Source organism: Phaenicophaeus curvirostris, chromosome 2 (genome assembly GCF_032191515.1).
Source record: "Phaenicophaeus curvirostris isolate KB17595 chromosome 2, BPBGC_Pcur_1.0, whole genome shotgun sequence".
Classification (NCBI taxonomy): Eukaryota; Metazoa; Chordata; class Aves; order Cuculiformes; family Cuculidae; genus Phaenicophaeus; species Phaenicophaeus curvirostris.
Window position 1 is genome coordinate 97378613 of NC_091393.1, and position 1125317 is coordinate 98503929.

Here is a 1125317-nt window from a genome sequence, read left to right on the forward strand (position 1 = left end):
TAGCCATGCTTGTGCTCTGGTTGCCATCCCACCAAATCAAGCTATTATCTATCCTGTGGGAGCAAGAGGACAAGGAGAATGATTCCTGCCTTGCAGTGCTGAAACTGGAAGGCCAGGCAGCCCAGAGGGAATGTAGATGCCTGAGCAGATCTTTGCTTTCACACTGAGATCAAGGTGCCTAAAAACTGATCCTGGAGGCACCCATGCCGCCATGCAGATGAGCCCATAGGTCCCGTCCTTTGCATTTGACCAGGTGCAAAGATGGATATGGCTTTGCCTTGCTTGAGCATAGGGAGCATTCGCAGGAGCACTGTCTGCAAGGGAGCAGCTGATGAATGAACACAGAGAGGCATGCAAAGATAAATGAGCTCCATACCCCTTGGCTTTGCCCACTCTTCTAGTCTTTAATAACATCCCAGATGAGGTTAATCTGCATCAAATGCCTCCAGCAGCAACCTGAGCGTGCTGAGACAGCCTATTGCATAGGCTTTTAGCACACATCCTTGCAGTTTTTTTTCCTGTCACAAGGCTATTTAAGCTTGATGTCTGGCAATTAGCTGCCAATCTGCTGCCTGGAGAACCGGTTCAAAACAGGACATTGGGTTGGTGACTGAAAGTCTTTTTTTATATGTATATAGGTGTATATATATAGGTATAAATATGTAAACTAAATACAGCCTTACCCTCTCCCAGGAGCTAGATCTCTCCAGCCATCTTCTGCCTCGAAGTGCTTGCAAGTCTCTCCCAGTGTTACCAAATACCCAAAAAGGCATATTTCCTCCAAAGAGAATTTATAAAGAGCAATAATCCATGACTAAACTGTAGCAGGAGCCTGTCTGGGGACACTCAGCAAAGCCAGCAGAGAACACCACAGCCTGAGCTGTCTGTGGACTCCTTCTGCCTTCGGCTTCACAGCAGAAACTTCCAGTCTTCCCTAGATTGTACCTGTGCCTGTGAGAAGATACGGAAAGGGAAAAGGAAAAGTAGGAAACAAAAGGACAAAAGGCTTTTGCCTGTTTTGGTCTGATTTTAATTGCTGACATGTCAAAAATTGAAACACTCCAATTACCTCCCGGCAGCATGCTGGAGATTTCTAGTGGCTCCTGTTGGTATTTAAATGTGCATCAGGGTGGTGGGGGATCTAATTATGGGCTGTCTAATTGTGATGATCTTGTTTCAAGAAGCAGTGGTCTCTTGGAGACCACAGGTAAGCAAAGACAGAGAGAGAGAGATTTACCATTGGAAAGGGGCTGCCTTCACTCCCTGAGATGAAAGAGATTAAATTAGACTATCCTTCATTTCAAAGTGGGATTCCTTCACCCACAGGTTACCAGGACCAAGCCTGAAAGCGGTGAGCAGTGAAGATGGGTGATGATGAGAGGATGGAAACTTCCAAATGTTTCTTTCATCATAATGGCTTGAAAATCCTGTGAAGCTGTGAAAGCTTTTTTCTGACTGATTTGGACTTCAAACCGGCATTTTCTAAGAGTTTTTTTTTTAACATGATTCTCCTCTCTTTCACCCCCACCCCTTTTTTTTTCTGTCTGTCTCTCTCCCCTCCTCCATAACCTCTCTCCACTGCCTGCTTAATCAACCAGCACACTATATTTCCCCCACCACACACTGCCTGCAAGGCAACTGGAAGGAGAGAGCACAAGTCTTTTTGTGGGCAGGAGTTGCCAGGTATTGTCCACTGGCAGGACCAGACCTCTCTGTCTGTCCCTCTGGAGACCATCATGAGCATGTTCCAAAGCTACCAGGGCACAGTGCCTGCCAAGGCTGGAGGAAATCATACAAAGTCAAATGAGATTCAGTTTTGCACCCCTCCTTCTGTTGTAGGTCCACTAGCCTTTCCCAAACCCTAAAACCTAAACTGCCATAGACAAAAGCAAAGTGTAAAAACGCTACTCTGGAGTGTGGCAGGTGGACCTGATCTGGACTTTCTCCTTGTGATCTTTCTGATCCTGATGTTTTTGGTAAGAGTTAAATCATCTAAATTCCCTAGTGGTTTTGTTTGCATCTATTGATTCCCAGAGAGGCACGAGGTTTAAACTGGAGTGATTGATCGGTGCAGTGTTCGCTCTGATCAATATGGCACCTTTAAATGAATACAGTCTTCTTGCACTTAATTAGAGATGACTTGGTTATTTCACTGAGCATTCCATGTCAGCTCAGGTATCAGAGGTAGCTCACGGCAAGGGGAAATGTGGCCAGAGGGTGGCTCTGGTTTGCCCGTAGATGTATAAAAGCAGATAAACAAAGAGCAATAGGAATTTGGAAGGGGAAGGCATTAGCCTAGCACTTGCTGCTTTTGCTGAGAGATGGCAAAAATAGAAAGCAAACTAACTTCTGTGCAAGTAACTTGTGTGTGCAGTGGTGAGGTGGAACACTGCATCCCTGCTTCGTGCCGTGATGAACATTCAAGTGTCCACAGCAGAAGAGCCGCTCCAGCGGCAGATGATGTAGCTTGGCCCCCAGAACCCTCTAGGACATAGCAGAGGACCTTCAGCAGGAGAGGAGAGTGGGATTGAGAAAGGTACTGGACCACAGCCACTGTGCTGCAATCAGTTAGCAGGGTAATTGCCAAGCTGCAGTGCCATGCTGAGCGAACATCTGCCTAATTTGTCATGGCAAACAGCTGCAAAACAAGAGGGTGAATTTCTCAATGAAATAAAAATTAATTTGACCCATAGAAGAATCTTTTTTTAAGTGGAAAAAAAACAAAACTAGAAAAAAATCAACAAACAGGCATCTTTTATTTTATTTTATTTCCACTTAATCTATTTGACAGCATTTATGAATGTTCCAGTTATTCATCCATGTGCTCTAAGGATTATGTATGTCAGGGCAATAAGTCTATGAACTGCACACCAACATACAGCTGGATTTCACCAGCACTCTGAAACAGCGCAGTCCCTGAGGCAGGGAGTTATAGGGGACAGGGATCCCTCTCCATTCCTATTCCAGCACAGGCATCTGCCAGTTTTCGCTTCCAGAGGGCCTTCCTGGGTGCTAGCATCGCTTGTGCTGGGGATTTGCACCAGAAGATGAGAAGAAAGGCCAGGTCTTAGCCCAGTGCCTGGGTCTACCTGGAGTTGGTTTAATTCCTGCGCCACTCAGCACTGGATGTTTTGTCACAGATTCCTCAGTTACATGCAGGCAAAGTACAGCTGAGTGCTCATCAGGCCTCATTATTAAAATTTTATTATGTACATTAACCGCATACATAAGCACTCGCACAGCACACTCCAGTGCAGACTCAGAAAATGCCTGTGACTTCTCTGGATTTCTGCAGTTTGAAAATATTTTCTTTCCCTTCCAGAAGCACCAAAGCACACAAATGTTTTTTTTCTTGCCTTGGGACAAGGAGATAAATCATCCAGCACAGAAAAACAGCATCCAGCGTAAGAAAGGAAGGATGCAACTGTGCACAGAGTTCCTCCGTGCTGCAGCACTGAGTACCACCACACCCTTGCATCGCCAGCATGCTTTCCGAGGCATATTCCCCAATTTCAGTGCAAATAGCTAAAGGTTTCTGCAGATCCCCACTGTTTCCGAACAAATACTCTGTGTAGCTTGGCTGTGCTTATTAATGTTAAAATGTTTCTTTCCTCCTCACTCCATTTGCTTGTGCCATTGGTCTTCAGGTACCAACACCCTCTTGGTAGGTGTTTGCTTGGGAGGTGTTTGCTGGCACTGGTCTGGCAGCTTTTCTTCCTCCTGAACCACACGTTGGCTCAATCTCAATATCTGCTAGACTGAAAACTTCTCAGAAAGTTCCAGAGCATCTTTTCCTCTGCAGATGTAATCCTACGGTGAGTAGAATTGGAGTCTGACCATGCCACAGTGTCTTCCATGTAATGTTGCTTTGATGTTAATTTAACACCCTGGGAGACTTTTGCAATCATGGGGACATGCGATGATGCAGACCCTCTAGTGCAGCAACTCTAACCTGTCTGTATCTTCCTTGTGCTCCGTGTCAAAAAAATTAACTAAGCATTCCTCATCAGATCGTGGAATTAAGGAAGATTGCATTTGCTAAGCTGATTTATTAAAATAAAATAAAATAAAATAAAATAAAATAAAATAAAATAAAATAAAATAAAATAAGATACTGGGTGCAGACAGCAAGCCTGGGTACTGAGGAATTGGTGCTTACAGTTTGGGAATGAGCCCCTGGGTGGGTTCTGCCACAAAGGGCTGGAGATAGGAAATGATGGGCCTGTGTCTGCTGAGGAACCAGTTGTTTGATAAATTACCATGTAAATTAAAACAATTAAGCTATGCTTCCTATCAGCTTCTTTCAGTAATGAGCTTTGACATTAACAGAATCAGTCACTCAACTTTTTCCTGCCCTGTCCTGGAGGAAAAGCTGTGGGAAGACACAAGGAGCAAACCAGGGTGAAAACCGACTCTCTGCACATCTTCATCCCATGTCATCAAATTCCCCTCTCAGTGTTTTGGGGTGGTATTTTATTTTTTTTTTTTCAAGCAGACCTGTTTTGTGTCCCCCCTCAACCTCATCCATGCACAACACAGACACAACAACAAAAATAAGGGCCATGTGCTCCTTGTCCATTTGGAATTTGGGATTTGGGAAAACTGGGATAAATGCAAGCATGTGTCTGATGCAGTGGGGTTGGAGACATCTATCAAAGCCACTTAGCTCTTTACTGGTGACTTTGTGGTGAGGTAGATGGTGAACTGGAGCAAGATGTGTTTCCTCAGCAGTGTATTCCTTCTTAATGCCATCCAGGTTCCTCCGTGCTCCTGGAGAAAATGAAAAAGTTAACTGAAAATCAAAAGATTAAAAAAAATTTCAAAGCATGTCAAGAGCCAAGCAATAAATAAACCACCAGGTCGTGCATTGCTCCCAGGAGTCAGCTCATGTATGCAGGGATGTGGAAATCTGCCTGCACCACTCCTTACACACCCTCGGCCTTCAAGGTCAATTATTCCCTGCTTGATGTATGAAATACTCAGACACACACACGCATGAGTAATGTTTTTCTAACTTTTCCCCTATATCATATGCCCACACATCAGTAATGTATAGAACCTGTCAGCTTTCAAAAGTAACAGGTTTTGCCCTAACAGGAGAGGAAAGATTGGGATCCTCATGAATAAGGAGTTGCTTGCTGTCCTGGGTCAGTAATTTTGGGTGCGCTTCCTGAAGAACCCAAGTCCTCCACATACTTTTCTGTCCCATAAACCGAAGTCCCCCTTGACAGCAAAATCTGAGTCAAAGGGTAGATTTAACCACCCTCTCTGATGCACTGGCATCTGGCGGCCCATGTCCTGGAGGGGACCAGAGGAGGTTTAGCTGCAGGTGGAAGCTAGTTTGAACCAAGGGGGCCCAAAACAGAGAAAGGCAGATGCTCCTGGGCTGGGGGCACTGCACTGGACATTGGCTCTGCCATGTAGCCACAGGTGACCTGAAGCTGCCTATGGGTGGAGGCCTGGTGTAGTGACTCCTGGGTCAAAGCACAAATCAAGCAAATATTAAGTAAGAAACTGCCTGGAAGGAGTTCCTTTCAGCATATAAGAAACAAAGCATTTGGGATTTCTTTGCAGAAGGTAACAAAAAGAGTTTCTTATTGAAACTATTTGATTTCGGATAAGTATTGTTTTTAATTCTATAGACATACTTTAAAGTGTTCAGTGTGAGACCGGGAAATCACTAGGGGAAGAGGGAGGCGTGAGTAGGAGAGGCAGCTGGGAACACTGTGAGGACATGAGGTCTGTCTTTGGGAGGAGAAAACTGTCTCTTCACCCTCATGAGTAACCCTACAGTAGCATCACCACCACGGCTCCCCTGCACGTGTCACCGTGGGTTAAGTAAGCAGCAGATGAGTTCTAACAGAGGTTAGAGTCAAGAGGATTTTTCCAATATGCCTTTTTTTTTTAATCTCCTTCTAAGCAGACTCTCTCAAAGAAAGCTGTAATTATTTTAATCTCTCTTTTTTTTTTTCCTCTTCCAACACAACAAATGCACTTGGCTTTGTAAGTCCTCAGAGGTGATTTTATGGAAGAAAACAAGTAGAATTTTTAATATTTAGTTTAGAGACATTCCTTACAAAGTACTTGCCAGGGAACAGGGGGGTTATTTTTTTTCTTATAGGAGGTAAGAACGCCACCACAGGCCATTAGAGATCAATGAGATCTCGTGCATCAGTAAGTGTGGCAGGTATGATTTTGACCACACCCCCAACGCTCAGCTCTGTGCACCCCTGTCTACCCTTGGCCCCACACAATGGCCATCTGAACTGAGATCCACATCCATCAGTCCTGTCTCCCTCCTACCTCACTCCTTTGTCGACAGTGGCTCCATCACCTCCCTGTAGCTACAGATCAAGCCGTACTACGGGGCAGCAGGGATATGACACAGGGTGTCCTCAAGGATGGCAAGGCAGGATTTACTTTGAGGTTTGCACCAAAGAAATGACAATAAACACTTCCTTTGTGCTTGGGTTTTGGGGTTTTTTTTTCAAATTTTATTTTATTTGTCCTTCATTTAGTTAGAGGTCAAACTTTCAGCCCCATCCTCAGGTGGATACCCTTGCATTAAGGCCTAGAAGAGGGTTTCCTCAAAGCTCCTGCAGGAGTTCTTGCTCTTCCCAGAGCAACATATTTGTGGAGGAGCCTGATATCTCACCGTGCTGAAGGAGGCACTTGCAGCACGTGCAGCCAGAGGAGTTTGCAGCAAATTTTCCCAGCTGCTGTGGAATAATACCATAAAGGGAAGAGCTGCCTCCCAGAATGAATAAAAAAAAAAAAAATAGACCACCAAACGCACATTTTGGCTGGGAGAACTCATGCCCCACAGGTACAACAGGTCCCCCAAACAAGGTAGAACCTAGCAAGGCAAGGTGAGGCCCTACGACCATAGCTGAGGGAGATATAGCACCAGCATGCATTGCAACTCTGACACCTTTAAAAGGCAAATCAAAATACAAGGCTGGGTCTTACTTCAGTGTAAGGTGCTGCAGCATCACTGAAAGTGACAGATTTTCGTTCAAACTGACAGTAGACAGCAAGCATTAAGTAGTGTCAACAGAGTGTCTGCAAGACAGACTATTTTTTTTTCCATGCTGGCTTAAACAAGACCCATCTCCACCCTCTCCACCCCCACCCCCAACAAATTCAAGCTGAGGAAGAGAGACTCACAGTAGCTCAGCATCTCGGCATATTTGCAAGTAGCTTTGGGACATCATCTCACCTAAACAGGTCTTTGGGGCTAGGTCATTTGAGTGAGGGAAGGGGGGGCTGCTCTGTACCACCTCTGGACCAAAACTGGCCTTCGCTGCCTTCAGCCCCTTCCCAGCTCTCCTTGGGAGCTGCTGAAATCTTCTGCTTTCCTGTGACACTACTGTTTTTTCAAGACACTTTTGTAAGTCCATGGGGCCAGAACTTAATTAAGCATTTTTGCGTACATGTGAAATAATCCAATACAAGTTGGTGAAAGATGTACAGCTCCCAGAATTCTGGCTGTAGTTTTGGGGCTAGTTGTGGTAAACTAGCAGCTGCTGTTGGGGAAGGGCACAGGAGTCCTTGCTATTTTGGTTAGGCTGGAGTCACCCACAGCTCAGGCACCAATCCTGGAAACATAACCCATCTTTAAGCCTTCCTTTCCCAGGTGGTTCAGCGATGGAAGTTGAAGTTTTAGTAAAAATAATTTCGATTATGGTGTTGCCCTTGCCTGACATGAGAGGTCAGCCATTCCAGGAAGGGACTTGAATGTTGTCTTCACCAGCAGGTGAAATTGCTGGTGAGCTGGGCACTTTGTAGGAAAGGAAGAAATGATTCATCGCTCCTATTTTCTCCAGCCACACAGAGGCTAAAACAGCAGGAGGCATTTTCATTGCTCGCAGATCCAAATCTCTTTTCTGTTAATAGTTAGTGAAAAGCACACTGCTTTTTCTTGGAGGCATGCTGCTGGGTCTGCTGTGTGATCTCCAAGGCTGGCTCGCTGTACCTGTCTGATGCTGTTGTGATTCCACCGTTCCCTCTCCTTCCCAGGCATGCAGGCATCTGCATCTGCCTCCTACTCAAATTCTCCAGCCTCCTGATGTGCCTCTGGCCTGAATTCTGGGCAACGGCTGCTGTCTCAAGAGCCCTTGGATCTGTGATGGATTTAGAGTCTGACTGTCTCGGGCTCAAGGACTGTTATGGTGCCCACCAGCCTAAATAATTTTTTCTGTCCCCAAGCCTAACTGTGCCTTATCTAACACAGCCTGGGGTGTAGTGGGGAATGACTCCAAGGCTTCCCCTTTGCAGCAGGAGGAGAAAAAATTTTGCAGGTTTTGTTATACTTACTCTGTATGACAAAGCAAAAACAGAGGGGAGTCCAGCCTTTTCTTTTTTTTTGGCTATTTTGGTTTCAAATTAAACCGTACTTTTACCTTGTTCACTTGTCAGTAGGTTTGACTGGCAAAACAACGATAGAAATATTGCACTAAATAAATGGTTCTTGTTATTGTATATATATTTTTTAAAACTCCAGTTTCTGTCCTTAGATCATGATACAAATTATCTTCACTGCACAGAGGCAGACCGCAATCTCATTTCCAGCGATCTTAAAAAACAAAATCCCATGCTTAGCTCAAATACCCGCTATTCAAGCTGTGGTGTAATGACCATCACCTAGGGACTGGATTTCATCTGCTGCCCAGCTTCAGCCAGAGCAGAGTGCTTGCAGGGCTGGCTGGGGCTCTAGAAGGACCATGGTGAGACACGAGGCAGCAGTGAGGAGTGACATTCAGAGATGATGTAGTGAGATTTGCAGCTTCAGGCAGGTCTTGCAAGTCAGGGGAGGAGAGATATGACACTGCAACAACCCCCTCCCTGTACTGCATGGCCAGTGGAGACTGGTGAAATACTGGGATACATAAGGATGGTTTTCTCTGGGCTGATGTGAGGCTGAGAAATAAGCTTCTTTTTGGTGGGCAGCACCAGCCTTGTTTACACCTTACCTGGTAGAAGATTTGCTGGACTCTGAAGCTTATTTCTGCATTTGGCTTTGGAGCAGCTGGACTGTATCATATTGGTCAAGTCTTGGTGTCTAGACAGTAAGGACCAAGTGCACTGAAAGGCTTGTCAAGAGTGGTCCCACAGATGCACTTGTGTGCATGCACATTCTCCAGCGTGTCCTTGATAATAATTGCAAGAACTTTACCATGGTGGTCAGGCAGTGTTGTCTGATGCATATATCTTACAGGTCAAATGGTGGTACAGGCACGTATGATGCCGTGTAATCTCTTGTCAGTCACTTCCTTTGATCATGGGGAACGTGCCAACTGAGCCGCTTTGGTAGAAGCCCTCAGCTTCCCCCCCTCTCAGCAGGGGGATCCCTTATGCTGCTTCCAAAAGCCCCTTGGCCTCGTTACCTTCTTCGTAGCATGCAGGACCAGGATGCCTTGTACTTGGCTCTCATCACCTGGCCTAGTCCTTGCCTCAGGGCACCTCATTCCAGGTGCACGCCTATCAACACTGACCATGCCACTTCTCTTTATTTTTTTTGCAGCAGGTGCTTCAATGCAAGAATTAAATAGAGCAGTTCTTGGCCATGGCAAGAGATTTCTCTCCCCATTCCAGGTAAGCCTGTGATGTGGACAAGCATCAATTCAGAGGTCGCTTTGTGTTGCCCGTTTCTCCAAGTGCTGTATGAAGAGGGTGCTGAAATGCAGAGCAGAGCCTTCCTTCAACTCCATTTTGTGTAAAGAACTGACTGTTGTGTTTGTAAGGTGGTTTGTTTCTTCTCCCCCTACGACAGTGGAATTGCTGTACGCTGCAGTTACATGAATCTTAGAATATTTATAGGATCATTTATCTTTCTGTCATTACCTTCTAACTATTCTACTCAGCACTGTCTTGCTTCTCCAAGTATTTTTTGTGCAGGTAGATAGAAAGGGAAGTTGTATATTCCTTGGAAGTGTCAGTGCATTCAGAAAGCCAGACCTACAAGAAGGAAAATGCTGTTGTGTCAAATTGTTGGAGCTTTTTGCTTTTGTTTTAGCAGTGATTTTTTTTTCCTTTATGTTTTTTATTATTTTTTAAGTAGGAAGTACTGCTGGGTAATGAAATCTTTGCTTTATGGAAATTTTGCTGAAGTGATAATGAAAAGTTAATCATGTTTGGCAGCTCATGCATTGTTTGACTTTGAAAAAATCCCTTACAATCATCCTGGGCTTTCCAGAGGAACTGAGCAGAGAGAGAGAGAGAGAGAGAGAGAGAGGATACACCACACGCAAGCTCCAGGGCTTCTGATAGGGGCAGGTTCCAGCACAGAAGAGACCTGTGGGATCCAGGCTCTCACCTCCTGACAGAGAAGCATGAACGAGTTGCCCTCAAACATCCAGAGCAGAGCTGGAGCAGGGATTTTGACATTGATTCTGTAACAGGTGGTTACATATGATGTTATGCTCCTCAGGTTTTTCCATTTATTTGAAACTGCTAATAAAAGATGATGAGAAGACATCCCTTCTAGAAGGAAACCTTGCTTTTATTGCAGTTTGCAGCCAGTATTGCAGAAATATTTCAGTAGTTGGATGTGGCAGGGGACAGGGGATCTGCCATATCTGCGACTCTGCAAAAGGGTACAATCAGTTGCTCCAAAATACTTGTAGTATTGTGTATTTCTTGAGTGATATGATGGAGTAGTTGTAAAAACAGGAAAATCTTTATTGCTAAAGTACTGGTTCAGCGTTTCACTGGTTCACCTCCCAGAGAGCAAACAACGTGAGAATACAACTAGGATGTCCAAACAAAGTGCCTTTGTATACCCCCACGTGGCTTGACTCTGCATCACCAGAAGAGATTCACTCAATAACATGATACAAGCTCTGGAGCAGGAATCTGTGCATAGAAGCCAAACAGTGAGATCCACTGTTCTGGTTGAGCCTCCTACCACAAGAACCCTCCACCTATGGATATAATTCAGTCCTAAGTTGATGTTTATGATGCCAATAAGTGTAATAATGAACAGTAAACCCATACAATGAAATATGGGCTTAATGTTTAGGAAGTTTTTTTTGGAAGACAGCTGTGAAAATAAAATACTAACAGATGGTAAATAGAAGGCAAGAGGAGATGGGGCAGGCATAGCCACAAATTCAAAGAGAGGTCATTCCCTTCACCAGCTTTGTTGCTCTTCTCTAGACATGCTTCAGAGCTTCAACATCCTTATTGTGGTGAGGGGCCCAGAACTGAACACGGTATTCGAGGTGCGGTCTCACCAGTGCCGAGTACAGAGGCAGAATAACCTCCCTGGACCTGCTGGTCACACCGTTTCTGATCCAAGCCAAGATGCCATTGGCCTTCTTGGCCACCTGGGCACACTGCTGGCTCATATTCAGTCGGCTGTCAACCAACACCCCCAGGTCCTTCTCCTCCAGGCAGCTTTCTAGACAGACTTCTCCTAGTCTGTAGCACTGCACAGGGTTGTTGTGCCCCAAGTGCAGGACCCGGCATTTGGCCTTGTTAAACCGCATGCCATTGGTCTCAGCCCAGCCTGTAAATTCCTTGCCATTCCCCATCATTCCCTTCCATTCCCTTAAATCCCTTGTATCCCCTGGCATTTCCTACCATTCCCTGCTATTCTGTTCCATTCCCTGCTAATTCCTTGCATCCCCACCATTCCTTTACCATTTCCTGCCATTCCCTTCCATGCTTCTCCCCCCCGCCACCACCATTAGAAAATAAAAGTGTTTCTCTTTTCCTTAATGTGAGACAGATGAGGAGGATAACAGGATATTCTTAGTGGTGTGGGAGAATAAGAATTTTGGTAACGTGTCCCCCCCAGCAACCTTCAGCGGAGGGTTGGGTCAGATCTATCTCCTTTGCCCCTAACTGAGGAGAGGGGATACGCAGTCTCTGGCACCTGTGCCACAAATGGATATGGGAGGCGACTCTGTCCCTAATCACAAAGGGGGCATGAGGTGTGCGCAGACAGCTACATCCTTTGTCATCACTCACCTAAACAGCCTGCGTCTCTTTATATATGTAAACATGCATACCCAGTGTGTATCTAGTAGGCGTACTGTATGTGCATACATACACACAGAATACTGTATTTATGTAGTATACGTGTCCATACAGCATAATGTATAGAGTGCATAAAGAATTATACCTAACCTGTATCTTCCATATGCACATTCTTCTCCCAAATCTCCCATAGGTGTGCATAGCATATGGATATGCCATGGTTGTATCCAGTATATGCAGAATGTATTTAGTACAGATCACAGGTATATATGTATAGTGCATACAAGCTATGTACAGTATGCACTACATATTCTATATGTGTAGTGTATGTCTGCTTTATATTACAGCCTTTACCTGTATTGTTCACAGACTGTAAAAACATGTTCAATCTAAAGTACATTTTTATTAGTGTACACAGTTTATCTCTTTGAATTAGATGCAGCATATGTACATAATATAATAATATATGCTATACCATCTAATATATATTAACTACACATCATCTAACTATAGTATACAGTAAATACAGAACATATACCACAACGTGTTTGATACATACTACTTAAACTCCATAGTATATATACACTACATCTAATACTCTGTATTAGAGTATATAATGTTTAAATAATGTGTTTTATGTGGACTGCCCTTTTCTAATGTGTGTGTATATATATATATGTATGAAAAAGAAGGCCAGCGGTGATGGCGTGGGCAGGAGGAGCCTCCTTGTCTCAACAGACTGGGGTCAATGCTGATGCCTGGGTTGTCCCCATACTCGGCCTGGAGCCTTCCCAGCCAGTCCCTGGTCACCCAGCCATGCATGAGTTCCCCTGCTGCTCTTCTCAGAGCAGCTGAACAGTCCCAAGGACCATGACAACACATTGCACTGCCTGTACTGGCACAGAGATACCTGGATTGCACACTGCTCAGGAGCTGAACTCCTCACCTGAATTGCTTTGGCTGTGGGAAAGCCATAATTGCCGTCTCCTCAGCACCACACCTCTTCATGTTCCCTTTTGGGTGCAAAAACATAAACACCTCTTTGGTTTGGAGACAATGATGTGACCCGCAGGGCATAGTATGGAGTTTGAGTTTCAGGATACCTTTTGGATTTCTACTTGGTTTGTAGATCTTACTGCTCATTTTGACTGTCTCGTGATTTGATCTTTCTGTGCTATGCTGTTCTCTGAAAATTGTTGCGCTTTTATTTAAAAACTGATTTCCTGGCTTGCGAAGGGTGGGGATAATAGAGAAAAAAAAAGTGAGTTTAGGCTTACATTTCCCATCCAGAAGGATGCTTCTAGCGATCAGGTGCTCAGAAGCTGATGTGAAATGAGCAGGTGTTAGAAGAAAACGGCACAGACCCAGCTGTCTCCTTGGACTCTGCAAAACTCAGCAGCAGTGGCAGCACTGCTTCCCAGACTTGTGCCAAAAAAATATTAATAAATTCTTGCTCTGTTCTCGCCCACTTTGCAACAGTTTGCAAGAGCGAGGTCACTCTCGCTGTGCTTGACTTCCTTGCCCTTTTCCACAAGGCTTCATGTTGAATACATACCATTTCTAAGGAGTGGGTGACAGCTCCTCTCAGTCTTTACTGAACACCATTTCTTTCTGATGAAAAAATAATCTGACCGCAATCCTGTCATCTTGGTAGTACCATTTCTTGTGAGAGGTGCCCAGCCACATCAGGACAGATTACAGAAACCTATAATGTAGGAGCATTTGGGCTGACTAAGCACTGTTTCCCCTGCCATCTCACAACGGTCGCAAGATCTTGAGCAATGCTTACCTGGCATCACCGACGTCCTGCAGAAGCTCCTCTAGCCGCACTCTCACCAAAAGCCTGTTGAAGTCATTGAGAAAAGGTTTTTTTCTGCTCAGAGCACAAATACAACTGCTGAGGGTGTGGACCACCCTTGTGGGAGGCAAGCTGGATGCAGAGCTGTATCAGGGTTTAGCACCCTATCACCCCCACCAGGTCAGTAACTAACCTGAGCAGCTTGAGTTCCAATTCTCCCCTCAGAGGAGAGGGAAAAGGGAAATGAAATAAAGTGAGGCTTGTGAGTTGGAAATTAAAACTAAAACAGCCTTAATGAAACAATAATATTAATAAGAAAATAATAAATTACATACAAGTATACAGAACCAATTCCAGCTTCATAGATGACGCTGCAGGACAGGCACAGGGAAAGTCCTAGACTGGAGTCAGGGGCAAGTGAGAGCTGGTCTTAGCAACTGGATTCAAGAACATGTTCAGGGGCAGACAGGCAAATAAGGTTCTCTCTGAATAAGAGGGGTAGCCCCTCCTGATCTCTGAGCTTTTATACAGAATATGACGTATATGGCGTGAAATATTTTGTTGGTCAGCTTTGGATCATCTGTTGTGTCTGTTCCTCCCAGCAGGTGTGACCCCTCCTTTGCCAACTCGAGGATGGTCTTGGTTTACACCGAAGTAGTTGTGAGCAATGGGCAATCTACAATACCAATGCCCTGTTACCTTAGTAATAACTATCAGGCTTATCACTTCTAGAGGCAGACTCTGTCTGAAAAAACCCTATGTTGGCAAGCTTCAGGAGCTGAAGTTTTGAAAGGTGCTTAGCTGAAAAGTCAAAGAATGTGTTCTGCTTTAGCCCAAACCAGAACAGAACAAGCCAGCTTCAGGTAACATATGTTTTCACGTCTGGAGCAAAGGGAATGTGAAAATGCTCAGCGGCAAACATTGACCCCGCTTCCCATCAACCAAGCACACATGCATATGCTCTTCCACTGAGGAGAGGGTGATGCTCGATAGATTTAAACCGAAGGAAACCCTCACCTGACTCATGCAATCAGAAGTGCCCCCCAAGTAACGATCCCTGAGCTGCCACCAGATGGAGCAGCCTCCCCGAGCACCTCCTCCACCAGCTGAGTTTGCATCAGGACTATTTTTTTTTTTCCCTACAAGAATTCATTACAATAAATGTTTTATCAGTGAATTCCGAAGGAATTAACAGTGATTTGCCACTTACTTTAAGGGGTTGCCAATAATTCTAATGGAACAAGAAATTACGGTATTTAAATAACTCCTGACACTTTTATTTCAAGACAAAAATAAAAAAAAAGCCCAACCCAAAACTGCAAGACTAATTTAAATCCCAAAGCACAATTTTCACCTTATAAGCTAGATCAAGGTCATAAAGACCCCTCTGGAAGCTTCTGTGCAGGAGGAAAGTGGGGCAGGGTGTCTAAGCCAATCTAAAGCGTGCACGGAGCCCTCTGAGGAGTGGCAGGTTTGCTTGGAAATCCTGAAAGACAACCCGATTCTGCTGGGAGAATCTCTCTGAGAAGGCTGAGCAGGAAAAGTGGTAACCAGGACTCTGTTTCTGCAAATTCAGAATGACTTCTGAAGTTATTAGCCCAGCAACAGACTTCCCCAAGTACAAATCTACCACTTTTCCAAACCAGATCTGGAAGAGGAGGTGTCAGTCTGGCCAGCAGCAACAGGAGTATAATTAAAGATAGTTTATTGCTCATTTCATCTTAGCCAACTCACTCTTTGCCTAAATCCACATCATCTGGACAAGCACCCAGCACTAGAAGGGTCTGAGCAGCCTCAAACTCGTGCCTTTCTTCAGCCTCCAAAACTACCGAGGTTTGCCTCTCAACCCTGTGCTATTCAAAAAGGGTGAGATGGACCAAACATGCTCCTAGATGAGAGATGATTTTTTTTCCCCTCTTTTTAAACATTGACACTTGCCACAGACAAAAATGTTGCCTTGCAGCAGAAAGAGTCTACAGCATGGAGAAAACAGCCTTCCTGGCTGTACAGTTCTTGAGATACAGTGAAAACAAATTTCTTGACAAACTGAATCCAACAAAATGCTGTGATACAGCTGCTGCTGGTATTTCTCTCTCACAAGTTACCTCACTGCTACTGATAACACCTGTGACAGTTGGGTGCTGCAAAAGGTGGGCACTCCCCACTCCCATGCATCTCCTGTTCCTTGTCCTCTTCCAGTCAGCTGTCAAAGGGTTGCAGGCAAGAAAAAGTAAAATTTCAGAGAGGGAGTCCAATCATCAGAGAGCTTTGAACTCTCAGAGCCAGCCCCCTAATTCTGGTTATCAACAATTAAGTTCTTGGCCTTGGATAAAAAGAGCAAGGCAGGGCTGGTACAAGCCAAAACATCTATACTTGTGCCATGGGAAGAAAAAAGCCACCTTCCCAATTTTTCCAATAACTTCTATCCCTTTGGTCTTGAAATAAATGATGGCAGAAAGGGCAGATAATATCCAACGTACACTGCATGTGGTCTATTATAGCTGTTGGTTGTATATATAGGGGAGGATTCTCTCAGAGATCATAGAAGCTGGGGATTTGGTACTGCTACAACTGCTGGAACTGTTTCTGTAATATCTCTGGTGGAGTGATGGGAGCTACCAAGTGACCTTTTCCCCTGTGAGCAGCAAGGTCCCTCTTACTACCTTTCGGTGATGCCATTCAAAAACCTCTCTGGTGTATCAGTATCTCAGAAGACTCCGCCATCAAGTGAATGATAAATTTAAACAACAACACAGCTGCATGTGCTGGTGGTCACATGTCCAAATGGAAACACCGATAACCAAAACAACTAACACACGATCAGCACAGTTAGGACGGAATAAATACACAAGCAACATCACCTTGTCTTCAGGACAAGCTTTATTAATGTTTTGCTTCAACAAACATCGTAGTATGAAGGCATCAGTTCTTTAAATTTTCCAACGCATGGCACAGACAAAAGGAAAACCAACAGATTTGGAGGCAAATTCAGCATGTAAATGACAGAGTAACAGAAGAGGTATGTGTTAACCGATACAGCTGCTAGACCATCTATTAGAAGACATTTTGCAAGCAACAGCCTACATTTCTTTGCATTGAAGTAAAAACATATTTTTGGATCAAGAAAACTGCCTTTTAAAATCTTCTAATTTTTAATTTTTTTTAAACCTTTCTTTATATCACAAATGTCAGGGTAAGGCAAATCCTGGATGAATCATATGATAAAAACCCCATTCCCCAAGAAAATAGATCCATGTACTCTGTTAAGATAGATTGTTATTTTAAATGCAAAGCCGGCATGCACTGCATATAGAGAAAAGGTTTTTTTATGTATATATTTTCAGTCAAGTGTCTAAAGCAGAACAGTGTTAATTCACAGAGAAGCTTTCTCAGTGTTTTATAGAAAGACTGACAATTAGCTGCAATGAATGTGTGACTCACTATTACAGACCACAGTCTCAAACATCCCCTTTGGATGTCCGTATGGAAGGAAATCCATTTGTCATTGGAGCAGTTACCAGTCTGAGGAACATTAGACCTTACGGTAGAGATGAGCACTTTAAGACATAGGAGAAACAATGATGAAGCAAAAACTAATACTTTGTATGCAAACCACAGCATCAAAGGGCTGAAATTCCCTTTACACCATCTACTGCAAACACATTTCAGGTTTAAACCAAAATCCTTGACATAAATCCCTGTGGGGTGATTCTTGGTCTGATGCTTGCTTTTCTACAAAACCAGCTCCCTGCACTTCCGCAGCTCCAGCAAAAGCAGCCAAGACTGTGTTGAGGGGCATGGGTCTAGCTTTGACTACTAATTCAGTTGAAGAATTCACGCTACCAGACTATACTCACTTTATGACTGATGAAAACCCACAACTCACACCAAAACCCACCCGAAGAAAGACAGATATAGATGCAAGTGCAAATAGTCCTGTAAGGACTTAACCCACTCCTACATTTCCCTGCTTTACACTTGCTACCAGGTTTTCACGCTTTTTTGCTGCATCCTTGGGTAAACGGTCCATGGTTTCAAGGACTCACTGCTGTTCAAGGACCAAGCTTAAATCAAAAGTGCAATGAAATTACTGTCAGGCATTAGAGAGTGTCGAATGAGATGAGTGGTTGGACTCGATGATCCGGTGGGTCTCTTCCAACCTGGTCATTCTATGATTCTATGAGTCTTGGCAGTTTTTTTGTTTTTTTTTTTCTTTTTTTAACTATTGGTCTGACTTCACAAGGAGTTTTAGGGGTCTTTGTCTCCTTGCTGAACTGTCAATATCTTGTCAGTGAGCCTCTTGTGAGGCTTTCCCTTTGGCTCCCTCACTAAAGCAAAGGCCAGTGATGGTGAGACGGAAAGCCAATATGCAGCTTATGGCAATCTACAGCTCCATTAATGTTACCCATGGGCCAGCATGACAGAAAGAAGAGCACAGCTAGACTGAGGGGACCGGTTAATCCATTGACTGAAGTTTTCTCAGCTCTGTGGAGCTCAGCTCACCTTGGTTCAGGACCTGGCCACCTCAGATCTCTTCAACATTTCATACAACTCAAAGCTGAACTTGCCAAGATCATCCCTGGCCCTGCAGGGTCAGTTACGTCAGTTACCTAGATGGTGGAAGCCCTTCAGTCCTGGTGTTTTCACAACAACCACACAAAAGCAAAATGGGTAGGAGAGACACTTAATATGTTGATCGCTCATTTATAGAGGTATTTATCCACTCCTCTCACATCTATCATGACAGCTGTTTCAACCAAAATCATCCCGTACAGAAACCATACAGAAACCTATAGGATGTGCACCATGCAGAGGTACCACCCACAAAATCTCCACTGCAAAACTGCAACCAGTGAAGGAACAGCAGGAAAAAAATAATCCATGTCTTAAAAGACATGTTCTGTCATGCACAATACCAGAAATGGGAAAGAAAAGCAGCAGACACATCTCAAAGGAACAAGGAGCCCCTTCAAGGGTGCTCTGAGAAGAAAAAATGCCCAGACGAGTGGTATCTAGCAAATTTAGGTGAACTTAGCAATATTATAAACCGAATTCATTGGCTTACATTGGCTCATTTACTCCTTCTGCAGTTGATTGAAATCAGAGTTATGCATCCTCTGATCTCCAGGACAAAAAGGTGACAAAGAAGCTCCTTGAGATCTCTGATGCGAGTGCCACCTGGGTTAGAAAAGCACAGGAGCTGGCACATGGAAACACTCTTCTCATCCCACCCCAAGCCACACACAGGGAGATAGGGGCCGTATATTTTAGGTGAAACTTGGGGCTTTTCTTGTTTTCCTTTCCAATCCTTGTTTGTCCTGACACCCTTCCAAATTAACCTGCAGCTGATGGCAGCCATCGACTGCCATAGCCAGTGCTAGGTAAATTAGGGCCACATTTGAGTCACTGTTATACCAGCAATTTATCACCAAATCTACTCTATCTGGGATAAACTCAGATAACCCCTTTTTTTTTGCCAGCTAATAAATAAATATTTTGGGATTCATGTATATTTGGGAGAAAAAAACCCCAAACCAGAATCAATTACTTTGCTTTAAATGATCAAATTATTATTAGCAGCATTTTAAAATATAATTTGTAGCATATCACACCCTGGACACAGGTTGCATGTTCTTCCATTGAGTGTATTGTCTATCAGTTTTGGTTACAGGACAGCTGGGAAATGTATGTGAAACCCTTTTGTTCCTTTTCTAAAAATTTCAGTGCAGCATTTGCTGGCAGAACAATTGACATATGGTGAGACATTCTTATCCAAATATCTGTTAATTGCTTTTTAAAAAAAAAACTAAAAAAAAAAGAAATCATGCATATGCAGTAAAAAATATAACGAGGGCTCACACAAGATACGGTGTGAAGTTGTTAAAGCTGGGAGCCATATTTAAAGATGCCTTGAATGCAGAGTGCTTGTTATTCTATGTCACTTGCAGGCTCGAGGAAATATCTGTTGCCTACCTGCACCTGAAGATGGTACATATGGCACTGATTGTGAGGTGCGTGGAGCTAACCAGAAAAGAGCAGGGTGATATGGGGTGCTGGCTGTTCGAGGCCACATGCATTATTCATGTGTAGGACCCACAGAAGGAGATGGCACAGTGTAGGCTGGTCGCAACTTAGCTTTCCTGTGCCAGAGGGAAAGGCGAAGGGCACAGCCATGGGCAATCCCAAGGTGTAGGGATGATAGAGTCAATGCACAAACTCTGCCTCTAGCATGGAATCAAGTGAATCTGGCCAGTGCCTCTTCTAAGCAGTCAGTGTTTGGATACGGCAACCAGCTGGTGGGTGCTGGGAGGAGCTGCCGATCGACGAGCCTGGAGGTAGGCAGCGTGCAGGGCTGTCTCTATCAATATTTCTGAGATCTTGGAGCATTTAGGCTTTCAAATCCCTAGCACACAGGGGGATTGTTTATCAGTGTGTGTGGATTATAATCCTTTGTGGCAGCTCACATTCTCGAAGAAAATCTCCATTTATATCCTAGGGAATAGGGTTCGATTTTTTTTGAAAAGGTTGTGGTGGTGGGGCCACGAAGAATAAACTGGCTCCCACAGGTTGCCTGCAGACAATACCATAACTAGGAAAGAAGATAAAGATGCTAGAAAAGAAGTGGGCCTGGAAACAGGCTACTGATGATACAATGCAGGAGGAAGAGAGACCCAATATAAGACAGGGACTCGCAGTTCAGAAGAAACTGTTGTAATTGCAGGGTTAATTGCAAAATATTGTTAGAACTGGGAAGTGATTTTTCTTTCCAGCAGGCATACAGAACAAAACACAATGAAGAACAAAGAGAAATTAAAGCAAAATGTCATTTCCCCAAAGCTCCCTCCCTCCCAACCCGCAGAGCATCTCTGCATGCTCTTTCTGCCAAGAATGATGCCGTAGGATGTCAGCGCCTGCCCATCAGGTTTCTCCCCTCCTGCATCCTTCCTTTGCTGCAGTGGGGGAGAGAAAAGAAAAAAAAATAAATTAAAATTTCAAATATCTCCACAGAACCCAATTCTCATCTTTCTAGCACAGATGCCTACAGTTCCTCTTTCCATCACATGTGCAGCATGTCTGTTTGTCACACAGTTTATATATAACAGCCACTATCATCTCTAAAGCAAATTGACTGTGCTCATTAGGGTTTCTTGGTTTTCCATAGCACCATGCTACCTACCTTGATATCAGAGACCTCCAGCTTTGGTGGGTGCTTTAGTGCCAGACCACAGAACATATGTTAAAAACAACACATTAAAATACCAAACACAGTAAAAAAAGGGATCTTCTCAGCTCTGAAAGACTCTAGAGAGACCCTTTGAAGTTTAACAGGCAGATCAATCCTCCCCAGGGACTCCCTTCTTGCAATTAGAACAGCAGCAACGGGGTTGGGAGGACTTCGACAGTGTGCTGCAGAAGATTCAACGCCAGCTTCAAATCCTGTGCATGCCATTAAAATGCTAGGCAAGACACAATGTGCCCTGGCTCAGATCTCTTTGCCTCAGAAAGTTGCTGGCAGAGCCAGGCCTTGCAGTGGAATTAAAGAGATTTATTAATTGAGTGCTAATTGTGATATTATTCCTGGTAACACTGCCTTGTAAAGCAAAACAACTCCAGCCCAAAACTTTCACAGAAATTTGTTTTCATGAGGAAAATGCAGCATGAAACAGACTTCCTACAAACTGCACGAAAGCAGTAATAACCATCAGATACATTTTTTAAACAAGGAAGGGTGCTAACATTTCCATGGACTTTTAAAAGTGAGAATTTCATTAGTTCTTCTTTTTCTGATTGAACAGAATATACAGCCAGTAGCTAGGGGAGAGGGGAAAAAAAGAGCTGTGGAAGCTGTGTTTTTAACGGCAAGGATGCCTTCTGGTTTTGCTTCAGTACTTTTTACCAGAGACCCCATCAGGCCTATTTCTCACTTCAGCAGTATGGCAGCATATCATCAATATGCTGACAAGGACAAAGGGCTATGCTCAGTAATAAGACCTTGCACTTTAAAGCTCTGTGAACAGCTGCCACCATTGTAAATCTCCTATATTTGGTGTTGAGCTACATAAAATCCCATTGCAAGCATAAATAACACATTTTGCTGTATACGATATTGTCATCTCACGATACCCTATGCCAAGAGAGCAGTACACTTTAATGATTAAAAAATACTTTAAAGTGAGAAATGGCAACCGTTTCTTGTAGTTGGGGATGAGCCTGAAAATACTGTCTTCCTACCAAATTATTCTTGGGACAAGGCTGCTTACGCCTATGATGCACTCTGTGGCAAAAACCAGCATCGCACGCTCCTGCCATTGAACTATCATTTAGTGTATAAAGCCATAAAAAGCTCCAAAAGGCAGCAGAGCTCCAGAAGGCAGCTCGCTGACTTTGTCTTGTTTTTCAGTGGTATTGCTGCAAGTGATGTTAGCCATCGGAGAGCCAAGGGCAATAAACCCCTCATGACGTGAACCTGTTTTTTCCAGAATACAGATTGTACAGAGCTGAACTTGGTTCCAACTGGTACAAATTGCCTGTCATTTTCCTAAGCAATGCCAAAAATTGTTCACTTGGTTACTCTTCCATTCCTTATCTCAGTGCTGTTTTGCCTCCTGATCATGTAAGACTGTGCACTGTCTAAATCCACTATAGTTGCAGACTGCTACTATAATATTTACTTGACAAATCAAGTCTACTGGATATTTTTATTTTTTTTATATAATACAGCCATATTAGACAATTTCTTTTCCTTTGTATTCTGTCTTCCTTATTTTTGTAAATTCTAACTTCAATTAAGGTCATTTTTAAAGCAAGTTTTAAAGTAGAAACTTAATGGGAAATGGGGAGAAAAAATAGCCATAAAGATCTTACCTGTTGCTTAACCTTCCTGCTCTGTTTCTGTAGGATCATTCATACTTTCAACTTGACTGTTCATTTCCACTGAAAACAAAACAAGACAGTCATCAATTTTTATTTGTGGTAGTTGCTAAGTTTATCATGTCAAGTAATAACTGCTTCTAACCCAAAGGGGACATTCGTTGCATTAAAAATTCTATGCCGTAAATCTACAAAAGGGTCTCTTAGGTCAGCTACCCTAATCTACGGTTCCACAGAAACTGCAACAACCAGTCCTGTCACAGCAGGCTTCAGCACTGCTACAAATCGCAGAATCACAGAATCACCAGGTTGGAAAAGACCCACAGGATCATCAAGTCTAACCATTCCTATCAATCACTAAACCATGCCCCTCAGCACCTCATCCACCCGTCCTTTAAACATCTCCAGGGAAGGTGACTCAACCATCTCCCTGGGCAGCCTGTTCCAGTGCCCAATGACCCTATCCATGAAAAATTTTCTCCTCATGTCAACCCTGAAAATACAAGCCTTGGATCTAGATTTTGGTCCACATCCATCCAGTTTGTCTTTGGTGCCCAATGGAGGTGCCCAGCTGAAGAGCACAAGGACCCTCCTCTGTCTCTGTAGGTGACAGGCAGGTGTCTCCAATGGGTGATTTAGAGTTCCTCTGGGCCACGTGTCTTGACCCTGTGATTTGAAAATCTGCATGTTTCTGACAAAGTCCCCAGCAGGACTTGGAGCTGAGCTGTGGGCTGAATACAGATCCATCTCCAATTACAGAGACGCTGCCACTGCCTCTGGGTGTCCTTGAACTGCAAATTGCTGAAGCCTAGGAGAAGATTCAGGTGCAGCACCATTACATAGACTAGTTTGCTCGTGTACTATCTTTTTACAAAATAAACCTCATTTTTTCATTTAAAATGACTGAAAAGTAATAATATAAATAGAAGGCTTAAACTCATTTCAGCGTAATCTTTGTAAAAAATGTCATCAACACTATAGTATGAGTGTTTTGGTCTCTCCAGGCTAAATACAAAAGGTTTACTTCAGCACGTGCATTTTCAAGATTAGTATTTAGCATTTGTTCTGCAATGAATTTGAATGAAGCCATTTATATTAAGAATTATTTTCTTTCTTTAACCTTGCATTATGTTGTGGTACCAGCTGTACATTATGGGTAATTTGATATGGCTGAAAGCAAACAACCTCAAACCTGAATGGGAGATTTGGAAACTAAGGAAATATGTGGGGGGCAGGAGGAGAAGGCCAAAAATCAATAGCCATGCTACTTCCAGCCTGGCAGTATGATCTCTTTCTGAGTCAATATCACGTCAATACACCTGTTAGGGTTTTGATGAATTATTTGTAAATTATTCATAATCCATATGCAGAACAGATACCGTAATGGCTTCCTGGATGTATGCAATGAATAATAAGAAAAGTATCCGCTCCTGATTACAGAGCTCTGATGCACATCGCATTTAGCAGTGTTCTGTTCTTTATGTACATTTGCATACGAAAGACAGGATGCTTAATAAAAAGATCATTAAGAGAAGGCTGCTGCACACTGATGACAGCAGCCTTTCTCAGCCTCATTATACCATCCAGTTTCACCAACTGGGTTTTCTGAAAATACTGTAAAACTTCACTCATGTTTTACAGAGATCTCTTGCAGAAATAAAGCTTGATTTGAAACCGAGGTTAGGCTCCATCAGCATCCCAGATGAATATGCCTCCTTCCCTTTCTTTTCTTATGGCTACACGCAGTTGATCCCCATCATACTGACAGCATGTAAGGTGTGTGGGAGTAAATTTCAAACTGCCAAGAAACACTTTAAGGGCAATGCAAGATTATCTCTGGTCTCTTGATGGAGACCTGGGACCTGAAGCTCCCACCAGTGGGAAAACAAGAGGAATCACTGAGTCTCACTCTTTAGCAGTGGAAATGGCAGCCAGGCATCCTGCATCATCAGTGCTAAAAGCATCTGCCATTCATGCCACAGCAGGGTGGTGGCTTGCAAATTCTAAGGCACTGGTGGGTTTAATTATTATTTTTTTCCTATGCATTTGTGACTAAGCTTGGCTCTCTGCATTAACACTGGTAGGGACACGAAGATCTAACTGAAGGGTAAGCTTCTGCAGACCACTGGGTGAGCCACAACAACAGACGTCACCAAGAAGCCACCTACACAATCCTCTATATTTAGCTGCAAAAGAACACATCAGTGAAGCACCTACTGCAAGAGCAGATGGAAGAGCTGCCACTGGGTATGGCAGATATGCGACTTACAGCCCTCGCTTGCCTCCCAGCACGAGTTAGTGTCAGAACAACGCCGTTAGCCCTAGGTGCACTACATCCAATCTCATCGCAAGCCAAAACTGTCTTTCTCCCAGCTAAATAATGTTTTTAGAGGTGTTAAACTGCTAACTTACGTTAGCAGTCTTTTTGCACCTACTGTGATATGCTACACCAGATAGCAGCTCAGTGAACCACCTGAAGTTCAAGGAAGCTGCACATCTCTTAAATTCAGTTTTACCCGCTCCCCCTTCTGCAGTTTTCTACAATGCTTTTTATACCAGAAATGGAAATTTCTGTGCAATGGAAATGGACATCCCTGTGCACTCTCCCTGTCTGTTTTCCCTTAAATTTTGGCCTTCTGGGGAGGACCCATCTAAACCTCCTACTGTAACCTGCGAGCTGTTTAGCAGCTCCCAAATTATGAGCAGGTAAAGATTTTCCTCCAAAAGCAAGCAAGTTCCCTGTAAGAGGAGAAGAAATAACCCAGCACGTAGCTCACATCCATCAAAGCACTGCAGTTGCTGCTGACCTGGTGGATGTGCATCGGCAGCAAGGCATTCCACCTCTCCCCTGCATGAAAGCTATGTGCTTAAAGGTCAGCTAGCCAGGAGTCACAGAGTAGCATCTAAGTAGAGAAGACAGGCAAACAGGAAACTGGAAAACCAAGTTTAGTTATCTGCCAGAGAGTGGGCACATTTCCCTCCCCAGGATATTAAGCTGTAGACCTAGATGGCTAATGAAAACAAAATACTACCATCTTCATTTAAACAGGAGCTTGGTCAGGCTCTTACTTGCAAGCATATCCTATTCCTTCAGCCACTTCCTAAATGTTTCCCCCTTGCATCTACATAACTTGGCTATAGCACGTTCAGCTATAATTCCAAACTGCCTAGAAAGAAAACCCTCTATTTTGAACTCAACCTGCTGTGCAGTGATGAAACACGTGCAACCTGTTCACTTGGTAGTTACTTGTTTCTTGGGTATTACACCAACACCATAAAAAGCACGAAGGTGTTAGTTGCTGAGATCTTGCTTTTACATTGCTTTGGTGAATCACATGAAGGTCAGGTTCCTGATGGCGCATTCATCAGCCTGCAAAAGCTTATAAAAAAATGGAAAATTTCAGGTTTGACACTGCCTTCATCTTTTTCGTTTCTCCTATTGTGTCAGCAAGTCAGGATGCAGCCTTCCACAGGCTTTAAATAAAAAAAGGGGAATGAGTAACCTGAGAGTTTGATCCGCCTAATACCAGCTGGAAACTAACATCTACCTTAGTGATCTTTAAAGCTTTAGTGGCATAAAAAGAATAAAGAAAGGCTGCTGGCAGGGAGACACCATCTAGGAAACCAATCACCAGAGGTGGCATTTGTCATCATTAAAACACACTAATCAGCAAATCTGTCCTGAGTACAAGAAATTCAATAGCCAAGAGTCTTCACTCTAGTGGCTGAAGGAATTGCCAGTAACAACCTGTACCTCTGTATACATGTTCCTACCCAGGCTTACGTGCATGCTTTCTGACTGCTTTCCTGATGGAGAATCACACCCAGCTTTCAAATAATTTTAATCTATGAAATCTATCACTGTTATGGCCCAGTCCACTAGATGAACCAATAGTGAGATCTGCCTAGGCTGTCTAACCTCTCTGTGTTTCTGCAGCACTTTTTGCTCTGACATGGTACACAAAATTAAAACATGAGCCCCAGGATGCCAAGGGGTACCTGGTGATATATGCTTGTGCTTTCAGCTGTGAAGTGATAAGCTCTCCTGAGGTGGAGGAAGGGGACTAGAGTAAAACCAAGCAATTTACGTAAAAAATTACTCTCAAAGGGAGTCTTCAATTATTTTTTTTAATCTCAACTAGTACCTAGTATTTTTAAAAATTTCGGATTTTTTTCCAGCAAAACCTAACCTTTCAGATAAAACAGAGCATGGGGAGTTTGATGCTCCCTCTGCTCTAATTTTTTAATATATGTAATATATCACCACAAGAGAAAAAAAAATGTAAAAAAATCCCAATAGCAACTTAAGCTATAAGGAAATTAAGACTTCCCTGAACAGTAGAGTACTTTTCTATAGCCTTAGCAAACACGCTTTTCCTGTCCTTACATGAAGCCTAGACAGTTCATAGGAAAGGAAGTTACAAGATGAGTTACATGTAGAAGACCTTACAAGATAAGCAAGATTTGAAACAAAGGAACCTATCAAGATCATAATTTCAGAAGCTGCTGGCTGGTCCAGCTATGCTGCACTATGGCACACATTACGAGAGCTATACGATCACTTTTCTTTCCAGCAGGAAATCCGTTAAGATGTTCTTTTAGTAGATTTGATTTTTTTTTTTCATTAAGTAGCCCAGACCATTCCAGAGATTTGAAACTCAAATATTTTAATGTGACTACAACTTCTTGGTTTGCTTGTTCAGTGGATGAAGAGAGAAGGTTGGTTAGGCTTTAGTCCACACACTTACTAGTAATAGCAAAATCTCTAGTGTTTTTAAAAAAAGAAATTACATTATACAGACTTTCTTATCCTGTGCTTCCAAGAACTTCCTCATAGGCCAGTGTCTAAATCAGCCACCAATTCAAACACTGTAACATAATCTGATATCAGAGAAAGGAAATCCACATTATATTCTTTATGTAACAATATCAAAAAGAATATGTCTTCCTTTGTCTTCGAGATGTAAAAAAGTATGACTTGAATTTATATTATATTAACTCAGTGCTGGAGAAGTTAAAGGAGAAGTTAAAAATCAGTTTTCACCACAGTGAAGAGTCTATGATAATAAAATGAAGATTGGAATCCCAATTCCAACTCACTGCTGTTTGGAGCAGAGGACTCTTAAACCAAGAAAACACTTAATGCAGCTCTGTTAAGCTATGAGTCAATCGCAAGGAGTACTAAAGGGTCTGCTTAACTAAAGCCTAAGCACTAGGATGCTGATCCCGCCTATTATTTCTTTACACAAAGGAAGAACCTAGAAAGACAAATTCATTTGTTAACAAAAATATTGCAGACTGCAGAGCTTGAGCAGCGTCCTGGTACTCAGACCTCACCAGGACAGTTGGGTCAATTGCTCATGAAGGTTAAAGTCAGGAGGTTAATGTCAAAAAAATATAATTTCCAGGACTGATAATGTCCACAAACATGACTGGAACCTCTGCTGGGTGACCAAATTATGTCAGTAAATGTTGTCAGAACTTGCACCTACTACCAGACTGAGCTATGCATAGACTCCAAAAGAGGAGGAGGAAGGGAAATCAGATCTGGGAGACCAACACACAAGTTTAGAGTTATACAGTCCCATGATGGAGTTTGGCACAAGCACAGACAGTTTCAGAATTATCTTCTGATCCTGTGTGAGACCACACACCTCTCAGCTAATTTGACATCCAGACTAAAATTACAGTGGGCCCTAGAATATTGCTTAGTTAAAAGGCAGGCAGATTTAATGTACCAATTGAACAGGCAAATCTAGTCAACTAGAAAGGAGAGCCGTGGCACTGAAAGGTGCTTGGGCTTCCAGGACAGTAGAGATTGTGTAAACTCTCAGGAAGAGTCATTTATGAGATTATAATTACACATCCTATTTTGGGGAGTGGGAAGTGTACAAACAAACCCGAAAAAGGCAGGCTACGTATCCCCTTCAGGATAGTTAAAGTTAGAATAACATACCATCCTTATTTGAAACATTTGTTTCTTCACATGTGAGGTCAACTTTCATAGGCTCCTCAGAAGTTTCCTGTTTCCCTTGCACCCCTGCAAGACAACCCAAAGAAGGAGAAAAATCAATACTTACAGTACCTTATTAACATATAATTCTCAGATTCCATATGCTTGATTATTTTTCTCATTCTTTTGGCACACCTTTATAGACTCTGATGCTGTACAGTGGCATCCATTAGAGAAAAGGGCAGAGGATATAGTGGGCAGAACATGGTTTGAAAATAATTGCTTGACTATTTGTAGTGATCTAGAACCTTCTCTAACTGAGATTGTTAAAATCACATCATGGTATGTGCTTCTGCTGCCCTGCCGTTCATTTCTCATCATTTTTTAAGAATCCCTTCTGCTCATAAAATGCAATATATGATGGGGACCTAATCACACTTACAAAATTTCTCTAGGTATCGGAATAAAAATAGATACAGTGAGAGTTCAAATATACTGGGTAGTCAGACATAAACTAGAATTTGAATTTAGGAAAACGCATTTCATCACTCTAACTCAACATTTTTATTTCCCTCTGCCTCAGAATAGTCTGGAAGCTTAGATTCATTCTCCTAATAAGATTTGAAACTGCCAAAAAAAAAAAAAAAAAGGTTTTGCTGTTTTGTACACAGTTTTCCTAATATTCTGCAATTTAGAATACTTGAGAAGGCAATTTTTAGTTAATTTCCATCACACACTTTTCTAATTTTGTGGCCAGTATAAAGCCTGTTGCCCCTAGCCTGTGGCTGAACTATAGGATGTCAGGCTACTGGTTGCTAAGCAATCCAGACATTTGGGTGATTATTATGAGACAGTAGAGTGTACTAAGGACTGAGAAATTTAAAAAACGGTTTACTCTTAAGTTGAAATAATTTACCTCTTCAGCAACAGAGATGAAATGTTCACCATTCCACAAATACCTCCTTTTCCTTTATGTGGAAGTCTAGAATAGTTTTTTTTAAGTACATTTGGGTGCACTACATCTATGTTGTCCATAAACACGTGTATACCACTGAAGTTTTCATCCGGTTTTCTGTCTAATTGTACCTGCAAGCCAATACATTGTCATGGAGATTCTAGTTTCCTCTCTGCTTGCTATACTGGCAATGCAATTCTCACAGACAACTTCCTACCTATATTGCTTCCAAGCATCAACATGCTAAAATAAGGACCCGGCACACACAGAAACCAATAAAAAAAATGCACCAGAAAGCCCAATTAGCCATCTCAGCAAGCGTAGCAGAAAGTATGATGGGTGACTCTACAGTGATGGAGATGTCATCCGTCTTTACTAGATCTTACTGCAGAAATCCTTCAGTGGATTGTCATATCACCAGCTTCACCTCTTCACCACTGGTTTAAAATCATCTCCCCATACAGACAAACAAAATGTCTCTAAACATCTGTGGTTGTGGACCCTGTATGTCAGCGAATGCCTGAGATGGCCCCTTTGTGGGTGCGTCAAATCCCTGATGCTTCTCTGGGGAATTCAGGAGAGCAAGCATAGTTTTCTCCTGAGGTTTCCTATGTATCAACAGACCTAAGCTTTCCCAGCGCTCACCCACAGCTCTTTTTGGCTCATGCAGAACTGTGCACACATGGCAGGAACTTGTCAAGTATAAGGCTGAAAAGGTATGTCAAAAATTTCTGCATGACTTCCAGCAAAATCAATATGAAATTTGGGTGACTATGTGAGAACACTGATTAATCAAGGAAGATACACTGAAATTCAAGTTTGCTACATTTTTATTAGCTAAGGCAAGCAGATCTATGAAAAGTAAAATTTTGGAAAATCAACTGTCCCACCACTAGTGCAGCCTGCAGTGTATGCAGCCTTTCCTACCAAGACACTCAGATGTCTGATGTAGGGGTTGGGGATCCCTGCTAAATAACAACCAACTCCAACTGCCAGCTGATGCCTCTGAGTCCACATTTGCGCCCTCTAAAATACCACCTATTTAAGCAGATAAAATGTAACAGGTTACATCTTGGCTCCCAGTTTCTCTAACAGCTAGAGATACCTAGTCACTCCGCTCTTGTCAGCTCCTAAAGATGCCTGTGTGAAGTTCCCAAGTCCTGTCCCAAGTTCTCCCATTAACTAGCCAGCACACTTGGCTTCACCACAGGTGAAGGGTCATAAACATTGTCAGAAGAGCCCTAATGTGTGTTCTGCTTTTTCACCTTCTCTCCAAGTCTGAATATGATTCGTCATTCCTTCTAGGAGGGGTTTATGGTGGTATCAGGTATCACCTTTTTTGTTTGTTTGTTTTTTTATGGTTTATCCTGATTATTGAAGTTGGATATTGTCAGCAAGAATACGATAGTGGGAAACAACATTCAGAGACAAACAAGGCAGAAGATATTTTAAACCTTAACAAGGCCAATCACCACTGCAAATGCTGGGAGGAGGCTTGCACATTATATCATCCAATTTTTGGGAAGACTTTCAAACTCAGTTAATATAAATCTTCATTTCTTTCCTTGATATTATTGTGGGTGGGGGATAGGAGCATTACTGCCATGACTGTGGAGAGAGTACGATACAAAAAGCTTCTTCCCTGTCGTCCAGTAAAACAGAGTGCCACACAGAAATGAGCCCATTTCACGTAAACAGCAGAACTCAATCAATACCAGAACCACCTTGACAACCAATTTACTCTAGAGGCCTCCCCTCACGCCCTTATTTTGACTGCTTCAGGTGAGAGCACAACCAAGCAAGGTATTTTGGGTCTCTGAGCAGGAGCTGAAAATTATTGAACGGGAGGGAGTCTGGGAGATACCACTTTCAATTTCAATTACCATTTCCAATTGCACTCCTGACAGAGCTCGTTACCTGAACCCTTTGCAGGCTGATTACACAACCAGTCTAGCATTGACTGACAACAGGCTTCTGGCATGCGCAAGGATGGCTCCCAGCCTTTTGAAACACCTAAGACAAATATATACCAGGAAGACAGAATTCTAGGTACTGTCAATTCATCCTTTTTTCTCCTTTAGAGTCACATCTGTCAATAGTTCCACATGGTTACAGCTGATAAATACAGTGTTCTTTCTCTAGAGAAACACAGCTCCAGAATCACGCATGATTCACAAGATTAATATGAAGACATGGTGGTTGTTGGTACATTTGCATTGATTTTAAAAGCAGAGGTCAGACATTTATTCTCCACACCCCTGATGAATCCTAATGAATAAAAAGTGTAACCTTCTTCTTCCTCCTCCCTTTGTATGAGGTTTGCATCTATTTCAAGTGATAAAAGCAGACAACTATGCAGGTTTAGAAGCCGTAAGACAGAGCAATCCATAAAACTCATTTTTACCTGGTCATCAGCAAGGCTTTGCTGCGTACTGAAAAGTGCCTTTGTAATCAGGAGAGAGAAACAGGCTCCTCTCCCAGGTAATTCAAAGCAAAATCCCAACATGAGTCTCCCAAGAATCACTAAATTATTCTTGGAAGGTGCCTGAACTGGGTTTCTGGTCTGAGCTGCCCACCTTAGCAGGTTTACTTCTCTTTGCAGACTATAAATGGAGCTGGGAGATGTGGCTCTCTTGGTGAGCCTGGCCTTAGAGACCAGCCTTGGCAGAGTCTTAGCCTGGGTCTTGGGTAAGTGTCTTATGGGCCCTGAATCAGGAATATGGATTTCTGCTACTAGCTCCTAGCTTGTTGTAAGGTTGTAGACTAACTTTAAGACAAACCTAAGAAGAGATTTCATGTATAAATGCGTTCTGCCAGTGTAATTATGCAACACTAAGATAACTTAAATCTTAAAAATTCCCCATAATTTTATAAGTCTTGTAACTAAGTTGAAAATTCTGGCCCCTAGGTTCATTCCGAATATTTAAGGAAGAAAAGGGTTATCAATAATAAAACAGCCCAGACAACTACTTCTATTTTTAAAGGCAAAATGGTAAAGTCATTACTCTGGAAACAATTCTGCCCAGCGATTTTGTGTGTTGCCACAGGAATTCCAATAAAATACTATCATTCCCATGGACAATTGGCAATGAGGGCAAGTTCATTACTGATAAATCATTTGTAGAGCTGTTGCTTCTACTTGTGTTATATACTTGGAAAAAAATCACCTCTGACATTATGCAATATAAAACCCACATTGCAACTATTCTGAATAATCCAGATTTTTCTGATTCATACTCACTGAATAGAATTTATTATTTTGAGTTTAGCTATAAATATGCTTCCCCTAACTGGGAGACTGAGAGATGGAGACTCGTTAAAATACAAATTCCTCTGGTTAAAATTTGAAAGCACCATTTTTCATCTGCAGCAACAAAAAAAGACAGACTTGCTGACCCAGAGCTGCATCATCTTATCTGTCAAAATCATTTCCATTTTTTTTGCTCTGCAAATAGCTAGAGCTGTTTTTCCTTTCTTCTCAGTCACTTTACTGCAGCTCTTTGCTAATGTGACTGTCAAGCCTTCATGTACTTTGTTTACTTCTGTATTTTAGCAGCATTATAAATGCTGCTTCATTTAGGAATGGAAGCTGTGCGTGATATGAGGGCTCAGTTTGACTCCTGTTCGACACCTCCATCTGGGATGACTGATCCTTTTAACCAGACCAGATTCTACCACATAAGAGATTTATGCTGTCTTTTTGTATGGTTCTACATGCAAAACACTGAACCTGATGCTCTCAGGGCTCTAAAACAAATATGATCCATCTTTATTTCATTATGTTTAAGTTGGTGGTCAGTTTTCCCCTTTGCTATAATTCCATGATGCATAGGTCAAGCAAGACAGCACTAAGTTTGCAGGAATGGAACTGCTGCAAAGGTGACTCTCACTATTCTGCCTAGCTTTGTTAACAAGCAATGTCTCCATCTTTTAAATAAGGTATATTCTACCTCCACCAAAAAAAATCCCACAAACCCAGAAAAAAAAAAACCACACCTCAAACCCCAGCAATTAGGCACAACAAAGAAGGATGCAGATTTCAGAGGAGAGCGTGCTGGCTGGGACACTAACTTTGCCAGGCTATTGAAGGCATCAGTTCCTAATGCCACATGTGGGCTGTCAGGATTCCTATTGTAGCCCCTTCATTGTTTAATGGAGTGTTTACCCTCCTCTTTGGCACTTCGTTTTGTCTCTTGGAGTAACCCAGTGCAACGAGGCTCCCCATACCTACAGTGTAGTGTGCATCACCTCAGCTCTCTGTGACTATGCACACCACTGTACCTAGAAGCATTACACTGCTTCCAGACACTGTTATTTGCAGCTAAAGCTGAACTGCAATTTTTCAAACACAATTTAAAAGTGTCTAAGATCTTCTTATTGCTATACCCTTCCAGCCCTTTATTAAATGTACTGTTAGGAAATCTCATTATGCCCCCTCTTCCCTAAAGGTGTAAGTGGGAGTGCAGTGAGGATTGTCTCTCAGCAAAATGGTCCATAAGACCCATACAAATTGGGCGTCTCTAAAATTGCTAATGCCCATCGGGAGCTCTTTGTATCTTTTGTCTCTCTGTAACAACAGGATAGACCTGCACACAGCAGGCTTTTGATGAATACAAGGGCATATCGTTTCAAGGAAAGCCCTTTTAAATTTTTTTTTTATTCTAACAAAGCCTTAGCTGTGTAAGAGGCCACATTGCGGTTTTCCAGATGCTCTTTCTGTAAGACCTCTCATCAGAGAAAATGCCTGCATTAGGGAATGTCTCAAATGGAGCACCCAGAAGCTTTCATTGCATTCCTCAACCACTGGCTGTTAACACAACTAAAATGTTGCATAGTTTTATTCAAACTGGTAGATCACCTGTCCCAAAGAGTTTCCAAAGCCCTTGTGCTCCATTTCCCTGCCTACAAATAAGGCAGATGGTGTGCTCGGCAGTATTATGAAAAGTGAAGAGTTTCTGAATGAATAGAAATGGCATGATTATTTACCTTTCTTTCCTGTTCTGTCACTTTCCCTGCCATTTCTGAAACCTGTAAGCAGTTTGTTCCAGCTCCTGATCACTAGTTTCTCATCCTAAAAAGCTGCAGAGGTGTGAGGAATTACTGCGCTGGAAGATCCTTTTGTATAAGCTGCAGGAAATCTCCAAGTCTCCTAAGGCTCAGCTTTCACCAGAGGGAATGATGTTGAGCATTCAGAAATGTTTTTCTAATTCTGCGGCCACAGGAGCAAGTCTGCTGAACAACCGCCAGCTGCCAGAATGATACTTGCACCTCCACTCCCATCACAACGTTATTTTCTCCAAACTCCCACCATGCTCATTACCCATGCACCTAGTCTTTCTCCAGCTGTCCGTGTATGGCAAGTTTAATTTCTCTTTCTCTTTGTACCACTAATCTAGGTGAAGACTTGGTTCTTAATTTTGAAGAACTGATCTGGGAGCTCAACGGCTATAGGCCTTGCTACTCCCTCCAACACGAACAACTTAACAGCTCATGCTGCCGCTGTATCTTCCATCAGCACACACTGTGTCCCTATTCCATTTCAATCTTGCATTCACTGTATTTTCTGAGCATTTCAAATGATCTTGAGGCAACTGCAGCACAGCAATAGACTGTGAAAGCAAAGAGGTACTGGATGTCCTAAGTAGGCCAGATTTGTCAGAATGTCACACTACTTATTTCAGAAAAGGGAAAGAAACTTTCCATTCCCTTCCAAATGAGCTGGTCCAAACAGAAGATGCTGTGTCAGCCCTCAGCCCTGAGCAGCTGCACAAGAACTAGGTAGGTGCTCAGAGCAGGCAGAAATAGTATCAATGAGAAAAAGAAATTGTAAGGAAAGTGTGGGGAGGAAAAGGATGAGAACCTGAGAGAACACAAACAGAAAATTGCCCAAGAACTGGAAATTGCAGAAATGTTCAAAAATTTTCAGACAAGTGCCTTCATCTTTCACAAAGTATCTGCTCCTTGGCTACAGTGGAGAGGATGATGGGGTGAAAAAGTGTGCCAACCACACAGGACAAAAGACGGCTTTGCTTGAGTTTCTGATAACGTAAAGGCAGGGCTGTTCACCCTTATGGTTGCAGACATTTATTTCTGGGGTCACTGCTTCTGAAAGAGATTACTGCTGAGTCAAAGAGAAGCCCTGGAAAATATACTGTTCAATTCCTTTTCAAGAAGACTATTGCCAAGTATATGAAGAATGAGCTTCAAAGTAGCATGGAACAGCAGCAGAAGGGTAAATAAAGAGGGTGTACAGATCTACTTGAAAGGCAGGAACAATATACAGTGTGAAAGAAAGGCTATTCCTTGTTATTTATCCAGAGACCCAAGGCTAAATTTTGCAGTTTAAAATAAAACAGAATATTCAAAACGAGGAGAGGGACATGAAGGTCAACAAAGTTCTGGTAACAGACGTGACCTTACAGGTCCACTGTAAGTCTCAAACAGTTTACAATACAAACATACAACAGCCAGCATGAAAGAAAACCAAACAAAATCTAACCTCAAGTAATAAAAAAACCTGGAACAACAAAAAAACCCAAGCCCCCGTAAAAACTTCGATAACCAGAAGCAGAGGATGCTACACACTTGGCTGAAATATCTTGCTCTTTGAAGGCTCTTCACCTCCTGACCAAGCACTCTGTTTTAATTTTTAGAAATCTGTTAGCTTCCTAAAACAAAGACAAACATAATGTGAAACTCATTTGCTTGAAAAGATGTGGTAATTGACAGCACTCAATAACAAAGAACTTACAGATACTTAACATATCCTTTTCTCCTACTGAGACACATGTACAATAACAATCATTTTTCAAAAACAATTATAAAAATGTAACCCCCTTTCTTTTTCAACTGAGCTCTACTCTGAGTCCTTCAAAGCTGAAATTTTACAGTCAGCTTTAACTATAACTATACAGTGATAAGCACAAATCCACTACAAAGGCCTAATTTTGTTACCGAGCTCCTCACTTGTTCCAGTTCTCAATGCTGTTGTTTCGGACCTTGAACAAAATATAACAGATGTTTAAATAAAACACACACAGAGGCACGCTTGTGTCTATATATTTACGTTCAAGGGCAGTAAGCAATTTTTCATAAATGAATGTCTGTGAGTTGTTTTCCCTCTGTAAAGAAGTGAATAGCTTAGTGATGGATGGCAGTGCTGGATGTATCACCCAAAGTGATGTTACCCATTCTGCTCAGGAAGCACCGTGTGCCCTGTGGAGAGAAGGCACCACTGAAATCTGGCTTTTGGAGATTCGTGTGACTGTCAGAGGATGACATTAATGTTGATTGCTGCTCCCACTTCTCTGGTGAAGGTCTGGCATCCTCCTCTACAGCAGTGAGTGAGCCAACACTAGCCAGCCTCAAAGGAACAAGAGGGAAAGCAAACACATTGCACGTGCTGCACTACAACCTAAGTGTGGATGTCTTTTTTAATGTCTGATGATAACTAGATGAATACAGGAGCAAAATTTTATGTGGAGTAAGTAAATAACAGAACTATGTCAGAGCAAAGGGTGGTCTAACCAGCTTCCCTAAGCCAGCAGGCAACAACCACATCCTCCTCTGAACACGGAGCACACAGAAACAAGCCATGAGGGGACCAAAATCCCCAAATCCCAGCTCTGCCAGAGGGAATTGCACGCCACCAACTCCCAGACCAAGACAAGCCTAGAAGAACAACCTAGCTACTGCTGCAGACGTCTCAGCTCTGTGATGGCACTCTCCACGCCTTTCAGCAGCTTTTACCACTGACATTTTGGGGAGCGAGGGAGGTGCAGAGCCAGATAACAGTAGTATAGCTGGTGTTTAACACTTAAAATACCCACCTGTCCTCCTGACACTCACCTCCTCCCACAAAGCCAGGAGTATTTCCAAAATACTGAAAAGCACAACAGAAAAGATTACTCCTGTGGGTTGCTTTTAGAAAAACATAATCTACCCTGCATGTTACCATCTGCACCTTCAAAATATATTGCCACATGATTGGCTTGGCTGGTGTTTCTTGGCAAGGCTAAAGACCACATTTTGACTACCAAATCAGTGAAGTTTATTTGTTCTATTTCTTGGAAGAAATTTTAAGGCCAAATTCAAAATTCATGGTTTGAGGTAGAAAACTTTTGCCCACAACAGACCTTCCAGAAAAGCAAATTGGCAGACTAAGAAAAAGCAAGTGTCAGCACTGGCAGTCATATGCTTGGTTCTCCTCCTTGAGGAGAGCCTTTATGCACTGTTTTCTAAAATTGTAAGTGTTCTTTCTGGCTCACAATGGGAAACGCTAATATGCATCACAGGGTGTGAGATAAAATGTGCAGAGCTATTGTTGCCTTTGATTTGTCTTCCATTTATATCAGCTCTCAGTAAGAATTACACAAAGACAGAGCTGCAGATTTTTCTTCTCAACTTTTCACATTTCATCCTTTGTTTGGTTCATAAATACTAGGGTCTAGCGAGGATGTTACATCAGAGACAGGAATTTACATTTAGATAACATAAGGCAACGAATACTAACAACCGTAATCCTCCCCCTTCCAAACAGCTCCAGAGTACTTCCCAACTGACCTCAGCTTTGTTAAACAGGGAACCGTCATATTTGCTTTAGGCTGAACATTTCTTTCTCTTTTTCCCATAACCTAACATTCAGGGCACTTAGTGATTTTTGGTTTTGCTGTTGGTTCATCTCCTCCCCCTCCTCTCCTCTCCTTTTCCCTCTTTTTATTGATTTTAGCATGTCTCAGTCCCTATGTTGTTCTGAATTAGCCTCTAGCTAGCTATGGAGATGGCACCAGTTTGTAGTCTGGAAATCTGGAAAAAAGAATGGGAAAAGACCCTTAGCATGGTGGGGGACTGTGAGAACTATAGGAGGAAGGCCACTTTCTTTCTAGTGAGTTACTTAGAAAATAGGTAGTAGACGCCTCCAAAGTCAGCTTTCTGACTGCAGGACAAGGAAGAAAGTCAACTTTTCTTCTTCAGGATCCTACACAAGGACTCAGTAGTTGTGGGCAAGCAAAAAGCCAGCATTGCACATTAAAGCCACAGTAAATCACTCTGGAGAAGCCCTCAGTCATGTTCATCAGGTCTGATATTTACCAATGTTGACACTCAGGTCCACTGATTTACTAGATTTGCAGCTCAGCCTAGGTGGAGGGGGCAAGTTCTGAGGGCTTTTTTTTTTGCCTTCCCAACAGCTTTATTCCTAATAACACTTCCTCCTATATAGGCTCATTTCCACTGTTTGAAGAGGCCCATGCTGCTGTTAGTGGTCAGTCTGGCAGCTAAGCAGCAGAACAAGGGCTCAGAAATTACTGTGACTTTCATACATATCAAAGTCTTCTTTGAATCAAAAGAAAGTAAATCCAAATGACAAGCTAGACCAAGGGTGGCTTATGACTAACCCATTACTCTTACGATGGGTATGTTGGGTAAAAACTAATTTGGAAAGCTTAAGCACATTTTTTCCTCAACTATCTTGCCTGTGCTCCATATTACTGAAGATTCCTCAAAGTTCTGTTATATCTCAAAGCACCAAACAGAAACTGGAGGCCACAAACACAAACCACAGAACACACAGTCTGAACAGAAGTCTTTAAGAAAAAAGGGACAGACAGAGAGAGAGAAGGAAACTTCCAGGTTTGTCTCAATATGCTTCTTACCAGACAATGTATTTTCAAAAAGACCAAGCTTTTTCCCTTTAGCACCAGAGATAGCATCCCCTCTCTCTATTGAATGTTCTTTTAACACAGAGGTTGTTCTAGATGCCAGCAGACACAGGACAGTATTTTCAGGAATAGGTGACTAACATTAGAAACAGTTTAAAACAGAGTTTAGATCCCAATTTTCAAAAGCCCCAAGCACCTAGCAGCTCCAGCTGGCTTCAAAGACTCCCCCCTTATAATGTGTTTTGGATGTGCTCAGCAGTTTTGAAAATCAGACCACCTGTTTGGGATCCTAAACACGGGCTAAAAGTTCAATGCCAATTCTCACTGCACTAGGAATGACACCACCTCTGTAACCCATGCTTAGAAAGCTCAGTAACATTACAACTAACAGCGTGTTTTTTGCCTTCTTTTTCCCACAACAGGATTTACAGAACTGCTAATAAACCTGATGTTTATCATAAAAACTGACAGACTCTTGAGTCTAACAAGATAACTATAATTTTCCTTGGAGCTATTGAACAAATTTATAACATCTCCCAAAATTCTTTTAATAACTGATGGATAACGAGGGTTCCTTACATTGAGGTGTCCTGAAGGTCAGACAGAATACAGCTGCCAGTGCATAAATACTCAGAAATGCCACATACCATATAAAAGAACTGAAACGCAGGCTGGCATACAGCAGTACTTGGCCCCATAATGCCTTCACCTTGCTATGGAGTGCCAGAAAATGCAAAGGCTCATACTTGGGATCTTAGCACCACAGTCAAGACCTCTACCAATTAAGCCAGAAGAGAATAATTGTATTGGCAGTTGATAGTGACAGACTTTTGTCCTGCTAAAGGAGGATAACATGCACACATTAAAAGCATTTCCTCAAGCTAAACTCCTTCAGATTGCTGAATTCGGACAACCTTTTATGATTTATTCATAACGAAGATCCTCCTAGGTCATGAAGTTGCAGATGCCCAAAGTCTTTTCATTATACGGCTTTTAACTATTTTGAGCTTTAAAAAAAATGAAATTGATACCATGATTCCACCTTTGGGTCAACCAGCAGCAACATCTCCCCTCTTCTCCTCCCCTTGAGTACACACAGCTGGAGGACAACATGGAGCTTTGGCCAGCACATAGAACAAGCATAGCACAAGGGTCAAAATTAGAGGCCTTAGATGTGCACTATGGACTAGGTCTGCAAGAATCTGTATGCTAGTATAAGGACTGCCACTACCCACAGTCTCCACAAATATTTTGGTGTCTGCTACTTTCATGGGAATTACTGAGGCTTTCAAAAGAATGCAAAAATCGCTAATCTCCTGGTGCAAGTGACTTTAGCCTTGACAGACATTTCCCCAGAGTTGCAGATAAAACTGAAGGATTCAGCCATAAAGGATTAGGAGTGGTGTCACCTAGAATTAAGTCACTGGCCTTGAACCATGTTTATGTTCAGCCCTGTCAACAGCAAATTTCACAATCTTAAAAAACAAAGTTTACTGAGTTTCTTTAAATATATATCTCTCAATTTCCTGAATAAGTTTAAAGGTCTAGACAATTCATGTTACACTGTTTTATAGTTTCCCATTTATACTACACTCCAGTGCACTAAAAACCATCGATCTGACAGTCTGAGGAGATTCAAACAACTTCTTTTCACAACTGTGCACAAGATGTTTCTTATGTATATAAAGAAAACAAGGGAACAACATAAACATCTTGCACAGCTCTCTTCACAGAGAATCTATTTTAAATACTGGAAACCCTAATAGAAGAGAGCCTGTTACATAGAAAATAGGTGGTCTTTGCAGAGAGAGTTTATACTTCACAGCAAATCTAAATAAATATCTTGCCTACTTAGCTACCCTGTTTTTCCGATGTAAGCACCTAAAAGAGAAAGAGGTCCCTACACGAGACGAGATTTAAATTTAAAGTCTATGGCCTTTCAGTTATCAGGTGTAGAGATTATTTGGGTGGTGGGGGAGAAAGAAACCTTATACCTTAAAGTTGGGGGTTTTTTTTCCAGTTCACACAGAATATCCATGACAATGCTGAGCCCTGACTGATAATCCTATGAAGGTCTTGGGCACAGAGTACCACTGATCCCCAAGCTGATAAATCCCGCTGATATTTGGGAATATTGTGCAAAGCCAACTTGGACTTAAGCACTGTGCAGAACAAGCAGGCAAGGAATTTGCACAATGGAGGCTAGCCTTACACACAATAGCCACAGGTTTTAGGTTTGCTCAAGGAATATGGTCTCGCAAAAATGCAACACTTGAATAAAAGGAAACCTTACCCAAACCACAAATATACCTCAAGCACGGGAAAGGAGGAGGAGAGGGAAACTGTCCATGTCATGCGGCACCTCACAGAGGGTTTGGCTGCTTTGGCTCCCACCATCAAAGCTTATGAAAGTGCCTGGCTCAGGCTGAAGAGCAGCCAGACGATCAGCAGCAGCCCCAACACTGTGCTAAAGCCACCACAGCTACTGCATCCCGCAGGCAGCGGGTGGTCCTGCTGCACAGGGATCCAGCTGGAAAGGCACATATGGAATTGATAAAAACATTTCTAACAAAACATTTTTCCGGAATCAAATTACTCCTTTTTTTTTTTCTTTTCTTCTCTTTTAAAAGAATAGATAATTTTATGGGAAATGTCACGTTTTCAGGGAGTCATACAAACACAGCCTGACAAGTCCAAGATTTCCAGAGAAATGTTGCTGGCTCTTGTCAAAACTATGAAGAAAAGCTACCAGATTTCTGTTAAAAAAATATAAAAAGAAGAAATAAACCTTCCAAATTTAAACGGAAATTAATACTTCTTGACTTTTGTAAAAAATGTTCATGCAGTGAGGAACAAGGAAGTGTTTCCAACTAGCTAGCAGGAAGCACCTATCAGTGTGTGTTTTGGGCATTCATGCAACAAGTATTTCTAGCAGAGCTAAGAGAGGTGTTCTTTAACCAGCAGAAGCTGGAGGAAGCCTGCTGGTCACAGATGATACATATAGAAGACAGTAGTAAAAGTGTGTTGGAAATCCATGAAACAGATTTTCCAAGTAGTCTGACAAGCATACAAAGCCATGAAACTAAGGCTGTGCTTTCCTTGGGTAGAGACAACGGAGTATGGCACCTTGTACAATATTACCAATTCAAGCTTAGGAACTGTGTTGCATGGCTGAATGGCAGTAATAATTAAAGATGACAGTAACAATACTAATGGTTAAAAAGATTCTGCGTGTTCCCTCGCAGCAAAATTCTTCACTTAAGTTTCTTTTCCTCAGTACAATAGTAATTCATGGCCCAAGAGACAACAAGCGTACCAATTAAGGTATAATAGACAGCATAATGAAAGTACACCCAAATTAAAGCTCAATAAATTCAATTTACCAACTTTTTACTCTCATGGCACGCTTGCTATAGCAAGCTTAAAAGTTCAGATTAATTTTATTTCTGCCTGTCTGTAGATTTACGAATTCTGAATTAATGCAGCTCTTTCTGCAGACCAAACACGAAAGAACACCGCAAACAGCTGAAAGAAATGATAAAGACTCCAGGAGACATAGATCACATACTGTACACAGAATTACCTTCCCCAGTGTAAGCCCATGTAGCAGCGTTTTGTGACATTCATCATTAAAGTTCAGTCCTTGGAGTGCTGCCATTGTGGTCATGAGCAGCCAGCTCTCTGCTAATAGAATGGAGCTTATAACCAAAGGCCATCCTTCCCGAGGGCAGCACAAAAGTGATTTGAATATCAGGTCTTGGGAAAGGTGTTTTTCTATTGTTAGCTGGTTTTATTTCAAACTGTCTTTCAAGGGCTACTAGTGGCCTAATCAATTTAAGTACGTGATGGTTTATAGCAACAGAACTATGAAGAAACTAGAAATTGGTGAAATGTGTAAAGAGGGTGGTCTTCTTGCCAAAACAAAATTCCTGGTGATATCCAGTGTTGGATGGAATATGAAGTATTTTGTAGAAACACAACTGAGCACAGCCAAGGCTGGACTGGCCTCCTGCTCTTCCTCCAGATTCCCTGCAGACACATCCTCCCAGCTCTGATTTACTCCCACGTGGGGACACACATCTCTAGCAGCAGGGCTGCTCAGTTTAAAGCTGGGGAGCCCCTGCTGCTCCAGGCAATGCCTCCCATGCAACTCCCAGCAGCAATGCAGTGAGAGGACAAGTGAGACAGCATTTGGGAAATGTGCCTGGCAATTTGTACCTGCTGCAGTCACTCTCAAAGGGTTAGAGCTCATCCCGTTATTTCCAAAGCCTACAACAGACCTGTCTGCTTCAAGCTATCAGACAGGACAGGGACACAGTAAAGCATGGAACAGCTTCAAGTGGTGTGATTTCACTCTGCATATGTATTCTTTGGGTCCTGGGGTTTTGTACCCGAAGACTCTTCTACCTCCCAGTCAATAAAGAGAAGGAGCAAAATACCAGAGAAACAGCATTTCCTAGCAATTGTTATAACCAAAGTATATAACCAGCTACTTCAAAAGCAGACTTTGAAATGCCACTAGCTCGCTTCGTTCTGAGCACATTCCCAGGGAGAATGTCAGGTCGCATAACTCATTTGTTATCTTTACACAGAGGAGCTCCGCTAAGCACCAGCCATCATAAAAATACTAACATTCCTTTTTGTCGAAAACAAATATAGAAGAAAAACACAGCATCTCTCTCTAAAAAAAAAAAAAAAAAGAGTTAGCACTTCAAAGATTACCACATGGTCTGTAAATAGCAATGTCAATACACCAGGGAGCTGCACTCTTTGTTTAACGACAGCCTGAGTTACTCAAATGGAGGTGGCAATGTTACAGGCCTTCCCTGTGACACAAAACTACATCGTGCATTCATTTAGACACACTCTTCACATTTTATTTCCCTTGATGGCTTAAAAAATACCAGGAATTTCAATAGCATAAGAACAGCATTTCAATCTAGCCTTATATAAAGCATTGTTCTCTGGGCAGTGCACGCCTGTCAACATCTGCTTTATACATAGTATGAAGGGGAGTGTCAGGGAGAAAACTGCAGTAACTGCAGTCTCCTCCTCCATGTTTGCAAAGAAACCCCATTCCACATTTTTCTGTCACCCATGGATTGTTTCACATATTTACAGCTAGCCATTTTAATTATATCTAAATATTTATCTTCAGAGTGGCTAAATTAGTAGGTGTTTAATTCTAGTGATACAAACATCTGATGGCTGGATGCTGTCATTTGCCTGTAAATGCAAAATACAAGCCACTGAATTCAATTACATGGCATGACCACAGGTACCTCTAAGGCATCCAAAGTTCCACACAAAATCTGTGCTTCACATGCTCAAAAAGCTCTCTCTCATGCTTTATAGGGAGGGAAGGAAGAAGGGAAAGAGTTGTGTGGGTTTTTTTTTAAATCTCATTTGCAATCGTGCAACTAAAGCTCAGAGATTAATAATAAAAGTGAGTATGTGACAATGCAGAAATAAATGCTATCCAATGTCAAACACAAAGCAAGATGCAAATTTATTTTTCAGTTAATTAACCAAGCTTTCATCTCAACTTCTCTAGTCTGAAAATAAAGCTCACAAGCTAGTTTCAAACAAGTCTGGGAATTACGCAAACAAAACAAAACCCCAAACCACTCTAACGTCAAATATCCCAACCCAATAGTCTCCTAACACCAATTAGCTAATTATGTTTGTCATTTTTTATTTACGGGAGCTAAACAGATTAAAACAGGTCAAAAGCAACATACTCTGGCGCTGGTCTAGCGGCGACAGCCCTCCTCTGAATAACACCAGCTATCAGATGTTGCCAAGCACTGCCAAGAACCAAGGGGCATGCCTGAATATTCTGAGAGATAAGAATGGGAAAGGAAAGATGGACAGAAGGATGAATGGGAGGACAGACAGACAGAAGGAAGGAAGGGAAGAAAGAAAGAACAATACTAGCAGTCCCCAACAGTAAATAACATTACATTCTCCTGCAGCTTTGCCTAGCCTCTAAGGATTTGCTTTCCAAGCTCTTTATTGAAATTGTTCAGGTCCTTAACTGATCTCCTGGGGGCCAAATCGGGTGGGGGGGTTGAAAAGCCTTAAGCTAATTAAGCATGGCTGAGACATGCTTGATGAGATGGGAAAAACACAAAGCTTTTGAAAGGGTGAAAAATCTCTGACCATCTGGTAGTGGCATTGCAGAGAGAAGAAAGAGGAAGGACAAAGGGGCAGCTCTCTGCAGCAGGGAGGTACAGCACTCCTTTAATTACTGGGTCACTGAGACCATTACTGCTCCAAATGCCTGTGAAAGCCCAGAAACAAGCTTAGGAAGCTCAGCAAAAACAACTGCTCTTAGCAAGAAAAGCATCTGCAAGAAAGCTGAATAGGAGTAGCTTTCTCCAAGATAAATCTGCTAATTAGAAGTGATAGGTAATAGATGGGGGCTGTGAGGCCCCTAGATGAGAACAAGACTTTTTTTTCCAGCACCCTCTCTACCTGTCTCCTCTGACCGCTGTTCTCCAAGGCCTTGCAGATGGTGCTCTCTTTAAATTAATGCCACCCTGCCAGCCAGAAGTAAGCTTCTGTTGTACTTGGCAATACAGGTGAACAGCCTGCATTTAGGTTTCAAAATGAATGCCCCAGGTGTTTCATCAATATGGCAACCAGCTGATGTGCTCCAGCCTCTTCAGGTCTGGTGAAGGTTCATCTGTGTTTTCCTGTCTCTAAGACTGGCTAGAGAAAATCACAGCGTTCAGAGGGCAAACTTCACACACCGGAGCAAAATCTGAGCTATCTTTGCACTAAACGGCTTTGTCAGCCATGAGCTATGAATGTGCCAGTGCTATCCAAATGAGGAGCCCTCCCTTGCCTTCTCCTCTCAAATCAGCTGGATACAGCTACGGCTGACTACAAGCACAGGCTAGCAAAAAGCAAGCTGGTTTTGACACTAGAAGCTGTGACCAAACTCCTGCCAGAAAGCAGCGCTGCATTAACTTTTGCTTCGGGATGTGAATACGTGCAACAGATTTCCTTCCCTCCAACACTCAGACTTCTCCAATTATTTCAGCTGTCTGCTGTGATCCAGTCAGATTCACATTCCTGTGCAAGAGCAGGCTATCCCATCCTTGGGTGGGAGATCTCATTAAAAGAAGGAAGCTGTATTGGTGATCTAATGTATTGCACCGTGCTGCTGCCTTCAGGATCGGACATAAAACTCAGGCCTTGACTGCCTATGGTTATTAAATATCCTGTAGCAGTTGTCATAAGAACAAATGGCATTAACCTTATTCTTCAGCCAAATCTCAACATGAATTCCTCTCCACTAAGCTCCCATTGTACGTTCATTTGGAAAAGGTTCCTGTGTCTTAAACTATCACACTTTTAATTCAGTACTGTTAAACATTGGCTGCATTTAATGCCAGAGGGAACAGTTTCACAAGCAGATTCAGTGATCTCTGTATATATCAGTTTCTAAGATAACTTGGTTTCCTTTAGATGAGTACTGGATATACATGTATTTCTTATCATCTGCTTTTCATGTGCACACACTTCAAGAGCCAGCTGGATCTGCAAGCGGAACTGCATCCAGAAAATCTATTTCCCTCCTCGTTCTATATAATGCTGAAAGCAGGCAATATTAGAAATCTTGTTTAAGGATTTCTTTTTTCTTTCTTTTCTTTTTTTTTAAGCAAACCTGCCTGTACTGCAAGGCCAGGAGATTCAAAGCCAAGCTAAAAAAGTATCAAAGCTGTTGGACACTTCCCTGAAAAGCAGCTTTGTTCCCGCTGGCCCTTGATGCTGTGGGGCTACTGAGTCATCTGGTGTGGACTATGCAGTTCAAGACTTACGTTTGTATGTGCAAGCGGATTTATGATGAGACAGGCATTAAAAAATTGACAATTGTATAAAAGGGACCAAAACAGCCACACTTCCTACACACTGGATAGGTACTGCTTTGGAACTTTTAGGAGACAAGACAAGAAAAACAAAACCACAGATCACGTCAGTTTTGCTGCTCCAAGACCAGTGTGGGAGTTGTTAGCTATGCTTCTTCAAGAGGAACTGTAAAAGATCTGCTGTTCCAAGGAGGAGGCCCCAGAAAATGAGTCAACTCTGGTCTCTCCGGCTTTGTAGACCAACATGACCACCAGAGAGGAGCAGCTGATATCCAAAAGAAGTACTGGGTGTGCTGGTAAGGACAAGGCCAAGGGACTTGTACAAGAGGACAGGCTGAGAGAGCTGGAGTTCTTCAACCTAGAAAAGAGAAGGCTCTAGGGAGACCTTATAGCAGCCTTCCAGTACTTAAAAAAGGCCTACAGGGAAGATGGGTAGGAGCTCTTTATCAGGGAGTGCAGTGATAGGACGAGTAGTAACAGTTTTACCCTGAAAGATGGTAGATTTAGATTAGATATTAGGAAGAAATTCTTTACTGTGAGGATGGTGAGGCACTGGAACAGGTTGCCCACAGAAGTTGGGGGTGCTCCATCCCTGGAGGTGTTTGAGGCCAGATTGGATCAGGCACTGAGCAACCCAATCTAGTGGAAGGTGTCTCTGCCCATGGCAGAGGGTGGAACTGCATTATCTTTAAGGTCCCTTCCTACCCAAACTGTTCTATGACTTGGTGAACATGTGAGGTGAGATGCCAAGAGGTAGGGTCAGGACTGAACTGAGACAAGACTGCAGCGGCCATGCAAAATTTGCAGCTTTAAGTATGCAAGCTCAAATGAAGGAGAGGGGCTATGCCAGTGCTTACCATTGGCCTTGTACCCTGCTCATCAGACAATACTGGAAATAAATTTCTATTTGAGTCTCTCTCCATGATGGGAGGATTCAAGCCCCAACCCTCATGTCCTAGAGGTCCTTGCAAGGCAGATGTCAGGGAAGGCCCTTTCCATCCATATTGAGCCATCATCAACGAAAAGACATGATCTACAGAGCTCTTTCAACACCAGAAAAGAGCAAAACAAAAGGCAGTGCAGTTGCTGTACACTCAAACCATAAAGTCATGCTCAGTTTTCTATCCTCTCTGGACCATCTGGGTCCTGGGCTAACAGAGGCATCTCACTCAATTACTGGCACCTCAAAGAGTAGAAGATGCAAGGACACAGCCCTGCTGACCATCTCCCTGTTTAGTCTGTAAGCTTTTCTGCTAATCTTCCCTGATATCCAGACAGCTGGAAGAATCAGCCAATTTAATTTTCTTAAATTTAGCTGCTGGAGTTAGCTACTGATTTTTCAGTACAGTGACATCTTATTTTGAAGCACCTGAGGTATCTCCGTGTGTGCTCATTTGATGCTTTTGTGCTACGTTTCAGGCTGACAGATCATACAAACACGTCCAGTGAATGCATTTTAACTGATGAAACACCTTGTAACCATGATAGGATTTGGCCACAAATTGGGGATCTCAATTCTTTCCATCCACTGAAACAGTCACTCTGCCACCTTGACCTCCTAACTGTATAGCATTGTTACATGTAACCAGAGGGCAATGAGGAAAAGATTATTGACTTTTACTTCTCAGAATCCTGAACATAGTTTAACTGATTTTCTATCCAGCTAAGAATGGTATAGCCTATAAGTGACTGCTTATTTCCTCCACAGAGAAAATGCTGAACTTGTAAACATGCCGTCTTTCAAGGGCTGTCAAGTAATGTAGGTATTGAGTGTTTTTTGACAGGATGCTGTAAATGGAATAAAAGCTTTTTGGCCTCTACAGTAGCTATGATTATTGGTGGAGCCCTATATGCCCTTCACACTAGAGACTGGGGGAACAAACGATGCTGCACATCTGCAAAGTCTCATCTGTAATGAGATAAAAGGCTTACATGGCCCAGCATTTCAGGGTAAAGGCCCTGCACCAGTGAAACAATAACTAAGGGCTGAAATTTGTCAGCTGCAGAAAGCTATGGATTTTAAAATTCAGGATAGAAGTCACAAGAAAATTCTGAACCTGGGAGAAAAATACTTACTAAACATTTGAGCAAATAAGTGTTAATTGGTTGTGGAGCAATTACACCACAAGCATCCCAGGAAGTATAAAGGACAATTGCCATTCCATACTCTTCATATTTCTCTTGGATCTCTCAAACAAAACCAGGTGTTTTTGCAGCTGCTCACAGACTAACTATACCTACAACTCAAAGTGCATCATCCAGAGCATCTGCTTTGCTGGACTGGATTAACTGCAGCTATGAACACATTCACAGCACACCAGATTGTTCCAGGAAAGGACCACCAGAACTCATACGAGACCCCAAAAAGGAGATGCTGAACTTCTTGTTAAGTAACAGGAACTCCCACAGAACTGCACTCCTGCATCGATACATTGTGATACCACAACTACATGATTAAGATACAGGTGCAGTCACAGATATGTAGGGGGCAAGATTAAACATCCCTCAACAACCCCAGGAGAAGTTCTAATATTGTCCAAGTGACCAAAACTATTCACTTGTGCGTTTTGAAAAAAATTCACTCCTTTCAAACACTCAGAGAATAAAACACAGGCTACAGAGCCTAATAAGAGACAATTATAGAAAAGTCACTACTCGTGAAAAACCCTGACTTGAGTATGCAGGTGAGTCAGGAAAGCTGATCATGCAACATGACTTATATATTTAAAATACCATACAATTAGAAGAGCCATAGAAAAAGGTGTGATTTTTCCTAAAAATAGTGATATTTGTGTAGGTCCTTCATCTCTGGCAGATCATTCGTGGTGACTAGTGCCAGGGTCAGATTGGCCTGTTAGACTAATACTATAGGCCAGGTATACTGGTGGTGACCCTGCATGCTCATCTGAAGGTGAAATGTGGTGAAAGCCAACTAAGCAGAGGAAAACTGTTCCAGACTGCAAGATCTGCTTGAGAGAACCCTCACCCATCAACTACATTAGGAAGAGGTGATGGGACAGAAAACCTGCTGCCAAAAATTTATGAGTAATGGGTAGAAAAAAAAGAAAGAGGTGATCCAGAGGTATGAGGAGAGGGTAATGCTTCAAAGATCTGAATGAGATTGTGTAGACGTTTTCCTGCTCTGGGTGTGTAGTAGTGAAAAGCAAATTTAATCTCACTTGGGGTCGTGCATTATCAAGGAAACCTCCACTTTCCAAGTTGTAGATACATCTTCACCTCCCTGTGTAATAGTCCCTCCTTGTATAGCACTAACCTTCCTTTCCAAGTACCAGGAGCAAGGGCACCTATGAAACCATGGCATACCTCCCCAGCAGAGCCAACACAGCAGGGATGTGCAGATCACACACTTTGGTGTGTGCCTCCTGACACACCTAATAGTATGCAGAGTGAGTAAATGCCACCCTTGTCATATGAGAACAAAGTTAACTACTCACCCATACCACTGGGCACAACTGCAGTACTAAAGCTACTGACAGAGAAACAACAGTGTTGTTCCCCCGCTTCCCCAAAAAGAAAATGTGAAGGAACCTTTTGATCTTAGGACATATGCTGCTTTCTTTGAATTAGTTTCTGTTCTGTACTTGAAATAAAAAAAAGAGTTTTCCTAAGTCATATCCACCCTACTCCAACTACTTATGCTTTTTTCCACACTTAGTCATGACTGCAATCCTCATTCCATTTCATGAAAACCACTGGCTAAGCACAGTTTCTTTCTCTGCTGCCCTAAAAGCGTGGCCATTTGCATTTATGAAACAGCAACAATATTTATGAAATAGTGCAACACTCTGGGAAGCGTGGTACATCTAACATAAAGCAAGAGGGAGCACAGAATTTCCAATTCTCAGAGCCAGCTCAGTTGGATCTGTGCATATTCCATCATAAACAAACTCTATTAAAGGAGGTAAGATTCCAAAATTAATCAGCGTGTAACAAAATGAAGCCTCCTTTTGCAGCAAACAGGACACAAGAACATAAAATTTGTCCATGAGGGATCGAATTCTTTCCTTGTGTAGCTCTCCACGCTCCATCAGTCTCCCGGACTTATTCTAATTTAAGACCAAAGTTCTTACTGTTGCAAACAGGAGTTAAAGCTCACTGTTCAAACAGACGCCTCTGTAGCTGTATAGTATATTTAAAAACAGTGCCATTTCTCTGGAGGTGCTAAAGCTGATTTCCAGATACACTGCTAACTACGATGCCATCTGTAATAGTGCAGTCCTTGGCCGGTGAGCCCTAATTTTTCAATATGTTATGGGAAGAATTTTCTAAGATGGCAGTCTCTCTCCAGATTCCTTTCACTTGTTCCTTGGGTGCTATTTGAGATGATTTGAAAGAGACACATGTTTTGCTCACTTAAAGCACTGCTGCCTCTCTGGACATTTGGGCAAATACCAAAGCCTAGCAGACTTGGACACTACCTCCTGAAATATGGATTCCATTATCTTTACAGTTTTCATATGCTAAAAGGGCACTGTCAGTATCTTAAAGTACTTTAAGCCTTGTAGCTCACATGTACAAAACGTACATCATGTAATACTATTATAAACATATGAAGACTCACAGTGACTTTATAGCATCTGCTTTTCAGTAGGATTTCATGACTTTCTATTTTTTGGCATTCCCATCATGGAAAATAAAAATGGAAATAGAACTTCAAAATATTCCATTAAAAATATCCAGTTTCTCCTCCAGCTTCTCAGAGGATTATTTTTTATTATTATTTCTTTTTCTGTTCTGGATACAGAAAAGAGTTCTAAAAAATATTTTACTGGATTTAATGCTCAGCGTGTTTCAATTCAGTACTGTAACATGAGTTAATTAAAATAAACAAAGGCTGCATTGTCAACATTTTTAGCAAGAACAAAGAGATGATATTTTTAAATGAAATAAAAATCTCCAATTTCTATTCTTCTTACTGAAAACAAGATGAAGAAAGCAATCAAACACACACAATAAAACTTAAACACTATCATTGTTAAAGTATTCCCTTTTCTTGTTTCTTTTTCTCTTTCCTTTTGGCTTTTTGTCTTGTACCCTACCATCAAGCCTGATAACATAAAGTGACTGTGACAGCAAGCAAAATGTTTAAGCTGAAAAAATTCTTATGCTTGCTACTTTTTATTAGAAAAGCACACAGACAAAATATATCATTTGTCATTGAAAGAGATGAAAAATAATTAAAACTTAAAACTGACCTTGCTCCACCTATTCTTTACATACATTCAGGCTAGGATCTGATATATGGAGAGTAATGAAAAGAAACAGATTCCTTCTGTGGCAGGAAAAAAATACAACTTTTTTCCCGCCAGGAGACTGAAATCAATATATGGGGCGGACTACTGATAGGATAATAACCACCCTGCCTTACCAATGCACAGTGCTGCTCAGCAGAGACCAGGCAGTACCCTCAGGGAAGGCCTGCAGGGGGTCTGTATCCCATTTGCCACGTCTCTCAGAGCAGGGGAGGAACAACGGTTTGGGCAGCATGTGCTGCCTGATGTGGTATGACTTCTGCACTGGCCCATGCTGAGAAAATGAATGAGCCCCATCACCTCCATTGTCCTGCTGGTGCACACCATTGGTCATGATAGCCCGCAATGGGACATGGATCAGCAAAGCTGGTCCACAGAAGTGATACTCCTTCTCCTAAGTAATCCTGATGATCCTTTGCCATCAGTGAGGTGACTGCTCATAGCAACTACACTTTGCTGACAGAAGAGCCTGGAGACCTCCAAGTTCAGAACTGACAAAGCCACCACAAATATAATCACGACACTGGGACCAAAAATCCCTCTCTTTTTCTGCAAGATGCAACATCCAAGTGGAGTACAGAGCATGTTTACACAGAGCCACCCACAGGCTAGTCAGCCTCACCTGTCTTCAGTGTTTAACAAAGCTATCCCGATCCCATACCTATCAGGATGCTTTAAGTTTGTTCATGAAATTCAACATATTATTTGTAAACTTGGGAAAACCTATCCTCTCCCCTTTCAAATGTAATCTTTTCTAGGTTAAAAGATTTCTTTTCCCTGCCTGCAGTTATGACCTTTGCTACCTCCACAAGGTGCAGAAATTACCTGGATATCCTTTTCTGCCACAGCTATGGTGCCCTCAGAAGAGCAAAGCACTTTGCACTGGGACATATAAACCAAACTGCCCTTGGGACCATCACAGATTGATCACAGCAGGACAGCAAGCAGAATGTAAGCTCCTCATGTGGCTGACAGTGCAACTGCAAAGTTCGCTTGAGTTTAATGAAGTTCTTGAGAAAATAAAGGCATGTAAAGTGAGGCTTCTTAAAACCTAAAGGTATTCTCTGGAAAAACGCACTTTTCTGGCTTTCCACTGATATTCTTATCACAGTGAATGCCCAACTACTTCTAGCTACTTGCTTTGCAATAGTCCACTTCTCTGCATAGCTTAGCTTTATACATGCAAGTTTAAGTACCAATTTGCAATTTTCTGATTCCACAGCACTTCCAGCATTTCTGTAAAAGGTCCAAAGGTACACCTTTTTTTTTTTCTTTGCCAAATATCAATACCTGTCAGAAGCAGATTTTAGTGACATATTTAAAATTTAGGGACAGACTATTCTGTAACAGCCCCCAAAATATCATCTGTATCTGATTTGGGATATTTATTCCTTACTTAGTTGGGCAACTTAATAAAAGAAGCAGGACCTTTTGCAGTAGTTCTTCAGAAGCCATAACACTGAGAAATAGCTATGTATACTTTTCTTTCCAAACTAAAAGAAAATATCTTGTAAAATATACACAAGGAAGAATTTAAAATATCTTTCTTTCGTTTTCCACCAAAAATGTCTCATCCTCATTCACCTACACTTGAAGCTGAAAAGAAGTTTGGTTAAGAAATAAAAGGTAGTTATAGTGGCCGTGACTGAAGAATAAAGATGTCATATTTATCCAAAAAGATTTTTCTCAAGAAGTATTTCATTTCCTATAACCACAATGTCATATCAAAGAAAAGCCATTATTTTGACTGTACCAAAGCATATAAAATCCTATAAATGCCTGAGACTGAAACTGTAAAAAATTGAGAGCTCTTTTGCTCCAGATTTTGGAATATTTAATTCTCTCCAAGACTATGCCATAAAATTATCTCTCTTGCTAAAGGACAGATGGGTAAATGACCTGAAAATCCTGCTGTTTAAGTGAAGAACAGACAAAATGATAGCCACAGAGTTACACAGCTTTTTCTGTAACAAGGACTGTTGAGCAAAGCTCAGAAATTAGGCAGAATTCATACTTAGAGTAAACAGGCATTGACCAGAAGACTATCATAAAAAGAAAACATGTATACTGTAAATTATTTTAAAAAATTAAATGTCCCTCAGACCATTTGAAAGCCTGCCTTAACACTTCATGGTTCATATGAAAAAATGATGGTCAATACAGTTTCCTAAACAGGGCATACAAACAGTCTAAGATGGAACTGCATAGAAACAGTAATTGGAAGGGCTGTGTCATGCTCTCAAGCTAAAGCCCTGGACACTTTAACATCCTTTTGCAGGCATTAACTATGGCATTTTACAACTTGACTGTGTTTCAGCAATAACCTGCTCCTGCATTTCTGCCTTGCCCGATGGAAAATAAATGTCTCCTTTGCCAGAGAGGATGCTACCCAATCACTCTAAAGTTGTTTTCTGTGTGGAGAAACATCCCAGGTCAAGCCTGAACCATGTCCCAAACAGCTCAATAAGACAAAACATTTTAACCCAAATACAGAAAAGAACCAAAAGAGAAATAACAGCTACTTCTGTTCATATTCCAGTCCTCTAACAGAAATCCTATCCTCCAAAGAGTTAAGCAATTTGCAGAGATGATCAGTGAGGCAAATCATCATATCTAATGTCTTGATGAAAGGACATATAAAGAAGTGGAAAATAAGAAGATGCAGGGGAGAACAGGCTTGGGGGAGGAAATGGCTACATATTCACACAAATAAACATGAGTTTCAATTCTGTGTGCTGCAGATTATGTTGTGGAAAAACTGAGCTGATTAAAAGCAAATGCTGAATGCATGGTCATTACAACATGGCAGGACTATTTCCGTGTGTACACATAAAGGGGCTGCCGAAAGGCCTATTAAAAGTGTTTACACTTACCTACTCAGCAAATAGGTCAGCGATCCCCACTTATTCTGTTTTTTAATAAAGGGATTTGAGAATATTCCCAAATCTTATAAGAAACACAGATTTTCATTATTTGCTTATGAACTAGAATGAGTGCATTATAGCAGCTTGAAAAAAAGTAAAAAGGCATCTTAATTTGTCTTTCTTCTTCAGTTGCTCCCTAGTAATATATAACTAAGTTACAGTAGGAAAAAAGGGAATAAACTGGCACATGTTATATTTTATTACTGATTTTGGAAAAGGCAACATCAGATTTTTATGAAACATACACTGCCTTACATTGTTGAACTCTTCAGGGTAACCTGGCTTGTTTCTTACTGCTGGCAATGGGAAACAGTAGCAAGATTGCCAAGACTTTGATTCTTCATTCCTCTGGGCTCCTGGCACCCCAGAACTTTGAGAGTGCCAGGATCCATGATTCCTTGGTAATACACACGATTCTGTGACCCAGGAGCTGTGAAGCCAAAATAACTATACAGAAAGGACCGTGCAACCCGTAAAATTCCCCCAAAACACATAGATGAACTGTTAGTAAAACTGGAACAATTAGATCAGAAGTTTTACCTACAATTTGCTAGAAGTTTGCAAAAACTGAGACACATCTTGAAACCAGCAAGAAACATTTTTCTATGGAAAACCAGATCACTGAAAAAATTCCTAGCATGCTTCAAAGCCACAATCAGTAAACTAAGCAGAAACGTAGCTTTAGGTCAGAAAAGGGGCTTTAATCTTTATTGGTCATTTAGTGGCTTCCACAGCTCTGGTGCTGGGGACAGCACAGGTCACAGATGACTCCCATTAATCTCATGACTCTGGGTGAGAGAGGGAAAGAGAGGCAGCTATGCGCTACTTTTTTCTCCAGGATGAGCTTTGTAACACTAAAGAAGTATCAGATGTAGAACAGAAAGACCAAGTAGCTTGCAGTTTAGTAGCCGCTATGTTTGGCAATGCACATAGATCTAACGCAGCTCAAAACCATTTAAGATCCATGTATTTCTTTTCAGTGGAAGTCCCACATTAGTTTTTTTTCCCACGTGTTCTTAGACAAGAATATGCCATTTTATTGTGTGTCAAAGGTACCATGGATGCTGCTAGAAAATTATTTACCTGAATTAATTTATGAGGTAGCACTTGGGTTACACAAAATACTGTTAAATAATAAATCTCTGTTTTATGCCAGGTAATATCTTCCCATTAAGAAGAGTCTCATTTTGGGGAATATTTCTCATTTTATCAGACTGAACTTCAGCCGATTTTCTTCTTTTAACCTCTCTTTGTCTGGATCCACCTTGCTTAGTGGTAAACTCTCAAAACTCATGTGGAGAGTATATGCCCACCAGAACTGAAAGCACTGAGCAAGATGAGCGCTGAAGATTCCCTACTTGTTGTTATACCCATAAGAATGAAACAAAGCAAGGGAAAGCCCTGATTTTCTTTCCTTCTCAAAACTCTGAAAAAGCACTCATTTATTTTCCCTGACTGAAAGACAGTATAAGAAGAACTCCCCTCAGGTAGGAACATGTTCCAAAATTTAGACTCTTTTACTTACTTAGTACTTGAACATTTTAAATCAGGGTCAGGAGAAAGTGCCAACAACAACCCTTTGCTGACATTACCTTCTTTTCCTTCTTAATGTTATCTATTTTAATAGTAGGTAGAACAGATGGTGAAATATAGTCTCTCCGCTGAGAACTAAATGACAGTCACTAGCTGCAGGGGACACTGAAGTATTAAAGAAAAGGAAATGTACAAATAATGAAAGTACATTTTGTCCAACTTGCTTTTGATGAGGCATAAAATAAAATGTAAATAATTTCTATTAGGAGGAAATTAACTTAACAACTTTGGTATTTGCAATCAGAGTGAGCTGGTATTATATAACCTGCATTTGCAACTGAGGTAGCATGATACCATTTACCTGGATTTGAAGATTTGAAGTAAGGACTTTATCAATTCTACTTTCACCATAACTAATAAAGCAAAAACCCAATACCATTAACATGACCGATAATAAAGAGATGTGATTAACCTCAATGTAGACAGGCAATCAGAAAAAAAAAAAAAGGATAGGAAGTGTTGTTTAGCTGTACATAAACAAAGAGGTTCTATTAACCTGGGTTTGCAGTGAAGAAAAGTGTCAATATTGCTAACACAGGTTTGCAATTAAGTTGGTGTCAATGTGTCTGGGAAAAGGACTTCATAATTAGGAGAACACAGTTAGTATTGACCTGAATTTTCAATAAAAATCATGTCTGTGTTTTAATTTGAAACTGTGAAATTCATCCCTGTGCTCTACAAATGACTATATAATTATTAACTCGCAGCTACTTTACTATATGAAAATTATTTACATAATGTTTATTTTTTATATAACCGTGTACCTGTAACAAATGGTGAGCTGAATGTACGGTTCCTAGAAGTGTTCAACACTTAAAATTAAACTTCTACAACTCTTTGCAAAACCATTCCTAAGGATTTAAATACTTTACTCCCAGAAAAAAATTACTGCTTCAGCAAGACTGTTCATGCTCCAAATATTGGGGTTTTTATTGGAATTACTCGTTTTAGTTAATTACTAGCTAAATCTCTATTAATGACCTCACAAATAATTATCATACTCATTTATTGTAAATAGTCTCAATGCTTCCAGTGAACATGATCAAGAAGGTACTTAAATAGATATATATATTGCTTGTTTAATCAGCCTTATGCAGGTTAACGCAGAAAACCAACAATGAGAGGAGTATTTTATTTTAACATCACTTTAGAATCTGAGTGTGCACTTTTTTGCACTTATTTTCTTATGTAAATCCAAGTCCAATATATCAAAACAACACTCAAGGATAGGTAAAAAAGGGTTTTTCTTAGTTAAAAAAAAAAGAACACTTTAATGTGCTCTTCCCATGTATCCTCAAAATAGAGAAGGAGAAAATGAGCCCAGCAGCATTCTCTGTCTCAATCTGTTTTATAGGTAGTCTCACCTCCTTCTTCTTCTTCTTTTCCTCCTTCTTCTTTTTCCTCTGCATCATGAATCAAAGGTATCTCAACTTCAGTCGTGTCTTCTTGGTTCAGCAATGGCTCTGAATAAATTTGAAAAAAAAAAGGAGATGAAAAGTAAAGCTTTTCAGAACGGACGTAAAAGGATTAACATGCACTAGAGAGATTACCATTAAAAACACTGCCAGGGAAAAGGATCCCTTTCCCCAAGAGTATAGATACAAAAGCCATCTCAGGGAAATCCAAGGGGTGGTTAGTTGAGAGCAAGGCCTTGATCCTCAAAGACGCTCAGCTTTCTGGGATTTAGCACAAAACCCCCACGTGCCTAGCCATGGGCCTTCACCAGACCTCATCACAAGCCCAGAGACACACATATTCAAGTGTTTTGCTGGTCTGGGGACAGAGCATTCAGTGCTCTGAATGTACAAGGCTAAAATGCTTATCAGGAATAAGAAATGCAACGTTCACTTCTTTCTTTAACAGTTGTGGTCATTAAAAACTCAGGTTTTATGACTGAGAATCCATAGATACTCCCCTGGTCAGGGCTGAATTTAGAGTTACCATAAAAAGATCTGGCTCCACATATTGTGCTCAGTAGGTGTGGAGAAACAAAGGGAACTTAAACACTACGGATAACTTCTGAGCAATAACTAGTGGTTTTGCCTGTTAATCTTGCTCTTTGCTTTCAAGGCATGTGCAGTACCTTCTATTTCCATGCAGGAGCTTTGGGAATCTGCCGCAGTTTTCATCTCCTCTGCAGAAACATCCTGTTGTCCTGCTAAATACCACAAATCGAAAATGACATCAGCATGACGGCTGGTGTTCAACAAAATTTCAGCAAAACCAGGACACAAACCTAACATGGTACTTCTCAGCCAAGTAAGTACAGTGGTTTTTTTATCTATTAAATGAACAATGTTGGACTTATTTTATAAATGAAAAAAATCACTTAAACTCTAAGCATAAAGTATGTAAGTGGCTGTTAATTAAACTAACTCTACATCACTTTTTTTGTTGTTCTTTTGTAGCTCAGCCTTGACACACTGTTTCTCACTGGAGCTGCTGCAAAGGGCTTATACTTGACAGCTCAACAGAAGTAATAGCATCACGCCACAGGATTTTAGAACAACAACAAAGAAAAGGACAGTAATAACAGTGCTATGCACCTGAGATAAATATGGTTAAACCCACATATTTAGAGACGCTTGTCTTTTCCAGCATTACCAGAGATTACTGAACCAGAACTGGTTGGTACACAACCTCTACTAGATGATGACATTTTCTTAAGGCAGCAGTGGCCAAGATTAAAACCACTGGATGCTGAAACTGGAGGAACTAAAGTTCCCAACTGGTTCATTATCTTTGTCTTAACGAATTTCAATACAAAACTTTACCTTCTGCTTGATCTTGTTCACATCCCACAGGATGCACTGGGTCACTCTCCTGTGTGCCTTTGGAATCTTTCAGGGAGTCTGAGGAAACAGCAAACAAAGAAACAAATCCTGCAGCGGGTTTCATGCTGAAAAAATCTGGCAGTTATTTCAGACAGAGGTAGCCCTTAGGTGCTAACTTCATATTTGGCATCCTGATACGCTGACAGATTCTCTGTTTAACCACAGTATTATGTACTACAAAAGTATACTCGTGGGTTTCAATTATTCAGATTGATTTCAGAACCTGTACAGTTACTGAGCAGATTTTGCCTGCAGTACAAAACTTAAACAAGGAAGGATACGTAAGAATGATCAGAAGCACTATGGAGAACTTTGTTTCTAACAAATAGAGTGCACAAAGCTATGAGAAGCAGCACAAACCACCTACTTGATAAATAAAGTGATTTCTTATCTATTTAGAACTAAACTTTTAATGGTTGGATTTCCACAAGCTTGACAACATTAAATGCTGTAAATCCCAGTGCAAATCCTAGGCTCATTTCACTTGATGACAGAAATACCAAGGTCATTATTGTGGCCAAAACTGCTTTTCCTTTTGGGGTAGGTGGTCAAAATGAACTGCCAAAAAGCCATACTTTGAACCACCGACACAGTAAGGTGTAAATTAGATGACAAAAGTCCAATTGCTGTGCTATCTGCAGCCGTCATAAACACAGGACATTATTTTGTTCTGTCAACAGAACATTTTCTGACAACAGCCGCTCCTTAGTTTTTACATGGGGATGGAGAAATGCATCATTTCATCGCAGTCAGGAAATCACAGCAGTAGAGCCACCCATTTTAGCTCTGCTCATCCACATAAGGCACAGCTTGCACTGGATAAAGAGCTCTCTTTGAGCCTCGTTAAAAAACACTGCTGATCTAACTGAACATTTCTGCAAACTACAAGGGTAAGCACACTTGAGGTCATAACAACAGTAACGGATAATCACTATTTGTGTTCCAGAGTGAAACACTTTCTAAAATGCTGCTAGATGGAAAACTTAAGTAACAGTGCCAAAAGATCTACGGTGCATGATAATAAATTACTCTATGACAGTCTTGTTATGGCTCTTCTTTTGGAAGGCGCCTTTCTACAATATAGCAGAGCAAATCTTAGGATATAGCAAAGAATGCTCCTGTAAAACTCTGTCCCTTAAACTTGCCGAGAATAAACTCTGATGGATAAGTGAGAAAGCTGCATTGCTAACATCTGATCCAAATTTAATAATCTGTAGAAAAGGTATGCACTGAAAGTGTGTGGCTTTAATTAACTGCAAATAATCCCCCAAGGCAAATATTTAATTACCTGCACAGCTTCTTACTTCTTTTGTGGCATGACAATAAGTTTATAAATCCAGGTTTGAAAGCAGAATATCTCACTGATGTATAATTTGCTAAAATTTGCCCTTGCTGCACTTTTTTTCACCCTATTGTGGGCTTAAACCTGTACTCACTGCTACCAGCTGGACCACTGCGTTGTACTTTCATACTAGGATGCCACATCCTGCTACGAGATACAAGGGATTACCCTATCAGCCTGAATCAGAACAAAAATAAATTAGAATTTCATCAAATTCCAATTCTAATCAAAAAGCAAATGGAAGGACTTCTTGCTATAAATGGGAATGACATTAAGAATCTGTAGGGATTTTTTCATGCAAACTTTACACTCATTGAGTGAAATTCTGGCTTTCTGAAGGTTTTGACAAAGCTTTCAGGATATCAAACAGACCAAGTCTTGTACCACTTGTAGCCCTATAGCTTAAACTAATATAACCTTTTCCTGTACCATTTAGTTGCATGTTTGTAAAAGGAACTTTACTGAAAAAACTGGAATCACACATCCTCTGCTCTAAGTACCATGCACAGCTCTTCAAGCAGCCAAAAGCTTTGATAAGGTGTGATATTTCCTGCTGTGGGTGGGAGAGATGCACGGAACTCTATCCCAGCAGACCTGTAGAGCTATCTTATCCTGCACCTATCGCAGTCCGCTTCATACTCCCAGACTTGTGCCTTTAATCTCAGTTCACAGGTGCCACCTTTTCTCCCAGAATGAGGAATGACTCCAATTTCATGCAAAAATCAATCTCCAGCATCAGAGGAACAATTACGCATTTTGGTCAATAATAACAAATGGAGTTTAAGGGGTCTTGTGCTTGGCTGATGTATGTGCCCCATCATGCTGCTGTTTGTGTGGAGCACTGCATAGCTTATGGCAAACTGCATTTGGCACAGAGTGTATGGGTAGTTGAAGCCAGTCCCACCCTTCGGCACAGCAGGAAGTCTGACTCTGCAGCTGCGCTGAGCATCAGCTTTATGCACTATGGCTAGAGACCACCTAAGCTATTTGGCACAACTTCACACATTCCCACAGCTGGGTCTGCATGTTTTATTCTTGCAGGATTATAATTATATGTTACAGTTTCTTTGTGATCATAAACAGTTTTCTAATTGTTCCAAGGTTCAAGAAAGAAATTGAATTTCATACAATTCCATATTATCCTAGGCAATATACAATGATAACTTTGCATAAGTTATTTTTTTCTGAAGCATGTTTCTGATAGGAATGGAACGTGGACAGGAGTTACTGCCTACCTGGAAGAGTCCACTGTTCTTGTTTCAGTAGTAACAATCAGACTTTGGATTAGTATGCAGATTCTGAGTTTCAAAATCTTTTAAGGTCAAGACCATGTCAAAGATTTCTTCTTTTCAAATGCAAATATCAGGTCAAATATTCAAGCTAAAAGGTCCAAAGACAGATTTACTTTTAGGATCAACAAGAATAAAATAAAGTAAAGGAATAAACTCAGATTTATGAAGAAAATCTGAGCCAAGCAGGAGTAACAGTGCAAGACCAAATGCACTGGTCAATAAAAGCTGTTTCTAAATTGGATATGAGGCAAGAGTGCCATGTCCATTTCAGTTGGCAAGCAGCAGTGGGAACCTCACAAATGCTGATGATATACTGCTTTCTGCATGCAAGTTTACAGTAGAGTAGCAGTATTCCTCTGGCTCAGCTCTGTGATTGCTTAGCCCTCTAGAGCCTTAGGCAAATGGGCATAAGCCGGCGTCATAGTCCTAAACGATTCCAGGGTCTACAAAAGCTCTGGCCATCCCTAAAGCCTTTGTTCATTTCTAATTGGCTAGGGAACTAACTTGGATGTTTTAAATGGCATAAAGCAGTGTTAGTCTTCTCCTAACATAGCTACTTAGTTGTTAAGTTGTACCAGAGAATCCAAGTCACAATACTATTTCACAACATGGTATGCTTAGTACTTCGATAACACACACTGGGCACTACTTACCTTAGGTAACTACAAATTGGGACTATAAGGGTTAACATTCCTCCAGGCAGGAGGCCGAAGCACGGTTTCTAACATCATCATTGATCACACATGAATGAACCAAACATGACATTTAATGACATAAATGAACTAAAGATAGGCCACTTTTATCTACTGCACATCAAGAATTGAAATGCTCATTGAAGTTTGAATATCTCCCAGTTCCTTCAAACCTGCTTTTACTTGGTGGCTGCAGTGACAGTACTCATATCAGAAGCACTTGGCTCTGCGTTCCTCCTCTGACCATCTCATAGGGCTGCCTAGTTGAACGAACCTGGGAATTTGCCCTAACCTTCAACAACTCATGAAGAAAATATCTGGACTTTGGGTAAGCCAATCAGAACACTCTCCAAGTATATTCATATTCACAGTTCCAATATATCGACTATATGTTGAATTGAGCTCCAAGAAAACCATGCAGCCCTCAGTAAGCTATTAATCCTACCCTTCCTGCCAAGAATCAGACACTGTTTTGTCTAAATACTGCATAAAACCCCAGCTTTTGTGCGCCATTCATATTTTTTTTTACTCCACAAAGCAACGCTGCTCCAACAAAATCTTGCAGATGTTAAGAAAGAGGAGAAATGGCAAGATCTGAATGTTAAGTGTTTTTAATGATCTTTTAAAATTCACTTCCCCAGCTACTTTCTGTATGGCTTATTTACTGACTCGTTTCTAATGTGGAACACACCTGGGTCCTGCATACAGCATAGATAAATCACCATGTTTTAGGGAGCTGTAGGAAGACTAAAGAGGGAAAAAGCTGGTCATTATGAAAGAAACAGGTTCAGTGCATTTTACTTTTTAAGCATAACACTGTGAGAAATGACTGGAATATTTCCAGAGTGAAAGAAATCAAGCAGGCGTCTAAAATTACAGGTAACGGTGTGCACAGAGGCTGCCACATGATTAGGGTATTCTTTTGCCTCATAAAACCGATGAAAATATGTTAAAATGAAGTACTATAAAATGGTGATTTATGAGAAGTTAGGGAGATATACTTGAGCTTTGACTTTAAAATGTTATTTTTATATCCACCAAGATTTTATTTTAATCTATCTTTATGACAGATTAGATTTATTGGAGACCAAGTTTATATGGTTTGGTAAAAGAGACCTTTTTAGGTGCAACAGCCTACAGGGATTCTTTTGCAGGTGTTTGCTTAATAGAGCAGGCAGTTCATCTACACAGGTGGGGTCCACCAAATAATGTTCCCACCCTCTTGTGCTTCGAGCTAACAGAAGGGCATCTCCTCTAACCTCACCTTCTGTCCACAAGAGAAATTTCAGGGGCAGCTGGTGTGATAATTGTGGGCATCCTGCTGCTGCTCTAAGGAGCAGGGTCTGTTGCACAGGGCTCTGGAAGGGAAAAAGCTGAGAAAAACCTGGCCGTCTCCGTTCGACTTTTTCCAGGAGAAGGTGCTGCACAGCTGAAGGTAAGGCTTGAGGTGGGGAGACAGAAGAAGTAGGCACTTGCATTGCACTGACAGGAGCACAGCTGGATGGCTCCAGGTCAGCTAATATTTAAAAATAAGTAGGATCTAAATAAACCAGCTAAGCAGATTAGTGCTAGCTGTTGCAGCTGCCTGTACTGGCGAAGGGCAGAGCAGAAATATTAATACCTCTTGAATAGTTTGTGTGCTGGACCCAGTCAGGACGTGCAATACTACAGATAGGTCAGACTAAAAGGAAAAGTAAATAGCTTACATTATGTGCAGCTCAAAGTAACAATTATGGAAGGTGTTAGGAAAACAGGCACTTGGTTGTGTTGTGATTGTTGTATACCTGGTTTTTAAAAAAAATCCAAACCACATCATCTAGCTTGCATTAGCCAATTTGCTTTCAGAGATATCCTTCTAACCAAGGGAGGGAAAATGTTACCCCTGTAGCCGGCCTGCAGAGCCACAGCTACGGCTGGGAGTGTTGAAACTCTTCCATTTAAAAGGTTCTTTTTCTGTTACCCATAATTGAAATTTTTCAGGCTGAATTTTTCCAGGTCTAATCATAGCCCAAGGGTGAAGTAAAAACATTTCATTGGTAGCTGCTGAGCTCTCAGCACTTCTGAAAATCAGGTCATTCATTTAGATGTCTTAATATATACTTAAGAGCTGATTTTAAACACCTCTTTTTTGAACGTATTGGCCTTTCAGTCAATCTCTTTCACCCACTTGTCAATGTCTAATTTACACCGATTTGCACAGCTCCCCTGCATTTGAAATGCTGTATCTTTCAGTTTATCCCCTCATCATTTATGTCTTTAGGACATCAAGATTTTTCCATGGTGAGAACTACAGGTGGCCAAACATGAATTTTATATCCATTATGTTTTACAGGCAGGACAGTTACAGGCTTTTGGGTTGCACCAAGTGAATTTTTAGGGCCAACCCGTAGCCAAGACATATACCTAATTCTGTTTCTGACACATAAGCCCTCCAGCTGACTGAATCCGACTCCATCTCAGAGAATGTAGAAAAATAGTGCCTTGCTTTAAATGGCACTCCCACAGGAGCACAGACATTGGTGAACACCTGGAAATACTTAATCATTACTTTATTTTTAAAATTAATTAGCATACAATTTAATTTAGTTGACCTTCAAATGAAAATTCAGTTCTTATTAAGTCCTAATGAATTAAAATCAGCCTATTGTGCATGGAAACTTTGCTATGATTGCATAATAGGGAGGTCAGTCTCCACCTGTACTAAATCTAGTTCCTTTTTTCATTTTTCTACCAGAAAGCCCGATCATTCAAGCAAGTTAAATATTAATTAGTAGGACAGATGACTGAGATGAAGGTGCAGAATCCTCTTCTCTCACACACACATATGCGCACACCCACATACTCTTTTTAAAAAAAATAATCACAGGTTCAAACCAATCCACAACTATGTACAACATGGGTCCATTCAAAATGAGTTTGTAGTCCCAATGTAACCTTGTATGGACAGGCATACCAGACTTAGTGCAGCCCGTCTGTTACTTGTTTTATCTGCTGCATAAACATTAATAACTTCAATCACTTTGTTCTGCCCTTACACTTCATAAAGAGAAACATCTCTAACTTGAAATATGCTGTGTATAAAGGATCTACTTCCATATGCACAGTAATGAAGCTCTATGAAGGTGATGCCTAGAGATGTCAGCTCTCCTCTCCAAGAGCTAATAGTTATGCATGCAAGTTTTCAAGGGTAAAATTGCAACATTTTCTTGCAGTATTTCCACACAGTGGAAATAGAAATTTGGCTTAGACTGGAGTAAGAGGATACCTCCACAGCATACCATCAAACATCTTGATATTCTTGGAATGTGACTGTTCTGCTCTTTTTTTTTTTTTTCCTCATGAGGACAGGCAGAGCACTCAAAATATTCAGTCCATTCAAAGACCACATGCAAACTGGGCCCATGTCAAGTTGGTTTTTTTTTCTGGACAATGTCTTTCCTATTGCGAACAGCAGAAGAGCTATACTTTCACATTAATATGAGATTTGTAATTTCACAGTAGGCTTTCATTTTAATTGGAGCCTCTCCAAACTTGATTCCTGTGCTGTTCCACGCACTTATCACAAAACATTTGTGTGCCTATCCTACCCTTTTTCCTTTAAAAAAAACTGATAAAGATGACCCAGGTAAGACAGAAATACTAGAATTTCAAGGTAGCATAGATGTATGTGCTCTGTTTTGAATATCACCACATTTGAGAGCAATAACTAACTATTTTGATGCATTTGCTATATTCTAATCCTAGAAATATGAGAAAAAACAAGTAGAAAAACTACGAGTCAAGTCTAATAGGAGTTAAAATACTTGTTTTGGTGCACTCACCAGAACTGACATTTGAAAGACTGTTATCCTTCCATAGTAGGCTTGGAAACCTCCTATTCTGAGTGGATTAAACTATGCATTTTGGGAACACAGAATTATTTGTGATATATCTCCTTTCATAGTAATGAGGTGGAAGGACTGGAAAAACATAATTTCTTTAAATGCTTTACATCCAGTTAATTTAGTTGAAGATAAACTACACAAATGAGTACATTCCAGAACCTAGCAGGTTTTAGCTGTGTTAACTCAGTGGGCAAACAATTTGAAGGCTGAAATATATTTTGGGAGCAGCAGGTGTTTTCAGAAATGCTAGGATTTTGTACAAGTGCCATTTCCCAAGCAGTAGCAAGTTTTCAGTGACACTAGCATTCCTTTTAAAACAACTCAACATCTAAAGTCTGAAAAGTTGAAAATCTGCTAATGAAAATATGGATTAAAAATATGGCCTGGTGGATGCAGTGGCCTCATCATTTAAAAGTTCTGGTTACATTTAAAAACTCACAAGCAAATCCTAAAACATGTTCTTCTCCTCCCCACCATTCCTTTTTTCGACTTGCATGACTTTACAAACAGAATATATGGAGGAGAATCTATCTCACTCCTTTTTCCTTACCAGGAGCTCTCTGTCTTTTGAGTAGAGCTAGGACACCAAAGAGGAACTACCCTTTGCATTTCTCAGGGCAGTTTTCTCTTAGCCTCTCAAGAGAATAGGGGAAAATGCTATATGCTTAGCATTTTCTAGGAAAAGTGAGACTCATAGCACCAAGATGGCTACTTTCCTGAGAAGAAACAACTAATGCAATGGGTGAAAAAAACTAGAGTGGTTACACATTGAGATGGTCACTGAAAAGGGTATCAGAAGACACTGGCTTCATTGTCAGGAACAAGCACTCAAAGCAATACTAAAATGTTGGGGTCTTCAGTAAAATGGCAGACAGCAAAAAAAAAAAAAAAAAGCCTCACCGAGACCCTCCCATTTTGAAATATAAAAATCACATCTGATGAGGCATCTTATAGATACAGCATGTATAAACAGGCCAAACATAAGCAAAAAAAAAGATAAATCAATGATAGGCAATCACCAACTGTGCTGGAGCTGAATCTATCACTATTTCTGCCTTTCACTAGCCTTGCCATGACCTTAACCTGTGAAGATTTCTAAAGCAAAAGTCAGTGGCCTGGCACAGGTTTTCATTTTTTTTCTCCCTGCAGGATCAATCAATCAGTTAAGAGAACATTTAAGTCAATCTGTCCATGGCTTTGAACTCATAATCAGGTAAGTATGTGGGATCTCTAGGACGTGTCTTTGGAACAAAAGGACAAGATCTTACACACCGTCACACTTATCTAGAAAAATGAGAAGAGAGTCAAGCAGCGACACTGAATTAAACATTAAATCTTTTAAAATAAATAAGTTAATGGGTGTTAATAATAATGTTACCTCAGTAAAATGCATTAAAATTTTCTATTAGTCTTTCTTGAAGGCTGGACTGATGGACCATATTTATTATAGATAACGTAACTCCTGTTTTGAATTACCAGTAGTGAACATTTTATAAATCATCCAGGCTTTTTCCTGACATACCGCCACAGAAATGCCAAAAATTGTAGACTGGCACAAGCAATTAATAGTGTGATATCATAAGAGTATCAAAAACAGTATGTCTGTGCACTGGCTCCTATCTGTAAAGCAACAACTCCACAGGAAAAATCTCAGCTTGAAACATTTAAATTAGATCATCCCTCTTTCTTCTTTCCTGAACTCCCTGTCATTTGGCCCCGTGACACTTTTAAATATTTATCACAAACTAAATGATCTGAGTGCCCAGCACAGCCTGCACAAGATAAACATTACTTTCTCCCTCTCAATTATGACTTCATCTCCTCCTGTCTCCTCTTGATGTGTTTATAGCTATTGTGTTTTTCTTTTTCCCCATCAGGGGAGCATGGAACAGGAAGCTAATATTGCTAGATAGATGCGTATGCTTAACTTTACACCTGTGAGTCACCCCAGCGAGCCCAAGCTTTGGGCTTATTTCTGATATGTCATGTAAGATATTTTAGTATTACCACTATAACAAGGGGACTTTGAAATTCACGGCATCTCTCCTGCCAGCACAACAGCTGGTGCCAAGTACTTCATTACAAAGATTTTTGTAAATGAAAATCCAAGCATTTGCCTATTCCTGTATTGTTTAACTGTGATTTTGGCAATTTCCAGAAACAAGAAAATAAGACTTTGTGAAATGTACTCTTGGGACTGGAAATTTTGAAACATAATTTACAATCTGTACCTTTATCCTCACTCAGCTCTGTTTCTTCCGATGATGACAGGCTGGCTTCAGCTGAAGTTTTCGTCTCATCTGTAATAACCAAGAGAAAGAAAGTTATTCATTAAATAGCAAACTGACAAACCACTTTACTCAAAAAGCATTACATCTTATCGAGGCAAGATACTAGACCTGAATTTGATTTTCTAGGCTTCCATCCATTCACATTGCATTTGCCAGCCATTACTGGTCTGACTGTCTTCCCTAAACCAGGGGTAAACTTAAAATACAATATTGCCAGATAAAGTCTACATTTCAATTCCTCATAACACATAGAGAGGAACAGCAAACAGCTTCATGGGTAGGCTGGTGTTGCTATTTACTTTGAGATTCCTTCTTCCATTTAATCCATCTATTTTGAGAAAAAAACAATTAAGCCATTCTTAACTTTAATCATGTCTATGAATCCCATTGGAATAAAAATAATTACATGCAAATGCTTTCCTGAAAATAGAAGCTTTCATGAATCAGGCCTAAAATTTAGTGAGTCCCTGAAAATCTGCAGCTTGTTCTGTCTTTAATGACAGAACATGCAGGTAAAACTAATGTAGTTAATAGATAACACTAGTATCTGGATTTAATAGATTTTTTTTACTTTCACTGTTGCTTTTCCTTGGCAATTTTTATAGTTCTAAATCCTGAAAAGCCTTTGTTTTCATTTCTGGTCTTTCATTTCTTTCAAAACACTTGCCTCTGATGATTCTGACAAAATTTTTTTCCTAATATAGTCATTGAGTTTTCAACAAGACTGAAACAAGAGCTCTGAACCACCTGCCATTTTTTTCCCCCACGTGTTCTGTGAAGTTCATTGATCATAAGACTGGAGGCCAGGCTTTAAAACAAACCCCACAGAAATAGCTGAAATATTTCAGGCCAGTCTTTGTATGCTATAACCGGCTTTTTCACTACAGTATAATAAGAATATATAAATCTTTATATAATGGGTTGGGTAAAAATGCAGTGTCTATTTTTAATTCTATATTTTCTTTCACAACATCAAAGTATATGATCTGTGATTTGTCACACTCAGATGAAGGTTATGCCTTTTGTTTTAGAAAACACAAATAAGACCTTTAAAGTGATCATTCATAGCAATTACAAACATTTTAGGCACACAACATCTTAGAAAACCAGGTCATTTCCTACTGCCAGGAAAGGGCACAGAAGCAGCAGTCTAAAAGTTCCTGATGATACTTTGTCTCCACAACGAGTAGAGTGGAAAGCAGCAGCAACTCATTAGCTGAATGTAACTAACTCAAGGTAATTGCGCACCTTTCTGTTCTTGTCACTATGTGAACCAACAGGGGTAAATGTTAAGCCAAATAATTATTTTCTCTAACACTGTGTGTCTATGGCTGAAGTGATTCATGGACTATGTGTAGGCACAATGCTATCTTTAGGCATGTACCTGAACTGTGTTCCTGAAGTATGACATTTTCTGTACCTGGGACCTAAAATGTCTGGATCTTTTCTTTGATGCTTTTCATGGCAGTAACAAAACATGACTACCAATACGAGATAGCAGAAGAATGTACATTGTGGCTCTGACAAACCAGCTCTGACAGCTCCTAACGTAACAAGTCATAATAATGGTTTTGGGAAAAACACAATGCATTTAAGATAACTCCAGTAGCAAAGTAATAATTTAGAGAGGTACGTATTCCTTAATTCTCTTAGGGAAAGTGAAATGCATCTCATTCAATCTATCTGTTTTGCAAATCAAAATACCAGGCAAATATGCACACTTCAGAGAGACTATAGCTGACAAAATGGGCTGTATCTGGCATCTGTAGACAGTAGAACAACTGGGTTTAACAGGAACCTCTGCAGTTAGACCTAGGAGCTCCTAGCAGTATTAGCTGTTAAGTCAGCTAGCAGCTGAGCAATACTTAATACAGTTAAAAGCTCAGAGTTGCTTGGGCAAAGATATCCTCCTGCCTAGTCAGATATTCAAAACAGTCTAGATTCTGACAGAGCAAGTCATTTCTTCCTTCTCTTCCTTCTCCCTGGTCTCCTTTGCCTGTTTAAAATACGACTAGAATACAAGTGAAAAACCCAGGAAAGGAGACATGGCTGTCCTCCAGCACTTACAAAATACCACTGCATGTTTATCTTGGGGAGGATAAAGGGCCTAGGTCCAAAGTTTGCTGAGGCCCATGGGAATCTTTTTTATTCTGTAATACCGTGTGCCTACGGCTTCACATCCCACTGCTTGCCCTGTACAAGGACATAAAGAAGAGGTGACAAAAAGGATATGAAACACAGCAGGACTTCAAGCATATGCAGACAGCATCAGCTATCAACACCTAGCTGCAGAAGACTGACCAGAAGGGTGTAGGGAGAAATGCTGCACTTCTGCATCTACAGCCCCCAATGCCTAGGACAAAAAGGAGCCTCATAAAACAAACTCCTCATCTGGAAACAGCTACAACGCAGTAAGCAAACCAGAGAAGTCAAGAATGTAGGCCTTCTACATTTTTTTTTTTCTGCATTTACTAGCAGGCCTACTTCAGCTCAGCCTTCCCTGTACTGAAAACAATCTGATTAAAAAAACCCAATTGCAGAAGAAAAGTGCTTTGTGCTCTCTGGATTAAGTATGTGTAGGCACAATATCCTCCTGCACTACAATGAGAAAAAAAGCCAAACAAACAAGAAAAGCTTTGTGTTATATGTAATACTACACTAAAAAGAAATCTTTAAGGAATAAGGGGATTTACAGACATTTTGAATGTCACTTCAGCTCTTTTGGTAAGTGATTAATTCTACGTGTCTTTAGCATTGAACAGAATTGGGTAGGATGAAAAATACAACTATCATCAGGAAAAAAATAACAGAAAATCTATTGTGAACAGAGTGACATTGCATTTTAAAATATTGAACTCCCTAGAATTTATAAGCATGCCATCTGCAAACCCCACTGCTTGTGAACTCTGACATTTATTCACAGTATAGGCAACATCTTTCTGTATGATTTTAAATCTTCATGACCCCTTGAGACTTGTGTAGACAATTTATTAAAACTTGAAAATACCCTTTAAAATCTTCAGAAGGACAACTTTCATCAAAGGAAGCTTGCTTCCTCCTCCTCCAAATGTCCTCTTCCCCCATTTCTATTCTGCTGCAGAGGGCTAATCTGTTGTAGACAGAGGGCAAACTATTTCTAGTTAGAGGATTAGCTAGAGGTAGTCCACCTTAGAGGGAGAATGTAGAGCTGGTAAACTAAAGAGGGAAGTCTGCATTCCTGCATTGCAATACATTCATTCATAATGAATGGACTTAAGGTCTCCAATGAGAGAACTGCTCAAGACCTGAGCTAATCTAGTGAAAATGTACAAACAGTCTCTGTCAATACCATTGACTATGGTTATTGTTCACCAAGGTGGATACAACCTAAGAAAGTCCTTTAAGAAACTCGGTACAAACCTGCTTCTCTGCTTTGGGTATTGGTTTCTTCAGTGTTTTGCTTCTCCTCTGTGCTGTTACCGCCTATTGAGGAAAACACATAAAAATTATTTATGATATATCTTTTTATTGGTAACAGCAGCAGCAATATTAATAATTGTAACCGATTCAGCACAAACTGCTAATTTACAGCAAGGTGCTGTGATAAAAGGGGAAAGATAGAAAGGTAAACTGAAAAAACCCTGCAAACATAACCAGATACATTTAAAACAGTCACATTTTCACATCTCAAGCTGAGGGGGCAGTGGGGGTGTTGATTAGAGATGTTATTTCAGTAGGCACACTGGAGATACCTGTATACCAAGTCAAAGTATGTTTCCCTAATCACTGTCTGCAACAGATGGAATTGCTGTTTGATCTTAGTCTGTGTATTTTATAAAGTTTTTCTCTCTCCAGCAACATTTCCACAAGATCCTTGAAGTAGCTGTGTTACTGACTTGCAGAACCTACTTTAATGCCAATGGAAAGTAAGAATAGAAGAGAGAGAATCACCTGAATTTTATTTTAAAGCAAAATGCTCAACACCAGTTAGGATGAAGTATAAAAATGCATCACAAATGACTGCAAAGCAGAGAATAAAATGAACCAAAGTAAGATTGCTTGGATTGAATGCATGTTTCTCCTTTATACATTCACATTCATTCTCAATTTTCTCTACTACGTTGCATTCACATTCATTATCCATTTTCTTCCCTTCATCTCCCTTTCAAAAGGTGGGTACCAAACAGCAAATTCCCACTGAAACAAAGGTAATACTCTGGGGAATGTCTATGGACATGAGATCAAGCTCTTAATCTTTGCTTGGCCCAATCAGAAATATATCGGGAAGTCTGTATTTTCAGTGATGGAGAAGTCTCTTTTAGCTTCATAATAATATTAGAGGCTGCAGTGCAGTATGCTGGATCAGATGCGAAGGCTACACTCCCTCTTTTTCAGCACAGCAAGTCAGACAGTGAGAGCAGCCGAGTACCAGCCTTAATGAGGCATTTGAAAAACTGACTGCTGAGCATATACACTGGGAGAAAAGAAATTCATTCCCAGGCCTGTAAATGGCTTGATAATGATACACATATTTTTTTTACTGTGATCTTTTCTGGCTCCTGGGTTTTTCTGATTACTGTTTCTTTAAAGCAACAGTTACAGTTCCTCGTGCCTCCACCTTGCTTTTACTTAACACACGGAGTCTGTTGAAGAAAACAGCAGTAGCCCACATGCAATTAGGTGGATGGAAGAAAAACAGAGAAAGTGAGTGTTTTTCAGAAGCCAATGCACATCTGGTGGCACACTGCATTCAGCTAATATTTAAAGGCTGTGGTATGATGCTCTCCCTCTTTCCAGCAGGCAATACATACTGGCATCCAGCAGATGGGACTAGTGGAGAAGTATTTCCAGGCTGACCCTGCAGAAAGCTGCTCTCAGGAGGAGATGAGATGGAACAGTTTGAAACCCTACCTGGGAGAGGAGTGGTGGGCAGGGAGCGGTTGATGGCCATCAGTGGGGACTTGGGCTTCTTGCCTGCTTTGTACCTTTTTGTATCGACTTTAACCAGCCTTAATGGATGACTAGTTATAGTGATTTTTTACACATTAGTGAGCTCTAACCTGTAAAAAATTGCATTACATGGATGAACAACATAGCTTGATAAAATCAGCTGTGTTTCTTCCTTCGCCTCCTTGAAATCAAAAAGGGCTCTTTTTGGCAGCAGCGTTCTGCCTGTACATGCACAATAGGAGAACTGCATGAAAAATAGGAAGTTAGCTGTACTAGCAGATAAACTTTTCTCTCCTCCTCTTCTTTTAAAATATGGTCTTGGGCTTTGCAAGCTTTGCAGCAAGCAAAAAATATTTTGCATGACCAAGATGTGTTTCAAAGGGATAAAGTCATCTAGCTCAGGAGTCACAAAAAAAACCAGTACCTTCAAGACAATCCTATAATACAAAAGCGCAGAGGCACTTCAAAAATCTTTACCATTCTGTCAGATCCAGAGAGAATATTGCATCACTGTAAAACAACCAGTGCCAGAACACAAAGGATTTCAATACGGCCAAGTGCATGTTTTGTTTTAAATAGAAGGACTTTACATTCAGAAAAAGCAGGTCAGGCATAAATGGTAACTACTGATATATCACTGAAAATCATTTCAGCAATTACTTCATTGCATTCACAATAGAAAACTACATTTCTGGACAATACTTGTTTCTACATCCATTATAACAAGCATGACAATAACCATGAGTTATTTGGCTAAAACCAGGTATTGCAAGGATTCGTTCGTGTTTATTACCAAGGGACTACATCTCTCGTTAAAGACATTTACTCAAAGCAGATTTAAACTATAAAAGAAAGATTAAATGATGACCTGGTTCATCAGATCGTCAGATAAAGCACTTATTCATCAGAACGTTTTCTCAGCCCTAGGTGTATTATGTCACTGGACATTCACTGTTTAAAACCAGTGTAACAGAACAATAATTACAGCACTATATATTGGACTCTCAACACGTATTCCATCTAGCACCTCATTTTGTCCCTTTAGAAGAAGAAAAAGTAAAAGATTTTAAGCAGAAGCTCCACCTCTTGTACTCTGACCCAGTCCAACAGACTGACTAGATTGCCACATGAAAATTAATCTCAATCGGTATATTGAAAGTATGTGTTGTGCCTGCCAAGTGAATTTGAAAGAATTAGAGAAAAGGAAATGCTAAAAAATTAAGAATGGACAAGTGATCCTCAAGTTAATGATGTGCAGAAGGAAGGGTTACGCTCTGTTTGGTCTGGAGAATCTCAGGAGAAAGGAAGGAAGGGTGGAGAAGTGACTAATCCCAAAGCATCTGCCAAACAGTTTTTACATTTTTTAAAAAAACCCTTCCAATAAGCCTCTCGCTGAGTGTCTTCTACTGATGAAGAGTCTTTCTGTAATTATTGCTTTCCACTGGAGCTGGGTGCAGAGCAAATGAAAAGGCTTTAAGTAGCACATGCTCAAGGCAAAGAGCTGGAAATATATTTTACAAGAGTAACAAGCCAGTTTTTCACTATATTTTTATTTACCTCTGGCTCTCCTTTTCTCCGGCCAGAAAAGCCAGACCCAGTGCATTTCCCTTGAGTCTTCCCCATGACATTATTAATAATAAAAGTGTCTATGGCTTCTACAGTATCTGCCATCCTTCTCTTTCCACTACTGCAGCAATTGGTGATTGCATTTCCTTCAGGTGAAAGCTGTTCTCACAATATCTGCTTTTCTATTATAGTAGTAATTGTACAGTAATCTGTCACTCACTCCAAAGCAGACAGGAAAAGTGCTGAATGACATGTCATGTCATTTTAGGCCAGCAAATGTAAATGATTTTGAACCACATCAAAAGACGAATGGAAACATCTGTTTCTTTTCCCCAGGATGGCTGTCAGATGAAAAAATAGGGGTTTGAGAATTACAGTAGCACCATACAAACAAAATAAGCACATCAAGCACTAAAATACTTACTTCTGGCCATATATTTTGCTTTCCTTTGCCTAGCTGCCTGATAGGCGTTTGCTTTCTCCTCTTGGCCTTTTTTCTTTGGGATCAGCAAGAAAATACATACCCTCACCCCACAAATAATATATCATCATTTATATTTGCTGGAAAACAGGCTAAATCATGATCAATCAGCACACTCAGCAAGCTGGCAAAGCAAGCAGCACTTCTAACTCAACTAGAAAACCGGATACTCTGTGAGTGACTGCCCACTTTATGTTAAGGATGCAGACTGATATGCCAGCTGCAGTAACAGCCCCAAAATGAAGGAGACGAGATGATAAATAATATGCCAGCAGTTAGATGGGGGAGTACTGGGACAAGATCTCTATGAAAGTCCAGAGGACAAACTCTCAGCAGCAGCACCAGAGTAGGTTTTAGAGTTCTTCCCATTTCCTCTGAAAGCCTGGAGGCTCATGGCTTTTTACATCTTTCACTGTCCTTGTGACAAATATGGCAAGTAAAAAATATTAATAGCCTGCTGCCCTCTTTGCTCTTCCCATTTCAGGGCTGAATAAGTGGCAGGTTCACTCATACACCTACCCCTCTTCAGCAGTACCTTTCTTCACAAGCAGTCAACGATGTACTTAGAGCTGAGGCTAAAGTCAGTGTCTCAAAAACTGGTTTGAAAAAGATGTTTTACAGTAGAAAACAAAATTGCAGATAACGTATTTTTAGTTAAAGGAAGAAATTATATAGCCAGTACAAATCAGCATACTTCTACCTCTCCAACATAGATGTTATTAATAATAAAATTGTTTTCACTACTGAGAAAGTGTACTGTACTTATATCATTCATAGTGTGTTATAAAATCAACATTCCTTCAAACAACCTCCTTTTTCCTGGAGTAGAAAGAAGAAAGACAGAGGGCCAATGCTTCAGGCTCACATTTTGTTTGTCTTGCATATCTGTGTACACACTACATTCCCGAGCACTGGTTTTGACCCTGTTAGATCCCCACAAAGCATTTGCTATGCAAGTCTGGGTGCATCCTCTGGTTCTCTGGGTCACTGGTGAGCACACATCTATCCCACGGTCTGGCCTGCTAATCTCTCTCCAAGCCTGACCATGCTTCTATGACAAATGCAAATGCAAGCCAAGATCTAGCAGATAAGGGATGCCAGTTTTGAATTATCTTTCTTTACAGCACAAAATATTTCCATGGTAATCATACTAATGATGTGAAGGTCCTTCTAGGATAACAGGGAAACTAATTAATGAGAAAATTAAAAATATAGTACTTGATCTTACAGCTGTTACATTATGCACACATGAATAAATATGCTGACTGCAGTGAAACTCCTAATATGCGAGAAGAAAGCACATGTATACCCATATATACACTCAAGATCATACAGCCTGCAACCATTTTCAGACGATACCAGTGGCAAAATGATATCAGACATAAAACAAAAAGCACATACACACAAAAGCCATTACTGTAGAACTACAAACGCATTAAAATGAATCATTAGGGTGGTGGCCTGAGGTTAGTGAACACTTTTCAGTTTGCATTTTAATTTCTTTTAATTAAATTATGATTTAGGTCAGTTTTAATCACTACTTATATATAACCCCTTTGGGGTAAATTTTAAGAAGAGTTAGTAGAGAGTTATCTGCAGTAATTGTTTTATGGAGTTACGAGACTTCTTCCCTCATTGCTGCTTCAACAATTCCCTCATTGCAGAGGCAGCCCTGAATGCACTGCTGTCAATGCACCCAGCCTAGCAGAGCCAGAGCATAATAAATAACAGGTTTTCATTTTCGTGCAGCATTTTGTCAAGAATAGTCAAGGAGTGTGGGAAAAGGATGAGAAAACTGTAGCTCCTGGGGATTATCTCAGAGGTTAAAAATAACATTATTGTATTTCAAGTATTTAACGTCTGGAGAAACACGGGAGCCTAACCTAAAGCCCACTGAAGCCACTAGGCCTGTTCCCCTAGCCTCACTCCTCTGTGGATCACAAAGTAAATAATTCAGCCCCATAATACCTTTCCTAGCCAGGGAAGAATCAGGGGACAACAGCTACAGCATCAAATTAGGTACTTGGAAGAAGCAAGCACTCAGATTTGTCCCAACCCACTTCATTCATAACGTTGCTAGGGATGTTGTGCTACGCAGGTTTTTCACTGGGTGTAATTCTTCTGTCTGACTCACAGCGTGACTCTGATTTTGCAATACAGGTGCCTGGCAAAAGACATCTAAAATTTCGTTGCCAAAGACACTGATCATCACTATTTCTGACAATATGCAACTGTGACTGCTCAAAACAAATAAAAGCAGACATCTCCTGGAAGCTTGAGTTGTCCAACATAACCAGAATATGGACATCATAACCTAGATGTCATACACAGCCTGTACAGAGGACAAACACATTCAACTGGCATATTGATGCAAAAAATACATATACTCTGCTGCACAAGTATTATCACTGTTATCATAGTATACAAAAGTGGACAGAAATTGTTTATATGAGTTGATGCATCTTGAAAAGCAGGCCAAGGCAGAGTTCAGAGAAGCCCTGACTGCTAGCCCTACAGGCAGTCCTATCTAAGAAGCAGAGAAAGAAAGGGAACCCATACGTGAATGTGCACAGTACAATCATAATTTTTATCGTTGCTATGTCAATTTATAATTAATTCATACATTCTTGGTGTGCCTAAGAGACTAGGTAACTGTGCACAGTGTTAAAGACTGTGGCACAACTTCTTTTCCAAGCCACAGTCAAAATAAAATGTGTTTTTTGCATACAAGTCATGAAATCATGTGGTGACGCAATGCAACAAAATGAAGAAATGGAAAGAGAAGCCACACAGTAGACCATACTTAAAACCAGCATAAATGATGAAATAAAACATTCACTATTTTGCATTAATATTTCAGAATTAAAGGACTATCTCTGTCTTCTACACTGGACCTGAAAATCATCATGGTTTACTGTTATTCACATCATGATTAGAAATGAGAAATGAATTCCTTGACAGATGAGTCCCCTGCAGGTTACGCTGCTTTGTCACTGTGTATAATTCTTTTCTGACAACATTACATTAGTCACTTTAGTAACTTAGTATTTTGCACCTTACCTCATCCCAGGAGAAAGAAAATCTACTCTGAATCATCTAGGATGAAAACAGGAATTGCAACTGTTTGCCTGGTGTGCTTTATGCACTTGTACATTTTGCTGCTAAAAGAAACCCAAACAGGTAAATGGTCAAAGCAATAGGACTCTGCATCACCTGCAGAGGCCAAAAAGAACTTCATTTTCATAGCTGTCTTGTGTGGCCACTACATGGCAATTTAATGAAACAGTAGAAGCCACTTCAGCAATGAAAAGAATCTTCTAAGAAGAGTTTGCTCAGAGAGCAAATATAAATAAAAATACAGATAATGTCCTGTATTTCCCTTGGCTAAGTGGAAAGTGATCACGCGATATTCTGAGAGCTGTAATCAGCCAAGAGAGATGGTGGACAGAAATGAAAAAAAGAAACTATCAACCAAAGTGGATAGGAGTTAACAGCATCACTTTAAATATAACCAATCTGAATGAAGGTGAAACATTTTACAGACATGTTTGATACACAAACTTCCCAGGGAATTTCTTCTGTAGTGCTTTATCTTAATTTAAAATTTTATTTAAGGATTTGGTTTGGTGGCAAAAAGAATACAGTCACTTCTAAGCTATCTTAATAAGAAGTAGCACTTTTAAGGCTGAATAAGAGAGAGTGTTTTTGAAGTATAATTGTGTCTAGATGTTCACTTTTAGTAGATTATGAGTGGAGCACAAATTTATTGAAGAATATTACCACCCTGTGGGATGCAAAGAAGAAATGCAGATACAATTTCTCAAATGATAGAAGAATTGCTTGCTATTAACCATGGAACATTTTAAAATTAATCAGAAGTTGAAATGAGTTAATATTAATCTGTACCTTAAAGAGAGAGACAATCAGGTCTATGGAGGACTAGAAGGCTGTCAGAAAAGAGGCTTTTAACATTGCTTTGTAATGGTAATACAGTAAAACACAAATACTGTTGTATGCACATGCACACACACTCACCGCACCCCTACCCCAGACCCAGGGAGGCTTAGGCCCATGTCACAGAAAAGCAGCACAAGCCAGGCACTGCTACTTTTTGCAGGTGCATATCCTATATCCCTCTCTGGATAGGGAGGGAGCTGCAAAAATTGTGGTTTATAGAGGAGAACCAAGAAGGGGAAGCCTTACATTAATCTCACAATTAAAGGACTGAGCTGTAAAATAAATTTTATTTTGTAGTTTCAGGACTATGAACTTTTCTGTCATTGGACAAAACCTTTTTGAGAGAAGGGATAAGGAGCCAGAGTGACTCCCTCTTAGTGAGGATCTTAACCTACTCGATAAACCAATGAGTTGACAAGATAAGATATGACTCCATTTTGCCCCATTTCTACTGTGTACTGCAATCTCTAGATTGACGTCTGTCTTTCATGGACAAACCGCCCACTGAGCAAGGCAGGAGCTTGTTGGTGAGCCTCAGACTCTTGACACTGCTGAGCAATGTTTCAGATGTTTGATGGCCCTTGAAAGCCAAGGGGTTGATAGAGTGATGGCCACATAAGGCAAAAGAACCAGCTATCTTAAAGGTGGTTTGTGTTTATTTTGACCTTCGTAGCTTGGCTGATCCATCAAACTGTTCTCCTTCCCACCAAGTGGAGAGAAAGCAGTCAAAGGTCATCCTAGATGAGCAATTCCAACAGACCGGCTCCCTGGACATACACTGAGCCTCAGCTAAGGTGATCGTGTGAGTCCAATAACCTATCAGGAAGAATAAAGTAATTCATTCTGGGAGAAGCTTATGAGAAAAGCTTGCAGGCCTCCAGTTCTGTCTTCACATCCCCTGAGGGAGCGGAAGGAGGATCCTGACCTCAAGAGGCACAAGAATGGCTTCTGTTGTACAGATTGATTATCTTTCTCCTGGAGGAAGAGAAAGATTAGGCATTTGTGCTGCTGTTATTAGCTATATTAGTCATCTTTGATACAATATTGATCACCTGCAGACCATAGTGGGAATGGAGGGAGCAGCTTTTGGGCAGTCTCTGTTTTCTGTCTCATTGAGAAATCCCATACGGAAAGAAAGGACAACCAATTTTGCTTCTCCTGCTATCAAGAAAATCTATTGCACACATCTCACTGTTTAGTACATGTAGAAGGACATTCTGGGAGGTAGTTAAGAGAGGTAGTAAAGAACATCCAAATTTTTGTTTTATCAGACTTCTGTAAAAATTGTTTGCTTTTGCTTGGTGACAGCCAGTAGGATCAGAACAGGTGATCTGTGGCATTTGTGCTAACTCGTGGCTGTTATTCTGTGACAAGTACTGCCATTTTGCATAGATACTTACATGAGGATTTCATTATGAAGCCACTGAACTAAGTTATGCTAAGGTTTTTTCAGTGCCAAACATTTTTCTCACCTGAGACTTTACAATAACTCGGTCACTGAGTGCACCTGACCAAAGGGAAAGGCAAAATAATTACTGTCTGATTTCACTATCCCAGGACCTGGGAATGTTGGGGTGGGAGGAATATAAAATTATACCACATGTTTACACATGTAAAACTTGAAAAACTGCAGGGAACTTGGGATTAAAGAATGTTTCTTTATGTATCCAGTCTATCCATTTCCACAGACAATGACCTGTGCTACAATGAAAAACTGACAAATACCACCATTGACAGGAGAATCTGCTATGCAGTTCGCACTTGCTTTTCTCTATCAATGATCTGAAGACAGAGAACAATATATCTAATAACATAATAACAGACGCTGTTAATACTTTAGAGGTTCAGTATAAAATTGCTTTCATTGACATGTCAAGTGTTTATTTTAGCTTACTGCAAAACAAGCTCCTTACATACAGCCACTTATTTGACTTTCCTTGATTGCAGAGAGGGTAATAATGAAGGAGCCTACTTTCTGTGATCTTCTGCGGAGACTTTTATATGCATTGAAAAGATACTGCTCCATTACTTCTAGCCAATGAACCAGCTTGGCGTGCTGGAGAAAAATATTACAGCAGAAAAATTACTGAACTCAGTGGAATAGATTTTACAAACTGCCACAAGGGCATGCATGAGGCTGTTAAAATGGCAAGTTGTATTCCTATCTTCAGTCTAAATGGACACTAACAATGAAGCAGAGATAAAAAATATCTGGTTCTTCCTGTGCCTCAGTGTATATTTATTAAATAATTTATATCTGGTCATGTTACCAAGGGGAAAATAATCTTATGTTAAATGCATGCATCTTTGGACTTGCTTTTATTGCTAAAAGCTATGGGTTGTGAGTTTTATTGTTTGCTGATTTTTGGTTGGTTGGTTTGTGGGGTTCTGGTTGTCTGTTGTTTTTCTTTTTTTTTTTCCAAAACTTGAGACACAAAGCATGTGACCTATCTCAAAGTTAAAACACGTTGAACACAAACCACTTCAGTTTTACTATGAGTAAAATTCAACAAAATTGACCTCAGGCCAAGTTTGTCTTTATTATTTTTTATTTGAGACTGTTATATCTATTAGCTACTTGAAAGTTGTTTTTTAAAAAAAAAAAGAGTTTTTCGAAAGTGAAGACAAACTCTTGCCTAAATAAAATTACTCATACATGTAGCTCTGGCTCATGTGACATATTGACAGCTTTCATAATCTTCAAGACTCCCCAGTAAAAATTCTTTTAATTAGTCAAACCCAACAACTAATAATTAGAACTGCAGAAACTAAATCCTACTGTCAGACAAATGTGTGCAAATCCAATTTACCTAAATGGAAATGGCTCACAGGTGTGTTACATTAGACTGCAGTCACTCAGCAACTTTATAGGAATTCAGTGTCTGGAGCCTAACTGCTTGACTCCTCTTCAAAACAGAAGCACAGGTAATGGCATAGAAATCTGATCCAGGTTTCTTCCCTAGCCCCCCTCAGCAAGCACTTTAATTACTTTTTTTTTCCCCATCACAGCCACCCTGAAGTCTAAATTTAGACTTTAAATCCTAAACATCACAGGTCTGGTTCCTGCCTAAGGAACCAGATAGATTAAATTTTGCAGCAGTGATTATGTGTTACAGGCCCCAATTCTGCATCAGCATCATCTACTGTACAGCATCAAATTCAAGGAGTTCAGGCACTTTGCAGCTCGAGGGTAATGCAATCATTCTATTGCCACAGTATTTCCTTCACCCTTCCAGTGCATTTGTTTGTGCTCCATAAAGTGAACTGTAGGTCACCAGGAAACACTGACAGGCATAGTAAACTAGGAAACTGTATCTCGTAAGCCACAAATAGTTAGTGGGAAAACATCACTTTTTTTTTCCAGTGGTAGTAAAATCTTCTGCTACACTTCTTTTTTTCTCCTCTTTTTGTTTTAAAGACACTGACACAAGGAAGCTTATAGCCCCACTCTGTATGAAAATATATCATAAAACCTATTATTGTTTCACCTATTTAAGAATATGGAAAATGACACCACAATACCACATGCCATTTAGCCGGCACAGAAATTGGCATGTGGTTTGTCATCACTGAATTCTTTAATGCAAATGTAAAATTGGTATTTTAATTTCAGCTGGGTCTAGTGCAGCACGAAAGGGAAGTCGACCAGCAGGATGAGATTTCTTGGGTCCCCCCACACCTTCCAGGCGATGACAGCTATTGCTTTAAGTACTTGCCATTAACAACCAGTCACAATGTTAGTGACAGGATGTTACTAGCAGTTACTTAAAGTGATAGATGTTAACATTTTTCTGTTCTTTATGACTCACACTATACCCCTGTCAGAATATTTTAGGAGCTGAATGCATAGCCCTAGGTCAAAATAATGAAGATGGTGGAGCCACTGGTTGAGGTGCAGAATAAAATGTGTCATTTGAGAAACATTAGGTCAAAGAGAATCCATGATAAGGAATTGTCATGGATAAAGATTAAGGTTCATCCTCCGAACTATTTCATGTAAGGGTAATTCTCCAGTAGTGGGGCATTTTGCTTTTCCAGACATACAAAAGCAATGCGAAGCTCTGCACTCTGAACATAAGTCTTTGATAACATAAGTTAACATCTTTTAACAACTCTCCTAATGAGATACAGATTAAAAAAAATTTACTTTGATCCAATTTTAGAACAATGTAGACCACATTCACGTCTGTAGAAGTGGACAAGCTGCCCTGTGAAGACTCAAGTGCAGGAAAGCACTCATGCAGGAACAACACTATGGGCATAATGTTAAGCATCTGTGACTTCTGACCATGGACGGATGTAATATACTGCACAAGGTCTAGAGCCATAAACACAGTAATTGGAGTGGAAAAGGATACAGCAAAAATTTCTTGTAGAGAAGGAAAGCAAGAATTTTATTGCTCTGTATTTTGCAGCAGCAGCTGATTTACCTTACAAACTTAACCCACCAGACTATAACCCAAGCCCTGTACAACATGCACTACATTTTGTATTATTAATTACATGAAGTCAGAATAAGCTAGAGATAAAACAGCAGGAATTTCACATTCAATATCAACAATAATCACTTGTCCACCAGATAAAAATAACATTTGTAATTCTGAATCTATCTTAATATGAAATACACTTCTGAAGAATTCTGAAGAATCTCATGATCTAGGCCAAAAGGAACTTTCTAAGTGTGGGCAAACAATCATTCTTAAATGAAAGTTTTCCAGTTATTTCCCAAGAATTCAGAGTAAATTTCCCCCCTAAACTGCAGAACTGACTAATAGATCTGAAAAACTGTCAGATCACCTACCTTCAGCATCATCTTGCAGGTCCTCAGGCTGCTCTGCTTTGCTCTTTGTAGGAGATGGCTGCTGGTCTTTTTGTTCCAATCCTTTTCAAACATAAAAAAAAATTACATATATTACTTTGAAATCTTTTTTTAATCAGATACGACTCTGCATGATACCACCACTGTGAGTACATTTTACCTTGGCATCCTATTCAGTGTCCAAACTCTATACTTCTACTATTAAAATTAATCACTTTATCATCTCTTATAAAAGTCATAATAGGTATCTTTAAGCTTGGACTCAACTTTCTCTAATTTTGAAATGACAGCAGTGAGGAAAGCCTGTACTAAAATTACATACCTCTTCACAAGCTCTTAATCTCTTCTGAAATAGAAAATTTATTAATGTTTTAATTACTAGTTTTTAACGTGATATAGACTATACTGTATTATGGAACTGTGGAGAAATACTCTGAACAAAATGATTTTTTCCCATCAGTTCAATTCTTCATTCAATGTTATAACACTGTAACGAATATTGACTGAAATTAGTAATGAAATGAAAGGTAGGGAAGCAAGTTTGATAGTAAAGTAAAGTTAAGGAAATGAAAGCTTTATGAGATAGAAATGTTCTGGTTGAAAACATCCATTCCAGCCTCTTAGTCAGAAAGCAAGAGGAAAATGGGAGGAAAAGGGAAACCTTCTAAGTAAAAACAGTAACTGAGGCCAGTTAAATTTAAGATGTCCTCTATTTCTAGGGACTGACGTTCACAGTGCTTAACATCAGTAAGATAAATTTTAAAAATTATGAATTTTTTCTAAAACATTTTCAAAATCTCCTTTCTACATAAATGAAGAAATCATGCTTGTTTGCTATGTTTGCTCACGGCACAAACTGGTAGCACAGAAAGCCCATGATGACAAAAAGGAGGCCAAGCTGGAAATTGACCATAAAAGGCATTTGTAAATTAAGACATCTAATGAAAGTAGGTTCTCTAATTAAAACATTCTTCAAATATTGTTGCTTAACCATGAAAGCAGAGAATGGGAGACAATTAAAACTCAATTCATTGCACCTATTGGATCTACTCAACCATGACGAGAAAATTACTTTCTGTCATTTGACTTTCAGTCAACTCTCCCATTCCCCTGTGGCCAATTGAGGGCTTAGGTGAAGGAGAAGCCTAAAGAAAACATAATTTTGTGTGTGCTGGAAAGAAATCTTGACCACTCGTAACCACAAAATTTAGGAAGACAAGTAACCTTGCTTAATTTACCCCTATTGCTGTGCTGTGAGAAAATAAGAATCATGGTATTAACTCAAATTGATTAGCTAATTGGCGACTGGGAAAACACTATCTACATGTGTACTATAAATTGCTAGAGTGTTCCAAAAACTCCCATTTCTTCTGCGGGCATACATAACCCATATAATCATCTACTCTGTATGTCGCTGGGTTTTTAAACGTCTTGCAGCAATCAGATTCCCAGTTCTCATAAAGGTCTTGGCTCTGGTGAGAGCTGTAGATACCATCCTTTTATCTTTTACCCTTTCTCAACTACATGTATCTCGAACCAAAATGCTGAAAGTTTCAAACAGGAGGTATGAAGGAAGTAAGTGAAGATGAGAAAGGGAAATTCCAGAGTCAAGGGGAATATTGTGTTCACTTAAGAGACAAAAAAGGAGTGAATCATTGGCTTTGCATGGAGCCCAGGAAACTCAGAAATGTTCTCTACATGCCCTCCTGGGAACCTGGTTATTATATAGTACTCACATCCAAAAAAACCTAAAGAAGAGCCACAGATTAGGAAGCTGGTAGGAAGTTACATGAAGCAATAGCTCCAAATGTCAACAAAAATTCCAAAATCAAGAATGGAGTAAGTATGTGAATAATTAAATTCCATCTCATTTGCATAATTTTAAGGAATAATCAGTACCCTAAAAAAGCCAAACTGGATATTGTTCTTGAAAACAATACTCTAGAACAGAATTTCCGTTTCATTATAAAATTTCGTATAACTCAGGGCACAGAGGGCACTTAGCAATCAGCTGGTTACTGCAAAGCAGAACATGCTTTGAAGTTTGGCTTCATATCAGGAGGTAGACCTTTCCCAACAGCACTTAACACAGGACGTCATGTGTCATGTCACCACATTTGCTCATCTGAATTTGAAATTCAGATATAATATTTTGAGGAAAACAAGAGTTTTTAAATACTAAGATGAATTTATTTCTGGAGTGGTAAGAATGTAGCAGTAACCACAAGAAATACTCTGGGGAAAATAAAGGTAAAAATTGCCAAATAAAGACACGCTTTGTTAACCATTTAATTGGGTTACTCAGGAGCAATGGGGACAGATTTCAACAAGAACTTCAATACAAAAGAGAAATCCTGAAAATAGCCAGGCTTTTAAAGATTGATTCCTGCCAACACTTCCCCATTCTTCTAAGAAGTAACTTGAATGTTCATAGTGGACTACATCAATATATGGCTTCTCTGGTTCTAATGCCACTCTGTACTACCTGCTATGTTCCCTTTTGGTAGATGGCAATTCACATTAGGGGACCAAATCAATAGGAGTATTTCAATCAACACTCACCCCTTTAATGATGAATTTTATCATCTAAACAATCTGTGAGAGTTCCTCCAGTCCCACAAGTCACATGTCAATCAAATTAAGTGCAAATGTCCAGCCAAGTCTTTCAGGAGTATCTGAATACATTAGATAATATAGCCAACATCTTAATTGACAGCACAAAGACAGAGAGGAAGGACGCTAACATTCAGAGAAGTCAGAACTGTTACTATCTCAAAAGAAATGATCTTTTGCACTCCATGAATAACCTTAAAATGCTCACAAAAGGATGAAGAGGCACTGTCCCAGGAGAACAAGATTTCATTCACTATTTCATTGCTTTTTAGCAGATTTTCCCTCATTCCAGAGACAGAAGAGAATTTGTTCAGGCTTCAAAACAATGGTTTTTTGTTATGGTCAAAATAAAACTCTTAACCTTTTCTGCTCTCCAACAGTATGTATGTCTTTCAGAACAGTTAGCCAAATATTACAGAAATTTTGCCTGAAAAGTTCTGTTTAAAACCAGCACATCTAGACAGGTGTCTGAACTGATCATATTAAAAGCTTTTCTAATCACGATCATCTGTACAAAAAGGTTTCTGAGCTCTAACACTGGGAGAAATTATTCTTCTTTATAGACTAATTCAGAGGGTCAACAAGCCACTTAAATCTCAAAGTCTGTCTCCAAGTAAGCTATTCCCAAAATCCCACACATCTTTCAACTCTCCCTGGTTACAAGTGATTGCTATTTTAATCTCAGGAAAAAATAGAAAGTCTTCCTCCACAAAAAGTGTCCAAATATAAGACTGTGCACACAGTGGAACATAAAACGAAAAGCTTTGTTTATAGAGCATTGTTTATAATAGGGCTTCTCTCACTAGCGTGAATGAGATCCTTCATCCTGCCACTCTAGCTTCTGAATTAAAGTATTGGTTAATTAGGATGCCCAGGATAGAAACTGGATAACCAGTAAGGCATTAATCACAAAAAACTACTAGATGCGAAATGAGAGATAGTAGTGCAATATCATTAGCTCAGATGTGGGCAAAAGGGCTTAGTACCTGGTGAAGAGTGAAGATGAACAGGTTGAGAGACAATACAGATCCAGAACTGAAACAGTTTTGTATGTGTAATTTGTTTTTTTTCAGTGATAAGAGAATTAACTTATGCCAATGCATAATAATGCAATGCTCTTGTGTAGGAATCTGGACCGTGCTTTGCATTATAGCACGTGCTTTGCATTATAGCACATGCTTCTATAATTTCCACATGCAATTACTGCAATTGCGCACACAATTATGGCAATATTAGGACTTATTTTGCACACTTCCATGCATAGATATGTGAATCTGTAACTATAAAAGCAAAGTCCTTCAGAAGTTAAAATTTAGTATAATCTTCCCCTAATGGAGCTTAAAACATTAAGCATCACTACTCTGCAATGTTAAATTACTGAAGTTAAAGGTATACAAGACTATTAGGTCACCTGGTCCTTCTCTTTGCTTGTGTAGGAAATAATTCAAAAAGCAAAGCTGAGATGTAGACCCATACAAGACCAAACTTGCTATATCTGGCCCTTTGACTCAAGCCATTTTAACATCAAGCTCTTTGACATATGAGAACATCAAAGCTCTGTGAATTAAATCACAGAATCACTGAATCACAGAATAACCAGGTTGGAAGAGACCCACCGGATCATCGAGTCCAACCATTCCTATCAAACACTAAACCATATTCCTCAGCACCTGGTCCACCTGTGCCTTAAACACCTCCAGGGAAGGTGAATCAACCACCTCCCTGGGCAGCCTGTTCCAGTGCCCAATGACCCTTTCTGTAAAGAATTTTTTCCTAACGTCCAGCCTAAACCTCCCTGGCGGAGCTTGAGGCCATTCCCTCTTGTCCTGTCCCCCGTCACTTGAGAGAAGAGGCCAGCACCCTCCTCTCTACAACGTCCTTTCAGGTAGTTGTAGAGAGCAATGAGGTCACCCCTCAGCCTCCTCTTCTCCAGGCAAATGGTGCCATTAAGACAGCAGCTGCTACAAGATACAACATTCAGAATAACAGACTCATGGATTAAAATCCCATGAGTCAAACACCATTAAAAGAGTGTTCATGAGTGTGTACGTCTAATAGGACTAGGTTATTTCTATTTTTAATTGTATTTCTCATTCTAGTACATCCAATATACACAGTGATGCTATGTGATTAACTCACAAAAAAGATCATTCATGCTTGTTGATTTTATAGTATTAATGTAGATATTAGTGGAGGTTAGCTGGCAGATGCAACTATGATATTCCCTTGTTTATTTTGATGAGAAATCATAGAAAGAAAGGCTTTTCTGCATGTAGTGAGGTATTTGCATTTCAGGGTGGCACAAACACAAGACAGATTACTTTCATAATGTATCCATCACTCAATAACACACACATTCTGTCATCTGTTATTCCTTATTCCTGGCTAATTCTCTAGCTGTTCCCAAGGCCTAGTCTGGTGTGCACTGAAATGGATACACACATCCCCACTGGTTTCAGCCGACATCATACCAGGATCAGGCAGTTTTACCTCTAACTCTTGCCACTAGGTTTAAATTAGGACAAAGTTTGTAAACTTCACCTCATTCTACTACATTCTTCAAACAGAAATTGATACAGATACAATGAGTCTACATGGCATTTGTGTCCCTGTACTTCTCCATGTTTTCTCTTGGTTTGATATTCGTTTTGAGAAACACCAAGCCAACAGGAAGTTGGAGGCACAGGAGTTTAGGTGAGATTTAGAGTATTTGAATCCCCGCCAAAGATCTATACACATGTGTAGCCTGTAACACATGGTCTTCAGAAAATCAATATTTCTTTCTTCTTTTTTTTTTTTTTTCTTTTCTTTTGTTTTCCTCCCTTTAAGCACAGGAATTGGAGAAATAACCTCGAAGCAGATTGGATATGGACACTGCAAAAAAACAGGGTTATCAATATTGGTGCCAACTACTGACTCCATCTGCTGGAGTCATAACCCATGAAATCAAGTGGAATGAAGAATGATTGATTAATATGTTGAAGTGGTTACTAGAAGTTGCTACTCTATTTTTCCCTTAGAACAGTGAAAAGAAGATATCCTGATAAAAACCTGAGTAGAAAAATGAAAGCTCCTCTCAATGCAGAAATTATTCATGTATTTACAGTCCCAACAATCATTAAAGAGTCCATATATCAATATGTCCAAAGGGCATAACCTTTGTCTATCTCCCCCACTATTGGAGCAGACATATAAAAGATACCTCTCTTTAGGCAGGTAGGTATTGATTGCTGCCAATCAATGCACTGATTCCCAAAATATCTTCACATGGTAAAGAAATAACCAAGTACGTGCTGTTGAAGCTTGTAGCACCCTACGGGCAGGGAAGTTATGATCTCGTCTTTCTCATATACACAAAGAAACAGTCAGGTAGAGAAATATCTTCCTCAAATGACTTAATTCAGTGATAATTTCCCAGAGCAGCTATGTAGCTTCACCTAAATTAATGAAGCTGAGAAGGATACAAGGCAAGAAATAAGAGATCAGCTATTAAGTGGAAATGTACTTCCTTTTAATTCTAATTTAAAATGCTTTTAAAAAAATTAATGTGATTTGCATAATCTCCATAAACATAACAAGACAAAATATGCAAATTAATTTGGCCTATAAAAATACACATACCATGATAACTGTAAAAAAATTAAATTGAAAATATTAGATGAATACTGAAAATTCAACTGTAGCATAATCTTTGGCAAATGTTTGCAGTATAATGACAGTCTTTATTTTTCTACTTTTATGTATATACAACTGTATCAATCACAGTAATTGTATTAAAATTTCTAAAAGTTCCTATCCAGCAATCTTGACACCAAAAAGCAATTATAATTATATGTAATAAAATCAACAGGCCAGAACAGCCATAAAAGAATGTGTTAATCTATCAGTGTAACACATATCTGTCTGCGTATATCCATGTTTTCGCATCTATGCATACAGACTACTCTTCAAATATTTCTAATTTCTAAGTTAATTAACTGGTTGTATAAATCATCATAATCTATTTGCCTCTAGGACAAATCCTGCCAATTTAAGCAGCTAACATACTGCTTCAAAAGCTTCTACCTCTGTTTTCTGGCTGGTATATCTCTGCCTTTCTCCATGTAGCTCCCCTTTCTCATCCTGTATCCTTCTGTAAAGAGAAGAACTGAAAGTTTCTGCATGGCCACCGGGCTATGGTGGGATCAGCGTCACAGAGACCTGTGGGACAGTGCACATGCCTAGTGCACTGCATGTATGGGTACTGGCTGGTTTGGAAGGAGAGGCAGAAAAAAAGAGTAGGGGAAGCTATAGTGCATATAAAAGGAGGTGCATCACTGCACAGAAGTTTCTTATGGAACAGGAGATGTCCCCCAAGAACCTCAAGGTGAAGGGCAGCTGCAAAAGTAACACAGGGTGCAGAAGAGGGCTGTTACAAGAAGCCTGATCAAGATTAAATGGATGAATCTCTCTTCAAAAAATTAGCAGTCTTCTGACTGGAAGCTTTTGTTGTCATGGGAGATAACTAACGCTATGTCCTCTCTTTTTCTTGTTCTTCAGGCCTTTTTTTCCTTTACACTTATCCATCATTTCCATTTCAAGTCTTTCTACATCCACACACCCTAAACATTGCCACTTGTTTTAAACAGCAAACTAGTAGGACCAAAAAGAGTCGTCTGAAATATTGTGCGATTGATTTCAATGTATTTAAGAATTTGAGGGAGAGTTTCGCTACCATTTTCACTGCAAACAAGTCATGGCCACTAATCAGAATTTCAAATGACTCAAGAATTGTTGTAGTCACACCTTTGACTGCTTATCACAACCAAGGCAATTCATTTAAAAAGTTCTTTCAGTTTGGTTGATGCTTCAGAGAAGTGATGTATTTTAGCATAAAATATTGTTTACTAACCTATCTCTTCACTCCGTTCAGTGCCTTCTTCATTAGCATCATCTGTCAAAAAAATTGTATAAAATTATTAATAAGAATACCAGGGAACATAAAAAATGAAATATTACATATTTCAAATTGCCCATATCTTAGTTTGCTTCCACCCATTTAACATTTTGCAGCAAGATCTAGAAGGGGAAAAGAATTGATATTGGACTGTTACTACCAGAAAAAGGAATTGCAGGGAATAAAATTCTGCATAATTTAAAGAATTTTGCGAATTATGACTTGTATGAAACGAAATTGCATTCTCTTGTCTAACAGAGTTCTCAGTTTACTTGCCAGTTTCAGTTTGCATTGTCTCCAAGGAACAGCTGGATATATTAGGAAGAGAACTAGTTATCCAGAAATCATACTGCATAAAGAAGTTATTATAAATTTGCCAGATGTGACTTTGGTTTAAGACCAGACTTGGGCTAGCTAAGAACTGAACACTTGCAGTTATTATGGTGATATATGAAGAAATCAGACTCCTTTTGTAAAAAGTTGCATTCAATAACAAAGATATTTCTTACTGCAAGTTATTTTGATGAAGAGAAAACATGATTAGCCCTAGTTAACATCTCAATAATTCAATATTCCAGAGTCTTAATCTTCTAATGGACAGCTCATTGACCACAGAGATTTATGTCAGCTATGTTTCCTAATTCACATAGGCTCCATTTATACCCTTTTAAATGTATTTGGGCACATAGAAATTCTTTAGCAAGCTTACGATTTCCATCTAAAGCTTAACATCTTTCAAACTTGCATATGTGCACATTACGATCACCATTTGAACCCAAAGGAGTTCTGCTATATAATGATCAGTAGTAACAGAAACTAACATTAATATCTAGAACTTAATTTACTGGGTCAGATCTTTACACTATAAACTCTGCTGAGATCCAGACAATGACACACACTACGAGGATTAGGCACCACTTTATTCAAGTTTTGAAGCCTGAAACTTTATTTTAAGTAGCATGAGAACAGAAAAAAATTGTTAATAATAGAGATCTTCACTGGCAATTCTGTTCACCATAAGCAATAAAATCACAAGTGTGAGAATTTTCATGGATGCTTGTGAGTCTATACTAGATGGTTCTGCATCCATGCTTCTCTTTCCATCTCATTCAGACATGATCTGGAGGGCAGGACTTTCAGAAGCCTCTAAATGACAACTGGTTACATTCCTCTTCAGTATGCTTTAGCCTGGTGCAAAGGATCAAGACTGAGAAGTCACCGCACATTTTACTTCCTTTCTCCTTATTCTGCAAGCAATTGTTTTGGAGATCATAAAGGCAAATGGATCCCTACTGTACAAATACAAATTTGTGCATATAAACTTTAAGGAGCTTTGAGAAATAATTTTTGACATAAGAAGATGAAAAATCTTGTTAAAGCCAATGGGAATTCTACCATTGACTTCAACAGACACAGGCTTTTCAACTGGACTCCTGACAAACCTCAAACCTTTTTCAAAAAACCTCTCAGAAAACATTTGGTTAATGGAAAGATTATTAATTATTCAGTTTCCAATAACACATTCTTTCCATGAAAGTGTTTATAATGAAAATAGCATGATAAAATTTCAAATTAATCTAAGATCTGCTACTATATCAGCAGAATATAATATCTTAACATACATATATCACCTGGTCTTCTGTGGAAGATCTTAATTATAGTTCCGTAAGTGACTTGGAAAATGCAATTCCCAAAGCAACAGAATAGTTTCTAAACTGGTGATAATGGACACAGGCAAGAAATCTGATGCTATTAAAAAGCGGTGAAGTCATTATGCAATATAATTATGAAGAGGTAAAGACTGATTTTGTGAACTGATTGTGAACTAAGGGATGGTTTTTTTCTGGGAAAAAGAACTTAAGTTTGCTGAAAGTTATTAAAGTCCTTACATCCTGGTGAACTGCTTGGTGACATGATCATGGTCCCTGTGATGCCTTTGAAAATTCTACCCCACCCTAGATCTGAATCTAGCACAGCACTCCCCAGCCACCTCACGTGTCTATAATCTTAATCTCACACTATTAATGCATCTGGTGAAAATGCTTCCCTGTTAAACATGAAGTGATCTCTTTCACTGATCTTACTGTGTCTGGCTGAAGCGATAAACATGTTTATTTGTCAGAGCTCTACGTCAAAACCAATTACTTGAGATAAAACCCAATGTTTTAGAAATCTATCCAAAATTCATTCACTTTCCCCTAAAAGAATGGTATTACAGGCAGTTTCTTGATTAATGGTTCTGAAGAAATAAAAGAAAATAAAAATATTTTTATTGACGCTCTATATGCCTAATATAAAGCAAAATCAGTGCCTAGATTTGTTTTTATGTTCCCCACAATTTTTTTACCCCATCTAGAGGAAACCTTCTAGAGGTTTGCTTTGGCTTGAAATATGCACCACAGCCAGTTCACCTCAAAGCAAAATTGAGTAAAACCACAGAAGAACCCAAGAGTGAATCTTTGATGCCAGTAAACATTTCCTTAAAGACATATCACCAATGTTTCTTGCCCAAACTCGCCCATTTGAAAGACTAGAGCTGAGGTCCTCTTTAACTGTCAACCTTACTCCAGAGCTCTTGAAAAATAATTGACTATGAAAACATGCTACAGTGTGCGCATGCAAGTACCACTCTTAGTCACTCTCCTTTCTGGAGAAGCAGAACAGTAACTTTTCATGTGGCTTCCCCATTAAAGCCCCGAATTTTGGAAAGCTCTGCCAAGATGAATTTACTGGAAAAGTAATGGCAGACCTTGCAGCCTGGAACAAGAGGAAAACTGACAGTGACTCTCTGCAAGGGTCAGCCCACCCCAAAGAAAAGTTGCATCAGTATTTAGAAGGCTTAGGATACAGGGAAGCCACCTAACCCAAAATGTACAATCCAGTTGAGAGTGCAGAATTTTCCTGGTTATAAGTTGGGCTACAGCATAAAAATTAAGGTATTAGATAGGTGATGTATGGGAGAACAGTTTCCAGTCAAGTATGAAATAATTTGCAGTTGAGAGGCAACCTATGATTGAAACTCTAACTCTCATGTTATCTGGAGTAACAATATTTCTGAGGATCACATAGCTTTGCATTTGGGAGAAAGCGGCTCAGAGCATACACATTTGTGTATGTCACAGGATCCCTGGTAGAGTCATGTACTAAGTGATGCCTGTTATTCTTTCATTCCCCTCTCCCTTGTTACCTGCTGAGCTCTGTGAAACAAAATGATTACATTGTACCTGCTCTTACTGACACAGGAGAAGAAGATGCCTTTTCTGTCACATAACTTATTTTTTTCTTTTGCCTTGCTGGTCAGGTTCTTTCTCTGTCTCACCAGTTGTTGCATACAGGCAAACACCAGCCAGATGGCTAAAATCATCAATCTGTGTTAAGATTTATGTTAGGAACAGTGAGGTGAAAGGCTCTAAATACCACTGCTAATCCCCAAAGCCATTAAACCTCCTCCTCCTTGTTGCTCACACTTCTATTTGCATTATTCTTCATGTTAGCATCCGGAGAGTCAACGCTGTACAAACACCTTTTATTTTTAACTGTGCATGCATTGAAAAGCTCTTACACAAGAGCCAGCTCCCCACTCAGGAGGCTGCTGCTTCATCTGCATTCAGGATTTGCATCTCGGGCTGCCAGCTCTCCCGTAACAGCACTGCATGCTGCCAGCTCCTCCCTGGTTTCCTTTAACCTCTCCTCAGCTGCCTCATCTCATCCTTCAGAATTTGTTCCTTTTCTCAGCACTTTCTTCTGCTTCCTGATTTCCAGATGTTTCCTTATTTTGAGCCAACCCATGTGTCTCAATCTGCTCCTCCTTGCAAGTGTGACTCCATGTACTGAACACAACAGGGGAGGGGCTGGGAGGACACTGTAAGACTGGATCAAACTCCCCTCTGCAGTCTGTGTACTGCACTGGCAAACAGAGCAAAGAGATGGACAGAGCTGTACAGGAGGCTGAAAGGACAAGTTGGTGATCACACTGCTCATGTCCGAAAAAAAAAAAACCCAAACCAAAACCAACACCATAAAATATTTCAGCACTGACAGCTGCAGCCATCCTGTTCACTTTGTTTGCTACACAAAAATAGGGATCCAGCTGAAAAGGTTCCTGCTGTCAAGCTTATGTCTATGAGGTATTCCATTATCTGCCTGTACAGTTTCCACTAAAATAACAGAGGATGAGTGGCACAACAGTCTCACAACACTTAGGAAAAAGAATCTCATCTTGCGTCAGTCTCACCTTGCTCAAAAGAAAAGCTTCTTGTATCCAGTCCTGGAATGCTCAGAAGTGTGGGCCAGGGTACCTGACTGATTTAAACTGTCTAAACCATGATAATATCAAATTTCCAGCAGCTGAAAAGATGAAGTGGGTTCTCACTCTCCATTTGTGTCTCTACCATACTTGCCTTTCCAAATATTTGTCTCATAGCTTCACCCATCAAAGTGAACATCCTAATATCCTTAGGAAGCTTTATAATCGCACATCTCATGTCTATTCTCAATCCTTAGTAATTGAAAAATACCTCTTTTTGATTGCTTATGACCACTGCTGCTACCCAACAGAAGATTCCGAATACTATACAGGCTCTATGACCATCTTGGCCTAAGAAAACCAACATTTTTGTAACATAGTAAGACACATGAGGATGGCCTAAGGTTTGATGAAGTCCGAATGTACACATAAGGCTTACAATAACCTATGAACTCACAAACTCTTTAGGTTGTTCTGGTTCCTCTAACTTATTTCTCTGCTGGGAAAATACAACTGACTGTCCAATAGCACAGAAAAAAAGGAATGTTTTCTTTGAGACAAAGCAGATTTGGAAATCTCTGCCAGATGAGATCAACTAAACCCAGGCCTAACTCTTTTCACATCGCCTTGTAAAAAATAACATTTTCCATAAAGCTTTCCCTCATCCTCAGTGCTCATAAGAGGAAGAAAAAAAAACACAAAAGAAAAAGGCAACAAAAAGATCCTTAAAAATGAAGCACATTTTTCTGCTTTGGAAGAAGAAGTAGGACTACTTCTGGTTCTGAACATTTGTATTCTTTACCTCGGCAACCTTGCATACAGAGCAATAGGCACTATATAAACCTCCACCTGACACTAAGCAAGTTTAATCAAATTTTTTAGTCTGATTATAAAAAAACTTCAACTGATACACTCTGTACATCCTGGCCTTACTGCAGCACCAGCGCAGTTTTTCTTCCTGTGTTGCTTAGTTACACCAGTCCCACAACACCAGTCTCACTGATTGTAAAATGTGCTTGTAGCTTTTGAATCCATATCAAATAGAAATCCTTAGTACCCAACTTCTGAGAAGTTAGGCACTGGGTATTTTTGTCACCACATAGATGGGTTTTATGTACTGTATCACTTGATCTGCTGTAAAATGCATATACACATACAAGCCTCAGCTGCATATAAAGGCTACACGGTATCTACCGTTTCCACTGCAAGTGAACTGGACAACATTGTTCCATTGCAGGAAATGGTGCTCACTACCAGGTTTGGCTTTGGATTTCTATTTCCCACATGCTTCTACCTTACACCACAGGAACGAGGTACTCCTTGGGAAAATGTACGCCAGTTTGTTGACAAGAACCTATTGCAAAACCTCCTCACTTCCTCCCTGTCCTAAAATACTGAAAACAACTGAATTTTGTTTATACAAGTGATCAAGTGGGTTTCTCACCCACATGTATGCTAATGTAGCAGTCACACACAAAATGTTATGTTTTGCATGTGGCAACACATTTCTAAATACAAGCTTCTAACAAAATCTCATCAGTAACTTAAGACAGAGGCAATCAAATGAGACAAACACAAATTCAACAGCATCCTCTGCAATTAGAAGCACTTGGGCACGTGAAGTGACTTGGAGAGCACAGGGTATTTTTGAGCATGACACAAAACACATTTGGAATGTTTCACATGCGAAACAACACTATGCAACGCAACAGGAAGGAAAGATCCCTGATGAAAGATGATTCATGTAAAGTAATTTACAGAAAAAGCTTCTGTTTGTTCACCTTCTGCTGCCAGGCATCTGTGTGCAAAGGACTGAGTACAGAACAGAACAGCAAAACACCTCCCTCCCCCTATGACTCTATCCCTGAGCCTACAGGGAACATATAGACTGTGGTGATTAATAGCTACTGCTGGACCAGTCCTCTGCTGGTCAAGCTAATCCTCTTTTTAACTCTATTTAAGACCTACAGTCTTCACAGCACCTGATAGCAAACATTCTTATACCCTAACTATGTGTTGGGTGAAAAACTACTTCCTTTGTTTTCCTTCTGATTCATAATTTCCTGTGACACCCTTCACTTCTTGTGTTACATGAGACTGTAAATAATCATTCCATATTCACCCTTTTAATTCCTGCACTCCTCATCTTCCCTGTGCCCTCCCTCACTGTTCATACATACAGCAGTCTGGTCCTTGCAACTGCATGATTCCTGTGCCTTCAAGGGCATCCTCATCACCTGCCACTTTGCTATTCCAATGCAGCCCTTATTCGAGTGTCTTCCAGAAGCTGGAGAGCTCAGGAATTTGTATAATACGTAAAACCAGCCATTTCCCTGACATCTGGATAGAATGTAGGCTCCATCATCAGTCTCACAAAAGGAGACAATGAAAATGTCTACAAGATGCTACTGGAGCAAAAGAGGAGGTTCCACTAGCAAAGCCAAAGCTCCTGACAACAATGCTTTAATAGGTCTTTCCATACTCTGCTCCAAGCAGTGCCAATGCTCTATTAGGAATGAGGAGACATTTTCTTCCTCACTATTCCAGGAAACAATTTTCCAGGCCATACAGCAGACAATATTACAAGCCTCCGTCAAACCATGTACAATCAGAGGACCCAAGCCCAAATTTTGATGTGATCAATACTTGCAAAACACCGCCACACTCTGTCAGCAGTCAGCCTGGAAACAATTCAGAAGGGATTGTACCAGGGAGTTTTATTATGATTCAAACTGAAGCGTGAAACTGCCCATTTACTTTTTATTAGCTACTGGAAACCCACTGCTATGTTAGAAGGTGCTAGGATCTCTTTCTTGGTTAGCATATCTCTTAAGATGCTGAAAACAGGATCCAAGCCATCAATTGCATACTCTGCCTCCCATGCACCATTTCTGAGCTGCTGCTTGTTCATCCTCTTGCACTACATTGAACCACTGGCAAAAGGGGCTAAAGACAAACAACCCCAACGAGTGGTAGTACTGGCACAGTCAGTGACATGGCAGATGAAGACAAAAGAATGTTTCACAGTTGTATGAACACCTCTAGCTTTTAGTTAGTTTTGGATTTTATGAGGTAAGTTGTTTCAGATACACTTGGAAATGGACAGATATTTCAAGCATTACGGCCATATCAAACTTCTGGATTGAGCACAATTTTTACAGTATCGTATTTTCGTTGTAGTGCACTTTATCAGGATCTGTAGGTGCTGTGAGGGAGAGCAGGAGCAAAGCCAACATCCTGTTCAGGTGCACAGGCTCCCCTAGCTCCCCCATAAGGGCAAAGCTTCCTTTGAAGCCTCTGCTACTGAGAGATGAGGAACCATCATGGGAAACAGCCGGGCTGTGCTGCTCCCCAGCTGGTTTGGATTATGTCCTTCATTGAGAGGTATTGCAGAAGACATCTGAGGATGACATCCTCAATATAAAGACAGCTGAAAAGCATATAGAGGGCATTTCATACCCATGTGAAATTGTCAGTGTGCCACAGCTTCCACAAAACTACTGCTGCCTTCCACCCACCAGAAAGTCCACCCTAGTTTCTTCCTGAACACAAGACTCCCTCCCCCTTTCCAGTCTGGGGGGACCATTAATGCTGGCATGGAGTCCAGAGCAGGCCAGATGGTTGTGAGTGTGTAAATACTGAGCGGTACCCTAGTACACTCTCAATGGCTTGATACATCACGCTGGAAAGGAAAGGGACCCAGCCCATCCACAGGGCCTTGAAAGCTCTGTGAGGGAAAGCAGTGAAGAAAGGGAGATGACAGTCTGAGTGCCTCCAGTTTAAACCTGTGAAAACACAGTTGGTTATCAGCCATGAAAGTGGCAACCTGAAAACTGTATGGAGCCAGAAAAAGTAGCTGCAACCAAAACCTTCGGGATGGCCCCCACTCATCAGCAGGAGAAGGCAAAGGGATTTCAAACGCCCCCACATCTTACTCTCTAATGTCCATGTCTGGGGGACTCCAAGCCCTGGAGGCCTTTGCACACCTGCCTGAGTGAGTCAGAAAAAACAGAGCCATGTGACTTATGAGGCAAATCACCACCCAGGTGAAATTTCAGATAAAGGATATCGGGTACTTCCAGTAAACCGTTTGGCATCTATCCACATAGTAAAATAAAGCCCATGAAAAATATTTTGTGGAATACATTCAGGTGATGAATTAAGGAAACGAATCGGCTCATGAACACTGCAAATGCAAAAAGAGAGGCTAAATTTATCAAACAAATTACCCATTTGATACAGGATCACTTACTAAGGGCTAATATATGATTCCTTTGCTCACACTGAGGATTGCTTCAGCCCCAGTAAAGTCTGCCATGTTAAGTGGAGAGGGCAGTGCTTCTCAATACTAATACAGAAATTACAATCACTGCTTAAGAGTTCACTCACGTATTAGTGCAGGGATCTGCCTTTTTAATACAAAGCCCTTCATTCAGCCATTTAGACAGTTTCCAATTTGATTCCAAGCCTGGCAGATCTCTTAACAATGAATTTCCTCTGCAATTGTAATATATTTGCACATTTATGCACAACAAGGATGCTGTGCATCCTCCTGAAGTAACAGAAGGATTAATATAAGACAGTAGCTTTTATCCATATGCTTTGGATAGAGGGGTGACAGTGTTTTCGTCAACCAGGATAAAAGCAGAAAATGCATTAAATATCACAACCTGGAATAGAGAGCAGAGGAAGTTTTTTCAAGATGAAGCAATTTCTCTCTCTTTTTTCTAACACCAACTGATATGGCTCAAAAGAAAAAAAAAAAAAGAACAAGCTCTTCAGCTCAGCATCCTTTCATTAGCTCTGAAAGGACACAGTTTCTAAAAGCTTGCATCTTCCATCTATCAATTGGTCTAATAAAAGTGCAAACCTGTCCTCTCTCCAACAATTTTAGCCATGCTTTAGTGAAGTAATTTTGTTACCCTGTTTAAAGTGGTAAGAATGTAATATAACCTTGAATGCTGCAGCTTCACAGTACGTACCCTTTATAACATTATTTTTGTCTAAAGAACATTTTCAGAAAAAATGATTGCCCTCTCCAATCCACTGATAATAGGTGATAGACCTAGAAATACTTTAAGCATTACAATTTAAGATAAACCTTTCAAAATATACAACATCCACCACAAAAAAATAAGCATTTGCCAAAGGTCCTTACAGGATTATCTATCTGACATTTAAGTAGCTAATTACACACAACATACAGGAGAGAAAAAAAAAAAGGTATATTTACCTCCAACTGCCTACTGTTTACAAATATTCCTAATTTTACTCCTATGAATAGCATCCTAGAAGTATGTATCACTGAAAGGTAAATGTTTGTAAATCTATCTTTTCAAGAGGGACTGTCATACCATTTCCTGGTCAGTCTTATAAATCCACATATTTAGTAACAAAAGCAATGCCTAGTATCTAGACTGCATTCTGTTAGAAGAAACAAAGAATTCCAGGAGAAAAAATGGCAGGAGTATCATCTCCTTTCCCAGAAAGCTTGCTCATAATACTAGTAGCAATGAATCCAGTTTGCATATCTTTCAGACAGCTAAAATATTCTTGCCTGCGGTTCTGGCTCAGATGTGTAGTAAATAAGCAACAAGACATTCTTTTGGATTAAGCAGAGAACATTTCCCAACACAGCTGAAGGAAGAACGGTAGGACTACCCCATTCCACTAGGAGGTAGGACTTAATATGTAAAAAGAATAAACCATCACTGTTTGTTGCACTTAATATGTTAGAACAGTGATCCATCTTAAGTACAGAAGGCTCGCTGTTCCACCAAAGCTGTCTTTCACCCTTGCTGTTTTTCTACCAGGACATACTAAAGCTTCTCATCAAAACCTCATGGGCTGAACAGAAAATTCTGCATGGACCAGGGCCCTTTACTTTCTAAACTAGTTAAAGATTAAGTGCACTCCCCCTTGAAGCACTCTGGTTTTCGCTCAGGATCTGTACAGGCTACTGATTACTGAGATTAATCAAAAACGATAAGACTGCGACAACTGGTCTGTTACTGAACAGCTTTGCTACACTCCTAAGATGTGAAATTACTTAGAAGTCTGTCTCTTCCCCCTATATATTTAAAGTTTGCAAATGACAAGGTTCTTGGCAGTTGTCTTAATATCAGTACTATCACTCGACTAATTTCTTTGGCATTCCACTTGCAAAACAGGCCTAATGATATGTTCAACTAATGGAACAATTTCCTTATATCTATGTTCCACTTACTCTAATGCAGTGAGGTGTAACTCTAGCTTCATTTCATTATCACTTGACTAGCTGAAGCACTTGGATGTCTTCTTGGATTTATTATTGCACCAGATTTAAAGTAACAACTATTTATGTATAGAATTTCATGAATATATTCTTCTTTCTAAGCATTTTTTGTCCATATCTATTAAAGTAGATATATTTCATAATGTTTCTGAATGCAAGACACAATTTAAAAATGTCTCAATGTTTTTTCTCTAAGCTTAAAGTAATATCTCAATGCTAGTCTCTCCTGTGAGTGTTCAGATAGTATCCTATCAATTTAAATATAGGGCAAGTCTATCCTTAAAGACTTTCATTTCTCTACATTAATAGATTCAGTTAAAAAAAAAAAAACAAACCGAAACCACTGGAGTTTTGATAATTCTTTTCACAGTCTAAATATCAGGAATTTATTGCCAAAGGTAGAGACAATTGCTAACTCCTCGACACACAGCTACGTTGATTAAGTCCTCTGTGCAAGAAAGCAGTCCCACAGAGAGATGGTCTGTCCCTACGGTAGGAGAGTCTGTGGATAACTCATCAAAATCTACTATGTTAAACACAGATGGCAGTTCACAAGAGACCAGAAAAAAGGAACAAACAGTAGGCATGATGGTCATCTAGTGATCACCATCCAGACTCTAAGCTGATGTTCTCCACAGCAGGCTATAGGCAATTTAGGATGGGGATGACTTCAGCTGACATCTGCAGAAGTGGCAGTACTCTGTAAAAAATGTCAATTCAAGATGGCAAAGAAAGCTTTAGATTCTATATTAACCATTAGGGCACTCCTCCAGGAGAGACTCAGAAACTGATCATTTCTCCAGGGGGACTAATGGAGAATCATTTAGGTAGCATGCATCTTTCCAGCCTCTCCCTATCTTCTCACAAGTTGAAGATCTAAGCGGTTCCTATAGCATATCAAATGTCCATGGTGATGCAAGACATTAAAATCAGATCTTCTGAATCACTGACTACTGATCCAGCCACAGGAAATCCTTCACTGAGTCAGAGATAGATGCTTTATGATGTTTAGATGCTAAATGGGTTCCTTTTAAAGCTCCACCTCACCAGCTAGTAGGTGCTCAGGTCCTTCTGGAAACCAGCATCATTAAGGCATATCAAATCTGGTAATCAGAATCACTAGTTATGAGAAAACAGCAGCAGGGAGTCTATGAAAATGGATCCTAAGATTTTTTAGCAATCTACATCAAACTATGGCTGCTGAGAACTGGAACATCTTTCTCTGGACAGCTGTCTGTGTAAGCACTGAATGAACTTTTTCGATAGTCACATACCTAAAAACCACTGGAATTCGCTGCACTATAGAGAGTCCCCACCACAATCACGTCTCTTTGGTCAGACATCAAATTCCCAGATTTAGATCAAGCAAAAATATTGTAAAAGTTTCCATGGCAATAGATGCATGGCAATAAACACACTTTTAAAACTATGATACAACTGATTATCTATACAGTGTGGCATAATGCAATTATAGTCTTTATAATAACATGACACCCACACAGATTCTCTGTAGACAGGAGTTCAACCACATCAGGTTTGGAAAATTTCAAAAAAGAAATCTCCCATATTCCTCTCTTTCCCCCTTTGGGCTTGCCATGCTTCAACTCTGAAGTATCTTCTTGTCTCTCAGGCTTTCAAACCCAAGTGGGTTTTAAATTTATAACAACACCATGAGGATTTAATCCACGATTGCAAAGACCATAATGGTGAAACTGAGCATTAATACTCTAATTTGTTGACAAATTGACACTGTAGTCTACTCTCACTTAATCTAAAGGGCAGGTAGAGAACCAGCAACAGCAGGCAGGGTACTGTCACTTTATCCTATGTGTTGGGGTACAGGTCCAAAAAAATAAAATCACACAATGAATGGATTAGACATGAACGTAGTCTTTGAAATGCATGTTCAATGTGCTCCAGACAAAAATATTATTAAGCAGTTAGAAACCATTTTCTGCTACCTGAATAATTCAATAGGTCTTTACATTTCAGCTGTCAGTCATTGCAAACTGTAGATTACAGTGTCATCTACAAAAAGCTTTGTTCTAGTTAGATGAGACAGAAATTACCATTTCCATACAGTCCTGTAGAATTAACGGAGATTCACAACACACCAAAGCTCTGCTTCCTATTACTCAAAGGCCCTTTCCACCAGATGAATAGTGTGGGGTGTATTTAAGTGACTGCCACTTCTGAAATGGGTGATAAAACAAAATACTAAAATCTGGATCTTGTCACATATAGTAGGACTGATGTCATAGAAAACAAAATCAAACAGGAGAAGGTTAGGGTTGATAAAAAACCTGAACAAAGATTTGTAATGATAAATGATAAAAATAAATCATAAGTGTATGGGGGCAAGGAGGATTGACAAATTTACTATCCACCAGATTTTCTTAAATTCTAGAAAGTAACCTCCTGTGTGAAATGTAAGATGAATGGCTAACATTTCCCAAGTGCTCCAGTGAGAGCCATCTTTCTCCCATTCATTCTTGCACAGGGACAGCTCAAGTTTAATGTTCTCGTTCAGACACAGTTGGGCTCTAACCCCTGCGGTATCTTTTCAGACCTAGAGAAACCCTACCAGCATTGTTAATGAAAGAGTAAAGTGTGTACAAAGTGCATGGAAAAGCAATATACACTAAGAGCTACATATATTAGTGCAAACCACTCTCTTCTCAGAGTCAAGAGACCCAGTGCCATGCACCAGGTTTCAGGAGGAGGTACAGATACAGCAGACAATTGAGAAATAAGCTGTACTGAGCATACAAGAGCAGGCCTTGATTTTGCAAAAGTAGTATCACAAGTTGTTTTACCGGTTCACAAATTTTAAATGTCTGCATTTGTCCAGGATCAGAGCCTCTATGTGCAGCTGATCTAATAGAAAGTTCACATTTTAATATTTGGCTTAGGCAGGGAAAGATGAAAGGACGCCAACTGTTGTCTTTTTGCTGTAGCACTTTTTAAAGTCAGATGGCACCCGGTTGCTATACCTACCTAGAGGGAAAAACTCGCCCATTTTCTTCTTGAAAATTTTGTAGTCAACCTCCAAAAAGACACAGAAGATGATGCGATCCACCTGCAAGAAACAAAATTATTCACAATGATCACAATAACAAACATGGGCGATAACAGTTAATAAAGGCAAAGAAACTTTTAAACCAACATGCTTTTATGCTCCAAGCAACCAAGTAAACATCACAGGGATGCATGTTTTGACTTTATTGTGCATCTGTGTTGTAATTTATAAATAACATTTGCAATCACATCTCACAACTGTATTCTTTGTTAACTGCCTCCTGTTTATGCAAACCACTCTTGAGCACCGTATAAATGACTTTCGGCATTCTAGATGAGTACTGGGATGCAATGTTTGATGGAAGAGTCACATGGGGGGCTTCTAATAAGCATACAAAAGAGCAAATGGGTAAGCAAAGAGCTCTTTCCAATCCTTGTCCGACAAACCTATTTGCAAAAGCATTTAGTATTTTAAAATGGCTTTAAAAGGTTTCATGTGGTTTTAATTTACATGAAACCCCTTACTCTTGCTATAATACAAGCAGAATGCAGCAAAACCAAAAGCTGATTAGATGACAGGTAGCACACAGGGTAAATAAAACATTTAATATGCCATCTACTTAGCAAGGCTGAGCATATCAATGAAACCACAGACCATAATGTATGCACCACCCACCAATGATTTCGAATAAATTGTTTGGGAGATCATTGTATGTGAAAGGCTTTTCTAAGAGAGACCAATAAAAAGCCAAACAAAATAAAAAACAAACAGAATTCCAAAGCCTTTAAGACTGAAAACCACCCACACTGGTCTTTACTTCAGCCTTGCAATTTCTTTGTTTCATCTGTTTGCATAGCCCAGCACAAACTGCCTCTGCAGCCAAAACCCAGCTCCAGGAAGGAGCTGTGGAAGTAAAAAAGACCCTCTCAAGGCTGAGCTGAGGGACCCACAACCCCATAAGCCAGTGTTTCTCTGAAGTGCATGAGAGCTTAAGCAGAAATGGATGAAGCCTAAGCAATAGGAAATTCATCATCTTGGCTTGCATTATGCTGTCCTCATGTTTTCATGGGCAATAAGCGGATCTGTTGCTGTTGAACTCCTCAAGAGTGCCCCTGCACATGCTAGAAAATGCACCAGCTTACCCCCCTGCAGGGAAATAGGTAGGAGGAACGCTCTCAAAAAAATGCCTTCTTTTCCTTATCTTCATTAGAAAATGCTGTCCTTATGCTAGAGTTCCTCTTTGAAGCAAAGTACAAGCCCTGGCTTCAAAGATACCACTTCACTGATCATCTCAGGATGTTATTTTAGAGCTCATTTCAGAGCAGCCTGGTAGAATACAGAAGGGAATGAGAACAGGCTAGAAAATGCTAGAAATTAGAAATTGCTAACAAGGATGTCTCTGAATCAAAGCTAACTCCAAAACCTGAGAGAGTAAACTAGGTAGGAAATATAAGACTGAAGGTAGAGGTTATGTGGGTGAGAAGGAAGAAGGAGACTTGTGAGTATAAGAGAGAGCAGCAGGACAGACAGCGCTTGCTGAGGAAGCATGTCAGCAGATTTGTGAGCAAGAAAACTGCCTGTTGCTGCCTGCTCATATGATGTTCACAGAAACAAGCTGTTTTGTGCCTCCCTCATAAACAAACCCGGCTGGACCATATCATCACCTGCTCTTCACAAGGGATATAATAAAGAACCCAAATACTGGCTACGTGCTCCAGTCAAAAAAACATACTCATCTGTGTACTCACAAATTTATTATGTAAAGCACCAGTGGAAAGAAGTGTCACATTTTACCTATACAAGAGTTTCCACCTCAGTAACATTGTGTGTTTTCAGGAGGGAAGCTTTAGACAGTGAATGCTTAAATTACATTTATTATGAAAATTGGTTTAGGATAGTACTGGGGTGATGTTAGATTGTCATCTTCTACCTTCACCCTCCTGAGCAGAGCAGATATTCACGCATTACAGTCATAGATCAAATAGGTGAACCAGAACAGACAAAAGAGCAAGCATGGAAACTTACAAACCAGAAGAGGAATGATATTCCCATGCAGGGAAGTCCTGAGTCATCTTACTTCCTATATAGTCTCATATACTCTGCTGTAAATACCACAGACATTTCCCTCATTTATATAGTTCAACTTCTCAAGGTGTTCCCTTTACTTTTATTTATTCTGTGAAGCTGACAATGATAAAGCTTCTACAATCCTGAGAATTTCTTCTACTTCTAATATAATTCCTTAATTTAAAGATAGGGAATCTCTCTAGAAACGGCAGACTATTTCAAAATTTCTAGCTTTCTGATTGTATACATCCTGTATATATAAACCTGTTCAATTTCTTCTTGGTGTGAGAAAAAGTGCTCTATTTTTAAGTATGCATAAGATATTGTGATGACAGCTGAAATCCTGTGTTTATCTGATTGAATGGCATGTGTTGGCAGATAGTAAATCTGAAATTAAACCATATTGTATCATCCTGCCAGTCACCGACTATTTTATCTAACATCCCCAGCTAAAGTAACTCGAAATTAGGTACAGAAAGTAACCCTTGTCCTCACTGTTCCCATTCTAGCTTCAATAAGGAAATGTTTAATCCAAGTGACTCCCAATCTACCTTGCCTGCTGGCTCACAAAAGCTCAGCAGTCCTTTTGGGATGCACACTTATGAAAGCTGCTCTGATTCAAAGAGGAAATCTCTCCTCCCATGTGGCTAGGAAATGCCAACTTGATTAGACATTTCATGCTGCCCCTTTACAGGGGGCAGGGAGTAGCCCCTAGGGACTCCCCCAAGCATGCCCAAGAAGCCCCCAGCACCTTTTGTAGATGCCCAGCTCCTCCACAGCTGACCAAGCACCACTCAACTGTAGCAGAACTTTAACAGAGCTGCAAGTTGAAGGTATTAAAGCTCAACCTTGATTGGCAGCTCTTTTTTGGAGGCCGGTATTAAAATCAACCATCCGCTGTCAGAGCCTGATTAAATTCTGCTTGCTTCACAGCAATGAATAGGTGGATCAAAGAACCCCAAAATTAAAAGTGCTGCAACACAGGAAGAAGGGAGTTAAATTGCATGAACTATTCACTTAGTAGGCAGCTTCACAGCTCAAGGCTGCGAGTACACTTTAATATTTTTTTTCAATATTTTTTTCTTGGGCCCTGTTCTCTTTATGAGGCTTCATTTAATTTTGAGGGGGATACCTGCCCAGTGGTTTTGCTAGCTGTGCCAGGTAAGGATCAGTAAACTTCTGGGGCTCTGCATGGCTCACAGGGCTCAAGTTGTTTTGCAGTGGAATGGACCTGGAGTCAGTCATTAATGCCAGGATTTTACAAGGATATAGCCAAATCTAATGAACTGAAAATCCCCTCCACTTGCTATAAAAGCATTGTTGGTCTTGATAGAAGCATTGTTGATCTTAATATAAAGAAGCTAGCAAAACTATTTCCTCCTGGTTTTTGTTCACTTGGGTTTTGTTTGATTTTGAAAGCACTTTGCATCTACTGCGTTTTAAGTTTGTTGGTGAGTTAATGCACCTTGGGTTAGTTCACTCATAGACCACTAATAGCCCAGAGGAGCTCCATGGGAGGCTGGGGTGGGCAGATGCATCATCATCGCAGCACAGGAACGATGAAAAGCTGCCAGCACAGCAGAGCTGGGAGCTGCACCCTTCCACAGCAGCCAAGCTCCACTGACACATAGCCACTGCCAACCCGAGACAGCTCTACCCACAGAAGCCAAACAGAGCAAGATGGACACGCACCGCTTGAAGAAATGACTGCAAGACTCACCACATTTGAGGCCACAATAAAACAAGTGTCTAGTGATGCATTCTGACAACTTTACACCCTTTTTTATGGATCCTTTGAGTAGGATAAAAGCCCTGTCTTCCTAGCAAAGCAAAAATACACAGCAGCTTTCCTAAAGGACCCTTCTTTTTACTGCAGTATAGGGGAGGACACTGCATTTGTACATGCACATCTGTGTGTACAGCCACTGACAGAGGAATTTATACACTACAGCTGTACCTATATGCATATCCCTCTGTGTTTATCTCAGCTCTTTTGCTGTGGCCTCTGGTACATTGTCCAATACCTCTGACTCAATTTCCTATCTGTTTTAGGGGACAGTAACAGTTGTGCACTTACACATCACTACAAAGAGGCATTGCCAAGCACAATCCACAGGACACGCCAAATGTTGCCATATGCAGAGCTGTATGGTATACTCAGGTGCCAAACTTTATATATCAAGCACAGATTCAAAGCAGAAAATGGATCAAAGCGCTTTCTAGACTATTTTATGGAATGAATGTTTCCATGTCATTGCCATCTTGTGTCCTAATAAAACAACAACTTGCAACAAAAATTCACCCAACTTCATTTCGGCACTCCCAAGTATTTCATGCATATCCCCAGTACTCAGATATTTACCCAGCAGGCAGTGACTGCTTTTTATTATACGCAACAAATTTTACCATAATTTACATCTTAACAGAAAATACATAATGGACAAACAATGGTTACTTGAAAAAAAAAAAGTTTCCCAATCCCAAATCAAATTAATTAATTAAACAAGCAACAAAGAGAATAAAGCAGCTTTCTATCTTTTGTATGTGTAGCAAATCCCTTTCGTGAAATGCCCCTGCCTGATTCCACCAGGACCTATTGTCATAAGGCGATGGTGAACACCAGGAGCTGCAGTAACGTTTTTAGTTTATCAGACATTCTGTGAACTTAATTCAAAACTCAGTGAAGCCAAACGGAGGCTTTTTATTGACTTCAGTGTGCTCGGATCAGTGCCCATACTCTGGAATGCCAGAAATAACATTCTCCTCCTTAAGACTTAAAGTTCTTCTGAAATTCTAATTTCATTACCCTAAACCTTCAGATACTTTCTGAAACATAACCTTAACAGTCACAGTTCAGAGCTGTCTGCACCCATTAAGTCTCCTTGACTACAGTGCCTGTAGGGAGGAAGCCCTGAACCTTCAGCCATGCCACTGTCCCTGATTTTTCCCTCTCTTCGGACTACGGCTGCTCATGCAGCCCTCTTGGCTTTCATTGCCTGACTGAGACCAGTGACAACAAAAGCACCTAAGTCAGGTTGCCAAGGCATGCTCTTGTGGAATTAAAATCTTAATTGTAGGAAGCAGAGAATGAGGAGGAAGAGATTTTTAATGCACCACAGGATCAGGCTGCAAGTGTCCTAGTTGCTCCCTGCACACTGTTTAAGATTTCTTCTATTTCTGTGGCAAAGACTCATTTTGCTGTTCAGAAGTCCACATCTCTCTCTTGCGCTTATCTTCAGGGACCTCATTTTCCATCTCTTTTTTCTGGTTTTCTGTCATAGTTCCTCCCTGCCTGGCACTGAGCTGAGACATTGAATTGACTACATGCAGAGGTATACTTCAAAGAGACCAACACCTGTTTCTGCCCCCTTAAAGTACTAGTATATGATGCTCTTGATGCTGACAGTCTCCCCTTCAGCCTACCCTCTGCCCAATCTGATCCTCTGTTAATCCTATTGCAACCAGCTAACAGATGGAAATACCAGCTTTGTAAAATAACACAGGCATCTGCCATATCCCTCGCAGCAGCTGTGATCCACTTCACCAGAGGCGCTGCCTTTCCCAAGCACCACACACATCTGGTCAGCTGTCCAGATAGCAGCCTGCCTGACTGAAAAGAAAGAGCAGAGAGGACTGCATCCCACTTGGAAACAAACCACGGACAAGGCCAGAAGTTTTCACTTCTTCCGAAGGTGAATGCTTCAGGCCCTATAAAATCCATTCAAATCACAGCTCCATAAATTAAAATTCAGCCTCCTGGTATTATTACTAATTTCACAGAAACCATTAAAGCATAGAGCCTAGCTGACTGTCTGCTGCTTTCTGCATGACATCATGGTCTATAATTGCAGAATTACTCTCAAAAAGAACTTCAGTCAAGTATTTATGGCAAATACAAAGCTTTGGTGCTGCTTCCATCCTCATAACAAAATTTAAGTAGGGCAGGTGTGTCTGACTGGTGATACAGTGAATTTGACAATCAACGATCTGTGTAATGATGTTCAAAAAGCAAGTTGCCTAGCCTTAAGATCTTTACACCTGGTCCAGCTTCAAATTCACTGCAGACCTGAGCCAAAACACGCCCCCTGCTTACTTGAACTTGCAGACACCCCAATGAGCCCAGTTCAGGTAAAGAGGCAATCTCTAGATCACCCTTCAGTTCTGCTAGTGGAGGGAGAAAGATGTACTCTCTCAGGATAAAGCTTTCTAATTTTCATATATTTGAGGTCTGAGATTCCCTGAATTCAAAGCAAAAATCTAAACAAAAATCCACATTACTATAAATCTTCTGCAAGTAATGAGGAGTTATATCACACCAAGAGCAAATACCCACTGAGGACTAGCTATGGGGAAGCAACTTTTACTTAAACCGTCATATTACTTAGGCAGTCGTTGAAAGAAAAAATAATAAAACCCACATGAATTATAAAATGATTTATGGAATGTTTTCTATGGTGGTCATGCTGAAGTTAAAAATAAGAAACAGAAAGTTATTATTAGTGCTTTAATATCCTACTTCATGACTGAAAGCATACTTTGCTTGAAGTGAAAGATAATTATAAGTCCAAAAGCAATTTAAAAACAAAGAAAAAAGACCCAACAGAAACTTATTACAAGTTTAAAATATTAATACAAAAAACATCCCAAAGGAATGTGATGCAAGGCTTTGCAGCAATCCTGTAAAACAAAATGTAGTACCCACCGCAGTACCCTCGTTTAGCAATGAAACCCAAGATAATTTTAAAACATGGTCAGGATGTCTCTCCCTGCCTATTGTGCCAATTCCTATGGCTCTGCTCACCTTCAGCCGATCACAGAATCACAGAATAACCAGGTTGGAAGAGACCCACCAGATCATCGAGTCCAACCGTTCCCATCAAACACGATGAGGGCAAATGACTGCCTGTATCACACGGGTGCCAGACAAACCACTGCAGTTATCACTATGGCCTAAGCCTATCTCCATAATACTGAAACACATTAAAAAACATAATTTTTCCAGTGCAGAAGCACTTTTACCCATGGATCTCACACACAGGTTAAGTATTCCAGCCTTGTGATACTTCTGATAGAAGTTTCTCTCTAGGTGGGGATTTAATGTGTCCAAGGTGAAAGAGAACAAAAGCAACAGAACTGGGCCAGGAGCCTGAGAATTTTTCTCCTGTTCTCTCTCAATAAAAAATGCTACAGAAAAAAAAGCCCTGTCAATGGTTACAAGCAAAGTTCACAAGTTTCACTGCACACAACCAGTTTTCCTCTGACATACCTTTTCAATGTACCCATGTGTTATGAGAATCAATAATGATAACTTTTTCCCTAATACTCATACATTGATTGTTTCTTAAAGGTCACTTATTCTCTTTTATAGAATCTACTCTTTGCTTCCAGTACCTTTTTAATACAGTGCATTATTCAAGGGCAGAGAGAGCTTTCCATTTTGGACCTGGTGACTCTGTGCTGAGCTGTTACTTTTTTGTATGAACTGGCAGACAAGTAGAGTGGCTGTCCTAAAGAAACTCTCTGGATCTAAAATAGGAAATTATGACAAAATTTTCTGAGGAATTTAGAAATGGTTAGCAACAAAATTGTATGCGTCCCAATTACTTACATATTGCATGATTATATGACAATTAAGACACGATAGTCCTGTAGTGCTAATAGAAACACAGGCAGGCTATAAAAAACCCCAATAGTTAATAGTTCATATGTGGGTTTTTTGCTCAGAAACTAAAAGCTTTTCAGTTTCCTAAAGGTGAAAAAACCTGTAAAACTAGCCTAGGATTTAAGGCAACGTCTCAGTATATTTCTTTTGATGGTCACTACAACTTGTCAGGAAAGGGGCAAGAGAGTAGTTTAAAAATGCATTTGTTTTTACCAAGATATCCATCAATCTGCACAATTCACTTTTATACCACACAAACATGATGACATAAAGCCCATTAATCTTTTCCAGCTTAATACCTACTGTCCTTTGAAGATACATGTTTGGAATATCTGAAGGCGACCTCCATTTTTCACAGTTACCAGTCATAGGGCAGCTGACACAGCCAAGATAATCCTGTATTCAGCGAAACCAGGGGAATGAATGGATTCTGATGAATGTAATTTGCTATCTCAGTGACAAATGGCAAATGTGAAGAGAGGGTATGCATGCAAATATAACTGCGTTAAATAAGGACTTGTGAAGGATAGTACTCTGAAAATATCTGATAGGCAGTTTTACAACAACCACGCGTTTTTGAGGAGATAAATCATCAGCTTACTTAAAGTTATCATTATAGCCTCTTTGTAGATCTCTGCTGAATAAGATGGTATTGTGTCATACAATCAAGCAGGGTGTTGTAATTCCACAGGCCACGTTTTTGCACCACATTTTACCTTACAAAATATTTTCTGGTGAATTTTTAGTACAGTTTAGACCTAAATACCCCAAGTTTCCAATAATTATGAGCATCCTAAGCCTATTTGGACAGCCAACCTGTGGCAGACTAATTCCAGAAGATACCATGTTGTACTAGCACCAAAAGCTCTTTGCTGGATCTTCCAAGGCTAAGGTGTCACTTTGGAAAATTCTTGTATTCCTTATGGTTTTACCAGTTTTGCTGTAGTACCACATAATATCTACTGATACGATTTCCAGTCCTTCCCAGGGTCAGCTAGATAATCAGCACTATTCTCTTAAAGTCTACCACTCAAGAATAAAAAACATGCTTCAAAACAGAAACACCATCTCCTCCTTGCCATCACCTTTGTGGCTGATGCAGGATTCTGAGTATGTAACAGTCCCAGGTTTTAAAAACACAGAGAGAGACTAAGTGATGGTACCTCCTACCCTTCAGAAAAGCAGGAGTAATTTAGGTATGGATTCTACAATGAGCATCAGGAGGAGGCAGAGCTGCCGGAGACTGGGGAACAGCACGGAAGAGCAATAGGGATTCATGCTCTGGATAGTAAAGGTCCCCACTGCTGCGCTGCTGAAGCAGAGGCCAGCAGTGACTCCCAGGCCCCTGAGCAGCGGGAACCATGTTTCTGTCAGTTCCCAACAACTCTGCCTCTCTGCTTTTCCCTGCCCCAGGAATAGGAGTGTTTTGGCATCTCCTGGCTGGGACAGAAACGTTTGTTTCTGGCTGTGCTGCTGAGAAGCCCTGAGAAGGCTCCTGAGGATGCACAATAAATGTTTGAGCTGCAGAAAAAGAGCAGGCAGAACAGTTCCTAGAAGCAGCAAATGATGGCTTAAGTAACTTTTAAGTGTGCAGTCACAGCCAGGGTAAATTTGCAGTCATGATAAACTTGGCAACAGTTTTCTCACTGAGGTCGAGCAAAGGTTTTACCTTGGGGGCTGGGGTACTTTACAAGTCTTGGCTGCTGTCACTCAGGCTTTTCACATTATTTTCTGAACTGACAGGGGAAAGCATTCTGGCTTTGAAAGCATTCTAATCTTAGAAAGCTGCTCTCAATTTCAACTTATTTAAGTATTTCCATCAGAAGAAGCTGGACGACCCCCATGTACAAAATTGTGCACACATCTAGAACCTAGAAGATTTCACCTTAAAAGGTTTCGCAAAATGTGTGATTTGGTATAGAAGTCTATCAAATCTAATGCAATTGAAAGCAGTCCCAAAAGGATGCTCACAACGGTTCTTTCCTCTGTTTGTATTGCTTCTTTAATCATTTTCAACTTAGTCCTACATTAATGTTCACGTTCATTGTTCTTTTTCAAAAGCCATTGACTTCAAAGGGGTTTTGGATCACTGCAGATAAGTCTTTCCCATCCTGCTGGGAAGACAGCAGTAGCACTTTGGACATTAGGTTGTTTGACTAAAGCTATGTTTCCAAAAATTCAACAAGTGTCAAAAACTGCATTTTAAAGGATGAAGAGTGCTCACTTAACCTGTATTAGCAGAACTACAACTGCAACCATCTGCAATGTATTGCAAGTTCTCCTCTCCAGCACCTCCATATATTCTCTATTCTTTATTCAAGGGAGAACATAGGTAGTGATAATACTGGTGTTGAAAGTTAATAATTACTCCCCATTGAGGGGATTAAACTCCTGCAGTGGAAAGAAAGTGAAGGAGTAACATACCTGCTACCCAGTTTATAAAGGAACAGTATACACAAAGTTTACAAAACTCTTATTTACGAAGTTTGTTGTAGATAAAAAAGAGCACTTCTAAAAACAATATTAAATTGCTTTACCAAGAATATAGACCACGTTGCATAACTTGGAACAGCTCTGAAACCACTGCTCTAAAATCATTGCTCTAAAACCTGGACTGAATCTCATTTATGTAAATATTACCTTATCTCTCTCCTTGAAGAAAATGTTTTATGATTAAGTTATCTGTCATTTACTGATCAAATTAAACTCATTAATGCAAGCTATTAAAGACCATTTTTAAAGGACAAAAGCTGATTTTCTCCAACACCATAATGTCTCTCATTCTAGTGCTAGAGATATTATTTTTGCCACCAGAAAAAGACAGAACCCAGGAGGAAGAGGAAGCTATTAAATTTCCAGTACTGCTAGAAAAAAACACTTCCACTGCAAGGATGCTCACTGCAGTGTCTCCTCAAAAAAGCAGACCAAGTCAGGATCATTTTATTACTGCACAGCAGACAGATGCCAGATAAAGTATATGTAATTGAAAAAAAACCAAAAAGTCTATTTATTTCCTTCTTACACAAAAGTTCTTTTTTCTCTTCGTAGAAAGTCACTTCTTACAGGCACAATTACACCCTATTCATGCCTGAAACACTTAGGCAGGTATGGCAAAATGATGTGTGTTTCTGTTAAACACGAATGACTGTAGAGTGATGAGTTATTTTCACAAGATTTTGCAATGGTTGTTTCCCAGCATCCTAAAAGAAACAAAGTCAGGAGTCTGTATGATCTAAATGCAATCTCTGTGTGTTTCTTGCTGCTCAGAAGGGGGAACGGGAGGAACGATGAGCAGCAAGACAAGAATATTTGACGTAAATCTGTATTACACAAGAACTCAAGAACTTGGGCTGGCACCTGGGTCAACTTGGTGAGTGGCTGCACTTCAGGAAATTTGCACCTGTGAGAGTCTGGGACCAGTAAGGAAGATCTATGCTTCAGAGTAGATGTGATTATAGATTCGGCATGTGAGCTCAGTCTGCAGTTCAACCAAAATGTCCTCATGTGAAAGGTCATTAAGCTAGCCTGATACAATTGACAAATGTCTTCCACAGAGGATATTGCAACTTTAATATAAGTTGTTTAGAAAAAAAATCCACTGGGATATAAATGTCAACCGTATGCCAACATTTTTCACAAGGATCGCACAGGGAAAAAAAGACTCATCTCTAAGGGTTCACTTTTAAATTAATTTTAATAGATGGAAATAAGCTGACTGTTCTCTGAAAATAGCCAGCAGATGTTCCAGCACTTTACCAATTCCTGATGTCTAACCTTGGGTATACCAATCCCACAAAATCCATCTTTTGGACAGAGCTGTTTCCACAGCTGAAATGCTAATGATGTCTCTTAGTGGTTTCTGACTTCTACCAGTGTGTTTATTTCTGCGGCAGATCACAGCACACAAGCCACAGAGGTGAGTAAGCACAGATTTGCATTTTATTAAAAAGGACAAGAAGATGCCTTATTTATAGTACGTTCCTATCTACAGATAACCTTCGCCCTATCTGCTCATCATAAAATAAAAAAAAAAAATCTAAATTACTAAGATGTTGCACAAATACAATTGAGGACATTAGAACAATTTATATGAGCTGCTCAAATGCACTGATGTGTATAAAGTCTCTAAGCCCATTTATTGTCAAAATGTCAATGCCAAATGCACAAAAATGTAACTTACTTTATGCCATTAATTAATATTTGCACAGCTCTTTGAAAATGTAAAAGCACTTTGAACACTGAGAGCTAAGCAGTATTATTTTTACTCATGTGGACTCACTGTATGAATCATACATAATCATCACCTCTTGTGGAAAGTATTTTTGGTCCATAGCCAAAGCCTAACCTAAGATTTGGCACTTCTGTTCAGTAAAATATCTGTAAATGGTCCCGTTCAAGTTTCATCTGGAAAATTTCTGCAACACATTCGTTACTGAGTTCTTCACAATCTCAGGTATAAGGTACCTTCACAGCTTTTTAAAGTAATATTGTATAGTGAGACAGAAAACATTTTATTGTATTCTCCTCATTTGCCCAAAACATTTGAGAATAGTGGCTCACTAGTGTTAGCTGTGACCTACCTCCTTCTCTTTGATCCATACAAGATGCAACAGGCTTAATGGATATAACACAGGACTGGGATACCCTTTCACCTTTGTAAAAGCTGTAGCTCTCAAATTATTTTGCGAACTCCTGCTGAAAAGCATTACATATGAACTAGACAGTATCATCATTATCTGTCCCCATGCTGTGATTTCCTCCCCTCTGATCACCCTCTGTCTGGGCTTTTTTTTCCCCCCACTTCTCCTTTGTAACTGAAGAGACACCATGACCGTAAGTTTGCCTTTCCAAGTGAGAGCAGAGAGAGCTTTCACAAGGTCACATTTTGTACCTACAAGCACATCTATTGTATCAGCCTTGAAAAAAATATGCTTGGCTATTCCACCCTTGCACAAAATTGCTTCTCCATGATCACATTCATGGGGGAAATCTAAGTCTAAAATAACCAGAAACTGACAAAGCTTCACCATTCTCCTGTTCTGATTAGTTAACAAGAATAGCGATGACTTACATCTGGCCCGAGTACCACCTGCAGTCAGGTTGGCCCCCTGTTTTCAGAGGTTTTGGCTTCCTGGCTGACCTGGTGGTGATATGCTCCATTGTTGTTATAACTCTCAAATCTGGAGATATTTTATGCATGACTCGTATTTGTTTAAACACATGTCTATCCATAATATATATCAGTCTGTGTGGGTTTAAACTAGCCAAGAACTTCTCTTTTACAAATCTGTCTGGATGTTCAGATTTAGAGTTTTAAAGAACTTTCTCTGCAGTACACTAAACCCATCTAGTAACAACTACCCTTGATAGTTGATAAGTATATTTATTCAGCATTATGTTTTATTCTTGAACTAATGAAAAAAGGAAAACAAGAGTGGGCAATATCTAATGTAGTTAAAATTGATCTACAAAGCTTGGACATATTTTTCTGCTTAAAATAGAGAAATTAATCTAGAGATTTTTAAAAAGAAAGAAAAGAAAAAAGGATATTTGAACCGGATGACTTTGAACAGATGAAACATTTTACAGCGTTTACAGTGTAAGTTTACAAACCACTCCTGGGGCAGTTACACTGCCTATCTTATCCATAAGGTAAACATAGCGAGATCATATACTGGCCCCCAGCATCGTGCAGCCTTGCAGGACTAGCACTCAATTTGGCACAGCTGCCAAGCTGTGCTCCAGAGGGGCTCTGTGCTCGAAAGTGGGGAGTGCACTGAGCCTGTTGTGATGGAGCTGACCTGCTGGAAACACTGCTCAGCACCTGCTCTTATTCTGCCTGGCTCTGCAGTGAACACTCAGTCTTTTCCAATCACAAAGCAACATCTTTATCTCATTTTTAGCTATGCAGAAAAAGGGAGAATGCAAAGAGGGCAGAGGAGAGTTGGCTGCTGTGAATGGAGCAAGTTGTCCCTGGTGTAACCCGGTGTAGCTGCCAGGGGGCTACAACAACTTACAGCAGTGAAGTTTCATCTGGCGCCTCACTGTCCTGCAGTTGCTCTCCAGGTTCAATAATTCTTGGTGTTAAAAATCTCTATGGTACAGTCAGGATTCCATATACATACATTATTAAATAATAATAAGCTACAGACTTATGTTATACTCTACTGCCTTTTAATCTGCTGTAGGTGGAGGGGGAACAAAAGCGCGTCTCACACAATTGTTGTAAATAAACCATTTCCACTCAAAAAACCTCTCCCATAACAGGCTTGAGTCTAAAAGGCACCTCTTTCTGATAAGTCCTGCTGATTCCTCATTCTCTGCAATCTCAAGTCAAGAGGACCAGGGTTCCTTGGTCTCATAGCTGGGCTAATTAGTGGTACTTCTCTCCATTGGACAGTCAGGCCCTGACTCTAACTACAGAAACTAGGGCTCCATTCAGATTCATCATTACTGACACAGCCTGCAAGTACTCATGAAGCACCTGCAAAGCTGATCTCAGAGATGACTTCAACTGATTTAGCTTTTGACTCCAATGCTCAGTAGGAGACGTGCTAAAATTCATATGATGTGTCCCTGTATTTGCATTACTCATGATTATCAAAAGTAAATTATTACTTGTTGTGGATCACATAATACCCACCCAAAGGTCCATATTCCTGTATCTGGTAACTTACCAGCAAATTTCACTTCTGTAAGTCTAATGTGCTGAGCGATAACTTGAACACGTCTAAATCTCTGAAAAGCTAAATCAATTTTCTCACATATTTTCTGTTACAAAAATATCTACTCCAGGGCTGTGATTTTTATGCCAAGTTTCAAAGCACAGTGACTGTATACAGTTGAATTACAACCCTCTAAAATGTGGATTTATAATACATATAATAGAAGTCCTATAACTGTAACATTTCAAATGTGATACTCTTACAAATGCCAGTTTTTAAGGAATGTTATACGATGGTTTGAACTGCTTCTTGATCCATGGCAAGATGATGCTTTCTTGGGGGAGGAAGACTTTAATTATTTTTGAATTACTGTACAGAATGAAGATGGCATCTCCCTCCTTATAAGGCAACTCTGCCTACTAATAGGAGATTCTGTTGGGAGTGATAGATGACTGAGCTTCTGTGGGACTAGTGCAGCTTTTGGTTCATACATGCCTCATTCTGTCAGCTGAACTGAAAACATACTGTTGCTGTAAACACTATATTTTACATCCTTAACCATCCAAAATCATGACAACAGCTTAAAACCCACAGCATTTCGCAAACTAATAATTGTGGGCATCTCTTCTACCTTGTCATTTCTGAGCTTTTAGGAACTCAGGTCACGTTTTCACCTGTGTTTTCCAACTACAAAGACTAAAACATATTAAAAGCACACACAAGCAGTATCTTAAAGAAAACTGTGTGTCTTGTATACCTTCAAAGCTCAAGCTTTGAGAAAAATATCAAATTTCATGAGAGTTGGCAAGAATATAGAATGTGCTATCAATTCTTCAGAAGTACAAGAACATGAGAAAACCATCAAAGTGGAGGCATGTGACCCAGCTGAAACTCCCTGATATGATGTGCAAGGTTGCTCTGCCTCTGACCTATTCATACTGAACTCAGTGGAGCTCCTTTGATTATAAGGGGACTTGGGTCAGGCTTTCTGTGATGTCCCTTGCACAGTTCTGCCTCCACAGAAGAGAACAACAGGTCATATTCCTTCTGCCATTGTCTGTACATAAATGTCTCTGCATGGATATTTTTCCCTTTGCTGGTCTGAAAAGGGAGGCGGCATTTTTTTTTTTCTCCCAGGGTGGATTGTTTTCTCCTAAAACACCCAAGAAGGGGCTCTGAGGATTTAAAGCAGCAGCACAAGGAACAGCTTTGGGAATAAACTTTGTATCTGCTGCACCTTTTCTTACCATGTGCCCCAGGACATCCTGCCACTTGGATCTGTATTTCTTCATTGCCCTACAGAGATCTTCCAGTGGGGCCTGAACCATGGCACTAACGAATAACGGCAATGATATGGAGGACCTGCTCCAGCAATGCTGCCAGACAGAGTGAGGAATGTAGCAGCAATCAGCTGTAGCTCACACCAAAATAATACTGAGAGGATCCTGCCCTTGGTCTTGGAAGCCTTCTATGGGACTTGCCATATAAGATTTCACCCTGACCTGTTAAGTGTGACTGGAAAGTTGTTGACCTCAATCATATCGTCTGTTGCAATCCCCTGTGAGCGCGTGCTGCTTGATTTGAGAGTCCATGATTTGAGGTGGTGAGTGAGGAAGTGCTGCAGACAGGATTCCTTCAGTGACTATCAGTACAACTTGAAAAGAAAATCACTCGCTTTATGGTAAACAGTTTGGCCACAGTCAGGTTTTAAAGCCTGCTACTAAACATGTTCTGGCAACTCAAAGTAGCTATTACAAATACTTTCAGTCAGAGGAATCAAGTATACAAATCACTGTTTTGGGGAGTTTTTATGCTTTTTACCCCGTCATAACATTCAGAACCCTCTACTTCCTTTTATTCATGTTATGTTTATTTAAAAGGTTCAATCTGCCTGAATTCAGGGCAATTTTGACTGCAAAATGGGGATTTTTGTCATTCTTTTATGTGCTATTCTTTTTTCTTTTTCTTTTCCTTTTTTTTTCCTTTCTCCTGTGAAACCAGGCTACAGCAGCTCATCAAAAGGAAGCAAGGCGGTCTGAATTTTATCTTACTGTTATTGTGATGTAGCTGCAGTGGGCAATCTGATCTCATCAAGAAACAATTGCAGTAAAGATATCTAAGTGGATGTCACAGCTCTGCTGAAAGATAATAAAGTGAAATGAACCAAAAAAACAATCTTTCCAATACAAATCACATAGTTAAGTTGTAGTCATTTGCAAGCAGAATATGAGTGCAGGAGGAGGGAGATATAGTCTGAAATGCCCAACTAACACTTTTAAATGATTTTTAACACATTTTGTGAGTGAATAATTAAGGGATTTACAACATTAAAACCTGGAGATGTTGTGCAGTACTATACTAAATGAGACGATCAGTAACAACGGAAAGGGTGAATTACACCACCTTCCACAGTAGTTTGAACTACCGTCTCCTAAGATAAACACTATTGATTGCTTTTAAGCCTCCTCTCTATTAGAAAGAGACTTCTAATTTTGGGAAATCAATAATAAAAGATAGCAGAAACCCCTAGATTCTCTCCACATAAGCCTGCAAACAAGAAAGGGCAGAACCTCACATTAAATTGGAAGATCATCCCTGATTTGCAGGGTGGAGTATTTGCCCCTCGGACCTGCATTCTTCCTGAGCGCTGAATCTGCATCAGCATCCCTAAGCTATTGTTTCAATTTCCTGGCAGAACAAAAATGTCTTGCCATACGTGTTTTAGCATTTTTTTTTTTAATGTCAACTCAGCTCTCAGTTCCTGAAAATAAACTCCCTAAGTAGTTTAACAAATATCTTTTCTTTTCCAAGCAAAGACTTTTGTTAGAGATCAAAATAGCATCAGCTTTCAAGCTGTGGGGTCCTTTCTACTTCCTTTGTCTATGTAGCAGTAAAGGAATGGCACAGTGGTATTGAATTACCAATGCGGAAGCATTGGGAGGCTGTTTGGTTCTCTGCTTTCTGGTGGGTTTTTTGGAGGGAGGGCTGTATTTAAAGGCACGTACTATATAAACCCAACAGACAATGCCAAATTGCTAAGAACAGATATACACAGAACACTTCATAAATCACATTTGGACAGACATCATGCTTTATATACCATGCAAGATGCCTAACGTGCCTTCCAAGAAAAACATCAACACTGACTGAACACAGGCCAAGGATTTTCTCATTAGCATGAATAGAGGTTATGCAGGCACACAGCGTTTCCCCCTTCTGTTTTCCATTTACGGAGGTGACCATTCCTAGTCATATTATACCTCATACACAGCTGGATCTTCTACAAAGAAATAGTTGTGGGTTTTGCTTGACTTTTGCTGCTAAACTCCTGTCTGCTTGGAATTCACATGATTTCCTGTGAAACTGGTGAGGTTTACCATAATATGGCACTGTTTTTCTCACAATCTAACAGGCAATGGTATTAAAGCAGCAATTTCACTGGTGACTCTCTTGTTAAAGCAATTACCTATGGCTATTATCTAAGTGCATCATTTAGTCTTTGATGGCAAATTGTTTAAACAAATAAGAGAGAACAGAAATAGCTAGCAAATACCAGGAGGCAACTGTGTGGTTAACCCTATAAATGACAGTCTTACAAGAATAGCAGAGGAATTTTTAATAAAGTAATCACAAACAGATTAATAGCTTGGAAAGAAACAAGGGAATTTCTCTTCTACAGCAATGGGAAATTCAGCAGGCCCAAAACAATTCTTGCCTAAGTAGACATGCGCTTATCTATATTGGTCTTCCCTGATCACCTCACTTCACACCACAAAGGGAAATCAATATGAGGACTTGTTATTCAGAAGAGTCTCAAGAGTCAGGCACTGTGGTTGCACCTCTAATCCTCCAGGAATCTATTTCCAACATCTACATTAAAACAAATGCAAAAGGCACATTGTTTACAGTTGCTTTGCAAAGCCTACAATATCGGGAAGCAAATCAAAACAGATATGGGGTACCCAAGCTGACCTCCTACCTCTGCTTCTGAATCTTAGTACCAAGAGCAGATGTATGGATTTCTCTTGCACTTGTTTGGCTGACCGACTAGGAAAACAAGGGCAGCATAAGGGTTAAACATTGATCTCTGGGTTCCCTTGACATGCTATGGAGCTGCTGCTAATAACACTGGTGGCAGTTTCCTGAGCTGTAACTCACAGCTTGATGAGAACAACTTCTGATCTGATGAAAATTCCTCCCTCGCTGCAGAAAAACACCCTATCATTTAAAAGTTTTGAATGTGCTAACAGCTAATTTATTAAAAGAACTCCTGCAGTGTCCATGTTTACAGGGCTCAGGCTGCACACAAAGGAAAGGCCTATTCGATGCACATAAGGGGAGCAGAATCAAGCTGTATTTTTGGAAAGGCAGCACAGTGTGCCAGAAGAAGGGCTGGACTGATGAAAGGAACAGCTATGATGTTGTGCTGAGACTCTTTTCAGCCTCGATTAAAAAGAGCACAACTATGGATTGGAAAAGAAGAACAAATAAGAATAAGCTGTATTTTACAAATGTTGAAATGAAGTGAAACGAGTGCAGGCCAGATTACAAATACTGAGAAATCTAAAACTTTACTTGATGTTCAGATATAGCAATGAGGGGAAACTTACATGATGGCAGACAGACATTTTAACTGATTTCTTGTTGTAGAGTGCCTTGCCTTTCTAGGAAGGTTTATACTTTTCTGTACTAATATCAAGTTAAAATTTCTCAACCCAAAAACTAGTCTCTGCCCCAAAACCAGGGCCATAAAAGGGATGGGGGGAGGAGGGGGGAGGAGAGGCTGCGTTTTTCAAAGACTTTTGCTTTTAACCAAGAAAATAAATAAAAAAATTTAAATGAGACAAATCTCCTATCTTCTGCACAAAAAAACCACTGTAACAGACATTTTCAGCCATCTCCAATAACAATCACATTCCAGATGTCTCTCTTTGACAAGCTGTTAGACTGCCAAAGCCTGAAAATGGAAGACGTCCAAGAAAGAATTAGATGTCCTCTACGTCTAGCAACATTATCTCATTACCTGCAAGTAAATATTAGGCGTAGCTTGAGTTCAGAAAATAAGGCTAAGTACGTGGAGCACCTGGTTAACAAGCTAATGGGCTAAATGATTCTGTATAATTTTCAGACACTAACACTTACGTGTTAGATTTCCTCCTCCCAGCAGTATCACTTTGCTGAGAAGTATTCATAAAATAATCTTAACAACTTTGCAGGATTCATTTAAATTAAATATATACACTTCAGCTTTCACTAAAATACTATTGTTGCAAGCCAACCACTTGATGTGCTGTCAAGTGACACTCTAATGAGTATGATTTTTTAATGGGCTTTAAGTAGCTGTGAGGAAAAAAAATAAAACCATGGATCAAACACCATGCTGAGGGTACGTTTGTCTGTTTGAGGTACTACATTGTCTCTCAGCCTCTGATGAATGCTGTATGAAAATACATGTTTCTATAATGAGTGTGCATAAATAAATAAGTTGACATTACCTTTTCCTTACTTCATTCAACCTATTTAAGTATCAACTTAAAATATATTCACAATATTTTTGGCTCTGTGAATAAATTTACATGCTAAGTAGCACTAATTATAAGAAACAATGTTCTGTTCCTTGCTATGAACAGTCCATATGATCTGTATATGTCTAGATTAACAACTTCCTTGCCTTGAAGGGGCTCCCCAAAAAAAAACATCATGTGGCATATGTATGATAGGCTGGCCTGGGCACAATTTCTTCCTCATTCAACTTTACCTTTTACCTATCCCTCATTATTTTTAGCCCCCCAAACCTTCTTAAGAGAAGAAACAATGTTCCTAAAACCTTTAGTGTTTACTATGTTTAACCCTTTCTAACTTAAAAGGAAGGTCTTCACAGCACAACTCCATACACTGAAGTCTTGTTAACTCCCCACTTGCCTGAGCTGTGGTCCTACCACTGTCTCATAGTTTTCCCGTCTCTTGAAGCAGTCAGGTTGCAGTGCATTGGCTAGTTTTTCTGTTAATATCTCACTTTACCTCAAAAAGTCATGTTGCATCTGTGATTTTCCTATGAACAACATATTTCCAAGCTTCTGTCCCAACCTGTTTCTCCACGCGTCTGGCTAGTTCTGCCTCACTTGCTCTATAAACAGATTTATATCCAAACTCTCCACCAAGGGCTCATTAATGTCCTGAAGCTGGTCAGCAGCCTTTTTAGTGTTTTTGCTTCCTGCACCAGAAAGGCACCTAAATAACATTTTCCACCACCGTTCTTCTCAGGGAGGCACAGTAGGAGAGTTTTAAGATGATCTTAATGCCCTGCTTTGGATATCCTACTTGCTAAGCTTCATTAGTGCCTGGCATGATCAGCCACAGGCAGATGTGGAGTTGCTGAAAAATAAATCAGGTACCAAAAAAAGAAACAAGAAAAAACTAGTCGAGGGAACATATAGAAAACCCAAAGAACAGGATTAAACCGTGGGGTTTAATCAGAAGGAGACTGGTACGCTTTTTACAGCCAGGGCTGTGAAGTAACCGGAGGAGTTATTTTGATGACAGTGGCTGCTCAGACTATGGATCAGAGGGCTTTTGCAGCTCAGGATTTGTAGATATCTCACACCTTGCCTGCACCTCATTCACTGTGATATTAGCCGGTAGTGCTGTTGGGCTCATCATCTCCTTTAGCCATCTCATTACTGTCTCTGTTAAAAAGCAGCCTATATCACCATTCTGAAGTTTCTTAGATTGCTCAAAATACTTCGCTTATAAGCAAGTCTGTGACATTTGACATGAAATCATCCATAACTATATGGTACTGAAAATACATTAAAAATAACCCAATATTTTTTTTTTTCATATATACTCTAGAAATGGTGATAACATGCATGCACTAGTCTGACAGGCCACAAATATTTCAATATCTATTTGTAAGCGGCCTGAAAACTTCCAATTTGAAGGTTAGGTATTTAATTAAATTAAGACAAATTCCTTATTTATGAATGATAGTCCCTTAAAAGCCACCACAGGGCCAGAGGAAGAGGGAAAAATATTTCATACATTACACTTCTGGAACATAACACGGGAAAAAGTCTTAATGTCAGAAAAGACAATTTCATTGCAGAGGTAACCACCCCATTGAAACACACAAGTCCAACCATGCAATCCTATCTGAGTTCCCTGTGGAGCACAGCAAGAGTGTCAGCATATGTTAAAATGACCCACAAGCTGCAAAATACAGAGGGGATATGAAGGTGCCCCAGTCCGAAAAGCATGTGGCAGGAGTGAGGCGTCCAAAACAGCTGTAGCATTTCAGAGCCATGGGTCTGGTTGTGGGAGCGAGCAGCACTTTGAGAGGCTATTGGAAGTTGGGGAAGTTTTCAAAGAGCACTACAGAAATTCTACTGTCCCCTTCTACTGCATCACCTCTGAGGACTACAGTAATTTTATCTGATAATGCATGCACCAATCTGAGATGTTCAAAAGAGTCTGCATTATTTCGAAGCACCTATCTGATGTGCTTTAGGAAGCTCTGGTACTAGCGAGCTGCTTCCTTCGATGCTTTTGATTATTTTTCCTCAGCTGCTGGAGATTTTGATGGCAGTCATGAACCAGATTCCACAACACATTTTAGTCCATAAAAACCAATTACGTGGAGAAAATCTCTCTCTACTTATTGGTAGTGCATTTCCCCGTTTGTCCCATATATTCCAGGAAATCCTGGTCATCATGTGGATCATAAAGGCTAAGCCATTCACTGTGGGAGGACATAGCCATCAGCCTCCAATGGCAATAAGGAGTCATAATATCGAAGCCAAATTGGTTAAAGGATGCTGCTGGAGTTTTCGGTTATTGGGTTTCTTTGTGCTGTTTCTGACCAAAAAAAGGAAAACTCCAGCAGAGATCAATTATTTCTAAAGGTGTATGTAAGTTCAAGATTCAAAGCACCAATTTTTGACAGTCTTAAAAAATGATGCTGCTGCATGATTTGCAAACAGAAACAGCAGAACAAATATCCAGGGCAGCATTTCTAAAGAGACATGTCAAATTTGCTCACTGTCTGAGTCCAGCAAATTCTGTCATCACTTGGTACCACAGAAATATCTGTTAGAAAACAAAGACAAGCCTTCTCCCAGCACTTAAATAATATTTAAAGATTTGTTACTTCTGCTCTCTCTAATCGTCTGCTCTGAGCCTGTGGCTGGGGAATAATTACAGTAACTACTGAAAAAACAAAATATATATTATGCTGTGTATTTTACTGAAAATATACTATAATGAAAATGAATTTCAGTGGGAGAAGGAAAAGAAGATATTTAAATCTCTTGGCAGAAATATGTATTTATGAAAATCAGCCCTGAGGATGAGGCAATGAGAAGAAAGCATTGGAACCTATATGCTAACAAGATTTCTGACATATGTACTCTGTAGGTCAAATAATAGACAAAAAAACCCCCTATCCTTGGGACTAAACTTGCCCTTTAACATTTAACGAATTGTAATCTAATTCCAACCTGACAAGTACAAACTGGACAGTGCAATTATTCTGAGAGAACAAACAGTAATTATGAAACTGAACGCTGCTTTAAAAGACCCATGTGCAGATGAGATAGGGGTTTCTAACATTTTCTCTGGGTTTTTTTCATTTCTTTTTCTCTTCCACAAATTAAAGGAGGACCAACTCCTCCCCATTCCTCTGTTTTCAGACAGCTATAGTTTTGTTCTGGTCAAGATCGAAGGAAGAGAACCTGTGATTCATAACATATCGTTGTCAAAATCTTTATGCCACACATGGCAGATGGCTCGATAAATAAACTAGGAACACCAATAAACACAGCAAAGACCTGTTCAGCAATGACCTGTTCTTTAAAGTGGAAAGCAGAGTCCCAGTCCTTGCTAATGTACACAGTGCAGCTCCGGCATATGCAGAGGACACCATGAGATGCACTTGCTTGCCCCACTCAGGAGCTTTGCTTGCTCATGGCTTCCTTTGCTTAGATCAGCCGAGCTGCTCCAAGTGGGAAAACACGCAGATCCCTGAAAGTGCCTTGCTTCAGAGGCTGGGAAATCACTGATGTGAGACAAACTGCCCCTTTTTCCCCAACTTAGGGGGTAGTTTCTCTGCAGTCATGGTGTCTATGCTTCTCATCCAGGCACCAAAACGGCCCCAACCTGTAATGCACATTGGCCATGCAAACTGGGGAAGGTTTCCCCAATCTCTGTGTCGAGCTGCACAGAAAGGAAGGAGAACCTGCTCCAGTGTCAGTCAGATGATAACGTGAAAAGCTCAGGCGATTCTAAAGTGAGGAATTACAAACAGAAAAGTCCCTCCTTTTGCCTTATACATCAGAGAAAAAGAAAACCTGAGAATAAAGAAGGAATCATTTCAGGTTTTCTGCATAGAAGGGCAAAAAGCAGCTTCAGCTACCAACTTCATTATTTTTGCAGTTTTATAACTTGCAGCTCAAACAAACTGCTCTCAGTTCTAACATTTGTTTCTGGTTTCAGACTAGTAGAAATCTAATTTCCTTCTCCCCAAGAGCAAATGTCAGCACAAGCGGGATCTGAAATTTGTTGCTTCACACCTGCAGCCAAAGAGCTAAATTGAGAGTAATATTTCAAAGAGGTACTTGGGAGGTATGTGCTTAAATCTGGTTAACAGAGAAGCAGGGCTGTGTATGTTCCGCCTCCATACTGCCTCTAAAATGTATCCCCCATTACCCTGGATTGACATAAGGTGGAAGAAAGGGAACTGCTAGAACCGCCCTGATCAGAAACATACAGGCCAAATTCAGCCTTTCAGAAAACTTCGTAAGTCTGGCTTCAGAAATGAGTATTATGATTTTACATATCTTAACACACAGGTCAAAAAAGCCTGCTAGCTTTTACACCATTTCCTGGGTTAGCAGTAAAAACAGTCTACAAATGAAATAAACAGGTGATAGATGAGAGTCAGGATAATTCCAGATTAAAATCCTGAAAGCTATATGCAGTCAAAATCAGTGTCTAGATTTCTGCACCATCATGGGTGATCTGCCTCTGAGTTTTGCAAGAAGAAATCAGCAGCCAGTACTGGCTCTGAGTTACTAACTGCAACACAAGGACTTCTGGAGAGTTTATGACAGTCAGCATCCTGTATATAGGCTTTCAGACATTCAGTAATGTATGATGTAGCAAATCAGCACATTTCCACAATGATATTTGCTGATATTTCTTCTAAATAATTTATAAAATGAACCATTCCAACACATTCCAACAGTACAGCATGTGAGCTACATGTAGTTTGGTAACTTACTCCAGGCTGAGAAAGCAGGCTAACTCCTATCTAGGTCTGAGTTCATGTAACAGAAGCTCACAAATTCATTATATTTTACTGCTTAAATGGTATGGCTGGTGTAATCTTTTTGGTACAATTGCTTGGCACAATTCCAAAATTGTCCAGTGCAGATTTCTCATTTTGGGAACGGGTCCCTGAGCTGGAAAATGATAATACTTTCAACTATACTGGCAACTTCTGTTTGAAGATGTCAAAGTTCATTTTCAGTTGTGACATCAGCCTGAATAGACACGTATGTTATGTACGAACAAACACACTCAGGACAACTGAGCCAGAGAAACGTAAGCAGGGAACCAGGTAATGTTAAAAATCAAATTGTCTGCCTTTTTGTCCTCTGCTATCAGCACAGGAGTAACAGAACGTATATGGCATTTCAACTTAATAGAGCATAAATGATGTAAATTAACACTGCTTCCACAATGCAAAAGAACAAAGCAAAACTGAAAGGATGTGACAGATTTTAAATTGGTCTAAATTGGCATAGCTCCATTAAAGTCATAGAGACCAAGGTTGTAATCCACTCATCTTCAATACAGAAATAGCAATATTTGGATAGGCTAACAGTTATTAGAAATTCCACTGGCATGGAGTTTCTTTAATCTTAAAATCAAGCGATGTGTCAAAGGCACTAACTGGAAGCTTGCCATTACTTTCAGCACCCTCTTCTAAAGCTGCTACAGAACCAATAATTAATGCAAAGGGCAGCTTATACACATGTAGTAGTACAAACATATTAAGAGTTCTGATTTAAGTAAGAAAAAAGATTGCCTGTAGCCTGCCACCCACAGGGACCATTCTACTATTTTTAAGTCAATTAGTTCAACTTCTCTCAAAAGTCAGCTCTCTCTATCCTCATTAGTGGTGACAAACACAGTTTACTGCACTTATTATTCCTTTAGCAGCTCATTAGGACTGGAATATATTAGTGCCAAAGGATCTAAAGGTCATTTATCATCAATTTCTTTAAATACAAAGCAAAAGTCAAAAGCCACCTAAAATCTCCTCAAAGATTGTGATTACTGTAAATAGGACGACTTAGAAAACCGAAACACAACCCCAGCAACATCTGTATTTGTTGATCATTACTCCAGAATGAAAGGAAAGTGAGAATCACTGTTCCCTAGCTCCTACTGAAAAAAAAAAAGCAATTATTATATTTTCTTAGCTTTCAAAACTGGGACCTCATTAAAAAACTAATAGGACAATTCTCAGATTCTGCATTTATGAGGAGCACTGATGTACAAGAGCAGGAAGAGTCTGACTGACTAATGCTGTGAAATACAATATCATCTTATAGGCGCCATATTCACCATAAAATCTGCTTGTTTTCCACGACAGCGACTGCACAGATCCAGCAAATGCCCACATAAACCACAAATTTCATTATTACTCACTTGTATCGGGCTTTTCTAGAAGTGTTGTATTATGATAAAAATAATCAGATGCATTCTAGGAAAAATAGTTGAGCTTTCCGCATGAAAAATTAATCATTATGTATAATTACAACATAATAATAGGAATTACCAGATAAATAGTCTCATCAATTCCTATAAGGAAAAATGCCTCTAGATGCCTTTAGCTGAAACTAATTGAGTTGAACAGGAAAATAGTCTGAAAAGTTGAAGAATTTATCAGAGAATGACAAGCTTTTTATATATTTCTGCACTATCTTATGATTACTATCCCATGGGCATAACACTTTGTGCTTCATTTTTCAGAACAACTTCTTCAGAAATATTATCATTACCTCTTAAATTTTACAGTAATTTTTCATAAGGGAAATACTTTTCATATTTGGGGAAATCTTTAGTACATAAAAAAGACATAATTGTATATGTACCAGCCTGGAAAAAACACAATGAAATGTGTTTAAAAACAGGACAACTAAACCAAATAGAAGCTCTTAAAGCATCAGTGCAACAAAAATCCTACCCAAAATGGAGCAAGGAAAATTGTTTATAGTCTACACCTGAAACGATAGAGTGTTTAAAATAGAGATAAAAATAAAGACTGGATAAAGATCCTTTTAGGTATCCATGCTGACTAGCTGTTGTGTGGCTTTGCATGATGAGTTCTGCTATGGTCAGAAATGAGAGCTGAGAAAGGAATGCCAAATACAACCCTAAAGAGCATCAAGCACCCTCTCCACTTGGTTAGCAGGAGCAGATGTTAGCTCAGGGTTCACAGCCAGAATGTGAAAAGCTGGCAGAGGGCTGAAATGAGGCAGAAAAATGTCTCTGAGGATCCGGGACCTTGGAGAGCATTGCTGTGTCCTGTTGAAAGCATCCTCTGCAAGCAGGAGGAGGTTGACAGGCAAGGGGTGATTTACTACCAAGTTACTTTCAGTCATAAAACATGATGCTTTTTGCTGAGGCTGGGATTTTACATTTGAAAATATAGGTTAGAAGCAAAGGAAGGTGATCAAGTTAATGCAAGTTAACAATTTACAGCTCCTCACCCAAGCACAGCAACCTATCGCTCCCAGCACTAGCCATTTATAAGAAAAACACTTTAACTTGCAGCACAATACTTTAACCCCATAACTTTAATTCAAATATACTTTTTAACTGGCATAAGACATTTACAATGAAGCATTACGGAAACACCCGCCATTTTTTCTATAGGGACAAATTAGAGCCATTGGCAGCAGGTTCTAATTTTACCCAGAACTATGCAGGTCAGAAAGACAGTTTTATAAAAGCATTAAAGCTTTAATGCTCTGAATTAATGTAAAGAAGCCCCAATTAGTCAAATTCTTTCCTCAAGGAGAATCTCTCCTCTCTATGTTTATTTCAATTAAATATCAAACAATGTCACTAAAACACATCCCTGGCACCACACAGGAAACAAGGTAGTTAATCTGATTTTTCCTCATTTTGAGGATACAAAGACAAATGCATTCAGAGAAAGGGGCAATTGCTTTTAAAATGCAGAACTGATATTCTCTACCTAGCATAATAAATTGGAAAACACAAATATATCCAACACACATTTATGACACAAAGCATTTAACTGCTCTATAATATACCACATAAGATCTATGCAGCTTATTCTGAAGGTGGTCTCGCATGAGTGCAAGAGCAAAGGTGTAGACACCACAGGTCAGGTGTCGGGTGCGAACCAACAAATCTCGCAGCTTGCTACAGAGTAATGATGAAGGATGGTGAAGGTCTCTGCATAGGCACTTCATCCTCACCCACATGCAGCTTCTCAGTGCTCAACTCCATATAGAGGTGAGACCATTGGTACATACAGTAACAGATACGCTATGTTCTGCTGGTTCTTATGCTAAGTAGTCCCTTTAAGTTCATAAAAATGGTGTTTGTTCTCAAAACCAGCATGAAAAGTCTACTTTTCAAGATAAGCAGTCCCAGACATTTTACAGAGCTCAAGTGTTCACCATTATTAATGTTCCATATGCTTTTCTATCATGTCATTGCTAAATAAAACATCGGCTGAATCCCTCTAAATATCTATAGATATATGAGGCAGTGGTTAGCTGTTTTTACACAGAATGTTTTTTCCTTGCTGCTATAAACTATTCTTACTGCGATAGATTCTGATTAAGCAATTCACTTCCAGGTGTAAAATTCATGCAAAAAGAAGAAAATCTGGTTTGTTGATTTCCTATGGAAACAATAGTGAAAATCATGCTCAATTAACTAAGGCATAAACATATTAATGTAGTTAGAGTGTACATCCTTACTTGATACGCAGTTGTACATGGTACTGGCCAAGGTAAGGAAAAAAAAAAATCTCTCTTTAAAATGAGTATAATTAGTAACAAGGGGTCCCCTGCAGCTAAGCCACAATTTCTGCAAGCGTTACAAAGACAACTTCCTCTTTTCCCTGTGCTCAGTCTGTCTGGACACCTCCTGTGCTCAGGGAAATGAAGACAATGCTTCCCTCCATGCCCAGGATACTCTGCAACAAACAGCAGCTTTTGCTGGAGGAAAGGGACAAATACACAGTGCTGGGGCTGGGGAACAGGTTACAGCTCCCATCTGGCCTGTGCTCTCTGTGAAAGGGCATCCAGGAAATATTTTCTTTCCTTTCCGCCTCCTTTCCCCAAAAGTACTAGTCACAGGGGGACAGAGATAAGGGTGCATCAAAATAAAATGCTTGCCACCCATTTCATAGGAGTGAGAGGGCCAAAAAGGCAAATAAATACAGATCAAAAGAGAGATGAAAAACACAGCTGTTGAAAGAACAGAAAAGAACAACTAAGATGGTAATGAGAAATATTACTTATCTATATATGGTTAAGAACATTTTCAATAGCTAATATAGAAAGCCATCCTGGGTTATGATCTCTCCTCTCCAAATATACGGGAGTCCAAGGGACTTCACATTGCATTTTCTGATCTGCCCAGCCAGCCAAAAGACTTTCTTCTCCCACCTTCTCCACTGTGCTGGACTGCTGGGGAATGGGGGAGAAGTTTTCTTTCTCTGATGGACTGCAGGTTTAGAATAGAGACTGAAGATAAGGGACAGTGTTGGTAAACACAAGATGGAAGGTGAGGTGCCATCAGCTAATAAATTCAGACTTAAAGCTTTTTCCTTGTTTCAGATCATACTTGCAGAGCTTTGTGCAGCAGGAAATCTCCCAAGACGCACCTAAATGTGCTTTTGCCATTAGGCATATGTGTTCAAGTCAACAGTACTGAAATCTCAAACTCTGAATACTTAAATGCCCTGATTTAAGTTCAAACCAATTCGTGAACTAAAGCACTTTAGCGTTTAGCAACAACATTGCTAATAGATGGCCATTGGCTATGGGCTCACATCCCAAGTATGTTAACTTCACTTCAGTTTTGAAACACAGGAACTGCTGTGTTACAACAGTCCGAGGGTCCAGTATCCTTGTCAGTGCCAGATGCTTCAGAACAAGTTAGATTAAATTTTGCTGCTAGCAAGATTAATTCACATGCTAATCAACTCAGCTGAAACCGAGACAGTGGTGAGCTCTAGACCAGATTTTGACCCTTACTGTACAATTTACAGCATGGGAAAAGAAGAAAGATTTCTTCTGACCACAATAGATGCTGCTCTGGGTCAAAGTGACTGATAAAAGATTGGCAAGCAGTGGTAATTTCATTTAAGCTAGTGTATGCAATTTGATATTTTGATCTTTGAGGATAATGTTACAGGATAACATTTTCAGAAGTGCTCAAGCAACCTTAGCCCTTAGGCTCCACTTGCTTTCAGTGAGGTGTATACACTAAATCACCCAGGAACATTTTAAAAGTTTGCCAATACACTCAAAACTCTAGCCATCAAGAAGCAGCCAGGATTTGCACTGAGAGCTCCACGGGACTGTTTTTTTGAGGGAGCAAAAGTGGCCTCTCTTTGCATCCCTTGTTCTCATCACCTTTTTTACAGTCAGCAGAGAAGCAATTGTCACACCTTCACAGCTTTGCCCTACTACATCACAAGAAACATGGGTAATGTCAGTCCTTTCTCTGGGAGATTCCAAAGTCACCACTTCATGCTCATCTGGCCAGATCCAGAACAGAGCAAATGCAGTCTCACTTCCCAAAAGTTAGTGGTAACTCTCCCTCGGGCAGCCTGGCTTTTGTTTTTCCGACTCCTCTCCTGGCTTGGAGAGCTTTTAACAGCACATTGCAAAGATGCAGAATATTTCACGCTTTGTGCATAAGAAATGCATCAGAAATTCAAGCCAGTTACTTTTGAACACTATTTTTAATTACAGATACTTAATTATTTATTTTGTGCTCTGAACAGCTTATCAGGATGACCCATTCCTTGTACCATTAATTAAATTCTGTGCGCATAACATCTCAGATCTTTCTGCTCACTGTGTGGCCATATATATCAGTTCATCTCTTTGAATCCTCATTTCTCCCAGATTCTGTTCTCAGAGTTCTTTCTACACTGCGTTCATCCCAGGATGTTAAAATGACATCCCCAGAACAACACCGCAGTGCATGTCACTTATGTAATTCTGGTTGGGAAGTATGCTCCCAGTTTGATAGATAGGGTAAAAAAGCTCTTTTTCAGGTGAGAATGTACTGCTAAGTCTATGCAGATGGACTATTTTTCCTGTAGTAGAGCAGCATGAATATGGATATCCAGCTGTAGTGCTTAAGTGTAATCAAGGAGGGAGATGCAAAAACGCAATGACAAGAAGGTCAGTGTGTTTTGGTCTAATAAAAAATCTTACTGGTGGTGCAGCTGAAAAAAGAATGGAAGGGCAGGTAATAAGAGAAATAAGTCTGAATAATTATTTCATTCCAGGAAATGTGATAATTGCCTATGCACAGAGCAGCCACTAGAGACCAACTGCAGAAGAAGTTGCGTGGAAGTGCATTAAAAAAAAAGATTAATACACAGTAAATATTGAAAAGATGTATTAAATGATGCATCGGTTAGAAGGAATACATAAGCTATGTGCATCTAAGTATTCTTAAAACTGGGGAGAGCCCATCATGTTCACACATACACACACCTCTGGTTGCAAATATACTCACAGTTAGCCTGTGTGTACAGACTTGTTAAATATAAACTGAGGCACCACAGCAAGCTCGGCACGGGAAGACTCAGCTGCAGGTTGTCGAGTTTGGGGATCATGTGGCCAATGCTATGGTGTGGCCATTGCTGTGAATGGCAGCAGTGCTGGCAGAGTCCCACCTGCCCACCAGCTTCACTGAGATGCCAACAGCTAACCTGTGGTGGACACAGGTTGCTCAGTCCCATGACCTTCTTGCTGGGGCATTGTACCCAACCCTGCGCTTTCCTACACATAAGAACTAGGTAGCAGGGACAGCAATCCCATACTGCAGCCCCTGCATGTCTGTCACACAGTGAGGCGCAGGATGCCTTTGTTGCACTGCTCTTTGCATTGGTGCTGAACAGCACTGGGGCTTGTAGGGCAAGAATGGGAGGCCTAAAACCAAGCAAATATCTTTATTTGCCTATTCCCATTGGAGGCACTCCAAAGTACAAAAAAGCTACACTTTCACATGCAAAGTCTTTTCTCCCGGCCTGCAGGGCCAATGAGAATGATACCACGGTGGCATAAGTCACCACATTCCTCATTTAACCAGTTTCTATGCCGCATCTGAATCCTGATAGCAAAGATATATGAAAAGATCATAACAAAAGTATAGAATGCTTTTAAAACATGGTATGTTTTAAAACATCGAAAGAAATAGCAGCATAACTAGCACATGTGAATCATTCATGCACCACTACGCATAAACTCTGCCTGTTAAGTACAGCAAAAGGCTAAATTGTTGTCAGCAATTTACAATAAATCAATTCATTGATCCTTCCACTGTTGAACCAGTATATATTCCCATTCAACTTTAATTAGCCCTGTGAGCAAATGACACCTGGCAAGTGGTACTATTAATTGCCCTTTGATGTTATCACATCCTAAGGCAAAGTACACAAGGGTTGTTTATTTTACTAGCTGGTCCACATTCCTGAGTAGACTTAACAAGAAAAAAAAAGGAACTAGATGCACTATTAACACCTTTGTCTAAGGGACACTTCTGTAGCTGTTAAAGTCCCTAAGGTTTCTTCCTTAGAAAAGAATAAAGCAATAAGTAGGTGTCTGGAAAGACTGCAAAAGATATGACAAATATTATTATATCTTAAAAAAGCAGAAAGCAGAAAACACTGAGCTGTTTTTTCAGCACCCTTTCTAGTCAGCAAATACATAATGAAATGTAAAAGTGAAAAACACATACCAAAATGCTGAATGGGGAGTGCTTGAAATGACGAAAGGCAACAAAGCATGTGATTCAGAGCCCACAGCCAGAAGAGTCCTAGGTTCTGCCACTAAATCATTCTTTGGGGAAACAGTTCTTAAGTGTTCATCTCTTTATCTGCAGACTCTCATAACAGCAATTCAATTGAGTTTGGAGTAAATCACTTAATATTCAAGAGATATAAAGTCCTTTAGTAGTGTGAAGTAATACTATAAAATATCACGGTTGTACAAACAAATCAATAACCTGAATAAGGAAGAACTGCCAAAGACTGAATCAGGGAGATGAGAGATTGCAGTCCAACACAATGAAACACTCAAAATGTGCTATTGATATTTCCAAAGCTGTTATGTTCTGACAAACAAAGGTCCAGAAGGTCTAAAAGTTTGGAGTAGACATTTGAGGCTTTCACGCTGAATGCTAAGTGAGCAAGTATTATAAGTTATGAAGCCATGACTCAGCTTTTACAATGACAGAAAGTTTCATGTATGTTGAGCACCCTCAAAGCTGCTTCGTAAATCACCCAGCTTCGTAAATCACCCATGGTGATTGCTTCCTAACCAAAATTTGGAACAAGTGCTGTTTAAAAAATATAGTAATTCGGAGCAATTTAAAGAAAGAACGTTTAAGTGTTAGAAATTCTATATCCATGATATAACCTATATCCATGATTTTGTTCTCTTTCTGCTTTGTTTTCTCAGGTTCACTGTCAGGAAGCCTGAGACATCAGGGATCTCCATCAAAGACAAGATGCCCTGGGTCGAATTTGCAGATTTTCCCTCCCAGTCAAATCAGCTTCTGGCGTAGTTTAACATTAGATTAAGTGCATCTTGCAAGATAAATGTAATGCACTCAGTAACTGATAGCATATTATGCTAAATTTGTTAAACGAACCCCACAATATACACTGAAGATGAATAGAGTAATTAACAGCACACTCTGTTAGATGTATTCCAAGCCTAATCAACCTAGAGGATGAAATGAGACACAGTACTTCACCAGCCCTTCACAATCAGAACTTCTCCTCCAGGACAGTGTGTTCTGCAAAACTCAGTGCCAGTGAAAACTACAACCTTTCTCACTTTAAAGACTTAGCTCAACTATACAATATCCTCAGTTATTAAAAGCCAAAATCTCTTAGCTTCCAGCTGAAACAGTGCAGGCCAGACCCTCATTTCAGTTAATCAGCATGGCTCCACAAAAATCAACAAATCTGTGGTATTTAACACTAGTCTAAGAACTGACCCCACAAAAATCAACAAATCTGTGGTATTTAACACTAGTCTAAGAACTGACCCTATGCTATTTCCCAGCACATTGTCTTTAGTTGGGACTGCAGATGTAATTATTTTGATTCTGGCATCTGAAATATTTGATCAAGAGTGAGTTAATTAGGTTACTGCCAGTAGAGTGTCTTAAAGTCCCATCATTTTTGAAGTTTGCTAAAACAATACATATTCTACAGCTGAGTAAATATTTCTCTGGAGAATGCAACATATGAATTGGTCCTCACTCCAGATGTAGACCGCATTTATACAAATTTGCACCGTGGCTTTGATGTGAATCCTATCATCCTCTGGTCTGTAATAACTGAATGCCCGCAGACTTACAGCTATATCAACAGTGATATTCCAAACTTCTGTAGTGCCTCTTTCTATTTAGTGCTTTTTACATACATTAATGAACTAAGCCACAAGGACCCCTATAGGGTAAGAATTATTCTATTAATTTTACATATGGGAAATTTATGATGCAGAAAGATAAAAACACTTGCCAAGGCTGTGTGAGAAGTCTGGAGTAAAGCTGGAGAGAAATGCAATCAATATATAAAAAAAGTTCCAGACTTATTGAACAGTGAGAGATGTTTGAAGAATTCAAGAGCTATTTTAAAATGTAAGGTAGACAAGTGTCATTCAACATAAGAACAAGAAAGGAAAACTTCTGTTATTTTGCTGAATGAGAATTAATTCAGTGCATATGTATTGAATATGAAAAGTTCTTTTTTTCCCCAGCAAATAATTTTTGGAAAGGGCTTAAAATTATACATATTGGAATTTCCTTTGCTGTGGAAAGTCTCCCTTAGTGCATCCAGTAATAAAATAACACCAGGAATAACTCTTTGGGTGGACCTTCCTGGCATTCATTAACAATGTTGGTTCAGATGAGTGGCATCTCTGGAAGTGCTTGAAAAAAAAAAAGAAAAGGGATGTTTCATCACTGAAAGCAAAGGTAGAACAATCCTGAGCTGTTTTTAAAATCCTGCCCTCTGTCAGGATACATTGAAGTATAATAAAAGCATGATTCACTGATCGTCCCATAAGAAATCCAATTTTGATGCATTTATTTTCAAGTTAAATAGTGCAAAAGGATTGTAGACAGATATTTTAAAAGATACTGCAGATCATACAGCTCAAGTCAGACAATGTTTTTAAATAATGGTCATTAACTTGACAGTCAGAAAGACAAATAACTATCCGTGGCATTAATGGCTGTGGCAGCAGAATGAAACACCTAAGGACCAAACAACCCTTGACTCCAGAATGGCTCTGACTTTAGAGATGAGAATTACAGCAAGTTTGAGAAGGAAGGGCTACCCTATCATTAGCCTATCATTATCAAGGGCAGCAATGGAGATGCTGATTCAGGAAAGCTTCCTCCTTTGGGAGGGAAATAAACAAGTCACACCTAGCTGAAGTCAGTGGACTTCATTTTATTCCTCTGAAGAGCTTTTGATGGGGTATGTACTAAGTGCCAGTCAGTCTAACAATATACAAGAAAAAGACATCATTCATTTATGGGGCAATCAGCTTAAGCAAAATAGAACTTCTAACAAATATCTTGCTCTATCGTATATAAACATCCAGACTGCATATCAGTTTGAAGTTAAACAAACTATTGAACATTTTAATTACTGGGTAATATTCTCTCTTTAGTATGGCACTGTCTCTTTTCCTGGCTAATATACTCTATTTTCAGTGGAAATATGGCAATTTATTGAAAATGAGACTCTGGTCTTGTACATTTTTGTATTTCAGAGGTCAATTTGCATACTAATCATGCACCTCCTCTCTTCTATATTCCACAATGTGAACAAGTTCATTTGCAAAATGTGGTACAAATTGACAAGGCTTAATAGTTTCCACTGAAAGTACAAATACATGAATACTGTTGAGTTACAGCTTAAAGCACATTTTTCTTTTTGGCATTTTTAATTTTCAGAAAGAATATTCACAGATCTGTTGGAATGGCACAGACAGGTTTTAGAAGAAGAGAGAATTAAAAAGTGGAGAAATAAAGATGCTAGGAAACACCAGAAAGCACGAAATGGCACAGATGAAATGATGGAGGAAAAAAGAAGTGGAGGGATGCATGTCCTAAGGAGACATGAAAAGGTGGCAAATGAAGGGTGAATGGTAACAGAAACAAGGCTGATATTCAGCACAGAAGTAAGGTTCTCAAAAATAAAAGCTATTTCTTGACAGCTAAATTTTGTTGTTACATAGAACCAAATAATTCACTAACATTGCCTCCTCCATAAATAACTGCTTGCAAATGTCTGCCTTCATTTTTTTTTCTATTTTTTTTTACCATGTTTTCCACTAGTAATAGACACTGGACAGAACTGGCTTTTCTAATGCTTTTTTTCTGACAAAAATAGAAAACCCATAGAGAAAGAAAATTTGGAATTTTTTCTTTAGTCATTCTTCAGTGACATAGAAAAATACTAACTGCTCATAAAACACTAAAAGGAAAGCATCACAGGAGAGTTCTTGCATGGCCGAAAATAAAACCTAAAGTCACATCAAAAGTGTCGGCCGAAAGTCATTTTCAGTGAACCACAACTGTTATTTCTCAAGCCAGCCGGGAACGTAAAGAGATTCTGTTACTGCATGATTTCTGCATTTACCTCATATTTCTAAGCTGGAATAAATTAGAAACAGACTTAAAGGGCTCGTTCCACAGCATGAAGTAAACAAATGTGTTTTACTATATGTGCTTTTCAGAATGAATTAAATTCACACAGCATTTGTTCTACTGCTCACAGAAGACGGTTTTCATTCTGTACAAAAGTCTGAAAGAACAACAGAGACGCAGTGAAGGCTGGAACTTAACCTTCAAACAACAACAGTCCCATCTACTTCTGCCTTGTTCCCACCAGTGTGGGGTCACTGCATGAAACAGCAATGGAGCTACCTGTATTTTTTAAACACTAAACATATCTGTAAATGCAAAATTGAAAATGTAATTGCTATTCAGTATCATGTTATCAGTCAAGAACACCAGTATCTCAAAATTTAACAATGATTTAATGCAGGAAGGGAACTGAACTCCATGCTCATCCCTACCAAAAATGAAGTAGCAAATAAGTATGTATGTGCAAACAAGTATGTATGTGCAAACAAGTATGAGACTGTTGATATGGTGGCTCTGGAAGGCTACCTGCTGCCCAGAGCTCATCTTTAACAGTTTCACCTCACAGTTTCTTCTGAGAAAGCACCAAATTCTGCCCCAGAAACAACCTCATGGATCCGAGGTTCAAATCAGCCGAATGAAAGCTGAGTCAGGATCAGGCTGTCATTTCTGTGTTCTCTCTGAAGAGAAGGACCCAAAGAATAACTGCATGTGCTCCTTAGGCCGCTTTTAGCAGCCTCTAGAACCACCGCTGAGAGAAGTACTGCATGAAAATATACCTCAGAAATTCAATAACTACCTTATAATCACATCTGAATTGCTTCTGAGAATGATAAAAGCAGGTTATGCCACATCAACTACATTTTTCCAAATGTAGATTTTCAAAACTTATTTCTATCAAGGAGACTAACAGATGATGTTAGTCTCTTACTGTAATTGAAAGCAACCACTGCAGTTCATATGCACAGGATGTATAGCTATCAATCAGGTAAATAACCTTAAAAAAAATTCATCACTGGAATGGAATTTGAATTAAACCTTTAGAAATGAGATAGCAAGTCCATATTATGCACAACATTTTGGTATTTTTGCTGAGCAGCACTTCACTGTTCCACAAGACCTTGAAAAGTCAATAAAGTTGAACTAAACAACTTTTAAAAATATACTCATAATCTTACACCTTGGCCAAAACCACTAAGGCCAAGTAACATCTCTGGGACATCATTTACTTGAAAAGAGAGGCTAAAAGCATCATCAACACTCAATTCTATTCTCATTTGCTGTGGTGAATACCTAAAATGTCTTGGTGTCTATCCCATGGAAATGAAAGGGAAATTTTACTTAAGCTAAGCATGAGAATTAGCTTAAATGCATAACTTTCATGCTAATTATGGTGTACAGTGAGACCTTAGGGATATACATAATGAACAATACGTTGCTTCTATGGCAGTTACTATTAAGGAAAAAATGTATGGAAGTATTAATAAATATGAGAAACAAAGGTGTTTCAAGTTAAATACACAAGCAAAAAATATATTTCACCAGCTGCTTTTATGACAGTTTTTATATGGGAGTTTTAGAAGCATTAGCACAGATTTCCATAAAGAAATTCTTAATCAGATTTACCACACCTTCATTTCTGTTTCATAGAAGTTTTTAACATCAATGAAAATAATTTGGCTGTACTGGTGAAAGCCTGGATTCATACACTGTGGTGCCTCAATGAGAGTTATTAATTTATTGACAGCAATTTATGTTCCAAAGGAGATGCACAACACACAATAAACATAATGACATGAAATAAAATAAGACAAAACATTAAATCTTGAGTTAGTCCCTCTGGGATAAATATATTCAGATGTTCTGAACGATTAATGAATCGGGTCATCCATATAAATCTCTCATTTCTTAAGTGAGTGTCTGTTTAGGTCCCATTATGCTGCATTTATGAATAACAGAAAGGATTGTATATCTTGCCCCTTCATATGGCTTCTGACCTCATCTTTTCACTGACAGGGATTCTAGCTGTAGTGCATATAAAATACAGCCCAAATGAAAAAGAAAATGCGTAACTAAAATCTATAAGCAAAAATTGCAAGGAAAGATAATCACATTTTTAGCAGGCCCATGTTAAGGTCACTGAATTCAGGTGTTAAGCAAATGTTTTAAACAATCCTTCATTACCACGTTATACATTTCCTTCCTAATCATCACTGGCATCAGCAAGCTTCTAAGAAGGTTAAGTAATGTGCCCACCACTATTAAATGTATTGTGAAAGTCTAACGCCACTCATACAAATCAATACCAGGTTACTGTACATTTCAAAGGCAGTATTATTTTTCTTGGAGGAAAGGGAATGGCATATTTCAGGTGTATGCAACCTTTTGACTGCTATGTATGTTTAGCCAATATGTTCAGCAATGCAATTAAATTAGTGAAATGCCGTCAATCAGAGAACATTTTTGTACACAATATAGGGGCAAAAGGAACAAGGGCTTTTGGGTACAAACTCTGGCTCAAGTTCAGGAGAGCACTTTAACTTACTCCTGAGCTAAGCACTGAGGGTCTTTAAAGTCATTGGGCCATAAGTGAATTATGCTTAATTATAGAATTAACTATTTTCAGAATTCAATTCAAACAGCTTGATCTTGCAGTAGATGAACACTCCTAGCTGCTATTATATTGAGAGTTGTTAATGCTCAGTGCTAAAGTGACTGGAAAGTTTGGGTGTGAACCTGCTAGGTGGAAACCACGGATCTGGCATTAGGGAAGAGAGGCAGAGCTGTGCTAAGCCTGAAGATCTGTTGTTCTTCTTCCTTTACATTAAACTCAGCACTCTGAGATGTAGTACACCTCCTTTCAACCACTGAAGTTATAAGAAATACAAATAACCTCCAGGGTAATCCTACAGAAGGATGAAAAACTCAAGACAGAAATCCAAAAAGAGGGGGAAAAAAAAGTTTAAGATTGTGAAGTAGGTTTGAAAATATTACCCCCTGTGCCTAGGGCACTTTTTCTGGGGTGACTTCTGTGAGCAGAAGTGGATTTTAAGTGTTATAAGTGAATTCTAATGAAAGATTCCTTTTCAGCCTTACCTTGCTTTTAGGAGCATTATTTCAACATTATTAGCATTCAAGTTTATTAATTGTCCATTGCATGCCTAAAAGTACTTTTGGGGAGCTATAATAGCAGTACTTTCTGTGATGGAGGGAAGACTTTGTTAGCACTTAGGCCCTTGAAATGTGTTAAGTGGTTTGAGAGTGGTTCAACTGGAGCCTTGGGTGAAAGTGTAAGTAGATTCCAGAGTATCTGACAAGCGGGATTTAGATATACAAGTTTAACAAGTGTACACTAAGGCAGATGAAATGTCAAAACAGAAAGGAGATATGTCACACTCGAAATAGCAGGGTTTTTTTAAGTGCTTGAGACTTTAAGAATGCATATTTGATTGCTCATTAAAGTGATTATTGTTATAGAGTTTAAGTGCATTGCACTGCCTCGTCACAAGATTTTCTATCCAAAGCATTAAACTGTCTGCTTTCTGTTTAAATAACATTTAAATTATTTAACAGAAAACTGGTGCAGTCTGGTGACCAAAAGTTCAAAAACACAAGCAGAACTTCTAATGAATAAATTACAGGAGCAATTTGAAAATTGTAGGGTTTAAAGAACATTACAAGTCTCATTTGAGGAAAAAAAATCTCCTCAAAGAATACTGTTTATCATTTCAAACACATTTCCTTGCCTGCTGAGGAAGGAAGGAAGGAAAAAGTCTGAGATCTTTAAGACTGAGCTAGTGGATGAGATTTTGGCATGAGAATAGATTGCACAATTGCAGTAGTCCCAGTCTCAGCCTTCAAAGCTCCAGTGTTTCCTGTTGACAATTTATGGACAATGAAGAGGCCAAAAACTTAGTACACAACAGCAAAAAACAGGACATCCAAATGTTTTTAAGATAATGCATACATCTTTCTCTCTTTCTTAATACATACCCATGGTGCCATAAATGCATCAACCTGTAAGAAGATGGGGTCTCTATTATATCTACAAAAAAATCAAGAATCTTACCTATAGAAATAATAACAATGATGCAATACATATGCATCAATTCCAAAATTAAAATTTTATCCTCCATAGTTTTACTAAATAGGAATCCTTTACAAAAAAAATCTTTAATGGCGAAAACCAAACTGTGAGCATCTGGTCCTTCATGTCTGTTAAATCACTGGCACTAATACAGGTCAAGGAAAAGGTAAGGAACAACTGAAAACAATCTGAGGATATTAATTTACAGAAGATGGTTTCTATGTATTTTCTGTCATGAATTTCTTGTTAATAATTTACATGAACTACAGCTGCAGTTCACTATGCAGTATATTATATGCAAGTGCACAGAATTCCAAAATCTGCCTCCCTTCTTGGAAAAATTAATGAATCCAGCAAGAGTTACAAAGATTAGACCTTAAATTACTAGGAAGTTTTAAAATAGACAAACTTCTGCAATATGTTTACATCTCGCTCCTGAAAATGTGGAATTATTTTTCCACAAAAGCATACTATCTTAAGTACCACTGTGAAACTCAGCCATGGCACTGAGATAGCTTTCCTAGTCGAGCAAAGGTTATAATTTTTCAAAAAATGGCATTCACACAGATGGCAAGAAAGAAGAGATTTACTTTTATATTCCTAGTTTTTTCAGGTTTTAAGTCCTGCAGACTTGAATTCGCAAGGAGTAAGACACATGGCTTATCCTAATATTTCCCAAGTATATACAAAACAGGTGGTAATATTATTACACTATCTGTCAAGTCCTTTGCAATGATAAAATTTACTGTTTCCTCCACTTGTAAAAACTAATATTATTCCAAAGGCGCATTTATTCAAAATATTTATGGTCTTCATGAATATATATTTTTTATTAATACAGTTTTTCAATTTAGGTTGCAGAGAAATTAGAAAAAATGTTATAGTGGTATCTATAGTCTCATAAACTGACCAACAGCCACATGGTGAGCATGAATCCAGTAGACTATAATATCTTATTTAGCCCTTATCTTCAGCAGGCTTCAATGGATGCAACTTTCGGCAGATTTGTAGTGGCTAAGAATTTACTGTTTATAAATTAATATTTACATTAATGTTCTTCAATAGAAATTTATAGCTTCGAAAACAAATCAACATCAAACTAAATTTAGTGACCAAAGTCACCATTCAGTATTTCCCCTCTCGATGAAATACCACGCAACTTCTGTGCCTCTGGACCCACCTGAGCACAGCACCCAAGGCTCACACGGGCACATTAAAGCTCACTTCCAAGTGGCTGCTATGCTGAAAGGCCATTTTTCACGTTCGGTGGCAGTGTTTCACAAGTCTCTAGCTATCTAGCTCCCAGCCCTGTCCTGCACCACCCTCCACAGTGAGCCCAGAAGCTGAGCACAGCGAATAGCATCGCAGAACAGATCCGCCACAAGACAGACATGGGGGAAAACTATGCTTTTTCAGCTGTCAGGCACACAAAATGTCTGTCACAAGAGGCTGTGCTGGACAAAAGGGTTTTCCCTTTGGCCTGAAAGGTGAGATCTCTGTCCAAGGCGGAGACCTTCACAGCAGGGTATTCCCTGCAGAGCGCTGGCTACAAACCCAGCTGCCAAAGGCATGGCAGCTGCATGCAGCCTGCTCTTTCCCTTGGTAATACATACAATCTGGGTAGCTGGCTTTGAAGGAATAAAGAAAAACTTACAATCTGGCCTTTTATTTCTTTGTACCACATACTGTACAATAACAGCAGTTTTCACTATCAGTCAGGGCTTAAACCTTTGCAGACACCAGCAAATCTTTCATTTCGCTTCCACATGAACTGCAGAAGGCAGCAATCTTACCGTAGCTTATTACACATCTAAAGTTAGCCTACACTGTTTTGAACATCAGCGGAAATTATATGTCCGTATTTGAAAGGAGGCTGCAACCCATTGCCAGCTCGCCCGTGAGCTGAAGGCAGCATGGTCTGTCCCCATGACGAGCTGTGAGCACGTGCTCAGATACTGACCTGACATACACAATGCAATGAGTCAGAACTACCACCTAACCACAAGTTGTTTTATTTCTCTATTATCCACCATGGTTGCCTTTGCCTCTGTGCAGCCTGTTTCCTTTTCATAGCTGTAAAATTCAAGCAAAAGAAAGACTTAACGAAATCTCAGGTGCCTTTTAAAGACTTGTTACTAGACGGCACGATATCAATTCAGTAATGTTCCTTCAGCTCCTAGAGCTTACCTATTTTAGGTAAATGAGGCAGTCTATCAACAGCTTTCCAACATAAAATACAAACTCTTTCAAAGCCTAATGTTGCTATGATAAAATGCACAATGCAGGTGCTGCTCAGTAAGCAGGAAAGCCCCACAGCCCTGGATGCTTGGAGGAATCTGCATGTTAGAACAAGACAATAATCAATTGCTATCAAAGTGATGTCTCCTTGTTGCTCTTAGCTTTTTTTTTGCAGGCACCTTGGTTTGCCTTTTACATGCTACCAGCAGCAGCAGAGGAAGTCACAGTAGTTACAGGCATCTTTACTCTCCCTAGGTGAATATATCCTAATAGTTTAAAAATTCTCAAATCCTAGATAAACCTTAGCTGTTGGAGCATCCTTCTGTGCTCTTATCTATGGCCTATCATGTGACTAAAACCTGTTTTAAAGCAAGTGCACCCTCATCAAGTTTGCTGATGACACCAAGCAGAGTGGTGCAGTTGCCACATTGGAAGGACAGGATGCCATCCAGAAGGACCTGGACAGGCTGGAGAAGTGGGCCTGTTAGAACCTCATGAGGTTCAACAAGGCCAAGTGCAAGGTCCTACACCTAGGGCTGAGATAATCCCTGGTTTCAATACAGCATGGGGATGATGTGATTGAGAGCGGCCCTGCAGAGAAGGACTTGGGGGTGCTGGTCGATGAGAAGTTCCATATGAGCCCGCAACACACGCTCGCAGCCCAGAAGGGCAACCGTATCCTGGGCTGCACCAAAAGGAGCACGGCCAGCAGATCAAGGGAGGTGATTCTGCCCCTCTGTTCCTCTCTTGTGAGACCTCATCTGGAGTATTGTGTCCAGTTCTTGAATCTTCAACGTAAGAAGGATATGGAGCTGTTGGAACAGGTCCAGCTGAGGGCTACAAAGATGACCAGAGGGCTGGAGCATCTATGCTATGAGGACAGGCTGAGAGAGCTGGGCTTGTTCAGCCTGGAGAAGAGAAGACTCCGAGGAGACCTTATAGCAACCTTCCAGTACCTGAAAGGAGCCTACAAGAAAGTTGGGGAGGGACTGTTTACAAAGGCTGGTAGTGATAGGAATAGGAACCATGGGTATAAACTCGAGAGGAGCAGATTTAGACTAGATATTAGAAGGAATTTCTTCACAATGAGAGTGGTGAGGCACAAGTTGCCCAAGGAAGTTGTTTCTGCCCCATCCCTGGAGGTGTTCAAGGCCAGGCTGGATGAAGTCTTGAGCAGCCTGATCTAGTGGGAGGTGTCCCTGCCCGTGGCAGGGGTGTTGGAACTGGATGGGCTTTAAGTGCCCTTGCAAACCAAACCATTCCATGAATCTAAGTACAACACTTCTCCATAACAAAACACTCCTGCTACTTTTAAAAGCAGATTATACGAACTTGGGAACACGCTGGAGCCTGTGTGACGCGCCTCCACGCCTGTGTGTGTGTAGGGTGCTGGGGCTGCAGTGGAGCGTGCAGGGTGACAGCAGCTCAGCTCCTTTCCTGCTCCAGAGACTGGAGCTGACCTGGGCTGTGCTGTGGCTGTGAGCTTCACGGGCCCTACAGGCTGGGCCTGCATTAGGGAAATCAGCTCTGGTATAAATGCACATCAAGAGATGGAAACTAACAAAAGCATATTTAAAAAATGAGGGAAAAAGCGGCGTATGCAGCAATCCAGGTTCTTTTTAATGGTGGACTTAGTTAATAGTTCCAGGGTGTTCACATACAGACTCTGTGGCTCAAGGAAGTCTTCATTCTGCATTTGCTTCTTTGTTTGATGCTGTGCTGTCCTCCCAAGAGAAAGGGCCGTTATTGTTTATCTTGTCCAGGACACCTGTAGCTGAATTACTGAACTCCGATACAGGCATTTGTGTGAAAAGAGTTAGCTCACCAGCCCACCAAATGAGTTTAAAACAGCTGGGGATCCCTGGAATCACACGTTCAAACCCCAGCAGGGTTGCCTCAAGCTTTCAGCTTTTGAAGGAAAGTAATTGCAGTGGGTGCATTTCAGGGCATGACGTCTCCCTCACTGAGATGAAAGCGAGGAGAAAGGCAGGGGCTGCCAGGTGCTTTGGACAGAGCTGGGTCAGACCAGCCTCATCACCCTGACCTGCGCTCTCCAGCTAGGAGCAAAGTCAATTCCTGTTCTCCTGGCTACTTCAAATGGAGGTAGAGAAACCACTAAGAGATGAGAGGGATGGGGAGGAAAGTAAATACATGTTATTACCAAACTCTATTCAGTGGTAAAGAAAAATGATCAGTAAATATGAAGGTTTTATGCATCTTTAAAGCCAACACTGGTGTCCTCAAGACTCTCATAAGCCAGCCCTGGTATTCTAAACACAGTCATAATATACCTATATATTACCGCTCTGTCACTTCATCTGAATCATTAATGTCACGATGAAGAAAACAGACTTAGTTCCTAGGTAATTACTGTATATCTATTAAAATGAATTAAGTCTCTATTGAAAATGCTTGTTTGTTCCATATCTATCCTGTTAATGTGCATCTTTTCCTTCATAATATCTGGTAAAATGTCAAGCCAGCTATGTTGGGGAAATCAATAATTAAATAGCTTTACAGTAATTACTCCAATAACACACATTCTTGCCACTTAACAACACAAATTAAATTCACTAAATTAAAATTTACACTAACATACAAAGATGAGCATGTCAAGCACTAGACTTCAAAGAGTGTCTGTACTGGTCAGAAAGTCATTACACTGAGTGACAAGTCTCCTGCAGAATATTTTACGGAGTATTTTATTTGCTCATTTGTCTTTATTGTCAGCATGTTTAGAGGTATGAGAGGAGAGTCAATATAAAACCATGGCAAGCAGCAGCTGTAAGGCAAAGAGCCTACGTTTCTCCTATAGCACAAACAAATTGAAAGAATTTGTAAATAATTTCAGTGTAGCTGACCTCCCTGCACCCGATGCAGTGTTTAGAGTAAATGTCTACCTATAGACATATGCAATATGAATATAATTTTTAACATATAAGTGCAAATATTTTCTTATATGTTTTATAAGCATACATTCACTGCTTTAATAAAAGGTATAATCAGATGCATAAGATACTAGGCATTTTTCTTATTTGAGGAGGTTTTTTTTAAATGAACTGAACACTGTTTATTTCATTATTTATCTGACAATTAATATTTTTGTGTATTGTAACTGAAGAAAACCAGCGTGTGCAAACAGGTGTAGCTGGAGACATGTAGGAACGCTCATCCTGGATTACAGCAAACAATTTAATTGCAATAGCTCACCTCACCATTATTAATCTCAGCCTGTAGGCAAGACCAGTAGCAAATTTTTAATACCATGGGTTCATAGACACAAGCTATAACAGAGTTGCACAGATACAATAGGAAAGACTGTCCTCTCCTGTCCACTGTGATTGCTTCCTTACTCCTGAGTCACTTCCACCCCAACACAGCCTCGTGGTAAAATCGATTTGGTATCAGAAATGGTATTTTTAATCTCCATCATTGCCATTTTCTGTTTTCCCGGGGCTGGAGCAGGGAGAAGGGTGGGCAGGAGCCAGGAGTGTTGAAATGCTGCTTTTCAGGTTGGCAAAGACAGAAACTATGAATTGGCAATCCAAAAGCTGAGGTATCTGGAGTCTTGGTGAATGGCCAGCTCCAGGAACTGTGTTTTCCTTTAGCCTAAATTCTCTACCCAAGCAGCAATTTTAATAGCTTAGTCATATCTGCTGAACTATGAACATTTTCCGATTCTCATTTTTGAATAACTAACATTTTGGCCTTGCCTACCTCAGGGAAAACACTTCTTTTTTTCCACCAGGGGGAATACTCCATGCAATCTGAAAATTCAGCTGAAGTCTCAGCATAGGCAAGAATCCTGCAACTACTTAAAACCCAAAAAGTCTTACACAAGCATATTATATTCAAACCTACTCTCATTTTAGCGATCACTTCTTCATAGTTTGGAATAGGTACCTGTTCCCCACATGTGGAGTTAACCAGCAAACCCAATTTCCCAACTGCACTGCAGCATATACTGACATTATATTTATTTTCATATTATCACATATATAGAAAATTTTAATTCATTGAACATCATTACCTAGGCTTGAGCACTGAGCACAGATGGATGTATGGGTGCCTTCAAGCCCTCTTTTCAGCGCAATGGTGCTTGCAGAGAAGCTTAGCAACGTGCTCCTACAATGAATTGGAGACTTGGGCCCACAAAGTTATTTAGGCTTTTCTTTCAGTTATGGCAAGGATTAGATTCTCTCGTTCTTTAGTTCAGCTAAGCCACTGATATTCAATTTTTGTTAAGAAGTTTACAAAATAATCATTTGACATTTCACAAAATATCACAGTATTCTCCCTTATAAAAAAAGGTTTGCTAAAGTCTTAGGTAGAGGAAATGGATGTACTAGACCAGTACCGACTAAAGACCAAAGCCTTCAACCCATACAGTCCTTGGGGAGCCAACCAATATTTCTTCTAATCCTATTGACTAAACATTACCAATGATGATCAAGGTAAATTTCAGGTCTGCTAGTTCATGCAAGCATATACAAGTTTATTTTAGATGTTGACATGCAAAAATCTTTAGGTGAGAATGAGTGGGACAGAGAGGCTGCAGGCAGAGCTGCTATCTTACTTCCACCACCCACCTTAGCATCCTAGATATTTTTATTTTCACTGCACGTAGGACCACTGCTCAAATTCAAAGAATCTGTTTTGGCAGCAGGAAAGTGATGCCATAGAAGTGTCTGAGAGTGAGCTCTGCTATCAATGAACCTGAAGAAAGTTCTCTGCATTAGGGTGGCTGATCCTTGAAATGAGGGCGTTTCAGGTGCTGAGAGTAGTTTCCATATCACATGGGTCAGCAAAGGCTAAGAGGTGTAGAAGAGACCAGAGAGGGAGTAAAGTGTAATCCTAGGGAGAAAGGTGGGGGGAAAGAGGCAAAAAGATCAGAGATACCTACTGAGAAAAGCGCAGTGTAATCTACTGATGCCTAATATAGCAATCACACAGAGCATTGCTTACGTCTTTTTTATAATACATATCTTTTTTTTTCTTTGTGTGCTCCAATTTATATTTAACAAGACCTTTCATTCACCCTCTCTGCACCCAAATAATAAAAATAAAAAATCAGAAAGAAAGCCCCACTGGGACTCAAATAACCTAACACACATATACATTTGATTGTAGGGTAAAGAGACCAACAAAATCGTGGTCTCTTGACCTACATGGGAAGCACTCCTACTATGCTGAGGCAGCATAAGAGAAAAGATAAAATGCTTTCCCTTGAAGCAGCTATGAAATAATGCAGACTTTGCTGTGTGCTAAGTGTACAGCTATTGCTGCTCTGGCAAATGCTGTTTTTTTCCCTACATACTGCTTCATGAGATAAAAAAAAAAAACCAAACAGGAAAACACTTGAAATGAAGCTGAACTTCTTTCTGCCTTTTGCATTTCATTGCTAGATAGATGTTTGACATCTCCCTAGACTGTATCTGTGTTCATCTAATCCATTATTCTCACCCAGATTTTAAATTGTACATCAATTAAGAGGATATGGCAACAGCTTCTGAACTGGTGCCTTGATTGTATTACAAATGGGAAATGGAATTGTATCAGCATTCAAAAAATACAAATAGTGTGAGATTTGTGAGTTATGAATTATCCATGGATACTAAATTTACAACAGATAACTGAAATGTACCCTTTTCATCATATTCCCCCCAAACAGAAAAAATAGTGCCAAACTCTCATCAGATGTTGCATGATTTTCAGAAAAAAAAATAGTATTTATGTCACATCATGCTACTTGTAAGCTATCTGTCATTTTGGGCCACACTCTCCCCAGACTGCCATCTCCTCTGCCCTCTCCAAACAGAACAGTCCCAGCTGCAAATACACCCTTATTCTCAATGGAATGGTCATTAGTTTCGAGGGTGAGAACATCTTGTTTAATGTTGTTCTAGCCAAAATAACAGAAGGAGTTGCAGACAAGCATCTATGGTGACAGAGAGGTGGTAGTAAAGGCTGCCATACCTTTATCTGCATGTACAGGATGGAACGGGTAGGGTTTTTCCCTTGGAGGATTATTGAGACTCCTGGAATCATTACTTAGCCAACTTGAGAACAGTTTATTCAGTCACAGAAGAACTATTTAATATTTATGGAAGTAATAGACAAAGACAACAATTGCATCTCATTAGGTCTTTACATAATGTTTATTCCAGAGCTGGGAATAACCACTTGTTATTGCCCCGTAAATGAGTGATGCAAATTCTTTGGTTATTTAACTGACCCAGTTCACAAATCCGGCCCCTGGGAGCCCTCCTGACACGTGGCCAACATGCCCATGTCCTCAGCTGTAGCTTGATGAGCTGGAACGTGGCATCAAAGCAAGAGGCAGGAACCTGACACAGCCTTCCCTAGTAGTACCTTCCCTAGTAGTAGGTGGATTCCTACCGACAGTAAGGATCTCCTGAGTACATCCCTGTGTTGGCATCTGCTCTAACACGTGCATGTACAATGTGCGACAGTCGTGTCAGCCCAATTCCCAGCTTTGGACTCAAATCTCAACTACTATCACTGAGCGCCACAGAAACTACAGTGCAGCTCCTAGCTTAGGCTGAAAAGAAAATTTTTTAGCTCTTTTTTTGAAATACTATGAAAGTTGAACCAAAAATGAATATGCCTAGAAATATGGAGCATGCTAGCGAATCAAACATTAAACTTCCTATGGGGAAAAGAAAAAAAGCAATATTTCGAGATTTTATGTGCGTTTTTTTTAGGGTATGCGTTTTCCAAGCATCACAACAAATACTAACTGCAAGTCATAACTGAACCTTGTGATGGTCCTGCAAGGTGTAACAAATACCTCACATGGCATGCTCTCAGTTTTCATACCAGTAAAGAACATGTTCATCTAACTATACCATGTCATCTATTTCAGATGCAAAAGAAGAATAACATGCTCATAAAAGCACACCAAATCTATACATTTTCAGTACCTGAGGTGGTGGTTATGGCATGTGCCAAGTTAAGGGAATTTTTGGGTTGATAGCCTACCTAGCCACGATGTAGAGCTATAAAGACCAATGAAAGAAATACTTTTGTTCAAGCCACCTCTTATAAGTAATGATTATAGAAAATGCAAACTTGCTTTTTATATTAAGTGGTCCCTTCGAGCAGTGGGATGAAGCTGTAATTTTTTCTAATTAAAGTATGATTATTACCACATGCATACTGTTTAAAGGAGCTTGAAAATGTCAAGGTTTCTGAAGGAAATCTCTTATTCTTTCTGCCTACTTACTGACTGCAAAGTACACATACCTTTTATATTGCCAGTGAACATCTAGGTCTTGTTCAGTCCTAGTCAGCAGCAGGCTTATACTGACTGTCCAATTTTTAGAGTTAGATGAATATTTTTGTACTAGAGTTTTTCTGGAGCCAAATTAGAAATCAAATAAATGATAATATTACATATAATCACTTTCTGTGGCTGGTAGTTTAATAATAGAGACCTGTTTTAATGCTGTGCCAACTCCAAAATCCCACAAAATTGAATACATCAAAATGCATACCTTCTCTATTATATTTAGTTAGCAAATTGTTAACATTGTTCATTTGTTCCAGTATTTTCCCAAAATCCCCTGCTTGGAACAGGGCATTATTTTATGACTGAAAATCAGCAGAAGTAAAAGGAGCAGCTGTTAACCTTAGCAGTCACACAGCAGAGGCAACTATAAATGCATAAAGTACTCATTTTTTAAAAATTACTTATTTTTTCCATTTCTTTCCATTTGTTGAATTGCAAGTTTGGATACACCAAGATGTTGCCAATTAATCTAATACACACAGCAGAATGATCACTTAGCCCTAAGCAAATTATTCATATTACACATTACATCCCCCTTCACGTTTACTTTACAGCTTTACATTTGGACATAGCCAACAACCTCCTCAGTAGCATTAACTGCTCTGATATTTATAAATCCTGATCAAACAGGCTGGATTGCAGTGGGAATCCACTGAACCATCACAACGCCACCCGGCTTCACACTTCTACTTTGCTCAGTGGTTTTATTTAATCTTTGGCAACAATGTTACTTCTAAATGCTGATTACTGAAGAAAGTTTATCCAGTATCAGAGTTACTGGGATATAAGTAATTCTAAAAAACCTACTTGCCTCTCATTTTAAACAGTGTTGAAAAAAAATACTGATGAGAAAATAAAGTGGCATGTGGAAAATGAGTTTGTGAAAAAGGAGCGACGGAGGTGGACCTGCCCCAATGGCAGCTCTGAGGAGGCGCTGACCTTGCTCCATGAGTAAACGTAAGCTGGGAGAAAACAAACAGGTGAGACAGACTGGTATCACATTAAAACTAGGTGAAGAAGGAGCCTGCAAATATGTGGCTGAAGAGCAAGACTAGGATTAATTCTGTGTACAAAGACCATGAAGAGAGTTGGGAGACTCAGAAGCAAAGGCTTGGCTTAATTAAGCAGTGGGAAAACTAACAGGGCAGGGATAATCAAGGGACACCAAGAAAAGTCCAGGTTAGGGACCTCACTTCTGCATCTTGCCTTGCTTGTCTACCAGCAAATATCCCTGGGTGCTTTACAGTGACTCTAGCGCTGCATCACATCAAGGCTAACACTGACTTCTGTCACCAGCTCCTCTTCTGGTGAAGTACAGAGAGTCCTGATAAGTAACAAAAGGCATCAAGTAGATGCTTCATCACAATTTCTTCTTTTGAAACCCTAGGCAGCTGCATTTAAAGATCTACACAAAGGAACACCAGAAAGGCTGTCATCACTAAAAAGTTAAGAGATGCATGAAATAAATAGCCCATACAACCTTCCTTCAGCTCCCTTCTGCATATGCAGATGCAGCAATCCAGAGCATAAGCGACATAAGGCAGCTGGATTCATACTAGAGAAACGCTTTTAACATTGACATTTCTTAATTTCTGACTGCTTCGCAACCATAATAAAGCTTGCTGATTTAACCACTGAGTGTCATTTTAAAGTTCTTTACGAGAGGGCTTCTATATGCTATAATTACAATGTGGCATGCACAATACTGCATTTGTTGTACCTGCTCTCTTAGGCTTCGTGTTGGAATTGAAGCCCCTTGAGATCTTCAGCCTTTTTGTTCAATGAATGTAATCTTTTCTAATATGAACTTATATGTAGGTTTTGTAGCATAAAATTCCTTCAGGCACAGACTAATGCTTTTTCCTCCTGGACTAAATTGTTGGAATGAGCTGCTTTGAAAGCTGTCACAATGACATAAAACACTCACTCTATCTGCGTCTTCCTTCACCGCCAGTGGGCAATATTATTTCATGAACAGTCTACTTCCCAACTGATGTTGCCCACAGTAAAGCCACAAAGCTAAAAGGCTATCTTTTCAAAACATACATTTTAAGCATCCCAAAACGTCTAACTACATGTAGTGCCACATAAAAATAAATGGGAATATTTTTAACCTACAAATTAAGTAGTTGGTGGAAGCAGAGGAAAATCAGTGGCAGAAAAGTTATGGTACCTTGCTAGAAATGCAGAGGGTTTTTCCAGACGCATGCCAAAAATATGCTCCCTACTGACACGGCAGTAGTGGGCAGTCATGTCCAAAGCCTTACAAAAATCGTAACCAAGGGAGATGATCTGCTGCCCACTCAGCTGTGCTAAGGCCCTCAGAGACTTTGACCTTCTGATCATGAATGCAATCACGGAGTATTTCTATTTCAGGCTAGATTTATCCTTGAATAGGAAAAGTAGCTTTCTGTCAAGTCAATGCTTCTCCAAAAGTAGCCACTTTGAAGATCTTATCCACTTTTTTGTTGAAAAAAGATTCTTTTCTGAGAGCAGAAAGCATCAAATCAAGCCAGCCATGGAGCATTCACCACTCCAGCGCCTTATGGGAGGAGAAGCTCATAATTTCCTGCCTTCATGCTTTGTGCTCTGTACTCCTAAACCAGACTACAGCAGCCTTGGCACTTCATAGTATTCTCTTTATTTCAAGCACAATATGAAAATCATGACATAATGAAGCATCTGAAGGAAATTTTTTAGGAAGAGCATCAGTGACGTATCTGACACAAAATCTCCCTTCCACCCCAAAGAACAAAAAAAAATTAGAGATTTTCTCAGTAACTTTGAGAGAATGAATTTTCACCAGATCCTCTCAAATGGTAAACACAATTGAACTTTGAAAATATTTTTCCTTTGTGATAATACACCTATCTTCATCCTCTTCCTCATGAACGTGGTATTGACCTGGCCATAACTGCATGGAAACAAATATAAAACCCAGTAATATCTTGATCCTGCTTTACTCAAACGACTGCTGCAATCAAAAGGAAAGCCAGAAGCAGATGAAAACCTTTTTTCACTAATGCAATAACGATAATTCCATAAACATATTAACAATTTCCTGCCTCACTCTTAATTTTATTTTCTCTCCCTTATATTAATTTAGAAGCATAATGATATCATTTGTTATTCTGTCTAATCTTTGTGAGCATACAGGCTAGCAGAAAGACAAATGAGATTGTTGGCATTTAGACAAAAAGGCAGATACTGTGGGACATAATTTGGGTATAACAAATTATTAGGCAGGTACATACTTGTAATTGGTACTTAGTTTTGGAAGTTTATTACAAATGTGGTTGCATTGTAATGGGTCTACAATGTGGTTCCAGCTATTACTCAAGAGAGTAAATCTTCCTCAGGCAAATTCAACAGGATTTAAGGCAAACTCTTCCACAAATAAAAGCCTGCAGAAGCCAATGCTGTGTTAGTTGGGATTGATCAATATGTTTGGTGTCATATATGTGGGGGTTTTTTTTGTCTTTGTTTTGATTGGTGGTTTTTTATTTGGTTTTTGTTTATACTTTATTACTTCAAATTAAATTTATTTGTAATTTTATTTGCAGAAAAACATTAAAACTGCATGCTTTGAAATAAATCCTAATTACTTACAAATGCAAATGCAACAACTAGGCTTGGACATGCAATTAGATAGCTAATTATTATAAAAAAAAAGATAATTGCAGATTGTAATACATGCTGTCAGGTCCTGCGTTCACAACGTGCATTATCATCTTTGAGTAGCCTGGGAAGAAGCCTTTGCTATTTTTCACAGGATATAAATGATGGATGGAGCCACTGGCAGGATCGATAAGAGCATGCCACAGCAGGAGGCAGTGATCCGTCACCTTGCACTTTCCCAGGAGCCAGGCAGGAATTTCCACAGGGCTGGGGTCCTGGTTAGGAACGTTTCTCCTGGGTGCTGGCAGCTGCACCCGGGCTCCAGTGTGAGCAATGTAAAGACTGTAAGAATTGGGCAACATCTGCCAGTTCCACAGTTTCAGCAATCTCTTTGCTTGGGGATATTTAAAGAGGAGTTTTGATGAGCTTAAAATATTTACACAACTCTTTGCTGGTCTGCAAAGAAATCTTTCCTGTACTATTCAGACCACAGGTTTCCCCGTAATCCTGTGAAGGCCTCACATCTTTTTTCCTTACAGGCACACAGACCAACCCAGCGACACCACTCCAGCAACCACTCACTGTGAGCAAAGCTGGGAGAAAGGGAAACCAAAGCTCTCCAGAGTAAATTACCTTTCCGAGGCTGCTAAAAGATCATATAGCGAACACAAAGGTAATAAAGGAGAAACTTTCTCTACATGAGCCAACGATCAGTACAATATCATTCAACTGAGATCATGATAAAAACAGATTTGCCCAAAAAGATTCTGCAGAAGCAATAACTTGCCAACAATACAACTCACGAGCTGCTCACTTGCTGAGGTAAGAGAGATCTTAATCCTCCTAGAAAAATCACCCAAGATTAATAAAAAGCTGTGTTTATTTTATTTTTAAGGATTTTCCTGTTGATAAAGTCTCCACATTTCCAGATGCTTTTGAAACTTTACATATCATGGCTCTGATAGCAATTAAGAGAATACTACACAAATCCACCTGACATGAGTTATCTTTTTGTGCCAGGATTTTACCATGTAATATTTCCAGCTGCTTTCTTTTTGAAATGCTATTAGCATTTGCAGAAATATGTAACAAATCTGTCATTTACCTTTTTTTTTCACTGTATGAAAAATACAGAAAGTATAAAAAAGTGAAAGCATTTTAAAACAATTCCTAATTTGCTTTGCCTACAAGAAGCTAAAGCAGTTTCCCAGGTCAGCCCATGAATCGAGCATCAATATATTAATAAAAATGCATATGGCAGAGTTATTTGGTGTGCATCCACACCAGCCAACCTCCTTGGTAGACCACTCCTTTCCCTGGGTATTTTGTAGCCTGTGGCACTGACATAAGGTTTCATCAACCGATTGATTCAGCTCATTCTTAGAATTACACACTAGAAATGGCAACAATGGTAAAAAAAAAAATGAGCAGGGACAGAGGTAGGAGAAGATGCGAGCCAGATGATGAGCTTTGGTATACTTGTAAGAATAAGTTTAGCCCAGCGATCTGAACAGAGGCAACTGTAGCAAGACGGGATTTGTCATAAATCCCTTTAGATCCTGTACAGCTGGTGCGAGTGCATTCAGGAGAGAGAAATGTTAACATCTTCTGCATGCCCTTGGTGGCACTCAATGTACCTGTCTGTGTGTCTGCCTTAGGGGACTTTTTTAAAAGCACAATTGGGGATTTCTCTGCATACAACCCCCTCATAACTCATCTGCCATTTTTAAGGCTGTGTTTTGGAGCAGCTGCTTACAAGAAACCACATCCTACTGTGTGGGTACCCCTGTTACAAGTGAGGAGACTACACATAAAGTGAAGCAGATCATTGCGATTAAGGGATTGCAGCACTTTTCCCTTAATTAGTAATTCATAGCCCCTTTTCTTTTCAGCTATACAGCACCGTGGCTACTCTAATTACAGCATGAGATTCTTTCCCTCTCAACAGCTCCTTTATTTCTTTATTTCTGGTTCCCCTTTTTTTCTCATTCATATGTTTTCGTATTATTCTGGTTTACACAAAGCTGAAATTGGCTATAAGGCTAACTTCTGCTCTTGTTCCAGTATTCTGGGGTGTCATATGATTTTTTTTTTCAAGATAGGAACAAAGTCAAATCATACCAACTCCAGCCACCACAAACATAGACGACAATGCTTACAGTCAGGAACCATGGGAAAAAAAAACCTCAAAGTGCTTAAAATGCTATATAGACAAGATATATACAGTGTGCCCCATCCCTGCCAAAATCTTTGGTAGTTTAGGCAGCAGTCTATGTCAAAATCTATTTCAATAATATCCTAACTGGCTCTGCAGTCTCCTTTCATTTAGTAGATTCAATCATTTCTTGCTGTTGGAAGGTAGAAATCACTACTAAAAGATGTCATTTACAGTACATTTCTCCCATGACTGTAATGTTTTATCACTTACAATCTCTTGGACAAGATTCCATATCTTGCTCAATGTGTCATGAAAAGGGAAAACAAACATGAGGCAGCAAGAGCAGCAGCTTTGTCACATCTTTACCGAACTCATTAATAAATGTTAGTGAACCAAAAGCAAAGCAGGACAGCAAAGACCCAGAATACTGCCTGCAGCCTTGCAGCTTTCACCACCCTCAAAATGCAAACAATTACCCTGAATTTTGTGCTGCTAGGAGTCACATCTATTATTCAATTATTCAAAATAATTCAACATAATTCATATTTTATGAACCCAAAGTAAAACCAGGTCAATTGGTTTGTGTCAGATTATGAGCCTAATCCAGGAACTCCAAGCAGTCAGGTTAGATTAACAGTACTTCATTCCTTTCTCTGAAGAATCCATTACACTGAAAGGTCCTGATCCTGTACAGCTGAAAAATGTGGGAAAACTGTCATTAAACTGAGTGAGAATACCTTCAAACAATAAAACCATCTTGATCTTTGTTGCAGTAGGAATGAAATATCTGATCAAAAGTAATTTAAAATGTTTCACATCTCTTTTCCTGAAAAAAAAAAACCCAACCACAAAACAAAACAAAACAAACCCTAGAAAATATTTGGAAGACATTCATTTAGAACAGAAAATGTTCATTTTCATAGTGCTTTGAGGCTATATATATTTCTGGCTGGATAAGTAGATTATTGGAACTAATTTTCTTTCCCTGCACATTCTGTACGCTAAATTAAGGAGGAGGGAGATCTGGTGGGGTTTTGCAGTAAGAGGCATTCATTCAAGGAACACACTCTGATGTGTTTATGGCAACATCAGTTAATGACTATTCATTAAATCAAGTCAACATCCTTACAACTTGCTCCCCAGGTCTGCTGAAAAGAGCAACAACAAAGCCATTAGGAAGAGTTTGAAAATCATGCAAGTATAGTCTCTCTGGAAAGCCCTGAATGATGTCTTCTTCCCAGATGGTTTCTTCATTTCTCATGGGGAAAGGCCCTGGTTGTCAGAGGGGTTGAGCACCTATAATTCAGTCAATAAAATTTCTACTTCAGGCTCAAAATTGATAACTGATTTTGTAAAATGATTAAACCCCCTTAATATTTGCTTTGCAAAGATTGCTTTTCTTGTTACCATGTTATATCTTTATTTCTCTTGACAAAAATGCATAAAAGACACAAGGGACACTACCTGGCAACAAAACACAGAACTGGATATGGCTTATTCATTGAGTGTAGACAGTGGCTTGCGTTGCCTGCCTTTGACCTCCCATTTCCAACTTCACTTCTGCCCTGTTTTGCCCTTTTTGTAGTTTAGATTTACCTATTACACTGTCTACATCCTTTGTGATAGGTTTGTAGAAAGCAAAAAAGGGGTGTTTTAAAGGAATCACCTGCTTGCAAGGAAGACATGAGAACTCGCTATTCACCCCACACAGAGATTTTGAGGACTTATTCTATGAGGGACTGAAAAGACTATGAAAACTCACAAGAAAATATCAGATTCCCATGACTGCTGTGAACATTTTTAAGCACTGATTTAGACAATTAAACTAGAAAAAGCAATTATGATCTTCATTTTTTCTAATAACACCTAAGACAAAAAACATTGGATCATGGATGACCCTCAGTATCCCCACCTCTTAGCCTGACTTCCAATGACTAATTCTATTTGAATCATCATCAAAAGTTTCAGGGAACACTATTTACTATTATTTCATTAATTGCACCTGAATTCCTATCACCTTAATAGATCAAATAAATCAAATAATAAGTCATCAAAACTTCTCAAAGCCTCATAGTCATGAAGAGCATCCATTTCTGAATAGAATCTTCCATCATCATTTACATTGTTAATTGACATAAAGGAACACAGGACCGAATGCCTGAGATACTGACACTCTTTCAGAAGGGAAACAAAATTAGGATCTTCTCATCTTTTCATTTTGGTGATGCTGGATGAAAGGGGACATATGGCCAGTAATAGCCAACTGCACACCCCACATTTCCCATAAGAGAATAATTGACCTGCAAACGTGACACACTAAAATCAATAAATGCACCTGTAGGGCTTCTGTAATTTCCCCTGCTGTGAGGCAGGGAGAACAGGGCAACTGGTTATCCACAGAGGGTACGATTACTCAGCATGAAAAGGAATTTAATGACCTTGCAATGCCCTCTCTTTGATAGCCATTTGCTCTGTGTGATCAAAAAAAGTATGAGGCTGCACACCACACCATAGAGTTAATAAACAGTTTCTCCAGGAGATCTCTTTCCGAGCACCAAGAGATTACAGATTTCTACAAATACAGTCGACCTTTACACAACACTTAATTCCCAGGTGGTATCCGAAAATGATGGACCGATCTGTAAAATCATCCTTTCATCAAATTAAATGTTTGACAGCATCCAGCAGATTTAACTTCTGCATCTAAGCAGAGACATAGTAACTTGCCCTGTTTTCAACAGCCTGAATTTTGAAGGTGAACACACTGATTAATTATCCCTTTTCTTAAACCACTGCCATTTTTAAGATAAAGCTTCAGCTATCTAGAGGGGAATATATCTATAAAATAAGTATTAAAAAACCTCAGAATTGAGTAGATGCTTTATTCAAGATCAAAAGATAGGCAGGTGTCAAAATTCATCTTTGATAACACACCATCCATCAGCTCTGAGTCTCTTCCTAAAGTTTACATTTTCCTTTCCACCGCTGCAGTAAAGACGTTTGCACAACACATCATGCTACACTTTATATTCTCCTGTAAAGGCAATTTTCATTTTTGCTTCTAAGTCTATATCCAAGCTTAACTTAAGCTTTGCATTTTTGCTATATTATGTAAAAGTTAAACAATTGGCAAAAATGTGTGCTTTCTTATTTTAAACTCCCCAGTGATTAATAGCGAAAGGCAGTGCATACCCCATTAAGAAGTGCTACACTTCTGTATACAAACTTTACTCCTAATGGCTTTGTTCTTTCAGAATAAGATTATCTCATTAGCATGGTGGAATGAGCCTGGGTAAATGAATGGTACCTATATTGTCAGTAAAGCTGAAATACCATTACATGTGTACTTCTCTAGGGAGATTCAAGTAAGATTTAAATCAATTCACAGCACATATTTTATGATACAAAAAGGGGGAAGAAAACTGGTACATCTGGTGTGAGCTGACCTTGCCTTGGGACACAAAACTATTGATCCCATTTTGTCCCAGCATCTGTTAGATGTCATGGTAAATGCAATTAAATATGTGGTATGCTGTAATTCTCATTTGTCATCTTTCCTGCAGGCAGAAAGCACCTTTCCAAATTCTGATATTTCCCCCTTATAATATCTTCCCTCCCTGGGTCAAGCAACAGCAGCTGGACTATGCTAATCAGGAGGGAAGTTCACTTTACATTCCCTTCTGAGCCCAAACCTCTAATATTTCACTAATGAAGAGTTGACAAACACCTCTCCATCATCTGATTTCTTTATTATCTATAGGGCACTGACCTGCTCAACACTCAAATTCACAGCCACTACATGAACAAGCTCTAATTAAACCATATACTACATACACAACACCAGAACAGAGTAATTAATATAATCTAAGTATTTTAACACAGAGAAAAAGCTGCTGTTAATACGGTGGAAGAATACCTACATTCACTTGCATTTTAAATGATGCCTTACCAGAGTTTTAAAATAGACTTGGTATCACAATTTAATGATGTGTGCATTATACATATAATATTCAGTCTTTTATCTGTATTCCAAACAGAAATCATGCTCCAGATGAATTTTTCATTATTAACCAACAACATTCATACCAAGCTTTCTATCTTTTGTACACAGATGAAAGAATGAGACTTGTGCTATACGCCCATGCCATTCAGAGATGACAACCTCCTTTTAATCATGCAGATCCTCTTAATATCTGGTAGCGATCCAGTCCCAAATGGACTGAAAATCAGCCTATACTTTTCCTATACCAGTTTCATCACCAATGAATAGGTCTTTTATTAAAATCTCTGAAATATTTTCTTTGGTGTAATTTTGAAGTCATTCACATAACTGCAGAAAATCAAGTCAATAAGAGAAAGCTTTAAAAGGATCTGAATATGGCCAGTTTTTAAAAAGTCTGTTATTCATACTGAAAAAAAGCTTTTTTTTTTTTTTGTAAGTAACACACATATCATTTGCAGGAGGGTTTTAGCAAAATCTTCATTGAATTTTGACCGCAGTAATTACAAAGCAATTGCTTTTTCAGGGGACTTGCTTAAGATTTGTAACTAAAAAACCTCCAAATAACTACTCCTGCAAGCCCCTAGCCTCAAAAGCTTCTTTACAGAAGGTCTCTCATTTGGTGCCACCAAGCACAACAATATCGTAAGCTGAAAAGCAAACTCTACACCATAAACAAAAGCAACCCACCTGTGACTTTTAGCAGGAAACTCAGTCTATGTTTCTATGAGCAATGGAACAAAGGAGGAAAAGACTGGTCACATAGGTGGCTTAAGGAATCCTCCAAAATACACTGATCTGCTCTAGGGCACCTTCTGAGTAAAACATCATAATTCTGTCTGAGCAAGAGCTGTTATTCACAACAGCTTTGTTCAGCTTCGGGATGAACTTTCAGAGAGATTTACCTACAGAGAAAATCTGAAGGTTGAAAGAAGCCAGACTTCAACATAAAAATTCTAGTTTCCAAACATGTTAAATTTTAACATGCCCCCTTCCTTCATATTTTAATAGGACCATGGATAGGTTTAGTAAATCTTGGATAGACTTCTGAAGTAGAGCACCACACAGCAGGAACAAAGCTCTGGCGCTGAGTGATCTGTAATGTAAAAACTGTCAGATTTCACAGGTTTTCACTAAATCTTCAGCCTAAATTACTTTATTGGTCAGAGCTCCAGAGAGATTAATATGGCCTTAGAGGCCTAGAGCCAATTTAATTTGGTACTGCTGTCTGTACAGGGTAGTTCAAAGGTTTTGTGTAGCTCTTCTCCCATCTTTCTAAGATGCTCAGACCATTATGCGAACCTGAGCAGGATTACTACTTCTATCAATCCAAAGTGCAGAAGACCTTTGTGGTTTTTTGGTAGCCATTAAAATCAGAATTATCATTTGAGAAAACACGTCCATCACTCCAGTTAAGGCTTGCCCCTTTCCCTGTTCTTTTTGGGAGAAAGACAAGAAAGTTTGGAGGTAAAATTACTCCTTCTGGAGAGGGTTTGCAATTATACAATTTTGGCAGAGGGGCAGCTGATTTTATCCACCTGACCAGTAGAATGCAATAACTGCACATTTAATATATATGCTATAACTAATTTTCTCATATAAAGAGCCATCCTTCCTACCTCTCTGCTTTTGCAGGGAAAAGGTTTGAGAACTTGGCTCATTTGGAGCACACCTTGGAACAACTTCTTGGCAGTCACACAGGTATTGAGATCCAATTTGAACATGATGAAGAAGTAGTCTCTGACCCAGGAAAGCACTTAAATATATGCCTTACTTTATGGTAGCAATCCTAGTAGTTCAGTTTTAGTGAGCTAACATTTTACTACTAAAACCCATCTAGTTCTGAGTGCACAAAAAAAAGAGAAGGTGCCTTCGTGAATCTGAGTTTTGCTTTGCAATGGTTTGGGGAGTTTTTCCCTTTGCTGATTTCATAGCTCATAAAAGTAGAACGACAACTTTGCCTCTTGACTGAAGGAGATGACTGTCAACTTTGCAAACAGAAACAAACAATTTTCTCTTTGCTGCTCAAAAGCAGTTTTCAAAAGAAGTAGAAAGACAGGAAAAAGCTGATTTAGTATAAAACATTAAAGCTCTATTCTCAATCACCAAGCTGAGTTTTTGACAGGAGAGGGAGAGGGTAGACTCACAGCCCCAAAAGCTATCTGTGTGATAAACAAGTGGGAAACTCCTTAGGACAGCTGACTTTCTGTTTAATTGGAAACACAGGCTTGACTGTAAACTCTGGGGATCCTGATCAAAGCAGGTCAGCCACCTTTGCAAAACAGACCGTCTGATCTCCATTTTATATCAACAATAGATGAGCTGAGGAAATAGCCACAAGTCTGACACAATAAAGGCAAAAAGCTTTCAGCCTACAATAAACTTACCTTGAGGCTAAAAGAATGTCATCTTTGAATGTTTTCTGGCATTACTTGATCTATCTCACCCAATTAATACTAATCAACTACCTGGCTAATACAAGAACTTCAAGGGTTTGTTGCCCACCATCATGATGGTAAGGAAGCATTCGGCAAAAGATAAGAGTCATAAGGTGGGCTTGTTCTGTTTTTAAAAATGCATTCGGTGAAGTCAAATTCTGATGTTATGCTACACTACATCTGTATTATGTGGAAGTTTATAAATTCTTCTCCAGCATCAAGTGGCTGAAAGCTTCTTAAAACTGTTATTTAAAAATCTTAAAAATTCACCTGCCCTTCATTCACACTGTCTTTTCTCTTTCAGGAAATTCAGTTTTAGATACATGCAGGCATAAGTGTGTATACAGAGAGATATATACCTATAAATATATATTCAAAAGCATGGTTTATAATTCCCAATAATTCTATCAGCAGTATCACAATTTAAATGTTTTGAACAGTTTCATTCTTGAAAGAAAAAGATCTGTATTTCTTCTGTATGAGACAATGTGAGCTTTTAAAATTTCTTCCAGAACCATGCATGTGCTAGCAGTCCTGGCTACATCAGCATGAAGGTTCATTTACCTTGATGAAAACCAGGGTAAGGGAATCTAAGCAGAGCCTCCATACACTTCCAGGGCTAAATAGCTCCTCTAAAGCTTTTATCTACACTGAACTCCCACTGGGAGTGTCAACATACCTTGATCTCTTTGTACTCTATTCCCATCTATAAAATGGGGATATTAGTCAATGCAAAAAATGAGCTCTGTAATATATTAAACAATGTCAGGTTCTTCAATCACATGAACCACAAATTCCTAAATACCACTACACAAATAAGCTCACTTCTGATTCCAATGTACTAAGTTTCAGTCTTTAATTCAGTATTATATTTTTAAACCTCTTTTTAAAACAAAAAAGCCTATCTCTCTTGTAGAATCTGAACAAAAATAATCTCCTGAGATAGGTGCATTCTCAGCATAGGAATTACTGCATCTTTTAATATGCTGATTTTAAAAGCCACACCTTACCAAGAACGAAACTATGTGATCCCCTGTGTTTGGCAATACCATCAACTAAAAAACAGTTGTAAGAATTCTACAAATGGATTTTACGGGAGGACGGCAAAATAATCTATAAAAATTGATCTTATTATTTTGCATATCACTAGATATTGGATTCCTCCCCCCCGTAACAAATGCTCTTACTGCCAGTTAACCTTCGATTTTAACAGGCAGCCCATGTCTGACAATTAGTGACCCAATTAAATCTTTTGCTGTTCTCAGCTTATTCTATCATTTAGGAGCAAAAGAAAGAAATCAAGATGGGCTTCCATGAGGAAGAAATTACAACTGCCATTATTAGCTGTTAGAATAGTCATTCCAGCAGTATAATGAGATAAGAACTTTGACCGTTTCTTTAGTATTGGTATGTTTGTCTTAGATCCTTAAACCCATTCATAGAATCATAGAATGGTTTGGGTTGGAAGGGATTTTGAAGATCATCCAGTTCCAACCCCCCTGCCATGGGCAAGGAAACCCACTAGATAAGGCTGCCCAAGTCCCTATCCAACCTGTCCTTAAACACTCGCAGGGAGGGGGCATCTACAATTTCCCTGAGCAACCTGTTCCAGTGTTTCAATACCCTCATCATGAAAAATTTCCCCTGAATGTCTAATCTAAGTCATCACCCTTCCAATTTATAGCCATCCCCCCATGTCCTATCCCTACATGCCTTTGTAAAACGTTCCTCCCCATCCTTCTCGTAGCCCCCTTCAGGTACTGGAAGGTCACTATAAGGTCTCCCTGGAGCCTTCTCCAGGCTGAACAACCCCAACTCTCCTGGCCTGTCCTCATATGGGAGGTGCTCCAGCCCTCTGATCATCTTTGTAGCCCTCCTCTGAACCCGTTCCAACAGCTCCATATCCTTCTTATGTTGGAGATTGGATTCTTTTGGTAGTTTTATGGGAACAAGGCAACTGTAAACACAGAAGTAGTGATGTGTTATGTACTAGTTATACTGACATTAACAATACTAACACATGGTTTGCCCATCAAAGTATGACAGAAAGACGTCCATGTGGACATTGGGCTGTTATGAATGGATAATGAACACCTAAATGCTGATCTATGGAGTTCTGTGTCCTCTCTTTAGTTTAATTTTACTCACCCCACAAAGACTTCACCATTAGCTAGCTAAACATAGTAAAGTTATGGCATCTGCTCAGAGTTATTTAATTATGCTTATTCAACACAGTTAACTAGTAATCCCACACATCTGCAACAATATTAAGCTCCTTTCTCTCTTAGCCCAGGAGAGGAAGATTTTTGTCCAACTGTTCCCTTTCTAGATACCTTTTCCCTGGTGCTTTGATTCTGGAAAGATGCTCTCACAGAGGAAAAGTTTTCTGAAAGTTATAGCTTTTATTGAGAAGTCATTACGAAAGCACTGGTGCAGTGTCTGTGCTAGCCAGTGTTCCTAGGTGGCTACCTGCTGCCTGCCTGCATGTACTCCTGTGACAGTCTTTGGAATTACACCATGCAAATGAACAAATCGAAGCTTATTCCCATGGCATCTCTTCAGTTGCTACTGTTCTTTTATTTTCCTCGTGTATCATCCTTCCTCTGGATCTCCTCATATATGCCGGGCATTCCAGTGGTACCACAGGGTCAGCCCAAAATGCAGCAGACATCAAAGATCCCCAAGAATTGAACCCCTCTGCATTGTCAGGCTAATGGAGGCAAACTGAAGTCCCCCAACTTGACTTTGAAAATCCAGCAGACACTCCTAGTGCAGATGAAGTGTTTTCACATGAGAGTTAAAGCTGAGTAGCTAATGTTCTGTTAAATCCCACTCTGAATTATGGCATACAGCCATCCCATGCAGATGAACCCAATTAAGGGCAACCGAAATCAACTGTTCCTTTCTTGCAAGTGGAGTTCTGGGATCTGAAACCAATGTTCATCTTTAGCAGGGAAGGAATCAAGGCAGGAAATCTTTGTACCCAAACCCATTAACTTCAGGATTCATTTATGCCATTGCTTTTATTTAAAAATCCAAGAGAATTTTCTTTTTTAAAATAATTAATTACAGAATTGTTGAAGCAATGGCCAGAAACGTCAGCAGTAAAAGTCTGTGCTAAGGCTGTCTTATTAGAAGATCTGTTTATAGATTTTTGAAATTTATTTATCTTTCTTTAAATCAATTTGAAAGTGACTAGCGGCACATGATTTACTATTTTTACTAAGTATAACTAAAGAGCAATATTAGGATGAGACAGATATAAATAAAGCTTGTTGAGCAGCATGTTGTCATTATTTTATAAAGCTTAAGTTGTGCCAAGTTAATAGATGAAATTTAGAGAACATATGGAAAAAAGAGATTTGTTAACCCTTGCTGAAGACTACTGCTATTTCATTAAAAAATGCTGTGCTACAACAGTATTTACATCATCCTTTGATGGTAGTGAAGGCGTTAGCAAACATCTGGAATGTGCCTTTTTAAAGATCATGAACACATTCAAACTACTTTTATCCTGGAAGTGATTCTGTGCATCTGATCTGCTGCGGTATAAAACTGGAGGAGCTGTCACATACAGTAACAGAACGGTTTGAAAGGAAAAACATTTCCAGCTGTAACATACAACAGTTTCCACGTAACTTGGAATACATTTAGTAAATGATCTTTTTCATGAGAAAGGGGCTAAGTCGTATCACAGAACTGAAGGACAGCCAATGAATATACACTAAAACCAGGATTTAAAATTTATTATTGAGGGTTTGACAACTGGATTTTCTGAATTATGAGCTGTGTCCTCCAATTACTGAAATAGCTCTTTTTTCATAGAATCATAGAATCACCAGGTTGGAAGAGACCCACCGGATCATCTAGTCCAACCATTCCTATCAAACACTAAACCATGCCCCTCAGCACCTCGTCCACCCATCCCTTAAACACCTCCAGGGAAGGTGAATCAACCACCTCCCTGGGCAGCCTGTTCCAGTGCCCAATGACCCTTTCTGTGAAGAATTTTTTCCTAATGTCCAGCCTAAATCCCCCCTGGTGGAGCTTGAGGCCATTCCCTCTTGTCCTGTCCTCTGTCACTTGGGAGAAGAGGCCAGCACCCTCCTCTCTACAACCTCCTTTCAGGTAGTTATAGAGAGCAATGAGGTCTCCCCTCAGCCTCCTCTTCTCCAGGCTAAACAACCCCAGCTCTCTCAGCCATTCCTCATAAGGCCTGTTCTCCAGCCCCTTCACCAGCTTTGTTGCTCTTCTCTGGACTCGCTCCAGAGCCTCAACATCCTTCCTGTGGTGAGGAGCCCAGAACTGAACACAGTATTCAAGGTGCGGTCTCACCAGTGCTGAGTAGAGAGGGAGAATAACCTCCCTGGACCTGTCACGCCGTTTCTGATACAAGCCAAGATGCCATTGGCCTTCTTGGCCACCTGGGCACACTGCTGGTTCATGTTCAGTCAGCTGTCAACCAACACCCCCAGGTCCCTCTCCTCCAGGCAGCTTTCTAGACAGGCTTCTCCCAGTCTGTAGCACTGCATGGGGTTGTTGTGCCCCAAGCGCAGGACCTGGCATTTGGCCTTGTTAAACCTCATCCTATTGGTCTCAGCCCAGCGGTCCAACCTGTTCAGATCCCTTTGCAGAGCCTCCCTACCCTCCAGCAGATCAACACTTCCACCCAGCTTAGTGTCATCTGCAAACTTGCTAAGGGTGCACTCAATGCCTTCATCCAGGTCGTTGATAAAGACATTGAACAGGGCTGGACCCAGCACTGAGCCCTGAGGAACCCCACTTGTCACTGGCCTCCAGCTGGATTTCACACCATTTCCCACCACTCTCTGGGCCCGGCCACTCAACCAGTTTTCCACCCAGGAGAGTGTGCGCCTGTCCAGGCCAGAGGCTGACAGTTTCCTAAGCAGAATGCTGTGAGAAACTGTGTCAAAGGCTTTGCTGAAGTCCAGGAAGATACATCCACAGCCTTTCCCAAATCCAGCAGCCGAGTCACTTTGTCATAGAAGGCGATCAGGTTAGTCTGGCAAGACCTGCCTTTTGTGAACCCGTGTCGACTGGGCCTGATCACCCGGTTCTCTTGCATGTGCTTCATGATAGCACTCAAGATCACCTGCTCCATGACTTTCCCTGGCACTGAGGTCAGACTGACAGGCCTGTAGTTCCCTGGGTCCTCCCTGTGACCCTTCTTGTAGATGGGCACAACATCAGCCAGCCTCCAGTCCAGTGGGACTTCCCCAATCTTCCAGGACTGTTGGAAGATGATGGAAAGGGGTTTGGCCAGCACATCCGCCAGCTCCTTCAATACCCTAGGGTGAATCCCATCCGGCCCCATAGACTTGTGGGTGTCTAGTCGCGCTAGCAAGGCTCTGACCACCTCCTCTTGGATCATGGGAGCCTCATTTTGCTCCTCTGGCTCCTGGGTTTGTACACAGATGGAACAACTTTCTTTACAATTAAGGACTGAGGCAAAGAAGGCATTAAGTACCTCAGCCTTGTCCTCATCCCTTGTCACTGTTGTTCCTTCTGCGTCCAATAGGGACTGTATGGTCTCCCTAGTCCTCCTTTATTATTTATATATTTATAGAAGGATTTTTTGTTATCTTTCACAGACTTTGCCAATCTGATTTCTAGTTGAGCCTTAGCCCTTCTGATTTTTCCTCTACACAATCTCACTTCCCTCCTGTAGTCCACCCAAGAGGCCTGTCCCCTCTTCCAGAGCCCATAAACGATTCTCTTCTTCTTGATATCACTCAAGATCTCTCTGTTCAACCAAGCTGGTTTTCTCCCCTGCCGGCTTTTTTTACGGAACATGGGGATGGCTTTCTCCTGAGCTGCTAGGATTTCCTTTTTGAAGAGCTCTCAGCCCTCATGGGCTCCCTTTCCCTTAAGTACTGTCTCCCATGAGACTTTGCCAACCAGCCTTCTGAGCAGTTCAAAGTCTGCCCTCTGGAAATTTTTCTTTTTTCTTTCTTTCTTTTCAGTGAAAATTTTTGGTTTGAGTGGAAGAGTTTTGTTTGATTAATTTTTTTCTTGCCAATACCATCTACATTCAATATGCTTTGGGCAGGTTCCAACAGGCAACTGGGTAGATGATGGTAAATTCATAAACCTATACAAGTTCATAAGATATGACAGAAGAACAAGGCGTCCAGCACTTAAACAAGTTGCATGACACAGAAATACATCTGTAGACTCACAGCACTGGAGATCCTTGAATCATAGCCCAGTGAAATCCTGGCTGTCAAATTTCCACATGGTTAAGCATTGCAGTCTTTGACAGAGTGTCAATGAATTTTGACTACGTATTGTTCTGTGCACATGTTTGCCTTTGCCTAGAAGGTAAATTTACAATCTGCAGTTGAGTTGCAAAAGCATTAAATGACATTGGAGTATAAGAAGATGGCCCTGTTGCTTTGGCTTGGAGTAGTAACAATCCAACCACCAGGACGATGTGGAATCTTTTCCAATATGTGGTTGTGGGCTAAAGCTGCTACTGACAAGTGAATGCTTTGCTGTGTAAATACTGGGGTCTTCCCACGATGTGCTTGGTAGGAAAGTGGACCTACTTGGTAAGCCTGTCCTAGAGTAGGATATCACCATAGCTGCTGTTCACAGCTAATTTACAAAGAACTAATTTTTGAGACATTCTATCATGTACTAAGAAAATAATTTTCTACTGGACTTGCTCAGAACAAATGCACTGCAACAAAATTAAACTGTGAATAACCTGTCACAGGATTTCTAACTGAATGCCCAGATAAGACATAGATGGCCAGAAAAGCTGTGTCCACTTTATTTTCTTAATATTGAGGAACACAACCTCTGCAACAAAATCTACTTGAAGCTGATCTGCTTTACCCTTTTGGATAATAATTGCATATTATTTCCTCCCAAATATTAATATTTTGCAACTCCTTATTGCTGGTCATGCAGGCTTATGCCTTACCTGGAACTAGCAGGACAGCCCTCTTCCACTCAGTTTTCAAGATAAGAAAGTTCTTGAAAAGCATTTCACTGCCCTGATCGAATATTAGGCAACTGATGCATTTCAGTTTATCCTCAATGGATAAAAAAACATTAACCTGTAGAATTTTCAGTAATAATCACCTATTAAGAGATTTTTGCAATATGATTTCTTTGTAGCCCACTTTCCTCTCCTGTATGTTGTGATGTTACCCGCTACAAGAGTCCTAATAAATACTATTTTCTATTAACTGTCACATTTCTGCTTATTGATTCTCTGTTTTGTGCAGTTGATGAAACACGTTCATCTACTGTGATGAAACAGCTTTTTTCTAATACTTTATCTATATGAGGAAAATAATGCATAATTTTGTCACTAAAGACTCTCTCATAATATTCCTTAAGACTAATCACTCTGTATTTTCTCCCATTCTTTATCTTTATTATATGCCAAATTATTCCATTATTTACCACTTTTTCCGTCTTTCTAGAGAACTCCTCCCCTTGATTTGCCCTATTCTTTCTTTTCATTGTTTCTTACTCCCTTCAAATCCCTGCTTGTCTGTGTATTCAGAAACTCCTGTTGTTTCTTTGTTCTCATCATTTAGTCTCACATCTGTGCAGTGACACATCTGCCAGTCCCAGTCCTACCCCTCACTCCAGTGTCCAAATTTCCCTCCCTTTCTCAGACACTTCCTGCAGACTAAGAGAGCTCACTTATAGCTCAACTCTTTGTGAAAAGATGTCTCCATCTTCAAATTAAAACTAAGGCGCCTACTACCCAAGTTAAATCATTTGATTCTTAGCTATCATCACCAGCAAGCTCCCTGCCTGCACAAAGGCCAGCTAGCAGACAGCGATACTGCTCATTTTTCTGAAGCTAGCAGGGTTTGTATCAAGCCCAAAGTTACACCTTTCCAAACTTCTACTCACCTTCCACTTCATCTACTGCAAGACTGTATCATCCCTCCCCAAGGAGGGAGCTAAAGAGTGGAGGAAGGCCCCCATGCGCTGGGATATCAGCCGCCACAGGAACTTTTGGTTTCTGGAGCTTTGCTCAGTCAATCAGACACAGAGTAAGCTATGAAACCCCAACATGGCATCTGCCGTACCTAGAGAACATCCTTCTCTGGCAGACGTGTAAGACAAGCTGCCAAATTCAGTGTAGCAATGAAAAATATCTTGAGCAAGTTTTCGCTCGTGCCTGCCAGTAATTAACGTCACTGTACAGTAGCCCATTTGCCTTCCGCAATTAAGAAAGAAGCAGTAGCATTTGTCAGTTCACAAACTGCAAAATGCGCAGAGAGGAAATATTAACTCCAGCTTAACTGAAAGCTGTATTTTTACCCTTTCTTCCTCGCTACAGGTAGTAGCCTATTTTTTTAAACAGAGGCTCTTTACACTCTGCACACACAGAATTGACATAGAAATCAGTTTCCAATGCAGTCAATGTTGGCATAGCAAAGAGGTGGCCTTTGTTCCCACCAGTGTGCCAACATTAAAAAGACCCTTTAATGTCTTAATTTTAAATAAAAACTTAAAAGGGTCCACATTTTTGTTACAAAAGTCTTCTAAAGAAGAGCACAATTTATCTTTTAAAGATTATTTGTTTTCATGTCATTCTGTAATGAAAAAAATAATTCATCTAAATCTATGCATGAAATTAAATTTCCCTGATAAAGGAGAGGAAAAGAAGGAGTTAATTTTCTTTTAAAATGCTCCCACTTGTAGCTGGCCTGATTTCTAAATGGTGCTTGTACCACAAATGCATTTGACTATTTGAATTTGGGCACAAATATCACTCTTGCTCTTCCCAGGAACCAGCTGGCTAATGGGGCTTGTATTGCTCAATCACAATACTCTTTCTTAAAATCCTGAGAAATATTTCTTCCCCAGAGAACAGTGGCCAGGCTTCTCTCTTTTCTTCCTAGTTATCATGTAGATACCACCACCAAAGACAAGGTCCTTCTAATTTTAAAGATCCATTCACTAGTCGGTACACTACCTCCTCCTTATAGTTCACAATGATGACAAAACAGTTGTTGACAAATCAGTAATGCTGTCACAAATGGACATGTTTAATTACATTTGGAACAATTATCAGGTATTGAGAAACTTAACATTAAATGCAGACAGCCTAAAAATGAGGATAGAAATGAAAGTAAATGAATATCCAACATAAATTACAATGGACACAAGACGGATCTGGTACATGTCTACACTGCTGTTCTTTAGGTCAATTTTACACCTAAATACTGTTGTTCACACCGTTAAGATGCAAAATCAGGCAATATAAAAATAAGGACAAATAATCCAGATTAAAAAAAAATTAAAAAAGGACTCGTGTTATAATAGCAACTTCTAAGCACTTGCTTGTAAGGATTCATCAAAAAAAAACAAAACCATTGTAAGGCAGACAGTACCAACAAATAATGACTATTAGTCCCTTTTGGGAAATACTTGATATATAACTTGTCAGGTGTCAATCAATACAATATCTTTTATTTTAATATATTGTACATTGCTGTTTACAAATGTAATCTTTTGCTGTCTCTTTGGAAAAAGACTCAGCAAAGATGACATTATAGTGTAACGCAGAAACCAGTATAAACTAGGTCTTCATATCCAGCTGAAATGAAAACATTGGCAAAAAAATCCTTTAAAAAAATAGCAATGTGCATGTCCACCCACAAAATAAATACTCTAGTGCCTTATTGTCTTTAAGAGGAACATAAAGTCTGTATATATGCAGCTAATGAAAGGATTGCTCAATTTATCCAAGCAGAAGTGCCTTTAAAACCTTGATAGAACGTGCAGATACTCATTAAACATTGCAAGTAGCTCACAGGCAAATGGGCATAACTTTCTCCCATGGGAATATGCAGCAGATGATCAAAGACAAGCAATGAAGAATAAAACTGGCTAATATGACAGTAAAGGCTGGGAGGATTTACTAAGATAAGAAATGGTTCTCAGCGTTCTGGCAAACGTATTGTTGTCAGACGTTCAGTGATTTCCATTTACAGAGAGTTTCATTGCTCTTTTTTATTTCAAGAATTAGCATATCAGAAGATGAAGCCTGGAGCTTTGTGTTTTTTGCTTATTAGCTAATCAAAAGCATGTGTTTCTGTACCTTTTGATTTAGAGTACAAAGAAAAAATGAAGAAAACAATTTTATCCGTCTTTCAAATTTTTTGTTTTCCTGAAAACACTTATAGGTTACCCTGGCTGAGGATATGGCAAACCCTGATGAGTTAACCAGACAATGCATAATGGTGAGCACTAGGTTAAGGTAATTTCACAACTAATCCTACACAGTCAATTTTACATCATTTTTTCAATAAAGCCATAAATTCCAAAACCTGCAGGTGAAAATTCTGGAAGACTATATAAAAATAAATTCAACATTAGATATCATCCTTAAAAAGAAAAATATTAAATGTCAGAAGTGCCCTTATGGAAACATCAAAACATGGTTACTTTTATTGTACAAAGAAAATAATCTGTAATAGTTAGAGGCTTCTTAAGGAGACTGATTTCACCAAAACTGTGAAAGTTTATGTACCAAGAAACAGAAACAAGGAGTCTGAGTAAGAGATCGTCAGAAAATTAGAAACTGTTTACACATGTCACCTATTGCCTTACAACTCACAATCAAGAAAGAAGGCTATCTATATACAGAAAAAAAAAATGGCACAAGGAAGAGAGAAGGTAGCCTGCCATGAATAAACAGGCACACACACTCAGAATGGCTTGGTGGCCATTAAAAACTTGGAGAAAGATTAAGACTATGGGTATATACAGGCTCTGCATCAACCTGGAACGTGAACACGTGCAGAGAAATGCGTATAAATTCTATTACTTTTGCTACATGATATATCAGTAAGGCATTTAACAGAGGTTGTGATACACTGCAAGTAGGAATTAAAGGAAAAGTAAGAGGAGACAGAAGAAACTGGCAATTATTTGCAACACAAAGAAAAGTGTTTTTTTAAAAGTGTGTTAGGAACAAAAGGAGTCATAGCAATTTAGCTTGTCGATTAGCAAATGAAAATGAGTAGCTCTCAATGTTGATGTAAAAGGGTACAAGCATTCAAAAAATTTCTCCTTCCTGTAGCTGGAAAATAAGGCAGAAGATTAAGTCATACCATTTAATGGTGATAAAATTTACCTTTCATTCTAAAAGTAACCAAGTGTGGTGTTAAAGAGAAGCCTCTAAAGCTAGAACTTCTTAAAGCAGCAGGCGTCCATAAGTTTCAGGTCAACACCTGCAACGGTCATTTATCAAAGAGCAATTTTTACCATGAATATCAATTTTTAATAACTCTTTGAAAAATAGGGAAATTCAAGAGGTTTGGAAGACAGTAAGCATGCTAATATAGCAAAAAAGAGCACTCAGTGATATAAGCAGGTAGAGATCTGCCGCCTAAAATCAGTCCTAGGCAAAATTGTGGAACAAGCAACAGAGCTGTTTTGGGTAAGTAATTAAGGGGGGCCATATAAATAAAAAAATTTTATAGTCTTGCCAATCTCACTCAAGGTAGGTGCTTATGATATTACACACTATAGGATTAAAAAGTTAAAGGTGCTGAGGTGATAAACTTCCCTGGGGAACGTGATTTGGTGTTGTGCAATATTTTGTTTAAGAAATAAGAATACTACAGATCTAACATGATACAATAAATATATGAAAAATCATCTAACTGACAGGTTTTAAATTGAATTGGATGTTTTCCAAGCAAAAGCCCAAAAGGACAAAACCTCTACCCTACTGCTACTGAACACAAATCCAGAAACAAAGAATAAAGATCATATTAAAGGAGTAAGGACTTCATCCTAGAAAGCTTCAAGTAAAAAGGACACGCTAGTCTTGATGACTAAGGCAGCCACCTGATGCCACTGCAACATCATCTTTAAAAACTTACAATTGTGCCCACATCCAAGAAAGAAGATGAGAAGGATACTAGGAACTACAGGTGACCAGTTTCACCTCATATTCTTAAAAACCCATGGAGCAAATCCTCCCAAAGCCATCTCCAAGCACATGAAGGACAAGAAGGTGACTGGAGAAACCATCACGAATGCAGCAAAGGTAAATCTTGCCTGACAAACCTGTTTGCTTTCTAAGACTCAGAGGATGAAGGAGGACTAGCAGATACCGATGACCTTCATTTCAGCAAAGCTTTGAGCAGGGAATGTGGATTGAGTGTCTCCAAAGCTCCTTTCCACTCTGATTTACTCTTTGATTCTGACTCTATAATCAACCAAGCATGAGCTCTTGATAAAAAATTACAGAGTCTTTAACCTTGCAGATTAAAGAAAATGGATACAAAAAGAAGTTAGATGCATTCAGGCTAGAATTAAGGTGCAAATTTAACAGCAATGGAACTGGAATTTTATTGACCTTATGAATCAGTGATGGATTTTCTAAGATATATTCCAGTTCAAAATTAAATTGAGACATTAAAGTCAGAGTACTTCCATATCTTTACTCTTCCAGAAGGCCTATAAATTCATCACAATTCTCTTCTCCAGACTTATAATCTACGTGTAACTGACAAGAAAACAAGATAGTTTTTTTTCCCATTCTAATTCTTAAAAGAATCACACTCTATTATCCCAGCTATGGAAGGAAGAAATAACAAGGGAAGGTGAAACAACTGCAGCACAAATAAACCAAGAGTAATGTTCTAGCACTCAAGAAGCCAAACATTGAAAGTAGTCCCGGCAGAACATTAAATCACTGCTCCAGGGTGCCATCAGAAGTATAAAGCTGTGTAAACTATTAGGAACTCTACAATTGCAAGTATCACTTGGGGAGAAATTCTGACAAAGACAAGTGATAGACACATCATGTTGTGAATATACAGCATTACTTCTTTAATGTTTATATGCCCACAGTGTTTCAAAAACAAATGCTTTCTGCATAAACATTGACAATAAAAATTCTTACTACTTCACAAGGTCTCGTTTTTTTGTGAAAATATTTTTGCCTATAAACATTTGATGCACACATCTGCTAGAGCTAAAACAAAGTTACAAACCTTAAAAAATCACTAGTACTAAAATCTGCAAAACACACATAACATAGGGAGTAAAACTGTTACTAAGTTTTGCCTGTTACATTTCTATACATTTGATATTAAAAGACTTGCAGGTTTCCTTCTGTAACCTTCTCCACTGAAAACTGTATTTTGAAAATTCTAATTTTAATTCTTAACATCTATGATTTTATTCAGTGCAGTAGAGTCTATGGATGCAAATTTCAAAACAAATTTAATTATGATTGATCACAGTTTCACCATCAATTTGAAGACGTTAATTACACATTCAAAGTGCTTTTTTCTCTTTTCAAATTAAAAACAGAACTGACACCAGCTTTACTTAGCAGCTTATCTAGCATCCTTTTATTCATGCATAGGCTACATTTTTATATCACTGGTTATGTCCATTGTAAGATTCTATTGTTTGGTTGGTTGGTTTGGTGTTTTACCAATAGCAAAAGCGAAGCTCAACAGATTTTATGTATAAAACTGGAAGATATTGTCAGATTTTCAGAAAGAGTGCCACAAAATCTGATGCAGCTTCACCAGTTTCACCCCAATTTGGATCTGCACTCAACACTTAGGAACGCAGTTTCCACTTCAAATATAGTCGAAGACTTAACTGTCATTTACACTTATCTTTTATCCTCTCTCTGCTATCAGATCATCCTTTCATCTCTGACCACCCACACAGCCCAACGGTTTGGATTTCAATGGAACAGACATTCTGTAATGCCCACAATATATATAGTTCTTGTCACATGCGCTTCTTTTACCACTTTCTTTTTAAGGATTTTTCTGCTGTCATTTTCTGACAACAGGCCAAATGTTTCCCCTTCCACAGAGAAAAACAAAGAGTAGACAGGAGAAAAACAAAGCCAAAATCCCCCTCCTAAATAAAATGGAGATAATTGCCCTGTAACAAGTAGCAAGTTCACAAACTGAAGAGGTAAGGAACCCAAATCAAGGATTGAAATGGTGGCCCAGAGACACAAAAACCTGAAACATCACAGAGAAAAAAACACAGATGAAATTACACTCCAGGTCCTTGCCAGAGTGTGTCTGAGTACAGCTGATGACCACCCTAGAAACATGCTTGATGCAAGCATAGACTTCCACAGAGTAACACTGCCAAAATTACAAGTTTAGAAACATATTCCCTCATTTTCTTTGTCCATTTATTTTCCAGCATACTCATAGGCCAGAAAAAAACCCCAAGCCAACAAATAACAGAGGGGTAGAGAGCATCTTCTCCACATCTATTTCAGGTTTTCCTGAGTATCATACAGGATAAACAACAGTTACTGTTTGGTTACAGTTATGGCACTAATGGGTTATTGGCCTGACAGTGATTTCACAACATTCTTGTGCGAGAATCTATTATAAAACGCTACAAGAAAAGATGCAGTTAGAAAAGAGCTTGCAAATACATTAGAAACAATAAAAATGAAGTAAAAGAAAAGTCCTTTGCTTATAAATAGTAAAGTAATGGACAAATGGAGTTGACTGATGCATTCAATACCTTTTTGCTTCACTCTCCACAGAAACATTCCATTGTGATGAAACCCTTAACGTAAGTAATTGCAACAACAGAAAAGAGGTGAAAAAAACTGAGAAAGAATAGATTTGAACATATTTAAGTAAAAGAATTGTCAGTGTAGCCTGATGAAATCACTTCAGATTGTCCAGGAGAATATCAGCCATTCTCCTGAAGAATTCGTGGATGATGACAGAAATCCTGAAGCACAGATACGAAGAAAGGAAGGGAAAGATTAAGAGGATGAGGATTTATGAAATTACAAAGCAACAGAAAAAATGAGGGAGGTTCTAATCTAGAAAACAAACATTTAAACAACTCTAAGCAAACATCTAGAGGGTAACGAAATGCCAGTTTGGAACTGCTAAAAACAAATGCTGTCAAACCAACCTAATTTTCTATAGTGGCCTACAGGCAGCTAAAGAGAAAGCATTGGAATTGCCACTTGCTTTAATATAAAAATTTTTCAGAATCAACTATATTAGTTGAAAGAACTTGAATCTAGCTTTAAAAGCAGTTGAAACTGGTTCACCAGGAATCCCAGTTCTTCACTTTTTATTCAGCTGAACCACATTTCCTTGTATTGAGGTGTGTATAAGCCTTCAGTAGCTGTGTAAATGTGTTTGCACACCCACCTACCACTTCCTCTGACAAGACTACAATGAGATACAGTTATACAACACAAGAAAGTATGTGCTTTAATGGGGTTCCATTGGAGGAGCCCACTCTCAGGTGAAACAGCAAGCCCCAAACCTATCCTTTTCCTTGCCCCTTTATACTAAAGGGAAACACAGATCTGAGTCTCATGATTAAATGCCATTTCTGAAGACAAACTAGGACTCAATTTTTACTAATACAGTTCTTTCTGCTTGACACACTGTTACACATTCAGCAGTAGGTATGTTCAAGTTTATTTGCTACTTCAATGGGACAAACACATTAATTGCAAAACACACCTGCAAGAGTTTGGCATCAACAAGGCTGATAAAAAGCAAAAGCCTGAAAAGATGATGTGAACCTGTCAAAGTGAACATGTGGCATCTTCAGTAACTACTGGATACTTGAAATTTTGCTGCTTGAGTCCCAGGTTTAGCCAGCAAAATCTGCATATAGATCTTCGCCTTAGCGAGGGTGAGAGCTGTTATCTGTGCCTGCTTGGCCAAAAGGTAGTAACATAAAATGATGGTTATTTCTGCTCAGAACATTCTATGGCTTTTTAATTTTATTTTTTTCTAAGATTCCAGAACTAGGAAGCTAAAATGAGCATGTGTCTAAAGCAAGTACAGAAATAGGATCCCTCAACTAGTAATTTATACAATACCAATCTTCTGCAAGGGATGTAAGCAAAATATAAAGTGCTATGTTAGCATACACGCAGCGTCTAGGGCTTGTTTGTAAAACCTTCTGGATCAGATTTTCAGTATCAGATGCGTAAGTTATGCCAGGGAAAAAAAAAATAAATAGAGCGCATAGCAGACTTCACTGCATGTAGTTGTCCCTTCCAGGCACAAAACAGATTCTGCCTCATGCAGTGACCTGTCTTCAGTGTGCCATTCTCTGCTTCTCACAATTAGCAGGGCATGAGGCCAGAAAAACACTAAACTGTGTGCTCAGCCCATTGCTGTGTCTTTTTATACATATTTAGCTGGTGAATTTGAAAATACACATACTTAATTCTAAATATATGCTGCCACAGATAAATTGGCAGAAGAATAAAATGCAAAATGAAAAAACACAAGCTCCAGAAATGACAGAAAAATGCACACTTACTTTGTCTTTCCAAAGAAGAACAATTCTAATTAGCCTTTCCCCTTGTTCTTCCTCCATTAAAAATTGGCTTTTAACAGATTTTAAAAATCAAACAATAATTTGTGAGACAGGTGAGTATCTAATTTCTCTTTATAGAAGCAGGAAGAGACAGATCAAGGTCCACGCTGTAAGCATTTACTCACCAGAGTCATCACATTGTTTCAGCACTAATTCTGTGAAATAGCTGCTCCAATGTGGAAGCAAAGGTTCACAGGTGGGCTTTAAATGATTCTCTCAAGTTCACAGTGCAAATCATTATCAGAAATTCAATTTAATCACAGGAGTTCCTGGGGGTGTTTTATATGCTCGGTCCGTTACAGTAAGCTACCACTAGGAACAATGATAAGGTAATAAAGTAGCTCCTGGAAAACTTATTAAATGTGCTTTTTGTGTTACCAATACCCATGGAGATGACTGAGTTTTTCAAAATCATCATGCCTTTCTACAGATTACTTTACACATAAAGGGTCACAAATCCACTTCAGCTCTTTAACTTGTGTCTATAAAAAATTTAAAGTGAAAAATTATGGTCATCAGGTATGGTGCAATACAGTATGAGCATCAGGTCTGCAGAAAGCAAATAATGAAGAAAATGTCATACATGAGAGTCAAAAGACGAAAATTGGAAAGGGCTGGTTCATAGAGACCTCATTAGATGAGTGCCCCATGTGTAACACATTTGGAAAAAGTGTAGGCTAAGTTGAAGCCAAACAGCAAATTTCCAAACATAGAAAGACACAAGAAAAGACTTCTGGCCCAAAGAAAGCTCAGACATAATTCTAGTGCTAGCATTTAGGTGAGACATAATGGCTCCCCCTGAGCCAGAAGGCCCTGAAGAGCTTATATGTGCAAAATAGAAAGACCCGCTATATATACAAATGTTTGCTCCGCCTCTTCATAGCCTTGAGAGATGCACATGGCTGAGTCTACTGCCAAACTTCATTGTGTCCACTGGGGATGGGCTGCCTCCCTTCTCCTGTCTGTTTAGCTGCTTCCCTCATTTCTAACACTATCCTCACATTAATTTCAGCTAATTACACTCTGGATTGTGTTCAAAACCAAAAGCTTGGCTAACCAGGCAAGGTAATGGTTCCTGAGAGCCATTTGAATTCCCAAATACATATACACATACATCTTTTTCCACTAGGAAACCTGCTAGTTCTTTGGGTATAGTTCTTGGCAAATCTCTTTCCAACATAGCTGCACCTGAGAAAGAGGCTTTCATCAGATCATTACACGACACAAATGAGAAAAGCTATCAACAATTAACTCAGTTTGCACTCTTTACAAAAATATTGCTTAAAATAATCAGTTACAAAGCTATTTCAAAAATTATCACTATAACTCATGTGCAGTGTCACTGCAGTAGTAAGTATAGTACACCATTGTCGGGTTTACGAGTGTTTTAAATTAGGCCTGCTGTCTACAGGAAAGCTGGCAGAAAATGAGTTAGGACAGTAGTTTACAACATGTTATTTCACAGCAATCTTAGTATGGCTCTTTTCTGTCTCCACAGCAAGGATCTTCCACAGGTGTAGCTTAATGCGTTTGAGAGTAAGTCAAGCACTGGAAATACCTGAATCTATACAGGTAATAGGAACTTCAGAGCTGAGTATTCACAATAGCTAATTTTAGCCACCTAAAGTCTCGTTCAGCAACCTGTATGCAGATGGATGTTCTCTTGCAGAAAAGTCACCCACAGGAGAGCTCAGGACAGGTCCTTGGTCTCCACCACCACAAAACCTCCTGACGTGCTGACAAAAAGCACCTAGGCAAGCAGGTCCACACGATGAGGCAGCAGAGAGCTGCAGCAAACTATAAATTCACATTCTCAACCCTACCCTCTTTACACCCTTGAGCAGAAAAGTCCATTAGAGTAAAACAGCATTCAGGGAAATAAAAGTCCCTCACAGGGGGACTATTTGTATCAAGAATTTTCCCAGTGACTGATGTCTTTCTTATTTCATCCCATTCTATCTGTGCTGTGTATATGCTGTCTAAAGGCATCCATTATATTCAAGTCTTGCAATAAAATTTGTGAAAAGGGGATTCCAGGTATTATTTCTTAAGTCCTCGGTAGCATATTCCCCCAAACAATTAGAACAATTCATTCCCAAGTTATGTATGCACTAAACCAACTTAAGTCTGTTGTAAATGATTACAGTACAAAATTACTCTCCAAGAAGCTCTGCACTTTATGATAAATGCTAAAATGAGATTAAGTGATGCTGCAGCATCACTCCTGCCTGAAAAATCATGAAGAAAATAATTCATTTATTTTTAGCATTCCAACTAATATTTATCCATGGTGTTCAAACACATTCAATACTTGTTTTCAAGGCAAGCAAAGCCAGTAGCTTCAAAATATTACACAGGCTATCACTTAAAAGAATGGCAATAAATTGTTCATTAATGATGAGTTTTATTATTACACTCCAAAGAACACTAATTGTGGTCTTCACTGTTATCTTTTAGAAATAAAGATGCAATAAGTTAGTAATAGGGCATCAAGTTGATGACAAGAAAGCCCTGATTTACGACTTTAAGCAAAATGAATAATGTGAATTAGCACTAGGATTTAGAACAGTTGGCAATGACAGAGTTTGCAAAATTTAATACCTTTCATTTTAGATGTGCTTATTATAAAATAATGATCTCTTCTGAAATAACAGCTAGATACGAGTGCCAGTGAGCCCTCCACTACAGACTGCTGTAACACAAACAGGAACGGCTACAGAAGAAAGGTTTCTGACAGTAAAATATGATGAGCAAATTTTTCAGCATATTGTTTACAGTAACTCAAAACTGTCATGGACAGAGAAGTCCCAGGAGGAATTAATGAGGCATCAGTCCTTGGACTGCAAACGGTAAATGTCAGACAGGCATTTGCAGTTTCTTACAAATTTGTTACAGGTAAAGCAGACATCTTATGGACAGGTGGCAGAGTTTAGACAACTCCTTTTACTATGTTGCCACTAGCAACACTATATATCTATATCTAGACGTTCTTGAATCTTGTCCCATATGAATACAGAAGATTTAGTCAATAAATTTTTATGAATCTAAAAGTGTTATGCTGTGCCCAATACAACTAAATCAGACTATGAGATACTATAATTAGTTTTGGGAATGCAAAGCTGAAAAAATGACATATTTTTTGCTGCTAAAATGTCAAAACCTAAAAGAGACATCATCTCCCTTTGTCATTAATCTACTCAGTCCACACAAATCACATAGAATGAGACTTTATTACTTTTCCCTATTTTTGACCCTCCTCCCAACAAAACCTGTACATTTACATGCCCGCAATAATATCAATTCCAGACGATTTTCTGATTAGTTTGTACTTTTCTGTATTCACCCATCTTTATTTAAAACAAAGCAAAGGCATCGTTTCCAGCCACTCTCTCCTGGAAACCTCAGGGTAGGAAACATTGGTTGAAAACATCATTTTTGTGATACAACTCATTGCTACAAATTATTGTCAGTTATCTTCCCCCTCTCCTCCTTTCTTCAAAATGCAGTTAATCCTCCACACCATTTCCTACACCCATCCATTCCCTCTTCCTGTCCTAAGGATAAATCTCTCAATCAGCTTCTAATCATCCGTCATCGAACTCCTTTGATTGGCTGTTTCATACCAAAATGTCCCCTACCCAAAATGATATTAACAACATTTTCTGTCTTGCTCAACACTTTATTAACATCAATCTCTGTTTGTCTTATCTATATTTTACACGTCAAAGCAAATCTATAGACACACAAAAATAAAACTCTCCTTTGTTCTCTCAATTAACTACCCAAAATGGTAAGCATAACTTTGAATTAAGTAAATTCAATTATTTGGGGTTTTTTTCCTCAATCTGTAAAATCTCTGCTGGTGTGAGAAACATTAGCAGACAGTCACACACAAGGAAATCAGGTAAAAATACAGGTAGTACAGTTCTACAGAGAATGATAAGTCATGGTGCAATGAGATCAAATGCACTTTCGCTGAGATCCTAAAATTGCACTAAGGTACAAATGACCTTTTGTGCATCAAAGTTAACAGTGGATCGCTGAGGGTAAAGGATCAACTCTGTGCTCATTTCACAAACATGCTCTTGTTGGCAAAATGGCAGCAAAATGTCACTTCTCTCAATCTGTCGCACTTTAATAAACTCATCTCCAGTTATATTTTTTCTCTTTTTCAGACACTCAAAAATTATGAATCTACTTTAGGCATTTGAGTGTTTTCCATATAAACTGCATCCATGACCATTTCATGGAAGTAATACAATCCAGTGACCAATTCACGACCCTGAACAAATTGCAGAACACGCTAGAAAGATACATAGCTGTAACATGCCATTGATTTTTAAAACAAAGTCCCTATTGGAGTCTATAATGAAATATGCTTAAAAATCAATGACATGCCTACTGTGTGGTGATTAAATCTGTAAAATGAAGAAAATCCATTAAAACTTTGATACTTAAACACTCCCAAGTCACTAACATCCCTGTTTCTGAAATTCATCTTGATTGCACGTCAAGGCAATATATTTGACTCAACTGCAGCAGCAAGAATTAATATTACAGCTCTCAAAAAGTCCTCAAAAGTAAATTTTTTCAAAAGCTGCAACGGAGCGAGGCAGTATATAAGTGGTGTCAAAGTGCCCTAAGGCCACTAGTTGTACTTCAAAACAAAACCCTTGTTGCAATGTTAAAATGCAAGGACAGATGTCTGCAATGATTCCTCAGAAAGGAACTGTCGACTGAATAAAATTAGTTGCAGCTCTCTGTCTAATCATACACTTTTAATTTCATCATAACAAAAATTCACAGCAACCTTCAGCCCTCCCCTGGGAGTTTGTTAGTACCAATTCTTGATGTTGTACTAAAATCTCACACAAAAATCTTGTCATTACCACCGTGAGAAAACCAGGTCCTGGCTACACCCTCTGCAGGAAAGTAGCACTGACAAACACTGCATGTAAAACAAAATTATGGATGGAGTGATTACTTTGCACTGATATCTCTATGCTTAAAAAGAAAAGCAGTCCTTAGTTTCAGGTTTTGCAGCTGTCAGGGATGAAAGTGAAATAAGCTGGACTACTAGTTTGGTCCAGATGGCAATGTCTGTTCCTATGGTTTTGAGAACTTCACTGAAAATAATATTGCATTGTTTTCTCGTTAATAAAATGCCGGTAAAAGGCATGGCATAACACTGATTTACTGTACACAAGCATACAGTAACCATTAATTACTATTATCTCTGATTGTTCCAGGTGCAGTCAGTAGCAAAAAGAGTAATTTTCAATTATCCAGGGATTCCTCTTTAAAAGTTAAGTATCACCACCCAAGTCCCCACCCAGAAATGTGGGAAAAGACAGTAACTACCCTTAAGCAATCTTTATAAGTAGTAACACTACTGAATTGCAGGGTTTAAAACACAGAGAATTCTGGTGGGAGGCGGAAAAGGAAGAAACATCAGGAAAAAGTTGGAAAATTAGCAGGTAATAAATCAGTACAAGTCTTTCAAGGGAGATTCCAGTCCCCAAGGGCATCTGGCAATTGTCTTAGCTTAAGCTCTCCTCCCATGATTTTGTGCAGTTAATGATGCAAAACTCGCCAGCCTTAGCTGCTTTTCAACACACTTTCTATGCCCAAGTGCATTTACAGGTTGGCAGAAGCTGAGACTGTCGAAGAGCCCAGAATTTCAGCAGATTACTCTGGCCCCAAGAGATGTGTAGCTTGGGCAGCTCCTTTACCACCTCACCTAGGGAAGCAGCTATGGGGTTGAACAGCCCATGCCAGAGCAGTTCAGTTACACATCTATTTGTAGCTCTAGTCCCATACTTCAGAGAATTTTACTGTACTTTACCGTAAGCTCAAAGCTGCCCAACCACTTTGCCTTCCCTACCAGGGCTGAAAACACAGTAGTTTCCAGAAAAAAAAAAACAACAGGTGAGAGCACTGACAGTGGGAGCCTTTGCGAGTATGGAAACCATCTCAAAGAGAAAAAAATGTATGCACTGTTTTAGTCAGTAATTTTCTTGTCATCTTTCTGGCGTTAATGGACATAGTCATGGCATCCAACCTTGATTGTCTCTGACCATCACCTGCAAATGACAGACTCTCTAGGGTTTGATGCCTCTTGCTGATATAAAGAACAGGAACACCAGAAATTGATTCTTCATTTACAAAGCCAGCGGACACATTGGATCCTTTCCAGGTCATACACAACTGAAGACTGAAAATATTAAGCCATGGGTTAACACAACAGATTTCTATATAGGTGTATACAATGTTGCTATAGACATCCCATTCTCACCCCACAGACATCAGAGCCCAGTCACTGAAAATATTGCCACAACAGAGCACGATTTGATTTGGCCAAAACGGGTTTTTTCTGCACGTTGCTTAAAAAAAAAATACAGCCTGCCTTTTACGGAGTACTTCTATGCCTTCACAGTTATCCGATGGCTGATCTTTCTTTCACAGCTTTAAAGTCATAGAAAAGGATGGTTTCTCCTTGTTTACTACAAAGCAATGCAGCAGGAAATGAAAGTTTACCGCTTTGATTCAATTCCAGCACTTACATGTGTGCATTATAACCATCTAAAAGGATGTATATAAATGACAACGGCAATCCAGATGCTGTTTCAAGAAACACTAGAGCATGTGCTTAAATCCAGACCCTGTGACTAATGGCATGCATAAAGGTAAGCAGTGTAGAAGTATTTGTAAAAGCACCATGTACAGGGACAGACAAAAGACTCGCATCCTCCTCTTCCAGTCAGCAGACACATCTACTTACCACTTTGGCCCTGAAAAGAAATGAGCCTCTGCAAGGTGCCCTGAAGGTCAACGCAGCAGATAACAGAAGGCATATTTTAAACAACATGCTTTACAGTAAGCTATTAAATTACCTGTTCAGTATGCAGTTCTCCTAACTTCGTTTAGATTATTTGTGAGGCCTCCAGTGTTTTAAATACATATGTATATTCAAAACTCAGTTAGCATCAGACATTGGGTATAGTAACAATACTGCACTTTTCACTTTGACCACCCTAAAAGCTTGAGACAAATTAATAGTATAATTATACAAACACTGAGTAGAGCTTTAATATTTAAGGTATCCAACCCCTGATCTGATTTATATTTGGGATGCATCAGCTGACTTAGAAAACATCCAGAGTTAGGCAGTTCTGTTGGCATTAACCAAAAGATTGGGTAAATTATGGAACCAATAAAATTGCCCAGATTTGTACTTTTCAAAACTAGTTGCTGCATTCCTGATATATTAGCTAGAACTTCAAAGGTTTGTCATAAAGATAAATAAAAGAGCATGGATGGGAGCATAAATACACGGACTCGACAGCTCTAAAATACACTGTTTACAGTGAACCGTGAGAGAGCAACATTTCAGGTCATATTTTACGTCTAGCAGAGCAAAACATCAGAACTGATATAACTGATAACTGCTGTAAAGAGCACAAAACCATTTTCCCAAAGATGGAAAACCTTTAGATGTAGAGGAGCATTGTCACCCTTTATAAACCAAAAGCAGCCAAAGCATTAGAGAAGGACTGATGCCTGCTGTGATCTCAGGGCCCTTCTGAACAAAATTGGATAGTCCTTTGGGATGGGGAAAAAGGCAAGATCTCAATCTCTCACATACGATAAATAGAATGCAAAAATGCAAGAAGTAGCACAGTTAATTGATTAGGAAGATTCATGCATCAGAAAAACAATGCCCCTTGTCCATTGTTTCTATAAATACAGGACAACAAAAATGATATTTTATCCTTCAAAATTCTCAGTATTTGATTCATATGCTTCAATAGATAGTAATGTGTGATGTGAGCAGGTAACAGACGTGAAACAAAAGAAGCAGTTCAGTTTTACTCGACAAAGAAAAGAATCAAAGCAGACAGTGGCTCACAAATGACATCCTGGTACTCTGGTAAGGTCAGTGCCAATTCTGCCATTCAATTTGCTGAGGTCAGGCTTTCACCATGTCCCATCACATTGTTTCTTGGCCACGCATGCCAAATACTTATTCACTTTGAGGACCAAGCTGTCATTTTTCACTTTGTTATCCTGCCCTTTAACTGTCACTTAAAATGACACTGATGTATATCCCAGGAAACAGAACAACAATTTTTTTGAATTATTATGTGCCAGGAACTCTTTTAAATATTACAGTTGTCGAGTTGCTATTGCCTTGTACCTTATTAAGGCTAACACTTACAATGTTGGCGTGTACACACTGCACTCATTAAATGTTTCTGCAGTTACCAAGACTGACATTAGTATTAAATTGCCTGGAAACACTGGGGGTTTTGGTTTTTTTGTTTTGGTTTGGTTTTTAATTCATGTTCTTCTCTATTCATACTATTCCTCTTAAAACTGAGTATGTTCAGTATTTATCTTCTTTTTTGGAGGGGGGAGGGTGGTTTGAAAAAAATAACTATAAGCAATTAACTGGGAGTATATAAACCAATACTAAATTTTCAAGTTACTGATTAAAAGTAAAACTTCCCCAATCTTAAAAAAAGCATCTATGATCTAACAGATCTAACTGGCTATACACAGTTAAGCCTTGGCATAACACAGTAGATTTCTGAACAGAAATAAAATATAATAATTGTGAAATAATGAAATTCATTGGCTGAAAAAACATATATCAATGAATTTTGTGAAGGTTCAACTTTTAAGGGATCAGACTCCAACCAGGTATGATCTTGTCTTTGGAGACTTGAGGGCAGTCCAGCTGGTGTGGGGTGTATCGGTGACTGCAGGGCATGCTCTTCTGCAGCAGCCACACAGTGATTCTGATTTGCATCTGCACAAACCAAGAATTCCTCCAACTCTTTTAAAAACAATCCCCTTTTAGCCATTCCCTGCCAGGTGTGAGATGCTGTTAATGAAGGTTATAATAGGGCAGCAAAGGTCAGTTCCCAGAATTCATGCTCTAGGGGATGCAGACTCCAAATTCCTTAGCACAACACCAGATATTTTATTTGACAGGGGCACTCCCTTTCCCCCTTATACGAATCAGCAAAGCCTCCTATACCTTTCACAGAAGGATGAACAGCTGTCAGCTTGGTGGTGTTTCAAACAACTTTTTAATTCCCTCTAAAGCCTCTTCATGCACCTGGTTTTCAAATTGGTAATTGTCTTTTTTACTTAATCTAGAGACATCCCCTCAATACTGTTATTGCCATACACTAGGAAAAAATCTGGTATGGTAGGTTACTCCCACCAATGGCCACAGAACTCCTGTGCATGCCATGGACCTCCAACAAAACATGGCACAGCAAAGAGAGGCCCCTGCTGAGCACAAAACCATGCTCCTGAGCCCTGGTTGTGGGTCTTTCCTCATTTTGCCCCTATATCAAGTACAACTTGGCTTCTAGAAAGGAAAAATGTCTTCCTGGCTCCAATATAAGTTCTAACAGTTCATTTGAACATGAGTGTTGACAATTCATAAGGAGATTATGTGGAACCTCCTTCTGCATACTTTTTATATATCCTCATATTTTAGTTTGATTTAAAAAAAAACCCCAAACATACACACAAACCAAACAACTTTCAATGACTCTTATTTGAATAATGATGGAAATGGCATGCTATCATTCTGGCTAAGATTTGGAATGAACGATGGTGCATTTACTTGGCCAGAGCCTCACCCACTGATCTGATGCTTTCAGACTTCAGAGGCCATAGATATGCATGGATGTTCTCAAAGGCTGCTAGCGTAGCCAGGCTGAGTTCATGATGCAAACAAAGGGAGCAAAAAAGCCAATGCTCAAAAAGTTTTATGTAACTGTTCAGAGACTAAAACCTACATAAAAGCTTGTAAACTCCTTTCAGAGTAATGCCTCAAATTGAAAAGTTTAACCAATGACAAATTCAGTGAAAACTTAACCAAAGTATTCTAGCTATCTTAGCTTTGCTTTTTTTCCCTTCTTTTTCTAAAGACTTTTAAAATGTCACTGCTAAAAAAAGCCAAATTAACGGCCCCAGATCCTGAAGGCCTCTGCCTAAACTTTCTAACAATGACACATTTCTGAGCAAAGAGGGTTATCAGATTTTTTTACCCATTTCACCACTGATGTCTGTCAAACCTGTACAGAATAGAAACAGTCAACAGAAAAAAAGCACATGACCACTCTCCAACAGACTGTTCACTGGCCATTCAACAATATCAGTTTTCTCTAATTACTTGTCACTCATGTAAGAGTGGTTAAGACTAAAGCCTCTAAACTTTTAGTATTTCCTTTGCATATCTAAGACTAAACATACTATATGAAAAAAAAGTTTAGTGTTCAAAGCTGAGGTTAATATTTGGCTATGGTTAATAAAACAAAAATACATTTTCTCAGTGACCAGATCCCAACTGAAGTTTTAATGAAAAAAATCTGACTTTTTTTCATACAATAGTGCAAATTTCAATTACCAGTTCTTTGCTACAATAAAATTTATCCTTTCCAGAAGCACAGCAATTTTGCTTAATTTCTGACAGCATTCTCACCAGCCTGAAGTGTTCTGTGACACAGACAGCACATTGCTCCCATTCGAACGCCGCACTGAGGACTACAGGCATTTTAGAAAAAGCAGAGAAGAAACTGAACTAAACAACAAGACACATTTCAATCTGAAAACTTTTAATTTCACTTTCAATTTAACAAAGACAGAAGGAGGTAGTGAGAAGAAATCCAGTGCTAGGCAACCAGAACAAGCAATACTAAATTTGCAGGTACATCTAAACTTCTAATAGACTTCTAATTCTTTATCTCTTGATATACAGTCCTATATTCTGCAGCTTATAATTGACACAATTCCACTCAAAAAGCCAGAAACAGAAGAAGAAGTAAAAATCTGATAATTGCATAGAAGCACCATGTAGTTTTGTTCTGTAGCTATCTGCTCAGGTAATGAAGTGGGATGACAACATGATTTTCTGCCTGTCACTAGAACTAAGCAACCCGTTTTCTTCCAATGGCTAATGTGCCTGTGTCCTTAAAGAAAGAGAACACACTGACACTCATTGCAGGAATATATATTTTCTTGAAATTGAGCCATTTTCCTGTCTCTCAACCCTACAAGCTATATCATTAGTTATTTTCAAAGCCACAGGATTTAGAGATTTAGGTAACTTGGAGAAACTTGAACTCTAGATGATGCATATTTCTAGGGAATTGCACACTGCGCTGTTCTCTTGGTAAGCAATACCCATAAAAGTTCTATTTCATGACATTTCAAACTCATTCCCTCTAGTAGGCTGGAAGATTGAAATCTTCCTAAATATCCATTTCACAGAAAACAAAATATATATCCTGCCTTAAAGTTAAATGTAGTAAAAATATGGTATGAAGAAGTTGCAGGCATTTATGAATGTATTGTCAGTTACACAGGACAAAGATACTGACTTCAGATCAGCGAAAACCAATGCAGTAAGGCTTTTTTGTTGCTTCCTCAGACAACAATCCTAGCACAGCCTCTAACAATGCTGCATAATCAAGTTGCCTATGCAAATTAGCACATCCTAATTGACAGCAGCTGAGCTTAACTTCTAATGAGCCAATCCAATTGTATATGTAAATGTCTTCTGGGACTGATTATTGGTGCTAATAGCATTTGGAGTTCGGGTGGATTGTTTGCCTCCCTTCACCCACAGGGTTTTAAGATAGCCTTGAAGGAAGCAACATTATCTCCATTTGGCTACAAGCCATTTATCATGAACCTTGATTTTAGAAATATTTTATTTGATCAGAATTCTGATTTAAGTGCATATAAAAATAGGATAAGCATGTGGTAGCACTTTACAGTTACATTTGTAAAATATACTAATACCCTTCCCAAGAATCACTTGTTCTTACAACCAAATCGATTATCTCTCCTTGTTCATGATCTATCTTTTTTTTTTTTTTTTTCTGAAGCAGATCAACAAAAGCAGAAGAATTTCTGTCCTCTATTTACACAGCCCACAGTCTAGCCTGGCCTAGACCACACAGCTTCTGTACCCACTGGCACAGCAGTGAATAATGGGATTACTATACTTTGTGGCAACTTTGGCCTCTGAACCTGTATTGACCAGGTAGCTATCAATACTTAGGTCAGAGTGGGGTCAGCCTTCAGCACAACTTGACAGCTGCTTTTCCACAGTACCCTAAACCAGGAACTTTTTATGTCAAGAAAGTTTTTTATATATATTTATATTTGTACATATGCTCTTTTTTATATTTAAAAGTAAGACTGATATAAAACAATGCAGAATTTTAAACCTAGAGTTAATCCATTTTGGCATAATCCTGCACTGAAGTCTTTGCAAATAAATCCACAATTGCAACGTAAGAGCAGTTATACTGGAGTTATACCTGGCAATTAATTGCCCTTATCATCAACCCATAATGAATGCTCACATAAGAGAGGATGTACTGGGCATGCAAATAGTGGTACTACCTCTGAATACAATTTCATTATCAGGGAGAAAGCGTTTCCGAAAACCAACAACTTTCAATGTAAAACCACTCTATGCTGAGACCTCAAGGTGATCTGGCAGAAGCAGCAGCTGAATGTGCCGACAGTGATGACTCATCTGTGCAAATGTTCCTCACTACATTACATCATATTGATGCCATGAAACCTTGACCACTTCTTTCTAGGATACATTGCATGCCCCAATGTGCACTTGAATCTTGCACTTGGAATAGCATTTCACTGCCTCCCCAGGACCCAAAATGAACTTGATCCCATGCACTTCCTCACTATTGGGAAGGATTTTGCAATCTGCTGGGCAGCACTGCATCAATCCAAATACAGTTATCTACACAGCACTTGTAAGCTGAAGAGCGAAATGAGTTATTCATTCTTTCAGGAAAGAATTTGACAGTCTGTAAGTAAAATGCTCTGTTTGTTATGAACATTTGCTTTCTGATGCTAAGAATTTGGTATCATGGAAAATTCAGATTGACTGGTCCCTGGAAGAGAAAAATGTCTAATGTAACATTGGTAAGTGGACCGTGGGTATGGATAGAAACATCTGTTACTTGAGCAACTTGGGCTTTATTCGCCTTTCAACATGGTAATATGAAGCACCAAAGAAAAACGACATCTGGCACAGAATCTTTCATTGTCAGCTAGACCTTTTGTGACTTGTAAATGCATTTAAACTGGGGATGCAGAAAACAAAACTAACATATTTTGTGGAGCAAAAGCATTGAGTACAAAACAGATTGAGACATATATATATACACATGTGTGTGTGTGTATATATGTGTGTGTATATATATTCCCCTTTAAAAAGAATGTCTTTCTTCTTTCATACCCCAAATGCAAATGTAAAAGTATTCTGGAAATCAAAACATTCCTGACAAATTTGTTTATTTAAGGAGAGTAGGCAAACGTCAACTGACAGCTGGCACCTGAAATTTTGTAGGAAATACCAATATTATCATTCTTCTGTATTGTTGCTGACCAGATGGTTATTTATAGGCCTTTTGACCTCACTTTCTTTTAAACTGTGAGTAGCAGAGTTGAACAGAATATAAGATAAGGGTAATTATTTTTAAAGAACTGCAATATAAAACCAGATCATTATTTTTTTCCATACTGACATCAACTTCAGTACAAACCAAAGGCAAATTGTCTGGCAGGAAATGAGACCATTTCAGCTGCTGATTCCAACTTTTACTTCAAATTTTTTATTTCCCTAGGCACAATATATCAACTATAGAAATCATCAAATTTTGCTAGAAATTACTCCAGAGAGTACTCAGCCTATACAGAGAAGTAAAAGATTTATCTTGATATCATTTTGAAACCACATGGAAGTAGTATCTTTTAAACGCAACTTCTATTAAAGGTAGGTTTTAAATAACATCCATGTAGCAGATATTCAAATAGCAGAGCATGAGTAACTATGTTTTCTTTTTAAACAAAGGCAGCATGGAGGCTATACTCTTTCTAAAAGTCACCTTTTCAGATTCACTCAAAGCCTGGTTCATGTAAAAGAAAAAAAAAAAAATTCAAAATGGATCACAAGAGAGCAAGATCATAAAGCCTGCCTGGATATCTTATCTTTTCAAGCAAGAGAGGGAAAAACTGGTCCTGAACATACACTGCCACTACAATTACAAATATGAACATCCACACAGCTCCACTAAAACCACATGTATTTTTACTAGAAGTAAATGTATCTTATGGTATTTCATCTTTTATTTTGAAGAATTCCAGGCTTCACTGTATTCCCTACAGACTTATTCTCGAGTCTTTTCAGTTTTGTCTGCAGTGGCATTTTGTTATTTGTTCTGTAAATCCAGCACAGAAGACCTGTTAGCATCCAGCTCCCTGCAGATGTTGCTTTGGATGCTCACCGTCTTAAAAAGCTGATATTCATTTATACTGAGACATGCCCATTTCAAAGGAGACCAAACCTGTCATTTCTGGTTAACTCAGAGAGAGGAGGGGCTGAAACAATTGTAATGGTCTCTTATTCCAAAATTTAATTATAAAAATTTAGTATTAAGCCCTTTAAAGATGCATAGAAACAAAAGCTTGACTGATGAAGGTATCAGTAATGTGCTATCTGGGCTCTGCAGAAGGCAGGGATGCAGTACCTGTTCTTATGTACCTTTATAGGTCACATACATTTATGTTTCCCTTTTGAAAGTGACAGCATACAACAGAATCCGAAGAGTGTGTATAATGACACTACTCTCTCCTACAACCCGCCTTATGAGCAGAAACAGACAGATGTGGGAAAGTTACCCAGTATTTCATGCACAGAAGTAACGGTGAAACAGCTAAGGAAAGGATAACACCAGATGTGCTACACATTGCCCACACCTACAGAGCAATTTGGAACGGCAATTACAATCAACACACATCCACTGAAACAATCTGGGCCTTTTACTCTGCTTTATGGTGGCTCCATTCCCCACGTTGTTAGTGAGGAAAAAAGCATTCCATCTAATATGGAATAAAGAAGATGACACAATATGAGAAAAAATGCATTATGCGCCTTATAAATAGATGCCCCTCAACATTTTGTCAGTATTGAAAAACCCTACTGAAACTAAACATAAAACAAAGTGGAAGACAGGGAATCACCCAGAGGCATGGATTAAAAAAAAAAAAGGGAACTTGTTCGTATGACAAGTAATGAAACCAACCCCCAGAGAAAAGAAAGGATAGCCATGAAAGAAACACATCAACAAAAAATTGTACAATAGAAGACCACAAATTCTTGCTCTCCCATAAAACTGCTATAACTAACTTTATCATGTTTACATGGGATGTTGGCTTGCTTTTAAAGGAAACACTCACTATACTATATATAGTTGGTAAGAAGAAACAATCATTCCAAAGCTTCTGGGAGCATATGTTTTTCTGAATATATGGAATAAAAGTAGTGATTTGTGCCATTAGAATATACATTATTCTAAAATGTGTCTGTGTGGCTCAATCACATTTCTTAATTTAAAAATATAATGCAATGTAATTTTATTCAACCTTTTAGAAGTGAAATACAACCCATGAATAACCTCTTTCAAATCTCTTCCATGAGAGCAAGTTCTCTAAATGTTATTCTGAAGCACCAGATAATGACTCCCAGCATCTAAACCCCAAACCACTTGTGAAAATTCAGCCTTTCAAAGAGCTCTAACTCTATTACTTCCAGCTGCTTGCATCTGTCCAAATGTACTGAATCTCACATACAAAGCCAGTAAATCAAAGGAGGAAAGTGGAGGAAAATGAGAGTAACAGAACTCTAAAAGATGTGTATTGAAAAATAATTTGCTGCTATTAGGGTCTGCTGAATTCTACATATTTTCAAAAACACCACCAGCACTAAGTTCCTAGACAGCTCTTTCCACAAAAGATGCCATTTCAATCTTAAATGTGCCTTACATTTCAAAGTTTTTCCTCTAAACCTGCCCATTACCTCAGTCAAGAAAGGTTTTCAGAGAAATCTCACAGTAAACACATATCCTAGTGCATGACGTTTTAAATATCTGCATACATATAGCAAGTAGCATAAGACAGCTGAAACCGTCTTTTTTTTCTCTTATTTTTACACTACGAAGACAATGCATTTCATAGAGGAAGTTCAAACACCTATACAGGCAGTTCAAGTAACCTGCACACTCCTCAAAAAATACAAAAGGGTCAGTAAAAAGTAATGTCATATTTCAGTAACTTTCAAAATAAACAGCTTAACAAATACAATTTCTGACACTTCATGATTTTAAATATGAGACAACAGACTGGCAAATAACTTGCTTTTACTAAAACATTTTAAAAGGGGGTTTTTAATTGTTAGAGCACTTCTGATTTAATTTTTTAACATGCTTTTCTAGCATTCCTGGTTATTTGGAAAACAAGGAATTGCAATTACAATATTTCTTCACCCCCCTGGTTAGGCTCATTCTTGACAATTGTGTAACTGAGATAAAGTTCATATGCAAATGCACTCACTAATAAAGTCAACAGAACTGGACTCTTTTTACCCTTTATTTCTAAAATGTTTGTCCTTCCATCACCAGAAGTAAAGGATACTTGTTCCATTTGGTAATAATCACAGTATTCTCATCCTGCCCTTTTTTTCCTGGCCACTCACACACACATGAAAGGTCAACATTTGATTGCCTCTCCCTACCATAAAACAGTACAGGCCTTTTTGTACTCCTTTTCATTTTTTCAACTGAACTTCATTTCATCTTCACCTTCAGTTGAAGGAAAAACCCACATAGAGCAAAATGCAAGGCTGGACACACACTTTTAAGGTCAGTATCTTCACAGGTCTAACTTTAACAATCTTAATTGTAACTTTTATGAGGCCAAATTAATGAGTCATTTTGATTTTATAATCATCTTCAGGTGGGAAGTATATATGTGCACTATTGAGATAAATCATACAGACGGCCTAGTTCCCCTTTATTTTTAATTTCCCTATGTTTCGCCAAGTCTGGCAAAATGCTTTGAAGTACAGCTAAACACAGGAAATAAAACTACAGGTTCACTGAAACCAGAGAATTTCCTATAAAACTCAATGAGAATAAGATTTCAGTTTAAAGACACACCAGAACAAATTAAAACTGCAGAGATTTAAGACTAAACCAAGCTGAGAACAGAATAGAATATCCCCAAGATGACCAGCCTCCTTTGAAAATATACCAGTGGACTTTGCCAGACCTCATTGCTAGCTCCTGTACATCTATATAACGTGTGTACACATGAGCAAACAGACATTCTCTCAGATGCCTATCCCATTTCTAAGTAGGATCATTTGACACAAAAGGTGGTTGGGTGAGGAGCTCAGACCTGACACATTCCTCACTTCACTCTTAGCTGCTGGAGATTTTCCTGAATTAACTATGAACACGCCCTGGTAGAGATGCTCTATATAATCTACTCCCTTAGAATCTGAATAGTAGGTTAACAAAACCACTCAGTTTAGGACACAAAATTCCATATTTGTGCTGATTCTTCCCTCATTGAAATGGAATATATCAATGGCATTGTGGTTACAGAACCCATTTCAGCCTGAAGTGAGATTGTAATCTATGAGACTTTAACTCAATAAAATAATTGACCTCAGTGAATCAAGTGTCAGAAATATGGGTTCCTCTCTAAGCTGCTTGCCTGTACCAGGCATAGTCCCTACAGCAAAGGATCCATCCTTCCCACTTTCCTTCTGATTGGTCTTGCCACATCTTTATATAAGAGGACCATTTTAAAAACCTGTGCACTTGAAGAAAACAAAATGCAAACATGACTTACACAATTTGCCCTTTCCCCTCCTCATGTTAATATTTTAGGGTTTTTTTTTTCCATGTAAAGCAACTACTGTTTCTGTTGTTAAAAAATAGAAAACTATTATCATACCTATCCCAATCACTACATATTTTGCTTTATAGCTTTGAATTGTGGAAGAAAGTAGGGCTTCATTATCTTAATAGTCCCATTACTAAGGGCTAGTGATTACAGTAATTAGGAGGCTAAAGTTCTGAAGAAAAAAAGGATGAACTTCACCCTGTATACCAGTGAAATACAAAGAGATAAGCTCTTACAATTTCCTACCATTAGCTCTGTCAAATAAATCCGCATCTGTTTGAGCCTTAGAAGGAACTTTGACTGAATAAAGAAGATACATTACAACCTTTCCCCAATCCATACTGTGTGCAAGCCACACACTCAAATTCACGTCTGGGGCTTCAACAGACTCTGTAGAGCATGGCTAAGCCCCACCAGTGAGGCTGATGGTTTGTATCAAATGTGTTCAAAATTTCAGTGACTCACACTAACTGCGCTGGAGAAAGCCAAACTCTCAGCACAGTTGAGTTGATGAGGTTTGGGATGTAATCCATTTTTTTGACAGCTTGATCCTGGTGTTGAATTGGCATAACTGCTCCTACTTGCTTCTTATCAGACAGGACAAAGAGCAGATAACACACTGCCAGCACAGAATCATAGAATCATAGAATCACCAGGCTGGAAGAGACCCACTGGATCATCGAGTCCAACCATTCCTATCAAACACTAAACCATATCCCTCAGCACCTCGTCCACCCGTGCCTTAAACACCTCCAGGGAAGGTGACTTAACCACCTCCCGGGGCAGCCAGTTCCAGTGCCCAGTGACCCTTTCTGTGAAAAACTTTTTCCTAATGTACAGACTAAACCTCCCCTGGCTGAGCTTGAGGCCATTTCCTCTTGTCCTGTCCCTATGTACTTTAAGTAGAAAGACTTTTTGGTAGTCACATTAAGTATACTACCTGTGAATTGTGCTTATGAATATTACAGACATTTACCAATAAATATTCATGTTGTGTAAAGCAAGCACTTAGAAAAGTGAAAAATGGCATCTTTAGAAGCCAGCCCAAATGGCATCCACTACAAATTGCTCAACATTGAGCAAGAGACAGACTAAAATAACAGCAACGTATCTCAAAAACTATCAGGCCAATGGGTTAAATGTGAAATTTTATGGTGAGATTTATAGTAGAAAAATAGATGAACTGTCTCACCTAAGTAAACGAGATGGTAAAGCCAGGTAAACTAAACTAGTAGGTAAAAGGAAAGTTCCAAAGACAGAGATGAATGACATAGTCAGTATGAGGGATGAAGATTTTAAACTAGAAACTCTGAGAAAGAGTAATTCTGATGCAAAAATTGATTTTCAGAGTAATTCCATAGAAATGGATGTGGTCTACAGTGTTCAACACCGCTAAAATAGGGAAGGATAAATATCTACAGGGATCACTAATTGACAGAAAATTCAGAAATCATTTTTCATGCTGATAGAAGTATTCAGAAGGGAGGTATCTGGAAAGGTAAATTGGATAAGTGATGCAATGTGTGCTAAAAAGCCTGAAAAAGTAAGGACTTCTTCAGGTCTTAGCGAAGAAAGCACATGTTAGAATAGGAGTCCTTACAAGTACGAAAACAAAGAAAGGGTTCCCTCAAAGTTGTAACCATTTAAACAGTTTACCAAATATCAAACTCAAATTACTATTGTGTGTACTGAACATCAACTTAAAAAATTAAATTATTAGCACTCAATTGGTTTTGAAAACAGTTGACATGCTTAAATCTTTTTTTCTCTTGAGCCTTGAAGTACTTGTAGTGTTGTTACTTAGTAGATAGACCATCCTTTACTTCTACACTCTTTCTTTTTGTTTGTTTGTTGAATATGCCAAGTGAGAGACAGAAAGGTCTGTTTCATCTGGTAAGGTTGTTTCTTATCCTTGTTAATATAAAAAAAAATAGCAATCCTGTCTAAAAGAAAAAAAAAAACAAATGGAATCAAGAGAGTCCTAAAATGTCAGCATGAAACATGAAGATAACTTCTTTTTCACACAACTTTGGCCATAAGATATCAACGCTTCCAAAGCTTGCCAGTTCAAATAGAAAATAAAGGATTAGAGCCACAAGATAGCCAACTGAATTAATTTACTTGCAATCTGTTTCCATGCTCAGGATCTCAGGCATTAAGAGTCTACATGGGCAATATAAACAAGCTCCTCTCAGGGGAAAGCCCACATTGCATTGCAGAGTGTGATAAAGAAAGTGTTCTTTATTTAGCTTGAAATGTAAGCTAGATAAATATTTACAAGATTAGCTTAGCACGAGACACAAGACTTCGGGGAATTTTGTAAATTTAAAGTTACAGTTGTCACTTTGGACAAATTATTCCTCAAGTGGAAGAGAGACTTTTCACTCTGTATTAGCAAATTTCATGGTATGCTCATGGCACACTTGTTTGAAGTTTCAGAGTCGTTCTAAGAGTTAAACTAATGCTTTATTCAGATTTACTTACAGCCTCTGTCAAAACACTAAATCTTTTTCAACCATATACATATGCAGACATCTAATTATATTTTGCCATACAAAGTAGTATGAAATAAACATTCACTTTAAATATAATTATCTTAATTATTGTAATGGATTCAGGAGAAACCCACAGAATTATGGCTGATGATATTAGTCTGTTCAGTCTTAGAAAATAATACACATCCAAAAGCTGTGTAGATCCGAAAATAATGAGAAACAGCAAAGCAGAAAGGTAACTATAGCTGACAATTTAGTGAACGCTGCTAAAATCAGTGGATAAAGATGTTATGTTTTCAAAGGAAACAGACTTCAGCCTACCTTTTTAACTCTAGTCAAGAGAAGAGTTTTTAGTTTTATCCTGATAATATGCATGTTGGTTTCCCAGTTAGTAACACGCTCCCTGATAGCTCATTATTGAATGAGGTAAAGTCCCACGGAGCAGAAATCCAGAAACACTGTTCAAGTGTTTTCCAGCCTGTATGCAATAGGCTGCACTCCATGATGGAAGATGATGGAGGGGAAACAAACAGGAAAGAAAGGAGATAGAGAAAAATAGCATATGGATAAATCTAAAGGATTTATGACTAGAAGGAAGATATGGGGAAGACAGTTAGGAATGCCTTTATTCTGTGTGGATTATGTTGATTTGCCCCTAGTCTTTTGCCATTGTACTACATCTCTGACAAAAAATCCATGGGATAATGAAGTCAAAATACCATAAATGATGCAACCATCCACTTCAACTCCAGTTGAATATTGGTTGTCTTTTGTTCTAACAACTACAACAGAACTGATTGCACTAAGTCTTGACAAATAAATACAGTTTCACTTCACTTTAAACTCACGATGGTTTTCTTGCTGCAGCAATAAAGGAACAGGACTGCTGTCTGTGTGCTGTGCACTACTGAGGGACATACACTGGACAACCAGCGCATGCCCATCCCAGTTGTTCCACGCTTGCTGAGTAAATCTGATGTTCTCAGGATACCTCAGAGTAACTGCACTGTTCAGGCAAAACTCCATCAAATGTGTGCTTGTAATGAGAATTAATGAAAAGATGCAGATGTGACTCTAGCTAGTAAAAGGAAAAGGCCGCCGATCATACAGTACCAATTGATGACATATTTCAGAGAAAGACACAAGCAGTTTTACTGCCATATGGTTTTCTGAATCTGAGAGAATTGCCACCACTCTGTAAACACTTTGATTTTGTTGTCACCTGCAACTGACAAATGCCTGGTTATTATAAAAAGGGCACAACCACTGCTAACTAATCATTAAAAAATATTTTGGTTTGTTTGCTCAGTGATGAATATCCACCAAGATCACAAGTCTTCCTTCTCTTCCTTCCAAAAACTTACACTGGATTGCAGAATGCAGACTATAATGCCCTGATATAGATAATGATGAGATTTTACACTTCCAGCAGCAAATCTCAGCCTGTTGTTCTTAGAATGAAGAACAGCTGGTTATCTACAAGGCATATTTTCTGGACTGCCAAGGATGCCGTGTACAGTATCCTTCAGCAAAGCATAAGGAGATACAGAGTCTTCTCACCATCTGGGATCATCCCCAGAGTGTCACTTAAAAACAGGTTATGCAACAGGAATGCTAATGGCAAAGATGTGATAATAATGCACGGGCAGAAATCCCTTCATTTATCAGCAGCCAGTCTGGCCCTGACAATAGCTGCCACAGTACCTCAAAGGACATCAGCATGTACAAGGCTTACTTAAGAAATAATGTGCAAACACCAAAAAAAAAAATAGTCCTGAATTTTACAGCCTTGTGAGGTAAGACACAACAGATGGATGCAGAGAAATATCTATTTTGTGAGTATTACACCAAAGCATGTTTTAAGGAAGGACTTCAAGGTTTTAACAGATTTTAACAAATGTTTTCAGAGAGAACAAGAGGAAAAATTTGCAGGATGCATAAAAGTTCTTATCTTAGAATACAACAGAGAAGGGCTATCCTAGCTGAGGAGCTGACTTCTCACTGCAGGATCATACAGAAAAAAAAGGTTACATAAGTGAACACATCCATCTGTTGTGCTAGAAAAAAGCAGCACAAAAAAGGGAGCAAGATGGCCAAGGCAAAAGATAAGGATATGACCTTTACAGCAGCATCCCAAACAGATAAAAAAAGGACATAATTGAATTTAGGAGAGCCAGAGGAAAAATAAAGATAGCTGGAAACAAAATGTGAGATGGTGTTTGGACCAGACTTTTAGTTCTGTGGCTAGCTAAGAAAAAACCAAAAAGTGTTTATCTTAAAAATCTTCCAGCCTTAGACATGGCATGGATAAGAGGTCCTAGAGAGAAATAGCTGTGACCTCTCAGAACAGGATGAAGGGCAGCAATTTAGGTTGCAGTGACCCGTGAAAGAGACAGTGTGAATTATTTGGGGAAATGTGTTTGTGACTGTTACAAGCTAACGTAAGGATTTAAGAACAGTAAAGCTCATGCTTGTGTAAGAGAGCGCTCACTCTTACCTACATGTGTGCTTTGTACAGGTTTCAGAATAACAGAAGAAAAATCACACAACAATTTAAAATACCACAAAAAATAATTTTGGGTGACAGCACTGGTGCACTTTTCGAACTATACAGAATTGCAGTACTTTATTCTTATGAGAAAAGGTTTCCTAAAAGAAACTCCCTTAATTCATTAACCCTTATGTGCTTCAGTCATGAAGATGTACAAAGAAAGAGAGAGCAGAATAATGTATTTCAAGCAATTAGATACAAGATGACATAGCTGTCACTGCTCATTGACTTCCTTTGACAATATCTACTGCAAATGGCACAGATCCCCATGGAAGTCTTTCAAAACTCACACTATTTAATCTGCAGGCACTTTAATTAGAATTAAAAGTGATATTTTCTTCAGTCTGAGAACTGGGTGAACAACAATGATCCAAACAGTCTTAAAGCACTCGAGAATAAACCCTTCAACAAGTGATATGCCTTGTGCACACTCAAAACCGTGTACATAGCTTGGCATTTCAGAAGACTCAATGGCAAAATCAGGAACACATTTTCGATAGCATGAGAAGTGGGTGGTGTTTGATTAGTTCTCCAAAGAATCCGAATGTCTTGTTTACCTCAGAGGCAAAAACTAGAGGTGGGGAAGAAAAAAAAAACAATCCTCTCCCCAAAAGCCCTTCTGTAAGACATGGCTAGAACATAAAATCTTGTCTGGCATATGTTATGACATGTTATTCAACAGAAACGCACTGCGCCTACATGCTGCTTATAAAGAGATGACCCTACCAGCAATTTTGTGAGAATGCCTCCTCTCCTGACATCCCATGGAACAGCACTGAAAAATCAGCATTGGGCAAACATCTAACAGGAGGTGAAGACAAAAGCAACAGCAAAAAGCTGTAACCTACAAGCACCTGATAAACTGCAAGCGCGTTTTCTAGGCTGATGATAAAAAAAAGCCCCCATCTTCCTCCCACATGGGAGGGTAGCCACAGCTCAGCACTGAGGTGTTTATGATCCAGAGCACATGTCTTGGGCATTCAGCCACAGCCCTGCCTTTCTGCTCAGTCAGCCCTTTGTGCTTGCAAAAATAACCTGCCAGTAATTTAAAGGGGGATGTATGGACTGTGTTCAATGTATGTGTTTATCCAGGTTTGGTTTCATCCAGGCTACCCCATCCTGCCAACACTCCTGGAGAGGACAGAGTGGATTGGCCAGAGTTATCCCGATAACTCACAGCTTAGGCAGCAGCTGGCCATTGCCAGCCTGGGCAGCAAGCAAAGAGGGTGCTACTCTGCCAATCCAAGGCATTAGCCCTTTATCATTAGTAGCCACTTTTCTCCTGTTTTATGACACATTCCAGACATTCAAAACCATATCAAACAGAAACAATTGATAGAAGCCACTAGGCTTATTCCAGCTGGGTGCCTCCTCCCAGAAAAGGAAATACCTTACCAGCAAAGCATCAAGTAAACACAGAGCTACTGACAGTGTTACCGTTACCGAATCAAACAATATCAATGGATGAAAATAGGAAAGCATTGTAGTATTGATTTTTGCATCAAATTTCCCTCTGGAATCAACTGTGTGCTGCAAGATGAACCAAGAGAACCAAGTAGCTTTCATAAATAGGCGATTCTTCAATAAAGCCACAAAACTGCTGCTTCTTGTCTGATTTCGGAGTCCAAAATACAACTTCTGACAGGCCTTTAATAGTTAAGCAATCATTTTATAGCTTAAACACTGAGAAAGTGGGCCATATGGATAAGCCAAAATCCAAGCAGCTGAGAATTTTTGTGGTAGACTAATAGTTAAATTAAAAGATGACCACTTTGTTCCCATAATAGGTCCAGTTTTAAAAGTTTTGCAGACTCCACTTCTATCCCAGCAGAATATTAATTTCTAACAGAAAAATTTTGCAGAGGAGGATGCAGGCTGCACAGAACTACAGGCACAGCAGAACTCTCTTGGATCCGTCTTAAGCTCAGTATAGGTTCTGCTCTTCCAAAATTTTCAGTTTGTCTCTATGCCACATTTCTCAGTAGCACAAGTCTCAAGATTTTTCCTCTGGATAAATCTCACACAGATTGCTTGTACCAGTCCAGCCACAGGCTGAGCAATCTGTTCCTGTTTTTTTGTTTTGGTTTGGTTTTTCTTTTTTTCCTTTCTTGTCTTTACTGCAATGAGCACTTTAAAGGCACAGCAAGCTGTCTCCTTCTACACCAGAAAACAAAAAAAGTGTCATTTTAAGTTTACCCTTTGAATTCTTATGTTTCCCACCAAAAAGAAAATTATTTAAGTAGATGTTTAGTTGAGCAGGAATAAAAGAGCAGACATAGATTCCTACCAGCAATTTGAGCATTTATCAATTTTTTACAGAATCACAGAATCACTAGGTTGAAAAAGACTTAAAGCTATATGAGAGTATAATTTTGATAATAAATTGCAAAGTGGATTTCTCAAAGCATCTTTTCCTCTGTTATAGACTCCAGGCATTTTAGGAGTTTCAGGTACTTGTAGCAGGCATCTTCATGCAATCTAATGATAAGTATGCTTAACTCATGAATTTTCTTAGTTCTACCAACAAAAGTCTGGTAGCTTTGAGGTACTGCTAAGGGATCAATAAAGAGGTTTGACATACCGTAGCAATCTAAACCATCGACCCATTGCATTACATGTAATGCAAAGAAATTCCTATTCATTCCCATAACAGAGACAAAAAAAGGCTGTCAAAAACTGCCTCAGCGTCTTCTAGAAAAAAAACGCTTTGAAACTTGATGCATCCCAGTTTTCTAAGGGACAGTTGACACAACATTGTTGAGAGATGAAACAGTTTTGATCACCTTTGGTTTGTGTAAGTCTAGACTATTTCCCCGTTTTACAGACAACAAAGAAGAAGTGATTATCTGATTCAGAAACCCCAACAAATCTGGGAGAGGCCAGAAAGGACCTCAGCCTGCTGGAGTAACTGCCTCATGCACTGACCATGAAACTTCTGTTATCTAATATCTCTCAGGACCAAGCTCTTAATACATGGGTGCAGAATCTTGTTTTGTGTCCAATAAAAAATATCTTGTTGCCAGAGATTAACTGCTCTTGAAAAATGGAAGGATTAAAAACCAGGCAGCAAGAGAACAAACAACATTTCTAAGTATAGATGGCTTTTTCCTAATCCCACGTACCTTAGGACATCTAACTGTCTTTACTGATCTGTGTCAAAAACAGGGAGGAAACTGCTCCAGTACGTACTGCTGACAATAAGCATGAAATGTTTTTTAATGCAGAAACCACAGAAAAAAGAGAGTGGTCTTCACTAAATTACATTAATTTCAAATAGCAGCATGTGCTCATCAGGAAATCCTCAAAAGCCACAAATAAAGCTCTCTTTTAACTCTTTATATGTACATTGATACAGTTCAGAGCATGCAGTTAAACACTTTTTATGCTGTATATTGTTAACAGCAGGTTACTTCACAATACAAAATTTATTTCTTTCTCTCCTGTAAGAGGGAAAGGCCAGTGATCAAGGATCGTTCCAAAACAGGATAAGTTACAAAGCTTACTTGTTCATGGCAGTTTTCTTGGTGGGCTTTTTTTTTGTGGTCATGTCCCCCTCCCATCCCCCGTCACTGATTGCAGAAAAATGGAAATGAAATGGAAAGGAACATGGATTTAATAATGAGAAAGAGTAGAGGGAGAAATTCACATAATTCAAAACTCATTTTGTGATACACAAAACATTTGGAAAATGTTTTATCTGCATTACAGAACTTAAAACTGTACTAAGTTCCCCTAACTTCAATTGTTAGCTTGCTAAATATTTTCCCAGAAGGAATATGAATTAAACATGAAAGGAAAAATTGAACTAAATACAGCCTACAGAAAGCAGGTGCAGCTCTTAGAGAAGCATCTGGCCCCAGTTCAATTTCATGGTGTAAATTACATCTCCAATGTCTATGTTGTTGGCATTAGATTAAATTAGGAGTGGATCCTACAAAATCCAAAAAAATATACTGATATAAAAATACGATAAGAGAAGGGAGAGCTGGGAGTGGGGAAAGAATGATGAGAGCAAGTGAGTGGATCACAACACAGTAATGTAATCTATATGAACAAACACAACCAGTATGAGTTATAGTCTCCATTAATTTCTTTCCTTCCTATATTTACTTTTTTTGTCTAGAGGGAATGTAACATAAAGGAGAATTCCTTGTTTTAAATTATGCTGCTACTATCAAAAAAAAATTTCCAGAACCAACATGAGTCTGGAGATTTCAGTAATTGGACCCATACATCATAGCGGGTTGTCAAAACAAACTTTTATTCTGCTTTGCAGAGCTGGTTATTTCATAAGTGAAGACCTAGGACCAATGCTAAACAGTGCTGAATGCCTCCTGCAAGGTGCTAAGTGCCTTGAATGTCCATTAAAGCAAGTGAGAATTGAGAGCAGCCAGCACTTCACAAGAGATGCTAAAACATTTTGCAACACTGAGCTACAGATGTCAGAGCCTGAACCATTTTGTTTTGGTTTGGTTTTTTGCTGTTTTTGTGTGTGTGGTTTTGTTTTTTTTTTTTCTTTTTAACAAGGTCTGTGTGATGCCACTTTCATCTGTGTTCTGTTGAGGTGAGGACAGCACTGGAAAAGTGCTTGCATGCAGCTTGCTTTGCCATCTTATAATCCCCACTGGTTTTGTTCAAACCGGCACATACTGATGTCAAGGAGTAGCGCTCCCTGCACTCCTGATCTGCACCATGGGAACCCACCAAGCTGCAACAGCAGCCAAAACAGAGTCAGGAACCTGTGCTCTCCCAACAGCAGTATTTGGCCCCTTAGAGAAGTGAGGGCTCCCCCCAAGCTGAGGCACATTTCTTTGCCCCTGAATGCCAGAGCGTGCAGCAGGCACCCAGTGGGAGCCAAGCTGGAGCCAACAGCACCCTCCATCCACCCTGCAAATGGCACCTGCACAAGCTGCGAGCTGGCGATGACCCACTTCATCCATCCATCCATCCATCCATCCATCCATCCATCCATCCATCCATCCATCCATCCATCCATGCCAGGCTGGGGGGCACTCTGCTTGTGAACGCATCTGGGATATGCCTATCCTATTTATGCCACAGCAAAGGAAGGGGCAAACTGCATTGAAAACTGCATTAACTGCCAGATACCCAGGCAATTGCAAAAGGGAATAGGCCCCTATTTGTGCCACGCTACAACTTAAATTGCTGGATGGTGGTTTCATACCAGTTTAAATATACAAATAAGCAACAGAGTGGGGGATTTTTACAAGGAAATGCAGGAACAGACGTTGGCTGTGGTGGACAGCATAATGCAAGGCACTTTCATCTTCTATTATCACAGCTTGTCACATTAACTGAAGTACTTATTTCAATTTCCATGGTTTGGAGCAGCCAAAGGGAAACTTGCAGCTGATATAAAACCATGAAGCAGCCTGAGTAGCTTTAGAACAGGCACAGTATTTTCACAAAGCAAGTACAAGTGCTTTCTGTGAATATAAAAAATGATGCCATGATGTGACAGACTTGATCTTTAATTACCTCTGTTCAGTACAGGAGTATTTCTCTGAAATAACAAACATCGGGAACAAAGTAAAGAGGAGATCCTGTGAAACAAGGGGTAGACACAAAACTTATTTCACTGTGAATAAATTGACTCTGAACAATTTCTTGTCCACTGCTGTTTTGACAATCAATTACACGTTTCCTCTAGGATGCCATAATACACAAAACAAAGGCAGCAGCAGTCAGACTCACAAAAAGGAACAGACATTTGAAAAAAAAAAAAAAGGAAAAGAACTAACACAAACCATTCCCTGAAAAAACAGGAATAGGAGGGGGAAGGAAGAGAAAAGAAAGGGCAGGGGAGGGAATTCTCTTTAACTTGACAACATCTGTATAAAGCTGCATCTAAACAAACTTTAGGATGATATGATATAAAGTGATAAGGCTTGGAAAATATCCCTTTCTAAAACATCCATTCTAATTAATTGATTTCCATTTAGTGGTTGCCAATATGAAGCCTTGTTAAATCTTTTCCCCATTCAAATATCTGTTGAAGAACAGTAGAAGTCTCCTATGCTTTTGTTTCTCTTTGAAAATTTCTGACATAAGAGTGGTAAACGGGAATTGGTGAGACAAGTACAAAAATAATTGGGACCTGCATGATCTCTGTTGGCATGAACATCCCAAACCACAACCCAGCCATTAATAATGTAAACTGCAAGGCTTTGAGAGGCCAAGAGCATCTCCTAGGATACGTTCTGACATCCAATCACAGCCGTTTCAGAGATGAGCACCACTGGAACGTTTGGATTCGGGAGTTGTACGAGTGCCGAAGCCACAAGAGTCTGCTCGCAGTTGTGACTGACATTAGGCAAGTGCAAACTTGCAGAGAAGAGACAGTGCAGAGAGAAGCTGAACATGATTCCACAGGAATGAGGTTATAATGGATGATTGTGGTAATAAAAAGACACAGCAGAAAAAATATTTCTTAATACATATAAGAAGAAGGACTAAATTTCCAACACTGAAATGCAGCCTATATATCCAGATCTAACCTCTTTTAGATTAAAATCAAAACCCCTGCAAGTAAGGCCCCGAACCAGGAAAGCAACTCAAAAGTGTCATGTCCATTTTGAGTGTTCACAGATATAACCAATATAAAAAGCCAGAATATAATAACCTACAACACAGTAACCCTAACTGGTTACCTGTAGTGCTCTTTTAAAAGCCCTAGGGTACTTCTAGAAACCTTTAGCTCCTGCAATCAATGCCCTGATTCTCTTTATGTCAGAATCTGATCACTGGCATCGCACCTGTAATTGTCCAGGAACCCTTAGAAAGACATGGGCAGCTCTACAGCACCAAAAGCGCAGCTCAGCTGTTACTTCTTTCTCTCCTGTAGATAAGGGAGGATAGGCACGGTTCTCCTTAAACCTGTGTTATCAGATTAAAGCTCTGATGGGAAATTCTGCAGCCAGATCCTGACTAGGTGGTTGGAGTCAGACAGATGATCAAAAAAAAGGCCCTGACCTTACTGCTTGACATTCTCCACTAAACCAAAGCAGGATGTGCAGAATTCTGATAAATAAAATAAAACTGAGATAAAATTACTGAGCCACATGAGTTTAAAAATTGTATTTTCAGACTGCTCAGACTGCTGGCGTTGAGCACTGGGAACTGAAGAAAGGAGAAGGATTTGTGGGAAAATACACTGCAGAGCTGTGGAAGAGGAAGAGGTGTTCTGAAAAACTGATGGCATTAGCTACGGTTTTAAGAACAACTACTAAGCAGCTGTCTAAACACACAGTACCCAGGGGCTCATCCCCCAATTTAGTCAAAAAGCAGTGCGAGAAAAAAAACCCTTTCAGACTCCAGATACGAAATACTACAACTGAAAGCACAAAAAGCATTTTTTCCATTGTAATTTTTTTTTAAAGTTACTTAAAGGCATGATATCCCCAAATGCATGAAAACAAAATTCAGGTATAACACACACTGAATGCAGGATGAATGACAGGAACACTCAACACACTAAGCATGTTTATGGTAAGTAACATGAGAAAAAGGCATTTTATCAATTGCTTCCACACAAATAGACACATCAATCAGCAACTGCATTTACTATTATGGGGTAGGTGTCCTCATATCAGCATGGTAGGTATAAGTTATGACATTATAGGTACACCAAAAGTGTATATATTTCTACATATAGGTATAGTGTTATCAAGATTACACTGGTAATTGGGGGTTCTACAACACAGGATGCTAATTGTCAAAATAACAAAAATAGTAACGGTTATAAAGTAAAGTAAAGCCAACGACACAAATCCCATCAGAGTTAACAGAGCTGGATTCAACCTATAATTCCTGCTGCAAGAAGCCTGTGAATTAGATTTTCAACAACAGCATAGATGGAGTACCATACAAATGGCTGGACAGTAGGATGAGCTGAATGTAAAAAGAGTATGTTAGCATAATAAGTGGGAACCTAAATAGACTGCACTAGCAATTTTCAGAGTACTAGTATTTTATAAATCTTCTAGGTGAGTTGAGTTCAAAGGGTGTACTTTACCTCCCAACCAATAGAAGATAAGTAACGGATCATGAAAATATAAGAAATTTTCAATGCACTTAAATTCTTCATGTGATAAGGTTAAAGAAAGAGTTCAATTACAGTGCAATATTCAAGTTAACACGGTGATAACAATGGGCAGGTACGTGTTACCTGATTAGCTGAACAAAAGATAAATGAATCATTGCAAGGCAAAAAGAAGACAGACTAAAAAAATAATCTTGAGTACTTACACAAGTGTAGGTGACACTTGACAGACTCATTCAGTAGAACAGCAGAAGCATTCTTTTTAAAGGAATTTATTTCACTGGGATTTCTAGACTCACACATCCCTTATTCTCACTTTCCCTTAAATAAATGTGGATTTTTCACAACAATCTACTCACTAATGACAATTTAATGATTGAATATTATTTGTTGCTTGAGACTGCTCTAATAAACCAAAGGATAACAGTGAATCTAATATAGATAATAAGACTGATAAATTCCTTCGCACATTACCTGTCAGTCTTTTTACTTTGATTAGTAGAAAGTAAGAAAATGTAATTATTCTCACAATCTACATCTACATATAAATGACATATTGCCTAGGGCAAATAAAGAGAGAGTTTATCAGTAGTGTTCACATTTCTCTGTTCATGCAAAAGGCAAATGTCTCTTTTCAGAATAGCTATGCAGCAGTGAAATGGAGTAGTCACTATTATTTACCACAAATAGTAGAAATACCTTTTACACATAATTACATTGTGCCTAATGAACAGTTGTTTCATTTATTGAATACATACAGGAAAATATAACATTCTTCTGGATGTCTGCAGAAATGCATCTTGCATACGAACAGAAATATTGTTGAGAAATAAACTTCTGCAGGAAAAAGTATTTCTAGGAAAATGCCTTACTGAAACTAGTGTCTCTGCCACTGTAAACATGAGTGGGAGATAATAATGATAATGTAGTATGGACTAAGCTTTTCAGCTGAGAGGAATACTACAAAACCAAAGTAGTTGCATAAGATCTCCCAGCAAAGCATGCAAAGCCAGGCTGTCACCCAGGTTCTTTCAAAATTCTACACGTCTCCACAGTTTCAAGATGCCAGATTCTTAAAATCGCATGGTCCTGTCAAGTGACTTAACTTTATCATCAGGTAGAGCTGGAGAGCAGGAAACTATGTAAAGTATTGGTTGATAATTATAAAGAAAATCTTGTGTGTTCTGTTTACAGTGAAGCAATATACAATATTGTCTGTGCAGGCTTCTGTCTGGTTTTAAAACTGTTGCATGTTATTGAATGCTGAATCCAGCATTCACTTACAGTAGACCTATTCCTCTTCTTAAATAGCAGGGCAATTATTTTCTAGCATCAGACTCATCCCTTAACACTTCTGTTAAAATGGCAATTTCAGGAGCCTTTATTTCTGGGAAAAACCCCAAAGAGCACGACTGCTTGAAATGTCTCAGGATTTTCCATATTCTTTTCTTTGGGTGTTGGAGCATCGCATTTCAGAAGCCAAGTGACTGGAGAGTCTCTGATCACCTACTGTTTATTAAAACCTCTGCTTCTGTGTCTTTCAGGTTTATTTGCTAGGTTTTGAGGTAGAACAATGAGGACAGAATATCAATCACATTTAGTGTTGCTTCGTCTCATGTGGAATGGAAAATCAGCTTGTAAAATAAGGTCACTTCTAATGGCTTGAACTGGGAGAAATTTCCTCAAGGTTAGTTGCCCTACACTGATGTAAGACATCTTAAATATTAAGGGTTGCTCCTGAATAAACATCTAGAAAAGTAATTCCAACTTTGTATCAGCTGAGAAGCATCTGGTATCAGCTCGGTTCTTGGTGCTGCTAAGTTTGTCCATGACAGGAGCTGCTCAGCTAATTCAGCATACAAAATTAACTGATCATTTTAAAAACAGGTAAGATAGAAAGCTAATTGGAAAGTCCCCTAGCATTAAATAATTTCCATCTGTCTTCAAAAGCGCAGTATCAATCACAACGACTGCTGCACTGCTCTTCCTTTTCTGGCATTCTCCAAAGAGGAAATGGGAAAAGTACAGAACGTATAAATCATTTTGATATAAAAAGAAAGTGCTTAGGCAGCCATGTATTGAAACCCTGACACTGTCATCCAGGTTAGAGGGCATGAAAAGTTTCATAAGGTCCTGAGTATGAAGAGCATAGCATAATGCTTTACAGACTCACATAGCAATATGAAACTCTACCTTAAGTAAACACGTAAACCAAATTCTAAATAATCCCATAACCAATAACCATAGCAAGATAAGGACTAAGCTTTATGTCTTACTTCAAATCTTACTTTGCTTTTTGCATTTTAGCAGAGAATATTGGATGGCCAGTTAGATTAGCTGCTGGGTTGTTTTCAAATAGTCTCTGTTTCCTACTTATTAGACAGCAGGAACTGAAGCATTCAGTGGAACTCAAGATCCAGCAGTGACATTAGCTTACACAGCACAGAAATACTGCAGGTTAGCATTAATCATGAAAACCACACAGAAGAATTGTCAGATAAAGGATGAAATGGTTCATGCCTTGCTCAGAACAGAACCATGCATGCTCCACTCTTAAAAAAAAAAGCCAAACAATGACAAATACAATACCAACTAACCACCACCACCAAGACAGAAAACTCCCCTCAAAAAAACAGGTAGGGCTATTTTTAGAAATGAACATCTTTTTTCCATCCCACTCAACATATGTCATTCCAGACAACTAAGTCATGTCAGCAAATGCTTGCTGTGGACTCCGCAACAAACTGTCAATTTTTTTATATTTTTGTGTTTTTCATACTTATGTTAATCTAGAACCAGTGGGTCTCAATGTGAACTTAGGGACAATAGATACGCTAAAATACACATGCTCTTGAAGAAAATAAAGATCAAAATTACTTAGGTTTTGTTTGCAGTTTCTGTAAAGAAAAAGAGTTGATGTCAAATGAGATTCTGAAGAGATCTGCAGATTGAGGTGGGTTGTGCCTTTTGTCTGCCCTCTCCTGTACAAGGGACTGAAGAAATGGCTGTTCTGAGTGCTTGGAGTCACACTGCCAAGACCAGCTTCTTCCTTTTCACATCTAAATGGGCATCTTAAACAGCTCAGTCTAGTGGTTTACCCCTGTGTGCACTAAGCTGGATGTGATATGTATACATATATATATGCATATATGATGTCATTTGTTATAATGGTTTGATATTTGCCAATGAAAATTAAAATATAAACTTTGCATGTTATTAATAAAGTAACGTAAAAGAATAATTTGATGTTGGCTTCTAGAACCTTTGGAAGATTCCTTGGCCAAAGTATTATACAGAACAATTGACAATTTCAATGAGCATGAATATATTAAGGAGAGCATTGTAAAAGATACAGTAATTTGGCTTTACAGGAAATTACCATGAGATTAAGTACTGATTAATTTTTAAAGTTAATTAATATAACAATGCTGATTTCCAATATACTTTTCATAAAGCTGATAAATATTCATGTTACTTTAACACTGCCACAAAGAGACAAATGAACATACAGCTCACCAAGACGCAAAATCTAAGCATTAAATGTATGTATTAGAAAAAGGGTAGTCAACTATGACTATATAACTCTAAGCATCTTTTAACATGGTTTAAGAAGAGATACACAAAAAGCTAAGGGTATTTAATAACAACATTAACAAGGGCAACACATTTTATTTCCATTTTCTGCAACCTAGCAGCCAATTCTGTATTTCAGAAGTTATAAAGATTACTCTAAGCTGTCGACATCAACATAGTGCTTTCAAATATGCAGACTACTCACATTAGCTTGCAAAACCTACCTTACACTCTCATCAGGCACCACCAGTCCCTTCTTGCAACTTTAGATATTTTTATGTACCTAGTCTTTTCTCTTGGTTCTTCCTTCTGATTTCCAGTAGTTTACGTTTAGCATATTCACTTTCATAGTATACTAAGTAGATTTCCCTAGCTTTTGAAGAACTTCTTTGCTCACTTGTCAGAAACATGAAAAAACACTTAAAACACTTCTGCTAGTGACCAAACATTGATGTTCAAATGGGAAAATCTGGATTGGATTGTTCATCTCGGCCTGACAGTTCAGGATAGGGACTACTTCTTTTTAAGTCTCATAATCACAAAATTTAAATTCATAGTGAAAATTAGAATAAAAATAAAAGAAAATACAGTTATTTTAAAAGTTTCCAGCAATAGTGGAAAGTGTAGTTAGTGATGTTCTGATCAAAAGCCAAATTTAAAAACGAACGCAAGTAAGAAACTAGGAAAATTTAGGACAATCCTCATGTTTATCCTAGAAAGCTACAGCAATTACTGTGGAGCCTTTAATACTGGCAGAGAAGAGGCCCATACTGCTTTCAGCTAAATAGAAGAAACCACAACAATACGTAACTACTGAAGCAGTACACCCATAGAAAAATTACATTTTGAAAGGTATAACAAAAACTTCATAAACTAGAGGCTTTATTTAGTAGCAGAAGTTATTGCTTATGCTCTAGAAATTCCCCTCCATGGGGGACACAGTATTTTTAGCCTTTGAAAGGCATGCTGTGTGTCAGTTTTACAGACTAAGAGAAGTCTGTCTAGAAAGCTGCCTGGAGGAGAGGGACCTGGGGGTGTTGGTTGACAGCCGACTGAATATGAGCCAGCAGTGTGCCCAGGTGGCCAAGAAGGCCAATGGCATCTTGGCTTGTATCAGAAATGGCATGACCAGCAGGTCCAGGGAGGTTATCCTCCCTCTGTACTCAGCACTGGTGAGACCACTCCTCGAATCCTGTGTTCAGTTCTGGGCCCCTCACCACAAGAAGGATGTTGAGGCTCTGGAACGAGTCCAGAGAAGAGCAACAAAGCTGGTGAAGGGGCTGGAGAACAGGCCTTATGAGGAGCGGCTAAGAGAGCTGGGGTTGTTTAGTCTTGAGAAGAGGAGGCTGAGGGGTGACCTCATTGCTCTCTACAACTACCTGAAAGGAGGTTGTAGAGAGGAGGGTGCTGGCCTCTTCTTCCAAGTGACAGGGGACAGGACAAGAGGGAATGGCCTCAAGCTCCGCCAGGGGAGGTTTAGGCTAGACGTTAGGAAAAAATTCTTTACAGAAAGGGTCATTGGGCACTGGAACAAGCTGCCCAGGGAGGTGGTTGAGTCACCTTCCCTGGAGGTGTTTAAGGCACGGGTGGATGAGGTGCTGAGGGATATGGTTTAGTGTTTGATAGGAACGGTTGGACTTGATGATCCGGTGGGTCTCTTCCAACCTGGTTATTCTGTGATTCTGTGATTAATACCCATTGCTTCCACATACTTATGTGCATTTAGTTCACTGACCCGCAGCCTGAGAGTTTAGAATAGGAATTGTATGTCTCTCCATACTGAAGGACTATCTGGAACTGAGTCCTTCTGAGACTTTCTATATGGACACTTGCATTAAATAAGCATCTGATGGAGTTGAGAATCATTACTGCCGATGTGGATGGAAATTATCAATATGCCTCTGAAGAAATAAGGAAAAGATGAGAGAAATTACGGGCTGGGTAAATAACAGCTGGAACTAGAAATTTAAACCACAATTGTACACTTGTAAATACTAGATCTATGCATTACTGCATCAAGTAGGTACAGATTTTATCTGATATGATGTAGACTTATCATCAAATTATCTGTCAAATTATCTGAAGCATGTGATATGGAGTTTGTGATAGCTTAAATTATTAGGAGTGAAGGTGAAAGCACAGATAATGCCTAATATGGCTTAATGCCTTCTGTGGGACTGTTAATGCATCAAAATTTTTTACTAGTGTGTTCTTGTAAATTTATTTCAGTCAAATTTATTTTGCCTCAAAGAGAATAGGGCTGAGGGCAGCTGGACATCTAAGAGTCAAACATCAGAGGTGAAAGAGAGCAATACTAGCTTGGTGGTCCCTAAATCAGGGCCAGAGACCAGACTGACACAACAGCTGCTGGACTCTTATCCTGTCTGAGACCTACAGATCCATCTGAAGGACTGTCTAACTCCTTCCTCAAGACTCCTTAAGGGATCAGAGAATTTAATTTCTCTCTGTTAACGAAGCACTTACTAAACCCTTCCAAGCCCCGCAGTAGATGAAGTTTATACCAGGTTATGGAGACACAATATACAAACTAGCCTAACATTTAGTTCCATATGAGATATGGGACGAGGACACAGCTGAGGTACTCAACAACTTTTTTGTCTCAGTCTTCACTGACAACTGCTCTCCTCACCCCTCCTAGGTCAATGGACAACAAGATGGGAGACCAGAGGGATACAGCCACTCCCACAACAGAGGAGGATCAGGTTCATGACCACCTGAGGAGTCTGAAAATAAATAAATCTATGGGACCTGATGAGGATTACCCCAGAGTCCTGAGGGAATTGGCTGATGTGGTTGATAAGCCACTCTCCATAATATTTGAAAAGTCATGGACAGCAGGGGAAGTCCCTGGTGACTGGAAAGAAGGGTAACACTGTGCACCTCTTTTAAAAAGAGTAGAAAAGATGACACTGAGAACTACCTACCTGTCAGCCTCTCCTCTGTGCCTGGGAAGATCACGGAACAGATCCTCCTAGAAGCTCTGCTAAAGCACATGGACGACAGGGAGGTGATTAGTGGCAGCCAGCACGACTTTACCAGGGGCAAGTCCTGTATGACCAACTTAGTGGCTTTCTGTGATGGGGTGACCACAGCAGTGGACATGGGAAAAGCAATGGATGTGATCTATCTGGACTTCTGTAAGGCCTTTGACATGGTCCCCCACAAATCCCTTCTCTCTAAGTTGGAGAGATATGGATTTGATGTGTAGACTGTTTAGTGGATAAGGAATTGGTTGGATGGTCGCATTCAGAGAGTAGTGGCCAATGGCTCGATGTCCAGATGGAGATCCATGCTAAGTGGTGTCCCTCAGGGGTCCGTACTGGGACTAGTGCTGTTTAATATCTTCATCAATAACATAGAGAGTGAGATTGAGTGCAACCTCAGCAAGTTTGCAGATAACACCAAGCTGAGTGGTGCAGTTGCCACAATGGAAGGATGGGATGTCATCCAGACCTGGACAAGCTGGAGAAATGGGTCAGTGCAAATCTGCGGTTTCTATACAGGATGGGGGACAATGTGATTCAGAGCAGCCCTACAGAGAAGGACTTGGGGGTGTTGATTGACAAGAAGCTTGATGTGAGCTGGCAATGTGGTCACGCCACAGCCCAGAAGGCCAACTGTATCCTGGGCTGCATCAAAAGAAGCGTGGCAAGCAGGTCAAGGGAGGTGATTCTGCCCCTCTATTCCTCTCTTGTGAGACCTCATCTGGAGTATTGTGTCTGGTTCTGGAATCCTTAACACAAGAAGGATATGGAGCTGTTGGAATGGGACCAGAGGAGGGCTACAAAGATGATCAGAGGGCTGAAGCATCTCTGCTATGAGGACAGGCTGAGAGAGTTGGGCTTGTTCAGCCTGGAGGAGAGAAGGCTCTGGGGAAATCTTATAGCAGCCTTCCAGTACTTGCTGGGGAGGGACTTTTTGTAAGAGCATGTAGTGATAGGGACAAGGGGGAATTGCTTTAATTTGGAAGGGGGAAGATTTAGATTAGACAGGAAGAAATTCTTCACAGTGAAGCACTAGCACAGGTTGCCCAGGGAAGTTGTGGCTGCCCCATCCCTGGAGGTGATCATGGCCAGGCTGGATGGGGCCTTGGGCAGCCTGGTCTGGTGAGAGGTGTCCCTGCCCATGGCAGGGGAGTTGGATCTAGATGATCTTTAAGGTCCCTTCCAACCCAAACCATTCTATAAATCTATGATCTGTCCAGGCCTTTACCTGAGCACCCCTACCATGGATCCCATAACATCTGGGTCCAGCCTGGATTATGTTACCACAATCCACACAAACTAAGAGAAAATTTATTACATTTGGATGATGAGGACACTGGCATTTGGCAAATGCTGGACTAAGTGTTATTGACTGTCATTGACGATTAGGGCCCTCATCCATAGGTGACATCTACACGCAAAAAAAAATCTGAAGAAATGGATTATGACAGAATGGCAACAGTCTTGCAAAGAATATAACTAGTATTTTTGCCTGATCCCCTCTTTCTCAAAAAACATATCAAACATACAAGAGACCTTGAAACTACAACTGCATTAAAAGCCTGCCTCTATTAATTCCTATTATTTAGAGCCTTTCTCAACATTTCTTATCTTTTATCCATTAGTTGAACTCATTTAAAACCAATGTTTAAAATATTCTGCAATAGGCAAGCAGTTCAACACACTTCAGTTGTCCAACTGAACATGTTACTTGAAGAATGTCTTCCTACTTATATTGTTCATTTTTTGTACTAGCTGTGAGAAACAATCAGTCTTGATAGCTTATTTTAAGATTTAGGAATTTGGTGTTAAATGACTCTGGGTTTAGAAAGTGAGAAAGTTATCGAAGAAGTCTATAAAATATGCACTAGCAATTATAAGACCAACAATTTCTGTTTACTATACTACTTTTGATAATAATCAGGAATAGGGGAAAACCTCCTGAAACCATAAAAAGCCATTAAATTGTCATCTTGTTATAAATCCCCATTCTCAAGTATGTTTTTCAATTGCCAGCTTTGCCAAGTGGAAGATATATTATTTGTTCTCACAGCTGGATTAGAGAGCTAAATCAAAACACTTACTTTCCATGGGGTTTCTTATCCACATTCTTCTACTGTACCTTAAGAAATTGGCTTATGCCAAGTAGTTGTTGATTAACACTAAGTTGCGTGTCATGACTATTTCAGGGTTTTTGTTGCTTGCTGGAAATTCAGATCCTGTTACTGTAAACATACAGACGTACTGAAAATAGTTAAATAAATCAGAATCATTCAAAACAAGCTTGGAGATAATGAGAGGCATTCACCATTTCATTGGTTTGGGGTCTACAAGGGAAGAATTACCTAAGAACCATCTTGTATGTGCAGTGCTTAAAGACTGCTGGGATTTACACAGGTCTGAGATCTGCATATGCCCCACTGCTAGATGCTTACATAGTGACTGAATACAGGCAGATGAGTCCAGCTGCTCACCCTAGAGACTGAGGCATTCATAACACAAGTACTGTACTAGCTGTCTTACAACCAATTTACCAGGCACACTTGAGTAAGAGCTTCTTAAAAAATCTTAGTGCCTCTCACTAGGACTTCCAATAACCCTTTAATATTCAGTGTGAAATGTAGGTGCTTAGCTACTCTAAAAACTAAAGCTGTCCAGCTTCAGAGAGCCAAGTCAAAAAAAAGGTCTATAATCTCTCCCAGAGAGAAAAGAGATGCAAACTGTTTTTCATAAATCTTTTACTAACATGCTATATGTTCTCTAAAATTTGAACTATTTTAGATTTGCACAAACACTCGGAGATACTTTAAGTTTTGTCATATCTCTGTTGAAGAAGATTAGTAGCTTCATACAAGCTTTCATTGCAAAGAACATGAAGATCACAAGGATATTTTAAAGTAAAACTTTCACTGCTGCACCTAAAATTCTCACAGCACTGCATTAGCTTTGTGATCATAAAGAGATGCACATATTTCTATGCTACATCTGTTGCCCAAGTGCGGCTTTCAGTCACTCGATCTTCCAGAGAGTTACAGTCATGCAGATGATTTAGGGAAGCCTGGTAGGAGCAACAAGGCGTCAGTGCACCTGAGGGTCAGCCTGCCCCACTGCTCCCCTTTGTACTCAGATTTCTTGGCCTTCAGCAAAGACTAAGGATAGGTTCCCTGCTGCCTTCCAGGGCTGGTAGCAGTGGACATTGCTCACTGTATGCTCACAGTCCTTAACAGCATAGAGATAACTGTGCTGCTGCTTGCAGGAAGGCAAAAATAAACAGCTGAAGAGGCGTAACTATTTCAATAAACCTGACTGGAGGAAAGGCAGTTTTCTTCTCTGCTTCAATGGCAGCAACTTGCACTTTTATTCCTCTGTTTGACTCTTGATATGATAGAGAATGTGTTATGAGAAGAACAGCATGTGAGAAGTACTTTCTATCAATAAAGGAGAAACAGCAAACACTTCCTGAAGAAAAACACTTTTCTTCTCAGTAATGGAGATGATGACACAACCGGTGCAACTTAGCTTGGTGGCTTCTCTAGCCAGAGTAGCTTCACTAGTCTTGCTGCCACAGAAATCAGGGCACAGATCAATCTTGGGAATGACAAGACAAAGGTCTCATCAGGACAGGTATTTAACAACAGCTGTAAACATTAGAGATTCTCTTTCTAACACAGTGAAGATTACAACAAGCCTATGTTATCAATCGGCTTGGAGAGATCCAATGTGAGAGAATTAGGTGGACAAGTCTTACTGCATGAGATGATGATAACATGCAATGACAGCCTGGACATCAATACTGAAGAAAAAAAAAAAAAAGGGCAGAGGGAGCAGAAAAGATCAATTGCTTCCCCTTGTCTCATTGACAGGGTGATGAGGAACACTGGACTAATCCCATGAGGAACTCAAGTTACTTGGCATTGCCCTTCAGGAAAGATAGATGGACCTGCACGTCCTGGCAGTGAGACACAGGAGACACCATTGCAGCTCCCAAATCCCTCCCTGCGATCAGCAGAGCTGCTAAACTGTCACAACTGTAGTGGGATATAAAGAAGTAGTATTCTTTTCTCACACTAACTTTTAACTTTCTTAAGCTTGACACCTCCAGGACAGGATTTATGCAATAAGGGGTGTCTATGCAGTGTGTGACACTTTTGGTAGGGAGTGCAAGTACTATTGTAAATTGAATAATAAGCAACTGCATAAATGTACCCTCAGAAATCCCATACCACTGCTTGCTGATTTGGCCCTGAGGATCCGAGCCTGTTAAAAAACTTTCTCCTCTTTTGCCTTGCAAGCACTCATTTAACAGTCAAAATCTATTTTTTACTGCAAAAATAGAACAGAAAAATTAGTCACTGATTCAACTGAGAACTATGTTTTAATATGAATCAGACATTTTCTAATCCTCCCCACATTAAATTATTCTCTGGATAGCGAATCAGATACTTTTTATTAGCATATTTCATTTCTAAGCCTTTTAATACATAGAAATAATATTTTTTAGCAAGAGACAGCTCTTAGACAATGAAAAGATATTAAATTGTAGGTTTAAAAATTTCCTTTCTGCTGGAAATCCATATATATTGACAGGGTAACAGAACAATTGTGCTTCCTCAAGATTCATTAACTGCTGATCTCACTAACAGACAGGCAAGACAGAAAACGAGGAAGGGGACCTTGTGAATATTTCATTAATTCTCATATTCAATTATTGTAACAATGCCACTCAGGAGGCCTTGCACTGAATTTCTGTAGGAGATTGTTATTTTAAGAAAATGATAACTGGTCAATTTGAACACCCACAAAATTGTTTTTCAGTTTCATTAAGAACATATATTCCTCATCTTCCCTTCAGAAACAGGAAAAAATCTATTTATATTGCCCATTCTGAGAATCTGAAGCAAAGTCACTTAAAAACAAAAATTGAAACTTTCATATTTTTACATGAATAGTGACAGATGCATAAACAATTTTTGTATTTTACATAACAACATATACAGCAAAAGGAGGATTTTTTTTCTTTAACCTCACCAGAACCTACTTATACAATGGCCTTCTTTTTCAAATTGTTCCTCTATTTCACAGTTTTATATTTCTTCTCAAAATTTCCAACTTTTCTCAACTATTCTCCTGCAGATTTTGGCAGCCTGCAGCAAGTCTCTTCTTATTAATAATTAACAGGCACATTTTCTTTTTTCATTAACTGAACACCTACAACATAAATGGGTCCTATGAAATACTTGCCATATCAATAAAAGCCCTCAGCAGCAGTTATCTTTAAACAGCTCTTGTATGAAAGCGATGTAGCATTGTTTCCCCTGCTCTGCTCCCCACCCTCCTTAACCATCTAGAACTGCAAAGGAAAAAATGTTGTTTAAATGCCTTTCCATTAAGCTAATTAGAAGCAAAACTGCTTCTGAAGGTAAATAAATAATAACAGCTACAACAATAGACCCAAGGAAAGAAATCCTACGTCTCAGCTGCTGGAAAACTGCTAGTCAGTGGGAAGCATGGCAACTGAGTGGGAAAAAATTTACACATTTATTTCTGAAAGAATGTAAGTGAACACCAGTAAGAGCTTTTCAAAGGATGTATGTGCCTAACATTCACTGGAATCAGCAACTGTTTGGCACTTTATTCCTGGTGAAGGAGGAGATGGAGCTGCCCTTAACATCTCACTTTAAGCACCAGTGAGACTCTCCTGTCTCTGCAGAAGACATGACAGTCTGGGCACCACTTTGCATTTCACTGTTCAAACAATGGAAACTTGGTATGTGTGTCACTTGAAAAATTTCAGCCTTGAGAACTATTGTACTAAAATCAATACTAAGATATGATTCACAGATTAATTTTGAGGGTAGTTTGTAATACCAGAATACTCAATAGCTTGTTGCAATTACATTTCCACGCTTATATTCAGAGTTCAATACGTTCATGAGAAAAGACAGGAGGTTTCTGTTCTCCACATTAATCTTTACTTCTAAAATGCTAATTATTTTGCAGTCTCCTATTAGAACTTTGATATAAAGATCAGATGTCACAGCCATAAGTGCTGGTTATCTAATTACACACAAACAAAACACATCCCTCTACAGTTAATGCGCACGTTTCTCTTGCTGAAAGCCAAATTCCCGGAGTTTCATTGACTACAGAAATAGGGCGTGAGCAAAACTACCCCTAAAACACAAGCAGACGAAACCATCCCAAGACAATCCTTTTATCTGTAGCTAACAATTATGTGCCATTAACATTCTCTGAAAAAAAAAAAAATCACACAAAACCCACACTGATGCTAACTTAAGACACCAATTACGTTCAGCAGAAGCTAACCCACATATGAGAAATGCATCTCACCTGCACATAGCTCTAGCCTCAACTGAAGCTGTGGCAGTGTGGTCACACAGATAGCCATTTCTAAAATTACTGCTAATATTTAAAAGCTTTTAGAACAAGCTTTATTACAAGATTCAGGAGTTGAGTTATGGTAATACTTTTGAAGTTAATCAAAAACCACTCCCAACCCCAAAATAAAAAAAGCTGGTTAAAGCTGTCTGAGCCTTATGATGTTCCCCATTTGTAAACTAAACGATAATATCAATATAATATATATACCAGGGCTGCCTGAAGCTTGTTGGCTAGTATTTGTGAAGAACTTCATTGTGGAAAAGCCAAGTTCCAAATCTGCTCTTTGATGCTGACTTTGTTGAAATTCTTACTGTCTAAGGCCATAGTCAAATAAGTCTTGAAAATAAGCTGACCACTGCCAGATAAGCTACCATATGACAGACTGCACTTGAAAAATGTCTTTCAGAAACAATTACATTAGCAGTTAACAGGATTTCTCTATATAGAATGACTGCCCTTAATATAAATTTTAATATAAATTAATATAAATATATTTGCTCATAATAATATTAATACAAATGTAATTATTTATAATAATATAAATATGAATACTGTTAAATATAATACAAATATAGAGGAAGAATTAAACAAACACATCTAACTTACATTGCTTTTGCCACTGAGAAAGACTATTTTTTTATTTTCAACATCATTATTGGAAAAGATATTTAGTGTGAAAATTAGATACACATTCAATTTTTTCTCTCAACAGATAAAACTGACACAAACATACAAATTCCCTTTACTTTATTTTCAATATAACCATTTTACCTCAGCTAAAAACCATGTTTATTAAAGGTTCAATGATCGGAGATAAACTAATCTTTAACTACTGTTGACAAATGTTTGCTTGGGGACTCCTGCACATCTAATAAAGCAAATCTGTGCTCCCCACATTTCACCTTTCTATCACACCATAAACTATTTTTATAGCATCTTCTATGCAATGCATCACCAGGCACTTTACATTTTAAGACTAATCAGCAGATAAAACACCACTGGAGCTTCTAACACTGATATAAAATTCAACATCTAGTAAAGTCTAAATCAAAAAGATAAGTTTTCTACATTGATTTGCAAACTAAGAGAAACAACACTCCCTGCACTTGAGAATAGAAGTCCAGTGATGTTGGGCCAAGCAATTCAAAGCTCAAATTCCAAAAAGCTTGCACGCAACCTTAGAAGTTACTTTGGGAGATTTTAAAGGGCCTAACACAGAGAATGAAAATGTGAGATGCTAAACCCATGTACTGTACATTCTGTTTTCTAAGAACACAAAAGCAATTCCAATTCTTTCAAACTATCTGACAATTGTTTGGATTACCTCTGTTTTGGAAAGTAATAAGCAGCTGTTTCTCTCACTACAGAAATGGACAAATTACTTTACTGAACCACTGAGAAAGCAAAGATGTAAAAATAGTTTGAAAGGTAAACCAACTCAGACAAAACCTGATGAGAAACAAGATGATTCAGAGCTCAAGTTACTTTAAAAACAACAATCTAATCTAACAGTTTCTTTCACAAATATTTGTCAGGAATCCAGTACTCCCAGTCTCACTTACCAGGATTTGTGTATATAATTATACAAAGTCAAACCAATCATAGATATCAATGAAGTAGAGAGAAAAACATTAGATCTATAACTTATAGTTGAAAGAGATTGCAATACTTATCTCAGCATTAGTAAAAATACTCATCTATAGTAACAGCACTTCTGCAATAGTGATTATCAACAAGATTATACAGAGAGAATTGAAAACTCCTGTAAGTCAATCTTTGATGTATTTCAGGGAAGAAGGAGCTTTAAGAGGCTGAAAAAACAACCACTGAAATGAGAGGCAAGACTTGTGAAAGTCCAGATCTTAGATGCAAACCAACTTTATTCTATAGTGAACTGAGAAAAGCAGGGACCTTCAGCTTAATCGCCCTGAACTACACATTTTAAAATAAACAGTAGCAAAAGACACACTTCATGTTGAAAAACAACAGTGTAGCAAGTTCTCCAATGTGAGATGAGGATACATCATAAGCATCATCACAAGACTTTATATAGAGAAGACACCATTAGGTGGGCTGTACGTGTTAACGAAATGAGCCTGAAGAGTTTTCAAACAACTTGTCACACGGAAATATTTTAACTTGCAAAGCTAAATTAAAAGACTTCCCCTATAGGAACAACTAATAAAGGAGCATAGAGAGAAAAGGGGTTTGAGATAATGGTGCTAACAAGGCCAAAAGATGGCTAAGCCTATTAGCAATGCTAGAGCCTAATAAAGTAATAATAAAACAAGATCTTCAGAGATCTACATACAAGTCTATATATTATAACAAGATCTGCAACTCAACAGTCAACACCTATTCAGACACATACTGTGAAAGTGGGAACACCCTGTAATTTTATTCTTGTAAATCTGACATATTATCAGGTAACTGTTGAGTCCTAGTCCAGTCAGTTTGTTACTGCAATCACTGTAGTGCCTGGCTTTTAAAAACAGCTCAAAATACACATCCTATTACTTGCAACACAAAACAAACCCAAAATGTATCAGCCCATCTGATATACATAAATTTGATTAAAAAAACAAACCAACCAACCAACCAAAAAAATCTGACAGAATGTTTTGCAGTTATGAAAAGCAATTGGATACACATTGCAGCTCACAAGTCCTAACCCAGTCTGAAGCACTTGCCCTCTGGCAGAAGTAGTCTTAGCTCTATCCCACATGGGGTACCAGCACATTCCTGCACTGGTAGCTGCTCACTACAGTGAGGCCAGGTGTTATACCTCTGCAATAACCTAAACAGCCATAGAGAACAGTCTACCTTGACCATGCTCCTCTTTCCTCTGGTGGAAACAGGCTATAAGGTAACAAATAGGAGTCTACAAGGAGCAACAGAGGATGACACCAGAGATTAATGTTTGAGCATTTGACTAGAAGACAGAGAATCTGACTCTGTTCTGGACAGCTGCTCCATTAAGTACACTCAGAAATGAGAAACAAGAAAGTGTTAACAAAAAAAAAAAAGTATACCTTGATATACAGCTTAAGATACTTGCAAAATAATCCCCAATCCTCTTATATTTACTAGATCTAATCCACATAAATCATGAAGACAATAACACAACAAGAGCAACCTTGGATATGGCCAAATGACCTTGCAAGTTAGGGCAGCAATATTCACGCTGTTGCTTATGACCTTCCAAGGTCAAAAATAAAGTGCTTCAATGTGCTCATATAGCTCCTCACTGATCTTAAACCATCAAGGCAGCAGACAGCAACTGCAGTATCATCTGAAACAGATGCAGTATACTGTATACTCGGACAAATTCCCTCACAAAGAGCCAAAATAGGGCTGTGAATAATTCTAAGGGAACAAGTAACTATTACAGGGAGCGTGGCCTGCAAGTTGAACACCAGTAACAAAGAGCTAGATTGCGAGTCTTTGTGATGAAGAGCAACTGAAAACCCCTGCTCAGTGGATTGTGGCTTGAAAAGCTCTGCCTGAATTGGCCAGAAATTTGCATGATGATCAAAGGTAAAATAAGTTTAGCTGAAGAATAGCAGAAACGCACTTCCATTTTTATAGGCAGGATGGGAGACAGCACACTGCAGGCAAAAAGATGGAAAGTAGCCCGAGTGTTGCAAATCAAGGTTGAGACATTTGTCATTGGATCAAAAATTCAGCTGCACTTCAGACTTTTACTGATGCACAGGTATTCAGTCACTGCTACATGAAGAAGGCTCAGGCAGTCAAGCAATGTGCACCCCCGATGGTCTGGCAGGACAGAAATGTGACCCTGACCCTTGTTTACAGAGGCTACAGGGTGCAGAGGCAGCAGAAGCAATGAATTGAAGATGCCAGTTATAGAACTGGATAGTGAGGGGTCCTGAGAGTACTTCTATATCATAACTCTGTATTGTCACTGCTACAAAAATCAACCTAATTGGTCACTACACAGCATTAACATAGACAGCTCTACATCCATGCGTGTGTGAACATGAAGAGTCTAAAACCAGAGCTGCTCCAACATCAGCCACTCCTGTCTGCATTCAGGACTCACCTTGTTGTCTTAGGACATTTCTACTAATAAGTAGAATTCAAGAACGCACTGTAACTTTCATCAAACAGACAATTTTAATATCCAAGAAACAGTCTCAACATTAAGTACTCTTTGGTAACATAGAATGAAAATAAGAATCTGTTGCTGATGCAGAGCTGGTTGTCTCTTACATATTCCAGATCTTAAGTTCCCTGTCTAATTAATTAAGCTCTGAACTTTCAGTAAAGCTAGTGCTCAACCATGGAGGGTTAACGAGTAATAGGTAGTCACTTAGCTCACCCATGCTCCATAAAGTGAACTCCAGGAGAAGACAGAACAGATACATGCAACCACATGGTAAAAATATAATGGAAGGTGTTAATGACACTACTGAGAAGTGCAGAGAATGCCAAGAGATTAACAGATTGTCATAAACTTACCGTCCTTGAACAGCTTTCAATTAGAAGGCTTTAGAGAAGCTTACAAGAGCAAATAGTAAATCACTACATATCTGAGCAGCATAAGTAACTAAATACACTTGCTTCCTCACTTAATTACTATCTAGTCAGAGAAGTACATTTTTATATATCAAAAAAGTCTATAATCAGAAGAATCATTATCCGGAAGTTTGCTGTTAAATGGGAGATGGCAGCCAATAGCTTTATACATAATTCAGATAGTGAGCTGGGATTACTCACTGGTGCACATCCTCCTGGGCCTGAAACATTAGCTCTAAAAGTCATCAAACAGCAATGCAACAATACAAGTTGATGAACTCACAAAGGAAAATCATCTCATGACTGTGAATAGACATTTACTAATAATATAACACAAAGAAATGAAAACTCAGGACAGTATTAAGTCTAAAATTTGTAGGGAACATAGATGTGGGAAAGGAAGCATCTCCAACAATTCTCCTTCTCACAGAAGAAAAATTTCCTGACAACGGTTGTTTCTAATTTCAGTTGCTACCATGTTCCCAGTATTTGGTGCACCCTGAGCAGATATGAGGAACAGACACTTAGCCCTAGGTTAGTACGGGAAAGTTCAGCAAAAAAAGGTTATTCCTGCTTGCAAACCAGCAAAATTTTTGACGGAGTGAAAAATGTCTTTCCAATATAGACAGATGAGCTCTGACCTATGACTATCAAACATAACATTTCTCTACACTGGTGAAGATAGTAGAGTAGAAATCGAGATTAGATTCTGATTTCAGTCACAGGAGTAAAAGCAGAATAACTCCACTGATGCACTCTCTATACAGTTAGCGTTTGCTCCGTTGAGTCCAGAAAAAAACCTGGCAAGTCTCTCAATCATCCTTCTGAAACAGAGCCAGTCATCCTTCAATTTGGATGAGCCAGTGCTGACTAAAGTTTGGGGTCAAAGGCGGCCCCCAGCATTTACATCAGACTTTCTGATGGAACATGATGGAAATGTGATGCATCTAATGGCAAGTCCTCTACCTGCATGTTGCATCCACATAGACAGCAACGTGCTATGCAAGAGTTCTCAAAATTCGGACTATGAGAAAGTATACTAGAAAGCTGTAAAAGACCACGTGGAAAACAGACTGTAATCTTAACGAAGAAAGAGAAGCAACATGTAAAGCAATCAACGTTAAACAGTAACAGTAAAAAAAAGCTGGAAAGAAATACAAAGTAAATCCTTCAGTGCAATTTGAGTTGCCTCTCAGCTGGATTAGCAGACTACACGGAAGAGGAATCAACTTCTAAATTACAATGCAATTATTTCACCAGGTACTTCCTCAGAAAAGATAATTATACTCTTGCAAATACTGAAGGGACACATAAAAAATTCTGAATTGTGATGATTCAAGAGACATTTCATAGTCCAGAAAATCAACAGGAAATTCTACCTTCATTTAAGATCAGCAAAATATTTACTGGTAGGTTGAAAGAAAAAAGACAAACAAAGCCAGCCACCACAAAACCTGATTCAAATATCATTTCATTTTGCAAGCATGGAGTTTAATTACATGCTAAGCTGAAGAAAGTATAAAATAAGATACTATAAGAACTCAATGAAGAAAACAAGCCTGGTTCAACGAGGAGATGGAAATCTGGAAGTTTGGCTAAAAGTTGTATCATGAACAACTAAATTCTTCCATGCCACGTAGCTGCATTTGCCAGCAATAAAAATAATCTGATTCCAGATTTTAAGCCTGATATCCTGGAGAGCTTGGTCTATTCCTCACAAGAAGTTAAATTCTACTAACTGCATCACGTATACAATATTAGGCAAAATGCAGAAGGGAAAAAAATGTAGACTTCAGGTATTTCACAACGCCTGTCTCCCGTAGATTTTTAGGATCATGTTTATAAAATCATGTTTTTCACTCCTTCCACAACTTGAGACATACATTGACACGTTCCTGTGAAAACCACTTAAATATCTGTACTCTACACCCAAAACCTGCCAGTGGTTAGGGAAAGGAATCTTCAAAAAATAGACAATAATTTTAAAATTATTTTAAATTTTAAAAATAAGCTCTCTCTATATAACTCTTTATAAAAGAAAACAGACTTAAAAATGAATTTCTTATATTTCCGTAAAGTAGTAGGAAAATCAGGGTCTTTCATTACTTCAGCCTTTAGTACTTCACAGGCTTTCTGCACTATTTGCCTTTGCTGCCTTGGGGAACTGTAACTGTGATTACGTAGTGCAAAATAAGTAGCATTAGCCCTAAGGTCTGATGAAACACCTAAAAATTTCTGACTCTTTTCAGAGTTATGAAAATGTACACTGACTTTCCCCCTCTTCCCTTAATAAGACGAGTAAGTTGTGCCTGAGGCAGCTGAGTTCCAAGCAGCTTAACTAAGGAGTCTTAGCACAAGTGCGATTACCCATCGGCTTCTTATGGATGACCATTTCAAGGTCCTCTGTACGAATAAAATACGCCTTAAAAATGTACATGTGGTTTTTTGTTCCAATAAACTTGCCTCTAAGGTAACATTGCAACAGTGCAGGTGCAAATTTGCCAGACCACATCACATTCTTTGGGAAAAAACAAGCTTTTATATTTTTCCAAACTTCCCCCATATCCTCCACTAATAATAACAATAATAAACTTAGTAGTGAGGATCTATGTAATAATCTTTGTCATAACTAATGCTGACTGTCCTTTTAAAAAAAAGGATACATGGAGAAAAGCAACAAGACTCAAAAAAATGTTTGCTACACAGGTTGCTAAAACACTAATATTATAAAAAGAACAATAGGAGTTGATCAAAATACCACTAATTTGGTCTAAATGCTTAAGATTCATAGCCATGCATGTACTACTGTACATAGGTGATTTTGGCAAGCATTCGTATTGCTGTACTGAAATAATAGTGCTACTGTCTTCTCCTACAACTTAATGTCACATTGCAGGGAATATCTGCATGGTTAAAGCCCACATCCCTATCTGTTTTACCACCATAAATGACAGTTTTAGCAGGAGAGATGTTTACAATGGTGCAAAGAGGACAATAGGTATTGGCAAGTTCCACCACAGGTTTCCAATATACACAGGCACCTAATAATATTCTCTGGATATTGTCCATCACCATTCTTGGCACTAAAACAAATACGTGAGCAGAGTCCACACTTTATGCTGTATGTACTCTATGCAAAGCAATATTTATCATTTTACAGTTCCACTTTTTTAGTTTAAATTAAGCATTGGTTTCAATAACACTACTGCTTGCCCTAGAGAGGAAACACATCATTTTTAGGTTATCGGAAGAACTGAAAATGAAATATAAGGGTTTGACAGGCAATTAGCACAAACATCTTTTCTAATAAAACTAAAAATGCCCTCTAAGTAAAGAAGAAAACATACTTTATTACATTAATTCTTACAGCTTCACAAGATAATATTTGAATCAAAGCAGCAAAATGTAAATTCGTGCTAATACTGATAAAATTAGGAAAGAACAGTTGTTTTTAGCAAATCTGGGAAAGCAAGCAAGGCTTGCAAATCCTAAAAACTTGAACCAGAAAGACATTTCATGCATGCAAAGTGAGGCTTGACAAGGCAGACTAGAAAACAATCAGCAGCTTGTCTCAGCCTTTTTAGTCTGGATGAATTCAAACAGAAAACAACATGACAGGATTCTACCCATGTACATATTTTTCTCTCCAAGGTCCTACCAAACCCTTTCTTACAAACACTGAACTGCAGGTTATGGCTTTCTCTGCCTAACAAAGCTCCTAGGTAAAAGCAGAGCTTGCTTTTTACTACATTCAATTCGAACTTCTGTAGTGAAACTATAACAGAACCAGGCCAAAAGCTCCTTTCATTTAATCATCTCTAAGTTATACTTGCTGGAATCAAATCCAGATAAATCACAGAATATCCCCTAGCTCAGTGGTTTGGCCACACTGTGCTCCTCAAGTGGCAAGAAAAAGATGAGAAAAATAACGTTTAGACTAACAGCATGTGCAACATGTTCCCTGAAGACCTCTGTTTCATGCAGGCACCCTGATATTTTACAAACACATGCCAGGCTCGCTGCATGACACTTCTGCCTCTCATGACCCACATGGTGTCAGGCTTCCCCATCTGGTTCACTTAGCTGAAATGGTGGTACGGCTTAAAGCCAATTTAAGACTGGCACTTTTTTTAAAGCATTTTATTTGGAATATCCAAAATAAGCAGGAAAGTTACACAACTTTATAAAAGACATTGGCAAAAAAATGAAAGGAAAGCAATGCTTTAATTATAGTCCCCTTTACACATTTCTCTACTCATTCCATAGTTTCAATCTCTGTGCATAGTTTATGCCTGAGGTTGTATCTGCTAGACAGCACCTACATCTGAGTTTTGTCAGAAAATTTCCCTGTAGGGATAGTTTCCCCAGTAAAAGTTTGGAGAGTTTCCAATAAAAGAAAACCCTTGGAAGCACCTGTCATAGCTCAACCTCACACGGTTGCACACTCAGGAAGCTAATATCTCCTTTGAAATTTCCCAGGTGTCCACACAGATCTGATCTTTCATTCCAAAATGCACTCTAATCTCCTCTTATCCAGAAGATGCTCTTACTATTTTTTTCCTAATAAAATAATCATTGCTTTCCTCCCTTAGAGATGCAAATGTCTCTGTAAGACACAGTGCCAGTACTGAGTGGTTACTGAGCAACTCCTTTCATTCACAGAGCAAGGAAAACCCTCCCTGCATTCCTTTCTGACTTACTGCAGTGTTTCTGTATCAATCACTTCTACTACATTAGATATAAGCATCTTAGAGGGATATAACCATGTGTTGCTCCTGATCTGGCTCTGTCCAAACATGATGCCAATAAATCTCGCTAGGGATATAAAGAGCTTTCAGTGACTTTTTTTTTAAAAAAACTACATTATACCTTTATTTTTATATTTTGGATTGTGCTGGTGTTATGCTTACAGGGTCAGATATGTGTCCTCCCATATCCTACTTTGTATTCCCCATTGCATTTCTCAAATTTTGCACTAAAATACATCACACATGTCTCAGGAATCATCTGCTTGCTCCTCCTGAACAAAACACACCCTGCAAATTCATCACATCTTTCAGACGCATCTTGTGTTGCTAGGAACTGAATACAAGAAGTTTCAATGTAGATACCTGGTGGGTATAGTTGTTTAACTAATTATTTGAGCAATGGGGAATATGGTGTGTAAAACATGATACTTGCTCCATTCTACCTCCCTTTGCATCGGATTAGTCCTTTTCCTGTAGCTTGGGAAGTAGAATTCAATGCTCATTCAGTATCCATGAAAATATTTCTGTAGTTGAATAGGCAAAAGATAATTGGTGCCTTTACAGAACTCAGATAATGGAAAGTGACAATAGGTATTAAATGCACAAATGCCTTTCTATTGTCCTCATGTGTAAGCACAAGCTTCACCACACTATTAACAAATTTCTGTTTGTCCTATGGACTCTCCCCAAGGTGAGTGAATGAATGTCTTATTCTTGTAGCAAATCATTTTGATAGCTTGGAAGTTTTAATGCAGGCACACGGTTCTTGTGTATGTTCTGTCATTCAGGAAGACCATAACATCGATTTGGCAGCACAAACTACACAGCAAAGTAAGATAATCCACTCCTTGCCTACAACAATGCACCTACACAAACCTCTGATAACTTGCTTTCAACATTGTCCTCTGTATGCTATATGACCGCATAGGAAACTAACTGCATGCTGTTAAAAATATGCTTAAACAATGTTAACTTTTCCGTAGTATCCAAGAATGGTGTTTCTCCAGGCTTTACAGATATTCATAGATTTACACCAGCAGTGTGAACAAGCAGTACTGCAACACAACTTACAGACAGGGAACTGGTGACAAAAAGAAAGATAAGCTAAAGAAACGTCTGCTATTTTTAAGGATCCTGTGTGAGGTAACTTAGCTTTCTCGCGAATGCTGACTCTGGCTGTTTAGGTGTTGAAAGCCAGATATTAATATTTCTTCTTGGACATGTGAAGAAGTTCTGTTAAAGTCATGCAGGATGACTCATTCACAGGCCCAGACAGGCAACTAGTTCTCGAAGCAGCTTTCTTGGCCACCATATGATCCTTTCTCTCTTTTACAAGCATCCATCATTTTTTTTTATCTTCTCAATTCTGCTACATATGGTGTGACACAACATCCTTATGAAGATCCTTGAAACAACAGCATTTTTTTTTCTACTTAGCTGTGATTTGTCCCAAGCACATGCCATCTGTGCATCCGGGAAGAAAAAAAAAAAACCTGTAGCCAGCGAATGCTTGGCAAACTTTTAAGCAAAGGAAAGCAGGTCATAAAATGGGACATGATGGGCTATGCCGACTACAGCTCTTGAAATCAGCCCTCCCTAAATTATACATGCTAGGATATTATATGTTAATTTTGCTGTTGCATATTGATAGGATGCACAAATCTAAACAACAGATCTAGACAACAAGCTACCATCATTAGTACTAGTTTTGCTCTGTTGGAGGTTCATGAAAGCAGAGAGCTTTCACAATGCAGCAAGTACTCAAAAGATCCACCACAGACCTAAAAGACTTGGTCTTTCTTCCTTAATGGGTACAGGTCTTCTCCTGTACTTGTGTAAAAGCACAAGTAATTTTACTTGCTGAGAATAGAGGCAGGGGAAAAAAGAATCCTTCTAACAATGAAAGTTATAGACAGGCTTTCAGGATGCAAATGGACCCTAGATAGCACTTATTAATGCTATCTCAAGATTTTTGTTTCCTATGTATTTTAAAAATTAAAATAGCTAAAATAAATGACAAAAGCCTGGAAAGGAAACAGTATTCATCCAGTTTTATGATGTGGAGCTTAATGCTCTGCCAACATGCCTCTCCACAGAGACCGCAAGTGGTGACCATTCCCCCTGACCATTCAATCCTTCACACCTCCTGTAAGGCTGCAGACAAGCACACTAATTACTGACAGTGAAGACAACGCTTTCTGTGTTGTGAAATGGATATCTGGCACTGGACTATTCAGCTAATTTCACAGAGGCAAATAGTTGTCAAATGATAATGACTTCTGGCCACTACAGAAAAAGCCTCTACAAGAAACTCTGGAAAAAAGTCATGAGAAGACAAGACAGAAGGAAAGAGTAACATAAGATGTGACATCATCTTGTCACAATATCTCTCTTTTCCCTTCCTCCTTTAAATAAGTAGCAGCATCAAAACTATTTTTGTTTTAATCATTTTACTCTGCTACCCCCTGGGGCTTGCAAGAATACAACTTCTTGCACTGCCACCTCAGCTAGAAGCAGAGGTCCTGGAAAGAGCCACCTTAACACTCTCTCACACCCAGGGCAGTCTCTGCTTGTTTTCCTGACACCAGCCCTGAAAGAGAAACAGGATAGGATGATAGAACATAACTCAGAAAATGAACTGTAAAATACATGAGGATTCTAGGAATAACTAATGCTCTCTCAGTGTTGTTTTTTTCCCCTTGATTTTATTGAAATATTTTATTTGGGATGGGACCATAAGAATGAAGGAACAGTGAAGCGTATGTCTGAAAGGTGAAAAGTATTTTCACCTTTCTGAACTGTATTTTACCACCAGACTGAAGAAATTAAGCCCTTCGCCATTTTTTTATTATTATTATTATTTTAAACAAATATTATTTAAATACAATGACTTTTCAAATTTTTACTTTATCGAAAAATCCTGCATATAAGCAAAGTTCATCCTCATTAATGCTGCTCAAGTGTACACGTCTTTGACATTTTGCCATATCTGTGCAATAACATTTTTTTTATTAAAGTCTCAATGCCATTTTTTAAATACCTGAGCCAGTTCTGTTCAGATTCACAAGAAACTCCTTTTCAGCATTATCATGCAAGATGATTCACTTACAATACTGTCTTCTGCTAAAATTATACAATTCTGCCAAAATAAGCAAATAAAATCCCTCTAAAACACTACCCAAGCTATTAGCCTACATAATAGAAATGTTTTAATGAGTACATCTACATTTTTCTTCTAAAAGAGTTGATTATAGATTCCCACATACAGTTACTATAGTATTTAGGAGATTTACAAGTTGTCCTTGGAAGCTTCTTTTATCATTGTTTGAATTTTCACCCACAGGTAATCTCTCTTGGGAAATTTCTGAAAGGAAGTTTGCATTTATTAAGCTTTCTGCTAAAAAAACCTTTATTAAGGAGGTGACAGGTTAACCGACAGGTTAAGTGGAATTGCTGACAACTGGAAAACATTGAATAACTTATAAGAAGTGTAAAAATAGCATCACTAAATAAAGATTTTGTTACAGACTACAGAGCAATCTACTTGTTGTTCCCCTGATCTGTACCTCTGCTAACCACCAAGGATTATGGCACTATCTACCTGTCTTTTACCCGATACATAGGAATGGTACAACACCCTCAACAGAATGTGAAGTGATTTAGAACTTTATTCTGTGGAACACTACAGCAGGATGCGTGCAGTCAGTTGCTGCAGCTGTAGAATAAAGTCCAAAGTATAAATACAGTTTAACATGCAGAGGAAGAAACTGTAACAGGGAAAAAAAGGCAGACTCATTCATATTCCCTCGTGGGATAAGATACATCCTTTTCATCATTTTTAATTTTTCTACATATTCTACAGCCTAAAACAAAAGATGACCTGCAGGCATTTTCTGTCAAATGCCTGTCAAAGTTACATTGTGTATAACAACCTAGAAGGATAGCATCCAAGACGTGCTAATATTTCTTAATGGATTATTTGAAATTGCTATTGCTTTGAGGCTGTGCCATAATATATTTGCTGAACATCCCCTCTGCAATGATTGAAAATGATAGCAACTGAGAGAGCAGCTGGTGTAGCAAATACTCTTTCAGTGTCACTCGCCATTGATACTAAACTGGAAACATGTCAACTATCTGGAATAAATCTACACATAAGGAAGATCAGGGGACTCTAGTCCAAGCACAGGCTTTGTCTGATTTAAATGAACTTACTCAAATCTCCTTTCTCATATGAAGAAATAATGTAGAAACAAAAGGAAAGACAAAAAAAAAATGCTGTCCTTTATTTCAGCAATGATCAAACCAGGTCATGTGACCAGAAGACTGCATAAACTTCTGCTCTTGCCTCAATAAACCCAGGAATATAAACTACAAGGCAGTGCACTGTTTTTCTACCATCTAAATAGTTGATTGAGTTTCTGTTCCAGTAAAGCACAATGCTAATTTTTAAACTCTAGAGAATGATAAAGTAGTTTACCTTACTTGGATGATCACTTCTTTATTTCTTCTGCCATGGGAAGAAAAAATCTATTTCTAGGACTTGGTTGTTGATTTGGGGTTTTTTGGATTTTTTTTTTTTGTGGGTTTGGGTTATTTTGGGGAAGGTGTGTTTATGTTTTGTATTTTTTTTATGGGAAGGGCTCCAGGAGTGACGAAAAATACGGAGAAGGTGGAATATAGCCATTCAGAAATGCAAATGTATAGTTGCAACAACTGCCTCGGAAATTACAGTCCGATACCAGCTTCCTATACAGATAGGAACAACACAGGGAATCTGACATTGATTTTAGTAACTCTGTACAGGTCCTAGAGATAACCTTATTTAAAATATTAACTAAAGAAACAACACAGTAGATACAACATTTTTATTGTTAAAGCACCAAGGTCAGATTCTAAAACGTCATAGGTGGCTTCTGTAGATTTGTTATGTCTAAATACTTCTCTGCAGCAGCAGCTCTTCTTGGTTTTAACCTCCCCAACGTGTTTAAATACTGAGGCAACTATGTGAAAGGCCAAGTTCTACAGATATCTCACTTAAACTCAGGCAGATGCCAGTAATTCCCGGAGAAACTACCACCACCCCATCCCCCACCTTCCAACTAGAGTACTTTGTTCATCTGCTTAAATATAGAATTAATACTATAGCATTAGGTGCTCCTGTTTGAAAATCTAGACAAAGACACTTAAATTCTACAACTCCACCTCTCTGAGTTCTGTCTCCTTTTGCCAATGGCAACTAAGTCATGAACCCTCTTTCATAAAGTGATTAAGTTGTCTTAAAACTAATGAAGCTATTTTGTCCCACGCTGGACAGGTTGCTCTCAATTTCTCCATTCTGACAGTTAAACTTCTTCTTCTAAGCTTCATCTCATTTGTAGCCAGTTTATCTCCATTTGTTCCTGTACTAGCATTACCCTCCAGCTTCAATAGCTGCTCTTGCTATTTACTTGCCTGATATACTTACAGAGAGCAATGAAATCCTCTCTCTCAGCTTGCTTCTGCTAGGTTTAACAAGCCAAATTTTTTTGTCCTCCTCTCAATAAGTAAGCTCTCCCTGTTGTTTTCCAGTTTCAGTCTGTCTTCATCCACAAACACAAGTGATCACAACAGTACGCTGATTTCAAGACCAGGTTTCTCTAGTGTCTTTTATATCACTACTGTCTCCCTATTTTTACTAGACTGTTTTATACATCTCCTAAAACTGCATTTGCCTTAGCCATGGCTACATCACATTGCTCATTCTGTGTCATTATGCGATTTAACAATCCTGAACCTTTTTCTCATCATTTCCAACCTACATCATATAACAAAAAAATTTATTAACTATGTGTATTATCTTATAACTGCCCCAAAAATTTAATTCTGTTCCTGTTACCCAGTCTTCAAAGTTATTTGCTATTGCTTGTGATAGCAGAAGCCCCATCATCAACAAATTCCATTAGTTTCATCTAACTCTCATACCAAAACTACCAGTGAAAATAGCAAGGAAAATCAAAACCAAAGTCAAAAGCTTGAGAACCATGACCTTTCTCTAGCTCACTATTTGTTGTAGCCACCTCATCACCTCCAAAACCTTGGCCAATCATCACACAATTCTCAACAAATCTCCACCTTCTTCAGCTGACGGAAGTTTCCTACATAATACTGCACCACGTGCTTTATCAAAATGCAGATAAGATCTAACATTTTCTCTTGATAAAGGAAGTCAAGCTCATTATTCAAGAAAGGCATTAGGTAATATCTGAAACAACATCTTTGGTAAAGTCATGGTTGCGTTCTATCCCAGTCTTCCATTAATCTCTGTGTGTTTAATTATTCTTTATTTCCTTTCTTGCTCAAAAAGTCTGCACATTGCTCAGAACAGATTAATAAGTTTGTAGGGGGCCAGATCACTTTGTCTTCCTCTTTTGACTGGTCGTCCCTGATTTGAAAGATTTATCACCAACCCTTGCTATTACAGAAGTCGTTTTATATTATCAGGTCTTTCTGAATTCTGGAAAGGAGGCTATGTTGGCTCCCAAGACTTCAGGGCATTTACATAAGGACTTTAGAGCTTGGCTTCCACCTTTATTATGATATTATTCATTTCCATATACCAATTCCTGTGAGGCACCCTGTCTCTACCCTACCTTCTCAGTGGATGTCTTTATTCGAACTGTATCTGTGCTAGATTTAATTTTTCAGAGAAGCGCATTTTCATGATGTTGTCAATATTAATGACTTCAATGATGCTGTGCATGTGCACACGAAGAATGTGTTACTTTGAAAGCTATGTGGAAATCAGTGGGGTTTCTCACAGAAGAAAAATTACTTGGTATGAATAGAGATGGCATAAGGCTTTTAAGTCATTCTCCAAGAAACAGACCAGACCAATTGAAGAGCATCTGTAGGATTAACCTGGAAGGAAAAAAAATATCAGTCTCTGGGAGAAAAAAAAGCAGAAGTGTAATTGCCTCCACACCTCTGAGACAAGTGCAAGCAGAAATGGGGAGCCTTCTGCCAGGTTATTTGAAGGAAGGGTCAGGACAAGAGACACTTAACTAAATCAAAGCCTGCACCTCTCAGAGACAGGAAATAGCACAGGGCAACTGTCAGACTTTATTGCTCAGGGAAAAAAAAAACTGCATCTCCAATGCTGCCCTGCTTTGCCTTCTTGTGATCACCTGTTTTTCTCCCAGGAGAGAGAAGAACAGAGTGACAGTAGCCGAGGACAGACAGCGTTTTGCTGGGTCAGAAATATGAAACTAATCTATACTTAGCTGAGAATGTGAAACTAATCTATACCAGGAGGAGAGCTGCCGACTTGGGCAGCTAAAATTGACAGTTTGAGATAGCTTCTGAATGTGTGAACTAAGCCAGGATAAGAACCACTTTTATAGTGAAAGGTGTGATCAGCCATTGCTGGGAAAGGCAGGCTGAATTAAGAAACAGGAAACACCAACCCATTATGGCAAGAAAAAGCTGTTTAAGATGTAGGAGTGCTGTCATCTACTGCTACCTGAGTAGGAGTGCAAAGCTGGGCGATGGCAGCAAGGACAGAGAGCGAGAATAATAATAATAATAAAAAAAAACAAACCTGAAGTAATAAATGCAGAAAGTCAGGAAGTTGCTCCTACTAAATAAGGCAGTATGGTCACATCTAGCTACAGCGTTATGAGGTTAAGCCTGTCTGGAACAGAACAGCGATCGTTAAATGAAGCAAATTCCCAAAGTGGGTTTCTTATCCTGGCCTTTGTCAATAAGTAGCCCTTCCCAGAGACATTCATGTCCATACTGTAGAAAATCCAAAGTACTTTTCCTAATTTACTATCACAGTTTCACGTGTCAAAGACACACAAAAGGATAGTTACATCTTTATTCCAACCAACTTCCCCAGCATGCAGCAAATAGTGATGCCACGGTCCAGCACAGATCTCTTTCGAAAGCATTGCTGGCCATAAGGGAAAACTGCCATTAAACTGAATCAAGCTGCACTCTCTCTCTCTGTTATTTCAAATCTGTCCTAAAGATTCACCTCTCCTTTGAAGCTGAGGAAAAACAAAAAAAAAACCAGCTAACCAATTGTGGTTAAGTAGTAGCTATGGATAGCTGATTAAAAAAAAACCAAGCTTTTGGCAAACAATCATGCAACAAAGAGCCAGTGTAACAGTGCAATTTTAGTCTGTACTGTTCTCTGTTTTCTCTTTGTGTTCCTTTCATTTCTTACACTTGCATTTCAAATTAGACTGCTACCTCTTTAGAACAGGGACTTTTAGCTATACAGCACAATGATCTAAATGGTGATCACGCAAAAATAAGACATAATAATATGTGTTCATGGCATTAAACAGGCACTTTTTTAGTGTAATGATGTCAAGAAGAGATTACGCAATATCTCTTACTATACCATGGTCTGTCTTGACATTTCTTTTAATCTCCTCAGTATCCCCACTCGGTTTATATTGTTACAATGGAAAAAAGCATCTCAAAGCCACTGTATGTGCCAGTTTAATGATAACAACTGCTAAATAATTTACTGCAAATAACAAAGGCTAAAGAGTTATCTGAAGATGCCATAGGAGCATTCTGTGCACCTTCGCCATCTTAATTTCAGTGCCAAGTGATTATGTTTGATTCTTATCCAAAGGCCAAAGGCAAAACTCTGTCACTGACAGAGAGGTGCAAAAAGTGCTGATTTCAGAAAACAGAGCAATCGTAGTGATGACAGCACTTAGCTTTGGTCTACTGGTGGCAGATATGTCACTTTGATGCAACTTCATACAGAATACACTAATAAAACACGATAAAAGTCTGTTCTACTTACAGAAGCATGCAGCTGATGATAACCCACAGTGGAAAGTTAATTTTAAAGAGTCAGCATTTCAATTCTGCTAGTAATTTTTAATCCTCCATTTTAAAAAGCATATCTTCAGAAAAATACGTTTGATTAGTAAAACTCTCTACTGTGTGTTCTTATTTGGGTTGAGATTCTAAAATACACTGTCATTTACAGCTAAGTATTCTGAAATAAAAAATTCCTGAACATTTTCAAGTGTACCAAGACTCATTTTTGAAAGTGCTAGTTTTTGAAAAAGCAGAACACACTGAAATAACATAATTGAAAGGAAAATTTGTGTTTAAGTACAGTTTAGTTTATCCTGTCTAACACTATATATAAGCACCAAAACGTTTCAAACTTCTTGAAAGAAAATGCTCAGAATTTGTAACTTATGCCTTTTTCTGAAGTGAACAGAACAAGCCTGAAAATCTCACAAGAATAGCTCTTCTTATGTAGTTTGTCACTCCTACTTTGAGCTCTAGCAGGATCCCAAAACTGAAAAAATTCAAGACGTGGGATAATGACATACTTTGAAAGTGAGACTGGATGCATGTTTTTCTGTTCCCTTGATGTTCCTTTTTGTTTCAGGGATTAAATTTAAAGACTATTCTTATTCTATGTGGATCACATCCCTAACATTTTCCTGTCCACAGGAGTAAAAAAAACGTGGTAATTACATGTATTAGTTTGGGGACCGCTATATGGCAGAATTCTCTAGCTGGCAGAATACTGGCAACCAAAAGTGGATCATGCACACTACCTCTTATATAAAAAAGCTATATGCCTCTCTGCACAGAAATAACAGCTACACTATACTAAGTGTAGTGTTTATCATTGTCTTTTTCGGAAAAGCCATGACTACAGAATAAAGCTAAGCGTGAGGTGCTTTAATTGATTTATATGGACCAAACATTTTTTTTTTTTGGTCACAGCATCTGAGAAAAACTTTCTTCTAATACATCTGGGCAAATACTTTGAACAAATAGTTTGCCAAAGGCCTTCAGATCACCACAAATATCAACTCTGAAAAGAGTAATGGAACAAAATGCAGATTTCTTAAAGTTGAACAGGCATTTGTGATCATTATAAATACCACACTCGACATTTTTCATTCACTCTTGTATTGTTTTTTCTGTCCCTAGACCTAATCCAATTTTCCAGAAAACTTGTTCTTTTTCTGTCTCATTCACAGTCACACTAAGGCATTCTGAAGCCAGGAACATACACTATTCAGCATATGCGGATACTTGCAAATTATCAGCATTGAAAGCAGTGTACTACAGTGCATGTCTCTGAACAGAGGCTACAATGAATCATTTCAGCATGCTGATTAGCATTTTTACTACTTTGAAATTTCAACTTTCATTTTTTTACTGCATCTTAATGCACTGTTCTTTCCCTCTTTGCCTGCCTGCAACTCACTGTTTGTAACAAAATAATTCTTTTTCTGCTTTATCTCTGACTGTAGTTTACGATGTTTTGCATGGTGAACAGCATATATATAAAAAAATTGTATGCTAAATATGCTCAGAAGGTAATATGATAGCAAATCATGCAATAGGAAGATTTAAACTTCCCTTTGCTGCCCAAAAGACAAACAGCTTGGCAGAAATGAAGGATATCAGCTTTGGTTCAATATTCTATTTCTCCTGTAGAATAAATATTTATATTACATATATGGATATTATGTTTTATAACAATAAACAGTGTTTCATGCCACTGTAGAATACCAAATAAGACAAAAGGCTGGATAGGCAGCATTATTTCAATCCTCCATAAAAACCGATGTGTTTTATTTCAGCTCTTAGTACCATCCAGCACCTAAAGGAATGATGCAAGCCTGAAATTACCTTGTGCAATGTATTCCAACACATGTTTAGAGTGTGATATCTAGGCATGCTGCAGAAGTTATGCACATGCTTTCATACTTTTCTGGGTGGGGGACATAAATGTGGATCAATGCCACTGAAAACACTTACTTTCCAATAGTGCACTGCATGCACAGCTTGACCAGTGCTCACTGGAAAAAATTTCTCTCCCCACATTGACCCATCCTCCCCTAAACCCAAACAATTCAAGGAAAGCTCTCCAGCCCTCAGAAACAACTCTCTGTAGTACATAATATATATCCCACACATTATCAAATTAATTCCTTGAAGAAAAAGGAGCTTTACCATTAAAACAGGTCTTCAGAAGTAAAAAGAAGAAGGAAAGCTATTCCACTGTGCTACACATTTACTACCCAAGATCACTGAGGAGGAAACATATAACCATAAATAACATATCACATCTAATAGGGAAACTGTAAGAGGGCTATATATCAAAACCTGCGATTTACTTGACACAACTCACACAGTAAGCTCACTTTTGTTGTAAGTAAATCACCTCAATATAAACAAGGACTTCAGAAAAACAAGCAAGAATTCATGGTCTAACTCAAGAGAATCATAAATCTGAATGCTTCCATATGAAAAAAACTAACACAAATCCACTACTTGCATCACATTTTTAGCATCCAAGAAATCTATCTTGTTAGCATGCATCATATCATTACAGCACTATTCATTGAGATGCCAGCACTGAAGACTCCCCAAACAGTCTGAAATGACAGATGGGTAAGGCTTTTATGATGTTCCCAGAATGGCTGTTGTCTTGACATGCCTGAAAGAAAACACAGACGTAGATGACCCTTTTTAATTTCCCCCCTCTGAGTCAGTTTGCTTTGCTGAACAAGACACAGTTCAGCAGCAGGTCTCAAAGAGTGACAAAAGTGAGCGCCCTGTTTACAACTCCTGAGAAATAAGGATCATGGCATTGGATCCCAAGTAAACTACTTTCGGTCAGAAACAGATACTTGTTCTCCATTTGAACACTCAGCAGAGCTGTAAATATCACACCTGTACACCCAAATTAATTTGCTAAATTGCTTCAGGTGAAGAATTCCCACTGAACAAGATAAGCATAGGCCATAAACTTGAAGTGTCATCAGTTCTCATCAGCATCTTGCCAGACTTTCAGTGCTCACAGTAATTCATTTTTAGCTAACTAAGAGCAAAACTCCCTGGTTACGATACCATCTTCATACCACCATCTATTAGGCTACTTCACTGCATTCATTTTTAGATTAAATTGTATTGATAAAACATGGAATTGTTAATAGAGTCGCACAATGAATTTATATTTTGAATAGCTGAAACTCCAGAAGCAGAAAACTAACTATAAATCTGCGTTATATAATTTTACTTATCTTACTACAGTTGGAAATGTTAATCACGCGTGATCCAACCCAATTCTTACAGTGAAAATAGGAAATAAGTAATGGGGAAAAACATTCTCGGCAAAAAATCATTCCACAATACACTTCTGAACATCTATTTTGTGCTCATTATCCACAAAAATTCAAGGCACACGAGTTTACTCACAGTGCTACTCACCAACAGCACATTTTGATCTCCCTTACTAAAACATTCAGAAGAAAATTATCTACAGTATGTTCACATGCTGACTTTCTGATTCATGCTGAGATGGCTGTTCATTCAACCCTGTAACATCAACATCACCACGTGACTAATTAGCACTCCACGAATTATGAATGGCAAATATTCCCAGTGAACCATTTCTAAATACTTGGAAGACTGAAAAATAAATACAGATCTTTTTAATGACTTAATGTTTAAGAAGTTGGTCATTCTACTATCAGGGGAACAAATTTATTCTCTGGTATTTATCAACTGAGTAATAGACCTGGCTATTTAAAGAAGTGCAAAAATAACTAACATGCAACAAGACGAAAATATCTCTGTTTTGCTGTGTGACTATCCTACTTTGCTTTCAGAGCTAGTGAGGATAGGATCCTGTCGGGTATCAAAGAAAGGCATGCCAGAAGAGCGAGGCTTAGAGTTGAAGGTTTTACAATGTCTAAGGAATTGATAAATTATACAAGAGAACCTACCACCTAAGCAGAACTACTCAATAAATAACCACAATTTTTCAGACTGATGTGAGTAACATTTGGTTTGGTTTTATTCTTAAATTGTATCAGCACTTGCTCTCTCCTCTTGCAATCAATGCTCCTTAAACAAAACTTTAAAGAGTCTAAGTATAAGGATAAGAAATTTGTGTAAGGATTGTTCTTTCAATGCTGAATCAGCTGATATATAACTAAAAGTACAGTTCTCAGGAATGAAGTGTGAACAGCTTCAGTGAGGCATCCGATTGTTTCATAACAACATTAAACAAACAAAAAATAACATGTTGAGTGAACCAGAATAAAATTCTACGTACTCATGTAAGTGCAAAATCTTATATACAGATCCTGTTGAGGTTGGAAAATCTATTAATGTGAAAGTCTGCTTATGAAAATAAACAAACTCACAGTTGGATGCTCTTGCCACTACTCAGTATTCACTTAGTAAAATGCCCTACAATTAGAGTAAGGGATAGCAGGAGATCCGCAGTTTCACAATGTGTGAAGTGTTTATTTCCTGGTGCTCATCTAAGCTCACATCTAGCACGCCTATGTCAAAACTCTGTGATTGCTCTGGCACATACACAAATAAATACTTAATATTCTGTTTACATCAAAGAAGCTTCATTAAGTGGCACTGATCAGCAACAAATAAATTTCACGCTGCCAACACAATCCAAACACATATCAATCTCTGATTTTTGCAGGCAGGATTGGGCCATGACAAAAGACACAAGGACAATCTTAAATCTACCACGGTACATCTAGTACTTTCCTAAAAGTTAATTATCTTGTGATGCCAGTCCAACAAACAAACAAAAAAAAATATCTGAAAATGTACTGAAAATAATGATTTCTAGAACCTGGGAGAAAAGAACAGAGAGATAGCGGAGGAAAACTTTTGTTCAGCGTATTACTTCTTCTCACCCCTAAAAGCACTTGGCATTGGTCTCTCAGAGTGACAGAATAAAGCCAGCTTGACATTTCATTTTGGTCATTTTGACCATTTCTGCATTCTTATGTCATGTTTTTACAAGACTGGGTTTTCTTTTCTCTGTCTCTGGGTTTGTTAGCCTTTTATACTGGGTTTATTTTTGGTTTAGTATTTCCATTGTATAAAATTTTGTCATTTTTAAGAACAGATTATAAAAGTAGAAGCCAGAAGACACTAGTCTCAGGTGCTTCTGGAAAAAAAGCAACTGAACATAAGGGCACCTATGTTCACATGTCTTTATCATTATTTAAAAAAAAATTGTAAGGGAGGATATGGAGAATGGTTTCAACCACTTGAGCAGCATTTTCTTGACTATAACCTGTAGAGTTTTTATGCTGAAAATGGACAATAATCTCACGTGTCATCTTCATTATCTGTGACTTATATAACATTTGCCCAAAACTGAAGCTGTTTTCTGAGTGTTTTGATAACTGAGAATGTGACAGAAGGTTATTAAAAAGTAGAGATCTTGAAAGTCTCCAGAATAATTAAAACGCATAAACCAGAAGTAAGAGGCAGATGGCAAGCAAGTGGCTGAATTAAACCAATAGCTCTCTAAATACGTAACCTTAACAGCTAATGTACTGACATGGCAGACTGTACTAAAACGTCGATCATCATTGTTCTAACAACAGCAAGAGCTAAAACACAGTTTTAGAGGCTAAATTATGAAAAAATGAAAATCATTAATTTAGAGGGGTTTAGGTTTAATCTCATTCTTCCCCCCACCCCAATTCACATGGATTTTGTTCTTCGGGCTGATGTTTTGCCAACTGTAACATGGTCTGGAGAACAGAGAGGAGTTGGCACCTCTTGCTTGTTGGTGTTTAAAGAAGATGGATCTCTTTCAGTAAAGATGGACAAGGCTCAAATCATGTTTGTTGCTTTGTGCAGGAAGAATCATTATTTAGGAGTCTTTGGCATGAGCATAGCTGAGAAGAGTGGTTCGTGCATATTTTGTAGCATGGAGTTTGTTTTAACTTCATCCCTGCCATTTGCTTTCTGTTAATTGGTGAAATATGAATTTACAGGACTGGCAGAAGAAGCCCTAAAAAGGCTTCAGACTGAGGCGTTATCTGCTGTTTTTGTGTCCATTTGGTTATAGCACCAATGTTCTCAAATGTTTGCATATCGAGCCTATTCTAATTTTGACATGAGAAGACAATGAAATACACTGTTTCAGCTGCTAGGCTTTGTTATTTTAGACTTTATTTTGATTTTAGACTTTGCAGAGTAGTATTACCAAACTAACCAAACTTACCAAACTCTTGCCAAACTAACCTGATCTCTTGCCAAACTAACCTGATCACCTTCTATGACAAAGTGACTCGGCTGCTGGATTTGGGAAAGGCTGTGGATGTGGTCTTCCTGGACTTCAGTAAAGCCTTTGACACAGTTTCTCACAGCATTCTGCTCAGGAAACTGTCAGCCTCGGGCCTGGACAGGCGTACTCTCTCCTGGGTGGACAACTGGTTGGATGGCCGGGCCCAGAGAGTGGTGGGAAATGGTGTGAAATCCAGCTGGAGGCCAGTGACAAGTGGGGTTCCCCAGGGCTCAGTGCTGGGTCCAGCCCTGTTCAATGTCTTTATCAATGACCTGGATGAAGGCATCGAGTGCACCCTTAGCAAGTTTGCAGATGACACTAAGCTGGGTGGAAGTGTTGATCTGCTGGAGGGTAGGGAGGCTCCGCAAAGGGACCTGAACAGGCTGGACCACTGGGCAGAGTCCAATGGCATGAGGTTTAACAAGTCCAAATGCCGGGTCCTGCACTTGGGGCACAACAACCCTGTGCAGTGCTACAGACTAGGAGAAGTCTGCCTAGAAAGCTGCCTGGAGGAGAGGGACCTGGGGGTGTTGGTTGACAGCCGACTGAACATGAGCCAGCAGTGTGCCCAGGTGGCCAAGAAGGCCAATGGCATCTTGGCTTGTATCAGAAACGGCGTGACCAGCAGGTCCAGGGAGGTTATCCTCCCTCTGTACTCAGCACTGGTGAGACCACTCCTCGAATCCTGTGTTCAGTTCTGGGCCCCTCACCACAAGAAGGATGTTGAGGCTCTGGAGCGAGTCCAGAGAAGAGCAACGAAGCTGGTGAAGGGGCTGGAGAACAAGTCTTACGAGGAGTGGCTGAGGGAGCTGCGGTTGTTTAGTCTTGAGAAGAGGAGGCTGAGGGGAGACGTCATTGCTCTCTACAGCTACCTGAAAGGAGGTTGTAGAAAGGAGGGAGCTGGCCTCTTCTCCCAAGTGACAGGGGACAGGACAAGAGGGAATGGCCTCAAGCTCCACCAGGGGAGATTTAGGCTGGACATTAGGAAACAATTTTTCACGGAAAGGGTCTTGGACACTGAAACAGGCTGCCCAGGGAGGTGGTTGAGTCACCTTCCCTGGAGGTGTTTAAGGCACGGGTGGATGAGGTGCTAAGGGGCATGGTTTAGTGTTTGATAGGAATGGTTGGACTCGATGATCTGGTGGGTCTCTTCCAACCTGGTTATTCTATGATTCTATGATTACCAGCTCAAAGAATTTCTTCATATTTCTTTCCTGTCTAAGACAAGTCTAACGGAGGGCCTGCTTCCAGCAGTGATATCTGGCGGATTAATCGATTGCTAGCACATATGATCTAATAACTGCTCCCTGCCTCCACAGCACTGGATATGAAAATATGATAATTTACTTGTGAGATGCAGAAATGGAGTTTGTTCCTAATTCTTCAGTTTAAACCATAGAATAAACAGTTTAATTGCATTAGAGCCATTAACTGTGTATACATACATTGTCATGGTAACAAGGACATCTGAGATAATACCAGTGGAACCCGATTTTTTTTTTAAATAGAAATGGTTTAATGGAGTATTATCTACTTCTTGCTTATCTCCATACCTTATTTGTTAAGTCACCATGCTTGGAGATATTTAAAAGATATGTAGATGTGGCAGTTAGGGACATGGTTATTCTATGATTCTATGATTCTATGGTTTAGCAGCAGACTTGGCAGTGTTACGGTAACAGCTGGACTCAATCTTAAAGGTCTTTTCCATCCTAAACGATTCTATGATCCTATGATTCCATTTCTTCTACAGCCACCAGAACAGGACAACCCTCCTTTTCAATGAAAACTAAGATTTTTATGTGATGCCAGGACGTGAGCTTTAAAGCAAGCAAGCGATGCAAAAGTCACAACATAACTGTGTTAGCAAAAAGCAAAATTATCAGCAGCAACAGAGGCACCAGGGTCATTTAGTATGTAACTTCTGTGAGGGCATGCTGAGCAAAATTCATTCCCATGTAGAGAGATGGCATAAAACCTGCGAACCACTTCAGTCTCATTTAAGACTTTAAATTAGGACTTAAGTGATGCATAGGACTTCAACTGGACGCTAGTATGGAGCTGAATTTTATCCATGACGGATATTGATCTCATCACAACTGGTGCTGCTCTTACATTAGGTGTAAATTCATGCATAATTCATTTTTAGATAAACAAAATGATTCTACAGCTACCAGGCATTAACTCTCTTGCTCAATAAGCCACGTGAAAATTTCACAGAAAAATGAAAACAATTTTTCTAACCAATCCTCATATACAGAAAACAAAGCACCATGTACAACATGAGTTTCATTTTGTGATTCCTTAAAAAGACCTACCTGTTAGCACATGCCAAGGGAATAAAACCAGAATTAGAATTTAGTAAAATATTAAGATATTTCCCATCAATATGTCTATAACAAGCAAGCAAGCATTTCATAACAGAAAGCCTTTGCTGCCACAGCTAACACTGATGTGTTACAGACAGAGTAGTTCAGGACCCTATGTGCTTATTATACAGCATTAGACCACTTCAGGATTTAGGGGGGATAGTGGAGAAAAAAGTACTGCTTTTATCAGGAAGCAAAACCATGTAAAAGCAATGCAGAAATTCTGATGGCATTCTCATTGTTCTGAATAGATCTTTCCACTTACTTTGCCCAAGAACACGTGACCTGAACTTCTGTGCTGTGTAAGGCAATAGATAAAAAGAGAGGAGCCACTTGAAAGTAAGAATCTCAAGAACTCACAGTATAGAGACTATAATTTACTGAAAATTTTGAGGTTGCCTTTGGATACTGCCAACCAAGTGCACAGCAGTTGAGGAGGCTAATGGAAGATAGCAACACGTTAACAGTGTGATGTACAGAAAGGGAAGTTCAAAGCTGCAAATATACTGCCTGAGGACAGTGATGAAGAGCCAGATGCTGCTTCTGGCAAAATGTCTAGGGATCATTCCACTGACATCTATCAGAAGAGGACAGCATATGAAGAGATAGTGAGTGTAAGCTGCAATTCTTCACATTACACACCTAAAGCTGATCCTGCTTTCAGAAAGTTTAATTAAGGAAAGGTTGATATTTGGACAAAGAAAAAGTTAGAGAAAAATGTGATATCAAAATAGGTGCCATAAACCACGGTGCAGACTGCTCATGGCAATGGATCCCACCAGTACACCCAACGCCACTTGAAAACTTAAGACTGGCTTCATAAAACCAGGTAACCAGGTATGACCTGCAGAGATACTGAGTTAACAAAGTTGCTTACCACAAAATTAGGATTCAGCAAAGGAACAGCCACGAGGGCACGGAGAAGAGCTCAAGCAATACGACAACACAGAGGGAATTTGCCCTGTAATCCTCAGAGGTGTTGCTGTAAATAGCTATACCCAAGCAAGGCTTTTGATGAGAAATATCTGGTTATTTCCCTTCCTGAGGCCAGGATGGTGCTTCCATTGATGCTCCATTTTCTTGTTTGCCATGGGTAGGAGGGAGGCTATGCTGCCAATTCCCTTCAGCAACAGGGGGTGGGCAGGAAAAGGCATCACGGTATTAGTACCTTGTGGTGCAGCTCTACTAGTTGACTCTGCAGGGTACTGGGGGTGGCAGGGTGTTGAGCTGAAATGTTAGTGGAATACATTTTGCATTTATTCTAAAAGGCATGGAGACATTTTAAAAGTTGGGTGGGGGGTTGGGTGGGTTTTTTTTGGTTTTTTGTTGTTTGTTTTTGGCTCAAGCTAAGAATTTCTGGGTTCTTCCATCCAAGAATCTGACTCATTTTGCAGTCTGGAGAAAGATACAAGTAGGAACATTTGTAGCTCCTCATTCTCTCTGACAGAATCTATAGTTGAGTCTTCTTAGTGGCAAGAAACATTTGTCTGGAAGTCTGCCTGGGAGAAAGGAAGTGAACGTTATCTAGTCAGAGCTTTCTGTATGGTGCCTTAAAGCAGCATCCAGATAGAAGAAGAAAGAAAAAAAAACATCTAGGGTTGATTCAAGATTTTTAGAAGCCAATTTAGTGCTGTGGATTTTTTTTAATGCCATAACTTAAATTCATTCCAAGATCTGTAACAGCTTAGAGGTAGCTAAGGAAAAGGAACTTGATACAAAAATACAAGATCTACTCTGAAAATGTCCAGATAAAAGAAAAACAGACTGTGAGAAACAACCTTAGATGAAGGCAGGAACACAGCTATCCTAACAGAAAGAGAGAAGAGGAAGAGAAGAGGAAGAGAAGAGGAAGAGAAGAGGAAGAGAAGAGGAAGAGAAGAGGAAGAGAAGAGGAAGAGAAGAGGAAGAGAAGAGGAAGAGAAGAGGAAGAGAAGAGGAAGAGAAGAGAAACAATACTCAAACAGAAGGGAGGAAGAAACTTGGAGGATAAAGTCTAATGCAGAGATACTTTTTTCATCATATTTACAGATGATCATTTATATAATTGCTACAGGTGTTATTGGATCACATATTCCAAGACAGAGGACACAATGAATATTAATAAATTCATGAGAAACAGGAAGTATTTATCAAGTATTTCAATAACATACAGCTTTGGTATGAACCCTCAGAAAGAAAAAGGAATACTTACAGCAAGACACCGGAGACAGTCGTTCTTTGACACAGAAGCTGCTAGTGCTGCTATTATGCTTATAGAGCTCTAAGAAAAGCCAAGCTTATTTAGCTCCCAAGGTAGCTTCCATAGTATCACTACTACTGATAATGTTTAAGACTGTAGACATTTCTTTCACAAAGCATTCGTTAAAAACTATAACTTTGCCTTTTATTTTGTATGCTAACATTTTTTAACCAGTGTTAAACGCTAGACAGTTACTCAGCGTGAATCTTCATGACAGTGACATCACAAATCACTCAAATCCTTCCTTCTATGCCAAATCCATAGAAGCTATCAGTTTGAAAGCACAGATAATATACAAAGACATAATCCAAATATTTGACAAACACATCTCAAAGTTACAAGCATATGTACCAAAACTTGCAAAACATTTTTTTTAACTTTATTACAGCCAATGGGGCACAGATTGCTCAATCATGAATTTTCATAATTTCCTCTGTTGCTAACTCCCCAAAGAGGGCCAATCCACATTTATTATCAAATATGAGGAAAAACATAGCTTTATAAAATGTTTATCAATCTATGCACACATACATTTCTCTTCCATGTGAAACACGTTCAGCAGATGGCTTCATCTCAGCTTAAAGGACCACTGCAGTGACATGGATTTAAATAAAAAAATAGAGAAGTAAGGGTTAAACAGATGCAAAAGTCTCGCTGTTTTTTCCTGCTTGAAAGGCTTGATCCTGCTAAGAAAACGTGACAACTGCTTCATGGATTCATAAAAGCAAGAGATTTATTCACTAAAGCTGTTGTGCATGTGGCCCAGCAAAACTGAAGGGTCAGTTCTCTGAGTAACCAAGCCTAAGGAAAAACACCTTATTCTTTCATTTCTTAAAACTCAGGAAGAACAGGTGCTCGAATGACAGCCTAGGAGAGACATTTCCTTAAAACAGAGAACTGAGCAGTTTATCAGAATCACATTAGATTATCAACAGGGGTCTCATGTAGCCTATTTCCAGTTTAATATTTACCTTGTACCAGTGATTTATGGGCACATAAGTATTAACTGGACTGTGAGCATACCATGCAAATCTTTCATCTTTTCAGTGTGCTTCCTGTGCCTTTGCCAAAAGTCATAATTTTCCAGCATCCTGGATAGTTGCATAGCCAAATGATAAATTCTTTCTCAATGAAGAGAACATTATATGATTGTATTTCTCCTCAAGCTCAAGCCTCCTTAATAATAAATATATTGATTAAAATTCTGCCTGCTTGGAAACAAAGGACAAATTAAATAACTGCTTCACTGTGAGAATATACGTGTGTGGGAATCTCCACTTCTATGCACAGCTTCATTGAATTTGGTAAGATTCAGTGAAAAAAAAAAAAATCCCACCAAACTAACCATAGAATCAGAGAATCACTAGGTTGGAAAGGAACCACTGGATCATCGAGTCCAACCATTCCCATCAATCACTAAACCATACCCCTCAGCACCGCATCCACCCATCCCTTAAACACCTCCAGGGAAGGGGACTCAACCACCTCCCTGGGCAGCCATTTCCAGTGCCCAATGACCCTTTCCATGAAATATTTTTTCCTGACGTCAAGCCTGAACCTCCCTTGGCAGAGCTTGAGGCCATTTCCTCTTGTCCTGTCCCCTGTCACTTCGGAGAAGAGTCCAGCTCCCTCCTTTCTACAACCTCCTTTCAGGTAGTTGTAGAGAGCAAAATATGCACAGAGTGATGCCTCCGTAATTCAGGAAACCATAAAACAACTAAAGAAACCCAGAAGAAACAGCATGCAATGGCAATACTCTGTAGCTGGGTAACAGGCGTATCAGCTGTCAAATATTTTGCATATACTCTGCTGAAAATATTCTGTTTCACAATAAGGTTTTTAGACGTAGCTCAGTGAGCTGACCTGCTCTAAATCATATTAACAATTCATTTTGGTTAAGTAAAATCTCCAGTTGCATTTCACTGTTATGCACAAAAAGATACAATTTTATTTTTACAATAAAAACTTGCTTGAGCGAGTTCCTTCATATAAACACTGTTAATTGTTCCAATAGTGGAATCGGGCTGTGGGTAACCTGGAAACAAACCTAAAGCAGCAGATCAATGACTTAGACCTGTGATTCCTCTGAGAGCATCCATGTTCCAGTCATATCAGTTAGTACAGCCCTATCTGCTACTGGAAGCAGTAAAAAATGGTAAAATAATGCCAGCTTCATGCTGCCCCAAAGCAGTCATCCACACCAAGGGACCTGACAGTTACCAGCTATGGATACCGACCACTGCAATGGCCAAATAGGCCCAACAGGGCAATGTATACCTGTCACCACAAAACCTGCTCCGCTAGTTATAACTATTTTAGGAAGAACACTTACTAAAACCAAACTTAAGTTGGAAGTTTCGGAAAAAAAATCTGCCTTTACAGCAAAGTAATGACTGTCAACTTGTCTTTAAAGGAAGGCCTGAATTTCTGATTCTGCTGGTTTCGTAATATCAGGACTTCAGTGTCACTGATCCCACAGAAAAGCACTGACAAGGTTTGGCATTGGTTCAGCTCTGTACAGGCATGTACCAGGTCTCAAACTGGTTTAGCTTTCATTACCCAAAATGTCATTTTGAAGGGTTCTCCATTTAATGTATTAATGCCAGATGCCAAAAAGATGTTCAGTGACCTTCTAAAATAATAGCACTATCATTTTGCTTTAAAGTATGCTGATTTTCTCCTAGGCACAGTGCCCACAAACCAGCCTACAGCATAGTAGCACCATCATAGAATGATATGGGTGGAGGCAACCTTAGACGAGAAGTGACAGTGGACATACGGTGACAATTACTCTGAGGCATAGTCTTGGCAATTCACGCGTGTTTGTATTTCCATGCAAGGTATCTGAGTCCAGCTGAAGTAAAACCGAATGCCTTGGGCCTTCAGATATATTTTCTGAATGTTTTGAGACTTCTCACTGAAAGTTAATGAGACTCTGGCTCCTGCGTGTGCAAGATATGCTTGAAATAAGACTTAAACATTTGAGTAACATAGGTACATATGAAATATTTACCTGTATGCACCACAATCATCATGAATTTAAGGGCTAATAGCAAAATTGCAAAACTTCTAGGAATAAATTCAAATTTTACACATTTTTATTGGGTCACTGAATCACTGTATTTTTACACATGTTAACACCTAACCCTTGCATCTGGGAAGATGATGACAGTATTATAAAAGAATTTCAAACTGATAAGAGACTGAAGATAGAGTAAAACCAGGAGGGATTTTACTAAGCATAATGAGGGGAGCATTGACACTAGATGCTACCAAATCTCTGCCTAAGAGACTTCTCTCTGGGATTTCATCTAGAATTCATTATAGTTTCAACATGGGGATGATGAAAGGGAAAAAAAAAAAAAAAACCAAAAGAAAAACCCCAACAAATCTGGCAAGAGAAGAAAACAGACAGTATTTTTAAGTAAACCATCCCACAGCAAGATAACCTACACATTCCTTCTAAACATGAAAGAAGGCACTACAGGAACACTTTGATTATCCTACAATGCCCTGCATGCCCATCTTGTATAGCTCAGTTCAGGAACAGTTCTACAGTGGCTGCAGTCTCGCAGTTTACCTGTTCAGGAAAAAGGGAGTCACTCTGTCACAGAGCAATTCAGAACAATCCTCCCCAGCAACAGGAGATACTCCGAGAGAAAACTGAACCCCCTGTAATGGACTATTTGAAGTGTGAACTGATGCAAAATGTCAGCAGCAACTTTCTTCTTAGATGAGTGCTGTTCTACCTATAAATAAGTGTCTTTATCTGCAGGAAAGGGACATGTATTTACGTCTGGCTAACAGTAGTAAAAAGGTAAGTGAGTGAATGTTTAGGAAAGGTCTTGAAGTAGTGGGGAAAAAATAACACTGAAAATGCTGTTGATTTCAATGAAACAATGTCCATTAAAACTGCCCTCTACCTTTGGAGCATCATGCCTATACACACAATATTCCTCTAAGAAGAACAGACAATTTTCAGAATTATCAGAACATATACATGACACACTCAGGTTGATGGAGACTTTCAGTATAGAAAAACAAACTGCTTTTAAACAACGAACTGATACATAACATCCTTTACCCCATACAATCCAGATGTATGTTTTATCTTTATTTTTCAGATAGAGTAACAATCTGTTTCCGTCTCAACCAATGCAGAAAATATCAATAGAAAACTATCCCAAAGCAGTTTCCCTTAGCTCACAAGGGATGTTTTAATAATTCTTCAGGAAACTATTAAAACAGTGTGACAAACTTGTAGCTAAAAGAGAATAATTTGCTGATGACTCCACTCTATTGTCATTTATGACCTTTTGTTACACTGCAGGGATATAGGTACCAAGAGGAAGAAAATAGTTGCAGACAACATCCTTCTTGCCACTAGCTTAGCAGCGCAAAAGGTCTTGCATGCCTTTTCTGGAAGCATGGAGAACTTCCTACAGTATAGCAGTAATAGCTATACTACCAGTCGAGTCAGCAAATTCGCCAGTCTTGCATTCAGATTCAAGGGGTTGTCTCTCAAAACCATGCTTTTAAAGAGCATTCTCCACTACCACCAAAATAAAATTATTTTAATTTACTCAGCTGTTTATTATTTTAAAGTAGAAGCTATGCTGCTTTTGAACTCTGATATTTTGATTTGGAAAGCACATTAAAGAAAATAAAATGAATCATATGGAATTATTAAACCTTATTCAAGAATGGCCCTGAACATGTAAGTATGTCCCTTGTTAAAAATAAAAGGTCATATTTTACAAGATTAGTAAAAAAAAAAAAAATAATAAAATACTTAGACTATTCATTCAAGTTGTATACTCTGAAGTGTCAAATACTAAATTATCTGTGCCTGAGCTTAGATGGCTAAACTGAAAAAAACGTAAATTCCCACCCACTCAACCACTATTTAAAGGAATTTTAATATCTAAGGCACGATCCAACAGCACACCAACACATTCCATTTTTTTCATGAAATTGCATAGTATATATTTCTATAATGGGAATCTGCAGAGATATAAACACTACCATACTCTGATAGGGTGTAAAAGCCTCTAACTATATATATGAGCTATATATTAGATGACATATAAGGCCAGGTCTTCACATACAATAAACTGTCCAAGCTTCAATGATAGGAGCTGAGAAATGGCACCATTGTAATCATGTTTCAGTGGTCAGAAACTTTCTCCATTTGTGTATTGTCTCCATGTATTTTTTAAAACTACTCTTTCATTTATTTTATTTTACACTTAAAGTCAAATTCGTCCACTGTCTGGAAAACCTGCTTTTCCATTACAACACGTATATCGGGTACATCTCAATTTAAATAGCTTCCCTGTCAACATATCTCTAGAGATCTTTGATGTTACTCAAAAAGACATATGAAAAATAATGGTTTTTTTTCACAGTAAGGCTTGGTTTCTAGGTAGGATTTTAAATTGGCATCTGCTAGAAATTTTTTCTGCCTTGCTTCTAAAAGAATCAGTACATGAATTAGATTATAAATCTGCCTGGACAAGCAATTATTGGTTTGTTGTAGCATACTTCCATAATAATTACAGTACAGGAGGACTCCGTTTAGGATTTCTTCAGAAGGGAGATTTCATTTAGGTCCCTTACAACCACTACATTTGTTAAAGCTTTTGTTATACAAGTGTTGCTCCTGCAAAATGTTGACTCTATCTTGTTCTACATCAAAAAAATAATTAAAATTATGCAGAATCAATAAGCTAACTCATAACACTGCTCTACACAAATCACAATTTTTCCCCAAAATAACTTTTAATTCAAGGTTGAAAACATTTTGCCTTGCTTAGACCACAAAAGGAAGTTTTGAAATAAAGACCTAGCCACTACATGCTCACAAGATATATTTACCCATAAGTAATTAAGGAGTGCTTTATGAAATAAAATATTTATTCCAACATCAAATGAGCACTCTTGATGTGTACTTCCCCTCACTTGCTGACCCAGTACTCCTACTTAACCACATTAATAATGAACCATTTTCAAAAAGCCAAATTTTTTAATACATTCCTCATAATCTCCTAGTGCTGGAAGCTGAAGATAGTACTATAATTAACGTTCATGATGAATGTCAGAAAGCCTCTGCTTTGTTTCTTTACTTATATGGAGGGAAACAGCAGAGGAGGGAGGTATAGAAATGCACTAAAGAAAAGCCATTGAGCCCTTTTTAATATGTAGTAGCTTTCTTCTTTTTAAAGTATTCTTAGAGAAAACCATCCTCTGAAGCACCGGAAATAATTGACTCTTTTCACTGTTTTACAAATGAGGAAATAAGTGCCCAGTCTTGCAGTGTTGTCATTGTACAGCAAAGACAACCCACATGGAAGAGATAAAAAGCCTCCACATTCCCAGTTCACCTCCATGTGGATAAAGAGGAACAAAACCAGTGGGTGATACATCTTTATCAACACCTGCCAGTCACTACTGTTTTGCTGTATGTAAATACATTAGCATTCATTTGCTGAATTTGTTCATCAAAGCAAAGTGCTTCTGGAAACAGAACTGCTGACAAATATAAGGAGCTGTCACGTGGAACTTGCTGCCTATTGTAATTTTTGTTGTGCTTATAATTACAATAATAAACAATACCTCATGTTCTACTTTCTTTCTGAAGATGCAAATTGCTATTAAAATCTTGAATTCTAGAGAATAGCTTCTGATCTAATTTTCTAGGGGTACCTTCTCTTAAGCGTTAAAGCTTTTGCCATATTGTTTACATCATACGTAGCGGGGCTTTTTTTTTCCCCCATTTAAGTTGCAAATTTTCTAAATGTTATAGTGATAATCAGATCTAAATGCTCAAAACCTTCACCCAGAGGCTTAGTACAATGAGACCCCTACATATCTGTGTGTGTTCATCTAAACTCACCCAAAACTGTAGGCCTCTGATTCCATCCCCAAAAGGCTTTACCAATTGTAATTACCAATGCCCCACTATGCCCCGCAAGCATATGACCTCCCTGTTGATGCATTTTCATTGAAGATAAAGGTATAATATAGCTAATCTTTATCTACAATATTCTAAGTAACAGCTGAATATCACTGACTTCAGAAAACAGATAAAGTAGCCTGCAGAAAAAAAAACCCATAGATATAATTACCTTTTAATATTATATTATTCATAGCCCTTTCTTGTTTCCTGCTGCCATTTTGCTAATCATTCAAACATATATGTAGGAGTGGTACTCGCAGACTAATAAGCTTAGTCTTACACTAACAGCACTGCTTAATTGATTCTTATTGCCCCAGAAACAATATAATCTGAAAATGTTACCTATCTCACTTATGCCTGGTACTACAATGATGGAGAATAAGTTCATATCATCATTATTGAGAACTGGGTCAGTTTAGTTCTAAAGGTATTACTGAAGTCATGTAGATAAACCAGATTATCTGCAGAGAACCCATAAATCATGAAAAAAAAAGCTAATTTAAGACTTACAACTGTCTCAGTCTTGCTAAGGCCAAGATGGGCTGCAGTGTTTACTTTGGGGTATGCAAGTCAAACCACCTCAGTCACGCCATTATTTGTATACATTTCCTAGCAGGATTTTCACTGGAGTTTCACTTCTGCTAAATCTGCTCCCTACCAAAGTCAGCAAGACCTCCTCATAATTCTTCTCCCATGTGACCAACTGGGTCAACAGCTGAAAGACCCATGTGCCCATAAAAAGGTGGAAGATGTTTAACTGTGTGCTCGCAATGCAATGGAAGTTATGGACAGCTGACTGTAATCATCTGGAAAATGTTTAGGCCAAATTTGCTTCGTGTTCTTGACACAATTCCATGTTTTGAGTTTTATTTCTTTATCAGTATCTAAAAATAAACAATATAATACGACTTTTTTTCTTTTTTTTTTTTTTTGAGAAAATCCTTTTCTATATTTTCTATTCTTGTGAACAAGGAAGAGTCTATCAGGGATTGAGACAAAAAAGACCCAAACATCCATCTGGCACCTTTAAACAATCAGTGAGAGGAAATATGGGTCATCATAGAGAAGTTACAGCATATAGTTAACAATATGTTACCCCCAAGTACTGACCCCAAGGCTGCTGTAATTGATATATGAGGGTAAAGGGGGATCACGTTGATGACACATTCACATATCATCAATCTTAACACTTTACATGCAATTACAAAACATACATAGGCATTTAAGAAGTATTAAGAATGCTTCCTTGGCTTTTAGTACAGCATATGTAGTGAAAATAAAAGAAAGGAAACAGGAGGACGTTCTTTATCCAAGCTTCATATATACTGTGTAGGTATATGGAAGGCAGCTAAGCTAGGCAGAGGCAGAAAAAAAAGGAATAATACACACATAGCAAAGAATTAACCACATCCTGGAGGCCTGGAAATGCTTCCCTAACTTCAGCACAGAGTACTTGCAGCAAAGTTAGCCTCTTGGTAAACTCAGCTCTAACACCTTGGCTTAAGCCTAAAGTTTTACCATGTCTGGCAGTGACAGATTCTCAGCAGGGAACCACATTGGCCAGGATCCTTCCAGGGAGCTGACAAACACCCTGCAAGGCAGGTATGCTGTAAAGACGGCAATCGCATTTTCACTTGGAAAGCAAATGACCACTGTGGACTGATCTGAGCCAAATTCGTATTTGAGGCGTTCTCATACAAATATCATTCATCTAGGAAAAGGAGGATTGCAGTTTCTTATACTCAGCAATATATAGACAGTCAAACATTACAAAATTACAAATACTTCAACTAAGAGGTTGCATGCAATCCTTTCCATAAGAAACAGAAGATGCAGCAGAACACTGATTAACTTCTACTGCCTTTCAGAGTGAATCTAACAAAGTAACCAGGTCCCCAAAACCCACTCCTGTACACCACTGAAAAATCCTGCCTTTGCCCATTGCTGCAGCTATTTCAGTAGCACGTGGTCCCAGTCTGGCAAGTCACAACTCTCAATACACAGAAGTATGTCAAAGCTACACTAGAAACAGGGAGCAGGAAAAGAGCACACTACTGCTGAAACACAGAACTACGATCTCAGCTTATAATTTTACATTCAGCTTTTCAATTAATCAAACAAATTATTAGCAAAGAGATAATATGTAGACAAAAGACTTGGGTCAAGAATGAATTTCCACTTGGATCTGGTTCTACATTTGATATACGTTACAGTAGCACCTCCTGAACTTTTGAAGGTTGAACAAAATGTCCTGAAGACATTGTTTTAAGCCCAACTTGATATGATCTGAAGCAAAATGACAAGAAATAGGACAAGCCAAGGCACTAAGCTAGACAACCAATTTTTTTTACATGCCACTTCCTGCATTGCTTTTGTTTTTAACTGAAACGTGACCTGCCAGTAAATGAACAGCCAAGCATTTATTGTCACCAGATCTCTGAAGTGACAAGTCCTTAATAAGACTGCCTTATGCAATAAACTCTTTCTGTAAGAAGAGATGAAAATTGTCCCTCAAAACATATTAGTTAGATTAGATTGGTTTATCTAACAGCACAATAGCATAGCAAGTCATGAGGGGTAAAATAATTATCTTAATAATGTCCACTACAATGATGAACTGAAGTAGTTTGTACATTCATAAGCTATGTATGTACACTTTGATTGTATTAAGTTTCTCTCACCTAAGAAATGCACCAAAAGCTCTGTAATTCACATCACTTTGTGGTATACTACTGAGAGTGCAGCAACTCGTATTTCACTTTCTTCCCAATATTTAAAGCAAACATTTTTGGTTTTTTAGTAGTTGCCAGTGGAAGTATGACAGAAGGAAGAATGTAATGTGTACCATTTTTTGTACTATATTTTGATAGTTATGATAAAATAAATTTTTGTTGTTTTTTAACCCTTTCCAGGTGGGTCCTTTCCAGACACAGCTATATCACATCCTTTTTCTGCTACAAAAAAATGCATAAGTAATTCATGGTAAACAGAGACCTAGACTCACAGCACTGCTGAAACAATGAAACACTATATTGTCCACTCTCCAGGCTGGTGCTTACATCCAATCCTAGCCTGGGTGGCCAAGAATCTGAAACACGAGGAACTATGTCAAAATACCACAGCAAAGGGCTTTTTCCAACTGAATGATTCCTCTAGCACTGATAACAGCTGAATACAGGCAGCAAAGATGATCAGTGTTTTCCATTCAAAATCACGCCTCAGCAAGAAAAATAAGAGCAGAAATAATTGTTTCCTCTCTTGGCTGATCTGCAGCATGAGAAGAGAAGATCAACAGAGAAAGACACTGAAGTCTTTAGGATGAGGAAGGACATGCAAAAAGAATTGTTGCATTCACACAGGCTTTTGGTGAGGGTTTGGGATTTTAGTTGGTGTAGGGCTTTTTATGTTTTTGTTATGATTTGGTTTGTGTGCATTTTTTAATCTGATTTTTTTGGTTTTGGTTTTTTTTTTTCAGTAAAGAAAACATTGCCATCCAGAACTGCAAATTAGAAACAGTGCAGATTATTCACATGGCGCAGTTTGAAGAAACAGAGTTGTTATAAAGGTATAATCAGGTTACATGAAGCCCTTAAAGATATTTGTTAGTGGACACCCAAGACTGCCTGTTGCAACTTCAGTTTTTCCAGTATTTCTCATTCTGCACTCAAAAATGAACTGCCTTCCTATATAGACTACAAATCAACTCCGATGTGTGGGAGCCTCTGGTATTTAGCAAAGCATTTATGGTACATTTAGTAATACAATATTTTTATATATTTATCATGGCATCTTGCATTGATTTAATGCTGCAGAAAACCAAATTTTTATTATTTTTTAACAAATAGAGACATATTTTTTTAATCATTGTTTTGTGACAATTTCCATCTCTATTTTCATCTAAATGCTATTAAATGTGTTTGTTTTAAACAGCCTCTGAGAAATGATTAGCGATAAAAACATTTAGATAATGTTCACACTAACATATCAGATACACCATTCTTTGCTGGATTCTGAAAGAATGGAAGCAGTGTTACACAATACCCACCACCCCCTAGTCTTCTTGTTAATCATCCCTAATCAGCTGTTGCTTCACAAATGAAATTTTCAGTTCTTTTAGGCATACAGTGTGATGCTAATGTATGGCAACAGAATGTTGATTATAGACCACTGGGTAGCACTAGCTGCCCCATCAGTGGCATCCAGCTGTCCAGATTCATGCATGAGCAAGAAGGATTTAATAAGTTAAGACGAAGAGCACTGAAATGCCTGTGATGCAAAAAAAGGACAATACAGAAATAATTAGTGTGAGGCAAACCAGCTTTTCAAAGCAGAATTAGTTCTGAGGTAAATGACTGCAACTTCATTAAGCACTAGGTATATTGTAAACTTTTAAACTAAACTGCTTTGACACCGTAGATGAATGTAGGATACTAGAGAACTCTCTCACATAATTATGAAAGACAAGTGAAATGATTTCAAAACTTGTATGAATCGTTCCTACCCAGTGGATGGGAATACAATTCTGACTATCATGACACTATTCTGAGATTGTTAAAAAGAGCCAGCATTTAAGAATTAACAAAAACATTTATAATTCATGCCATAAGGAATGAAATTTCTTATTCTAAATAGAGCGAAATGAGCACAGCGATTATTGGTGAACGAATTAACCTCACCACACAGTGTCAGATCCAAGCACTGACCACAGTCTGCAGTTCTTGCCCTGCCCAGAAATAAAGCAACTCATGGGGTGCAGAGTGCTGAGAAAACAGTCATGCACATTCTCCACAGAAACATTACCTTGTGGATATCGATGACGAAGTCAAGTGTCTCAGATGAAGGGAGACTGTGATTCTTAAATCACTCTTTCCAAAACAAGACAGCCAGATTTATTTCAGTTTAACAAAACAGGACTTTTACTTCCAATGGACATTGGAACTTTCTAAAATATTTCTAATGCTTCTGTTAACCATGTCTCTGGCAATGATGAACATAAAGGCAGAATGCAAGAAACTAGTCATTCCAAGGCCTACAATGCTAAAAATAACCATGAACAGCAATGCAAGAAACTGGTCATTTCAAAGCCTACAATGCTGAAAATAACCATGAACAGCTTGGCAACAATTTGAAGGATTAGCTGTTTTAAAATCATTTAATCATTAACACAGAAGACTGCCATCTTTTTTGGAATCCACATGTTTTTAGCTGCAGGAAGCATCAAGCTATCAGTGTCCTCAAACTGCAATTCTGATAACACAAGAAAGCTGTTATTTTTAGTGTCGTCTTTTAAAACCAGAATCTAGAAGCTTGCATATACTGAGTTTCTTTATTTTTTCCAACGTAGAGCAATTCTGAAAGAACAGAAAACATGAGCATTCAGGGTGATGTTATCGTACCCTGGATGTTCATTATCAACTACTGTTTCTTCATTTACAATTTCATCCCTCTGCTACTCACTGATAAAGACTTTTCTAGAGGTCAGTCTTTATTTTCCCCCCTGACTAACTTTCCCATGCCTGCTAATTTTTGCGTTCTGATCACAGCCTACAAAGACAAAAGTCCCCCACCACAAGTTTCCTTCCAAATTGCTTGTACATCCCCAAATCATCATGGTAGCTCTCTACTTTTATATTCAATTATTAGAAGTTCTAACAACCTTCAAGTAAAAGTGCTGAAGGTTGAGATTCTTTGAAAATGAAAACAGTATCATTTTTCTTACTTTATACATCATGGCCTAAATTTTCTTAGGGTACAGAACTTGACTGTGTGTTACTCTGGTATAATAACAGTCAATGGTTCCATAAATACCAGGGTCCAGCTTCTCAGCTGATGCAAATTGACTTAAATAGAGCTAAGCAGACTAACACTAGCTGAGGAAACAGCTTTGTATATCTAATTATACACACAGCAAAAAAGTCGCTTAGAGCTCTATCTCAGTTCAGCCTATTTTATGTAATTAACTGTACAATAAAATGTTTCATGATCAAATAGCTCAGTTCCTTTGAAGTACTCACTTTCCATTTTCTTCAATAAGCACATCTAAGAACAAATTCCTTTACACATCCATGAACATTTGAAACTATCAGCACTGGAGTATGCTGTTTTCTGTTTCATGCCTAATCCCAGCTACTGTGGAAAGAAAAGCAAAATCTCCAGCTGGGTGCTGTGACTGCAGAATCAGACTCTTTAAATACATAATGTTCATGAGTACAACTAGAGTCACGTCAGTTGTGATAGGAACCAAAGTCACATTCTCTATTTCATTCTACACAGGCCAGACCAGTGCAAAGGCCAAAAAGCTCTCAGATGTGAACAAAATGGTCTGGATTTGAATCGGTGACCCGGAGGGTGAAAGGCTTGTTAAGTAACCTCTGCGGCTTCATTCTGGCTCTCTTTTTTAGTCCTCACTCTAAAAACAAAGATGCATTCATTTTAAGCTCTGTTAACTTTGGGAGAAGGAGAGACAATAATTAGCATGCCTCAGTTACATACGTGGTTCATTTTTTAAACTCCCTGTTAATTCACTACTCCAATTTTTGAAAAAGCATTCCAGATTAAACCCATAAGTAAATAGATCTATGTTGTTTAGTCACTGAGATTTTAAAATACTCTGAAGGTTCAGTGCATTGCCCTACTCCTACAGAAGCTTCTGTGCTATTCCCACCAACAAAATGTATTAAGACCGTTACAGCATTATTTTCTAAATCAAATTTCTCTACATATTCTAGTAAATTGCCTCCCAGAATCAGAGTATACAGAGTCTGAGAACTGCTAAGTTAAAATAACTTCCCTTTGGTTATCTCTGCTTTATTTCTCCCTACAAGTCTTTAAGCCATTCACAGCAGTCCCTGACAGAATGTGCTGGAATACAATAATACGTCAATTAACTACAGTCAACCAGCTGCTAATACTATTTCTCAAAAAATGTCTTCATTATTAATGGAATGCACTGTGGTGTGGCAATGTGCTAGAAGACTAACTGAAAAAGAAATTATGACCCAGTTCTATGAATAATTATATTGCATTTCCTAACATTTTCCTATCATGTTAATTAGTACAGTTGTGGTTTTAAGTTCATAGATCCAATTTGACCTCTTTTAGCAACAACCCACAGAGGCCAACCAGCCAGCAAAACCCTATACTGGTCATATATTTTCATTTGATAAAGCTTTATAAATTATATATAATATAATTATATACCTTTATATACTTTATATAAAGTTTATACTTTATATAAATTATATACCATCTATGAATTTACATTCATAGATGTTTTAATTTACCACTGAACATGTCTTCAAAACCACTTTTTAGATAATTTAGAAGAAAATAATCTGGAAAAAAGGAAACAGCTCAAAATGACTGTGTACGGAATTACTCACATGGGTGCTAATTAATCTAGTAAAAAAATGGAATGTGTCACCTCTGGAGACTATTATAGAATATAAAGCCTTTTCCACTTGTGTATCAGTGGGTCAAACACAGCCCAGGCGACATGTATCTGAAGGCAGATAGCAGCTGGGGCAAGGGCTGCTTGGTGGCCTGTGTGAAATGCACTGATTGTCTCCATCCAGTTCCAAGGTGATAGGCATTACCATCACAAAAAGTGCTCCAGGAGCTGGCACAAATTGACACCTTTGTTGGCCGCCTCAGCTGTAGTGCCAAAGGCTGAGGGGGGTTTGTGATTGCTCTGTTCTTTCCCTCACAGACATTGTCATTTCTGATAATGTTGACATCTCAACACATCTACAGCCCGTTCTATCTTCACATCCTGCTGGGCAGCGTCACTAGCTTGAGCAGCAAAACCAGTAAATTACCAAAATGTCTTAGATGGTGCATATAGACTGTTTCCAGAGATGCATTCTAATTACATTCAAATCTCATTACTTTTCTAAACAATTTTAAGTTCAAGCAGTAATGCACTTTATAATAAACAACAATACATCATTAAAATATAGGACTGCTGTGTTACAGTTCATGGATAGTAAATGGTTTGATAGCATTTCATATTCAATTTTGTTTTAAATAACAGCTGTCTGTGCTTCTCGATGTCCCTGCAGGAGGAAAAATCAAAGCTAATGCAGGAAAAAAATACTACTCCCCTCCTCCTTTCCAAAAGAAATTCTTCAACTATTCAGTCAATTCAAATCTAAAAATATCTGGAAAAAATACTTAGGAAGAAAAAAGAATGCCTTCCTAATTGCAGATTAATTGCTACACCCAACTGTAACTTTCTTTTGCGCTAGCAAGTAACATCATTTGTGCCATTATAAGGCTCTCTAGAATCCTGCCAACAGAGAATGTGCATGTCAAATAATTGATTCAACCTGCCATTTCCCACAGGGTCAATACAGAGCAGCTGGACTTGAAATCCCTACCTGAAAACAACAGCTGCAACACACAAGATAGACCCAAAGCAGAGGTATAGTCTTTGTTTCCTCTCTCCTGATCTAAAGCACTTAGTTAAATGCCCAAGCAATAGAGCAGAATATAAAGAGACAAGTTTGCCACTCATGCAGGGGGCAGAACAGGGATAACTGAAAGGAAAAAATTGCAAAGGGAAAGAAGGTACAAATGAGGGGAGAGCAAGGTGTACTGAACTCTGCCAGATCCCTATATCAGGAGTTCATTTTTACTCTATGCAACTGCTCTGGCTACGCAGGACATCCAAAATCAACTTTTTCCACCAGCAAGCTTCAGAAAACCCAGTAGCTAACGATGTACTTTCAAGGTCTATTGCAGCTTTCCCTTTCAACTAGGCTATCTGGGAACTAAGAAAACAGATCAAATAGCTTCTCAGCCTTCAGTCCTAAAGTTCCCACAATACTCTAGGTAAAAGACAGTGTTAGCCTACCTTGCTCCTGCTTACCCCAAGTCCTAACCATAGGGAAAAACACACACACACTTCATGACTACCCACCACTCGATATCTGCCATCTTTTGCCAGACCTTAGACCATCTGACCACAGCAGGATGCCTTTTTCCCACACAGAAGGCTTAGAAGGTGACCATAAATTGCAATAAAGACAGGTTACTGACCATTTATGTGGAAATTCCAGTTCACTGAGCAATCTAGCATTGAAGCAATATCTATACTTGTTGTTACCTGCCCGTAAAGAATTCTTTATTCTCTTAATAGTCTTTGAAAAATCTTACAGTTACTTATTTCCCTCTCAGCTCCTGCTAATTGGAGGCACCATACAAGCTAGATTTAGTGGGGTTTTTTTGTTATACCGTGCCTACAAATTACATGTGGTGGGGTTTTCCCTCAAATACATCTATCTCAAAGTGAGCCTTGCAGAATCTGAAAAACCATCCTCATAACAACACAAGTGCCACTAAACGTATGTTTTCCATAAACACTTGTACTTTCAAGATCGGAGTGAATTCAGCCATTTCATCTACCCCTTGCAACAAACACTAATGCTGCCATCATTAAAGATACAAATGCCTTCCCTCCCTCATTAGCAACTGTGATGCAAAAAATCTTTCACTGCAAAAATGCTCTCTGCTAAAATTTCAGAGAGCTTCGAGGACTAGCGTTAGTCTATAGAAGCCTACTCTCTGGATTTACACCTGTAGCTTTGAGTTACACGTATCTTTGATCATCTGCAATATCGCAGTTTCTTATATGCACAACTGCACCTTGCTAAAAGGAGCCAACAGCATGCTAGGCACCTCACAAACTCCAATGATGACTTGGACCCTATCCTGACGAGCACACACACACAAACAACCTGTAGTTACAATGGGATTTAATTCTCATACAATATGCCCCACAAAACATCACACTGAAAAAAAAATGCCTAGGGTATTCTACAAATATAAGTATACATATTAATGAGATGTCACACTTATGCTATAGAAAGCTGTGCCAATATTCATATAATCCAACAAAAATCAAGGGCAGTTGTGCCTCAACTGTCTGAAGGGAAATATCTTTGCTCTGTAAATATTAATGAACATAATATGGTGTCTGCAGGGAGAGATTTTAACAGGGAACACAGATCAGTGAGGCAGCAGTCATAGTGAAAGTCATCAGGACTAAAGCACATAATTTCTGTTGTGCCCTTTGAAACATTTCCCCATCATGAGGTTATCACCATACAGATCATATATTATTAGTATACAGCCCCAAAGGAAGATGTATGTTTAAACGTCCACAGGGAAGAGGTTATCATGCGATGGATATTAAGATTAAATCCAGGGGAGTCAAAGTGCTATGTGATAAGTTTCCTTCATATCAGGGCAAGGTTTGCACATCCACTTCAAAACAGTAAGCAGTAGTGCAAGTTCAAAGGCTTTTTCTACACATTGAAAAGACATTTGACATACACTCTTACTAAACAAAATGAAAGTAAAAAGAATTAATGAAATTAATCAAATACCCTGTATTTTAGCAGCAAAACAACAGTTATACACTAACATCTCAACTAAAGGATAATACTATGAATATGCAAATAGAAGGCTTTATAATCTTTGGGCTTACAAATCCCAAAGGAAATTTAAAGTGAAAGGTGACATTTCCCGTACAGAAGGCTGAAAGTCACCTATAAAACTCTTTCCCCAAAACTGAGAACATGTAGCCAGATTGAGGCTTAAATACACAATCCCTTATAACTGTGTGAAAAACCTGGGTGGAAAAAGGCAGAAAAGAATGCAGAACTCAAAAACCCCTTTCTCACACTTCATTAAATTAGGGACATTTGGAGATGGGCTCTTGAAAGGCCCTAGTTTCTTGCAAAAGAGAGAATTCAGAAAGAGACCCACTCCCCTAGATTTCTTGTGCATTGATCATGTGGTAGTTGATTCTTAGCATTTTATTTCAGACTGCAGTACTGAAGAGATTGGCAGTGTATTAGCATGTGGTATTTTCAGTTTAATAGCAAGGACAAGGCAAATCTATGGTCTCAGGAAAGTGCAACACCCCTGGTTCCTGTCCATCCCAAATTTAAGTGAGCTCTGTATATACAATTCAGTTCTGGTAATACTAAAATTGACTCCTGAATTAGGATGAGGAAGGAAAAGCAGACAACAGGTGGGCAACACCAACACGGTTATTTACTGCAAGTCAAATCTATGCTCTGTGCCACAGTGACTTTCATTTCAACTATAAAATTATACTGATTTTAAACCTACTTAATTCAGCTTTAACCCTCAGTCAGTATTTTTCATCTTACATCTTGATCATTTTACAGTTATTTTACTAGTCCCAAAGTCCATTCATCCTTTCTTTTAATATAAAAAATATAATAAAATGAAATGAAATAAAATAAAATAAAGTAAAATAAAATAAAATAAATTCATCCAATCTAGATTTAGTAGTGGCAAATGGCCTAAGGTAGTAAAAATTAGCCTTCATTCTGTTACCTCATGAGAGATCAGGTTAGGAGCAAGGTAAGAACCTAAGTCTTTTCGTAGTCTTTGTTCAAAAACTCTTCTCAGGAAGCACTCTTATGTCCTATTGAAGTAAAGAATTCTATAATTCAACCTAATTTATTCTCCTCTTTTCATTAATCCCAAAGTAAATAAAGAATCACATAATCTGTCCTGAAGTCTAAGTAGGAAGGCAATAGCCTTAAACTGTGCTCACTTTTGGATGTAAGCAAGTTGTTCTGTATTAATTATCAGGTATTTTATCTTGGAAACCTGCCAGTCACTCCCATGTTTCCACAGGTTCTTATTGCCAATGCTCCCCACATACACAGTGCTCTTCTCATCTGTTCTGTCATTTCATATATAATAGACAGAGCCATTTTTCACCTTCCCAGGAATACAGTATGATACAGAACCTATGAGGTATGTGGCCAATATCATCTAACCTATTAAATGTCAGAATCATATATCTGAAACTATATGTCAAGATGCTGTAGTCTAGCAGCAATAAACTCATTTTATTCCTCAGAGGGAATGCACTCCGGCTATGAGAATCCACGTGGGTTTCATTCTGTATAGATTTGATTGTGACCTACTGTTGATGGCTAACATGCTCAGAGATGACGGCAGGAGTCAGTCAGATAAAATCTCAGATGGGAAGACAGAATAAAACTTAACAAAATAGTCCCCTTATAGTTAGCTAACTTGTACTAGTTTGGTCCCCTGTAGGGCGATCCGATGCTTCCTCCAGCATGAGGATTGCCTAATGTATGTTTGTATTTTATTATTATTTCACCTTCACCTGCCATGCTGGACATTCCGCTTTGGGGAAAATTATAGGCATCAGAACTGAATTTAAATCAAGCAGAAGCAGCAGCTTTCCAGCAGCAAAACAGTTACATGAGTTTATTGGAAACAGAACACCAAAAAACAGACATCGTACGCTCTGCAGGATGCCAGGAAAGTGCCTGCAAAACAAAGGATGTGCTCTTGGCTCATGTGGAAGGGCTACTGCCCATGCCAGCGGAGCAGCTTCATTTAGCACTGCATTGTGTGCCGTGGCTAGGCAGGCAGTGCAGCCGTCAGCTGGTAGCCGTCCACTCCAAGTGCACGTGCCTCCAACACATGCTGGGCTGCACAGCTAAAGCACCTCCAGGGCACTCAGAGAGGCCCAGGTCACACGGACAGACATTTCTTGTCTGCAAAGACCTGACCTCAGAGAACTGAAAACACTGCAGCCAAAGGAAACCTCCAAATCAAAGACATCCTCTGCAGGTTCCAGCTGTGGAGCAGGAGGCTAGGCACCAGGCTCCCTGCCGTGATGCCAAAGGGAGCCTCCCCTGGTTTCTGCTGGCACCTTAAAGAGGCCTGGGTGGCTGACTGGCATCAGGGACAGACTTCAGCTGGCCACCTGGTTTATCTGCTGCTGGCAACTGCCTGGACATTCCTATCCTCAGCAGACAGCTTCTGCCGTGAGTCTCCCAAAACTCTGTCTTCATAATGGAAGCATCCTTGCAAACATCTAGAAAGTCAAAGGCAAACCTTCTCCTGCCTCTCCTTCCTCTTACCCCATCTCAGCTGAACTCCTGCAAAGTTCCACTGATATAGTTCACTTGGACATGAAAGAATAGCAAAACAAATTACAGCAGATTTATTAATATGAAGAACTCAGAAGCAAACCAAAGACTGTAACAGCAATTTCTCTGTTACTCATTAGGTATTTTATCTATGTATCTCACTAGAACTACATGGACTGCTTTTCTTCATTTATTTGTCCACTTATTCCCACGTACCCATGGGGTGAGGAGCACAAGCCCATATGAAGAAAAGACTGTCCTGAAGGGTAGCGACAATAACTGAATCTTCCCAATATGAAGGCTGGAATGGGCTGATTGGATAAGCCAGTTTAAGATATTGGGATTTCTGGCTGAAAGCCAGTACTGAAACAAAGGGATGTTATCACAATCTATTTCATCATGCAAGAAATATCAGGAAAGAAAAAATGTAACATTGTTTCTATTTAATTTTTAAGGTCTTTCACACAGCTCACTACAGTAACTTGCACCCCGCCCCCCCCAAAAAGTACAAAAATCTGTGGGAAAAAAAAATTTAAAAAAACCAAAAAACCAAGAGAAAATACAAACCCTGAAGTCACAACAATTTTGTTAATTTAGCTTCATGCCTGTAGAATTTTTGAGCTATTCAAGTTCCTGTTATTATAACAGCCATTTATTTGTAAGGATAAAAAGAAAAAATGCTTTGACAAATTTCAATTCTTAGCTTCTTAACTACTGTAAACACCAAAGAACCTATGCAGAGACTTGTCTTGCGTTAGTGACACTCGTTATCTGTAATGCAGCTACAGGAGTTGTTATTTATGCAGTACACTAAATGTATATAAACCTTTATAAAGATGTATTCATTGAAAACACCTACACTATGCATAGAAGTGGATTTCCCTGATCCTCAACAAATTTTAGGGGGAAGGGGTGTCAGAAAGCCACATTTCCAACCCTCCCTCCCTTTATTTTATTTGTGTTGCAAGTGAGCAACACAGAAACTGGTCATATGGGGCATCAGTCACATAGGACATTCACAGCAATCACAAGCTCTAACATTTCTCTTCAAGAGGGACACTTTCCTGCCTTTCTCTCAATAGCTGTATCAAAAATAACCACAGCTTTTTAAGTTTTATAAATAAAGTATCGTGTGTAATGAATATGGGCTTTGTCTGCTTGGCTTTATCAGGCTTCTACCTGAATAGCAGTCTGAAGAACATATAAAGAAGCATCGCTGCCTTGGCAGCTTACTTATCATTTGAGAAAATGACTTGTCTGTCGGGATGATAGTTAGGTTTGGGCTTTGGGGACAGCACTGAATCTCTTTGAGCCCAGTGAGAGAGCAGCTACACAGAACAAGTAAATCATTTTAATTTTGTACAAGTTGAAAAGCATTTTTTCCTCGACTTCAGCTAGATGACAGTGGCATGATGGCTGATTTTCATTTCAATCAGAGCAGCATATGATTACCACCTAATTAGAATGTAGAAATAGAAAGGAGATCATTTTTTAACCTACCCAAGAGAATGATGCTGGGGGAGGGGAGGAGATTATGTTAATCAAATGATACTGGCATATAAGAGCTACCAAAATAGCCGCCTGAATTTCCATCGGCACCCTTATTGTCCTTGAAGTTCTGTCAATAGCTTCAATCGAAACCTGTATTTTCGGAGCTTTGTTTCAGAGCAATAAATATACTTTAAAATAAATACATGTCACTGCAGGCCCAAACTTGTCATAAAAGATATCACCTTAGGCATAAATACATTTTTTTTTAAATTACATGGAGTTTTGCTGACAACTGTAAAATTGTAAGCATTAAAACTATCCAAGCAAAAACAAAAGTAATACTATCTTAGGGGAAGTTGTTTGCATTAGTTATTTAAAAAAAATATTTGCTTTCATTAATTAAATATTGTCAGCTAGCTACTCCACTACTTTTTGGAATAAACACAGAAATTTAGTTGCTCTGCCTAGGGCAATATAACTGAGGTTACGTTAAAGAAAACTGCATCAGACAACATTTTCCATGACATACTGTCTTCAACTGCATCCTTCAGTAGAGATAAAGACAAGACCTCATCTCAATATGCCACTTTTTTTTAATTGTCTCTGAAGAATGAAGAGATAAAATTAGGTTGCTGCAATCACAAAAGGGAGGAGGAAAAAAGAAAGGTTTTTTTTTGTTTTTTTTAAAAACAAACCTAATAACAAAATGATCTTTCAGACAAGCAGCCTGCAGAAATACTGAAATAGGGTTGCCTTGATTTTTTTCAAGGGCTTTGGAGGTAAAAGCTACTTTTTGTTAGCTGCCTGACCCGCTTTTGAAGTGAGAGACATGAGAAATGTTCCTACCCTGTGGTCTTACACCTCCTAGGTATATGCCTACGTAACGTAACACTGCACAGCACAGGCACTGACAGACTGAAGTGGTGCCCAAATGCACACCACGGGGCGCCACACTTACCTGCGGAGCGCTGTACATGACACAAAGTTGTGATTGTGTTGGTTTACCCTAAAATAAAGCTCTAGTGCTTTTAAAAGCTCACTGAGGCACTCCTACGCTACCCTGTCTTGTGCCATAGAGAACAGTGACAACACACTTTGCTCTGTCCTTCCAGGCAGCGGCTGCCCAGCAGGACATCTTCCTCTCTCCAAATGAGACATCAGTACCTAGCACCATTTTAGGTGCTCAGGACAACCTGCCTGGCATACAGATATCCCTTTGGAGGCCAGTGGCTTCCCTGTGGGTCCTGTGTCATATCTGCCAGCCCATACACTGGTCCTGTCCTCCTGTGGGCACCTAAGACCAGTGCTCTTTTTACTTCAGCAACAACAACTCTTTTGAGTCAAGATGCCTCAAGCAGGCTTAGGCTTGGGTGGCCAGCATACAGCACAGCTGGTTTAAGCCCCGCTGGACCTCTTAGCTGTGTTTTACATTAAGGAAGATGCTCCCTCACCTCCCTACTCTGGCCCTTCCCGACCAGGAGACACCTGCTTACCATCAGGGTGACAAGCTCCATGGGGACAAGCAAACCAGCATAATCTCCCAAAGCTCTGCTTTCTCACCACAGATCTTCCTTTTCCCAAATTCTTACATACTTTCCCCATCCTTAGAAACAAAATTGATTGTGCAGGAGGATAAAAGTCCCTCCAGTCACATCCAGAGTCCCCACTGCAGGAAGCATTTCCTCTGCCCTCCCTGCTCTCATATGCCCACAGCTTCTGCCAGCCAGGCAAGACCAGCTTGACCCCTGCCTGCAACCAAGGGACAAGTGCGTATAGGAATCAGTGCACAGGAAAGGTAATTCCACTTCAACTACTCAATAGAGGAAAATATCATTGTGATTTGGATGAAATACTGAACGAAACAAGCATAGGTGAAGGGCACCCATGTTGAAAATTTCCTCCTGAAAGTTTTTGTCATGATGAGCATTGAAAGTGTGGAAAACAGAGTTCCACTGATTTCAGATACACCAGGATTTTGCTCATCCTTTTTTTCTGGACACATACAATTGTTTTTGTCAGATAACTACTTGCTAAAACACAGGGACCTAAATATCACGTAATTCAGGCATAATGAAAAAAAAAAAAAAAGCGCACTCCAGTAGGGATTCTAATGAAAAGGAATCAAGAATGTGTTGATTTATTTTCCATCTATGTGCTTTTAATCTGCATCAGTTATTTCAATTGAACGTATGTTGCAATCACACTTTTCTTGTTGTTGTTCCACTAGGGTGCGTAACAAATGTTGTGAGATATTGTGCAAGAGAAAGAACACTACTTTTAACTAAATGTGCTTTTAAAATAAAGCCTTTTCTTGAGCACTGAAAAAGTCCTAAGGTGTTTCAAGTCAATGATATAAGGTAAGGCATGTACTGAGCATTTTGTATTTTTCACCCTTTTGAGAAACATAGCATGGTACTAAAGTAAAAGCAAATAATTTCTAACATTGCAAATGTTTGAAGATATCCACCACAAGACAACAAACGTTATCCTTTCCCTACAGCCACTCAGAATGTAGGGTATCCAGTATTTAAAGGAGTCACAATTCTTTTGTGATACCATCGTGGGAAATCAGGTGGCAATATCTCAGACCTTGCCAAATTATCCTAGAAAGAAACATTCTGAACTGTTCAGTGCTTAATGTGCATGTTTAAATGAATCCCAGTGTATAATTTCCTAAAGGATGGGATCCAATTCTATTTTGTGCTCTGAAAAATTCTATTAAACCTTTAGAGTACTTTGTGAGAAGTGAAAATGCCGTTTGCTAAAGAGATAGCCTAGGTGGTCAGCAGTAAATTAAACCAGTACTGCTGACTGCGGCCATTCTTATAAGTTTGCTCCAAGGGATTTCTACGCTTACAGTATAATACCATTTACCAGCTTCTAAACTAGATTCGCCCTCTGGCTGTCAGTCACCAGACCTTGGTGTAAAACATGGCCAGAAATTAGTTTGACTAAGGGTTGCATTTCAAGACCAGAACAGTGCTGCACGTTACATACAACTAAGACCAATTACTTCCAATACTGTTGTTTTTCCCTAGTGGACTTCATGTAGTTACGTTTTAGGCTGCTAGACTATGATGCCTGCTGCCCTGCCTAGTTGGTGTTGCATGTTCAGTAAATTACAATAGATCTCTCCCTGTGTTGCTTTGTAACAATTAACCTCAGAAAGGAGCTAAATACATTTGCATAGTAATGAGACATTCATCTGAGCGGACAGGAGTTAAGCATGCTAATAAGTTTTTATGCAAACACCTGAGGGGTCAAGAACAACAATGGGCTTAGATTAGAAAACCTTTTATTAAATGCAAATCACTTTTCTTGTAAATACTATGACAGAACTTTCTAGGACTGTAACACAGCTTGCTAGAATGAAGTCAGTTAGGTCATATTTTCAGGTCCACAGGCTAAGGAATACAGCCACTGATTTATTTATATTTTGAATTTGTATCAGTGTGGATAAAATCTTCTTTATAGCATCAAAGGAGAGAAGTGCTATAGGAAGGTAGAGAGAAGAAAACAACATTTCCTTATCTTTCACAAATTTGTCATGGTTTCCTGGGATGCAGGAAGGCAGATAAGACACAGCTGCTGTAGAGCACAACAAAAGGCTTACAAAGTTGTCAGGTTTCCGTCTCACTTACCTACCTGCTTTTGCTAAGTATATTTTTATGTAGTCAAACTTCCTAGTGAGCAGGCTATCATTTTGGTCTCTACCTTGCACGAAAACTTCTTGAATTCAATTCACATTCTACATTTAAAGAGATTGAGATCTTAGTTAGAACAACCAGTGCCAGGCACTACTTAAAGATAACTGGCCACCAAACATCTTTGGGACGAAAGGAGCAGAACCTGGTTAGAATTTCTCAAAGAGAAGGCAGATTGCATAGGAAAGAATGAAGGAAAGAAGCTGACTGTGATTCATTGAATTCTGGCACAGCTAAGCGCAGGAGGCCTCTTTCACTCAGGAGAGGTTGTTAGCAGGACACACTGACTCATTTTGACAGTGCACATAGTGTCAGGGGAGTGGTTCTGGTTAGCGATAGCAAGAATGAAACATGGGCAGCCCTCTGAAAAGCTGGCCTCATCAAAAATCGTTAAAGGTTTTGCTCCCAGTCTAGAACATGGGAATTTAAATACCCAGTGGGTGTAGTGGGAGTTTTTCTATTTTATGACAGAAGTTTATAGAAAGGACTATATCATATGGCTATCTGCAGTGATAGTACACTATATTGTTGAGACACAGAAAGCCTTTTTCATTTCAGATACTGTATGATGAGCTACTTTTGGGAAAAATTGGGGTGATGTATAATAATACTACTCGAAATCCAAAATCTAATCCAAGTGAATAGTTGTGCATAATATAAAATGGATCAGCTTGATACCTGGCACAGAGCTATGTCAATTCATATAAATTAGATGAACTATGCTCATCTTGCTATGTGCATTAAACAACAGCAATCCAATAACGGCATGCTTCTCAAAGATCCCTTTAACTACACAAATTAGTGCTACCTTCAGTAGAATTAAGTACTTCTGTTTCGCTGCTGACCTATTTATGGCACGTAAAACATACTAGTATGCCATAGTCTAAAACTGACAAGAGTAGATTGTAGAAAAACCTTACAAAGAGTGAAAGCCTTGTGCAAGAAAGTACAAAGCCATAGATAACTGGACCCTCAAAACATATCTTGACTGACATCTAGTATTCCACTTCCTTCAAAAATTAACAAAAGCTCTTAGGGATCCCTTTGTGACTGTCATATTCACTGATATGTAATAATTGCATCAAATTCATCACATGTACATCTTCAACTGCATCAAACAGCATTAGATCTCAACTTGGTGAGTCTAGTAGTCAAGGTGCTAGGAAACATTTAATTTAACAACTATTAAAGTCAAAAAACAGCTGTGATGTCAGCTCAGTAGTAAAATTTTTAACAATGTTTAGTAGTCAAGACAGCCTGCGCTTTCACTTTACAAGCACTGTAAACTACTGCAACTTATTTAAAAAGAATTCAGATTAAATTGGAGTTTGTGGGGAGCAAGACAGGAAGTTTAGAGCCAGGCAGCCAAGCAGGCCAAGAATTAGAAGGGAATAAGATACAGAGAATGAGAAAGGAGAAATCATCCCTATTCAGTGTTCATAGTCTACAGTAATCTGTGTGAACCATTAGCATTTTGCAAATGTAGGTCGAAATATATTAAAAAATAGTAAAACTCAGATAGGAGTCAAAAGCATATGTAATGAACACTGCCACTTCAATCACCATCTGCTGTGAACCTCAAGTCTTCTTCCAATACATACTTGGAGCTTTCCAAGCTTTTGATAGGCAATGTACTAAATGAGGTCAAGATTCTTGTAATACCACTAAGAGAAAAGTAATTAAGGGGTTTATATCCAATACTTACTCAGCTTTTGAGGGAGAAAAGCTTACTTCTGGAGCAAAAAATATTTCTAGCCTATGATTTAAATTACACTGTAAAAATGCAACTAGGAGAAAATGTAAGATGGCAAAATAGTACAAACTTTCCAACCCTACACTTCAGGGTTAAAATTACATACTAACAAACCAGACTTCCAAAAATATAAGCGTAGAGCTCAGCTAATAAGATGACACTCAGGCATCCACAATGTTAATGACTTTCCATCCAAAACTTCACTGTTTAGTGAACTTCAAAGCTTCCTGTGAGTCACAGGACGCTGCCAGGAGCTCAGTGCTACAAAGAACCAACATCCAAACACATGCACACTCCTTAGACTACCTTTTAAGAAACTAGGTTTGAAAACCCCAACTTCTTATTCAAATCTCAACATAGTATTTCCTTTCAGTGGTGTAAAACAAAACAAAACAAAACACATAGAACTGCTAAATTCCTACTCTCATTCTCCTGATAAAAAAGCCTTCAGAATATATTGCTAGAGGAAAAATATGATTAATTTTGTGCCTGTATCCAGTGCTTCTCCACTGGATGCTTTGTTAAATATTTTCAGACAAAAATACTGAACATTTCTAGCTGTCTGATATCTGCTGGCTGTCATCATGAGGAAACAAGCATATCCTCAGTTTAAGATATCATGATTATTTTACTTGTTCTGTCACTTCGTAGTTGCATTTCTCCAACTCAACACTAGGAACTATCAGCCTGCTAAGAACTCAAAACAGAAAATGACAAAAACTAGAAAGGGGAGATATGGAGATCATTCTGTTGAAAGCATTTTTTTGTCTCATAAAAATAATCACCATCCTGTTGTCACTGGAAGACCACCAGTGCGGTTATAAATTCACAGTTTTATCACATTTTTAGAGAGTGGTCCAGGGAAAACAAACACTTCACTGTAATCAAACAAAAATTTAATGAAAATAGAAAATACTATCATGCAACTCTTTACTGTAAAGTGACCCCAGGAACAGAACTGCCCTTTGGTGGCTGTTTCCACTGGCAACTGTTACACATTTCCTTTCCAAAGATCTCATTATTACATGAAAACTCTCACACTTAGTAACAGCTTAGGAAGAGAATAGTCTTTTACTTCCCCAAGAAAGATTACAATGCACAGGAAATGCACAATATGTTTTCAAACAAAGGTATTTCCTTTCAACTGCACTGCAGCTTTAAAATATAACAGTCTTTCCTTGGCTATATTGTCCTGACCTGATTTCATTTGTCTTAGACTAAATAAGAGACTTTGAGGCTCAAGCCTATGTTTACTCTCTTTTCACAGTTCTGGAGTTAAAGACCATAATCGTAAACAGAAATTTGGGAAATTTGCATTTCATTCCATACCTCATTGTGATTCTTGCTTAACCATTCCTTAATAGTGTTAAGGGCAATGACAGCAGCAGGCTCATTTGGAAAACCTAAAGACAGAAGAAATGAGAGATAAATAAAAGACACACATTTTTCTACATGTACAAGAAAATAAAAATCTGGATATTCCCCGCCCCACCCCCCCACCCCCCGTTTCTTTGACTATTTTGGGATTGCAGTTGGTCAACTCCCTTCTCAGATTTTTAAAAAGGTTTTAGGTAACACCAACTACTTTTTTCCCCAGCTAATAGGTCTGATGATGTTTTAACGATTTTTTTTTTTTTTTTCAAACTCTAGTTAGGAAACTCCACAGCTCAAAAGGAGTAGAAACAATAGAGTGCTATATGTGCGTCATACTAGGCAGGGAACAATACAACGGATACAGAATCGTTAGGTTGGAAAAGACCTTTGAGACCACTGAGTCCAACCATACCTATTCACCATATATGACTGTAACAAATACTAGGCTTACTTTTCATGGCATGCAAGGAACATTCAGGTGTTTTTTAAGGCACAGAGGCTTTCTTAACGCTTTCTTTCTTTAATCCATCTATCAGCAAAACTATACAATACTATGACCCCAATGCCATAGGTCAATAAAGGATAGAAACGTTTAAGTTAGGAATCTTTTAATTTATGACATAAACCGTAATGAATAACTCTGGAAATTGAGGGATTTGTGAAGTGCAAGCGTATGAATTTAAGGCCTGATACTGCATGATATACTAGCAACAGTAACTCCCCACAGCACTAAACAATATTAGAAATCTTTCCAGGGATACAGACTTTTTGCTTTGATGGTCTCTATCTATCAAATCTAAAGATGCTTTCATTACTTAGGCAGCCTTAATTTAATTTTACTTTAAATTCCTAACTTGAAGGAAGCAAATTATTTTTGTGAGGATTTAAAAATAAAAATCCATAAACTGTATGAATAGCTCTCAGTAGGTTAGATTAACAGAGCAGCCTTTGGAAGAGGTAGAGATGTAGGAACAGTAAGCAATGGGGCAAGAGAGTGTCAAGAAATTTGGCATACAGCTACATACATATAAACCTTTGCACATCATATATCACCCGTCATACCATAAATCGAAATGCAGACACTGCAAAAATTAGTAGTTGTGTCCAGCGTTTTGATCTAGCACATTATCCTCCAATCTTGTACCTTCTTAACCCTTTCTTAGAACTTAGGTACTGCTAGGTTAGGGAAAAAAAAAAAAAAAACCACAAAACCAAACAAAACCCCTCCACCCTTTTTGAGTCAGATCCCCAAAACATTACTCCCTGTAACTGGACTCTGCAAGGATTTTGTCCAGCAATACGTGTACAGTTTCAAAGTGATAGATTACAACTATCTAGCAGGAGTAGCAAGTAAAACAGCCAATGTTTGAGATATACTGACATTTAGCACGTGCTTCTTTGCACACATCTCTCAATACAGCATATTTTTAAATTTTTTGAAATCTTTTTTTCCAGGTTCAAGATAGAAAATTAGCCAAGATCCTACAAGTGCTACTGTGGATACTTCCATTGCCACTGGGAAAAAATATTCTTATGACATTTAATAATGTTGCTGATCTCATCAAGGCATATGTCTTATGACACAAACTAACGAACAGTAATGAAACCCAAAGCAGGGACTTCCAACAGCCTCATTTTCATCATATAAAATAACAGACCATCTGCTTAAATTAGTAATATCCTATCTAACAAACCTGGACTTTGTGACACAGAAATTCTGTACTGAGTGCGGTAGATTCAACTGGACATAGAATGAGTGCCATGCAGAGGGAGAAATACTTATTTCAGATAACTGATACATCATTGTTTATGTACTGAATGGTTTATTTTCAGAACAATTCTCCCTCCAGCAAGATTCACTTTCCAGGCTTGTTTTTAACTCCCTTGCAGCAGGGTATTTGCCCAAAACTGTGATAAAGCACTGGCAATTTTATAGAATCTCTCCATCAATTATACATTATTTAGAAAACCTCTGCCATACTAACCAATCTTAAATAGAAGCTTATCTAGCAAACTGGTATTCAATTACTCCTAAGTGATCACAGTGTAAAAAAGTAATTCAGCAACGAAAATGAAAAGCCTTGAATTCTGTGTATGATTTCAGAAAATATCTTGAAATCCATAGAAGCATTTTATGACTAGTTACCCCCACTCCACCCACCCACCCCCACCCCCCAAATAATTAGTATTTTACACACATTTCTGGTAATTTTAGTAAAAGGATTACCTTGTTGGCTTTGTGCAGAAGCAGGATGGAATTTAGCATCCTGTTCCATACCCTGCACCAGCACAAAAGGCCTTGTGTCTCTGGCTCTTGAGCAGAAAAACGCTTTGGTTTACAGGACTGGGTTAAAGGAAGAGAAAGTGAGGTGGGATCTTTTTAAACATGTTTTTGTGTTATTTTTAATCTCTAAACTGCATTTGTCTGCCATAACATTTTTGGTCTGCTCCCATACACACACCCATCCCCCCTTCCCCACTTTCCTTTCAGCAAAAAAGCAATCTCAGTGAGCACGTGGGAATCAAATTACTTGAGAGAAATGAGCTCGAGGAGCCTCACAGTTAACCGACTGCTGGAGCAGCAGCTCAGGCAATTCTGGCTAAAGGCTCAATTTCACAAAAGATAAAACAGGTGAAGTAATAAGAGTGACACTGGCCCATGTTACTGCAGTGAGTGCTCCTCCAGAATACTGAAAAGGACAAGGGCACAAAAAGGCAAAGAAGCATTAGGCGTAAGGCACAGGCAAGCGGTGCTGCCGTAGGACTTCACTGGGTTTATTTGGCTGGAGAAGAAGGGAAGGTTGGCAGGCTGTACATCATGGATAGGTGTGGGGGTGAAGCACATACCTACTCCCACAGGCCTCTAACGTGGCCTGGGCTTCCTACATTCTCCAGTGGCAAAGCTGACATTTTGGTAACAAATCCCACTTTACCACAGAAATAGAGCAGTTCCTGAAGAGCTGCTTCAACAAATGGGAATTTTACTGCAGCCCTCTGCATTTTGCCATGCTCACTAATCACATCTCACCATCTATTACTGGGATCTACTCCCATCCCTTCCTACTGCTCTACTTCTCTATGTCCACTCTGCAAATCCTAGAAGCAAGCAGCTGTCTCTTGTGCCTCTCTCACTTCAGGGGCCTCCCTTTAAAGTACAGTATTATTCATGAATAACAGCTGATGCCACAGTGGCTGCAAGCCTGATAAACCAGGAGGAACAAGGGTGTGCAGAAAGTCCTTCATGGTTTGAAAGATACAGTGGGTGTGAAGGAGAGATCTGATGTGCATGTGTGGCCACAGCTGAGCTTTGCTCTGTTTGTTCAATACTACCAACTGTGGAAGTATGTCAGTGTTGACCATCTCCAAATTCCTGTCCCTCTGGCCTTATGGGAAAAGGGTGCAGCACAGCTGTATTTCCTGAAATACTTGTTAATCAAAAATCTTTGCAATTTGCTTGGAAACTGTTATGAAAGATCTCACATCTTTGCCCAATTGCTTCACAGCTGAAACATTGCTCTAGACAAGACAGCTGCCTTTGTATACACCCCTAGAAAAGTGACTGACAGATTTAACGCTGATTTGGGTACCAGCATCACTCAGGCTACAGTCAAACTTAGAAACTTCCTCTCCTCCTCTTTGCATGTTGTTAATAGATGCATATACTACTACACTCACCCTCTAAGATGAAGGCTATGCATTCAAACTCTCCACTACAACCCCCCCATCCTACTACCATCAGGTATATTGCTGAATCTAAACTCTACTGCTTTTGCTATGTTCTTGCACAGATATTACCCACCGTGACAGCCTATGAAAGCTTTAACAGGTCTTCAAACTTACAAGTTCTATACCTTTTTCCAGGACTTTACCACATTGTTCCTGGAAACTAACACAGACCTGAGAAATGGGTGCTGAAACTAGATGAACACTGCGGGAGTTCTCCCAGTCAACATGACCACGATTTTACATGGAAGGTATGATAACATCTGGTAGAATTAATTTGAAATATTTGATATTAAATAAATATACTGTTTAAGAGGAGGAGAATGTGGAGGAAAACTGAGAAAGATAGTAATTATAGAGAAACACATTGAAGTTCCCCTTATATTTTGTATTTATTCCCTGGAAAGCAACTGACAAGAATGTGAAGTCCCCCTGTTTCATCAATGTATGGAAAATATGCAATGAATTATCTGCAGTTAGACACTCTAAAGTGACTGCTTTGCCTTTTGTGCTTGGGGGATTTAGCAGAGAAACATCCACGCTATTGTGAGTGTCTGTTACCGTATGCCTAAATTGCCTGTGCAGTATCTGAAAAACGTATATTGGAAGTTCTTCAATGAATAACAGTGGAAGAAGGATTTTACGAGATAAAATTAACACAAATCTATTTAAAGGACTCTCAAATTGTATGGAGATACTGGTCACTTTAACTGTCTCTTCTACTGCACTCAACCCAATGCTGCATCTTATTAAAAATATCCAACAACAAATCAGGTAATGCCACCTCCCTATGAAAAGCCCCTTAAAAGGTAAGTACTAAGTAATCAAACTTCAATATGATAGTGCTGAAGATGATGATAAGTTTATATCAGTTAGGCTATCATACTAACAAGTAAACATCAATCCAGAAAATCATTTCAGTAGCTGGACAGGTAAGTTTTAAAATTTGTCAGTTTAACTGAGATTGCTAATGTTTTCCATAAATCAGCTCATCTTGGAAGAAAAAAGGGCCTGCATTGTTTTCTGTTAGCACAGCCTAAGTTCTAGACAGGTTTGGTTTTTTTGTTTTTTTTTTTGTTGTTGTTTAAGACTGTTCCCTTCTCTATGGTTTCTGAAAGGCTCATCATAATCTTAATATTCTTATTTGCCAGCTTTTGATGGTTTAATTTTGAAGTGAATCATGAAAAGAACCAAACGCACATCAACACAAATACTCATTACAAGTTTCTCACACTTTCTCAGAAAAATATCTACATAGGCATGTTTCTGCATATATCAAGATGCAATAGCTCACAGACTGCTCCAGTTTTCTAAAATCAGATTCAAGTTCCATTGTTTAATCAACAAGACTATCAAATCATAATAACTTCCATTTATTTAGTTTATATGTTTGTCAGCGATGTTTAATAATACATAAAGGAAGCTCCTCAAATAGTTGCTCAACAGTCACATTTTGACACTGTGCAACTGTACTGAAGACCCCATATGCAGTCAGTACGACAGAGTCTTTCCACCGTATATCAACTATTTGCTATGTGGGAATCAGTAGCAGCAGATGGTGTTGAAAATAAAAATCCTAGGTTTTGTTATATAAAAAAAAGGAAAAGGGGAAAAAAAGGCACTAAGAATTTATTCCATATACATTCTGAAACCCAGTATTATTACTGGAGCTAAAAATGCTTTCTGAATCACAACAGATACATGAATAACAGTGTCATAACGGTCATGTGGGTAAACGCTAGCTATTGACAACACACTAATCATAACATTTCAGCCTTATCACGTTATGACAATAAAAAGAAACAAATGACATTCACAGCCATGCAGACCTGAAGTGGGGTTACTCAATACATTCACTTGTCCTTCAGTTGTGAAACTAGCAGTATAATCTTGCAACTGATCCCATATAATCATCTTGTCAAAGATATATTATAGTAGTCAAAATGAATTCACTCATCCTAGGCTGATTCCCATTACCATGGTGAATCTGGCCTTTCTGGATGCACACACTGTAGTATTCTACCAGTAAGCTTAGGTCCTTGCTATTGTTGAGCTTACCTCCTCCCCCATCCCTTTTTTTTTTAATAACCATGGTCATGTGGTGATTGGATAAATAAGGTGACAAGTTGCCACCTTAATCATTTCTGTGGACACTCGCACCTGAAAAGGAAGTGCTCTCATTTGCATCAGCTGCATTGAAGACTAAGCAGAAGAGCTATGAATCTTCTGCTAAATAACCTACCTTGCCTTATTGAACTCATTCAGCCAGATAAAACCTTATTTTCTGTCCATTCAAAAAGTCTCAGAAAGACAGCGGAATGAAGTACTGTAAAAAGCCAGTAACCTTACTGTTACCCCAGTTACTCCAAGAAACAAAGCTGCCCATATTCACTGCATCCCTTAGAGACCACACCAGAGTAATTGATTAGCATGCATATAAAATGTCAAAGGAAAATGAGAAATTTTCAAAATTCTTAAACAAAATATTCTTCTGAAGGAATCGTTATATACCTCTCAATTCCTCTCAAGCAAGGAACATGTCTTTTCAATTTCCTTCACTGGAAAAAATCAGCACTGATAGAAAAATACATACAGTTCCTAAAGAGTGATTGCCAACTGTATTCAACTACTGACATGATAAAGAGGCAGCTGGTAGAAGATAGTTAATAAAGAAAGCCAAAATAAGCATCTATCAACTAATGCAAGAAACAGAATATCTCTGCCACGATACAATGACACAAAGCAGTAGAGTACTGAAATGACAGAGCGCCTTCATTCAAGGTACAAGTACCTTCATTCAAAGAAGTGCACTGAGTAACTCAGTAATCCCAGATTAGAACAACCAATGTCAATGCTGGCACTAAGGCACCTTATAAACTTCATGCAAGTCAGTAAAACCACGACAATTTGCAAGCTGAGATGCACTGGCTCTCTTGACAAGAGGGTTGGCTCAACCTCTTCTTGTAAGAAAAGATGCTCAGCATGTGCTCATTGCTGCACTGACCAACAGTGGTTTCTTTTCCAGTCAGCAAGAGAGGTCAATTACAAGAAGCTAAGTATAATGCAATAAAAACCAAGTCATTGCCATTTCTATGAAACACACATCATCATACCATGCTCCAATTCACACTCTACAACATGGATATCAGCGGAGGAATACCTGACATCTATATTGAAAGTGTCAGTTGAATGTAGGCTTATACTATAATTAATTAGGTCATACGAGCAGAGAGAGGCTCATATAGGATTCCCCTAAAGAATTTCAATTTTATTGTGCTCTTTGGTATTTATTAACACTGGGAGAAAGGAAAAAAAAAGTTTTACTGAAAATGCACTTGGGCTGCTGAAGAGGAATGGAGTTCCCCTACAAGTACCTTACTGCAATAGGTATTATGCTGGGATTCTGCAGGAGTGCTGCGTATTTGCAAGAAATTCACTTTTCTGAAGCAGTCAGTACATTTTTATTAGAAGTCAAGATACTGGTTTCATTCTTTTTCCAGTATTTATAGGGATTATGCTTGTAGGGGGACCACATCATGGATAAATGAGTTCTCCAAGTCTTCTGAAAAAATGTAGCAGCAATACTAAGAGACTCTCTGGCAAGCAAACTGCTTTGTAGCTGTGCTGTTTACTGTGTGATGTGATGGAGCTTTTCTGACTGTCAGGGCATTTATAATGATTTTGTAGAATATTAAGGCTTCAAGCTGAGCATTATAGGGAAAACAGCAGAAAGATCTCACCACAACACAGAAAGGGAAAAGATCTCACTACCCTGGTAATTAGCATTCTCATACAGTAAAAGTAAGAATATATAATGCAAATACAACTGAAAGTACACTTACACAGGCAGTTTCATAATTATAAAATCTACCTATGAGAATGTATATGTGATGTTTGTGTAAATTACGTAACTGTTTAGACACACATATGCAGCTCTTCATGAGCTCAAGTACATGATTCTTCTTAAAACACACTATACACTACATCCAGAACTGCTATTTCAGAAACAACTGTTGTACAGAAAAATGTTAATTGAAAGAGGTTTCAAAGTATACATGAGCTCCTTAATGCAAAGAATTTAATCTATTTATCCATATATAGCATGCAAGTTGGTTTTTTTTTTAGGGTGGCAACATAATACAGGGAAAGTAATTTGAAACAAAGTGTAAAGCACTAGTCAGCTGTGAAATCTCCCATCATACACTGAATTGAACAGCAATGGGATATTGGCTTCATTGTAGTTACAATTCCAACAAGGTTAAACATTTATTCTATCCATTGATTTAAATAAAAATGCCTTGTTCTCTATCGAAGCAATGAGTAGGGATTCAATCTTACCTTTCTGAAACACCTTGCTAATGCTGCAAGACGTAAAAACAAATAAACAGCACTCCCCACACCCACATACTCTGAAATCCAACTGAAATTGGTAGTTATAAAAAAATGTAGTCCTATGCAGTGATGCTTGACCTTTACTGACACTATTCCAGGCCCTCCTTAACACACAGTGCCCCGAAGCACTGAGGGAAGCCTAAGCATCTAGACATCTGCTGTTCAGCAACAGGAATAAAGTACCTACTCTGGATCTCGCAGAGACTGCTTCCCAATGGAAATAAATCTTACAATTGATTGCAAACTTTAATTGAAGGCTCATCTGAAGTTGAGATGTTCTCAACGTGCATCTCCTTGCTGGAGTCCCTGATGCCTATTAATACATCTGCCACTACTGGCTCGGCAGGGGGAGAAGCATCAGAAATTGCTATGAGAGACTTGCTCTTCTCCTTGCTGACAGGATCTTTGTGCAGACAGTGGGAGCCTGGAAAGTGCATTGAAGTACAGCTCGTTGGGGTGGAGGAAGAGGACAGAAGGAAGGACCTCTTGCATGGTTTGGGGGAGGAGGGCTGAATCTTGCAGAGGCAATTTCAGGGCTGTTTGCTTTGCTGGAGTTCTCAGTGTTTCAACTAGAACAGGCAGCACATTGTAAGAGGAGTTACAAGTACAAGGACATGGGGAATACACATGTATATGAGGGACATGAGGGAAGACAAGCTATTAGAGCAAAATGAAAGAAGATGACAGTATAAAAAGTACGAAAAACTTCAGAGGAATAAAACATACATAGGCAATGGAAAAAATGCAATGTCACATAAAGAAAACAGCCAGCATTGCCAGCCCAGCTCTATCCTTTAAATCACTTCCACCACATTCAATTGCTCTGACAGATGCAACCCAAGGACCTAGCTGGATTATCTAAAACCAACAGAGTACTTGGTGAAGGCCATACGCATACAAGAACAAACAAAATAATCTGACATTATTTCTACTGAAGCACAGTTCTTATCTTCTCTCTAAGGGAAATCAAAGATTTCCTAAGAGCACATAAAGAAAATCAGCTGAAACTACATATAATCTCTCCTAGAGGGGAAAAAAAAAAAAAGGGGGGAACAAAGATTCTTTTATCTTTTTCACCAAAAGACATATATGGAAAAAAAGTTATAGGGTAGGTTGGGTGAAAAAGCAAGATGCTGTGTGAGGCGTATTTAATCTATATCATTCACATTGTGGATTTTTTTTCCCCCCATCCTTGTCTCAGGCTGTGATAAACCGTACTAAAAGGTCACACAGGCCAGCAGCTACTGTAGTCAGAAAACCTACAACAGCTCAAAACTGAAATATTTCCACATAATCTGAAGTTCAGAAATGCCAGTACATTTTGCACAAACAGAGAGGGGGTGCATTTTATTTTGTAAGCCTAATGGTTTCAATTTTTCACTATACAATAGGGGATTTCATACTACTCCAACCTCCACTACGTGAATGCTGCTAAAACAAGTGCTTGTGCAGGATTTTTGACTTGACACATCATCACACTATCTCAACATTTTATGCATTAATTTTTTAAGAGAAAGCATTTTTTCCTCCTTGCCTAGATGCTGCTTCATTTCTGTAAAAGTCATTTGCCTGGTAAGAGGTGTGTTCCATCCAAAAATACATATCCTTCTTTGGTCCAGCAAGGGTCACAGTGTGCCTTAGATTGATTTTATGATAGTGTATGTATCAGCAACTAGCCAATCTGCTCTAGATGCATGACTTCAGTTAAGGCTGTACTGCAGCAACTTTGTGAATAAAAACTACATGGAAGCCACCAGCAGATATTCAAACTTCCTCCCACTGCACTGAACACTCTTTTTGCTTGTTCTGATCACAAGCAATACCTGAGATCACAGCAATATACACAAAAGGGGAAACATAATGGAGTTTTAGGGATTGGATTATAGGCAAGCATAAGGAAAACCTGAAATTTAAAACTCTGATTTCAGGAAACCTGACTGGTTACAACCATGTATCTCATACTTCCAATGCTCTTAGCACATCCTAGTATGCTACAGTATATAGAACACATGATTAATGGGTAAAATACAAAAACACCATAAACTCTTGAAAACCTTGACTCTTCTTCCAGCTTCTTTCTATTTTTAAGGACTCGCTCACATCCTAATTATACATACCTGTGTTAGCACCCCCTTATTGCAATGTTTCTCTTGACTGAGAGGCAGCCCCTAGCATCAGTTGCCTTTTAAACCCAACAATATTAGTTGATCAATAAAATATCCCAGATTTCATCGGGTTCTTCAGTGTATAAAAAGGTCACAGCATTAACTGTCAAACAAGTATTTTTGAAAAACATGATTTCTGCTAATTTCTCTAATTTGCATTTCACTCACAATTCTGCATTTACTGAGTCTTGCATACTTCAATCAAAAAGGAAATTAAATAACTAGTTAATGGCACTTCCAATCCCACAATTTCAAATCTAATTTAGTGTTGATATGAACTTTAAGTCTTATTAACACTTTTTTAAAAATAGTATATTCAGCAGGTACTCTGACAAGTTGTCAGTGTGATTTTTTTTTTTTAACGATTATATAAGCAAATGTGTTCTGCTCTAGTAGGTAATGGAAATTCCTAATGTTTAGGAAGGATTAAAAAATGTCAACATTTCTGGTTAGACCAACACTGGCAAATCCAGCTTTAAAGTAAAAAGATTTCACTTTGCAAAAGGCTATTCTTCAGGAGGAAAAAAACCCAAATAAACATGTTTTCCATGTCATTTTGAGCACTATTCAGATTGATATATAGGAGAAAGAAATGTCAATGCAAGTTACAATTACTGTAGTCAGAAGCAATGCCTGTATCTGAAAAGGAGCCTATTCTATAACTGGTTAGAACAAGCAGTGAAGGATATGAAGACTAAAAAAATTTCTTTTGTCCAACAACCCAATACAAAGAGAAAGCTGATCTGGAGAATTTAAATGTAAATTTGTTAGCACCTGTCAGACAAGTGAGATTTAAAGACCTCCACCTAAAAATACTAGGCATATCCAATCTGAGTCTTTAAGTGAAAACTGACTTCCCACCTCAATTTCCTTGTAAATGTGGCCATGTGGCAGCAAAAGGGGTGGTTTATTACAGCATTTTATTAAATTTAGCTTATGTGCATGCTTAGCATGAGATGACCTACACTATACCCAGGGAAAATGATGCTTTTGAGGCAAATCTCCACAACTCCGCACTGCAACCAAACACAGCTAATCCTCTCGGAAACACAACATCACAGGTAGATTAGCAGCAGGCATATGGAAAAGCATTTAAAACTTACTGGATGGAGAAATGTCATTGACTGTTAAGCAATAGGCAAAATAAGGAAAATAAAGGATCTTCAATTAGGGGAAATGTAAAAAGAAGGTGGGTCAGTTCAAAAGAGCTTTTTACATAATCAAAAAGAATATGTTAGATTCAAACTTATGGAGCAGCTTTAGTTAATGTGATTTCCATTAATTTTATCAGATCAAAGTGTCCTCTTTATATACACAATTACATTCAAAGTAGTGTGCATTAACACAACAGCTGCACTTCTCCAGATTGTGAAAAATACCACTGCAGTATTGACTCAGGCCAGGATTATTTCAGCAAATGATCCAGTCTTCCTCACGTATCTGGATACAGAAACTAGTAAAAACCCCACAAAACTTCATGGATGAGGGAATACTCACTGTATGGGACAAAATCTAGTAAAGTCAGAGCAGTTCAGGTGTATTTTATAGAGGTTTTACCTCAGGTATCCTTGCAGGGCTTCTCCCTGAGGGTAAAAAAGCTTGTCCCAGCTTTACATCTCAAAACCGAAAACAGCATTTCATAAACTCTCCTTCTCCCATTGCAGTGATCACAGACAAGACAGCAAATAATGTGTCTAAATTAAAAGAAAACTTCATAGTATTTCCTTGTCTCTGCCTAAGTTTTTCCTCTCAAATTGCCTGCCGATGTCGGGGGGGCTGTGATGAGAGGCAGGGCTGCCCCACACCACATGTGGCTCCAGCTGGATGCAGCAGCCCCGCCACTAAGCACAGCCCAGCCCCACCTCAACACCACTGGAACTTTGGGGACAGCCAGTTTTAGAAAGTGCAAAACAGCACCTGGTAGCCAGGAGTGAGGAAAAAGAAGTGAGAGACAGCTCCAAGAGGCCCTCTTTTGCAGGGCTGGGTGGGATCTTAAGGGTGCCAGGGTGATGCCGAGACTGGGAAAGCAGAGGTGCAGGGCATGGCTGTTGTCTCATATAAACCAAATCCATTCTTACTGGCAATAAATTAATTAATCTCATTTTCCCCAAGTCAAGTCTGTTTTGCCTGGGATGTACTTGGCAAGTGATCTGCCTGTCTTTACCCTGATGCACAAGCTTTTTCATCTTATTGTCCTCAGCACGGGAAGGACACGGACCTGTTAAAGCAAGTCCAGAGGAGGACCACGAAGATGATCAGGAGGCTGGAGCACCTCCCATACGAGGACAGGCTGAGAGAGTTGGGCTTGTGTAGACTAGAGGAGAGAAAGCTTCAGGAGACCTTATAGCAGCCTTCCAAGGCTTAAAGGGAGCGTACAGGAAAGCTGGGGAGAGGTTCTTTATCAGGGTGTGCAGTGAAAGGATGAAGGGCAACAGTTTAAGATGAATGAGGGTAGATTTAGATTAGATAGTAGGAAGAAATTGTTTTACCATGAAGGTGGTGAGGCACTGGCACAGGTTACCCAGAGAAGTTGTGGATGGCTCATCCTTTAACATGTTCAAAGTCAGGTCGGATGAGACTTTGAGCAACCTGATCTAGTGGAAGGTGTCCCTGCCTACAGTAGGAGGGTTAGAATCTTTAAGGTTCCTTCCAATTCAAATGATTCGATTATTCCCCCACCTCATCCTGCTGAGGACTAAGACAGTGGTTGAGTGGGTGTCTGGCAGACAAGGTCAAGCCACCACACTACCAAAGATACCTCCATCATAAAATATTCCGCCTATTCTATTTTTCTTTCACCAAAACACACAATTTAAAACACTCCAAAATGAGGTCACAATAACATGCAGAAAAACTGTGAAAGAGAATGGAAAATAAAGGTATGAGAATTCTTATCCTGGTGAAACAAGCGTAAGAGCTTGTTTTAAAAAAGGAAAAAAAAATAAAGTATTATTTTGGAGAGGTTCACAAGCAGTTCTAGTCATACGTTTTCTAATTAAATTTACAAAAAATAACAATCTCTCATTCCACAAGAAACAAAGTGGATTTTTGTAAGCCAACTGCTAAAGAAGGACCTCCACAACAAAGCAAGAAAACTCACAGTACTGATGAGTGAAAAATCAATGGGATCAATATCTTTGCTTGTTTAATTTATACATATTTACATGAGCTTTGCAAAAGCTTGATGCTTATGCAAGTAAAAGCTACTGAACTTACAGTAACCACCTAGAGACAGGAAAAGAATAATGGACTGAAAGTTTGTAGGGTTATGCCATTGGAAGTTACATTACTACTTAAAATTACGTCCAAAAACAAGCAAAGTCACTGTTGCTGTTTAAAATAGCTAATAATAAATAAAAATAAATTATACTAATGTTGCAATACATAGTAATAAAGCCATGTTATAGTCAACATATGTCCGGCACTCAGTATTTAACTTAAAAGTATTCTAGGATTAGAGAAATTAAAAGGGTACTATCCACAGTATCATCTAATGAAGACAGATCGCCAAAATTCAGAAGGGTCAAAAAAGGAGGATTTGTATTGCTCAGAAAATAGGAGATTATTATTAAACTTCTGCCACACAAAAAATATTTGAATAATCTGAATGACTGATTACTGCAAGGTATCTGAGTTCACATGAATGCCACAAGAAGGGAATTTGATTCAAATTAAGAAGCCTTCTCTGCAATAGGAATTTAGGAAAAATTTCTCTGTACTGATTTAAAGAGCAGGAAGGAGAAAAAAAAAATGCTAAGGATACCAGACCAGCTTACATAGACAGTTTCAAAGCTGGTTAGAACACTATTTGAAGAAAAAGCTAGTGTGCTATAAGAGCGCAGTAGAGTGCGAAGTCAACAAAAGAAACAATGCATGTGGGAGCTTCTAGACATTTCTTGTGCTGAAATTTTAATATGGATCTTGTTTTCTATCAGCTCCCATCAGATTCCATACATACCTTTCTCATATTCTGTGTATGAAAGGGTGGGATAATACCACCCAGTACACACTGGAAATAACTGATGATTCAGGACTGAGGTACTTCTGAAAATTCAGTAAACAAAGGGAAAAAGCCCCAAGCTACTTTTAACAAAGCAAGTTCAGAGCATGGAAACAATCGCCTTCCAAGTCCAGTTCTAATAAGCAAAGATGCTACTACCCCAAAGAGCTTGTCTCTGCCCCCAGGAGTTACTCCACACTCAGACCTGCTAGCTGTTTGTGTGAGCATCCTTTGCTTTGGTTCAAATCAAGTGGCATGCACTGCCTTTAACAGTTTCAAAATAAGGTGGGGGTTTTTTTTTCCAACCACAGTCCTTGGTACTGAAATGGATTAGCAAGCATGTGGAGTGACAGACCTGGGGAGGCTGCGACTCCTGGCATGGGCTGGGCTTAGAGAATCTGCAGGATGAGCACCCTCACAGAAGGTGGAACTGGAGTAGCCAAATAGTGCTTTAATAGGAATGTCTGGGTGTTTTGGTGGTGGTGGGTCTGGTTTTGGCTTCTTTTCAGGTTTGTTTTGTTGGGGGTTTTTTGTTTTGTTTTTTTTTTTTTAAGCAAAGTGTCTTTTAAATAACTGCATCCAATGTGTCTTAATGTGACAATACTATCTTAAGCATTGAAAATTATAGGCAGATAATTCAGGATTGGATTGAAGTGCATGATTATCTCCTAGTATTTACTAAGTGGATATTTAGATTTGTTGCAAATAAAGAGGTAGAGAGTTTCATCACCAGTTCTGACATTTTAGGGGATGAGAGGAGGCCTGTAATTTAGAGATCCACAGACATTAATGTATTTAGTAGACAGTGACAAAAACAGGCAATAAATACAGCGTAACCTAAAGAGCAGTGATCATACATTAAAAGTTACAAAATTAAGACTACAGATGAAATTCAGGCAGAACCATTTTGTTTAGTAAGTAGAAAACCAGTGAAATATGTTGACAGTAAGAGTCATAAAAGCAAATAATAAAAATAAGTAGATTAAAAAAATTGTGGAGGTAAGAGAAAATTTAAGACACCAAGAATGATAAAATGTGGAGGCAAGGCTGAAATATATTCAGCGCAAATATCAAGGTGACCTCTTCCTAGCTAGAAGCTTTGATACCATGAAATTTCAATAATTTGTGAAAATCGATCTATTCAATAAATATAATTCATTATCCAGTGTACTTTTTAAAAAGTAGATAATTTCTTAAAATCATGTGTATTTAAAGATACTATATGTTTATGAACTCTTAAGTCTATGTTTTATTGGCATAAGTGCTGATGGAGAAACATTTCTATTTATTCCTTTTCAGAAAGTGTTCTACTTAGTTAAGGTCAGCATAAATGCCACATAATCAACATGGGAAACTCAGAAGAAGGTCAACTGCTAAGAAAAGAAATCTTCAAAACATGAAACAAGTTAAGAAAGAATTCAGAAGTTAATTCTCTACCACAAAATTCCACAACTAGACTGCCTTTGGTGAGACGATTTTATGTTGGTATTATTAAAGAAATTCAATATTAGAGCAGTCGAATATTTTTATATCACTAGTGCACAATTTTGAGAAACACCAACTGAAATTACACGTGAAGAGTTGATAAAACCTGGTGTATGCATATAAATTAAATAGGTAGAGATTTTTGTGCATTCAGATTTGTCCTTTCTCCACTTCCTGGTTGCCAAGCATGGCAAATATTATACAATCGCTGTTTCTGATTACCTATATTGAATAAATTGGTGACAACTCATTAATCAGGCCATATAATAGCAAGACTGGAATAAGGTTCCATAATCTGAAATCCTCCTTAGGAATGACATGGAAGTATTGCCGATGTGCGCCCTCATTACCTGCATTATGGGTCACAGTTAAAACGGAAAGAGCTTCGAGCCTTACATCTTCCTTTGCAAAGAGCCTACTATATATCAGTAAACTATTGCTGTACTGAAAACCGTACTGTCAAATATAAGTAAATCAGCACGTATGAAGTTAACAGCAAAATTTTTTTTTTTTTAAATCTCTCTTTTAGAAAAGATTCCTAGAGGACTGTCCAGCATGGTCAGTATGTAAGTAGCATCATTTTTTTTCCTCTGCATAGTATTCAGTACTGCAGAAAACACAGCAGTTTTTCTTCCCTCTCTCGCTCTGGGAAGTAGGCTTTATTTTTCTAAAACGGACAAAAATCATCTTCTCTTAATTAAGCCATGCCTGTTTAGCAACTGAATTGTTCTTTTCTCTCATTCCTAAAGCCAGAAATACACCCAGAAGACTACAATCAACTAGCAAATATAGCTCAAAACATTGTTGGGCTTACAGCAGTAATGTTCTTAATGGCACTCTGCTAAAAAAAATGTTCTGGACCCATAATGGTCTGGTATATTGTGTTTACTAGCTACAACAAAAAGAATGGTTAAAAACCTATCAGTGGCATAATGTTTAGCACCTATTATGGACACAAGTATAACTACCTTATGGTAATTAAAGGCATAAGAAAATGATTAATGTTCTGAAGCCATAAAACTGTATCAGTCGAAAAGCTATTATGATTGCACTGTCTACAGCTTACAGCCTACACTGGGCAATTTACGCTGATATGCATCCTGCATAACACTGATACTCATTTTTTCCAACATTGGATAATGAACTGGTACATAAAATTTAAACTACATACCACACACTGGTCATCACTGGAACAGTCAATTTACTCTTATTCTGAGGATGCAGCTCGGTTTTTTTCAGGTTAGGTTCTAGATCTTCCTATTCTGTGTTTTTCTCATGAGACTGCTGAATATTTCACACTCATCTTCTCCATTTTAGAAATAAACTTTTGATCATAAACATTGAGAAACAGGAAAATGAGTACAGAAAATATGATATCCAGCTGCTCAGCCCTCCCCACTGAGGATCAGCATAACTTTATTTCACTTTGAACAGTCCTTCCTTAACACATGACCTGCAAGCACTACTCAATTTGACTAAGCGAACCAGAATTTGTTTCTTTTTGACAGAACAAGTCGCAATGTGAGATGAAAGATAATGTTTCCATATAGGACACTTCCAACTCCTTGAAAGTGAAGGTTTAGTGTTCTTATTTCAGAGAGAAATTAAAATAGAAGGGGACAGAGTCTTCTACTGCCACAGAACCAGATACAGTAAATTATTATCCTATAAATAGTATTACATGTTATTTCTGTTAAAGGGTTCTTTCAAACGTCACAGAGAGAAGGGAAGATGGGGGAAGGGAGAGTGATATGCTGCATTGTCCAAAACTAAATTGGAAAAAGATAGATACAGTTTATCATCTAGTAAGCACTCCCCTGTCTTGTATATAAGTAATATATTGAAAGGAATAAAGAGAGACACACTAATAGTTTACAAATCAGACTTTAAAGTAATGTTCTTTCCAAGGGGCTAGATACTCTTTCAAGAAAAAGTAAGGTAACAGAGTCTTCCCTGCCTAAAATGAACATTTTAGGAAATGTATGATACATTGCACCAGATTTATCTTTGCTGATGTCAAAGAAGTTTTATTCAAAGTAAATAGGTTCAATTACAAAAAGCTACAGTTATTCTTCTAAATGCAATGGAATATTTCACAGCTAGTGCAAACCAATATAGCTTCTCTGAAACCAAGGTATATTGACTTACTCCAGAATGACTTTAGCTCTGTTGCCATTATAGTTACCAAATGAAAACCTAAAATCATAGCAATAGATATTATAAAGAACATTATTATGAGTAGGTGAATTAAAATAAGGTTATATTCCAAATGTAACCCTGCCTTGCGTATGCTGCACCATTACATGAAGTATGTAAGAACGCTATCTATAAAATAAAACAATAATAAAAGATCTACCAAAAGATCTCAAGTATTTGCCATAGCTGACAGAATAAATCTAGTTCGTTAGGCTTCCATTTTTTCTTTTCCAGCTGGAACCAACCTATGTATGTTCTACACCCTGGAACAACTTCAGACACTAGCGATCATCACTCAGACCTGCTAGCAATAATCACTGTTGTGGCAGCCTTCTTGTGCAGCAATCATAATACGTCCACCCAAACCAAAAACCCACTTTGATTCCTATGGGATCAGACACACATGACTCCCCACAACATAATTTAGGCTGTGCTCTCTCCAGGGATGTTGTAAGCCACTGAGCAGCGATTCTGCCTCCTCAGGACTAATCCAGGCGTTGCCCATCCCACAGCAGTGATCGATGAGGTGCCGGGTGGCACTCAATAACCTTTATTGTACCCGCCAAACCCTAGCTCTGAGAGTGAACAGTTTGTTTATGGGTGGCGCTAGTGACAGGCACACCAAGAAGTCCCCTCGTTCAGTCTAATGGGGTGAATTGAAAGATTAGTCTGTCATGCAGGCAAGAGGCCTCATTTTTCTTCTGTGCTACATAGGTCGCCCCCTTCCTGCAGCCTGCATTTGATTGTGATTAATTTGTCAAGGCTGGCTACAGCATGGAAATGAAGAAATGGATTGCCAATTACAGTTAGTCTTCTCACAGAATACTCCTCGAACGTGTGTTATTCTGCAGTAGTGGCAGCTCAGAAATAAACTCAAATCAGCTGTATTGAGCAGAAACCTGACCCAACATGTATTTTAAAGCAGAAGGTGACTTTCCCCACCCTCCTCTCTAACCAGGTCTTCAGTAAATGGTTCACTTCTATCCTGCTGGCCTAGCAGGTACACAAAAAGGCCATCCACATTTATTTTTGTAGTCACCTTGTTAAGATGTACTGAACTTCTGACTTAACACTCTTCAACAAGGTGCACAGTTGTTTCTGAACGTCTCACTCCGAGTAAGCCTGAAGGGGAATCTAATATGTATACCATTACTGCCAAGTAAACAAAACCAACAAGGACTCTGCTCTTTTCAGAAGCTCTTAAAAGCATTCTTTCTCCTGAGTAGTCTTTACAGAAAGGTAAATTTTGACTCTTGCTGTGTTTCCTCAGTGGTAAGGCTCACGTGTTCTCATAAGCTGTTTAATATTTCATTGATCTAGACAACTAGCTTAAATTGAATAATCAGGTCCTGATAGATTAATGAAATAGGAAACAATTCCATAATGACCTGATTTTTTTATTAATAATTATTAATATGGAATTTGAGAAATAATGCCTCAGTTCTGACAATGTATGCATGCAATTCATTTAATGCATGGACACAATCACCAGCAAATTACTCAAGTTGCATGAACTCAAAGGGTGCGTACAAATCTGTTACCTTAGAAATTCAGTTAAAACCCCTTTCCCCAATAAAATACGGACCACCGTAATAAATGCTTCTTTCTGTTGTAATTCACTGTACTTTTTACTATTCTCTTCAGACAGAAGAAAGGTGAATGTGTTTCCAACAGTCAGTGGTACACAATGGCTTTAAGCACGTTCTGAACCCCAAAACGCAGCCTTCTCTTCCAGGTCTGAGATGGCCTTCCATTAACACAACCACCACCAAGAACTATGGTCTGCAGAACACATCTTAGAACAGGATCCTGGCTTAGAAACAGGATTAGTGATACATTACATTGAATCATCCAACTGTACTGTTCTTCTGCCTCAGCAACAGCTGCCCTTTCCAATGATATATGGCAGTGTTCCTGTCTAACAAACATGCAGAAAAATGACAACACAGTGAATGACCCTTGGAGACAGAGACACCTTTAAAGTACTTTGATAAGGCTTAGAACAGCAAGTCTATTCTGTTGATCTTTTCTTTCATTTCAGGAGAAAATATTTGCCCTACTAGCAATACATTTTTACTTTCACAGGCCACCTAAAAGCACGAATATTCTCACACGTACTTCTTCCATACTTCTTGAAGCAACTAGACACCAAAAATAAAAATGAGAGATGATCTTAGTAATGTAAATTTATGTATATAGTAACTTTCTGTATTTGTACTGCAGTGGTATTTAGGATCTCCAACACTGACTAGGTCCATTGCAACATATATAAATACACACAAAGAGACAATGTCTGCCATGGAGAACAAAAATAGGACAAAGAAGGAGCAGCCCTACAATATTCTGTGGCCAGACCTATCACTGTGCATTAGACATAAGGAAAGAATGAGATAAAGGAGAGGTTTTCCTAAGGGATTTACATCTTAACACAGTCACGGAAGTTCAAAAAGATAAAATTAACACCTTTGGGGTAAGACTAATACGTATAATATCACATCAGAAATATTATTCCTAGTCAACGTTAGTGTCTCAGAGCTTTTAAAAGCTACTTAATGACACACAAGCACAGACTAGTACGACTACTCGGTTCTCACAGAGTAAATTTTAAGCTGATAGCGTGACTCAGTATCAGCTTCAATACACTTAACAGTTTTCATTTGTAAGCATCAGATAAAACAACTGTACAGTATTAAAGTAATTGTGGGTGATATTCAGGACAAAATCTTGCCCTAGGCACTTTCTAGATCTTTCCCCAGCTGCTAACGTATAGGTAATGTGTGTTGTATAACTGAGATTACTTACAGGACTAGTTATGCCATAGTGCATACGTAAATTAAATTGTCACTAGTACAACGTATCAGCGCTAAGGCAAGTTTTCAAATCCAGAAGTAGTTTTACAGCTGTCAAGATAATACCTATTCTTCTTTAAATGTATTAATTTTATATTAAGTTCCTCCTTTCAAGGAAGCTCAGTTGCATCATGAAATTTGACTGAAACCATTAAACTAGCTCTTCTCGCACGTTTAAAACTCAGAGGTAACATACTTCATATACACCATTTTCCGTAGAATTGGGAAGGCATGAAAAATATGTTCTTATAATAACCAAGTTGTCACGCTACATTTAATCATGAATATGCTGGCTTCTTCCACGATGCTGTGGTATGTTCCACACTCATTCAAGCCAGTGCAAATGGATAGAGGTCCAAGTTTAGTTTTAGACACATGCTCTTTTCTGAGGGAAGGGGCGAGATTAGACTAAAAAAACCAAAAAAAAAAAAAACCAAAAAACAGGATAGTAATAATTGGGCCTTTTAGCAAGAAATATTCTTATACTTCATGTATCATGTTAACCATGATGTCTGCAGGACAAGGTCCGTGCATCTTTATTTTCTTACTTAAATTCATTTCTTTCCAAATCAGCTTCAAAGAGTTTTATCTCTTCCTGATTGTAAAGCCACAGGAGACGCACATAAAATTATATCATTGACAACAGCCAGGAAAATTTAGAAATGAAGATTAAGTGATATTGTTGGTATATTAACAATACAGATTTTTAACTTTCATTGTGGTAAATGAGACATTTTTAATTCTTTGAACAGAAAATCACAAATACCAAAACAAACATCATATCTGACCAGCTGAAGCCCTGCTTGTGGTATCAGCAATGGTTTTTGAACGCCAGAGATCTTTTACAAGCCTTTTAGGCTTTACAGAAGTCTGCCTGGAATAATAATGGAAAATACAAAAAGTGAAAGGAAAAAGTGGAAAAGTGTCCAAAATGCAATGTGGTTTTGATGCCTTTGGTGGTGTTAGGGCTTCTTCTTCAACAGTCTGCGTTATCTACACAGGTCACTGCAAAAGCAACTGGACATGAGCCATTCTAGGAGCTTCAAGATGCAAGCTCCTGTGAAATAAGAACAAAAGAGCACACAAACAATTGTTTCCTGTAGAACAGAACTGAGATAGTGTGGTTAAAAAGCACGGGCAGAGGTTGCAAAATTGAAGGGGGCAACGAATATATGCAAAATTGAACTCAGAACAGCAAGTCTAACAGAGGATCAGTGCTTTCTGGACATTACAAAGCCTTAAGTTCTTCATGCTTCTGCCAGTTTTAATGGAAAAAAGTAACCACATAAGCTCTCTATCTCTTCCTAAAAAGAAAAGGGAAAAGACAAAAAGCAAGGCCATGAGACAACTAAGTATTCAGAGTTCAACAGTCTAAGCTGTTGAAGGGAAATTTTTCGGGGCAGTCACTAAACACTGTTTTAATGAAGGTCAGGATTTGTCCTCCAGTGTTCTGGTGAAATACTGTAAGTTTGACCAGTCAGCAAGAACTCCAGAATAGATAAAATTCTAGATAGTCTAACTACAATATTCATAAAATGACAGTTTCCACTGAAAAAGAGAGCTTATTAAGTCTCTTGTCTGGAATGAGTTTGAGCTGCTCTTTGCTAAATATGTCATATGAATGTTAATTTTAGACTGTTGAGAGCCCATCGATTTATACTTCTCAGTAATATTTTTAGTGTTTAAAATATAGGAAGGGACCAATTAGTATCATGGACACTATACTGTCTGAAATAAGAACACTGTTAATTAATGCATGCAACAAATTTTTATACAAGTAGTAATTAAATTTCTAGGATTACTTGAATATTATAATAGTAATTTCATATCTGCTACTATTATTAATTTTAAAAATAATCTCAGATAACTGGTGAACAGTCCCAGAAGAAGTATCAAAAAATAAGCTATTGTTTATCTTCATTTTTGCTAAAATATTACATTACACAAATTATGGAGTAAATAATAAAACAAAATTAACTGTCCTATGAGTTACAAAAATGACTACTGTAACCACACAGCACAGTCAAAAAACCTGATGCAGTCAGCCTTGAGGAATGAGGAACTGCTAATCAGGTTAAAAAACTGACTTAGTTAAGAGACATTCTTCTTACTGGGAATTTTCTTTATATGACCTACTGGATCTTATTTTCTTTTTTATTGTTTTTCCCATCACAGAGAAATTACATGATAATATCCATTTTCCTAGTTCATCATAATCGACACCACAGTATTCAAATGCTGATGATCACATACAGCATCAGGCCACTATGACGGTTACAGGGACTCAAAGCACCAGACTTGAGATAAATACAAGGCTGCTTCCAACTTACTTATTAGACATTTGTGTATGGTGGCTCTGAAAAATTTGCAGCTAACTCCTTCCTTGGAAAGATGACAGTGCAACCCTTATTAGAATTGCTCATTAAAGAAACAGATATCTTAGGAATGAAATGGCAACAGAAAATGAGAAGAAATGGATGAGAAAGATGGAAATAGATTTTCTCAACCTTTAGCCCTGTGTCAGGAATTTATTCTGCCTTTGAAAACATTTGGTTTAGTCTTCTGACTCAGATTTGCAGTGCGCATTTATAATCCTTCAGTAGCACACCTGTCAGTTAATCCCTTGTTATAATCTATTTTGAATCACTTCACAGGGAGAAGAGATGATGGATACATTCCCAGTACTCCACGGATTGGCAGGATGAATCATTCTTTGGAGACCTAGGAGGACGTACTGGAGGTCAGGACAACTGTGACATGAGCTGGCACTAGACCAAAGCACCTCTCTCCCCAGATAAAGACAAAGCAGAGCAGAGGATCTGTGATACCTCCATGCATCCTGCCTTCACAGTGTATGACATGCTATTTCCTATCCACACTGCATGCTTTACTCTTTTTTCTTTTTTCTTTCCTTGCTTTCTAAGCTTGCTTTTTAGACTCTCCTTTAGCAACACATAATAAATTTAACTTTGCAATGTTTTGCCATGACCAGGCCAAAAGATACAAGTATAAGTGGCCTGATTCTAAAAGAAACAAATCCTACTGCACTGTAATAAAGGTGTTTAAAATGTGGTGAATCTGTACATTTCCACTGCCCAAATCACCACAGACATACTGCACTTTCATGGCTTTTGGTCTTTTTCTTTCCCTTTCTCTCTCCATGTTTTTAAAAGAGCTGCCAGAAAGCATAGATGGTATCGTTTTAGTGAAACTTAAGCTATGGTAAAATATACAGCCACACTGATGTAGAAACAAAAAGAAACACCAACTGGAGTCCTAAAGTTTTATCTTTCCCACCTTCTTTCCTTTTTTCCCCCCCTCTCCTTTAAGTTTAAAATAACACTTAAATACTTGCTTACATTGCCAGAAAGCAGCTTATGTTGCCAACATAATTATCCAGGAACAGAAGCCAAACTCTGTATTACTGCAAAATATGTAGTCCACCCCATAACTACCTCTCAACCGACTACATGAGATTCTTGTCTTCTTATATCCATCTGCAGAGCCTTGTTTTAATTTTGCAGCCCATAAGGTTTGTAGTACAGTATCAGACATCCTTGATCACCTTGCAGGCTGCAAACACCAGAATTTGTGGATAGCTTCTTATAGACATGATAATGAGGTGCTCTTCCTCAAAATCTACTAAAGTAAGTTGTTTTTTTCTTTCCTTCTGGCAGTACCTCAGGCATAACAAGTTGATAATTATGGGGAAAAGTGCACGCGTAAATGGTGATTCACTGCGTATAGGGTGAAAATCTGACACACTACAACCTAAAACAACACTTTCTATGCTCTGAACTACAGATTTGCCTGTAGATTTATTTTTATTACTCTTTAATTTTCTTTTAAACAGAGAGTAAAATAGCCTCAAAAGGGGAAAAGAGATAAAATGTAAGAAAATACCTAAAAATCTAACTGGCCTACAGAAAAGCTGTGATAAGGTTAAGATTGCACTCTCTCTTGTGTTTGAGTATTATTGAACAGCTACTGAGGATCTGTAGCTTGATGCTCCAGTACCTCCTTAATGATATGGGAGTGATGCAAGACCTCTATACTCCTCCTTAAGCACTACTAATGAAACTTCATGCTCTCAATATAAAGGAAAGCATTTATTGCAAAAGAATATAGTAACTCGGGGATCCATAGGGATACAAGTCTTCACAACCTTTTCTTTCTTAGACTATTTATCAGTTCATAAGCATATTAGAGATGACAGGGATCTCTTAGGAAAATATAGAACCTCTTTTTTTTGTTGTTTTCCAAAATGCCTGTTGGTAGACCCTTACTTGTTTTGCAGTCCTTACAAGCATTCAGCATTGGTTGCATTCTACTTCATTTTTAAAGATTTATTCCCTCGTTTGAAGCTATCAGACTTCTAGAACAAAGATCCCTCATAAGTAAATTTGTTGCCAGTGCTCTTTAAATAGGACCACACTAAAATCTCAAAGTTTTGGCACAGTGCCTTAATGGCAAATGGCCTTCTCAGGGCTTCAACTTGTTCAAGCTGGAACATCCACAGTACTGTGGGTGGAAATGGAGTGCAAAGAAGGTGACTGGGGAGGAAAGACAGACCATTCCTCTATCCAACATGCTCTCATGAAAAGTAATGCACCCTTAGCCAAAAATTCAAAGACAGGCTGGCTTGCTTGTTTCTTCCTAGTTTCCTTTTTATAAGAGAAAAGGAGGGCTCTGCAGTGATGCAAACAGGAAACAACTGCTCTCCAGAGAAGCGCGACTACTTTCTCCTAATAATAATAAAACAGAGAAGCAATCTAAGCATTTACAAGAATTTGGAACACAACACAATCCAAATTCTTAAAGTGGATACACTCAGTTGAACTCTTGAAAATCTGTCCACTTCTATTTGGAGATGAAACTCGATTCGCAGCCACGGGTTTTGAAGCGGCAGAATTTGTTCATAGGGATCTGAGGTGAGAAATCAAGGCTGTATGTTCCTTCAACACTTTATTGGGATAGACCAGTGTTAACTGCACAGTACATACAGCAATACTCATCAGCTAGGCCACCAGGAAAGAAGTTGATCTACTTGCTTGTCTAGACACTGACTTTATTCAAAGGAATGTATGTGTATAGAGGGGAAAATCCCAAGAAAATCAGAAACATGAAAGCATAGCTTTGTGGGTTTGGGGTGTACTTCAAACCTCAAACACAATATCACAGAGCATAATTTTAGCACTGCAACTGCTGTCAAACATTCTTAAAAATGTTGACGCCTGAAACCTGATGCAGGTTGCCTATTTAATTACTACTCTCAGGCAGTATGTTAGAGTCTGGAAAGAAGGTTCTTCCCTTCTCTCCCCCCAGCTACATAATTTTTTCATTGAGGAATAGAAAGCATTTATTAAAACATAAAGAGTAAAATCAATTAGAGATTATATTCCCAAAACAAACAAACAGAGAAGCGGCCTCAGAAAGCCAGAGTATTTTAGCAGAAATATGCCCTAATTCATTTCCAATGGCGAAACCAGCAAACTGTACTGAAACAGCATCTGCCACAAAATATAGTGTTTCAGTAATGCCACAACTTTCCAGTTAAAATCAATACTAATTCAAGAAAAGCATCCGTTACCTCAGGAGAAAAAAACTCAAGATTCCTACCAGAGATCCTTTCTAACTTTCTAGTAGAGGCCTTCACGGAACCAAGTTCCTCATCTGCTGAGACCTTTTCTAGTAACTATACCAATTCTAAAATAAGATGAAGTATTATTGTTCGTACATCCCACTTACTAGTAATTTCCATATATTTACACCATGTATTGACTGTTTTTGTAAACTAATAACATAATGTGTCTATGTTAAGATGTAAAAATCAAGATTTAAACCAAAGGGTTTAGAAGTAAAATGCAGAGACAACCCAAAGTTCAAGAGGTGGATCTGAACTGAGGACTAAGGCAGAGCTTTATCTGAAACCTGATTCATATTTAGTGGCTTCTAGTGTCTGTTGAAACAGCATCTGCGTGTTCTTCTGCAATAACTAAAGTGTAGATCAAGTAGAAAAGGATACAGCACCTAAAGTAATTCAGATTCTACCTTCTAAAGCCTAATTCAGATTTACAATCATTAAGCATTTTAAATAAGCATTTTAAATAAGAGGTCCTTGAAAAAGAAGTAACAACTCTAAATATTACTGTCATTGTTTTTTCTTCCCCTTCATCTGATTAGTCAAAACTGAAATTAACTTAACAAAAGATACTGTGTGCATGTAGCAACAGCTATGACATGCTATGGCGGTACATGACGACTGTATTATTAATTGCTGCTTAGTGTTTTTCTCTAAAATCCTTGAATGGTACCAGTAATTCAAATAACTACCATTTGTACACATTTACTGAACCCAAACAAAAGAAAAATAAGCCTACATTATTTTTAAAGGTAAAAGTATTTTTTAAAAAAAATTGAATATCCTCTCATAAATTTCTCCACATTTTTTTAAGTATTGAACAGCTCTTTTTCTTCCTTCAAATATCACACCCAGTTCTTCCACAATGTCAACCAAAAAGCAGCTGACTATTAGTGATGGATTGCCTTTAGACTACAACAAAGCAAGCGATGAACTTTTATAATAACCCCTTCCCCTCCAGTTCTTGAGGCACTTTTAATTTGCATGTAAATTAATAAACTAAAAATGTGGAAGCACAGTGCAAGGGAGCCAAGATGGTTCTGTGTTATTCTAGCAAGTTTGCTTGAGGAAAACATACTTTTTCCTCCAGTCCTGGGCACTGAGAAGTCTTGCTTGCTTGCCTTCTGGATGGAAAATTTTGTTAAAACCCTTATTTTTCCCACTGAAGCCACAACAGTGTGTTCAAGAATTACCAGAGCTGCAGAAGTGTGGTCACAGTTGTGCGCCTCAGCTCACAGGCTAAGGGTTGTACAACAGTATCCCACTTAACAGCACACTAGCATCCAGTCAAAATCAAAAGTTTCGGGCCTTTGTTATTTAACACAGTATAACTAGATTCACAAGACAAAATGAGTGACGAGAAACCTGAAATGAAATATCACTGTTTAAAATAGTAACAATGGGAAAAACTGAGTAGAGCAGTACGTGACATTTAAGGTCTTACTTACCATAAATTCCTGTTGAAATACAGGGAAATGCCTGTAAAACAAATGAAAGAAAAAAAAAAAGTCAGTGGGATTACTGTTTGCTGAACTTTTTATCAAAACCAAGGGTATTTTTAAATGCCTGTTTTTCAACACCCAGAGATTACATGTAGTAGCCTTCACTGCTACGGTAGTCAATTCATAGGCATTTTCATGTCATTATATAAAACATAAACCATATGTTCTCCTAGCTGCCATGTTAATAAAGCCACATTCTTTTTCTCATCTTGAGCTAAAAGCAACATTTGAGACAGAATCATTACCAAAACTGCCTTTTGAGCTACAAATGAATGCTATGAGCTAAAAATTAACATCATAAGCTAGCATGGTAGAAAAAAAATGTGATATTCCTTGGGTAGAGTTAGACAATGTTTCTTCAGTAGTAAAATAAGACCAGCCAGTTTAAACCTTGCCCTGCCCTCTCATGCCTCTTTGCCATGCCCTCATTCACTATTTGTTTCAGAGTCTTTAATTTTAAACTGCAGTTCTTTCAGACATGTGGTTTGCGGTGTGACCTAACACAGCTGTACCAGTACAAGTCAAAGGCTTGCAGACTAGTGCAGGGAGAGGAGCTAGAAGGTGCTGGGTGAAGAGAAAGGGTACATTTTTGGGTCAGCTTGGACAGCTGAGAAAATGCATTATGCAACAAAGGATGGCTATATACACAGTGCCAGCAAGAACAACAATTTACATTTCTCCTAGCTGTATGTGTTTTCTAGAGATCTGCATTTCCATGAGCCAGAGGCAGTTTTCTACCAGGAGAAACCAAAGCTGTACATGGTTTCACAAGAGAGACAATTTTCTTTGTGTGCAGTTGATATGGGATATCACCTTTGCCTCCTGCCTTTGGACTGACATCGAACACAGCTCAAAGGTACAAGAGCACCTGGGACCAAAGTCTCAAATATCCACCCTCAGACTCCCTCCAGATCCCTTGGCAATGAGTCATCATACAAAAAAAAGGAATTCTTCTTTACTTAATCACACAGGAAAACATTATTCAAAACTAATGCTTACTTTATATTTAACCAGGGAATTAATTAGGGAATGGTGATTAAGAAAGGTGAGATCTAATGGAAAGAATACATCCTCCCCTCCCCTCTGAAAATACTTAAGTAAAATAAAGTAGGGAAGAATTATAGTCTCGTTCCTTCTCAAAACCACTACAATTTACATCCTGAAAAATACTTAGCTTTGTAGTTTGTACCTAATAAATCACAATGGGTCAGCTCTTTAAGGAAATGAGAAATGAAGTAGAAAAAAAACCCCTCCATACAGTTACAGAGCTCAGGCTGAAGTGGCAACAGATGCTCTAGCAATGAGAGAGACATAAAGGATGATTTTGTCCAGTTCAGCAAGAGATTTTAAAATTCACCACTGCTGAAGTTTCACATGTTAAGACATAATTCCTCCAAACAAGTGTTTTGGTTTTCATTCTCTTCCACAGCTTGAGCAACAGCAAATGATTTAAATACTCTAAATGGTCACAAGGAATGAGCAACAGCAAATGATTTAGATACTCTAAATGGTCACACGGAATGAGTAACAGCATTCAAGATTTCTCTCACTGGCCTCACAACTCTGTGCAAGGGGAAACAGACCTGCTACAGCTCTGAAATCCCACAGCTCCTTGGGCAACACCTCCGAAATCCCACGGTTCCTTAAGCAATACCACGCAGGGTGCCTACGGCAAGCAGCAACACTGCTGATGACTTCAGATCCCGATGCACGTGGCAAAGCCACCTGCCTGGGAGACCCTGGCCTAGGGTGGCTCTGCAGCCCCCGGGGCAGCAAAAGAACACCTCACACCAGCTCCCCCTGCATTGCTGCGGACTTAGCACCTGCAGAACGCAAAGATTATCAGAAGAGAAGATTAGGCAACTGCATTTTTGGCATTGCATGGCAGACTCTTGTTACGTCTGTTAATCTTCATTCACAGAGTACACTGCTCTGAACCTATTTAGCAAGCTTGAGATAGCAATTTGTGTGTTGTGCCTGTTTCTTAATATCTACTTTAAAATTACTGTGTAGATACACCGTAATCATTACCTTGCTTTCAGTTTCTGTCAGGCACCTGAAACATACCTGAACAGAGCTACAAGAGCATGTAAAATCCCATCAACCCCCTTCTGAACAATGGTCTGTGCCATAACTTAGATAAGGTCTGCTCTCTCCCTCATTCAGAGATGATCATAGCATATAATCAGCAGATGTAATTTCATAAAATGTGACAGTGCTTTTATTCATTCAGGAAAGGCCCGTGCCCGAGATCACATATCAAGTCTGTTTGCTCCTGGCTCTTAGGGAGACAATTTAGTCTAGATGCCAAGTTGAAATTACTGGCAGAGCAATAATAGGAAACTCACAGCACAGTTATGAACGTAGTAAAATATTTGACTTATGGACAAAATATCTTAAGGTTTCCAACCTTTTCTGTGCATAATATCATCTTAATTATATATCTGATTTCAATAAAAAATTCAGTTTCACAGTAGGAAACATTCATTCCTATTTTCACAATAAAACATTTCTCATCTTAATTTGTTGCTGGTAACTGCTATTTATTAACTTTTAATTTCTTTGCTACTGAAATAGCATGTTTGCTTTACTCTGGAGCTAATAAGAAATGCCACCCTAGCAGCACTCAAAACAGAAACAGCTCTGGAGTAAACCACAAGTAATAATAGCAAGAGCTTCCTACTACACTGCTGCCATCACCTAGAGAAAGAGGCCAAATTAAATCAGCTGTGTGAATACTGTAAGACTGAACTTGATTTAATTCCTGTTGGAGAGGATGTGGGCACTCAGCCTCTGGTACTTTTAATCTAATGTTTCTTTACTAAAGCTACAGAAGCAGTGCTAATTAGAATGAAATGTAATGCAGTTTCCCGAGGAAACTATATAATAGTCACCATGGAGAGGCCAAGTAGGACTACGATACATTTCAATAGGAGGAAACTGGGCATTTAAATACTTAAGGGCTAGCCTACGACAAGGGGTTCTAGCTCACGCTGAGCTGCAATGTATTAACTGTTATACACTAGACGAATACAATTGCTACGTCTACATGACCAGATGCCTCCTACTGCAGTCCTAATAATTGTTTCCACAGAGTAAGGACTTTCTTCAAATTAAGTGCACAGCATTCTGCACCGGCATTCCAGTGTAATTTCTGCCATGAGCAAGCCACATACAAGGCAAGCACTTTTCTTCCAGCGTTTAACACAGCCAAAAAAAATAATATCAAACACAAACCGAGCTTTCTCTGATTTCACAGCATTACCTCCTGAAGTGGACTAATACTCCTGTTTGAGAGCTGTTCCTTTATGCAACTTGCATTACTGCATCTTCATAAAAGAACTAAGAAAGTTTTTAGAATTCTTTCCTTTTTTACTAAAATGGCAAGTTGAAACAATTTTTATCTAATTGTTCAACAAAGGTAAAAGTTCTTAATACCTCTGAGTTGAAGGTAGTTAAATGTGCTACACACAAAACAACAACATAAGCTTCTTCAGCAAGTTAAACATTCCCTCAGAAAAAAAATGGCTATATACCTTATACTTTGACATTTTTCCTGGTCACAATCCTTGCTAGCTAGGGCCAGCAGAATATGTTGCATCTGAACAAACTTGAGAGTGTTAAAAAATACTACCATGCGCAGCATCTTGGTCTGGAGGAGCTGAGGAGCAGTAATAGAGCATCTGTGCAGCAAACGTGCTCCATGAATCCTCAGCATTCTGGAACTTATGGTACAGGCATTTTGCTAGAGGAGGAACAGATGACTGACACTGGGAAAAGATTTATTCAACAGGTAGCTTGCTCACACACTCCTTTCTCTTTGTCTGTTGTGGACTAAAAAAAGCAATTAATTTGCTTTCCACATTGAAAGACTATCCCTACAGAACCTTAGCAGCATTAAGAAATTACAGAAGTACTAACACCCACACCAAATAACAGCCCAAAGCTCAAAAAACCTATGTGCCAAAACACCCATGTCAGATAGGCAGAAACTTGACTTCTTGCTTTAATAGAATACCCTTCTCCTGCCACTCAGAGGACATGACCCAAAACTCAGCCAAGCTGTCCTCTCTTATAGTACCTCAGTTTATTTTTAAAGATGGATTTGAGATTTTTGTTTCTCAGCTTCCATAATTTATATCAAAATATTATAGTAAGATGAGATCCTCTGTGCAGTAGGCATTCTTGTCTTAAAAGTAGTACAGTGAGCACCTTTGCTAGATTGTTTGTCTTGCAGTTGGTGATTGCCTCATGAACTGAAGTGGCAGGTGAGTGGGCAGAGAGAAAATTGCTTGTTTAAGAGCAGCCCTGACAACACTGCTCTGCTGTGATTCACAAGGATGAATGCTAGAGGGACTCTGCAGAGGTAAAGCAGAGGGTTACAAGGTAAAGCTGCCTATGTTAGAACAAGTTCTGCTGTGTAGAGTTAAAATATAATATGGGACTTTTCACACCTTAAGTTCCCATGTGTGAATTTTTGAAAAGTTCACTGCAATGTACATACATATTTGTAATAACTTTGTAGAACATCACAGATTAATAATGTTCTGGTTTCCTTGGCACTTGACTACCTTTATGGCTTTTCCTGTTCATTTAAAAAAAATACATATATTTATTTCCTGCCTAAAGCCTGTGCTTTCTGCCAGAAAAAATAAAAACCAAAATTTTTAGGTAGCGTGCTATGAATACCTTTTAACATGCAACACCAAAAAGCTGTATCACATACATCATGGCATTATGAAATGCTATTATTAAGACCGTGGCACACTATGAAAGCAAAGTATCAGGTAAATCACAAAGTAAACTAAACTAATTTAAATGGCATCAGTTGTTTGAATAATAAATAATTTATTTTCACTACAAGATTTTATTATTTGAATCTAGAAGGTGGTAAAGAGGTGCAGTGGGGAATATAGTGGTGTACATTTATCACTTGCAGCATAACATCAAGGCGCTACAATGGTGGGTACATATAGGACCTCAGGCAGGAAATGGGAAGATGGGATAGAGCTCAGTGTGATTCAACAAAAGTTGTTTTTCATTTCCCTAGTTAGACTGGTGATGTGCGTTCTGTAGGCCTTAACCACCTCCAGGTACTGCTGACATTGTGAGATGAATTACAATTGTCAAGCTGGAATATGAAACAGCAGAGAAGGCACGGTCCTGGGTAAACTTTGAGAAAACCTTTCAGTTCTTACAGTGGCAGGAAGTGTTATGTAACCGTCAGTTGCACATGCTCCAGACGCGTTGTAATCATTATTTTCAATGTACAAGCAGAAGGATTCGAAACTGCAAACCCTTCAAGCTCATCCATGCCCATTCTGGCAGCACCAACATGTGCAGCAGGTATACGCAAAGTAGCACCAGGTGTGCACAACAGTACTACTCCCCAAGCATTTCCATATGACATTAACACCAGTACTCCCACACCCACTTCATCTCTGTTGTGCAGCCACTGACTTGTAGTTTGCAGCCACAACTAGAACCATCTACACCAACAGTTCAACAGGATAATGTTCTGCAGAGCTCAGGGACAGTGAGAGGGATGTAAGCATCCTAATTAGCCATCCCTGAGTCCAGCAACAAGCAGTGTGTGTTAGAACCAGCAAATTACTGTTCCTTTTCCCTTGCCATGACCATTAGTCTCCCCAATTTAATTTCTGTGAGCCTAAACAGTCTGAAACCAATTATAGCACCATTTTTCAGTGTGTATCAACTAACTTCAGCTATGCTGATACTGCTTGTTGATCAGTCAGAGCTCCTAAAAAGCCTGCGTCACTTAGATGTTTTCCAAAATAGCATGTCCTATAAAACTGCCTAACTCCAAAAAGCAAAATAAACCTATAAATTTCAGGGCTTATTGTACCTCTTAAGCTGTACAAAATATTCACAGGCTACGTACGTAATTGTACATGCTTAAAATACTAGCAGCATCACACATTCAGAGTCAAGTTTCATTGCTTTAACTAGATTAAACTTGTAAAACAAACCATTTTATAAACCACTAACTCTAATACTATCCATTTACCTTTTAGAAATCCTTATACTAGTACTTGGAAGAAAAATAAAAAGTTATGTTATTTCCTAGTGTTGTGGTTTGAGCTACAGCAGAATCAGTTTTGTTACTTCAGCTAAGTCTGGTTCAAGTAACCTAATTTTCTGAAAGGTAACTGCATGTTTTTCCTTCAGTGTTTCTGTCTAGAAGTGATAACGCTGGGCACTGGTATAAAGAAAAGCCAATACTTATTGCTAATCAAGGCCATCCTCAAGCTGGGGAGTGCCGTAAGTCATAGGGGATAAAAAAAAGTCACACCTGCAGGGAGAGGCAGACAAACAGGTGACCCCAAACTGACCACAGTATTCCATCCCATATACATCATATTCAGTATAAAACTGAGAGATCATAAGGGTCTACTTCTCTCTCTTCTCTGATAGCTGGCACCCAGTGAGGACCTCATCAGTTTGTCCCTGATCCTGGATCCATGTGTTCTGAATCCAGTTCCTGAGCTCAGCTCCCCACTAGCCTCAGACCCTTTCCCATGAGTCTGTTCTGCAGCACTTGTGGTGACATATAGTCATTGAGGGGTAGGGTCGTGATTTCATATGTTTGCATATATTTTACTATTTTCTTATTATTTCATTATTATCACTATTATATCATTGAAGCTGTGGTTTTAATTTCCAATCCCCACGTCTTTTTCTCTCAATTCCCTTTCCTCTGTCCCTGGGGGTGAGGGGAAAGGGAATGGTGAGCCTAGCTTCTCAGTTTTAGCTGCCAAAATTGGCTGGGACAGAGCTAAACTGTGACACCCAGTCAACCTACTGCCATAAATTCTATATTTGTTATCATTTTGACCTGTAATTTAATGAACAAAAAATTTAGCAAGTAACTATCATTCAAAGAAAACTTAATAATAGGAAACTGTAATGCAATGTCCTATACTAAAAATGAAGAGACAAAAATTAAGCGGAAGAATTGAAGATGAGAATGTTTAAATTCAGTTTTCATTACAGGTCATATCTGCATCTTTATTTATCTGTATTTAAAGAATGGTTAGAAATACTGGGCATGCAAGTGCCAGAAAAAGCTAGGGAAGTTTTCTAGTAGTAATACAAATGTCTGTCTGTTTTACATGCCTAAAAGTTTACATGCTTGCAAAGTGCAGTTCTCAAGGGATGCCGAAAGCTGAAAAAATGCTAGTCAAGCAACTACAGCTGAAGTTTAAGATTAAGACCCAATGTGAAACGTCCTTTCAGTATCATGGCTCAACGCTTCTGCATGCATATTCATTTACCAAAAGGTAAGTTAATATTGCACAATCAAAGGACAATTAGTTTAGAAAATTATACACAACAGTAATTAAATGTAAAATAAAAATCTAATGGCTAGGTGGCAAATGATTATTGAGACAGAGGACCTGTTGCAAATCTACTGAAAGCTGATTGAAGGACTCTTATTTAGTAAAAATGATTTGCAACAAGTGCACGGAAAACTTCATCATAATTCAGAAAAAAACAGAAAACCAAACAAAATGTGTGCCAGTTTTTGGAAGATCTCCATAAGTTTCCCCGGCTGATCACACTTAAAGGCTGCTCCAAATAAGTATTTACTACAAAGATTGCAGTTTTTCTCTAAGCCTATTTGTTTATCCAAAAGGGTAGTTATTGAAAGAGGCCACCAGAGAAGCTAAAAGAGCCAGAAGAACATCTTTAATATTTCCTGTTAACCAAACTAAATACATCAAGGGGCTGTGGGAGAGGCTCTTCCTTTGATGGCATATTTGCCACAAAAGCAGCAATGTTCTTGTTGACAAATTGCGCATGTCATGTCACACTATGAGTGGCAATTTTGTTTAAATTTTACTGAAATAATTAAAAATATCAACTAAAGAATATTCATTCAACAATGAGAATGTAGGAAAAAATACTGAGGAATCACTACCAACAATCACGAAATATTTTTAGCAGCTGTGTATTCTAACTTGATATGATTTTGAAATAGATTTTTGAAGACGTTGAAGCCAGCTGCTACAAAAACTAGGCAAGAGAGCAGAGCACTGTTGTACACATTAACTAAGAAGATTCACTGACAAATCTTACCAAATTTTTATTTTATAATTTTCAAATTTACTATCTTTCAGTGACTAAAAGTAATGACAGTTAGCTGAGCGCAGATTAAGACCTGGACTAAAAGCTGTTCAAATAATTTGATTTCCCCATGCATAAATTCACTTGTGGGGCAGAGGTTGTTTGGCCTTTTTCTAAACTATTTGCACACTAGTAGTTAGAATGAAAAGCTTATAGGGAACTACGGACTAACAATTTGGTACACATTTTAAAAATCATAAACCATTTATATTTAGAAATCCTCAGAAATGAAATTGTACATTTCAAATAATCACAGAACAGCTGACATAGTAAAGCGCCTCTAGAGACTGCCTTGTCTGGCCCATCTGCTCAGAGCAGGGCCACCTAAAGCCACCACCCAGGACCATAGCCAGTCAGGTTTGAATAGCTCCAAGGACAGAGACTCCACAAACTTTTGAGAGCAGCCTGTTCTGCTGTTTGACCAACCTCAGAGTAAATGAGTGATTTCTTGTGTTTAAAAGGGATTTGCTGTATTTCAGTTTGTAACTACTGCTTCTTGCCCATTCCATAAGCGCCACTGAGAAGAGGTGCTCGTCTTTACTCTTATTCATCAGGCATTTATACACATCGATAACACCTTGCTGAGCTTCCTCTTCTCCAAGCTGAACAGTCCCTCAGCACCTCCTTCTGTGAAATACAGTCCAAGCCTTTAATCATCTTTGTGGACCTTCACTGGAGTTGCTTTGTTATCTCTGTGCCTCTCTCATATTAGGGAGCCCAGAGTTTGAGCAGAGGGGAAGGATCATCTCCCTTGATGGCATCAGCCTTCCTAACACTGCCCAAGATGTCTGGTGGCATTCTTTGCCTCAAGGATGCGTAGTTGGCTCATGGTCTGCTTATTGCTCACTGGGAGCCCCAGGATGGCCTCTGCAGAACTGCGTTCCATCTGGTCACCTCCCAGCATGTACTAGTGCACAAGGTATTGTTGCCAGGGGCTGGACTTCATACATACCTCTGCTGAACTTCATGAGGTCCCCTCTATCCAATTCTCCAGCCTGTCAGGGCACCTCTGAAAAGCGGGGCATATTAGCTGCTCTTCTCCACTTTGTACTGTCTGAAAACTCCCTGGAGCACTTTCTGTCCTATCATCGAAGTCACTAATGAAGACCTTTAATGGTGTTGGCCCTACTATCATCCCCTGGGGTACATTAATAGTGACTGGCCTCCAGCTGGACTTTGCACCACTGACCACAACCCTTTAATCCTGGAAGCTCAGCCAGTTTTCAGTCCACCCCTTGCACAGCAAAAAATAGAGACAGAAACATAATCGTTGGGTTCATATGACATCATCTGCCTAGGATGTTCAGAAGCTATTGCAGTTGAAATACCAATTAAAGCAGCAAAAGCACAGATGAACATGAGGAAAGAATAAAACATCAAATGAGAACTTTTTCTTTCTCTGCCAGCCCACGCAAAACCAGGCTTGAAACGAATGGCACACTGATTTTGAACTACATCTATGATGTGCTTTTAGCCCCAGCAGAGAACAGTTATGAGTTTCCTTCATGCCAAAGAGCAAAAATTAAAAATCCCCTTGCTTTTTTTCTAAAAGACAAAGAGACATTCACCTATGCACCTTGTATTGCATCAGCCTCTTGGCACTGCAGAACACAGAGCGGTTGCTAGGTTTGCCTCCAGACTCCCTGAACTAAGAGTGTCTAATCATTTTGCAAAGAAAAGCTTGAATATGCAACTTCCTTCACAAGAACAACACAGACACAGCCCTTATGACTTCTTGTGCATGAAGGAGATTGGCTATTTTCAGAAAACTAATAATATTGTTTAATCATACTCACTTCAGAAAAACCTGTTGTATGAAGGGGTTCCAATTCTTTAGCCTCAGAGCCCATCTTCACAGCAGCGTTCGGACATCTCACCCTCACTGGCATATTTCTACTCACAAGATCCTGCAAGATTCACTGACCTCACCTTACATGTGAACTACTGAAGGAAAGCTAGGATCCAGCTTTACCTCAGTTAAGCCATCTCTGGTCTAAGGGTCTCTCTACAGTTAATAAAGAGGGTAATTCAGCTGTTTCAGGTCAAATGAATGGCTCTCGTGAGGAACTGCTGACTACAGAGTGAAGTTAGATTTAGCTAAAATTAGGTGAAACAAATCTCCCCCTGAGCACAGGAAATCATACATGTTTGCCAGAAAGCACAGTCAGGAACTCTCTTTCTCTTGAGTCCTAACCACAGGAATATGCCTTCCATTGATTCAATACAAAATTATTTTTAATGAAAAATGATGGGCCAGACTTCTCCAACTTCATGAGATCATCCTGTTTAGTAGTCAGCCTCGTGGGTGTGATGGCAAAGGAAAGCTTAAGATGGTCTAGGAAAAAGTCTGTTTGGCACAATTCTGCCTCAGACAGAAACACACACGCCAGCACTGAGCAGGCACCGCTAGGCCAGTCAATACAGTCCGTTTCTCAAAAAGGGCAATTAAGAACAACCAGCATCCTTGGTCTTGTGCGCTGGTCTCATTTCCAGGTGCACAGCTGTGAAAATACAATTTTCTGGCCCCAGTGCAGGCTCCTGGTAGTCCAGAGTGATTTTCACCCCAGGGGATGCAAAGGGGATGCTCAGAAGATGACAGACATTGCAAGCTTAACCTGAGCCCACACAAGATGGTAGGAGAGGACACACCTAAAGCAGCCTTAGCATTTCCAGCATGTATGTTGTTATACTTACTAATACATCCTTAACAAGCTCAAATGTGGTCTGTGAAGGGAGATATTCAGCTACAAAAGTATTTACCGACTACAGTGACACTAAGTACTCCATCCTTAACACCAGGTTAGTCTGTCCATACTGCTTCACCTAAACCGTCATAGCCAAGGAAACACTACTGCAACTTCTACTCTGGTCTGATTCAGAACTAAGCCAACCTTGCAAGAAAAAGCCATTAAATGACACTAATGCAATATTGAGATCATTCTCTGACAACCAAGAATAATGAGGTAAATTAAGGGCAGATGGAGGTTGAGGCTTTCCTCTAAATGTCCTTAATTTTGTAGGTTTTAGACATACAGTCTCCTGAACTTTAGCACAATTTCAGTTTTACTATTTGTGATATTTATGGCTCCCACTTAATATAAGTAATATGTAATTTTAATGCAGGTCTAACAGTTCCAACTGCCATTGACACAGATTGTAAAATGAAAAAGGGAGGATACCTTGTTGAATGAGATGCTATTTTATTTCCTCTTCCTGCCATCTTAGCCACTGTGATACAGTGGGTTAATGTCTTATTTGGATTCCAACTTTGTCAACACATCAAGATGCTCCCAGGTGAAGAGGAGCAGGGCTATACAATTGATCTCCCCTAACCTGTAACGTCTGTGTCACTCTGGTCCAGGGTACGCGACTGAAATGCGTGTTTCTTTTTGAGAGAGGTAAGAGAGCTGCTGATTGCCTTGAAGAAGTACATGATGATGAAAGGTATGAGACAGGAGCAGACCTTGGGAAATGTCAAGGGAGAGCACAGTCCAAATTGCCTTATTTATCCAGAATAAATAACAGCAGTTGTGGATTACGCGACTGTAATTCTGTTGAAGACGTCTGGTAACATAAATCACGATAAAGATGACTTTAAGACTCTTTTTAAAGACCAAGAAGGTTATTTGTATTTTTTAACTTTTCTGCTGTTCCCAGGCATAGTCTTTATGCATCTTTCTATAGCTATTGTTAGCCCCCTCAATGCAGTAGTCTTCCCCCCCTCCCTATTTATCCTCTGCTGTCACCCCACTCAGGCTTTTTCCTTTCTGTCCTTCCAACCCACCCTAGATGACAGAATACTTCCATCCACCTGGTTCTGAATTCACAGCTTCCATTATCACTTCCCTTACAGCTGTGATACATCTGCTTTCAGATCTCCTTTATGATTTTTGCCAAGGCACTTCCCTCTTTCAGCATCGCTGGAGTGCCTGTTCAAGGAGAGCAGCAGCTACAGGAACCTTGTCACCATCTGTATCTCAATTCAGAGACATTGCAGGCAGTGAGAAAACCTCAGCTTCCAAATCCTATATTTCTACCATTTTTCCTCTTTCAAACTGTTGTCGAATGGCACAAACAAGTAACTTAACCTGCACCACTATCGTCAAAAACTGGTCCACAACTTTGGGTGACTCATTTCTGAAACAGGCTGTTGGTTCAGAAAATGGAAAATGACACACTATCCAAAGGAAGGTTTTGGAAGAATCAGTGGCAGTGTGTTCAACAGAACACTCAGAAAATGAGTCCTGAAGAAAGGCCCATCCAGGTTTGCAGGTTCCAACATGTTTTCTTATTCTGAGTAACACAAACAGTGTTTCCACCAAGTTGAATAAATCTGCATAACACTTTGCTTGGCATCAGTACATACGTTGGGATACTTCTCAGTAGTACTTTAACATTAATGCAAGAAAGGTCATCACACACACTGGAAAAGTAAAAAAAATGGAGAAAATATGCAAATTTTCTCTAAGTTCTTCCAACTTTCACTCTCTTACAGATATTTATTCTTTCTCTCAATAGGCTTTGCTGCAAAAATACAAGGTTAACAATTTTAAATGGAAGTGTGACTTCAGCTTTCTGTGTCCTCCTGTTAAATACAATGATCCAGACAGATTTTTGTATTGGATTGAAGTAACACTTAGTGTCTTGTCAAATTCTTCCTATTTTCAAATGTTTTGTATGGAAATAACTGTTATGTATATTTTCCAAAGAGCAGAAGTGCCAAAACTGGAAAAAAGACAAAGTTTTCTCTTGTTTTAAGTATGTATTTCCCACATGAAGAAAACTGCACAGACTAATCAAAATGGAATGGAAAAATATAGCTATAACTTCAATTTTCCTGGCTCACTTGCCCCCGGATGCCCTTTTCATTTTTATTTAAGAAAAAGCATATTGAGATCCTTGTGCTGTTGTTTTGAATTGTTTTTTCTTAAAGGAAAGACAGAAATGAAAAGTTCTAAACCAGAAAACCAAGGAGACATTATTATTCAAGAAATGTTATAAAAATCAACCACTTGCATTACTAGTACTTTATCATTCATGCAAATCATATTGTGTGAGAGACAAAAGCCACATCTTTAAACAGCTATGTATGACAAATATATACACCGTCTGGAGAACAAATTTGGCACAAAAGGTGGCAGGAAAGAGGGAATGGACAATGGACACAGATCCCAACAAAAAAGAAAACACACTAAAAAAACCAAAGCAGCAAGCAAAATGAATGAATGAAGACCTTGTATCTGTGAATAGTAAAGGTTTAAGACATTGTTTTTATAATTCCTTGTTTTCAAGCACTTTGAAGAGAATTAAGAAATAACTCAAAAGTTTCGTACCACATGCTATGGTAAGGACTGTCTAAAAGAAACAAGGAAATGTTAGTACTAAGGCCCCAGTTCTTTCTGTCATTCCTCCAAGCTCCCATTGATTTCAGAGCGAGTTCTGTACATGCAGCGACTCTAAAAGCGGGTTATAATTGCTTGTGTTTGCAGACTGATGCAAAAGCATTAACACTGAGAAATTTCCGTTTGTGCTAATGGGATCTGTATGGCCAATGATACTTGTTTTTCTTCCTGAGTATATTCCCCTGGTTCTTGTTCTTTGGAGATCTGCTTCAACGGAACACTTCTGTCTTACATTAAATACAGTTACGAAATTCATAACTAAACAGCACTTGAAACCATATTGTTTAATCTATGACTTTTCCTCTGACAAGTGTGAAAACGCGTGCAATATGACAGAAGGTTTGCTATAGTAATTGCATGTTGTGATTGAACGATAGAGTAACAACCACAGAAATAACTGTCTTGCTGAAATTGCCGCAGAAGGTAAGTTGCTCCTGTACAGTTTTAACTTACGCACCATCTGCTTTGCCAGTCCTTTAAATGTTCCTTTAACTAGTTAGGGGATTTTGTTGTTGTTCATATAGGCATTGCTGCATTTTCTCTGACCTTTGGAAAGAGTGTCTCTTTGTCCCTTTCTGTCCCTCTCTGCCTCTCTTCCCTCAAGCCCTGCACTCCCCACCTGGGACTCATTCATCCACCACCCACATCTGACAGACCTACCACTCATGTCTTCTGCATTGTTGGCACGTTACGGAGAAAAGAAGATACTATATAAGGACAAAATGTGTAGGCCCTTTTGAATATATTTCCAGTAGATGGAGACACATCCACAAAGTGTTTATTTCCCTCAAAGCTGACATTATTAACCATCAGTTCAAGAATAAAGTAATATTCCAAAATTACACTATTAGTGCCCTGTTGCTTTATGACAAAGAAACCCATGTGCAAGAGCCATGTATAGGCTCTTCTTTCACAAACATATTGAATACCTGTGTCATAATATTTTAAATATTTGACAGATCTTTACTACTCCTGAAAAACACTTTTTTTTGTAACTCAGCGTCCTATCTGATAGCAGTATTCACATCATTCACCCCTCCCAACCCAAAAATATCATCTCTTCCTGGCCACATCTCAAGAGCTGAGAATTTTATTACCCTTTCCAGCCAGCACTGTTTTCAAGAAGTTGTCCAAAAGCACTCTCAGAATTTTATTTTCCCCAAGGAGTCACAACTAATTAAGAGCCCACCCTTGTTTTAGTAATTTACACAATTCCATTGTGGATTCTTCCATTTTTATGTAACATCTTTGACGTTTATATATAATGTCAGTCATTCTGAGTCATCAGCAAATTATAGCCCTCTTTACTGCACTGCTGGAAATGCTGTTAAATATATGGAGCAAAACTGGTCCTGACACTTCTCCCCCCTAATACTACTGTTAACCTCTTTCATCAGGAGAATGGATTTTTTTATTCTTCGTATTAATTTCTCATTGGCTAATTGATTTTTACTCTGTAAATTCCAAAGGCTATCAACTTCACTCTCATAAAATGCTTTCTTGTCTACTTTCAATAAACAACTCTGCTTATTTTCTCAACACGCCTGGAAAGAAAAGGAGGTTGTCGTTGCAGCACAAGCCTTCCTAGTCTGGTTGGTTCTAGCAAGAAAGCACGAGATTATCTCTGTGGCTACCAGACAAGCCAGTCAAGACTTCTATCCTTAGCTCTGTGAAGTGGGGCACACACTGACCAGGACAGATAGGTAGAGCTAGGCAAAAATAGCAACACTAAGCACATGTTGGGGGAAGGGGAAGGGAAAGGGAGGCAAATACACATAAACATTTCTGTCAAGTTTTGACCTATTCTAATAATAAATGAGAAAAATAGCTTGAACACTACATGTTATTTGGCAGCGGTCCCTGACCTTTGTTAGTCCGTACACTGCAAGCAACATCAGCCTTTGCCTCCCTTTGCACCTGAACCACTGTGACTGCAACACTGGCTTCAGTCTGCTCAATCCTGTGGCCACAGAATGGACTGGCTACAGAAGAGCACTGGTAAAGGTCTTTGGCTTTCCTCCTAAGAAAAGGTTTTATTTTATAAATGTTATGACAGTAAGCATTGCTCAGAAAAGTAGTGGCACGATGATTAATGCTATACCAAAATACTGTGTTTTAAGCTGTACATGAAGCATATTCGAGGTAATTCGGCTGACTACCAACTAAGTACCACAACCGAGGCACAAAGCTGTCTCACTTTTTTTTTTTCTTTTCTCCTTCAAATCATTCCTTAAAATCCAGGGTTACATTACATCAGCATCTAAAAAGTTGACAAAATGTAACCTGATGTTATGCTGGGCCTACTTCAAACCATGACAGCTAACACTAACTCTTCAGTGGGCTCCTGATCTATAAGCAGGGCTCTTAAATAAACCAGCAATAAAAAAGCATCAGCTGTGACTGATTTGGTCTCTTCAACGGCTGGGGTCAGTCAAGACAATCCATAAATTCTTTATGGACTAAAAACCAGATCATTAAAATATACAGAGTAAGCTAAACCTACTTTAATATAACTCAGGATTTTGGCTGCCACTTCACTCATAATTAACATCAACATTAATATGTTTTACTATGTTAGAACAAGTACAGCCCTAAGTCTAGCATTATGACATGGAAGAGGAAGTGGCCCACTCCATAATGTGAAGCAAAGAAAAAAAAAACATGTGTGATCTGACAAATTATAGTCATTTCTTCCAGTGTCCAACCCTGCAGCTCCTTTGTTAGGTCCAGCATCTTGAGAGTTTCTGGGAGGTGGCTGTGTCACTGTTCAGGATACCAAAGGGTCAATTACAGATACCTGTAACAGACTGATATTTTCAGAAAAACCTCATCTGGTAATTGTAATAGTCTGCCCAACTAAGGAAAGCTGGGGGGTGAGAGAGGGTAGAAGGAGAATGCCCATGAGGTTACTAGTCTTGCTAAGAACACTTGTCAGACCAGACAGATTTAGAGAGCATTTGGCTGCAATCACAGACACCTTAAACGATAAATGCATCCGGTATTTCATTTTAATGCAAACACTCAAAGAACAAACAGGTAACAAACCCAATTCATAAAACACCTCCTGCAGCACCTCCTGCAGAATAATTTATCTTGTTACATGTGTGTACAAATAAGAAGAGATAGAGGGAGAGGGTCCATTCCCACCTCAAAAGTTTTAGGAAGGTCCCAGGAAGAAAGAGACACTCCTTTATTAGAAGCACGCAAAGGAAAAGGAGACTTGTTTCAAGTTTTACTTGTTTCCCTGTGCAAACTCACTTCAGTATGAACTACATAATTTCCTGTTTAACTATCATAAAAGTTTATACTCTCAAAATGTCATTAATTATTGTGAAATTCCATAACCCAGAGTATTTGATACCATTAAGAAGAAGCAAATAACACTGAATGTACACCAGCCATACACTTACTAAGTTATATTCTGACCATCTTACTCCTGGTGATATGCAAATATAGCTGAACTATTGCCTTATGCAACTGAAGTTGCCAAAGTTCTTAATGATTTCAGTTATTTCAGAACAGTTTGAACTTCCTAGAGTGTCTGCTATGTTTTTCTCCACATGCCCGTTATACAAAGAATGAGCCTGAGAGTCTGCTTATGCCTAAACATTTATGGATCAATTTGCAAAGGTAGTCCTTGCTCTCTAGAAGTTGATGGGAGGAGTAATTTGTTCTTTCTTTGAACCATTAATGCAAAGCTGAGCCCACAGTGCCCACGGACCAGGCCAACACTCCCCACGGTTTTGCAAACATGACAGCTGGTTGAACTTACCCAGCATTGCAAATTCTCCTGTGCAGTTTCAAGGCACCTCCAAAGACATGCAAGCAATTTCCATGAAAAAAATAATACAAGACCTTACTAAGGTAACTAACAGATTCTCCTGATAATTTTAAGTTAATTCTCAAGAAGTGAATTAAATGCAAAATGGAACGGCCAAAACTTATAGTTTCACTATTTTTTCCTTATTGTCATGAAGTAACTACTCCCAAATAAGACAGATGATATACATTACCACAGATTTAGTAGATGGTTGCGCATAAAACTGATTTATTTTTTTTTTGTCTAAGTATCATCTTTAAGTCCCAAATCTACTTTAACAATGGAAGAAACTTTACTGCCCATGAATAATACAGCAGGACTTCAATGCTTTTCTGTTACAAAATAATTTACCTCACTTCATGAAGGCCAGTAAGGTCCATTCTTTTGTATTACAAGCCAAAAAAGGACAATGTTTACCTATTCTGTTCCTAATTACTTAGATGCAAAAGGAAAATAGTAAATAAATTTTATTCCACAAAAGGCTTATAGACAATCCTTTTCACCCCAACGCAGATGCCACACTTTGCCATGAAATCCATATGTAATTATTTAAATCCCATACTGAGGCTATGAATCACTATTATTAACTAGAATAAGACAACACTTTGACTCAAAAAAACCCAAAAAAGCTGGGGGTGCAGATGGATGGCATTCCCAGTACACATATCTCCTTATATTGAGGCTGGTTTGTGTTGAAGCTTAAGCATTCAAGTTTTGCACTATTTGTTTTTATGTAGTAGAAACAGTGATTTGCTCAAATAAAAATAACAGGAGTGCACGTTTCTCTGTAATTGTTCCTGTTTTGGGGACTAAGTCAATTTTGTCACATGTGAGATTGTCCACAGCTGCACCTACACAGTGTATTCACTTTCTGACACCATTGAAACATTTTACTTCAGCTGCTTTTGTGTCAATACCACGTTCATTTCAGATATGCTGAACAGACAGAGGCAGTTTATCCACAGAAAACATGGTTTTCAGTCTCTCCAATATATTCACTTCTTTCCTGACAAAACAATTCAGGAAGAAACTAAGTTGAAAGTGGATTATGCAAACAATGTGAAAATTGATTTCTTTTAAGCATTGTTCTATATTCAAGCAAAACATAAAGACAGGCAGTTAATATTTTTTAAAACACAATGGGATAATGAACACACCAAACTTGTTGGGCATTTGGAAACCCTACAGAATAAAAAGCACTCAAAAGCCACTGCCTGAAGTAGTTCCAGCAGAGGTGCACCAGTACAGGCATTGCTTACCTTGTTCCAACCCAGATGCCAAAAAAATCTGAACCTGACCCAATACATAGTCCTTGACTAGGTCATTATCTTTCACTACTTAAGAAAAATGTATTTCAGGTGCTACCAGAACTGCAGCAATAGGTGTAGGTGAATGTCCATAACTGAGGAACAATTTCCCAGTGAACTACTGTCGCAAGTATTCTCTTATTGAAGGTGGGGTTGGGGTAGAGACGGGAAGTCAACATTTCCAAGGAATTAAACATTACAAATATGCCATTCAAATGAACGTATCTACAGCATATAATGATAAGAGTTGTTATTTGCCCTGTAAAATCTTCAAGCCCTGGGAAGGCTGCCACAAATTCTCGACTAAGCCGATTTCTCCATCAAGGAACTATTTACATATAAACAGGCTTTGCTATAAAAGTATGCCATGACATTAAAGATAGAGGAAGAAACAAGTGTTGGAGAGACTGTTTCCAAACACAAATGTATCTGAAGCTTGCAAAGCATTTCCTCCAGTACACAAAGCAATTTTTATTCAGCCATCTCTCTCTCACATACATTTTTAGAAAGATAAGCTCTCTGAGCTACCAATTAGACCATTTTAATTCCTGGAAACTAATGTAATAATAATCTGCATATAAAGATAGGTTTAAAACTCTTATTTAAGGCTGCCAATGCAGACATTAAAAAAATCACAAACCTCTAGAATTAATATTACTTATACATCTGTTCATTTATTTGCTCTCTTTTGGACATTTTTTTTTACAATTTAATGATTACTGCTTTTCTTCCTGCTAAGCCCTAACTCATTCAATTAAAAAAATCACAATTTAAATCGTCAAGATGAACTAGGTAATTCCTGGGCCTTCCTGACTCTCCAAATCATCCATGTAACCACACAACACTCACTAGAGGGGCTTTGTGAATGCCTGAATCCATCAGTGGTACAAACTTGACCAGAATTCATCTAGACTCATGACTCCATTTCAGCTGAAGGAGCCAGAACACCATACCCAAAGTTTATGTTGGCTTTGAGTTAGCTACACTATAGCTCACGGACTCTAATCCAGCATAGAATTAGTGAGGTGCAGAGAGGCAACACCTAATATGACAAGGTTTTCAAACCTGAGCCAGCATAATGATTTTATGACAGAACAGTGTTGTTCAGTACACGGCTGAGGTAGCCTTACTGCAGCAATGAGAGCCCCCAAATAGATAAATGGTATCATCAAACCACAGCTGACAAAGGAGCAACTTCATTTTCTAGTGTGGGGTATTCACACGTGAAAAGAAATATCAGTATCAGAATTAGACACAGAGCTGCCTTTTTTATTCTTTACTAGAGATTTGTTACAGCTGGGGAGAAACCTGTGCCTTCCTTCTGATCACTGATGAGCTCCCCTTACATCCAACCTTTTAGACTTAGATCAGAAGAACAAATTTTGGAAACAGCACACACCTGGCCCTCAGTCTGGCTGACCTAGAAGCAACCCTGCAGCATGCCACATAATCATACAGCTTCATCAAGTGGTCCAGCCAACTCCTCTGCTCTCAGCAGTGATGAAATAAAATCTATGCTCGTGTACCGACAGTGGCAATGCAGAGGAAACGTTTCTTGCTGAGCCCCAGGTTTTGTTTCCAGACTCGCGGTCTGAGCACTGATCCAACACTACCTGGCTCATGAAACCTGGCTACACCACAGAATCTGAGACGCTCAGGCCACAGGCAGCCTTCAAACAACAACAATGCTGCTCAGGCTTTCAGCTCTGCTCACTCAGCAAACCTCATACAGCTCCCTGCTAACACCAGCCAGCATTTCCCATTTTCTGCTATAGAAATGAATTGAAATGCTTGCTTTTATTTTAAAACTATTTTACAAAATAATATGTTATCCAGAGAAAAAGTACATTTATGAGACACACAAATATCTGAGAAACAAAAAAGCACAAGAAACAAGTTATCCTAGTGAACCTTCTCCTACACCCAAGAGTTCTTCTCTAGCAGTTTAAGGAGAATTTCAGCTCCATACGTACATCTGCTTCTCCCATGCTTCTTCCTCAAGGATTTGCTTCTCTACTGGTGCAAAGTCTCACTTCTACATGCCCAGTTCTCATTGCTTGTCAAGCAGCAGCTTGCACAACATGAGCTGGAAGTCTCATATTTCTCATGATTTCTTACACCAGTTTATCAGATATGTCCTTCCACAGTATCTGTGAAACTTTACAATTATCCTGGTTTTTCAATGGTAAAACTTAATGTCCATCAGCTGCTCATTAATGGTAGCCACATCATCTGCTGTCTTTATTGAAGAGTGCAATACAAGCACCTCTCACTGTGAGAAATGCTTTTGGTCACATGATGTTTGGTAACAGAGCATTAAAGAAAGCATTCAGCTATTTAAAAAAAAAATTAAAACAAGAAAAAAATCTTCTCACCTGGTAGCAGAATGCAAAGGCAGGAAACTCTACGATTAGTTTGCATTTTGGTATGCTCCCACATGCAAAATTAAATTGCTTTAGTTTTTGCTAGCCTTATCTTTATTAAATATTCAATTTCTACTCACATCCTTGAACTGATGACATCTTACTGTATATCAGCCGTTGGTTGGGGACAAATAAAAAAACCAGAACTAATCATACTGGGATCTAATTACCACAGCTGGAATATGTTTTAATCAAACAAATGCTAGTAGATTTTCTCCTTCACTGTTTCTTTCTGGAAAAGGCCACTTTTTATCCTTTAGGAAGTTTCCCACACTAGCTGTACCCTGCTAATCAAACTTCACGGAATGCAGAAATAGCCTGGTGTGCTCTACCTGTGAAAGAGTTTTCTGAGCTTATATATTTTGAAAGTATCAAGATGTCCAGCTTTTTCAGGGAGCCCTTGCTCTTGGTAGTCTGCCATCACAGATCAGCCCAAGGCTAGGCTTTTGCAGAGTCATTTTCACGATGCAATAACTCAGTAACATGAATCAGGTACATCATTAACATAATCCTGTTAGCTCAAAAACTCTACATATATTGAAATCCTGTTTTCCTAACAAAGCAGAAACAAACAGCCACAGGCAACTTCTTAGCTCGACCATCCCCATGCCCGTGAAAAGTCTGGCAAGGCTGGAATGTTTAGCTAGAGATTGGCTCTTACCCCATAACAGATGGGGGTTCCTGCCCTAGAAAACAGCCAGTGTCACAGGTCAAGGATTAGAAGGTGATATAGTGATGGAGCATGATGGCTTCTTACACAAAGATGACTATTAGATATTCTCTGCACAACCCCCAATGCCACTCTTGTAAAACCTATGGCCAAAACATCCCATCTGTCTATTTCCACTTTTGGTTACACCTAGAAATTTTTCCTCCAGCTCTCCTCACTAAGCATGTCAAAGTCTACCACCAGTACAATCATCACCTGCATTTGCAATAGCACTTCTCCCTTTTTAACCATAGTAAGTAAAGCAAAAACATGGCTTTGGGAGAACATCATCTCTGCAGGGTTAAGCTCACCTGCAACATTTCTTTTGCCTCTCTGTTTATAAAGCCCCATGCTTTAAAGCATTCCCCCTCTAACCTTGGGAGGCATTAAGAAATTCTCCCAGGCTTTTCTGGGTCCTGAACTACACCACTGAGTATCATCAATGCCCCAGAGTCACCAAACTCCTGTTATTCCTTCTACTCCTTCTTGAAGGAGTTGTAGTCAGTTGAAAGACCAGTAAGAGAGCTTTCTTACTACAGATGTGTTCTTCAGTTCTAGAGGTAGGAACAATACATAACTATAACATGACAAGCATTTCTCTTGCACGGAAGGTACACCACAGCTGTTTGGTATGGCAAAGCTGAAGCTGATCTGCTGCTGACTGAATCCTAGTGAAAATAAGATCCCAATAAAAATGAGCTAAGAAAATTTGGCAAAATTATTGTCTCCTGTTTTTCTCTTTCCTTTAAACTCAGCCAGGTTGGACTGTCTAGGCTTGACAGTAGTGCATTTTCTTCATCTGGTCTGCTATTTGTGGGTTCAAACAAAACAACAGGCATAAAAATCACTAATATATCTACAGCTGAAGTTTACAGGCTTCACATTCATCTGTTCACATCCTCCAGCATCAACCATTAAACCAAAAATACCTCAGGAAAAAAACAATGAATAAAGTAATATGGAATAGCTCCAAATTGTTGACATTCCTCCTAAAATATTTTCCCATTGTTTTGAGTTATAGACATAGCAGGCCTTGCCAGATCCAACTTTGTAATCTGTTTTACGACGTATCTTCCTGTGACAACAGATACCTCAATTTTTTAAAATTACGACAGTGATCAAAATAGCCCATAATTAAAATTGTGCAACGCACTATTATTAAAAAAAATAACGTAAGAAAAATATTTTTACCATCCCAAAAGACTTTGTTCTGGGGAGTGGAGGAGGACAGGGATTCATATCAGCTGACCTACAACTCTCTGCACTCTCGAATTATCATTTTTTAACCTTGGGGAAAAAAAAATGAATTCTGCTACTGAATAAATTTAGCATAGAGTCAACTTAATGATCACATTAGTCCCTGTCTGTTCTACCAATGCCCATTCACTATTTAATTAACCTATTTTTGTAGGTTACTTCTTGGAGCTATTTTTAGGTAGTTTAATCTAAGTTGTCCCTTTTTTAAAGATGGTTATGCAACTTACCTTTCTTTTACCAACCGTGTCATTGCCATGTGGATGCTAGCAACAAAATGGTTATGATAAAGCTTGCTCTGACTTAATCTGCCAGCATACCACTGCCTAAAATTCTTTTTTTTTTTTTCCTACTCATACCTAGTACAACAGAAATCATTCCTGCTACCTTACCAACCTGCTAGAAAATCAATTTTCATCATACAGGCCAATAATGCAATCATCATCATGGGCAGATTTAATTACAGAGAGGGGAAGAAAGACCCCATACGTCATTTTCCTGGAAGCAAAACTCACACACCAGAGATCCTATAACAAAGCCCTCACATGCCAGCCTGCACAGATTGCAGCTGTATCAGCCAGAGGGGTGTCTGGTAGTGAATACGCTGACAGAAAAATCTCATTATACAAAATGGAGAAGTGATGTGTGTATCCCCTTTTGTCTGCAAGGGGATGGACGTGGCTAATGTGAGAGTTTTGTCGTCATTGTTTCTTTGTCGCAGCTCATAATTAACTGTAAAGCTAGAAAATAGGCAGCTACAAAGACACCAAAATAACTACTAGGGAAGAGCCCAAAAAAGGCTTAGAAGTATATAGCACTGCAGTTCAGACCCTGGCATTTGCTTTGAACAAATTTCAAACTTTGTTTGAAAAGACAACCTCAAAAAAGTGATCTTATTTCCCCAGCTGATCTATAGGCAGACTAGGCATCTTTTGGAAGGAACTTCTAACATTTTGAGCAACTGTAATATTAGCTGCCAAGACCACACATCTGTAGTTGTAACAGATTGCTGTAGACTAGTCTTTCCTTTTGTGGAAAGTATCGTAACTGGGATTTTAACAGGGAATAACAAATCTGCTTTGTTCTGTATTCTTAATGCATCTTTGTCTAAACTGCTAGCATATCAGCCTTTCCATTCTCAATCTCTGCTTACTGAAAACACATCAAACTAGCCCTCATACCTCAAATGGGTAAGAAATTATGACTAAGGCTTTCAAGTTCTTTTTCCAAAATAGTCCATTTTTGTTTTAGTGAAAAAGCAAGAGCCTGGGGCTTAAGGGAAGGAGAGTGTCTCTGCAGAAGACTTCAGCTGTGTCTATTATTTTTTAAAAGTCATCTGAAGTCCCTTAAAATCAAGGGGGAGATACATTGTAATCTGTGTAGCTAAGAATCTAACTCGGTAATCTCTGCGTTCTTCCAATAAGTAGCTGAAGAAAGAAGTAAAAGGTAAAAAGATTGTCTTAAAATTGAGTTAAGAGTGTAGTTTTTAAGTATAAGTCAGATCATGTTTGACACAAAAGAAAGAACATGGAGAAGCACAATGACAATGAAAAGACTAACTAATCAGAGAGATTATTTGTGTAACTAGCTGCTTTCAAACTAACTCAGCATAAACATGAAACATTTCCTTTTTCTAACCTTCATCTTGCAAAAAATAAAATTCTGTTCTTTTCTTCTGAAGTATTCTTATATATAACAATTATATATCATTGTTAACAATGCATTTAATATTTTATGTAGCTGTTTCTGATTAAGTATAATTGCTAATAATACAATACGTAATTGTTATTTTTATATATAATCTTAATAAAAACCAGTTATGGTAAGTCTTGCCAGTATACTGCTGCCCAATATTGATGAGATCACGTAAATTGGCATATGAAATAACAATTATATACTAGGTTATTAACAATGATATATAATTGTGATTTTAATATCTAGATGTATGCATATGTTTATAAATACAGCCATGCTTCTAATCAAGCACATGTTTCATCTTATGTATACATTCAAGAACATTGGAAATCTGTAAGATACATAATTTTACAATAAATTTCTTAATAAGTAAAGATACAATCAGATTTTATGTTTTCTTTAAATAGCAGAAATGTTTTGGTTAATAACAAAAAAAATTAAACATAAGGTAAATGTAGCATGAATAATTAAAATGCACAGTTTTCACAGGCTAGGAAGTTTACAGGAGAAAGACAAGAGTTCTCATACCATAGGTATCCATTCTTTCTGTACTGACTTTAACTTCTAGTACTCTGCTGGGATCTCTTTAGATTGCCACCATATTGCCTCCTAAGAGGAATTAGATTAATTAATATCCACAGTTGATCCCGGATCTGTTATTCGGTTAGCATACTTATTAACTGCAGAAAGTAAGAACTGGTGCAGAACTTGTAAAGCGTTTGCTGGATAATTGCTCTGAGCGTTTTTTTTGTTTTGGTTTTGTTTTTTTTTTTTTAAAGCATACAGTGGAACATGTGGCTGTCTGCGGATTCTTGGGTATAGGACTGCACCAGAAATGTTCTGCAGCAGCAAGTACCTTGGCAAGATCTGCCAGCAGATACAATCCTGCTTGCTTTTTTTGGTACGTCTAGAAATAAAATTAGCTCCTCAAGAGGATGTCTGTGAGAATGAAGAAAAGTGAACAAAAACCAGAACCCATAAAAAGTGAAAAATGGAAGGAAATTCTAGACTTCAGGGTCTTAAATGTCAGGTCACATCACCAATTGTGTTATCTCCAAGTATTCCTACCTCCCCCCTCCAAAAAAATTTACACTGAATTTTATGAAGACAGCTAGTTAAAGGAAGTTAAATAGCATTAAGTTAAGGAGCACAGATGGCTTTCTACCTTTTCCAATTTTTGTCCCTAAACACCTTTCCCTTTTAAACATATTGATAGCTGTCTTAAAATACTGTAAATATCTTGTAAAATCCCCATTGAGCTGTAAGATTATCTTTCAGCTCTGCTGCAAGTTGATATGCTAACAACCAGCAAGCAGTAAGCTTTCTTGACCTTGACGGGACAAGCTACTGCCATGAAGTAAAAAGACTATTTCACCAGAACTGTGAAAACAATTTCAACTCTTAGTTTTCCTATCCCAAGCCCAGGTTGAGGTGTGGTCTCAATGAAATTTGGAAATAGCATGTCAAAGGAACTTTGCTAAGCCTAATATAAAGATAGATTTCTCTTCAGTAGGAACTGAAAAGATGTAACGCCTGCAGTGCTAGAACTGGTATGCACATACATCATCAAGAGAAACAGTTAATAACACCTCATATTTTCTGTGCTCTTTCAAAGGGACTTCTTGAAAACAGATCTTTATAAAGGGGGAAGAAGAATCCTGAAAACAAATATTCGAAGGTCCAACCGAGCACTGTAAAGACGACAAAGAAATCTTCCATTACTCTTACTATAACACATAAATGTTGGTCAAAATCCTCTATTCAGAGTCAGCGTAATGACCGTGTCTATTAGTCTCCTAGACATCTATCTAGACTGTGGAAAAGGTTAATGGGATTAGGACTAAATTTGTTATGGTCATGACAAAGTCATGTTCAGTATGCTCCTAGAGGGATTGGGAAAGCTCTGGCCTTGTTAGGTGCTAACTCTGTGTGGCTAGAAGAAAGTTTAAAGGGATTACTTGGGCTATTGTTGGTTGATTGAAAATATTGATTTCTTTCTGTAGGGCAGAAGTTGTTGGACAAATAATCATTTGGTCCTCACTCAAAATGCAGTATTCTAGAGTCTGTACTCTTACCAATACTTGTTCCTACTGCTACTGTCTCCTTTTTTTGATTCAAACTATGAAGAAAGGTTGCAGAGAGAATGAAAGCCTTCACATCCTTACCTGATAGCATGTAGCTCTTTCCCTCTGCCCATGCATGGGTAATGCCAATCCTCCTTTCTCCTGGCAACACCCAGGGGATAGAAGTTTGTTGTTTGGGGCGTTTTTTATTGTTCACCAAGAAATGTCTGCATGTGCCTAAAGTCATTATTATTATTATTATTATTATTATTATTATTATTATTATTATTATTATTACTACTACTACTACTACTACTTTCAAGAAGATAAGCAAAACATGCCACCATGCTGAAGAGTTGGGTTAGTATCATGACTGCTGCAATGACCCAGAATGCCTCACTGATAAAACAGGACCAGGTACCTCCAGAATGCTCACTGCTTCTCTGTGCAGGGTCCCCAGAGCCTGCTCTGCCACACCTCAGTTCTGCATGCACGTGGGATACCAAAAAGAAGTACTAATACACTTACTAAGTACTAAGCACTAAGGTGCTTTGGTTGAATACTGGTTGGATGGCCGGGCCCAGAGAGTGGTGCTAAATGGAGTTAACTCCAGCTGGAGGCCAGTTACAAGTGGGATTCCCCAGGGCTCAGTGCTGGGTCCAGCCCTGTTCAATGTCTTTATCAATAACCTGGATGAAGGCATCGAGTGCACCCTTAGTGAGTTTGCAGATGACACTAAGCTGGGTGGAAGTGTTGATCTGCTGGAGGGTCGGGAGGCTCTGCAAAGGGATCTGAACAGGCTGGACTGCTGGGCTGAGTCCAATAGGAGGAGGTTTAAGAAGGCCAAATGCCGGGTCCTGCACTTGGGGCACAACAACCCTATGCAGTGCTACAGACTGGGAGAAGTCTGGCTGGAAGGCTGCCTGGAGGAGAGGGACCTGGGGGTGTTGGTTGACAGACAACTGAACATGAGCCAGCAGTGTGCCCAGGTGGCCAAGAAGGCCAATGGCATCTTGGCTTGTATCAGAAATGGCGTGACCAGCAGGTCCAGGGAGGTTATTCTCCCTCTGTACTCGGCAGTGGTGAGACCGCTCCTTGAATACTGTGTTCAGTTCTTGGCCCCTCACCACAAGAAGGATGTTGAGGCTCTGGAGAGAGTCCAGAGAAGAGCAACAAAGCTGGTGAAGGGGCTGGAGAACAGGCCTTATGAGGAACAGCTGAGAGAGCTGGGGTTGTTTAGCCTGGAGAAGAGAAGGCTGAGGGGAGACCTTATTGTTCCCTACAACTACCTGAAAGGAGGTTGTGGAGAGGAGGGTGCTGGCCTCTTCTCCCAAGTGACAGGGGACAGGTCAAGAGGGAATGGCCTCAAGCTCCACCAAGGGAGGTTCAGACTTGACATCAGGAAAAAATATTTCACGGAAAGGGTCATTGGGAACTGGGACAGGCTGCCCAGGGAGGTGGTTGAGTCACCTTCCCTGAGGTGTTTAAAAGACGGGTGGATGAGGTGCTGAGGGGCATGGATTAGTGATTGATAGGAATGGTTGGACTCGATGATCCAATGAGTCCTTTCCAACCTAGTGATTCTATGATCCATACAGCATCCACATCATAAAATAAATTAGGGAGTTTAATGGGGAAAATCCATAGTTGCTGAAGTAACCCACACATGTGAATTTCTTCCTTTTTCTATGCTCTCAAGGTAAATTACTTCTATAAAGTAATTTACTGCATTTTACACATCCGAAGTACTTGGTCAAATAATATTAATTATGTGCTCAGTAATTGTAGCTTACCAGAAGACATTTCTGGAAAGATATTGCAACTTGCTTTCAGAACTTCAATGGACAGAGCTTAGAGAAACCTAAAACTTAATTTAAAAGCAAAACCAAACCTAACTTTGGCAGGGAACCATCTCAGCTGATTTTATACTGTTTCTCCTGCTATTTCCTTGCCTCTAGGTCTCAAGATACCTCTCCCTACTCACGAGCCTGGGGCTTCCAGCTACTCTAGTGGCAGAGGTCTATAGTGAAAGCCCACAACTGGACACTTGAACTGACATCAATTTCATTTCATGGGTTTTCTTGGTTTAAGGTTTGTTCTTAAAGAAAAGTTGAGGACAAGATCCAATTTTTTCCACACTGCTGCCTCCAGTGATTCAGGCTCATGTAATGAATGAGGGCTTAGTCTATAAAAATCTTTCAAAACAATTTGCAGTCTCTCTGTCAGCCAATTTGCCCTAGCTTCTGAAAGAATCACCACAGAGTTTAGAATGATATTGTGCTATTACAAGAGTTTTGCCGCTAACTTTAAAAGGGACAGATTGTACCTCCTTTCTCATTTTTCCCAGCTTCCCCAAGGGGAAAAACTCAAAGCCATGTAAAATTTCAGACAACTGGCTTATGTAGACAGCTAAAAGAGTGAAACAGAGGGAACACAGATGTTATACAGAAAGCCAAATTCACCCTTAGTAATGCAGCAGCAAGCACATCCCTTAAATTTAAAACCAGGCGGGTAACAACAATTAATTCAACGTAAAGATTTTCAGTACTCTGTTGAGTTGGAAGTTTTTAAATTTAATAATCTTTAAAAGACACGCCAGCTGAAAAAAATATGAAAAACAAAACAAGTCCACAGGATGCATGCATGACCCATGCATTGAATCATAAGAACCATTCATAACTGGACAAAACAAAATTACAGTGCTTTTCATTTGTTCTGTTTGAGTAAGACTTTATTCCACCAATAGACCTTCCAATGCCCAAGAGGCAGAGTGATAGAATCAGTACCCCAAATGGCATGCAAAGCATTGAATTTCCAATCTGAATAGCTCAACACATACATTGTCTATTCTTCAAGATAATTGCCACAGGACCTCTCTATAAGATCACTGCAGGAAGCCTTTAGAAAGCTTACCAACTCCGACCAACACATTAGCTACAGTTTCAATTACCCTGTTAATGCGAAATATTTTTCAGCATGCAGCCTCACAGAAACCAGTTAGCAATACTATTAACTTCATACTTAGTGGATGAAGAATTGAGAAAGATTAACATTCAAGCAAAGATATGCTTTGCTGACTTACGCAGGTAATAATCACGAGCACATAATTATGCCAAATGGAAAAGAAGAAAAAAAAGCCGCACACACACAAAAAGTAATGAAAATGCCAAATCTTAAAAACAATCCTATAATGAACAGTAAGGCACAAAGTATACTATTTGTAAGCAAAGCTGGCATACAAATGAAACACTGAAGGAAACTACCCAATACAGAGCGAAATTGGAAATGTTGGTAAAGCGCACTCCATAAATTCATGCAAAGAAAAGAAACCATTAAAAACAACAGTATTTGCCAAAGTCAACATACAATAATACATCTTCTTTTAGACAAATTCTCTTTTGGTATAATGAACAACTATGTTAGCCAGCAGTGCAATGAGGAAAAGAACACAGTAATAACTGCAACCCAAACCCCATCATTCTTGCAAAGTAAATGTCCCTTTAGGATACCTTTAGAATATGTATTATTTGTGTTCCATATTTAAAACATAAATGCTTTTTATCAAATACAGTATTCTCATCATAAGTCTTTCAAAATGGCTATATTTACTATAGCAACTGAATAACTGTGAATTAACAGAAATTTCTGTTGGTATTTTTCTTCTTTTGGTAAGAAACAACTTGAGCTTTGATTGTCAAAATGACTTAAATTACTGCACAGTGGCCCGCCGCTGAACAACACATTAAGGTTCTTATGTGATTTGCTAAATCACAATGAAGGTAAGCGCATACTTAAACACTTTGCTAATTCCAAAAACAATGTTTTGTTAAGCCCGACTGCATGAGATTGTATACACTGACACGGTAGCGCAAGCCGGCATATAAAACTTTGTGGGCAAAGAAGGTTTGCTACAGTGTGAGCCTCAGACACCTATTTAGAAAACTTCATGTACCAAGACTAGGTCTTGCAAGCCACAGAAGGCCTTTGGCTCTGCCCACAGTAAACAGAAGATGTTTAACATACAGCCTGCAGATTACTAATAGTGAATCACAGGGGCACAAGAACCTGTTCAAGAGAGATGTTTTACCTGAAAGCCAGAGCAGCACTCAGTTTGGCAAACTTTGATTCATGCCTGAACATTCATGATTCTGCCTGAACACTTCATGCTTTTTGGTTGCCGTCACCCTCTCTTTTAGGTGGGAAATGTTGCTTAAGCTATTGCCTTGGCATAAAGGGATGAACAATAAAATACAAGACATTGATAGTGCTGCTTACTACCAGGCATTGACTGCCAAGGATTTGCTAAAAGGCACCTTCTCTAAAAAAAAATGTTTTGGACTCATGGCCCCACCATAACAAAATTCCTGGCATTTAAAGACAATGCAGGACTGAACTCCTTTCAGCACTGAAGAGAAAGCTTTCCAGTCTTTGGCCTCCTAGGATGTCCTGGTTTTGAGAAAATTCCACCTTCTGCAAAACATGGTGGCTGGATGATGCTATGCCTGCCATCTTCCACATCATTTCTTGCCTCTCTCTCTCTCCACATCCATGTTCTTATTACCCTAATTTCTTAGCTCATCTATCTGGCAAGAATGCTCAATTCATCTATAATTCAATCTGCTCTCTGGTTAATTAATACAACTCTAAGCTGCACAATCTCAGTAAACCCAAGCTCGGCACGCTGTGGAAACCAACTGCCCATACGGCTGGGGAACAGACAGACTCCAGAGGAAGGAGAGCTGCCTACCGAACCATTCAACTCATTCTTTGTGTGCCTGCAAGTACACAGATTTTTCCTTTTAGGACTTCCATCAAGGCTTCCTTTGGCGCAGAGTGCTTAAGTCACTGCACCCCCGCTGCAGACCATACGCTATGCAGAAAACTACTACACATTTCTAGGAGGCAGAAATCAAAAAGAATTGTGTTCCTTTGGAGGAAAAAAGAAAAAAAAGAATCCTTTCCTGCCAGTGAAACAGTTTCAAAATGTCTTCAATGCTCCTTTCCCACCTGCCTGCAGCTCTGTTTTTTTGAATTGGACTTTCCAGATAATTTGGATGCCAGCACAAATTATCTGGCAAAGGCTGGACTGCTGGCAGGTGGGCTGCTACTTTGGCAATTTCCAGTTTTTAAAAAAAAAAAAAATTAAAAAAAAATCAATCTACAAAACAGCCAAACAGATTACTCATTGGCTGGTAAGCCATATCCCCTCGAGGCTGTTGATCAAGCTCTACCCCTGGCTGCCAGCCTGCTGTAGTACAGATGGAAGAACTGGCTGCTAAAACGCTTCTCTCGCCCACAGCTCAGCAGGAGAAAGATCCCAAGTCCTACTGGAGAATATGTCCTTGGTAAGTCATCTTGTACTTATCAATGCCTTTCCTCCACAGAAGCAGAATTTCTTTTCCTTATGGGAGATATGAAGGAGATTACTAGTAATTTTCAGGTATTTCATTCAAATTAGTTACTCCTTGCAGAACACTAAGCAGAGTTAATTGAAATTGTTTCCTCACTCAAAGATTTCATTTTCACTGCAACACAACTGGAGACATTAAAGATAAAAACTTTGCAGCTGTTATATTGTGGTCTGAACTTCCTTATTTCCAAATATCACACAATTCTCTTTCAGTAGTTTTTTAGTAAACCTGTGTTTACACTGAATTTGTGGTGTTTATACCTTACACACTACCTGTATATTTCTGGAATAAACAATAAGCTCAAACCCAACTAGGTTCTACCTTACATCACGATGAATAAATGGATTCAAATGTAGTTTTCTTCCACAACTCCCTAATTGTATTTATAAAGCGCAGTATGGTTGGTTTCAGTCACACAGATTTTTTTTTTACAAAAGCAGTGGTGTCATATCATGTGCACTCTGCAGACCCCTGGGAATAGAGCAAAACTCATCTCCCCTTATGATATGCTACTGAGATTATGACATAGATACGACTACAATGTGTAGACACAGATTGATCAGTCTGTTTTCAGTTTTACGAGGTCTTGCCTTTTTAACCAATAAATGAAAGAGAAAGTAAGAAGTTATCACATTCAAATGAAATACAAGCTAATAAGTGAATCCTGCAAGCACTTAAAGCATAATCTCACAGACTTCGAGAGCCTGAAATGACATTGCTTTGGTTTTCACTTTTTTTTGTATTATCCCTTCCATTTCCTTAGAATACAGTATATATTACACAAAACAAAAACAAGTGTATGTTTTTAATTTTCCAGTTTAGTGAGTTCTCCTAGCATACACTCAGTCTCTTGTCCCTACCAACTTTGTTTCTCACCAACGCTCTGAGTGCCCTATGGGAAATGTGATCAGCACAAAAGGGAGCATTATGCACGTCAAAATCCCTTCTCCTAGCCCCATAATTTGTTCCAGTTAGCTGTTGCATTTCATCTCTGTACAGTGCCAAGGGTGTGATATTAATCAGCTTTTTATGTAACTCTTGCTTCTTAAATTATATCCTCTGCTCTACCTGGGCCTGCTTGGAGACAGTAGTTTGATTACAGGACAGCTGGGGGCCCTCACAAACTCTGGGAGCCCTTAAGCCTGTGATTTGTCAATATGGATGTGCCAGGGTGTAGGTACAGCCAGCAAAGCGGTAGGACACCCTCAAGAGCCTGGAAAGGACTTGTCAGTTATGAAGCTGACAGCAACAGCATGTCACATGAATGTTGCCTTGCAACTTTATTTCCAATCGTTACCAAGTATTTCATCCTTACTGTAATCAAATCAACCTCTTTTGTCTTCACTTGCAAATCCCGAAAAACAAAAAAAAGATGTCTGGGGACAGCAACAGGTGGAGATACCCACAGAAGTTGTCCCAGATCCTCTTATTGAGGATGAATGGGCAGAGTTTGGAGTGCCTGCCACTCTGCACATGTTGCGTGGCCCTCCAGAGCCCAAGGCGCAGCCTCCCCACGGGCTGCCAGGTGTAGGCTGGGGACTCCTGATACCAAGTGAATGAAGAAGAGCTCCCCTACGCAGATGTCAGTCTGGGTCCCTCTGGCAAAGAGCTGGTGAAAGGAAGTTTACAGGTGCAGCAATAGTCACATTTGGGACTAGTTTCTCCTTGCCAAGAATTACAAAGTAGGAGGACAGTCACTAGGCAAAAGGGAAAACACTTTGATTCCTTGGCTAGCACTAGCACAGCAGAAGAAAACAAGCAAAACTACTAGAAATCACTGAGGCAGGGATACTGGAGAAAGTAACAGCCCATATTTTCAAAGGGCAAGTAGAAGGGGGAGGAAACAGGAGTCTGTCATACCCAGAATGGTGAGGAAGAGCATAAAGCATGGGAGTTTCTGTATTACAATCAAAACTAAAACCCAGGCTGTAATAAACCTTTGGGGAAGGTGCCCAGGAATAGAAAGGAAAAAAAATACTTCGTTAATCATTTGCATTAGGCAAGGCAACATCAGGACTGGCTAAGTGTATTTTTAATATTATCTTACCAAAACAGATTAAATTATAAGGAGTAGGGGGAAAGTAATATAAAATAAAGTAATAAAAAATAAAATTCCTTAGAATGCAAGGAAGTGCCAAGAGGTCAAATGATCAACACAAGAAGAGCTTGGAGGTCACACTGAAGAAGAAGAAGATCAAGCCAGAAAAACAATCTCCTGTTTAATATTTTTAATGGTTCAAATAAACTATAAACAGAGGGTCCAGCAGTATAATCTGATCCTAAGTGGTAGCTTCACATTGAACTACCAAACTGGCTTTCTTACTCCTTGATATTTTCATTGAATGCCCACATTTGACTTGAGTCTTTGCAGTAAATGCATGGCAAGCTGTGGAAAGTATTTTTGGCACATAATATAACCTGTAGGTACTTGGCAGGCACAGCAGATAGTTGCACTGATTGTCTCGGTGTTGCCCCTGTCACTTAGTAAAGTCAGTGACAGATTTGGCCAAACCGTACATCCTCCTAATGCTGCATTCTGCTCGCTTGCTCTCCATTCATTCTTAAAAACAACATATTCAAAACCAATATGTGAAACAAAATATATCACCTCAGATCTATACACAATGTACTTTTGTTACTGAGCATAAATACAGTTCCCTATAAACCAGCCAAGTAACAGCAGTTCTTGGAGTGCCATACAAGTGAAATGCTGGAGCTGAAAATGGAGCGGTGGAGGAAAAGTGCTTATAGAAAAGATAGAAATCAAATGGGACTATCATTATGAAGGTCTTTAAAAATAACTTGTAAACCATAAATAATAATCAAGCTGGTTTAGCAGCAGCATGCTGTTGCTGCTGATTAGGAAGGTGGAAATGCATCTAAGTCTGTCCTCCTCTTCTGCCCCAGATGCAAAAGGTTTTTTACCCCTCCAACTATTTTTAAAGCTTTCGAGTTTTCCAGCTTATCTTTTTGCCTTTACTACATGGCCGCTCAGATGCAGCACAGGCAGGACATAAACAACTGTAAAATACTTCCAATAAACTGTTTGGTATACTGTTATTTCCCCTGCATTTTTTATGGGAGAAAGGCACAGAAAAGCATTATGAAATCACGTGCTGAGATGCACCCAGGGCAGCAGAACTCAAGAATAAGCTCTTTCATTGTTTTAACACTTTTAATGAGAACAAAACGTAGCTGGCCACCATGGGTTTGACCCTTGCAAAACACATGCAGAGGATATTGCAGAATTTAATAGCGGCAAGTTGAGGTAAGCAGGAATGTCCAGTTCAAACAGAAATAAATATTTATGTTTATACTAATGCATAGCACCCTTCCAACAGGGCTCAATATGTACTGCAAATCAAACTGAACTCTAAGAAAATATTAGCAAAACTAGACAATATAGGCGCTTTATGGCATAAAATAATTATAGCAACTGACTGACTGTACTTCCATAGCAGTAACACAAACTCTATGCCACTAGACTTTTTCTCTTGCTAATAGTAATGGTTTGCAATACACTATTGATGAGAAAGATACCACTCGAAAGAAAAATGCACATCTCGGGCACACATCCATTCTGCATCTAGAAAATGAACGTGCAATTTCGTTGTCCAATATGTTGTTTTGCACCTCCCAACAAGCACATACAGCAAAATACGGTGCAGGGAATAGACAGGATGATCTATTTTAGTTGAAACAAATTGAGGAACAGCTGAGAGAGCTGGGGTTGTTTAGCCTGGAGAAGAGAAGGCTGAGGGGAGACCTCATTGCTCTCTACAACTACCTGAAAGGAGGTTGTGGAGAGGAGGGAGCTGGCCTCTTCTCCCAAGTGACAGGGGACAGGACAAGAAGAAATGGCCTCAAGCTCCGCCAGGGGAGGTTTAGGCTGAACATTAGGAAAAAAATTTTCACGGAAAGGGTCATTGGGTACTGGAACAGGCTGCCCAGGGAGGTGGTTGAGTCACCATCCCTGGAGGTGTTTAAGGGACAGGTGGATGAGGTGCTGAGGGGCATGGTTTAGTGTTTGATAGGAATGGTTGGACTCGATGATCCGGTTGGTCTCTTCCAACCTGGTGATTCTATGAAATTCAGTCCAGGCATTTTCTTGCCTTACAGAACTGCTTGCAAGTGACTCCTGCTGTTGTTTGACTTGCACACATGATGCAAACCGCACGCCAGAACAGGAATCGTTTTCCGTGCTCCAATCTGGTGTGACCCCTCTCTGATCGCTACACTGCTGGACAGTGTAGGAGGCACTGAGAAAGATGAAAGCAAGCAAACCAAAAGATGCTGGATTAATAAAATGCATAAGAAATACAGGAATTTCTAGTCCTTCTCAGAGATCAAAGTGGCAGTTAATAAAATTGAAAACCAGTTACAATGCAAAAGGATTTGGTGCTTGTTTGGGGTTATTTTCTATGTAACACAGAATTAACTGTGGGACTAAGTGCAAAAGAATGAAATTGAAAATAACAGATAAAAGAGTATACAAAAATACCAAATAATAAAATTTAATGAAAGATATCTGGCATTATAAGCATTTCACAAGCAATGCAAGGTCTTTTTGCATGAGAGTGGAATCTAGCCTCTGCTAATAAGGGATTAACAGCAGCTAACGGGCAGGATATCCCTTAACTGTGTGCCACAGGCTTTTTTTCCTTGCTCTTCTGAAGAAGCTGTCAGACCGCAAACTTTGAGTTAGATGGACTCCTGGTCTGATCTGTAACGGCAATTCCTACACAGCCCTAGGCAGAGTGCCAGCAGCGATGGGTGAATACTTTGTAGAGCCTTTCTTCTACATATAAATCTTGATCTGAAGTACGCCCGCTATTTCAGTTCTAAATTGCTCTCAAATCAGGCAAGCAAAAAGTGTCAAACCAGGTAGTGGATCTGCAATGTCGACAAATGCCAGCTTGGGCTCAGGCTGACATTACTGAATTAATTTTCCTCTCTGATCAAAAGAAGATTTAGTTTCTTGTAAGGAAAGACTAACAACTAAAATTTTCTAGAAAACCTGGTAGCACTGTGTATAATTTTGGTAGCTTGATTCTTTCTCTCCTCCTCCTGGAGGATCAAAGTTAGACTAAACAAGATGGGAGCAAACTGACAAAATCATTACACACAATAATTTTAAAATGTAAAGCAGAAACCTGAACTAGGTTATTTCTGTGCATTGCACAAGTCTCACTATAACTGTACAGTAAATGCACATCTGCCTATATGTAATAAAATGTATCCATAGATAAAACCCCATGTATGTGTGGATTTATAGCTCCACAGTAACTGAAAAGCCTAGGATGGGTGTAAATGAGGAGCGCAGGAGTTATTTTAATAACATGCACTTCTCTGGCTGACTTCAACAAATTAGGCCTTTTAAATAAAAAAAAAAAAAGAAAAAAAAAGAAAAAGTAGCAGTATTCTTTAACCAACTCATAACAAAACTGCCCCTTTTGCTCACAAAAAAAGCCATTAAAACTTCTTCTAGTTCAATAAAAAAATTCAGCACTGACAATGCTAAGAACAGCACATTCTTCAGATCTTTTCCAATTTCCTAAGCTATCACAATCAATTTCTTTAAGACCTGGAACTTATCCTAATTAAGATCTTTGCTTTGATATGCTGCGAATGACCTCAAGGATTCATTCCAAATAAACAAAAATTATTCTTGGTAGTCTATGGTCCTCACAAGCTTTGCGCCAGAAATCAGTTAACTCGTTCCGTGACAAAATAACTTGTGGCTGATTGTTCTGTCCCAAAGAGTACTTGTAACACACTTGAAAAAGAAGACTGGGGTTGCTCATCTGAAGTGAAAGTTTTTCAGGAAGAACGGGTTTGATATTTTTCTTCTTTTGATACAATTTTGAAATATACAATGAATTGCCCTCATCAGCGGAGAGGGAAAAAAAAAAAAAAAAAAGACGCCCTGATGAAGTAGGTGTCCTGATTCACGCGCCCAAAAGACTACTGTGATTATATAACCTCCATAGGCTCAAGGTTCCTGAGCTCACCCAAAGCACCCACCCAAACCGACATCAGGCTTTTCACAGATTTCAGTTGGTGGCAGCTTAGAGTAGGTGACCACAATGGAGATGTTATACAGCTCTGAAGAGCTATTTATAAATTCCTGTATTTTTATAAAGTTTATGTTGTCTTCCCACCTTAAAGTTTTTAAAAAATGTAACTTTGTATTAAAAATTCACTGATTACCTCCTATAATCCAATTTTCTCATCACCATTAAGGTTTAAATACCAGAACAGTTTGACCAGCATGGGTTTCCATCTTTCAAGATACTCAAACCTTTACTGGATATAGTCCTGTGCAACCTGCTCCGGGTGGCCATGTTTTGAGTAGGGAAGTTGAACAAAATGAACTCCAGAGACTCTGTCCAACCTCAGCTGTTCTGTGATTATGTGAAAACTGTTCACGAATTATAGAGGTGGAGATCACTGCACTGTAGTCTTCAAAAGACCACATTAATTTTAGTCTGCACGTGGCTCATTAAAAACTAATTGTAATTCAAAACACAGGCACATTTCATAGGGGAAAACCCCATGGTCACAGAAGCATCTTCTACCATCACCACAAAACAATTCTTTAATCAAGAAGCTATTCCTAGAGCTAAAACCTCAGTTTGCTTTTCACACATGTAGAAAAAAAGTCAACACTGAACAAGGCTTTGTCAAACACCTTCCATATGCCAGTGGAAAGGATAAGGTCATATTATTAAATAATAAATCTTATCTGCCTTTACAGATTCCAGTATAACATTGAGAACTAATATAAAAATGCGAGTACTTTGAGCCTCTGTTAATGAACCACACTACTGTGCTAGGTCAGCACAGCTCTGCTACGCTTTACTGAGGTGATTCCCCCCTTAAAAAAAATAAAATTCAAATAGTCTTATTTTGGAAAAGACAAGAAAGCAGTAAAGAATTGGCCTTTTATGTAATTTCTACCCCCCATATTATTATCAGGGGAGCACACAAATGTGCTAATATGAAAAATCACCTCCATTTTCTATTGCCTCATAGAGGAAAGCAATTTTATCCTGAATACTCACTCAACACTGGGACATGTCCAAGTGCACAAACAGACAGTATTGTAGTCATTAATTGAGTGAAAGTGCCAGAAGAGCAGCTGGATGATACCACAAAACTTGTGGTTATAATGTATTGAGGAACAAGTGGAATGCAAGTCTTTTACCTACTATTGCTCATTTCTCTTATCTGTCTCAACAATAAATGTATTCTTTTCCCCAATTTTGTGTTTGGTCACTGAATTCCCTATTATAATCCACGATTTTCATTAGTGACGGTTACATGAATACTTTCAAAATATCTAAAGTAATTGTCCCTTAGAGAGACAGATAGTTCAGTTAGCTCTGCAGATACTTTTTCAAACTTTCAAGCCACTGACCTCAATAATGAACTGTAGCAAATTTGTCATAAAGGGGAGAAATAATTCCACTTCCCTAACGGCTCATAGCATAGACCTCTAACGAGCACAGAAAACCACCAGTTCCATGCAAGTATTTTAGTATCCAGAGGTCAGAATTGTGTTCTTCAAGCTCATTTAACATGGTAATATATATCAAGATACAAACCACATATTTATCATTGGAATACGGTGCCATACAAGTCCATTCATAGTTGCGGGAATAGGGGGTGCAGCTCACTTATTGCTGCTTTATCAGGTACATATAAGTGAGCCTGACAGCAGGAATGGAAGAAATTAGCACTCACTTAGATAATAAAAAGTACAAACCACCAAACCAACCAAAAATGAAGTATAGATTTCCTTCCCACACTCCAACAGATTAAAACTCAGATTTGCTGAAATCCATTTTTAGATTTCAGCAAATCCAGTTATCTCCGCTATGCACTGTGCTATATTCCCATCTTTCTTACTCTAGGCCTAAGGTTAGGATGAGGAAAGGACAGACATCTTTAGATCTTCACAGAATATATAATGGAACACATAGAAGACCACAGCCCTGCAAGAAATACTGCAGAAATGGATGTCCAGCTGCAGCATCTAAGAGAGCATTACTTTCACAGCTGTAAAAGAATTTATGAAAAAAATATCATATTCCCCATTGACCATAAAAACATTAAAAGACAGGTTTGCAGTAACTTCAGAGCACTACCCTATCCATTTTTTATAAAGTCAGGGTAGATTTACAATGGACTTAAGTGAATTTAATATACTTTACAAACTTCAACCAGAACCTTGACTAAAATTACTAATACTGATGTAAGGTAAATTAACATCCAGTAACAGCAGAATAAAATGTGCAACATGCAATAATATTCATGCATGCTTTTTCCCCATTCCAGGTAAATGATTTTGTATTTTGAAGCCTCTTTCTCTACATATGTAGCATCTACAAAAGCCTGACCAAAACAGTTCTACAACAGTTAAACTAACTGCTTGTATTAAACGTGACTAAAGTATTTGGGGACGGATACATGCCGAGCATGAAGAGCAAATGTAATTTATTGGCACTATTACAGTAACAGCTAAATCTAACAGAGGACAATAGTATGGTGCAATGATATCTGCAAGGCAAAATTTCACATTTTTCTCCCCATTTGTCATAAACGCTCCTCTCACTCGCAGAGTACATGTACATCTACTAATCTTATTTCAAAGGAAAGGACACTATTTATAAAATTACCAGTATCTCTACTTCCACCACCACCACCAACAGTCAAACAAATAATACTGGACTAAAAGTAGCACAGCATGTCCAAAGCTCCAAGGTAAGCATATCACATGCACCACATCTAAAACACTATTCTAGACATTGCTTCAATGTCAAACTTGATGGCAGTTTGACATTTTTGAAAGTCTGGATACAAGTCTTTACTAAGCAAGCTACTTCTAGAATCAGAAAGGTAGTCAGTAGGTTGTGGCTGGAACTGCCGTGACAATGCAGGAAGGGTAAATGTGTTTCTCTACCACCCATTTCCAAAGAAGCTTTGAAACACAAAGGTATTTCTTTTTCCAAGCCAGTCTATTATACTGTACATAGCAATGAGACAACTTAAAATCCACATGGAAGAAATATAAAAATTAATTCTGCTGAATTAAGCACGAGCATTCCTTTTTGACTTGACAGTGCTGGGCTCACTCTCTCTCCGAGTAATATTGCAATAACTTGCATATTTTAGCCACACAGAATGAATCGGATCATGTTATGTCATATAGGTAAAAAGATAAATACCTAAAGCCAGAAAATAATTCCTGTCCTGAACGCTTCATGTAAAGATGCTCAAGACAACCAAACTTGCTAGGCTTTTTCCAAATCTTTTATTCCGTTTCTATTTGTGAATGACACTGACATGCACCCAGTGTCTCAAACAGGGAGAAAGAAGTAAACACAAAAACCTGTAACAGACAAGACAATTGCTTCAAGCATGCACTGAAATATATCCTTACCTTACGTGGCATTGGGTTACAGGACTAGATATTATCTTTTATGTAATTCTGTTTGAATACTTCAGTAGTTACCTTTCATTTGTCAGAATGTCACGTTAGTAAAACAGCGGTTTAAAAATAATGAATCTTTTGGGCACAATCTCATTCATGTTATATATAATATTCATATATCACACAATGATATAATGGCATAGACATCCTTTCAGCCTGAAAAGACTAAAGGAAGAGAGAAAACATAGCTTTTAATAATTCTGGGTCCACATTGAGCTTCATAAATGAAAATAACAGAATAAAAGCTACAGCAACCTTGGTAGAGAAATCCTCAAAATTGGCAAGAAAGATTTGGAACCAATTTTACTTCTGCAACGTTCTGCTTAAAATCGCATGTACATCCACCTGTAGTATTAACACAGCTAAATTTATGGGTACTCCTTATGCAAATTTTAGCTCACTTCTTCAGGTTATTCAGTCAAGATTTGTCTTATTAGATAATGGCTAATAATAAAAGGTCTTGTCCTGGAAAAAAAAAAAGAAAAAAAAGAAAAAAAAAGCCTTTGTAGTTAACAGAATTTGGCGATTTAAGTAATGAGATACAATTATTGATCTGATTCACGGTGTTAAGGTCAGAGCTGAGATACACAGTAAGTGAAGACAAAGGAAAACATGCTTAGCCTTAGAAATAGGTGCAGGAACATCAGAAAACTTGCTTTTGCAAGCAGAATAACATGAAATGAAACACTGAGCCCAAGCAAAATCAAGTGAGAGGAAAAAAGTTACATACCATTTGTCAAAGACTAACTGCAGGTATCAAACTGTTAAACGTTTCTTGGCTATTGGAATCATTATTTCATTGAACATAAAATACAAAGAGGAGTAAAATGAATAACCATTAATTCCATCTCTGATTTACACTAAGTAAATAAAAAAATAAAAAAGGGGTCAAAGTGAAATTGAGAATATGAAGAGACAACAACACTGTCAGGGAGAAGCACTTGTGGATGCACTATATCAGCTACATCTTCATTTTTAAAGGACACCATGTAAGACCATCCCCTGTCCCCAAAGCTTCTCATATACTGGGTCACTGGTTCTCAGTCGACAGTTAGTGAGGTACAGACAGTAGCTTGCAGCTGCTCCAGCAAATCACGTTAACCAGTAAAGCTGCCACATCTCAGGTCTAAAACGTTTGACAAAGAAGAACAATGATGCTTCTCCTCAAACATCAAGACCCTGAAAATAGCCATTTCCTCCAAAAAGCCTGCAAATCACTGTCTTGGGTGTCTGTTATGAGAGTTAAGTCAAAAGTAGAGGGAATTAATGTACTTGCTTTGGTTTATTCTCACCTTCAGTGCTACATCATTCTAAATTTGAACTATAGCACTTCAGCCTAACAAAATCTTTGTTCCAAAAACAAAGGTTTAATGCTTCAAATGAAGGTCATAACTATTTGCCCGAGTCTAACCTAGATTCAATATTTTCTCCATGCGATTTGAAAAGATCAGAACAAAGGTTCTAAGGTATATCATTAAAAAAAGCCAGACATCACTAAGACATCTACCCTTTACAGAAACCTATTTAATCTTCCTGTGTACCATATCATCTTAAGGAATTAATATTCTGTGATAACCAAAACAAAATCCTACCTTAATTGTTTGACAATAATCTAAAAATATTTGCCCAGAAGCAAAAGCAAATGAAAGAATAAATGAAAATCAGATTCATTTGTTTCAGGAAGAAAAGGTTATTTTTAAATGTCATCAAAATTGCTTACTGCAGTCAAGATAAAATACCAGCTCCTCCCAAATTAGTAAAACAATCAAGCATCACATAATTTTTAGTAATTAGACTCATTAACATTCCTTAGAGACTGATTTGATTCACTATACAAAACACACTTCCTTCTTACAAAGCTTGCTTTTTCACCCCAAAGGGAAACTCTAAACAAATACCAGAGATAGTGAATACTCCAATTTAGCGTGTTAAAACCAACTTCCATTGAGAGAATAAACTGGTGCAATTAATAGGCAATACTCTCCAATTAATCCCAAATTACAAAGCAAATCAACATTGACAAAAAATTTATGCATACTTGTTTGACACTGTATTGAACTCAGGAGACTAAAGAAAGAGGAGCTGTCATGGAGATAGCAATCATTTTATATTCAATTTTGCCAAAAAGCAGATGTTTTTCCAGCCATAAATGTAGCCATAATGGCAGCATACAGCTGATCAATAAAGTGGTTTATTGAATTGGACTAATTTCAGAGGTGGCCTGACATCTCTTTCCAAGCCGTATGTATTTCTTCTCCTTCTTCTGTCACACAGCAGATAAAGCTTTATGCTATAATAGCCTAGAAGCTATAGATGCACAAATCAAATACTGTGAAGGAAGGGTCTTCTAAAACCTGGTAAGAACCAATACTCCTTTCAAAACTGGGAGAAGTGGCTGATACAGTGGAAGACTGTGCTGCCATTCAAGGAGATTTGGATAGGCTAGAGAGTTGGATAGACAATGTTAATCAAACGCAATTGTAGAGTTCTTCACATCCCCTGCACCAATACAGGTCAGGGAAATCGGTTCTACAGAGAAGGACCTGGGAGTCCTGGTGGAAAAGCTAACAACGAGCCAGCAATGTGCCCAATGGTATCCTAGAGTGCATTAAGAAGAGTCTGCTTAGCAGGTCAATAGAGTTTTACATGCCCCTCTGCTCTGCCCCAGCGAGGCCCCATCTGGACTATTCTGTCTGGTTCTGGGCTCCCCAGCTCAATAAAGACCAGGAACTACTGGAGAGAGTCCAGTGGAGGACCATGAAGATGATTATGGGACTGGATCATTTCTATTCAGAGAAGAGGCTAAGTGAACTCAGTCTGTTCAGCCTGGAAAAGAGGGGACTGAGAGGGGATCTTATCAATGCTTATAAATATCTAAACGGCAGGTATCAAGAGGATAGAGCCAGAGCCTTCTCAATGGTGCCTAGTGACAGGACAAGGGACAATAGGCACAAACTGTAGCACAGGAAGTTCCACCTCAACATGAGGAAAAGCTTCTTTACTGTGAGGGTGACGGAGCACTGGGACAGGCTGCTCGGGGAGGTTGTGGAGTCACCTTCTCTGGAGATATTCAAAACCCACCCGGACGCATTCCTGTGCTACCTCTTGTAGGTGAACCTGCTTTAGCAGGGGATTGGACTGGATGATCTCCAGAGGTTCCTTCCAACCCCGATCATGCTGTGATTTCTTCCATGTTCTCTTTGTAAATGTTCTTTCAATATGATAGAAGAGCACATATGGTATAAGGTGATGAAAGCAGCTATGTAAAATTCCCTTTTCCACATATTTCAAGAACACTTCCCTGCTTAGCAGATTGAGGAGATGAGGTCTCTTCCTCAGTCTGGCCTGTTGAAGCTGTTCCAGTTTATACAGAAAACTCAATATTCGTTTCCTCAGAGAAGATTGGACAGACCATTACATGGAATCTGGGTCTCCTACATGATGAAAAATCCCTAAACTTTAGCATCAGTCTCTCTCTCCATACCTGTATCAAATATTCATCCAAATTAATATTTCATTATCTGTAAGAAGAAAAAGAGAGACATCAGGATAAGCTGAGGAAGAGGCTGACAAAACCACTTGAGTTTTAGAGAAAAGCTGCAGTGCCATGGAGGCATGCATTTTTCACAGCTCAGAACATTACCTTATCTATTGGAGGCTCTTGCTTAGCCTAAAGCAGGTTTTCCACATCTTACATTGTTTAGTGTAAAAAAAAGTCCATTTGGTCACACAAAGATTTTTTTTTCATTCCAAACAGACCTAGAAGTTCTTTGCAAAACTGGTCTTTTGAGCAGTTCAATTAATAACATTTCATTATCCAAGTATTTTAATTAACCAACCTTCACAATAAGAGAAAAAGCAGTAATATGCCAGCCTTAGAGCTAGAAATCACTAGCAAAGAGACTTATATAAATCCTTAACAGATGTTAGCAAAAAATTATCAGAGATCAGCTTCCTAATTATCTATACATTAAAGAGTATCAAGTTTGAAGAAAACTCCCCTGTTCCTCTACTTAAAAATAAAAATCAAATAAGCATCAGGATCCTCAAGTTGATCTCCCAAATCATTAGCAAAGGCTTTTGTCTCCTTTTTAGTAGCTCAATATTAGAGTCGGCACTCTGAAGCACCCAGACACATCAGCGTTAGTATGAGGGATGGAAGGATATCAGGTCTGATGCAGTTAAGGCAAGTCCTACCTCAATACTGAATCTGGAGTGAGGTACAACTGTGCTATGACAGCCTGGTTGTACTTCAGTAATACAAATAATTTAAATAATCTCTCAGATGTCACAATGCTGGAGGGTGTTGAATAGAGAAATATGACGAGGAAGAAGTTAAAGTATGATGGAAAAGATGTTAAAGGGTATTGACTGGAAGGCTGCCTTAAACATCAACTCAAAGACACTTGCAAGTTATGCTGCGACTGGTTTAGTGAAGCATCAGCAATGACTGTTTTAGTGAAGCATCAGCAACGACTGTTTTAGTGAAGCATCAGCAACGTAATGCTGTTCTGAGGAGCTGCAATGCATTTTTGATACTCGCAGTCCATAAAATTGGTATCCTCTGTTGAAACTCTGAAAACGGGCCTTTCTGAGGACATGTCTTCAAACTCAAACAGAATGAAGTACAGTAACATCTACAGGGAGGTAATGATTCAGCACTGAAACCATGTGGATAGTGTAGTTTGATGCACTTCATAAATGTACTGATATCAGAATCCATCTGGATTCTGCTGGAGCCTGCAGCTCTTGCTCCTACAAGTATGTGCCTCTACTAGAATGCCGCCCTCAGTTTTTTTCCTAAAGAAAAGCTTCTTGCAGTTGCACTGAGAAATAGCCCAACTGTAACTGGTGAAGTAATTGCCTGAATATGACTGCAGAACCCCAGGAAAATATTTCTGAGATTCGACCTACTCAATGTATGCCAATAGCTTTTGCTAACACCATATCTGCTGCTCAGGTGGTCCTTTTCTGATCACATGTCAGTCAGCGGCAGCAAAGTATATTTGGGCTCAATCACTCTCTGAAATGGGTGGATCTCTAAAGATGGGGAGATAAGTGCTGTATCCTTCTGTTACTAAACATAAAAATCTCAGGAGTGGAAACCTCTCTTGCAGACTGGAGTTACAGAAAAAAAAGAAGTGTATTTTGGTTTTCTAGTGATTAAAGACGTTTAGGGTGTAAAAATCTATGTGCATCAATGAAGTTTCAGTTTTTGAGATGGAGGTTGCCTTCATACTGTCACATGCACTTATTACAGGATATATAAATCATATTAGCAACAGCAAGAAACTATCAGCTACAAAAACGGTTGTAAAAATTTAGGCAATGTGGACAAGTAGAATCTGCATGGCCCATAGAACAATCATTAAAAAATAGATTGGCAGTTTCATAGCAGGCTGCAACTAGCAGAAAGGGAAAAGGACAAAAAGCATTAAAAATTTTATCTTGAAAGTTCACCCTACATCATTGACTGCTCTTGTTCATTTATACACATTTATTTAAGTTAAAAGAGTTAGTATTACTTTATGTCTGAGTCCCTGATATAGCAAGTTGTTTAGCTTTCTACAGTCCCTTCACAGACCTACATTCTTGCTAAATGGATCTTTACAGATTAACATTACACCAAATTCTCTCAGACTTTTCTTAATACATGGAGAAGCATGCACAATTTTAATATTGTCAAAACCCACAGCATTTCTATTTAAGACTATTTCAGTTTCAATATGGTTTGAAATTTCCACCCATCAGGCCATGTCCTAAACTGATTCTTCTAGGTACTTAGAAGAAATTGATTCAACCCATTTTTGCACGAACAGTCAAAACACATTTTTCATAAAAATAAAATTAAAAAATCTTTTTGTTCAACTTCTTCCTTACCAAAACAGCTGGGAGTTGAAAAATGACATTATTTCTGGAAAGTATCCTTCAGCGACAAGTAATTAAGTTTTCCAGTGAACAGTATTTTGATTTCAGTAAGCTTTTTGAAGCTATTCATGGAGGATGTACAAAACCCTTAAGAACAACACTGACAAATGAAACCAAATTTTCTCAAGGAAAGAGTGGTATACTGCACAGATAGGCATGATATAATAACCAAAGGTAATTTTTGCTACCTTGTACTTCCAGCCTCATCATCTCCACTCCTTATATGCAGACAAGAGATCGCTAAGTGGAAATCACGCAGTGTCCAACTTCCATGGTGAAGATATTAATTTTTTCTAGATTAGCAGTGGATAATGTGTAATTTTGTGTGTCTAATCACAATTTTTTTGCTTACTATGTTTGTATTCATATACCTTACATAGGAAAGAGCTTCCTCTCTTCTTCATCCCCTCTAAAAGACAGAAGAAATTAACATGCCTGCCTAGTAAAGATTTATCCATTGTATGTCCAGATGCATCAACTGTACTGAAAAGCAGACACACAATGATGACATGACTTTGTTCGTGTCCAAAAATGTCACTATGGAAGAGTTACCAGTTATGCCTACAGCAAATTGCTATGAATTTAAGAATTTATTTATGAATGAATTAATACAAAATACTAAAGGCAGCTTCCTCAAGTGTCTAAATCATCATCCACTTCCCAAAAGCACTACAACCCCTTAAGCACTCAATTTGGTTCAAGCAAGACTTTAAGAAAGGGTTTGGGGCACAACAAGGAGACATGCAAGTACCGCAGTCTCAGGTTCCCGTGATAATTGTCCCACCAATGCCTGACATCAGCACAGAAAACATGACAATTTTTGTATTGTTTTTTGGGTTTTTTTGTTGTTTGGTTTGGGTTTTTTTCCCCCTTGCAGATTGCATAGAATATTTGCCTTTGCAAAAATCCAAAATGAAACTGGGAGATAATAAGAATTTTCTTCCTGGCTACCACCTTCAGGCAAGTGAGGCCACATGGTAAACCTAAAACTACAACAGGCATAAAAAAGGTTGGAGGAAAAAGGAGAAAAGCTGTAACACATACAGAAAATTCTGTGGTTTGGCCTACTCCCAGAAAGAAAGAATGATCTCTGCATTTCCTATGAACAACCCCAGCTTCTTCAGAAGTCCTGTCATGTTACAGCAACCAGTCATTCTGTCCTACTCTGTCGTCTTAAGCTGTTTGGTGCTGGTGTAACTAATGAAGAGAATGATCTATTCCTTCTAACGTGTCTCATCAATAACATCATGCCGACGCAACTCTTATGTTTCTCATATTGTTAAGTGGTCACAAATCATAATTAAAAGTGTAATTCTTCCAAACTATCTGTTCGTACAGAACACTAACTTCAAACAATCCTTCAACCTGTGTATTAACATTTTACATTTTTTCTTGTACAGTTTTGAAAACTTCTGAATAGAAAGATTCATAAAATAGGTTTGGTCATGGAACATGCTGTACAGCATTTTAAATAATCTCATTTTCCTGGCTTCTAAAGTAGTTGGAACACTGAAACAACTCCTGAGACAAATATTCTCCACCTCTCCATGCAAACTGCTGTCTGATAATTTAATTTTAATATCACACATCTAAAATAACATAGTATTTTCTGATTAACAATAATGCCCGCTTGCCAAAGAAGGAAGTTGGTGGACTATCTACTAGCTTACTCTTGCTGTAAAGCTTAACATCGTAAGTATATTTAAACACATGCCTAAATACAAAAATCATAGCACACATTAATCTTCAAACACAGGGAGCTCACCAACATTTGCCACCTCTCTACAAACCAAGACGGGCAGTATTCTTTGAAGAGTTTTGTTCTGGTATTTCTGTACTCATTGATATCAAAGTTCCACCTATTGCTCACTGAGAAACTCACACTCTAGTAAATTGGGACAAATGCTTCCTCTCTATTAAAATTTTCTCTAAATCTTAAAATAAAACCCCTAACTTGATAAAGGTCTTCCATTTGCTTATCCAGTCCTACCCTATACATCTTTCTGCATATGTGAGCACACACTGACCTCAGAGCACAAGATAGAATCATTTTTTTCCAAACTATTCCTTGGATACAATAAAACAAGGAGGGGGAAAAAAAAAAAAAAGCACATTCAGCCTTAGGAAGGCTAAGAAATAGAGGAATATGCTATGTGAGGATATTAGAGCACATTAAGCATTCAACTAAAGTTCATGGATTGACATTAATAAAATCAAGTTAACCCAGAGTCAAAGATAACAAATATTTCATAACAGTTCCTATGTATTTTGATATTGCAAAAATGTTAACTAGGATCACTGCCATAACAAAAGCCAAAGATACAGGAAACACTGGGGCATGCAGTAGAGAGGTGCCAGCATGAATGATTTTAGAGGTTATGAGCACACCAAGTACCACCAAAAGTATTTTGTAGAATTAGAGAGGGTTCAAAGGCTCCTGAACTGCCTGGAAAAACCTTCATGAAAACTGACTTAAAAGATTGGAATAATTTACTTTAGGCTGCATCTGCATCACACATGGTTACATGCAATGAAGCAGAGCAAATCATCCTGTGCCAATGCCCATACGGCACTGCTATACTGCTTTTGGTGTCCCAGCTGGCTCACTTGAAATTGATTTAAATATTCAATGTGCTCGTATGTCAGAAGGAAGACGCATAACAAGATGACTGAAGTACAGGAGGGTGGTTAATATACTGAAAAAGTAAATTATTACTTTATTTTCCTTTCATTATTTTCATATATCCACAAATAATTGTATCAATAACTTAAGATTGAACTGCGGAACTCACTGCCATAGGATGGTTTGGAAATAAATTTACTTGACTTAAGCTGTTGCCTTCACACTAACTGTTTCAACAAAGCTTGAATTTTCTTAGTGTTAAATAAGAGACAACATGCATATTGAATTTGAAATTTAGATGGAAGCTCTGCGAATGAATCGTGGACAGGAGTCTTTTAGAGGCTAAGGAATCTGAAATCTCTAAAGTTGTATTTGCAATATTTTACTTAAAAATGGCAAGGAACAATAAACCGTATGACATTTCTGAACTGAAATGGGGTAGAGTCCTGACTGTTTTTCTTTCACATTTGAACAAGACAGGGAAACACATCCATATGGGCCTTCTCATTATTAGTAGACAATATTTTTTGTGTGATACTTATTCATGAAATAGCACTATGTAGCATTGCCATTATGTCTTTTTTACCCTACATGACAATCACTTTCCTTCTCCATATATTTTCAGTAAGAGACCTCAATTGACTAGCATATTTTCAATCACATTTTTTCCTTACAAAAACTAAATTAGGAATCAAAATAGTTGATTTTGAAAAATAATGAGGCTTGCATAAACCTACCCCTTCCCAAATCTTTCCATACAGAATTGCAAATCTATCCATCACTAGCATTGCAATACAGTCAAAACTCACAAATTTTCAGTTGAACCAAATTGTTAACAGTTAGCACCCAAATCCATTGAAATGAGTCTGTATTGCAGAAACAGCAAGACATCTCTGACTATTCTAGTTCCAATAGGTAAATCAGGAAAGTGTGATTAATAAGGCAGCTAAACTGCTGCATTTTTCTCTGGTCCTTCAAAAATCATTCAGAAATAACGAACAGCTTTTTCCTGCCTGCGAGATCAGATTTTGAGATTTTAATGAATCTTCCAAAATCCAATATTCCTGCCAACTGCTTTGTCACAACCTGTTTCTACTTCAAAATCTTCTGTCTATCACTTTCCAACAGTGAGCAAGGATTTCTATGCATCTTAGAAAGCTGCCCAGTCACTGGTTTTGCAAGATTTCTAAGATATAGACAGATTTAAAACAGTGTCCTTGACTATGAGCATTACACAACGTCCTAATTCTCTCATATCATTCCAGGACAAATTAAAATGGTAAGATCATGAAATTTGCATTTAATTATCAAGAGAGGTAACTGCTAATGATTAAAAACATTTTATTAAAAAATTCCCAGAAACAGGAATAAACATGGGAAAATTATTAAAACTATTATTTAAAACTGACATTTAAATTGTGTTCCCAGGCAAAAGATAAATTCTCAAAGAAAAAAAATTGTAATAATTATTGAGAAAATAAGCTGTTCTCTAGTAGCTACATAAAGGACTAAAGCACTCATTTAAGTCTTTTCTCCCAAATAAATCGTTTGTTAAACCTTTGTATTTTTTTACACAACTTATGACGATATAAAATCTCATACATCAGCTTGACAGTGTTTTGAAGCATTACTTAGCCCAGGAAAAGGGAGGATAGGGCCTTGTTTTTCAGTTAAGTTTAGTTGTTTAAGAGCAAAGCATCACCAGACAGACACAGCCCCGTGACTCAGTCACATCCTTTCTTAGTAGTTTGTATTTTCTGTCCTGTCACCATTCATATGCCTTCCTTGGCCTCTCCCTATAGGGAAAAGTTTATTTGCAAGGCACATAACAAAATAATTAAAAATACTAATACTCTTGATAATCTTCATCAGACTAAAATGTTCTCCAAATAATTAAAAAAATGCTGCTTCTCCCCCGGCACATATTGACTATAACATAGCCCTACCTGGGCAAAAGATATACACAAAACAGCTAGACCATCTAACACATCATACTTAAAATTAAGACAAACAAACAAACAAACAACAAAACCACCCAAAAGCAACACTTCCCTTCCTCCTACTCCCCGCAAAAAAACCTCCACCAAAAAAAAGAAAACAAATCCCAAAATAAAAGCAAACCACAAAACCTCCAAAAAAACCCCAAACCAACCTCCAAATTAACAAGGCTGCCAAAGGCACATTGTTCCATTTTTCCCAAGAATATACCATCACAAATGTGCAGCATTTCTTCTCAGGAGACAAATAATCTTTTGACAGTAATGTTCTTAAGACAATAATAAAAGACAAAGAAGTAAATGTTAAGCAAAACTCTTTCATTATCTTCACACCAGCACTCATTTGTTGACTCGCTCTCCCTGCTGGGAGACAAGCATCCCAAAGTCTCTCACTGGCATCTATCTAACAAAGCTGACAGCAATTCAGATTCATTTCCTTCTAGCAAAATTCGTAGGCTGTTTGCTAGAAGTGGCTCACCAAAGATGCCTTTACCTAGTGCCACAGAAGAAGGATGTGCTGAAGAACATTTTCTGCAATCCAATTAGAAGGGATCATTTATGAAAAAAGCATGGACAATAATCACAGTAAATACACTAATAGGAGCAGAAAAGATGCAGTCCGGCTCTTACTGAAATATTCTGAAGATTTACAAGCCTGAAGACTAACACCTCAAGACAGTCACCACCACCACCATTTCCCCTTTGCCAATGCCTCTAAGACTCGGCACAGACTGCTACCAGGCACGAGGAAAGCATCTCTACGTGCTGCTCAACAAGTCTGCCCTTTGGCAGGGACCCGTGTCTGGGACAAGCTATTTGAGACAGCTGAAAAACAAATCCCATTGCAAACAGCTGCAGATAGATGCCACAATAATTGACTGCTTAGGTGATGAAATGGCAGATGAAATTCTATGTTGACAAATGTAAATTAACACACATTGATAAAACATTTCTGACTTTACTCACACAATGATAAGTTGTAATTTAGCTATTTGAACTCAGAAACAAGAGCTTGGAGTCATACGTGATTCTGCAGAAACATCATCTCAGTGCTTAGCAGAGATCCATAAAAAAAAAAAAAAGAAGACCAAAAATATTCACATCTTTGCATGCTTCTCCTTTGTTCATACTTTTTTCTCAAGTATTTGCAATTGGCCACTCTCTGAGAGTGGGCATCAAGAATCAGCTAGATCTCTGTTCTGACTCAATAACACCTTTCTGGTGCTCCTGTTACAACAACAGCACAATCTGATAAAGGGACTATGAAATAAAAAGTTACTAAATTTACAAGAATTTCAATTTAATAGCATCAACATTAGGTAGGCAACAAGTGCTTTCCTGATTGTTACAGATTTTATTTACAGGATGAGCCAGATGGCTCAACAAAAACTGATACAAATTTGGAAAGGTTTATTATTGTATATTGCCTAAAGGAAGGAAAATAAAGTGTTATGTTTCAAGGTGCCTCAACACCGTAACATCATGCATATTACTTGTGACCAAAATAAGGAATATATAAAGAGGACAGTCAGAGATCTCTTTAAAGGCCTTTTAGCTTTATATAAACTGAAATCAAATCCTACCAAAGTCAACAGCAAAATCCCAATAATGAAATGGGTTTCTAACCCAATACGGACATTAGTTCAGTTACCAGTAATGACATAAAGGGAACAGGCAACTTCAATCCACCTCATAAAATTAATCCACCTAAGAAAATTAATCCATCACGTACTATGCAATAATGCAATGCCCAAGAGCAACTCAAGGGAAATGCCTAATATTTCAGGGCCAGTCTCCTCATCTGAGTATGAAGAAAAATTTCACACCTACAAGTCAAGATCCAGAGAACGTCACTGTTTCTGAGTACCAATACTGCAGCCACCCGGAAGGAATAGCTCATGAACTGCCTACAAAAGAAAAGGGGAGGGAACTCTTCTACCTGTATAAAAATTCAAAACACCCCAGATTTTTTTACAGAGGACAAAAAACTACAAACATACTGAAATAACTCACTCTACAGCGTACAACTGATGACAATACATCAGTATGGTTTTCATAGCTTGAATTCTGACATCAGGCATTCACAAGAACCACAGTGAGAACACATAGGCTGCCTTGTAAATATTCTTGGTACCAACCAGAAGCTAATTACACATAAAATGCGTTGAGCTCTTATTGTGGTAGCCGTAAAACTTATTTTTCTTCCCTACTGTAGCCACTCTATTGTAAAACCTTGGATCGCTTCTGGAGATTCTAGACCTCAGATACACCGAGGTGCAAAACAGGAAACGAAGTGAAATAATAATATTACGAGTGAGACACTAAATCAAAGTAAAAGATAGCCAGGAAAAGGAAATGTAAAATACAGAGGTTGAAGGATTAAAACTCCATTTAAATTCCTTAGTGTTCAAGAAAAGAGCGTGAAGTCCAAGTTTAAGCCCCATGAAAATAGTTTTGATTGCTGTCTTTCAGTAGTAATAATTCCACAAGTGAATCCAAAATAGGAGCACTATCTTCACAAGAGAAATCTGATCAAACAAAGCTTTCCTTTCATAAAACATCTACTCCATATCTTTAATATTATTTTGACTATGAAAAGAATAAAATTATTAGAGCAATTGACTTAACCATAACATTAAAGTGAATCTTCCTTATATTTACCTGTCCCTCAAATATTTTACATCAGGCAAAACAAGAAAATTCTTAGAAACCAAGGAAGTACTCTTAAAAAACATTCCCATAAACATTGTTACTGATCTGGTTGATAAAAAGAGAAAAATCTCTTAGCAACTAAAGTTTTGCTGGATCTCTGAAAAAATCTGCATTTTAAAGAAAACATGGGAAACAGCCTGCAGCCACCCTGTTGCAACAGGATGCTACAAATTTGAATGGTCAAGAAATTCTTTCCTTGTTTCCAATTTTACAGGACAAAAAATCCAAATTACAAACTTAAGATTCAATGTAATGTAATAGGAACAAAGACTGCCGAATGCTTTGACTGGCTGTAATTTTTTTCCTGCACTACATCCACACAGACATATCGAGAATGATAACTAGAGCATATTAGGAGCTACACCAGTCAAGACTGAATGAAACAGAGAAAGACAGGTTTAATCCTACAATATTGTCCAGGGGTAAAAAAATCCATCATGGAAATCCTATCACATTCTTTAACAACAGACAACTTCTGAAAAGCTATTAGTTTCAATAATCTTCTATAAAACCACAAAATTGTACTTATACTATATGAGAAATCAAGCAAAATTACTAGGTGGAAGTTAGTCATTCAAACAGCGTAACTAAGCTCGATTAGCTTTCTGCTGAAATAATTTCAAACTGTACACATTTTCTTGGTAAGCAATACTGCCAATGGATTATTAAAACTGATCGCTTAGCTATTTATGAGCTCAGGAATTCCATTACAGCCTTTACTAAACCATGGAATTGGTCTAAAATTCAAAATAATTTTAAAGAAAAACTGATGCAGATCTATTCTTAGGACAACTTTTGAAAACGTTTTTTCAGATTTGAAAATCCCTATTTTTTCCTTTTTTTATTTTTTTTAATACTTCCATGTCAAGGGACTCAAAATCACATGCAAGCTCTTTATTCAAATATGACACACTGCAAAACACAAAGGAGACCAGAACATACACCACTCAGTCGTGCAAAGCCAAAACATGCAATTTCCTTGCATAGGTGTTGGTGCTCCAGTATCCAAAACGGGACAGTTGATTTTGTCTTGGAAGGGGTTGTCTCTTAGCAGCCCTTCTCAGTTTCACTGCCTTGCCTGGATATACCTGCAAAGCTAATTGCCCTTCCATGATGCAGAAATAAGCCAGACAGCCAAAGCTGCATTAATCAAAAAAGGAATTTTCTAACAGGGTTTTTGGTCTAGTTCTAGCCAAAAGAATCAGAGCTGGGGTAACATAATATCCTGACAGCCCCAACAGACACACTGTCTCCCAGATTTGGATTTACAAGTAGACTTGACTGGAACCATCCCTTACTAGGTGCAGAAAACAGAGTTCCTTAAATAGCTGATCTGGCAAGCACCACTCAATTCAGGCTCATCTGGCAGAAGCAGCATCTGCAAAATCACTAGGAATTAATAACACATTCATCGACACTGAAAATGACTGAAAATTCCCCTTTCACTTGTTATCCTACCTCCCTAATATGTTTTAAAAGGAACTGTAATTACCATTGTGCACTGTTGTTAGGAAAGAGGAGATCAAAGCCACTCTAAAGCAGCCGCACAGTCCCATTTCTCTTTGTTAAATAACAAACATGTGCCTTGAAGTGATTGCTCCACAGCAAGAATTGACTTGTGGGAATGAATTGCAATGACCTTGGGTTGTTTACTGGGGAACTTATCAGTGCTACCACTTAGGTGAGTGCAAAAGAGATTTGATGTAAGCACACCCAAAGAGTTATCTAGAACAAACAACACTATCTTCAGAAATGCCTATGGCACCCTTGCAAACACAGTCCCTGCTTCCAAACATCATTATGTTCAGAGCGATGATTTTTTGACACGGTTCACATCTGATCAGACAGTGGGCAAAATCTTTCTTATGAGAAATATTAAAGCCTAGTTCCTACTTCCAAATAAAATAAAATACAATAAAAAAGACCCAAACCTCCCCCACCTCCAGGCTTCTTCCACCAAGACTTCAAAAGTGCAAATGAAGTGGGTGAAACATGAAAATGAAACAATACAACAACAAAAAAATACTGCCGCTGGAAGGCTTTAACAAATGTTAAATATGTCACCTATTTGCAGAATTGTAACAAAGCTGTGGCTGATGAATGGCTATAAATAAAAGAGAGTAATGGGACATGAACAAGAACCCTAAACAACAACAGAAACATAGCCTGGATGAGTAAATATAGCTTAACATGTCTTTGATTCACTGGCAATTTATAGGTCTTCGATCTTCATGAATATAATAACTAATAGGAACCATAAATAAAGATAACAAATGTAAAATACATATTATTGTAAGATCTGCTACACAAAAAAAAAAGTATATCAATGGTAAATGGTCTGCATGCCAAAATTACTTGCAAAGCGGCATTGAAAAACAACAACAAAAATGATTTCTCCTTTTCTTGTTACCACATATAAACTTCAGATTGAATTAGGGCAAGACTAAATCAAAGCTTCCCTGCTGAAAATCATGGGGAAAACAAACCTTTGAAGAACAAATGCTGTATGTAATTTAGGTACTGAAAAATGCATGGGGTATTATTATAAAGTTAACAGCAGGGAAAGTATCAATAAGGAACTGACACATGCAGCAATTTTTGAATTTCCTCTTGTGCCAGAGGGTAGAGGGGCAAAATGGATCCCATTTTAACTGTGTAATAATAAACTGGCAAAGCACGGCTCAAACAAGCCTCATTAAGGTGAATAACTTATGTGCTGTCTTTTATCCTTCAGTAGCCTGTGTGGTCTGTTGCTTAAATCAAACTACCAGACACTGTGACTTATGGATTACTGTTACATAGAATTACACCAAAGTTGGCCCCACCATGGACAATCTGAGCAGCGACTCACAGGCCTGAAGTGGAAGGGTGATGATCTGAGAGCTAGTTAGTAATTGATGGCTTCTAATCAGCCAGCTGGATTACTTATTGGATGGTCCCTAACTAGCTTTCTCCTAAAGATGAACTAGCTAGGAATATCACTACATAGTACATTTATTATATGATATAGTTGCCTAACAAACAAATATAATAAACCCAATTGATTGTGTACATGATACAGCATTAGTCCCTTAACCTCAACTTTGCTCACCTAGAAAATGAATTAAAAATCATAGTTTCACCAAAAAACACATGGCTTAGAGCTGTGTTTTCCCAGAGGAATAAATTGTTTCTAGCATCCCCATATCTGATTCATAATCCCACTACATCTCCAGCTCTAGCCAGCTTACTGTGAATTACAAACAACTGAGATTCAGCCCGTTAATTTTCCTCACAGTATCTAGCTGTCAAAGATACTGATCTACTGATTGTTATTTAGCCTTTTAAAACTTTCTAAAGTTGTCCTTCCCCCTGAAAAACAAGGCTTTCTTTTTCAATACGACCTTCCAACACTAAGCATGCATACAGGCTTTGTCTTGTGAGTGGCAGCTGGTCTGGAGCAGAGCAGGGATAGCGGGGAACCTGAACCCACAGCAGAAGGAAAAATCCATTCTGCCATGAGGCCAGCAGCCCCCATCCACACAAGAAACCAAATGCACATCCCCAAGGGCAGGGCGGGACCCCCCAAGAAGGTGTTTCCTCCCCTGCCATAAGCCATTCCCAGAGCTCAGCTCACCTCATACTTTCAAGCATGGGGCTCTTCAATAGCGCCTCATAAAATCATGTTCTGTAAATGCTTTGAGTCTCTCATCTCCGTCGAAAAAACTACAGCCTCTAGTATTTAAATACATGTGTGATTAACACAGCATTTCAAGTCCCAGTGGTCACTAGTTAAGATGCCATTGCATTGTTGTTCAATAAAGCTATTTAACATCTCTTGGTGTTCCTTAAGATGTAAAGACATCATTGTTGGTTTCATTTCAGCCTCACTTGCCAGAGCACAAGAAAGTTCATAATTATATTTTGCCAGCCAGTAAATTAAAATAAAAAATTACAAAGAAAAAGCATCTATTATATGTCAAGATTTTAATACAACTATATAAATTATCTATTCTAATTGCTCAAAGGCTTCTGGAAGGGAGAATTGTTTCACAAAGAAATAGTCCAAAAATCTAAAACCGTCAACGTTTTCAGTGAAGGTGCTAACTTCAAATGATCTTTTCTGTTTTCCTTTCCCCTCTATATAGATACCCAACGGAAACTTTTTACTTCTTCAAAGCAGAAGCTGCTTTAAAGAAAAAAAACCCGACAGACATTAAAAAGTAGCAATGGAAGTCATTAATGGTTAGTGCTTCCATTGAGAGAGAAATAAAAATCATTTAAAGGCAATGCATTATAAGCTTTTTCTCTCTTTTCCTTGCATGTCTCTTGTTGTCCTCAACTAAAGCCAAAACATGAAAGGAAGTATTCAACACCATCATGTAAGAGGAAGCACCAGCTAATTTTGCAAGGAAATTCATCAGCCAACAGTTGTTGTAAATCACCTTATTCTGATGTCACACAATTAAATTTTATACTGCAGCTATATAACTGCTCTTAGAATCATTTATTTTTAAACAAGTTTACTGGCAGCATATGCTTTAAAAGAAATTCTCTCATATATTCTCAAACTGTCATGCAGAAAATACAAATTTAAAAGGACTTCAGTCTTTCCAATGACTGGAACTAAAGAAATACATGGCATACTAAATGAAACGGTTTTGCATGATGAAGGCTGTAAGTTCTTTGAACAGTGAACCAACTGGGATTCAATATTCTAATTCTCAATCATATAAGACACCATGATGGACAGCTCTGTCAAGCTCATTAATACTAAAGCAACTGCTGATAATTGCTCCAGGTTTCAACCTCTAATTAAAGCTAAGTGGTTAGATTTGCATATAGTAAACAATAGAAGTTTCCTGCAACCACACTCCCAGAGGCCTTATCAGCTTCACAAATACAATATCATTAAAACCTGAATGCTAATTACGGTTATTTTCTCAATGCAAATAGGAGTAATTCACTGGATATTTAGGTCTTTCTTGTTCAGCCTTAGCACTGTAGTTTATCTAAACGCACCCTAGACACCTACCAAAAATAACACACCAGGAAGAACAAAACATTCCACCACTCTCCCTTCTCCATCTTATTTAATAATACTATGTCAAATCTTATCAAAAGCATTGTGATAAATTGAGCAAGGTGAGCCAATTAGTGTCTCTATTTGTTCAATTTATCAGGGTAACATTGTTTAAAGCAAAAAAGCTCCAATTAAAAATACCTCAGGCTATGCTACTGAGCTCACGCTACAAACTTTATTATTATAAAAAGACTTTTCAAAACTATCTTTATTTCAAGCATTTGTCTATAAAATGACAAAAACAACAACAATGTGAATTTATAATGTATTTGCAATCTCTCCTTCAACCTCCTGTGTAGCTAGAAGAACAGAGCGAGCAGGGGAACAAGTAACTGGAAAACATGTACCTCAAGGAAATAGCAGCCAGCAGCTTGAAGAGCAGGCCAAGAGATGAGCTTGGTGTGGCAGCCTGCACACCGAGAGCCCCTCGGCACTTGCAGCCTCCAAGTACAGAGGACAGCCAATACACCACTAAGATGTTGTGCGGGGCTTGTACAAGTGAGCACTAAGAAGTGAATCACACTTACTCAAACAAAGAGCCTCACTGCTCAGTAGCATGTACAGCAGTTGATGCTCCAGATATGCCATCCCATTAGCTCAGGCTTTTCCTACCCGTCTTTGGACAAGTCTACGATTTTCTCCCATCTTCTTAATTTCAAAACTCTGCATGGACTAAAGCACAAGTTTCTACAATGGAGCAATGAGACAGTTAAGAACAGCTCATCCGTAGCTACTATAAAAATACTAGTGCAACACTGACAATGTCACTGGCTAATTACAGACTCCAAATGTACCAGGGAAAAGCTACGGTTTTCTTCCCACTGCTACGAATGCTGCATTAATGAGTTGGATTATGATTTCCATTGACAGTCCCTACTATTTTTACATGCATCCCCGTGGACCTTCACACTTCTCAGCCCACACCAGCTAAGTAACAGGTGGAAAGTGAGTAATTAGAGTTCAGAGATACCTGTCTTACCAGAACTGCATCATGTAGAGAAGAGTAAATTTCACTTTCCATGTAAATATTTATGTATGTATGTGGCCTTTCTAGGGTCACCACGGCTCTCCTATCACTGCTTTGGAACCATCTTATCCTCCAGCCTGCCTCTGTCCACACCTGCCTATCTGCTTGTCCAAGTTAAAAATAAACCTCTAATGAGTACCAGGAAAATATTTACTTGGTCTTTTCCCCCTTCCTTGTCAGAAAGCCTCTGGTTTTATTCTTTCTTCACTAGCCTTTCACCCTGGCCTTTTCCATAGAGGCTACAATGTTCAGGTCACCTCCCAAGCCTTCTCCTGAAACATTCAAGCTTTTGTTTTACCTCGACCCAGAATTGGTTTTCAAAATAAATAAATAAATCCAACACTTGCTAGCTATTCTGCCTCCTTCCAATTCCAAGGTACTCTTACTCCAACTATGTTCTGCAGGCAGATCTATCCAATCTGTTAACCATTGTTTTGTTTGTTTTTTTTCAAATTACAGTGATTCCATAATCAGAGCCCCTCTGGATTTAATTTCCTAAGTTTTTAACCCTGTCTCAGTCAATCAATACAGGACCAAAGCTTTCTCCATGAAGCTCTCACATGCTAGTCTTTCAACCAAACACATATATTTTCTTGTTAATTTGCTAGGGGCAGGAACAACAAAAAAACCCCCAAAACATTAAAACCAAGGCAAGCAAAAGAAAGGAAATGTAAGATGTATAACCTGCTAGAGTTTATGAATGTTAAATTTACTCATGTCACACACTTCCCTGCAGAGTATCACACTGAACTAGGCAGGCTTACTCCTGCAGTTAGCCCTCAGTACATGTCCAACTATTGGCAACTTTACCACTGCTGTGGCTTTGTCTATCACTACTTCTTATAGCAAAAGTTGCCTACTAGCTTTCAAACTATACTAGCACTTTTATCGTTTAAAGTCTCACTTTCTGTAAGCCTTTAATCAATTTTTTTACATGGAACTGACGGGAAGCCAGGGACCATCAGTTGCAATAAACACATTTAAATGGCATGCAGCAAAGGCTGAGCACTTCTGCAATGAAATCCCAAGTATACCATGATTCATGTCCCATTAGGAATTGAATTTATACAATAACATGTAAATCTTTTTGCAGAAACTTAAATTTTTGACACTCCTGCTGCAGAATATTGCCCCATTTTAATCATCACTGACATCATTTTGAAACATCAACATGGTGATGCATGATGTACCAGAACATTTACAGAGACCTCCTTTCTCCAGTGTGAGAACTGATTACTACTTATTGATTGCAGTCATTCTGGGTGCCAAAAGTTTAAGAGATCTAATTCAGATATGCAACATGGGAGCATGACTCCAATCACTTTTGCAAAGTTCAAATTTTTCACGTACTATGATTGGGAAAAGGCACATTTACAATCAGTCTATTTGAAAGTCAAACAATTTCATATTTTTCGGTTTTGTAAAAACAAACATTTCCTAATGCGCACCAAGCAATTGCTCAACGCCATCATGTTTGAGAGTGCTCAAAAGGTTTTATTTCATCTGATAACACCACAGTAGAGGATAGTTGTATAGCTGGAAGCCTACTCTTTGACATTAAGAGAGCCTGCTGCATTAAAGGGGTTTGATTTATTTATTCTTGAGTATAAATGTCAGAACTATGTATTCCAGAAGAGCTTAATAAAAACACTAGAAACACGCTAGAAAACCTGGGGAAAAACAGGAAAGTGGCCCTTGAATGTGCACTCTTTACCTACAGACTTCATGCATTCCAAAATTTTATAGATAAAACCCAATTCTTACTTTAAGCAAGTTATCATTTGACATGCTTTTCTTGACATAAACAAAACCCACAGGATTTACAAAGAGATCTCCTGAGCCATTCAAAGAAAGAAAAACTAAAAAAAAAAAAACCAACAAAAACAAAATAAAAAGACCCAAAACAACTTAGTCTAGAGGAACAGAAATTTTCCAGAGACTTTTCTAAGGCAAAAGTCTGGACATGCATTCAGCATAGTTAAGGGTTTTGTCAATATAAACCAGTTCTTCCTACTGATGGAAAGACCCCAGGACTATAAACAGTATCACTTCTTAGTAATTTTGCCATCTCTCTAATGAAATTCAACCTCTTTTGCATACCATTAGAAACTAAGATTACACATGCGCATATCAGCAAAAACTTCACTGCTGACTTTGGCATTCTCAGTGCACACCGAGGTGAAAAACATACACACAAACAGGAAGCATTCAGTAACTCTTTCTAAGAACAGCTTAATTAAACACCATCACCTGTATGTTCATAAATTAACAATACGCGGCATGATAATATGGCAAAAGTATTTATACATATGCTTTTAGAAAGTCTTTAACTTCAACCCTCCCAATCCCTGCCACCAGTTCCACCAACTCTGAAGAACTAAGCATCTGCTTCTAATTAGCTCTCTCCACAAGCATTCATAAAATTTGCAAGTATTCCTTGGGTAGGATTTTTCAAGCTCTTCCTGACCTATGCTTATGTTGCGTTCACAGCTGAGTATTCTTTAATATTTGCTCACCTCCCTTTTGGATTTTACTGCTGAAACAGGTATTATTCACAAGTTAGAATTACAAAGAAATTGTTGTCTTTAACTAACAAATCTTCCACAATTTAGACCAAATTATCTAACATTTCACTTAGCTGTAAATGCTTTTCCTAAGTCCAGGCTGTTATTTAGGTACTACTGAGAATTTCACTTTGTATTTTATACTCCAAAGCCTTTTCTGGAGCCTGTCATTTAACCAAAATCTCCCTGACACTTGTGTAGCATTCCATTATTCTCTCCAAGCTGCCTTGTAAAGACTTACAAGGTACACACATTTGTTTTATAACCCATCTTGGCTCTCCCTCCTATGGCAGGACTAAGAATAAAGGGATTCACTACACTGTCACTTTCTGAAATTATACTTTGCATATTTATTCAGAGAAGCCCTACACTTCAGGAAAAGGCAAGGGCTGGTTTTCTTAAAAAGGAGATAATAAAGAAAAATGGTTTCATTTACTTAAAGTATGTCTGCAGTGCAAAGGAAAGGTATGATGATAAATTGTACTAACATATCCAAGCCACACAATTTAGGGACTACAAGTGGTGCAGCTATGACAGAGCTCTTTTTGTTTGAGATTCATGAGTATTTTGCCAGAATGGGATAAGTTATTTTGATTGTCTCTGGTACATGTGAAAATCCTGCTGGTGATGTTGATGACACTGGACTAGGCTTTCTAAAAATGAGTCCAGCTTAGTCCAAATACATCATAAAAAGGCAAAATACTCCCTGTTTTCCCAACTATAAATGAAGGAAACGCATTAAACAATCCACAATAAATGGTGATGAAGAACACCACCAGCTCCTGCTTTTAAAATCATTGTTCATTAGCGATTTTAATTAAAGTCAACAGTGCAGCAGGTGATTTGGTTCAATATCCTTGAATCTATCAAGTGGGTTGTTTCTAACACCTGATTACAAGCAGAAGTCACTACCACCTATCAGGTTTAAGTAGAATTAGCTGTTATTAACATCATTAGCTTCTGGGAGTGAAGTCCTGAAATGATATATAATGGATATACATCATCTCAGACTACAACTTATTTGAATGAACTGATGTCAGACAGCATCACTATCTTGCAGGTTGTTAGTAATGTGTTTCTTGGACCATCAAATAATTGGTGGCCTAATCAAACTATTTTTTAATGACTCCTACCTTTTACCGAAGTTTTTTTGTTTTTTCATTTCAAATATACCTGGGCAAGCTGCTAAAAGCTTGCTTGCTTTCCTAAGAAAAGAGGGAGCTGCATTTTCTGAACTGGTGAATTACGAACATTCAGGTAACAGCACATCAAAAATTCAGCTTATATACCACGCTCCTCATCTCTGTGCCAGGACCGTGGAGAAAAGACATGTTTGGGAGATAAATGAGAATCTTTCTGTACATGTTGTCTTAGAATCTTTCTGTACATGTTGTCTTAGGTCTGAATACAACTTTTCTTCTACAAAATGCAACTCAGCAGCTCTGACAGTCGACAACCCTTGGCAATTTTGCAGGTAATTGAAAACGGTGAAATAATGAAGATGCATGAGAATACAGAAGAGAGTTGTGAAGAGGTTAGGGAAATGGATAAATAAACGTCCTATGGAATTTAACATTACGAAACACGCTTTGAGGGAACAAAGAAGGGAAGTACATGAACACTTAAAAGGAAAAAAGCCACAAACAACAAATACAACTCAAGATTGCAGTAAGTGATAACATGATGTTCAGAACATAGTGTTTGTCTGTTAAAGAAAACAAGTATGGCACCACAGTACGTAAACAGGGGAATTAAAATGCAAAGAAAACATTAATTCAGCAGGAAAAAAAAAAAGGAAAAATAACAGTTGGATGACTTATATTTGTCTTGAGCTTGTCCTTGTCACCAAACTTAGTCTTGGTGTATTAAAGAATGAAAGAATAGATATGAAAAGGTTGAGCAGGAATGTCTGCATGTAACAGACATATGAAGAAATGCTTTGCACCATGGAGTATTTTGCTTTGGAAAGCAACATTCTGATCTGCAATGATCCAGCTGGGAAAAAGCATTCATCCAAGGACTTAAAAGGACATAAACAAAACTGAACAGGAGATACAGATTTAAGATTAATACCAAAAATATTTTGTTAATCCAGAATCATTAATGACAACATTTTCTTCTGTGGGAGGCAGACAGGTACAAAGTTTTCTGTACCACACAAACACTTGCACATTCCACTTCAGGGATGTGATGAGCAAGGGAACACTTCTGTTCCAACGTGCCAAAATACAGAGAAACACATTTACAAGAGTGGCCAGAGTAGTCATATTAAAACAGCATAAACTTCTTACAAACTAGGAGGATTAATCCCATCACTACTATGCTAGCAAGATTCCCTGCTCAAAGCCTTACTCCTAATACCTGACTCAGGGAAGGATGCATTCCGCAACAAGGAATACCAACAGGTAAGGAATGTAAAACCTCATTTGGCTTATGCTCTCTCCCCTTTCATAAAGACTCTAACACAGTTGCAGTGTCCCTCTTCCCCACAAACAGGGGAAAGAACTGCACCGTGTTTATGGAAGTGCAGAGTCAGGATCTGCTGTTCAAGGAGGACATGTTAATGGATAATTCCGCCCCAACATCATTTAAGTTTTCATAACTGGGGTCATCCAAGGTTTCTGTCCAACCCATGTCATTTGGTATAAACAAAACTCATTGTATCATGTCTGCTTCTATTCTGGAAGTGTACAGTTGCGTGAAATAGCCAAGGTCTAATTCATAAAAAGATTTAATACAGTTGGTATTTATTTCCTTAGAGAAAGAAAAGAGTTTCAATGTAAATTATCCTATATTTCACTGTGAATAGAATAAATAATATTTTTAATAAAGACCACAAGTAAAGTAAATGCTCAAGCTAACTGCAGTCTACAAAACCATGTTTTCTTGGCTTTCAGATTTAATTTAGGTAGTCACCTTTTAGGAAGAGAAAGCACAACAAGAGAAAATTCATTTACTATAATTATTCCAGTATTAAAAGTTCTGTCCAGCTGGCAATAATGTCCTCCTATGGCAAGTCATGGGAAGTCGTGCCTGAATACACGGTTTCTGTCGTGGTGGGGGTTTGGTTGGGGTTTATTTATTGGTTGTTTGCTGTTTGGGGTCTGTTTGTTTGTTGTTGGTTTTTTCTTTACTAGAACTACTGCCTCTGTGTGTTATATTTCCTTTCATCTGTGCTATGAATAAATCTCTAAATCCTAATTGGCAGACATTGTTAGGAGGTGATTAGCAGGTTAGCTTAAAAAAAGTAAGATTGCTAAACCATTTACTTGAATATGGGCTGCATGTAGTTTATAGTTAGTGAGAACAGCTTTTCAGATGAAAGAAATTAATATTTCATCAGAACACAATGCTGAAGTACCAGTCTTACCACTGCAATTAGACTTCAAAAGTTATACTGGTTTTACTCTGTATGTGCCTTAAAAGATAACATGACATCATACTAGAACAATATTACCTAAGAGGGTTTTTTAAGTATTGTAGTTAACCTACTGATTATTGCTATTTCTTTCTATGTAGCTATGACACAGTATACAATTTCTGTATAATATATGTTGCTCCAAGTGACAAGTAGCAGTTCAGAGAAAACATATTTAATGACTTGCATCAAGGCTCATAAAAGCAGACTCCTGTTTATTTTTCAGAACTGCTTTACAATATAATTACTCATATCCTAAATATACATTATGCTGTAATGAAATACTTTAAGGTTAGTTAAGTATTATAATGCCCATCCAATTCACAGGATAACTTATTCTTTGAGTTTTTCATTTCTTTGTTTTATATTAGCTATGTAAACAGAAAAAAATAACCTCAGAGATATTAAATTTATTAATTTGATATTTGATAAATGGACTGATTTCAAGTAAAAAAACCCAAACAGATGAAAATTTCACCCTATAGTTTGTTTTTAGCATAGATAGATTAAGGCAACGTTGAAAAAACCCCAATGGGATGTACAGAAGTGCCTGAAAATTATCAGATGAAAAATGCCAAGTGACAAGGACCTTGCAAGCACCATGCAGTGCTAAAATGCGGCATCACGCATTCTTTTCCTCACCATTAAACTGCTAGGAAAAAAAAATAAATCTGGTAGTTATACGTCACTGTCTACCAGACAGCCTGTCACGCATTTCTAGGCGTCATGGAGGGTTACCTCCAGCATTAAAACCTGTGAACAAGCAATTTCAAATTCCAGCAGAATTTGACTCCAGTTCTAATGATGGATAGAGTCACCGTAGTCCATGCCATGGAAAAAAAAAAAAAAAAAGACCCTGTTAAAACTATCATTTACTATTACTGCTGTGAATCCCACAAGTCTTGGCAGGGATTGCATCTTCATAGCACTTATGGGCTGTCCTTACGAGCAACCACAAGCCCTCCAAAAGAGCCTACTAAGTGTGAACAAGAAAACAGAGAATCAGTCACTGGAAAGAAGTGAAGTAGAAGGATAACGATGACTTTGGAAAGAGCCCAATGGCCACAGCCCATCAGCTCTATGGGGTTTCTTGGGAGCTTATGCATGCCCTCAACTTTTACTGTGAATTTCAATTACAAGAATCTGCTGTTCAAATAATGACAAGCATCTTACACACTTGATTATGGACAGCCAGGATGCGCATGAAAATAAGAATTTCTCTAGTCTATTTTTACAATTTTTTTCTTTTTCAACCAAAAGAAAGATTTCTTTTTTTCAGCACTATTTCCCCTGAACTGAAACAGAATTCATTCTTTTTCCCTGCACTTCACAGTGTACACTTTCCAGCAATCCTTAGTTTTTACAAGCTGACTTAGGTAAGTAGCATCTTGGTCCACTGTCTGATGTATTTGTACTGTGTCCTTCCCTAATGAGACAGTTCCTCAATTATCAGGCCATCAGACTGCGTATCTAGGAAGTTTCACTCTTTTAAGCACTGGATTCCCACAGGGTGATGGGCAAATTATCACACGTTAAACCAATTATATACACAAACTTGCAGAATTTATTCCTGAACAAGCCATTTCCTTTAAAAAAAAAGCCCACAAAACAAAACCCCAAACCAAACATAAAACAAAACACCTGAACTGGTGGAATTAAAAGTGTATATTCAGTGCTTCATTAAACCAAACAAAAACACCCTTTCTCTCTCTTCCCAATCACAAAACCACCATTTTACAGAACAGCTGCAACAGTAACATCACAGACAAATAAAATAAAGAACTGAGACTTCTCATAATACAATTATTTTATTGAAGCACCACTATTCTTTATTTATACCATTTAAACAGTTGTTTGTGGTCAGACAGAAGGAGGCGAACCATGTGGGTGTAAAGGCAATAGTGGCTTTTGTCCTCTGTTAATGCCACTCGGCGCAGTACCTAAGCCCCAGCGTCCAAGCCCTCTCTGCCAGGAGGAGTTCAAGCACTTGCTTGGTTTCAGGCTGTACCTGACCGCATCTGTACTCAAAACACTTCTGAATGTCTGGGACAAGTAGGGGGAGAAATAAGCGATACCCCTATTCAGAAGTCATCGTTCAATACTTAAAAAAAGGAAGAATTGCATTAGGCCACACTATCACAACCACTACTACAAGCAATTTCTATGCAATAGGCTGCTATGAAACATATTCACAACTGATCCATGTATCCTTCTGAGCTGCTCCTGCCACTCTTGGCCATACAAAACAAATACTGTAATATGCTTCAAGCATCAAGTAAAACAAATTGTCTTCCTCCACGGAAATTTATAATGAATATATAACCATCCAGTAGTAGAAACAACATCTGACTTGATTATTAAAAAAACACAGAAGCATACACAAGGCTCAGAATGTTATTGCATGAGCTACATGCCCACCCTAACCTGGTTATCTTCTCAGCATCTATATAAAAACTTTCATGGTGAGAAAGATGGTTAGCCAGATAGCAGGAGAAACAGATTCAAGGCATTTATCTCAATAGGAAAACCATTCTCAGTGGCATACTAGCAAGGCAGCAAAAAAAACTTCACAAGGAGGAAAAAGTTGTGCGGCTGTGTGACCAAAACATTAAAAGCACAACAGCATTAAATACCTTTTTTTTGTCTCAAAGGAATTCCGTTTGTGACATAAACCTGTCTGCCTACTGCTGCACTGTACAGCCCAGCTCCTGCATTGACTACCTGCTGGGTTTCACAAGGCTGCAGCAGCCTTGCTGCGGAGCTAAATCTTCTGGCAGTGCTTGACACATTAAGAATGTGGGTTTCAACAAAAGAAGGTGATGACCCACTTAGAGCTACTGTTAGAACCATAACTTTCCTAAAATGTTCTCAGACCACTTAACCTACCAGCTACTAAACTCCTCATAATCTCTGATCTAAAACTCCTTTCCTATAAACTCAAGCTGTTAATTCTTCTTTGTTCTCTAGATTTAAAAAAAACCCCTCTTTTCTGCTACTCTATTCTTGGTGCCATTTCTAACTCTCTAATTACACTGGCTGAAAAACCATCTCTCTTTCCCCACATTGGAAACAACAGCCCAGTTAGCTCTACTGAAGCAGAGCGATATGTAACCTCACGGATCTTTCCTGTTTAAATGTCACTCTACAGCTGCTCCTTTCTTGGTTTTCCCACAACAGGGTGATGATGTCAACTCACTTCCAGAGCACCATCCACTACAAACTCCAGCTTATTCCCTGAGGAACCTCTGCCTAAAGCTACATTTATTCCTCAGCCTCTCTCAGTTGAATGAGTATCTCTGTTTAGGTGCAATAATTTACACTTCATCTTCCTGAATATATCTCGTTTAACAAAATCTTTACTGAAGAAACAGGACTGTGATTCAATCTGCCAAGATCACGCTGAAAGAAATGGTTGGGAGCACATGCAAGAGAAAACAGCAGGTTCACCTTGGGTTAAACAAAAGCATTGCCAGCTACAGCAATTTCTGTACCCAAAAGGAAAGATCATAACCCTCCTCATCTAATGCAGATGTAAAAAGCCAGTGTGGTACTTAAGCAAACTTTTTGCACTAGTTCAATTTTTAATTTTAATTTTATTACCTGGAAAATACCTAAGAAAAAATAAAAATAATAAAAAAAGAAAAAGTAAGGTCAGTCATATCATAGCTTTCAAATTAAACAAGTATTTCAAAGAAACAAATTAAGTAGATTCAAGGACAGAAATTTCTGCAGCATCAAAGCAATTCTTCTGATTGATGGATATAAATCTATTTCAGAAAATCAGATGACAGAATAAAGTCAAACTTTAGGAATTTCAGACTTATAATTTATTGCTATGGAAACATTCTCAGCAGGAAGTAAGTTTTCCTAAAAATAAACAACAAAAAAAGAGGAACCTCTACTTTTCCCTACAACATCTGCATCATGAGAGAACAAGGCAGGTAAAAGCAAGACTGTAAAGCAATCTGTAAGACTGATACAATATGGTACATCATGATAAGTGCCTTTCTACAATTCAAGAAAACTCCTCTTTCATGAATTTTATAGTTCAAAACAGTTGAGAACAGTCTGGGTTTGAAATTGATATTAAAAATTTATGTCCATAAGTTACAACTGAAGATTGATGCATCGTAGGGTTTAAACACATCTGCACTCAAACAAAGGTCAAAGAAACGGTGCAGTCTATCAGAAATAAACCTTGCTTTTAATGGTAAATACAAATACCAAGAATATCAACACAGAACTACAAAGCCTATTTCTTTAAAGCCCACAGTTACAGGTGAGGAGAAATATTTAAATCAATTAAAAATTCAATTTGGTTATTTCTTACGTGCTATGAATGGATAAGTGGCAGATATCTTTCTTGATGTATTTTTACATGTTGCTCTTGATAATTAATAGGTTGTGTTTCTGTACAAACAACTTATATTAGTATTGGCACTTACGTGGCCAATGCTAGGACACTGAATAAAACTAAAATGATACTTTTTTTGTGAAAAACACCTACAAAAAGTTATGAGTTGGAACTCCCTTATATTAACTTAATATTTATGTGAAAAGAATAATTATTTAGCAAAGCTTCAAATAATACTTTGACTTAAAAGCACTGTATATGCACAGCTTGTAAAATGCCTTGTGTACACTGATTTAAAGCCCCAGAAATCGATGCACAATGTGGATTTCAAAAAGTGTGTCCCAACCTTATTTAGCATACTTTTCTAATAACCCTAATCAAAGTGAGGCATAAGCTGTGTGCACAGGAGGGACCCACTTTATCCAGAGTCAAAAAAGAGACAATCTTCTCTCCCATAAATATCCCATCATTACAGGTCACTAGCCATCCCACTGCCAAATAATGGCTTATTCACTCGACCTGAAGATGAGCATGTCAGCCCTTGAACAGGTCCTCTCGCTTCTGATATATTTCTAGATGGCCTTTTGCCTTTATATTCTTTAGGCAGAAGGAGCAGGGTGGTTGTGTTGAGAAGTCCAGCTAAGAGGCTGTCCCTGCAGCAGAAGTGCCTTTTGCATTCACAGCACAAATATTCCAGCAGAAAGACAAACTGATATTTTTAGTGTATATTCTTTACAACAGCAAACTAATCTAGTAAAGCTCTAGAATAGTGTGAGCACTTCATTACCTTACTCTAGGGATCTAACAAAAAAAATTCTGTATTTTGTATTTAACCCTGATAATGTACTTGTTGGTGGTAAGCAGGCTTCCTTCAGCAACTCAGAAAGCCTCATTCTTTGCGGATTTCCACCAGTCCCCACACACTAGCAACAATCCTCCCTAGAGGTGGAGGTCAGAGAGCGTGGTCTAAAGAAATGCTTCTTGTTGAAGCTTTACAATTCACCCCCTGCCATCAAGAAGGAAACTTAAAGACTGCAAAGCCAAATGAAGCCCTGAACAACAGCAGAGCTGCAGTTCCAAATAAAACTTCTCAATTTCTGTAACCATCGCAGAGGAAGGCTGCTTCGCCTTCTGCAAACACCCTACAAGCCCTTTTGATTTGGATCCCAACCACAATAACATACAGCATTCTTTTAATTTTCTGTGTGCTTCTGAAAGTGTCTGTGCAACTGCACTCCCAGCCTCGACTGCCCTCAATTGGTTAACATTTCTTGGACCACAAGCAATGAAGTATGTGGCAGCGAAGTGCTTAATGTTTAGAAAAGTTTCAGGATATCAGAGGGCTACAAAGCTGTGTAGGCAAAGAAAAGCAGGACAGGAGATCCTCCAAAAATGTCAGAGCATACAGTAAATAATTTCAAACAATGTATAAACAAGGGACCAATTTAATCCCTGAAAACAGGGATTATAACTTCTCCAGTATGCCTGATAATTTAAAAATTATTTAGCCTATGAGACTCTCATTTGGAAAATCAGTACAGGAAACAGACCAATTTATTGGAATATTTTAACCATTTCTTCTTTCGGGGAAGATTTTGTGCCTACAATGTATTCCTAGTGTTCCAGAAAGCAGAGATTTAATCAATATAGGATAGCGATTACTACTAGTGTATTAAAGAGCTAAACATCAAAATATATATTTTTTTTACAATATGGAGAAATTATTCTGAACATATAATAAATTTAACTGGCTTAAATGTCAACTATCTACTCCTAAAATTAAATTCTTTTATTACCTTAATATTTTTTTCTCACATTGATCTGTATGGACTTAAGAGGAGACAAACACAAACATCTCAAGTAGCCTCTTAACCAGACAGAAGATTGTATAAATAATAGACCCATCCAACACAAAACGTTCACTCAGCAATGACCACACAAATAGTCAGAAAGTAGCTCAAGTGTCCTACAGTGGGCACAGCTACATAAACAAGTGTGAAGGAACACATGTTTTCAGGAACACCAGCTAACAAGTAAAAACACAAACAAACTTTTCTTCTGTAACCTAAAAGGCAGATGGAGTAGGTGATCTGTGAGAGAGACACTCCAGTATGAAAACAGGCAACGTGGCATTCAAAATCCCATACTGAACATAAAAGGTTTGTGAAAACGGGTGCAGGAGACAAATGTCAGGGGTTGTTTGATTTCTCTCTCAACAGTCGTGAGGATGATCACATTTTGTTTCTGAGGCTCTTCTTTCTGCCTTAATGGCTATGAAAATGCTTGCCCCTAGCCAGGCTGCTGGTGAATTATGAACCTCAGTAATCATGCTGACTGTCATTTCATTATATTCCCTCATCTCATTTCTGGTTTTACCCATTGTGTCTTTTTTAATATACACTGAGATTATAACATTTTAAGATGAAATTTCAGTGCTCCCCTAAGAGTTAGCACAGAGTTACTCTCATCCACGCCTGAACACCTTGGACGCAAACACAACCCATATTAATATCAGCTACACCATTTAATTGCCATTTTGTCATACACATAATGACATTCTTATTCTCCCCACCCCCACCATAAGGCTGCATCTCACAATTTACACAGTATTTCAAGATTATCGTTTCCCTTCCTCAGTCTGTAAAACATCTACATAAACATAGGTATAAGTGAGCTTTGATCTATTCTGAATCTTATTCCTGTTCTCCCCAGCCTATTAGGAACAGAAACTACACCCTTTATGGCATCCATCATCTCTCTATAAGCAGCTCAACAATGTGTAATACCAAAACAAAACAAGTGTCTGCCGTAAGTACATCTAATTTGAGGCTTATTATTCAAGACCATTTCCCCACTATGCTGGTTTTCCAGCACACTTCTCCCTCTGATTGTTTGCAAACTGGGCTAGTTTTTCCCCACCATATGCTACTTCATCTTCTCCCATGCCTAGTTATACTGTAGCTGTCAGCTCTGGTTTTGACCTATGTTCCACTGAAGTGGAGGCAAAACCTCCCTTCTGGTGCTGTAGTGGGTCCTGGATAAGGTTATACTTGCAGTCTCTGTAATCAATTGTCATCATACATCTCTGTCCTTTCTAGTGTTTGCAACACCACCTAATGTAGCATCATTTGTAAATTTAATTAATGAGCTGTTTATGTCCTCTTCAAAAATCATTAATAAAGATGTTAAATTAAACTGCACTTACTGGTGCACCCTGAGTCACCCTGCACGCTTCTGTCCAACTTGATACATCGCCATTCATCATTAATCTTCATTCATAATGCCTCCAATAATTCTAGTTCCTATGACATAATTCATGTTCTAAAAAAATTGAATTGTGGTAGGGTTTTTTTCTCCTCATTTTGCATTGATTCCTAGACTTGCTGTCCTTTCTGTTTTGGAGATAAGGAAAATTCATGCTGCTTCCTTCTCATTTGCTATGACTGCTAGGGTTCTGATGCTTTCTGGTGCACTTAATTATTTTAGTATACTACAGCTTGCTATCACCATTTTTTATTTATTCGTTTATATGCCATAAATATACTGCTTTTCCTGATTTTATTTAGGCCCTATTTTAAAATTCGCTCTTTTCCGGTTTCCCAAGCTCATTTTATCTTTCTGTAAAAGACCACCAAACTATGCCATCAATCAGCACAGCTGATTTTCTCTTCCCTTTTCTTACACAGGTAACCTCTCCCCACACCCCACACCCTGCAATGTTTATCTTCTCCCTATTGCAAATACTTTTTTTTGCCATACTCCAATCCATGCTCAGATGTTGCCTATTTGAGTCAATGTGAGTACTTCTGTTTTCCCTACTAGGTCTCTGCTAGCCTCAGAAGTACATAGGTAGTTTTATTAATTTTCTTTCCTTTCCCTCTATGTCTATTGTACTGGATCTCGTAAAGCCCACTTGTCCTCTGCACTCTTTTCTTCAGACTCTCAGTAATCTATTGCTCCTTAACTGAATGAAATATACATTTTACTTCGCTCCAGGCTTTGTTTGTTGATTAGGGTAGACTCTCAAGTAGCCTTCACTTCTGAAAGCATCACTGAAATCACTGGACTTAGGGCTTTTCAGAACAGTCCATGATCTGTCATGTGGACTTTAAAATCCATATTGCTTGCTAAGCTTCTTAATGCTGGTATGAATGAATGGCTCTTGGCTCCTGTTCAGCTTGTGCAGCTGTGTTCTGCAAGTCTGGGTGTTGAGTATTTTTTATCTCAAACAGGTGCACAGTCAACACCTCTTAACCAGCAAGGAAATACTCTGTGGATGATTACTCCCATGGTTATCTTTTTTTACTAAAATGTCAGACTAGTTTTCATGGAATCCATGAGTATGACCAATTGTTATTATTCCACATTAAATATGAAGCTACAGCCTAGAAAGTCCTAAAATCACAGAATCCCTACAGATGCAAGCATTACCACATTGACCAATGCCCAGAGCAGCTTTTACTTTCTTATTTCAATATTCCTTTTTACACCATTTCAGTATTGTTATTCCTTCCCCATCCCTTTGTTAGGAACTTTATTCTCACTAAACTTTAATGTCACAGAGACTAAAGACAGGAACAAGGATGAACGTAGGAGCAACAGCACAGAGATCTTACTGGCTCCAATGCAAATCACAGCAGGACAGAAACATCCTTATGTGCTTAAACCACTCTAGAGAGGAATTCTAAACATGCTACCCTTACCCCAAGGTTTCTTTCAGTTCTAAATCATGTGCCTAGCATTAAAAAGAAATAAAACACCAAACACCACAAGAAATCAAATTACAAAAAAAATCAACTACAATAGGTACCACCTATTTTGTGGTTGTAAAATGGCAAAGAGACAGCTCACTGGACACCATTTGGAGAAGTACAGAGAGAAGTTCACCAGCAGAAAAAGGGCAAAGAACATATTTACTCCAAAAAAAAGAAAGAAATAAGCAACTTCCATCAACTTTTGCTCCGAAGGGTACAACTAACTCAACCTGAAAAGCCCCTACACTCGTCTTCCTCCTGTCCTCAAAAAGCTTTATTTTCCACTTGTGATTTTTTGATGTTAATAGCTTTACCTTACTGAGTACTTCATCCCAGTATTACACCATTACTTAATTTAATGTTTTTTTTAGATTAAGGGTGTATTCTAAGTTGCCAAACATACATACAATCACACAGCCAGCTGAAATAACCCCAAAAGTATGAATTCATGCCCACGTGATAACTTCCTTCTTGGTTAAACATTTAGGAAACAAACCTAGGGATATCTAAAGACTTCAGCTGCTACAGTTTGAGCTACAGAATCAACGCTCTAGAGCTGGAACAGGAACAGCTCCTTTATTCAGTGGATTTTGAAAACCTGTCCTTCTGAGGTACAAAAATGCAACGCACTTCAAGCAATCAAAGAATCTTTATCATTCAATAATATATCATATGATGGAGTGACTACATCTGTGGAAAAGGAAGAGCTATGGATGCCACCTATCCAGCCTTTGAATGGATAAGTCCTTTGACATGGATCCCCACAACATCCGTCTCTCTCTCTCTTCATCAATGACTTAGTGGAATTGAGGGCACCCTCAGCAAGTTTGCAGATGACACTAAGATGACTGCTGCAGTTGACACACCTGAGAAACAGGACAGCAACCAGAGGTACAAGCTTAAGAAGTGGGACCATGTGAACCTCATGAGTCCAACAAGCCCAAGTGCAAAGTCCGGCACCTGGGTCAGGGCAACCCCTGGTATCAATACAGGCTGGGAGATGAAGGGATTGAGAGCAGTCTTGTGGAGAAGGGTGGAAGAGAAGCCCCACCCCTGAAAATATTCAAAACCTGGTTGAATTAGGCTCTGAGTCTTCTGAGATCCAGCGGAAGGTGTCCCTGTCCATGGCAGAAGGGTTGGACTAGATAAACTTAAAGGTGCCTTCCAACTCAAACCACTCTATGATATAACAGGCTATCTTATGATGTATTTTGGTGAGGAGGTGCTATAAACATTGCCACTTGACCGATACCTTTATTTTTAGAAAGAAACAATAATGGACAGAATAAGCAACAAACTAATCACTTCTCAGCTATTTAGGAGGCAATATTGCATGTGCAGTTATCCACTTAGCTCGTGAGTTCTTACGTATTTTACAATAAATAGAACTGTGTAAAAAGCAAAGCATGGGAACAGCTCCCTGCCCTTCTACTAGGTTCTCTCTCTTTTTGGTTTTGGTTTTTTGGTTTTGTTTTTTTGTTTGTTTTTTTTTACACCTAATAGAAAGGCATTTTTCATTATCTCTTAAAATAACCATATCTCTTTCTTTTTAATATTTAATCTCTTGCTTTTTCACATCATCTAGAGTAAGAAAACCTTCTGGAACCCTACTATTACCTTTCTAATTATTCTACAGCAAGGAAACAAATATCCAAATTAGAAAAAAGTAACGTGTTCTTCTAAAGTACTTACAATTGATCTAATGTTGTTTTCTTTTGCCAGTTTCAGAGAGGATTTATAGCAACTTGCCAAGTTTTCTTTATGATCATCAGTGAGATGGCCTCTTGCGATTGGCCCGACGGTATGGATCACATCTGCAGGAAAAAATAATAAAAATAAAAAATTAGAGTTCCTAAGGTAGTTTATTTATTTATCTCAGGTCAATCTATTCTCATATTGTACCTAGACACAAAAGTATGAATAACATTGTAAGAAAATTATTACATGTTTTCCAGTAATAATAAGATACATCTTTGATAATGAAATAAAAATGAAAAATATTAAAGACTAAATTTTGAAGTATTTGGGCTGAAATGGAATAAGAGGAAACTGCACTACTAAATGATTGTTATACATGTACTGCAATCCACATGCAGGAGAGATGAATTGTTTTCATAAATATCCTAAATCTTTAGGGCCGTACAACTTTAAATATTGTACAACTGTTTGAAATCCCTAGTTGTTCTCACTCCTTTTAGGTTCTTTGACTGGGAAAGTTCACTTCACAAAACCTCAGAACTCTGATGGGGATGCACAGGTCATCTTTTTTGTGTAATAGTTTAAGACTTTTCTCAGTAGCTGTTTTAAGAGAAAAAAGTTGTGACCTATGAATGTGTTAGTTATTCAAAGAATGCACTTTCCTCTCACATCAGACCAGATGGAGACAGCATGCAATAAACCAAAATATTTTGTCTGAAGGAATTTCATGAACAAAACCAGCAAGTACAGTCAGGGAATATCTTGGGTATGCCACCTCTAAATTCATCAAAATCACATGTGCTGCAATCAAAATCTCTAAAGTGCTATAGGAAAAATGAAGTAAAAAGAAAAAAAAAATTGAAAATAAATCTACAAACCAAAAGGTGTTGTGATTTTTGTAATCCCCTCCACCTTACTAGAAGGAAGCATAATTACTTTTCAAATATGACTCTTCTATAGCACATTTGACCACACTAGAATGAGTTACACTGGCAGGTGCATCTCTTTTCCCCCTCCCTTATCATCCCCCTACAATACACAGTAGCAGCAATAAAGAGTGACACTATTATGGGCAACTTTGCCACAAAAAAGTATTAGGTCCATGCTTTCAATTCTGATACCTCTGGACCCATTGGTTAGGTTGTGCTTCTGTCCCATGTGGAACAGGCTTCAAAGCAATACCCTCTGTTGTTACACTTTTGAATATTTAAATTTACTTGCAAATGCTGCAGAATTCACACCATTATTCATTACTGCTGTCTTTCATTATTTCTCTGCAACCTATATCAAAGCACAATGTCAATTTTTCTTTTCAGTCCAAACGTCATCTGTCAAGCCCTGGCCTCTACTACTTAAAAGATGGCTCATATTCTGAGGCATGTTTTGAACATTTCCAAAACTTTCTCTTTACATTAGCCAGAAAGTATTGATATTCAGCAAATAAAAGCACATCAGAGAAACCGAGTGCCCAAAACCACAGAGAAACTGACTGTGACGGAGAACTGTAACCCACAACAGCTAAACTTCCCAACTGCTACAGAAAACCACCCGACTGAGAAGTAAATAAGAGGTTAACTGCTGCTTTTTCCCTCTTGATCACAGTAATCTTCTTCAGTTATGGGAAAACGATGGCAGATCGGATAATTTCTGCTGAATGTCCTAGCTATCAGACAGTGACTCCAGCAAACCTTCCCTACAGCATTTCAGGCAACTGAACCACCACATAGGTGTGGAGTCTTTATCACTGATGAGCAGGATGATAGCAGGTTATTGGAAAAAAGGCTGAATGTCTTCACTCAGGAATTCAGAAGAGAGGTTCTGCTTATAGTGATAAGGTTGTGAAAGTACTACCATCATTTCAGATCATGACTACAGCAGTTTTCTTCTGGTTGACATTTTCCTAGGAAGGTTTCTGTTTGGAAGCACTGGCACTTGACTTTTACCAACTGGCAATTTCAAAAAAAAAAGAAAAAACTTCTTGAGTTTGTTTTTCTTGTACTTCGTTTTTGAAAGAAGCAAGCCACACTTACTGAGTGAGGGGGATGGAATATACACTAGTGCATCTAATCTCAGCTAAGATCATTCTACATTTATAGACACTAAGATCAGAAGTATTGTGATACATTTCAAATTCACAACACTCAGCATCCAACAAGCAAATAAAGGAATGACTGAAAAAAACTGACTAAAGTGTAAAAGATAAATAAAAGAAAGAATCTTGAAAGATTTCCCTCTTTCTGCTAAAGCTGAGTTCACTTGCATTTCAAGGTGCAGCTACTTAAAAGCTGAAGCCTAACAGCTTTAATTATTAATTTATTATTAAACAACAAGACAGTTCAGTTCTGTTCAGTTAAACAACTTGAGACAGCTCAAGTACCAAATTCTTGCTCGTGTTTTTCTGTGCAAGACTCCCCTTTATATAATTTTTAGATGCATATCACGCATCATTAATTGTTTAACTCCATTCCTTTAGTTTTCCATTATTACATACTAATTTTAAGAATTCTCAAGCTCAATGAATAGGAAATGTTTTTCTTGCTACCTTTTTTTCAGAACTTCCTGATTTAGCATTTTTATGGTGCCTCATTACCAACCCTTTATCACTGCACAAGGCACTGCATGTAAATACAAGCTTTAATGCAATTATTAGTGTTTATGTTTTAATTTTTACAAGCCGATCATAGCTGGTGCTTTAGACAGGACATTGAAGATGGTTATGAATTGGTTTATAAAATAATAAAACTTTTGAAACTGTTTGCAGGGTGTCATTGGGGAAAAAAGCTTTACTTGGGCACGTTATTATTCTGAAGCACATGGTAGACTAAGATTTTACTAGCAAAGCAGCACTAATAATGTGCTGGTCTGCTTCCCAGTCAGATGAAGGTGGAAGTAACCTTTTTGTTGTGCATTGTCAATAAAATCAGTGTATCCATACATTACCTACACTATACATTATTCTGCTCAAGCTATTCCACAATATGTAAAAGTTTGCATGTAGATAAAACCCTTTGAGATTATACAGGCATAAAGCAAACAAACCAGAGCCATGTAGTTAATATATGAGGATCAGACTTCACAGGCTGAAGCACAGCCATTTATTTTTAATGTAATCTATGAAGACTCTGTCAATCTTCCAGCTTGCCTGTCACAATACAGTTTCCTTTCTACTTATGCGTTCCTCCTTGACTCGGCTGCACAGAGCCAAAGAAATTTATATGCTACAGAGCTGGAGAACAGAGGAGAGTGGGTGCATTGGAGTGGGGGGAGTCTAGAGGCGCTTCTCTACAAGAAAATAAAGGAGTATAATTGCTGCCCTTCTTCTCCAGCCATTGCCAGCACCGTTGGGGGAGAACATATACAAACATGCAAGTCCTGCTTGTTCACCTTCCATACTGGTTTACTGGGGGCCAGAACAAGCATACATCCTAGAGAAGCACATGGCCTTTGTGAAGCAAACATAATTTCCAAGCTGGACTTCAATCACAGTAAAATATCATGGCAGGACACATGCAGGGATGACTTTCATGGCAAGAAAGGCAAACCAATTGTAGATAATGACACAGACAGGAGCACTGGCCATCTGGACAAGCATAACAACTGGCTGAAGACACACTGCACATGCAGAGGTTCAACAGCATGAAACAGAAGTGGTATCATCACCTAAAGATTTTTTTTAAACTGGGGGAAATGGAGAAAAACTCCAAAAAGATTTAGTTTCGCTGGAAAAGACTGGTACAGTTCCCTGCTACTAAACAGGTCCTGGTCCTTCTTGGAGCTCCTGCACCCCCTTCACTGTCTGAGCATTTCTTAATGAGGTCAAACAGAAACAAGGGATATGGACATTTCCTCAAAGTGTCCTCTAAAGTGAGGGGTTTGTTCTTTAAAACCAAGTAAACAGACTAACTGGGAACAGTCAAGCTCTCTTTTGTACTGTTTCAATGTTCATGTCAAATGAAGCTGCCAGCACTGCTTTGAAGCTTCTCATTTTCTATGGTCAGTCTTCCAGCCAAGTACATTGATAAGAAACTTCATTAATAAGAAAGCTGCAATCCACATGTCTGTAAATCAATTTCTCTGTGTACACAGAGTAGAGGTGTTTGCTTACATTTTTAATAGTACACAGAGGTGGAGAGCCCTCGAGAAAGTACGTTCTCTTCTGGGACTTGGGCCACAGCAATGGATCAAACTACTTTTAATGCTAATAAAGCTGCGTAGCTTTAAACTGATTTTTTTTATATAAAGGAAGGTAATATATTTTCCTACAGAAATGCTCCCATAAAGAAGGAAGAGGCAGTCAAAAGAAACCGTTAGCACAGATCTATGCTGTACAACCATGTTCTGGAACTGCTTTAGGGCTGAAGCAACATTTGATTTTTACACTGGCTTTTCTAAGATTTGCATTGCAACTGATGGTTGATCCAAGAAGAGCTATTAGGATCTATTGCTCTTTTTTTGGTCATTTGACTTTCAGGTGTTTGGTTAGAAATTCTGGCAGCCAAAGCAAGGCCCATGACATCACACGCTGATTTGTGTGTGCTCAGTCTGCCTGTTTTCATTCAGTGCTTTTGTATTTTTCCCTGCAGTGCTAAGACAAAAGCAGACAACTGAATCTTATGCAAGCCCCAAACTAATCAAGAGGTATAACAGTTGCTTGAGCATTTACATCAACCTTGTCACCACTTAGCCACCAATGAAAATAATTATAAATTGCATGTTTAATCAACATTTCCAAAGCACACCAACTTTCCCCTCAAATCTCCATGTAGGCCAGTCAAAAATGAAACTACATCTGTTCCGTATGTAAAAAGGGCGGAGAGGCTGGTTTTCTCTGGCCTTTTCAGTAAAGAAGTTAGTCCATAGAACTTAACGTGCTGTTTGTCACGAGTTTTTATGCACACTTCTACAGAGAAAGGACAGAGCAGCATGGGCAAAGACAAAACACAATTCCCAGTTGCAAAAGGAGGAAGAGAATTGACTGTGCCTGAAACACCAGCCTGGAGGACTGATAAAGTTCACTCTTCCCTTGTTTGGTTTTTTGGGGTTTTTTTAAGTGACACTAGATGGCAAAAATGCTGTCGTAATGTTTTGTTTTTTTTTTTCTAAAACAACTTTAAAAGTACAAATAAGTCTTCCCTGACAGATGCAAGTGCGGCACATGCACACCATTAATGAACCAGCCAACCACGGCTAGAATCAATTACACATTTCTCTCCTTTATCCCATTCACGCATTCATAGCCATAATCGGCCCATCTAGCAAACTGCATAATGAAGCTGTACCCTGTCAATCACAGCAAGAATCATATGAATTTTAAGAAGGAAGCTACTGCGCTGTGTGCACACCACTGAATTAAAAAAAACTGACAAAAACTCAGAGGATTTAGGGCACCATTTACAAATTTTATCAGTTGATTTACACAATAAACACCCATCATACTGGTGCTGAAAAGGAGTAGTTGAGGTTCAATTGATGTGAAATGGAATTACATCCATATATTCATACGTACTGAATATCCCTGTTCTTAAGGAATGCACATAGCTTAATGCTTTGGTATATAAATGTGCTCAGCTTGTTCATTTTCTATTTCTAGCTACATGCACTTGCACATAAAATGTGCATTTTCAGCGTGTAACAAACAACTGTTAATTTAAGTTCAACTTAAATGAATCCCCCAGGACCACAGCCTAATTTAAGTTATTTACTAATATGTGTATCCAAAACTAGATTAGCTGAGTAGAACATTCTAAATGCAAGACAACACGTTTCATAGACTACACAAAGCTAAACTTGACTACATATGACACAGCTCCTTAGTTGTGAAGTGTTTATTTGCTTTATAGAGTTATATTGCATTTACCAGCAGTTAAAGAGACAATCTCAGATTTTTAGGCTTGAAACTATAAGCACTGCTCAATCTGAAGTCTGTAGCTTTTATAGCTGACTCTAATGATTAAAGAGCTGATTTGGATGAACCAAAGAATGTTTCATTAACTGCAAAAGCTATGATATTTACAAGTCATTCGTGTAAAATACTTAAGACATTTTTCACATCAATGGCATTGTCTGCCCAAGAAAAGAAAAAGAATTTGTTTATTGTAAATGATTAACCAGCATCCCTCTTTGTGGGTTCGGTATATATTTAAAGTACGAGAAAACGGAGACAGTCAGAAAACAATATTCCCAAAGGGAGAGACGAAGGATTTGCTGAGCCTGAGAGATCCTTCAGGGAGACACAGGAGTCTGCACTCAATAGCCAGCATTTAGCAGAGAGCAATTGCTTGGCATCTGTGGGAAGCTACAAAACACAGAGAGCTTGTTTCCAATGGTTATACCACCGCCTTAAAAGCCGGCCAGAGAATTAAGTCACACAAGTCAAAACCCAAGCCTTTTTGGCACTCATGCCCATCATAAAATACAAGGCCCGAGTATGTCTGTGTAATCCCAGAGTTGTTCCCCTCCCATCAATGAACTTACAGCATCACTCTGCCATCAGGGCCCCACCATTAACGTCTGAAACAAAAGTAGGCTCTGTTCAGGCAGGAGAAGCAAGTGGTGCAATTAAGAGACACTATACCATATCCCAAAGTAATAGGTTTTACAAAGCAATTTGTATTTCGATGACAGATGTCAAAGCAGCGACTAGACAGACGGCCTCACAACTTTGATGGAAATAATTGCCTACAAGTAAAACTTGTAGGCAGCAGCTCCATTTGGGATATTCATAACGTGATGTGATATGAATGCACGTGAAATGAACGTGACATGACTTAACATGAAATTATGACATCCATGACTTGCTATTTCTGTTTTCTTTTCTAATCTGGATTTGAAGCAGTTACAGCAGAAACACTCAAATGTTATCCTAGCTCCCCGCTACAAATCATCTACCCAAATAAAGATCTTAATATACCTAGGAAAACAGAACAGAAAAAATAAAAATTACATTGCCCGAAGCAGATTTGTGCTCATTACACAACAGCAAACCTTGTCTTGCTGTAGCAGTAGAGGAGCTCTGCCAAGCACCATCCTCATTGAGTGGCTCAGGAAACATGTACCCAGTGACCTCCTTGACCCAAGTAATGCTCTCCACCTTTCTCCAACTATTGTACTTTGCAAGTGGACAAGGCTGCAGACAAAAATGCCTTAATCTGCTTTTTGGTGTATGTTTGCTACATGCAGGGAAGTATAAGACACAAAGATCCTGTTTTTAATTCTGTATTGAACAGCAAAAGATGTTTGGGAGTGAGTTTCTTTTCTATTTGTCTAATAATTCAGCCACTCAGATTTTCAGCACTCAAAAATAAACTTGTTTGTCCTTACATTGAGAGTGCTTATTCTCAAGACACTAAGAGAGTTTCAGCCTGCCAGTCTACAAAAACTTCAAAACAAAATACACAGCATGGCGAAGAATATAACACCAGCCACAGAAATTCAAGATATATTTAACCATTCTTGATACTTCATTCAAAAGAGAAGCTTGCAAATATTACCCTTAAAAATGTGCAAAACAAGTCAAACCATAAACTATGCAAAAAAATATTTCAAATATGTTGGAGTTTAAGTTAGCCACAGTTTTTTCTTTGAAATTGGATTAATTACAGGGGCATAGAAATCTGAAATAAGCTAAAGTTCTCAGTTTCTCAAAGGGCAGGCCCTTGCCACACACACTTGGGTTGTATTCAGTGTCCAGGTCTGTTCCACTAAAGCTGATTTAGTCACCTCTGCTGGCGTATTACAGAGTTAAAGCACAAATATGCCCGGCATCAGCGGCGAGGTGGAGGTGGTGCAGAAAAAAACAAACACACAGACAAAAAAAAAAATCCCACTCAGCCTCACAACAAAACTCAGTACCAGACTGATTTTATCTAGAGAAGACCAACACTCAAAACTGAAATCCTTCTACTTTCCTCCGAGTACCAAACAGTGCTACAGAGTGATCTAATAATTTAACAACAAGCTGTAAGAAAAGCCCTTAATTTCCTATTTTAATATTTTTTCCTATGAAAAAATCTGGTTTAATAACATCAGTGACATTTCTTTCATTATTTGGATGAAATCTTTACAGGAATGCTGAAATAAAGGAATTTAAAAAACATTATCTTCATATAAAAGGACTGGTGATTATAGCAAGAAGTTTTCAGAATACCAAACTAAACAATCCTTAATCATGAGCCGCAGAATAACCTCAGGTGCATGGAGAGGAAGCTGCCAGTACCAGTTGTGTCTGCCTAATGAAGAGATACAAATATTTTAATCACATCACTTCACATAAGAAGATTTTTAAAAATCAGACTGAAATAATTGGTTCCTTAGTAGGAAGACTTATGGGCTTCTTAAAGTGGCAATAAAATACGATTTAAAGTTTTACTGAAAATTATTACATTCATAGGTTCAGTGTTGTGCATCTATTCCTTGATGGTACCACATTATAAAAAGTTACTACGCTCAGTTTTCATTTACTTTTTCTACATATTTTCTTATTAATAAACAAACTTATTCCACCTCCAAAAATTGGAGCACGTCTCTTTATTTGACACTTCTGTAGTCTACGTAATCTTCACAGTAGAAAACACATGCCTTCCTAAGAATTTTACACATCATCTTTAAGAAAAAGGTGATAAAACTACAGGCTATGTGTCCTAAAAGAACCAATGGTAACTAATTTAGCCTGATTAACTTCTAAATTTGAACACTCAAAACTTAGGAAACCATGGGAGGAAAGTTTAGTATTTCCCTTGCTACAAACACACCACTCTTGGAATACAGATGCAAGATACACATGCAGCCTGTTGGTACCATTTACCATCTTGCAAAACAGATTGGATGCAGAGGGAGGAAAAAGTCAGAAATGACAAAACCAAAACCATTAAATATCTTCTAAAATACATGTTCCCAATTTAAAAAAATTGAAAGAGGATACTGAATTTTCCTCATAAGCAATAAATACAGTGCTTATAGCTCTGAACTTACAAAGCGCTTTCAAGCCTGACAGCAGTCCCATTGAAATCAGTGAGATCATTGCTTACAGATAAAAAGGATCCAAACACTGGCAAAGTAAAATGACAGCACACTGTCTCCACCACAGAGGAGAGCACCTCTACCACTTCAACTTTATTCAAGCCCAACTGAAAACAAATATATATTTTCCTATTTTTTTATTGTAACAAGAAAAAAATCTAGATATCCTCTCCAATTCACTTCATTGAAAGCAAGCATTTCTCTTCTGTACTTTAAAAATTTTCAGCATTTCAACGTTTGTCTGCAGTCAGTTCCTTTAGTGATGGTTTCCCCTGCTGCACCTATGAGCCCATCACAAAACAATATATAGAGGAAAAAAATCTAATTTATTACCACCATATCTCTCTCAAAATCACACAAACACAATCAGCGGAAACAGGGACACATGCAGCGCACAAAAGGAAGTTCAAGTCATTTTCAAAAGCTGGACTAGATTTCAAGTTGGCAATGCCACTTTAATTGCTTCGTGCAAGTGTGATAAGCAAAATAACTGGACAGCTCTTTGAACCGTAACATGAGACTTCATGCCTAGAAGAGGAATCTCACTTTCTATCATGAATTTTATTTTAATTTTAGGTGGCTGAAACCTTGCTAAAGCACCTTCCAGATATCAACATATTCCAGATACCAGCTTGTGGGAACGTAGTGCATACTGGGCATCCATGATAAATTGTTTTGACCATTTTCTTCCAGTCTCTCCCCGAGAGATGCTCTCTAGTTTTGAAGATAGTTTCATCATCTGGCAACAAAACAAACATGACCACTTAGAATGCACGGCTCTGAAACCCATTTTCAAAGCAAAACCAGTAAATGACGGAGGCACAAGCAAGCCTGAACCTAAGGGGAGAGGGGAAATGGAAAGACACTTTACACTGACTACACTATACTGTAGAAGCAGAGTAAAGAAAAAAAGATTTAGAGCAGAGCTTCCATGCTTCAACCTTGCTACTTGCATGCTTTATTAATAAACAGCTATTGCTTCTCCAAAGGCTTCAAACAAAATGAGCAAACAGACTAATTTATATTATTGATAAACTCCACAACTATTGTAGCAGAAATGAGTAAACATACAGCTTGAATCAAGATGAAAGCAAATCCCTTGCCCAGGTGAGCAAGTATACAGTCAAGGTCGGGTTGCCCTAAAAGCACTCTGTTCCGCATACGCTCAGTCGACCCAAGCCTTTGCCCAGTGCAAACAGGACACGGCTCATGACTTCCCAGCTACGTCTTGCTCTGTCTTGGGGCTTCTTAGCCCTGAACCCAAGCTTACAACTTTCACTGCAGGCAGTACCCCACAGATGGGGCAGCAGGATGCACCTTGCAGCAACCAATAGTTGTTCTGGCTGATACAGCTGCATCTGAACGTGGCACTCCCTCGGCAGCACTGGTCCTGCATTCATCAGTTTCTCTCTCAGGAACCTCAGCAGAACTGAGCTTTCACAGATACCACAGAAATATTGCATGGAAATCTTCTGATCTCTACTCTCTTCCAGCAGGCAGAGATACGTGCACCAGAGGAGAGGAACAGCAGAACGCAAACAGTATGCTGACGAGAAAACACTACACATCTTTACTCCATGTACTGTCACAACATAACTCAGCAGATACTGTATTTCACATTAAGGCAGATACACCCTCTCACGGGCTGTGACCAGCTGAGCTAGGCTACCAGCCTGCTGTAGGACAGGAGCTACGCGCTTACGTCATAGCTTTGCTCATGGCAATGACGTGGGTAAGCACCACCGAAGCGGAAAGGAGCAAAGAGGCTCCAGCAAATGTGCTCAAAAGCACTGGCAGATACAAAAGCTAAGCAGAGAAATGAAAAACATTCAAGGAGGGCATTTAATGAAAACCGTGGTATGGTATTTTGTACAATATGTAATGCTAGTGTGGATTCAAGTGAAAAACAAGTTTTGACAAACATATTGAGTGTTTTGCATCAGTGAAAGTTGTAAACAGTTGGATTTGCAGCAGGAGCAAGCATACCAAACCAAGAAGCGGGGGAAGTATTTTTCCTTTTTTTCCAAAGTAAACTGTTGGCAACTTGTAGAGGCTTACTGCACTGCTAATGTTCTGCTTGTCAAACATCACCAGGAAAAGCCCTTGGAAAAACACTGGTGTCATACCTTGTTCAGCTCTATTAAAAAATTGTATTCTAAGAACCTTCTGGAAAGTCACATAATGATCTAAAAGACCTGCTGAAGGACAATCTTGAGATAACCTTGCTGCAGAAAAAACACAGAGGTACATCCAGTCAACTTAGACTCTAAGTAACATAGCTTCCTACTAGCATGTCAGGAGCTTTTCATGATAATCAAAAGTGAGGAGTTTCAAACTCAAGTCTCTTAAATACACTATCGTGGTTTAGCAATTGGGAACCAGAAAGAGTGAGGCTAGAAATGGTCCCAAAAATTTGTAAACACAAAAATGCCTTTGAAAAAAACCCATTGTAGCAATGGTAAGGCTTGCAGGGGTGATAAGTGCCAGAACAACACACCATTCCCAAATGTAAAGCTGTGCCTGGCTGAGGGGAACTGCTCAGTTTCTAAGAAACCATATTGAGAAAAATATTTATAAATTTTATTGCACTTGTTATTGAAGCAAAATGGTTATTTTGCCACCCGCAGTGCCCAATGCAAATGCATCATTTCCCCGGGAAAAAGAGAAATGTCTGCAAACTCACATTATCCACTTTAACACCAGCCTGAGGATTAGGTGGAATTTTTAGAAGTCTGTGTACAAAGTCGTACTGCACAGTGCCGTCTCCCCTTGTGTGGGTTGTCGGAAAGACATACTGATATTTTCACAGTGAAAGCAATTGCTTTAAGAATTATGTCAGCTCTTATTGTTTACAAAAAGCCAGAAATCGAGCACATGAAGCAGCAAACTATCTGGCTGACCTTGCCAGAGGAGCAGTATACAATCAAGGAAGCAAAAACATATTAGGCAAAGCTGCACTAGTAGAGAAAACAAAACAGACACGTCCTTTCGTACGTTTTTTTGTGAAACTGCTGCCAATTTTTATTCAAGGTAAGCCAAATGCCAGATATTGATCATGGTAAACATCCTGACTTTATGCATACGAATGTTTTCAATGCAGTTCTCATGTCTCAAAACAATGCATTGGAAAAGTTGGATTTAACTGCCTCACTAGTGCCATTTCCATGGTAAAGTGCGTAAACATGTCTGGGCTGTGGAATGACTCAGAAGATAATTTTGCACCAGTGGCTATTAGTGCTTTGAGAAATCTGTAGATGATACCAGGGCTGCAGCAACAGATGGAAGATGTGAAGGATGAGAAATCTAGGATGGCAGTTTTAAAACACTCACAAAATTTTAGAAAGAAGCAAAGCTTTAGTGTAAGTTCAGAAGTATCTTTCTGTTTGAGAAAACTCAAGGGGAACTTTTCAGAAATAAGTAATTTATTCCATGTTTGTACTGACGGTGTTAAAATTTATATTATAAATATTTGTGATAGTTTGGTTTATAGAAATTTCATCTTTCTGCAAAGCTAGGATTTCTCTGAACATTTGCGGTAAAATCTATCAAAAATTACTAATCCACAATCTTGTAAACTTTAGTTAAAAGATCGTGGTTTCCTCTGTAGTTATCTTCAGCTACTTTCAAGACATATTTTTCTAAACTGATACTCTTGCTTTTGGGGGAAAAAAGGAAAAGCAAAAAAGGATACTCAAACAAAACCAATTCTCCTATCTGATTTCCCTCAGAAAGCAATTTTAACATATCTAAATTTTCCTTTTCTTCTGCTTCTCAACCAATAAAGTTTTTGTTGGGAACTTCACCTCATTATTTAGATAATGAAGACTCTGTAATGTTCAGCAATAACAAGGGACCCTGTCATAAAGCTTTTGATAGATATTTTCCAGCCAATACATTATGGTCAGGATTTATGGGAACGACTTTGAAAAGTAAAAAACAGGACCATCATTTAGCAAAAAAATTACAAATGCAAATTCAGAGGAAGACAGTATCCCTTTCTTCAAGAAGACAAATTTTTAAACTAGTCTCTGGAAAGGAGTACCATATAATAAATTTCTAATTTCAATAGTAATGTTACGTAAGGAAGGAAAATTGCAGTAGGCCAGGTACCATGTCAGCCCTGATATACTACTACACTTCTTTATGAGCACATTACAATTCAGAGAGCTAATAATAAAATGAAGTGATGCTGAGATGATGAATTGATGCTATGCAATTAGACCTATTAGAATTCACAAGAGTTGACAGGCAATAATCAAACGACTTTCATGCTGCCCATTGCAATTATCTTTGCACTTAAGAATCAACAAAGCACATAATGACTTGCTCTCGATTAAGGAATTCATGAGAAATGGAATTTTAATTAGTGTGTCAAAAATTTGGGCCATTTATTACTTTACAGGACAACAGATCGTGAAAACTAGTTGCGTAGTTGTAAGTGTTCAACAGTGATTCAGGTCCAAGAACACCACACACTGATACTTGCAAAAATAAGTTCCTAATAACATCCCTTGAAATGGGACTGTCAGAGTAAGCACACATTCACTTCTGCTAACTTCTGAAAAAAAGCACACAAACTAAACTGTTGGAGCTTGAAACTAAAATAGAAACCATTCCTGATGTTTTCAATTACCAGCTGATGAACAAGTCAGGTGCAATTACATTTATTCCTGGTTCAAACCACAGATACTAGAAAGTCTAACTACATTCTCATCACAACATGGATGACAAGACAATGAAAACGCAGGGGACTATTTCAACGTTTCTGGCTCTCGGTTACGTGAGGGAGCCTTGCCTTTCCAATAGCCCCTTTAAAATAGCATTCACAACAACCTGAATAGCTTCTTCTAAGTGACAATAGTTAAAGGAAAAAAAAAAAAGTAGTAATGTAGGGATTGACTTTTACATTCAAGTATGTGGCTTTGTACAGCAAGGTCTCTGGGAACGAGCTAAGAAGGCAGCTGGCTGCTGCCCTAGGGCCATCACTCCCACAAAGTGAACATTTAGTTGGTGCTGCAAAGCCACCATCTTCACCCAATGCAGCATTTTCAGGGAAAGGGCTCTTGTGGATATGTCTATTTATCCCCAGCAAATCTGGCACTGCCAGAATTGCCCCTTGGGAGTAGGGAGAGCTTGTCACAGTTAAAGCAGCTCAATGTGCCGCTGTCACTTGCCATCAGACAAGGACTGGTGACCGGCTGGCTCAGACACAAGGGTACAGAAAGCTGGCATTAAACTCTCCCTGCCTCACTTCCCACCCTCTGCTCTCATGTCAAGCCCAGCATGTTTAAACCAGTGGATCCCAACCAGGGTATTAAACACACTGCTGAGAACTGCCCTTTCTTCCTACCCAGCACACATTCCTGCAGCTGCAAGAGGAGGAGGTTTGAAAAGTGGCATAACCCATTTATTTTGCTGCAGTCGTTAAACATGAGTGGTTTCTGTGAAAATAATGGAATTTGACTGGCCTAGGTGTTGCATCAAAGATGCTTTTGGAAAGAATTTAAAAGCAGTGAATCCCCTTGGAGTCCCACCGTGGACACAGGGTGAATAGTTCAGACATACCAGAAGTTTTTGTTCAGAAATCAAGCAACAGTATCACTGCTTGAAAAACATAACTCAATTAATTCAAAATTTGCTTACCAGGAAAAGAACACTCTTACACCAAAAAGGGCTCCTAGATTAGCATCAAAATCTGTTAAACAGTGTCATAAAAGGCATCACACTGTTGAGGATTGTTACAAGTGAACCTGAACTAAGTGATTCTCTGTACCACAGAATTTACAAGATCATGGCTCAGTACCTCATTAAAATTAGGGTTCTGTTAATTAAAGCCTTCTTTCAAGTGACAGATGACTACTGTGGATATAAGCTTTGCATACTGTGAAAACCTCACATTAGAAATAGGTAACACTTATAAAGTATATAGCCTGGAATGGAAATAAATTTGGAGGACTGCTGCTATGGAAGCAACATTTCATTACAACGCAGTGCAGGAAGGAGGGGCCAGATAGGTGGTTCTGTAAAATACACAGAAGGCTTATTAGCACCTACCTTCCTCTGAAACACTCTGAACTAACAATATCCTTTTCACAGGTTTCCAGTCTTGTTAAAAGTCCAAGCCAGGTTTACAAGGAGATTCCATAACCTTAGGAGTAAACTTTTTTGCTTCCTTACCCAAATCCTTTCAACTGAGGATTTAGAAACTGCATACTGCATTAAAAAGCACAATGATACAAAAAAAAAAACCCCAAAAAAAAAACCCCCCCAAAAAAAAAAACCACAAACCACAATGGATATAAGTGTGCTTGATGTAGTGATGAAGACAGACTACCATTTATTTTATCCTGAAAACTTCTCACCTAAACACTCCTCAATCTCTAGGAAAATCCAACACTACATTTTAATACTGAAAAGGACTTCCAAGAGGGAAGACGCATCTCCTATAGAACATGAAGTCAATGCCCCTTAAAAAGACCACAAAACTTAGGATTTCAGAGATTCAGAGATGACATAGAAAGTCCACCTCCAGCAAGGAGGTCAATGAGGCTTCTTTAAGGTCATGTAAAAGGATGCATCAGCTATGCCACAGGATGAGAAAACAGGTAGCACACTTCAAACACTACTCTAATTTAACCAATGACTAATAAAATTGCCAAATATAACTTCCCATTAAAGAAGGCAATTTTTCCCCACTTTGGTAACCTCTTTAAGAGAGTGTTTGAGAAGACCATTCAGTGTTATTTGGATATTCAAATCTTGTGTTTATGCAGCTGACCCTTCCAAATGCTTTACTTGATTCTTTAGTCTTATCTGTGGTTTCAGTTAATTAAAATTCCTTCCTTATTTCCATGACTAAAAGGTGAGTTCAAACCCCAAAGATTTGACTTCCTTATAAATTAAGTATACATAAAGTCTAGGTTGTGTTGTAACAAAACACAGAGAAATGATGGAAGTCAGAAGATGCTTTTTCAGCCTCATATCAGAAAGAGTAAAGAATGAGCTCTTTGTTAACTATATCGATAGTTGCTAGTAGCTATCAACCAAGAGAAAGCCACTTACAGAAACATCCGATCTATGAGAACCTTCTGCAAACACCATAAGCTGAATATTTAGATAAAATTTCCAGCATTAGCCACAACTGAAGAGACTCGGAAAAACTCCCAGGTTTGCCCCAGTAAATGCAAAAGGTGGAAAATAGTACTGACCTACATTCAGCATGGACTCAATTTTAAGCGTAAGCATAAATATTCTTTCTGTAACTTCAATAGGAATAAGCTAGCAGACCAAAATGTAACTGCAGCATTTATTTGCTTTTGACTGCTAAAAGTGTCAGCACTGGCCTATGGAGTAGCTAACACAGCCCTCACAATAATTAGTGTAGCAAAAAGATAGCAAACAAGCTGATGAAACAGTGTTATGTGAATTTTCTGCCAGTAATGGAGGGAGCTGTTCCCAGATGGGATTTAGAAGTTTCTGTATCTTCAGCCAGTGTCATCTTGATGAGAAGCAGTTCCTCCCCTGCTTTCCCCCAAAGGAAAGCATCCTCGCTCTAGGGAGCTAATTCTTGCTATAGCTCAGGGCTGTGCAGAAAGACACTCTCAGCAATTAGGTACAGCTATACCAGCCTTTACAAAGGGATGATGCTTTCAAGAAAGGAAAGAGGCAATTGGGCCTTGTTGACCAGAAACCAGGACAGTAAAACCCTGGAGAGTCTGCACTGATTGGCTTATTTTTGCATTTTATTGCAAGGAAACTAGATGAATGAAATGCAGAAAAACATGTTTTGACTGCACAATAAATTCATTTAAACTCTACATTTCTACCTTGTATTCGTATCTTTGCTGTATAATGGTTCCTTCTCCCTTTTTCACTCTGTCCCTGCCCTTCTTCACTAATGTGCTTACGTATGATAATGATTTTCTGAAATATAGAATTAAACCAAGCCATATTTTAATAAAAATAAATGGTGCAAAAGATAAACAAATCAATATTGAGTAGCATTTTTTACAACTTTCCCAGAAATAAAACAATTAGCACATTAGCAGTGAATGTAATAATTGAATTACCCAATTAGGATATTTAAGTGATTACCACATCGAATCAAAATATTAGCTGCAATAAATATGGATAAGCTCTGTTGAGATAGAGAAGAATCTCCACTGTCCTCTTCTGTGTTAAGTAGAGAATGTTTATGTAAGAGAGTAGATTAGCTTGTTTGTTTGGCAATAAATCTGATATGTTACTCTCCCTATACTAGTGTTTGAAGAAGATACCTTAAAAGCAAATGAGATATAACTCTGCCCATATTAACAGCTGCTGTGATACTATGTAACATCCTTTGAAACTAAAATTTACTACAAGGTTAAAATCAGTTTTTCAGGAACGCCACAAACTCAAAGAAAATCTAAAAGGCTTAAATATTAATAGCACTTCAATGCTCCTCTCCCAGATGGCAACGCAGCTGACTGCCATTCCCTCCTATAATACAGCGCAGTTTATCCTCTGAACATGCTCAATATAAGCCCATTTTAATCTTTTGTTGCAGTTGTAAAACTTGATCTACTGTGGGACAACATAATTAACTGTCAACTTTTGCATATACAGTACAAAAAGTAGATAGAATAATCCAGCCTGTACGTCACCAATAATTCAGTTTACGGCTCAGTGATAATGGGATTTCAGATCATCAGCTGAAAGGCGCAGTATTTTACCCCTCGCAGCACTGGACTAAGGTGTAGTTTTGTTGCATGCAGTGCATTTTTAGTGTGTATTCTTGCTGCTCCTTTCTCTCTTCCATTAGCCCATTAGAAGCTTTACAGTACTCATACTCTATGACTGCACTGTGTAGCCAATTGGAAAGAAAAAGCACTTTGATTTCAAGTGCCTGATGATCTGTTAGTTTTGTAAAAGTTATGGAGCATTTATGAGGTCTAATATAGGGTGTGTAAGATTAGCGAAGAAACAGATTTTGTGGAAGATGAATGAAGGAGAGTGAGCAAGTAAAGCAATTGGTCCACTGGGAAGGTGATGCAACCGGCAGCGCAGCTGAAGTACCTTTACCCTAACGCAAGAAGCTTGGGTAACAAGGAGGAGCTGGAAGCTACTGTGCTACTAGAAAGCTGTGATCTAGTTGCCATCACAGAAACGTGGCGGGACGAGTCCCATGACTGGAGTGTGGCTGTCAGGGGCTAAATGCTGTTCAGAAGGGATAGACCAGGAAGGAGGGGTGGAGGTGTTGCCATCTATCGCAGGAAAGGGATAGAATGTGAAGAGCTGTCATTGAAGAGTAGCAATAAACAGGCTGAGAGCTTGTGGGTCAGAATTAAAGACAGAGACACCAACAGGAACCTTGTAGTTGGTGTATACTACAGGCCACACGATCAAAGAAAACCAACTGATGAAGTCTTCTTCCTCCAGCTACAGGAGGCTTCGCGCTTGCAAGCTCTCATCCTACTTGGGGACTTCAACCACCCTGACATGTGCTGGAGAAGTAGCACAGCAAGCTGTAGGCAATCCAGGAGATTCCTGGAGTGCATTGAGGATAACTTCTTAGTCCAGCTGATACAGACCCCCATCTGAGGAGTTGCAATACTGGACCTTATGGTCACCAATATAAGCGAACTCATCAGTGATATTATGATGGGAGGCAGCCTGGGCTACAGTGATCATGTATGGGTGGATTTCAAGGTCCAGAGGGATAAGAGACAGGTGAGGAGTATAGTCAGGACACTAAATTTCAGGAAAGCAGACTTCGAGCACTTCAAGTGATTATATGGTAGGATCCCCTGGGACGTGGTCCTCCGAGACAAGGAAGCAGAACAGAGCTAGAAAATATTCAAACATGCTTTCCATAAAGCGCAAGAGTACTCAGTCCCCGTATGTAGAAAATCAGGCAGGGAAGGGAAGAGATCGGCCGTGGCTGAGTCAAGACCTGCTGGTTAAACTAAAGAAGAAGAGGGAACTGCACAGGCAGTTCAAGCAGTGCAAGCAGAGACGAGTAACCTGGGACGTGTATAGGAACGCTGCCCAGTTGTGTAAGGAAAGCCAACGTGCAGCTGGAGCTGAGCTTGGCAAGGGAAGTAAAGACTAACAAGAAGGGCTTCTACAGGTATGTCAACCAAAAGAGGAAGGTCAAAGAGAATGTTACCCCACCGATGGTTGGAAATGGTGACCTTGTATGAACAGATGAGGAGAAGGCTGAGGTACTCAACAACTTTTTTGCCTCAGTCTTCACAGATAACCACTCTCCTCACCCCTCCTACATCATGGGACGGCAAGATGGTGACCAGAGGCATAAATCCCCTCCCACTATAGAGGAGGATCAGGTTCGTGACCACCTGAGGAATCTGAACATATGTAATTCTATGGGACCTGATGAGATACATCCAAGCCCTGAGGGAATTGGCAGACATGATTGCCAAGCCACTCTCCATGATATTTCAATAGTCATGGCAATCAGGAGAAGTCCCTGGTGACTGGAAGAAGGGTAACATTGTGCCCATTTTTAAAAAGGGCAGAAAAGACAACCCTGAGAACTACCGACCTGTCAGCCTCACCTCTGTGTCTGGAAGATTGTGGAACAGATCCTCCTAGAAGACATGTTAAACCACATGGAGGACATAGAGGTGATTAATGGCAGCCAGCACGGCTCCACCAGGGGCAGATCCTGTATGACCAACTTAGTGGCTTTCTATGAAGGGGTAACTGCAGCAGTGGACACAGGAAAACCAACAGAGGTGGTCTATCTGGACTTCTGTAAAGCCTTTGACATGGTCCCCCACAAATCCTTCTCTCTAAATTGGAGAGATATAGATTTGATGGGTAGACAGTATGGTGGATAAGAAACTGTTTGAAGAGTTGTATTCGTATAGTAGTGGTCAATGGCTCAAAGACCAGATGGAGATCCGTGACAAGTGGTGTCCCTCAGAGGTCCGTACTGGGACCGGTGCTGTTTAATATCTTCATCAATGATATTGACAGTGAGATCGAATGCATCCTTAGCAAGTTTGCAGATGACACCAAGTTGAGTGATGTTATTGCCACATCGGAAGGATGGGATGTAATCCAGAGGGACCTGGACAGGCTGGGGAAGTGGGCCTGTGAGAACCTCATGAGGTTCAACAAGGCCAAGTGCAAGGCCCTGCACCTGGGTCAGGGCAGTCCCCAATTTCAACACAGGATGGGGGATGATGTGTTTGAGAGCAGCCCTACAGAGAAGGACTTGGGGGTGCTGGGCCATGAGAAGCTCAACATGAGCCAGCAGTGTGCGCTCACAGCCCAGAAGGGCAACCGTGTCCTGGGCTGCATCAAAAGAAGCATGGCCAGCAGGTTAAGGGAGGTGATTCTGCCCCTCTATTCCTCTCTTGTGAGACCTCATCTGGAGTATTGTGTCCGATTCTGGAATCCTCAACATAAGAAGGATATGGAGCTGTTGGAACAGGTCCAGAGGAGGGCTACAAAGATTATCTGAGGGCTGGAGCACCTTCCCTATGAGGACAGGCTGAGAGAGTTGGGCTTGTTCAGCCTGGAGAGAAGGCTCTGAGGAGATCTTATAGCAACATTCCAGTACCTGAACGGAGCCTACAAGAAAGCTGGAGAGGGACTATTCATAGAGGCTTGTGGTTATAGGACAAGGGGGGATGGGCATAAACTGGAAAGGGGCAGATTTAGACTTGATATTAGGAAGAATTTCTTCACCATGAGAGTGGTGAGACACTGGAACAGGCTGCCAGGGGAAGCTGTGGATGCCCCGTCCCCAGACGTATTCAAGGCCAAGCTGGATAGGGCCTTGGGCAGCCTGATCTGGTGAGAGGTGTCCCTGCCCATGGCAGGGCGGTTGGTACTAGATGATCTTTAAGGTCCCTTCCAATCCAAACTATTCTATAATTCAATTGTTCCTGTCTGGGGTTTGAACACCCATGCATATGTAGACAACTATGTATGCCTTGCTGCAAACATGCACGCAGAGTACTCCGTGCGCTCAACAAGGTGATGTTTGCCAATGCCCATCCTTGCTGTCCCTACAGTAAAGACAATGAAAAAAATGACACACTGCATTAGGAAATATTTGAGAGTATCTAGTACATGCCTATTACTACATGGTTGCAAAAGCATGCCACTTAAAGTGAGAGAATAAGGGGAGTGGGAGATTAATGAAAAGTAGAAAAATCCAAACTAAACATTAACAAAGAATAATGTATTTTCTGAACTACTTGTTGGGTTGAAGTAATCTATTACATACTTTAAGCAAACAATTGAGAAAGTAGACAGTGTACTGAAAAGGTGCTTGGCCATCAGAATAGTCATCAACTGTTGGAGCAAGTCAGAAGGAACTGTGAGAGGGAAGAAGAAACTAGCTCTTCTGTAACTGCAATTACTCCATGGGCCCTGATCCATCAAAGATGATTACACGCAGGCGAGTTTGCCCGACTGGGTCCTGTGCCCATGTAGTCAGTAATGCCAGCTGAGCAAACACCACAGCATGTAGTGAACCACAAAGCATCAAATATAAACAGAAATCCACATGCTTTCTCAAGTTTGGGATGCTATTATAGACAGACAAGTCTTTGACAAATACAGCAGCTGCTGCACTGGCTGGCTCCTCTGAAGGACTAGCACAGCAAACCACCCCTTTTCCATCATTACAGCTCTGCTGCAATTGTCTAGTGACCTGCGAGAGGGATCACGCATACACAGCAGCTTTTTTCTTCCCTTTTAACTGCAAAGATGAATCTCTGCTCCGGGCAGCTGAATAGTGTCACGTGAAGTAACAGCAGCCAGATTGCTACCGTGAGGCATTGCCATGCAAATAAGTTACACAAAGGACAGAAGGGTTTGCTTCATTGGCATATAACCTCTATCTACAACAGTTAACCTAATGCGTTGACTTTATTACCCACAATATGCATCTGTCTAAAGATGCTGCAGTGTGTTATTTGAAGACAAACCATTATGAATGTTTTTATACAGCTGCTATTCCCCTGTAGTGCATATTATTTCCATTTTAGCTTGGTAGTTTTCTCAATGAAGGCTCCTCAGTGTAAGTCCACGTGGGAACATCAACTGAGAAGACTTTAAATCAACCTCCTTGTTAGTGGAAGCACACAATACCATTATCTAGCGACTTGATATTCCTGCTAAAGAGCAGGAGGTCAATTCTCTCCACTGACTTAATACCTCCATAGAATTATTCCCTGGCTGGTACAACAAGAAGAAATCGCCTCAGTGCGTGGCACAGCCCAGGCCTCTGCAGCAGTGACCCTGAGCACGACCAGCTGGCCCAACTGTGGCAGCTGCCATCATATTCAGATACGGGCCTGATGCTCTATCACGTTTCACCAGCTATTTACCCGCATTAGCCCATAAAATTGTTGCAGAGAAAATAAAGCTAACTATTTTAAAGCAAAGCAGGGCAGTGTACCAAGGAATTAGTACAATACTGTTCTTTGATGCTTTGAAGCCAGCAGAATTATGCATTTTGAACACATTGTTTCTCTGTGTAGACCTAGTATTCAAAAAATAAACTCAATTAGTTTAAACAGCATCTGCGTATCAAAACAACCAATGGGAAAAATCCTTTACCTTTTTCTTTTGCTTATGTGTAAGAAAAAATAAAATTAGAGACAGTGAGCAACATGGAAACCATTCAGTTCATTTAAGTTCTTCTAGAGACAGTCAGATGAATGAGTATCTGTCAGTGACGTCGTTCAGTATTTGATTTTAATATCAAATTTCATTTTGACATTGGTCTCACACAATTTTACAAATAAAATAAACTGCCCCTCACACCTTTGTGGACTCTGTATTAATAAAAACAAGCTTCTAGAGAGAAGCGTTTTTTTTACTAGCTTCTGAGCAGTTCAAAAGTAGCAAAATAAAAGTAAATCATTCTAACTCATCTAGTAATTTAACACCCTCCCGTGAATCATTTTGGTTTTGAATAGACAAAAAGTCTTTCATCAAAAAAGTGTTAGACTAAACATAAACCAGAGAGGCCTGACATGATTAACAACACTGGACCAGTCACCCAATAGAAACCAAACTGCCATTGTTAAATCCAGTGATGAACAATGGCTTTCCTCTCCTCAGGCACTAGCTAGCGTTATAGCATTCCCACTGCTTACCAAGAATGAGACTCTCAGTTTTCAACTGAATGAACTCAGATCAATGTGATATCCACCATCCGATTCATCAGACTAAATACACTGAGGATGTTTATGTAAGAAAACCTCTTTCTTTTTGTAAACTTTTTGTGCATACATGCTCACTTCAAAAGGCTACTGTGGAATGCTATTATAAATAATTACATGGCAAATTCATCATGAGAAACAAAACTATATAGTTAAAAGAATGAAGTTTAGAGATAAAACATTTTTTGACTGTATGGAAAAGAGTGCCGTCCTAGAAACAACAACATGGTTATAGGGTTGGCAGATGCTAAATTATAGGGGTTCAGACATCAGGGACTGACCATGTAACACATGAACATTTGCCAGTATGGTAAACACATAAATCCTTCAAAAATATCATCATATAAAATGGTGCTATGCCCCGAAAAAGAGAGAAGAGGATTTTATAACCCTTGTTTTTATGGAAGATTTACAATAATGAACTTCAGTGCTTACAAAAGGACGGAGGAATTTTGCTGGATAATAGAATGAATGAGCAGTGACAGAAAATGTTTTGCTTTATTATCATGTCCATGTCCCAGGTGGGATCACTTGAATCACCGGAGTCTAATCTCAGTTCTGTACCAATTACTTCTTGGCTTTCTGGCAACATTTTTGCCAGATGTTGTTGGCTTTGAAGGCTCTCTGCACGAGTTCAGGTGTTCACATGTTGTGAACATGTGCTACTTGGAATTTGAGCTGGATTTGTCCCTCTCTTACTTCAGTGAGGCATTTATGAAAACATCTGGTATTGAGGAAAAGCTAAACATCCATTTACTTTCAGTAGAAATGGGTATTTAAGCTATCACAGCTTTGAAGAGATCCTCCATTCATCTTTTTTTTTCCCCTCCATCATTTGGCCATCCCTCTGAAAGAGCCTAACCAGTACTTTTGGGAAAAGAAATAATATTTCCTACCACAAGAGTAGTCCAAACAAGACAGTTCTTCAATGTAAAATTTCTTGGAGTGGTAATTATTGACTGGCTTTATGTTATATTACTTAAATGAACTATGGTGCATCAGCAGCACTGATTTTGGCAGAACCATTTATAAACATCCACACACTCCACGTCCAATCATGTCCATAGACCTCAGAATTTTTCAAGCCGTTACCAGAGAATATACCCCTGCTCTCTGGAGCAGACTTTTTATTTTCATTTCAAAACTCAAAGCACTGCAAGGAAAAGCAAATATAGAGGACCAGCTGCCTTGGTGCAAATGCAAAGCTTATCTGTCCACATTGGAGGAGTTTTGTGGACATTTCCAGAGCAGATGGAATGAAGCTATGAGAATTCATTTTATGAATAAGTGAAACAAATAATGGCTATAGCAAGTTCCTGACAGCACTGCCATGAGTTACATGCAAGATTCTCTGAGTGGCTCTCTAGATCTCACAATTACAGATTGTTAGTGTCTTGCACTTTGCTCCTGCTCACTACAGAGCTGTGCTCAACAACAAAATTATTGGGATGAGTTAGACAACAGATGTTAAGATCCCCCAAGCCCTGTCATTGGAGCTAGAGAAATGATAATGATCTTTGATTATAATGCTGTTTCACTCTGAGAGATCCCAGCAGGCAGAGAAGAGGGTTACTTCATGATTCAGAATGGGAAAAGCTTTTTGGGAAATATTTGCCAGCTACTGTCTGTCCCAAAGCTAATGGCAAAAAGAAGTCCTGAGGAGAGCATGCAAAAACAACCCTAACAATGCACTCGAACAGAGAAAAATGTAAAGAATCGCTAGAGCCAAAGGGACTCCCTCCAATTCGGACATCATGTAAAGGACCGTGTCCTTGCAAGTTCAATGCCCAGTGGCATTCTGGCAGTAGTGGATCTAGTGGAAACTCCAATAAGAACCAATACAATTAAAAACCAAGTAACATCGCTATATTTGTGAGCTTTGCATCCAAGTCTTCACTCCATCCTAGGTTGCTCTTACAAACTCGATACCACATAGCAGCAGGTTGGTAAACTCCATACTATGAAAAAAATAGATCCAAAATTAGGAAAAATTATAATTTGCAGGCATAAGGTCAATACTGTAGAAGAATAAAAATCTTTTCAATAGAAAAGCAGGTGAATGACAATTACAACACTTAAGGAAAACTATGGGTAATGTTGTTTAATACCTAATGACATGTTTATTCCCCTCTTTCTCACCTGCTAGTATCTACTTAGCTCTCTTTTTTTTTTAAACCCCTTGGGAGCCAACCTTATATATTCCTCAATAAAGATGTATCTTATTTCAAGCACAAACAGCCAGAAAAGGCAGTCATCTTATAACGAGGCAGTAGTGAGAAAGTAGGTTTTGTTTTTTTTTTTTTCAATAGGTGAACAAAAACCAGCAAAAATTAAACATGCCAGGACTAGAATGCTAAATTATCTTCACTACCAATTTGCCAATCTGTATGAAGTCTTTTCTTGTTATTAATTTTTGTTTCTCTAACAAGAACAGTAAATTTACCAATCTCAATTTGCTTAGTGCGAAATAATTAATAGACAATATACAGCGCAAAAAAAAATTGTAGATAATCTGATTGTCTAATAATCTGATAAACTGGCAGTCCCTTAAGATCCAAATCATGCTGTTCTGTGTTCTTCATTCAAGGAAAGATTGAAATACGTTGACTGCGTGCTCAGCTTCTGCTTTACCTATTAAACTGTCTTTATCTCAACCCAGAAGTTCTCTCACTTTTACCCCCCAGATCCCTCTGGGCAGCAGTGAGTGAGCAGCTGCGTGGGGCTTAGTTGCCAGCTGAGATGAAACCATAACACACAGATAGCATCTGGCATCTGAGCTCACACAGGCCAGAGAAGATTTTGACCCAAGTTTTCCTCACAGAGGACGTAAAACAATATTGGAAAACTCAGCTAAAAAGTTAGCGTTATATAAAGGGTGCAGATCTATACTACTCATCAGCATGCACGCAGTAGGTAATACTTTTTCTCTCCAATTAGTCTGGTATTGGAGGGAGGGGGGGCAGGAGGGGAAACCAACAGTTTCAAGTGCACAGAGACTGCAAGTGGACTCTTGAGTTTTTCAGGTGATTTGTAGCTGATCTCCTGAAGGAACAGAAACTAATGAGAAAAGCAAAGTCCCTCTAATCTGTCTTCGCTTGCAAATTCTTTCCTATAATCCCTGTCTTTGTTCCCTCCTGGTAGGCTGTTCACCAAATTTACATTTCAGAGTCTTCCCAAACATTCCTTACTTACACAACACATAATCACAGTACCTGAGCCTACTACTTATAAATAAACAAAAGAATTGCAGCTTTTTTGTGTGCCTTTGAAATACCCAAGTGATTAAATATTGAAAACTTTCAAATATTTAGCAATACATTCACACAAAAGAAACATGGAAATTTACTTTTCTGACAGGGAATGTCACCTATTTAAACTGAATAGGGTGGTGAAGAGCTACAGGTGGATTTTGGTATCTTATATTTACAGAGTAAAGAGGAAGCAATAGGAGATGACAAAAATGTTACCATGTAAGTATTAAAAAGCAAAGGGAATAACTAAATCTGCCCTAAGCAGACACTGTGAGATCAGTTTAAAATGGGAAGAGAACCACAGATGAACATAAATCTCGACTATTTGTATTCTTGTGTCAGTTCTGAAATTCCAGGTTCATTGTAGGGAAAAATAATCATATAAGACAATGTAACAAGCTTGTAGATCCATGGAGGACAACACAATATGGGATGTCTTGATATTAAAGTATTATAGCTACCATTACTTAAGCTAAATGTTGCCATTAATTTCCATCACCTTATCTCAGAAATTAAAGAGCTCAGATTGCAATAGACCATAAAAGTCTACAAATCAGTTAATTAACATATTTATTTTCATACATATGAATACATAAAGAAAAATTAGCCCTTCTAGGCTGGTCTCAATTAAAAAGGAGCTAAGAATACAGTCTTCATTGTGCTGGACTCCTGACAGGGACAGGTTACCGAACAAATCTATCCCTCAGGCCCCCCAGGGGTTGTCTGAAAACACACAGACCAGAAAATATTTCCTCAAAACAGCAACACTCAGCAAATGGCTTGTGTCCTTTGGTCTCCCCTGCGCTTCAACACCAGTCTTTTAAAATGTGAGAGGAAAAAATCACATTTCCCTACATAGTGATAGCATTGCAGAGCTGCACTTGAAATTCTTCCTGAGATACCTTTAAGATTGAGGGGGATGAAAGAGGTCATAGAGGTAAACCCTGTATAACCTTTTCAATCACAAAGCTGAGAGAAAGCAGAGGATGAATTTCAAAACCCGACCCTTGCTGAAAAAGAAGTTTTCTTCTCTGTACGACTGCATGAGTTTTCTAAATTCACCATTTAGGACTTTCACCCTCCTCTCAGGAGTCAGGTACCAAGTGGGGCCAGAGGGAAGTGTTTTCCAGACTTGTGGCCCAGAAAAAGTCACAAACATGAAATAAATTAATTTGCTTCTTGTGACACACAAATCAGCTATGCTGACAGCATCTTTTTTGGCATCTAAGTGTCTCTCTGTACAAGAGCCATTAACAACAATAAGTTACTGATTAAATGAATCTATTTATAAAAGATAAAATTATTGTATCTTCTAGAGATGACTTATTAATGGGAACTGTTAGTTTTAACAAAGAATCAGACCTTGCAGGAAAGCTCTTGCTATTTTAAATATATTGTTTTGAGGGAAATGGTCAACATACACTAGAGATTCACTTGTTTTTGTTGGGGAGCAGGGTTGAGCAATCATTATGGAATAAATATCAGGTCTATTTGCCAGGATGAATATTTAGATACAGTAAGAGCACTGAGGACTGCTGGGGTTGTGCCACAGCCCCATGTTAAAACTATTAAATCTTTATAAAAACCGGCATTAGCAGAAGCATTTGATTAACAGCCTAATGAATTCATGAGTACTCCCTGGTACTCGGGTTTTAATCATCAAAAGGTAATTCTTATCCCAGTTCCCAAACTTGATGATACATCTGTGTTTGAATATTAGTGGTGATCACAACAATATCAAACAAAGTCAGACAAGACAATAAGCTTACAGGAAAAACAGAATAATAATGAGATTTATGTCAATGTTCCTCACAACAGTTTCAATTAAAAGTATGCAACAGTGATACCATCAAACTAAAAATTGGTTCTGCATGACTGAAATGAAGGCCTACTGGACTGACTGTATTTATACTCAATTATTGAGCAGTGACCCTTGATTTTCCGAGGAGGCAGGCAGCCAAAAAGTCGCATTAAAACATAGCTTGAAATTCAGCCAGTTTCCAGAATTCTCCTGAAAAGGAATCAACTCTGTGCTGTGCAGAATTACATTAATTTGATGACATTCTCTTAGCCCATATTCAGTAATTGCAGCCCTTTTTTCTACTGGAAGATCAATATTCAAGTTGCTAGGTCTAGGAACATACCATCTTGTACATCAGTAGAGAAAACACAAAATAAATTAATCTGAAATCATCCCATCAAATTCATCCCCCTTCTGGGCAACATACTGACCCCTTCTCCCTCCCAGACTTGAGGGGTTTTACGGCTGGCTCTCAGTTTACTTTTCATTGAGTAGGTTCTTCTTGGGTTTAAAAGACCCACACCAACCCACCTTATTTTTTATCACTACAAAGGGGAGATTCAGGAATTAATATTCATGTTTCCTGTGCAGCCGGAGTCCAACAAAGATTTAATGCACAAAGCATACACTCTATTTGTTATTGTCATCCTGACAATTCACCTGAACTAGGGTTTTCACTGAGACATAATTAATGTAAATTGTGTCCTAGGTTTATAATTTAGCCGTTACAATATAAATTAAATTAGCATCCACCAAGGAAAATGTCTTTGACTAAGTGAATGCATGCAGGTTATGTATTCCTGTCAAAGCACATCTCATACTTAACCACTGTTAAGTTTATAAAGCCTGAAAAAAAAACAAAACCAAAACTTGTTTGCTTTTTCGAAAGCCTCCCATTGTTCTGAAAGGTTTCACCTTGCGATGTTTTATATTTTTGTTACTGTCAGAAATACAGTATTTCTGGTAGTAGTAAACGTATTTAATAATATTTTAAGATTACAAACACCAAGAACCTACAGTTTGTTAATGAAAGACTAAAAAGCATTGCAAACCAATGGAAATGTGTCGAGCCTATCGCTTCTAAAGAAAAGATGAGCTTAAATAGCATCAGAATTGAATGCTTTTTAATTTGTAATTCACATTTAATTCTCTCACGGAACAGTGGGATTGGATGCTTGAATTTCATTGGAAATTACCAACCAAAATCAGTGGGAGCACTGGAAAGAAAACACATTTCTAATGTCAAGTTATTAAATTTTTCTTCTTTTTATTTTTTAACTCCTCGTTTTTCTTGAAAAGGAACAGCTAAGCACACATTTGGAAAACTGTCATTAAAATAGTCTGTCATATAAAATCTAGTAAATGTACAAGTAAATACTTAGATGTAATTTTAAAACACACGTCAGTGATTACATTTGTAGAAATGCTTAAGAAATTAACAAAAATGTAATGAAGTATTTAGTCCAGAACCAGTCTGTCTCATGAAAAACCACATCATGATGATATCAGAACATAAATAAAAGGATATATATGCATATAAATACGTGCCTGGGCACTTGCCTCCACATGTGCATTCACGCTTCATCACACACACAAGCATATACTTATTATGAAGATACCAAAACCTTTTCTTCCTAAAAACCTTGTTGCATAGGACTGAGCAAACATAATGCAAGAAGTGAACACTACACTTTTCCCATTAAAGTTCTGCAGAAGCAATACCAAAACAACAGGCTGCCAAAATTCCTGAGCAACAATCTCAGCTGCCCAGGGCACTGGAAGGATTTAACCACTGCAGGTAAAACCTTCAGTGGGTTTTGGAAGAAGGTGAGAGCATTACACCCAGCTGGAGGCGACTGAGTCTCAGGTAAGTTGTCCCTTTGATCCAAGCCTATGTTTGGGGCCATAAATCTACAGTTTCAACAGGATGAATAACCTAAAAGCTTTGTGACTGAGAGCGCTCAGCATGCTTAGGGGCTACCAGTCCATCTGGGATGACGCAAAATTCAAGGATGCCACATCCAAAAAAAAGGCTTAAAAGCCATAAACTCCCTGGGATATTTCTCTCCACCTTCACTGTGCTTCTCACAGAGACATGGGCAGCTACCAGTGTCTTGTACAGGACTTGAGGCATGGGTTGGGCCCCAGAGGCAATGACGGTACAGAAACCCCAATGTGTGCCTTTGCAGTGGGCTTGGCTGCAGGAGAGACCTCGAGCTACTGAAAACAGCTACTCTGGGGGCTGCCTCCCAACAAGCAAGTATGCAACTTCATGCATCACCCATCCAGCAAAAGAAGTGTTTACAGAAACCTGCCTCACATTAGTTATTTCAATGTTTGTGAAATCTTGACATTCTAAGCTACTTCAAACTATGTTTACAGCTGCAAGAATACCCAGGGCTTTACTGCTAAGATGTGAGGGATCTTTCTCAAACAGGCAAATTATCCAAACTTTAATTATCACTCCACTGGCAGTTTATTACTTTGAGTCACTCCAAAACCGTATTTGGCCTGGCATCAGAAGAGAGTATGACCACAGCTGCTTTCTTCTCATTTAGCTCGTATAGTTAAAGATTCAACTGAACGGCAGCCTGATTGGTCTTGCAATACAGAAAGGGTTAGAAATACCTTTCCTCCGTTCTCTTTCCCAAATTAGAGGAAATTGTTGCTGAAATAAGGTGAATGAAGCTTTCACCAGCAGTCCCTGAGGTTCACCAGGACTGTTCCCTTGTCAACCCAGAAGAGCAGCCTTGATAGCGCTAGTGGTAGGCACAGGGCAATTGGGAAATGCAAGTCCAGTTATGAGGCTCTCAAGTGGATGGATTAAGTCTGTTCAAGCATCTGCTGGCAAAAGCAGCTCTAACCCAGTCAGCTTTAAAATGCAAATGCCCACTTCAGTGATGCTCCTGGCAGTGTTGTAATATTTTTTCATATAGTTCAAAACAGATCTATTTATCCTATTACTGCTGATCCAGCTTTTTTTCCAATGTACGTCAGCAAAAATAAATCTTTTCCTGTAAACTTGGTATGTAAGCAATGCTAGAACAATTAAAACTGCATTATTGATAATGAAATCAAACCTTATTAAATCTATTTTCAATAACATTTTATCATATTCAAAAAGATACACAGGTATCTCAGTAGCAGACAGCTATCCATGCTAACCTTGCACCTCACTGTTGCCTGGTTTATATCCTCTTCGCCATCTGCTTTTTGTTGCTGTGAAATAAAGCAGATGCCTGTCACAAATTTTAAATCTTCTTAGCCAAAATACAGAAGCCAATCAAGTCTCATCCTTTCTCCCTCCCTCTCCACTCCAATCCTCTGATGGTAACAACTGCAGATGAAGCCCATACTTATAAAATGTCAGATGCTAGTCCAAATTACTTGTGGTTACCTGACTACAACTGAGCTTGTCCACGTATATTCTTCTTTGACATGAAGCCATCTATGCCCTCTTCCCCCTGGAACATTTTATTTAAAAAAAAATATTCTAATATTTGTCTGTGGAAGGGAGACAGAAAGGAGAAGGCTGTAGACCTTCTGAGACTTCCAGTGCAAGCTCTGAAGACACTATTTTTGATCTTCTGTTATTGTTTTATCTTGCTACACCTATCACATCTTATGCACTAAGGTCAGACTGTGTTCAACGAGGAGGCAAAGCAGTGTGCTGCTAAATAATGCAGCTTAAAACCATAGGATTTGTTCAGATTTCCCTCAGACTGGACGTCAAGACCACAACAGTTTTCCTGTGATGAGTAGCCATCCATGACTCCTTCCTATCACAGGACAAATTATTGTGCAAAATCATCTCACTATTGAGAGTTATGTTTTTCCTTGCACGCACAGTTTCTAAATTGTTTTGTAGCTTTCAAGTGGTTTCAGAAATGATTGAAATGTCTGGGGGAAAAAAAAAGAAAGATACCAAACCACTCAAAAGACTAAACCTAAATACTCGAGTTACAAATTGCCTGTGCAAAATCAAAACCCATATAATACTTCAGAGACAAATTAAGAAACCAATAATATTGTAAGTACTGCACATTTTACCATGCATGTCAGCTAAAACTGCTCTCTGATTTGCCCCGAGTGTTGTGTAAATTACCATATAACATCCTTTTGACCACTGATATATTGTAATTTCATCAAACAAGCATACAAATCAAATAGCCTCCAGACTTTCTTAGTATTAATGAAAAAGCATTTGTTTCCAGGCACACACAGTATTAACTTATTAGTATTAACAGTGCAACATACAAATGACAGTTGATTCTAAGAAAAGCTTACATCTCTAAAACCCCTCGATTTTCTTTAAAGCTTTAAAAGAAAGCCTCTGTGCTCTGTGGCAACATTGATAAGGAAAACGCTTTGTTAATCTATGGAGCTAAGCCCTCCACGGGCAGCAATTAGCAGTGACTGACAGACCTGAAATGCTGAGTCCAAGACAGGCTTTTATTTTTCTTTTCAACCTGTCTTGGGGTAAAGTTTTAACTTGTTTCCCCACCCTCACATCACTTTTCTGGGAAGGTAGTGGGTGGTATCCTGTGTGAATTACGTATTGCTAGATCCCAAGGAAACACCAATCCACCAGCTGCATCTGAGCAAAGCGCTGGCCACACACACAGATTTCAGATAGAGGGGACAAACAAATGCGTTGGTTCACCACCAGAGAAAAGGTGTACCTGTAGGGTGAGCACAGTGCAGAAAAAGAGAATTAACAAATACTTATGCTGCAAGTAGAAAATATACTTCTTGTTACACCTCTAGGAAGTTTGGATTACAGAAGTTTTCTCAGCATCAATAAAGCAATTCAAATCTCATCAAATTAAACAAAAGCAAAGCCTGGGCAACCACCCCTTACAGAAAAACACAAGTCTAAGCTCTTATGTGGACTCCAGCAACAACATATCACAATTATTTTAGTGTGAAGCAACCTACACATTGGGAACAAGAAGGTACGATCTCCGTCTTTCTTTCTGTTTACATCCTCTGTCTCAATTTTCTGGAGGGAAACGAGCGTTGCATGTGGCACAGCCATCTGAGGCACAGCCCAATAAGCCTTGTCCAGTGGTCCCAGCTGGTGAGGTCACTTGGGCAGAGCGTGCAACACTCGCCCTCCCTCCTCTGTTGCACTCTCCCGTGATCCTCTGCATCTTTATTCACAGTGCACCCTGCAACTGAAAGACCTTTCACTGCCTGCCCCAGCTGGCCTCTCTCTTTTGATTCCTCAACAAAACATCTACCCCGCCTCCCAAGAAGATACTCATGGTTAATCCCTCAGTTGCAGAATTGCATTATCTCTTCCATGAAATAGCAAAACTTCTTCCAGCCCAAATCATGATGTGATTGTTTCATTTCCTGTTTGTTCATAGCTGATTTTTCACAGGTTCTGAGCACCTGATCCAATTAGAAATTTTAAAGAAAATGCCACATTTTATTGGACCTGAATATGATACAGACATACTTTTTCTTTTTCGAACTAATCTTTTCTTTTTCAAACTAGCTCTCAGTCTCTTTAAGTAGACTTAAAGCATTGAAGTCAACAGATCGGTAGCTAAGAAGATGGGAGGGCTGGACTCAATTTCATACATTGTCTAATTTTGCAACTTGTGATGAAAAAAACTTGCCCTGCTTGACACAGCTCAGGAACTTGAATTTTTATTTCCCAGCTCAGAAATGTAACTGTCCATCTGTAGGGCTTATACAACCTCTGCACACAATGAGACTTTTGTAGTTCACCAGAGGATGAAAGCCAATTGTGAAAGTTGGAGAGGCACTGTAAGAAATTCCCCTTTCGCACTGGGTTTTGTGGAGCACTCCAGACTCCAGGTGTATTGCTCTACAGTCAGGAGGGTTACATTATCGTCTCGTGTGACCTCCTGCATGATGCAGGTCACAGCATTTCTCCTTGCCAAGCCTCACTGTCTAGCCTAACTACTTGTGATTGCAATAGAGCGTAAGATGCGATTTAAAAGCTTGCAGTGACGGACAGTTTCCCCACGTCCACTGGCAAGTTGTTCCAAGGTCTAATTACCCTCACTTAAAAATACGTCTTGCATTTCCTGTTTGATCTTTGCTGACTTCAACTCACAGCTGCTGGATCTTGTGTTTTCGCCTGCTAGCTTAAACAGTCCTTCACTCTAGACATCTTATCCCTCAGTGGGTACTTACAGACCATGATTAAATAGCCACTTAACCTTCTCTTCAGTGAGGTGAGTCCTATGGGAGCAGATGGTGCTGAGCACCTCTAAAAATTAGCACTGCAGCTATTGATGTCTCTAAATTGCCAGCCAATTGTTTCGTAAGGCCAGTTATAGAAAGCTGCTGGCACCTGTCTCCCCATCGACAGAAACTACAGGTGCACAGCATGGTCCTACATTTGTTTTTCAAACCCTAGTTCAAATAGGACTAATTATCCTCAGGACTGGAATGGTTTTATCTCCATGATCTCTGCAGTGTTGGTACCAAATAAATACCCAAACCTAGACTATTGCCAATTTTTGGCACTCTGAAGAAAGAGAGAAGGCCTCCTACTATAGACAGGTTAAATTGAAGCTGCTCTGTGAGTTGATGGGGAAAGGAGATCCTGGTGTAGCAAGGCAGGAGCACTCAAGCAACCAGCTGACTGAAGTACAGCAACAGCACTGGCTCTTCCCTCTACTCTACGCCTCTGCAGCAACTGCTGCCTGGTGAAGGGGTCACAGTCAGAAATTGTTTTACAATCCCTCAAGCTTTTCAGACCACTTGGGTCTCTTCTGCCCAAGCTGCCGTCCTTTGGAGAGCAGCTGAGAGAACTCAACCTCACCCGAAATGGCCCTTCATCACAGGAGCAATCCCAGTGCCCCTCAGTTTCCCAGAATTGCTTGTACCACCACAGCAAGCACATAATTATTAGTACGCTAAGTAACAAGACAATTATCCGTATCTTCTACCCAGGCAGTTTTGTAGCAAAATTAAACTGTTGCAATTCCTCCATAAATAGGCTGTGTATATTGGCATCAGACACATAGGAACAAATCTCCAACTTATTCTGCTGCCTGTGATAGCCCATAAAAATTTTAGACATGCAAGCTGCTCCCAATTAAGACCTCAAAATCTCCAAAAGAAGAATAAATACATGGTTCTGGGGAAAATCTTTTCATTCACACAACACTATAAAGAAGACCTTCTTCCTATGTAATGAAGGAGATGGCATGAACTCCTGGACACAAAGGGACAGGACCTGGGGAGATTTTTGGGGGTGTCAGGACCTACAGCTTTCCACCAGATGGAATATGCAACTTCCCAGTCATGGCAAACTCCAGCCTTAGAAAATTAATAAACAAACCCCAAAACATCTCACTGATTCCCCAGTCAATTCACTGTTATTTTTACCACCTTGTGGGAAATAAGCCCAGCACTTGCAATTTTCTGACAAGTGCCTTAATAAATACTCAGAACGTTGAGAAAAGAGAACATCAATATTCCATACTTTAAACGGAAAGCTTCCCTCCTGCCTCTGCCATTTGAACCACAGATAACCAAAGGCACAGAAAGCACAAAATGTCAGAATAGGACCCATATTGTTCTTATAATGGATAATGACTTTCAATGAACTGAATTCAGTTCTAATCTGAATGAAACAATCTTTTTAAATCCAGTGAAAAGAGAAAGAGAGTTGCAGCTTTTTAAATCCACCCCTCCTTGAGAGAATATGCATACAAGTGTGGATACATGAAAGGGACAAATGAAACCAGAAGACAGAGAAGAGACAGAGGCAGAAAATGTGTATGAGCAGGAGGCAGGCTAAATGTCTGTAAAATACCCTCCAGATTTCCTGTCAGTAAACATCTATTGAATACGAAGCTACAAAAGTATAATTACCTCCCTGTCAATCTTGACATTAAAATTTTCTAACTCTTCAATGACAATCACTTCTTTCAACTCTCCTTAATAACAATTCATTTATTTATACTTTCAGGGATATGTAGGATTGTCAATAGCTTCGTATCTTTAAAGCAATACTGGAAAGCTGTGGATCAGATACAGCTACTGAAAACAAACTGCATTTCTGAATAACCAGGATTTTTCAGAGGATGCTTCTCACTTTTTTCAAACGCCAAACATAGGAACAACAATTTTAAAAATGTTACGCTATTCATTCTTTCTCTTAGATTAATGAAAACTGGGAATACTAGTCCTCAAAAGACAAAGATCATTATGGGTAAACAAGGTCGTAAGACCCCTTCTCCTGCATTTAATTTCAAGCAGCTTAGGAAGTACTTTTCATGTATATATGCATGTAAAGAATAAAAGACAATCCAGTTATTGTTCTATTCTTTAGCACTAAAAGGTTGCATGTCTGGGACAAGTCACTTTGCATGCACCTTCTTATTTTTCCAGTAAACGTAACACTATAATGGTATTTGCCTTCTCCTTCAAAATACCAGTCAAGGAAGAAAAACCCAATACAGTGTTTTACACAGCATCAAGTCATACTGATCAGGTTACAGCACCAATACAGTATAATTCTTTCCAATGCTTACTACAGTCCTTCTGAGCCATGACAAACGTTATTAAATTGAGGTATTGGAATAAGAGATTAATATCACATTTCTTAGGTATAGCACAGTCCTGTGACCTGCCTTCCCTGCCTCTTTTTTGTTTAAATCAATTTCTAGTCCTTCTGCCAAGGTATCTTCAAAATACAAACCAAATGAACAGACTACATGGGCCAACACAGTTGGCTTTTTCCTAGTTTTTCTTTCTGTAAATAGAGTTATCTTTAAGGACTGTAGAAGCTTACGAGTCCATGCTCACTGAAGATGGTTGTTCACTAAGGAGCTGCCACAGTTGGATGTAAAGGCAATGGAAGGGGCATAACCAATTAACAAACGGAAGCACAAGTGAAGCAAGACCCCAAGGAGACACACATTAAACCTTCTTTGTGATCGCCATAAACTCAGAAAGGACGTCTGCATGCAGCCAAATAAAGACAGAATATGAAAGTATGAATTTCATCTAAAAAAATTCCTGTGATATGAATAATATTTGCAAGTCTAAACCTCAGCCCATGAGTCAACCATACGTGGCCTCACACTCTAGCAGCAGGATAAGGACCTAGGACGAATCATGATTTCATTATAACTATCCTGCTTCTCAATTCTGTCAAGTATTAAGTGGCATATTTAGACCATTAATAAACAATTGCCAGTATAGCTAGAGAAGTATTAAAACACCTAGCCAGGTCTCAACTCCTCTTCTCAATGGATCGTATCACTGCAGTGGTTTATTAAGGCTGGAGGGGGAGGGAAGTCTTCATTCTTGCTGCTCAACAGGCCTCTGCAGGGTAATATAAGTGAATCCCCATATTAGAAGTCTAAGAAGTTTCCACAGCACTGCAAGAAAAATCACTGGGAATATAAGCCTGTCCTCATAACACAAACAAAATATTTATAACCTTGTTTGGAAAGCAATTTCTATTCTTGATGCACAGCTCCAGTGCACAGACACAGCAGTATCCTAACTCCAATTCATCTGGCTACTTGACTTGTTTGCCATATCAGGAACACTAAGCAACCACCAGGGCTCAGCACCCTTAAAAACACAACTAATACTATGTTATTAGGGAAAAAAGTTTTCAATAAATGTCACAACTTTTCTGCATCCTTCATTTATAACAGCTAAAATAACAATGTTAATTAATAATATCCTTATGAGAGCAGCCAAGCAATGTTGTGCAACTGCATATAACTTCAAGTTGCAATGAACCTCTCCAGGGAAGAGCTTCCTTTTCTACGTAGATGTCCCAGAGAAACCTTAACAGTTAAATACTACCCAAAAGAAATAAGAAATTTCAATTAAAGATCTGCAGCCAGGTCTCTCATCTTGGACTTGCGCTCTTGTTGAAGTAAACAGCAAAACTCTCATTGACTTCAGCAAGAACAAGGTCATGGTCCTTCTGTGCTTCTGACTGAGTGATAGCATGGTCATAGGTCCTGAATTTAAAGAAGAAATAAATCAATAAACAGCCTGAAGCTGTCTAGTTACATCTCCATAGCTACCTACTGGCTCACATTGGGGACTTTCAGTATTTTTTACTAAGTTCATATGAAAATATAGGACATACTAGAATCATAGAATCACCAGGTTGGAAGAGACCCACCGGATCATCGAGTCCAACCATTCCTATCAAAGGCTTTCTCTAGACTCTTGAAGGAATTGTAGCCAAAGCACCACTGAGCTAACTGAGATTTGCCCATGACTGGGTGCCCCCGCTGATGAGCTTGTTCCTTGTATATTATATGCAACCCACTTTGGACACACAAACAAATACAATGCTGTCTTCTATGGAGTAGCTAATGTCAACAGTGGTACCTGCACCATATGATTTTATGCATCAGGAAAATCCAGCCCAAACACTACGTTGCACAGAAGAAGCACAAAAAGTCAAACCAGATGACTACAACGATTTTGGTGTCTGCTTCCATTCATGCAAAACTAAGTGCAAAGCTTGTCCTCAATATATCTAAATAAAAGAATAACTTGTCTTTAAAAAAAATTTTGAAAAAAAGAAAAAAAGAAAAAGAAATCAAGGCCATCTGCATGCGCATTCATTAAAAAAAACGAAGATCCTCTCAAAAAAATATACATGCATTATATTCACGCAAATACAAATGTACATAGATATATGGGGAACCTTAATCTTCTACCTCATGGAGAACTGAATTTAATTTACAGGAATTTCTGTTGTTTTCAACCACTTTTAAAAATCTCTCATTACATTTAGTGTTTCCTTTACTTGGCTTCAGAAGTAAATAATATAAAACAAATAAAACCAACAGCGTAAGAACAGTGCTGACTGCAATCTAGAGATACAAATGAATCTCTTCTATTGCCAGCATCTAATATCCCTTGCCTAAAAAAACCCAACTGTTTAACAAATGAACGCTTAAATGTGCTTTCACTAAGCTTTAGAATAAACTATGCAGTGTGCGTTCAGTAAACCTTGCACTGGAATTTTAATTAAAGCCACCGGCCCAAAAAACTGCATTGTTTCTATTTCTATTACTTTCCCCTATATTTGTCAGCTTTCTCTCCCCAGCTTTAAGTGAAGAGGCAAATTTGTCTGAAGCTACGGCCAAAGCCAAAAATCAAAGCCAGTTCCATTTCCTGGGATGGCTGTGAACACAGTTTACAGTGAGGAAATACACCCACGCGCATTATGGATGACCTTGGGAGCATCAGTTCATTGACTATGCTTATAGCAGCTGAGAGCTGGATCATCAAAAATCCTCCTGAACATGGAAACACACACAGTGTTGGCAGAGAGACAGCTACCCAATGCACTTAGCAAAGCAAGGTTCAGGGAAGGGAAAAAAAGCCCTTATGCAAACAGTCAAAAGCAGCCAACTGACTCTCATTCAGCTTTACAAACTAGCAATACCGATACAACATTTACCTGCTGCATTTTTTTTCTTTCCAAGATAACTTACACCATAAACACTGCAGGTACAAATACAGTTATAAAATCCATGACAGCTGGTGGAGGGCAGTTTCTTAGAAACATAGTGGCTTACCTAGAGAACTTTTGCCAAAATAAGTGCCTTTTTTTTTAACCGCAACAATGACATAGCATTAAAAATATAGCAATACTACATAAATGTTTACAAAACATTATCCCCTAGGTAGTTCATGGCAGACTAATAGAGAAGCAAAACTTAAGTGACTTAGAAATCACTGACTGAAAAGGCCACCATGTTAAAGGCAACACTCAATTTTAAGTAAGTGGCTACAGAGACAATTTGGGAAAAATCTATTATATTGGTATGCATTAATAATAGAATCCTTTAACTAATTAGAAACAACAATTTTTTCTCTTTTGCAAAGCTATGAATTAAATGCTAATCATCCATGTAGCAAACTGCATTTTTGTCAAAAATTGCAATATATTGCCCAAAAGTTTAAAAATTCCACATTAGCAATGCCCATCAAAAGACTTGAACTTTCAATCAACACTGTCTACAGAGGAGTGATGAGGGAAGTTACACAATAGTAATTTAACGATCGATCCTTGTCATTTCACTATGACAGTGCTATTTGGAAAAAAGTGAAAGAAGAATGGATTAAAGTGCTGAAATAAAGATGCTTTGTTCATCTGAATAAAACATTTGCAACTCTGGTCTAAGAGGTTACTTTCATTTGCAGCCAGTTTGATTTGCCACTCATCTTCCTTTGGGAATCATTCTGTTTCAAGTGCATTAAGAGATGATTTATTTGCATAAGCCAACAGAGGGTTACTCTTTCCTCAAAAAAATAACCAAAAAAACCCCAACAGTGTGACATTTCTGAACAAATGAAAGAAAATGTTCACAACTCCTGAAAGTTCTCATAGGTGATTAAAAGAATCACACCACATCTCACAAAATTAATAGCTCCAAATGGCATATATTACATTTTAAGCATAGTTGAGCTTTTGTACTGTTTGCCCAGCTACTAATCAGCTATTTATGAAGACACATTAGAAATACTGGATCTTCAGAAACACATTTCAGACTAAAAGCAGAAATTACTGTTCTTCATTTAAGCCTTTTTTTATATATAATTAGTATTCCTCCATATTTAGTTTGTCACCTGTGTTGAAAGAGGAGAAAGTGAAGCTGAAGATGTTTTTTATGATATGACAACGTTGTTCTCTATTTCTGGGGGCAGAGTTGCATCACAGCAAGGTAAAAAGATAGTCGTCACATACCTACTGTTGCCGTGCCTCCTGTCTGTGGATGTCACTATTGCACTTTGTAATTACAAATATTAAGGGTGACATTGTGTCTCCTGTAGCAGGCAATGCTCCCATGTAGTCTCCTGAGCAACCTGGGCTTACTGGAGCAGACCTGCCACTCTCAGCCAGCACCTGCTGCAGCAGCAGTGCTAGTCTGCAGTAGAAACATCAGGTATTCACTCCATGCCAAATAGGCTTTGAAAGTCAATTTAACAAAATCGTCAGCCCAGGGCCTTCTGCCCCTCTTCCTCTCATCTCCCTGTGACATCACTTCTTACAAACAAATGTCTTCATGAGCCTCAATTCTACGTATTTCATCCTTTCAGCTTAGAATTACATATTGGAAACTGCACAGCTGGAGCACAATTTGGCCATTAGCTTATTGCATAGCATATTATATCATCCAGTTTCCTATTTCCATTCCTCACCCCTCCAACAGAACCTCACCTCACCAAACAAACCGTTGCCAGTGGCTGTTCAAACACATCCAGAAGAACCACAAGGGGAACCAGCTGCAAAACCAAAGATCTTGACAGAGCAATGCATTAACAGAGCCCTTGCACACTCAAACAAAATTCGAACACCCTCCCATCTGACATGCTTCCTCCAAATAACATAAAAAAAAAGTGCAATAATTTTCTGAGGGAAAGGAAAGGATTACAAGAAAGTTGCAGCAATACTTATTTCTTAGAAGCTGAGCCCAGCTCCATGAATTTCGTTAGGAAGTCCTTGAATGGAAGAATAAAACACTATAACACAAGACACTATTCAAGTGAAAACTGATCTCCTTTCATTTCGAAAGGTGCTAGAAATTCTTTTTCATTTATCCATACCATCTAGACTATGGTTTCTTTCCTGGTAAGCCCCAGGAAGTGGGTTTCTCCTTTCAAGCAAGGATTTCTTTATAAAACTCAAGTTAATACTCCCCCAACTTTTAGGTCCCCAACTAGAGGGGTATCATTGTTTTCCTTAGGGTTTCCTAAGGAAAAAGACTGTCAGTCTTGATTGTCAGTCTAGATTTCTCTAGGACCATTTTCCACACTGGAGGGCAAACCTTCTACTTTATATTGTTTCCTCTACTTCACCAGGCCACATTACAATCAAAAAAAATTGGGAAACAGTAGGACACAAATAACAGCTTGGCCTAATTTTTTAAAACCTCAATTTCTTTGCAAATAAGAAGAAAAATTTTCAAATAAGAAAAAAAGGGGCACAGGGACAAGAATATTAAAAGTTATGGTTGTCACCTATTAACTCGCCCAGGGCACAAGCCAAAACAATTACAGAGACATATGTTGATGGCAATAAAACAATTACTTACATTCTGTGCCTATTTTAAATATTAAGTGTTAGCAGCATGTTGCTTAGAAATTTAAAAGCCCCTAAATTTCAGGTTCAGAAAGAGTGAATGAAGCACTGCATATGGAGGGAAACCAAACCCAAACATTTCTTTGCTGACGTACTAAATATCTATAATATTATGTAATCAAAAAAATGACCAGTTAGGCTGATTTCAATGCTGCAACTGATGAGTAAACTTGGCATTGAGGACAACCATTTGTATGCTAAAGTCTGACTGCACAAAGTATGTATATGCATAAAAGTTTACCTTTAAGAAAATACGCTGCACACATAAATGCAAGTGCTGGATTTAATTTAACAAGATTTGTGGTCATGAACACCTGGACACCAAAAATCCAGAATGAATGCTAAGTTACAGTCCAATGCAATTCCAGCTGGCTAAGATATAAACACTTTTTCCCCAAACTGCAGTTGCTAGTTAAATCAGTATAAGAAGTTTGATTGTAGCTACAGCAAATACTAGTTTTATATCTTAGTCTCTCCTAAAGCAACACAAGGAACTATCTCAAAAACTTACCAGCTCAACAGCATCCTTTCAGCTTTCCTCCCTGGGCTAAGGGACAATTTGCCTGTCAAAAAACAACTGCTGGACCAAGATAACAGTGAGTCTGGAGATCAAGCCTGTGACTGAATTTGATCTCACTGTTATTCTTTAGTACAGCTTATATGTATGTAAAACAGAGAAGTGGAAAATTACTGCAATGGGAACTCGTGTAAAAGAAGAATGCATTATTGCAGCAGTAAAAGCGCATTCAAGCAGTAATGAAAGCAGCAACAATTACTCATGTACGTAACAGGCATAAGATAGACTAACTTGTCTTAGCGTAATGAATAATAATTAATTTGCACATTGAGGTCCATGACAAAGTAAAATGCAAAGCATTACAAAAGACATACTGCCCAGCAAAATTAATGTCACATTGATCTTCTATTAAGAGAATCTTTTTTAAAAAAGCAATAACCTACCATGTTGCAGTTAAGGTTTCTTACTTTGTTGATATCACTATAGCTGTAAATTACAGCATGTTGAGCATTAATTTAATCACAGCAACACAAGTCAAATCACAAAGGCTGATCTTTACTATTGACTTATGGCTGTTTCAATACATATTTTTTAAAAAGCCAGTGCCTTATTTTAGAAGCATTATAGTACTATTGCAAGGCATCCGTATTGGTAAAACCACAGAGAACAAGGATTTGGCACCTATAAAACAAATTTATTTGTGTTTCATTCTTATGTAAGAGACCTTTGCAAAATACTGCCTAACCCAAATTTAAAAAACAAAAGTTAAATATTTATAAACAAGCCACATTGAAAGCACAGGAAATCCTTACAGAAGATATACTCCAATATGATTTACTATTCATGTATAGAGCGTGACTTACGATGGAAATGAGTAAAAAGTAAACAACATACTCCATTACTCTCAACATCTGCAAAGCCTATTTTAAACTTCCTAAATTACACAGATGTAACAGCATGGAGCTCTTAAGCCTCGAGTGAATATTGATGAGATCACATTTCTGTTTCTGTGATCCTGAAGTGAACAATTAAAGAGCATACATTTCTGTACCCAACTGAACAAATCCAGAAGGTTAGTGCTTCTGTTTGCAAGGCCTTCTGATATGTACATCCAAGAGACAAATTAGCAACTTGCCAGCAGTTCACAAAGAATACTTTTTTTTTTTTAAATAAAATTTAGCAGATTGTTGCTAATTTGGGAGTTTAGCAGAGGTGTTATAACAAATGTTTAGATTCTTCTTCTTTATAATACAGATCATCTCACATTAAAAAGGGTAAGAAAAGTCCACGTAAACAACAAGCAACAGCAGGAACTAAACAAATGACACCAACTTCAGAGTGGACTTATTTGGCTCTGGAAAAACTAACAAGTTTTACCAGTTTATTTTACCATCACCCCACTCAGTTTTCTTCTCTCACCAGAGCTTGTGTTCTAGGCTATAACGTCCACGGTCCTCCCAAGACAAATCTCACATCCCTGCCCAAGCACTGCAAGATGGCATGGTGAACAGGAATGGATGATCTCTGTAAACTTTAAAAGAACCATACCTGCACAGGTGCAAAAGTTAAACCCTTCAGTAATTCCCAAGGCAGGTCTTTACCAAAAATCACAGTCGAGCAAGAGCATGCAAACATATAGGCATCTATATGCAAACTTCTGTTTCAGGTCATTAAATCTGAGGACTCAAAAAAAGAAAGGAAAAAAAATACTATCACAAGGATACTATCTTATAGAAGTAACTTTCTGTTATTACTTTTAAAAAAAAAAATAAACACCTTTTGGTCCTAACAATGTTCAAATAAGAGCAAAAGATGGCTTTCATCACAAGTACATTCCCTCCTCCTCTTTTGCAATTCCCCTGATGTGATGTCTAAAAGAAAATGAGCTACTGCAAGAGAGGATGACATGAAAACAAATCAATAGGAAAAAGAAAGAGAAAACACTGCCAACTTATGGTTTCCTTCATAAGAGTCCAGATGCAAGCACTGACACATATTATCCTGCTAGGGATGGAAGCAAAGGTGATCAGTATCTGGGAGGAAGAGTTTCCTTAGTGGAAACAAGTTTTCAGAAAGCCTGGGGTTCAAGACCATGCACTAAGGTCACTCAAGTAAGACATGCCTGGAAGCTTCAATGAAACAAACTCCTACATGAAAGGCAAAAATTCCCCATCTGTCAGTTGTTAGAGGCTCTTGGATTTTTATTTTTTGCTGTTGTTGATTTGAGAGAGCATTAGAGTGGCGGATACATTAGAATCAACAGCCACAGAGCCAAGTTAAATGACTACATTAATACTACTACAAATGAGCAATATTATTCATTACATTTAGAGATCAGTGCAACAGCCTCTTAATCACTTTATAACTGAGATCCTATGACAATTTTGACTGGCAACACAACTGAAAAAATTTTTCACTATAATCAGGATATTCCCTATTTCATAATAACCATTGATTCAGCTAAACATTGCTCCAAAGACAGGCCATACAAATATTAATAGATGGAGATGGCACTTCTGCTCATCAAGTACACACCTCTGTAAGACTTCTCACTTAAAAGGAAACAACCCTACAAAGATAATCCTCTTTTTCTTGTAAGGATCACACTAAAATTGAATGTCTAAATATGATAAGAAAGTTCAGTATTTAAATATAAAAAGCAAGACTTGAAACAAGTTATTTATTTAAAATATCACTGGTATTCTTAATTACAAAGTATATTTTAGCACTACAGAGAACTTGGTGCTCACAGAATGCTACAGGACTCTGCAATCAAAGTCCACAGTAGTAAAAACCCATCAAACAATCTTTTGAAGCAGTGAAAGTGGGTTTTTCTCTTTGTGCAATAAGTCTTTGTTCTGGGCTTCTGTGCACTGTTTGTATCTAAAATGTAATGCTACTATGATGTCATTGTTAGCATCAGAGCTCTAAAAGCCTGACACAAACACTGTTTTCACTTTCATTGTGGACTATTTTTTGGAAAACATTTAGGAAAATATAATGAGCCCAACATGAGGCTCAAAATCTAACAGATCCAGTCATTTGCCTTTTCAAACCATCTCAAGATCTTCAGCTCAAAGCTACTTGCCTTACACTTTTCACTCATTTTTGGAACAGTTTCTCATCTTCCATACCCCATTTCTGTCAATATATTTTTCCATTCAGTAAACAAGGAAGCTGCAGCTTGCTTAGAAAGTGACCTTCAAGGTTAACAAGAAAACCTACAACACCAGACACACAAAAGCAACACAACCCAAGTACAAGAGTACAGACAAGAGTTTGTTTTCTGTTTTTTTTTCCCCAACAGGCATCTGGGTACTGTAAATACCAATCACAGCTGTGACAAGGCCTAACAGAAGCCAACATGTAGGGTGACAAACCATTCTAGAAAATTCTATACTGTATTATTCCTACTCTAAATCTCTTGCACACATGGGAAGGACTACTGATGAGACAGCCCTCTGGGAAGAGGCACACCCACATCATCACCATCAGGTTCACATTTTATACTTCAAACCGTTTTGAGCAGAGCTGCTCCACTAGAAGACAGGTCATTGCATTGCAAACAAGTGAAGGTCAGGAGACAAAGACCAGTGTGAAAAGAAGGCATCCAGGAAGTATTCTCACGAGACACAACAACTTATTTTCCTTTTTGTTCTCTCAACTACTTTGGGGCATTTTTTCTAAGAATATTCTGGATGACTTGATATTAAGTACATTAATGCATATGTGAAGGCAGTGTGAACTTTCTGCTTCACAAACCCACCACACATATGTGTTCCTGAGGAACAAAGTACTCCGACATATCTGAGAACAGGCTTGGTCATATTTCCAAAGCCTCTAATAAGCTGATGAACAGCAAGTTCACTGGTAACAAAAGGGAATTGAAAATGCAAGAAGAATGACTCAGTATACAAAACTAATAGTGTTCAGAAGATGCTGTTAGCCTTATAAGATTACTGTCAAAGGAAACCACAAAATCAAGATATACAAGTGGCCTTGCTAATTTAAAAGGAATCAAAATTGTTGGATGGAGTGTAGGGGGAAGAGATGTTTTATTTGTCTTCTTATTATTTATTTTACACATTTGATTACATGAGTGGGAGCCTATAAATGAAATAGTTTCATGGGCAAATTAAGGAACAACATTTTGTTCTACAAATCAAGCATCTCACATTAATGTGGAAATTACTTCTACTCTTCAACACAATCTGTACTAAAAGAAGCATTGTCTTGCAGCAAACTCAGGGGCCACAGAGTCAGTGTTGGTTTTGGTAAAAATAACTTCCTGTTAATCTTCAGCAATTAATTACACCTGTAAATACTGCTTCCAAAATCCAAAGCCTAAAACTTTAAACACAAAATGCCTACTGGAAATATCTAGCAGGAACAGCAAACAATTAGTTTAAATGGCATAGAGGAGACCAGAAATTAGAATACCTAGAAATTCAAACATGAATAGTACAGCATCCTGCATTGTGACAATATAATGTGCCAGGGGGATTTTTGGTTTGGTTTGATTTATTTAATGAAAGTAAGAGGAACGCACTTAAGACAAACCTCTGTGTTTTCAAAAAAATCTAATTACAGGCTTTCCACGTGTAACAAGACAGGCAGTATTCCTTCCAAAAAATGAGACCAGCTTTGGCACACTAGCCAACTTTAAAAGAAAAAAAAAAAAAAAAAAGAAACAAAAAATCCCACAACCATTTGAGTTTGTTCCAGAGTTGCCTGTAAACACAGAGCTACTGGAACTAAAACAACATGCAGCTATCTGAAATGTCTGTCTTGAAGTGTCACAAACCTGCCTGGTGCCTGTGGGCAGCGAGGAATCCTCCACAGGGCCAACCCACAGGACAGGGACCAAAGCCAAGCTCTTACCCAGTACTGCTGCTGGGCTCAGGTCGTTGCCTTTACTGCTGAGCTGTGGCACAAGTACACCACTACTAGTTCATTTACAAGGCGTCTGTCAAGAAACCAAACCTAAAATGCAAGCAACAGCAACTTTATTAGCACTTACTGATCCCAAGGGTGATAAATACGTTTGTTTACTACTGCGTGAGCAAAACCAGTGGTGAAAGGGAAACCGATCAGACTGTTAAGTGGCTGAAACTCACATTAAAAATCAAATGATAATATAACCCCAGGAAATTGCCAGGATATAGAGATCAAAAGTGCTGTTGTATCCAGGGCCACATTGGCATCTTGTCAACAGCCTCAGGGTCAAAGCTTTTCTGTATGCATATTTACATAAATTTACATATACTTTGCATAACAAGTAAATATAATATTAAATGCACTTTATAGAGGGACCATCCTGAACTAGTTCATCCACTCTTGCAAGAGCACAAGGCTAGCAATTCTGTTATTTTTAACTTCCCATATAACAACTAATCTGATTTTACAATGCAATCATGCAAGAAGACTCATGTCCTCATCAGACAAAAGTTACTCCTCAGCTAACAAGGTTGTGCACAAGAAGGTTGAGCAATGAACAGGGATATACTACCAATTTATTTTACTAGGAGTGCGGATCCCATTCTCCTACACTTGACATTAAGGAAATTCTCAACTGCTTTTCTCCTTAACTTTTATGGTTCTTCTCAAATTCAAGTCAGGAATCTTCCTACCAATATTCAGGATAAAAGGATTAAAACGCAAACCCACAAACCTTACTACTGTATCAATGGTCATCCACAATCACATACCTGCACACTGAGAGAGCTAGAAAGCATTTCCACAGTAAGAGATGAAAAAAGTAATCACAAACACAGCTCCCTGGAGTAAAAATGCGGATGTGCCCTTACATTATGACACATAAGCACAATCAATTCCTCTGCAGCTACATCTGAGTAATTGCTTTCAACTGGTTTTGTGGGAGGTTTTACTTTATGAAACTATCAGAGTCCAAATATGTCAAACTGCAAACCATGCAAAAACTGTGAATTCCATTATTCCTTGGAAAATGTTATACCACTTCTGAAAGGAACTAGACCGGAGTTGTGCTTAATATTTTCTTTAAAAAATTACATTTCTAGACTTTGCCCTTACCTCAATTCATCTCTCATAATATACTCTTCAGTCATAGATTCAGGATTGGATGTTTCATAAAGCTGTTCAACTAACTCAGATGGAAAATTCAGACATAGAAAAAGTAACTCAATGCTTTCTGATATTATTGCAAAATAGGAATTAATTATTGCGAATGAGAGTGCAAACTTGCAAAAACAGCAAAAAACAGCAGGGAAACTATAGTGAACATGTAAAAAAAACTGGACTTAAACTATCATCCCTTTCCAGTTTACATCTGAATTCTAGGATATCAGAAACTTCTAGTTTAGGATTAAAAACCATAATCCTGAAGAAGGATCAGACTACCTTTCCCGTACACAGAAGTCAGATTTCCCAGTGCCAGGTCTGCCCTCTTTCAACCCATTCTATATTCTGTCCTGAAAAAACAGACACCAAATGTCAAACAAGCACTACAGCCTTGAGGATATTAAGCCTAGGCTTATCCTTTTCCCCTTCTTTCCCACCCCTCCCTGCACTGCTGGAAGTCTATCTGATTTTGTTTAGAGATTCTTTTGAAAAGCTCATGTTTTCACACTGCCTTTTGCTTTGCAAAACAGTCAAGTGACTAAGTGAAATCTCTTCAGAAATCCTACAAGCACAAACTATGTGTACAGGACAGAAGTTGGGAAATTTCGTAGAGTAACAAATTTCATGCTTAAACTTCCACAGAGTTTGACTAAACCAATTAGATTTTTCTTTCAGTTTTTAAAGAGAGCTTCCAACATGATCTGTAGTAAAGTAATTGAAACACTCCTCTGAACTGATTGCTCCTGGAACATGAAACCAATGCATCTCCATACAAAACCATACACTTTGCCATACTGCCATACATTTCCCTCACCCCACTTGCCATTTTCTTCTCATCTGTCCAGCTATACTTCTAATCATCAACATCACCTGCTGATTTGTGCCATCATAAATTCAAGCTGCATTACTTCAAAGTTTCCTTATGCTTCCTTATAAACTCCACAAAGAATTAAAAGATTTGTCTAGACAACCACCAGATTTGACGGGTTAACACAGTTCTGCTCAAGACAGCATTTCATCTTTTCACTTACAGTCCTGTATTTTAAACAGGAGAAGATATCTTAACGCATCTGTATAACCTCACAAATGCAGCAATAGCAACAGCAAAGGCTTTATTTTCCTTTATGTCTAACTATGTAACTAACACATAATCCGAGTATTTAGTTTTCTTCTGAACACTGTAGCTGAATGTAATGCAGGGAGGACAAAAGGGGGGCAAGATAAATCCTTGAAAGGTGATGGCTTGTGATTTTTTTCTGCTACTTGTACATACACAGCAAGAGACACAAAAGGCACGCTCAGACAAATTTAATCTTATTATGATCCATTTCTACCCATGCTTCATACGCCTGGATGTTAAACAGACACTTATCTGAGCTGTGTCAGTTCCCTGCACTTCGTCTGCACTTACAGAAGTGGCATAGATGACATACTGGGCTCACCAAAAAGCCAGGCTGGCTACACTGTTGTCATTGACAGTGAAGGCAATGCTGGCTGAACTAGATCAACATAAGGTGGACCCCTTATTCTTCCGTAACCCACACGGATGAAGCGCTTCAGATCTACCTGAAATATTTTTATCACTGCATGAGGGAGTTATAGAATCAAGAGTTGTATTCAACAATGAAATATGGTGCAGCCTGATTGACATAAAAGCCCAACAGACTGTTTGGGGAATAGTTTGTTCTTCAAATGTTGACATTATATCATTTGTTTTTGCCAGCTCAGCACCACCACCAAGTTTCATCTTATTCAAATTGTCTTGAAAAGCTTAATAACTCTCTTTATCTGGCATATCTTTTAGAAGAAAAAGAAAATAGATACGTTATTTGTAAGGCTACATATGTCTAATGACTTTGATCTGTGTTGCTGCAACATCCTTCTAGGATAAAAGCAGAGCCGTTTAAGAGGAGGAGCCATCATATGAAAATGCACTTTCTAGCAGCTTTATGGGAATACATATCTACTCAATTAGCACTTACAGTGATATCTAATTTTAGATATTAAAGCACTGAGCTTTCTGCTGTCATGCTTTCATCCTACAATCCTCGCCAATTAAAGCAGAATTTATTCAAAATGTTTCCCTAGCACATTTTATGCATTTTCTCTTCTTGACTACGTTAATACACAATTCAGAGGCTGAAACACAGGTTAATTATTCATCTGTTAAAATCCTACAGAAAAATGAAATTACAAAATATGTGGGTTAAATATATACTATGCAGTTGCAACACAATGGGACACATTATTGCTCTTGATTTGGTTGTCTTAAGCCAGGAACTAATTAGGTGATTCAGTTGTTGGTATGTAGATAGCTGCTTCAGCATTTTAATCTGATGTCAACTATGAATTGTTCATTATGCAAATATATTTATACTAGTTAAAATGAGATGTTCAGGGTTAATGTTTTGGGGTTTGTTTTACTTTGAGTGTTTTGTTGGTTTTGTTTTGTTTTAGGGTTTTTTTTTTAAAAAAAATGATGTAAAACCACATGATAAATAACATGTATTCCTGTGGACAATACAAGGCAGCCACACATGCTTGGCATTCAAGTTTACACAGATGCTGACCCTCCTACTGGGTTATGCTTTTTCTTTCATTTTGATTATCCCAGACTGTCTATATGAAAACTGAAAAGTATTTTTAAAAATAAATCCTGACACATTTCTCCAGTATCCATGGCTGTGCAGTTTATTTACAGTGCAAATGGAGTTCATTGTGAATACATACAAGATCAAGAAGCGCCTATGAAAAACAGAAGTGGATCAGCACTTGAAAAAACCTGGGGCCCCAGGGAGCTTTTGTGGTGGTCAGAAGACTGGTGAAATGTAATACTTCAAACAATTATTTCTTTCCAAACTGCAATTAAGTTTTCTCCTTAAAACTGAAACTTCGGTCATAAAACCACTTAAACATTGTATAATAGTCAAAATTCAAATCACACATTCAGTACACCTCTTTGACCATGCTGGTTGGATGAGACTTAAAAGCAAGATCCTGATTTTCCTAACAGTTCACAAAAGAACTGATTTATATCACATCCTTTTCTCATGCAATGTATATTTATGCAATCTTACAAGTCTCTGTGACACTAGCCTTTCAGTAACTGACTACAGATAGACCAGTATCTTTATTTTAGGCTAAAGGGGTTTTTGTTGTTGTTGTTGATGATAACACTGGGTATCATCTTCCCTATCTCTATCTCTGTATTCTGTTACCTGTGATACTGAAGTCAGTAAATTCAGTAGTTTTACAGAAGGACAAGCTATACTGCATGACTGATTTTTGAGAAAATTTGTCTCTTTTTTTTTTAATTATTATGCTGCTGATGAAATTGCCAACAATAGCAATGAACATCCGAACGTTCCTTGTACTTCGCCACCTTTTTACGGAAAGGCTGCCATCACGTGTCCCTAGTGGCATCCCTTACAGGATTGACTTTTTCCCTGTTCAGCGTCAGTCACTGTCCTCAGAATTACCCATTGATTCTTCAAGTCAAGTTTGTAGGAAAACTCCTTCACTTTTGACAATATACAGTGGGACAATAAACTCAGAAATACATCTCTGAGGAAGCATGCATGATTCACTCGTCAATACAACTGACTTGCCTGAAATTGTTACATGCCATGTCAGGTTTTCCTACATTTCACTCCAGGAAGGTCAATTTTATCTTTAAAGGGCATCCTTCCCATAGTTGAATTCTTTGCATTCTACAAGCCGCACGCTTATGGGCATCTAACAGGTAACAGAAATTTGCATGCTTTCTACAACTGCCTTTCAGGTTTTGCAGTTGACACACTATAATGGACTTAGATTGCAGTTGTCTTTTAATACACATTATGATCAAGTAGCATATTCACAGTTTTCTCTTAAAAATACTTTAGAAGTTTTGGACTTCCAGTCATGACAGACTCAAGAGTGGGCTTTGCAGAGAAATGTTAGGTATTCCTTTCCTGCTTTCACAGCCATCACAGAACACTTCAGCTTATTTGACTAATCATTAACACTTCTTTTTTTCATAAGAAAATGTGTCTTACGTATACTCAAGAAGTCACAATACTGGTGGTATTTTTTTCCATTATAGTTTTTCCTTCTGCAATGTTTGCATTAGCATTTCTTTCACATGAATGTTTACAGCCAGCTAGTTCATTCAAATCAGTTGTGCAGCTTGCCTTTTTGTGCTCTGCTACTTTTTCCATCAGCTTTTCCACTGAACTTTCATTTCAAGATCAATAGGCTTAGTTTACAGCAATGCAAGACTTGCCTGCTATTGCCAGGGCCATTTCAGTCACCTTCAGTGCCTTACAAATCCAGCCTCCTTTGGTGAAACTCAAATAGTTTACCAGGTAAGATATGAATACAATGTATTATTTTCTTTTTAATGATATATTATTAATACAAGTCTTAAGAGGCAGATTTTACAGCTGAGCCCTACAGTAAGGAAATGGATTCATCTCATGCACTCCATTATACATCACAGCCCCAACTCAGCAGTCTTGAGTTCATTTTACCAAATCTAATCAGGACTGATGCTACTACCTGAAAAGCAGTAAAATTCAAATAAAAAATTTGAAACCGTTCTTCTTCTACACTTCATATGGGCACTCTTTTGCATTACTAAAATGATACAGCAGAATTTTCCGTGAAGCAAATGTGATTATAGTATCAACTTCTCAAGAAACTCAAACGTAATCTTGAAAAACAAAAGCATTGGGAAAAATCAACATGTTAGAAGAGTTGTCTGTCACAACGGCATAACACAAAAAATCGGCCTTCGCCAGGACCAGGAAAATACTTTTTTTCCTTCTTCCCCCCATTCCCCATGTTGAACATAATCAATAACATAATGTGCTCGGTAAATCACTGACAGTTCAAAATCTAATTGGAAATACCACCTCTCTCACAGTAAAAAAAGCAGCTAACATACACAAATGCCTACTAAAGAATCAATTGCCTGAAAACCAGAAGAGATCCTTTTAGTTACTGGAATGGTTCTGCATCGATTTCTTCCCCTTTCACCTTTTGTATGTTAGTGTGTGAGCAGAAGTCCATCATAGACAGGACTGCATATTCAAAATTGTTATTTCTTCTATTAGCTAGAATACTTACAGACTGGTTTTCTTTTTTAATAGGAAAACAAGACTGAACTTTAGCCCTGGATATGTAGAGGTTTAGGATGCAAGTTTGTTTGTTTTCGTTTTTTAAGGAATATATTAGTGACAAAAAACAATCCACACACCCTCTTCCCTGCAAGAAAGCCCTGGGTTCTTTCACATGAGTTTCCATTAAAGCTGATGTTTGCTGGCCAAAAAATGGAAAGCCGTTATTCTTTCTACATACTGTGATTTAATTTGCTAGCTCTAACACAACAGGTGGATGGGCACACATGGCTGACTGATCAGCTGCCACCATCCCATGTCTGAGTCAGCACAGAGGGGGATTTAACCTTGCAGTTGCAAGGTCAGCAGGACAACATTTCCCTCTTTCCCCTTAATGCAGCAGCAATAATTGCACAGATAGGTTGAGCACTCAGCTCACCAGAATGCCTTAGCTTCAACCTTTTTTGACATATGCCAGATTTGGTGTACATTGCGCAAACATGAAATTTCCTTGCTTTCCCTGGCAATTCTTTCAATAATGATCAAGAAATGGAATGAAGTAGGGAAACAGGAAAAAAAAAAACCAAACACCCACAAAACAATGAGACATTAAGGCACACCTTTAACTTGTCAGCTTAAGACAAGGTGATGTATTTAACCAAGACTGCACAAAAAATCTTCCCTGAACCATCAAATAAGTCAATTATACAATGAATTACAATTTTATGAAAAAAGATAAACAGAAAACTTCCCTATTAAAAGAAAAGGAAAATTCTGACTCAATGTAGCTGTTCTAGCTTATTCACCTCAAGCATCAAGAGAAAAACAAAAACATAAAAAAGGAAGTAAGAACCAGAAGCTATCAACTCGAAAGTACTATAACCTCTTAATATGCACAATTACTTTATCCCTATTACCATAAACAGAATTCTTCACTGAAAAACATGATAGGAACCATGATTGAGTATGGCATAGGAACTATGATTGAATATGGCATGTTGCACAGTTCAAACCCACAGTTCAGCAATCACAAATCACACTGAATTTTTATTTTAGTGGGATGTCTTGAAAAGAGAAACTAAATATCACTGCTATGGAGACTTACAGCCAGATTTCATTCCAAGTAATATCTGCAGCTACAGAAAACAGTAAGATACAAACATTATTTCATAGAAAATTTATCTCAAAATCTTTACGTTTTAAGCAGCTGCATATCTCAATATAACTTAAACAATTTCTATACTTGTTAAAAAAATAAAAAGAAGAAAAAACTTAACCCAAAAAAGCCACCAGATTTGCTGTTGACATTGTATTTATTGTATTTGAGTTAGAAAGAAACGACATGCTGTGTTCCAAAGTTCCAGATAGTAGATAATTTTGGACTATCAGTATCTTACTTTGGAATTAAACATAGGAAGGCAATTCACAGGAGGACTGAGCAGAAAAAGGCGAAAGGGAATCTGAACGCAAAACCCTTAACCATCTCTTCCTCCGGGCTCCCTTTTGGGGTAGCCATTGATATTGATTGTAGTTATTGATACAGTTTTCCTGAGGCCCCCATGGCAGCCAGCTGCTCCCTGAAAACACTGCCATTTTCTTTGTAGGCATCAATCAGTCATGTTGGATGACCACCATCATACTTGGATACACCAAGTGCCAGAAACCACCCAAAGCTTCTTCCTAAGTAGAAACCTCAAGAGTTTCCTACCAAGCCCTTGCAACACATGGACTATTCAGATGAAGAACAGACCAGAATAAAAACCTATCCAACTTAAGAGCAACCCACAGTCACACATTTCCAATTGTGTGATTTTAGTAACAGAACAGCATTTACCATCAGCTGGCTCAAAACCACTCGCGGAATTTCATTTACCCTCCACCCCACCTTACGTACTGGATTGATCGTACTGGATGGCTTCTCCTTGTATTAGTAGTTCTCAGAAATCAGTCCTCTTAATAACACACAACGCTTCCCAAAGCTTAGACATGTCAGGGCAGTGAACTGAGGAAAAACACTGTAACAAGTAAATTCTGAGCTCTTCCCATTAATCCACCAACCACTGGAGCTACAAAGGAAAGAGTAACCCAGAACCATGAAGTCCCCCTGCCCTCTTTCGCACCCTGCCCTAAGTCAGCCCATACAACTGTCTCCCCTAAGAACTTACACACAGCTGCAAATCTTGTCTGTTCTTCTGATCACCTCCCACTCTGTGACCTTTAAAGATCTTTGCATACTTTCCCTCACTACAGAAATTGGTTTAATCTAACCTATAACTTACTTAAACTTCAGTACAAAACTGTGTTCACTGTTCGAAATCCCACTGGAATTTAGCACTGTTAAGATACGGGGGAAATAGAAGTTACAGAGCTGGGAAGTTGTATATCTAACCCACCCACTGTGGGCATAATTCCTAAACTATGGATAAAGAGCTGACCACTTCAAAATCCCTTTCCCATTCGTCCTCAGCTCTTGCAGGGGGGCTATGCTTGAGAAGATAACTCATGCATACAGAGTGGCAAGCAAACAGCAGCTTCTATACCCAAAATGTCCCTTCTGGATTCATGCAGCAGCTGCAAAAACACATGTTGGCCAGCCCCACTGGATGTCCTGCACTTGGCAAACAATCACAAACACATGGAGCCTCTGGGGAGTAGGAAACAGCCAAGTGTAGATGCAACAAAACAGAAAAGAGATCCTAAAAAAGAGAAAGGAACAATAGAAGAGGTTGAGAGGGGGAAGTGAGGGGGTTGTTGCAAAGCATCAAAAGTAAAGGGCAAGAAAGTCTGGGAACGTGGTGAGATAAGTGAAGCATATGAGTAAACAGGCTGTGAGGAAGATGTCCTGCCATCAGCACATAAAAACAAGGCTCCTGCAGGAAGACAGATAGCCGTCAGAAACAAAACCAAAAAAATCTGCAAGACACAGAGAGCTCAGTCACATGTTAGCAACTAGAAAGGCTTTCCCGTCCACAGCTGCATCTGTGCCAATAACCAAGAAAGCATCACACTGAAAGGTTTGGAGGTTCTCTCTGGCTGAGTAAGCAGGTTAGGCTTGAAGAGAGATGATGCATATGAAATTCAAAATGGATAAAATTAAACATTTATTGACAACAGAAACAAAGTTGAGCTAAGCTTCCAAAAATATTGAGCAGTAACAAAATACAAGTCAAGTCCTGAGGCGGACAGACAGCCAATTGAACCTCCTACAGCTTTTAGCTTAAATGGCTTGCAAGTTATTCCTTCAGGTCTTTCATACAGCAAAATTAGTGCTCCAGTTCCTGCTGACTGCTTTAACTGCTGCACCTGTGATTCTTTAAATTTGCCACAGCTGGGCTGCTCACTGCATAATGGCAATCTTCATCAGGGAGAGGTTTGGCACACAACTTGCCAGATCACCTTGGGGTCAGAGAGGAGAGAAAACACAATGCTGTGTCTCAGTCAGGTAAGACAGCATTTATGTTCACATGTTTCTATTCAGAAGAGGCAAATAAATGAAAGCTTGCTCTGTTTCAGTACGAGACACCAATCTGCCTTCCTACACCCAGCAAGCTGCAAGCTAAACAGGGCTAAATAAAAAGAAATGAAGAGAAGCCAGAGGAAAGCATCACTACTTTTCTCTGCTGGAGAGGGAGATGCAATGGTTTATAGTGAGGTAGAGAACAGGTTAGAAAAGACTAATTTATAAGCTGTATTCACCCACTGTTCATATTACATTCCCTACTACATTTATGGGAACTGGGAGTCAAAGAAACCACAACCTCAAATTGCATACTTCTTAGGACCAAAGGAACAATGATAAAGCTGTTTGCCAGCCTCCCCAGGGCAGCGTTATTCCTGCTCCCCAAGGCACACAGCACTTACAGGCACACAAAACCATCCTCAATGGGAGGAAGCACTACATTTTTGTTTGTTGCTGGCTGTTAGGCTTGTACAAGAAGATATTTTATTGCTGGATTTTTTTCCCCACCAGAAATGGTTTTGTCTTCATCACTAGAATAATAGATGTTTTTGCACTGTAAAGGTGCATTACACTGACACAGTTTACCCCCCTTCCTGCCAACATTTACCCTGTCAGTAAAGGAACATCCATACTGCAGAAATCAAGAAAGGTGACATGATTGTCACCACACTTACTGAGCTAACAGATAACACCTTTTTTATGTAGACAAGGCTTCGTCTCTGAAGGAAAAATAACCTATTCGCAAAAACCTAATTTACTTTGAATGTAATTTGCAAGAAGGGATTTCCCTCTATACAATTTTTTAAACTGTGTGATTTAAGCTTACTTACAGTTAATCCATTTTTCTAATTACATTGTTTCTCTCACTATAGATCAACAGTTGATTAATCAGACTCTTCAGTGAAGCAGCAAGGTGTCTGACCTTCTTACTTGCTGTATTTATAATGAACTTCATCTCTCTAAATTGGAGAGATAAGGATTTGATGGGTGGACTGTTCAGTGGATGAGGAATTAGTTGGATGGTTGCATTCACACAGTAGTGGTCAATGGCTCAAAGTCCAGATGGAGATCTGTGACAAGTGGTGTCCCTCAGCAGTCTGTACTGGGAGCAGTGCTATTTAATATCTTCATCAATGATATAGAAAGGGAGATCAAGTGCACCCTCAGCAAGTCTGCGGATGACATCAACCTGAGTGGTGCAGTTGTCATAGCAGAAGGATGGGATGTCAGCCAGAAGGACCTGGACAAGCTTGAGAAGTGGGCCTCTGTGAACCTGGGCTGCATCAAAAGAAGCATGGCCAGAAGGTCGAGGGAGGTGATTCTCCGCCTCTATTCCTCTCTTGTGAGGCCTCATCTGGAGTATTGTGTCCAGTTCTGGAATCCTCAACATAAGAAGGATCTGTAACTGTTAGAACAAGTCCAGAGGAGGGTTACAAAGACGATCAGAGGGCTGGAGCACCTGTGCTACAAGAACAGGCTGAGAGAGTTGGGGTTGTTCAGCCTGGAGAAGAGAAGGCTCCAAGGAGACCTTACAGCAACCTTCCAGTACCTGAAAGGGGCCTGCAAGAAAGTTGGGGAGGGACTTTTTACAAGGGCTTGTAGCGACTGGACAAGGGGGAATGCTTTTAAATCGGAGGAGGAGAGATTTAGATTAAACATTAGGAAGAAATTCTTCACAATGAGGGTGGTGAGACACTGGAATGGGTTGTCCAGGGAAGTTGTCCCTCCCTGGAAGTGTTCAAGGCTAGGCTGGATGGAGCCTTGCACAGACTCTCTCAAGAGGCAACTCTGGTGGGAGGTTATGAATATGGCAGCTGAAAAAGCCTACACTTGGAGTGAATTACCTTTATTTTCCTTTTAGAAAAAACACTGTAATAAAGTTGATCTTGGTTTTGGCAGACTTATTTCTCAACATACTAAAAACGTACTAACTGCATACATTATTAAAAACAGAAGAATTGAGATTTTAATTTACACACACACACTTGCCCCTCCCCCCAAAAAAAAGAAAAGGTAATGCATGTGTATGGAACAAGCACATAGAAAAAGAAATAGTCTGGGCTACCCTGCTGCTTCATTTGTAAAAGCCGTTTCATTTTAAAACTCTGTTCTTCCCAGGGCTCCCCACTAACATTTTGCTATCTGACTCACTGAATGTTCCCTTTAAACTTACACAGTACCAGTTAATAGATTATAGGAGCCATTGATTTACCTTTAAAGTTCTAGTTTATGATCTCAGGTCCTCTGGGAAGTGAGTGGGTTCTTATGTAGCGACAGTTCATAGCAGCAGCAGCCTACAGCAATGGATCCCTTTACAATCACTCGGGTAAGACTAAGTAGGACAGGGAAAATATGTGAGCTCCAAATATCTGGGTTTCTAGTAATTAGTCTGACCATAGGCAAGAAAGTTTAGAAGGGCCAGAGATTATGAAGATGTTACTGCTAAGGCATACATTGAAGTGATGGAATATTTATTTCTACTGGATCAATATTTCAAATTCAAAAACATAAAAGTATAAGAATGTTCTGCAAATAAACTAAAACCTCACTAAACGGAATATTTGATGGACTGAGCCCAAACTGGAATGAAATTCAAACCAAAGCCTTCCTCAGATATCCAGTCCGCTGAAAGTACTCTGGTACAATTGTGCTGCTTTCCAGTCACTGCCTGAAAACAGGATGATCAGATGCACTTGTTCTGACCCCTTGTGCTCCCACTGATGTCCATGCTACCTTCAGGACTCATAACAGATACCAAGCTTTGCTACCATATCAAGAACAAACTCAGATACCCTTTGCCAGACTAGTTAACAGGACAAGATAACACTGAAAATTACAGAATGGCTGTTTGGAAGTGGGAGTACCAGGAATGATGAAATGCAAAGCAAAATGTAAAGCATTTAGTAAATGATACTGTTCTTCACTTACTAAGCACCTTTGCAATCTGATATTTACCTTCATCCAACCTTGCAACTTCAACTTCTTCAGCCACACTTGGCTATCGCATACTGAAAGCGCAATTTTGTGTCTCAGTTGGATGTGGTACAAAGCAATGCATCTTAATATTCTTACATTTTTAGTCATTTATTATACTGGTTGAATGATATCTCCAGCTCACATGCCATAATTTCTTACATAACAGTGAGCATTCCCTGATTGGAGTTTCCTAATAAACTTCAAAAATACCATATTTATTAATTGGAAGACTCATTTTTAAAAGGTTTGGCCTTTAACTGGAAGTTTGAAAAATCAATGAAGCATCTAAAGATATGCTATACAGAAGGGAAAAGCATCACTACAGTATCAGCACACCAGCTGAAGGAGCCTTACTGGACTGAGAGTTAAAGTCATTTAGTTATTTATAAAACTCTTAAAAGATACAGAAAGGGTGATTACCCTTTTCCTTCAAAATTCCATCTGCTTTGAATTCTTAGCGCTTCAAAACAAGCACACAGTTCTAATTAATTTTAATGATCCGTGCTGAATTACTTACCATCTAAACAAAACTATTTAATTTGTTAGTGTTTATTGTTTCATCTTTGCTAATTTATAAATGCTTTTCATAAACAGAAGTTACAGTTCACCTTGAAGGAGATAATTTCAAGTGTGGTATATAGCTGCATGGCCCTATTGTGTTCAGGCATGCTGGCATGATAATGTTGAATTCAAATTAATACACAGAATTTAAATACAGATCACTCGGTGCTCTCATTTTGAAGAGCTTCCCAAATGAATGCATATTTCAAAGTCAGAGCAGGGATATCACAGTTAAAAGGACCAGTCCACATTCAAGTGAATTGAGGGCAAGGAAGGAGAAAAATCACCATTTAGAAGACTTGCACATCCTTCTTAGTTAATTTAATCATTTGTCATCAAGAAAAGCCCACACAGGAACATCTTTTATAATGGTTTTGTTTTAAGACACATTGTATTAAACAGCCCAGTTTTCTATAGCGGTAGATGGGTACAAGAAAAAAAATGAAAATGAAAATAAATGAGGACGAAGTGCTGACTTTTGCGGTTTAACTTAATGGGACCACCGGTCCCTTGAACATGCCTGGTAAAAAGAAGTAGTATCCCAGGAACTTGAAAGAGATTAGTTTATATTCCTGACCTTAGATACTGCTAAACACCGAAGTTTTTCCCCATTCAAGTTACTATGGTAAATATTATAAGCAGAATATTGGCAAAGTACTCATTAACAAAAGACTGTCTCATTGGCCTAGGCAAACATTGAATTTTGACCTTAACATCCATCCTCAAAATGGTTCTTTAGAGGTATGTGAAATTTGTGTTGAGAAAGGGGATAATACTGAATTCCCAAACCAACATTTCTATTCCCCTTCGTCTGGCACCGCTCCATTTTTCTCCTCTCAACACTTTCTTTTGCATCTGTACTAAAATATGTCACAGGGCATAACTCAATTCCATGAATTAAATTAATGTCAAAATACTATCAAACAATGCTTCCCTACACCCGCTTCCCTTCAACTCAGGGTTAACTTTGAAACATCTGTCATGTCCTGCTTTGTGTTTTATATTAGAATCTTGTTTCTCTCACAGTCTTGGAGTTTGCAGCAATGACAACTGGCATTTAATAATTAGTTCCCCAATTTCCACAAAAGCACTCAGATTTCAGAGAATATGACCTGTGGGTAGTTTGCATACAGACATTTTAGCCTCACTGATGTTTTCTGGAAAAGGAATGGCTCATTACAATGCAAATTAAGCTAACCCATGTCATGGGCTTTTATAAATTATGAAAAAAAAAACCCCAAACAAAAACCATAACAAACTCATGGGTCTGTAAGATTCACTGCAATGGACATATTACAGTGCAGCCCTATGCATAACAAGGCCACAATGTATTTTTTTCTGGCCCTAAAATCTCAGTTTCCAAGCATTACCAGAAATACACCTATTTCCACACACAACCCGAGCAAACCCACTTAGCTATGAAAAATATTTATTCTCCCCAAGTCACTTTCACTGTTTGATCCATACAAACTAGAAAACATAGACATTTCTTCACTGAAACCCTAATATGGGTACACGCCTCTCATTTCTCCAAGTTTATATTATATTTATACTAAAATATATATACTACTATTATTATTTATATTTCCCCAGAACACTGGGGGAAGAGTTTATGTTTGGATAATAAAATGTACCTCTGCTTTTAAAATATGCTATATTAATAATACATTATTCTATTAATAATATATTAATGACCCTCCTTCTCCCTCTCGTGGAAGCTTCAGTCACTGAAGACAGCAGTTAGAGCACAGCAGGAGATAGCAACGTGTTTCCCATAATTTCAGTTGACTATGCAGAGAATAGCATAGATGTGGGTGATCTCGTTTATGAATAAAGTTATTCTTTAGTAATTTACAGCGGGGAAAAAGGTTTGTAAGAATTTGTTTGTTGTGTGGACAACCTCGCCCCAGCTACACAGATGGGATTTATCCTACCTCAGACCAGCTAAAATTCTCAGTATTTGTAGACAACTCATTTAAACTATTATGTAGGAAAAAAAGAAAAAAATATTATTTCTCTGCAACTCTCATTTGAGAAGACTACCACTACTCATCTTCTGCCTTGCAGGTGCCAAGGCTACATGGTCTTGATGAGAAAGATTCTGGATTTGACATTCAAGTCTTAGGGATTACAGAATAAATTCGTTATTGGACTATATTTTCTGGTTTTGAGAGGACTATGAAGAAGGATCTGAAAAAAGATTTAGTGCCAAAGCCAAAAAAATCTGAAAAGAACTGTGCACTGTATTCAATGAAGTTAATATACAAAGCATGTGCTCATCCCAGCATCTAATGTGTTGCATATCAGTATCTAACTTTCTTCCTTATGACGGGGGGGGGGGGGGGGGTGGTTGGTAGGTTTTTTTCCTGTTTTGGTTTTTAAAAACCTTCTCAAGTTGGAACCATGATCAATTGACTATTATTTCTCTGGTGACTTGTGCTGCTCAATTATGACATTTCATTTCAACCTTACTCTCCCAACACCTTGCATTAATCCACCCAAATAACTACTGGAGACGTTTTTGAGATGATTGATTTTTCACATCTGAAAGACATTTGTTCTGGTATGCTAACAGTAATAAATGAGAGAGGGGCCTTCAAGAGTACAGAATGAAACTGAATGCCAAGATAAATGTTACATTTCAAAGTATAATGACTAAAAAAATTTCATAAAAACATCCTGCTTTTTTGAAGACTTCTTATTTTCTTCCACAACGTACATATCTGTTTGTGTGTCATCAAGGATTCGAACACTACATTATCAGCATGATTAGAAACACAAATTGATCTATTTGTCATATCAATAGCAGCTATAGCCAGAGGATCAAATATCCAAATTGGCCCTTGCACATCGGAGAAACCTCAAGAAAGCAAACTAATATTTCAAAAACTCAGCAGGGAGTACATGACAAATTAACTCTCCAAAATAAATGATGACATCCCAAAGGGAAAATGCACTTCACTTGCAAATTACGCCTTGACTTTCAGATATCTTTTAAAACACATTTTAAAAGGGCAGTACTGTCATAGTTCATAACAGATTATGTTTCCAGGATCTAAGGGCTTGTGTCTTGAAGACCTGAAATAGATCCCCAGCACAGGACATAAAATCAGGATTCTATGCTTTGACAGGCCATCTACCTTAACAGGAACGATACTTTCTTAAGTGCCACAGTCTTGATATTTATAGTATTTTATACTTGTGTTTCTATTGATAATTAACAATATTGGGAACCTGAAATATGGTGTTTAGAAATGTGGACATATGTGTGTACACATGTGATTCGCACAACTGTGTATAACAGCGTGAGCAGTTCCCACAGAGGGACTAACTGTGGAGAACAGGAATGTAAGTGGTAGTCAGGAAGGGAAGATAAGGATACAGAAAAATACTGAAATAATGGGTGAAATTCCTAGAAATCACTCCTACTTCAGATGGTAGCAGGACCACATAAAAAGTGATTATATGTGCTCTCTGTCTTCCAGTGCAACTGTGGCATAGATTGATGCTTAATATTTACTTGTGGGAGTTGTATACATTTTTCAAAAGACAGCCATTAATTTCTCTGCAAGACAGGTCAAGCAGCCTTCTCATTTCTTCAAAATAAATTAAAAAAAAATACAGAAACACAAAATAGAGTGTGTTAAACGAATCCGATAAATGTTAAATCCATATACATGCACGCAGCTACAAACTGTTTCATCTTATTCAAGCTGGAAATATCTGTGTTGTCTGAACCTGAATCAGAAGTCTGACATGCTAGCAAATTTTCAGTCAATCACTTCTCTAGCTTTATAATACTTTTTGCTTCTATACAGAAAAGAAAAAAAAATTATTTGGCAATGCCAGAGGCATCTTCAAGTCCAAAAATAGTTAAATCTGAAAACATCTTTTTCTACAAGTCAAGGAAGGAAATCTAAAGAAAAGCCTCTGAAAATCCCACTGGCAAAATACTAAAAGCAACGAGTGGGCTAAAGTACATTAGCTGTTAGGAGGAATGCACAAACAAACAAAAGGTTGCAGTAGCTTTTGCATGTTCTTCTACAAAGAGACTTTAAACACTGTGTTGTGGTCCCAGCTTATAAAGAGCAGTGAAATAGAATTTTTGGAAGCTATAAGAATAAAGTAGGCGAAGCAAGGAAAACTCCATTGCATCCGTCAAGTTTTTTAATGCAAAGAGATCTGATGACTGCCAGAAAAGAAAGAAAAAAAAAAAAAAGAAAAGCCATATATGTAACTAAAAAAGCCATATAATTTTTTCCATGTAATTCTGTAGCTTGTTATGTTCATCTCTTTCCTCATTCCTATAATTGACTCTTTGTTTTCAGAGAAAACACTTTTCACAGAAGGATCAAGTATGAACACAGTACCCACCAAAGCCAGCAATCTTACAGAAGGATTGTTTAAGTATCGCAACTATACACACATTTCACCAAGGCCTGAGAAGCTTCTGTATAGCTTGAGCACAATAAGGAAGTCTTTAAGGAAACCAGAAGTGATAGCAAAATATCCCAGTATTGAAATTCAGCCTCACAAAGTTAATACAGAAAGGAATACCAAGGACCTTAGAGTACATGCCTGGTGTTGAGGCCACGAAACCAGCAGCTACTGAGCCTGATTGAGGCTTGGGGGGGGTTGTGTTGTTTTCAGAAAGGACAAACTGCAGAATTTCCACACAACTTAAACCATAGCACTGCCAGCAAAGCAAAATTTTATATCTACTAACTAAACACAAGCAGCTCAAGGAGGAATTTAGGAAAGCCTCTCATGCAGCCACAGGTGCATTCTCCCAAAAAGGATAGAATCGGAGCCATTACAACCTGAATCAGATTACATTTTGGCATGTATCTTTATATGTTTAAATGTAAAAAAATGCTGTAAAACATGAAGTGAAAATTCATCATTTCTACTATTTAAATACCCTTTAAAAATTTGAACCTGAACTTAGGCATATTTTCAGTGCTCTCAGCACAGGAGTATTTTCTAACTACTCCCAAGCTATGGCCATACAAGTTCCTTACAGGTTATATTGTCTTGACAGCCCTGCAGACCTGTTAAAGTTATATTACAAAGTGATCAGTTAAGACTGAATATTGCATATAAGGCTGAATAAGTAAAGTATGGCAACCCTAAGACTGTTCCATCTGCTATTCATAGCTCAAAGCAAGGTTCTTGTATTAACTTTATATAGGCCTAACTTCATTCACTCAAGCACATATGGAAAAATAGTATCCAACAGCATACAAGCAAGAAATACCAGGGCATATATTTAAACTGCCTTTTATTACAAGTTAAAAGGCGCTTCTGCGCACAGGCATCACTTCATTTAAACAGACATAAGCATCTGAGAATGGCAGGACTGTATCTGCCTGGCACAGTAGTACTTTTCTATAAGCTTTTCATTTTTTTAGTCATTAAACACACATACGGTATGCAGCAAAGAACAGCCTGACTGAGACCCAAGAGAAGCACTCAAATATGTGATCGTATTTCACAGTTCTACAACCTCACTGCATCATGCCCTACGCAGGTCAGTTATCCACTGCCTTAACTTCTACTCTATAAGCAAATGAAATAAGAAATAATACTTACACCCTTCCCAACACTTCTTCAAGAATGAATGTCCTAATTTTTATTAAGTGCCACATCTTCAGGGCCATAAAATCGAGATGAAAGGGCTACAACTTGTGACAGTGCAACTGCTGGACTGATTCTGAGCTTATAAACCTCCTAATGCTACTATAAATACTGTTCTGTTTGTCAGGATGTGTGTTCCAACCAAACAGTCTGGTCAGCCTGGGGAAAAGAAAAGTATCACCAGTATCATCTATTTTATCTTGGAAAAAGTTTCTTTTGCAGCCTCGGAGGTCTGTTCTTTAACATACACATGCTTAATTCCCTTCAGCATTAGTGAAGTTTAATGCAGAATTTACGGAGAAAAATGAAGATTTTGTACCAGCCCAAGTAAATGGTTTGCTTTATCTTTTAGTCCCTCTTAATGAAAAATAGCAGCTGCTTTTAAGCATGCTTTGTAGTTAGACAAGTCTTTGTTGCTGCAGTGAAATATAAATTTATGAGACTAACAAAACAAATTGATTAGTGACATGGAAACTACTTAATTCTTGCTTCCCATATGGGAGAGGTTTAAGCAACCATTAAAAGTATTTGTACTTTGCAAGGAAGATACTGCAAGCTTTCAACCGAGATGCTGAAAATTCAAAATCATCTTTTATTTTAACCTGCCTGCAAAACTACAGTCTCCATACAGCTCTCTGTGGCACTAAGTGTCCAACTCCAGGTTTCTAGAGCACAACTAGATTGTGCTAAGAAAGCAGGAAAAAGTGCCAAGATTCTGATTTAAGACAGCTGCTAATTGTTGCTGTACATTACCCCGTCAATTCAAGGGAGATAAAACGATCTTTTTGAGTACAATTTATGCAAGCTCCAACAACTAAGGAGTCCAAAAGCAGACTCAGGTATCCAAGCTCATATATATCTCTAGCTATGGCATTACACAGTTGTGTTCAGCAACACATACAAAGTTACCTGGTCCCCACTTTTACACACCAAAATGGTAGACTGGACACACCCTAAATGCCAGGTACATGTAACCCCTCTTAGTTCTAACATAAACACAGTCTGCAGTAATCAAAAAAGCTGAATTCACATTCAGATTCACTTCAAACTCTTTCCAACATGCCTAAGTTTGAAAAAAGCATATCAGCCACTTTGCTTCCTCAATTTTGCAATTTCATATAAGCAAATAAAGCAAGTCAATCCACAGGCATTTCAGAACAGAACGTAGAACTACAGTTTATAGATAATTTTACAAAATGTCAATATAGAAATGTCGCTTCCTGACCAACTGCTATACATTTATCACTTCCCTACAAAAAGCCCAGTATTTTAGAACAGAAATACAATCACAAAATATTGAATTGACACTTACGATAAAAAGCATTTGATTAAGACTTAATAAAGTAGTCTGTATATCACCAGTGAATAATGTATCATAAGATAAAGCTAGACATAAAACAAATAAAGTGTCACAGCTAATTCCAGTGTGCATTTTTCAGCCATATTACTTATTTTATTACTAGATTTTAAAAACCATACTGAGATTCAACGGCTTGCTTTTTTTTTGAGCAAAAAATAAATCTCTTAAAGAAATTTACCTGGTTTAGTCATATTGCTGAATTAAAATCAACACCAACTTTCCAGCAAACTAGTTAGCTCCTTGTCTGTCTTCATGCTCTGAAAAGCATGGTTTAGAAGCAGAACACATCAAGAAAACTTTCAGAAATAAAGGACTTTTACTGTGCATCAGAAAAAAACAGAATATCAAGAAAGAGCATCATAAGATGTGACTGATAAAACATTTTAGCTGAAATGAATTTTGCTAAAATATTTTCTTATTATTCAACATGAGACTTCCCAAAGTGCCAAGCCATAAACTAATTGCCTTGATAAATGATATGGCACACACTGGATGTCACAGCACAAAAGCAAACACTTGAGGCATATGTAAATGTATATTTCTCCATATTAGTAGCAGGCTGGCCTTAACTGAACCACAACAGTAAATAAAAAAAAATACATTTCCCATAATTAAAGTTTAAAGATATTTGCAAAGGCAAATATTTGCATGCAAAGCCAACAGCACATTGCTTAGAAAATACATTTTATATTCAAGTTGGAAGTTTTAGAAGTGAGGTGCCCAAAACAACTACATCTTCAATTTGACCAACTCCTCTTTAGAAATACCAACTAAAATTTTCACTTAAACTTTAACCTTAAGCTCCCAATAGGATATAGAAAAATAACTGTTAAACTGCAAGACTACAAATTACAATGCAAATGGTCATCCTGCAAGCCAACTCTGATCTGCCACACCTCCCCTTTGCCTTCAAGGTTTGTGCATTGGGGCAAGATAAACGTGCCAGAGATGGAACTCATCCTTAGATCAGGTATTTGAGAAAAATCAAGGCAAAGGCACTGACAGTTTCAAGCATTACCACTGGCACAAGGCTTCAACTGGTCTCAATGTTTTCCAATCAGACACTTTCTCCCTTGCTTTTCCAGCCCAGCAGGCTCCCCACCCATTGTTTTCCATCAGTGAAATTCCATCTCTCTGCCTTTCACATTCCTTTTCATTTGGAAGCTTAAAATTTTATTCTTATTCTCCCACACATACGGATAAATATAGACAGTACCTGTAAACCACCACTTTGCTTGCATTTTAAAACCACCTCTTTCACCCCTGTTTATCCTCCTTTTACTTATACTATGAGATTTAAAAATTGAACATTACAAATGTTTAAATGTTGTTCAACTGAGGTCTCACAAAAAGTTAAATTTTTTATCTGAATAAATCTCAAAGCTCTAAAGACAGATTAACAGACAACAATTATCAAGGTCTCTGTACCCCTTTAAAAAAACCAAAAAAAACCCAAAACTAAAAACACTTGTGTAATACAACATGTTTCTGGTCTTTCCTAGTAAAAGGAAACACTATCTAATATCATAGAATGGTTTGGATTGGAAGTGACCTTAAAGATCATCTCGTTACAAAGCTGCTGCCATAGGCAGGGACACTTCCACTAGATCAGGTTGCTCATAGCCTTTATCTAGCCTGGCCTTGAACACTTGAGGGATGGGGCATTTGCAACTTCTCTGGGCAACCTGTTCCAGTCCCTCACCACCCTCACAGTAAAAAATTTCTTCAGTGCTATATAAGAAAAAAATGGAAGTCACTCTTATTAGATATCGAGGCTTCCAAAGAACAGACCTCTTGACCTAGATGATAGATGAGCAGAGGTCATTCCTCATTCCTGAGCTTTCTGCGTGCTGCACACTGCACACTTGCATTTAATTCCACGTACAGCTGCAGAAAAATCTCAACTACAACACTTCTTATCACACACTGTGTTGAAACGGAACCTTCTAGTGATAAGCAAAGCTCACCTAGGATATTTACAGATTTTAGTAAGAAAAACTTTCTATTGGCAAGCTCTAATCTATATAATAGAGGACTAAGATCAGCATAGAAGTGTGATTTATAACTGCATAGAATAACTGCTAGTCTCATAAAACTCCTAAGGAGCAACAAAAGCATCATTGTTTAGAATGATTAGCTCTGCAGTCAGGATAGTGTTTCAATTCTGAGTAGTTCGCAAGGAGGGCTGAGTGCTACGCACACTTCTAGCCCAACTGATTGAGCCACATCCAGGGGAGTCATGCTGAAGTGAATACGGTCTGATTTTAATGAAAATGTAAACCACCATCTGAAAACTAGACAGAAAATAGCCTCTTTTTCAGAGAGCTCCTATAAACCTCAGATTTACTCTGAAGAGTGAATATGATATGAAAGAGCTGCACAAAAAACTGCATACGTAAACTAAATTTGGTTGCTGTACATTAATCTTTCTTCCATTGTTTTCTGTGAGTACATGTATAGGTTTTGAAATCTAGTAATTGTTACGTTTGGACCATGAAACCCAGCTAAAAACCATTAAACCCTATGAAAATAGCCTTCTTCCCCTCACCTCAAGTGCTGGAGTACCAGCACAGGAGGGTGTAGCCCAAGGCTTCCATTTGCATGAATAACCCTTTCCACTGCTTCAGTCCCCAAGTTACCAGGTCCTGTGAATTTTAACATGTCAAAAGGCAAAATTACAAGTAAAAAAACACTAACATAGCTTTTAATTCTGAAAATTTTGCAGGAGAATAAAAAGTAAATAAATATCAGGAATTGGTCAATGAATAAGAACTTCCATTAAAAAAAAATATATAAAATGTAATTTAACAGCATCTTAACCCTGCAGCCTTTAGGACTTACACTTTAAAAAAAAAAATGTTCTTTCCAATTGGGAACATGAGAAACTCTGCTAATAAGACATAGGGCTCTAAATAACAAATGTAAAAATCTTTTTTGTACATATAAGCTCACTCTTCATGCTAGGTGACGATTGCTTTCCTTACTTGCTCTCAGAGACAAGCTGACTTTCCAAGGAAAGATGACAAAGGTGTTAGATCAGGCCCTGGCAGTAAACTAGCACTGTTGGAGAGCTGCTAGCCAGCTCAGAGCATAGGCAGAACATGTTCAAGTTTGGTTGCAAATGACCATGAAGACAAACCCTCAATAACATAGACCTTGGACCACTCTGTACTGATAGCAGCACTCAAAATCTGTGGCAGAAAAAACTATGGCCCAATTTAATGCAGAGAATAACCAAGTGCAGCTCAGCCCAGAACAATGCAACCAAATACATTAATTTCCCATTACACTGGGAGTTCCGAAGGTTCTCTCAAATATCAGAAATATCAGGGCCTTCCTAATATTTTAAGCATTAAAAAAAAAAGAAGAAAAAACATTTCAAGGTATGTTATTGACCTGTCTCCATCCCAAATTTATTAGAGTGGCAAAAGAATCGTGTAACTGGAGAAAATAGTAAACTGCCAGGAAAAGGATGCATGATTAGAAAATACGGTGCATAAGAGTCAAGGCATCACTTACAGCAATACTTGCTGACCCAGCCACCCGGACACTGTCACTTTTTTCTATTATTAAGAAAAACTTTTAAAGTTTTATCATTTACTCAGGTAATCTCAGCCAACCTGAAGACTAGAAAGCGAGTTCAGGTGTAGGTTTCTTTGAAGACTGGTTTGCTTCATTATAATTTTGTCTTTTCAAACAGTCTGTTAAACTGTTTCTTTGTTAGGATACAGAAAACGCTACAAAAGACTTAAAAATTGCAGATAGTAGTACCTGCAGCTTCATATGAATTTCACTGCATTTTCTCAAGAACCTGCCACAAGAGATACCTACTAATGCACATTTCAAGTAGCTCTCTTGGTCAAAGCAAGAAAAATAAAAATCACCAGAGGATCGGAGAAATACAGAGCTGGAAGAGATTATGTAGTCCCAAGGCTTCTATAGAAATAGATTTCTGTATAACCTCCACAGAAACTCATTTGCATATCTACAAGGCTGCTTCATGTAGATAGATAAGTACATATGAATTCTCTTCTACAAAGGAAATTCCATTAAAAAATTATTTTAAGCCTATGACTTAGAAAGGGTTTTCTGACATCGAAGGAAAACCATCTTCACTTTAAATTAAACCAATTGCTTCTTGAGCTTCCTTTACAAGACACAGAAAATGAATGATTACTATATTTTTTATACAGAAACCTTTTAAAATGAAAGGCCTGTCCCCTCACCTTTGGGTTTTGGGTTGTTTTTATTGGGTTTTTTTTTTTTGTTTCGTTTTTTAAATGGAAACAATTCCTACAGTTTCTTTTCTCCTCTTAAGTCATGATTTCTACAACTCCTCATGCTCTTATTTATTCTTTGGAACAGTCAATGTAGTTCTAAGCCAGCAGCCTTGGAAGCTCTGAAGCAGAGCTGTCGCTCCCCTCCCCACATTTAGGCATGCAATTCTCAATTATGTGCTCATACTGATGATGCTGTGGTCAGCAAAACATAATTCCAAAAATACTGTTTATTTTAGAAGCTGTTACTAGATCCCTGACTACAGGCAGTCACAAGGATCTCATGCCACTATAACCAGTGAAGAGAGTTAGCTGGACATTTCTACGCTTCACATACTTGTTGCATTTGTTCGCGTAGCAGCGGCTACACAGCTCAGCAACTCAGTGAATATTATTACTTTATGAGGTTTTATATTTACAGCAAATTCACAAAGGAGTTCATATTTTGTTCCCAAGTCTTCCTCAGACATATTATTTAGGGTCTCAAAGGAAGTAGCTTTGATGTCTAAAAACAAATTTTAACTTGTTTCTGTGTAGCTCTTCATATAAAATGGCCTGAACATAGCATATTACTTGCTGGACAAGATGTATGCCAACCAATAGGTAATTCTTTCAATCTATATTTTTTTATTACCAGAAGTAAACCTTGTAACGTGCCACTACCACACAAAATGACTAACATCCAACAGCACTTACCTGGCTCACTCACCTTAGAAAGCCAACAAAGATAAGTTCTTTTATATGCATTTGAATTAAAAAAAAAGAAAAAAATACTGTACTAGTTGGTTCACTTAAGTACTGGAGTACTTTCCAATAGTCCAACCAATCTGTTTAGCATAAACCTAACAGATAATTATATAGTATTTTCCCTCCAACAAACAAAAACACCAAACAAAAAAACCCAAAAAACAACCACACACTTCTAGCCTCACCCCCTTTCATCACAAAAAAGTATTTTTTCAAACACAGGTCAATCTCTTTAACCAAACACTACAGTACTATCCCAGAAGCATGTGCTGCAGAGCTGCTTCAACTCTCATTAGATTACAACACAGCTGGACCCGGCAGGGTGTATGAAGACCCCTAGGTTCTCCCAGAGATGTAATCTGGAAGGGAATTAAAGCTTGTCATTGATTTAAACTGTGTAGTATAATTTACACTTACTATTTCAAATCTTCGCTAATGTAATAAGATAAACAAAATATCTAATTAATCCCATTCCTAACACAATTTCTTCCGAGTTGTCAGGAACAATCAGTAAATGACAAGTTCTACATCATTAGTCTTTCTTTTGATTGTTTTCAAAACAACTAAATTGTGATCACCAGAGGCCTAAAATACTGCTGGTCTTATTGATTATTGCTGTGCAAAGACTTTTTTTTTTTTTCCTGTGTTCTCTTTGCAGCTTTGCACACAAAGATAATTAAGCAGCAAGACAGAGTAGTGCTGATAATGCACATCCCCAGCTGGCTAGCGAGTCACCCGGGTGAAGCTGAGCACCTCCAGTATGCACAAGTGTATGTTAATCAGCACTCAGCTACCACAGTCCAGCACATCTCCTCTCAGGCTGCAAAAGCTTTTTCTGACACAAAGCTGTGTTCCCATGCAAAAAAGCCAAACTTAGTAAACTACTAATGCAGACAGCATCCTACACTTCAAAAGCAGTTTATGAGCAATCATTTCTCAAATTCTCAATTAGATTTTTAAATGTAATCTGATTTTTTTTAAAAAAAAACCCATCATTTTAAAAATAATTAAATAATTGGGTTTTAATATTATAGGAACTTACAATTTTCTTCCTGAAATGCAATTTCTGGCTAGACACAGCCATGTTCCTACTCTGCTGACTGATATTTAAAGAAATGTTGATTAACCCCACAGAACCGGCTTTGGGATGTTCTTTATGCACAACAAAAAAAAAATACAATGCAATAAACCTCACTCTCTATGAACTGAGAGAAGACAAGGAGTCTCAATAAGAAAGAATAGCTATTTGCAGGGAACATTTTGGTGTATTGCTGTGGTTTTTCTCTTCTGTTTTAATCATGAGTTGTGGCTACATTCATCCAACTTATCTTCTGTTTTCCATTTCAAATTCATGTGGGAACTGCTTAATGTGACTGTAGCCCACAATGAGGGAATGGACAGCCCACCTCAGTGGTATTCTCACGTTTAGGAGCGGCACCAGGCTCACCCACAGGTATTTCTGAAGGTCAAAAAAGGCTTATTTTCCAGACTCTGAGAGTCAGTTAGGAGGAATGCAGGCATGATGATCAAGAGAGTTTCTTGTCCAAACCTGGCATATACATAACATGAATAGGTTTTGTGTATTGTGTGAACTGCACAAAAAATAACGCTTCAAACAATTCCATTTGTCTTTACAAATGCCGACCCAAAATGGGTGGAAAAATTTCTCATCCAATTCAATACACACTAGATCAAGGACCTTAACAGCTCACAGATCTGCTACAGGGAACTTTGCTATAGTATACATCAAATAACTGCCCGACCTTTACATCTATACATTTTAACTAGTAGTTTATGTAAAATCATTTGTGTTGGCAATGCTAATTTTCTTTAGTATCTATGTGTGCATAAGCTATTAAAATTGTATATAATCTATGAAAAATGTTCTCCTGGTCATTTAACAAGCAAACAATGTGGCTGAACATGGAATATATATGACTAAGTATAACTAGAAAAAACCCAGCTTCTTAGCAGACCTGATTTGTAATTTTCAGACCTCTAAAACTAAACAGATTTCAGCGCAATTTCAACTCTTATTTAAATTTCACACTAGTTTTAATAAGTTAATTGCATAATTGCGTGCAGAAATGCTCTCCAGTACGGCATGACACCACCAAAAAAACGCCTTTCTTTCAGACTGTTGTAAACAGCATCACCAAGAGAAACCCAGTAAAAGTATCATGCATATATTGTAAATGAAATACATGATAAAATATCTTGCATACTTCCATGCACTTTTGTTACTAAACACCAAAAAAATAAACCAGAAAACAGAATATCCTTTATCACATGGTAATAAGCCAATTCCTGTTGTATAAAGGATGACCATGATAATGAACATTTGTGCATGCATATTTTGCAACTGGACAAATGCAAGAGCCTCCTCCATTTGAATCAGAGAGGCAGTGATGAAAAATACTAGCTCAATGATAGATATATGTGAAGGGAACATATGTGAGATGTAAGCTATTTACTACTAGGCGAGTCTCTGCTCAAATGGCCATGACTGTCTGCAACAGAATGAGACCTTTCTTAGGAGATGATACAAAATTTGAGCATATACTGTGCCTCCCTTTTAGCTATTTGTTTTCTTCCTTGGCTTAATACCATCCCCATAAGAAATAGCCTAAATACAGAACTAAGGCAATATACATACAATCTCTCAGGGAAACAGCATTCAGAAACAGACACAAGCTCCTTAGCATGGGTCTGCTTGGAGCATAGCCAGCCGCAAGAAAACCTTAGTATTCTTCTTGGTTTTACTACGTAGAAGCAACTACTTGGACACAGCTTAATGTATATAATGTATATGCACGTGTACTTTAAATGTTACAATGCTGTCCTTAAAAAAAAAAAAACAAAACCAAAAAAACAAACTAAAAGGCTGAAGAAATGTGAAACAATTCCTTGATGTCAGGGAAGAAACAAGAGCATCCACTAAGGGGAAGAAGAGCATATTAATGCTTAGAAAATGAATGCTGAGAAGATGGAAAAGTGGAAGGCAAATCCCTGAAGAAGGAAATAAAAACTGTCTTCAGTAACAGAATAAACATACATTGCAATTAGGTGAAGTCAGACTACTTTGTACCACACAACTGACATTACTGATATCTTCTACAATCCATACATCTGGACTAGTTAATGAAAAAAACTACAGGAAAAGCATGAGTTATGGGCTCAGAGTGAGACATAAGAAACAATTAATGAAGACCAATGAATAAATTGGTGACAATTAGTAACAGAGTAATTTTTGTCATATTCTATTTAAAAAAAAAAATAATCCTGGGTTTTGCACAGCCTTAAATGAAGTTTAACTATTTTATCCCCGAAACAAGAACTTAAGACAGTAAAACATAGTTTACCTTTCTTCAATTACTGCCTTTTAAAATCTTTCCTCAGAGAAGCTGTAAAACAATTGACTCAAATTCATCTGCAGGGAAGTCATAGGCCATGTGCAGACTGTATCACATTGCCATACTGCCAGGCAGAAACATTCATGTGCTACATACTTCAGTTATGCCTGCCTAGAAAAGTGCAGCAAAGAGGAAGAAGGAGGAAAAAGCAGTGAAGAGAAGAAAAGTGATGAAATTCATTTGTTGTCTGCCAATAAGCCTATAAACCTGGCAGTCTTGTTACTGTCTGTTTAGAAGTGCATTTGGAAGCAGTAGAGCTGATACCCCCCGTTTTTCATTTTCTTTCCTTATGCAATCAACTGAAATAAGTCTTCTTTGTAACCAAAGAATACAAAATAAAGTACAAACAAATTTTATTAACTCTATTTCATTTTCCTGTGACAAAAAGCACAAAGAAATGAGAAGCAAAACACTCAAGACTTAAAAAAAAAAAGAAATAATCAACAACTTTAAGCTCCTTACTTCAAGGTTAATGCGAGTGAAATTTACTCAAGTTGAACATCACACCAATTACAATAGCAGAACATCTGTAAGGTCCACATTCTAACAGTAGAGGTAGACACACTGTTTCCAGAATGCTCATTATATAGAGATTTAAGTTGCTCCAGGGACTGATTAAGGCTAGAGAAGTTCTATCAATACCATTAAGTTTACTAAGATGCAGTTGTACCCCTGAAGGCATTTATACTTTCGAAAATGAAGGCGACTACAAAAGCTTTAAAGTATCATACAACGTCATGGTCACTCTTTCTCCCTGAAATGTAAGATAAACTGTTTTAAATATCAACCACACACACAAAACGATCTAACATAGATAAAAAACAGCAACGCATAGAAGATAGTTCTTTACATGTTACTTGGTAACTGGTCCATTAATTTGAATGTTGGATCAGAAACTGGAAGAGTGCATCACATGGAACAATGTCATAAAATGGCATCTCCAGAAAGGCTGTGCTCTTTGACAATGATACTTAGCCCAAGGTTGGTTTTTTAATTACACCAAAAGTAAAAAGTGCAAAGTGAGATTAGTTCATCTTCATATGCAGTAAGTTTTTATTTCTCCCTTACAATGCAACATTAAGTTAAATAATCCTAGTTTTCCTTTCCAAAGGACAACCATAATCCAACTGAAAAAAAAAAACATGATTATTTTGCTGGTGACAAAGCTTAGGAAAAAAAAAAAAAAACCCACCCAACTCTCATTCAGCAATGATATTCATGACAAGTCAGAATATCATCCTAAAAAACTTCCCAAACAGATGCTGCATTGGAAAAAAATGGGAAAAACCTGTTTGCCAGGAACTACTGCATTTATACAAGTGTTGTTTTTAAACAGTAAAGAAAATGTTATATACCAGTGAACAAAATTTTCTTTATAAAAAATTTTAGTCTTTTTCCCTTTAATGATACCTCTTCAAGAGGACCTACAGACCTGTATATGCACAGACTTAAAAGTCACTAGTTCAAGATAGTATGATCTGGTAAATACAAAAGGTACTAGGATTACCCTATCTGGACTTGCTTCACATCCCAATGGGAAGATGCTGCTACCAATTTAGAAGCTACAGGAAAAGTTATTTGCAGTTATCACCTTGGAAAGATGACCTCTCCAGAGCATTTGCCTCCTTCATCTCCAGGTGCCAACACAGGCAATAACAACAAATTACACACTTGTTATTAACTACGTACCATCCACCAACATGAAGTTACAAAATACTCTAAATTGTTGCAGCAAGGTTTATTAGGTTAGGATTTTTAATTTACACAGTCAGATATATCTGTAGCTCTGAGTTGATGTCTATATGTCTCTCAAAAGCTGCATGTGCAGACTACCAGAAGCCACCCATCTTCTAAAGATGGGTAAACCAACTAGAAACACCCAAAGGAAAACAGACAGTGGTGCGAAATCTCCTTAATTTCTAGTCCAATTACATTTCAGCCCTTTAAGATGGGCTGTTTAAGCAGTGCTAAAGAGCCACCAATTAGGTTCTGTTATGCATAGTGCTCTACTGGAAGAAGTGAGTTCTCTCACGTAATATGACATGAGGGAGATCATACGAGTTTATTGCATGCTGCTAGAAGAGGTATTACTGTGTCTCTTGTAGAACAAGATTATCTAGATACTAGATGATCCAAGAGGCATGATCAGTGCATAAAATCCTGTACTTTACCTGCTACTCACAAAACATGTAGGCTTTCCTGTTCATACCCATGCCATAAGCAGAAACCAACTCAGAGCAAACTTCACTCCAAGCATAATTTGAACCTCTATGAATTCCAGGCCATCTGTTTCCAGACTGTGGATAGCTAACAGTAAGACTCCAAACATCTCACTGCAATCAATGCAAAATAATGTCATCAGGCAACCACTAAGTAATTTTTGGAAAGTCTGAATAATACACTCAAATGTGTGCACACATTCTGACTTGAAGAAAGCACTATGGTAGTTATAGTAGTCATATTTACAAGTAATTGTTTTCTAATTATAGCATTGTTTACCTGTTAAACCAAATTCTTCCAAACAACAATGTCATTTTAATCTTTATAGTATGCACGTGAGGAAAAATATATAAGTGCAATAAGGATAACTGTACAAAAAGCAACAGTGTCCTGGGATCCATTCCAAGCCAAAGCAAATGAGCACACAGGGGAAAAGCAGAAGGGAAAATTCATTAAAAAGAATTAAAATGTTTTAGGCCCAGAGAATGGTACAGTTCAGTCTTACAGTTTCAGTAAATTGCGTATGCTCTTAGAGGAAACAGAAGCTATTTCAGATGAGCTGTTTCCCATTATCCTTGTGAAAAATAAAACAGGATCACCTTTTAGCTCCCAAAACTACTACTATCTTCTTGGGAATGTTTAGTTTTTTTAGTAAAATCAGATGTCCTCTTGGATCCCAAATCACTTTAAAGACATACAGATGGTTTAAATGCTTGCTTCGCTCTTCATCTTCTTGTCAACTAAGAAATGTCAGCCTTGTGATGGCCAGAGCATTATTGACTGTATCAAGCACTTAATGCCCCTGCATTTAGATAGTCTTTCCTGCCTAACAGCTTTCCTTTTTTTTTATAACCACAGGGTTTAGATATTCATTTGCCAAATGATTAGTTCACAATCCATGGTCAAGTGGGTAGCAGGAAGAAAGAGCAGTAATCTAATATCAAACAGGTTTGGACAGAATTTTGACTACATAGAGGAAAAAACAGAATTAAAAATCTTGTATCCTCACCTCTCTACTTCATATTATCAGGTTTCCATTATGCAAGGAGAGGCAGTAGCTGGAAAATGGCAGAGCTTAATATATTTAAATAATATCTAAATAAAAATGATAAAAAATTTAAGGTGGCTACAGCAAATGTACTAATTTTCTTCCAGTTATACACTTTACTGATTAGAAGATGACCATGTAGCGCAGCAGGAGGGGCCATTCCCATTAAGAATAAAACAGCTGGTCCATTAACTACTCATTTAAACAACTAACACAAAATTCCTAAAATGCATGGAAAATACCTGAAAGGAGGTTGTGGAGAGCAGGCAGCTGGCCTCTTCTCCCACGTGACAGAGGACAGGACAAGAGGAAATGGCCTCAAGCTCTGCCAGGGGAGGTTCAGGCTGGACATCAGGAAAAAATATTTCACAGAAAGGGTCATTGAGCACTGGAACAGGCTGCCCAGGGAGGTGGTTGAGTCACCTTCCCTGGAGGTGTTTAAAGGACGGATGGATGAGGTGCTGAGGGGCATGGTTTAGTGATTGATGAGAATTGTTGGACTCAAAGATCCAGTGGGTCCTTTCCAAACTAGTGATTCTATGATTCTATAAATACAAATTAATATGTACATTCTGAGCAGTACTGGGTACTAAAGACATTACAAACATCTCAGCTAGTAGGTTCCTCTCCACCCCGCATGACTTCCCCAAAGAGGAAAGATTATTCTTCTGCAAGAGGTTATCATTAACGAGTAAGGAAACTACTACAAAATGATGATGTAGTCAAAGGAAATTATACAATAATTATTTTCTTATTAAGAAACAAATGCATTCATTCTTTTGGCCTCTTACCAAAAAAACCTAATTAACGTAGATACTACATTTTATTCGCATTACAAAAACTGGAGAGGCAACTAAGCCTTGCAGAGGTTTTAAGAGCTGCTCAGGCTGGATGAACAGATGAATTTAACTGCTTCCGGATGTTTTCTATTCTTCACGTCTGTATCCTCTAACTAATATGAAGCAACTCATTAGTCATCCAACAGCTAGTTCAAGCAACAAGCTAAATGAATACACACTGGGCATTTACATGCAGTTACCTTAATTTAAGCAGTGGCTACACTCCTGCATCTTTTAAAAATGTAAAAGGGATGTTCTCACTGTTAATTTGCCAGTATAATTCAGCTCTCCTAACTTACATATAATCAAGATAAACTGTTTAGAGCAATAAAGCCACAAAAGTGCAGCAAATAACACCTACCTAAAAAGGCAAGGCCTGTGGTTTAATCTTGCATTTATTTAGAATCTAGGCACCTAAATCAGGCATATACATGTACCCACTTCATTTCAGAACTGAAATTCTTCCAAATTTCCATGGTCTTGCAGGAAGGGACAAGGAATTTATTACCAATTCCATCTCCAAAATGCATCCCATTTACCATGCAGTGATCATAGTTAAATTGACAGATCAGATACAGCTGACAAACAGATTTTCCCAAGCAAGTATGTTAAATCCAATACATTTCACTGCAGAATTCAGCATTTTTTATCATATAAGTAAAATACACACTATTATATATATATATAAAAATATATAAAACACAGAATTTCTGTTCTCACAGAGTAATGGCAAACAATTCCATTATTCACAGATGGATATTTTGTCAAATTGGGAAGCTTTGACAAAGGTAAGATAGCTTCCTGAAAACATTACCTATGCTTGTTAAATATTTCAATCCTTATAAATTTTTAGAAGAACAGAGAATGTAATTAGTCTGAAAGTTTGAGTTGTACATTTCCGTATGTGAATTACAGCTACCATGTAATTAAAAATTACACTAATTTTAAAAAGTAGAAGGAAGAAAAAATCAGAAAAAAATTAGTCAACACCACCAATTTAGAAAGAAATACTCAGCTAAAGCCATGCTCTTGTGCTTCTAATCTCCTACTGTTCTGTAGAAAACAGCAGAGTTTTACAATACACAAACCTCATTTCCATTAGTTTAGGATAAAAAAAGTCTAAGAAAGGGGTTATAGTTCTCGTATCTGTCTTGGTACTTTTAAGAAGACAATCAAATGTGAAGCTGAAGCCTAAATATATTGTCACAGAAGGAGCACATATTTTCAAAGTTTACTCACAGTCAGAGACCTGTTCCATGTATTGCTACACTAGAATTATAATTTCAAGCTCAAAAAAGAATGTGAAGACTTCTGAGTAAAGTACTTGAGTCTCTCTCCTGACAAGCTCTCACAATAAAACAATCTTGGACCATATGTATCAAGTCTCTACCAGTACTTCTCTCACAAATATCTAGAATTTTAAATATATCACAGGATGTGGCAAATTAAATAATTCAACCACATTCCCATCATGAAGCAATTGTGATTGTGGGAATGTTCCAAAGCCCAATGGGAAAAAAGTTAAAAATTTTCATAGGCTTCCAATGGACTTTGCATCAAGCCAAAGAATCATTAGTACAGGATATTATCATGTCAAATGGAAACACTCTGAAGTTATTACATCTGAGATGTGCTTTATGTTTTCTTGACTCCTGGGAGCTCATTGCCTCCTGTCCTCAAAGTCCTCTTCTTTTCCCGTTTTTCACATCTAACACTCAGTACAAAGGGAGGCAGAAGCAATGTTGAGCCTGTTCCATTCCCTCCAACCACACACAAGCACAAGCCTTATGACTGCTTGCCTTCCAGTACTTTTCACAACTATGAAGGCAATTCCAGCACTTCACAAACAAGCTTTATGAGATCTATAACTCTGATCCCAAGAGCTGCTTGATAACAGACAACCCTCACCCAAGAGGCATTCCCAGCAGGCACAATTCATCAACAGGATGAGTGGCAAGCAAGCATATTCAGCTGTGTTCAAAAGCATATTTCAGAATATCTGATCACACAAGAACTGCCATAAGCATCATGGAAAAATTATAGAGAAAAAATCCCATCCCCACAGAACATTAAGTTCACCTCTGCTATTCAGTATCACCCTACCAAGCTGGCTTGGTCCTTGAATAGATGGAGGTACTAGCTGGGAGAGGGAAGGCAGCAGAACAATGTATGCATGACCACACATAACGTTTTTCCACACTGAAGACGTCTTTGTTCTGCGCTTTCCCCTGCCTTTGCTGTTACAGTTTATTTTCATCTCAACTTCAACCTGCCTCCCCCTACATATTCTGTCAGTTATCCTCCTTCTCTTTTTAAGCTTACTCCTTCCTCCTCTTCCTTTTACTGTTTACTGAGCTTCTTCTACTAAACAGAAACAGCAGTAATGAAAAAATCAAGCAACCACCTGCCTCATCCTTAGGTCAAAAGCACATTGAGGGAGAGGATCAGCCTTTATTTTGTGATACAACACTCATCTCAGACTTCTTACCTTGTTGTCTTCCATTGATCACCATTAAACAAGCCAATGAGCAAACACACATGCATACATGTGTATTTGTAGATTAAATAGTACTCTGCTTTCTACACATTTCAGAATAAAATATTTAGCTGCATTTTTAGCCAATATTGTTCTTAAAGACAGTAATTCTGTTTGGAATTGGACTGGTGATGCACAAAACTCTTACACAAATGGTCGGAGGGTGCAAAATCCTTTGCACTTTTTTTAAGCTAGATGACTTTTTAAACAGAAAACCACCTTACATTTCACATCAGGACAAAAATTTTCCATAGATATCCTGGGAATTCCCATTCTGCTTTTGAAATACCTTAAATTCTTAGCAAATACCTTAAATACTTAGCGTAAGGGGCAGAATGACAAACGAAAGCAGAACCCTATGGGCAACACCTCAGGCTTTCTAAAAATACACGGCTCAAAAACAGTAACAGAGAAATTTAGATTTATATAGTAATTTTCTTAGGAAGAGCAGAGGAAAGTATTACTAAGGTATTGTGTATTTGCAAGGCAGTAACACCATTAACGTGAGACGTATACATTTTTCTGAAAGAAACATGCTCCATAACAGAAAAGTGCATACTTGATCATATGTGCTTGAAAGCCACTACATAAAGTAATTTGGAATAATTAAAGATATAATAACCTCTGACAGCTGTGCTACTGTTTAGAAGGAAAAAGAAAGAACACCATTTGGATTTCCCCCATCCCTCACCCATTATGGATATACAAGCTTTATTACTATCTGGATTTCAACCAGAAATAGGCTTGTAACATTTTTGGTTTGCTGTAAGCAAGAGCCTTGCAGAGCAGTGGATTTAGAGCATCCTGTGGTTGGATGGCAGAGGACAGTACAAGCTCAGGGCAGTGCTGGGGACATGCACATCTACTGCAGAACCATTGTGCACCAAGTGTCACCAGGCACAACCACCACACTTATTTCATGCTGAACCACAGTGTCCAGCTTTAACAAGCATTCACCTAAAAATCAGTCTAGGAGCAATTTAAACACTTCCTTCTCCCTCTCCCCATGTGAGGCTCAAGAAACAAGTGTGGAAAAAGCCTCTCAGCAGGATTGCAATGTAGTTCAGCTACCTTGCCACGATCAACAGACTGGCACAGCAATTCCTGTCCACTAAGTAACAGCCAAAGGAGCCCACCTGATATCTTCGTTAGCGTAAGCTTTCCAGAAGAGGTACTATTTTTTTCTTTTATTTTACAAATTAGGGCTATCCTGACTTTTCCTCACTGTTATCACATGAAAAAAAGCAGGGTTGTTTTTTTTTTTTTTCATAGGAGCTCCTTTCTCCATTTCAGGAACAAACTCATGCCCTACACAGACAAAACAGAGATAGTGGAAATTAAGAGGTAAAAAGAAAAAGTTTAGGAAAAAGAAAAGACCCAATAAATCAATACGCCACCTTTCCTTCACCTTTCTACACAAGCCAACTAATTTGAAAGCATCAGAGCCTCCTTGCCAGCCTACTGTGCTGTGATGGACTCAGTTCTCTTAGAAATGGTCAACAAAGTAGCAACACTGAAAAAAAGTTAACAAATTGGGTTTTTTCCAACTTAAAATCCTTTTCTTTTGAGTTTTGAATACCAATAAAACCTCAGACTTGCACTCTACTTGCATGATGATGGCCATAATTAGTGTGAGCAATCATTTACTGTCAGAAACTAATATGATCAACCAAGTATATTAAATTCAATGTATTTTCATTAGTTATAATAGACAAAGACTTGGCTTTTAGCTGACATTCACAATACATTCATTGTTAGCACTATAAATGATAATAGAAAAGTGGGTGGGGAGAAATAGAAGATTTAAAAAACACCATGGAAGGAAGGTCTCTGTTTTCCATGGAGAAAGCTGCCCAAAAGCTGTGTAAATCACCTCTCACAGTCTGACAAGACCTCTGCATTTTTAATCAGGACTCCGATTAGCTATTACAGAACATACAAAGAACTTGAATACACTATAAGCCATAAGACTTATGATTTAATAAAAAAATGTTATATTCAGCAGCTTATATAAGTAAACTTACTTCAAAGAATTCTCACGTACTGTGATTTCAAAGTGAGGTGAAAATAATAAAAAGCCAAATTCTTTTGTGACTTGGACCCAGTAAGCTTCAAAACCATAAATAAAAGTATACCTTGACCCAAAGCATGAGCTCTTTGGATCTTCTAATAAAGACCTGCTGCAAGAAGCCCCGCATTGCTTTCTCAAAAAGCATGCAATATTTCATCTGCATTATTTGCCCTGCAAAAAGACATTTCTGTAGCTATCTATTCTCTTTAAAGAACCGAATAATTAGCCATTTACATTTTCAACTAACATTCTGAGTATTTATCTTCTCGTGTGATATGATATTACATAGTAGTGCAATTATTGGAAATTAATTATATGAAATGGCTCCCGTAAGAATTACTCCATGCATCACACATTTAATTATGAATATTTTCGTAGTGCCACTAAATACAGAAGATACTCTGTGCGTGCTGACATATTTCAAATAATCTCCCGCCACAACCCGTTTCTTTCTAAAAAATTCTTTATAAAGATGACTCTGTGCTTAAGAGTGTTTCAGCTCGCTTCCTTTACATCACACAATGATTGCCAAATAATGGAAGTGATTGCATGTAGAAACAAAAATACAGAATTAAGGGCATAACAACATATTTAAATCTGCTGGAGTGGTTTCTGCGTTTTTTGTTTGCTGGGGGTTTTTTGTTTGGTTTTTTTTTTTCTGTGCTGTTGTGTTTTCTTGTAATGAACTCACTTAATTGCCTTAGAAAATGGGACTCCCACTATCAATGTCTTAAAATTCTCCACAACCATTCTTCCGTTGTAAGAAGGGCAGAGATTGTGCTAACTGAACACTCATGCAATGAACAAAGCAAACTTATTTACATGCTAGTACTTAAATGGTCTCCCTCTAAATTATACATAAGAAAGCACAAGACCAAAAAGGAAGGACTTTTACCATCATGAAAATAGCATGAAAAATTATAGTATATCTCCAGTCTCAGAACAATTTCCCAGTAAGAAGCATTTCTAGAGCAAAACAAAACCAGCCCCCAAAATAACAACACTAGGGCCACAAAGCAAAAAGAGGCCTGGGCCACCATTTGGGAGGGTGTTGGTTTGGACATGGACCAGGCTGTGTCTCTGGAACCCAGAAAGCAGCCCACAGAGAAAGTACAAAGCCACAGTGTTCAAAACAGATACTGCTTTCTGAAACAGCAATGCTGAAAAACAGCTCACAGTTGTGTCCTGAAAAGCAATTCTTCATACCTCCTCCTTTTGGATCAGTCACCTCCTTTGGATATGGGAAGACCACAGCCAACAAAATATCCATACCCAAAAAAAAAAATCTAAACATGAAATTAAGCAGAGACATACTTACGTACTATTACAGACTGGAAGCCATTGCTCAATTTAGCAAAGCAATTAAATATATGATCATTCAGAAGTGAACTTAAATTTGAACCATCTGAACCTCCCTTATACTTATTGTAAAGCAGATTCTAAAGAAGTCATCTGAAAGAAGTCATATGGATTGGATTTTTAAAATTATTTACGAGCAAATGTGTAGGGCTAGCTGTCAAAACAAAGGAAACAAATATGTCACATGTAAATAAATACAAACAGTCCCTAATCTGCAAAATCTTTGCAGTTTTTGCATTTCTGAACATAAAGAATTCAAATCACAAGCAAGCATGATGATATTTCACATAAACATCAAGATCATCATTTGTCAATCATAAAGTTATCATCTACATAAGATTTTATTTTCAATCTGCTAAGGATTTGGCTGCGCTCTGAGTAATACATTCAATGTGCAATTTGAAAGACTAACATTGAGATTTTCTTCAGCTGCACATTATCATAGTATCATAGAATGGTTTGGGTTGGAAGGGACCTTAAAGCCCATCCAGTTCCAATTCCCCTGCCATGAGCAGGGACACCTCCCAACAGACCAGGCTGCCCAAGGCCCCATCCAACCAGGCCCCGAACACCTCCAGGGATGGGGCAGCCACAGCTTCCCTGGGCAACCTGTGCCACTGCCTCACCTCCCTCACAGTGAAGAATTTCGCCCTAATGTCCAATCTAAATCTTCCTCCTTCCAATTTAAAGCTGTTGCCCCTCGTCCTATCCTTACATGCCCTTGTGAAAAGTCCCTCCCCAGCTTTCCTGAAGGATCCTGTCAGGCACTGGAAAGCCATTATAAGGTCTCCCCAGAGCCGTCTCTTCCTCAGGCTGAACAACTCCAACTCCCTCAGCCTATCCTCATAGCAATGGTGCTCTAGCAGTGCATTATCATCCTATAATCAAGTTGCACTGAAAATTCCTCACACCAGAAATAAATCAGCTACTTACTGCCAGAAGTAATAAGTAATAAAAATCTTCATGTCTATTTTAGACAACATTTTCTATTCAATAACTTATTACTTTATCACTGTTCGTAACATTTTCTTACTAATATAGCAAAATGGGTGCAAAAATGTTCAAAATGTCTTTTATATGAAGAGTTTGAAACATGAGGAACCCAGTTTGAAACTAATTGAACAGATAATTGATTTTGCTACTAAAAAATCATTCAACTTGGAAGTGTCTTTTTTGATGAAGATCTGGGGAAGCAGGATAAGAAACTATAGAAATCTGTTTACAGCCCTATCCCCAAGTGTCTTTTTCTACCAGACGTTGTAAGAATTGCAAAGGAGTTGTGGGAGATAGAAGAGAGTATTGAAGTTTGAAAGTAGCATTGGTAGGGAATACGAGCATAGGAGAAATTTTAAGAAATCACTATGCTGCCTAAAGAAGTGAGATTGGTGTGTGCATGAAGACCTGTCATAAAGAGAAGGAGCACCGTGATTTTGCAGATTCCCTATGTTGTAGATTGAATCAGTACCGGATAGAAAAACTGGAGAGTTTAAAGAGAATTCTTAAGTCCTGACTATGTATTTGTAGAAAGCCTTCTGTCATTTCCTTATCGCAGATTTCAGGCCTGCGTTGTCTGTTATCATGTAATTTTACAGTCCTAATGGCCCAAGTAATTTGGAGTTTTTAGTAATACATTTATACAAAAGTGATAATACAACAACAACAGCTCCTTGCTTTAGTGTTACACTTCATCTCAACGGCAGAGGAAACATTCACGTTAGAAATTCCACTAAAACACATTGGATTTATGCCGCATGCCTCCTGAAATTAAAGGCAACTCTACAGTGAGGTCAGTTTAAAAAAAGGATAAAAAGATACTTTAAAAAACTTTCTTTACTCGCTTCCATAAGTGTCTGTGGAAATTCAGTCAGGAGAGTTACCTAGAGGGTCATCAACTGGCAGATGACGAGAGAAGATATTCAAGTTCAAGACCTGGTCGTCTTAATTGGCAGAAAGTATTAAAAGTTAAAAAGCCAAAGTCACTTAAATTTAAAAAGCCCAAATAAATGTTAGATGTCAAATAGGGTCAAACACAATAGAGAGGACTCAGGCATCAGCCTGTAATGGAGGCCTCTTCAAACCCTACTTTTAAATTCATTTATTACACTTCAGACTCCTAGGAGAGACTGGAAGCAGGGACTGCACTGCAAAAAAAAAAAAAAAAGGCTATTTTGCATTATCCTCCTTCCACATATCCCCTCCACTGTTTTGCAATTCCCTCCTTCCATGTCTTCACTCCACATAAAGGCTGACCCTGAAATACTCCAGGCATTTGCACGTGTGGAAGGGAGCCTGATTGTGGGTCTTGAAACTGAAAATAAACAGAGTCAAACAAACACGAGGAGCCCCTAGAGAGCCTGGAGGGATAAGGGAATCTGATGCTCACTGTGATTTTGGGATGTCTGTTGCAGGTCTTCACACATTTCCTTTCAAGTATTAAAAGCACCTTAAAAATATGAGTTAATAACATGAAAACGTTTATTACACCACATAAGCCCACACCAGACTCTTGACAATCACCTATTATCACTTTGATCTTAAAAAGGTCTTTGCCACTCTAGCAAGGGAAGACAAATTCTGCAGTTGTTATTCCCCCTGCCTAATATCAGGGAAGTTCTGGCATCTTTGTAACTCTCCCAACAACCCACTAAAGGAGACCATGAGCAATGCTGCTTTTCCATGACAAAGAAATCCAGAACAGTTTATTGAGCAAGGATGCAGTACTTTCTCTCTGATATATTTACACCAAATCACTTCAACTGAATTTTTCAAAGGCATAGTGGATGCAGAGAGGAATCTCAGGTTAAAACACAGGAAATTATCACCTTAAAATCCTGTATCATGAGCAGTCTCTTCCTTTATCTGTGCTTCTCCATCCAGAAAACAAGAATACTGCTACTTGCTTAAGTATCTGTAATGATGCATTAACAATTAATGAACTAGTGTCATTTAAGTGTTACTAGAGATAAGATAGGCCTTTGAAAGACAACACAGCTAAATATGTGGAGGTCAGATTAACCAATTCATTCAGAAAGGATTCATTTTGACCATCTATTATAGTTTAAAGCCCGCAGAGCAAAAGCCCCTGAGAAGGCTGAGCAAACAAACCACAAAAATACTTGGACAAAATGCAAAAGACAACAGAGTCTGCAAGAGAGTACAGAGGTGAGCAAAAGAATAGCATCAAGAGAGATGCAGTTATTTTTCAAAGAAGTGAAAAAACAGAGATTGGGAAGGATATGAGAAAAATAAAAAAGTAAATTAAGGCAAGAAAAATCAAATACAAGAAGATGGATCAATTGTGTGAGAAAATTGTGGAAAATAGTATATATAATGGAAGCAAAAATACAAGTAAGCAAGCCATGCTGCAAACAGAATTAAGTATAATCAAGCTTCCAGTTTGCTGAACTTCCTGGGGACACAAACCCAGGGATTTTTACCTTGAGTCTATATGTGGGTGATACTGGAATGCAGTGAAATTCTCCAGCCTGAATGATGCCGTCTACATAAATGAGGGTAGAAGCACTCCCTATGAAACTACCGCTGCATCTGACTGAGATTAGGAAATGGCTTTACATCCAACCTGAATTTAAAAGCAGGAAAAGCTAATCAGACTGTCCGGTTTTGACATTTTTCTAACACACATGTCTTTCTGAGGCAGAAGCGTAGCTATTAAAACCCAAGTCAGTTAACAGGCTGTTAATGACTCAGTAGAGTCTTTTTTCATAAAAATTTTGGAGCAAAATGTTAAACCTTCATATTTGAGGAAGTAATTAAAACATGAGTACTTTGTACTAACACTGGAAAATGGTCTGCCTTCCTGCATACTAGACATATTTAATTCTATAACCACTAGAGATTTTCTGTGTAGATTTCATGACAAACAACTGTGATCTATTTGAGCATTATCAAGTACCTCTATAAGCAAGGAATATCTTTTTATTAGCCTCTGAACTTCAGATTCTTTCATTATATTCATTTTTATTAGACTGAAATTTTAAAATATCTTTAGAACACTTCAGACTGCAAAACACAATTTGAGTTACATGAGTCAGGAGGCCATGTCGGAAACTTTTGTATAGAGCCACAGTGGATCAGTGCTGAACATTTACTGAATTTTGGCACCTTTTTGTTGATTGGCATACTTTAAGGTAGCAACAGCATACTTTAACCCCTGGAGTCTGGCTTACTTGGGGTCCTTACATAGTTCACTGATGTGACCAACATTTCATTCAGCATACTTGGGTTGACAGCATGCTTCACTTTATGGAGAGACTACCTGCACTAGGATATTCAAGCTATGTGCCACGAGACATGCAGGTCACAGAAACACAGTGTCAGATACAAGGAGCTAAGCCTGATCTCTCTTTTATCTCACAGATTACAAACCACTCCAGAGTCTAGAAGACAATCTGTAAATCCTGATTATTCAGGAGTCCTAGAAGTATCAGTTTCTTGCACAAAAGAATACCTGGCACAAAATAAACCTGAACAACTCTGATGTGAATATTTTTTTAGAGGACTTCCTGAAGAACACCTTCCCCTTCCAGCAAGTACCTTTGCCACCCTTCCTTACCGTGTGATGAGAAGCTTAGAATCATGCTTAAATCATAATTTAATTAAGAGGATTGACAGAAATAATTGCCTACAGAAAGCTATTATCTGGCCTGCACATGGCTTAAAACTTGACCCTTCACTCACAGACAGGGTTCTCTCAATGGTGATTCCAACATGCACCATATTGATTCTCCTGCCATATACAGGCATACCTAGAAGTAATACAGAAGTTCAAGCTTGTGCAGAACGTGGCTGCTCAGAAACATTCATTAGTGTTTGTGCAACCAGAAGGGATTAATTTGTTTCACAGTCTCTCTTGGATATTATCTTATGCTCCTAGTAAATTTCAGCCCACAACTACTAAAGTCAAAAAGCTTGATCCTAATCTCAAGGGCCATTCAACAAAACAAGTCCTCCCTATATCCATCAAGGATAATATATCCTTTTCTACATGTCAAACTGCTGCACTCCTCAGGGACTGAGAAGTCTGTAAAACCCAGCACAACTGCATGTGCCATTCTTGTTCGGAAGGATTTGTCAAATGAATTTTTTGAGCCTGGACACCTTCACAGCTTTCCTATCCAAAAGAACACTTTCATAATATGTGGTATGCAAAAAATTATTATTCCTCAAGCTTGGATTTTCTTACGTAGGGGATAGACACTGCCTCAAATGCTAATAGCAAGTGAGTAAACATAATTTCCTTAAACACTGTTTGGCAAGAATAAAAGAAAATTGCAATATTCTAATTTAGATTAAAACCACCAAACTATTTACATATTTACTTCAGAAGGAAAAGCTTGTAACTTACGTGGCTCTATTTTATGTGCCTGGATATACAAATCTAAAAGACCTTGACATAAAAAAGTTCATTTCCAACAGAACATTATTTACCAAACAACAAAAGCTCCCAAATTCAAAGGGAACATCAAGTACATGATTGGCTTAAATGCACTATGCAGTTTCCCGTCCTTAATTTTGGCTTGAATGCTGTTTGACATATTTCCAGCAAAATGTAGCAAAATTAATCCTCTACTCATACCCTATACAAGCGATGTGATTTACTTAGAGGAAATCAAAGTTTTCACCAAGTGTTTGGTAATGGACCACCTTCATCAATCACTACGGCATTCCTCTCCTGCAAAGTCTCTGAATAATGCTGCTTCCCCTCCATCAAAAAGGCAACGTTAGTTTTGTTTAACCTCCCTAACCATGAAACACAGCTCTTCTGCTAATCTGTCATCCACTAATCAAGACTCCATCCGGAAGGGCCCTGAATATCCATTAGCAGCTGGAATGTCACAGTCAAAAACTAGTTCCTAGCAGAAGAATGATAGATTTTGGAACTATTACTGGTGTAGGATAATTCTTCTTCCACAGATGCAGGCCCTTCTGTCAGTAATTTTTAACAGTTGTAGTGCAAAATACAGCATAAATCCCACAAGTGCTAATGTAGAACTATCTCATCTGCTATTCTGATAGGAAAAAATCTGAAAATACATCTCTCTATTAAAGTCAAAACTTCTCAGTAAGTACAAAGTGTATTTATAACAAGATACACCTCTGGTGTAACCATTGAAAATATCATCCTTTAGTTACCAATACAATGAAAATAGTGCTTTTGATAGCGAAAATCAGCTGTTTTCTACTGGTTACAGGTAAAACGTTGAGGGAAGCATGCTACTGTTCCTATGTAAAATGACAGAAAAAAATCAGCATGCTGAATTATAGCTCAATAAGATTTTGCACATTTTTTTAGTAGAAGAAAGCAGCATTTTTAAGAGTGGCTAGGAAACTACTGTGTATTCTTGAAATCTCTGCATACTTCAAAAGTTTCTGAAAGTTGACACAAATAAATAAATCTTTATAATCTTTATTATCAGCATCTTATTCATAAAAGACTCATTTTCTCTATCCTAACATACAACATGCAAGACAGATAATGGGACAAGTTTTTCTTAATTCAGAGCTTTTTTATCATCTGTCAAATGTATTCAGAGTTTCTCTGCTCTCAGTGTTTTAAAGAGGGAACAATGACCTTTGCACAGAACTCAGTCTCAAAGTATGGTGTGCTTTCAGCACATTTTTAACTTGGTTTTTGATGGTATCACTTTTTTCAAACTTGTTTCACATAGCCATCCTAAGAGTTCACATTTCATCATGGAGAAGCAGTTGAGAACAAACATATTTTACTATCTTCCATAAATTAGTATTAAATGATGGCATATACGATAATGACTTTGATGTATTAAATGTCTTTTAACTTCCAACGCATAAAAAATTCACACAAACCCCCCATTTCCCCTCTCAAATGCCTCCACTTTCATCTGCAGGTAACAGGCTGAAATGCAGAATATATAGTAAAGTGCATGTACCGGCTACATTTCAGGGATTTTACCAATATGAAGATTTATGACTGTCACTTTACCCCAAAATTCTCCAACATCAAAGCACAGTCTTCAAGTACAAGTGATAGCCAAGACAACAGCTCTGTGGATAAAATATGGTTTCTGTAACATCTATCCTCTTGATGTAAGAAAGGTCATGGGATGCTACTTTCACGCTAAGGTGTTCCGTGTGAGCATAAGTTCATAAGCAGAGCCTACCTTCAGGCAGTGAGTTTCTTAATAATGACTGTTAACTGTGCAAAAAAAAGAGGTATTTTAGGGGTGACAGAGTGGGGGCGACTCAGCTTGCCTTTGCTGACATCGTGAAGGTTAAATATATAGAAAAGCTGCTGTTAGAAGTTTCTGTTCATTGGAATTCCACACATCAAAACCAGGAGCTTTCTGGAACTATAGAAACTTATTCCCAAATTCATAGACAAGCACACAATATTACAGATGAAAGACTGCTGACTGCTGTGCAGTTAAACTACTCATTTACTTAGCATATTCTCTCTTTCTGACATCTCCTTGCAGCTGCTCATTGCAAATGATCCAAGGCAACATTCACACGTGTGAGACAAGCATAGCAAATTTGAACTACGGAAACAGTTTCAGGAAGAGGTGAAGAAGGACCTGAACTCAAGAGGAAAATATGTACACCTCCTGGTTCTAAAGCATTCAAAATGTACGCACTGATTTCGTAGTTTCTACAAAAGATATAAGTTTGTATATTTAAATCAAAATAACGAGGATTAAAGGGTAAAGAAGAATGTTTTAGAATGAGGGCAAATGTCAGCCAGTGAATTTAAACATGGTATTTTGTCCTTGTTGCATTTGCATTACACTGTTCAGAGTTCAAATATACTTTGGGACACATCATTAAATCTAGGTAAGTGTAATTATTAAATGATTGAACAACTATGGAATCTAGTCCAGAGAAAGTGCATTATCGGTATTTTGATAGAAAGTCCAAATTAAAGGAATATGAGAGAGGAAGGATTGGAGACACTAGGAAGTCACCTGGGAGTACAGTCTTTTTTGCAATTCCTTGTCAAAGACCTGGAGATCTTCACACAGACAGCTCTGTAAAACCACACCAAGGCTCACCTGGGACCAGGGAACTCATTTTTTTAAATGGTTCTTGGAAGCAGTCAAGTCAATGCGGTAGGACTTTGTGAACTACAGTTGGTATTTGTAGACTTCACTGATCCACAAGATATTGAAGGTTGCCATTTTCTGGCCCTCCCTTGACCTCTGCAGCTTGGATTGATAAATTAAAGTTCTGGTAACAGAGTTTTGTTTCATTTTGCTTCTCTGAGCTATAATTCAGAGACTCAAGAGGCAAAGTAATTAATACCTCAGATCCTATGGCTTCAATTCTCTGTATTTTACTCATTTCATACTGTATAATTTACCTTCTTTCCTGAAATAAAAACAGTTTAAGCCTTCTTACTTCCAACTAATCCTGTCTCCCTGTTAACAGGAAAGAAATGTGAAATGAAAAATAGTGAGTTGAATATTAGAGTTTGAAAATCTGTGCGTGCTTCAGGTAGAGTTTGATACTGACCATTTTATTTAAATATAACTCCTAGAAAGCTTTAGAAGAAACAGCTGTTATTGTTAGAGACACCTTACATGACACATATATGCCACATACACATATACACGGTTCATAGCCTTTGTGCATGTCTCATGGTGAAGACTTACTGACATAAAAGCACTGATGCAATCAGCCATGCAGTTCTTTATACAATATTACTTTCCACTCCTTTAATAAGTCTCCCACTGTTATTTCAACCTGTCAAGTTTTCAGGGAAGTAGTGTCAGCTGCAGATTTTACATTATAACTAGACATGGTATGTACCCAGGCACTCTCAAGTTTCCTTTGGTGTAAGCCAGTACCATCTCAGTCTCTTTCTTCTGGCAAGACTTACCAAGAGAGATAAATCCCAGCTTCCCTAGTCTTTCAAAACACCTCTCATAAAAAATGAACAACCTGATAGCTTAAATCTATCCATTTCTCTCAGCTCCTTCCTTCTGGACACCCTGGGTAACAAAGCCTCCCTCTCCAGCGGCCAGGGCTAGATGACACATGTAACATACAGCTTTGTAAAGAGGTCCTATGATCCTGTACTTTAAACATACCAAGAGATAAAAGAAGCTAGAAATAAATAAAACAAACATCTCTTCACCCCCAAGCCTCACTTCGGAATGCATTTCGGAATCTAGCCAAACCCTCTATAATGTCCTTTGGCTCATGGCTTTCCTTCTCCGTAATGCACTGTCCTCCAGCCAGAGCTCTGGCTCTTCAAATACTTCTAAACTACTTGGATACTACCACTAATCCTGGTCTCTTTACTCAGCTCCCGTTTAAATTCCCTCTCCTCTCAAGACTCCGAGCTCTGCAGGGGAAGAGGGCACGTGAAACTCAGGTTTTAAGCAGAGCTCTCATTCTAAGTAAATTATTACTAACAATTGAGAAGACATCTGAAAACAGTAAACATCAGAAGCTGACAGCTTGGCCCCACTCTCTGAATAAACAGCTAGCACTGAACTCAGTTAAAAAGCAGTTATTCAGTCTAAATTAATTATATACAAGGCAAGGTCTAAAAGGGAGAATGATCTATTGATAGCTCCTAAAGGAAGCTTGGATGACAAGAAAAGCAGCACTAGTAAATTTGCCCCTGGCCAGGCTATAATTGCCAAATTCTTTCTGGCCAGGCCATAATTGCCAAAGCCACAATGCAACTAAATGCGAAGTACCTGATCAGTGCCACTGTAAGTATCTAAGGGAGAGGGAAGATACAGGTTTCTACCACTTGCCCCATGTTCACTTGCTTACAAGCGGCAGCCCTACTCTGTAAAATCATCTCATATTCCAGCCTTTAAAAAAAATCCTCTAAAAAAAATTGCTATTCAAAACAAACATGTCCTCAAAGAGGCCAATGGAAAAGAAATAGACACCATGGAATAACTAATTTTTTTCAGATTTTCATTATACTCTGCTATTGCTCCTGTACCTAAAAGTGATATTGTTCAAATTTATACAAGAGCTGACTCTGTAGGCTCTCTCCTCACCCAGCACATGCTGTAAGAGAATCATAAGACTTATTTTTATGTTATGCTTTTTATTTTTTGCTTTTCATATTCACCTTTTTGAAAGAATTCTCTTAAATCTCAGAAATCTTCTAGAGATACCAGGTCACTATGCAGTAACTCAACTGCTTATTGAAAATATTCATACACATTATTGAACAAGCCCCTGCTCTCTTATAAAATTAAAAAAAATAAAAAGAAGAAGAAAGAGAGGTACACTAAAAGGTGTTACCACCACCACCATAACACACAACTTATTTTCTCTGTTCCTGTCCTGTAGGCTGTGATGTCATTGGAAAGGACATAGTTTTGCATCCACCTCTTACATAGCCCTGTTTATATGTTGTAGCCACTCATCTAAAGACATCTAATTATTGCTAATAATTTACTGACAGCAGACAGCTAACTGCAGATGCCAAATATCTTGTCATTATTTGGCCCAGAGGAAAAGTGTCAAGAGAGAATCCTAACCACTCTCCAGCTACTAAAAGCAGCTGCAAAAGCTGCCAAAGGGAAGAATTTCTGGTGATTTATAAATATCTGAAGTTTTGACGTTCTTTCCTGCACTAACTGTTCTTTTGCTTACCAGATCATCTTGATTTCTCTTCCTGCCTTTGCTGTTCAATTCAGTTTCACTGTTTATTCATTTCTCACCTTCCAGTGTCACATTTCCTTTCAAGTATTTTGCATCTTCATAATCAATTATTCTTATCCTTTTCTCTCTCCCATATTCAAGCTGGAACTAGTCTGATATTTGCTGACATCAACTGTTCATGGACTTTACCACAAAATTCTAGCAATACAACTCACTCCTGGCTTCTACAGGACATTATAAACCTATGTCCATGTTGTTATACATTACCAAGCAAAGCTAGACTTTAGGCATTACCAAACAACTAAATCTTCTTGACTCAAATCCCACTATGTATGGTTACATCACAGATTTGCTTAAATCATACATGCAAAAGCGCACATAGATTTTCACCACTTTTACTGATTTAAAACCTTGCACTTTTTAAAATGCCATTGAGAAGAAAAAAAAAAAGCACACATTTCTGAGGTTAAATAAAGCAGTTAAAGTAAACCAGGCTTGAAATAAAAAGTTGGCATTTTAAAGGCCTGAAAATGGGATTAGATCTACCTAGTCTGTATAAACATTAATAACTGCAGCTCCATTCAGATCTAATGCAAGATGTATGCGTCTGAGGGTCACATGAGCACGGGTGTGAATTCTCTTTAATTTGCTGCCAGAAGGTCTGGAGGTTGAAAAAGGTAAAACAACTCAACAGAAAGGTTTACTAGGACATAGATCAGGATCTTACACTTTCAAATCTCTGTTTCTGTTGGCTACAACTCTGCCTGATCAGCACTGAGCTTGAGCGTTCACCCACTTTACATCTTTAGCACTCCAAAGATATAAAAAATGGGAATGCTTTATTCAAGATGCTTTTCAGCCTAACGTATCCTAAGTAGCAGGTTTCTGGGCTAGGATACTTCTCCCTCCTCACCCACTCTCAAACCCTACCAGTGATGAAAACTGACATGACAGTAATGAATTAAATGATACTCTCATTCTGCTGTTCCTATTTTTCAGCATTATAGTTCTACTTCTGAGTAGTCCTAGCTGATATCTTCTACAATTCCCTGCTGATATTCTCTGGAATATTATCCTACTGTAAGCTACTTCTATAAGCAGCCTTTGCTGTGCGAGCCGTTGACATGACAGGTCACCGGACACTGGGAAGAAAGCAGCTCTTGGTGGAGAACTTTGCCTTTCCTGTCTTGTTGAAGGACACTGTAGAGCGGATGCATTTCAGACACATCTCTTGCCCCTTAGCACCACAAAGCAGAGATAAAAATCAAGAACAAGAAAAGTTTCTTTTGGATTTTGGGTTTGTTTTTCTGGGACATTGGTTTTTTTCGTGCTAACTGATGAGAAATCCTGCAGTAAGGATCAAAGTCCCATCTCTTGGTTTCAGTATGGTTCCCACGCTGGCCTTAGGGCAGTCTAATAACACCATGCTTTCCACATGAGGCATAACACAAGGCTGCAGTCTGGACTCAGAGCAACGACATTCGCAATATGTGCAAGACCAAAAGAAATGAACTATTAAGACTGAAAAACAAAACAGCATTTCCTAAATTCTGTGTACAGCCATGTGAAGGACACAGCATACCACTTTCCATATCGTATAATCTTTATTCAGATGAGCCTATTGTAAAATAGGATTTACTCTTAGAAAAGAAGAGCAAAACTTAGGAATTAACAGTTTAGTGGAAGGAGTTTATAAAAGTCTATACGTAGTCTGCAGTACATAATGTGAAAACTGACAAGGAGATGGTAGCAATATACCATCAAATCCTCTGCCAAAGTAAATGAAAAAGTCACCCAGGCAGATAACATCTGGATACGTGCAATCTCAATTTAGTCAAAATCCCAATGTAAACAAGTCCACTGATAGCAGGAGGATAGTTAAACATTCCACTAGCTTTGGATAATTGAAACCATCTTCCTGTTTCTAAAGAAAAAAAAAAACCAAGTATTTCAATTATCAAACTCTGAGGAAGAAACTGACAACCCTTGGAAGGATTCCATCAAAATTGCAGGTTTTCACTTTGCAGGCAAACATCTCTGCAAACAATATTTTTGTTTATACAGGGTAGAAATTGCCATAGCTCTCAAATGGCTTATTTCTTGTAAAGACTAGTAATATATGGTATATGGGTTATATATAATATAAACACAACATATTTTGATCTGCTTTATTAGACTTGGACAAAGATACATATTCTGCTAATTCTAAAATGGTATCATTTCCAGTCATATCAATATTAAAAGAAAAAAATGAAAGAAGATGTATTTATAGCCGTGTAACATGAAGTTTCTTTAATGTACTCAACACCGCTCTGCAAGAACCCTAAAAAAACTAGTAGCAGTCACTCCAGGAACAGTAAAAATGCAGCAAGGGAGCTCAATCTCAAATACATTTCATTTAAAGGCTGTGCAGGATCACTGGAAATGTATCATATTACACCAACCTAATTATACATTGCAATAGTCATTCAGTCAACCCTTATGTCAACTTACTGCATTAGTATATTATCAGTGATAATAAAGTTTTGACAGTAATCTGAAACATCTGCAACAAGTACCATCAAAGTCATTGAATACAGAATAGCATTAACAAAATACTTCTTTTTTCCAGGGCTAACCACTTAATAAATGTCACATTAGAAATAACTGTAATCACGTATGAATCAACTTGCATGCCTATTGCTCGAACGCACGTGTAATGATATACACATTTGAGCAGTATCCAAGCCATTTTTATGCAACAACACTGAAGCCTATACAGCAGGTTGAAGTCAAACACCGAAGAAGAATAAAAGGTTAGGAAGCACAGGGGGCTTACAAAAAGCAAACAGAATACTCCACTACGAAGTTTCATTGCAAAAAGTAACAATTGAAAGGGAAATACTATCTACATGTGCCCCAGCAAATCCTAATGGCAACTGTCAAATTAAAAAATTAATCCTAAAAATTCTGAAATTCTGTGTTCCTGCAGCTAACAAAGCTAAAATGCTCATTTTAAAAACAGGTCAAGTCTCTCATCTCCATGTAACAGTGACAAAACCAAGTATTAAACTGGTGGATTTAAAAAGAAAGGGATTATCAGGATACTTATATGCACACAGTTATGCAGCTATATTATGTTGGGTAGAACATACAAATAAACCTGATAAACAACAGAGAAAACTTCAAAATAAGCTATGATGTTGCCAAAAAAAAAAAAAAATCAAAGAGGAAACCACATAATCAAAAACTTAAAACATGTAAAACTGAAAAGCTTGCTCACCAAAAACTTTCTAGTCTACATGAAAACACAAGAGTTACATGGTGCACGTGATGTTCATTGATAACTTTATTTTAAGATATAGCACAACCTGACTGAGAAAACAACTGACTTAATCGATTTTAATGACTGCAGAAGGTAAACAAGTACAAATTAACTTTTGGGTTAAGACTGGAGATGAATCTCAAAATATGGAACCCCTGAATTGATTTGCGCAGTAAATATCACATTTGAGCACCATTTAATAATGGAGGAATCTGGAAGAGATTATCTGACTTTTCTTTAGCACACCATGCCCAAATACCTATGGAAAACATTTTCATAATTACAAAGACGTAGGGATTTACCTTTCAAGGCAGTCACTGAGACAGCTTCAAAATTAACCATTTTGAAGGTATTATTCTATTGACTTGCATTTTGTATAAATATAGCCTGGACATATTCTGTATTAATGTATGAATTAGATATGGGTCTGTTAACAGTGCTACATTAGGTATGAATGACATATGAACGACATATCTAAGTCTTTGTGCTTCAATTTTTCTATTCTTCTCTAATATTCAGATCCTTAAATATTATAATTGTAACCACAAACAGATACACAGAAAGAGATCTCAAAGTGTATGTTTCAATCATTAGTACTCCTACAGCATTTTGGCAAGGTGTGACTCATCAGCTGTCATGTATCAATGCCATACTTGGGGAATGTTTTATTAATTATAAATGACTTTTCTTCTACTGGAGAAAATAAAACATATTCTAAAGTTATCCGACTGTCAAAAACTGTACTGTTTCTTAAAAAAAAAAAAAAAACGGAATTACTTGTTTCTGCTGGAACACAAATTTCCAAATAGAAAAACTGAAACTGGAAAGAGTAGCTCAGAAGTATTTGATTAGTAGCCTCGTCGATCTCCTGAATCAAGTTTTGAGAAAGTGAAAATGTTTAGAGTCCATGCTTTTTTCAGATATTACAATTCAAATCTTTTAATTATATTAGCATGTTTATTCCTTTTTAGTTTCTGATTAATACAAAAGCATGCTGGGGTAGTTAGCCTGCTGCATCATTTTATAATTCAGCCAGGCAAAGGCTTTCATTTAAGTGGCACTCACAAAATAGCACTGTAGTGTGCCTCTCTGTGGGCTTCATCATTGGAAAATGCTCAGTGTCCTTTTTTGAATATACATTGTGAAAAAAATACTTCATAACTTAACCCAAAAGATGTGCTTCCCATTTAGAGATTCAACACTCCAGAATGGGAACTTCAGTTCTCACCAGCAGACATTCCTCTCCTCCCTTCCCAAATTCTTCCAGGCAAAAAAAAAAAACGAAACACACATCACACCTGAGGTACATCACTCTGGAGGACATTCATACACCACAGATCTCATTAACATCTCTATGATATTCTTCAATAGTTGCTCTGCTCCATTTCAGAAATAACATTTCTGGAAGGTATTTATACTATGTTAAACTTAGACCCCCTGAGAAATGCATCGAAGGTAATCACCGGTACATCTGTTTCTGTCATATTTAAATTCATAGCCTAATTCAATTGCAAATAATTAGCTATTTATCACTATGAAGTTCACATTATAAAATTAGAAAGGGCCAACATGATCCTAACAGCTTAACAAAACATACAGGTCTTAAAAGGAGGAAAGGGGAGAAAATCAAAATAAACCCTAGCAATCAATCCCCCAGTAAATCAAACACAATCATTCTGCTTGCCCATCGTACCCCTGCACAACCCAAATCCCTTCCTTTTTTTCAGAGTAACATAATATATAGCCATACATATCAGTTAAGTCCATCTTTCATTTTTATAGCCTTAAGAGGAGAATTATTTCTTCAAAATAACATGAATACACAGCTCTTTTAATACTGTTGCAACCTCGGTTTCTAACACTTTCTTCAGAACATTACTATAACTCAAGAACTTTTTTCAGTTGCAAGGACATCTTAATTATCCCACCCGTGACATGAATGTTTTTGGAAGATAAAGTCTGTAATTAACTTGTTGCCAAACAATATGTTTACTGTCCCTGAAGGTCAGTTCTCGTATAAAGACATAAGGACACTTATCTCTGGGAGATGTGCATTGTAACTGCTGTCAAACATTAACCAAGTGGTCATCCATTACCTATAGTAGCAGCAATGCAGACTATGAAGATATTCCAAGCACCATAAAACGGCTGCATTAAAATAAACTTCTAGTGAGCTTTCAATAAGTAAGTACATCTAGAGAGACAGCGCTTGACCCATTGTAATAGGATTTGTTAGAAATTCCTCTTAATATCTGTAGTCAGTCGCTAGTGGGAGAATGTGCTCGAGAAAGTCAAACGAGATTGCTTCTGTACTATAGAAATCTGTCTTTGCTGATTGTCCTTGTCAGGAGAAATTAAATTGCTAAACTGTTTTTGAAGATTTCACCAAAACAACTGTAGAGGGCTCCTTGTCTTATTTAGTTCTGAATTTACACTACAAATTTGCAAACAGCCATTTGACTAAGAAATCTGTGATGTGCAAAGGGCAGGGTTGGGGGGGGCGCAGGGGGTGGGACGAAGGAGGTATGGTTATACTCAGATTTATTTAGCTTTGCAAAGCCAAGAAGGGCAGCTTAGCAGTCTTGGTACAAATCCTATACCTAAGAAGCTCTCAGTTCCAGGCAGATGAGAAGGTAACTGTGTTTGATTAAAGATCTACTATAATACATCAATTAGTTGTAAACATGAGCCAGGAAAGGTAGAAGAGGGAAAAGGGGCAAACTAAGGAATGAAAAAAAGGAAAATTACAATAAAGAAACACATGTGAAGTACTTCCATGCTGTTGTGCCCAGTGTTACTCAGTCTCTGACTCACATCATCATCATTAGTCTGTATTTCAACAGGAAACCTAACAGACACTTGGCCCTTACTTTGCCTTACATTCTGCTTATAGTCAGAGACAGATGGAGGGAGTGGAAGGCAAAGAAAAGCAGCTAAGTAAATCAAGGACGTATAAAATAACCTTTGTTCAACAAGATATACTTTTCTCCTCCTAAGCCCCACAGCACACACTCTTTCAGGTAGAGGTACAGGTAACAACTCAGAATGTATTTCCCCAAAAGTGTTGGACAATACCAGAAAAAAAAAAGTATATGGAAGAACCTAAATGTGGTAAACAGGCAGAAGTGAAAAAAGTAAACAGGAAAAAAAATTCAGTTGAGAAAAAAAGAAATGGAAATTATGAATATTCAAATAAGGGAGTGAAAGAGTCAACTACAGATGGGAAAATATTAATAATTTAGAAAGGGAAAGAAATGAGAAATTAAGAATGCCAAAATAATCAGATGTAAGAATTGGAAAAGGAAAGGGAGTCTGGAGACATTCATATACAGGTGTGGCCATTAGCACTACAGCAAACTAGTAAAAAAGAAAGTACTTTTGGCACACCACAGTCCATTACAGAATGTATTTTGTATTTGTACCGTTAATGCAAAAGTAGTTTCTTCACAGTCTCTGTTATTTGAAAAACTCATGTATGTCAGCACTTTAGATACTGGAATAGCTTGTTCGTGTTGAAACATGGACTATTTGCTGTTTTTCCGTTGAGAATAGATTAGATTTCAAATTCCCCAACTTGGTTTCCAAAAGCATTTCCATCAGCTGGAAACACTTTTCAATCCATCTCACCAACTTTTGACCTATACTAGTTTCTTTTGGAAGGTGAAACCAGTCAGGATCAAGCATGGATAAGCAATTCTCCACTGAGAGCATGTCAAATAGACACACAGCCTTTGCTGAGCCAGAATGCAGCAAATGTATATTTCTTGAGAACAGACACTTACTCAGAGCTGTTCATACAGAAGCAAATAACAAGAACCTATGCCACTCCACAGTTTCTCTTGTAGATGGGCTCAGGCATCACACATGCTCTTTGTTTTCTGAAATAATTTTGGAGAATACTGTTTTATGCTGCCTATAGACAATCTAATTTAAAGAATGTAGCATATTAAAGTAATTGAAAAAGGCTTTTTTTTTCTGCATCATAAAATTAAGAGTCTGATTACTAGACAAAATAATTGGCATACTGTTACACTACACACATTTGCCTGAATACTATGGTATAATAACCAATTACATGATAAGACTTCAGCTACTTTCAGCCCAGAAACATTCGCTCTTATTCCTTCACTGCTGTCAGCAATCCCCCTGAAGTGCCAGCAAGATGCAAGCTGATTTTTGAATTTATTTATTTTTTTTATTTTTGTATGTGAAATGGAAGACAAAGGTCTGTTGCTATGTCTGGCTGGCAGCTCGTGACACCTATAGCAGTATTATTTTTACAGTACTGCAGATGGAAGTATACCTACTTCCTTTCTTGCTTTCTTTCCATCATTCCTCTTCACAATCCATCCATCCATCCATCCACACTTTTTATTTGTTTTTAAAACAAGTCATCGCAAGTCCAGCTCTGGAGTCTCTGTAATTTCCCAAATGATCTGCTGACTGACTTGTGGTTTGCAGGAACAAAACCTTCCTGAAGGCTGGTTGCACCCAGCAAAGAATACAGATGCCTTGCTGCAGTGTGAGGAAGAAAAATCAGAGCTAAAGCCATTATCCTCTTCACCACCACCAGTCTCCACCCTCTGTGTAAACTCTCTGACAGCATTTCCCCTCTTCTCTTCTTCCAGAGTGTCAAGTAAAATGAAAAGGTTAAAGTTAAAGGCTAGTACATAGCCTGCGGGTTAGATATCCACTTTGGAAAAAAAAAAAAAATCCCAACATACAGGAAAATACTTTTAAAATCAGAGAAACAGGAACATTCCAGGACTCAATTTGCCATGTTAGCTGAATTACACTCAAAGTCTAATACTGCTCCCCAGAGAAATATTTGATATCATGCTTCCCAAACTGACTATTGGAAGTCAGCTTCAGAACCAAACTCTTGTTCCTGTACTAAACAACATGCAAGAGGTGCAAATCCCCACGCTTTGAAACACCATACTTCTTTTTGTTACTCTTCACCAAAAAAATATAGGGATACTAAAACTGGGACAGGTGAGTATTCTCAATTTCAATCTAGTCAAGGTTTCCCTTTTTATTTTCTATATCTAGCATCATCCTGTCCAATCCTCTTTCCTTCTTTCCTATACCCACATTTCTTTTTTTCTTACTTATTGTATTTGGACAATCAAGCAGACAGTGCAGACAGTGCTGCTAAACCTTCTACCTAAAAAGCCTGCTGTGAATCAGACTCACTGGGATCACAGGTTACCACTCAATTTCACTCACAGCAAGAGCCACAGGTAAAGCTTAATGTAAAAAAAAAAAAAAAATTAAAAAAAAAAAGTGTTACTAAATATTCAGCTTCTAGGGCTATATGCCAGCAAATGTCTACTGGATGATGACTTACCCTGCAAACTCCCTCCACATGCACTTTCCCATGGCTGAAGCCTGCTGAACGGAGCCACTTTTAGAGCAGTTTATAAGTCTTTGCAAAACAAGCCTTTAGGCTTTCAGTCTTCCACAGCTAATTCAGAGGTATAGGGTCAAAATATATGAGCTTTCATTCTGCATTAACACCATAAATGATCAAAACAACTCATTAGCTATGATTCATCTGTTTGTCTAGAAACAAGCAAATGTCACTACTGTCAGGAAACGGAAAAGTTTATGATTAAGCTCTGGCTATATTAATTCCTCAAAATATCCACCTGAAGATAGTAATCAAAAGGATTTTTAAAAGATTCAAGGTGTTTTTTTTTCTATCCATCTCACTGAGACAATATTGCAGAGAATTCATACAAAAGAATGTTAATGTAGAAACATACACCTATGGATTCGACATTATCATATGAAACTGATTTGCAGTCAGCTTAATTTTAGGGCAGAAAAAATAATTCAGCAGAAAATGACACAAGATTACTGGAATAAGGATCGAAAGCAATTGTGTTTAAACACATGCAGACATCAAGTCAAGGATCTTCTACCCAATGGAAAGCTCATATGCAGTTCTCTGTTGTCTTAACTGTTTCAAACACTGACAGTCTTAGCATTACTGCTCCATGCATTTTTTATCTCCCCTCAAAGAGAAACAAGGAAACTGACCAGTTTTCTAGCATGTACACAGTAACTAAGAAATCTATATCCTGATAAAACCTCCAAATACGTCCTGCTCATCAGTGAAGATCATTCAGGGAACCCCTAACTGCATAATTTTAGGATGCTTTAGTTACATTACTAAATGTAATGTTTAGTTCATCTTGTTCAAGTCACAGCATGGATGAAGTAGTAAACCAAGGGCATAGTGCATACACACTATCTTCCTGTATCATGAGAAAAGGCTCTCAAATGAGGAAAGAACTGTTATACTAATGCAACATAAGTTAATAATAACAATAATAAAATATCATACCTGGGTATTTTGAACATGGAATTAAGTAATTTATTTAAAGTATCACATAACAGCTCTAGAACCAACAGGCACAGGCACTTATATTTTTTTTTGTACAAATGAGTTCTGCATGTAGATACTCTGTGTCTTGCCATGTCATGACTGCAGGGTAACAACAGATAGTTATCAACTTAGCCTTAATTAATTTACTCCCAAATGAATGCAGCATTTAGAAGGTAATAAATTGTAATTTTATCCTGGAAGATCATTTCACACAAATGGGACAAACTGCTACCTTATCTGATTTGCATCTATTCTCTAATTATGCAGAGACTTACTACAAAGAAATTTAAAATAATTCTAAAAATACCCTGCTTCTATCGCACATAAATACTGCACCTTCCTCTCTGGATAAAATCTTTCTAATGGAAATATTTAAGTTGCTTAAGGCTTGTTTTTCTTACATCGCACACAGACATGCCTCAAACAGTCATATCACTGTTCCATCCAATTTTAAATCACCGATGTGGAAACATCTACAAGTTCAACAATGTTCCACTGCTTGGTTCTGCTGTTTTTGTACTTTAATTATGTTACTTCACACAGTAGAACGAAGTTTGACATTAGTACTGTATCTCATAAATAGTCACTTTAACAAAACACATTCCCTTGCGAAGAGATAATACAGGCCATGTGGAAGTCCCCATTTTAGCTTAAAAACTTCTCAAACAATCCTAACTGTTTTCAGAAAGTCAATGGCAGGATTATGTTCTGTATGAGGCACAGAAGAAGTGAGTGAGTTATTGTTATATGATAGTTCATTTTTGTTTGTTTTTTATTGTGGTGGGGTCGGTTTTGGTTTGGTTTTGGTTTTTTAAAAGAACATGAGTCAAAAATAAAACATAAAGTAAAATGTCAATTCAATAATAATTCAACACTACTGATTTTGGAACCACAGTGCTGAGGATGTTCAATTAACATTTTGCTGAAAATGTACAATCCTTAACAATATTCTTCATCTCTTAAGATTTTACTGAGGAAATGGCCGGTGCTATAATAGAAAGGCCAGTATTCAGCACAAAAACCTTAAAACCCCAATAGTTTCACTAGCATATCCAGTTGTTCAGCACATCAGAAGCTTACAGACGTTACAAACACCAGAGATTACCATGTTGTAATAAATTCCACTAAACTGATTTAACAGAATGCTAATTGTTGCTTTTATAATGGCCAAATCAAGACACTGTAGGCATCTCTCTCTACAAGGAACCCAGCAATCTTACCAATACGGTATAATTGTTAAATTACGAATGAAAGTTAATTTTCATGTCAGGGCAGCAGAAATTTTGTAGTTGCGTGACATAATTTATCCAGTAACATGAGCTTGTGCTTTAATTCTGATAAGGACTAAGATTGCATGCAATTCTTTCAAAAAATCTGTCCAACTCTTCCTATAGCTGTTGCCTGTTCTTTCAATTTGTGTATCAAGAACGTGCCACTGAGCCCATCTTAAATGATGAGCACATCCCCTGTCAGCTGAATGAAAGCACTTGATGCTCAGTTTTATACATACATTCCCATATACATACATATATTTATACATACATTCTCTCTTCTGTGTTTTCAGCCTATTTACAGTTTTTAAGGTACAGAACTACTCAAAACAGGTGATGAGGACAGGAATGAAGACAGATAGATTCTACTACTTTTTGGCTAGGAAAAAAGAAGGTCTGTAGTCCTGCTTCTATAGACGAGTGGCTCATGAATCCTCTCTTGCTCTGCCTCAGGAGACATGCTTTGAAAGAACCAGCATGTATGGGCTGACCCAGGGGTAATGAAGACACTTCTTGAATGCTGGTCTGTGTCATGGGTTTAAGTAGCTTGTGGGGTCCTGAGCTGCCCCTACCTCACACTAAATATAACTCACACTAAATTAATTTTCTCAGAGAAAAAAAAGAATCAATATTTATTCCAGGATTAGAATGCTTTTCGCTTAAAGAACTTGGCAGTCAAGAAAAATAAGGAGCAATCATATTGTTCCCATGACAAACAAATGCTTCCTTGCCAGTAGACACTGTATTTTGACAATAACCTCTAAGCATCGTAGCATGCATAGTAATAAGATGGTATTTTGCTGCAGTGGATTTCTGTCTTGTAGACATTGAGGGGTTTTATAAACAGAAATTGTAAAGAATCAGAATATTGTATTATCCACATAAACAGCAACATCAAAATAGTTACAATTAACAAACAATTAATTCCTCCCTCCCCAAACACCAGTTTTATTTAATATGTCTTAATTTAAATACTGAGGCCATAAATAATGCCTAGGAAATCATCAACTGATTCAAAATGGAACAGGGAGTGTGGGGCATTCTTGAAACTATCATTTTATTTTATTGCAATTAATTTGGTAGTGCACCAAGCTACCCCCAAAAATATGACACCAAATTAACTTTCTTTTTATTGACCATGGCAGGTCAAACAATTAAAAAACTGAAGGTGTCCTGGTAATGCAACTTAACTCAAGGACACTAATTTACAATGACACAGGTTCCTCCTTTCTGTATTACCTCACATACTTAATAAGAAATCCTTGAAGGGTCAAATTCTTATGTCATCTAGAAATTATTTTGATCACACTCCATCTGAACCGTATTCATACTGCTTCTCATACAACTCCCAGTTTTCACCCTGTCACATCAACTTGGCCTTTAGTGGTTTGATTCTGTTTCAAAAGATGTCATAAACCATGCTTGTCATCACGTGTGGCATTACACCGGCATCAGCAGTAACTATGTCACAAGACAAGTAAAACCAGCTTTTGTTAGCCACCCACTGATTGCAACATATATGAACAGTTCTGGACGTCCAGTTTATAAAATGTCATAAGGCGATATTTAATCAAAAACCTTCAAGTGAACACCAACTCTCCATAGTTTTTGGCACATTTCTGCATATATTTAAACATTTGTGACAGCAATGTTCCCACAAAGATATTGATCACATCTATATCTTTCCAATGGTCTTTAAACAAACCAAATCAAATCCTACATGCACCATTTCACCATGACACAGTATCTTTCTTCACTTCTGCATTTTGCAGTTATTTCTGACTTCTATTTTATCCCATTTTTCAGAAAAAAACAACATTTGTAAGAGTGGTTAATGAAAATAAAAAGCTACAGTGATGCAATAACTTGCTCTTCAACAAAGACGTGACTAAGCGTAGGCTCAATGTATCCAGCAAGTACAAGTAATGCTCAGTCCTGAAAGCGATAATCTGATGTCATAATACTGGACATTGTAAAACAGGTATTAATACGGTTAGAGAAGGTAGGGAAAACAAATTAAAATGCAATCAGAAGTGCTATTTCTTTTATTTTTACAGGGGTTTTCTTGAGGGTCAAGAAAACCCCTGAGATGAAAATAGTTTGAGATTAAGAGAATACTTTAGAGAAGCATAATCTGTGCTTGCTCTATTCCTGCTCTTCCCTTCACACTCATTTATAATCATTAGGGGACTTGTTGCTTTTTTATTTCTTTCTGTTTCTTTTCACACCATTCTAGAATAGCCAGGCTTCATGCATGGAGACCATGGTGTAAGCTCCTTGTACATTTCCCAGTCCCCAAACTCATTTAATATAAAATCCTCAAGTTGAGGACATAACATATATTAAACTGATAAAAACATATGCTACACTTGATCTTTGTCAAAAGGTCAAGAAGCAAATGCAAGTCAGCAGACTCAATGGTTTCTTGGTCTGACTCAGTGAGCACACTGAGACTGACTCATCGTAAGATTTTAATGCCGCAGTAGAAACAATTATGTAGCTTTAACACTCAGATTTATTTCAAGAAGCTGGAGACAGAATACAAAGCACAAATAATTCACTCCAAGATTTCGATGAGCTCATGATTTTGCACATACAGTAACTGTGCCAGGACAGGAACTTGGGAAAGAGAACAATGCCATATCTAGCCTCCCCAAGTATTCCAGTCTTGGTCTGATTATTTCCTCGTTAGGAAACTAAATAAAAAGAAAAAACACCCAGCAATCTTCTTTCTGACCTCCTGCTTCCCCCCTGTCCTTCAACCCCAACACATAAGCAATTTTCTGGTTTCTGAATCATTACAAGGTTATTTTAGAACCTTCCCCCCATGGATTTGAGAACAACAATCCCCACTAAAGAAAGTATTTCAGGAAATTCTACAAAGTTGAGGACTTTTTAATAAATAACATACTAAGAACAGACCTATATATTGCAGTGCATTTCCATAACATTTGCTGGACTCATTAGAGCACCCTACATGCTAATTCCAGGACTACATGATTTGACAAATATGATTTTTAATTATTCTGCATCAAACCCCACGATATAGTAACACTGTCCACACACAAAAGAACACTAAGGGGCCACTACTAAATCTTAAAAAATCATCCCTCTTCATGAAAACTAAAAAACATCATTTGAAGTTAATGAATAATAACAAAAGACATTTGGAAAAATAATTTCTTAAAAAGTATATTCAAGAACACTTTGTAAACAAGCTCGGAAACCTTTTTATTTCCCATTATATTTTCACTAACTCATTATAATCACTAATTATTCCTAAGAATAGAACAGTAGGTTGAAAGGAAATGTATTGTCACAACAGAAATACCCAACTACAATACAGGAATTGGTGTTCCAAGCTGCGCAAGAGAGCCAGCCAACTAAGGGGTAATTGGTTTTACTTTCTACAAAGAGCATTCGGTGAATTGGTATCAGAAAATCCACTGGATTTTAATGAGTTAAAATAATCTAATAGCATAGCTTTGTTCTTTAGTTTAATCATCTTTCCCTAAGGCTCTGAACAACATTTAAGCATGTGCTTAATTTGCTACTGAAGTCAACAGAACTTTCAGTGAATGCTGGAAGTTAAACATGCACTTAATAAGATTTACTGAATCAAAAGGCATAAAAACCAATGTGAGCAGAATCGAAGCCCAGAGGCATTAGCCAGTTCCACCCTGAGTTTCCCTAAAGTTACAGGGCCTCCAAAATGAGAATGAAAATTTTAAAATAAATATGATGTAACTACTGTACACCCCTATTTCTGAAATACTGATATAGCAACACACATACCAGACTTCAGAGTTCTTTAAAGTAGGAAAAGGAAAAAAAAACCCTTGAATTTACCCTAAAATACTAACTGGAAGTTTTGTGAAATTTTGTTTGTCAGCAGTGGTTAAGCACTGTCCTTTGACAGAGGACAATTCTTGATGCCTCATGTTTCCTCCAAAAAGAAAATGTAGTACAATTAAAATGTTTTGACTGGAGGCAGGAAGTCATGGAGGTGTGTTATTAACATACATATTTAGCTACCTGTTCTGTGAAAAAGAAGGAATGTAATCCATTATTAGTATCTTACTTCCTCATTCAGGCAAACTGCACACTTTTCTCAAATCTGCATATGAACATGAGCATTACACCAGATGATTCTCATTCTCAGATTAAATTAAATTACCTGCATGCCTTTAAGCCTCCTTTTTTTATCACCAAAGACTATCGTTTCTTTCTAACATTGAGGAGTTCAGTTTAACAAATACCACTTCAATGATCTTTGAATGCAGCGTATAAAAGATAAAAAGATTCTTTACTATTTTGGCTTAAGTGAACATTTAATTGAATTGCAACTAATAAATATTTCCTTAACAGTAAATATTAAAAAAAGGATTTGACTGCAATATTCTTCTGATTCCACACTTGCTATAGTTCGAATCTAACTTAGCAGTATTTCAATTCTTGCTCTTCTAGTTTACACAGAGGATCTGGTTCTAACATGGAATATCAGACTTTTTTTTTTCTGCATAGAAAAACTAGCACTGTATTGAGGAAATGCTTAGCAATGTCTCTTAACAATGTACTGCCACCAATCCTTTCTCTAACTTACTATCAAAATTGGCAAATCTCCTGAAGACAAAAATTTGCAAATTTAAATTTTGAAATTCACAATTGTTATTCCAATATGGCAGTCATTAACATGGAAGGAGTTAAACTTCCCCCTCTTTTTAAAAGTAAAAAAAGTCTAGGAACAGCTGTCACTCAGGTGATGAATACAAGCTGCCAGCCTTTTAACAGCAGGTACAGCATTTGAGCTCTGAATTAATTAGCATTCAGAAAGCCTAAACACTGCTTGATAACTCCACAAGATAATTTTTGTCCCTTCCTGCAAATTAATACTGCTATTAAGATGAGCAAGGACACAATGCAGTGCATAATTGTACCCATTAAACAACGTTTCACAAATAACAAATTAGAGGTTCTAGCCAAGAATGCGTCAAGTCAAATAAAGTGTTGCTGCAAGTAACATACAGGAATTCATCTTCACTTTTTCACGGTATTCACAAAGCACATACAATATGAATTCCTGAGTAAATGCATTAAATGTTTTCCTGTGTATGAGTACAGGCTTCTCAAAAGTTCAAGTTTCTCAATGTTTAAATAGTGGCTTTGTCCCAAAAGCCTTAGGGCTACTTCCATACAACAGCCCCTTTTAACATACACATATAGACTGACACGACAAGTTAGCAAGGCCACACAGGGACCATAAGGCAAGAGATTATACTTATTATAATGTCTTAAAAAACAGGCCTCCACCAAACGCTGCTTCAGCACTGCATCTAAGTCTGAGAAAGCCAGTGTGAAAAACCTCCCTCCTGTATATATATCATTTCATTTAAATGATGAACGTTTTTTAAAAAGCACAAAAATGATTGATGTCAGAACTTAATGATGTTTAATAAGTGGCCATCTGTCAGCAGTCAAGGAGTAAAAAAGCAGCACATTATTATTTCCCAAAAGATTAGAAATATTGATGCTAATTAAAAGGCACATTATCATGATCTCAAAGCATTGTCTAAACGCTAATCAGACTCAAGCCCAGCCAAGGGGAAGAGGGGAGACCTATGGATATGAGCGTTCCCCAAATGGGTCATTAGAGTTTACAATCTCTAAACTGGTGTTGTGAACGTGTATAGATCAGAACTTGACAAGTAGTATGTAACTCCTGACTGGGTGGGAAAGCAATTAAACCCTCACCTGACATAAGAAAAAATTACTTATTTTTAATTCAAGCCTTCAGAAGAAATCTGTGGTACATTTTTACAAACAATTGGAAGAGAATTATACCTAACATGGTATTTCACCATTTTTTCCAATTTTCCATAAATACTATTTCAAAATAAAATAAAAGCCGGCATCACAATGCCCAAACATATGATTAATTGCACTGTACTAAACTGCAAAGTACTAGGTATTTTTAGCCATGAAATGGGTTGTTGTCACATGCACATAAGGGACTTGCATGGCTAGTTATGACTAAAACCCACACACAAAGGAACAAAATTCGTGAGTGTGGCATCTGTGAAGCATTTTGACTAGTTGTGTCTTTAAGAACTTCCTTCCAGCGTCCAGGGTTGCTTTTGCTCCTCTTGCTGAGTAGAGGAAGAAGGTACATAAAGGTAGGTGGTTCAGACTGCTGCTAATGTTTGCCTAGAGCTCTGCCTCCAACATTAATAGTCAGTTTATTACCTTTTAAAATGCGGTATTTATTGACATTTTCATAATTTATCTCGATCAGAACCTCTTTTAAGCAAATAGACCTCTACTAACCTCAAAATCCATTCTTCATGTTTCAACTGAAGCAGTCAGCAGCCCATAACACCCTTTTTGGCTTAGTATGCAAAAGGTTGACATGACTCTTGGCATTTATTGCTGGCAGAAAGGCAAAGTTATAGGCCATTGGCAAATGCTTCCCTGCCCTTGGAATACAAGAGGTATGTAAGCAAGATAAGTCTGATCCTGCCTCCCACTTCGTGGCCACTGTACGTACCACCCCAGGTTCAATAACATTGGCTCTATTAGTCTCGCTCATCAGTTTACCGACTTTACAAGGCCAGTTGAGCAGATCTGTGGTGAAAAGGTGCAGGTGAGCAGTGCAGAATACTCCAGCACCAAAGATAATCAAAGCACAAACACAAAGTAAAAGGCATGCTGGGAAACAGCTGGAAAAAATTGGGGAGGAAGAATCACATTGAAAGTGTGGAAAAATGGCAAACTGCAAGCATCACCGCTCTTGCTGCAGAAAAGCAAAGCCACTCTGCCAACCAAGGCTCAGGGGCATGAGTACCCATATATAATTAAGACCAGGCATTTTTTCCACCATATTTCTAGCTGCAAACTTTTTCACCTGTAACTGTCGCTATCAAATTACCATCTCCACAGTGAAAAGCTACCTCTAGCCTTCCTCCTCGGGTCAAGGAACTCATTCATCACCATCAAGTGAAGCATATTTCTATTTTTACTTGTCATTTTCAAACCATCACTTCACAAAGGTGTGACCTCTGATCCTGATTTTCCTTGCAACACTCCCTTCCTTGCCATATTCTCAGTCCTTTCTTATCTCCTCCCTAAGAAATATTAAAAAAAAAAACCTTAAGAAAGATGTCTCTGGTTTTGATTATCCTATTCCAATCTAACTCCTTGATCTTCAGCATAAACACTTCAATCATTCTGGCATTTTCATTGACTCAAAATTAAATGCAGAATCAGTAATTATTTCACAGTCCCCTTGCCTTTTCATACACAGGTCTTCCATCTCACACAATGACAAAGTATTACCTCCCAGATCCTTAAACAGTTCAGATACTTCAGATATGCTTTGGATACAAATCTGACACTAGGGGACATTCTTAAATAAACCTTGCAAGGCTTACCCAGTACTAATTATTAGCAATTACAGTGCTTTTCTAATGTTGAATTTCAATGCTGAAATGTGATGGGAGCCATACAACCATTTCATTGTTCCACTGATTAGTAGGTTACTCAGGATGATCGTGAGCACTAGGTACAAGATCCTCTGTATTTTGCATTCTGCTAAATGTAAATTCAGTGGAGCTGGCACCAAAAGGAATTTGCAGTCCAGCTAGGTAAATTTGAGGCAAGATATACAAGACACATACAAGACACACAAAAATGAAAAAATGCCATCAATATCCAGTTTTACATATGTTTTCTTCCATATTCACTACATTTGTTTTAAACTGTCACCGAATTCTTTATTCTTTGTGCTTCAAGGATTTGCCTTCTGCCTCTGTGCAACTGTTATACACTGTATAGCTGTCAGAGCAGAAGGGGAATGTATTAAAAGCTGTATAATTGTAAGCTGAGGCACATGGCACTAAGGAGAATGTAGGAGTTAGCGGGAAGAAGGAGGTTTTGTTTTGATTTTTTTTTCAAGAGTCCGGATATGACTAAAGCTTTTCCGGTGAGCAAAGAAAATACCCCTTGTTTCTGTTTCTCTACAATTTGAAAAGTTGCTTGCTTTTTACTTTTTGGAGGAGGGTGGGAAGAGAAGAAGAGAGGAAGGGAAGTTCAACATTTATTCTAATTTACATGAAAAACAATAAACCTTCCTTCTGGTTCTCTTGTTCTTCTCCAAGAAAATACATCCTCAAACAGCATGCATTACACTGATGTTTTTGCCAAAAAAAAAAAAAGCACAGAAATTAGCTAGATACTGTGTAAATATGTCAGACTTCATAGCTTGCGTGCACTGGAATGACCAGCACAGTTCACTCTTCTCAAAGGTATTGCTTCCAGCTGATTGCTGACTCGAGACAAGAATACAACTCTGGTCAGATTTTCTGAGTATTTTCTCTGCAGCTGCAGGGTATAGAGGGTTTTCTGTTTGTTTTGCCTTTTTTCCCCTTTTTCATATGAAACCTCAGATTCTGAAGTACAGTTTGGCAGCATAAAGCTGAATTCGCTGCCAGTTTCCTAGGGTACAGAATCTCCAATAACACAAAGCCCTGACTATCTTTACCCAATAAATAATCAAAATTTTGCACCACAATCTTCCTTAAAAATATAAATTCTTGTTTTTATCTCTCGGTTGCAGTGCAGCTAGCACTGTCTGTCAACAGGGTTTCATCCGTAACAAGTCTGGCTGTTGACATGCTAGGTCCCAATGCATCTCGGAACAAATCCTCCACACATGGCATGGTTCACAGAGTGCACAGGTTGCAAAAAGGACCACAGAGACAGAGCCTCTCTTCTCTAATGGGATCAGAAAGGCTGCGCCTTCTCATGGAAGATGCTCATCAAATGAGAGACAGTGTTGTCAGGGACATCCAGGCTTATGTATTGCATTTCGAGTGCATAAGCAGAACAGAGTATTCATGATATTTGTATTCTCGAACAACTTCTGTCAGGTTGAATTATTGGTCATGTGTTTATTGCTGTCACGCTGGAAAGCTGACCCAGGCAATGTTTGCTTCATACTCAGCAATTTTAAACAGACTTTTTTTCTAGGCTTTAAGGGCTAGCATTGTACAACTTGCTCTCTAGGACTTGTCCTTCCTTTTCTCCTCCCCTCTACTGTCCCTGTTTCAATTTTACGCTTGTTCATTTTGCCCAACATATCAAAAGAAACCACATGAAGCAGTAAAATCTGGACAAACATTTTTGCCAGCAGTGAATTATCAGAGGCTTCCCTTGGTTTTGCGGAAGTAATAATAAGAATAAACTCAGTGACAGCTGCTTGCCTTCCCCACTTTTATAACCTGCCTGCCTCTCTATCCACAGCAGCCCACATTAATTGTGTAGTTGTGAAGGGGAGGAAGGTACTGTCCCACTTCTTGCTGCACCTTCACCAACCTCCCTGGTAAACTTCTATTATACTCTGTGGCTGTGTCCTTCCACCTTCTCAGGGAAATGGCTCTGTTTTCATCTCATTGACAATGAAACAAAAAGAGCACTTAAATTTCCTATAGGGACCCTTGACACACAGGTGGTCATTTCTTCCAGTCATCTGGGATTTTAAATTGGCTCCCAAGGGGTGCTCCAGGCTTCTCTAGTATCTTCCTGGAAGCCAAGTGTTTGAGATTGGAGATTACAATAGCCATGTAATCAAAAATTACAGGTATTCTAGTTTTGCCTTCTGAGATATCTGAAAAGAAGAGCGCATCTCTGTGTATACACAGCCACCTTCTCCAGTACAGACCGTGAAACCACATAACTGAGAATACTTCAAAAAGGAGCTTGTATATTCTGTTCTTGGACCAACTAGATGGTGTAACAGAAGGGCACAGATAAGCACAGTTACATGTTCATTCACATACTGCACCATCTTAAATCCTTTCAGATTTAGCATCTTGTAACACTTCACTCAATACAAATTACAAAAATTACTTATCTCTAGTAACTTTCCAAATAATTCTATTATTCACGTTACATTCTATATAGTTATTTAAGGTTATAATCAGTTGAGACACCCAAAGTATACTCTATAAAATTTCACCTTGGGCTTTCTGCTGAAATGCTGGTATTGCAAAACCACCACAGCGCATTTACACTTCAGTAAATACTGTTACCGACACTTTAGAAAAAAATCACATACACAAGACTCTTAATACTGTTTCCTATATATAAAATTCCCAAATGAACCAGAGGCATTCGTTAATAACGTGCATTAAGGAGCAGAAATTTCTTCACAAGGACTGTGTAAACTTTCAAATACTTTCAAGGCAAATACTTCACTTCCCTGTAAGAAGAAATGACAAAATTTTGGTTTTGATGAAACAGTTGGAGCTAATTTTCACTATATGTATATCAAAGCTTGCACCAAACACCAATGGGAACAAGTATGAATTTATTTTATGTTCAAAGCAATATAAATTTAGATCTATTGCATTATTGCTAACTTAACTTGAGATCCATTCAAAAACGTGTGAGGAACACCCAGATTCCTGAATGGATTTCACTTGTTAGGGTAAAAGGAATTAGGTCATAGGCACCCTACACACCTTGTAATTAAGTGAGATCCTGAGGACCTGGAAAAAAAGAAGAGAAAGAAAAAAAGGGCCATCTGAACAGATTTTCCCATCTGGTTTCAGAATGGCTGGTCAAGCAACTGTCAGCTAAACAACTGAAGGGGAAACAAAAAAAAAAAAAAAAAAGAAAAGGAAAAAGTTAACTGACGTTATTTACTAACTGTTCAAAACCAACATAACAGTAGGAAAACTACACAACTCTTCCTCTTTTCCAAGGAGAGAAGCCAGCACATGCTATTATTTCAGGGGGACACTAGTCTCTCCGAACAGTCACCCTGCTTCATCTAATAAATTGGGGTTTTGACCATGTATACAGTCACTTCATGTGAATTTAGACAACTATTTAACTTTTTTTTAACTGAATATGGAAGTAAGAAGACCTACTTAAAGACATCTTACAAGTGAATCAGATGGCTGGATGAAGATAACAATACAACAGATAAACAGAAAAAAATCCACAAATTCCTTTTAACTGTCAAAGACTTTGGCTTTTCAAAGCATCTGGTAATCTAAACAAGTCCACTGGAACAACACGGCATGTAAACAAATTAACATTTTCTTTGAACATAAATCAACAAGATCTTTCCATTCAAACCCAGGTCAGATGTTCAAGGGGTGACACTGCTGTCTTACTTAGAGGCTAAGGAGCGGGTGGAAACACCGTTCTGCTTTTAAAACACCTCCCTAAAACCTTACACTTTACACTTCTCAAAATTTATACAAATAAACATTACATTACAGTTCCTGGGGACAACCTCTCCCATTCCTTCCTCCACCTTCTTCTCTTCAAAATGTTGGAGGTTAAAACCCCAAAGCCATTCACTCAATATAGCATCCAGTGCAATTTTCATACATCGCTCTGTATTGCTCATCGTCATTGCCAGAATATACTTTTGACCTGGTTTTACAGGAGAGTGACATAAAGCAAACTCCGAGAAAAATTCAAAAGGAAAATCATGGCATAAAACATCAATTACCGGATCAGAGGATGCTTGTAAAGAATTGTGCCAGATGACCCTCTTAGATTCATGGAATTTGCAGAGGGTAGCACCTCATCACTCAGGCAGCGCAATGTGAGCCCAGGAAGCCAGGCAGATAACACCATACGATTCCAACAGAACAGCGCAGCCCAACAGAGTCAATCTTCAAAACCCATCATTGAAGGTGGCACAGTGAAACGTAGGCTGAAACATGCTATGAGGGCATACTTGGAAGCAAGGCGGGAAAAGGTGGTAGGGCAAACCTAGGCAGAAATGAAAGCTACTCACAAAACCCTATCTTCTTGGCTGTGTCTTAAATTGTGAGTCAAAATTTTATTTAGCTTTCTCTAATGAGGTTTCTTCCAGTATGAAGAAAGAACACTGAACTTCGCTAACATCAGTCTCAATTTGTTAAATAGATTATGAAAAGCAATGAACACACACGCAAACACCTTCTTCCTTTTAGCCACATAAAAATACATGATCAAGTTGCAGGTGATAAACAGTCAAGAGTAACAAAATCCGACCTAATTCACAGTGAGTGAAAAAGCTAGGCACATAATCCCTTTCCTAGATATTCCTAGCACACTGTACAAGAATTTTAAAATGTGTTGCAGATGATGGTTCTCCTAATAACTTTAATTAAAACACTAAGAGAAGTTATAATGAAAAAGGATTACCTTTTTTTAATACACTAAAACCTCAAGCTCCCTTTCTTTTTCATTCTGGTAAAAAGGAAATGAGCAATGAATCCACATTTTGGGATTTAAGATAATTGTAAAATTTTAAGTTGAAGGGCAGGAAAGAGGCTTCATGTTTAAATTTGCTTTTAACAGATCCAACCCTTATGTTCCTTTACTATTACAAAGACTTATTTAAAATTTAACTCTTCTAAATTCCCAACATTTGTTCACAAGATGCATCTTCCCTCTACCTCAACATAAATGACAAACACAGGCTCCCACTGAGTGAAAGGAAGCTAGTTAATAATTGCCCTTATTGTAATTTCTGGGTTTCTGGTAACACTCTCTGGATTTTGCTCTGAATGCAGAATTCTTAATACCATCCTAGTTTTCACGGTGCTCAGCTCACTAGCCTGTGAGTACTTAAAATAAAAAAAGGCTATCTACTGTCAGGTAACTCTCCCACTCCTATCTGACAAAGGCTTTTTATCTTCTCCTGTATAAATGCTGGGGTATGAGGGCACAGCAAGATGAAGGTCAAACGACTCCAAGATAATTGCATGCTCACATGAAAAGCCTGCAGGTCCACTCACTGAGAGTATTTAGCAATTCTTAGCATGTTATGGGGTTCAGAGCATCACTCCTCCGATTTCAGGGGCAGCTGTAAGAACTGTAGTTGCCCATGACTGACTCTTTGCTCGAGGAACAGATAGCAGGTGCTGTCTGCTTGATGCAATGATGCAAGGTCATCCATGGAGGAGACGATGGTGGCCACACAACAAGACAAGCGACAGGCTTCTCTCTTCTCCTTCACAAGACTCCCACCTCATGACTATAGCAACAAAATAGACAAGATGTTCTTTCACAACACAAGCTTGATTCCTAGAGCTGCATCATCTTCTGCAGTCAAAAGATCTTCTGGGCTGTGTGATCACATCATTAGAAACTGAATGAAAATGATCATATACAGAGGAGAAGACTTGAGCAAAAGTGCACTACTGATCATAACTCTCTGACCTTCTTCTAATGCAGAACCTCCATAAGTAATTTCTGGGGTCTCAAGTCTGGGAAAAAAGATTGAAATCGGTTTGTTCAGATTACTATTTTTTAATGTAATCTGGTTGTTTAGTTTTTGGTTTGTTTGTTGGGTTTTTTTAAATAAACTGGAAAGCCAAACTCCCATCATGGAGCAGTATGTTGATGCCAACAGGCATATCACCAATTCCAAAACCAATTGAAGTAAAAGACAGAGATAGTAGATTATCTTCTGTGATAACATGATGTTAACACATATATCTGCTACTGTGTTTCATGAAGTATGTGCTGACAGCAGAATAAAATCTTGACCTCAGTTCCAGATTCTCAAAGGTACTGCACTTACAGATCCTTCCCATCCAGCTCCATTCCTCTAGCAGAACACAGCTCTAAAACATTAACACCTCTGCTGAGCAGCAGACAACAGAGGATTTCAGTGCCTTACTGTAACTTTGAACAACTTAGTCAGGTGTTTTACAAGAAAAAAGAAAAAACATCAAATCCTTGCTCAAAGCATGAGCTCTGCTGCCTAATAAAAATGTAAAAAAATGTAATTTTTTTTTTTGCTTTTATTTTAAAATAAATGTGGACCAAATAGCATTCTACTTTACTCTTGGTCTCATAAATGCTTCAACTGTTTGCAAATGGACTTTTCAGGGGGGAAAAAAACATGCCATGGCACACAATGGATATAAAAATGTCTCAATTCAAACAAGTGTAATATGAAGAACTTATGAGCAACTGATAAAAGAAATTCAAAATGAACAATGTAAGGTAAAAATGCTGCCTGCTCTACCCACAATTATTTAGAGCACTGGAGAGCTTAGAGACCCTGGTGGGGAGACTTGTATCAGTTTGGAACTATGAGAGAAAAAAGTTCCTGTTCTGAAAGGATTTAATGAATGTTGGCCTTAAAATCACACCCTGATAACACTGTAGTGCAGCTCCAATGAGAGCCTGAGTGTAACTGTGCCATATGAAGAACTATGTCCTACTTACAAAAACAAAATCTGATTTAAGTTTTAACAGATTGGAATAAATTTGGGGTCTAACTATAATATGATGTAAGGCAGAATGCAAATGCATTGCCACTGCCAATATATTTTTCCCAATCGCTCTGCCAGGTCGTATCGACCTAGAAGAAGAAGCACGCATGTGTGTGCAAACCTGAGTGCATTACACATGCACTTCTTCGATAAAGAATACCTATGCAGGATTGATGGCTACAGACAGTATTCCTAATGGGCTTTTTAATTGGCACTATGACGATTAATTTGAGCCTTCACAGAACTCCAGGAGTTCTCATTACCAAACAGCATGGTGTCCTGGCACACTGTGTGGGTGTCCATTATTTCTAAACGGTCACCAGATCATGAGACACAGATAAGATAGATTTCATACAAGCCTATGAAGCCCAGAAATTGAAGCCTACTATGGAGACAGTGGGAAAAATTATGTTTCCTTCTTACTTTATTATTTCAGCAGTGTTCATATGCTGAAAGAAAACAGAAAAGGCCTTGTGAAAGATACTGAAAACAGGCTACATATGCAATAAAGATTAAATACTACATGCAGTATTTCTTGGCATTGCAAAAGTTTGCAGCTGCTCATGGCTACGCACAGATATTCTGGATTATCCCCGTAGATAAGAATAAGAGTTAACTGAGTCAGGCTCATGTGCTGGTTAACACACACTGACAATTGCTGGGAGAAGAGCAGGTATCTGCAGGAATGGCCACCAATACAAACACCTTAACTATGCCCAGCTGCCACTGCCCTTCACTGACAGAACTGCCTGATGTGCTTCTTTTTGCACAAGACCCAACCTGTGGGTTGTGTTCAGGATGGCTAACCTGCCACTGGCAGCCTGACAGCTCCTCTCTAAGGGCTATGACGCTGTTGGGGTTCGGGGCCAGGCAGGAGGTGCCAACATGGTGAGGAACCTGAGGGTCTCTGCTTTTACCTTTTGGGTTTAGAAAGCTCCCACGCAGCTTCTTTCATCTGCCCTTCAGCTATTTCTCAGCTCAGCCCAAACAGAGCATACAGCGCTCACCTCTATGCACACCACAGCCTGGGGAGGCACCAGAGAAGCAGATGGGGCTTCTTGGGTGGCAGCAGGAAAAGTGGCCCAGAAGGACCCCAGCCCTTGCTGTGGGGATGTGGGGGACACTAGTGGGGGCTAACAGGGTCTGCAGAGTGCTGCCTTCACAGCCAAATGACAGGAGGAGCCGTGCTGGGCATGCGCCTGCTTGCTTTTAATTCTCAATAGCAGAACTGGTGATGGAAAGCTTCTTAATTAAAAAAAAAAAAAAAACAAAAAACCAAACATAGAATGGTTTGAGTTGGAAGGGATGTTCAAGATCACCCAGTTCTAACCTCCCTGGCATGACCAGGTTGCTCAAAGCCTTATCAGACCTGGCCTTGAACACCTCCAGAGATGGGGCATCCATGACTTCTCTGGGCAATGTGTTCCAGTGCCTCACCAGCCTAATAGGAAATTCTCCCTTAGAGCTAAACTAAATCTACCCTCTTTCCGCTTAGAACCATTACCCCTTATCCTGTTACTACAGTCTCTGATAAAGAGCCCTTCCCCAGCTTTCCTGTAGGTTCCCTTTAAGTACTGGAAGGCTGCTATAAGGTCTCCCCAGAGCCTTTTCTTCTGAAGGCGAAACAACCTTAACGCTCTCAGCCTGTCCTTGTATGGGAAATGCTCCAGCTCCCTTATCATCTTTGCTCCCTCCTCTGAGAACTCCAGAACTGAACATAGTACATACTCCAGTTGAGGTCCGAGGACAGTGGAGTAGAGGGAAAGGATCACCTCCGTTGACCTGCTGGTCACACTTCTTCGGAAGTAGCCCAGAAAACGGCTGCCTTTCTGGGCTTCAAGTGCACATTGCCAATTCATGTTGAGTTTCTGATCCGCTAGATAAAATGGACTAAAATTCTCCCAAATCAAAGCTGTTTCTAGGTTGTAGCAGCACCAGCAAACGTGTTTTGAGGTCTGCCATTTTGCTTTGTTGCTGAGTAATTACAGTACTGTGGTGACAGCGTACCCAACACATCTCTAATGGTGAAGACTAACGGGTTTGGGTACATTCACAAACTCCCTTGGTGAGACCACATACAATCTTGTAAATGTCTCTAACATATTATCAAGAAACATTTAGCCATTTAAAAATAGTCTGTAAATAATCTTGGATAACATTAACAGCATCTTAAATTCTGCGAATGATTAAGGATTTTGTCGTGCACTGACAAAGGACTCAGATTCTCATTAGAATTATGTAAAATCTTCTTACACAAATCTCCTGTCAGCTTCAATCCATTAAAAATAATAAAGGTATGCTCAAAATTAGGGACCAAAGCAAATTTTGTTTAGACTTAACAGATTCGATTTACTATGCTGTTAATTGGATAGCACTGATACACTTTTCACTTTGCCTTGACAATGTGTACTAATACAACATTTTACTCCACTTACATAACATCATGAATCTGTAGAAAGCTGGTCACAACTTAACACAGATTCAGCCCCAGCTGCAAGTCAAAATTAACCACTTGGGCAGTTACTAGGCACACTGGTGCTCCCAAAGCATTGTCCATTGTGCCGAGTATCCTATGTTTGTATCTTTGCAATATTGCCTCTCAAATCAGAACCTGTAATAAAGACCTCCTGCCAGCCAATGCAGGACAGCAGCTTAGATGCTGTGCCTTTCCTCAAGCATCTTTTGCCTGATTAACTGGCTTTTCATTACCTTCCTTTCTTCTTCCCACTACAGAACAATGGAGGCTTTGCTACATCTGAAAAGGATCTCAGCCTTACTGGAAGAAGACAGAAAATTGATATGATGGATAGCAGAATATAAGTCCCATGAGAAGATGGGAGTAGCCTGCGAGAGTATGTTTCTTAAAATTGCACAATGTTGCACATAGGCTACTTTCGGGGATTGAATTTAGTTCCAGCCTCTGCTAAGAAACACCTATTGTTTGAGAAATATAACCTCCCAAATGCATCTCCAATTGACTTGCACCAAAAAGATATACTGCAGTAGCACACTTTTCCATCTCATTTTGTGAGCTAAGTAAAAGCAATGCCAAGAAAAAGCAAGCCAATCACAGAGTCAGAAAAGCGTGCTTTTTTAGTAATGACAGCAATGACAGAGTAAACTGGCTTTGAAAGATTTCTGAGTTTTGTGGTTTTGAGGATTTTGTGAACCGGTTTTAAATGCATTTGGATAATTAAGAATTAGTTTAAGTTGTACTTCCCTGGGAAAGAAAGTACTGTAAATCAATCTTATTTTAAATACACATGAACAGCTTAAAATTTCATCGTATGCCATCACTAACATGCATTAGTTTCCAACTCCAAAGTAGATTTAAGTTTCACAATGGAACTGAAGATATCATTCAGAAACAGATGTTAAAGTGTCATGAAAAGCAACTATCTTACTGAATAAACGAACTTCTTTAGAGTATTAAAAAAAAATTAGACAGGTTAAATAATAGATATCCTATTCAACATTTTTAGATGGTGTAAATAGCCACCTCTACAAATCACAAATCATGAGGAATTGCCATGTTTTTGCAAACAGATATTAATCTCCTAGAAACACATGCCCTTGTCCTCATGACGCACAGCAAGCTTGCCCAGTAGAAGCTCATGGAGTAAAAAAACAGAAAAAAAAAAATATATCAGAATAGACACATGACAGATTTTTCAAGAATAATTGAGCTGGTGAATCACAAATCCCAGCTTTTTATTTTCAGGAACACTGCTTCTACAGAAAAAAAAAAAAAAAAAACCAAATTAAAAAAACCAAACCAAACAAAGTCCCCATAAAAAACCCACAACCAAAATATGTCTCCATTTTGAAGTGATGTAGATTTTTTTAGACATGCACACACACCTACAAATTTTTTAAATTTGAAAATTATTCTATTTTGCCACTCTAAAGAACTAAGGGTAACAGCTGACTAACTGTTGTTAAAACGAACCTTTACTTCAAGTTTGATTTAATAAGAAGTTTGTAAAAACACTGCGACACAAATGAACTCAATATGTTCTCTTCCATGGCCTCCACTAGACAGAAAATTATATTTTCAAAATCCATTGACATGAGTCAACTTGTATTGCCTCTAGAATTTTTATGGTTCCAGACATATCTGACATATCATTTTTGCTACCCTCTTGTTAACTCTCTCAAATCATTAGTGGCATTCCAGTGTACAGGCTGAGAACGCTAAATTAAAGAGTAGATTTCCGTTTTTAAGCCCCAGGGCAGAAAAGGTTGAGCACATCACAGAGAAAATGTATTTTACTTCCAACTCGGATTGCCTGTGCTCTCATTACATTACCTCAGCACCCCTTCAGCTTCTGTGTGAAGCAGAGGGATATTAAGCTCTGAAGGGAGCTCATTCTTCTGTCCTGTAAGCTAAAAGGAAGACATTTCTGGAGTGATGAGAACTACTTGAGATGGATGGAGAAGATGCTTGAAAATGCCTTGTGGGGGTTCCAGCTGTACAAGCTTCTGCATAATAGCACTGAATTGGAGGTGTGGTACACCAGAAATTTATAACTGCTGGTGGACAAAGCTTTTATTTCCTTCAAGAAACACTAAGGTGAAATAGGAAAAAAACTCTACATTGCAGGGGAGGAAAGAAGGTGAATGCACACAATGTTTTTTACATATTACTCAGACAGGCTTGTATTGCTATGGGACTTCTCTCATTCACTGAGGTAAGAGGATAACTTAGTGCTGTGTCAGCAGGCCAACCAAAGAACCTGACTGCAGCAGGGAGGCTGGTTAGTTCACGCCTACCTTGACAAAGGGCTAATTGCAGCTGTGGGCTGTTTCAAAATTGTGAGCATTCATATGCCAGCTAAAGAAATCACAAGTGAAATCTGGTTGAAAGGAGAAAGGAAAAGCCCAGCACACAGACAGGGAGAGAGGAGGGGTTCATTACACACAAGAGCAGAATATCTACAGAAGGGCATGCAAGAAGAGCACCAATGTGTGACTGGTGCCAGTCATGAGAGATGTCCAGAGACATTTGGCATCGAAAGCAAAAGTACAAAAAAAATTAATGAAGTGAACATGTACCTTTTCCATAATTCCTAAAATTACAGATTTCAGTTGAAAGAAAATTTGGATTATAGAATAAAAGCAAAAATAAAACCAAATAAACATGTAACTAACCAAGCAAACTCCTTCCAACCCCTGTCTTTCTCTTTTCCAAAAGCAGCAACTCTAGAATGAAAGAAAAAACATCAGTTCAATTACATGAAGGCAGGGCTACAGAAAAATGATTTAAACGCTGAGAAAAATCCGCAATGAGATGACTGCACAGAAAGCAAAAGACAGCGGCATCAGCAGAGTAAAAAATGTAAGTGAGCATAAGAAATGCGACTGTTCACAGAAACTTCCTTGCTATCTTAAAACATAAAGGACATCCTCTCATATGGTCTAAGCTGCCAAAGGGAAACTGTTGAACTGCCTTTCCTCAGACTGAGCCCTCGCCATATGCCTTCATCAGTGTCTTTCAGATCTGCACATAATCGCTCCTCATTCTGTAATGGCTGAAGATGAACTAGGTAATTTCTTTGGGGACTGATATGTTGAAAGAGGTGGTTGTGAAAGAAGGTTGCGCAAAATACTTCACATTAGTTTCAAAAAATCTACTCGATACACTCACTTTTCATAATACTGGCTTTTCATGCAGCGTTTTCCAGTCTAACTCCTCTGAAGAAATAAATTCAATTTAAGAGGGGGGAAAAAAAAAAAGGGAACAATTTTCTATAAGTGGAAAAAGCAAATCAATACTTCATAAGTATGGTATGCACTAAGATAATTAATTTTCTACAATGCATTCAGATCTCAGCAGCAAAAATGGTATAAATTAATGGCTAAATATTCTACATGCTAAGAGCAAGGAAACACTCTTTCATTCTTGTTAAATAGGTTAAATGAGAAAGGGTTTCTATGGCTGTCAAAATGCAGCCAGTCTGAACACCTTGAATTCTGAACCATATGGGTAGTACTATAACTGTCTTTAAGGATTTGTTGGAAGCTTCATATTGTATAAAAACTTCTGAAGGGAAAGGCAACCTTGTAAGATCTCATTCATTTGGACTATGCTTCATTTCCATTATTCTCAAAGCTCTTGTAGATCCCTCTCTTTCTTTTCAAGGTCATATTCTTCTGTCATTTTAGTCATTATATCCTAAGCTTCAAGATCAGCAATCACAGCCTTAAATGCACTTCACTCTCACACTAAAAAAAAAAAAAAAAAAAAAAACACATTTAGAAAAGGCGATTTTGACATTGGCTGCCTGCAGTTTGACTCCCTACCACTTCGCAGTGAGATCAGGAATAATACTTCATTTTATAATGCTCACCTCGAGATTGTGTCAGTAATGAAACACTCCAAGCAGGGATCAATTAGAGCAGCAAATGGCTTTAACATTTCCAGGGAGCAAAGGAACTGAAACATACTACACTCCACATTTTCATGACAAAGGGAGGACTAAAAGACACAGAAATAAAAAAATAACAAACAAACAAAAATATTCTTCTTGATGGAATATCTTGAAAGAGTGAATGTCTATGGCTGATGTAGCTATCGTGCTGTATAAGGCACTATGGTTTTGCGAACCACAGCTTAAAATCAACAGTAAGTGCAACCTAAATTCTCACCAGAACATTTTTTAAGTATTTCAACCCATTTCCACTTTTTAATGAAAGGAAATACATGACCAAAAAGTTTCCTGAAGGGAAGTACTGCACTGCAATGGTTTTTTGAGATTAGTTGTAAATTTATTCCCAAATTTTTAACACCAGGCACAGATACACATAAGAAGTTCAAAAATATGCAGAGCAAATAAACAACCAGAATCAATAAAATAAAATAATAACAAGTCAAATTCTGCCCTTTTCTGAGTGGGATTTCACAAAATCTCAAGTGGAGGAAAGTAGGCAATAAAAGCAGGTCTGTGGGTGTTCACAACATACACAGAAATGTATGCAGGCATATCTCACTGCATGATATACAAGTTATTTCATTGGAACTTTCACATCTTCTGACACATCATCCCTACAGATTAAGAATCTGATCTAATTTAGATAATTTCTGACAAGTTATTTTTGTACAGAGATGGATGGAGTTCAATGCCTTGCCCATTAGAAAGCAGGGTAGAAATTGTTACCTGGACCTCTTCTGCAGTTAGATTCTCTGTAACAGAGGACTTCCCCTTTTGTTTGGATCAAAGCAGAAATGTTAATTTCATACTCAGTTTTTCAAATTTGAAATGTGATTTTATCCTGAAGTGTGAAGTTGAAGATAGCTCCTCCTATTTTTAGGTCTCCCCAGTGTGCCTTCAGTATTTAGTCTGAAGTTAAAAAGGGAGATAATAGCTGGTTAGAAAGCATGGAGCCTGACCTATAAACTCTTGGAAAAACAGCCATCTACAAATAAATATTTTTATTTGCAAGCATGACACTTAGTCTGAGTGATTGAGACCAATGAAATATAAAAATCTATACATTTATATTCTCTACATTCACTTTTCAGAGCATGACAATGTCCCTAAAATACGAAGGCTCAGAAGTGCACTTTTCAATGCAGTGAATTGTTGCTAAGCTAAAATGGGGCTGCAAGGATGATAGTCTGGATACGTGAAATGGTCACGCAATGAGAGGAGGCCTAAGAAGATCATAAAAGGCTACTTGTGATGCCAGCTAATGAAGTCACTCCTTCAGCTCAAGGGCTTTGGTACTGTCAGTCTTGCACTCAACTCCTTGCTGAATATGTATCTGTATCAGTTTAAAGCTTCCACGTGTATTTTAAGCCTCCTTAAGGAGGAAACTATATTATTAAGGTGTTTAGGTTTTGTTTTGGGTTTTTTTTATGTAACAGTAGCACTGAGAAATAAAATCAACAACCCATTTTCTGAGAAACTATGTGTTCAAAGTAATTCAGAGTGATCAGTAGATACTGAAAAGAACCTATTTAATGATTTTTGTATTGCAAACTTACGGTAATGCAAGCATCCCTATATTTTGTCAGCCACTAAGACTTGCCAGTATTTTTAAAAGGCGTGCAAATATTTCAAATTAGAGCGTAATGATGTATATAGATATATTTTCTCTTTTCCGTATATCTCTGTTTTGTAGTTACAGTACATATTTCATGATATTTTAATTTTAAGACTGAATATATATTAGCAGGAGGGAAATTTTTCCATTAAAGAATATAATATTAGAAAATCTAATAATAAAAAATCCCCTTCGGGAGGTCCATAAGGATTTTAGTTCAAGGCTTTCTTATTATACTATTAAATGATTTAATGTCCACTCTGTGTATGAAGCAGTGTTATTTATTACATAGCTTCTTCCAGAAGAGCACTTGAATATTTGCAGAGAAGTGCAAATAACATTATAAATTTTCCTTAACTAACATCAAAAATGAAAACAACTGCTGTGCATTAAAGAATTACACAGTGCCAAACAAATAATTTGGAAGGAAAACATCAAAATTTCTTAAACTGGATCTTCACTGGTACACTTCAATTGATTTTTGCCCCAGGGTTAGGGTCAAGCATCTTAGATTATTTAAAAGTGAAACACTACATTACTGTCCTGATCGTGTGTTTCTATTCCCATCATCGTACATGGATACCAAAAGTTTCTCTGCTTATTGCAGACAGTATTCCAGGCTCCCGTCTCACTGGTTTGGGGCGGGTTACTCTGAGATCTAATACTTCTCTGCTGACATTGCAGAGCGAAACAGCTCCCACATGCATCAGACCTGGACCACCAAAGGAGCAGAGCCCAGGAGGGTGCCAGCCAAGAGCAGGGTTGCCTTTGGCTGCGGTGAGATCAAAGCCCCAAATAGAGGGCATGCATACTGGAGCAAGGTCTGCTCATCTTTCACTTTCAGCCTGCTTTCAAAACCCCTTGCTTTCTCCTCAAGTTAGTTGGCAGGTACTCAGATGGCTCAGTGGCACCTCTGTCCATGAACTGTGCTTCTGCGTGTATTTAAAGGAACAAAGATGGCATTCTGAGCAACAAAACTTTGTCCAAGGGATTTAGTAGGATTTCTTCAAAGGCACCTTGGGAGTTTGGTTTCTAGACCAAAAGTGAACTTCAACATAATAAAATCTATCAGTTCATATACTAGAGCAGTGCTGAATCACAACAGCTTTTGCTGAGTCAAACTCCAGCTTCCTACAACTCAGATATGGTATAACTCAATAGGTAAAATAAAAGAAGTAGAAACAGTAGAAAAAACTCAGAACAGTACATAGGAGTGATTATGACCAGAAAAAGTCATGTAAATGACTTAAATGACAGAACTATGTGTTGCAGTATCAAAATCAAAAGTATTATTGCAGCCTTGCAAGGGTGAGGAACAACTTCATGCAGGATCCCCTCTTTATGAAATAACTTGTACTGAGACAGCAGAAAAGAGGATGGGATAAACATCAGCCCCAAAAAGCAGAGTTGGGATGCCAGCTACTAGGGACTTCAGGGGAAGATGCCAGTCCATACAAAACCTAGGGAGAGGATTGTCTAGGTGTTATCTACAGTATTCTCATCACACCATAAAAATCTTACAAGGAGATTTGGAAATGACAAACCTGCTCTATTAAGAATTGGATTTTGGGGCTGAGTAGGAGTCAAACCTGACCCTGGGTGAAACAGTTTGAGTTGGCTCAACTTGGAAGTGCAAAGCAGTTGGCAAGTGAACAGTTTAAGCAACAGGAGCCTGAACAGAGACTTTCCAGCATACAAACAAAAACCAGGGACTGCAGCAAATGCTTCTCAAGAAAGCAGATTAAGAAAAGCCGTAGCCCTTACCCAACCTTTGTGGTCAGAAACCAGTAAATGGTATAATGATACTAGGAGAATTGTGACGGTTGTGTTATTGTTGAGGAATGTATAACTATAATTTCCCAAAAGAGCTTTGGTCTCCGGGCTTATCCTGCTTAGCTAAAAGGATTATTTAACACTCAAACCAGTCTTCATAGTTAACTCTTGATATTTTTAAGAGGGTCAGGTACTTGACTACAGAAGGTTATCTCTGGGGTGGGCAGTTACAAGCCAGGATCACTTAACCAGACTTCTGAGTCTTATGTCTGACAGAGGTATCAGCACACCAAACTGTTGTCAAATGCATGCTGAAGAATAATATTCACTAACTGATGGAAAAAAATTACATATAAGGGCTGGGACTCTTGACATTATTCAAATGAGCAAAACTTTTAAAAGTAAGATTTTGGGGGCTGGGTTTTTGGCTCAGTTTACTACCTTTTACTCTGATTTTCAAGAGATCAAATTATAAACAAAGTTTCTAAAGAACTCTCAGAATACATTGAGTCACTGGGAGGAATCTCTTTAAAAATAATAATAACAATAAAAAAAGTCAAGAAACTTAACCTGAGGATTTGATTGGGCTGTAATTATCCTCTTGAAACTCAATTTCACCGGCATCCCACCTCAAAGATGAGCAAAACACAACATGATCCTGTGATTGAAACCTGTCTGCCATCAATCCACATAACTGCCTTATACTTCACATGGACCTGCTCATCTTGTCAAGCAAAGAAAAATCTCATAATCAGCTTTAGCACCCCAGAGCCCTTCCAATTCTCAAAGTAATATTCCAAACAGCTCAAGTAGAGCACAATAACGCGCAACTCGGCAGCCAACCTATTGTAATGCCATGAAAGAGCAGAACTTCAGATGACAGAAGCTGTAAATTTATAAAATCCTTTTAAGGCTATCCATACAACAATATGAAACTCAAATGAGTACCTCTCCCATCTGTTTGTTAGCATTATTTTTTAAATTTTTCCTGGAAGAACTGGGAAGCAACGAAAGGACAGACAGTAAATCCGTAAATCTGAATGTTAAAAAAAAAAATATCATACGCAGCATGCTGCTGAATAGGCTATAAACAAATATAAACAGCTCTCAAATCCCACTTTACTTCTGTATGTGCAGATAAATGAGCACATAGGTGTCCTTGGAATGGAGATACATCTCATTTCCTAATAACCCATCCCTAGAACAGCAGCAGAAGAAGGAATCCATAACCTATAATTATGCTAAAGCAGGCAATATATTTCTATTGTTTGGGGGAAAATCTTCAATGTAATAAATGCTAATTTACATTAACTTAATGTCTTTATTAATAAATATAAGTATTATTAATAGTAATAATTCAAAATTAGTTATACAATTATTTTACAGTCTACAAATTAAATTGCAATCAAATACATACAATGAACAACTTGTCAACAAGTTTGGGATTACCTTCATCTATGCAAATTCTTCAAAACACCTGTTTTCTAATGCTTCTGATACTTCTTAAATCAGCCTGTACTGCATTTTTTAAATTGATCTTAAAAAATATTGCTATGATAGAAGTAGGTAAGGCACCTGCTGCTTAAAATGTATAGGTAGAGAAAATGATTGAGTTTAAACTACTAAATAACTGTTAGGTTTGCATATAAATACAATCATATCAAAATCCGAGTGCTGGGGCAGGGCATCACTTACTACTGAAGACATTCATGAATCAATAAATCATATCTTAAAGGAGAAGAGGGAGTTCAAGACAGAAGAAAACGAAGCAAAACTCAAAGGGATTGAAAAGAGGCAGCACTGTTTTAACACATTATCTTCCACATCTGGAATCCAGCAGTAGGAGCCTGAGGAAGGGATTAGGAATTCATAATTCTAGATCAACATCTGAACATAACAACATGCTATATCATCTGGCTAAAGAATGCCTCATTTAGGTAAAGCTTAAACATCTGTCACTAACATTAACTTCTGCACATATCTTGTAAAGCTCCTTTCAACTTTCCTCTATAACAAAAATAAGCACCAAATACTTCAGATATTTTTCTAGAAAACAAGCTAGCAGCTCTCAGGCAGAGGGAGATAAAGGTTTAGGGGTTGGGGGTTTATGTTTGGTTGAATTTGGCTTGTTCTGTTTTGAAAAGGCCATAAAAAGTGGTGCCAAACTTTGGCCCAGGTGATCAACGCTCTGGCCTTCGTGTCACACTTGAGTTTGTAGCTCATCCCTGCCAGCTCTTTGCATGCCGAATCTGCTGCAGAAAGAAACAGATTTGCCAAGTCCATTTCTCTCGGCAATAGTTTGTGTGAGCTTTACACATGAAAGGGTTGCTGAGGAGGACTCACTGAAGTGGTATTCAGTGTCCTTCCTAAGGCCTTTTCATGGGCAGCACTACTGCTGCATGTTGGAGTTTGGCAACAGATGAAATTCCATATCAAAGTGTAAACATGCAAGCTGAAAAATTGGATGAAATAGTACAAAGAGAGATTCGCAGTTAGGAAACTTCTGCATTTAAGGATGTAAATTCAAAATAGACTTAGGAAAAGAAAAAGAGGCAAAACGAGAGACAAGGGAAAGTCAATAAAAAGGAAAGGGGGATGGGGGAGGAGAAAAATGAAAAAAAAAATTTAAAAATCCCATTTCTTGAGGACACACAGTTAATAAGATGTAAAAGCATTTCCAATTATTAAGTTGCCTGTTCAACAAGCATCCCAGTCTCCTAGAAATGTGCATTTCATTCCTATTAAGAAACAGTAAATCTAACTCACAGATTTACGCAAAGTCTGAAAAAGGAGGCAAAGAAGACTCAACAGTGAATTGAAAGCTGAAAATTCCTGTAGTACTCATAGAGGAGCAACAGCATTTTCCTACTGACTAACGTTAAAAGCACACATTATCTTTATACAAATAATTCACCGTGTGCTCAGTGCTTAATTTAGATGTGATTTGGTAAACAATTAGACTCCATATTTGTTAGCAATGCCAAACTCCAGATTAAACCCTGAATCAAGGTACTTGCCAAAGAATGCATTTGAATCACATGCTCTAAAACAATTCCACCACTAACTTTTCTTTTAGTAAAATCAAAGACAAGGACTCAATTCAAATACCCGGAAGGCAATGTTTCAACTTACTTTTATAGTTCAAATTAAAAGCATGCTTCTGCCTTTACAACACAATGCTAAATTTAAGTTTGCCACAATAAAATAAGATTGACACTAGTATTACATAGCCATAGTATCTCTCAAAACAGTTACTGTTTACATGTTAAATTAATTGACTGAACTTTTAAAATGATAAAGTCTTTTGCAGTCTTTCACAGCTGAGCTACTAAATTAATCTTACCAAGTCTTGCAGGTAATGCCATTTTAGTGACAACGCAGTTGTATTTTATGTGTGTGCAAAAGACACCCTAGTCCAGTCTATACTGAGGATTTATCTAGAAAATCCTATCAGCCAGTTATGCAAACCTGTCCTGATCGGAGACAAGACCTCATTAGGTTATGTTGCATTATAACAAATTCATAATAGTTCCTAATGAAACATTTGCCATCCAGCAAAGTAAGGCAATTAAGTAAACAGTGCTGCAGCATGACACCATGTGGTAAAATGCCACTGGGAAGGGTTTAATTGCAGAAACTTGCATTAAATGCTGAGCTCCAAGCAAGATGATCTGAATCCTAAGCAACAGTAGAAGAAAGGGAGCCTTGTAGTACTTTTGGACTGTAGAACTAATTACTTGTGGACAGAAGCTAATGAAGTCCAAAGTACGTGCAGCAAAGAAGAAAACATGATGGTGTGCCTATAAGCATGCATTTATAATTTTTTTAACCCATCAAAAATCACCTCCCAAGGTTGCATATAGAGTGCATACACTAGGCCATATACTTGTATTTTCACAGTTGCTACCAGTCAGGTCTTCATGCTGGCATAAGCAAATGCTGAAAGACTGATCTGATTACAAGCTCCACTTAGATAAATGCTAGTGAGCCCTCCATCATGTTTTGATGTAGGAAGTTCATTTCACCTTCAGGTGCACACTGGCTCAACAGAAATGAAATTCTTTGCTTCTTGGCAAAGGACTGAAAAGTTGTTGCATTGTCACCCTGTCCTCCACCCACGGAAGGTCAACGTAGGCCAGCGCGTACTGAAGCTCAGAAGCAGAATTTTCACAAAAGCCTAAAAAACTTCATTTCAAAAACTTCTTTCAAAGTGATACAGATGGCAACATATCACCAGAAGCCAACAGGACCTCAGATTCTATGAGGTCTCCATACTTATAAAGATTTGAACATTTTTCCTCTCAGAAAAGAAGACTCTCCTCATTTTCAAGTCACTTGATGACACGAAAACTTGAAAATTCATTGACTTCCTCAATGAACTTCCTCCTATACATAAGCACATCCGCAATTCTATGAAACTTTGCAAAACACTGTTCACAAATGATGGCTTAGCTGCTGTAGGTGCTGCACACCAGCAGCCAAACTTGATATTGTTTTCCCTGAAACGTAGCGCCAGGCTTCCAGAGAGACTTGGACCTTGATACATGCAAATACTAGATGGCAGTAAAGAAAGCTGCTCTTAAACAAAATAATAAAGCTTTAGAGGGATGTTTTGCAAACAGACAAAAGAATGAAGACCTGAAGAGGTGACACGGTTTGGGTGGTTGGGTTATCCTCTTAATATTGGACAACAAGAAGTTAGAAAATCCACCACACTTGCCTTCCCTGATGGACAGTCCACTTCAGCATCCCTAGCTGGGATGAGTCAAAGGTTTTTCAAGCATTGGCTTTGGTAAGCATCTCAGAAATATCTATTGAAGAGTCCTCAGGAGTCTGCCAACTGGACCACCCAAGCAGGGCCCAGTGAGATAAATCTGCACTGCTTAGGCTTCTGTCTGTGTTTCCAGTGCAGACAGCAAGTGCCACGAACATTGCAGAGTTTTCAGAGGGAAGCAGGGCTGCCTGGGCTCTGTTTATTTTTAAGCGTAGCCTGGGAGAATAAAACATTCCGTAAGCTAAACAATTAGCCTTCCAAGACAAATGGCATGGGTCGGACAGATATTACAGCGTAGCTTCTGATCTGCCAATGAATTGGGCTACAGCTGCAAGTCATCACACTGAAGTGAAAATAGATTAACTGAATACATAAACTGCCTGATCCTTCTGTAAAACTGAGCAGAGGATTTGTGGGATCTGTAATCCTAGTATTCAGGTCCTTCCTTATGCTTGGCAGAGACGTCTGAATCTGTCTAAGGCATGTCACACAGCTATTTTCAGCTGAATCTTCCAATATTGGAGATTAAAAAAAAAAAAAAAAGTTGTTGCTACAATATTCAGCTACACTAGACATTAACTATCATGGAGTTCTAGGCAAATGCATGTTGTCCTTACTTTTGGAGGGTAATATTTATCATGTGGTATATACAATATTACACACTATGTCACTTGTACTATGGTGACATAACTTTTTCTGAAACTGTCACTTTTTATTCTTAGGTCTCCAGTTAACCCTGCAAAGAGGGCAGCAAGGACTGTGAGAGATTCCCCATAATATGGCATCCTTAAAGTTGATGATGAAGTTCTAAAATGTATATTCTGCTAGCCACAGAGATTGTCACTGAAGCAAACAACAGCATTAAAATAAACAGTATTCTTGAAGAGAATCACCTCATCAAAATAGTTACCTATCCACGTCTCACTAGTATCAAGTGGAGTGCTGAAATTTTGGAAAAAGATCTGATTAAAACACACAAGACTTACACCATGTTAAGCATATGTACTTCTATCAAAACTTTCCCTTAATAGTCCAAAGTTCTCCCTCCCGGATCTTCTAGAAGAAACAAAGCTGTCCATGCAAGAAAAAATATTTTAACAATAAAAAGCTATTTCCTTGAAACACATCATTTTTTGAAGTACCATACTATATTTTATAAAATTATAACCTAGCCTGTTTTTACTAGCACTAATGAATATGCTGTGCATGGATATGTAGGATATGCAATTTATACTGTTAAATTATTGACAGTTTCAAAGCACAAATCATCATTTTGGTGAGATTTTAGTATTTCTTTTTGATTTAAAACATTACATACCTGTTATACCACAAACTACACTTAACAGCAACAATCTCAAGATTTTTCTTACACTGTTACTTTTCAGTAATATTTGCTCTAATTCCAAAAGCAGTAAACAAAAATCTGCATTAGAACCTGCAAATAGACTGAAGTTTTCTTTGAAGAAAAAAGGAAAATTAAATTATCATAAGGAAGTGACAGTTTTCAAAGTATCTTTGTCAAGTTACTTTGAAGACTGTCACTTCCAGCTCGCTGTCAAAAGAAGGAGCATATACTTATGTGCCAACGAGGGAGAACAAGGGACTGAAAACTATTACAACATCTCATAAGAGAACTTAGACCTCTCGCCTCTTTGCTAAATATCCCTGGACATGGAAATCTAGTACTAGCCCATTATCTAATATCAATATATTTTGGCAAGTAATTATAAATCTGTTCACAAATTTTAGAGTTGAGATAAATATAGCTGCCACTTTGGATATTGAAGAAAGCGCCTGACACCTCTAAAAGAAAGAGACACCTAAACTATTGGCGCGGTCTTGACTGAGATATAAATTAGCCACTCTGCTAATGGGTTTTGCATGAGATGCCTTTGCTTCTCCATCAAACTTTCTGGTTTAGTCATTTTGTTATACAAAATGACAATTTTCTAATTTAAAAAGAATCGTAGACAAGTATTATTTCATAAATTCAGAAATCTGTCATGCCATAGGAACATTTTTCACTGTTTAAAAGGATATAAAACTAAAAGAAAATATTAAAACAAAAAAAAATCCACAATTTACATTTTAGTCTCCACTACCATCAAGGTCATGGAGAGATCAAAACTATATTTTCACTCTATGCTCAATTAATGTTGTGCTCTTGACAGGCTTATGCGGGTGATCAGTTCTGAAACTTGTAATAAATTATCCCGGATGTACTTTGTATGCAGGCAGCATGAAAGGCAGACAGACACAAAATAAGCAAGTTTGTAGGTATCCTCCTGGGTTAGTTTTTGTCACCGAGAAAAAGTGAGTAATTTTTTTGACTAAATAAAATACTTTGTTTACTTCTATTTTCTGTTTATCATAACACATGAAATATATTTCTTTTTCTCCCTCTTCCTTGATTTTTCTGGTACACTCAAACAGGACACTTAGCTAAGAAAAAGGACTCATTGGCTTTTTCCACCTAATTCCTCAATCTAACTCACCCAAACCATTTTCTATGCTCTTGCCACTGAGTATTTCCTCTCTTCCAAAATCCCTCCTTTCAGAGAGGACTACTGCGCATAGTCACAGGAGTGACTTGATCAATCATAGTCAAAAGGGTTATTTGATCTGCTACACATGTTAACATAGATTCCTTTTGCTTGGTTCTGGAAAATTTATATCTCTGAGGCAACCAGATGGTGTATTCCATGTATCCTGTAGCCTCCTGTAAGACACCACCAAAGTGCTAACCGAAATCACTACACAGTATACAGACTCCAGTTTCACATACAGGTCTACAACTGAAGTGCCCTTGTAAGAAAAGTCATTCCCTACAATTTCCCATGGACATTTCAGTTGAATGACAGCTTTCATTTTCATTTACTTATCTTTCATTCTGGGGAAAAACAAACAAACAAACAAAACCCAGAAACCGAAACAAGCACACAAACAAAACCCCAAAAAAGAAAAAAAAAATCCCTACCTTTATTGCAAGCTGTTTTACTGAACAATTGAATGTATTTCCTCGTTCTCTTTACTTTCCCAGAAAAACAAAACAAAACCCCCACCACAATCAAATTTAAAAAACCAACCATACAGAACAGCTTCACATCTGCAAGCACAGTACAGTCTCTCTCAAATCTGGTAACTTTGGCAAGGAAGCATAATGCAGACCAAAGGCGGGGAGGGGGGAAATCAATACAACTCCAGAGACAATCAAGACCTGTACAAATACTAGTAGAGTCTTTATAATCTTTTGCAGCCTATCTAAAAAAAATAATTTGCAATTATGAATAATTTTGATTTTTTTCCCCTTATTGCGAGAATTCAGATATTCAAATACAGGAAAAGCTTTGATTACTAAAGCCTAAGTAAAAATGTAAATAAAACACAGTGTGAGAGCACTACTACTTGAAAGTACAGCAAAAGTACAGGCAGGAATCATGGACTTGGACGTTAATGTGACAGGAAACACTAAAATGGATCCCTGTTCTTTCCTAAGAGTGTTACCAATGCCACAGGTCCATCTGAATCCTGAAGGACTTGCATGTCAAAAAACAAACATATCTGTGAAACTGGTGCATATTTCTGCTTGAAAACTTATCCTCTGAACTGAAAGCAGCACTTGTGCTTTCAGATGTTTTTTTCAGTCTACTTCCATGTTTCTTGAACTATTCTTTGGTTGTTCATTTGAACAACACTCAAGCACACTGCTTGTATCTACATATATGTACCACAAATGGCAAAGTATTAAAAGAAAAATATCTCAGTTTTTCGCAAGCCTGCAGTAACTACAGAGAATAAAACCTCAGTATGAAATAGAAGGCAAACAGCTCTGGTCTGAAACAACTGCTCTCCGTTTTCAGGCTAGTTTAATAAAACTGAACATGTTACTAAAATGGTCATCAAGAGACTACATCCACAGAAAATACATAGAGTTTCACATATGGTAGACTTTGGTTTTTAATACTCTAACGCCAATAAAAAGAAATTAAATAACCCAGTGTAGTACATCTACCTGATGCAGCCTCTGGTAACTGCCTCAGGCAGGTGGAGAGGAGCATCGGTTGGGTACCTTCGGTTAAAGGCTGGTGGGTCATTAATCTTTGCTATCAAAGGCAAAGTTCTGCTCAGTTGACAGCTGCTATATACTTGTTGGATATGCTTTAAACCAAACCAGTTGAGTTCATCTTGATTCTGTTTCAAATCTTCTGAATGCACTGATTAATTATCATCTACACTACAGGAAAAAATAGAGAAGCAAGTTTCCCATTTATACGCATTCTAACCCTTTTACGCATACAAACCTTTTATGCTTTAAAAGTCAAGTTGCTGAAACACCTTCCATCACTGCTGGTAGCAGTTACTGTCCTTGCTTCTTCATCCAGCCTAAACTCAGAGGCTTCTTATTTCATTCTTCTTGCATGCAAAATTTGCTAAACAGTTTTGCAAAATCTCTTGATACTACGGGATTTTTGAAAATGAATGCTAATTTATACAATTATTACTACTCAGAAGTCGATTCCTCAATAACAAGATGATTCCTTGTAACCAGAACAGTTCATTCATCTGACCTAAAGTTCACAGACCGTCTCAACTTTCAATAACCAGCCCTCAGTAGACAGAAAAACAGTTCAGAATGAATTTCCTACCACACAAGGAACATGCTGATATTCTGCCAATTCTTGAGTCTACAGCAGCCGTTCAAAATGTGGAGTCATGATACAAAGGTTGCAACTCAGTTTTGGAGAGGGAAGTGTTTGCAAGGAACCCAATCCTACATAAGAATTAAGGACTCCCATCTGCTTTACTGCTTTATCATTATTCTCTAGCTGTCCTTAGTGGAATTTTAATAGGGATTACTACTGACCAGGTTTACTGTCAGTTTTGGATAATCACTCAATACGAACCTGGTCCTCCTCTCTCAAGATCTCTGCTTCACTTTTGTCAGTACTGTAAGAGAAAGCTGAAAATGTGGTATGAATGGTCAGATATATATCTCCTTCCTCCCACACAGCATTAGTCCCAAAGCCTCAGTTAATTCTCAAAATGCACATAAGGGCTCTGTTTTGATTCTGGCTCCCTAGAATAAACAATCCTCAAGCAATTTCCTGCCACCTAGCTGCCTCTCCATCCTTTTCTATGGAAATTGTCTTCTAACAAATAGCCATTAGTCAGCTTCAACCAGACCTGGAAAAGCGGTGCAACTTCCTATTAATTTGGGAAAATGACAGATGGACAGAGGGGAGGCCTTTGAATTCACAGCCACACAAAAGCAAGACTATCCTGCCATTGCCAGCCTTGCCAGGCAAATCCCATAGATGCTAGACAGTTGGTCAGATGGTTCCTGGCTCTGAGCTAGTTGTAGAAGGCAAAGGGTTCAGGAATTAACAGAAATTGAGAAAATGAGGTTTTGCCCTGCTATCTACAGGACTCTCTTTTTCAGCAGTTATCGTGATTAAGGATGCTTTCTGAAGTTTCAGGTTACAGATCATATCAAGCACAAGCAACCACTTCATCTACCTATGCCCACCTTCATCACAGTCATTCAGAAGGGAGCTGTATGCCTTCCTTTATGTAACATGCAAATCTATTTTCAGTTTTTTCATTAGCTTACTTATACGACTTCTTCTATATACTATGCACAAAAAAAAAAAGCAGGTTGTTAGAAAAAAAAACACCTGGTTTATCACAAAACATTCTTGCAATATCCAGGGTATTGTTTGCTAAGTAGTTTCACAAAATAAGGAATGATGAGTAATTAAATTTGTAAAAACATTTTTCATAAAAATCTTTCTAAACATAGGGTGTTAGAGCTTTGTTACCTTTATTCTAAATTGGAAAAACAATAATTCTGATTTAACATCTATTGTTCAGGGCTGGAATCCAAGTTTTATAGTTAAATAACTCTCTGTTTCATTGCACATGTGCATCTCTGAAAAAGAGCATTCGTATATCTGAAGAGATATTAATAACAGAAAACATTAACTTTCACGCTAAAAGGCAAAAGATACTAAATATTTGAAAACGTTGAATCATGAATTAAATTATTAAAAGGGCATTTTGACAGTATTCTGGTATATTCTTTAAAACACTAAAGTATGAATTTTGGCTGTAAAAAGAATACAAAAACCAAGCCCCTACATATTGTACGCATTTGTCAACGGAAACTTCAGTTGAGAATACAAAGCTCTTTCCTAGCATACTAGCTGTATTTGAATGATGTGGATGCAGTTCTTATAACAGCAAAACTGTCTAATGACATGATCAAATATATAGTTAGGTATTAGCTCCAAAAATAAGAAAACCATGCAAGTTTGTTTTATCAATCAATCAATAAATAAATAAATGTTGTAATCTCAGTGTAGTACTCAAAAACTCCGGACTTTTTTCTAAACGGGAACCTCAACTCTCTGCATGTAACATGTAGCACTATGTGGGTGGTTTTAAACATGGTGTGAAGAGACATTAGAACCAGTGAAAAACATGATTTATTTGGTGTTCACACATTCGCATGTAAAAGCAGCTTTAAAAAAAAAAAACAACTTAGAAACTTCAGAATATTGTGAATTAAAAAAGAAAAAAAACTGAACAGAACCCAGGGAAACTAAAACAAAAAAATGCTGCCAACAGAATTCATACTGCAGAAAACCAATCTATCACATTCCACAGGCTTCCCAAAAACCTCTCTGCGATTAGCTCGTGTTTGTATAATTACTGTTATTTTAGTAAGCACTTCACATTCTGACTGCTTAATACATTATTCACTGCAAATGGCTCCATTCAGCTCTTGTTAAGTCAACATCAATGCGCAACAACTATTTTGGATTGAAATTAAGCTCAAAGAATGTTTTTTCATTATCTATCTACCTATCTATCTATCGAAATGTCTCTCTGTCCTTCTCTCTACAATATTTTTTATATAGGAAACAATATGTGCCAGTTTGGAGGCATTTCCTAAATTCATTTGCACAATTCTCAGCAAATAAGATCTCAAGTCCCAGACCCTGTGACTCCCAAAGTAGGACTGCATTTCACATGTGGCGAAATGCATTACAGCGAAATGCATTACAGCTTGGATTTAGAAAATGACAAAAGCTTCATCTTTCCTCTAGATTTAAGATACAATTTCTCACATGATCTGAATTGTTTCGTAATTATTGTACTTGTATGCTCCAGAGAAACCAAAGCATGACATCTGTTTTTGTGAAGCTTATGAGGCATTATTTTGATCAATAACACAATGCAATTGACTTCTCTCCAGTGCCAGCTTTTATCCTTCAACACATTTCCTTTTAATATTCTGCCCTTATTTTTTTTCTTCACCTTTTATTTTAAACTAGACTGACAACCTTGGTCAGTGCTCGCCTCCACTCTGCCCTGTCTTCAAACTTTATTTTCTGCCCTGACTACACACATCTCAGAAGTGGCCAGTTTTGAAGATAAAAATCTCTTTCCATGGTTTTCTGCATGCAAATATGGGATTGTTTGAATTCTTCTGTTTTCTGCCTGCCACCTCTAGCTGTTCACCCTGAATTGCACTAGTGAATGCTATTTGATCTTAGCATTTTTCTCCTCCTCGACTTAAAAATGCAGTTTCCATTTGTCTGGCATATCTGTAGTTTTTCTAGCTCTGTGGAAGTGAAGGCATGGTATGAAGAGGGGGGGAGGGTTTGAGCACTCCCAAGTGTCTACCTAGCACCAATTGAGGGCAAATATAAACTCTTCGCTTATAAAACCCCTGCCTTCTCAAATATAAATCAAACTCTGCATCTATGGGAAAAGATTGAACCTTGGTTTAGAGAGGAAAATTCCCAACAGAACTAGTCATTTTGGAAATTTTGCACATGCTAACCAAAGCTTTAAGAGGAATATGGGAATACATGTGACGAGAACATTTTGGGGAAACAGCAGAGCAATCCTGAAATGGAGAACTTCACACCTTTCCCAAGCTCTTCTGGGGGCTCCCAACTCGACAGGAGATTAAGTAATTTCCTCCGAATTAAACCACAGCACTTACCACTTGAACATATATCCAAAAATATTTATTCAGCCTTTTTAGCAACACTTTCCAGAGTATTAACTTTTTTCAAATATAAAATACCAAACACTGAGCTGCCTCTCTCAATACTCTCTTCCCTTATCTGAACAGAGGTAAAATAAAGTTAATACAAGTATCCTAGATTACATTATTGTTCTAGGGAATTGTTTTGAATTTACAGAGAGGTTGGACTTCTGATTTGTTTCATTTTGGGCATTTTTGGGGGTGAGGAGGGGGTGTTTCATCGTCTTTTAAAGAGAAAAGAAACACACACATACACACTCTCCAACTTCTCCAATAGACAAAAAGTAGAGGGTTTTTTTGGGAAAAAGATGTCATTGGGACAAACCAGTTTAACCCTCTGACTTTAGCCAAGTGCTTTGTCCCTTCATCTCTTTTCTTCCACTGTTGATTGTAGGCCTTTCTCTCCATGAATAAGTCAAATAGTTTTAAGCAGCAGAAACCACCCTACACACATAAACCTGATTCTTGTTAATTCTAAAGCTCCCCAACATGACTCCAGTAGTAGTGATTATTTTTTCCTACTTGGGTAGGCTGCAAGTATAGAAGTATGGGAGCCATCCATTTGTGGATATTTGATGATAATCTCCTAAATGTAAGCCTATAAAGGCCTATCTCTACAAAGACAAATTCATTTAATTGAAAACTTCATTTCCTAAGAAATTGATGAAAAGGATCCAACTTCCTACCATGACCTTCCAGATACTACTTCCTACTCACCAAGTGCAAACTGATCTTCCAGTGATGTCATTCACCCAGATAAGAGTTCAACTGAAAATTTAATCTAAATGAATCATGGAGGAAACTCAATGAAAGGGGTTATTTTTGCTTACCAAAAAATCTATTCCTAGCATGAACTGCTTAAACATCCCCTACCTGTTCAATATACTCCAGCACTCCTGTAACTTCAGGATCAAACTCATGACCATTCTTTCATACTTCCTTTTCTCTTTGGTCTAGCTACTACCTTCATTAATAGATCCCTGTCTAGCTCTGGCAAGAGCAGGTTTAGGGTAAATAAGTCATTTCAGATCCTTTTGGGTGTCATGATTGGAACATAACAACATCCATCTCTTCCTCTCCACCAGTCACAAGTTGGACTAGAATTCAGTAGCCTACAAGGGACACAGTCCCTTGGGTCTTGGGACAGCCTCTATTGCAGTATCAGACGCATGGTATAATACTGGAAATATATGGGGACTGTTTGACTTTGATTAGCCTTTATACCTGGAAGTACATGCTGGAAGTAAAGCAATGCTCCCAGGAGGACAGCTAATAAATCAAATTAGCCCTGTTTCTGAATACTTAACTTGAGGAAATTTCACCTTCATCAAACAATGGAAGCACAATTTTGAATGTGTTTTAACTTCAGAATGACGGAAAAAGAGAGGAAAAAGTAATTGGAAGTTTAAAGGGGCCTTTAAAAAAAAAAATAAAAAAGAAGGACCATTTATGTTACCGACAAAGGGCACTGGGCTTTTCTCATTACCAGAGAAATGATCTCTGTTTTAATTTAATCACTGAAGATTTACTTAAAGTAAGCCATATGACCAAACCACTGCTGAAAGGTGAATGTTAGTAATCTGCTTAAGATATTGTCCTCTCAAGCCTAAATTAAAACTTGCCATATTTACATATTTTCCTTCCATCAACCCGTCCCCGCCACCTCTATACAAATAAAAAGCCATTCAGAGTGAAGTTCTGAACATCTAATAAGAATTCAAGACCTGACTATGTTAAGTGTTTCTCAATTTATCAGCCTCCATGCTGATCATCTCTACTAGCTTTCAGGAGAGGCAGGAAAACTTCCTAGCTCTGACCCTCCGAAACTTTATAGCAGGTTCCTGACTGAAGTAATTTTAAATTATTAAAATAAATTACTGCAACAACCTAAGAAAAAGTAAAGTTGATTTTTCACTTTATTATAACTAGCCCTGCTACCATTCTAGCTGCTTTTCTCTGATTACATTGTATTGAGTCTGGCTTGTGATACGGAAAAAGATCCCATTAGGAGCTGACCTAATCCTATCATGCAAAGAGCCCATACGCTTAACCGAGAGGTTGGCCCCACATCACCCATCTATGAAGAGTGCTGCGTACTTGTTGTCAAGTTACACAGGGCATCAATAGAAGCACAAACTCTGAAAGCAGTTCAGATATAAAGCACTTCACAATCAATAATAGCTGCAATTATTTATTCTTTTTAAAAAATATATCTCTTTCTCCTCCCTCCCCCTCCTGTTGGAAACTTGGCTAGACACCTTATAACATGTTGCTGATAGGTTTTTGATAAAAGGGAAAGCAAGGGTAGATGCTACATCATTACTCCTTCTTGGCCATCTGGTGGAGCTGCTCTTGTGGCTGGGCTGTCCTTCCTTCGCAGCCTCATATTCTGAGCAAGCTGATCCTACCCAGAGCTCTTTCAGCTGTTTTGCCTTAACGTGGAAGGCTGTGCAACCCTGTTTCCACTGAGTAAATGCATTCAACTGTCAACTCTGTAAATGATCAAAATTTTGGCAGTACTCATCTGTAACATAATTATTGACAGGGCAGCATAAAGGCTGAGTCTGCTGCCTTTGACCCAAGAAAACTTTCGTAACAAAGCTGCTGGAGGCAGTGGCAGAGAATGAACAGCATAACACTGGGTGATTAGGGAGGCTGCACAGAGCATCCTCCTGCTTCTTCCTCTGAGTCTGCCTTGGTGAAGTCCTGTGAGAAGAGTGGCAGGTCTTTCATGACAGACTGGAGCTTGTTTGGTGCAAGATGGGACTGGAAACACCTCCAGTGCTTATGTTGAACCCTTGGGTCCTGCTAAGGAAACACGTGGCCACTGTCTCTGGATTTGCAGCTGGGTTCTGGATGCCCGGCTTAGAGAATATGCAACACAAGCAGGTCAGCTTGCAAAAGAGAGAGAAAGAAGCTAGACAGGATGAGAGCCTGGCAAGCTCAATATTCTGCTAACAGCACTTCCAGTAGTGAGTGTCTGAGCTTTCTTTATGCAACACAGAAACAGTTTGTGCTGTTACAGTATCTCTCTGATGAAAAAACAGATTGTTCCTGTAGGCATAAAGGAACTACACCACCACTTCTCTTCCCAGGTGAAGGGTGTGTACGTACACATCCTAGCCTCACCCCAGAAGACACTTACAGTTAAAGTAATTCCTTCACAGCTCCTCTCACTGCAATAGTCATGACCCAATACAACTCAAACTAACAAGAGACGCCAGTAGCTGTAGAGGAAAGTTGAGTGAGGGAACAGCTATACAAATTGGAAATACACAAGAACATAAAATAGCTCTGGTGTAAAGCACTTGGAGGTCCTGGCAGATGGCAAGGTAAATGTGAGAGCACCTTTGAGGCAATGTAGACAAATCATGCCCTGGACTGGAGCAGGTCAAGGAATCATAGAATCCTTGACCAGGTTGGAAGAGACCCACCGGATCATCGAGTCCAACCATTCCTATCCAACACTAAACCATGCCCCTTAGCACCTCATCCACCCGTGCCTTAAACACCTCCAGGGAAGGTGACTCAACCACCTCCCCGGGCAGCCTGTTCCAGTGCCCAATGACCCTTTCCGTGAAGAATTTTTTCCTAATGTCCAGCCTAAATCTCCCCTGGCGGAGCTTGAGGCCATTCCCTCTTGTCCTGTCCCCTATTACTTGGGAGAAGAGGCCAGCACCCTCCTCTCTACAACCTCCTTTCAGGTAGTTGTAGAGAGCAATGAGGTCTCCCCTCAGCCTCCTCTTCTCAAATGCAGTAACTGCACTCTATTCAGCACTACTTAGGGCGCTTCGGGAATAACCGTGTCCTGGTTTGGACCCCCTTGTTTCAAGACAGACATTGATCACCAGAGAACTGGAGGACTTCTGTGAGGAAAAGCTGAAGGAACTGGGCTTACGAAGAAAAGGCTCAGAAGAAATAGTTCTAATCTTCATAACATAAAAAACATAAAAACCCAATTAATCATAAGAGCATCTGAGTGTTGGAATAGGTTGTTCAGAGAAGTTGTGGGATCTCTGTGCTGGAAATAAACAGGGTTCAGATTGGTCATGGCTTGGAGAATGTAATCTAAGGCCTGCAACAAAAAGTCAGACCAGATGATCTCCAGAAGTCCCTTCCAATCCAGATCAAAACCAAAGGAAAATGAACAAATAGATTAAAAAAAAAAATTCTCTAAATGAAGGTATCTCCACAAATTAATTTCCTTCACTCAATGCATTTAGCAACAATCTTTCTTTAAATAATACAATTTCCCCCCACCCCTCAAATCAAATGAAAAAAAAAAGATGAGGGCAAAAGCCATCAATGTAACCTGCCATACACAAATTAAAACAAAATGCTAGGTTGTAGAACAGTGTAGGTTGCTACAGCTACATTTATTTGTAAAATAGTTAAGATACAATTAAATATCAACGGCAAAGAGTTTAAACAATCATCAATAGAGCAAATAATTGTTTTACCCTGAATGCCACATTTAAGTGGCTCCACTGAAAAAGCAAAATTCCACAGACTTCCCTGCAGTATTGTAAGGGAAATCAGAGGACCAGCTGCCCGGCATGCAGCAAGCCTTGGCTTGATTGCTGAGTGGTAATCCACAACCAGATAAAATGACAAGTAGATGTCTGAGACAGAGGCCTAAGAAATGGTTAATAACAGGCTTTTGATGAATTACCTAATCAAAATCAACACACATGAAAGGAAGAAGATTGTCAAGATGATTTACTGAGAAATGCTAGATTCCAGGACCATCTTAATAAGAAGTATTATACATTATTTCTACATCTGAATTTGGAGAAAAAGAAAAAATCCAGCACAGAATCTTAGAAGAAACAAGATGTTGAGTTATGTTAGCTAGTTACACAGTCCGATCACAATGTCTAGCAAAATGGCATTAAGACACAAAAATTAGAACAGATTAAAGTACCCTTAATTCATTGCTTCTCCAGGGACAGTTCTTGAAGTTCTTCCAAGGTCAGGTTGGACAGGGCTCTGAGCAACCTGATCTAGTTAAAGATGTCCCTGCCCATTGCTTGAGCGCTGGACTACATAACCTTCAAAGGTTCCTTTCAATCCAAACTATTCTATAAATCTGACTCTATTATTCCATGGATTTTAAAATTCCAAGTTCAATTCTGCTACCTGAATGTTTATCTGAAGTTGCACATATTATTTACATACTGTCTTTGAAAACTCAGTTTATTGTTACCTTATGCAGTTTGGAAAAGAAATTTGACCAGCAAAGCAGTGCTCAGCTGGAATCAAAACTAAGCAGAAACTTAAGTTCACCAACTATTCTTACTGATGCTTTGAACTTAAAGCTCATACAGCGTCACTCCTGTTTCTCCTACAAAATCAAAGCAGCACAACAAGTATTTCATTCTCTAATGTCTCTCTAAAAGGAACAAAAAAAAAAACCAAACAGAAAACAGAGAGCTCTTTGCAGGTGTTCAACAGGGGAAGAAAGATGCATCCAGTGTGGAGTGTGAGATAGCTTCTTGGGTCTCCCATTGGGAAACAACACAGAAAGGACAAACACACACGGGGAGAAAGCAAGATGTGGGAGATAAGAGAGAGTAAATTATTTAAACAGTGAAATAAAGGACAAGAGGGAACAAAAGGAAGCTTTGTCAATTAAAAAAAGATGACAAAAATAATTAGGAAAAAGTCTAAATGATGCACGGGAAGGAGAATGCAGTTCTCTTCCTCAAGTTGCTATGTTGCTTCCCTTGTAGAAGCTAGGGAAGGAGAGAAGAGCAAAGCACGTTACTGAGTAGTGCGACAGGGAAATACTCTGGCTGTCTGACGCACACTGTGGGAGAAACTGCACAGCAGCTCTCTATTTCTCCAAGTTTGATCTCTGAAAAACAGCACTAACGTAAAATATATGCTCCTGGGGAAGTTCAGCGGCTTCCCTGGAGCTCATTCATTTTCTAACCTTTTACCAGCTGCTAGCCTGAAATGGTAGGAGTTCACTTCAAGCCAGAGTGGATTTCAAAGGAAAGGTCCCAGAGGTGACAAGCTGCTCATTAATTAACTGTAATGCTTTAGTGCTAGAGGAACTGTTTTAAACCAACAATCTGAAACTATTTAGAGCCACCAAATAATTGTATCATGAGAAGCCACCACACACTTCACATTTACTAATGTTAAAATCCAGCTATGTAATCTGCTGATAGAATTAATGAAGAAAAAGGAAGAGACTGGCATTTTATTAAGAAATGCTAATCAACCTGTTTTTGAACTGTCCCTCATTTGCATTACAAACATTATTATGAAAACTCAGCATCATGCTTCTCTGTGCAGGATTGTATTGCTCTGCTGAACATAAAAAATATTCACTTCCTTAAAGCAGGGAAAAAAAGGGAATGAAAGAAATCATGATCAAAGATAGCTTCAATTACTTGTTAATTTCACCTTAATTCCACTCTTGGGATAATAAGCCTTCCTCGTAAGTTTCCTTCCCTATAACAAATTCTGATATATGCTTATAGGTTCTTAACAATATTCCCACAAGAAGTACATGAATAAATATGCATCTGTGTAATTTACATAGCTTTCACCACAAACATGGTTGGACTGTTCATAAGCTCAGTGTGTGAAAAACTCATTAAACTCCCCTTTGAATACAGAAAAGAAACTTTTTTTTTTAATTTATTAGACGTATTCTCATTGGTCTTCTACTCAACAACATCATGAGGGATGCACAGAGACACCTTTATTGTCCAGTAAAAATAAAATAAAAGCATAGAAAAATCAGAAGTACATAGTTTTGGTTGCGTATCAAAACTTAACACACTCGTTCCTGAATAAAACACACCTTTCGTTATGGTATAGATTTGATAAGTTAAGAAGAAGAAAAAAATAATGTTGTAAGTCAGTTTATCTATCAAGTATTTATCCAAAATTTATTACTGAATATACATTTTTTTTTCCCTTCACACAGAGCACTGAAATGTTAACTGCAACGACTCAAGGAAACAGACCTGACTCCATAAACAGGCAGAAAATTAAGAAGCTACAACACTTGATAAAGAAGCAAAAAGTTGGTAGATCTCAGTTACTTTTTCAGCTCCATCAGCTGTGTATGAAATAGTTGAAAATATCTCCGTTTTGAGGAAACAGTGAGCTCTGAAGAAAAAACTTTATCTTGGAAAATTTTTTACCAGCTCTGTGTAAGAACTCAGACTACCTAATGTGATTTCCAGAATTTTCAGTGAGACCATACAAACTCAATCTGAAAGAAAACTTTTAAAAGAAATTTGTCTATCAACACAATCTTTGTTCTCTAAGTATCATTCTGAAACTTAATAGATCAGATGGAATGACAGAACACCTAAAACTCAACAAACATATACAACTGCTACTAAAAACACAGATCTTTTGAAAGGAAAGGTGAGCTTACCTCAAATTCTGAAAAGAAAAATACCTATTAATCTTTCTCTGTGTGTGTGTGTCAACTTCTATCTCCTGTTTGTCCCTGAACTCTATTTCTCCACCATTTTAACTTCACCAGTGCAATGGTTGACCTAACGAAAAGCCAAAATACATAGTCTGCTGTTAAAGATTCTTGCCCTGCACAATGAGTCTTCAAAATTTTCTCCTTACTTGAAGACCAGGCCAAGGATCATTTGGCTTCAGTGCGTTGGGAAGGGGTCTCGCTTGCAGCCTAATAAAGTGATAGATTCATCAGCAATCTGCTTTTCTGTCAAGAGCGTTATAGATTTTCCTCACATAGTAGGTCTGCCAAAAGAAAAATGCACACAGGAAAAAGGCCACATTGTGTAAGAGAGGGAGAGCTAACCATGATCAGGAGTACATCTCTAAAAAGTATCCTTCGCTTCTGTATTTCTGGTTGTAGATTAAAAGCTAACTATATCCCTACTGATCAGTGTTATGATGAATGATATGTTCAGTATGCTTCTTTCTTGCTGGACTGCAATTTTAGTGTCCTTCAAATTTGCTTTTATTTTACTAATCTGGATGGTTGAAATGTCAAACACCTTAAGGGATATATAAACCATCATTTACACAATTGAAATTGTTTCTAAACCACAAACACTGGTCTGTCCAGTCATCGTGACAGGAGGCACAGCATGCTTGCAGAAGTTCTGTGATCTATTTTCTGGATTTATATTATTTTTGAGGTGTTTTCTCTAAAACATAATCCTCTCAAGGATATAAAATTCATGCAAGTGATTCGGGAAACTGGCTGCATTCATTTTATTCAGTGATTTCCATCCACAGTATTAAGGTATTGCGGACCTTAGGGAGTTGTCAGAGAAGCCATTCAGTTCTGTTTTCCCTGTTCCTTATAAAAATAAAATGCATTTATATTATTGAAGACAGGTATATAAGAGACACCTTGAACCACTTTGATTTTGCCTTTTAGACTAAGACAACTTAAGTAGCAACATTAGTTCTTTTAATCTTTTATTGGGGTGCATTATAGTCTTCCTTTCTACAGTATTTTATCTTCTAAATTTCAACAGCTGTAGTAGTCCTTAATTAAGTCTCCTCCATTCTTATTTTTTACTGAATAGCAATCTAATGAATACGAGGAAAACAAAATCTATTAAACAGCAGAGTTATTAGAAAAAGAATTAAGAGGAAGAAAACAAAGCGTTTGGGTAGGTACAGGCAAAGCCACTACTTACATGGCTTTTGAATAAGCACCTGGGACCAGATTCATCAAACCAAAGGAACAAATTACATTTGTGGATGCAGCCCTTTAGGGAGCTGCTTTTTTTTTTTGCTAATTCACCACATTCACTGTATTAATTCTCTTGGCTTGCCATTCATATTGAGTTTCTGTTTTAATCAATACTTTAAACCAAGGGCTTGATCCAAAGCCAACAGGGACCAACAAAAAGTTTCTTCGACTTCGTACAGTGCAAGCACCAGAATTGCATTAAATAACTCATCTTCATTGTAGATTATGTGCGAAACAAAACATAAAATATTTGAAATCGCAGCTTTTTAATAACAATTCAATATCACTTTAATGACATCTCATTTGCTCTGGGACTCTGACTTCACACACCAAAATTCAAACAGAAACTATTGTTTTTCTCTCATTTACCCAACAGTGTAAACAAAACCCAAACATTATAGCAACTATATTAAAACTATTCTACAGCACTTCTAAAGACAAGTCTCAATTTAAATCTCTATTTTTTATAGTGCAGATTTCAACCAGGATACCTGGAGCTAATAATTAAACTCCACAGAAAATACATAAAGGGAACACTAGAAAAAAGTCAATAAAGAAAACTTTTAGAGGAATATATCTCTGCAACAAATGATTGCAGAGTATATTTGTTCTGTTGAACCGTACCTAAAGGAGAGAAGACCTTAAGCCAATCCCGTGCATAAATGCTGCAGGTGCTACAGAAGAGCTTCCTATCACTTGGTAGATGCAATTTCATTGCAGGGGGGTTTACTGCCTTTTAAATGGCAAAAAAACCCCAAACCAAGATAAAGCTTAAGTTTACTGCAAATCATGTCATTCACTTTCATTCACAACACTGCACTGCAGTAACCGGCACTGACTGGTACAGAAGATGAAAAGCGAAGGCTTTCCTGTACTGTGTGGCTGGTAAAGTCCCATCATATTGTCATTCTGGGGATCTAACTCATGGCTAGTGCTGCCTCATTTTATTCTTTTTTGTTCTAAAAATACCTCTTCAAATTGTAATGTCAGGGTGGTACCTCAAACTTTCATGAAACTGCATGGAGCTAGATAACTATTCACCCCATTTATCATTCCTTTGTTTCTTGCTTGACAGGGATGATAGCCTAATTTTTCCTCTGCATTAATAGAACATTCACGTCACATCAAATTCTGAAGTCATTAGTTAGTATATTCACCAGATCTACATTAATAAAACAATAACTTGATCACGGGCTTTTAAAGTGCCAATTGAAAAGAGAAAACCAAGTCCTGTTTAAACAACATAATCATTATTCTAATTGATACCTTTTAGCTAACACTACAGAACTGGAAGTAGCTACGAGTACTCAACTCCCACATACATTTTACTTCAAGCAAGTGTCTCTCACTCAGCGTTTAAGAGTTACTGGCATAGGAACAAGAACTGCTCCCAGTAATGCTTGCAGATCTCTGTCCTCATGAATGTATGCTATTGATTTAGCTTCCAAATGCTAAACTATCAGACTTCCTCGCTGTGGGAGAGTTGTAGAGGAACAGGAACTCCAGCCAGAGATAGGATTATTAAATGAATCGCCTCTGAATGGACCTGTTGCAAAGACATAAAAGCACCTGACATGATTCTGTACTCTCTAGGTCTAAATCTGCTCCATGAGAATCAAAACCCTTTGAAATTGGAAGGTATGTTGATCTAAATCCCAAAGCCTGTGAAACAGGGAGAAAGAGAGAACTGGGGTTAAGAAGAGGCTCCATCGCCTGCCCTGGAAGATGAAGGATTGCAGAAAACGTCTAAACCTTGAGAGAAGAGCTTAAATCACTTTCTAGTAATCTCTCATGAAGTCTGCTGATTAGGCCTGCAACTCATAACAGGCTCTGGATTTGAAGTAAACATTCCTCCAAGTTACATCACAGATAGCATGGAGTGCAAACCAAAAAAAAAAAAAAATTAAAAGTCTGAACTATCTAGCAGTGGGGAGAGATGACAAAAACCAGACAGCCTATTTCACAGCAAGTGCCTGTGTGCCCTGTTTACCGAATGATCAGAAATAAGGAATTTTTAACCTTAATTCTGATTAATCCATCTGTAGGTATCACTAGTACATTTTGAATAGGCATAACCCTCACTTAAAATGCAGAGTAGATGAATCTTTTTAAAACTGATAAATGTTTGGAAATACCTTTGAACGATTGCAGTTCATGTCTCATGCAAAATGAACAAAAAGAAGCAGCAAATCTTTCAAGTTTGTTATTTTAACAATCTATTACGCAAAATAAAATGTGCAAATAACATGAACAATAGTACTCAAATTTCAAGCATATTCGTTTTCACACAATTGTTTATTCATCTGTCTTTTACATCATCCCTGTGACAGACACTCACAGAGGAACATAAAATATGTGATCACTGATGATACAATTGCACAAACAGGCACCTTTTGAAGTAGCTTAGGTACACAGGCATCTCTGCTCTACTTCGAAACTTGAGTTTTCACTTTAAGTATACAAGCATATTTGTAAGAAGTTAATTACTCCTGAACAATTTACTATTCCTTTACTGAGACTATAGTACAATTTCTCAGTGATGCTTCTTATTCCAACATGAAAAGGTTAAGTAAAAGAAAAAAGCAAAAGCAGAATATCTGAAAGGGCACTGTGTCATTGAACCTTTATAGGAAAACTTTACTGAAAACAATGCAGTAGTACTAACAAAGCAGAAACATATTACAAACCTGTAGTTTTGCAAGGCTTGGACAAAACTCTGCAGTATAACAAAATGTTCTAAAAGGCTTTACAAGAGGAGAGTTTCAGGATGTCCCACACAGTGACAGATCAGAACCCAGAGTTGATTACTCTCCACTATGGCAAAAATTGCTATTGTAGAAAATGGGTAGTGGCCGCTGAGTGAGAAAAGAGGGGAAAAATGTTCCAGTGGATGTGAATAAGGATAAGAGATGCATAAGTGGCCTGAGAAATAGGTGGAGGAGCTTTCAAACAGTTTACAGTGCCTCTGAGGTAAGTAAATAGCGCCTCTTTTTGCTTCATAATTGAGGCAATAAGGGTAAATGATTTATCAAGATCACATGGGAAGTCTGAGCCAAAGCCAGGAACCCAGATTTATTACCTAACCTCTACACCACACTGACTCCCGCAAATGATTCAGACAAACTGCAGGGAGTTCGGAGAGGAAAAAAACCTAAGACTCCAGGATGGCAAGACTAAGATACAAAACAAGATTTAGGAAAAAAAAAAAATTTAAAAAAAAACAAAAAAAACCCCAAAAAAACCAGCAGGTTTGGCACAGGTTTTCAATGATAAAGTGAACAAACTCATAACTGTACACCTAACCTAGTGCACTTGATACACAGCAGCTCACACACACTAAGCAAAAGCAGAAAAAGACCCGCAGAAACAAATTTCTGTTCTGCAGACATTCCTCCCACTGGTGACAGAGTAAGGGAACAAACCAGAGGGACAGGAATTGGTCAGATTGGTTAATTCAGCGCTTTATGAAATGTTGACATACTTCAGTGTCCACAAGACCTACAAAGCATAGTGCACCTAACAATCCTTGAAAAGATTCAACCCATTCCCTGGCTGAGGAATGATTCAGTAATTGCGGGGCTTAACAGTTTCCATAGCTATAAGGTTATCAATGGAAAGGACAAAGATAAGTCATTTGGGTTTATCTGAAGGCAGGTATTATTGGATGCAATGGACTGAATGAAGGAAGATACAATTTAGGCCTAATAAGTAGTAAGAAATCACCTATGAATAGAAGCACTCCTCATATAACTACAGAGGAAAAAAATAAATATACCGAATAGAAATCCTTTCCTGTTAAATAGTCTAAGCACTTATTCCAGCTTATATACATATATTTGCCTGGAAATTGATCAATTAACTATTTAAGGGGACTGAGTTTGACTTATCCAGAAGCTGAAAATCAACAGCCCTGTCATTTCCACTTGTAAAGTAAAATTTTAAGAAGTGGGTGAGCATGACACAGAAGTGGGAAACTGCTGCTGAAGCATGACCTTCAGTTGAGAAGACCTGTCAACACATGAAAGATTTGGACATCAAACGTATTTAAGGTCAATTTTAGCTGTAACCTTGTAACTATTCCTTTAGCTTTAACATACATAAGTGAGATTACACAACTGACATCTATACTCCATGTCCTCCAGGAAAATTGATTAAAACAAATCTAACTTGAGCAAAATACCCTTAAGAACTCTGTTCCTGGGATACTACTTCTAAGGAGTTACTTTACGCATTTATTTTTAATTAAAACAACATTTAACATAATACAAAGCTGAAATGAGTAGGTATAATTAGCACTACCTCAGAAACAGGGCAGCACTCGCTGGTCAAGCAGGATGAAAGAGGTCACTAACCTCTTCTGGTTTATGGTTTGTGTCCTCAGGTCTTATTTAAGTTAGTTGGTTTTGAAAGAGGTCTGAGTGAGGCAGGGCATCATCTGCCCTAACTGATGAAGTATATGGTACACATGTATTTTTTCAAGTGCAACCCACTTTTTTAGCCACAGCCCCACAAGAAGATACAGTTTCACTGTTCGTGATGGACTTGTCAAAACAGGGAATGATTCTCCCTTACATATTCAAATTCCTTTTCCCACCATCACCAGCAGCACCACCACCACATTCAGGATCTATACAGGCAGATAAGGATATTCCTTTTTAAACTAAATTAATTAGCAAGTGGCAGATGTCCAGGGGGAGTATCCTTTCCATGGAAATCTGGTTCCTTGATATTAGTTGAAAGGTGAAGATGACAAAAAGTTAAAGACTCCGGCTGGACTCTAATGCCTGTCACAGGGATGAGACCAACCACTCACAAAATCAACTCAGGAATGCAAAGTAGATGAAGGCAGCCCTACTAAAATTGTCACATATAAACAGAACCTACAGTGCATTATGCAGATACATCTCTAAACAAATCTCTTTGCCAGATACATCTCTAAACAAATTAATTAAGTAAAGCTGACACCTAATTAAATTTACTCTTTAGTGTGTGTAATTCTTCTTGCAAGTCCATGCAGAAAGAATTATAGGAAACTTTTTTATTGTATTAAGCATTAATTGCTAGCTGTATTATATCCTCATTCCAACTTACTAGCTCTGAAATCAAAATTTATGCCATACATAGGAAAATACCCTACATCATGTGTGAACACATCAGGATCTTGTGTTGCAAGCAAATCTAAAAGCAAATTTGTAAAGATATAGCATGAATGGGGAAAAACACACTATTTAAAATTAAGGGGGGAGGGATCACAACCTATTCTTTTATCGAGTAGTGTGTGGGTACTGAGGGATTTGAAACCATTCTGAGTTATGCTCCATACTCACTGCTGACAGCCAAAACTCATAATGAAACCTATCCGAGTTCTATTTGATGACTGAAAATCTCCATGCTGCAATAATTTCTTTGGCAGAAAAGAAACATAAGAAAGGCAGAGAAGACAACTTAAAATTCCATTGATCTGTCAGAATGAGTTAGAATCCTCATATTATCAAGTAAATTTTTTTTAAGAAGCTGAGCATGAAGGAAAAGGAGACTTCAAACTTCACAGAACCTAAATCCTTTCAAAGTAAGAAAATTTTAACAAATTGTTCTTGAGATCACACAATGAAGACGTGAAATTGCGGGAAATTGTCACCTCAAATGGTCATTATACATTTCTGTACATCAATCTTTTAAAGTGCAAGTTTTGCCAAAAATTTTTAAAAGTTCATTTTAAAAGGAATTTGAAATCCAAGGCTATGAAGATGAAATTTCAGCTAGATTTTTTCCAGATTAGCAGAAGGGTAAAGAGCTTTTTTTTGTGAAAGTGTGGGACTACTCTTCCTCAAAAATCATGTCCACACAAAGGTAACAGGAAGACAGATATATCTGAGCAAATGAGACCCGTACAGAGTTCATAAATGCAAAAGTGACTGCATGTCATGTCATACACACTTTAGGCAGCTGGAGAACAGAATGTTTGCCACTTATTTGACTGAGTAGGTAACAAGCATGTCTCACTGTTGTATCTTCCATCAATTTACAAACTCTTACTGGTCAAAAAGCACTTTGAATCATGAATTGCATCATGATTAGCTTTTCAGTAGGCTGCCACTGGCATGTATTTTGACAGTGCTATGTTTTGCTATATTTATAGTTTTCAAACATCACTAAAAGGAAAATTATGCAATTGCCCATCATTAAATAGGCAAGCACACAGACTGCCATGTTAGTGCTCTTTATGGCATTGACTCCAAATGGTATACATGTTTATCCATCCTCAGGTAATACCACAACTAAATATTCCTATCACTTGAAAATACTTCTGCCTTAGACAACAAAAATTTATTTCTTAAAAAAAAAAGTCTTCAGAGAAACCTCAAAGCCTCAACGGGATCACATATGCAAAATTTAAAGTCAGTGACTTCACTAATGACAGACAAGTCACTGATCTACTTCAGTGTAGCACAATTAGAATTTTATCTGTTTTCCAAAATACCATTTACACATACAAAATAAAATCAGAATCACAATTTGTTTCAAAGATTTTTAAAATATACCAATAAATATATGTCTTTAAATGGTACATGATAAAGAATTATTTTCCAGAAGATATACAGCAACTTGCTTCCAACACTAAAACTAACAGAAAATCTCTTTCCCTACCTTTTTATTTCCATATGATCCCAAGAAAATACTTCCCTTTTCCTACAGTACTGTACTTCTTAGGTTGCTTTTGTAAAAAACAATAAGATTTTTGGCCCCTTCTAGACTACAGGTGCTGTCAGAAGCCCCAGTTTCCAACTCTCTACTTGATGGACTTTAAAAGTCTATAGGTCATAACAGGATCCAGAAATGCTGGCTGCCTCACTCATAGACCCGGACGTATCAATCAGATCTACTCAACACATGTTTAAACAGCAGTGTGTTTAATAAGATGCGGCAGCAGATAGTCCATCTTTATTGCTCTTTTCTATGCTATAAGCACTAGGGAAATCAAAGTGAAGGTAGCAAGCCCAGGTTCACAACATTGAAAACGTATTCTGCTATTCCTCCTGTCTGTAAGTTAACATTGAATTTTCTTACTCCTTCACCAAGTTGGAAACCAACTTAACAAAAGTAGAGTGGAGAAAACATAAGTAATTCCCAGCCAGCTTTTGTTTAAAACACTATTTCCCTTTTCCCATTTCATTTTCCTGACAATTATTTTCTCATTTTTATTACTCCACTTATTTCTTTCCCTTGCAAATGTCTGCAGTGAAACATGAAAATGATAGCGCCACTTGTAAAAATGGGTTTGACTGAAATAAATGGACAGATTCCTCTGACTCATGAATTTAGCCAATGCTGTAAAGAAGTAACTGGGTCCTAGTTGAATGTCATGAGATATGAAGTTAGTGTGTCTCAATGTAGGTAAAGTCAGCATGTCAAAAGTTCACCCTTCACTCTGCAAAAAGCAAGATCCATAACTTCTCCTGGCTGCTTCCTGCTTCTTATACAACCTCCAATTTAAAATGCTATGGGTCTCGGGGAATTTTATTTTCTCTTTTATTGTTTTCTACTTGTTAACTTAGTTACACAAGTCACATCTTAAACTGCTGTCGTTGATGGAAATAATCACAGCTCCAGATGACACACTTCTTATTTTTGCTGCTCTGATTGTAAAATTGATTAATGAGCCCTGAATTTAGAAGCATCTATACTAATAATCTTGGTTTTTAAAAAGTCTCACCTTCCTTAGCTAAGAGAGAATATTTTGTTACTTCCTGACAGTGAAATATGTACTTACAGTTTTAGTAGGTACAGATTTTACATCTACAAGCACATCTTGTTTAGTAAGAACAAAGCAACCTTCTGTCACACAATTAAGGTAAAGATGCTGGTCTACAGACACACTAACATCCAGAAAAAACACTTCACAATGGCTAAGCCCAAGGCCAAAATTAAGCATTTGATACATTTTCAAGCATTTTCAAGTTTCAAAACTTGAAAAGCAGAACTAATTTAAATTCTTATCCAGGAGATGTTAGTCTTGTTCATGTAAGAACACTTATACTGGCTCCAATTGCTAGCACAATGAATTGTTTAATTGTTTACTACCAAAAGCGTGCACCTTTTTTATATTCTTACAAAAACCACATCAACAGCTACCCAAAAAATATGACAAATTTTGATGAGATAAAGGTGGAAGGGCTCAAATCCATTTATCAAAATATTCTAAGTTTCTCCTGCAGATTTACTCCTTTTACAGCTGAAAAATCTAATAATTACTTCATTTACATACAGATGTAATGGTCCATACATGCAAAGTAAACTCATTAGTTTTAAAACCATTCCTTAAATGCAAAACCAGAATGTGCCAGCACCCAACCAGCATCTCTTTGGGCAGAATTCTGTCACTAGGGAACGCAACCGTAGTAAGTTTCATTTATTTGACTGCTCAGCCATGAGCACTGGTAGCTCTCAGCATAAATAAGGTAAGTCTATTGTAGGGAGATAGGATTCTTGTTACAAAACTGACATCAGAAACTGAAGAGGGATGATCAATAATCATAACTAATAAATATCATTAATAATTAAGAAACAGCATAAGGAGAGAAATACTCCTTTTCCAGAGCAACAAGACTCAAATAGTCATGTTCAAAGAAGAAAGTGTGTTTCTGATTTCTGACTGAACAAATGTATTGACACCCAAGTACCACCAGACTAAAATAAACCGCAATGCAGTATTTCAAGAAAAAAAAAAAACAAAAGTCACCCTGGGCAGTTTTGGAAGTCACTCATGAGACAGCACAGACAAAACTGGAAATTCATACCTTGTTTTGCTCCTAACTGGGGACTTAAGAAAGAAGGATTTCCTCCCTTTGCGAGAGGCGAACAGTTGCAAAGAGGGTTGACCCTTCACCCCTGCTGAACTCTGTGGGAACAGGAACCTTTAGGCCTGGGCATGATTTATTAAAAGGTCAAGATCAATTAAAACCCCATATTTCTAGCTGAACATTTTATTACCAATATGCCATAAGACATTATCATTACCAAGAGGTAATGAAACTTCTCCTACTGTTTTTTTTCCTCCAGTTCTCTGACTATGCACACATGCTGGTGTGGTCAGGTAAATCCCGGTACCTCATGCGAGTATTCTGTATTTCAGAATGAAAAAAGCTGGCTTCAACCATGTGGTTTTAAGGCTAGAAATTTTCAGGAAGCTGTCATCAATGAAATATCTGAAACTCTTCAAATTCCATCTTTTTCAAATTTGAAATACATAGCCTTTATTTAAATTGAATACATCTATAGGCAATCTACTACATACTACCTAATTACAGAGATTATCTACAGCATAATACACTGCATGCAAAATACATAATTACTTATCAATTTTTTAAGGGTAATGAGCTTCTCTTCAAATGTTATCATCTTTTCAGTCTATTTCAGGTTGTATGTTTTATGTGCATGTATCTCAGCTTGTGTGTGTTATTTCCGATGCAGCGGACCCCTGAAGTGAGAAACTTCTTTAAAAAAGTAAGTGAAAATTTTGCTGCCATTCTTGACAGTTGAGAATATAATGCAGGCAACGTCTTGGAGGCAGTTCTCAGAAGTTAACATGTTTTTTTTCCCCACACACATGCTTGTAGGCAGTTTGACACCAAGTAAAAATTCCCTCAAGAACGTTGTACACAGTCAAATTTCCTCAACTCTTACCTGTAGTGGTATCAGCAGAAACTACTGCAAATTTGAATCTCAGGATTGTGACTTCTGTATTAACACTAACTGGCCCAAACTGGAACCAGCAGAGATGTCACAGCTGTATCATCATCCTTCATCTAGCCTACACCTACCACAGACCAAGAGGAGAATGGGAAAAGTGAACTTTGCTGCCCTAGTATTTCCATTCAGTACAAATTAATGCCAGAAACAAGCCTCAGCTCCCAACCACACAGCACAACACAAGCATTACTTGCTCCAAAGTGAAACATATAGCTGAGTCTCTAGGTATGCCGCTAAAGGTTACCAACATCCCACATATCAGCACTGAGTAGGCAGAAAGAAAAGCACGCTTCAAATCCAGCCCGCATCTTCGAGACACTCTTGCGTAGTTCCAAATTTGGAACATCAGTTTGTGCACCATCAATACACAATGGAAATGTTACAGTGGTCTTGGGTAGATTTTGTGCTGAACTATAGACTATCGAACAGCATAAACTCCTTGAGTGTCTCATTCACAAACCTACAAACATGTGAGCTCCAAAACAGAGCACTTAAATATGAAGATTTGCAGTTACACATAGTATTTCCTTAGCAATAATCCTTGAATTTGTATTCCCCTTCAAAAGGCTATGCTGGTTATGCTGAGGCCAAACATCTATTTAAAACTACACAAAGCACAAAATAATTTTATAAAGACCAAGTATGTGCAAATAGGTAGCAATAAAACAGAGCCTGAGAGCTAGTTTTAGCATTTTACTGATTTATAGTATTTTTGCTTTTTTTCTTGATGCCTCATTCTGAGTCCTAAAAACAAAACAAAAATCTGCTTGAGTCAGGACAGAGGTCAGCAATCACCATTTCAACTTAAAATATCTCCATTTAAATGCAAATACTAGCCTTTCTTCCTGACCTTTAAATGCTCATTTCACAGAAATGGAACAGAAAGTGTAAATTTTGTGTCTTGATATCTCTAAGCAGTGCCCACGTCATTTAGTCACATTTTTGTCACATAATTCCTTCTTATTAAATATATTCCTTCTGATTAAATACATGTCATTGTATCAGTGTGCTTTAGCTCCTCAGAGACAAAAACCAGTAGTTTTGCATAATGTTTCATTTCACAGAGCACACATTATAATGGAGATTATCATTGCTTCTTGCTCTCTATTATTTGAGATAAACCCAAGTTTATGTGATAGAAAACAATAATGCTACAATACTCTTTCTGAGGCTTGATAATAACAAATTTCAACAATACTGATATTCACCAGTTCATCTAACTCAAAAACTCCCACCCCAGTGTAACTACAGCTATGTACTACCCTTACATGTCCAGGCGATTGACTATTATATGTATAAAAACAAGAAGATAAACAAATGAATGAATATTTCTTTAATATCAAGGAGGAAAATCTGGTCATCGCCCAATAATTTATAACAGCAAAGTTTTTTCCATATGATGCAGGACAAGGTCTAGCAAATAGTAAAGTGGTGTGAAATCTAACATCTTAGCCTTGCTGGACAGTGTGTGGCAGGACTGCCTTTAGTGCCTCTACTGTGGTGACATCTGAGTCAGGCCCTGTACCAGCCAGGTCCCACACAGACAGATCAAGGAATTTCCTCCTCACTCCCAGGAAGCACTATCCTGAGTTTCTCTCCCACTGAAGTTCTTCCACAGAGGTCCTCTGCACCTCCACAGCAAAGCAAGGAAGACTTTTGTTCCTTGAAAGAATGTTTTGCTGCTTATTTAAAAAAAAATCTGGCACTGCTGTTTCGAGAAGCAATAACGTCATAAAATGTCAGATTGTTAGTTGAAAGGCAAAAATGAACCAGTTCCTAGGTCAAATATAGTCACACCATCAACACTCCGGAGCAAAAGTCAATTGTTATCTGTACCATCATTTCACATGACATGGTGTCACCTCCCTGTGTCACCAGCAAAACACATTTATAGGTACAACTGTCCTCTCAGGGAGGCAAAAAAAGGATTTGCTGTGCCTGCACATGAGAAAACACTTCCATTGTTGATGTTTCCACCAATTTAGTCATTAGTTTCTTAAATTAGATCCCATCCCTTTCCATATATTAATATTTTACTTAAGTATTCAAATCAGGACAGACTCAATTTTACTGTCAATGAATTACACGTGCAGATTCACACTGCTGCTCTGGCAAATGTGACTAACTTCGATTAAAAAAAACCCACACAATTATGCTTTATTATTGCATTTATTTAGGGACAGGGAGAAAAGTTTTAAAGTCTGATTTTTCATTATGGCATTTTTTCCTCTTTGAATATCTCTAGCTCACGGCAGTAACAAGTTGAGGAGTTTTCAGATTCTGATTTCACAAATAAAAACATTATGAAAAAATCCCAAGTGTGAAAATTACTGTTCTGTTCAGATTATCAGAATAATTTCTGAAAAACATTTCAGAGTGAAAGATCATAGCTTATACATTTAATCACTCTATAAAGAATTTCTCTGCTAACTCTGCAATTCAGAGTTTAACTATTTAACAAATTAACTCTTTAACAAGTCGTGTGGCATTTACAAAGACTTAGGCATGCAAAGGGCATAGCATAATGTCAGATGATACTAATCACAGCAACTAGAGAATCACAGCACAGTCAATTCAATTTTCAGTGATGCCTCTTTAAGCTCTAATGAACCATGGTGCCCTAATGAGAGGTTTCACTGAATCCTAGCCAATCATGCAGAAATTTTATCAAGAAAAGGGAAAAGCAAGGAAGCAAAATCACTCAATAGTTATATATTACAGTAATGTATTTAACTGTGGTTTAATGGTTACGCACTTCAAATCCGTAAAAGATGACCACGGTAGAATTTTAACTTCACAGTGCAGATTTGGCTTGTTTCTTCGCAATTCTGCCCCTCTCCTTCCCCCCTAAAGTGATAGAAATTGAGCTGTACGGAGAGAAGAAATGAATGCTGAAAAACAGTGAAAGGAATCATGATGACCTGCCTTGTCAGACATTATGATAGTAACTTAGGCTGCCCTCATAACTTGGACCACTTTGATTTATTAGGCCATTAAAGTTCTAGTAATAATTCCAGTGCACTTCCACAACTAATGGTTACTGACAGGAAGAGTTTCTGTCTTTCCACTTAACAGCGTTAAAAAATAATGGATGCAATCCTGACCTCACTAAAGTCAACAGCAAAACTTCCACTCAGTTCCAACTGATGGATTTTTACACAGAGACATGTCTTCCAAGCTGTAAAATGGTTTTCTAAAGGAGTAATTAAAGTATGCCAAATGAATGTTTTCAGCTGGCAAATTCTATGCCAAAAAGAAAACTTTGAGCAGAGGGATTGGTGGTTTTCTGCCTTGTAAAGGACAAATTAGCTAAGTGTTTTTCTTTCTAAATAGTCTTGGTTTTGACTTAGGTTGAAAGGTGAGATATGCTTCCACAGTAAGCATCTGAATATGATGAGGAAACACAAACTATAGCAACAGTTTTATCATATGTCTTGCTAGAGCAAATCGGATGAAAACGAGACGAAGAAAAGTCATCAATACCTCCGAACATTACCTCCTTGAAAGGGAAGAATTTGTGTGTCACTGACTTAGCAAAGCTATTTCTCCTTGTGAGAGTTCAAGCTGGGATGGAAGAATAGCCTTACATCAATTTCAAAACTATATAAGCTTTCTCTTCAAAGGATGATAATAAAGGACAATAAAGGGAGAGAGAATCTTTCCTTTTTAGCTTTAAGAATTACAGTAAAGATTAGTGTATCAGCAAATCTCTCCCTCCCTTCCTCCTGAAGGAGCAGAAGTGGGACATGTCACAATTATTCAAGCTCAAGAGTAAATTAATGGATTTTGGGCCATACTCTTTGAAGGCTCCCAGAAAAGCCCTTCATTATGGAGAAAATAACTTCTACAAAGCACTTAGCTGAGGTTTCACGAGTAAACAGTATATTCTCTGAGTAAAGGATACAAGAAAATAATCTAGCTTGCTTGGGAGTGGAATAAATCAAGAAAAGTCATGCAGTGGTCAACAATATGCTGCCTTTCACCTCTATGTTATGACCACTTATCATGTAAGATGGGAATGATATGAACGAAATAATACAATAGAATAGTATCCATGAATCAAGGAACTTCTGATCCTCTTTGGTTCACCTCTTGCACACTGAACATAAATGGATACAAGGACAACTCTTCAGTCGTAACACAAGTTTCACTTGGGAGATACAACTACTCTGATTATAAGAAGAGAATGTCAATTGGCTGAGATGCTTCTAAATCACATAACCGCATATGTTTAAATGTGCACAAGAATCTAGAGCTTCAAATTCTTGGCTAACTAGAGACAAATTCATGAACCGGAGAAGCAAAAAATGATTCCACTGATTTTACATGGGGAGATAATAAAAACTGAACCAAAAAAACACTGTTTCATAAAGGTTCCAAAAAGTAATTGTACTAGTGAATTTAGCAGAAAAACAGAATTATACAACCTATGTGCTTGGAAGAATTAAAGTTAGTGAATCAAGAGCTGCTTTACTGTTTTTTGTGCCAGAAAGACATTCTCTAGATCCTGTTTCCATTTTCCCAGTTTTTTGTTTTAATAGCTATGAATTTCATTAAGAAGAAATAAGAATATCGTATAGATGTTCCTGGTAAATCCATGATTTTCTCACAAGTCTGGTGGTTCTGAGGGCACCTAAGTCCAAGTACCCTGAAGAAGATACAGGGTTTAAGAACAGTTCAGTTAACTAAGATCTAGACAGTATAAAGGATTGACACCAAAATACAGAATTTTTCACTGCTATACCTTCATCCTAACTCTGACTTGAGCTCATAATTACCTTCATGTCAGTGAATCAATTCAGCTGTGCTGCTAGAATTCATAAGTATTGACCTTTGATAAATGTGAAAGCAGATGGTTTTATTGGCTCATTGGAAATTTGGCACCTATCACACACAACAAAAACTACACTGGCCTGTCAGCATCTTTGCTAGTCTCCTCCTTTTTCATAAGGGTAGAGAGCTTGATCAACACAGAACACGTTACATTCAAACATCAGTGACTGCTGTTCCAGTTTGCTCTTCAGGCACATTTAAGAAGGAAGGTAGCAAGGTAGTATTTCTCATCCCATCATAAGCCATTCCTGCTTTCAAATGCAAGAGCATTTTGATTTGAAATTTATTCTTAGTAGCTTTTTTTAAGAAATAAAAATGTCTTGACCAGAAAGAAAATAAATTACCAACACATACAACAAAATTACTTGGAAAAAGAATATTTGTAAGCCATATTAATCAGGATAACTGAGGACAAAGTAGCACTCTAGAAATTGCCAGACAAGATCACCTCAGTGATTCAACTTCTTCAGTATCATTTCACCAACTGTAGCCAATACCAGATGTTTCCAAGGAAGATATGAGAAATCCAGATGGACACAGTTAAGGGATAACTTTACGCTTAAAGATAAATGTTTTCTCCACATTGTGAATGTAATCCGAGTTTGTCTTTTGCCCTGAAGCAGGGTAATTTAAATTAATTCGAAGACCCAGGTTTTCTCATTTAGGTCTAGTTTCACATAGCAAGAAGGCTTATGTGACTTCACTGGCCATTGCAGTTTCCCTTCCACTACCACCAAAACGTGACTTTTGAACCTTTTAGCCAACTTAATCAAACCAAAAATGAAAGGGCATGAAAGTCTAAGAGACAATTACATTCCCAGAGTACCATGAAAGCCAGCTGACACGCCTAAAGAAACAGCTACATTCATGCATCTACTAAGGGAAAGACAGACCATAGCCTACAGCTATACATCCCATTTGGCAGCACCCAGCCAATCAATCACGTCACACTTACAGGCCGATCAACCAAATCATGTGTAGCCCAAGCCAAAGCCTTTTAACACAGGAGAGGTAAGGGTCTCCTGAAAACTCCGGGGGAGAGAGAAGGAAAGGAGCTGGTGTTAATTCATTGGGGATATTCAGGTGACAAAGGACACATACCCAGAGGAAATGTGGTTTCATTCATTTGACTGAACTGAGTAACTTGAGAAACTTTTACCTCCATATGTAACTATTGACCCTACAAAGGTCTAATGCCAGCACCTCCCCGCCCACTTTTTCCTTTTACTCTTTTTAAAGGCTTAGCCCAATATTTCAGAGCTGTAGCTAATCAAACATTACATATTTCTTATATCAGCTTTTGCTTTCTGTAGCTTGTTCAGTTTCTTCTCCCAGCTTTTTCGTCATGCACAACAAGCAGAGCAAATTCTCACCTCTGTGTTGCATGTAACAACTACTCAATTTTTTCTATGCCTTCCTCTGAAGGTTAAACATCTTTTGAGTCTTTCTGTATGAAAGATTCTTTCCTTGCCCTTAAATTATTTTCACTGTGTAAATGTGAACAATTTTAAGTGCCACCACATTTTACTGTCACTGATTCTACTGAACAAATTTGCTACTAACTGACCTACAGGCAGAAAAAGACCTGGAACAGAAGGAAACAAGTCGTCCATTCTAGAACATAAGCTGAACTTTTCATATAAACTTCCTTGGGTGCATGCCATGACACCAGGTTCGACTTCACATAGCATCTGAATGATACGTGCCACTGCAACAGCCTGTAGCACAGACCACTGAAAAGGCAGCATAATTCATCATGTAAGGGAAGGACTACTGCACATCCTGTCTATAAAAGGGCTGTTGAGCATGTCATAGAAAAAATAACTTTTGCCAAGCTTCAACTTTAACTTTATTTTATCCTAAATCATAGAATAACCAGGTTGGAAGAGACCCACCAGATCATCGAGTCCAACCATTCCTATCAAATGCCTTAATCAATGCTTTAATATGTTCATTCAAGCATTGGAGGTTTTCAGATCTATTAATTTGATGGTCAATTTAAATAGTCTACTCAATTGCTAAACTTAAAATTCAAATTTAATGTAGTCAAGTGATTAATTTAAAACAACTTTTTTTACTGAAACAGCAATTGGTATTTAAGCTTTTAAACTGCTGTCAACATTTAAATTAGTCATATATAAGTGTTTCAACCTCAAGGAGCAATAAATTAATTAGGATTCATTTACTATACCTTCTTATGAGCTCATGTCACAAATGTAACCTGGCAGTCCCAGGGCAGTACTTTAATAATTAAAGAGAGAAAAGGAGCAGCTACAAAGCAGCACACGGCGGAGGTACATCAACACAACACAGCACATTTCCACAGACACACCAAATCTGCCAAAATCAGAAAAAACTACCAGAATAACAAAGAACTGGACAGTAAAGCATGTGAGAAGGTGTGTGTGGTAGGATCTAGGTAGATGCAGAATAGGCAGTGCTCCATAACAAACGAAATTGATGCAGCAACCCCCTTTCTTTGGGAGAAATGAAGCTCTTGGATTTTTGTGAAGGTGGCCTATAAGTCTTGCAAAATACCTCTTTATCCATTCTTCCTTTCATAAGATCTTGATCTTTTGGAAGCACTCTCTGTCACATTGCGTATGATTCAAATTTACTGTGATCAAGCTACAGGGCAATAATTTGCTTTTGTAATGACTGTCCCCTCAGGCTGAAATGTAACTGAAATACATCTTATTAAACAAGTCTGACTTTACGTTTTCTGAAAGAGCAGATGAGAAACAAACTCTGTGACTAACACATGGAAACCGAACTGCTGCTCTCAGTTGTCCATTCGCTTTCACCATTTGATCCAGCAGCAGCAAAGAGAGGTCAAGGGATGCACTGAAAATATTTGCTCTTGGATCTGTCACAATTGCTACTTTCAGTAAGGGTTTCTATAGAGCAATAATGAGACTCTAATACAACACCACAAGCCAGGTTACATATCCTTTCTTCTAGCTAACCAACTAACTAGAAATTATTGTGGAATCTGGATAGTCTGCATGAAAGTATCTTCTCTAAATCATATTCCACCACAGATTAAAGAACTACTTATATGCAGATCAGCAATGATTAGTGATGGAAAACACTTAAATAATGACCATTGCTTATGGTTCTATGAACAAAACTCAATAAACTGTGCTTTATCTCATTTGTTATTTTCTGCCACTAGACTTATTTTATATAAAGCAGAGTGATGTTACTGCAGCTTCTAGTCACACAAGGAAGCGTTGCTAATAATTTTAGTAATTTCAAGAGTAGGTTCTGGCAGTTTTTGTTCAGTTACTGAAGCCTTGGTGGCAGAAGTCACTGCCCTCATAGTGACTGTGCAAGCTTTTGCTACCAGCCCCGTTATGATGTCTTATAATGATAATGATGCCCATTATGATACATAATTTTTTAAAAAGACATTGAAAACAAAGAAAAACAAAGACTGATAAGCAAAGTAAGTCCACACAGCAAACACCAGGAAGAAAAACTAACCACTAACTCACCTCCATTTTATTTTTTCCTGTTAGGAAATAATTGTGAGAGCCACCTGCCAAAGTAGTACTAAAAACCCTCTTCATGTTACTGCCATTTCTACAGGAAATTTGTTTAGCAGTATTAAGGGGAAACAAATGTTCTCTCAGAATAAGAAAACAGTATGGATAAAAAAGCAATTGAGGGGAGAAATGAGTGACATCACCCGATTTGCTTTGGTTCAGACTGGCTGATCTGAACTGGCTCCTACTAGGTAAAGGGATGGAATATCCAAAGGTCACAAAAATAGTAAGTGGAATGGAAATTATTACTTCTCTAATAAATTTTTGTGCCTACAGGTATTTTCTAATCTAATTCTAGGCTCTCAGATTAAGATATTAACCCAATTATGTTAATGTTATCACTTCGTAAAAAATGAACCATCATTTTATTTAAATTTGTTCAACTGTTAAAGGCTAATAGAGTAATATATTCCAACGTCAATATAGTGCCAAAATACATTTCATATAGAAAGCATCTATTTATATGATTCTTAATCAGTCTAGACAACTGCAGAAGCACTTCTCAGTGCAGACCCAGAGGCATAGCGATAGTAAATTGAGTGGGCACAGAGAAGGTATACGTTAGTGAAAGTGAAAACTCATTTCCTAGGCCCATTCATAATGGGGAAATTATTGTCCCATTCCCTACACACTTTCCATTATCCCATTATAGGAAAGCCAGAACTTGCTAACTGTGCTTCCATGCCCGTGCACATATTGCATCAGGAGAGTATGTGAACTTAATTTGGCGAAGGGCCATAAATTCACTGTGAAAGGCAAATGAAGATTCTCTCAATCTGGTCACCAAGACATGACATACTAAAATCCAAGTAAGAGAGAGCTCAAAAGCCTTGTTGAGTACAGCATGTTCTACCTAGGTGGTAAAGACCAACTGTGCTCTAACAACGTGGGTGTCCCAAAATTAACAGAGTAAATGTATATACCCTAGGGGCCCAATGACTAATTTTCATACTGCTTAACAAAAGCTAATTGAGAAGGAAAGTGAACAGTGTTGCAGCTTAGCAGCGCTAAATTCTTCCAAATTGTATCCCACAAAGTCAGCCCGAATACCAGTTCTTCTAATGCTATACTTTGAAGGCAAGGGAACCTTAGTGCCAAAAAAAAGGGCATCTTATAGTAAAATGGCATCAGACCACTAGGCAAATTCCCTTATTGGCCAATTGTTCACAGGGCTCTCCAACTCATGTTTAAGTGTTTTGGTGAACTGGGGTCACATCACATCAGTCACATTCACATTAAAAAAAAAAAAAAACCAAAACAGGGCAATTTGTTATGAAACGGCATGCATCACAGAATGAGGAAGACAACCATGATAACTTCTAAGGTCCATTTCATAAGCTGTAGACTGGCATTCTCTTTTCCCAAGTGTTTTTGTTTTCTTTTCCTGTTCTCCCTGCCATCCTTCTCAAATAAACCACCATTATCTGTTAGGAATATTTTATGACAATCACTGTTTTATTCTATCTTGTTGCCCATTTCTGTTCTTTATTAAACCAGCCAGATCAAGTCACCTACAAGTGACTAAAGTTTAATCTTCAGTGAGGTATTCCGAGAATGTGAAGTTCCTACCAACACTGTTGAAATGTGCCAAAGTGGATACAGGAAGCATACAGGTCAAAAAATGCCACATGTGTGGCACTGACCTCTCTGCTATGACTACTGACTACTGTGCAATTTATTAAGGTAGGTTCTTGGACAAGTTATTCAATGGTGGATAGAAAGGACAGCTTATCCAGTTAATGGAGTCTTCAGGTATTTCCTCTACCAGCCCTCAGAACTACCCTAACCCAGAGACCCACTATAACTTTCAGAGTTTGACTACCCCAAGAGATATGTCATAATCACTTTAAGAGGGATGCCTACCTCTCTTGCGGTCAACGTACTAAGGCAAATACGAGGGAAATCACATTAAGAAAGGTGCAAAGCAAAACACGCATAATGTAAAATAGATTAAAATAAACTCTAGTGTACTGCCCTTTGAAAACTCAGTTATCCGACCACATAAACAGCAGCATTGCATTAAGAAAAATGTGCTTGCTGTGTAGATGATGGACCTCTCTCCCAGGAGCTGCACAGGTAAAGCTCACCCTGGAGAGCAGAGCACCAGCTGCTTTCTGGGTGCAATGTGAACCACAAGGGCAGATCAAAAGGTTTTAGCTCAGGGTGGTAAAAAAAGGCAAATCAAAACAAAGAAAATTAAGCTCTACACACCCCTTCAGCAATGTAGCAATTACCTGTGTTTATAGGAACACATGGACACCACCCTCTTCTCATAATAGAGAGCCTCAGTAGGTTTTTCTTCAAACCTCACTAAAGGCTCCAGAAACTCAGCATGTAGCCCTAACAGAAACCACTAAGTATACAAAAAAAACCTAGCTTTCTGTCATTAATAAACATGAAATATTTTAAAATATCTATTATAATTATTATTACTTTAAAAGATTGTGACAAAGTATCGTAGTAACTTGAGCAGCCTGGAGAAAGGGATTAAGTAGCACTTGCTCACCACCTCTACATACACAAGAACCAGTGTCAAATATATCAGGAAGATTGAAAAAAAGAAAAAAACCACCAACAAAACAAAGAAAAGAAACAAGAGGACACGGTTCTTCATTAAACATTCAATAGAACAGCAGGAAAGAAGTGACAGAATGCTGCAAATGGGAAGCCTTATGTGAGCACCAAAGCAACAAGAGACATAAAGGAAAATAAAATTTTCTAAGAGTTCTTAAAAATTAACACTACCATTGGCTGAGGAAGTCTCTGTTAAACATTCTTGGAAGATCTTGGCAATATTCTCCTTTGCCCCTGGCATGACTCTGAGCTAAGCACATCTTTAATCTGATCCAGTCCAGCCAGGATAATTTTCTTTTTTCAAAAATGGTAAAATTTGTAGATGGTTGTGGAGAACTTCAGCATTTCAACTCTGCTTCCAGAATTGTGCACTTTGATACAAAAGGCTACAGACTTCTGGTGAGCTGTTTGCTTTTATCTGACAATTTTGCAGGCTTCTTCAAAATTAAAAGTTGGTTTCTTTCAGTAGCCGTGCAGTAGACTGGATGTCACCTATCAAATACCTTCAAGTAAAAACCTATTCAATTTTCTGGATTTTCTGTTTTATTTATTTAATCAGTCAAAAAGCATTTTTTCCTTGCTTACACACAATTATTCATTTGTTTTATCATTTTACACAACTCAAATGCAATACTGTTTTATCAGAAGACATAATAGAAAGATGAGCACCCCATATGATGTAATTTACCTCTATTACCCAGTCTGCTTAAAACATTTTGCCTCCGAACAGTCAGTAATAAAAAGCCCTTCATCTTATCCTCAAGCTAGGCCATAATTTTCAATTCACAGTGTTAGCACCACGAAAAGAAAAGTAAGCTAGAGTCTGTTATAAAAATATCTAGTATATTACAAAAAATAGGTGGAAAAATGTGAGAGATCATTGCTGCCATACTTCTTCAATCATTCTAACACAACTTAAACGTATTAATAAACTTATTTAAAACGTCTTCACTATGTCATTATACAAAATATACAATTTTAAAGGTATATTTTTCAAATGCACAAGTACAACTGATTTTTCACAAAATTAATATTCTGACCTAATAGAGAAGTTATGTTGAAGTTATTTTTTTTTCTTAAGCCTTGACTTCAGCACACACGTCTGCAAAATTTTTTTTTCCTCTTCTCCTAACTCCAGCACAGATCCTAACTATTTTAACTGAGTTACTGAGATTTCATATCACCACAGACAGTATTATTTGATGTATCAGGGATTCTAAAACATAACATTTGCTCTTTCCTATTTTCTAACAAACCTGGATTTCCTTACAAGGTGAAAACTACAGCTGTATATAAATAAGAGACATAGATATTATTTAAAAACTACTTTAATGAGCAAATCAAGGAGATAAGGGTACTACTGCAAACTCTTAAAAGCACCATGTAAATTTTTTACCTTATTGCATGCTTGCAGAATGTTTCTCACATTATAAAAACACTAAGTGCAGAGGCAGTGAGCTTACCTACAAGCACCAGTTACTGTGGACTGACAAATAACACTGTACAATAGCAGCTTCACCCTCCTCTACCAAAGAGGGACTGAACTGATCAGATCCACCTGCAATACTCACACAGCACTTATGTGCTACTAAAACTGAAAACTTTGGATCCACCCAGAAGGATGATACAGGAGGATACTCAAAGGATATGAAAAAAAAAAACAACCCCAAACAAATAACTTTTTGCCAGTGTAGAAGACTCACAGAATTCCTTGACCTTCAGAAAATAATGACGTCAGTGATGCCTGGTCAAAATAATGGAGCACAATAAGAAATTGAAAATAAAATCATAGAAACAAAGAAAAAATGAACAAAGTAACAAAGTGCAAAATAAGCAAAAATTAGAAAAGGCCAGACCTGCTACATATCGTACATGTCGAGTAGTCCCTATTACCCATCCCTCTCCTTACCATCTCTAGAAGACAGCTCATAGGGTGTAAAGTTACAGCAGCAGAAAATCCAAACACAAACTGGTTATTGTTCCAGATAGACCTGAACTCACACACAGACCATCCAAGACTGTAAACATTCTTTCAAAACAGATAAGAAGAAAAAAATCAAAACTGCATCCCTCTGTGAAAGAAAGACTTGATTCAGCAAATGATTAAGAGGTACATACCTGTAAAGATTTACTTCAGTAGCATATTCCATGTCCTTTAAATAATAAACTTAGAAAGTTTTATTAATCAGGGCAGTATTCTCCTATAATTTATTAAAAAAACCCCAAGTTTTGTTTGTTTTATACTTGTTTCCTGTTCTTGAGGTGAGAGCTCTTGCAATTAATTTAAAAATACATTTAAAAACATAGACAGTAATATTAGTGGCTTGGTATCTGACAAGTCCGTTATCAAGGAGTTAAATCCAAAGAACGTTTTGTAACAGAAATAGATTTTCCAAGAAATATTTGATCAACTTCGGAGAGCTAGCCCAACCAGCAGAAAAACTCTTGCAGATCTGCAAAGAAATCATTAGTTACTTGAAAGTGGATTATTCATTACTAAGTTGTTTGCTCTGCTCCTCTCTTTCAGAAAGTCAATACATCGTATTTCACTCAAGCAGCCGTTCTCTTTTCCTCCAATTCTTCCTGTGTCCCTAATAATTAATTCATTTTGCTTACACTGCAGCAGCCTCAAAATCATGGTTTCAGTTTCTCAGTAATAGAACTCTGCCAAAGGCAATATGCCATGCCATAACCTCAATTACAACTTACACAGGAGAAGGCTCCACTTATTTTCTGCTGGAGTCCCTGTTTTGTCTTAAACAAAATTCTCTATGGGTTATTGGGTGCAGAAGACATACAGCAAAAAAGCATAACATATAATATGAAAAAAAAACATTTCTAAGATAAAAGATCCATGTCAGAAAACACATATTAGAGAAGTGCATCACTATTAGTATTTATCTTGTCAGATGCTTTCACAACTACAAAATACAGCATCTCTAAAATATGTGATTTAGCCTGTGACTCAATATAGTACAGCTAATAAAAAAGTATTTCCAAAATTCATGGTTTTCCTACAAGAACTGACAACTGTGTGAAAGGGTTTATTCATAAGATAAACTTCTTAAAATATATAATGCAGTATAAATTAACTCTGAATTTCCTGAGGTCTTAAAAATTTCAGCATTTAAAGAGTTATGCATTTAAATAAAAATAAAAAGTCTCTTGCAGTCCCCTCAACAGCATTTTAAGGTATATTCTTCCACTTAGCGCCACAAAAAGCTAACCACATGCTCTGCCACATCACCTTTTGCCCCTCTTCCAAGACTGTTGACAGGTATCAACTTTCAAGTGCACCTTGTAGGCTATGGCTAACCCTCCAGGAGCTACTACTCCCCCTGTAACTCTTTACGGGACGACAAAAGCACTACTACTCTACCTCACTGACAGAAATTCCCTGCAGCCATCTCAGTGCTGGCCTTTACAATACCTAGCGCTCTCTCTCATTTGCCCCAGAAAGGTCCACTTTGTCGGCCACACACAAATACTTTTGATAGACTTCACGTGTGTTGTTCCTTCAGTTATGCATCAGTCAAAAGGGTCACCTGCTCTCCTCAAGTCTCTATTGGAGATTCGTGGCTAGTGTTATTGAACTAGATAGAATTAGCTGTGCAGTTTTCAGAGATAGGCCTAAAGAGTATTTATTCCCCTAACTCCTGAAGTAGGGGGAAAAAAAAAAATTCAAGTTCCCTGAATGAAGTCTTTTCAGAGTTCTGACATTCCAACAGAAGTTCAAAGACTTTCCACAAAGTTAAAAATCAGATAGAAGACTTTGAAATGTGAATGAAGAAATGCTTTGTCCAATTAACCTCCAACCTTAAAAAAAGACAAAGTCTGCTGGCTTAAGATCACAGAAGCCAAAATAAGTGAGAAAGGATCTTTTACAGGGGAACAGAGGAAATGTTTAAAATCTTTTAAATTAAGAGTCGAGAAAGACTTGGCATGAATTTTATTTATGAAATGACCAATGCAGTGACACAAAACTAATTTTTCTTCCCTTGCAATGAATAACTGAGTTAATCGTTTATCTTAATGAAAAGTATTTATTCACCTGAAAAGACAGAAAATTATTTTATTAGTTAAGATTATGCACAGCAGAAATAACATATGAAAGGAAATATGAGAGAAAAACCTCAAGTCCATTTTCCCTTGAACAATTACACTAAATGGCTATTACGAGTTACATGGTTTAATTCAAAAGTTGTATGCAATTTCCTGTCCATAGAGCATTAAAAATCAAACCAGTGAAAGAAAAAGGCCAAAATTCAGTTATAAATAAAACAATAATAGCAGCAAAGAAAAAAGAAAGCTGTCATAAGACTTTGGAACAACTTCTAAAACAATGCACAATTGTTTAACAGGACTCATCACAAATTTTAGTTTAGTTCAGTGAAGTAAGAAACCATATGATGAGGGTCAAACTGAAAGCAGAGTTTTCAACAACTGTTTAAATTTTACAAGTTTAGTTTTCTCTCTTAATTGGAATTGGGAATGGTCTAATGCATTTCCCTAAAGTTATCTTCTGTGCTTAGCATAAGTTTAACATGTGTGGCACGTCCCTTTAATCACAGTATTCCTTGTGCAGGACTAAAATAGCCAAGGAGCTTGCAATTTTAAAAACTGGAGGGTTTAAGATATGGAAACTGATACATAGGAAAAGAAATAGTGTAATTCAAAAAGAAACTGAAATAAAAACTGACAGGTGACAAAGACAATAGCAGAATTTTGCCAAATATTTTCCACAGTGGGGCTTTTATAAACAAGAGGGTGGTCCAGTTCACTAATGCATCTCACTGTAACAGAGATTAAAAAAATAAATGAAAAACAGAGTTGCTATATGACCTGAAATAACTGAAGCCAGAGGGGAAAAGGATAGAGCCACTTGAGATAATGTTAAAGATGAGAGCAATTCTTCTTCCTTTCATTTCATCCAAACATGGTTCTCTTGTCAGAATTAGTGAAATCAAGTGGCAGCAATAAGTGACACTGTCAACAACCTCCAGCTAACTTCAAAAATCACAGTCTGGGGACGAACAACACAGCTACACAGTTGGCCAGAACACATAATGCCTGAGGCATAATACTGGTACGTGGTTTGTTACCTTTCCATCAGCCTCTGCCTGCCCTATGACCCCTTACAGATCGATGCACGTAAAGTATTTTTAACCAGAGGTATCAAAAGGATGCTTGTACTTCATTCAGCTTAGAATACAGCTTTGTGAACATCATCATCAGTGATGACTCTGACCTGGTTTTGGCTAAAAGAAACCCAAACGACACACTCTTTTAGACTCCTCTCAGTAATATGCTTTAGATTAATTCCTTCTACCTATACCTATGTGCATATATGCACTTGTAATCAATGCATTATCATCTGGTTTTGCATATGCATTCTAATCGGAAGTCAAATCTTTAAAATAAACCAGAGACAAAAACAGAAAATGCAGTTTGGAAACTGAATAAGCGCTACCAAGACTATCTCTGTGTTCAGCCCAGTACTAAAAACATCCATTAAAAAGTGCTACTTGGTATCCTCTGGAGCAAGAAACTTAAACTTCATGCATCAACTCAACTTTTTATATTCACACAGAAGCTCTCTCGTGTGGCTAATAACCCAGTCCACATCAGCTTATCAGTCACAAGATCAGTCTGATTTACAAACCTAAAACTAAAGAAGGAAGGAAACACAAAACCTAAATCAAACCATCAGCATATCATCTCTTTAAACCCTTTCTCTGGATTCTCCCCTTATTCTTTTCAGCTTCTGACACCTCTGTTATTATCCCTCACAACCATTACGTGGGTATCTAAAGTTGATACCACATGCAAAGCAGATGTCAGGAATTGAAACTAACTTTTGTGCATCGCATCTTCTTCAATTTTCTGATACAATGTTACCTTAGTTATATTCTGCTCTATCAGAGTGACTTTTTTTATCATGGACTATCTTTATGATTTATGTTTGTTTCTACTTTTCCAAAAGACTAATCAAGCATAAAAACTGAGGTTATAAGACACATTCATAATTAACAGAAGAATTTATAACATGTAAAACAGCTTCATGAGATTTCTGAACAGAAATCCTTCGTGGAGCAAGATATACATATTCTTGTCTATTTAAAGAACCTCATGTGCATCATGGAGAAAATTATACGTTCTGTTTTTAATGCTTTCAAGTACTTTTGAAGCATTTTTAAATACTCTGGAAAATTATTTAGTTGGTCGGCATACCACTGATGATACTAAGCTGAAATTTTCCTTTTATCTGTCTCCATGTTCTATCTTCCACGTACCTAAGTCTCAGAATGACTGAGTGCTCCTCTCCTGGAGTACATGAAAGGATAACAAGGGTACGTACAAAGAGAAAGTTAGGCAATTAAGCAATACAATCTCTACGACCTTTACTCATCTAAGAGGAATTTGACCTGATGCAACCAAAGTGGTCATTTAATGGAGCGTGGCTCTCCACTAGCAGCTTGAGCAAGTTCATTTCTGTTGGCCTCTGTATTTGCATTTAATCTTTTATTTAGTTGCAGAACAGAGGGGTCACCTTTTTAGAAACCACCTACAGGAATAGGGTAGCAAGCGTTATCTTTCCCCAGTTCCCACTGAACATTGTAAGATAATGACAAGCAGAGACTATTTCTTCCATTAACCCTTTGACCCTTCCAGTTAATGGCCGTTTGGTTCATAGAGATACAACAAACAGAGTGCTCTCTGAGATCATAAGTAATAGGTAACCTAAGCAAGTAAGGACTCCACAGTTACTTGAAAAATGTCCTAGGTCTATATGCTGAACCTAGACCACATTTGACTGCCAAGCTGGAGGTACACAAGTAGGCCCATTAGTTTAACCATCTCGTGCAGCACATCATTCCTAAAAGGCACACACCCAACACATTTTTTGTTTGTATGTTACAAAGCACAAATATTCAGATCAACAATCTTCCAGTTAAAATGGACTCCTTCAAATAAATGGTTAAGAAATGGTGATAGCCCCTCCTCACTCAAAAAGAAAGCATGGTTAAATACCTGTAGAGCATGTTTCAAAGATAAAAGCAATGTCCTTGTGATAAACAACCTGTTACAGCTAGTGGAATTAATGCAAAATCTTAATGAGGTGACAGAAGCAATTATTTTCACCACTTCCATGCATTTTTATTCCTGTTTTGCAACAGACTGAATGGGAAACCCTTCACACAGTGAGAATACCTTATACCATGATGAACGGCATCACGGGAAGAGGAAGGTGTTTTGCAAGGACAGGAACATTTTTCACCATTTGGTACTGAACACTGAGTTACGGTATGCTAAAGTTTCCGCTACCGCCTTCCCTACAATCTAACTTATGACACTAAAACTATGTTCAAGAACTTTGCTGCAAGTGTAATCTTGCACATTTTGCATAGGAATTACCAAGTGCTGGGTGCACTTGGGATTTCATAACCCTAGAAACTGGCATTCCTGAGATTTGGGATTTTTTAAAAGAGAATATGGTCCAAATCTAAAATAATAACAACACCGTATTTTAAAACGAAGCTACACAAACCCATTAGACAAACACGCAGCACAGAAGGAGTGACAAAGCAGCCAGAGCAGGCTGCATGCAGAGGAGCGTAGATATGGTTCATTCCACCACCTGAGAAAATGAACAGACCTTTCAAGTGTCCGATTAAAGGGCTACAGAAGCACAGGGAAGACAAAGTACAGATACTCCTGAATCACATTTTCCCGTATACATCCACATCTTCTTAGTCTTCCACTTCTTATCACATTATCACTAAGTGACATTACTTTTTCTATACATGAGTGATGTGTAGAATTTGTGATCATAGATGCCTCCAGCTTTGCTGGCCTGCCTCATACATCTATCCACCTACATAACCTTCAGAGGCACCTGTATATGGCACATGGACCTATTCCCACACTCTTCCAACCTTAGGCTCAACTCATGGGAATGGGAAGGTGCCACAGAAAACAAAGCTGAGAAAAACACCACAGAATTCCTAATTAAAATGCTTTCTCTGTGGCATGCAAGGAAGTAAACTTCAACCCCAATAATCCTCATTAAAAAAAATTCAGTAAAATAAGATGGATATCAGATCCAAATTTCACAACTCGGGAAGACTTCTGTGGGCTTTGGATCAGTTTCTATACAAGGTCAAAACAGATGCTGAGGCCTGGTATTATGCCTGAGAACGAATCAGGGCAGAATATCTAAGTGGACAGAAAAACACATTAAAGCTTAGCAGCATTTTCAACATTAAAGTTGATGACAGCATTTATGTACAAGTTCATTTATATTTTAATTTATGCAGAAATGGTTATTATTTGTAGACATTCCCATGGTGATTTTCCAACATCAGGGTTCTGATTAGCTGCACACTCTGAAATTAACGTCCTTAGGACTGCCTATTAAATAGAAAGGCGTACTGCACGTGAAGTCACTATATTCAAAACTCGTTCACTTTTCCGGCGAAAAACTTCTTGGCTGATGGATTAGGATTTTTTGCCTTTCTCTATTGTTCACATGCCATGAAGGAGACTACATTTCATTGTACATAAATACACTTGTAAAGCTGAGACCTGGGGTACAACATGCCCCTACATAAACTTGGAGAAAAATTCCTTTGCTTGGGCGGACAGCTGTGAGGATTCTTTCTGCTGGACATGACAGCTTAACCACTCAAATGCTACTGAAACTTTATTCAATTATCATTTTCTCAATGAAAAGCACCGTGAGACACAAAACCTCCCACATTTTAAAACCATATCAATTTTCTGTTATGAATTCCAGTTGTTTCAGGATCAGAATGCTCCCCAGAGCTACGTGGATCAAATCCTGTACTTAAATCGAAGATGAGACAGACTAGCAGATGATTCTCCTTATCCAGAAATATGGGTTATTTTTATTCTTGTTTTGGTTTTGCAACTGGCACTCATAAAATACAGGAGAGGAGGACAGCTACGTATTATTTAAATAAGAAAAAAACCCAAACCACTTATAAAGAATTAGACCTTTAGGAGACAGCAAATTCCTCCTAGAGCCAAGAGAAAAGCAGACTGCCTCAGGCAATATGTCATCTTCTTAGTTAACACACTCAGGTTTTTTTCCCCACCCTTTTAAGTGAACTGTTGGAAATGTTTTAGGTCTTGTCTAGAGATAAAATTTAATTTTACATGGTGCATCAAAGACGTGGCATAAAACCATAAATGAAATAATATTTTTCCAGTGAGCCTTCTGCTGGCAATTTAAGATCCTGATCATGCACTGTTGCAGAACCTTCCTACAAGAGCAAATTTATACGTATAAAGGTATAACTTGCTTATCTATCAGCAGTACTCAATAAAGTAAGTTCAGATTTATTAAGTGAAGTTCATTACTCTTTAATATTATATGCTGTCCTCCTCTGCCAAAAAGGTGTTTAAAGTTATAAAACTACCAAAATCATCTCCCATTGGATGGGAGTAGAGCACGTTTCCCTCTGTTCAATGGAGTATAAAACAGACAGAAACCCAAAATGAACTATTAAATAATCACCATTACCTTAATTATTAATTTAGTTATTACTTAATGATACACCTACTTTAGTTCTCATATTTATTTTTTTCCTTGCTTTGGTAGATTGTTTTTAATTCTTTGCTTTCCCTAGCACAAAAAAAGGTGAACGCATATTTTGTGTCACTGACTGCATGTATTATGAATTTCTTTTGATTGAAATTATACTTCTGGGTAACCTATGAAATTCCAGAAGATGAAGAACAGCTCTACATAAGTGGCTCCTGCTTTACAGACAATAAGAGCTCCTAGTTACTCTGCACTGAATGAGCTGTTCTTGTTAAGAGACTCGTTTATCAATTGAAGAGGAAAACCATGAAAATAAAGTCTAAAACAACTTCTGATGATGTACTGGTAATATGATAAGAAAGAATGTCCTCAAGGATTGAAATAAAATGTTTAATACACAAGCGTAGGTATCTGATGCAGACCAGGTGACCCAAGTGTTCTGAAATACAGGTGCCCTAAGCTAATGACTTCATGCACAACAGATAGCTGCACAGAACGTCTGTTTATCTGAGTGGTTCTTCAGTTTGACAGGAAAACCTCCCCTTAAAACAAGAGCGCTCTGGCAGATTACCAAATGATTCTTCATACCCAGATAAACAGTTTTAATCCTTAGAGGCTATCCTAACCATTGCTCCGCCAAATATAATGAATGCAATTAAAGTCCTACCCTGCAGTACTACCGTGATAAACTGTCGCTGTGAGAAAAAGCCAGCTGAATACACCTAACAAATATCTTCATCTGCACACATTAAAAACTGAGGCAAACAACCTTCCTAAACAGTTAGAATTTCAGCGCTCTCAATTTCTTTAGAAAAACTAACCCAAAAGAATTCACTATAAATATAAAATAATTTCAAAGAAAAGCACACAAACTAAACTGTGTGAGTTATTATGAATACAGAGCAATATGAGAGGGCCTGGTAATGAACTCACCAGTATGACATAATACCAGTAAATTGAGCATAGAAAACATCATGACAATAGTACTTAAATATTTCCCATGTGCCTGAACAATTTGTGCATTAGCAGTCTACTGCCTCATCATTTACCCACAAAATAATCTGGACTGATAACTCTTTCTGACAAGGACTGCCATGTATTATCCATTCTTACAATGCCCAGAATAGTGATCTACAATTTATATCAGCAACGACCAAAGGGAAAGCATCCAGTTTCTAACACAGAGACAGTGTCCAAGAGGGGCTGTAATTTGCAGCCAATCTGCCAATGAAGATTTACAGAAGAAGCTACACTGGTAACTGCAGCTTCACACAGGCATCCTGGGGCACACGAAAGGACACAGGCAGAAGCAGCCTGGTGCATATGGGACCATGAAGAAGATAGTTTTTCCATTCTCACTGGAGACCATGTGTTATTTAACCTCTCAACCTAAGGCTAGTAAGCGGGTAACATGCCCCAGAAGAGGTTGCAGCAGTGGAGTAGAGCAGACAAGAGAGATTTAGTGGTGTTTGCAGTAAAATCAGACCAAGGCAGGTAAACAAATTGTAGAAGGTTTTGGTTCTGCCCCAACTCTCTGCTCCCCTTGCCCCAAGCACCATACAAGACAATAAAGCAGGAAGAGAACACCACAGTGTGGTAAACATGGCCAAAACACGGACAAATAGCAGAAGTCTGCTTTCTCATCAGCACATAGGTATAGTAGGTTTTACCCTTCTCTCCCTTTTCTTTGCCTGTCTTATGCCCATCTTTGCATTACACAATGGTAGCAACTGAGATAAGACTTTTTCCAAAAGGGACTTCAGACATTGTATTTTTATGAACGTATTTTTTTCTTTTTTAGAGTAGATACGGGTCAATAATACAGACAGATATAAAGTGGTTCCAAAGACAATAATACAACCAAAGAATGGACACCTGAAAAGAAGACTTTGAATCAGGCTGCTAAGAAAATAAATACCTTGTCAAAAAATACGAAAATACTCTGCTGTTAACAAACTCTGAAGTGAACCATTTACACAAAACACCACCAAGTCAATTAATTGACAACAACCGGTTCTACTTTGAAGTATCTCAAATTTATGTTTAATTATGCTTAATGCATCATTTTATACTCCTAACATAACTGGTTAGCATAAACATACAAAGTGCTGACAGTGACCTTTCTGTCTCAAATACGCTATTCACAGCTATTTAATTAATCCCTTACGTGTAACAGGACATGCAGCCGAATGTCCTACAGAAGGGCACTGAATTGGCCTTATTGTCGCCATATGAGATGGCATTAATATCCAAATGCCAAAGTGCAGCGCAAGGAATGCGGAAGAAGAATAGAGAGTATTTAGAAGAACATGAGGAGAAGAAACTCTTGGATGGCTTGCTCTTTGATTATCACTCACAGATCAACTTTTTCAATGAAAAATATCCCAGAGATTGTTTTCCCACTTGTGCAGTCCAAGTCTTTAAACACAGTGACTGCTTTTGCACTTCAAAGGAGTGTTCCTTCACTAACCAATAAAGAGTCCAAGGTCAATCAATGCAAAATTCACCTTCTCCAGTTTTGCAATTTTCTCTTTTATCAAACTGCATATGTGCATAAAACACAGACTGCAACAGCTGTCATAAAACAGCTTGAAAGTTTCAGTAGTAAAGAGATAGTGAACTGTATTTAGCAACTATGGTTAAAGCATTACTGGAAATGAAGTTTTAAGAGATTCTACTTCTCTGTTTTCTGATGCCTAACCCTGTCGAAAGGTAAGAGATTTTCACCTCGGGGATTTTTTTTTTGTTATGGTGTGAATAAAAGCACATTAGATATGCATTTTAAATAGTCCCAAGCACAATTAGAAGAAAATAAATAAAACAATAATTTACTAAAAATACAGAAAGCACTTTAGGTTAATAATATTACATTTAACACAAAAGTTTCTTTCCCAGTGTGTTTAGATATCCAGGTATTTTGCTTCAAAAGCACAATCTCTAAACAACAGACAAAAGCGCTAATGTTTCCCCACTCAGCTTTCTGCAGCCTGGTCTCCCACTGCACTCTTGCTTAAAATTCATACTGTATCTCACATGCTGAACTGTCAATTTCAAACTTTATCAAAAAATGCAGCTTACAATGGATTACATATTTCTTAATAATGACAGCCATTTATGGCTGCAAATCTCTGTAGACAAATCAGCACTTACTCTAATTCTTATTGAAAAGAGGGACTGTTCCTGTTTCTAGTTTTGCTCTTTGAAGTCTTAGGCAAAATTCTTTCCATGGGGCACTACGTAAACACAATTTAAAACAAGTAATTCAAATATCTCTTTTACACTGGAAAGTTAAAGTAGCTCAGAAAACATCATGAGATTTATGAAAGTTTAACTGCATAATCATTAAACAGTTCTACTGAACTACTTTTACCAAATATATTTCCCTAGATCTTTCTTCTGCACAGTTATTACTAATAGCATGTACTCCTTATACACACAGACTAAGCCATTAAAACAAATGTATGCTGTATGCAAAATCACTTTTCATTGATTGGTTTTGAAAAGCAAAAATTCTCCTATGTTTATATTACTTTCTTTTATATAGATGAAAAAAAAAGCCCAAACACTTTCATTTCTCACAGCAAGAATCCATCCTACATTCCCAAGAGAAATTCTCTTTCCTGAATAAATTCATCTGCTCTTTACCTAGAAAAAAAGCTGATGGTAGGAGGAAGTTGGTTGGGGTTTTTTTTGAGTTTGGGGGCTAGTTTTGGTTTGGTGATTTGGAAGTCAGTCCCAATATTTACATTAAGTTAAACATAGCTGCATATCTGTTCGAGCCTATCACAGAAAGCCTTCATACCCTAAAGTCTCTTTTCTAGCTCAGCAGGACCTGTTAAATCTGCAACTCTGAAGTTTACATTGAATGCCACAAGTAAGATACACACTACACCATCAGACTTTTAGTGAAGAAATCATTGGGAAAACACTCCATGCTATCTCATCGTTTAGGCTTCAAAGGTTATGCACTAAAAAATTATGATAAACAATTAAGGGGAGGTCAGCAGAAGTTTATCCTTTTGCACATGCATAGTACAAATTAGTCTGTTAACACCCGCTTACACAAATTTGAAGAGTATAGAAAGAAAAATTTCATGCAACTTCTTATCCCTGTGTACTTGACTCGCATGGTCCCCACTTAGTCTTTTGCTGTTCTCCTAAAAAAAACCCAAACATATACTGATGTTTCCAACCCATTTCACCAGAGCATAAATCTAAATTCACAATTGTGCTATTCAGAAAGCACAGTCTGTTCCTAAAATGGAGGGACACTCTGAAAACCCAAACAGTTCTTTCAAATAGCAATATGAAAAGCAGTGGGACAGTGAAAAAGACACACGTACCAGGCCTTTGCTTTAAAGGCAGAAGGAAGAATTACAAGGTAGCAGACCTGTTAAGACAACTGATATGTCATGAGACATTTCCACTCAGTACTCTGTGTTGTAGGGATGCATGATCACGTGCTTTGTCAGGAACAACATGAAAAACACTGCCACATTGAAACACGGTGTTACACTGCACACTGCAATGAGATTTACATCATCATTATTATTATTACAAATACTTTAAGCAGCTAACCCGCATTCGCATTCTGTGTGTCAGGTGGATCTTCCTGGCATTTTTGGTTAGCTGCCTTTTTAGATTTGACATTCATACTCTATTAATAAACACTAAATCCAAACAGTCCCTCATCATCCCTTGAGGGCCTTAAAAGTAATTTCTTAGTATTTTATCAGACATGACTGCTGAAACTCAAGTCAGAAAAGTAGCAGAGATGCGTTACTGAAAATTGCAGTCTACTCTATGTAATAAAACAGAGATTCTTTTTCAGAGCAGGTAAGCTTCTGCAACTCCCTTTTCTATTCTGAATCAATATCTTAACCTTTTTTCTTCTTCAAATTCCATGCTAACACTAGTCCACTGTTAGGGCCATTTTTACCTTCAAAGGGTCAAGACACCTGGTTGGCAAGAGCATGCAAATGGACAGTGTGAAAACTCTCAGGATGGCTGGGAATAAGAACATATAATTCCTCTTTGAAGTCTGCCATTCCTTGCTTACACATCCTTTTTGTACTCAACTTTCTGCTCCATCCTGGATTTTAACCATAATTAAAGCTCTTTCTCAAAGGCTACAGATATTGATTCTAGATCAGTCTTCCATTCCCAAATAGCCCCATAATCTCTATTTACTTTCCTAAATTAAAACCTGCGTGCTTTTCTCAGAGTTGCTATGCTTTCATTGCTTCCCGTGGAAATTGCAAGTGCTCACTCAGCCTCTCTACATTCTGGCTATACAGCGTGATAGGTTTGGCTGGTACAACTCTGAAAACACTACAAAAACAAGCCCATGTCAGAGACAAAAGCAGTCCTTTGTTCAGTCCACCAGATCACACAGCTTCATGTTATCAAGTCTCCTCTTGCTGCAAGAGAGATTATGCTGGCGTTTTCCAAGGAAAATTGCTCAGTTCCAGACTGTTGAGTTGTAAGAAACTTGAAGCAACTCCAGACCACGACCAATCAATAACGGTCCCTTCACATTCAACACAGTCAGCAGGGAAGTGCAAAAAGCAGAGAGAGTATCCTGCATCGCTGCAAGGCAGCTGCAACAACAATCCCTTCAAGGAAATGAAGTCTGAACACCAACAAATATTCTATATTTATTTCTTAACACCAAAGGCCAGAAAACTAATGAAAGAATGAAATTTTTCTTGCCTTTGCAATTTTAAAATACGTGAGCATAGGTAACAGATGCTCCTTGATATTTCCTGTGTTGTTTCAATTAGCAGCCCAGAAATTCTGCATTTTAGATTCACACTGAATTCTCCCTCTACTAGATTTGCAATCTGGCACACAGCAGGCACCAAAAAAATGACTGGTGAGGATAGGTATGCAGCAGAGATCAGAAGTGTGGCTACAGTACACCTGTCTATTCAAACAATGTGCATTTTCAGTATCCAAGCATTCAAGTCTTACATTCATCACATTCAGTACAAGACAGAATACTTGCTTTTACTGCAGCCTATTCTGTGTACAGAGAATCTATATCCACATCCATCACATTCGGTGCAACAGTATCTATCCATAAATGTTGAGATTCAGTTTCCCTGGAGTGACGTGAATTACAATATGCTGCAGGTGAGCACCTCTGAATTAGTAAATGCGAATAAAGTTCTGCTGGAGTCATTAATAAATATGGCTAATGCGGAAAAAAACTCATTTCAGAATGTAGCTGTGCACCATTGAGGGTGCTAGAAAAAGGTATTTTTGAGACAGCAAATATAATACTCATGGCAGATGTCAGTGTGTGTAATAGAGATAAAGATGGAGCATCTGCATTTATTACTATAATATGTAAAATGCTGGTGGCAGAGTATAATCTACCCAGGCAACTCTGCTTCTAAACCTTGTAAGGTAACATCATGCACTTTCAAATTCATTTCCACATTGAACTACCCATCACTACCACCCCGACAGCATATCAGTGCCAAGTACCAATGACGAAAACCTAGTTTTGAAAGAAAAGTCCATATCATGTACAAAACGGAGAACACATTGTTTTCAGGCACTGCTGGTCACTGTTATGCCAGATAAAAAAGAAGGAGGCCTCCAAGTGAAGTGCATTGTCAGTGCACTCTTGCTATAAGTTATGCAAACACAAGTCAGGAAACAAGGAAAAACAGAACTCCACAAAAAGACTAATTCAATTCACAAGTCATGATATTGCTTACAGGCTGTGTGGGTATGTGAATACCTTTTAACTGCATCTTTTAAGAAATGTGTTTTGTTTACTGGAAATGAACAGAATTAATGGTTGAATACTGATTAGTTAGGTAAGAGCACCTTGGTCCCTCAGCAACATACTGGTTTGTTTTCTTTTTAATCTCTCCTGCTCTACTCTTGGGAAATAGAATATCTACTGGTTTCAATGTTTGAAATTAGTTTTCAGATCAAAGTAGAAACTCCTAATATACAGAGTATTAGAAAAAAATTAATCTACAAAGACGAGAACCAAAACAATCTTTAGACAATGGACAGAGAACTAACAGAGACCCTCTGAGAAAAAGAATTCCCATTCTTACTGCCATAACTACAGAATATACGTTGTTCTTGAACAAAGGTCAGAGAAAGAGTAATATGAATTGACTGTGAAACTGGAAATATCTCGATTACACCCATCCTCCTCCCAACCAACCAATACCCAAACTCAAAATTACAAAAGAGAAGATTCAAAGATTATTTCAGTTTCAGTCTGCTTACCCCAGAAATCTTCCCACCAGGGTCTCCCACAAAAACTACATCATCTTTCCCTAAAGCAGAAACTTCTGCTGGACCCATTCTACTCCACACCCTTGACTCTTGAATAAACCTTGATGGTCTTTTGGAGAGATGGAACAGATGTACTTCATTCTGCTGATTATTCCCAGCTGAGAAGCTGCTAATCATTCAGAGATGAGAACCAGCCCTGTCCCAATGACAGGCTCCATCCACTCTCAGTGCAGAAAGTTAAAACCTTTTTTAAAAAATGTAGCTTTATTCTGCCTTGTTCTAGGCAGAAGCTAGTTGGATAAATAAAACACACTATCTATTACAGCAAAACTGTCTGATGCAAAACATTAGATGGTTCTCTGCTAGCAACAGACAAAAAAAAAAAATAATAATTGTAACAGTGCCTTTCTGTTATGATGGCCTGAGAATTCAGTAAGTTCAAGTCAACTGATCCTGCGGAAAGGTACAGACACACCCAACCTTTACTGGGCTTAGCTTCAGAACTCTCTTAACCATGAAATAATGAAATTCAGATAGAACAGTATTGAAATTGTATCAAATGGAGTGTGGAATGAGTATTATATAAGAAGAATTTCCTTGTAATAACAAATCTTACTTATTTTTATGGGACTCTCAATAATTTCTTCCTAGATTTTCTATATGGCTTTTCAGCACTGCATAAATGAATATCAAGCAGCTATTTAAGATCTTTCCCATTCTTTTCTAGTTGCCTCCTGGCAACTACATTTTTTAATAGGAATATATTTGATATCTATATCTGATATGGCAATTCTGTGATAGGAAAATAACTGAAAGCTATCTGTCTAACATGAGAATGGGGGGTGAAAACACACACGTTCCTAACACAACCTCTTCTAGACTTTCATACAAGTTTTTTTCATTAAGTTTTTATGTTTAGAAGAGGCGATATTAAATATTGTGGTTTAGTCCACAGGCTACCCAAGAAGAACATCGTTTTTATATTTGCTGAACTCCCCCTGGTGCCACTTTATTTAGTGCTCCTGTTAACCAAGATATTCTTCATACTTATGTGGTCTAAATAAGTCCCTTCTATATTTTTTCTTTCATTACTAAGACTCCTTTCTTTCTTTTTTTTCTTTTCTTTTTTTTAAGTATGAGCTGTCACAGACTAGTATTAAAACATCTCCTGGAAACCAGCAGTAGAAATGGATCACTTAATATCTGCTTCAGCAAATAACTACGCAGGCAATATTTCTCATGGTCCCCTGGAATCTGTGGCAAATCCCATTTATTTGTTAGTGGTTTATTACTACAAAGTTGATATTCCTGTTGTGAAGCACAAAAGATTTGTCTTTCAAAGAAAAAAGAAGGGAACACCCTTTCCATGTTAAGTCTTCAAACTGAAGATAGAGGATTTCTAATTTTTCTCCAATTCATAATTATGCAATTTTTAACTGGGGTTTCTGAGATCACATTTGGTCATGCAATTTATGCTGTCCACTGTACACACCTACTAGGTCTGGATTTTTTTGTTCAGTGGTGCTACATTTCACTAAATGTTTCTGACAGTCTACGTGGGAATCTGATATTTATTTCAGTATATTGGATGCTAAATTTTGACAGATTCCTGCTTCAATATTTTTATTCTCCGAAAACAGTTAAGGTTTCCATCTAGTGTTTGTTGAAGACAGTCAGTGTCATGACTGACAAATCTAGGACTGCAGGTAGCCCTAAGAAATCTGGGAGTTTTCCATCAAAAAGTTTTGCTCTTTCTTCCTTCCGCCGCTGGTCCCCTCCATCTCATCCCTTTCCCTCATCCTTCTGACCTTAGCTGATTCCTCTCAGCCCACCCTATACCACTCACTATGTACCCAAACTGATGCGTTTTTTTAAATACTCCAAAATTAACTGCTTTCTCGTACTTTCTGAACGTGCTATAACCTTTTCAACCTTTCACTATTTTCAGTTTTGAAAAAAAAGGCTTATAGGAAAATTTCTGGGATCATTAAAGACAGGGAAAGAAGTTTTTCTGTTGACTAGCACAACTTTATATTGTTCCACAGGCTTCACTAATTAAGACGACATTTTCATCAATAGTAGTAATATAGTGATGCCTTTCCTTTTTGTATTTCTGCATCCATTGCTGCATCCTTTCTCTTACATGATTTTCTCGTCCCATTCTTCACTGAAGATGTGACATCTTCTAACTAGTTTCTTCCCCTGATTTTTGAATAAATACTTCAGTGGATTCCTTACATAGAAGGAAACCCTGAGCTTTTCTACAAAAAAACACACCCCAACACTTAATGATCTGGCATACAAGTCTAATTTGTACAATGAATAATAATAGAACCTCAGCTGTATATACACTTTGAAATTTGAATTTTTTTCTTTACAACTATTACTCCGTATAGATGTGAACATAATAATAGATGTCCAGCCCTGTTCAATATCTTTATCAATGACCTGGATGAAGGCATTGAGTGCACCCTTAGCAAGTTTGCGGACGACACTAAGCTAGGTGGAAGTGTCGATCTCCTAGAGGGTAGGGAGGCTCTGCAAAGGGATCTGAACAGGCTGGACCACTGGGCTGAGACCAATGGCATAAGGTTTAACCAGACCAAGTGCCGGGTCCTGCACTTGGGGCACAACAACCCCATGCAGTGCTACAGACTAGGAGAAGAGTGGCTAGAAAGCTGCCTGGAGGAGAAGGACCTGGGGGTGTTGGTTGACAGCGACTGAACATGAGCCAGCAGTGTGCCCAGGTGGCCAAGAAGGCCAATGGCATCTTGGCTTGGATCAGAAATGGCATGACCAGCAGGTCCAGGGAGGTTATTCTCCCTCTGTACTCGGCACTGCTGAGACCGCTCTTTGAATGCTGTGTTCAGTTCTGGGCCCCTCACCACAAGAAGGATGTTGAGTCCAGAGAAGAGCAACAAAGCTGGTGAAGGGGCTGGAGAACAAGTCTTATGAGGATCAGCTGAGGGAATGGGGGTTGTTTAGCATAGAGAATAGAAGGCTTAGGGGAGACCTCATTGCTCTCTACAACTACCTGAAAGGAGGTTGTAGAGAGGAGGGTGCTGGCCTCTTCTCCCAAGTGACAGGGGACAGGACAAGAGGGAATGGCCTCAAGCTCCGCCAGGGGAGGTTTAGGCTGGACATTAGGAAAAAATTCTTCACGGAAAGGGTCATTGGGCACTGGAACAGGCTGCCCAGGGAGGTGGTTGAGTCACCTTCCCTGGAGGTGTTTAAGAGTCAGGTGGATGAGGTGCTGAGGGGCATAGTTTAGTGGTTGATGGGAATGGTTGGACTTGATGATCCTGTGAGTCTTTTCCAACCTAGTGTTTCTGTTATTCTGTGATAATTTTAATTTTCAGTTCAAGAAGGATGTTAAAGCACATTAATTCTGAAAGCAACTGTGCCTTACTTAACACATAGTAAAATAGTACAAATGCAGAAAAATCTAATGCCTTAAAAAGTCTTTAAGCACAGTATCTATTAATTTCTAAGATATAAACTAATAAAAATGAGAAGCTTGAAAACTAAAGAGAAGGTCACATAATAGGATATAGCAGCATTATTGGTGTGAAGACAGCGTGCCATGTTTGAATATTAAAAGTGTGAAAACATTTCTCTCTTCTTAGGTGTCAAACAGCTTTCAAAATTATGCACAATTAGACCTAATAAATATCACACTTCTTTTTCAACCTACTGCACTTTGACTGTAAGCTACACGTATCCTAATGTTAGAAGTGTTGGAGAAACATTTTCTAACGCCATTGCATAGAGAGACAAAATCATTATTAACGAACATCTATGAAAGTTACGTGTAACTGGAAGATACCCTTAACTGCAGATGCCATATTAATAAATAGCTTTATCTGAAATATAGAAAGACAGTCATCCCTGAAAAGAATTCTGCTTTCATTTACATGACAGACTTATTCACACTCTTAACTGAAACATGTGGTACATTCAGGGCTGGTTACAGCAGTTTTTTTTCAACAGACACTCGCTCTGGTTTATTCACAAGATACTATTATATCAGAACTCTACTACAGACAGCACTCAATTCCTGCAATGAATCTTCTAATTGTCTCTTTTCATTTCTGAAGAACATTTGGAGGGATAAGATTAGACACACCTATTCAATTAAAATTGTTAACAGAGCAAAGAAAATGTTTTGTGAATGATCAATGATATATTAGGGACTTGAACAAAAAACTCAAGTAAATGTGTTTAGCAGAAGCGCTCCTCCATGTGCACCAAGTGAAGAAGCAGATGGTGAACAGGTAAGTCCAGCTCTCTAACTCATTTTAAGGAACAAGTATGATTCATATGAGTTTGTGATCTGGTCCATTTTGTAGCAAACTCAGTTCAAATAATACTATAAAAGGCAGCCAAGGTGTGGGAATTACAAGGAGAATAGGCAATAAGGAAAATGAAAGATAAAACTCCTGATAGTAACAACTAAAGCTGATACCTCTTTATTTCTCTCTAAGAAAGCTATTTCCTTGTGCCAGTGCATATGGGTGCTCCAACGAACTTGATTTGCACGGACAGACTTTCTGGGGACAAGCATAACTAGCATGCACTTGCTGCCTTCAGCCCAGCTAAGGGAAGGGTCTTATAAACAACATTTATAAATAACAATTTCTACAACATTACAAGTTGGTGAAGAGTTAAAATGTAAGCAAATTCATCTTGATCAGTGAAGAAAATAACATACCTTGTAATTTTCACAGTGTGGAAGCACAAGGCACTGGATCTGGTTAATACCAAATACTCATTATACTTCATATATGAAGTTTAATGCTGCTTCTTAAGAAATATTTAAGCATTTTTTTTCTACCAAAAATGACTTCACACTTTGAAATAGGTAACAAAATAAGAACTACATTGCCAGTTTGCTCAAGTTGTGAATTTTGTTTTCTACCAAGCAGAGAAACGGCCCTTAATAACATGTACGTTGTAAAAAAAAGCACAGTAGATCTACAAAACCAACAAAAAGCAAAGTCATCAAGTTTTCCTGTGAAACCACAGAAGTACAAACACCCACTGTGACTTTGATTTTATTGAACATGTGTTTTTTTAACTGAGCTGTGCAAATTATTTCTAGGAAATACCATAATAAAAAACTTAGAAATTTTCCATTGGAAATTTTCTTTTAAAAATGGAGTACTGATGCTAAAGAATTAAGCTCAGTTGACACAGGATATTGTCATTAAAATCACTGAGCTATTTTCCATTTAGAAATATGGCAAATTTGTCAAAGACAAAGTCTTACGCAACATTTGCTTGGCTGTGTACAGCCAAGAATGTACTAGTGGAAAGCACATGGAGTACTTATTTTGTGATTAAATTAGTATTGTAGAAATATGAAAAAAGTCACTGTCTACTTCACAATTTTATTTGAATACCTTATAATATCCAGCTGTGGCTTGAGAAGGCTAAGGGAACTGTGGTGGGAATAGCCACACCTTCTCCCTTTGTTTACATTCTTCCCAGGTATCACAGATCCAGAAGAGGGAAGAAGCTGGGACAGCAAGCCCGCTGATATGCAATCAAGCAGGTCATATCTATTCTAGAGGCATAAAGTTAAAATTAAGAGACACAGGCTGCTCTGATCCTAAGGTCAACACACAACTTGGCAGGTCTCCATGCTGGAGGTAATGTTTGTGGCATGGGAAAGGAGAGTTGTATCTGAGCAATCATTTTCTTTTTTCCCCGAAACAAAAATGATAGATGATGTTGGTGAGCCTCCAAAGACCACTTTCTTCAAGAATTCACTCTATGCAAGGAAGCTGGTGCACAGTAAAATGGAAGGAAATTATGTATAGCATATAGAGTCCTAACTGCAGTAGCTATGGTTTAAACTAACATTGTAAAGTTACCTAATTCTGAAAAGAAGATTATTATTGAGCAGCATACTATGGATATCCATTTGCTTTCTAGTTTATTGCGTTCTACTTCAGAAGAAGCTATTAGCGTTTGTTTATTATGGAAGGAAAACAACTGCATATCAAAAAAGTACATCAGTCCAAATCTTTATTTTAATATCCAGGTCTTAGCCAACACTACTGTTGCCAGACAATGGCAAACTAGATGCATTCTGGGTGTGGAGATGCAAATGGCATAGCAAATGATCTCAGATTGCTTTAGATTGTTATACCTGGCTCTGCCGCAAGAAGTAGCTTTTGAATTATAGAACAGGAGCCATGGGAGCACATATTTTATATTCTTTGCAGGCTCATTAGCATATTCCAACAATCTGCCTGGGAAAATAAGGCTTGCTACAGAGAATAACAGTCAAGCCAAGAATGGAAGATACTTCCACAATTCTGGCTTGCAAAACAGACAGGAACGAACCATGTCATTCCCATGCATGCCCAAACCTGTTTGTTCCCAGAGCTGAGAGAGCAACACTGCTCATGAACAGCTGTAAGCAGAGTAATGACATGCAAACACTGAGCAGGTTAGATTTCTTTACAAAGCAAAGGAAATATTTACTGTGTAATATATACTGCCTTCATGTCTTAGGCTATCACAGCTTCAGTGAAGCAATGATCCTATGAAAAAGATCCCAAAGGGTTTTATGAGATTTATGTTCATACACAGAGCTGATTAGTGAACAACCAAATTTACAGTGGTGCATCTAATTCATAGAAGACACACTCTCTTTCAGAAATTCTCAAAGAACTTAGTTGGAAAAAGTGGTGATTTCTGATTCACACTTTGCAACATTTAACAATAACCAAGAAGCCTTATGTTTAATATGGAGGATTGTTGAAGCAGAGGATAATGGGAAATCTTTTCTAAAGTCCTGCAGTGTTTCATAAGACTTAGTGACTAACAAGCCAGAAGAGCATGCTTCTTCACTGCTCAGAAAAAATTCTCACATTTTATCCCAAAGGGTAGAAATGAAGAAACAAAAACTTTTGTCTGTGCTTTACATTAAGATTGGAATACCATATTATGAAACCTGATACTTGTGCTCTAGACTGCTACTCATGCTACAGCCCCAGAGACGGACAACCAAATGAAGGAAGATACCTTTGACTATAATATATGCAAGCCATGATGTTGACACATATATACCATCTATCTCTTCAAACAAGGAGTTGTACCATGTGATCACAAACTACATTTTGGAAATTTAATCCCCATTATGGCAGAACTTGGCTATATCTGCCAAATAAAATAAAAGATTGCTTTTGAAAAGATTTTGTTTTCCATTTCAGTGAAGCAAGAAAGCAGAAATTACAGGATTTCTCCACAGCTTAAATAAATCTTGGGTTGTATTTTGTAGAGTTAAAGATAGTTGGTACAGAATCTTCCTTTCTTTCAGAGACTCAGATGTTGAGCTCCATTCCTTTCTCACAATCTATGTTCAGAGGTAAGTCCAACATGCTGTATGCTTGCATAGGATACTTTGGAGGTGGCAAAATAGAGGGGGTCTCATCAACTAAGTGATGTCAACGTATTGCCCATCCGAGAGCCTTCCTAAAATTCTTTTTACACCAAATTATTTTGCATAAGCAAGTATATACAGTTTGCAAAATATCCCACATTGTGCCTTTTCCTGAACATGCTCAGAAGTCTGAGTAACTCTAAGTTGACATGGTTTTGTTGTTTTGACCATATAGAAGATTCTTTGTTATGCTTTAATCTAAAAAGACATGCAATTATAAAATTAACACAGACAAAATGTTTTTTTGATATAAGTTCATGGCTTTGATGACTTTAGACAGCTAAATAGATTACAAAGGCATTTGCTCAGCTACTTATAAGGTGTCTACTCAGTAAAGAACCTCATGATTTGATCTCAAAGAAAATGTGTGGGTAGTCTTCAAGGAAAAGAACCCCAAGTGATATCCATTCAATTAGAAAGGACCTGACGCTGCAGTTAAATACCTTTGTAATGCTATCTGATGTAGGTGATATGAGGTGTGTATAATTTCAGGGCCATCCCCATTCAACTGCAGCACAAGATCTGTTTGTGCAACACATCTCATTTGCCCTCTACGCCAAAAATACCACAAGAGGGCATGTCATAGGGTAGGAACTGAAATATTCTGTAGTATCTGTTCTTGGCAGAGTTGAAAGTTAAAGTAGTAAGACTAAGATAATCATACCCAGTCACACACAGTCTGCAACACCCTGAAAAAATGCGATGACAGTAGCTCAGTCTGAAAATAGGTAACACACACCTGAAGAGGCCAGAATGGATCAGCACTCAGAAGGCAACAACCCTATGGATAGGCTGGAATATGCGAGTTCTGACCTATGAAAAAAAAAGATGTAATCCTTTGGACAAGACTGGTCCCAATGAGTGGGAAAAGTGTATACGAACACCAGTGATGCATACTGGAGGTTGGAGAAGAAAGGTGACGCCCGCTGGCTTTCCTTGCCAAAGAGCTATCTATGCTATGCCAGCTCAGGAATGAAGGGCTGTCATGGTTTACAGCCAGCAGAGCCAAAAATACAGCATCAGATGCATGGTACTGTACATCTAAGGCTTAACTAATACATTTGATTAATGCTTGGGTTTTAGTTGTTAAGCGACAAATGCCATAGTAATTTAGCATAAATAAATGCTTCTTTGTGGTTCCTGAAAATTGCCAAAATATCCCCAATCACAGTGGTCCCCAATTTCCTGATAAAAAATAGCTGCTACACTTCCTAAATCACCCATATCTGAGCCACCCATTTGCATACTAGCTCTAACAAATTAAAAAACTTGTTTTGGATTATTTCCAAATGTAAGCCCAATGTGCTGTTTCAGAAATCCCAAATTCCTTGTTGCTGAAAAGAAACGAAATGCAATTCATTTAGTTTGGAGACAGGCAGGATTAGCTAACTATCTCTGGCAAGCATGCTTGAATGTTGGATACAGGCGCTATCTACCCAGGCAATCAGATAAACACATCCTCCAAGAACATAAACATACCTGCTAGTCTGGATTGTACTAAAGGACAAGCTTTCAAACTCTGGTATTCTCTTAGAGCAACTACATGTACAGATAAAGACTATGGATCAATGCCCACGGGATCTCATGAGTGCAAAGAATCCCTTTCATGTGGTAAGATCACAAAACTGAAGCAAGCACAGAAAAGCTTTCTCTTTAATGCATGAATTAAACACCCAAGACACAGAGGTCATTACTGCAGATGGCTTTTATTTCCAACTGCACAACATACAAGCAGCATCAACCTAGCTGCTTAAGCAGAAGTTCACTGCTATCTGCAGTAAGAAGTGTAAACACGTCTTTTCTCAAGAGGCTGGAAGCAACCCAGGGGACAGCAAGTCAAAGAAAGCTGTGTCACAAAGACATGGTTAGGTCTACAGAATGCTAGGCTGTGCAGAATGATATAGAAAAAAAGTCTATGGAGAGAACAGAGCTGTAAACACAAAGAAATACAATGATGTGCAAAAGCAGCTAAAGCCAAAATCATAGTGTACGGAAAACACAAATGTTACTTTTCCATACAGGCAGCATTGCATTTCGCTCAGTACTGGAATGCCAGCCCTGGAGGTAATGGTATGACAGTCCTCTAAGTGTCTGGAGGTGTGTCTTTTTCTATTAGGGCAACACATTCAGGAGGTAAAAAACAAATAAGAAAAACTGAGACAAACTATACTTGCTCACGTTGTATCTTTCCAAGTGAAGACTAAGTGATGCAGTTGGTTGACTACAGGGAAGCAAGATGTTATGCAGCAAATGTTCTTTGATAATGCCCTACTTTAGAACCAAAGAGCAGGTTGATAATGTTTTGAAAGTTACATGATCAAAGAAATTCAGAAAAAGCCTTTTGAATCATTTTAGTAGATGCTTCTATCAAACTGTATTACTTAAAATCCTTCCTTTAAGTTTGAACAGTTTGAGCCATAGCATTAGTCATCTGTGCTTTAAATCTATTCATAAACAAAATAATAAAATCCTTACCCAAAGAAATGACCACACTTACCCACTATCTTGTGTAACCAAGTGCAATCAAAGACCTTCATTTACTTTATGTAAATGTCCTTTCCCTTTCCCAGGCCTAATGTTTTCTTGTTCTCTTGTTTTGTCACCTCATATCTAACCTAGATACTAAGATTGCCAGGGTGGAGATTGGGTAAAAATATCACTACTGACTAAAAAAATCCAGCACCTTAGTAATTTAAGACACTTCTGAGATAAATATCCTGGTTCCTCCTTCTCCATTTACAACATTGAAAAAAAATGTGCATGCAATATATGCAAATATTACCATATTAACTGCTATCTACTTTCTGTCAATAATTTACAATCCTTTACAACCTGAAATCAAGACTGACTGTGAGTAGCCTTAGATGTTTAAAGCAGTCATACAGTATGTTATTATTAAATACGAAATTCCTTAATGCTAACAGTATTTCCTCTGTCACTGTTAATAACCCAGGCATAGAAGTCAAAACTGTTTCCTCCAAACAGCACCACTCAGTCTGCCGTTGTGACCAAATACACTTCTGATTCAAAGACTAGTAGGGGAGCGCCAGGGAATGACAGATGTTCCATTGTCAATGCATCCTATAGTACGAGCCACAAGTCATAGTATAAAGGAGTTAAAGTGCGTGATGGCAATGACAGGATTTTGAGGGGATATTAAAGCCACTCTTACTTCCTCTCCACTTTTCTTGGGAAAACTACAGTATAATATGGGCAAAAATGAAGGGTGATGATACTTTGTGGACCAAAGTTGCCTCTAAGACTCAAACACTAACATTCACTAAACAAAAGGAAGGCTTTGCTTAAACGCTTTGATACAATAGAGTTTGATGGAAGAGATTTTATCTCCATTTTCGCTTGTTCTGTTTTCACTTAACAGGAAATCTTTATACATTGGCAGTCAGATTTCACAGCTAAAAAAAAAATAATACCTGCCTTGAAAATCTGAATCTTTCATCTATTTTCTTTTAGCACACATCAATGAGTGTTTCATCTGAGATGCATGAAGGCATACAATAAGCTCTTAAACACATTAAACCAACTTGATCAAGTCCTTTAAATGTGTAAACTTGTATCGGCTTGCTCTTTCATTTTACATCATGATTTCCTTTTTGTTTATGAATTCTGCATGAACTGTACTAACGCAGAATGAACTAGAACTAATTGTTTTCTCCAGCCATTTTATATCCCTTTCTCCTTCATCTCCTTGTTATTTTACATATTTCTAGGAATCAGACCCTGGATAACTGACCGGTATCTCAAACACACAAGCAGTAAAAAATTCACGTGTTCCTTTTCTTGTTGAATCCCTTCTGGTTCCAACTATCAGTGACATTGTTCCTCTATCAGCTTAAGTTCTTACTTTTTTGTTTTTCAGTACTTTTTTCCTTCCCAATAGTTTCTTCAACAGTTGTTTTTTTTCTTCTTTATTTACTCACTGCAGAATTTGTGATAGTGCTTTCTTCAATTTTTTTCAGTTTTCAACTAATTTTTTAGTTCCCTACTCAGGTCCTGAGCATCTTTCATTAAGATGAAAGGATCCTCCTATTCTATACATATGTAATACTATTACTTTTTTATCCATTTAGGATATTGCTACTCAAGTCATTTCACCTCTCCTGTCACTTTGGCTATGTCCAGCTTACGCTTATCCACATTTATCTATAAACTTTTATTTAAACAAAGTACAGGCATACCTCATTTTATTGCACTTTGCTTCATTGCACTCTGCAGATATTGCATTTTATATTGCACCATTTTTTAGCAAGACAGTATTTTTTAATTAAGGTATGTACATTTTTTTTTAGACATAATGCTATGGCACACCTAATACACTACAGTAGAGTGTAAACATAACTTTTATATGTACTGTGAAGCCAAAAAATTTGTGTTACTCACTTTATTGAGATATTCGCTTTATTGGAGTTGTCTGGAACTGAACACACAATATTTCTGAGGTTTAACTGTACAACTAACCACTTTACTCATCTCTCCAACATTACATTAACCTATACTATCATTACAGATGAAAGACAGTGATTAACTATGTCATCAACCTAAGCACCACCGTAGTATTCAAGCCTTGTACTGGGGGGTGGTTGTTGTTATTATTATTGTTGTTGTTGTTGTCATTATTATTATTATTATTACTGTTATTATTTTACTCTGGCATCCAGCAACATATTGTGTTACAGCAGCAGCATATGTACTGATTACTACAGGGTACAGGAGGCCATAACCTACATCTGCTCCATGGCAAAGATCTGCTGACTTCAGGGAAGTCCTTTCCTGCTCTAAACTCAAGTAAAGGTAATGTAACACATGCTTCCAACGAAAAGAAAACTGTGAATCCAAACAAACAGAAGATGGAGGTGAAGTTTATGTTACAATTTACACTAGTGGCTTCCAGAGGCTTGCAGTTTTCAACATTATGAAACTTGTAGACCTGGCTTTCACAGTGAGCTAGGTCACATAGCCTTTATTACCTTTGTTTCATGAATACATACTGCGCACAACCAAAATAACAGTAAAGGAGCCTCCACTCTCCCATGGCACAGCCATGCATTTCAGCAAGTCAGAAACTACCGTTTAACCAGACAGGAGAACAACCTGTAGAATTTCACAAGCTATTTCAACACCCTCACTTTTGGTAACATAGCAGCAGAACACAGCCAGAGCAAATTTATGTGTTTCACATAAATGTTGGTAGACCTCTTCCACACAAAACTACTTGAAAGAAGTAGAAAGAAGCAATTTCTTTATATACATTGATTATATAATTTGGTCTGTTTGTTGAAAGAGAGGAGGAGATGATGACAGAGCTGTCATTGGTGTGACTTTTTACATATGTAATTCATCTCAGCAGCTCTTCATCTCTTTGGCTCCCTGCTAGCTTCAATCATGCTAACAAAACCGGGAATGGGCAGAAATCTTAAACCTCTAGGCACTAAACATGAATCCTGATGAAAAGAAACAGTAAGAAAATACACACATGTAGGGCCAAACTTCAGACTTGAAAATTGCCCTGTGCTCCTCTGGCTCAGTCATCTGTAGCAGAGAAAGAAATTTGAATCTCGGATTCATTCACGATTTCGCCATTAAATTCTATGCCTGTGAGATACAGACTGCAAAAGCCCACGGGATGTAAAGCTTGTGCTTAGTACTTTTAAAAAATTATTTGCTTCTAGGGATGACTTGTACTAATTTTTATTTCAAGTCAAAACATATGTAACATGCAAACACTTTTTTTAACAACACACACGCTACATTTGTACGTTCACCCTTCCCTACACTCAGTTCTTCAAGACCTCCCATTCCATTGCAGTCCCAGATCTAACCAGGGACAAATCACTGCTGGATTTTCCATTCCCAAAGCCATACTCAAAATAAGGAAATGGAAGGACAAGAAGTTATCTGAACTTGAAACCTCTATTTCAGCTGTAATCAGCTTTCCTAGAAATGGTGTTAGAAACTTAAAGTACAGCAAAAATCTAAAATACAGCTGTCTGTGCAATAATTTTCCAATGCAGTGCATTCTACAACCAGCAGTAACAGGTGAGTTTGGGACTTGGAAAGCCATTCACCCTCTGCCCCAAAACAAGCCATTAACAGGTCTAAGTTGTAAAAATGACAGCATTGCACATATGTTACAGGAATATGTAATATGAATGCAAAATGCACATGGATAAAAATGCTAGAAAAGACAGGGGAAGAAGGGTAAATCTCTAAAAGGGAAATACATTATTAAAAGGTATCTTTGTAATATATGCAAAGCTGTCTTTTTGACTAAGCTATTGACCAGGGAAAAAGGACTACAGGTCTTTGCTATTATAGTGTGCTGCCAGCTTTCAGCTGTATATATTCACTTCTCCAGTGAGATTTGAATATCCTAGTCCTTTGCCATTTTTACCCTCTCCAGCATTTGACTGAATTTTAAATGTCTAACACATTGAAATTCAGTGAATGAGATGGAATAAAAGTGTGCAGTGAATAATCAGCAGTGAATAACATCCGGAAAGCACTTGTATATTTCTTTCCTACTGAGAAAAATATCCTAAACAACATTTGATTTATTTACCCTGATGTTCTCCTTACAGGGACTGACATTGCTGTCGACTGGGCATTTATTTATGATCAGTTGGTACCAGGCTCTGTTGGTTTCATAGCAGGAAATGTGAAATTCATTACTCTTATCACACTACACAGTCCATCTTTTATGTATTATATAGTGTACCGATTTACCGTGGGTGTAGAGTCAAAAAACTGAAAAATGAATATTTAATGATTACAACATTATACATTCCTGTATTTTGTTGTAAGGAAGACGTATCAATGTATTTTGCTGCAAATATTCCATTATGTTTTTCTAACAGGTCAGTATTGGCAATGGTAGTGTCCAGCTATTGGTACCAGACATTTATTTCAGCTTTATCTGACATCGTTTCTACCAAATTCTTTCTAGCAAAATAAATTCTACCAAAAATATTGCATGTAATAAAACAAAAGCAACTTCTCCGGAATAAAGAACAGTCTATTTTCATACCTGTGCCTGGGAACCAAGCTGTCATCTAGCTTAAATTAAATGACCGTTAGATGCAGAATATTACTTTAACAGTTGAGTTCTGAAGTAAATCTTTTTCAATAAGAAGCACTCAAACAGAATTATTTCCAAAAAAAGTTTCTCACTAAATTTTCCTTTATAATTACCAACAATGCAATATTGTGGCTGTTAATCTCAGATACAACTTGTGTATATTTCTATTTATAAGCTAAGTAACTAAGACAAAAAAATACTTCAGATTATAGCCTAAACCTTGAAAGTACATCATATTAACCTTGTCCACCACATTAACTCTACTTAATTCACTTTTTTTGTGTTATCAACACGTTATTAAGATACATAAACTTCTGTGACAAAAGTGAGCATACTAACACTTCACATACCAGACTTGATGTCAAGCATATAATGGCTCAGCCAACCTAGCATTCTTAATTTTCTAATCTATAGCAATGAAATGAAGCATAAAGGGAAAAAAGGGGGGAAAGAGGAAGGACACACAAAACCTAAAAACAGAATAGCAATTCAGTTACAAGATTTCTATGAAACCATGAATAATTATGAAAAAGCTAGGAGGTTGTGGGGTTTTTTCACTTAGCTTCAAAAGTCTCCTTTATAAACTCTTCTCAAATATTAAGACACATACATACATAAAAAATAAACTGTGCATACAAAAGAAGGCCAGAATGAAAGACACGAAGCTTTTAAGATAAGCATGCTTTCAGTGCAAGCATCTGCACTCAGAAGAGTATTTACACAAATTAACATATTTTATCCACTATAAGGACCACAAAGCACTTTCAATTCAGCATGTATTTTTTATTTGAATTGGTATGACAAAATCTTGAAGTGTAGCATTAGTAGAAGACATAAGAATCTGCATTGACCAAAGGCAGTAGTGGATTTCCCTGCATAAAGAAATAAATAACAACCAAAAAAAGAAGTTTTGGATATTTGGGGCAGAAAGAGGATGTTATTCTCAAATTTACAGAAGCTGCTTCTTGTTACCATGATGTTTTAAAGCAAATATAATCTCTTTCTGAGTGAAGACAGAGAAAAAGATTACATGATACAGTACAATCACTTCTCTAGAAACATAGCAATTTTGTCATCAATACACGGGTGAGAGATGTCATTACTCCTGGAAAATAAAAGTATTAGAAAGTTACCATGCAGCTATCAGGCACGGTGCTATGCCTAGCAAACAAGGTCATTCCCTATTCAAAGCTCTGTAACATCTGAAGATTAGGATCTGCTAATACTATAGCTAGTTCCTTCATCTACCAAAATTCAAATTGCTGTGCTTTGGTATATGCCACAGATAGGGTTGCTATGGTACAGCACTCAAAAAAAAGCAATGACTGATTCCAGCACTTTATTTCATGGCTGCAAGGACTTGTCTTCCTTGATCAATTTTAAGTTAGTGATGAAAATACTAATAAGACTGAAACAGGGAAAGCAAATTTAGGGAGCTATACTGGCTCTTGGAGCGTGCCATGATGTACTTCCCTGCATTAAAACTTTCAAGAGAGATTGTTACTTCTCAGGAACATGTAGGAAAAATATTAAACCACCTTCTAATTACATAGTATGTTTAGTGGTATGTAAAAAGCATTAGTATAGTGGGTAATCAGTAACTTGTAAATTAGCTTTTTCAACTTTACTCACATGCTTTGAAGGATAAGGTGTCTTTCCAAGGTGGCTTCTGTATCAGAAATGATATTTTATCCTACATTAATGATTACAGAAAACAGACTTGGCTAAATATGTAATGTCCAACACGTACACCCATCCTCTAAAAAGATTTTTCCAATTACAAACTGCCTTTTGCCCATGTCTGTGGGTAGCATGTACCCCACCGTACCATCAGACACTTAATGAGTATGGCTAAGTTACCAACTTAGCTGTCTGTCTTCAGGAGGAAGGGAGCAATGTACCTCCTTCTCTGCCACCTGTAGATACCTAACCCCAGATCCCTCAGTTATGCACCTTACCAGGCCATCAGACTCCATGTCCTCACCTGAATAGTTTTAGGGAATCAAGACTTTTTTTTGTGCCTGCAGCAGACTGTGGCAGAACTCCCTTTCACAACCTTGCTTCTCAAAGCTTCTTAGTCAAACAGATGTGGGTTTTTTTTTAATAACACACATGCATATAACATATGATATGCATAGTAATCTGTCTAAAATCCATTGAAAACTGTTCTAATGTATATTATTTTTAGTGTGAGAGTCGAGATCCTAAGTAACAGTAAAACCTGCCCTAAAGTAGGTGTAAATACTGTGAAGAAGCTGCAGTTTTCACTCCATTAGAACCCTCAAAACAAGAACCTCCACCTTGAACCTGAAGTCAGAAATCCACAGCCTGGACTTTCACAAGAAATCTTGGCAGACGCACTGTGAAATAAAAATCTCACAGAACAAAGTCTGAAATGGTACTGGTAATTTGTTCCCCTTGCTTAAACAATATGTAGGAGAGAGAAGGCTTCCAGTGTCTCAACATGCAGGTGAACTGGCACTGTATTTACCCGTTGTCACTATCTGGAACTCCAAAGTAATAAATGGATGAAATGCAGCTCATAAAAATATTCATATGATGAAATTTATGGCTTACATTAAAGCATGTTTAACTTGAAAAATGAGTATGTAAAGCTCAACTGATTTGCTCCCTGTGTATATTCACAGCCATATCTGTTTACTTTGGAGCTGCGTGTTTAAATTTAGTTCCACCTGTGTATATCCTAACTTCTTGCCTGCTCCTAACAGCTGAAATTTTTTCTCTTTTTCACTTTTTTAAAATCACATGAAGTTACTATATTTAAAACAGAGTCTGGTACAATTCAATCTTCTGGACCACAGAGGTAGTGAAATCCTGAGATGGATAATGTAAAACTACTCTCTCCTTCCCTCTGCAAAGCCAAGAGGCAGGGAGGACAGGCAAGCTTTGCCACTGGCTGTGGAAGTAATCAGCCCTGCAAAGCCCAGCTTGTTGAGAAGAGAACTGTACCCAGAGCACAGTGGGTATTTCTCCTTTCTTTTAATGGTGGTTCACACGGGAAGAGAAATAGTTACCCTCCGTGCACAACACAGCTGTCTGGGACCACTCAGGCAAACACATCTAGTATCAAGCCATCTTTACCCACCTCAAAGGCTGCTGGGGGAGGGAGGCAGTGGGAGGAGGCTGGCCACATGAATCGACCAGTGTGGGCAAAGCCAGCTGGCTTCCAGTTAGGCAACGCAACCTAAAGCTGCAATCAGAAAGCTGTTGCGCAGATGCCAGTATAGATTACACAGGTCTTCTTATTTATACCTCTATTAGCATAACTAACAAGGAGTAAGCAGGATTCTCTTCCAGCCCATACATAAAATAAGTATCTCCTTCAAGTGTTTTTCGCTGTAGATAAAGACTGAAAAAAATATTTCACATGTTCTTAAGCTTCTCAAGTTTCCAGTAGAAACAATACACTTCTTTCTTGGGGGCAGCAGAAATACAATACCAATACTTCTCAATTTAATATCTTGTATGGTTTTATTCTATGATCTTTACTGTGCTATCTAAGCTTGTAATATACAGAGGGAAAATAAATATGAAACTTCCACAACACAATCTACACATGGTCTTCAAACAACCACATTCCCAATGTGACCGAGTACCATCAGGAAGTCATCCCAAATTCCTTACCAACATATTGATAAAAGCACCTAGTAATGAAACACCTATGGATGATGCTACTCACTGGACATATTACAATCTATATGGGAAAGTGAAAAATTATCTTTCTAAAAATATGGATGGGGAAGTAACAGGATGAGATGTTTTGCAGGTGGACTTTCACCAAAGCAGCAAGTGCAAAAGAGGACAATCAGCTAAGAAGACCTGGGAGCAATTGCATGACTTCCCAAAACTACTGAGTATTTAGATGTAAATATTTGAAATTAAAAGCTATTATAATAGAACAGTCTATACAACCTTTTCAAAACCAGCATCTATTCCTAATTACATGCAGTTTGCTGAGAACAGTCTGAGTGACCCATCATTTACAGAATGAAAATTCCTCAGAGACAGACACATTTAATCTGAGGTTGGGGGGAGAAGATGTATTTCAGATGAGACATGTGGATCGAGAGCCAAACTCTTCTTAAATCTTTTCTGAACTGTCTTTTATTGCTCAGTTGAAAGGAATTTGCAGTGCAAAATTATAAGAAACACAAACCACCTTCTTAATACATATGCCAAAACATTTACTTTTCTTTTTAATGCCACTTTAATTTCTGGTCAAATTCCAAACCAAGGGTTTATATTTCATGATATTGTCAACTTTGCATAAAACTAGTGGTACTATCCATGACTTATACAGCCTCAGGGAGACTATTGATTTTTTCCCTTTCATAAATCTGAAAATGCTCTGTCTCTTCCCAGTGGACCCATTATATTTATTGGTACCTATCCCAAAACAACTGCTCAAGGTTATAGCTATGAAAACATTTGGGGTTTTAATTCACTATACAATGGCCAGAGAAGACCACAGATTTTGGCTCAGAACCCAAAATTTGCCCTGACTGCGAAAGTTATATATTTTATTTTATTGCATGTGAGGACAAGAGGGTAAAACTTCTTGTCTGGGCAGGGCTTATATCCTCTCTAATGGAGTATTTCACAAATCTTAAAGGAAAGTGAAAAACGAAACAAGCCATTCTCCATAGGCAGTTGAGATCAAATAACAACAGTTACCAAAAAATATTGACATAAATAAAAATTTCATAACTATTAACTGTATAAATATTTCTCCTAAAATTTGAATTTTCTTATGGAATAGCTAAAACATAAACATTATCCAAGCCCTCAATAATAGACACCCCACTTTTGAAAACCATCTGAATGTCTGACATCTCAGGTGAAAATAAAATATGCGGAGGTGTAGTCGAAGATGAAAAAGAAGATTTGAGCTCCTCATATCATTAAAACACAGTACGCTGTAATGACTGATTATGCTGCTATTTCTTTAATTGGCGTTTGAATCTTCAAAGATAACTTTACATCAACTTATAAGCTAATTTATGAAGGAACAAGGGCTGGCATCATGCAATAAGCTTCTACTCTACCTGTACTTAATCCAAATGGAAGATTTGCATGTGATTTTTTTAGAAAGTATACTAAGCCACATATCCTAGTGCTATAATGATCTTCCAAGAGAGTATATGCTGTCTATACCCATACTTGTGGGATATCCCTCTCATCAAAAGAAAACCATTGCCAGTATCCACCAAGTCATTTTAATCTGAGTCATGGGGCTACTCGTGGACTCATCCACGGCCACCCTTGGAGCAGGTGCTAGAAATACAGAGAAGACCATTAGAGTAATGATTTTGATGTCTTTCCCTATGCTACTAGTATGGACTTGAAAGGTGGGAGCACCGTCACCCTTCACGTTACTTGCTTCACAAGGCAGCTGTGCACTGCACTGCAAGGAAAAGAACATTGCCTCCAAAATCAGCAGCTACAGCAATGTCATTTAGTTTTAAGACATGTAAAAATATAGTCGTAACAATAAAAACTGTAGCCTTTGCCAACACATTTCACTAAGTGGTATCTGAGATACCATAATTTTGATTACATTTAGAACAAAAGCATATGCCTACTGTGCAGTTAAAGTACGCAAATGCTGACTGTATATTGCTATGCACTGTACTTTAATAAATTAAAGACAGAAATTGCAGCATGTTATCCATATTCTACATGAAAATACCTACAGCATAATTTATAACTGGCAGCTGACCAGTTGGCAAGGCAAGCCTAGATTTTGAATATCACATGAATACAGTCTTTCATTTGTAATCTAGCTTTCATAAAATGAGCAGTAGCAAATTTTCAAGTCTGTAAAATCTACAGTGAACCAACTCACTCAAGATCTTGTGTGTCAAGAGTATGATGCATTCCAGAAAAAAAAATTATTTTACCTTACATGATTTTATAGTGTCAGCTTTCAGAAATATGTTTGGCAAATATATATCACAGCATACACTTCTGTTTTGCTATAAACCTTTGAAAGAAAAGAGTTTTCAACAATTCAGAAATGAGGGGTATTTCCAATAACCTGAGACCATCAATAGTTAATACAAAAGTTTACTTGCTTTCATGATATGCTAATTATTTGTTGAATGGTAGCATTTGATAATGTTCTTTTCCTTTATTTGTCACAATATTAAAGTTAGTATCAACCAATTGTTGTAGCAAGAGAATCATCACAAATCTCTCCTGCTTTGCTCAAGTTAACATTTAACAAATTCAAAATGAGAAAAATGTTTTATGTGCATGTACCACTAATGTATATGAAGTTTGTCATAAATACATAGGAAGAATAGGAACAACAGCTTTCAGAAATTATTTACTAATACATTATTGTTAAAATATGCCATATCTAGAACTTATAAAAATGGTTGTCATGCTAGGGAACATTCTTAGCCTATAATCACAGAGAAATTAATATTTATTCAGAAATGTATACACTATATTTTGACCCACTCACATGTAGAAGTAGTTTCTGTATGACAATTTGTGAGAGGAAAATGTAGACTGTAACTTTACAGATAATTAAAACATCTCAATATTTAACAATAAAATCTTTATATAAATTACTGAGGCTGTGGGTAGGCAGAAAAGACAGATAGAATCCAGGCTTCAAGCAAGTGACTTCAAAGTAAATAAAAACACCTCTAACAAGCACAAAACAAGATAAAATGAAACTTTTTTCTTTTCTAAACAGGACTCACTAAATAAAACCTCTCTCTTCAGGGAAAGCAACCATTTTGCATATAAAAAAAAAGCACTGGAAAGCACTGCACCTGGGCTGAAAGCCACAAATATGGTCCTGCAACTTATTCCTCTTCTATTAGCAGCAATGACGTGGTTCCTCAAAACACTGAGGTCAGATGGTGTCAAGGGCATGTTTCAGTGCCAGCCATTTCCATCATCTTTAGGGACAAAGGGCTGGGCTTTGGGATGGGAGCTATGTCTGGAACCTGCTTTGGCTGTCCAAGACATCACTACACAAATAGAGAAAGTCACAAGGTAAGAAATGACAAAATATATTTGGTGTTATCTTCGTATCAAATGATTATGGCATGATTCACTTGGTTCTCACAACGTGGTGTCTCCCAGCACAACTTGGGTTCTTTGCTGCTTCCCATTTTCCAGGATTTCTCATCTTTCTCAGCCTACACCCCGCTGAAAACATACCCCCAACATAAAAAGTCACCAAGTAGATGATGCAGAATTCCACATTATGATTTTTTCATATATACCTGTACGGCAAACGTGATTTAATATTCACTAGACTTATTTTACATATTAGATGAGTAACACAATTCTTTCATTTCCTCTGCCAAGCAATGAAACAATGAGCAGTGGAACTGATCACGATAGCGTCTACCTTTTGAAATCACGCTTACTGACATATGACATTCCCAGTTACAAATATCTAAAATTTCAAATAGAATCGACTATACAAGTTGTATTTGCTTCACATTTCCTAAGCTTTCTTTTCAACTGCAGAGACAAAGACTCTCTCATCCTTCCTTTAAGTGACAGTTACAGCTCTGAGCAACAAGAAGTTAGACTAGTACACATTTTTGGATGAAACACCACTGTGTACTTAACCCCTTCTTCCGTGTAATACTGTTAGGGGAAAATATGAAGCTGTTTAGATCACTAAGAAATAGTTGCTGTTGTAAGGACGTGCCCCGAGAGGTCAAGCAGCAAGTCATGACACTGTGATTTTGCATTTATAGAGTGTCCAAATGCTATAATGGCAAGTGATACATTCATATCCTCAAGCCAACTAGACAAAACAGAAATAGGTTAGTGAAAGTAATTAACTATAAAAAGATAACTTGAAAATCGAATTTGAAAACAAGATGTGCGAGGAGTGATATTTTAGCCAAGATAGCTAACATCGTGAGATGCCTCAGATGGTGCCTGTTAATTTTTCTCACTTTCACCTACACTGAGGTTACCTTTCCAGAAGTAAGGTTAAGTTATTTCACTGAATTACATTTCCTGCTCTCCTGTCTCTGCTTTTACTGCAGTTGCAAAGAATGCGTACGAGTACCGCATGTACAGCAGCAGGAAATAAAATCTATTTTTAATGGGAACTACTTAAATAAAGTTTAAAAATAAAGTACTTATTTTCAAAACTAGATTGCTTAATTTTTTAAGGGCTTTGGCTCTGCAATGTACAAGGGTGCTCTAAGATGCATATACCCAAAACCCCGATTCACTTTAAAATTAGTGCTCTCTTAGAAGTATGAATTGCTCCATCTGGAAGTGATTAGGGTTCCAAGGATGTGCAGCATTAAGTAATTGAACTTACTGAAGTACTTCTTTTTTAATAAGCTCTTCAATTTAAAAATAAGAATAGGTTTTTTAAAAAAAATCTTCCTAGTACAGCTGTTTGAGTCACATGAACCACTTTTTTCATTTAATATACTGAAAGAGGTAGGGGAAGGCATTACTTGAAGCTGGCAGTAATAACTGTGATAGCAAAGACCTAGAGCTACTACTGCACAGTAAAATCTTGCTGGAAAAAAGTAGGAACAGCACAATACCTACCACTGATGTTTGACCAATCAACAATGTAAATACCTTACACACAATAAATAGTAAACACAAAGGCTCATAGTTTAAGCACAGAAGACAAAGTGCAATTCATAGGGGCAGGGACCAACGTGTGCTGACACAGATGACACTTTTCCCCTTGTAAAAGGCAAGGGAGCAAAAAAAGGAGTTATTAACTTTCTTATTTTCTTTCACCAGTCTTGCTTGATCGTTATTTGAAGCAAAACCAGAAAACATGTTGTGTGACTTCCAACTGGAAGAACCTACCAAAGCACCAAGGACTGGGCACCCTCCGCAAAGGGTGCACATGAACGACAATCAGGGAGAAATGGTGCAGCAATTGCAGAGGTCAGTGTCCACTGAGCAGTTTTCCAAGAGGTCAAGTTTTCCTACATCAGAAATGTGTGGTCTATTTTAATGACTTCTCACTTTCGCTACAAGTAGTTTCCTGGAAGTATCACTATAAAAATTATTCTCTACAGCACCTGAAAACTGTTTTGGGAATAGGCCCACACCGACATTTTAATGTTCAGTATCTCAGGCCACAGATTAAAACAAAACTAATTGTTTTACCTTCTGGTAGAAACTTCCTCCTGACTTTCCAGCTGCCTTTGAAATTTTTTGATGAATATTTCTTAGATATTTTAGCTTTTTTTAACAGAAGGGAAATTTAGAGTTGGTATTTGACAATGGTAATTTTGGCATTTTTTCAGGTTAAAATCTCTTTGTAATTTTGAAGGGTTGAAGCATTAAAGTAAGAGATGCTAATTTCTCTGGGGAACATGAAAATTAAAATATATTTCTAACTTGAATGAACTGACATGCATCATCAGTTGTATTTTCAATTAAGGTTCTGCAATGTTGATTAATTCACTCATTTGAAAACAATTTACATACAAGATGGTCAGGGAAGTGGAATGTTGCCCTGAGGGAACTCAAGAGAAGAGTCAGGGATCAAAGTCTGAAAGCAAACTGACATATTTGGAGAGCTTTCAATAACATGATAGCAGTGGTTGAAGATCACAGCAGTCAGATGAACGTTTTTGCTTAGGAGATGGTTACTGTCATCACTGAAGTTTTAAGCCTTCAGATTTTTCATAAATACATTGCCTTGTACTTCAAACTATTAAGAAAATGCCAGCCTTCAGTCTAGGGAAATATTTCAATAGTGAGATGGAAATTAGGTTTTAAAATTTGCATTTAGGAATGTGTAAGCGTGTGGATGGGCTTTTAAGTTATGAAATTATTTTGTTGCTTAAAAAACTGTACAACCTTTGCCAACTAACTCAAGAAAAACACTGATTTCCCCTCTATATATTCAGTTGTTACGAATAACCAGGAATATTAGTGAGAAACTGACTTATTTATAAAGAAATTTATATAGAAAGATAACTGCTATAGCATTTCTATGGGACAACCCGAGTTAGATTTCAATTTCCTATGCTTAAATTGCAAAAACAATTACAATCACAATCAACTGCATAGCTGCTTTGAATTGTATGGAAAAATCACAGATGCAGAATCTGAGAGAATTAATGTAGCTAATATTTAAAAGTAATTTATCTAATAATAAACTTTACTCACAACGCTAGAATACCATGCCAAGACTGTTGGTTTCACACTTCCCACGTACGGAAATGTTTAGTAAAGTGAAAAGCACATATTATATATAAGCTAAATCAATGTCAAGCAGAAACAAAAAAATCAGTAAATATTAGTTTGAACTTAGAGACAAACTACGAAATATGATACCACATGCTTTTTTAAAATCCATTTTATAATGAACAGCTAAAAGTGCCCTTCACCAGCTGTTGCTGGAAAGCTGTCAGTGCATTTTTAAATGGAGATGTCAAAGGTCTGCAAACCTGTTATTGAACAAGACTGAAAAGCATATGACTATGAACAATTGAAAGAGACTGGGGTGATACGGGTAGGTGCAGGGACACATGATTTTAGGCAACCTTTTGGCTTGCCATATTCTTTGAAACTCAGTCCTCTGGAGCTTTCAAGGCTCTACAGTTACCCCAGTAATACATAAATTCAGGATTACAAGGCATACCTCATCCAATCTTCTATGGGGGTTCCTAATGAGTTAATAATGAGAATGTCAGCATTGATGAACTTTCAGAAGTGAAAACTTAAGCTGTACATCTCTAGAGGTAAAAGGTAGACCTAAGTCTAGGCACAAATGCAACACACATATGCTCTGATAATACATCCTGCAAACAGAAAGCATCTGTGTAAAATACCATCCAGTTAGAGCCAGAAACGTAGAAAGATATATAAAACTCTTAAGCTTTATGATGAAAAATACAGTTCTTTATGTCTTATGTATTTTTTTTCCTATGATAATCTAAAGGAACGTACTTTTACTGATGTAATTGTGTCATCTAACTCTGATGTGGACACTCTTAAGCAGAAAGCTGCATTCACGTAAAAATTCTACCCACGCCAATATATGACACAGGCATAAAAACGTCCCTACTTGCTTTAAACACCTAGTGCCACAATAGTGACTGGGCTTGGCCAAAACTGAGCATCCAGTCTGAAGGAAAAAATATATATTAATACATCAGCAGGTCCTCTTTAAATAAGAAATTAACAATACTGTTGGTAATCATTAGCAGAAACCATGTGCCACATGTAGCAATGGAATCAAAGGCTCATTAATGCAAACAGTAAGGAACATATACTCCACTTTGCAGTGAGGTGAAAGAAAGTATGAGAGACAAATGCAGAAAGAAGTTGTAACATCTTGTGCCACTGGTATCATGCAGACAAACCAATAAAGCAAAACCACAGAGAGATGTGGCTGAGCTGGGTGTCAGTCAGGGGTCTTTCTGCATGGCATTTGCATTCGCCTGTAGGCCAACACACAGGGCATGTGAAAGATGGCATTGTGTTTTTAAAGATGCAAACCAAAAATACGGCCAAACAACACGCACAGTGTTCCAAGAAATTCACACGATCAGATACAATTGTTTAAATGACAAAAACTCCACCACTTAATATGTGCACAGAGATCAACAGACTACCTGAAAGACTAACTGGATAGTCTTGAAGAGTACATAGAATAGGAAAAGCATCTTCTAGAGTTGGCAGGTAAAAGTAATAAACTATACTGGTGTCACCAGTATCTTGCACATTCTCAGCACCTCCACGGGCACAGCAGAGTCCTTCCTGTGCAGACTGACGGATAACTACATGTAAGCCATGCAGAAGGGATGCTGTTACAGACGCTGCCACAAGGAACTTTGTTGCTGAACTTAAACTGCGGGAATTCAGGAAATCAGCTCTTGAAATGCCTCCTTAAAAATAGAAGGTGCCAGCTGAAAAGGGAGCCATCACACATCTGTAAAACCCTCTTCCCTCTTCTATTAACTGGCCTCTCGTGCAAGCAAAGGGCTAGATGAGCTCACAAAACCAATTCAGCAGAAATCCAAAAGCAAAACATTTTTCTGATTTTTTTAAAAAAAGTTGACAGAGGTGTCCATTCATTGGCAGCTCTTACTCTGGAAGCTGTGCATGCATTTTTAATGCTGTTTATTTTGAGTAGTTGACAACATCAGCAATAATCATTTCTACCCACATTCTACAGGCAGCTTTGCAGGATCAGGGTCCATGCTCGCCATGACCCCAGGCACGGGTCTTTCCCTTAGCAAGAATTGGAAAGCAAAAAAATAAATAAATAAACAGGAAAATACAACAATTTTTAAAGTTTTAGAAGGAAAAAAAAAGGGGGGGGGTGGGGGCAGCTTATGTTAAAATTGAATATACTTTAACCATTCTTAGTTAATGAAAGAAAGATGATTCTAAAAGATCAAAGTAAAGCACCCAGACTGTACTTAAATAAAAAGGGGAGAGAAGGCAGTTCTATACCTGGATATTAACATTAAGTAAGGCAGTGAAACATGGCTACATTTTCAATTTTGCTAAAGCTATTGTCAGATTATTTATTTTCAGGGAAACATAGCAAAGAGTTAAATCCCATATAACAAAAAAAAATCTGTTGCAACTGGATGACTGTAAGGATTCTATTGTAAAAATATCAAAAACTTCCAACTCTTGATGAGCATACATTTTTAAAAGTCATGTTAGGCAATGAAAAGAATATGTTCTTTTCCCTTCAGCAGGCCTATTTATATGCCTAAAATTAAACACATGCCTAATAATTAAGCGTGATTAGGTTCCAATTACTTCGTTTGTGCTTCTTTAGTGCTTCTTTCATTTGATTCTAGCTGCATCAAAACGTGAAAACCGGAGATGTGAATGGCTGAGATTGACTGCCATCGGATTCAGACACATTTCAGCCCATCCTGAAAACTGTAAGCTTCCTGTCATATGCTGTCAGTAAAACTCATGTCTTCCAAACAAAGGTTCTGAGAACAGAGCTTACATGGAACCTTTAGATTTTATATTTTGTTTGACACCTACCATTTGTGAGAAATGGCATTTTATAACCACTTTCCATCCTGTCTGTGCCCATCACTACCACCCCCACCAAACATAATTGCTTTTACTATAAATACCTGACAGTGCTAGTGAAAGTAATAGAGAGTAAGGTTTAGAAAGGTCTTTTTGACTGCCTAATAGATTCATTACATAAGCGCAAATATTCTTCTGGTGCTAGTGTTAAGTAATTTCTTTTCTAACAAAAAAAAATATATATATATTTCGTCTTTCACAAGTGGATAGCACAGTCTGACCAGGAAAAAAGAAATTCTTGTACTTAAAGAACATTCAAATAACTTATCATCAGGCAGCGCTACAAGTTTAATCTCAGTGATTCAATATTGTTGTCCTTTTCATCACTTCTTATTTGAACATCTCCTAAGTTTGGTAGGTACAGTATATTTACAAAGCAAAAGTAGAAGGATGCAGGTTTGCCCAGATAAATTCCATTATTTTCTGTCTCAAATACTTATTAAAGTAGGAAATAACTGATACAACACACTGTATCACCTGCTATCACAAACGTCCCTCCATGAACGTTGAATTCACTGAGCAGATCATAGAAGAGCTGCCAATAATAACTGAGAAGAAAGACTTGACAACAGAGAAGTAAATCAATCGATCTAAAATGGCATACATAGAAATCAATGCCATGTTAAAAAGAAACTTGATCAAATCAAAGAGTTGTTCACTTTAGAAGACAAACATTGCAACACAGTTATAATTTACAGGTATAATTCCTATTATGTGCGTTATTCAGAGCACCAAAGAGCTTCCACATCAAAAATGCAGGAATATCTCCCTACAGAAATCATTCTGGTCACACTGAAAGAGGAGATGAGGATCTAAGTAATGTTTTGCACTTCTCTTACCGCTCAAAAAATTCTGTAGACTATGAGAACAAATCTAGGTAAAAGCTACTGTGAAGACAACCTTAAATGCTAAAACTAAAAGACTTCTCTGAAAGTGTTCTCTATATAGTGCTTCCATGGAGCAAAAGGCTTGGGTTTCAGAATGGCTGTTCGCAACCAGCCAGCAATTGCTCATTTGTGCTTTTGCAAAATTTCACCTATGTAAAACATATTTTGCTAAACCCAGTGAAGAACAGGATCTCAGCCAGAAGCTCCCACCTTATCCCCAAGATCTTGGGAAATTATGAAGTCCTGAAGCAGCACTAGGACTGATGCATATCTAAGTATTTCTCACATAATTACACAAAAATGTAAGGAGATGGAAATGTGATTTCACAATCAGTGTCAAAGTTCAGCAACAGATTACAGCACCTACAGTCTGTGGAAAACCCACTCTTCCACCAGTGCCCCTAAGTGGAAATGATTCCCCCCACAGGCTGCCCCTACCCAGCCCAGACCTTGATCCCTGCCTGGTGTTGACTCCCTGCCCCAAGAAGCATCCTCTGATAAACTTGTATGATCTTGGATCATCCAATACGGTGAGTTACAGGAGGAACTAGCCTGAACGTGATGGTAACTTGCCTCTGAAGCACATGGGACAGCTTGTACCTCTCCGAGCTGCCGTTTCCTAACATCAAAAAGTAATTAATCTGAGTTGACTGCCATCATGGAGCGAACAGTTTGCCAACAGTTACCACATAATATTATGTTAGAAATTATACATGTTCACTGCACTGGAGATGTGCCTAAGGCATTAACTGTAAATGGTATTTTCAGAAGGGCTACATATGTGGGCATGCACACTGGAGTAAGAAGAGCTGTGACAGTCATGGATTACACAACTGTTTCCATAAACAGACTCTTCTGTTGAGAACTTTCCCCACTGCTGTACTAAAGTTTTCCATGCTTGGCCTCAGAAAAAAAAAGCAAAATTGCTCTAAATACTATGTGAATGAAATAACCACTCCTATCTCAAATCCATCACCGGGGAGAAAAACAGGAAACTGTTTGTTCTCTACCAAGATTTACTTCAACACATGGCACTTTCTCCATATTCGTCTTTAATGTTTGGTTTCCATTCAGAAAATATTAACTGAGGCAAGATTTACTCAGATGGCTGAGTTCTGTCAGTGCTTTAAATCAGCTGGGACATCTAGGGATGAAGGGCTCATACACTGAACCTTGCAAAGTGGGGGCCCGTTAGGAAAGGCTGGACAGAAGCTTCTGCCACGCTTTCTGTATTTTGGACTATGGAAAAATACTGAAAAGTTGCAGTAGGTCTTAAAATGTTGGAGAGGATAGAAGACCAGCAGTGGCAAAATTCAGTCATAAGTACATCAAGATCATGGAAAACAGTCGAAAGCATTATCAACTAAACTCGGTGTGATGGCTGAAATTCCTGAATGAAACAAATTCCTATCTATGTATCATTTAAGATGTTATTTCCTCATGTAGTGCATAAACCCTATGATGGCATTTTAAGCAGGGTGATTTCACACTGAACCATTTCCAGAAGTCCTGTGGGAAACAAAGATATTGTTGTATGCCGTATGATAACACTCAAGATCACCTGTTCCATGACTGAGGTCAGACTGACAGTCCTGTAGTTCCCTGGATCCTCCCTCTGACCCTTCTTGTGAATGGGGATAACATCAGCCAGCCTCCAGTCCAGTGGAACTTCCCCAGTCAGCCAGGACCACTGGAGGAAAGGGGTTTGGCAAGCATGTCCACCAGCTCCCTCAATACCATCAGGTGGATCCCATCTGGCCCCATAGACTTGCAAGTGTCTAATTGGCCAACCAAGCCTCTAACCACCGCCTCTTGGATCACGGGAGCTTTGTTCTGCTCCTCTAGCTCATGGGGATGTACACACAGGGAATAACTTTCCTTACTATTAAAGACTGAAGCAAAGAAGGCATTAAGTACCTCAGCCTTGTCCTCATCCTTTGTCACAGATGTTCATTTGCATCCAATAAAGACTGACTATTCTCCCTGGTCCTCCTTTTACTACTGATGTATTTATAGAAAGATTTTTTTATTATCTTTTACAGACTTGGGCAGTCTAAGCTCTAGTTGGGCTTTAGCCCTCCTGATTTTTCCTCTGCATGATCTCACTTCCACCCTGTAGTCCACCCAAGACAACTGTCCCTTCTTCCAAAGCTCATAGACATTCCTCTTCTTTTTGATGTCCACCCCGATCTCTTTGCTCAACTAAGCTGTTTTTTTTTCCCCTGCCGGCTCACTTTTCAGCACATGGGGACAGCTTGCTCCTGCGCTGCCAGGGTTTCCTTCTTGAAGAGCACCCAGCTCTCTTGGGCTCCCTTGCCCTTAAGGACTGTCTCCCATGGGACTTCACCAACCAGCCTTCTGAACAGTCCAGAATCTGACCTCTGGTACTTTAAGGTGCCCATTCTGCTAACCCCGCCTCCTCACCTCACCTAGAACTGAGAATTCTACCACCTCGTGATCACTTTGCCCCAGGCATCCTCCAACCGTCATATCCCCCACAAGACCTTCCCTGTTCACAAACAGCAGGTCCAGGAGGGCGCCTTCCCTTGTCAGTTCACTCACCAGTTGACTTCCACACATTCCAGGAACCTCCTAGACTGCTTCCTCTCTGATGTATGGTACTTTCAGCAGACATCTGGTAGACTAAAGTCTCCCACAAGGACAAGAGGTAGCTATCTTGAGACTACTCCCAGTTGTTTATAGAAGAGCCCATCAGCTTCTTCTTCTTGGCTGGGTGGTCTATAACAAATTCCTATCACATCTGCCTTCTTGTGGGCTCCTCTGATTTTTTCCCACAGACACTCAATTCTGTCATCACCATTATCGAGCTTGAGGGTATCAAAGCGCCCTGTAACATAGAGAGTGACCCCACCACCTCTCTTACCTTTCCTTTCCCGCCTGAAGAGCTTATATCCCACCATAGCTGCACTCCAGTTATACGAGTTGTTCCACCACGTTTCCGTGGTGGCAACCACGTCATAGTCTCCTTGCCGTAAAATAGCTTCCAGTTCCTCCTGCTTATTGCCCATGCAGCTCTCATAAAGGGAATAGTCTTCATTCCCAAATGACTACTCCTTGGATTATCTAACCCAGCAGTGCCAATTACATCTTTTCCGTCACTAGATGTACTCGCACACACTCGCTCTGGGCTGATACACTGGAGGTCCTCCCCTATACACCATCTCTCAGGCAGTGGACTGCCATTTCCAGGCTCACGCCTGTCTAGCCTGGCTTCATCCATCACCCCTCTCCTCCCCGCCTTTACATCTAGTTTAAAGCTCTGTTAATGAGCCCTGCTAGATTTTTGGTCAGAATTTTTGTACCTCTAGGGGACAAGCGTGCCCCGTCCCTGGTAAGGAAGCCTGCAGGTGTGTAGGCCAGTCCATGATCAAAGAACCCAAAGTTTTGCTCCTCATACCAGGTTTGGAGCCAGACAAATTAATTGACAGATTTTTCTTACTCTCTCCCTCTTCATTCCTTGTTGGTGGAAGTAAATACTACTTGTGCCCCAGAGCCCTTAACCATTCTCCCCAGGGCCCTCAAGTCTCCCTTAATTGTCCACAGTAAACTTATCTAACTAGGCTGAAATATAACCTGTGTTTTCTTCCAGACATTAGGAAAATAAAACAAAACCCAAGCACACATATTACATTGCCATCAAGAGGAAAATCCATGTTATACAGGTGACAGGTTCCTCTAAGAAACCATTTAAAATGGCAAAATACAGGAAATAACCACTGCCTGTCCTCAAATACTCACAGAAAAATTTAAGGAATACAAGAGGCAAAAGAGGAAGATATATTAGTACACAACAGCATAAGCTAAGAGTGCAAAGTGTGTTAATTAGTGTATTATAATGACTTCTGACAGCTTCACATAACGCCTTTTCATCATCATACTGTTTCAATTATGCATTCTCCACTTCCCACAGTAAAACCAGCTTCACTATTATTTTTCACCTGCTGCTTCAGAATTAGGTTTAAGCATTTATGTCTTTCAAGAAAGCAATTTTATTTTACAGAAGCTCATCACCAATTCCTTCAATAAACAGTAGGGGGAAAAAATTCCTCTGCTCTGTGAAAGCATAACGGGAAAAACAAAGGGAAATGTTATAACGTGGTTATTTCCAATACTCCTGATCCTCCATATTTCACAAAGCCCTTGGTTAGAAGCCAATTATGCATCTCAGAGTTGGACCATATCGGTACAGAAATCTTAAAGCTGGACTAGCTTTCCCCAAATGCTGAAAGAATCATGGAGCAACCAATTTTTTTTAACCTTTAGCTCAGCTATTAAAAATGGAAACAAGCATTAAGACAGATGTCTGGAAGTTTGATTAACAGTATAAATTAAAAGATAAATTTCACTCTTCTACTACTAATGACCTACGGGAGAAATATATACCTTCCAATTTATTTTCTGAAGAATCACAAATAAGGAACTCCAAAATAAATTTATAAACGGGCCTAAATCCTTTTAAATATTTAAAATATGGGATTATTTAACTATACCAATTGAAGACTGGAAGACTACCTTGCTCCTCTCCTGGAAAGGACAAGCAGTACACCATAATGTCAAACACTAAGGATGTGTACCAGAGGGCAGAGTTTGAATACATTAAAGGAGAACAGCTCCACAGCAGATCCCTACAGCCAGTCATAAAAGCGGGTCCTGACAACAGACCTGAGACATAATGAATGTCTCTTCTCCTACGCACACCTCTGAGCTCACTCTGGGGAGAGGCAGCAGCAGGAGGAGGACGATTGCCCCCGGGAAACAATCTTTCCCATCTCAAACTTCACAGGACACGCCCTATCTCCAAGTCATGGTAAGGATAGAAAAATTTTTCCATACACTCATAGGCAGCTCTGTTACAACAAGTTTGGTACATTCTTTCTCCATCCACTTCTAAAAGGTGCCAAGAACCTGTAAAGCAAGTTGAGATTTTTAGCAGTGCTCTAGAGATACCCAGAGTCTTACAGGATTTGGTGTTTCGAAAACCACCACAGGCAGAGAAATGATCTTGATCATTTAATGACAGTTTACTACAGTAAGCTTCAATATACCCACATTTTAAACCACTTCTCCACTCATTTTATGAAACACTCAGTAAGAAAACCCTTGACACAGAGCCAGCAAAAAGAAACTCCTCCTCGACATTTTCATGCAGCAACTCATCACCCAATTATTCCTTTTTCTTTTACACCTCACTGAATTTTAGCACTGAAAAATGGCAAGGAGCTGAGGCAACTTTTTGCCTAATTCTATATTTGGTCAAAGTTCTCATTTCTTCTACTCTGTCCCCTCTTCCCCCACAACATAATGCTCCAAGCCTTTAATTATTAAAGTCTATATGGGGAGGGTGATATTGCAGGGAAGGAAAACTTATAGTTGGAGGTTTGACAGCAGTATCTTCCATCAAGCAATGCACCACATTAGGTAGCTGCAACCTTATTTTAAGGTGTTTTGATGCTTGTTGCTGGCCTGAATTTTCAACCCAAAGCACCTTTTAAGTAACACTCTTCAGGCTCCAGAGCATCTTTTTTTAATCTAAGGAATTATTTAGTGGCCAGATTTTCCCATGTGCTTAGTATCCACACACTCATTTTGCAATGTCTCTGAAAAGGCATCTTGTAAGATTTAAATCAGCACCAGAGTACTTAGAATTAGTATGTAATAACAGATTTAGGCAATAAAATTTTAAGCTACTGAAGCTTATTCTTTTCATCCTTAAAATCTATTCATGTAAGTGCAGTCACCTTCTAATTCAGAGAAGAAGATTTGAGATTTAAATGTAGGTTCACTTGAAGTGAATTTAACACACAAAAAGTGACAGGAGTTGGAATATGGCTCTTTTGTGATAGGAAGAAAAAGAAATGTAAGCGTAGAAGCAGCAAACAAATTACAAGACCTGTCAGCCTTGTTAGATATTGTGTTGAGAGCAGTAGGGATGAATGGGGACTTCCCACTTCTGTGCCTATCACAAACAAATGAAAATATATGCATGGTTTTGAATAAGTTATTTAGGAAGTGACAGATAAATCTTAGGAAGGCAAGTCTGCTTTCCCTGCTGAGAAAATAACACCTTGCAGTAACACTACTTTATTTCAAATTTTTCAGGACAACGATTGACATAGGGCAAATTTAATTCGTTTTGACTGTTTACTCTGTGTTGACAAGCTGAATTAGTAACCTCAAATTTTCTACTATAGGAAGCAGTCTTAAATGTTACAGCGCAAGCTATAAAGAATAAATATTTTGCATCTCTTAACAAACTGTCTTCTTCCCAGCTCTTTCAGCATTCCAGCTTTGTGTTTGTTTTATCCAAAAGGATGGCGTTACATTCCAGAATGTTATTTTTTCCAATATTTTGGAATCACACACATAAACTATATCTGGGTAAGCTCAGGAAAAATGAGGAAAAGAAGAACAATTTGGAGAATTATTTGAATGGCAGAAATTGTTCTCCTCCAGAAAGATCTGTGCTCATTTATGCGCTTGAAAAATTCCTTCTCTTAAGATTTCCCTTATTTGGAGAGCAAACCATATGCTATATGAAGATATAGAATCATAGTGCTATCCACAATATCAAAATAGATCTACACAGACAGCATATTTAACTCTACAATAACCATCTTAACATGAAGGGCACAAGCCAGGGAAAGAAACTTGCATAACTAAGGATTGTGTCACTTCCACAACCTAAGCAACTGCTCTTAAATGTCACACGACAACCTGCAAATTACGTTAAGCTCCCAAAAAGGTTTTCCAAGGCAAAATTTTCCACCATCACTTTGTTCAGGCTGCTGAAATAACATCCCTAACAGAGGGCAAACTGAAATGTCTTGGTCTTTTTAGTCTCAAACAAGCACCATTCCTCTCAGGCAAGACATTATTTCTATTTTTTAAATTGTCCCATTCCTTTCTCTAAGTAGAAAAAGTACACCCTACTATTTACTCAAATTGTCAAGTAATCTGAAAAGTATAGGAATGTAAAATTAAAGCTCTAACAAAACTGACATAAGCTTCAAAAATCATTCCACACCATTTGAAGCTTCCTGCTTCACTAAGTTTTATTGTTCTCTAGTTTAGTTAATCTTCTGATATGTAAAGGTCATTGTTCCATGTATTTTGAAGGTTTATACTTATGCGGGAATGTGGGAATGGTTGTGTAGGTAACTCTGAAATCAATACCATGGGGGTAGAAAAAAGAAGAGATGCCAAAACTCCTCTTTTACAAAGATAAAATGTAAATGCTCTCCAGAAAGTGAAAACAGCTCCTCAGGGAATTATTAGGATCTGGGCAAAAGAGCAATGCAAACGTTTTGTTTGTCAAGTAGAAACTTGAAGAAAGAGAACCGGGAGTGCTTGTAAGAACAGCACAGCACTGCCAGCATGGTGCAGTAATAAGGAAAGCCCATGCCTAGTTCACTGACCTTGCTCACTGATGTAATGTCAATAACAGAAAAGGAAATAGATAAAAATCTGTACATATAAAGTGTATCCCATTTATTCCTTAAAGGATTTAGTAAATTCCACAAGTCTTCAGAAATACCAAGATAAGCTAGCTACTCAAAAGGGGCAGAGTACTGCCAGTTTTCACGCCAACTTCACTAAGTTTAGCAAGGACTTCAGGGAGAAACAGCATTTAATAACATCTCTCACTGGTGTTAAATAAAGAGCTACCTATATGGGACCCATAATTTAACCTTCTTCCCTCTGGAAAATTTTCTCAAGAAAACACTTAAAAATTAAGAAGGAAAACCCTTCTCAGCTTGTTAGTCAAGACTGAATTCTCCATACATTACAATAGTGTTTTGAAAGCATTAAGTTTGACTGATATTCAGGGGAAAAAAAACCCAGCAGGATTTATCAGTGATCCACATAAATTTCTTTTACATTTTTTAACTTTCAATATAATTTAACAAATTATGAAAACATTCAGAGTGTTCAGCTGGAAGAGGAAAATAGAATGATAAATATATCGCAATCTCTTTAATCCAAATATTTTTCTTTAAAATAAATTCCACTGTCAAGCTTCATTTACAATCTCATTTGCACAGAGTTGCCAATCCTGATTAGCCTGAATGAACTCCCTAAACATGAAGGTGAAATCTCCCAAATAGTGCTGTACGAGGAGATTAGAACACCTGCAGACATCCACTGTGCCACAAGAGGCTTTCTTTTTCCTTGGAATTACCCTCAAATGAATACCTTCAAACATAAATGAACAAAAGAAAGGATCTCATAATCCTTGGTTAAAAAGAAACCTCGCATTTTAAAGACTAAAGAAATGCATCCTGCTTCAGACTAAAAGCTAAGAAACAAAGAAGTCTCTCTAGCTTTCAAAAAAAATGAACACTTAAAAAGGGAGAAAAGCATGATTCCTACCAAAGTCTCAAGGCACTTTTAATGGGATAGCTACCCATGAGCAATGTTACAGTAGAAAGATAAAGAAATATTCATTCAGCCTGCTAGCTGAAGGCATAATTCTCCATGAAGAACCAAACTGCAATCCTCTGAAAAAGTCAAGAGTTCTTTAAGAAATAAACTGAATACTATGCCTGTTATGAGACTGATCACAGATTAAACTCATGTCATGAATGTAAGTAACAAACACCTTAAATGAGTAGAATTTTCACACCCAGTAAATCACCACACACCATCTATTTCTCTTGATTATGGCATTTATTTGGTCAAGTATTCACAAGTTAAAACTCCATGCATTTAATCATAGTCTGGCCTGTTATAAAGCGTTATGTCTTAAGACTTAATTTGATCAGAAGGCAAGCTCGGACTAGTTCTTACAACGTTGAGAATTGCAATCAACCATTTCTCAACACCTGATAAGAAAGAAGCAGGATTTTAAAATGTGTATGATTTGATAAACAATATACAACCAACGTTTCAACAGTTGTGGTTGTTAAAAATGAAGGCGCATTCCCTGTACACACAGAAAAAAGAATTGCACATAGTACAACTCACATCGTAAAAAGAAACGTCAATCATCTTTTTAATGCATATATTAAAAGAAGCTGTATAACTAAGAAGAAAAATGAAACATCTTTAGTTATTCAACTTGCATTGTGAATTAACTATAGCCTATGACTCTGATTTAGATGAGAAAATAATATTTCCAGACCAACTGGAGATGTTTGAGCCTGGCTACATAGTGGAGTAATGAACAAGGATAGTTTCCTTTTTTGTTTGATGACACTTTTTCCAAAAACTCCCTACAGCCCAAGCTCAGATGCTTCTCCTGTATTTAGTAGAAATAAACCCTACATCTTAATTAAACCAGTCTGACTTTAATGAAATTCAAGGTTTAGACCCAACTTTGTACTAAGAGGAAATGTTCCTTTGGGTAGGTGGAAGGAAGTAAGAGAGGTAACACTAAAATCAGAAGAGTTTACACCCAACAGAAGCAATGGAAAAGGAAAGACAGCTGAGAAAAGGTGATAGATGGTTGGAAAAACACTAAACTGACCAAGGATGTTCTGTCAGTCTCTGAAAAGACAGAATTAAAATATGAGGAGATTGCCACTAAAAGCTACCGACCAAGAAAGTGGGCAAAACACAGGGGGGAAATGTTTGAAGTAGCACAAAAATGCAGGAGTAGGGGAGGGATAATATATTTGCCAGGCATAGCTTTTAGATAAGAGACACTGCAATTAAATCTGTTAATTTTACACCTGCCATTTTATCAATTTTGAGGCTAAAAGTGCAAGATACAATGGATGCTGGGCTTGGAGCCAAATCACAGCTCCTGCTGTTGAACATCCAGCTACTGTAAGCCAATAGGGATGCTTTTATTTTTTTTTAAGCCCTAGTAGGTAAATGCATTGTTTTCCAAACATCAACAGCAAATTTTCATTCAATTTCTTCAGTAAAGCACCGAATAATACAAATGAGCATTAGCATCGGTTTGTACTAAGGATAGCCTGGAGCTAATAGTTAAATTCAAGGCCTGCTATCAAAGAAACACACTGAATTCCTCTGCCATAGGCTGGGAGATATGTTTGGTTGGTTGGATAATATAAAAGTGAGGAAAGCGTGGGAAGAGAACAAACATGTACCACACATGGGCAAAAATGGTACTACCAAGAGGTGATCACCTGGGAGGCCTTCACTTCAGAGCAGGGCTCAGTGCAGTTAGCCCTGCCCAAAACTTTCCCAGTTTTAAAGCCACTGAATCCATCTAAAAGACTGGGTAGATAAGTAAACAATTCTTTTAGTTTACAGCGATGTATAAAATCTCAGGCAGCTCACATCGGCAAGCTGCTGGAAAAGCACAAGACAGAGATATACCACACCTGTGTCTAATATGAATCTCCATTTACTTAATAAAATAGAATTCTGATGAGGAACGAGATTAGAGAATAGGTTACAGAGCCATTTGCTTACACACTTCTGCTTCAAATTCAACACTGAATGGCAGTGACTGAAAATTGCTGGCTCGATGGATTACTGGAAATGCACTGATATCCTCTGTTTGCTCTCGGTGGGTAAGTTGGTCCAATGCAGAAGTCAGGTCCACAGTTGCAACTAAATCAAAGAATATTTTTTAAGCATAGAATATTCCAGAAATTGAATAAATTGTGTTCCAATCTTAATAAGATAGTCAGCCTAAGCCAGATTTGGAAAACTCCACTTTCCCATTGCTGTCATGCCAACTCCCTGTCTAATGCAGGTTACACACAGTTGCTGGGTTGGTTTTTTTTAATTTTGTATTCGTTATTTTGGTTAAAGTTTGCCTCCCTTGTAGCATGACTGCAGCTCTGAGCTGTCTGGGAGGAGAAGAGTAGCAGCAGCAGAAGGAGCTCTACAGTTTCAATTTCTTCCTATGCCACGTGACATACCGAACAGCATCACAAGCTGTGAAAAAGTCCAAAGTCCCTCAAGCTCTATGGTGTATGAGGTGAAGACTTGTTCCACCTTAGAGGTCTTCCTTTCAGAACACACTGTGTCTGCCATCCAGGGGACTTACTAATTTGTGTTGCCCTGATTTCGTATTCATAGTCACTGGGCCCTTAAAATATCCGTACTGAAAAAAAAAAGAGAGACCAAAAAAGTCCTCTCTCATTTTCAGCCTCACCCTCTACGTATGATCACAAGAGATTCTCTGACCCGTGAACTAACTGCTCTTTTTGATAAAACCATCTGGTGGAAAAGCTAAACAAAGCATTGTCTAAAATCAACAACAAAAAGACAGGGAAAAATAAGATGAAATCTTATTGTGTTTTTAGAGTTCTTAAAGTGTTACAAATTACATTAATTTGACAAAAGTGCCTGGGTAACTCATAGACTTTTAAGTACAGATTTTTAAGAAAGGAGAAAAACCCAGATACCCCAAGTGCATAATTAAAGTCTGATAAAGAAAGAGGACTCATGAATCTGTAGCTGCAATAGGACATTCAAGTATCTGTAAGACTCACAGACCTCCGACAGAGATCTGCCTCTTCTCAGATGCCTTTGAATTCCCTGTGGGGGGAAAACTGAGTACTAGATTTTCTTTACCACTACCCTGATTATTCCCACGTTAACACAGTGGCATTCCAGTTGATAAACATTATTTAGACTTTCTTTCACATCCCAGTTTGAGATGTCAGGTAGGTCCTCTTCCTTTCCAAAAGCAGCAAGTCCAAGAAAGACAGTGCCATGCAACAGCTAATTCAATACAGGAGCATGAGCTAGTGAGGAAGGCAAGGACAATACTGGAAGCATTTTAATCATCAACACTGTAAAAAACTTAGCTCAACAACGGATTCTGGGGAGGGTTTTGTGAGGGTGTGTGGGTTTTGTTTTGTTTTTCTTTTGCAATCTGGACAGAATCATCAGTCTTGGCTAAAATTAATTTTTATGTCAAACGCAGTCTCCACTAATAGACGGTCTCCAAGCAAGGCACATAATAAATATTCTTTAACAATAAATTACAAGGAGAGTGGAGTTTTTACACCCTTCAAACAACATGCAATAATGGAGGATCCTGACAATGATGGGGAGGCAGTTTTATTCTTAACTTCTGGCCGATTGTTCAAAGCCAAAACTCATTTTCTGAAGTTGTCTTTCATTGCCAAGTGCAAGATTCTGATTTAAAATTACTAGGTTTCTGTTTTCGTTACGTTCAACTCTTTAAACTGAAAGAAATTCAACGAAATTTATGGCTCCCCAGTCAATTTTGCGTTCAGTTCACTTTCAGCGTCTCATGAACAGGGCTGCATTACAACAAATTAATTTTAAATGAAGTCTTCCCTGGAAACATTTCTGCTCCATTTTGTGAAAAAATGTTGTTTTAAACAAGATTACACCCCTGACAGGATTACACCTGACACAAATGCAATCTTGAATGAATTGTGATTTTCAAAACTGTGGGCTTTCAGAGTGTATTATATTACTTGCTATCCATGACACCTCTCAACGTTGCAGGGTTTTTTCTCTCTGTGCTTCACATATAACATGTGCAGAGTTTCCCAAGTTTCTCCAATAAAGGAAAATTAAAAATGAATAATGTGGCTGTTAAAACATAAAAAGGTTCAATGAGAAACTATTTCCTCTTTCGTGTCCATGGTTACTCTAAACAGTTTACAGTCTTGATGACCTGCTGTTCATAGCCAATGCAGGCTACAAGATAATAAACAATATAGTTACTGTATTCTTACTTTCTCAAAACTGACCCATGCTTTAAATCTAATGCAAAGTTTGAATAAATTTGTACTGAAAGCATAGTAAGAAAGCTGCAAAAAAATAAATGTGATCCAGACAGACATATATAATTAGATATCAAAGGGGCTATTTTTAGGTTTGCAAAGCATTTCTCATTTATGCATTTATTTATTTATAAGTGTGGAAAAGCCTTGGAAAGCTCCCAACTATTTTTATTGAAAACTAAATATGAAGCACACTCAGAAGTGTGCAGTGATGTATCAAACAAATTCTTTTTTTGCCACGTTGAAACATTAAAATGGTTGAATAATTCTCTGTCCATCTCTCTGATACATCAGTAGAAAATATAAGAATTCAGATAACTATGTCTGCGGTTAAAAAGATTTCAGTATAACTTACCTTTCTGAGGAGACAGATTTGTAGCATGACAAATAGCTACGGACGAGTGCATAAGAAGATGTAATTCAACACTGGTGATAGTTGTTTAATTAATACCTTCTTCTAGCTTTTTACTGTGTGTATTACTTTATACAATTTATACTCACCTACAAGCCAGCGTGTGGCCAGAAACAGCTATAAAAAAGTTTATACTGGACCTACTGTATCTTGCATTAATACACTTTCCTCCTAAACCTGATCCTAGAACCATTACCAGTTACTTGGAATACCACTGGGCCTTTTTTGTTACCATTTGGGGTTTTGTTAATATTCAAAGATTTCCGGAAGGGTGTAAAACCCAGATCAGAGAGACTGCTGTGCCCTGTAGATGATGCATTTCAAAGTTCCTCTGTATTTCCACAGTGAAATTTCATTCCTAATCTAGCAAGCTAAGAGCCCTGTGCTGTAACCACTAAAAAGTAACATTTCTTCTCCACGTATTCTGAAAATGGCCAAAAATCAATGACATACAGAACCTACTTTTTCTTTCCAGATAATTAACCTAAAAGATACTGTCATCTATTTAGAAGAGAGTAAGTGGTAGAGCATTTACAAGTCACGCAATGGTGTAAATAATCTGCAACGTTGACTAGCATGCACAGAGAAAATACAAACACACATGTAGATAAATAGATTAGTATAGCTACACATATATAGTAATATAAACGTATCTCCTCCATCACTTGGCTTTCCTGTTTTTTTTCATAACAAGATACAAGATCACTGACTCACAAGATCAAAAATTTTTATAAACATAATCAAAAAATCACAAATACCAAAAGAGGAGGAAAGAATCCAAGAATTCTATGAAAAAAAAAGAAAAAATAAAGCATAATGAATCCTTTTCAACTTGTATGAAAATATTTAGAGCAAAACTAAAAAAACCCCAAATCTGACTGTGTAGACAAGGTTAAGAAAAGGGGGATGCCATCAGAAACCTAAAAACATGGGGAGCTAATTTTTCATAAATTCCTACTGCTGCCTAACAACAAAATCCACATAATTTTGATCCCTGTACTTGAAGGCAAAATGTCCTGGATGAATGTATCTTTTCAGCAGTAGTGAAACAGAATATTTGGCATGTAAATTAATATCATTTTTTTTGTTTGTTTTACTGTCTGGTTAATCAGTATTTAGATTATTTCCTACAGCATTTAAAACATTATTTACGCCCCACAGTCTCACACTTGATGTCTTCTCCCTGAAGAGAAATGTTCCAAGTGACTGACCTCAGTTTTGACCTAAAAAACATGTTTTGGTTGGTGAACTTATTTATGTGAAACAGGCTCAAGATTCTTCCGCTGTGTGAAACAAAGTTTTTAAAACCATTTTACATAACCTCTCCCATCCTATCCACTTTAGACTAGTCTACAAGAATTAGATTAAAGGTAAAGAACTCTTGAAACAGTCCCACTTTTCATCCATAAGATTATTTCAGAATAATTTCAGAAAAAAAATAATAAAATTAGCAGTCTTTAACCTCAAGTAAACAGCAAGGTTTGTGTGTAAGCGAAGGATAATTCAGGAAAATCACAGCACCTTTCATGTCCTTATTATTATTTTTGCTTTATTTAAAAACAAAAGAAATAAAATAGCTATGTCCTTATTTATTACCTATGATCTGGTAATTTCCATTTGAAAATAATTTGTCATACTTTTGGCTGAGGAATATGCAGATTCAGCACAAAAAGGAATCCTATTCTTTCTCTGCACAAAAAAAAAAAAAAAAGGAAATTAGGCCGTATTGCTTTTAAAACGTTCCAGCCACAACAATATAATTATTAATCTGAAGAAATGATACAAAGTTAATGACCTCTGAGAGGCTACAATTTTAAACCTTTTTTCCTACCCTAGGGAGATGGAGGGTCAGCAGTTAGCGTTTCAGCTCAAGCCCCAGGCCTGTGCCAACATACTTTATAAGCAAAATCCTGGTTTGGGAGAAGGCTGCATATTTTTCAGAGACTAAACCAGCATAAATCATAAAGTGCCAACACACTATGAGGTTAATGTTGTGTTTTACTACAGTAAGCAACTTCTATCACCACTTAAAATGAGACAAGCAAAATTCAGGCAGACAAAATCTCATGCATCAAAGATTAATTTTTCAAGTACGGAGCGTAGTCTTTGGCCACTGAGGGAACATAATAGAGTGGGAGCAGCAACAATCATTGCATTTAAAGCAGCATAAACACTGCCATTATTGACCACTGTAACCCCTTCTTCCTTGTCAGCTGACTGTAGTGATCAAGATTTTGTTTATTTTTCTGCTATGCATTAGACTTATTATTATTATTTGAGTAAAAAGGACCAGCTATATCCAAGTATGGGGGAAATAAAATATATTAGCCTTAAGGGGCACAACACCTCGCTCCAGTGCCAGCGTGCCTGAGGAATGACCGTAAGCCACCAGTGCGGAAAGGCATGTTCCAGCAAAACATTTTTCACCAAATTAGGAGACATTTTAAATAGCACCTTACTTACATATTAAGCATTAGAAAAGTGTTTACACCTTGTAACTTACTCTCCGTTTCGTCAAGAGGGTATCCAGAGGGTGAACCCCAGCACTCTGAACACTTAACACCAGGGAACTACGGTACCAAACACTGTGAGCTGCCGTCACCACCTCACTGCACTGCAAACTCAGTTCTGTGACTGCTTCCAGTAACACCAAGAACTGGACCTTTGCAGAAATCGAAGATGTCCAGAATTACAGAAATAAGGCTAAGGAGGGAAATTTACAACATCAAGTTTCTACCACCTGCCATTACATCATATTAACACACACGTTACAAGCCAATGGTGGATTCAATTACTGAGCAAATGGTTCAGTACTCCTTTTAATTTTGCCTGTGCCCAGTCCTATCCTGGAGTTTAATGTCCAACAACCAGATTGTAACGAGTGATCAAGTGATGCCCAGAAGAAGAGGATTTAGATTTAGCAGTGAGGATTAATAGTAAAACATTTCCTTTAGCCAGAACACAGACATTTTTTAATTGAAGAATTTGATGTGAAATGAGGATTTCCAGCAGTACATACTCTAAGTTAACCCCAATACAACACTACACAGAACACCGACAAACACCCACTCCAGCCCATTGACAAATTACATCTTAAAGAATCTATCCATTTAAAAATGCATATGAGCTAGGCTTGAATCCAAGGACAAAGACCATATACTGTCATGATGGATAATGCTTGCTAATTCATATCCACACATTTCAAGTGGTAGCTACAGCTCTTGTCCCTTTTCTACCCAAACTGATGACAGACCCTGGGAAGACTTGGCAGTGGGGTACATAAGGGAGAGACAAGCCATAAAGCTTTACAATTTACCTTAAAACCCTCTCTAAAAATCTAAGCATGTTTTAGGACTGACTAAGTAATAATCAGTATTTCTCTTTCAACACATTTATAGCATATGCAATGTATGCTATTGTGAATGGTGAATATAGCAGGTCATTAAGATGACTAGGCCAATTAGACCAAATTAGAACAGAACAAAGACATCGCTGCACTTACTTTTGAAAGGGTTATAAAATACATAAATTGAACTTGTAAAAAAACCCTTTAAAATCTAGACACAACTAAAGAAGAAAAACACACAAATATGTAGTAAGTGGTTTCGTTAACCATAAAAATCCTTTCCCAAAGAAATCTAACCAACAAAAGTATAACTCAAGAACAGGGGGTCTTTGAACTCTTATTGATATTAACTTGCTTCGTTACACTTTAATTTTAGTTTTAAATATTTAAGCAATGATAAATATTTAAGAAATACAAAAGAGGAATAGCAAACAGCTATTGCAGCTTAGTGCTGTTTCAGGAAATACCAAACTAGAGCTTTGTTCTGGCTAAAGCTTTTTTTCCAGTAGGTGTCACACAACTTAGGCACAATGTCGACAATAATGTAATGCTACTCAGCTAAAACGAAGAGTATAAATACTTCCCTCCTGGAAAACTACCATAACATTTATGAAACTTCTGTTATACTACCCTATACTTATCAGCAGCCTATTTCAATTGAATGGTCATCGAACTCCAGTCTGTCTATGCATCTGGTGGCATAACTGTTTTCACTTAAATATTTAAAAGCGGTTGTGGGAGGAGATTAAGGACCTTGACCAACAGGGCCCAAGACCAACCAAGTTAGTCTTCTCTAAGCAATCCCCTCCTGGCCACATATTGCTCACTTTTAATGCCTTCCTTCTCAATTACCAGACTCATTTTTCCAACTCCAAGAATTACCTCTTTCCAGAAGGAATAGGGAGGTAGCAAACTGAAAAATCATGCAAAGATAATTTTCTTCTTCACATGAGGACCATACAAAAGAAACTATCCCCTTGATTCTCACATATCAGAAATGTAGAATCATTGAAACAGAATTTATGTATCATTAAATCAACCAAGGTTTTAAAAGTAAGTAAACAAATTTCTTTGTGGAATCCTAGAAATTCAGACAGTGCACTTGAATATTATGCTCCATTTTTCCAGTTGATCAGTTTTGGAGTACTGGCATAGAGTTTTGGAGTTCAGTTTCTGCATTATAAACTTGTACAACCCGTAAGCAATCTCCAAGTAAATATGGAGACATTTAAAAACACTATCCTTGTAGCCTCACTTTAAAATAATAACCTCCAAATATATTTTTTTTAAATACAGAAAATCATGTCTATATAACAGAAGCACACTTTTTAATCCTTACTTTTTAATCTCCACTTTTTAATCTGATTAAACAAATTTGAAGGCTGATTCCTCCTACTGTGTTTAATACTAGCACTCCTCCTAACTACTTATTTCACAGCAGGAATTGTCTTTTAGAGCACATTCACATTATTACTCCCGATTGATCTACACAGTGACTTTGGACCAGAAGACTATGTTGTGTGCTATTTCCTAAAGGATATTTCTTAAAGTACTAAAAATATCAAGCAAACAGAAAAATTTATTCGAAATATTATAGCTTTATTAACAACATAAACCAGTGTATTAGAAACTGCCTAGCAGTTCCAGCAAGGTACCTCCACTGCAAGTCCACCTTTCAGATTTAATTTACCAATGGTTGGCTCTCTCCCATATTAGAGGTTGTAAAATTTTATTTTTCTAGGTTTAGGGGTTTTATTACCAAACATTTTTCAGAAAAAGAAAGAAATTATTACTGGACATATTAACAACAGAAAAAAAGTTAGTTTGGGGGTCCTTTTCTGCCAAGGTCGGGGAACCAATTACCTGTGCTAGCTGTTGTCACCATGTCTTCAATAGGTTTTAAGCCCATTTAATACCTTGCAGAATGGGACTATATTTTTTAATGTGTTCTGACAGGGTCTTTTTTTTTGTAGTGAACCTCTGCAAGCAGATAACAAGCCATGAGGCTGTTATGGACCCTTGGTTCCAGCCATAAACACAATTTACATTCATACCATTTTCTGCCAGGAGAGCCAACTGAGACTATTAATCAAATGAGAAAGAAAACAAGCATTTGTAGAGCTTTAAACAGATACTGTTCATCTGGTATTTAAAGCATGACAGTATCAGAGTAGTGCTCAATGTTTGAAGACGAGTTGTACAATATTTAGAATGAACTTTTCTTTAAAAAGAACAACAATACAACATACAGATGTTAAGTAATTGATGATCAGTCTGGGAGAGCATTAAAGGAAAACAGCTTAGACCAAAAAGCACTGTCTTTTTCGGCCTTCCAAAGCGCTATAAAAACTTGGATGCCTGCATAGGTGTTTGCTGAAAAACAACAATAGATGACATCAACCAAATTATGTATTCAGCAAATAACTCAGTTGGCATTTGGGGGGGCTTTGTGTAGGCTTTTGCAGCACATAAAGCAGATGGTGATTACACTGACTTCTGTAAAACTGTACAGAACGTTACATTAACGGGTAATTAGAAAACTCCATTTGATTTCACTTGGATTTTCACACAGAATATTTTTTAGCATTCAAAAATATGTATCTTGAAAAGTTCATAAAGCAACATCTCTTGGCTATAGACATGTTAATCTTGGTCTGTTCACACTAGCAGGATAAAAAGATGAGGGAAAAAATGAACTACTTTATGTTTTTCTCCCTAAACATTTACTGTTACTTGTGTATTTCAAAATCTGATCCCTGACTCAGATGCAACAAGACTGAATCACAGAAAGCTAGACTATACCCTAAATATTTGCATTTTTCAGTCAGACATTATTTTTCAATTTTTGCTTTGTGAAGAAATTATTTATCAAACCTATTCTTATTTAACCTGAGTAAACACAGCAAAGCATTCAATAAAAATACAATAGATCATAAAGGAGATTGCAAGAGTGTTTTTTATTTACCAACTACCAACTACCTAACAAAGCATACTTTCCTTTCAAATGCCAAATTGAATTCCACCTTCCACCAATTTGTCTATAAAACAAAGAAATATGCTGCATTGATATGATATTCATGATCTCTGAATACTAAATTTTCTTTAACATGGAGTCCTCAGCTTAAGCCCAAGTCCTGCCTCACACAGCGCACATCCAGGCTGCTCCATCCCAGAGCAGGTTTGCTGATTTCAGCAAACTGCTTCCAAACAAAGCATTTCAGGATCAAGAATTCGAGATGGGAAAATCCCAGGGGTAGGAAATATGATCGTAACATCTTACAGTTCTGTTAAGCAACAATAACAACAACAACAAAAAAACAATCACACTGGGAAATACATTTCACATGTACTATCCCTCTTCATCCAACTACAATCATAAGAGCAGAGACAACAAAATAATCATTGTACTACTCAGAACTGTGAATGGATTATTGTACTTGGTCTCCTACATACAAATAGAAAAGTGAATAGCAAATTTTCATGAAAGCTGGCAGTGATCCATTCACATAAAATGTTCAACAAATTGCTGACACACAAAATTGCATCACAGCACATCTGGATGGGGAAGTCTGGACTTCCCATCACCTTGCTGCTCTCATCACAACAATCAGATGTAAAACAGTTTCCACAGTTAAATTGTCATGCTATTATGACAAAGTGACACAGAGTGACAAGAGATATCCAGTGGTTCCATAGCTCTTTAAAATATGAAAACCAAATCTTGATTGTCTGATCAATTTCAGATAGATGGCCTAAAAGGTTCAATAATTTAATCAGCCTATAAACAAAAGCTTCTAAAGAGGAAAGTAAAAGAAAACAACAGTTGGTGAATACATTTTAAGGAAAAAAAAAAAAAGGAAATCAAGAGCATCTAATTCTTGGCCTCTGCATGCAAACTGGACATTTCTCTTCCTGTGCCCATTTGTCAGCTAGTGTATCATCTCCCCGTCTCGTGTTGATGCATGCTCAAATAAAAATAGATGCATCTTTGATGCAATTTCAGTTTCTAAGAATATTCATTAAGAAAAATATTGACTTTTCTCTATATCTGGTTACAGGTCTCATTTCCAACTGCAAGTGATAATGGGTTTTCTCATTGTTTTGTTTATGATTACTACATAAAGAACAAACCAAAAAAAAATCTTATAGTCTTCAAACAAGATCATGTTCTACAAACCTAACTTAACCAAGACCCATTAAATTGCTATAAAATTTAAAGAGAGGCCTAGCATCAGATATGACCCTTTCTATTTCTAACACAGTTCATTGCTTGTTGCTTTGGTATGCTTTATTTAATTTCTCTCATTAAAATACATGTGAAGAATTATGTACCTATGGATAAGCAGCTTTTCTGTCCCCCCAAGATACTATTTTATTAAAGCGGAAGAGTTAACCACCAAAAATCCCCAATAGGGCACATTATAATAACCTAACAATCTTATCCATTTTATAAGAATCTAGTGAAGATTTGGGCCATATACAAACTCAACGTAACTACTACATTGAATCTTTTTCAACAATTTTCCTGACCTCCAGTCAAATTAACTCTTCATAAATAATCATTAACATGTGGTAAAACTAAGTATAAAACAGAGCAAAGTTCTCCCATACCTAGAAATTATCACTGTCAAGGAAATAATTGGTAGCTCTCATTGTCATCGTAGAAGGTGACAACAAAATACTGAGAACAAAATTTTCTTCTTTTCCTTCTTTATGTAAGGCATTAAGAGCCACAGGAAGCTAAAAAGATACTGCTACTGCAGTAAGGATTTGATTTTACATGAAACAGAGTTTAAAACAAATTAAGAGAGCAGATTTAAATATTTTTTATTGACCCATGTTCCTGGTGCAGACTTCATACAAAAAAAAAACCAAACAGAGCTTGAATTCTAGTTACAGGCTGTTTTTAATGCTTCCTTGGTATTTGTATCATCATATCTTAATATACTAATCTGTAAGAACCTAACTTGCAGAGATTTCCTATTCTTTATTCTTATATAATAGATTGATCAACTAATGTGCTGTCAATATGCTAATTTTTCCCAAGACAAGCTCAATATCTACACAACAAGGTCAAATAGATGTCTTCCTATTTTAAATGGGGTAGGAATTTTGGCCATTTCACTTTCAAAGTGCAAAAGCATTCCGGTACCGAGCTGCTCTCTATCGAAAGCTAAAGTGTGACAGATGCCTTCACAGTAATTGCCAATCAGCCTCTACATAGCAGCGGAAAACACAATACATCACTTTGATCTCCTCAGTGCTCGAAGTATTCAAAATCAAGGAATCTGCATGAAGAATATGAAATATGCAACATTTCCAAAAACTGCCTCCGTGGAACTTAAATATGATAATGCATATTTTGTTCATACTTCATAAAGCATTTCCAGTCCTTTATTATGCATATGAAAGGATATGTTTCAGCTTGCAAAAAATAAACACGAAAGATGCTTTATATTTTAGAGACATGTAGGTTTTCATTGGATAACATAGGTGAAATAATCGTTTAGAAAAGCCTGAATCGCTTTGAGGGGAAGACATTATTTCAGAACATGCTTAATTAAATCCCACTGCTAATTTTGTAAAATGAATACCTTGTTGAATTAGACTACAGGGAAATAACGTATGCATACCAGCTCCATGTGTTTAAAACAGAAAGAAGAGGCTGAGAAGGGGCCGACTTACATTTTGCAGGTAGATCATATCCACAAGTAATTTTTGCTTGTCCAGTCTCACAGCCACTCAGGTTACGACATTCAGCGACTAAGCAGGGCCCAGCAGCTCTGTGTATACAGCCATCCACTACAAAAGCAAAGCAAGAAACTTCTGTTTATTAAAAGCCAATCTTTAGGTTGCATTCACGTAAATACAGGGTCACAAACATTTACTGCTCATCTTTACATTCACAGCACAGACCTACTACTGTACAAGTAGACATCCAAATATATGCTTTCTTCCTGCCACAACCAGTCAATGTGTGAATCAAAGAAAATATTTAGTCAATTTCTGCTAACGGAAAAGAAAACACCTAGAAAAAGTTAGGCAGAATTAAAATTTTCATATTAGGAAAGGGTGTTATTCAAGGCTCTAGGAAATTCAGCCTACAAATTATGAAAACAAATTTGATCCCCAGATAACTGCCGAACTCTTTTACTGCAGTCCTATTATATTTCTACAATTATGCAGCTCGTTTAATGTTGCCCTCCTTACTAGTATTACTAATGCCTTTTACAAAAATTCCAAGAAATCATGCATATGAATTTGAAATATAAAAAATACCTTGGTATTTTTTATAAAAAAAGGTTTGACCTTTTTTTCTATTTACCTTTTTTAATTTTGCATTATTCATGCAATTCTTTGGAGTTAATTAAATAATCATTACTAAAGGTTGCAATTGCAGCTAAGTATGCAAGAAAATTAGTATAGTTCATAGATCTTATTACCCTCAGGAGCCAGCAAAAGAATAGCAGCAGCAGCAAAAAAATAAAAAAACGGTGCTGGCACAGCATTTCTGCCCTCTCAACATGCAATCAAAGAAATCATTTACTGTAATTATGGCAAAAAGTTTAAGAAAAAGGGAGAAAAATAAAGGAAAATACAGTGTGCATGAACATATTAACTACAGTAAGGCCCTAAGTCAGCAGCAATGATGAAGTTCAACTACAAGAAATAATCATCATATAAACTACAGTATCAATTTTTAAAAAGTAAAATACACTTAAATATAAAGGCTAAACTAATACTTAAGGAAACAAGAAAGGAATATTCTGTATTTGTTAGTGTTCCAATACGTTTTTTTCAGACTTAACCAGTTCAAAGTTATAGCAGTTCCCAACAGCATGTTTGAAGCAGTTAAACGAGAAAAGGTTTGAAAAGTCAAGTGGAGAGTGTTTTTCAAGAGATGAATAAAAGCTGTTCACAGCATAACCTGGACAGCTTTCTACAGGCCAGCGTGGCAAGACGTGGGCAATACAAGACTTGGGCACTCAACATACCTACCAACCATTCACTACCCACTGGGATGCAGGGAGACTAGATAATTCCCTCATCCTGAGACAAACCTGGAACAGATGACTGCCCTTTCTGCATTAAAGACATAGCTGGCTTTACAGGGTGTTGAGCATTTCCCTGAAGCCTCCAAGTGGAGAGGCAGATAACATCTTCATCTGAATGCAATCTTCTTATATGAAGTGCTAAAAAGTTTATTGCCTTTTTGAGGTGTTCTATGGTAGAGTCAATATTCAGATGACACAATAAAATTGGATAAGCAGCGCTTGGTAATACTCCATTTTCAACCTGAACACTGTGCCACTGACTTTCAAGATGTCATTTTGAAATACTTCATATTAGACAGATAATGACTGGATCATATGATGTTGCACTTTTAATGAAGTTTTTTAAAATTTTCATAGCGAAAAGAATGTGGATGCCAAGCCATCAGCTATAAGCATGTCATGCACTATCTATGCCAAGAGGTCAAGTCTTCTTACTCTACCTTAGCTGAACCTCTGCTCTCAACTTACCCAAAATCTCTGCTCAGAAGACTTAAAGATGCTAATGCAAGAATAATATTTTGCAGCCTCAAGGGGAAAAAAAGAATTCTTGAAATCTATCCTGTGCTTATAATATCGGATTTAATTATTTTAACTTAATTACTAAATGATTTTCCAAACCAAGCAGGATAAGTAAACCAGCATGTGTTGAAACCTCAAATATATATAAGCACCACCACCATAATCTTTACCAATATTAACGTTAACATAAAAGCAGCACTGATGCTTAGGTCTAGTACTTTCTGCATGATCCTTTACAGAGGAAGAAGTCTTTCACCTCAGCAGTACTCGGCAAGGGCTCAAGTCCGTGCAATTATTCCCTTGGCAGTGGATCAATCATTTCCACCCCTGAGATCCTTCTTGATCATAACAAGTAGGCACCCTCCCTTGAGCAGTGTCTGTATAATGATTTGCTCAGCTACCCTCTCAACAAAATCATCTGGATAAATCAACCTGTTTTCCCTCAAACTCCATTCATTTTCACTCAAGTCCAGCTCAGAGCACATCCAAAGAACAGAACCTGCAAAAAGGAACCACTGCCTCGGTGAGGAAAGTGGAAGCAAACATTTATCACTTCTTCTAAATCAGCAATGTATTAACATATTCAATATGTTAACATATCACGTCCCAGATCAGCTGTGACAGCCAACACAGAGGTATTCCAACTCCCCATCTATAAACCATCTCATGTTGGAAAAAGCATAAAGAACATACAGCTATGATAAGGATGTTCTGTCACTAGTTTCCTGGAGCTGGTTCCACAGAGGCCCACATCCAGTTTTTATGGTTGAAGCAGCCTCCAGAAAGATGAAAACATAACTGAAAATAATTGAATTTTTAACAGAGGAAAATAAATTCTTATATATAACCAATTTTGACGTATGACAAGGAAAATGTAAGACATCTGCTAAAACCAAACAAGAGGACATGCATACTTCCCTTATAAAGGTGGCATAACAAAAAATGATTGAATAATCCAGACAGGTGTAGATGGAAACGTAGACATTAGCATCTGATATACTTAAGGACTGATGACATGGAAGGATGAAGGAGAGATGGGAAAAGCAACAACAACAAAAAAAAAAACTCAAAAGCCGAAAAATCAAATCACCCACAATTTTCTGAATAACCTCTTTTTTCTACCACACTTCATTAAATACTTGAACAGAGATGACCTCTGATCTACATATGCATTTTCCAATTAATATAACTTAATAAATCATGCTAGAATCATGCTGTTTCCAATAACATATACAATCTCTAATGCAAGTTTGATAATTCTTCAAGTAGAAACCCAAGTACTGAAAAATATCACCAAATATGAGCATTCTGCATAGCATAAAGTAAAAAAAAAATGGCAAAGGTGGAGTAGATTAGCAAATTTAAATGTGATACTTTAGCCTCTGCTAAAACATATCTTAGCTGTCTTAATTTAAAAAAAAAGAACACGGAACGGGCATGCACAAAACATTTACTTGAGATCTTTTGTTTTCTGAAAGCGTGCACTGACTTGTAAGTGTACAGAGAAGTAAGCACCCTTAACACAGAAACTTTATGGAAATTACGGGTAACAGTGACAACCTCAGGAGGGAAAAATTATGGCCAAAGATATATTGATATTGTATAGTAAGGAGGAAGAGATTTACATGATAATAATGGCATGCTGCCAAGTTACTTTTATAGGAAAGTGAACAATCTTAGATATACTGGTTTCAGATACTTCATCTGTATCATCAGTTTGATATATAGATGCTCATCTGCATTTTTCAAAACACATTTGGAAACCATTAAAACATACCCCACTGTTCCTGTCCTGGAATTTCTTTTTGCAACTGGCTGAAAAACCCTGGCACTTATAGTCAAATGTCGCTTGTGTCATGTAACAGTGATAAGGAATTATGCATTATCACTATTTTCTAAAACCAATTTAAAATGTCATTTTACTTCAAAGCTACCACTCTGCTTCCCAGCATACTTTTTTTTCTACAGGCTGCCCTTTCTGCCCAGGTTTGTGGCAATCATATACATCCTTTTGAGTCATTTATATACACAAGGGACTTGCTATTTCACAGCTATGGGAAAGATGTGGGAAAATCCCACAGACAAGACTATCAATCATAGTTTGACAAGTAATCCTGCATCTGGTCTACATGCTGATTAATTGGCATTTCCAAGTACTGCTAACACTTGAAGGTACGAAAGACAGGGCTGCTAACCACCTTTATTGACAACATGAGTTTTGTGCTTATAAACCAGGCTATTTCAAAGGATTTTTGAAAGCATCAATACTAAATGAGTCCTGCCCGGAGCCACCAATAAGGTGGCAAGTATCCACAGGACAGTCTCTCTTCTGAATTCTCCTCCCAACAAGAAGGCTGCCAGGCTGCCTAACACTCCCCACAATCAACCTTGAAGCAAAATTTAAAATAATCTCTTTGAAAAAGCATACAACAGTTCTGTTTCAGATGATTGCAAAGACTTAAGCAGGTCAACTTGTTTTTTGAAATGTGATCCTGGTTTTCACTGCACGGTCACATGTGGAGACCACATACAAATGAGGTTTCTATATATACTGTCTCACCATGGCTTGGCTGGATGAGTACATGGGAGGGGTTTCTCGGTTTAGAAGACCTACATACATGAACTACATTTTGAGGCTCAAGGAGCCTGAGATTTAGCTCTTTAGTTCAAGTTGTTCATGCTTGCATAAAGCTATTATGAGTACCAGCCCAACATTTTTTTGTTAAAAAATAATATTAGCAATCTCACTGCATGCATTCGTAAGTTTTAGGAGCCACTAGGGACAGCATTTTGTTCTCCCAGCAATTCAGCAGAAGCCGCTAATGAAGAAAAACTTTTTCCAAAGCTACTGCAGTCAGTGGTACTGGTTGCACACAGATGTCACCTGAAAATAATTGTTTACAATACGTGGACAAAATCAAGTATAAAAGTGAAACTCCTAGCAAAATAAGAGTGAATTAAAAACTATGTATTAAATAACAATACAGAAATCCTTGACAACATCTTTCTACACTGCACAATAAAAGATGCTAAAAGGTTAAATCCTTTCTTATTTAATTTATTATAAGACAATTGTGTTTGTTCTCCAGAAGAAAGGGTTAAATTATATAGTAAACCCTAGCCAATTTACTGATACATAATAGAGAACAAATCTATTTCTTATAGAAAATCTCTTAAAATTGCAAATGAAGCAAAAGCACAGGAAACACAGAATTAAGAGTATCATGGGATGCTGCTTAAAAAAAAATTACCTCAGCAAAACTAGCCTTGCAGTGCAGATGGAAATAAAATAGGAGAAGGTAATCAAACACCACAGCAAAATAATACAAATTCCACTGGGAATAATAAACTCTAAACTTCTTTTGTGACCTGGCGTGTGAGTCTTGATAAATTGAAGTTATGGTGTAAACATCACATGCAGATTGATCGTGTTATATTTCAAGAATCTATATATTCTTTTTCTGAACAAACAGTAATTTCTGGTCTATGGTGCTTTACCAGATTTGTATTTCTCATTTTCAGAAGGATATTCAGGAGATTTACTTATTTAGGAGGTTAACCGTGCATGATTTATCCATGAAACAGCAATGCTCTTCCACATGGCAAACACCAGGAGTGAAAAAAGCCGACAAAAAACATCATTATACCAGATATAGTGCTAGGGGCACACACATGAGGCAGCCGTTTTGCCCAGACCGTAACACACTTCTGACATACACATCCTCAGTCCTTGTGGACCTTTCTAAAATGTCCATTGTGAAGACGTGTGGAAACTGGGGTTAGAAGGGAAAAAAAAAAAAAAAGCCAAAAAAAACCCAAAAAAAACCCAAACAAACCCACCCAAAACCAACCCATGCCTAAACAACCAAAAGAAAACTCACAACCAAAAGCAACTTGATTCCGTAAAACTGGTAAAGTACCTCTAGGAAGTTCATTGGCATCAATTGCTGCCAAAGTTGCAACTGCACCTCTGAGACTGATGTCAAGGGGAAATAAATCCTGCCCAGCAAGAGACAACAGCTGCTGGCCTAATGAACAAAGGTGGGGATCTTAAAAAGATTATGACACAGATGCCAGTCAGATGCTGCGGCTAGAAATGGCAGTTTATAGTGCGGAGATGGCCTCTGCCATTGGGAAGTTTAATGAACTGAAGATTTTTAATCAATGCACTGGTTTATAGGCCTCCAACATAATTAATTTTAAATACTTAGCATTTATACAGTACTTTCTGGGCAAGATCTTAAAGGAGTTTAAAAGCATGATTGGATCTAGCCTTAAAATTCTCCATTTTAAACACAAAAAGCACAGATGAACTACTTATTCTGAGAAGGCCACTTCACTGAATTAGGTTTACATTTCATCACAGACAATGTAAATGTATCGTTCCTTAAGGTGTCGTATTTTCAGAAACTCTTAGTGACTACACCTGAGTTAAATCAAGACAAAACTGAGATTTTAAAGTCTTGATGCTTAAGCCACTGGTTACCTAATGTGTTAATTCTCGATTTTCTGTATTCTGCCTATCTTTACTTAAGAACCAACATTTTGAGACTGCACAAGGGGCCTCATTGCAGCCAGAATTAAAATGCTGGGTCCTCCCAACTCCGACCACTAACCCATGCTGCAGAGTGAGTTTAATAAAAAGTAATAATAAGATGTAATAAAACCATTTTTGCAGTACAAACTTCAAGGAACAAATCTACTCATAACAACAGCACGTGTAAGACTTCTTGTTAAGTCACACATGGGAAACTTGTATTTTATAATTTTGTTTAGTTTACATCCTCCAAATTTAGCATTAAAACCTATCAGTTATTGCCTGGTAAGGTGAAAAGCGCTGAAAATTAAATTTTAAAACCAACTGGTGGTTTTAAGAGTAGGCAGCCCTTGATCTGGATGCAGTTCACATTCAAGCATAACAAAAGAAGCTGAAAGATTCAACATTATCAATATCTGTGCCATAAACAGGCAAAAAGACATATGGAAATAAAGAAGTCAGCAACGATATGAAATAAAGTTCACTTACCCATGGACCCGTTAAATTTTAAGTCTTCTACATTTATTGCACGCAACCAATCTTTCTTACTTCGACAGAAACACACAACAATAGTAAACTCACAAATCTTGGCAGACTTTTATTTTAGTCAAATATCTTGGGAGATCAGAAACTCATATTAAAAGTACATAAAAAAAACAACTAAAAGTTGTTCTGTCATGTTAGCAATAATGATTGGCAAATTCCTTCCATAAATGACTAAACAATAAAGAAAGTGTTCCATTTATCTCACACTTAGGACTTCATCTTTCTTAGTCTCCGAGTGCTCCACTCCAATTTCATAGACAGAGTTAAAATGTCAATAGGATTCACACTTTGTCAGCCCACTCAAGCAGCATAAGGGCTTAGAGAAACATGGGTCTGATAAACCTGTCTGAATGTCACACTTTTGGCAGGAAAAAAAAAAGAAGTAGGAGAGGATCCAATAGTGTTTTTCCAGTTTTTCCCAGTCCAAAATGTTGACATTAAGGCATGTGTGAAGGAACCATTCATTTCATTTCAATTGTGTTAGTGTTGAGACACCTGACATACCACACTGTTCTACAGATGGAAATGAGACAGCTAAGATTTAAATACCTCACTGCAGCAAGCAGAAAAATTGTTTGTTGTTTATTGAGAAGTGAAGTGATAAGCTGGAATCTGGTGAAATCTCATGCTATTCCATGCTATTAAACCAAACATGGCTCATGTTCATTTCCACTTGCTCCCCTAGCTTCCCAAACTGACCATTAAGAAGCTGCAAGTTTAATGTGGTATCACCCTGAAGAAATGGGTTTGGTAACTCCAAAAATTTTCCTCAGCTTCCTGGGCAGTCACAGTACTTGGCAGGACAAAAAGGCTTATTAGACAGCATTTTATTGCTAGGATGCCAATTTTGTCCTGGATTTCTGATCATGTAAGCATGTTATTATTACAGGACTCTCATTCTTCATCAAGAAAACAACCCTAAAGTCCAACTTGCATTATTGCCTCTTCTTATGCCCACTAAAAAATAAAAACTGTGTGAAACAGATTAGGACCACACAGAAAAATTTATATCTGTGTCCCTCTGAATAGGCAGGAAATTGGGAGGGTTAGTTACAGCCTTGGCAATACCCAGTTTAGGGATATAAATAAAATTCTATTATTTAAGCTTTAACCTGACATTTAGGGATTTACACCACCTTGAACTTAAATGATGTAAATCTTTGGGGAGATACCATCAGAATTTATTTTTTCCCCCAACTTTCACAGCCCTCTGCAAATTTGGCTCTGCTTAACACTTACTAATAATTTTACACAAAAAGTCAATGCCCACCTTCACCCATCCCAAGATGCTGGCCTCCTTCAGCCTTTCACCTGTTTCTTCTTCTAAATAAGCAACCTTTATGCTTCCTCTCTCAAGCAGAGGAGAAACTCACAGTAAATATCCACATTTCTTGGTGAAACTACCTTTTGCCACAATGGCTATTAAGTGACTGATGACAATAGGGTACTACCCTACTATACCAATCTCTGTCTAGTACATAAACCTACGGAGTCTATTTTTCCTCCTTAACTCTTGGGAAACATTAAGTTAAACTCTGAGAAACAGCAAAGAAAAAATACTCTAAAAAGATGAAAAACACGTCTGAAAGAGCAATAAAACTCATTTTATTTAAAAAGTAAAAGAGATTTAGTAATGTTCTGATGTCACATGTAAATGAAATAAAGAAAACAGAAATGGACAACCTGATAAGACTCACTGTCTGTCTGTCTCGGCAATCTGTCTCAAATGATGGACAAAGGCAAGTGCTTAAAAGAAGAGGACGAGATCAGAGAAAGAAATTACCAGTGCTTCCACACAATCTTCATCCAGCCCTTCAATACTCACAGCTCAGAAGCCTGAGCAAGATACAGAAAAGTAACACTCCGAACATGCACCTGTACATTTTATGTACTCCCCTGTGCAATGTGGACAGTACCGTTGGTAAGAAAATAAATACTGTAGATTATTCTGAGTAAAAGCATGCTGCTAATCTAGGAAAAGGGGATGAAAGCAGGAAAACTAATGCAAAGTCTTTAGGAAGTTGTTTGTTTGTTTGTTTTGCACATTTATAACACATGCAGACAAGCACTTGGTCTCCATTGTTCAGTAATTATTTTTCTTTGGTGTTTTTTTTGTAAAAAAGGTCTTTTCCTTCGCTAGGTTTCAGCATTTTAGGGCTCTGCATGAAAAGACAGGAGACCACAATGGTATGCTCCATTACTTGCAAATGTTTCAAAAATCCTAAGCACATGGGCCAGTCACAGCAGATGAATTGTATTAAGCCAGTATTTGCATATTTGGAGTACAGTTATTAAGCAGTCATCACGCAGTGATTATACAAATGTATTCACTATGATCAGTTAGCAGTTGTTAGGCACAGGTCAAGGATTTAGACACAGCAGGCTACCAAGTAATAATTGTAAAATGACTGCGTAAAATAGAGCCTTATAGCTGTGGCACATCCTCAAAGCCCAACAGGCTGTTGGCATGTCACTTCGAAGAGTTTTCAAAGTATGTTGAAAATTAGAAAAAAAAATATTAGAGTTAACCACTTTCCCCCACTGAAATACAAAAGAGGTATTCTAAGACCTTCTCTTCACACAGGAGATCTGCGAGGCAAGGTGAGTAGTTCCACTTCCCTTAAAAACCTTGCAAAAGAAAGATGTGCAGGTCTGCCAAGAAAAACCTTTCATTACTTATGACTTCAAACATTACATTCTAAACACTTTTTATGAGAAATTTATTTGTTTTCAAGAGTAATCTCCCTTCCCCTGTGACCCACACGGGTTCAGCTTACCTATGTGACAGCATTGAAACCTCATGCAGGTTTAAGTGATGCATTATTTACAAGAGAGAGAAGATGAAGAAAGTAACAGAAGAAAGGTTAGTTATGGAGCAAGGTACGTCCAGTTTGGGGCATACTTCAAAAGGGACCTAAAAAACAGGGATTGAAGGAACTCTGAATTAGAGCAGCAGCTGGAACATACAAAAGAATAAGACTAAGTGTCAACAAGGAGCTATTCTCTTGCTTGCAGTAAGGCTTAACAGGCTATAGGCATACTACAAATTATTTACTGAGTAGTGGGTGGTTTTCTTATTTCCTGGACCATTTTCACTTGTGCTAATTTACTTTTATCGTGAACCACAGACAGGAGGAAACTTAGTTGAGATACTTCTCAGTCTGCAAGCACAGAAACATCCTCTCAATTCGAAGTGCTGTTTAAAGCCAGATTAATTAACAGTATTAATTATACAAAAACTGTCTTGGAACAGGTAAACCCAATTGAATACCTTACAATTAAAATGGCATAAATACAAGGGAAGAAAAGGTAAACATGAGATTAACTGGGAAATTATGTATGAACCAGGTTCTTTCAGACAGTGTTTCTACACAATCCTGAGAACCAATTACCCATAAAAAGTCTCAAATATTCTTTTCTTTTGTTGAGAGGCTATGACAAATCATATGTGAAACACTTCCAAGACAAATGCTTGCAAAAAGATAACTTAAAAGATCTAGGACACAAGCAACATTCAGCAATGTTGAAACATCAAATGCTTTCCAGCAGCATGCAAAAATATCACATACCTGATGTACAATTTCCTGTATAAAAACAGTGCCATAGCCTGACACAGGTTCATACCACATATCAAATACAGAAGAAAAACTATTTACCCTCACAAATATGTCATATTGCATTGCAGGATCTGACAAATGTATAAAATTATTAGAGGCATTGGCACAACCTTTACAGATAATTAATTGTACATGGAGTAAAGTGGGCAAGTTGCATTCATCAGACCCTACATTCTATTTCCACTCCTGGACAGACTGTCTCTGACAGTAAAGTTCTATTTAGGTTATACTAACCTAAGGTTGTCACGTATATTCATAACAATCAAGAGGAATTTAAGTGATGGCATAACCACAAATAAGAAGAAAAGGAATAAAAGCTCTTGAGCATTTATTTATTTCTTTATGGTCAGCAGGAAAAACAACATAGAATCAGAGAATCATTTAGACTGGAAAAGATCTTCAAGATCTCGAAGACCAACCCTTCACCTAGCACTGCCAAGTCCACCACTAACCCATGGCACCTCTTCTACCCATCTTTTAAATGCCTCCAGGGATGGTGACTCAACCTCTTCCCTGGGTGGCCTGTTCCAACGCTTGACAATGCTTTCAGTGAAGTAGTATTTCCTAATATCAAATTTAAACTTCTCCTGGTGCAACTTGAAGTCATTTTGTCTTGTCCTATCACTTGTTACTTGAGAAAAGAGACCAGCACGTGCCTCACTACAACCTCCTTTCAGGTAGTTGTTAAGAGTGATCAGGTCTCTCCTCAGCCGCCTTTGCTCCAGACTAAACAATCCCAGTGTCCTCAGCCACTCCTCATAATACTTGTGCTCCAGATGCTCTACCAGCTTCGTTGCCCTCTTCTGGACACACTCCAGCACCTCAATATCCTTCTTGTAATAAGGGGCCGAAAACTGAGCATGGTATTAGAGATGCAGCCTCACCAGAGCCAAGAACGGGGCCTTGATCACTTCCCTACTCCTGCTGGCTACATCACTTCTCATACAAGCAAGGATGCTGTTGGCCATTTTGGCCACCTGGGCACACTGCTGGCTCATGTTCAGGTGGCTGTCAACCAACACTCCCAGGCCCCTTTCCAGCAGGCAGCAGGCCGGCCAATCTTCCTCCTTGTAGTGTTTGCATGGGGTTGTCGTGGCCCAAGTACAGGACCTGGCACTGAGCTTTGTTGAACCCCTCCATGTGGTTGCCTCAGCCCACCAATCCAGCCTGTCCAGATCTATCTGTAGAGCCTTCCTTCTCTCAAGCAGATCAACACTCCCACCCAATTTGGTGTCATTTGCAAACTTACAGAGGGAGCACTTGATCCCCTTGTCCAGGTCATTGATAAAGATATTAAACAAGACTGGTCCCAACACTTATCCACGGGGAATACTGGTTGTCAACAGAATTTAACACAATTCACCACAACTCTCTGGGCTTGGCCATCCAGACAGTTTTTTTACCCAGTGAGGAGTATGCCCATCCAAGCCATCAGCAGCCAATTTCTCCAGGGGAATAGTGCGAGAAAGGGTGTCAAAGGCTTTACTAAAGTCTAGGTAGACAACATCCACAGGCTTTCCCTCACCTGCTAAGCAGGTCACCTTGTCATAGAAAGAGATCAGGTTAGTCAGGCAGGACCTTCCTTTCCTAAACCCATACTGACTGGGCCTGATCCTTTAGTCATTCTGTACACGCTGTGTGATGGCACTCAAGATGATCTGCTCCATAACCTGCCCTGAAACCAAGGTCAGTCTGACAGGCTTGTGTTTCCCTGATCCTCCTTCAGGCTCTCCTTGTAGACAGGCGCCACATCTGCTTATCTTCAATCAACTGGGACCTACCCAGTTAGCCAGGACTGCTGATAAATGATGGAAAGTGGCTTGTTGAGCACTTCTGCCAGTTCCTTAAGTACTCTCAAGTGAATCGCATCCAGCCCTATAGACGTGTGTGTGTTTAAGTGGTGTAGCAGGTCATTATTTCCTCTTGGATTTTGGGAGATCTGTTCTGAACCTGTCCCTGGTCTTTCAGCTCAGGGGGCTGGATACCCAGAGGACAACCAGTCTACTAGTAAAGTCTGAGGCAAAGAAGGCATTAAGTACCTCAGCCTTTTCCTTATCCTTTGTCAATATGTTCCCTCACATCCAATAAAAGCTGGAGATTCTCCTTAGCCCTCCTTTTGTTGCTAATATATTTATAGAAATATTTTTATCGTCCTTTACTGCAGTAGCCAGATTAAGTTCTAGTTGGTCTTTGGCCCTTCTCATTTTCTCCCTACACAACATCACAATATCCCTGTAGACTTCCTGAGTTGCCTGCTCCTTCTTCCACAGGTCTTAAACTCTCCCTTTTTTCCCCCCAAGTTCTAGCCAAAGCATTCTGTTCAGCCAGGTCAGTCTTCCTTGCCAGCTTGTCTTTCAGCCCATAGGGACAGCTGTTCCTGCACCTTTAAAACTTTCTTCTTTAAGAACTTCCAGCCTTCCTGAACTCCTCTGATCTTCAGGACTGCCTCTCAAGTGACTGTCAACCAGTCTCCTAAAGAGGCCAAAGTCTGTCGTCTGGAAGCCCAAGGTGGCACTTCTGCTGACTCCCTCTTCACTTCTCCAGGAATCAAAAAACTCTGTCATTTCATGATTGCTGTGCCCTAGGCATCCTTCAACAAGGCATCGCCCATAAGTCCTTCTCTGCTCATGAACACCAGGTGCAGTGGTGTGCCTTCCCTAGTTGACTCACTCACTAGCTGTGCCAAGAAGCTGTCTTCCACACACTCCAGAAACCTCCTAGACTATTTCCTCTCTGCTGTATTTCCAACAGATATCCAATAAGCTGAAGTCCTCCAGGAAGACAAGGGCTAGTGATGGTGAGGCTTTCCCCCAGCTGCTTATAGAATAATTCACCAGTCTCTTCATTCTGGTTGGGTGGTCTGTAACTGACTCCCATCACGGTATCTATCTTATTGGCCTTCCCAATTCTTACCTGTAAACACTTAACCCTATTATCATCATCATTAAGCTGTAGATAATCCAAACACTCCCTAACAAAGAGAGCTACTGCATGGCCTCTCCTTCTTTGCCTATCCCTTCTGAAGAGTTTATAGCCATTCATTGCTGCACTCGAGTTTTGCAAGTCATCCCACCATGTTACAATTACGGGAACTATACCACAGTTTTCTGGCTGAAGAATGGCTTTGAGCTCCTCCTGTTTGTTGCCCATGCTGTATGCATTGGTGTTGAGGCACTTCAGCTGGGCTGTTAGCCGTGTCACCTTCTTAGAGGAACACCCCTTAATTCCTTTGAAGTGTTTCACTGGTGTTTCCGTCTTGGCTCCTATTACCTCAATAGCCCCCGGCTCATCTCCAAAAGACTTGAATTGTGCTCCACCGTACGCAGCACGTCTCAGAGACATAGGCTGAGGGCCCTTGCTAGCACTCCACACCCCTAATCTTGGTGTGTGATGCCTCAGCTTGTCTCAGGCAAGCTTTATATTATCCTCCTCCCCCTTCAAAGTGTAGTTTAAAGCCCTGTCAATGAGCTCCACAAGCTCATGGGCAAAGACAGTGGAAAGAGTGTTAGATAAAATGTCTTCCACATTGCTCACTGTAACTTTTTTTTCTGCAGTGTAATTACTTTGGACAAAAATAAGTTAAAAAAGAAGAAGGACACAAGGCCTAATTATAGCAAGTGACCTTTACAGTTAATGGAAGACTCAGAATTCAAAAGTCACAAGTGGAACTTCTCTTAGCTGTTCACAGCTCTCCACAGGGCTGTACCCCAACAGCCTGTTTAATCAAGTCCCACACAAGCTTTTTTAACCTACAAGAAAGGTAAGCCTATAATTAATGGCCTTATTACTTATCTGAGCTGGCTGCAACCCTCCATGAGTTGTGCAAAGGAAAATTAAAGTACTAAGCACAGCTTAAAATTATAATCTAATAGTTTTCAAGTAAGAAACAAGATGTCCCACTCAGATGGCTGTATTTACCAGTTCGGTAATTCTGGTAATTCCCTCCCAAATAACTTTATGTTTGTCCTAAAACACTATTAAAAGAGAGATAAGGAACAGAAGAACTAAAGAGCTGGTTAATCTGCACAGCATCGTTACATATTATTTAGTTTAATATCTTCTTGTAGTAAATATAAAATCATTACGTGCCATTTTCTTCAAGAGAACATTGTAGTAAATTTGGTGTTGCAACAGAACTATTAAAGTATAATAGTGTACACAGAGAAATTCTACTGATTAGCAAGCAAAAATATGTAATTATAGCCACAGTGTGGGACTCAGTTGGCTGGTGTTTTATTGCATACTGCTTTGTAAGACTACTCCACTGCCAAAACTAATGAGGAAAATACTGAGTTGTTACTTCCAGTTGTACTAGAGGTTTTGTCTTGATTTTATTGACATTTATAAAGTGATCATCACATGTAACAAACAAGCCACAGCACCAACACCGAAAGCTGCAGTCTGCAGTAATTCAGAGTAAACAGCATCAATTCCACAGCAATGTTCCATGGATACATAACGTATTAGTAGAATTTTTAAGAGGTAATTCTGAACAAATAATTACCCAAAGCATCTCGTGGTCTCCACAGTTTGAGCAGTATTAAAAAAATAAGAACACTGAGACATGACTTCAAAAGGAAAAAGCAGCTTAACATTAGCCCATAAAAGTTGCAGTAAACATATTCAAATGTGCATATGTCCAATATATAAAAATACAGTTTTTAAAGAAAACACATATGATCAGAAGTAGAACGATTGAACAATATATATCCTATAATATTTGATATTATGCTTAAACCTCTAGATATTCCTTTCCAGCTTTCATTAAAAGAGTGGTGAGGGCTGGGGAGGGAACGATGTATAGTTCTAGCATCATACAAAAAAGATAGAAAGTTCCAGTTTAAAAAGCTTACAGAGGAGTAAAAATAACAGAGAGTTAATCTCATTCTGAAAACTCACATTGGAACTTTTCACCCAGACTCATTACATTTATTGTTTTTTCACCCATACTCGGTTCTATACAAAATGCAGCCTGATGCCATTAGAAAGAAGTAATCATTCTAATATGGCAAATCATAAAGTGAGAGGACATATAATGCTGGCTGAAGAGACTGAAGTTCTAAAGAGTGTATCAATGATGGACCCAGGGCAAAAGTCCAGTTCCAAACCAGCACCCTTTCCAGAAATACATAACAGATTCTTTATCCGTATTAAAAAAATATAAATAAAATAAAATAAAACTCCAACAGCTTCTGCCAATGGTGTTAAATGCAGAATAAATTCCAACACAATTCTTAGTATTACTCCACTCATTGTCAGGAAGTATACTTTTAAAATCAGCTTTGCCTGCCTGCATTTATGTTATTCAAATGCTTGCAAATAGGAACTTGTACACAGGATTATGAAAAGAAACTATGGTCAATCTGGCAAGAAAGCTTGGAGAGGCATTGTGAGCCACCATATGTACAAAAGGTACATTAAGCTCCACCTACATTTTTCTATTAAAATCGATCACTTTGGGTATATCTTCATTAGCAAATACAGAGGACCAATAAGAGCACATCTGTGGAGTGAAATAGCTGGTGTTGAGAACCTGTAGTATAAACACTATGCCCACTTCAGGGCTTTTCTGGTGGTGGGGGTGGGTTTTCTTTGTTGGTTTTGTATTTTATTTATTTTTATTTCATGCTAGTACTTGTCTGGTCCATAGATTGAATGCTAATTTTCCAGAAGAATGAATTAGGGACACATCCTACAGTCTCCTCTTACCAAAAAGAAACTTAGCTCACGCGCTCCAAGATACTTGGTGGTTCTAAATACCAAAGCAGTAAGAAGAGTCAGGGAATTTCCTTCAAACACACATGCTGGGCTCCAACTATAAACAATGAGATAAATGCATCCTTTAAGTATTAATTTTTAGTTGAAATTCATTTGAGTATTTCAGGCTGTTAAGCAAAGCTTGAGCTTGCACACCTGTAAATAAAGGGGGAAAAAAAACATTCTCACATCTATGTAAAAAAAATAAGAGGGTGGGAGTTTTGTTGCTGCACCCTAACAATGTGTGAATCAAAGTTCAAAAGATCAAAGTAACAATTCACATAAAATTCAAGCTCTGCACCAGGTACACACAGAAGTCAGCATGATAGGATATTCGTTCCTTAAAGTTTTAGGTGTAAATAGGCACTAACAAACAACTGAGTAATAGCAGAACAAAAACATTCGGCAGTCACCCTAGGGTACAGGCATAAACAAGCCTTGTCTCAGAATGACTAATATGTTCTACTTGCACTGGTGATGTTAAGGACAAAGCACTGGGGAGCAGCAAGACTGAGGGAATGATGGAGAACCTCCTTCAGAGCATCAAGACATCTTACACAAATAATCTATTGCCATAGTTCTAGTTATTTCTAATGGGATGACTGAGAAAAGTAATCCCCCTACACCTTCACGGTATTATATGTGAAATTCTACACAGCTAAGTACTTGTAAAATACAGATCTTGGTTCAAACTGAATAAGCAAGACATGTGAGTATGTTGGTGAAACATTTTATAAGACTGTCTCCAGACAACCTATGGTTACCTTACAATCCCACATCATAAATATCTCACGTTTCAGTGTTACCAGCAGCACACTGTAAAGACAAGCTCGTCACGGTCCTATAGAAAGATGATGCTTTTCACTCCAGTAATATTAATGTGTTTTATTTCCAACATATATCCTTTCATAGAATCAGAGAATAATTTAGGCAGGGTGGGATCCTGCTCGATTTTCCTTTACAAAACAAAAGCATGGTTGAAACAGATCTGCCTACCACCCTTCTGAAGTGATGAAAATCTACAGAAAAAGTTGAGAAGCTGTTTTACTACCCAAGATTTTTTTATTGTTATTATTTATACTAATTATGTTCATGCTCCAGGGTAAAGCAACACCCAACACCTACATGTTATTGGAAATAGAAGTTTTTCAATTATTAAGATGGAAGAACGAAAGCTAAACAGTAATTGGCACAAAAGACTCACTCAAAAGCAGTCCCAAGATGACACCTTTTCAGTTTGGCCACGCACCGATTAGTGGTGATAGCGAGAACCACAAAAAATAGGCGTAGCTGAAGTATTAAGGAGGATGAAAGGTGCAAGCTGACAGCAAATGCAAACCAGATCTGAATATTCCTGTCCTGCCTCCGCTGGTGGACGCCAGGCTATTATTTGTTATCTGAGGATTGAGGTATGCACAACATGGGCAGGCACTGCAGGCGGACAAATGAGCACAAAGATCCTTAATAAGGGACAATCTAAAGCCTCAAATCTCTATAAGTAAGTGTGTGATTCAAAAAAGAAAGGTCTAACTTTTAACACAGACTTTAGCAGAGAACTAGGGGTCTGATTTCTTTTCTTCATATTCAGATAACTTTTGTTTCCCTTTACAACACGTATTTTTATAACTACCTCTGCTAATTAGAAAGCCAGTTTCCTGATCTATTGACCTATCATACAGTTTTATTTTCACTAATTCACACCGGCATGCAATACCAAGAGTTTACGCATTGTTTTGCCTGAACAAATCATTTTGCCCATTGAAAGCATTTACATAAACAACCCAACAAAATGTTTTTTAAAAAGTTGTATAAAATCCAGTGTGATACTGTTGATTATTTAACCAACTTTCGTAAAAGGGTGAGAGTGACATTCATGATGTTCTGAAAGGCAGTTTTCTCTATTGAACTACACTTCCTACTTGATATTTTTGTTTAAGTAGGATTTTTTTGTCAAGTACCAATATATTGTTCCTTCCCCATTAATGCCTTATGTGTATGCCAGCACAGATACAGATATTACAAGAATATTTGTTTTGAGTAGAAATCTCATTGAGCAATGTTTTACAGACCAGACATAATTTGAATGCAAGAGTTTTTATCTCATCAAAACAACTCCTCAAGGCTTTACACAGTTTTTTATTAGAGGATTTTATGTACTTCACAAAGGAGACAGATACAATATAGGGAAATGTAGAGAGGAAAACTGAAGGTGGAGTCATGTGTGGTATTTTCAATCCCTTCCAGACCCTCCCTAAATCTCCCAAAAGCCCCATTTCTCCAGTCTCCCTTCACTTACTCTACACTCAGTTATTCCACACCTCCAACCTGGACCTTTTGGGCTTGCTGGCAGGATAAAAGACACACATGCCATACTGAATTAGAAATACTGGCCCAGTACACGATGGCAACAGAATGTATAATGGCTGAATCTCCCTGGATTTCCCCACCTTAACAGAAGCTTTAGCTTCTCTCTGGGCATCAGTTTTCAGAAATGTGCAGAAACCTGATTATTTTGAAACTTGCAACCCTCTGTCAAACACATCTGCAAATAATCAGTAGATTAAATAGGATGTTGGGAATTAAATTGTAGTAGGCCAGAAACAGCACAAGCAAAACAGAATAAGAATGCTTCAAAACCTGCTGCCTGCATATATAGCATGGGGCATAAACAAAGAACAAATGGATACTATCACATATTTCTTTTCCAGTTTGACAAGAAAGCCCTGGCAAAACTGTCTCAGGCTTCAAGGAGCCCCAGGTTGCACTACAACAATCTGCCCATCTGTGAATGAGTAAGTGCAGCGTGTGCACCTGTGGTCACAACTTTTATGAAATACAGCAAAGATCGTGGACGTGACTGACAAGATGACTCAGTGAATGTCAGGGTTTGACCTTCCACCTCAATCATTTATTGGCGGAATACTGACCAAGAAGCCATTCAGTCTGAATATTTTCTCATGTTCAGCAGATTCCATATCAAATATGAGATGAGTTAGTGTTGCAAGCCTACTTGAAAGCAATGAAATAGCTCCACGAGACAGCATTTGCACTTCTGGATGCCATGGAGTTAAGCATTGTGAAACTAATAATGTTCTCTTGATACTTCAAACAGATACCCGAGGAAAGCGCAGAAGAAAATTATAGATAGCCATGTTCTTTCTTTCACTTCTATTATTCATAAATGTTTTAAGAGGAGTTCTCAGAGAGATCTGGCCTAATTAAGCTTAATTCCTACAGATCAGGACGTATACTTCTTCCCTGCAAACACAGAGCAACATTTTAGCATTTTTTTCCAAAAAGACAATGTTCTTTGATAACTCCTCAAAGGATTTAGTCTGAAATTTGGCACAATCTGTATATCATAATAGGCCATCGTGATTCAGGAGTCCAAATCGCCTGCTTGCCTACAGGACTTGAGATAGTCACCTTGGCCACAGGGACCTCCACAATCCTGTAAGGAATTAAAAATCATTGCAGAATAGCTCAAAAAAGGCCCCTTCCTTCCTCTAAAAACCTGTTTCTACTTACTGGCTTAAGGATACACTTAAACTTAAACTGATGCAGAAATACTTTAATAGTAAAATTATATTTTCCTGGGACTGATCCCTTCAAAACCAACAACAAAACAGCAAAACAAATCAGAAGGTCTGCAAGAAAGGGAAGAAAGAAGTGTAGAGACTTGTACGTTAAGCTTTTCATAGAGTATAAGTGCTAGGATGAGCCAGAAGACTCAACAGTCATAGTCACTACTCTCATTTTCATCAATACATTCCTAAATTAATCTCAGGGGTAAAATAAAATCTTCTCATGAAGCAGCAAACTATAAGGAGAGCAACTTCTTGCATTAACCAAGAAACCCTGAGTCACATGAGAGCATTACCTCCATTGCCAACAGTCTAGCGTACTCTTTAAAGGCACTTTCTAAACATATCCCAGAGTCCTGAGCTTTGTGAAAGAGTTAAAATTGAAGCATTGCAAAATATACTCAAAACTAATGTCTGTACAGGGCAGAGCCATCACTCCAGTCAATTAGGTATTCATGGCTCTGCTCCCATTTCTGCTGCAGTAGGTGTGATTGTTGTACTTCACTGTTTCCTCGATTCTTGCGCTCCATTTAGTTACACTGGTCTAGATACCGCTTCACTACACATCAAAACAAACCTGCTCCAAAGTGAAGCAGAAATGGATTTACACTGTAGAAAACAAGGCACAATTTTTCAAAAGCCCCAAAATTGGATGCAATATCACATGGTGCACTGTAGAGGGTAAATGAGGGTATCTTAAAAGGTCTCTTCAAAAATGAGGATTTTGTGAGCATTCTCTCCTGAATACTGAGACACCTGGGTGAATGCACAAAAGCACCATGCTAACCGAAGCACGTACTTTTGCTTGGCACAGGTACGGGAAAACAACAATTAAGTTTTCATCGAACATATCCCTTTTCCAAAAAAACAAACAAATTTTTCCTGAATATCTGCACTGGCAATGCCTCACATATATAGTTATATAGTTTTTCTTAAAAGACTACAAACAGTCAAATATAAATGTTAAACAACCAGATGCGTTCCTTCTATCTTAGTTTTGATTATTCAACATTAGCACATAAATTGACAGTTATTAAGCAAATGATAAATGTTATCTGTTCAGACAAAAAGTGCTTTAGTGAATCAAAACCATTAACAGTTCCCAAGAGCATAAATGTAATTCTTTTATAATACTGAAAAGGAAAGCTAAAAGAAAAAAAAGGTGTAGATGTTATTGTACTCAGGAACATATGCAGAGATTCCCCAGAAGAGGCATGGAACATAGCTGACCTAACACAGCACAGTTTAAAAATCATTGTAAAAGGAATTTAATGTGTGTAAGATTACAAACATGAAATTTGATTTCTTTTCCTTATGCCTCAGAGCTTCTGTTATGTTTCTAGTCAATTTTATCAAGCTGAAGAAATACTATAAATTTTAAGCATAAACCTACCCTCATACCGCTTTTGTTTGTTTGTTTTGCTACACAATATCAGTATCTCTTGTCAAGCACAATGGCCACATTAAAAAATACAAACTTAACTGAAAGTTATTTCTGAACAGCAAGACTTAATTCAACCCAGAAGATTAAGAAACACTGCAGAAACTGGAGGGACAGATTGTGAGAATTCTTCCAGGACAGGTAATGGTGACAAATAATTGAAGTTAAAATCTGGATGTGGCGTGCTCTTCTGTCTTTTCAAACAAGCCATTACAATGTTACTCTGCCGTCTGCCAGGGAAAGAAATTAGAAATATGCTGTGGAAGAACCAGTATTGTTTTTCTGTTTCGAGAAAAGCGTACCTCCTCATAGCTGTAAGATATCCCTTGCCTTTCAGGTGACTTCTTGACCTATCAACGCCCATACACAAAAATCAGCAAAGCCGAAGAGAAAACCTTTTCTGTTGGCTTTGCTCTATCACACCTTTGACGCAAATAAACGATATGAGGCCTCAGACCATAAACTGAATACCCTACAAGAGACTTCAAATATGATTCTCCTGAAAAAAACAGAACAGAAGTACTTCTGGATAATGAGACAGGAAATGTGCAAATCCCATCCCACTTTCTCATTTGGAGAGTTTAATAAAGCAGCACAGTATTGTAGCACACCAATATATTTTGGCAGCATTTGGAAAGATAGCACCTCCTGAGCTGTGAGTACCGTATTTTACTGCACCCTGTCAGGTTAGATAAAAGCTGTCTGCAACTTTTATATTTTTCCTAGACAGAAGAGTTGCACAGCATTGCCAAGAAGCTTTAGAACCATACACGTTAGCCTATCGCTACTGCCAAACAATTTTTTTAAATTGTATTTCCCCCTCTGTCTAAAAGGCACTCTGGCAACTCTACAAACATTCAAGAAAGCACCATATTCTCCAGTTACTCTGCAACACTTACCAAGACAGAGCCTTAGAGCGCCTGGCTTTAGAGATTGAAGTCTTACAAATTCTTAAACTGTTTCTAAAAAAAACCTTCCTATGAAATGATTTTTCTTTCTCTTTCCATTTGACATTTAGAGCGTAAACATTCTTCAAAAATTAAATTCCCTCCTCCAAAACAAGCCCTAGAGGAGTAAGGCATAAAGTAAAAGAAACAGGGAAAATAAAGAAATAAGAGCACAATTAAATACGTCAATTATTTTAGCATGTTAAATATGAATGGAGAGGAGAGAAACTTCAGTTAATAGCAGCCTGATTATTCCAGTAGGGCCACTTAGTATTAGTGATGGAAAGATAACGCTTAACTAATGTTTGTAAAATACTTAACATTCCTCAGATGGAAGAACTGTAGATACGCAAAGTATCATCATCATTACACTGGCAGCTACTATGACTTTTCTAAATAATTAAAGGCTGTGACATTACTCCTGGTAAGCATATCGTAATATAACATCTGGAGGGTGGGAGGAAATTCATGACCGATTCCTCCATCCTATATTTTATGCATGAGGAGTGATACTTCATGGTGCGGTCAGAGGATGACTGCCAAGAAGGATAGCTTGTAGCTGGTAATGTTTCCTGGAGAGACTGCAGTGTTCCTTTCGTTAAGACAAAAAGCGATCAATAAGCTCAAGAGGTGAGCTGCAATAATACGGGTCGAATTTCAAAGCAGTCTTTCTTTTAAAGAAATTTGTTTTGTTTACTTTGTTGGAAGCTCTTAAAAAACATCTTCCAGTCCAGTGCTCGATACCTTCAGGGGACAATTACTCCTTTACCAGAAGCATTAATTAATTTTAATTACTCCTTCTGACAAATATTTTGTACAGAGTGCAACATAGGTATGTTTTATTAACGATCCAGGAATTAAGTTTTTTACTTTAGGAGAAAAACTTGCTTTATTATTATAACTTGCTTTATTATTATAACAACAGTAATTAAAATAGGAAAGACACAGAACATGCAGCACATAATGCGTAAAATTCTGACTTTCAAATTAGGGAGGCAACTTCTTAAACCTCTTTTTTCAAATTATTTACAGGAAATACAGTTTAGATTTACTTGTTTCTGCCCAAATGATTTTTGCTACACATCTATCAGGCACTGGGCAACAATAGCATACAGTAGCAATAGATAATGGTGCAGGGAAGAGGGAAAGGCATGAAGAATAAGCCTATTCCAGCACAGAGAAGATACACAGAGAAGTTATGAGACACTTAAGTTATGAGAGATTGCCATTATTTTCAACGGTGAGGTGATTCATTAAATGGTCTAGGGCAGACACATCTGTCAATACTGGAACAAAGCTACACACAGAAACATCAGTTTAATTAGGGTCTTAGAGGATGTCCAGTGAGTTAACTGTTATTAAATCAGGTACAATAAATGTCCTTATTTCATCTGACATGCGTTTTCTTCCAGACATTCATCTCACAGGAGGAACGCTAAACGCAATGATAAAATGCTTTCTGTCTTTCTGTGGAGGAAAAGATTACCAGCAAGCTAGGAATTAACTTCCACTGGATAATAACTGCATAGTAGCTAGTTTTATATGGTACATATGGATAATAATTGCACAGTAGGTAATTTTATATGGCACATACATGGTTGCATTCCAATTCAATATATATTTAATTCATGTAGAAATTCTAATATCAAGATGCTGCAATAAAACATCAAAAACTGCACATGCTATGAAAGCAGGAAAACATCGCCAAAAAAAGCATCTTGTCAATTACATCACAATCTGAAGTTAATTAAATTGGTGAAACTCTCTGTGTCAAAAATCACTTCTTTGTGCCTAATGTTACCTTAAGCCATAGTTGGAGATTGTAAAAGAATTGCTAAAAGGAAAAGAAAACAGAATGATCATAGAATCATAGAATAATCATAGAATGGTTTGGGTCAGAAGGGACCCTAAAGATCATCTAGATCCAACCCCACCTCCCATTAGATCAGGTTGCTCAGAGCCTCATCCAACCTGGTCTTGAACACCTCCAGAGATCGGGCATCCACGACTTCTCTGGGCAACCAGTTCTAGTGCCTCACCACCCTCCCACTGAAAATTTTCTTCCTAATTTCTAATCTAAATCCACCCTCTTTCAGCTTAATGATTTCCACTGCATTCCACAATATGTCAGGAAACTGGTTTTATTCCACAACCCAAGAACAAGAAGGGAAGCAAACTGAAACATGCTACACAGCAATAAGACATACTGGTGAGAAGCAACCTCTGAAGGTCCCATAGTCCAGCCCCTCAGTTCTGGACAGGACAATATGTAGACACCAGCCCTGGTCAATCTACGCATATGATATTTTAGATGTCCGAAAGGGAACTGTATAGAAATCCACCATTTTAGATTTTTTCCTGTTGTCTCATTGCTGTTTCTCTGTCTTATTTCTCATCAGAGGTATCTGCACTGTGAGTTCCCACAGTCACCTGGGAGAGCAGGAAAACATCTAGGAGGAGACAAGTCGGATCTCTGATGCCAAGGTAGGGAAGCTCTTACCTGCTGCTTCTCAGCAGATGACCTTCACTGTTCTCCCCATTCGCACCTAATTAGCAATGTGTTTCAAGCACTTTCCACTTAGGTAATGAGGAACATTTATCAAAACCAGTGTCTTATTTTTTCCAGTACACTACAAACTTCGTAAAACTGATGATCTTTCTGCAAATACATTTTCCTCACCTTACCGTAACATTTGTGCATTATTTATTAACATGATTTTTGCAGAAAGTTTTCTTTTCTAATGAGAAAGATCTGACTACTAGCATTGCATTAAATATAATGAGAGGAGTTTTCCACATATTTGGAGTTTTTAAATGCACGTTTCAGTGCTTTTCTGATTCAAGGCCAAACTCTTTCTTATACACACATCCTTCAGTATTACTCATCAGCTAATTTGAAAGCAGGTATCACCTACTTTCAATGAAAGACTGAAATGAAAACAAATACGATAATTTAATACAAACTGCTATAATATGATGAATAGTACATTTTGGAAGAGCATGCTAGGATAATAATTTATATTGTATACCAAATAAAAAGGATCATACTCTCAAGAGCTTTTGAAATGTTACTTTCCCCTTGATGGATTACAATGCAATTTTCTACCCAACTAATTTCACTAAAGAAGATAATGACTTGAGCAAAAGGCTAATCAACTGCCAATCAGGATTCCTTGAAGCACAGAATGTCAAATATTGAAGCAATTTTTTTACAAGTCATAAAAGCACTTGCATTCCATGATATGTCATAAAACCTGTGATGAAAATCTGAAGTTGATGAAGCATTCTTATTTCTCCAGTGATATTCCTAAACAAACAACTTTCAACTTTAACTAAAACTTCCATTAATATTCAGGTCTATTAAAGAAGAATCATCACTACACAATTAGCTGTGTAAATGTCAGTTAGAGAACTAAACAGATTAATCATCCACATTGTTTTCTCTACAAAGTGTCTGAATTGTCAACGTTATTTAATATCTTCAGGAGTGGAGGGTGAGAAGGGAAATATTTTTTTTAAATCTTCACTTTAATTAGACCAGATTTTTACATGATAGGAAGCACTAATTGATCACGACAACGTTTGTTAATTTAAATCCACTTTGGTTTTGTGTTAGGTAATATTCCACTTACACCTTTTTTGTAACTCAGCAGAAAATGTTTCAGAACTAAAGGTTTGTAGAAAAAACAATAACTGCCATCATCTTTTCTTCATGAGAAACACAGGTTACTACTCCTATGTGTGGATAAATATTATTCTCTGAAGGCAGGACTTAATTATTTTTATGTAGCTTGTATCTTCCTTTCTGTTTTTAAAGTCAATAATTAATTATTTGTCTGGCCTTCTATTTCACCATCTTGTGCATTTTTCTGGGAAGAAATCACGGCAGCTTGAACCTCTATAACCCACTTGATCTTGCTATGATGTTTTAAGCTGCATACATATTACAGACACAGAACGTTAACACTGATGAATATTGGAGAACAGAAAAGAACACCTTTAAGCAATCTAAATCAACAGTGTTTTCAAACACCAGGAAGGAGAAAAACAGACAGTCCAGTCTAATATCCTGAAGTACACTGCATAACCCCAGAATACAATGGGAAAAGGATTATAGATTACAGATTAAATAGAAAATTTTTAAACAGGATTTTGTGTGCCAGTTAAAACTACTAGATTAATTTTGATCTTTGCACAATTAAGGACTATATGTAAATATAAGAAACTATAGTCATCAAATACATTATTAGACTACCATATTTCACCCTGCTTCCAAAGTCTGCTTTACAGGACAATGCCTGTATTGACTTATGCAAAGAATTGATGCAATTTCTGTGAGAAACTTCAAAAAAGAGAGGATATGATAAATGTTTAACATGTAACCAAAGCCCACATTAAATACAGATAACTCCCCTAACTATGGCACCAGTTATTCTTGCCATTCATCATCTCATGTGGCTTATCACTCCTCACACAAGTCCCCTCTCCTCTGTTGTTCCTGGCAGACCCAGAGAAAATATTTTCCCTCCTTTCTTGCACTAATAAATACTAAGTACAAGACTCATGTGATCTTACTACTATTGGTATTAGGTGTTCGATCCTGCTGCCTTCTCTGGATATGGACTGCATACCAATAAAGATCTACAGCAGCCTAATCCAACACACAATCCGCTTCCAGCTGCTGGCATGAAGAATTCCTTACAGTGCCTTGGTAGCTGCCTTGCTTTCACTACTGCCTAACCCAAAATTCATGATCACCTCTCCACTGTGCTGGGCTTTCCAGGGCTGCTCTCTACATCTGCTTCATGTCTCTTGTCCTCCACTTATGCTGTGAGATCTTCAGGGCAAGGATGGTCTTTTATTGTTCCCCGTTGGTATCGAGAGAGAACAACAGTGCCATAGTCACTAATTAGAGCCAGCTGGAGCTATAGCAATTTAAACAAGCATTTTAAATTCTTCTCAGACATTGGATGAAGCAGAGCAATAGGATACAAGAACTTGCCAGCAAAGCAAGGGCCCTTGACAGAATAAAGTAAGAGGTACAAAGCAGTCTTCCAAGACAAACAGCTGCATCCCCTGCTATCTGTCTCACCATGTCTGACCCTTAGTTTTCTACAAACTAGAGATGAATGCAACAAAATCAGTGGAACAAAAAAGAGATCTGGGCAAAGATCAGACCCTAGGTATTAGGCCTCCATCTGTTCCAACAAAAAACTATCTCTCAACGAAACTATTTAACGTCTTGTTAAGATTTTTACTTCCTCTCCATCTATCAATCACTTTTGAAACAATTAGATCATTTCGTGGAGGGAGGAGGAAGAACTAAGCTTAGGTTTTCTCAACAGCCATTGCACCTTCCAGCTGGCCTCCCCAGATCCCCCAGGGCTGCAGAAAGCTATCAGGTGATGACAGAGTCAATCAGCTCAGCATCTAGTTAAACTAAACGTGTTAGTACAAATTCTCACTGGCCAAATAAGCACAGAGAGCATACAGCTGGAGAAAGCCACTTCTGAACACTGAACTGCCCTACTTACATGCTTGCACCTCAGGAATAAAGATCGCAGACTGAGGGGTGAGAAGCTGAGGGGGTGGGGAACAAAACTGGAAAAAATATCTGCAGGCAGCAAAATATAAAGTGAGTTACAGCACTGTGACACAGTAAGACACAACGTGTTCCGTATCCTTTGGATATTAACTCCAAGAACATCCTTCTGTCTCGCCAAACACTTGTTGAATGCTCAAGTATTTTAACATATCAGGTTTATTAGATCACTGTTTGGTAGTCCTTCCAAAAAAAAACCCGATCTGGTAAAGCAATCACTATTTCAAGGAGCATAGCTGAGCCGCGGAAAGCCACATGTGCTAGAAAAGCTTGACTTGTTTAAAAGCAGACAGTGGAAGGGCGGGGTGGAAAAAACCACTTCCATAAAAAATCTAGATTTAAGGAATTCAGGAGAGAAGTAAAAATGTTCAGGAAAGCCTATCAGACCTAATAAAATCAGACTTCTTAAGACTTTAATTGTTTTCTAGTCATTCATATGGACACTGTAGACAAAAATCATAGCTGAGATGTCCCCAGACTTTCCAGTGCAATGCACTGTTTTCAGATACTTGTATACTTTTCTGGGGTTTTGCTTTTCTAACTCAAGTGAGACAGGCTTGTTCTTTGATGGGGACATTTTAAAAAAGATTTGAAGAAAATAGCTAATCTGCGTTCATATAGAGGTAAAAGATGTGTAATTTTTACACTGTAAATTGCTGTGTCCTTCCTCACAAGTATCCAGATTTATATTACTTATGAAGGACTAGACCTAACTGGTCTGCCAACCTATTCAGGTACATCCCTGGGTGGTGGGGAAAGAGCCAGAGTGCAACAAAAATGCCAAATCTTTTTTGATAGACAGAAACACGTCAAGAGACAATGCAATTCAATTTTGCAGATGACTGTCAGAGCATACTGTATCCCAGCTCAGACCTTCCAATTGCACCACTCAGAATTACTTGCATGAACATGCTAAAGTGAATATATATATTTAAATAAAAGTGCTCTTTTCCTGGATTATTTTAAGGAAAAGGGAATCACAAACAAAATCACACTATGCAGTGATGGAGTGGAGAGCCGTGGTGAAGACTGTAACGGGGTGGCTGAGACAGTAGGCTGAGACAGGGAAGAGCAAGGCAGGTATTTGGAGCTTTACTGACTGTGGGATTCTTCGCATCCTTGGAACACTGCAGAGTAATGAAGCACCATCTGTTTGAGGGGTTTGCAGCGTCAGGCTAGGGAAGCAACAAAGGTACTTGCTATCCCAATGACCTGTGACTTAAGTTTTCCATGATGACAGAAAAAGTAGTACAAATGCAATTTGTGGGGGTTTATAAAGCCACGTATACTGCACCACGTTTATTAACAAGGTGTCTGGCTGCTTTTCCCATTTCTGAGGAAAATGCTTCAGACTCCGTAGAAAGCTAATGGCTGATGCTGAAGCAACTTTTACACGCCAGGGCACAATATCTTTACATGTAGGAAATTTGAGCTTTCCAGGCTAGAAAGAAATGCAGATGGTGAGAATATTACTGCTAGATAGCCTACCTTCAGACAAATGAGCAAAGAAAAAACATCCACAATAGAGATCTTCTAAAATCAATGGGGCACATTAGCCAGGAAATGAGACACTGATCTTTCTTGCTTTTTTAACCCCCATATGCTGTCATTTTCTGTCATTCCTGGTTTCACAGCTATGCACATTTTTATTGAAGCTCTCGCCTTCCACTTTCCCATCTCCACCTCAACTTTTCCAACAATGAACACCTTCTGCCATCTGTCCCACTCTGATTCTGCCACTAGGGAACAATGTCACTAAGGCTCATATAAAATGCCATAATGATCTACTGAGCCATGGGACCTTGACAATTCAGGGATGAGGAAGCAACATGCACACTAGTAGCAGGACACCGCTGCCCAGACTCACAATAAAAACACAGAAAGCCAACCAGTTACTTTTTAGTCCTACTTTGTATTTGTTATTGACTTGCAAGATTCTTTTCTATCATGACGTTGCACAGAAGTCATGACCATGAAACAAACACAGGCTCCATCCTCAAAACGTTTAAAAGACCTGTCTGAGCTGACCCTTGTCAGTGTCCTAGGGTTCTCAGCATCAAGGCTGTGTGCTTCAGCCTTGCTCACAATGAAAAGCGGACACAGACATAGTTTTTAAACAAACTGGAGACAGACCTAATAACACCACCAACCAGTAAAAATAGAAAAGCCATATTCAGTATCATAACCCTAAAATAATTTGTTATTATTTGCAGTACTTTTTCCCCTACTGTTTTTCCTTACAATGACTTACCAACTTGTCACATTTTAACGTATCAATTAACCCTCTAGTTAATTAACACCTCACTATACTGTACAGTGAATAAAAACTTGTTGCAGTGGCCCACCACTGAGAATTAAATACTTAATAACTGAGAACTACGTTAATTTGTGCTTAAACTGGCTTCATCTTGATGATCAAACATCTGGATAGATAATTTTCACTGAAAAGTTCTATAAACAAGATGCAACACTGAGCAAATCTAACATATGTTTTTGAATTTAGTTTCATAGGTTTAAAAGCAAGAAATCTACATGCTGCTGCCAAGAGACCACAAGTGCAATTCTTTCTGTAGATAATGTTCTCTTTTCTGCTTTCTAAAAAAAAATCATTGCTCTAGTTTATGATTCAAAGTCTAGCTAAGTGCCTGAATATTCTGTCTCACAATCCCACACCTCGTTTTAAAATGTAGGCAATTTAGGGATAATGAAAATCTCTAAGTAGTCAAAACATACTGTGTAACAAATCGTAAAACTTGGGATCTGTGATGGCTATATTATGAGAAGCTATATAGTCCCGTCTTACAACATAATAGGAGAGAAAAGCTCTGTGGGGCCAAGCAGAGGCCAGTTCATGGTAACAGCTAAATTCTGAATTTACAGTAAGTAGAAATGTCAAAACTCTTCTTTCTTCCTTTTACAGCCCTTCCACCTTCAGCTCACTTGCAGAAATTCTTCAGCACTTTGGGGGAAGCTGCATCTATAAAATGTATCAGTATGGCGATGGTTTTTAATAGTTTTTAACAAGGCAGAGTGCTGGAAGGTTAATCTGGATGTCATTCACATGGGGTAGCGGAAGATATGATGTCCGTCATGTCATGTTTTGCTTTAGGGCTAAACTCCTACTGCCTATAAATGTAACAAAGCAGGCAGACACAGAAATTAACAGTAAAGTAATGAATTTCCATCCCACCAGTAAAGTAAAAATCTGTTTTGGTAAGGATAAGCCTTGTGCAACATACAATAAAACAGTGAAATAACCAAGGGAAATTAATTATTTGAGATACGTCAGAGAAATGTTTGCCTCCCCCACAACACAAGCCAAGGACATGGCCAAGAAAACTCTGAAATTGCACACATTCTCTTGCCATGTCCAAAGCACGCAAAGAACAGAAACTAGATGTGAAAACTAGAATTCACATCATTGAATTCGCTCAATATCGTGTAGGTTGAAACTACTGAAGTTGGGCCAGGCGGGCAGTGAACCAGTGCTAGGTTTGCAGAAGGCTCTTCCATGAGGACATTTGTGATAAAAGGGAGCTGCAAATGGGTACATGGTACAGTTGAGGCCGATTGTCCTCTGAAACAACTGAGTGATAAGGATCTGGACTTAATTTAGCAGCCAATTGGTGCTGCTGTAGCTATGCTGCAGTGCACTGCAGAGACACCCATGCTGGTCTTAAAATCCCTGTAGCAGCACAGTGCTGGGCTAATGTTAACCAGTTCAGTGTTCACTCTTCAGTGGATTTTGCAGGCTACGCTGGGCTCCAGCAGCTCTCAGTTATTGTTAGTGCCTAGACAAGGTCTTCATTGACCACAGTCCACACGTATCCTCAGAAGTAGGCAAGAAGAGCACATTTAATGCAGAAAAAAGGGGAACCACAGCTGTGTTATGAGAAGAAACTGATTTTACCAGAAATTTTAGTAACCTTAAGAGCAATTCTACTGCAGAATGATTCTGACAAACCGTTGCAATCTGAAAGCAGTTTTATACCAAAAAGTGGCATTTTCCCCATCCTTTCTTCAAGTTGAACGGAATCTCCTTTGAGAGGCAGTGTTTTGTTTTGTTTTATTTCTCAGCTGAAGTTACACTGTGTGGCCTTAAAAGACTACAGAAGGGCAGCTGGAGAGGGGGGAGACCGTCTGTCTGCTGGAAGGAGCTGGCCCTTCTCCACAGCAGAAGGCTCCTCAGGCCAGTTGCAGCAGCAGACAGGAAAGGGGGAGCCCCAGCAAGATGCAGGGAGCCTGCACTCCAACAGAGGCTGCCACAGGAGGCACAGGGCCGGCAGTCTGCTCTCCGAAGCTTCTTCCCATCACCCTGCTGCTATCCCAGGGCACCAAGTTGACTGAAATAGAGCTTGAAAGCAGGAAGCTGCCTGCCAGGACAAAGGGGGAGATTGTCTATAAACTCTTTTTATTTTTGTTCTGTCTCGCCTAATCACTTCGAATTTTCTGTGTTTAAGATGTGAGATATTCTAGTTCACGTTCAAATACAATGCGGCTTTTTGAGTTTAAAGGCTCTGCTGCTGGGCATATTCCCTTCCCAGCACTGGTCTGTTCAAGGTCTTGCAAAAACTTTGCTTCTCCCTTCCCCCAGTGTAATCCAATTTACATGATCACAGAATTATTTAGGGGATCTTGCCACCCATAACAGCACTAATCTTTGTGTAAGCTTTTCTTCTATTCCAGAAAATACTTATTTCCTGCAAGCCAGTGTCTTCCTAATGCATTACTGGGCAAAACATGAGAGCCACCGCTGGCTCTTTGCCATCAGTCTGGAAGTTCATAGCAGGTACAGGAGGCAACTTCATACTAAATGTTTGCCAGTGGGTGAGACTTCTGGCTAACAGGAAAATGAAAGGCTGCCAGGAGTAAAGCGCCTTTCCAGCCTAAGTAAACCTGCTTTGAACCTAAATGCTGCTGTCCAAGGAACTGTTGTGCCTTGGAAACTGGAAAAGGAGCCTCGATCTGTGAAGGGAAACGTAGACCTAGGAGAAGGACCACAACACTAGATGTTAAAAGTCCCTTTGGTATCCTGCCCTTGAAAGAAAACGCCCAAATGGCTGGACTGGAAGATCAGTAGTACAGGAAAAGGAAATATATTTTCCATCTTTCAAAGTAAAGACATTAATAAGAAATCACATTTTTCAGTTTGAAAAGAGACACTGTAAAGAACATCAATCTCTGCAAAAATTTATGTAAACCCCACTTCAAATAAATAGCAATCATCATCCCTTTTTATTTTATTGTTAAGAGTAACAATGTCAGTAGCAGTACAGCATAACAATATTTAAATGCCATAACACATGCAGAAGAATTCTGCAAATATTGTATTTATAAGTTGGAGCTAACCTCATTAACTGCCTGCAGCATTGCTTCAGTTCATTACATGACACAAACAGAACAAATTTATATAACTGCATCTAAAATTACAAACAGGTATTGCTATACTTCCATGACTACATCTTAGCAGTGGTATTTATGCAGCCATGAATAAAGTCCTGCCAGTATTTTGATGATAAAACTATATTTGTAGGATTTTCTTTTTTTTTAAGTTGGTTGGAAAAATGTGAGTTTATTTCAAAGTTACTATTAAGATTTTGCCACCTTGTACAACTAGTAAGTCATTAATATCTAGGAGAAGTTTACAGTGAAAAAAACCCATAGACTTAAATTAAAAGAAGTCAGTAGTACAGGAATGAGATGTTTCTCAGAGAGATATTGCCAGGTCCACGAGGAGAGAAATTCATACTAATCACAGATTTTCCAAGCCTAAAATGGTCTGCAGTGAAGCTGAGCATCCTTTTTCAAAATCACAATGTATCTCTTTCAGGATGAGAATCCTTACAGAAATACTATAACAATGTTAATAAATACTATTAAAATGCCAAGATACTAAAAGTTGGGGTTAAATACACATGCAAAAAATACTTGTATCTGCAGATGTTGACTTCAGATCAGTTCACAGATGCACTCCTTCGCTGTCTTAAAAAAAAAGATAATAAAAACATAAGACCCTAAGACTACTTTGTTCTCATAAAATAACAACCTCTTTTGTCTTGGACACAGAAGCAGCAGCAGGGGGGTATAGTTTAGTTAAGGCTATAATTCATCTCCACTAAGAGTTATCTGACAAAAATGGCATGAAGTGCCATTCTTGCCTTTGTCGTGGAGCTTGTGAAAATCTTTTTTTTCCTGTTTTCCTCTCCCTCACAACATAAGGTGTCAGGAGCTTCCAGTATATTTCTTACATTTCTTGGGCATCATTTGCCCATTTTTATCACTTGTCATTGTACCCTCCCATGAGTTTATAAATCTTTGATGAGATTATATGCTGCTATTCACTTGGGGTCTATATCTGGAAGATGCCGAGGGCACAGCACTGTGCAGTACGCCTGTGTCAAGAGTTATCCAAACATCACTTGACTCTGAAGCCACTGCCATTTACTAGCTCCTTAGGGGCCAGATCACAACATAGTGACAAAACATGGAATTAAGTGCTATGAACACATATCTTAGAATCTCACTGCCCCTTCTTGCCCCCATCATAATTTAAATATTTTATTTAAATATTCACAGAAATACTAAGTAGTTTTTCACTATCTTTTCAAAAACAAAAAAAAAAAAGAAAAAAAAAAAGAACAAATGCCCAGTGGAAACCAAAAACTAGCAGCCAAGGCCTGTGATTCTAGGTCAGGCTCAGCTGTCCAGTGCTGTGTTATCAGTTGTTACTGCTTGGGATGTAACAAACCAAGACCATGGAGCATGGCTTCCCAGCCCCAAGCCAAACAGAGAATCCATCAGCCTAAGCAAGAGTCAATCAAGAACCTGCTGTCTGGAAATCATCACATTTGAAGCTAAGAGGAGAAATGGGTAACAATCTGCTATACATGGACATAAAAATTATAAAGAAATGGAGAGCATGTCGCCCTCTCACCAGTCCCTGCAACACAAAGAGAGATATCTGACATTAAAAGATTCTTTGACATAGCAAATAAAGCAAAGGTCCAGTGGATAAAATCTTAGTCCAGAAAAGTTCAGACAGAAATAAGGTTCATCATTAACATATATAATTAATCAGCTGGAACAGCTTCTGGCACAGGGTGCTGTATATTACTTAGGAGAACATAAACCAGATTTTTTTTTGTAAATTTTCATTTAAAACTTTCTAACGGAAAAGGTATTTTGTCCCTAAAAAACTGAAAAAAATACCTACCAATCGAAATAGGTAAGGTTAAGAGAATTTTCATAAACATGTGACTGCTAGATTTATTTTTCTTTCTAATTTGAATTAAAGAGATACATCGTGCAGTTCAAGGGTTGCAGAATCTCTAAGGGAAACTGAAACTCCTGACTCCATTAACCTGTTCATGCCCTGGAAACAGAATGTTCTAACAAGACATGCAGCAGCAGATTATCAAACAGGGCTGTTGGATTTTTGGGGTTTTTTTTAAATTGTTATTACTCATACAGGTGAAGTAATATATTTATATTAAATATGAGTCATAAGCTGACAGAGTGCATTAAGAAAGTCCAGTCATGGACTGAAAAAGCAGCTGCCACTGAAGTGCATTAGGCTATCCTCTGAAGTTAAGTCTCCGGGGGGAAGCGAAGCACTAAATTGGACAAAAAGCTATCGCTACCTTTGTGGGACAGTCTTGAACACACTAAGAGATGGAAGACATGACCTAACAAGTTTCATCTTCAAAATGAGAACCTCAGGGAGAAAGACAGAAAGAAAGACAGAAAGAATCTTCACTTTTACTGTTTGAAAATCGTAAAAAGTAGTTGTTTGCAGAAGGAAAAGGCTAATAAGAGAAACTTAGTAGTAGCTGCTTCCAAGAAAGGTAATGAACACATTTATCATGAACTTATGGTTTCTTCACTTTAACCTTCTTTGTCACAATGGGAGAGAGAGCACAGCTGCCAGAGACTGCCTAGGGTGCACAAGGACTCGCTCTTTCTCCCAGAGAAACTCCCAGCTGAGGGGACAAAGGAGCAGTCCCCTGCTTCTGTCCATAGTGGAGTTCACCCAGAAAAAAAATGAAGATACTCTAGGGGAGGTTTCCACCCACAGCCTTAGTAACCCTTGCACCATCCAAGTTCCCACTGAAGGGAGCCCTATCTTAGATTAATGTTAAAGCTGGCAACGTGACATAAGTTGGCATCCAGTATCAAGGGAGAGGGCGCCTCATAGGAAACTTATAGTATCAAGGTAAAATACCATCCTCAATGGCTAACCATGAATGGGGAAGCAAGAAGCCAATACATTAACACATTTTAAACATCAGAAGTTTAAAACAAAGCAAAAACTAAAGACTAAATAATACACCATCTGGTGCTAGTTTGCATGCATAGTTAAGCAAGTGCCAGGAATAAGTCTAACCACATTTCTCATCTTCTTCAGGTGTTTTCAAAACATAATTGTTATTTGCCTGGAAGGGAAATTTTTCCTCCATTCTAGCCTAGTCCACGTACACTGAAGCTGTAACAAGGTCCTGGAACAGTTTCCTGGCTACAGTTTCTCTTCTAAAAGCAAAGGACATTTTCATGCTGCTGTGGGCTCTGTTATCAGAAGTTCTGATTCGCTGAATATAAAGTCAACAATATTTTAATTTTTCCTGGCTTACACAAGAGGCAGCATTCAGCTCAATTTAACACAGCTTTTTCAACAATGAGGGAACATTTGGATCTAAGTCTGCCATTCAAACAGTAGCTTACCTTCGGGAATGAAGAGTACATCTCTTTCTCAGAGCCAGATTTTTGTGACGATGAAAAAGTTCCTGTTAGGCACTGATGCATGTAACTAATTTAGACAAGTTAGGAAATGCACACTTCGCTCATTACCTGAAATTTACAGTATCTGTGGGAAAAATATCAGTTATGGCAGAGATTCTCATAATGTCATCTACGGATCACCAGTGCTTAGCAAAGAAGTTTCTAGATAAGCTTGCTATTATCTGATAGCAACGGGTCCTTCTCAACTGGTGAACTGCATTAAGAGGCACAAAATACTCCTGAAATATTTATTTCCCTTCTGAGCAACTGCTGAAGTATTGATAAAGCAGAAAGGCTGCATATAAAGTCAGAAGTGGAATGAACAGGATCTGCAAGCCAAAGTGCAACTAAAACATGGTCAGCATTACGAAAGCCTTGGCAAACCCTTGACTTGAAGCACTTGGAGTAACAGGACGCTCACTGACATGGTTTTTATGTGCTAACACATATTGAGTGCTAGCAGGAAAAAAAAAGGACTGAGGTTATGAACAGGGGCAAAGCAGTTGAAGATGTGTAATAACAGTAAATTATTCCACACACGTTCAGATAATGGATCTCCTCAGCACACAGTTTGACAGAGATATCACTAGCTACATAGAACACATTTCTATTTTATATCGAAATTATGTTTGAAGATAATTATTGCATGGAGATCCACTTGAGAGTTAGGAAACGCCAGTTTGAATTTTATGTGTATAGCCTTAATTTGGTCAGTTGTATTATACTACATGGGTGGCTGCTTTTGCCCAAATAACATCTGCCTGACTCAGTGCAAAGAATGGACAATGTCCTAACTACTAAAAATTTTAATTCTTGCTGCCTTGTTTGAGGCCACTTTTTACTTACTTTTCAGTTTACTTTTTGCTGAGATATTCCTCAAGACCAGCCATGAATTCAATCTATAAAAACATCCTGGTAGGAGTCCTGACATTTGACATGGAATTATCCGTGTGCTTAATACTGTTCCTCAGCTTATTTTCATACTAATGAAATAGCACTAGTATTTGCCTTTGTGAACTGCATGGAAACGCAACTGCCTAAAAAGTCTCTTTCATCTCTGAAGCAGAAAATGTTCCACATGGATGCACTCTTTACTGAATATATTTGTTAAAATGTTAAGAAGGCTGAAAACGCAACTATTTTTTAAAACTTGTCCAAGTAATGAAATACTATCAGAATAGGGGCAAACGCTCATCCTATACCCAAATATCAATTTTTTACTCTCAAATTCGGGACTACTACAGCTATTTAAGGAAAACAATTATTCTAGTCATTCTTAGGAAATAGAAAGCCATTTTACATGAAAAATGAACAAGCCTGGCAAACACACAGATATTAGTATTATATTTTGAACAAAAAAAATTTAGAAGCTCTAAGAAGACGGCTGTATGCGAAGGATCAAATCACCTTAATAAAAGTAAACACTACTGGAAACAATTTAACCGTTTTCCCTTGGGTATCACATAACTAGGTAGGACCCTTGTTTAGAAACGGGAGAACCAAGTTCAAGTCCCCTTGTCTCAGCCCATCATTGGCCTTGCCCTTCAGTTCCCCCCGCAAAAGAGATGAATACACCCGAGGCACTGACGTGCTTCCATTTGTCTGAGATGAAACCTACAGGAGTACCCAAGACAGCTAGAGATGCCCTGTGCTAACAGTAAAATTCAACAAATGTATTTTTAAAATAATTCATATTATAGCACGAACTTCTTCCTTTAAAGAGAATATGAATGATTTAATGCCCCCCAAAATCCATTACTTTCATGCACTGTAACAAAATAAATATTTTACAAACAATGAACTTCCACCTCCGTGCCTCTGAATTCCTATTCATCTCCAGTTGCCAACTGTTTAAGCCTGGTTTCCTCTCTGATAGAGCTATGCCATCCTGAAATGCCAGAAATTCTCAGCACAAATAAAGTGATCTTTTCACAGTATACTTCCTGTTTAAACTCACTTAATTAAATATGGAAATCTAACGAGTTATCTCAAAAGTTTCCAAATCCGTAGTTCAAAAAAATCCAATATACAGCAGAAATCACAACGCTGAGGTCAAAACCTATACTCCCACAGAAGAACCCATGAGCACATAAACTGACATGTGGAACAAACAATTCAGAGAATGAGGTCTGTTTAATTAGTCCATTAAAACAATGTATACAGTTGTGAAGCCTGTGTCATTAGAAGCCTTTTTCTTTCATCTATTCTGAATCGGTTTTCAAATGTTTTCCACAAGGTATCTGCAAGTCTTTAAGATCAAGTACGGTTAGCGCATGTTCTACTGATACAACCCATCTGTTAGGTGTTAGCATTGATCTTTTCTCAACATCCATAAAAATGTTTCTTCTCTATTGTAGATTATAAATATCAGCAACTGTGCAGAAACAGCTTTGCTTAGATATGCCAAGACCCTCAGTCCTGAAAAATATTGAGCACTGATTTTCAGTAATACCATACTTCACAGGATCTTTAATTTTTTATTAATTAGTTTGTGTGTTTTTAATGGCATTGAAAGTGTAATCAGTAGATTATTTGCTAGATAAAAAGTTCAATTTCTCTACATTGAGAACAAAACATTAAATTTGTATGTTGAAGTATTAATACATTTTAATGATGTTCAATTTATAAAAAAAGTTGTCAATTTACATTTTAGTCACTTGCAGTCTTCAAACCTTACAGAGAATCTGCTTAGACATAAACAGTCACACAGTGAAAGATGAAGCTAAAATAGCCATAAAAAGGACAAAGGCAGAGGAAGCACATTTTCTACATCTGAGGCAAAGCAAACAATTGCAGGAGTAATTATAGCCTTTTTCTTTAAAGCAGACTTTAGACCAATTGTCCTGAGGCCACTGAAGGAAGAACAAGATTTTGTTACAGTGGCCATTTGATACTGCAATTTATTGCTTGCTGTATTTTCCTTGAAACAAGATATTTGAGAGAGCCAGTTGCTTGGTGTTAAAAGCTTAATTTTCAAAGCAAATTTGAAGAATGATTCCAGATTTTGACATGGCCAGTCTTCTCACCACTGCTCACATATTTTCCTTTGGCTATGAAAACAGTTCCAGATTCTTTTTCATTTTGACCATAGCAAATGAATAATGCTCCCATGCAAGTGATACAGTTAAAAAAAAAATCAAGGTCAAGCAATTCTGCCCTTATGTTCTTCACTTCTATGCAATATTAACATTGTATTATTATTAAATTACATACTGAAATAAGCTTATTATAAGGCTGCTATACTCTTTATAAAATATTATATGTACTCTGCAAATAATAGAATACCCAAGAAGTATTTGAAAAAAAAATCTTTCTGTTTATGTAACGAATAGACAAAAGAAGCTCAAGTCAGGACTATCTACTGCTATACTCACATACACATAGAGAGTTTTAAAGACTCGTTGCATATACATGAGACCAAGGTCATCTTTGGGAACTTAAGCTACTAAGAAATACATTTAAAACTTTATGGCTGATTTTTTTCAAGCATCCTATACTGATTTGACTGTAAACATATTGAAATAAATTGTCACAGTGAAGTGATCTGATGAGGGCAAGTCTAACCTGCTGTCTGCCCTCAAGTCAGGGAGAGCTGACAAGAGTTTTGAGCCTGGGGAGGAACAGCTTGGCACTGAACAGGGTGGAATTTTTCAAGTGCTTGTGAGACAGAGAGCTATGAATACTCAAATGCATGCTGATGGATAAAACCTTTTTTTGACATGATGGCTGCCTTTGCTAAATGTTCAATATACAGTAGGCAATCCCAGCTCCCAGGAGCTGACAAAACAGAGAAGGATTTGCTAATACAACATACAAACATAGGGAATATGACGGTCAGCAACTATTGAGCAAGCTATGCATGTCCCTTCCATACAACTGGAAAGGGGGCTTTGCAAGAAAATTATTAGGAAAGTAAAACAACAAAGATCACCTAAAAAAGGATATAATCAGAATACCAAATTAAATGCAAAGAAAATAAAGAAACAAAGACAGAAAAAGAGTAAAGGAAAATAGCAATAAAGTTCATATTAGACTAAAATGAGCACTTGAGAGAGGACAGATGAAAGGAAGCGTGTTGAACAGACAGCTGCAGCTCAGATAGGCTGGAATATAAAATGATGGGAATGGGGAGATCAGGAACATATCCACTGTCTGAGAGCTTCACATGCAACTGGTTTTACAGGCTCCGGCCAACTCAATCTCTCTTCTGAGCCCGTTTCATCTCAGTGATGCTCTCCTTTCCTAAACCCACATCACAGAGAGCAAAGCATCATGCAAAGCGTCCTGCTCCCTTTTCTCCTCTTGCGTTATCTCTGCTCCAACTGGTCCCATACAGCTTCCTGCTGACTACCCACCCACACCCAAGAGCCCACTCTAGTGTTAGCCAATACCTCTGCTCAAGTGCTGCTTTTTTTTCCACCTATCAATGTCTGTTCTCCTACCACAACTGGGGGAAATAGAAAAATGCCTGTATATGAAAATGTTAGAGGAAAAACTGAGAAATAAGAGAACTGGTGAATCTAAGGCTAGATCTCCAAACGTGTCACCAATAAAGACGTACCAAAATCATTTTGCTTACTTTTTCTTATACATACCAGGATTAACATTTCCAATCTGTGCACAGTTCTTTGAGACACAGTTATGAAAATTCCTTTAGCAATGCCAAATATCAGTACTATTAGTGCTACAATATGGTTGAGAGTAGAGTTATTATTTAATAAATGGTTATGAGCATTTTTTTAAGCTCCCATCCTATCCAAACTTTTGAAATACTGGAATGGAAAAAGCCCAGCAAAAATATAGAGAAATGCTGATGCTGCTCATTCAAATAATATGAAGAACTAAATATTAGTGATCTCAGCTTAGTTTCTGATAGATGGTTCCTCAGAATGTGCAGCTGCCCTTGATTTTCCCTATCATTACTAGTAGTAAATGTCTTGAATATATGAGATGAAGATATTAAATAAATTAAAAACTAATTTTCCCTTCAAAAGTAATTAGCACATATTTTTGTGTCCTTGCCAGGTACTTCTGTCATTACTGGTTATCCTCTTTGGCACATACATTGTATAGTGCAAAGAAGTTTATATTTCAACAGTCAAACAAGACAGATTTATTCTTCAAGGACTACTAGCTAAACCTTATATTTGTTAAGAAATAAATAAGTAAAAATAAATATGCAAAATCATCATCTAGCTGACTATGAGAAATTCCAACAGAATTATTTTTGGCAGAATCCTCACTATCTGAAATGAAGACATTAAAATACATTGCTGGCATTAATATTACCAACAAAAAAGAGGAAATAAATCTGCAAAGTGGTGCTGTAATTAACATGGCCCTTAGGATCTGAAGCTGATGTTCTGCCCAACTGCAGAGAACAGGAGAGAAACTTAAAAGGCACCCAAATGCAATTCCAGCCTGCCATAGCGCTATCTACGACAGCAGTAATTTGTGTCAATGGCTTCAGAATTACTGTCACTGAGATGCACTTCATTATGTTTCACCCCTCCTTCAGCATGCTTTCAGTTCTACAGAGCAGAAGAGGAGCTAGGTCTGAAGCAATAGCTCACTACACAGTGACGTATTCATCTTGATAACCAAAAAAAGGCTAGTTACCATTTTCAGGCAGAAGGCTTCCACTTTATACCACTTAAACAACAGCAAATATTCAAAGACTATTTTGATATAGCTAGATTCAGTCATCCTAAGATCCTTAAGACAGAAAGGCAGGTAATACATGGTTAATGATCCAGTTCATATTTCCAGTTCCCGAAACATACAAGGCTTCTTGTCTAAAGTAGTATTCCAGCTTTCTGCAAATTTTTTTCAGCTTCTACAGCCTGGTAGCTTTTTAAGCTTTATTCACTCACCCATCTAAACCAGCTACATCCCAGACTGATAGTAAGCTCGTTATAAACATTTATTTAATCTTGCCTCCTTCCTCTAGATTTAATTTATGTTACCTTTTAAAAGCTTTTAATTAGAGAGCATCTACTGATAACAGGAAGGAAATGGTTTAGAAGTGCAAGAACAATCTCTAAGATAGGAATCAAGTTAAAATAAAAGGAAAATATGAATATGTTTTTATTTCTAATAGTTGGGAAACGCAGCAGTGACTTCCTTGTACCTTGCATCACTGACTACAATTGCTGCTTTAGAAAAATGTGGACTACTCAGAGATAAAAATCTTTTATTCTATCAAATAGAGTCTTTATTTCATATATGAGAAGAGATTAATATTGAAAATTAATTTGTATGCTAAAAGGTTTTTCCAAATTGCTTTACTATTGTTCAAAACATTCGCTAAAAATGGCAGTCATGAGGTTTTTGACCACACAAGTTTTTTAAACACCATTTGGGTATGGCATGTTACACAAACGATAATGGGAGAAACAAATTCTGATTCAACATGACACAATTTCCCAAACAAAGTAAAAAACAAACCCAAAACCGAAAAGGTCATTTGTGCACAGATGAGCACAGGGAGAACAAATCTTCTCATCAGTTAGAGCACAGGCTGTGTGATTTGCTGCTCATCCATGGGCAGGCTGGGGAAGCTTCTGCACATAGGTCTGGATGAAGTAGCCACTCTACTCTGAACTGATCCCAGAAAAACAATTCTTACTATTAGATGTAGAGCTGGTCCACAGCCCAGAATAACCACTTGGACGATATCCAAAGCTCTTGGCTCTCACATCTGCTTTCTAGATAGTGGTCTTGCCCTTTTTCAGATATATTTATGTCCTTCGTAAATTAAAGATAAGGTTAAGAATATACTGCCCTTAATAATGGGCTTTAATAATTAATCTTTAGAATAGATTATTATAAAATTGGTATAATTTCCACAACACAATAAATCAAACACTCTTTAAACAGAAAATACACAAATCAGTAGAAAACTGGCCACTAGCACTTGTAAGAATCTCTCTGACCTTTCCAGATATACTGGTCTGTCCTCCTCCTCTCTCCTCCCTGAATTATTTTACATTTTGTATCATGGCTTTTACTTGTCTGAGCCTGATAAAGCTCCTGGGACTCAGTCTGATGTCTCGAACAAGATTCCCAGAATACAGCTGTCACAAGAAATGAAAATGGTGCATCCATGACCAACTAGACTAGTTTGAAAGTTGTGCTTATCACAAGCCGTTTTAATAATCTTACATAGCTCTGGTTCCTTCCTTGGGGATACTAATTACATGAATGTGTTTTATTTCCTTTGCTTTCATAACATTTTTTTCCACATTTTTAAGCAATATTCTGAGTGCACACTTCCCTAAAAAGGCACAACGTTCACTTCAAGCCTGAACTGTAGGTTGGCTTTAACCACGTGAAACATGCAATGCCATTTTCTAGTGTCAGAGACATACTGGATAGCCTAAATCATACTGCTAGCAGGTTTGGTACATTAATTCCCACTTACTTAACAAGTTCAATTAGTGCTATAAAAATGCAAAATTATGCACAATGGGTTACAGAATGCAAAGTAAATTTTAGGTGTAACAAATTTAGGATTTCAGCTTAGTTTGCATAATTTGTCATTATTATTTGTGTGGCAAATCAATAATTAACTAAACCAAATCAGCCAGCAGTAAGTGTTTTACTGGAAACGGATATCCTTCACTGACAAAAGTTAAGTTGTTATGAATGTTTTCTGGTACATAGATTTTTATTTTCTTTAGGAGCACTCAGATTTATTTACAAGAGAATAGGGAGGCTTCTATTCAGCTCATAGCCATAAAATAAACCAATACTAGACTGTCAAAACCCACAGTTGCAAAGTGATATAACCAAAAAGATTAAGAAGTTATCATGTATTACTCTCAACAATATAACTTCTCCTCCAGCCTCCCTCTTCTTCTGTCTCCTCACACCACGAGAAAGACAAAAAAGTCTGATACTAACAACTGTTCAAACCAAGTCTAGATAAGTTTTTTCATCTTCAAATGAAAAAAATTCAAGGCCAGTAGGAAAAGAGATGTAATATCAGCAAGCATATAAATTGGAACATATATCTGAACGAAACAGAAGGTCCTTTACATTAACTAGCTTTATGTCTAATTTGGATGCTATGCAATGCCAGGTTTTACCCCCACAGAAATGCTTACAGCCTTGCCTGGGTAACTGAATGCCAACTCTCTCACATTTGTAAGACTGCAGAAATTATCCTTGGCTTTTCCTGACTTAATCCACACAGTTTACACATAATTTATGTAGTCTATGTATATGAAGGATCTGCTTTTATCAAAATGAGCATTTTCACTTAGAAAATACAAACCGACTCTGGCTTTATTATTCTTCTCAAACCTTTCTTCAAATGACAGGCAAATAAACACATCTGCCAAGCATCGAGTACCTAACAAAATTTTGGTTTATACCAAATGCATGGTATGGCCCAAACAAATATATACTCGCCATTTGCAGTGCTACAGACTAGGAGATGTCTGGCTAGAAAGCTGCCCAGAGGAGAAAGACCTGGGGATGTTGGTTGACAGCAACTGAACATGAGCCAGCAGTGTGCCCAGGTGGCCAAGAAGGCCAATGGCATCTTGGCTTGGATCAGAAACGGCGTGACCAGCAGGTCCAGGGAGGTTATTCGCCCTCTGGACTCAGCACTGGTGAGACTGCTCCTCAAATCCTGTGTTCAGTTCTGGGCCCCTCACCACAAGAAGGATGTTGAGGCTCTGGAGCGAGTCCAGAGAAGAGCAACGAAGCTGGGGAAGGGACTGGAGAACAGGCCTTATGAGGAGCGGCTGAGAGAGCTGGGATTGTTTAGTCTTGAGAAGAGGAGGCTGAGGGGAGACCTCATTGCTCTCTATAACTACCTGAAAGGAGGTTGTGGAGAGGAGGGTGCTGGCCTCTTCTCCCAAGTGACAGGGGACAGGACAAGAGGGAATGGCCTCAAACTCCACCAGGTTCAGGCTGGACATCAGGAAAAACATTTTTGTGGAAAGAGTCATTGGGCACTGGAACAGAGAGGTGGTTGAGTCACCATCCGTGGAGGTATTTAAAAGAAGGGTGGACGAGGTGCTGAGGGGCATGGTTTAGTGGTTGATAGGAATGGACTCAATGATCCTGTGGGTCTTCTCCAACCTAGTGATTCTGTGATTCTGCGATTTCCTTGTGACACATTATATTCTCCAGTCAATGAAACACACTGTGCAGAAACAAATGTCTTTCTGAAGCATAGCTCAAAAAACAATGAAAAAACTAGTATCTTGGATTAAGTGTTTTTCTTTTCCCTAATCACAATTGTAAAAGGAAAAGAGAGGTATCCCTCACCCTGCTTATACTTCAGGCAGAAACAACAACGAAAAAGGCTTTAAATGCCAGAAGAAGTAGGAATTAAGTAGAGTTGGGTCTTATCTACATTCCAACAAAAATATTTACAGGTACATTTAATGTTAGCTTTGCAGGTAGAAGTCCTCCAACACACAAATACAAATGAGGGAAAGACAGAATGATCAGGCATGCACAATGCAGGAAGAGGTTCAAGGGTGGCATTCCAAGAAAACTGATGAGTCACTGACCTAGGAGGAGATTTCTATTCATGTAGGAGTCACCTGAGATAAAATCTCTGTCCTGACTCTCTTATTTTCCCTGAATTAAAAGATGCAGCAGCCAAAATCAAAGCAGCCAGTTCTGAAGAGGACTTTAAACTCCTTGTATGCAGTCCAAGCAGCTCAGGGGCTTTTGAATTACCTTAAGGATTTTGGTCTTTAAAAAAAACTGATACTTTATCTGTTCAGGGTTCATGTTTACAGGATTTTCTGGAAATTGGTAAAGCCCATGCAGAGAAGAACCATGCTACGGGTGCTGTATGCATAGCCAATGGTAGGACAAGGATCCCTGGTAGAGGCCACTTTAAAAAAGCCACTCTGGCATGAGAAGCAGTGACTTTTCAAATGAAAGATGAGATTTTCATGTCTCATTTGATTTCATATTGCCATAATTAAAGCTAGAAGCAAGCCACATACTATAATTTTGTTCTACACAAACATGCAATTTTCCCTAATGTTAAGACTATCAAAGGGTAGGGTGGAAGTATATTTTAAAAAATAATCAAATGCATCCCCAGCTTCCTGCATAAGAGACACCTCAGGTAGGAACAGAGTTTTCAAAAGAGAATCCAGTGTTTAAGCCAGCAGCAGCAATGTCTCCTGAGACTTCCTGCTTTGATTGCTGAAGAAGGAATGGAATTTCTATGAAAGAATGTTTTTCCCAAGAAAAAGATATGAAAATAACTTTCTAAACAAAAATGGACACAGAGAACATCTCCTGCAAGGTGGTGAATGCCCTCACCTCATGCCATATTAGTGACAGTCACAGGAATCCAATAACCTACCAAACCAAACCTAGAAAGAATGAAACAGAACACCTCAGTATCACTTATTCTTCACTAAAAATAATAAAAAACCCCACAATTCTGAAATCATGTCATTGGATACACACAGGCAGAAGCAACAGAAATATCTTCCTAGCCCATGTACAATGTCAGAATGCACTAACTGTTTAAAGCTTATACTTCTCAGTACAGCACGAGTGCTTTCTAAGGAGACAATTTTTCAATGAGCAACTGAATGTAGGAACATGGATTTCTCACATAATGTACATGGTTCATTTACCTCAGAAAGAAATAGATTTTTACGGACATTAAATACAAACTACCTAAATACATTGCATAGTTAGACACAATTGCCATTCCTATTTTTTCATAAGCACTGCCATCAGAAAGGATAGAGCCAGGGTTAAGACCTTCATTTAGACTAATCAGAATAAATGTCAGCATAAGCATCAGCAGAGGAAGGTATGCCAAAAATAACAGAAATATAGTAAAGAAATAACAAACAATAAAGCTAGTTAAATTCTTGGATACTGATTTATCCTAGGATGCAGCACAAAATACTGTAAGGCAAAAAGAGAAGCTTATTCCGTTTCCAATTATTTAAAGGATCTAAACATAAACACTGTTCCTGTGACTTCTGAAAAAAATATATATTTTGAAATAAGTTCCTTACATTTCTTTTAAGGAGCTATTTGTGCTAATCTGGACCATTTCTGAAAACAGGAATGTGTTCAGACAGTGTAAAATAGAGAAATGATACAAAAGGGAAGGTTCTTCACACCCATCTTCTCTTGGGCATTGAGGCAGGGGTGTCTGTACACACAGATTAGCTGATAATGCTGCTGGAAAAGGCACATAGATAACAGAGGGCTGAATTCAAACTGGTGAAATTAGAACTCCCCAAAATGCAAGCCAAAATTAAGCAACTGATATGGGAAGTGTTACTCATCTCAAATACTTCAAACGTCTGGCTGGCTCCTGTAAACATTAATGATAGGAATCTTAGGTTAGGTCTCAGAGCTGGGCCCACTCACTAACTATGCAGTTTCCATTGCTCAGGTGCTGACCTTTGCTAAAGTTATCTCCTATGTCTGGACATCAGCCCAGACGCAGGTCTGGAGTCCAAAGCATTATAGGCTATGTAATGTATTTCTATTTTCCAAGTAAAACACCTGAAACATTAACAGAGAGTTATGAGCATGACTCATGAGCAGAGATCAAGAGCATGATTCAAAGATGATTCTCGAGTATGACCACCAAATGATGCCTTTTCCCCAAAGTATTGACAAACTGATGTCCTGTATGCATGACTACATTGGCTGTTGGTAAACACTGGTCAGATGTAGAAAATCATGATGTGTTTAATCATTTCCTTTAAATAGCTAGCACTCATCATTTAATACAGTGACACAAACCTGGACCATAAAATAACCTACTGTAGTCTCATTAGTCATTTTCCTCTCTTTCTCAAGAAAGCAACGGGAATGAATCTGCATATAGATTGAAGCAGACTGCTTTTAGGTAACTGCCCAAATACATTGTAAAGCCTCTTTCTTTCTGCTTTCATGGCTACTAGCTGTCTTGCCTTTCCTTAACAAAATTAACCTTCATCTAAGGCATTTGCTGCTACTATAAATGACTTATTGAACATCACTATCATATATGATATGTAAAAAACCCTTGCATTAGTTAGGCTGATGGTAAACTTTAAAGACATTTTCTCTCTGTCTGCAATAAAAGAATGAAGTTGAATTAAATGAAACAAGAGCCATGAAGCCTCTAACCTATTTCTGTAATCTGTACAAAGGCATTCAACTCTTTAAACTGAGAAGACACTTCGTATGGACTTTGACTAAAAAACTATGACAGATTTTTTAATAGACCATTGCATCTAGTTGGAAAGTCCTTCAACCTGGGAATATTCAGTTGCAGGATTAATACCTCAATCTACAAACTTGAAAAAACAGCAGTTTTCCATTTTCTTTAGAAGTTATGCATATTAGCAGTAATGCACAGAACAGTAGAAGACAACTGCCTTTGGAATTCTTACTGCTTATAGAAATAACTGTGTTCTGACCAAATAAGAAAAATTTTAGACATGCATCTATGCTTACATGCTTTATTTACTACCAAGCTGACTGACTTGAAGAGACACACATACTGTTTTGTAACCTGAAGGCCAACTTGAGAACAAAGGATTTTAACAGCACAACAAAAGGTTGCTTATGATATGCCATCACTAAGGGAAACCAAGAAATAAAATCTTGAATGACCAAATACATTCTCAAAGAGAAAAAGAACAAAATACAACCTCCATAAAGGACTACAAATTATAAAATAATCATCTAGCACTTTCAAAAGTAAAATAGGAGAAGTGAGAATAAAGGGGTTTAGGTGGTCTAATGCTGATCACCCACCAATACTTCTAATGACTTTTGGCAATTACAGAGATTTCATATATGAATAAGCACCTTTTTTCTAAACTGCTGAGCACATACAAATACAAATTAACCATTTAGTAAGACAAGCAATTAAGACAAATTAGAAAACAGTTTCATGTGTTTTCTGCATCACGAATACCTTATAAATGCCTTTCAGTGACCCAAAAATTTAACAATAAGGACTATGTTAAAGGCTACTGTCAGAGACACAAAGAGCAAAGACATGCAAGCTTTGTCTACACTCATCCAGAGAAACTCAGCAAATTGCTCTGTCATGCATCTTGTACCCTCCCCAGCAATCATGCAAACCTTTGCCCTTTTGCCCTGACAGATTAAATCGAAGCATGAAGGAGTGGGATCCTAGCCAAAGAATATTACATTTTAAAAGCTGACCTAAGCTCTTTTTATTTGCCTTTTCATTTTGATCTCATGATGATGTTTGAGTACTTTCCTCAGACATTGAGTTCATCAATCTCTAACCCTCTCGTGATGTATTTTAGGTTTCTGCATTTCTTCCATTTCAAGGAAGGGTAAAGTGTTTTGCACTTTACAGCTCAACTTTAACAAAGGAGTCTAAACAAAAAAAAAAAGAGAGAGATCCAGAACACAGTCATAAAGATTTGCAATCTTGAATTTTTTTCACCTCTCAAATTATGAATATGTTAATACACTTGAAATAGTAAAAGGCTTATTACTTGTTTAAATACTAATTTTGTACTTGTGTATAATATATCACCAGGGAAATGATCTGTGCAAGCATCCTTTTCACCCATTCACCCACCCACCCACCACCACCCCTCCTTAAACAGTTGCAGTAAGTACCTTGTAAGTACTTTGTAATTGGGTGTTCACCTTTTCTCAAACCTCTAAAACTGACATAAAGATTAATGACATTTGACACTGTAAGTGAACGGCAGCATAAACTATCATACTTTTTTATTTGAAATTAAAATCCTCTAGTCTGCTATAGTTGTGCCTCCGGCATAAAGCTTTCAGACCTAAAAACCGCGGGTGCAATCTTCATGGGTCAGGATGTAAGTAATGAAACACTAAATCTTCTAGCTCATTGAGTCCCAGATTTTTGAAAGGCTTAAGCACCTTAGAGAGGTTAAAACAAACTAGTTGCTGTAGTCTAGCTTTGAAATGGATGCATCACCCTTATTAATAGGAACAAAAGCTCACAGACATCTGAAATAACTTCACACTTGAAAAAAAACCATACTTCTAAGTCAGGACTGACGTTTGTAATACCATTGTATGAGTTATAAAATACTTGCTTGGGCGAATTTACTTGCGTAAACATGTTCAATTCGTATAAAGCAAAGAAAAACGCTATTATAAGGAACAGCGTTATAACATGAAAAAAAAAAATCAGTATATGATACAGCACAGTAGAGCCAAAGACAGAGTATATCTATTCTCAATTCTTATGTGGAACACACTCCACACTAAGCATGCAGACTGAATTTATGTAATCCCTGATGACTAAGAAGCTAATGCCTCTTCTTTATACACAATGATCTAATATGACACTTAATCATTCAAGTCCTTCTGACAATGTATTAGAGAAAGTACGCATATTTGTACACAAAGGATCAATATTTATAGCGAGTGCGTAATTTTTCATCTCTTCAGATGGGCCATTCCAGAAACTAATCATCTTTAAAAGTGATATGGCCAGAAAACCAAGAATTTTACTGTGTGCCGATTGCTGTGATGGATACAGAACATTCAAGTCCTCCAGATATACTTTTCTCTTTTTTAATTAGAAAACTAGTTTTTTTCTATTTCATTTTTCAGAGATAACAGTATAGAAAGGTGGTAAACTACTATTCCAGATAACAGAGGAGTTAAATTTGATTCTGAGAGAAACAACATTCATTCAGATTGTTTAGAATGCTACTTAGTAGTATTTTATGAGCCAATTTCTCTTAATTCAAATATTCTATGAAAGCTGCAAGACATAGCTCAGTTGTTAATGAGCCCTTACTCCTTGATTTAAAGGCTGAAAAAGTTCACCACAGATATCTGAAACTTCCAGTAAATAGAGTGAAGACAATACTTGTACCTTCTAAAATTTAAGCTTAACAACCGTAAAGAAAACAAAAAAAAATTAAATTTTAAAAAGTAAACAGGGAAAGAAGATTATTATGGCAGGCACAAAGCAAAACAAAGCAAAACACAGACATTTTCAACCCTTTGAATTTTTTACATTAATATATCCTTGGGATATCAATTTTCATGCATAAGCAAAATACTTCTGTAGCATCTGAATCTGCTACTAGTTAATGAGCTTTGTAACACACCAGTCTGTTGTGGACAGAACCCAAGAAAAAAGGCTCTTAGGGCAGTGTTGGGCTTGACTTTGGCTATTCCATCCATAAAGTGAGCCTCTATTTCCAAATGCAAATTCAAAATTTTTACAACATAACAATCTGACGTATTACGGCCAGCAACAGTAATTTCTCTTTTATTTAGAGGCAACTGTTTACATTAAAGAACCTTCCACAAGGTTCTTGCATACAAGTTACTATAAGTAACAGTGAAGTTATTAGCAAAGTCATAGTCTACTATCAGAACATCTTTTCTTATTTGCACACATAAGCACTACACACTTACCAGAATACTATACAAAATGTTTCTAATATGCATTGAAATAAAATAGTATCAATTCCATAGAAAATGTACATGTATATAGACAGAAACTAAACCAGTTAATTATACGTGTATCTAGAACAATGACTGCGACATCGCCATTATATTATATGTAGATGACAGGTTAAGAAAGGTCTCGAAAGGCTTCTTTGGTCCCACAACCTGCTGAAGAGAGTAAGTTTATGTGTTTGTGGTCTCACGCACCTATGCTGATTATCAACATGTTTTCTACCTTGACTTCATACATTTCACACAGAAAAATTAGCCTGTTTGTGTTCTATGAAAAGAACCTCTAGGTATTTCATTCTGTTTCGCTGGAAAAGTAGGCTGAAGGTGTGGATGGCTCTCACGATGTTGCAGACAAAGCATTCTAAGAAGAAAGCACTTTAAATGGTTAATGCAGTTCTGGCAATCTCTTAATTTCTTTCCCTATCCAGCAGCAATAAAGCTCAATTATATAACCTGACACTTCCTATGCTTGGATGCCCAATTAGATGAATTGAAATAAGTGAACGACTCCTCAGAAACTCTGAGTTTTCTGCCTAAAAAAGTAAGTCACTCTTGATATGCTGATATAAATAAGGAGATATTTCTGCAGATGGAATTCATAGAAATTAAGAACAGACCTCAAGAAGTCATGCAGTCTATCTCCCACTCTCTGATGCTACTTAAAATATCTTTGGCATCCCTGACAAATCTTTATCTATCCAATGTTTAAAAAGCCTTTTTGCCTCCTCAGTATCTAGCTGCTATATAACTGAGATTTCCTCCTATTAAAATTCCCTTGCTACCATTTTAAGTTGTTATTTCTTCTAATGCAGCCACCAGGCATGGAAAACAATTGATCATTATTCTCTTTTTCAAACGAAACAAATCCAAGTCTGTCAACCTTTTCTCAAAGACTGGATTTTAAATACATTTGGATTTGATGTATTTCTCTGTAATATCCTCACTAAAACTGATTCTTGTGCACAAGAAGCAACCTGAGAAATATGTGGCGCTAAAAAGGCACCTTGAATCTTTTTCCAGGTATTCCACTTTAATCACTCAGATTCCTGCATCTTTAAAAACCTGGGGTCAATCTTCACAAAATGCTTTGTAGCTGCTATATATGTGGAGGTTCTTGGATATTCCAGACTACAGATAAGTCTTCAAAAGCCAGTTAAGCTCCAGATCTGTCCTGTACTGAGGGGCCCAGTACTGGACACAGCATGCCAGATATACACATATTTGCCTTCCTTCTTAAGCAAAAGCGTTAACTAGATAGCATAGCACTAATTCTGTACTTTCATTTTAACAAAAAAGCCTAGTGAAACTTCGACAATGTAGGTGAAATTTCTAAAACGACAACTATTTTATTTACTTTGCTCTTTGCTACATTTGGCAAAGGTAGAGAAAGCTTCTTAATTGTCACTAGGAGACCAAAGGCAATTCCTGCGAAGTCATCTCCATCATCTAAAGACAACAGACACAAAATGCATTACAAATACTTCCTTCCGTTAGGATTACAAAGTTAATCTAAATGTGCTACTCACTGATTGAGTCTAGGCCATTTTATCAGATTTGAAACCAAAAAGAATATTTCTTCTCTTTTTCAAAATAAAATGTAAGAAATCAAAATAAAAGTGAGGCTGATGGGCATTTTGTTGAGTGAATATGCTCTTTAGTTATTGACCTCACCCCACAGAACTGCCCAAAGGAAGAGGTGTAGAAATATGAAACAACTGTTCTGGAATCACAGTTTTGTATGATAATGTAAAGAGATGGATAGTGGTCAAAACTGACGGTAAGTATTCAAAGACAAGATATATAGAACAGAGATACAAATCTCTTTTCAGTTCTGGAACTTGTAATGCAAAGAAGGATGAAGTGCATCAGTACAAAGAAAAAAAAAATTTAAATGCGTTTACCAGGTCCAGAGTTCAGTTCATAACTACCAGATTTTAAGTTTTACACTTTGGATTAAAAAAAAGAAAAAGAAAAAGAAGACTCAGCCAAGAAAATCCAACACTTTCAAAAGCATGTCTAGACTATTTAACGCAAGGACTGAATCACAACAGCTTGGGGGCAGGGGAGGGAAACTAGACAGAAGACAGAAACAAAGACTTAGTATAACTCCTAGCTGGAAGGGTGGGGAAAATAATCTGGGGGGAAAAAAAGAGTTAAGAATTATAGACCAAGTTAAAACTGGGGAGGCCTATGAACTGACGGGCAATTTTTCATGTCATGTTTAAGTGTTTTTTATTCCCAATTCTTTATTTTACTTACATGCAGCACATGTAATGAGAACACATCTTCAACAAAGAAACTTCAAAGTACAAAGAATTAAACTGTTGCAATCTCCAAGTTAACAAACATCAAGAGACTGAAGTGAAAACTTTTTTTTTTTTTAATGAGCAAAAGTCAGCAGAGAATTAATCCGCCTTTGTGTTTACAGTATGAAATATTATACTGTATAAAATCTGATGGCTGAAATAATGGAGGCACTACAAGCTTGGCCACGACACAGTTAGAGTCTGAATATAATAAATGTACAACAACAATTAGGTTTTTACCAAACAAAGCCTTCATTTCATTTCAGTTAAGCCACAGAAATGATGTGTGTTTATATTATGTACTCCAAAGTCTCATTTCCTTTTCACTTATTACATATATGAGACAGGAACTTCAAATAACAAAGCTGAAGTACATTAATGAAATGGAAAATGACTTACTCTTTCTTATTTACAACACTCATGGAAGAGATACATGTATGTGCCAAAGAAACTTGGGTAAGAATTGCTACACTCTTTACCTTGTAAGATTCAAAATAAATTATTTCAACACAGACTATCACAGGTATCACAAAGTGTTAAACACTAAGGTAAGGGAATAGATGCACAACTGTAATGAAAAACGAAACACATGGGAATTCTGCATCTGATTTGGTCATCAAAATATCTGTATGGATTAAAGGAACAAATCATGTGCCCTACCTATGATTTGAGAGATATTTTTATTTTTGTAAGTGAAGAGACATTTCTTTCTATTTTAAAACTAGATATCCCAAACTGGCAATGAAGAGATGCTTGTCATCTTCTTAATACACAATAGTTGTTAAAAGAAATTTACTATAATATACAAAGGAAGCTATCTGTTTAGCATACAGCCAAAGCAGAGAGAATTTCTACACAAATAGGAACCAATGCATGCTGACACCACCATATCCTTCTGGAAAAAAAATCTCAGTGCTTTTATTACCATTGGTATTTCAAGAAGCACTAGGAGAGATTGTTACAAAACACAATAGAACAGAACAGGATTCTGCTTTCTAAGTGGGTTCCACACCAGCACTGAGAAGATAACTCACTGAGGATCAGAGTAATTTTGCCCTGAGAGGAGTTTAAAGTGGTCTTTTGACCTCTCAGAGAAACCCAGAACTTGGCTTATAGAGATGGAATAAACAAACAAAAAGGTCCCATCCCAAAAGCTGTATTGTTCCGAGACTTGAAAAGATCAGGCCCATGCCGAGCGGCCTGTCAGTCATTTTAGAATCCATCCATAACCTCAAATAACTCTTCAAGTTTTTTGTTGGATGGTGGTTTTTTTACTTCTTGCAAGTCCCAGAAGTTGACATTTGAGATTCTTTCAACCAACAATTCTCAAACATCTTTTCAATTATGTGCAACATATTTGTGGTAACCCATCTTTCATGCAGGGCTGTAAATACAGCAACATCCTGTACAACATCCTAATACAACTGTAAGTGTTGTTAAAACAGTGAGACCACGAAAACTGAACTGAAAACTGCTAAATTCATACCTCTGTATCTGTATTTATTATACATACACACGCATTTAAATAGCTAGACAGATAACACACACACGCCTCTAACATGAAAAAAAGCCAGTATCAAGGGATTACCTAAGCCTCAGGCCAATACCACCAAGTGACTTGCAGACAATTAAGAGATTCAAACTCAGTACAGCTAAGCAGTCGTGGTTTTAATTTACATCAACATCCCCTTTTCACTGATGCTTCTATGAATACAGGAAAGATATTCATGTTCACGTTTCATTTCAGTTGTTTCGGTTTATCAGCTTGTGCATTTCTCAGCTCAAGAGCATGTATTCTTTGCTCCATTTACAGACTCAAAAGTTTCACTCTGGTAATATTCAATCAGGTCTCTGCCAAGCAAATAACAATTAGTAATTACTTCTCAGATTCCAGATGCCCAAACTGCAAGGGAAAGAAGTTTGGCTGAGCTCACCATCAACTCAAAGCCACAACTTCAAAAGAACTCGAGGTTTGATTACTTCTATTATTCCTAAAATAATGTGGTTTTACTAGTGGCCTGATGGAAATAAAAGTTACAAAATTATTGTTTCGGTTCTGGAAAAGCAATGTCCTTAATCAGAGTCAATTCTTGTGAACGTGTGATTAATGTGCAATACAAAAAGAAACCTTTCCCACTACTTGCTTTCACCACAGCAGAGAGTCACTTCTTAGTCAATTCAACTATTACACAAAAATTGTTTTAAATAGCCTCAATTTCTTAATTTCTACAATAGATTCCAAGATCAGCTCAGAAATCACAACTTCATATATTCACTTCACAACATAAGGATTGCTATGTAATATTTTGTTATAAAAAAATCCTCTTCTGAATTAAAAGAAAAGAAATTACTCTTAGGATATTGTGCCTCAAGTACTGAAAACTACTTTTCAAGAAACACGTGTAGATTAATAAACAGTAACAGTAGCAAACAGCACGGCTGTAGTTTGAGCTGAAGTAGAATTAGTTTTCTAACTTTTCAACTAAGTAACTCCATTTTCTGAAAGTTAACTGCATGATTTTCAGGGTATAATGCAAGGTATTGTTATGCAGATAGGCCACTGCTTATACTTATTCCTTTAGAAATCAAGGTCATCCTGAAGTTGGTGGAGAACCATAAATGAAGGGGGCAAAAAAGGGTTGCACCTGCAGAGAGGAGCAGACAGGACCAGTCATCCCAAACTGGCCAACAGAGTATTCCATTCGACGTACATCATACTTGGTATAAAACGGAGAGATCACAAGGCTCAATCTCTCTTCTTTGATGGCTGACCATCTTTTTGCCCTGATCCTGGATCCATGCATTCCTGAATCCAGTTCTGGAGTCCAGCTCCCTCCTGCTACCAAGTCCAGCCCAGGACCTATTCCCCATTTCTGTTCTGCAGACCATACGTGGAAACCATATGTGGTGGCGTATCATCCTTGGCGGGGGGCAGGGTGGTGTAATTTTGTGTATTTGTATATATTTTACAATTTTAATATCAATAGTGTTTTCTTTATTGTTATTTTTGTTTCATTAAAGCTGATTTAGTTTTAATTTCCACTCCACAAGTCTCTTTCTCTCATTTCCCTTTCCCCTTCCCAGGAGTGTTGGGGGCACAGGAAGGGAGTTGGGATCACAATTGCTCATATTTAGCTGCTGATGAAGCTGAACCAGTGCTAAACTGTGACAAGCATCTATGTATTGCCTAGAAACTACGCAAAATGCCATCTATTTCTTTAGGTTTCAAAGCGTAAAATGTGGAAAGCAGCTTTATCTTAAATGAGTTTACAGATTCCCCAACAGTGCAAATTTGACCCTGTAAACACTACGTTGTGATGAACGAAGGGTCAGACAGGGGATGGCCAAGAACCAAGTACGGGTGGTTGGGTCGTGGGGGATTTACTCTGAGATAGAAAGCGAGCATGTATGTAGGAAAAAGACCTTCAAGTATTCATATCCACAGGGGCAATACCTTCTAAATGTGTGAACCAAACAAAGTGTTTGTTTAGAGCTCTTCTTGATGAGTTGAAACTTTCTCATGGCTTAGGTACATATTATGTCATCTGAGTTCGGAAAGGACAGATATACCCTCAAAAGGCAATTAACTTCAGTGCACTTTCGCATTGTTTATTCAGAAACAGGTCCTTCTGGCCAACATTTAAACTGCAGAGTTCTGTTTTTGCAAGTGAAAGGTCAGAAAATTCCCCCAAAAGAAAACAAACTAAGAGATATGCTGCTGAATAAGGTTCTGAAAGACATTCAGAAAGGTGATTCCTACATGCGCATTCTACAATGACTACAATCTTCATTGTACTATATGAAGCTACACTCCTAGGCTCTGCTGTGGTACTGAATACGAATAAAACTGTACATTCCAGTATCTCATCTGAGCATGTAATCACTTGACAAATCAATCAGCCCTCACTTCACTCAAAAATACAAAGGGATAGATTCACGCCCCTGGTTCCAGGGGGATTTGCAATCAGAAATTGAGATGAAAAGAGCCCAGGGCTTCTCCTGTTTCTCTGTGCTTTGCCTCTTCTGCTTCAGGCAGTTCCAGCAGGAAATCGACCATATCAATACCACTCACCAATCAAAAGGAGTCACACCTTTCCCTCATCTGACTTTTGAAAAAGTCTGAGAGCCAACATGGGAAGGGAGATGAACTAGGGTTAAACATTGTGTTTGAGCTTCTTATTAGGCACCCATCCTCTCTGCTCTCCAGCATGTCGCTCTTGCAGCAGATGAGGCACATACCCCATAGCCAGCCAGCAAGGTGGTGTATTCCCTCCTACTAAAGGTACAGGAGATGCAGAAGAGAAGTAAGACAGAAGTTGCTTACCAAAGGGAGAAGTCATTCTTCCACAGGCAGTCTTGAGTGGAAAATCTGCCTTATTGATGAACCAGACAAAAAAATTACAAGAACATGAAACGGTGCTGGAGTTGAGGAGTGAAAAATCCTGTATAATGGAGACACAGCTTTCTGTTTGTGCTACTCAAAACTAAGGAGAAAGCCCTCAACCCAGAAATCAGTTAAACCGGGCTGCAGAATTCATTACAGCAGACCGCATGTCTAAATACTGTGAAACACAAGCATTTAAGGAATTAACTGTAAATAAATATATTCTTAGACTGAAATGGGAGAAATGGCATTTATATCCTTAATAATACATTTTCATAGCGGAAAGACTGGTTTATAACAAACCCGAAGTAGTCATTACAGTACCTGTAGAGATTGTGCCATTTTCCTGCATGTTACAAAGTCAGTGTTCAAATACAAAGCACTCTGGTCCTTCCCAAAGGAATTTTGTAGCAGGTGGTGTTAATAATCCTTGAAACAGGATTCTCTTTGCTGCACCAGCTAAAAGTTAGGGGAAAAGGGATTATGACAAAGACTTCACCTGACCCAGTAATGCCTCTGTCATTTGTCACCTATCATGTCAGTTTTAGAATAAGTAGGTATAACATTTCAATCATAATACTGCAGATTTACTTCTACACCTGCCAAGGTTGAAGGCTAATGTGCTCTTAGAGGGCCATTCTCCTGCAGGAAAATATATGGAAATGAGAAAGAGCTACATTCTACAAGGAACTGTCAGGCTTTTTGAGGGCTTTTGCAAAGCCCTTCTCTGTTTAATCATTAAAAAAAAAAAAAAAAAACGAGGGAAGGAATGGTGAGGTAGAGGTCAAACCAGGATGTCTCCAGTGAAATACCTGTGTGACAGTTTTCTGAAGTCACCTTATTGAAAGTAACACTGCTCCTTGTTTTAACATGAATGCTTTCTAGTTTTCATCTATGTTGATTGCTCATGCAGTAAAATATGTCTGGGGCAGCCATGTCACATCACATAAGGAAGAGTTGAAAGATATGATACCTTCCTAATACCTAATCCCAAAGTTACAGATACATCAGAGCCATTTTTCTGTCATTAAAGTCCTACCTTTATAATAAATTAAAGATTTTTGGACCTACATTACACACTGGAGTTACATAAGTACATAAGCAAAGCATTTCACTATTAAATATGTGCTTTTCCAAAATGCAGTAAAAATAATTTATTTCATGTGGGACATTCACCAGACACATTTTAAAATGTGTCCCATGCGAGACCTTGGATGTTTTCCTTTAAATATTTGAGGTGTAGATGAAAAATCATAATGGATATTAAATAACTCTAATTGGTATATTTAATTAGTTTTAAGCTATTCAATAAATTTCCAGACCTCTTTTTCTTTTAAATGGAAATGAAGCACTTTAAAATGCTACAAGGTAGGCACATATTTGAAAACAACTCCAAATGGCAAAATCACCATGTTAACAGCAAACTTAGAAAATCTATGCCTAGAAATTTAATTTATTGTTTTGTTCTGTGTTTTCTTAAAGAAAAAACAAAATTTTCAGGAGGCAGGCCACATCAGAAAAATTTTAGTCATCTTCTAGTAGTACTGGACAGAATGAGAAGCATGAATCTAAAATATCCTTACTTTAATTTGTCAATATTGATGCTTTCAGATATAACTGCACGGAGCTACTGTATAGAGTTCATTTACAAATGAAACTATAATTTTCAAAATTGTTATTTCTATGAAATTCTAGTCCATGGTGGTTACAGATCATCAGACCTGTTTGTTTTCTATCAGCTTTTCAATTCAAAGCAGTTTTTGATGACCCCACCAGTCACTAAAATCAAATGTCAACCCAGAGGCAATTCACATTCCCATTTTCAGACCTTATGTTATTTTCAACTCAACTAAAGTAGGTGCTGTGCGACCCTTTTAGAAAACCAGGGCATTGCTCTCTACATGTTCAAAGAAAAAGAAATCTGCATATGTTCAGCTTAAATGAGATTAAAATGACTAGGAAGATTTCAACTGCACAAACTATACACAGTTGTATAAGATTTTAACCCCTTTAATACTTCAGCATTTAAGAGAAATGTTTGTTTAAATTATTAAGGTCTTGAGGAAATCATCTTTTGGTGTTTAAGTTCTTCAATTAAAAAAAGCATTAATGTATTTTATTACTTGTTTAAGCAGGTACAACACATCAAGATCTGGTCCTCAATGAGTAAATTGGAGGTTATCTTACTGTAACATCTTTAAATAAAACATCAACACATTTCAGGAGTTTTCTTCCTCAATTCAATTTACTCCTGCCACATTTCCCAGTGCTCTCAGTCCCACACTCAAATTTCCTGTTCTTCCCACTCCCTTTCATACACTTGTAAACATTCTTTTCTCCTTCCTTTTCAGCCCATCTCCTTTTGTCCTTCCAGCTCCATTGCTCCTGTGAATCCATCTCTCCTCCCACTTCTGCTATTGCCATATTTCTTTTAAAATAAAACAAAAAGATAGATCGAGAGAGAGATAGAAGTCCCCAAAGAAATTCTTCTTAAAAAAGGAAAATTAACCCACAAACAAAAACTCAGGGAAAACAGTGAATAACCCTGCATCTGTACAGAGCTCTGTTGTTCTGTATGTGACATTAGACTCTGTTATCTTTTGCCTTTTTAGTTATTTAGACTATAAACCAAACAAGTTAAGATCAGCGATTTAATTCAGGAGGCCACTCATTTGATTTCAGGAGGCAAAGATGGCTAGCTGGTGGAATTTAGGTGGTGTAACTAACTACTGAAAAAAAACCATTCAAAATTAAGCTTCCATTAAGGCGATGCAAGATTCCTCCAAAACTCATCATCTTAAGAGCATCCTAGCTGCATCAACAGGATTACTTACATCTTGCACTATAACCAGCAGCAATCTGGAGGGCTCTGCAGTGTCTGGTTGCCATGTAACTATCACCTACATCCAAAGATACATTCATGTCTGGAATAAGAACTAAGTTTCTGGGTTTAACCAGAATGTGGCTTTGCCTTTACCCTCCCCCTCTCTGACTTCTATACTACTTTTCTCCAAGCACTGAGATTAAGTGCCTATGTATCAAAGAATGATTGCCAGGAAAGCAAAAGTTAGATTATAATCGACACAGAGCTTGAGCCTCAGTCCTTACACTCCTGATATGGCTGGTGTCAAAACAATAAGCGTTCCATATGCCTTTAGACACATTCAGCCTCACGTAGTCTTGTCCCTTCGTGAGGCATGTGTCACCCGCCTGCAATGAATAGTGCAAATGCACCTGCACAGATCTAAAAATTTAACCTGAAGTTCACATTAATAATGAAGCACTCCAGGTGGTCTGCAAGCTGGGACCATAATGAGGGACTTTCAGTGACACACTAGTTATCAAATGTTGAGCCAGGTCACTACACATGAATAAAGCGATCTCCCTAGAAAGATGAAAGGGGAATTATTTTTTTCTTTTTAAGAAAGATTACACTTGCCTTCTGTAAAAAGTCTGAAGAAAGACAATGTGCTAAAACATTTAACTTGATTAGACTGGAGCTGAATAAAATACATCAAGAGTTATCAAAGGAGCAGAAAATTATTCTGAACTGTATATGCAACAGTGACTAAATACCCCCTGGTGCCCTCTCAACCCCTGCTGACAGCAGATCTCTTAACTGTGGTTGCACTGTTTGCAAAGCCAGTGGAGGAATGACTCTGACCGTTCTTACTGCTGCTAGGGGAAGGAAGCGGGGGCACAGGGAATGTCAGAGGTGATAGCACTGGCCCTGGGAACAGGGAGCACCTTTCTCACAGCCCGATGCCTGTATCTGCTCACCACTCACCAATTCCAGGGAGCCAGGTGGCCCTGAGCTCTGTAGGGACAACCTTTAGAAGAGGCATGACAAGCCCTGAAGGAAAGTTAGGGTCCCCTTCAATCTGAAAGGGACTGAGCCCCCATATCATAGAATCATAGAATCATAGAATAACCAGGTTGGAAGAGACTCACCGGATCATCGAGTCCAACCATTCCTATCAAACACTAAACCATGCCCCTTAGCACCTCGTCCACCCCTGCCTTAAACACCTCCAGGGAAGGTGAATCAACCACCTCCCTGGGCAGCCTGTTCCAGTGCCCAATGACCCTTTCTCTTTGCTCTGCTTCACACCAGCTCTGTCCCCTGGCAAGTAGGAGAGACACAAAAACACCCTGGGACCCTTCACTGGGAGCTTGCTAAGGTCAGAGTGTGAGGGACAGACTCCGTATGGCATCATCCCTGCTTCAAAGAGCCAAGGTAGAATACATGTACGTATACAGGAAAACATGAATAGGAGAAAATAAACTGATGTCATATGTTGCCCGTGCATCGTAAGGTCTTCACACAGCCCTGGAGGGCAGGTCGTCATGGCAGAGAGCCACAAAGCAGCTATCTAACAGGTCTGATCTGCTCAGTCCTATGTGTGAATGGCCTGTATAGCACATCTAGTACAAACTGCTTTGCGTTCCTGGCTGAAACAAGGCTTTGCCCTTGCTAAGGATTGGCAGGACAAAGCAATGGTTTACAGAAGGCAGCTCATTCGTACAGCCATCTCAGGCATCCCCTTTCATCCCACAAGGGGAAATCAGAATCAGGATGTAGAAATGAGAAAGCTGAGAAGGTCTTCAGCTTTACAGCCTTTTCTAAAATTTTACCCCAGTGGCTTGCCCTAAGGGAAAATTGCTTTTAAAGCATTGCCTACTGAGAAAGAAATACCAGTTATTGTAACACGGAGCAAAGAAATACCGGACTGCACACTCAGCAACATGTATCACAGTTGTATAGGAGTAGGCTGATGAAACATGGAAATGGGGAAGGAATGAAAGGGAGCAGGAGAGACCCCTGCAAATTTAGCAACACTAGGTCCGGTTGAAATTCTCTATATATTGTAGTATTTCAGTGACTAAGCACAACAGCAATATAAATATGCTTTACGTCAAGTTCACTTCCTACTAAGGAAGTTTTTCATGTACTTCACAAATGGGTACAGTACAAGGACTCAGAAAAGTATGAGTAAAACCACTGAACTTTACACCCGATCCTGTAATCAAAGACAAGCAAGCATTTATTGTTTCCTACTCTACTGCTTTATGAAAAAGGTATTTCAGTGAGATTCCCAAAGACACGACAAATTGGTTAGTTGTTCTTCTCATAAAGATGGTTAAAGCATTATATACAGAAAACAGGGGTAAATTTCCTTGCCAATATGCACAATTTGAAATTAAAAGCATTCAAACCTCTTCAGAAAGATGGACACATACGCAATTGTACCAACTTGGAAAAAAAAACCAAAAATAAGTCTATTTACTGCATGACTCTGGAAGCTAAATGTATAGCTTTCCCTGAGAGAAAGCCAACTCCAAATCTTATGAAGCTGTTTTAGTTTAATTGTTTTGAGATGTAAATGTAAACAATGTAGAGTGACATTCTTCATTTGGGAGAAAAACCAAAACCAAAGAATAAACACAGTTGCTGGATCTGAAGCAAGCTGTTCACTGTCCTGAAATAATACAACTTACTTAGACATGTTTTCATGCTGAGAAGCTGGAGAAGCCAAAGTGTTGCTTAAGGGCCATTTGAGACACTTTTGCACTTAATGAGGTAAGCATATTTTTTGCAAGATAGTCTTATTTTCTTTTATTTGAAGCATACCTACATGGAAACAGATATCAGTTTCTAAAATATTGCATCCTGGGTATTATCACCCAAATAAATCATTGTACTTCTGTACAACACCTGGAACAGCAATAATGGAAATATGAATCCAAAAGCATAAAAAGTGAATTAAGGAATTAAGTGACAAGTTACTATTCCCATCACTGTGCAGGACCTATTGCCAGAAAGAATGAATCCTGATATAAATCTGAAGATTTTATGAGCTAATACTAAACATAACTATTTTAATATTTTTAAAATTAATTTTTAGTAAAGCCTGACCACTAACTCTAGCACGCTGTTCTCAGAAGTCACACTTAACTATCTTTCACATCACCTGAAACAAGGTCTTCTATCACTAAAGGGCTCAGTATGTTAGTATTCATTACTGTAACCCATTGATGTATATTTTATTTGTGGTTTTACAGTTTTCAACACTTTTCTTTGATGCAATGCATAATCAGCGGTAGTTAAAAGGCTTCCTTAAAAATGGAAGACTGAACAAACTTCATGATAAACCATCAAAGGAGTAGAGTTTGAATTAAAAGCTTGAAGGATAAGAAACAAACTGAACTTGAAGTAACAGAGTTCTCTAAGAACAATGGCAGGGATGAGGGAACCTCCATGATGAGTAACACTGAAAAGCTTCATTCCAAACAACTAGCAGACACAGCTGCTTTGCTTACCTAGATCTAGAATAAAAACAACAGATGCTGTCAATCTTACACCAGTATAAATGTGAACCCTTATGTTTTTATACCAAAAATGTTCCATCAGTCAACTGTAAAGCCACACATCACAGCCCAATGAGAAGTGATCATTAAGCACAGGATTTCAGGGGAATCTTTAAATAAAAGGTAGCATACTTCAGGCCACTACTACTGACTTGTGGTCCATAGGGGACTTAAAATCCTACACGGAAGGAATCCAGTAAAGGTAACCAAGACAAGTTGGCATGCTGACAGAATGCTTAAACTCACAGTACATACCTGCCACATTTCTGCTACAAAATGTATAGTCTTTCACAAATTAGAAAAGTCTTGAAAATGCATCCGTAGGTTTTTTTTTTTCATTCAATAGTAGTAGGAATGGTTTCTGGGCACCTTGTGCTTTAGAACAAACACATATTGATCATTTATTTAACTTTTCTTTTATAATTAATACAAAATTTATGTAAATATAGATTACTAATGAATGCCTAGAATCTAGAAAATACAAGCTTTACTTACTTTTACTTAAGAGAATAAAACAATTGTCAATCTACAGGTGGAAAAGTTTAGTGCAATTCCTGTTCATTCAATTTAGAAATTAATGTTGTCATTTCAAAATCTTTTGAGAGTCACTTCCCCCTGAGTAGTCTTTTACATAATTTCAAAGCTCTGGTCCTTGAGCTTTAAAAATAATATTTGAGTTTATTATTCCAGGCAAAGAGTTCTGCTGAAAACTCTCTTTCACTGTTTGAACAAGCATTGATGAAATGGAGGCAAAAAGTTCACAGCCAGGCTAGCAGTCACAGAAGCAGTTTTACCAGAGCTCCACAAAATTCAGATTCAGACAATAGACCCCTACGTGGCTCAGACCTTTTCAAACAGACGGGGGCAGATCTGTCATGGAGTGTGGGAAGACTGCCAATGCTCAAAATCAGCAGTATAGCTGGGAAAGGGAGTCTGAACTATTGCAACACCTGAAACCAAAAATATAGAGCTCATAAATAGTTCTAAAAACATTTAAACAAAGAGTAATATAAACTTTTATTTCTCATAAGCATTTTCTATGTGTATCAATCAAAAATGTTCATTTGGAACAACCAAATACTGTAAGTTGTTTTTTTAAAAAAAAATCAAAATGAAAGATACAGAAAAAAGGTCTTGCATAACACAAAGATAAAAAGTTTCCTTCTAAACTCAGCTACAGTTAACATTTGCACCTGGTGCTTACATAATTAAATACAGAAAACAACAATTGTACCCTAAGAAAATCTTAATTAGATGAGGCATGTAGTAACAAATGCAAAATTACCATCATTAGTATGTCAGTGTTCTACAAATGGAAGCGCTTAACTGCCAAGCCTACAACTCTCAGGTCTGATTTATTCCCACAGATGAGGAGGAGACAGCCATTTGTACCCTTTTGTAATTTCAGGGCACTGCATCCAGAGAAGATTTACTCACAAAGGAGCAGGCAGCAGTACTGCTGTCACCCTGTTGCTGTCTCCAGAAATCAGAAGGTGTGCTTTCATTTACAGACTTTTTGCCACACAAAAGCAAAACCAGGCTGGGCATCCTGGAAGAAACTAATGAGTCTACAGATTTCTTATGTGTCCTGATCCTTCATCATTAGCCTTGCGGGTTGCTTCACAGGCACCTGCTTTTCTCACAGATGAGACATTGTCAATGACATGACAGCTCTTTTTTCTTCCCCAAAAGCAAAAGGAAGCCTTTAATTTCAGTCTTAAAGCTGTTAAAAAGAAAATCCACGGAAAAATGTTTCAATGGCATAATGGCATAGATGGTGATGCATTGGAAAAGATTGCCTACAGCAGTTGAAGAGTCACAAGCAAGAATGCAAGGAAGAGATTGACAAGTATCCACCAGGAGTAACCTAAGCAAAAGTGATAGTGTCTGATCCAGTCTTCCTTTCCTCTGATTATATATAGAAGTTTCTATAATAGATGGGATACTCCAACGCAGATCAGCTAAGGATCAGCAGCTCTGATGTCCATGTGCAGAATCACATGAGGGAAAGAAATGATCCTTGTGGTTATAACAAAAAAAAGAACTTTTGCAGTTGCCTTCTATCATCTTAGTTAAGGGGAGCAGTACTTACAAATCTTCACATCCCAATGCCACAAAAGATCAGATTCAGTGTGACAAAACACAACCACGTACATCATAGCCTGGTGAACCCAAGTGTTATATTTCACATGAAACAGGCACACTGCTGTCAGTCCCAAACTTACTGCTGTGAGTCTGTAATTCTCTAAATGTCAAGATACTTTAATTTGTCAGGAATTAATGTGAGCTTAAAATGAGTATTTAAATGCTTTGTATATTTAATCAACTTTCCTCAATTATTAAACTGTAAATATTCCCTGAACATAAGGGCATTAATTCACTCTAAGAAACTCCTAGAGAGCAGCCTTCCTGGATATTCCATACCTACAAAGTTATTTAAACATTACTACTGAAAATGTAAAGCTAAACAAGCCTTCCTCACACTGACTCCCCTGACAGGGCCGGATAACTAAAGTTAGCACCCAAAGCTAGATAATATTTAAACTGCTATTTGATAGTAGTTTCAGAGGAGATCCAATACAACTTGTTCAATAAGCAGCATTAGGTTTTAAATAACATAAAGTACAGAATTCAGAGTTTTTTAAAAAACAGACAACCATATGCTTGATGGCAAACCCATCACACCCACCAGTGTGGGTTCTCTGCATTCCTTGTGCTGCAGAACTAAAAGCCTGCAGTCACATTTGGCCTTGAAAGAGGGGAAAAAAAAAAAACTTCCCTTTATCAAGAAAAGCCAGAAAAGCACTAGGCAAAATTGTGGTCTGACCTTAAACTTTACCATATAGTCAAGAAATAAAAACTAGAGCCTTTTTGAAGAAAAATTCACATTAAAATAGTATGCAGTATAGATATGATTGTTTCTTGAGAACACTATAGATACATAAGGTTACTCAGCTGTGCAGCCATGAAACATTTTTTTCTTGATTAAATAAGGAACTATGGCAACCAAGGGTACTATGGCCTCACATATGCTGTAATAACGAGGTATAATGAAGGGTCTTCTGGGAGCTCTCCCACAACTGTTAAAATTTTATAGCATCAAATTTGGGAATTAATTTTGAAAAAGAGAGAATCCTATTTAATATTTGATGCGCATTGGTACTTTTTTCCATTATAATGAAACAATCTCCTCTGAACATGCACATTCTTTATGTTTAAAAAAAATTCAACTGCTCCTGCTGAATCAACTCTCAAGGGAGAAGATAATAATATCGCATATGAACTTTACTGTATTTCCTTAGCATATCCTATTTGCAGATACCATCTTATTTGAATAATCATATGTTTGCAATTTTCGAGCTTCTGATGAAAAACTGACCTGTCATCAGAGCAAATTTCCTTCAAAACTCACATATGACTGTTATCTGTACCTGATGTTATTAAGAATATCCATTTTTTTGACAACCGTTCAACTAGCTATCTACATATAAACTTATGGATATAAGAGGTCTCATCTTGGTCCATGCTGAGGTCATGCTACTTTTCTTTTCTGTAAAAAGTGACTTGAAATAATTGGCTGATAAATCTTCTAATTCTTTGTCCAGCTGTCATTTCAAGGGACAATTTTCTACCAAATCTTTTGTTCTCTAGGAGGGCTGGCAGTCCTGGCTGAAGCACTAATTGCTTGTAGAAGAGGCTAAATTCCATCGCAGCTGGGTTATATCTGGATTGAACAGGGGCCCCACCCTTGAACAAATAATCCCCGTGGAGGAATTATTGCCGAATCATCAAGAGTGAAGAAATACAAAGAAGGTAGTAATACCAGGGGCTTTATCCCTTTACAGTGACAATACTGCCTTCATTCCTAACAGCAATGGAACAGCAGACAGGGTGACCACCATGGTAGAGATAGGTTAGGCGAACTATTTTAAATCAAAATTGTGATTAAAAAGATAAACAAAGATGAGAATTGTAACTGTAGGCTTTCACGAACTTTTTCTTCACATAGAAATTCACTGAAACAGGCAGTTTTCTTTCATTTGCTTCAGTAACAAATCCATTTGGTTTGACAGATTACTGCCTGTTCAGAATACCTTTGCTTTCATCCCAGTGCAAAATGGAGACTGGAGGGAGAAGGAGCTCTACCTGCATTTAGGGACACATAGCACAGTTTGATACAAGACAGATTGGCGATTAAAGCTATATGGTGTAAGAGTGAAGCTGGCAATGAAAGGGTGCAGGCACAAAAATTCAAATAGGGAGAATCTGCAAAACTGGCCTGGGACTAAAACTGAACCATTTCCCAGTGAAGAAACCAGCCAGGAGCAGAGAGAAGCCGTAACTGGCTAAACACAGAGACTACTTTTTAGCAGTGAACATTAAGTTAAGAAGTTAGAAAAGGGACACCCACTCCTGGCACCTCAGATGTTTGAGAACACGGTCTCACATTACAATCTGCCCAGGAGCAGTTGAAGTTATCACTCATCTCTTCCCTTCCCACTTGCTTCCACACCCATCTCCTCTACCCATCAGCACTCTGGTCCTTAATCATGTCAGAGCAAACCTTTTTAAGGCCACAGTCTGAAATTGTCTAAGTAAAACAGCCTCCCTAAAATCAATTCATCTTTAATATGAAAATTTAGGCCAACAGTCTTTTGAATGGATGTGATGAAGGGAGCAGTAAACTCTAAAATGCAGGTAGTGGGAATGGGAACCAGTAGTAGAGAAGAAGGTGGGAATCTCAAGGTGAACTCCAGTCTAACAATTTAATACATTGCATTACATCCAGAGTTGATATACAAGTTCCAGTTTGCAGAATCACTTGGAATTCACCAGACCTACATTTTGAAATGTAAGGAATTTAGTTTCTGTAAAGAAATCAGTCCCCTGCTGAACAGAACTGTGACCTTAGTTTCCTTTTCTTTTTTCTTTTTTTTTTTTAATTTTGGTAAAGATAACATCATTGTTTTGAGGAAGACAAATACATTACCTATAAAATCTTTAATTTACTTATGACATCATATACCAAACCGATAAATACCAAAACAAATACTAGCTTGCATACCAGAGTTTAAGTACACAAAATGTGAAACATGGTTTCTGCTTGGAACAGAGGATAACTGAGATGAGGTTCCAGCTGGAAAAGCAGTGCAATTGTACAGTTAGAAGGAATATCATAATACATATATGCATAAAGGCTGTGAGACTGCAGGCAACTTCAATTTTGGCACTTCCTAACTTTGGTACTTGGGTTTGCACCTTAATAATATTCTTTTAACATTGTGTGCGTAAAATACACTCATAGATCACTCAGCCAAGACATGATTGATTTAATCATCCACATTTGTGAATGATTTGTGAAGCTTACATGAGCTTGCTAAGTTACAACCCTGCCCAATAAAAATTAACAGATGTCTCTATGAAGCCCAGAGAAACAAGCTGATAATGTAAAAGGAACAGACTGAACTGTAACAGTAGAAGTGTGACAAAAAAATATTTTGTTCTTTGCTACTGTGTATGTAGCCAAAACTACAACACTACAGATCTGTCAGTCCAAATGGCAAAAATATGATCTTGAATTTTAAAAGATAAATTAGCTTTAAAAGCAATCTTAAACTATAAACTCTACACAGTTCTCATAAGAACAAGGAAAAAGATGTAAATAAGGCACCTTTATAAAGAAAAAAAAAAACCAACTATTTTACCGATAACCATACAGCGGAATTTTTAATGGGAAAATCATTGAAACTCTTCTGCTGTCAGTAGAAGCTAGATTGGGTAGACAGCAAAATTAGATACTTTATTAATCCAGAAGACTGTCCTTTTGTCATCAAAAAGGTTTTAAAATGCTTTGACATTAATGCTATACAAATTCAAAATAAAAGTAAGCAGCCCTTCTCTAACTTAATATAGAAAAGCCCCAAATAAGAAAAGTGGAATGCTATTTATTTGGAATTGCTAATGGTAGTAGCCTCAATTACATTACAGCTTTCCTATATTCAGTTTTATCTCCACTAGTGTAATACTGGTTATCTAGCAGTATTTTGTTTCCAGTTGGTGATCTTTCTGCCACTCCTTTAGAGAGTTTGCTGTATAACCAATTAAGGCCTAATTGTCAGAAAGTTGTTCTCAGTAGAGCATGTCTTCTCTTTTTCTAAATATCATCCTTTTTCTACATTTCATCCCATGAAGCTGGTACTAAAATTAAAATTCCTCTTCCTTCCAGATAGGAAACAAAATTCCTATTTGCAAAACTGATGCATTATGAAACCCCAGTGAGTTACGCTTTGCTGTCAGAGAGCTGAGTTTTGCTGAGTTTTGATCTTTTCTATTTGGACCTTTTACAAAACATAAGGTTTCCCTGTCTCTTTTTCCCCAACCGTAAAATGGAGAAAACATCACTTCTCTGTTTACAGAGCAATTAGGATAAATGCATCAAAGGTCTGTGGAGCATTTAGACTCTGTGATAATAATGCTCCTATGAATGAGCTTCATCATGTGTTTTCTTTCATATTAAAGCCAACTTCAGCAGATCCTGTCCCTAGTTACTTCACGCCTCAGTTTACTATTCCCCCACTACAAATTATTTTACAAATAAAGTCTAAAATGAATCTACAAAGCTAAACCTGAAGCCTTAGAAAGGGCAGGGGGGGGTGTGTGCAAGCTTTTTTATTTGTTTCTTAAATCATAGCAGCATCATTTGTAGCTCATTGTACAGCATGATGACGAAAATTAAGAACTGTAAGCTGCATTACCATCCAATTTTACCAGTTGGAAAAGACAACCAACTGCAAAGACAGATTTGTACATGCAGCTTTTCCATTAATGTCTCTTAAAAACCAGTTCGAGCTACGTAAGAGTTTTAATCCTTCGTTAGCAATCACCACATTTCTTATTTTTTATTATGCCAGAAGTTCATTCCACTTTACACTGCCTGTTTGACAGAGGGTTCTCAAAACTGGAAGGAAGAGAACTGCAAAGATAGGCACACAGACAACAAAGAAGGACAGATTTTTCCAAGATTCAACCATCTTGCCAGCTGCTCTGTTGGAGATTTTCTTGGCTTTTGAAAAGCTGCATATTATAATCTGTAAGCGTTTTGCCCAGAACAAAGGAACTTGGGAAAACTGTGATCAGCAAAGAGCAACCATAAGTGAGTAGCTAAGATCTGTGGAAAGCGCAGAAAACTTGAAATAGAAGGTGAGAGGTGAATACAGACCTGATTTCATAATTCTATGTAGCAAGAAAAAGTGTGGTAAACTTTTTCTATAATACCAGTCATTTTGATTCTTGCTTTTTTTGCTTTCTTCTATAGTTTAATCTCAGGTTTTATTCAGTATTTTCTTTGAAAGTATAGTGACTAAGAAGTAATTGCTTTCATGAGAAATAAAAAGAAGAAATTGTTGTAAAGTCTTTCCATTACAGGAGGTGGGGCGTTATAGATGATGAGAATCTCTGACCTGTGGGGAATGCAAGTTTTCGTGCCCAAGTACGCCAGCAGACATAGTTAGAGCTATCTCCTCCCTTCACTTTTATTAGACACACCCATATTAAAAAGAAGAACCAACAAGGATCAACAAAGTTGTTGGCATTTTTCCATGCCATTTCTCCATGCCTTGTTGTTCACACCTGTACCACTTACACATTTGATGCAGAAAGTAAAGGGTTTGGGGCTTAAAGATACTTTTAAGGAACTCTCTATTGATGAAGGTCTTTGTTTTGGTTTTAGGCACACCAACGTGAAAACTTCAGTAAATGGTTTGATATTCCAAAGTGCCTCTATGTTTACAAGTCAAGTACCTCCACCACTCCTTTATGTCATCTATTTTATTTCTTTTAATGTCAGTCGTAAAAATAAATAAATGTTTTTTAAATATTTTCAATTGCATTTCATATTTTCCTCATATTGAATAGTCAATACATCTGTTATAGAATCAAAAAAATAGCTGTAGACCTTAAATCTCAAAAACAGATTTAAAAGAAAAAGACCCTGTTTGAGCCTAACAAAAGATGTCCTCAGTGCAGTGCTCACTTCATTCTTACCTCAGCAAAAAGGACGCTGAAACTAAAAACTTTGATAGGTATCACAGTTTAGATTTTTCTTTAAGGAAACCAACCAAATGCTTAATTTTAAAAACCGTCTTCTGTAGACTGGCACATATATACACTTGAATGCCTGGCTTACTACATTCTCATTGTAGCACCCAGGCACACGCATCACTTCACGCACTCCTGGACTCTATTTTCACCCTGGGAGCAGTGCTCTTCACCTTCAACTACAGGAGGAGAGTCTCAGCAGAACTATCCTAAGATGCCTGAGCAGCACTTTGGTAAATGATAAAGCAATTGCATTTTCTTCATATAAGGCATCCATGCAAGACATATGTGTTTGTCTATATGAGGAAAAAGCATTTAAAAATTTTAAAGCATATGTACTATGGACATAACAAACATACTGTGAGTAAATCATGTTATATCTGTGGACTGGGGAGAACTTGTGGTCTCTCATCCCGATTAGCACCTCTGTTCCATAACATGAAACAAAAACAAAAAAAAAATTAAATACATCCCTTACGTAACTGCCTGCCTTTGGGGCTTGGATCCTTAGCAAGAGCACCTTAAATTTCCAGTGACCATGAACCAAAGGTCTTTCCCAGTCTAACAAAATTAATGCAATATTTTTATTAGGAGGTGGTTGAGTCACCTTCCCTGGAGGTGTTTAAGGGATGGGTGGACAAGGCGCTGAGGGCTATGGTTTAGTGATTGATAGGAATGGTTGGATTCGATGATCTGGTGGGTCTTTTCCAACCTGGTGATTCTATGATTTATACACATGTGCATGCATGTACACACACACACTTTGACTTTCTGTAAAGACTGCAAGATTCAGTCTCAAATGTATCTAGTGACATGCTTCAACAGATATAGGTATGTATATGTGAAAACCATACTTATATATATGGCAGAATCTTTCTCTGTTCATTTTTCAGTTGTGGGTACCTAACACTATAATTGCCTCATACCAAAACTAACAAACAAGGGCAGACAGCGTGACCATCTATCAGAGTAAGAAATAGGCTCCACAATTCAGTGGAAGCTCAGAGTGTCGTGGACTCAGCATTCAGTAACTGAGAAGTGAGAAACAGAACACCACTTCCTAATGCCTAGTTAAGTCCACACAGCAGCAGTATTAAAAGGCTAAGGAGAGCACCGACTAAGTATGCCTGGAGACACTAAATTTGAGATTATTTTCCTAAAAAAAACATACAGTCATGTTCCTATACCTCTGGCTGGAACAGGAGCAGCACTTCAAGAATCACAGGCTGAACACGTATTTTTAAAAAGTCATTGTTAGGGAAAGTCACTTACGTTCATCAACAAGTACATGTACACATTTGAACCTTAACACTTGATCACATACCTGTATCAGATCCTGTAAATAGCAAAACACAATTTCTTTTTTTTTTTTTACATAACTGCTGGGAAAGTGTAATTAACAGGATACAATTAGGCAACAACTAAGAAATACTTAAAATTAATCCAGAGACTTCCTGTTCACAATTATTACCCATAACTATAAGAACGTATAAAACGACTGGAGAAAGGAAGTTGGCACCCTATCTAGCCAAAGAACAAAATACACCTCATTTGAAAAAAAACAACCAAAAAAAGAGAAATCTTACAAAGAAGAGCACACATTTAAATAGAGTCATGGCAGTTTGGGTTAAAGGCCTTTTGAAATAAACTATGCTTATTTATTTATAGAGCTATTATCACTGTATGTCTAGATGCACTACAAAATGAGAAAATCCACTAATTTTAATTAAAGCTGAACTGAAACTCACATGGAAATATTCACTGCAATAACAGAAGGCAAAAAGCAAACATACATACACATTGAAGAAAGAAATAAAAAACATTTCAAGAATAACTGACCTGTAAAGAGACTTTGCTTACACAGGGCGTTTGAATACATTCTATAAAAGCAGCTAAATGACAGAGGAATCTATTTGCTTCACTCTAATCTAACAAAAATAAGAACAAAATTTGGGGCTGAGCCTAACACCTCAAAAGGGTTACAGTCTACCCTGACCTACTGGGCTACCCATAGAACTGGTGTTACAGCTGTACAGAACAAAATATGTAAGTGCATAAATATAAAATTTTAATTGGCTGATGTACTGTCACAGTGGGGGAACTGGTAGATACAGCCCTCTTAAACCCACTCTATTTACAGAGATGAAAAAGAACAGCATGCAAATAGTAAGAAGAGATAAAACACTTTAACAACCCTACAGAATTGCAGCAGCAATCTTCTAGCAGAAAGGGATTAATTAGCAACAAAGGCAAACGGCCATTTGCCTTAAATTATCAGTTCTTCTACATGATCATTATTTGCTAGGAAAATCTTTGTACCTTCCTAGCTATTATCTAAATACCTAAGATATGACGACGGCATGTACAAAGCAACTGAAAGCTTTTGAAGCTTGAAGTCCCAGATGAAGCACATTTGTTCCATGAAGCCATTTGTTGCAAGCACACCCCAATCTGACAAATGTATTTGTCATGATACAAGAAAATGCCAACAGACCGACATTAAAAACCCACAAAATCATAATGTCTATCTTCTTGATGAAAGAATCCTGTCACTGCTCCCTTCCCAAACTCTTTCTTCTTCTCTCAAGGGATACACTCAGGTTATATGCATGTCATGCACAAATTTGAACTCCAGATTTAAACTCTTTGCTTCACTTGCATTTAAATTATGTAAATATCAAGCCCAAGCCCTGCAAAATCCAAAACAGAGCATCTCATCCTGGTTCAGGATAAAACAGCCTTGTCTTCTTCCTGTTAAGAATTTTGAATGGGTTAGAGTAGGACCAATATGATATTTAAAGTTTCCTCCTTTGATATATTTTAGAGTTCACTGCAAGTTGTCACATTTCTGCCTCCAGTTTTCTCTTGTACAAATTTTACTTCTCAGGGTCAAATATTAATCTCCTCTCTAAGCTGATGTTAAGTTACTATTCAGATAGTGGAAAACTTCTGGTTTTGGTAGAGATTTAACTATCAGAAGGTGGCTTGCAATGGTTAGTAGTGTACCTAAGCCAGAGCCAAGAGAATAAAAACTTCATCCCTGGCCAAAGGGAGATGTTGAGAAAACATATTCGTGTCAGCTGTTCCTTCCTGCCACTACTAATCACTGGCTTTTTGAACTCATTAGCCTGCAATCAATTGTCAAATAGACAGTGTGGCTGGCAAACCCCAATGACTTTGTAGCAGCACTGTACCACCAGCAGTTATCCTCTATTCCCATAGCATTTGCAGCAGCCGTGATGGTTTTGCTGCACCCATGTTTGAAGATAAACACCACCACCAATTTGGACCCATGCAGTACAATCCAGATGCTCAAACACTGGTACCTAGCGGTGCTTCAGCTGCTCCAGATGAAGCAACATACCTGATCCTCAGTTGTCATTCTGTAAAGGTGCAGATGCACATCCAACCCTGTGTCCTACCTACCGGATCCATGTCTATATGTTGGAGAGCCCACTGGGCTGATGTGGCTTTCGGTGCTTGCATGCAGGCTAGCATAGCTGCATATGCTGCTTTTGAAGCAGCATACTGACCCTCAGAGAAAGCCCGTCTCCTCCTTCATGTGACTTTGTGCTCAGGCTCAGCAAAGGGCTCCAGCTATTGAACAGTTCATTTCCCTCCTGATAAACCCATTTTCCAGGATAGAAGTCAGTATGTGGTAAATTCTTTCTAGCAGGAGAAAACACTTTTTCTGCCACTATTATAATCTAACACAGATGTAAAGGCAAACAAAGAAGGCAAGCAAATCCCACTTTCAAAATGGAGTCTACTCAAAAATGCACAGAGAAACCCAGTTCCTTACTGTGATCATGAACATAATAAAGCTCCTCATGCTGTAGCAATTGCTTAAAAAGACATGCCTACAAACCATATCTTGGCAGACTAAAAAGGTAGGTCTGGTCTACATTTAAGATATGCTAACATACTTATGGTTATGTAGGAATTAATTTTTTCCATGCCAGCAAAAGCCCTAGAAAAGACATAGTTATACTGGCCAAAAGAGAAAGAGACAAAGAGAGAGATGGAAACAGAAAAGTAGAGAGATCTTTCGGGGCAATCAACTTAAACTAGGTTCAAACAATGCTTCCAAAAGACTGTGAATATAACCTGTCTCCTCTCAGAGTTTTTAAAGACAAAATTACCATTTTCAAGTACACAGCTGACAAAAATTATGCTCATAACAGGACACACTAAACGATGTCTCCTTCCCCAACTTAAGCATAGGCAACAAAACCTTCTGAGGAAAAAAAAATTCTCTAGCTTGCTATTTTAAATACATCCTCTATTTAAGGTCAAGGAAAGCAAGCCAATCCAGAAATCAGCATGCAACAAGAACTTGATTACAGTCAGAAAATGCAATAAGGAAAAGTGAACTCAAGGAAAATAACAGAAAACAAAGTGAGGACAATGGGGCACAAAGCCCCAAAACATTCCACAGAATATCCAGAACCATAAGGGGGAGGAGAAATCTCTGCTCTTGCTCACTCTGCTTTAACGAATTACATGAAATCATATACTTTCATTCCTTGACACAGCTATAACAGAATATAAAGGAAAAAAAAATGTCATGCAAAATAGGGCATTTCAATTTCTTAACAGCCAGAACTTCAAGATACATTTTTAAAAGGGGTGTCTTTTTCTCAAAATATCAATATTTTTTTCCTGAGTCTCCCCATACAGGTAATTTTCTTAACAATATTCACCCTTGCACTCTTGAACATAATAGGACAAATAAAACATGATGCTCAAATAAGTCATAATGTTCTGTGAAATTAATAGGAGCAGAGACATGCTGATGCCAAATGTGTGATAAATCTAGACCTGAAAGCGAAATACACCTCCTAATTAAAAATCAATTATTAAAAACAATAAAGGCTGAAAAAGAAAAAAGGCTTACCCACCAAACTCATAATGAAATTCTGGAAACTTCAGTTACTTGAAAAGCAGAAAAAAACCTCCAACATCTATATTTAACTAAAGATTCTTCTAAGACTGCGGTGGGTTTCTTAATTTTATGACTAAAAACTTCAGTGAAAAATTGTTCCCAGTATCTTTTGTACTTTTATGTCTTCATTCCAAATGGTCATGGAAATGAATAGACAGCATTCAAATGGGGAATCCAAGAACAAATCATTACTCTAGCTCTGGGAAATCAAAGTACATGGATGCCCTGATGTGGCTTCAAGGTGACGTATGGATGATAAGCAGCCACCCAAAACCACCAGCACCTAAACTTACAACCAAGTGTGCTATGTTTCCTTACATCACTTGTTGTGTTCCTCAACAGTTCTCCTCCAGAAGGTGGTTTTAACCTACGTAGTAATTCACAAACATTAGATCAAGGTGCTCAAATAACCATTTCTGACTATTTTCTGTTCAATTCTGGGAAGATTTCAAACAGAACAGCTCAAAAGCAGCTCAGAATCACAAAACTTGTTGCACAAGCTTGGACGAGCAGACATTTCTGGGTTTCATTTCCTGTAAAACTAACTTAATATTTATACCCCTAGCAGTGACAAAGAGACTAAAGTAATGAGCATTACTGAAGAGATCTGAATCCCATTATTGGAGAAACTACACTGATATTATGCATTATCATAAATTTTCAGCATCTGCAATCAAAAGAAGGCTTTGGTGTTTACGTATATAACAAATTTTTAATAATTCACAAGCAATACTTCACGTGGAGTGCTGCCACCACTTCTTTCTGGATAAAGGAAAAATAAGTCCAGAATTTAAAATTTAAACCTATTCAGCTGGAAAGGAAACAATCCCTTCTAGAGAGATATGTACTCTCCCAGTAACAAGTCATTTACCTAAGAAGCAGGGGCTCTGGTCTTCATCCTCCTGCAGATCTTGTGCTCTCCTGCGCAAACTCCAGCCAGCAGACTCTGTGCCCCCTTCCCTGTTCCAAAAGGGCACAGACAATGCATGCACCCAAAGACAGAGCCAGGGACACCCCATGATGGCTGCTCAAACTTGGGAGTACTTTGGTCAAAAAATTCTTGCAATTTCTCCTTAAAAGACTAGGAACACCTAAAAGAGTCCAGGTGCCAGTGGCTCATGGCACCTCCAGAGCACAAAAGCAACCCCTCAACCATCGGTAGTCAAAGTCTAAGCCATAAAATAGACAAATTTGGTACTTCATCTGCACGGTAAGCAAGAAGGTATCTTGTTATCCTTCCACCAGAGATTAGAGGATCTGGGATTGTGTTTTGCCACAGGAGGCTGCAGGGAGACCTCTTACGTAGAAGGGCATCAGGGCTGCCCTTGCCACCTGCAGCTACTTCCCCAAGGGACAACCCCTACGCCAAAACTTGTCCTGCCACAGGAGCTTCGAAATGGTGGTAAAAGCCAAAATGATGCCAGGGTAGGAGGAGAGAGAGAGAGAGGAGATGTAGAAGAGGAAGTAGAGCAGCACACTGAGCCAGCCTCATGGACCGCTACCACCTCAGCCTGCCCTGAAGGGGCAGGAGAGTGGGGAGGTGAAGTGTCTTTTTAACTTGACTTAAGTTCTCCCACTTCTAACACTTAAAATACAGGAAAAATCCTGACTTGAGCCATGGTGTGGGGTCATCCCATCTGCTGTAGCGGGAGAGGCATGTTATGTAGTGCCACACTGAATGGATATCAACTTTTGAAGTACAGTCCAGCTGAATAAATACCATGGAAAGTCAACAGCCAAATCCTTTCAGTGCTAGCAGTGCTTTCAGAACCTGATTGGAATTTGAACATTTGCATTGATTTATATACAATTTTTTTTTCACATTACCAGCTGGGAGCAAGTTCTGGAGAGGAGGTACTCCACAGGAAAAGGAATCCACAGGAACATGAACGGCTAGCAAAGGATTACTTTTAAAAGGATTATCTTTTAAACAAAGAAAAATTTTGTATACTACAAACAACTACCTCGAATCAAAAGAAACAAATTAATCCATCAGGATTACCAGGTAAAGCTCCCCTGTACTTCAACGTCCAGACACACAGCTGAGAAACATGAATTGTTTTATTTAGCTGCCCAGGTGCAGTTATCAAGCACCTTTTCATGGCCCACAAATAAGGGACATGTGTTCAGCTCAGGCTGTTAAAACAATAACTTTGACGACTTATCCTCAAGCCTCACAAACAACAGCTATCTTCTGTCATTTTACAGAGCCCCTTCCTTTACCCTTGCATATGTAAGCTCTGATCATCAAGTCCTTTCAACTCCAGCCAGGAAGGAAGATTAGTAGCTGCCTGTACTGCTCCTGCACTGTGAAATTTCCAGAACAGAGCTCTTTTACTTCCCTTGGGAGGTTGGGGAAGTCACAGAAAACTGAGATCAAGCTCTTCATGAGTTTTTTTCCTGAAATGTTAACACTTCTGTAAGCTTTTACAGCCACGGTACTACAGTATTACAAAAAGCAAAATAGCATCGATCTACTAAAATCAAACAGCATCCATGTATTTGGAAACAATACACACTATATGCACTTAAACATCTCTGTCTTACTAGCAGACATGTTGGTATCATCTCTTACACGCACCAAAGATTTGTAGTGAAATCTACTTGAGTATTCTGGCAAACAGAATTGTGTAAGCAACCATGTTTTAAAAAAACAGCATTAAGATAAAGCCTTATTAATTTACTGAAATGACCTTTTACTGTTTTTTAATTATTTAACATTTCCTTAACAACTGTTTATTTAACATGCACTCAAGGTCCCCCTGAAGTGAATTAAAAATCCTAAATACTTAACCATAACATAAGGCAGTGCAGTTCCTTTATGTATTAGTCAGTTTTATATACAGGTCAGCCACAGTTTAATCCAGAGGGGAAATCGGATTCAGCAGCAGTCACAAACTCGCTTCTTGCTCATATTAAATATTATTGACTTTGGTGAGTATTCCCATGTAATAATTTTACATTTCCATTTCTTAACTCGCCACATATTGTTTTATAACCAACTAAACACTACATTTGTTCAGCATATATTTCACACTCATTTAAGAACAAATACAGCATTAAGCAAAGACTCACCTCCTCCACCTCCAAGAAGGCTGGAATTGGCTGCAAGAAAAAACAAAAGGAAAATCATTAGCATTGTGCTTACTGAAAAGAGATGGAACCAAAACAGAAGTTGTTTCACAAGAGATTTTCCGTTGTTTCAGTAACTTTGCTACTCTCCACATACTCAAAAGCATTTACTGCTAAAAAAATCCTTTATGTAAATTGTAATCACAGTCTACTCTTACACTATTTTGCAATATCTTTGAACATACAAGCAAATAAATAAAACAGCAATACAATTGTTAAAGCTGTGTGCTTAATAGCTTATGAAATTACAATCTTGAATTTATAATTCTACAAACCACATTCCTTTTTGACTACCAAAAGTCTTTCATTTTAGAGAAACTTAAATGCACTTTGATACAGCGTTTGATTAGCTCTATTTTCAATGACATGGGACCTTTGAGGATGGTGGTGAGAAACCTTAGCCACATTGATACGAAGGGGTATTTTACCATTGTATGCAATTAAGTTGGGATTTCTCTCAGTATACTTAATTGCCTATGTACTGTAATCATCCAGATACCCATGCCAGAAATTAATAAATCACTTATGGAAAGCAATTTTCGGAGCATGGAGATACAAGATGGTCCTTCAAATTAAGCTAGCATGATTGGAGCCATGCCAAACATTTTCCTTTCACTGCTTAGACAAAAATGGAAGGAAAGCTTGGACTTCTAAACCTGCCCTCAGTAAAGTATTCACCCTTTAGATACGTGGGAAACAAATCCCTGTCGTATCATAATATTGACAAAACATAGAGCATAAGGGATAGACACAGGTATTTCTTATGACTTGCTGATGAGTAAAGGAGAAGCAAGACATCAAACCATTTCCTGCTCCAGGACACACCACTGAGCTGAACTGGCTAATGAAGTGATATGCAAGTGGCAGAACAGCATGGCTAGGAAAGAGGAAATGGAGCAACACAGTTTGGGGAAGACAGTAACAATCCTTCCTTTTGGCTGTCAGATACTGTTACATCAGCTTGGGATCCATGCCTTTCATGTATCTACATCCCATGAACCAACTGTGTTGCTAGGACATCACCATCACAGTTACTTTGCTTTTACATAGCATAACAAGACTGCATTAGACTCTTGGCTATTTCTATAAAGTGCTAGCAAGGAACAAATATTGCCAAATATGAACTGCTTTTTAAAAAGATGTAATAATAGTAATAATAAATGTGGGCAGACATATTGCAACGTGTATCACTTAACTTCTATGTTTCTCCATTTATCTGCTCTTGCCTTCACTGAAATTTACTATTAAAGACAGACACAAATTTTTACTTCCAAAGTACTCCTGTAACAGGTAACATCACCTTCCCTGCAGTAAAATGAGTTTCTCTGAGATAAAATCAGCATACTTCATACCAGAAGAAAATAAAAATAACAACGTATCATCTACTACTGTAAGTCCATTACAAGCTTATTCTTTTTGAGACTGCAGAATGCACCTACAATTACCATTCTAGTTCTTGAATGAGTCAAGTTCTAGGGTTTCAGTTCTTGTGTTTGAGAGAGTTGAGAGAGCTAAGACCTGTTATACCTCATTGTTACGGAAGTTTCTACTGCTAAAAAAGTTTCTTCTGATACTCGGCCAACATCCCCATTGCAAACTCTCATTCGATGGCTTCTCAGAGAATTATGTTTCTCTCCTTAAGTTCTCCTTACAATGTTCATCTTTCCAATACTTTCTAAAGGTTGTTAATAACATACAGTATAAGTTAGCATCACAAACTTCTCTATGGAAACAGCAAAAATAGTTCAAATAGATTTTTGGCTGCAATGCATCTAGTACAGCTATTGAAATTGCAGTAATAATTCATAGGCATTTTTTAAAAAAATTACTATGCTTGCATACTAGGAGGAAAATCAAACCATTTCCCTATGATGCCAGGAAAGAACATGACTGAGTTATACTTACAGTATCTATTCCAGAAAGAAAATATGTCACTCAAAAAGCAAGGACTTTTATTTTCAGACTCAACCTGCAAGATTCAATAAAATACTCCTCTTTCCAACTTTGGGAAAGCCTTATCATTAAAGAAGCAACTTGTTACTTAGCACCTAAAAACACTTTTGGTCAGCAAAAGCTGGGGATTTACATCAGAGAGAAGGTCATCACAGCCCCATGGCTGTAATATCACATTATATTGGAGCAAGCATGCCCTCTCTCCCAGTGCTAATCTACAGTTGCATTTTCTTCAACAGTGCTCTCAAATGATAGGCTCTTGCAAAACACTTTGAAAGGGGCTTCTGCTGTAGAGGTTCTACTATGGGTGGTTATGAGCAACCAGTGGTGGGACCTTGGGGGCTTTCAACCTCCAAATACACTGCAGTCCAAATTGCCCCCCACCAAACCCAGGGCATGCCCACCGTTAGGTAGCACACATGACAATGTTGGTAGAGAGCTAGTAAATCCTCCTTGACTAACCTCTTGTCCTTATTTCTCTATACCAGAGCTAATCAAGATTCTCGAGTCAGAAGAGACTTGGGGTGGAGGAAAGGACAGAACCGTTACCAAGTTACCAAGACAAAGAACGGTAAAAGAAAACAAACAAGCATAAGAAGGGCTCCCAAGAAATGTGAGGTCAAGACTTCTTGCACCTCATTTCATTCCCCACGTTACCCTTTCAAGTCAACCTGCCCAAACTTTCTAAAATTGCCTTCTTATGAACTACAGCCAACAACAGATTCCTGGGAATTAACTCTGAAAATCCAGCCACAATACACACCCTGAAATATTACTTTAATATATACTCATTTATACTAAGAGGAGTGATGACACAGAGTGGTCAGACAGACAGCGCACTGCACACTTCCTCCTCAGACTGAAATGTAACATGCATTGATAAAGCCCTTCCAAAACATCTCACTTAGTGATGGCCTGCAAGAGGCAGCAGAGGTGAGAACTCATCTAATTTTACATATTTTTTGCCTGCCCCAGCAACATAGGCTTCCATAAAAAAAAAAAAATCTCAACCCGCCATATTTGGGGGCCAGTTCCTGCAGTGTATTTTAAATAGCGGCTTCAGGATGAGACAAATCACATCACATGAGATGCTGCGCATCGCCACTGCTTTAAAAGGAGTCTGGAACTCTGCATTTTGAGAGACAGATCTCACCTTCAGAGTCTGTCTCAGTACAGTGAATGGAAATATGTCATGAAGTAGTAATATGGATTTCAGCCCTTTAATTCTAGATTTCTTTTTACTAGATACATTAGAAGCATTAGCAATAAATAGTGTTTCCGCAAAGTTCAGGCTCATCTCAAAGAAAAAATCCACTCTAAAAAAATTCCACTTAAAAGAAAAAACAGGCTCTAATCACTGAGTGTAATGATTTACTCCTTAATGAGATGTTTATGACCCTAGATTCAACCAGAAAATTCAGCATTTCATCTGACTTGGCACCTTGATGAAATAGACTTTTATGCTTTTTAACATAGAGGAGCAGTTCTACTAAACAAACTCCATAAATGCTATTCTGGCCTTACCAGGAAACTCCACTCCTGCTCTAAGAAAAAAAGGTTTCTTCCAAAACACTTCCGTGAGGAGAAAGGAAAAAGAAAAGAGAAAAACAAAAGACTTGGAAGGAAAGAATTTAAAGTAAGCTTAGTTCCTTATTATGGTATACCAACAATGAAATCTTAGCGATACTAAAAAGTACAAACTTCAATAATGGATATACCAGCATATTTGACAAATAAAAACTGGACTTGAATGTTTTAAATCTCAGCCTTATTAATAAGTTAAGTCATATAGTTTTCCAACATTTTTGTGACAGAAAAAGCGGACCAGAAACCTGGCACAGGTCTTACAAGGTTCTTTTTTACAACAGTGTCCTTGTCAAGAAGTGGGATCATTTGAAATTTCGTGGAAAGCAAATGGATGCTGAAGACATTCACCTCAAATGAAACTGAAAATATTTCTGCGCTGTAAGCCAAAAGGTATAAAGAGAGAAAAAGCACGTACATATGGTTTGTTTAAACAGACTTTTGCAGACACTGAATTATTTTTTTCTACTGTCAATTCTGTGGAATTTAGAAAAGATGCAAAGACCAATTTTTGTGATGTCTCTGGAGATAACATGCTTTTAGCTTTGTTAACAGCATAGCTGAATAACTCTGGTTACTTTTTGTTGGCATATACTCATCTGACAACATTTTAAAAACACAAATTCTTCTGGGAGCTCGTCTTTGTCAAGTATTAATGGCACTAGTAACTTAAATTGACATCTATGTCATGCAGCCATGCATCTGTCAGTATAATAAAAATATATTTTTAAAAGATTACTTGATATTGTCTGTCTTTGGCAGCAGATGTTTGAGCTTATTTTGATGTAAAAAAGATTAAATATTTTTGTCAATACTTTCTAATTGTGAAATTTATTCAAGGAGACATCTTTATAACTGGCAGTGTGATAAGATGCAAGACATTCTATTGCCTCAGACACCATTTTTATTCATCAATAAAACATCATAACAGGCAGCTGGTGAGCAAAGTACCAGTAATTTATGGAAAGGGAAGCTACATTTCTTCTGCAAGTTTTGTGAGACATCCTTACCTGTCACTGCATTTTGTTTGATCTTTTCTCAAGAAAGCAGAGAGAACAAAGAAGAGTGAGCTAACAGCTGCACCTTGTACATTCAACCATTTTTAACACGAGATGTGTTTTGGTGCCTTAAAGTAAAAATCTTTAGGCTTAAAGATCCTGAAGTAATTTCCAAGTATATATAGCAAGAAAAATACAGCTATATACAGTATAGTACAGTATAGTCACGACTATAATTAACTTCACTCAAAATACATTCTTGCATACAGAGCCATGGCAATCAGGAGAGGTAAAATAACATTATAATAACAGACTGGGCCAGATTTGCAAACTTATGTAAGTGCCTAATGATGCAAAGCAAAGACTACTGGAAATTAGAAAACCACTCAGCCTACAAAATAAGATCAACTTAAAACATTTAGGGACCTCAGTAAGTGCCACTACTAGCATCTTCAGGCATCTATATGCCTTCTGTAAACACAGCCCTCAAATACTTACTCAGTAGGGAGGGTGTGATGACAATTTGCATGCAACCATACACCAGAAACAGCTCCCTAAATACGGGTGGCAGCAATTCACTCAGCTGTTTTCTACAGAGCTGAAGATCTCTACAAAAAAATTTTGCTTCTCTCTGTATCTGGAAAGCGCTTTTGCCTCTCTGGACTCACACCAAAGAGCTGAACTGGGACTGGATCCTCTGGCTCATGCACAAGCTGGAGCCTCACATAGACGGCTGCACCCTGAGTGCAAGGGCAGCAGGCCAGCCCTCACACCGCAGCTCCTTGGAGCAGTCCCTGCATCAGCTGAAGACTTGATCCCAAACCATTCTGCTCCTGAAGGCTGCTAAGACACTTCTGAGTTCAGCCCTACAGTTTTGGGTTTTGTCTGTTTTTAATGGGCAATTGAGGGCAGATCATATTCTCAATACTTACCCAAAGGGTTGAACTTCCAATTATTAAGAAATCTCTCCTCTTCTGCCCATAAAAAAACTCAGTAAACAGAAGTGAATATCTATCCAGTCTTATTTTGGTTAAGGAAAAGTACCAACTTCAAGCTCTCTTTATAAAAAGCTAAGATGTCCAGAAGCATGACCTCATAAGTCCAAACAATTCAGCTTATGAAGTTTCCATCATTTGTGTTAGCAAATCAGATGACGTGGGAGACAAAAGAAAGGGACTGAATTTTCATGCCTACTTTCTTCCGACATACTGAAAGTGCATGCTACAGATTTATCCCACTTTAAAGATCAACAAAATCTAATACAAGGCTTTGTACAATTTAAGTACAGGGTTTGTATTTGGAACTAATAAAATGGCTTTGTCACTTCAACCTCATACAACTTCAGCTTCATACAACATGTGCTATGCCATTCTCCCCTCACAAATTCTTAATAGAGAAGAAATTTTTAAAACTGTTTTTCTGTCTTTGCAAATAAAGCAGTCATTATCTCTAATTTCAAGCTTATAAAGGGTATTCCATAGGTAAATTAAGGAAAATTAAAAACCAGCATACTACTAAGTGGTCTGGAGCTGATCCTGTCAAGGAAATTGCTTTCACAACATTCTGAATTCAATAAGGAAACAATAACTGTCATAACTTTTCAGTTATTTTTCTCCTTCTCATACATTAGCAACTCAATATATAATGTGCATTTATGCAAGAAGTCTATTTTTAAAAGTTATATATTGCACCCATTAAGCCTAATCAGTCATATGCAAAGCATCTCTGAAATCTGATATGTAAAGTAAAAAAAAACCCACATCAAACCCACAAAAACCAATGTAGGCAAGACATCAGCCAGCAGCAGCACCAGTGTACTGTGAACACAGTATAGAAATAAGCATACAGCTATCAGGCTGGCATTTAAAATGTAGGGTACATTGGAGACATACTTTCAAAGCAGAAGGAGCAAAATGACAGGTTTTCAACCTTACAGTGAAATACATTAATTGCTTTAATGCAGAGTGAGAGAAAATTAATAGAAATTGAAGTTAACTAACATGCTGAGAAAAACATGTGAAAGAAGGTATTTGGCCCAGAGTACTTCCTAAATGCTGCTGTATAAATTTTCATATGGACTGAAGATTAGCCTCCAACTTTAAAAAGGAACTTACATTTTACAGTAGCCTGAGGACTTCAAACCACCACAATTGCATCTTGGTGAGGAAGTCAGCCAACTGCAGCAAAAAACTTAACTTGAAAGAATACCCAACAAAGTAGGTGAATTTGGTTTTAAGAATGGTGTTAATCAGGAGATCTTCAGTCCCAAACACAACTCTGTAAAATATTTCCAGGTGAAATCCTGCAAAAACAGCAGTTCATATACTTGTACCAATGAAATTCATGCCTTTCATACTCATCCATTGGTATTAATTTCAGCTAGACAGAAACGATCTATTCCAAATCTAAGGAAAGAAAGTGATGCAAAAGGAAAAGGCTTCCCACCAGCACCTCGTCCTTGGGAGGGAGAAGATGACAGACTTATTGAATCAGAAGCTGTTTGAACTGGAGCTAGAAAAGGCTACGACTGTCTGGTGAGCACAGAAATGTCACTCATTTTGTGTGAACCCCTTTGAAGAAAGCACGCTCATTTTCACATCCCTCTCCTCCTTTCTGGCAAATGTGAGAAAGGAACAAAGCAAGAGTAATTTAATTCTAAAACACAGGTTGATAAATTGTCACATACATTATCAGATGCTAAAGGGAAAGCCATAAATGAAGATTTCATCCATTTTGTCTGTCAATTTGCGGTTTGCTCAACCACTTAAAGTTGCCTTCTAGATCATCAATGTATTTTAAAATAAAGCTGAGCTGAAACACAAAGCCAGGAACTTATTTCAGGGCACAATAATGAGGAAAAAAAAAACCCCATATTCAGGTCTACTACAGCCAATTCTTCATCTAATAATTTGGGCCATTTGTGTGGTTTGTAAATGTAACATTAAAGGGAACCAAATTGCTGCTGTATATAATTAATCCATTTAAGTAGAGTCATCATCAATATTTCAAAGCCTACACAAAAGAGAGTAAAAGGTAGTCCTAGGTTCTACCTGCACAATTAGAAAAGTAGTTTTGGTAGTAATTATCTCACAATGAAATGTATATAATTCATGCATCTTTACAGTGTCTCCAAGGTACGAGAACATGTTATTGGGAATAGAGAAAAAAAAAATAGAGTGAAGTTCTTCGTGCTTTCTCTTTTATCACTTTTCAAAATTACAACCAGCCCTGAACCTCTCAAAGTCTACCTTTACACAACAACACAACCCTGTGAGCTTTTTCTTTTTCAAACATTGGTATAGTACTTACGGTGTTTCTAATCACAAGATTTCATTTCAATTTCTTTCTCTAGGGGATAATTGCATAACATTTGACTTCAAGAAGAAAAATATCTGATTGCAATAAGTTTTACTAAAACAACAGTTAAGCTCTGAAAATCAAAAAGAAATCAAAAGGTGATAAGAACTAACATATTTCAGTCTTGAAACATTAATATTCAACATTCAGGCTTCAAAACAATAGAATTCCCTAACTCATTATGAAATCAAAGGCCACTGCTGGAAAGAAGCTACCTGGGGCCTTGCCCTGACAGCAGCACAGTGCATTTTTCCATAGGATAACTAGCAGTAGGAGGTATCCTGTGGTGCAGGAACACCCGGTGGTGCTTCTGATTTACTCTAAGGCAGTCTGAGCCAGGTCAGCCCTGGCTGCAGCTGCAAGCATGACGACAGTGAGAGAATTATGGAGTAAAACCAGTAAGTGCTCACACTACTGATTTTAACGCTACGAACAAAATTCAGTTTTGGAGGAGAAGGAGAAGGAGAAGGAGAAGGAGAAGGAGAAGGAGAAGGAGAAGGAGAAGGAGAAGGAGAAGGAGAAGGAGAAGGAGAAGGAGAAGGAGAAGGAGAAGGAGAAGGAGAAGGAGAAGGAGAAGGAGAAGGAGAAGGAGAAGGAGAAGGAGAAGGAGAAGGAGAAGGAGAAGGAGAAGGAGAAGGAGAAGGAGAAGGAGAAAAAAGGCGCAACTCATGCCCTCTCAAACTTTTTTCTAGCTATGCAGACAAGACTTCACTTGCAAATTTTGCCACAAAGTTAGAGGAAGGCAAGGTGCTATTGCACTGTTTTTGCAAGAGCAGCCTGGAAGGAAGATTTTGACAATGAATTACAAGCTCCTGCAAGCAACTAGCGCAGACATGTAGGATTTGAAGAGCCTGCAAGTAAAGCACTGAAGTAATGTCTACTTTAAAATGTATCCAACTGGGTGACTGTAACATTCTCTGCATATGAAGGTGTTGTGTAACCTCTCTAATGATCCTTTCTCTATATAGCCTGAAATTAGAAGCAGCTCCCACTGTGGTCAGTGTGAGCCACATTACAGAAGAAAAAGAGAATCTGATTATGTATTTTACAGTCCTTTTTTGTTTTCAAACATAAGCCCAAACTGTTGCTATAGGGCTAAATATTTGTATAACAACAGTCGCGGATTCCTTTAAAAGGAAAAGTGGAACTTAATAACCTGAGCATTTCAATCAAACCAGGAATAACACATTACAGTAAAATATGGACTGAACATCTTACACTATCTATAAGAATATTGTCCTAAATGTTTCTGTATACTACTGTTAAATATACTATCCATACTTTTTGTCTTTATTGATTGTTTCAAAAAGTTTTCATCTAGAAGAAAAAATCTTGACAAGACAACAAAATATATTAAGAATAAAGCATAACCATCAACATACTCTGTCACAGAAATCAGAAATTGCCCCTTTTATGACAAAAGTAAGTCATTTTAGTCAGAGAGAACATGATTAACCTTTCCATTTTGCTGTTCCTGAAACACAGAATACATGACATCTCTTAAAATGGAGAAACATTATCTAAAGTTTGGAAAAGTACAGGAAAAAAAAAATTTACTGCTAGCTTACCATTTTCATATGCCCTGAAAATGTAAAAAACTCTATTCAGGAAGCTTAAAGAAAAGGGAGATCACAAGTAATCAAAATGATGTGAAGGCCTGTAGATATTTTCAAAGCGTGACAAAGCCAGGAGCCCAGATGAAGTTCCTGGCAATGACAGGATTTCAGATTGTGTGGGACAGTTCTTTGTTCCTGTCAGATTGCTGGGGGTTTCTAATCTTTCCCAGCTGCAGATGCTCACAGTTCACGGTTTATCTCACCCATCCTCAGCTTGGAGCTGTACTGCTCAGTTACCTGCCTACCAAACAGTGCCCTGCCATCTTATTTGCCTGCGTATCACCTGCGCAGCTGCTCCTTGGGTACCCCATGGCTCTGTGAGATGTAAAGCAAGGAGTCAGTTTTATTATACTCTCAAGGTATCTCTTTAACACTACCATTACAGGCACTTCTTAATGATGAAGGAGATTAAAGCTATAATAAAAAAAACCTCCAGTAAATAGGCACTGTTGTTATAAAACTGTGCATTCAAGCAGATAATATCTGGCAGAAATGGTATTAAGGCTTTGATGAAAAATTTACTAGGTTAGGCTGGACAAGAATCTTTCATTTTCTGTGAAGCGCAACAGGAGGGTAGGCTGGCTGCATGGTCACACACTGATAATGCCATGCAGAAAAAGAAATCGTCACGCTGCAACATCCCATCAATAACCTCATCGTACATGCATCAGGGCACCATCACTAAAATTCCCCATCCTTGCTTCCTGCTAATTCCGCAGGAATTCTCCATTAGATATGGAAATGTTGGCTGCCCATACCAAATAGGACTCGTGCTACCTTTTTGTGCAGGGTTATTCTCAGTTAGGCAATGTATCTGAGTTCTCCAGAGCAGACACAACTTCTGGATGAATAACAGAAGACCACATCAGTGCAAGACTGATTTCCCTAAGTGGCCAGTGATAATACATAGGCACTGTTGGTCGGCAATGCAGGACGTCTGTGTTTTGTGAACCCAAGATGGATGATGTGAATTCACCCCCTTGCGGCAAAGATGCTTGTGGTTAATTTACCATCATCACCACAAGCACTTCCACCACAAATCCTTTCAGCTATAACCACTACCCAAAACCGCAAGAACTGCTTTTACTTGCTATTTTTGCTAACGTTTTCTTTTGTTGCTTCTAGTAACAGTTTGCCATTGACTTAAGAGTAGCACCACCAGATAAAACGAGTTGTTGAACAAGTTTGAGCCTTTGCCTGGCTCACAACTTAATCACAAGCTTTTCTGTACGCCATACTACCTAACTGTCAGAGGTATTCTCACTGAGCACTTCAATAAAAAGGACTGTGGCTCGCTAATCAGAGCTTAAGACAAAGGAAACAAAGCCAAAGAAATAATCCTACGAACAATTTCTACAGACAATTAGGCTGAAGATAAATTTGGGAAAGCTCATTAATCAACTTCAAAATATGCTGCTCCTTTTTTTTCCCATTACTGAGCATTTTTAAAGCGTTGATCAAATAAGCACTTCTATGGTTTTGGTTTCACCTGTCTTTCTGTAAGGCAAAAAAGGGAGACAAATACATAGAGCACAAACACCACACCAGGATCAAGGCGTGCAGTCCAAGTTTAGTCCTTTTTTCTCCCAAATCCTGAAATGTATACAGCCCGTTTATAGCAACTTTCTGAAAACACATTCTCAATAAATTGGTATTTTAATGAGTTATCATTCCTTCTATAGTTAGCATCGGGAAAATTCAAAATCTTAAGAAGCTCTAAGCTTTCATATGGACCTTTTTCATCCACGATTAGTATGTAACTCACAGTGATCTATTGCACATCTAGGAAACACAAACACGGACACTTTAATCTAATTTGTGCACAGCAAACACTTCATTTCATTATTCCAATACTACTAACATGATTTATGAGTCAGCCGAGTACTTTTGAAAAATGTACTAAGAAAACAAAGACAGAATTAGGCAAAGTACAAATGTTGCTTATATGAATCCAGAGGCCAGTAATGTCAAAGGATGTTACAGGCATCTTATGCAATATATAAGCACATCTGAAAGGCAGGTAAAGTATGGGTTTGTATCTGCTTAGAAAAGAAAAAGATGAATCATCTTTTAAAGCTTTATAGAAAATTACATCTCCAGCGGCAGTTAATAGAGAGAGGCCCCAAACACTAGTCACATGCTCTAATCATCTGGGAGAAAGAAATTAAATGACAATTAAAAAAAACCCCTTCATTGAATATGGAAAATTCTGTTTCCTCTTGGAAAGCAACTACAGCAATCTTAAATTTTATAACTGCATTAGCAAAGAAACGGTTCAGCAGATAGCTAGAGATCTTATGTCCCTGAAGCATCAGGTAGATAGATTACAATATGAAACCTACACTACTAAATTCACAGCATAAGTTTATGGTCATGATTTGCAGGAAGAGATGTCGTGTTTATTTATCACTAATAATGTTGGGATCTAAGAACATCACCCCTACTAACATGTGTAAAACCCACAAATACTCCAAAATTTTTACCAGAATTAGTTACAGGCAGTAAAAACCATACTGCTCTGGCTGGTAGAAGTAACTGCACAAGAGCACAGCTCTTTTCTTCCCCTGAAGTCTCAGGCAGTCTTTTCTTTATACTTCAAATAAATTAAACCTACCGCAATTAATGATTATAGTTTTCCCTTCAATCAACCCATATTCCTCTAGGAAATTAACTTAGCTATTAAAAGCCTAAAGGCTGGAAAGGAACCTAGTTAGATGAGTTTTACCTTCTCTCTATTGCCTGTGTAATCAAATGCAGTTTCCCCACCAGTTTAATTCTAATCAGTTTAATTACTGAAAATTACAACCAAAAAAAAAACCCTTTACTTCTTACACCAGAACAAAGGAGAAAAGCTTCATGTGGTAGCACAAGACTACTGGATGGCAACAGCTTGATACTGCACGTGAGGAAGAGGAAATGACCAAAAATAAAGACAAATTCTAATATTCCTTAGACAACAGGTATCAGGCTGAGGAGGTAGAAACAACAAGCCACGAGCCAAGAATAAAATTCAATGCGGACTACTTCCAAGGCATGAAATCAAGGGAAGACTTCAGTATTGCACAGGCTTGATTACACAGGTCCTGTGTAACTCCACTGAGTATTTCCTACTCAGTCTTTTGGTCAAACGCTTGCTGCATAGAGCAATGAAAAAGCAAAACAGGTACCACCAGGGATGGCTTAATTCTTTCTTTCCCACGGAAAGAAAGAAGCTAATACTTCAAGCATAGGTAAACTGTCCAAGCACATGGAGAGAAAACTAGGCTAGAAGACAGGACATTTTCCTGCCATATTTCTGAACAAATATTGTTCTTTAGTCCATACTAGGGAAGGAGAAACCAAGGGAAAACATGGAGATAATTGTCTTAAGTGTAGAAAAACACTGGTGGAAACCAAATTTAAGAATGACACCAGGAGGAAAATGTATCCTAAGAAAGAAGTCTAGGATTGATACACAAAGGAAAGAATACCTAAAACAGAAAAGGAGTGAAAAAAAAGTAATGCTGCTAATTGAAATGCTCTATTTTATATGATATAAAAATACTGAGATGAAACATCTCTTAAACAAGCCTGTTAGACACACACAGAGTTATACAAAAATCTTTAGAGAGAGTAATGATGCATGATTTTCTTCCACTTGATTTTCACAGCACAAGTATTTCTAGTGTCATGAAACTCCCTTTTTAAAAAGTAATTGTTTCATTATATGTTTCTCTTACGTCTTGCCACAAGGAAACATCTATGCTGATCAGTAAAATACAAGGTAATATCATGCCTTTATTTAATTTGAAATATACAAAATATAAAATAAATCCATTCTTTCATTGCTTCCTTGTTTGTTTTTATTATTTTTCCTCTTCTACTGTAATAGCTTTACTCCCTACTTCATAATTTTAAGGACCTCAATCAAGGCCACTTTAAATCTTCTCTGTCCAGCTGACTAATCCCAGTAATCTCATTTAAACTGCTAGTTTACATTCTACTAATACTGCAAAGTCATCTGATCTGTACAAGAAAGGGTAGACTAAGCTTGTGACTCTTGACTGGAAGACATTCTGGTCACTGCTGAAAGTAAAAAATCAACTGCCATGAAGCAAAGACTGGTGATAGTAAGAAAGAAACTACTTAAAGGTTTAAAAATATTGGAACAGATTATTTCATTTTTGCCGAATTCACCAATCAGCCAACTTTGTATTTTATAATAGGCACTGAGGAAAATAGAAATTTTGGCTCACCACAGACAAAAACTGTAATTCCTCTCCAAAAAGGAAACTCATGAAATCCAAGACAAATTTTTAACTTGGAAGGCAGCAGGGAGGCAATAGAGAATACCTTAGCAGTGGAATCTGCACAGAAACATGGAACTATATTAACTTTAACAAAAAGTAAACTATGCATGTTCTTAGAGAAATATGCCATGTCTTTTAAGAAAAGACCACTTTGTTTCAAGACAACATGGGTACTTTGCACAAGGTCTCCTTCTGTGCCAAAATGTCTGTAGCCATGACATTTGTAAAAATTCCCTTTAGTTTGTAAAGAACTGCAGAAAGCAGTAGTATCTTGATAAGCAAACATCCCAAGTCTGTGTCTGAGCCTACAGTGCTCTCCTGAAAGGGCTATCTAGTCAAGCATACCAAGATATAAACTCCCAGGGTGGAGAATCCTCATGGTAAATACAAGTCACTTATTCACAACCATTGTTTAAAAATACACAGCTTTAAAGATTCAAAAGGCTGTAGTGTTAATGGGATTAAGTATATCTAATAGGACAATACACATCAATCAAAGCTTTTAAAAGTTCTAGACTTAGATAAGATGTCGTCCTGTCTCATTACACGCTCCCAATCGCTGTGAACAGTAAGGAAGATATTTTATCCAATCCTTTCCCAAGTTTTTCTTAGACTCATCTCTTGGAAAATGGAGAAAGCTGCAGAGAAGTACCTTATAAATCCTGAAGGTTTTGACTTTTGAAGCCCTAATAAACCCCTTACTGAATTATACAGAGAAAGAATTGAAATATTCCAGAAGCATGGATCTGTTAGTAGTAACTAATTACTAGCTGATAGCTTTTTTGCCTGCTCCATTCATGATAAAATTTGTTTGTCCTCAGTAAGATCAACAATGGGAAAACAAAGAGAGGACCAGAGGAAAGAAAGAAACGCAAACCCCTAAGAAACTCAACAAACGAACAAGAAACATGAATCACAAGGAAGCAAATAAAGACAAGATTGTGACAAAAGATTTGCCAAAACCGCCTATCTCTTATTTTCTTCTCCAAGAAGATAGACCAATGTATCTATATTTTCAATTCACATTACAAATTTTAAGGATATCTCTTGGGATGTACCCAGGAGACGTGTTTTAGAGGAATTATAGTTATAAAAGCTGCAACAGATCCTACAAGAAACAACACAAAAATCAGGCACACATTTAGTGGGGGATTGTCTCAGCAGGCTGATATCACTGTCATAATCACAGGTACCTCTCCTGTAAGAAAAAGAAAACGTCCATCAAGGCCCACACTAACTGCATGGAATACAGCACAACAAAGTCAACTGTTATTAATGCAATCAGATGATATTTTCCATTGTTACAATTTCCAAATTAATCTTTAAAAGAACAGATCTGTATCTGTTTGAAGCATCTCAGATAGTTCTTTAAAATGAAGAAAAAAAAAAGAAGTTGAACTAGAAATGTAACAGTCCATGTTAGTTTTATAACAGAAATACTCTATCACTGCCATCTCATGGAAGCTGAGATTTGAAATGCATTACATGTGGCGCACAAAACATCCTTTCATAAAGATAAATTCAACCATTGGTGGACTCCTAGGACTCTTTAGAAGAATAACTGCACTTAATCTGTATCTCCTGTTCTTCAAAATCAGTAACTCCAGAGGATGTGCATTTGAAGGTTCATGACCTTCTCGTGCAAGCTACAGACCTCCTCCCATGGGACCCCAACAAAATTCACAGCTGCATGGAAAGCTCTCATGACACAACCACCACAAGGGGCAGAACTGACTAAACAGCCAGGCTTAAAAAGGTTAAATTCCCTAATCTGAGAAATACCACAGAAGCAGAAAACTAGATATGTCCTAAGTATAGTTCCAGGAAACAAATCTTGCAGCTCAGCAATTTCACTTTTTACTGTGCAGGATGTTATGACAGCTTCACAGTGGATTCATATTTAACTATAACTTTAGTCCCCTCTTGCATCTTTCGAAACATCCATCACTTTAACTTTAGCCTTTTCATAATTTAAATGAATAATCTTCAGCTCCTAAATACTGCTTTAGTCTGTTTTGACAGGCAAAATTAATACCTCTTGCAGTTACTGTTGGAAAGTACTAGAAGCCCCAGTTATCAGATGCTTTGACCTTCCCCCTCCAGCCAGTTATTCATGCTGTCAGGTAATTTCCATGGGTCTCCATACACAGCACCTTCTCTGGGAGCTGGGAAGGGACAAGCAATGCCAGGGAAGATCTGCAACAGCCCGGCATGGGACTCAGCAAATGCTGATCTGCTCCAAACAGTGCTTTCTGAAACTAGGCTTCCCATTACACTTTTTGCTCCAAAGCAGAAGAGGTTTTATGCTCTTAGACACAGCATCTATGTTGGAGGAAAGTAGGTGTTTTCACAGCCTTTACAGAGAAAAATGTCCCAGTGACCCCTGTGGGCTCAATTTAACCTGCTACAAGAGAGAACTGTAGAGCTACTGTTGAGAAGAGGAGAAAAAAGTTCTATGTATCTCTCCGTCAATGCTGGGTTATTTGTGGGTTTGCTTATTTATTTAGGGGGATGCACATGTTCCATCTTGGGACTTTTGACCTACACTGAGGCTATAGATCATGTGAAGGACTAAAAAAAAAAAAAAAAATCAGTTCTCTACTTTTACAAGTCTCTCAGAGTCCCCAGTCACAAACCACGTTTCAGGCAAGTAAAAGAAAATGAGCAGTAATGTTTTGATGCCATTGCCATGGTGTAAAAGTGTTATTCTATATATGAACTTACATTAAATTTGTCATCAAAATCATATTTAACAGGTGAAAAGTACAGGGATGGGAGGTGTAAGACACTAATGCTTCAAGCAAGGCTGACAAAGAGGCAACAAGCTGGAACTGAGTCTTGCACTATTTCCCAAGGTATAAACCAGGTTTTACCAATATTAATTAAGATGCTTGGTGAATGCATTGAGAGTCTTCTATTAACATCATCTAATTAATAGTGGACAATGACTATTTATGAACAGCATGCTACTCACATGTGAATGCACAGTTAATAAAATATACTGAAGAAGTATTATACGTGCTACTTAACACATCAGTTAAAAAGCTCACCAGAAGGAACAAAATGCATGAGAAAAGATGCAAAATCTTGTTTATTTGTGGGACATCTTCTTTAAGTCTAGACATTATTTAAAAGTCTCTACATCCCAAAGGAATATTCTTAAAAGCTAAATTATCAGCTTTTATTTTGTTAAGCAAGAAATACTTCCAGCATTTACTCAGCTGCAGTTAAAAATAAGCTGTAACTAAAAATTCTGTGTAATATCACCTACCTATTAAATTCATTAAATTTAAAAGGCATTAGTTTCTTTTATTGAAAAAGAAAACTACCAAAACTTAAAGCAGCTTTAAAAGCTACTAGGAACATCTAAGATTTTTTCCAACAGATATTCCTTTCTTTGTTCTTCCACTTCACTCTCTTTTGTAAATGGCTATATTTATTATCATCTCAAGAACATCAGGTTGAGATAATTTTATTACTATTCAGCCACTTAAAGCTTTTACTTTTCCATGATTTACACTTGAAGAATGTAATAGCAAATACATGTTATGCCAGAAAATGTTTGCTAACTCAGCCAACTTTAACTAAGGCTGCTGAAGCCATGTGAGCAGAAAGCAAGCTGAGAATTCACAAATGACAGTGTTTGGACTATTATATTTCAAAGAGTATTCACAAATAATCATTCTAGTAGAGCAGTAGCTCCCCTTGGCTCCCCATGTACTCATCAGTCCTTTTAGAAAGCAAGCTGGAGCACACAATGGATGTTTGCCACCAAAGTTCCCATCCTGTGGAGCAATCTCCTTCTTTCCACCAATCACATGATGGATCTAGCCAGCTTTTGTGAATATCCTTCTTTAGGTTCAGAAACAGCAGTCGACCTGTAAGCTTTACTGCACTCACATCATGCACATTCAGAGCTGGAAATCTGCACTCTGGTGGAAAATAAGGGACAGCTGACATCACTTTTCAAAATCTTGAAGAGAAAGAGGTTACTGAGGTTTGGGAGCACATCAGCATTTTCACTTTGGTACAATATGGTCAAACAACACAGGAGAAAAGCCCAGGTTTTCACACACAGTAATAATCTTAAGCAGAAAACCACGGTTAGAAATTAAGTGAGCCGTCAGCAGAAATGCTCAGCAGGTACAGCGGGAGAACTCGAGCACTCAGCAGATACTGTCACAAGTAAGTGGAAATGCATCCAAGACCGTTTCATACCAGGTTTTCATCCACAAACACAAGTTTAAGTCAGCTTATATGAACTTAAAGTTAACTTCAAAAGTACTTTCACATTACTCATTACTTGTACCTGGCCTGAGACTCCTGCAAGGAACTGTCTTATATAACTATTTCATTCTGCCACAACTGCACATTTGTTTAAAGAGAGTTGCACCCAAAATACTACAATCTGTAGTACTAAACTGAAAGCAACCCTCTGGGAACTACTACTCTTGAGCCTGAACAAGGCATTGTTATCTGGGCCAACAAGTACTATTTATCTCCAAGATTTCTTTCAGAGGAAAGCCATGCAGTCTCAGCTCTGATGCCTCTTTAAGTTCCATTCATGGTTTCCGCCCCTTGACCTAATCCCCACATTTCTCCTCTTTCTGAGGCTCTATGCATGACCTTTTCTCACAACCAAGTCTTCTTGGACTCAATGATCCGGTGGGTCTTTTCCAACCTGGTGATTCTATGATTCTACCACGTCCTTTTTGTTTCTTCAGTTGCTCTGCCAGCTTCTCTCTCCCCGCCACAGGTCTACGCTGCTAACCAGACTGCTTTTCTGCACCACTTTACCCCATCTGCTTTTCTGTCAAGCAGCCCCAGCCCTTTTACCATTTGCTATCCAGACTTCCATTGCAGTCTGACATTTTGCCTTTTGGTTTCAGCAACCAGATTAAACCTATTTAAGTTAGAAAGAAGGCAAATATGTAAAAAAGCAGCTATTAGATGTAAATGTCTAAAGGAGGCTTCATCCAAGCAACATTCACAATTGAGAAAATAACTCTTTTTTTCATTGCTCAAATAAATATTGCCAGCAACTTCCTAACTGCTTTCCATCTTTCAGAGTCATCCTTCATGAAAGATACCTACAACACACCCCGGGGTAGTCAAGCAACAATCAGATTCAGATTAATTTATGGGGGCTTTCTCTTGAGGAGGAAGGTAGCTGCTAACTAGAAAACCTTATCTGATAGCTTGGGAGTTAAAAGGTCACATAAGATTGTGACGTATCTTGATTGAAGAATAGCCATTATCTTTTCACATGCATTAGGGTAATTTTTTTCTCTAAAAAACAAAGATTTTAGGAACATTTTACTGGACACCATATAGACCATTTAAAGTTTGTCTCATAAACGCTGGCAGAATCATATCATTTATTGAAAAACAGAAATATGTAAGATATAAATGCATATATGCACTACTAAAATATTAAGCCATTTTTCAACTACAGCTCAGATGTATATGTGAAAAGTTTCACTTACTAAGATTCATCACGAGTATTGAATTATTAAACAAACAACCTAAATTGGATATTGAATACCAATCAGTATCACAATGTGAAAAAAAATTGCTCCCCTGAGACTAGACAATTTAATCAGTCTACAGGAAATAAATACTGAAAAAGTTAAATTTAGTGCTCAGTGAGTATTATTTTAACCTCTCTGGTTCAGCAAGATTTAAGATTTGTCTCAGAAGAGTTATCTCTTCTCAAATTAAGTTTACTCTCCCATCCTTTCTTCCATTTGTTTATGTGATTAACAACAAATAAAACAACAAAATCCTATATTGCAATTGCATCTCAAGTGTAGTAGGTCAAACAACAATACTTCCACCATTCACTGAAAACTAACATTACATTAAAGCCCAAGGTTTTATCTGATTTTTATCACGTTTTCATTAAAAAAATAAGCAATGGCTACATCTAGTTTCTACCCACAAAACTAAACAGTGGAAACCTGAATTAACAGCTGCATTGGCGGCTTTATGACACAAAATTAATCTGCCAGTATCCTGCCACCTGCTCTACAGGAACTCCTTGGGGTGAAGCTGGGCTCTATAACTGTGCACAGTTAAAATTATATGTGAAGTTTACACCAGAAATTTAACACCATAGTACACCACGTGGAAAACAGTGACTGAGCAACCATATTTCACAGAGTCATAGAATCATAGAATCACAGAATAGCTTTGTTCAGAAGGGACTATAAAGATCATCTAGTTCCATTCTCCTGCCATGGACAGGAGACACCTTCAGGCTGATTATAGCCTCATCCAACCTGGCTTTGAACGCTTGCAGGGGTGGGGAATCCACAACTTCTCTGGACAACCTGTTCCAAAATAATTCCATTGAACAGTTCTTAAATATGAAGGAAAGGAAAATACAGAGCATTTAATAGTGCAGATCAAACTCTGCAGAAAACACATACACATTTTAGGTCCAGGTATGAAAATGGGACCATGGGATCATCAATGACACCTCCAAATGCCACAGCAGATCTGGTTTGTGGATGTTAGTGCAGCTTGAATATTCAAGAGGCCACAAGGTCTTCTAAAGGAAAATATGAGCAGCTCTTACCAAGAGGAGCTTATGCTTTGTGATTATGAGACAGACAGTCTATCTTAAAAGGGAAGTCCTCAGGAGACTGAGTTCAAATCCAAGAAAGTAGTTTTATTTTGAGTGGGTGAGCTTTTATCATCTCTTTTTTCTACAAAGGTTACAATAAAGATATTTTTCCCTTAAATAAACCATCCAGAAATAAAATTGTTAAGATACTTTTCACAAAACATAATGCTTTCAAAATGCCACTTGCAAGAAAAAGGAGACAGAATGGCAACAGCTTATGCAAACAGGGAAAGACTTGATATTTCATGACATGTGCCACAGCTCTCTGTACGGCTTTCAAGTCACTGACAGGCAAGTCACAGAACAGCGCGCGCTAACTCCCACCCTCCACGGCACTATCAACTCTCACCGATTAACCACAACATGACAGAGAACACAGAAGAACACGGAAGTCATGTTGACATGGCAGCTGGCATGTTTTTTCTATGCAGGATTTTGCAGCCCAGAGTAATTTTTGTACCAGCGTTTAGACCTTCCTCAGCGCTACTATCAGTAATTTGCTCCACCAACATGGTTTGAGTGATGCCCACTGGGGAGCAGGACCTCGAAAAAGTGACCAGAGTGTGTCAAAACTAAAAAGACAAATTACTGGCAAACACACTTCTTCGTTTGGTTTCTCCTTCTTGATTTTATTAATATTATGTAGCAATCTCAAGCGCCCTCCCCACAGAAACAGCAACATGTTCAGAGCTATGAAGAGCCAGGCACAAAAGTGGAAGCAGAAGGTGCATCCAGCCTTCAGCTCCTTCTCCTGCACGCAAAAGCAGAAAATATACAGAACCAAGAACAAGCTTCAATTATTTTCACCTGAGTGCTAGAACTGCCAGGAATAAGAACTTTAAAAGTTCAGCGGTAGCTATTTTTGTTGTTGCTGTTTTACATAATTAAAAGGGGAAACCTTTGGAGCATTTAAAGCACTTCATCACTGCCCATTTAACAAACACAAAAAGATGCCTCTTGCACCTGGCAACAGCAATGAAACAACCTGATTCGTTTGAAACAAAGGTTAAACAACCGGGAAGCAAAAGGAAAGCAGTAACTAAATACAGTACTTCCCAAATAAAAGCACAAACAACAGAAAGCATTGAATTCCTATCTGACATCTTGACTCACAAAAAGCATGACGTTAAAGGCTATGAATTTCAAAACCACCACCTCTGAAAGGACTGGAAGTTTAGCAATCATTTCTCTTAATGCTGTGCACTGCTTCATCCTTCCTGTCAATTGAAAACCTGCTTTTTGACTGGGTCATGCTAAAGAAGAGATGCGTAGGTGCAGAACTGGCTAGGGCTACTTTTCCAGGAAAACAGAATCTCGTGGGCCAAATTCATATATTCTTTTATTTTAGATGGGAGATTTAGATACAAATACAGTAAAAACCTTTCGTTCCAGTTTTTTCAAGTTGCTTAACCAAATAAGGATGCTATCACAAGCCAGGAGATTCAAAAGTGAATGTAATTCCTAAGAACTGGCAAGCATCTTAACCTCATCAGCAACAGCAACCTGCCTAGGAAACAGTCTCCTGCTTATATTTTGTCTAGAATTTTTGGTTTTATTTTGTGTCTTTCTATTCTCCTTTGACATGGAAAGAAAAAACTTCTTTCTCCAAGGCAGGTACTCCTCCCTTTATCCACACCTGGGATCCTGGATGCAATGAAGGATATATTTCAGAAGTTACACCTGTAACGCTGGTCAAAAGCTACCTATTTAAAAATATTTACAATGTTATTTAAGAAGTATTCTGTTCTTATTAGCGTAAGTCACATATCTAAAACTAGACAGTAAAATCCAACTTGGGTGCATAAAGAATCAATTAACTTCAACTGGCTCAATATTTAAGTAATTTTTAAAGTTATCAACAAATTCCCACCAGATCCAGTGGAAACTTTGATGAGGAAGTCTCAAGATTATCAAAGGAGAAGCTTAGAAATGAGATAGAAATTTAAATGTTACTTATGCGCATAAACAATTAAGATTTTTTTTTAAAACTTCAACATACAATATTGGAAATATGCCAGTCAATCTTAGATTCTCTTTTATCATAACGAGTAAATGCCGATTGCCAGAGGATGAGCAATTTTTACAAACATATCCTCCCATACTTCATGTGCACTAAGGATGATTATTCACAGACACAATTCCAGGAAATCTATTTCAGAATCTTTTATTATGGACTAAAAACTGAATCCACACTCTGTCACAATGGAAAAATTGTTAACAATATTGCCTCGGGAGAGGGTTGGGTTTGAGTTTGGGTTTGGTTTTTGTTTTAAGACCCTAATTACTTGTTTTTCCATCACAGTATTTTTTGCTGTTGGCTTCAGCACTACCGGTTGTAATTAAAAACATAAAGTATTTCAACCCTGCTTAAAATCCACCTCTACAAACAATCATATATTCATAAATTCATTGCAATACAAGTTATTGTCCAAGCATATATATCCTAGATGTTAAATGTATTATCTAGACTTCACTGGTAATCATATTTCTCCTTTGATTTTTCTTTCTAAAGCAACACTGCCTTCCCAATCCTGAAAATAAAATACTTAATTGTCTGTGTCAGACTAAATGTCGCTGCTCCCTCTGTCACTAACTAGAGGTCTAAACAACTTAATGGTCCTTATAGACTGCCAAAAATTCATGTGGAAAAAAACCCCACCCAAAACTAATGGTTACGATTAAAAAGAATTACAGCCTTCTTAGTGCAACCCTGTTGCCTGCTCCTCCACCAAGAAGAGATCCCTGTGACGGCATCTATGGACAAAACAGATGACACTTTCATCCCCAGCAAGTGCCTCTGGACCACTATATGATGCCTCCATGCCTCAAAGGCCCTAAACAGAAGGCTTTTTCACATAGCTCACTATGATGAGGACCTGCATAACATCTGCAGTCTACTCCCCACCCTCTTCCCCCATCCTTCTTATTTAGACAGAAGTTTCTCTGATGTAAGGACTAGATCACATTCCGTGCCTGTATAATGAGGTATTGATTCTACATGGTTCTACAGATATACTAATTCAATACAACCTAAAAATTTGCAAAGTCATATAAACACAATACTTCAATGTGGAAAGTTTAAGAGTATTTTTCCTAATTGTACTCTTTTAATATGCCAATGGCTGGACAAAGGGAATTCAAAGACCTTCATACAACACTTCTCCAATTTACAGCCTTAGGTACTGAAAATTAAAAAGATCTAAAATACAGCCTCTTCTTGCAAGAGAAAGGAAATCAATACTTAGCCTGGCTTTAGAAATTCAGGTCCTCCAAGACAGAGGGCTAGCACCATTAGGCAACTGACTGAAGTTAAAAATTAGGCAACATGTGCCATTTATTCCCAAAAGTATGATTCAATAAGCGTGCTTGATACTTTTCACTAAGGCTTACAGAGAGTTTGAAGTCCGCTTTGATTTTTATATACAACTTCTTACTGGATCATGTTTTATCCTGCCTCCTGCAATTGCCTTTTCCAGGTCTTGCTTCCAGGAAAGGAGTGCTCTTGCTGACAATCTCATGCCCACTAATCTCAGAAAAAAAAAAAAGAAAGAAAAAAAAAAAAAAGACAGCCTGCCACTTCCTACAGAAGCAGTAAAACAAGATCTGAAAGGTCCTGCCCTCAGGAGAAGCACTTGTTCCTCCCCTTTCCATACATCAGCCTGGGAACCAATGAGACTAACCCCAACTCAGAAGAAAAGCTAATGCTGCTCACAGGGCACAGAGAGCACTGATGCACAAACTCAGGGGCTAATGATAGGTAATCAGGAGTGAGGAATGCAAGTCACCAAACAAACCCAAATACTATTATTTGACCTCCCACTCCCCTGCAGACATTCCCACCCATGCCTTTGTACCATAAACCAGAGCATGGGATAAGAAACAGGCTATGCAATTCCTTTCAACCCTCCAGACAGGACAAACTCAAGAGGCTCTGCCCTAATCTTCCTGCAAGTATTTCTTTACCCTGTTGTTGATAACTCAGCATTGTTCTGCAGAGGAGAACACTGAAACAACATGATTGGTACGCGACTGGTCTACTGACTTCTTCCCGCATATCGCCATGCGAGTTTTCTAATGAGACTGGGTTTTCTGCCATTTGTTGGTTTATCCTTGTAACCAGCCTTTCATACATGGCAGATGGTGTTCTGGAAGAAAAGACCATGAAAACTGCAGTGCTCTTTCAAAGCAAAGATCCACCTAGTCTGAGATCCTACTTCTAACAAAGGCCATGAAAAGTTGACCAAGAAAAAGTAAGAGAACAGGATAACCAAGCACAATATTCCCAAATAGGGTTATTCTTGTTAATATTCCATATGCTTTCAAGCTCAGGGAATTCCTCAGTTGGCTGTAGTTTCTAAATAATCCTCAGCGGCTTTCTTTTCCATGAACTCACCTGGCCTCTCTTTGAACCATTAGCATCTGCAATACCCTTTGGTAGCAAGTTTCATATGCCTAGTGCCCATTGCGTAGAAAGCCTGGCTTCTGCACATTCTGAACCTGGCACTAGCTATATTTATGCAGGTGTTACAAGTTTTATTTTTTATTACCTTTTTAATAACTTAGTCAGAACATGTAAAGCTTGCAGGCTTGCCGACCTCAGCTTATCCTAGTTGTATTCAAGATAATGGCATTACATCTGCCACCTTGCACACAAAAACTGTTTTAGCCAGACGTTCACATCATTAGTAATGCACCTTTTTCATTCCCGACCACTTTCACAACATCTGAGAATCACCACCTCATCCTGGGAACACGCTACTGCTAGTATTGTCTTTTTGCTTTGTAACCTCTTCCACATTTGTTTTATCTTCAGACATGGCCTCTAAGTCTCCACCAAGAAAGTTTTCTGCAGCCCGAATGTCTCCAGTGTCTTCCAGAGACACACAGAAGTCACTTGCTCTCCCCAGCAGGGCTGCAACGTTCTCTGCTCCACCTCTCCTGGGCTGCAACTATGCAAGACAGCAGCAGTCATCTCTAGTCCAGGTAAAGCAATTTTGCTAAACATTAGGTTATCACCTATGACAATTAGAACCAAATGGATTTTTCAAAGGAGTAGGGAAAAAAAAAAAAAAAAAAAAGCCAGGTTGTTTTTAAAAAATATAGTAATATGCTCTACCCCCATCTTTTTGTTTTGCTGAATAAAGTCAGTGAAAAACAGTTTTGTGCCTTGTATAGATTTATTTAAAGTTTCAACTCTCAAAAAAAATTCCTCTAAATTATTCACAACTGAATAATCAAATTACTTATTTTTGCCCATGGTTCACAAATCCAATACTGATTTTAAGCCGCTAGTTTTAGACCCCTCTAAAAGGTTTGAAGGGACTGTAAAACAGGGATTTCCACAATATGTTGTAATCCACAACCAAAATAAAATGGTAATGGAAAAATTAAACTCAGTGGGGAGCATTCACATCAATTTGTATAACCCCACACAAAATCACACAGGTATGAGCCAGTCACTGACTTTATGTAAAATAAGACTAACCACGTGCCTTATTTACAGCAAATACATTAGTGATCTTTTTAGAACCACAGAATCATAGAATGGTTTGGGTTGGAAGGGACCTTAAAGATCATCTAGTTCCAACCTCCCTGCCATGGGCAGGGACACCTCCCACTAGACCAGGCTGCCCAAGGCCTCATCTAACCTGGCCTTGAACACCTCCAGGGAGGGGTCATCCACAGCTTCCCTGGGCAATTTGTGCCAGGGCCTTGCCACTCTCACGGTGAAGAAATTCTTCCTAATGTCTAGTCTAAATCTGCCCCTCTCCAGTTTATACCCCTTGCCCCTCATTCTATCACCACAAACCTTTATGAATAGTCCCTCCCCACCTTTCCTGTACCGCCTTTCAGGTACTGGAAGGTTGCTATAAGATCTCCTCAGAGCCTTCTCTTCTCCAGGCTGAACAACCCCAACTCTCACAGCCTGTCCTCAAAGGGAAGGTGCTCCAGCCCTTGGATCATCTTTGTAGCCCTCCTCTGGACCTGTTCCAACAGCTCCATATCCTTCTTACGTTGAGGATTCCAGAACTGGACACAATACTCCAGATGAGTTCTCACAAGAGAGGAATAGAGGGGCAGAATCACCTCCCTTGACCTGCTGGCCGTGCTTCTTTTGACGCAGCCAGCATACGGTTGGCCTTCTGGGCTGCAAGCACACATTGCCGGCTCATGTCAAGTTTCTCATCAACCAGCACCCCCAAGTCCTTCTCTGTAGGGCTGCTCTCAATCACATCATCCCCCAGCCCATCTTGAACTTGGCCTTGTTGAACCTCATAAGGTTCTGAGAGGCCCACTTCTCCAGTCTGTTCAGGTCCCTCTGGATGACATCCCGTCCTTCCACTGTGGTAACTGCACCACTCGGCTTGGTGTCATCTGCAAACTTGCTGAGGGTGCACTAGATCTCGCCGTCAATATCATTGATGAAGATATTAAACAGCACCGGTCCCAGTATGGACCCCTGAGGGACACCATTTGTCATGGATCTCCATCTGGACTTTGAGCCATTGACCACTAATCTCTGAATACAACCATCCAACCAGTTTCTTATCCACCGTACTGTCCACCCATCAAATCCATATCTCTCCAATTCAGAGAGGAGGATGTTGTGGGGGACTGTGTCAAAGGCCTTACAGAATTCTAGATAAATCACATCCATCAGTTTACCCGTTTTTACATCTTTTCCAGCTTCAGATTTGACATAGAGTTTGCTTCTTCTTTACCGTCTGACAAACCTTAAACATCCTGGGCCTTACCCTGGAAGGCATCATGTGCAAAGTGTGCAAATGGAGAAACCTCCAGAAACACTCGACTTGAAAGAAAGAACTAGTGAGCCTTAGCCACCTACAGAAGGAAAAGGCACTTACTGTAATCAGCTTCAGTTCTGCTTTCGATATTTGTAAATATGTTAGTATTTTCAGGTAATGTTAAAAGTAATGCTAAAAGATTCTTGGGGAACATAGGAGCTCAGGTAAAGTAAGTATTTACTACAATTTGATTCTGATGAGAATAAAATAGATGGGAATGTCTTGAATATATTTACAAAAAAAAGAAAAGAAGACTTTACAAGACACAGCATTTTGACCTGATCATCTTGACATACAGGTATGTGACTCATCTCTACAAGCTCTTCTTTAACCGATGACAGAATGAAAACAGATTAATTTGAATAAGAATGTATTCCAAAGAAAACATTACTTAATTAAGAAAACTCCTGTTATTTTCCTATTACAGGAGACAAATTTCAGCCAACAAATATGTGCTATACATATAACATTAACACATTAAGAAACCTGACTTGAATATTCTTACAAAATTTTTAAAACATGACATTTGCTGAATAACATCTAAAGACAATTACCTTTCATTGGAAAATATTACTTTGTATAAATATAATTTAATCTGTACAACTATTCTTCTTCATGCATTGCTGTTGCTATCAATATGCAATTTATTTAATTATATTATATTATTTTGTATATTCACCTGTAAGAAAACAAGATTCTTTGTTTTGTCCTTTGAAAAAATACCCATGATTTGTCTTCCCCTAGTGTTTAAGAGTTATCAGTCTCTCTGGCAAAGCCAAGGTGATGAATACAATTTAAAAATCCATTTCTATTGATGGCATCTACATTCCATTTCAAAGCAAAAATGTTCAGTAAGAAAATTGTACAAATAAGAAACAGAAAAAAACCAGGTTAATTATAAAAATTAGTATTCTGAGTCAGTTGAGTAAGAACATTGTAATCAGTCAGCAAGAAGTAAATAAGAAAACCAAAAAGGACTAAACGGGTTTAAAGTATGGTTTTCGACTTTCACATTAGTGTTAGGTGCAGGAAAAAAAGCCCTGCAAAACAGTGGTCATACACCCAGTCCTTCAATTGTTTGCACAATGCTGAAACTCAGACAAACCCAGGATTAAGATTGCAAAGAAGCAGATTTCTCCTCTGCTGTCAACACTTTTATATTTGTGTTGGTTGGCTTGACTCCTTGATCTCCAAGGAATTGTCCCGAAGATCACAGGCAGATACAGAACCAGAAGAGCAAAGAATATCTAAGTAGCAGCATTACTCAGTGGGAATATGCAGGTGTTTGTCTGCAAATACATTAAGATTCTGATGTTTTATTTTCAAGTTTCTTTCTAGCCTAAACAGGTCAGATTTTGAAAGAGGCTTTAAAACAGTATGCTATTTCAACTGAACTGATTATTCTGATCATTCAATGATCAATCATTTAAAGTTGTACTTTTGGCATTCACCTGAAAGTAAACAAAACAAAACAGATAACTTTTCACTGCACTTTTTTTTTTTTTTTTGCAATATTTATTTCTTGAGGACAAGAGATGCGTTGATTTGGTCTTGAGCAACAAAGGAAAAAAGCAAAATTCAGCTTTCATCATGTCAAGCAGGCATTTCTTCCCTGAAATCCATGTTGGACCACCTCTGACAAAAGAAATCACAGAACAGAATTCTCTGTTCTTTGTGGTTACCAGAATTTCAGTGCAAAACCCTTCTGCTATGTGCATTATACCACAATGTCATACTTCATGTTTTACCAAAACTCTCCCTGATGCAATCCTGAATTTAAGAGCAGACAAGCTTTGGTACCAGAATACACACCTGAAAACTGATTTCTCATAACCAGTGCAACTTTATATAACATAAACTTCCCCTGTAATATTAGAGACTTAATAAAAAATATGGAAAAAAATAATGAATCACATTGGAAATTATCCTAGCTCTGCACAAGGTCTCATACTACAGATGAAATATTTTTTTTCAATATACTCTTGTCCGATCCTACTGCATGTCCTTTCCTGTTGGCATAAAGGGCTGCTGTATCACACTGGCAAGTCAGCCCGTTTTCACCACCACAGAGTTTGCAGATGGGTCTCAGACACAGATGATTATGCCAAGAATGCAAAAAAGAGTTCAGTGTTGCACTCATTTAATTACAGACCTGTGGAGTCTTTGCTTGTAGTAGAATCAATGTCCAGTTAAGGGAAAGGAAGTGTTCCAGCTGAAGTGGAAAACCTAGTAAGACCTGTATTAGCCTAGTGATTGACATTAGATACCTCCAAAGTTGGACAGATGAAAGCAGCGAGATTTTTTTTCCTCCTTGAGTCAGTTCCGTCATTAAAAATAACTCAGAAAGATTGACTGTTTCCTAAATTAATTCTTAAAAAGATTCATCACGAAAGACAGCTCGTTCACTTGCAAACATCAGCTTCATGCAAAGACAAGACAAAGAGCAACAGTGCAGTAGCAATAGCTGTAATGTCTTCAGGTAACTTCTAATTTGGGAAATCAAGACAGACCAAATACTCTTGAATACTAGTAGTGCAGAACCAATGCTGGTAGGATCCAGCAGACCTGTCATATTATGTTAAAATACATTTGCTTAGAATCCCAAAGTTTATTTAGGTTATACAATGTATCACCTCAAACGCTAATTATAACACCCAGTCAGCAAATGCTTCTAAGGCATTTTTAAGGTGCACAGTACAAAGTCCGAAATTTTAAAAATTAAGATCAAATTATAATATTTTATCTGCCTGATTAACAAAGACTAGATGTCAGTTGGAATTATGTTTTCGGTTATGCTAAATATTCCACACCCAAACCCCTTCATGTTCTGAAGTGGAAAAGAGCCAACAGACAGTCACAGGCTTCTGCAACTCATTTCTGGAAAAAGAAAAATACTTTTTACTTTTTTAGTTTCAGCGAAACATTTTGTTCTAGATATACATATATATTTTTAATACAAGCTTATGTTAGCAGAAATAAAAAGAAGGAAACCGTTTCAGATTGAAACTTTTCATGCTAAAAGAGAGGGGGTTTATTCCATAGGTGTAAAACTTCACGATAAGCTCCAGGTTTTTTTTTTCCATCAGAACTTCAAGTTTCTCATCACACAACATTTTCCTAGAGGAAAATCAGTCCTTCCGTCTTTTAAATTGGAAACAGCCTTCCATGCCACTGGAAAACCTCTTGATGTTACTAATGAAGAAGAAAAAAAAAATTACTTTTCCTATCTAATATAAACTTATTGGTTGATTTCTAGGCAAAGCACTCTGGAATTTCCATGCAAATGCCAACATGGGAATAAGTAGGGCCTCAAAATTACATCTTCACATACTTAGTATGTACACATTTTAAAGATACCGCAGCCTGGTTCCAATAGGATCAGCCATTATGCTCGTATTAACCCACTAGAGAATTTCTTTCCACCTGTAATTCAGCAAGTGTTAGGTAATGAGCTCTGGCAATTTGCAAAATGTTGCTCAAAACTTTACTCTAAATCCCATCAGAAACTACAGACAAAACTGAGTAACATGGTTATTTTACAAAGCATTTCCATAAAATTAGGATATCTGAACCATTTCATAGCTCTGGTAAAAACAAAAACTAAAAAATTACGCAGCCACAGAATAAAGCCCAAAATCATTAAACTCCACTGCATTTTATGATGTTTTTTCAGAGATTAACAAGATCTACATAGTTTAAAGCTACTTAAACACAACTATCACTGCATTGCATTTTCATACAGTTGACAATAATTTCTATCATAAAAGAGGCATCACATAGTCTGCCAGTATTTGCCATTCAAAGGATCTGGCATCCCACTATGTTTAAAATTATCCTGAAAGGAAAAAATGAAAAAAACCCAACAAACGATATTTTTTACGAAGCCAAGAGGGGTCTTGAGTTTAGAAAGTATTTTCAAAGCAAGCCATCATATGGTACTTCTTTCCATGACGCTATCTGAAAAAACCTCTTGCGTACAGAAGAGAGAGATCTCTGCTCCCAATGTCAGTTGTCAAAGCACGTAAACTCTCCAGTGCTGGATTTCAAAGCAGACACTTGTTTTCATGACGGGAAGATGCCAGCAGTGCTCAGCCAGAGACTCCTGAGCATTTGCTTGCTCAGTGAGCAGTCCCCAGGGATCCCGGCAGGTGCCAGGCAGCAGCAGAGACACAGGAGCAAGCAGCTCAGAGAAGACCTTTTTAAGATGCCTCTGTCTGTGAAAATGGCCATGCACCCCATCTTCCACAGGCGTTTGCTTTCAGTCTGCATGGCTGCTGCCCTCAGAAACACTTCTCAATCCAAGATCCCCATGCCATACGAGTAAAGGAAATGCTAGAAAGGCATTGATAGAGTTTAAATCTGGATAAAACCCAAGAGGTGAATGCAGCCTGAGCCTGGCCTCAATGATGCCTCCAAGCAACTCAAAACCTTCCTGCTCCCTGATTGTTTCCACATCACTCCTCACAGGTTTTCTTTGTAATATACAACCCAGCAGCCCTCTAAGCAACTGTCCTTCATCCATCATGTCCACAGACACAACAGCTTCAGGAACACAGTACGCAGCCTAAATGGGGATTACACAGAACTTCTCTTCACGTTTATTTTTCCCTCACAGCATTTGGGATTTTCAGAAGTGCTGAAGTTGCCATTCGTAGCCTAGTTTATCTCTGATCAACCTTTCTCTTCGGTTACACTGAATTTGTCCAACAGCATTGTCAGAGGATCACCGCAGTGTAAATCTGAGCTGTAACTCAGCTGTAACTCTTCCCTTTGTGCCAAGATCCTTCCTATGGAAAGAAATTTCCTTTCTGTATATGCAAGAGCCCTAGTTTGTTATTTGTACAATATTTGTGCCTGAATTTTAATGCTTTATAAGCCTTATTATAAAATGTCTGTTCATCTGTATTGCACATACTTATTTCCTCCATCTTCTTGGAAACTACAATCTTGCTCACTGCAGCAATGAAGACACCGATCTGAATTCCTTTCCACCCCCACCTCCTCAATACAGCTTTACAAGTTCCTACCTTGCATTTCTTCAGTTGTGTGAGAGGGTGACAGTCTCTGCCATAACAATGTGCAAGCTAAAACTCTGGATTTTCTGTAACCTTCAACAAGTTCCTAAAACCCTTAAGTCATACAGGTTTCTCAAACAAGCAAATACCAGTATAAAGGTAACTTTCAGTTAAAATACTCCTTGTTACAATACTTTGTTTGCAACCTACTCCTAAAGACCTGTATCAGCCTAATGAACGACATTATACACCTACAAAATTTGGACAGATGTAATCAGCAAGATTTTTTTTATCCTTGAGTCAGTTCCATCATTAAAAATAACTCTGTAGAACTGTTTCCTAAATTAGTTCTTCAAAAGATTCATAACACTTGTTGGCTCGTTCACCCACAATCATTTCCAACATCAAGATTACAGTTTAAAAGGCTCAAGGCACCTGAAATTTTTGAGTGATACTCTTCAGACAGGCATAGGTTTAGAAAAACCACAGAAAACTGAGAAGAGAGAACCCTGGAGTTAACTTTCTTGCAACCAATCTTTTCAACCCAACTCATTCATGTGCCTAATGCTAGGTGTAATCATACAAGGGTCACTGCTTGCAGGTCAGCACTATCACTGTCAGACCAGAGTGCAGAGGCTTTCCATTACAAGATCCACACAAAATATGATGAACCTTCAGCAGCAACTTCCTTCTGTCCCCTCTGCTCTCATCAGGGCCATGTCCACCCTTGCTTTACAGAGGTGATGATCAGTCATCTCTTCCAGTTGAATGTTTTCAGCTACAACTTTCCACTGCTGAGCAAAATTTATCAGTTCTGAAGCAGCTCCCCCTTCTCGTCTCCCTCCTCTCCCTCCAAGAAAAAGAAAAAAACTCGACACTTGGTAGATTCTGCAGCTAGAGGCACCCTTTAGAAACATCTTCTTTTTAAAGAAATACATTATTTCCAACCAACCCATTCTTATTGTTCATTAGTATACAACTAGGATTTTTATTGCAAAATAACACTTAGCAAGAAATAGTTCTTTTGCAGATTTCATTCTTTTGCTATTTTTCACCCAGCTCAAATATATACACACAATAAATAAGCTATAATTTTGGTACTAAAACAGCTGTCATCTCTCATAAAAACTTGCTGCTCACAAGCAATGTTTGTTGCACATTGAATCCTATAAACATATAATACCCATAATTATGCTATTGTTATTAAGGCAATCATAACAGATACCATATGGACTTTAAAGCAGCTTTGAGTAAAATTTTTTAATAAACGCAACATCGCTAACACATTTTGAAAGAAAAATCCACGCCACAAACTCCAAACTATTGGTAATATATACAGCTTAGTCTGTTCAGGTTTTTTTACACTGCATGTACTGTGAATAATAACAATGCAACTCATAGTTTCTATTGATATCTCACTTTCAAAGGCTCTCCAGACTCACTGCACATCATGTATTTAATACAACAGTGACTGCGAGCCAGAATTCAATGCTCCTCCAAGATACGACAACTTGTAGCTACTTTCAAAATGAGCCACTCACCAGAAAGTAGAGCCAGTAAATCAATGGCACATTCAGCTAAATATTACAGCTCTGCAAAATGAATGACATGCTATATACAGGCCTTTTGTACATATCTGTCTCTTTTGCATCTTTATCAACGAAAGCTGAAAAGGATGGAATTGAAGTTCCAGAAGGCAGTCAATTAACCAGCCCAGGATTAGCACAACAGAAAACAACTTCTTCTACCTGCATGTTAAATACTGGATTCGTGCATTAGAACAAATTCTGCACTATCTAAACTATTTCCTCTTCTTAGAACACAGCACTTTCTTTCAATCGTTACTGCCATAACACACACAGAGTGGCTGAATGCTTATAGCTGCAGTCTCCTAAGAGCTGAATACTGGGCTGAATAGCTTAAATCACAAAAGCTAACAGGCAGCAGATAACTGAGGGGAGCAAAACTGAACTTCCGATTGCTCAAACACAAACCTGCTACTTGGTAGCTGCAGCTGGTACACACACAAACTAGGAGGCAGATGACACATTGCACTTCTGCACATGGACCGGGAAAATGGGGGACTCAGTGAGCAGGAAGAAGGTGAAGATGCTGGTTGCAGGACAGAACCTGGAGATCAGGGTTATGCATGACCCATTTGGACCCTACATTTTTTCCTTTATTTTTAATGCTTTTCATTGATAACATGGAGTTCATTTCCATTTTTTTTTTAAATGATTCTGCCCAGTTGCACATTTTACCAATACACAGTGCTTTTATTGCAAGATTTGTTAAGCCTGAGGGCGATCCACTCTTACAGTCAATACACCTGACCAAACAGCAGGTAAATTTTAGTCGTAATTGAGCTCATGGAGTTGTGATTGTGGTAGAGGAGAGGATAGCCTTCTCCTCAGAGCTAAATATTCATTTGCAGAAGAAGTTTCAGTGGCCTGTTTGTGTCCCATTTACAAAATCTTCTTATTCATTGTTCTTTCAGTCCCTTCAGACATTCAATCAATTTTCAATTCACATTTCAAAAGTGCGACTGCCTTACAAGTTGTGTGTATTTGTACCACGTGTTAATCATCTCCTCCTACAGAATCGGATTTCTTTATCTACGACAACCTCAGAGGCACGTATCTAATTTCACCTGACTTTGCTATTCAGAGATAGTATATCGTATTTATTTTAGTATGGATTATGCACAGTGCCTCAGGTGCTTACACTATGGGCATTTTATAAGTGTAGAGTTGATTGATTGGTCACAAGACTGTTTTGGATAGCTGTAAAATGGATTTGGCCCCCAGCCACGGTTTGCTCAGCACAGATATACTGTAGGGCAGAGATAACTCAACATTTCAAGAATTCATAATGAATATGCTAAGAAGTATTACAAACCCATATTTGTACGGTTGATACTATACATGCATTTCTAAATATTTCTCAATAGCAATGCATACTACAACATATAAGAGAATTCTGGTTGGATATTTATCAGCAAAGAAGCCTTATGAAAATGTGTTTTCAATAACTGGTGTGAAGTCAACCCACTCTCTGCTGATTAGATACAGTCGTAGTTCAGAAACAGCCCTATTCAGCATAGTAGGAAGCAATCACTCGCTGTATGGAGGTTTGAATTGAAAGCTTCATGTTTTGTACTGAATGACTAAACACAAAGAGATCAAGAAGAGTGCATTAATTGCTATCTTCAACTTGAATGGCAAAAAGAAATCCAAAATTTAACCCAACATCTTCACCTGGATTCTCTTTACAGGGCTTTTTCAAGTCCTGTTTCAAAAAGTCCACTTTGTAATATTAACTCGCTATAGTAATGCTGTTTTATCAAAGCACAAAAGCAGCAATATGCTAAGAAGCTATGATTTTTCTATAAATTATACAAGCTTAATACTACCATTCTTTCTTATATACAGAATAGTGTCTTCACATCATTTTATGCTTACTTTTGAGGTTACTGACTTGACTGTTCAGTCTTGGTAATTACAAAGGAGCCCTCACATAAGCCGACGCACCTCTTCTTGAAATCTGGCCTTTAAATCTTGAGAGAAAAACTGGGGAATCTTCAAAGCAGCTAAGTTGTCAGCATAGCCATTTCATATATGAAATTATACCAAGACAAAACACTGTTTCTCCTAAAGTCACTAGCATAAGTTCCTGGGAGTCTGCAGTTTCCAAAATCTGAACTGATAATCAAAAAGATTACAGCCCTTAGAGACAACTATGCAACAGATCATCCATTAATCTCTATCTGCACTACCTTCAAATATTACATAACATAAAATATATATACCAGTAAATTTCATTTTAGTGTAATTCTCTTGCTTTGAAGCACTTGCACACTAACAGCTGTAATATGTGGCAATGTTGCAGCTATCTTGACTTGAAAGATTTGAGTTTTATATTTTTAAAATGCTACACAGTTGTGGTAATGTTTATTTTTTAAACAAAAGTAATCAGGCTGACCCTATAAAATGTTTATGGTCTTGGTTCTTAAAAACATTCAAGAAGGAATTTATTTGTAATCCCTATGCTTTGTATGATCCTTTCTGTGTCAACTCACATATATAAATTTATTGTTAGTATAAAGCCAAATCAGACAACTTAGGCAATACTAATAAGATATCTATGCGCTTATAAAAGTACATTAAATAATTTAACATGCATTTTTTAAAACACTCTTTGATACTAGAGTTTTAAATTCTTATCCACAATAAACTAAAAACATAAGTGACACCAATAGAACAAACAACTTTTTTTCCTCGGTGTTTAATGAATCTGTGTATTTTATTTCAAGAACTGCACTACACCTAAGCACACAGCCAAACTAACATATTCATGCAGCAGCCAGGAAGCTCATAAGAATGAGGGTATTTCCAGATTATCCTTTCATGACCTTCTCAAGTTTAGAGAAGAAATACACATTTTGACAGAAAAAGAGCTGGGTGGCCTGCCTCAATGATCCAGTGCACAAAAAAAGTTCAGAAACACCAACACCAACCTTTAAACAGAAGAATGTTTCTCTTTAACAAACACACCATGAGCAGAGAGAAGATATTTTGTGTTATAACAATATAGGAATGAAATTTGGTAACATGAGGAACATTCACTTCAGAGGAGGACTAGCCACGTATTTTGGAGAGAGTCTTCTCTTTAGAGAAGAAGCAGAGGTCTAACCACAAACAGCATGAAACTCTCTCACAACCCTCTAAAGTTTTGACATAACAATTTGACGAACCTCAGCTAAGGACAAGCCAGATACAGACACTTCTTCCTAACAACTGAGTCAGGCCAGACTGCAATCAAATTCTTATCTGCAAAAAAACCATATCAAATTTTACCCCCATAATAAAAACTGAAATAATGTCCAGGTAGTGTCTCCAAAAAGCTCTGCTGTTCACCACGGAAGCAGCTCTGATAAGGAAAAGCCACCTTGTTTCTCTCTGTAACAGTCCTGACTTAAACTTACAAATATTCTTGCAGACTGATTCACTAAAGCTTTAAAGCATATGTTCACCTTTAAGAACACATATAGTCACAATTGACGTCAGTGGAACAAGGTCCATGCTTAATGGTTTGCTGGATCAGGTCCTAGTCCACAGTTGGTTACCCGTAAGCAGCATTTAATCTGTTCCTGCTCATCTGTGTGCTAACATGGCCTTAGAAGATGGCATGGGAAAATAAGAAAAAAATACACGGAGACAAGATGGACCATCATGACAGTTCACTGAATCATCAAAAGAGAGGCCTACCAGCCACAGATAAAAGTTAAATAAAAACAGGGGTCAGGGAAAAATAAAATAATTTTCTAGAGATCATGCTGATAACTGGCATCTAAACATAAACTAATGTGATCCAGATACCATAGTACAGGCTATACTTTAAAGTTAAATTTTGCTCCTTGGTCTCTGGAGCTTTTATGATTGTCTTCTTTTTAACTTCCTTAAATTAAGTTGATTTTTAAGGTAATCCATTAAATTGTTAAGGTCAGAAAGCATATTTTTTTCTCTCCTCAACAGAGAATATCCTTTAGTGTCATGGCAATGTCAGCTCTCCAACAATTAAACGGGCACCATTTATACAGTCTTTAGTATCAGTGTGTGGGACAATGAAACATTTCAAGAAAATCATAGAATTTTGAATTTTCTGTCTCAAGAGAAAGCCAAAGTGACATGGACCATCATAGTCATATGTCATTTACAAAATGAAACTTGACATTTGACAAAGTAAAGAATGTATTTTAGGTAGAATGATTGCTAAGTAGGACCTAGCTTTCAAAGCATCAGACAATCACCTTTTCCCCCTGTCTCTCAGAATACTGACAACTTACGCATTACCATACTAAGAGAGATACTACTGAAATATAAAAACTCCAACAACACAGGAATCTTGGGCACTACATAAGAGTACATCAGAGGGGGCACAAGAAGGTTAACCTTCTTATTTGAGAAACTAATAGTAAGAAAATTTAAAAAAAAAAATCAAATTAGACATTGCTCTCTACTGATTTCCCTGGTTAAATCATCTTCAAAAGCTTGGCAACAACCAGCTTTCAAATGGTTAAGTAATGCCTTCTTAAAATGTGCATGCATATTAATGAAATGTAACAATATTTACACATGTTTTAAAAACCACATAAAAGTCGTGTATTTATTAAACTAGAATTATGGTGGTGGTGTTATCACTTTGGCTTCCGAAGGTGATCTTAAATCCAATGGAAGAAGTATATTCTAGAAAGTAGTGGGCACTCCTCCGGGTAGGACACATCCATGAGATAATCGAATGAATACCAGAGAAGTGTGCTTCTCCAAAAAAAAACACCTGACAATGTTTTTCAGTTCTTTTCTGGAAAGCACAAGAGATGAGTTTGGAGAGGGAAGGCTTGGAGCTCTTTGAAGAGAAACAACAGGGCTAGGATTATCAGCAGTACAGTGGCTGCAGGTGACGGAGCAGCAGAGCTAATGACATTGAGTAGCAGCGAGACCCATGGGAGAAATGTTTAGAGTGCACAGGCTTGTACAGTCACATTTATGCTACAGCTGGCTCAACCACCTGCTGCTGGGCACTCCCATTTGCGGGTCTAAAGAGCTGAATATAGCTGTTGACAAAGATTGAAACTGAAGATGATGCAGTTTTACACACACTTCTCATCACAATTGTACTCACCTGACAAAATTGTATGCTGGGGAGAACTAAAAAACAGGGTTTGAGAGTAAAGATCCACGCTGTTCTGTCTAAAGGGTATTTAGGGGGAAAGAGGGGAACCATAACCTTGAAATGTCATGTATTTTTCCCCAGCCAAGCTACTTCTGCTCCTGCCAGACACCTCTCTTTACGCTCATAGCATGAATCTTATAGGCCTCAAAATGCTCCTTCTCCTTTTGAGAATAAATCTTCCGTAGATATTAAAACACATGCTCTGATCAACCTAGCATGGTTAACAAAGTTAATGTCTGTAGCCTGGAGGGAAGCAGCTGCCCTGGAGCAGAGGAACACCACTGCAGTCTCCCTTAACTCAGCTCACGGTTCACCTTAGCTCCTACGTGTGGTTTGGCCAAATACCATCACTTTTTGTACAAGTAAGCCCAGACTGGCTGCTCTGACTTGGGCTGAGTTTACAATTCAGATTTCTTTTCTAAACTTCAGCTAAAACCTGTCATCTTTGCAAGGAGCAGAGCAGCAAGTGCATCGAAGTGTTCATGGTCTTCCAATAACTTTCTCTCTATTTGCCCTGAAGGACTTGCCTGCTCCAAAACTGTCATGATTAACTTGGGCAAGGGGGAGAGTTGAAGACTGCAGAAGCATCTTAGTAGAAAGAAACACATGATATGTCCCAGGATGCTCTCATGGGAGCACAGAAATAGTGCACAAACAATAACAGGGGTGTAGCTCTGCTTCCAGTGCCATCACGCAGGCACTCAGCCCCGAGTTCCTCCTCTCACTGCCTCAGCTTCTCAGGGAAAATACACCCACCTGGTACTTCAGGCAGCCCATGAAAGGCCCCTGCCTGCCTTGGCAGCACTGCAGCCACGCTGCTCAGCAGCACCTTGGTGGTGTATTGAGCTTGGATGCAGAACCAGTTTAGCTTTATTAGTGATGTTGATGGACTGAGAAGGACTTGCACAAAGCTACTGTCTCCAAGCCATAGTCCTCGTAGGATGGAGGTAATTTTATTAGCAAAATTGTTCCACAAGCCAAGTAAACTGTGGTTCCAGTAAACATTGCTTACTGATGCTGTTTCCTCACAAATATATTTACAGAAGTATTTTCCAGAGCAAGTAACTGAATACCAAAAGTGCAACTAAAATTGATCACCTAGTGAAAAGAAAAAGGAGGGTGGGAACACAGGGCATCAGGCACTGAGTTACAGGGACGACACACAAGGATGTCTCTGCAGTTAAAGATTTCAAAAACAACTGGTGGGACAAACAGTAACCCAGCTAATCCTTGGTACTGGCACGCTGCCTATTCAGAGAGAGCAGCAGCTGGTGAATCTGATGTAAGTCTCTGCATCCAAAGCAGGAACTTACTGTAATGAAACCACAGCCCACATTGGAAAAAAAGACTGTAAACTCAACAAAAAAAAAAAAAGCCAGGATCTCAATACATTATGTGCTGCATTAAATTATTTCCATCCAAATACAATTAAACACATAGTATCACAATTAACTGATTCCAAAAAAAAACAATCGAAAATCAAAACCATCACTTGGACTGAACCTAGTATTTAAAAAAAAGCATGTGGAGGATGAAGAAATTACAAAACTCGCATCTTCTTTGGTTTGAAAAGTATAAATCTGAGACCTTAAGTGGCATTAAAACACCATTCCAGAAGCCCGAGGCGCTAGGCAGAACTACTTGGACTGGAAAAAATACGTGTATTAGTGAACCACCTAATTCAGGATCCAGTTACTCTTCCACCCCCATTACAGCACTGTAAGAATGTCAGTCCCTTTATCTTGGGCACCGTGAGAAAAGCACCTTCGGATAAAACCATCCACACCTCTCTCCTACCCACTCTCTCTCTCTCTCCTCCTCATTCCCACCTTCATCCCTCCCTTCAGAGGAGGGCTAGGCTCATGCATGGCTCTGAGCATCAATAGATACAAACCTTCCGCATTTCCCTGACCAACTGTTTTCCAGGATTATTTTATCTCTTTCTTTTGGAGAATGCAAGGAAAGAAAAGGCTTTGAAGCACACGGTACATTTTAATCCTTCCCTTAGATGTACAGTATTAATTAGCAAGGGAAGAAATGACCATCTGCATAATAGCAGCACCAGTGATACGACGCCCCTGAACCTCATTTCAGGAATTCCAGTTACTGCACCTGGCAAGGGTAATGGAAGGTGAGGATTTTACAGACAAAAATCCTTTAGGGCTTTTTTGGGTGAAAAGGGTTTTACTTCATTTAGGGAAGACAGAAGAGGAAATCATCAGGTCATTAAATCATTCAATTTGCTCCATAAGCAGCTGTGTGCACAAACATCAGAGTTCTGGTCATATTATCTCTTGTTGACCTTTGATGTCAAATATGCTCAGCTTAGAAAGAAAATGTTTTCTGTTGTTTAACAGCTAGCCTTGTAAAAATAGCTCTGAAGCTGAAAGTCAGGCTGTGTTCTTTTTTGTTCATGCATCATCTTAGAACTTGGTGGTGGAATAGAAATTGTCACTGGAGTCAGCAGATCCAGGCTTTCAATAATCTTTGGCAGCACTATCAAGTAAGAAAGGGGATGTTTTCCAGAGCAGAACTCCTCTTGAACCAACTAGATTGTGCCTCCAGGGCTGCGCTTGACCCAAGGGAGCAGAGAGGGGCTGTGCAACAATACAGGAGGGGGGATGGGACTAAAATGACTCATTTTATTTTCTCCTGACTAGCAAATCTTTAATGCAATGTACGTATCTCATCCCCCTCGTCCCTGCCCCCATCCGCTGTGCAGAGTTTGGTCACATTGTGAATAGCTGTGATTTGCTGTCTCCCTGCCAGTAGCTCCCTGCCTTCTCTCGCGCCAGCATAAGCGCCGAAAATGTGAAAACACATGAAGTGCATGAAAATTTTCACTGTTCTGATCAACCACTCTTGCTTCTTAACCCTTTGCGAATTCCCTCTTGTATTACAAGCTGTGCTGCACATTTCTGGGAGCTGAACCTCAGTTTGTGGCAGGGAACTTCACTGAAACAAGATCAGCGTTGCTCAAGTCAAATTCCAGACTGTCTTGATGCTAAGCCCAATTCTGCTAAGTGTTCAAAATCTTCACACATTTCTCTGTGCAGCCAGGAGAGCCAAGTTCAACACCGAAACTAAATCTGTTCTATTTTCTCAAGATTAAGATCTTTCATTTCCAGCATTTAATTCACAGCTTTTAATGCATAAGAAATAATATTTATCTGAATTAGCTTCTCCATTGCATTTACAGACTGTATCACATCAATTCAGGCTTCCCCAATGTAATTTGCTTTGGTATTGCCATCATCCAAAAGAGAAAGTTTGCTGCAGGATGGTGGTGGTGCTGTGTGCTGGGCAAAAAGGAGTTTCAGGAGGCATTACAGCTCCAGCCCAGACCCTTCTCCTCCCATGTAACACAGTCACTTGCTCTGGTTAGGGGGAATTTACGCAGCTATGAAAACAGACACTCTTCTCCTTTCCCCTGGAGAAAAAGCAGTTGGATGTCTCCATTTAATTTCTGAAGTGCTTTACATACCGCTAGCATTACACATCTCACATTTTGACTCCAGCAAGCTATTACACCGCTGTTCAACAACATTATACATAATATATTGAAAACAAACTTAGAAGTATAAATTATATTCAACAACTCAAAAATAGTTGCTTGGGATGTTCCAAACCAGGAGGCCATTTGCCTCTTAATTATAGACTGCTGACCATCTTGTTAATTTTGTCTCCCGTGAGTGTCATAACAGTGAAAATGGTGAGATAGCAAGTGTGGATATAGTTAATAAAGTTGCTTAGTATGGATGAAATTATTTCATATTTTATTCATTACAGTAATCTCGCATAAAATAATTTCATGGCTTAATATTCTCAGAATTTCAGCATTCTTCACACAGGCCTTGCTTTAATTACCTATAATGATTTGCTCTGCCATTTAAATGGTAATTTGAAACATTTCTGGCACGACGAGAACAGAGGAAGCTTTACAGTGATGTGATCCAAATAGAACAAGACTCAAGTAGGTCACTGAAACATAATAAATGTAATATATTGGACTAAAAGTTTTCATTTATATTATTGAACTATTTAATTCATCCTTATAGACTGATATGAAGATACTTTGAAATAACATTCTGTGCTGTCCCTCGCAACCAAGTTATCTGCCGGACTGTCACATGAGCTGGAAGATGCTCTGGTGCCTGGACACGTCAGGACACTTAAAAGCATTCTGTATTTTCAACTTCTGTGACTAAGGGAGGAGTAGATTTCTAAATATTACCATTGGTGGTAATGGATAGCCTCCTTCTGTTGCTGTTTTTTAATCAAGTGCTTTTTCTTCCAAGATGTCTGCTGGCCATAGTTTCCTGGAAGGCAGCAGAAGTGGTTTGGGATTCTATTTCTGCAGAGGGCTTTGAAGGCACTCATTTTTGAAACAGAAGTCTGGAGACAAAAATTCTTTTCTAATGAAAAATTTTGAGTGAGGGAAGCTGGAGTATGTTTGGGGTTTTGAAGGTGTTTAAGTGATCCTCCTCTTTTAAAGATGTTTTACCTCATCATGAGAAACAAGAACACATCTCAAAGAACCCATGGAAACAGATGACGTTTAACACTGAATAAAACACTGTATGTTTATATAGAAGCATAGCAAAGAGATGCTGGCATTTTGGCAGAAACACTCTGCTCCTTCCCCTTTTCAGAGCCGAACGCTGGTCCACAGGCTTCTCAGCAGTGGGAATTTCCCAGAACATCAGCTCAGGTGCGTGCTGGGCATAGAAGAGCAGAGGCTCCAAGCATCATCACATCCTTCAGACTCATCCTTCCTCTGACATGTCGCCCCCATCACCGCTGAGTCAGTCGGAGCCAAGCTGGGCATCCGGCAGCACAAATTGTCAATGTTGTGCCGGCTATCACACAGATCACACCAGCTGAAGAGGAGGGAATGGCTTTAGCACCAGGAGACAATTTGCCAAACTGGTTTGCTGCTCCTGAAGCTAATCTGTAATTTTACAGCACATTATTTGAGCTCTATAGGAAGGCTTCTGTTAACATAGAAAACACTAAATTCCAGCCTGGAAAAAGCTCATCCACACATTCAGGAGAGAAAAAATCTCTGACTCAAACACACTGTCCCAACTTTTTTTTTTCCCTGGGAGCATTTTAAAGAAGTTTATGAAATCAGCCCCAAAATGTACACAGAAAGTAGTTTATAACATTTTGAATGGTATTGTATTTCACCCCAACTTCACAGTTTTCCTCTTCCTACAGCGTATTGACCTACATTTCTGATCTTGCCGGTGGGTTTCTTTTTGTTTTATATAGTACAAACATGGGTTTCTTCATAATAGGCCACTTAGGATCCACATAGTGAGAGTATTTCCAAAAGATCTGAAATTCGTTCATTAAAATAGGTTATATCCCTGGTAGACTAAACGTTAACTTGAGAAATCTAAACAGATGCTGTATGAGAAATAAATTTTTTGAGGCACATGGTGAAATAGCAGCACTGCTGTAACCAATTGATCCTGTGACATTACAGTAAGAAGATGCTGCAGCTAAGAAAAACGTCAACTTCATTTCAGCCCCAAACAAGTTGTAACAGCAGCAACATTGGCTCAGGGCATTTTTAAGGAATTAATAACCAGCCAGGGTTAGTAGCCTGAGGCAAAGTCAAGGATTAAGCACTATGAGGATAAACACATACAGCAGCTTCAAATAATGTAGTTGACTTCAGTTTAATCATTTTGTTTCACTTTCAAAAAAACTTATGATCTCTAGACAGAAAATATAATTCATATCTGCTAAAGAATATACACATACATACACCCTTCGGCAAGAGCTGAAGAGATAAATGGAAACACTGTAAAAAGTAAACATTTTCCTCTTACTGATAGAAGAGGAAAGCTTCCATTGGTTACAATTAAAAGAAACAAACTCCAGAAAATAGGCAAATACTACTAAAAAATAACTAAACAATATTAACAGCTGTATGGAAAAGGTAACTTAGGTGACCCCAAAGCCCATCATCTTCTCCCAGGGAGAACTGTGGACCACCGTTCTACCACAGACTTCAACGCCCAGAACTGCTTACAGAACTCAGCTAGTACACCAAACTGTATGTGCTTTCCTTTTTGCACAACTAGTAAATAAAACATAATCTTTGCTATTTCTGGTGTCCAAAAGGACTACATGCTTCTTTTCTCTAAAACAAAGCAGCAAAATAAAATTCAGACCAATCTGCAAATGTGTAGTCAGAATGAGATTCAGATTTCAGTAACGTGTGAATGAAAAGGCATTTTTAAGGCATTGTCATGAGCTGAAAATTTGCAAGACAAACTTCAATAAAGAAACTAAACAAAAACATCAGCACTTCAATTTTTAATGGAAATATTTCCTTCCATCATTCAAAGTCTGGAAGGAATAACCATAAGAGAAAGTCTAACCAGCTATTATCCTAAGTCAGAGAACCTGCTGCTGGAAGGTTTAGCATGTATTTATGTTTGTAGATCAAGAAGAGAAAGAAGCTGTTCTACCTGGATGACTTCTAAACACTGACTTCTGAACACTTACTTCTAAATACAGTAGATAGCATTTGTTCTTTTTCTTTGCTTTTTTTTTTCTTAAACAGTGAAAAGTCACTCTCTTACATCATTGCAAATGTTCAAAGGACATCGCAAAACTGGGATGGTACTTAAAATTAATTTAGAATCTTAGAATCACAGAATCATTTAGGTTGGAAAAAAGACCTTTAAGATTATTGAGTCCAAGTGTTAACGTAAGCCTGTCAAGCTCAGCACCATCCCTAAGCACCACACCTATGGGTCTTTTAAATACATCCAGGGATGGTGACTCAACCACTTTCCTGGGCAGCCTGTTCCAGTGCTTGACAATCCTTTTGGTTAGGAAATGTTTCCTAAAATACACTATCTAAAAGTCCCCTGGTGCTACTCACAGTCATTTCCATAGAACCATAGAACCATAGAACCACCAGGTTGGAAGAGACCCACCGGATCATCGAGTCCAACCATTCCCATCAAACACTATTTCCTCTTGTCCTATCACCTGTCACTTCAGAAAAGAGACCAGAACCCACTTCACTACAACCTCCTTTCAGGTAGTTGCAGAGAGCTTCTCTCCGCCTCCTTTGCTCAAGGCTGAACAGTCCCAGTTCTCCCAGTCACTTCTCAGAAGACTTCTGCTCCAGACCCTTCACCCTTTTGTTGCCCTCCTAAAGGAAGATCTGCTTTTCTAAGGAAGGCCTTTGGGGCTCCAGATACCCTATCTAAACCTCCCCTGGCACAATTTGGGGTCATTTCCTCCTGTCCTATTGCTTGTTACTTGGGAGAAGAGACCAACACACACTTTAGGATTCTTCTTCCTATATTAAATAAAATATAGAAAATTTACAATGAGTAACTGTGAAGATCCTGAGCTGAATCTTTCAGATAACACCTTTCATTTATTATGCATACAAAAATCTGTGGAGTCAGTTAAATATTAACATACAATGGAAAAACTATTCGTCTTTTTAATCTCTAATTTATATTGATATAGTGATAGAAATGCATTTATTATTAACAGTTTACTTTTTGAAACGGATAAAAAGGTAGGGATTTTTAGACAGCTTTTCAATACTTGAAATGTAATCTGACCTTGGTGAAGTCAGACATGCTTTGTCATGGACTGAATTAAGACTTCACCATAAGCCTTTATTTGATCATTCTTTGTTCCGAAACACAACAGTAATATCCTTAGAGACTTGTTTGATTGGAGTTGTTTCTACTCAAACCACTTCTCATGAGACCAGCCCTTCCTGACTCACCCAGAAAAACCTGCCACTGCATAGAAAAGCATCATCTACCTTCCTGAGCACGAGCTTTACAACATGGGACTCAAGAGCTTTAGTTCAAGTTCTTACAACATCTTCCTGTAGCTCCAGGGGAATAATGTCCCTGTAGACTGAGACAACGCTCATGCATGAACATCACACAGGGATGTTGGAAAGGGTAACATTTTGAGAGCACAATAATTCCTTCTTGGTGAAAGAAAACATGCATGAGGAAAAGAAAAAAATTTACTCCTCGTAAGTTACTGAAGACAGAATGGAAAACTTAACAAAAAATGAGGTACATAAAACCTCAAGAGGCCTTATATTCTAATACAGAAAAAAAAAAAAGAGTCTTTTAGTAAAAGTTAGTTTCACAGTTGCTGGTGATGAACAATGAATGAATGCAATTCCAAGCACCAAGACATGTTTTCATTGCCTCTTATAGATGGTATACTTCTGAATATTGAGCTATATTCTTGCAACGCTCTTCTATCTATAAATTCTACACTTAACGCAGGGTTATCCATTTGGTGAATTGCAAAAGCACATAATAAAATGCACTTTATCATGTATATGTGACAGCCTCACTTGCTATTAAAGTATCTTCCAAATACTAACATGCTCTTGAAGAGCTCTAAAATAAACATCAAATACCAACCACAAGTCAGAATGTCTTTCCCCCTGAAAAATCAAGCGTTGCCACAACTCTACCCCAACCTCAAAGCACGAGTATTCAGATTGAGACTAGAGTTTGCAGGGAATTATCTCATAAATTATCAGTATTGGGTGCATCTTCTTTCTACCTCTGAGGAACAACTGGTCATCTAATTTTTTACCTTTTAGACAAAAGTTTCCATGCCATCAATCCACAAAGTTGACAATATTATGAAAAAGAGAAAATCCAACCAACTTATAATAGATTCAGGCTTCTACATTAAGTTTTATTTCTGCCTTTACTCCTAACTCAAAAATACTGGCTGGCCTCCATGTTTCAAACAGGTACTTCTTTGACAGCTAGTGCCAGCAGTTCAGAGGGTCAGCCACCTAAAAAAAAATCAAAAAACCACCAAAAAAAACCCCAAACCCCACATCTTCTTTTTGCAGGTCACCTAGTGTCTTCCCAGACACTTGAGTGCTGACCTCAAGTGGAAATAGCTTGGCTAAAATGGATCTTAGTACTATCCAGACCAAGTACAGTATTTCACAAGTACTTATTTTTATGTCTTGCCAACATTTGCATAGTCTTTGTCTCTGAGAATTTCAGAGCACCATGCATGAGCTCCCTTTTAAGTAGTGCAATCATTTGTCCTTCTTCAGACTATTTTCCCTCAGAATTCACTGATTTCTAGTTAGACAATGTAACTGTCACATGAAAGTACATTCTATCATTTAAATTGTAACACATCACTCACCCCAAAATCTCTTTCCAAAGCGTATCTGTCACTGAATTTGTGACATTAAACAAACAGAACTGCTGTCTGCTAAAAGCAGCATCCATAATTAAGCAAGCAAAATGTACAAAGTGCAGTACAATAACAGGAAGTTGGGATTTCAGTCACCTAAAGTAAGGTTTCCAAGTGTTAATGTAACCAGCTCACATTTAACTGTCAGAGTTTCCTATAGACAATGGAAAGGAATAAATGGCTTAAGACAGCAATTACTTATCTTCAGTTCCTAATTTGATCAAGCTGAATCATTTTCTATGATGTATTTCTCTCCATTAATTGTAACAGAAAGCTGAGAGATGTGTAGCTCACAATTAGGTGTTTAAAGGTTAGACATCTAAAAGGAGGTAATATGGACTTTACCATGAACTAAAATGTTTAATCCAAAAACATGATTAGAGGTAACCTCCACAGTAAACTCAAGGTATTAAAGATCCATGGAAATGCAGCTTCATGAAAACACACAGTACATGAAAAAATATCTAGCTATACCCACATACACAGAGATCATCTAGGTTTAAATACTGAGGGTGCAGAGAAGTAGCACCTACACCAGGAGCATGATCTCATCTGACAACTTAGGACTGTCGTAAATACTGTAGCCAGCAAAATCACTTGAACTGATGATCAGTGTCTCTTATCACTCAAACCCTGAAATTCTTGCAGGCATGTCAAGGAGCTGATGCAGGATTCTTGAGTCCCAGTGGACGTGCCTTCAGGAAAAAAAGGACGTTACATTTCTGGTCAACTTAACAGAAGACCAACCAATCTTCTCCCCTTAACAAAGAAGCCAAAAGAGCAGATGCTGAACATGCAATGTCAAACCGTTTACCTTATTGCTCTGACAAGGAACCTCACACGCCACACAGAATAGACCTGGACCACTAAGAAACATCCTAGTATGCACTTATCCACCCTCTGCATGACATCCTGGCACCTGCCACCTGCCACCTCAGATTTCCATTAACTCCAAATTCCAGTGATACATAAGGCAAAACTTTTCATCATTTGGGCAGCTAAGTTGCCCAGAAACCTCCATCCTTAGAGACTTCGGAAGCTGGGCTGGACACAGCCCTCGGCAACCTGATCTGACTGGATCTGCCTTGAAAGTGGAATTGGACTAGAGGACTCCAGAAGTCCCTTTCAAACATATGTATTCTGTACTTGTCTTTTCAGAAAACAGCATCACACATTGTGAAACCATAATCGGTAGCCACCTACAGGAAAGCAATCCCAGTAATAGGTCACCCTGGTTTTGACAACTTACGCCCAAAGAGTAAAAAACCTCACTTTACTCCCAAATAAACATGTTGAAAATATTGCAAAACTACCACACTTTTGGCCAAGCTACCGTTTTGATTATATTTTTGAAGGTGTGAACATCTTTTATTATTTGCTTTATAAACCTGAATTTAGCACCTCTCCTCCTCCCCACAATCACACCACCCCCAGGAAAAAGAAAAGAAAAAAAAAAGTCACCAATACACACAGATCGACCACAAACAAAATGATTTAGAGGAACACTGAAAATTCATCTTTTATCATCTGTGCCACCTAGCAACACACAGTACCAGATCCAACACTTTTGCAAATCTGACACAGAGGAGTGCATAAGCATCAGAACTGGAGGAGAGATAAAATCTCCTTTTCCATTTCAAAGATTCCACAGGTGCAAGATTTTTCCATTAAAATATTGTCATGCTTACAACAGAACACTTTATTTTACAGTTATTTTTAAATTGCATACTCAAGTTTTGAGCAAACACAGGGGAGTTTGAATGGCTGATAATTCCATCTTCTGTAAAGCAGAACCAAGTCAGGTATTTCAGAGATACTGAAAATTATGCTGAACTTCAAAATTAAACGTAAGGTGACTACACTTTGTCGGATCTGTCAGGTGCTGTAGTAGAAAGAGCAGAGTTTTTAAATTATTATAAGTAAACTGACAGACTTTAAGGCATACACCAAAAGGTGAGAGCCCACGTCCTATTTAAATTTGATCCAGTAAAGTATTACAAAAAAATCAACATTATTAAATGCACACACAATTGCTAGCATCCTAGTCATTTAACAACATGTCTCAGTTAGGTACTTAATTTTTTTACCCACCTGCACATTCATAAGCCAGGGAAATAATTGTTAACAGATTGCATACAATAGATAAAAAAATTACAGCCCAGCTTGGGAGGGACTCGAGGCCTGCTGGCTTCAGTGTTCTACTGCTGGACCACGTTTATTTCTGGTGTAAAATTTATTTAATATTTAAGTAGTGCTATCTACACAAACAATGCATGCAACATTCAGTTCAACAAACAGCATGATGTATGTCATTTAAGTTCTTTAAAAATTGCAAGATTAATCACTACGGTACTCTGAGAGTCTTTCTGGAAAAATTAAGTATTCAAATCTCTAATTTCAGTCAGTAGTCTGGAAAGTATTGTTGTGTTTCACTTTTTAGGCATTCCTATTCATAATTCACAACTGGATACAAGAAAAAAGAATACTTTATTTATAAGCTGCAAGGCAGGTCCTGTGATCTATGTGTAACAAAAAATGTAACTCAGGCTGTATCTTGGGGAAATTTTCAAAGACATCCCTCTTTTTTTCTAGAAAAAAAAAATAAAACAGCAAAACTCAGTTTATGTGATGGTCAAAGTTCTTTTAAAAAAATTGTTTGGACAGACACATACATATTCATTCTGACAATTTCATCTTGATTTTCAGCCAGCCATTTCCCAACTGAGGTATCCTTTTTATATATCTTTATCTATCTTATATTAGCCATTCTGGACAAAAGGAACTTCATTATTCATCTTCAGACCGCTTTTTCAGGTTTTAAAATATATCATCCTCCCTGCAGATTCTGTATTTTTAAAAAAAAATTAGAATTTTAAAACAGCAACCTACTTACATCTTTGCACATGGAGGGGACACTGGGAAAGCGATGAAAGGTTTGCCACTCAATAGGAAGAGCAACACAGAGAGCAGAACTTAAATGATCATAGGAGACAAAGCAAAAGAAAATGATCACTCAGGCAAAAGGCAAACCAGAGGTTCAGAAGCAAACATCAAGATTGACAGCTGTCAAGAACTGAATCACCTATTCAATCAACTAAGCAGCTCATCATGGGAAGAAATAAGCTCCTCCAGCACACAGCATCAGCCTCTCTTGAATATGACCTAACGCAGCTTGGATCTCACTGATACAACTTGTTTCTTCTTAAAATGTTGTGCTGCACTGCAATAATCAGCAGTCACTGGTGATCAAGTATAATTTGAAAATCCATGAAAACCAGGCAAATCATGTCTTCATTTCACAAACTGTCACGCAGTAGCAATTACTGTTGTGAACCAGTAGTTAAATGATATACACAGCATCTTGTCACCAAAATCAAAAGGAATATTTGTTTCTATTTAAACAAGGAGGAGAAAGCCAGCCAAAAGTCTGTATTAAATTGCTTCTCTGCTCTGTTACAAGTTTACATTACAATTACAAAGGTGAAGTTGAAAACAGGAGCAGTGCATGAGCTTTGCACAGGGTAGAGGCTGAGGTCAACCATGCCCAGTGGGCTTCCAGTACTTCACAGAAACCCCCTCCAAACAGCTTTAGAAGAGAAAGAAAAAAATATTTCATTTCCAAATGCTTCTTAAAAGCAGTATTAACTTTATTAACACCATAATAGGAGATATTCGTAGATAAGTCACTTAAAAAATCAGTTCATTTCTATTAAAACTGAGGAAATCTGGCCTGTTAAGTGAATTTCACTTTGAGTCAGAAAGGCATGACAACCAAACAACTCCTGTTCAGGTTTTCCTTCCATGTATACAACCTCACAACCTCCACTGTGCTAAATACCCTTATGCACCAAAAGAAGAGAATCTAAAAGTCAGAAATATTTTTTACTTTAGTTTTTCTATTGCCATGCAATCGACTTAATCAATATTTACTTTAGCATAGGGGAAAAATTATCTGTCCTTTTCTTTGTTTAGAGCACTGATTCTTAGATTTCAATTATAAGATATCTGTGCCAGTTAAAGAACATAGAGAGGATTTCAATACAGAGAAGCAATAATGCCAAGTCATAAACCAGAAAGCCTAGCATTATGCATTAATTCATTTCAAAGTAAACATAGAAATGAAATTATTTCTCTATAATGTCTTAGAAACTGCAAAACAACAATGAAAGGCTAACTACTATACTGAAGTAAATGTTTTTATAGTATCCAATTAAGATACTGCATTGTTGCTTTGCCTTTTGATTCTGTATGACTTTTAAATCTGTCTAACATCCTTCACCTTTGCACTTCCTAAGAAAAACTTATATTAGCCTGCTTTTAGCTCTTGACACAAGAACTTCCATTGTCAACTTGATGTAAAGAGTCAAGAGCTGAAGCTCTTCCTCCAAGAGGGCTTCAGTTAGCAATTTTCCATTCATATACTACCTGCAGACCATGTCCCTCTGCCAAGAGCTGTCTGGGGAGAGACAAGGGAAGAGACAAGATGTTACCCCAGATCTTGGGGCTCCTGGTGTTTTGAGTCTGAGAGATAGGATGCTAGAGAGTTTTTGGCTGGCTAGAGAGGCTAACTCCTATGTACATTGCAGTAGCCCATTTCAGCACGGTAAGTAACTGCTACGTTTGTTTAATGAGTATCTAACTTCCATTTACTACTAAGGAAAAAAACCCAACAACTTATAATTTTCCACAGAACCGCCAAATTGTGAAGTTAGACCCATCATTTCTACTATTTACTACCTACTAAGTCCCTTTTCACCATAACCACTCACTGCTCTATTTTTTTACTTACTAGGCCTTTTTTTTTTCCCCTGGATGCACAAAACACTTTCCACAAAAGTAAATAATTACCTTTCTCTTCCCTCAAATTCTTTTTACACATTTGGGGTTTTTATAACTATTCAAACTAAGTATTATCTTCAAAGTAAACAAGTTTACTTGTCATCCATCACTTCAGCCTGATGCAATGAAATGACATACATACTGCTAATCTCCATAAAATGCAAATGGCCAATTGATTCATCAACTGAATGCATTGTTTTGAACCAGTCTGTTTGTGATTCTTTAACTAGTTTTCAATATATTCCAGAGCGCCCAAGAGTACTTAACAGTAATTTAATTTTCAGGATGCATATTTCCTGTGACACATACAAAAGGCTTGGATTCATTTCAGACTGTCCTGTGTCCTTTGTGCGAAACTGTTCAAAAATCTCAAAAAGTCCTTTTTTTCCAAACCGTGATTAAATATTTCAAGGCCATCACACTTGCTGCTCACAGCTCCATTGTCCTCTGGCTTCTTGTTTTTTAATTCCCAAAAGTTGTTATATTTAGATGGAAACTAAACACAATTTTTGAGAGATAAAAACATTAAGGCTATTTTCTTCACTGTTCATAAAACCTGAAATCATAATCCCCTTCATTCCCCTTGTTTTCCTCCAACAGGATCAGCTTAAAATGTGGTTCTGAAGCTAACTGCCATAATTGTACAAAATGAACTAATTTCTTACAAAGTTGGTGATATTTTGTCACCCAAACATGTCACTTACTACACAGAATAGTTTTTCCACCAGCAAAGCATTCTATAAGTGTATTGACAGGCTCTTCATCACTTTCTAATTGCCCGTGCTTTCTCCTCGCTAAAAGCTGATCAAATTAAATTCTAATCTTGGCTCTATACTGAATCTTTCCATAGCACTGGGTAAAGCATCTCTGCTTTTCTTCAGCTGGGAAATGACGATAAAATATACCACGTACGTGCACCCTGTGTCTGTGAGTGTATGCACGCTGCGTAAGGGCAAAGCGTTACAAAACAATTAACAACTGCATCCTTGCCTACAATCATGACTGAGCTGGCCTCCCACTTCAGTCTAGGCACTACATGTTTATTTGTGTTTTGCTCCAAAAATCCCTTTCTGTTCTCCTTGGTTGTTTTTTGTTTTTTTTTCCTTTGCATTAATTTGTTTTGCTTCTGAAACAGAATGTAACAGCTGGTCAGTCGTTCATAGCTCATTTATAGTTTATTCACCTTTTGTTGCTCTATGTTCTAGTTCTCCTTATTCAAATGAGTATTATGTGCTGGGGTTTTAGCATTAAATAAATGTTTTTCTGCTCAGTTTCACCTCTTACTAGTTCTAAACCCAAGAAATACATTATAAACAAAGACCTACAACAGAACATATCAAGCAGCACTTGAAATCCAGTTTACCAGTGATGGATTAGGGATTTACATTCCCAAACTACCAAATACAGTGGTCCTTGACCACCCAAATACAGTGATTTATGCACAGTGACAGATTAAGCAGTCTTCCTGGTTATATATCATTAGTGGAAATCAAAGTCATGTCAGAAATTGATGGTAATACCTTTCAAAGGTACATACATTACTAGCCAAGCTTTATGAGCAGCTTTCACATGAATTATTCAGTGAACAACAATGCTTTAGATATATACATTTATACCCTCGGATCCTTAGACCATATTCATCACCAATGATTTTAAAAGAATGGAAAATGTACTCAAACTCAATGATACCCTGTACATAGAAGCAGCAACTTCAGGCTGCTCAATTTATAGATTTACTGTTGTAAGTGCATTACATTAGAGTGAACCAGATATCTTAACTGCAAAAGTAAAACCTCCTAAATACCTAATTTCTAGCATTCAATAAACACAACTCCTTCTTACGTGTGCTGCAAATCTATTAAAATCGCTGACCAAAATAAAAAATTAAACTTTTAAATTTCCATTTAAAATCACACAGTCACTCTGGGTTATGTTGTTGTGGATTAAAACTAATCTATTATAGGAACAGAGTAATCCAGTGTTGATGCTTATTTTAAAATTGGGAAGTGATGAAAGCAATTTTCATAGCCCATTTTAAACTTTCACTCAAAACATGTAGGTTAATGGAAGTTAATATAAACAGCACGAAACAGAAGGACTAAAATCTGATGAGGAACAATCAGAATAATTTGGTCTACCAGCTGAAAGGATATACATGTACAACTAAACTGAACTTTGTTTATGCATTCTGATTTTCAAGCCTACTCTAAGATGATTACCCTATCTCCAGTTCTATCAAGGGAAAAATGCTTCCCTCTTTAACTCTGCTTCTAAATGAACTTTTTAAATATTTTTTTTAATACAAAGTATATCACACTATTGAGTTTCTACTTCAAACATCTGCAAAGCAACGTACCTACTGCAACTCCATGCCAACTCCTGACTTTCTCTAAATCTGTTAGTATTTTTATAATCTCTGATTTGCTTTGGCCATTCTTGGATGTAAGCAGGATTAGGGGAAGCCCCCTTTCGTTTCTCTCCTTGTTTACCTTTGAGAAATGGCATCATAATTACAGTGCAAAACCATTTATGCAGCTGCAAGTACTACTGCCAGGCACTTCAAAAGAGTTCTTGACCAAAAAGAAATCTTAGACACTTTACGGAAATGAAGATATTAGCTATGAGTGGAATTAAAAAGAAACATTATCCAAGTAGTGGTGCACAGTAAATGATGATATTTAATACAGAAAAAAGTCAGGCCTCTATAAGCAGCATGCACTATGCTTGTGTTTATATTTAAAAAGCTGCAGTACTTTCTGCCCTTAAGCGCTCATTTCATTTTTGTACACAAATTACATCCACTCTGCCAGACACCACTTATAAAGTCAGACAATCAGATCAGACACGACACTCAATAATTTTTTTAAACTTCATATTAAAAAAGTAGCACGTCAGTATATTTGGTTACTACATGTTTCCCCCCATCATTTAATTCACATTTGCTTTAAATTGGCTAACAGCTTAAAAGTTACTGTACACAATCACCCACGTACCCACACCTCATGGGCAATGGTACATGCCTTGGTTTTTAGGAAATCACTGTGAAAAATATGGTTTTGCACCACTTTAAAAGTCCAGGACAATTACAACATGCTTCACATGAGAATGAAGAGTGTTCATTTTGAGCATCCTAAATGTATGTTTTGAGACACACAAATTCTGAAAACTTAGTTCAACAGGTTTATTTTTATGCAGTGATGAGGATAACAGTGGTCTGTTACATAAGAAACAGGGATAATCGGCTTCACTGCAGCCACCAACAAAGAGCTTAGTTTAACAAGAAAAAAGAAAAATCACAGGACTTGATAACACAAAGAGATCAGAGGTCACTCAATTACAACACATTAAAATTGTTTTAGACTTTCAGCAGACTAAAATTCACCATAAATTGTGTTTGAGCAGCTAAGTTTTGCACAGTAACATTCATATAAAACCTAATATCCTGAGAAAATAATTACAATATTCAGTATTCTTTAACAGTACCCTTTCTGAATTTTCATGATCAGGCTCCTCTTATTTAAGTTTTTTATTGAGAAAATGGATACCAAATCTAATAACATCCTGGCCAGAAGCAAGTCCACAAATTGTAAAATGTAAAACTACAAGAATTATATCTCACGTAAATCAGAGCTCCTCTTCTAACATCAGGAAAGGATTGTGGAAATTTCCATCCCTATCAACTATTTCCCTGAGAGAAACCAGACCTTTGAAGTGACTAGCACTGGCTGTCCTGGAGACTGTGAGGAAGAAAAATTATTTTCAGATAGGGGAAAACATGGGCCAGCAACAGTGCCTCAAGTTTCACTGTAAATGAACGCTTGGACACAGCGACTACTGATGGAGCATGAGAGAATGAGAAAAACAGGGGCTTCATGAAGCTATAATAAAAGTTGCTGCAAAAAAAGGGCCATGATTTTGTTCAAAGGAGGGGAGAGCCAATAAGGGGACGTTCACTTTGCTGTCAGTCATTTCAAAGGGTCTCTTGGGCAGCACAAAGGGATTTGCTTCACACAGGAGTTTTGCAGAGGTACTCACTGCAACTTCTCATGCAGTGGTTGAAGCCAGGGAAGGATATGGGCATTTAATGAAGACAAAAAGCCATCAGAACACATGGCTACAACACGTGGCAAAACATATGAATTAAAATCTAGCAAATAAACTCATTATTAAGTTGGAAAATTTCCTTGGTTTTAGTGGCTGTCTTGGAAAGGTATGGCACAGAAATTTGCAGCCAGAGATCCTTAATACTTTTTTTTCATATTACAGTGTTTGTTTCACCAGGTTTATGATTCTTTTATTACATTCCAGTAGTCCACCTCCGACAGAGTTCATCAGTTAAGGAGATGCAAACCCCTTTAATAGACTTCATCACTGGGACATGGAAACTAAGTCTCAGATTTTCTTTTCCAACATTACAGAAAAATAATACAATTTTAGATATAGTTGCTAATGATACTAATAGGTTACCTAGCAAAGCACACACGATAAGGCTTTAAAAATTAAGGGATCTTACATTACATTTTCAACATCAAAATCAATCCATACACAAAAGGTCGTAATGCGTACATTTTCCCACATCACAAGAACACTACAGGAGCTGGCTAGTGCTTAGAGTTACAGGTTGGGGTTTTTTTCTTTCTTTCTTAATTATGTGATTCTGTCAATCACATAAAATTGATTCAAAATAATGACCATGAAGAATAGTGTCATTACTGTTTATCAAATGATCACAGCCAAATCAAACTCCAGCAGCAGTATTTGACAACTCCCAGAGGGCACGAAGTGCCACGAGCTCAGTACTTGCCACATTAAGAAATACTTTAGTTGAGCCATTCTAGGGATAAAGCATTGAAAGGGCCACAGAACTGTAAGGAAACAAGTGGAAGAGTTTGCAGCAGCTGTGGTTTTTTTCATCTTGCAAGAATACCTTTGCATTAAGAGGTCAACAGTGAAAATAATTCTTCCTGTCTCAGGATGGCACCATTACAAGGGCCAGCAGAGCCACACTCATTTAGTGCATAGTGCTCCATCAACAATTTACTATTGATGCATATTGTTCTTCTGTGTTAGCAGCGCTGCCCCAAGTCTACTGCATTTAGATACGCTTTCCCACTTTTGTTGCACGCCATAGCATAAGTCCCAGTTGTGCAGGACATAATATGTCACATACATGAAACACTGCAGTTTTCCCAAGGTGAAGAGAACACAATTTATTCTTTAAGAGAAATACTCTTCTAAAATATCAGTTAACTTTTTAAATGCAGCTGACGTTTGAAAATCTCCACAACTCTAAAAAAACTGCAAGAATTTATACAACAGGAGAGCTGAAGCAATTGAAATTTCCAGAGTAGGCTGAAAAAACGGGTGCTAAAGCAGAATGTTTTCACAGGGGAGGATGTGAGAATATTAGTGAAACAATTTGGGCTGGGGGAGAAGGTCACTGTGACCAGAAGAAATAGAAACCTGTCAAGAACTACGTTAATGTTCAGCTGAAGAAAAGGAAACTGCACTGGGCCAAGTCAATGAGAGCGCTATAAAAAAAGAGACTGCAGTATATCCTACAGGGCTGGAAAGGCAATACCAGAAAATAAGGAGTCCCTTCTTTCCCCTTGCAGCAACCAATAAAGTATTTAACTCCACTCCTGATTGGAGTGGTCCATACTTCATCAGTATTGGCATAAAGACAACTTTGCATTCATGGACTTCAGACTGAAAGGAATGGAACCTGTTAAGTACCAAATATTACAATAAAAAAGGTTTAGGAAAACTATCAAAAAAGCTAACAATGCACCTTTCAAAGGCAGAAGTAATGTATTGACTCTCATTTTAAAAAACATAAATGTTTGTTTGTTACTCTCCTAATATGGTACAACAGAATAAGCCCCGACAGATCAGCCTTTATTTTGCTGATCATCAGATTTCCAAATCCTTCTGCTACAATCATTTCCAGTGGGTTGAAAAAGAAACACTGCCCAGTTCTACCAATTGCAAGAAAAGGCTGTGAAACAGCCCTGGGGAAACCAGGCCCTCCCAGAACCAACGCTACTTTTCCATCCACCAGCACTTTCAGCTAAGGAGAGGCTGTGATTCCACTCTTCCGCTAAATTAGTTTTTTACAAACAGTCCATACTTTCCTGCTGTCAGCTATCCCAATGATGAATTGATAATGCATTTTGGTGAAGGGTAGAATATATACATAATGAAAAATATTGATTTTTTTACACACTTCACAATAAACTTTTTTATTATTTTCATTCATTTTGTTGACATACACGTGCCATTAGTTGGATTTCCATGTCAAAAGATGATGCTTCCATGTCAACAGATGGTGTTTCAAAATAAGGGGTTTGCTGAAGATACTTGGATACAGTGCACACGAAAGAACTTTCCTTGCTTTTAGGGGTGGTCTGGGTTTGGGTTTTCTTAAAAAAACAAGATATCAATGATGTAAGATCATCCACAACTTCTCATTTTTGTGCAATGCACATCATTCTCTGAAAAAAAAACGCAATAGTCCAGGTGTGTAATAAGCTCTTATAAAGGAAAAAGCTTCTTGCTTGTAAATTAAAATGATCATATAGTGGCTCAGTCCTGTTGAATTCTGGTACAAACATGCTACATTAGACCAAACCACCAAGGCCTATTCCATGAGGAACCCATATAATTCATCAAGCGAGCCATATTTCCTTTTTTAATTTAAAAAGTCTCATTGTTTAGAGGAAGGACGTAGATACGTTTTTAATATTTGTGAGACTTACATGCATGAAGCAGGGCTTTTATTAATAACTAAAAGAAACCAGGCACATAAACCACATGACTCCTGGCTTGCACATCACCTCACCACTGTGAAGGAGAGAGCACGTCTTTCATCAAGAATGCTAATATATTCTTCCAACTTACTGTTTTACATCCTCTCTGAGGCTTTTAACCACCGGACTGAATCCTGGACAAAGGAATCGGATGGCCAGAAAGAAAGGCACAGGGGAGCCGCAGCTATTTATCCACTCTTTGCAATATTCTTCTGACAGTGTGAACCGAAACGGCCCACTGCCGATGCCCACCATTGCTCGATATTGAACGCCAGTGTGCAGCGGAAAGGACCTTTCCATCAGATGTCTCCAAAGATCCTCCTATTAGCAAGACTTAAGAAAGCCTTTGTCATATCAAATATGCTCAGCTGCTTACCGCATGGCGAAGCAGTGTAAGAAGCATTTAAAGATGTGTCTGACATCATTAATCTATTTGGCCTCTGACCTGCAGAGCTGAACTGTAACTATGGCGACCAAAGCTTGACCTTACAACGCTGAGAAACTTTAAAGCTCGGTAGTATTTTGAGTCACATTGTTAGGCTGAACAAAGGAATGAAGAAGAAATGTGACAGTTTCCTGCGAATTAAGGTCAGCAGGTCAATTGCCCTAAAGCTTTATTGTTATATGATAAGCAAGACTAGCTGAAATAATTTTTCAGCTATTAGAATAAAAAAAAAATATCCAGAGCTTTTGTTGTCTAAAGTAGAAAATTGGTCTCTGTAAAAGCAATATATAACCCATCATTGAGCAAAATTACTCAATAGCCTTCCCTGTACCATTTACAGCACAAACACAGGGGGAAAAAAATGGGTAACAGGTATCAATTTCATAGACTCGCATTGAATTTATGGCTAATTCAAGCTTTTGGAGGCGTGCAGGAAGTATTTATGAATGTTTTTCTAGGATTGCATTTGTTAACATTGTCAGTGTTTTCCATCCTCCCTTTTCAAATGATTCATGAAAGTGAGTGGGAATAAGCAGCCTGAATATACTGATTCTGAACATCTGTGTAAAAGCAGCAAATGCCTTAGACCTAGAATAAATACAGTACAGGAACCTGCCCTAACAAAATGCTATGACAAATACCGATCCAAATATTTACAGTCTTAATAATTAGGCTTATTAACATTGTTTATACAATTGTGTACTGTGAAGCTAGCAGTGTTCACTTTAAGGATGTGTCAGCAAAATTCATAGGCGCCTCCATTTTCAAGAGGTTTACAATTTAGTAAATGAAATTAATTCTAGATTAAAATGAACTAATTCATGACCATATTTTTTTAGGACTAAAAGCTTTTCAAATTTTAGGTATCCAAACCCATACCCCAAATGTAATATAAAATATCAGCTAAAAAGTAGACAGATATTATACAAAAGATATAAGTTGTGAATTGTTTTATCATGTTGTTAGTTTTTTCTTAATTTCTCACATAATTGCTGAAAAATTACTTTAATGCTTATGTACAGCACAGCACGTAAGTAACACATCAGTTTAGCTGAGCATATTATCCACAAAAGCAAAGGGAAAGTTTGTGACACAGCGTTCCCTTTCACAGCAGGTAAATTAAATATATACTGATATAGTGTTTGGAGTTCTCAAAAATTATTATGGTTTATTCACTTAACTAATAAATACCATGCCCCATGAAGCAGACACTGAAACAGTGGTCCTTGTTCATAAATAAACATACAGGAATACCGGTTCAAGATTCTAAAATATTCTTGTGTACTATTAGAGCTTACAAAAGCAAAATTCCATTCATCCTGTAGGACAGCCCGTTTCGCTTTTCATTTTTTAATAATCTAGCTGCATCTGAGAAACAGGCTTCTACAAGATTGGTTTAAAAAGGTCTGTAGGCTGCTCTCCTGACAAAAGAGTATGGCAAGAATTATGTAGAAGTGGGGCTTCTATCAGTAAAGAATTCAAACGGTCTGCTGGTAGAGCGCTATGTGAAGCTATCACTGCTGCAGCTGTATCCACTCGGGAGAAAAAAATGTTAATGGCTCTAGAAAAGCACTAGAAAACCTCTACAAAATGGTATTAAAAACCTAGAAAATTTGCTTCAATGCATGCAAGTGGAGTAACGTAATCAATATATGTATCCAAAAGCAAGTTAAGAGTGATTTACCTGCAAACATTAAAACACAGAATGTGTGAGAACTCTTATCAAGTAGATTACTCATCTCACGGAGAATGTCCAAAGCCACTGAAGCCAGACAAATCACAAACTAAAAAGTGAGGGCAGTTTGGAGGGCAATCCTGCAACAGTTCATATTTAAGATACGCAGTAGATTCTTCATTTCACCTTGGAAGATCAGATGCTTTTTGAAGTTGTGCCTGTGACAGCTCTGATACCAAAAAAATAATGTTGAGAGGTTATTTGGACTCCATTATACAGAAGGTCATGCTATATGTCATAATCGCAGACCAAGCTGCTTTAATTCATTCTCTCTGAACATGACACAAAACGTTTAAGAGTCAAAAAGCACCAGCTTTTAATAAACTGTCCTTTTGAAATCACTATATTTTATATTTTAAAAATAATTACTAACAAACTCACCAGCTTACTGTACAAACACACAGTGCTGAAGCTGGGCACAGGACGGGTCCATTACCAGGTGCCACAGTCCTATTGCCCCCTCATGAACCAACTCCTCCTCTGGAAGTCAGAAGAGACTCTTTGAAGAATTCCTAAAACCTCAACAGTTATTAGTTTCTATACAAGTGAATCCCATCTGAAGTCATACATTTAAGTACTACTGACCTGGCACAGAAATGGATAAAAGCCAGGAAATTCTAAGTTTAAGCTGACTCGCCATCCTTAGCACACACTATTGTCCTTTATCCCTAAAATTTAATTAAAACCCAGTCCTGACCAGTTGTAATAAGTAGTACAGAAAACTGATTATCGGAATTGCTTTCCCTCAACGGGCTATTGTGCCACACTTCCTCTCTGCAAAATACAAAAGACTCTTACGTACATTTTTCTTTCTCTGTGAAAAGAGAGCTGGAAAAAAAAAAAAAACAGTCTGAACTTTTATTTAGTTGCCAATTGTGCTGTGGAATGAAACTAAGCATTTTCTTTTAAAAGCTGATTCAAATTCAGAACTTAATCATGCCACAGCAGAGCAAGAGCAGCAACAAATTATGTTACAATTACATTAGAAATTCTTTTACAATATTTTGTTTTCAGTTGCTTCTAATCTTTCAATAGCTGCCATTTCTAGGCAAATTTTCCTAACAACATTTTTGCTTGAAACTAGCTGCTCTGATCAGAAACAGTTGGAATGTAAGGAAAATATGTATGTGCATGTGTGTGCAGAGCGCAGACAGGGAGAAAATCAGTCATACTCAATTACAAAAAAAAGTTGTAGGAGCATAAAATATTTACTTTATTCTTCTATTTTTTTTTTCTTATTCTAGCAGACTATTTACTCCTGTGCTCCCAATCAATTTGTTTTCTGGGCTGCAAATCACGGCAATATACTATCACAAAGTAATTGTTCTAAAATTTCAAAAGGCATATTCTATTAACTCCATGTCAAATAACAGACTCAAAACAAAGGCCTCAAGTACCAACATTAAAGTAGACACACCACTAACTGTGTGGATGACTAAATCAGGCAGAAAGAGGTGAAGTAGCTGGCAGGAAATAGGGACACACAAATTGACAACTGAGGTTGTCAGAGTCCTCTTTGTCTGCAGCGTTTTCCCTCTTAACCCAGAAAAAGTCAGATGATTTGAAGACATCAAATAACATCTGTTTTCTAAACAACACAGTAACGCCTCTAAAATTTACAACACCCACTTTTGAAACAATCCCAAAAAGACTTAGCTCAGCCGGCAAATCCAAAAACTTTAAAGGAACCTTAATTTGCAATTTCAAAAAGGTGCCTATAATCCAGGAACATATTCCTGCCACGAGATGAAATAAAAAATATATGTAAATCTATCTACAGTATTATAAGGATATCCAACAGAATTACAACATTTTCAGGTAAAAAGTATTAAACTTGTGTAGCTTCAAAGAGGAAAGGTGTGATCCTTCACAGGCCAGCAACAGGTCAGTGCCTGTTGCAGCGATGCCTCATCATTATTCTTGTAAATGACTTATGGTTTAGCTGCTGCAGCTGCCTTCGTTCTCATCTACCTCTGCTTTTTGCCGCAAACACAACACAGCAACGTGTTTGCTGGCTGAAATGAGAAGGCAAAACCCTACTATGTCCTCTTGGCTCTCTGGCCCAACATATATGAACATGTTTTTCTACTATGCAGTCTTTCACAGACTGGGCTCTCATAGCAAAGACAAACTGCCATTTCCCTCCATTTCTCTACAGCATGCCTAGGTTTACACTGGTTACAGTCAGGTTTCCCAGCCATCACTCCAAAAGCTATTAATGGCCAATGATATTAACTGTTGTTCAACTCTAAGACAGAAAAGAGCCCCAGGAAGCCTTGGATGAGAAAGCAGTTGTGTTTCATTGTTGGCTCCGTAGTATTAACCAATTGTACTGTCCTTGGTAGCTACCAAGCAGCAACCTCACCCATCAGGTGGCCACCAGAATAAATGCTGCACTTTTCATCAGTAGTTACATGAGACTGTTCCTGCTTGAAAATTTAAGTAACATAAGCACCCTACTGCAAAAGACCAAAGGGCTGCTAGTCATGACAAAATGAACAGCTGCCACACTATTTGACGAAACTGCCAGTTCCCATGCCAATACCACAATCCCTTTGCTGAGGCATTTTGCCAACACATTAAAAACCTTAGGGCCATCGGGAAAACAGCAAAATAATTCCACAGTAACAGTCTCGGCATGTCATGGTATCTATGACTTTTAAAAATACAACAGATTTAGCATTACAGGTTACAGAAAGAACCAAGTATTTTTTAGTTTCAGAAATTAAAAAGCAAAGAAGAGAACTGTTTTTGTAGTAATATGACAGATGACATAAACCATAAGAAAGTTGATAGCTGCATATGCCAAACTCACACATTTACTAAGAACAAGTTTATACGAGAGTTCTGAGGCAGAAGTTCACAGATGCAGCACTGAAGCAACTCTGCACAGTGATAGTGGAAGCACACAGCTAAGAGTAGGAGGCAGCAGGGCTTTGGAGTTGTTTTGCAGACAGCACAGAATGGTGAAGTAAATAAACAAATAAGTGAAACTGAGCCAGCAGCAATTTGTGACGTGCACTGACACTGGCTGTCAGTCAGAGCTGGATCATCTGCTTTTCCAGCTGATGCATTCTACTTGAAACCACTCCACGCATACACATAAACACAGTGTTTCCACTAAATCTGTGGACACTAAGCAGAGCCTCTGTCGAAGCTTGAAACTCAACTTTTTATCTTTCTGAAAAGCATACCTGCAGTACAACTAAAGCGACCACAAAAGCCAACTTCAGCTCCATCGCACAGCACACCTGACCTAAGCACCAAGCTGCAGTGGACGTGGATGATCACACTTCCTTTTTGCAATAGCACAGCCACCAGCACTTGTCTAGCTCCATCATCAGCTGGATGGAAAAGCAGCACCAGCAGAACATATTTTACTTTGAGAGGAAGTGTGATTCTCTGGCAGCTGAACTCACTAAAAGATTGGCCAAACACAAGCAGCGATGTGAATGAGGAGACGGGGCTGCCCTCTGTGGTAGCAGCCAGCCATTATAACAGCCCAGCTGTATTGTTAAATCCCATTTTTAGATGCTCTTGCCTGGAGTATCAGGGAACTGAACTCAATAACCTGAGTCCCTTCTGTTACATGCTTTTAGGCTCCACTGTGTGCACAGAATACAGCGCTGACCCAGCACAGGCCTGAATTATTGTGGTTGAACAATCCATAGCAATCATGACTTGTTCACTAAAGAATTTACAGTTGCAATCAGAGCCTCTCTACGTCCCCTGGGAAAAATGATCAAGGAGAAATGAAATAGGCTTTGTTAGATCCATGAACAATAACATAAAATAGCGTAAACTAGAAATAAAGACAAATGCTAGGCAAGCTAACAACAAATAGAGTTTTCATTTCTCACTGGGGTTATTTTTAGACGTGTTCATATTTAAATATGAGGTAATTTCCCAGTGCAGCTGTTAACAGCTCTTCCTGAGCTTCTCTTGGACATTGGGTGTTGCATCTACTGGCATCTGCAAGGCAAACTTCTAGGTTTAGTGCTTTAAAACTACAAAAGCAAATGTTTCAAACGTTACTTCCCAAAAACATACTTTGTATCTCAGGGGATAGTATGGTCATTTTATTTGGAAAATGTTTGAAGCTTTGTGTCTAAAACTATGCTGCTATTCTTACAAGCATCTTCTGGTTTTTTTAATCTATCAAAAGACATACTGAGATGTCTATCAACTGAGCAATAACTATAAATAATGTGCTAGTTCAGGCACCACTGGTGGTTTTAGAAATTCACAATTTTAAAGAACCATTGTTAAGGTCAAGAACTACTCCAGTTTTAATTAGGGGACTTGGTCTGTTTCTCTCATTCAAATTAAGATTTTTTTTTCATCATTAAGTAGAAATTAAGTATTTCTCACACATGTTATTGCATCTGAAATCCAGCTTATCTAGAAATAGACAAATTAATGCTTTCATTAGGACTACAGGCATACCACATTTTATTCAGATCATAGGTCCAACTAGTCACACCAACAAGAAGTTTTTGCTTTCATAGGAATCTGCAAAACTGAGTTTTGCACCTACAAGTTTTGTCTTAATACCTGAAAACTATATATTTATTTATATTCTGGTTTTATAACCCAGTAGACTGCTTGGTGGTAGACTACCAAGCAAAGAAATAGATAGCAAGATCACCTAAGAGTGTATATCACTTATCTTTCTATTCCACAACATCACTTACACTATAACGACTGTATTACAGGCCTTCCACTTTACCTGCTGGGTTAGAAGACCTAGGCCTGTCTTTGACCTTCTCTCTAACTCTTCTTCAAAGAGAATGAAGATTTAGCCTCTGGTGTTGATGGCACTAAACTTCAGTGGAGAGTTGTGGGGTTTAGTGGGGAGGAGTAGGTAGGAGAGCAACTGTTAAGGAGCTTTGGAAATTTTTCCCCATCAATGAATTTGATACGAATCTACTGTAACATAGACAACTCTTAGGGGAGACAAAAGCATGTTCTACTACACCTGCAAAAGGTATGAGTTGTTTGTTTTTCTTAGTTTTAAGGTGAGGAGGAAACCAAGGACCAAGATAAAACACATGACCTTGATGAAACTGTTCCGCAAATGCAGAGCTCCTGCACCTCAAAATTTCTATCTTGCTTTCTGCAATCTCCTATTTCTCTGAACCATCCAGAGTCAGAAAGATTCTGTCCTTCACTAAGAAAGCCACTGCTGTCACCTTCTCAGACAAGATTGGCACACACGTCCTGAGCTCAGCCAAAATGCCTTCGTTTCCCTGAGTCACAGAGCTGAAGGTCTCATGGGTCTCCACAGGTTGCTTCTCTTCAAGACTCCCAACACCTCCCCCAAGGCTTTGGGATTGGCAGCAGCAATTAGCACAAAAGGCCAATGAACAAAAAATTTAAGGAAGGAGATTAAAGATGGATTAATGAAGAAAAAATAAAAGGAGAACACAGCTCCAGATACTAAGCTTGAAATGACTTTCAGATCCTATTTCCCATGAAACTTCAATCTCTTACCACTTCAAGGAACTTTATCTTCAGCAGCAGCAAGGAATACCAACTAAATAACACGTGCCCATCACCTTTTCTAAGTAATTCCCAGGTCTCATGCCTTCTCCTCACTTCCCTGCTTACCAGCAAGCTCTGGGCAGACCCCTGGCAGGGGAGAGCTGCTCTCCACTCATCAGTGTTCCTAGTCATTCTCTCCAGGTGTTGCGACTGGGACAGTGAACACTGAGGAGGGATCACTCTAGATATACCCGGGAAACCCTCCAACATGAATGCTTTTCTGAGACTCAAAAGGACACAGTATGCTACCACCAAGCACACCAACACTTTGTAAATGAGCTCTCCTTTTAATTCCAGGTAAATTCTAGAGAAAAATTTCACCGGCAAGAAGTAAAATCAGGATTAATAATGTATAACTAGGAAAAGCAAATATAAAAAGAATACATATAAGCCTTAAAACTACTTTTTTTCCTATTGAGCTACAAGGAGCTTTCCACAGCACATTCAGCCAGCAGATGCTGAAGACAAGCCAGCTTCCACACTGATTCACACAGATGGTGCTGGTGGAGTTGATTCCTGTACAAGAGCGGCTTGTCTTCTCAACTGAGATAAAGTTTCTGCATATGTATCCTCTTTCTGAGTCAGAATCTCATCAAATGTAACTACACTCTCCAAGGCCAGGGAAATTTCAGAATTCCTGTTAACTTCTTTTTAATCACCATATCAACTTGTAATTTTCTACCAACGGCCTTAACTGCTGTCCTGCAAAGCCATTTCTGAAACGCCCTCTCCTGCTGAACAGACATAGACAGAATAATCAACCCTACTTACGACTAAACAAATCTGTTCAGACAATGTAAACTTAGCTCTTCCTAAGAATAAACACTTTTGAGTTATTCATATATTCAGCACTGTCATGTAGCCTTTCATAATTTCAAAACCAGGTATTACACAAGCAAATCAGCAAGTGCACAGACTCCAGCTCATTGCTAGATGTTAACACAGACTAGACACAAACAGCACAAATGACTAGGGTGGTGTATCTGGCCAAAATAGCATGCTAATGTTTGTATTTGATTTGCATGCAAAGTGGGGGCTGTACACTTTTTTAGAGATAACAGATCACCACCTAAGCCTTCCCCAGCACTATATCCATGCAATTGCTTTAAGTTTACGATGAATGCTAAATATTCAAAATGGGTAACTAATACATTACAGAACTGCACAGACCTCGGCCACTGTAATTTTGCAACATTAGGTGAACTTTTTGAAATTGCTCAGCTAACTTGGGACCAATAGAAGAAGGAAAGAAAATAGGAAACTCTTTAACATGTAAAAGGGAGCCAAAGGAGGACAATGAAGGAGAGAAGAAAGTTTAGAAGAAGCAGCTTCTCGTGGCACAAGATCATTGCACAAAGAGCTGGAATGTAAGCAGTCCTGTGTGGGTTTGATGTGGAGGAGAATAGCTATTGGGAATTGCAGACAGAGGAGAGGAGGTGGATAAGAGGCAGGGTGTATGCAGAAAGCCTGGCAGAGAGAGGCTGACAATGGTGAGAAGAAAGAGAGAGGCGGCAAAATCTCTGGCGCTATCAGGAAATAAAACAAAATACAGAGAAAGGAGCAGTAGAAGAACTATTTTGGTAGCCTGAAAACAAACTCGCGAGAAATAATGTGACTCCCAAGCTTTCAGAATATAGCTATGAAGAACTAAGATTTATGAAAGTTGCATAAGAAAATACAACTGTTCTTTTAGCTACGTGCAATTGTTTAAACCTCTGCCTCAGAAGACGCGAAATTCCACCATAAAAATCATCACCAGGGGAACGTTAACTTCTCTCTAAAAATATTTCTTTGTCTGAGAGAATCTCATTTTGAGTCAAGATATTTAATGTGAGCACTGGTCTTAATTTTGTAAAGTGAAATCACATTCAGTCAAATAATCCTCGCATCTAGGGAGCTAACAGTTCAGGATAACTTGTAATCTAAGTGCACTTATGGTAATGCTTTCATATTTTGTTATTTAAATTCCAGCACACATATTTTTCATTTAAAAAGTCTCCTGAAAAACACCCAGTTTCTCAAGTAATGAAGAAAGCACATTTAACCTTCCACAGGATATACACCTGCTAGACCCAAGGAACCCAACAAGAAACATGCATTTCCACCAAACGGATGCCTGCTTGGTATCAAAGCAGTCAACAGTAGGAGCAGCAAAGTGTTCATAAAACCAACAGGAAAAACCAGGAACAGAGACAGAAAGGAATCATCCATCCCAAGCCCCTTCTCAGCAAGCCACAAATCACCGCTGCCTTGCGTCATGTCTCTATTCTTGAAGGCCAACTTTGGGCAGCTGTCGCATAAGCAGCAATTAAAACTCTAAGAAAAAGAGTCCAAGAACAAAACTGCACCCAAAATTGTTTTTCTGGCATTTCAGAAGGTTTGAGGAATTTTATTTTTTATTTCTTTTAAGTATTTCTCTACTGATAGGACCATTTATATAAAGGCAGGCACAAAAATGCATTTACCATTTTGTTCAGCTCAGTAGAGGCTGCATCCATAAAAACTTGAATTTGCAAATGTAAGAAATACCCTCAGGGAAGAATAGCAGTTTTGTCCTCTATGGGATTCTTCCTTGCACATAGTAGACATTACTAACAATCTCAGGTAAATTGTTCAAGGTTGTTTTGGGGGAACGCTATTTTTCTTCCTTTAACGCACTTTCAAAGCCACGTCAAGCTTACGGGAAGTCTGTTCTGTTCTGACAGCATCGCTTACTTTCTCATGTTTGCAAGCACAAGCTCCATATTCTTCATAACTGTGAAGGAGTTAGCTCTATTTCTCCTAAAAATTTTGTTGCGGTGGCTTCATGGTTTGACATCTAAGAGAGGAAATTACCTTCTCAATACAAAAGGCAATCAGCCTTAAGCATTAGGGGCATATTTTCTTGGTAGGGACTTTACCCAGTCAGCCTTCTATACCCATTTCTGTAAGGTCTGTAAATAATAAAAATAAATAAATACCTTACTCATAGGCTTTGCAATTTCAAGTACCCCATTAAATGACCTAATTTTGCTCTCAATAGCAAATAATCTGATAAGCCAAACTGTTTATTTGCCTTAGGGAAAACAGAGATGTGGTTGCATCAGGGGTGTTTCTGAGTTGTCAGGGCTTTTCCCTGGGGCTGTTTAGGAGAGTTGGAAAGAAGGAAGGGGCGGGGGGGAAGATGAGAAAGGAATGGTAGAAATCACAGGTGCAGTGGTCTAATCTTCTGGCCCTTAGACTCATAGACTCATAGAATCACTAGGTTGGAGAAGACCCACTGGATCATCGAGTCCAACCATTCCTATCCATCACTAAACCATGTCCCTCAGCACCTCATCCACCCGTCTTTTAAACACCTCTTGATGCAGCCCAAGATATGGTTGGCAAGTGTCATGCTGCTGGTCCCTGTGGTGTCTGGAAATGCCTCCACGAGGGAAGGAGAAATGTGTTAGCAGGCAGGAGAGCGACAGTGTATGTGCACGTGAAGTCAGAAGGACCTAAAGTCCAGGCTGTGCCCCAACACCAGTGAAACCCATAATTTCAAACCTGCTTGTCCCCTAACCTGGGTTACTGTGGCCTAACTCTTAAAATGAGGACAGCCAGCCCTAGAGAGGAAAGCAGACAGAACAAAAGAATAATCACAATTACAACTATTGCCTCTCAAACACTGAGCGGTGGGAAGCACTCTTGAGCCCACCCGATTTTAAACGATTATTTAGCTTTAGACTCTTTGAACCTTTCTAGCTCCATCACGGACTGTCTTGCTTGATTGCATTCTCATTTTTGTTGCATTTGATACAGAGCTGCGGCACCAACATTGACAAGGTACTCTATGTACATATGCAATGCTGAAAGCTGAATTTGACAGGCATTTATTTTTGAAGGAATGTATCCAAAATTGGATTGTAATTTTGAAATGGTTCAGAACATTTAAAGCTTAAACTCTAATACAAACTGCAATAGGCATTTGTTGAGAAACTGTACTTAGTCAATAACAGAAAACCTTACAGGACATGTATCATATAAAAGTTCATATATTATAGCATTTTCTTTTCTTAGATGTCTTTACAAATCAACTAATGCCTAGCTGGGCTTTGGGACAGCCTGCTTTGAAAAATCAATATAACCTGATAAAAGCCTAAAGCTAAAAACCACTAACGTTCATTTCACGTTATTTCACTGAATATCAACCTATTACTCTCAGCTTTATCTAAAAGAAATCTGTCCTAGAGAAGCCTGGAGAAGTAATGGTTCAGTTTCAATGCTTGAAGACAGCTCCCTCTCCTCTGCACTGAGGATGAGTGATCTCAGATTCCATTTCACTTCCCGGTCAATGTATTTGGCTTCTCAACATTTCATAAACGTCCTGGCCAGAAATGTTTATGACTGGAACCTGATTTACAGCAGGACAAAATAGATCCACAACGCCTGTCGAGTCATAGCAAGAGTCATTCAGGTCAACCTTTGGCTGAGAGAGTTCCCAGAACTTTGATTCTTATCATACCATCAGGATGCTCAGGAAAAAAAAAACCAAACCAACGACTAAGCATCATCATTATCACATTCACCTAATAGCACCTTACAAATGTGTGTTATAAACCTGCATTAAAAGCCTTTGAAACACATTAGGTAGTGTAAGCACTCTGAATTTCCAATCTCTGACTTCCTAAATACTCACAGCCCATTAAACGTTAACAAGATTGCCATGTCTTGGAAAGGTAATTTCCCTATAGGTCTGACAAGAACTTTAATTTCCATATCATGAGCATTAATTAATTTTATAAACAAAATACAGGTAAAAGACTATTTTAACTTAGAAATTCAATTAAAATATCTCATTATACTGTAAGGTTTGATACATCTGTGTTACATATGCATATTTTCATTTCCCGCATATGAGTAACTCCTTCATCATTAACAAACTTCCTCCATTCTCCTGCAATTCAAAAGGTTTTGATTTTCTGTGTTGAAAGAAGAAGACATTGAACATGGTCAAGTTCTCAACATACAACTTTTTTGTGGAAAATATTTTAAAAGCTACCCATGTTTTTAACAAGTATATTTAAGGAGTTTACATTTAAAAAATGCAGTCAAAAAATCTGCTTGCAAGAGCACATTAAAGACCTTTCAGTACTTTAGAGCAGCTGTGACCTGGCAAAATCTAATTATTTCTCTCATGCCCTTCGGAATTCTCTAGGAATATTGACTGTAACTTCTAACTGGTGCCACAAGCACTGGGTTAGCTCTGGAATACAACTCAAAGATAGCTGAATACATATCACATACATCTTTTATGAATATCTCACAGATCTTTGTTAAGGTTTAGCAACATGGCACAGCAACATAACACTGGAATCCGTTAACCAATATAACTAAGTCAGGCATGAGAAATACTAAACACATGATGTTTTTAAAAAATGCTACTATAATCTTAACAGAATCTCAGTTAAAAAAACACTAATCTACAGGATATTTGCAGCATCTCAAAATGCCTTCTGCATTACCATACCCCATTATTCTCATCCACACAAGACACATACGCTCTATAATATCAGGCATACCTATGTTTGTATAGTACATAGAATCGTAAAATCGTAGAATGGTTTGGGTTGGAAGGGACCTTAAAGATCACGTAGTTCCAACCCCACTGCCATGGGCAGGGACACCTTCCACTAGATCAGGAGCATGTGTATCCATACAACCATACATATAGCATGTTATATATACATTAAGATGTATATACAATACAGTCGTATATACTGAGCTGATTAGGGCACAGCTCATTCTGCCAGGGCTATCAATACAGATAATCATACCTTAAAGTGAAGTAATTTCATTATTAGTATTTACTACCTTTAGAAAAAGACTAGAATTGAAGTGATGAGGGGGAAAATATCCTTTTCCCTCACTGTCAAAGCAAATCAATCCAGGAATTTCTTTTTTAATGAACTGAATAAATATAGCATGTATATAACATTTTAGACATCTAAATATCAAATACAAGAAGGAGCGTTCAAAACTCTATTAAAATTCCTCTCAAGAACGGGTGAAGTTTAACACTTTCTAGTTAGTCTGTATTTGGTTTTGCCAAAGAGGAATTTAAGTATTCAAACTTCATATGCAAACTTCATATGGAAAGTGCAACTGCCTAACAGTTTTCATAGGCCTTAAAGAAATCAAGCTCTCTTCAAACTCGATGGAGCCTGGCCGTGCCATCTTCTGATACCACCAAAATACACTACTGCAGGACAGCTCTGATCAGCAGAGAAGATGCCTTTCCCTGGACATAAGCCCCTCGTGCTGGTGAATGCAGGTGATCAAAAGGTCTAAGGTGATCTAAGGAAGAGAACAGGATATTCATGAAGGCAGTGGCTGTTCAGTCTTGAAAGAAACCGTGTTTTGATGGAAAATTAAAAAAAGAAATCCAACAGCAGAAACATCAACCGTATCTGTCAAATACAATGCTACTTGTGTGAGTTAGTGGCTACAAATAAAAGAAAGCTAGTTTTTATTGAAAAACATCCGGGGAATGTATTTTCTAGCTTGTCTTCTGACTACCATAAATTTCTGCCTTTGCTAGAAGAATAGAAAGTTCGTTTTCCAACAAAAAGCCCTGCAGATCAGGTTGGATGGGGCCTTGGGCAGCCTGATCTAGTTGGACGTCTCCCTGCCGATTGCAGGGTGGTAGAATTAGATCATCTTTAAGATCGCTTCCAACCCAAATCATTCTACAATCCTATGATTCTATGATTCTGAGACTGCAGACCAGCCCGTCTACGCTCACCCTTAATCTCAGTTGCGCCAGGCACAATAAGGTATCTCCAAGCAAGTGGTGTCCCCCAAAAAACCCACCAGGCAACTCTTATCCAATTCCTGATTCTAAATGGCATTAAGCACTAATACCTTGAGAAAACCCTTCAACCTCCCGAAGGCGCTGCTGTTGCCTGCCCATGATGCCTCCAGTGAGCTGCTGTGGCATGGCGATGGCTGCTGGACGACACCAGAGGAGCAACAATGCTCACGGATGTTTGATTGTAGTGGCTAAGGAAAGTGACGCTGATTTATTAACTGCACAGAGAAGGACCTGGGGGTGCTGGTTGATGAGAAGCTCAATATGAGCCAGCAATGTGCACTCACAGCCCAGGAGGCCAACCGTATCCTGGGCTGCATCAAAAGAAGCATGGCCAGCAGGTCAAAGGAGGTGATTCTGCTCCTCTATTCTGGTCTTGTGAAATGTCATCTGGAGTACTGTGTCCAGTTCTGGAATCCTCAATGTAAGAAGGATATGGAGCAGTTGGAGCGGGTCCAGAGGAGGGCTACAAAGATGATCAGAGGGCTGGAGAACCTTCCATACAGGACAGGCTGAGAGAGTTGGGGTTGTTCAGTCTGGAGAAACAAATGGTCCGAGGAGACCTTATAATGACTTTCCAGTACCTGAAGGGGCTACAGGAAAGCTGGGGAGGGACCGTTCACAACGGCTAGTAGTGATAGGATTGGGGACTACAGGTATAAACTAGAGAGGGGCAGATTTAGACTAGACATAAGGAAGAATTTCTTCACTGTGAGGGTGGTGAGGCACTGGCACAGGTTGCCCAGGGAAGCTGTGGCTGCCCCATCCCTGGAGCTGCTCAGGCTGGATGAGGATTTGGGCAGCCTGACCTAGTGGGAGGTGTCCCTGCCCGTGGCAGGGTGGGTGCAACTGGATGGGCTTTAACGTCCCTTCCAACCCAAACCATTCCATGATTCCATGAAAAGTGCTTGCCCCACTCGCACCCTTTCCCGCCCCTCGGGCGGCACCGCGGTCAGGCGGGTGGAGGAGCCGGGGGTGTCCCCAGAGCGGGCTGCCCCCCTTCCCTCCCCTTCCCTTTCCTTCCCCCCCCTCCTGGCGGGGCGGTGGCGCCGCCTGCTGCTCCCCTCGCCGCCGGCGCGCGCCCCGCCCCGCCCCTCGCTGACGCGCGGCCCCGCCCCCCGCCCCGCCCCGCCCCGCCCCTCCCCGCGCGAGGCTCCCGGGCTGCCGCCGCGACTCGAGGAGCGCGCGCCGTGCGCCGCGGCTGCCCCGCGCCCCGGTCCCCCCGGATCCCCCCGCGCCCCGGCAGGTACGTGCGGGGATGGGCGAGCTCCTCCCGGGGAACGGAGGGAGGGAGGGAGGGAAGGAGGGAGAGAGAGAGAGAGGGACGAAGTTTGGCGGATCCTAACGCGGCGGGGAAAGGCAGGATCCCGCCGTGCGGGAGGCAGGAGCGCAAACGCCGCCGTCCGCGCGGGGAAGCGCGGAGCTGGCACCGAAAAAAAAGCCGGCAAAACCCCAAACAAACAACAACCAAACCAAAAAGCCAACCAAACGCCTCTCCGAGACTCGTTTTGGGCACAAATCCGCCCCGTTTCGCCGGTCCTGGGACCCCAGCGTCTCATTTGAACGGGGGAGAGAAGGGGAGAGCCCGCATCCTTCCTCGGTATCCCGCACCTCTTCCCCGCATCAGCTCTTCCCCGCTTCCCGCATCTCTTCCCCCACATCATCTCTTCCCCGCATCATCTGTTTCCCCTATATCCCGCATCTCTTCCCCGCGCTGGAATCTCCCCCCACCCCGTTCCTCCTCCTCGCTGCATGGATTTCAATCCAGGCTCCGGGTTCTCCCGCACGAAGGCTCCGGGCGAGGAGATGGGGAACAAAATGGTCGCAGATACCTAAGAAAGAATGCAACAGGCCCCAATTTCGGGAGAAAAAAAAAGCCCCACTTTCTTTGGGAAGAAGAGATAATCCCCCCTAGCATCCAGAAGGGCCTTGCCTAGTTTTAATCAACTTTTCTGCTGTTTTCAGTTGATTAAGGGCTTGCCTGCCCTCCCACCACCACAGCATTTATAAATGGCTCGCAAATAAATATTTCCTCCTCTTTTTCCTTCGCACGCCTCATCTCTGCGTTGGTCTCGCTCTGAAATCGCTCCCCCGCTACCAGATGTGCCAGACTCTGCCGTTTTACCTCTTTCCTCAGACATAATTGGGAGCTGCAACTTAGTTGATGGGGGGAAGCCCGAGTATCCCTGCGTTTCCCAGTTTCCCACCATCTGCCAGAGGTCGCTTTCTAATTCGGGGTGGGTTTTCTTTTTTTTTTTTTTTTTTTGGTTTCTGCCGACTTTTTTGAGATGAGCCCCGAGGCGAATAAAAGCTCTGCTCTTACACAGACATTTGCCTTGCGGGCTCGGTCCTGCTCTTTGAGGTAGCCTAAATTTTAATCTCTCTGAGCTGCAACCCTGGCGCATCCAGTCGAAGTAGGGAGGAGTGCTGCAAGGAGTGCGTGTAATTAACTAATTCGTGGAGTGGTGTTAGCCATGGGTTACTCATTTGGACTGAAGGCAAGGCGCTTCCCTTCTTCAAGGGATCAGTTCTGGCCACCTAACAGAGTGCAGCGGAGTGTTCTGCACACCAGATCCACGCCGAAATGCAGAATTATTTCACAATTAGATCATATTCCTGTGAAAAGAGCGCATCAGATGAATGCATTGAGAAGGTTCGTGGCTTCTGTCTCCACATAAATCCTCTGTGTGTGGAAAAGTATAGAAAGAAGAGGCTGAAAATGTTCAGACTTTAAAAAAACAATTCATTATCCTGACCCCGATTTCCTTGCCTAAAATGTACTGCCTAAAAAGATAGAGGCATCAATTATGCTTCACTATCTATGGCCTGGGGATATGGCGTCTTAATGAACATTTCTTTGAATTAGAGTGAAAAATGCATTTGTCAATTCAAGTGTACAAAGAAGAGAATTATCTGCTATAAAACAGAAAGATCAGTATGTGTTTTCCTTGTCGATATATGCCACACATTAGGTCGTATTTAAGAGGTTTCCCTGCCCTTTCCTCCCTCTCTCCAAGAAAAAAAACCCTCAAGTTTAATTTCCTTTAATTTATTCCAAAACCATACAATACAGCCCTGTTTAAGATCGGTTTTCAAATATTTCATAAACAAAGCTATACCTGGGTTTATGAAAGCCAATTATCTTAAAATATACTGAGGTTATTCTAATCATTCTATTCAGACTGTTATCAAGCCCTTCTATTTTTCCATCTACATTTAATCACTTCTAAAAGCTGTATTTTTTCCTGCCGTCTGTGCTGCTCTTGTATACCAGAAACAGTGACAACCCCTGGCATATATTTAAAATGCTAATTCTCTTCTTCCCCCCCCCCCCCCCTTCACACCATTTTATTTTAACTGGAGAACGACCAGATAAATACCGTAGTTAATGCAATCAGCATGGTAAATAAGATCCTGTAAACTCTCTGAAAGACTGATTTCATTATTTTTTTTAATTCCCTTCTTTGGAGGCTGCCTCTGTTTTTCTCAACAGGAGACTTTGTTGTAATTAAAGCAGAGAAAACTGGACAGCAGCAAAAAACATCTGACTTGTGGCTCTTAAAAGCAGAGTTTTTGTAGTGTGTACCACCCCCCAGTGGGCAAAAAAACTCTGTAGTAAACTCACAGCAAGCTTTAATCTTCAGAAACAAAGTGAAAATGTTTTACAGCAGGAACAAAATAAGGATGCGTTTCAGGGTTGGGTTTGTTGGTTTGGGGTTTTTTGCATTTTTCCTTTGTCACTAATAGGTACAAGTTAAAAGATATTATGTGAGGCGATGGTGACTAATCAAAGCCATTGCTGGAGTTTGCAAAGTTTGCATTGTAATGATTTGACGTGGCTGCAGTTGGTAGATGGCCATCTTTGTTTCCTTCTAGCAGGATGCTAATGGCTAATTATTGCTGAAGGTTTTTCCTTAATCACTTCAAAGCACTGGGAATTAATATTAATTAATATGTGATTGCTTACGTTTATTTTTAATAAGTAATCAAATATCAACTCGGGGCAGGCATCCTGAAAAGTCTTCAGTAAACGTAATCTGTCATCACAAACTGTTCTCCCTTTCATGAGCAGTAAGAATTCGAGAAGTCTCACAACTTCATGGTTTTTAAAATCTAGTTTTTTTGAGGAGCAAATTTAGTTATCAGAAGATGAGCAAACAACTGTTTTTAAGGGGAAGGAATCAAAACTACTGAAACTTTATCCAGTGTCCAAGTAATATTTTCACATGCCTAACATTTTGTGCCAGGCTCTCCCTATCAGGTATAATTCCACCTAAACGTGTGGGGGGGAATTATTGTACCTTGAAACAATGGCAGCATTTGTTTTCTATTCTTTTATTTTAAGCACTGGTGAGTTACCTCAGCAGCAGCTCTCAAAGGAAAACCTAGGAGCCATAATTGGCTAAACTCAAAGAGCACTAAAACACCAAACACAAAGCCATTGCAAAACACTCCCCTCAAAGTGCTTTTTTAACGTGCAACCTCTGCAGAAGCAGAACAGTCAAAACAAGAGAGTGAGTAGGAATAACGTAATAGTCTGGATCTTTTCAACCTAGCATCTTCAAAAGGAGGAAGGGTTTTAAAAGTAGACTTCAGACAAGAACGACTCGGTTCATTTCCATCCTCTACAGCAAATACTGCTTTGGCTCATCTTAGGTGTGGAGTCAAGCTTTTACTTAGAATCCATTTCTAAGTCAGATTCACTTGCATTTGAGGGAAGATCACATCAAAATCTGCATTTTTTAAGATACCTGATTTAAAACAAGGGGGACAAAAGCAATATTATATTCAACTACTACACAGGAGTGGGGGCAAATTTTCTATACCTGTAACTAAAACCTTCCTCAACAGAAAAAAAATCCCACTTTCACCAAAACACTGAGATACAACCTGACTGAAGGGCTCACTCTCACTTTAACTAAATCCTTTGCATTCTTTACCCCTTGGAAAGACAGCTAGAGGACCTTCTGCTTGCCTAGCACCAAACAAAAGACTGGGGCACCTTCCTGAAATATGATGATCGTGGAAATTGTAGCTCCTAGACAGGGTGCTTAGAAAGCATTTTGCCATCACTATCAACTAACCCTGAGTAATACACTTAAAAAAAAGTATGGGCATTGTTTTAAGTGTTGATTAGCACTGTGGAACGTTTTTAAAACAAAAAAGCTGTTTAAGAGGCAACATGACCTCTGTAAGCTAAACCAGCAATCTATGCAGCAGATAGGCTTTGTGAGTGTTTTGAAAGATAAGCACATTTTATGTTCCTGATACATTTAACATTATAAACAAATACAGAGGCAGTTCTGGAATGCACATACACTGATTAAGCAAAATTGTTAGGCTCATCAGGTATGTATATTCTAATGTTAACTTTAAATCATACCCTTTCATTTATAAACTAAAAATCCTGAGCTGTTTCCCTTCCCCCGGCTGCTTTGATGGTTAGAAAGAAGCTACTGAACTACCAGAGTTCCTGCTGGAGAACACAGAGGTAGATTAGAAATTCAAATAAGCGTTGTGTGACCTCGAGTGAGGCAGGTCTTGATTTTATTCACGTTTTATCACAGCTTGCAAAAAAAAAAAAAGATATCTCTGGCACCATTTTTAGAAAACTCGTAACTTTTCCAATATGCAAAACCGTTTTGTTTTTTTTTTTTTTTACTGTTGCCTGCCTACAGGACAGGGAATGCAGCTGGACTCCATACCTTGTAAATACAATGTTGTTCTTTGGTATGCTTTTCTTGTATAGTGCAAGTTGCTCTGAATGGTTTAAAATAAGATGTGCCCCTGCTTAGCTGTACCACAACGATAAGTACACATACAAGGCTCGCACATTACTGCTATCTGTAGTGATACACTTACTTACACAATGTCCCAGGAAAAGTAATTTAACCATTCAGTTCAGCAAAGTTCATGACAACATTCAGCTGAACAAAGATAAGCCAAAAAGATGCTGTTCAGTTGCTCCAATGTTTCTTTTGTTACCAGAAAAAAAGTAAATTTTGCATTTAAAAATGAATTTTAGCACACACTTTCTGAAATCTCTGTTCAAAAGTAATGGCTTCTTTCAAAACCATGTGTCCATGAAGCCTCCCAATGTGATGTGCAGGAACCTGGACACAGCGTCTGTACCAGTGGGGGTCACTTTTCATCCTGCCGGATCAGCTATAATGACTTGATGTCAGGGAATATTTAGAGACAGCTCAAGAAGGGGAAGGTTTGAGCATGGCAGCAGGATTCCCTTCTTCTCTGTAGACAGATCACTGGAGCCTTTGATATGCAAAAACATTGTTTTCAGCTATGGCTTCAGATATAAAAGGGAAGTGCAAGATATCAAACAATCAAAACGTGAAGAAAACTATTCTTAGTTTAGAAAAAGGGGTGGGGGGTATAGTCTTAATCCACATTTTTGAAACAGTGTCATCTTCTCCAAAGAGACCTGCTTTTATCTTTTATTTTTCTCTCTTGTTTTCATGTAATTTTGAGGGAAGGGATAAAAAAATTCCAAGAACTTAATGAGCTTTAGTGCTTTCATTTTAATCCTACACATTACTGCTATTACAATAGCGGCAATAAATGAAGGGATGACTATCAAATGAAGCAAAAAGGGAACAGTTTATAGGCTAGAGAGGTAAATCAAATGAACTTACTTTCTTGTGCGTGGATGTATATATGTAATGTATGCATACTAGAGCCTCTGCTTTGCTTAATACCAACATGATTTTACAGCTCTAAAAGTTCTAAAGAAAATTTATGGTGGGTTGTTTTTTTTTAAGTACTTAAAAGTTATTGTAGCCTTCAAAGACCTATTTAACGAATTTATATTCCTGCTTCACAATATACTTCCAGAAAATACCCACTATCACAACTCCACATTAGTTCCTAAGAGGTACCATTTTTCATACAGCTCTTGAGCATCTGTTTTAGAAATGTTTTAGGAATAGAGCCTGCACTTCTTTCCCCAAACTCTTCGATAACACAGACCAAGAAAACTGGACACTGCAAGAATATGGAGCCTTTTTGTCCCATTTTATACTGTTGCATAATTTACCCAAATTACATAAGTTACCAAGAAGTATGCATTCCATTGTGTTCTAAAATGTGGCCATGCAGATTTTTCGTCTTAAATAAAGCAAACGGTAAAATACCTATTTATGCCACAATGGAGGTGTCTCTCATATTAAGTAGTTATTTTCATTATACAACTGCTGAAACCAGGTGCAGAAACAAAGCTCAGAGAAGCATAAAAGCAGCATCAGGAGAGGAGAGGCTTTCCCATTCCCTCACTGGGCGATCACAGTACCTCTACAGTGAGGGCCTCTTTATTTCTTTTTTTTTTCTCTAATGGTCAACATTTTTCTGCGAAAGAGCAGCACAGTTTGTATCTGTGTCAGTAATTTTGTATCATTGCATGTTTCTTGTTGCTACAGGAGTAGCCCTGATCTAGTTCACGTTGGACCTGCTTCAAATTGCAAAAGACAGAGTTTGAAAACAGAGGCTTTTTTCTGTGTAGGTCTAATTTTATGAAGAACCAGAAGCTGCTCATAGGAAGGCAGCTAAGCAAGCATTACTCAGCATGTTGTTTCTTCTGAGCATTTCAGTTCTGAGGGTTGTGCTCAGTTCTCTGGAAAACAGGCAGTCACGAAAGGGAGAAATAAGAAAACGTTAAGGAGTTTTTTATTTCAGATTTAAGCACTTCTATTTCAGCGTAACTATCTGCGTGCTCTCAGGGAACACAGACTGGGTATCTCACTGGATGCCTTCTGCAGCAGTGATACGAGGTAGCCTAAGTTAAAAATACTATACAAAATAACCAAATAATTAGAGTTCTTCAACAGATAGTAACAGACAAGACTGAAAATGTTCTTCTTTGTTTGAAATTAGAAAAATCAGATATAATGCTAATCCAAGCACCAGTTCTGCTGTGCAAAGTGACAAATAAGCTATTGTAGCTTAAAAGCTCAGACCACAAATCAAGCACATTTCATGGACAAAACCCACCTACGTGTACCTGTTATCAGAAAGTTAATAGACATGCTTGGCTCATCCCCAGTTCAGAATCAGCAAGCTGCAAATGTGAAAGATTAATACAGTATCTTAGCAAAATGTCTTCCCCTTTCAGCCAGTAACTACTGGATGGTAATGAGTTAGTTACCTTTACATTTAAAATAAAGGCAAGGATCATCATCTACCTCAGCCTAACAAGAACACAAAACTAACAACCATGGTAGCCTTCTCCAAGGAAGCAAGGCTGGCATTTGTAGTCAGGTGGGAAACGTAATTTACAAATACTTTGTTACTGTTTGTCAATGCAGGATATTTTCTACTGAAAGAAAGGAAAATACAGTTCAACAAAAATTGCAGTAACATGAGACTAGACAGCTGAAACACCAATATTTTGGGAAAACAAGATGTGCTAGTCATGTATACAGTAAGCATAGCGTGATTTATATAGGCAGTGCAACATAAGCAAATATCAGTGTCCACCACTTGTTATTAATTCAATTTTTTTCTGTTTGTTTTTACTTTCACAGGAAATTAGGAATTCAAGGAAGGCATTCAAAGGGGAGTTTCCTGGGAAGGAAATCCTACTTTTGTGGGTCTTTTGATGAAGAAAACTGAATTGCCCAACGCTTCTACGGTAGAGTAACTTGCGTTCTTGCAGCACAGGAGGAATCCTTTCCTGCATTACAAATTTGGAAGAACTGTTCAAAAGTGAGAGTCGGAAAATGGTTCTCTCAAGGAAGCGTGGATGTATCAGGATGTAGCTACTGTACAAAGTTTATACTTGGATAATTCTGGACGGGGGGGGAAAAAAAAGCCCCGTCCCTGACCTCCTGAAGAGGCTACCGTCCAATCCTCAGCATAATGAATAGTTTCCATCACGTGGCAGTGAAGGTACCACCTCCACCTACTATGCTGCACAGAAGAGTTTGTAAGAGTTACAAAGAAAGTAATTTCTGCTAAAGGCATTAAACTAAACAAAAGAGGCTCTTCATTCACAGACTTTACACGAGGACATAAATAGAGGGAAGCTGAAGCTTTTCTACTGCCTGGCCTGGTGTGCTTATGTACCATGATAAATCTTGGCTGGAATGCTCATTGAGTATCGTACCAGGAGCCAGGAAACACACACCACAGAGAAGGACTGTCTGAGTAAACACTGCCGAGGAAAACACAGCTCCACGAAGTAAACCATAAGAGTGACTCGTGAGAAAGACATTCCTTTACTGGATATCCTCAAGCACAAAATTTACTCATACCTTTAAATACGGTAGGATCAATATTAATTTGTTTCCTTTTCTTGCCTCAGAGAATAAAGTTCAATTAATATATGAACCCACAAGAGAAAAAGGTCATGACACTGCTTAATGCATAGGTCATCTTGCAGAAGTTCTCACAACCCTAATTACAATGGTAATTGACTTATGTTGTCTTAAAAGCTATAAAAATGCTAATTACCTGAGCTTAATGTACAAACACACTACTGACACAAAGTACAATTGCAGTCTCAAGAGTAACTTACATTATCCTACCCTGCACAGTTTGAACTGGTAAGATGGGAAAACGAGCTTAAACCTACCAAAGAGTCTGTTTTAGTGTACTGCTTGGTTAGAAGACTTTTGTAAATGACAAATATTTAAAGATGAAATTGGGCATGTAATTAAATATTCCATCCAGTCAACTAGAAAGTCATAGCTCTACCAGCTATGTCAGGTTGTTATTTACCTGCCAGTTGTTATAGTCACTTTCCTAAACATTCCAGCTCAAAACCCAAGGAAAGTAGGCTACAGTATTTGTAACATACACAATGTCACATCAAACACTCAAAAAAACTTTGGAAAAGTTTTTAGGGGGACCTTTCTCTTTTGTCTGCATTTTATGCTTTGCCATTAGGACTTTCTTTTCAACCTACCACTAAACTTGTGGGGTTTGTAAGGGATTTATAGTTCACTTGAGGGCTCTTGGGGTAGTTAGTTGGCTTAGGAATTACTTCTTTCAGATATAGAATGATTTACTTGAACTCTGGTGTGTCTTCTACTCTGTACTTATCTGGTATCTGCAAACACACGTTGTCTCTACACAATGTGAAGGAATCCTTAGAAAGGGCCTTCTTGCATAAGCGAAACAATTCACAGGATCAGACATACTTGATTATATTATTTTCAATTATTATGTAGAACAACCTATTAACTTAATTAAATTAGTACAAGAAGTAGTAGTAGAATTACCCATCTAAGGGAAAGAAAGTAAAATGTCTCTGTAACTTTGAATTTTAGTTTAATATGCATGTTTCAGATGTCTTCTGTAACGTTGAAGTTGAATTTTTGTTGCAGTTTCTTCACAGATGATTTGGATAATTTTGTTTGTTTGGTTTTTTTAGATTGTTGAAGATCAGAACTGTATACAAATCTCATCATTCCTGACCATGATTAGTGTAACCTGGAGCATCTTCCTAGTATGGACTAAAATAGGGCTGTTGCTTGACATGGCACCTTATTCTCATAGTGCCAAACCGTGCCCTTCAGTATGTCGCTGTGATGTGGGTTTCATATATTGTAATGATCGCAGTTTGACATCTATTCCTACAGGAATCCCAGAGGATGCTACTACCCTTTTCCTTCAGAACAATCAAATAAATAATGCTGGGATTCCTTCAGAACTGAAGAATTTGCTTAGGGTGGAAAGAATATATTTATACCACAACAGCCTTGATGAATTCCCCACTAACCTCCCTAAGTACGTTAAGGAACTGCATTTGCAGGAAAATAATATAAGGACCATTACTTATGATTCACTTTCACAAATTCCTTATCTGGAAGAACTGCATTTGGATGATAATTCTGTTTCCGCTGTTAGCATCGAGGATGGAGCTTTCCGGGACAACATCTATCTCAGACTTCTTTTCCTCTCTCGAAATCACCTTAGCACCATTCCCTGGGGTTTGCCTAAAACGATAGAAGAGCTACGCTTGGATGATAATCGTATTTCCACGATTTCAGAGCTGTCCCTTCAAGACCTTACAAATCTAAAACGCCTTGTTTTAGACGGAAATCTTCTAAATAATCATGGATTAGGAGACAAAGTCTTCATGAATCTAGTCAATCTTACAGAACTGTCATTGGTCCGCAATTCGCTTACAGCTGCACCAGTAAATTTGCCCGGGACAAACCTAAGAAAGCTTTATCTTCAAGAAAACCACATCAACCGTGTGCCACCCAATGCTTTCTCTTACTTAAGGCAGTTGTATCGACTAGATATGTCCAATAACAATCTTAGCAATTTACCTCAGGGTGTCTTTGATGATCTAGACAACATCACTCAACTGTTTCTTCGCAACAACCCTTGGCACTGTGGGTGCAAAATGAAATGGGTACGCGATTGGTTACAGTCATTGCCTTTAAAAGTTAACGTACGTGGACTGATGTGTCAGGCACCAGAAAAAGTACGTGGAATGGCTATCAAAGACCTCAATGCAGAACTATTTGATTGTAAGGACGATGGTATGATAAGCACCATCCAAATCACTACTGCGGTACCGAACACATTATACCCGGCACAGGGACACTGGCCGGTTTCTGTGACCAAACAGCCAGACATCAAGATTCCCAACCTAAACAAAAACTATAGAACCACTGCAAGCCCAGTACGCAAAATCATTACAATATTTGTGAAATCTGTAGGCACGGAGACTATTCATATCTCCTGGAAGGTTGCACTACCAATGACTGCTTTAAGACTGAGCTGGCTCAAGATGGGTCACAGCCCTGCCTTTGGATCTATAACTGAAACAATAGTTACAGGTGACAGAAATGACTATTTGCTTACGGCTCTCGAACCAGAATCACCATACCGTGTGTGCATGGTTCCCATGGAAACCAGCAACATCTATCTCTCCGATGAAACACCCGAATGCATCGAAACAGAGACGGCACCCCTCAAGATGTACAACCCTACCACCACCCTCAACCGGGAGCAGGAGAAAGAACCTTACAAAAATCCCAGTTTGCCCTTGGCTGCCATCATTGGTGGTGCGGTGGCACTGGTGGCCATAGCGCTAGTGGCCCTGGTCTGCTGGTACGTCCACAGAAACGGGTCCCTGTTCTCCCGGAACTGCACCTACAGCAAGGGACGCCGGAGAAAAGATGACTACGCTGAAGCGGGAACCAAGAAGGATAACTCCATCCTAGAAATCAGGGAGACTTCTTTCCAGATGATACCAATAACCAACGACCAAGTGTCCAAGGAGGAATTTGTAATACACACCATTTTCCCACCTAATGGCATGAATCTGTACAAGAACAGCCACAGTGAAAGCAGTAGTAACAGGAGCTACAGAGACAGTGGTATTCCAGATTCAGATCATTCACACTCATGATACTGAAGGACATGAAAGACTGGTTCGGGTTTTGTTGGTTTTTTTGGTTTTGTTTTGTATTTTAAAGAAAACAAGAAAAGACTGACTTAACAGTTGCTGTTCTACTGCAAAACACTGGATTAAAAGACTGACAAAGCAATGTACTGTACATTTGCCATATAATTTATATTTAAGAACTTTTTATTAAAAGTTTCAAATTTCAGGCTACTGCTGCGATTAATGTAGTGGGGATACCTGACCACAATTCTATATTTTAGTATTTTTTAGTAATTTGTACTGTATTTTCCTTGCTAATATTGAAGTTACAGACCATTTAACTTTTGTGTTCTACTGAGTAAGATGACTTGTTGACTGTGAAAGTGAATTTTCTTGCCATGTCAAGCAGTCAGAACATTCATCTGAGATCCTTGTAAGTGTAAGCACAGGCCATTTTTCACTTTGGTATCAATAAAATAATGTTGAACCTGACAAATCAGGAAGATCAAGAAGCAGTTGCAAAAACTCACAGAATTTTTAATGTCTGGTCTATTAAATCTGTAAACCACAACAATATTCAATAAACAAAATTGCGTGTAGTAATGGGCAATATCAGCTGTCTGGATAAATCCATTCAACAATGGTGAAATCCAAAAGAAAATAATCAGATCAATGATATGCATGAGACTGAAGCTGTTGACATGCATTAAAAAAATTGATCCCTGGAAGAAAGCATAATCAAATTCCTAACAAGGGAATTTTAAAAGATGTGCTATGCTCTACAAACCAAGGGGGTAGATGTGGTTTAACGATAGATTTCTGGTTATCAGAACCAGTAGTCTGCTTATTACAGAGAAAACAGCGATGGGTGGTCACAGGCATTTGGGAGGCAAGGGCAGGAGGAAAGAAACAATGCATAGAAACTGCTTTGAACAGAAAAAGTCTTGAAAGTGCAGTTTCAGAATAAAAAAATAGCGGAGGGGGGAGGGGAAGGCAATATAAGCAAGGTGTCAAAAATTTTAGTCATTAAGGTAAGAGGACAGTTGGGGAATACAGCTATTCTAAAGCATATATTCAAACAGTATACAGGTATGTGTTCAATGTGCTGCCATTACAGTCGGGAATACTGCCCATTACTGTCACAGTTATTCCAGAAATTCCTTGATAAATCTGTAAGGCAACATGTTTCTGCCTTCCTGCTGAACTATGAGCTATCTCATGTTTAAACCCCACACCACTCTTTGTTGCCATAATCATTTGTTTCTTCAACTAAAAACCAAAGTGCTTTGTACGCCCTTTGGCCAGTCTTGTATGTGCCTTGATCCAATGCTACATGTATCAAGCTTTTAAAAACTTTAAAAAGAAAAAAGGAGAAAAAAAAATAAAATACCCACTTTTTCGTATATAATTTAACTATGAAAAATATTGGTCTTGTCAATGAATAAAGTTGGAAAAATAGTTCAAAATAATGCCACACATCTGCAGTGCACTGATAGGAAACCCTCTCAGAAACTACTTGCTGCTCTTCAGGTCATGAGCTTCACCTTTTTCTTTATTCAACTTGACAGTATCCCACTTCCAAGGTTTCCTTATTATTAATTACTTGGAAAACAAGTTTTCGTAACTTAGAAGTGTGTCAACAGTGAAAGGGAGGGAAGGCATAGAGTTAAAATCTTCTGAGACAGGATTTTTTTTTTCAACAGAAAGAGCAAATAAAAGAAAAAACATTTTGGACAATATCTCAGACAAGAAGGAATGTATGCCAAATGCAATTCAATTTTAAGAGAATTTTAGCAGTGCTTGACCTATCAGTTTCCCTAAGAGGAGTAAAAAATGGAAGATGACAAGAAAATAGAGTAACAAACACCATGACTGATGGTTTCAGCAGTCAGCCTGCAAACAGTTCTCCTGCCATGGATCTATCTATCTGTGAGACCCAAAACTTCCAGTAAAACACTGCGCTCTCGTTTTCCAGATGCATCCAGGGAAGTTCCTTTCCAAATTTCCTGTACTATTGTACTGTTTCCTCAACCTTGCCTTCAAAAACGCCTCCCGCTGTCACTGAGCAGTGGATGAGTCCTAGGTGTAGGAGCAGAAATGTGCTTCCCTACCAACTTACGCGGATCATGTCTTCTTCATACGGAGCACTGATTGGAGCCACAATGCCAACAGTAACTGAAACGGGCATGTTATGCTAAACAACTATGTGCTCAGCTTAGTGTAATGAACTAAATATGACTGTTTGGTTTATTTTCTTATAAGATACAAAACTAGGGAAAAGAGAGAAAGTCAAGACTAAGCACATGGAGCCTCATTATGTTCATGTGCAACAGCTTTCCCTAACAGTACATGGGAAAGGAAAACCAACATATATGGAGAAAGCAAACCTGTTTTTCATCTCAGCTAGCATATAGGGACCTCTTGCATCAGAGATCTATTTAGTGGCTGGGTCAGTGGCAATAGATTACTAGTTCTTTGCCGTCAGCTCTCCAATAACAAAAATAGGATTTGCTGGATTTCCAAGCTATTTACATAAAACCTCTCCTAGATGGCTTAAAATTTGCTTTGTGAAAAGGGTAAAATAGCACTTGATAAGTACTCTGCCATGACTCTTCCAAGGCACCTCTGCCAGAGGTAGCCTGGTATTACTGCACACCATCTACTGCGCATCTCAGGTGATGCCACACAGGTCATATGGGCTATAAAAAGGTTGCCATTTGAGGAAGAGATAAATGCACGGGAACCTAAAGTATGAGGACATTTCATGTAAAATTTACGTACTGTGAAGCAGCAGTATGCAAATCCGAAGGAGTTAACAAGTTGGCCCAGTCGGCCCTGGTTCACCTCCACCAAAGAGTGAAAAGCTGGACAAGTGATTCCATCCTCCGCAGAGGACCAGGCCAGATTTGCAGGGAGAGCTGGTGTCCTCCTACCACAAGTGATGTCAAGAGAAAAAACGGCACATCCATACATAAAAGATCTTTAGATTATACAGGAACTTTTATGCAATGTGCATAATATTAAAATTAATTTGGCAGGTGAAAGACTGATTTCAAACTAAAATCTGTGTGTTTTTTCTTTGGATATTTATACAAATTTTTATTCTGTTCCATGTCATGATGGTTTCCTCAAGACGCTTCCACGTATCATAGCACTGCAGTTAAAGCATGCGATGCTCTCTAGTACCATGCATAAATAAATCTATTCTATTAGACAGCTACATACATAAGCAAATTGGATTACAACATTGAGCAGTTTACTCAATACATTTATCAAAATAACAGTAATCCACACTAAATTAATCTCAAATAACTTTCTAATTCCACCTTATTTCAGTGTATTGTTCAATATTCAATTGGGGAATTTTTTTCAGCATTGCCTAAACCTATATGCAGAGTTAATTTAATCAGCATCCTCCATATAAAGGATACTTGGCATAGTACTTATGCATTCTTTATTATCATCCCCCTTTATTATTTATTTATATTGCTATCCTGAATTGCCCACAGTTCTGTTTTAACCTGCAAGCTGACTCCAAAAAACCCTGTTACTTTGGAAACCATATTAATTTTGTCCCTTCTTAGCACCTTCCAGAACTAAATTTGCTTCATTTAAAAGCTATTATTTCCTAGCATTGTACAACAGCCTGAAATGTAACAACTATTGGGGTTTTTAGTTTGCAGTTTTGGTTGGGGTATTTTTGGGTTTGGTTGTTTTTTTTTTTTCTTTTTTCCTCCTGGCTCTAACAGTACCAATATCAAAATATTATGGTTTTGGAACACAGTTACCATTTCTTCTGCTAATGCACTAGCTAGCATGCAAGCTATATTGTGCCGATGCTGTACATACTGTATGTAGAGCAGCAAATGCAATAAAGAGCAAAAATAATAAAGCCTTATTTGCTATTAAAATAATTTACTGATGACATAACATACTAAGCACGTTTATAGACTTATCTGCTAAGTAAGAGGATGCAATTTTCCGTATTCATCTGCAACTAAAGTTGGATAAAATCTTCAAACGTGAACCGGCAGATGCCATCTGCCTGGATTTATCCAAACCCCATTTGTTTTGGATGGAACCATAATTTGTACTGATACCCTTTGCTCTCAGAACACCTTAACCTTGCTTCCAAATCCATATATTGTTTCAGTGTTGCCTTGGGACTGATCTTTGTTTAATTAACTGTGTCTTCACTGACAGCAGAACAACAGCAAAAGTTTAAAGCCACAAGCTAGCTCTTATCACCAGTGAAGAATTTTTCCACAATGCACGAAGTTATTCCATAATTGGGGAGTTTCTTCTTCCAAACTAGTCAGGAACAGTTTAGCCAGAAAGAAAAAGCCCATTGACTGAATTCAGACATGAAAATTTTGCACTTGAAAGAATACTTTTTTGTTGCAAATGAATTTAATTTGGGTGGGAAGGAGGGGAGGACAAAGTAGTACTGACCTTGTGATGAAAATAGAGCCTTTTAAAACACACTGAATGCAGAACTATGACACAGGTATCACATTCTGGACACCGCTGCATTAAAAGATTTCTTTTATAAATAGCATGTGCATTTGAGTTAATTTTAACAATTTTCATCAAATAATTTCCTGCTCCTCACAAAAAATAATCTACATAAAAACATACATAAAGTACATGAGATCACAGTAAAACAGTGACAGATCATCTAGCTCAAAACAAATATCGCCTGTGTTTATCCAGATCTAGACATCAAGCAAAATACTCATTTTATGGTAGTCTCTAAATGACATCTGGGGAACATTCCTGTCCTAGAGGTAAACCAAAACACTTCAGCAAAATGGGTGTTAAAAGACATAACCATCCTCTGGATTATTGGTGGTCTAAGGCAAAGGCGACAAATGCATTTCTTGGAAACTGCGCCAATGTCCATTGTGCATGGACATCATAAATGCCCTACACCTGAAACCCGCAGGCCAAGATTCCTTAAGTGTTTTACCCAACTTAAACTGCTTTTCAGAGCTGCTTTGTGATTTTTTTAGAATGAAAACATACTGGAGCCATGGCATGAGCCCCCTCAAGACTACTAACAACTACGTGAGCCGAAAACCCTTTCTGAAATCTGAAGCTGGACCTTCTAAGCTCAGCAAGAGCACTCATAAGTTATAAAAATAGAAGCATCTTAATAGGGCTAATTAAATAATCTGACTTGTTCAAGCTGGTTGATAGTATTCATATAGGCTGATACTCTGTCCTGAACAGCTCTCTTAAGTAATTAAAAAAAAGGGAGCGGATCATAGCCAAGTGCTAGCATGCACTCCTGTGCCCTTGCTGAGCTTAAGGAATATCTATCTATAGACGCAGCCATGGAAGGTTTAATTGTTTGACACCAAGGGACTGCATGATGTTCTTTAATCACCAACTATAAGAACATCATTTACAAAAGTATGGAATTATGCACATATTATGCATAATTTAACTTTTCAATCTACGCAAAATATTTTAAAGTAAGTTATTTTGATCAGAAATACACATCCGATTTATGTCATACTGATTTCCTCCAGTGGTCTTTGATAAATGCCACTAGGCAACTGGCTTTCTACATAAGAACAGATGCTTTCTGAGTGTGTGGGAACTGGTTTTGTTGGGGGGGTGGGCTTTTTTGGTTTTAATTGGGGAAAAAAAAATGAGAGTCATAAATTATTTCACTCCAAATCTTTCAGTTTTGATTAGATACAAAAGTTAATTAATTGACAATTTTAAGCTCACAAGTGGCATTCCCCAGGGCTCAGAGTTGGGCCCAGTTCTGTTCAATATCTTTATCAGCGATCTGGATGAAGGGATTAAGTGCACCCTCAGTAAGTTTGCGGATGACACTAAGCTGGGAGGAAGTGTTGATCTGCTTGAGGGTAGGGAGGCTCTACAGAGGAACCTGGACAGGCTGGATGGATGGGCTGTGACCAACAGTATGAGGTTCAACAAGGCCAACTGCTGGGTGCTGCATCTGGGTCACAACAACCCCATACAGCGCTACAGGCTTAGGAAAGTAGCTAGAAAGCTGCCTGGCAAAGAAGGACCTGCAGGTGTCGGTCGACAGCCGACTGCACATGAGCCAGCAGTGTGCCGAAATGGCCAAGAAGGCCAAATACTGTGCTCAGTTTTGGGCTTCTCTCTACAAGAAGGACATTAAAGCACTGGAGCATGTCCAGAAAAGGGCAACGAAGTTGGTGAAGGGGCTAGAGAACAATTCTCATGAGGAGCAGCTGAGGAAACTGGGATTGTTTAGCCTAGAGAAAAGGAGGCTGAGGGGAGACCTTATCACTGGGAGGTTCAGATTAGATATCAGGAAAAATTTCTTCACTGAAGGGGTTATCAGGCACTGGAACAGGCTGCCCAGGGAAGCAGTTAAGTCATCATCCCTGGAGATACTTCAAAAGATGGATAGACAAGGTGCTCAGGGATATGGCTTAGTAACAGACAGGTACAGTCGGCCTCAATGATCTCAAAGGTCTTTTTCAACCAAACGATTCTATGATTCTAAGTTAATGCCCATCCCACATCAATCCATGTTTAAGGCAGGTGCTAGTGGGGTAAAACATCTCCCCAAACTTTCCTTTCCCATCTGTCCTCACATCACTATTTTCCATTATTTTACATTCAAGTCTTGTTTTTGTTGTAAGAATTGTCCTGGGGTAACCACATCAGTTTTCACCACTGTAAGATCCTGTTCAAAATGTGGGACATTCTAAATCTGAAAAGCACACAAGCAGCTGTATTTATATATGCAAGTATGGACTAGAAGCAGAAATCTTTCAGGCTGGGTAACACACCACGCGCCACGTCAAATCTAAGCTTTTGTCCGACTCTTAGCCTGCTATATTAACAGCATTTCCTCAATTGCTAAGTGTTAGCAGCTCAAACAGAGTAAGAGAAAGTGCCCTTACCTTACACATCATCTAAGGCAATCACTCTGTATGTGTAAAGTGGAATTAATTTAGTTTCCTTACAGTTAAGTGTTTTGGGTTTTTTTCCACTACTTCAGAGGTAAAGTAAATAAATAACATTTTTAAAGAGTTAAACCCTCCTAACCCAGGAATGCTGATGATCTGACAAAGCAGAAGATTTAAGTCCCATTATAACTCTTATTCCAGAACTATGTGCAAAACCCAGGCCTGTATAAACACTACACGCTTTCTGATCGCATGTATTATGTGCTCATCCCCTATTGAAGCTACATTAATCAGAAACAAAACTTATTTGTATTGCATTCCTCTAACAGTCTATTTTCATTTTCTATACAGTTTGAACAGCAATGCAAGAATATGGACAACTACAGAATCTGGGGGTTTTTTTTGTTTACCTGGTTGCAATAATCTTCACAAAAGATGTTGAAGACGCGTGTTTTTTAAGCCTGTAAAAATACTGCCCATAATGAACATCAGCTCATTAACAGATAGAAAGCCATGTACAGGGAAAGTGCTAACCCAGCAAGTAAACATAATTTTAGAGCATTAGCTGATAATGCAGAACCTCTGTACCTAATGTCTTTAAAGCAATTATTTTACTCTAAGAACTCCTTAATGGCATGTTACCTACTTCATCCACTAAAAACCTTTTCATTTCTCCCTGATAGGAAACAACATACAGCATACTAAAATAAAAATTGGGAAAAAAGCCCACATTATTCCTAGATCTTGGAAGTCATTTTGGTCACTGAGATGAGACAGTTAGCAGACAAATTAAGTGAAAAGTCAGGTATAGGGGAACACCAACCGGTGGGGGAGCTAAACTGCCAACCTCATGCAATTCCCTTAGGTAAAAGACAGAAGGCAGCAATGGAGCTGTGTGTAGGACATAAACATCTCACCTACAGCTGTCTTGGACCCCTCAGCTCTCAGAGATATCCATCTCATTGCTTTTGACCTAAAAGAAAATTCATCAGTACCTTGAAAGGTCAAGATGGTTGAGCACTCGCAGGACCTTAATTACCTCTAAGCTCTTCATTATATTCTTTTTTTATATATATAGATAAAGCTCACAGGGAGAGTTTGTTCAGCCAACATGACTGATTTGCATGTAAAAACCTCTTCATTGGTAACTGCACTAGTTCACACACAGTGGAATGGTGCTAAACTCAGAGTTCCACAATTACATCAACAGTAGGCATGTCACAAAATACTTATCATGGAAGTCTCCGCTATTACCTGAGCTTACAAATACATAATATTAAGGAAGGGAGAGGGGGAAAAAACAATCATAAATTCCTAAGAAACTGCTCACAATCCTGCTGCTTTCCTCTGGCCCATACTTGAACTTAGGAAGTCCAAATAAACAAGGTCAATTGAAGACAATTGCTGGGGGAGAGACACAACACCACAAAAATAACATTTCCACTACTGAAAATTGAATTGCACTTAAAATAAGAAAAACTACTTGGTTTACCATAGCTTATCCGTGTCAGTAAGCGTTCAGGTCTCTCTCATTATCTGCTGGCCTGGGGACCCAACGGATGACAGGGCTGCAACACATCAGTGCGTTCCTTGCATGCAGGCAGAGGCATTAAGACAAGCCAAATGCACCCAAACAACAGTATTGGGGACTGGTTTTGTCCAAAAAAAATTGGTCCCAGTCTCTGAAATCTATTATTCATTATCATAGGCTACACTTCAACAAAATAAATATTAACTCCAAGGACAAGTGACACAGCTTTCAAGCATGGATGATTTGACAGTTTTACCATAAATAAGTTCTAAAGTTTCAGGCATTTAAATTCATACCTAACACTAACTACGTTGAGCACATTTTAATTCAGGCTCCTCCCTCCCCACTCTGGTGTTTAAAGTATGCATTCTGCACAGAAGTAAACGGGAGTTTGTGCAGCACTGTTCATAAACATTTTCCCATTTTCCCTGTGTTATCAACTGACTTTTCTAACATTTCTATTGTTTCTGTCATTAAATATTCAAAACTCCAAAAGTGGTTAGTCAATTTAGCTTTTAGGCTATTAGAGATGGAAGAGGGAAAGGAAGGAGAGACATTACAGTAGGATGCTAATTAGGGAAAAGCATGTGCTACAATATACTGCAGGAAGATTCTTTGTTTTGCTAACCTAAGAAAGTTTCACAAACCCATCTATATTAACAAAAGGCCTACGGAGCTGCTCATGCAAGAAAAGCAACGTGTTCCCAAAGCAACTGCATCATGTTGGAAAGGGAGGGTAAGGGAGTTCTGTTCTTTGATATTGACTTGAAGATGATATTCTGCATCTCATGAAGGAGCACCCTGCCGATTCGGTAAATACAGGCTTGATTGTCTTAATGTCCACTTCAAACTTGATACCAGTGTTTCTGCAAAACCAGAAGGCAAAGAACCCAGAGTATAGTGCCAGACTTCAAAAAAAACCCCTAACAAACCAAAAAAACAACTAACCCTGCAAAATCCTCAAAAAGCACCTATCAAAGTGATTTCTATCCAGTGATCCGGTACAAAGTTAAAGGATGTAAGCTCTTTTAATCCCATGCTTTCAGCTCCTCCAGGCTCCGGTCACCACTGCCTGGCTGACATCTCCTCCAAAGGACAGAAGCCCACAGCTCAGCAGTGCCTCACCACAAAGCTCTTCAGCTGTTTGTGACCTGACAGCTCTTGGGTTTGGGTGTACATACTGCAAGAACAACTTGGGAGAGGAAGAGTGTGAACGGCACCCTGTTCTGGTTCAGGAGGTTTTATTTCAATGAGTTTAGCTCTGGGCAAGCTGCCATAATCAGCACATTCTTGACAGGTATTTTATTGTTTCTACATAGAATACCTAGCACTACTGAAAGCACTCAGTGGCACATGAAATACTGCCATTTTATTTAAAAAATAAAATAAAAAAATTACCTATTGTTCTCCTCCTGCTAATAAAGACTAACTTTATCCTCTGGTATAACCCCTTTAAATCAATTAAGAGACATTCAGTGGGTTGAAAGAATACCAGTGAAGCATTAACAAAAGCCTGGTTTGGATTATGCAAAACTTCTGCAGCAGCTGACTGATGCAAAGATTTCAGTGGCAAAATAATTCCAAGAGAAGCAAAATATGGCTGGCTTTTCAAAATGTTTCTTATTCTATCTTGCTTACTAGCTCCAGCAAGATACTATGTCAAATCCTCACATCACAGACCTCCTTCTAAGGTTTGCAAGGCAATCTGTGAATAAAACATGTAAGTTTCTCAAAGTCATTCATAGAAATCTCCATAGTGCTGCCATAAACTGGTGCTTAAAGACAACAGGAAAATGCCCTAAAACAGAAGAAGCTTGCATCTGGGTATGCTCAAGTCCATCACCATCAATTGATGAACCCATCTGAGGCTTGAACGTTCCCTGGAATGAAGCAACATTCCTGAAGATAGGGAAATAATCATGCCAAGCATCAATGGGTGTTGGAGACCTGCCAAGGCACTTGTTCACATCACATAACCTGGTAAAATGCTGGTATGGAGGGGAAAAAGATATTTTTTTTCCCCCTACCTGGAAGAAATTCCACCAGGTGCTGTCACCTGTGCTACGTCTGGTCAACAGACAAACTTACTGCTACCCTTGCAAACAAAAAATTAGGATGAGTTTTCACCTGATGAACAAGCCAAGGATCACATTTTCTATAGCTTTTGCATTAGTAGGTAGCAGCTTCTGCTGTCTCACCCTGGGGCTTGATCAGACAAGGAAGAAAAAGTAGAGAATCTGAAAGACACTGGCAAGCATCTGGTCTTTCAAAACATCATCGCTAATCTTCACATCATCCAGCCTGCTCAGTAATCAAGACAGAAGAACTGTGCAAGTGCAAATTAGTGTCACTTATGTCCTGAAAACAAACAGGAGTAAGAAAGAAGATATGAGATAAGTATGCCCAAAAGCAACATCACATTTATTCTCCACAATTAGATGAGGAATTACTGAAGGTTGCTTCACCTCACGCAAAAAAAACCCAAGAAAAAGCCAAGCATTAAGATATCTCCATGACTGAGCAGGCTAGAGCTACATTAAAAGGACCACAGGCTGAATGACAGTGAGAACAGGAAGGCAAAGAGTGGCCCCTCAATTCCTCCGATGATTTTCAGACTCCGACAAGCCTTGATTTTTCTTTTTTTAGGTCTTTTCACAGAAAAATTAAGAGCAGCAACAAAGTTATTTTAGGGAATTATACATCCCAATGAACCAATATGACTAAAAGGCATAAATTCATGGCATGTCACCCATTCCAGGCACACAACAGACACCTAAGGATGATCTCCATCATTAATCCTAAGATACTGCACAGCAACCTGAAACATCTCTCTTTCAAAAGAGGACAGCAGTACTGTGAGCCCACAGACGAGCAAACTCAGCACAGGACTCAAGAGCAAATGAAAAACTTCCAGCATTTCTCTGAACCACTGAAGCACAACAGGGAGATGGACGATTGATACAAAGGCACTAGGAAGTTGTCCAAGACCTTTAAACTCTTATTCTCCTGGGGGCTAACCCATATTTGACTGCATCTCTAATGGTAAAAGAATTGCTCGCTACTTAATACCTGTGGTACATGATTATATGCTGACGACGCAGATTCCTTGAACACCGTTAAGTGCTGGGAGGGGAGGGTGTTGTTAAATTCACAGCTTCGCAGACGTAATCATTGTACCTGACTAGAAAAAACATTCCCTATATGGTGAAAAGCAAGAATATAATAGCAAGTGTTTCATATTAGACTAAAACTAGCAGGAAATTAAAAGAAAAAAAAATAAAAAGAAACACTCCTGCCCACCATAGTGACTAACTTCCATATTCCAACTTGATTATAAAACCCTAGAAAAACTTATTTTCTCTGTCCAGAAAAATTTTTTTAAAAGTCTGCTTTTTAAGGCATTTTTGTAATACCCCTTCCTAACTAATGATTTTTAAAAGTATTTATTATCAACTTGAAAGAGACCTTACAATTTGACAGTAATTCTCTGCTCAACTGTAGCAGCAATAGAAGGAATCAGCATAATATGCCAGGAAAAGGTAAAATGTACTAACCAGGTATGAAAACAGCTATAAAATACTGAAATCCATCCAAGAACATATAAGATCATCTGCTTAACATTGCAGAGTCTGTGATATTTACTTCTGCATTCAAGAATGCTCTTCAGATGACACCATGAACTCTTAAAAGCCTGTATTATGCAGAAGTTCAGTGCAAATGAGAAAATTAGGGCTCTGAATCCAGCTATTCTCCATTTTCTTCGAAAGTATAATGTATAATAATAATAATTTATTTTTCCCTTTAAACTTCAGTCATTGTCCTTTAAAACAAAGATGTAAACATATGGTCAGATACTTTTCTGTGTACAGCATCATCATTTTTATGGTAAAATTAATAGCTCTTCCAAGCAATTTTTGCTAAGTAGCCAAAGCCCAAAGGTAAAGACTGAAAAAACTACAAAACACTAATTTATTAAGCTACTCTCCAAGGTGTTAGGCTTCCACTTTTCTTTGTTTGCAGCATTATGGGACCATTTGATAAAGCAAAATTGCAGATGTTCCAAACCTTTCGCTTACCACGACAAACATGGCTGAAAAAGAAATGGAAGTGACAGAACTAGGGCTACTCTGCCTCACCAGGAGGAACACTGAGCTGGAATGGTTGCTGCTGGAGGAAATAAAGTAGTAGAAACTCTGAAGGATGACATCACTGGGGTGCTCTGCTCCAGACTCTCAAGAAGGCAGAAGCAAGAGACCTGGAGAGCCACTACCACCACCTCCCAATGAACCAGTTGTGTATCTTCCCTACTACTTTGCTTCCTGGTCTATGTAAAAAGTTTTCTTACATTTCCCATCCATACAGAGACTTGGACACATTGCACCAAGTCAAACATACCAGCCACTCTTGGTATAAGCCAAGCCTGCTACATTCAAAACTCTACCAGCACTAATTCTGCTACCTCTTGAGGCAGTGATAAAACTCACATAACTGTGCTGCCATCATAGGCTCATCGCAGCTTAGCACTTCCAAACATACTGTAGGTTCACGAGACAAATAAAAACTCTCAACTTCTACTTGCAAGTTGTCCTGTAAAATTCTCTCATTAAGGGTATACTTACCTCATAGGAACTTCGGGGATTTTTTTTTTTTAATTTCATAGAATCATAGAATCACTAGGTTGGAAAAGACCTTTCAGATCATCAAGACCAACTATACATGTCTACTACTAAATCATATCCCTAAACACTTCATCAATCCATCTTTCAAATACCTTCAGGGATGCTGACTCCATCACCTCCCTGGGCAGCCTGTTCCTATGCTTGATAACCCTTTCGATGAAGAAGTTTTTCCTCATGTCCAATCTGAACCTCCCCTGGTGCAATTTGAGGCCACTCCCTCTTGTCCTATCACCGGTCACTTGAGAGAAGAGACCAGCACTGTACTCTCTACAACCTCCTTTCAGGTAGTTGTAGAGAGCAATGAGGTCTCCCCTCAGCCTCCTCTTCTCCAGGCTAAACAACCCCAGTTCCCTCAGCTGCTCCTCATAAGACTTGTTCTCCAGCCCCTTCACCAGCTTCATTGCTCTTGTGTGGACAGGCTCTAGCACCTCAATGTCTTTCTTGTGGTGAGGGGCCCAGAACTGAACACAGTATTTGAGGTGCAGCCTCACCAGGGCTGAGTACAGGGGCAGAATCACTTCCCTGCTCCTGCTGGCCATGCCATTTCTGATACAGGCCAAGATGCCACTGGCCTTCTTGGCCACCTGGGCAGTTGGCTGTCAACCAACACCCCCAGGTCCTTCTCCACCAGGCAGCTTTCCAGCCACCCACTCTTCTCCAAGCCTGTAGAGCTACAGATGCTTGCTAAAGCAGGTTCTTTTGAAAGCAAGCACCACAACCTTTGGTCTTTGGGATTGCATTTTACAATCAGAGCTAAAACGCTCTGATTAATCAAAGTGGTTGGGGTTTTTTCCTATCAGGTGGTCAACTGTTTCACACATCTACTGTTGGAAAGAAGAGAACAAATCCAGGCAATATTTTCTATTCCCCGCTCCTACTCTCAGAAACGTGTGTGACATTTATAGCCATGGTATAAAATCTCATTAATACTATACATTGACCTATATAAAAAGGGTTACAGGCTTAACACAACAGGAGACACTCTCATGGAAAACAAGCAAGGAAAGAAGACAGCACGAATACTGGCTCAAAGAATCAGATCAACAAATGACAATATTAAAAGCAGACAACATTTTTCTCCTCCTCTCCATTCATTTAAAAACCTGTTTAAAACTGCAGAATAAAAGCCCAGCAAACGCTCCAGTACATTTTTAAAGGTAATTCTCTCTCCAAGGGCCGATAGCAGGCAGAGAGTGGGAGAAAGGTTTATTTTAGTTGAGCTAATCTGACAGACTGGCACCTATTCAGAGGTGTCGGAAGAAGTCTGGCGCGTCCACGCAACCACCAAGAGGAGCAGTAAATCTTTAAGGAAGACAGGGCTGCCTATACTTTACATTCAGTTTTTAAATACTTCTCCTCTATCTTTTCAAAGAAACCATTTAAAGCGAGCTCCCCAATATATGTGCACTGACGAAAGTCACTTTCAATGCTTGACCTTGGGGTCTGCCAAGACTAGTTAATGCTGAAGACACCATGCCCACAGGGAAGCACCTAATAGGGGGTTGGAAATAACCTGCCTGCCAGCCTAAGTGAATTCCATATTTATACCTGATGCTGCTTCCTAAAACCATTCTTTACCTTAAATAACACCGTGCCTTTTTTTTTTCCTTCCATATACATATGGAGAGCAATCCTATCTCCTCTCAGGTTGTGTTTGTCTAGCCTGAACCCAAGTTCTTCCAGGCTACTCCTTCAAAGGCTGGCCAATCCTTCCACAATCATCCTAATTACCCTTCCTTGACCTGTGGCAGTTTAAACTCATCTTCCCAATAAAAGTAGGACACATTCATTCTTTGCTGCTGCCAAATGATGAGGCACAGCTTATAGAATAAATTAATATCATCCGTCCTTAAGCACATGACATTCTCCTGAAACCAATTAATGGTAAAGGAAAGTGGTTCTTCTCACATAATAATCCAGTCCTCCCCCGCCTTGCCAATGTCTCTCAGCTTTGGAGTCAGCAAATTTATTTAGCATGCTTCTAATTCTTCTGTAAAGGCTGCTAATGAAAATATCAAATAAGGTATGATTTGATCCTCCAGGAACTCCAGCAGTAACTTCATATGTTCAGCAGAAGGAAGAAAATAAACTCACAGTGATACAAGGTTAGCAAGAATGACAGTGCTGAAAAACTTCAGTCTTTAAGGTATTTTAACCACCTTAAAAACCCTTCTTGCAGGATAGAGAGTTACATGATGCAATGAAATTATACAAAATTAACTCAAGTATTTGAGCACTTGTGCCAAACGCCCACACCGAAAAAAACCCAGAAACTGCAATAAGACCATTTGACACACACAGATGCAGCAAGACCAGCGACTACTTTTATTCAAACTAAACCGACAAGGCAGCCATCATCATCATTGGGTTCTCCCAAGAGGTCCCTATCATCCACATGAAGACGCTTTTTTAGCATCACAAAACAGCTTGCAAAGCAGAGATTGCCTATGATACCGCAATTAACTCATTTCCTATACTGAAATCTCTTATACAGTGAACAGCATTTTAATTAATTCTTTAAATACATATTCCTCCAAGAGGTTAAACCTTAATCAAAATTAAAAGTGCCTGATAGCATCTTCCTATCTGGTTACAGATGTATTTTCAAAAAATTTGCAGCAGTGATACAGCAACCACATTAAAAGGAATACATTTTTAATTTTACTTTTTTTTCAGTCAAGCATAACAATAAAAAACTAATTCAACCTGCATTTACTCTCACAGAATCTGTCTCCTGTTTGTGTAATAACTATTTTTGCTTTGTTTCAAAGACAGATTTTACAAAACTACTTTGGACTTTGCCCTGGGCATGTCTCTGACCACCAGAAATTCACTAACGCTTAATCTCGTATTTCATTAGTTATTGCATAATTAGAACCTCATTTAAAGTTGAATAAAAATGGACCATTTAATTATCGTGAGAATGAAAGAGGCAAAAAAGTTCTTTGTAATCCAACCTGCTCTTCAGCAAGTTTTTATCGTGTTTATCACAGACATCATACACGACTTCACCTCCTATCCATATTTCAGCTCTTCATCTCCTGATGCAGCTCTTTAGTCAGCACATCTGCCACTCCTCCTACACTCACCTTCATGCAACTTTCCTGGCATTGGGGAATACCATGATCCTGCTGCTGGGAGACGATTTCACACAGTCTACGAACACTAGCATCACACACTTCCCAGGTTTCACCTTATGCTTTATCTTACATTTTACCTGAAAGACCAGCAAAGCAACCACAGGAAAAGCTCTGACAGTATCTTTTAGTCATGTAGAGTATGCATAGGAGTCCTTTTTAAACATACAAAAGTTTGTTATAGCTCTAACGCAAGAAGGGCTACTCCAATGCTAGCATTACCCTTAAATACTGACAAAAAAAAAAAGATTTCTCTTGATTCACTCTTCTTAACTGCAGCCTTTTTTCTTTATAGCCACTTAATCAAAGAAACCAATACATTCATAATGCAAACACAGAATAACCAAGTTTACTTATTACATGCACAACTAAATACCGAATTGTTTTTCCTTGTTCAGGAACCATTTATGCACAAACACCACATTATGTTCTGGTTTTGGGTTTGGGCATCCAAGTATAATTTCGACTTCCAGATAAATAACAAAATGTGCTCAAAACCAGCAATTTACTTGAGAAACATTCACAAATTCCAATCCTGTCTAAAACCACTGTCTGAAAAGCTTATTCATGAATTGTAAATTAAAGTGTTACTGGTCTATATTATGCTAATAGCCAAATTCTAGCATTGTAGCAGAAGCAATGAGCTTGTTATCCTGTCAGTCCTGCAAACAGACAGAGACCTTCTTAGCGCATGACTTTCAAAAGTGCTCATGTGTTGCCTTAACTGTACTAGTTTTGATACTAATGAAGGATTTACCATCAACTTAAATGCAATGAGATTCACCCAACAATGAGCATTTCTGAAAAGCTGACCATTTATCTATAATATATCCAGTATTGTTAATAAAAATTCCTGTAAGAGCATTTATCAAAATATTCCATGAAACTGAGTGACAGAAAAATAAGATACCAGATATCAGGACCTTCATTAAAAAAGCCTCACAGGATGCATTCTCAAAATGCAACAAATAGCTTCATCCAGGTGTTCAACAATTAGCTTCGGTTAAATAAATCATATAGCATTATAGTTCTATGTGAAAAAGAGGAGTACATGCAACTGCCTTAAATTCAGATCATACGCATCCTGGCAGTCATCATTTATGAAAAAATATGCACACGGTGTGCGTGGGTGGACTGAGACCACAAAGGGATGTGCATTACCTCGCTACATCTCCGTAAGGCAGGCCAGGGTGGAGGGTTCAAAGGAGGCTGGGCACTTGTCATGTACATCAGCACATAAATCTGCGTATCGGCATCAGCAACTCAAATCACATGGATCCAATTAAATCTACAAAGTTACCTCATCCCTGGAGCATTCAAGAAGGCGTCTTCAGACGCTGCCTCCCACCCATTCCCACTCAGGTAAGCGCCTTGCAGACAGCGGACGACGAGAGGATGGGCTGTGCCAGGGCACACCGACCAGCACACCGCGCCACCTGGCACGCCAGATCCCCACCTCCCATAGAGTGGATAGTGCCCAACACCAAGTCTGATATTTGCTCTGTTTAAGAAACAGCCCTAAAAATACAGTACAGACGTGCCTTCTACAACAGGACAGATGCAGGATTTCACAAGGGACCAGGGTGCAGTCCACTTTGTTCTGCTGCAACCGCACAGACTTTCTTGGCCTTCCTGGAGAGCAGGGCATAAATAAATCCAAGAACAGTTTTTCAAGCAAACAGGATTCTGAAATCAGGAACACAACTGAGCATCCAGTCCATCCTGTTTCATCCTGGAGCAGTCAGCATTGTTTAGTAATATTCAATGCTCTTTTCTTCTTCATTTAAATCGATTACGTTTTACAAAGAATTTCAGTTTTAATATATTTCTTCTTTCATCTTTTCTGCTGCATTATGCTACTTTCTTTATAACTTGTGTTACAGACCAGCTTCCAACATTTGCTTGCTTTTGTTCAGGACACAGGTTTCAAATGTATCTGTCATGTCAAATCAAAATAGGAAAGAGCTAAGCTCTAGTGTCTTGGGATGCTAAAACACTGACAGTATTTGCACACTACAGCTGAAAAGAACATACTGATGAAGCACCAACTGGTATTTCTATTAGCAGACAGGTGGAACAGAAATAAGGCTTGGACACAGAGCAAGGAACTGGTATGGAACCTGATAAGCCTCTTCTGTTTCCTCTCGTTCCTCACAGCTATAAATTAGATATTCAACTATCTAACTTGTTCTGCGAGTTGCTTTAAAAGCAGCTAACAGTGTTTGCACGGCTTGCAGGCTTACGCATATTATGCATGAACAAAGCAGTTGCCACCAACAGGGTACCATCAGAGGTATCATCATAAACAATGCTAAAAATAGGATATTTACATGTACTTTGTTTTCCAAAATATTAACATATGCAGCACTCTGGCTTGCAATCTAAATAACACCAGGGGAATGCTTCCTCTTTAAATGCCTTGACACTGTTCAACTGAAAAGTTTTCTGCTCATGGGTTTTATGTGCATCTAAGCTTGGCCAAGTAAGCTCAAGACAATGCAGCAAGTCCACCATTTGCCATGTTACAGTAAAAAAAAACGTTTTTTCTTTGTTCTTAATTATATTCTCAGACTGCACAAGAGACTTATCTATTCCCAGTAGCCTACAATTGACAATGCTTTTATAATATTTAGTACTGTATTTCCAAACCTTAAAAAATAATACAGAAAAGCAACAGCAAAAAAAGCATGAGGATACTGTCCATGCTTCCATGAACACTTGAGCCGAGTGCACTTACACACCCGCATATATCAAATAGGAACAACCCAATTAAATAAGAGTCCTGCAAGGCTTTTTCATTAGTGCACTGTTTATGCTTTCGTCATCTTTTGACTAATTTTATTACATAACGCTGAGAGATTTACTATATTATATTACAGCTCAGCTAATCAAAACAGGATTTTAAGTTAATTTTGTTTTTTCTGTTTAGGAGCTTGAGAGTATATCATATCTTGCTGGTTTTCCATCAGTGTATTTTTGTTAAACTCTTCCTTTGTTCCCTTTCCCATTTTACGTTATGAAATATATCTCCTATGTACTATTGCTATTTTTAAAATGTATACCTAAGAACATTTCCATTCTTGCGTACATTGCCTCTCAAAAAGTCATATAGTTTTAAATTTTTTGCTGTCTCTCTCTTTTGCCCCAACCTATTTTTTCAGGGTCTCTGGTCAAGCAGCAACAGCTCAGCAGTTCAGTACTGACCTCACAGAAGAAAGATATAGGGCCACTGCCTTCATATTTCCTTTACCTGAACCAACACAAATAATTCCACTTAAATTGGTAAGATACATTTATGGCCCATTTTTGAAGAAGGGAACATAATTCTGGTGAGCTATTACTAGCTTTCTGTCCTTTTTTATTGTCTACCTTAAACAGCTACTATTGAACACTGTCAGAGACAGGATGACACTCTGCCCCAAGACTGCTGAGCTTGGGAATGAATCACCATGCCCCCCATTGCAAAGCAAGGAGCAGCTCAAGGAATAAACCTGCTGTTGAACATCACATACACATTTCTCTCCATTTCACCCTTTAACTGTTTGGGGTTTTTTTTTCTTAGTTTTATTCACAAGTGTTTCATTCATATTTCTTAGTTCCTCCACAGCAACACACAAAAGGGCCTAGCTAGAGTTCGGAAAATTGTCCAGAGCAAAGCAAAGGCACCCATGACCATATCATCAAACATCTTGCTTAGAAATTCAAGTCTGGTGTCCCATATAGTGAAGTAAAAAGAGGTTTTGGTCCAAATGACTATGTAACCTGCATCAAGTGCAGATGAATAGAATAAAACCAGTATGATAGGAAGACAACCTCCATCGTATGTGCTGCACATGCAGCTTGATGCACACAAAAAAAGTACATTAAAGAAAACCTAGAAGCCAAGTTACTGATAAAAACACCTTCCACAGCGCGTGACACATGACATACCTTGTATTAGGGGTTTTCTAGCCTTTCTTATTTACAACTCGTTTAAAAAGGACCGCTCGGGGGGTCTGGCAGTTCCAGACTAATTGCTTCCAGACTTCATCAGTTTTTCCCACATACAGGAATAAGCGACATGCTGAATTTTGGTCAGATCAAGGCGTTTCCAACCAGCTGCTTCACAATCACTGAAAGAAACTCATCTGGATACAATTATAACTTTACTGCAAAGCTTTTGTTGGTGTTATACTTTTTTAAACACTGGACCACAGAAATCACGTTCTTCATTCAATTCCCGTTGAAATAAATAGGGTGGTTTCCACAGACTTTGATGACTCTTGGATAAGGTTCCACAAAAAGACTGAAAATAAGACCTCTTTTGTCTACCAAGGAAAAAGGTTAATGCGTTACTTTTAAAGGCTGCACATTAAAGATCTCTGAAGTAGCACAAGATTGAGGCACATGAAGTCCAATATTTGGCTACATTGGCAGGTATATTTATAAAAAAGTATTTTCACCAGCATTGTTTTCTAGATGATACATCACAATGTTCCAGTCACAGTTTAAAATGAAAAATATTTACCTAAAACACATCTCCAAGACCGAGCACCTGCACTTGGGGCACAACAACCCCATGCAGTGCTACAGACTAGGAGAAGTCTGTCTAGAAAGCTGCCTGGAGGAGAGGGACCTGGGGGTGTCGGTTGACAGCCAACAGAACATGAGCCAGCAGTGTGCCCAGGTGGCCAAGAAGGCCAATCTTGGCTTGGATCAGAAACGGCGTGACCAGCAGGTCCAGGGAGGTTATTCTCCCTCTGTACTCCGCACTGGTGAGACTGCTCCTCAAATCCTGTGTTCAGTTCTGGACCCCTCACCACAAGAAGGATGTTGAGGCTCTGGAACGAGTCCAGAGAAGAGCAACAAAGCTGGGGAAGGGGCTGGAGAACAAGTCTTACGAGGAGCAGCTGAGAGAGCTGGGGTTGTTTAGCCTGGAGAAGAGGAGGCTGAGGGGAGACCTCATTGCTCTCTACAACTACCTGAAAGGAGGTTGTAGAGAGGAGGGTGCTGGCCTCTTCTCCCAAGTGACAGGGGACAGGACAAGAGGGAATGGCCTCAAGCTCCACCAGGGGGGATTTAGGCTGGACATTAGGAAAAAATTCTTCACAGATCATTGGTCACTGGAACAGGCTGCCCAGGGAGGTGGTTGATTCACCTTCCCTGGAGATGTTTAAGGCACGGGTGGATGAGGTGCTAAGGGGCATGGTTTAGTGTTTGATAGGAACGGTTGGACTCGATGATCCGGTGGGTCTCTTCCAACCTGGTTATTCTATGATTCTAAATTCTTCTCAGTGAGGTAGTAAGTTTTCAATTAAAATAGATTAGCCTTTAAGTTAGAAAAAAAAACCAATAAAACCAATAATTTCATCCATGGATTTTCTTTTCTTTTGATTTCCATACAACTAAGATATAGTAAACCCTCATCTGAGTAGGCTCAACAATTATACCTTCAATTTGTCAGAAAGCACAGTAAGACGTATTCATACATATTTGATATCCAGTTGAAGGCAAAACTGTTTAAACACCCCTAGGGGCAGGGGGAATCCATTAAACTCTTTTCACAAGGTGAGAATTACAGCCACCACACAGAAGGTTTTCAGCACAGTCCTCTTTGGGAAATACTACTCCCAAGAGACACTTTGAAAGATAATACTCGTTTGCCTGAAAGACTTCTACAAAAACCTCACTTCCGAATCCAGATGCAAGTTGTGCCATCTGTGGTGAAGGTGTCTTTGCAAGAGTCTGCCTCAGTAACCTCTTTAACAGAGAGCATATCTTGTAAGCACGTGCATACAACCACAGACAGGTATTGAAAAACATTTCTTCTTTGCTCAAGCATCTACAACCAACAAAATCTTTAAGGAATGTGAAGAAGTTGTTATTTTACAGTAGTTGCTACCTATGCGTGTCACAGCTTTGGTTTTGCTCAGAAACATTTGAAGCTTTTTCTGTTTTTCTATATAGCCATGATTACAGGAAAGCAGCTGCTTTAATGAAACACATACTGCAGAGCAGAAAAAGAGGCTGAGGATGAGACCTTGCTCTGCCAACTAAGAAGTTTCTTTGACACTATTTTTCCTCTTACATACTCAGTCTCTGAAGTAAATTCACATTTCACCTCTTCAAGATACTCATAATAAAATATTTAACAACGCTGCACTCTACCTTTTGTTATAACTATGTTAATTTTAATTTTATTACGAGAAAAATAAAGACTAAGTAGGCAGACAACTATTTGTTGCAAAGTAGTTTTTTCTTCAATATTTAAAATTGAGTAAGTGGGAGAAGATGGCTTTAACAGCCTTTTAATAAAACTAGAATCCTGCCTGCTTTTTTCAGTAGCGATGGACCAATTCCCATTTCATGCTGAAATACAAACTGCCAGCATTCTTCTCTGGCATGCCGGCTGAAAAAGGAAAGCAATAACCAGTATATATATAAAAAAAAAAATCTCAGTGAAACATTGCAAAAGCACACGTAGTTGAGAATGTAATGAACTCCAAAACTGACATTAACTGCATATTAGCAAAGGCACCATATATAAAATATTACATAGGAATTTGTAAAACCTGTTTACTCACATAGTTTTGTGTTTCTGCAATTCTCACATGATTCTATAAGCTGAAATAGCAAACTACACACAGGATTAGGGCAAACTAAAATTGCATTACTGAATAATCCTATACATAGTTGTTCACTTTCATGTGGCTTGTTCAAGTGAGGCCACCATTAGCATTAACTGAAAGTTATAAGACTACAGGAAATAAGATGATTGTTTCATTCCTTGGTAGCAGTTAATACCTTCCTTTTCACTCTAGAACTTTGGAGACTGGTTCCTGCAAACTGCTCCTCTCTACCTGTTCTTACAGCTCTGTGAGAAATAAGTATTTTTTTGCATACTGTAAAATTCAGCTAGAGCCTAGAAATAGATGTGTAACAGCAGAAGAAAACACAGCTGTACCTGCATGAAATGCAGTGCTGGCTAGGACGAGAGTTAGAAAGGAAAAGATAGGTTTTATTTATAAGTTAAATAACCCACTCCAAAATAAATCTAAAACAAAGCTCCACTTTACACTGTGAACAATTTTTCAACCATCTTCTATAATCATGTAGAGTATGTGCCTGTATTTAAGGAATGCAAGCCTATTGTTTGTCTTGTCATATAAATACTTGTACAGAGATTAGAATGTATTAAAGTGGATTTTTTTTCTTAGAGTTGGCAAGACTAAATACATACTTACAGCATTACATAATTTACTACATGTATTTCCTAAAAAATGCTTCAGTGGTTGGGTTTTTTTTTTAAGTGAGCAAAAGGCAGCAACATACAAGTACAATGAAGTTGTGTGTGCAAATACCACAGGCAAATTTGTCAGAAAGCATATGTTTCAAGGGTAACAAGCGAATAAAATGTCATTAAAACAACAGATTTTAAGATGTGAAAATGAGAAAATACAAAATTGTTTAATAACCAAGGAAAGCATCAGTGCAAAGAGAGTCCTAATGCTTGCAATCAGAATAGGTTTATTTGCTTGGTTTTCTGCTGGCAGCAGTGTAATAACGTTGATGAAGTTCAATATTACATAAGTTTTTCATCTGCATATCATATCTGGAAAAACACAAGAAACTGCAGAGGACAACATGTTCCACTGAAACCAAGAGAAGTTTCCCTTCATTTAATGAAAACAGCATTTCACTCCGCATTGAAGTGGTTTGTCCCAAGTGGCATAAGTTAGAAGCAGAGCTGCTGGTTGCAATCCAAGTCCCTTGACCCCTTCTAACTTACTCTACTGGATTGCTTACCTGCCTGGTTTTGTACAGAACAAGCCACGTGTTACAGGACAGATTAGCTCTGCTCCACTGTCAGTCATCTGTCTGCCTCTGAATTTAGTCCAATACTCCATGTAACTAAGAAATGACAGCAGATTTCATATTTCAGGTGGCGAGCAGGAAATCAATACATACTGCAAAGAGTGCAGAAAATCCTTTGGGCTGACTACGTTCAACTCCAATGAGAATCCTTTCACAGATTTCTCAAGAATACAAGTCTTCAGTTTTCTCCCAAGCATAGCAATAACTAATCAGAACACCACTGAAGCTTCAGCAGAATAAGAATCAACTCATCCCAAAGGCCCTGTTGATGATATCACGCAAATATCATCCCTTTCCTACCAACATCCGCATCCAACAGTTTCCACTGCACTTGTCCACAGAGCACATGTTTTACGAAGACCAAGTGTGTTTGAGTGGTTATCTGTAACAGACTAAATTCTGCTTACATTTTTCCCCAGATAAGCAGCTCCAGTCACTGCTAGGAATCACTGATGGTAGAAAGCAAGCAGAACTTGCCCCAGATTCCTCAACTGGCTAGATTGAAAATCTGCCCAATTAACCTTATTTTTAAAAAAAAAAAAAAAATCCAAACCTACTAAATGCTGAAAATTATAGCTCTACTGCATGCAGCACTGAAAGCCTCCCAGCCAAAGACTGTAAAATATCCTTTAAAGAATAGCACTGGAGGGTGGGTCTTGCCATTTACTTTTGATCACCATGGGAAGGGCCCTTCACACAGACATGGCACTGGGGGCCCCGTGGAAGGGGTGTTTCGTTTTTTTTCTTAAGAACAGTTGTGAATATTAATAGCTGTATATCTCCAAAAATAAAACAAAATGCTGAGAAAATTCACACCAAAGGACAAAACTCACTGTTAAAGAACGTGACTTACTCTAAAACACCAATTTATCTGCTAAATTAACAGGAACACGAGCTTTGCAACAAAGAACTGAAGTACTGAGAATAGCCAGTGCAAAACCACAATAACTATCATCTCAAAGGAGTCCCTTCCCTGTGTGGGCTGCGGTGGTGTCCAAGCATCCTTACTGACATGTCTTAGGTACAAAAGATCTTGTTTTCTGTCAGGCAGAAGCTATGTAACAATTATTCTCTTTTCCCTGCAGCATATATACAATATAAGGAACTGTTTTCCACAAAATTCACAAAGGGCGCTTGGGTTTTGCCTCTTAAAATGAAAGACAAACTGGTAAATTAATAAGAAAATCTTAAGTAGAGAACGCAAGAAACTTTATGCATTACTGAAGATTGATCAAGACCCACATAAGCAACTAGGAGAGACTGTCAAGGAGATGATAAAAGCTGACAAGCTGCTTCTCGACTTCAGCTGCCCCTTCGTGACATGAGCAAGTTTTCATCTTCTCTCAAGACAGTGCCAGTTATGCTTCAATGCTTTTGAGTGCCAGACTTATTAAAGCCAACATCGTTAACAGCTCCTATAGCCAGTGCAAAATTAATATTCAAACTTCAACTGAGAAGATTGTCAGAGTTGCTCCACCAGAGTTTGCATATAAGGAAAACAAGTGTTACAGAACAGGAAAATTACATTAACTGTGTTCTCAAACTGCAGCTCTGAGCATTACATACTAATGTCTTAATATTTGTTTTTAAAATAAGCATCTGCTACTGGAAGAGAACATAAAAGCAGATGCTACCCGAAACAATACAGTAGTTTGGGAAAAGGTAGGCTGCAGGTCAGAGGCATCTGTCCATCCACTTGAAGGTAACAAGGACGTTAACACCAAGCCCAGTCAGGGCAAGACCAAAGGAAAGACCTTTTATAAGTGACAGGAAAGAAACAATGTTTGGAAATTGTTTCAGAAGCCAAACTTGTGGGCAAGTAATTAAAACAGAGATCAAATCCAACTCTTGATTTCATAGCAGCCAACAGATTCTGAGTGTACAGGGATAAAAGAGAGATTTTCCGTATTACCATCAAACAAAAGATTTTTGTCTGCCTCAAGTCAGTCATCAGCCAATACTGGAATTTGAGCTGAGTGAGTTAAGTGATATTTTAAGGCTCTCCCATTCTCTCTCTTCCATCTCCATAACCTCCCTGGGCTCACTATGCCTCTAGCCCAGTAGAGAAAGCAGCAAACATATACAGAGAGGGTGCACAACTGTAAGCTGATAAAAAGCAGCTAAGCTAACTGATGGCAAATCTGACCTAACTAAACAGCTTGATAGGGATTTAAGAAGGTAATATTACTCCAAGAAGTGGGATTCTCATGGATACATCATTAAACTTTAGGAACAGAAAACCATGACAGCGTGCAGCCAGAACACGGAGAGCAGGAGACAGATGTGCATCTGTAACATCAATGACGGTGTTATTCAGGGGGAACAGATACATACAAAATATAAAATAATGTCCCAAGTTCTCTGAGTAAAAAGTACTTTTCAAGTAAAAAAAAAAAAAAACAGAAAAAAAAACCCACAAACTTCTCTCCTCCTGATGTTTCCTTTAACTGCATTATTATTTCTTCTGCCAGGACACACCCCAGTACCACTTCATATTGACACCACCTCCAACAAGAAACTTAAAGTTCAGTGCCAATACAAGGGGGTAAAATACATTATTTCCACATGAGAAGATTCCATTCTACGTTGTATTTTTTTAGCAGCCTCATTTTTAAATAAGGGAAGTTACATTAAGCAATAAGATAATTTACACAGAGAAGTGCTAAATTCCGGACAGCACTATAACTCAGCCATGGTCCAAGTAAAAATGACCCGATTCAGCTCTGCTATAACACTAAGTTTTAAAACTTCTTGTTTTTTTTAATGTTATTTATGACTAAGTGGTACAAGATACTGCTAATTTGAATGGTTCACATATGTGCATCTGTATTATTCAAAATAATAATATTTAATCAAAAAAAGGTAAAAAAAATATGTTTCAGAATTCTAGGCTAAATACTGAAATTTGCTAAACTTGTCCCTTGCAAGAAATACAATTTGGTTCTCTTTCAGTTTTATTTAAAAGTCACAATTAATATAACAAGCCCAAAAGTAATATATCGCTTAAAGCAGCACAGCTGAGAATTCACCTGTCAACCCCAAAGGAATCTTCCAACATCCTGAATTCTCTTACTGATAAAGCATTAAAGAGCCTTTTTTAAGGGCCACTATTATAGATACCACTAAGGCCACTGGTGAGATGGAGAACAGCAATGGAAGTTAAAACTCTGTGGCTGTACTCCAGGGATCTACAGTAGGACATGTAAGTTATTTTACATTATTCCGAATGAATTCTATTTTTCTTAGGGATAATTTTGTATAAAAATCCAACAGCAGAAAACCCAGACCTGTAATTAAGCTCTCCAAGGGAATGAATGCTTTGTAACGCAGAGACAGATGGCTTCGTTTCATATGCTGCACTCGGCCTTTCTTTAGAAGTTCTGCTGAGATCTTATTGTATAAGCTTTTTAACTTGCTTGTTTGCATCTGTCGTCATATTTCATGAGCTGTGTGGCTGCTGAGTAGAAAAAAATGTTTAGTTTTTGAGATAGGAAAAGATTTTGCCCATTTATCATAATAATCCTCTCAATTGGGATACAGCTATTTTCTCATTAAGAAAAATTCAAAGTGAAACATGGTTTTATTGCTCTGCAATCCACAAAAGCAAAATGAAGCATTTTTTTAAATCTAAACAATGCCTCTGGATCAACAGAGGTCAAAGCCACATGGGTAAACTACCTCCAAAATGTGCTAGATGTCCTTTCATCTCTGAATAAACCTGTCCATGTTCACAGCTAATTGGAATAACGTAGTCTCAGACAGATAAAACAACCTTTTATGACTGTGTAAAAGCTGCAATACCCAAGCTGAACATCAGATTAGTATTTCCCGTAGTAACGGTCTTGTCACGTATCTCACCTGCATTTCTTTCAAAACAATCACAGACAGTTAATTTTGCATGTGCACTCTTATTTATGTCACTGGCACCCATGTGCTCATGAGCCACAGAAAACTGCTATTGGATAAAAAAAAGTTTAAATAAAAGCCAAGAAATTCAATACTAGAAAAGACCTGCCACTGGCCAAGACTGAGCCCATCAGCAACACTGGAAGCCCCTCTGGGATAACATAGTTAAGAAGGGGATATAAAACTGTGCAACAGCAATTTCAGCTGGAGAGAGGAGTGAAAATATGTGCAAGAAACAACTCTGCAGGCACCAAAGTCAGTAAAGGAGAAGGAGGAGAAGGTGCTTCAGGCACCAGAGCAAAGATTCCCCTGCAGCCTCTGGTGAGGTCCACAGTGAGGCAGGCTGTGCCCCTGCAGCCCATGGATGTTAACAGCGGAACAGATACCCACCTGCATCCCATGAAAGACCCCAGCCTAGAGCATCTGGGAGACCAAAGGTGGCTGTGACTCCATGCAAAGCCCACGCTGGGGCAGGCTCCTGGCAGGACATGTGGAGAGAGGAGCCTGTGCTGGAGCAGGTTTGCTGGCAGGACCTGTGACCCTACAGGGGACACATGCTGGAGCAGTCTGCTCCCGAAGGACTACATCTCATGGGACGGACCCGAACTGGAGCAGGTCATGAAGAACTGCAGCCCATGGGAAGGACTCACATCGTAGAAGTTCATGAAGAGCTGTCTCCCATGGGAAGGATCCCACGCTGGAGCAGGGAAAGAATGTGGGGAGCCCTCCCCCAGAGAAGGAAGGGTCTACAGAGACAATGTGTGATGAACTGACCAGAACCCCCATTCCCATACCCCTGCAGAAGGGAGAGGATGTGGAGAACTTGGGAGCAAAGTTAAGCCCAGGAAGTAGAGAGAGATAGGAGAAGGATGTTTTAAGATTTAGCTTTTATTTTTCATTATCCTACTTCGATTTGATTGTTAATAAATTAAGCTAATTTTCCCCAAGTCAAGTCTGTTTTGTCCACGACAGTAACTGGCGAGTGATCTCTCCCTTCTTTATTTCAACCCACATGCTTTTTTATTATATTTTCTCTCCCCTGTCCACCTAAGGAGAGGAATAACAGAACAGCTTTGGTGGGCACTCACCACAGGGACAAACAGGACAGAAACATTTGAACATTTTCTCCCTCTTTCCTCTCACCTGCCCCCAAATTACAGAATACCCAACATGTTCTGGCTTTGTCATACTATTAGCACAAAGTGCCCCCCAGAGCTACCAGCAGTGATTTACTGAGGAGCAAGTAACAAATTTGTATTCTGCATGCGCGTGTATGGGCACAGACCTTTCGCCAGCAATAAGAAGGAAAGGTTTCACAGCAGCCAATCCACAGAAAACGTCTGTTTGCTTTGAACAAAAATTTGCATTAACAACTGAAAAGCTGTCTTCTCCCCTTAAGCAAATTTATGTGCCTGTTTATGTTAAAACACACAAAGTATTTCGAAATATTGTTACGTGCCGTAACCTCCACCCCATCATGGCTCAATATAAGCCCTATGAACAGTTTCAACTTTCACAAAGATAAATATTGACAAAGATAAGCATTTTGGGGCCAAGAAAGCTGTAGAAAATGCACTACTTGTCCCACCAAGCAAGAACAAGCCTGGTGCAAAGGGAGTAACGCACACAAGCTGCAGCAGGATCTCACCTTCTCAAACAAAGTACAGCAAACAGCAGAGTCTAACAATCTGATCTCGTTAGTAAACTGAGATATTACTCAGGTAACATATTAAGTAGATAACACAAAAAACACCATTGCCTATCACACTATGGAAACATTCCCTTAGCAACTGTGGAAGTAAAAAGTTTATCTACTGCAAGGAAAGAGGAAAACTTTGATTTTATAGCAAGTCATGCAGCAACTATGTATTACGCTTCTGCGGAGTACACTGTAATATTCAAATTTTGTAGGCAGTACTTCAGCTAGTACGGCAAAAAGCAACTGAAGGGTTGCTACACGCGTGTCTCTCTCTCTCTCTACTTACATATCCATCTACGTAAAATTTTTGTGCATAATATGTTTCCAGTAATGCTGAAGTCCCACTTTGACAATTTTATTTTTAATCTCTTTCCACCTTACTCTCTCAAATCGAATAGAGGACACGTCAACTATCAGGCTTAATTTCTGTTCTCATTAGCTTCTACATTATGCAGATGTCAGGTCAGGAAGAACTGCATCAGATAACCAAAAATTAGTAATAATTAACCAATTGCAGTGCAGATTGCCCAAAGAGACCTATTCCTTCCAAGTGGTAAATTATTTTTTAATTATCCCATCGAGATGGAGACTTCTAATTGCAAATACTCCAAGCAAGTAAAAAAAAAAAAAATTATACACTGGGGAAATCCCAGATTATTAGCAACTGTGCAGCTTTCTACATTGGTTTTGCAAGTAGTAATAGATCTTTTCCAATTAAAAAAAGAATTTCCTGGAACACTTCTTCATCAATGAAGATAAGTCTGAAATTGAAGTGCATGAGGAGAATAATGAAATTGACAATTCAATTTTTAATGTCCAAATAGACAATTTTTTTTATCAACAAAATAAACTGAATACAGACCTACTTAGCAGGTACAAGTTTAAGAAAATGAAACAAGGTTTGAGCAGCAGATGTTTTGTTTGCCTAACAGTAGATGACGTCAACATACACCTATTTATTTTGCACTTGACAGGCACTTCATTTGTTCCAATACAATTTTACAGATCCAGAATCACTCCTAAGCCCTTTACTTTGCCTTTCCATTACTGGTAATAGAGACATTATTTACCCAGGAACTTAAAGTTTTTCAGTATCCACAACTATCAGATTAACAGCTCCATACGCACTAAAAGAAAGAAACTAAAAAATGTCCCGAAGTTTCCACTGGATCTCCACTAGCACCAGAGCAATAAATGTTTTGGAAACGACATTTGAGACCACTGTTGAGCACAGCATCTTTAAATATCCACATAATTCAGCTTGTAGTGGTCAGCAAAGCACAGTATAGACATCTGCTGCTGGCCTCTAACCCTGCCCAGCCCACAGTATGAAAGAGGGGAGAAAGCAGTTTGGACACTTGTTTTCTTGTTCACTCACAGACCCAACATCCTCATCCTACATCCTAACAGTCCTTCAGCTTGATCTTGCAAGGAAAGGCATGAGCTCCCTGTCTCTGTCTCCCCAGCTGCCTCTTCAGCAGACAGGTTGTAGTTATCCCTCGAATAGAGCACAATTAGAGGAAATATTAATATCCTGAGCATCACCTTTAAGACATTGCACCTAACTAGATAATCACCGATTTTTTCCTCCCTGCCCCCCAAGAATAACACACTCAGGCGACTGAAGACAGCAGTAACTTGATACCTTCAGCACATCCACTTCTGAGGCCAAAACGCCCCACAAAAACCATTTAATAAAAACATTGGCTATAAAATCCTAAGGACTAATTTGTCACTTCAACATTTCATAACAAGCATTATCAACCTCTCCAAGGATCCAAACAAGCGAGGTTGGTAGTAATGTGGTTCAGCCACAAACAGTTCTATTAATACAGCTCATGCACACATTTTCTACCTAATCAGCCATCTGTCACAGACTGGAGACTTTCCTCAAAGTTTGAAGGGCAGAGTAGAATATTATGCAGTAAAGTTAGAAAAACCAAAAATCTTAGTTCATGGCTGCAGTTTTTTAAAAAAACAATGTCTTTGCTGCTGGAAGTTGGAAACGGTTCCGAGGTGCAGAAGGTGCACAGATTTCAGCTCTGTGGGTGCAAGATCTATTTTATAGGCCAAGTGAAAACTATAGTCAGCATCCAGTGAACTGCTGGCCCTGCAAACAGCCATGCTGCAGTAAGAAAAAAAGGCAAGTATGTCTCCCAAGACAGAGCCTTCAGGTGAGGCAGGGCATACAATACATATGTAAAGATTGAACACCTTTATTTTGGGCTCCCAGACAGTTTGGGAGGACAACAGTTTCTGAAAAAAACATCACTAGGACACAGAAGGATTCTTGAATATTCAGTCTTTCTCACAACCTTTACTCATATTATTTTAAATTTCATATACAAACTCAGGCTGAAGTTGCTGACAGTAAACCCCATACTTCAAAAAGAAATCTGGATTCCTCTCTAAAGCCGCAGACAACATTATCAAAGCTCAGCTATTTTTGAGGTTGCAAACAGGCAGGGTAGTACGACTGCTACATCCATTCAGCAACTCTTTCACTCAAAAGTTATGAAAATAAAAGAGCTCCAGAATACCAAGTTTTCACTGAAATACAGAAAAATCATCCTTTGGAGTACTTTCTAAAAACCACTTTAATATGCATAATTTTGCTTATCCTAATTTTCCCTCAGTACTACACCTGCTTTTCAAGTTTTAGTCCAGAAGAGAAATAAGACCATCACAAAGAAGACACTGTACTTCAAAACCCCTCCCATATACAACAGACCTGTTTCAGCCCAGTCCTATAAGTGTGGCATTTAGATCCAGGCCACCTTCTAACACACCCCCACTCTAGCTGGAGCACTTATTTTCTCATTAAGCTAGTAGAGAAGAAAATACTATCAAGAGGCATGAGCCACGTCTATGATCTGACCTAAAATCACACAAGCTGAAACATATACAATTAATTGGCTATTCAGTGTATTGTCCGACACATGAGCAGAAGACAACATGTTAATTGGAGAGGTCCTTTCAACTCCAATTTGTCCAGCTCCTGCAGTTACAAAAGACCCCTGAAGTCAGAGCAATTTTTTTAATTCCCATTACTGTTATTCCAGTTCAAAAGTAGCCCCCAGAAAACCTATAAAATGAAAATAAAATTTGATATTATCTGCATCAGATTTTCCCCCTTTTATATAAGCTTTAATATAGCTCATAATTAGGCTCTGCTATTTAAGAGAAAACTAATGAAATAAGAACAGGCCTCCAAATGAAGAATCCTAAAGCGTGTGTTAGTGACACAAAGTTTTTTGTCATGTGAATACATTTAATTGAGAGAAAAGTAGCAGAAACTGGCTAGAAACACAGATGACCTCTTATCTGCTTCAATGCATCTGATGTTTTGTGATCAGATATACTGATACACTAAAGAAAGCAGTGTGCTTTTTCTGTCCTTTCCCAAATAAGAATCAGAGAAAAAAATGCCTATAGACTGGGAGTTTTGTTGGTGGTGTTTCTTTTAAAGGAAAAGAAGATGATATCCGTTGCCCCTTTAAAAAAGTATTGTTTCACTTGGAAACACAAATGTTTCTCTCCAGGGGCACACAAAATATAAAACATGCATTTACAGTGTTAAAGCGAGTGAGTCCATTTCAAAACACGAAAGGTTGTATTTACGTTTCCAAAGAATACAATGTATTTGTCATGTACAAAACAGTTATACCCTCCAAAATTTTTAAAAAATGAATAGAAATTTAATCACAAATACTTATTTGTCCTGGCATTTTAAGACTGAAATATTCACTGAAAGACTTCTGACAGAGTTTAAAAATTATGTTCCTTTGATAAATTCTTTACTCGGTGCTACAGTTATCCTGTGAATACCCCAATTACACGATTAAGCACTTTAGAATGCTTTGGACAAAAAGACACATTACAGTATTGTCGCTCCAGTAAATGTGACAAAATGCATATTCACTCTGAATACGTACACTGTCGATCTATAATTGCAAAGCTGCCTACCAGGCTGCCGTTTCACCTCAAAAAAAAATGCTAAACGCAATTATTTTAACAAGAATAAAATACTCCAATGCAAATGCACACAGCAGAGTACATTTGATAGAGAAGGGATCACGTCCCTCAGAGAAGTCCTGTAATTTCCTATTAGATTTGTGCCATTTGCTTTGTCGCTGTGACACCAGAGGCCTTTGCGACTTGGAATTGTATTTTGACACAGTTACTTATAAAAATAATAATAATTTTCACCAATTAGTTCTCCTGCTTTCTAGTGCTGCTGCCCTACTTTTACATTGTTACTGCAATTTACCACTGAAGTAGAAAGCTGAGTCAAGGAGAAGAAATAGATTTCTTTCTCCTTCCTTTCTGTCCGAATGTATTAGCTTTTCTCAATTTTCAGTCCTTTTAAAATGGCTGCATTTCCTGATCAACTCATGTTAAGCGCACATGAAAAGCAAAACACCTTTCAAAAGCTGAAGAGCTGACCTAAGAAAGATCAATCAGAAGCAAACCAAACCAAAGTCCCAAAAGGAGTACAATTAGTCTACTACTATTTATGCTTTTCTCAGCTGATCAGTAAAAACTGGTATAAAGCAGGAACTGTGTTTCTGGATACTACAATATCTTCATTTATTAACTGAATCTGAAGAGGTGGCAGTGGGATACAGAATGTCCTCACATGTCTATCAAAGTATTTTAAAAGCTGGACTGCAAACAGAATTATGAAGTGTGTGGCCATTTCTGAAGGCCAATGAGGTATCACCAGTGAAATCCCAAAGGCATGAGATCCAGAGCCTGTTTTTTTTACTGTTCACAGGTGACTTGGGGAGGAAGTAGAACAGGGATGTGATGAAGGGATGTGTCACTGCCTGCTTTCGGCATGCAGCACTAGAAGGTGAAGGTCTTATGGGTGAGATAGGGACAGAGGAAACTAAGGACTGCTCTCTCCCATCTTTTCCAAAGCAACAATTAGTTCAATGAAACTAGCAAGGAGCAAGCTCAAAAGAAACCACTGGGTGTACAGTTAAGCTAAAGTACAGTTTGAACAAGCTTAAAAAGGGACTAGATAAATTCACAGCAGAAAAATTACAAACATGAAAACCAGAGAGGCCACTTGCTCTCAAGCAGTCTCTGAAGCACCTATCAGAGGAGGCTCAAAAGTGTATTCCAGGGTAATGTATTACCACATGGTCACTCCACTCAGAATCCCACTGCAGCCAGTCAGAGATGGACAGTACAACCCTTCTCACATCCTTATTAAAAACTAGAGCATTAAAACAAGGGAACACCACGTATCGAGGGTGGTGGCCACGTCTCGAGGAGGGCTGGCCACCACAAAGTCAGCAAGAAATTGAAACCAAAGCTGGGAAAATGAATCCATCTGCCAGGATGCAACAGTCAAGGAGGTTGTGTGTGAATCTCTTAATTTCTTTTATACCTTCCCCTATCATTTGACTTCCATCTGAACAGTCAGTTATTCCAGTTTATAGTATAATAAAACTTGCCTTATTTTTCCTGTTTCATAGCCTTCTAACATTTATCAGAGTCTGTGCAGATCCACCTTGAAGCTCTGCCTGGCAGCAGGACCCTAAAACTGCTTCTAAGACCAATGTGCCTATAAGTTCTTTAATATAAAAAAAAATAAAAATACAACAAACAACTATACAGCCCCCAAACCCTTACAAATAATGACAAAACCAATAAAACAAACATAAATGATAAGTTTTAAATGCATCTCAACTTGTCCAGAAGAAAATAGATGTTATACAACTTCTGTCGAGTGCAATCTAGCATGCCCCTCGCTATAACTGTCTCCAAAAACCTGCAGGGTTGACTTTCATGAATGAAAATTTATGATGGAACATCACAAGAAAAATAAGAGCGGAAAAAGGAGAGAAAGAACTTTAAAACTTGATTATATAAAATCTATGCAGATCTGTGAGTAATTTCTACCCTATCTTAAAGCAAGGGATGATAAAAGAAAGTAGATTTATTCTTCTCAAGTATTTGGTTTGCTTTTATGCAAACCATCTAGAACCTACCTTCATATCTCATAATGCAAAACAGGTCTTCACGGAAAAGGGTATCACCTTTTCCAACATTGAGAATGTTGGGTAAAATCTTCACGTGACAGACCAAGTGAGGTACAGGGCAAGTCCTGAAGATGATTTTTCTACAATCACAGAGGTTTCAGAAGAAGCTGGGCTCAGTTTCTGCTCTTCTCCACTTCTCTTGGGAAGAAATAGAAGAAAGGAGCTCCCATGAAAAGCCAATTTAATCTTATGGAGAAGCTTTGTTATAGAGAAGTGGAGCGGAGCAGCAGGGAGCCGGAGCGAAACAGTAGCTGAAGCCAGAAAATCGAAAGCACTACCAATATACATGAGAGGATTTAAGCATGTTCAAGCCCTATGAACAGTGAAAGGAACACAGGTGACAGTAAGAGGTTTGCAAACGTATTTTGGGAAAGATTTAGAACATATGAAGTATAAATTGCCAGATTATAAAGAAACAGAGAATTAAAAGTCTGATTAAAATAACTTAGAAGGCAGGAAAATGGAAGAAGTCACTGACAAAGACCATGAAGGGGAATAAATACAGAGCAAGACAAGAGCGGGAGTGAAGAGAGTCAAATAGAAAATTGTTTAAGACAGAAGAAAAGTACAAAAAACAAGGACAGGATACAATAGATGAAAAGTATGCTTGTTAATCTGCTCACATTCAGCGTTACTGTAAAAATTAATGCATGACATGGGAAACCTCCACAGTTACAACCCAGAACTCTGCTAGGAAGTTGAGAAGATGCTGACGTAAACAATGCATGAGCTTCACTCAAAACAGCTCAGACCCCAGTCCCAGTGACCTGTCAGCTCTCTTCATGCAGTCTATGCAGTTACAGTCATCGGCCAACTGGTTTCTGGGATATAAGAACATTTAACAAAATAAGAATTTCTTTAAAAAATTAGGTTTTATAACAGTACAAAAGACACAATTCTTATTAAAAAAATAGTAGGAAGAATTGATGTAAAGCTCTCCAGAAGAAAGGCATGTTTCAGAATGAAACAAAACTAATCGTTTAAACTCGAACTGTGCAACTCACTGTTGCACAGGTTGCCTGTGTTCAGCAGACTGTGGGAAAACAGCCATAAAAGCTTCCTAGCTTTTCCTGTGAACATAATAATGTGATGTCTGATACCTGAGGGAAGCAAGGCTTGCGTGGCAAAGTTGTGGGTAAGGAAAGGGGAAACGTTAGGGAAGGTGGAATTATAGAGATACCAGACAGTTTATTGTCATATCCAACCACTGCCATGAATTTGAAAGCTTTTTTTAAGGACTTAAGTGCCACAGAAGATATTTGAGAATAACTCAAGAAGCACACATTGAGAGGCTTAGCTTCACTCTTACATTATGTTTTTATCATCTGTAAGTGGTACAAGGACACCTCTTGAGAATTTTCATTAAAAACATTTTTTAATTCTTTACAAATCTCTGAAGTATAGCTCTGCAAGAACATTTATTCTCTTAGGTGAAAGGGTTTAGTCTGACTGCTACTTATCTCCCAGCAAACACTGACTGTAAATGCTGACAGTGTCCTGTGGATCAACAACATTACATAGCAAGTTATAATTTTGTGACAGATGCATTCCACCTCCACTCCCACCCCACTCCACCTCCCTTTAACCAAACCAGCAGCAATTTGGTCCAAGCTCCAGGTAGAGGAGGTAAAGTCCTGACAGCAGCCAGGCAACACCGTGAACACCGATAAGAAGCCTCATGTGCAATTTGACTGTAAGTCAACCACTGACTTGAAGGAGGACTAGCCCGTCTTCATGACAACACACTTCTGCTGCTACAGTCAAGGCTCCTGGATAAACAATCAATTAGGAATACTGGGAGTTAAACTGCAATTTCCTGTATAGCAATAGAATTAGGTTACTTTTATTTGAGTCAAACTAAGATTTCTACCAGCTTCTTAGCTTCTTACATTTGTATTTCCTAGACACAGCATGGTAAACAAAGAAGCCGTGTTAACAGATGGGAGAGAATAAAATTGATGATCTCGGATCCATTTCTGCTAAATTGACAACCTCATTTCTACAAACTAGATATTATATACATCATACAGATAACAAATTAAGGATTTTATTCCGTGGCCTACCTAACCAACAGAGCTACCCAGAGAAATTAGACATACTCTTATCTTTTAATGCCTTAGGGCAGGGGAGGGAAGGTAAATTCATAAGCTTATTCAGAACCACCTATTTTATAACATTACAGATACAACACCACAGATTTTTACATTCTCGGTCAGTACTTCTCATAGGTAATAAATCAGCTTCAACCGTTTGGTAAAGGAGTTAAAAGCCAAGAGATCCCATAACACATGAACACGCCATGGCTGTTTTATAGTCAGGGTTTTGTGTAATATTGTCAATTTTCCTTAGCTTTTTTCTTCTACTTTATCCCGCAGAAGAATAGCGCTAACTCTGAAGTGAAAAAAAAAATAAATAATTGCTTAACTACTTTGAGAAATAGGCTTGCGTGACTACGAAAGCCAAGCAAGCTTGAGGGATACAAGGTCTTGAGATAAACAAATTGATACAGCTATTGGAAAAAAGATACAAATTCTCTAGTAATATCTGAGGAGAAAAGATTCCATCAAATCTGATGATAGTGGGGAAAATAAACTGGTATGCTAAGTCTCAGAAATTTTCCTAAACGAATACAAAAAATGTCTGATAAACTTTGCCCTGAAAAAGGTAAATGGAATTTTTTTGAGCAGAGCAGGAGCGAAACCCATGGCCTCAGCCAGTGCCCTATTCCCTTAGGTATTGAAGAATATTAGAGAGAAATTAGAAATTCCAGTGAATGACAAAATATATGAGTGAAAGAGCCTGAAACCACAAGGATGGATCATGAACTTTACAGCACTAAGCCTTTTAAAATCTCATCTTCCTGCAATACACACACAATCAAGTATTCTGCAGATTTTTTAGTAATACACATTTCATTGCATATTTTCAACTGTGATGAGTCTTCCCTCCATAAAACATTTGCACAAACAGCAACCATGTTCTTAAATGCAGAACTAACAACTATTAGTAATTACTTTATACAAAGTAAAATATGAAATCCATGTTACTTCTTCATTTTTTATAACTGTAGATGCTGGTAGTCTTCGGGATCCCCAACCTCTAAAATTAATCCAAGTTAAAAACTGGAAGGTATTGACCAAAGCAGCTCAGGAGCCAAGAAAAGCTGTTTATCATCATGCTTTTTAAAATGGTTGTATCAAGAGATACAAGGCAGACCTAAGGAACAATCTTATTCATATTATTCAGTTTGGCAGCAAGCATACTGCATAAGAACGGTAGCAATCAGTATTAACCTGAACTGAAACAAGACTCTGCATTTAGAAATTCAGCTGCAACAAGGGTCAAAAAGAGCAGAAAAAGAGAATTTGAATAGCACAGTCACCCATGAAATTAAATCAAGGAGGTAAATAATATCTGTACCCAAGTAAGCTGTAATACTTTATAAAACAATAGCGAATAGTTAACACTTATAATTGATAGAGAAGTATTAGATCACAAAACAGGCAAACTTGTTATCATTCCTCCCTGTACTAACTTTCAAGCCTGTTCAGCAGCTTCAGAGGCACAGATAACAAGGTATTTAGTTATGTGTTTGGCAACAAACCAGTGAGTTGGTGCGGATTACAGAGACTGGGAAGATTAACATCTTGCCAGTCTTACAAAGCAGCATACACACACACCAGCATCAGTTAGGGCAGCCAAAGGTAAAATAAAAGGAAAGCTGTAAAGGTAGCGTCTGGGGACACAAGGAAGGAAAGATGCACTCTGACATCAGGGTATAAGAACATATTTACCTTAATGCACATCTGCATGGACATGTCAGAGGAAATTCCTGGACACTTTAGGTCATTAAGAATCAGAAAACTGTTTTCACTCTTCCAGCAATGCATGGACTAAATTTATCAAGCCAAGACACGCCATTACTGAGTTTTTTTTACAGACAGATGTTACATTTGTTCCTTTTGATCACTGCCCATTGAGAGGTATGAATAGTAGTCAGTGAAAAACAAATCTGGTGACCATCACATGCTATATATGTAGCACAGAATACACAGATTTCCTCTTGTGACATAATGAAACAGGAAAAAAAACACTACTCTTCACGCTTGAGGGACTTTTTCCCTGCAGTAAAGAGTAAAACAGAAGCTTTGAAGAAGTTCAAACAATTTAGATAAGATCATTAATGATCCAACAGTCCTGGAAGACTGGGGAAGTTCCACTGTACTGGAGGCTGGCTGATGATGTGCCCATCTACAAGAAGGGTCGCAGGAAGAACCCAGGAAACTACAGGACTGTCAGTCTGACCTCAGTGCCAGGGAAAGTCATGGAGCAGGTGATCTTGAGTGCTATCATGAAGCACATGCAAGAGAACCGGGTGATCAGGCCCAGTCAACATGGGTTCACAAAAGGCAGGTCTTGCCAGACTAACCTGATCGCCTTCTATGACAAAGTGACTCGGCTGCTGGATTTGGGAAAGGCTGTGGATGTATCTTCCTGGACTTCAGTAAAGCCTTTGACACAGTTTCTCACAGCATTCTGCTTGAGAAACTGTCAGCCTCGGGCCTGGACAGGTGCACACTCTCCTGGGTGGAAAACTGGTTGGATGGCCGGGCCCAGAGAGTGGTGGGAAATGGTGTGAAAACCAGCTGGAGGCCAGCGACAAGTGGGGTTCCCCAGGGCTCAGTGCTGGGTCCAGCCCTGTTCAAAGTCTTTATCAATGACCTGGATGAAGGCATTGAGTGCACCCTTAGCAAGTTTGCAGATGACACTAAGCTGGGTGGAAGTGTGGATCTGCTGGAGGGTAGGGAGGCTCTGCAAAGGGATCTGAACAGGCTGGACCACTGGGCTGAGACCAATGGCATGAGGTTTAACAAGGCCAAATGCCAGGTCCTGCACTTGGGGCACAACAACCCCATGCAGTGCTACAGACTAGGAGAAGTCTGTCTAGAAAGCTGCCTGGAGGAGAGGGACCTGGAGATGTCGGTTGGCAGCCAACTGAACATGAGCCAGCAGTGTGCCCAGGTGGCCAAGAAGGCCAATCCTGGCTTGGATCAGAAACGGCGTGACCAGCAGGTCCAGGGAGGTTATTCTCCCTCTGTACTCGGCAGTGGTGAGACCGCTCCTCGAATCCTGTGTTCAGTTCTGGGCCCCTCACCACAAGGAGGATGTTGAGGCTCTGGAGCGAGTCCAGAGAAGAGCAACAAAGCTGGGGAAGGGGCTGGAGAACAAGTCTTATGAGGAGCAGCTGAGAGAGCTGGGGTTGTTTAGCCTGGAGAAGAGGAGGCTGAGGGGAGACCTCATTGCTCTCTACAACTACCTGAAAGGAGGTTGTAGAGAGGAGGGTGCTGGCCTCTTCTTCCAAGTGACAGGGGACAGGACAAGAGGGAATGGCCTCAAGCTCTGCCAGGGGAGATTTAGGCTGGACATTAGGAAAAAATTCTTCACAGAAAGGGTCATGGGGCACTGGAACAGGCTGCCCGGGGAGGTGGTTGAGTCACCTTCCCTGGAGGTGTTTAAGGCACAGGTGGACAAGATGCTAAGGGGCATGGTTTAGTGTTTGATAGGAATGGTTGGACTCGATGATCTGGTGGGTCTCTTCCAACCTGGTTTTTCTATGATTCTATGATTAATGAAATTTTCTTCATCTAATCAAAATCCACATTTTACAAGTTTTTACTAAGTCTTCATGAGAACTAATCCTTTTCAAGTTTGGCCACCTAAAGCTCAACACAAGCCTAGTGTCTACAAGAGCAAGAGGAAAAAAGAATAAACCATCGTCTGCTGTTTCTTCTTCTTCCTTCCTCTCAGAGACCTCTCGATTCTAACATCCTTTTACGTACTAGGAACTCTACTTCTACGAATGTTTAAAGTTGGTCAGTCAACAGTAGAAGAAGCCGACATTTACATAAATCTCAAAGCATTTGAAAATTAAAAGCATACACAGAATCAACATCTCTCTCATGTTTAAGGGTTCAGAATATATCAAATGAGCTCAAATAAACTCCAGGTGCTTCTGCCTAGTATGTTAAATGACATGAAACAGTAAATTCCAATAAAATTGCTTAGAAAGTTAAAAGATCACAGGTTTCTAGGATGGTTTTCATAGAAGCATAGAATCCCCAGATAGGAAAAGACCTTCAGATCATCAAGACCAACTGTACACGTCTACTACTAAATCATATCCCTAAAGGCTCTATCTCCCCGTCTTTTAAACACCTCCAGGGACGCTGACTCCATCACCTCCCTGGGCAGCCTGTTCCTGTGTTTGATAACCCTTTCAATGAAGAAATTTTTCTTCATGTCCAGTCCGAACTTCCCCTGGCACAACTTGAAGCCATTCCCACTTGCCCTATTACCAATCACTTGAATGAGGAGACCAGAACCCATCTCACTACAACCTCCTTTCAGGTAGTTGCAGACAGTAATAAGGTCTACCCTAAGCCATCTCAAGGCTAAACAATCCCAGTTCTCTCAACTGCTCCTTATAAGCCTTGTTCTCCAGCCCCTTCACCAGCTGTGTTGCCCTTCTCTGGACACACTCCAGGACCTTTCTTGTAGTGAGGGGCCCAAAACTGAACACAGTATTTGAGGTGCGGTCTCACCAGTGCTGCAGCAGAATCACTTGCCTGGTCATAAGTTTAAACATTCTATTTACAAGATAATTTATTTTTCTTCAACTTCTGAGTGGTCCCTAGGGGTAGTATGCCCAGTGTAAGGATGCACAAGCAGCCACAGGATCAGTGTCAGACGCGACTATCGTGCATTATTTGCATGTAAAAAGCTTACTTCAGAGAATTTATTAATTTAGAACAGTAACAGACACGACAGTAAAAATAAGCTATTGTACATGTGGTTTTGACAATACTTATTTAATAAGCGTTATCAAAATGCCTTGCTTAATTGAGATGATTCAGTGTGTGCTCTCACAGAGGGGAAGTGCTGCAATGAGCTACTGGTAATTTTGATACCCTATGGATACAACAGGCAACAGTTCCAACTAGTCAACCGATCATTATTTACCCAGTTAATCAGCTCTAAACCAAACTTTCATTGTCTGTAAGGCAGGAATGCAGTCTAAGAAAATTTTAACATTTGTATCAGAAAAAACTATTTGCCATTATTTCAGAAAATACAACAACGTTTGTTAAGAAAAAAACTGATATCCATCCATCCTTACTGCTAATTAGATGTGCAACAGAAGTTGCATGTGGTTGAAAAGGCTACTGCTCTTCAAATTATGCAAGTCATGTACTAATTGGACTTAAGAAAACAGCAATTACAGATTTCTAGTACTGCCTTAAACATGAATACTAATATCATATAAGCAATTCCCTGCAAGTTCACTATCCTAATTAGTACTGGTGTGCTTTGTGGGAAAATGAACAATACACTGACCTTTTGTTAAACATTCTTTAAAATTTACACTCTTATATTGCAATACAATTGCCTGAGATTCATACTTATCCTACCATTTCTAGTTATTACAGCCATTTATTTAATTTATTATATATACACACACAAATAATTAACTTTACGGTAAACACTCCACAAGCTATCATCTGTGTGTCACTGATTTAGCTTACTTTTCACCTTAAGAGTTCCATTGTATTCTACTCATTTGTTACACAACTATTTCATGCTAAATTCAGTATTTTAGCACTTGTACTGCATGTGTAACATCACCTATTGCACAATGCAGTGAACCGTTTTTTTCAAAATGAATTTCCTTCAGAAAATAACTTTCCCTCACGTATTTTTCAATTTTAGTAAGATAATAATTTCATTATCGTCAAAGTTTTCTTTATTGACTGATGCTTTACATGAAATTGTGAGCTATTAGGCTGCACTTGAAAAGCCAGATAATGGGCTGTTTCGAAAGGGAGAAGAATTACAAGCTGGTACCGCACATCCCAACTTGTTTGCTCCCGCCTTGTAATTTCTTTTCTTGTTTTGAAATAGAGCATCCTAAATTTCAATATCCTTTTGAAGCAGCTTTTTGCCTTTAATGATCACAACCATTTTGAAACTAAGCTGAATGGTGCCTTCAGGGTGCCATTATTAAGGGAGGAGAAATTCACTGATCCAGCCACCAGCACGCACTGCCTCTCAGGCTCTATTTTTATAGACCATTAGAAATCTGCCATGTTTTGTCACATTCCCTAGATGTGGCACTTAAGGGCTTTGCTAGCGCCCACCCTACGTGGGATTATTCTGTCAAATCTTGTGAATACCTCACCTCATTGAGTCTTCAGGGATTCTGATAAAATTCTATTCCAACTTCTGTAACATCCCCACCCGCCCCCATCAAGACACCCACTACATTCAACCTTTCCTGTACCTGTCTGTTAAGAACTCTAAGAAACATTGGGGAAAAGCAATGTGCTTCTTAACAGGCCACAGCAAATCACATATACCTGTAACCATATTTGGTATCACCATATGTAAACCGTGTCCCTAAAACTCAAACAGTTTGTCTAAGGAATTATTAATACTACATAGTCCTATCTCCTTCAAAGAAAAACAAATACCGCATCCACCTATATATGGGCATTAAATGCACTTCCTATAGCAACCCAACAGAAGCTGAATACTGGTGAGGTATGACATGGGCATCAGCGTCACCGTACCATGTGGAATACCCCTGCCTGAAAACTTTCTAAACCCAAGTTTGGGAGACTTGCCTTTCCTTTTTATTACTATTTCAACTTCTTTATTGCTATGAATCATTCTTTTTCTCCCCTACTGTTCTTGTTCAGTATGATTTGCTGGAACTTCTCTTTGGCACCAAGTTCTCTGGCATCAAACAGTACCATCTGCTTTTATGCAAAAACAATGACTCCTTTCATATTTCTATCAATACACAAACAAAACATTTTCATAATGATTGTTATTTAGTCACCAATACTTTGAAGAAATAACAAGGGAAATTGAAGAAACTTAAAGAAAAAGAAAACACACTCACTAATATTACTTAATCAAAGCTTAAACATTATCTAATCTGGGATTCCTCTTCCTCCCTCAGCGTTCAATCACTGACAGGACTATTTATCCAGTTCCTACAAACCATCTGACTATGTCGCACTACAACCAGCAAACAGGTTTTCTGAATGCAAATTCTGTCTGAAGAAGGTTCTGCAAAGAGCATTATTACCACGGCTCCCTGGCTGGTAGCAGCACTGTTGGAACATCAGCAAGAGCTCTTAGAAAAGGGTGGGGTTTTGCCTAAAAAAAGGTTTTTGCCTAAAAATACACATTGCTTTAAAGTTTTGTAAGTGACACAATCTCCAGTGAAAAGCTCTACCAGCTCTTGATGATGGCTTATGCTCATGCTCATCACGGGGAAAGCCGTCTGCTCTGAAAATCATTTGCTTTTTCTGCTTACTTGGCAAAATAAGACACATAAGAAGAGAACTGGGTTTCATTATAGCACTAGGAAACAAAATATCCAAACCAACCTGAATTCAACTTGTCAAAGTTACCACGATTGAGTAAAACGCCATTAAAGGCACCAAAATACAAAACAAGAAGCTAACTAATTCCTATTTCACATCCAATACCAAATCCCATATAAATCAGTGGTGGGCTCAAACATGGTAAAGTGCTTCTTCCACTATAATTCTTAAGTCCTGACTCCTAGTATCCTCCGAGGTTTATCTTTTGCTGGGTTACACCGTATTTGGTAGCTTTTGAAAATAAGCAAAAGTTAGTTATGGACAAGGAGCAGTAGGAAAAAAAACCAACATTCAAATGAGGTTTTTTTTAAATATTTGGAACAACTGCCTAGTTGTGTACAAATTAATTTAAAGCTTACACAAGCCACCTTTATGATATTTTAGTATAAGACCAAAAACTTGGCCATGACAAGGTATGGAAAAGGTTACGTATATCAGGCTTGCCAATACACAGATATACACTGGCAGAAACCAGCAGATTAAGACCCCTAGGATCCAGAGTGAGGAAAATTAAACAACTGGAGCCAGGGGAAGCAGAAAGAGGGAAGCCTTCCATCATCTTGGATTCTTCACCACCACCATCCACACCCTGAAACCCTGAACAAGTGAAAGAGCACTGCCATCCAGCACTGAGTGGTTATGTTTCAGAGCAGACCTAAACCGGCAGAAGAAAAAGTATTCCTTGCACCAAGCTTCTCATTTCTTTGGATAATTTTTCCCAGTTCCACAGTTTGGGGTTTTTCAGTTTTCTAAACAAGTGTTCCTTACACTTAATGCAATATACACTGCGTACACAGCAGGAGAGAAAAATAAAAGCCACACCAGAAACCTCATGTTCTTTTGCAAGACTGCAGGAAAGTGTAAGTTATTTGAAGAATTTATTAATCTTATTTGAATTTGCAAGTGCTCACAGTTGTTTAACAGAGGTAACTGAAAGCTCACAGATGACTTTTTTTCCTGCCTAATAATCTGGAAATAGCAATTAAGTCAGGGCTGCCAATAAGCAGAGATATAGAAGGTTTTTTTTGTCTTTTCAGAAGTCATTGCAACCCATTCTTCCATTCTGCAATATTAGAGACATGTGCTACTGCTCTAATGTTTTTCTCCCTCCTTCTCTACAAAAAATTACATGCAAAAAATTCTCTTACATAATTTCATTTGTTTGGTAACACTACATCTGAAGCGTTTTAATGAAAGGGGAAAAAGAAATTACACAACCATTCACAGCATCAACACGTATAAATTAAGTTGAGTCAATGGCACAAAGATTTGTTGAAAGCGCCCAGCAGCAGTGACTGCTCCTGAGGGTTTCAATGTGAGAATATCATCCATTTCAAAAGAATGGCTCAAATACAAACTCTAGTTTAAGGAGGAAGCTAAGTTAAAATATTTGAACATATTTCTGGCCAGAAAAAAAGAAAGGAATACACTTAAAAAGAGACATGTCACAAATTCAAGTTACTGGAAGCTAAATGAAGAACTAGAGTATTTTTAACTACCCATAGTGTTTATAACCCAATGTTTGTATAATGCAGTTTATTTGTTATTGTGGCACTACATTACAGAAATATTACAGAAATAAATTCATTTAAACATAAATCTTGCAAAAGTGAAGTAGGTTACTTCTTAAAAAGTGTATAGTGCGATGCTTGTTACCAAGTGTAAAATGGAACAGACACAGGCACTCGCCCGTCAGTGGCGAGCACCCCCAGCTGCTGCTTTACAGCTTTAAAGAACTTCAGCAACAGGAATGATTGCAATGCAGGCATGATAAATTACAGTGAGGACTTCCTCACAAGCCAAATTAAAGGAGCTGTTACTATTCCTATTACTTGTGCATATGCACTGCTTTGCTCATGTGCCCATGCATCTGCTTCTGGAGCAGCGTGAACTCCTACATTGTCCTCAAGGCAAAAACAACAGCACAGAGGCATCTGGTTCTCCAGTCATCATCCCCTTGCTTCACTACTTTTTCATGTGACCACACCAAAAAAAAAAAGAAAAAAAAAATCTAGGGGAAAAAAAACCACCCTATCAACCTAGGTCAGAGGAGAGATTAAGTGTACTTATCTTTTCAAGTGTTAGATAATGACTGGAACTATAATGAGTTTCTAAGTAAGGCTGCATGTCACTAATTTCACATTAATTCAAAAGTAGGCTTTTAGGAAAAAAAAATCATACTCATGTATTTGTTAGCAGTCATCGTTCAGCCACCTTTCAAAGTGAAAGACTGACATTTACTTTTGCTGTCACAGAGGTATAGTTTACAATTCCATAGTTAATAAACTGAAAATGTTTTCACTTAGCAGTAAACTCAACATTTACTACAGCTGTAGAATCAAGATTACACCTGGCTTTTGATTGCTGCATCAAGAAGGAGTTACAACACTTCTGCAAAACAAGAAGGTCATCGTCTGCTTCCCAGCATTACCATACTTACTCCACAGGCTCAGAAAGAATTAAATTCAGGGCTGCATAGCCTAATCAAAGAGCGTACACACACAACAAGGGTCATATACTATTAAAGGACATTCATTCTATGTATGCATATTGTCTAGCAAGTTAAGGCAAAAATGCAAGTTAAACAGCAGTTACAGACAAGCGCTCTGCGTAAGATAATGGGTGTTACAAATACTGGCATTCTCTTGACAGCAAACAAGTCATAATTTTGACCTGCAACTTGACAAATCCACGAAAACCAAACAGATGGCAGACTGTAAATTAACATCTGGATTTCAGTCCTAGGAAAACAGATGCATTGCAGGCATTTTTGTAACATCATGGCAACAGCAGCATTAGTTCTAATGATGCGAAACACCAGGTACCTATTTGCAGAGTATGTGTCATTTATATTCTGCCAACTCTTCAAGAAGGTGTGTGGAGGAGGAACCATGCAAATTACACTGCTGGTAAAATTAAGCCTTCTTCAGCTGATTAAAGAGACAAGTATAATGGCCAACTTGCCCTTTGGCTTGACAATTTTATCTCATTCAAGAAGGAATACACTCAGTTCAAAAATTTAAACCTAAAACACTTCACAAAAAACGTGAAAAAGGAAGCAATTTTTACTTTGTTTTATACTTCAAACTGATATTAATCAATCAGCATTTGAAAGGAATCCATTGCTGGTCAAATTCTGGTTCTAAAACTACATATTTGGTGGGTTTTCTTTCTTCACAATATATTCTGTGATATATTCTAAATAGCCTTGGCTGCCCCATGAAATCTTTTATTTAAAAGAAAATAAAGAAAGATGTTATTTTACAAAGTATTGCGTTTTTGTTTTTTTTACTTCCTGCTTACAGGAAAGCAACAGTAAAGATGACAAAATCATTAAGCTTAATCTAAGCTACAGAAAAAAAGGCTTTTATGTTAGCAATCACAAGAGCTAAGATGCCTCACACAGAGCTAGGAGCAAAACTACTGACATCACGTTACCAGGACTGACAGTCAAATATTTGTCCCAACTGCAACAGCACAAGGCACATTGACTGAGACTTCCAGATAAAAAACTAAGCCCCCCACAATCCTTAATGATACCATGGACTTGAGGTCTCCAAACCCCGGCTGTGTTAGCCAGCTTCCCTGGTTACCACCAGCCACATCTGTGCCCCTCTGTGACTGTTTCATATCTGTTCAGCCAAGTCTACCTGGTTTATCTGGGGAGACTCCTGTTACCCTCCAGATGCTCAGAGCGTGTGATGCAAGTTGTTAAAATGTCCCAGTTCAAAGGCTGCCCATGTTATCTTGATGTAAACAGGTAGAAACATCCACTAAAGACCAGTTCAATCAAATGGAAATAACAGTCTGAAACAGACAGTTATTGCAAATTTCCATTAAAGGTGAAGATGAAGTCAAAGAAGCTACATTTAATGTATTTGGATCAAGACAAAGGTCGTCATCTTAGGTTAAACGCTTTCCATCTCTGTCCATAGGGAATGGAGAGACATCAGTAACTCCAAGAGAATCTATTACAGCTGAGAGGCACCTATTTTAGGAAAGGTTGGATTGCCTTTTGGAGATGCCCTCTTGCTCCACTGCCTATAAAAGAAGCAGAGGGCCAACTTGAACAGTTTAAATTGCAGCAAATTCCATCCACGCAATATTATCTGCAGAACACACACATTATTACAGAAACAAAATGTCTTCAGCTCATTTAAATAAAAGAGGAAATGAAAATGTGAAATTGAGAAATGTTTCTTTTCCTCCTGCAGACAACTGGCATTCAGCAACTCCGTTTTAAGTCAACAAGGTTTCTCCTTGGAAATCGGAGGGCAGACATGCAAGTGTGGACAAAGTGGATGAGAAGTGGCGCGCTCTCGCAACACTACTTACAATCTACATACTCTGCGATGACTTGCTGAACCACAACATTGTGTAATTACATGGATATATTAAATCTCAGAACTATAAGCCCAGAATATCTTGCAGGAAAACAAAAAAATCCATTTTGTTATTACTCGGTTAGTTATGACATGGTATAATTAGCTGAGCTCATTAAACCTAAGACAATGAGTACAAACTATTTATATAAACTTTATTGGTAATACTGCATATAATTTGCGTCTTGCTGAAAGGAGTAATAAGTGCATCCATTTTCTTTTTAAAAGGCTATGCTTTATATTGCTAAATGCTAAAAGAAATTTAAGACTTCTATAGAAACTAAAGTTCCTAGACATTATTCCCTGTAAAAGAAGTCATACCAAATGATACCAAAATACTTTCACATCTTTGGCTGGAATAACTCCCTCTTGAAGGATCAGGTGACCTTCATCAACTGCTTTTTATCTCTAAACCAGCATTCACCATTTATTTGCCTTTTCAGTTCTGCTAATTTCCCCCTTAGCCATTTACCTCATCATACCCACCACCCTCCAAGTCATTGTTTGTTTGTGTGGGGTTTTTTCCCTATTTATTTATATCTTCTAAACAAAACTATTTTCTCCTTATCAAGGCAAAACGTAGTAAAAGAAAAATATTCTCTACTGTCATCAGACTGCCCTCCCTCTATTTCAAAATTTCTCTGTAGAGGTTCCTTCTTGCTGCTATTTAAAATACAGTTTTGAGAAAGGAGCTGCCTGCTACCTGCAGCTGTGGAGTGCATTTCTAAGCATTTCCCCCAGTATTTCCTCCCCATTTCTAATTTTTAAATGAACTCTTCCTCTGACACTAAAAAGAAAGAGCATGAGAAGAGTGGCAAGTAACTGCTGTAAGCCCCATGCCACTTATTTGTAAAAGAGAAAGACGGGGCTTACAACTACTACCAAGATACTCCAGATAGAAGACGCCTTCCTCCACTCTTGAAGATTTACTAATTACTGTCCATAAATATATTTTTCAGGAATTGCTAGTACAGAAAGTCCTGGTTATTGAGGGAGAACATCAATCTCAGATTTCCAGGGTGGAAGTTCAAGCAGTGATTAAAGGTGCCCCTGAAAGAACTGTGAAGTAATAAGTATGAATTCTGAGAAACAAAACACGAGCAGCATTCAGAAGACTGGTTAAAGTTGCAAATGGGAATTGTAAGTTTATTAAAAATAAATTGCACCTTAGGCATTAACAGTCTGTGTGTCCTATCATGCATAATATTTCAATCTTGTTTTATTTGTCTCACACTTATACGAATTGTTTACAATATTCACTGATTAGAATTATATTAGAAAACAATAAAACAAGGAATATGAAAAAAACAAGTCTATTATTTAAACCTAATGTTTAACTTCACTTTGCATCGATATTCAGCAATATCAATTGGTAGCAAATAGGTTTAGTGTATGCTATTAAAATAGTAAGAACAAAAACTTGATCAACAGGAAAGTCATACAGAAGTGAAAGAATGAAGTGACTACATTAAAAGTCACAAAGCAATTTTAAAAGCATCATTAGATTTAGAAATGTATCAAAAAATAACCTCTCCTGGAAAAATCTATAAAATTACACAATTGAAATAAAAGTACGAGATCATCTATAATGCGGGAAAAGAATGGAATCTGAAACTTCCCTTTACAGTTCAAAAAACCAACCCTTATGGAATCACACAGCTGCTTCTGAGTGAAAGAGATAGGCAGCTCAACATCTTGTATCAGTAACATATGGCTTAAGGCAGGTACAAAGAGATTTACTTTCCATGTGATCCATTAAAATCTCCAGATCCGTTTAAAGCTCACGCTGTGGAATTACAGTAATGGAACCGTCCTGGGACCTCAGAGCTCTGGACCACAAGTGTCTTTTGTTAAGAAAGCCGCCAAGGCTTGAATTTCCATTTAATATCAGTTTTCTACAAAAATAGAGATAGCCTATCTAAAACATATGGACAAATATTCTTTTTAACATAAAGCTTTTAAAAAAATATTTTCTTATTAACCCTTTAAACATATCCTGAAGTGCTTTGCCTGTCCCATTGGGATAGGAATCCTGCAGAGCATTTCTACTACTTTTTGTATTTGGGCGCTATCATTTACAAGTCCTAACACGTATTCTCCTAGAATGAAAAACACATACAAATAAAATCACTTTGCCACACAAACTGAAGAAACAGCAGCTCAATCATCTTGGACTGATAATAAATACTGCAAGGGTTTTTGTTTGGTTGGTTGGGGTTTTTTTAAGTATTTGCATATGGACAGAAAATGCACGTAACTTGTCCTACAATTCTACAGTGTTCTACAAAAGCAAAAGGTTGGTGAGGTACTAACATAAAGATTGTGCTTTTCAATCTTTCATCTGAACAGAGTCAACACAAGAAAAGAAAAATTCTCCTGAAGTGACTGTCAAAGGCCCAGGCCAAGTGTCTTACAATCACATTATCTCATTTAAAAACCTGGTGATTCACAAGAAGTCTAGCAAGTGATTTGGAAATAACTCACAATAACTTACAATACACAAAACTCCACTTGTTGCTACACTTCATGAAGACACAACTAGTGATCATCTCATCTGTTGAATCCAGCAAGAGCTCAATCCTGTAAGAGGTTAACTGATGAATGAATGAAACCTAAGTCTTGCATTTGAATTTCCTTCTGCACAACAGCAGCACTTTGTTGCAAATTTCAATCCACGAAGTAGTTTCAACTTCATTGCTACGAAACACTCCAGAATGATAAATGGGTGCATTGAATAACTTGCTATTCAAAGTAGACAATGCAGACACCCTCAGCCTTCCTTTCTCCTTTAGAGGCAGAAGCTGTACGAGGTCAGGCCATGCCTAAGCTCGGAGCCGAGGCAGGCAGCGCATGTTGCATTTTGTGACGCATTACTGAGCTCAGCTCCAACAACTGTTTTGCTTAGAAAAAAGATCCAGCGTCTTCCCTATGACCCAGCTGACATTTTTTTTCTCTCTGAAATTTATTACAATTTCCAAACTATAACCTCTCATTACAGGGACATTCCTCAGAAATTAGCATCCCAGCTTCATTACACCCACAGCCTATCTTCACTCTCCTCCTCTCTTTTACGGATGCCTCCCCAGGCTGTCAATCTTATGACTGCGTATTTTAAGAATAAAGCTACCACGGCAAATTCCTAACACTAGGAATTCAAAACACAGGTAACTCAAAAGAATTTGATTACTTACATGAAATAGTTAAAATACAAAGAGGTAAGTAAAACCTGACAGAGCCAAACCACAGCCAAGGCAACATGGAACTTCCTCCTGAGGCTTGCTACTGATGCAAACCAGTGAGGACAGTCTCAGCTCACAGCCTAATTCAGACCTGAAAGACTCCATTTTGCTTTTATCAGCTAACCAAACTTCAGTTAATAAAACCTTTCCAGGAGCACAGCAGGAGATTCAAGGAGAACCAAGGAGCACCCTGAGCTTTATTTTAATCAAGCTAAAATATCTAAGCACAAAGCAGCTACAAGAAAAACTGTCATTAAAAAAGACCGAGCTCTACCACTACTCCCATCCCTCTTCATCACACTGAAATCTCAAATGTAAATTCAGTCTTAAAAGGTTTCTCTCCCCAATATTCCAATGCAAAGTTGGCCATATGTAAATATATCACTTCATAATTTCTGCACTGAGAAAAAAAGACCAAGAAGAAATCTATAGATCTATGAATGAAAAAGAAAACCTAGTCTGTATGCAGCTGTCAAATAAGCTCAATACAATGCCACTATACCAAGGTATTTATGTTTGAAATCCCAAAAGACACTTTCCTTAGTACATTAAGATAAAATAAACTATTGAATCTCTTTCCCAACTCCAAGAGGGAAATTTCCAGGGTTTCCCAAGACAAGCGGCTAGGACTACTGGGCTTATCCCAACTTAATTCATAGTAATAACCATTTTTTCCCCTGCCTTTGCCTGGATTTTAGTATCTTTAGAGACATTAAAACAAATGCATTTAGAAAAAAAAAGCAAGTGTTGTTGTTTACAATAAGCATTAAGGCTTCTTAGTAGATTCACAAAAGAAAAATAAAGATGCCCATATGGCCAAAAGCAGAGAACATCACAAGAACACATTCAGCATAAACTGGATCCCACATGCCTGGATTCAGACCATGCATAATGCTTAGAAAGGCCAGGGAAAGAGTTACGTGCAGTTTAGAAGAGACTGATAAAAAGATAAGGTTCAAGAAATAGTCATTGTATCAGAAGTTTTAAGTAATTCTTCAATTAAATAGAGTTTAGGGAATAAAAATGCATGCCATTTGTTTTCTTCTCTGTCAACTTCATTAGCAATCCAAGGGAAATTATTTATGCATATTCACATTTCTTACTTGCATATCTGGCATAACTGAATACACTCTCGAATTTGTTAATAATATTTTCATTCTCAAGGAAAACAATTTATTCAAAATATCTGGCAGTGATATCCTAATGAATAGTTGAGCATTACCATTGTGAGGAAAGGAAAAATATGAGTTTCCATTAGAGAGAACAGGAAATATTTACATAATTTTTAATACTGTCATAACAAAAGCACTACCTGATGCTATCTCTCTGTTAACATACACTACATACAGTACCTTGATATCCTACTGGACTTTCACACTACAGTTCTAAGAGAATGATTTTGCCTTGCTACACAAATTTGGAAATTATCAAAATACATATTGCTTTAAAGATGGTTTTAAATTATTCAAACATTTCTGTTGTTGATTTCTTGCAAAAGCACTGAGAAGTCTGAATTTGAAAAGATCAGATCTGACTAAGAGAAGTACAGGCACGTGTATTCATGAATTCTGTTCTCATTTGGAAATATTAAATTGCTTATTAAGTCATACTAACTTTAAAGGAAAAAAGAAAAGGTCTTAAAAATTACCATTCCACCCAGATAACTCTTTTGATTAAACTGCATTGCTTGGACAGAAAACAAATTTTGGGCAGTCCCTCTCCAGAGTAAGTGACCAGACATAGCTCCTCACTTTCCCTAAGAAGAGACAAACACAAGGGAGGCTGGGATTGAAACCATAGTTTTCTTTTGTTTTAGTGCAGCAGCCTGGAATGGAAGCGAAACACCAAGTAGCTCTAGCACAAAGAAAACCGATAAGAACTACAGTGGATGCTTCGGCTACTGCATTTCTCCTTGTCTCCGTCTCATTAACTTCTCCCCTACAAAGGATTTCTGCTTCCAAAACCCTAGCTACCTGTCTCACTTCCAGAGAAATCCTATTAATTATGACACTCAACAACACCAAGGGATCATTCCAAGGAATTCCACTGAGCTAAAGTTACTACCACCAAATAAAAAATGAAATAACTTCAGGAAAACCTACAGTACTTCTTCAGGTGATACTTTATTTTCTTTTTTTAATGAAGTGACTGAAATGAGAAAAGAAAGGTGAGAAAGTTAATGCTTATCTGCATACAAATGAATTCACCCACGGCAAGATACAACCCTTTACTCCTCCCCTTCTTTGCCCCCATGCTGAAAAAGTTACATACTTGAAAATGAGTGCAGCATCTGTCCTGAAGATGGTACAGGACTGATCAAAACCACAACACAGCATGACGAAGATACCACGAGTCTTCACGGTTAGAAAGAAGCAGCACTTGGGGTACAGAGGTTCGGCTAAGCAAACACACTTTCTCAGACAGTAAGTAAATAAGGTACAGAGGTAAGTAAGAAGTAGATAATACTCCATTAAACCATTTCTATAAAAAAAAAATCAGATTAGACTTGCATTATCTCAGGTGTCCTTGTTACTATGACAATAGTACACCGTTAATGGTTCTAATACCACTACACTCTTTATTCTATAGTTTAAACAGAAGAATTAGCAACAAATTCCATTTCTCCTTCTCACAAGTACACGTAAATTATCATCTTTGCATGTTCATTACTGGGGAGTCAGGGAGCAGTTACTAGACCACACGTGCTGTAATAGTAATTGATTAATGCACCAGATATCACTGCTGGAAGCAGGCCTTCCTTTAGACCAGTCTCAGAAAGAAAAGAAATATAGAAAGCATCTTTGAGATGGCAACACTACTGTGCAGTGTAAAACCAAAATAAACCATAAAGCAACACAGCCTAGTAGATACAACTGAATGTATTTCATTGTCTTCTCACTATTAGAACAAGTTTGATTTCCAAACATATGAGAACATAGGTGCTATAACCAAGCAGGCACGAAGGCAGCAAAAAAAGCCTCGGTCTAAAGCCTTCTTAGGGGTCCCTCTGCCAATCCCGTAAATCCACACTTCACCAGTTAATAGAAAGCAAATTATGAGGATGAACTTAAAGCAAGCTCCATGCTACAAAACATTTAAGAACGCCTTCCTCAGCTACACTCATGCCAAAGCCCCCTAAATATTCTTCTATTCACAAAGCAAGAAATATGACTTGAGCCTTGTCCATCTTTACTGATATTCTCCTGACAAATCTACTTTCATTTTATTGCTTTAAATATCAACAAGCAACAGGCACTGACTCCTCTCTGTTCTCCTGCCTATGTTACAGTTGGCAAAACACTAGCCTGAAAAACAAAATCCATGTGAATAGATGGAGGGAGGATGACATCAAACCTAAAACCCTCTAAATTAACAACTTGTATTTTTTCATAAATTAGACTCTAAAGCTGTATTTTAGCTCTTGCCGTTGTTAGAACAACGCTGGTCGGCATTGTAGTACAGTCTGCCATGTCAGTATATTAGCTGTTAAGGTTACGTATTTAAAGAGCTATTGGTTTAATTCAACCACTTGCTTGCCATCTGCTTCTTACTTGTGGTTTATGCATTTTAATTATTCTGGAGACTTTCAAGATCTCTACTTTTTAATAACCTTCTGTCACATTCTCAGTTATCAAAACACTCAGAAAACAGCTTCAGTTTTGGGCAAACGTTACATAAGTCACAGATAATGAGAATAAAACATGAGGTTATTGCCCATTTTCAGCATAAAGACTCTACTGGTTATAGTCAGAAAAACATTGCTCAGGTGTTTGAAACCATTGCCTGTCTCCTCCCTTCCAAACCTTTTTTTTTTTAAGATCAGTGATAAAGGTATTACCATAATTCTGCCCTTACGTTCAGTTTTTTCCAGAAGCATCCAAGCCTAGTTTCTTCTGACTTCTGCTTTCATAAACTGTTCTTAAAAATGACAAAAGTTTATATAATGAAAAGATTAAACCAAAAATAAAGTTACATAACTATAAAGATGCAGACAGAACAGCTGAAGGATGTAATATTAATAGTCAAATCCAGAGACCTCAGCTTAGTTTTCCAATAGTAAATGTTCAGGTTATAAAAATACATTCTAACCTTTAGGAAGAACAACCACCGATGCAGATTACTTCATAAAGTTATAGAAAGTACATTAGCTTCTAGAGATACTGAGTTTTCTGAGGCGGTATGGTAAAGCAAAATCTATACACAGGATAAAGACAGAGGTAAGTAGATGGACTTGCAAGAACGCCCTTTTTTACACACAGTCCAGTGGAAGAGGAGCTTCAGCAAATATCAGTTCAGGCAAGACAGACTTGTGAAACCCAATTCAAGACAATCTCCAAGCCTACATCACTTCCAGTACATTCCAACACTATATTAGCAGAGTTTTATAAAGTGATCATTCATCATTTTATATATGCATAATAAAGATGATTATTATTGAATTGGGGAGGAAAGCCACAAGCAAAAGGGTAGACAACAGCCTACTCACTGTAAGAAGTATAGATTGTACATTCATATAAAGCGTGACTATGCAAGATAAACTTTTTAAAAAGCACTTTGTCTTTAGATTCATCCATAATGCATCCAAAGTCCTTTTTCAAAAGAAGTGATGATTGCGTAGAGCTGCATCTCCTTCTCAACTCCTAAAATAACTCAGAAAATACAGGTACTTGCTGCAAACTCCCCACAGTTGAATTATGATAGTTCCATGTAGTTTCATGCTTTAAAACCAAATGCTACACTTAAAATAACCACATGAAATATGAAGTTCCCCGAACGCATATCAAAAGTAATTTTGAAGTCCTAAATTCTCAGAGATTATAGCACAATACACAACACGTTCACAGAGAAACCAGCAGAAAAAGAAAAGAGGAACCAGCAGATAATTAGTATAGCACAAACACCGAGACTTAAAACTAGGTTTAATTCCATGCTGTATCCAGGAATTCTTAAAGCCTCAAAAGAAATCAGGTTTTGCATTTCCCTTTTATTTCCCAAGGCATCAATACTCCTCCATTCCCAGTCCTTCACACGCAGACGCTGTAACTCTACTCTGTAAGTACCAGACAAACAGTCGGAAAGCTGCCTGGGCAGCTTTGTGGCAAATTATGCAAGTGTGTGTGCCGACCAGTCCTTGGCAGGGAAGCAGATTCCCTCATCATGGGAAAAGCATGCCTGGAGAGGAAGATCCAAATGTTTTAAACAATACAAAATGCTTCTGCATGCTAGCAGCATTTTTTCAAAGGTTGTACTGGCAATTTTGTAAAATGTATAAATGGTGAAAGTTATCTTCACGTATTATAAAAATAAAAAGGGACATGGCTTTTTCAGTCATTCAGGGAATGAAGCATTTTAAACTAAACTACTTCTCCTGTAAGCACATCCATATGCAGTGCATGGAATGCATTTCCAACAATGCTTGTAAGAGACCTTTGCAACATCTTCTGCAGGTCACCAGACAAAGTTTCTCCCACACAACAGAACAAGACATCCTCAGAAAAACCTTAACTCTGATCAGCGCTCCAGCACGAAGTAATGAAGCAGTATGTTCTCAATGCTTTTATGTCTCAAGAGGCTTTACTACAGAGAGACATGGCTCTGCAGCACACAGCAGAGAAGGACAGACATGCTGTGATTACAGACTGCTCTTGATGGCAAAAAGTAAAGGGGATGTGTTTTAGCTCAGGCAAGATAGCAAACAGAATAACTCAAGACAACTTTTGTTCCTAAAGGAGTCCAGTGAGTAGCACAAGCACATCTCATCCACCATCAGCAGCTTGGACAACTGAGAAAGAGGGGGGAAGTTTCTGATGCACAATGAAAGCGTCTGCCCTTAACCTTCATTAAAAGTCAATGGCATTTCCGCCGCTGATTCTGAGCTTTTCAAATTCTCCCCTTTTGTCCATCCACTGCAGACCACAGATGAAAGCAAAAATATTTCTGTTTGAGAGGCAGGAGCCACTTCAGTTAAGGCTTACCTGGAAAAGTGAGCTTCCCTTCTGTCTTGACCAGTTTTTTTTTTTCCTATTTGTACAGTATCGATCAGCTGATGGGTAATAACCAAACTATAGCAGAGCTGGCCACTGCGATCAATCTGTTCTCAGATACAAACAAGACCTCTCTCATCAGCTGTGACCTGGAAGCTTTGGGGGTTTTTCATTGTGAAGCAGTATGTACTTATTTGTTCAAGCAGTGGTATGAAACTTAAAGAGTATATTTATTGTTTACCAGCAGCAAACAAAAAAGCTCCACTTCCTTTCTCGGTATGAAATACTCAATACTTATACTGGAGAACTGTGTGACAAAAAAAAATAAAAACATGTAAGCATACATAACTCACTCAAAAATTATCTTTTGACTGAAAGCCCAAGAAATTTGCTGATTAAACATTACATGTAATTTAAACACTACAGTTACTGTTCTGGCACTGTTCGAAGGCCTGTCTCCTTTATAATCATAATGTAATCCTAAAATTTCAACAAAGCAAACAAAAGTTACAAAAACTCAGTATGCAGTTTCTGCTTCATAAGTCTTTTATTTCCTCTCTGGCACTTGTAGCCCTCAAACACCCTAAACAAACCCCAAAGCTAACAACAAAGCTATTACAAGCTTTAATGCCTTCATAAACGGATATTCACGCTTATTTTAATTGTTCGATGATAAATCATAAATAAAGACCTTCTGTTTTAGAAAAGGAGATATAGTAGCTTTTTCCACCAAATTTCCTTGTTAAAACCAGGATTAAATAACAAGTGGGCAGTAGAAACCAGTCCCCATGAGCGTACTGAAAAACAAGTCATCCAGGATGGCATAACAAGTTAATCCATGACTTCTTTGATTTGTTTGCTTGTTCAGGGGGCTGTGGGTTTTAGCGATTAACATATGGTTTCAAGATAGCATTAGCAACCCAGACTGGCAAGTGAAGCTTGTCATGGGGTAAAAGCAAATCAAAAAAAAAAAAAAAAAAGCACTCAGTCACTCCACCATGAACTTTGCAAAAAAATACTCTATGGTCTTCACTATTTTATGTACACAGAAACAATGCAATACTTCCTCCTACATACCCCGTACTTGACTAAAATGCTGCGTTAAAACAGCATGTGTGTGCATGTGGCTGCAAATCTCTGTTTTAACAGTTATTGCTTATTAACTCATCCCACAAGAAATCCCCAACAGGTACCACATTAAGCTCACTCAATTATAGCCACTTGGACATTCCCATTTCTAGGAGCTTCATGTCACTGCCTTGGTTGGCTTGAACTATTAGAGTACATGGATATAAATACACATGCCACTCCACGACATCCCAAATAGCTACATGTTGCTGAAATATTATAATGAAACTGTCAGTCATTACAAGGCAATCTGTGAACATAAAAGGAAAAAAAACAATTTAGAGAAAGTGGGCTTCACTTATGACATTCATTCCTACAAAGGGGAGAATGGCTCCAGGCCTCAGTGCTATCAGAAATAAGTGCAGAAGCTTTTCGTCCATATTTTATGCAAATTTAAACTTATTCTTGATGACAGGGGCAAAGAGGGAGAACAAACCTGTCCTGAGAAGCCTGAACAGTTTAGTTTTTAAGAGCGACAGATGCCTACTCCAAAATACTACTAAGGGGAAGAAATGCCTTACTGGGTAAGGCTAATGGTCTGTCTAGCCCAGAATTTTCTCCGTGATGGGAACAACAAGGGACAAAGTTCAGGGAGAACATGGCAGCCTGGCAATTGCCTGCAGGACCTTCCCCTTGCATTCCTCCTACATCCATAACTGCTCCATTAAAGATGTTAGAGCACATATTTATATCCCGTCCTTTTACTATCCATTTATGACCCATTGACTATGAATCTGTCTAATCACTTTTACAAGGAGAAGATTTAGAGGTTGAGAAGTTTAACACTGAAGCTACCTCCATTCTTCTGAAGGGCTGAGGGCAGCCAGTCCAAAACAGAGCAGTTTGGTAAAAAGTTGGTCCAGAAATTTACAGTAATAGCAGCAAACCATTTTAAATAGATTTTGCATTAAGAAAGTTGGTATTCAAAGGCTGCTGTTCCATGCTAGAACCTAGGTGCTCCATATCCATAAACACAGGACAGCACACCGTGGTCAAGCAGTGACCTTCTCTTGCAAAGGCAAGTGCAGCACCAGATAGACCCAGCAGAGCTGCCACACTAACCACTGGGTAACTTTCTCAGTAGGGTAACAGGTAAGGACAGTCTAATAAACTTCTAACGCTATTTTTCTTATTGTTAATAACAGCTTCTAAGATTCTTTACTGAAAAATGAAGCACAGCAATTGTATCTCCTTGCTTTTCTACACACACTCAGCATATTTTCCCTTTTTAACACAAAGGTTTTGTTAGTTTTTAATGTTAAACATTGACCTCCTGGAGTCATCTCCATCGAAGTTTCACAAACTGATGTTCTGGTCAGACAGATTGCCTTCCTCATGGTTCAGGGCAACAAATTGCTAAACCCCAGCTTAAGGAGCACCTGCTGTAACTAAGCGTTATCCCAGTCCCACGGGGTTCGTTAGCGTTGCTTTAGATTGCCATTCCCGTCCAGTTAAATAAGTCTCCTCTGTAGCTGGTGTTGAAAGCTTGTTGTGAACAGCTACAGATCTATAAGCTCACTGTAAGGGCAAACTCTACAACCAAATTCACAGGAGAGGAAACATTATTATTTCACAATTGTGCTTAAACATTAGTATTAAAATTATACACAGACGCTACAAAGTCAAAGCAAGTCTTACACAATCTGTTTGATCTCATATGTGTACAATTTTCATATATGAAAAATATCTTGGCAACATAGTTAACAGCCATAAAAGAGCCTCTTTGCAATCTGCAATACCCATTAGGCTTTTTCTTTTTTTAATTCCCAAGACAAAGTCAATTTAACCCAAAAGTTTTCATGAAATATCAGGGCTGAGTCATCCAAAAGCACAAAAAGTCAACTAATATCTAACTCAGTTTTGGCTTTCAAGCTTGTCTCCTTAATACTCCTCATTATACTCATGCACAACAGATACCACATCATGAAATACACACACACAGACAGAGCATACCTAGAAGCGCCACTTCAAAGCTGCTCAGGGCAGGAGGCAGAGGGGAAAGAGGAACAGAAAACCCCAAACGAATTTCCAAGGGAAAAATATTAATTATCCCAGTTGGAATTTAGCCAGTTAAGTCTGACATCTAAATTTCATGGTAAGTCTACTGTAGTAGAGCTAAGTGAAACTATAGAGGTAAAATTTATGTATTCAAAGTGGTATGTGAAAGTGAAATACAGCCACGAGTGTTTGGGTAAGCAGTTCAGCTCTGGTTGACAGCCTCTTCATTCCCTGTCTTATCTTTTTCCTCCCCACATACAAACGGATCCAGCTAAAATTAATACTACAACTTTAAATGAGTTTTTAAAAATTATCAACCTGTTTTGTTTTGGTTTTTTGTGGTGGAAAAGCAGTTAGACTAATAAGTAAAGCAAACAAATGTATTTCTAGATAGTTCTTCAGGCAAAAACATACATTTTGCCCAGACAGTTGCCCAGGGCGATTGCCGAGTCCTACTATGATTAAAAAAAAAACCCAAGCAGTGCCTAAATTTTACATCTCATCCATAAGAAACCACTAAAGAATGACTCGCTTGGATATGTTTTTCTCAGCATGCAAGTGTGTGCGTATGTATGCATGGGAGCATAAGTGAATTGTCTTCCCAAGGTTCATGCTGCTTTGTGTTGCAGGAAGTCAGAATTGGGTATGTAAGGCAGCTGGCTGGACATTGGAAAGCACATTTTCAAAGTTTCCACTTCCAAACTAGAAAAAGCAAGATTGCAAAATTAAGTTTTAATATTATCCGATCCAACTTTGAGTACATAGACTTATGTCCATGTCAATGTGCTTGTGATGGCAAAAACCCCAATAATCCCAACTCAATTCTTTTTAATCATTTCAGATTTTTAATGCATCCCCATTATACATAGCATTATATCCTCTATACAGATTCTTGTAAAAGCCTACTACTGACTGTGAGTATAGGCTCTCTATTCTTGAAAGTGCTATAAGCATATTTCGAATGATTCCATATCAGTATTTTCATGAGAGAGGTCAATTTTACCTCATATACAACATTTGAAAAATTAAGAGGGTTTCAGAGAATTTTACATTCAATCAGACTTTACATTCTAGGAATCTGTATTTGTTCTCCTGAATTTTGTACAGTTGTTCTAAATACACAGAGCAACCAAAAGCAGCTTTTCTGAAAGTCCTGATGAAGTTTCTTCATAGGAATTTCTCCTCACAAATGAAATAATATAACAAAGGAGAAGGTAGGCATAGACAAAGACTAAAGGGCAGAGCCAGCGAGACAGGTAACTCCATGTTACGGCCAGAATATACCACTTGATATGCTAAAGTAGACATGTGCAAAGATAATCCCACAAGAATTGGAGATTCTTGAGCCTTTCCTTATGAAGACAGCTGCAAATATATAGCTGTTAGTATTACTGATTGAGAACAAAATTCATTTATTTCAAGTAGCAGCTAGGCAACCTTTGACCATCGTAAGACCTGACAACTTTAATTAGTTTTAGCTTAAAATGGAACCAAACTCGGCTCTGGCATGTCTCCAAATAATTTTATCCCAGAGTGCTCTCTGTTGCTAGTGGAGCATTGCAGTATAATTACTTTAATCTCTTCATAGGCATGTTCCATTTGCTAGCTTTCCAAGGAAATTTACAACCTTAACATATAGCTCAAAAATAATAATTAAAAAAAAAGTATTTCTTTCATTAGTGAAGCAGAAATTAACAAGAAGCATTCATCCCTTGCTAGCCTGAAAAAAAGAATTTTTTCTTCCCAAAAGTTGGTGAGCTAAACTTATGTTCTTTGTGTTCAGTTAAAGACAGCAGACAAAACAGCCCTATGCATTTTATGAACAGGGAAGCTGCTAGACCTGTTTGTAGGGTTTGGTTGCAGGGTGATGGGGGGGTTAGCCTGTAGCATTCTAGACAAGAAAATGACCATCTGGCACAAATTCCAGACATATTAGCAGCTATAACTATTTCCAGATTAAACAATGTTATCACATTGCCATAAAACACTACCACCACTTAAAGATTCTGCCCATCTGATTTGGCAACTTCAACCACATGCTCAACAGAGACCAAAAATACCTGGACAACCTGGCTTTGCATAAAGTCAAAATTATCAGAGGGGGCAGGAAAAGGGACCCTTCAGCAGAGTATTTTATCCTGGGTTTCCTAATCCACACTCTCATTTCCAACAGTTCTCTGTTGAATTGCCCAACACGGCCTGCCCACTTCGCACAACAAATTACAAGAGTAATACTGGATCATAGAACAGCACACATAGTTGTGAATAAAACAAAAGAGGTTGCTCTGACAGGAGCGTGATGCTAGTAATTGCTGGTAATCCTGTTTCACGTACAGGGGTGCTCAGATAGGCTTTGCCCCTGTTTTAGGCTGCCTTCCAATAGAGCTTTAGGCAACAAATAGAAGTTTATCCATTGCTTCATTCTTTGCAGAATGTGTATGTATATAAACATATACTTAACAGTGCCTTTTCTTAACAAGCTTTTGGTTTCAGAAAGTTACAACTTTAAAAACACACATTTAATTGCATGAAAGACAAGTTAATCTCACCTCAAATGCAAGGCAATTGTCCTTCACTTCTGTATGAAGCCTCACAACTTTAGCCCTGTCCCTACGAAAATTGTTCCCAGCACAGCTGAGCCTCTATTCTCAAAGCAAAAACTCACAGCATGCCCACAGAGGAGAATTGTCAACCATGATCTTCATCCAGAAGAGGAGAAAACATTATGGATTTCCCACTATGTTTCAGAATGCAATTTTCATCAGAGGATGAACTTAATTAAAATAAGACAGGATAGCAGAAGTAATAAAAAAAAAATCTTTTAATTACATTGCTACAGTTCTGGGTTTGTCCTCAAGCTACACATCCAGAGTGCCTCAGCCTTCACCAAAAATATGAAAAGAATTCAACTGTACTAAGTTTTCCTGACCAAGCAGAAAAGCACTGAATGTCAACAAAAATTACTACTTTCAGTTTGTGCCTCTGTATCAAAGAATAACTTGCAGAAGCATGGAAAAGAGACCACATTCATTCTAAAAAGGCAGAACTAAGACTTCCTGATAAAGAAAATGAATATATTTCCAAGCACTCTATGCAGTGTGCTTTCTTCCATACACAGCCCCATGCAGCAGGTATGCACTTGCTTCCCCACGTTCACTACTGGAAAGCTCAAAAGCCCAACTCCGTAAACATTACCACACAGCACCTTATAAAGGGTTTAATTAAACACTGTTGATACCAACTCTTCATAAGCTATCAGCATGGTAACCTCATATGGGCTCCTTATTCGGCAAATTAAACGCAGCCATAGGGACGTTATAATGCTTAACGCACACGATGCTTTCTCCTGGGGCATCCAGGTACCAGGCTAACAAGCCACTAGGTCATTCACTGGCAGGGAAGCAGGGTGTAACACAAAGAAAATAGCAGGGGAATTCGCTGAAGTTGCCCAGGCGACAGCAAAGCAACATGATGGAAGAATTGCCAGTCACCCAGCAGCAGGGAAAGCACTGCAAGCCCACAGGGCTGGGCTTGCAGCACACTCTAGTGACCTGAAGTCTCCACAAAAACACTAAAATTCAATGCTGCACTCAACAAAAAAAAAAAAACAAAAACAAACAGACCAAAAAAAAAAACCCTACCCACCCCTGAAGAGCAGTAATTAGAACTCTGCCACCATTTATAAAACATTTGATGCTTGTTAGGAGGCAAAGGATAGACCAGCAGTGGTCTAGGATCACTGACCTTATGCTCTCAATATAATGTGAGGGCAACTATTATACAGTTTGCCATTCCTTTGGCTCAAATTTAAACATTAATAGTTAATCATATAGGAGCTATGGCTTTCCACTTTGTCTCAGTGGTTAAGAACAGATGTGCAGACAACAGCACCATGCTTGCATGCAGCAGCCAAGCTCTAGCAGGGCTGCACCAGGACACTCCTGCCCCAAAAGCACCGGATTCAGGAGATCTTTGCACACCAGGACATCATTTTGCACAGTTTCTCGGTTATAATACAGACTGCACTGTAAAACCGAGCTGAAACCCAGCAACTTTTTCCAGGTGGTTAAGTTTCATAGACAGAATCACTACCATAACAAAAGGTTGGCAAACCAAAAAATAACTGAAAATACAGGCTGCTTCCCTCCCTCCCCCTCAGTACAAGCATTTCAGAATCACCTTGCACACACCACCAAGAAAAACTATTTACGTAGAGTCCTTCAGTAAGGCTAGAAAGGTGAAAGAAATTTCACCTAATGGCTGACACCCACATGTTCATGGGTTGGCAGGTTCGAGGGAAGTCAGTAAAGCACATAGACACCTCTCATTCAGAGTAAAGTGTTAATGACTTTCACTGCTGAGAAGCTTTCAAATTGCGGTATAATTACAGCCCCAACCTACAACACTCTGGTCAAGTGACCCTCTCCCACTCCTTCCCACTCCCTTTTTTAGCACACCTGAACATTCCTTCAACTTCTCATAAATCAAAAGCATCCATTTCTTCAAGTCCCACAGTCTTACTGATCAAACTTCAGCCTGTAGGCGTTGTCTTAATCATTAGGAGTTGGGTCCATGAAGTTGCAAGATGAACTTCAATAATTCAAACCCGTCAAATCACTAATAATTTCTTCTGCATGTGCCTACTTATATTTGAGCACTGACTTCCTTCTCCCACTCATATGCAGCACTTAGGTTTTATTTCCCTGCCTTCCCTATTTTCCTCAGTATTCTACATGCCTTTGTTTCTCCTGCTTCAGTTTTTTCAAGTGCATTTTATTTAAAGAAGCTTTTTCCAACATTCTGTCTTGCTGTTAGTGCAAGCACAGATTTACCCATAATCCAAAGCCATGTACGCATGCATGCACACATTAAACACACAGTTTCCAACATTTCTCCCATAATGACTCTGTAGAACAGCTACCATTACACCAAGACACAAGGAATTGCATTTGGTACACCTGGTAGTACCGCTTCACCCAGGAATATATATTTAAAAAAAAATAAAATAAAAAAAGTTATTCTGGAGAGTTTAAGTTTCAGACTGTTAAGAACATCATGACTACAGCAAGTACTTACAATGGATCATTGTACTTACTAATGAACAAAGCCTGTTGAAACACCAAACTACATTATTATTGCTTAATTTCTAGATGTGGATACACCTCATTGCCTCTCTGTACAGACTGCACTTTGAAGCTGAAATAATGAACTACAGTGATTAGAGAGCAGCTTTTAAAGAGAACAAAAATTAGTGTCTTTTTATTAAATACTGTGGGGAAAAAAAAACTCCAGTGAGAAATGGCCCTTTAATACATAATTTTAAGACTTGTACGTGTCTTTACATTATGTACGAACAATTGTTCCAAAGTGAACGTGTCTACGCCAACACTAGAATTTAAGAAATTGTGCCGCTTTTTCCAGGTTCAACGCTTAAACTCAAATCTACCCAGTGACACAACTGCCTCATTTCAAACCAGCATTTTCATAAAACTTGTAAGCTGTTATGTATGATGTAGTTATTTGGCTTCAGAAAAATTACGTGTTAGTACCAAAAAAAAGTCACCCGTGCACTCTGAAAAGCTAACACTTTGGACAAAGCAGAAGAAAGTTGGTCTGGAAGCACCAGATTCAAATTTCCAATTCTTAAGCTGAAATAGTTCACGTAACTTGAGAGTGGAAATCCTACATCCATTAACACATCAGCTTCTTCCAACAAGGTTTTCAAAAGGAAACAAGCAAGCCACCAGTTGCACCAGTATTAATACATTTACCTCAGTCTTGCTAAGAATTAGCCCACTGTGGGATACTTGGACCAATTTGTACAGAAGTTGAATTAAAAGCCTAGGGCTGTTCAGCAACTGTTTTTATTTCCAGTTTATATGCATATTTTCTTTCTTATCCAATTCATAGATTCATTACACACACTCACAAGATGTATATTGCAAGGAAACAGAATTCAGGATCATAACAAAATTCTTCGGTCTTACTAGTTATAGAAGATTTATCTTCAATATTTGTACAATACCAAGCAGTCTGCTGATCACACAGACTATTTGCTCAGCTAGCCTGGAAAAAAAAAAATCACTTAGAACTACAGTTGATTTTAAAAACAAAGTCAAAATACAAAGTGTAAAAATTTACATACACATCACACGTTGCAGTATAGGCATTGAGGATGAAATACGATGATAAAAGTGTATTAACGTCAACTAAAAAGATCTTGTGTCTAAAAAACAACCCCACATAAAAAAAAAAAGTAAGCTGATTTATAAATGGATTCCACCACATCCAGAAAGCACTCAAAATTCTGCTTCTTAACATTAAGTCATCCTCAGTTTCACCAGACCAACTCTGAATTGGCAGCACTGTATCCATGCCAGGACTGAAGAAAAATTAGACCCAAGCCAGAACAGGAAAATATAAACCAAATTATATGTTTAGCAAGACTACGCAAGATAATGTTGCCTAACGAAAGAAATTCAAAGCCAAAGAAATACTTCCAGCAGGAGGAAAGCTGCATTTGGCCAGTGAATTAAAAAAATAATCCTTTGATCCAGTTAGAGGACCACGCTGGGCAAGACTGACTACTCAGTTTGCACAGATTCGAAGTGCTCATCCCCTTTTGCTAAGGCTCAGGATCTGGAGGCTGTGTCCTTCCCCCACTCCCACAAGCCGGTCCTTAGCTAGAGCTTCAGCCTCCCCAGCTCGCGGCTGGAACCTGTCTTGCTGAGGAGCAGTGCTTTACCATCTTCTGCACCAAACTCAAAGCATGCCTGCCTTGATTCCTTCTCCCTTTAGACACTACAAAAGGAAAATAAATTACTAAGTTACAAGTCCAGCAATGGTGGTAACATCACTGATAAGTGTGATCCATGTCCCAAGCCAGGGACAGGTAACATTTCAGTTTTCAATTCGATCAAAGATGAAAAGTAAACTTCTCAGGCCATGTCCTGGTTGAAAAAGGAACATGTCCTAGCTTAGCTCCATCATGCCTGCACCAGCAAATTGACTTAATTGTCAGCAGGGGAGTATGAAATATGAAGTGACTCCAGCAGCGCTCAGGGGAGACTCCGGAGGCATGGTGTCTATAGCAAAGGCACCAAAGAGCCATCCATCTTGCTCTCACCCCCAGGCAAAGCAGAACAGCCTTAGATCTCTAAAAGAGGCAGACAAGCAAAAACTCAGCTCTCCTGGATGATTAGCACTGGCCCAAATAAGAAAAAGTGTTTTTAAATAAATCAGCACAGCTTCCCTGACTGCTGATGCCCATGGCTGCTGAAACCAAAGGTTGAAGTTCATGATTTGAGACACCGATTTACAGTTATGAGGCTACATCTGAAAAGAGCTCATAGGAGACTTTCTAAGGAGAACAGGCAACACCATGGATGATTCCCCTCTCACATCCTTCTCCCTAAGAAGGATAAGAGTGGAAAGGGTAGAAAGGGAGGCTGCAGCCAGCAGAAAGTACTCTGATGGGCGGTTAGCTACTAGAAGATGAGAGAGAAGAGAAAGCTACAATTTCTGGCTCAACTCTCGCTTTGAGTCTGATGGAAGATGAGAAGTCAGATGTAACTCAACCCTGGGACATGGGCACTAAGAAAGAAGTAAGGAATCAAAACATTACTGTATACTGCTGTCAAACACCCAGTGTACAGAAAAATATTCCCACCTGAAAACATCCCTTGTGCTGTCTGTCTGGGGGTTCACTCTGAATTCAAGAAACAGACTTTATTTTAATATGATCTCTTACTAGTGTTGGGGACTTGTCTAAACTAGAGTCACAGCCTCTGAAGCCATTATCCCCTAGCCTGAAAAGGGCTCTAAGCCCTACCAGAACACCAAGTTTGGGCCCCCTAAGAAGGTAGAATTTTGTCAGAAGGGAGGTGCAAGGTAGAGAAATCGCTTTATAGCAGAACAGCCCTAATACTGATTGCTCAGCTTTCTGAAACACTGGGTTTTGTCATCTAGTAGTAAAAAAACCCCAATCAACCCAGAAATATAATTAGCTGGATCTGGGCCAAAGTCAGAACTGCTGGTAGGCAAAGCTCTGCTGTGATGCAAGGCAAAAATCATCTGGCCTCTAGCACTGGGAGAGAATTCCTTCATCCAAGGAATCAAAGCAAAACTAACAACTGCTGTATTTGTCCTAGGTCCACCCTTCCCCCAGGTTATCTTCAGTTGTTTTGTTTTTTAAGGTAATGGTCAACCAAAAATGAAAACTGTCACAGAAACTCAGAAAAAAAGAAGTCGTGCATAAATCCTGTATTTCTGTTACTTTTTTCAACTCTGCAGTTAAAATCCACAATTTCTCACTGACAGACTATGTTGGAAGTCATAACATTTAATTTCAGAAAGAGTAATATCACGACTTAGATTTGGAAAAATTCAGAACTCATCAAGCAGCAAACTGGACCACAGTGCTCGACATAATCACTTCCAAGTGGACTGAAACCAACAGGATGGAAACCCAGAGTTTCTATGAAACAGGCTATACACCACAAATTCCTAGAACTGTAAAAGAAATGGGCTGCCACTTAATATTATCTAGCATATCAAGTCACTGGGAAGACTTACATTGCTCTATAACCTGGTTTGATAAAGTTGAAAGCAATACCATCTCTTTCTTGAATAAAAAGTTACTTCACATGACACAAGAATACATTTCTCTTGAAAAAGCAATATGGTTCACACTTTTAAAGCACTTCTAACGTGGATTTGCAATGCAGAACATTCTAAATACAAATCAAATATAGTTGACAGAACCATCTTTTTGAGACAGCTTACAACTAGGCGTACCAGATATTGACTATTTCTATTTATTACTCTACAGAAATCAACTTTAAAAGCATAAAATAGAGGTGCTAGAGAGACATACTTAAGTGATTGATGTTGTACACCAGATTAAAATTGCTGTAGCACAGACATGCAAGCGACAAAAGAGAGACAAAGCAGTAACCCTAAAAAGTTTCCTGAACCCATGTTTTTCCACAAATTTCAACTACTCAAACACAATAGGCAATAAGAGCCCTAAGCTTCAAGGCATCGCTACTGAAACCATCTCAGAAGAAGGGCCATTACAACACAGCTCCTACAAGAGTCATGCCATCTCTTTTTTTACAAACCTGCTTGCCCTCCAGCACAACTCATGGGGGAAGGCAAAGCTCCAAACAGCAACTCTGCAGCCAAGGGACCAGTATTTGGAACAGGGTACTCCACAAGAGGAAGGAACAGTGCCACCCATGTCATCTTTTGCCCATTTGAACACGTAGTATAAATGACAGTCCAGGTAGGAGAAATTAAAATCATGTTTGAACATTCTTGTCACCTCCGAGCGCAAATTCCAGAGGAGTCAGATGTACATGAGCATCAGTAGCTGATAGCCACATCGCTCTGAAGAAAATGTAGGGCTCTGCAGCATCTTCAATACTATAATTAAAACAATCCCCACATATATCCAAACAACATAGCACGTTTCAGAACCAACCCTGAACAATTGCACATAAACATACAAGTGTCTATTATTTGCACATGATGCAAACAGTGCTTGCCATTGTGCATGGATTAACAAGCAAATCCTGCTTTCGCAAGCCTCCACTGTGCTTTGATGTATATTTAGCTGCCATTACTAATTTTTATGACTGGGACAGCAGGTCACACAAAGGGAGTTGGAGTCCTGATATTAAAGCAAGTCATACCCTTAATACTAACTTCTAAGCAATAGACATTCTGGATTCCTAAAGAAGTAGCTTCTGGTTTTACAACAGAAACGTTTTCCTTTTGTCAGAAAAGACTGTTCCTAATGGTCATTTAGGTCAAAACAAAACCTAAACTGCATCTCACAGTCTATAATTATTTATATAACAAGTAATTGAAATTGTATTTGAAGTGACTAACATTTCTGAAAAGCTTCTCCAGAATCTGCAACAATTGGCAAAACACTAGGCAAATCTGAAATCATAACAAAGGGTGGAAGGCACAGAACCAGTCTTATACTCAGCAGCTAAGAGAATTAAGCAATAGCAATGCCTCCTGCCAAAGGAAAAGGAAAACGAGACTGACAGCGTTAGCCAGACTGCTACGGAACAGCATTTTTGAACATCAACTCTCCTTATCATTTTGCTGAGGAGGTATCCCACTTTCTGCAGCTAGCAACTTAAATGGGATAAAGCTAAAGTCTACTTGCTCCTAATAAAGCAGGCCTTCCCCTGCTCAGTATTTGAATGGGATTATGTTTTGCACAGAAATACTAATTCCCATGCTAGCCTTACTATATTACTTACACTGACTGAGATCATGTTGAGCCAATATCTGTACAAACCCAGAACAACCTAGTCCATTCCAATGTGTTTATAGTTACAACGTAAAGGTAGGAAGGAGCAAACATACCTCCAGACAGAGAAGTATGAGGGGGCAATATTAACATTCATGGAAAATCTCAGCCTATCCGGATGACTGGCCACTGCCAGGTTTTGTAGGTACTGCAGAGAGAAGAGACTAAAGAAGTCTTTTCTTGTGTCCTGGTGCTTTTCAGTTACCAGAAGCTTGACTGGTTTTTTTGAAATAAGGAAGCTTGAAAAAGCACCATGTTGCACGTCTGTCTTGACTGATAACATACTGTTGCAACAAACTATTGACTTAAATAAAACACAATCTTTTGGATAATCCCCCACAAGTCCTGACTTAATGTTATGAAATGAAGCATAATTGTTCAAGAAGGCCTCGAGTTATTTCTTATACCGCACTGCTCCATCAGCGCATTCAAGACGACAGTTGCACTGTCAGATGTAGCATAAGACAGGCTGAAAGCAAGGTCCTTCCTAAATATATTCTCCAATGAAGTAAAACAGATGCTTACAGTTCATCCAAACCACGTCTGTCTCCTGTTCTATTTCAAACACACACTAAACACAAGTAATGAAATGGAGTAGACATTTAATAAGCATGAACCGTATCGATGGTCTATCCAACAAGCAGCCCTCGAACACATGTGTTTTGTTTCCTCTGCTTAAGTCATTACTGATTTTACGTCCAAGAAAATTTAGGTATACAGGCAAGAAGTGGATTCACAATTACAGTGGCTCTATTGCCACCTGCTGTCACAAAGCATTCATAGCATCCTGTAACTGCAAGAAGTTAAAAGACAGGAACTCCAGCTTTGCAGGTGTTTTGACTGTATGTTGCTGGTTTTCTCTAGAAAGGGCAGACACAAATGAGGTCCAGGGTAACCACAGCACGAAGGCTCATCAGCCACATCAGTCTGATTGTTAGGAAAGCAGCCCTACTAACAGGAACAAGAATTTTAAGTTACCACCCCCTCAAACCACTACAGACAAAATGAAGCAATGTCAGAGGACAGAAAAGCTGAAAGAGAAGACACAGCAAAAGGCCTAACATTTCACAGCCCATTACTAATCCTCTTAATTACTGAACACTGCTTGTAACATGGATCTCCAGCAGAGCCCAAACAGCTCTAACTGTCCTGATTGCAGTACTGTCAGTGTCTGGTTTTAGGGAGATAAAATACACTAAGCAGAAAGCTGAGAAGCGAAGGGATCAAATGAAAGAAGTAACTCATCGTATTGTAGCCCTTGTGCTAAAACTGACAAGTCACAGATGATACAAGTAGTGTCTTCTACTCCCACCCACTATTTCCCTACTCCAGAAAGCATCAAATTTACTTGCTATGTTTTATTTCTATTCATAAAGCTCCTAAGCAGTTTGTATTTGTTTGGGGGGGGTTTTTGTGAACAAAAATATCAGCAACACTTGGTTTATACAACCAGTTATTGCCCTAGGGAGCATAGAAATTATCAGAGACATTAAACGGGTTCAACAATGGATGCGCAAAGAAATAAGGTTAACATATTGTTCCAGGTAAAGCAGACAGTGACCTGAAAGCATCAACATTGATGAAAACAAGATTGTTAAATGAGTCCACATACCATAGACCATCAGGTTAGATTAGGCTACTAAAACGTCTATCTTGCCCATTTTATGTTAGATTCTCAGGGGACTAAAAGACTATGCTGAATCCAGTCAGAGCAGACACTTGACCATCTAACTATGTGCCAAGGTATTTCACAGAAACATGGAATGGTTTGGATTGGAAGGGACTTTCAAAGATAATTTAGTTAAAACCCCCTGCCACGAACAGGGACATCTTTCACTACATCAGGTTGCTCAAAGTCCCATCCAACATGGCCTTGAATACTTGCCATGATGGAGCATCCACAGCTTCCCTGGGCAACATATTTTAGGTATTTACATACTAGATACTTGAATATCTCACACCCTCATCTCATTCTACTCAGACCTCTACGCCAGCGTGGAATAACATGGCAAGTCAAACAGCATTGCTCTGAACCTCAGCTTGCTGTGCACCTGGTGCCCCAGTCCACAATCTGTGGTTTAAGGAGCCTTCTAAGTGCATTGCTCTGATGGAAAAGGTATTTTCTTCTCTACTGCTTTTTCTATATCTTCTCAGTAGGTCACTGAATGCCTACAACCCACTGCTTGCTAACATGAAGTACCTGCCTGTTTGCAGTACCTGGCAATACAACAACTGATCAGCAAAGCCTGCCTTGTAGGCATGCAGGGGTTAAGTCTTCATTCCATGACCCAAGACTCTCAGATGACAGGCACAATATGTAATTCAGCAGGCCCAGGCCCACGTCTGAGGCACAAACCCACCCAGAAGCTCTCTCTGCTAGCCACACAACATAGCTGTAAGCACACTGGAGCAATATAGTGTCATGTTGAAAACATTTCACCACAATTAATTTCTCCTTTCCAAAGCATTGCAGAATAAGGAAAAAGGTTCACTCCTGCCGTGTGTTTGCAGCACTGCCAATCCTTTCTTTTTTAGTTCTGAGTTATACTAATTATACCCAGGATATTTGCAAAGTATATTGTGACCAACCTTGCTGTAGTATAATTCTGAATTAGTCTCCTCAATCTTAAGCCTTTGCTGCACTCTTAGAGCAAATGGTGTTTGACTGAGATGGCAGCTAAAGTAATCCACCTAAATGAAAGTGCACATCTAGCCGTACTTTTCTTTGGTTTCATTCTCTCGACCACTATCACTTTACACAGATTTTTAGTTTTCATCCAAATGAGTATCATACTAAAGGGAAGAAGTACACTGAAAACATATTAGACCAAAAGCAGAGGGCAAGTTTAACCATGTCTACTACTCACTAGACACACTTAAAGTATTTTCCACAGAAAGCCATGATAAACTCACTCACAGATGTCATGATTGATAATGACCGAATCCAACAACTATTAACATTGACTCTGCTGATGAATAAGTGGGGACTACGTACAAATTAGTCTGGGGCTTTACACACAACTGTAATTGCACCAACTGTAAATTAACTTGAGAAACCTTTGATTAACACCACAGTCTGCTCATACTAAAGATGAAAGCCAAATTAACAACAATTTGTTAACATTATTGGTTCTATTCCTAGAGGAAATTACAACACTGTAAGTTAGATAGGCAGATGCCAGATGACTCCATGCAAGAGATATCAATACAAGCTTTCAGTTTCCCTAACTGCACAATGGAGATAAAACATTTAAAACATGCTACTGAACATCAAACTCACTAAAAAGCTCTCAGCATAAGCAATCATTTGTGTTCAGTTCAGTTAGGAAAAAAACTAAACTCTCCCATCCCAACCCCTCAATCCATGTTAATATGTGCAAAAATCATATAAGCAAATTAAGGGCAGATTTTATGTTTTGTTGATTCCACTTTCAATAGTAGGACTATCTGAGTTAGGGAACTTATTTTTATACTGAATAAAGAGCAGAAGAATAATTTCAAATAAGCTCCAGAAAAAGAACTACTGGTCACTGTCAAATAAAAACAGGGTGAGAGTAAATACATACGTAATACTAGTTCAGACCCAGTAACTGACTCAAATGATATTCATAATATTCAGACTGGCCACTTTAGAAGTCATTTCTACTTCAGAAGCTACAAGATGAAAATTTTGTGTGATAAATTAAGTTGCCAAGTGAAATGGATTAGCAATCAGTGAAATTGCCTGATGTCAGATCTGTTCCAGATTAGAATCCATCCCTTTTCCCCACCTGTTCATTAAGCAGCAAGTTCAAGGGAACTGCAGTGACTGATTGCACATTAACAAGCTGTTTATGTGGAAAGGCATAGTTCAGCCACTACCTATACTTACACACTCATTTAAGCATAATTCACTGATAATATATTCAGTTCCTACTTCCAATACATAATACTTCTACCTTGATGTGTAATTTCGGACTTGAGAAAAATGGGATGCCTCATAAAACTAAACAATCAGATTATACTTCAAGGTCAGGGCCAGGGGGAAAAAAAAAAAAAAAAAAGAGCCCAGAAGAAAATCTGTTGCTATCTCCAGTCTTAACTGGAGATAACTGCTAACTCCAGTCTTAAGTTTTTTCTTAAAAACTAAAATACTTAAATACAGTTGTGAAGTGTAAAGCCTGAGATAAAAAGGGAAAGTTGAGACTTAATATGAAAACTGCTATTTCAACCCCTAAGTCAAGTCATGCAGAGGCTCCAGTCAAAACCAGTCCTGCAACAAGCAAAGCAAATATAGTTTATTCAAAACCAAACATTTTCCAATTCCACATACTTCCAGTACTGGGACAGGGAGGCAGAGCATGAGAAGTATCTCAAACTCTTACAAATTTATATTAAAGACACTCAGATGTAATTCACACCCTGAAAACACCATTGGCTCTTCAAGCAACTGAGAGACCCGACTCTCCCCTCTGCGAGTCTTCACTCAGCTGGCCCTGCACAATGTGCCAAGGAAGCTAAGAAACCCGTGCAGTGTGTCTGCCAAGCCAGCATTCCCAGCTGAAATGATTCACTGCCTGTAGAGGAAACCTCTTCTTGAACAGTGTGAGGTTCAGTAACTAAATTCCAGCATCAGAGGTTAGTAAAAAACGGACAAAGTTGCTCACTTATTTTCTTCACTAACTTCTTTTACTATTTGTCAGAGTAAGATTTTACTTGCCATTTGTTTTCTCATGTGGAAAAAATATTCCCTTTAAAAAGTGATAGTCTCTCCCCAAATTTGGAAGGATTAGAGATGATTCCAGCACTCAAGTACAGTTTAAAGGCAGCCACCCGGTAGCTCTATCTGTAGCAACCATCTAATTGCTAACTTAGAAGCAACACTATAGACACTACTAGAAATACCTACTTGAATCCAACTCCTCACCTTCCTTTTTTTCCCTGTAGATTAAAGGCTTCTGTTCTCAGCACCATACTTTTGTACAGATATCCAAGAACATGTTTCAAAGCTTACATGAAGTAACATTTCTTGTAGTGCTCTGCAAGCCATCCTCTTCCCACCCAGTCAAATAAAAATACGGGTAGTGCTTTTTCCCCCCTGCCCAAGTTTCCCCTCGATCTTGCTCCTAGTTAAAATTCACATAGGCACATTAGTACAAGCTTTCTTATCATAGAACTGGGCCAGCAAGACTTACTAACAGTCAGGGAGTGAATGCATACCTGAGGTCAGTGGCTATGAACTGCTGCTTAAGGTGTATCACGTACATAGACATTGGTATCACACCTCCAAAATCCAACTTCTTTATCTACTTCAGATTTAAAAGTTACTTGCAATGTGATATAAATACCAATATAAATAGCAACACATTTATTAAAAATGCAGCAGAAATGTAGTATTTACCACTTAGGTGACACTATAAACATTACGCAATTTTTCAAGCCTTACTGCTTATATCTTTATTCGGGATTGGCTGCTCTATAAAAACACCATACCTAAAGGATGAGTCCACCAGTCATGGAGCTTATTCTGCTCACTTTTAGACTTCTTTCTGTTTTTCCAATAGGCCCTGAAAACTTCACTCAGAACCAGCATTACTACATGAGAACCACCTAAGCCACGAGACCATCATGCCATACTACCCAGACTTCAAAGCAGCAGAGGCAGCAGGAAAGCAGACTTGGAGGGGAACAATTTTTCAGTCACAACTCTGGACATAGACCATTTCTTTTGGAATGCTGCTAAATTAACTGCCAGCAGAAAGAGTGGTTCGCTAAATCCATATCATATCCATAAAGTAGCTCAAAAACATTAAGGCAGAGAGTGCTGGAGAGGCAGCAGGGGTGGTATTACACCTTTTGGGGCTCTATTATTCCAATTTGGTTCACAGAAATGCTTTCTCTCAGGAAATGCCTGCAGTATGACAAAACGTGTCTTAAAAGAGCTGAGAGGAAAGGGACAGAGGGACTAAGCACCTCTCTCTCCCCTCTCCTAAATATCCACCGAGCTCAGTTCCCACAAGTTATTTGGAAGTCAGCTAATTTTGGTTATCTGGCTTCCAGGTGCTTGAAACACTTTTGGCATAAGGATGAAGTGACATCCAGGAATATTTCATTTGTTAAAAAGGCCAGTTATCATGAATTTACACAGTAAGTACATGCCTTTGGGAGAACCTATTTGCATTCTTACAGCATAATACCGAAAGAGCAGAAAAGGATATAAGATTAAAAATAAGGTTTTTGTACAAATTTACCATAATTCTTAAAAAATGAGGGAGGGAGGGAGGGAGGGAGGGAGGGAGGGAGGGAGGGAAGAGCAGATGACAAAATTAACGTAACAGGATACTTTAGGGAAAACATCAGGTTAAATTAATACCTGTCTGCATTGCAATTAGGAGCAACAAAGTTTCACGGGAACCATTCTGGAAAGATAACACATTTACAAACATAGATAATTGACATAGATTGAGTAAAGACATCAACTTTTACTTCCACCGTATTTATAGTTGTGTTCTTTTAGCATAAAATTTAAGACGTTTTTGGAAATTAAGTAACATGCATGTTGCCTCTTAAAGTCTAGAAGAACAGGAGACCCTTTTGTAGCACTGCCCATCAGTGACATCTCAGCATTTAGCGACCCAGGATCACCATTAACATCTTTGTTGGCCTAACAAAAGAAATTCAGTTCTCAGTTTAACCATCTCATTTATATGCAAGAAAGTCGAAGGGGAAACAGAATTCAGAGCATAAGGTAAGCTACTAACTTTAACAGAAGTGTTTGTATACATAGCTCAGAAATAAACCTGGCCATACTCCAGTCACGCTGTTATATGGATACTCAAAGGAGGGCATCACAGTCAGTGCTATGGGCAAGTTACTGCACATATTCTCACCCCTCTGTTTTATCCGTTTGCGTCTCATTTACCCTTTACAGGTAGGTACCAGACAATACACTTTTTTTTGCTAATACGTTTGCATCCAAATCTAAAGACAATTTGAACTGCCTGGCACCCTTCCATGGCCCCAGAATTTGCCGTACTATTCCTTTTACTGAAGGCATATTTTGTTGTTTGCCTAAGTCAATGTAAATTAAAATTCAAACTATAAGTTCTTTTTCTGATGCTTTAATTTGTATATGATCTGCTGTATGTTAAACTATTTATTACAGGAGGTAGCGTAATGGAATTTCTAAATTCAGAGAACAAGGCTCAATAAAGTCTTCCCTCCTTCCCCCGGCCAGTTGCATGCCCTGGCTTAGTGAGGTTGTCAGTCGTTATCATTCAGGGTAACCAAAAGGTTTAAAGTATGGAAAGAACTTGCACAGATTTACTCATAAAAAGCCTGTCTCCGACTCAGTGTTCAACAGGCTGCGTTTTATTCATCTTATGGATAGAAAATGGTACTGTGGTGATTGCATTAGTTATGCCATAAGAACGTCTGCAAGACTGAGCTTTCAAAAGGAGAAACCTTTTGCTTTATTTCTTTGAGACCTGGATAATTTTACCTGCAGAAGGAAAAATAACAGAGTTCTTTACAAAAGCTTCACAGAGTGCAGAAACATGTTTTTAAATATCATCCAAGAAAGAGACAATTTCAATGAAACTTTTTTGATTTGAAGAGGAAAAAAAAATATCAGTGCAGCAACTGGATTTTCTGCATAAATAATACACAGAACTTGAACCACAACATCCTCCTGGTTTAGCTTTCCAGCTATCCTCTACAATAACTTTAAAAGGTTTAACTTCAAAAAGAAAAAAAGTAACACTGAAACCATGAACAATCCAAAGGCTTACACTTAAATTTTAATTACTGCATTGACATATAGAGAACATTTGATTTTTCAAGGTACCTGTATGTTAGCATTTCAATCTAAGCATATTAACAATTCATAAGAGTTAATATATTATGCACTTTAGGAACTACAAACGATTACAAAAGGACTAGAACAATCACAAAAAACAACCCATATAAACTTCCTGACCTAAGGCTGCTGCTACATACCAGTCTGATACCATGGAGTACTCCTGTCCCTTCCATAATGTAGTTTTGCCATCTTCTAATCTCAATCTCTCATTAAACCCAAATCCAACTCCTCCTTAACCTGCTTACAGAAGACACCAGTAGAAACAACTTCTTTCTCCTCGCCAGTGGAATTCCAGAGTTTTATGTCCCTCTCTAGGTCTTTCAACCCCTGTTTTATTGTATTGTTTTGAGTGGTCTTCAATCCTTTCCCCAAAATGACATATTAATATCTGTTGATTTTTAATTGGGTTCTGTTTTTAATTTCTACTGAGATAGATGCATTCCTTTACCAGGATTACAGCCAAGTTTATGGGTCAATAATGTCATCAGCAATCTGCAATATTGGTTTTTGGACATTTCAAAAGAAAGAAAGAATCAAGAAAATCAAGAAAAGCAAAGTATTCCCATTCTGAAGTTAATCTGCAATCAGTTCCAGCCTGTAACTCAAGGGAGACCTGTGAATAAAGAGAATCTAAATATAAATTGAGAGAAGTATGCTAATATTGACTTAATGTAGAGTAATAAAGTAAGGAAGTCAGTGACAGCACCACTGGAAATGTTATCTTGAAAGAATCAGGGGAAAAAAATTAAAAGATTAAAGCTTCAGAGGCTTTGCCCACACAGTGAGGAGAGGATTGTATTACTATGTTGATGCTACTGTACTGTTTGTCTGTCATTTGGAAAGGTTTCTGTGCATCAGTAAACCAGAAGATTAACTAAAACCTTTTGCATGGAAATATCACCCTCGTCACTCAGAGTGCAAAAACAGAGTTTGAGATAACTAAGAATTTCACCTGTACTCCACAAAACCCAGTAGCATGTCTCCACTGTAAAGTGGTGAGTTAGGCAGAGAGAAGCAACAACAAGCAATCCAAAAGAGTCCCTTTATTAACTTCCATGCTGTATGAGCAAACATTTCTGTGCTTTTTACAGACATCAGCCACTACCTCCACACAGATTTTTTAGTGTGGTAAGCCAGCGTCAGTTTTGGCCAACACAGCATTGGGAATCTCCACACACTATTCCATCACAGATTAGACACAGCAATATGTTCCCTTCCAATAAAAAAAATACCACCAAAAATTAGTTCTTGTAAACAAATCAATACTCCTAGAACTAAAGACAATGCCAGCCAAATGCTAGTGGGCAGGGGAAATACCCAGCATCAAGACACAGTGAAGGCAAGATTTGGCTCGGGTGTGTATGTAGGGGGGAAGCCTTCCCACAGCCTTTGCCAATCATCCACATTAGTTCATTATAACTCAGCACACAAAGTAATTAATAGCTGCATAGGCATTTCCTCTTCCTCTTTTGTCACAGGAAGATGCTACTCAGTTCTTCATCTCAGTTGCACACGTGGAGACACAGTCACCAAACAAGAAGAGGTACTAAAACTAAACCCAGCCCTGGAAACAGTCAAGGTCAGGCTGAATGGGGCTCTGAGGAACCCAATTGAGTTGAAGATGTCCCTGCTTACAGCAGGGGGGGTTGGACTAGATGACCTTTAAAAGTCCCTTCCAATGCAAACTACTCTGATTCTATTTAGAGCTATGTAGGTCAGAAGCAAATATTTGAAGGGTACAGTCTCCCTACAAGAAAGCAAATATTCAAGCCACAGAACAGAAATTCAGTTTTCCGATCACCTTATTGTTAAGGGTTTCACACTACCTAGTCTATAAATGGCTTGATTTATAAACACAGACTGGAATGTACTGCAGTAGCTTAGTATCATAATTCAGCCTTCTACAATATCAAGTGTGAAGTCTCAGCTATTCAAGTTAAACCAAAAGGTGGATAAAAGATCACTACTTTCTTGGTGACCCTGCTATTAAAGTTTCACAATAATCCTTATCACAGTAAAGGCACACAGGATGAACAGATGCAATACACCGAAACAGGAGGGAGGGGGAGTAGTTTCCAACAGTTTTCCATAGGATATATCAATTTTAGGCAGCTTTTCAAAGTTCAAGCTTGTGACATGGTCCTATACAGGATTTTCAAGATGTAATGTAAAGCATTTAACCACCTACCAGCATTAACGATGGCATCAACCTCAAGCAGTGTTATGTCACCTCTATACAGAGAAACTTTCTCGCTCAGACTTTTCTTCCCTGGCAGATCATCTTTAGTATTTTCACCTACAAAACAAGAGAGGAGTAAAATCAGATTACAAAGGTAGGCCTGAGATCACAGTTTGCAAGACCCAAAGAAGGTATCAGCAGCTCCAGTTACACTATTGCTGTCAGACTGCAGCATCCTTCGCTCTCACCTTGAGGGGACCTCAGTAACCCACAAAGATACCAGCATATCCCCAAAATCACACTACTTGCTTTTTATTTGATTTCAAATACAAGCCATTATGAAGCACTGATTCCTCACCCATGTACCATTTGCTAGACAAGTAGATGCAACTTTTGGAGCTAGACATCAATTCTTCTTTGGTAATCACAACAGAACAAATCACAAAAAATGAAGAATTACTTAAGATAATTCCCCTACTGAAGCAATAACATATCCAACCCAGAATTATTCTGAACGCATAAAACGACGCAAGACTATGCTGTTTGCCAACAGTCTGAAAATTCAGAACTAGCCCTGGCAGAAAGTAGTGGGAAAAAGGGAAGCCTGAACAAAAAACCCCAGCAAATTTAAACTTGGAGCTTTGCCACTTTAAATTGCTCAACTAGAAGGGGGAGTGAAAACACAATATACATTAACTTTCAAAAGATTTGTTACTAAGCAATGTTATAATAGATTCTTTATTCTAATAAGCTCTTAATTTTTGCATCATCAATTCAATTCATTTGCATCATACTCATGGGTCAGTTGGTCCAAACACTTCTGCACACACATATTGGCCAAAAGCTTAACATAGACTCACATCCTTTAGACATCTACATCATTAGCAAAGAACTGAGGAGAAGGGAAGATTGCTTAATTGATTTTTATTATCATCTTTTAAAATTAATTCTGACACAAGCCAAATCTCAAGAGGCTCGAGTTCATATATTGCCCAGAAGTAGAAATCAATTTACAAGTGATAATTTAAGCAGGAAACAGTTCTCAATCTTCAAAATATGTGAAATTTATTTGTAAACAAAAAGACATCAAGGGAAGATTTAGCCAGAAGGTAGGAGCAAAAAAGTTTGGCCCTTTATGTTTTAATCAATTTAACCAATTTCCACTGATTCAACTAGACTTTCTCAAGTTTGTCAGGATTACAACCAACCAGAAGTAGAAAGAACGTTGCATTTGTTTTATATCTTGCTTTTCTAGCATAGAAAACATTACTGTGGAAAGGCTTCAAGTTTTTATTATCACACTAAGAACTTTGTATTACTCTTGTATTAAAAGTTACACTGTTGATCCCTTTTTTCCACAGAAGGTAACCACTGCAGTTAGCTGCAGAGTTGTATTAAAAATCAGCCTCTGTGACCAATTTACAATCCGATTTATTATCTGCTTTCACATTAACTGCATTCTGTCAGCAAGGAGGACAGTTGTTTTCCCCATCTCTCCCCAGTGAGCATCCTGCTGTAGCTCTGCCTAATTTAAAAGGCACACCACCATCCTCCCCCACCTTCTGCCAGAGTTACTGCAACACCAGTTAACATTAAATCAAATAAAATATATTCTCTAAACTAAAACCATTTAAACAGAAAGTACAGTTTGGATACTACAGTATTAGTGTCAGTACACTACAAATCACAAAATAAAAATCCACTAGGGAAAGCTATGAGAACAGATACCACACAACAAAAAGAAAAGCTAATTCTCATTATCACTCATTTCTGAGTCAAATAGAAAGCAGGAATGCCCCTTAGTCAATTCATCAGCAAGGTCATCTCACACAAAGTGGCGCACATGGGCACTGCTTCCTCATGCTCAATACTCCATAGCCATCACAAGTTCACCTCTAGTTCTCACTCTTTTGCAAGTACTGAATGTATTTGAGTGTGGTTCTCCCAAGACTTCTTGCCCACAGAAAAACATTGGTAAATTCACTGCCTTGTGAAGAAAGGAGACCCACCACTCCTGTATAACCTACCACATCCTCTTCAGTAAACCCTTTACCTGTCCCACAGTTCTTGGAAGAGCTCTTGATGACCACTGTATTTAATACAATTCAGCATAAAAGCATATGCTGCCTGGTGCATCTTGACAGATTGAATCACAGAATCATAGAATAACCAGGTTGGAAGAGACCCACCGGATCATCGAGTCCAACCATTGCCCTCATTTCTTTCAAAGAAGTCTGATTTAACACCAGATTCGAGCTAGCACTTATTTTATTTCATGCCCATTGTTATAAAAGGATGCTCAACACTCATGGTAGTAGTGGAAAGCCAAGTCTTATCAGCAAAGACATTCAACAAGTCTACTTATATGCTGTTCATTACAAAAGTAATCCCAGGATCATACATATAGTTGCAGAAGAGACTACCATTTTTCTTTTGCCATCTGTTAGACCTCTGGGGCTGGGAGGCAACATTTCCTAATGAAGTCAAAACTGCTATCTGATTTGGAATATATTCTCCTGTAGTCGATTTAGTCATCTTGGAAGGGGCAGTGAAGTAACTCTTGACCATTACAAATAACTCTTCCCAGCTTCGTCTCCCATCTCTTCCTTTACCACACACACTTTTGTCTGCTTCCAAGATTAAAAAAACATGCACTTATTTACTTTAAAATCTCTTCCCAAGGCAATGATGAGTCTCCGATCCATGAATTCAGTATAGCAAGTCCTCAGTTATACTCAAGAAACATAAATGCTTCAGGCATTACCTTGTGGTACCATAACTTAGCAAGGATAAACCAGCAATTCCAGGGCACTGCATATTTTGCAAAGGACACACGTGTACATATTAACACATCAATAAAAATCCTAGCAGTAACAGATTTACTTTGCATTTGTAGCATGAGAATGTATCTTGTTCTCATTAATGGAACAGCTTTTCAAATATCCTCAAAAAATAAAGCATCTGAAGTGGTTGCTGCGTAACCTGGTCTTTAATACAAGATATAAAGCAGGCCTACGCTTCTAGAGATTTGCCAAGCAAATCAGACTCTTGAGTCTCCCTCCGCATTGGCTGTTCAGAACGCACCTTTTAAAGGCAGAACCATTAGAAAGCCAGGAAAACTCAGATATATACCATGTCCAAAAAAAACCAACCAAAAAACCCACTCACACCCCCCAGCAAAAGAAACCAAAACCAAATAACATCTCAACTAAACCCACACGACATCAAGGCTACTAAGTCCCTTTCAATTTTAGATGGAGACACATCACAGACTCCAGGACTAGAAAAAGGTTTGGTTGGTCTGTGGCTCTGAATGTGAAAAGTTTTCAGGACAAAGAAGCAAGCAGGATAAGAGAGACTGAATTTCTTTAAGTACCTCCACAAGAATCCCAGCATACAGTAAAATTTAAGAGGCACTGGAAGATTTTTAAGGTCATCAAGCTGGGCAGTAAAGACCATATAGGAATCGCAGAACGGTCAAGGTTGGAAGGGACCTCTAGAGATCATCCAGTCCAATCCCCTGCTAAAGCAGGTTCACCTGCAGCAGGTGGCACAGGAATGCATCCAGGTGGGTTTTGAATAGCTCCAGAGAAGATAACTCCACAGCCTCTCTGGGCAGGGTGTTCCAGTGCTCTGTCACCTTCACAGTAAAGAGGTTTTTTCTCATGTTGGGGTGGAACTTCCTGTGTTCCTGTTTGTAACCACTGACCCTTAGACTGTCTCTGGGCACCACTGAGAAGAGCTGGCCCCATCGTCTTGACATCTGCCCCTTCAATATTTATAAGCATTGAAAAGATCCCTTCTCAGTTTTCTTGTCTCCAGGCTGAACAGATTGAGCTCAGCTCGTCTTCATCTTGATCTCATCTTCAGGACCCCCCACTGGACTCTCTCCAGTAAAAAAGAAATTTACAGTGAGCTCTCACAAAGCAATGACAATCAGCATTAGTTTGGCCATCCTGATTCCTTCCTACCTCTCGCACAGTGTATTTTGTTATTCATTTTATCTCCTTACCTCAACTGTGTGAATGGTTATGTACACTGTGGTCCTCACTGTTGATACAAAGTGCAGTTTAAGCACACCAACATTCCACACGCTTCATGACAATAATATGTGCGTGTCAAAAGCAAATAAACCCTGGTTTTGTTTTGTTTAGTGTGAATTTTACAAGGTATGTTTATGTCAAGTCTAGCTAGCTGAGACAATGCAATTCCAGAGTCTTCATCCCTGATGACTTCCCAGGACCAGTTCATGTCCACTCTGCCTCTAGGAAAAGCAGCCAGAATTCAAGAATTACTGGCACAGAGAAAACAACTAAGGAGGAGGGTAAACGGAATACTCACAAACTTTTGAAATCCCTTTTTAAATTCCACTCAGCACAACAGAAACTTGATCACAAAATGACTGTAGGCATAACTGCAGTCAGTTCAAGCCTATTCATTCAAAAAAATGAAATTAAACTTGCGAAGTGAGACACTGAGGTGTAAAGCCATGCCACACATATGCCAAAAAACTGCATATTCACAAGTAGGTGAGGACCTAAGAGAACCCTAAGGAAATGTCCAGCATGAAAGCAGTTGTAAGATTCAAGTTTCGAGTTTTTTCCCAAGTGCCTACTCAGATTCTCTGCCACTCTTCAGAGCTAAATAATTCTCAAACTTTTCTCCTCTGCCTGCCTAACCCTAATTCAGGTCTCATCTATCCCTTCCCTGGAGTAATTCTGACAGCGAAAAAAACCTAAACAAACCATAAACCCTAAGAACAACATCTGCTAGGGAAATGCAGTAATAAACTGAAAAATAGAAATACGGAAATAACTTCAGTATGGCTAAAAAGTTTATTGTAGCTCCTATTAGAAAGTGAAATCAATGGTCACTAAATCATCTTCACATCCACATACAAGAAGGCTAGAGCTGATCCTGTTACATCCTTCCTAAAATTGGTTTTGTTTAGGCTATTTTTTTAAGACACAATAGTGGAGACACCAGAAACATTCTAGATCCTCCTCTTTCCCTCCTCTTCTTCTCCCCCCAAAGAATAGATTAGAGTTGAAAATTTTCAACATAAACCTGCTGAAAATTTTTATCTCACCACTATTTTCTCCTCCAGACCCACTCCATTATCTTCCATCCCTCTACTTACCCAACACACCTTTCTTCAGCTTTTTCTCCTAGGTTACATCCTTCAGGTTTTTAATCATGCCCCCAAAGTCAGAGCTTTTTCTAGCCACATCTTGAAGAATGATGAAGTTCATCAGCTGAGGTCTTAATACCAAGTACAGCAAATAGTCTTATCACTCAGCTTTACTTACAATTCCCCTAGTTCACACCAAAATGAAAGGACCCTTATATCTTACAGAAAAACACATTAGATTTAGTGAACAAATACTGCACTTGGAAAGGCAGCGTCTGAAGTTCTTCAGAACAGATGGAAAAAAGGATTTTCCAAACAGCTCACTAGAGGGAGCCCCCATAAAGGGCATGAACATATTCAGCTGCTGTGATGTAAAAGGACGGTACAAGACTAATACCACCGTAAAAACAACTCTGTGAAACTCAGTCACTGCTAAAACATCCAGGATTTTAAAGCCAAGTATACTTTAAAGTATCTTAATTTTTGAAACAGGTCTCCAATTACAGAAATCCCTACAGCAATACCCTTGCAATCAAAGGGAGAAAAACCTACAGCTGGAAGAGCTTCTAATCTATTTCTCGAGGACAGAGAGAGAGGAAGGGGAGAAGACGATGTTTCTGGTGTTTCCACTCTTATGTGTCTTAAAAAAAAAAACGTATTTTCATTTTAAAACTCTTTGATAATGAAAGAGCAGAGCACAAAGTAGTAAAACTAGTTACTAAAGCGCCATAGTATAAACCAATACCTACGGCAAAGAAAAAGGTTCTTGGCACTCCATGAACAAAAGCTGATAAAGAATAAATCAAAGAATGAACAAGTGGAAAGGACTCATGGCAGCTAGACTCACAGGCTTGCACCATTAAAATGAAATTTTAACATGTTAGACGACAATGGCTTTTTCCTCTAGTTTATAAAAAAAAAAAAAAGCAGGCTGAATTGCAAGAAACCAAGGAAATAAAGCTGAAAATTGAAAGCTTCATCATTTATAATCAGCTTTAGAAATCAGAGCTGAAGGAAGTAAATTAATTTCAAGTTCAAAATAAACAATAAGCCTGACTGCTATCTCATCCCTGCAACAACAACTACCAGTAGAAACACATATCCTCACAAGACAGGCTTCTCCAACAGCAGTCTATAACATGATGTGGAAGCAATACTGGGAAAAACCCTGAGCAAAGGACAAAAGTTCTAACATCAACCCCAGGCAAAAGCCAGTCCTTCCACTCCTAGAAGAAGCCTCAGTAAAGGCTAGACTGGGGCACTGCTCCACTATTCCTGGGCTGCTGAAAACACAAAGGAGTTGAGCGAGCTTTAAGAGTGCATCCGACCACCGGAAAATGTGTAGCAACCCTTCTGCTGCATACTCTGTGCACTCTTCCCTTCAGTGTTTTTATAATGTTTTATTTTTACAAGTGTCTTGTACAGATTAAAAATGACAATCTATTAGCAATTACTAACCTCACATTTAACACAGCTTTCTGTTCCATTTGTTTCTGCATAGGCTTACAGAGCATTACAAAAGACAGATTGTATGACCTGTTACATTACATGCCTTCTTCTACTCCTACTAACTGTGGATGATTGTACAGGAAAGGCAATTGCTTATCTAAATCAAGATGAGCATTATTTCCATATGTTCCATCACCGGGGGAAAGCATTCACAGATGCACTCTAGTACTTCAGATTTGTAGTACAGATTTACTCTATCACTTCTTGGATTGAAACAAGATCAGAACCCGAGCACAAGGTAAAAACATCTGTTGCAGACAAATCACTTCCTACCTAGCCAAAAATGCAGCACAACATGCAAGTCAGAGGCATTTCATGCTGAACACCAGCACTTTTCTCCCTGGCTGTACAGCCTGCCAATATACTCTGTTTCAGCTAATTACAAAGTGGCACAATTAGATTAGCCAAGAACTATAGCCAAGTACGAAGCTTATGAGGCACACAGACACCACAAATGACAGAATGGATGAGATTGCGTAGGACTTCTAGGTATTGTCAAGTCCAGCCTCTCCACTCAAAGCAGAGTCACACTGACAAACTGCCCAGGACCCTGTCCCAGTAGGATTTTGACTAACTCCAAAGATGGAGGCGCACAACCTCTCTGCAAAACCTGTTTCAGTGTTCCACCACCCTCACAGTAAACACATGGGTTTGTTTCCTTATGCTCAGAAAGAATTTCAGCTTGTGCCCATTGCCTCTGTCCTGTTGCCGTGTACTCCTGAAAAGACTCTCGAGTCATCTTCTTTACACCCTAACATCACATGTTTATAAGTACTGATCAGGTCCCACCTGGGGCACATTTTCCTCAGGCTAACCCCAGTCCTTTCAGCCTCTTCTTTCAGAAGAGATACTCCAGTCCCTTAATCACCTTTGAGCCTCAGCTAGTGCATCAGCTACCTTCACCACTTTTGTACCATTACATATCTACCAAGGCTATACTGTGCCCCATCTTCCGGGTAAGGAGGTCACGGTATCTCCCATTCAAAGGTTTTCAGCAATATGAAATGCTCCCATCTAAGGACATGACCATCACTTGATGTTCATTGGTTAGCTGAGGAGCCCACATCCAACAAACCACACCATAACTGAGTTCAAGAGTGGTGTAACACACCCCCTCCAAAGCCACTGCAAAAATCCTAGAACTAAATCAATTTGTCCAGTTCAACATAGCGATATGGCTGTCAGCAGCCTACAAACAGGTTTGTAAATAGGAACCTCTACTTTTCAGACACATGATTGAATTGGAGCCACTGAAGACTACTCTAAACATTAAAAAGGGAAAGAGTGGCATATCTTGAGCCACTTAGTCCTAATAACCCACAAAACACTCACACAAAATGCAATTATACTTGTGTTAAATGCTTTACACAGTCCTTAGCGTTGTGTTCCAAGCTTTCCCTCAGTCTATCCCACACAGCTTTAGCTTTCTAAGTCCCCAAAAACAAAACTGACAGGCAAAAACCACCTTTAAGTCTGGGAAAAGGAGAAGGAGAGAGAATGGAGAAGCTTGCCCATTTTCTGAAGTTTTTGTAAAACATGGGAAGACTTGGTACAGAGTGCGAAAGTACCAAGGACTGAAGTTTGAGAAAGCAGTAATAACAAATGAGGAGAACAAGAAAAGGAATACATTCTCAGTTTTTATCTGTGATGCAACCTGGTCTGCTGGGAGACGCAACTGTCAATTCATAAATCAAAGTCGTCTCACTTCAGTGGCATGCAGAGTGACAGCAAAGGCACAACACAAGTAGGCTGAGGCCCCAGGGTATTTGTGTGTTTACTCAGAGATTCAGCATCCAGCAGCTACAGCTGCTACACTTGCTTCTGCCAGCTTGAGACTTCAAGATTTAGGGTCCATAGGAATGGCTACTGGTTGAGCAAGAAGGAGCTGTGCTTTGTGTATTTGAAGAAACTCATTCAATCACTTGTTTGGTTGGTGGTTGGTTTTTTTCCCAAGACTCTGTGACAACATACTGGAATATAAATGCCATTTGATAGTGTATTTACTAAGTCCTTGCCCAAGCGTGACCATCAGTATCTCAATTTGAGGGATAACAAGAAGTTTGATATGTAGATCCTTCTTCCAGAATGGCAACCAAGACCACACGGAAGAAAGAACTACACCACACCATCTCCAACTCAATTCCTGTTTCATAATCTTCCTCTACAAGAGAGAACTTGTACATCAACGATGGAAGTTCAAAAATTGTGAGAAAATATATTATATTCCTTTAAACCACTGTTAATTACCTCACAGAAATATGTTGTCACTTTTCTACAAAGCTAGAAGACTACACATGATGCAACTTCACTAAATTCCTTCAAAGACAATGCAGACAACCTTCACTGCCAAGAGTTATGCTGTGGCATTATTAAGACATTCATACAACTATTCCTGGTATACCTAAATCAATCCAGTACCTCCTGGGAAAACTGGGAACCTTCATCCAAAATTTAAACTACCTATAGCACAGTATTCTTTGCCTCAGGTTTAGAAACTGGCTAGAAAAAAAAATACCTTTTCATAAGCAACCAGGTGTTAGGCCTTCAGCAGCATCTATTTTATTTACCAAGAAGTGAAAATGCATTTTTAATAGGTGTCAACAGCACATACAGCATCAAACAATTGAAATAAGTCTACAGCGGGAAATGACAAGTTCATTAGCTTTCATTCAATAGCTTACTAAGCAGCCAAGAAATTTTTACTCTATGTTCTCTGCTTCTTGAATTCTCTACAACATTGCTAAGCAACAGCTTCTCTAGTTGAGCATTACAGCCTCTTGTAGTACTTACTGCAGAGCTTAGAAATAAGAAGTTTCTACAGGCAAACTTTGAAACGTCCGCAAAATTACCAGCAAATATTTCAAGGCACTGTCATTCAAGAACCTCTCTGCGTAAGACATAGTGGCAACTGCTTACTGGGGGGGTGGTCAGGGGCAGTAAGAAATTTACCTTTCTATTACCAGGGGATAGGTAGGTAAGATTTTATGCAAGTACAAGAGACAATGTTTTCCACAGGAAGGCATTAGGCTTGGTGGGTAGCGCTTACCCTGCAATGTTTTCCTTACTCCAAGATACCACATGTAATTTGCTATCCTAAGAGACAGTAGGGCTTCAATTCAAACAGCAGGGTACAAAAGAGGATTCTACCAAGACCCCCCTAGCATTGCAAGTCAAACTTGCTTACTTTAAGAACCTGAAAAGTACAAAGTAATACAACCTCAGGAGCAGTTACAAACTGACTAGCAGTTAGTAGAAAGATTTAGCTTTAGCTTCTTCTGCATGCCTACCTGGAAATAAAATACATGCCAAAGCAAAGCCCTTAAGTCAATTTGGGCATAGGTTGGTGCAGACCACCTGTTCTGTCTGTATTTAGTTATCTGTAATACATTTACAAGCTTTCTCCTGCAAGAACTCTGGTAGCAATGCCGGAAGGGGAAAGAGCGTAACTCTACCTTTCCTTAAATATAACTGACCCACACTCTCTGTGACAGCTATGTAAAGTCCGGGGCTTGCTTTCAGTTGATGTAGATTCATTAAGTATTCCCACAGAAGGACAGCACTGCAACACACAATATGTTTGCATGAAAGCAATGTCTTTTTTTTTTTTAAATACTATCTTATTCGTACAGAAAAGATGACATGAAGCATACAGGAATAAATCCAATGCAGGCTGAACTACAACAACAAGTCATATTCATGCATCGAATGAAAAACAAGTCACTTGCAACACCTTCACAGACTAACCCCTAGTACCAGAAGGACAATCAAAACTACCCATTCTTGCATAAACAAGCATCTGTGAAAAAGAAACGAGAAGGATAAGGCAGGTAGACGTTGTAAAGAAACACAGATGTACAATCAGTTTTATACTTTCATCATAATTGCATTATAGAGGGACTGAATCTTTTGGACAGCTATAGAAGGTTCTTTTCTAACTCTGTACTTGATTATGAACTCCTAGAGATGCTATTAGCACAACGGTGCACACAGGAAAGTACTTCTGCTTTCAGAAATAAAGGTATTTGGTATACTAGCACAAGGCCAAGAGGTTTAATTTTGCAAGACATGCATTCTATAGCATCCTGTCCACAAAAAAAAAACCAACAAAACCCAAACTAAAAAACAACAACAAAAAACCCCACACACACCTGGGAACTTTGGTAAAGGCCCTTGTGACACACTTCTAGAAACATGTCAAGTCAACATGCAACAGCTGTGAGTTTCAGTAACTTTTCTGTGCATAAACATTATGCTTCCCCCTCCCCATTTAAATAAAAATATTTTAGTGAAACGGAGCCACACATAAAATTGTAATTTCAGTGGGTTTTAAAGCTGTGCAAAACAGACATTTATATTTAAACTGGATTGTTAAGCCTTCTTTCCAGCACAAAGGAGCACTTTCTGTGCATCATAACAAACACATCTCTGCACAGCACTTCTGACAGGGCTGAGGAAATCTGTGTCAACTGGATTTTCCAACAGCACATCAGCTAGATGGCCCCTCACAGAGAGAGCTACACGTTACTTCACATAGGAAGTACTACAACTTATTCAGATATTACTTCATTCATTAGAGACATTTCTACATGGTGAGCAGTTCAGCTCTAGTGAACCGAAAAAGGAAAACCAAGCTTATTTGGTTTCCGGTGATTGGGTTTTTAACAGGTATGTAATCAGATGTTTAATTGTGCATGAAGCAAATGCAGCTATCCATGAAAGTCAGTTAATATGATCCATCAGAGAGCTCAACGAACCTTAAGTGCACCAGTGATCCCCCTACCTTATCGAGTTAAACCAGTATTCTGGTGTAGTGGTTAACTTTCAGACTTGATGCAAGCCTCCCATATCCAGACAGCAACAGCTGACAAGCCTACCATGTGTGATCACCAATTGGTACCAGCCCCAGGCAGCAAATCCTAGTTGAAGCAATACTTCACAGCACCTTCATAAGTGTCTGTCACACCTAAGCTACAGTGAATTAAGATAACCTTTACCAGTCTTTTACTGTCTTATCAAAAGCAGCTCCCAGTCTTCTGCAGGGCATTAGCCTTTTCCACTTACTCTTGGAGATATCTAAGAGTCATGTAGCCAGTTGACAGACCAACAGGTCTCCACTAGTTAAGTCATGACAAGGGTACAATTTAACAGCTTGATCTTAGCCTCAACCAAGTTATAGGTACATGGCTTTTAGGCAGGCTGACACATCAGCTCACCCCTGACTGCAAGAGACCGTGAGGACATAAGCGACAATCTATAACTTATGATGGATTGTGGCATCAGCCAAGCTACCATACTGAGCAAAACTAGATGACTTACTGAAACTCTTCATAAAGTGAGAAATTAATTCCTGGACTTGATCTTGCAATGTCCCACGCTCAAAAGGAGCTCACAATTTATACACAAAAAAGGGGAGAGGAGGACAAGGTAATATTCAAAGGGGAAACGACAGACAAGACTTATATTAACACAAATTACCGAAAACAAAGATGTCTAACTTAATATGTGCTAGGGAAAAGTAATAAGTTATCTCACTCAAAAAGGTACTGTTCTTCTTTCCTCTAGTAGTCTTGAATATGAGACAAGTCAGCCACTGAGAAACTCCAGGCGAGAACCTGAGAAACCCTACACTTTCTCAGCAATTTCTGAGGAATGGCACGTACTGGCTTACACAGAACATCACTGCTGCTAAAGCAGTCGTTCCTCACAAACTGAACAAGCCTACCAGCTGACAGCACACTGCATCATCTGGACTTTCTAACTCTGGTCTGTACTGGTTTAGAGACCTCTGTACAAAACTTTAGTACACAGTGATGTTTTGTGGCTGCAAAAAAAAAAAAAAAAAAGGATTGTTACTCATATTGTTTGGGACAGAAGCTTGGAATAATTGATCTGGTCCAGACTTGTGTCACTAACACTTTAAACGTAAGAAATATTCTTTGTGGCTAAGATGCACTTAACTTTCCTTTGCATTTCCACCTACTATTGCACTCCAAAACATCTCAAGAGTTTACAGAGTTTCAGTAAGGATACTAATTTATTGGTGAAAGCAGCATCCTTTCCTACAGTTAGCTCTTGCCCTACAAGCTGCTGGCTATCACTGGAGGTATGGAGATTCTCTCAGCTACATGCAAAAGGGCCACAAAATCATAACGCTTTCAAAGACCTGTATAAGCTTAACACTGCACGGAAGTTAACTTGTTAAAAAAATCACAGACTAGCAGCTTAAAAAAAGAAGTCATTGTCTTAATTACATCAAAGACAAGTGATTTACTTTCTTGGAGAGTATTAGCCATGCTGGATTAGGTGTTCGTAATCTGTATAAACAGAGCTTTTTTTTTTGCTTTTTAATAATCACCTCTCACACTTGCTCAAAGCAAGATGATTTGTTTTTCCCAAAAACAATATAAGGAAAACAGTAACGTGAGCATCGTTTCTTTGACAGTTTACCCATCCTATAAAGATTATGTGTATGCAGCTCATCAGGGAATTACACGATCAATTGAATACATACTGGACTTTTTTATTTACCGCAGCTTTTACTCCCACCATACTAAATGCACCATTTTATATACTATATCAGCCATATCAGTAACTAGATTTGAATATTTGCCTCTTAAAAACTAACACACTCTCTCAGGTTATTTCTCAATTTACACTCAAGTGAGCTTGCACCTGAAGAGTTTTTCCCATCTGTGTTGTGCAAGGCTATCTCTGGAAAAGAATAGCTGAGGTATGTCTTTAAGGAAACAGAAAGGTGTGCAGGTTCAGTAGATCCATGGTCAGATTTGTACCACTCTGCAGCTTTGCTCTGTTCAAGACAGATCTCCAAAGGGCAAGCAAGAGGCTGGGAGAAGCAGAGCACACAGGGCTCCAGTTACTTCCTATCGCTCTTGCAGCCTTTGCTATTTGTTGCAGCCAAACATAAAGCCTCAGCCTTAAAGTCATTCTTCTTTATGCCGCGGGCATGCAGACTCCTGTGTGCCTTTAGAACAAAATAATAAGCTGCAAACATTATTTGCTGTTGTTAACACTGCTTTGCTGCTTCCTTAATATAAGCATAACACAGACAGACAACAAAAATAAGCAAACAGATTTGTAGCACTTCCACAAAAAGGACATACTTTCCTAAGCATTCAAAATACTTCATTACCATGATCTTCACACAATTCATAAAAGTCACAGATGTTAGTATTTTAGAGGCTCCCCAGCTATTATACACAGTAATTAATAAGCAGTGATCTCCACATGACACAGCTAAATGACACAGCTTTCTGAACTTAAACACACTAGTCTGCGAGAGACCTTGTGATAAACTGTTTAGCATAAGAAACAGAGCAGCATGTCTGTATATGAAAAACAGGGACAAAACCAAATACAGCACTGAGTTTAAGTGACACCGGAACTCAGATTCAAGGCCACAGCTAATAGCACGAGACCCTAAACTGTGACACGCAAGTTGTTGTGGCTTTTTACATGAACTCGGATGAAAAACTCCTGTACTGTGAACTTAACCAAATAAAGCACTATTTTCTTTGACTGACAGGTAGCAATCATCACACTGAGCTTGGATGTCTCAATTTACTTCCATCCTTGTCACTCAGCTAGAAATCTGTTCTAAAGACAGTTCTTAAAGTCACTGTAACAAAAAAGATAACTCAACCTGATGAACTCTTTTTTTTGGTGGTGCATGATCTTGAAGCATACTGGTTTGATGCAGCTATTACAGAGAGAACTCATGGATTGCCAGGCAACTTTTGACAATCTTAATGTTATAGTAGAACATTATTTTCAGCGAGTTATACAGAAAAAGAAATTATGATATTAAGCATTATTATTATTTTAAGAAGAGATGCCATTTCTCACTTGTAGTCATGTGGCTGAATTTCACTGTAGTTTAGTAGTGACAATACTTTCCAAAAGCTGCTTGATGATCATCACCTTATCTCCCGGATCCCACAAAACAGGTATTCACATTCAACAGGGCCACAGAGAGATGCTCTGAAGAAATCACCTTTATCTCAAGAAAAGATGGTCAGACCTCAGCATTACCACACAAATTCTTTTCAGCATGAAGCATTGTGAGTGGCTCATCTAGATGCTTTGTCTTTACAGTATTGTGTCAACACACTGTGCCTATTTAGAAAGCTACAGATAATAGCACAAAGATGCTTTTATTAAATCCAAACCTTACTATTACACATAAAAGCCTCTGTGTTAAAGTAGATTAATTTGAATACAGTTTGAACCATACAGTTTTCTAAAAATATAGCAGATTAAGAAAATCCAGAGGCTGCCACAGCATCTAAACATACTTCCAAGACTTGCTTTAAAAACAAAGACTGCAGATCTTTAATGTCATTTAATCTTAAACAAAACCAAAAAGACAGTTAGTATCCTTACTTTTTAACTTCATCCAGTCAAAAGTAGTTCTTATCATTAGCAAAGATTTTTAAACAACCACCTGAATATGCTGTTTTCTTGGCACCACTGCTATACCAATGACTCTCCCAGAGGCTCTAAGAGTCAGCAGGACTTTCAGCTGCAACTTAAACTATATAATTTATTTCATTTTATGAATTATCCTATTAAATACAACAAAACATTTCTCTATCACTGACAAGTAAAGCTATGACACAGAATTCTTAAAACCTTGTTGTTTTGAAAAAAAAGGAAGGATGGATTACAGTATATACATACTATCCAGCCCTATGACAGGCTCATTCTTTGTTTCCAAAGTGGACAACTGACTTCTCTAATAAATGTGGTTAAAAAAAAAAAAAAAAGAAAGCTTATGTTTACAAAACGGCTTCAAGAACAGAAATTGTTTTCCCTCCTTACTATCACCTCTGACATTGAAGAAGGATGCTTCTTAATAACTGCATTGGAAGGAAGAGGGACAGTGTTATTTTTGATCTCCAAGGTCCACTTGTTCAGCCTGTCAAATTGCACAACAAAACCCAGGGGGTGTAGACAACATAGCCCTTCTGGAAATGCACATACCCACATCAAATACCTTCCCTCACTTCAGAGCAGCGGGCACTAGGATTACACACCACACTCCAGATTGTGCCATCCTCCCCAAATCAAAAAGTATTAGAAATAGTGACCGAATTCCAGACTAAAACACACACCACCTTGATTTCTTACAGCTAGTCATGTCCACATGAGAAGACCTGCAAAAATCAGATTTTTGTTTTAGCCACAGAAAAGCACAACAAAGACAAAAGCTACACACAGATGCTTTCAACTTACAAATACTTTCAAACACCCAAAGCCCTTGTCAGCTGCTCTTCTGACTACCCTAACTTCACTCCTCACAAGACTTTAAAATAGAGGGATGTGTAACTACCTAAAGGCTTCCAACCTTGCCAAAATTTATTCCAATCAATTTATTCCAAGCTTTACTGTCTTTCTTCAGAATTCAGTTCTGAACACAACTTGATACGGAAGGGTAGAGGAGGAGTGGTGGGGAAGAAACACTTTCCTTCACAAGCTAAGTTATGGTTTCCAAACTTACCAATGAAAAGCATGCAGAGTTCATACATCAGTCACGTTGGTTCCTTCCCAACACAAAACTTTTAAGTCACTTCCATTTCAGCAGTCCCACACAAATACTTTCAAATAACCATCTGTTAAGCTTCCTGTTAGGCACACATTTGTTAAATGGAATCACCTAACACCCTCTGGCAAGTCATTCATATTTAAAAATGGATACCATGAAGCTTTTATGTTGTTTACGCTATTTTTTTCTAACAGTCAATTCCAAAACTTATGTAGTACCCTTAAACTCCAGTTGAGTATCTACAGGGGCTGTTGCCAGCCCAGATGCTCTCCCCTTCTCCTACAGCTTCTCACTCCAGTGGCTGATTGATTGCACCTGCTTCACTCTTATTTGTTCTTGATTCCTCCTCATCACTCTTCCTGAACAGCCACTCCACACTTTGCTAATCAATCTGTCATTTTTCACTGTATACAGTGCTGGAAGTAAATGTTAAAGAACTTGTTTGACACTACCCATCAGTTGCTGGTTTGGCTTGTCAAGCATACAAGGGATTTTTTTTTTCACCCACTTCAGACCTCTTTAGTTTTTCTCTGCAAGTAGTCTTTCACATCAAGAAAATATCAGAATCTGGGCATAGCATTGTCAAATCATCACTGATTTAGTCATACCTAGGGCTTCACTTGCTCTCTCTGGAGTCTCATTTAGGTTATATACCAGTTACTCGTCATATGTTCCAGTATATGGAGCAGAAGTTGTCATCAGCAAGAAAACTTAAGTTCTAATTTTTCAGTATTTCTGCTCAGCAAGACAGCATTTATAAACTTTTGTTAGATTCAGAGTGGAGTCAACATTTAATGGAAATAAAATTGGAAACAGATGCAATAACATTCACATTAATATACATATTTCCTTTAAAAGTCCTGATTAGTTGAAATGTGAAGGCATTTCAGCAGTCTAACCTCCTACAACTTCACTATTCCACATGGCTTATTAACAACAAATACATCAAAGAAAACAAGTGACTATGGATATTTGCTCCTGAATGTACAATATAACAAAAGCTTCAAGCAGCAGAGAAGTAGTCTTTCAGCATAACTTTTGCCTTCCAGCGTTTTTTGCAGTGTACTGGGTACTAACAAGGAATGCAAGAGCAGCTACAAGAAAACAAATTCACCACTGCCATGATTCAATATACACATATTAGTCACTGACATTTTGCTTATGTGAAGTGTAACAGCAATCTCAAGGTAAATCCACACCTTGTCACGTTCAGCAGCCCAAGCAATACAAGAGCTATGAATTTTATCACGTTATACAGAATCTCAGGGTTGTTAGAAAAAAAAAAAAACGTACTTCAGGCTAGAATGGATAAAGACCCTCCCAGGTAAATCACATGATCTGATGCATAACCCCAGTACCAGCAGCCTCCAAAATGAACTTTGAAGGAGTTAGGCATGCTTTTTTATTTTTAACACGGCCTTTGTTTTCTAGATGGACAGGCTTCTTGATTAAGGATCTATTCTAATGGGAGAAAGAGGTCTATGAGTACAGTTGTTGTACAACTACTCCTCAGCACTGAAAAGCTCAGCAACCTCTGACATATTTTCATTTCAGAAGTCAATAAATACTCTTCTAGGACTAGACAATAGCATTAGTTGTTCATGACAACGGCATCTGCAAATCTGTCAGCTGCCCCAGATTGTGTTAAAATAAGTGCTACAGCTTTCCCGTTCTATTAAAAACAGCTGATTAGTTCCAGGTCTCACCTCATCTGAAGTGTTATCATAAAGACCATGCTCACCTGCAGCCACAAGACTGCTCTACACAGCTGTTCACACAGGCCAGTGTTTGCCCTTAATTATAACAAAACGGTCAGAAAATTAGTTCTGTATCTGCAGAAGCAGGAAGCCCTTTAGGTCTTACCGATCCTCCTTCAAAAAACACAAGCTTTGCCAAGTAAGATAAGATACAGAAAGAAAAAAAAGAGGAAACCAGCTCCAAAGTCGTCCCTCTTCTTCCACACACTTGTGGGGATGAAAGAGAACAAGATGAAGAACGAGGCACTGTAACTGAATCATGTACAGAATACAGAATTCTCTAACTGAATCAGATAGTCATTTTTGGTCAGCCTTCACTGGAAGTAGTTAGGTAAGTCTACTGCTGATCATAACTGTGATAACGCCACACATACTAAGTGAAGGGCAGTTAATCCAGGCCAGGCTGATATTCCTCAGCCCAACAAAGCTGGCAGGAAGAAGCAGCCTCAAATCCAATATTCTCCCCTGTCTGGATTTTCAGAAAATACCAGAACTTCTGCACTTCCCCCTCTGCTTTTCAGCCACCTACAAGAACAACCATATTTTGGCCAGATTCCCCATATCACTACACTTGCTAAGTTTCAAAGACAAAGTTCATTTGGCACGGCTGACTGATGAAGTCTCTGGAAACCAAGATTCATGCAGAGAACAGCTGTTTTATTCACTTAAGGGTATCAGTTTTATTATGATTCTGTCTGGGGAGACTTGCAGAATTAGTGGGTATTAGTGAAGCTTTAAGAAATGCTGCTGGGGGGTTTCCCTCCTGCCCCTGAAGTGCTCGTTCCCCCATCTTAGGCTACCACTGTTAGTAACAGCGTGGGCTCCAAAGTCTCGGCCCTCCTAAAAGTGAATTCAGACTGAGAAAACAGAATGGTCTATATTTAAAGAGATTCACCTGTTTTACTTACCATCACTTTCACTTTTAGTTTTTAAGTCTTCCATCCATGTTGGGATATTTTTCAATGCAACATAATCCCTTAAGTACTCTTTGCGTCTTTCTTCCAAGGTCATCTTCAGTAAACGCTCTATTTAGGGGAAGAGAAATAAAACAAGTTTCGCAAGCTTTAATATATTCTTGCAGATTGGCCAAGTACTGACCAATTCAGTGTCCTCGATGCAATTAAATGCCATTTAAGAGAATCAAGCGCGAGGCATTCAATGACTTACAAGTAACAGGAGCTAAACATGGCACATCTAAACAACTGCATGTGCCTATTTCTGGATATCCCAGTTCAGCAAAAAGAAATGCCTCTTCACCACACACTCAACAGTCTGGTCTTCCTCTGCACATCGCTACTGCTCATCTTCTTGTTGTCACTTTAATTCAAAGATCAGAGAACTAATAGCAAGTTTATTAAGTAGGGAATTGCTGTTTTATAGAGTTTCCAGGTATTAAAGTCTACTCTTCAGGTATTTATTATAGAGTTTTCAGGTATTAAAATACTCTGTTTTGTATTTGTAAACCAAAACTCGGGGGGGGGGGGGGGGGGGGGGGCGGGGGGGAGTGAGTCAGGAAGGTCAAAATTGAAATACTTTTACTGAAGCAAGTTTATCACTGCCAGCAAGTAAAGACAGAGAGCACAACATGAAATTAACACAGTATGCTATATTACAAAAGACATCAGAGCTAAAGCAAAACTTATATTGCTTTCTAGATGACCAGAGTGATAAGAAAGGCCGTTTTGGTTGTTTGAGTTTTTGTTCTGCAACGATGTAATTTTCAGCATGAGAAAACTGCTGCCATTTGCTTTAGACATATCCACTAGCATTTAATCTCATTTTGGGCCAAAAATCAGTAGCTGTAGAAAATACAAGGATATCTGTTGGATATCCAAGAGTAAATAATACAAGTATTTAAGTTTGACAGACTTCAGTTGAACATAACCCCAGGCATTAGGAAAGGCTGCTGCCATCCACTGACTAAACATGTTACTAAAAAGCAGACCAGGACCAGCACAAACAGTTTGCTGGACTCAAGTGCTGCAAAACAGAACCTGGGTCTAAAGCAGGCAGCATGCACGAAACTTTAGAAATTTTTATTTGAGTATTAATATGACAGACTTAGTTTCCACACTAACACACATATGGATGGTTGTTTTGTCCTGGAAAATTCACCATGTCTTTTTTCAGACATTCAGTGAAAAGTAAAGCCTCAAAGACTGTACAACTATGACGGCTACTGCCAACTTCACTCTTCTTCAGACCTTGCTATAAATGGACTAAGCACCATAGAAAACACATTCCAAGGACCCAACACTGCAAATAAACCTAGCTCTTCAGCATGACCCTGTACCTGACTTTTGCACCCACGTCCTATTCTCCCCCACAACCTCATAAATGTTTAGTATGAGCTCTGCACAAGATGCAGAGCTTTTACCATTCCAAAAGTGAGGTGGAGTGGGTAGGGAATACAGTAGAGCATATCAGAATGCCCATATGCTAATCAAGTTTTGGGTCTGTTTTTACTAGTGGCACTGTGCTGCTATTACCATAGTCATAGTTCTTCTTGACACATTAATAAATGCTTTTTGATGGTTCAAGAGGTTTTAGGGGTGTGGGGAAAGCTAAACCTCTACTATTTGCCTCTGCCATAAAGGAGTACATGGACATGAAATGAATATTTTCATCTCAAGCTGGAGGAGCAGTGAGCGAGCTGAACACAGAAACTGCTTCTCAGATCAGACCTTAAAAAACAAAGAAGAAAGAAAATAACTTGCAGTGGGTTTTGCGAGTCTGTTTTGTTGGGGTTTTTTTCACAACATAAAGCGTCCTAACTACGCAGGCTGCAATCAGCACAGTCTAACAACCACAGGCAGGTTTTGAGCACAGACCCTCTTTACCAAAATAAGTTTATTTTGATATTTTTGACACCTTTGCCAATATCGTCAGTTAACAAAAACATCTCTCTCCTATTATTCAGGCTTCATATCTTAACTGGACGTTTACAAATGCAAAAGTAAAGCTAATGTGATTAGGATCACCGTTATGCACAAAAGATATACACTTAACTCCACTTCTTGATCTTCAAACATACAAAACACCAAGTATTCAATACACACGTTAGAGGTATTACAGAAAGGCAAATTTGAGAGCATGTGCCTCTGCACATCAGGTTTGAGGGACTGACAAGCAGAGGAAACTTGACTGCCTTTTGCTGAAGGGGTTACAAGGCCAGCTCCATGCCTTCAAAAGTTCCTCTCTATACGAAGGTTTTATAAAACTTTGCTCTTGTGAGCCAGCAGCAAGAACTTAAACCAAGTCTTAATTATACACAGACCTTCAGGAAGATGCTTCCAACAACCTTAGCTGCAAGTTGAGTTTTCTGCCTACAGCTTGATAAAGTGCCTTTGACAGTTCACGGACAGACCAGTTCTGTGTCTTAGACACAGAAATCAACTCCAGTCCCACTCCTACTCTTTCAGCTGTCCTCAAACAAGACCCACCCTGGGAGAACGTGAACCAACCCTTAATTACCAGGAAAGTAATTAAGAAACGCAAGTGTATTGTCAATGGGTTTGAACTCAATTATTTAGCAATCAGTGCTTTACCTTTCTAAAAAGTTCTTCAGAATGTAAATGGCTGAGAACGACTGCTTTCAGGTTCCCAGCTCACCCTCCGGCTCCTCTGCTCAGCCCTCCTTACTGGGGTTCAGATTCACATGCCAGGGTATGAATTCACACAGCCGGCAGCAGAGGTGGAAGAGACAACTGGGAGCAATGGGAAGTTGCAGTAGAGCCTACCAGCACCCTTCCTCTGTCTGCCTCAGCACAAAAGTCAGCATTTTTTGGAGATAACAACAAAGAGCATGGGGAAAGTCAGCTACAGTTGGTCACACATAACCAACGTCTGAGAAAATTTAATCGAGCTTTCTCTGTTGAAAACAAAAACTGCAAACACTTGGTAGAAATTTGTTGCCTCACCTTCAATACAGAAACACATTTTGTACAACAGCTTTGAAAGAAAAAAGTATGCAGCGGTATTTGCTTCCTTTGAGACGTTTTACAGTAGAAGCTAACCTACAGAGATCAATTTACTTGTGTTCCAGTATTTTTCCCTTAAAAAAGTGCACTTGATGAATCCTGTCCTTCAAACTAGTCGGCTGCCTTCTTGACTTAAAACACAAACACAGGGGCAATAGAAGGAAAGAAACAAAACATAAAATATGACCCACCGGCGTGTTGTTGTTATTCTTCCTCTCCTTGTAGATTTCTAGACTGTTTGTAAACACACCATTTCCTTCTAGTTGATGTAAATATTTCCCCAGTGTGAATTTCCCTCAATTTCTACACTGAGCAGGTGGAGAGCGTTGTAAAGTAAGAAAACGGCAAGGTCTGCATAAAACGCCCGTCCCGTCATTTTCACGCTCTGAAGTTTGACAAGGGGGTTTTACAGAGATCACACAGGGTGCGGGGACCCTTAAAAGACAAAAAAGGAGTCGGTGTGTCTTATAGGGGATGCGAGAGCCCCGAAACCCCAGACATGTCACTTGGGGCTGACCAAGAGTGGAAGCCAAACCCTGGGCATTACACCGGGGATGCCCAGAAGTCGTTTTCTTGGAGAACAGGTGCGTTAAGAGTACGAAAAGGCACGTTTCGGCGGCACGTGCCGAACTTTTCGGCCTGAAGCGCTTCCCCAAGGTGACTCGTGGGGCGGGCAGAGGGGCTGCTCCCGGCCGCCCCCGCTCCTCGCCTCACGGGCAAAGTCAGCGACAACGGGGGGGAACGGGGTGGGGGGAACCCACCAGCCCGAACCCCGCACGCTGGGTCCCGCCCGCGGGCAGGACGGGGGGCAGCGGGAGCGCCCCTCGCCTCGCCTCACGCCCAGCCGCCCCCTCCCCTCCCCTCCCGCACGGGCTGAAGGCGGGAGAAGCGGGGCCCGGCGATTTACCTTTCTCCTCCCGCCAGAGCTTTTTTCCTCTTGTTGCCGGGGTACATGCTGGCGTGGCTGGCGGCGGCTTTGAGCTGCAGGTTCCCCAGGCTCACGGCGGGGCGGAGGAGACGCCGCGCCAGCGCCGACCCGCACCGCGATGCTCCTGCCCCTCGCTCCCCCGCTCCCCGCCCGACACCCCCGCGGCGCCCCGCCGCCCGTTGGCTCCGGCAGACGCCGATCAGCGCGGCTCCTCCTCCTCCTCCTCCTCCTCCTCCTCCTCCTCCTCCTCCTCCTCCTCCTCCTCCTCCTCCTCCTCCTCCTCCTCCTCCTCCTCCTCCTCCTCCCCTCCTCCTCCTCCTCCTCCTCCTCCTCCTCCTCCTCCTCCTCCTCCTCCTCCTCCTCCTCCTCCTCCTCCTCCTCCTCCTCCTCCTCCTCCTCCTCCTCCCTCCTCCTCCTCCTCCTCCTCCTCCTCCTCCTCCTCCTCCTCCTCCTCCTCCTCCTCCTCCTCCTCCTCCTCCTCCTCCTCCTCCTCCTCCTCCTCCTCCTCCTCCTCCTCCTCCTCCTCCTCCTCCTCTCCTCCTCCTCCTCCTCCTCCTCCTCCTCCTCCTCCTCCTCCTCCTCCTCCTCCTCCTCCTCCTCCTCCTCCTCCTCCTCCTCCTCCCCCCCCCCCGCACCGGGCGGGAGCGAATCGCTGCGGCGGGGGTGGCGCTGGGGCCGCGCGCGGGGCTCCCCGCGAGGGCGAACGGGAGCGACCGGGAGGGCTCGGCTGCCGGCCCCCCCCGCCCCCTTCGCCCCCCCCCCCGCCCCGCTCCTCGCAGCCCGCCCCGCCCCGCTCCACGTGGGCGGGAACGCCGGACTCTGCTTCCGGGGTGCCGGCCCGCGCCCAGCGCGCCCCCCGCCGGCCGGAGGGCGTTGCTAGGCGACGGCGTCGGGGAGCGAGAGCGCGGGGGGGAGGGGGGAGGGAGGGGAAAGAGGAGGAGGGGCAAGAGGATGAGGATGGGGAGGATGAAGATGGGGAGGAGGATGAGGATGGGGATGAGGATGCGGAGTAGAATGATGGTGAGGATGAGGATGAGGATGGGGATGGGGATGAAGGTGGGGTGGAGGATGAGGATGGGGATGGGGAGGAGGATGAAGGTGGGGAGGAGGAGGAGGAGGAGGAGGATGGGGATGGGGAGAAGGATGAGGATGAGGGTGGGGAGGAATATAGGGAGGAAGAGGAGGAGGATGGGGAAGAGGATGAGGATGGGGAGGAGGACAGTGAGGAGTATGAGGATGATGGTGAGAATGAGGATGAGAATGAGGAGGGGGATGAGGATGAGGATTAGAATGAGGATAAGGATGGGGAAGAGGAAGGGAAAGAGGATGAGGATGGTGATGAGGATGGGGAAGAGGAAAGGATGAGGATGAGGATGGGGAAGAGGAAAGGATGAGGATGAGGATGAGGATGAGGATGAGGATGAGGATGAGGATGGGGAAGAGGAAAGGACGAGGATGAGGATGGGGAGGGTGAGCACTGGGATGGGGAAGAGAATGAGGATGACAATGACAATGAGGATGGGGATTGGGAAGAGGATGAGGATGACAATGAGGACGGGGCAGAGGATGAGGATGATGATAGGGAAGAGGATGACGATGACAATGAGGGTGGGGATTGGGAAGAGGATGAGGATGACAATGACAATGACAATGAGGATGGGGATTGGGAAGAGGATGAGGATGACAATGAGGACGGGGCAGAGGATGAGGATGATGATGGGGAAGAGGATGATGATGACAATGAGGATGGGGATTGGGAAGGGGATGAGGATGACAATGAGGATGGGGCAGAGGATGAGGATGATGATGGGGAAGAGGATGACGATGATGATGACGATGACAATGAGGGTGGGGATTGGGAAGAGGATGAGGATGACAATGAGGACGGGGCAGAGGATGAGGATGATGATGGGGAGGAGGTTGAGGATGGGGAAGAGCATGAAGATGAGGGTGGAGAGGAGGATAAGGAGGAGGAAGAGGAGGAGGATGGGGAGGATGAGGATGAGGATGGAGACACCTAGACACTCCCGGGGCTCCTTGGGTGTCTGTGGACTCAATGAACCAAGAGGTCTTTTCCAACGTGGTGATTCTATGATCCATGTCAGGTGTCCATGCCGTTGCCCGGGGAAGTTGTGGCTGCCCCACCCCTAGAGGTGTTCAATGCCAGGTTGTATGGGGCCTTGGGCAGCCTGATCTAGTGGGAGGTGTCCCTTCCCATGGCAGGGGGGTTGGAACTGGATGGGCTTTAAGGTCCCTTTCAACCCAAACTATGCTATGATTCTATGATTCTCAACAGTGCCCAGTGACAGGAGAAGGGGCAATGGGTACAAACTCAAATACAGGAGGTTCCATCTCAACATGAAGAAAAACTTTACTGTGAGGGTGACGGAGCACTGGAACAGGCTGTGCAGAGAGGCTGTGGAGTATCCTTGCCTATAGACTTTCAAAACACACCTGGAAATTCCCTATGAAACCTACTGAAGGTGAACCTGCTTTAGCAGTTGGTTTGGACTGGATGATCTCCAGAGGTCCCTTCCAACCTGACCATTCTGTGATTCTGTGAGCCTAATGTCTGCCTGGGGACCAAAGATCAGGGAAGATCCTTCACTCTCTCTGTTCCTTATTCCTTACTGACATTAACGCTCTCCTTGTCTACATAAACACATAAACTTCCACAGACTAAATAAATAAATATCAAAATATCCTTCACTGTACGAATCCTGCTGGCTTCACTTGTGTCCATGTGGAGGTAAAGGCTTCTCCTTGCGCAGGCAAGAGCACTTGGCCATGGAAGACAGAGGGTGCTGGTAAGTGGCCACTTGGAGCTTTGCAGGAGTTACCAGGTTTGGAGAAACACAGGACATCCTCACAGCCTCCATCTGCCTCATAGTGCTTACGAACCAGCACAGCTTTAACTATGGAGAGTAGCTCATGGGGGGACATAGATGTCTGGTTGAAGCCAAGTACAGGAAGGTGTCTGCAGCAAAAATGCACCAGTTCAGCTAAACAACATAACAAATATCTTATGTACACCTTCTAGTCAAGAATGGGCTTTTCTTCCGTGGTGCATTCTTTTGTTTGACCTGTAACAAAGAAAGATGAGGCACAAGGTAGCAATGTTTATGCTTCCTTCCTCATAGTTTCTGATAAACACACCACCATCTGTGCCATCACCAGTAATCTTAGGTCACAATGCAATCCCTTACAGCAAAATCCTTAGTCTTGTCACATTTACTGATGTGAGTGAGCACTCCTAAGTTTACCTTATAATCAGCTAAAAGTCACACCAAGACTCCTCTTTACTGAGCATAGTTTAATATTCATTTTAGATGAGCTCCTAAGGACACATTTTCATCTTCTGTCTTTACTTGATTTCTTCACTTTGTCCAGATTATTTGGTTTGGTAACCAAAGCACGGTTTTCTCTTCTTAATAATGAAAATCAGTGAGAAGCCAACAGGTAAACAGACATTTAAGAAAGATGTCTTAGTTTAAATGATGCTCGTTTGCATGCTATAGAGCAAGTATTTGAACCCATATCCTAGATCACTGCATATTTACGAGGCTATTGAATATTCTAGTGTCCTCTGGGATCTGTTCTACATTTTATAAATCCATGTTTATTGGACCAGAAGGGGAGAGTGAAAAAAGGTAATTCTGTTTCAGTAAAGGGCATCTGCAAACATTCTTCAGTTTCATTTGTGAAAGCAGCTACACTGCCTTTATTGTTGGAAAATACATAAAGTAAGTACATATATAAACGAAAAAAACATTATGAAGCATAATGTTTACAGTGACACCAAAAGACCAGGTAAAAGATGAGAATAAAAGTTTCCTCAGTTTAAAAATAGAAATGTTCAAGTGTTCCAATTCCAGCAAGAAAATTATTATTGCTTTTTACTTTCCACCCCTGCACGCCCCCCCCCCCAAAAGCTGGTGATACAATTGATTCCACTGAAGCAGTAAGAAATTGTCACTGACTTCAATATGAGCATGACCTGTCCTTCACTTCTTACACCTGTTGATTCTGGAGGCCTTAAACCTTCCAATCATCACTGATTCTTCAAGTTAAATAACATCATTTCTCAGCTAAGCTGGGCTAGGTCTTCCACACTGTTCCTGAATAAGAACAAAACGTTCAGCTTTGTAGATATGAAACATGAATAATCATTCCACATCTGTCTGCAAGCATGCAATTCCCACAGCCAGAGCTAGAATAATATATGGCAAATCAGCTGTTAGAAATGCTGTTTGGGGAACACACCTAATTTCTTTATAAAGAAAGATGTTTTTTCCTGGTTTCATACAAGTAATGCCTGCTATGAATGAATTTTAAAGGGACAAAGGTACAAATATATCAGACTTCCTCCCTGACAAGTTTGTGATTCTCAGTCAGCAAAGGAAAGGCAACATGCACACGACAAGAATAGTAATCCTGCTCCCTGGATGCTGGCAGCAGACGAACACTCTGCACTGAACTATAAGGAAAGCAGGGAACTAAACTTAGACTATGTGTTTTTCTTCCTTCACAGACTAGCAGACAGAGGGGCATAACATTAAGTACAAATACATTTTGTTCTGTTTTTCATAACATTGCTGATCAGAGACTTAGCCTGAAGTGGAGAGTTTGCCCATTGTTACCAAGCAAGGAATGTCTCCAAACAGGATGTGTCCTAAAAGTGGAGTGATCCTTAGACATTACACTATTTGTGTAATACACAATCCAGTAATGTCATCGTTTAACCCAAGCTGGTGACTGAGTACCACACAACTGCTAACTCACTCCTTCCCCAACCCCGGTGGGACAGAGGAGGAGAAGTGGAGAAAAGGTAAAACTTGTGGGTTGAGATAAAGACAGTTTAATAGGACATAAGAGAAAATAATAGAAGTAAGAATAGAATATACAAACCAAGTGATGCACAGTGCAGTTTTTCACCACCCAGAAGCCGATGCTCAGCCCAAGCAATGATTCTTGCCCCAGCCAAATCCCCTCAGTTTATGCACTGAGCATGACAGACAACAGATGGTATGGAATATCCCTCTGGCCACCTTGGGTCAGGTGTCCTGGCTCTGCTCCCTCCCAGCTTCTTGTGAATCTCCCTGCTGGCAGAGTATGGGAAGCTGAGAAGTCCTTCACTTAGTAAAAGCACTACTTAGCAAGAACTAAAACCAACTGTGTTATCAACATCATTCTCACACTAAATCAAAAGCACAGCATTATAACAGTTACTAGGAAAAGATTGAATTCTATCCCTGCCAAACCTGAGACAAGTAATTAACTTCTGCTTCTAGGCAAACACTTAACTGTCCATTTAAATGGATAAAATTGTTCAAGGTCGACACCAGATAAGACAGAGAGAGCATGAATAGAAGTCCCAGGAGTTGCTAGTGCAGAAGAATGGAGGACAATTCTACACAAAAACCACCAGCATGATGGCCAGAAAATTAAGAGCAGAAGCACTGGAATGGAAGCATGAAGTCAAAGATAGTGATCTTTGAAAGAAGCGATCAAGAGAAGAGGTCAGCAGCATCACAAGCTGTGGGAAAATTTACCTAAAAAGCAGCATTTCAGTACTTGGATGAAAACCAATCAGGCTGCAAAACAGGAGGTTATTTTTCTGAGAAAAATGTAGTAAGCTGTATGCATGATTAGCTAAAGCAATACCTAGAAGGCTTAAAATGTTCTGTTGAAACAATGAGCATGAAAAATGAGACTGATAGGAAATTGGTATTTGACTAACAGTCAGGGTGGATTTAGTCCATCCAAGGCCTAGTGAACACACCAGTGACGTCTTACAGAGACAGGAGACATCCAAAAATAGTGTTTAAGAGAGATATAGAATCATAGAATAAGAGATTATTTAGGGTTGGAAGGGACCTTAAAGATCATCTAGTTCCAACTCCCCTGCTATGGGCAGGGATATCTCCCACTAGATAAGGTTACCCAAGGCCCCATCCAACCTGGCCTTGAACACCTCCAGGCATGGGGCAGCCACAACTTCCCTGGGCAACCTGTTCTAGCGCCTCATCACTCTCATGGTGAAGAAATTCTTCCTTATGTCTAGTCTAAATCTGCCCCTCTCCAGTTTATACCAGTTCCCCCTTGTCCTATCACCACAAGCCTTCATGAATAGTCCCTCTCCATTTTTCTTGTAGCCCCTTTCATGTACTGGAAGGTCACTATAAAGTCTCCTCGGAGCCTTCTCTTCTCCAGGCTGAACAAGCCCAACTCTCTCAGCCCGTCCTGTATGGGAGGTGCTCCAGCCCACTGATGATCTTTGTAGCCCTACTTGTTCCAACAGCTCCATAACTTTCGTAAATTGAGTATTCCAGAACTGGACACAATACTTCAGATGAGGTCTCACAAGAGAGGAATAGAGGGGCAGAAACACTTCCCTTGACCTCCTGGCCATGCTTCTTTTGATGCAGCCCAGGATATGGTTGGCCTTCTGGGCTGTGAGCGCACATTGCTGGCTCATGTTGAGCTTCTCATTGACCAGCACCCCTAAATCCTTCTCTGCAGGGCTGCTCTCAATCACATCATCCTCCATCATGTACCGAAAACAGGGATTGCCCCAATCCAGTTGTAGGGCTTTGCACTTGGCCTTGTTGAACCTCGTGAGGTTCACACAGACCCACTTCTCCAGCCTGAGCAGTTTTGTGAGAAACTCCTCAGTGTTTAAGAAGAGTATTTATATCATCTCCTTCATCATGGAAGCAGCCGTCAGCTCCATAAAGCAGTTTAAAATATGCCTGTGAACTACATATAACCTGTAAAGCAGGTATGTTCATTTTAAAGGTCATATAACGTGAGTTACTTGGAACAAATTCACACTTCCATCTACTTCACCTCAAAAGCCATGTATATGCAGATTATAAAACTCATCTATCTGCAGTAAATTCTACCCCAAAAAAGCACACTTGTTTCTTTAATTTGTCTTAGTTTGAAGGGTTGTTGGGGTTTTTGTTTATTTTGTTTTTATACTGTGGGGTAACGATTATATGGTATCTGATTTTTCAAGTTTTATATTTTTGTTTCCTTTATTATTTAATAAAAATCTAACCTAACAAGATGGTACACAAATTGCAAACAGTATCAATAGATAAACTGATTTTTTTATGTTTTTACCTAAAAGATTTTTTCCTCTCATCTAACACAAAATACTTGAGGTTTTTCTTCCTTATCTTTTTTTTTTTTAACTAGAAACTGTCTTGGCTATGAATTCATTTCAAGAGCCTCTTGTGCTGCTACAAAGTTAAATACTGGGGCATGAAACAAAAAACTTGGAATTAAGATAAACAAAAAGGACATTGTGCACAATGGAAACTAATACTTTATTTCATTGATATTTACACCCTTTATTCAACTTGTCATTAAATACAATGGAAAAGGTGCCTTAAATAGTCTTAAATATTTCCGGATTTTCACAATGCATCATTTTAATTAATTGATAAAATTTTAAATGCAAATTTAAATCGAGATTAAGATTATTTCCTCAATTTCTATCTCACTACAAAAAAAAAGGCAAGAATATAAAATGGGTTTATAAATTATTTGTATTTTTTAAAAAATGTATTTCAACTGTCATTATTCTTACTTATCAAAGCTTGCTTCTGTAGCAAACTGTGCATTATGCATGGTTTTGTTGAGTTTGATTAAATCTTGTGCTAATGCATACTTCCATCACAGGAAATTCAAATGCAAAATTACAGTCCCTGTACAACTATGAAGTCTTTTCTCCTGTCCATTCATATCACATGGTAAACCAGCTCCGAGTTCTTTTCAAAGGCTTCCACAGTATCGTTGATAAAATGTCACCTTTTATTAGCACATTCACTCTCAGATACACTAATATACACTTAAAACATAAAATGCACATCACACATCTTTTATTTGATGCTTGCATCCTACCTTCTGAACTGTTCAGCTACTCGCACACCTGCATCGAGGTCCATTAATAAAATGATGCCTAACAAGAGGCAGAGAGGGAGTTAACTGACGACAACCACTCGATAAGTTGTTACCTGTAATTTCCTTGGTTTGTTGCCTTGGGCACATGTGCTAAAGAGGAGGCAAGCAAGTACAAGCTCCATTTGTCCAGCTGGGTGATTGGAGAGAAAGATGGAAGGCAATATACACACGTGTTTCTTACAGCTTTATGATTTTAATTCCTTTTGTCAGGGGAATACATTTTGGTCCATCATGTAATTTGATAACTAAACTGTTGAAACAAAGAGAAAAATAAGGTTTCTATACTGTTGATATGTTTGTTAGTATGATATACCGGAGGTATTCTTTTACAAGTCATCAAATCAATAGTACTTGTGTCTAGACATGGTCATTTTTATAGTAAAGAAATAAAATGTTAAACACATAAAACAATTTGAGGTAAGATAATCTGATATATACACATTATTAAGTGAATCTTCTGACAATTAAGACTCTTATTTTCACGTATTTAAAAATAGGCTTGCATTTATTTGATTTTTTTAGAGCATCACAATCTTCTAGAAGACAAATGGGTAGATCCTTCGAAGTCAGACCTATTTTAAGACAACCATTTTGGAAAACACTATTCCAACATAGTAGTATTCTAACACAGTTCAGTCTTGTGAGTATAAATGAGTGGAGCATGTTACCAAGCTTTGCACAAGTCCCCAAATTTAATTGCAGTTCAGAAATATCAGGTGTGGTTACATATACCTTCTGATACTGATGCATATTTTATTTGTTGCAGCAGCTACGATGTTGTACGTGAATTCTGCAGTATGGTGAATGCTACTGTTCACAGTAGCCATATCCTATGATCAAAATCCATGTTTGCACACACAAAGGAGAAGGAGCTTTTCACAGTTTCCCAAAGAACTTCAAAAACCTGAATTTTTACGTGCAACAGAAGAACCAGAAAAATGACAAGAATGTTAAACTTGGGATCCTCTCTGGGATCAGCATCGTATGGAAGAGATGAAAATAAAATTAAAAAAAAACCCAGCAGTTGATCTAGAAACTGAAACTATCGTCTTCTCCTAGAACTGTTCCTGGCTCAGAGAGGAAAAAGAGAGAGGTGTCCCATCTTGGAGCTGACTCAGTGGAGTGTCAAACTGGCACCCTGGTCCCAGCTACCAGGGAGTTTGCCACAGCTGAGGTGTTTGTAGTTGTGTTGGTGATGCTCACACAAGCCTTTTCAGGCCTCTACCAATGGCTGCTGGAAACAGATCTACCTCTTATTCTCAGTCATTGTGTCAAAACAAACTGAGATATTTCCAGAAAGTACTTAATGAAGAGGAAAACTTTCAAGCAGGAAATAACTTTCCAGTATGCCACTTGAGGATGTGGAATTTCTGCCCAGTCTACAATGTCCTTAGCAAAAAATGGAGATTGAAAGCACAAATAGAATGAAACAGTCGAAGTGACCTCAATACAGAAGAACAGAGAAGAAAGGAAAAAAAGCCAGGCTTAACCATGTGCTGAAACTTAAAATACATAAAAGTAATTCCATTGACTTCAACTGGCACTGCTGACGTACTGTATGACTGTTGGGAACTTGACCTCTGCTGGCTGGGTGCATCCTTCTTATAATCAAGAGAGTCACATCATCAAGTGGCTTTGCAAGGACAGAAGATAATGAAATACAATCAGGTCTAACAGTGAAGATCATAGTATTAATCTGCAGTAGTAGTGGAAATATTTCCCGATTGGAAAATTCCTTAAATGATTGCTTCTTTCCAGAAAAACAACATCCTAGCATTAGAAAGGTTTGCATAGGTTGACTATAAGAAGAGGTAAACAGATGAATTTTGTTGTTCTGGTTCTTCCATTGTCACTGCAAACATCAATATCTACGCTTTGATTTGTATTTTAAGACTGCAAGGGGCAGAAGGCAAGTGATTTATTCCAACATGCTATGCCAAATCCCCAGTATACAGCTGAGCAACTGGGACGAGTTAGGCTGGGAACTAATTGGTTGCTAAAAACAATAAAAGATGGGAGTACTTTCAAATGACATCTAACATGCTGACTGTATAAAATTAGACTGAAACAGCATTATTAAAGAAAGCTTTCAAGTATCAAAAATAAAAGAAGGTCATATATTCTCCACTGAGGAAATCTAGATCTCACTAGAGGAGGCATCCACTTTTATTATTCTGCTATTTTATCTGTTTTGTCTTTAACAACAACTTTGTAGCCAGATGGGAAAAAAGCTAAAAGATATGGTTGAGAGTTGAAAGAATAGGCACAGAGAATAGATGAAAGATGTAAGAATTGGAAAGACAAGTCAAAATTTTAAAATTATATATAGTGCAAAGATAGTACAAAATAGTTATTGATGAAATGTAATTGAATGTAAATGTTTTGCATAATGCTATTTTGTTATAAGAGATATAAAGCATCATCAAAATCAGTGGAATTATACCAACATAAATATATGTTTTGTTCATATGTTACAAGAAATAATTTTTTTTAAGTAATTGCTTTTCCATCTCTCTTCTTTATTTGTTTGTATTGTTTGTTTTGGCTTTTTTCCTTCTCCAAATGATGCCATCTATTTCTGGCTATGTATTCTCATCATTTCTGACTGATTCTGTTGTTTGAAATTCATCAGTCCTTTTGCAGCTGTTGTAGACTGGAGGCAAAACTCTTCTCAAAACACATTTCACTTACAAAAGTACACCTGCTAATTAGCATCAGTGAGATAGTGCTTGTGATGCATACAGAATCATAGCTTGTACAGAATTAAGAAATCACAAACTCATCGTGGCTAAAGGGCCCATGGGAGATCTCTGGTCCAAATTTTTTCCTAAAGCAAGTTTGCCCTGAATTCACATTGGGGTGCCCAGGTCTTTTCCAAGTTGGATGCTGAAAACCTCTGGGAACAGCAGATCTGCAGCCTCGCCACGGCAACCTGTCCTAACCTCTGCTGAATTTGCTGAAGTTTAGCTCTATCCTTCTTATGTTTTCATCTAGAGTCAAGTTTAAAAAAAAAAATAATTTAAAAAGTTTCCATTCAATTGACTGTTGCACTACAAAACATAAAACTGCATGAGCATATCCCCACTACTCTCCAGCTTTCTTGCGCTACATTCATTTTGCCCGCTGCCTTGGACTTCACGCTGGATTGCATGGCTTTTAGGCAAAGAACTGTATCTTCTTACAGAGTCCAACATGAAAGAAAAGGGGTGGGGTGGGGATGTCTTTCAACTTTGTTGAAGCAATGGCATGATTTTCCTGATTATTTTTCTTCTAATTTTACTTTATTCTTTTGTCTCCTCTTGCATTTTGCTTGCTTTCTCTAACCTTTCATGTTCTTTATTGCTCACCTTTCCATTAGTACTAATTTTATCTGCTGTAAATACTGAACATACTCCTGCTTCCTGCTCCTTTTCTTCTAATGCTTCCAGCACTGCAAAAGCATATCTACATTTTTATTATATTTTTTCTTTCATCTTAATGCAATATACTTCACATCCACTTCATTACTTTCCTCTCAACTAAAATGTTCTAAATAATTTCTTTGGTTTGAGGGGAGAACAGTAATGTAACATAAATAACTGCTTTACCTTTGATCACCTGGGTATCATAATGGTCTCAAGCTCTACCAGGGGAGGTTTAAGCTGAACATTAGGAAAAATTTTTTTCATGGAAAGGGTCACTGGGCACTGGAACAGGCTGCCCAGGGAGGTGGTTGAGTCACCTTCCCTGGAGGTGTTTAAGGGATGGATGGACAAGGTGCAAAGGGACATGGTTTAGTATTTGATAGGAATTGTTTGACTTGATGATCAGGTGGGTCTTTTCCAACCTGGTGATTCTATGATTCTATGATAAGCTTGTGTGTGCTGATTTTAGTTTAATTATTTTATTGCAATCAATTCATAATTTGGGCGTACAGGTTTTATAGGAGATTCACAAGGATTGTCAAACCTGATTGCTGGCAATTAAAAACATCCTTCCTGTCAACCGTTTTCTATTACTTTGTATTACTAAATATCAAGTTACTGTATCAGTGACATGATAGTATATGCTATGCTAAGGAAGTAGAATATTTACATCACAAGCCTTACAAAATGCTTTAATTCAGACTTTCATTTTTGATAGCACTCATCACCTTTAGTTTTAAAATATGTTTTACCCCATTACAGTATTTGTTGTTGCCTAGTATATTAATGTTATTTCCTAATATGCCCAAATCTATGTTGATCTTTTTAATAGTAAACCATGATCCACAACAGTTTCTTGATACGTAGGAAACAGGTTTGGTTTTATTTCCCCCTCTCAAGTACCTCTCAGTTTGGTCAAGAACTGTATTATGAGCTCTATTCTGCTGATATTGAACTCACCGGGAAACCCTCTATTTATTTGGACTGAAAATGCATTACTTGGCGTGGATACAGAATTTTATTTACTACAGTGAATCTAAAGCTTCATTGCTAACTGTATTAGAGAAAGCAGAGATTATAAAATGTTTCACTCCTGCTATGAGCTGGGTAGGGTAATAATGATGATCACAGCCCTTCTCCTCTGAAAATCTCTGTAATCTGGCGGCATTACCACCATGGCTCTATGATGCTGTCTTCCTCCCAGGCCATTTTCTGGCTGTACAGTAAAGCAGAAGGTGTTTGCATAGTCTGTCCTCTTCCACAGGTCATCTACCAGCTTGACAAAGGTCCTGATACCTTCTTTAATGTAAATCCATCGGTACTGACATAGCAGAAGTAGTACATTTAAGGCTGATACATAGCAAAGTCTCCAAATCATCCATTCCTGGAAAAATGCAGACTTTCTGCCTGCTCATGCATAGCAGGCTAGGGGACAAATGGCTGGCTATGCAGTAAACACTACTTAATTTACAATTATTCATGTAGGTGGTTACAGCTAGGTACTACATTCTGCCTTTTGATATAGGCTGGAAAATGAATTTAATCATTTTTTCTTATAGAAATCCCTTCCTGGAAGCCCGGTCAAGAAGTCTGTAGTGTGTTCATTAGAATTTAATCTCTTATATTTTAATAAGTATCCTACAGTGCTATTAAGGTGCTAGTATTATCTCTAAAGAAAAAGAATTATGTTATTAGTTAGCAAATTAAGAAAATTTGTCTCTAAATCTTGATTAAATAGAAGCAAAACAGTTTTATAGAGAAATGTACCCTTTTTCTGTTAACGTGTTTATTTTCAGAAGCAGAAAACGTTTCTTTGAGAAATAATGTTGTAAAAGAAATAAATGTGTTTCAAAGTATGTTTTATCAGGATGCTTTTGTCCCTCCAACACAGCCATAAAGTGTGTTGCACAGGCATTATAAATAAGGACATTACCTCTCTTAATAAATTTGAAAAATTGTCTTAAATAGCATTATTTTTTATTAGCACCCAGACTGCATCCACCCGGATATTTAAAGGTAGCGAGGATAGGCAGCAATTCCACACACTGTTATGGGAACCTTCAGAGCTGGGCATTAAGTGCCTACCTGAGAAGAAGCTTTCAGGATGCTCAAGGCAGACTGTAGTGGTATGTGGAACAACCCAAAGCAATGCTGTGGGGAGCCAGCAGGAGCTGAGAACCAAGTTTAATTGTCCTATGGGCATCATGGTAATGAAGCTGGCCAGGCTTGGCAAAAAGGAGCATACACCATTCACATTCACATAACTAAGCAATAGGAGTGGATCCTGAATTTCATAGAATCATGGAATAGTTTGGGTTGAAAGGGACCTTAAAGATCATCTAGTTCCAGCCCCCCTGCCACTGGCAGGGACACCTCCCACTAGATCCGGCTGCTCGAAGCTCCATCCACCCTGGCCTTGAACACCTCCAGGGATGGGACAGCCACAGCTTCCCTGGGCAATTTCCTGGATGTGGGCATCCTTCAGCAAACAGTGTGTTTTATGTTTTGATTGTATGAATGACTCACAAAGCCTGCCATGGCTTGAAGATTACTAAGCAATGACAGTAATTCTAGTCATTCTCTGAGACGTATAGGGACACTGTCCCTTGTTGAGCACTGACAGTCCCATCGGGACACCTTGGTGATAGTCGGGGAAATAACTGAGAGCAGCATGAGAAAGATCAGTTGATAGCCTCGGAGACAATCACAGTAGTTTTAAATGACCACAGCAGTGGGAGAGAATTGAAACGAGTCCCTGGAGGACAGCTTCCACAGAGAAGCTTACATGTGCAGAAGGTGCTAAAGAAATAAGCTTATACACTTAAGAATGCAGCTGCCTGCATTCACAGTTTGGCTGTCCAACTGTGGTCACCACTGACATTGAGGTCCACGTGTTCCCAAGTGATTTGTTACCAGAAATAGCAGGAGATGTCAAGACTGCACTTCACAGCAGCAAAATCCAGCCACTGTGCCACGTGCTCAGGGAGCAGCAGGAACACCAATGGGAACCATTGCCTGACATTCGTCCCCAGGACCTCACAGAAATCATGCTCTCTCCAACAACTACACCTCTTCCTACAGATGGATTTAACTAATAATTAGTTGACCTACCAAAAACTTACATCATCTGTGTATCTTTCTGATCGCTGGTCTCCAATGCATCGGTGGCCAGTGAAATACATTTAAGCACAGAGCATCTGAAATGGGTAGAACAAATGAGAGTTAATTTTTAAGTCTTGGGTCTTAAAAACTTGTTTCTTACAGTGAGTATTCTTTCATGCAAAATTTGAAAATTGCCACTTAAAAAAAAATCTTAAAATTATGATATAATATCATTATTGTGGTGAAATATAACATTATTATTTAAAAAAAAATTAAACAGCAATAAGCTGCTGTTATTTATAATGGCATATAATGTCAGTGCCTTTTATCTTGCTGCCAACAGGGCAAGAAACTGAAAAATACTTCCAAAACTGATAAATCAGTCTGGGGTCTTAAACTAGTAATCATGTGGAAGTGGATATTCATGAAATATAGCTACATTTGCCGCAGAACATTTTAGTACAACTACATTTTGAACAGTGGTCATTAATTTTGAATCTACCCATTTTCAGAATCCAAATCAATATCCTGTAGATGTGATTTGTGAAGATGCTACTTATTAAAAGAGTTCAAGTGTTAAGCTATAGCTGTGATGCATGTAAGAACTGCTTATCAAATATTTGATTCCAGATGTAATTATTTTTGTAGTGAATTTTTAAAATATTATCTCATTTTATGCCTAGATCCAGTTGCATTTTGATGTTTTTATTTGAAATAAGAAGCTATATCAAAGAAGGTTCTTATCTGTGAATGGTATTATCATAGGATGCTCCCCATAAGCTTTTTATTGCTAATCTTTTTCTGCTGGAGACTTGTGCATATTTTAGACTGAACCTTTTTCGCTGCTGCTTTGCATGTGGAGTAGTAAACAGGTTTATCAATATAACATCCACCTGAAACCAGTGTGTATTTATTAAACAATTCAGTTCTTTGGACATTGCTTAAGTTGCATTTGAAAACAATGTTAACTTTTCTGGATAGGTAATATCATGGTAAACCAAAAGAGAAATACTATGTGAAGGACTTCTGTAATTTATGAAATACTAACAGCTTTCTGGTTTATTGTACTGTTTTTGGTGTACTGTCTAGTTTTTATAAATATTATCATTAAAGACTGCTTCCATAAAGGTAGCAAACCAGCTTTTATCATGGTTTCTGTTTTTGATGAACACCTTATTCGCTGATCATTTCCCATATCTAACTTCACCCTAAAAATGAAATAACATGAAATGTTAAAAAAAATATATTTTTTTAATCATAACAGATTTAAAACCACGAAAGAAACACCTCAAACATGCCTTCTCAGGCTTTAATAATAAAACATTCCTTCTGATAATCTAATTGGACAATCTAGCGAGTTCAGGAAAACCAGCTACATAGACAAAAAAAAAAAAAAGATAAATTAGTAGTTCATGTCATAGGCTCAAAACTTCAGTCTCTTCATGTTGCTCTAGTTGTACAAAATGGGGTAGAAATAGCCTCAGGGAAGAATCCAAGAGTAATGAGGGTAGTTCAAGTAGAGCTGCCAGAACAACTCTCTATCAGTCCCCTAACGCTAAGGCATCTATCTAGATGCAGTAGGTAAAATTCACCTTAAGTAATCACAAGATCAGCTACAATTTACTTGTACATAAATTGTGGTTTCTACTTCTGTTTTTCTGATTAAATATACAGCTTAAGATAACATCAGAAGGTCTGCACCATAACATTTATAAGAAGTTAAAATGATAGATGAACAGCGGACTGAGAAATATATGACTGCACCAGCCTCAGCAGAGTTTTGCAGTAGGGTTTTGCAATTTTCCCTTTCTATTATAACAATATCTGCTTAACTTTAAAATAGTTTCTGTATGATATATGGAATAATAGAATGCATTTTAGTTCACCTTGGCCATTTGATGGCAATATAGATGCTAGATATACAGTGTCACAAGGATAATTAATCGTGACATTGCCAAAGGGACATAATACTTTTTCAAATAAATTCTTTATATCTTTCCAAAGGGTCACAGTCAGTATTTCAGTTTTAGACTGGTTTGTTGCCTAGAGCGAACTTGATTTTAATAGACTTACACAAGCTATGGAAAAGGTGATCTAGAATAGTTACATGTTTAAAATGTGGAAAACGTTCCAGGGAAAATAGAAAAGCTGCTGCACTTGAACTTCTTCATGCAAATAAAGTCTTACCTGAATATAAATGATGTACATTCTTGAGCAAGACTGCCAAGCTGAAAACAACAAAGCGTATTAATATTATAATATCAAGATGAGAGAGTTTGATCTTAGTTTGATAGAAATGATTTAAAAACTAGATTAAAGAGGCCAGTAGAATGCAAATCATGAATAGGAGAAGGAAATGAAAACCCAGAAAATAGAAATCCTAGTAGTATTTATTTAATGAAAGTCAATTTAAATCCACTCTAAAAAATGCTTCAACTCAGAAATGCTAGTGAATTTTATTTTATTTTTTTAATTAATTCTCTATTATCCTTCCAGTATAGACTTAATAAAGCTGATATCAAAGTGCTTTTGTTAATACAACTGACTTTTCTTGATTAGCCAATAACATCCATTCTCACCAAAATGTTCATTTTCTGCTATAACTCTGCAGGCAGATTTCTTCATATCCATTAACCACCCTCATACAAGATCTGTCTCTACCTTTCTTTCTATATTTAATTCCACCTTCTATATGCAGTTTCACATTATGCTATTCAAACGAAATACTGCAGTGACTCAGCAGTGCTATCTACAGGTTTATACTGTTTGCATTAACCTGACATTTTTCTTGTGTAGTCGCCTAATTTAAGTAAACAGTATAAAACTGTCAAAACTGGCCTGATGTGAAGAGTCTTGTCAGATTCTCATGGTATATTCCTGCATTTGAGTAGGAATAGAGAGAAGTCTGAACAGGTTTTTAGTCCCAAAGGGTAGCTGATGCAGACAAAAGTGTCCGCTGCCTCTAGTGATGGTTGAACACCATCCAAGGTGATAAATGCCATTTCAAAAGTGATGTCAAGTTCCAACTGAAATAGTTATACCTTGAAAGGGAAATCTAAAATGGGATGAGGAGCTATGTGAATGCAAGACATTGTGCTCCAAATTCTGAAGCAAAGACAATGAGGTTGCTGCAATTTTATTTCTTCAAAGAATTACAATATTCTCCCTTTATAGAAAAGATTTTTATAGGAGTTTCTTTTTGGAAGAAAAACTCGGTGAAGGATAGCTCTAAACGGGAAGCAACAATGGGGGACACGAGCAAGATCTGTATCAGCAGTCATGGACAGTACTTTGGTGGATAGCGGGGGTGGGAAATTGTGTGGTTTGTTTTTTAAAAAGGAAACAGCAGTATGCTTTTCAGAAACCACAGAAATATTTCAGTAGTCAGTTCATACAGGAGAAAGAAAAGAACTGCATGGAAAAACAGATTTTGTGTTCCTTAGCTTAAAAAACAGCTTCTGTAGGATAAAAAGTGAAGGTATCTTATAGGCTAGATTCCAGCGATGATAAACCAAGGCGTACAGCTACTTTCACTAGGTCTGTATATATCCCCAGGCTCATGCAGAGGCTGTACTGACTTACCCTGAATGAAACCTGATACATACTTTCAAATGTGGGTAAGTTAGATCAGGCTAATGTGAAATTTGATACAATGGGGCAAACATTTAGAAAAAAATGTTTGAGTGATTATGATGCCCATGGCACTTACACTAAATGACATAGTAGTTAGAAAGAATCTCAGCCAACTTTCACGTGCTTTAATCAGGAATGTAAGACTATTCAACGTGTATAAAGAAGGATGTCGCCAAGTGTGGGCAAGGTTAGCATAAGACAGAACAATCACCCCTAGGAACAGCTTTCATGCCATGCCTGGCATTCTTGTAGGGAGTGATATAAGTCAACGACAATAGACTATACCTCAGTCATTCTTTCTTTAAAAATTGTCTACCTAAGAAATTTTAATTCACAGATGTACAGCGGTTCAAAATAAGATCTCTTAAACTGCAAGTCAGAGACCCTTGGCAGTACTGAAAAGAAGATACATGGTATTCTTAAGTAGAAGAAAACAGTTCATAGCAAAAGTGATTTTTCCTTTTAGACAGACTGATTTAATACGGTATTTAGCAAAATTAATAATTGACAAGAAAACCTGGACATTACTCCAAAACAAGCTCTTTTTCTGAAGCGAGGGTGTTTCACATCATGCCTTTAGCTGAGCGGTCAATAGCAAAGTCCTCTAGATTTATAAACATTAACTACAAGCACTTGGGCTAAAAGTCTGGGGAACAGCTTCACCTGAGGCTTCAAATTTAGGTAGAGAGGTGGTAACATTTCACAATGCGTTATTATTAAACTCGCCTCCTCAGAGGAGGCTTCCCTGAAATACTTGTAGTTCCAATACATTGACAGATATTAGACTCAAAACCAGTCTTTCAGGTTTACATACTTACTGAGACACATGCTTTGGTTCCAGGTGTGCAAATTCTAGAAACGTGTTGACTTGGGTGAAATAATTGTGGTGCATGGATGTCAGCAAATGCATTAGTTTGGAAAAGTGTAGGCTCCTCAAATGAGAAAAAAGTCAAAGAAAAAAAAAAGCAGCACAAATTATTAATAGTAACCAAGGGAAAACGTAAATGTTTACAATACAACTGTTCCTTGCTTTGCTTTTTGCTTTCTGCAAGATCTAATAAACATCAAATATCATTAAATACAATATGTCATAGGTAGCACTGGAGTTCTAATACCTGTTGTTACTAAATTCCTTGTGCTGATAATATTGAAACTTTAAATACTTACTGAAATGTCTTCTGCTAAACAGAGAATGGACCATTCCTCCTGTATTACATGTCATTACACACAGTGTACATTTTCTTGATCATACTATTTTTCTGCCACCAATTATAACTTATTTTTCTTCAGTCTAAGAAACCCAGATTCCTTCAGCTCATACAATATGTGAACATATTTGTACCATCTCAAAAGTACGTAAGCTTAATTCTTAGATGTTTTATTTATGGGTTTGCAATCTTAAGAAATGTTGTAAATACAGCTCAGTAGCTCAGGCAGCAGCACAACAAGACTGTTTAATTTAAACCCTATATATTAAGAATAAAAATAGAGAATTGAATGACATTTTATTTCAGTTATTGCTAATGTGAATGATGTATGATATCTAGAAATACACAGAAATGTGTGTACGTCTCAGAAGTAAAAATGGTTTTGAAAGAAATGACGCATAATTTTGTTTCTTCTCATATCCAGGACACATTGAATGAAATTCAAAGATTAAGAATGTAAGACACAACCTCTCTGCAAGTTAACAGCTTTGGCTGTAAGCACTCGGTTTCCCTACATGCTGTTTGCCTTGTGGAAAGCAGGCTGACAGTGTAAGACAACGGAATTGCAAAGCTTTCCTAAAACAGATGTCATTCAAAAAATTAAAGCACAGTCTTTAACAAACTAAGTTTTGCTTTCTTCTGATTTTAATTGTTAAATCATATCCACTCCAGATGTCCTTTGTAGTTAACTCACAATATTAATGAACATTTTAATGACACCAAAATGAGGGTTGTTGCCATGGAAATCAGAGTAAAAGGTCATTTCAGCCTCTTATTTCACACATATGGTGTGTAAAAAAAAAAATTCATGCAAGCACCAAAAAACTACAAGTTGTTAAGTAAGGCATATGTATAGATGGCAATACATCTTTGCTTACAGATCAAGCGTAGAGGACTGCCTCCCCCAGTCTTTACTATCACTACAAAAGAGGACAATGAATCAGTCAGTAAATAGAAGCGTAAAACTTGACTTTCTGGGGCTCACTTTTTTTTTCTACAAAAATGACCAGCTTTCCCAGTTCAGTGTGTTAATCCCATGCACAGTTAATTTTGAATTCATGCTTAAAGGTATTTCCATATGGTAAAATGCTTGAGCATTTGCTTCAACTTTCAATTGTATGGTTTTTTTTGAATGTGGGCCCAATTCATCATTTGCATTTGGAAGTAGTTTATGTATTTTACAGGAAGGTTTTGAAAAAACAAGATTATTCACTGTTTCATGGTTTAAATAAGTGACTCGGAGAGGTGGGGGGAAGAGAATGAGCAGTCAGCCCATCAAAATGAAGAAATAGTCATGATTAGAGGAAAAATACGGAGTTTTTAAGTTCTTAAATGTTCCATGTATTTTAATTGTGAAATACGTGGACTTTAGATCTATTATGTGGTCAACGGTAATTTTCATTGCTGTAGTATGCATCGGAGGGATTTGTGAGGCAAAGGAATTTTCTGATCTAGGCTTTTAGAGCACTGAAGCACCTATACCAAATATTTTTTATTGCTTACTCAAAAATTAATTAAACATCTATAGATTGAAAAGTTTACATTAAGTACAAGCTAATTGTAATAAGCTACCTGTTTTGCATAATCTCCAGCTAAACTGAACTGCAATGATAATTCTTTCTCCTCAGAAAGTATTATGCATTCTTTTAAGGGCAAATTACAGTGAAGGGTAAAAGCCAGAGGCAGACAGTTTGAACGATAGAACAAGTTACTTCAGTTTTCATAGCAGTCTTTCCATTTCTAAGTAATTTCTCAGCTGTAGCAGGTCCAGGAGAGTCTGACTTTCTTCGCTGGCAAAAATAAATTTGAAAATTAAATTGAAATAGATTTCCCACATTTCAGGAAATTGAGATCCAAAACAAAAATTATGTTGGTTTGGGAATACATTTTTACTTTCCTTAAATTTCTGGTTCTTCAAGTAACAAGTAGCATCTTGTAAAACTCAGTCTTGGAACCTCTGCTAGAGCCAGACTAATTTACAAAAGGCTTTGAAATTAGCTGAATCTATTTAAAATCATCTGTTTCATTTAAACTGAGACTCATCTGGAGTTGAATCTGTTGCAGGATGTGAAGTACAAAAACATGGGCTTCTCCAAGTAGATCATCAGGAAAAAGAAGTCTTAGGGAAACATAGGTCTGCTGCTGAATGGTACAGGGGATCTGATGACAAAGGACACAGAAAAGACCAAGGTACTCAACTCTCCTTCACTTCAGTCTTTCCTTCTACAACTGAACTTCAGCAAAGAAAATTGTGCTACAGTCTTCTCAGGGGTATCTAGACAGAACAAAAGACATATTAAAAATATAGGTAACTCTATATGAATATAAGAAAACATTTATGTGAAGGTGTTTGAACATTGAAACAGGCTTCCCAGAGAGGTTGTGGAGGTTCCATGCTTGAAAACATCAAAAACTTGATGGTACGGGGTCCCGTGCAATCTGCTTTGTGTAACCATGCCCAAGGAGGGGCACTGGACTAGATAAAGTCCAGAGGTCTCATGCAACCTCATCCATTGTGTGATTTTATGACAAAATTAAGCAAACAAAGCAAATTGCCTGAATTACAAAAGACAAAAGCCAGAATCACAGTATTTTCCCCTTAATGTAATTAAGTATACTGAAGTACCCCAAAAGAATAATCACAGAATCACAGAATCACAGAATAACCAGGTTGGAAGAGACCCACCGGATCACCGAGTCCAACCGTTCCATAATAATCTCTTATTGAAATTAACCACTGGATTTTTCCAAGTAGTGCATTGCCAGTGCAATTCTTCTGATTACTTCAAGTTAACATTTGCTTGCTTGTTACTACTTTACTGCGTGTGCTGAGGTTGCAGATTATTTCCAAGTTCAGTAAAGACTCCTATTATATGTCTGCAAGGAGATTCAATAAACATGTAATTTTATGAATGGCAACTACAGATAGCAGATAAAATCATATTACTTCCATTGTGATTAACAGGCCTTTTTAAATACACTGAGGAGTCTGTTTCTGTTGACTATTTGTTACTAAAGCTGTTTCAGTAAGATATTAGATAGGGAAGAAGAAAATGTCTCTTGCCTATTATTTGTGCTGTAATTTATTCGGGTGGTTCTGTTTGCGTGCAGAACAGCCTGGCAGACCGCAGCAAATCTCATTATGGTCAGGATTACTACCATGCAAGCAAAAGGGCAGTCCCCTCTAGTAATGATAAAGGCATACCCGACATAAAAGCAGATAGTTCCATCATCTATTAATCACAGAGAAAAGCAGAAAATGCCCATCATTCTACAGAATTGATGGTGTTTTTCATAACCAGTATTGTTTTCCTAAAGTTTTAAAAATATTTTTGTAAGTTGTTGGGTTTTTTTTAAAAAAACAAACTTGTCAAATGCGTATTTTTCTCCAGTCTGGAAAAATGATGACTAAGAAGGGGTATGACAAAGCTCTACAAAATCAGGAGTGGTATGGAGAGATTGAGTGGAGACCAAGTATTCATTGGCTCTTCTAAACAAAAACTGTGGGGGATCAAATTAAGCTATTAGGATCCATGCTGAAAACAAATTAAAGACTTTTCTTTGTGTAGCAGAGAGTAGGTTTAAATTACTGCTTGCCAAAGTGTATGGTGAATGCCAAAAGCTTACAGGAGCAGTAGGGGAGAGAAGACAACTTCATAGAAAATAAAACCGCAGAGGGTTATTAAATACCCACACACCATATCTAGGTTAAGAAGTTTCTGAGGTGCTCAGAAGATGGAGACTAGAAAATATCCTACATACTTACCCTGATTTTAATCTTTCAGAGATATTCTTATCTGGCCACTGTTATCTTTGAGTTTCCTCTTAAAGACAAGCAGAAGTCTGCTCCCAAGGCTGAAGTGTCCTCCCTAAGCAAGGCAGGAAGAAACAAACAGTTATAGAAAAGAGGAAACAGAAAAGGTGGAGAGGTAAATAAAAAATAAAAAATAAAAAAAGTAAAAAATGGGGAATTAGAAGGGATCACGACCACCTTTGACAGCACTCACTGCTTTCTTCTGGTTTTGGAACCACACAGTTTGAGATATGAACTGTATGACCATTGGCAAATGTCAAACACAGTATGAACTGCACAGTAAGTGTGATAATAAGATCTATCATTTTATAATTTCACTGCAGTGAGATAATGTTGCTTTATGTCATTATATTAATGAGATCCACCAAATTATAAATAATGTCATTAATTTGTATCACACCAATGCATTAATATTATAAATTAAAAGGCTCTATAAGACACAAAATATGTCAAAATTTTTCTGTACTGAAACAAAGCTTTTAAAACAGTGGCATTCAATTAGAATTTAGCTTAGCTAAAAACAAGATAAGCATAGAAATATCTGAATAAAATATTACATTTAGGTTTATTAGACTTTATAATTGCTAAACTTTGATATAACCTTCTGCTTAAAGTAGTTATAGGTTTTAACATAACAAAACCAAAGAAACTTGCAAGATAATGTTAACTTTCAACCCTTCAACCCCCCCAAAAAGAAGCTGAAAATATAATTTAGCTCTTGAATATGAGACAAGGTAGATTGAGAAGGAAGGGTGCCCTTCATAATAAGGCAGCAATTTGTCCTTCTCTATAAGCCATTCACAGCACAAACTCCTCCTAAACAATTCAAGAAGTAACTTGTGGTGGCATACCCCCCCTCATCTTTTTAATGGAAAAATAAGTGTATAGCACACTCAATAAAAATAACTTGTACTGGAAGATTTTATTGTTTAAGGCCCCTTCCTATAAAGAGCTGCTGTCTGATGCACAGCACACTCTGCAGAGAGTGCACTCATGGCTGTAGCACCCTACAAGAAGAAAAATACTCCTTCACTTAAACTTTTGCAGTACTGCTGCCTAATGTCACCTTTATCAAATAATAACAACGCTGAGAAATTTTCTTTTAGCTAATGACAAACAAACCAGGAGTTTCAAGGTATCTGTACTTCCTTTTTAGAATCAGAACAGTTTAGGTTGCAAAAGACCTTTAAGATCATTGAGTCCAACTGTTAACCTAACACTATCAAGTCTACTACTAAACCTTGTCCCTAAGCACCGCATCTACACGTCTTTTAAATTTATTCCCCAGAACAGCTCAACTGACTATAAAGGTGCAAAGCAGCTGTGTAGCACACGCGCGGATGAACACACACACATGCACTTGCTCTGTCCCTCTGTCTTCTCAAAGAAAAGCTCCATAAGGCTGGTAGAAACAAAGTCTCCAAACCCATATACCCTCTACCCAGAAATCAGACTTCAGAACAAGACACTTCCAACCCGAGGAACTACTGGTGAAGCTTTAGGTAGAGTGGATGAAAATGATATTTTTTTCTCTTCTGCATAACCCTCAAGCAGAATTTCCTCTACACCAAAGACAGTTCTTATAGTTATCTTACTGTGTCTCACAGTTCCACATAAAGTTTAAGTTGGTAGTGCACTGTTGTCATAAGAAAGTATCATCTCCACCTCCATCCCTTGTTCTTACCCCATGCCATCTTTCCCTTGCACTGGCATAAGGGTTGATCTGGGTGAAGAAACTGATCTGGGTTATCAGCAACCTGACAGTATTTCACAGGCCCTTCTCCTGGTGGCTTCTTTAGGTTTCTGCAGCTTTCAACTCTGGCTTTTATAAATGCAAAGGGCTTTAGGAGTCCTCTCACGCACCAGAGGCTTTATGTAAGCCTGAACTAGACATTTTACCTCTAAAAGTTAGCTTTCAGTTAACCTTTTTTTGTTTCGTTAGTGTTATTAACCCTAACCTGATGTTATTATTGATGTTACCAAGTAATAGTCACATTAAGTTGAAATTACTGCTCTGAGAATATGGGAGGAGAAACAGAACTTGAAAGATCTCTGTTGCCAAAAAGATGGATTGTAGTTAGCTCACAGACAAGCATAATAACAGCTATTGGTGTTCAGCCCAGTGCTCAACACTCTGTGTAACTACTCTTAGAGGCCCTTGGAAACATTCAAATCAAATACTTAAATTTAAACCTCACAAATCTGAATTAGAGTCTATCAATGCCAACAAAACAACAGTTACAGGAAATCTAAATGCAACCAAAATAGTAGCTCCTGATTTACCCTTGAGTTATGATGGCCTTCTGCACACAATGCTGCTGCAGATGTGCTGCCATACAACAGCTTATTGAGAAAAAGAAGATTTTTATGAAAGCTAAGCTGAAAGCACTATTTTAGTTTTTCTTTTTAAGTATATAAAGCTTTAATTAGCACTACTCAGCTGGAGAGCTTATAAATATTTGAAGAGTGGTAAGATGTAGTTTACTTTTACATATATCTTTGTATAAATTGGGGTCATGTGTAATTATCAAAATGACAGCATCCTCTTTGAGATCATTTTAAGAAGATCTCATTTCCTGATCAATGTTGGAAATAACTAATTTTAATGAGAACCACTGAATGTTCCTTCTTTTTACATTTTAAAAGTATTACTTCTGTTCAAATTTTCAGTCATATCGGAATAGGCTGTTCCATGTCACTTTTGTGACAAGTGCTAGAGCTCTGTTTAATTCTGTGGTTCCAAAGATAATGGGCAATGTTTAACTAAATAGTAAATATGATTCCCCATGAAGGTTTTAAACCTGAATGTCAGTGTATAACGTGAGAATTGTTTTGACTATTCTATTTCAGATGTTCTACATTATGATTGAAAACTATAGTTAGCTCTTGAAGTCATAGATTTGTCTTTAAATGCTACCAAGGTTGAAATGTTTCCTGTAGGAAATGATACAATGGTTTGGGTTGGAAGGGACCATAAATATCACCTGTTTCCAAAACCCCTGACATGGACAGGGACACTTAACACTATCTGCTAGATCAGGTTGCCCAAAGCCTCATCCAACCTGGCCTTGAGCTCCTCCAGGGACGGGTCATGCACAACATCCCTGTGCAAACTGTTACAGCAGCTCATCACCCTCAAGGCAAATTCTTATTTTTATCTAATCTAAATCTACCATCTTTCAGTTTAAAGTCATTACCCCTCATCCTATCACTGCACTCTCTGATAAAAAGTCCCTATCCAGCTTTCTTGTAGGCCCCTTTTAGGTACTGGAATGCGGCTGTAGGGTCTTTCAGCCTGTCTTCACAGGAGAAGTGCTCCATACTGCTGATCATCTTTGTGGCCTCTTCTGCACTTGGTCCAATAGGTCCATGGCCTTCTTTTGTGGGCAGTCCCAGAGCTGGGTGCATTACTCCAGATGTCTGATGAGAGTGGAGCAGAGGGGAGAATCACCTCCCTTGACGCTCCGGTCACACTTCTTTTGGTGCAGCACAGGGTATGGTTGCCTTTCTGGGTTGCAAGCACACATTGTCAGCTCATGTTGAGCTTCTCATCCACCAGCACCCGCAAGTCCTTCTCCTCAGGGCTTTTCTCTATCTGTTTTCCACCCAGCCTGTGTTTGGGATTGGGATTGCCCCAGATGAAATGTAGGACCTTGCCCTTGGCCTTGTTGAACTTCTTGAGGTTAGCACAGACTGACCTCTCAAGCCTGTTGAGGTCCCTCTGGATGGCATTCCTTACCTCCAGTGTGTCAACTGCATTACAGAGCTTGGTGTCATCAGTAAACTTGCTGAGGGTGCACTCAACCCTGGAGTCCATGTCTCCAACAAAGATATTGAACAATATCCGTCCCAAAACTAACCCCTATGAGATGACACTCATCACCAGTCTCCACTTGAACATTGAGCCATTGACTACAACTCTTTGAGGGCAATTATCCAGCCAATTCATCCTCCAACGAGTGTCCCATATGTCAAATCCATGTCTCTCTAATTTAAACACAAGAATGTTTTGTGGGACAGTGTCAAATGCTTTGCACAACTCCAGGTAGATGATGTCAGTTGCTCTTCCGTTATCCACCAATGCTGTAGCCCCATCACATAGGACAACCAAATTCATCAGCCATGATTTGTCCTTAGTGAAGTCATATTGGCTGTCACCAATCACCTCCTTCTTTTCCATGTGTCTCAGCGGAGTTTCCAGGAGGATCTGCTCCATGGTCTTGCCAGGCACAGAAGTGAGACTGGACTGTAGTTCCCTGGGTTTTCTCTTTTTACGTTTTTAAAAATGGGGATTATATTTGCTGTGCAAAAACATTAGAACATTAGCTGTAATTCAAAACTTATGACAATGCAGTCTCTCTGAATTGCTCAAGTTTCTTACATACCAGATATTTTTCAGAATAATTTTGGACTGAGAGAAACTCCTTTGTGACTACATATACACTAACTGCATGGGTTATAGAGATTCCCTTAAAACCATTGTGTTATTTCCTGTGACTCTCTTCTGATGATTTGTACAAGATTCACATCCCACTATTACTTGCTACAATTTAGTGTACCTTCAACTTCAGAGTCAGCCAACATTGCCACTGTGAACTTCCCAGTAGGGATTTCATTACGAAAAGAAACCAGATGCTCTGAATTCTCTCTACTTCATTCCTAACTGTCAGCAGATGGGATCCTCAGCGCTGTACACCTGTTAATATCTTCCTGGATGTTTCTCACTGTGCTGTTTTGTACAGACTAATATTTAGTCCAGAATAAGTTGGAGTGTTATAATTGATGTCTGATTTCAAGTAAAGGGGGATCTCTAAATGCCAATGATTTACTTGCATAACTGTACTTATTTGGTGTAAGATACAGAGTAAAGTAAGTGTGAACTAAACAGAATTTCCCATTGCTCAAGAGGATATTTTAATTGACTTTACTGTATTCTTGTTATGCCTCCGTATTGCTCTTATTAAGGTTTTGCGTTTTGTTTGCAAGAATTTCTTTGTCAAGAATTCCTTTTTAATTTGCTTCATATCCCATGGCAACTTCAGCAACAACAAGATGAGCAGACAGAGTTTCTTGTTCAAAGTAAGCACCAAACAAAATCTCAGATCTGTTGTACATCTGGAAGGTCAACATTTGAAACAAACACTTCATGTAGGGAGACTATATCTTACACAGGACAACTTCCATCTCCTGTTGAGGTAACACATCTGGTTTTTTAAAGTATTCTCTACAAAAATATTCAGGAAATGCAAGACTGATCCAGCAGAAATTCCCTGCACGTTTATGTTATCAGTCTAAAGAAACTACTGTAACAAAACATTCACTACAGACTTTGGCATAATTGAGTATTACAGATAGCATCCTTTCCTGCTTTCTTTTACTGCCTCAGATACACAACATAGCAGTGCAAGTCAATCAAGTTCAGTAATTGAAAACCTAATGCAAACACTCATTGAGATCAGAATATCTGTATTGCTAAGTAATGATAACAGCTAGGAACTGTAAGTGACTTCATATATTAGAAGCCTTTCAAAATGGTAGGTAAATGTCATACGACAGGAGTTGTTCACGTCTCTTGGATGGAGACAGTCAAATTTAGAATGAAAATAATAGGACAGAGACAAGCCATTGACCCGTTTTGGCAGGTGATGTTCTGCTTTTGACTCCATAAGCCTTAGCTAAGCTTGCTATGCATTGTCCGCTTTTCATTCTTAGCCTACGTGTTATGCTGCTACCTGTTGCCATCCTCTGGGTTTAAAATGGAGGGTCTTGGCCTGAGGAAGCATCTACAGTGTGCTTTTGGCTGAGTTCAAGCTTTCTCACTCAGATTTAAACAGCATATTCCTCGATGTTACTACTGGGTACAGTGTCCTGTAAGCAGTCCTGAGAGTTCAATATAAGCCCCAGTCTTGCAACACTTCGCTGTAACTTGTGGCGCTGTCACATATATATATTTCTGTTTATGTTGCATCCATACCAATACTAGCGCTTCAGTTACAAATCTCTGCATCATGAAGTATTATTAATTTAGTCCCAATCTATTGGAAGCAGACAGTTTACACATCAAATCCAAGAACAGAACCCCTCCTTCAGTAGGCATGGGTTATACTATTCGCTGAAGAGTTGCCACTTCATTTTGCCTCCCAGTGCTTAAATGAGACTCTAGATCCCATTCAAATCTTATTCAGGTTGGATTAATTTAGACGTTTTCCTGTTTGTTTAATTTTTGTCACAGTAACCATGGTGATAAGGTCTGCAGGTGTTAATAGAACAATTTGAAATATATTAAATAGGTAATGTCATCCAATATCCATTTTAATGTGTGCCTTCCTTCAGATATTATCTCAGAATACAGTTAGTGTTAAGGTCCAACAGACTTCCATATTAAAATAATTGATCCACCTATTATCATTATCAAGAGATATTTGCTACCCCTTAAAGTACAGTATTTCACTTTTTTGGACCATTTCCAAACTATAGCATCGCACAAGGGCAATTCCCATAGCTTTCTATTTATTGATTTAAGAGAATAATTGAATCATAGAACTAGAGCATTATCCACAGTTATTAGCAATGCACTTATGCTGAAAATGCTTTAAGGATTTATTTGGCAGAATCAGTAGCAGTTCTGTAGACTGCTTCTCCATTTTATGTTCTTTGCATTACTGTACAGTGTAGGTTTTTTTCATAATACTATTGTGCTCTTTGCATTCATTTGAGTAGGTGACTGTGGTGAATTTTAAATATAATACTATACAGGGGATGTATACATACCTTGCTATGTTTGGAATGAAAAATGAGGAACAGTTTGCAAACAATAAAATAAGTAAGATAGAAGCAACATAAACAGAACACAGGAAAAAACACTGTTTAATCGCAGGCAGCAAGACATTGTTATCTTGGAGTTAAGGTTGCTAAGCAACTTAACTGGTATAAAACCTACACAGCAAAAACATTACTGTTAATAAACTATGGCATGGTAATGTCCAAAGTAACATAGGTTAACCAGATAACATTATATTTCATATACTCCCTTATCTGTGCAAACTAAGCAAGTCATAACAAAAGTACATAATCTTATTTAATTTTTCAATATATTACTTTCAATTTTATTGAATCACTTCTCAGTATGCAGTATAGAAAATAAAGACAATACATAATGGATAGTAGAATAAATATCACGCAAGGGCAGAATTTCCAAGACATTTTCACGTAACACACATACTATAGGAAGTGTCTTGTCTGAAGATCTCTTGTATGCTGCTTCTTATTTCATTCATAAAAATTCCGTAGCTGTAGGAATTTAAGACCTTTTAGAAATTTTGGTCTTTCAAACTAATTCATACTTTTCCACCAAGTTTCATCAGTTATTTTGTCTTAGAGAAGTAAAAGTCACTCCAGAAACTCTTAGCAAAAAGACAAAAGAGGTAGACTGTAATAAATCCACTAAAACCACTATGTGGACTTTGAATTTGTCCCAGAAATCAGAAATTGTGTTCTAAGTATATAGTAAATGATGTGAAAAGAACTGAACACACCAAAACAATGACTAGAAGTTCATCACGTGTCTCTTATTTGTAATAAAATAAGTCAGGATATGTGAATCACAGAATAGGAGTCAGAGAGAAAGGGTACGACACTAAAACTTTATTTTGTCCAGGGGAGGTAGAAACTGAAATCATCCTCCTTCCCATCAAAAAAAAAAGAGTTCTGCAATTTCAGGAGCTACCTTCCTAGCTTCATTCAACACAGCCCACATCCTTCTATATTAAGTTTGTATGTTGTCCCCAGAGCTGCAATCTCACCACTTAGTGGCTGTGGAGTTGAGCTGTCCTCAATAAGCCAGAGGTGAAGACAGCCATTATTTGTGCTGGAGCAGAGCTGGGTAGGCTGTGGCTGGACACAGACTTTCATGTGATCCTTCTGCATCTTTTCCTTACTTACAGGCTGTATTCTAGGTTATTATCTGACTTTGTGAGAAAATAAGGCATATTCAAGACAGAGTACTATCTCATGAAAGTTATGTCTCAAGCAAAGAACTCTGGAATGTCAAAAAGCAGTACAAAGCTCAAGGGCAGTCTTGGCTGCAGTCACCAAGTTCTTGATAGGGTACCATGCAATAAAGCCTTGGAGCCGAGAGGGGGCCAAGAAAGTTGGCTAATATTCAAGGATCACCTCCCCCAAACTCACAAGAGATGCATCCAAAGACGAAGTCAGGCAAAAACACTAGGAGGATGAACAGGGAATTCCTAGACAAACTTGAATTCAAAAAGGAAGCCTACAGAGCATGGAAGCAAGGGCAGGTAACCTCAGAGGAGTACACAGGAATTGTCTGAGCAGTCAGGGATCAGGTTAGGAAAGCTAATGGCCTGATAGAATTAGCTCTGGCCAAGAATGTCAAGGACAAGAAAAAGTTCTGTAGGAATGTTAGTGATAAAAGGAAGATAAAAGAGAGAATGTGGGCCCTCTCCAGAAGGAAACAGAAGACCTTGTTACCCAGGATATGGAGAAGGCTGAGGTATTCAATGACTTTTTTGTCTCTGTCGTCACTAGCGAGGGTTCAAGATGCACTGCCCAAGGTGCAGAAGGCAAAGGCAGGGACTGGGAAATTAAAGAACTGTCCAGTGTAGGAGAAGATCAGGTGTGAGAGCATCTAAGGAACCTAAAAGTGCTCAAGTCCATGGGACCTATTGAGGTGCATCTGCAGGTCCTGAGGGAACTGGTGGATAAAGTTGCTAAGCCTCTATCCATCATACCTGAGAAGTTGTGGCAGTCCAGTGAAGCCCTCACTGACCAGAAAAGGGGAAACATAATTCCTGTTTTTAAAAAAGGAAGAAGGGTAATGGTTTTAAGCCAAAAGAGGGGAGATTCAGATTAGGTATTAGGAAGAGTTTTTATTACTGTGAGGGTGGTGAGACATTGGAACAGGTTGCCCAGGGAAGTTGTGGATGCCCCACCCCTGGAGGTGGATAAGGCCAGCTTGGATGAGTCTTTGAGCAACCTGATCCAGTGGAATGTGTCCCTGCCCATGGCAAGGAGGTTGGATGTAGATGATCTTTGGTATCCTTTCCTTGTGTTGGAAAGTATATTCGTAGAAATACTCTATGATATTCTGATTACGTTCTATTCTTACATTTCTATTCTTACAACTTTAAAATTCAATTGCTGTACCTGATGAAATATGAAGATTTATTTGGTCTATGTTTAGCTTCTTGGGCCCTCTATTCTGCAGCTCAAATTATAGAGACAAATGTAATAGAATTAAGAATAAAAGTTCTAAATCAACTTTAAATAAATGAGCTAACCTTATATACTTTCGAACCATCATGGCTGCAACAGTACTTACACTAACACTGTCTCTTAACTGTAGGGCAACAATTACTTTTAAACTACGAACTATGCAACCCTTCAGATTAATTTTTCTGAATCCTTGTTGCCTCAATACTCATCTCACAGGCTTTTACTCTCAAGCATTTTTCCTCAGCTGTTCCACTGACCATAAAACACCACAGCAAGACAGGGAGGGGAAGGCAATAAACATCCAGTGAAAGATTTCTGCTGCCTTCAGTAAACATTAGATCAAGCAAATAAACATGGATCAAACGATGTTTTGATTAATGAGTTTCAGTGAGAACTTATTTCATAAGCAAAGCTTATAGAAAGAAAATACACTTTGTTTTTTCTCTGAAGTGTCTTTCAGTAGATCGAGCATAGAGTTTGATCACCTTAGCAGTGATTTTTTTCTATTGGCTACCTACACATGACCATGAACAAAAGAATGATTACACCAGTTTCTCAGGAACCACAGAAGAGGTCAAATAAGTAATGGTCCAGGGAGCATGGGCTGTCTTTATAAAACCTGGAACTGAACACGAGTCTTCTGCATCCCAGCTGAATGTCTAAGTGAACAGGTTAGTCTTAACACAGCAACAGCTCTCTCTTTAATAAACATCAGTTGTCTGGCCTCTTTAGCCTACTCACTTTAGCCATACTGCTTTGAATAACTCATTTTGACTGCTGTGCCAGATTGTGTCTTAGGCAGATTTATTTGGCATGAGTCTACCCTTTATCAGATGGCACTGATTTAAATGCCCATCTTTCTTCTTTTACTCCTGTGCTCAAAAGGAGAGTCTGTCAATCTCTTGTGACATTACTCACTCAAATGTAGGAAGTTAGTTTAATTTGGACTAAGAACTTCCTAAATCCATGAGTGGAAATCATTTGTGTTAATAGCTGTAGACTGTCCTCTGTAGATTGTTTTCTTCTTCAGTACCATTTATAAACACTACTTATAACCAAGCTCATTGTTCCAACTTATTTAAGAGCTATTTAATAAAATGACTTTCCCATTTTGCTCTCTGTATGCTCAGGGAAGGGAAACCATGAAAAGAAGGAAAAAAGAAAATCATCATTTTGATAGCTCTGCAGTAATGAATAGTTATTGTTACCTCTAGACTACTTAGGTAAATGACCCATCTACTGATTACCACATTTCTGGAGCTGAATGACCCTGTGATCCATCCCTGGAGCTGAATGAACCTGTGATGCATGTGTGGTCTCCCCTCAAGGGCACCTGTTTAGCTTTCAGGCAGAAGCAGTTATCTTTGACTGATCCGAACCTGTTCCTTCTCTTCCTCAGCAGGGTGTTGACCTGAAGGTTCATTGTAAATCACAGTGATCATTCTCCACTGTTCTCTGTGCAATTCAGCACCTGCAGAACTCTTCGCTCAGAGGAAAGCAGAAAAGCATCTGCCTCACTTTTGTAAAGCAAAATAACAACTTTAGGACAAAAGTTCTAGTGAAAAAGCAGATAAATTACTGTATATGACCCATATACATGTTAATCAAACTCCTGGGTTGAGCAAGAATTTAATTTCCAAAGAGAGGGCACTCTCCCAGATAATTTTGCCATTTTTTCTTCCTTCTTAATATGGAAGAAACACGTATTCGAGGCTGAACTGAATCCACCAAATACCCTGGCTGAATCTCTTTGCTCTTCCTCATGATGCTTGCATTTCAAAGAGTGGGATACCACACCTGGCACAGCTTTATACCTACTCCATGACTGCATCCCCCTCAAAGGAGTCAGTGCAAACTTCCTTGAATGGCATCGTGAGAGAGGAGAAGCAGCACGTGTTGGCCCAACACCATTCACCTACTTCCCTTGCCCCTACAAGTCAGATCTGCTCATTCCACTTCCTGTGAGCCAGTGTCTTTTTCTGTAAAACAATCTCACTCAGCTACATTTCATGGGATGTGCCCCACAGACAGACACCTGGGGGCAGCTGCCCCTCTTGGCTTCACCCTGCCAGATCTCTGACACGGGATGCCTTTTCCTACTTTGCTTTAGCACTTCTTTGCAACACATACTAGGGATTTGCATTAACTCATAACTTCAGTTTCGACAATCAATCTCTCTTATTCAGCCAGGAACTAGGAGGTCTGGATAATGGCAATTCTCTGTTCCTCAGCTCCTCCACACTCCCATAGCATCTCACATAGCAAGGCTTCTTTTGAAACTTCTGCCTGGCAGCCTGCTCCAGTCTCCCACTGAGAACCTGAAAAATATGTTTCTTTTCCTGTAATTCCTTTGAGATATTTCCCGTAGTTTTACAGTGGACAAGATTAAAAAGGAACCAAATGCCATGACAAGCAAGGAGTTCTGTACTATGTAACAATTTAAGCTAAAACTGTACAATAAAAGATTGTTAGGTTAGCAGTTTGTTAGGTTGTTATAGTTTTATAAGAAACAGTTACCATGTTGCCATCATATTTAGACATCGCCAGTCTTCTCTATGAAGCTTCCACTGCCTTGATCGGAAGTCTCTCAAACACTTCAACACTTCACTTTATTCTTATCTAACATTTCAGAATTCAAATTGTTCTATTTCTTTTAACATCCTAGCATCTTCTTTTAAACCACATGGGTGGATTTTTTTCCCTCTGAACTTTCTCTCTTGTTCAGGATGGTGGGCTGCAAATGGTGCATGAATTATTCACTAATCTTTCCCCTTCATCCATTTTAAAGGTTCTGAAGAACTGTTTCTTCCTTAGAAAAAATGCATTCCATACATAAAATAAAAATCAATTAAATTAAAACTTAAAAAAAATTCACTTCTGAGAACATTTTACACGTGGTCCAGTGCTATTTCCTTGGGTACATGGGAAGACCTTTGCTATCATAGCTGCAGGAGCTGTTGCAGATTTTTATTGTTCTAATCTCAGAATAATCCTTACTGTTTCTAATTTCAGATGGAGCTACCACAAAACATGGAATATGAGGTAAAAATTATGCACCCCAGATTCCATATAATTTTGCTTTACAGTCTTGATCTGTGGATTCCCAGCCTTTATGGCTATGCGATTATGTCCATTTCTGAGCCATTACCACCAGCTTCCTGGACCATGTCTAGTCCTCAGTAGCCTTCACAAGAAACAATTCCACTGTTTTTGAGATATCAAAAACTCTTTTATTCTAGACTAGATCCAAAAATTGAGGGGGTTGGGTTGGGTTTTTAATCAAGAAGATAACTTATGCAGAGTGGGAACTTGGATTTCACCACCACTCTTAAATTTTTTCCCCTTCTTCATCAGAATTTCCAAAGTGTGCCTATGAAATCTTTACTAAATCAAATGACTACACTTCTTCCTGAAAGATGCTTCTGGTTTGGTTAGCTGGAACAGTCCAAGAATAAAATTTGCAGAGCTTCCACCAGATGTGGTTTGATGCATTTGGTGTCATTGTAGACTTACATCTCAAATGGCTTCACATTTGATTATACTTATACCCTATTTAGTCTTGTAAAGCATGAGGGTTTAAGATTTCATAGAAATCAAATCTAGCCTGAAGAGCCACATTACGAGTTCCCCCAGTACTTTTTTCTTTACAAATAACTGTACCCTATGCTAAATGCAAGAGTAGATGTTAAGTTTTATCATACAATTTAAAACCGTACTACTGCAATTTATTTTACAGAGCTGACTAAGCTTCCTGTGGGAACCAGTGATGAGCTCTGTTCTGTAAGTGGCAGGTGGGTAGACAGGAGCAACGTTGATCCTGATAATGAAGTATTAACTAGAAGTTTATCTAATCCCTTAATGTACTTAAAACAATGTAGCCAAGTTGTACATCAAGTCACATATTTTTACTTTTAACTGTGTTTCTAAAGTACAGTGACCTTCATAAGAAATTATATTTCTAATGGCTGAAACCATACTTAACCATTAAAATTTAATATTTAATTTGAAATAATTTATATTATTCTGTTTTGGCAGAAGATAATTTTATCCTTAATGTAACATCAGTAGAATATCATGTTTACAAGACTGATGGTAAAATGAAAGTATCTTATTTTACAAACCAACAGTCTTGAAATACTCCCATTAGTGTAGCAAGAGTAAATACAAAGTTCACAGAAACATCCTGCATTTGAGTAAATATGATCATTATTTCTCAGTTCTTGTTGGACTTGTATCTGCAGTCACATGAAGAGGAAACTGTTGATAATTACCTGTGTAAGACCTGGCACCATCACTTTTTCCAACTTTTCATTCTTACCTTTTGCCTCCTAGAGAGCAAAATGGTGAAGGTTCGCTCTGCTTCTCTCTTTCTTAGATCCAGCTCCTGCTGCACCATTAGCAAAACACTCAGGATGATGATTTGTTAAAAACTTTTTGGTAACTTTTCACATTTCACCAACATACTTGGGTACACAGCACCAAGAGGCAAGCCAGTTATCCTGAATCATGCTACAACAATAATGGTAGAGCCCAGGCATTATTATTTAACAAAGAAACCTCTCTATGTATCTTCTCCCATCCCCCCAGAACAACCCACTCTGTGCTGACTTGTTCAGGAATTTTGCCATCAGTAAGAAGTGATCTTACATGAAGATAGTGTTCTTGCTTTTCTGAAGCATGCGATAATTACTAAAATGAGAAATGAAGAGCACTGGAAATATTTTGTAGTGAAGGTTTATTCTAGTTACCGGACAAGTTTATTCACAGTTTCATTATGTTTAACATAAGCTGGCTGTTTTGCTATCTTTGTTTTACTATCTACTACTATTTCATCTCAACTTCAGGTCCTATAGTTTAGAAAACTGCTGTTAGGCTAAAAAGATTGAGCCTTTAACCAATGACCTCTGTTGGGTAACAGAGGATTTGGGGGACACTAGGATATTTAACATTGTTCGGGGGTGTGGGGCAAGAGAGAACAGCACAAAACTAACCACTGATTTGGGTATTTATGTGGACATGTTTTAGCCCTTAGATGTGTTTCGTGAGTTTTGCCCTAAATAATCACTGTCCTACGCAAAGAATCTCTGCTGTTATTTTATAAGTCATTAGGGCCTGTGTTTTGGGCACAGAAATTTATAGAAAATAAGGATTCATTGGAAAGTATCAAGCCATTGGTTTTAATTGGATTCCATTCAGAAACAGGGATTCATTAGGCATTCAGTATGTGAGCTTCTTGGATATAGATAAATGTGTTTGCACTACTATAACATCATCTTTTGTATAAAAAGCCATGGGTATGTTAATTTTGCTTAAGAATTCACTTTCAAAGTAGATCTCCAGAATGTCCCCGTTTACCTGCTTTGGTTCATGTTGTGGACCTCTTTTGTTGTCCAGTAACTAGACTAGTTTCAGGTGAAACGGATTTGGAAATGCACTTCAAACTGTTAATGGGCATTTAATTCACAGAATGACAACTTAACTAGTCAGATGTAGCCCTCCCTTCCAAACAGATACAGTGCATACCAAGCCTGCAACACCAGCTGTTTGTTCCTGCAGATCTACATCCACTGCTCCACCCCACTTGCTGACACAGACACAGCTTACAGGACCAGAAAACTCATAGAACAGCAAATTGCATTTTTGGATTTCTTAGGGTGGAAGTTAGCACTTGTGCTTGTTTTCACCATGCCCAGACTAATAGGACTCCAATGTGCATTGTAAGAATTGCTCATATTGCAACAGTTAAAACCTAAAAATATGACAGAAAGATAAGCAGCTGCCAATCTGGACTCAAAGTTGATTCTGGGTCTCCAACTAAAGAGGCACTGAGACTGCCAGACAGAAGGAAACTGGGATAAAGTTCCTTCCCACTTCAGTGCTGCAGGAAAAGCTATGAAATCAGAAAGTGAGTCTCTTCTCTTTGTATTCCTACTGTCAGAAGAGAAGATGGAACAATTTCTGACTTCTAGGTCAGCATTGTGCTCAAGGCTTTACAAAATAACAAATATGCAAGTTCTGTCCTATGCCTAAGGCTTGCCCTCTCAGAAAGGCATAAATATAAATCATACACACAAATAAATATATTGATCACATTTTGTACTTTACTGAGCACTTTTGGAGGCATTATTATGAGCTGGGCAGAGCAGGGAACGTATTTTAAGTGACAATACTTTTGAACACTAATGCACGTTTTCACAGAGAGTAATGCATCATCCATATATATCAGTTCACTGCAACAAGCATTTCACATTGCTAGTTTGCATGGTCCTAGTAGAGCTAGCCTGATTTTGTTCTTCAGAGAGACGTCTTTTCAGTTGAAATATAGAACTGCTTTCATATGACCTCAAATTCAGCCACTTCCCACCTCCTCCACTAAACTATAGCTACATTATTATCATATATTTCTGTTGAATAGGACTACAGGTGCATAATCTCTTCTTGTGAGAAATTACAGGTTAAGAACTGAACCAATTTTTACGCATTTTAATGCTTTTCAATCTGTGTCAAACAAAGTGGAAATGTACAATATATCAAGTTTGTTTCAGCTTTTGGGTGTGGTTGGAAACAGACTTATTTTACAGAAAACTTTCTACTATTTCACAAAGACAGCAGGAATAGGGCATGCTGATGATATGGCATTTGGGGAAAAGGTATGTATTATTTTAAGGCTAATTTGATAAATTGCCGTAATTAAGGACATGATAATGCTTAGGTCTATTGCAGCTGCTCAGATAAATAAGAGTAGTACGATGCCTTCTCTTTGTTCATTTTGAGCGAGTGCTGTAGCTTGACTCAAGCACTTGTGACAGAATGGGCTGATTGCCACTACATCACAACCATGTGGGATGGAAAAAGGCACAGAAGAGTAAAGGGCAGAGTTAGGCAGAACAGAGCCAGCATGTGTGCATAATGGGAATTGGTTTCTTATAGATGCAGTAGTAAACTAGCCGCCTTCTCACTCCTCTTAGAGCTAGGAAACAGAATTTAGATCTTACAAATCATGTAATTAGTGACTCAGTGTGAAGCCAGATATTTAGTTGGTGGCAGTATTAGCCAAAGAAATGTCTCTACTATAGAGATTGAGATAACTAATAACATTCACTCAGTTTATACTTAAATCATACCCGAACCAAACTTGCAGAAATGCTGTATATTTCCTTTCTGGTTAACTCCAAAGATACAAGACCAAGTTACACCGAGTGTTTTGGTTACATTGAGCTCAATAGAGACCACTGGGCTTATACCCCCCAACTTAAGCATTTGCTAATCTAGGGGCACCTAGATCAGGAGCGTGTCTGCCTTGCAATGCCTTATTGTCAATAGTGGGAGAGAAGTTCTTTCAGCAGTGATGCAAGTCTTAGATGGGGATCAAAGCTCTAGAACAAGTAATCCCTCTCTTAGTTGTATAGAAAGTCTTATCTGAAGAACTTCACTTATGTATTTGATGCCAAATGGATTGAATTTAGGTTTGTGACTCTGTGAGTTCATCTGTAGAAAGGTTTGGATCCACAATGCTCCTCTTGATCAAATTTGAAAACATGCAAGAGAGTTTTTATAAATAATTCTCGTATTTTGCCCTCAATAGCTAGTGGAAATGGAAATGTTATTTTGTTACCAAATAAAACCAATACTTCCCAAGTTAATACAGAACTCCATACTAGATGTACATGTTTTTCCTTTGTTCCCTAAACTCTACTAATATTTAAGTTTGCTGATATTCAGATAATCCTTACCCAATAAAAATCCTTGAAGGAAGTCATTATTACCCAGACTAAAAGGATAGAATAGGCAAAGAAAAATATCTCTTTAAATGGCATACAAGCAGAAAAGAACAGAGCACATTTCACCTATTTTTTACTTTACTATCACACCTTCTAGGAGAAGATACACTTTTTATTTTGACCAGGTGTTTCTGGGAAAAAAACCATCAGTGTCAGAGCAGTGATTCTGTCTTTAAACATTTCAGAATGGCAGCTGAAAATGTGTCATTTCTTACAGTTTTTAATGTAATAATGCCATATAATATTTGATCTGCACTTGATTACAATAGGAAACCATGTAATTCACTTAATGAGACAGAGTTAGATATAGCAGAAAGGGGTACTATAATTTATAATGAATTTTGGCAGCTGCTTATATTTAAGAAAATAATAAATTCTGTCCAAGAAGCTGAAGAGTCAAAAGAGGAAGCAAATCCGTATTGTGTGCCTGAAGTCTGAAAAGCTATTCACCAGGGTAGTAACAATCTTCAGAGTAAATAGCTCAAGATCTCATTAAACCATAGAATGGATTGTGCACATTAAAACACTGTGGTCTGGCTGATTGCTCAGATGTGTTGCAGAAGTGTAAAAATTCACTTAGTTCTACTCCGAATTTTGCATCCAGCTTTACCAAAATGCTTTTGAATTGGAAAGCTGCACTAAGAACTTCCGTACTGTGTATTTTCTTTCCCAGTTTGATGAAATCAATCCACATTTGGTTGGTACTGCAAATTGCAGGTATTCTGTCGTCAAAGGATTTATTCTTGCCTCAGTTCACAACATAAGATGTACTACAAAGCCTTCAGCATATTAAAAACAATAGACAGATAGTAGGTTTCCACATCCTTAAGTTGTACAACCATGCTTCTCGTTTACATAATTATCATACATTAATATTCTTAGCATCAAAAATTGTCTACCATGTACAATCTGAATATCTATAATTTCTTAAAGCTGTAAAAGAAAAATAACATTATATTTTGCTAAATTAATCTCTTGCAGCAAGAATGTCATCTTGTTACCTCAAAACTTGAAGGAAATTAAGCATAAAATTGATGGAAACAGGTAAAAATATGTTCGTTGTTAAACCTACAGCACTTATTTTAATTAAATACTACTTCAAGAATAAGCAATTCTAAAACCACTTACTTGATTTCCTTATCCAGACATCTTAAAATATAATTTGTTCATCATTCACTCTTGGCTAAGTTTTGATTCTAAACAGCTACAGTCTAATATAACAATTCATAATCAATCCAGCAAACCAACATAAGAAACTCCAAGTTATTTTCAAGCAAACTTGACTGCACTGGAGCCTTTGCAAACTGATGGACTGTATTGTATGAAGCTACCAAAGTGAAGATGACAGATATCCTTAACTACTTCTTCACCTGTATCCTTTAATCAATCCATAATAATAACTCCTACTGCTGAACTTAACTTTTCCTTCTAGATAGTAAAATAGTTACTCTGAAGACAGAAACTTGCCTTCTTCTCTGCCCATTAAAACCAGATAGGTTTGCTGGTGATGCTTCTTGAGTGATTTCCTCCCATGTGTGTTCTTACCTTTGTCTAACAATTCGTAGGAAGAAAAGAAAATAACTTTTCAGACCAATGGGATGGAAAAAGCATGACATAAGAAGGCAAGAAGAGACAGATTTTCAGGGTCTTAAAGCACTTGCCATGACATGGTGCCTGACTCCTTGTTTATGATGGCTGCAGGCTCACTCTTTCCCAGGCAGGGAGAGGCAGCCACAGTAGTCACTTTTCATCCTCCCTGGGAGAAGAAATCTATTCTCCCCTCATGTCTTAGGCATTAAAATTCAACCTTGTTCACAGTTTCACAGTGAAATATTGAGCTCATCCTGAATTTCACATACAGTAGACTCAGCCTACACCACTCTCTACCCTGTCTCTTCTTTCATTTTCAGTCTCATCTTCACTACCAGTGAATATCTCTCCCAAACTTTTGTATAGAGAATTAGCTCCTGTTGCTCGACCAGTTCTAAATCTTTTGAATCCACAGCATACTTTTCCTTTTCCTACACTGAATTTTGGTTTGTCTAAGTGACCAGGAAGACACTGACAAAGTATAAATCTTATGTTCATGATTTTTTTAATCTTTTTGATGATTGCACCTATCAATCTCTGTTATGTCAAAGAAGAAAGGAGAAGTAATAACATCTCCTCCTACAACTTAATCACATTGAATAAGCTGATAAAGGACAAATTTCCTTTCCCACATCCTCAAGGGGAGCTCTTGCGGTGCACTTTGTTTCTCTCACCTAAGTGACATCACCTATTCCCAGTAATTTGAAAACTCATTTTTGCCTGTGAGTGATCTAAATCTCTGCTGGCTGTACGCCCAGCTCCCATTTTTAGCAGTAGAATTGAAGGTATGCCTCGCCACCTCCAGCTAGCTGACAAAATAAGAGTTTCTTCCCTTCTGTCAAACCTTTTCTTTTCTTCCATCATCAGAACACTCAAACCTATTTCTCCTTCAGCTAAGCTATTGCTAAATCCTATCTGCTTTCCTTTCACGTTGTTCTGTAAACCTGTTCTCTCTTTCTGATCCTGAAACCACAGTAGTTGCTTTTGACATTACCTCATTTCCTGCTTGTCACCCTGCATTCTTTGGTTTATTGGCTACACGCCGCCCTTGGTACCTCATTTTGTCATTTTCAGCCCCAGAACTCTCCAACTCTTACCAAACATGCAGACTTTAGTTTAGTCTATGATGCCGACTAAGTTCACCACTCCAAACACTCTGGTTCTGAGCTCTATTCATAGCGCTCTCTGTCAGTACTTCAACACCTTTATCCAATACTTGTGTTTGGAATGATCTCTACAGATTTTACATTAAGACTTAATTTTTCTTTCTTCATTTCACTGCTATTGATTATAAATCATAGGATTCCTATCATAGAAAGTATAATTCATCATGTATCTTCATTTTAACATCAGACAAAAGGAAGAAAACTTTGGTAAGTTCTGCAGAAAAAAAATAGTTTAAAACTTCTTTTCCCTCCAAATTACTTTCTAAATTCAAAATCAGTAATTATCAATTCTACATTTGCAGAACAGCTATCACAGCAGCACTCAATCCACGTTCAGCTTGGTATGTATCAGGGAAAACAGTTTAAGTCCTTCCATGAATAATATACGACCATGCTGAAGCTGAACATGTCTATAAGGTCCGACCAAAAAAAACAAAGAGACTGTAATGTTAACTAACAAATTAAGAAAATCAACTATGATCACCTTCAAAACAGCACCATTCTGAGTTGACACACAGCTGCATATGGTGCTGCCAATGTTCAAAGCAATTCTGTAGATCATTTACTGAAAGGCTGCTGAGGATATTCATAATTTTTGCTTTCACATCTTCTACCAACTATAAATAGGTTCCTTTGAGCACTGACTGGATCTTTGGGAAGAGGGAGCCAGGTCTGATGAAAAGATGGGTTCTCAAGCACATTGATGTTACTAGCTAAAAACTGCTTCACAGACAAAGCCTTGGAAGTTGATACACACCAACATTTTCTGACTGAGGGTAAGAAAATGTCTATATTTGAATACGCATTCACTTGTACTGAGCGAAACAATCAGGTTGAGCCTTGCTTCACTGTGAAAGATTAGAACATGTTCTAGAACTCTTTTTTTTTCTCCCCTCTCACTCTTAGTTCCCAAGCTATAGGGTTAGTCTCAGTGGTTTTGTATTGGACCTTATAAAATTACAAGGAAAAAGGCAGTAATTGATAATTTGAATTTTTACAGCTAATTTATTATTATGATTTAAGGGGCTGGGCAAGTCACAATCTCCCATACAAGAGAAAAATGGAAAGACAAAGTGGCCACAACATGCGGGTACACACCAAAATACATGTCATGAGGAAAGTCAGCTGTGTCAAAGTGTTTTGGCTCTTAGGCTCTCTGATGGTCGATGGACTATCCCCTCCCTTTGAAAATTCTCACTTCACATTTCCCTAAGAAATTAGGTAATCACTGTAGAGTCAGCATTAAATAAATTGGGCCAAATGGCTGTACCATCAACTAAGTAAAACTGAGCATAGTTGCTTTTGTCTGGGTCCAGAGGAGGGCTACAAAGATGATCAGAGGGATGGAGCACATTCCATGAGGACAGGCTGAGAGAGCTGGGCTTGTTCAGCCTGAAGAGAAGACCGGGGAGATCTTATAGGGACCTTCCAGTACCTGAAGGGGCTACAGGAAAGCTGGGGAGGGACTATTCACAAAGGCTTGTGGCAATCTGTATAAATTGGAGCTGGGAAGGTTTAGACTTGATATTAGGAAGAAATTCTTCATGATAAGAGTGGTGAGACACTGGAACAAGTTGCCCAGGGTAGTTCTGGATGCTCCCTCCCTGGAAATGTTCAAGGCCAGGTTGGATGGGGCCTTGAGCCACCTGATCTAGTGGGATACCCCTGCCCATGGCCGGGAGAGATGGAACTAGATAATTCGTAAGGTCCTTTCCAACCCAAACCATTCTATGATAGCGTTTTGGCTCCACTTATTCAGTGATGAAAGGGAATTTTCTGACTCTTTACTCCAGTTAGCCTCGTGGAGCAAATCTAACTACTATAAATGCCATGGGATTCCATCCACTTTTATTTCCCAATCACCCCCCACCAAGTCGTAAGTAGTTACACATGTGCGATTCCATGAAAACAATACAGTTTCCCTGACATAGCTGCAAACATTACTAGTTTAATAATACTTTTTATTCATGGTAACAAAAAAGAGGAAGCAAAAATACTATTCTGAGCCACATCCCAAAATGAAGGCTTTGCCCTCAGAAGTCCCTCTATTTTCAAACTGAGTATACAAGTACAATAAACGCATTTCTTTAGACAGCTACTTTCATTCTGATTGGGAGAATAATAAAAAAAAACTGAGCAGAAACTTTTAAGCTACTTTGTACTTCAGAGCCTGAGCAACAAAGGGCAAACAGAAATTACAGGACTCATTGTTCAGTTATTTGTGCCTCCTGCTCTTCCATTGCAGAGGCAAACTCACCAGGATCCTGCTGCCTTAAACTGCAACTTCCAGCCCTATAACTGTCTAGGACCATTTAGAACATCAGTGTTTACGTACTGGCCCTAAACTGGCCTTCACCGTTTGCCCTACCCTTTAATCCCTTTCAGAGTTGTATATGGTAATAATCATCAGCTTTAAAAAACAGTAATAAATTCATTCAGCATAGGAAAACACAGATTGTGAAAACTGGCTAATCTGGAGGCCAAAGTTCTCTAACCTGCTCTAGCCAGACTAGTGTGACCCACTGCCAGATTTTACATGCAACTGTGTGACCAATTTCTGCATAAGTAATAAAAAACCCCTGAGCTCAAGGGTTATTTCCATGTCTAATCACATTCCAGTTCTGTAGCCACACACTTTCACCTTTTACCTTTTTTTTCTTGTCATCATCCATTCATTTTTTAATTAAAAAATCCCACCACAGATCACAGTTGTGTTACCAGTATGGGAACATCTGGTTTGTTGTCAGTTCTGGCTGCTGCAGAAAGCACTGAAAACTATCTCTGGACTCATATTTTTCAGTGATTTTGCTTCAGTCATAACAGGGCACTTCTTACATTTACTGTCCGTGAGAGCTCAAACAATCGAGTTTTCCTGACATAAACTCCTGTGGAGAGGGAATAAATGTCAAGGTCTTAAGTCAAAGCATTTGTGGCAACCAAACATACCGTCCAATCCAGATACGATGTGCACTCTTTCATTTAGTAAATGGAATGAAACACATCACTGTGATTTATGATTGAGTACCTCTAAGCAACACAGTTTGAAAATGAAAAACTAGCAGAGAGGTGACTAGAGTAAATAAAGGGGTTATTCAGCCTAGAGAACAGGAGGCTGGGGGGAGATGTTATAGTGACCTTCCAGTACTTAAAGGGGGCTAGGGGAAAGCTGGGGAGGAGTTCTTTATCGGGGAATGTAGTGATAGGAGGAAGGGCAACGATTTTAAGATGAAAGAGTGTAGATTTAAATTGATCTAAAGAAGAAATTTTTTACTGTGAGGGTAGTGAGGCCCTGGAACGGGTTGCCCAGAGAAGTCGTGGATGCCCCATCCCTGGAGGTGTTCAAGGCCAGGTTGGATGAGGGTATGAGCAACCTGATCTAGTAGGAGGCACCCCTGACCATGGCAGAAGGGTGGAATTGGATGATCTTTAACCCAAACCAACCCATTCTATGATTTTCATGCTTCGTTTAATAAATAATTATGCCTTTTTCCTTTTGAGAACAAGAAGTTAAATAGTCAGCAATGTATAGTTAGTTGTAGTCCACACAGCTGGACAAGATACAAAACAACTTAACGCAAGTGACAGTAACTGCAAATGCAGACACTAAAAAAGAGTAATCACATTCTATATTTCTGGAAAATATATTAGAAAAAATTAAGGGTTGCATATTTACTAAAATACAAACCATCTGTGGCCCATAGAACACTGATTTTAATGTCCTCATTACTGCTAAACGATTTTTCTTCTCAGGTGTAACAGTTAGTAAAAACATTCTCAGATAATGGCACTGTGTTGTAGTTTGCAGTATTATTTTTTTTAAATGAAGTATACTCAGTGTCTATCCTATAAGAACACTGCTGAAAATATGATTACTAGGAAAATCCTAAGATCACATTTATGTCAGACTTTCAGCTGGTGGGTGATGGGATCACTGTAGATCCCTATGCTGAACGCCAACTACTTCACAAAGAGGATTGCATACGCATACAGCAAGCAGTGTGCTGGAGCTTTTGTAGCAAATCTTGAACTGTAACTCAAATGCAGCATAAACCTCATGAGATTGACTATGGAAAAAACACTGACATAAGAATGTTATAAGAATGTAGATTATTTTAATGTTCCCATCATTGCAACGCTGAGGCATCTTTCTCAAGCAGTACCTCAACATATTCTCATTTTCACTTAAAAGTTAAAGTTGAATATGGCATTTAATAACTTTCCCCTCCTTTAGTTGAAATTTCTCTGCTACATAAGAAAGGGAAGTGGGAGATGGTACTGACACAGCACAGACCTAAGATATGTATTTCAACAGATCTTTACATTCATTGCAGAGCACAAGTGTTCTACTTCCAATAGGTCAGAACCTGTGCTAAAAAAAACCCAGAAACACAGAAAACTGCAACAAATAGTCTTATAAACCACAGCGTTCTTTACTTACCAGGTCTTGCAGCTAGTTTCCAATCTCACCCATGTGTCCATTTTTTACATCTGAAATTTCTTGGGAAACAGGGCTTTGCTTTGTGCTTACTTCTCATTCTATTTTGTCAATCCCAAAGCATTTTACAGGAGGAATACATGTTTAAATTTCCTCTTTATTAAGAACTTTACTCTTTAGCTACTAGTGAAGAGGGATGTACTGATTTACTGGATAAGATAGAAATACATTGTCTAAAGAGACTTATTTAAAACTTTGACCTACCTTTTCAATGATCCTCTCTGAACATAACACCCAAGTACACTTCTCCTGCATAAGAATTTCTATTTCAGAAGAGTACAGCTCTATTTAATGGAGGTCAGTAATGGACTATTCCATGTTTTTCCCCCCTCACCGAGGGGTTCACATTGAGTTCATGAACTAAATTTTTTTTTCTTTTGATAACTGCTTTTAAATACTACTCTGAAATAAACTAAAGGTAAAATTCTTTGGGTCTAACCTGGAATGCAATTGTAAACCCAAGACCAATACGACCATCCAACATTACGTACTTCAGAAAGTGAAAGATCTTATTTGTTTCTATAATGTACACATAATCCATTTCAATAAAATAATCTGCATTGCCCTGAGTTAAATTCCAGAAACGTAAAAGCACATCTTCTAATGGACCTTCAAATAAGTACATTTCACACACTGCCTGTTTTGCTTGGCAGGCCATTATCTGCAGAGCACGCATAGTAACCCGTCTACTCACAAAAGCAGCCCAGGATCAAGCACACTATTCTATTTGCTCAGTTAGCATTACAAGGCAAAACAGGAAGGCAGGCAAGCGTACTGTACAAAATTATGAGGCTGGAAAAAGTGTGGTAGGGCACAAATCCCTAGGAAAGTTGATGCCATTAAGTCAGCGTTCTAATGTAAAAGAAATAACTTGCTGTTACTTTCACAGTCACAGTTTTATTTTTATTCATTGTACTTAACAGAATGGTGTAATAAAAGTACTTTTAAAATGGATGTTCTGTGTTCTGTTGAAGTAATTAAAGCATTTTCACGATCAAGAAGTCCGCAAAAGGGAATAGTCTCTTTCCTTCATCCTCTTTCCAGTAACGCTCGCGTAAGAGAGAAAATCCATCACAAAAACATACTTTGAAAAACTTGGTTCTGTTCTTCAAGCCTTGGGGTTTATTGTTTGTTTATTCCCTCTAGGACACAGGCAAAGTAGAAGAAACTTCATGTTTTACTAAGTATAGTTTCTCACGGCCCATAATTTTCACTGCCTTAGTCTCAGCAGGTACTGCAGCTTAGCTATGTCCTTCTCTGTTTTCTTTACTGTACTGTATGAAAATATGGTCACAATGAGAATTTCCGATCATAAACAAATCAGCTTCAGAAGGGAGGGAAAAGTGTCCTTTGGATTCTATCAGCTAGAAATTCTGGGGTGCCCTACACCTGGTTCTTATCCAACAAACTGCACAACTGCAGACACCCATGTGCAGCAGCAGCTGCTTGAATTATGGTCTGAGAATCTCTGTATCACATGTGGGACTCTAGCATCTCATTCCCCTTTCAGCAGAGTATTAACACGTATTTTTTATCTTTGTGTATATTCTACATGTAGAAGAACTGATCCAACAACCATTCTTACGAGGCTGCACATACAGAACTGGCCTGATAAAAGCACAACCTGACATAGATTACAAGTTGGAATTTGCAGTCATAATACCATATTAAGAAAAGGAAACCCCCTGCTGCTAACCCAGTTTTAAAAAAAAATCCTTCTTTTCTTGAAGGAACTTTCAGCTCTACTGCCATCCCTGTTTCAGCTACCACATTAAAAACTCCTGGTACTGAACAGATTTGACTGATATTTTACAATAACACAATTTGTCAAGGAAGTCTACAATGGCAGCAAGTTACTATACAGACTCTAACATGGTTTGCCACGTTTTTGCTAGAGCTCTCAATGTCCACACAACAAGAAATTGCCCATTAAATTTATAGAGAAATTTTATGCTAACTGTACTCATTACAGTCTGTGAGGAAACTAGGTAATTGGGTTGTTATACTTCTATCTTTAGAAATAAATTAGAATTACTGCTTAGTTAGTGTAATTTAAAATGTCTGACTGTGCCTGTTCTAAGCATCCATTAACAAGTGCTGGCTTCTACTTGACTTCCCACTGCATTAAACGGGCCATTTCTGTACACAAGACAAAAGCAGCTAATCAAACTGCATATTTGTTTTATGGAAAATAAATACGCAGGGAGCAGGCATAGAAACTGCAGTGTTAAAATACATTTGTCTTATGCCAAGATTCATTTGTAAATTCATCTCAAGTGTTATATTTACTAAATCATGCTTGTGTGTTTTCAAGACTGTTAACTGCTAGAAAACAAATAATATTTACAGTACAGTTAAATGGAGTGAGTTATTCAGCAATATTCAAAAGCAGAATCTGCAAAGCTAGGTGCACAGAAGCATTTGTGTACTGCAGTACTCAGTGCTGCAACATCTAACTCTTAGATCCTTTAACAGCTAAGGGACTCTGACTTCCATGCTCAAGATATCTAAAATTATGCAGTGTCTATGCAGCTGCCCAGACACCTAGGAAAGCTAAAATAATAAACCCAAGCTGTCCAGTGGAAAATACCAAGAAGGAATCCAAAAACAGAGTAATCTTGTATTTGTGAAGATATATTAACTCCACAGAGAGCTGCAGGGAAATGTTCCCCTGCGTTTATGAAACCTTTAGGTTCATAAACCTGAATCCAACAACTAAGTCTACTCCAAATGTGTATGAGAGACCCATAGATAATCATACTATTATGTTTTAATTCTATATCTTTGAAATAGCTAACCACAGAGTTATAAAAGCTATAAATTCTATCTTCTGAATAAGGGATAATTAACTCCCAGCTACCAAATATGATAGTACCAGCCACCATGCTGTAAACTGTCCTTATAGATGCAAACACCCACTCTATTCAGTGTTCAAATTTTCAGTTCACATACAATAAAGATTCACTGAGCCAGAATAAAAAAAAAAAACCTAAACCCCTAATTATAAACTACTGTTTGGAAAGCTCATATGTAAATAAACCAAAAGATTTTTAGTTTGTTTTGTGAAAGGTGGTAATCGAAGATCAGTCATCTAGGCATCGAAAAAGTGCTCCAAGTCTGTTGACTGAGCAGTGCTGTGTTGGCACCACAGCTCCTCCCGAGAATGCCTTCTAAGTTGACTCCTGCAGGCAAAATAATCTAAGGAATACTTTGTCTGAGATCTAACAAAACCTCTTGGCAGTAGCAACATCTCTGCTATTTTTCAGAATTCCACAAATACCTATAGGTAACTGAAGAAATTCACAGGAAGAAAAAAAAAAAAATCAGACACGGATGGGATGCTATGCAAACTCGTTACGTAGACATTAAGCGCTACAGCTTTGGTTTATATTTTGACCCTGGCTACCTAGGAGGTTCAGCATTTAAGTTACTAAGTGTCTTGCTACAGATGCTGCCTCGGAACACCAGTATTACTCCTGTATGACTGGGCATTCTGCTGTTGAGCCAGGAAAGATACTGACTGGGAATATAATAATCAAAAGTGGTTCTTTATAGGAATTACCCTTTTAATTATAAAAATGGAAGCCGCTCTGATACTAGGAAATAACATCCTAAGTTCTGTACCAAAAATTATTTAGTTCTGCATCAAATTAAAGCAATGAATAATTACAGAACTTAAACTAATCTCAAATAATATATATATAATATATAGAACAAAAGAAGTGACACTTAACATCCATAGAGTAGCTTTTGGTAAGAATAGATGCACCTGCCATCCTTGTGTTAAAGCAGTATACACTTTGTAGAGATGATATGATGGAGGAGCTAAAAAAGGGGTATTACGTACATCCATTAATGGCTGAATTCAGATACTTATTAGCCCTGTTACCCATTAGATTTGCCTAGTAATTTATTCATTTTGGATAATATTTCCACAGAATAAGTAATGCCTTAATATTAAGACATTTTACCTTAGAAGTAAACAGCTTAAGAGCTTCAAACCATTTAAATGAATGCATGCACTAAGTAAAACAGCTACTTTTTTCCCCATTGTTAATTTAGCTAAAAAGGTGGTATAATATACAGTAGCGATGCATCCAGCACTTTTCTGTCACTGTAGTTTTGTCATCCACAAACCCAGAAATTACATTTAATCAAAAGTATGGATATTTTCACAGTAAAACACATTTATCCACGAGGGTAGTTTAATTCTTTGTCTTCTTAGCGTACTCACACAAACTCTGGGTGCAATATTAAAGGAAGAGTTCTATGATCAGAAGCCATTCATAAAGTGCAGATCCCAAATTCAAGTCGCACTTCTATTTGTACATAGTGTAACAAATCCCTACAGGATGCAGCAAGACAAATGCACAAATAAGGATTAATTAGTGCAGTAAAAATGAAGCCTTCTTCATTGAAGGGGTAAACAATAGGCAGCTGCTCCCTCAACACCATCCAACCAGGGGAAGAAAAAGAAAAGGAAAGAAAGACAATGAGTTGAAATAGAAACAGTTTCAACAAAACAATAAAAATTAATATTACTACTACTAGTAAAATACAGAAAGCTGTACTAAGCCCATATAGTGGTCACACACTGCACAGTCCCAGCAGTGAACGCCAGATGAACAGCAGTTCAGGTGAAATGCAATGGCAAACGGGAACTGGGCATCAGGAGCAGGAGGATGAGCATGGATTCCTAAGGACAGCAGCCATCAGGAAAGAGGACAGTCCTCAGCAAACTCCCCACTTACATATGGAGCATGATCTCCATAGTATGGAATAGTTCTGTTGGCCAGCGTTGATCAGCTGTCCTGGTGCTGCTCCTCCCTACAGGAAACTGAGAAAAGTCCTTGGTTTCCTTGGCAATAATCAGGCACCTAAGATATACAGGAAATGAATCAACTAGCTGTACAGGTCACATTTGCTTCAGAACTCAGATTGATTGCCATCAAACTGCCACAGTAACTGTACTCCCCCAAAATAACAGCTCCGAAACCTGGATCAAAAGACATCACATCTTTCAAAAGTGGATATTAACCACTTGGGCTGGCCAAATGAAAATTTAAAAGACTAAACATATACGCTACCTTCTTAATGTGGCTTCTTGAACAAGATGCTTGAATGACTTTAATCCACTAGATCAGATCTTTGCATCAGGAAATTCCAAATAAACCCCATATGAAACTGACATAGTTTTAATTTTAGCTTGCTTCTAGAAAGCATTGGAAAAAAGTGTCATTCATATTTATTCCCTTCTTAGGCAGAGTAAAAAGCATAGTTATACTATAATCTGTACGTTTTTCTTCTGAGTTTTCTCATTGTCATCCCTACATTCTAGGCAGACTTGCATAAATCTACACATTTGCAGATCCCGTAATCAGACATTGAACAAATATGCTCACTGATCCATCGCTTAGACCCTCAGAACTTTTTTGAGGCTCTTAAATAACATCCATTAAGTGTAAATGAGCTGCTTCTAAACATTTTTATTCTCATTTATGGCCTCCTGACTTTTGAGTAGTCAAAATAATTATCTCCCAGATTCTTTTTTCCCATTCTTTCATAATCAGGAGAAAAACATGTATTATCCATAAAGATTCTTAAAACTAAGATTGCAGGAGGCATTATGTCACCTTAGCAACTACTTTTTAGAACTTAATTACTCTGCAAATGCTGATTTTTAACATGCACTTAGAGTTTAAAATAATTTCTAGCAACTGGAAATCATACGCTTCTTGATTAGAATTTCAGAAAGCCATAAAGACTTAAATCGGAAAAAGAGAAATGAAATATAACAGAGCCTTGTGTGATAAAAATATCTGTTCATAGTAAACTGTCTCCAAAGCTAGTCATTCAGTTGCCATACAACAAAAATTACTAGTGGAAACCAGAGTAACCAAGAATTCCAAGAAATATTACAAAAAAAAATTACCTTTAAAAACATACATAAGGTGCCATTATTCAAACATAGTCAGGTAGGGAAGCAACCACCTTGCCTGTCAGTTTTATGTCCCCTAATTGCAACCAACACTGCTCCAATGCCATATTTGTTATTCCATGCCCCTTTTACAAGTTAACTTAATCTCCCCTGCCCCAAGTGCTAGGAAGAAAACTGCTCCTCTATTTCTCCTTCTTCAGAAGGTACATTCCTCCACTGCCAAACCACATTCCTACTTTACTGCTTAGATAGTATTCTATCCACGGAATATGGAATTAAAAACTAGAAATTCTTCCTTTTCTCCGTAACTAGAGTGCTTCAAACAAGCACAGCAGGAGCACTTTTCCAATTAACATTTATGCAGCACAGTCCACCTCCTCATTCCCTTAACAAATCTGAGTCACAACCACTAGCTCAACTGACTAGAAATTAACTTACTAAAGCAAAAATGAGTAAAGTTACACAGTCATTTGACACACAACTGCATACAAATGTACATTTGGGAAGCTGGAGAGTTTTGCCCTCAAAATAAATGAATTTTATTTAAGACAGAGAGAACCTGCAGTGAGATGTATTATCTTGTGCTAAGCCCAGTGATAAACTACAAAAAAAATGGAGGCTTTCAGACACACAGACTCTTTTTAGCTTTAGTCTTGATTAATGGCTACAAAGGTTATTAGATCTTTTACAGCCTCTCCCTCTTTTTTTTTTTCCCAAGAGGATTACTGTTCTGTTCTAAGGAAAATGGAAGATGCACTCATTCCTCTTGAATAATTATGGATTAAGCCTGTACGCAAAAGCAGGACAGCAGATTGTGCCCTCCTCATCATCATGTTTTACACCTTCTCTGCTCATTTATTTGAAGTCACATCCTGGTAGGTAAAATTAACCCCCAAATTAGGCCCTTAAATTTATCTTCTATTAGTTTGAAAATCGAACACTAGTTAAGCAGTAGGATGTAACTTCGATATCTCTATTAGATTTGAATCAGAATTCAGTAATCCTTGACAGAATGTGAAGGTTTCTCCCTACCTTGTCTGTCTGGTTTGTGCCACACCATTTGGTTAAACTCCACCTGCTGGATAATCTTCTTACAACAAGCCTAGAGACGCTTTCATTTCACCGGCGCCGATATACCACCTAGCTACACTAAAACTGACTGAACAGTATACCTGATTTATATTCATGTTTTCCCTCTCTCCCATCCTCTGCCAGTACCATAACCAAGTGAAATCCCTTATTAGGTCTTTTTTTTCTAAATACCTCAGGTTAACAGGCTGTATTTGTAACTAATATAAATTTCTGGTAATACAGTTATACACAGGAAAAGTCATAGCTCCATTTCACAGCTAAGAAAAAATTATACCTCATGCTTTTCAGTCTCATATTAAAAAAGCAGAAAGTAACGTATAAATGTATTTGTTAACTAATATTTAGATAAAGTATCATCTTAATTTTTTCAAACACTATGAGATAAAAGAACAGGTAAAAAAGTCTCATGGAATTCTAGATTACCAACTCCAGAGAATGCCAACGCTAAGCTAATTAACTAATTTGAAACCTACACCTTTCACATATATTCACACATAGCTTTCAGTAAACTAAGTCAAATCGTGATATATAAAAATCTGTCAGAAGTACCCAGCTTTCTTTATCACTAAGGACTACTATTCATACTCAGAAACGTTTCTAGCTTTGGGGGTGGAAGGAAAACTGATGGAATTTGAGGGCTGTATGCAAAGGGTAGCAAATCAAGATATTTCTGCAATACGGAACTTACTTAAACACTTCCTCATACATGTTCAACATTCAAATTACAAAAATAACCAACAGTAAATTTTTACTCATAATTTCCCACCCGCAAAACCCACTGATTTAGATCTGTGTGTTTGCTGATATTTTCTCTTACAGGATGTCTTATAAATATGCTTGCTACCAACTACTAGTCTTTAGTGTAAAGAACAAGAAGCTGAGAAGAGACCTTACCGCTGCCTGCAGCTGCCTGGAAGGAGGTTGTAGTGAGGCAGCTGTCGGCCCTTCTCCTACGTAACAAGGGACAGGAGAAGAAGAAATGGCCTCAAGTTGCATGAGTGGAGGTTTAGATTGGATATTAAGAAAAATTTCTTTACTGAAAGAGTGAAGAAACATTGGAACAGGCTGCCTAAGGAAGTGGCAAGTCATCATCCTTAAAGGTGTTCAAAAAATGTGTAGACATGGCACTTTGTGACATGGTTTAGTAGGCAGAGTGCTCTTAGGCTGACAGTTGGACTGGATGATCTTAAATGTATTTTCCAGCCTTAATGATTTTATGATTTTATTTCTATTATTATCCACCATCGTTTAGGAATAATAAAAAAATAATGCCGGGTGATAAAGACTCAAGATCTTACCTAGAGAAATCTGAATACTGAAACACTGGAAAAGGCATTACATTTTGAAAATAATAATTTAATCAAGAGTTGGGAAAGCACACATTCATTTAGAATACTGCTGAAGTATTTTTCCAGAAACAAAAAAAGAGTGTAATTTTACTGCATGCGGATAATCGTAATTTCAGAATGTCACCACAAAATAAGCACAAATGAAGACTATCTGCAATGAGAATTTTTATATTTATCTCATTTCTGATGAAGAACTATTTTTTTCCTCTTGAAATAAGTCCATCTATTTTGGCCAGATCTGCAAGTGAAACTGTTGCAGAACCTCTCTGAGCTGGTCGTGCCTGAGAGGGGAAAAAAAGAAAAAGAAAACAATTTATAGGGCTAATTTTAAGTCAAAATATTTTGTAAAAACCTTTCAAAGTGTAGGTAATTTAGAACATGCTTTCAATCAGAAATGAGTTTAGCTTCACATTACCTGTGATTCATGGAATTTCCAGCCAATCATGTAGAAGATCTGAAACGTAGCAGGTACTGAGCCATCGCTATTTCCATACATTTCTGTTAGAGCATGAAGGGAGAAAGAGAAAGAGGTACACAGAACATCAGCTTTAAGAAATACTTAGTTCTCAGAACACTAGAACTAAGTATGACATATTTATCATAATGACTGTTGGTGAAAGATTTGGGACAATAAAAATATCTCACAGAGGTTTGCCAACACAGTTCAAATGCTGTTATTATAATTAAGGTTAAAAATACCTGCACGATAACGGTATTTTGTTCTATTCCAAAATGTGGTGTTTTTTTACACAGAGGTCAGAGAAAGACATTGAAAATACCTTCTTAGAGTCATTAACCGATTACCTCTCAAATACTTACCTTTGTATATTGCAGCAGCTGCTAACATTGTTTCCCTGTGTAGCAGAGGTTTTCTATTCCAAGAGCAATTACTCTCCCCCATACCTAAAAACATGTTTCAGCTTTAGGAAAAAGAAAATACAGCATATTCCATGAGTTAAGCATCACGCACTACTGACAGATTTTTTAATAAACCAGAAAAAATATAGAATCCTCTGAATCTCCCTGTAAGAGAGAACATACCACAAATAACTAGGTGAGTTTCTTATCTCTAAGAATCCAAGTCTTTTAGTGTCAATGCTTTGCAATTCAGAGTTTGCATTGCTAGGACTGATTTCAAATTATTACTTCTTCAGCTTGTCTTCAAACATTTAGGTTTTCTAGTATAGTTTATTTGAAGCACAAGCGCAAAGCTTTTATTCAGACACACCACTCATCCAGTTTTTGAACAGAGAAGCATCAAAATTACTACCCCAAGAGATTTTTAGTAATTATTTAATAACCACAGTTCTAATCTGTTTAATCACTAACTGCATCTGAATGTTGCTGCAGAGAATTGTTTTATTTTCATTAAGGAGTTACTGTAAACAACAGCAGCAGCTGATCCAGAGTAAGTAGATACTCTGAATTGCTCTGAAAGTAAGAAGTGACTGCATATGAACGACTACTTTACAATCCATGACAAATGCAATCAGCATCTCAACTGTTAAACACCTCAACTGGGTTTTTGTACCCCAGTAGACTCCAATTTGAGGGTCTATTTATTTTCATTCCAAAGCAGTTTCCAGAATGTCCTGATAATTAGAGGCTCGCAGGAAAAGTCAGAATGTGGGATATATGCTCCTGTTTCCCTTCAAGGGCTTTTCGGCAGCTTACACTGAACAGGCTCACAAAGAATAGGAATACAAGGGAAGCAGAAAACTCATAGCACCACAACAAAGCAGCAAATCTGACTTCTGCTTCCCAACACAGGCATAATGCTAACAGGCATCACCTCCTGACTCACTAGAGATCAGGAACAGAGCAACACTTATACTGTTACAATAAGTTTTATTTATAATTTATTTATATTTTCTAAGAAATAATTTTTTTTTTATTATGAGGGTGATGAAACTCTGGCGCAGGTTGCTCAGAGGAGTGGTAGAGGGCCCCATCCCTGGAAACATTCAAGGTCAGGTTGGACAAGGCTCTGAGCAACCTGATCTAGTCAAACACGTCCCAGCTCATTGCATGGCAGGTGGACTGGATAACCTTTAAAGGTCCCTTCCAACCCAACTCATTGTATGATTCTATGATCTGGAGTTAAGAAACACACAGTGAAACTCTTTTGTGCCTGCATCACTGAAAATAGAAAACATAAATGTTTCCATAAAGTATATACTTGCCTTGCAAGTCTTCCATAATCTCAAACAACCCTGGGTAGTTGACCTGAATTTCATCAGTGTCCTAAAAGAATTGAGAAGCTTGCATTTAGAGCATATCAAGCTAAACCAGCAGCATTATGTGAACCTACAGAGCTGCTAATGAGCTACTTGCCTGCTACTGCTGTCGAGCTGTGTATTTCTCAGAATATTAAGATTTCTAGAAAGTTTTGTTTAGTAGTCCAGATGCAATCAAATTTTAATTGAAATGCCATTATTTTCTTCTAGGTTTTAGAAGCAGCAAGAGTGTCTGAAGTTTTTTCAAGCAGGTCTAACATTCTCTGACATTTCTCCAAGAAGACCGTCCAAATGCTACTGGGCCACTAGCCAAAGATACACTTCAGTTGTTTTTATTAATCACAGTGAAGCTGAAAGCAGAGGCAGTCCAGCCTATTTCAGACACTTATTGTGCAAGGGGCACGACTTGCAGAAGGAAATAGTACATTACTAATACATTCGTAAATGGTACTTTTTATATACCAGCAGCTCTGATGTTCTGGATTGTTCTGATTGCTCTCTTATTTATAATTACCACAGTCAGGGTGTTAAAGCCAGCTCTTGATAGCAGATGTCCCAAATCAGAGACAGCGGTGAACGGTGACACGTGAGGAGAAAATCCCCCTTCCCTCTCCAATTCTGCTAGCTGCAAAGAGCAGCGAAGCTCATACAGAGTGTCTCCCCCAAACATTGCACCAATGAATACTCCATCTGGCTTGAGAACGTGGTGAATCTACAACGAAAAAAATGGATTTTCTTATTAAGGCTACGTAACTAAGAAGTTACTATGACTCTTTTTTTTTAATTAACTTAAAAGTAATTTTTATACTGGTTGCAATATATTTTTAATATTGACTGTAATCCACAAGGCAAGGTGCACTAAAGCTTTTGTTAGCACTGCAAGATAAATGATCTGTTTCAAAGCAGACTCTTTGTTCTTATGAAAGAGTGAATCCCTAGAAATTAGTTGCAATCAAGAAACACAGAATGCACTGTGGGAATCCAGAATAAAACTATTTTCAGTGAGATACTCCTGAAACAACATCCTCCATTAATTTACTTTTGAAAATAAGGTAGATTAAAATAGCTTCTGCCTACTTTTACTTTCTCAGATGAGGGCAGCAAAAATACTTTTTAATGTCTTGATTTAAGAGAACGGAGAATTTAGTTTTCAGTAGTGACCTGTGCACATCTGAATACAGGACACAGTAATATAATTCTTCTGTCCACCCCTACCTATTTTTAACTAGCCAGAATAGCAATATCATGACTCAAATGCCAAGGCTGACGAGCTGCTTTCTCTTCTGCTAAGTCCTAGCCCCCTTCCCCCTGAGAAGGAAAAGTGATTCATGCTTTCGTTTTTTCTTAAGAGCTGGCAATGATCCCTGGTTTAGGTATCCAAAGAGCTGTATTAGACAATCAGGCTAACAAGACAGCGAAAGCTTCAAACAGTTCCCCTTAGTGATTTGAAACTGAAATCTCTTAAACTGGTTTTTAATTAAGTATTAATCAAGCTACCTTTTCTGTGCTAGTAAAGAAGCCTGTAAGTGACAGGTAAGAAATTTAAGCAGTTGAAGGCAGATTCCATTAGTTAAAACCAGTGGTCCCAAAGCAAGAAATGAGCGTTCACTATGGAAGTTGGCCAAGAATTCTAGCTCCCTCCCATTTGTGGGGCATTATGATGCATCGGTTACTTTTACTGCGGTGGTAAAAATATTTGACACTCCACAGAATACTTAAAATTCCAGAGAAAAGTATGTATTTCCTCACAAGCCTTTTTTTTCCCCCTTCTTTTAAGTACTGAAGGAATTCTGATTTCTATTTTTATTATTTCTGTTACAGCAAAGTATTCTTCATACCAACAGGTGACAGAATAGCACTGCAATGACTGACCAATTCAAAATAAATGAGAAACAGCAAACTGGTTAACATAGTCCTTGCTCTTCCTCTCAAGATCTGAAACAAGTTTTTGTGAGCAGGAAGGAGCTGAAACAATCCCAAATCCAATTTTTTCAGCAACAGTTTCAGTTTTCTGTCCTTAACTAGGATTTGTGTTATTTAAAAATCAAAATGCTTTTGTCTGATGAAAGTAGAATTTAAAAACAATTAGCCAAGACAAAAATAATACTAGTTCCATAAACCAGTTCTGCAAAAGTTAGAATTAGAAAATTCTTGCACTACTAGTTAGAAGAGCTAGCACAATAAAATGAACAGCATTGTCTCAGTTTACATTAGTTACGATAATCTCAGCTTAAGCTGAGACTACTTATAAGCTCAGAGACTACTCCAAATTGATGTGGGACAGTAAATCAGTGGGAATACCAACTGATGCTCCTCAAACTGCCAAAAATACTGTGAAAAATACTTGCGTGCAACACAAGCTATTTCTGTGCCTCTTATTTAGACTTGCAAGTACAGAGCACCTTAAATGTAGGTAATGGCAAGTGTTGATTTTTAGTATTGTAAAACAGTTTCTTACCTCTTTAAAAGCTTTAGGAAGGTCATTTACCCAATGTAAACTGAAATAACAGAAATGCACATTTTATAATGGCATATTAAATAAAATACAGGGACGCAAATCAATTATTACATCATCTAAGCACTTTCAGAAGCGAAAGCAACAAACTAGTTTCTCAAGCTGCAGAAGTTCTGAAATGCCTGCCTAAAATGATACAGAATAAATCCTAAAGTTTATACAAACTTCGTTTTTTTTTTCTTTTTGAAGCTGAGAAGATTTGAGTCCTGGAAACTAGCTAGACTAAACACAGGGAAGAAAGAAGTTACAGGTATCCTGAAGGAAAGCAAACCAAAAAAAAAAAAAAAACCATCAGAAGAGCACTCCTTGCTAAAATGTACTCATGTACTCATATCAAATAAGCAAATACATTTCACATAGCACGACTCACTGCTGTTTAATTCACTATTTATCTTTCTCTTTTTCTCTCCTTAAAGTCACTCCCAAATAGTTAACTAACATCTTTAACATCTTTATCAAAAAAATAAAATGTAAATAACTTATCAATGCATACCTTAAGCTGCTAACAACAAGATCAAATGTATCTTCTTTGAAAGGAAGGAATTCCTCATCAGCTACAATGCTGACTGTAGGGATTTCAGATTCTACAGCATTTTTCTAATGTCAGGTTAGAAGAAAAAAAGACATCAGAAACTCACCCACTTTTGTTTTCCTGCATTACAGAATTTAAGCACATTAGCATTCAGAAAGCTACTTACCAAAGCATTCTCTGCAATATCAACTTGGATAAGTTTTTCAACAGTTTCCTGAAATAAAATTTTAAAAGTCTATCAGAGATGTTAAGTTGTTTTATAAGTTGACATTAGTAATTTTTTTGAATGCCTACACATATCTGTATTAAGCTGGAAACAATCTCCATAACACTTGATAAAACTTGACGTAAAGCAGAAAGCATTTTTTCCCCCAACATAATATTTCATAATTGCTCCTAGGAAGAACAGCTGAAGTCAAAGCGGTAACAGAAAATGCATTCTGCATTTTTAGGTTTAGGTTCAGTCAGATATAAAGCATGGATTAACAGCCAATGAACCACTTTTACTTATGATATGGTTTGTGAAGGATAACCTGCTCATCATTTAGAAGACTCCATAAGGATAATTCTCTAACAACTAAGTGTGTCTGAAAAAGACTGATCGAAAACCGTGCATATCTTTACTCAAGGCTGTCATACAACAGAGCTTCCCTTGTGCTACTGGTCTTGGTCCTCAGTGACAACAGTCACAGCCTGCACACACCTTTGGGCTACAGTTATGGGGACAGGAGAAAGGAAGAGATTTACCTGATAGAGGTGAGAAGACTGTTTTAAGCTATAATAGAGGAATAAATATGTACTTATTTTAAATGTTTTTCAGTATGAAGAGTCAGTACCTTAGTTAGATGTTGAGCTATGTAACCTCTTCCAGATCCAACGTCCAAGGCAAGAGGGAATGTCCTAAACAAGTTTAGCAACATAAAACATAATCAAGACTTCACTTATTTTAACTTTCAGAATCATAGAACGGTTTGAGTTGGAAAGGACCTTCCACGGGTCTAGTTCAACCCCCCATGTCCCATGTGAGCAGGGACATCTTCAACTAGCTAATGCTGCTCAGAGCCCCATCCAACCTCACCTTGAATGTTTCAAGTGGTGGGGCATCTGCCACCTCTCTCGGTTACAGTGTTTCACCACCCTCAGCTTTCACTTTAAGCTACCACTCCTGGTCCTACTGCTACAGGCCCTGCTAAAAAGTTTTTCCCAATCTTTCTCATAAGCCCCCTTTAAGTACTGAAAGTTTGCAATAAGTTCTCCTTGGAGTCTTCTCCAAGTTGAACAACGCCAGCTTTCTTAGCTTCTCTTTATAAGGGCTCCAGGCCTTTGATCATTTTTGTTGCCCTCCCCCGGACCCACTCCTACAGGTCCATGTCCTTCCTGAACTGAGGGCTCCAGAGACTATATTAAGTATACTATATTTGATACTGAAAATGCTCGCAAATAAACTCTGTAAGACTCGCAAGCATCCTTTAATCAGGCCTGGGCAACATGAGGGAGTGATCTCCATCAATCATGTTGAAGGAAGAAATGATTTGTTATAAGCTGCTAACTTATTATATATTTGAATATTATGTACATATTTTGTGATTTTAGAATTAAATTGTAGGATTAGCTTGAATAATAACTTTTAGCTAGCCCGTGCCTGGATACTTATGCTTAAATAACGACTTTTGACAAGGCTGCCGGTAGAAAGAATGGGAAAGAATAAGACTGTATAACAAGGATTAGCACAATGATAAGACAAAGAAGAGCCAGCTAGGACCAGATGCAATCTAAGAGCATGCACAAAAAGGAGAGTTGAAAAGTTCAGCTGTGAGGAAGATCTATGGCCTTCATCCAGAACCCCCGAAGAAGACCTCCAGAGGGCAAAGCGAAGGAAACTTAGGTAAATAAATTCTGAGAACTGATTATAATAGACACACCTATTCCAAGAAAAATAATGAATATGTGACATGTTTCCCAGAATTTATGTGAATATGTCTACTTTAACAAGCATAAAAATCATGTAACCAGCTTCAATAGCCGCACGCACATTTGGTGGAGTGATCCTCTGCACGCCCAGGGCTGCATTAAAGAATACCTTACTCAACAATCAAATTGGCATTGATTATTGAGTCTGGCTTTTCACAGCAACAGCGTGCAGCCACATAAGCGCTGGTTACAGGAGGCATTTCCCACTCACAGGCACGTATATAAGTTTTCCCAGAAAACATATGCATATTCTGTCACTTTACAAGGATTCATTTGAATGTTATCATCAACTTCACAGCAGTCAAATCTCTTGCTAACTTGGAACTTGGGAGCCAGCTCTGCCTGACCTTGCCTTGGAGATGGGGAAAGGCTGCAAACAGAGATCATTACAGAAGAAGACACGTTTGTTCAGCGCAGATCATACTGAACACAAGACGTTATTGTCTTCAAAGAACAAGCAGTGTAAGAAAAGAAAACTGTTTGAAAAGAAAAGCATGCTATCAGAGGGACATTCTGTCTTTAAAAAAATCCAATTACTTCAAGAAAACCTAATTCTACTTTAACTTAAATAAAAAGTATTCCACTTTTGGTAATAGTAGAATCATAGAATGGTTTGGGTTGGAAGGGACTTTAAAGCCCACCCAGTTCCTACACCCCTGCCATGGGCAGAGACACCTCCCACTAGATCCAAGCTGCCCAAGGCCCCATCCAGCCCGGTCTTGAACACCTTCAGGGTTGGGGTATCCACAACTTCTCCTGGCAACCTGTGCCAGTGTCTCACCACTGTCATGGTGAAGAAATTCTTTATGTCTAGTCTAAATCTGCCCCTGTCCAATTCAGACCCATTGCCCTAAGTCCTATCACGACAAGCCTTTATGTTCTGTTTGGCTTTCAAAAAATACAATTAAGTATATGAAACTTAACTCTACTTTGGCTTAAACAATAAGCATTCCACTTTTTCTAACGATAACAACTGCTGGTGCCGCATGAAGCTCTGCTCACTCTCAAGCGCCCATCCCGACCCCAACGCGCGGCGCTCCCTCCCTGGGTCTCCGCTGCGAGGACAGCGGAGCGCTCCCACGCCGGGTCCCCCCGAGGGCCTTACCGGGGGATGTCGAACACCCTGTCCGCTAGCCTGCCGCCCACCTAAGAGAAAAGCCGGCTGGTCAGTGCGGGGCAGGGAAAGGCCGACCCCGCGGCCCCCGCCCGGCCGCACTCCATCCCGCCCCCGACCTCCTCCCGCAGGTAATCGCACTTGGCGGGCTCGGCCTGCAACGCCGCCCAGTTCTTCTGCTTCCGCTTCAGCCGGCGGTCGAAGGGGCTCAGCGCTCCCGGGGACCCTGGCGGCGGCGTGTGCAGCCGGCGGCAGCCACGGGGGCCGAGGCCGAGACCGAGACCCCGACCCACCCGCAGCACCGCCACCGCCATAACCCCGCCGCGCCCGCGGCAGGAAACGCGGCTCCCAACTTCCGGTCCCGCTCCACGTGCGCGCGCCCCGCCGCGGCGTGTCCCGGCGCGGCCGCCGTAGCGCCGCCGGAAGTGGCTGTTCCTGTAGGATGGAGGCGCCCGCCCAGGGCCCTGTCCGCCTGCAACTGCCCCGCCGGCTCCTAGCCCCGCGCCCGGCGGTGGCGGGGGATGCAAGGAGTAGTTACTGCCCCCTGGAGTGCTGTGTCCAGTTCTGGAGTCCCTAGCATTAGGATATGGAGCTGTGGGAGCGGGTCCAGAGGAGGGCTATTAGAATGATCAGAGGGCTGGAGCACCTCCCGTATGAGGACAGGCTGAGAGAGTTGGGGTTATTCAGCCTGGAGAAGAGAAGACTTCGAGGAGACCTTATAGCGACCTGCCAATACTGAAGGGAGCAGGAAAGCTGGAGAGGGACTGTCCGCAAAGGCATGGAGTGATAGGACTTGGGGTAACGGGTCTGAAATGGAGAGGGACAGATTTAGACTAGACATAAAGAATTTCTTCACCATGAGAGTGGTGAGACACTGGCACAGGTTGCCAAGGGAAGTTGTGGATGCCCCAACCCTGAAGGTGTTCAAGACCGGGCTGGATGGGGCCTTGGGCAGCTTGGATCTAGTGGGAGGTGTCTCTGCCCATGGCAGGGGGGTAGGAACTGGGTGGGCTTTAAAGTCTCTTCCAACCCAAACCATTCTGTGATTCTACTATTACCAAAAGTGGAATATTTTTTATTTAAGTTAAAGTAGAATTAGGTTTTCTTGAAGTAATTGGATTTTTTTTAAGACAGAATGTCCCTCTGATAGCATGCTTTTTTTTTCAAATAGTTTTTTTTTTCCTGACACTTCATTCTTTGAAGACGATGATGTCTTGTGTTCAGTATGATCTGCGCTGAACAAACGTATCTTCTTCTGTAATGACCTCCATTTGTAGCCGTTCCCCATCTCCAAGGCAAGGTCAGGCAGAGCTGGCTCCCAAGCTCCGCCTTAGCAAGAGACTTGACTGTTGTGAAGTTGATAATAACATTCAAATGAGTCCTTGTAAAGTGACAGAATATGCATACGATTTCTGGGGAAACTTATATACATGCCTGTGAGTGGGAAATGCCTCCTGTAACCAGCACTTATGTGGCTGCAAACTGATGGAGATCACCGCCCCGTGTTGCCCAGGCCTGATAAAGGATGTTTGCTTTCTAAAACTCCAAACCGAGTCTTAGGACAGTTTATTTGAGGGCATTTTCGGTACCGGGGAAAATCCGGCGCCGCCGCCTCCTCGCGCGCGCGCCCCGCGGTGTTTCCGGAGCGGCGTGTCCCGCCGCGGCCGCCGTAGCAACCCCGGAAGTGGCTGCCGCGGCGCGTGGCGGGGCCGGGCGGGCGCCGCGTGAGGCGAGCGGGGACGCTGTTCGGGGTCTCGTCTGCCACTGGGGCCCGGGAGCGAGCGAGGGGCCGCAGCCTGAGCTCCAGCTGCCAACGGTACGGGCCTGGGCTCCTTGCTAAGCGGCGTTTTGGAGTGGGGAATGCCCCAGTCCCGTGGGGAGCCGGAGTCTGAGGTCTGGCTGGCAGTGGGACTGCTTGAGGTCCTGTTCGGAATCCCTTAAGGCTGTTTCTACAGCCAGTGGGGCTTTTTAACTGTGTATCCATTGCCTGAGGCAGCTCACGTTTGTGGCTAAGACTGTCAAGAAAGCTGCCTGAAGGAGAGGGACCTGGGTGTGTTGGTTGACAACCGACTGAATATGAGCCAGCAGTGTGTCCAGGTGGCCAAGAAGGCCAATGGCATCTTGGCTTGTATCAGAAACGGCGTGACCAGCAGGTCCAGGGAGGTTATCCTCCCTCTGTACTCGGCACTGGTGAGACCGCTCCTCGAATCTTGTGTTCAGTTCTGGGCCCCTCACCACAAGAAGGATGTTGAGGCTCTGGAGCGAGTCCAGAGAAGAGCAACGAAGCTGGTGAAGGGGCTGGAGAACAGGCCTTATGAGGAGCGGCTAAGAGAGCTGGGGTTGTTTAGCCTTGAGAAGAGGAGGCTGAGGGGTGACCTCATTGCTCTCTACAACTACCTGAGGGGAGGTTGTAGAGAGGAGGGTGCTGGCCTCTTCTTCCAAGTGGCAGGGGACAGGACAAGAGGGAATGGCCTCAAACTCCGCCAAGGGAGGTTTAGGCTAGACGTTAGGAAAAAATTCTTCACAGAAAGGGTCATTGGGCACTGGAACAGGCTGCCCAGGGAGGTGGTTGAGTCATCTTCCCTGGAGGTGTTTAAGGCACGGGTGGACGAGGTGCTGAGGGGTATGGATTAGTGATTGTTAGGAATGGTTGGACTCGATGATCCGGTGGGTCTCTTCCAACCTGGTTATTCTATGATTCTGTGGTAGTTACAGGTTTAGGAAACGCTGCTTCACGGAAAGGGTCGTCAAACTGTGGAACAGGCTGCCCAGGGAGGTGGTGGAGGCACCATCTCTAGAGGTGTTGAAAAGACATGTAGATGCGGTGCTTAGGGACATAGTTTAGTGGTGGGCTTGGCAGAATTACTTTTATCATTGGACTCGATGATCTTGCAGGTGTTTTCCAGCCTAAGCTACTCATATAGGTGTGCTTTGGGAAAGAACTTTATAAATCTAGGTTAGAAATCTAATTTTGCCTCTTTTTTTTCCCCCTTATGTGTCTAAATCTATGTTAATAACCTTTTAAAATAAGAATTGGTTTCTCTTTTTTTTCATATTGTAGATGTCCAAGTCTTCAACAACATCGAAAATGTCATCTCAGGAGGAAATACTAAGCGATGGCCGGTTTAGCCGCGTTGCAAGGGATCCCAGGTTTTGGGAGATGCCAGAAAAAGAACGTAAAATCAAGATTGACAAACGATTCCGATCTATGTTCCATGACAAGAAGTTTAAACTGAAATACACGGTGGATAAAAGAGGTCGCCCTGTTAACTATACTACTGCAGAGGACCTCAAGAAATTTTATGCCCTGTCGGAATCTGACTCAGATCTTTCAGGAAGTGATAGTAAAGAACAAACTGAAAAGAAAAAAAAGAAAAAAAAAGCTAAACCCAAAGGAGAGGCAGATTCTGCAAAACTACTTTTACACAAAGGGGCAAACAAGCAAGGAGATGCAGCAGGAGGAAGACCAATTTCAGTTCAGAACAAGCAAAAGCCTTCACAAGAAAGTAATATTAAATCCATTAAAGCTCCCAGGAGGGATGTTTCTCTAGGACGAAAAATAAAAGAATCAGGTTAGTTGTTTGGATAAGAACTAAAATATGACATGGAGATATATATATACACACATGTACTTGGATGTTGTTGGTTTGGTTTTAGACATGGAAAATCTTTCACAAGGTCATTTATAAAATAACTGACTGACTCAAATTCAGTGTTGCTGAAGAATCGGAGTTGGTCAGCTTTTTGTAGAATCAGCGCTGATTCTTCAGTTAGAATGTGAAGGTCCATGCCCTTTTAATTGCTGGAGGTGAAGTTTTTGTTTAGTTAGAAACGTAAAATGTATAGTAGTGTGTACACTACCGTATTCGCAAAGTGAATGGCAGATAAAAGATCTGCATGAGGATGGCAGTGTCAATCCACTAATATAAGAGGGCATTAGAGGGAACAAGTGACTTGAAGAAAAACTTCCTTTGTATTGCTTGTGCATGTATATAGTCTACATTATTGAAATGTGAATTCTCCCTATCAATTCTGTACATATAAACAGGTAATATTTCTTTCAGGAGCTTGAGAATGATAAAACGATTGTGGACCTAAAAAGTAATCAATTAGATGAGCTGAAGCGCCGATACTGATGATTTATGTTGTTTGCATTTCCAGCATAGTTATATGTTTCAGGAGTTCAGTAAACATGTATAAAGAAAACCTGAGGTCCTTTTCTGCTTTAGAAAGGATCATATATAATTACAACCTCAAAATAGATACCTAATGTTTATCTTTTTGTGACTGTATGCACAGATGCCGATGAACAAGGTGACATCAGTAAAAGCCAGTTAGAGGAAGAAGTTTCTACAAGTGATGATTTTGAGGATGCAGAATCAGAAGAAGATGAGGCAGAAGATGATGGGGAAACAGGCAAGGAAGAGGAGTCAGGAGATGATGGGGAAATAACTGAAGAAGACAGTGATTCAGAAGATGAAGAAAGTGATATTGGACCTGATCTAGCTAGAGGCATAGGGAACATTGAAACGAGCTCAGAGGATGATGAGGATTTAAATGAAATATTTCCAAAGGAGCCAGAGATAGAGCACTCATGGCGTGAGCTGGATAAAGATGCCCCTCGCGGAGATGAGGTAATGATACTTTACATCTGAAAAGTTGCTACGTGACAAACTCAGAAATGTATGCTGTTGTGAGTTAATTGTAGACCTTCATCTGTGAAACAGTCTGAAAGTACTTTTCGTGAATGGTTTTCAGTCTTTTAATTACTGAATGCACGTGACGATGAAATTGGCTGAAAGACTCGCAGCTTTCACAGGTGTCTTCCTTTCCCTCTAAGCAGAGGCTTACCTAGAGATAAGTGACAGAACAAACAGAACTGAGCATTTCAGAAATTTCAAAATTTAAATAGCACTGCATTTGTTCACTATGGATTTTTTTTCATTTTAACTTGTGCTTCAACAGATTAAGAAATCATTAGACAGTGAAGTAGGAATTTTAAACTGAGTACGGTTAGTGTATAAGAAATCACAGTACTCTAATCTGTTACAGTACCGCAATATTACTTGCTGCTGTGAGTAATTATGATGATAATCAAATCCTATGTGCTGGTATTGTAACTGAAGTCCTAAATCTATAATTGGTATAGTCCTGTGATGCTTCATTATTTATGTCATTTTTATCTGTTCCAGTGATTGCTGCTTCTGACCTTTACTAATTTAAGTGGTACAAACTCTTGAGGAAAATATGGTTTTTATTTTTTTCAGCAGTTTGTTGCTGACTTTGATTCTTACCAAGGATAGCTACTCAAGAATTGTGTATTCCCTATAGCAGTCAGAAATTAAACCTAGAAGCTTTATGTTCTTTTTTTTTCTTCTCTCTATTCAGATTACAAGTAGATTGGCGGTATGTAATATGGATTGGGATAGGTTGAAGGCTAAGGATTTGCTGGCTCTGTTTAGTTCTTTTGTGCCCAAAGGAGGAGTGATATTTTCAGTTAAGGTAAGACCTCATTTCTGAAAGAAGTACTGGCTTCTACGCTACCAAACAACTACAGAGTAAGACAATGCTGTGGTGAACCAGAAGAGATACTAACATAATCAATGAGAAACTCCTGCAATTTGACTTTCTGTGTTAGAAATAAACATGCACTGCTTTTCAGCAACAGGCTTATATTTGGTAGAATTAGATCCTGAAGCTGTTGACTTCATGTGTTTGTGAGGTTGGCCTGAGTGCTGTTTTTCTGAGGCTAATAGTGAAGTTCTCAAAGTCTGATAGGGGTGAGGTTGCCTTTCCTTAGCTATTTTCATTTTCGCTGGTCTTTATGTTAGATAACCCAACCTTACATCTGTCTATTTCTAAAAGCCTTCCAACTTTTCACCATTGCATAACACTTCTCGTTTTTCACTACTTCTGAGTTTATTAATGAATTGAATTCTGATCAGTTAATTTATACTTTTCCATTTTTAGTGTCTGCCTCCAGCTTTCTGAAGTTATGTTAGTTGAATACTCTTTTCTGCAAAGGGCCACAGTGAAATGAACAAAGTCAGGGTTCTTGTTGTTCTTCATCTGTCTCAAAATAATTTTTATTCCTAACAGACAGTTTGTTTATTCTACTCTCTTTCCTGTAGATTAAAATTAAGAGAGTATTGAAGCTTATGGAATTGTCCCCTCTATTGATTTTAGAGAAAAAAGATAAGTGTAAAATTCTTGGTGACGTTAATTTTTTCTTAGTCGATGCATTTAAAGATTTACTTTTGTGTTGTTGTGTTCATAGATTTATCCTTCGGAGTTTGGAAAAGAGAGGTTGAAACAGGAAGAACAAAAAGGACCTGTGGAACTATTTGATCTTCCAGAGAATACCACTGAGAATGATGGGTATTAACTTAATCTTCAAATGATATAATATGTCTAATTCTTAGTGGAAATCCCAATCAACTCCTGCTTCCAAAATTTTCTATGTAGAAATCTCCTGTGGACACCTTAATTTTATAGTTTTTTCAGGGGATGTTATGTAACTGACCCTGGTTCATTGTCAATGCATTGGGAGAATGTGCTTGTTGATCATTGAGTTCAAAATTTTTAATGTGTAGCTCATTGGAAAAATAAATTGAACAAATACATGGAGAGCTTAACATAGCACTTCTCCTCTATGAATTGCTATTCATGTAGTAAACTCGCTTTGTTACTTGCTCTCAAAAGTTTTATCTCTCTAACCAGCAGGGACCTTAACTTAGGCCAAGAATTCCCAGACTGAGATTTCTTGAATGCCTCTAGCAGCAGCCCTGGCTTACTAGGCTGAGCCCATCAGGCCTACCATTGTCCAATCTTCTTCAGGCATGTGGGTTTTTTTCTTTTTTTTCTGCTTGAAAGTCTTGTCTGTATGGAGCTTAAGAGGTTTTGGGTTTATATTTTTCCAGAGTTTCCAGATGTTTGGCAGCCTGACTGGGACCACTCTTGTGTAATACATCCTAATGGACTGCCTTGTATTTGGAAAATCTGGATGCTTCTAAAATAAATGCAGATCCCTTTGAAGACAGTCTAGTGAATCAGTGAAGTGTATGATGTGTTTACAGTGCATTCTGAAGACAGCTGTGCTGTGTGCATCAAGGTGCATCCTGAAGTATGAGATTTACTGCTCAGTGGGCTTTAGAGCATCTAGAATATCCCATAGATACCTCAGTGATGCCTGTTGCCTTTATATTCATGGGACAGGACCTCAGCCCTATGATACCTCTCCTGCATCCTCTCACCAATTCATCAACTTCTCAGTCTCTTTTTATTCTGCTTTTCTTTTTTTGTTGGTGTCATCTTCTACGAAATCACCACCATCTGTGCTATGTGAGTTAGTATCTGGATTCCTTTTCTCACCCTTCCCACTTTCTTACTCATTACTCCTACACTGCCTCTTTCTAGTGTAAGCATTTGCAGTCTTGTCCTTACAGTCTCCCACTTTCTTACGTTCTTAACACGTTCTCATACTTATGTATGAACAATTTGCCAATGAAAAGTTGTTAAAGCCAGCTCATTTGATTGTGGTGTTTTCTACTTTTGCAGGATTTATAGGGAAAAACTGAGGGAGTATCAATTTAAACGACTGAAATACTTCTATGCAGTTGTAGAATGTGATTCTCCTGAAACAGCCAATAAAATTTATGAGGAATGCGACGGATTGGAATTTGAAAGTAGCTGTTCTTTTATAGACTTGAGGTAACTCTAGTGGTGACTTTATTACATGTTGACCCAAGGAGGGGAGGGATAATTAAAGCCAATTTGAAGTAATTTGGAGTAATCTGTATTGTCTATATTCTGTAACCAAAATGAGATATGTAAATAATTAGGCATCTAATGAGTTGTTAGGTTTCCTTTTGATTCTCTTTTCTTCTCTCTGAGCATTTTTACTAGAACGTGAAAAGTTTTGAGAGGCTCTCTACTTAGGGAGATTGTTCTCTAAGAGGTCAGGCTGTGGTTGCATCTTGATCTTTTTGGTACAATTAAATTAACTGGTGGGATTTAGGAAACAAAACAATGTACAGCTGCTTTGAATTGGATTTTCCCCCCCTTTTTCTTTTCTTTCCCCAAGGGTCCAGAAGTGGCATTCTTTCAGGACTGGTTACCATAGGGCACGGTATTGCTGCTGTTGTCATGAAGTGGCAGTAGATTACTGTGAATGAGCTGGAAGCTCTAATATTACAAAAGTCACATTTGGGGAAAAAGAGTTTTAAATTATGTTTATACTTGATTGTTAGTATTTCCATTTGTTACAAAAGGCCTTCTAGTCTGAGCAGAAGAAAAGTTCGTTAATTGCAATAAGCTTTGGCAGAAGATGGCTTTGTCTGCTGTGTCTCACGTTATGGGCACTCTTGGAAGTCAGTGAAAGATAAGTTTTGTCCTTTGAATCATTTCCTAGAGGAACTTGGTTCATTTGCTTTGAACTGCGTTGGAGAAAATGATCTCTGCCAAACAAATGCGTAACTTTTCATGTTTTTAAACACAGAAAGATAATGTTTTACAATAGAAACAGGTGTTTGAAATTCTTCAATGCTTTTCCTAATCTTCTACTTGGTTAGATTTTATTGTTGAATGGTATTCATCAGATGACATTTGCATTGATTTGGAAAAAAAAAAAGAAGCGCAAGTATTTCCTCATGTATTGCAGAAAGGGTTGTTTTTTTATCTAACTTCTCCCTTTATTGCACATACTTCACTCTTTTAAACTTTTTTATTTCTAATTGTAATGTCAAAGATGTACCACGCTTTCATAAAATGTTCTGATTCTTTTTATCTGTTTCCAAAATACATTTTGCTCCCTCTTTTCTTCTAAATTTTTAATATTAATTTTCCTGAAAAGATGGTTCTTAAAACTAATAAGAACACCCCAAAGAACACCCCTGACTCTGCTGACACCAAACTAGAAGTTGTTTAGTTTACTTCCCCAGCATGGTGGTGTAACACATCGAAAACCTGTGGAATAGCTGTGGAGAAGCCAGACAATTAACCGTACCTTTTTGGAGTACTTGTCCATTTTTTTGTTTTGTTTTCAGGCTTACCAACTTTTTATTTTAGCTAACTTTTATTGTGCTGATATACCACTCCTGTGAAAAGCTTAGGCTGTTTACACTACAAAATTTCCCAATGTATTCACTTAATAGCATGTTTTATATGCCTTTAAGATTTATTCCAGATAATGTTACATTTGATGATCAGCCAAAAGATGTGGCCTCAGAAGTGAACGTAGCTGCATATAAACCAAAGTACTTCACATCTGCTGCTATGGGGACATCAAAGGTATCTTTACAATGTTTTTGTAGTGTTTTTCTAATTTGTTTAGCTTTACTGTCAGATTATAAATTACATAAGTAGTGGGGAAAAGATTCCTGATTATCTTCACCATTTCAAAATAAGGACATCAAACATGTTAAAAGATATAAGTATGAGCCACAAGTTGCAACCTCATAAATAAATGCAAGTTTTGGATTTTGAAAGGTTGTGTTTCTTTTGTTACTAATTAAATACTGCATTTTGACCTCATTATGCCTCTGTTACAAGTTGCACGTGGAATTACTTTGTTATTCACAGTTAAATCTTCCAATTTGCCTAAAATGGATATTTGTGTATAGCTCTGTAAGAGCCTATTTGGTGTCCGCTCCAGCCTTGAACAGCTGCTTCCCCTCCTTGTAGCTATTCATTCTGAGTCTGTGTTATGTGACATCCAAAACTTCCATCTGGCCATGAAGTGAACCGGATTGATGAAATGATCAGTTGAAAAACAAGTAATTTCTGCTGGGTCATTTTCTCAGTCAGATCTGTTTCAACTTCTGGCTGAGGTTGCAGTTGCAAGAACGCTTCCACTGTCTCCATTACAATTCATGCATGATTGCAGGAATTAGTTGCTGTTTCAACACCACTATCTGCTGCCACAAAGGAAATTTGGCTTACAGAGATTCCTTATTGTGTGAGCTGCTATTATAGAATACTTCAGTGCATGAGAAGACTTCTTCCCTCCTTCATGTAGTTAAAACTCCTTGAAGCTCGTTGTAGAACAGGTTCCAAAAAGTTGTAGTTAAATTTATTTTATTAAATGGTTATTGTAGCTATTGTTTTAGAGAACGTTAATAACAGGTTTACAGTGCTTTATAAATGAAGGTGTCAGATAGTTTTCCCGGAAAATGACTGAAGTTCGAAGTTTAATTTTACTGTTTCAGCTTCTACAAGTGGCATTCTTGTTTTTAAGGTAGATATTACGTGGGATGAGACAGATCATGAACGAGTAACATCACTTAGCAGAACTTTTAATAAAGAGGAACTTCTTGACATGGATTTTCAAGCTTATTTGGCTTCGTCTAGTGAAGAAGAGGAAGAAGAGCAGCAAGGTACCTACCTTTCCTCCAGAGCAAAACATTTCCAAAAGTGGCATATACTTGTTGAGTGTGTGACCCAAGGTGGAGAGAAATTGGTGTTGGTATTTTTGTTTGCCCTTTTCAATTAGGAAGTTGACAGATGCTAAACATTTAGGCACATTAGTTAGGCATGTTAACATAGAAGATGTAGAGTTCTTTTAAATATACTGAAACTTGACCTTCCTTTTTCCTTTCTTTTTTTGTTTGTTTCAGTTAAATGCAGCTTTTCAGTGTTCTTTATGTACCGCAAGAAAACGATGTACATGTTTTTAAAATGGTATCTCTTAAAGCCACAGCTGAGATTCATTATGCAAACCTGATTCTGATTCTCCAAATAAATATTATTAGTATGACCCTAAGATTACATTATTTTTGAAGGCAAAGTATGTTAGCTGAATTTGAAGTAACAGCTTACTTAGGCAGTTTGTTAGTGAGAAGTAGCAAGATCACAGGTGATCTAAACCAAGGCATATTTTCTTCATTGCTGATATGATAATTCTGCTAAAGAAAAGTTGCTTTTCATAGAATCATAGATTCACCAGGTTGGAAAAGACCCACCGGATCATCGAGTCCAACCATTCCTAACAATCACTAATCCATACCCCTCAGCACCTCGTCCACCCGTGCCTTAAACACCTCCAGGGAAGGGGACTCAACCACCTCCCTGGGCAGCCTGTTCCAGTGCCCAATGACCCTTTCCATGAAAAATTTTTTCCTAGTGTTCAGCCTGAACCTCCCCGGTGGAGCTTGAGGCCATTCCCTCTTGTCCTGTCCCCTGTCACTTGGGAGAAGAGGCCAGCACCCTCCTCTCTACAACCTCCTTTCAGGTAGTTGTAGAGAGCAATGAGGTCTCCCTTCAGCCTCCTCTTCTCAAGGCTAAACAACCCCAGCTCTGTCAGCCATTCCTCATAAGGCCTGTTCTCCAGCCCCTTCACCAGCTTCATTGCTCTTCTCTGGACTCACTCCAGAGCCTCAACATCCTTCTTATGGTGAGGGGCCCGGAACTGAACACAGTATTCGAGGAGCGGTCTCACCAGTGCTGAGTCCAGAGGGAGAATAACCTCCCTGGACCTGCTGGTCACACCGTTTCTGATACAAGCCAAGATGCCATTGGCCTTCTTGGCCACCTGGGCACACTGCTGGCTCATCATACATTTGAATGATGTACGTAGAGAACATGGTAGCTATTCTGTTTATTCAGTGCTGAATGAAGGTCTGCTACTGTTCTGTGAAGTCAGATCAAAAATTACCAAATGGTAGGTGACTAGGAGTTATGCTAATAATTGAGCCCCTGAATAGCTGTCTTCTGAATAGGTGCTTCCACCTCTGAATATCAAATTATTTTCTTTTTTTTTTACCTCCTACCCCTCCTTTTTTTTTTTTTTCTGTGTGTGCATCCTTTTCAGGGGATAAGTCCTAGTTTGAAACGTCAAGTTTTTAATGACTAAACAAATGAGGTACAAGGCTCACTGCACAAATCTGCCTGTAGGTTAATACGGTGTTTAGCGCTCTTCATGATCCCTTTATATACAAACTCAAGTCTCTGCAGGGCAAGGAGATACTGCATAAGCTGCCCTAAGGCTGCTCTTGTTGGAACAGCCTAGGCAGGGTGCTGAACGCATTCCAGACCTTAGAGGCTCCTTAGGGAGGTATAGATAGTACAGAGCTTCTTTACTGCAGCAGTAGCTTGTCTTGAGTATCGAGGGGAATGTGAATGGCAGTGGAGAAGAGTTGCTCTACAGGCCTTCTGGTACTTTAAGCTATAGGTCTTAGATAGTGAGAGGAAAGGTCAGCAGCAGAATGTATTTAAGGGAGCTTTAGAGTGCAGTACTAATGTCTTTCAGATGCTTTTTGATTCACGTAACTTCTTAAGTATGTAATGTCATCTAACTTTGTAACATGTAAATTCCTGAATTACCTTTCTTGTTTTCACTCTAAAATTCAGTCTGCTCTTAATTGCTAATATATATAGCCTAAATTACAATGCAAAGAAAATGTCATTAAACCTTAGTCAGGTCTTTCAACCAGATGTTAAAAAATGATTTATACTGCATTGAAGCTGATAGTTGCAATCAGGAATGAGTTTGGAGCATGCAAAAGAACATTACAGATTTTTCTAGGTTTGGAGTTGGGAAATCTGGCAGCAAACTTAGCTTGGCAATATCTTGCCAGGGTTTATGTCCTTTTTTTTCTTCATCTTTATTATAAACTGCACCTCTGTGAGTTTTATTTTCTCTAGTAATGCTTAGTAAGGTAACTGTATGGGAGCAGTAGGTTCATCAAGGTGTATTTCCATCTTCTTACTATGTACAAGATTACCACTATGTTAAAGACAGTGTCTGTAATTGGGTGGTGATGAAAGCGGACATCTGTAAGTGAGCAACACTTCAAAGATTCTAAAAAATAAAAACTTCTGTTGCCGGGAGGGAAAAGAAATTGACCCTAAGTAATTTTATCATACTAAAAAATTTTAAGCCTGGAAATGTCTATGTTCTACTGATGTTTTGAAAAGTGAGTTATTAATAGAGGAATTATGTTGCCATGTCTTTAACGTGTTCCTGACCTTGCGTGGTACAGAACAGGATTCCATGTGACAGGATTCCATCCAGCAGAATTATGTGGCACTAGGCACGAATGGGAAAAATCAATGTCAGCTGCTTGAATGGAAATGTAGGAGTGTGATAAGAAAGAAAACAATGTCCTGGACTCTTATTAATATTTTTTTTAGCTTATTAAAATGTTTTATTTATAAACAGATTTTTGTTGGCTTATTCTAATCTGTTTTTTTATGGAATTTTTTGACTTAAAATATGTGTGTCATGAATTTTAGTATTACTATTATACAACAGTTTTGTAATGTAGAGTATTTCTGTGACTTGGTATGCTGAGGTTCGTAGCACAAAGTATCTCCTTCATGTTACTTCTGAATATTTTGTTGCTTGGATGCATTTATTCCAGTTAGGAAGAGTTTGTGGTCTGCATCAAATCAAGCCCATAACTGCTAGTTTGACCACGATCACCAGTGACTTAATGTATGGTATTTGAAATAATGCTTCAAATTAGGCATTATGTGTTTTTTACTTTTGCAAGAGCAACATCATCTCTGCTCTTCTGTTCTTTACAGCCACACAGGATACCTGAGCAGACTATATGACAAAATAACCAGGAATGTCCAGTTACCTGTCATCTGCAGCCAGGTGCTTAAAGGCTGCAGCAGCTACAGTCAGTTTGGTTTGCAAAGTGAGTTTTAAATACTGCATCCAGTGCACACCACTCCAGTAGTTAGACTACTGTGACCTGAAAAAAAAAAAGCAAAACCCTTAAATAGCCAGAATGCAATGCTTAGCATTCATTTACTGTTATCTATCTGTTCACATTCTCTTTTTCCAGTATCTGTCCTCTCCCTGGAAGACATCTTGCAAAAAGATGTTGTCTACTATGATATGCTTAGAATAAGTTTATTTTGATTATCTTGAATTCTACGTTTTTCTTTTTTTATTATAATTTGGATGAACTAATGGGATTTGCCCAACTTCTTGTTCAGAGAGTGCTAAGAATGTGGGAAAGTGGGGTTAAACCCTGAGGTTTTCTTTGTCACTTTCTTCTAGCTAAGGTCAACGCATTTAATTTTTCATATCATGCTGTAATGCAGTTAATAACCTCTATCTTGGACTCAGTTCTTGAATTCTGGAGTGTAAAAATCTTCTACTTTTCATTCTGAGAGTATACAGGTGTTGTAGGCATTTTTCATTTCTGTCTATATTTGAGTAACTACCCTGGATAGAATTGAGATGTTTAGTACATTTTTATGGTGTGGCCATCATCGTCCAGGTCAGTAGCTAAATCTTCTGCTGTGCCATGATATCATGAGGGAAATTTTGTCTTTCCATCTTTAAAAGAAACTCAGACCTGTTGTCAAATTTTGTCTAATATAATTTTTCTCTTTAGTTTGTAAGGCTGAGATAAAAAAAAACAGAATCATCTACTCAACCCCTGCAAGATAATCATAAACTAAGAACATACTTGTATCTTATACTCTTCATTTTCTCAGGTTTTGCCTTTTTTTCCTTCACAGATTAAACTTCCTTTCTTCCAGTTGTGTTTCTCTTGCAGTGCAGCTGTTAACTGCACCAGAACTTTTTGGTTTGTTCGTGTGTTGTGTTCAAAAAGTCTTTGAACAGGCTATTGGCAGAAAGCATTACTGCCTTAATATCCATCAGAAAGTGGTTCCTCGTGTTGTGCAATACACAGTGACACTTGAAAGCTAATGACAAGGTTATTTGAACTCTGAACAAACTTTGAGAACATACTCAGCTTGTTATCCTTTCTTACAGCTGTTGTCAAGTGTTCTTTATTTGCTTACGAAATGAAAAGGCTCTTCGGGGTTTTTTGAAAATCATGGTGACTGTTTGTCAAAAGGAATACATGTTTCCTCTAAATAAGGAAATATAATTAGATGCCTTGCCATTTAAATTTCTCCTAGCAAAATTAGCAAAACCAGTCATAAATACAAATCAGTAGCTTTACTTATCCAGTTCCCATGCAGCATAGCTCTGCTGCTCATTTCACGTGATACCAGGTAGAAGAAACAACAAAATGGCTTATTTTTCTTCACACTCTTGAAATCCGAATGCCTTTTTCTTGCTGTGTGAGCAGATGCTTTCCTCTTAGGAGATCCCAGCTACTGATGTGCAAAGTGGAAGAGCAGTTGCAGTTAAGTGAACCATAAAGATTTCTGCTCTCAGCCAACAGCCAGCTTCTTGTGGTGATGGGATGTGGAAGAGAGCAGTAGTGCCACACAAGTTTTAGCCAAAGACCGGAGATCACCTATGTTAACTTGCAACTGCAGTTTGTCTTTCTAGACACCATTTATGCTTCCCGTGCAACTTGGTACTAAACTTTACTGCATGACTTCACTGCTAAACCAGAGAAAAATCAAAAATGAGCCTGCCTCAAACCTAGTTTTCTACAGTTCAAGAGGCTGTGGCATCTTACAAGCCTTAAAAGCCGGTTTGCCCTGAAATATTTGTTAGTCACTTTTCTAATTGTGTTTTTCAAAAAAACAAGGGAAGAAAACCCCCCTCTTTTCATCTTGCCTCATTTGCTAGTGCAGCAAGTCAGTAAAGATTAAGGCTTTGAATAATTCTCTGTTACGGAATCTTGCAAGGTTTATTTGTTAAAATATGCTTTACACAGCATTTTTTTGAGATTTAGGTACTCCTCCGCTGTAAAGGACTCTGATAATTTTAAAATGCAGTAAAGGATGCTGTCTCTGATCAGTCATTTCTTTTGCTGAGCAAATTTTCTTTTGTCTTTTTAGATCTTATTTCATTTAAGTAGGGGAATTCTAAAACTGGTTGGGAGAATAATAGATTAAAATAATTTACATTGTATTTTGAGAAACAAGTATGTGGCTTAGGTGTGTTTCCTAAACATTAACTTCAATTAATCCCTTTCTTGAGACTGTCTGTGATAGCTTTACTCTCTCTTTCTAGGTGGTGATGTAGCTCATGAGATGGAAGATGACAAACCCAGGAAAGGCAAAAAAGATGATGAAGAGCAAATTGCCAAATATAGACAACTTTTGCAAAGTATCCAAGAAAAAGAGAAAAAACAGGAAGAAAAGGATATAGGACTGGAGATTAAGTGGGTTCCAGGTAAGGTTTATTTTCTTCTTTTAGTAACTTGGAGGATATGCAGTATTGGCCTGCAAAAAGGGATATAATGTAAGATGTTGGATTTATAGTAGTAGAAACTGAACCTTTTTTTTTTTCCATAAATTGAAATCCAGATGGATTACAATGAGGGAATTAGAAGATATATGACTGAACTTGGTTCCTAGGCTGTCAGCTGCTTTTTGTAGCTTTTTGTCAGAGTTTTTTGTGCTTACTTCTTCATTCATCACGTTTTGTAGATTTTCTCAAATAGAATTTATGTTTGCTATAGATTCATAAACCATACCTTCATTTTTAGAAATGAAAGCCAGTATGATTTGGAAACATTGCCTAAAATTAGAGGTCAATGATTTGAACATCTTACTTGCATAGGCTGAAAATTTGAAGGAAGAGAGAAGGGAAATATCTGATCATCCAGTGAGACTGCTCTGTGGGAAAGAAAGCTACCAGGAAGAAAAGTTGGGGGATATTTTGTAGTATTTAGTGAAAGCTATATTTTCATTTAGAAATTGGAAAAAGATACTCTGACAATATAGCATCCCAGAAGAACTCATCCTGAGATCTGAAAACCAATGTGTTTTTTTTTCCCCTTCATTATGGAAAGGCATTCAGGCTGATTTGTGCATTTGGTTTATGGGTATGTGCTTTCCCTGAGATGTAAAGACCCAATTTAACAATATCCAAAAAGGACAAGTTTTTCACTGTGGCTTTTCCTTGATCCTGGCCCAGGGCTCATTCTGACTGCCTGTACCAGCCCTGGCAGTTCTTAGATCTCTTTGCAATCTTAATTTCATTTGCTAAAATGATAGAAGTACTCTGGAAAAGAAGAAATCTGGATCTGAGTTAATGAGTCAGATAGATAGGCAAATGGAAGCATTTGATGAATGCTCAGAGGGTTGACGTATGCAGTCCAGCAACTAGAGAAGCGTGACATTACCTCTTCAGGAGCAGCAAGGTGCTTTATTGGCTCAGTACATGTAGGACTGCAGGCTACATAAGGACACAGACTGACCCATTGCTATAAAATGTGAGACCAGAGACGTACTAGGATATAGCATCTTCACCACTGATTTATTAATTCTGCTTAGGAATACCTATCTAATACACTAATATTATTCTTGAATTCACTCAGGTAACTTCTGTTTAATGTAAATACTCGCTTCTAAAACGTTGTTCTGGTCTGTAATGAGCCGGTGGAATTGATTGAACTCAGTGCAGTAGTTATATTCCTAGTTCTTGATAAGATCTGTAATCGAACGTATACACTGGCATTAAAAAAGGTTGTGTGTTTTCAGTTGTGTTTATATAATTCCGGTCATTTGTGGTATGAATCCTTCCAAAAGTTCTTCGAGAAAGCATTTATTGTACAGGATAGAAGCGCTTGCGGACACAGCTGTATCATAGTGTTTTACTTTGTCTGCCCACAGTGTGTCAGTATTTGCATTCCTGATGTTGCTTACTTGGTAGCTTTAATTCCTTGTGGTGTCACTGAACATTTAAGGCAAGTGAGTATATACACAAGTAGCTATTATAAGGTTTTTGCAAAGATTCGTTGTTGCCAGCTTTCAGATTGAAGGTGGAAACCGCAATCGACAGTTGCTGCTAGGAATGTGTTCTGTATTTATATAGGTCATGCATTGTTTAAACAGTTTAGAAAACCTGCCATTTCTTGTGATCTTTGGAAAACATATTTGGGGTTTTTTTGTTTGTTACACAGTTTGTCTTCTAAAGAATCTTGAAAATCATATGAATGAAGTTCTGTAAATTAAAAAAGTGTAGGCAATACAATAAAAATCTAGAGCAAACCATTCACTGATGAAGATGGAAAATCATTTTAAGAGAGACTAGAGGAAACTCTCTCTTGCTTGGGGAAAGCAAGAAGTTTTCTGAAGGCTCTGCCTCTTAAAACTGTGCCTTACATGTTATAAATAAATTACATTAACATTTAGAAACTGTAGTACAGATGGAATCCAGTTCCCTTATAGGTAGGCTCGCTCTTTCTTTGCAGTTGAACTTGACTTTAAAACACTGGATTTCTTCCATGTTACATCTAGTACAGCCCCTTCCTTACTGCACCTTCTTGCGGGGCTCCTAGGACTTCTGCTTTATCCTCATTTCTTTTGAGGGACGGATGAAAAAAGCAAACCAACCGCAAACAAACAAACCAACCCTATCCTGGTAAATATGACTGGCTTTGTCCATAGTCGGTTGCATGTCTGTGTGCTGGGCCAGATTTGTTCATCAAATGATGGGCTGAATGTACATGTGTGTGCAATGAAGTTTACATTGGTAATTTACAGTATTTGATGTCAGTTTAGCAACTATGATTTTTGCAGTATATGTTAGTGTTTACTCATTTCTTACCCTGAAAAAGTTAGAATATTATCAAAGAGCAGAGGTTCTGAAAATCACACAAGTATTCGTTTGTCTTTGCTAGTTAGACTGTTCACCTCCATGCAGCCAGCCAGGACCACTACTGGCTGTTGACTGCTGGAATACGGTTTTGTCCAAAAGAAAAGTCCTAAAAATGAAGATGAGCATCTTAACTTTGCTTTTGTGTCTGTTGTATGGGAACACTTCAGCTGTTAGTAGTTTCAGGCAGCCTTTGGAAAGGAGGTCCTGCACACCTGGAAGGGAGATTTATTTATTCTTTATGGTGCAGCACAGTCAACACATGCTGAACAGTAGTTTACAGCTCTGGCAATATATATGCAGTTGAGGCTATGCTTCCTTATGGGAAAGAAGTACATTAATTATTATGTTATTTTTTTGTTGAACAAATGTGCGTATTTAAATTCCAAAACAATTTCATTATGTTCAGTTGGAGGATTCTGGGAATGCAAAAATAGCTTTTGTAATAATCTCTTAAGACTCCTTATTTTTTCAAGACTAGTTTATGTCTGTTGAAATATTTTTATTATCAAGCTCTGCCGTAATCTGCTTGACTTATTGCAAAATCTTTTTCCTTTTTCCTGCCCAAATGTTTAATACAAGAGTTGCAGCAGCTAACTCTAGGAAGCTTTTCAATTGAAAGGCAGATATTTGAATTAATTTAAAAATTTGAGGTTTGGCACAAATATTTACACGTGGTTATAGAAAGCATACTTTGTGAATGATTCAGTTATTCTTGAATCATAATAGTTTTAACTAAACGACAGTGCCAGTAAAAATAAATTAGTTGTAGTTCCAACTCTCTTTGGTCTGTTTCTTTTAGGCACAAAATCAGTGCTCTATTTAAGCATCCATCTGTTTTTTTAATCATATCTGATTTGAGCAATGATTACTGTGCATCCTTATCCAGCTCCCAAAGCTCCCTTTAGAAGGTGGAGAGGGAGAAGACCACAACTGCATTTCTTGATGATATTCACCCAATTTTTTGAACGTTGGTTGTTTTTTTTTTTATTGGACTTGAAAATTCTTCTGCCGGGAAGAATGAGATATAACTAGTCTTAAATGAAACTTCAAAATTTGTTTTCATCAGAAGTAAAATAGCAGGCAATCATGTCTGTAAAGGGCATAGTGAACCCCAACTGTATGTTTTTACAGATTATATGGAGCATGAAAATGCTCATACGGAATATATATCTCAATCTGTATCATGGCTTAGCGTGTGCTCTGACTGGAGCAGTCTTCCCTCTTGTAGCACGAAGCAGCGTGTGCTCAGCTGCATGTGGACTGAGTGCTGTAATTCTTCACACTTGACATTTTAGGGGCTAAGGCTGGTGTGACTTTTTTCAGGCAGTTATACTGTTAGGAAAACAATCTCGACTTAAGATGCCATATCTTTGGGAGTGAGAAATGCTAATGTTATAAGACTATTTCTGTCTGCCTTTCCTTTTAGCTACCTGCAACAGGGAGTTTCTTTTTTTCTGGTAAGGCATTACATGCAAGATGAACTTGCTTGCTTAGGTTTCTTGTGAGTAGAGAACCATCTTCTTAGCTTCTAATAGACAGTTGCATCCTGTTAAGCTTCTAAAAGTTTTCAAAACTCAGCGTTTAGAAAAGTAAAAGTTCTGGCCTGCCTGCCTTTGGTCGCTGTCTCACCAGAGTGAGCAGCAATATACTTGGGTTGTTATAGTATTTATCACACTTTTAATCCTTTAGCTCAGGTATGATTTGGTTGTACGCTAATATAGATTACCTTTTTCCCGTTTCCCTGGCCTTTATTTGTGAAGATTATGTAAGACCAGTGCGATTCATTTGTTCTAAAAAAATAAAATTACACAGATGAGGGTACAAATTAACCTTTTCTATTGCTGGTTAATAATTCCATCTACAGTAGATGATTCCTTTCCCCTTCTGCAATCAAAAGCCTTCTGACCACTTAAATAGACTCTTATTCTCGGGAAGTGGTTGGACAGTATTTCTAAGCCATTCTAATCTGTGGAGAAACTCTTAATGCCTTTCATGAGACTGCCAGATACCACAAGAAAGGTCTGCATTTTCTTCCAAGTCCTTCTGTGCCAGATGGATCAAATGATTCCATTTTCCAGGCACATAAATCAGAAATCTTGTAACCTCTTTTGAGATTTTGGGTGTCTCTGTTTCTGGAGATGTGACATACTTTTTTTTTTACTGTCTTCAGAGGCAGCTTGCAAGGTTGCTACCTCACCAGTAATTTTTTCCACAAATGTACTGCAAAATAATATCCAAAATAGTTGTAATTAATTTTCTGTGAAGCTGATAACTCTTTCATTGACATTGGAGATTAAGAGGTGTACAGTTGGAATTAAATAAATATATTTGTTCTTGTTGTACAGGGGTACTTTTTAGTGAACCTATACAATATTCTTCCTTTATTGTGGCTTTGCATTTGATTGATTGTTTAGTACCCATTTTTTTTGTGTCAGTAATCATTTGCCACCTACTGTTAAATCTGGCTTCTTTCCACAGTAGTGTAAGGGCGCTTTATCTTACTTTTTTTTTTTTTTGCAACACTTTCTTCTTCCAGTAAGGCATGGGTTTAGGTCTTGTCCGCACTTCGCGTTTCAGACATGTTCTAACCAGCTCTCCAACCTTTGAATTATTTTTGGAGGGTAGACAAGTGGAAGAACAGGAATTGGTGTTTGCAGTTTTGCAGAAAAAATGTCTACCTGCTTTTCTGAGGACAGGTAGAACTGTCCACAAAGGCTGCCCATTTTTTCCATTATGAACTCTGTTTTCAGTTCCTCACTGTTGAGGAGAGGTGGAAGGAATGAGGAGGAGCGGGGACTGGCCAAATGAGAAACTTGGGAGTTGAGAGAAAGAATGGGATCTAGTCTAGGACATCTGGAGAGATCCAAGTATGATTTCTGTGCAATAAAACTGGTATGAGTGCTGGGAGAGTTGGAGTTGGTTAGATGAGGGCTGGAGTGGGATGGTAAGAAGGGGATGCTGAAGGGTAACAATTAGAACAAGTAGAACTGGGGAAGAGACAGCCAAGAGTCAGACTTGGAAGGGGAAGCAGAAACATGATTCCTGCACACTCCGAAGATCTATCAGTCATGTTGCAAAAGAGGATAGTAACTATAGGGTATCTGACTCATTTGTTAGAGAAGTTCTAAAAAATTAGAGTGTGTAGTGAATGAAGCAAGATATTGCTCAGGCTATTACCTCGTGCCAGGGAAGTAGATTCTGTCTTCCTGCCACTGAATTCTGCTTCCGTGAGTTGCAAGGCAAGTCGGTTAATCTCTTTATAATATGAAGTTTTGGGTTTGCAAGTGCCTTTCTTGTGAAGAAGGGTGAAAGTGTACAGGCTACATCTGAAGTCAGTAGTTGTCCTCATAACATGCAAGTGCTCTGTGATGTTAAGGCTTTTGAAAAAGCATTCCTGAAGTGTGTGGAATTTTTCACGGAAAAATGAAGATGGCTTTTAAATTCAGTGCTTATTCTAGATTTAAATATTCTAGATGTAAAATGAAGATACTCCAATTATTTAATAGATTGTTTCTTAAGGTGATGTTCTCACATCATTGAATACTGTAATGAAATGTATTAGAAAGAACTCCATTCTGTTTCTAGAGTAGGGTTCAGTTGCGTTTGGTAAATTTTCTGTACATTAAGTTCCATAATGTAGCTATATCTTAAACAGTAACACAAAATACTGAGTTCATTATGTATAAATCAAACTGTTAAGATCCTCTGGAAAAGGTAGTATGTGATCATGTGATGAGAAACACATTTACGAATAGGCTTATTTACAAAAAGGCTAAATTAGAGATACTTGTGCATGCAACTTGAAGTGGTAGGCTTTGGCACTGTCCAGTCTGTGCTAAATCAGGGAATATAATGTAAACCTAACTAACACATCCAAACTTGCTGTCTGATCCTGTCATGCTACAATTATTTAGAGCCAGGAATGTTGCACTACTATGGGGTTTACTTTTCTAGGGCCCTTGGAGAACTGTCATGCTCTGTAAGTGAAGAGGAATCTTCCTTCAGCAAAGAGTTTAGCCACCTTTCGCAGTGGTTGACAGGTCAGGAGACACAGACTTGAGGGCTTCTGTGACACTGTACCCATAATGGAAGGATACAGAAGAGATGCAGATCTGAGTTAATGGTTTAACAGTTAGTTCCTCACCGATGTAGTGAGAGAATGGTACTCTTTGCCTTTGATCTTTCAGGTCATAGCACTGCTTAATACAGATATTGGTACTGGTAGCTTGGTGAGGCTAGTGCAATAAAAGGCTGTTTTATTTCTCTTGCTTCTGCTTTTCTTAATCTTGAGTTATCACAATTTGAACTGGTAATCAGTGGTAACAGAAAACGTTCTTTCAAGTATTTTTTTTTCTTTCTTGGGAGGCTGATATATTTCAAGATGTATGTGCCCTTAATCCCTGCTTCTTGTTAACAAATACTTTTTTTAAAAAAAATCAGCTATTTACCTGAGGCATTGGATCTGAATCTAGGTTTATAGCCATGCCAGCTGTGTACTGGTTTTTAATTTTATGTAGTTTTGTGTTGTTAAAGCACACTTGCACTAAGTACCTTTAAAAGGCTGGATGACTTGAAAATAACTTGCCTAGTTTAACTTAATGCATGTCATGTTCTGACATTAGGATATAATGAAAGAAATTATTTGAGTTTTTATTTACATTTTTCTGTGCCTTGTAGCTGTGGATTTATTTGTCCTTTAAATCTATCAAAATTATAGTTTATCTTATCTCTCACAATGATAGAAGAAAAATACACTGGCCATCAGAGATACTGCAGCGTTGTCGTAGTATTATCGCAGTGGCAAAGCTCCAGCAACGGAGGTGCTATATATATAGCAACTTTATCATGTGAGTGAAGCATACTGATATAGCAACATCCGGGTAATAGCTCTGTGTGAAATGGAGAGCACCAGATACTGAGAGTCAGGCCAGCTGTGAGATGACCCTATATTCTGACAGTCATTTAATGCTTCATGATCATTGTCAAGTCATTTATCTTTTGTACTCTATTTTGCCATGCACAAAAGATTGGAATGACTGGACTGTATTCAAAGTGGTTTTGTGAATTGTAACTAATTAGAGTAAGGTACCTTAAATATAAGGTGTCTGGATGTGTCTTGTTATTTTTATTATGTTACTCTCATCTCTAAGAATTGATATCTGCAGACTGCACAGTCTAATGTCAGGAGAGGAGACCTTTCTGAGGAATAGCAAGCGTGAGGGGAATTGGATATCACATAAGCAAACTCTTCTTCTCACTCTTGTGTAATTTATTACATGTTTTATTTGGAAAAACACGTTCTGTAAAGTGATCTTATTTATGAAGATATTGTTTGAAGCAGTTTATGTTGTTTTCACAGACTTGTTAAAGAAAAAATAGATTCTTTTACAAAGGAGAAAACTGTTGCTATAAAATAAATCAGGTTGTCTCATTTCTTTAACTTGCTAATTTTCCTTCGAGGCCTCAAAGAATCTGCTGAAGAAATGGTCAAAAACAGGTTGGAAGGAAAGGATAACCTAACTCCATGGCAAAAATATCTAGAGAAAAAGAAAGAAAAAAGACTTCTTAAAAAAAAGAGAAAGGTAATGTTTGCACTGGCTGTTTTGGGGGGTAGTTGATTTTTGTTTGTTTTCTTAAGTTGCTGTTGTTGTTTACTTTGGATAAACTAAATAAATCATTGTATAGCTTCCAGTACTACTGTAGGGTTTAAATTTGCTGTGGTTATTTGTTTGGAAAGAGTGAGAGTGCCTCATTGAACTTACAGAGCTAAAGTATGTTCAGGGTTCTACTGATCATATATTATATGCTTATAGAAAATTTTGTTTATCTGCTTGTGTTGTTTTCAAGATAAATGAGTCATAATAACAGTTGGTTCTTAATGTCTATTTTTGAATGCATTAGGAAGGGTCTTTTTGCTACAGTACGCAAATTTAAAGTTGTTATGATGATAATTGTAGGTTTGGAAATTTTTGGCCTGAAATAATACAGACTTGTTTCCAAAAACTGTAATGGCAAAGAATTAATAGCCACATTAAAAACTATTCAAGTTTCTAATTGCAACAGCAAATTTGATAAATGTTTCTGTGTGTGAATAGCAAATTTTTCCTATAGTAATGTGAAAATTACTGTTGCTTCATCATTCCATATGCAAAAAGTAATTGTGAAGGAACAAGGAACTGACTCCTGTGGCAGTAGTGTGCAGAAATAGGCAGATAAATGAAATATTTAGGAAAACAAGCATGTGGCATACAGAATCTAGCTTCCCTGAATTTTGAAATTACTCTGAATATAATTCATGTTGCAGAATAATGTTTTTAAGAGTAACCTCTACAACTTGAGTTATTCTGTGCATTCTGGTTAGCTCTAACTGGCATTTGATGAGTGACTTCTTAAACCTTACAGAAGATGAGAGCTTTGAATAGAGCAAGTTGCTCTGTTAAGTAGTAGAGCAGCTTTTGCTAGTGTTATGTCCTTGATCAGTCTGATACATCAGCTCAAGGGGCAAGGCATATGCACAATACTTCTAGTAGTAAAATTATACTTTTAAAGCCAAACTCAGTCTTCTTGAATTTCAGAGCACAAAACAAAGCTCATTGCTGAAGTTTTTCCCCAAGCAGAGTTTCTGTGAAACATGAAGGGGGGATGTTAACAATGCTGTGATCCTTTAATTTGTTGGTATGGTTAGCTAATGCATCACAGTTTGTGGGTACATCTAATAAAGATCCTTGGAATACACAAACAGCTCTTCAGGTACATAAAAAGCTTTCAGTCTGTGAAACAGATTTTAAGTTGTTGAATTGTCTCTACTAGCAATTTTTAATGTGTTCTAGTTTATGATGTTCAGCTTAGAGTACTTCACAGAATCACAGAATAACCAGGTTGGAAGAGACCCACTGGATCATTGAGTCCAACCATTCCTATCAAACACTAAACCATGCCCTTTAACACCTCGTCCACCCGTGCCTTAAACACCTCCAGGGAAGGTGAATCAACCACCTCCCTGGGCAGCCTGTTCCAGTGCCAAGTGACCCTTTCTGTGAAAAATTTTTTTTTCAATTTTCATCTTTACAGTTACTAACAACAGAAGGAACATCTAATACCAGTGAAACTGTAGTAGTTTGTATGTTGATTGACATGTTTTTGCTTTGTTACAGGCTGCTGCTGAGAGAGAACAGAGTGAAGATGAACTTCCATCTGATGTTGATCTCAACGACCCATATTTTGCCGAAGAACTTGAGAAAACAGGTTGGTCATGACGGGTGATTTCTGGAATAAGTCTGCCCTTTCTTTAAATAACAAGCTCTAGAAACGAAGTTGGGCTAGAGTAAATGCAGCGATAGGATGTTCAGAATGAAATAACATAGATGTCATTTGCGTAAAACTTCACGTGCTGTTCTTATAAAATGATTCATGTTGTCATATGTAGAATGTTAGGAAACAGTGTTCTCTTAGCTTTCATCAGAGACCATTATTTAGCCAATTTCTGGGCATGGCTGTTAGAAGCAAGCTGACCATCTGCTTCCCTAAATATTCCAGAGAAAAGAACTTCATTGTCTTCGAAGCCTGTTTCCTTTTATATAGGAGGAGCCAGATATGTATGAGTCTCTTTGAAGTTTGGGTCGGTTATATAATTGTCAAATGTTTTTGCATTGTGAACAAAGTTGTCTTTCAGGAGAAATCAATTTCTTTTCTCTTGGTCTGATACACATTTTTACTAGTGTACTCCAGCTGCTTAGAAACCGAAATAGTGACATGCAATATTTTATAAAATAACTTCTTCAGTTTAGATTTTTAGAATACCTTTTTTACAAGCTTTTTTGTCTGAAGTTTAAGTTTAAGTTAACTTTTGCTGTGGTAGCAGGAAATTTATTTTGTGTATGATGTTGCTGGTTAAAATTTTAATGTAGCCATAATCAAGAAGCGCGAGTTCTGGCTTTCTGTGTTTTTAAAAGTCAAAACCTAAGGCTGGCTCATACTGTATATTACAAGAAGAAACAAAGACAGAGACAACCAAACAAAGAGAAGATAACAGATTTACAAATGTGACCAGTCTGTTGTTTTGATTGGGTTTTTTGAGTGTAACAGTGCAGATACAAGTTCCATTTAAGAAGAGTAAATTACTTTTAATTTCATACCAGCCAGCATAGGCTTCTATCCTGATTGTTTGAAGTTTATATTAGGAGGAAGTATATAATTAAAAACCAAAACCTTGACTTCTTTGTGTTTTAATGTGCTGATGAATATGTCTTAATAGTCTGAAGTACAGAATAGTAGGGTGAGTCTTAGCTACGTTTTATAGAAAATACCAATATTTAAGCTGTCATGCAATGCTGTTTTCTGGTGAGCCTTCCTGGTGCTTTGTGTATAAGTTATTTCAGGACTCGCTGTAAAGATGCTGTTCCTTCCGCCACTTTTTAAAATGTTTTTTTGTGCTAGGAAGATTTATGTTGGAGCTCCTGTCCTAATGTTTGATATTTCAATGGTCTATGTGAAATCTGAAGACATGTTTTCTCCTGCGTTACATAAGAAATCCTGTGTCACTGGAGAGGCTCAACAGAGAATTATATCTGCGGATCCTTGAACCTTCTTGTGTATAATACAGAGGACAGGCTTTTTGTGTGCATGGAGTCTTTGGGATTAGTCAAATAGTCCTCACGGTTAAGAAAGTGGAACTATTGTCTGCAATGTTACTGATAAGCTACTAAGGAAGAGGAGGAAAACAGAATGTGGCCAGCTCTGGAGTGGTTTTAAAGGGAAAGTACAGTGGCTGGCTATGAAAGCCTGTTGGCATTTCAACAATGTTTACACACCACAACTTTGGCTTTCACCAAGTTTACCCAGAACAGCCTCTGTTTCGTAGCTCAGGTTGGTTTTAAGTACAGCTAGCTAATCCAATTGGGGAAAATGGGTCATAGGCTTCTTTGAGCTGGGCTGTAGCTCTGCAAACTTTGTACTTAGATTACAGGCAGTAATAACATGAATGATGGTGATTTTTCATAAGCCTTCCACAATTCCCTTGAAAGACAGCAATTTTTTCCTTAAACCAACTGCCAGATGATCTTAGATTAGCCTGAAAAACCATATGACAGGATATGTTTGCAGACACAGGTGGACCAGGGCAGAACCTGTGAGGATGCAGCAGTACTGTTAGAGTTTTTCAGTGGTGTATTTACTCCCATGATGTATTCACTCATTTACTGTAATGTGTATGGGTCTTGTGTACATTAGTTTTTGACAAGCTGAGGCAACGGAAGGAAAGTAAGAATGTAAGGAGCTGTTAGACAACCTAACAAATCTGAGTGCTGTGAAAATTATGGGAAGTCTACTCGAACACATAATCATCAGGTTCATTTTTGTTACTGAAAGCCATTTGTAAAGCATGCGGTGATTCTTCCAGTGAGGACACTTCATCTTGGGAGGCAAGGTAGAGCAAATTCTTTGTGCCTGTTGTGCCCAAAGAGCATCTGTGTAGGTGTGTGCAAGTTAGTGCTCCGGAAATTCATGACAGTGCTTGCTTTATGCAAAGTTTTCATATGCGCGTAATCTCAACATGGTTTTTCAGTAGTAATGTGGGCTAAAATATAAAGTGCTGCATAGGTATGGGCCTTGATGTTGCATTTCAGAAGCTTGATTCTAGTTTGATTTTGTCATAAATCTTTCATTTGGCTTGGCCAGTTTCAGTCTTGCTGCATCTGTTTCTGTGGGGTCTCAGAAAATCTTCACCTAAGACAGAATGATTTTTGTAGCTTAAACTGTTGGAGAATTAGGTTTGTGGTTGGACTCAATGTCCTTAAAGGTCTTTTCCAACCTAAACGATTCTGTGAATGGTGTAATTTCTTATTAACATCAGAGCAATATCCTGCTTTTGGAGATCACAGAATAGTTTCAGAAAGCTTCAGTTAAACATAATTACTATTGATCCTTCTTTAAGGAAAAGGGCTCTATCTCTTTAAATATTATAACTCCTATAGGTATCAAACTATATGGTGCCTTCTCAAGGTCTGATTTATGATATCATAGGGTATCGTTAATATATCATAGGAAGTGATGGCTTTTTAATGCTGGAACATAGCAGTATGACTGTGGTGGTGTCCGAGGTTAACAGCAAAATCTGAGCATAGTTCTAGAACCTGTACTAGGAAGGTAGAGTTTTCTAGCTGTATTACAGGTATATTTACTGTGTATCAGGGCTTTGAGACAGACTTCTGAGTAAAGCTTCTGACTAAGACAAATGACAGGTCTTTCGAGGTAGAGTTTTGGTCTGAGGTTGGTCTCTGTATTTGAAGTCTCAAAATTATGATTAGCTTTTAGTGTTAGCACTGGAAAATTGTTAATGTGAAAAAACAATGTTGCAAACTTAATTTTTTTCAGCTGAATGGCCATTTGAGGAAGGTGTGCAGCAGAGACAAGAAGCTTTTGTCACTGGCTGGTGGCAGCTATCAGTTCTGCATGGTATTGAAGAGAAGTACCTGCTGCTGTAGAGTGGAACAAATTTGATTAAAAGATGGCAGTGGGGATAGGTGTTAGGGAAAATCTGAGGTTTTGCAATCAGTTTGGGAAAGACTCTTATCATAGATTTTACATTCCTAAGTGTGCAAAATGAAGTGGAGGGGACATGGGCATGATGCAAAATTTTTAGCACTAAGAGTGATTTTAGGTCCCAAGAGGGTTTATTAGTTGCCTGGTGCCATAGTAAGAAATAAAGTTCAGTTTGTTTATTTATTTTCATGGAAAAGATCTTTGTTTAATAGTAGCTTCTGTTTCACCCCCATCTGCAGCAACATAAATCTTTGAAGGCATAAAGATAAGCTACCCTCACTTCTGTGATCCTACAGGTAGTAAAAGACAAGGGAAGATGACTTGAGCCCCCCCCGCCCTTTCATTGGGAGAGGAAAGGCTAAGAGATTTACTGATTTAACCATTGTTTCTAATTCGTATCTCTGTGCCCTGTTTCCTTTTCAGAAGTTTAGCGGGTTCTGGGAAGATACAAAATACTTCATAGTAGTTGAAGTTTTACGCAAGACATTTATTTTTCCCTTCTACACATTAACATAAATTGTGTAGTTTAGATAACAATACTATATCTGAATGTGACTTTCCTGCACGTTTTCTGGAACTTCTAAACCAACAGTTTACTTCTTAAGCTGAGGACATTGCACATCTGGATAGTTTATTTATTGGTGGTGGTGGTGGTTTGTTTCTTCTAGAAATCCGTTTCCAGCTTGGAATCAGTTTAGAAATAGTCAAGGGAGAAGAAAAATGTTCTTCAAGAAATATGTCCTATTCCAGAGTATACTTAAGTGATATAACTTGACATTTTTCTGGCATGTTTGTATTTCTAGTCTGACTACAAATCTGGCTTAACAAAATGGAGCCAAGTATCTTCCTTAAGAGTACCCCCAGTGGACTGCAATAAATTGCCTGAGAATGTAATTCCAAGCTCAAAGGTCAGAGTATGTGGTTCAGGTCAGGAAACCTTCTGCTTTTCCTGGTCCTCCTTGATTGAGGTGTACAGGCATTCCAAAGAAAATTATTTGATTTTGTAGGATTTATAATATAAACTGATCTGTTTTCATTAAAATTTATGACTAATGTCTGGTGCTGCTACCGTTCATTATGTTTCTTGAACCATCACTGTGTATCTCAAGTAATTCTAAGAGACTAAGAGAACTTCATCAGAAGAGTATTCACTCTGAACAAAGTCAGTCTTATTTTCATGATTCTGTTCAGGTCATTTTTAGCCTTGCATATAAATTTTAAACACCGTTTCTTCTTTTTTTTTTTTTTTCTTTTGTTTGTTTGTTTACTGACTCATTCACAGGGCAGGCTTGTATTCTGGATACAGAGAGGATGCACATTTGCTATTTATTCCAAAGTATTTACTACATTGTCTACTTCAGTAGAAAGAATGAACAACTTGAGAATTGTGGGACACTTGAGTTATATTTAGAAGTATATAAACTTAATTTCTCTTTAAAACATCCCGGGAGTGATGTCCTATGTTTGCCTGCACTGTTGTGATACTTCTCTACTGCTCTATGGCTCTATGACAAGTACAGTAAAAACGTTTATTCTAACTGTTCTTTTTTGTTGTCTTGTGTATGCTATTTGAATACTTCTGCCTCCTTAAATTGAACAGATATTCAGCAGATTTTTATTACTTTAAGTCTAGCTGTTTTTTCTTAAATTTTCAGCCTTTTTCCACATCTGACATTTAAGTATTGATAACAAGAAAATTAAATGCACTTCAGAGATTCTGTTCAAAGGTAAATTATGCTCTCATGCATAAGTTTGAATAAATGCACACGTGTCCTGTGTTTGCATTTAGGTGTAAAGAAGAAGCCAGAATCAGTTGCAAGTACCTCAGAAGATGAAGATGAAGTTGAAAAACAGAAGGTAAAGTGGTTTAAAATGTTAAGAATTACAGATGTTGCATTGCTGAATTCTGCAAATATTTACAGTATTTGTGTTTGAGTGGAAGTGCTGAATTCCACAGGAGAGCAATAGACTAAAACTGTACAGTTGGAATAGTGCAAGCTTTTGGAACAAAAACTACCCAAGAAGAATGGCAGGTGGTCCATACTTTGATGTCTTAAGATTATACCAGGATACCTTTCTAGAAGATTGTAGTTGAACACAGCTCAACAGGTTTAGGTAACACTGAAATGTAAGGACACAGACGCCTTTCTGGTTGAGCTGGTAATCCCTCTAGCTTTAAAGCTGTCCCAGGGCATTTGCCTACTGGGTGATGCTGAATGTTTACTTTTAGCATCAGCATTGTATGAAACATCTGTGTGTTCAGCCTTGTCCTGTAGACTTTTAAGTGTGAAGACTGAATTGTTTGCTATTGCATGTTTGCTTTTCATTCATTCTCAGGACAAGTTAACTAAATAAATTTATTAAGTTCATATATGTTAATTTTTATTTTGCTATCGAAATACAAAGAAAAATTGTGTCCATTTATTATTTCTATGTTATGGTGTACAATTTTCAGATGAGATTTAGTATGTTTGAAAGCCGAATGTGGGTATTTGCATTTATTTTACACCTAATACAAAGGAAAACAAATTGTGTATAATGTTAGACCTCGGAATGTTATAAGAATGTTGTTCTGGGTGAAATAATACTGCCCTGACACCCTGTTTGGACTAGTTTACGTGTATGTGCACTCATACAGACTTTATTAATGGGATGCTGAATTTTTCGTAGAAAACTTAATTTCATTGTTTGCATGGACTTTCTTATTTTGTAACAGGCTGAAATGGCCCTGCTGATGATGGATGATGAGGATGACAACAGAAAACATTTTAATTATAAAAAGATTGTAGAACAACAGAATTTGAGCAAGAAGAAAAAGAAACTTTTAATGAAAAGGAAAGAATTACTAGAAGATGACTTCCAGGTAATGATGTACTCTTGATACCGAAGGTCAACCATAACCTTTGTTAATATCAATTATTTTCAGGATAAATTTGGTGGTTTCATATCCTTCTCCCTTACTCTATCTGAAGGAGAAGAACTTGATCTGCCTCTTCAGGGAGTCACAGGCTGTTTTCAAAAAGCATCAAATGCTGTGATACAGGGAATAGACTCAAACTATATATAACGTAACAAGATGCTGTTTATGCAAGGCCTGGTACAACTTATTGCCTAAAATACTCGTTGGTATGTTTGTTCTGATTGTTGTCCACTGCTTCTTTCATGCTGGTCAGTTCTCAAGAACAAACCCTTCCTTGGTCTGCTGGCAGAGGCATAAATGGGATTTGTACAAGCATTCACTTGTCTGTTTTACCAACAGTATCTTCTGTCTTTCTGCTTCATACTCCCTGGGATTTTGTGGCTGGAATGGTGAACAATCGCATGAGCTCATCATGAGATCATGAACTCCTGAAGGAGCTTATATTTTATTGTTTTTAAAAGCTTTGCTGTCGTGGGTAGACGATACCTAAAATAAATACTCCTTCTCTGCCTTCAGGTAAATGTTGCCGATACAAGATTCCAGGCCATGTTTACTTCTCCCCTGTTTAATTTGGATCCTTCAGATCCAAATTTCAAGAAGACAAAAGCCGTAGAAAAGATCTTGGAAGAGAAAGCTCGTCGAAGAGAAGAGAAGGAGCAAGATCTTAAGGAGGCAAGCAAAGGGCGAGAGAACAAGATGGCAAAGAAAGGAGAGGTTGCTAAGAAAGCCATAGATCCTGCCTTATCAATGCTAATAAAATCTGTCAAAAATAAAGCCGAAGAGTTTCAGGCAAGGAAAAAGCAGAAATTTAAGTAACGGAACTTTGTTTTTACTCAGACTTTGCTTTAGTCTTAGTTCTTCTAACCGGCAACTTCTATTAAAGTTACTGAGCCTGCTCTGATTACCTTCCACCTAAAATTTACTGAGAAGTCACTTAATTATGGTGATAAGTTTTGAAGTAACTGGAGTAATAATCACTTTTCTGCCACATCAAATACTGTTTTGTACTCTTGTTGAAAAACTACACCTTGAATACACATAAGTAAGGAATGGCTGGGCTTGAGGGGGTTCATTTAGCATCACGTCATCTCTTAAAGATAATAGAAGTGCTGAAAATGGCTACAAAACCAAGTCATAATTATGTTTCTATTTATAATTAAGAAGAACAATTCTGTAGAGGTTTATTGCTGAGACTAAGAGGTCTTAGTGTTTTTACAGAAGCCTGTAAAACTTACCTGTTTTGATAAAGAAGGCAGTAATAAAACTAAAAATTGAGTAGATTTTGTATACAGGTTTCTTTGTATAGTTTTAAAAGATTACATATATGCTTCATTAATTTCTCCTTAAATACTTGAAGACTTCTTGGATAATATAACTAATTAATGGAAATATTGCCATTTAGAAGTGTTTCATTAATATATATTGGAAATAAATGGTTCGAATTGGCCTGAGGGAATTTTGGACACTTAGCTCTGTTTTCTTCTTCTGTGCCTAAATGAAACTGTCAAAATTAAGTTTTTTGCTCTTAATATTGCATTCCCATTAACATATTTACACTTATACAAAGTCTTCCAGCACTGCAAGTGTTAAAAACAAATGAAGAAGGAAGAAAGTCAAAGGCAGATCTAGATAATATAGAAACCATGTTGTCTGTATTGGTGGTGGAGGTAACGATGTAGGAAAAATACAGTATCATAGAACAGTTTGGCTTGGAAGAGACCCTAAAGATCATCTAGTTCCAAGCTCCCTGCTATGTGCACTAGGTAGGAAATTATCTCTCTTCCTGCTATGTCAGGATTGATTTGTCTTAAGGTCTGATGTGAATTTTTTTTTAGGAGTTTACCGTATCAGCTCTGATGGAAATACTATCAAAAAAGAATGAAAATTTTAGAAACAAGGACCTGAAAAGTAATTTGTAATTTTGAAGGAATATGGTTAATTTCTAAGACATTCTACTAATTTAAACAAAGAATTCTACTAAAATAGACTTTAGAAACTATAATAATCAAAGCTAGTGTTTATATCAAGTTCATGTGTCTCAATATTTAAAAGAGATTACAGGGTCAGATTTAGCACGAGAGGCTGTATACCTAGTGCCAATATGGACAAGGTGATTTAAGGGACAATACAGAAATACAGCAAGAGGTGGTTTTTGCAGGAGTGCTTTACTCTGCTGTGCCTGAGGAATACTTGCAGACCTTGAACGTTTTCAATGTCATTGCTCTTCATAAACATTTGAACATCTTCAGATTCATTTGCAAGAAGCTGACAGGAAAAGTTGAGGATGCTAGTCTTCTGTACATAACTTCAGTCCAGTTACTGTGGCTTCTTAGGCTTTCAAGCAATATGTTTTGTGGTTTGACCTGACCAACTGTGATGGAGAACTAATAAAACTTGTCCTGTTGGAAGTGGCAGAAGCTTCTCAACGTGGGTGTACAGTGGAGGACAGCAGAATGATATTCAGCCAGATACAAATTTATAAAGAAAGAGAGAAAAGAAAGATGATTAGGGAAACGGAATTTTCCACCAAGAGAGGTGTCCCTGCATCAAACAGGAGAGCCAGTGGTTACTCTTTAAGAAAATGTTGCATGCCAGAAGCGATAAAAAGCGATAAAAGCGTGCACATACACATCTGATGCAGACAATGGATAAGGAGAAAAGCCTCTCCCATAATGACAGAAAATGAAGTTGCCTTCAATACAGCTTCTTTACACTTGTACATATGATTTCTAGGCACAAAATAGTGACACCAAGCTGAAAGGGTAAAATTTAGATACACTGTATATTTGAAGAGATGTTTTTCTGGGTGTGATTCATTGTGTGGCTTAGACAACATAGGCATATGAAATGCACCAGGGACAGTAGCTTGAACTGAATGAGATTTAGAGATTGGATATGCTAAATTTAGTGGTGATAGAAGGGCAAGGGTTTTTGTTTACGTGTGCGGAAAATTAAACAGCTGGCAACAAAAGAAAATGGTGTGAACAGACGCGTAAGTCGAATGAAGGATCTGCCTAGCCAAGTGGCATCTGAGAGTGGCCAATTCCCAGAGAAACTAATGGTGTGCTTACAATATTGCATCTTGTTGATAGGGAAGGGGATAGATTCATCATTGTTTTAACTGTTTCTTTCAGAAATACAGCTTGAGAAGGGCTAATTGTTGTAAGTGCTTATATGGTAACAGCACCATTTTATATCTGTTGGAACAACAGTTTCATTTTCTGTTGGTGTGCTTACGAATTGTTTTAACACTGGGTCCACAGACAGTCTCCCAAAACTTTGTTTAATAATTTGTATGCAAAAGCAAATTTGATGAATGCAACAAACAGCTCTGTATCTTGAATCCTCTGACATTGCCAGCTCTTACTGAATACTTCGATGTTGATTCATTTGATGTACGTGCTGTTACAAAGGAGCGTTCCTTGTTTGTGTACTAGTGGTAGGCATAGCCTGCTCTATTTGACTTCCTGGCAGTAGCTGAGCAGAGACATGGAAATTATCACTGATTTTCTTCTTGGCTTGGTGCTTCTATAACTTTACTGGAAAACAATATGTGGTATTGATGAACCTCCACTCCTCCAGAACGCCCTGATATGCTGAATGACTCACTAGTACGAAGCTCTTGAAGAGAACTTCTGTACCTTGGAGATGAATCTGTCCTTTACGGTAACTTTGCAAGAGGGTTAATTTGGAAAAAAGAAAAAGCAATAAAATTAAAAATGGACAAACAGTCATGACTTCCTATTGAAATTAGACTGTTGAGGTTATGTTGTATCTTTTCTTCCCCTTTATACATACTGGCTACCTTCTTGGGTATAACCATCTGAAGACACTCTGACATGTCAACATAGGAAGCCTGTACTGGGAAGTCATAGCAAGACAAAATGCATAAAAATATGAAGATGGACTTTAACAGTGATTTTAACTATTGGTTTTAAAAAATTGGTGTGTGGTAATGTGTACTTGGTACATATATGCTTAATGTATGATAATTTTATCTAATCAGATAATGTTGGAAGTCCTGAAGAGGGGGGGCATCTTGGTTGGGAACAACTGCAAGATCCGTTCCAGGGTGCATCTTAGGTGGAAGGGTTTGGTCTGTTTATAAAATAATTAGGTCTAAATCCACTTTTTCCCTCTTACCCCTTTTTTAAAAAAAAATCAAGTTAGGAACTACTAAGTGTTAGTAGCTCAAAGCCCATCATCTAATTGCCAATCTGTCAGCATTCGCTCTCTTCAGCAGAAGCCTATCTCAGAAGTCTGGTAAGAAGTGGTCATGCGTCATCTAGAATTCCCTGCAATTCATTACCCTTGATGTAAACAAAACAAAGCATGTTTTTGACCGTTTCCTCTTTTTACACATAAGAAATAGGATCTACAAGGTCTAACCTCTGAACTTCATTCACTAAATGTCATGTAACCAGCAAAAGAGACAGCAATTAAGTAAAACAACACATCTGAAACAGGGCTGTTAAAGGTGAGACAGAACTTATTTTTCTAGCAACTTCTGGAGGTCTGGTACAAAGTAGTTTGTCTCCCAAATTGACAGCCATCAGAGCTCATGCTAGAGTGTAAGCCAGACTTTTTAAGATCTAATATTACAAGTGGAAATCACAGAAGGTTTCATTTACTTAGAAAACAAGAAAGATCAGACAACTAGAGATGAAGACCTTTGTATGTTTTCTATTGTTCCTTCCTTCTAAAAATTAGATGTATTATTTCCAATTAATAGCAAGTTGGCTTTTTGTTCTTTTCATATATCAGTCATACTGTCACCTATTTTTTTAGCAAACAAAACAAGCAACCAAAATATTGTGGGATTTGTTTATATTATGTCTTGGAAATTTATATGTTAGGTGTTTAAAACTAGAGGAATTAGGTTGTTTGGCACTTGTCTTAAATCATGAGTTAAATACCTCAACCTGAGTTTTGGAACTATGATAAGAACAATGCAAATAGTAGTTCTCATGGCACTGTAATTTTTGTTGTTCTTTATTTCATAGATAATTTAAAAAAAATGCAGCCTTTTGAAGATAATAATGTACCTTCTGATGCACTGGGCTATGTTACTGTATTCCTGTAAAACAAGACAAGGTAGCAGAAAGGTTTGTCTGTTGTCTTGTGTTACGTTCCTGTGCTTAACAGGTGGTGTTATAAATGGGAATATTTTTGTCTGGGCTCTGGATGCAATCTAGATTAATGTCACTTAAGGTCATTATTACTTTATAGCCTCCTCCTCACTAGCATATGAGTAATCCCTGCTCTTTACTGTTTCAGCGCTCTATTGCAGCCATGCGGGACTATGCAAGTTTTATAAAACATTGCTGCTAGCCTCACTCCTGTCCCATTCTTGGAGACACCTGATGCAAAGGCTGGATGCCACATTTTCATGGGCAAGTACTCTTGGACTGTGTCCCATGTGCTCACTGGCGCTGCACAAATTCCTTTGTTCTGCACTGAAGTCCTGCCCAATGCACTTAGACCTTTTTCTTTATATATTTCCGGGACAAGGAAGGAGGGGGAGGGCAATTGAGACTGATAGAGTTTGCATTGACTTCCGACACCGTGAGTCAAAGATGGACATTGTAAGCCTGAACTACAGTTGAGAAACTGGCTCTTCCAGTCAGCAACATGTGTGGCTGAACCACTGCTCAAATGGTTGGCAGTTTGTCCATGGAAAATACAAGTTTTAACAGAAGTGGTTACCAAAAGTACTAAAAATAGCAAAGTAACTGTTTTAGGATGCTTGTGATTTTTACAGGTCATCAAGTGTTAAAGGAGTGCCATCCCTCTCTTCCTCATTCTCCCATCTGCTTTACTCTTAGGTTAATGCTCGGGTGTCTAAGGAGCAGTGGGTGTGTGAGCTGCACTAAGAACAGATGCTTTGATTTGGGGGCAGGGTGGGACAGCCTGAGCTGTCAGTCCTTTTCCTTAAAAGAGTTGTGCAAAAGTAGGGACTGAGCAGCACCAGCAGGGAGCGAGCCTGAGAAGATTCCCAGTGATGAACGATGCCTCTGGTGTAGACCAAGAGTTGTTCTAAAGGGTGGCCTGACAGCCGGGGGTGGGAAAGGTAGTCAGTAATTACCAAACCAACTGCAAGTTATGCATTTTTTTTCAGATGTTTCTCATTTGGTGAATTTCTAGAGCTCTGTATGAGGAAACTAAGTTCAAATCCTGAGAGACCAAAACCAGGTCAGACATAAAACCAAGCATGGTATGTGTGAAATCAGCTCTGGCATTTGTTTCAGTTAGATAAACAGGTTTTTCTTGGAGCTGTTGTCAGCCATGAAAATGCCATGAAAGAAAGCAGTCTTCAGTATTCTGTATTTTGGTGTCCAAGTGCTTGGCTTTGCAGAAGGACCATTTTGTTAGCAGGTCTTTAATTCTAATTGATGATTATTAAATAAAACCCACAACCCTTATGCTCCTTGGAAGCCCATCTGCCTCATGAACAGGTCATCAACTTCCAAATCCAGAAGACCAGACTGACCACTTGAATGAACATCCTTGTTGTCAGGAGTGAACCACAGTGGTATTTACTGTGTCAAAGGGTGCTGCACAAGGCAATGGCTGCACAGCTACTTGCAACACTTCTGTATTGGCATAAAAAACAAGTGTAGCAGACCTGCAACACCTAAAAGGAATATAAGCGTGTCACTAATTTTTAAGTTAGCTGGCTTTCTTAAGGGACCCAAAACTTACACTGGTCTGCAAAGCAAGTTGCCTTGGTAAGTAGAGATGCATTTGTCACAGAATGGTTGCCTTACTTAGCTCTAAGTCAAATTTGTAAAAGGCAAAGGTACGATATACATAAGATGGGTAACACTAATGGACTTAACTGCACATATTAAAAAAGCTGTAGATGGAACGTGCATATTCTGTCCTGAAACAAACAAACTGAATTTTGAACCTATCTCAACCTCTCCAAAACATAAATTTGCTGGTAGAGCTTATGAGCTAGTGAGATGGATGGGAATGGTTTTTAATTTCCCTCTCATTCTCCATCCCGAAGATCAGAACTCCCCCCAAAAGAGAATGATTCTGCCAATTATTCTTACAGCTTCACATTGAATTTAAGTATCCTGAACTCACTTTGTTGGGCTTGGATCAGTATCACAGAATTGAAGAGGGGGATGTTGTGAAGACTGCCCTACTGAAATTGTATCGCACCTTAAGTGCAATAAAACAACTTTGGTTTGGTTTGGACTAAATCATTACCTATGGAGAGCTGCAGAAAGCAACTATGCAGGTCAAAATCCATAAAAATAATGAGATGATAAAACCTCTGGAGAAAATCTAGTCCAGGATTTACTTAGTCACCAACTTGGCCTGTTTTGGCAAAATATGTACTTTTAAACTGTCATATTTAAATATGCACCATGCTTTGTGTGGGCATGAAGAGAAATTATCTCTGACACTGAAAACCACTCTTCTGTGGTTTTTTTTCTTGACTTCCCAGTTCTCACAGTGGTTGATGAGGAGATGACTGTCCTGCCAGTAGACACCCGGTATGTAAATAACTCACTTTCCATCTTTAAGGAATAAAGACAAAACCTTGCAGGGATTTACTACTAGTGGTTATTTTGGCACTGGCTGATGAATGCATGTATAAAGTTTCATTTCTCAAATGTCCTGCATCTTATGATTTGGCCCTCATCTAGTCACAACTGTGAAATCTGGCTGAGAGATGATTGCAATCACATTGAGTTAGAGTTTTTTGAGATGCAATGGAACGAGAGTTGGAAATTACTGTGTGGGGGTGTTGAGCAGCCTGGAGAATGTGGAATGCTATTTAGACAGGTCCAGAATGTTGGAGTACTTTCCTCATGTGAAGTTGCTCATTATCTGGAAAAAACATTATTTTACTGGCTGGAAGTCAAAGAAGGGGCCTCTTCATATGCAGAAGAAACAACAAGCATGCCTGGAGAAGATTGCAAGCTAATTTATGCTACCTGCAAACATCAGCCAGTCGTTCACGGGGATTAGTAATGCAGTATCGGAACAGATTGATGGCACTTTTTATGGTGGCCTTCAGATGTTCTTCTCCTTTTGCATGCAATCATTGAGATAACAATTCATGTTCATATTTGCTGGTGCATTCAGCTTGTTCTCCTGCTGACTGTAGAAATGAGTTGCAAAGTTCCTAAAATAAACTGGAATGGTTGAGGTAGGGCTGTATTTCTATTTCTATATGCTTGCCTTTTTTTTTTTTTCTCTCACTTGGCCACTTCCCAGACAAATTCTTTGTTAAAGCATTCAAGTTGTCTTGAATTGATTGTTTAAGGTTGCCCTATCATCTAGGACAAAAGGGATAGGAGAGGGATGTGAATCTTCTGCTACCTTTTCTCGGCACCTCTGTCCTTTAGCAGGTATCCAAAAGTATTGAAACATCCCAGCCCAAAGGTTCAGCAATTTGTTTTGTAAAGTGAGGATAAAGTGGTTTTTTGAGGTCAGGATCTCTTTGTTCAAAGCAGCTCTCCCGTTGTTGCACACGAAAGCTAAAGAATTGTTAGAAAGGATAGCTACACTGTGATGCAAAGCCTGCCTTTCTTATCACTTCCTATTAAATATTCTGCTTCGTTGCACCTGAAGCCTACAGCTTATGATCTCTAGCTCCAAACTCTAGTCTGCCTTGAAGTTAGGTAGCTGAATTGCTTTGCTATAGGTTTGAAGACATGTATAAAATCCCAATAAAAACCAGCACTTCTAGGGGGTGTAACTGCCAGAGGTTTCAAATGGTTTCTTGCTTCTCATTCTACTTTGTCTGCATTGTTGTAACCAACTAGTATGACATCTGAATGTGTGCTGTCAGGTATGTGGGCTTGACTCGACAGAACCTCACAGATGCAAAGTGTGTTGCCCAGACTTACTTGAAGAAGCTCCATAATTTATCTCTGCAAGGAACTTCCTCAGTGGAGGAACAATAGGACGCGTATGGGGCATCCACCCTAGGCCTGTTTGACAAGAGTATATACTCCTGAATCTGAAACAGGAGTTGTGAGGCAGCAGACAGAGGCTGGACTTAATCTTGTTTCCCTGATCTTGTTTGGCATGGTGTTAAGCAATTCTCTAAAGTTAACGGCAAAAGTGTACCTCATGACATAGCTTTTGAGCATTATTCACACCTCTGGAGCAGGATGCTTCTCAAAAGCCTGGCCAAGGGAGAAGTTTCCAGTTGCAGTGTGTTAAAGTTCTTCTTGTAGAGATGTGCTTGTACCTGTGTGAATATCTGTGGGTCTGCCTGGCTGCAAACACATTTAAATTCCTACTGAGCACATGGGACCACCTCACTCAACCTTTGGTCAAAAACCCCAAAAAGCGTCCTCTCCATGAACTCTTTTTCAGGAAATGGAGGTGTCAGTATTAAACCAATACTTCTAAGTTCCAATAAGTAATTAAGCGGTGGCATATGTGTCTGTATTCTTACCTCAGATTACATTTAATTAGTGATTTCACTATAATATAGCAAGTTAGATGAAGCCTCACTGAAGCCTCTGAGCTTGCACAGCCACTTTTATTCAGAACAAATTAAAGAAGCCGATAAGCTCTCTATCAAAGCAGAGTCTACTTCAAAACACAGGCGAAGGGCAAGAAGGAATCTAAAATAATGAACAAGAAATAGAACAAAACCAAAACCAGGCATTAAAACACAGCTGGAAACTTTGTAAAAGGAATAAAGGAAGCCTTTCACTTCAAACCTGTACTCTAAGGAATGATTTACAGAATGAGATCACCTTTTTATTGGAGTAGGACTGCAAATTTAGAGAATCGCAAGGACCAGAAAATAGGAAAATACAAGAAATATTTTGCGAGTTTGGAAACTGTCACTGGCAGCAAGGGACAAGTTAAGTAGAATCATTGAAAAACAAGTGAAAACAGATATTTGGATTTGAAATCCATTTCTCCTGGAGAACAGGGTAGGACCAACAACTGCTGATGTTTTTAGCTTCTCCCCTAAAGGAGAGAAGGGCTCCGTGATCACGCTGTCCATCCATCAGTCTGTCAGCCTGCCTTCATAATTTGAACCTGATGGCCAACTTCAAGGAGATTTGATAGAAAGGTCAAGTCAAAACATGCGTAGCTCAGAGTCAGCCACATGTTGTGCTGCCTCTTTCTTAGCCGACAGACAGGAGAGTTGGACAGAGAAAGAGAAAACAGAGGGGCCAGAAAGCAAGTAGGACCTTATACAGGACATAGAGATGAATGCACAAGGTTAAATTAAATCTTTGTTGGTAGAGGCCAATGCTGTGAATTGAAGAAAGGCTACAGCCAGAAGGGAAGTGTGTTGCAACTCTTTTGCACAACACCCTGCCTTTCCCAAAAGATCAGGTTGTCCTAGCTCAAGTATAACCACTGCCATCTGCGAGGAAAAAAACGTACTTTGAGGAATCTCTTTGGTTCACTACAGCATCACCGTAAAGAATAATGAGGACTTTTTTAGAAAAAAACTTGGCAACAGAGCAACTTGCAACTGGGATTTGGACTGCAAGTTAAAAGTCTGTGAAAGGAGGCCAAGGATTTTCTAAGGATTTGTGGACTTCACATTATTTCCTTGTAGTTTTATCCAACAGAAGAGGAAGCACCTGGTAACGTGGAAGACAAAAGCCAATCTCCATAAGCCACATAGCTTAGTATGCCAAAAATGTGTGTTGAAAAAAGGAGACTTGCATTTGTTCTTGACATTTTTTTGCATTGTTAAAAAAAAATTAAGGCTGGTCTTTATAAAAAAAAAAGTCAATAATGCAAAAAGTAATGGAAGCACACTGTTATTTATTATGAAAAAAATCCACAAAAGGGGTTTTTGTCATTATAAGGCAGGCGAGGAAGGAGCCTCCTGAACACCTGGAAAGATCCTATGTAGGAAGATTAGAACACAGCAGAGATGGAATGAAATCTAGGGGTAAAAAGTTTAGTTTCCACATTTTTTTGTTTGGTTCTCGACAATTCAGTGCTCAAGTTTCTGTTAGCTTTTAATATATGATGTAACTCGTATACAGCACGGTGGCCACAGATTAAAATGCATTCACTGCAAATGCAAGTGAGATGAAATCATGTTTGTGTTACACAGTAATGATGGTGATAAGGGTACCTGATCTATTACTAGTTATCTGCTTTGAAATGCATTTTGGCTAGCAAATGAAACTGGGTGTCAGAGGAAGTACTGTAAAAACTGATCTTTAAAAGGAATTTTTACAAGTCGTAGTTTGGCTGAAGCATGTGATTTGCTGACAGCTGGTTTGCAGAGAATGAATGGTAAGTGTCCACTGCAGCAGGAACCACTGCAACAGCTACACCGTGCTTGCTTTTAGGGAAAGAAAAACCGGGAGGAGATGAAATTTCTTCCATCTAGAGGGCTCATGAGAATCTGTTACATAAAATATACCCTACTGCTTCTCCCATTGGAGCTTGAGCAAGAGATTAGGGAAATCTCTGTAGTGAATTCTGCAAAAAGAACAACTGTGTCTTGCTTTTATAAAAACTTTACAATTTTAACTTGAAAAGTCTGACCCTTTGCAAATGAGAATTGGAGTCATCAGCGAAGACAAACATGCTCTACAATACAAAAAAATCCATAAGGACATCAGGTCTTGTTTCACAATCCTGCAAAGGGGGCTGTAAGGGTGAAGGGGCTTTCAGAACTGTAGACAAGGTGAACTGGGATACATGAAGCAGTGTACACACTGTGAACAGTGTGCTCAAAACAGCCAGTAATGATCATCTGAGAACATATGAAGGAAATTGGATTTAAATGTGGCTGCTCTCATCCCTGGGAAGGCAGCTTTAGAAAGTGACACCATCAGCTGACACCAAGTTTCCTTCAGAACAAAATGGGCAGAAACTAATTGGAACTAAATATTCCTCCAGCAGTACACAAAGGCCCATGGAAAGAAGGAGATGCAAAATATCCAATTGGTGGGATGGTTTACTGACAGGAGCATTCAGAAAAATACTTATTTGCCAACAGTAAAGTTTGTTTTCATGGAATCATAGAACGATTTGGGTTGGAAGGGACCTTAAAGATCATCTAGTTCCACACCCCCTGTCATGGCCTGGGACATCCCACTAGACCAGGCTGCTCAAGGCACGATCCAACCTGGCCTTGAACACCTCCAGGGATGGGGCAGCCACAACTGTTCTGGGCAACCTGAGCCAGTGCCTCACAACTCTCACTGTGAAGAAATTCTTCCTTATGTCTAGTCTACTCTCCAGTTTATACCCACTGCCCCTCTTCCTATCACTATCAGCCTTTGTGAACAGTCCATTCCCAGCTTTCTTGTAGCCCCTGAAGTGGGTAATTATAAGATCTCCTTGGAGCCTTCTCTTCTCCAAGCTGAACAAGCCAAAATTTCTCAGCCTGTCCTCATATAGAAGGTGCTCCAGCTCTCAGACCATCTTTGTAGCCCTCCTCTGGACTCATTCCAAAGTTCCATATCCTTCTTATGCTGAGGATTCCAGAACTGGACACAATACTCCAGATAATGCCCCACAAGAGCAGAATAGAGGTGCAGAATCACCTCCCATGACGTGCTGGCCACGCTTCTTTTGATGCAGCCCAGGATATGTTTGGCCTTCTGGGCTATGAGTGCACCTTGCTGGCTCATGCCAAGCTTCTCATCAACCAGCAGCCCAAAGTCCTTCTCTGCAGGGCAGCTCTCAGTCCCCCATCATGTACTGAAAATTGGGGTTATTTTGATTGTTTTGTCATGAGCAGCCATCCCAAGTCAGGCTGGGATGCAAGGTAACAATTCCTCCTGGCTGGGTTTTCATTTGGTTGGTGTCCTCTGCTGTGAGGGCAGGCTGAGAGACCTGGGGCTGTTCAGCCTGGAGAGGAGAAGGCTGAGGGGAGACCTTGTAGCGACCTTCCAGTACCTGAAGGGAATACAGGAAAGCTGGGGACGGACTGTCTACAGGGGCTTGTAGGAATAGGATGAGGGGCAATGGCTTTAAACGGGAGTGGGGAAGATTCAGGTTAGACATTAGGTATGTCCCCCCTACCCTCCCCGTCCATCTCCGCAAAGCCCCTCCCATCAAAGCCCCTCCCATCTATTCAAAGACCCGCCCCTCTCTAAGCCCCACCCCCATAGGAAACACCGCCCCCGCCCCAAAGCCCCGCCCCCTCCCCTCATAACCCCGCCCCTATCCATAATCCCCGCCCCTCGCCCCGCCCTCCCGCGAGCGCTCCTCCCCGCCGGCCGGGGGCGCCCTTCCACAGGCTGAGCCCGCTCTCCCCGCCCCCCCCAATCCAACCCCCTCCACTATTCGCTCCCGGAAGCGCCTCCCGGCGCTGACGCCATTTCCGGCCGCCGGGCCGGTCTCGGCCAATGGGCGGGCGGCCTCCCGCTCCCCGGGGCGACGCGCGGGCGGGGCCGGCGGCGGGTGAGTGCGGGCCCGGGGCGCGGGCGGGAGCGCGTGGGGCCTCAGCCCTTCGCTCTCGCCTCTGAGTAAACCCCAGAGCGCCGAGGCGGGGGCGGCCCGGAGGCGCCTGGGGGAGGCTGAGCGGCTCCTGCTGGCTGCGTTCTTCCGAGCGCCCCGCTGGGATCCCGGCGGTGCTTTTTCAGTGCAGTAAGTGCTTTGGCAAAAGCATGGTGGCTCGTGTGCTTCTGGAGTCAAACTAGGTCTCTTCTGTCTGGCGACTACCCGAAAGGGGCCTACGGGAAAGCTGGGGAGGGACTGTTCACAAAAGCTGGTAGTGATAGGACATGGGGGAACGGGTATAAACTGGAGAGGGGCAGATTTAGAGTAGACATAGGGAAGAATTTCTTCACCATGAGAGTGGTGACGCACTGAACAGTTTGCCCAGGGAAGCTGTGGCTGCCCCATCCCTGGAGGTGTTCAAGGCCAAGTTGGATGGTACCTTGGGCATCCTGATCTACTGAGATGTCCCTGCCCATGGCAGCAGGGTGGTACTAGATGATCTTTGAGGTCCCTTCCAACACAAACTATTCTGTGATTCTGTGACTAATGACAGGTCCTGAGTGAATGGCAGGAAGATGCACCAAGGGATAGTTAAGAGTCATAAAATCATTGAATTGCTTGGGTTGGAAGGTACCTTAAAGATGGTCTAGTTCCAACCCCCCTGCCATGGGCAGGGACATCCCACTAGATCAGGCTGCCTAAGTTGGATATGAGGAAAAGGCTCTTCCCCCAGAGGGTGGTGAAGCACTGGAACAGCTCCCCAGTAAAGCGGTCATGATGCCATGCCTGACAATATTCGAGAAGCACTTGGACAGTGCCCTCAAAACCCATTGTGTATATGTTGGCATTGTTGTATGCAGGGACAGGAGTTGGAATCGATGATCCTTGTTGTGGGTCCCTTCCAACTTGGGACATTCTGTGATTCTATGTAGGACAAACAGTCAGCTGTGTGACAAGGAGAGGTGAAATTGGAAGTGACGCATGTGTGACAGCCGGAAAAAGGAGCAAGTAAATCCTACAAGAAGAGGAAAGGTTGAATCTGATGGGAGGTTATAAAGTGGAAGCAGCAGGACTGTGAATGAAATTTGGAAGGGCTTGAAGAACAGTTTGAGATTTAAGAGGATTGGCGGAATTGAGTTGATGTGGAAGAAATGTTATGAAATGAAGAACATTAATGAGATAGGTTGACTATGCCTCGTCTAGTAACAATTACTGCTTCCTCAGACCCAAATATATGTTAAGGCCAAACTGAAGTTTTCAGTCCTGATTTATGTTATTAATTAGGCTTTAAGTGGCATCTCTGTCTTCATTTTCAAAAACAACTTAGCTACCATTGTTATTATGTTCCCTATCGCTATGTTGTTTTGTCCATTTCTACAGGAATGTGTTTCTTGCTCATTCCTCTTAGAATTTTACTTCAGCCTATGTCTTTCCTCTGTTGCTGTAATGACGTTCTGAGTGGTATAACAAGATGAAGGAAAGCCGAGTTCATAACTGATTGTTTTTCATCTTACTGCCTGGAACATTCTTAATTAATAATTGCAAAAGGGAAGTAAATGTAGTGATTAAGATGTTAATTTTAGCTCTGAAATTTATGCAAGAGATCATTACAATTGGATGTTGTCCATAAATGCTTTTTTTCTGTGTAGAGTGTATGTATTGCAGCAGTCTTTTGTTTTGTGTGTGTGTGACTTTTTGTAATTATAATAGTAATAAGTTCATATTTAATTTTAAAATATAAATTTCTAAACGTATATGTTTAGCATCTAAGAAAAAAGAAATGGAAATAACTTCCTAGAAAGATATACTAATCTTCATTATTGAAAGGATGGTTGTGGTAAACCAGCACGTTGATCTGTTCTGTGCCCATTCTGAGTCTTGCTAAAAAACATTTGCTTTGTTTTGTTTAAATGGAGTGGTATTTAATTACCAGAGTGAGCCATGTAGCATTTCACAATCTGTGATTTAAATCCTGTGTATTAACCATCTCATTTTTTTTGACTTCAACTCACTTTCTAGTATTCTTAGATTACAAGTAGTCCTTTTCGAAGTGGTAGACATCATATTGGAATATTTTAATGTTTTCTCTATTCATGCATTAACGCTATAGGTTTTTTCACTTACTCAGTTCAAAATGTAGAATGTTTCTGTTTTCTATGTTACCTGCTGAACCGGAGGAACAGTATTGTGTCAGGACTAGCGTGTATTAGGGTATAGATAAGAGAAGCAGTAGACAGGGTGGATTTACAGTGCAGTAAACACATAGCTCTGTTCTTTTGGGACTTTGTACTTTTTTTTATTTTGTGCAGTAGAAATTACAGATAGTTTTTCCATTAACTTTTTATAGACATTAAACTCTTCAAATATCTGAAGAGTCAAGATAAAAAAACAATAGGGTTACTAAATTATTTGAGATTAACTGAAGCATGTTGTGGTTCACTCCTTATCATGGTAGCAATCCTTATGCTTATCTAGGCAAATTAATAGAGAATAATAAGAGTAAGGGGTGAAAACCTATGAAGGAATAGGAGTTCATTATAGGATCTTAAGTAGCTATTTCCTGCAAAAGAAGGGAAAAGGTATGGCCCTTTTAAGTGTTACTCACATCCTGCATTTCTCTGGAGCACATTCATAAGTTCTTACATGACTCTTGAATTTGTGTTAACGTGCAGATTCTACATCCTCTACATAAGATGTAGACTGACTCACACAGGCAGATGCCAATATGTGATCTAAGGGTGGGGCTTTCTGCCTTGCAGCCGTATATACTGTCTTTTCAGCTTTTGCCGGCATTGCTGCATACTGCTTAGGACTTCTTGCAAAAGCAGAGAAAGACACTTAAAAAGTAAAGATTGTAGTTGTGGAGCATCATCACATTAGAAACCAGTTAGGCACGATGGGTGGAGGAAAGAGTTGTACTGTTGAATAAAAGGAGATCGTGGAAAGCAGCTTTCTCTCAGTCACCAGCAAGCATTAAATCAGCAATTCCCTATGAAGTTTGGAAAGATTATTATGTTCAAGTTAAGTCTCAGTAAGAAGGCTGATTTCAGTTTGTAGCATGGGCTTTGATTATTTTAAGTCTCTTTAATACTGTTAGTTAGGGAAGAGGAAGAACTTAAAAGCCCTTCTTTCAACAAAACATGCTCACCTTGTTCCTAACCTCTCTTCCAAAATACCTTTCTGAAGTTTTTTGTGTGAAATTCATCTCTTGAAATCAGTCTAACATATGTATGTGATTTGGTTTTAGGATGATTCCTCTCCAGAACTTATTTTTGAATGGAAGGATGCTCTTTTCCAGCAGAAGATGGTGATCCTAATGTATGATCATGGAAAAGGGGTTAAGTTCAGTAGGAGTGTTACCTTCCAAATCATCTCAGGTTACAGCTGTAAAAGTGGTGGTCAAAGAGTCTGAAACAAAGCAAACCCAAAGAGGGAAACGAGTGGGATTTGTACTTGTCCATGCAGGTAAGATGCAGAAGCATAACAGCTGGAATGGGGATAGTGCATATGCAGACTAAATATCAACTAAAATTTCATTCTGACTTCGGCCCACTAGCGTGTTAGTGAGGGAACGTGAACTTTGGATGTAAATCTGGGAATGGAGAGTTTGGTTAGAAGTTGTAGTGGCCGAAAGATCTTGGAAGCTGTTAAAGATGTAGGGTTTGGGGTGTTCGTATGTTTGATATTTTTCCTCTGACAACAAAAAACCCTGAAGCCCAAACAAATTCCTTGAGTTAAATGTTTATAAAATGTCAAATTCTGCAGTTATCTGCTAAGCTTCTACAGAATATGAGAGATCTTTCAGTCTGTTTCCATACCCTACAGAAAGATCAATCATAGCTGTCTCATTGTTTGATGTCAGTTTCTTGTTTAGGTTGTCCATAAGTGCAGTCCAGTTAAAGCTTTTTGAAACCTCCTTAGGCTACTTGTTGCAGAACTTCACTTCCCACCCCCGCCCCCTCCATTTGAAAGTTTTCCCTCCAAGTCTATCTGTTTTATATTACTAATATTTAAGTGAATTACAGTGTATTTTTTTCCACATGTAACAAAGAGGTCATCTAATCAGAAGTGATACAAGTTGTGTTGTGTGTCTTGTTCATAAATTCTTTTCTACTAGGTTCTCTTAAGTACTCTAGTACTCCTGATCTTGAAAATATTAGTGATGCTTATATCTGGCTGTATATTTCTTTTTAGCATTTGTGCGATGGCATGAGGTGAAATTGAACAAAGTAGCCTGGTGCACCTAAAATATTTGAAAAGCCAGCATGCTACTTGTTTTTTATGTTAAGTATTTTGTAAACCACCAAAAACCTCAAAGAGCTTATTCTAGATTGATATGTGATGACCCTGCTATTCAGTTTTAAGAGCAATAGAATTGGACAATATAGTATTCTTTACTCGGTTACTTTATTTTGTTTAAAATATTTTTTCTTTCACTAGTAGTGTAAAACTTATTTGATTAGAGTTTCTCAAGGCTAACACGTTAAAGGTAAGGAAAGGGAAGTAGAAAACATAAGAAGTGGAATTTAGCTATCAAGTGTGCTAGTCTTGTCTGTTATTTTTCTGGTGCTGCATTTGGTGGGATGGTAATCACTGATTAATTTTTCAGGTATGAAATCAGGGGGCAGTGCTACAAAATGGGGCAAAATAGATGCAATAATAGACATAGCTACTGAAAATGAGAAGAAGATTAAAAGAATTGTATAGTCTTTATTTATAGGAGCTCTCCTGTCGTATTGAACACTGAAAGTGTATTATAAACATAAGAAAATTAACAGAATGATAATTGCAAACTTGCAGATCAGTGATAAAACGAAAACTGGAGTTTGACCTAAAATCAAGGTTTTTGTCCAGTAATGGGCAATAAATAAAGCTGTGCTGAAATTTCTCCAAGCGTAAGCAAGCCTGGAATCTCTTGGAGAATCTTTATAGGAAGAGATTATATGTTGCCAAGATTTATACTTGTATGCTTCTGCGTATGTCCTCTGTATCTTATATTTTACTGAGTATATTTGAATGAATGTTTGAATAAATATAATTGTCAATCATTGATACAAAAATGAAATGCCAGTGTAGTCCTGAATAAGGAAGACTGTATGTGCTTGTATCTTAATTCTTTCTGGAAACTGTAGGCTGTAGTTTGACAGGTGGTGTAATCTCTTTTCCTTTTCCCTTAATTGTAGGTGCAGGTTATCATTCTGAATCCAAAGCTAAAGAATACAAGCATGTGTGCAAAAGAGCCTGTCAGAAGGTATGTCTTAACAGCTCTGCAGTGTTACAGCGTGTGTACAGGAGAGATGCTTGGTAGTGCTGTCCCTTAGTATTAGTGGATATATCTGAGTTTAGCTACTTGGGCTGTATGCATTTCTAGGGGAAAAATGGAGCTGCAACAGCTAACGTGATACAGAGTCAGTAGATTGAATGGCTGTGAGGTGCAGAAATGTTCTCATCAGTGGTGGTGAATAGCAGATACCAAAGAACAGTGGGGGAACAGGAGAAGGTCGCAGGGATACATACACGGAATATTTCTGCAGCTTCCTGTACTGTTCCTGTGACTGGGTTTTCTGGAGCTAGATTGGTGTGTGGATTTTTCTTTCATTGGTGTCTGCTTTTTTGTGAATTTGTTTAAAATCTATGATCCAGGTCAGTCTGTGAATGCAGGAATTTCTTAAAATCGGAGAATGGCTTGGGTTGGAAGTGACTTTAAAGATAATCTAGTTCCAATCCTGCTGCCATGGGCAGGGACACCTTCCACTGGATCAGGTTGCTCAAAGCCTCATCCAACCTGGCCTTGAACACCTCCAGGGATGGGGCATCCATGACTTCTCTGGGCAACATGTGTTAGTGCCTCACCAATGTCACAGAAGAAAATTTCTAAATCTAACCTCTTTCAGCTTAAAACCTCTACCCCTTGTCCTGTTGCTACATCCCCTGATAAAGAGCCCCTACTGTGCATTCCTGTAAGCAAATTTCTAGAATTCTTTTCTTCTTGATAGCTCTAAAACTTCTTAATAGGAGGGGAGGTTAACAAAAAAAAAAAAATCAAACCCCTCTTCCCTAAGCTGGAAAGGGAGGAATGGCCAGAATTTACTTTCCATTGAAATTAATTTTTTTAAATCTCCTCTAAGAGCTTAGCTTTGGAACTGGCAAGTCCTGTCTAATGAAGCATTGAATCTAATGTCTTTTGCTTTCTCCAGGGAGAAGGCTTGGCAGGTTTTTTAGAAGAGTCTCAGAGTTGGCCTCTGATGATTATCACTTCATTTTACAGTTCTGTTGCTCAATCCTAATACCGATCTAATTTTGTAATGAGAAGTCTTAGAAATCTTGCAAACTTAATACTAACTTCATTGAAGTTGTGTTTTAACCGTGATGTTATTAGTTTCCTGACTGCAGACATGTGCAAAACAGTTCTTTGCTGTTGAATTTAAGTCTAATTTGAGATTTCACTTGGTTCCTTAAGGTAGGTAGCCTTGTATGAAAAGCAGTCACAGGTTTGTCTTGCAACTGAAGATGCAGCTATAGTTGTTTTCTGAGATTCCCTCGGAAATGTTGGCTGGTCTTCTCCAGCATGAATCTAAGAAATAACATTAGGCTCTATAACTTTATTTTTGTGTGTGCGTACAATTTGAAGATAACATTGTACTTAATTTGTTTTCTTGTGTTGGCCTTTAGGTGAACTTATTTGTATTATAGATTCTGTTAAATTTCACGGCAATTGCCATATGTGGTACTAGAGAATTTTGTTGCCCTTTGAAAGGAAAATTAGAAACTTCTTGACCTGAAACATTAAATATCTGAGGACACCATGTTTAAGAATTTATTTTACTATGAATTTGACTGTGCAGGAATCTGCTACTAAATAGTGTTGCACTGTCCAAGTAGTAAAATCATGCCTTCAGATCTCCCCTCACATGGTGCATGCTATTTCTAGTGCCTCTTTTTTGTATATTATCCTCTTATATTTTAAGCTAATTTTGTGATTGTTTTCTTTTATACAGGACTAGGTAAATGTAGGGCTTAGCCATAGAGTATCAGAACTTCCTAGTCATCAACTAAAAATTGTGTTTTACAGGCAATTGAAAAGCTACAGGCTGGTGCTCTTGCAACAGATGCGGTGACTGCAGCACTTATAGAATTAGAGGTATGAATTTCTGGCTAGTAGTAAACATGTCTTTCGGATACGTTGCCAGACTTTTCTGTAGGGAGGTTTTAATTCATATGGGAAACTTACTGATATTTCCATTTTTGTCATATATTTATTTATCTGTGCATACATGGAAGATGTGCTATTTTTGTCTTTTGCTTTTCCACTGTATTTTGGAGTAACTTTATTTGAAGACTTTCTAAAAATGCAACCTGAGTATAAGTTGTCTAGTTGGTGCAATTTATTTGTCATCATGGATATGTCTGATCTCTGATTAAAGAAATCTCAAACACTTTGTACAGGCATTCATTTCTGACTGATCAAGCTTCACGTAGACTGCACTGGCTCTGCTTCTTACACAGGAAAAAAACACATGCATGTGCATTAGCTTGGAATTCTAGGATAAGTCCTCATTCCTTTTGTTTGCATCTCACGCTAAGTTATGTTTCATTTCTTGAAATGATGATCCAGTGTCTTTAGTAGTGCTATGAATGTTCTCATGTAGTAATTATATTGAGGTAACTGTCTCTGAGGATGTTTTCTTGGCTTGTGGTATTTGCACCTTTTTCAGTTCTTTGGGATAATTCTGCAAAAGTGATTGCATACATTTAAGGGTGCTTGTCTCTCCATCCAATTAAAGGACTGTAGGAAAAATGAGTAGGAATTTTAAGTTCACGTTTGTCCCACCACGTACTTTTACTATGTGCTTAAAGTAATGCCATTCCCAAAGCTTTATTTCTTGTATTTTTTACTTTGTTTCTGTACAATCTCTGATAGGATAAGAGACCAGAAGCAGGCTATGTCAGATTTTTGCAGAAGTGTCTGTTCAGAGTAGTGAAATTTTTAGAACATTCTCCTTTAGTGGAGGGTCCCTATGAAATAATGTAGAAGAGACTAAAGCCAGAAGAATTTCTGGGGTGTAAATGAGGCAGTTTGGTTATTGTCCCAGGTCCACAAATCCCTCATGGCAGTACTGATTGCAACAAGTATTGCTCTGCTTCTGTAAGGAGGAATTGCTTCTTCCTCTGCAGGTTTATTAGTAAAAGAAGGAAGGCACAGTAAGTGTTGTACTGGAAAATTTAATTTCCTGGTTTGGGAATTTATGGTAGTATTCTCAGAGGATTAGCAGTGGATTTGCTTACACATGTTGGGAAAGTGTTAACCAATGTAGTTGGTAGTGTTAGCGTAAGGCAGGCAGTATGTACTTCAATATGTGTTAGATATGCTGGCTAGAAGCCAAGACTTAAGTCATACTTCTAACTTCACTAGGTTCTTGGCTTTAAACAGTACTTTTTGTCTCCAAAGAAGTGTTCAAATATGCTTTCATGTGTTATCTTGTCTTTTGTTTCCATTTAGCTGTATTCTAATGTGTATCTCCCTGATGGAATTATTTATAATGCACTTCCATAAAATAACTGAGGCTGCTGTTATTTCACAAGATTTAGTGTGTCAGTTCCTTGCTCAGTGGGAAAAAAATTATCTACTTTATGCTATGATTTTTATTGTGTTCTTGAGCTGCACAGTAGAAAACATATTTTAAGAAGCTTAACTTAACAGATCTCTATCTCTTTGCAGCTGTGCCTGGGGTAAATATTTTATCTGTTTTTGTTATCCCTGAAAGACTTTTCTTCTTATACTTCAGTAGGTTTAAATTCTCTGAAGTGACCTCTGTGCAAGAAGTTACAGCTTTAAGATGAAATTAAAACCTTTTCGTGAAATTAATCCAATCAGCAGCCTCTTTCCCCTCATCTGTCTTGCTACTATTCTGGTGATACCTGTCATCATTCCACTTTCTGGTTTTCTGCTAGTTGTCTTAGTACTTTTATGTGTGTTGTTGCACAAAACCATTTTTTCCCCTGCCTCTCCCACTTCCTATTTTTAAGATTAAGCATTATTTTATTCAGGTTGTACTGCTTTCATTAGTGTAATTATTTGCTTTCATTTATTCATGAAGTACTTTATAAAATCTCTGAATAGTGGGTTGTTTTTTTCTGTTACTGGGTTAAAGGGTACTGGGTTTCTGGGTTTCTTTTAAATTAAGGTACGTAGCAATACATTACGTTGGAGGAAAAATCAAAGGTATACTCAAACTAGAAAATGAAGTAGTGTGCAGTGGTGTTCTCTTGGATCTGGTATGGAAAATTCCGAAGTGTTAGACTGTCAGCTTTCAAAATGTTGAAAGATTTTTATCTCCTCATACCTCGTTCCAAACAGCACCTCTGGACATTCCTGTCATTTCTGGAGCTGCATCTTCTGGCTTAATTCTGATTTTCTTTTCCTATTGCTATATGGAAAACAGAAACTGCATGTGGCAAGTCAACAAAGCAAACAAAATAGTTCTTCTCGTAAGTTACACAATTTTATGGGTAGAAATGTGAGCTTGTGTGTTGACAGGGTCTCTAATGAACTTACCACTACCCTTCTGTTTTTTCAGGAAAAAATAGTGACTTTTCATAAAGTATTTTGGTATCTTGAGTTGACAAATGCATAGCAAAAGTCTGTATGAAAACATTTGTTTACCCGTGGAATTGTAATACAGATTAAGATACAGAACAACAAAAATTTGTATAGCATTTGTTAACAGATACCATTGTGGAGTGCTATTTGTAACTTATGGGTATTTTTGTTGCTGTATAACACATACTGTGAGTTTATCTGAAATATTTGATGACTTTTTCAGTTCTCTGGGACTTTCAGTGCTGTATTCAAAATCTGTAGTCTTTGAAAGGCATAAATATCTTTTTGTGGCAATGTCTCGGAAGATTAATTTTATTCCTTGGTTCCGCTCAATTACACAACTCCTATTACGCAGAATTTCAGCTAATCCAGGAGGCATCACTTCAAAGACTTGTTGAGGCGCAAGACTTGCTCTTGATCTTTTATGAGCAAGCTGACAGTTTGCTTGTGGTATGCTGTCTGTTTTTTGTTTAATTTTTGCAGGCTCTAAATGGAGGAAGAACAGCCTTACTTTGTTGGACTGTATGAATCTCAAGTGAAATAATGTTCTGTGATTAAGATAATAAGTTCTGATAATAGTCAAGTAGAGAAAAGGTAGATTTCTTTTGCAAAGTAACAAGAGCCAGAATACTCTTAATGTAACTGTGCTGATCTTCATAAGCATCAGCTGTATTTGATAAGGTGATTCAAGGCAGTTATGTTTTCCAGTTTGTGAATGCTGTCATTACTGTGTAACAAATGAACGTGTTACCTCTTTCAACTTCTGGTAATAAAATGGATCTGGACAAGGTGCTTCATAAAGCTCATCATTTACACTGTATGTTTCTACAAAGACATTATTGCAGTACCATTTGTTTTTGCCCTCTTGCTACCAACCACCATGTGAAGCCTGAGTTTCTCTCGAAATGCAAAGAGATTTAGGCTGCTTTTTTGTGGCGGGAGGAGGAGGCTCCTCTCCACACACTCCTCTTAAAACCTGCAGTTTTCAACAAAGCCAGTGCTGACTGCATTTATGGCTGGCTGTGAGAACACTGTGCAATTTCAAGCTTTTCTTTGACTATAGAGCACTTCAGAAAGTCTACTGTTCAAGTACTGGAGACAAGAACCTAAGTTTGTTATAAAGATTAATGAAGACTTCAAACTTTTTCTGAATTTAGTCTAAGCGTATTAACACTATGTGTAGATCGCTTCTTTCTTTAACTTTAGTAGAAGTTCTTTATGAACATCATTTAAATTGGAAATTGATATGATTGATGGGGAAGCAGATGTCATGTTTTGGGTTTAGCTCTACTTGCTACTGAAATTGCTCAGTTTACTTTCCTTTTTTTTTTTGTTATTGCAGCAACAATGCTAAGTATATTTTGAATGTGTTGGTGTATACTTAAGTAGTGGATTTGCCTGTCTGTCCCCAACATTTTGCAGTGAAAGAATTTTTCTTGTTGCATTGTTTTGTTCTTTGATTTTGTTTATTTATTTTATAGTAATTAGGAGTTTTGCATATACAATTATAGTCCCAAGGACTTCCCTTCCAAGATGAAAGCATATGCCAGTGGCCTTGTTGTATTAAGTTAGTCACCATAGATGAACTTTTAAGGGGTAACGAACTGGAAATTGTTAATTGTAGTTAAAAGCAATACTGTGATGTTTTGCAGCAGAGTGGCTAATGGTGATCTGTGACAAAAGTGTTATTTGAAAATATTTTAGCTGGTGTAATTGAAAGGGATGCAACTCATCCTTGTAGGCTGTTAGTTCTTGTCGCTAACTTCTGACAGAGAAAATCAATTTTAAGATTACATTCTGTAAAAAGAAATGCCTGTAGAATTTGGATCGCTTTTAAAAGTTGCAAATAAACCATGGCCAAAACTGTGTCAGAGGTGGATGGAATGTTTTTTAATGCATGTTGAAAATAGAACGTTTAATCTATTTTGCCTATTTGTAATTCAGGACGTTTAGTGTTACAGGGTTGCAAAACTTCTTCAAGCATTCCAACTTTGACCATAGCTTGAAACTTCAGCATGCCTGTGTTTGTTGCCTGAATATTTAGCAAAAAGTAAGAAAGATTCTAAAACTAAAAATGATACCCTCTGTAGCTTGAATGTTGTTACAGGATGGGCAACTTGGGAAAATGAACTCCTGTTTCATGTCTTAAAGCTTTGTATTATCTCCTTTGCTACAGGTTTATGTTGTAAGTTAGAGATATTTCAGTGGTGGAATAATTGTCAGGTAGTGTATTTTTCATGTACTTGAAAACTTATGGTTTGTTAAAATGCTGTTTTGTCTTTTCTCTCTTTTTACTTTCTTGTTATAGTAGGGCTTGTTGTTAATATGCAAAGCTCATCCTTGGTTTAATTTAATTTCTTGGTTTGGTTTTTTTTTTCGGTCTCCTTAGACTGGAAGGTTGATCTCTTCTTGTTTTTAAATAAAAGTATATTCCTAAAGATACTTTCTGTATTATAAACCTTTTCATCCTTTTCCGTCCTCTCTCTTTGTGAATACATGCCTTGACTAGGTTCTTCCCCATTCTGTGGTAGTCATATAGTTCTTGCAATACTGCATTTTTCTGTCTGAGGGTATGAAGAGACTGCTTGAGTTAGCTTAGTTTTTCTTCTCCCTTTGGAAGCATGCACCCTTCATTTTAATAATGTTTCTACATTCCTTTAAGGTTTTGACACCTTTATGTTTTGACTGCAGAAGGATTCTGTACAGTATTACTAGGACTTCTGCTCAGAGTTGTTCTTAATCCTTTTGTTTGGCTATGACATCTACTCTTAAGATAACAGCTATCTTTGCTTTGCAGCAATGACAAATCTGTAGAGCACAAAATTCTTTCTCTTTGCTGATGCTTTTGAGTATAATGTACCAAGGGAATGTTTTTGGAACAGAATGTTAGAAATGTGTCTCCAGACTTGCAGATCTATGCAGTCTGATTACCTATGGGCAAGGAACTTAGACTGCATTAGGAGTAAGTATTGTTCATCCTGATGCATTCCTGTCTTTACTGTGTCCTCAAAATACCTTTCACTTGGAGGATGCGAATCTGCATTCACATTCCTTCTATCACTTCTCTACTCCTTTTTTCTCTAACTTCACTGACTTAATTTTCTTCATACTTGTAGAGCTCGGGGAGCATTGAAGTTTAGGACAGTGGCTGCTCAGCAGTCTTGCACCTTTTCAAAGGCACCATCCTGGTAGCCTTTATTTAACCCTATTTCCTCCCTCTCCTCCTTCTAGGGAAAGTTATTCCCTCTGCACTAAACTGCAAATGTTTTGTTATCCTAAAATGTTTTCCAATTTACTTGTTTGCTGTGAGGCATAGCTGTCAAAATGGATGACACAATGAATATACACAGTGAACTTGAAGATAATGTTGTAGTGTGGGATTGAATGGGATAAGATCTTGCGCTGCTTCTTGAATGCAGAAGGAAAAAGCGGAGTAGAGATGATTAGTACAAAATGAACACTGAGAGATTGCAGTGTGTTTCTTAGTTATGTATTAATCAAGTATTATGTATTCATGATTCTTCTTGGGTGACTTAAATACTAAGAAATCTTAAATGTCTTTGTAATTTAGAACTAATATCTTGCAAACAGGGTTTGAATTTACTTACTACTTGCTCATTTAAAAGTTAGCAAAATCTGACTTACTGACATTCAATTTATTTTTCATTTTGATGTCCTCTCTTGTTCATTTCCTTGTATTCTTTATGAATTAACATGTACAAAAAACGAACCGTTTCACTTAAGACAGAACTTTGAGATGTTTATAGCAGATTTTTTTTTCCCAATTCAGATTTTATTACATGTACTGTAAAAGTATGAGCATGTAATTTCATTGACGTGTTCACGCATGGTCTAGACAACCATCTTTTTGTCCCATCAGGTTGTTATGCTGTTGTAATGAAAAACAGATATGAAATTCTGGAAGCATACAGCATCTCTCTGAAATGGTACTACTTGGTTCTTCTGGGCTGTTATCTTCCTTTGTCCAGTCCTCTTATTGTTCGTGCATCTAGAAAAAGGGGTTTATATTTAGGTGGCAGTGAGACTCCTGAACTGCGCTGCTTCAAAATTTTGTAGTTTTAAAGTCATAGGGATGATCTGATGGAATGAGAGTGCAAAAGGTGTGGTTTTTAATTCTAGCATGCAAAAATTTTTGAGAACCCTAAGTCAGCAAAAAGCTACAGAAGTGCTGATTAAAGAAGAATTAGGGTTTTAATTAGTTTATTAAATGTTGTTCCATACTTACTATGTCATATGTCTTGGATTTTATTCAAGAAACTTCAAGAGTGCAGTAATGACTGTTCTTATGCTAATGATCAAATACAAATTTTACACAATGAGTTGTTAATAATGCAGATTATTTCTGCATGCAGAGCTGCAATCATGGGCTTAGAATGTTAAGAAAAAATGCAGTTCTGTTTTGTTGCTGTGTCATACTTAAGAGACTGCTCTATGCAGTGATTATTAGATGTTGCATAAATAGATTGATGGTTTAGGGACTAAATGAATTGTATATTTTGGGGGAGGGAGGAAGAGATTTTCACTCATGTTGAAAGGCTTTTGCTTGCATATAAATAATAATTGAAAATTGTTGGATTTTTTTTTTTAATATTATTGTGTTATTACACTTGAGATGCATCACATCCCACTGAGGGTGTAAGATGACATGCCCTATTCCAATTGCTGTTGTTTTTGTTGTGGAAGATTAAACTACTAGAATAAGAAAGTGCACTGTAAGATCAGTGTTGCTGGATCAGTTCTACAAAGATAAGGATCTAGTCCATTGCAGATGTGGCCTTACAGTGTTTTGTTCTTATTTTTAGGATTCTCCTTTTACAAATGCAGGACTGGGCTCTAACCTAAACCTTCTGGGTGAGATAGAATGTGATGCCAGCATAATGGATGGAAAGTCATTAAATTTCGGAGCAGTTGGAGCATTGAGTGGTATGTTAAATACATATTGTAAAGCTAACTACTGATTTAAGTCCAAATATCAAGTTTGCTTTTCTTTGTTACTCTTTTTGTGTGTGTGACACACATTGTAAATACTTCATCATTTAAATAAATTCTTGCCCCTTTCAAAAAGGGAGAAGCGTTTCTGCTCCCTGAAACGCTGTTTTGTGTTAATTTAGTTTTTAGTTCACTATTAATCCTTTGATGCAGAAAAATTGTATCATTCTGTACGGTATTCACAACAGGAGTGAGTTTGCTCAAATGAGTTTGTAGAACGCTAATTTTAGAATAAAATGCAGTTACTTTTTAAAAGAAGACAACATGCGTTTAAAGTAGGCTTTGTTTGGTTTTGTTCGTCTCCTCAGAGTTTTAATTCAATCATAAGGTCAATTGGTATTTTTGGTCTCTTAGTTAGGTCGGTCATTCCTATTAGGCTCTTAAGCGACCAGAGTTTCCTTTACAGTGTCAAAAGGCTGTGCAGGGTGTTAGCCTCCAAACTGAAGCTTCTCATGTGTTCTTGAGAACGGGTGCAGCTGCTAATCTGTCGCGCTGTTTGCTTGGGACATAAGGTTTCTGTATACTGTGGATTTTTTTCATTATACTCTCTCTCACATGATCAGCTGCATTTGGATTTATTTTGTTTAATACTGTTACAGGGTCAGATACATTTGCATATGAGACTTATTTAATCTGAGAACCAATGTGCTGGTTTTTTTTTGGTCTGGTTTTAACTTTCAGTGCAAAATAAATATAGGTATACAGTCCCAAATAAGGATTGTTGAGGTTTTCTCATAAGTACATTCAACAGCCTTAACTGTTGCTGTTGAATAGCTTTTCTGACATTTCAGGCTTTGTTCTTTATCCTAAAATACTTCTAAACCATGGTAATGACGTCCTCATGTAGATACAAAGCTGTAATAAATAGTAAAATTAAGTGTTTTGACGCTTGTTTGTTACAAAATATATTTTTCCAACCATAGGAAGAAGGAAGTGAGCTAAAGCAAAGTCTGAATCCTATAATCCCTGTTATGGCCAAATACAGCCAAATGAAAGCTCTTTCCATCTTCAAAAATTAATGCTCACAAAACATCTTTGTCCTGTAGAATACCACAGATTTAATTTGAGATTTCTGTGGTAGGAGGTCACTGCTAGTATTTCAATAGGATTCTTACTATTATTTTTTCAATAAAGGAGAGGGGGTGGTGTTGATTCAAAGGCCCTGTCACCACTGGTAGGAGGCGTGAAGGAAAAACTGTAGAGTTGTTATTGAATTGAAATGTAACACCACAAGGTGTTTCAATGAATTGGCAAAGCCTTGGAAATAGAAGGAAGCAGAATTCCATTGGCAAAATGAACACTACAGTGCTACGTAGAAAAATATTTTAATATTTTGTTCCCATTTTCTGCTAATTTATTTCCACAGGAATCAAGAATCCAGTCTCAGTTGCAAATAGATTGTTGTGTGAAGGGCAGAAGGGAAAACTCTCTGCTGGCAGAATTCCGCCTTGGTAATTGCTTTGCTCTGCTTGACTTTGCTTTGGTCTTTCGTAGCTACTGCATGCAATATTTTAAGTTTATATCGTATCTCAGGAAGGCTGGTGCAGTTACACACACCAGTGATAGCATGCCTTTAAAACAAAGATAAGCATTGTTCTCTGATCTTGAAACATCTTGTGCACTTGATGAGGCTGTGGGTAAAGTATTCTGAGTAGATAACAACATCATTTTGTGGTAATTTCTGTGTGACTACTTCTAGTTATATCATACGGAGTTCTTACCTTTTTTACTGTAGCATTTTGAAAAATCCTGAAATATATCAAGATTAAAATGAAATTCTACTGCCTTTGTCTCTGTCTACCTTTAAAAAAAGCAACTTAGTTTTTAACAAATATATAAAAGAATCCGACTTTACTGCCTGTCTGTGGCTTTATTTTGTAGATATAGTGTGGATATATGCAGTGTTTAGTAGCTTTCTCTTTTCTTAGCCAAAATGGGAAGTTATTTTACAGATGACTTTACTAGTATGTACAACAACAATGAAAACATGCACTCTTATTGAGAAGGTTATAATACTTAGATAGAAGAAGTAACTATTAAATGCATGATAACCTTAAGTATGATGGAATCATTTTGGAAAGAATCTAAGAAATGTGTCAGAATTGATTGCTCTTAAAAACATCTGATTTTCATTAGCAGTTTAAATTGACAAGTAGAGAAATTGAAGGATCCGTTCATATTAATTGACTGCTATCCTCAGTTGTACTTGCTGCAGAATTTTGCTTCTGTTTGCTAAATAATGGATATTTGCAGATGTATTAGACAAGCAGTTATGTAGCTTAAAATACATATGTTTAGATTCAGAAATTTTATTTTCCTTAATATGTTGTTGTTATTCTATAAAATTTTCCAAATAATCTGTAGCTGGATGGTATATAACTCCTATCTAGACTGTGAGGAAAAGTACTATTTCAGTGTCACGCTGCAAAGGAAAATCACTGATCAAAAAGAAGCCATGCCAAAACCAAACCATCAACGATCAGATTTTACATTAAAAACTACTTTTTTTTTTTTTAAAATGAAGAAAGAAAAGAGTAACTGTAGTTAGTGAGGTAACTTCCCCCCCCCCCCCTTTTTTTTTTCCAGCGGAGGCGTTTACTAAGGAGTAGAAACTTGAATTTCATTTGCTGTTAGTAGCTCATTTCTTTAGATGTCTGGAGAAAGACAGGGCTTAGGTAACTCATTACAGAGAGTGTCAGATGAGGTGGGGTGTTTTGATGTTCCAGGACTGGTGCTAAAGTCAGCTACAGGAGCAACACTTCTGATGTAGTGTTCTATCATCACACTATTTTCTTGAGTTGTTGTAAGGGAGAACACTTTTTTTTTTTTTTTAAATCATGTTTGCTATAACTTCATGACCTAGTTTATGTTGCTATTATTTGAAAAATAACTGAATAGAAAAGAAACTATATCCTCTTGCTCTCAAAGAAGACTAAATCTTTTGAACACTCTGCAAGGTCTTGGCTAACAGATGCTTTTAAAGATGAGGGAACTCAGACTTTTGAGGTGAGAGGTGAATTGTCTTCAGAGCCAATGTATACAGTTTATTGTGTCAACATTGTGAACCTGAGCTTCCTAATCCATATTTTAATTATCTTTTCTCCATTGTGGATTTTGAACATGTATTTTTCTTGTACTATGTTAGTTACCTAGGGAAGAGTCTATCTTAATGGGTTATGATGGGTTGTGCTTTAGGCCTAGTTTGGTAGATGCTTCTGTACATACAGGGTATCTCAAGTTGAGAATGGTAGAACTCATGTTGATTATATGTAATGACTGTTGACAATTTCATGCTTAGCCTTTCTGGCAATGTTTGGCATGATGCATTGTCGTTTTGGGACTGAAGTATATTCCTTCGCAAACTGGGAGTGTATATAGTCAAATTCCAAGAAAGCAGCTCTATTTTTGGCATTCCTATTGAGTCTCAGGATTTTAGTAACTGATTTTTATTTGTAAATACGCAAGTTTCATCTTGTTTGTCATAGGGGAGAAAGTGTATTGGGGAATCTTCCTGAAACTGCTTAGCCTAAAAACCTGTCTTGTTGATGAAACCTCATAGTGGAGACTGTTTCTGTAGCATTATCTAAGCTAGATTAATGTTTTATGGCCACACAAGAAAAGTTCAGGAGCTGTGAGATTAGTGAAAGTGACATTATAGGAGCTCTTGTCTATAAAAGAACAAATGGAAGCTGTTAGTTTGGCCTGTTTACCCATGTTCAGCACTGTTTTTATAGTTATAGTGGCAAACCAATTGATTAGAACACTTATGATTTTCAGTTGAATAAACTCTAATGAGTGTCAATTAATTTCTTCTCAAATGGTAAGCTTCTTGGGATGGAGTGATTAAATGTCTTAACTGATATATCCAATTTGCTGAAAATCGCTCTGCAGAGTGTGTTGTTCTGAATCAGTACCTTGTCATCTTGTTTAAAAACAAAATCCCACTATCCAAATTCAAATGAAAGAGTTTAAAGTAGAGAATGCCTGAATGCTTGAGTGCATTTATTGAAACATTTTCCTATATTTCATTCAGCTTGCTGTCGACAGGATTTTCTCTGCTATGCATGCAACAACAGAAAATACTGAACTTGTAGATGTTACACATGATCATAAGATACTGCTGTTTGTTTGTTCTTCACAAAAGAAATCACTGTTATAATTGCATAGTTCTTTGGCAGTTGTTCTTGGTCACAGAATAATGGATTAGATGTTTTACAGTAGTGGGTTGGAAGTTCCTCTGTTTATTTATACTGAAAACTTAACCTTACAAAGAGAAAAGGCTTCTTTACATCTGTTCACTAGTAAATGTAGATGTGTAAAAATAACAGGATGGTACAAATATACCTAAAAGTTTCCTTTCTTAGAACTCCTTAGTACTACTGTTATTTGAGTTCATGTCTGTATCCCTTTTTCAATATTAATAGTAACCCTTATGGGAAAGAATCCTTTCTTAGGGTTGTTTTTCCCCACTTTGAGTATCCAGGGGCTTGTAGTTGCTTCACTGTTTTACAGTACTGAGGGCAGAATATGTACACTCTGTAACTTCTAGGATAGTGCATAGTCAAGAAAGTGCCTATAGTATAGACTTGTACCACCTTTTATCTCGGTTCTATATTTCTTCAGAACAATTTGTTCTTCAGAACAATTTGTTCGTCATAACAGTGATACCAGAGTGATTGCTGTGTTTTATAATAAATGTTACAAACTGAGATTTTTACATTTAGGATCACCATAACCATCTTTAATGAACCTAACTTTCTTCTGACACTTTTGTTTAGTTTGTATGGCCTGTCTCCATACAGCCTATATTAATTGCTCCTATTTGGAACAAATAGCAACTGGATAACCATCTTCTTGGAGAAAATTGCCTAGAAAGACCATTTCTAGCAACCTTTACTTGCATTTTTCATTAATATGCTCTAGTTTGCCTCAAACTGGGAAGCACATCCAAGCATTGGCTCCTTGCTGGGAGGATGTTTTTGTCTTCTGGGTATTCTGAGCCTGTAACAACTACAGACTGTTATTCATTTGATGTATTTGCAAGAAAGATCTTTATCTTGTTTGTGCAGAACCAGCTTTCAGAGCAGCAAAGCACCAAGTCATTCATCCTTTGTTTTTTGGGCGTTTTTTTCCTTCCTCTGCAAAATTGAATTTTGAATTAGCCTAAAGGCTTTTGAGACTTGGTGGGGTTTTGGCTGCTTTCTATAGCACGCTGGTGTTAATCCCTAATTTCTCTCTCTGTCAATAAATCAAGCTTGGTGATAGCTGTTTAGAGGTAATCTTGGTTTTTCTTGGTTTTAAGTCAGCTTAAAGTGTTGCCTTGTTCATTCTTGCCTGCTGCAGCTTTCCTACATGGCTACACAGAGGATTCTCATGGCAACTGAAGCAGTTCCCTAGTGCCAGACTACTAGTTCTTGCTCTCTTGCCACCCTGTCATCGGTGGCTGGTACAGTTGTGTGTGTGGCTGTGTGCTGAACCGCATCACAGAACTTGCTTTTTTCAGGATGGTCTAAAGACTGTTTAGTCTTTCTTAGATTATACGTATTTGACTACCTGTAGAACCGAGTTCATGCTCTATGTCCTATATGAATCCCTTACCAGCTAATTCTATATAAGGTACAGGTAGTACAGACAATAAAGCACTGCAGTCTTAATTATGTATATATTTTTTTTTTGTAAACTGTTTATTTAATTTTTTTTTTGTGATTATGCCATACTTTCAAGAAATCCAAACTTAAAAGTTTTTAAAAAGTGGATGATATCTGTTATTTTATGGGGCCTTAAGTAGATACCAGCAGGAGATGTCCACTTCAGCTACTCTAACCATTCTTTGGGAACAGAACTGGAAAATACTTTGCCCATCTTATGGAGGGGAGAGGAATCTAGGAATTAAGGATGCGAATGTGAGCAAAGTAAAAGTCATGTTGCTTTAAGTGTTGAGATATTCTTGGATACTTTTTTTTTTTTTTGCACACTTCATAAATATTAGTGACCTTTTCTGTGTTTTTAAGTATTAAAAAAGCAATTGTGGGATTACTTGTAAAATACACTGTTTCTGACTGATCTGTACTGTTCAAATTATCGTATATAAAGCTAATATTTGACCTTGATACTTTCTCCATTTACCCTTCCTGTCTATGTGAATTGTTCTGTTGTACAGGGAGTGCTTATTCACTTCTTGAGAACATGTTGTTGATAGAAAATTTTTCTTTTAAAGATCAAAACCTTCTGATTTTAGTCACTGGAGGATTTTACTTAATTAGGTGTGGCTATGGTTTGCATTTCTCTTACATTAATGAAAGTGACAGGCTGTTTCCTGAGCATTAACTTACGGTGTAGGAGATGCTTAAGTTCTTCCACCAGAGTACCCAGTATCTTATTCTACAGTACCTTGCAATGTGAACAACATTTATTCAGAGCTGCACTAATAGTGATAAGAAATAGGTATTTAACAATTCAAGTTCTCATCTAGATAAACGTTTTTGAGACTTTTGTTGTAAGGAAAGACTGGACACACATCTTGTGTTGGTTAAATAATGGAAAAGATAGAAAGTACCACCTCAGCATACTATTAGACTGGTGCAAAAATAATTGCTGTTTTTGTTATAAACTGTGATGCTCATTTGAGATTAAACTGTGGTTCTCATTTTAGATTAAACTTACTTAACTGTGTTCATGTAGTTTACCATTTTAAAGCACAAAATTTGTGCTGTTTATGCTTTTTGTATTACACTGCCAAAATAAAGATGGGGGAAAAAAGCAAATTCAAGTGATTTTGTTGTATAAGTTCAAAATGGGACATAGTACAGCAGAAACTGCTAGAAATATCAACCAAGGATCTAGCTAGGGGACTGCAAGTGAACATACAGCTCGCCATGGGTTCAAAATAAAATTTTGTAATGGAAGTGGAAGCCTTGAGGATGAGGAGGGTCACAGATGTCCTTCTGTGATAGATGGCAACCAGTTGAATGCCATTATTGAAGCAGACCCAGGCAAAACAACACGGGAGTTTGCAGAAAAGTTAAACATTGACCATTCAACAGTTGTTTGACATTTGCACTAAACTGGAAAAATAAAAAAAGCTCAACAATTGGCTGCTACACGAGCTGAACAGAAACAAAAAAAGTCGCTGTTACAAAGTCAGCCCTGCACTGCTTTTGCACAATGAAAATGGTCCATTTCTTGATCACACTGTGATACTTGACAAAAAATGGATTCTAGATGACAACTGACAGCATTCCACACTGGGAAGCACAAAGACACTTCCCCAAATTGAAGCTGTATGAAAAGAAGGTTGTGGTCCCTATTTGGTGGTCCGCGAGTGGTATGGAATCATCCACTACAACTTCTTTAATCCTAGTGAAACCATCACAGCAGAGAAGTATTGTCCAGAAATCAATAAAATGCACTAAGAACTGCACTGTCTGCATCCAACATTGATCAATCAAAAAGGGCCAGATCTTCTCTGTGATGGCATGTCTTGCAAATGACTCTGCAGAATCTGCGCGAACTTGGCTATGAAACTCTACCTCATCCAGCTTACTCTCCAGATCTTTCTCCCACCAATTACCATGTTTTCAAGCATCTCAATGACTTTCCTGCAAGAGATTTTTCACAATGAAGCAGCAGCTCAGAATGCCTCAGAATTCATAAGTTCCAGGACTCTAGAATTGTATGCTAACAGAACAAATAGGCTTGTTTCTTGTTGTCAAAAACGTGTTGATTCTAATTGTTATTATTTTAGTTAATACACTTCATTCTGAGGTGACATATCCTGCTTTAAAATTAATGGTGAAAATGGCAATTATTTTTGCACAAAATATACTGGAAGCTGTAGGTGTCAGATTAAAGCTGTGTGAACTTCTCTTGACAGCATTTTATGTCAACAAATTTGCTGTTATCAATAATGTTCTCAGAAAATCTAATACTGTGTGGTCCCAGGGGTGATTTTGTACCTGAAATAACTTCTTTAGCCTCATACTCATAATTCTGGTATATCTGGAAAATCATAGAATAACCAGGTTGGAAGAGACCCACCGGATCATCGAGTCCAACCATTCCTATCAAACACTAAACCATGCCCCTCAGCACCTCATCCACCCGTGCCTTAAACACCTCCAGGGAAGGTGAATCAACCACCTCCCTGGGCAGCCTGTTCCAGTGCCCAATGACCCTTTCTGTGAAGAATTTTTTCCTAACGTCTAGCCTAAACCTCCCCTGGCGGAGTTTGAGGCCATTCCCTCTTGTCCTGTCCCCTGCCACTTGGAAGAAGAGGCCAGCACCCTCCTCTCTACAACCTCCCCTCAGGTAGTTGTAGAGAGCAATGAGGTCACCCCTCAGCCTCCTCTTCTCCAGGCTAAACAACCCCAGCTCTCTTAGCCGTTCCTCATAAGGCCTGTTCTCCAGCCCCTTCACCAGCTTCGTTGCTCTTCTCTGGACTCTCTCCAGAGCCTCAACATCCTTCTTGTGGTGAGGGGCCCAGAACTGAACACAGGATTCGAGGAGCGGTCTCACCAGTGCCAAGTACAGAGGGAGGATAACCTCCCTGGACCTGCTGGTCACGCCGTTTCTGATCCAAGCCAAGATGCCATTGGCCTTCTTGGCCACCTGGGCCACTGCTGGCTCATGTTCAGTTGGCTGTCAACCAACACCCCCAGGTTCTTCTCCTCCAGGCAGCTTTCTAGCCAGACTTCTCCTAGTCTGTAGCACTGCATAGGGTTGTTGTGCCCCAAGTGCAGGACCCGGCATTTGGCCTTGTTAAACCTCATGCCATTGGACTCTCCCCAGCGGTCCAGCTGCAGATCCCTTTGCAGAGCCTCCCTGCCCTCCAGCAGATCCACACTTCCACCCAGCTTAGTGTCATCTGCAAACTTGCTAAGGGTGCACTCGATGCCTTCATCCAGGTCATTGATAAAGACATTGAACAGGGCTGGACCCAGCACTGAGCTCTGGGGAACCCCACTTGTCGCTGGCCTCCAGCTGGATTTCACACCATTTCCCACCACTCTCTGGGCCCGGCCATCCAACCAGTTTTCCACCCAGGAGAGTGTGCGCCTGTCCAGGCCAGAGGCTGACAGTTTCTCAAGCAGAATGCTGTAAATCCTCAGTCTCTACTACTTGTGTCCGTTACACGGGTGTTGTATTCTTATTTCAAAAGGGGGATATGAAGTTGAGATGGGAAATAGTTATCGTTCATCCTCTTGCTGTTGTTGGTACTATTGTGCAGCAGCTTTCTGAAAATGTGTGATTTCCAACTACCACATTCCCCTTTTCAAGGAATCAGATGAATTTATGTAAGGGGAAACAGTATTGGTAACTGGGCCACTTTTTTTTCACTACAAGTTATGTGTCTGTGTATAAATTTTACTGTCTTTCATTGTCATGGCAGTGTGTGCTCTAGCACTGCTGTAAAATATTCAGTACTGACTAGAAAACAGCTACTCTAATTATGGGGGTTTTGCAGATATATTAAAAATTCCGTAGACTTGACTAATTTGTAAATGATTGATAAAACTCCGTGAGACAGGCCTTTATCCTTGTAAATAAAGGTTGTTTTTAGCTTGTGCTTTACTTCTTAAAGGACTTTGTGGTAACCCTCTGACATTGGCTGACGTATTGGAAATGCCTTACCATTCTCACCCCATTCATCCCATGTTGTTGGTCCTCAGGATCTTATGAAGCTTTTATAGAGAGCGAGAATCTAGGCAACTTTGTTTTGTTTTAGCTGCAGTTAAATGCTGGTGCTATTTGGTAATAAATTTGAAATTTAATAGCACATGTTTTATCCAATACTAATCTTAACATCAGAGCTGTTTAGTCTTTAATGAAACTACACAAGGTTGCCAAGTGTAACTATAGCTGACATTTCTGTGAAATGTGGACAGCTAACAATTTTTAAAATTGCCAAACCAAATAGGAAAAATAATTGCAAGAAAAGGGGGATTTGTTATATGGTTTTGTTTAAACTCCCTCTTCTGTGTCTCCTAGCTTTTTAGTTGGTGAAGGAGCTTACAGATGGGCAGTTGATCACGGGATACCAGCATGTCCTCCAGGTATCATGGCTACAAGTGAGTAAACTGGTGGTGTCAGTAGGAAGAACAGGACAGAGTCATTTCAAATGGTGCCTCGTATTTTGAGGTGTACATCACTTTACTGTTCTTAACATTCAACTAGTTTATGGTATTATGGTTTTATAAGGATGCTTTAAGTTTACTAATTTTCTACTGAGTATCTGAATAGAAAAAAATCATTAACTATTACTTCATTTGCATTTTGGCAACACCTAATTCAAGTGGATTTGTGATTCTAGGATTAAATCTAATGAAGGACTTTTTTAACGAAATGTAGGCTCTTTAACAGCTCAGTCCTGCGGGTCTTCATTTGTGGTCCATCTTGGATCCTAAAAGTACCAACTAGCCATGTGTCTAAATTCAACAGGTGCCGCTTTGACTCTTAGATTTATGCTTAGATCCATCTCTGAGTCTTTGTACAGAGCTGCTCTATTGTAAGCAGGCTGTCAAATTAATTTACTTTTTTTTTTTTTTTTAACCTTGTGGGCTTTGCTTCATCTACTATAGTGGAATAATCTGATTCAGAAAGTGGACTTGAATTATACTGTATACTAGGAGTAGTCAAGTCGCTTAGAAAAGCTTTTTTTCTTGAAATAAAAGAACTTATTATGTTATATTGATACATCATCTATAAAGTAGGCTAACAATTAGTGCATTTGCCTGTGGAAAGGAAGATGCAGTTCCCCTTCCTTCTCTTCAGTGCCATTACTGCTAGTTTGTAGTTTGCTGTATGCAAGAGCATGCCCTATACTTCCTGTTGAAGCTGTGCAGGAAAGAAATGGTCATTACCCAACAAAGAAGGAAAAGACAGAAGATAACAGTATTTCTTTTTATTACAGTGAACGGTATTATTGCATACAACATAAGTAGTCCCCAGACCAGAGATTGAAACCCAGGGTTGCCATTAAGGCTTTTATATGGTATAATTTTAAATGTAGGTAAACATCCAGTTCAAAGTTCCTAATACTCTATGCTTAAATATAATCCCTGAAAGAGTGACACAATTTTACTTGATCATGACAATTTTCACGCATACTCATGATACATTTCACTTTGAACAGGACATTTTGATTTCTAATTTCATGTGACTGAAACTTTTCCCAGTCCGTCTGCTATCATAGAATCATAGAATAGTTTGGGTTGGAAGGGACCTGCCATATAAGGGACACCTTCCACTTGATTGAATTACTCAAAGCTTCATCCAATCTGGCCTGTCCAAGGCGGCATTTGCAGAACAACTTCTGGGTTCAATTTAAGCAGAACACCTTTATTTCTGTGATTCTAGAAGAAGTAAAAACACTTAAAGGCTTGGAGTGTTTTGGGTGTGGTTTGTTTTTTTTCTTGTTGAGAACGTAGTTTCTATGTATGTGTGGGAGATATTTCAGAAAGAAAGTTTCTTGACTAAGTCTGTGTGCATGCACAAAATTTTTTGTTGTTTCTAGTACCAGTGTGTTTCTGTTGTGATGGAGACATTTAGATTGAAAAAATTAATTACCAGATTATCTCTTACTAGCTAAAATTTGCATTGGTCAGAGCAAATTTACACGTTACAGCTTAAAAATAAGAATGATCACTGCTGGTTTGGCTTACCTAACCCAGACTATGATTCTATGTTGGAGAAATATCAGAAGAATAATCCCAGCCAATGTGTTTTCACAAACCTGTTCAAAAACACTAGTATTTTCTTTTTGTCTTCTCAGTAGGTGCAGCATACTTCTATTTAGCAAAACAGTTTGTGTTAAAACAATTACCAGGAGTGTGGAGTTAATCCTGTTGCAAACTCAGTGCAGAAATGCCATTTGTTATTGCAATGTCAATGAAAAAAATATTGGTATTAAAGTTGCCAACCTCCTTCTGCTCCCCACACCTCAACTTCCTCCTAGGTTTACATATACTGAAATGCACACCTATATTATTCTATGCTGGAGCCTTTGCACGGGATAGACCTGCTCTAGGAATTAACTGATGCTGTGAGGCAGGCTGTGACTATTAAGACTTGGGTGTAGACTAGGTGAATGTTTTGCTGCAAAAATGGTTTCAGGTTAGGGTAAGTGATGGATATGCTGAAAAAATGTGGCAAAGACTGGGATTCAGATATTTATTGTAATACTGAGAAAAATACTGAAAACTGAATGTTTCACAGATGTTCTCTAGTTTTATTGCTTGACCTGAGCATAAATGATAATCTGTGGTAACTGGATTTACAGAAAAGAGCTATTTGACAATTATAATCTTGTGCTTCAGTTTCTTTCTCAAAAAAGATGAGATGACAGTGTCTGCTATTTAAGTGTCAAAATAGGTATGTAGGAGAAAAATACTAACTTACATTAAGATTGTATTATTAGTTGTTCTAAGAGGCATCTGGCAAAAGAGTGCTTGAGTGACTTCAAAGTTGTTGTTTTAAGATTTGAGTGCACTTAATTTTGCAGTATAATCATTAATGGTAGGATACTTGGGTTTTTTCTTCGTAAAACCCAGGAACACAACGACAAGAAAGAGCAAGCAAAAACCTGAAAAATCAGTTCCAGAAAATGTGCTGGTTTTCATAGCAGCCCTTAGCAAAGCTAGTTGTGTAACACATAGACTTCTGGTCAGTGAGGCTGCAGGGTAACAATTAACACTGTGTGTGACAAGGTGGAAGGTTTATAGTGGATAAGATATTGGAAACTGTCTCGCAGGTAACATGTAGTAAAGCCAAAATTGTTTTTTCCTGTGTTAGCAGGGTATGCTTCAGTAATAATTGAAGAGAAAGTTGTTTAGAAGCAACAACAGAAGATCTCATCTGAAATGAGCTATTGCATTAAATAACATAACAGACTTAAAAGAATTTTTTTTTTATTACACTTGCAATAATTGTTAGTGTAGAGTTTGCATGGAGGATTGGTGGTAAATTAACTTGAAATTGTGGCTGTAAAATGAGGAGGAACTGAAGTAAGTGATGTATATCAGGAAAATACATTTAGTAACTTAATTACAAACCTCCAAATCTAACCCTCCCTAAGTTTCTAACTCAAATCCTTGACATGTATTTGCAATAAATATTAGCAGGGAGAGCTAGGTGCACGTGACTTGGCTGTGCTGCACGTGGGAAGTATGTTCTTGAAATTACATTACTCTGTCTCCCTTTTCCCAGACTTGAGATGGCAACAGTAATGTTATACATACTGTAAAGGCTAGGGGTTTGTGTGGTTGGTTTTGCATGGATGGAGCTCTCCATCTCATCAGTTATGAAGAAAATTGTGTGATCAACTTTGTGGTCGCACTCCATAATTCTCTCAGAACTATCAAAGTATCTAGGCAGGGAACTGAAATGATGTTTTAAACCACATAACTTGTTGAACTGTATCAAGGTTATGTCAAGGCTCACCTGCTTTGTCGTCTTTGGTTTGCCAAATATGTGAGGAAATGGGATTTCTAATGTTTGTAGAAATCTGGTAGCTTTCTAGTATAGCGAGTGGATGTTTTTTTCTTCTAGGAAAAAAACCCAAACCTGAAATGTGATCTGCCTATATAGCCTGTCATCTGTGAGAAAGCTAAATTTATTAATTCCTGCCCATATTAGAGCTTAATTTCTGCCAATACTAAAGCCCTTACTAGCCTATGCTAGAGCTTTGTTACCCTGTGTTTTGAAACTGTGATCAAGGTTTATTTAAGAGAGTAATTACAATATAGACATGCTAATTTACCATACCATGCAACTTCTTATAAATGTTGTAAGTCTACTTTACTCTAAATAGGCAACATAAATTTGAGGTGCAGCTTTAGCTGTCAATATCTGTGCTCGCACTAGTAATAACTGAACCGCTTTTATCGGAATTTTTCAGTTTAGCCTACAGTAGATGCAAAATACTGTGGTGTAAGACAGCATCTTACAGTTGCTTACCATGTTAGATCTTCAAAGGGAAAGAGGTAACTATTCATGCAGCAAGCTTGTACCTATAACCCTTAACGATGTGGAAGTGACCATAAGTACTACAGTAAGTTGTATTAGATAAGAAAAAAACCCCATAGCTTGATAACTGGAATCCAGGCTTAGCCACAAATGGTGCCTAAGGAAGAATGTAAGAACAGTGCAAATATGTGCTTCCCTTTTCCTACCCCATTTGCTATCCCCAGCTACATTCCTGAGTTATGGCTGGTTCCTGCAAATATGGAGGTAATTGGTGGCATTTTCTGCAATGAAACTGTTGTTCTGTCTTGAGCCCATATATATTTCTGGCATCTGCAAAAACCTTTATTGCTAACTATGGGTTGTGTGAAGGACTACCTCTTTTTTATTATTTCAAGACTTTCTGAATAAAATCTGCTGTTTTATTGTCAGATTATTACTCAGTCCTTCTTAGGTCATGTCCTCTTATTGCCTTGAATAACTTAGTGTCACCAGGAAAATTGTATCTTGTTGAACAGATTAGGTGCTTCTATAGGTTGATTTGGCATTCCACTTGTTACAAGTTATTTATTTACTCTTATTTTGTTTCCTATATTTTTTAACCAATTTTATGTATGCAAGGAAATTGCCTTTTATCTTATTGCTGTGGGGCTGCTTTAATGAGGGAGAGCCTTTTCTTGATAAATGTCATGCAGATTGCCATACTTCTAGTGACACTGTATATGTCTCTGTCTACTGATATTACCTACCTACCCTGTCTGTCCTCCAAAGCCCCACACCTCACCTTAACACCAGTATTTGCCATATTGCTGGAACTGTGCTACGAGGTTCAGTCAGTGGCTCAGACCATGTTTTGTTCCTTTGTTTTTAGGGTCAGAATGAAGTAGATCTAAAGAAAAACTCAAGAGTTTGGGATTTGATTAGGAAGCTTGGTAATCTGATCACACATCTGGTTTTAAGAAAAGAAATTATCCCTCAGATAGAAGATGCTTATCTTCTAGCAGTGAAATTTACTACCTCTGTTCCAAAATACATAGAATAAATGAGTTCATGGTTTTCCCTGGAAAAACACAAACAAACAAAAAACCCCGCAGACATTATGTAAATGTTCCCTGGAATTGGACACAATATTGTAGGTTCACTTGCAGTTCTGCAGTCTGAAGGGCTAAGTGCAGTCAATAGAATGGCTGTAAGTTAGCCAGGGAAGAGGTTGGTCTGAAGTACCCATAAAAAAGCTTTGAATGAAAATCTTCCATGGAGAAAGAAATTCCGCTTGATGGAAAAAAGATTTATTTCAGGAATTGGTAAAAAATGGTATGTGCAACAACAGTTTACAGTTAACTAATTTGCTAGTTTCAATTCACTTTCCTGCAATATTTGCATTCTCTTTTAATATGGAATAGAGAGATAAAATGTAGAAAGTTCTCCTTTTTGGTTCTTTCAGCTGACTATAAGCAATGTCTGCCAGGGGGTGCTGTGTGATTGGTCAGAGCTCAGTCTGTACTCCAAAGATTTAAAAATATTCTTTGTCTTTTCTTAGTATTTTCAAGTTGCAGTCTTATTTTAAACAAAGATCGCTGAACAGTCATAGGTTGCATAAAGTTTTGTTGCATAATAACTTGTTACAACCGTAATACAAACATTGGAGTTTGTGTTTGTGTTCTCAATTTGCTGTTTCACTGCAGTAAATGGGAAGGTTTGAGTATTGTTATGAACTTGATTTGTGATTTTCTTAACTTCTATTTGAAAACATAGTGCCTTAGTCTTACATTTTGTTCTGTATGTACAGTTCAGTTGTTTCAAGAAGTCCATGAACAGGATAATTCTAGTTTTCTCTCTAATAATTAACGTAGTATAACAGTAAAAGCAGTTATGGAAATGATCAGACTTCTGGAGTGCAAACAGGATTAGTACAAGACACAAGTAAATGATATGGAAGTTTTATAGCAAACAAGCGGCACACAATGACCACCCTCAGAGACCAACGCTCTGTTTCTCTTTCTGCCTGTGACTTGCTTGCTGAAAATTTCTTTCTCTTCTCTTTCTGTAAAGTGGTGACAACAATGTAGAAAGCCTGTAGAAAGCCCTATGTGTTGCCTAGCTGTAATAATGCAGGAGATGGAATTTGTGGTAATGAAGGTAATTATGTCCTGTAGGTCTTGTGGACTTTTCTCATCAGGACACCCAGTAACTCTGGAACCTTTTGAAAAAGGGAGCATTTATAATAGTCTTACTTTGAGCAAGATGTGCCTGTGAGATTTTTCTTCTGCATTTGTAGGTATAGTACATCACATATATGTACATACATCATATCAAACACATGTGAAGCACATACATACATCATATGAAGGACACATTCTGACACCACGTCCACTAATACCAATCTCTCATTCAGACAAATGGAGTTGAACAGGATGTACTTAAACCTGTTCTGTGCTCAGCCACTGAGCCTTCTCCTTGGCAAACTCCTACACTTGTCTCAACTTCTACAACTCTGCCATGACCAAGTGCTCATAGAAACAGTGAGTTTGAAATAGACCTCTAAGATCATCAAGTTCAACTGTCAGCCCAGCACTACTATGCCACTAAACCACGTCCCTAAATGCTGTGTCTACACACTTTTTGAGCGCTTCCAGGGATGGAGACTCCACCATTTCCCTGGGTAGCCTGTGCCAATGCTTGGCTGCTCTTTTGGTAAATAATTTTTTTCCTAATATCCAATCTACACCTCCCATGATGCAACTTTAGGCCATTTCCTCTCATCCTATCACTCATAGAATCATCAAGGTTGGAAAAGACTTATAAGATAATCAAGCCCATCCAGTGCTTCTGCTGTCTAGCACAGTTAGACCCCAAATGCAGTGCATTTAAGTACAGAGCACATGTGGGTAGCTGCTTTTGGTATCTTGCTGGTTTGAAGGGAGAATGTGGAGAACTGGGAAGTTTTCAGGTCCTTGAAGATTACCCAGGCTGCATTGCAGGGACATGATAAATGACATAAATGTGAGGCAATTCCTAAGCTTTTAGTGGTGTTCTAGTTCTGATATGGCTCTCTTGTCAGTCATTACATGGCTTTAATCTGGGTGAGGCCCAAGTAAGGCATTTAAACACTTAACAGAGAATCATTTTATATAGCTGTGTTTTTTTCTGTTCTTTTTTTTCCTTTCTCCCAGCAGCTCTGAAGTAGTTTTATTTATGACATTATGTACACAAATGAGGGAGCAGAACAGAAGGGCTGCTTGTTCTTTGTGGCCTCCGAGATGCAATTTCTTTCTAGGATGGGTTTGAGCCTACATGCTGTTACTGAGTAGGGTATTAATTGTCATGGACAATTACTTGATTTTTCATCTAAACTTTTAAGTTCTATAGCAAAATCAAGGGAAGTTGTACTATATACTTTTCCATAGATTCCAACAATACCTCTGGGCTATTATCAAAAACTTAAAATTCTATATACACCCTTACCTCTCTTTTCCTAGCTTCCTACCCTCCTCAGTCAATAAGCTCTACCCTTCTTGCTACCCTTTCTCCTTGGCCTAGGCAACGTCAGGCTGATGCAGCTATATTGCATTTGTTTTAGGAAAACATGCCTGTCTTCAGCACTGTGTTGTGTCCTTTTCCTCTTCTCAAGCTTGGAATATGCTGTCTTGTTGGAGAAGGTGAGAGTGTGTTTTGTACTGTTACTTAGGACAAATGAAATTTCTTAGCAACCTTGCACCACAAAGCTGAGTTTTTGTTTTAGATTTAATGTGAATTATGAACTTAAACTGTGTGTGGGCATTTCTCTTCAACATATGATGCTTATTTTCAAAATAATATTTCAGTGGGTTATTTTTCTATGTTAAATGTGCATCATTAACTGCATCATTTGAATTCTGGATTTTTTTTTTGGTTCATAGAATGTTTTATTGTTCTTAAAACCTCATAATATATTATTTGACAAGGACCAAACTTAGCTGATATTTTCAGAAAACTTTAATGTCATCTTTCATGTGTTTACTGTGAAGGTCACTTGTGTTTTCTAGTTCCTTTTGTCACCTGTAGAGCAAGGCAAAGCAACCAGAATACTAGGCAACTTAATGACATTTGTAGTGAGTTTAGGTAAGACAGAACATCGGAAAGGTAGAAGTACACTGAGAAGCAGCCTTTCACTTATTATTAGTTTTTATTAACTTATTCTGGAGAAAAAAATAAGATTTAAGGTTCAAGATGTTTTATTTTTAACGGATCCTCTAAAGTTGGGCATAAATCCATGTCAGAGGAAGAAAGAGAATTTGCTAGGCTTGTTTTACAAGCTGGTCTGTTATTTCACAATTCTTTGTTCACTTTGGAGTAGTACCTGTTTTATCCTGCCAAGAAGAATTGATAATGACTGATAGTTATTTCTTCATAATAATGAAAGTCAATTACTTTTTAGTCCTTGCTAAAACAAAATGTTTAACTTTGAAATGAACGCTACTCCTAGTGTCTATTCTGAAGTTTAACGTTAGCCTGACCGCAAGAATTTCTACTCCAGAGGAAGTCTGAATAGACTCTTTCCCTTGCAGTATTGAAAGCTATGACATTTCATGCTATACTAAATAAAACATAGAAGTTATCGAATCATTGCTATGCATTCATTTATATGTGCAACTCTGGGAAGAGAGGCAAGGTACTAAAAAAAAACAACCCAAAACAAACAACCCTCCTCCCCCCCTGAAAAAAAGCATCCCTCTCCCCATCCCTCAAAGATCCTCAGGTGTTTCTGATCAAAAATGGTGTCACCTGGAAGTACAGAACCATGATTGGCACCTCTATATAGTGTAACATTATGAACTTTGTAATGTGACAAATATTACAGTATCTGTCACAAAGAGGGACTGATCATCAAGTTTTTTTGTATATTGTGGTGGGGAGGAAGCTGGGAAAGTTTGTATATTTTACTTGGTAAACATGCTGACTTCCTTAGTGTAGACTGTTTTGTATTTGTGCATTAGACCGTTGTGTTATTTAGTTATGGTGGTGTGTGATGTCCAGGGACAGGATCATAGAGGACTGACATATATTAGAATATGTGAGGTTTTGCCTAATTTCAGGAAAAATAATATTTTAACATGGGGTTGATCAAATATTGGAACAAAGGCTCAGAGGAGTTGTGAAATCTCCATTCTTGAAAATATTCATAACTTGACAAGTTCCCATGCAGCCCTTTCGATTTGGCTTGGCTTTTCTTAGGAGGTTGGACTGCATGCCTACCCAAGATCCCTTCCAACATACATCCTTGTATGTTTCTAGAAAACTTCTGTCATCTAAGATAGGCAAAAAATACATGCCAGACCATCTCCTGGGGTTCTGGATATCTGATCAGTAAGAGAGTTCTTGATGCACTGTACCACTTCTCCCACTTATGTGACCAGTGAAGTAAGAAAAGCAATTGGGAAAAATGCATGATGGGTCTTTATCCCAGCTGTTAGGAAAGGCATATTTGAGGTACCCAAGAACTGAAAATATTTCTGACAGTTTTTTGTTGACAAAACTATTGATTTATGGGATAGTCATCCACGCTGTAAACATGGACATGATGATACATTACTGGCTTAATTTCATACCTAGAGTTTCTTACTTCCTGGTAAAGGGTATATCACTTTGTTAATAATGACCTGTTTTCTGCCCTGTATTTTCTAGCTTACTGATATGATTTTGAATTAATGCAGATAAGTTACTGTAAACATTAGATTCTTTAAAACAACTCTTGTTTTGAAAAGACAAATAGAATCTTAAGCACAAGGTAAAATCTGAAAATTGTTTAGTTGCTTAGCTAGAGACTCAGGATTTCAGTGAATGAAACATCTCTCTTAAGCTTAGAGAATTTAATGGAAGTTTGTGGAAAAAATGACAGGATAAGTAGAAATCAAGGTGTGGTTGGAGTGGTGATGCTGAGAGGCCGTGTAGTAGCACTCTGTGGAGCTGGCAGGGCACCTTGGAACTAGCTCATGTGTTCTCTGGTTTTGACATGACCTTTGTGCATGTGTTTGAACTGGTGAGCATGCAAATGTTGCAGAAGGTTTCCAAACACCTGTAGCATTAGGTTATGGAGTACATGGAAACCTTCTTGTTTTCAGGTTTTCATGTATGGGCTCATGCACCCTTTTATTAGTCTTGCTTCTCAAAGTACACTTTTTTTCTGAATTGGTGGGAGGTAATGGCAGCAGTAGATGACTGGCCTAGGCATGTTCATCCCTGTGTGGTACCTACTTTTGACAAGTACTAAGGCTAGGCACAATTCTTACTCACCCATATTGTAGGTCTGCCCATAAGTATTTTCTATATTTGTTGAAGTCCTGTCAACTTACAGGCTCTCCTGTTTAAAAATTCTATTAAAACCAATATGCTTACTTGGTTTATCTTGGGACACTTCTGTCTAACAAATTCTTAGTCTGTGTGTAGGTCTTCTGCTTGTTCCTCCCCACCCCCAATTAGTACTAGACTAAAATAATTCTTTGCCTGCTCCCCCTTATCAAGTGGGGTTTTTTTTTGGTTTTTTTTTACTTCTTTAACCTCATTTTGAATATCGGATATGGTAGAAAGAGTTCCTTTCTCAGTGATGGCAGATTAATATGTGTTAACAGTTTTAAGAAACTGGTATTCATTAGGTTTTTGTAGAGAAATGCCATGTTTCTTATTACTTTCAGGTTATATACTTGAATAACTGTGGTACTTTGAGATCCAGTTTTATGTACTTAAAATCAGGCTTAAAGTAGAGTTCACTAGATTCTGGCACCTGCATGGGGAAGTTTCAAAGAAGTAAAATGCTTGTTGTCTGTGTACTTTGGGAATTGTAAATGAAAGCTTTGTAGTCTGTTGGCTCTGCAATGTTGATTTTATTCACATACTTTTGTTGAATATTCGGACATTCTTGCAGCTGTTCCAGTTTTCTGAATAATAGTGATATAGCTAAATTCAGAATTTCATTCCAACTGATGTTTTTTAAGGCTTATAGATTAAATAGGAAACCTATGCTTCTTAATGTCTGTTGAATTTGTGACTTACCTGTGTATACCTCTGCCCTCCTAACAGCCTGACTTTGGATGACTAAACAAGTGACAAAAGATTTTTCCCACCTCCTCTTTTCTCTGCATTTCAAAGGGGATGTTATGACAATCTGTGGACAATACTAGGTCAAAACTTATTTAAACTAAATATGTCAATTTTTGCAATTTTTTTTTTTGTGAACTGAAGCTTCTAAAATGGGAACATGTAATTTTGGTCTCTTAAGTGTAACAATTTATTTTTTTACTCCACTTTAGAGAACACTTCCTTTCTGAATGTGAGGCTTAGATGTGGAAAATACATGTTTGTCTTTTCAAGACCTAGGTGGTCTTTAGACTGTGTTGGATTTTGCAACATAAAAATATTGCTAGACTATTGTGTATCTTTAACTATATGGGTAAACATGCAGATATGCAATTAAGGTAATAAAATAGTAGCGTAATGTTATGGATATCAGAATGAACTCACATGGTATCTATTTACTTGTCAGCAGTCAAAACCAGCAATTTTAACACAAGCTGCTTATTCTGTTCTCTTCTGAGCAGTGTTGCTTCTTTGCCAAACAGAGAGAAATTTAGACCAACATAGCTTCCATATGTGTTCAGTGATTTGTTTGTAGCGGATATTTCACCCATCACTGTTGCTGAACAACAGTAGAACTTTTTTGTCTTAGGAAAATACGTAAACATGTTGTAATGAAACTTAAATACCTTGTTCTTATTTTTTTATTGATGCTTTTTGTGTCAATAAAAATATTTGGGAGGCATAATCTTCAAAATGTAAACATCTCAGTGTTTATTTAAATTAGGAGAATTTTTCTTAGTTAAATGCTTTTGAATTATTTTTATAGGGTTTAGTTTAGCAGCTTTTAAGAGGAACAAGAGGAAGCTGGAGTTGGCTGAAAAGGTGGAAACAGATCTCATTCAGTTAAAGAAAAGAAGACAATCAAATGAAAAGGTTAGTTCCTGTTTAAAATTCTATTGTGGCATCCTAAACTTACAACTGATTGCTAATAAATTTCGTGTCATCTAGAAGATAAGACTAATGTAGCACCAGAAGTCACTTTTTCTTTAGCACCCTAATGTTTAGGTGTTATAATGATTACTTAGTGAAAATTAAAGTTTTCTGCCTTGCTATTTGTAAACCAAACTCTCGCTTTGTATCTTCTTTGTGCTATGAAAAATATTGTGGTCATTTTGAACTCGAAATATGACTAATATAAACACAAACAGATAATTATTTACCTAAACATTTTCTTTAGCTTGGAGTCTGTCACTGTTTCCCACTTTTAAATGCTTCCTGAATGCACTGCATTATGGAGCTCCAGTTGGTGAAATTTGAAATATCAGGTAGGTAAACATGTGCATCTGTGCATGCATCTAGCATTGACCTGGCCCATATTACTTGTACTACAGAACTATGAGATTGCCCTCTGCTTCCCTCGCTCTTAGTTGGAATTTAGAGCCTTTGTTACCATTTCAAATGTCAGTCGCAGTATTTGCATTTACTGTTGTGTATCAAAGAATGACTCATTAAATTAAATGCCTAGGCTTTATATGGGGCTTGTGGCCTTTTAGACTGGCCACAGTCATGGCCACTCTTGGCTTTGGTAGGCTGAGTGACCGCTGCCTTATGTAGTTGCATATGTTGATATAAATAACAAATAAATGCCAGAGAAATGGAAAAAAAAGTTTATTCTCTGTGTTCTGTGCAAATGCAAACCAGTGATAAAGCAGATATTTTTCTTCTGTGTTCTTGGATAAGTTATCCCTAGCAGGGTACTACTTTTTTCTGTTTTCAGGGAGACCTGTAGAGAAAGTAAGAATAGAGGCGGGAGGGAAGGTTAGTTTTTAATTTTGGAACTTTTCCTCTTTGTGGAACTTGATATACCTACTTGTGAAACTAAAAATGTTAAAATATAACTGAGGGAGGAGGGATCTCTGTACAGTATTGATGTTCATGTAATAAGGGGCAAGTCAATGCTTGAAACATACGCCAATGCATGAGCTTACCAACCTGCAATTTGAAATTTCAAGGGCTCCAGAGTCATGTGCAGCGCTTGTGGGAGACCCTCAAAGGCCAATGATGGTAGGTAAAGGAGGTGATCAAATAGAACTCAACTCAATGGTAAGTGATCCAGTGCCTCTGTTACAAGTTCTGCCCAGTTGTTATAAATTCTGGTCACTTTTGGTTTATGAAATGTTAGAGGCTGGGAGAAGAGCAAGACAGAAGGGATGTTAACAACATTCAAGCTGAATTGTAATCAGAATTAAAAGGCCTATGTGAGAAGATAGTATGGCAGACCAAAAAAGGCTGAAATCTCCTGGAATTTTTAGATGTTAATAGATTTCTGCTAAAAATAAACAGATTTAAAAATGGCTTTACAAGGAAAGTTAAATTATACCAATCTCAAAAAGAATGAGAGACTGTTTTGATAAAGATTATATGGAAAAACTAGACAGTGTAACTTACTAAATGACTTTATTTACAAGTCCTAGATGGATTTTTATAAAAAGTAAAATTATGCTTCAAAGATTGCCTCTTAGCTTGTTAAATACTACTGTAACTAACATAAGTGCTGCATCAAGAATACCTTAAATCTGGGATTTTAAAAGACTAGATTATATTAATAGTTGATACTATTGATTGCTTCCTACATAATGCTATCCACTGTTGTGCTCCTCTCTGTTTCAGCTTGATCTATAAAGGGCCAACATGGAACATACTAGAAGATTTATCTTTTGCCCTGTTCTGCATAGGAGGATACTGTAACCCCCCATATTTTTAGGGGAATCTACTTGGTCTAATTAGCAACAGAACTCAAATCCTATTTATTTGTGTGGATAGTTGGGTAATAACATGTAGATATTAATTGCTTCAATCTGATTAATTTTGCATTTTGTCAGCTATGATACTTGGAGATGAGATTTAATAGCAATTACTTTTAATGGAATTTCAAGACAATCTCAAGTTGAGATGGAAAAGGCCCTGTGTGTAGATAACTTCAAGTGGGCACTGGGTAGAGCTTTTCTAAACAGTTAATGACTTCCGCAGGGGTTTATAAAATAACTGTTTATGGAGTTTTTTTATGTGCAGACAAAGGAAAGGGTGAGATTTCTAAAATACTTGATAGAACTCTGCGTTTGTGCAGATGAGCATCTTCCTGCCTTGCGTGCATTGTTGTTAGCTAAGTTTGAATATTTGGTCCATAATTTCATGAAATTAACTTCCTTTCCCGTCACAAAGTGAAAATTAAGTAAGTAATGTGATGTCTTACCTCTCACATTGACTTTCAGTCATTTCTATGTAAAATATTAACTATATAATAGATGATTTTTAGATTGCAGTACTACATTGTTAAAAAATTCTAACTTCTCTTGCAATGGATTTGTCAGTATAAATTATTAGCCAAAGTCACATATGGAATTTGCTAACAGATATGACCAAGTAATAATTAAGTTTTCTTTGGAACTTGCAAAATTTTTAAATCTAAGGAGCTTAATTAATGTATAAATTACACAAAAAGATAATGGTGAGCAAGCTGGATCTTTTTTAGTCCCTGTCATATCCATGTAGAATTTGGACTTATTTTAGATTTCATTAGTTGTAGTGTTTAACACTACAGCTATTGATTGTCTTGGTACCAGTGTGACAAGATCCTGTATTTTTCAATGTTCATGTGGTTTGAAGAGGTCAAATGTGTGACAGGGAGAGTCTTTTCGTCAGGAGCTTTCTTCCTGGAACTCCTCAGGAGCATAATGCCTTTTTGTATGGCTGAGTAGTGGAAGTTACTTTGTTAAAGTGTGACGAGCTCTTCAGTGGTTCGCAAATCATAGGGCTGTCTGTTCAGTTCAGGTGACTAGAACACTTAGTACTGAGCTGTAGAATCAATTCATGGTGTCACTTTTAAGTGTGTGAAGTCAGCAGTATTGAAATGGGAGCAAACTTAAAAATAGGTCTAGAGTAGAGCTGACAATGTATTTTTCCCATTGGACATGTAATACAAGTGGTCCACACTACTTTTTAGTTTGAGTAAGGATAGATACAGCATAAGCAGTGATTTTTTTTCTGATCACAAACAACACATTATTGAGTAAGAAAATACAGAACTCTTGCTTCAGTGATACAGATTTTCTTCAGAAGATTGTGTGGACCAGGTTGAATTAAAGTGCTTCCCTTAGAAAAGATTACCAGCGTCCTAAGTTGTGCTATCTAAAAATAAAATAAGCCAAAGCAAGCAAACTAGACCACTGAATTGACAGCAAATACTGATAGGAAATTGGACTTCTTTTAAAGGAGATAATGGCAAAGCAAGTTTCCATGCAATGTATGCTTGTTAAATGCTTGTGTTTTTTTGATTAAAATATCTTCTTTTTTTTTTAAAAAAAAAAGAAATTAGGAGTGTAGCTACTGAAGGCAAATGTTTTATGCATGCAAGAGCTAAAGCAGAAGATGGATGGCAGATTGAACAAATAGCTTTACAGATGCTGCAAAGAAGGCTGCAAGCATTTATTCTTTATTTGCTGTCAGATGATATGGAAAACATACTTTTCCATACTGAGCCTCATCCTTCTAAAATGTGTTTCTGTTCATTAGGGGAGCCCCAAGTGTTTAATTTAATATGAATTAGGATTACACAGATGGCCTTAATTCTATCATTTCCTAACTTTGATGCGTTTGATTTTCATATCTGTACTTGTCTATATTAACAGGTTTTTTTGTTGTGGGTATAATTTCCTTTGATAAAAGGGGGCAGGGGATCAACAAAAACCTCTGCATCAAATTAGTAGTTCTTCTCTATATAGGAGTAATAGGATCACAGGAAAATTCATGTTGGGAAGAGCTTTATCCAGTCTGATCTTGAAAACCTCCAAGGATTAGAGTCTGCACTTCCAGTGAGCAGCCTGTTCTGCTGCTTAACATCTTTTCAGTGCACCGAATAGTATTGACTGGGTTAATAATACCTGAATTGGCTTGTGGCTGTCAGTCCTGGGAGATGTCAAATACGTTTGCCCATGAGATGTTAGAGAAGGGTGCCTTAATTTTCTTATATCTTTACTGCTTGGAAGGGAACTTGCTGTTTTCTTGTCCTCTTTGTTCAAGTCCTCAAAATTCCTTTTGCCTTTACTTCTCATACCTTCCCTGATCCTGGTTTTTAATTTCCTCAGCTTTTCAGCTTGCTCTTCTTCCCAGTGCTAGTTTATACCCTAGATCTATAGTCTTCTCTCTTTCTCTAAGCAGTTACTCTGCTTTACTCTTAGGAAATCTACCTGTCTTTTATAAAATATTGAATATAGTAAGCACCAGCTTCTGACTGTGGAACTTCTTCATGAATATTTAGGTGTAGGTGAAGAGAAGATACTTACTGTTATTCTGGGTAAAAGCCAAGGATGACACTCCTGCTTAGGAGTTCCAGTTGATTGAAAAGTACTGTAGAGCTCTGTAGAGCTGCATTTTGTATTTTTCCTTTTGAGACTGGTGTGGTATTAACTCACTGTTATCTCTTAAATTAAGTGTGGCCAGAGTATCATCGTCATAAGTCTCCCAAGAATTCTTGACAAGTGGTGTTGTATACCCAAGGAGATTTTGATTGATGATGGGAACTTAATAATCTGAAGTTGCATAGTTTGGTGTATATTTTATTTTCTTCCTCCCTCTGGATCCTATTCCAGAGACTAGGCATTTATATGAATAGCTTAGTATCCTCAGGCATTATTGGCTTGGGCAAGTTTATGTAGAATTTTTTTAATGCAGGTAAGTTTTTATATAGGAAAGCTTGATCAGCTAAAGGCTTGAGGGCTTCTGCAACAGTAGCGTTGTGATGGATGATGTATCCTTTTTTTGATTATTCATTTCATGTACGCTGCATGCTGTGTCCCATCAAAAGTGTGTGATCAGGCATGAAATCAGAATGCCTTGCCCTGAGTTCTGCAGAGAAGTGAATCTAGGACAAGCTTAGGGAGAGAGGGGAGAACTGCTCTTTCTCTTAGAGTGACCGAACGTGGGACATTAATGAAGGAAGGAAAGGTGGAAAGGTCCAAGGTGAGAGAGCTGAAGTGTTTCTGAGGTACTAGACAGAGAGCTTGCATCAGGAAAGAATGCTGAAAGACCCGTTGTCTTTGGGGAGGAAGTCTGTTTCAGAAGTGATGAAAGTAAGGGCACATTTCTGGTGACCCAAAGGGAGCGAAGCGTAGTTTATTTCAACTGGGAAGCCACTGAAAATTGCTGAACTGAGAGCAAGTCTGAGAGAAAGAATCTGTCCTCAGGGAGATTTCTTTTCAAGACTTCGATTAATATTCTTCTCGCTCAGTGTCATTTTTTTGTCTTTACAAGGTAAGCTGCTTCTTGTGGATTTTTTTTTTAAAATTTTTGAATCATACTTGGCTTTGAAGATCAGAGTCTCTGAAAATGCCACCTCAAAGCTTTTGGGAAAGGGCTTTCAATAATGACATCTTTGGAATGAGTTGCTGAATCATTTCTTAGTGAACAAGTGCCCACCACTAGGAAAACAGCATTTTTTGGCACCTCTGAGTAAAGGCGGGTAGTCTAAACATTGGAAGAGTTCTGAGATATTTATTGCTTTGTTGTTTCTAGATAAGTTTTCTTCAGGTCCTGTCTGAGGCAAGAGAGTGGTTTGGGAAGATTTATAGCAGCACAATTGATAGAATATGCATGGTAACAAAATCATCTTCTTGATCAGCCTGCCACTTGGTTTGGTGCACATTAGTTTGCACGCTCCTGAGAAGTATAATCTGACTTTAATATACTGTTTTTAGTAGTTGTTTCTGTTTGTGTATCCTGCAGGTGATTGACTCAGGAACATTGGATACAGTTGGTGCAGTTGTTGTTGACCAAGAAGGAAATGTTGCTGCTGCTGTCTCCAGTGGAGGTTTAGCACTAAAGCATCCTGGAAGAGTTGGTCAGGTGATTATATCTTTTCATTTGGGAATGGTTGTTCAGCAATTGTGACACTAAGTAAGAGCTGTGATAGCAAACTGATGTTCTCCCTTCTTTCACATTATGCTCTGAAGGCATTATCACCGCATTGGAATGCAAGTTTTGTTTTTAGTGTCCTCTGTTGATGTTCTAGAACATTGATCAGTAAGAAATTGTTCTGTAGTTAGTTACCCTTTGCCAGAGGTATTAATAAGTTAATTTCTCAGGCTTAAATACATCCTTAGTACCACAAATATTCTCTTAAATGCTTTGAGTGTTTTTAAATAAGATTTTCATCAATATTCAGGGAAGCTGTCCTAATTAATTTTTAAATGATCTTGTGAATTGGTAGAAGTGATCAAGGTGTTAAAAGAATGCATCGGTTATAGTCATTCTTTATAGTTATTAGGTAAGGGAATTTTGAGGAGTGTCAGAAAAGTCATAGTCTGTTGCTATATAGCTGTGATTTTGGTTGACTTTGCTGCTGTCCTAAAAGCAGTTCTTTTTGAAATGTTTGTAAGATTTTCTTTCGAAATAGTACTGTGAAAGGGACTTTATATAAATAGGAAACAGTTGCAATTATTTTGTCTTTTGATGTCTATACCCCCACCCCATTTTCTGTAAATTTAGGTTAGAATGATGTGCATCTATGATAATCATTCAGTTCTGAAGAATAGTAAAAGAAAATGTAGCAAAATGGATGGGAATTTTGGGTTCGACTGTTAGCTTTTCTTATTCAAGTTTTGTATTAATACTTGGATTTTTCTTGGGCTTCTTTTTTTTGTGGGTTTGGTGGTTTTTAGTGGGATTTTTGTGTGTGTGGTGGGTGGATTTTTTTTTTCTTTTTTTGTTAAGGGAAGGGAACAAACCTAAACTTATGTATTCTTAATTTTATGGAAGGTGCATTTCTTTCCTCAGGCAGCTCTTTATGGTTGTGGCTGCTGGGCTGAAAATACAGGAGTGCATACACCTTACTCCACTGCTGTGAGTACTTCAGGTATTTACTACTTTTATGAATATTTCAAAGAGTTACTGTATTTCTCTGCAGTTAATTTACAAATTCGAACTAAAATAATTGAATGGTGAATTAAAATATTAACAATTTCCATATACATTCAACATGTGTATAATTTATTTACTTATAAATACGTATCTGTGTTCTATAGATGCTCTATAAATTTCACGTAGTTGATTTGGTTTTTTTTAAGTAAAATGACCAATGTAAGCAACCAAATTTCAAGACTACACTGAAATTTTATCCTGTTCAGAAGATTTTGTATTGCACTGAAAGGATGTACTCTTGTTTGTAATGCATTCAGGGACTTGTCCTACTGTAAACAAGCACTGTTATAAGCCTAATGCTGTGTTAGACACAGAACGTTTCTCTGACCTGAACACTTCTGTAAAGGACGGAGATAGTCAGAGGGTCCTTCAACATAAGAGGCTCTCTTTCATAAAAAATGCTACAAAACTGAATTTTTGTGCCCAAAAATATTTGAAGTACTATTTTAAGTGAATTTGTTCTTCGTTTCCCTTTTTCTCATAAAAGGAAGGGGACAAGGCAGAACCAAATGACTAGAGTAAAGTTCCTTTGAAAACATAGATTTAGAAATTGTGAAAATAACGTAGGAATTAGGGTAGCTGCTCTTCCAATTGGAAGTCTCAGGATCCTGGACATACAAATGTATTTTGTTCATACGATGCTCATCAGCAGGTGTCAAGCAGAGCTGTTCAGTCGGCTGGTATGCTGAGCACCAGACATACCATTTGTCAAGCCAAGGTTGTCAGTCGGTCTACTAAATGTAACAGGATTGAAGAAAATAGCTAAAATTTGAGAAAAAAAAATAAGAAAAAAACCCCCTCCAAACAACCAAAAGATATCTAGGAAAATAGCCCATGCTGCAATGTAAGATTTGAGAATGTAAGTCAGGGTGATTTTAACTTGTCAGGAATAGACAGTGAAAAGGTGATTGTATTGTTATACAATATCAGGTGAATATTATATAACACAAACTTTGAAGTGAAGATCTGCAGAAGGTACTTTTACATAGCCACTCCCACGTAAAGCAGTTGAAGGGCCTGCATTTAATTTTTTTTTTTTTTTTCCCCCTTGGCATTTGAAGAATCTCAAATAGAGAAACTACTCATAACGCTTTTTCATAATGCTTATGTCAGGATGCAAAAAGCATGATTTGGACTTATGCTGAATAGCCAGAGTTGTTAGTGTTTAGCATAGGGGTGGAGAAAAAAACCCTGCAGAGTTCAGATTTGGGTGATGAAAGCTGTATCCCAGGAGTACAGCAGAGTTAGTCCTGTCACAGAAATAGTGAGGAGAACAAGGCAGCAGAGAGTAGAACTAAAATTTGACAGAGGCTGAAGTGCATCGGAAATATCCTTTATTGCTTTTGAAGTTCTATACCTTTCTAGTTTCCTCTGTATTAAAGTTTGTCTTGCACTGCTGAAAATTTGTAGGTATGTTCACCCTTAAGTTCAATGTTAGTAATAACAAGTGTTCTTTTTAGTACTTATGCAAAGGAAAGTCCTACTGAGTGCAGAAGTGTTGGAAGATCTTTCTACTTGAGGAACACGATATTGATTTTAGTTTAATAAATGTTAATCTATGTAAGCAAATATTTTAAATATTACAGTATTGGGGACCATAATAATTAATATAAGTCCAATATGAAAGATTCTTTGTGGAAAAGCTAAGGACACCTTTATTTAATTCTTCATAACTGTTTTTTACTAAGTCAGCTGTATTTGAGGTTTATGCAAGAACTGGCAAACATCCTGATATACTTTAAGATGATGTCTGGGTTTAATGATGGCCTTAAATAGAAATCTCCTTTCTTTTTGCTGGTACTGATTTTATATAGCGGTAAATACTTCAATGTTATACTACATATAGTTATAATCTTATATTTGTAACTGTCACACACGTTTCTTTGGTTCAGATTTTCTAGCCTCCATGCCATTACATTAATACCAATCCCAGTTAATTGAAATAGACTGCTAGTGGTCTATGAAATGTGGCCATCTGTTTATTCACTACTTGAAATTCAGACTAGCAGTGTTTAATTAAACTCTTGTTCTGGATTTCCTTTAAAGTATGTATGTGAGACAGAATGAGATAGAAATGTTTACTGTGAGAACTCTTCTGTAATCAATACCATTCTTTTATCCATTTTCAGAAGCTCATGATATTTTATTTTATAATGCAGTTTGTTTAGTGCAGTTTTAAAATGTATTAATCCCTGACTCTTGTTTAAAATGTGCGTGTCCAACAATGTGAACCTTGAAGTTAATTAAGGGGTAGAGGGATGGAAAAGTTACATTATAGGAAAGATTGAAAGAATGAAGCTTAAGTTGGGGGAATGGCGGCATAAAAATCTGCAAATATTCCAAAAGGTGAAATGGCCAAGGCTAAGTAAGAAAATAGTATGTTAACATATATCATTGCTGGATGAATTTTTAGAAAATTAAGGTAGTGCCTAAACTCTAGAAGATACCTTGGTTTGGAAAACTCTAAAAGTGACAGTGCTTCCTAAGAGAAGATAAGCATTGTCACTTGGTCTACCAAAAATCAGACTAGACTGTATTTGTAATAGTCATTATACCCACCTCTTGTAGGTTTCTAAAATGGTTTTGTGTGGATATATATTTAAAAAAAACTAAGAACATAAACTTTTGTGTAAAAGCATTTAAAAGATGTACATGAAATAACTGAAATTTAGAATGAGTTTAGATTTCTTTGATTTTTCACGATAACATTTTGTTGTTATAATTTCACGTGTCTTTTCATTTTAATTTGTCTAAGTGGTAAATTTGGCACAAATTTATCGTAACTTTTTCTAGAGCGAATTTTTTCTGTTGTATAGGGGAAAAAGAGGAAAATTAGGCTTCAGTTGCTTTGTGTTTTGAGTGCTGTGTGTGTAGACTTTTAATAATGGCTTCACAGAATAGTTGGTTAATCAAATCACATTTGGAATTAAAAAAACCCACGCTGAATGAAGAGAAAACTTAAACTATGATGCCCTTAAGGCTTTATTGAAACTATGCTCTAAATTACTAAATGTTAATATATATTAAACCAAATAATTTTAACTCAACTATTCTTTAGGAAATAAAATGTTTGTGCTGCTTTAGACTTATTAACTCTTTTTAGTGATAGCTAGAGATAGAAACTCAAGCCTTGACAGTTTGTTATATCAGGCACTATATCCGGTCTTGAAAAAGGATTATTCAGTATTAGTTTCCTCCAAGCGTTTTTTAAGGGCCAGGTTTTGTAAACTGTTTCGATTCCATGCTTGTGCAATTGCTCATGTCTTTGGGATTTGGAGGCTATGACCACCAAGAGATTCAACAGGTGATGAAAACCTCTGGTGTGGGTAGATGGGAGTTTGGAATAGTAATTCAAAGTATATGCAATACAATTCCACATTGAAATCCTTGTGGAATTGTCAGGAACATAAGAATGAATACATTGGATTGAGCCAGAGCTCCACATAGCTTGTTGTCCTGCCTCAGGGTAGAGGAAGTTTGCAGGTCTTCAAGGAAAAGTGCAGGAAGGGCAAAACCACCTCCACTGTGTTATTTGTGGTTCTAGCTGTTTGTTGTACTGGGACTTTATATTGGAGGTAACTTGTTCTTATTAGGGCAGGGTGATTTTCTTGATTTCTTTTTTTTTTCATATTTAGAAAACCAGTTATTTAAATTTAACTGGAAATGTTTTTCTTATCCTGTGGTGGTTTACCTTTGTAAAAGCTTTCTTGGAAAAAGCAAAGCATTGCTTTAAATGCTACAGTTAGTAACACAGTAGGGTTTATTCTGGAATTTTTGTTAGTTTTGTTCTAAGATACTTCTATTGAAGCTTCAGTTTGAGACATATCTTTCAATACTTGCCTCATAAAAAATAGGTAGGAAAAAAAGGGCATTGCCATAGAAGTACTTCATTAAAAGTTCTTTCAAATTCATGTAGTTTTCTTTCAATTAGTTGTATATTATTTGAAGACATGCTTTTACATCTTGATTTTCTGTTGGCCCTGTGGATGCTGGCAGGCTTCTAGCTTTTGCGTGTTCAGGGAGGATTTGGTATTAGTTCTTATGCCTTCAGCAAGTTGTTTCTCAAATATTTTTGGCCATTTTTATCATCATTTTATATTGAATGTGCCAAAGGTGGTGGTTCTGAACTTGTTTGGGCATGACTTCAACTTTTTGAACAGTATTTTCTTACCTCTAGCAGTCTCTTGGCCTTGTTGTTTAGCCACAGTGTCTTTGGTTTTATTTTTTTTGGCTTTTCAAAAGTTATTTCACGGTTTATAAAATACAGGATATTGTAAAACTCATATTTTATGGCTATAGTTTAACAGGGGGTGAAACAAATGAAATAAAAAGATGAAGACTTTCTAAAGACAGGACTGGGGAGATGGTGGAACTTAAGAATGACTGTGACTATAAAGGGCTTTAAATTCAATGCTTATTCTGTAACTCGTGGTCTAAAATTCAGTTTCTGTGTAAATAAGTAAAATCTTTCTGATAATTTCTATCAATTTCTGGAGACATTTCAAAACATGAACTCTGAATATATATATGTATTTTTAAAGTATGGTTGTGGGACTTTATGGCAACTGAAGGATAAACATTATAGGAATTTTCTAAGCATCTCAAAGCCAGTATTGAAATTCAAGAGAATCAGAGAATGTGGCAGTTGGGCAGTTGCAGCCATAGCTAAGATTCTTGGTCAGCCTTAACTGAGACTTATAACAACATAATGCAAGTGTCATGCCATGCAAGAATGATGGGAGAAACTGAGTGAAAGCTTGTTAAATGAGATGTACATTACCAGTGGGCATTATTTAGTATAAGTAACTACTAAACTGGTTTTTGGATCAACATAGTAGAAGCCAAATCTTTAGATCTTTGAAAGCTCATGCATACATGTGCGTGCACATTTTCACATGCACATGGACACAGACAGAACAGCCTCTTCTTTAAGCACCCCAACCAGCTCCCACCCTGAAAAGGCCAAAACCACACTCCTAAGGCCACTTGGAACTCTTTACTGAATATTTTCTGTTGGCATATGAATGTAAACACAGGAAGATGGGTATTATTTGGAAGGAAAACATTCGTGAACAAAACCCAACCGCAGAAGAAACAATAGTCCATTTTTTGGCTGTACTTTAACAAAGCATTTCCTATTTTTTCCTGAACATAATAGGAATCAAAGACTTTGTGTATATTTTACTCATTCAAAATAATATCAAGTGTGGCATTGGATCTCCTCTCCCTTTGGAATGTACATGATGATTCTGAATATTCTTCTACTGACTATGCCAAAAGTAACACTGGGGTTAGAGGCAGGCCACGTTTTCCCTCGGAGATAAGTTGAAAAGTAGTAGTTCTCTTAGGATATACAGAACCTTAAATATGAAATATAAAAATAAATATAAAATTTACAGTTACAGCTAACACAAGCGGCTTTAAAAATGCATCTCTAAGTGGAATTTAATTTTTGAGTGGAACTGCAGAGACTGAGACTAATGCCTTGCATTCCATTTTACATCTTTACAACAATAGATAGGAGTAAGCATACTTACCTACTCTTCACATGTGGGTGGTGTGCTTTGTCTATGTGTATCAGCCATTGAAGCCAGCAAACCTTTTAATATTGCATTTCTGAAGATAGAAGGTCTTGCATTATTTACCGAATGCAGAAGTTTTGTAACATAGAGCTGCTAAGTCTCCAGCCTTTACTAGAATCCATTTCAGGAGAATATTTGATACAAGAAAGATACAGTGATGTCCTAGGGCAAATTTAAATAGAACCTCATTATAGTTGATAGTCCTAAAGAAAGAGGAGTAGAATCTTTAAATATTTTGAGTGCTTTTAAAAAATTAAGCGTATTAACAACTATAATTGGACTTCAGGACTGAGGACAAAGTTGTGATTTGTTGAGAAAGTAGCAGGGACGTCTGACTCCTGGACCCAGACTCAGGCATAGGTGAGGATTTGGTCTGGGAGAAATCTTTCAGTGATGTCTTGCTCTTCTACCCTGTCTAGAGTATCATACCGACTGAACAAAAATCAGATGCAATGTTTTTGGAATGTGTACAGAAACTATATATATATTCTGTATGTTGCCAGTTTCTCATGAATTCAGCAAGATCCTAAAGGACTGACTTTTAAGGTCTCTGGTCAAGAGCAGTGGCCTCTATTCTCATAAAGGCATTGTAGGGATTACATGAAAATACCTTAAATGGTGTATTGGGTGTACATAAATATGTATGTGTTGTATGAGCTTTAACAAGATCAAGTGTAGGGTCCTGCACTTGGGGCACAGCAACCCCATGCAATGCTACAGGCTTAGGGATTAGTGGCTGGAAAGGACCTGGGGATGCTGGTCGACAGCTGGCTTAACATGAGCCAGCAGCGTGCTCAGGTGGCCAAGAAGGCCCACAGTGCATCCTGGCTTGTGTCAGATATGGTGTAGCCAGCCGGAGTAGGGAAGTGATCATCCCTCTTGACTCAGTGCTAGTAAGGCTGCACCTCAAATACCGTGTTCCGGGACATGGTTTAGTGGTGGGCTTAGCAGTGCTAGGTTTACAGTTGCACTCACAGATCTTAAGTTCTTTTCCAACCCAAATGATTCTATGATTCTGTGACGTATATGATGCATTATTCCATGAAGTTAAAAGTGGTGCATGTTGCATAGTGAAGTATCATAGAATTGTTTATCCTGGAAGGAACTTCTGGAGATGATCTAGTCCAGCTTCCCCTGCTCAAGGAGGATTCCCTTGGCTTTGTAGCCCTTATCAATAAGGAAATAAGGGTATTCACTCTTCCTCCCCCTGCCTTTTCCTGCTTAAACTTTTACGTTTTGTTCACATCTTTTCTCCTTTCCAGTCCATTCTGTGGCTTATGGATGCTTTTGCTGGCACAATGGAACAGGTAGTGTGGAATAGGAAACAACACCTATAGATGGATGGCTTGGCTTGTGAAATTGGTTGTTGAGCTATTTTGCTCTCTCCTTATAGAAGCCGCTGAACTGTGTACTTTCTTACTGGTAAACCATTTTTTGACGGGAACCACAGTGATGTCCAAATCTGTGGACTAAATATTTAGTATTTATTAACTGGCTTGTGATGTGGGACTTAGGCTTTGTGATCCCTGTGCTTTGAGGTCAGTAGTGGCTGTGCTGGGATCTATTGACTGCCGGTACCATCGCAGGTGCCATTTGCCTGTCTGGCCTACGTCCTTTTGAATCCACACTCCAAGTGTCCAGAGGAACTGCACATGCAAATTTTATATCCTGTATAGGTTATAGATATAACGATACAGTTAATCTCTTTGTGTTGAAATATGTATTGTCTCTCAAAATCAGTCTAGTCCTGGAAGATTTAGGGGAATAGTAGATAATAGAATGCATCACAGATGAAGCAGATGCGTATAGAGAAGAGTTATGTCATTGTTACAGTGAACCAGAGGGTAGAGGAGACAGATCAGTATTTACCTCTGAAGTGGATGCTTCTGTGAAGAGTTCAGCCTTTGTGTCCAGATGCCATCTGGAGGCTTCAGTGCTATAGCATGTGGTGTCTGAACTAACTCACTCCCACCGCAAGGCTGTGTGTGAAGAGAGGAAGCAACAGGCAGAGATGATTTGTGGGAATGGCAGCATTAAGAAGCCACCAATTAAACACAGTACCATAGTGTTCAAAGCTGAGGTTTTTGTCCATAGAACAATCAGAATGTTTGGTTGAATTGCCTTTGGAAGGATTGTTTTGAAGCAGAACTGAATGGATGTAGCAGTCAAAGAATACTTATTGCCTCTTGAAATTTTAATTGAACTTAATATAATAATATATTGTAATCATGAGGTTGCATGGGCTTTTTAGACGTGGTAGTCTCCTGCAGAATGCTCACTACTCAAGAGTGGTGTGTTCATAACCTGAGGCAGCAGCCAGCTGTGCAACGCTGTCTCCTCTGAACACAGTTAGTCCTGTTCTTGTTTGCCATACCTGGCCCAAATGGCTTGAACTGGATGCAAGGATATAAATTGAAATGGAGTCTGTGGCAAGCTGAATGCTCTTTATATGTCTTAAACATTTTCCTGTGATTAAGAGGAAATAACAGTATACATTTAGTTAGCTGCTATCTTATCTACTTTATCACAGAAGTGATATAGTTTGGGAAAATGTAGTAGAGGAGTAGTAACAAAGCTTCTGATGAATTCCTAGGCTAAAAAAAGTTTGCTTTTTCCTTTACAGTTTAAATTAAATTAATTTAATTATTAATTTAAAAATGTGTTAAATTTAAAGAATAATGAAGAAAATGTCATTTTACAATGAAACTACATTTTCTTCATTCTAACCTCTTTTGAAGGTATATTTAAAATTATTTTGTTCATAATAATTGAAACAAATGGTTTTTTTAATACTTGAAGATATCTGACATTTCCTGCTATTTAAAAGTGAAGGATTTGTACATTTGGCGTATTCTAACTTTTCACCCTTTTTTTCCTTATCTGTAAAATTGTAGAAAAGCTGGATGAGTTATTCTTCAGAGCGATTTTAGTTTGTTTTAAAAACTTAGATGTGTAGAAAGTGTTTTCCCACCTTTTCATGGAGAAGATACTTCAGATGCAGTTTGTCTGAATATTGAATTTGTCTTCTGTTACCTTTGAAACCTACCCAAATTTACTGAAGTTACAACCTTTTGGAAAATTTCCATTTGTGTGTTCTTATTAGGTGTTCGTTAGCTTGGAACTTCAATCATCTAAGAGTTATCTGTTTGCAACAAGAATGTGCTCCATTGATCCCTCTAGGATCACTGCTTTAGGAATTGGACAGGACTTTGTTTGCAGGTGTTCTTCCTGGCAACAGGTCAGTCAGTTAAAAATTTCCTCTGCTAGTATGGAGGCAAGATGCAGCAACTGATAGGAGTACAAAAAGCTAGAAGTTATGCAACTTTAATTTAGTACTGTAGTTCATTCTGTTAGTCTGCAGCATTTTATATTGCTTCAGAATTTGACTTTACATTTTTATTTTATTATGTAGCTAACTGTATCAGTATCTTACCAGCTAAATATTTTTCTTGTACTGTATTCTGTGTTTTAAAATCATTGGCTTGCAAGTTTTCATTTGGCTCTTCCTAGAGATGCTAGTAATGACAACCAGAGCTTACTAAAATACAAGTTTCACTGTGTTTCTGTTAGGCATAACTAGAGGTTATTCAGGAAGTAAAGCAGAAGTAGTTGCTTTTTAACTTTAGTGACACTTATTTTCTAGGCATTAGTCTTTAACTGAAAATAGCAACATCAAAGTTGAAGCAACTTAACAGGACCAAGTTCTGGCTCTAATGTATGGAATGCATAATAAAGTACAGATAACCTGTAACTTCTGTCTTTAGCTTCTGAAGAGTCATACTTTGGCATTGGAGTAAACTAGATTAATTTTTCCATTCTCAAATGAATGTGAGTAATGCAAGTTTCCATTTTGTGCTCCTTTAAAACAAGTTCCAACACTTTGTGTTGAGGTACTGTATGTTTCAATAGCTAGACAGGCTCCGGCAGCTTGTCAAAGCTCCGTAAGCTCTCTGCTTATGGCTTGCAGAAAGAAAGCTAGATTTTCATTTCTACTTCCATTCAACAGGAGTCTCTTTCATGTCTGAAAATTGAAAACGCGTGTTTTTCAGTGTGGTGCATGGATGTGTGTGTGCCCTCTGGCACACCTGTTTCTAATTTCCTGACTTGAAAGCATCTCCCATCAAAAGAAGCAGAAAAACAATTTCTTTCTGACACGCTGCTTGGAGGCCCTTGCTTTGCAGAAGGCCTTCCTTTCGTTTGCCATCTTTGTTCCATTGGTAGTACATTATAAGATGCAGAGCATGCATTGTATGGGATGTTCAGCTTATATTGTGCTGGGGTTCTTTCTGTCTTTTTGTGGTTATTTCAAGCATTAGAAATCTACATGAGAAGTTGCTATGCTGAGGAGAAAAACAGTAATTTAATCCTTAGTTTCTTGCATGAAGCTCAAATTAAGGCACGAAGTCTATAGCAAGTTAAGGTTTGTATAACCTATGAATTAAGTAGAGTATTAGTTACTGTTTGTTACAGGCAGGAGGTTAGACTGAAATTTAAATATTATAGTGCTGATATCTTACCTTTTCTTCAAGGTAGTGTGCAGTGTAAAATAGTATCACTATAATAGCTAAAAATTAAAGATGTTCACCACCTTAAAAAAACCACCAAACCTACAGAAAAAGCCCTATTAACTTGATGGTTGTGTAAGTTGGCATAGGCTAGTCAGCCAATTACTACAGAAGTGAGCTACTAATTATTAAAGATGACTTAGGAAGGAAAAGTACAAAATTTAGACTAGACATAAGAAGGCATTTCTTCACGATGAGAGTGGTGAGGCACTGGAACAGGTTGCCCAGGTAATTTGTGGAATACTCATCCTTGGAGGTGTTCAAAGCCAGGTTGGATGTGGCGTTGGACAACCTGATCTAGTGGAGGTGTCCCTGCCCATGGCAGAGGGGTTGGAATTAGATTATCTTTAAGGTCCCTTCCAACCCAAACTACTCTGCGATCATTCTATGATTTTAAGTTCTAGCTTAAACGCTCCTAGCTTGTCTGTTTCCTCAGTTCAGCAGCTGAGACTTTTACAAACAGTATGTGGATTGTCTCCATAGCTACTGTGTTGCAGTATGTACCTGTGGGTCCTACACTGTTGAATTACATTGGTTTTATATGCTGACAGGCTAAATGGAACAAAACATTCAAAAAGGCTTAGAGCTTAAACTCCACTAAATTCCTACAGCTAAACAGTTCTTGAAATGCAAAGACTGAGCCTGGCTCTACACCATAATGGCTAGTCGTTTATGTGCTCCCAAGACTTGCCTTTGTTAAGCTCTGTTCATTAGTAGTATGATCGGGTACGTGCAGAAAACAGTGAAAATGCAAGTCAGACTATGTACTTCTATGTAGCTTTATGGACTATAACAAATATATTCTTCAATCTTTAGGTGCATAGGTAAGGTGTGCAGTTCCCATTTATGCCTGCTAAGGTATGCAGCCCTGATACACTCCTTGTGTTGTGCATGCATTGATATTCAAGTACCAAGGAGTTGCTTCCTAGAGTATCTGCTCACTACTGGCATTATGAATGACAGTGAAAAAAATATTATTTGTCAGCATAGCAACAGGTTTCCATGATCGGTTCCTGTCTCTCTTTCTTCTGCAACAAGGTGTGTGTCTCGCTTGTTGCACAGCTCTGTACAATGCAACAGGTACTTCTGGTTTGTCTGACCTGTGTTTCACTAATCAGCAACATCTGGTGCATGGGGCATGGAGTGCAGGAACGATTATTTTGCTGTACTCGAAGCTCAGAAAAATGCCTGTTGAGGGCTTTATGCTGTTCTGTGCTAATTTTGACGGAAATAGTAACCTGAAGGGGCTACTGATATGTATGTAACTGTTAAGAAGAAACAACCTATGAAAAAAAGAGAGGTTTTAGATTCCCAGATTATTCTTGTGGGAATCTTGTATGAATCAAGAAGGAGTGTCTAAATGGGAAAAGGGTACTAGTCTAAGAAATTACGCATTTATATGCCCAAAGAAGAGGATGTTGGCCAGCTTTGTGCTTAGCAAGAAACACTGCATGAGAAGCTGTACTATGGCATGGTCCAAGATGATCTGTATCTCTGAGAATTAGTTTTGATATTTTCTGCACGTTCTCTAGAGGTTTTCTGTATGATCTCAAAGTGTCTGTTTTCAGACAGGGTTAGGTTGAAGACAGCTTTTCTTTTTTTTATTTTTGTGAGTTTTGATTAATTTTTTTTTTGGTTTTTTTTTCTTGGTTGTTTTGGGGGATATTTTAGATTCTGATTCTCACCAAGTGTGTTGTTTGGAGTGCAAAATAAATGTGTTATAACTGTTGAGCCTTATCCTTTGCTTTACTTGTTTTTTGGAGCCTGTTCTCCCATGTGCCTCTGGAGCCTTTTGGAACCGGGTTTTTTTTAAGCTTTTTTCCCTTTAGCCTAGGAAACTAGAAACATGCATAAAAATATCTATTTTATTTATTTAGCAAAATAGAATATCCATTTCCTATAGAAAGATTGCTCACTTTGCCAGTAGTGATCCTAGACGAGGGCAACTAATTTTACTTATCCCTGCAAACATGGACAACAACTAGTTCAAATGGTAGTATTTTTCTTAGTGGATGGTTTATGAGTAGGCAGCATGGTGTTTGCACAATATTACTCTGTTAGGAAAATAATTCGTTTACTATATTAGACAGTTATTTCAGTGAGAAGCACTAATTTAACCCAGTAATTTTTCCTGGATAGTCATCTCCATTTGAGTCACTCTTGTGTGAAGTTTTATGTAAGCTTTGGTCTGTCACTGCAAAGTGCTTGTCTCAGAGATACAATGAACATCAGGTTACCGAAGCAGTCATTGTCATAGCTGGGAAAGGATGATAAAATGATTTAAACTCTGTTTACAGGAAAGTTGTTGAACAAGTGCATTTGAGACTTTAATGTAGAATTAAAAAGTTCTTACTAAACTTACTACTGGTTTGGTTTCCATATTATTCAGTGACAAACTGTGAAGTATAATAACACATACAGTTAAACGTAGTGTAACGCAAGATAGTGAAGCAAATGAACCAAATCTACATTTTCACCAGCTTGTGTGTGTGATTTGGAAATGCATTAAAATAGTTTTGACTGTAGTTGCTGTCTTGAGTCATGCTAATAAAACTTTTTCGGAAACTGACTAATGCTCGTGGTTAGATTACAAGCAAATGGAACTATAAATTTGAACCCACAACTTTATATTGTAAGTTATAAATTAGGTTTTGATTACTCTAATTCTCTATACGTTTACTGTGTGTCTAGCCCTAGTATTATCTATGATGTTTTCCCAGCTTGAGTCTAGAGAGAGATACAGGTCTGCTAGTGTTGAATTTTAACTTGAGATAATAGGAAGGGCAATTCTGTTGGAATAATTAGGGCAATTCTTTTTGTCAGCCTTTATCTGGTCAATGTATATGAGACACTACCTAGGTATTTTTCTTGTTCAAAACCACATGTTCCTACATCAAAAACTGGAGCAACAAATTTTTCTTTTCAAAATAGGGGGATTATTTTCCTTGGTTATCTGTCCCAGCAGATTGCTGGCATGTGACGTGTTGAAAGATTTTTACGTACACTGCCAGCAGCAGTCTGTAGGTTTGCTGCCTTATAGGTTGACATAAATATGACTAAAAGAAATTATTTTGTCTGTGGGGATGTAGAGATGCATGGTGTGTTAGTAGAATTGCAAGGCTGCTTTCCTTGTGGTTGATCCTGGATCACATCAGTGGGCTGCAGCTGCTCTTAACCCATATTAAGTTTTCTTTCAATTATTTTTTTGTAGCAGACTGATGTTATGGGAACTCTTCAATAAAATCTTTCTCTTAGGGGAAAATAACATTATATATCATGCTGAAAAATGGCTATTGTCTTTTTGAAGCCAGTTTAGGAATTGCTTAAAAATTGTGTAGTGGTAACATCTGCTTTTATTACTGGATGCATAGGAGATGCATAAGCCCCCTCTGATTTTTGTCTCTTTTGCTGGAATCCCATGCTCAAGTTTATGTTTCTTACCTGACATAGGGCATAAATGTTATGTTTAAAGGTGTTAACAGGTTCATTTAAATAAAAAATTAAAATTCTAAGTTTTTACTGGAGCATATGCTTGTTTAGTTTTATTCTTTACAGTGAAACAACATAATGATTAAATTCTTTTCATTTACAAAGAAGTGAAACCCATGTTTTGATCTACGGGTAAAACACAGTTTTTATGTATTATTCATACATTACTTTGTCTTGAATAAATATTATATAACTCTCAATTCAGTTGTGGGCAAAATCTTTTGCATGGAAGTAATGAAGCAATGAATGGACAGATCCTTCTGTAAGCAGCTGTTGAGGTCACTGTATTGTTATCCTAACCCACTTTTCTCAATAACTTGAGAGCCTGACAATGTCAATGAAGACACTTTTTTTGTGCCCTAAAGAACTGCCTTGCTTTCGTGTGTGATTGTAGTGTTTCAGCTCTTTCATTTTCCTCTGAATTTGTAACTATTTTCACTCAGTCTATTTGCTGTACATATAATTTTCTGTCTTTCTGTTGTGCCAACTCCATGTAAATACAATGCCACTTCAAACAATTCAGTTAAACCAAATTGTATTAATCAGGAGACACTGCCCATTAGGAGGAGTACCTAACTGAAGACTAAGGTGTTATTTTGATGGTTGAAGATATCAAGATTTTGGGACATGTTTACACAGTTTTTCTACACTCTGGTCCCTGGGCTTATTCTCTGACGTCTAGTGCACATGTAATGCTCCACAGGGCTTTTTTGTTGTTTTTATAAATCTTGGAAACGGTGATTAAGTCTTTTTATTTTCTGCTGTCTTAGCAGTCTTTGAAGAACAGTGTTTTTAAGCTGACTTTGTCGTTAAGGGGAAGGGTGTACTTGTATGAAAAGTAACCAGAAAGAGAGATTCTTGGAGTAGGTTGCCATGTTAATTAGGGCTTGAAAGTAATGGCAAGAACAAGTAGCTGCTCTGTGAGTAGCTCCAAGGCACAGGGCTAGACCTGCTGATGTATGGTTGTGCAGTGTTGTGCCCAAACCAGTCAATGCTCTGAACTCAGCATATTGGGAAGCAAGCGATGAGACACTCAGCAGGCTCCACTGGAGCCAGTTTGGGTTGGGTTTATTTATTAGCTCTTTCTTTGTGCCAGATCTAGGCTGGCTTCAGCCAGAGTCGCTCAGATTTCTCTGTTCAGGGCTTGTTAGTGCTTCCAGTAAAGTAAGTGTTATCCATGGAGACTGAGCTGTCTTTGTCTGAAGCCAGCTTAGGTCTGATGTCTTACCAGCTCCGGCTCTTTGCCATGTGAAAGCAGCTAGATCATTTCCAGCCATAAATTTGTCTCTGGAAGCTGTGTAGGTGTATTTATGTAGTTCTGCACCTGAGCTAATAAGTCCAACTGGATTATAGCAGGTTTTTTTAATACAGCCAGCACAGTGCTTGCATCTTGTCATGGTTAATGAGAAATTTGCTTAAAATATATACGTAATTGGGAACTGACTTCTCTTTATATAGTCTAGTGTCTAGTGCCATATTTAGGCCCTGATATACTCTGAAGTTAAAAGTCTGATCAAACAGTAATCACCTAAATTTAGATAATTAAAATAATTGTCATATTACAGCTGTTAAGTAAGTTTTGTGGGTTTTTCTCCCCTTTTCTCCTAACTGGATAACACATTTCAGCTTAACTAGTGCTTGTTTAAGCGTCTTCTAGCTGCTTCATCTGTTTCCTTCTGCTTCCTTGCCATTGAGGAAAAATGGGAGGCATAGTAGTATAATGATGTTTGCTTGTATGCACAAGGTGTTACCAACGTGTTTCTGTGTCCAAGACAACTTTGATCCAATAAGCCTGCACTCTACCATCCTACCACAGCTGGATGTCCCAGAGCACATTGCAGGAAGGGAAAAGAGTGTGGGAGAATAGCAGTGGGTTTGTAAGTGTTCCTACAGAGAGTAGCACTAGTGACCTGTTTTTCTTGGTCATCAACAGGTTTCAGGGGATAGTTACAGAAAGCCCTGAGGCACTAAGTGGTTGTTTGCTGGAGCTTTTTTATTTTCTTAAAGACAAACCTTTAAAAATGGCAGGAGTTTTTATTAGGCGTCCAATGAGCAGCCACACTGTTAAAAAAAAAGTGTAGGAAAAGCCACTTATTCCTTTGTTGACAAAAGGCTAAATCCGATGGTCTACATAGAAGATTGTCATGCAAAGAGTGGCATTCACTGAAGATGTTCTTGATTTGAAGAGAATTTCATCCAAGGATCATTCCTGTGCGAATGATTAGTAAGTGGATACATTGAGAGAGAAATGCTGGATCTGGATAAAGATAACAGGTTGGAAGCAGTCTCACTATTTCTGTTTCTTCTTTCTTAACCTTTTTTTGGTTTATGATTTTGTGCAGTAGAAATTTCATCAGAGTTGTGAGAAAAACCACTGACATCGTTGAGTTTTCATGTGACTCAGTGTCACTTTTTAAAAAAACGAAAATAGAAAAATAATGATAGAGTTTCTACACAGTGATATTTATATTCTTGTTATTCCTAATCTTAACGTTTCTTTAGGTTGTGGAGAGCACCTTGTCCGAACCATACTGGCCAGAGAATGTTCATGTGCTTTGCAGACGGAAGATGCCCACCAAGCTCTACTAGAAACTATGCAAAACAAGTTTATTGGTAAGTATATGGTGCTAATTGCCTTAACATTGCATAACATTTTTTAGAATGCAATTAATCCTATTAAGTAAAATTAAAATGCTTATTTTTGTAATTTCTGTTCAAGCCTTATATTGCGGTTGGCTTCAAATATAGTCTTGTGTTACATCTGAAAAATGTTAAATCAAACTACAGAAGAGTATTTTAGGAAATCTAAAGGAATACCCTTGGAAATATCTTAGTTGTTATGTGAGTCATAGAATACCCAGAGAGGTTTGAAGAAAGAATTTCCTGCCTGAATCACTGGCTGTGGTATACAATTGCGTATTTTAGAATTGGTGGTTTAGGAGCATTAATAAAAATTTTTCTTCATGTTAACCCTTTTAAATATAGCAGACCTCAAAACCACTGCATGTACTGATTAAATACTTTGGATGGAGAGATTCTGGCTTGCTATTTACATGATAAAATTAATTTCTTGAGAAAGTGAAGGCTATTGTAAGGTAAAATCAATTTTTTTTCCGTGATTTGAGAGGATTTCACATTGACTATTTATACCTGTTTAATTTTTTTAATATAGATCTTATTTTCTTTCTTCAAGTCATAACCAAAATATGAATACGGAACTCTAAAATATCTAGCTATGTTTGAACTTTTGAAGATAGCATAGATTCCAGTGAGGCTTCTGGTATGTATATATATAGAGAGAGACTTGCACTGTCTTTACAGCCATTGAATTTTTTTTGAAGCTTTTGTATCCACAAACAATTTTGACCTTAAATCTCTTGTGGACAAGACAATGTAAGTTCTTGTACACTGCATTGCTCAAGTTCATTTTTATGTTTGTTTTTTTTTAATTAGAACTGAGGGAGGGACATACGCATGCTATTTTGGGACCCAAGAACCATTGCCTTGGTCTTGCAAAGAAATGCATTGCAATTTCCTTATTTCTGGTTGAATCCATATTAAGGTCTGCTTCTGATAACGTTATATTTGACCGTTTGAGGAGAAGGCTGCAGTTGATAATTTAGTTGGGAAGTCAGACTAAAACCCAGAAAACAGGAAAATGAAAAGAATGAGAGACTACTTAATTAATGCTTTATAATTCCTTTTTATTTGTATTACTTTGTGATGAGTCATGTTTTTATTTTGAGAAACTTATTGCTGCAGGTTTTTGGGGATGTGTACTACCTTCTCAGTGATACTAGGACAGTGTTGAAATGGAGGGAATTAAAAAACAAGAATGGAAAAGATAAGAGATACAACCACTTTTTTTTGTGTGTGTGTCATTGAAGTGCTTGAATTCTGTGTCACGATTAGAAAATGTAAAATGTAGTTTATTCTTGCTTGTACTGTGACTGAAGACTGATTGAGGAAAACCTGAAAATCCGGATATATCTTGCTGTTTACATGTGACATAGTACTAAGTTAGCTAATGGTAGTGTAGTTTTGGGGTATCTTCACAATTCTGAAGATGGAATACAAAATTACATCTTGCTAGTATAGCACAAGTGAGATACAAAATGGGGGTTTTTCCTCAGAATTTTCATATATGTTGGTGGGCTGGCTGATAGCTCAGGATGTATGCCATGATGCAGGATTTCTTAGTGGTGTGAAACAATAGGATGAAGTGGGCTAACAGACTTTTGGCTGATGGCATAGATTTTCTTGCTTACTCTTTCCAAAAGCCCTGTCTTGTGGTCGTGTCAGACTTTCACCAGAACTATAATGGACCAAGGCCAAAAAAAAAAAAGTTTTAACAAAGCAGAGCTAGAATGTTTTGTTAGATGTCAAAATGTGTGTTACTTGTATTGAAGGGATGAACAGCTGACTTTGGCAGTTGCCATTAGATAGGTGCTTCCTGTTTACAGAACAATCTGAGTCTCCACGGAGCCCTGGGAATCCTTCCAGCTAGGGAATGCCTGGCTTAAACAGTGAGTGCTGTTTAAACAGCAGGTGATGATCAAACTAATAGCAGATGTGCTTCTCTCATACTTTCTTAAAGCCAGCTTACTATGGATAATGCACAATTGGTGGTTGAACTAGAGATGAGAGAAATTAAATTTAGATTTACTTTTTGTTTTTGTTAATCGAATAGGCTCAATATCTTTAGTCAAAGAGCACTAAAGGCTTGTTAGGCCGTCGAAGAATGGTATTCTGTAATCACAAATACCTTCCAAACAGAAGAACAGAGAATTTTGTTACTCATCATTCCTTTCAAATGTGGCCAAGTTTGTGGAATGTAGACTTAGAGTAAATGTTTGTGTCATCTCACTGGCGGGAAATCTGGGCTTTTAGCAATGGCACAGTTATGAATTGCACTTTAAAGCTTCTTATGAAGTATTAGAAAATAATAAGCTAAAAGGCGTAGATGGAATCTGATATTTGTTCTTTCCTTAGCGGAAATTTGTTTGTCTATTCTTGTATTTTGAAGTTTGCTTCAGTTCACAAATGCGCAATGTCTGCAGAAAGATAAAACCTGACACTTCTAGAAATTGTGTCAAATACTTCTCTTGGGAGAAAGAGTTTGGAGAGATAAGAATCAGAGATATTAATTTCCCAATTATGAGTTATGCTTGTTGGTGGAAAGAAGCTTCATACTTGAAGACTGCCAGTGACTGTCATTACACAATGTTATTGTTGCTTTATACTGAAGTGCTGGGGTACTGCATCATACTAAGCGTTGTAATGTCCTTTGTGACTTTGTAATGGAGGAAGGATGCTATAGATACATTATTATGTCTCCTCCATGGCATAGAGGAAGAATTTGAGAAGATAATGAAGTGATCCTTAAGTTTCATGTATTTCATCCACTGCAAGTTTACAATTTCAAGTTCGAATTTGACGGTGGAGAGAATTGAATTGGGCTCTTTGTTATCTGTGCAGTAAAACCAGCTGAAAAACCAACACCGTGCGGTGATGTTACATGAAGGTTTGTCTAGGTCCCGACTATGGCTCTGCTTATCAAAAACGCTGCGTTTTTTATTGGACAATGATATCCTTAGTTACCTAATTTCTTAAAATCCTACCTGTAAAGTTTGAAAGTTGAGGTGCTTTTTCTTGCAGCTTCTTTAAAAATTCTAAAAATTCAGATGTTTTAGGTTACTTAAAATATAAAGATCTCTGGTTTCAAACAGCTTGTGCTTAAATATTTAACAAATAATGGTGCATGAAATTAAAAGCAGGCTTAATTTAGTGCTTGTGTAGTCCTCTAATGTTTTTTTTTAATTGTTAGCTTGAAGTTTAGTGGGATACATATCAGAAGCATACTGGCTAACCGCTTCACTTTAAACACATTCTGGACACAAACCGACAGTGGCCAGTGGCATAGGTAATATGTTGATTATCGACCTCAAAAAAACCCTGAATTTCACTCACATTATGGCATGAGAAGATTTAGAATTGTTTAGCTGCACTCCATTAAAACTGGGTGAAGTTAAAGCATATAATTGGTTACACTGTGCCACAGTGAGTATTTAAACCAAAGTTCTAAAGCTTTTGAAATCTAATGTAAACAATGAAGTTGGTAATGGCTTCTCTGCTATGGAAGAGTATGAATGTAAGACATCTGATGGGCAGCTGGTTGTTCCTCCAGCTGAGTAAATGTAAATTAAACACTTCTTTTTACAGGTTGTATCAAATCTGTGCTAGGCTGGATCTATCCAGTAACTACAAATAGGGGGGAAAAAAGCACAAGATCCTTCCTCATGAGAGTGGTTTAATTTACAAGGGACATAGAAGGCAAAGCGATTTGCACTTGTAGTTGTAGTTCCTCCAGAGCAAGGCTGAATATTGAGGCCTTTATCTGCCTTTACACTTGCGAAATCTGTTTGCTCTGTCCCTGGTCTGAACCAGGTCTTGGTCGTCAGTTGTGGTTGTGCTTGTAGATCTACATCAGTGAATGCAGAGCTGCTATGAAGACCTTTTTGTTTATTTTTAAGATGCCATTGCTGCAAATTTATAACATATAAGTAAAAATGTGCTAATGCTTTCTATGTGTCAGGCAACAATAACAGAATAGTTCAGCTTTAAAGGAGGGAAATATATTTTGTAATAGAGAATTTTGTGACTGAGGGAGGTGAGGATTAAACCAAAACTACTGAAAGATGTTTGTTTTTTTTTTTTCCTCCCCTTTCTCTCTGGTGTGGCCAGTCAGTGCTAACATTATTAGTAAATGCTGTAGTTAAAGTTTTGCTTTGGATTTTTCACACCAGATTCTTCAGTGGTGTGCCAGTGTAGCTGGGAAGGAACAATGAGTTTCATGAGAATTAAAACGGTATTAAAAGCCCCAGGGTTTTTTAGTTTTGTCATTAGCAAGCTATTAGATCAAAGATTTTTCTAGCAATTCTATTTTATTGCTGTAGAATACAATATTTTTGGCTAGTAAGCATATTTTGTTTTAATTTAGCTAGATTTTTAATTGTATAGCAAGATCTGTCATTTTTAAGACTACAGAGAGAGCAAAAATGGTGTAGAAATCATTATGACTTTAATATACATGGCAGGATACCCATGACACCTTAACTCTTTCTGTTCAAATGCTAACTAAATATAATGTGTATAAAAAAATTCATTACCTATATTGTTATTTTTTGCAGAAGTCAACACTATCATTTCATTTTCTCATTTGGCGGTAACAAAATGATATTTATAACTAAATGGAATATGTTCGCAACCTTTGAATTCACAGTGTTTTGAGAATGCTCAAATTGATTCCTGTATACAGTGCATGGTTTCTGTTTAGAAATAAATTATAATACTATTTTTTGTATCATTATGTTCACAAGCTTAATGATGGATGCATAGCATTCAGCTCTTTAGAATCTTGCTTTATATAGACCTAGTAATTTGCACTGTATTCCTGTGTTAAAATACACTCGTTAGCATAATTGTGATCCTCAGTAATAAGTCTACATATCCAGGAATATCTTTGTTTAAAAAGATTAATAACCCCCCTCTAACTTATTTTAAATTGCTTCAATTGGAAAATAAAATACATTCTCTGTTTTAAATAATGTGCTGTTCAGTGTGTATTTAATTTGTATGAGAGTCTGATTTTTAAGAGGGGAGAAACAGTCTGTCTGAATTTACTGTGATGTATAACATTCAGTCTGCAGCTGATGATAAAGTGATGTAAAAGATTCAAAGTTGTCTCTGCATCGTTCTTTAAGGAAAGGAAAATCTTCAGTAGCCCAGCTGACAATACTAAATTTCAGTAATTGTTTTGAGTTGCAACTGTATTTTGGTGCGATCTCTTGCTATGGCTCCAAACTGTGGCTGGCTGCAACAAGAAAGCCAACATGATCCCATTATTTTCATTGCTGTGCTTTTGGTATGTTGGTCAAGGTGCTACACAGGAATGTCTGCATAGCACATTTTTAAGACATCTCCTGGTTTAATACTCTATTCAAATTACCCACTTCAAGTCACTCCAGGACATTTTACTCATCTCTGTATCACCCCAGTACTACCATTATCGACAATTCTTACTGAGCTAGTGCAGCAAGACCTGTTCTCCTTTGGCATAACTTGTCCTAACTTGTGTTATTCTTAAAGTAGTCAGCATCTTGCTTATCTGGTACGTTTTATGAGTGCTGAAGTTGAAATTATATTTTATCATGTTTTTATCATGTGCCATGCTGGTATATTAACCATCCTCTTGAGTTTTCTGCTTGAAATAACAGTAGAGTCACAACGTATTTCAGCAAAGGCTGAATCAATACAGTCAGTTTTCTAGCTTTTGACTGTTTAGCAGGGACTTCAAAGCCTTTGAATTTTATGATCTGGTAATAAAACTTCCATGGTACGTAATCATTGAAGGAAGTAACTAGGTTGAGAAAACAGTTGTGTACGTATTTAGGGCAATACTATGGACAGCGTGTTAAATAAATGCTATTTACACTTTGCAGAACTGGGTTCTCATGAACATAGTTGTGCATATATAGCTAGAGCATCTCTGGATGAAAATGAAAGCTGAAAAGTTTGTCTTACATACTTAAAGCTCAAGTTTTGAATTATTTTTTTAAAAAGTCTCACAAAATGCATACTTTGAGTGATTACTTTTCTCATTCTGCAATCCACTGAAGGAGATGAATGTTTTGTTCTTGCAAAGAAATCCCTGTAAAAACAAACAAGAATTCTGATGGATATGTAGTGTTACGTGTTTTGCTCCAGACTATACACAGAAAGAAGTATACTGCCAAGTCATCTCAAAGTTTAACAAGAGAGAGCTGAGCATGTGCAAATTATTCAGGTTGTTGAAAATTTGGTCAGTGATGACCACACAGTTGACAAAAATACTGGGGAAATGAATAAATATGTGATTGGTTTATTTATAGACTATTCTTTCATCTACCTTTCCCTGAGTGGAGGAGAAAAAAAAAACTCAAGGAAGAGGTGATTAACTCACCCAATGTAAGCATTTCTGGAGCAAGAGTTTAGTGGCATCAAGTCTATAATCGGCAGTTGCTGTCTGGTTTATGTGCATCTATGCAGTTTGTGTTTTAGTAGGGTTTTGGATATGCTATCTTCTTCAAATGCTGTTTGCTGGCCATGTTCTGCTGAAGTAGAACATTTTCAACCATTTTAATTAAAGAAATAATGAGTATTTTTCATTAGAACCTTGAAAGAATCTTTCACAGCCCTTGAAAGAGGAGAAACAATGCTTACTGAATAAGCAAATGACAAGTTTGTTTCCAATGACTTTTCATCATAGCTTGGCTCTTAACTTGAGTAATTTATGCAGTTGAATGTAAGAGTAAGTCTGCAGACCGGGTTCAGGTTAGTACATTATTTTTTAAGTATCTGAGTTCATGAAGTAAATATTAAAGGAAGCGTATCCCCTATGAAGAAAACCAGTTGTTTTTTTGTTCATTTGCTTGCAGAAATCATACAACATACTTAGCCAGTGTTTGGTTAGTGCAGTGAAGGAGTAAGAGGGATACTCAGCATCTTGGAAACCATATGGTGCAAGATTTTGATTTGGGTAGCAAAACTCTTTATGACTTCACAAGACTTGCATGTCAGTTTTAGCCAAATGTATTATTCTGTTTTGTAATCTATTGTGTTGTGATAGGCTGTATTCTTGGTTGACAGGGATTTGTTCACAATCAGCAATATACAGTATGTGTAATTGGTACCTTGTAATAGTTCCTGTACAAAGCAAGTGGTGCTTTAAAGAGAATGTTTGTTCTAGGTCAAATAAGATATTACTAAGTATACCACACTTACTTTTTTCTCGCAATACAAACCTCTGTTGTGATGACCACCTTGTATCACTTTTGAACATGGCTGCTCTTAAGCTGAAAGAAAACAGGGTCAAGTTTTTAGCTTTTCCTTACAGTGGATCTTGAAGTTGGTTCTTATTTGGATTTTTTTGCTGTTATTTGCAATAAAGGAGTAATTTTCATCATGGGAATAGCTGTCAGCAGGTTGAAAGAGGATGATGAGTAAATCTGCTCTAAAGTTCGAGGCCCGCAAATCCTGTTATAGTGTGTGTACACTAGACATAGTATGCTAATTTATTTAAAAGAATAAAAAAGGAAATATGTAAAATGGCTGTTGCAATTGTATGTTCAACTTTAAATTACAATGCATTGCCAATGTGTGATGGGTCTTTTTGGATTTAAGTACAAGAACTTGGTTAATTTTGTGTCTCGAGACACTTCAAATCGTATGTAAATCATACCCTTGTTTCCACACTTAAAACTGTAGGAATATCCTTTCAAATTACAAATCAGAAATAGAATACTTAGACTTGATTCAGCTAACTTTATCACTTTTCTAACATGTAGAAGATGTTTTATTATTGTATGTCTTAAATTAACAACAGAAAAGCCATTGTGGAAAGAAGGATTTGGTTTAGGTTTTCTGCTAATATTCATAAAACAGCGTGGAAGGCAGTCTGTAGCAACTTGATGATGTCTCTGTACAAAGTACTTGAAATTTGGAAAAATGAATAAAGTGTAAGAGACCCAAATTTGCTTGATTTTTCTAATACGTGGCCATCTTTACTTTTCTTGTAGTACAGAAGGAACTAAATATTGAGTAATTATTCTTTTCTACTTGACTTTTTCCATTATTCTGTCTGCCTTGTTCCATGAACAAATGGTTTTGCATTCACAAACGTAATTTACAGTATATATTTTTTTGTAATTCCATGTAGCTTTTTTCCCTTTTTTGATTTCTGATAGAGTGGTAGATAGTATTTAGAAAGTTACTCGTTAGAAGCATTGTAAAAAAGTAAAACTTATATTTTTAAATCCACTGGTTGACCTGACAGACTTTTCAACCCTTAGTGATGTGATTAAACAGGGAAGGCAGGAAAGTAAAATAAAAAAATACCAGAGAAACTACTCCTATTGCAAATAATTCTCTTTGATGATTTTACCCAGGTTCACCTTTTCTAGCCAATGAAGATGGTGTACTCGGAGGTGTGATAGTTCTTCGGTCTTGCAGGTATTCAACAGAGCCTGAATCATCACAGGAAAAGCGAACTTTACTAGGTAAGAAATTCTTATTCATTTTTTACTTGAACTAGGTGCTAACTCAAAGTGAAAGATGAGATAACTGTCTGTATGTGTTTACCATTATTCAAAAACCACAGAGAAAACAAAAAGGAATTGAAATGGTTTGAGATGATAAAACTCATCATGTAGGTGGACGCCTAGGACTAAGCGACCATGAGATGATAAAATTTTCTGTTCTAGGTGAAGTGAAGAGGGTGGTTAGCAAGACTGTAGCATTAAATTTCCAGAGGGCAGACTTTGATCTCTTCAGCAGGCTGGTTGGTGAAGTCTCATGGGAGACAGTACTCAAGGGCAAGGGAGCCCAGGAGGGCTGGGAGCTCTTCAAAAGGGTGGTCCTAGCAGCTCAGGAGAAAGCCATCCCCGTGGTCCGGAAAAAAAGCCGGCAGGGGAGAAAGCCAGCTTGGTTGAATAGAGAGATCTTGAGGGATATCAAGAAGAAGAGAAATGTTTATGGCCTCTGGAAGAAGGGACAGGCCTCTTGGGTGGACTACAGGAGGGAAGTGAGATTGTGTAGGGAAAAAATCAGAAGGGCTAAGGCTCAGCTAGAGATTGGATTGGCCAAGTCAGTGAAAGATAACAAAAAATCTTTCTACAAATATATAAATAATAAAAGGCGGACTAGGGAGACCATACAGTCCCTATTGGACACAGAAGGAACAACAGTAACAGGGGATGAGGAAAAGGCCGAGGTACTTAATGCCTTCTTTGCCTCAGTCTTTAGTCGTAAGGAGGGTCGTTCCATCTGTGTACTAACCCAGGAACTAGAGGAGCATAATGAGGCTCCCATGATCCAAGAGGAGGTGGTCAGAGCCTTGCTAGCCCGACTGGACAGTCACAAGTCTATGGGGCCGGACGGGATTCACCCTAGGGTACTGAAGGAGCTGGCGGATGTGCTGGCCAAACCCCTTTCCATCATCTTCCAACAGTCCTGGAAGACTGGGGAAGTCCCACTGGACTGGAGGCTGGCTGATGTTGTGCCCATCTACAAAAAGGGCCGCAGGGAGGACCCAGGAAACTACAGGCCTGTCAGTCTGACCTCAGTGCCAGGGAAAGTCATGGAGCAGGTGATCTTGAGTGCTATCATGAAGCACATGCAAGAGAACCAGGTGATCAGGCCCAGTCAACATGGGTTCACAAAAGGCAGGTCTTGCCAGACTAACCTGATCGCCTTCTGTGACAAAGTGACTCGGCTGCTGGATGAGGGAAAGGCTGTGGATGTGGTCTTCCTGGACTTCAGCAAAGCCTTTGACACAGTTTCTCACAGCATTCTGCTTGAGAAACTGTCAGCCTCTGGCCTGGACAAGCACACACTCTCCTGGGTGGAAAACTGGTTGGATGGCCGGGCCCAGAGAGTGGTGGTGAATGGTGTGAAATCCAGCTGGAGGCCAGTGACAAGTGGGGTTCCCCAGGGCTCAGTGCTGGGTCCAGCCCTGTTCAATGTCTTCATCAATGATCTGGATGAAGGCATCGAGTGCACCCTGAGCAAGTTTGCGGACGACACTAAGCTGGGTGGAAGTGTCGATCTGCTGGAGGGTCGGGAGGCTCTGCAAAGGGATCTGAACAGGCTGGACCGCTGGGCTGAGACCAATGGCATGAGGTTTAACAAGGCCAAATGCCGGGTCCTGCACTTGGGGCACAACAACCCTATGCAGTGCTACAGACTAGGAGAAGTCTGTCTAGAAAGCTGCCTGGAGGAGAGGGACCTGGGGGTGTTGGTTGACAACTGACTGAATATGAGCCAGCAGTGTGCCCAGGTGGCCAAGAAGGCCAATGGCATCTTGGCTTGTATCAGAAACGGTGTGACCAGCAGGTCCAGGGAGGTTATCCTCCCTCTGTACTCGGCACTGGTGAGACCGCTCCTCGAATCCTGTGTTCAGTTCTGGGCCCCTCACCACAAGAAGGATGTTGAGGCTCTGGAGAGAGTCCAGAGAAGAGCAACAAAGCTGGTGAAAGGGCTGGAGAACAGGCCTTATGAGGAGCGGCTGAGAGAGCTGGGGTTGTTTAGCCTGGAGAAGAGGAGGCTGAGGGGAGACCTCATTGCTGTCTACAACTACCTGAAAGGACATTGTGGAGAGGAGGGTGCTGGCCTCTTCTCCCAAGTGACAGGGGACAGGACAAGAGGGAATGGCCTCAAGCTCCGCCAGGGGAGGTTTAGGCTAGACGTTAGGAAAAAATTCTTCACAGAAAGGGTCATTGGGCACTGGAACAGGCTGCCCAGGGAGGTGGTTGATTCACCTTCCCTGGAGGTGTTTAAGGCACGGGTGGATGAGGTGCTGAGGGATATGGTTTAGTGTTTGATGGGAACGGTTGGACTCGATGATCCCGTGGGTCTCTTCCAACCTGGTTATTCTGTGATTCTGTGATTCTGGGAACTCTAGAAAGTGAAATATTTGTATTAGCTTTATTTGTCCTCTAAAACTATGGAAAAGTGCATTCTTTCTGACTGATTATTTCTACGCAGAATTATGATTCAGAGGGTTGAGTGGGATACATCTAAAAGCTATGATATAGAAATAACACTTGTGTCAAGGCAGGGTATGTTCCTGTTGTGATTTCAGCTAAAGCAGAACCAGTTTTCTGACTTCAGTTAAGTCTCATCTAAGGAACTTCATTTTCTGAAATTAACTGCATGTTTTTCATTCGGTGTTTCTGTCTAGAAGTGATAACACTGGGCATCAGCATGCAGGGAGGCCAGTTCTTATTCCTATAGTAACCAATCCCTGAGCTGGTGGAGTGCTGTAAGGAAGGGGCAGACAGCACAGGTGACCCCAAAATGACCAACAGTATTCCATCCCGTATACGTCATACTTGATGTAAGACTGAAAGATCACAAGAGCCTCACTCTTTCCTTTGATGGCTGATGTCCAGTGAGGACCTTGTCTGTCTGTTTGCTCCTGATCCCAGGTCTCAGACCCTTTCCTTCATGTCTGCTCTGCAGCATTTGTGGTGATGTATAGTCATTGGGGGGTGGGGTGCGGGAGCAGTTTCATGTATTTGTATATATTTTCTTCTTATTTTCTTTGTTATCATTATTATTTCATTAAAGCTGTAGTTTTAGTTTCCAGCTTGCAAGTCTTTTTTCCTCTTATTTCCATTTCCCCTTTCCCTGGGGGTGGGATGGAAGGGAATTTGGAAGCCCAGCTCCTTGGTTTTAGTTGCCAAAATTGGCAGGGCCAGGGCTAAGCTGTGACAGTTCCTCACAGAAAAAAATTGCATTTTTTAGCTAGTGGTAATACATACGACTATCACTGCTGCTTAGTGATTATATGCTATCCAAAAAGTTCTTCATTCCTCCTTTTTGCAGGACAAAATGTTAAAGTTTGGAGGATACGTGTAAAATTTGGAAGGACAGTTGTTCTGTGGTTAGAAATTTTATTTTATGCCCAGGAAAATATGTTCAGATAAGTTACAGTTACTCTTTGCGTATTCAGACAACAGGAGTGTTTGCTGTTTATATCGAGGTCAGCAGAAAACCTTATTTCACATCCATCAGGAGATGACTGGTTAAAAAGGCTCGGAGCTTTACAGCCCTTCAGCCCTGTTTGTATCCTAGAAACAAGATCCTCATCTGTCTTGCTGCTTTACAATGGAACAAGTGTGTTATAGTGCTGTTATGCGGTTTGTTGTAGAGAAACAGCTAAAAAACTGAATGTTGTGGGCTACTAGCAGAGGTGGGTGGAAATATAACCCAGAGATAGTAAATCCCATGCTCCCCTTTGAAGGCAAGGATTTGGGACTGCGGGCGTATGAATTACTTCAGCATGACACTTGTACCATCTCCTTTCCTGTGGTGTTCCTCAGATGTGGGCACATGTGTCTGGTGATGCTGGGTGCTTATGTATTGGGTCAGACGGACCTGTCTAATACATACTCGTTTTACACTACCAGAAGTAAAGTTTTTTTTCCTTTGTATAATCCTCTGCTTTATTTCTCCAAGCGTTTGATGAATTGCCATGAGTAGCAGTACAGATTTGAAGTAGCTTTTGTATCTTTTAAGATGTGACATGGCAAATTCAATTGCCTAATTTAACTTTGTGCATTAAGGCAGGTCATAGCATCTCCCCTGGTAATTCTTGAACTGCATAATTTCTTTTTAACGTATAGGCTGTTGGATAGAAAGACAAGTCCCATTTGTTTTAATTCGTTACTGGTTTTGTCCCACTAAATCCTAACATCATGTCACCACAGTCTGCCTGTTCACGGCACGACTGGAGTAGCAGGCAGAGTGTGTGCTAAAGGTGAGCCAGCACATACATTCGTAATGATAGGTTAACCCACACAAACTCCAGTATTTATTGCTGTCTGTTTAATGACTTCCAGGATGTTATGGTCAAGTTATTACAGTTGCACAGGATGAGGTCTATGTTATCTTTCAGTTTTATTCTTGTATTACAACTTGCTGTTTTGCATTAGAAGAATCTAACTATCATATACTGCTTTGTCTGATTTGGTCAACTTGAGTCTGATCGTACCTCACCTCCAGTCATTCAGTCTAAGTAGTTTTATTAAGTACAGTTAATAACATTCAAGTTTCTCTTCACAACAGTTGCAATTTGCATGTTTTATGCTTTTGGTCAGTATCTCATTTTATTCATAAGAGTTTCACACACACTTATTTTGCTATTACAAAGAACCACAGACTTGGGAATTGAATCCTTCCAATTCTGATGATGGTTGTGGGGTTATTCTGATGGACAACAAAGGAATTTTGGAAGGCTTGGGTGGGAAAAGGTTTTATAAACAGCTTTTGTATGCTATATTTTTTGGAGTTATTACTTGAGTGGCTTGTCTTTTTGGAGAAGTAGACTATCAGATAGATTTTGACAATTGTCTTACTTTTGACTATTTGAAAGCCGAGACTGTCTAATCCTGACTCCAGAGTAAAGGCATGTTTTGCAAAACACACAGTCAATTTTGCAAGTTTGAGTTACAGTTTTCTGGAATAATTGTGACATTATTGATCTAGTGGAAAAGCATCCTACAACATGAATTCTATCCCTAACAAAGAGTTAAGAAAATGAACATACAGCTTTGATTAAATAGTAACAAACAAGGTCAACTTAACCTTGAATTTCTTATGTTTGGAAGTGAGAGAATTATTTCTATTCATTTAATGTTTGTCATTCATGTAAGAAAACATGCTCCTATTAAGAAAGATTTAGTATTTTTTCCTCAAAAATTAATGAAGAAAATCCCCATATATCATACATAAGTAAAGGCTGTTTGTTTGTCTATGGATTTTTGGTTTTCTTTTCACTGAAATAAGATTTATGTAGCACTGCTTAGTCTAAAGATATTTTTTCTGTTCCACAGAAATTTCCTGCCTTATAGTGTATGCTGATTTAATGTATAATTAAACATATGTAGTATTTGTGTTGGTTGGACTAAAAGTAAGTTGTGTAATGCTGATGAACTCAGTGTATAGAATAATGAAATCTCATGGCTTTACGGGAGTGATATTTTTTATTTTTAACTATTGAAATTGCTTGCAAGAAAGTGATTTATTAAACAGTTGAAAATATGTGAAATGTCTTCAGATAAGTGTGTAATTTAGGATTTTCATTGTAATTCCACTGCATGTAATATCTAGCGATTGCCATGTTTCTTGCTAGTACATTCTACCTTTGTTCGACAATGTGGAAGTAAAAAAAATATTAAAAACTTAAGAGAATCTGCCTAGAACTATGAAAGGCAAAGAAATAATACTTTGAGGCTATTTGCCTGACTTCTCAAAATTGAAAGATAAGATTGAATTTGTCTCCAAAAAGTAAATGCTTTAACTGACAGTTGAACCTTTAGGGCATTAGGGAGAGGTTGGTCTCATCGAGCGCAGTTGTATTGCACTAAATGTGTTTCACTCCCTGAAAGCTTCTAACTAACCTTTGGCAATATCAGTCATGAATCCATTATGGGGGTAGCAAATTGCATACCTAAATGCAGTTCGTTTTTCTTTTATGATGGTATCTACATATCTGTCAGAATCTTCGAGTCTTGCTGGGATTTTCTATCTTTGATCTTCTACTCCAGGTTAATTGCTGTGCAAGGGTTCAAAGGATAAGCATGCTTAGCATGCTGTGACCTTCGTCAACCATATTAAAGGAATGTGAGGAATATGGATGAATGAGAGTTTTAAAACTATCTAATGTTGCTTTTGCATTTGTATGTGAAAGTCTCTCTCTAAAGAAATATCTGGAAATGGCTTTTCATGGCGTCTTGTGCAATTCATGTAAGACTCCTCCTGCAACCCAAAAGAAAAACTTATACTTTAGACCTTCTACAGTATTCTATGAAACATCCTGAATTCTGAAACAGCTACTCTTTCTTTTTTCACCTTTTCCGAATTATGTACTTAACACAAAGAAAAATGGCTGTGACATAGAGCAGGAAGAATACAGTGTGACAGTTTATAAAAATCCACTGGTTAGGATCTAAGCATATGAATGTGCTTTTTTTCTGATTTTTGTGTTGCATCTCAGTAGTGCTGTATTTGTGTATCAGGGAATTCGAGAGCACTGTAATGGGCTGTTTAAACAATGAACAAGGTGGACCCCTTTCAAATTTCAGAACAACACCTTATTGGATTAACATACATTAACAGTACACGTTAGCAGTGGTCAGTTTTCTTAACAGTTATCACTACAAACACAACATTAATATTCTTAAATTAGCTGTGAAAATGCAGTACCAGAGAGCTGATACTGCATAGCTGGTGGTAGAAGTCAAGATGATCATACCTGAGAGTGCTTTGATAGGGAAGCCAAAGTCAAAATAGGATCATTTCTTCTCCATCCTTCTTTCCCATCTTATTTTTGGTGCTCTCCCAAAGAAAGGGAGTGATTGCATGTGCTGTCAATGTAATTCGGCATACACTTTGGACCAGTTCTTGCTCTGCTTTTGCCAGGCATCTTTCTTGCTTGTTGTACAGTGTTACTCTGCTTCCATCAGACATTTTTCCTGCTTTTTCTGCAGAATTATTTTGCTTTCACCAGATGTCTTTACTGCCTGCTCTGCATCTTAAGTATCATCTTGCAGGCTTTACTACTACTGCATGTTTTCCTGTATCCTACGTGTGCAGCTAAACCACAGATCTCCATTTACCCATTGGTAGTTACATATTGTGCATATGCTTATGCTCAGCCCTGTGAAGAATGCTTGTTACTAGTTATTCTGTTGATGGTATTACAATTCTACAGAACCCTTGTACGCCGTCTGGGTTTATGCTATTGTAGTGCGCTTACGTCTGGGTTCAAGGCAAGCAAACGCAAATCGTATCTGCTTCTACTTTATGAGTGGAACAGGCCTCTGCTTTAAATGTTGGTCCTATCTTTTAACTGTAATTGCAGTTGTATTTCTCGTCTTGGAAGCGCTGTAACGCTCATTCTGAGTATTAGTTCTGTAGTGCGGGTCCTCAAACAGTGCAGGAAAATCTTGTTTGTTTGATAGTTGTTTCTTTCAAGATTAAACTATTCTGGTAAGTAGTTTTTCTTTAAGTTTGTTTTCTGTCCTTTCTCAAACTGTATTTTTAGGTGTATTTGTTTTTCAAGATTCCAGTCTTGTTAAATTACTTCTTGTATTTTAAACCAACGCATTTTTTGTGACTTCTTGCGTTTTCCTTTATAGTGGAATTTCTGTGGAGCCATACAACAGAGAGCATGTGTGTAGGATATATGTCTGCACAGGATGGCAAAGCTAAGGTAAGCCATGAAGAATGGGTTGTAATACAGTAGAATGAGTGTAGAAGCTGGGTAGTATATGAAATAATAATAATGAAATATGTAAGAAATTCCTGTCTTTTAGAGAATGGAAAAAGTAATGGGTGCATAAGCAGTTAGAGGTATCTATTGATTGCACATTCCTAATTTTATTATTTTTTTTAAATTACAGCAGCTAACAAACCTATGCAAACATGTGGATTATGTCAGGAAAAGGTATCACAAACACACGTCCATTCTCCTCTGCTGACAGTAACTGTATTTTAATAACTTTGTCCTGGCAGATTCAGTTATACTGGCTAATTAGGGTGATACGGTATTTTTCTGTGGGCATGTCATCATTCAGATAGAACAATTTCACCATCAGGGAAGAAGGGAGAGGATATAAACCAAACTTCTAGCTAGTTCCTAGAATAGTCTTTGTGATAAATAATTTCAATATTAACAAGCATGTTTTCAGTCTCTTGGGGCCTAATAATAATATTTGTTTTCTTATGAAAGAAAAAATATGTTAACATTGAGTTTAACGATGGAAACTGGACAAGTCCTTAACATCAACATCAAAGTGTAAGGATTAACCAAGAGATTAATTCTTGTTCTTAGGAATACAGCATTGAAGGGAGAAAAAGGCAGGTATTGCGATGTAGCAACTAGAGCATTTAGGAGACATGTTTGAATGATGAGACTGAACAGGGGAGAAGCTGCAAGCCGAGACAGAAACGCTGTTTCTGTAGACACTTAGGTACAGCCATAAATATTCAAAACTTGAGAGCAAACAATCAGAACCAGTTAAAGGAAATGACAAAAACAGGAGAACAAGCTAGAATAAGAAGGCAGCTCCTTCATACAGTTAAATAACGGGGGAAGTGGGGATGTTTACAGGAATAGTTGCATGTATTAGAGGAGATGATGACAGACAACAAGTTTATAGCAGCAGATAAGAGCAAGAAAGACATCCAGCAGTTTAATGAGAGGATTAATATTAGAGCCTGGAAAAGGAAAGAATTTGAGGGCCTGGATTTGTTGGCTCTCATCAGAAATGGCTGCTTGTGTACCTGCTGGAGAAGAAAGTTTAGTCATCAGCAATAGAGGTCTACAAATCTACAATTTTTTTCTTTTTTTCTATATTTCACTTGAGAGATAAATACAGAAGAGGATACGAGCAAGATAATAAAAGGTCTTACAAAAGAAGGAAATTGACATCAGCTGTTTTAAATGGTAGGAATGGTGTAACATGCTAGTTGAAGCATTAGGTATGGGTGAGTTCATCCTTAAGGAGTAAAATGTGTAGAAGAAAAGACAACAATGCCCAAGGAGGAGGAGGTCAAGAAGCAGCTGGTCAAGGAAGTGCTGGTAGAGGTGTTAGTGAAATACTCACTTTCACAGCTTATGTAGAATTCTTTCCAGTTAATTGTCCATGGAATAGAGTGTGGTTTTACTTGTTTTAATAGTATTTATTTCAGATTTATTAGGAAAGAATCCACACGCAAGCTAAAAGCTCAGACTGAACTGAGAGAAACTAAAGCAAGCTCAGCTGCAGATGTTCTACTCTTTGCTAGTTAGTTTTTAAATCATTGCGTAGTTTAAACAGTGAAAGAAGGCAAATTATTAGAATGTGCAATGTTAAATTATTCCAGTGTGCACACCTGCCTCTGGCTTACCCTTCAAGGCTCAGAATATAATTCTTTCTTACTGGTAGTGTCTGTCTAATTAATAAATAAATGCTAAATATGAAATCTGTCTGGTAATGAGTACTAGCATGACAATGCCATGCACAGAGATGTTTTCCTACTCACAATTGCAACATTTGACATCTGGTGTGCGTTGTTTTCATACTGCTGGTAAATTCTCCAGCTGGTAATCTTGATTGTGCTGACAGACACAGCTGCTTGTCTTAGTTCACTTTTAAATTATGTTTTTGACCTTCATTGAAGAGTTAATCCCCCTCCCTTTCTTTCTCCTTTGAGTCTGTGGCCACAAGTGCTTTCCAGAGAAAAACCACAAATGCTTTTGCTGCTGACTTCTATTGATCAAAAAGTCTTATGTCATAAAAGCTGGAATTTTATTCTGCTACAACTAAGACTAAGTTATAGTAGGAAACTGGGCTTGAAATAGAACACAATGTATTGCAAGTTAAAAACCCCCCCTTTTCTTTATTAGAGTAACTGTTTTGGTACAATTAATTTTAAGTGTTGCCATGAAAGAATAATGGTATAAAAATTCATAAAAGTATAAAATATCACTTGTTTATGAGTACCATAGCAAAATGACAGGCAGCAGCTTGTAAGGAAACATCTTGCTTTCCTGTTTTTCTAGGGTGGTAAAGAGCTTTCATTTTTATTTCTTTCATCAGTCTAGGACTCAGGTTTTATCCTTAAACTGAGGGATTGTCTGAGTGGCTGATTTGGAGCCAGATCAGTTTAATGAATATTAAAACATTTTGTTAGCAAGACTTTCAGAAAGCGAGGAGGTTGTGTCTACCCTTATGAATTAGATTAATATTAGAGTCATAATTATATAAAGAGGTATATACTAAGGGAAGAAAAAAGAATCCTGCTTTATAATCCTAGTGTGATTGTTCTGGAGGGTAATGCATTTTTTAATAGAACCTATCTCCTGAACCACCCATGAAGATTGTGACGATATAGGAGGCCTGTCTTGCAAGGCACTTAGGCACTTACAAGCGAGGTACCAGCTCACCTGCAGAGACTGGCATTCATAGGAAGTGGAAACATACCCAACTGATTAACTGTCAGCATCTCCTTAAAACAACAGTGGGACACTGAAGTGGGATTGGAGACTTGAAGTGGTTTGTACATCCAAGTACTGATTTGGAAGTATTCGTGCAATAGGGGTTTATTTCCCCCTAGCTTAGAAAAGTTGGGGTTTGACAGCCAGCCACTCTTCTCCAAACTGGACTATCTGAAGGCTAACTCACTAGCCTAAATGTATCAAATGGCTGAGCCTGCAAGAGCTGTGGAACAGTTTTACACTGTGACTGAAAGTCATGGCAATCAGGAGAAGTTCAGGTGAGCGGAAGAAGGGTAACATTGTGCCCATTTTTAAAAAGGATAGAAAAGACAACTCTGGAACTACGGACCTGTCAGCCTCATCTCTGTGCCTGGGAAGATCATGAAACAGATCCTCCTAGAAGCTATGCTAAAGCACATGGAGGACATGGAGGTGATTAATGGCAGCCAGCATGGCTTCACCGGGGGCGAATCCTGTATGACCAACTTAGTGGCTTTCTATGATGGGGTAAACACAGCAGTTGACAAGGGAAAACCAACAGTTGTGCTCGATCTGGAATTCTGTAAAGCCTTTGACATAGTCCCCCACAACATCCTTCTCTCTAAATTGGAGAAATATCGATTTGATGAGTGGACTGTTTGATGGATAAGAAACTGTATGGATGGTTGTATTCAGAGAATAGTGGTCAATGAGTGTTGGAACTAGATGATCTTTAAGGTCCCTTCCAACTCAAACTAGTCTATGATTCTAATAATTGTTTGATTTAAAGCATACTTTCTGGAAAGGTGTCGAGTCTTTTTTTGGAAAACCAGTTGCCTGGAAAAGTCACCATTTCCTGTTGAATGTTGGTTTAAAATGTTTGGTTGAATATTACTATAAAAATACTGTGGAGGCTTGCCAGATGAACTGAGTTCGCACCTTATTGCTGACACAGTCATCTCTGGTTGCATGTCTTATTACTTGCCTTTAGCTTGCTTTCAGCACTGAAAAATCATTTCGGTTCCTCCCCGATTGATAGAGCTGTCAGTGTCATCTTCATTACTTGCATAGTGGTTATCTCATTGACTCCTCTCATTCTTATGTCCCTGAACCCTTGCATCACTGCTGCAAGCAGCTGATGGAAACATATCCTTTCTGGTTCAATTGTATTCTTCTTAGTTTCTTGTCATCCCTCTTGACACCAGCAGTTTCATAATCTCTGGTTGCTGATGTTTGTCACATATTAGATGTGGGAGGAAGCAAAGTTTTCATCTGAACAGCTTTGACTCTTTTATATACTGCTTGGAAGTAATCTGTACCACTTATTGCTGTGACTTATCCAGGTTTGTGCCTGGGAGCCTCAGCTCTGATGTGCTTAGGGGTCATATATATTCTGTTTTAGAAGTTCCAGTCCCAGACTTCCTTCCTGAAGCAGTACCATGACAGATTATTTCAGCACTAGATCTGTTCTTTGGGAAGATGAATAGACTTTCAAGATCTCCTGAAGCAAGTTTCTGCATTGCCATCTATATAATGGCAGTGACACATAAGCTGGCACTCAACTATTTCTACCTGTTAGTGGGGCTAGAAATGGACTGGACTGCTGTGGAAGTTTCTGGCCACAGCCATGAGAACAGTTATAAAATATTAGTCTGTCATCTTCCTCTGAACTTACCTGGCTCCTTTTATAGCAGTGATTGCTGCGTCAGCGAAAGCTAAGCTTCTAGGTTGAAGGACTGGGAGATTAGATGTCTTCATAAACTGAGGAGGTATATTTTTTCTTTTTGTTATTGTGACGTTGACTCCTGAGTTACTTTATATGAATTCAAGATCTTTGATTAGCAGTTAGCTCTTTTAGATTCCCTACCCAAACTCTCTTATCTTTCTGAGACACCAGTCCTCAGAATAACCTTCTAGTTGTCTTCTTTTATGGATCTGTAATAGATCCAACAGGTCATCATAGCATAGCTAAGAAGGTCATCCTGTTACTGGAACTGTGACCTCTTTGAAGATAACTGCAGCTTTCAATTAAACGGTTCCAATTTTCATGAACTGTTTAGGTTATGATCTGAGAGCTTAAGCAGTTACGTTGTCACCATTGGGACAGGAGCTCTATTCTAGTGACTACAATTTTGCTTCTTGGGAGTTCTGTCCATACTGTCACAGGCAATGTGTAAAATTTGAGATTGGTGTAGCATTTGGTAGAGCGGTTTAAGTGTCAGTTTTTATGAAGCACTTTGAGACATGCTTTGTAATTAGGGATTGGGAGAAAAAACTCACTGAATTCACCTATAATGTGATTCTAGACATAAATGGAGAACAGGAGGGAAAGGAGGTTAGTAGGTAGGCTACAAATAAATAGACTCCCCTTAGTTATGTAGTCTTCATATTTTGTTCCTTGTCTGCTTGCCCAATGGAGAATGCTGCAAAGGGAAGGAAGTTCTTCAATCTCAAATGACGCTGTAGCGTATGCTTGCAATGTGAATTCACATACCTATTGCATCTTGAAAGTTCTGGTTATGGGTACGCAGCCTTTCTTTGATTTAGCGTCGTGTATCTGTGCATAATCAAGCAGGGGCCCTTTTATCTCAGACAAGGTCTGCAGAGTATTTGTTCTCTGGAGACCCACAGTATTCAGCACACAGAAAGCATAAGTGGGCAGGATGTGCCAGAGAACTTCTTTTTACTGAATCTCCCAAGTTTCTTATATTAGTAATTTAGAGTATTTGGTCATGGATGAGTTTTTTTGCTTGAATAGAGGTACTTCGTCACTGTGTTTTCATTAGTGTTTGAAGGCAAAGTGCTTTCTTTTCAGTGAAAAATACAGTCTCGATACCAGCAATGTGGCAATTTTGGTCCTGTGTTATGTGTATTTGAAATAATTTGTCAGTTCGGTATAGTTCTTAGTGGGTATATGGTTACTGTATGTTCTGTGTGTGAATGTTGCTAAGTTTTGCAGTTATTGTAAATGTTGCAATACTTCTGACATATCCTTGTAGTTCAGTTTCATGGGGTTTAGTTTTTGTACCAGCTAGATGACCTAGGCAATAAATTTCTAAAAATCTAGTTGTAATATTGAATGTAATCCAATCCAGTTGCCAGATTAAATCTCTCTCTGGCAGATATTCAGTTCTTATAACATGAATAACTAAGCTTTATGTTATGGCAGGTTTTAATATTGCAAAGCTACATGTACCATTCTTTCCATTTTCTAACGAACTGAATTCCAGTTGCTTGGCAAGATATGGGGTAACAGTAGTGGAGTGTGTTGCATAGTGCTGTGTGTGAAAAATCTGTCAGCAACAACTGCTGTCTACACCAAATGTTGTGATTGCAGTATGCAAACAGAAATTATGTTTAACAGTTAATTTCTTCATCTAGTATGAGGAAACATAGTGGACCAGGAGACCATTTCTTGTTCACTTTTCCTGTTAAGATGTTAGGTGTTGTAATCAGATTTATTCGCCTTTACTAACACTGTAAAATTTAGCAAAGTTACTTCCCTCTCTTTGAAGTGGTACATATGACAACACTGATCGTAGTGATTATTGTTGGTTTTCTGGTGTTGGGATTCTGTATTTTATTTCATGAGTAAAAGGTTTGTAAAAGCCCTTTGTCAGGAGAAAGGGTAGTTATCCCCTGCTCATATATCTTGGAAGAATCCTAATATATCTTGGAAGAATCCTAATTCTAATTTGAAAATTAGTGGAAAAATTTACTGAGCCTGTTTAGTTAACAGAAATACTAAGTCAAATAATTCAGTCATTCATTTCAGACTAGAGACAGTCTTTTAATTTCATGAGACAGGAAAAGTATATGTCACTGTTATACTTTTTTTTTTTTTCCTTTAATCTACACTCTTGTCTGGAGACTAAGGGATCAGTCAGAAAATTTCACTTGAAAAGAACTGCATACAGTAGAGCATCCAGTTCTCTCATAAAAACAAATTATTTATATTTATTGGAAAGTAACCTTCAGTGCTAAGATAACAGTTAAAATATTTGGCTTGCAGAACTTCATAGAAATACAGGGCTCAGAGATGCGAAGTGGAACTCTCCTCATATTTGGCCACCATAATTTAGAACAAAACAGAGAAAATGGGATTCTGTAGCCAAGAGTGCAAATATGAATGCAATAACCTATCTTAGCACTTGCATTTTAGAATGGTAAAAATCACATTTTGAAATGGGTAGCAGTATTTTAGAATACCTATACAAAACCCTGGGACGCTGAGCTGAATAGATGATTGATTGGTACATGGCTTTAGACTGTCTAAATACATCTTTTAATGATTTAAAGAGAATAAAATGCTTTAGTTTTCAATATTCTCATTTTTTTTCCCTAATGCATTATATTAAAGCTTTTTAGATTAAAAAAAGTGTATAATTATGTACTTAACCCACAGAATGAATTTGATCTTGTAAAACTATTAGCTTCCTAAGCAATGTGTCTGTTGAACCAGCATTTTCAGTGCCTGGGAGCCAGAAGCAAGCCATCAATCCATCTGACTTTCTGTCTTTTGCCAAGAAGCAAATTCTTTTTTATTTTTGTCCCCCATTTTTAAAAAATAAAGAGTTAAAAGGTTCAGCCAAGTAAGTTTCACATGGAATAGTCTGATAGCAGCAGTTGCCAGTACTTTCTGGGGCACTTTCTCCTATCATGGCCAGTGTACATTCAAAACATGTTGGAGCGGAGCTTCTCAGGAAACAGAGCAGCAGAGGATGGCTGTTGCTAACAGAATGGGCTATTACTGCCTAGAAAGTAAATTGAGAATAGGTGGCCGGCTGGTCCTAATGGTGGAAACATGTACCTATCTAGAAAGCTTGTAGACTGCTGAGTGATTCTGAATTTCTAAATAATATATGGGTTTGGTGGTGTTCTTTACGGAGCAAGGTGGTAGAAAGAAATTTCATTAAGTATACCATGTCCTTGGTCTTTTATTACATTTCATCTCAACAGGGTAATGAATGGAAAAAGTTTGTTTTATAAGTTATTCTGTCCAAAGCACATCCTGAGCATGTAATAAGAAAGCTAAACACATGAAGTACTCCCTAGATTTGTTTAAGAACTGAATGTGCTGCCATCTGGTAGTTGTACTCTGTCCTCTTGGCAGCGTTTGATTGACTTCAGTTTTCTCATGCAGCACTGTCTGTCATTTGGCTTAAACTTTATGTTCATTTAATGTTGTATTTATGCTTTTAATGAATGAAAAAATGAAGCTGTTGTGTCAGACTAATACTTTTATGTGACTAACAGGAGGAGGGTAGCTCTTTAAAGACTAAGAATTTTTTTTTAGATTAGTTGGTCTCAAGGTTGCTTCAGAATCTTTGTCTATATTAGACATGGAGTAAAGTAAGTCTTAATATAACTCATGGTATACTTTTTGTTTTTAAAAAACATTTTAGAAAATATGTAACTTGAAAAATAGATCAATTGTTCATGACAAAAAATAAAAAAAGAAAAGAAAAGAAACCATATATTGTCCCTGTAGTAGTTAACACTTACTTCAGGACAGAAAAAACTATTATTTTTTAAATTGAAGGATAGTGGGAACTTTCCAGCATGCATCGAAAGGAACTGAGAGATGGGAACGTTCTGTGGGCATTGTCTGCAACACTGGAGTTGGGGGAGTTGATCGCTCCGTGGTTTTGGTTTGGCTAAGGAGGAGACAAGGAAATGTGTGTTTGGATGACAACTACACAGGGCAAGTATGTTCTGAAGACTGGTTTGCTTGTCCTGTGCTTTGGAGGGGGCAATCAAGTATTTCATCTAGCATTTACCTTTTTTACTTTTGAACTGTGGGCACAACGTTTCTCCTTTAAGCTGCAAAGATCTGGGGTGACTAACTGGTTTCCTAGCTGTCAGGTCCTCTGGTCCCAGTAGAACCTCATCAGCCTCACTTTTCTTTTGGAAAGCAAAGCAACTGGCTATTTTCAAGGGCAGCACAATTTCTATTTATGGAGCTAAGGATATAGATAGCCCTGTCATTCTTAATCTACCTTCCCTTTGCATACAGTTTCCTTGGAGAGGCTTCCGTGAAGCTGAGCAGAAGATTAATTCAAGAAGACTTTTTCCCCCCCCCTGTTTTTGTGCTCCCAGGCACAATTTTCCCCAGATGTGGGTTTATTCAACTTGTAAAGCTGACAGACTAATCAAATTCAATTAAAAGCTTTCCAGTGTTGTTCTGTTTTGTTCACTTTTTATTTTTATGTTTTAAAAATCAAAACCTAATTCACTTTACAATCTGGACTTAATGCAAAAAAATCTAATGTTGGGATGAAAAAATGTAACACACTGTATAAATAAGTTCTGTGGTCGCATTTAAAAATATTAAATGTTCTTTGATCTTTTTATTTATTGGAGTTTGTTCTTATGGCTAAGAACAATGGAGATATAATTGTAAGAATTCATTTTGGAGGTTATATGAAGTCTTGACACAGCAATGTTATCTTTTCGTATTACTTATTAGAGAACATATTTTAAACACTTGTCTTGGATCTGTCTTGGTTTTGTTCTATGTAAGGCAACCATTGGTGAAAGTAATAAGTAGTCAGTGTAAAACAGCATCTGTATTTGCTTCTTCATATGAAGTGTGCAAATAAACAGGATGCAGGTAAAGGCTTTAAGAAGGGTTTTGTTATTAGTGGTTTGTGTGTTTCTGCAAATGGAAATGTACAGATGCTATATTGTATAGTGGTTTGTGGTCTTTTGTATGGGAAGGGTGTTCTTCCTTTATAGGAAATGACATTTTGCATAGGAAATGTGTTTTGGACAGCTATTTAAGCGTACCCTCTTGATAATGTATTGACAGATATTTACTACCTGATTATTCCCTTTTATATTTCTTTCGTTTCTTGCTCAAAAACTTGCTAAAGTATAATGCTTAACTACCTTTTTAAAATAGCAGGATTTATAAATTTCATGTGGATTCAGTGAAGCCTTGCATTTTGCCCCTAAGTTGCATAAGGGTCTGTTAGGAATTTAACCTTGGGTTGTGGGATAAGTCAGGTCTATACAAAAGGTTAATCCATAACTTGAGTCAGAAAACTAGCTTAGATAAATCAGGTCTGTTGTAGTTATAATGAAAAAAATTGATTATAAGATTCATGATAATCATGCTAGGGCTAATATTTCTTCTCTTCCTGTAACAAGTTTCCTCTCTTGTGCCTCTTGGCAGGACCCTCGTTGTCTCTCTGCTTTTTGTTGTATTGCTACAGTATCTGTTAATAATTCTAACTGATCCCTGTATAAGGAACCTCACTTATAAATGATGCCTTAGAGTTGACCGCTTTTAGAGTGGTTTGCTTTGATTGTGGTCTCACTTAACAATCAGTGGCACTCTTCTACTGAGGAAATTTGCTACTGTACCCACTGAACAATGCTGCTTTTACACTGTCATCCTATCCCACTTTTCATTTAGAAATTTTCACAGACCTGGAAAAATGTCTTGAGTCTGTCAGTCATTAAGTAAAAAATGTCCTTTTTTTTTTTCTTTAAACTTATGAAATGACATCTCCAAAAATTGTTAGTTACATTTTAGGGAATACTGTAACAGATCTGAAAGGAATCTCCTTGAAGTGGTAAATTATGGTCATAACTAAAATTGTTCTGAAAGTAGGAAGATGTTCATCTATCAAGCAGGAAGGCCAGAGATCAAAGTTTTAGCAGTCAAATGAAAACCTTTAAATGTTTTTAATTAAATTTCATTCTGTAGTTTAACTGAAAACAAGACCACCTAAGAACAGACACCAGGATACCCTTATCAAGAAAGGAATTAAAGAAGCTGCCTCTGAGATACAAAATGTCTCTTTGATGCAGTGAGTTGTGGTTACAATCTCGAAGTTCTGCTCAATTAATGCAAGTTGTTCTTGCTGAACTTTTACATTTGTGCTTTTTGTCACAACCCGTTGCCTTTGTGAGTTACACATTTTGCAGCACTTGCATCTTTTAAATGAGATAATGTATGTACAAGAACTTCAATGTGTAGTTGGCTGTGCTTACTGGAAGCTGTAATTCCTAAATGCCAGCAACTTCTATATTGTGAACTTTATATCATAGTAGGAATAACCTGTAGTTCCTAAGATAATAATTGTTTAAATGTTACCTTGTCTTGAGCATTAATGAGTCACTTGATATGTGTAACTCGTGAGGGAAGTGGAGATCAGCACTTGTGCTTCAGTGGGAGGGACGACTGGAGCATAGCTTGAGCTGCTCAGTCCCTGCCATTGCCACTTTCTACCTCAAGCCCTGTTGCACTTGAGAGTTCCACTAATGCCCTTTTTTCATGTTTGTATGTTTTACCAGAGTCTACTCAGCAGCTCTGAAAGTACAAAACAGTAAAGTTTGTAGACACATGCTTCAGATTCCTTTTGTTGTTCTGTTTAAACATGGCTTCAGTCACTTGGCCTAAATGAGAGCAATCCATGTATCTGTATATGGCTCTTGCTGTAGCTCAAAATCAACAGTGCAGACGTAAGCAGTTTTTGCAGTATAGAAAAGAGGGCAAAGAGGGGGAAAAAAGCCATTACTTTTCACAATAAGTCAAAGTGTCTTTTAATGAGTGAATGCTTTTGCCCATCAGTAATAAAATGCACCTCAGAATACGGAAGATTTTTAACATTTTAGTGTCACTGGGCTACAATAGAGCTATCACCTGAAGTTCTGTGTATGTAAACACACGTGCCCACTTTCTGGCTGAAAAAAAGCCATCTGAAAAGCCTGCTTTTACAACTTCTCTATGGAAAAGATGCCTTTAACAGAACCACAGTTGCTCTTTAGGTTCATTTATTTGACAGCTGGCAACAAATATTTTAGAGGTCATCTTTGGCTTTTTAAGTGGACGAGTAGTTTTTTATTAGAGAAGTGTCTTTGCATCCTGATATCACTGTTACTTCATGCTCGGAAGCATTAGTTTATCTCTGTCAAATAGTTTATTGTGGATAAGATTTCTGTAAGGTGTACATGTATTTTAGTATGCAGTACTAAACTTTTGAGTCTCCCTAAGAAATAGATGTTAACCATGGAATGTCTTTACGCTAGATACTTTTCTACTGCTTTCAGTGCACTGGCTCATCCAGTTTACCTCTTCTACACATCTGCCATGGACCTTCTCTTCATGCATTAAACATTAATGCAAACAAAATAAAAAATGAATTGCAGTTGTTTGCAGCTTTTCAAGTTGCTTTGTAGTTTGCCTTCAGACTTCAGTGAGGGAACAGCCTAATTGTTCAATACTTACAAGCTTGCTTTGTGTCCTGCATAGTTTTGCCTCTCTTCTCACGCAATAATACTCTCCTGAATTTTCCACAGACTCACATTTCAAGACTTCCTCCTGGAGCTGTGGCAGGACAGTCCGTGGCAATAGAAGGAGGAGTTTGCCGGCTGGAGAGCCCAGAAAGCCGAGCAGCTGATTCCTCACTTCATTGCAAAGAATGTGAATGACTTTTTGTACAATAAGTATTTTGTGTTTTAACAGATGTTGGAAATTCTACTCTTGTTTTATATCCCGTATTGCAACCATGTGCACCATAACTTGAGACAAGTGCTGCTGTAGTTTATGTTCTCACTCTGTGAATGGGAGTGTGTGCATGTTCATTTTTTCCCTAATAAAATAAGAACTCTTCCCAGTTGTGCAAAGATTATGTATAATGATTGCATTTTCATTGTTTTATGTTTGAAAAATAACCAAAAGTTCAAAAAAGTATTAATTTAAAGGTACGGTCACAATTGTCATTCTTGTTCTAAATTTAAAAGTAGCAGGCCTTTGAAGTGGCTATGTAATTATGCAAAAATGTTTATGGTTTCTCGGTGGTTTAACGAAATCCAGTGGTGGTTTTTTCCTCTCCAATAAGGAGGAATTTTTTTTGTCAAAGAATGGTTTCAGTGAAACAAACTAGAGCAAAATTAAGGCTAGAATTTTTTAAAATAGTCTTATAGGTCATATCTCTGTTCCCGAGCTAAGATGTTAATAGCTTCAAGTTGTATGTATTACTAAAAGCTATATGAAGATAATGTATCGTAATGCAGTCTTTATGTATAATGGAATATTACAGTGTAAATAAGAAAGCAAAGTTTATGGAAAGATTCGATATTATTCTTCACTTCTGTTTTAAATCTATTTTTGAGAGGTACAGAAATTGAACATATTACTGGATGCAAAGTGCAATGTGTATTAAATGGATGTTGGGAGGTCTGAAACTAGCTTTCTTCTTGATATAGGAAGTTCCCAAAGTCCAGCCACAGCATGGGTATTTATATAACTGTGTGTAATATGTATGTACTGTGCATAAATTTACGGTAATTCTTTTTATACCTTCAACAAAATTGCATTATAAAACAATGTAATCCTTGTCTGCCTTGTGAAGCACTGGCAGCTGAACTGACGTTTTTCACCAGTTCTAATCCATTAGCCAGACCGCCTGAGTCCTAAAAGTGAGTTCTGACATGCAATCTTCCATTCAGTACTTATTTCTTCACAGCACTGGCAGCAATAGAAGACTTTTATAATTAATTCATTGTCCCGATAAATATGCCAAAGAGAAACTAAAATAGTTCATCTTTTTCCCTGGTGGATATTTGATAATTCTGTTTTCAGAAATAGTGGATGAATAGATATTCAGACTGTATTCGCTTAATCGGGCATTGTACTTGCCTATTTTGTAATATTGTGCCTGCCTATAACAGACATACTTGACTGATTAAATGGTTACATTGATTGTAGTACCAATCTTTCATGGAAAAAAAAACCTTAATAAATTTTTTTTTAATAGCCTGAGTTAATTTTCACTGTTGTCTTACAGCATACATTTAGATACAGACATCTGTGTGTGTTTTTTTTAATTATGACATCAATGTAGTCCTATAGCTGAACATATTGCTGTGCAATTCTGTAAATAATATGAAACAGGGTCTTTCTAGGTTGCAGAAACAAAAGAGTGGAATGCATCTGTCTTGAAATAATCTGTGGTGTTAATAATAATCCACACTGGATCCTCACGGATGTACTCATGGTTTGATGAAATTAAGAACTAGACTACGATGCTCTTTGGAAACGTTGCAACAACGAAGCTGGATTGTCACAGCCATTAAAGTTGCTCTAATGTGCAGCATTAAGTAGTTGTGTGCACGCTTCACTGTGTAGTGAGTGAAAAATTGAAGATCATACCTTTGTACGTACCCACAATTAAAAATGGTGTTGGTTTTGGAAAAGCTAAAGTAACAGTGTTAGCCTGCTTTCCTTCTAAGAGTGCTTTTCAGTGTTGACTTCATAGAAACTTTGGCATAAATGCACTCTTCCATGGAATAAGCATGACAGAATGGCTTGTAAAATGTAAATCGATAAATTGTTTCTTCCCCTTACTTGCTTAAGATCTCTTTATGGAGATTTGGATTCCAGTGGTTGCTATTTTTCCCCACACTATCTTAAAACTTTCTTTGTGAGTATACATACATACATATGACTATACAGAGAACTCAAACAGCAGATAACACATTTTGCTTTTACTTTGCTTTTGTGTCTATATAATACTTTGACCAATTATATATTCTTTTTGTCAAAAAAGCCAGGCTTCTTCAGCAAACTACTTAGGAATCATTGTTTGAAATTGAGCTTGAGCACTGTGCCTTTTCATTGTCCAACTTTTCCTCCCTCTGTCTAGGTAGAGGAAAAAGGAAAAAAAGGATTCTCTTGTTTAGAGAACCACAGGCAAGGTGCAGAGTACAAACCAGGTACAGAGCTGACTTTCTACCTAAGGTACTTATGAGAAGAAAAATGTTAGCACATATAATGTCTGTATTGGTAATTTTGCAGACTGGCAGAAGCAGAATTTCCTATCATCCAACTCCCACTCAAGCCAATGGAAGATCTTACACGACTTTAATTATGGGTTTAATTCTGCTGCTGATTCTATTTTGAACTTAAAAGGGGCTTACGAAAAATGAATGGTGAGGATGGACACTCTTCCCAGTGACGTGGTCTGTAAACTCTTGTACGTGATGAGTAACCATTGCCACTGGCATAAGCCAGTCCCAGAGGTAATTATAGAGTTGACAGCTATAGCTGGCTGAAATTATAAAGGATGGGCAACCAGATGAAATGCATATAAATACAAACAATTTGAGTACTGTTGATTTTATGCCTCCCCAATTACATGTCACAGAGTATTTTGTAGCAGACAGGTTGGTGCCAGAGTAGTCAGTCTTCTGACATCATAAGTTTTGCTGCTTAAAAAAGCTTGTAATAGCTTAAAACAAACCTATTTTTTTTTCCTGGTCTTCCTTTGCTCCTGTACCTTTATCTTAGCTTCTGCACCTTAGCAGTGTGGCCTTGCAGTGTGTAGCTTCAGAGGGCTGCAATTGAGCAAGTCATGGAGGACAGGTCTGTTTGTTACACTAAAAAGAGTTTAGAGGTGGTTTGTATTGTATTTTGTGTGGGTTTTAGGTATGAAGAGTATTGTTCTCTGCTTGAGAATTAACCTCTGGAAATGCTGTGAAACAGAAGTGATTTGAGTGAGGAAGAACAAAGGGTCTAATGTGGGGAAACTGCAGACTCTGCCCTTTAAAGGCTGATATGAAAAGATGCTATGAAAGGAGAATGAAGCCTAAGTGGAAGCAATGCCAGTAATAAAGGGTATTAGTGAGGCTGTGGTAACTGCTATCATTACCTAAAACACAGATTAAGAGTAGAGCCTACTTCAGTGAAGCCTTCGACACAGTTTCTCACAGCATTCTGTTCAGGAAACTGTCAGCCTCAGGCCTGGACTGGCGCACACTCTCCTGGGTGGAAAACTGGTTGGATGGCCGGGCCCAGAGAGTGGTGGGAAATGGTGTTAAATCCAGCTGGAGGCCAGTGACAAGTGGGGTTCCCCAGGGCTCAGTGCTGGGTCCAGCCCTGTTCAATGTCTTTATCAATGACCTGGATGAAGGCATCGAGTGCACCCTTAGCAAGTTTGCGGACGACGCTAAGCTGGGTGGAAGTGTGGATCTGCTGGAGGGTAGGGAGGCTCTGCAAAGGGACCTGAACAGGCTGGACCACTGGGCAGAGTCCAATGGCATGAGGTTTAACAAGGCCAAGTGCCGGGTCCTGCACTTGGGGCACAACAACCCTATGCAGTGCTACAGACTAGGAGAAGTCTGTCTAGAAAGCTGCCTGGAGGAGAGGGACCTGGGGGTGTTGGTTGACAGCGACTGAACATGAGCCAGCAGTGTGCCCAGGTGGCCAAGAAGGCCAATGGCATCTTGGCTTGTATCAGAAACGGCGTGACCAGCAGGTCCAGGGAGGTTATTCTCCCTCTGTACTCAGCACTGGAGGGACCGCACCTTGAATCCTGTGTTCAGTTCTGGGCCCCTCACCACAAGAAGGATGTTGAGGCTCTGGAGCGAGTCCAGAGAAGAGCAACGAAGCTGGTGAGGGGGCTGGAGAACAAGTCTTATAAGGAGTGGCTGAGGGAACTGGAGTTGTTTAGCCTGGAGAAGAGGAGGCTGAGGGGAGACCTCATTGCTGTCTACAACTATCTGAAAGGAGGTTGTGGAGAGGAGGGTGCTGGCCTCTTCTTCCAAGTGACATGGGACAGGACAAGAGGAAATGGCCTCAAGCTCCACCAGGGGAGGTCTAGGCTGGACATTAGGAAAAAATTTTTCACGGAAAGGGTCATTGGGCTGCCCAGGGAGGTGGTTGAGTCACCGTCCATGGAGGTGTTTAAAAGACGGGTGGATGAGGTGCTGAGGGGCATGGTTTAGTGTTTGATAGGAATTGTTGGAATCGATGATCCAGTGGGTCTTTTTCCAACCTAATGATTCTGTGATTCTGTGTAAAACTATTGGTTATTACAGTATTACATGTGAAACATTTCACTGTGGTATGCAGTAGTGGTACAGCTGGACAGTCTTTCTACCTCAATTTTGAGCAGAATGATGCAGAGTTAGATGAGAAGTTCTAGAGTATAATCTACCAATTTTTAAAATGGAAACTTGGAATTCCACCACAATTTCTGATTCTTCTGGTTGTTATACAAATCATTGACTTCGAGTCACCAAGATGCACTAAGAGTTCCAGTCACTTAGTGGTAGCAGGATTAACTTGTTCAAAGTCATTGTACTGTATGAAAGTTTTTCAAATAACTGAACGCCATCTGCGGTCTATATGGAGCCCTATTTCAAAAGCACCTCCTGGATCTCAAAAGTTTGCCACTCTAATAGTATTTGCACCTATGTTATTCTAAGTGATGGCAATCCCATCCTCTAGTTCAGTAGAAAGGTACCTTTGAGGTTAAAATGTGACTTGGGGAAGAATCTTATTTTCATGTCAGTTTGATTGGCAGAACAAATCATAGAAGAGAACTGGTGAGTTGAAGGGAAGTTTTTGATGTGTCTGGGTAAGGAAGTAAAGGCTCTTGTTAGAAAGCAGAGTATACAAATAAATTTCTTTAACAGGGGAGAATAGGAACCAATGTAAAGTGGGTAGAAAGAAAATTAAAGTATTCTTAAGTAAAGAAGAGAAAGAATAAGAGGAAATAGTTGTGAGAACTTCCAAGAAACCTAGCTAAGAATTGATATATCCACTACAGTGCAGCTAAGGCTCTTTGTCCAAGGGATGGTTGAAGAAACTAAGAAGTATGAACTGTTAACTTATACCTGGCCATGATTTTTATGTGAAAGACTCATTTTTCTCTACAGCAAAGTGAGGACAACCACAGAATTTCTGTGGCTTTTAGCCTGGAGTGTCAGCAGAAGTTTCTGTAGATGCCGTGCAGGTGAGTTAAGGAAGTGCCACTGCCTCATATCAGAATCCAAATCTGCCAAAAGATGCTGAGAACCTACAACTTACAAGAAATTGTATTGAGATTCCATATGGAAGCTGACATCACTGATATCTTGTGGTAAAGGACTCCTGCAGTGTGTCTAAAGAAAGCACTCCTGATTAATTATACTTACTACTTTGCTCATTTTTTACTACAAAGCTTGTGGGAGGTTGTTCTGCTCTAATAGCCCTCTGCTGGATTATTCACTCCAGTACAAAATAACACAGAGATAAGGAGGATTTGTACATTGACTTTTATTGATTTAGATCAAGCATTCGTCTTCCACAGAACCTGGGTAATAAATCCCCATAAAGACCATTAGCGTCGCTTAATGGTGATTTGAACACTATAAATGTCTGTCTTGTTACCCACTTCTGCCTGCCTAATGAACCAAATAAAATATGTTAGCAAAGACATGAGCAACAGATGCAGTAGGACCTGCTTTCCTGTGGCTTTGTGCTGTAGGGACAGCGTATATGAGGGATGACTGTGAGTAAGTGGCTCCTACTGCCTGGCTGCTGGTTTCAAGCATTGCCTGTACCCCCAGTAGACAACGAGCATCTGTCAGAACTGTAGCCCTCTTCAGATTGGTAGAAATTGGCTGATGGATGCAGAAATTACTTGAGCTGTATGGATTGACACTGTGGGTGTGTAAGCATGGTGTCCTCAGGATTCAGGCTACAAGGTTTTGAAGCAATGCTTTTCCTTGTTTTTTAAACAGTATCTGAGACACGGAGAGCTATGTTCACTAGTTCTCCAGTGGTGACTGTGGGATGTAAACATGGCAAAGCTGGCAGGCTCCAACCTGCTCATGTTATATCCATCTTGGAGAGAAAACAGCTGTGAAATTATGGTGTTGATGCTCATCCTGGAGGCTGCATAAGCCTGCTAAGGACTATGGGTCCTTGCACGGTTAACCCCGACAAGTCTCTGCACCTTCAGGTGTGCAGGGCTGTTCCTGTGCCCAGTATGCAGTTGGATGTCAGCCAGTCATCCAGACGGACTTGCAGAGGAGGAGCCCCCGTAGTTTATCTCGCCATCCCTCACGAAGCCTATCAATGTACCATAACAGATATTTAGTGTGCTCAGTTATGTTGCTGTAAATATCCACACAGACATACGGAAAGAGGCCAACTAAACTCATCTTCCTAAAACAAAAAGCCTTTCAAAGTTGTTAAAATGAAGTTTACAGAAAGTACTACATGAAGGCAAGTGTTTGAAGTGAGATCCTGTCCACAGTGAGGTCACTTGGAGCTTGGCCACGAGCTTCGGCAGAGCCAAGCCGTCACCCTCGGAGGTATTTCTTTTAGAGGACTCAACCATTATGAGTCCCTTAACGTCAACACTGGAGACTTTGGAAATGAGATGCTGTGAGATGTTTTGATGACTCATACTTATTTTTTGGATTATCTGGTGGGTGTGCAGGGCTCGAAAAGTCAAGTGGAAGAACCAAACCGCAGACTCTTCCAGGCGAATAATCTGATGCAGCCAAGCAGTGACTTTGCACCAAAAAGAGCTCTCCACTAGCTAGGGGGTCTTGCCATAGATTTTTAATTTAAACATCTTTCCTAAAGGCGATCTTTCCTATAGCCCTGTTTCACTTTGGCTGCATGTTTTTGTGTGGTTCAGGCTACAAGCCATCACAGCACAAGCATGGGAAAGGATTTCAGTTTGCTGTGACCTGTGACAAAACCACTGTGTTTCAAGGTGAAGTGACAATAAACCACAATAGCAGCCTGGATTGTAACACCTTCTGTAGCTGCAATAGAAATCCTATTTAATGTATTTTTTAAAAATTATTTCCTTAAAATGTGAGTTGTGTCTGGCTGATAAAGCTGGATAGTGTAATGCCTTGCTGGAAAGGCTCCGCTGCCTGGGGAGATGCAAAGGAGATTTGATTTAAAGTTGAGATCCAATTGTCCATGTTTGAAAATGACACTTTTTTACTCTTTGTAGCTGACAGTAAGTGCCTTTGTCTGGTACAGTACTGGGTGTGGGTGTCAGGGTGCTGACAAGGGAGGTTGTGAAGAGAGGTAGCGATGCCCCACGTGAGGTGCAGCCTGTTCTGGCCAATTCTAGCAGCCCCACAGAGGGACGCAGCCCAGCCACCCCTCAATGCCAGTGGTGCCTCGGGGGAAGCCACTTTTAGCACCTGGCAGCCAGGAGTGAGGAAAATAATGTGAGAAACAGCCCTATGAACTCTTGCAGGAGGCAAAGAAGGATTTGGGGTGAGGGGCTGCAGAGAAGGCCACTGTCTCTCATTATCCAAACCTATTCTAACTCGCAATAAATTAATTTAATTTTCCCCAAGTCAAGTCTGGTTTGCCCCTGATGACACTTGGCAAGTGATCTCCCTGACATCACCCCAACCCGTGAGATTTTTCATCTTAATTTCTTCCACACACTGTCCTTCTGATGAGGGGAATTGAGAGAGCGGCTGGGTGGGTGCTGGCAGCCAGCTGAGACCAACACACTGATTACAACTGCACCCAGAAGTCCCCTCAGCACTAAATCCAAAACTAAAAATTTCAGAGGAGTTAAACTTTTGCACTTGGTAGGTTAGTTTTCTCTTAGACCAGTGAACTGACTCATTGTGCCCTGCAACCACATGACTGTTAAAACTAATATAAAGGAAACATGGGAGCACACATCTGGAAGACGATGGGGAGGATGGAATAACCCACTTTTGGCTGATGTTAAATCAGATTAAGTATAAAATGAAGCTGCCCCCTCATTGCACTCATTATTCATGTTATTGGATGTTCCTCTCATTCTGTTCCAGTCCATCTCTGGAAGTAAATGCTACATTGCACCATGGATGTTGTTGGAAAAAAAATTGCCATGTTTATAAAATTGCATTTGTGTCTAATTTTACAGAAACCAACTCTAGTCAAGTGCACTTCTCAATCTGATGAAGAAAGTTTCTAAAGTTTGGAGTCCCTTCCAAAGGCAATGAACTCCTCTGGGGAGATAAGAGCTTGCCAAGTCTTGAGGTAATTAACAGTCCATGTGACACGATGGCCTTTGAAACTAATACTGTGTGTGTCTGAGGAGGGACGGGAGATTGTTTCAAACCCCATGTTTATTGTATTAATGTGTCATGTAATGTCCATGAAAGCAAATTAGCAAACCAAAAGACAAACAATGCCATGGCACAGCAGAAAATGCTTTATGATACTTAATACGCAAAACATTACAATTTGAGAATTGCAACCCATTTAATTCCTTCTGGAAAATGATGAATGAATCAGAAAAGCATAATTTTATGTGTCTTCTTTGCACATAAAGAAACAGTTATTCCCAGGTAAGTTTCAATAATCGTGGTGTAGGGAGGTACCTACGTTAGAAGAGAATAAAAAATAAGGAAACTCCCAATTATAAATGGTAAATAGAATCTCAGAATAAAGCTCACTGTTAAAAACAACATACAAGGGGCAGAAAGCAACAGAATTATCTTGTTGTCCAAAATGTGACTCAGGCTTTTAAGTTCAGGTATGAGCTAATGCTGTTTTCTTCTTCCAGTAATTTTCTATTTTATTTGTTTTCAATTTAATTTTGAAGCTAAGATGCCTTTTTTTTTTTTCCTTTCCAGAGTAAAGGTATTTTCACTTTAGCTATCTCTAAAGTTATATCAACTCATTTTAAACAAAGATGCTTTTACTTCTGTGGAGATGACAAGCTCAGATAAGGTAGTCAGTAGGGACTAACCCTGCAGGGAACTGGCACCCAGAAGTGTTCAGATGTCTGAGGAAATGAGGTAGGTTTTCAACACTCTCCCATTCTTTGTCTTCAACCTAGTGCAAATTCTACTCTTTCATGTATATAAACGCAATAGAATGAGCCACAGACACATTAGATGGTCTCATAAATGACACGCATGAAGAAGTCAAAAGCATTTTAAGGAAGAAAACAAGATCCGTTCGTTTCTTTTTCCCCCAAAACTAGCCAGTATCACTCACCTTTGCCTGAACCCTGCCCTGAAGATAAGTCACAGTTTCTTCAGGACTGAATGTTACAGCACGACAGTTTGCAGTCACAGTACTAGGACTCCTATGCCTGTTCCCACCCCTCTGATGCTGTTGCTGATTCTAGCAGTGAATTACTGTCAAGGGTCAGCAGAAAAAGTTGCTTGCCTGAGAAAACTCTTGAAGGCCCCCATTTTAAATAAGTCAGAGAGTATTCTCCATAACCTACATTTTAACGTTGTTTTAGTAATAATGGTAGTCAGGCTGGCTAATAAGTGTTATTGATTACCTATTTGTTTGGAAATCCTAAGTGTGTGTTTTTTTCAGGCAAGTGTGCTCCTGTACACAAAGTTTATGAGTGTCTGCTGTCTTTTAGTATGTCCATCTTCATGTCCTGTTCTCTCCACTCTTCTCTGTTCCTCTTTCTTCTCTCTTCCCCCAAAGGCATCTGTTGTCCAATACTATTAACAAAGGGTAAACAATTAAGTTTCCCCAGTTAAAGTTGTGTCTGTGGACAGAAAGAATAAAGAACTACAGTAAGTTCCTGAATTGAAAGGAGACTGATGAGTCCCTTGAGGATCCCTGCAGGAGAAAGACTTTATATAGGATTTTTTTCCCAGTTAATGTTGAAATGTAGGTTGCTGTGAGCTCCGTTTGGCACAAATCTGGAAGAAGCCAGGCCTTGTTTGTTCCAATAGTTACAGAATGACTCTATTCACAACTTAAAATGTTTTAGGTTGGTGCAAAAGAGGTTCTTCCCCTCGCCCCCTACAATTTATTTGCCTTTTTTATTGCTCAGATTTTTCACAACTGGTAAAAATCAACTGCATGACACTGCAGTGCCAGGCTTACACTGAACAGCACCTGAAGAAGCCAATGAATCCCTGCTGGAAACAGTGGCGCTGGTGGGGGTGATGAAGGATCCGTATCTGCTTTCTGTACTGATGTAGTTTATTTTTTCTCCCCACAAATTCGTCATCAAAGTTGATCCTCCATTAGTGCACATGCAGAGCTTTTGCTAAGAGCAACATTCAGGTAATTTTGAAATGAGAAATTCTACATCCATTATGTAAGCTTACGTCCGGTGGCTTTTTGGAACAGGGCTATTAACAGAAAGACCACATAATCTTTTGTTTCTTCTTTGCTGAAAACTTTCGTGTGGAAGAAGGACACAAGACTTTTCCCCTGCCTGCTAACTAATGAATTTTCCTTACCTTTAAATAACAAAAAGCCAAAAGACTTTCAAATGAGCTCATCCTCATCTTAAATTTTCTGATTATTTGTATTTCACCGGCAGACAGGCTGCAAATCCTTGTTCTCTGTTAGTCATGCCCAATAAGGACACCAAATACATTTTGTTTCAGTCCATCTTGCCATGAAAAAAGATGCAATAACTCTTGACAGTGGATTTCTCCCACCAGTTTGCTCCCTGGTGAAACAATGCAGCTCTCAAATTCACTGCCCATGCACACGCATGCACAAATCCAAGAAGGGTCACCTATTGTTTAATCTTTTCTCTTTCCTGTCTTCTTGATAGTCCACAACACACCCCTGGTTGCTGGTGACCTGCGGAGGCATCATGCTGCACTTGCGATGTCAGCTTGGAGAAAAGTGTCAAGGACCTCAGTCATCCAAGGAGATGATGGGAGGAAGCTCTGTGATGTGACGATGTGTCCTGGCTTTGGAATCTGTGATTAGACTAGGGGGAAGGAAGAAGTTCTGCATGATGTGTCCTTTTGATTTGAAGCTCTGATAAGTGATGATGTGAGTCCAGCACTGTGAGGTTCTAACCCTCTGCTGAAGTGGTGCGATGAGCCCTTCTCTCCATGCAGAAATCCTGGGATTCCCCTTGTTCTGGGCCATAGCTTTGTTGACAGACTTATTTTTTACTTTAGCATGATAAAAAGAGTTTGTCTCCTGCTTGGAGATGATTCATCTGTTATTATGTTTAATAATCAGAATTCCACACTCATCCACTGCTTTCTCTGTGCTCTGCCAAAGTGAGTGGTCTCAGCTCTGAACAGCTCCATCTGTTGGGATCACATTGCCATATCAGAAAAAAAAAAGTCTAAAAAACCCCAACCCATTGCCCCTCAAAGCCCAGCAGCAACAAGAACACCCTTTCTGCTTGGGCTGTGAAGAGAAATGAAGGACATGAGGCCTGGCACACCAGCTGCCTGCCTCTGAAACAAACCTGCTGGCTAAAACTCCTGCATCCCTGGGCTCCCCTGTGTCTTCAGCACCTTCTGAAATCAGGACTGCAACGTGTCTGCTGTGGATCTGGACAGAGATAAGGAGGCAAAACCTCTGCACTTTGTGTCCTCACACCATTTCCTTTCGTTTCCCAGCCCAGCTTTGCCGCGTTGGGTGCAGCCAGCAGCCTGCCAGGGACTGTCAGGGGCTGTGCTTGCTGGAGAAGAGGAACTGGAGGCGGCTGGTGATGCTGCGCAGCTGTGGGGGGGTGCCCACTGCACACAGCTGGAACAGAGCAGCAGGAGCAGCTGGATTATAAGACGTGGAAAAAGGCAGGAGACATCCCTACAAAGCTGCCCAGCTGGGAGTTGCAGAAAAGGCATCCCTGTTCCTCTGGGCAGTCTCCAGTGAGCAGCGGGGCCAGGGGCTCCTGTGCCCCGTGCTGGGGCAAGTCCAGCCCTTTGGGAGCTCTGTGCCCATCAAGGCCTCTGCTCGGAAACCAGGGGCCAAGGGTGGCACAGGGATTGCTGGGGATGAAGTTTCGTGGGTGGCTCAGAGGTCGCTACGGATAGACATAGGACATGGAGATGACCAGGGGTGCAGAAACGTTGTGGATGGTGTGGTGGTCACTGGGGATGGATGTGACATGGAAATGACCAGGGGTACAGAAGCACTGCGGGTGGTGGTTTGTATGGATGAAGCAGCGCACTGAGATGCCTGTGGAGTGGAGGCCCCGAGGTTGCCATGTCAGACCTGGCCACAGGGGGGTACCACAGACAGTGACACGGCCACTGGCTGCAGCCATCGCCTGGGGAAGCGTCGCTTCCTGCTGCTCCATCTGCCCTCCTGCCCCTCTGCTGCCCGTGGGCTTGAGGGGAAGGGTGTGAGCCCGGCTCCTGCTCCAGCTGGGCAGAGCACCAGCCTGTTGTGTCTCCGTACAGAAATCCTCTGCAGGGTTTTCTCCTCTGAGCTGTTGGGGAGGCATCTTCCAGACGCCTTCGTGGTGTGCTTGATGCGAAGAGCTGCAGCTGCTATGTGACGGCCTCGCGCACCAACGGAGGAGGCCGAGGCTGCTTCCCAACCTGACTTTGTAAAGACACTAAAAGCAAAGCAATCTTTAGATTGCAATTAGAAGAGCAACAAAGCTGGTGAGGGGGCTGGAGAGCAGGTCTTACGAGGAGCGGCTGAGGAAGCTGGGGTTGTTTAGCCTGGAGAAGAGGAGGCTGAGGGGAGACCTCATTGCTCTCTACAACTACCTGAAAGGAGGTTGTGGAGAGGAGGGTGCTGGCCTCTTCTCCCAAGTGAAGGGGGACAGGACAAGAGGGAATGGCCTCAAGCTCCACCAGGGCAGGTTTAGGCTGGACATTAGGAAAAAATTTTTCACAGAAAGGGTCATTGGGCACTGGAACAGGCTGCCCAGGGAGGTGGTTGAGTCCCCTTCCCTGGAGGTGTTTAAGGCACGGGTGGACGAGGTGCTGAGGGGCATGGTTTAGTGTTTGATAGGAATGGTTGGACTCGATGATCCGGTGGGTCTCTTCCAAACTGGTTATTCTATGATTGTATGATTCTATGAAAAACCGTGTTGCTCGTGGAGGTTGCAATTCAACGCAAACTTCTTTCTGTTTTTAAGCACCCAGCAATGCTGAATGCCAGTAAATTCAGTCATCTCCCTGGTGGCTCCATTCACGCTGGGCTCAGCTCTCTGGCTGTGTTTGAGCAGCTGCACAGCTTGTTGGAGGCATGAGCAAGGCTGGCACCAAGGGCAGGCGCAGTTGCCTGTAATTGCCCAAAGCTGGAGCCATTTAAAAAATTAAGGTTACAAACATGCTGGAAAGCACATAGTTTTCCCTTGTATGGTTTATATGAATATCTGCTTCAAAGGAATCATCATCTGCTTTCTTGAAAGTGTCGTCTTCTTCCATCTGCCTTCTTAAAAATGTTGTCTTCTTCCAGCTGCTTGTGGTGTAGGTATGAACGGGCTTACAAAGCGTCTGGTGCTTGATAGCAAATATTGGATGTATTCAGCATTTATACCTTTCATATGTGGCCTTGTCCTAAGGCAAGAATGAGGCTTTATTAATTTTTCATACTTTTTTTTAAAAAAAATGTCTTCTTCTAGGAACATCAGATGTCCAGAATATCAGCAGTATTCTTTATGATAAAATTATACTGATTTTTTAGTGGAGGCACTTTTTTTGCCTCCTTAAAAGGCAAAAGAAATCTGCTAACTAAATAAATGCACACATTTTGTTTCTCATGCTATCAAGTGCAGCATGAAATATGATCCAGTCTCATTTGTGAAGGAGTAGTTCTAGTTACACAGATGAAAATTTATACTTAAAAGGCAAAACCAAACAAAACTGTGTAGCTTGTTTGCTTATCTTCATTTGTGATTGTCCTTTGGAGACTGAAGTCCAGCCTGGAGCTGACATAGCACAAGACAGATTGCTTCTATGGACTTCAGTGGGAGTTTGGATTGGGCTATGAGATGTTGCAAAATTATAAATGCCTCCCAGAAGGATGTATTACTTATTAATAATGGAAAAAGTGGGATATGAGCACTGTGGTGATTGCTTCAGATTCCCAAATTTCTCTGCCTTGAAAATGTTTATCTGCAGATTCATGTCCAAGATGGACAGACCTGAAGGAAGGCTGTCAAGCTGAACCTGAGGTTTCCCCACAAAGGAAAACACTGCCAGGTGCTCCATTATTGTACTCTGGAACAGCTGGAGTTGCCTTGGCTCGAGTGCAGGCACAGCCATCCTGGGAAGAGCAGCAGCCCTCAGCAGAAATCCTCCCTGCACTAGTCAAGGCATCAGCATTTAGCAGACAGAGGACTGCTGTGTGCATTGGGTGCTCATGTGCAGGCAGGGACCCACCCTGCAGCCTCAGCAACACGTTGGCCGAGTAGTTGAGAATTCAGAGAAGAGCAGTATCTCTTCTGTTGCAGACAGGAGACAGGGATTCAGCAGTGTCAGTCAGACAGAGAAAATTAAATAGAAGTTGGTTGGGTGACCCAAAAGCAGCTTTTTTTTTTTTTTTTTTTTATCAGCTTATCCCTTTGGTCTCCCTACTATTAAAAAAGACTTTCCTTCTGCGAATTAAAACAAAAGAAGGGAATGGGAAAGCTTCTCTCACTGCAGCCTCCTTATGCTGGGAGACAGGCTGCTCTGATGGGTTTGGACTGTGGCAGGTTTGCTGGGTACTTTCACAGCTGCCCAATGTTGTTGTGTAATTTCCAGCCTGCTGCAGGATGCTTTGCGCTTCTGCAGTTTGAGATGGCTGTGACCAGAGGGTTCAGGACTAATTTTTCCTGAAAAGCTGGATTATAAAGAGACAAATTCCAGTCACACCTGTGGGTGCATTTCTGGACAGTTCTTGAGTGATATTGCGTTGTGAGGTTGAGAAGAACGAGGAGTGGAGTTGGTAGAGCACCTTGTAGCTGAGGAAAAAGAAAAGCAGAAAAATAAAACTGCATTGCTTTCACTTTAGAAGCTTTGGGGTTGTATTTCTAACAAAGTGAAGTTCAGATCAGAGAAAACAGCTGTGTTCTTGAAACAGCCCCAAATTCTGCCTCTTCACAGAGCTACCCTAACCAGTTTGCAGCAGCCTTGAGATGTCTTCACAGTTTGAAGAAAAACCACTACCAGGGCTTGGGCAATGTGAGTTAGTCTGACTTTGGTTATGGAAAAGCTACTAGGCAGAAGTATGAAAAGCTTGCTGGTAAATTATTTACAAGAAAATACCTTACTCAGCATGGGGTTTGCAATGAGGGGGTCATTTTAATGACTTGCTTCAAATGTTATTATAAATCATTACTTCCTCACCAGCTAAATCATGACTGCCTAATACTCTGTGTGCTCTCCCATAGAAATGTCACTAACTTGTGAACGTGTTGGAGTTTGGAGCCACATGGCCCCATGGGATGGAGGGGAGTGCAGGAAACATGAGGGGCTGTCAGGGATCCAGGGAGGGCAATGCCCATCCCAGATTCGGCCACGCAGCTCCTGTGTTTTCATAGCACCATCCACCTCTGCAAAATGCAAGACCTTTGGGAGCTTTTTGGCAAGATGCTGAACTGGAGCAACCTAAATGAAAGCATGTCCCTTATGCAGAAGAAAGAACAGTTTTCAGGAGGATAAAGAAGGTAAGTGTTTAGCTTTGGTTGAATGATTTCTTTGCGTTATGTATGAAAACTTCTTCCAAGCTGTAATAGACTTCACGCTTGCCTGGGACAGTCAGCAGAGCTTCGGAATAAACTGCTCCAGAGCCATGCCAGGCCAAATCTCCAAATCCCTCTCCCTCGAGTTATGCACAGTTTGCAACAGTTAGTAAGAGGTGCAGGAGTGAAGGCAGCCCAATGGGTAAATGGAGAAACTCCCTCCCCATGGAAAATAAACATTGCACCTCTGAACGGCAGCAGCCACTGCAGACACGAAAGAATGGAGTCCTACATCCAGTTCTTGACTGAGGATCCACTTTGTGCTGAAAGGAGGCTAATGGACTGTTTTCACCTACTTAATTCTACACAAAGAAGTGGCAAAACCTTAGGGTGGTTTGTCTGTGGAGGCAGTAACTCAGAAGAGTGCCCAGCAGTGAGGATGTCGACAGAGTTTTGGTAGCTTTTTCAATTTTTTCTACCTTTAGAACCCTCATGACTTAAAAAAATAAATCCCTGTGCATTGCATGTTCTTTGTCCTTGCTGCCTATGTGAGAATCATAGTCAGCAGTTCTCCAGGTCATTTAGGGAAATTTTATGGTAACGATGTGCAAGTGAAAGCAGTGTTTTTTTGATGGATATTTGGACTTACTCTCTTAACAGAACTGTCTTTGCCAAAGAGAGGCAACAGGGCTTGTGATCTAGTTTCAAAGTAAATGGACAATTTTGGGTTTGGAGTGAAGGTGGAGTAAGGAGGTAGGGAAGATAATGTGAATAGGAAAATGAAATCTTCAGCAGAATCACAGCTACCATAAATGTAGCTGTAAGAGGATGCAGAGACCAGCAAGAAACTTACCCTGGCTGAGCTGTCCTGTTTCCCACATAGAAACCAAGATCGGTGTTTGCCAAGCCTGTGTATATCAGTGTTGTTTATTTTCCTCAGTGTTTTTCTTTCTTCACTTTGTGTATGAGTAAGATTTTAATTTTGGAAGAAATTCTGGTAGGCTTTTGTGGGCAGTTTGGAGGAGGGGAGATGAAGGATGGTAATTTTGTTTCTTCGTAAGAATTCAGGGTAGTTGCCTGAGCTCAGCTGGAAATGCCACCATCAGACAGGTGTCACAAGCCTAGTTTGCATTTAACTTCCCAGGTTTTCCCTTAGAAGTGAATATTTGAAGTCACTGTGCATGGGCAGGCACAGAGCTCATACCATTCATACAGGTTTATCTGTATGTGAATTGTACCTTGGTGCACTGTACGCCAGTACAATTCACCCAATTTTGTCTAACTGGGCCTCCTTCTCCACACTACACTGGACCTGTTTGCATGCCTGTCACTCAGGTACGTTCATAAAGTGGTTTTCCAGTCCCGGGTCTCTTCCCTCACCCACATTTGGACTAGGAGGGCTCCCAGGTCCAGGTCCTATGGAGATGTGGCTCTGTGAGAGCAAAACGTGTTTAAAAGTATAGAACTCAGCTTACACATTTTGCAGCTCTGGATGGGCCAGTATCTGCCTGGAATGTAGAGGAATCTCACTGACCAGATTACTTAATCCAGAATCCAAATGTCCTTCGTGTTGTACTTCTTCAATACTACTGCAAAGGGGTTTGTCTGAGAGTGGGATGATCTTTGAATGGGTTAAATCATGATGAAACACATAACTGAATTGATTTCGTTAGTCTGGATAGGGATCTGAGGCACGCATACTGGTATCTGGTGCGAAAGCAGAGAGAAAATAACACAGGGTTTCTTTTGGATTCCCACTCCAATGACCAGTGCTGGAGTCCAAAAGACACCCCTGCCTGCTCTGTTTGTTTGTTTGTCCAGCACTCATACACCCCTTTTTACTTACTGACACAAGGGACACTGACTCATTTGGCGGCCTCTAATGACAGCTTAAGGTTCACCACCCTGTACTAATTCTGTGGTGTTAAAAATACAAGTTTTTCCAAATGAAGAGCAACAGTACGCAACTGCAGGGAATGGCTCTTCTCTAATTCACTGTGTGTTTGCTTTGTCCCACACCTTTGTTTTTGGAATTGCTGTTTTCGTAGAAAATGAGCACAAAATTAGGTAAGTCTAACTCAGCTTTTTCTAAGTATGTTTTCTGGGGATTGCCATGTTGGCTGAAGAAGAAGTCACTTCTCACAGCCAAGTATTTGAACGGAAAATGAGGTCAAGAAACATTGATTACAAGATGCACGGAAGCTTTTCAATTAAGATTGGACACATTGCTGTAGGATGGTTTTTACGGGTCAGATACTTCCTGAAATGCTCCACAAATCCCAGAGAGTGGGGTTGGGAGCTAAAATTACCAACATTTCTGTGGGATTTTTTAAAGTAATTATTGTTCTGTTCCATCAGGCACTCTATCAGTGGTGGTCAATATTTTTGCCTACATCGGTACAAGGGGAAATAACTAGAAGAACAGAAAATGAATTATTTATGAAGACCTGCTGCAATGCATACTCATCTGCTTCTTATGAGATGTTCCGGCCATCATCAAAACCATGAGGGATTAGAAGAGAAAAAGACTTTGTGTTTAGTTTTTGTACTTTGACTGTTACTCTGCAGCATTTGACTTAATGTTCTTCCGACATTTAAGCCTCAGAGGTATTTATGGAGGAGAGACTTTCCGTGGTTGCTCTCACCTGACTGATGAAGTCAGATTGATAGATGAAGGGGTACTGTGTGACACATTAAAGACTAGCTGTTCATTAAAGAATAGTGTGGCAGACATTCACCACTTCCATTCACATGCAAAATCTCTTTTGTTTAACAGAGGATTTTGTGTGCCACTCCCTTTACCCTCCCACTAAGTAAATAGTATGCAATAAGCATTTACTGTGGACCTAAAGGCTGCAGAAGGATTAATCATACTCTCATTCTTTCAGCTGATGTCTGCTCTGTTGGTATGGTGGTCTTGTAACACTTCTGAAATACTTGGGAATATTTGGTTTCTTTTATTTTTTAGTGGAAGCAAATGTTGGCTTTCAGTGGGAAGAGACAACCCCTTGTGTTGTTTGAAGTTTAAAGTCTTTTGCAATGCTAAACTAACGGTGTATTTTAACTCCTTTTTGTGGTTTATCTAAGACAGTCATTTAGTGTTTCATCACCGTTGGGTAGTTTCATTTATATCTAACTTTAGAAGTAACTTCTTTATCCATTCAGGTATGAATTGGTTAAACCACATAGAGATTGTTGTTGTGCTGATAAAGGAGCAGTGTCAGGTCCTGGCCATGGCTGGGACCTCTCTAGCTGGAGATTCAGCCAGTGAGGACCCTGCTGTGCTCTTGGCGTTTATGTACACTCAGATTTATCAAAGAACAAATAAAAGTATTATTTGGCCTCCAGTGTATTCTGGTGATTAGTATGTGTTTTCGGATGCATAACCACCTAGCAAAACTTGCTCTCTCCCACTGAAGAATTTCCTTTCCAACCTCAGGTGTACTTCTCCCAGAGAAATAGGCTTAGAGAGGTGTTTTGGGCCTCCAGATTGTAGTATCTTCTCGTGACAAAATAGAGGAGCATGGATGGTCACTGCAAATTGCTACAAAGGTTGGTTGTGTGAGGTTGGAAGTATAGTCTTGGGTCTACAGGTCTGTAATCAGGACTATTAACAATAGACCAAAGCGGTGTTGTGACTAAAACTAGGTACCTCTGTCTTGTGCACTCTTCCTCAGCTTGGACACAGGGCTTTTCATGTCCTAGCATAGTGCAAGCAGAAACTGATTACTTATTCTGTGAGGCAAATCAGCATGTATGTACGCATGTAAATTATATAGTGAACCAGATGCCTTTCTCCAGACTGAAAAATGACTTCATATTGGAAAGCTGTATTTTTCACGTCTGTCTCTTGGACCTTGTTTTTCAGTTACATGGTACTTTCTGTAATTAGCAACAAAAATTCAGGCACAAGAATATAGTGTGTGTTTGTTTCATGAAGAGCTGGGACCATTCTGATATTTTGCAAAATATTGAAAAGCTCATTTAATACCAGCTCAGCTATTTATACCTCTTGCACAAACTTAACAAAAAATGCAACATAACTCATGAAGCAAAGGAGTGCCTTTGCCAAGTGTAATATTTGTGTTTCGAAACGTGGTCTATATTGTATGAAGCAGTAGCCTTCAAACTGCCTCCAAGGTTTCTTTTGGCTGATGTTTATCCAAATAGTCTTGTTCTTCATTCATTTTAATGGCTGAGAGGGAGCTGAGTGTTTTTACACTGTGAGGCTGGCGCAGCTCAGTCTCTGCTTGGCTGATGCCAGATGCCCTTGTCCACTTGTCCAGGTGAGCATGGGGCAGTGAGTGCCACAGCGTGCTGACAGTGGGCTGATGTGCACAGCCCTCATGCACAAATGGCTGCCTCTTCTGCCACTCCTCAATCACATCCCAAGATTTTGCACGCTGATGTCTCTTATTCTGCCTTTGATTTTGCCCTACATATCCTGCAGATTTGGCATGATGGAAATGAAGAGGAAGCCGAGAGGACACCATATTGCCCTTCACAACTACCTGAAAGGAGATTGTAAGAAGGCGGGTGTTGGTCTCTTCTGTTGAGTAACAAGTGATTGGAGGAGAGGAAATGACCTCGAGTCGTGTCAGGGGAGTTTTAGATTGGATATTAGGAAAGATTTCATCACTGAAAGGATTGTCGAGCACTGGAACAGGCTGCCCAGGGAAGTGGTGGTATCACCATCCCAGAGGTATTTGAGAGACATGTAGTTGTGGTGCTCGGGGACATGGATTAGTGGTAGTCTTGGTAGTGTTAGATTTAATATTGGACTCACTCATAAAGGCCTTTTCATACCTAAATGATTCTGTGATTCTGTGAAAGAGTCATGACACCCATGTTTAAAGGAGGTGATTCTCTTTACTGACATGGCCACGGACAACTTGTGCAAAACCACTGGATGTGGGA

The 1125317-nt window shown here is 38.5% G+C and overlaps 5 protein-coding genes and 1 non-coding gene across 13 annotated transcripts; 3 read left to right on the forward strand and 3 right to left on the reverse strand.

The window, feature by feature from the left end:
* Positions 1-16642: 16642 nt before the first annotated feature.
* Positions 16643-907121, reverse strand: MACROD2 (mono-ADP ribosylhydrolase 2). The gene is given in 20 exon segments (XM_069850139.1): positions 16643-20730; positions 22646-22714; positions 28608-28691; positions 58250-58348; positions 58969-59040; positions 59660-59737; positions 69161-69229; positions 72620-72682; positions 84955-85035; positions 92477-92518; positions 106039-106120; positions 285734-285807; positions 313678-313708; positions 391591-391712; positions 633638-633754; positions 714959-714988; positions 884116-884223; positions 902974-903090; positions 906953-906977; positions 906979-907121. Coding segments are annotated over 19 exon segments (1377 nt in total). The 5' UTR covers positions 907000-907121; the 3' UTR covers positions 16643-20730; positions 22646-22652.
* On the reverse strand, positions 502019-502202 carry LOC138718436 (U2 spliceosomal RNA). Its single transcript, XR_011337075.1, has one exon. It is a non-coding gene; the product is annotated as a U2 spliceosomal RNA (small nuclear RNA).
* Positions 797724-803465, forward strand: FLRT3 (fibronectin leucine rich transmembrane protein 3). Its single transcript, XM_069850131.1, has 2 exons — positions 797724-798714; positions 799825-803465. The coding sequence occupies exon 2, from the start codon at positions 799870-799872 to the stop codon at positions 801817-801819; it is 1950 nt and encodes a 649-aa protein (XP_069706232.1). The 5' UTR covers positions 797724-798714; positions 799825-799869; the 3' UTR covers positions 801820-803465.
* A 55618-nt stretch (positions 907122-962739) lies between the features above and the next one.
* Positions 962740-971459, reverse strand: NDUFAF5 (NADH:ubiquinone oxidoreductase complex assembly factor 5). 2 transcript variants are annotated; one of them, XM_069850147.1, is made up of 11 exons: positions 971242-971459; positions 971114-971154; positions 968874-968937; positions 968204-968251; positions 967999-968102; positions 967449-967488; positions 965505-965702; positions 964937-964997; positions 963573-963656; positions 963169-963251; positions 962740-963034 (listed from the first exon to the last, which is right to left on the reverse strand). In XM_069850147.1, the coding sequence occupies exons 1-11, from the start codon at positions 971434-971436 to the stop codon at positions 962948-962950; spliced, it is 1005 nt and encodes a 334-aa protein (XP_069706248.1). In that variant the 5' UTR covers positions 971437-971459; the 3' UTR covers positions 962740-962947. The 2 variants fall into 2 exon arrangements, with proteins under 2 accessions (XP_069706248.1, XP_069706249.1); XM_069850148.1 differs by having other exon boundaries at positions 971264-971450.
* Positions 971460-972821: 1362 nt separating this feature from the next.
* On the forward strand, positions 972822-1006801 carry ESF1 (ESF1 nucleolar pre-rRNA processing protein homolog). Its single transcript, XM_069850130.1, has 14 exons — positions 972822-972938; positions 974184-974694; positions 975422-975756; positions 976511-976624; positions 977400-977500; positions 978680-978832; positions 980296-980410; positions 981357-981495; positions 987018-987179; positions 995073-995194; positions 996767-996857; positions 1001941-1002008; positions 1002868-1003014; positions 1003588-1006801. Exons 2-14 carry the CDS (start codon positions 974184-974186, stop codon positions 1003885-1003887), a joined length of 2358 nt encoding a protein of 785 aa, XP_069706231.1. The 5' UTR covers positions 972822-972938; the 3' UTR covers positions 1003888-1006801.
* Positions 1006802-1016372: 9571 nt separating this feature from the next.
* Positions 1016373-1106056, forward strand: TASP1 (taspase 1). Of its 7 annotated transcripts, none has more exons than XM_069850142.1 (14): positions 1016373-1016448; positions 1019735-1019952; positions 1021671-1021738; positions 1023560-1023628; positions 1030912-1031032; positions 1032465-1032549; positions 1041086-1041165; positions 1052937-1053043; positions 1058891-1059010; positions 1059941-1060019; positions 1076223-1076333; positions 1084706-1084816; positions 1092461-1092534; positions 1104592-1106056. In XM_069850142.1, exons 2-14 carry the CDS (start codon positions 1019808-1019810, stop codon positions 1104721-1104723), a joined length of 1302 nt encoding a protein of 433 aa, XP_069706243.1. In that variant the 5' UTR covers positions 1016373-1016448; positions 1019735-1019807; the 3' UTR covers positions 1104724-1106056. The 7 variants fall into 7 exon arrangements, with proteins under 7 accessions (XP_069706243.1, XP_069706242.1, XP_069706245.1 ...); XM_069850141.1 differs by lacking the exon at positions 1016373-1016448 and adding an exon at positions 1016459-1016634; XM_069850144.1 differs by lacking the exon at positions 1016373-1016448 and adding an exon at positions 1100595-1100634 and having other exon boundaries at positions 1019451-1019952; positions 1104592-1104698.
* The last annotated feature ends 19261 nt before the right edge of the window (positions 1106057-1125317 follow it).

Bases quoted from the DNA above. Each gene is read 5' to 3' on its own strand.
- ESF1 (XM_069850130.1), top strand. From the start codon at position 974,184: ATGTCCAAGTCTTCAACAACATCGAAAATGTCATCTCAGGAGGAAATA. The intron at 977,501-978,679 runs GTATTAACTTAA...CTACTTTTGCAG, and splicing joins AATACCACTGAGAATGATGG to GATTTATAGGGAAAAACTGA. The intron at 995,195-996,766 runs GTAATGTTTGCA...GCTTTGTTACAG, and splicing joins TTCTTAAAAAAAAGAGAAAG to GCTGCTGCTGAGAGAGAACA.
- TASP1 (XM_069850142.1), top strand. From the start codon at position 1,019,808: ATGATCATGGAAAAGGGGTTAAGTTCAGTAGGAGTGTTACCTTCCAAA. The intron at 1,059,011-1,059,940 runs GTGATTATATCT...TTCTTTCCTCAG, and splicing joins ATCCTGGAAGAGTTGGTCAG to GCAGCTCTTTATGGTTGTGG. The intron at 1,084,817-1,092,460 runs GTAAGAAATTCT...TTTCCTTTATAG, and splicing joins GGAAAAGCGAACTTTACTAG to TGGAATTTCTGTGGAGCCAT.
- NDUFAF5 (XM_069850147.1), bottom strand. From the start codon at position 971,436: ATGGCGGTGGCGGTGCTGCGGGTGGGTCGGGGTCTCGGTCTCGGCCTC. The intron at 968,938-971,113 runs GTAAGGCCCTCG...AAACTTGTTTAG, and splicing joins AGGGTGTTCGACATCCCCCG to GACATTCCCTCTTGCCTTGG. The intron at 963,035-963,168 runs GTAATGTGAAGC...TTCCCCTCTCAG, and splicing joins GGAAATTCCATGAATCACAG to GCACGACCAGCTCAGAGAGG.
- FLRT3 (XM_069850131.1), top strand. From the start codon at position 799,870: ATGATTAGTGTAACCTGGAGCATCTTCCTAGTATGGACTAAAATAGGG.